The 1,153,433-nt window shown below is 45.7% G+C and overlaps 3 protein-coding genes across 11 annotated transcripts in view; 2 read left to right on the top strand and 1 right to left on the bottom strand.

Moving 5' to 3' along the window:
- Positions 1–105,339, top strand: part of CIITA (class II major histocompatibility complex transactivator) — a 561,355-nt gene extending 456,016 nt beyond the window's left edge. For all 5 annotated transcript variants that reach the window (XM_078663163.1, XM_078663160.1, XM_078663162.1 and 2 more), the window contains 5 exons: positions 1,575–1,658; positions 8,732–8,815; positions 32,868–32,951; positions 91,814–91,898; positions 105,019–105,339. In XM_078663163.1, coding sequence (XP_078519289.1) covers positions 1,575–1,658; positions 8,732–8,815; positions 32,868–32,951; positions 91,814–91,883 — 322 coding nt within the window. In that variant the 3' untranslated portion in view covers positions 91,884–91,898; positions 105,019–105,339. The remainder of the gene's footprint in view (positions 1–1,574; positions 1,659–8,731; positions 8,816–32,867; positions 32,952–91,813; positions 91,899–105,018) is intronic.
- Positions 105,340–255,282: 149,943 nt separating this feature from the next.
- On the bottom strand, positions 255,283–351,127 carry DEXI (Dexi homolog). 3 transcript variants are annotated; one of them, XR_013601638.1, is made up of 3 exons: positions 350,572–350,708; positions 315,395–315,994; positions 255,283–255,483 (listed from the first exon to the last, which is right to left on the bottom strand). XR_013601638.1 is itself a non-coding variant. In XM_078663157.1 (2 exons), exon 2 carries the CDS (start codon positions 315,944–315,946, stop codon positions 315,677–315,679), a length of 270 nt encoding a protein of 89 aa, XP_078519283.1. In that variant the 5' UTR covers positions 315,947–315,994; positions 350,572–350,708; the 3' UTR covers positions 313,373–315,676. The 3 variants fall into 3 exon arrangements, 2 of the variants coding, with proteins under 2 accessions (XP_078519283.1, XP_078519284.1); XM_078663157.1 differs by lacking the exon at positions 255,283–255,483 and having other exon boundaries at positions 313,373–315,994; XM_078663158.1 differs by lacking the exons at positions 255,283–255,483; positions 350,572–350,708 and adding an exon at positions 351,019–351,127 and having other exon boundaries at positions 315,536–315,994.
- Positions 351,128–351,251: 124 nt separating this feature from the next.
- On the top strand, positions 351,252–1,005,371 carry CLEC16A (C-type lectin domain containing 16A). 3 transcript variants are annotated; one of them, XM_078663156.1, is made up of 24 exons: positions 351,252–351,525; positions 398,683–398,811; positions 407,171–407,304; positions 422,503–422,651; positions 429,202–429,307; positions 451,180–451,303; positions 478,532–478,706; positions 493,930–493,980; positions 529,136–529,246; positions 586,731–586,959; positions 603,221–603,347; positions 611,786–611,886; positions 614,786–614,908; positions 631,240–631,349; positions 643,064–643,108; positions 675,576–675,626; positions 686,659–686,787; positions 726,284–726,404; positions 802,451–802,602; positions 858,587–858,791; positions 909,031–909,198; positions 942,987–943,142; positions 983,411–983,534; positions 1,004,130–1,005,371. In XM_078663156.1, the coding sequence occupies exons 1-23, from the start codon at positions 351,443–351,445 to the stop codon at positions 983,485–983,487; spliced, it is 2,856 nt and encodes a 951-aa protein (XP_078519282.1). In that variant the 5' UTR covers positions 351,252–351,442; the 3' UTR covers positions 983,488–983,534; positions 1,004,130–1,005,371. The 3 variants fall into 3 exon arrangements, with proteins under 3 accessions (XP_078519282.1, XP_078519281.1, XP_078519280.1); XM_078663155.1 differs by lacking the exon at positions 983,411–983,534 and having other exon boundaries at positions 586,731–586,911; XM_078663154.1 differs by lacking the exon at positions 983,411–983,534.
- Positions 1,005,372–1,153,433: the final 148,062 nt, after the last annotated feature.

The following is a 1,153,433-nucleotide window of genomic DNA, read 5'->3' as shown; positions in this document are numbered from 1 at the left end:
GCATTAGATAAGTCTTGAGAAATGAAGATGTTGTGACCAGACCATGTGAGGTGACGCTTTGCTTTGGCCGCAGAGAGGACTCGCATTAAGTCAGTGAATTCCAAGAACAACATGATGATGCTTCTAGGTTTGGAAGCATGGGGCTGCACTCGGCCAAGTCTATGAGCACGTTGGATATTTAATGCAGGCTCTGGCTGAAGGTTCAAAAGTTCTGGCAGGAATTTCTTTAGAAAAAGAAGCATATCCGGACCTTCAACATTTTCCAGAAGACCATAAAGACGTAGATTATTGCGTCTATTTTGAATTTCCAGGGCCTCTGTATGAAGCTGTAAACAATGAATTTCGTGTTCCAAAGATGGTATTTTGGTGGATAGATTATGTAAATCACTAATTTGTTGCTCCATATCCAACACCTTAGCTTACATACTAATCAATCTATCCTCAATTTGTTGAATTTACTCGTTAGTCATGGTCATAAAGGACTTAAGCCCTCTCACTTAATCCAAAATAATATCAAGAACAGGATTCTGAGAGGATAAAATGAGTGCAGGAGGATCATTCTTGGCTCCCTTGGGCTTGGTACCTGTTGATTAGGCTTTTACTGAAGTTTGAGCTTCATTGACCATCTTGAAATGATGAGACGTGTGAGAATTGATTTTTAATAACGTTTCCAATCTGCCCATACGCCTAATAAAAATACATCAAAAATGAGGAAGGCTCCAAAGATATATAATTCAACTAAATTCGTCACCCTCCTGTCACCACTCAAGTATTCACAATGAAGGAATATTATAGAATTTACATGGCAAGTATTACATCACAAGCCAATGCTTCATGAGGCTAAGAGGTGTGACCAAATATGTAAAAAATGTGAAGAATTGACCAAAAGTTGGTAAAAATAGACATATGCCTCATAAATGCAGCAGATACTGAGGAAAATTGAGACTGCTGACCCCACCCGACTCTGTGATGAGCATCACTGAGAGACACTCTACCCTGGCACTTCAGGGCTTAAAACTGAAGCAACGAGGTCCGAAGCTATTAGTGACACTCCCCTTGTCATGAGGTGGAGGACTACCAAGCACACTGCCTGGATGAGGAGGTTACACCCACGGGCTGTGACAACTTCAGCCCAGCAAAGTTCATTCATGCAGCTATGCACCTGCCCATTTAGCACAAGTACCACACCTGGCTGCCTGACCTGAACATAAAGAGTGTCTGTCAGGCTGACCTTTTCTTTCTTTTCTGACCTTTCTTGTTAAAAAAGTTGTGTGGGATGCCCCTCCGCCCTTAGGAAAAGGCCCCACTGTTTAGCCAGTGGTCATCCCTTTACACCTCAAATAAATAAATGCACACAAACCTTGCTTATATTATGTACACATAAATATTACTCACCTGCATACATTACAAATCTATCCTCTTTTTGAAACATGCTTAATGTACAAATGCATGTCACAACGTTTTCTAGTTTGAGTTTGACTTCTAACTGGACAAAGCACAAGGCTTCCTTACATTATTTACATACTTTCACATTTAGAACTTGTAATAATCTTTCAACTTTTGTTTGATTACAGTCTCTCACAGAACACAATAACTGACCTTGGTGTTGAGAAACTGGCTCAAGCTTTTCCATCCTTAACATGCCTACAAAAGCTAAGGTGAGTTTGTTTTGGCGTTCATTTTTAATTAATTAATTTATTTATTTACTTTGAAAGGGGAGCATCTGGGTCATCCTGGTACCCAAGCAATACCTCTTTATTAGGCATGACATGTGAGCTGGGCACATGATTGCCACACTAGTACCACATAAATGTGTCTAAATCTCATTAAACAACCTGCCAGCAAGTAGGAAGGGCAATACAAAATTAAAATAGGTTATGCTTCTTACCAGCATATTTTGTTGCTTTAAATATGTGAAAAGAGGCTTCTCTGCATTACGTTTCCTGAAAGACTTCAGCTTGATGTACACGTATATTTGTGCTTGCAAGTTCAATTAACACATGCAAGTCTTTTTTTTATAAATGTAAAGTTGCCTTTGCTTTTCACAAAACTTGATATTAGATTTGTAACATTATTTACCCATTTGTACTTTTAGCATTAATGGGAGTGCTCCAATATTTTGTTTTGGCAAGGTAGCTGACTCGGCTGACTTATGGAGGCCTTGTAAACTCAAAACAAATCAAAATTTGTTAGTGATATTCTAGTCATTCACAATGAAGCTGCTAGGCTGGTGGCTGGCAGGTCAAGAATGGTTGTATGCCCTTTGGGAGATTTCAAACAACACGAAGATGGGGAGGAGGGTGGTGGAGGCAATGGAAACACCGTATGAACACTTGGATCCACTGTTGTACTGGGTCTGGTGACAGGGAAAACTGATTCCTATTGTGAGGGCGTGGTTTTGCAACAGGATGTTCCATTGTCAAAGTACATGTTTGTGTTGAACTCAACAAAATGTGATATTAAAAAAACGAATGGTTGTATGTGATAAAGGAGACTTTAAAAATGTTGACTACATAAAAGTGCAGTTGAAATTGTCAAGGTAACGCAGAAAATGTAGAATTGTATAGTTGTTCTATTACATGCATTCCTTATTTTAACTAACTGTACCCTAAAAACCCCATAGTACTCCTTAACAGTTCCCACCACTGAACCCTCAAAACCATAAGTTACCTCATAATGCTACCATTCCCTGAAACATAAAAGGCCCTAACTACCACTTAATACTACCAATCCCCAGTTGCGGCTAGCTTAAATCAAAAATGGTCAGGGTGCGAAGGCGCACCACTCACCATATATGTGGGAGCACGACTGGTGCAGCACTTCTCTTTGCTGTCCAAGAGCATGAAAAGGAAGGACTTCCTGCTTGTGGAATGCAACTCCAACCATTCCTGGTGCTGCTGCCATGCTGAGAAAGCATCTGGGGATTGGTAGCAGCAGGCTTACCCAGTACACATTCTGAGGCTGAGGGCCGGTGCCAGCAATCCCAGGCTGTTTCACAGCCTTTGGATTGATGGGTCAACAGTCCACAAGATGGCTGGCCAATCCGACATGGGCATTGTAGACCAGTGCTGTCAATCTGTATTTCAGGATGCAGCCACGCCCCCAACCTTGCGCTGTGTGGTTGCAAATAAATAAAATAACATTAACATGCCATTTTATTTGTGTTTGCCTGCTGCGCTCGCAGGAGGCAGTGTGAAGCTCCTCCGCTCCTGAGGAGGAGTTGCCCCTGCCAATCCCTGAACATTCAAAACCTTTAATCCTACCCTTCATTAAACTCCAAAAAACCCTCACTACCCTTTTATGCACCTTTCACTGAAACCCCTTACTACCCTATAATGCTATCCTTCCATGAACACTAAAAAACACTTATTGCCCTTACCCTATCCTTCCCTGAACATAAAAATGTTTACTTTCCCTTATGTCTACCCTTTCCTGAACGATCTACCACTTAACGCTATCCGTCACTGAGCCTCAAAATGAACTTACAACCTTTCTATGGTTCCAATCTGTGAACCATAAAAACCATTTACTGCCGATTAATGCTAGCCTTCCCTGAATCCCCAAAACCCCCTACTATCCCATAATGCTTCCCTGCCCAGAAACCTAAAACTATTTACTAACTCTTAATGCTACCCTTCCATGAACCCTAAAAATGTCTTATAACTGTTAACGCTACGCTTCCCTAAAATTAAAAAAAAAAACTAGTGTCCCTTAACACTACTCATCCCTGAACCTAAATCCCCTTACTTTCCTTTATCGCTATCCTCCCTGAATTCTATATAATAACCTTGGTTCCCCTTAACGTTAACCTTCACTGAACCCTAAAACACCCTTATTAACCATTTACACTACTCATACCTGAACCCTAAAAACCCTTAACTATCCCTTAATGCTATAATTCTCCTAACCCTAACAAACCTTTAGCATACCTCACCGCTACCCTACCCTGAACCCAAAACCTTATATTTCCCTTTATTGCTTCACGTCATTTAGCCTTAAAAAAGAATTACTACCCCCTTCAACGGATCTTATAAGCCCGAAAAAAAACCTTAGGGTTACCCTTTTTTAAACTCTAAAAAGCAAATTGTTACCCCTTAATGCTGTAGCCTAAAGCCCCTAGCTAACCTTTAACACTACCAATCCATGAATGCTATCAACCCCTTCCAACTCCTATATGCTGCCATTCTCATAATCCCAAAAACCTCTTACCTTACACTTACCATTGCATTATAAGGAGCAACATTTTAATCTTTTTTTGTAGTGACAACTTATTTAATTACATTTTTTAGGAACTACATTTTTGACATAACTTTTTATAGTTACATTTTTTCCACAATATTTTTACTGCAAACCTAAAGCATGATCATTTCACAAATGTACAGTATAAAACAAACTAACTTCCATCGTTCTCAAATATGTGATTTAAAATAGTTACAGTATTTTAGAGCTAAGCCCCTCCATAACTTAACTTGAGAACTGATTTGCTTCTTCTACCTGCCTGCAACAGTCGGCGGATCACAGCCTAGGCAGAATTTCTGGTTATAACAAGAATTAACCTTGGCAAGTTGGCATGGTGGATATTTAAAAAAAAAAAATATTGCGAGCCCATGCCACAGAAAGAAAAAAAAGAAGAAAAAAAGAGAAGACGCTATTATCAAACCGTGGTGGGCATATGATTGCAATAAACAAAAACTAAATGAGTAAACATAACAATTTCTTTTACTTTTATTAGTACAATATAGTTTGGTCTCCCGGTTTTATGGTATTTGTTTTTTCAACCTTTTCCACCTGTATTTATCCATATTTATTTCTTGCAAATTTTTAGGTCTCGCCTAGCGTTGCAGCACATGCGCTGCTCGCTTTACGAGGCATGGTGTATACACTATACCGGGGAAGCATTGCGCAAGCTACGCCCGCTCTTTTGTTCGGCTTGCAGCCTAAATGCTGCCTCCTGATTAGTTTTCGTCTTCTTAGTCCCTCCTCCAGTCGGCCATGGTGTAATTTGTATGCTTCCGAGGCTATTGACCCCTTTACTCAACACTATTTTTTTCCTGTGTCCTCCTCCCCGCCCCTCACGCAGTCCGTGATTTTTTACCAACCCCCCCACTCCTGTTCGTGCCTTCTTACAGGCATGCACTCACATTTTTAATGCAATACGTTTCGTGTAAATGCGAGTCGTATTGCATTGCAAATGCTTGTTTTAAAATAGTGCGCAGGCATCCCGGAAGTGACGTCCCTCGGGTGCACCAGAAAAAAATCCTTGGTTGCTCCGGAAGTCTACTGTACTCAAAGGGGAGCCTCCTACTTTTTTTTACAGTTGTTGTTGTTTGCAGCTTCAGGCAATAATGTTTATTTAGCGCTTAGGCTTTGGAGCACAACTCTCGGAGCTCTGCAGGCTTAGCCACTGATGCGGTCTGGCTCAGGGAGCTTTCTGTGGCTGCCACCTCCATTCTTCTTGTGTGCCTCGCCCTGGCGGCCACAACTCACCCTCCGTCCAGGACTCGGTTCCCCTGTGAGGCCGTTTTATCGGAATCTGCGCGCAATTATGCTCTGTGCCGGCCGCCTCACTTCCTTGTACAAGTGGAAGTGTATGCCCCAAAAGCCGCAGGGACGTAGAAAAAATAAACAAGCAGACATGTTTATCTATATGTTTCCATAGTTCTGCAGCAAGTGTGCTTAGATTTCCACCTCGAGAGAGAAAGGAGGGCGGCACTGAGTGACCGTGAGAGCAGCTTCCGGTGAAACGGGCCTTAGAGGGCACGGCCCTTGATTGTTCAAAACAAGCTGTTCGAAATGATTACATTTATATCTACGTCACATATAATAAAATCTTCACTCTTTTTTCCAGATGACGTTGCACGTAACCTCTGTGCGACAAATATGAAATATCCTCATTCTCGCAGATACTCATTTGGTTTTCTATGGGCAACCCTGCCAAGTATCACGCATTACGCGCGGGGTGGTGGGGGTTGTCGTGGCTGGCCCCGCCCGATACCATTATGTCAATCACTGTGCTAATCTCCTTGGCTTTTCGAATTGAATTTACTTTTAGCAGTGCCTCGCCCTGTAGTTTCAGCTAGCGCTCTAGTACATTCATTGCAGTCTGGAAAAGTTGAGTTCAGCCCCTTAAAGCCGAAGCGGAGGATCGATTTCCGCGACCCATCTCCAGCAGCGTCTGAGTGACAGACTCTCACCGTGCATTTTAACTGAACTAATCTCTCGGCTGCAGTGCTGCATGTGTCACAGGCCGAGGTCTGCCCTGGTGTTTAAGGGTGTCTGTTTGATGGTGTTTGCCGCTGTAGGTTTAGTTCTGCAGTAGGAGTGACACTTAGGTTGCTTTGGGGATTACACCTCTGTGTACACTGAAGCCCAGCCCACCAGGCCTTTAGAGCTAAATTCTTGGTACAGTAAACAAATGGTCAAGGACTAGGCAGAATAACACAAATCTGCATTCAGGTGTGCGCCTTTTTTGGTGACCAGAAAGCCATGAGCAGGAGCGCTGGTACATGCTTGAATGTGTCAGCATGTTTAATCCACAACCCTGAATGAAGAGTAGTGACAGGTTTTGCGGTTCTGTGCCGCGGGTTGTAGTGGAGTCAAGTCAGACTCCAGGCGTGATCATGGTCGGCAAGATTGAAAGGATATCCCTCTGGGAGTAGGATATGGAGCAGGGACAAGGCGTAGCAGGGCAGAGTTTGATCTCTTTCATTGTGATTTTAATGTGAATGAGCCTAGAGTTCACAAATCTCTGTCCTAAGTACGTTGCCCCATGGAGCACTCTGGTTGGTATTAGAACCAGTGATTTGTAGGCTACAGCCCTGCGGTCCAAAGTTGCACAAACATTGCTTCCATAGGGGTATTACCCCACTGAGCAGTCTGGATAGTATTAAAACCCGTGACTTGCAGGCCCTACGGCCTTGCATCCTAGAGTTGCACACAAATTCCTGTCGTAAGTACTCAACTTGAACACTCTGGCAATATTAGAATGTGTGATTCTCAAGAGATGTACAAATCTATAGTCTATATATAACCTCCAGTGAACTATCTGTCCAGCCTTGTACATTTTCATCAAACTTACGTGTGGTATCCCACTCACATTTTAACTTGCAACATTGATTTATAATATTTTTTCACGTGCTATGTTTATTCGTTTCCCTTTCCTCTCTTTTATACGTAGTTACCTTATGGCTGTAAGCTCTCATTTCATGTCTTTTTATTGTACGTGATTTTTATCTCCTTTTGCTCCTTTCATTTTGCCATTGTTTTCTGATCTAAGAACAAAAACCAAATGCACACCAAAATACAGTATAGAGAGAGATGCCTCAATGGACATAAAAAGTACAATTAACAGTGATCGAAGCAGAGGAAAATGATTGTTGGACGAATCCTCTTTTATTGCATGAAGGGCCAGCCGACACGTGTTTCGTCGTCAAGCGGTAACAGTGCTTGCACGACTCATCAGGGCTGTAGCGAGAAGAAGAAGGACCACAGGTCGCTTAGCCGGTGATACTTCCGACCCGGCCCTTGCTCGGGACCAGGCTAAAGGTAGTCAATGGATGTTGCTCCAGATCCAGTAGAAAATTGTGGTAAAAATGATGCTCAACGTTAGGAAAACAGTGCTCCAAAGTCCTGAAGTGCTTTTATGCCACCCAATGGTAACGTGCATCCACATTTAGATACAAGAGTATCTGAGTGGTTTGTTCAGTGGTGGTAGACAAGAGTCTTGTAATCGCTCGATTCTGCGAGATCCGAAATCGGGGCGAAAGTCAGCGGGGAGGGTGCAAATCGGGGCGAAAGTCAGCGGGGAGGGTGCTCCCACACAGCAGTTCCGGGTACGGAACTGCTGTGTGGGAGCACCCTCCCCGCTGACTTTCGCCCCGATTTCGAATCTCGCAGAATCGAGCGATTACAAGACTCTTGTCTACCACCACTGAACAAACCACTCAGATACTCTTGTATCTAAATGTGGATGCACGTTACCATTGGGTGGCATAAAAGCACTTCAGGACTTTGGAGCACTGTTTTCCTAACGTTGAGCATCATTTTTACCACAATTTTCTACTGGATCTGGAGCAACATCCATTGACTACCTTTAGCCTGGTCCCGAGCAAGGGCCGGGTCGGAAGTATCACCGGCTAAGCGACCTGTGGTCCTTCTTCTTCTCGCTACAGCCCTGATGAGTCGTGCAAGCACTGTTACCGCTTGACGACGAAACACGTGTCGGCTGGCCCTTCATGCAATAAAAGAGGATTCGTCCAACAATCATTTTCCTCTGCTTCGATCACTGTTAATTGTACTTTTTATGTCCATTGAGGCATCTCTCTCTATACTGTATTTTGGTGTGCATTTGGTTTTTGTTCTTGCTTTGTATTGCGTGTGCTCCGCACACTCTTGGAGGGGTTTAGGGCCTTTGTCCCCTCACCTACTTGCACCCAGACCTACCTATACTCTACACTAACGTGCGCTGTGCGCCTAGTATTTCCCTGTACTCCAAAAAACCCCAGTTCTCCATAGGCTTTATTGTTTTCTGATCTGTTCCCTTTATTTTTCCTTCGCAATCATCTTTTTCCATCTCTCAACCTTGGTTTATTTATCTTCAAATGTCTTTTAATTCATACTGTTTTGCCCTTTCTCTTTTTATTTGCTGCCCTTTTAAAACTCAGGGGAGTTTTATGAATGTGTCTTATAATGGTTATTATCTACTCAATATCAATTTTCTTTTTTTTAACAGCTTGTATAATAATCAAATAGGTGATTATGGAGCGGAAAAAATTGGAGATATTCTCCCATTGTTGACATCGCTAACTGTACTGGCGTAAGTATAACATGATGCCATATAGCATGATCCTTGCTTTACATAGATATAATAATATGTTAATAGAACCATCTTTGTTTGGGTACTTTAACCTTTGTAAGATCTAGTGACTTTATAGACAATGCTGCTGAAGAGATCAGTTACATGCATTAAAGACCAAACTTCTGATCAGAAACAGAAGACAATTTGTATTACATTTTAGAAGACAAGTTAAAAGGAGAAACTTAAATTGGTTTGAATGAAGATTGGTGACAGTCAATAGAATTTGAATATACTTTACTTATTAAAGAGTGTAAGATGATAATGTAAGTTTTATCACTTAATTTCACAAAGTTAGTCAGCACCATAATAAAAATGGATTGGGCTGCAATCATCTCTCCCCTGCATCTATCTGCATATATTCCTTGACACCACCCCCTTTTGTACCGCTTTTGGCCGCCATAAGTGTGGCAGGGTATGCTCAGACGTGGGTCCCTTGCTCACTTTGCCACTGGATTCAAGCGGGCCGGGCTGAGGACGGCTGGAATGCCAGAAACCGGTCCTCGGAGGCTTGTTTCCGGTCCAGGGAGGACATGGCTTGGCAGTTCGGGCTGGACTGTTCCCATGAGGCACAGGGTCAGACTGATTTGCATATAGCCATGTCTGAACTGGGGTGGCAGAGTGGGCTAAAGAACGGTGATGGATTAAACCCAGATTTTTTGACTGGGTGTGAGTGTTTGATTGATTCAGATGCTCCATCCATCACCACCCCCTTTTGTACCGCTTTTGGCCGCCATAGGTGTGGCAGGGTATGCTCAGACGTGGGTCCCTTGCTCACTTTGCCACTGGATTCAAGCGGGCCGGGCTGAGGACGGCTGGAATGCCAGAAACCGGTCCTCGGAGGCTTGTTTCCGGTCCAGGGAGGACATGGCTTGGCAGTTCGGGCTGGACTGTTCCCATGAGGCACAGGGTCAGACTGATTTGCATATAGCCATGTCTGAACTGGGGTGGCAGAGTGGGCTAAAGAACGGTGATGGATTAAACCCAGATCTTTTGACTGGGTGTGAGTGTTTGATTGATTCAGATGCTCCGTCCATCACCACCCCCTTTTGTACCGCTTTTGGCCGCCATAGGTGTGGCAGGGTATGCTCAGACGTGGGTCCCTTGCTCACTTTGCCACTGGATTCAAGCGGGCCGGGCTGAGGACGGCTGGAATGCCAGAAACTGGTCCTCGGAGGCTTGTTTCCGGTCCAGGGAGGACATGGCTTGGCAGTTCGGGCTGGACTGTTCCCATGAGGCACAGGGTCAGACTGATTTGCATATAGCCATGTCTGAACTGGGTTGGCAGAGTGGGCTAAAGAACGGTGATGGATTAAACCCAGATCTTTTGACTGGGTGTGAGTGTTTGATTGATTCAGATGCTCCGTCCATCACCACCCCCTTTTGTACCGCTTTTGGCCGCCATAGGTGTGGCAGGGTATGCTCAGACGTGGGTCCCTTGCTCACTTTGCCACTGGATTCAAGCGGGCCGGGCTGAGGACGGCTGGAATGCCAGAAACCGGTCCTCGGAGGCTTGTTTCCGGTCCAGGGAGGACATGGCTTGGCAGTTCGGGCTGGACTGTTCCCATGAGGCACAGGGTCAGACTGATTTGCATATAGCCATGTCTGAACTGGGGTGGCAGAGTGGGCTAAAGAACGGTGATGGATTAAACCCAGATCTTTTGACTGGGTGTGAGTGTTTGATTGATTCAGATTCTCCGTCCATCACCACCCCCTTTTGTACCGCTTTTGGCTGCCATAGGTGTGGCAGGGTATGCTCAGACGTGGGTCCCTTGCTCACTTTGCCACTGGATTCAAGCGGGCCAGGCTGAGGACGGCTGGAATGCCAGAAACCGGTCCTCGGAGGCTTGTTTCCGGTCCAGGGAGGACATGGCTTGGCAGTTCGGGCTGGACTGTTCCCATGAGGCACAGGGTCAGACTGATTTGCATATAGCCATGTCTGAACTGGGGTAGCAGAGTGGGCTAAAGAACGGTGATGGATTAAACCCAGATCTTTTGACTGGGTGTGAGTGTTTGATTGATTCAGATGCTCCGTCCATCACCACCCCCTTTTGTACTGTATATTCCTTGACTGAGCAAGTAGATTTTACAACTGTAAGACAAATGTCTCTAGCTATCACTTATGCCATTGTTGAAAAACAATTGAACTGGGATTTGTTGGGGTTGTATTAATAAAAAATTATTCCCATCCAAGTTTCCCAGTACTTTTAGTACTTTGTACACAGGAGTTAGTGCATGTTGTGGCAGGAATCAGGATCGTACGTTGCTAGTAGGGTCCACCTCTCGATACCACCACGGTCTGAATGATAATACACAGACTCCGCGGAGTGGTCAAGCGAGGGAAGGGAAGGAAGGGGCAGCAGGGAGGGAGACCTAGAAAGAGAGCATAACAAGCATAAATATATAAAATAACACTGTTCCTTCCTATTCTACGCTGACCCCTTTTATCTAAGAATATACAGCTGGTCTACGAGAAAACCTTCTCTTCTCTTCTCTTCTTTGAGTTTTAACCAGGGCTGCTGGAGTTCTGAGGCTAAAATCTGGCAAGAGAACACCCTTGTCAATAGTTGTTCAATATGTCATAACAGCAAATATGAGGGACAGACAGGATTCTTACATACCCTATGAACAACTCTGGAGACTGAGGAAGGGGAGCGGAAGAGCCTTCCTCTTGCTCACTCACATAACCCCAGCTTCTGAACATAGAAAGAAACCAGCATGACTCCAAGCAAATAGTGAACCAACGTGCAGTATAAATCAGAAAGATAAATCTGGCCTTGTAGCCCAAGGCTTACTGTAAAGTTAAAGAGTCTCTAGGTAATCGCTCCAGAACAAAGAATAGTCACTGGGGTGTCTCTATCCCTTTGGCAACAATGATAGCTTTCCTCCTAGTAAGTCTATTGGAATTAAATGCCCATACCAATAAGCAAGCTATTGAATCCGCTAATGACCCCCAGGCAAAAGTTAAGGTAGATTCTTTTAATAGAAGAAACAATAAACGCCTTCCCTGCATGAACCAGAGGTGGTTCGCCAACAGGGAAAGCGGGGTAGGGCTAACCTGCCCTCTGAGAAATAACAAGAGTATGTCTTTCCCTGCAAGAGCCGGAGGCGGCTCGCCAACAGCAAATAACCAGGGAGGGGTTTGTCTGCCCCTTGTAGACTCAGGGAGATCGGGAATGTTCTGATAAATCAGGAAGACCCCAAGGTTGGCGCGGGTATCCCCAACAAAAAGGTTTGAGTCTTAAGTAGTTTGCTCCGCAAGAACCCAGTACCAGTTCCTTCAACGGAGCAAACGTCAGAGAAGCGCAGACCCTCAAGGCTGCCACACAGAGATATGCGCGAGTCACGGCAGAAAGAATACTCAGGAAACAACAAATGTTGGTGCTGGAAGCACCCTTACCAGCCTCCTTCCTTGCCGCAACTCCACACGGGACAAAGTCATTGGCAGCGCCCAGCTGCCCCGGAAATGTTTTATCGCTTCACCGCCTCGCGCGCGTCATGGCGCCAACAACGTCATAACGCCGAGGCTTTTAGGTAATGTAGTTTCGCGAGCGGCTAGGTTCTAATAACGCGCCGCGTCAGTGTTCTCCCAAGGCCCTTCTGGTGGGCTGTAACAGTGCAAATCTTATGATTGCATACATTGTGGACGTAGAGTAGTGTGAGGTAAGTAGTTTATTATATGGTATGGTTGTCGGACCTCACCTTGTAATATAGGCACACATCTGTATTGGGTTCAGTCAGGTTTATTTGAAAAACACCTTAGCTCAACCCTTAGTAGCTGTGGTTCTGAGCAGTCAGGACTTTACAAAGGAACAAGTGTGAAGCATTAAGATTTACCAAAATAAGAAGACAAATCTGACAACAATTTATAAAAATAAGTTGTATTTTTATCTTTAAATAGACACCTTAACAACACAAATCCACAGGAGGGTTCCGGAGACCTGAATTCTTAAAGAAACAAAAAATCACAGATTTTCATTTAGTCCAATAAATCATTGTAATCTACTGCGACCCACAGTTTAGATTTAGCCATGACCAGTAACTTGAAAACATTTATAAAGGCACTACTGCAGTGACCAACTCTGGCAGGGAGCCAGTCACTGGGACAAATAAGGTAGAGTAGAATGGTTACTTCACAGTCAAAGCAGTCTCCAGTACAGTTCCAAGCTCTATGGGCGAACTGCCATAGTCTTTAATGGAGTGATCCTGATGCAAGGGATACAGGATACTGAAGATGCTGAGGATCCTGAGCTGGTGACAGAGGTCTTCCTATGGCCACCCCTTGGTCCACAAACATGGCGGGATGACATTGGCTACAAGGGGCGATGTCCCTTGAAATCATGGTGAAGTCAGACAAAACAATAGTTGCCACTGATCTATGGGTCTCCAGTTACAGTGAAACCCGTGGTTGCCTTTAACTGATGATAACCTCCTTGTTGGTAGACTAAACTGCACTTTGATGGTTCTCCCGCATCCAGCAGACTCGGCTGCAACCGTTGAGGATTGAAACTCAGTCTCCTATACATCACTGCCGCAGTCAGCTGTGGTCAGGCATTTTTAGCTACCAACTCACCAAATCAGGCTTCTTCTGATTTTGTGGCCCTATAGCAGTAGTAGGAAGCCAGCCAAATAACTTTCGGAGCCACTACTTCTGTCCAGTGCTTGGGGATGACTTTTCCTAAAGCAAGGCACCAAAGGCAAAGTCCTATGTTTAATAGCCGAAGGAGCAGCAAGTACGGTCCAGTGTGTGGCGCAACCTCTCTTTGCTGGGTGCAGAGAAACAGCAGGGCAGTCCTTCTTCGGTCCTCTCTCAAGTTCAAACATGATCTGAGGCTTAGGTGCCTGGGGGTGCCAGTTTTATGCCTAGGTTGTGCCCTCGGAGGATGTAGCGCCTACTAGCCAATGGGCTACCAGCACCCTTCTGGCCTAGTGATCACTTTATGTAAAGTGTAATAAAAAAACACAATGATTCTGGAAAAAGATTCAACAGAACATTAAATCAATCAAAAAACAAAAAAAGGCCAGGCACCCACAAACAAAATTTGGAGATATTATTATCACATTCTTTTTTTTTAAATAAGCAATGACAATACAATACAAAAATAAAAGGTTAGCTCTCATTGTGTTACACTAGACAACATACAAGAATAAAACACAGTGTAAACATAAATGGTGCCAACTGGCAGTGGGCTTTCAATTTAGATAGATTTTGCCTGCATTACAACAAAAGCAAAGTGCAATCAATTCGTTATCCCAATTTTACCAAAGGTGCATCAACAGCGTTTTGACCATCGGGATTAACCTGGTCATCATCAGGACAGGGAAACACTTTTTAAGCAGCCATAAAACAAACAATCTGAAAACAGAAATATATACATTTGCATCAGTGGATCCCAGAACTTTTAAGAAGCTGTCCCTGTTGGGCATAACTGTTTAAGTGCAACAAGTTTGTTGTGAGGGCTTATAAACTTTACTCGGTCATGTCTTGATAAATATGATCGATCGAGTTACCCGGTATATTCAGAGGAGTATATTGCCAAGCTGAAATGTGGTCCTTCTCTGCCTGCACCTTCAACGTCCTCACCAGTTATAAGTAAGGGACAGGCACTTTTGTATGAACTAAATAAATGTTGGAAAAAACATGTTCATTTGTGAGTACCTTTTGCTTAATTTAAGGTTTTGTTGAATCTTCTTCTGGAGCCATTGTAGTTTTTCATTTCTACAGGCCCCAGGTTCTGGTTTAAAAGGGCCGTCCCTGTTGGGCATAACTGTTTTTGCAATGTGTTGCATCTAGCTAGCCCAGAATGCACCATTCTGCCCAATCCCAAAAAGTATATGGAGCTCTCTAGCCCATCGTAACATTGTGTCTACCTGGGGGCTGCATTTCCATGGAATAACAGGCTTGGCAGTGACTTCTCTCTGTCCCTGATGCCAGGCTGTCTGCAAAAACAAAAGAGCAGCCCCTCTTGTCTGTGTCCACAATTTTCCCTTCAAAGGTGGCTTCCCCTTTGAAGCTTGCCTTTTGGCTCTCTTCCTTTTTGGCATTCCTGCTAGGGAAAGGTCCCACCTTTCCCAATTGCAGGCGCTCTGTGTTTGTTCCTGAGAGCCGTTCACAGGCTGTCTTGAGGCATCAAGCATTAACGGTCACTGGAAAACTTTGGGCAACCAAGTGGCAACTTTCTAAATTGCCATTTGTGCAAATGTTACATTAAATTCGACTTGAGCATGAAGTCGGGTTTAATGCAACAATTCATTTGATACCTCATATTACTATATTTAGTTGTCCCATTCCGAAATGAGTACTGCTCAGTTGTCAGCGTGTTACTCTATATTCACCATTGGTGCTACTAGCCTTTCCACAGTAAAAATTACAATGCGGTGTGCCAGAATACCATTTCAGAGGACCATGAGACCAAGCAGGAGTTAGTCAGCCCAACCATGGTGGCTGAGGCCTTTTATTCCCAATGTCCTAGGGCCTGCCTTACTATTGATCCTGCTCAACTGGGGCAAGCAGCCCTTCTGCACCTGAATTTCAGTTAGGTAGTGTCAGACGAGAAATCAAGGCTTTTCCAGGGTGGGGACACAACTATAGATCAGTGAACACAGCTCATAACTCAATTTCCAGACAAATTCTAGTTTTTATATTAAAAGAAGTATTTTAATTCGAATTCGACAGATGCAAAGGTGAATACCATTTAAAATCAATAACACAGTTCTCCTTGAGATCGGGCCTCTAGTAGTTGTCAGGCCACATCCTGCCCTACTAACTTTAGCGCAGTGGGTTCAATGCTATTTCCCATTCACTGGTGACCACCCCAGTGAATGTAAACTATTAGGCCCTACTCAAGAATTCTCCCCTCTGACTCCTTTCAAGAGCTCAGTCACAAGAGTCTATGGGGTGGCAGTACTAATGGCAGTATGTCCTTTGGTGCCCCAAAGGCCCAGTTCATAGCTTACCCACTCTGGCGGTATGTAACCCTTCAGAGGCGAAGCAAAGTCCTGCTCCGGATCAGCAAAGTCGGGCTGCGAACATCCACACTCAGCAGCAGGCGCAGACTCTCTCCTCTGTGCAGGTTCTCTCCTCTGAGCCTTCTACCGGCTGGTTCTAGTGATTGGGCTGGGCTCGCTCCGGTGATCACACGATAAATCACACTTTCCTTCGCAGGGAGTTGGGTGGTTGATCACCTTGCTCCAACAGGGCTACGGTGACATCCTTTGATATTTGGGCCTTTCAGTGCAGTTCGCAGTATGCGGGCTACACCCGCCCTGGTCACAGAAGTCGTTTCTTGGTCCTGGGTGCCAGCCCGAATCCTTGGTCTCAGAGTCTCCAGCGGCTCCTCCTGGCATACAGGGTAGCTGCCATGGCACTAACAAGTCTGTTCACGCTGACTTGGTGCTAATGTTCAAAGTGGCCCCTTCTCCAGCACACAGGGTCACCCACCACCCATCACAAGGTCGTGCAGGCCTGGTGCTCTCCACACAATCCTCGTTCCTCAGCACAGTCCACGGGGGCCCCTCCTGGAAGACAAGTGTTGCCGAAACAATCCAGCACACAGGCTGAGGCTTGATCGGTGCAAGAGCGAATTCCTAAAACCTCGCTTCTTGGCTCAGTCCACAGCAGCCTCACCCAGCACACGGGGGTCGACCAAACAATCCTGCAAGTGGGCTACCGCCTGATCTGTGCAAGAACGGATTTCTCACACCTCACACAGGGAGAACTCACGATAGAGCTCCCCCATGGACCTTGTTCCTTCAATGCTCTCCTCTTCCTCACAGGGCACATTGGCCTTGCTGAGAAGGCAGGCGCTGGAGCTCCATGATCCAGGGCAGGTGGTCTTGGTTTTCCTGGGTGAATACCCATCACCTATCACGGATGCTTGGCAGATGACAAGGATTTGGGGTCTCAAACTCCCCTACTTATAGTCCTTTCCCAGACACAAAATGTAATTTAGCGTCTGGGTCTTTGAAGTTTTATGTTGGGGTTCTGCTTCTTTGAAGTGTACATCTTTCCTCTCCCTGAAGGATGTCTGTCACAGCAGGCAGGATACCAAAGTTGGGTAACCAACAACGCGATTCATGGGAGAGACCAGAGTTCACACCTGGATGTCAGCCACAGTGATATGTGCATCAAATGGTTAATCCCAGGCTCCCAACCCTACTATTTATGATTCCGGGGAACAACTTCATTTCTCTCTTCCTGAGATGTATCCAGGCCCCATCCTTTTGGTCTGTCATCGAGTCAAAGAGTCCTTTGAAATTCACTGAGAGAGCCTGTCTCTCCCATTATCCAGGGCATGTCCATCCCAACTTACTGGAATGCAGCAGTACACAAATCTGGGAGGATTCCTCTACTCCCTTTTTTCACCAGACAGGACTGGGATTCCCAAAATGGATCCAAATGTCCTCCATGTTGTGTCCTAGAGCAGGCACATTTGCTCTCAGTATACATCCACAGCATACTTACTGCACAGCACTGCTATCCTCATGCATTATGCCACCACAAGGATAACTGCATGCAGCACACACATTCAGTCTGTGCGCAGTGTTCAGGACTGCAGCCTTTATGTATTGAACTAGTGTGTGTTATTTTAAAAACACACACTGATAGCATACACACATTTACCATGTGCACACTGTGCCACAATTCACCCCTTGTATATTGTACTTCTCACGAGCACAGATACACTCAGCACATGTTTCCATCACACATGCCCTTCTTCAGCTACTTAATATAGGCCAAGGGTGAGTTAAGTACACAGCTGGGGAATTTTTAGAAAGGGGAGTGAGTCTGTAGGCCTCACTCCAGTGTTACAGGGTAAAAAAGACGTGTTCACTACTACTAACTAATCACTGCATTGTATGCTGCCAGCACTGGGCTTGTGCTGCTTAACTTTAGCTGAAGGCGCCAACCTTCACTCACTATGACGGCGGCACTTTGGACGCCCCTCCCAGTCCAACAATCTGTAAAAGAGATCCATGTTCGCTTATGACAAAAAATCTGCATTAGTGACCTGACAACTACTTTTGTGCACTGTGGACAGGAGTACACATTTCTTGCCATGCAGAGGACTTTTCCGTCCCAACAAATGTCCCTCACAGATCATAATAACCCCAAACCAACTCCTAACCTGGAGCGGTTGGATGGTCAGATTGGTAAAACCCAGAGGAAAGAGTGTCAGCATTCCCATGGCTTGATTTGACACTGTGCTCCACAACAAAGTCTAATCCTTGCAGAGAATAGACCATTTCAAGAACTTGGGATTCTCTTAATTCACAGCCATCAACCATTTCAGTGGCTTATGATCTGCCTGCACTAAAAACCTAGTGCCAAACAAATAAGGCCAGAACATACACAAGTCTCACACTACGGGTTCATTTATAGAGTTTTATATAGCACAAACATGACCCAAGAGGGTATCAGAGTGCTTTACAAGTGATCAGGAACAAATGTAAGGGACCTAATAGGACAATATAACAACATGTTCATGAGAAATACTGGGAGTCATCAAGCTTGTGGAGGAGGACCTATCCAGAGCAAAGCTAGAAGTCTATACTTAAGAACATAGATTAGATTGTAAATAAAAACTCGGGTGGGGGATACAACAATAAAATCATGAATGGTGTAGGATATCACAACACCAAGCTGGGGAGGAAGTCCCAACCCGAGCAAGGCAGAAGAGATAATACATAGATGTGTAGGAGGGAGGTAAACAAACATGAGAGAAGATGGTGCATCAAAATCGAAACCCAAGGGTGAAGTCTGTGAATTTCTAGTTCTGAAAGGGATTCCTCTGTAGTACTTTCACTTCTTTTTTTAAGGACGCGGCTGAGGGATTCAGACTGGTTTCAGGAGGCAGGGAGTTCTAGATTCTCGGGGCAGTACCCGAGAAGGCAATGTTATAAGTTCTCTTTCTATGAAATTTTTGAGGTTTCAGCAATAACGTGCTGGAACTCCTGGAGGATTCACAACCACTACGAGGCAAAGAGAGGTGTTGTAGTGTAGGGCTTTTTGGGTCATGCAGACAATTATTAATTGAATCCTGGCCTCACAAGGAAGCCAGTTTAGTGATTTCAAATAAGGATAGATCTGGTTATTTCTTTTGGATCCTGGAATGAGCCTTGCAGCCACGTTAAAAGAGGCCCTTAGCAGTGCTAGCTTTAAGGTAGGTAGACCATAAAGAGTTGCCCTACCATAATCCAACCTACAGATGATTAAGGCTTGTACAGCAGACTTTTAGTCATCATAGGCAAGGAAAGGTTTTATTATGCTTAGATGCTCATTTGGAAGTTTGCTTCTTTGGTGGCTGAGCTGATGTGCTCCTGCATGTTCAAGTTCTTATCTAGTATTAGTCCCAAAGATCTTGGGGCATCTACAATGTGTGGTACCCTGTTGAGAGCTGTTAGTTATATCATGTATTCTTGAATAATGGAAGATTGCTTGAGTGGGGAGATTAGGAGGAATTCCATTTTGCGGGAGTTTAGCTTGAGATGGTTGGCCGTCAGTCAGTTTTAAGCGGGAAACATACATTACAATGCAGTCATTACAACGCAATACCTTTACAATGCAACTGTTACAACACAACTACCTTTACATCGCATGCCATTACAACGCATGTCACTACATCGCATGTCATTACAACGCATACAATTACAACGCATGCCATTGCAATGCATTATAAGGTAAGTAGTGGAGATTTTTTTGTTTTAGGGTGAGTGTGGTTTTTGGGGTACATGTGAATAGTAATATTTACCCCTACACTATCCAACACTTTCCCTACTGTTGCACTCACTGGAGTGGGAATAGTAATTTTTACCCCTACACTATCCAACACTTTCCCTACTGTTGCACTCACTGGAGTGGGAATAGTCATTTTTACCACCACACTATCAAACAATTACCCTATCGTTGCACTCACTGGAGTGGGAATAGTAATTTTTACCACTACACTATCCAACTCTTACCCTACTGTTACTTTAAAAGTATTAGGCGTTTTAATGGTATGTGTTGTAATGAAGTGCGTTGTAAAATCATGAGATGTAATGGTAGTTGCGATGTAACAACTGCGTTGTAAAAGCATGTGTTGTAATTGTTTGGGTTGTAACGTCATCAATTCGTTTTAAGCTTAGAGTAGAGTTGTGTATCATCAAGAGTAGAGATTTTCAGGTACAATTGTGTGTCATCAGCAAACATATGATAGTGCATGTTAGATGCTTGGAGAATTTCAGTTAGGGGCCCCATGAACTGGTTGATGAGTGTGGGAGAGAGCAAAGGAACCCTGTGGGATCCCTAGTGTGATCAGACGAGAATTGGAAAGGAACTGATTGACCTTAATTCTTTGATATCTGTTGTGGAGAAATGAGATGAATCAATTTAACAAGCATCCAGATAGTCCCAGACTTTGTTCCAATAGGTCAAGGAGATTATCATGTTTGACCTTAACAAAAGCTGACTAGAGGTCAAGGAGGATTAGAAGGCAGGATTTGTTCAGATCCAGAATTTTTAACACATTATCAACTTGGTGGGTAAGTCCAGTTCAAGCTGTGACCTTGACGGGAACCAGATTGAATTGGTCTAATAGATGTAATAAGTCAAAGTTCTTACATAGCTGAACATGGACACATTTCTCAAGGAGCTTTGCCAGAGTTGGAATGTTAGTGATTGGATGTAAGTTATTTAGGTCCTCGTGATCTGCAGTGTTTTTTTTTTTAGAATGGGAGTAACCGGCCCCTACTTTAAGAAATCCGGCATCACACTTTGTAGTAGGGAGGCATTTACTATTTTGATCCAGAGCGTTAGTAAAGACATCTTCAACTCGTTGAAGAAATTCAAAGGTAGAGGATAACCAAAGTGGTTACGGGTTTCAGTGCTGTAAGAATATTGAGTATGGAGGTTTCATCAGAGGTTTTGAAATAGCTCCAGGACTCCAGGAGGCGCTGTTTTTAGAGGTGTTTCCTAGTGGAAGAAGAGGTTGAGTGGGAAGGGGAGAGGAGGGGGTGAAAAGGAGTGAGGCTATAAGTTGGTTCATTGCTGTCAGGTGATCTGTTTCAATCTTATTCATCTTTTCAAGAAAGAAGGAGACAAATACTTCAAAGTTTGGTTGCAAGCTGGACATCGTTAATGAGAGAGCTGGATGATTATTGGATTGGAGTTTAATTAATTCAAACTGTTTTTTGGGTGATTTCTTGCTTTTTCTTTTGCTCTTCTTATGAGTTTATAATAAATACTTCCCCTTGTTCTCAAGTACTTAAGGTGTTCAAGGGGTGGAGCACATCGGCAAGATCATTCACTTAATCTCAGATTGCATCTATCTGTATTTAAGCTACCATTAAACCATGGTTTGGAGTCTTTGATTCACATTCTTTTTCAGTCAGAATGGGGTGATTGTATCGATCAAGGATTTTCAACATGAAACTGTTGTAATGATTAGTGAAGTCATGGACCTCGGACATGTCAACAGAAGGAGGTAGGGTCTTGTTGCTAAGGCATATCATTTCAATCCACTTTGCATTTTGCATGGATCTTTTTCAGTGTCTGGGTTTCTTAAGTTCACATCTTTTTGTAGTCCAAGATGCTATGATGCAGAAGGTGATGTAGTGGTGATCAGTCCAGTTACACAGGACTATCTATTACAGTTGAATGGAGTTGGGTTTGGAGATGAATAGGTCCTGGATCGAACCCACGATGTCTGTGGGGCTGTCACAGATTTGAATCATATTGAGGTCGACTAGGAAAAGGCTATTTACTACGGGGTCATTCAGGTCATTCCCTTGTGGATCGAAGTTTCCAGGGAAGATCTGGGAAGAATGTTGTCCTACATTAGATGGGATGATTTCCATAATTTATTCGACGAATGAGATCTTGTCTCCCGGCAAATGGTAAATGTTGTGCAGTTTGCATAAAGGTCTTTTGTTACTTGTGATGTCAGCTGTGAAATATTGCCAAATACATTGTATTTACATCTCCTACTTGTGATTAATGATCTCACAATGTCAAAAGTGTCAGTCCCTGATACTAATACATGTCAGTGGCATTTGACACTAGTTGAGCACAGCCTTTTAATCTCCGGACTGAAAATGGCTCAACGTATGTCTCCCTTCCCCTATAATTAATTTTGAAGACCCCCAGGTTCTGACCCACCGGGGGTCAGATTTATTAAATTTAAAATCCGCACAGGTGATTTTATTTTATAAAGTCAGGATCCTGCGGGAGTCCAGTAGGACTTCCTCTGGATCATGATTTTTTTTTATTTGTATTTGGGGCTCGGGGAGGGAGGTGGGTATCTCTACCCTGCCCCCTTATATATATTTTTTTTTATAAAACTACACAGAGACTAAGCTCCAGAGTCCTGAGATGGCTCCCTGCAACATGTTTTCTGATGTTGCAGGCAGCCAATCAGAGTGCTCGCTCCTGCAGGAGCTTTGCTCCTTAGGGAGCAAATTGGCCCAAGGAAAAAAAAAGCCCCCTTCGCCAATTAGAACAACATTTTTTTAAATTGGGTTTGGGGGACTCTTGTGCGAGTCCCTCAAATGAAATTCTCCAGATATACAAATATTTTAAGCCTTCATTTCTGTAAAACCACTGAATGGATTTACATAAAATCACAAAAGCACATTTTCCGAACCACCATCTAGCTTCCAACCGAATTTGGTGTAATTACGTTTAGCAGTTTTGCGGCATCGCTGCCTAAAAAAGTATAAAGAAAATACATAGAGAAAGTCATTTTTGGGACCCCTTTGTTATCTGCCTGTGCTTGATGGATCACCCCAAAACTTTCCAGGAAGGAGCTGATGTGGATCAAAGTTCGTCAAATGGTGCCAAAGTTACAGGCAAACCAAAAAACGCTCTTCCTATTGAAATACAGAGCTACTGTTTGGTGGGGGCGATTTGGGACAGAAAATAGGACCAGGCACCAAAATAGAAATGGCCCCATAAGTGAATTAATAGCTAAAAAGGTGCCCCATGTTTGCAAATTGGTGCAGTTTTGAACTTGTAAAGACAAACTATACAAGTGTTTTGCAAGGTATAGGGGGCTGCATGGATTTGAACTTATTGCAGATAATGTTTGTTTTAATATCAGCAAAATCAGAAGTAAATACTGGCTTTGCAAGCCCACAAACCTAAAATCGGCTCACATACTGGACTTTCATACCAGCCCCTCTGATACTGCTGGATTGCCCTATATGCCAGACCAACCCTAGTTGCTCATAATGCTAAAAAAGTAAGAACCATTTAGACCAGGGATGTCCAATGCAGGTCCATGAGGGCGGGATCAACAACAGATTTTCAAACCTTCTAATTTGCAAATGAGTTTTGTTTAGAATCATTTTTTTAAAGTCAAGTCAAAGGTATTTGTATCGCGCACATATCACATCCAAGGGGTGTCTCATGGCGCTTGCAGACGGCTCTGAAGAGAGAGTAGAGAGGTTTAGTTTGCAAAAAGCCATGTCTTCAGCTTCTTGCGAAAGCAGCTGTGTTCAGAGATAATGCGGCGGTTGAGAGGCATTTTATTCCATGAGGCGGGGACACGAAAAGAAAAAGCGCGACCTCCATTCCTGGAGGTTTGTATTCTAAGAGGTGTAAGCAGAGACTCGGTGCTAGATATGAGTTCTCTTTGAGGCTGGTACCATGTTACCTTTTGAGACCAATATTTTGGACCCTTTCCTTACTTATGTTTGTGGACTAGACATAACGTTTTGAACAGGATTCGTTTTTATACCGGGAGCCAATGAAGGCTCTTCAAACAAGGGGCCGATGGGGATCTTCATGGTAAATTGAGAACCAGCCGAGCTGCAGTGTTCTGAAAAACCTGGAGTCTGTTCAGGTGGTGCTCATTTATGGCTAATAAAAGCGCATTCCCGTAGTCCATTCTATTTATGATTAGACCCTGAACTAGGGGTTTCCGGGCCTCAGCGGGGACCCACTTAAAGACCTTTCTAAGGCTACGCATAAGTCCAAAGCAGGTACCTATAATATGGTTGATTCGGTTCTTCATGGACAGTTTATTGTCCAAGTACAAACCAAAATTCCGCACTGACTCCTTGGGCATTGAACAGTTGCCCAGGTTGGTTGGCCAATAATGTGGATAGCAAGCATATCTGGAATAGACATGGACTTATGCAGAACACAGGAATGGTAAGAGAATATTAGTGCACCAGGTAAAAGCCAATTTTGCCAGCAGGGACACTCGCCATATATTACAAAAAAGTGCGGTACCAGAATATTGTATATCACCTGACATAAATTTTGTGTTGTAAATATTGTTTAGAAGAAAATCAACCCTTTATAGTTAATAAGGAAACTCTAGCTTCATTGGGATATTTTTAGGACAGTATTTTTCTAAACGATATTTAAGACTTGGTACTTTTGGCAGACAATATTTCTGTATAGGAGATCTACCTTGCAAAGAATATTATAATGTTTCAGTATTTTAGCACAACCACTACGTGGCGCTCTAAGGCTGCTGACGTATTTCACCGAATGGCAGCTCTGGACCTGGGTGGAAACAACTGCTGTAAACCCTGTGTTCGAGGCATATGGGCTGCAGATGGTACATTTATGAATAGATCGCCATCTGGTGTTGGGCTCGGATGATTGCACTTGTTTTTCTTCTGGAGAAGTCTTTGTCGTCATAGATGACTCCTCCTCTTGGTTTTAGTGCGCATGGGCATCGGCTCCATCCTTAGATTGTTTTTTTCCGCCATCGGGTTCGGATGAGGATCGAAGCGCTCCGGACCGACTTCAATAAAGAAGGTTATATTCGGCGCGTAACCCTTTCCAATTCGACGGTATTGTTATCGAACGCGACTTCAATTCCATCTCGACGCGTTTCGAAGAACGACGACTACGAGAAGACCAGCTCGACGTAGTCCAGCCCGGAGTCCATGGAAAGGACTCCATTCAAAAAATGTCCAACGTGTGGTGCTAAGTTCCCACACAAGGACCTACACGAAGTGTGCAACCTCTGCTTGTCCCCTGAACACGAATCCAGGGACTGTGAGGCCTGTGCAGCATTTTCTTCAAAATCGACGATTAGAAACCGTCGAGCCCGAAGACACGAGGTATCGAGAATGCAGTCACAAGCAATCCCGGAGCTGTTCGAGGACCAGCACCCAGAACAGGAGGAAGAGGAGGTCGACGAGGCGGGGTCAGAAGCGGACGAGTCCGACGTCGAGAAAATCGACGTCCAGCAAACCGTGAGTGACGACGTCCCTTTACCAAAGAACAGACCCCGCACGGTGTCGACCCCGCCCTCGAGCCCGGTCAGACAACCGAAAAAAAGTTTCCGACGCCCCGCCTTTAGGCCCGGCAACGAAACCGAAACCGAAACACTCGGTCTCCCATCATGGTGGTTCCGATAGACGACCCACATCGACACCGAAGCTCCATGTCAAGGAAAGCTCGAAGTCGAAACAGTCCATGTCGACACCGAAACACGTTTCGACGTCATAAACACCCTCGACACCGGGGACATCGTCGACACCGAAAACATCGGATCCGAATAAAATCTCGGTGCCGAAAATACAAATAGACAGTCAGAAGAAAAAACACCTTTCGGACCCGAAAACTGCGGTACCGACACAGGAATATAAAACAGATCCTAAACAAAAGACTCTGTTTATTGATCCACAAACTGGCAAGGTAGTCACAGAACTACCTAAAAAGAGGAAGAATGAACAGTCGGACGACAGGACTCATCCGAAGAAGAGAACAATGGGGACAAATACAACTCCTCCCCATTCTCCAAAACCTAGAGACACACCCTCTTCTCCTCTTCCTCACAATAGGCCAAATATTCCTCCCACACGACCATCTACACCTACAACAGATGTAGAAAGTGACACAGGGGAGGGAGAACATCCTGGGGATGATGAAGACACAATCCCAGAGGAGGCAGACCCATGGGAAGAGTACAATGTAGGGTCAGATAACGATAACGACCCTGAATTGTATCCTTCAAAACCTTCACCTCCTGATGATAATACTGGTTTTGCGTAACTCATTAATAGAGCAGCAAAATACCACAAGGTAGAACTACATGCAGAACCTCAAATAGAGGATTTCTTATTAGAAACACTACCTACTGCACAAAGAACATCAGGAACACTACCAATGCTTAAGGGCCTTCTCAGTCACACATCAGAAATATTCAAAGACCCGGTGAGGGCTAGGGTACTGAACCCAAGAATTGATAAGAAATATAGAGCAGCTCCAAAAGACCCAATATTCATTAAAGGGCAAATTCCTCTAGACTTACTAGTGGTCACAAACGCTCGTAAGAGAGCAAACTCTTTATCTACAGGAGAAGCTCCACCTCCTGACAAAGAGTCTAAGCTAATAGATGCCTCTGGTAAGAGAGTAGCATCTCAAGCGGCAAACAGCTGGCGCATAGCTAATACACAAGCACTACTTGCAAGGTATGACAGAGCGCATTATGATGAATTAGAAAAACTCATCACACATCTCCCTAAGGAACATCAAAAGAGGGCAGATCAACTCATACAGGAAGGGAAGTTAATTACTAACACTTCAATCAAGTGCGCCCTAGACGCGGCAGACACTGCAGCAAGATCTATAAACACAAGCATCATGTTAAGGAGACATGCATGGCTCAGGGTTTCAGGGTTCAAACAAGAGGTACAAACATCATTACTGAACCAACCTTTTGATGAGAAAACACTTTTCGGCACAGGGACAGATGAGGCCTTAGAAAAGATGAAAAAGGATACGGAAACGGCTAAATCAATGGGAGCATTGCAACAGCCGACACAAAGAGGTTCCTTTCGTAGGTCCGCCTATAGAGGAGGATCCAAAAATACAGGTACAAGCCAGCAACAAACCTCTTTTACACCTACATCACCCAGAGGTAATTCTAGAGGTGGTTACAGAGGTAACAACAACAAGGGTAGAGGTCGCGGAAACAACAACCGCAACTCTCCAACCCCAAAGCAGTGACTTCATACAGCTCCCCCCAGACCATATAACACCGGTCGGGGGACGCCTATCACAGTTCCTACCTGTCTGGGAAAACATCACATCAGACAGGTGGGTGAGACAAATTATCCAACATGGTTATTGCCTGGAACTCACATCTACCCCACCAAACATCCCCCCCAAACAGCGTCCAATGAAACAAGATCACCTGACACTGTTAAAACAAGAAGTACTATCCCTACTAGAAAAGCATGCCATAGAGAAGGTTCCACAGCACCAACAAGGAACAGGAGTATACTCCCTATACTTCCTAATTCCCAAAAAGGACGGGTCTCTAAGGCCAATACTGCACCTAAGACCTCTCAACGCATACATAAATTCGGAACATTTCCACATGGTCACGCTCCAACAAGTACTTCCTTTACTGAAGAAAGGGGACTTTCTTTCTACACTGGATCTAAAAGACGCTTACTTTCATATCCCAATTCACAAAGCCCACAGGAAATACCTCAGGTTTGTGGTAGAAGGACAACATTATCAGTTCAAAGTCCTTCCGTTTGGTGTCACAACGGCACCAAGGGTGTTCACAAAATGCCTGGCAGTGGTGGCAGCTCACCTAAGAAGACAACAAATACATGTCTTCCCATACTTGGACGACTGGCTAATAAAGGCCAAGTCACAAGAGGAATGTCTTCAAAACACACAAAAGACAATTCAGCTACTACACCAGCTAGGGTTCACAGTGAACTACACAAAGTCACACCTACAACCAAGCAAGGTTCAACAATATCTGGGGGCTACTATAGACACAGAAAAAGCCAAAGTATACCCCAATCCAGTCAGGATCCAAACAATGCTTACAATCATTCAAAGATTCCAGCCACAACACTCACTACCAGCAAGAGTGTTCATGCAGCTATTAGGGATGATGTCATCCTGCATACTGCTAATACCATATGTAGGCTGTCCTGTTTTCAGTTTCTATTTTTGGTAAATTCTGGTGGGGTTTTTCCAGTGTTTTCAATATCCTAAAAAACAGTTGTTATCAGTGGTTACACATTTTCACGCCACTAAAAACAACAGAAAACGTGTTTTTCCGGTGTTTATGGAACGTTTTGCTTTTATCATTGCTTGCTTTCTGCACTGAAAGAACATGGTATATTGACAGTTTACGTATAGTGTAGATGAGGTCCAAAGAGATTTTTGCAAATTAATCTTATTGTAGCACACCATACAATACTTCTTCAGTGAGTCTTTGGTCATGTGCGCTCATGCTTTCCTTCCCATGTAAACTTCTGTGAAAAGGGCCTCTCAGCATTCTTAGCCTCTTGGGCTGAGAACCGTCAGCTAATGGGCTCAGTTTGGATGACTCTTTCTTTGATGCCACATAAAGCACCAAATGATAAATATTTGCATTTTAGTTCCTCGGCATAAGAAAAGAGTGCACCAGAATGGACTAAAAAGTCAATAGTATCCCTCATTAACTCCGAAGATTGTAAAGATGCTTTCAGCATACCATCTAACAAGTAGCAAGGATCTCCTACAGGGGATCACTTCAGCTTGGGTATCAATTTTGACAGGTCATCACACAATTTTTTTATATACGTAGCTGAATCACTACAAATACAAACAATATCACTCCAATCTTTGTTGAACTTGGAAAGAACCTTTTTTGCAGAGCATAGCAAGTGGCACTGCGTTCCATGTTTTCCAAAAGTCTGGTGTCACGTTTTCACCACTATCCCAGATGCTTGGTGATATATATACTTGTCACTATACCTTAGATTTAATGTTTAAAGCCTGAGGTGTTGGCAATTCACCTACTATCAATATGTGGCGGATCAGAAGGAGGGACTGAGACAACTGGATTGGGTAAACGCGGTTTTATTTTGATAAAGGTCTTTTTCCTTCTCAGGGACTGTCTTTCTCTCGCTAGGGTAGCGGGGTCCAACGTGTCGGCTAGGGCCCGGAATCTGCGCGGGCTGGTACGTCGCCTTTCTTCCTCTTCGTGCTCTTCTCCGCTTCGGTCTCGTGCCGGGTCCCAACGCCACATGCGGAAGAGAAGACAAGGCTATTAGCGTTCTATTCGCGTAGAGCGTACCCCGGGGAGGGAACCAAGTGCAAGTGAGGACACCAGTGGCTTGCTACAGTCGGTGCACGTCTCGTGAGGGTCAGGTGAGGAGAGGGAATAGGTAAGGGAGAAGGGCGGTGAGGAGTACGGGAGAAAAGTGAACAAACAAGCAGGTCTATGTACACGGCTATGTACACTACTGACGCCGCCCCAGCCACCCCGATACCCGGTCACGCACCTGTGTTAGCCACACTCCTCCGTGGGTGTGGCTGGGCGGTGCATGGGAACGTTGGCCTCCAGGCGTAGACGCTCTTGGTCCTGGCTCCTCGGGGACGTTCTTCTTCGGCTCCTCCGGCTCTGCAGTATATCCGCTCCGACCTCCGTACTCCCTCCAGGTGTCGAGACACACCTTCCTGTTTACTTCCGTGCTTTTGTGTCCGCCTTCCTGTGAGGGCGGGTTTCTCTCTGCCAATCCGTGGCCTTGACCATACATGGCGTCATAAGGGGGAGTGCTTTCCTCGTCAGCCTCGCCTTCCTTAAAGGTACAGTCATCCCTAGACGCGTATACTTGGTTCCACCACGCATTGGACTCGGTTTCCCATGACTCCTGGGGCGATGAAACAGAAGAATTATCGTCGGTATGTTTCCACCAGTCTTTATTTTCCTCTGTCCCCACCACCCCGCTACACAATACTAACCCACTAGAAACTAAGGTCTGATGTATTAATGTTTTTTACCCATTCTCTGTGGGCAAATGTGATGACACATATTTGGAAAGATTTTTATGAAACTAGCCATTTTACCTATCAGTGAAAGAATCCAAAATATCAAATGTGAGTTTGATATGTCCTGATTCTCTACAGTTTTTAAAATAATTAAACTAAACCTAAAACGTGAAACTAAACCCTGCATCTTTAGACCAAAGGCCATAAAACGGAAAAAATAAAAGGAAGAAGAAACAATATTTTAGTGGGATCCCTAAAGAACAAAACTCAAGCAGAATAATGTTAGCAAGTCTTTCTTACTGCTAGCTTGTATAACAAAGTTACATTTTATTGACTCCTTCAGTAAGAACAAAACTCTTTCACGTTCCTTTTCCTTTCTTTGAATGGCATTTAGTTTGTGGTTGTGCAGGTGTTTTTTCAGTGTTTATATGTTTTCACCGGTAAGGGCTATTTTTCTTTCAGTGGGGTTTTATCATTTATTATAGGTTTAAACCTAAAACCCCACAGCCTAACCATATGCCAAACTACAAATGCGTCCGCTACAAGAATGCTTAGCGACACAGTGGAATCAGGCTCAAGGACAGATTACAGATCTGGTGTTGGTAGACGACCGCACACACCGCTCTCTGAAGTGGTGGAACACAACAAACATTGCCAAGGGGCGGTCGTTCCTAGAACCGATTCCACAGGTGACAATAACAGCGGACGCATCGCTCACAGGATGGGGAGCACATATGGAGAAATACACAGTACAAGGAAGGTGGAGTGTGCAGGAAAAAAGACTGCACATCAATCATCTAGAACTACTAGCAGTGTTTCTAGCATTGAAAGCCTTCCAAATACATGTTGCCAACAAAGCAGTCCTGATCAGAACAGACAACATGACAGCAATGTATTATATTCAAAAACAGGGGGGGGACGCACTCTCTCCAACTATCCGGACTAGCACAGGAAATCTGGAGATGGGCCATTCCTCAAAACATCTATCTGTTAGCCGAACACCTACCAGGAGTCCAAAACCAGATAGCAGACATCTTAAGCAGACAGTCGGAACAAATACACGAATGGGAACTGCACCAACAAATACTGCAGCCATTCTTCCAAAGATGGGGACAGCCAGAGATAGACCTCTTTGCCACTCATCAGAACGCAAAATGCCAAAGCTTCGCGTCCAGGTACCCACACCACCTGTCGCAGGGCAATGCGTTATGGATAAATTGGTCCAACAAATTTGCATACGCTTTTCCCCCTCTCCCACTAATCCCATTAGTGGTCAGAAAGCTGCAACAACACTCAATGACCATGATACTAGTAGCACCCACGTGGGCAAGACAACCGTGGTTCACCACGCTCCTGCAACTCTCACAAGTGCCACATCAAAAGCTAAGAATTCTACCCATGCACCTTACACAGAACCATGGAGAAATAATGCACCCAGATCCCACACAACTGAACCTAGCGATCTGGCTCCTGAAATCCTAGAATTTGGGTACTTAGATCTACCCCCAAATTGCATGGAGATAATTAAACAAGCGAGACGTCCCACCACCAGAGCATGCTATGCAGCTAAGTGGAAGAGGTTTGCTATACACTGTACTACTAATAATATCAACCCTCTGGACGTATCAACAAGGGAGATTATTTGCTACTTACTACACTTACAGCAATGTAATCTCGCGTACACATCTATCAGAGTACATCTAGCAGCTATAGCAGCGTACCTACAAAACAGGCAGCATATATCACTGTTCAGAGTGCCAGCGATAAAAGCCTTCATGGAAGGCCTTAAAAGAGTCATTCCACCAAGATTACCACCTTCCCCGGTCTGGAACCTCAACGTAGTACTCACCAGACTAATGGGACCACCTTTCGAACCTATGCATAGGTGCGAGATACAATTCCTTACATGGAAGGTGGCGTTCCTTATAGCCATTACATCACTCAGGAGAGTAAGTGAATTACAGGCATTGACAATACAAGAACCATTCCTACAGTTACACCAGAATAAAGTGGTTCTTAGAACAAACCCAAAGTTCTTGCCTAAGGTAATTTCAGCATTTCACATCAACCAGCCAGTGGAACTACCAGTCTTTTTTCCAAAGCCACAGACGGTAGCAGAAAGGGCTCTACATACACTAGATGTCAAAAGAGCCATTTTGTACTACATAGAAAGGACACAAAACTTCAGGAAAACTAAACAACTATTTGTAGCATTTTCCCCAACACAAGGGCAATCCTATCTCTAAAGCAGGCATCGCTAGATGGATTGTAAGATGTATACAGATATGTTACATTAAAGCAAAGAGAACATTAACCGTTCCTCCTAGAGCTCATTCTACACGAAAGCTAGGAGCATCTATGGCATTCTTAGGGAACATTCCCCTAGATGACATATGTAGAGCAGCAACTTGGTCTACACCACATACATTCACAAAGCACTACTGTGTTGATGTACAGGCTACACAACAAGCCAGAGTGGGCCAAGCTGTATTAAAAACTCTATTTCAAACAGTTGCGACAGACACTGGTGACCACCGCTAGGGAGGTAACTGCTGTACAATCTATTCATAAATGTACCATCTGCAGCCCATATGCCTCGAACGGAATATGCTACTTACCAGTATGCATCTGTTCTTGGCATAGAGGGCTGCAGAGTGGTACATGCCCTCCCTGCCTCCCCGGAAACCTGTGTCTGTCCCAACATTATCTTATTTAGATACACTTACATGGGCATATCTTTATGTATTCTACTACACTACTCCATCTAACCCTACTATGGCAAAACAATCTAAGGATGGAGCCGATGCCCATGCGCACTAACACCAAGAGGAGGAGTCATCTATGACGACAAAGACTTCTCCAGAAGAAAAACAAGTGCAATCATCCGAGCCCAACACCAGATGGCGATCTATTCATAAATGTACCACTCTGCAGCCCTCTATGCCAAGAACAGATGCATACTGGTAAGTAGCATATTCCTTAGCTGTGGGACCAACTTACCTAGTTTAGGATTGATCAAAAGGGGCCTGTGTTGCACCTTTTTAGGCACAAATGCTTGAAAAAGGCACATTCACACGTTGGCTCTCTGTATTACCCCAAAGCCATGCATTTATGGACCATGGAAGACTCCCTAAAATGAGTTTTGCTTGCACATCATCTCGCTTATATTCAAAAACATTTTAAAAGTGGTTTTAGAGCTTTTATTTGAATTGTGGTAATATTCTTAACATAAATGGCGTAGTAGTTTTTCTAGCAAGTGTGCTAACGGGCGTTTTTATTTTTCAGCCTGCAGTACAACCGAATAACTGGCATTGGAGCCCAGAAGCTGACTGAAAGTCTCAGTAAATGCCCCAGGATTAAACGTCTGGGGTAAGTCCTCGAAAATGTATAATGGAATGTTTCCAAAAGTCAAGTTCATGTCCTGATGTTTAAGGACATTTACAGTTCAACTTAAGTTTTGTGAAGTTTCTAAAGGGCACACTCTCCAGTACAATGGTCTCTTGATGCACTAAAATGTAATTTCTGATATATGAAGGTCAAATAAATATCACTACCGCTACATTCCATATTTCTTTTCTTCTATAGCACCTTAATTGTCTCTTCTTAATAATATAAAGTATGAATGCATAGAGGAAAATACAGACAATGTTGATGTGTAATTTACAGGTCCACTGGAATTATGCAGCAGGAGAGAGCCAAATTATGTGGCAGGATTGACTAAATTTATGCAGTCAGAAATCAATAAGGTGGAAGTCCGCTATTCCTCCTTTAAGCCCAAAGGGGCGGTAAGAGGTTGTCAGATAGGCACAGGCCAAAAGCATGGCCCTCCGGAGGGAGGAGAAGAGAGACCCATGCAGGCGACCCCTGCCAATTTACTTGGATACAGTATTACATGATTTTATGGAACATGCTAAAAATGACTTCAGACCACCATGATCTTCCTTGACTTTTCTATTAAGATGATATTATTATAACACGCAGGGGATTAGCTTGTCTCTACGGGGAGAGGAATAGTTGGGATTCAGCAGTGGGTTTCCCCTCCCACTGGGCCAGTGCGCCTTACTACAGGTCCCAATCAACTCATATTCACCTTTTCTTCTTCTCCTGATTCTATTCCCATTTCCAGAACACTATGATTTTTATCCAGGACTGGATGACCACTAACCATCTTAAGTTAAATCCCGACAAGACGGAACTAGTCCTGATCGGAGGCTCATCCAATACCTGGTCTTCTAATTTCTGGCCTTCTTCTCTTGGCCCTGCCCCCTCTCCCGCTAAGTCTGTGAAAAGTCTGGGCATCAAAATCAGTGACGACCTTCCGATGCACACCCAGATTAGTATGATCGTCTCTTCCTGTTTTTTATGTCCCCGCACTATTCTTAAGGTGTCCCGGTTCTTTACCACTGATGCTCTCAAATTTATCCTCCTTGCCCTTGTCATCTCTCGGGTCGATTATGCTAATTCTCTTTATATCGGTATCCCTGCTTATGAACTACGCCAACTACAGCTTATTCAAAATCAGGCAGCTAGGCTGAATTATAGTCGGTCTAGATACTATCATGCTCTTCCGCTTCTGAGGCAACTGCATTGGCTACCGGTTGCCCATAGATGCCTATTTAAACTAGGGTGTCTTATTTTTAAATCATTAGCGGGCTTAGCTCCCTCCTATGTAGCATCTAGGCTTACAACCTACACTCCCTCTAGAAACTTACGTTCCTCCTCCAAGAACCTTCTGGTTGTTCCACGCTTTGTTAGGAAGAAACATGGGGGGTTGAGTTTTTCCTTTCAGGCCCCTCGATTTTGGAACTCACTTCCTGATAATCTTCGATTTTCTCAATCATACTTGGAGTTCCGCAAAGGTCTGAAGACCTGGCTATTCATTAGAGCTTTTGAGGTCTAATTGCTGCCCTGTTCTGCTGCCGGACTGCATTAGCGCCATGAAACCTTTTTGGTATATGTGCGCTCTATAAATTCCCCCAACTTCAACCTCAACTTCCCATTGTCTACATGAGTTTTTCCGTAAATACAGTTGTTTAACATTAGCCCCCGCAGCCCCCAAAGTGTGGGTGGGCTCCCGAGCTCCAGAGCCGCCCCCGCCCCGGCACTGGACATGAGCCTCTGGTGTGAGAGCTCCTGACTGAGTTTGGGGCGGGGGGGGGGGGGGGTGGAGGCCTCTATGTACTTTGCAGGGGTAGCCTTTCAAGTTTCCGCCACTGCATAAATAGGGTGCACAGCTCCAGAAGTGTAGATGGGAGTTTGAGTGGTATATTCGCTTTGCTGCAACATGGTGTGGTTCCCTGGGGAGGGTGGGAAAGGAGTTTTCTCTTATAGGAATGGATCACCTGTTATGAATGAACCACCTAGTTGTGCCTGGGTGGCATGTTCTGTCATATGCTGAAGATCTTGCATGAAACTATGTCGCAGTATCCATAAAGGCCATGATTCCATTGAAGTTGAACCAAAATATGTCTTCTAATTTTTTATAAAATGACAATAAAAGCATTTTTTTTTAAATGGCCTTCCGCTGCCTGGCAATAGATGTCGCTGCGTTTTATGTAACTTTTGATCCATTTGAGCTGGAAACAAAATGTATTTTGTTTTAATCTGTACATTATGCAGCAGGTGATGGACTATGTGCCAAATCCATAAATATGTGGAAAACGCAGCTGCCAAAAAGTGCATTTGTCCAGTGACTCTGTGTATAAGTAAGTGGGGAACCTATGGTTGGAGAGTGGAAGAGAGGTCCAAGCGGGTCACCAATGTTCTATGTATGAGCCAGACTTGTCAATATCGAAGATGGTAATAAGAAATAAAGCAGGGCAGAAACTGTGGTTACTCTGGCCAGTTACACAATAAGCGGCCTCACAGTTAAATCGAACAGAAAACATCAATAAAAAGTTCTATCTTCAACAGCTTTCTGACATTACTTTCTAATCAAAAAGAAACTTTATTTCGACACTGCTTAATTTGAGCCTGTGGTTTCCGGTGCTCAGCACTGGCACTTAATCATCTCTGGCGCTTTTCATAAGCACCAGTTAAGGACACATTCATTTAAGGGGAGATTAGGCGATTTGCCCAGAATCACAGGTTGTTGAGCCCTTGCCCAGGCTTGAACCTGATTCCTCAGCTCCAAAGTCTGCAGCTCTGGCCATCACAGCACATTCTCTCCCCACTTTAATGGTTAGTAGTTTGTTCTGTTGTAGGGTGGCGCTAATAGGAGAAATCGGCTGGTGCATGCTGCCTCCTGACAAGAACCCTGGCACTTATTTATTACAAATCAACCACTGCTTCCACACCACACAGCCATTTCATCCATCTTTATGACCTAGATGAGGCAGATTTTCTGATTTAAGTCCAGAGCTAACCAATTAGGCACTATGAACTCTGAAGATTTTTAGCACTCCACACAAAATATAATTTTGCCAGCAGGACTACTCCCAATACGTTCAAAAAAGTTGATTTGTGTGTCTTTTTCCACAAATTTGGTGCCATCTCTTAGTTGAAAACTCTAGCTGCACCTGTGGTTTTATCTCGAATTATAGTGCCAGCCTAGTTCCTGCCATGTTGTGGTAATTTCTGTTGAGATCATGAAGTTGGGGAAAGTTTCATCTCTGTGTAATAATATTGTTGATGGGTTGCTTGTAAATGTTGTCAGTGTATTGCAGGTACACCTAAGGTTTATAGTGAACTCAGGCTTCAGTTGTCGATGATAGTGTTTCAAAAAGTTGTAAAACTCCGGGGCATATTTACAAGAGGATTGAGCCACTGGAACGTCACTTTTTTCGACGTTCCGGTGGACAGTGCCCTGCACCATATTTACAGAGCAGTTTTAAGCCACTTTTCATGGCTTAACCCTGCTTTGTAAATATGCTACTCTTTCACACAGATTTCTGTGTGAAAGGTGCGTGCAATGGGTGTTGTTGTGGTTGTGTTTACAAGGATATGTAAATCTGAGGCAGTGCCAAAATCTAACACCATGTAAAAGCAGGTGTTAGATTGGCACTATGAGGAGAAATACTTTTATTTCTCCCCATTTTTGCTTTTTCTATGTGTGCTGCAGTCTCCCTTCCTGCACACAAAAAAAACTACATAAGGGTAATTTGCTACTTCTATGTGCATAGAAGTAGCAAATCGCCATTATTGAATCTTTGTGTGCTGGAAGGGACACCTTCCTGCACATAAACAATCATCCCTGAAATGCAAGCACCATTGCACTATGGGTCAAAGGTGTCTCTGTTGGTTCAAGGAAGCTACTTTTTAGAGCCAGCTTAAGGGAATGCCCAGGGGTGTGCCATATTCTTGTAAATACAGCACATCCCTGCATTTTTGTAATGGTGCAGTGCTGCAAAATTGTCCGCAGCACTGCACTGTGCCATTTCATTGCAAATATACCCCTCTCAGTTAATTTTTTGCAGTCTTGTTTGAAACATGCAGTGGCAAAGCCTATAGGTCTTATTTTAGCATGCTAACACACGCAAACAGCATTTGTAAATGCATGTACTTGTATGCTTTAGAACATTCACGTTAGAACTATTGGCCTTGCCAATGCTTGTTTTACACTGTAATGTTATTCAGCTGACTTATTTATGAGTGACTGAAAATGCCAGGAAATTGGCACCTTGAGCATATGTAATTTCAAAGCACATCTAATTCTTTTCAAAATAAGTATTTTTTCATCTGTGACCACTGCTATTTGAAGGAAACTGGCTGAAAAAAATTAAAATGGCAAATGCATATAATGTTCTAATTGCAAGGGTCAAATTCGAGCACCATACCTCCCAGGGAAAATGTCATCACTTCTCAGAAGCACAAAGACTCCATTCTTTCTAGCCACTGTCTCATTTATGGTGATTCTTTTGTAAAGGTGTGCATACTAAATATTGAAGTCAGAATATCTAGAGCTGTAAATATCAGGTACAAAATAACCTTTTCAAAGCTTTATTCGAGCAATATACTCATAAAAGCACAGCATACATTTAGAAAATACAAGACATAAAATTGACCCTCTTATACATTCAATAATAAAAACCGTTGTGCAAGCTTTGACAGAGAAGGAATAAAAACAGTTAAATACACATTTACTCAATAATCAATATACATTAGAAGAGATAGCCCTCCGTCTGATGGACCATGCCCACCCCAGGTATTTTGCTGTTCTCACAACAATTGGCAAATCAGTGGAGGTACAAATAATTCTTAGCGCCTCAACACCACTAACTGTCCCTAAGTTCCTACAAATGGGAACTAGCCATACTCTTCGAGGGGTTGCGTATGCCTTACAAAGGAATAAAAAGTGGCCTATGCTTTCCTTAGCTGCACCACACACCGGGCAGCACAAATTGGTCGCACTCCTCCACCTGCCCGTCAAAGATCTCAGGGGGAGAGAACCAGATCTTAACTGGAACATTAGCTTCCTGTCTCCTGGGACGGTAATACTGTCCCAGTATAATTCTAACAATGGACACGGTTTAATTTCCAAGAAGCGCCCCCCCCCCCCATCGTGTCAGATCTCGTTCTGCTCCAGAGTCTGCCATCAATCCTATCCCAATATAAACTTTTGATGGTGCTTTTACTGGGAAAAACTTCCCCAGAGGGATTATTCCAGAGGTTGGAGAGACCGAGTTCACCTAGAGCAGCCCTGAGGTATTTAAGCCATGTTATTTTATGGAAAACATCTGCTTTGATAATTGCAAGGAATCCATCGGCATAGTACCGTATCTCTGGGGTGGTCCAAAGGCGTCGCCAATAAAGGATTGGGCGCAATCTTACTCGGTCACTGACTGATCTTCTCCCAAGATCAAGACCAAGCGGGATTAGTGGGGTACTCTGGGGGAGTCCCGTTATACCCCTAATAAACCTGTTCTCTGATGTCTGCAAGTGAAGAACCTTGTCAAAGCCCCATAGTTCCGCCCCGTACAGGGCAGACCCAATGGCCTTTGCATCATAAACTGCCAGGACTGCTTTGATAGGTTTAGATTTTGATTTTTTGTGTTCAACCCTTAATGCTCCCGCGATCTGTTGATGTTTCAGGACCGCCTTTTCTATATGGTAGGACCACTTTAGATTGTTGGTGATCTGGACCCCGAGATAAGTAAATACACTGACCACCTCTAACTCGCAATTATTCAAAAGTATTTTTGGGCGTGCTCTACGCTTAGGCGAGAAAGTCATCAGCTTGGTCTTACCCACATTCACTTCCAAGCCGTGTTCCCCGCAAAAGTGGTCAAAGATATGTAGGGCGCGCTGCAGGCCACCCGGTGTTTTGGACAAAATTAATGTGTCGTCGGCGAACATCAGGATCGGGACCCTGAGGCCCGCCAACGAGGGTGCATCGACACAGGCATCCAACATCCGAGCCACAATTCCGTTAATAAATAACGAAAAGAGCAAGGGTGCCATTGCACATCCCTGGCGAACACCACGTTCAACGGAGAAATCGGCGGAAGATTCACCATTCGTGCCCCATTGGACCTTGGCAAAATTAGCCTCGTGCAGCCGCATAATTAGCGTAAGTAACTCGGCTGGGAGGCCAATTTCACTCAGGACTGCCCAAAGCTTTCCCCTTGGGACCAGGTCGAAGGCAGCCCGCAAGTCGACAAAAGCGACATACAGGCTGCCCTCGCCAAGTACCACCGTTCCCCATTGAATTAAGGCAAACCGAAACACCTGGTCAACCGTACTTGTGGCCCGCCTAAAACCGGCCTGGTAAGGGGACAATGCGCTGTTGTCTTCGACCCAATCCATTAGCTTGTTTACCACCATTCTCCCCACCACTTTTTGAATGGTGGCAATCAGGCTTATCGGCCTATAGTTAGCTGGGAGGGACCTATCCCCCTTTTTATAAATGGGTATAATGATCGCCCCCTTCCATACTTCCGGGACTTCAGCTCCTTTGGCAATAGAATTTCCCAAGAGGGCGACATACCTGGCCCACCGACCCATGTCGTTTTTAAAGACGTCAGACGGTATCCCGTCAAGACCCGGGGCCCTTCCCCCTTGGGCTGCACATATTGCAGTTTCAGATTCTTTAAGAGAGAATACATTTCCAGTTGAAAATTCCACTGGAATCGTTTTCACAATCCCAACCTCCTTAGACCCTGCATATTGGGGTTTAAAGTATTCCACCCAAGCACCCTCGGCAACATTGTTGTCAGGTTTATTCGGAGTACCACCTCTACCCCACTTTAATAATCTCCAAAATAACCTGGAGTCCTTGACCCCTGACGCTTCCTTCAACTAAGCCCAATACTCTTCATCCCATGTTTTTTTCGCTAGTGATATACTAGCCTTATAGTGCTTCCTGGCCTTACTAATAGCTTCCCTATCCCTATTCCTAATAGCGCTACCTAAGGCTAGCCTGGCTTCCCTGCACTGGTGGTTGAACCACCTAGCTAATTTAGGTGGTTGTTTCCTATTTATCTTACGTGCTCTCATAAAATGTGGTCTTATGAGGGTAAAGAGCTTGTTGTGTATTTCCGTTATTTCCCTAGACCCTGGGTTAACGGAATTTTCAGATTCCATTGCAGCAATTGCAGCATCCAACTCAGAACTTATGAAGTCCATTGAATCTGCGTTCGCCAAAACACTTGGCCAATTAAGTCTACGCATATCGTTAGTCATTATGGGCATTAGATCATCATTCAATTGCTGGCCACCAGGCATGATTGACCACCAATTGTGTGTCACACAGAGGGGATTGTGATCACTTTCCAATCTACCCTCAACTTTCATGTCCCATACCCACTGCCATAGACTAAGGCTGCAAATGACATAGTCTATCCTACTATGGTTAAGACCATTGTCAAAGGTACAAGCACCTTCCCTATCACCTTTCGTTCTCCCATTGAGAGCTCTCAACCCATATTCCAGGCAGATAGCATTCATTGACAGGATATCTTTAGTCCACCGTTTGACAGGAGCCAGTGTTAGGGTCGGGACACCCCATTGTGTGTCCTCGTCCTGCCCCAAAGGATCATCTATACTGTCTAGTGGCTCAAAAGTCCTATTCAAGTCACCCGCTACTATGATTTTATTCCCCAATGACTGTAATTCTAAGGAAGTGGACAGGGCCTCTAGAGTGGGGGAGTTTCCTGAGTTGATGCCCCTAGCATAGATATTATAAATATCTATCACTCCCCCTTTTCTGGAGCCAATCTTAGCATTTGAATGTCCCTACAGCAAAGATCGACCACTTTTGCTTCAATTTGTAAGCTTTGTTTCACCCAAATTGTAAGGCCACCCATTGGTCGACCCCTGGCACCTTTACTTGCCGGGATTGAAAAGTTTAGATAGCCGGGGAAAAAAATAGGATCACATGCCCATGTCTCCTGGAATAGACAGACTTCAAAACCATTAACAAAATCTATCCAATCCTGGGACATCAGTTTGCCAACCAGCCCAGCGATATTCCACGAGAAAAACTTCCCTATACTTGGGCAGTCCCTGGGCACTGGTCCTACAGGAGACCTCATTGGCGGATTTTTCAGGGTTACCTCTGCTCCCACCCCATGTCTTGTTACGTCTGCATTATTATACTCAACCCCCTGATTACTTAGGGTGCTTGAAGTAGTTGAATCCTCACCCCCAGATATTTGGTTACAATCCCCGCATAATTTCTTCACGGTCTCAATCCCCAAGCCAGTATTCATTCCATTTAGTTCCACATTTTGGTCCTAAACAAGTTTAGAAAAATTCCCACATGGGTTCCGGCTAGTCATGTCCTCTGTTTTGTTCATAGCATTATCAAGCATCTGTCAATACCCCCACCCCGGCTCCCTCAGTACTCCAAGGCGATTGATATTTGTGCCACCAAAATAACTATTCTGTTGAAATGGTACAGTGATGGGGGCCGACCCTAGAAACGGGACACTGGTTAAGGATCTTGGATAAATTGTCATAACAGATTCCACACCCGCTGGTCTCGGATAAAAGAAAGTAAGATCTACAATACCAATTCCCCCACAAGTTGTACCTCCATCATGTTTCGTTATCAAACTTACCACCCTAGGATCTTGAAAATTGACAACTATACAGTCACCCCCCAATTTCTTAGAAGTACAGCCTATCCACACCGTCCTTCTTACTCCAATGATCAAGCCATCAACTTCCCCAGGCAATGGTCTATTTACCCTTAACCAATGTGTGATCTCGAGACCCGAGATCCCCATAACCGAGACTATCTAGCTCCCCTATTACCGCCTCACACCCTAGCCCGTTCAGGTAGACGCGTAGAGCCCCCAACAACAGCGTCCCTGACGACAGGCATCCCGCCCCTCTCTCCTGTACAGGAACCAATCAGAGGCGTCGAAGGACCGGAAGGGATACACCGTGACCCCGGAAGGCCCGCCTCTCCACCGACTGTCGGATACAGAAAAGCCGGAAGAGAAGACACGAGCGTTGTCGAAGGATTGTGGCAGGAGAATTCGGCTGGACCGGTGACGGACGGAGAAGACGGGAACGGAGAACGCGAGGAGTGGTCCGAAGAGTGGTGGAGTCCCACGGAGGAGGCTGGAGAGCGGCCGTAACTCGGAGGAGAGTTACGGCGGAGCGCGTGAGTACCAGTTACTCCCTTGAGCACGCTAGGTGCCCGTGTAAATAGTTATAAAGCCCTCCCAGTGTAAATTGTTCCCGCTATCCTAGGCACGTCACAAGTAAGCACTACACAGGTTGTAAATACGCACTTCACACTGTACAAAGAGCACCCCTCTCCCCACATCCCTGTGCACTTCTATTTCTTTCCTTTCCCTGATCCATACCCATACCGCCCTCACTTCCCCTTCGTATCCTCGCACTCCCGGGTTAACGGTGAAGGTACAGGATCTCGAATCCAAGCACAGCTAACGGCTCCCTCTTGTCTCTTGTTTGTCCTCCGAGGTGTTCTCCGACCCCAACGAGGCAGCTACACCAAAGACCCAGCCTTCCCTTGGACCCTCATCCCGCCCAGACAAGAAAGAAGAAGACGGACACCTCTTCCCGTGATTTGGACCGGACTCTCCTACTGTCTCCGTATAAACCTTGTATAAACAAACCCTAATAAATCGCTATCGCCCACTATATCCGGCCTCCTCGCCTGCTTTACCAGTCCGCTGACCGCCCACGATCACATCTGGTGTCAGAAGTGGGATTCACTGGAGGAATGGAGGCCGTGATGAAAAGGATGGCGGAATCTCAAGAACAACTGGGAAAGTTGATGGAGCAGTTCCTCAAAACTGCCGAGGACGATCGGGGGCAGCTCCATGATGTCTTGAAGGGACAGGGATCCTCCCACGACCAGGCTATGGGGAAACTGACCGATGTCCTGGGTCAACCGCGCCCGATGTCCTCCCTCCCGTCAGTGGTACTGCAGAAATACGTACCGGGGGAGGACCCTGACTTTTTCTTTACCAACTTTGAACGGCTGGCCCAGGCCGCCGCCTGGCCGTTAGACCGGTGGGCCCACTATCTAGGGCCCCTGCTAACGGGAGAACTACAAGCCGCCTACCAGCAAGCGAATATACAAGGCAATACCCCTTATGACGACGTAAAAAAATGCATACTTGAGCGGCTGGGTATAGATGCGGAAACCTACCGCGTACGTCTGCGCCAAGTAAAAGAAGGACCCCAAGAGAATCCCAGGGCCCTCTCCTTCCGAATCAAGGACCTCGCCAACCGCTGGCTGAAACCCGACAGCTCCACGAAAGAGAATATCCTGGAAAAGATTTACCTGGAACAATTCCTATCGTCTTTGCATCCCAGCACGCAAAGATGGGTACGCCAGCATGCTCACCTGACCCTGGACACAGCAATAGAAATCGCAAGCGCTTACAGCAGGGCCCAGGAGGTCCAGAGGGGAAAGGACGATCATCCCCACAAACCACATCCCCCCACAGGACTACGACCTCCACGACCCCCGGTACCAAGAAGACCTGATCCTCCTATCTTCTTCCCCACCCCGGTGATACAACGTCCTGTCAATCCCGGACCACAATGCTATAGCTGTGGCGGCTTCGGTCACATTGCCAGGAACTGTCCACACAAGGAAGAGCCGATGGAAGTGGGTCTGGCACGGAACTATGTGTGTTCCGTACCAGGGGCTCCTCCGCCCCCTTTCAGACGTCCAGTGAACTTTGATGGACAACCCCTCATGGCCCTTACGGACACAGGGTGTCGACAGAGTGTTATCAGGCCTCAAGACCTACCCTACCCTGTGCAGCCTTCGTCCGACAGGGTGGCCATTCAATGTGTGCACGGGGACACGAAGAGTTACCCCACCGCCCAAGTACTGGTGCAACATGAAAAGGATCCCGGCACGGCTCTTACAATGGGACTGATCCCCGCCCTACCAGAACAGGCGATCCTAGGAAGTGATTACCCCGGATTGCCCGGAATGTTGCATGACACCACAGAGTCCCTGACACACTGGTGGGAAGAAGCTCCCTTCCCTAAGGGATTATCCTCCCCCCTACAACACCGTAAACCAGCCAAAACCAAAGCACAGAAGAAAAAGGAAAAAAGGGAATACACAGGCGCTTATCCAGTGCTTCCAGATGAACACCCCTGGCAAACGGACCGTGAATTCCGGGCCGCACAGCAGGAAGACCCCCTGTTACAGGAAGCCTGGGGAAGGGCAGTGGATCAAGAGGACCCCCTTAACGTAGGTCCCTACTTCTTTAAGAAAAACGGCCTTTTATACCGAAAAGGGGGGATCCACCAGAAACCCCAACTCCTGGTCCCCGGCCCCTTTCAGGAGAAGGTACTCTTCCTAGCACATAGCCATCTTCTGGGAGGGCATTTCGGTGAAGAGAAGACCAGCCAAACAATACTGGATAAGTTTTATTGGCCCGGAATACACCAGCATATCAAAAAGTTTTGCAAAGAGTGTCCAGTCTGCCAAAAACACAGTAGATACCGACCCCCTAGGGCCCCGCTGCAACCCCTTCCCATCATAGACGTCCCATTCAGCAGAGTAGGGATGGACATAATCGGACCCCTATTACCGTCCCGGAGTGGGTGTCGTTACGCCCTGGTAATTGTGGACTATGCCACCCGCTTCCCTGAAGCCCTACCCCTGAGACAACCCACCACCCAGAACATTGCGAAGGCCCTCATTACTGTATTCACTCGGGTCGGTTTTCCCAGGGAAATACTCACCGACCAGGGTACTCCTTTTGTCTCCTCTTTGATGAAACAGGTATGCGCCAGCCTGGGGATCAAACAGATCAGAACCTCGGCGTACCACCCGCAAACCGACGGTTTAGTCGAGAGGTATAACGCCACCCTAAAACAGACCCTTAAGAAACTGTTAGGCTTAGAAGCCAAGAGGTGGGAAGACATGCTACCCCTTGCCCTGTTTGCTATCCGTTGTGCCACCCAAAGTAGCACCGGGTATTCCCCCTATGAATTGTTATATGGCCGACCCCCCCGCACCTTTCTTGATATGGCCCAAGAAGCATGGGAGGCAGAACCAGACCGTACCCGGCCCCTTCCTGAATACATGGAAAATCTGAAAACCCACCTATCCCTTATGAGAGACATAGTAAGCCAGAACCTCGAGAGCGCCCAGAACAGACAAAAAGGCCAATACGATAAGGGCACCAAACCCAGAACCTTCCTGGTAGGGGATCTTGTGTTACTTATGATGCCCTCCTCCGATCAAAAACTCCTGGGACAGTGGCAAGGTCCGTATAGCGTCCTACGGCAGGTGACCCCTGTCACATATGAGCTAGACATAGATCCCGGTCGTGGAGTCACTCAGATATACCACGTTAATCTTTTAAAAAAATGGGAAGGCCCCCGCCCCGTCTTAAGTGGGTCAGCACGCACAGGACTCCTCTCCTTCAACCCTTGTATCGATCCCGACATCACCCCACGACAGAGACAGGAACTCGAAACAGCCCTATTTCCTTTGCGACATGTGTTCTCCTCCTCCCCGGGACATTCCTCTATAACTGAGCACACGATTCAAACCATACCCGGGCAGGTAGTGCGTCAAAGGCCGTACAGAGTCCCCGAGGCCCGCAGGGATGTAATCCGACGTGAAACGGAACAGATGCTACAGATGGGCATCATCGAGCCCTCGATAAGCGAGTGGAATTCCCCGATAGTACTCGTACCCAAGCCGGACGGGTCTGTCCGTTTCTGTATTGATTTCCGGGGGGTAAATAAGATATCCTCCTTTGATACATACCCCTTACCCCGCGTCGACGAAATGGTCGAACGCATAGGGAAGGCCCAATACATCTCCACGCTAGACCTCTGTAAGGGGTATTGGCAGATTCCCCTACGGGAAGAAGACAGAAAAAAGACGGCCTTCTCCACACCTGACGGGTTATTCCAATTCCTGGTCCTTCCTTTTGGGCTTCATGGCGCCCCAGCCACGTTCCAACGGGCCATGAATAACATCCTGCAACCTCACTCTCTTTATGCTGGTGCATATCTCGATGATATCGTGATTTATAGTGACAACTGGTCCCAGCATTTGGAACACCTGTACCAGGTCATCTCCTCCATAGGAGCACATGGTTTTACCATTAATCCCTCCAAAACTACCCTAGCAGCACAGACCGTGAAGTACCTAGGTTATCTCCTAGGGGAAGGCTTAATCAGACCCCAGGAGAGCAAAATCGAAGCCATACAGTCCCTCCCCTTCCCCCAGAGCAAGAGAGACCTTCGTGCTTTCCTGGGGCTCCTGGGTTATTACCGACGGTTTGTCCCCAACTTCTCACAAAGAGCAGCCCCCCTCACCGACCTCCTAAAAAAATCTATGAGAACAGACACCCTTCTCAAATCCCCTACGGTTGATCTGATGCAGGCATTCACGGATCTAAAGAATGCCCTGACCTCCCATCCAGTGTTAGTAAGCCCAGATTATACACGGCCGTTTATTTTACAAACGGACGCCTCCGAACAGGGGCTCGGGGCGGTCCTCTCCCAGAAAGACCCCCAAGGGAACGAGAAACCTGTCCTCTTTCTTAGCAGAAAACTGTTTCCCCGAGAGAAAAACTACGCCGTGGTGGAGAAAGAAGCCCTGGCCATTAAGTGGGCAGTAGACAGCCTACGGTATTATCTGGAGGGGAGACAATTCACCATCTACACTGACCATGCTCCCCTGGAGTGGATGGCGCGGAACAAGGGTCACAATGATAGAATCCTCCGCTGGTTCCTATCCCTCCAGCCGTATCACTTCACCACTGTACACAGGAAGGGCTTAGAACAAGGTAACGCAGACTACCTTTCTCGTTACCCTGTGTCCACTGAGGGTACAAGAAAGACAGCTAGGGGAAGGGAATGTGATCTCGAGACCCGAGATCCCCATAACCGAGACTATCTAGCTCCCCTATTACCGCCTCACACCCTAGCCCGTTCAGGTAGACGCGTAGAGCCCCCAACAACAGCGTCCCTGACGACAGGCATCCCGCCCCTCTCTCCTGTACAGGAACCAATCAGAGGCGTCGAAGGACCGGAAGGGATACACCGTGACCCCGGAAGGCCCGCCTCTCCACCGACTGTCGGATACAGAAAAGCCGGAAGAGAAGACACGAGCGTTGTCGAAGGATTGTGGCAGGAGAATTCGGCTGGACCGGTGACGGACGGAGAAGACGGGAACGGAGAACGCGAGGAGTGGTCCGAAGAGTGGTGGAGTCCCACGGAGGAGGCTGGAGAGCGGCCGTAACTCGGAGGAGAGTTACGGCGGAGCGCGTGAGTACCAGTTACTCCCTTGAGCACGCTAGGTGCCCGTGTAAATAGTTATAAAGCCCTCCCAGTGTAAATTGTTCCCGCTATCCTAGGCACGTCACAAGTAAGCACTACACAGGTTGTAAATACGCACTTCACACTGTACAAAGAGCACCCCTCTCCCCACATCCCTGTGCACTTCTATTTCTTTCCTTTCCCTGATCCATACCCATACCGCCCTCACTTCCCCTTCGTATCCTCGCACTCCCGGGTTAACGGTGAAGGTACAGGATCTCGAATCCAAGCACAGCTAACGGCTCCCTCTTGTCTCTTGTTTGTCCTCCGAGGTGTTCTCCGACCCCAACGAGGCAGCTACACCAAAGACCCAGCCTTCCCTTGGACCCTCATCCCGCCCAGACAAGAAAGAAGAAGACGGACACCTCTTCCCGTGATTTGGACCGGACTCTCCTACTGTCTCCGTATAAACCTTGTATAAACAAACCCTAATAAATCGCTATCGCCCACTATATCCGGCCTCCTCGCCTGCTTTACCAGTCCGCTGACCGCCCACGATCACACAATGCATAACCTTATTTTTTAACATTTGGAAGGATTCCTTTTGCTCAGCCAATAGTGGTGGCACATTTATAAGGACAGCCACGTATGGGAAAGAATCTGGGGTGAGATTCATGTGAGGTATCCTGCGCCCTCATTGGGAGTGGTTTAGGCAGGCTATTGGCAGGAACAACAGATCCGAGAGAAGAGATGTCATGTGGTGGTTGGGAGCTATTTGATGGAGTGTTTTTGTTCCCAGCGATGTTTCTGATACTGCTGACTGCAGTACCATTACAGGGTGTTAGGTTATTCGATGGGGCTTGAGGGGCATTAGATGGAGGGGCAACACTACTAGAACGGTCTTTTGTATCCGTAACAACTGTGACAGGGAGCTTAGCTACTTTGGTGGTATTACTACTTGGGTTATTCATTGGCTCCAAGTTGGTCTTTTTAGTTTTCCCTTTACCCTGAAGCCTACTTGGCGTACCATCCACAGGTGGAGGGTATACAACAGCCGACACACCTTTCCCCTGCCCACTAGGTTGGTGAAGATTACTACACTCCCCTATCTTTATGTGGGACTTAATTAATGATTTCGTAGTAAAAAAATTGTCCAAGGTTGTCTGCTCAAAGTGGTCTAGCCTATCTGCTAGTTTTTTTACTTGTTCCTCGAGCGGAGTCAAGAGAGACCTCATTAACTTCTCCAACTCGAGTAACAGGATGGGGGTGACGTGTAGGGACTCTACCACTCCCATTTCTGGGAGGTCGTTGGTCTTGGAGCTGAAACCAACTGGCACATTACCCCCCTCAGGAGACAGGGGGGGACTACAGGTGGAAGCTCTGGCAACCCCATAGCTTGTAAATCAATGCTATTCGAGCCAGAACTAACCGCTTCAGAAGCTGCCCCCTCCTCACATGTCTTTACCCCATTAGGACCAACCTCTGATTCCTGGGAAGAGCGGGAACATGCTACAACTTTCCTTAATTTTTTTGGGGGGTTTAGACAGGTAACACTTCTTTGGGGCAGGACATCTCTTCCTTTTGGAGCATGACTTTGCTCTTACCACTTGATTTAACACACTCCGTTGGGCCGAATTCGGCTGCCCTATTGATGGATCGGTAGGTAAGGGAGGTGTGCTTACAAGGGGAGAGCAAATATCAGAGTCCACATGCAAATCAGTCAACAACTCAATCGTAGGGGGGAAAACATAAGGAGTTTCAACTACCACTGGTAGAATTAGGGATGACCGGGGGGGAATCAATGCCGGGAAAACCTGTGATTGTCTTTTATCCAAGGGTATTTTAAGAAGTTCGATTGACAGCCTACGCTCAGCGCGTCTTTCTGCCAATGTAATCTCTCTGTCGATATCATTGGCTACCCGACTAAAATACTTATCCAAAGGGCCCGAAATTACTGGCCCCACCTCGGACTGAGAAGGGATACTGGTGGTGGAGGTTGTAGGTGAAGTCATGTTTAATAACCCGAGTATTTAATGAGAATACTATGTTATACAAATGACAATACCTGATGCCGTTGTTGGACACAAGCTCACAAAAGGAAACCTGAATGTCACTAATACAGGATGACAGAGGGGGGGCCCAGCCCGGCCTCCCTCGGCCCCTGACGGCCACAGACGGTCCCGCCCTTGTCCCGGGCTTCTCCCGGTACGCTCCGGTGCGCTCCCGCGCAGCGGCAATAACAGCTCCTATTATAGGAGAGAGGTGTTCGGGGGGCGGGTCAAACAGGGAGAGCGTCCAGGTGCAGGTGATGACAACGCAGGGACTCCTGGGAAATGGAGTCCCTGTCTCTCACCTGGCGCTCGCAGCCCTGCTAGTCCCACAGGTCTCTAGTCCAAAGTTGCAAGCCCCACAAAAGCAAAGTGAAGCGCCCAGGCAGACGGGCGATGCGGGACCCGCGCAGCGGGTACCGCGAGGTTCCAAAGCAGTCAGGAGCAAAGCGGCAAACAAAAGGCTCTCCCAAAACTGGTACGGCGTAAGGCGTCTCCCAACGATGCAGGGGCAAGCAGGCACCTTTCACTCGCTGCTCGGGGGGGCGGGTCAAACAGGGAGAGCGTCCAGGTGCAGGTGATGACAACGCAGGGACTCCTGGGAAATGGAGTCCCTGTCTCTCACCTGGCGCTCGCAGCCCTGCTAGTCCCACAGGTCTCTAGTCCAAAGTTGCAAGCCCCACAAAAGCAAAGTGAAGCGCCCAGGCAGAGGGGCGATGCGGGACCCGCGCAGCGGGTACCGCGAGGTTCCAAAGCAGTCAGGAGCTAAGCGGCAAACAAAAGTCTCTCCCTAAACTGCTACGGCGTAAGGCGTCTCCCAACGATGCAGGGGCAAGCAGGCACCTTTCACTCGGTGCTCGGGGCGGGTCAAACAGGGAGAGCGTCCAGGTGCAGGTGATGACAACGCAGGGACTCCTGGGAAATGGAGTCCCTGTCTCTCACCTGGAGCTCACAGCCCTGCTAGTCCCACAGGTCTCTAGTCCAAAGTTGCAAGCCCCACAAAAGCAAAGTGAAGCGCCCAGGCAGACGGGCGATGCGGATCCCACGCAGCGGGTACCGCGAGGTTCCAAAGCAGTCAGGAGCAAAGCGGCAAACAAAAGGCTCTCCCAAAACTGGTACGGCGTAAGGTACAAAATATCCCCCAAAAATATCAATATGTAAGTAAGTCTAGGTTTTCTATACCTGACTCAAATATATATGTACCTACCCGGTACATATATCTTCAAGGTACATTGATGTGGAGTTTGGAATACGCTTCCTGCAGGGCCTCACTTCCAAACGTTAGTTAGGGTGGGAACTACATACTATGTGGAGGGACCCTGCACCAAAGTCCACATTCTTAGATTAAAACGCAAAACAACCAGAAAGGTCATTGTCCCAGCATGCTTCCCTTTCCAAAGATGGCTCCGGTCAGTGGGGCACATTGACCACACGTGCCAGGCAGATAAAGGCCACATTGCCTGCCATACCAGGCTACAAACCGATATTCAAAGCACTGTGTGCTACATAAGAAACCTTCAAAGCTAGAAGGAACAATGGTCCCTAAGTGAACATGAAGGGGATAATACTGTAAGTGCACAACAATAATGCACAGGATAAATTAGATAAATCTGTAGTTTATTTATATACAAATAAAAATGGATTCTTTAGGGGTGTGTATCTCTCCGGGGCGCACCACAACAGGTGCTCCTTATAGCTCTAATACTACCCTTGGTCCCTAGGTATCCTTGGGTTTCCCTTATCTGGTCGTAAAACCAAAAAATCCTTCTGCACTTGCAAGCCATTCACCCCAATTAGAAAATGTCCCCATGCATACCACCACATCAATACATTAGAGCGAAACAGCCATCTTAGTAGAAGGTAATCCTTTTTGCAGTATGCACAAATAATGGGGAAATGAGAAAGTATTTAAAGATCCTAACCCAGTACCCCCTCAATATCTGAATATCTAAACAAAAATAGGACCACTAGGCTCTATATGGATTCAAGGATCACAATTAGTGAATCCATAATACATTTGTTTCTGTAATGATTAGGTGAAATTTGACACATTGGTCTTTAAATAACCTAATCGCAGGACTAGAAATGTTTTAAAATAGGATGCAACCCCTTCCTCCAAGAATGTACCCTGGATTCACTAATTGTGATCTTTGGAACCATACAGAGCTTACAAGGCCTGTTGATTCTTTAAAATCCCTTTTGCAGGCAAATAGAATTTCTCAATCACCCTACCAGGAGGATTTCTCCAAGCATGCTCCTTGGTTTCTGGGTGACCAAAGATTCTGCCTTGTATCTTGTGATCCCAATCCCTTTCCATAGATTTGCCCACTATAAAAGCAATAGTCTCCATTATATCAGGAATAGAGTCCTCATCTAACCTATTTTATTTTCTTGAATGATTAAGGAGTTTCAAGCACTCACTCCTGTACATTCATTTTGGCATTATAACAATAGCTCCCCCTTTATCTGCCGGCTTGATCGTAATGGAATCGGTGTTTGTTAATTCTAAAAAATATATTTTGTCTTCATTTGATAGCTTCTAAAATGGTCTAGTAGTGTTCTTTTTCAAGGAATCTACCTTTTAGGTCACCTTTTGCTCGAAGGACAAGACAATTGTGGGGTATTGATAGTTTAGGGTTTGAAATACGATTTTTTACATAAACCAGCATTAGTGGGTTCTGTGGAGCTCAGTTCGTTCTATGAAAAAAATACTTCCAGGCGTACTTTCTGGAATAATTCAGAGAATTCAGTCTGGAGTTGGAATAAGCCACGTCTGAGATCGGGAAGAACCCCAGGCTCTTATTCAACACTTTTATCTGGATATCCTTAAGTGTCATTATGCTAAGTTTGCTGACTATATTTACGTTTTGTCAGTGGCGTAGCTAGAGCTTCTGGTGCCTGGGGCTATCCCTCAGATTGCCGCCCATGGCCGGGGAAAAAGGACGGCGAGCAGCGGGGGTGCGGGGGTGAACTGTCAGGGGTTAACTTACAATGCCACTCTCTACTTCACTGTAGGTCTCCTCGCAGCCCATCTACTCTTGTGCTTCACACTCAGGGGGTTAATATCTTCGCTATGATATATGTATTTTCTGCATCAAGAGAAAGCAGTGAGGAAACTGAAAGCCAGGTGCAGGGGAACATTTCACACACAAAAGCACTGTTCCCATTCCTGGCTGAGGGTCACCAACAAGAAAACAATGGGGGGAGTGGGGGGGGGTGATAACAGCCTCATCCATTTCAGGTAATGTTAATGGCGGAAACTCTCAGTTAAATCTGGGATCCAAGGGCGTCAATATTATGCAGTTGAAAAAATACAATATTCCTATCTACCTAATGTCTTGGGTCTAGTTCCCGCTATATAAAACTCAAAAAAATAAAAAGATCCAGCAGAGGACTGTCACCTCAGAGTTAGAGTTTAGTTGTAGGAGTGCCCAGTGCGGTTCGAGTAGTGGTAGGATAGAGAGAGAGTGCATTTATGGCAGTGTTCTTTTTTTTTGCCAGGCTAGAGTTTTTAAGTGAAAGCCAGGATTGTCTTTGCATTATACCCAATATCTGAAAGACAATCATTTTAGGAAATTGCTTACATAAAACTGCTTCGAACATATTTTTCCAACAAATTATGAACTTTATATTGGTGTTCAGACTGGTGTGTTTCATTTCGAACTACAGATTTCCTATTTATTCTGCGTATTATCAATCATAATATTTTTGGAAAAGAAACAAGCAACTAATGATTTGTTATTTTAGGAAGAAGGGTAAAGATGTGGCCATGTATTATGAGAAATAAACTACTCTCCGCCACAAGAATGCTGCAGATCACATCAGAGTTCTATGACTTCATAGCGCAATTCAGCTCTCAACCCTCTCCTTCTATACGTACTTGGGAACTCCTTGGTGACTTGCAGTTGCAGACATATGTATGTCACCTTCAAACCACTTTTAAAACTGAAAGAGACAACTTATAGGCCTCACCAACTTGCCAAAGAGATTTGTGCGTAACCTGCAGGCTGCAGGACAGAATTCTAGGAGGAAGATGAAAACCCGAAAGTTCAGGGTTGGACTTTCAGTAAGACAACTCAGAGGGTTAATGCACCTTCAGCAGAGATCTCTTTGTCACCAGGTTAGAACGAAGTCTAGTAAGACAACTTCGTGAATTAATGCACCTGCCGTAAAGAGCTGCATGGCCATGTAACCCGAAAGTGACAGCATCCAATCCAATAATACAAACATGAGCGCCATGCCTTTGGCCTAAGGGAGCACACATTGAGTGGCGAAAGATCATTTGCTTTGCGGCTTGCACAATTTCAGTGGCATCAGACATGATCTGCGCCATAACGACATACTTCCCGCCGGACTGTCACTTTTTTCCCCATTTAAATCGTGCAGCTTCAGTACAAATTACCCATTGAGCCTGCATCCGCAATATAGCAATATCACCAGCTCGTTAGACGCAGCAGCACAAGATCTCTTGCGCTCAGCATTTAATATAACCAGGCTGCCCTCCTAATTTCATCCATTTGCTTTCCATTTAGAACTCTCTTCAAAGTGCTGAGCATTCATTTTCACAGGAGACCAGCAACAGGAACATAGATGTATAATGCTGGGCATCGAAACTCACAGTAATATAGAACGCCCGAGTTTGACAATTAAAGATCACTTCTTTAGAGTGGAGATGCACAAATAGATTCTTACGCATGCTATCGCTGTGAGCAGATTATGCAGTGCCAGACTGGCTGCTGAGAAACAGCCACTGCACATGTGCCCACCGCCCCCAAAATAGTGCCGCCTGGGACAGACCGCCCCAGTGCGTTTTGCTTGTCTTTCGTCAAGCTTTTGTTCACTCTCTGGCTGATGTCTGTCGTGTCCCAAAGGTAAATAACACTCGGACACTATGATGTCTTTGAAGGAACTTTATTCATAGCTTCCATCTGCCAGCTCGTCCCTACTCTAACTGCCCCTTTCCTGTCGCCTACTCCTCCTCTTCCCGTTACATCCCTAACTCCACCCCCCAAACACTAGACTGCATCTCACAGTATTACATCTCCCCCTTTCTTAACAAATGAAATTAAACTTCTGACTTGGTCATAGTTCTTCAATCAGCCGGACTGGTCTGCGGATGGTTCGTTTGGGCCGCAGAAACACTTCTCCAGTTCCAGATTCAGTTCTTGTCTGGTCTTCAGGCATCGGTGTCACAGAGTCAGTCTCGGGCGTTTCTTTATTCGGTCTTTCTGTCGTCTTGGTGAAAGCGTCCTTGACCGCCGGAGTGCACCGTTGAAAATGGGAGATGTTCTGTGTGATTCTCTTGTTGTCGGACTCAGCAGTTATCATCGTTCCCTTTTGCTGTGTGACTACCAAGGGTTCAGCTCTAAACTTACAGTCTGTCTTCTTGTGCTGTTCCTGCTTGACCAGTACCCAGTCCCCTTCTTGAATGGACGAGGATCTGGCTCTTCGCCGGGCATCTGCATAAGATTTCATCTAGTCCTTGCTCTCACGATCAGTGACAGTCAGTTCCTCATGCGCACCATGGACGGACGCTGGGAGCAGCATGTCCTCCCACATAGGTATCCGTGTCCGAATTGGTCGTCCCAACATGAGGGTGGCAGGACATTTCCCTGTCGTAGCGTGGGGAGTTGTACGATACGCTCGCAGGACTTCATTTAGGGCCACCTGAAGGTCTTTCTTGTCGAGTGTGGCCTGCTGGAATGTCTTTTTTAGGGTGGCCATGAACCTCTCTACCATTCCATTGGCCTGTGGCCATAAAGGAGGCATTTTGCGATGTCTAAAGTTGAGGTGTTTTGCAAATTCATGACCATTGAATGGCAGTCCATTATCTGTCTTTATTTCCTTCGGAATGCCCCATGCAGCAAAGACTTCGTCCAGAACAGCAATGGTGCTGGTGGCATTGGTGGATGGCACAAACTGTGCGATGGGGAACCTTGAGTATTCATCCATTAGAACTAAGACATATTTTTCAGACTGAAGAGGTCCATAGAAAACTAGAGCAAGTTCTTGCCATACACCACTAGGTAGTCTTGACATTTGGAGAGTAGCGGGAGGATCTCCTTGATTCACCAGTGGGCACTGAGGACAATCTTTTAAAGTGAGTTCAACCATCTGGTCCAGTAAGGGAAACCATACCCTTTCTCGGAGTGCTCGTTTGGTGGCTACCACTCCACGGTGGCCCTCATGTGCGAGATTGATTACGCCCTGGTGGAGTTGCATGGGGATGACGATCCATTGATCTCTCAATAGGAGTCCATCTTCGGTGGCTGATAGTTCATCACTCACATGTCTAAATGCCTGTATTTCTTGTCCGATGTTTGGACCTTCGCTTTCACCTTCATTGGAATGACGCCAACTGTTTGTCAGTAGTCGTCGCTTCACGGGTTGCAGGATGGCATCCTGGGCTGTGGCCTCACATATGGCTTCCAGGGGGACCGCCGGTGGTCTGGCTTGATCCACAACAAAGTGAATGTATTCTTCTGCCAAGGACGGTTGTGGCACGTGCGACACCTGGGGATGTCTCGACATGTAGTCGGCAGGATTGGTGGATTTCCCAGGCTTGTGCACTATGGTATAAGTGTATTCCTGCAACCGTAAACCCCAGCACTCTATTCGAGGCGGCATCTTGGCTCTAGGGTGTCCAAATATGGTAACCAGTGCTTGATGATCGGTTACGAGCGTAAAGTGCTTTCCGTTTAAAAAAATGTGAAAGTGTTCACAGGCCCACACAACGGCAAGACTCTCCTTCTCTGGTTGAGAGTAGGCCTTCACAGTGTCCGTTAAACTTCGGCTGGCATACGCCACAATGTGTCTCTGATCTGTCTCATGGTCAAACTGTGCGAGGATTGCACCCAACCCGACTGGGCTGGCGTCGACGGTGATCTCTGTTTTTCTCTTAGGGCTAAAGTAGGCTAGATTGTCAGCGGACTCCACAGCTCTTTAAATTTCCTGGAATGCATGCTCGCATTGGGGGGTCCAGGTGAACGGCTGCCCTTGCTTGGTCAGATTGCGCAGCGGGTGACTAATCGTAGCATAGTCCTTTATATATCTGGCACAGTAACTTGCCATTCCTAAGAAGGATCTGATGTCACTCACATCTAGCGGGCTTTTTGTGTCCTTGAGAGCTATCACCTTGTCCGGGTCAGGCTTCATTCCATCTCCAGAAAATATGTGTCCAAAGAACTTTAGGGTGGACTTGTGGAATTCACATTTTTCCTTGTTGAGCGTTAGATTGGCTTCCAGGAGGGCGTGGCACACCCGGTCTAGCGCTTTGTCGTGCTCATGGGTATTTGCACCGTATACCAAGATGTCGTCGCTGTAGTTCAGTGCATTAGGTATGTGATGTATGGTCTGGCGAATGGCTTCTTGGAAAATCTCCGCAGCAGACGAGACTCCAAAGCTGAGTCGCTTATATCTAAAGAGTCCAAGATGGGTGGCAAAGGTTGTTATATATCGTGACTTCTCATGCAGTTCCAACTGATGGTATCCCTTGTTTAGATCTAGCTTAGAGAAGAGTCGCGCACCGTTGAGGGCTGAAATCATGTCACTTAAGTGGGGTCCCGGATGACGCTCCCGCTCAATCGCGGTGTTTGGGACCCTCATGTCCACGCACAGGCGCACCTTTCCTGGTGTGCCCTTTTTCGGCACAATCACCACGGGTGAAACCCACGTGGTTGGGCCTTCAGTCCGCTCGATGATGTCCATTCGCAGCAGTTCTTGAATTTCATCTTCCACTGCCTGCTGAAGGTGGAACGGTACTCGCCTATGGTGTTGCGCGACGGGTCGTACTTGCTCGTTGATGTGTAAGCGAATCTGACGTTTTGTCATCTTCCTGAGTCCGGAGAATAATTTAGGGAATTTGTGGATGATGTCGGGGTCGTCGCTCACTCGGTATAAGATTTCAACTAACAGGAGACGCTCAGCTGTGGGTAGACTGAGGAGGCAATCAGCTTCCGGCCCTTCGATGACATGAATGTGCGCTGGCACAGACGTGTCTTTGTGCGTGAGAGAGGTTGCAAACTTTCCCAGACATGGAAGAGGTTTTTTCGACATCCACGTGTACACTCTGACGTATGCTGGGCTCAGGGTAGGTGTTGGTCGCATTTTCCTGTATTCGGTTACTGGGATGTAATTTAGCGATGCCCCACTGTCCAGTACAAACTTGGTTGCGTGTTTTCCTATACAGATGTCTAATCTGGGATATTTCTTTAATTGATCTGGATCAGCTACCATGCTGATGTATTCAACGCTGTACGGCATCTCCGGAGACGCCGACCTTGACTCCCGGGACAGTGATCTTCTCATCCATTGTGATTTGCGAGATTCCCTACTCGATTGTGAGGAACCAGAGGAGGACCCCTGACGGTCTTGAACTGCTTTAGCGTAATGTCGTTTTGTGCTGGGGCGAGAGGATCTTGTTTGTTCCTTCGGTCTGTATTTGCGATAATCACCGCAGACGTTTTCGAAGTGGTTTTCTCTTCCGCACTTTCGACACTGCTGTCCAAGCGCCGGACAAGCATCCGTGTGTGGGAAATCATACCCACACCTATAGCACCAGAGTGGACGTTCCCATCTCTTGTCTCCTCGGCTTGACTCATGACGCTTGTGCCCTGTATACTTTTGATGGGAGTTGGGTCTGGATGTCCGTCGTCTGTCTCGAGAGTGTCTGTGAGTGTTACTGGCTTGTAGACGGTAGACTTGCTCCCGTCTGTCGGCACGTCCCGCCTCCATTTTTTTGGCATATTCTTCTGCCTGATCATGAACTCTGGTCATTTCTTCGATCTCATCTAAGGTATGACTCTTCCTTAAAAGACGCCTTCTGAGAGTCTCTAACTGACAACCTTCAATGATTCGCAGTCTGATAGCATCCTCCGTTGAAAAGTTGTCAAATTCACAGTATCGGGAGAGTCGTCGAAGCTTCGTTATGAATGTGCTCATTGGTTCTTCCTTTTCCTGACAGGCCAAATTAAAAGTGTATCTTTCATAATCTACATTTTTCTTGTGTAAGAATTTCTTGTTCAGAGCATCTCGTACTTTGACAAATGAACCGGTAGCGTCCGTAGGCAGTTCTTTGATGATTTTGCTGATCTCTTTCCCAACCAGGTTTCACAGAGCAAGTTTTTGGTCATCATCTGTAACTTTGGATCCTTGCATAAAATACTCAAAATCCTCGAGCCATTCCTGCCATCTGAGGCCCATTCCTCCTCCAGATGTGAGTGTAAGTGGCTCTGGGGTGCGTAAGTAGGAGACGCCCATCACTCCTGTTTAGTTGAGTGCAGCTGGGCCCGCAACTTGCCTGGGTGGTGATGTCGTCATTTTGTTCTCTTTCTTTGTATGTTTGTCTTAATACAGGCTTGTCGGCCTCACTCTTTCCACTGTCTCGTGTTAGTCTCTGTTTGCTGTTGCCTTTGCTTGTGCTTGTTGCCCGACACACGTTAGCTCGTGGGGCTTCTTGTTGCTTATGCCCACTGTTGTTTTATACTTGTCTCTTGTATTAGCTTGTGCTTATTGTAATATTATTCCTGCATTTACCAATGCTTGTAGCTGTCTTTGCTGGTGTTTGTTGCCCAGACTGGTCACCTGACCTTAAGATGGCCGCTCTATATCCCAGACAAGGGATTGGAGGAGCTGCCTGACTCCAAGATGGCCGCCAAATTGAAATTCTCGTGTCCCACGAGGTTTGGCTCACTGTAGCTTCACTTTCAGTTGGGCACTCACCCGGCCAGCATGCGATCTTCCCGGGGGGCTTCCCCGTCAAGGCCACTCAGCTCAGATGGCTTCACGTTGCAGGTAGGACCGGGGTGGGCTCCCGACGTCCTTTTTCACTCGCCGTGCGCCATGCGTAAACTCACGCATCGGGGGTGAGCACCCTCGATCTGGCGCTCAACAGCACGTTCAATCTAGCGCTCACTAGCGCATTCAGGCATGCGCTCCATGTGGTTCTCCGGCCACGGAGCTACGGGGCATGCATCGCTGGGTCATCTGCATCGACTCTAGCAGCGGTCTGCACTCGGGCACATTTGTCGCGACGGCGACCTTCTGCCGATGCCTCTTGGGACGACTTATTCAGCTCCTGCGATTCGCGCGGTGGCATAGCGCGACCATACCACCCTCGTCGCCAGTTGTAGTGTCCCGAAGGTTAATAACACTCGGACACTATGATGTCTTTGAAGGCGCTTTATTCATAGCTTCCTCTGCCAGCTCGTCCCTACTCTAACTGCCCCTTTCCTGTTGCCTACTCCTCCTCTTCCGTTACACCCCTAACTCCACCCCCCAAACACTAGACTGCATCTCACAGTATTACAATGTCTTTCTATTACTCTCTTGGTCTCTCCCTCTACAAGTGCCTTTGCCTAAAAAAGACTGTGCTTTACAGTAGATAGGAAACTTTGGTTGTGGTAGTTGTCATTTGAGGAAAGCCATACATGGATGCAGTGTCATTTTAAGGATTTTGGGGGCCCTGGGCAAGAAACATTATTGGGGACCCTGTTTGGATCTACTTTAAATTTGATTGCTCATTTTTTCTAATACAAGCCCTATGTTGCCTTGAAATATTGAATTATGCGATAAAGGCTAAGTTACAAAAATATACTCGAGAATAAGTTCATTTTCCTAGGAGGCCCCTTTTGAAGGTGGTGGCCCTGGGCACTTGCCCACTTTTCCCATGCCTTAAAACATCTCTACATGAATACCCACCGCAAATTCAGGTCATACGGTTTTGGGGTCCATAAGAGGAGCATTGAAAATGCTACCATCTAGGGGGTAGGTTCCTGTCTTTACTCTGCAGTGCTCCACCTGCTGCCCGCTAATGAATCTTGAGATTTCCTTTTGTCTGAATCAATTTGTACCTCTTTGTTTCATCACCAATCACCTCCTGCCCCTTAATTTCACTCTTGTGTGTTCTTTTTCATCTCTGCTTTCTCCACAGGTAACTGTTTTTCAGTTTTTCTCTTCATCCATCTTTTTTCCTTTTATGTTTTTCTCTCCCTTGCCCTGTGTCAAAATATGAGGAAAATTAAATGCTGGCCTTCAAGAATTAGTGCCATTGATCACAGCTACACTAACTCAAAATAAGCACAGAATGGAAGGAACTCTTTTCTCTATATTGCTTTTTAGTACCCTTTTTAGGTCGAGCCTAGCTCCTGCGCTGTCAGGTGATCTGTGGTATGTACTTTGTGGATTTTAACTCCTCCCACCTCTTTGGATTGGCTTTTGTCTGTGTCATTCAAAAATCGTAGCCTGCAAATGGCTAATGGTTGGTGCATGTCCCACCTTTTCTCACAAGTTAACTCCCATGGTGTATTGATGCAGGAACGAGCAGTGGCACGCACACAGTCCGAACATTTGGCAATCCAATTAACTGAAATGTGAGTGCCGTCTGGTGCATTATTACCGCCGATGGTTCCGATCATGCGCTCGCCGCTCCACTGCATGAAATGTGCTCTAACAGCTGCTATTGTGGAGATTCCTTGTTTTCTCCCTCTGTCCTGGCTCGTTTCATGCCTCAGGGAACTCCAGTTAAAAGCAGAGCACTTGTATTTATTAGTACATACGCACTGCACGCCAGGAGTTATTGCGTCCTTCCCTGCACTGAAGCGGTCGTGGCACCAGGTAAATGATAATGTAGACTGGTCCCAGTCAATCGCTTCTCACAGCTCTGGGTGGTTCAAGCGTTGGAGGCAGAGGTGTTACTACAGTACTAGCAAATTTGTGAAGGAAGGGTCAGGATGGGATGCCACCGGGGTAGGTGAGTCATGCTCCGCGACAGAGCCGCTGCTCAGGTAGTTGGAGGCACCACATTGGGACTGGGATTGCTGGATAAACACAGATCTGTCTGGAAGCAGACGGGTGAGGTTAGTGCAGTTCCTGCACATCTTCCTCTGCTAAGTAAGACCTGTTGCACAATAACGTTTCTTTAAGGATTGTTCTGTGGGTAGTGGTCTCGCTGTGGGGTCTACCTGGTGGAGCAGTGGACACAGTGGTGGCCGCCGGTGCTGGAAAGGGTGGCAGTTCAACTAATAGATCATCCATGTGGGCTGATGCTGATCTTCCTTCAACTGGACTCTGCTGTCTAGTGTGTATGTATTTATGTGTGGTAGGAGCTGTTAGATTTAGGGGGTCAGTTGGGGTCACCCTTTCAACGATATTGGAATCCTACAGGGTTATGAGGGTGTTTCTTGAGTGATGGTGCCTTTGGGTGCTCTCCCTTGCAGCGGGTGCTGGAGTGTGTTAAGGGGAGGGATGTTGCACGAGGTAGTGGTCTCTTACAGGCAGTGCGGTAAATGCGAAGGGGGGAGCTGAGGGTGTCCATTGCAGTGGATGGGAATTTCTCATGGGGGCTGGGGACATCCCTGGGTGTTTGTAGTCAGTGTTTCTGGCTGTCTCCTGGATCTCTCTCGCTCTCTTTCTGGTAGATGGGGCTTTTGCTTAGGCTTGTACCTGGTGATTTTATTCGTAATCATGCAATGAGTCCGGGGTCAATCTGAAAATAGTGTGGCGCATGGTGAGGGCACATGGATCATTGAATTGACTTTTGTGAGTGGGTGGAACACTGGTGTTGTCCAGGATTGCTGCTTAATTACGGTGTGCACCTTTTCTCTCTGGTGGTGCTGTGTGTGTCCGACTACAGGCCCTTGGCGCTCCATAGACCCACTCCCCGATCTGTCGTGCCGAGCCCCACTCTAGTTATATCCAGAACTATCACAGCAAAATGAGAGACTTTCCTCTGAAGTCTGGTGTCGGCCGTACCCAGGCAGGTGCGCGTACCATGTACAGGTGTGTCAGAGATTGGCCCTGCTCACTCCCCGTGACTAGAGGTCTCGAGTGGCCACTAATTTGTATTTATTTACTTATTTTGGCTTTGTATAGCTTGTATTGGACTCGAAAGGATTAGAGCGCTTTACATAAACACAACCTACATGACTCATCACATTACATGAGCACCAGTTAAAATATACACAAGGTTGGATTCATTTCTTAGGCATCGGGGAGTTCCCGTGATTTGCCTAGAATCACAGGATCTTGAGCCAACTCTGTCAATCAAACCTGGCTCCCTAGTTTCTAAGTAAGTCAGCAGCCCTGCCCGTAACGCCACATATGTTTATACTTTCCACTAGTGGCCGCTCTCGCCCCTTTACTGAAATAAACAGTAAAAAATGGGCTCATAAACAGTCAAAAAACGTCTCACACACTGACCTGTCAGACCACAGTTTCTGACACTGCATGACTGCTCTGTGGTAACACCGTCTTCTGCGCACCACTTACAGTATAGAATATTAGCCTAGTGTCGTTTTTGTCTGGGTTTGTTGGACATCTGCCAATAATGCAAAAATGTGGAAGGACTGGTTACACCTTTTCCTCACAGGGTGGCCCTGCTTCTCCAGAAGTGCCACTGTCTAAATCATAAAGGGGCATGTCAGAACAAATGTTGTAGCACCATGGATAAAGTGATGCGTGGCTAAATACTTCTAAGGTCCCAAAGGCGAGACTGATTGCATTGCAAATGCTTGTTGTGATTACCTGTCTGAGTTCCGGCAAGCCGTTAAACCCCTCTCAGGACAGACCAAACATGTAACCAATACGTCCGCTCAGGGCAGAGGAATAGATATAATGTGAGGTGCACTGATAAACGTCATCACGTATCAAGTTTCAAATCATATGTATGTTCTGAAACTGACAACATAAGTCCTATAATTAAGAAAGTGAGCTAAATGTACAAGTGTTATTCTTATATTTCTGTACCGTGACTGAACACGTTGTAAGCAATAGGTACTTTTTCTTGTGAGCTTAGGCTGCCATCTTCTGTTGATAAATGGAAATGACAGGAGTAAATGTTATATTCATCTATATACATTTATTATTATTATACATTAAAGTAATGTACTTAGGGGTAGATGTATCAAAATTCCATTTTGCGAATTCTTAATAGCGATTTTTAAGGAATCGCTATTTAGAATTCGCAAAATGGAATGTATGTTAAAAATCGCTATTTTTTTAGCGATTTCTTAGTCTTCCTTATTTGCGAATTCGCCCTTTGCGAATTCGCAAATAAGGAATAATTTCCCATGCATTCCTATGGGCCAGGAGGCCCATAGGAATGATTGCGAAATAGTTCTCAATTTGCGATTCGCATTTTGCGAATTTGCAAATTGAGAATAATTTTAAGGGTGCAGGGGTGTCTCAAAGACACCCTGCTGCACCCCTGAAATTTACATGTGTGTGCATATGGCGCACATACATGACCTATGGGCATGTATCTGCGTCACATGCCACCTTCACAAATGCCAAATAGGGCATTTTTAAATAAATCGCAAATTACCACCAACTACAAGTTGGTGGTAATTTACGATTCCTTAACCAAAATTCGCAATTTCAGAACCCTACTTACATCGCATTTAAGGAATCGCAAAATTTGCGATTCCTTAAATGCTTAAGAAAAATAAGGAATCGCAAATTATTGCGATTCCTTATTTAGCGATTTTTTAATACATTCCCAGAAATGTAAAAAACCCTTTTGCGATTCGCAAAGGCCGAAATTCGCAGAATTTCGGCCTTTGCGAATCGCAAAAGGCTTGATACATCTAGGCCATTCCCCCAGATTCATCATTGTCCCGTTTTGCGAGTCCTTAATAGCGATTATTAAGGAATCGTTATTAAGAACTTGCAAAACGGGATTCATGTAGAAATCGCAATTTTATTTACGATTTCTACAGCTTCTTTATTTATTATAAGGATGCGATTTCAAGGGTGCCAGGGGTGTCCAAAGGACACCCTGTAGCACCCCTGAAATGTAAATGTGGACTGATGTTCCGCACACACATGTCCAAAGGACATGTGTGTGTGTAACATACAACTTAGAAAAATGCACTAAAGTGCATTTTTCTAAGTTTTCGCTATTTACCACGAAGTCAGACTTCGCGGTAAATAGCGGCCAAAAATAGCGATTTCGCAATTCAACAATGGTTCATGCATTGCATATAAGGAATCGCAAATTGTGATTCCTTAAATGCAATCGCAATTTGAGAACTCGCAAATATTTGCGAATTCTTAAATTGCGAGAGCCTGAACCATTGATGAATCCCAAATTTTTGCGGGCGCAAACAGACGATTTTTGCGATTCGCACCGTTTGCGCTCGCAAAAATGCTTGATGAATCTACCTGTTAGTTGCTTAAGATTAGAATACAATGTACGGTGGGGGCCTTGTCGCTTAGAAGAACACATAGAACTATCTATTGAAGTCACAAATGTACTCACCAGAGCAACGAAGAAAGAAAGCATACACAGCCAGATTCATGAAGCAAAATTGCGATCGCAATAGCTGCGAATTAGCTATTGCGATCGCAATTTACAGAAAAGCAATTCATCATGTGAAAAACACTGTATTTGCGAGTTCGCAAAAAAAATTGCGAATTCGCAAAATTAATCGCAGAATTTAGGAGGACCCCCAATAGCGAATCGGAAATAGCGAGAATCCATGGATTCTGCGAATAATTTTGCGATTCCGCTAAATATCCACATACGCTATGCATGAAAACTCGCAAATAGCCAAAAACCCGAAAATCAATATTTGCGAGCCGCAATTTAAGGAGAACCAAAAGCAGGTGGTAACCATTAAGGAAATAAAAAGAATAAAAAAACTAATGAGCCACAGGTGCTGTCCTGAACAAACACACTTAAGGAAACACAGTAGTAGCATGAGGACTCTGACTCTCACAATGCCAGGACTCTACATGGTGGTCAGGCGGCGCAGGCTCCAGGCTGCAGCACGGAACAGACACAGGATCCAGGAGAGAATATTCCGCTTGAGGGTCACCCTGCTGGGCCAAACAAGGGAGCAAATTTATGCTAAGTACCGCCTGAATGGGCCAATGATTCTTAAGCTGATCCGGGACCTTGACCCCCTGATGCAGCACCCAACAAGGAGGACCAATGCCGTGCCTACACATGTCCAGGTCTTGTGCTGCCTGCACCTACTGGCCTCCGGAAGCTTCCAGGGGATAGTTGCTGTTGTAGTGGGGATATCCCAGAGCACCATGTGCCGCTGCCTAAAGAGTTTCCTGGAGGCAATGCTGAGCCGCCTTCACCACTACATCTCATTCCCCACCACCCAACAGGACTTGAATGAGACCAAGGTACAATTCTACAACGCTGCCCAATTTCCACAAGTCATAGGATGCATTGACTGTACCCACATTCACATCTGCCCTCCAGCACAAACGGAGTACATGTACCGAAACCGAAAAAACTACCACTCCCTCAATATCCAGATGGTGTGCAACGCAAAGACTTACATCACGGACATAGTGGCACAATACCCGGGGAGCACACATGACTCCTTCATTTTCAGGCACAGCGGCATTTACACACGACTGGCCAGGGGAGAATTTGGCGAAGGACACCTAAGTACACATGCCCCCATATAATACATTGTGATCATGTAGCTGCGCAGAACATGCACTCACCCTCTGCTCCTTTCATGCAGGTGACAGCGCCTACGGTCTCCGTGAGTACCTACTCACCCCTTACCTCAACCCTGCAACACCACAGCAACGGCGTTATAATGCAGCACACATCCGCACTAGGAATTGCATTGAGAGGACATTTGGGCTTTTGAAGAGCCGCTTCCGCATACTGCATAAGACTGGTGGTGCCCTCAAATACGAGCCTGAGGTCTGCTGCCGCATTGTTGCAGTCTGTGCAGTACTGCACAACATTGCTACCAAGCGCAGGATACCTGTTGAGATATCTGGCAGTGAGTCGGAAGGGGACAACCGCCCACCTCCACATGCGCGTCATGCACCTGGGGAAAATCCTGCAGAAGGACACAGGCGCCGCAACCACATCACTATGAACTGTTTCTAGTGCACCCATTCCCCTCACACAACACTGCACTCATGCATGACAAATGTAATAATGACATGAGTTGGAGTTAAGTGAGACCATACATTTTTATTGTTAATTCACAATAATGTGGCCTTTGTTTTTCTTGGTGTCACATGAGGACAGTATTGCTTCATACCTCCCCATGCAGGGGTAGAGGGCTTAATTAGGTGTCCAGCATGGCCCTACAGACGGTGTTCAAGGTGTCACTGGCGCCTACGTCCAGACGCACCGATTCGTCTCTCAGGGTCCTGAGGGACGGTGCTGGCCCGTTATCCTGCTGTGGGCCTGCTGCTGCGGCGGCGTTCAGGCACCGGCGGCAAGGACATGCTGCTGTTGGTCGACGCGACCTCGCTGACATCGTCACCCCCCCTGGTTCACCATGGACAGTGGGCTGCATGCTGAGCACTGCTGCTGTCAGCTGTTCAAGTGACCTGGCCACATCCTGGCAACACTGTACCATTTGCCCCTGCATGGCAAGTGATCTGCGTGAAAGTTGTGATGTAGCATTGCCTACCATGTGGTTGGACCTGGTGTAGGCCGACAGGCGGGCCAGTAGTTGGCGGTGGCGGCGTCGGCTCATGTCCTGCTGGGCTACCAGCAGCTGACTATTTTCACGGACAGCTGCGGTCATCTGTCCGACATTGTGGGAAGTCTTCTGCAGCTGAAGATGTATCGCTGCCAGGTGACGCGCCTGTGTTTGGTGTACCGCCAGCATGCGGCGTTCAATGGCCAGGATCAGGTAGATGGAGTGCCCTGCCTATGCCTGTTGAGGCTTGACGCTGCTGGCGCCTCAGTCCGCTGGACTGGGATCTTGCTCCGGCGGTGCGCCTCCTCTGCCTCCTAGCCGCTGGTGGTGTGGCCTGTACAACTGCCGTGGGTGTCTGTTGGGGTGGTGGCTGGACACCTGTGGCTGCAGGGGTGGCCCTGTCCACACGGGGTGGTGGTGGTGGAATCACTGCAGGTGGCTGGGATGGACCTGGTTGTAGGTCAGATTGGCCCTCAACCTCGGTGTCCTCCGGGAACTCCTCGATATGTAGGGCCTCGCTGTCAGTGCTGGGTTGGTCGGCAGCACCTGTGATGTTAAAGGGTGCATGATTAATTAAATGTATCTTGCACATGAGATGTTGCCTCATGCATGCAGGCTTGCTTTCCCTGACTGGCCTTTGGAATTACTTTGATTTGACAGGTCTGGCTGTGTTGGGCTATCTGGGGAATTATGATTACACTACAACTACCACAATGCATTGGGGCATTTCAGGTTTGCATGGCCTGCATTACTGGGGATGTCATATTGCTAGCTCAGGAGTCATGGGTATTGTTAGGGGATGGGGTCGCAGTCACATGGCACTTACCTTGTGATTGTTGGCTGGGTCGGGACGAGTCCAGCTGTGTAACACCCACGCAGGCTTCTGGTGTGAGGGTGTCCTCGACAAGGTCCTCCAATGGAGTGTTGGGTGTGGCAATTGGATCCCCTCCACCGGTGGCAACTCGCTCCCCAAGCCTCTCCGCAATGCGCTCCTTTGCACGACCTCTGAGGTCGTACCAACGCTTCTTCAAGTCGTCGATTGACCGCTGGTTCACCCCGACTGCATTTACTTTTGCGCGGATGCGCAGCCAGATCCGGCGCTTCTCTGCCTCTGGCACCCTCCGGGAGTCCTTGCCGAAGAGGCCTACATGGTCCTTACAGACCCCCTCTATGAGGTACTCAAGTTCTTGTTCAGAGAACTTTAATTTTCTCTTCCTTCCTTGGCCACTGCTCCCTGCTGCTTCCTGGGACATGTTGGTGGTATGTGTCCTGCTGGGGTGCTGCAAAATAACTGTTGTGGAGCTCTTCACAATGCTACTTCCACTGTTTGTGGGAGGGAAAAGCCTACTTCCTGGTTGTGATGTCATCAATGGGCTGGAAATGCGACTTCCCGTTTTTGCGATCTCGCAGTTAGCGAGATCGCAAATTGCGATTTCGCTAATTGCGAGATCGCAATTTCAACACGGAAAACGGGCGATTCTGCGAAATTTAAGCGATTGTGGCAAAATCGCAATCGGAAATTGCGGCCGCATTTCTTCATGAATGCCATTCTGCGATTTTCAAATTGCGATTCGCAATTTTCCGCTATTAGAAATTCGCAGAATGGCACTTTGATTAATCTATAGGACAGTCTAGTATAATGATGTGGCGTTAGGGCCAGAGGTGCCGTCTTTTGGTGGAAGCAGGTTCGAGTCCCGGTGTCGGCTCAAAATACTTTTGATTGTGGGCAAATCGATACATCTTCCTGTTCCTAAAGGAGTGAAACCCTAGTATAATGTAGCTGGTGCTTATGTAAAGCACTCCAATACCTTCGGGTCGAGTTCAGGCTGCATAAAAATTGCATAGGTGTTTATGTTGCATTGCTTAAATGGGTGGTCAATCGAGTACTCCTTGGAATCTGTCAAATTCACAGCTGCGCGTAAGTACTAGTAGAATGCTTTGTGGAAGTCATAAATGTACTGGAAATAAATGCATTAACCCACATGAGGTAAATATCACAAGCGAGTTTTGTGAAGAAATTGTCCTTGGCATGTTGGCGGAACTGCAAGATATACTAGACTTAAACTATCAGTCTGAAAAAATTAATATATTTCATCTTTGGAATTTTTTAATAACCTACCGAAATTTTGCTTTAAAGTCTTCACAAACAAATTATAAGAATTGCTTGTAAAAAGAGATGGCTATACTTTGAATAGTAATGTAGATATTTCAAGGGGAAACACCCATACAGGAAATTTAAATAGGATACTGCCCAAAGAAGACGGTGTCCAGCTTGGTAAGATTTTGAGCCGGGTAGTTGTAGGTGAATCAGCCTGTGTGGTGAAACTCTTTTTGCATACATGGGGAGAGTAGAGTGGAGGGAGACATTTCCAAAAGGCTGACCACTGAGTCATGCTCTGGTCCAAAACGACTAGACTGTTGATTTTTTTTAATACGAGTATATATAAGACAAAAACACGTTTTTATCAAGAACATTAAAGTTACATGCCACATATATTTATTCATACAACCATTACAAAAATATCTTTTGTGTGTGAAAATGCACTTTAGTACATACTATCCTTGTACAGCTTTAGTGGGCACAGTATTATTGTAACTAAAAAAGGTACCAGTTCTGGCCGGTTGGAGCACATGGTGCTGTTAGTATTCGACAAGGGAGCTTAGCTTGGGCCAGAAAACATTGCCTTGTCTACCACACACCTGTGACTGTCTCTTCCAAGTAAGCCCCATGTGAAATTATACAGAAGTTTGTTTACCATTCAGTTTCTCATTACAGCTATAGTAAACACTACGAGGCAGAATTAGAAGCCCCCTGTCACTGGTGGCGTATTTCACTTCCCCATATTTACAAGGACAGTAAAAGCAACCCTTTGTGGCTTTTCCTGTCCTTGTAAATATGGCCCATTTACACGCAGCAGTTTGCGTGAAAGGGGTGTTCCATGGGTGTTGTTGAGGGTGTTCTGTAGTGTAGTTCCTATAGTCCCAATAGGCGCTGCGCATTGGAATAATATCTTCAGTAGTGTAGACGTAGGACTGAGGTCGACTAGGTCTTTACTGACTATATTAGGCTTAAGTTTTTTGCCAGCTAGCTCAGAGTTCACTAGAAACTTTCTCGAATAGGCGAGGAAGAGTTTAACCTCCCTGGATAGACAAGAAGGGATTTAGTTTCTGACAACCATAAAACATGACAACTTTGCTCTCCCTGAATAAGAGTGTATCTCTAGAGTCGTGTGAAAACAAAAGACAGATATTTCACTCAGTCAATAAGTGCGTACTTAGTTTCACCAGATTGCAGAGAAAAAGAGAGACGGGCGTTTTCAATAAAAAGTGTTATTTATTGAGCAGTCTCTTTCCTCATACAAGAGAAATGAATTGCTACAATTGCAATACTTATAGTTAAGTAAAGTGCATACAGTAAAAGCAGGATTATGAAATAATACTGTAAAAGCATTGATATGGTTTCTTAGCCATATGATACTTTAAAATGGATAAAATAGATACATACATATATACATTGACTAATCGTACTCAACTGGTGCTTCTAACTACGCCTACCCCGGTGTACCTGACCTAAGCCTAATACGTGGGAAGGAGTAAGTAAGTAGCAGTTTAAGTTAAGTTTGTTTTGCCAAGAATCTGACTCAAGAATTCTCTGTAAGGGTTTAGTCAGTTCAGTACCTGGGTATTAGAAGGCAGAGGGCTGGTATCTCTCTCTCAAGACTCGATATCCCAGTCACCCGCAAGGGTGGGCTGGAAACGCCGGAGGCTGGATTTCTCGGCAGGAGAAAAGACAGCGTCTTTCTCAGCGCGTCAGGGAGGAGGGGCAGCGTCCGTGGGCTCTCGCATCAGCTGGGCTCTTCGGAAGTAGATAGCTGCTCTGCTTCAGGATTACCACCGTGTGTTTGCTTAAGGCAACGTTGGTATATTTATACCTGAAAGGTGCCGGGTTTGACTTAAGGCTGGACATAAGACGTCAATAAAGATGTCACTAAGAACTGGTCGTTCTTACAGTGCTTTACAGGAGTTCTTGGACGAAATCAAAACAAAGCAGCGGGGATTTCCCAGGGTGCTGGAGGCTTGGATTTGTTTAAGAACTCGGTGTGCTTTCTAGGGGGCTGGAGGAGTAGGCTTGCTTAATGTGACAGCATGCGCTATGACTAAATTATGAAAAGGGTTTCTATGCCATTGTAGGGATATTTATTGATTTATAACCGGACAAGGGCAAGGAATAGGAATATCGATTCAGGTACCTAGATAAACACACTACACCCACTCCACGAATTCATGTCCATAATTACTAAAACTAAGCAATAGTAAACATATCTAACGGTGCATGTGTATACCGATCCACCCCAAAATAAATTTTTGCCATTTGAAATGGCATATGCGAAATACATGAAAAATGAGTATAGGTACAGTACGTATTTCAAGCAGAGTAATCATTCAAAAAATAGGATGCGTATATCAGCGGAATGATTTTGCGAAATTACACATGAAATGGCTCTTAATACAGAAAAAAAGTGCGAGACCACTTCATCACATATAAATACAGTTATTTGTAAATATGCTAGATGCTGAGGTAATATATTGTCTCTAGAGTTCCTAAAAATAGAAGCTCTGTTCTCTAAGAATAGTTCTACTTTAAGCAGAGGATGAGTGCCAAAAAAAAAAAAGGTAAATATTTTGGAATCAGGGAAGAAAAAAAATAATTTCGTTTTTCAAGGGAAGAAGTCAAAACAGTTCCAAATATTTCTAGATGATTTTGTTTTTAAAAGCTGAAGGCCAAATTCAGAGTTCAGGGAATGCTGAGTGCTCGTTTGCTTAAAAGTTATTCTTTTTGTTCAGGGGAGAACATCATTTCAGACAGACTTTAAAAAAAACAGTCTACCGCTTGAGGTAAAAATTCGACCTAGTTGGAAAATGTCGCTATCATGCAGTCTTGAGCATGGTTGCTTTCAATGATGACAGGATCAGTACTGCTCACAGAAGGTCGTACCTGGTTGATGCTGCCCTCATCTTGCACTTCACTACCCTTTAATCGCAGTGGTGAAGTTTCCACGAATGCCGTCATCAGGATAGGTAACCGCTGGGGACAACACGATGCATGAGCCTTTACGGGACTTAGCAAAGTATCTGTATCCAATGGTACTTCTGATTGTAGTGAAAGACAGACGTCTAACACGCATTCTTCTCCGCACAGCATACATCGTACCACAGGTAAGATACAATTCTGCCAGATGAGTCTGAATGAAAGAAACCAGGTCATATTCAGATCTCTTAGCCGGGCTAATCCAAGGACTTTAGTTATGCGGTCCCGATAGCGTATAGCTAGGATCGTTTCTTCCATTGTTGCTGGAGTCTTGTCTGTGACATGGCTTGCCATAACGAAGCAGGAGTAGCAAAAATAAAATGCCTGCTACGAGTCCCAACAGGAGTCGAAGGCCGCCAAAGATTGAATGGACAAAATTAGGAAAGATGCCCAGGACTGCTTTGAAAGGTGTCAACAGTCCCGAAAAAATTGTCTTAAATACACTCTGGATACCATTCGTATCTGAAATGTTTAAGATTTGGTTTAGCATTTCTGCGAAGTGTAAGGGGCAATTTGTTGATAATAATGCATGTATCTCTGTCGTTGTCCTTGCAACTTGGAGATCATACGTTTCTTTCGATGACGTCAAGGGCACAGGCGTCTGTAGAAGAACAGACTTCATTCTGCTTAAAGTATCTGTTGTAATAAGGCTCCACACCGTAATAAAGAAGAGTGAGCTTTATTAGCTGTAATTCCTTCAGTGTACCCAGCTGGGCGGAATAAACATATCAACATTCTAAGGCTGCCTCCAGGCTGACAGCTGGGAAGAAACCAAGTAGAGGGGAAGGGAGGGGGAGAGGAACAGAGAGAGGGAAGGTCCATTGTAAAGTTATAACACATCTTTTTCCCTAAGGGAACAGAGGAAAGGGAAAAGGGGGGGGGGGAAACAGGTGCAAAATAAGAACATTAGGCCAGGAGGCTGGACTCTACTGGAAATGAAGTTTCTATGTGAAACGAAATAAAGTGACCCTTGCACCCCGAAAGAGTTACCTCATGCTATACTGTCGGTGCCAGTAAGGGATGGTCTTTTTTCTCAAACTTTCCCTGCAGTGCCCCAACTCCTCAGCACTGACACCTGGAACTGTCCTGACTCCACACTCTGCCATCTTGCATAACCACCACATTGCTCTTCACCTCCTTTATCCTCCCTGGGGGGTAGAACCTGTCTTCACTCTTCCCCGATCTGTCTGGCTTCCTGATGTATACCATCTGTCCACTACTGAGGTTCTTTTCTCTAACTCCCCATTTTTTGTCGTACCACTCTTTATACTTGTCTTGCTTTTCTTCAATTTTTCTCATCACCTCTCCAGAATCTATTTCTAGACGGCCTCCTCTACTCATCCACTGTGGGGACAGTTTTGATCCCGCTTTTCTCCCTCTCATTAGTTCGAAAGGTGAATGTCCAGTTGTTGAGTTAGGGGTGATATGATATGCCCACAAGGTTTCCAGTATAGCTTCTTCCATGTTTTTTCCTGATTTTCCTGCCAACCTGATACACTCCTTAAGTAATCAATTTGCCCTTTCCACTTTGCCATTGGCCTTTGGGCAATACAACGGCGTGCAGATGTGGGAAATAGAACAGTCTTTTAAGAATTCCGTCATTTCCTCTGAAGTCAGCTGAACCCCGTTGTCTGTTATTATCGTCGCGGGGATACCCTCTCTTGAGAACACCTCTTTCAAGAAGCCTATCAAAGACCTGGTGTTAATGTTTACCACAAATTTGTGAGTGATCCAGTTGGTAAAGTAATCTATAAGTACCAATAGATACATGTCCTGTGAGCCTCTTCCATGAATGGGTCCCGTGATATCAAATCCCAGTTTTTTCCATGGAGCATCGGGTACCTTACCTGGAATTAATGGAGAGTGCTTGGTGATTTTTGTCTTATCACTGATGCTGCACGCATAACAGTCACGAACTTTCTCCTCCATTTCCCGGTCCATCTCCGGGAACCAATAGTCTGCTCTTAATCTATTCTTGCACAAGCTTCTGCCAAGATGGTCTTCATGGGCTAAGTTGATGACTTGCTGCCTCACTCCCTCTGGTGGTACTAGTTTTCCCGACTTCATGACGAAGTTATCATTAATTGAGAGATCCTCTCTTACATTCCAGAATGGTTGGATATCTCTCTCCAAATCCTTGCACTTCTTTGGCCACCCCTGGACTATGTACTCCTTAACCTTCGTCAAAATCTTGTCTTTCTCCATGTGCTCTTCCCACTCCTCTTTCATCACAGCAGTTACCCCTATTTCCAAGATAGTCTCCTGCATTTTCTCCTCAACAGTTTCATCCGAAACCGGTGCTCTAGAGAGGAAGTCCGCCACTCTGTGTAGTTGTCCAGGAATGTACACCGCTCGAAAATTATACCCCTGTAGGCCCAAAACCCACTTGGCTATGCGTGGAGTCATTTCCTCCATATTTTTTTTACTGAATAGAGGAACCAAGGGTTTGTGGTCTGTGTGTACTTCAAATGGTACTCCCCACACATAGAACTTGAAATGCTTGATGGCCCAGTATACTGCCAGGGCCTCTTTCTCCACTGTAGAATAATTTGCTTCAGGGGAAGTAAGAGTTCTCGACGCGAAAGCAATCACCTTCAATTGTTTTTCCACTCTCTGTGATAGTGTTGCTCCTATTCCTTTGTTGCTCGCATCGGTGGTTATTACTATTTCTTTTCCTTGATCAAATTTCCCTATAAAGGGAGCCTGAACTATGGCATTTTTTATGTCTCTGAATGACTCTTCCTGCCTTTCACTCCATTCAAACTTGCTGTCTTTCTTCACCAATTCTCTCATTGCATGTGTTCTGATAGCAAAGTCTTTGATGAACTTGGCCATGTATTCTGCCAGTCCAAGAAATGACAACAATTCCTCTTTGTTGGATGGCGTAGGTGCATCTCTGACGGCATTAACCAAATCACATTTAGGTTTAATCCCTTCTTCGGAGATAGTATGGCCCAAGTAATCCACAGAGCTCACACCTAATTTGCATTTGCTCAGCCTGGTGGTGAATCCTACCTCCTTCAGTTTCTTTAAGACCCCTCTCAAGTTTTCGCTGTGTTCCTCCTGACTGGAGCCATACGTGAGGATGTCATCTTGGAAACACATGGTTTTCTTACATTCTCTTAGGATGTGCTGCATAACTCGTTGAAAAGCCGCTGCGGCCGAAGCCAAACCAAATGTCATCCTTAAAAACTTGAAATTTCCGAATGGAGTCGTAAACGCTGTCAGAGACTGTGAATCAGGATGCAGCTCTATCTGATAATAGGCCGAAGACAAATCCAGCACACTAAAGTACCTTGTCCCCTGTATGGTAGTCAACATTTCTCCTATTCTCGGGAGGGGGTACCGATCCACCAAGATGTTTGCATTCAAGTCTCTCAGGTCCACACACAATCTGATGTTCTTTCCTCCATCCTTGGTCGTGATCACGACAGGAGCCAACCATGAAGATGTCTCTATTTCTTTGATCACTCCTTGGCTAATCAATTTGTCCAACTCGATTTTCAATGGTTCTTTCATGCGTAGAGGTATGGAACGTGTTTTGTGTATCACTGGCCTTGCCCCCTCCTTGAGTGTGATCCTGTGCATATAATTCTTTAGCACACCCAGCTTTTCGCTAAATACCTCCTTGAACTCCTGGATTACATCTTCTGCTACACAGGAGGGTTCTACCAAGAGCACCTGTTCTTTGTTGTTCGGATCTAATTTGATGCCTAGTTCCTTTTGATGTTTCCAACCCAACAGATTAGAACCTCTCTTGACCACATAAACTGTCCCTACTGTGTGCCTATCTTTGAATGATATTCGCATTTTCGCCATCCCTTCTAGCGGAATGCGCTCCTTGTAGTATCCCACTGGGCTTATATCTGCTCTCTCTTAAATTACTCCCCGTCCCGCAAACTTCTCCTCAAACTCCCTCTTGTCTATGAGAGTGTAGCGAGAGCAAGAATCAGCATAAGCATCAAAACTTTTACCATCCAAAGTAATTTCACATTTAGGGTATTCATTACCTTCACTTTCCTCCTTATCCCCCACCTGGAAAATATACGTTTTCTCTTTAACATCCTCAATTTCTACATTTTCCACCATAAGAACTTTCTGATTAATATTTTTACACACTTTAGAAAAATGCCCTCTCTGGTTGCATTTCCTACACAGAGTATCCCTGGCAGGACATTTCCAATTATTTGCCAGATGATTTGGGCTACCACATTTGAAACAAAACAAACCATGTGGGTTACTGCGTTGACTGACCTTAGCTTTCTCTCCTACCTTGCAAATGGTCTCCCCCTCTTGTACCCCTTTACTCTCATTCTTCTCTCTCAAAGCTCCATCATGTATTTTCATTTCCCTCATGCACAAGGCTGTATGCTCCAACCCTTTAGCTATGCTCAAAGCCTCTTCCAGGTCTGAATTTCTCGTAAGGAGCTCCTCCTGAATCCTTGTATCATTAGTGCACCTCACAATTTGGTCCCTTATCATCGAATCAGTTAAAGGCCCAAATTCACATGTGGCAGGTAAACCTTTAAGAATTGCAACATAATTGGTGACCTTTTCATCTTTCTTTTGACCCCTTTTATAGAACTTATGCCTCTCTAACACCACATTAATTTTCGTTTTAAAGTGTTCTTCCAATTTTATCAAGGTATAGTCATATACATTCACCCCTTCTACCTCTCCTTGTTCATCATCCACTAGTCTTCCTGTTATATCTTCAAACACTTTTCTACCATGTATGCCCAAATTATGTAACAAAATGTGTTGTTTCCTAACATTGTTGTAATTCGCCCCGCCTATCGCTATGAGATAGGACTTGAAAATTCCCTCCCATCTCTTCCAAGGAATCTCTGGTTCCCCCAGCTCATTCAGGAAAGGTGGGGGCTGGCTCATTCCAGCTCCTGCCATGGCCATAAAGTTGAAGACTCAATACAATAGCTTTAAAATAATTTCACACAGTTGTAGATAATGTAAGCATATACCTTACTAAATGGATTAATAACTGTCTTCTTACAAGGGCAAAAACCTAGAAAATAATGATAGCATAACCTATTTTCGACCATTCAAATATTACCTAACCCAGTTCTTCTTATTAGTTCCCCTTATGCCTGTCTCCATGAAAATCCTACAAGTCCCCTTTCTGTTTCCTCGTTAAGCTCTGTCACTTGAAATGGGCGGGAACTTCCTGTGGTGATCGCCTTCTTCACCCTGCCTGGCCGTGAAGTACTCGCTCTGACGCTGTTCAAAACACAGAGCGCCACTTTTATTCACAATCCGCCCTTGAAAAACAGAGCAGTGTCAAATTCTTTAATTAGATCGTCGCTCAATGCGCCGCTTTCACCCTCAACGATGCTGAAAGAAACTACACGAATGCAGAAACTCCAGCCCCTTCAGGCAACAGAAAACGGAGACTGACCGCCGTGAGCTCCTCTCTCTTCACCTGCCCGCTCACCGCGGCGTTTCCTCACAACGTGCAGAGTCCGTCTACTTTGAAACGCTAGACAGAACTCGGCAGGAGCCAGCAGATATCGAAGACGTCGCGCTAGATGATCACTCAAGGCCGCTATGAATGGATTGCTCAAACACCCCTCGGCATACCGCCTCTCACTTCAAGAAAGTCCTGCGGCGCCAAAACGACCAGTCAACTCTGCGGGTCCGAAAATCTTCAGTCAGCTCATACACCAACACCAGCTCAAAACTTGGAATACAAAACTGGATGATGGATTTGAAGCGCTGTTCTCCGACACCTTGACGCTGACAGCGTGGAGTCACATAACGATTATCAGCGACGGCATGCCAGGCAAAGTCTCACAAACAGGTAGGGGTGTTTCCTTACTGTCTTCCGTCCACAGCGAAATATACTCCAGGGGGGTGCACCACGCTGACCCTGGCTCAGCTCCTCGTCCTCGTCGCCAAAAAGTGTTGTAATAAGGCTCCACACCGTAATAAAGAAGAGTGAGCTTTATTAGCTGTAATTCCTTCAGTGCACCCAGCTGGGCGGAATAAACATATCAACATTCTAAAGCTGCCTCCAGGCTGACAGCTGGGAAGAAACCAAGTAGAGGGGAAGGGAGGGGGAGAGGAACAGAGAGAGGGAAGGTCCATTGTAAAGTTACAACAGTATCAATTCGAATAGAAGAGATTTTTAAACTGGGCCAAATTTTTCCCTCCCTGTCTGGAGTGTTGTTCGGATACAATACTTGCATACAGCAAGTGACCATGGAAGAAACGCTTACTAGATAAGCTTTTCCTGGCACCAAGCCACAACATCTGTGGTCCACTATTAGAATGTAGCTCCCGTTCGAAAACCGTCTAAAGAATGGCTCTATTCGAGTTGCAGGTGTGCCCAGTTGGTGACCTGAAAGGTTATTTGAAGTCCCCTCACAGGCCCCATGTAGATTTATACCTTGACACAGCAGTATACCACTTAGTGATCTTTTACAATTATTACCACTAAGAAATACATTCTGTCCTTTTTCACTATAACATGTGTGTGTGTAAGGTAATTTCCATGATGACTTAATGTATCCTTTACCCAACCTTTCATACTGGCCTGCCTGTATATACTTTTGGCAGTATCGAAATTGGAAAGTTGTTATCGGAATAGTTAATATTCCGTGTATTATCCATTCATTGACAGGTCGTTCTGACATTGTCAATTATTATTTATTTTATTTTAAGGTTTTGTAGAGCGCGTAGTAACCCTCGAGCATCCCAGCGCTAATGCTCGAGCATCCCAGCTAACCCTCGAGCATCCCAGCGTCAATGGTAATCTCTCAAGTTTTTCAATGCTCAGAATTGTATACTCTGCTCCTTTTTGTGCCAAGCTGATTTGTGTATCAGTAAGGTTAAAGATAGAGAATAATGACGTTGTGTTGATTAAACGCCATGGCACGTAGCCTGAACGCAGATTTTGTAACGTCCAGCCAAGCTGTACAATAGAACGCAATTGCGACTGACCATGTTGTAACATTAGTAAGTCCTGCTCTATTATATCGATTGCAGATGATACAACACTGTCCAGTGAATATATTCTGGAAGACAGAGTCATTAACCCATTGTCCACAACAGAAAGTGATTTTTCCAAATTAATACGGCCAATTTCCCGTATTTTCTCTGCTGTTTCAATTTGAGTTGCTTTCCAAGCTTCGTTATAAGCTGCATATATTTTGACGCTGTTTGCGTGGTCCCTGTATGAAATCACGCAAGTCAGCACCTTCTTTAAGTAAAGTCAAGTGTTGCTTAATTTCTGCCAGTGTGGATGTCTGTAGCCATTCGAGGCAGAGTTTTCCTACACTGTATGTTGTAATTATCCCTGGATGTTGTCTCTGGTAGTATCTAGGGTCTGGCCTGGTCAATTTGAACCCCTGTATTTTGTTCAGGAATCTATCTTGACAGTTATTTGTGTCTGTGGGCCAGATCAACCATTTTTTCCAATCAGGATGTGTTCTTTTTTGGTTTAAAATATGGGATACGTCTATCTTAAAATATGGGATACGTCTATCTCAACATCTGTAGTGCTATTACTGTCAGGTGTTGCTTTGGAATAGACGGTTTGTTTAAGTCTTTAATTTTGGCTAGGCCAAGACAGGTTGTTTGTTGAATTGTGTCATTCAAAAATATAATTTGTTCTGGGATCATGCAGGCTCTAAATAATGATTCTATACCTTGGACCTGCCAATCTCTGGTACCCCAGATGGTTTTTGTTTCAATGTTATTTTTCCAATAATCAAAACCAAATGTATTCATTTTTTCAAAAAATGTTTCTGAATAGATTAATTTTGTATTTGTCAGCATGGTTTTCATTCCTGTCTTATTTAACAGTTTGAAATAAAACGTTTCTGCATCACTTGTTTTAAACCCTGAGAAGTATGGGAATTTCTCATAAAATGATTTTGAACTGCCTTTTGGTGGAGTTGCACAGTGTTCCCATTGATTAAAATTAAAAACATTTCTAGTTTGAGCAGATTTATGCAAATAATGGTTAGCATAGTGATTGTAACAGTACATCTGGTCATAATTAGATGAACCCTGTAAATAATCATGTTCTGTAAATTTTGCTGACATAACTAAGTCTGACGTCATATCATTAATACTTTCAAAGTCCCAATCATCAGAGAATGTGCTCGGTTTTACAAAGTCACTTAATGAAACCTTAAATTGATGTGGATACTTCAAGAGCTCGACCGGGCGATATATTTCATAATCAGTTTTGTCCCAAGCTACCCCACCGGGTATCGGATTGGCTGTGAAATTTACTGAAGAAAGTTCTCTTTTCTCGATGTGTGAAGACTTGTGTGACTTTAGGACCAAGTTAATGTTCTGACTTGCTGTGTCCATTGTAATATATTTTCCCTCAATGAAGTGTCCCAAGCATAGTACCATGATGAGCCAAAGCAGGAGGAAAAGTACACCTAGCACCACCCAAACTTCAATCCATGGAGAAATCAGATATGTTTCTTTGAGTTGATGAAAGAGTTCTTTTGCTTTGTCTTTAAAAGTCTTTGTTGTTGTTGGCTGTTCCTCAGGTTCGCTCGGATCCTCAGAAAAGTTATCGAAATTGATGAAGTAGCCTGATGCAGTTCTGTCAATTGTTGGAATTGCTTCTGGATTTTTATTTGCTTTTGGAATTTTCTTTGTTTCATTAGCTTAGTCTGTGGCTACATCGTTGTAGACAGGTGTTTCTTGACGAACTGTTGCAATTTGGGTTTTAAGAGGCATAAGTTCCATGGCTTTGTTGCATAGTCCTTGTTGATTCACTGTAGGTTTATCAAATGTGATTAGTCTCTCAGTTTGAACCTCTTGTATTGTAGCAAACTTTGGTGTTCTGCTATTTCTTGGGAGTCCACTTGGCCTACTACTTATTATTGGCCACATGATTGTGGTTTAACCAGGTCGATGGATACAACTCGGTTCTCCTTTTTACCAGCAAGGGGCGGTAGTACAACTGATCTTGTTCCGTTGACAGCTAAGACAGGTACTGCTTTTCTGTAAGAAGGCCCAAATTCCTTCTTCACCGCGATTTTCTCTCTGACCATATCCCCAATCTTTGATATCCAGACAGGCCTTGCTAGGACAGGTGGTTTCTCTTCAGTGGCTGTTGGCTGTTGTTTTAACTTTATGTTGCTCAGGTCTTTTCTTGTTTCATTTAAGTCCTGTAAAATAGCCAAACGATCTTTAATATCAAAGCATTTTCTTTCTACCACTGAAGTCTGACTATCGAGGTCCTGGATATGCATTCTAGTCCCGAACAATAGTTCGTACGGACTGAAACCTTTTAGAGAATTTCTTGGCAGATTGTTAAGACTACGTTGGACACTTATTAAATGTTTGACCCACCCAACCCCAGAACCTAATACCTTTGCCGTTATAGATTGCTTCATGTCTCGTTTTTTTCTTTCCACAATCCCATTTCCCTCAGGATGGAAGGGACAAGAATACCGCAATGCAATGCCTCCTTATAAGCTCGAGAGCTAAAAGCAGGACCCTGGTCAGAATGTAGCATGCCAATTGCGTATGTGCCGATAACGACTCGCAAATCTTTTATAACCGTTCTGGCGTCAGCCGAGCTCTGGGGCCACATTCAAATGAATCTCGTGCAGGAGTCCACTGCGACCATGATGTATTTATAGTTGCCATCCCTTTGTAAGGGACCACAGTGGTCCAGGTAAACACACGCTAATGGTTTATCTGAGATCAGAAGGGGCGTCTGTGCTGGTCTTTTCACTGTCGAAACTTTCATTTTTTGGCATATTTCACAATCTAGAACATAGTTCCTAGTTTGTCTTCTCATTTGTGGCCACCAGTATCTCTGTTTTAATAATAATACTGTGGCCGAGACACCAGCGTGTGCAGAGGCGAGCCCTTCGTGTGCCGCTATAATTAGTCCTAACCTATGTTCCATGTTTGGAATTGCCCTATCTCCCACTCCAGGGATTTGAGCAAAAGGAACGGAGTTTGCATCGATTATGTATGTATAATTGAGTGGATAGTTGACGGGTAGCGCTGCACAGTCGCTTTTTGATGACGTTTTTACCGCCAGCATCGTTTCCCCGTCTATGTATTTTTCTGAACGCTTTTTTGTAGCTACGGAAGCCGGTTTAGTTGCTTCCGCTGTGGCTGTCTCAGCCAATGAATTCCCTGTAACGTGAACGCCATCACGTTCATGAGTCAGTGTATGTATCACGTGAGTCTTTTGTAGTTCCTTTTGTAAAAGAACTACTTGTTCCCAAAGCGTTTTATGCTTGATTGTGCCACCCTTTGCATCTTTGAAACCATTTAGAACCCAATTCTGCAAGTATTCATTATAAGATTGAACACAATAATATAAATCGCACGCTATGAGTGTGGGGAATTCGCGATCAGTATTTTCAAGTGCCATCTTAAATGCTAGTAGTTCAGCTTGCTGAGCTGTACAATCTCCTAGAGATTGTGTTTTAGTGACCAGTGGTCTAAATTTCCCTTCGTGCCAACGACCTTTAACAATCGGGCACGCAGCACTGTAAGCTTGTTTACCCCCAACTGCGGGCTGTGCTGATCCGTCTGTATATATTATACAGCCGTACTGTTGTATGGGCAGAATGTCGATTGGCAGAGGATATTCTCTTTCATATTCTAGATTTTTTAATCTTTTCATGTTCGGGCCAAAATAGTATTTCACTTTGTCTGTAGCAAGAGAATTTTCCCATTGTATCCATTTTGGATTTAATGCCACGGTAGTTAAATTACATGGGCTTGTTAATGCCTCAAAGGCTGATTCTGCTGTTATAACAGTAATCTGTCTGCCTTGGGCTTGGTCTTTTTCTTTTGCTACAGCTGTTTGAACCGCATGTACAATGTTTTCCTTAATACTGAATGTTTTTTCAGCTTCCGTGTACAAATGTGATTTGTAAGCTATTGGTACCGTTTCTCCCTCATTATAGGTCAGGTACGTGAATCCGCATCTTCCTGGGATGACTCGAATCACAAGGTTACGTGTGTTATCGCGAGTTTGCAATTTTGTTTTAGCTAACATGTCTGTTTGCAATGATCTCAAAATTTCTGTGTGTTTTTGAGTCAAATTGATTGTTTTAAAATCTGGTTTCATTCGTTCATAGAGAGGTTTAACCCTCTCTGTATAATTTAGAATGTAAGTTCTTCCGAAATTCAGGAAACCTAGAATTGATTGTAAGTTTTTCAGCGTTCTTGGTGCTTGGATTACAGCGCATTTCTCTAAGAAATTGTCTGCCAGGCTTTTGCCTTCACTTGATAATTCATATCCTAAAAATAGGACAGTTAGATGGGCAATTCGTGACTTCTTAAAGTTGAATTTGTAACCCTCTGCTGCGAACCCAAGTATTATGGTGTTCACTCTTTTCAAGTGAGTATCCAAGTCATCATCCGTTAGATAGATGTCATCGACATAAGATAATGCCTCATCATCATACATTTGTAGTAACTCTGTTACTCTTGCTGAGAATAATCCTGGGCTGTTCTTGAACCCCTGTGGGAGTCGACAGAATTTTTCTGCGAGCCCATTATTGAGAAAGCGGTCAAATATCTGCTTTCAGGTGCTATGTTTTGACAAAAGAATCCATTAGAGATGTCTAATGTTGTTTTGTATTTTTTGCGCATGATGTTATTCATTAGTGCTGCACTATGTGAGTTTTGTACTGCAAAAGTTTTGCAACATGAGTTTAGATGTCTGTAGTCCAAAACTAGACGATATGAATCGTCTGGCTTGGAGACAGGAAACAAAGGATTGTTCATTTGTGAGGTGCCAGTTTCAATCACCCCCTGGTATTCAAGTTGATCTACGATCTCCCTGACCTGTTTTTTAGCTTCTTGCTTAATTGGGTACTGCCTCTGTGCTGTTGGTTGACAATTTATCTGGATTTTGTGAGGAGGAGAGTCCTCATCCCATCCTACATGATTTTTATATAATGCAGGAGCTTGGGCTACTGCCCACTTTCTTGCAAGTGTATATTTTTTATGAATTGGAATTGGATTTGAGAAGGCAGGCTTAATCATTTCTTCGCCATGAGGGCACTCCCTGACAAACTCTGGTGGCCAGTCTTTTTCAGCTAAAAGGATGTCATAGCCTTTGGAGAGGTTATCCCAAAATAGACCCCTTATTTTCCTAGTCTTAGCTCCCTCTATACGTAATGTTATTTTGTATATTTTATGAGGTTTGCTAACTCTGGTATCTGCAGTTTCCACCTGAATGTATTCATTTGTGTCCACTGTCTCCAGATGATTCATCAGGATCTTGCGAGCTATGCTCACTTCTGCTGCGCTGTCTAGCATTGTCTGAGCCCACTCTCCGTTTTTCAGCTGTGTCCTCAGGATCCTCGGCATGTTTGATTACTTTAATACTGGCTACCTTCTTTTTTGGAAATTGTAATTTATTACTTTGATGTGCAGGTTCCTTGTCTTTGGACTTGACGTGCTCTTCCCTGTGCTCTGACCGTCCTCTTCTTTCCGATTTCTGCGAGGAAGTCTGAAAAGATCGAGAGGGACGTGTATCAATATCTTGATATCTATCAGGTTTCTTCAAATTATCCCTATTTCTAAGGTTGTATCTTTTCTCAGAGGGCTCCCTCTGGGGAGACTTGTGTCCTTGATCCGGAGATCTTTCTCTCCGCCGAGGAGACCTTCCTCTGGACTGGAATCTTTTTTCTTTGGGAGTGGATTGTTTATTTCCATCCCAGTTCTTTTTTGGAGTATTTGGATTATTTTTAATAAATATCTTTTCAGGATTTTCAGTTAGTTGGGGTTTTACTGGTTTCCCACCCAAACTATCTCTTCCTAGTTCCTCATAGGATTTTTCTATGATTCTGGCAAGTTCAAATGGCTGTTCTGCTATATCTGTTTCTTTCAATTTCTGGCGGATCGCCACAGATGCTGCTTCTCCTTTTATGTTAGCTAATAATAAAGCTGAGACCTGCTTGAAGTCTTTCAGTAATTTCATTCCCAGAGTTAAAGCAGGTTCTGGTACGTATTCATTTTGAATCTGTCTTAGCACATCGGGTATTACCGCCATGAACGGAATACCATGTGTTTTTGTGTAAATGGAAGCAAAGACTGTGCCCCAAGTGTCACAGTCCTCCACATGTGGTGCGATCCCCATTGGAAGACAGATAGTCAGAATTCTGTGTTTCTCAGTAGGGGTAGTATCCGGAAATACTGCCTCTATTTGAGTGATTTTTTGTGCTAACCAGAATGGAATTTGTTCCCGTTTTATGGGTACTTTACCTAGACATGACTGTATGTTCTGTGGTGTGATTTTATTTGTGTTCCCCTAATGAGGGGTCAGCTGTGGAATGTTAATAGCTGGTTGGACTGTTGAAGTCCGCATTACATATTGGACTAATTGTCTATGTATGTTGATTAGTACTTTTAGTTGGACTAGAAGTTCTGGTATTGACATTTTTTCAATGTCTGGATGTGGTGTGTAGCTGGCTAGAACCGGCCACGTTGCTCCTGATCTACCTAGTGGACCGAGCCTGGTGATGTGATTATTATGTTTAGGGCGCCTTTAAACCAGAGCAGGTGCTCTTTGTATTTTAATGGGATTTCCACCTCCTCGAACGGGGTGTACTCATCCGGAGGTTCCTCTATTTTATAATAGTGGCAATCGCGTGTGACAGCGTTTGCTGCTGGAAAGTTTATCCATGAATAGAATACCTCTGTCTGCCGATATTCATGTGCCTCAATTACGAATACGACTATACCACCTCTCGATGTTAGTCCATTTTCTATAAGTTTAAGAGTTATAGTTTTTCTTATGTTGACCGGGATGAGTATTGCATCCGGGTCAGTCTGCAGGAGACTTGTGTCATCCGCTAGGAGTTGAGCTGCTATTCTAGCTGCCTCCCTTTCTTCTTCGCCGTCTGACATTTTTACTGACCGGAAGGTTTTTTTGTTGCAGATCAAGTTTCAAGGAAACAAAGATTAGGTGCACAATACTTTGGAACACTGTATCCTTCAACGTTGAATAAACCAAAAACTATACATAGAAATGTCTTCCTTCTAAGTTTCGGCGGATTTTAACCTTTGACCCACTCCAGACGTCTTTGGAGTATTTACGGGAGAAAGGGTCTGTGTGAAAAAGCACGACTGAGTTACTCTAACGTCTTGCGTTAGATTTATCGCCTTACCAAACGTTGGGCGCCATGTAGTGTAGTTCCTATAGTCCCAATAGGCTCTGCGCATTGGAATAATATCTTCAGTAGTGTAGACGTAGGACTGAGGTCGACTAGGTCTTTACTGACTATATTAGACTTAAGTTTTTTGCCAGCTAGCTCAGAGTTCACTAGAAACGTTCTCGAATAGGCGAGGAGGAGTTTAACCTCCCTGGATAGACAAGAAGGGATTTATTTTCTGACAACCATAAAACATGACAACTTTGCTCTCCCTGAATAAGAGTGTATCTCTAGAGTCGTGTGAAAACAAAAGACAGCTATTTCACTCAGTCAATAAGTGCGTACTTAGTTTCACCAGAATGCAGAGAAAAAGAGAGACGGGCGTTTTCAATAAAAGGTGTTATTTATTGAGCAGTCTCTTTCCTCATACAAGAGAAATGAATTGCTACAATTGCAATACTTATAGTTAAGTAAAGTGCATACAGTAAAAGCAGGATTATGAAATAATACTGTAAAAGCCTTGATATGGTTTCTTAGCCATATGATACTTTAAAATGGATAAAATAGATACATACATATATACATTGACTAATCGTACTCAACTGGTGCTTCTAACTACGCCTACCCCGGTGTACCTGACCTAAGCCTAATACGTGGGAAGGAGTAAGTAAGTAGCAGTTTAAGTTAAGTTTGTTTTGCCAAGATTCTGACTCAAGAATTCTCTGTAAGGGTTTAGTCAGTTCAGTACCTGGGTATTAGAAGGCAGAGGGCTGGTATCTCTCTCTCAAGACTCGATATCCCAGTCACTCGCAAGGGTGGGCTGGAAACGCCGGAGGCTGGATTTCTCGGCAGGAGAAAAGACAGCGTCTTTTTCAGCGCGTCAGGGAGGAGGGGCAGCGTCCGTGGGCTCTCGCATCAGCTGGGCTTTTCGGAAGTAGATAGCTGCTCTGCTCCAGGATTACCACCGTGTGTTTGCTTAAGGCAACGTTGGTATATTTATACCTGAAAGGTGCCGGGTTTGACGTAAGGCTGGACATAAGACGTCAATAAAGATGTCACTAAGAACTGGTCGTTCTTACAGTGCTTTACAGGAGTTCTTGGACGAAATCAAAACAAAGCAGCGGGGATTTCCCAGGTTGCTGCAGGCTTGGATTTGTTTAAGAATTCGATGTGCTTTCTAGGGGGCTGGAGGAGTAGGCTTGCTTAATGTGACAGCATGCGCTATGACTGAATTATGAAAAGGGTTTCTATGCCGTTGTAGGGATATTTATTCATTTATAACCGGACAAGGGCAAGGAATAGGAATATCGATTCAGGTACCTAGATAAACACACTACAGTTCCCACGCAACACCCATGGAACAAGACACATTTCCAGATTTACGAGGTATCTTAAATCTGGAAATGCCTGTGAATGCTACGGCTCGCCAGGGGAGGCGTAGGTAGGCGCAACAACATCTCTCCTCGTTTTTTCCTCTTTCAATGTGTGCTGCATTCGACAGCATGCATTAAAAGAGGAAAATGCCTGCAGTGATTGTTTTTGTACAGGAAGGTGACCCTTCCTGCACACAAAAAAACGCCCCATGAAGCAGACATACTTGCAAAAACAACAGGTGATGGACAGAATGCAGAGCAATGTCATACATTCACCCCAGTACAGAGATCTGGGCCTAAATCCATCGTTTTTTTGCTCACCATGCCATTCCAGTTTGAACCCAGCAATATGCAAATCAGTCTTGACCCTGTGCCCCATGGGAACAGTCCAGCCCGAACTGCCAAGCCAGGTCCTCCCTGGACTGGAAACAAGCATCCAAGGACCGGTTTCGGGCTTTCAGCCCTCTTCAGCCTGGATAGCTTGATTCCAGTGGCATGGAGAGCACGGGACTCACGTCTGAGCATACCCGTCCCACTCGGGGTGACAAATGCAAAAACAACAGGTGATGGACAGAATGCAGAACAATGTCATACATTCACCCCAGTACAGAGATCTGGGCCTAAATCCATCGTTTTTTTGCTCACCATGCCATTCCAGTTTGAACCCAGCAATATGCAAATCAGTCTTGACCCTGTGCCCCATGGGAACAGTCCAGCCCGAACTGCCAAGCCAGGTCCTGCCTGGACTGGAAACAAGCATCCAAGGACTGGTTTCGGGCTTTCAGCCCTCTTCAGCCTGGATAGCTTGATTCCAGTGGCATGGAGAGCACGGGACTCACGTCTGAGCATACCCGTCCCACTTGGGGTGACATATGCAAAAACAACAGGTGATGGACAGAATGCAGAACAATGTCATACATTCACCCCAGTACAGAGATCTGGGCCTAAATCCATCGTTTTTTTGCTCACCATGCCATTCCAGTTTGAACCCAGCAATATGCAAATCAGTCTTGACCCTGTGCCCCATGGGAACAGTCCAGCCCGAACTGCCAAGCCAGGTCCTCCCTGGACTGGAAACAAGCATCCAAGGACCGGTTTCGGGCTTTCAGCCCTCTTCAGCCTGGATAGCTTGATTCCAGTGGCGTGGAGAGCAAGGGACTCATGTCTGAGCATACCCGTCCCACTCGGGGTGACAAATGCAAAAACAACAGGTGATGGAAAAAATGCAGAACAATGTCATACATTCACCCCAGTACAGAGATCTGGGCCTAAATCCTTCGTTTTTTTGCTCACCATGCCATTCCAGTTTGAACCCATCAATATGCAAATCAGTCTTGACCCTGTGCCCCATGGGAACAGTCCAGCCCGAACTGCCAAGCCAGGTCCTCCCTGGACTGGAAACAAGCATCAAAGGACCGGTTTCGGGCTTTCAGCCCTCTTCAGCCTGGATAGCTTGATTCCAGTGGCATGGAGAGCACGGGACTCACGTCTGAGCATACCCGTCCCACTCGGGGTGACAAATGCAAAAACAACAGGTGATGGACAGAATGCAGAACAATGTCATACATTCACCCCAGTACAGAGATCTGGGCCTAAATCCATCGTTTTTTTGCTCACCATGCCATTCCAGTTTGAACCCAGCAATATGCAAATCAGTCTTGACCCTGTGCCCCATGGGAACAGTCCAGCCCGAACTGCCAAGCCAGGTCCTCCCTGGACTGGAAACAAGCATCCAAGGACCGGTTTCGGGCCTCTTCAGCCTGGATAGCTTGACCTGGGGTGCTGTGGAGTGCAAAAAAACGATGGATTAAGGCCCAGATCTCTGTACTGGGGTGAATGTATGACTATGTTCTGCATTCTGTCCATCACCTGTTGTTTTTGCCTTTGTCGCCCCGAGTGGGATGGGTATGCTCAGACGTGAGTCCCATGCTCTCCACACCACTGGAGTCAAGCTATCCAGGCTGATGAAGGCTGATAGCCAGAAACCGGTTCTTGGATGCTTGATTCCGGTCCAGGAAAGAAATGGCTTGGCAGTTCGGGCTGAACTGTTCCCATGAGGCACAGGGTCAAGGCTGATTTGCTTATGGCCATGTCTGACCTGGGGTGCTGTGGAGTGCAAAAAATGATGGATTTAGGCCCAGATCTCTGTACTGGGGTGAATGTATGACAATGTTCTGCATTCTGTCCATCACCTGTTGTTTTTGCCTTTGTCGCCCCAAGTGGGATGGGTATGCTCAGACGTGAGTCCCATGCTCTCCACACCACTGGAGTCAAGCTATCCAGGCTGATGAAGGCTGATAGCCAGAAACCGGTTCTTGGATGCTTGATTCCGGTCCAGGAAAGACATGGCTTGGCAGTTCGGGCTGAACTGTTCCCATGAGGCACAGGGTCAAGGCTGATTTGCATATGGCCATGTCTGACCTGGGGTGCTGTGGAGTGCAAAATAACGATGGATTTAGGCCCCGATCTCTGTACTGGGGTGAATGTATGACAATGTTCTGCATTATGTCCATCACCTGTTGTTTTTGCAGACATACTTGCACCATGGTGCAAGGGTGCCTACGCCGGTGCAAGGCAGCTGTTTGTGCGCCAGTGCAGGGGGAGTGCACAGAAATGCAACATCCTATTGTAAATATGTCGCATTCCTCTGCGTTTGGAAGAGCTGCAGCATGGCTCGGCCAAAGGGCTTGTGGTGCCACACTGCGGCACTTCCTCGTAAATCTGCTCCTACTTTTCTCTTTACTTAACATGTGTTTGGTGCTACTTATCCTCTGGCTGGCTTTGGAAAGTGCACTCATAGATAGGGGAAATGTATAAATTGTGCGCACAATAAGAAAATGCAAAGGTCATCTATGACTATGGATCTGTACTCAACTGATTTGAATTATGATTTTATCAATACTTTTATGCTGTGCTTAATTTGTAAAAAGTAATAATTCATGCACGGGGGCAACATGTATATTAGGAGCCTGCTACAGGGCTGCCAAATGCTGGGAGCATTCAGCAGCACACATAGAAGAAAATCGCCTGAAATTATTGATTTTGTGCAGGAAGGTGTCCCTTTGTGCACAAAATCCATCAGCCCCTCAATACAGGCACCCGTGCACCATGGTGCAAGGGTGTCTGCGTTGGCGCACAGGAGCCCATTCTGCGCTGACGCTGGGGAAAAGGACTGGAATCCGCCATATCACATATAAACAGTACATTCTTGCCCATTTGTTTTGACGTAGGGATGCGCAGCAAGATTCCTTGTGGCGCTGCTCCACGCCAAAAACTCATAAATGAGACCCTCTTTCTTTATCTCAGTCTTGTAGGTTATTTTTCAACCCTGCTCTCTACAGTCCCTTTTGTCTACTGTTCACTTCTTTCTGTTTTCTACCTTTGTCTTTCTTAATTTGAGTCAACTTCGAAAAATAAAAAATAATTACAGGTCCCACGAAACAAATGCTGGTGCCTCCACCTGCCTTCACCATAATCAGCTCAAGTTAAGCATTGCACAAATTAATCACTGCTTTTACCCTTTGAAATGCGTAACCAAGAAATTTTTAGGGTATGGGTATCAGAGCTTACACAAATAGACTCATTTGTTTACAGTTATGAGCACAGCACTTGGTTATCATGTCAGTGATTGTGCCAGCAGAGAGGTTTATGCCCTTTTATTAAGACTAAAAGGAATCATTGGTGTAGCAATGAGTTAACTGTTGCCCAGCGTAGGGTCATATTCACAACAGAATGGCGAGTGCAGTGCTATGCCACAATTGGTAACGCCGAGCTCCGACATTCTGAAAATGCAGGGATGCGCCGTATTCACAAGAAAACGGCACAACCCTGCATTTCCCCTAGCGCTGGCGCTAAATTTAGCAGCCTAGCACCAACGCAGGCCCCCTTGCACCATAGGCAAATGGTGCCTGCGTTGCAGGGAATGATTGTTCATGTGCAGGAAGGTGTCCCTTCCTGCACATGAACAATCACTAATGGCGATTTGCTCTTTCTATGTGTGCTGCACACATAGAAACAACAAAAACGAGGAGAAATTAATTATTTCTCTGAGTTACATCAGTTAAAGACCAGGTTTCCCTGGTCCTATTTCTGACACTGCCCCATATTTATGCCAGCCTTATAAATATGGGGGCAGCGTAAAAAAACAATGGGTGTTGTGGCGCAACGCCCACTGCAACACCAATTGCCCGACCCTTTCGCGCAGAGTGCTGCGTGAATAGTAGCATTATTTACAAGGTGGCGTTAAGCCACATTAAGTGGCTTCACGCCACCTTGCAACTAAAGGAAAGGGGTTATTGCCACCAGAATATCGAAAAAGAGACATTCTGGTGGAGATAACTCCTTGTAAATATGCCCTGTAATCTGTTTCTCAATTTCAGACAATACCTTGAGCGAGTAAAATTGGTAATAGTGCTGCAGAGGATTGGACTTTATTCATGTTGAAAATGTAGCTAACTGTATAGTGACAATGATGAATCTGAGAAAATATTGAGATTCATAATTCTTCTTCATACCTTCTTTAGGATGTGGAATTCGACTATTCCTCATGGAGTTCTCCAGCACCTTCAAAAGCAAGATCCAAGAATTAGTTAGCGGCTGATCACACAGGTATGTGCCCTGTTCCTAATGCTCAATTATTTTTACTGCTTATCCAATGTACATATATATCTAAAGTGAGTTCTAAAATGAGTAAGTTGCTGGGCATATGACTGAAAAAGGTGTGAAAACGCCTTTATGTGCTTTAAATTATAAGGCTCATTTGTATCATATCAACAATATTACCAGATACTGTAATTCATGCTTCTTTTGAGTGGTTGATTGTCAAAGGTCAGTATCATAAAAGTTACTTTTGGTGAAAATAAGAAAACATTTTTTAAGTTACTGCCTTTATAGTAAGCTATTTCTATATCCCTTTTGAGTGTTGTTTGGCAGTTCTAGTCCATTATTTACTTTTTTATGCCCCAGAGTACACCGCTGCCTGTAGGTGGCAAGATTATTCTCCCCCGCCCTTCTTGCATCATCATGCACCAGACTTTTGGATGTTTCTGCCTCTTATAGTGGTGTTGCAGTAGACTCAAAGTAGACTCATGTTGTGACCATGCCACTTGCACAACAAATAAGGATCTAGGGTAAGCTACCTTCCAGACTATACCTACACTTCTGGTTCAGCTAATGCGTCTACCATATAGTTATGCGAGGATATTATTAATAATTTCTCTTCCAATCATTTGGTGGACCCTAGCTGTGCTAAAGCTTTCCAGTGTGATCATGTATCTCCCATGTTCACCCTCTTGTAAAACTTTCTTCTGGCTGTTTTCCACCAACAGTCAAATCATCAACCTTCTCAAACTTTCATATTAGTGCGTGTGAAAGCCAGGTAAAATTTGAAAGTAGGGGCTGCAGTCTACTGTTTATTTTTATCTTGATTCAGCTTCAAACCCATATTGCACAAATGAGTCCCTCCTACCTTTTCACGTTCTGCATCAGGACTGGAGTGTAAGTCTTAGAAAAATGGGCAATATTATAATTAGTTATTATGAACATCTGTTTTTAAGCAATCCAAAGTGCCTAATACCCTGGTACTTGTGAGAAATTGGGGTATTAGTTTAGTGGATGGGGGGTAGGTCCCCCCTCACGTAATAACCACATGCTTTGTTAACAGTGCAGGGTGACAGGCTGTAGCTGAACAGCAATTAGACATGAGATAAACACAAACAAGCAATCCCGACACAAGACAAACTGTTTGGTTTTGGAGCTCCTAAACACAGCTTAATACAAAAGAGTGCAGCCACAGAGAATACTAAGTTAACTGTAAATAAGCAAAAGCAGACAGTTCTTTGTTGGCATAGAGAACAGACAGTAACAGAGATTACCCAGCTGAATCCTAGAGGGGCCCTAAACAGTTTACCAGTGGTGTTCCCAGTTGGTACTGGTAAAAGACAGAAAACAGTTGTAAGAAATTGGGTTGTTGATTGATTGGAGTCTGAGCCCTGGTCAAGCAGCAACGACAATCCTTGTCAGGGTGAGGCAAAAGACAACCCTAAGTTAACCTGTGATATACTCTCTGGTAGCTTGGCACAGAGCAATTCGTAACTTCGAGGCAATGTGTAAAGTATTTGTGAATCACTTCAAACAGTAAAAAAGTGAAAACACCCCACAAAAAGAATCCCACACAAAGTAAGAATAATAGGGCAGTTTTTAATAAATAAAACAAGACTAAAATGATAAAAAATATAATTAGCAGAACTGTAGATATGCAAATTTAAACATTTCAGAGAAAATAGCGCCAAAAGCACAAAGTGCTGACTGTGGATATCTAGACACGCCAGACCTGGACGAAGCCACAAGTTCAGGCCATTCGCCATGAAGCATGACCCGGCTTCAGGGACCCAAATAGGACAGCTGAACAAAGTACCTTAAATCCTGGGTTGAGGAGTGTTGCAAGAATCCATATCGAAGATGCGTCACATAGCCAAAGCAATGTCTTGGTTCCGAGTTGTGGCGAGGCTGCGAAGCGAGGTCCTGCGTGGTCATTGAGAATCTCATTGATGAGAGCTTACGATGCGAAGTCCAGCATCAAGGAAGCATCGTGTAGTTGAGGCTATGCGTCAGTTCCGAGGAGTTGCAATGCGGAGTCCAGCATTGTTGTCCAGGCTGCATCGACTAGGGATGGCAAGGGCCTGTGCAGAGGATGTGTCAAGCAGCAGCGGTTCCGAAGGAGTGGTGTTTTGTGGAGGTGAGGTGGGTTTTTGTGACAGGTCTAATCCATGCAGCAGCGTAGATTCATTGGTTCTGCTCAGGGTTGCCCCGCACAGCAAAAGAGATTCAACAGAGGCTGACAAAGCACTTTAAGTCCACTTCCAAGGGTCCAGGACTGGGATGGCACCACTTGTCAGGTAGACCTGCAGATGGCAGAGTCCAGGTGCAGGTACATGGTTGTTGGAAGCCTGTTGTGTCCCTGAGACTAAAGATCAGGAGGCCAACCAACTAGCCCTTGGAGACACTATGGCTTCTGTGTTCAAGAGATACAGGTCCAGTGCTTCTTTCCCAGGCAGTAGAGCAGTCGGTCAGCTACAGGGCATCACTCCTGCAGAGCAGCAGTCCAGCAGAGTGGTAGTTCTTTCAGCAGCACACCAATCGTTCTTCCTGGCAGAGAATCCAGAGTTCCAGAAGTGTACTGAACAATTGGCAGAGGTCCAGTATTTATACCCAGTTGTGCCTTTGAAGTGGGAAGAAGTTTCTAGAGACATGCCTTTGAAGTGCACAGGCACCCGGCCTTCAAGGACCTGGCTCCAGACTAACTACAGGGGTGTGTGCAGCCCTTTGTGTGATGACCGGACACAGCCTCTTCAAGTGTAAGTGGGGCTGTGCTTAGCTCCTCCCACTATCCTTCCTGTGATGGCCCTTTCTGTCCCCTAAGTTGCCCATTGTGTGTGGCTGTCTAGGAGGAATGCCCTAAGCCTAACTGTCAAATGCACCCAGTTATGTGACTTTGAGACAGATTGCAGGTACCAGATGGCTAAGGCAGGAAAATACAAATGTTCTAAAAGCTGCATTTTTCAAAATTGTAATTTAAAATCGGACTTCACTATAAGTTAGGATTTTCCACTACAGTTCCAAATACACCATCCATGAATTGGTTACCTGTTCCCATTTGGAAATTACACTTATTAAATGTAATAAGCTAATGCCAATGTTATCATGTGGGAGAGATAGGCCTTGTAGTAGTGAAAAACGAATTTAAGAGTTTTTCACTACCAGGACATGTAAAAATACATTGCACCCCACCCTCTGGGCTGTCCAGAGCCTTCGCTAGTGGTGACCTAGATGTATTAAAAAGGAAGGGTTGGGCCTGGCATAAGGTTTACTTTAAATAACAAGGGATGCTGTTCCTGGAAGTGAGAAAGGAGAGACAGCAGAGTGGTAGTCCTTCAGCAGCACAGCAGTCCTTCTTCCTGGCAGAGTATCCACAGGTCCAGAGGTGTATTGAAGAATTGTTTTCGGAGGTCCAGTATGTATACACAGTTGTGCCTTTAAGTGGGGAGAAGTTTCTACAGGCATGCCTTTGAAGTGCAAAGGTGTCCTGCCTTCCTGACCCTTTTTCCAGACTAACTACAAGGGGTGAGCAGCCCTTTATTTGGAGACAAGCCACAGCCTATTCAAGTGTAAGTGGGACTGCACCCAGATCCTCCCTCACATCCTGCCAGTGATGGCCCATCCTGTCACACCTAAGTTCCCCATTGTGTGTGGCTGTCTAGGAGGAATGCACAAAGCCCACCTGTCAACTATACCCACTCATGTGACCCAGAGGCAGGCTGCAGACACCAAATGGCTAAGGGAGGAAAATGCCAACTTACTAAAAGTGACATTTTAATAACTGTAACTTAAATCTGACTTCACCATAAGTTAGGATATTTATTACAATTCCAAAGACACCATAGATGAACTGGTTACCTGTTCCCATTTGGAAAATAAATGTATTAAAAGTAATAAGCTAATTCCAATGTTAGCCTATCAGAGAGGTAGGCCTTGCAGGAGTGAAAAACTAATTTAAGAGTTTTTCACTACCAGGACACGCAAAACGTAAAAGTACACGTCCCACTTTTTAAATATTCTACATCCTGCTTTCTGGGCTGTCCAGAGCCTTCCCTAATGGTGACGTATATGTATTAAAAAGGAGGATTTGGGCCTGATAAAAAGTTACTCTGCCAGGTTGAAATGGCAGTTTCAAACTGCACACACACCAATGCATTGGCAGGCCTGAGGCATGTTTAAAGCATTACCTAAGTGGTAGAACAACCAGTGCTGCAGCCCCCCTAGTAGTGTTTAATTTACTGTCCTTTGGCACAGGTAGTGCCACTTTACTAAGGATTTACAAATAACTTAAATATGCCAGTTGGGTGTAAGACAATCTTACTGCGTTTCACTGAGAAAGTACTAGCACTTTACCACTGGTTAACAGTGGTAAAGTGTGCAGATTCCAAAGGCCAGCAAATACGAAGTCATCAGAACAGAAGGTCTGAATGAAAAAAGTTAGGGGAAAACCCACACCAAGGTTTAACAACAGCCCTTAGTTGGCACAGGGAATGGGCATGCAAAGCTAGACAGTAAACAAGCAGAGAGGCAGACCGGGTAAGACTGACTCAGGAGCATAAGCATACCAGGCTGTGATGAAAGTTCAGAATTTGCTATCCTGCTAAGCACAGGAACAGACAAGTAGTTTGGTAGTAAGGCAGAAGTGTGGTTCAGGAGTGAGGCTAAGTGACTATTGCTGGGGCATTAAAGTTTCGATTGATTTCCAAAGGCAACTCCCAAGAGGCACATATACAATTAGTCAGTCAGATCCAAGCAACTAGGGGTCCAACTCTTGTCCACAGACTATACATAAGCTGAAAGAGGAATACTACAAGGACCACAAATCATTATTGTGGTTGTGTTAAAACAAGAAATGGAGTATTAGTTGACAATGATTCTGGAATTTACCTGGTAGACTTGGAGTCAAGTGCTCACAAGATTCAGGAGCAGAGGAGGCCAAAACCAAGACCATGCTGGGCCACCGCAGATCTCCCCTAGTGACAGAACACTATATCCTACAGTATGAGCCCTAGTGTCATATCCTGATAACATGCAATCAACCTTAAAATCTAATACCAAGATAAGGTGTAATATTGGCAGTCAATTTGAAACAGACCACCTGATCAGAACAACTGAACTTTTTAATTCTCTTCAGAGAGTTTCAATTTAAGGCCTGAATGAGAATTCAGCAGAGAGGCTACTTCGTTGCAACTATGATGGAGTACCGTCTCTGCCAAACCCCAGGCCTGCCCACCTGATTTGCAGACGGACGGACCTTCAGTATTTCAAACAAAAGAACCTACTCCAGCTCGGTTGCCATGATTGTGCACTGGGCAGTCGGAGTTTTGCCAATTATACCACCGGCCAAATTTCAAATTGACCGTTGAATGGCTATTTCTTACTGTCTGCCACTGCTGGGTAAAATCCAGTGCTTAATTTGAGCTGTGGTTTCCATTGCTCGGCTATTTCTTTAGTTATGTGGAGCTTGAATAATCTGAACTGTCGCACTTGCAGGCGAGAGGTTTTTTTTTATTGCCGTCATTGGCAGTGAAGACGGGGGCAATGGGTGTTTCAAGTTGCAGTGTCTTCCTGGCTAGGACTCTGGCACTTATTATTTTACAAATTAAGCACTGGCTAAAATCTGGTATTAAAGGACAGTGAACACTTTTACATCACCCCCTCACCATGGGGAGACAACTCCCGCGGTGTAGGGGTCATTCGTTTTTGATTTTTCACAACCAAACTCCCCATTTGGAAGTTTGCGTTTGAAAAGCTAAAAACATGTTAAAGGTTTGACAAATGTCGGTCAATTTGGCGGTACCGTCCGTCAAACCTATAACACATTGACAGGAACTGCAGGTCCTGCCAATAACTAGAGTTGTCTGCAAGCCTGGAAGACATCTCTAAATACAGATAACGGCTTCTCCGTCAAGCAGAAAATAGTATTTTACTCCGTCATCCTGATGGAGTACAAAAGGAGTACAGACCGTACTCTGTACAGTAAATCCGGCACTTAGCTTTTTAACCCAGACCTTGCTGCCCCTAGACCTGTAAGAGCTTGGATCTTTGCTCATGAACTGTAACTAAATATGGGGGCGCTAGGTGGCGCCGGACCAAGATGGCCGCACTGCTGTGAGGCTCCCGCTCGACCGAGCGATCTCGCCTATCCTTCAGGGATCCTGACCGGGCGCACAGCCCTGAATGCTGCCTGCCTGCCTTCGCGCTGCCGAACTCTACACGGCGGTGTCTTCTTTTTGCGCAACACCCCACCCGGCGAGTAGCTAGCGGCCGCGGAAGCCTGAGCGGACCCACTGCCATTTCCGCGACTCCTGCCCGCCGGCTTGCCCTGCCAGGAAAGACCGGTGCTGAGAGGCCTTCTCCGTCGCTGCGGGAGGGGCGCAGCTCGCCGAGACATCCCGCCGCCGGCTGGCCAGCGACTGCTCTACTTCCTCGACGGGGACTCCCCACTGCTGCCATGAGGTGAGCGCTGCCTGCGAGGTGTTGCCAGGTCCCCGTCCAGGCCCTACCAGCGCGGAGCCGCCGCACAGCCAGGCCGCTGAGTTCCTGCCTCCTCCCGCCAACCGCCATTTTGCTTAACTCGCTCAGCGGCTGCACTGGTTCTAATACAACGGGACGGCGGGTGCCTGTGGTGAGGCCGCCGCCGCAGATCCCACACGCATTGCAGGGCGACGGGCCCCTCTCCTCGGCAGTGCTCCCCCCACCTCCTTAAGCGGCAAGACGAAGACTCAGCGGGAGACTGCCTCCTTCCACTTCTTGGCCACTCACGGACAGCTACCTCCTGCCTGGCCGCCACTTCTGCCTATACGGCAAGACTTTGAATCGGCGCCATACACCCGGTCAGTGCAACGAGGGTGGCAGTCACCCCCCCTCTCGCAATGGTGGCCTTCTCAGCACCCCAGGGGCGCAGCCTGTGAATGCCTGGCGCTGTAATCTGAGAGGTGGGCTGCCTTTCCATTATTTGTGGCCTTTGGACTCCATACCTCCGCAAGTGCAGTTTCTGGGGGCGCTCCCTCCTCCTTACCACTGCGCTGTCACTGCAGCGATCTGGCGCTCTTTTCCCCCCCTCCGTCGCTGCCGCCCAGACGCACCATGGGGCGCAACGATGCCCGTCAATCCAAGATCCCATTCGAATCCAAACGGCCCACTGGGGCTGCGCAGGAGGTGGGGAGTAGTCCTGCGGCATCGAGCCCTCCGGAGGACGACTGGAAGACTTTATTGATTAGTATGAAACAAAGCCTCTCCACGATTGACGCCAAAATAGACACCATGAATTTACGCATGGACAGCGTGGTGGCCAAGCTGGACCAGCACGACAGTCGCATCAGGGAAGCTGAGGGCAGGATTTCTACTTTGGAGGACGGAGCCGCTTCATCCCATAAGCAGGTCACGCAGATGGACAGATTGCTCAAGCTCATCGCTGATAAGAATGAGGATTTAGAAGCGCGGTCCCGCCGCAACAATGTCCGCATTTTGGGCCTTGCAGAGACTACCAACACTGGCAAAATGGAGACATTTGTGGAGAATCTTCTCATAGAACTCTTTGGTAAGGAGTCTTTCTCTCCGCACTTCATCGTCGAACGGGCCCACAGGTCCCTGGCGGCGCGTCCCCCCACTGGGGCCCCGCCACGCCCTGTTATTGCGCGCTTTCTGAATTATAGGGACCGTGATGCAGTGCTGAAACGCTCGAGGGAGATGGGTACTGTCAACTACTGCAATACGTCTCTTTCCTTCTTCCCTGACTTTACTGCCTCCGTCCAGGACGCCAGACGCAAATTCTCGGTGGTGAAAAAGAAACTTCAGGCACTGGAGCTCCCATACGCCATGTTATACCCTGCCAGGTTGAAGGTTACGTGCCAAGGCAGACAGCACTTCTTCCAGAACCCGCAACAAGTGGAAGACTTTCTCAAACATGGTCGGGGAGGCCGTGGTGGCGATGACGCTGTTGACCCTCACGCCCGCCGCTCCAGACCCTCCTCAACACTGTCACAGCAGGACTGAATAGGAGCGGCGAGACATTGACCCTTGTCATCTTCACTTTCCTGCTACTGGCTGCGTGTACTCTGACAGTTTTACGATTACCGGTCTTTTGAAGTATTGATTGCTCGGTCACCCACCTCCGTCCCACGCTAGACGCCCGGAACTTCTGGTGTCTGTGGGTGAGAGTAAGGAGGTGGTTGGCAGGTCTGGTGCCCCCTGGCTCTATATCCCCCTAATGGGCGAGCCCCTGTACACCCCCTCCCCCCTATGGGGAGGGGCAGCTGTCACACTGTTTCTAGTTTTCGGGTTACTGTGGGGTTGGGTGGGTGGGAGGATGTTGTATGCCCGGCTAGTTGGGGTTGCCGGTGTGGGTGGGAAGAAACTGAATGTCAATATTACTGCCTTTGCTGTGCTTGTTGTGTGGTCACTGGGGGGGCTGGGTGGGGGGGCTCTGGGTGGGGGGGTCCATCGCCGAAGCGCCAACGGATTTCCGGTGCTTCTTTACAGTATAACGTGTCATGGAATCTGTTATGTCTTTGAATGGGTGACGTAGAAAATCTGCAACCAACACAACAGTTGAGACTGGTGTCCTGGAATATTCGTGGGTTAAATGACCCCAGGAAGAAGAGGCAAATATTGGGTTATCTAGACAGACAGAATGTGTCAATTGCTATGCTTCAAGAAACCCACCTACTGCCAGATAGCTCCCCCCCGTTTGCGACTAGATGGGCCTCCTGCAAAGTTTTCTCTTCCTACTCTAACTATGCCAGGGGGGTGGTGATCCTTGTTAGGCGAGGGCTGCGGTTTACACCCGCTGGGACGGAAGCGGATGCCAGTGGCAGATACTGCATGGTCTGGGGGCAATTATATTCACATACTGTCCTGCTTGCATGTTATTATGGCCCCAATACTGATGACGTCTCCCCTCTACTCACGATGTGGGGCAGGATTCAGACACTGGGAATAGGCCACGTCATCCTGGGGGGTGATTTCAATACAGCCATTGCTCCATCCCTAGATAGGTCTCACCCCCAGGGGGCGCACTTCTCCCATACCCAGCGCACACTGGCCTCCATTACTGCCGAGCATCACTATGTAGACGCTTGGCGACACCTGCACCCTTCCCTCAAGCAAGGTACCCATTTTTCTGCTGTGCACTCCACTTGGGCCCGGCTGGACTACATGTTCCTATCGGCCAGCCTAGCGTCGTGGCTGACCAGTGCCCTGCACCTTGTTAGGACTTTCTCTGATCACTCCCCAGTCCTAATATCGCTGCATATACCCATTGAAACCTCCCCTTACCTGAGCTGGCGATTCAATCCCGCCCACCTTACAGACTCCGCTTTCCGTGCTGAACTAGAACAAGACATCCAGGACTTTTTTGAGCGTAATATCGGTTCAGTCCCGGATCTTACCACGGTCTGGGAGGCCTTTAAGGTTACGGCTCGAGGTTGGTGCATCGCCAAGGGTGGAGGTGTCCTTAAATCACTACGGGGCGAATTGCATAAACTTGAGTCTGAACTTCGAGACCTAGAGCGGATTAGAACTCGCAACCCCCGCGACGCTGCTACTGCCGCCCTTCTTAGGGAAAAATTATCAGCATACACTGAGGCTGCTGACAAGGAGGGAAAGTTCCTTGGCAAACATCACACCGCGCGCGTCTATGGCGAGGGAGATAGGCCTGGCAGGGCGCTCGCGTCGGCTGTCAAACCCCCTAGGTTCAACAACTTTGTTACCTCCCTGCTAGATGAACACCGCATCCCGCAGAGAGACCTTCCAGAACTACGCCGCATCCTCACACTTCACTATTCCACCCTATACACGTCTCACAGATCGACACCAATAGACTTACGCCAATACCTAGATGACACGGCCATTGCGTGGCTGGGCCCCACTCAGCAAAAATTTCTACATCACACTCTTGAACTAGATGAAATAAAGGACGCTATCATGTCCATGAAATCTGGTAAAGCACCCGGCTCTGACGGGCTACCAATTGACTTTTACAAGGCCTACCTTCACTTACTCGCCCCGATCTTGCAAAAGGTGTATTACGCTGCCCTCGAAGACGGTACCCTGCCGCCCTCTATGCGCGAGGCCCTTATTGCATCTCTTTTGAAGCCTGGCAAGCCGCCTGATAACTGTGACTCTTATAGGCCTCTATCGTTGCTCAATACCGATGTTAAAATATTAGCGAAAGTGCTTGCAACGCGCCTTAACCTTCTGATGGAGCGACTAGTCTTACCGGACCAAGCGGGGTTCGTCCCTAACAGGGCGACCTCCCACAACTTACGCACCCTTCAAGCCGTACTTCAGGACATTAACCCCCGTTGCGAGGCGGCTGCCGTGTTCCTGGACGCTACCAAAGCGTTTGATTCCCTCGAATGGGACTATCTCCTGTCTCTTCTTGAGCGGATGGGGATCCCGTATAGCTTCTTGGATTGGATCAAACTACTTTACACTAACCCATGCGCCTCGGTGTTACTGAATGGTGCTAGATCGGCCCCCTTTGTCATTCATAGAGGCACTAGACAGGGATGTCCCCTCTCCCCTGTCCTCTTCGCGCTCGCGATTGAGCCACTAGCAGCTAAACTTCGGCAACACCATAACCACCGCTCTCTTATCTACCCAGAACGCCAACTACTAGTGGCACTGTATGCAGATGATATCACTCTTTACATTCACAAACCGCGCGAAAACCTAAACCCTGCACTGCGCGAAATTACTAAATTCGGTGCCATATCGGGCGTGCAGATCAACTGGTCGAAGTCCGCCCTTTTTCCCTTGACGGACAGGACTGAGAAGTTCCCCCTTGACTACCCCTTGGTGTGGGAATCAGAGGAGCTTAAGTATCTGGGCGTCGTAGTCTCCCGAAATCGAGAAGAACTTATCAGGGCTAATTTTGGCACAGTCCTGGATAAATTGTCTGATACCATCACTAGGTGGATTCATCTCCCTCTCTCCATGGCGGGACGTATATCCCTCATCAAGATGGTTATCCTTCCAAAATTCCTGTATCTTTTCACCAACATCCCGTACAATCCGGGATCGCATTTTTTTCGCTCCCTTAACTCCCAACTGTCACGCCTCATTTGGGGCGGTAAGCAGCCCAGGGTTAGTTTACAAACTCTCATGCTACCGTACCACCAAGGCGGATTCGAGGTACCGAACTTTCAGCGATACTATGATTGTGCCCAGGGCCACTTTGCCGCCTACTGGCTTCACCCTCCTCCCTTCATGGCCCAGTTGGCTGTAGAGGACGGTTATATGAGGCCTGTGCAGCCATCGGGCTACTTACACACCACGCCCCGGGTCACTGACCGAGACCCGACCACAGTGAACTGCACGGTTTTGGCCTGGCAGCGAATAGCGCGACACATGGGATTCACGTTCCTTTACTCCCCGCTTATGCCCCTAGCACATGACCCGCGGTTGCGCATGGCCTGTGAGGAGATCCGCCGAAAATTGCTAGTAAAACTGGCGGTCCACACATGGGGCGAGCTGTACCTCCAGGGACAATTCCGCACGGCGGCTCAGTTTTTTGGTGAGCATACCCCCTCTGTAATGGACACCTTCCTTTATGTCAGGCTTCGCCAAAATGTCAAGGCGGTCACGCCCTCTTTCCCGGACGAACCAGACACCCTGGCCCCCCTCCATACGCTCCTACAGGTTGACTCCCCGAAGCACGTGGTGTCTATGCTATATCGGCATGCACAGCCGGCACCTTCCCCCCCCTCCCTTAGATCCCGCAGGGACTGGGATGCCGATCTTGGCACCCCACTTTCGGACGAACAGTGGGAAGAAAGCTGCTCCCACACTAATGCGGTCACCAGTAATGCCCGTCTCCGGCTGCTGCATTTCAAATTCTTGCACCGCACCTACTTCACTCCCTCTAAGCTGTTCCGCCTCGGACTGAGCGCAAACGATCGCTGCCTCCGTTGCAGGGGCGAAGGGGCTGATTTTTTTCACCTTGCGTGGACCTGTCCCGCTGTGGCGATGTACTGGCGCGAGGTTTTCGAGGCATTGTCTGATATGGTAGGGGTGGATGTTACACCCTGTCCCAAGATAGCCCTGCTGGGTCACTCAGCGCCGGCATTGAAAACACATAGGAAATTTTTCGCAATAGGCCTCCTGCTCGCCAAACGCCTTGTGGCATGCAAATGGGGTAGGGGCCGTGCGCCCAAGTTCAAAATATGGCTTAATACAATGATCACATGGCAAGAACAATTACGCAATTATGCCGATCTCATGCCTCATATGTCCCGCCCCAAGGATCTCTGGGGACCCCTGGTAGCCTACCTTCTTCAGGAGCAAGGGGACAACTCTTCAGAACCATGCGACACGCCCTCCTTGCATGACTCCGCGCCCATTTCATAGCCATGTTACACGCATCACTACTGTTTCCTGTTCCCCCCCCCCCCACCTCCGTATCTCCCTCCTCCCGTGTCAGCCTAATGTATAGCACTGGTTTGCAGCATCACTTACCCTGGAGATGGTTGCACTGCATCCCCCCTCAGACAGTTACGTGCCCCCCCCCCCCCTGTCTTGCGATTCCCCCCCTGTCCACACACAAGTTATGGCGGTATATCACGTGGGAGTTTAGTTTTGTTCAAGGTTTATGTTAGGTACTGTACCAAAAAATTATAAAATAAGCCTCAAAGCACTAGGCTTGACTGTGCAGCACTTCCAGAGTCGTATTTCTACTTTGTATGTTATCCAACGATACCAGTTTATATCGCGGCCGGCCCGTTTCGGGTTGTAGGCGGCATGCTGTGTCTAACATCGGTAATGCTATACTTCTAATGCTGGACATGTTATGAACTGATTCTATCGGTGCTGCCGGCCTGATGTCACAGGTTGTAGGCGCGAAGCTGTGTGTTGCTTTCTCCTTATTGCCGATAAAGGCTTCACAAAAATAAAATAAAAAAAAAAAAATAAAAAAACTGTAACTAAATATGCCAAACAAGGATGCCGGCAGTACATTATTGGTGGAGCACCACCACCATTATCAATATGATAGCACAAAACTAAGACCAAAGAATATTGTGATGTTTTGTGATGCTCTGTATTGTTTACGATAAAGCTACATTTCTGCCAACTGGTACAAAAATTAGCTTCCATTAGCAATTCATGTTCCACTTTTTTCGTTTCAGAGATATTTTGGAGCAACCAAGAATATTCAATGTCTACATTTTATTTGACTGCTGCTTCACACTGCAATGAGAAACTAGTTCTCCAAGGAGAACACATCACAACTTCCTGAACAGAACAACGAATCATCGCTACTGAATTACAATTGGATTGCTTCATTAATAGCACTGTGAACTTTTTCACATCGGCGATAAAAAATGCACTGCTAATTGCACTACTAAAAAGAAATTGCACTATGCGTTATAAATATCTTTCTTTTTGCACTCACTGAAGCCTATGATAACTATTGCCGCTCAAGAATTCAAATGAACGTTTTGGCACTGAATTGAGGTCTACTGTGCACTTCAGGGGAAATCATTTACAAATACAAGTTAAACACGAGGTGAAGGATTTTTCCACTGGCAATTAAGTCTTTCTATCTAATGTCTTCAAGCACTTGTCTACACTCCTCTGCCCAGGAACATTGTTGATTTATCTATCCCATTTCCTGAGAACTTGACCAAAGAGAAACGAGTTTGCAAAACCTAACCAGCTGAGTTAAAGACGTCTGGAAATAAAAAGTTCTGCTAAGTCAACCATTCAACTAAAAACTTAGGAGCTTATTTACAAACTACATTTGATGAACAATTATCAATCTGTTTATATCGTGGTTTCATCAATTGAGAATAAAATTGATGTCGGTACACATTTTCAACATGTTAGGTCTTATGTACATAATGCCCGTATTTTTGAATAATGTCAAAGGTTTCGACTTAATGCTTGTAAAATATTTGAACATTTTAACTGAGTCGCCTTTTTTGATGAAAGTGACTGGTAATCAGGTACATTGATTTACAGTGGTGTAAAGAGCGAGTAGCGCATCACAACTTATAGCATGTAGCTTGTAGCATGGCATGGTTCTTTGCAATGATGTGGATGGTCTTTAAAGGGACCTGCTAGCATTTGGACTCTAGGAAGGCAATGGAGGTTATGAAAGGCTTGTGGAAATGGGTGCCTTAAGGATATTTCAGTCGCTGGCTGAAGACCAATACCCACCCAGTGGTTATGCAGAAGTCAAAGGGGGGTTGTCTGCAGGCATTGAGGTCAGCGGTTCCAAAGGGCCTGCTACTATGAATGTAAAAGCCACTAGTAATTAATATGAAGGCAATACCTTTTACCGCTAAATTGCCTGCAAGGATTTTCACAGATGAAGGCCTTCTGCTCTGTCCTAAAAGGAGATTTTTAGCAACAACATATATCCAGGCATTAACAAAGTAGACAACTGGCAAGAGTAGATCAAAAAAACACAAGTAAAAAATATACTAACACATAATCATGATGTCATGAAATTTAATAATACTGATAAAAACGATGGGCATATTCAAGTAACTTACTTGAATATGCCCATCGTTTTTATCAGTATTATTAAATTTCATGACATCATGATTATGTGTTAGTATATTTTTTACTTGTGTTTTTTTGATCTACTCTTGCCAGTTGTCTACTTTGTTAATGCCTGGATATATGTTGTTGCTAAAAATCGCTTTGCCCTGATCCAGGATTTTGATCTCACTCAGGGGGTCCTTGTTTTATGCCATAATCTGTCCTAAAAGGAGACCTTCTACCGTTGTACTCTCCTCTGTTGTAAGAAACATTTGGGGGCATATTCATGAGCCTGTTGCACTGCCGTAGCATCACTGTTTGTGACTCTTCGGCGGCAAAATTCACGAAATCATATCTATGTGGTCACGCAAAGCCACTATGCATCGCTTTGAATTGCCTCATAGATATGGAGTAAGGCAAGGCAGCGAAAATTGCTGTGGTGCCTCAGTTTGCGGTCAGGAGGTGTTCCATGTACCTTGTGGTGGGGTTTTCCACGCAACACCCATCGATTTTGTCATTTCTCCAGATTTACTAGATAGAGCATGTAAAACTGGGGAAGTGACAAAACCTTACGACTCCCGAGGTGAGGTGTAACAAGGAGAAATAACTTTGTTTCGCCTCATTTTTTCCTATTTGTATGTGCGCTGCATTCTGCAAACGCCTCTTAGGATTGTTTCCGTGCAGGAAGGGGCACGTCCTGAACAAAAACAATCCTGCCGACAATACAAGCACCCTTGCACCATGGTGCAAGAGTGCCTGAGTTGGCGCTCGGCTGCCGAAATGGTGCCAGCGCTGGGGTAAAGGACAGGAATGCACCACACTTCATAAATATGGCGCATTCCTGCACCATACTGTATAAATATGGTGCATTCCCGCCCTTCAACCATTCTTACGAATATAATTCATCCTGGATTCTTTCTTCCCCTGCCTACTCGATATCTCCACTTGTAATGCAGGGTATCCAGGTAATCTACAAGACTAGTCCTGCATTAAAGCTCAGTGCATGCCGCCTTATCTTAACCTGACAACACTCTGTCCTCTATAATTTTTTTGATAACCATGAATATCTGAATTTCATAAATTATTTTTAATACAAGCAAGGTGTCTCTGCAATAAATCTACCTGGTGTATTCTGAGGTGAATAGGAGATGTAGTAGGAAGGAGATAAGGGTTCCTATGTCCTATGGGGCATATTTATGAAACAATCATGCTGCCCAGTGCAGAAAGTTACCTTGCTGCACTGGATGATAGGAAAAGGACAGGAATGTGCTGTGTTTAACATTATATTGAGCATTCCTGTCTTTTCCCTGCACTGGCAGACATGGTGCTGCCTAGCGCCAATGCAGGCACCCTTGTCCCTTGGAGCAAGGGTGCCAGTGTTGTAAGTAGGATCACCTGCCTGCACAAAAACAATCCTCTGAGGCATTTTCCTCTTTCTATGTGTGCTGCAAAATGCACATAGAAAGAGGAAGTAACAAGTTGAAATAAAGATATTTCTCCTCGTTACGCCTCACCTGGGAGGCGTAGCAATTTGACACATTCTCAGGTCTCTCAGTAATGGTAAATATGGGAATTTTCCAAAATCCATGGGTGGATGCATGGGAACGCCCACGCTCCACCCATGGAACGCCTCTCTGGGGCACAGTAACGCAACGCGGAGATTTGTGCTGTGTTGCATTACTCTTGATTTTTCAAACACCGCAAGGTGGCCTTGTGCGGCTTGATACATTTTACTTCAGAGTTGTGTTGTTCTTGTGCCCAATTGCGTGGCACAAGGGCACGCAACTCTTTAATAAATATGCCCCTATGTGTGCTAGGTTTTTGCTCATATATTATAACACAAGAAAAATCTTGGTGGTTCTCTTTTGGGTCCGTACTCCCCTTTTCTGCCGGTCACGGGTCAAGTTTTGAAGACTGACAATTCATCCAAATATTGGTCTGATCTACATTAGACTTCTTTTATTCGTTTAGTCAGTTTAGCAGCTCGCCCTGGACTAGTTTAGTCAAGAAGAAATGTCTTTTCTGCTACAGCCATCAAAAAGATGGATGTTACACACCCAGACCAAACACTCAGTCTAAAGATTGGTACTTGTGCTTCTTCAGGTTTGTTGAAGCCCTATTTTTTTATTCTGGGTGGATTATTTTAAACACGTGTTAAAAATCGAGGAGTATTATGCCATGCACAAGTTAGAATTTCAGTGTTCACACACACTTAATCACCCAGTGACTTAAGGACCAAGGCCAGTCTAGATAATAATCCATTTTGAGAGTATAGATTCACTCCCAATGCATGGCTATGCAGCCCTAACAGACAAATAATGTATTAACTTCTAAGATGTTCAAAGGCTTTCAGTAAACAAGGCACAATGAATTCACGAATGACCGTCTTTAGCGTGAATATTTGTTTTCTAATGATGTTGTTCATGTTTGTTGTATTAGTGGTGTTCATGAATTGTTGCTCTACAAATGCTGCTGTTGAATAAACACATCTGTGTTTTAAGTTGTACACGATTGTGGGGGCTACAAGGTGGTTTCTTGTGTGAATTAAACTTTTGCTTAATAAATAAAAAGTCAGAGGAATTGTTTTTGGTATATTTTCAAAAGGTAGAATCCGCACATTTTGTACCACTAAGTATGCCTGGAGACTCGTTCCAAGGATCCTGCTATCCCCTCGTGCCCGGGACTCCACAGGAGAAGAAGCGAGAGCCAACCCAGAATATGCAGGCGAGAAATCTTTTTATTTAATTTTACAGCAGCCTGCCAGCATAACGTTTCGGCCTACCCAGAGGCCTTGGTCACACAACGCCGTATGAGAAGTAAGCAACATGTAAAGTACCAAGTGCAAAGAGAGCTAACACGTAATTGGTTGACACTAAAACCAACATCATGGGCAGTAAAGAAATACTTGCGGATTCACAAATGTAAAAAAACAGATAGTTATAAGTACAAACTGCACATAAGGGCAAGTCATTGTAAAAAAAGGCATATAAGCATTTCTTTAAAATACAAGACTTAATATATGGAAATACTGATGAATAAATTCATTATTTAAAAAACATTTCCTGTATGTGCAAATGTAATGTGACTGTGCAAAATAGAGTAAAGTGCAAAAAGTACAACCCAAGTGGGTTAATATTTATCTGAGCCCCTAGTGTGGTATGCGCTCTAGTCTATGAGCGTGTGCGCGATGACGCGTCACGCCATAGACTAGAGCAGGAGGCGCACGCATGCGCAGTAGAAGGCGGGTGAAAGGCGCGAACGGGAAAAGCGGCAGTTGGCGACCGGAGCGGTCACTGTTAGACGCTCGGCGCCCTAAGCTCTGTAGAACCTATATAATTAAATAAAGGCGAGTTATACACCTTCCACTGCCTCAGCTTGTGCTTGAAGGGGGAAAGAGAGAACATTACAGTGGCGACGAGGCTGGGATCTGAACACCACCAGGTGCAGAGGACGACAACCAGAACCCCCTGCAAACCCCTCGCACGAGCCAGCAGGGCAGGACACCTACAGGAAGAGCTAAGGGCGTGGCAGCAGCGTAGCAGCAGGATACAGACCCCAACACCGACTCAATAGTCAGGTCAGTGCTGCCCAAGACACCAGGGGCCCTCAGCCAGCACCCTGGCAACCAAGGGAGACACCCCCAAGCTAGAGGACGGGGGGAAGACCGAGCAAGCCGCGCAAAGTGCGAGGGACAATACCCCAGGTAGCCCAAGGGGCCGAGGCGACACGGCAGAGAGCGCAGGGGCATCCGGTGAGCCTACCCAACGAAGGGCCCAGGAGGGAGACCCTAGAGGCGACGTCAGAATGGCGAATCAAGCTTCAGCCCTGATGGCACCCGTCCCTTTCCTACCCAGGCCGGGAGAACCCCAACTAAAATGGGAGGACTGGAAAGAATACTTTCTCAACTACATAGAGGCCCTCGGAGATGAGAGTGAAGGGGAATACACGCCGGAAAGAAAAAAGAGACTGTTGCTCCACAACTTAGGCCCAGAAGGGGTAAGGGTGTTCAAGAATCTAGTACCCAAGGAGAGAGGTGCAGCGGAGACAGATGTCTTTATGAATGCACTGGACGACCTGGACAGCCACTACCGCCCGGCAGTTTGTGTCTCCATAGACCGCTATAATTTTCAACAAAGAAAACAAGAGGCGGGAGAATCCATTGATGACTACGTGGCGGCACTCCGACGCCTAGCTATCACATGTCGGTATGGGGCCCTGCAGGATGAATACATTAAAGACCAAATCGTGATGCACACCACCAGCAGAGCGGTCCAGGACAAGTTATGGGCGATGGACGAGACGTCCCTTAAAGAAGTGGTGGCGATGGTCAAGAAGGCAGAAATGTCCAAGCGAGGTGCCGACGCGGCAAAAAGGGAAAGTGGGCCGAGGCAGATGATCAACAAGATTGACGAGGCGCCACAGTCCAGCAAGCCCAAAAGCAATTACGGAGACCAAAGGAAGGACACAAGAGGAACCGGAAAACAGACGGCCCGCTCCAGTCCTGGTAACAAATTTGCGTGTTACAGATGCGGCAGTGCAGCGCACGCGGCGCAGGACAGACGTTGTCCCGCGTTCCGCGCCCGGTGCTCGTTCTGTGGGCTGACCGGCCATTTTGAAAAGGTGTGTCGGAAGAAAGGGTCGAAGTCCACCGTCAAGTGCATCGACTCTGCCACAGCGAACTTGAGTGAGGAAGAAGACCCAGAAGAAGATGATCTGGTTCTGTGCATAGAGGATCAGGTACTGGATGTAGCAGGGAAGCGAAGAGATAAGCCCCGCACGGACATGCTCATTGGGGGTGTGAAGGTACATGTGGCCGTCGATTCAGGGTCCCCCTGGACCATCGTGCAAAGATCGATATGGGAAGAGGACTTCGCACCGGTAGTGGGGCCCGATCTAATGCCGCCGGACATCAGACCCATCTCGTACACAGAGAATTCCATCCCCCTGGTGGGGTGCCGGGACTTCGTGTTTGAATTCAGAGGACGGTCGGCCACGTGCACCCTATACGTGGCGGAGAAGGGCCCATCGGTGTTGGGATGGAGAGACGCAGGAGATCTTGGCATCATACTCAATCCAGGAGGGAAAGAGCAAATACTGTTAACAGATGAATGGCCCCTCTCGAAGGATGAGGACTGGAAAGCGGCATACCCCAAGGTCTTTGAGGGCACGGTCGGCAAACTGGACAAATTTGTACATAAAATAGTCCTTAAGGAGGGGGCAGTACCAGTTGTCCATAAGGTCCGGAACATACCCATATCCACGAGTGAAGCGGTGCAACAGGAATTGCTGAAGTTGGAAGAACAAGGCATCATCGAGCCAGTGGACAGTGCGGAATGGCTATCGCCTTTGGTGGTGGTCAAGAAACCGAATGGTAAGGTCCGGCTCTGTGTGGACCTCAGAGAGCTCAACAAAAACCTCATTGTGGAGAGATTCCCGCTCCCCAGGATCGAGGAGATGCTGGCGAGAACGAAAGGCATAACCCACTTTTCCACAATAGACCTCACGTCAGCATATTACCAAATAGAACTGCATCCTTCAAGTAGGAAGTACACTTCCTTCATAACACCCTTTGGCTGCTACCAATTCAGGAGAATGCCCTTTGGCTTGGCATCCGCCGCGGCCGTTTTCCAGAAGTTAATGCACAGACTGTTTAAGGACATCTCGGGGGTGCAGTATTTTCAAGATGATATTTTAGTGATGGGCTCCGACAAAGGAGAGCACGACAAGAAACTGCATCGTGTCCTAGGAGTGTTGCAAGGGAAGGGCTTAACAGCGGAATGGAGCAAATGTAGAATTGGGACTCACTCAGTGACCTACTTGGGACATGAAATAGGAACACACGGCATCTCGCCGAAAGAACAGAATGTGAAGGCGATAAGGGATGCCAAAGCCCCAGCAACCAAAGAGGAAGTGCGGTCATTCCTTGGAATGGCCGAGTATTACAGCAAGTTTGTCAGACACTTTGCTACTCGGACCTACAGGATGAGACAACTGATCAGAAACAATGCAAAATTCGAATGGGACGCAGAGGCTCAATCCGAATTTGAGACAGTAAAGGACTGCATCAGCCAAGCCATCCCACTGCAAGGGTACGTCCCCACCGGCAAGACCATAGTGACGACAGATGCAAGCGACAAGGGATTAGGGGCGGTGTTGGCGCAGGAAAGAGAGGCGATTCCTGACATCAGTGTTCCTACGTGAGGGTATACCCAAGTCCATTCTCAGTGACAATGGACCACAATTTGTATCAGACAAGTGGGGTCGATATATGAAAAGGAATGGGATTGAGGTGAAACACACGGCCGTTTATCACCCGGCATGCAACGGCCAGGTCGAAAGGTTCAATCGGGTGCTCATGGGCTCCATTCAGGCAGCCATATCACAAGGAAAGGACTGGGAAGTGGAAGTAATGAGCATGCTATGGGCCTACAGGATCACGCCCTCAGTGGTGGGGTACAGTCCGTTCCAAGTGCTAAGGGGACGGCATCCCTTCACCCGGGACAACGTTGCATGGAGGGAGAAGACCATCACCAGCAAGTGGTCCCCAGCGGTGGTGCAGCACAATTTGGAGAAGGCCCAGAAGATCTACGCAGCACACTATGACAAGCGACGCAACACAAAGGAAACCGTGCTGGAAGAAGGGGAATGGGTCAGGGTTAAACTCCCTACCCTACAAAAGAAAGGCGAAAGCAAGTTCAGCCGGCCCCTACAAGTTCAGGAGGTACGAGGCAGGGCGGCTCTTCTCAGTGACGGCAAGGTCTGGTCGCAAGACCGCATGGCCAGAGTCAATAAAATAATAGTTTGGCCCAAGTCTGAAGAGGACGAGAGACGGATGGACTTACAGGAAGAAAGACCCCAAGGGGGGCACAGCACAGGAGACTGTGGGGAAGGTGTAGGTGAGGACACTGAGATGGATGGCCTGGGAGCAAGGCCTACTGATGGAAATGGCGCACCGGTGAATGCAGAGCAGAGTGCGGATGGGGGAGAAAATGAGAGGTCCCGAGGAGAGACAGAAGAGAGAGAGAACATGCTGGTAAGACACACCCGCAGCGGAAGGGCAGTCACTGCGCCCTCTCGCTATAGAGACTTTGTGATGGATGGACACTAGCTTTTGGTGCCACCTCCCGAGGTGCCCCAACATAGACTCATACGCCTGCTTGGGGACTCATAACTTAAGGGGGGAAATTGTTTGTTGTTTATATTAAAGGGGGGAGATATGTGGTATGCGCTCTAGTCTATGAGCGTGTGCGCGATGACGCGTCACGCCATAGACTAGAGCAGGAGGCGCACGCATGCGCAGTAGAAGGCGGGTGAAAGGCGCGAACGGGAAAAGCGGCAGTTGGCGACCGGAGCGGTCACTGTTAGACGCTCGGCGCCCTAAGCTCTGTAGAACCTATATAATTAAATAAAGGCGAGTTATACACCTTCCACTGCCTCAGCTTGTGCTTGAAGGGGGAAAGAGAGAACATTACACCTAGTCTATGGTATTAAGGGCAACTGCGCCCGTCTGTTATTCTAGTGCAATCAAAGTGAAAATGGTGCAAAAATGTGCAAAATTAATAAAAAAATGTAAAAGGATACTAATTTTTTTGAAAAAGTTCATCATGAAAACAGATAATTTAAAAACATTGTGATCTGCGGTAGAGAGGAAGACGCACCATTGACCATCCCAAAGTCAGCTTGTTGTCAGGACAGTGGGGAATTTCTAATTGTGTTCAGCTCACAATGGTGGTTAAATGCTGGAAATTAAGACTAGAGACAAGTATAAAAAATCTTCACTGGCGTTAAGGTCAAGAGGGGTCTTGCAGGCTAATTCTACAATGTACCTCGTTTCCAGTCCTCGTAAGATGGCCTCCCCATTTCCTCCCCTACTGAGGGGGGAAACAGCATCGATGACAAAGTGCTGTAGCAGCTGAACTTTTGTTTTCATGCTGCTCTTTGAAATGACGTGCGACTGGATAACCGGCGTCGCTGGTGTTGATGGCCCTAATGTGCTGGAATATCCGTTTGTGGACCTGCAATTTGGTACTACCAACATATTGCAGGCCACACGGACACTCCAGCACATACACTGCAAACTCAGTCTTGCACGTTAGCTGTTTATGAATGGCACAAGGGATATCAGAAAAAGGAGTTTTATACTCAGTTCTACTGACCCCATGCTTGCAGGCTTTACAAGTGGAGCATTTTCTAAAGCCCTTACTGGCCTGCAACCATGTTGTGTTTGCTGCAACCTCAGGGCTAGACTTGACCAAAGCATCGCTCATAGAGCATGCTTTCCTGAAGGATATTGCAGGCTTGACTGTCATCAGGTCTCCAATGACAGGGTCATTGTGCACCAGCCTCCAATTTCTATTGATGATCTTACGGAGAGCTTGATGCTGTCTATTATATGTCAAGATAAGCCTAGCGGGCTGAATGGTTGTATTGGGGTCTGCTACCGAAGTTCTTTTATATATCAGGGCCTCCTCCCTAGGGATGAGATTGGCCTTTCTGATAGCATTGTCTACTGCTGTACCAGTATACCCTCTAGCTAAGAATCGTACTTTACTGGCCTCCTGAGCTTGACGGCATTGAGAGTCAGTGCTGCAAATGCGTCTGATACGCAGCATCTCCCCATAGGGGGAAACTGCGTATCAGATGCGCCGCCTGGTGACTCTTGGCATGCAGCACTGTGTTGCCTGCCGTGGGTTTCCTGTACAATACTGTCTCTAGTTTGTTGTTTTTGGCGACAATTTCCACATCTAAAAAACAAACACTTTCCTGGCTAATATTAGAAGTGAAAGCAAGATTAAATGCATAGTTGTTAATCAAGTCAATAAAATCCACAACCTGCTTTTTTGTACCTCGCCATAATAAAAATATGTCGTCGATAAACCGGTACCAGTGCACAACATGTTCAACAAAAATATCATGATAGGTACCATGTAGGACCTTCTCCTCCCAGTAGCCCATATGCAAACAGGCATAACTGGGAGAGAAGCAGGCCCCCATAGCAACACCCCTGATCTGTTGAAAATACTGGTTGCTGAACATAAAAATGTTGTTGTGCAGACAGTAGGAGATCATGGCTAGCAGCATCTTGTTATGCTCAGACATTTGGATAGGTCTATTTCCCAAGTAATATTTATTACTAGAGCGCACTATCACCTGACAGGCATCCTGGCGCTAGTAGCTCAGCATGATATACATCCGCTGGACCCTACTGTAGCTAACCCCTAAATTTTGGGAAACAACCATGTTTGTAACCTCCTTCTAAACGGAAGGAGATCACTAATTTGTCTCAGTTCCAAAGGTAAGGTGTTCCAGTGCTTTGCAGCCACGACCCCAAAGGATCTACCACCTGCTCCAACTTTTTTGAATCTAGGGATTTTTATCAGTTTTGCCCCAGATGAGCGCAAAGTTCGGGTAGGAACATACCACTCGAACTTGCTTTGAAGGGAGGTAGGACCCATTCCATACAGGGCCTTAAATACTAAACAAAGTGATTTGAACTTGATTCTTTGTTTCAGAGGGAGCCAGTGCAGCTCAGACAGGGCCAACGAGGTAGAGGACCTTCTAGACCAAACTAATACTAATTTAGCTGCAGTTGACTGTATCCTCTGCATCCTGTCCAGAAGGAATTTTGGGGACTTGAGAAGCAGGGCATTGCAGTAATCAACTCTGCTAAGTATGGTACTCCGTGCTATCAATGAGCGCGCAAAAGGGCAGCCCTCAGACTGCCAAGGTGGTGAATGCTAGTATATAAGGATGAAACATCCAAAGTTATTAGCCAACAGTCTGAGTCCAATGTTACGCAGTTCAGTTTCCTTAGAAAATCACCGGAATCCTCTACATAGGATGTCAAAGCCTTGACAAACTCTTGGAGAAAAGAATCAATATACATGGTAGTATTTTCCAGCAGTCCCCTGCGGGCAGAAATGATAGGTCTGCCTGGGGGTTTCTCAGCGTTCTTGTGGACTTTTGGAATTAACTAGAAGACGGGGATTACTGGATGTTCATTTTTGAGGAACTTGAATTCATCCTGACTCAGTAACCCCGAACTTCTCCAACCCATCAGTTGTGTGTAGAAATCCGCTTGTGCTTTTCTAAATGAGCTAACATCACAACGTTTGTAAAAAAGCAAATCATTCAACTGAAGGTAGGCCTCTTCCATGTATAAAGAGGGTGGCCAAAGAACAACATTGCCCCCTTTATCTGATTGGCGGATTACGATGTTGTTATCCGCTTGTAGTTTTTTGACGAGATACGCATAGCAGTTGTTTTGTGCTGAATATTTGCGTTTTTCTCTCAATGTTGTTACATAAAGATCTTTAATCCGCTTGATGGCCAGTTCCTGAAAGATGTTGATGTTATCATGTAACATTAGTGGGGTGAAAGTAGACTTGGGTTTACATTTGGTGTTGCCTGGAGTATTTAAAACCAAATGTTCTTCTGAAAAGCCTGAACTAGGGATTTCATTGCGCAGTGCTTCCAAGTCCTGAATCAATTCCAGATCCTTAACATTTAAGCCAGGTAACGCGTTGGTTGTTGATGTCATGTTTGCTGTGGGCTGGAATTTATTGCAAATAAAATGTTTCTGTAGCTTCAATTTGCGAGTGTATTTAAAAAGATCAATCCTGGTCTTTGCATAATTGAAGTCACTCGCAGGACGAAAAGTTAGTCCCAGCGAAAGGGTTCTTAGTTCTGCTGTACTAAGAGCAACTCTGGTGAGATTAATAACAGAAGAGTCACTAGGATCATGGCTTTCTTTCCTGTGAGCTAAACGTACTTCTTTTGGTTCCACCTTTTGTTGGAATAATTCCTTTTCTTTGGTTTTTCGTTTGGAACCTGCTTTGCGGCGCTGTCGGCCCTTTTTGTTGTTCCTCTTGCATCGCTCTAATTGGGACTTCTGGGACGCAGAGTATCTCGCCTGTCCTGGTGCAGGCAGTCCACCTCCTACGCTTGCGAGAACCTGATAAACCCTAATCGAGGGTAATTTCTGCTTAGCTCCATGTCCGACTCACTATCCGGCAGGGAGCTCAGATCTGAGGCAGAAGACAACAATTGCTACACTGTTGCAGAACTAGTACTGGCCATGGCTGATGGAGAGCCTAGAGGAGCTTTGGAGGCTTTGATGGCATCGAATTTCCTTGCGCATGTGAAAATACGGCCCAGTTGGTAGTCCGTTTTATCGCGTTGAAATTTGAAAGCCTTCCTTTTTTTGATTACTTACTCTTCCTTACGTACCCTGATCAGCATCTCATCTCTAAGTTTCGCGCACTCCGCCGCTGCCCCTGATTCCATAGCGTTTATCTCACCGTTAAGTTCCTCCACTTTTTCCTCTAACGCTGCACGGTCACTCTCCCCATATTTAACTAAGATGGTGACCCGCTTACGTGAGGAATCTAGGTTGCATTCCGCCCACTCTCTGAGCATATTGGGGATTGTGGGGGCTACAAGGTGGTTTCTTGTGTGAATAAAACTTATGCTTAATAAAGAAAAAGACAGAGGAATTGTTTTTGGTATATATTCAAATGGTAGAATCCGCACATTTTTACCACTAAGGGGAAGAAAGAAAATTATACATATATATATATGTATATATGTGACCAAGAGCTTGTGTGCTCGAAACGCGTCTGTTTTTTGCCCTAAAATAAATCAACTCTATCGTACCTGGATCTGTGTGGCTCCTACTTTCCTCAACTTACAAAGTTGTCCTTTGTATATATATATATGTATATATATATATGTGATCAAGGGCTTTAGGGCCCGAAACGCGTCATGGCGAACGGAAGGTTGCACTAAATAAAAATCAGCAAATTCACCTGATTGGGTCCGGTTCGTTCTTTGTGTCCGGTGTGAAGGATGTTTAGACGAATTTCCTGGAATATATATATATATATCTCCTACTGGCGGTCGCCAGTAGGTGGATATAGATAGGACCTATTTTCCATAGGAAATCCGCAACATTCTATTTGGAATAACTTTGGCGCCGGTTGACGAATCTTCGCGAAATTTTAAAAACTAATGGCCAGGTCCGCTCCGCTTCTATCCTGAAAGTCACTGGTGATTCATGAAGCAGGGGCCAAGAAAGAAGGGGGGTCCCAAAACGTGTTTTCCCCATGCAATTTTCCATAGAGACCTTTAGCCGCAGCTACAGCCCGAACTGCTGAACGGAATTACACGAAATTTGGCAAAGAGGTAGTCCTCAGTTCAGACTCGTGCCTTTTGCTTTGTAGAACCAGCTTTTGGAGACCCCTCCCCACTAGGAGAGTCAAAGCCAGCGGTGCAGGGGACACCTTAGAATCTACGGGTTCTTCTTGCATAAATACATTACCAAAGAGACCAGGACAACCAGCCGTGGAGGGAAGCTAGTTATTTATTAGCTCGAGCTAAGGACAGGGTCCCAGAATGGTACAAAGACAATTCTACGGAGACTGCTGCTTTACTCCGCAGCCTACACATATTTATAGCGCTAGCCACGCCCATTTGCACAGTACAAGTTCCTTATTCAGATAGGTTCCCCATCTGACAAGTTCTTCGTCAGTCTTGTGTGGTGCAATCGTGGCCAGGGGACATCTGTCTCTGATTGCACAATGTACGCAGCCCTGTGCTTCCTTGCCCAACTGGTGTGGTCATGGGGCACAGCCTCGTGCTTCCTCTATCAGTTGGTGTGGTCACAGTGCACAGCCTCGTGCTTCCTCTATCAGTTGGTGTGGTCACAGGGCACAGCCTCGTGCTTCCTCTATCAGTTGGTGTGGTCACAGGGCAGTTGGTCGTGACAGGCTGAGTTGCCAACAATGAACAGGATGTGGCTGAGTCTCTGGCACAACTGAGGGGGGTGAGGCACACAGGCAGCTTCTTGGAATCGGCTCGACCAGAAGGAGCGGGGAGGGTTGTGCAAGTTTCAACAGGGACGTGGAAAGCAATTCTTCACCAGGTTGCCGAGAGCATGGCAACACAAAATGGAGTCATGTGGGTCATTTTAAAATACAGTTCAACAGTGCCTCCTTTTGCCATGCAGAGGCAACAATCAATCGTCGTCTAGGTCAATGTCCATCATTTCCTGGACCTCTCTCTCGATCATCATAATGGCATTGTGAAGGTGTAATTTCATTTGTTTGGGTGTCAAAGAGGTGGCACAGAGCCCACATAGCGCTGGCATGCATTGAACACAGAGGCGGCAAGAGAACAATGCGGCTGCAATGATGGCAATGAAAATTATTATCTTCCATCCCCACTGAGAAATCATGCTTCAAAACCAGCCGGTTAGGGACCATGAACCCTCATCCTGATGGATGTCGGAAGCAATTTTATGCAGTCTCTATATTGCTTGATAGACTGTTGGTGCATTATCAGGTATGTATATACAGCAGCTTGTCCTGATCAATGTGCAGACTCCCCCACGGTCTGCCAATATTATGTTGAGCGCCATTCTGTTCTGTAAAGTCATGAGGCGGCCGGCTTGAAGTTCCGCCGTGTTGTTACTGAGGGCACCGGTAGTTGCGTTGATGGTGGCCTCTACCACCCTTGTGAGATGTCGAAGACTGTGGCTATTGACCATAGGGCCCCAAAAGGGGAGGAACCCTTTAGCAACGTCCCCAAACTCTTGGCCAGCTGTGTCTTCAGCGTCAATGACACCTCTCTTCTGGATGTGGTGTATTGCATCGGCTGTGCAACCACGCAATGTAACAGGTGCCGGCCCAAGACTTGGGCAGCCAGGTGTAGGCCTTGCTCCCACACACAAAGTGCGTATTCAGTGAGGACACCAGAGCTGGGAGAGTCGAACCATTGAGCTGGAGCGTGTAGGCACAGTCACTTTGTCCCACCCATACCGTTCCATTGCTTTTCATGCTCAATGTCTCAGGGCAGTGCACCAATGTCTCTCCTCTGCGGCAGGCACTACAGATACCATGCTCTTCGGTGGTCGTGGGCGCAGATCATATCGTGCAGACCCAAGTACTGTCAATCAGGAAAGAGCAACAGACTTTCACGTTCAGCAACACTCTCAGGCTCCAACACTTGTTATTCAGTGTCAGAGGATGCTCAGGCTGCTCTTTCATTCTAATTTTCCTTTCAACATAGGTATCACGAATGTAGTGCCTCTTGCCAATCTTGGATCCTCCGGTGCACTGCCCTTCTGTTGGAGCAAAGGAAAGGAGGGGGTATGGCCAAAACTTAGGCCAAGGGGCTCCAAGAACCGCGCGCTGTCAGAGGTTACCGAAAAGGGGGTGGTGATGAACAGAGTGCCTGAATTAAGCAGACCACTCTTACCCAGTCCAAAGATCAGGGCTTGATCCATCACCGTTTTTTAGCTCACTGCACCATCCCAGCTCAGAACTTGGCTATATGCAAATTAGTCTGTTCCTGTCCCAGTGCATGATGGGAACAGGGCAAACCAAACTACCAAGCCAATTCTTGTACTGGGAAGGAAACAAGCTTCCGGGGACCGGTTTCTGCCATTTCAGGCGTCTTCGGCCCGGCTTGCTTGAATCCTGATGGTGCAATGAGCAAGGGACTCACATCTGAGTATACCCTTCCACGCTTGTCTCCTTTCTGGTGAAGAATTGGCTTGGTAGTTTGGTCTGCCCTGTTCCCATGATGCACTGGGCCAGGGACAGACTAATTTGCATATAGCCAGGTTCTGAGCTGGGATGGGGCAGTGAGATAAATAACGGTGATGGATCAAGCCCTGATCTTTGGACTGGGTAAGAGTGGTCTGCTTAATTCAGACACTCTGTTCATCACCACCCCCCCCCCCTTTTCTGAATCGTCAGAGGTTACCAGCACATGACAGGTAGAAAACTGAAGCCTCAAACCAACCCTGCCGTCAACAACAGGGATCCTTCTTTTTCGCTCCTTTGCACTAAAATTCTTGTTCTGTGGCAAACAGGGAACCAGCTCCTCCTTCTTCTCTGATGTCCAACGCCGTCTGAAGAAGCAAACACAATGCTTTGGAAATGCCATTGATGTCGTGCTGGCGATCCCTGTCCAGGCTTGCTATTTTCTGGGTGCTGGGACTGTAGGTCCAAGACGTCTGCCCCTCATCTGTAGCTGTCACTGATGGGAATTAGGACTCATCTTTATCACCGTTCTGCAGGTTATTATGACTTTTCCTTTTACTCTGGAAGATCCTGCAGAACCTAGTGATGTAGGAAATATGACACAGTTGTTAGTTTCCTTCAAATTAGCGCAAAAACAATGTATTGTATTTAACAATGGGACTGCAAGCAGGTGGCCTGCAATCTTCATGGGAGTGGCCAGACGCCATGGGACTACTCTGGTCTAGAATGAACTGTCACTCTCAAAGGATAAAAAGGCAAAGGCAGTACTTCTAGTCTCTTCAATTGGGTACTCTTCATTATCCTCACTAACTTCAATGTGAGAGCATATCCTCTGCCATCTAAGGGTAGATAGCTACATGGGAATTCTATCTGAATGTAGGTCCTCACACATAGTGGCATTGTCTAATGGGGTCAACATCTTTTGAATTACTACATCTGTGTGTTCCTACATTCCTCCTCTAGAACATCTCAAAAGGAAAAACGCATGATAAAGATTATCAGGGACATGTAGATACCTCCCTTAAATAATTGTGCATCAGGTGCACTATGCAATACACAGGCTAATGATCAAAATGTGGAAACAAAAGACAAGGACTAGAGAGTCCTGGTATTTCCATGATTAGAACACATCTGATCCCACTGAAACTCGAAACAGCAGGGACAAAAGGGTAAAACAAACTAAAATAGGCATTAAAATAGGTCACGTTCAAAAAAATAAACGTAAGGTATCCCCTATTGAGGTGGAAAACGTGTCTACTATAGTAAAAGATCTTATTGAGTCAGTTAACCAGTCCATCACTACCCTGATAGTCAGACTGGAAAACAACAAAGTGGGCATGGAGAAAATTCTCGAAAACCAACCTGGTCATACAAAAAGGGAATTATACATAATATGGGGGTCCCTAGTACATCACTGCAGTCTGGGAGTCTGAACTTGAACAATACACCAACAATAATAAAAGGGCTGACAGGTGAAAGGAATACGGGAAAAGTAAATGGGACTAGGACACAGCTAAAATCCCCAATAACTAGGCAAAATGCGACATCGATCAGGGGGGGCGCCAAAAGAAAAATCTATAGGAAGAACAAGAAATTACTTGGGTGATTGTCAGGCATGGGACACAACACCAGGAGTACGAGCAATACACAAAAGTCAAAGTAATACACAGATTTTAACTCTACCACCGGCTGCTACACCATATACTGTAATCTCAGCTAATGTTCCAGTTCCCTCCCCTGGGAAAATGAAACTTAGTTCCCTTTAAGGAACAAAGCCATACACTGCTCAGGAAGCAGAACAGGATTAACTAGTGTAATATTATGAGACAAATTAGGTCCCCTTTAGCAAGAGCCACAGATTTATAGTTCATCCTTAGGGTCCAATCAAGGAAAATCAATCAAGGCTGCTTATTCCTTAAAGGAAGGGGCAGTAATGTGACTAACTGCAGGTGACACGCATTTAATCCTGTATAACTCTTTTATTTTTCTTCAATACCATTATAGCCAAATAGACATGCACTGGTGAAGTGTTGTCTCTCATGTTCACAGCATGAAATATCATATCTGTGGAATTTAGTAACCAGAACAAGTCCAACCAACTGTTGCGTAGCGATGGGCATCGTCATGACCATCCCCTCACAACACAGGGGAGCTTGTAATAGTATCAAAAGTAGAATTGTCAAAACAATGCAAAAACAAAAACACACATAAGATAAAAACACACATGCCAAGCCATCAGGTATACTTGCTGTATACCAAGCACAGAAAGCATAAACAAATTACATTAGCACATGCAAATGAGCAGTGACACACAATACTATGTCATGCACTTTATGCACAGTGAACCTGCAGCCCAAAACCCAATATTCTGGCCTGCTTAATTTGTCAGGTTTAAAATCAATATTCAATTTCTTCACCTTCCTCACCCCCCTTTTTGACAGCAGGTCACCTTAGTGGTGATCGGCTGTCAATACAACTTACTGTGTCGCTGCTGACACGCAAAAATCCATGAATGATCTGTGGGCAGAAGCAAAAATACACAACACACAAAAAAGAGACACTTCACATAACACATAAAAATATCAACTGGAACTTTTAATCAGGAGACAAAACATAATCCACAATAACAAACCACAAAATAGTAAATATATATACTTAACTGTAACCATCTTGTCGACTTTGCAATGACTAAAACGTGTAAGCATGTTAAACCACCTTAATTTTGACTGTCTAATATTAAAAGTCAATTGTGTGGGATCAAGGGCCGGATACATGGCGGGGTATAGGGTGGAGGGGTGTTTAACATGGAGGACATGGGAGGGTCATCCTCGTTGTCCCGGGCCTTTTCGGGAACCTTCTTTGTAATGTAACATCCATCTACCTGCATTCGATGTAATCTATCATGTATTATTATACCTTCTTCTATTCTCTGATTATCATGATTCTGGGCCTTCTGAATCACACTCATGCGCATTACTTTAGCTTCACTCTTTTTGAGTTTGATTCCTTTCTGTTTGGACTCCTTGCGCCAAACCCGGAAGGAATCAAACATCACAGGTCTAGCTTTTCTTTGAAACAACTTCTCTAAATTATCTGATACAGGAAGTTCAAAACAACCATATATTGGCCATTGTAACTCAGCATTACCCTTTGTATACTGTGTGTATAAAGTGAGCAAAACATAATCGGGCCAACACCATGTTTAGCATAAACTTCATGATTAGGGGTCCCCAAAGGAGGAATCGAACAAGATTCCTCCAATGCGGAGTCCTGTGTACAATAACAACAACACCATTTCCAGAACTTACTAAATCCAGGCATCTCTAGATGTGTATCCTGGTTCCAAACATCAAAGGGTGAAATCTAACGTTTACAGCATATAACTGTACTTACCCTTTGGTTTTCGGCTTTTGCAAAAGTCGAACAATACTCAAAACAAAAATACAATTCACCAAAGAAGTGGGCCACTCCCATTCTTACCTGACCATTAATCTTCCATCTCACGGCAAGTGTCACAAAGGTGCCGATCTTCCAAAACTAGGAACCAGAACTGGGGCGTCAGTTGGGGACGCAGTCGGGTAGCCCACTGGCGGGAGGAATCACGCAATCAGAGTCCTCGGGCCCACAAAGACAATTTTCAGCCAATGTAGTGGCGCGCCTCCCTTAGAATTCTATCACAGACTCCTCACGACCACCAGGCTCGATGACGACCACCGAAGACGGCCCATGTTGGGCACCAAATTGTAGAACCGGCTTTCGGAGACCCCTCCCCACTAGGAGAGTTAAAGCCAGCGGTGCAGGGGACACCTTAGAATCTACAGGTTTTTCTTGCATAAATACATTACCAAAGAGACCAGGACAACCAGCCGTGGAGGGAAGCAAGTTAGTTATTAGCTCGAGCTAAGGACAGGGTCCCAGAATGGCACAAAGACAATTCTATGGAGACTGCTGCTTTACTCCGCAGCCTACACATATTTATAGCGCTAACCACGCCCATTTGCACAGTACAAGTTCCTTATTCAGATAAGTTCCTCATCTGACAAGTTCTTCGTCAGTCTTGTGTGGTGCAATCGTGGCCAGGGGACATCTGTCTCTGATTGCACAATGTACGCAGCCCCGTGCTTCCTTGCCCAACTGGTGTGGTTATGGGGCACAGCCTCGTGCTTCCTCTATCAGTTGTTGTGGTCACAGGGCACAGCCTCATGCTTCCTCTATCAGTTGGTGTGGTCACAGGGCAGTTGGTCGTGACAGGCTGAGTTGCCAACAATGGACAGGATGTGGCTGAGCCTCTGGCACAACTGGGGTGGTGAGGCACACAGGCAGCTTCTTGGAATCGGCTCGACCACAAGGAGCGGGGAGGGTTGTGCAAGTTTCAACAGGTACGTGGAAAGCAATTCTTCACCAGGTTGCCGAGAGCATGGCAACACAAAATGGAATCATGTGGGTCATTTTAAAATACAGTTCAACAGCTTAAATGGTGTCAATCTGTTCAGTAGTTTTTTAGATATTAAAGGGAAAAGGACATATATATCTGGGCAGGGCCTAAGGACACATCTCATTGTGAGATCTGATTGGCTGTCAGCACTTCATCCAAGAAGTGTTGGCAGCCATCTTGGGACCAATATACATGATAGCACCTCATTAAAAAGCATTGCAGTTAATAGAAGGTTTCAAGACTTTAGTTACATTATACATCATTTGTTGATGGTGCCATACTCATTTTAGGAACTGTGGTGTGTTCTAAGGTGATTTTACCATGTAAAAAAGCCTTCTGCTGGGATATCATGAATCATGTTTGAGAGAAAACTGTTTTCTCATGCTTGTCCCATAGAGGTTTGGAGAGTGCTCCAGAAGCTAAAATGAGAGCATATTTTCTGTAAATTCACATTATCTTTCTCAGTCATGTGATAATGAAGTCTGACATTCTCGGTAAAACATGTACATCCAACAAGGGCAGAGACTGTCAGTTGATTCCTTTGTGTTCTACTGCAGCTTCCCAGAGTGTTCTGAAGAACAACTTGAGCGCTAACAGCCTATTGACAAAATTATTGCACACCTGAAGCCATCTTGATTGGAATAAACTGGTAACACTTAAAACATTTAATTTAAAAAGGAATAAAATGAGGGGGGTCATGTTGTCCTAGAAATTATGGTTAGTGCTGTAGAAAGAAAAAATAGGACATGTTTTAAGTGAGATCTCAAATATCTTCCTGTTATATTTCAACAGGAACAGCCTGTCAGTTGATTGCTTTGTGTTCTACTGCTGCTTCACAGAGTTTTCTAAAGAACAACTAGAGTGCTAACAGCCTCACTAATGACAAAAGTATTGCACACCTGAAGCCATCTTGATTAGAATAAACTGGTTAAACTTAAAACATTTAATTTAAAAAGGAATAAAATGAGGGGGTTCATTTTGTCCTAGAAATTATGGTTAATGCTGTAGAATGAAAAATTAGGACATGTTTAAGTGAGATCTCAAATATCTTCCCTGTTATATTTCTTTTTTGTGTTGTAATTTTTTATTGACATTTTTAGAAAATTGCATCATAAGTACAATAAAGTTATTAATAACGTACAATTTGAATGATATGAATAAATATACGGAATATATGGAAAAGAAAGAGAAAAAATGCATATATGATGATTACTATGCACCAATAATTTACACTTCCAACTATAAAGATAAATAGTAATGTATACAGTTGAATAAATATGGTGTGAAAGACGTTAAATATTTAAATAATGCAAGCAGCATATAAAAGGAAAATAAAAATCTTAAAGAATGAATCATATGTTAACTCAATAGATATATCAATTGAGTATATAAATTAAACATTAACGGCCACATGCATCAATGTTCCCGTTTGCGAATTCTTAATTGCGAAAATTAAGGAATCGCAATTAAGAATTCGCAAACGGCTATGCATCAAGAAATCACATTTTTTTTTGCGATTTCTTAATTTTCCTTAATTGCGATTCACAATTTGCGAATCGCAATTAAGGAATCCCTTTCCATTGATTCCTATGGGCCTAGAGGCCCATAGGAATGAATGTGAAGGCATTGTCATTTTGCGATTCGCAGTTAAGGAATCGCAAAATGAGAATGCAACTTCAAGGGTGCAGGGGGGTCCAAAGGACCCCCCCTGCACCCCTGAAATGTACCTTTAAGTACATTTTTCACACACACATGCCCCAAGCGCATGTGTGTGTGTAAAATGAAACTTTCAAAAATGCACTTTTGTGCACTTTTGAAAGTTTTCGCAAATTACCATGAAGGTTAACGTCATGGTAATTTACCACTACCTATTTGCGATTTCGCAATTTAAAAAAAATCATACATTGCATTTAAGAAATCGCAAAATAGCGATTTCTTAAATGCAATCGCAATTTAAGAAATCGCAAATAAATTGCGATTTCTCAAATTGCGAAAAAAGCAAAAAGCTTTATGAATCCAAAAAAAGGGATTTGCATTCGCAAACGGCCGAATTTTGCGATTCGCACCGTTTGCGAATGCAAAAACCCTTGATGCATGTGGGCATATATAACTACAAATATAGGAAATAGTAACATGACAAATCTCAGTCCTTGAGGAGTAATTAATCTGTAAAATCTAAAATTGTTAAATATATCAAGAAAAGAGTATTGAATAGAATATAGAAAAATAGTTGATTTAAGAACAAAGCGTGTCAATAGAAGTACCCTGTTATATTTCAACAGGAGCTGCCTGGCAGTTGATTCCTTTGTGTTCTACTGCAGCAACCCAGTGTGTTCTAAAGAACAACTAGAGCGCTAACAGTCTTACTTATGACAAAATGATGGTGCCATCTTGATTGGAATAAACTGGTAACACTTAAAACATTTAATTTAAAATTGAGGGGGTTCATTATGTCATAGAAATTATGGTTAGTGTTGTAGAAAGAAAAATTAGGGCATGTTTTAAGAGAGATATTCAATTCCTATTCTATTTAATTTGACAATTCTGACATGCAGACTGAACAATCACTTTCAATACCAGCAGTAGACTTCCAGTTAACTCCCTGGTGAGCACTACCCCCTACACTACTCAAACACCACTGCACTACCCTAAACCCTAAAACACTGCCCCCAGCACAAGCCCCAACACTACACAAACACCACTGCACTACCCTAAACCCTAAAACACTACCCCCTACAGTAGACAAACGCCACTGCGCTTCCCTGAACCCTAAAACACTACCCTCAGCATGACCCCCTACACTACACAAACACCACTGCACTAACCTAAACCCTAAATCTACCCCCAGCACGACCCCCTACACTATCCAAACACCACTGCATTACCCTAAAAACGAAATCTACCCCCAGCACGACCCCTACACTACCCAAACACCACTGCACTACCCTAAACCCTAAAACACTACCCCATCACGACCCCCTACACTACACAAACACCACTGCACCACCCTAAACTCTACATCTACACCCACCATGACCCCCTACACTACCCAAACACCACTGCGCTACCCTAAACCCTAAATCTACCCCCAGCACAAACCCCTACACTACCCAAACACCACTGCATTACCATAAACCCTAAAACACTACCCATACACTACACAAACACCACTGCACTATCCTAAACCCTAAAACACTACCCCCAGCATGACCCCCTACACTACACAAACACCACTGCACTACCCTAAACCCTAATTCTACCACCAGCACGACCCCCTACACTACACAAACACCATTGCACTAACCTAAACCCTAAATCTACCCCCAGCACGACCCCCTACACTACCCAAACACCACTGCACTACCCTAAAAACTAAATCTACCCCCAGCAAGACCCCTACACTACCCAAACACCACTGTACTACCCTAAACCCTAAAACACCACCCCATCACGACCCCCTACACTACACAAACAATACTGTACTACCCTAAACCCTAACACACTACCCCAGCATGACCCCCTACACTACACAAACACCACTGCACTACCCTAAACTCTAAATCTACCCCCAGCGCGACCCCCTACACTACATAAACACCACTGCACTACCCTAAACCCTAAATCTACCCCCAGCACGACCCCCTACTCTACACAAACACCATTGCACTACCCTAAACCCTAAAACACAACCCCCAGCATGGCCCTTACATTTCACAAACACCACTGTACTTCCCTAAACCCTAAAACACTACCCCCTGCACGACCCTCTACACTACCAAAACACCACTGCACTACCCTAAACCCTAAAACACTACCCCCAGCACGACCCCCTACACTACACAAACGACACTGTACTACCCTAAACCCTAAAACACTTCCCCCAGCATGAACCCGCAAAGACTACACAAACACCACTGCACTACCCTAAACCCTAAATCTACCCCTAGCACGATCCCCTACCTTACCTAAACACCACTGCACTACCCTAAACCGGAAATCAACCTCCAGCACGAACCCCTACACTACCCAAACACCACTGCACTACCATAAACCCTAAAACACTACCCCATGCACTACACAAATGCCACTGCACTACCCTAAACCCTAAAACACTACCCCAGCACAACCCCCTACACTACACAAACACCACTGCACTACCAAAATGAAAATGAGAGGAGGCCACACAGCACTCCCCCTAATGTCCAATTATTGACTGATCTAGGAAAGCCTAGATTAGTGTTCAGAATGTATCAAAACCAAGTGATATATCTTATGTTCATCCACAATCAAAAATATGTAATGTCCAATATTTCCCACAAACTCCAAATTCAGAGATCCAAGCCAATTCGTATTCTTCCAAATCTTTATTGTGTATCCATAAGCATATAAAAACTTCACAGCTCACACCGCCGACACGTGTTTCGTCACATAGAGACTTTTTCAAGGCAAGGAATGTAGATACGTAGTCGGATATTTGGTTCATAGTCCGCCTTTATAAGTCGACATGTGTCCACCAAAGTGTGGCTCCTCAGTGCCGGTCGTGAAGTAGACCACCTAACCAGAATTCCTCTCCTCAGGGTTCGATCTGTGTGGAGAGTCTTCACCTAATAGTAGCACTTGATGGACAGCGGTTACAATATATCAAATGTTGCAGAGTATAATGAAGCCAGGTCAAACTACACAATATCCCGTGATAAGTATCAGCACCGCAAATAGTAAGAACGATCAGTAGTAAGAATTCAAGGCTAAATACGCCATTTCAGACTATTAGGATACCGCTCCACTGCGTTCTGAAAGGGAATAAGCACCCACTTTAGTCTGTTTAACGCTATTGCTGAGTGGAGGTCCCTCTTTAGTATCTATACGCATGCAACCAGAGACCTTGATAAGTCTCTCCAAATATAGATAGCCCGCCGACCTCCAATGCACTACCCTAAACCCTAAATCTACCCCCATTACGGCCCCCTACACTACCCATTCACCACTGCGCTACCCTAAACCATAAAACACTACCCCTGGCACGACCCCCTACACTACCCAAACACTACTGCGTAACCCTAAACCCTAAAACACTACCCCCGGCACGACCTCCTACACTACCCAAACACCACTGCGCTAACATAAACTCTAAAACACTACCCCCGGCACGGCCCCCTACACTACCCAAACACCACTGCCCTGTGGTGCGTTTTAAGTTGAGGAATTAATTCCTCTTCAATCTTGAGGGTCCCTGTGGGCTAACTAGCCCACCAGGTACCTCCAGTATGTGCCAGGGAGCTGCGTTGCAGAGAGGTGTTCTGAGGCCCGCCTGTTAGACCTGGCATCTTTGCGTGGTTTCCCCCTATCTTTTTGCCTCTACGTCCTGTATTTTGGATGCTGTGCTGGATTTCGTTTTTGCTGATCAGTGCCAGAGTGTAAGTGCTCCCTATGTAAATTTTATTATGATTGGATATACATGATTGGCATATTTGGATCACCAACAAGTCCCTAGTAAAGTGCACTGGGTGTGCCAGGGCTGGTGATGACAAATGCTACTAGTGGGCCTGCAGCACTGATTGTGCCACCCACATGAGTAGCCCTAAAATGGTGTCTCAGGCCTGCCACCGCAGTGCCTGTGAGCAGTCTGTGAACTGCCATGTCTTCCTGGTCAGTGTCCCCACTGACCAGGCCTAACCCTTCCCTTTTTTGTGCACATTAGTCACCCCTATGGGTGCAGTGTATGTGAAAGGTAGAGCATGTACTTGTGCAGGTGACATGCTCTGGTAGTGAGTTACAGCCATTTTCGTTTTTCACTGCAGCAAGGCTATCTTGCTCCATAGATTAACATGGGGGATGGGAAACAACATTTACAATGCAACTTTTACAACGCACTACCATTACAATGCACACTTTTACAACGCAGTCATTACAACGCATGACACTACAACGCATACCACTACAACGCATACCATTACAACGCAGTCATTACAACGCATACCATTACAACGCAAAACTTACCATCCAATACTTACCCTACTGTTGCACCCCCTGGAGTTAGAATAGTAAGTTTAACCCCTACACTATCCAATATTTTCCCTACTGTTGCACCCCCTGGAGTTAGAATAGTAATTTTAACCCCTACACTATCCAACACTTACCTTAATTGTAATGTAATGTAATGCGTTGTAGTGGTATGCGTTGTAAATGTAGTATGAGTTGTAGTGGAATGCATTGTAAAGGTATTTTTAAAGAATTCGTTGTAATGGTATGCGTTGTAAAAGTGTGCGTTGTAATGGATGTTGCGGTTTAAAAAATGCGTTGTAAAGGTATGCGTTGTAAAAGTGTGCGTTGTAACGTCATACATCCTGGGGGATGCTGGCTACAGTGGCTACCAGCATTTCTTCCCATAGGAACAAGATAGGACATAAGAGTCTAGTATCCCTGAACTCAGAATTTAATAACACATCTTTTAGGAAAGGTTGTTTTTAAATCCTGTGTTTGAGAATAGCACTTTTAGAAAGTTGCTGTTCTCTTGTCTGACCCTTCTGTGTGCCTGGGCCTGTTTGTGTATTGACTGTCTGGTTTGAGAGTGACATGGGCTGGGGATTCCCCAGGAGGCTGGCTGAGCCAGCCCTAGGCTGAATGACTGCATTTGCAACTTGAGTGGTGGGTGGAGATAGCACCTGGGCCTGAATAGGGCTGTGCCTGCCTTCCACAATGCTGGCTCCACCTCCTGCTGGGCGGCTGACAACCCTGCCCCTCACTCTGAAAGGAAAGGAGAAGCCAGGAAAACAAAGTGCTCAGGAAACACCCAGAACTGGTTCAGACCGGGCCCAGAGCCCTCCTGCACAAAGGGATCAAAGACTTTTTGGGGTATAACTACAGGACCCCTGACAACAGAAAATTAGATCATCCTGGAATCAAGAAGGAACCTCTGCCAAGGAGAAAGCTGAAACTGTAGAAGGAAGATTGTCTAGCTGTTGCGCTGCTGGATTGCCCTGCTGTTGCTTTGCTGCCAAGGAGAGGGGAAGGACTTTGCTTTGTGCTGTGTCCCCTTGCTTGAAGGAATCTCCAAGAGCCTGAGAAGAGCTGTCTCCCTGTTCTGAAGTCCCATGAACACAAGGACTTCACCCCCAGCTTCCCCTGAGCTCTACTGAGAGAGTTCTGTCCTTCCTGGAGTGCTGGGCCCATGTGTGGTGCCTCTGGAAGTTGTACCTGTGTTGGGAAGCTGGAAACTAAGCTTGAGAGACTTTGCTAAAGAAAAGTTATTGCATCGCTCGCTGCGGAGCGCATCCCCGACAGTGCGAGAAGATTCCCGCCGCTACGAAGGTCGAGATCGTCGCAGCGCCTGTTGCCGCTGTCAGAGCCGTCGCATCCTTTGTTTGCGGGACGCACCTGATCGGTGCGGGAAGTCTAACATTGCTGCAAGTGTCGTCGCAGAGCCTGTTGTCGCTGGGTGAGATCGCCGCACCGCCTGCTTGCGGACTGCATCACGTCGCTGCGAGAGTCATCGCCGAAGCCAACGCATCGAGGAGCTGCGAGAGAAAAGATCACCGCTGGTCCGTGCAGCGTCACCCCGGAGATCGCCGCACCTCCAAAGATCGTCGCATCGTGCCTTTGCGAGAACAAACTTCCTACGGAACCTACGCACCGGAATCCATACAAGTGGCCTTACTCCCCATACAGACTGGATTAGTCGCAACACGCCCGCTGCTGCAGCAGGGCTGTCGCAAACGCCTCAACAGGGTCTCAGGAGCAACGCATCGCTTGTTTTCCACCGCACCAGCTTCTGCTTTTGGAACTTTGTCGCAACTAAAGGTACTGTGAGCTAAACGTGACGCAACTGTGAACTTTTCACGTAACTGTGGATTATTTTATCGCAACCTAAAGAATTTTATTGCAACCTGAAGAATTTTTATCGCAACCTAAAGAACTCTTTTGAAACCATATTCTTGAACTGTGTATGTTGGATTTTTGTCGTTTTGGTCTTGTGTAGTTGAGAGTAAAATACCTTTATTTTTCTAAACTGCTGTGGAGTCAGTTTGTGGTGTTTTCACTGTGTTACTGTGAGTGTTGGTACAGATACTTTACACATTGCCTCTGGTTAGCCTAGACTGCTCCTGCCAAGCTACCTAGAGGGTGAGCAGGGGTTATCTCAGAGGGTTTCCTCCTTACCCTGACTAGAAGCAAGGGTCCCTACTTGGACAGTGGTTCCTACCCCTGCCAACTAGAGACCCCCATTTCTAACATTGTTGCTTAGCGGTGGGAAATTTAACTTGTATTTGTACTAGACCCACAGTGATTGGTGTACATCACTAGTGAGTGCAGACCACTATGCCACCCCATACTACTGTTTTTTGGTTGGTTCTATTTTTGAGTAACTCTTCTAACATGTCTATGAATGGAAAGGCACCCAGTATGGAGGCAGAATTAGAGTTTCGCATTGAGGATCTGTATTCTTACAAAGTTACACAGCTTCAGTAATTCTGCAACAAGTTTGAGTGCCCCATAAAGAGCGGCTACAGGAAGGATGAGCTGCAAAGAATCTTGAAGGCCCATTGGGAGGCCCAAGAGGGAAATGATGTTAGTACAGGGAATGGTTTTCAAGTCACAGATCTGCCAGTGGGCAGAGTAGGCTCAGGAGCTGGCAGCAACCATTCCGGTAGGGGCCTCACCCCAGAAGAGTTACAAGAAAATCAGAGAGTAAGAGAATATGACTTGGAAGTCATGAAAATGAAAATGAAGCAATTGGAAATGGAAATAGAGAATCAAAGAGCTGAGAGAGAAAGGGCGGCGGAGGAGAGTAAGAGTGCCCGTGCCCTGGAGGAGAAGAAATTGCTTTTGGCTCATGAGTTGAGCATGAGAGAACTGGATCTTAAAGCCAAGGAGGTGGATGCCAATTCAAATGGTGGCAGCGCGCAGCCAGTGCATGGGGGTAAAGTATATATTCCCAAGGATCTGGTACAGAATTACAATAGGAGTGAGGATATTTATGCCTGGTTTACTTTCTATGAGATTGCATTGAGGATGAATGGTGTGCCTGAACAACATTGGGGGGCGGGCCTGTGGAAACATTTTGAGGCTTCTGGGAGGAGTGCTCTGGAGCCCTTAGAGATGGCAGGTGCCATGACCTACCCCAATATGAAGGAGGCCTTATGTCTCAGGTATGGCCTTACTCCAGAGCAGTATAGACTGTAGTTTAGAAACTCTAAGAAGAGAGAGTCTGAGACTTGGATGGAGTGTGTGAATTTGTACTTGCGTGCACTTGAAGGTTGGATGAAGGGCAGTAAACTGATTTTAAGGGGTTGTTAAATTTAATCAGTTGGGAGCACTTGAGTAGTCTTTGTGTTCCAGAGCTACACCAGCATCTTTTAGACAGCAAGCTGATAGACCCCATTGAGCTTGCTAAGGAGGCGGACCGCTGGACCAGTACCAGGGTCCACAGAGGAATTGTGGGTACCACAGCCAAAGGTGGGTAGGGTCCCCAGCAGAAGAGTGGGGGGACAAGGGCAATCAAAAAGGAGTCCACACCAGGGCCCCAAAATAATTCCCAGGAGAAGGAATCCCAACCCCCCAAAACTAAGCAGGTTTGGCCCCCTAGGGGCAGGCGGGACTACAGGGATCCCAGGGACAACAGGGGCCCACCTACCTGCTTCCACTGCAATGAGGTGGGACATTTTATCAGCCGGTGCCCCCAGAGGCCCCCAGCACCCACTGGTGCTCCAGCCCAAGGGTTAGCCAGTGTAGCTTTGGGAGATGATTTGGTTTTAGTGGGGAGGTGGGGCTAGCAGTTATGTCCCTTATCTCTTTAGGAGACAAAGAAATAATCCAGGAAACCTTACTGCCCATGAACACTAAGAAATATGGGCAGAAGGTGACCGTCAATGAGAGGGAGATAGAGGCTCTGAGAGACACAGGGGCCAGCGTGACATCCGTGAGGTGTCAGTGGGTGTCTGAAGAGCAGTGTCTCCCTAATGTACGCCTCTGCAAAGTGGCACGTGTTCCGTTTGAGTGGGGGGGAGTATCTGGTCTTTTGGAAGTTGTTGTCAGTAATGACTTGCCTGTAGACTGTCTGCTAGGTAATGACCTGAAGAGTTCTCCATGGAAAGACGTAGAACACCAAACTCATTTGGAGATGTTGGGGTTGCCTGCGTGGATCTATGTGACCACGCGTGCTATGGCAGCCAGTAGGGGTGATTCAGCAGAACTGGAGCCTGAAACAGTGGCCCAGAGACCTGCCAGGAGAGGACAGGGCAGAGGGCGCGGGAAACCGGCCCCAGCCGTTCCCACGGTCCAGGAGGAAGCAGACCCTGAGGGGGATGCCCTGGAACCTACGGGGGAGCATGTAGCTGAACTGGGCGACCTACCCGAGCTGACCCATTGGCAGCAAGAAGGTGGGCCCTCCAGGGAGGAATTCTGCCACCTCGTGGGTCTGCAGCAGCAGGCTGCAGACCAGGCAGCAGGTGGAGCAGCCAGAGATCACTTCATCTACTGGGAAGATGACTTATTATATAGCGAGCCTAAGTTTGCTGAGCCCGGTGCAGCCCGTGTGCTGGTGGTACCCGAGCGCTTCAGGAACTTCCTAATGGGTCTGGTTCATGACGTGCCTCTCGGGGGCATCTGGGGCAAGACAAGACCCTAAACAGGCTTCTCACCACTTCCACTGGCCCCAGATGAGGAAGCACGTTGGTTCCTTTTGTAGGTCTTGCCAAACATGTCAGGCCAGTGGCAAGACTGGAGTAAAGTGCAAGGCACCCCTCCAACCCTTCCCTGTGGTGGGCACCCCTTTCGAGAGGGTGGGCATCGACATCGTGGGGCCCCTGGACCCCAAGACAGCCCTAGGCAACAGGTTCATCCTGGTCTTGGTGGACCATGCCACCCGGTACCCGGAAGCAGTCCCTCTCAGGACAATCACAGCCCCCGTGGTGGGCTGTGCATTTATGGGGATCTTTTCCCGTGTGGGGTTCCCCAGAGAGGTAGTCTCCGACCGGGGTACCAACTTCATCTCCAGTAACATGAAGTCTCTGTGGGAGCAGTGTGGGGTAACTCATAAGTTCACCACTCCTTACCAACCTCAAGGAAATGGGTTGGTTGAAAGGTTCAACCGCACCCTGAAGGGTATGATTATGGGCCTTGAAGAGCCCATGAGACGGAAGTGGGACGTCTTGTTACCATGCCTGTTGTTTGCCTACAGGGAGGTGCCTCAGAAGTCCTTAGGGTTCAGTCCCTTTGAACTCCTGTATGGCCACCCTGTTAGAGGACCTCTCGCGCTGGTGAAGGAGGGGTGGGAGAAATCCCGTGGGAAAACCCCCCAGGATGTGTTCAGCTATGTGTTGGCCATCCGCAACCAGACACAACTCTTCAGGAAGCTCGCTCAGGAGAACCTGGAAGCTAACCAGGAAGAAATTAAAAGATGGTACGACCAGAATACCACTCTGGTCGAATTTCAACCTGGGCAGAAAGTGTGGGTGATGGCGCCAGTGGAGCCTTGCGCGCTCCAAGACAAGTGGACTGGGCCATATGAGGTGGTGGAAAGGAAAAGTGAAGTAACCTAACTGGTTAACCTGAGGACTCCCAGGCAGCCCCTGAGAGTCTTGCATGTGAACCGCCTCAAACCACACTTTGAGAGGCCTGAAGTGACAATGCTCCTGGCTACAGATGCAGGAGGGGAGGAGGATAGTGATCCTCTCCCTGACCTCCTGGCAGCTAAGGAGCAAGACGGGTCAATGGATGGTGTGGTCCTCTCACCCACCCTGACCCCAGAACAGCTAAGGGACTGTCGCCAGGTGTTGGGTCAGTTTTCCTCTCTGTTCTCCCTGACCCCAGGTGTCACCAATTGGTGCATCCATGATGTGGACACTGGGGATAGTCTGCCTGTGAAACAGAAATTTTACAGGGTAGCTGACAAGGTCAGGGCCAGCATCAAGGAAGAAGTTTCCAAGATGTTGGCGCTAGGGGTGATTGAGCCCTCCAGCAGCCCCTGGGCTAGCCCAGTGGTCTTGGTACCCAAAGCTGCTGCGCCCGGTGCCACTCCAGAACTCAGGTTTTGTGTGGACTACCGTGGAGTCGATGCGGTCACGAAGACTGACGCACACCCCATCCCCAGAGCTGATGAGCTCGTGGATCGGTTAGGAGCTGCCCAGTACCTCAGTACCTTTGATTTGACTTCTGGGTACTGGCAGATTGCCTTAACTGATGGGGCCAAAGAGAGGTCTGCATTCTCAACGCCAGAGGGGCACTTCCAGTTCCGAGTCATGCCCTTTGGGTTGAAGAATGCCCCCGCCACCTTCCAGAGACTGGTTAACCAGGTTCTGTCCGGGCTGGAGGAATTCAGCGCCGCATACCTGGATGACATTGCTGTGTTCATCTCCACGTGGGAGGAACACTTGCAACACCTCTGTGAAGTGTTGAAGGCTCTGCAAAGGGCAGGCCTCACTATCAAGGCCAGCAAGTGCCAGATAGGGAAGGGATCTGTGGTGTATTTGGGACACCAGGTGGGGAGCGGCCAGGTGGCGCCCCCCCAAGCAAAGATTGATACCATTGTGGCTTGGGAGCCCCCCAAGACCCAGACAGAGGTGAGAGCCTTTTTTGGACTGACCGGGTATTACAGACGGTTTGTCAAGGGATATGACACCATTGTCGCCCCTTGACAGAACTCACTTCTAAGAAGTTGCCCAAAAGAGTGGACTGGACCGAAGCCTGCCAGACTGCTTTTGAAACCCTGAAGACTGCCATGTGCACAGCACCGGTGCTCAAGACACTCGATTTTTCCAGTGAGTTCATAGTGCAGACAGACGCTTCAGAGCATGGTGTGGGAGCAGTACTCTCACAAGTCACTGAGGAGGCTGGAGACCAGCCTGTAGCTTTCATTAGTAGGAGGCTACTCCGCAGGGAACGGAGGTGGAGTGCGATTGAAAGGGAAGCTTTTGCTGTGGTCTGGGCTCTGAAGAAGCTGAGGCCCTACCTGTTTGAGACTCACTTCCGTGTTCAGACCGACCACAGGCCCCTCAGATGGTTAATGCAAATGAGGGGTGAGAACCCAAAACTGTTGAGGTGGTCCATCTCCCTACAGGGAATGGACTTTACGGTGGAACACCGCCCTGGTACAGAACACGCCAATGCTGATGGTCTGTCCAGATTTTTCCGCCTTAATGATGAGGACTCCCAAGTGGGTGGGTAGTTCTCCCCACTCTCAGCTGGAGGGGACACGTGTTAGACCTGGCATCTTTGGCGTGGTTTCCCCCTATCTTTTTGCCTCTACCTCCTGTATTTTTTATGCTGTGCTGGATTTCGTTTTTGCTGCTTTAGATGCTTTGGACACTCTGCCACTGCTGATCAGTGCCAGAGTGTAAGTGCTCCCTATGTAAATTGTTATTATGATTGGATATACATGATTCGCATATTTGTATCACCAAGAAGTCCCTAGTAAAGTGCACTGGGTGTGCCAGGGCTGGTGATGACAAATGCTACTAGTGGGCCTGCAGCACTGATTGTGCCACCCACATGAGTAGCCCTAAAATGGTGTCTCAGGCCTGCCACCGCAGTGCCTGTGTGCAGTCTGTGAACTGCCATGTCCTCCTGGTGACTGTCTCCACTGACCAGGCCTAACCCTTCCCTTTTTTGTGCACATTAGTCACCCCTATGGAAGGCCCAAGGTACCCCCCTGGGCAGGGTGCAGTGTATGTGAAAGGTAGAGCATGTACTTGTGCAGGTGACATGCTCTAGTAGTGAATTACAGCCATTTTCGTTTTTCACTGCTGCAAGGCTATCTTGCTCCATAGATTAACATGGGGGATGCTGGCTACAGTGGCTACCAGCATTTATTCCCATAGGAACAAGATAGGACATAAGAGTCTAGTATCCCTGAACTCAGAATTTAATAACACATCTTTTAGGAAAGGTTGTTTTTAAATCCTGTGTTTGAGAATAGCACTTTTAGAAAGTTGCTGTTCTCTTGTCTGACCCTTCTGTGTGCCTGGGCCTGTTTGTGTATTGACTGTCTGGTTTGAGAGTGACATGGGCTGGGGATTCCCCAGGAGGCTGGCTGAGCCAGCCCTAGGCTGAATGACTGCATTTGCAACTTGAGTGGTGGGAGGAGATAGCACCTGGGCCTGAATAGGGCTGTGCCTGCCTTCCACAATGCTGGCTCCACCTCCTGCTGGGCGGCTGACAACCCTGCCCCTCACTCTGAAAGGAAAGGAGAAGCCAGGAAAACAAAGTGCTCAGGAAACACCCAGAACTGGTTCAGACCGGGCTCAGAGCCCTCCTGCACAAAGGGATCAAAGACTTTTTGGGGTATAACTACAGGACCCCTGACAACAGAAAAGTAGATCATCCTGGAATCAAGAAGGAACCTCTGCCAAGGAAAAAGCTGAAACTGAAGAAGGAAGATTGTCCAGCTGTTGCACTGCTGGATTGCCCTGCTGTTGCTTTGCTGCCAAGGAGAGGGGAAGGACTTTGCTTTGTGCTGTGTACCCTTGCTTGAAGGAATCTCCAAGAGCCTGAGAAGAGCTGGCTCCCTGTTCTGAAGTCCCAGGAACAAAAGGACTTCACCCCCAGCTTCCCCTGAGCTCTACTGAGAGAGTTCTGTCCTTCGTGGAGTGCTGGGCCCATGTGTGGTGCCTCTGGAAGTTGTACCTGTGTTGGGAAGCTGGAAACTAAGCTTGAAAGACTATGCTAAAGAAAAGTTATTGCATCGCTCGCTGCGGAGCGCATCCCCAACAGTGCGAGAAGATTCCCGCCGCTACGGAGGTCGAGATCGTCGCAGCGCCTGTTGCTGCTGTCAGAGCCGTTGCATCCTTCGTTTGTGGGACGCACCCGATCGGTGCGGGAAATCTAACATCGCTGTGAGTGTGGTCGCAGAGCCTGTCGTCGCTGGGTGAGATCGCCGCACCGCCTGCTTGTGGACTGCATCACGTCGCTGCGAGAGTCATCGCCGAAGCCAACGCATCGAGGAGCTGCAAGAGAGAGGATAACCTTTGGTCCGTGCATCGTCGCCCCGGAGATCGCCGCACCTCCAAAGATCGTCGCATCGTGCCTTTGCGAGAACAAACTTCCTACGGAACCTACGAACCGGAATCCATACAAGTGGCCTTCCTCCCCATACAGACCGGATTCATCGCAACACGCCCGCTGCTGCAGCGGGGCTGTCGCAAACGCCTCCCCAGGGTCTTAGGAGCAACGCATCGCTTGTTTTCCACCGCACCAGCTTCTGCTTTTGGAACTTTGTCGCAACTAAAGGTACTGTGAGCTAAACGTGACGCAACTGTGAACTTTTCACGTAACTGTGGAATATTTTATCGCAACCTAAAGAATTTTATCGCAACCTGAAGAATTTTTATCGCAACCTTAAGAACGCTTTTGAAACCATATTCTTGAACTGTGTATGTTGGATTTTTGTCGTTTTGGTCTTGTGTAGTTTAGATTAAAATACCTTTATTTTTCTAAACTGTTGTGGAGTCAGTTTGTGGTGTTATCCCTGTGTTACTGTGAGTGTTGGTACAAATACTTTACACATTGCCTCTGGTTAGCCTAGACTGCTTGTGCCAAGCTACCTAGAGGGTGAGCAGGGGTTATCTCAGAGGGTTTCCTCCTTACCCTGACTAGAAGCAAGGGTCCCTACTTGGACAATGGTGTCTCATTGTCTCATTGTCAGTGAAATTGCTCTCCCACCCTCGCAGCTCCACCATTAAGTGAGGTGCCCCTGCCCCTGCACTCTTGAGTGTTGGTGATCGAGGCCCTCCTCCACCCGCAGGTTTCCCTGCGCCTCATCCCTGGTGGTCCAGTGGACCTCTGTCTCCTTTCTTTCTTTCTGCTCCTTCACTCCTTTTTCTCCCCTTTTTATCTTTCACCTTTCTGCACCTCTGCTCTTTTGCGCCTTATTTCTGCCCATTTCCCTTTCTCTCCCTCTGCTCCTTCACTCGTTTTTTTTCCCTTTCTATCTTTCACCTTTCTGCACCTCTGCTCTTTTGTGCCTTATTTCTGCTTATTCTCCCTTTTTTCTTTATCCCTTCTTTCCTCCCTTTACCTTTCCCCGCCGCTGCTGCCCCCGTGGCCCCTCCCCCCCCAGCACGACCGGCCCAATCCAGCTCCCCTCCCCGCTCCCGCCTCCCAGCTGTCCAGCCCTCCCCGACCCCTACTTAATGGCGGCCACTGCGGGGACAGGCGAGCAAGACCACTGACTCATTGTCAGTGAAATTGCTCTCCCACCCTCGCAGCTCCACCATTAAGTGAGGTGCCCCTGCCCCTGCACTCTTGAGTGTTGGTGATCGAGGCCCTCCTCCACCCGCAGGTTTCCCTGCGCCTCATCCCAGGTGGTCCAGTGGACCTCTGTCTCCTTTCTTTCTTTCTGCTCCTTCACTCCTTTTTCTCCCCTTTCTATCTTTCACCTTTCTGCACCTCTGCTCTTTTGCGCCTTATTTCTGCCCATTTCCCTTTCTCTCCCTCTGCTCCTTCACTCGTTTTTTTTCCCTTTCTATCTTTCACCTTTCTGCACCTCTGCTCTTTTGTGCCTTATTTTTGCCCATTTTCCCTTTCTCTCCCTCTGCTCCTTCACCCGTTTTCACTCGTTTTTTTACCCTTTCTATCTTTCTCCTTTCTGCTCTTTTCTGCATCTCTGCTCTTTTGTGCCTTATTTCTGCTTATTCTCCCTTTTTTCTTTATCCCTTCTTTCCTCCCTTTACCTTTCCCCGCCGCTGCTGCCCCCGCGGCCCCTCCCCCCCCCAGCACGACCGGCCCAATCCAGCTCCCCTCCCCGCTCCCGCCTCCCAGCTGTCCAGCCCTCCCCGACCCCTACTTAATGGCGGCCACTGCGGGGACAGGCGAGCAAGACCACTGACTCATTGTCAGTGAAATTGCTCTCCCACCCTCGCAGCTCCACCATTAAGTGAGGTGCCCCTGCCCCTGCACTCTTGAGTGTTGGTGATCGAGGCCCTCCTCCACCCGCAGGTTTCCCTGCGCCTCATCCCAGGTGGTCCAGTGGACCTCTGTCTCCTTTCTTTCCTTCTGCTCCTTCACTCCTTTTTCTCCCCTTTCTATCTTTCACCTTTCTGCACCTCTGCTCTTTTGCGCCTTATTTCTGCCCATTTCCCTTTCTCTCCCTCTGCTCCTTCACTCGTTTTTTTTCCCTTTCTATCTTTCACCTTTCTGCACCTCTGCTCTTTTGTGCCTTATTTTTGCCCATTTTCCCTTTCTCTCCCTCTGCTCCTTCACCCGTTTTCACTCGTTTTTTTACCCTTTCTATCTTTCACCTTTCTGCACCTCTGCTCTTTTGTGCCTTATTTCTGCTTATTCTCCCTTTTTTCTTTATCCCTTCTTTCCTCCCTTTACCTTTCCCCGCCGCTGCTGCCCCCGCGGCCCCTCCCCCCCAGCACGACCGGCCCAATCCAGCTCCCCTCCCCGCTCCCCCCTCCCAGCTGTCCAGCCCTCCCCGACCCCTACTTAATGGCGGCCACTGCGGGGACAGGCGAGCAAGACCACTGACTCATTGTCAGTGAAATTGCTCTCCCACCCTCGCAGCTCCACCATTAAGTGAGGTGCCCCTGCCCCTGCACTCTTGAGTGTTGGTGATCGAGGCCCTCCTCCACCCGCAGGTTTCCCTGCGCCTCATCCCTGGTGGTCCAGTGGACCTCTGTCTCCTTTCTTTCTTTCTGCTCCTTCACTCCTTTTTCTCCCCTTTCTATCTTTCACCTTTCTGCACCTCTGCTCTTTTGCACCTTATTTCTGCCCATTTCCCTTTCTCTCCCTCTGCTCCTTCACTCGTTTTTTTTCCCTTTCTATCTTTCACCTTTCTGCACCTCTGCTCTTTTGTGCCTTATTTTTGCCCATTTTCCCTTTCTCTCCCTCTGCTCCTTCACCCGTTTTCACTCGTTTTTTTACCCTTTCTATCTTTCTCCTTTCTGCTCTTTTCTGCATCTCTGCTCTTTTGTGCCTTATTTCTGCTTATTCTCCCTTTTTTCTTTATCCCTTCTTTCTTCCCTTTACCTTTCCCCGCCGCTGCTGCCCCCGCGGCCCCTCCCCCCCAGCACGACCGGCCCAATCCAGCTCCCCTCCCCGCTCCCGCCTCCCAGCTGTCCAGCCCTCCCCGACCCCTACTTAATGGCGGCCACTGCGGGGACAGGCGAGCAAGACCACTGACTCATTGTCAGTGAAATTGCTCTCCCACCCTCGCAGCTCCACCATTAAGTGAGGTGCCCCTGCCCCTTCACTCTTGAGTGTTGGTGATCGAGGCCCTCCTCCACCCGCAGGTTTCCCTGCGCCTCATCCCAGGTGGTCCAGTGGACCTCTGTCTCCTTTCTTTCTTTCTGCTCCTTCACTCCGTTTTCTCCCCTTTCTATCTTTCACCTTTCTGCACCTCTGCTCTTTTGCGCCTTATTTCTGCCCATTTCCCTTTCTCTCCCTCTGCTCCTTCACTCGTTTTTTTTCCCTTTCTATCTTTCACCTTTCTGCACCTCTGCTCTTTTGTGCCTTATTTTTGCCCATTTTCCCTTTCTCTCCCTCTGCTCCTTCACCCGTTTTCACTCGTTTTTTTACCCTTTCTATCTTTCTCCTTTCTGCTCTTTTCTGCATCTCTGCTCTTTTGTGCCTTATTTCTGCTTATTCTCCCTTTTTTCTTTATCCCTTCTTTCCTCCCTTTACCTTTCCCCGCCGCTGCTGCCCCCGCGGCCCCTCCCCCCCCAGCACGACCGGCCCAATCCAGCTCCCCTCCCCGCTCCCGCCTCCCAGCTGTCCAGCCCTCCCCGACCCCTACTTAATGGCGGCCACTGCGGGGACAGGCGAGCAAGACCACTGACTCATTGTCAGTGAAATTGCTCTCCCACCCTCGCAGCTCCACCATTAAGTGAGGTGCCCCTGCCCCTGCACTCTTGAGTGTTGGTGATCGAGGCCCTCCTCCACCCGCAGGTTTCCCTGCGCCTCATCCCAGGTGGTCCAGTGGACCTCTGTCTCCTTTCTTTCTTTCTGCTCCTTCACTCCTTTTTCTCCCCTTTCTATCTTTCACCTTTCTGCACCTCTGCTCTTTTGCGCCTTATTTCTGCCCATTTCCCTTTCTCTCCCTCTGCTCCTTCACTCGTTTTTTTCCCTTTCTATATTTCACCTTTCTGCACCTCTGCTCTTTTGTGCCTTATTTTTGCCCATTTTCCCTTTCTCTCCCTCTGCTCCTTCACCCGTTTTCACTCGTTTTTTTACCCTTTCTATCTTTCTCCTTTCTGCTCTTTTCTGCATCTCTGCTCTTTTGTGCCTTATTTCTGCTTATTCTCCCTTTTTTCTTTATCCCTTCTTTCCTCCCTTTACCTTTCCCCGCCGCTGCTGCCCCCGCGGCCCCTCCCCCCCCAGCACGACCGGCCCAATCCAGCTCCCCTCCCCGCTCCCGCCTCCCAGCTGTCCAGCCCTCCCCGACCCCTACTTAATGGCGGCCACTGCGGGGACAGGCGAGCAAGACCACTGACTCATTGTCAGTGAAATTGCTCTCCCACCCTCGCAGCTCCACCATTAAGTGAGGTGCCCCTGCCCCTGCTCCTCTTGAGTGTTGGTGATCGAGGCCCTCCTCCACCCGCAGGTTTCCCTGCGCCTCATCCCAGGTGGTCCAGTGGACCTCTGTCTCCTTTCTTTCTTTCTGCTCCTTCACTCCTTTTTCTCCCCTTTCTATCTTTCACCTTTCTGCACCTCTGCTCTTTTGCGCCTTATTTCTGCCCATTTCCCTTTCTCTCCCTCTGCTCCTTCACTCGTTTTTTTTCCCTTTCTATCTTTCACCTTTCTGCACCTCTGCTCTTTTGTGCCTTATTTTTGCCCATTTTCCCTTTCTCTCCCTCTGCTCCTTCACCCGTTTTCACTCGTTTTTTTACCCTTTCTATCTTTCTCCTTTCTGCTCTTTTCTGCATCTCTGCTCTTTTGTGCCTTATTTCTGCTTATTCTCCCTTTTTTCTTTATCCCTTCTTTCCTCCCTTTACCTTTCCCCGCCGCTGCTGCCCCCGCGGCCCCTCCCCCCCCAGCACGACCGGCCCAATCCAGCTCCCCTCCCCGCTCCCGCCTCCCAGCTGTCCAGCCCTCCCCGACCCCTACTTAATGGCGGCCACTGCGGGGACAGGCGAGCAAGACCACTGACTCATTGTCAGTGAAATTGCTCTCCCACCCTCGCAGCTCCACCATTAAGTGAGGTGCCCCTGCCCCTGCACTCTTGAGTGTTGGTGATCGAGGCCCTCCTCCACCCGCAGGTTTCCCTGTGCCTCATCCCAGGTGGTCCAGTGGACCTCTGTCTCCTTTCTTTCTTTCTGCTCCTTCACTCCTTTTTCTCCCCTTTCTATCTTTCACCTTTCTGCACCTCTGCTCTTTTGCGCCTTATTTCTGCCCATTTCCCTTTCTCTCCCTCTGCTCCTTCACTCGTTTTTTTTCCCTTTCTATCTTTCACCTTTCTGCACCTCTGCTCTTTTGGGCCTTATTTTTGCCCATTTTCCCTTTCTCTCCCTCTGCTCCTTCACCCGTTTTCACTCGTTTTTTTACCCTTTCTATCTTTCTCCTTTCTGCTCTTTTCTGCATCTCTGCTCTTTTGTGCCTTATTTCTGCTTATTCTCCCTTTTTTCTTTATCCCTTCTTTCCTCCCTTTACCTTTCCCCGCCGCTGCTGCCCCCGCGGCCCCTCCCCCCCCCAGCACGACCGGCCCAATCCAGCTCCCCTTCCCGCTCCCGCCTCCCAGCTGTCCAGCCCTCCCCGACCCCTACTTAATGGCGGCCACTGCGGGGACAGGCGAGCAAGACCACTGACTCATTGTCAGTGAAATTGCTCTCCCACCCTCGCAGCTCCACCATTAAGTGAGGTGCCCCTGCCCCTGCACTCTTGAGTGTTGGTGATCGAGGCCCTCCTCCACCCGCAGGTTTCCCTGCGCCTCATCCCAGGTGGTCCAGTGGACCTCTGTCTCCTTTCTTTCTTTCTGCTCCTTCACTCCTTTTTCTCCCCTTTCTATCTTTCACCTTTCTGCACCTCTGCTCTTTTGCGCCTTATTTCTGCCCATTTCCCTTTCTCTCCCTCTGCTCCTTCACTCGTTTTTTTTCCCTTTCTATCTTTCACCTTTCTGCACCTCTGCTCTTTTGTGCCTTATTTTTGCCCATTTTCCCTTTCTCTCCCTCTGCTCCTTCACCCGTTTTCACTCGTTTTTTTACCCTTTCTATCTTTCTCCTTTCTGCTCTTTTCTGCATCTCTGCTCTTTTGTGCCTTATTTCTGCTTATTCTCCCTTTTTTCTTTATCCCTTCTTTCCTCCCTTTACCTTTCCCCGCCGCTGCTGCCCCCGCGGCCCCTCCCCCCCAGCACGACCGGCCCAATCCAGCTCCCCTCCCCGCTCCCGCCTCCCAGCTGTCCAGCCCTCCCCGACCCCTACTTAATGGCGGCCACTGCGGGGACAGGCGAGCAAGACCACTGACTCATTGTCAGTGAAATTGCTCTCCCACCCTCGCAGCTCCACCATTAAGTGAGGTGCCCCTGCCCCTGCACTCTTGAGTGTTGGTGATTGAGGCCCTCCTCCACCCGCAGGTTTCCCTGCGCCTCATCCCAGGTGGTCCAGTGGACCACTGTCTCCTTTCTTTCTTTCTGCTCCTTCACTCCTTTTTCTCCCCTTTCTATCTTTCACCTTTCTGCACCTCTGCTCTTTTGCGCCTTATTTCTGCCCATTTCCCTTTCTCTCCCTCTGCTCCTTCACTCGTTTTTTTCCCTTTCTATCTTTCACCTTTCTGCACCTCTGCTCTTTTGTGCCTTATTTTTGCCCATTTTCCCTTTCTCTCCCTCTGCTCCTTCACCCGTTTTCACTCGTTTTTTTACCCTTTCTATCTTTCTCCTTTCTGCTCTTTTCTGCATCTCTGCTCTTTTGTGCCTTATTTCTGCTTATTCTCCCTTTTTTCTTTATCCCTTCTTTCCTCCCTTTACCTTTCCCCGCCGCTGCTGCCCCCGCGGCCCCTCCCCCCCCCAGCACGACCGGCCCAATCCAGCTCCCCTCCCCGCTCCCGCCTCCCAGCTGTCCAGCCCTCCCCGACCCCTACTTAATGGCGGCCACTGCGGGGACAGGCGAGCAAGACCACTGACTCATTGTCAGTGAAATTGCTCTCCCACCCTCGCAGCTCCACCATTAAGTGAGGTGCCCCTGCCCCTGCACTCTTGAGTGTTGGTGATCGAGGCCCTCCTCCACCCGCAGGTTTTCCTGCGCCTCATCCCAGGTGGTCCAGTGGACCTCTGTCTCCTTTCTTTCTTTCTGCTCCTTCACTCCTTTTTCTCCCCTTTCTATCTTTCACCTTTCTGCACCTCTGCTCTTTTGCGCCTTATTTCTGCCCATTTCCCTTTCTCTCCCTCTGCTCCTTCACTCGTTTTTTTTCCCTTTCTATCTTTCACCTTTCTGCACCTCTGCTCTTTTGTGCCTTATTTTTGCCCATTTTCCCTTTCTCTCCCTCTGCTCCTTCACCCGTTTTCACTCGTTTTTTTACCCTTTCTATCTTTCTCCTTTCTGCTCTTTTCTGCATCTCTGCTCTTTTGTGCCTTATTTCTGCTTATTCTCCCTTTTTTCTTTATCCCTTCTTTCCTCCCTTTACCTTTCCCCGCCGCTGCTGCCCCCGCGGCCCCTCCCCCCCCCAGCACGACCGGCCCAATCCAGCTCCCCTCCCCGCTCCCGCCTCCCAGCTGTCCAGCCCTCCCCGACCCCTACTTAATGGCGGCCACTGCGGGGACAGGCGAGCAAGACCACTGACTCATTGTCAGTGAAATTGCTCTCCCACCCTCGCAGCTCCACCATTAAGTGAGGTGCCCCTGCCCCTGCACTCTTGAGTGTTGGTGATCGAGGCCCTCCTCCACCCGCAGGTTTCCCTGCGCCTCATCCCAGGTGGTCCAGTGGACCTCTGTCTCCTTTCTTTCTTTCTGCTCCTTCACTCCTTTTTCTCCCCTTTCTATCTTTCACCTTTCTGCACCTCTGCTCTTTTGCGCCTTATTTCTGCCCATTTCCCTTTCTCTCCCTCTGCTCCTTCACTCGTTTTTTTTCCCTTTCTATCTTTCACCTTTCTGCACCTCTGCTCTTTTGTGCCTTATTTTTGCCCATTTTCCCTTTCTCTCCCTCTGCTCCTTCACCCGTTTTCACTCGTTTTTTTACCCTTTCTATCTTTCTCCTTTCTGCTCTTTTCTGCATCTCTGCTCTTTTGTGCCTTATTTCTGCTTATTCTCCCTTTTTTCTTTATCCCTTCTTTCCTCCCTTTACCTTTCCCCGCCGCTGCTGCCCCCGCGGCCCCTCCCCCCCCCCAGCACGACCGGCCCAATCCAGCTCCCCTCCCCGCTCCCGCCTCCCAGCTGTCCAGCCCTCCCCGACCCCTACTTAATGGCGGCCACTGCGGGGACAGGCGAGCAAGACCACTGACTCATTGTCAGTGAAATTGCTCTCCCACCCTCGCAGCTCCACCATTAAGTGAGGTGCCCCTGCCCCTGCACTCTTGAGTGTTGGTGATCGAGGCCCTCCTCCACCCGCAGGTTTCCCTGCGCCTCATCCCAGGTGGTCCAGTGGACCTCTGTCTCCTTTCTTTCTTTCTGCTCCTTCACTCCTTTTTCTCCCCTTTCTATCTTTCACCTTTCTGCACCTCTGCTCTTTTGCGCCTTATTTCTGCCCATTTCCCTTTCTCTCCCTCTGCTCCTTCACTCGTTTTTTTCCCTTTCTATCTTTCACCTTTCTGCACCTCTGCTCTTTTGTGCCTTATTTTTGCCCATTTTCCCTTTCTCTCCCTCTGCTCCTTCACCCGTTTTCACTCGTTTTTTTACCCTTTCTATCTTTCTCCTTTCTGCTCTTTTCTGCATCTCTGCTCTTTTGTGCCTTATTTCTGCTTATTCTCCCTTTTTTCTTTATCCCTTCTTTCCTCCCTTTACCTTTCCCCGCCGCTGCTGCCCCCGCGGCCCCTCCCCCCCCCAGCACGACCGGCCCAATCCAGCTCCCCTCCCCGCTCCCGCCTCCCAGCTGTCCAGCCCTCCCCGACCCCTACTTAATGGCGGCCACTGCGGGGACAGGCGAGCAAGACCACTGACTCATTGTCAGTGAAATTGCTCTCCCACCCTCGCAGCTCCACCATTAAGTGAGGTGCCCCTGCCCCTGCACTCTTGAGTGTTGGTGATCGAGGCCCTCCTCCACCCGCAGGTTTTCCTGCGCCTCATCCCAGGTGGTCCAGTGGACCTCTGTCTCCTTTCTTTCTTTCTGCTCCTTCACTCCTTTTTCTCCCCTTTCTATCTTTCACCTTTCTGCACCTCTGCTCTTTTGCGCCTTATTTCTGCCCATTTCCCTTTCTCTCCCTCTGCTCCTTCACTCGTTTTTTTTCCCTTTCTATCTTTCACCTTTCTGCACCTCTGCTCTTTTGTGCCTTATTTTTGCCCATTTTCCCTTTCTCTCCCTCTGCTCCTTCACCCGTTTTCACTCGTTTTTTTACCCTTTCTATCTTTCACCTTTCTGCACCTCTGCTCTTTTGTGCCTTATTTCTGCTTATTCTCCCTTTTTTCTTTATCCCTTCTTTCCTCCCTTTACCTTTCCCCGCCGCTGCTGCCCCCGCGGCCCCTCCCCCCCAGCACGACCGGCCCAATCCAGCTCCCCTCCCCGCTCCCGCCTCCCAGCTGTCCAGCCCTCCCCGACCCCTACTTAATGGCGGCCACTGCGGGGACAGGCGAGCAAGACCACTGACTCATTGTCAGTGAAATTGCTCTCCCACCCTCGCAGCTCCACCATTAAGTGAGGTGCCCCTGCCCCTGCACTCTTGAGTGTTGGTGATCGAGGCCCTCCTCCACCCGCAGGTTTCCCTGCGCCTCATCCCTGGTGGTCCAGTGGACCTCTGTCTCCTTTCTTTCTTTCTGCTCCTTCACTCCTTTTTCTCCCCTTTCTATCTTTCACCTTTCTGCACCTCTGCTCTTTTGCACCTTATTTCTGCCCATTTCCCTTTCTCTCCCTCTGCTCCTTCACTCGTTTTTTTTCCCTTTCTATCTTTCACCTTTCTGCACCTCTGCTCTTTTGTGCCTTATTTTTGCCCATTTTCCCTTTCTCTCCCTCTGCTCCTTCACTCGTTTTTTTTCCCTTTCTATCTTTCACCTTTCTGCACCTCTGCTCTTTTGTGCCTTATTTTTGCCCATTTTCCCTTTCTCTCCCTCTGCTCCTTCACCCGTTTTCACTCGTTTTTTTACCCTTTCTATCTTTCTCCTTTCTGCTCTTTTCTGCATCTCTGCTCTTTTGTGCCTTATTTCTGCTTATTCTCCCTTTTTTCTTTATCCCTTCTTTCTTCCCTTTACCTTTCCCCGTTGCTGCTGCCCCCGCGGCCCCTCCCCCCCAGCACGACCGGCCCAATCCAGCTCCCCTCCCCGCTCCCGCCTCCCAGCTGTCCAGCCCTCCCCGACCCCTACTTAATGGCGGCCACTGCGGGGACAGGCGAGCAAGACCACTGACTCATTGTCAGTGAAATTGCTCTCCCACCCTCGCAGCTCCACCATTAAGTGAGGTGCCCCTGCCCCTTCACTCTTGAGTGTTGGTGATCGAGGCCCTCCTCCACCCGCAGGTTTCCCTGCGCCTCATCCCAGGTGGTCCAGTGGACCTCTGTCTCCTTTCTTTCTTTCTGCTCCTTCACTCCGTTTTCTCCCCTTTCTATCTTTCACCTTTCTGCACCTCTGCTCTTTTGCGCCTTATTTCTGCCCATTTCCCTTTCTCTCCCTCTGCTCCTTCACTCGTTTTTTTTCCCTTTCTATCTTTCACCTTTCTGCACCTCTGCTCTTTTGTGCCTTATTTTTGCCCATTTTCCCTTTCTCTCCCTCTGCTCCTTCACCCGTTTTCACTCGTTTTTTTACCCTTTCTATCTTTCTCCTTTCTGCTCTTTTCTGCATCTCTGCTCTTTTGTGCCTTATTTCTGCTTATTCTCCCTTTTTTCTTTATCCCTTCTTTCCTCCCTTTACCTTTCCCCGCCGCTGCTGCCCCCGCGGCCCCTCCCCCCCCAGCACGACCGGCCCAATCCAGCTCCCCTCCCCGCTCCCGCCTCCCAGCTGTCCAGCCCTCCCCGACCCCTACTTAATGGCGGCCACTGCGGGGACAGGCGAGCAAGACCACTGACTCATTGTCAGTGAAATTGCTCTCCCACCCTCGCAGCTCCACCATTAAGTGAGGTGCCCCTGCCCCTGCTCCTCTTGAGTGTTGGTGATCGAGGCCCTCCTCCACCCGCAGGTTTCCCTGCGCCTCATCCCAGGTGGTCCAGTGGACCTCTGTCTCCTTTCTTTCTTTCTGCTCCTTCACTCCTTTTTCTCCCCTTTCTATCTTTCACCTTTCTGCACCTCTGCTCTTTTGCGCCTTATTTCTGCCCATTTCCCTTTCTCTCCCTCTGCTCCTTCACTCGTTTTTTTTCCCTTTCTATCTTTCACCTTTCTGCACCTCTGCTCTTTTGTGCCTTATTTTTGCCCATTTTCCCTTTCTCTCCCTCTGCTCCTTCACCCGTTTTCACTCGTTTTTTTACCCTTTCTATCTTTCTCCTTTCTGCTCTTTTCTGCATCTCTGCTCTTTTGTGCCTTATTTCTGCTTATTCTCCCTTTTTTCTTTATCCCTTCTTTCCTCCCTTTACCTTTCCCCGCCGCTGCTGCCCCCGCGGCCCCTCCCCCCCCCAGCACGACCGGCCCAATCCAGCTCCCCTTCCCGCTCCCGCCTCCCAGCTGTCCAGCCCTCCCCGACCCCTACTTAATGGCGGCCACTGCGGGGACAGGCGAGCAAGACCACTGACTCATTGTCAGTGAAATTGCTCTCCCACCCTCGCAGCTCCACCATTAAGTGAGGTGCCCCTGCCCCTGCACTCTTGAGTGTTGGTGATCGAGGCCCTCCTCCACCCGCAGGTTTCCCTGTGCCTCATCCCAGGTGGTCCAGTGGACCTCTGTCTCCTTTCTTTCTTTCTGCTCCTTCACTCCTTTTTCTCCCCTTTCTATCTTTCACCTTTCTGCACCTCTGCTCTTTTGCGCCTTATTTCTGCCCATTTCCCTTTCTCTCCCTCTGCTCCTTCACTCGTTTTGTTTCCCTTTCTATCTTTCACCTTTCTGCACCTCTGCTCTTTTGTGCCTTATTTTTGCCCATTTTCCCTTTCTCTCCCTCTGCTCCTTCACCCGTTTTCACTCGTTTTTTTACCCTTTCTATCTTTCTCCTTTCTGCTCTTTTCTGCATCTCTGCTCTTTTGTGCCTTATTTCTGCTTATTCTCCCTTTTTTCTTTATCCCTTCTTTCCTCCCTTTACCTTTCCCCGCCGCTGCTGCCCCCGCGGCCCCTCCCCCCCCCAGCACGACCGGACCAATCCAGCTCCCCTTCCCGCTCCCGCCTCCCAGCTGTCCAGCCCTCCCCGACCCCTACTTAATGGCGGCCACTGCGGGGACAGGCGAGCAAGACCACTGACTCATTGTCAGTGAAATTGCTCTCCCACCCTCGCAGCTCCACCATTAAGTGAGGTGCCCCTGCCCCTGCACTCTTGAGTGTTGGTGATCGAGGCCCTCCTCCACCCGCAGGTTTCCCTGCGCCTCATCCCAGGTGGTCCAGTGGACCTCTGTCTCCTTTCTTTCTTTCTGCTCCTTCACTCCTTTTTCTCCCCTTTCTATCTTTCACCTTTCTGCACCTCTGCTCTTTTGCGCCTTATTTCTGCCCATTTCCCTTTCTCTCCCTCTGCTCCTTCACTCGTTTTTTTTCCCTTTCTATCTTTCACCTTTCTGCACCTCTGCTCTTTTGTGCCTTATTTTTGCCCATTTTCCCTTTCTCTCCCTCTGCTCCTTCACCCGTTTTCACTCGTTTTTTTACCCTTTCTATCTTTCTCCTTTCTGCTCTTTTCTGCATCTCTGCTCTTTTGTGCCTTATTTCTGCTTATTCTCCCTTTTTTCTTTATCCCTTCTTTCCTCCCTTTACCTTTCCCCGCCGCTGCTGCCCCCGCGGCCCCTCCCCCCCCAGCACGACCGGCCCAATCCAGCTCCCCTCCCCGCTCCCGCCTCCCAGCTGTCCAGCCCTCCCCGACCCCTACTTAATGGCGGCCACTGCGGGGACAGGCGAGCAAGACCACTGACTCATTGTCAGTGAAATTGCTCTCCCACCCTTGCAGCTCCACCATTAAGTGAGGTGCCCCTGCCCCTGCACTCTTGAGTGTTGGTGATCGAGGCCCTCCTCCACCCGCAGGTTTCCCTGCGCCTCATCCCAGGTGGTCCAGTGGACCTCTGTCTCCTTTCTTTCTTTCTGCTCCTTCACTCCTTTTTCTCCCCTTTCTATCTTTCACCTTTCTGCACCTCTGCTCTTTTGCGCCTTATTTCTGCCCATTTCCCTTTCTCTCCCTCTGCTCCTTCACTCGTTTTTTTTCCCTTTCTATCTTTCACCTTTCTGCACCTCTGCTCTTTTGTGCCTTATTTTTGCCCATTTTCCCTTTCTCTCCCTCTGCTCCTTCACCCGTTTTCACTCGTTTTTTTACCCTTTCTATCTTTCTCCTTTCTGCTCTTTTCTGCATCTCTGCTCTTTTGTGCCTTATTTCTGCTTATTCTCCCTTTTTTCTTTATCCCTTCTTTCCTCCCTTTACCTTTCCCCGCCGCTGCTGCCCCCGCGGCCCCTCCCCCCCCCAGCACGACCGGCCCAATCCAGCTCCCCTTCCCGCTCCCGCCTCCCAGCTGTCCAGCCCTCCCCGACCCCTACTTAATGGCGGCCACTGCGGGGACAGGCGAGCAAGACCACTGACTCATTGTCAGTGAAATTGCTCTCCCACCCTCGCAGCTCCACCATTAAGTGAGGTGCCCCTGCCCCTGCACTCTTGAGTGTTGGTGATCGAGGCCCTCCTCCACCCGCAGGTTTCCCTGTGCCTCATCCCAGGTGGTCCAGTGGACCTCTGTCTCCTTTCTTTCTTTCTGCTCCTTCACTCCTTTTTCTCCCCTTTCTATCTTTCACCTTTCTGCACCTCTGCTCTTTTGCGCCTTATTTCTGCCCATTTCCCTTTCTCTCCCTCTGCTCCTTCACTCGTTTTTTTTCCCTTTCTATCTTTCACCTTTCTGCACCTCTGCTCTTTTGTGCCTTATTTTTGCCCATTTTCCCTTTCTCTCCCTCTGCTCCTTCACCCGTTTTCACTCGTTTTTTTACCCTTTCTATCTTTCTCCTTTCTGCTCTTTTCTGCATCTCTGCTCTTTTGTGCCTTATTTCTGCTTATTCTCCCTTTTTTCTTTATCCCTTCTTTCCTCCCTTTACCTTTCCCCGCCGCTGCTGCCCCCGCGGCCCCTCCCCCCCCCAGCACGACCGGACCAATCCAGCTCCCCTTCCCGCTCCCGCCTCCCAGCTGTCCAGCCCTCCCCGACCCCTACTTAATGGCGGCCACTGCGGGGACAGGCGAGCAAGACCACTGACTCATTGTCAGTGAAATTGCTCTCCCACCCTCGCAGCTCCACCATTAAGTGAGGTGCCCCTGCCCCTGCACTCTTGAGTGTTGGTGATCGAGGCCCTCCTCCACCCGCAGGTTTCCCTGCGCCTCATCCCAGGTGGTCCAGTGGACCTCTGTCTCCTTTCTTTCTTTCTGCTCCTTCACTCCTTTTTCTCCCCTTTCTATCTTTCACCTTTCTGCACCTCTGCTCTTTTGCGCCTTATTTCTGCCCATTTCCCTTTCTCTCCCTCTGCTCCTTCACTCGTTTTTTTTCCCTTTCTATCTTTCACCTTTCTGCACCTCTGCTCTTTTGTGCCTTATTTTTGCCCATTTTCCCTTTCTCTCCCTCTGCTCCTTCACCCGTTTTCACTCGTTTTTTTACCCTTTCTATCTTTCTCCTTTCTGCTCTTTTCTGCATCTCTGCTCTTTTGTGCCTTATTTCTGCTTATTCTCCCTTTTTTCTTTATCCCTTCTTTCCTCCCTTTACCTTTCCCCGCCGCTGCTGCCCCCGCGGCCCCTCCCCCCCCAGCACGACCGGCCCAATCCAGCTCCCCTCCCCGCTCCCGCCTCCCAGCTGTCCAGCCCTCCCCGACCCCTACTTAATGGCGGCCACTGCGGGGACAGGCGAGCAAGACCACTGACTCATTGTCAGTGAAATTGCTCTCCCACCCTCGCAGCTCCACCATTAAGTGAGGTGCCCCTGCCCCTGCACTCTTGAGTGTTGGTGATCGAGGCCCTCCTCCACCCGCAGGTTTCCCTGCGCCTCATCCCAGGTGGTCCAGTGGACCTCTGTCTCCTTTCTTTCTTTCTGCTCCTTCACTCCTTTTTCTCCCCTTTCTATCTTTCACCTTTCTGCACCTCTGCTCTTTTGCGCCTTATTTCTGCCCATTTCCCTTTCTCTCCCTCTGCTCCTTCACTCGTTTTTTTCCCTTTCTATCTTTCACCTTTCTGCACCTCTGCTCTTTTGTGCCTTATTTTTGCCCATTTTCCCTTTCTCTCCCTCTGCTCCTTCACCCGTTTTCACTCGTTTTTTTACCCTTTCTATCTTTCTCCTTTCTGCTCTTTTCTGCATCTCTGCTCTTTTGTGCCTTATTTCTGCTTATTCTCCCTTTTTTCTTTATCCCTTCTTTCCTCCCTTTACCTTTCCCCGCCGCTGCTGCCCCCGCGGCCCCTCCCCCCCCCAGCACGACCGGCCCAATCCAGCTCCCCTCCCCGCTCCCGCCTCCCAGCTGTCCAGCCCTCCCCGACCCCTACTTAATGGCGGCCACTGCGGGGACAGGCGAGCAAGACCACTGACTCATTGTCAGTGAAATTGCTCTCCCACCCTCGCAGCTCCACCATTAAGTGAGGTGCCCCTGCCCCTGCACTCTTGAGTGTTGGTGATCGAGGCCCTCCTCCACCCGCAGGTTTTCCTGCGCCTCATCCCAGGTGGTCCAGTGGACCTCTGTCTCCTTTCTTTCTTTCTGCTCCTTCACTCCTTTTTCTCCCCTTTCTATCTTTCACCTTTCTGCACCTCTGCTCTTTTGCGCCTTATTTCTGCCCATTTCCCTTTCTCTCCCTCTGCTCCTTCACTCGTTTTTTTTCCCTTTCTATCTTTCACCTTTCTGCACCTCTGCTCTTTTGTGCCTTATTTTTGCCCATTTTCCCTTTCTCTCCCTCTGCTCCTTCACCCGTTTTCACTCGTTTTTTTACCCTTTCTATCTTTCTCCTTTCTGCTCTTTTCTGCATCTCTGCTCTTTTGTGCCTTATTTCTGCTTATTCTCCCTTTTTTCTTTATCCCTTCTTTCCTCCCTTTACCTTTCCCCGCCGCTGCTGCCCCCGCGGCCCCTCCCCCCCCCAGCACGACCGGCCCAATCCAGCTCCCCTCCCCGCTCCCGCCTCCCAGCTGTCCAGCCCTCCCCGACCCCTACTTAATGGCGGCCACTGCGGGGACAGGCGAGCAAGACCACTGACTCATTGTCAGTGAAATTGCTCTCCCACCCTCGCAGCTCCACCATTAAGTGAGGTGCCCCTGCCCCTGCACTCTTGAGTGTTGGTGATCGAGGCCCTCCTCCACCCGCAGGTTTCCCTGCGCCTCATCCCAGGTGGTCCAGTGGACCTCTGTCTCCTTTCTTTCTTTCTGCTCCTTCACTCCTTTTTCTCCCCTTTCTATCTTTCACCTTTCTGCACCTCTGCTCTTTTGCGCCTTATTTCTGCCCATTTCCCTTTCTCTCCCTCTGCTCCTTCACTCGTTTTTTTTCCCTTTCTATCTTTCACCTTTCTGCACCTCTGCTCTTTTGTGCCTTATTTTTGCCCATTTTCCCTTTCTCTCCCTCTGCTCCTTCACCCGTTTTCACTCGTTTTTTTACCCTTTCTATCTTTCTCCTTTCTGCTCTTTTCTGCATCTCTGCTCTTTTGTGCCTTATTTCTGCTTATTCTCCCTTTTTTCTTTATCCCTTCTTTCCTCCCTTTACCTTTCCCCGCCGCTGCTGCCCCCGCGGCCCCTCCCCCCCCCAGCACGACCGGCCCAATCCAGCTCCCCTCCCCGCTCCCGCCTCCCAGCTGTCCAGCCCTCCCCGACCCCTACTTAATGGCGGCCACTGCGGGGACAGGCGAGCAAGACCACTGACTCATTGTCAGTGAAATTGCTCTCCCACCCTCGCAGCTCCACCATTAAGTGAGGTGCCCCTGCCCCTGCACTCTTGAGTGTTGGTGATCGAGGCCCTCCTCCACCCGCAGGTTTCCCTGCGCCTCATCCCAGGTGGTCCAGTGGACCTCTGTCTCCTTTCTTTCTTTCTGCTCCTTCACTCCTTTTTCTCCCCTTTCTATCTTTCACCTTTCTGCACCTCTGCTCTTTTGCGCCTTATTTCTGCCCATTTCCCTTTCTCTCCCTCTGCTCCTTCACTCGTTTTTTTTCCCTTTCTATCTTTCACCTTTCTGCACCTCTGCTCTTTTGTGCCTTATTTTTGCCCATTTTCCCTTTCTCTCCCTCTGCTCCTTCACCCGTTTTCACTCGTTTTTTTACCCTTTCTATCTTTCTCCTTTCTGCATCTCTGCTCTTTTGTGCCTTATTTCTGCTTATTCTCCCTTTTTTCTTTATCCCTTCTTTCCTCCCTTTACCTTTCCCCGCCGCTGCTGCCCCCGCGGCCCCTCCCCCCCCCCAGCACGACCGGCCCAATCCAGCTCCCCTCCCCGCTCCCGCCTCCCAGCTGTCCAGCCCTCCCCGACCCCTACTTAATGGCGGCCACTGCGGGGACAGGCGAGCAAGACCACTGACTCATTGTCAGTGAAATTGCTCTCCCACCCTCGCAGCTCCACCATTAAGTGAGGTGCCCCTGCCCCTGCACTCTTGAGTGTTGGTGATCGAGGCCCTCCTCCACCCGCAGGTTTCCCTGCGCCTCATCCCAGGTGGTCCAGTGGACCTCTGTCTCCTTTCTTTCTTTCTGCTCCTTCACTCCTTTTTCTCCCCTTTCTATCTTTCACCTTTCTGCACCTCTGCTCTTTTGCGCCTTATTTCTGCCCATTTCCCTTTCTCTCCCTCTGCTCCTTCACTCGTTTTTTTCCCTTTCTATCTTTCACCTTTCTGCACCTCTGCTCTTTTGTGCCTTATTTTTGCCCATTTTCCCTTTCTCTCCCTCTGCTCCTTCACCCGTTTTCACTCGTTTTTTTACCCTTTCTATCTTTCTCCTTTCTGCTCTTTTCTGCATCTCTGCTCTTTTGTGCCTTATTTCTGCTTATTCTCCCTTTTTTCTTTATCCCTTCTTTCCTCCCTTTACCTTTCCCCGCCACTGCTGCCCCCGCGGCCCCTCCCCCCCCCAGCACGACCGGCCCAATCCAGCTCCCCTCCCCGCTCCCGCCTCCCAGCTGTCCAGCCCTCCCCGACCCCTACTTAATGGCGGCCACTGCGGGGACAGGCGAGCAAGACCACTGACTCATTGTCAGTGAAATTGCTCTCCCACCCTCGCAGCTCCACCATTAGGTGAGGTGCCCCTGCCCCTGCACTCTTGAGTGTTGGTGATCGAGGCCCTCCTCCACCCGCAGGTTTTCCTGCGCCTCATCCCAGGTGGTCCAGTGGACCTCTGTCTCCTTTCTTTCTTTCTGCTCCTTCACTCCTTTTTCTCCCCTTTCTATCTTTCACCTTTCTGCACCTCTGCTCTTTTGCGCCTTATTTCTGCCCATTTCCCTTTCTCTCCCTCTGCTCCTTCACTCGTTTTTTTTCCCTTTCTATCTTTCACCTTTCTGCACCTCTGCTCTTTTGTGCCTTATTTTTGCCCATTTTCCCTTTCTCTCCCTCTGCTCCTTCACCCGTTTTCACTCGTTTTTTTACCCTTTCTATCTTTCACCTTTCTGCACCTCTGCTCTTTTGTGCCTTATTTCTGCTTATTCTCCCTTTTTTCTTTATCCCTTCTTTCCTCCCTTTACCTTTCCCCGCCGCTGCTGCCCCCGCGGCCCCTCCCCCCCAGCACGACCGGCCCAATCCAGCTCCCCTCCCCGCTCCCGCCTCCCAGCTGTCCAGCCCTCCCCGACCCCTACTTAATGGCGGCCACTGCGGGGACAGGCGAGCAAGACCACTGACTCATTGTCAGTGAAATTGCTCTCCCACCCTCGCAGCTCCACCATTAAGTGAGGTGCCCCTGCCCCTGCACTCTTGAGTGTTGGTGATCGAGGCCCTCCTCCACCCGCAGGTTTCCCTGCGCCTCATCCCTGGTGGTCCAGTGGACCTCTGTCTCCTTTCTTTCTTTCTGCTCCTTCACTCCTTTTTCTCCCCTTTCTATCTTTCACCTTTCTGCACCTCTGCTCTTTTGCACCTTATTTCTGCCCATTTCCCTTTCTCTCCCTCTGCTCCTTCACTCGTTTTTTTTCCCTTTCTATCTTTCACCTTTCTGCACCTCTGCTCTTTTGTGCCTTATTTTTGCCCATTTTCCCTTTCTCTCCCTCTGCTCCTTCACCCGTTTTCACTCGTTTTTTTACCCTTTCTATCTTTCTCCTTTCTGCTCTTTTCTGCATCTCTGCTCTTTTGTGCCTTATTTCTGCTTATTCTCCCTTTTTTCTTTATCCCTTCTTTCCTCCCTTTACCTTTCCCCGCCGCTGCTGCCCCCGCGGCCCCTCCCCCCCAGCACGACCGGCCCAATCCAGCTCCCCTCCCCGCTCCCGCCTCCCAGCTGTCCAGCCCTCCCCGACCCCTACTTAATGGCGGCCACTGCGGGGACAGGCGAGCAAGACCACTGACTCATTGTCAGTGAAATTGCTCTCCCACCCTCGCAGCTCCACCATTAAGTGAGGTGCCCCTGCACTCTTGAGTGTTGGTGATCGAGGCCCTCCTCCACCCGCAGGTTTCCCTGCGCCTCATCCCAGGTGGTCCAGTGGACCTCTGTCTCCTTTCTTTCTTTCTGCTCCTTCACTCCTTTTTCTCCCCTTTCTATCTTTCACCTTTCTGCACCTCTGCTCTTTTGCGCCTTATTTCTGCCCATTTCCCTTTCTCTCCCTCTGCTCCTTCACTCGTTTTTTTTCCCTTTCTATCTTTCACCTTTCTGCACCTCTGCTCTTTTGTGCCTTATTTTTGCCCATTTTCCCTTTCTCTCCCTCTGCTCCTTCACCCGTTTTCACTCGTTTTTTTACCCTTTCTATCTTTCTCCTTTCTGCTCTTTTCTGCATCTCTGCTCTTTTGTGCCTTATTTCTGCTTATTCTCCCTTTTTTCTTTATCCCTTCTTTCCTCCCTTTACCTTTCCCCGCCGCTGCTGCCCCCGCGGCCCCTCCCCCCCCAGCACGACCGGCCCAATCCAGCTCCCCTCCCCGCTCCCGCCTCCCAGCTGTCCAGCCCTTCTCGACCCCTACTTAATGGCGGCCACTGCGGGGACAGGCGAGCAAGACCACTGACTCATTGTCAGTGAAATTGCTCTCCCACCCTCGCAGCTCCACCATTAAGTGAGGTGCCCCTGCCCCTGCACTCTTGAGTGTTGGTGATCGAGGCCCTCCTCCACCCGCAGGTTTCCCTGCGCCTCATCCCAGGTGGTCCAGTGGACCTCTGTCTCCTTTCTTTCTTTCTGCTCCTTCACTCCTTTTTCTCCCCTTTCTATCTTTCACCTTTCTGCACCTCTGCTCTTTTGCGCCTTATTTCTGCCCATTTCCCTTTCTCTCCCTCTGCTCCTTCACTCGTTTTTTTCCCTTTCTATCTTTCACCTTTCTGCACCTCTGCTCTTTTGTGCCTTATTTTTGCCCATTTTCCCTTTCTCTCCCTCTGCTCCTTCACCCGTTTTCACTCGTTTTTTTACCCTTTCTATCTTTCTCCTTTCTGCTCTTTTCTGCATCTCTGCTCTTTTGTGCCTTATTTCTGCTTATTCTCCCTTTTTTCTTTATCCCTTCTTTCCTCCCTTTACCTTTCCCCGCCGCTGCTGCCCCCGCGGCCCCTCCCCCCCCCAGCACGACCGGCCCAATCCAGCTCCCCTCCCCGCTCCCGCCTCCCAGCTGTCCAGCCCTCCCCGACCCCTACTTAATGGCGGCCACTGCGGGGACAGGCGAGCAAGACCACTGACTCATTGTCAGTGAAATTGCTCTCCCACCCTCGCAGCTCCACCATTAAGTGAGGTGCCCCTGCCCCTGCACTCTTGAGTGTTGGTGATCGAGGCCCTCCTCCACCCGCAGGTTTCCCTGCGCCTCATCCCAGGTGGTCCAGTGGACCTCTGTCTCCTTTCTTTCTTTCTGCTCCTTCACTCCTTTTTCTCCCCTTTCTATCTTTCACCTTTCTGCACCTCTGCTCTTTTGCGCCTTATTTCTGCCCATTTCCCTTTCTCTCCCTCTGCTCCTTCACTCGTTTTTTTTCCCTTTCTATCTTTCACCTTTCAGCACCTCTGCTCTTTTGTGCCTTATTTTTGCACATTTTCCCTTTCTCTCCCTCTGCTCCTTCACCCGTTTTCACTCGTTTTTTTACCCTTTCTATCTTTCTCCTTTCTGCTCTTTTCTGCATCTCCGCTCTTTTGTGCCTTATTTCTGCTTATTCTCCCTTTTTTCTTTATCCCTTCTTTCCTCCCTTTACCTTTCCCCGCCGCTGCTGCCCCCGCGGCCCCTCCCCCCCCAGCACGACCGGCCCAATCCAGCTCCCCTCCCCGCTCCCGCCTCCCAGCTGTCCAGCCCTCCCCGACCCCTACTTAATGGCGGCCACTGCGGGGACAGGCGAGCAAGACCACTGACTCATTGTCAGTGAAATTGCTCTCCCACCCTCGCAGCTCCACCATTAAGTGAGGTGCCCCTGCCCCTGCACTCTTGAGTGTTGGTGATCGAGGCCCTCCTCCACCCGCAGGTTTCCCTGCGCCTCATCCCAGGTGGTCCAGTGGACCTCTGTCTCCTTTCTTTCTTTCTGCTCCTTCACTCCTTTTTCTCCCCTTTCTATCTTTCACCTTTCTGCACCTCTGCTCTTTTGCGCCTTATTTCTGCCCATTTCCCTTTCTCTCCCTCTGCTCCTTCACTCGTTTTTTTCCCTTTCTATCTTTCACCTTTCTGCACCTCTGCTCTTTTGTGCCTTATTTTTGCCCATTTTCCCTTTCTCTCCCTCTGCTCCTTCACCCGTTTTCACTCGTTTTTTTACCCTTTCTATCTTTCTCCTTTCTGCTCTTTTCTGCATCTCTGCTCTTTTGTGCCTTATTTCTGCTTATTCTCCCTTTTTTCTTTATCCCTTCTTTCCTCCCTTTACCTTTCCCCGCCGCTGCTGCCCCCGCGGCCCCTCCCCCCCCCAGCACGACCGGCCCAATCCAGCTCCCCTCCCCGCTCCCGCCTCCCAGCTGTCCAGCCCTCCCCGACCCCTACTTAATGGCGGCCACTGCGGGGACAGGCGAGCAAGACCACTGACTCATTGTCAGTGAAATTGCTCTCCCACCCTCGCAGCTCCACCATTAAGTGAGGTGCCCCTGCCCCTGCACTCTTGAGTGTTGGTGATCGAGGCCCTCCTCCACCCGCAGGTTTCCCTGCGCCTCATCCCAGGTGGTCCAGTGGACCTCTGTCTCCTTTCTTTCTTTCTGCTCCTTCACTCCTTTTTCTCCCCTTTCTATCTTTCACCTTTCTGCACCTCTGCTCTTTTGCGCCTTATTTCTGCCCATTTCCCTTTCTCTCCCTCTGCTCCTTCACTCGTTTTTTTTCCCTTTCTATCTTTCACCTTTCTGCACCTCTGCTCTTTTGTGCCTTATTTTTGCCCATTTTCCCTTTCTCTCCCTCTGCTCCTTCACCCGTTTTCACTCGTTTTTTTACCCTTTCTATCTTTCTCCTTTCTGCTCTTTTCTGCATCTCTGCTCTTTTGTGCCTTATTTCTGCTTATTCTCCCTTTTTTCTTTATCCCTTCTTTCCTCCCTTTACCTTTCCCCGCCGCTGCTGCCCCCACGGCCCCTCCCCCCCCCAGCACGACCGGCCCAATCCAGCTCCCCTCCCCGCTCCCGCCTCCCAGCTGTCCAGCCCTCCCCGACCCCTACTTAATGGCGGCCACTGCGGGGACAGGCGAGCAAGACCACTGACTCATTGTCAGTGAAATTGCTCTCCCACCCTCGCAGCTCCACCATTAAGTGAGGTGCCCCTGCCCCTGCACTCTTGAGTGTTGGTGATCGAGGCCCTCCTCCACCCGCAGGTTTCCCTGCGCCTCATCCCAGGTGGTCCAGTGGACCTCTGTCTCCTTTCTTTCTTTCTGCTCCTTCACTCCTTTTTCTCCCCTTTCTATCTTTCACCTTTCTGCACCTCTGCTCTTTTGCGCCTTATTTCTGCCCATTTCCCTTTCTCTCCCTCTGCTCCTTCACTCGTTTTTTTTCCCTTTCTATCTTTCACCTTTCTGCACCTCTGCTCTTTTGTGCCTTATTTTTGCCCATTTTCCCTTTCTCTCCCTCTGCTCCTTCACCCGTTTTCACTCGTTTTTTTACCCTTTCTATCTTTCTCCTTTCTGCTCTTTTCTGCATCTCTGCTCTTTTGTGCCTTATTTCTGCTTATTCTCCCTTTTTTCTTTATCCCTTCTTTCATCCCTTTACCTTTCCCCGCCGCTGCTGCCCCCGCGGCCCCTCCCCCCCCCCAGCACGACCGGCCCAATCCAGCTCCCCTCCCCGCTCCCGCCTCCCAGCTGTCCAGCCCTCCCCGACCCCTACTTAATGGCGGCCACTGCGGGGACAGGCGAGCAAGACCACTGACTCATTGTCAGTGAAATTGCTCTCCCACCCTCGCAGCTCCACCATTAAGTGAGGTGCCCCTGCCCCTGCACTCTTGAGTGTTGGTGATCGAGGCCCTCCTCCACCCGCAGGTTTCCCTGCGCCTCATCCCAGGTGGTCCAGTGGACCTCTGTCTCCTTTCTTTCTTTCTGCTCCTTCACTCCTTTTTCTCCCCTTTCTATCTTTCACCTTTCTGCACCTCTGCTCTTTTGCGCCTTATTTCTGCCCATTTCCCTTTCTCTCCCTCTGCTCCTTCACTCGTTTTTTTTCCCTTTCTATCTTTCACCTTTCTGCACCTCTGCTCTTTTGTGCCTTATTTTTGCCCATTTTCCCTTTCTCTCCCTCTGCTCCTTCACCCGTTTTCACTCGTTTTTTTACCCTTTCTATCTTTCTCCTTTCTGCTCTTTTCTGCATCTCTGCTCTTTTGTGCCTTATTTCTGCTTATTCTCCCTTTTTTCTTTATCCCTTCTTTCCTCCCTTTACCTTTCCCCGCCGCTGCTGCCCCCGCGGCCCCTCCCCCCCCCAGCACGACCGGCCCAATCCAGCTCCCCTCCCCGCTCCCGCCTCCCAGCTGTCCAGCCCTCCCCGACCCCTACTTAATGGCGGCCACTGCGGGGACAGGCGAGCAAGACCACTGACTCATTGTCAGTGAAATTGCTCTCCCACCCTCGCAGCTCCACCATTAAGTGAGGTGCCCCTGCCCCTGCACTCTTGAGTGTTGGTGATCGAGGCCCTCCTCCACCCGCAGGTTTCCCTGCGCCTCATCCCAGGTGGTCCAGTGGACCTCTGTCTCCTTTCTTTCTTTCTGCTCCTTCACTCCTTTTTCTCCCCTTTCTATCTTTCACCTTTCTGCACCTCTGCTCTTTTGCGCCTTATTTCTGCCCATTTCCCTTTCTCTCCCTCTGCTCCTTCACTCGTTTTTTTTCCCTTTCTATCTTTCACCTTTCTGCACCTCTGCTCTTTTGTGCCTTATTTTTGCCCATTTTCCCTTTCTCTCCCTCTGCTCCTTCACCCGTTTTCACTCGTTTTTTTACCCTTTCTATCTTTCTCCTTTCTGCTCTTTTCTGCATCTCTGCTCTTTTGTGCCTTATTTCTGCTTATTCTCCCTTTTTTCTTTATCCCTTCTTTCCTCCCTTTACCTTTCCCCGCCGCTGCTGCCCCCGCGACCCCTCCCCCCCCCAGCACGACCGGCCCAATCCAGCTCCCCTCCCCGCTCCCGCCTCCCAGCTGTCCAGCCCTCCCCGACCCCTACTTAATGGCGGCCACTGCGGGGACAGGCGAGCAAGACCACTGACTCATTGTCAGTGAAATTGCTCTCCCACCCTCGCAGCTCCACCATTAAGTGAGGTGCCCCTGCCCCTGCACTCTTGAGTGTTGGTGATCGAGGCCCTCCTCCACCCGCAGGTTTCCCTGCGCCTCATCCCAGGTGGTCCAGTGGACCTCTGTCTCCTTTCTTTCTTTCTGCTCCTTCACTCCTTTTTCTCCCCTTTCTATCTTTCACCTTTCTGCACCTCTGCTCTTTTGCGCCTTATTTCTGCCCATTTCCCTTTCTCTCCCTCTGCTCCTTCACTCGTTTTTTTTCCCTTTCTATCTTTCACCTTTCTGCACCTCTGCTCTTTTGTGCCTTATTTTTGCCCATTTTCCCTTTCTCTCCCTCTGCTCCTTCACCCGTTTTCACTCGTTTTTTTACCCTTTCTATCTTTCTCCTTTCTGCTCTTTTCTGCATCTCTGCTCTTTTGTGCCTTATTTCTGCTTATTCTCCCTTTTTTCTTTATCCCTTCTTTCCTCCCTTTACCTTTCCCCGCCGCTGCTGCCCCCGCGGCCCCTCCCCCCCCCAGCACGACCGGCCCAATCCAGCTCCCCTCCCCGCTCCCGCCTCCCAGCTGTCCAGCCCTCCCCGACCCCTACTTAATGGCGGCCACTGCGGGGACAGGCGAGCAAGACCACTGACTCATTGTCAGTGAAATTGCTCTCCCACCCTCGCAGCTCCACCATTAAGTGAGGTGCCCCTGCCCCTGCACTCTTGAGTGTTGGTGATCGAGGCCCTCCTCCACCCGCAGGTTTCCCTGCGCCTCATCCCAGGTGGTCCAGTGGACCTCTGTCTCCTTTCTTTCTTTCTGCTCCTTCACTCCTTTTTCTCCCCTTTCTATCTTTCACCTTTCTGCACCTCTGCTCTTTTGCGCCTTATTTCTGCCCATTTCCCTTTCTCTCCCTCTGCTCCTTCACTCGTTTTTTTTCCCTTTCTATCTTTCACCTTTCTGCACCTCTGCTCTTTTGTGCCTTATTTTTGCCCATTTTCCCTTTCTCTCCCTCTGCTCCTTCACCCGTTTTCACTCGTTTTTTTACCCTTTCTATCTTTCTCCTTTCTGCTCTTTTCTGCATCTCTGCTCTTTTGTGCCTTATTTCTGCTTATTCTCCCTTTTTTCTTTATCCCTTCTTTCCTCCCTTTACCTTTCCCCGCCGCTGCTGCCCCCGCGGCCCCTCCCCCCCCAGCACGACCGGCCCAATCCAGCTCCCCTCCCCGCTCCCGCCTCCCAGCTGTCCAGCCCTCCCCGACCCCTACTTAATGGCGGCCACTGCGGGGACAGGCGAGCAAGACCACTGACTCATTGTCAGTGAAATTGCTCTCCCACCCTCGCAGCTCCACCATTAAGTGAGGTGCCCCTGCCCCTGCACTCTTGAGTGTTGGTGATCGAGGCCCTCCTCCACCCGCAGGTTTCCCTGCGCCTCATCCCAGGTGGTCCAGTGGACCTCTGTCTCCTTTCTTTCTTTCTGCTCCTTCACTCCTTTTTCTCCCCTTTCTATCTTTCACCTTTCTGCACCTCTGCTCTTTTGCGCCTTATTTCTGCCCATTTCCCTTTCTCTCCCTCTGCTCCTTCACTCGTTTTTTTTCCCTTTCTATCTTTCACCTTTCTGCACCTCTGCTCTTTTGTGCCTTATTTTTGCCCATTTTCCCTTTCTCTCCCTCTGCTCCTTCACCCGTTTTCACTCGTTTTTTTACCCTTTCTATCTTTCTCCTTTCTGCTCTTTTCTGCATCTCTGCTCTTTTGTGCCTTATTTCTGCTTATTCTCCCTTTTTTCTTTATCCCTTCTTTCCTCCCTTTACCTTTCCCCGCCGCTGCTGCCCCCGCGGCCCCTCCCCCCCCCAGCACGACCGGCCCAATCCAGCTCCCCTCCCCGCTCCCGCCTCCCAGCTGTCCAGCCCTCCCCGACCCCTACTTAATGGCGGCCACTGCGGGGACAGGCGAGCAAGACCACTGACTCATTGTCAGTGAAATTGCTCTCCCACCCTCGCAGCTCCACCATTAAGTGAGGTGCCCCTGCCCCTGCACTCTTGAGTGTTGGTGATCGAGGCCCTCCTCCACCCGCAGGTTTCCCTGCGCCTCATCCCAGGTGGTCCAGTGGACCTCTGTCTCCTTTCTTTCTTTCTGCTCCTTCACTCCTTTTTCTCCCCTTTCTATCTTTCACCTTTCTGCACCTCTGCTCTTTTGCGCCTTATTTCTGCCCATTTCCCTTTCTCTCCCTCTGCTCCTTCACTCGTTTTTTTTCCCTTTCTATCTTTCACCTTTCTGCACCTCTGCTCTTTTGTGCCTTATTTTTGCCCATTTTCCCTTTCTCTCCCTCTGCTCCTTCACCCGTTTTCACTCGTTTTTTTACCCTTTCTATCTTTCTCCTTTCTGCTCTTTTCTGCATCTCTGCTCTTTTGTGCCTTATTTCTGCTTATTCTCCCATTTTTCTTTATCCCTTCTTTCCTCCCTTTACCTTTCCCCGCCGCTGCTGCCCCCGCGGCCCCTCCCCCCCCCCCAGCACGACCGGCCCAATCCAGCTCCCCTCCCCGCTCCCGCCTCCCAGCTGTCCAGCCCTCCCCGACCCCTACTTAATGGCGGCCACTGCGGGGACAGGCGAGCAAGACCACTGACTCATTGTCAGTGAAATTGCTCTCCCACCCTCGCAGCTCCACCATTAAGTGAGGTGCCCCTGCCCCTGCACTCTTGAGTGTTGGTGATCGAGGCCCTCCTCCACCCACAGGTTTCCCTGCGCCTCATCCCAGGTGGTCCAGTGGACCTCTGTCTCCTTTCTTTCTTTCTGCTCCTTCACTCCTTTTTCTCCCCTTTCTATCTTTCACCTTTCTGCACCTCTGCTCTTTTGCGCCTTATTTCTGCCCATTTCCCTTTCTCTCCCTCTGCTCCTTCACTCGTTTTTTTTCCCTTTCTATCTTTCACCTTTCTGCACCTCTGCTCTTTTGTGCCTTATTTTTGCCCATTTTCCCTTTCTCTCCCTCTGCTCCTTCACCCGTTTTCACTCGTTTTTTTACCCTTTCTATCTTTCTCCTTTCTGCTCTTTTCTGCATCTCTGCTCTTTTGTGCCTTATTTCTGCTTATTCTCCCTTTTTTCTTTATCCCTTCTTTCCTCCCTTTACCTTTCCCCGCCGCTGCTGCCCCCGCGGCCCCCCCCCCCCCCCAGCACGACTGGCCCAATCCAGCTCCCCTCCCCGCTCCCGCCTCCCAGCTGTCCAGCCCTCCCCGACCCCTACTTAATGGCGGCCACTGCGGGGACAGGCGAGCAAGACCACTGACTCATTGTCAGTGAAATTGCTCTCCCACCCTCGCAGCTCCACCATTAAGTGAGGTGCCCCTGCCCCTGCACTCTTGAGTGTTGGTGATCGAGGCCCTCCTCCACCCGCAGGTTTCCCTGCGCCTCATCCCAGGTGGTCCAGTGGACCTCTGTCTCCTTTCTTTCTTTCTGCTCCTTCACTCCTTTTTCTCCCCTTTCTATCTTTCACCTTTCTGCACCTCTGCTCTTTTGCGCCTTATTTCTGCCCATTTCCCTTTCTCTCCCTCTGCTCCTTCACTCGTTTTTTTTCCCTTTCTATCTTTCACCTTTCTGCACCTCTGCTCTTTTGTGCCTTATTTTTGCCCATTTTCCCTTTCTCTCCCTCTGCTCCTTCACCCGTTTTCACTCGTTTTTTTACCCTTTCTATCTTTCTCCTTTCTGCTCTTTTCTGCATCTCTGCTCTTTTGTGCCTTATTTCTGCTTATTCTCCCTTTTTTCTTTATCCCTTCTTTCCTCCCTTTACCTTTCCCCACCGCTGCTGCCCCCGCGGCCCCTCCCCCCCCCCAGCACGACCGGCCCAATCCAGCTCCCCTCCCCGCTCCCGCCTCCCAGCTGTCCAGCCCTCCCCGACCCCTACTTAATGGCGGCCACTGCGGGGACAGGCGAGCAAGACCACTGACTCATTGTCAGTGAAATTGCTCTCCCACCCTCGCAGCTCCACCATTAAGTGAGGTGCCCCTGCCCCTGCACTCTTGAGTGTTGGTGATCGAGGCCCTCCTCCACCCGCAGGTTTCCCTGCGCCTCATCCCAGGTGGTCCAGTGGACCTCTGTCTCCTTTCTTTCTTTCTGCTCCTTCACTCCTTTTTCTCCCCTTTCTATCTTTCACCTTTCTGCACCTCTGCTCTTTTGCGCCTTATTTCTGCCCATTTCCCTTTCTCTCCCTCTGCTCCTTCACTCGTTTTTTTTCCCTTTCTATCTTTCACCTTTCTGCACCTCTGCTCTTTTGTGCCTTATTTTTGCCCATTTTCCCTTTCTCTCCCTCTGCTCCTTCACCCGTTTTCACTCGTTTTTTTACCCTTTCTATCTTTCTCCTTTCTGCTCTTTTCTGCATCTCTGCTCTTTTGTGCCTTATTTCTGCTTATTCTCCCTTTTTTCTTTATCCCTTCTTTCCTCCCTTTACCTTTCCCCGCCGCTGCTGCCCCCGCGGCCCCTCCCCCCCCAGCACGACCGGCCCAATCCAGCTCCCCTCCCGCCTCCCAGCTGTCCAGCCCTCCCCGACCCCTACTTAATGGCGGCCACTGCGGGGACAGGCGAGCAAGACCACTGACTCATTGTCAGTGAAATTGCTCTCCCACCCTCGCAGCTCCACCATTAAGTGAGGTGCCCCTGCCCCTGCACTCTTGAGTGTTGGTGATCGAGGCCCTCCTCCACCCGCAGGTTTCCCTGCGCCTCATCCCAGGTGGTCCAGTGGACCTCTGTCTCCTTTCTTTCTTTCTGCTCCTTCACTCCTTTTTCTCCCCTTTCTATCTTTCACCTTTCTGCACCTCTGCTCTTTTGCGCCTTATTTCTGCCCATTTCCCTTTCTCTCCCTCTGCTCCTTCACTCGTTTTTTTTCCCTTTCTATCTTTCACCTTTCTGCACCTCTGCTCTTTTGTGCCTTATTTTTGCCCATTTTCCCTTTCTCTCCCTCTGCTCCTTCACCCGTTTTCACTCGTTTTTTTACCCTTTCTATCTTTCTCCTTTCTGCTCTTTTCTGCATCTCTGCTCTTTTGTGCCTTATTTCTGCTTATTCTCCCTTTTTTCTTTATCCCTTCTTTCCTCCCTTTACCTTTCCCCGCCGCTGCTGCCCCCGCGGCCCCTCCCCCCCAGCACGACCGGCCCAATCCAGCTCCCCTCCCCGCTCCCGCCTCCCAGCTGTCCAGCCCTCCCCGACCCCTACTTAATGGCGGCCACTGCGGGGACAGGCGAGCAAGACCACTGACTCATTGTCAGTGAAATTGCTCTCCCACCCTCGCAGCTCCACCATTAAGTGAGGTGCCCCTGCCCCTGCACTCTTGAGTGTTGGTGATCGAGGCCCTCCTCCACCCGCAGGTTTCCCTGCGCCTCATCCCAGGTGGTCCAGTGGACCTCTGTCTCCTTTCTTTCTTTCTGCTCCTTCACTCCTTTTTCTCCCCTTTCTATCTTTCACCTTTCTGCACCTCTGCTCTTTTGCGCCTTATTTCTGCCCATTTCCCTTTCTCTCCCTCTGCTCCTTCACTCGTTTTTTTTCCCTTTCTATCTTTCACCTTTCTGCACCTCTGCTCTTTTGTGCCTTATTTTTGCCCATTTTCCCTTTCTCTCCCTCTGCTCCTTCACCCGTTTTCACTCGTTTTTTTACCCTTTCTATCTTTCTCCTTTCTGCTCTTTTCTGCATCTCTGCTCTTTTGTGCCTTATTTCTGCTTATTCTCCCTTTTTTCTTTATCCCTTCTTTCCTCCCTTTACCTTTCCCCGCCGCTGCTGCCCCCGCGGCCCCTCCCCCCCCCAGCACGACCGGCCCAATCCAGCTCCCCTCCCCGCTCCCGCCTCCCAGCTGTCCAGCCCTCCCCGACCCCTACTTAATGGCGGCCACTGCGGGGACAGGCGAGCAAGACCACTGACTCATTGTCAGTGAAATTGCTCTCCCACCCTCGCAGCTCCACCATTAAGTGAGGTGCCCCTGCCCCTGCACTCTTGAGTGTTGGTGATCGAGGCCCTCCTCCACCCGCAGGTTTCCCTGCGCCTCATCCCAGGTGGTCCAGTGGACCTCTGTCTCCTTTCTTTCTTTCTGCTCCTTCACTCCTTTTTCTCCCCTTTCTATCTTTCACCTTTCTGCACCTCTGCTCTTTTGCGCCTTATTTCTGCCCATTTCCCTTTCTCTCCCTCTGCTCCTTCACTCGTTTTTTTTCCCTTTCTATCTTTCACCTTTCTGCACCTCTGCTCTTTTGTGCCTTATTTTTGCCCATTTTCCCTTTCTCTCCCTCTGCTCCTTCACCCGTTTTCACTCGTTTTTTTACCCTTTCTATCTTTCTCCTTTCTGCTCTTTTCTGCATCTCTGCTCTTTTGTGCCTTATTTCTGCTTATTCTCCCTTTTTTCTTTATCCCTTCTTTCCTCCCTTTACCTTTCCCCGCCGCTGCTGCCCCCGCGGCCCCTCCCCCCCCCCAGCACGACCGGCCCAATCCAGCTCCCCTCCCCGCTCCCGCCTCCCAGCTGTCCAGCCCTCCCCGACCCCTACTTAATGGCGGCCACTGCGGGGACAGGCGAGCAAGACCACTGACTCATTGTCAGTGAAATTGCTCTCCCACCCTCGCAGCTCCACCATTAAGTGAGGTGCCCCTGCCCCTGCACTCTTGAGTGTTGGTGATCGAGGCCCTCCTCCACCCGCAGGTTTCCCTGCGCCTCATCCCAGGTGGTCCAGTGGACCTCTGTCTCCTTTCTTTCTTTCTGCTCCTTCACTCCTTTTTCTCCCCTTTCTATCTTTCACCTTTCTGCACCTCTGCTCTTTTGCGCCTTATTTCTGCCCATTTCCCTTTCTCTCCCTCTGCTCCTTCACTCGTTTTTTTTCCCTTTCTATCTTTCACCTTTCTGCACCTCTGCTCTTTTGTGCCTTATTTTTGCCCATTTTCCCTTTCTCTCCCTCTGCTCCTTCACCCGTTTTCACTCGTTTTTTTACCCTTTCTATCTTTCTCCTTTCTGCTCTTTTCTGCATCTCTGCTCTTTTGTGCCTTATTTCTGCTTATTCTCCCTTTTTTCTTTATCCCTTCTTTCCTCCCTTTACCTTTCCCCGCCGCTGCTGCCCCCGCGGCCCCTCCCCCCCCCCAGCACGACCGGCCCAATCCAGCTCCCCTCCCCGCTCCCGCCTCCCAGCTGTCCAGCCCTCCCCGACCCCTACTTAATGGCGGCCACTGCGGGGACAGGCGAGCAAGACCACTGACTCATTGTCAGTGAAATTGCTCTCCCACCCTCGCAGCTCCACCATTAAGTGAGGTGCCCCTGCCCCTGCACTCTTGAGTGTTGGTGATCGAGGCCCTCCTCCACCCGCAGGTTTCCCTGCGCCTCATCCCAGGTGGTCCAGTGGACCTCTGTCTCCTTTCTTTCTTTCTGCTCCTTCACTCCTTTTTCTCCCCTTTCTATCTTTCACCTTTCTGCACCTCTGCTCTTTTGCGCCTTATTTCTGCCCATTTCCCTTTCTCTCCCTCTGCTCCTTCACTCGTTTTTTTTCCCTTTCTATCTTTCACCTTTCTGCACCTCTGCTCTTTTGTGCCTTATTTTTGCCCATTTTCCCTTTCTCTCCCTCTGCTCCTTCACCCGTTTTCACTCGTTTTTTTACCCTTTCTATCTTTCTCCTTTCTGCTCTTTTCTGCATCTCTGCTCTTTTGTGCCTTATTTCTGCTTATTCTCCCTTTTTTCTTTATCCCTTCTTTCCTCCCTTTACCTTTCCCCGCCGCTGCTCCCGCGGCCCCTCCCCCCCCAGCACGACCGGCCCAATCCAGCTCCCCTCCCGCCTCCCAGCTGTCCAGCCCTCCCCGACCCCTACTTAATGGCGGCCACTGCGGGGACAGGCGAGCAAGACCACTGACTCATTGTCAGTGAAATTGCTCTCCCACCCTCGCAGCTCTACCATTAAGTGAGGTGCCCCTGCCCCTGCACTCTTGAGTGTTGGTGATCGAGGCCCTCCTCCACCCGCAGGTTTCCCTGCGCCTCATCCCAGGTGGTCCAGTGGACCTCTGTCTCCTTTCTTTCTTTCTGCTCCTTCACTCCTTTTTCTCCCCTTTCTATCTTTCACCTTTCTGCACCTCTGCTCTTTTGCGCCTTATTTCTGCCCATTTCCCTTTCTCTCCCTCTGCTCCTTCACTCGTTTTTTTTCCCTTTCTATCTTTCACCTTTCTGCACCTCTGCTCTTTTGTGCCTTATTTTTGCCCATTTTCCCTTTCTCTCCCTCTGCTCCTTCACCCGTTTTCACTCGTTTTTTTACCCTTTCTATCTTTCTCCTTTCTGCTCTTTTCTGCATCTCTGCTCTTTTGTGCCTTATTTCTGCTTATTCTCCCTTTTTTCTTTATCCCTTCTTTCCTCCCTTTACCTTTCCCCGCCGCTGCTGCCCCCGCGGCCCCTCCCCCCCCCCAGCACGACCGGCCCAATCCAGCTCCCCTCCCCGCTCCCGCCTCCCAGCTGTCCAGCCCTCCCCGACCCCTACTTAATGGCGGCCACTGCGGGGACAGGCGAGCAAGACCACTGACTCATTGTCAGTGAAATTGCTCTCCCACCCTCGCAGCTCCACCATTAAGTGGGGTGCCCCTGCCCCTGCACTCTTGAGTGTTGGTGATCGAGGCCCTCCTCCACCCGCAGGTTTCCCTGCGCCTCATCCCAGGTGGTCCAGTGGACCTCTGTCTCCTTTCTTTCTGCTCCTTCACTCCTTTTTCTCCCCTTTCTATCTTTCACCTTTCTGCACCTCTGCTCTTTTGCGCCTTATTTCTGCCCATTTCCCTTTCTCTCCCTCTGCTCCTTCACTCGTTTTTTTTCCTTTCTATCTTTCACCTTTCTGCACCTCTGCTCTTTTGTGCCTTATTTTTGCCCATTTTCCCTTTCTCTCCCTCTGCTCCTTCACCCGTTTTCACTCGTTTTTTTACCCTTTCTATCTTTCTCCTTTCTGCTCTTTTCTGCATCTCTGCTCTTTTGTGCCTTATTTCTGCTTATTCTCCCTTTTTTCTTTATCCCTTCTTTCCTCCCTTTACCTTTCCCCGCCGCTGCTGCCCCCGCGGCCCCTCCCCCCCCCAGCACGACCGGCCCAATCCAGCTCCCCTCCCCGCTCCCGCCTCCCAGCTGTCCAGCCCTCCCCGACCCCTACTTAATGGCGGCCACTGCGGGGACAGGCGAGCAAGACCACTGACTCATTGTCAGTGAAATTGCTCTCCCACCCTCGCAGCTCCACCATTAAGTGAGGTGCCCCTGCCCCTGCACTCTTGAGTGTTGGTGATCGAGGCCCTCCTCCACCCGCAGGTTTCCCTGCGCCTCATCCCAGGTGGTCCAGTGGACCTCTGTCTCCTTTCTTTCTTTCTGCTCCTTCACTCCTTTTTCTCCCCTTTCTATCTTTCACCTTTCTGCACCTCTGCTCTTTTGCGCCTTATTTCTGCCCATTTCCCTTTCTCTCCCTCTGCTCCTTCACTCGTTTTTTTTCCCTTTCTATCTTTCACCTTTCTGCACCTCTGCTCTTTTGTGCCTTATTTTTGCCCATTTTCCCTTTCTCTCCCTCTGCTCCTTCACCCGTTTTCACTCGTTTTTTTACCCTTTCTATCTTTCTCCTTTCTGCTCTTTTCTGCATCTCTGCTCTTTTGTGCCTTATTTCTGCTTATTCTCCCTTTTTTCTTTATCCCTTCTTTCCTCCCTTTACCTTTCCCCGCCGCTGCTGCCCCCGCGGCCCCTCCCCCCCCCAGCACGACCGGCCCAATCCAGCTCCCCTCCCCGCTCCCGCCTCCCAGCTGTCCAGCCCTCCCCGACCCCTACTTAATGGCGGCCACTGCGGGGACAGGCGAGCAAGACCACTGACTCATTGTCAGTGAAATTGCTCTCCCACCCTCGCAGCTCCACCATTAAGTGAGGTGCCCCTGCCCCTGCACTCTTGAGTGTTGGTGATCGAGGCCCTCCTCCACCCGCAGGTTTCCCTGCGCCTCATCCCAGGTGGTCCAGTGGACCTCTGTCTCCTTTCTTTCTTTCTGCTCCTTCACTCCTTTTTCTCCCCTTTCTATCTTTCACCTTTCTGCACCTCTGCTCTTTTGCGCCTTATTTCTGCCCATTTCCCTTTCTCTCCCTCTGCTCCTTCACTCGTTTTTTTTCCCTTTCTATCTTTCACCTTTCTGCACCTCTGCTCTTTTGTGCCTTATTTTTGCCCATTTTCCCTTTCTCTCCCTCTGCTCCTTCACCCGTTTTCACTCGTTTTTTTACCCTTTCTATCTTTCTCCTTTCTGCTCTTTTCTGCATCTCTGCTCTTTTGTGCCTTATTTCTGCTTATTCTCCCTTTTTTCTTTATCCCTTCTTTCCTCCCTTTACCTTTCCCCGCCGCTGCTGCCCCCGCGGCCCCTCCCCCCCCCAGCACGACCGGCCCAATCCAGCTCCCCTCCCGCCTCCCAGCTGTCCAGCCCTCCCCGACCCCTACTTAATGGCGGCCACTGCGGGGACAGGCGAGCAAGACCACTGACTCATTGTCAGTGAAATTGCTCTCCCACCCTCGCAGCTCCACCATTAAGTGAGGTGCCCCTGCCCCTGCACTCTTGAGTGTTGGTGATCGAGGCCCTCCTCCACCCGCAGGTTTCCCTGCGCCTCATCCCAGGTGGTCCAGTGGACCTCTGTCTCCTTTCTTTCTTTCTGCTCCTTCACTCCTTTTTCTCCCCTTTCTATCTTTCACCTTTCTGCACCTCTGCTCTTTTGCGCCTTATTTCTGCCCATTTCCCTTTCTCTCCCTCTGCTCCTTCACTCGTTTTTTTTCCCTTTCTATCTTTCACCTTTCTGCACCTCTGCTCTTTTGTGCCTTATTTTTGCCCATTTTCCCTTTCTCTCCCTCTGCTCCTTCACCCGTTTTCACTCGTTTTTTTACCCTTTCTATCTTTCTCCTTTCTGCTCTTTTCTGCATCTCTGCTCTTTTGTGCCTTATTTCTGCTTATTCTCCCTTTTTTCTTTATCCCTTCTTTCCTCCCTTTACCTTTCCCCGCCGCTGCTGCCCCCGCGGCCCCTCCCCCCCCAGCACGACCGGCCCAATCCAGCTCCCCTCCCCGCTCCCGCCTCCCAGCTGTCCAGCCCTCCCCGACCCCTACTTAATGGCGGCCACTGCGGGGACAGGCGAGCAAGACCACTGACTCATTGTCAGTGAAATTGCTCTCCCACCCTCGCAGCTCCACCATTAAGTGAGGTGCCCCTGCCCCTGCACTCTTGAGTGTTGGTGATCGAGGCCCTCCTCCACCCGCAGGTTTCCCTGCGCCTCATCCCAGGTGGTCCAGTGGACCTCTGTCTCCTTTCTTTCTTTCTGCTCCTTCACTACTTTTTCTCCCCTTTCTATCTTTCACCTTTCTGCACCTCTGCTCTTTTGCGCCTTATTTCTGCCCATTTCCCTTTCTCTCCCTCTGCTCCTTCACTCGTTTTTTTTCCCTTTCTATCTTTCACCTTTCTGCACCTCTGCTCTTTTGTGCCTTATTTTTGCCCATTTTCCCTTTCTCTCCCTCTGCTCCTTCACCCGTTTTCACTCGTTTTTTTACCCTTTCTATCTTTCTCCTTTCTGCTCTTTTCTGCATCTCTGCTCTTTTGTGCCTTATTTCTGCTTATTCTCCCTTTTTTCTTTATCCCTTCTTTCCTCCCTTTACCTTTCCCCGCCGCTGCTGCCCCCGCGGCCCCTCCCCCCCCCAGCACGACCGGCCCAATCCAGCTCCCCTCCCCGCTCCCGCCTCCCAGCTGTCCAGCCCTCCCCGACCCCTACTTAATGGCGGCCACTGCGGGGACAGGCGAGCAAGACCACTGACTCATTGTCAGTGAAATTGCTCTCCCACCCTCGCAGCTCCACCATTAAGTGAGGTGCCCCTGCCCCTGCACTCTTGAGTGTTGGTGATCGAGGCCCTCCTCCACCCGCAGGTTTCCCTGCGCCTCATCCCAGGTGGTCCAGTGGACCTCTGTCTCCTTTCTTTCTTTCTGCTCCTTCACTCCTTTTTCTCCCCTTTCTATCTTTCACCTTTCTGCACCTCTGCTCTTTTGCGCCTTATTTCTGCCCATTTCCCTTTCTCTCCCTCTGCTCCTTCACTTGTTTTTTTTCCCTTTCTATCTTTCACCTTTCTGCACCTCTGCTCTTTTGTGCCTTATTTTTGCCCATTTTCCCTTTCTCTCCCTCTGCTCCTTCACCCGTTTTCACTCGTTTTTTTACCCTTTCTATCTTTCTCCTTTCTGCTCTTTTCTGCATCTCTGCTCTTTTGTGCCTTATTTCTGCTTATTCTCCCTTTTTTCTTTATCCCTTCTTTCCTCCCTTTACCTTTCCCCGCCGCTGCTGCCCCCGCGGCCCCTCCCCCCCCCCAGCACGACCGGCCCAATCCAGCTCCCCTCCCCGCTCCCGCCTCCCAGCTGTCCAGCCCTCCCCGACCCCTACTTAATGGCGGCCACTGCGGGGACAGGCGAGCAAGACCACTGACTCATTGTCAGTGAAATTGCTCTCCCACCCTCGCAGCTCCACCATTAAGTAAGGTGCCCCTGCCCCTGCACTCTTGAGTGTTGGTGATCGAGGCCCTCCTCCACCCGCAGGTTTCCCTGCGCCTCATCCCAGGTGGTCCAGTGGACCTCTGTCTCCTTTCTTTCTTTCTGCTCCTTCACTCCTTTTTCTCCCCTTTCTATCTTTCACCTTTCTGCACCTCTGCTCTTTTGCGCCTTATTTCTGCCCATTTCCCTTTCTCTCCCTCTGCTCCTTCACTCGTTTTTTTTCCCTTTCTATCTTTCACCTTTCTGCACCTCTGCTCTTTTGTGCCTTATTTTTGCCCATTTTCCCTTTCTCTCCCTCTGCTCCTTCACCCGTTTTCACTCGTTTTTTTACCCTTTCTATCTTTCTCCTTTCTGCTCTTTTCTGCATCTCTGCTCTTTTGTGCCTTATTTCTGCTTATTCTCCCTTTTTTCTTTATCCCTTCTTTCCTCCCTTTACCTTTCCCCGCCGCTGCTGCCCCCGCGGCCCCTCCCCCCCCCAGCACGACCGGCCCAATCCAGCTCCCCTCCCCGCTCCCGCCTCCCAGCTGTCCAGCCCTCCCCGACCCCTACTTAATGGCGGCCACTGCGGGGACAGGCGAGCAAGACCACTGACTCATTGTCAGTGAAATTGCTCTCCCACCCTCGCAGCTCCACCATTAAGTGAGGTGCCCCTGCCCCTGCACTCTTGAGTGTTGGTGATCGAGGCCCTCCTCCACCCGCAGGTTTCCCTGCGCCTCATCCCAGGTGGTCCAGTGGACCTCTGTCTCCTTTCTTTCTTTCTGCTCCTTCACTCCTTTTTCTCCCCTTTCTATCTTTCACCTTTCTGCACCTCTGCTCTTTTGCGCCTTATTTCTGCCCATTTCCCTTTCTCTCCCTCTGCTCCTTCACTCGTTTTTTTTCCCTTTCTATCTTTCACCTTTCTGCACCTCTGCTCTTTTGTGCCTTATTTTTGCCCATTTTCCCTTTCTCTCCCTCTGCTCCTTCACCCGTTTTCACTCGTTTTTTTACCCTTTCTATCTTTCTCCTTTCTGCTCTTTTCTGCATCTCTGCTCTTTTGTGCCTTATTTCTGCTTATTCTCCCTTTTTTCTTTATCCCTTCTTTCCTCCCTTTACCTTTCCCCGCCGCTGCTGCCCCCGCGGCCCCTCCCCCCCAGCACGACCGGCCCAATCCAGCTCCCCTCCCGCCTCCCAGCTGTCCAGCCCTCCCCGACCCCTACTTAATGGCGGCCACTGCGGGGACAGGGGAGCAAGACCACTGACTCATTGTCAGTGAAATTGCTCTCCCACCCTCGCAGCTCCACCATTAAGTGAGGTGCCCCTGCCCCTGCACTCTTGAGTGTTGGTGATCGAGGCCCTCCTCCACCCGCAGGTTTCCCTGCGCCTCATCCCAGGTGGTCCAGTGGACCTCTGTCTCCTTTCTTTCTTTCTGCTCCTTCACTCCTTTTTCTCCCCTTTCTATCTTTCACCTTTCTGCACCTCTGCTCTTTTGCGCCTTATTTCTGCCCATTTCCCTTTCTCTCCCTCTGCTCCTTCACTCGTTTTTTTTCCCTTTCTATCTTTCACCTTTCTGCACCTCTGCTCTTTTGTGCCTTATTTTTGCCCATTTTCCCTTTCTCTCCCTCTGCTCCTTCACCCGTTTTCACTCGTTTTTTTACCCTTTCTATCTTTCTCCTTTCTGCTCTTTTCTGCATCTCTGCTCTTTTGTGCCTTATTTCTGCTTATTCTCCCTTTTTTCTTTATCCCTTCTTTCCTCCCTTTACCTTTCCCCGCCGCTGCTGCCCCCGCGGCCCCTCCCCCCCAGCACGACCGGCCCAATCCAGCTCCCCTCCCCGCTCCCGCCTCCCAGCTGTCCAGCCCTCCCCGACCCCTACTTAATGGCGGCCACTGCGGGGACAGGCGAGCAAGACCACTGACTCATTGTCAGTGAAATTGCTCTCCCACCCTCGCAGCTCCACCATTAAGTGAGGTGCCCCTGCCCCTGCACTCTTGAGTGTTGGTGATCGAGGCCCTCCTCCACCCGCAGGTTTCCCTGCGCCTCATCCCAGGTGGTCCAGTGGACCTCTGTCTCCTTTCTTTCTTTCTGCTCCTTCACTCCTTTTTCTCCCCTTTCTATCTTTCACCTTTCTGCACCTCTGCTCTTTTGCGCCTTATTTCTGCCCATTTCCCTTTCTCTCCCTCTGCTCCTTCACTCGTTTTTTTTCCCTTTCTATCTTTCACCTTTCTGCACCTCTGCTCTTTTGTGCCTTATTTCTGCCCATTTCCCTTTCTCTCCCTCTGCTCCTTCACTCGTTTTTTTTCCCTTTCTATCTTTCACCTTTCTGCACCTCTGCTCTTTTGTGCCTTATTTTTGCCCATTTTCCCTTTCTCTCCCTCTGCTCCTTCACCCGTTTTCACTCGTTTTTTTACCCTTTCTATCTTTCTCCTTTCTGCTCTTTTCTGCATCTCTGCTCTTTTGTGCCTTATTTCTGCTTATTCTCCCTTTTTTCTTTATCCCTTCTTTCCTCCCTTTACCTTTCCCCGCCGCTGCTGCCCCCGCGGCCCCTCCCCCCCCCAGCACGACCGGCCCAATCCAGCTCCCCTCCCCGCTCCCGCCTCCCAGCTGTCCAGCCCTCCCCGACCCCTACTTAATGGCGGCCACTGCGGGGACAGGCGAGCAAGACCACTGACTCATTGTCAGTGAAATTGCTCTCCCACCCTCGCAGCTCCACCATTAAGTGAGGTGCCCCTGCCCCTGCACTCTTGAGTGTTGGTGATCGAGGCCCTCCTCCACCCGCAGGTTTCCCTGCGCCTCATCCCAGGTGGTCCAGTGGACCTCTGTCTCCTTTCTTTCTTTCTGCTCCTTCACTCCTTTTTCTCCCCTTTCTATCTTTCACCTTTCTGCACCTCTGCTCTTTTGCGCCTTATTTCTGCCCATTTCCCTTTCTCTCCCTCTGCTCCTTCACTCGTTTTTTTTCCCTTTCTATCTTTTACCTTTCTGCACCTCTGCTCTTTTGTGCCTTATTTTTGCCCATTTTCCCTTTCTCTCCCTCTGCTCCTTCACCCGTTTTCACTCGTTTTTTTACCCTTTCTATCTTTCTCCTTTCTGCTCTTTTCTGCATCTCTGCTCTTTTGTGCCTTATTTCTGCTTATTCTCCCTTTTTTCTTTATCCCTTCTTTCCTCCCTTTACCTTTCCCCGCCGCTGCTGCCCCCGCGGCCCCTCCCCCCCCCCCAGCACGACCTGCCCAATCCAGCTCCCCTCCCCGCTCCCGCCTCCCAGCTGTCCAGCCCTCCCCGACCCCTACTTAATGGCGGCCACTGCGGGGACAGGCGAGCAAGACCACTGACTCATTGTCAGTGAAATTGCTCTCCCACCCTCGCAGCTCCACCATTAAGTGAGGTGCCCCTGCCCCTGCACTCTTGAGTGTTGGTGATCGAGGCCCTCCTCCACCCGCAGGTTTCCCTGCGCCTCATCCCAGGTGGTCCAGTGGACCTCTGTCTCCTTTCTTTCTTTCTGCTCCTTCACTCCTTTTTCTCCCCTTTCTATCTTTCACCTTTCTGCACCTCTGCTCTTTTGCGCCTTATTTCTGTCCATTTCCCTTTCTCTCCCTCTGCTCCTTCACTCGTTTTTTTTCCCTTTCTATCTTTCACCTTTCTGCACCTCTGCTCTTTTGTGCCTTATTTTTGCCCATTTTCCCTTTCTCTCCCTCTGCTCCTTCACCCGTTTTCACTCGTTTTTTTACCCTTTCTATCTTTCTCCTTTCTGCTCTTTTCTGCATCTCTGCTCTTTTGTGCCTTATTTCTGCTTATTCTCCCTTTTTTCTTTATCCCTTCTTTCCTCCCTTTACCTTTCCCCGCCGCTGCTGCCCCCGCGGCCCCTCCCCCCCCCCCAGCACGACCGGCCCAATCCAGCTCCCCTCCCCGCTCCCGCCTCCCAGCTGTCCAGCCCTCCCCGACCCCTACTTAATGGCGGCCACTGCGGGGACAGGCGAGCAAGACCACTGACTCATTGTCAGTGAAATTGCTCTCCCACCCTCGCAGCTCCACCATTAAGTGAGGTGCCCCTGCCCCTGCACTCTTGAGTGTTGGTGATCGAGGCCCTCCTCCACCCGCAGGTTTCCCTGCGCCTCATCCCAGGTGGTCCAGTGGACCTCTGTCTCCTTTCTTTCTTTCTGCTCCTTCACTCCTTTTTCTCCCCTTTCTATCTTTCACCTTTCTGCACCTCTGCTCTTTTGCGCCTTATTTCTGCCCATTTCCCTTTCTCTCCCTCTGCTCCTTCACTCGTTTTTTTTCCCTTTCTATCTTTCACCTTTCTGCACCTCTGCTCTTTTGTGCCTTATTTTTGCCCATTTTCCCTTTCTCTCCCTCTGCTCCTTCACCCGTTTTCACTCGTTTTTTTACCCTTTCTATCTTTCTCCTTTCTGCTCTTTTCTGCATCTCTGCTCTTTTGTGCCTTATTTCTGCTTATTCTCCCTTTTTTCTTTATCCCTTCTTTCCTCCCCTTACCTTTCCCCGCCGCTGCTGCCCCCGCGGCCCCTCCCCCCCCAGCACGACCGGCCCAATCCAGCTCCCCTCCCGCCTCCCAGCTGTCCAGCCCTCCCCGACCCCTACTTAATGGCGGCCACTGCGGGGACAGGCGAGCAAGACCACTGACTCATTGTCAGTGAAATTGCTCTCCCACCCTCGCAGCTCCACCATTAAGTGAGGTGCCCCTGCCCCTGCACTCTTGAGTGTTGGTGATCGAGGCCCTCCTCCACCCGCAGGTTTCCCTGCGCCTCATCCCAGGTGGTCCAGTGGACCTCTGTCTCCTTTCTTTCTTTCTGCTCCTTCACTCCTTTTTCTCCCCTTTCTATCTTTCACCTTTCTGCACCTCTGCTCTTTTGCGCCTTATTTCTGCCCATTTCCCTTTCTCTCCCTCTGCTCCTTCACTCGTTTTTTTTCCCTTTCTATCTTTCACCTTTCTGCACCTCTGCTCTTTTGTGCCTTATTTTTGCCCATTTTCTCTTTCTCTCCCTCTGCTCCTTCACCCGTTTTCACTCGTTTTTTTACCCTTTCTATCTTTCTCCTTTCTGCTCTTTTCTGCATCTCTGCTCTTTTGTGCCTTATTTCTGCTTATTCTCCCTTTTTTCTTTATCCCTTCTTTCCTCCCTTTACCTTTCCCCGCCGCTGCTGCCCCCGCGGCCCCTCCCCCCCCAGCACGACCGGCCCAATCCAGCTCCCCTCCCCGCTCCCGCCTCCCAGCTGTCCAGCCCTCCCCGACCCCTACTTAATAGCGGCCACTGCGGGGACAGGCGAGCAAGACCACTGACTCATTGTCAGTGAAATTGCTCTCCCACCCTCGCAGCTCCACCATTAAGTGAGGTGCCCCTGCCCCTGCACTCTTGAGTGTTGGTGATCGAGGCCCTCCTCCACCCGCAGGTTTCCCTGCGCCTCATCCCAGGTGGTCCAGTGGACCTCTGTCTCCTTTCTTTCTTTCTGCTCCTTCACTCCTTTTTCTCCCCTTTCTATCTTTCACCTTTCTGCACCTCTGCTCTTTTGCGCCTTATTTCTGCCCATTTCCCTTTCTCTCCCTCTGCTCCTTCACTCGTTTTTTTTCCCTTTCTATCTTTCACCTTTCTGCACCTCTGCTCTTTTGTGCCTTATTTTTGCCCATTTTCCCTTTCTCTCCCTCTGCTCCTTCACCCGTTTTCACTCGTTTTTTTACCCTTTCTATCTTTCTCCTTTCTGCTCTTTTCTGCATCTCTGCTCTTTTGTGCCTTATTTCTGCTTATTCTCCCTTTTTTCTTTATCCCTTCTTTCCTCCCTTTACCTTTCCCCGCCGCTGCTGCCCCCGCGGCCCCTCCCCCCCCCAGCACGACCGGCCCAATCCAGCTCCCCTCCCCGCTCCCGCCTCCCAGCTGTCCAGCCCTCCCCGACCCCTACTTAATAGCGGCCACTGCGGGGACAGGCGAGCAAGACCACTGACTCATTGTCAGTGAAATTGCTCTCCCACCCTCGCAGCTCCACCATTAAGTGAGGTGCCCCTGCCCCTGCACTCTTGAGTGTTGGTGATCGAGGCCCTCCTCCACCCGCAGGTTTCCCTGCGCCTCATCCCAGGTGGTCCAGTGGACCTCTGTCTCCTTTCTTTCTTTCTGCTCCTTCACTCCTTTTTCTCCCCTTTCTATCTTTCACCTTTCTGCACCTCTGCTCTTTTGCGCCTTATTTCTGCCCATTTCCCTTTCTCTCCCTCTGCTCCTTCACTCGTTTTTTTTCCCTTTCTATCTTTCACCTTTCTGCACCTCTGCTCTTTTGTGCCTTATTTTTGCCCATTTTCCCTTTCTCTCCCTCTGCTCCTTCACCCGTTTTCACTCGTTTTTTTACCCTTTCTATCTTTCTCCTTTCTGCTCTTTTCTGCATCTCTGCTCTTTTGTGCCTTATTTCTGCTTATTCTCCCTTTTTTCTTTATCCCTTCTTTCCTCCCTTTACCTTTCCCCGCCGCTGCTGCCCCCGCGGCCCCTCCCCCCCCAGCACGACCGGCCCAATCCAGCTCCCCTCCCCGCTCCCGCCTCCCAGCTGTCCAGCCCTCCCCGACCCCTACTTAATAGCGGCCACTGCGGGGACAGGCGAGCAAGACCACTGACTCATTGTCAGTGAAATTGCTCTCCCACCCTCGCAGCTCCACCATTAAGTGAGGTGCCCCTGCCCCTGCACTCTTGAGTGTTGGTGATCGAGGCCCTCCTCCACCCGCAGGTTTCCCTGCGCCTCATCCCAGGTGGTCCAGTGGACCTCTGTCTCCTTTCTTTCTTTCTGCTCCTTCACTCCTTTTTCTCCCCTTTCTATCTTTCACCTTTCTGCACCTCTGCTCTTTTGCGCCTTATTTCTGCCCATTTCCCTTTCTCTCCCTCTGCTCCTTCACTCGTTTTTTTTCCCTTTCTATCTTTCACCTTTCTGCACCTCTGCTCTTTTGTGCCTTATTTTTGCCCATTTTCCCTTTCTCTCCCTCTGCTCCTTCACCCGTTTTCACTCGTTTTTTTACCCTTTCTATCTTTCTCCTTTCTGCTCTTTTCTGCATCTCTGCTCTTTTGTGCCTTATTTCTGCTTATTCTCCCTTTTTTCTTTATCCCTTCTTTCCTCCCTTTACCTTTCCCCGCCGCTGCTGCCCCCGCGGCCCCTCCCCCCCCCAGCACGACCGGCCCAATCCAGCTCCCCTCCCCGCTCCCGCCTCCCAGCTGTCCAGCCCTCCCCGACCCCTACTTAATAGCGGCCACTGCGGGGACAGGCGAGCAAGACCACTGACTCATTGTCAGTGAAATTGCTCTCCCACCCTCGCAGCTCCACCATTAAGTGAGGTGCCCCTGCCCCTGCACTCTTGAGTGTTGGTGATCGAGGCCCTCCTCCACCCGCAGGTTTCCCTGCGCCTCATCCCAGGTGGTCCAGTGGACCTCTGTCTCCTTTCTTTCTTTCTGCTCCTTCACTCCTTTTTCTCCCCTTTCTATCTTTCACCTTTCTGCACCTCTGCTCTTTTGCGCCTTATTTCTGCCCATTTCCCTTTCTCTCCCTCTGCTCCTTCACTCGTTTTTTTTCCCTTTCTATCTTTCACCTTTCTGCACCTCTGCTCTTTTGTGCCTTATTTTTGCCCATTTTCCCTTTCTCTCCCTCTGCTCCTTCACCCGTTTTCACTCGTTTTTTTACCCTTTCTATCTTTCTCCTTTCTGCTCTTTTCTGCATCTCTGCTCTTTTGTGCCTTATTTCTGCTTATTCTCCCTTTTTTCTTTATCCCTTCTTTCCTCCCTTTACCTTTCCCCGCCGCTGCTGCCCCCGCGGCCCCTCCCCCCCCCAGCACGACCGGCCCAATCCAGCTCCCCTCCCCGCTCCCGCCTCCCAGCTGTCCAGCCCTCCCCGACCCCTACTTAATGGCGGCCACTGCGCGGCCGCGCAGCGGCCGCGGGCTGCGGGCGCGCCGCTGGTGCACCGAAGGTGCGTCAAAGGCAAGCACGTCTGCGCTCGTCTCCGCCCCGCCAACGCTACGACCCAGCAGCACTCCACGCACTCAACCCAGGCTGCAACAACAACTGCAAGCTAGCATCACCAGCCGACACCCATGGACCCTTCAGCTGTCACCGCTGCCGGCACACCTGCAGCACCGCCAAGAACACGGATCCAGCACAACCCGCCCACAAGAACACAACCGAACCGAAGACCCTGCAATGCATCCTCCTCAACGTCCGATCCCTCCACAAACACGCCACAGAAATCTGGGACCTCCTCGACAGCACAACCCCAGACGTAGCATTCTTCACCGAAACCTGGACCAACACCACCTCGGGACCGGACATCGCCATCGCCATCCCCCAAGGATACAAGATCTCCAGGAAGGACCGCCCCATCCACCCAGGAGGAGGAATCGCCATCATCCACAAATCCAGCCTCCGCCTGAGCACACTCTCTGACGAGTCCAGAGAACTGATGGAACACCTTCACTTCAAGATACTGGCCAGCCCCACCGCCGCCCTCCGAGGAACCCTCATCTACCGACCTCCTGGACCCCGCAGACCCTTCGCCAACTCCATTACGGACATTATCTCCCTTCAGGCCATCGCATCCACCAACTACACCCTGCTGGGAGACCTCAACTTCCACCTCGACAATCAACTGGACCCCAACACCACATCCCTCCTGGACAACCTCCACAACATTGGACTCCGCCAGATCGTGACCGAGCCCACGCACTCAGCAGGACACACCCTCGACCCCCTCTTCACTACAGGAAACTCCATCACCTTCAGCCACACCACCGAACTCCCATGGACCGACCATCGTTGCGTCCACTTCACCTTCAGAACACCCACCATCCACAGACACCAGCACCTGCTTCCACAAAGAAACTGGACCAAAATCACCGATGACCAGCTCACCTCCTCACTCAACAACTCCACCCCAACCATCGCGGAAAACGACGACCCCAACACCGCAGCCCGAACCCTGCATAGATGGATCTCGGACAGCACCAACACCATAGCCCCCCTCAAGAAAAACAACAATACCCGTGCCAAGAAAGCCAGATGGTTTACCACCGAACTTCGAGAGTCCAGGCGCACATGCCGCCGCCTCGAAAAGGCCTGGAGAAACACCAAATCCACAGAAGCCCACAACAACTTCAGAGCCGCCACCAACGCTCACCATCAACTCATCAGAGAAACGAGGAAAAAAGCGATTGAAGACAGAATCTCCACCCACGCACACAACAGCAAAGAACTCTTCAGCATCATCAAGGAGTTCGCCCAACCCACCAGCGAGTCTACCGACATCCCTCCCTCACAAGACCTCTGCGACAAACTTAGCATCTTTTTCCACCACAAAATCAAGAGCATCTACGACAACTTCGACGAAGACAACCAACACACTGAACCCTCACCAACCACCCCCGACACCCGGAAACCAGCGATTGATGACTGGACAGCACTCACCACCGAAGACACACTGAAGACAATGAAGTCAATCCACTCAGGGGCCCCCACGGACCCCTGCCCCCACCACATCTTCAACAGAGCCGCCAACACCATCGCACCCATGCTCCGCCAAACCATCAACCGCTCCCTGGCGACCGCCTCATTCCCTGACGACTGGAAACACGCCGAGGTCAACCCCCTCCTAAAGAAACCCTCAGCGGACCCCACCGACCTCAAAAACTACAGACCCATCTCCCTGCTCCCGTTCCCAGCGAAAGTCATCGAGAAAGCCATCAACAGCCAACTCGCCACATTCATTGAAGAACATAACATCCTCGACTCCTCCCAATCCGGCTTCAGAAAAAACCACAGTACGGAAACCGCCCTCCTCGCCGCAACAGACGACATCCGCACCTTACTGGACAAAGGAGAAACAGTAGCCCTCATCCTCCTCGACCTATCAGCGGCGTTCGACACAGTCTCCCACCGCACCCTAATACGCAGACTCTACGATGCAGGAATCCAGGACAAGGCCCTCGACTGGATCTGCTCCTTCCTCTCCAGCAGGACGCAGCGGGTCAGACTCCCCCCTTTCCTCTCGGACCCCACACCTATCACCTGCGGAGTCCCCCAGGGCTCCTCCCTCAGCCCGACGCTCTTCAACGTCTACATGGCTCCACTTGCCCCCATCGTCAGAACCTACGGACTCAACATCGTGTCATATGCAGACAACACCCAGCTCATCCTCTCCCTATCCAACGAGCCCAACACCGCCAGACGCAACTTTCGAGAAGGCATGGAAGCCGTCGCCAAATGGATGAAAAACAGCTGCCTACAACTAAACACCAACAAAACAGAAGTACTCATCATGGGCCCAAACCCCGACACCTGGAGTGACACCTGGTGGCCCACCGCCCTCGGAAACCCGCCAACCCCCACAGACCACGCACGCAACCTGGGAATCATCCTGGACTCCGAGCTCAAAATGGACCGCCAGATCAACTCTGTCTCATCTTCCTGCTTCCACACCCTCCGCCTCCTTCGTAAGACCTTCAAATGGATCCCCCTCGAACACCGAAAGACAGTCACTCACGCCCTGGTCACCAGCAGACTCGACTACGGCAACGCACTCTACGCCGGAATAAACAAAAACCTCATCCGCAAGCTACAGAACATCCAGAACGCCGCCGCAAGACTGGTCCTCAACCTGCCAAAACACTGCCACATCTCCCAGCACCTGCGCACACTCCACTGGCTCCCCGTCGAGGCGAGAATCACCTTTAAGATGCTCACCCACGCACACAAGGCCCTCCACGGCACCGGACCAGCATACCTGAACAGCCGACTCAAATTCCACGCACCCCAAAGGACCCTACGATCAGCCCAGCTTTCCTATGCTGTGGTCCCCCGCACCAGAAAGACCAGATCGGGAGGCCGCTCCTTCTCCTTCCTCGCGGCCAAAGCATGGAACGCCCTTCCGCTCCACCTCAGACAGACAACATCGCTCCCCATCTTCGCAAGAAACCTCAAAACCTGGCTCTTCGACAGACCCCCTCCTTGATGGAATGGAACCTGCACCCCCCCAACCCCCCCACCCCTAGCGCCTTGAGACCCTTACGGGTGAGTAGTCGCGCTTTAACAAACTCCTGATTGATTGATTGATTGATTGATACCCCTGCCAACTAGAGACCCCCATTTCAAACACCTCCCCTTTTTACACCGCTCTGCAACTCAGCCCTGTGGTGCTTACTGAAGGTAGCTGGTGGTCTAGTTGCACCCCAGGGACCCTCAGTATTCATTTTTTGCTGTTGCCTCATGTGTTTTTGCTGGTGTTAGATGCTTTGGGCACTGTGCCACTGCTGTCCAGTGCCACAGTGCGAGTGCTCCCTACTGTAAATTGATGTATTGATTAGTGGTTCCCTGATTGGAAATTTGGTTTACTTGTCAGACCCTAGTACAGTGCACTGAGTGTGCCCAGGGTGTGTAAATCCAAATGCTGCTAGTGGGCTTGCAGCACTGATTGTGCCACCCACAGAAGCAGCCTTGTAAAATGTGTCTAAGGTCTGCAATTTCAGAGCCTGCGTGCAGTCTGGTACTGTCATGCTGACTGGGCAAGTGCACCCACTTGCCCGTCCCTAAACTTTCCCTTTTCTTCATATTATTCACCCCTGTGGTAGCCCCATGGGCAGGGTGCATTGTAAGTATAAGCTAGGACAAGCCCTGATGTGAGTGGCATGTCCTAATAGTGAATTACAGCCATTTTCGTTTTTCACTATTGCAAGGCTACCTGTTCTCAATAGGCCAAAATGGGCGGTTAGAATTATTACACTTTATAATCCTAGCAGACTCATAGAACTTGGTAGAAATTCGAGTTTAGTATGCCTGGACTCAGAATAATAAAATACATATTTTAGTGAAGTTTATTTTAATATTCTGTGTTTGCAAATACCACTTTTAGAAAGTAGGTATTTGCTTGCCTAACCATTTGAGCCTGCCTCTGGGAGGTTGTGTATTCCTTGTCTGGGTTTGTGTGTGACAGGGCTGGGGAATTCCAGGAGACAGGCTGAGGCAGCCCGGTGGGTAATAGAGAGATCTGTATCTAGATGGGAGGGGGAGTTGCACCTTGGACCTGAATAGAGCTGGGCCTTCCCTCTACAATGCTGGCTCCACCCCCTGTGGTGTGTCTGATGTCTCTGCCCTGCACACTGAAAGAAGAGAAGGACAACTGTCAACAAAGTGCTCCAGGACTGTATTTGCCTTCCACAATGCTGGCTCCACCTCCTGTGGGGCATCTGATGTGCCTGCCCTGTGCTGTGAAAGGGAAGGAGAAGTCTGGTAAACAGAGTGCTTCAGAACTGGCTTGAACTGGGCACAGGCCCCTCTCCCTTCAGAGAACAAAGGATTTTGGGGTATAAGTATTGGGACCCTGATCCCATGAAATTAGATCACTTCTGGACATACAAGATGAAACCTCTGCTGAGGAGAAGGAACCTGAAGAAACTGAGGAGAGACTATTCCCAAGCTGAAGTGCTGCTTGGGGGATTGGCCTGCAGTGGTTGCCTGACTGCCAAAGAGAGGAGAAAGAACTTTGTGGACTTTTCTTTCAACTTGTGCAAAGATCTCCAAGGGCTTGGAAGAGAGCTTGCCCCCTGACCGAAGTCCCAGGACCAGTGGACATCACCAGCCTTTGTGAATTGCTGCTGGAAACAAGTGGCTACAGAGGCAGGGAGCTGTGACCGACTCTCACGACCGGCCCGTTGTCCAGTAGGCACCGCACCAAGCAACGCCCGCCTCGAACAACGCAAGCTCTGCGCTCACTGTGACCCCCCTTGCCAGACTTATTAGATCTTTTGGGATGGAGGTAGTTTCCTACGCGGATGACACCCAGATCCTCGTGTCTCTCTCTCAGTCTACCGAGCTGACAGCCTCCAATTTTAGATCTTGTATGGAGGCTGTCAGTAAGTGGATGATTTACAATTCACTGAAATTGAATGGGGAGAAGACCGAGGTTATGGTGTTTGGTGGAAAGGAGGAGATCTGGTCCATGGAGTGGTGGCCCGACTCGCTGGGTGCCTGCCCTAATCCTACATCTTCGGCCAAAAATCTAGGGGTCATTATAGATCCCAACCTTGATATGTGCCAACAGGTCAACAGGACTGTCTCCACCTGTTGGGGTATAATCCACATAATAAGGAAAATTAGGCACTACCTTTCCCCGCAGGCAAGAAGGCAACTTGCCGTTGCCCTTTTGGGTTCCCGCCTGGACTACTGCAATGCGCTGTATGCTGGACTTAATAAGAGCCAGCTGCAGCGCTTGCAGGTAGTCCAGAATGCGGCAGCCAGATTTGTCCTAGATCTTCCCAACCGGTCTTCGGCCACGCTAGCTAGGAAGCAGCTTCACTGGCTTCCGATCAAGGAGAGGATAGTTTTTAAGTCCATGTGCATGGTCTATAAGGCTTTGGCGAGAAATTGCCTCACAGGGATTGGATCTGCCCTGTCTTACTATCATCCGGGCAGACACCTCCGCTCCTCCCATCATCTTTTTCTTCGTGTTCCGCGTATCCGGAAAACCAGATGGGGTGGTAGGGCTTTTTCCCATCTGGCCCCCAAATGGTGGAATGATCTCCCGATAGAACTAAGGTCCCTTCCCTCCTTACAGAGTTTCAGATCTGCCCTTAAAACTCGTCTCTTTGTTCAAGCTTATGAGTAGCTGTGCCCTGCATTTTTGATCTTTTCTGTTAGGCGCCTTGACACCTTCGGGTTTAGTTTTGCGCAATACAAGATGCATAATAAATAAATAAATAAATAAACTGACTCCGTCCTGACGCCGTCAACGAGCCGTAGCCTGCACCGCGACTGGAAAGACACCGCGATGTGCAACGCCTCGCTACACCGAATCGAACTGGTCTGACCGACATGGTCACTGCTGCTGACTTCAAGTCCTGTGATCGAACCGGAGTTGGGCACCACCTCGCACGCTTCACGACGCACCGCCTGACTCACACCGCTATCCGGACTGACCGACACCAGCCCCCGAACTCCGGCTCTGTCGCTGCACCGTAAAGCTGAGAGCACCGCAGCGAGCAACATCCGCCTCGAACAACGCAAGCTCTGAGCTCACCGACTCCATCTCGGCGTCCCCCAAAAGGAAAGTATAAAAGCGATTGAAGTGTTGCTAGACACAAGACCCAGACCTGTGGCTGTCCCGACCTCATTCATAATATCACTACTACGTGTGGCCCTTCAGACCAACTATTTTGTTTCCAATGGGCAGTTCTATCAGCAATGATCCGGGACCAGTATGGGCGCAGTTTTTACCCCAAATTTGGCAAATATTTATATGAATCACATTGAAAAGACATATGCACTAAGCGACACAAACCCTCAGCGACTGTACATTAAATGTTGGCACAGGTACATTGACGACATCTTCCTAGTCTGGAGCAGCAGTCAAGATGATTTCCATAATTTTGTCACCTACCTCAATTAGAATCAAACTCATTTGACGTTTACGGCTACAATACACAAATCATCTCTAGCCTTTCTAGATCTCAATATCCAACACACAGAGGGCATACTATACACATCCCTGCATAGGAAGCCAACAGAGAGAAATACTCTGCTATCATATCAAAGCCATCATCCCAGAGCCCTCAGAGACGGACTGCCCTTTGGACAGTTTCTGCGTATACTGGACTCCAAGACAGCCATGGGCAACATGTACATCCTGGTCTTGGTGGACCATGCCACCCGGTACCCGGAAGCCATACCTCTGAGGACAGTGACGGCCCCCGTGGTGGGAAGAATACTGATGGGAATTTTCTCACGAATAGGATTCCCTCGAGAGGTTGTGTCTGATCGGGGCACCAACTTAATTTCTAAGTACATGAAGTCCCTGTGGCAGGAGTGTGGGGTAACTTACAAGTTCACCACTCCTTACCACCCCCAAGGAAATGGGTTGGTTGAAAGGTTAAACCGAACCCTGAAGGGCATGATTATGGGTCTTGAGGAACCCATGAGGCGTAAGTGGGACGTCCTCTTACCATGCCAGTTGTTTGCATACCGGGAGGTGCCACAGAAATCTCTAGGGTTCAGTCCCTTTGAGCTTCTGTATGGGCACCCGGTCCGAGGACCTCTGAGTCTGGTCCCTGAAGGCCGGGAGAAATCTCCCAGGAAACCTCCCCAGGATATATATAGCTACATGCTGGCCTTCAGGGACCAGACTAGGCGCTTCAGGCAACTCGCTGAGGTGAATCTGGAAGCCAGCCAGGAGGAGATGAAGCGGTGGTACGACCAGAATGCCACTCTGGTAGAGCTTCAACCTGGTCAGAAAGTGTGGGTCATGGCCCCAGTGGAGCCCTGTGGGCTCCAAGATAAGTGGATGGACCATTTGAGGTTGTGGAGCGCAAGAGTCCAGTTACCTACTTGGTGAACTTGCGGTCTCCCAAGAACCCATTGAAGGTCCTGCATGTCAACCGCCTTAAGCCCCACTTAGAGAGGTCTGAAGTGGGCATGCTCTTGGCGACAGATGCTGGAATGGAAGAGGAGACTGAGCCTCTTCCTGACCTCCTGGCGGCCACAGAGCAAGATGGGTCAGTGGATGGTGTTAACCTCTCTTCCACCCTGACCCCTGAGGAACAGAATGACTGCAGCCAGTTGCTGGGACAGTTTTCTGATCTGTTCTCCCTGGTTCCTATTATCCCAGATTGGTGCGTCCATGATGTGGATACAGGAGACAGCTTACCTGTGAAGCACAAGTCTTACAGAGTAACTGACAGGGTAAGGGCTTGCATCAAAGAGGAGGTCTCAAAGATGCTTGCACTAGGGGTGATTGAGTCCTCCAGCAGTTCTTGGGCCAGCCCAGTGGTCTTGGTCCCAAATGCTGCGGCGCCAGGCGCCAGACGCCACACCCGAACTCCGGTTCTGTGTGGACTACCGAGGGCTCAATTCGGTCATGAAGATCGACGCACACCCCATCCCCAGAGCTGATGAGCTCATTGATCGGTTAGGGGCTGCACGGTACCTCAGCACGTTTGACTTGACGTCTGGGTATTGGAAGATCGCCTTGACTGATGGGGCAAAAGAGAGGTCAGCATTCTCCGCACCAGATGGGCATTTACAGTTACGGGTTATGCCCTTTGGGATGAAGAATGCCCCTGCCACCTTTCAGAGGTTGGTCAACCAGGTGTTGGTTGGACTGGATGAGTTCAGTGCCGCCTACCTGGATGACATCGCAGTGTTCAGTGTCACTTGGGAGGAACATCTGCGCCACCTCTGGGAAGTATTGTTGGCACTGCGGAAGGCAGGCCTCACGATCAAGGCCAGTAAGTGCCAGATCGGGCAGGGTTCTGTGGTGTACTTGGGACACCAAGTTGGGAGCGGCCAGATGGCGACCCTACAACCCAAGATTGAAACCATCCTGGCTTGGGAACCCCCCAAAACCCAGACAGAGGTGAGGGCTTTCTTAGGACTCACCGGGTACTACAGGAGGTTTGTCAAGGGGTATGGCAACATGTTTGCACCCTTGACAGAGCTGACTTCCCAGAAGCAGCCCAAGAAAGTGATTTGGACTGACACCTGTCAGAAAGCTATTGAGGCTCTGAAAGCTGCCATGTGCACGGCGCCCGTGCTCCTGGCACCCAACTTCTCCAAAGAGTTCATCATTCAAACAGACCCTTCAGAGCATGGTGTGGGGGCTGTTTTGTCACAGATGAATGAAGAGGGCCTAGATCAACCTGTAGCCTTCATCAGTAGGAGGTTACTTCCACGGGAACAGAGGTGGAGTGCTATTGAGCGTGAGGCAATTGCTGTGGTCTGGGCACTGAAGAAGCTGAGACCATACCTGTTTGGGACTCACTTCCAGGTTCAGACAGACCACAGGGCCCTCAGATGGTTGATGCAGATGAGGGGTGTGAATCCAAAGCTGTTGAGGTGGTCCATTTCCCTAAAGGGTATGGACTTTACGGTGGAACACCACCCTGGTACAGAACACGCCAACGCTGATGGTCTGTCCAGATTTTTCTGCCTTAGTGATGAGAACTCCCAGGAGGTGGGGTAGTTCTCCCCACATTTCAGCTGGAGGGGACACGTGTTAGACCTGGCACCATTGGCGTGGGTCTCCCTTCCATTTTTTGCTGTTGCCTCATGTGTTCTTGCTGGTGTTAGATGCTTTGGGCACTGTGCCACTGCTGTCCAGTGCCACAGTGCGAGTGCTCCCTGCTGTAAATTGATGTATTGATTAGTGGTTCCCTGATTGGATATTTGGTTTATTGTCCGACCCTAGTACAGTGCACTGAGTGTGCCCAGGGCGTGTAAATCCAAATGCTGCTAGTGGGCTTGCAGCACTGATTGTGCCACCCACAGAAGCGGCCTTGTAAAATGTGTCTAAGGTCTGCCATTGCAGAGCCTGCATGCAGTCTGCTACTGTCATGCTGACAGGGCAAGTGCACCTACTTGCCCGTCCCTAAACCTTCCCTTTTCTTCATATTAGTCACCCCTATGGTAGGCCCAAGGGCAGGGCGCATTGTAAGTATAAGGTAGGACAAGCCCTGATGTGTGTGTCATGTCCTAATAGTGAATTACAGCCATTTTCGTTTTTCACTATTGCAAGGCTACCTGTTCTCCATAGGCCAGAATGGGCTGTTACAATTATTACACTTTATAATCCTAGCAGACTCAGAGAACATGGTAGAAATTCGAGTTTAGTATGCCTGGACTCAGAATAATAAAATAAGTCTTTTAGTGAAGTTTATTTTATTATTCTGTGTTTGCAAATACCACTTTTAGAAAGTAAGTATTTGCTTGCCTAACCATTTGAGCCTGCCTCTGCGAGGTTGTGTTTGCCTTGTCTGGGTTTGTGTGTGACAGGGCTGGGGAATTCCAGGAGACAGGCTGGGGCAGCCCGTTGGTAAATAGAGAGATCTGCATCTAGATGGGAGGAAGGAGTTGCACCTGGGACCTGAATAGGGCTGGGCCTTCCCTCTACAATGCTGGCTCCACCCCCTGTGGTGCGTCTGATGTCCTGCACCCTCAAAGAAGAGAAGGAAGACTGTCAACAAAGTGCTCCAGGACTATACTTGCCTTCCACAATGCTGGCTCCTCCTCCTGTGGGGCGTCTGATGTGCCTGCCCTGTGCTGTGAAAGGGAAGGAGAAGTCTGGTAAACAGAGTGCTTCAGAACTGGCTTGAACTGAGCACAGGCCCCTCTCCCCTCAGAGAACAAAGTATTTTGGGGTATAAGTATTGGGACCCTGATCCCATGAAATTAGATCACTTCTGGACTTACAAGACAAAACCTCTGCTGAGGAGAAGGAACCTGAAGAAACTGAGGAGAGAATATTCCCAAGCTGAAGTGCTGCTTGGGGGATTGGCCTGCAATGGTTGCCTGACTGCCAAAGAGAGGAGAAAGAACTTTGTGGACTTTTCTTTCAACTTGTGCAAAGATCTCCAAGGGCTTCGAAGAGAGCTTGCCCCCTGACCGAAGTCCCAGGACCAGTGGACTTCATCAGCCTTTGTTAATTGCTGCTGGAAACAAGTGGCTACAGAAGCAGGGAGCTGTGACCCACTCTCACGAGCGGCCCGGTGTCCTGTAGGCACCGCACCAAGCAACGTCCGCTTCGAACAACGCAAGCTCTGCGCTCACCGACTCCGTCCTGACGCCGTCAACGAGCCGTAGCCTGCACCACGACTGTAAGGACACCGCGACGTGCAACGCCTCACTACACCGAATTGAACTGGTCTGACCGACGCAGTCACTGCTGCTGACTTCGAGTCCTGTGATTGCACCGGAGTTGGGCACCGCCTCGCACGCTTCGCGACGCACCGCCCGACTTGCACCGCTCTCCAGACTGACCGATGGCAGCTCCCGAACTCCGGCTCTGTCGCCACACCGTAAAGCTGGAAGCACCGCAACGAGCAATATCCGCCTCGAACAACACAAGCTCTGAGCTCTTCGACTCCATCTCGATGCCGTCAACGAGCCGTAGCCTGCACCGCGACTGGAAGGACACCATGACCTGCAACGCTTTCTTCTTCTACACCGCGACGACCCCCGGAACCGGCTCGCACATACGTGCCAGCCACCTCAAGGAAAAGGTACTGTGACTGAGTCTGTCGACATTTGAGTGGGCCCGGACCGCCGCGGTCCACTGGATTTGTTAGACTCTGTGTTCTTTTCAGCAACGCTGAAGCCGGACAAGGCTGCCAACTTGCACAGAACCTTGAATTAAGCCTTTTTAACCTGAACTCTTTAAACTTAATAGTACTGTGGATTCTTTTTGTCGTTTATTGGTCTTGTGATAACTCTATATAAAGTATACTTATTTTTTTATATAAAACCTGTGTGGTGTCCATTTGTAGTGTTGTCACTGGGTTACTGTATGTGGTCACAACTGCTTAACTTACATCGCCTCTGAAATAAGCCTTGACTGCTCGCGCCACGCCGCCTAGAGGGTGAGCAGGGGTTATTTGGAGAGAGTAATTACTTTGCCCTGACTAGAGGAGAAGGTCCCTGCTTGTCACAAGTACCTACCTGTGCCAACCAGAGACCCCCAATTCTAACAAGGCTTGATATAGTTAGGAATAAGCGTTTAAAAAACCTTTGAAATTCACTGAAAAAACCATAGGTTTTAGGGGTGTTATAGTTAGGAATTAGCATTTAAAAAACCTTTGAAATTCACTGAAAAAACCATAGGTTTTAGGGGTGTTCTAGTTAGCTGGACATTTCACTCGTACAAAATCATAGAAATTCCTTTGATATAGTTAGTTGTACTACCTATAACTCGCGCTCCTGCAATCCACTGCTGATGATGTCACATATTACATCATTCATGATATGGTCAGTGACATCACAGATGGCATCTCAAATGACATCACTGATGACATAATCCACGTGACAATCTGATACATCTCATCATACACTAGTATAACCTTTCGACACTCCTTATAAAATATGGAGTACCATATTTGAAACCATTGTCACACCAATACAAGTTTCTAAAAACCCACTCAGTGATTACTACATCTACACACACATCTAAACACTTACCTACAGATTCACTCATACATGCTAACAAAGATCAATAGAACACTATTAAATATACTTATACACCTACATCGACATTACACACCAGCACTCATCATATTACCTTATGCAGTCATCCTACTCACTTATGCAAATATTTGATCATACTTACATTTACTCAGCTAACCACTTATACAAACACCACTCTAATGATTCATATAGTAACTCAGATAGTAACTCATACTTAGTGTGTTATATAATCACTATTGCATGTATGAAGTTTTCGATACAGTCACTCATACAATCACTGAGTCTTATGTATACTTATTTATATACAACTGTCACGTACACTGCCTTTTATATTTCTAGTTTGTTGGACATGTATCATTGAGAAATATATTTACTCATCACCACACCTATAAAGACATTCACTCATCCAAACAAATGTTTCCACATACAGTTTTAACCTCATATTCCTACTAAATCAGCTATTTACACATCTTTGGGCAGTCACACACCTCCCACCTAACTACACACACATTCACTATCCCATACAAATACTCACTTAACCCCTTGCCTGCTGATGATGAGCCCAGCTCGTCATAACGGCCGCGCCACTCCAGCGTGTGACAAATTCCTCACCTGTGCGGACGTTCTACGGGAGCGGGCTGAGTCATGACGAGCCCAGCTCGTCATGAGCACAGCTGCACTGAGCCTCATGACGAGCTGGGCTCGGCATGAGCACCACGGCGCCACGAGCGCCACCCCACTCCCCCCCGCACAGGAGGGGAATTACCCCTGCGGTCAAGGGATTAACTAATTAATAAGTAATATAGACTTTCAAATAGCTGGTAGCCAACTTATGTAGTAGTTTACGTAACAAGAGATAGAGTGATATAGATATTTACACTGTTTAATCACTATCCCATATATTTAGAGAAACACTTAAAATATCACTTAGACAGTCAATCACAGTGCTACTAAATCCTCCATCCAGACACTTATACATCCACTCAGTCTTCAATGCACATTGCTGTATATATATAATACTTATTTAAATATCAAACCAAACCAAATTCACTGGATGATGTCATCAGTGATGTAATCTGTGATGTCATCAGTGATGTCACTGACCATGTCATGAATGATGTAATATGTGACATCATCAGCAGTGGATTACAGGCGCTCGAGTTATAGTTAGTACGACTAACTATATCGGAGGAATTTCAATGGTTTTGTACAAGTGAAATGTCCAGCTAACTAGAACACCCCTAAAACCTATGGTATATATATATATTTCAAAGTCACATCCTCCATTAAACACCGGGACCCGGAACTGCGGTGCAAAGACAGGGACGGAGGTTGCCCTGTAAACTATGAACTCTCACCCAGCACAGCAGCCGCTGTGCGCATGCACTCCAAATTCCAGCCTTCTCACAAGTCTTCAAGACGCCTTTGAACGGTTTCACATATTTATTGCGGTTCCAGCATATGAAACGGAATCATTAACAAACCCAACGTGTTTCGGCGATAAAACACTCGCCTTGGTCACGCATTGGTAACTTGTTCACAAACAATACATTAAATAAAGTTTCCATTTTGTTCAAAAGTGCTCATGTGATCGGATCAGTCTAACATTAGACATAAACAAAGGACATGGAACTACTTCGTTAGCGGCCATCTTACAGAGGAGTAAATATTCAATAAGAAAATGTCCCATTTGATGTGGAAAATCAATGTGTCTGACATCTTATTCATTTTAAGTCACAGTAATGAACTTATTAAGTAACGACCCCAGTGGGAAAGTTTGTAACCAAATCAGGCTAATGGACTATTGTGCCAACTCATAAAACATAAAAATACTCTTCCTTCCGGAATGATAAAATTATTAGCTCCCTCATCTTGTTTCAGATGTCACTTTATATATATATTTTCAATTTCACGAAATACGTATATCAATGATATTTTGAGAATCTTCTCAAAACCATTCTAGTTCATGAACATAACTGCACAGTAGTATTTGTTAACTCAAATTGTAAATCGCCAGTGCGTTTTGTATTGTACATAAACCACCAATGAGATTTAAATCATACAGTAACCCGTAATAATGAAGAAGCATATTATTATGTAGCAAACCAGCACACAACTACACATTATACTGCAATACAATACTGCTGTCATCCATCTTCCCAAATGGGACCCAACATAGTTTCATAGAGAGTATCAGTGGGTAAACACACATTACAACGCATTTTTTACAACGCACTACCATTACAACGGAACTTTTACAACGCAAATACCATTACCACGCATTTATTTACAACGCATGTTTTTACAACGCAGGTACTTTTACAACGCATACCATTACAACGTAAGTATTGGTAAGTATATAATTATATTTAAAATGTTATATGTTAGGTTTTTTTAAAAGGGGTATTTTTAGGGTTTAGGGTCAGTTTTGGGTTTTTGGGTAAAGGGGTATTTTTAGGGTTTAGGGTCAGTTTTGGGTTTTTGGGTAAAGGGGTATTTTTAGGGTTCAGGGTCAGTTTTAGGTTTTTGGGTAAAGGGGTATTTTTAGGGTTCAGGGTCAGTTATGGGTTTTTGGGTAATGGGGTATTTTTAGGGTTCAGGGTCAGTTTTGGGTTTTTGGGTAAAGGGGTATTTTTAGGGTTCAGGGTCAGTTATGGGTTTTTGGGTAATGGGGTATTTTTAGGGTTCAGGGTCAGTTTTGGGTTTTTGGGTAAAGGGGTATTTTTAGGGTTCAGGGTCAGTTTTCAGTTTTTGGGTAAAGGGGTATTTTTAGGGTTCAGGGTCAGTTTTCAGTTTTTGGGTAAAGGGGTATTTTTAGGGTTCAGGGTCAGTTTTCAGTTTTTGGGTAAAGGGGTATTTTTAGGGTTCAGGGTCAGTTTTCAGTATTTTGATAAAGGGGTATTTTTAGGGTTCAGGGTCAGTTTTCAGTTTTTGGGTAAAGGGGTATTTTTAGGGTTCAGGGTCAGTTTTCAGTTTTTGGGTAAAGGGGTATTTTTAGGGTTCAGGGTCAGTTTTCAGTTTTTGGGTAAAGGGGTATTTTTAGGATTTAGGGTCAGTTTTGGGTTTTTGGGTAAAGGGGTATTTTTAGGGTTTAGGGTCAGTTTTGGGTTTTTGGGTAAAGGGGTATTTTTAGGGTTCAGGGTCAGTTTTGGGTTTTTGGGTAAAGGGGTATTTTTAGGGTTCAGGGTCAGATTTGGGTTTTTGGGTAAAGGGGTACAGGGTAAAAAAAAAAAAAAAAAATTTAAATTAAATTAATTAAATGAAATTAAATTAAATTAAATTAAATTAAATACAATTACAATACATTATATTAATTTTAAATAATATACAATTAAAAAAAAAATATATACTTACCAATACTTACGTTGTAATGGTATGCGTTGTAAAAGTACCTGCGTTGTAAAAAAATGCGTTGTAAATACATGCGTGGTAATAGTATTGGCGTTGTAAAAGTCCCGTTGTAACGGTATGCGTTGTAAAAACATGCGTTTTAACGTCATATATCCGTATCAGTGCTGCCAATAAGATAGGGTGTCAACCCAGAATATGTTTCTTCGCACACCTGTACATAAGTGAAGAGAGAAACAAAGAAAAAATATAGTGCCCGTCAGAGACAATTTTCAATACTCCTCATTTCATATACTAGAACTAGTTCCATGACAGTGTTCCAACACAAACAAAGTGATACGGTGAAGAAAGTTAAAAACATTTAAAAACCATACTGATAATCTAACAGGGACTTATGTTTGTTAACCGAAATTCATTATAAAAGCTATAATTCATATGAACATAATGAACAATCCCAGTCAGTCTAATAAATCTGAAACACTACAAAACATCCCAATTCATTCCCCAAGATGCCATATAATTTCTTCCTCAGAATTAAGGCCACCAGGGATCAAGGTGTTAAGATCTACAATAAACCTGTTTTCAAGCTGTCGCAATTTGCGAATTTTGTCGCCCCCTCTTTTCATGGTAGGCAGTTTGTCTATTACAAAGAATTTGAGGAGGTTACGGTTGCTTCCGTGATATTCCTCAAAATGACGGGCAACAGGTGAAGTTTGATCTCTATTCTGGATTGCCCTCATATGTTGTAGGACTCTTGTTTTGGCCGGGAACATAGTGCTCCCTACATATCTCTCGAACATGGGCAGCTTAAAACATACACACAATATTCTGACAGGCATGTTAGATGTTTCCCAATGTTTTTGTCTTTGTCTTCTATTGGGTAATGAACCTTCTTCACGTTAGTACTATGCCTGCACGCTTTGCATTTCATGCATGTAAAAAAACATTGAATGTCACTGGTTTTAGATTTAGTCAAACTAACCTCATTCTGACTGACTTTGTTCCTAAGAGTGTTGGCTCTGCGGTATGTTATACTCGGCCTGTCACCCAAAACTTCCAATATAGTCTGTTCAGTCTTAAGAACCTTCCAGTGTTTGTTAAGGCTTTTCTGGACTTTCCATGACTTAGAATGGAATGTGGAAATAAATCTAATACTTTCCTTTTCGTCACACACTCCCTTCTGTTCTGGGTTCACTAGTGAAGCGTGACTGATCTTCCTTGCCTTTCCTCCTCTATGATAGTCTGGTGATACCCTCTCTCCTTGAAGCGTTCCTTCATACATTCACTCTCATTCAGGAAGTCTTGTTCTTGACTACAGTTCCTCCGAGCCCAGAGGAACTCTCCAAAGGGGATGCTGCGGATCAGAGCCCTGGGGTGACTACTCTCCGCATGCAGAAGTGTATTTCCTGCAGTTGATTTCTGGAATAGCTTCGTAACCAACCTACAATCATGGACTTCCACTGACAGATCAAGAAATATTGCATTAGATTCACTCATCTTCCCATCCAGGGATAGATTGAGTTCATTCCTGTTCAAGTCTTGAATGAATAGTTCAGCGAGGTCGCCAGGACCATCCCAGATGATAAATAGGTCGTCTATGTACCGCAACCATACTCTCACATGGTCGCGGTACAGAGTGTTGGTCCTGGCCACTTGCTGCTCCCAGCTCGCCATAAATAAATTGGCGAAGCTGGGAGCAAAACAAGTTCCCATCGCCGTCCCTTGTATCTGCCGGAAATAGGTCTCATTGAAGATGAAATAATTGTGTTCAAGGCAGAATGTCATCATTTTAATGATCATTTCTGTATGTTCCAAATATGAGATGGATCTCCTTTTAAGGAACATGTGACAAGCCTCAATTCCATCTTTGTGTTTAATTGAAGTGTACAAACTGCACACATCAAGCGTAATGATCAAGTAACTTTCATGCCATCTGAAATTTTCAATTTTGTTGATAAAATCCCTACTGTCTTTCAAGTAAGAGGGGACCTGTTCAACAAAAGGACGCAAAAAATAATCGATGTACCTCAATGTGTTCTCCAATAGGGAGCCAATCGAGGACACAATAGGTCTTCCCGGGGGATTAGTGGAGCTTTTGTGCAGTTTGGGTAGGAAATACAATACTGCGATTTTTGGGTTACGGTTGAGTAGAAAAGAGTATTCATTCCACTCAATAATACCTTTATCTTTCCATAATTTAAGCATTTCAAAATACATTTTGTTGGTATTTTCTATAGCCTCTAACGAGGATCTCTCGTAGCAATCCACACAATTTATTTGTCGCATACCTTCGGTTACGTAATCCTGCACATTCATGATTATGACATTACCCCCCTTGTCTGATTGTCTTATAACAATAGAATGACCATCTTCTAGTGATCTAATGCCCTGTCGTTCACTTTTGGTCAAATTGTCATTTACCCATTGATTCTGTTTGGCCATCTCCTTAAAGTCAGCAATCACTAGTGATTCAAAGGTGTCAATGCTACAAGTGGGTAAGGACGGGTTGAATGAAGATTTAGGTTTGAAAGAGTTTGGGCAGTTAAGATTGGTAATAAAACCCATAGTTTTAGCATCAATAGAATCATTTTCTGGGGTTCCAAACTCCAAGCATTTTAACGCAATCAATGATTCAACTTCATTTATACTTTCATTGGCAGGTTTTATATTCGATGGAGGGGTGGCAGTACTTTTTACCTTTAGCTTATTCCATTTGTGTAAACGTAATTTCCTTGTAAATCTAAAAAGGTCAATGCGTTCTTGTGAATAACAAAAGTTAGCAGTAGGGCAAAAGGAAAGACCAAACTGTAAAACTTCATGCTCACTTTTTGAGAGGGGTCGAGAGGATAGATTGATCACATTCTTCTGATTCATTGTCCTCTTCTTTTCTGACCCCGTGTTTCCACTCCCATAGGCGTTGAATTTCCTTTTGCAGCCTCCACCTCGCCTGATTTGTTGCTGGGTTTGGTTCCGCTTTCTCCTTGATTTCCTCTGCCTCTTCCTTTGAATCCTCTGCTTTTTCCCCGACCCCGGTCTATCTGCCAATTCTGTAATTGTTGTGTTTGATTCATTCGCTTGAATTCCTCCCAAATATATATATATATATACAGAGAGAGAGAGAGTGAGAGAGAGAGAGAGCTTATTTTATAGCCTTCTCTTGGATTTCAGACTTATATTACATTTTGAACAAGATGACATCAATCTGCGTGTGGGCCCAATGAACCTGTTCAAGACTTCACTTCACTGATGCCCACTGGAGACATGATGTCATGAGTAGAATACAATTTGACAATTTGCAGACCTAAGTCCTCACAAAATTTATATAGCATTAAACTCACACTATGCCACTGGGTTCTAGTTTTTCTTTTGGTGTACCATCCCTAGGGTGACATGCTGTGGTAATGATTTGAAGCTGGGTCTTTACTACCAGCTGTGCTATCAGTAGAGAAACCCCTTCCCAAAGCTAGCTTCTTTGAAGTTTCCAATTTGGCAATGAGATCTATTAGCACAGCCTCTATGTGCCACCATCTTCTATTGTCCTCTGTTCCAGCTGTGCCAACTCCAATTTAAACCAACCTTTCTTTAAAGTTTAGATTGTTGGGCCTGCTGTCACCTGGGCCAAGTTGTGCAGTTTGACCTGCCCACTCTACCCCAGTGTGACTAAGTGTCGCTATCAAGGGAACAGCGCATACATGAAGAGTAGCTGGCGCATTCAGCTGCGTACTCTGTTACCTATTTTGGTTATTGCAATATGTTTATATCTTGCCCTTATGGTATTCAGATCTCTGTGTTACACTAAAAGATGTGTGTGTTGTTAGCCTCTTTTTTTTATCAAGAATGAGCTACTTAGTCGAAGAGCCCTTCCAACCCATTCTGTAATGCACTCGTGAAAACCTCTGGCTTTCATACATCTGCTCATTAGCCATCTGTCTGTTACCTTTCCCATCAGGCATTGCCTCAGCTTTATGCTCTGGAATGCATGCATCTCTAGGTTGCTGCCTGCAACCCTCGGACCAGCCTTGCAATGGAATGACACAGTGTTGCATAGGTAAAAGGGCTTTTAAATAGGATGGAAGGTCAGGGAGCCGCACAGTTTGAGGTGACAAACACACTAGACAACAAGACATTGGGGCTATTGATAATTCCTATTTTCTGTTCCAGCTACACCACATACTACAGCAAACCTGCACGTCAACACCAACTCACATGCATGCTTCTTAACACAAGATCAGTCAGCAAACACAAAACCTAAATATGGGACCTGCTGAGTAGCAACGCCTCAGACATCCTCTTCATTGCGGAGACCATGGCTCAACCCCTCATCAGTTCCCAACATTGCTATGGCAATCCCAGCAGGCTACAAGATCGCTCGACATGACATTCACAAACCAGGAAGAGGACTTGCTATTAAGTCTGGGCGGTAAATTCTGCGACGCCAACTGCCGCATGGCAGAGTTTTGTCTTGCAGCCCACCAGTGATAAGTCAGCTAGTGAGGCTTGGTGTCCCCTAATGCAATTTTCAGGCAATAGCATGGCACCTGGCCAGATTTTCTCAACGCGGGGAGTTGCAACCGTTCGCAATGAGAAAGCTGCTGCTCGGGTAGAAAATCCACTCAAGTGGCAGCAAAAAAGAGCCGCATGGTGTTGTTCATGCTGATTTTGCGTTAAAGTACAGGAACCCAGCATGAGAAGGACCTATAGCTACAGGGAACCTTTCAAGAGAATGTTTATGCTATTCAAGCCCATGAAAGGTTATGCTAACCATAACCGTGTGTTGGGGGAAAAGACACCTCTTGTTTTTAATTACCCTCACACACCCTAGTGGTGTCATGCTTCATCACCGGGTCACCCCGACCCCTAAAAGTCGGCGTGGTGCTCGACCACAGTGTTTGGAGCTCTTCAGATAGATGAAGGAAGGGGGGCTTAAAGATTAAAAAACCTCAGTCAGACCCCTAGTTTCCCATTATTCTTGGGTCTGGCTGGGTCAATAAAATTCTAAAAATTGGGTCTTGTTGGAGTTTAATGGTCCTAAGACCCTAGTGCCGACATGTTTCAGTCCAATGCGGCCATAAAGGTCCAGGACTTTCTTCAGGGCAAGGAAAGAATTCCCCTGTATGTGTGGGGAATAATAAGATGGGAAGTCCCTATCCTCTCCGTGAGGCGAGGGAAGAGTAGTTCCTCCTCTCGTCGTGTAAAAATGTCAATGTATCTGTGTGTTGTCAGGCTCCATCTGTAGAGCGAAATCACAAATTGATACGATTGCATGAGTCACCAATGATTAATCAGTGCTTTTTTGTTGGGTGAATTGTGCGTAGCATGCCAAACTCAGTGTGCATGCCGCTATGGTGGAGAAATCACCCACACTGTGCCACTCATCATGGGCGTTCTGTGACATATTGTTTAACTGTGACAGGCCTATGGAGTGGCGATATTACTCGCATTCTAACACTAACTTCGTGTTAGGATGGGTAGCAGAAAGAAGTTTTTACCAATAAAATTAGTCTAAAATTGCAGATAGTGGAACACCCGCTATTAAGGAGGTTAACATCACCATACAAATATGTGTGTACTCATTCATTCACACCACTCGGCTGTTACTAATCACAATGGCACTTACCCAAATTATGAGGGCTTCGTACTTCACACAGGACCGGATTGAAGGTATGGGTGGTCCTAAAGAGGCTGTCAGAAAAGCGGTAGTGGTCGGGGGGCTTTAAGAACAAAATAGGCTGCCTTCCACCGCTACCAGTAATGTATGTGGTAAAGGTAAACCGTCCTGATGCATAGATGCACATTGTGCCAAAAGCCAGCGCCAGCGTACTTACTTAAAATCAAGATCTCACCCAGCCATTCCACCTGTTGCGGCACCGGTCCTGGCTTTTGAGAAAGCATAGCTTGGTGTAAGGGATTATAACCGCTGGTTTGCTGTAAAAACGCTGGGAGGAGGTGCGTCTTTCCCGTGCTGGCAGGAAGTGATGTCACAACGTAATAAAAACGTCATGACGTGTCCGCTAGTGTATCCGGCCCCGGGAATTAGAATCATGGGAGATGTTGTCCCAGATGCTTAACAATAGCGAGAAACTGCGCTAAGTTTTGAACAGATATCAATGTGGTTTACAGATGATATCGCCAGGGTAAACACAGCGTGACAATTGAAAATTAAAAAAGTGTAAGTGAAGCGCCACAGACTCATGACTGGAATTGGGAAACATGAATGAGTGTAAAGGGATATTTCTAAGTTTGTGGCATATGTGCCACAACAGACGTTGATTGTTGGCATACCGATACATAGCCAGAGGGGCTCATAGCTCAGGAATGCAAGTTTGGAAAGTCAAGATAATTGGGATGGTCCCACCTCGTCTGTGTAGCCACATTATAGCATAATCTCAGTTTCATATTGGCAGTAACTATCTCATCTGTACAGCCAAATTATAACGTACTCACAGTTCCAAAAAGGCAGGGGCTACAGATTGTGTCCAGTACCAATAACCGGGTGGCCAGGTATTCCAATCAGTTATAGACATAGGGAGGAAGGTGCTGGACTAGGATGATGTGTAGTTATAGGCTACTGCTGTATATGGCAGTATGTGAGATAGTTCTTGAGAAGTGGGTACCCACAGGGAGGTGTGGAGAATGTACAAGGTGTAGATATGAATGAAATCATTCATTTCGTTGGTTGTACTCATTTATTTAGTTGGCTCCATGGAATACTATTGTTAAGTCCAACTTCGTGAGTTTTTAGACGGTACACCCACCGCTGTTCCTTGTCTAGAAGTTTCTTCTGTAAGTTACAGGTTCCCTTCACTTTTTCAATGATTGTCCACCATATGTCAGTATCGCTATGCTGTTTCTCCACATCAATCAATTAATCAATCATTACATTTATAAAGCGCGCTACATACCCGTGAGGGTCTCAAGGCACTGGGGGGGGGGGGGCGCTACTGGTCGAAGAGCCAGGTCTTGAGGAGTCTTCTGAAGGCCAGTAGGTCCTGAGTCTGTCGTAGGTTGGTTGGGAGAGTGTTCCAGTTCTTGGCGGCGAGGTAGGAGAAGGATCTTCCACCGGCTGTGGTTTTCCAGATTCGAGGGACTGTGGCGAGGGCGTGTCGGGGTTGTCAGTAGCTCCAAGTATGAGGTTACCACTGACCTGTCAAGATCAGCCAGCGGGAACGATGTCGGGAAGAATAACCTCCCTCCTACCCTGAACACTACCACCTCCACAAAGTATAGAGACAATGCCAGAAGTGGAAGTACCCAAGGGAAAAGGGAAGGGGATAAAATAACAAAAGAGATCCTGTTGCTTCACAGGTCTGGTCTGGGGCGTCTGTTTCTGTCTGGCACAAAGGGCTGTATGTAGGAAACAAGATAGACAGTAAGGACACAGAGCGCATACATTCAGAGACACATATGCAGAGAAAACCACACTTACTCACAATGCTTGGCACCAGGCCTGGTATGTTTTCACCCCAAGGTAAAAGAATAAACGTAGCACGAGTTTAGGAATGAATCCACAATAGATGCACTGTTCAGGTTCTGGCAAGGCAACAACCTATTTCTTTTAAAAAAAAGAGAGTTACCCATAAACCAGAAAGGACTGGGTAATACAAACGGTACAAAAGAAGAGATTCCTTTCTGTGTTCAACAATGTGATTCTATTCAAGACCTTGTAATACAAATTTAATAACCCCTAGACATATAATCTTCACACACAAGATTGCATATATTACCTTGATTTTATTTAAAAATAGGCATTAACTGCCAACAATTCATAATACTTTACGCAACAATACAATATACAAAATATATCCAATGCTGTGAATTATTGACAAATACACAGTGTACTATCATTAAAAACAAAATACAATTAAAAAATACAATTCAAAAGAAGTCCTTATGTCGACGCGTTTCGGTGTCAATTTCTGACTTTGTAAACACCTTCCTCAGGACAGATCAAGATTAAAAACATCAAATCTGAAAACAAATACATAAAATTAATATTTGGAAGATTCATGCGGGGTTTTTTGTACTATGTCAAAATTATATTAATGGCATACCAAGGTCAAGAGGATCTTACTTTTTTATCGTTGTTATCACCTCACACTGTTATCCTAATGCAGGGCGATGTTCAGTGATAATATTACACCTTGACTGTAGGTGCTCTCCAGAATATATACATTGAGGAGAGAATGGTGGTACCTTAAAAATAAGTGGATAAGAATCCAAAAAAACGCCAAGTAAAAATCGTTTCCACCTACAGGAGTAATATTATTACTGAACATCGCCCTGCATTAGGATAACAGTGTGAGGTGATAACAACGATAAAATTGTAAGTAAACCAACTAGCTACTAGTAGGACATTTACTAAAGAGAATGTTGAACCCCTCATTAGAAGGCCGACATCTAAGAGCCTATCATTGTCTTTTTTAAATACAGAAGGACGTCTAGCCGAACCCCTGGTAGAAGGACCAAAAGTTGATTACTGGTCATCTTCGAATATAAAATTTGATATATATATTTAAAAGTAAGATCCTCTTGACCTTGGTATGCCATTAATATAATTTTGACATAGTACAAAAAACCCCGCATGAATCTTCCAAATATTAATTTTATGTATTTGTTTTCAGATTTGATGTTTTTAATCTTGATCTGTCCTGAGGAAGGTGTTTACAAAGTCAGAAATTGACACCGAAACGCGTCGACATAAGGACTTCTTTTGAATTGTATTTTTTAATTGTATTTTGTTTTTAATGATAGTGCACTGTGTATTTGTCAATAATTCACAGCATTGGATATATTTTGTATATTGTATTGTTGCGTAAAGTATTATGAATTGTTGGCAGTTAATGCCTATTTTTAAATAAAATCAAGGTAATATATGCAATCTTGTGTATGAAGATTATATGTCTAGGGGTTATTTAATTTGTATTACAAGGTCTTGAATAGAATCACATTGTTGAACACAGAAAGGAATCTCTTCTTTTAACAACCTATTTCTTTCATAGGTATCTAGTACTCAAGAAACCTGCTTCGTTTTCCACTTCGAGTAATGTACACACACCTCCTTCTCCAAAAATACAACCTAGAAAGGCCGTGACATCTTACTGAAAAGGATATCGCAATACGTGCACAAATAGTCGCCATGGCAAGCTTGCAGTCAAGATGCTCCGATAACTGTAAAGTACAAAGTACAAAGGAGCCCTCATGGCTCAGGAAACGTCAAGGCTCAGTATTGCCGATTTTTATAGCGCGAGGCTACAAACGGCAACGTAGTACTCAAGCGGAGTACTCTGCTTGGCAATTCTGCCACAACCGCGTTTCAAGAGGAGAGCTCCTCCGGGAGCAGTCTCCCACTCTTGAACGCGCAACGAGGAAATACCTGACGGGTTGCAGATGGAGCGTCCTTGGAAGTTCGTGGCACTCACAGGACCTTCTGCTGCAGAAACGGCTCGAAGAAAGGCTTCCTCCAGCGGGGAAGCACCATCCGCTACGGCCTTCAAAATCAGTTTGTCAAGCGCCGAGGCTCTCGGAAGGCGGGGCTATATCGGGATTGCTCCGACCGGTTCCGGGTCTATGGCCCAACGCCTTCTGGGAGTTGTGGTCCCGAGTGCTCTGAGGAGTGGAAGTGAGTGCACATTCGAAAACAGAGAAAGGTGTGGCTTTGATTCTCCCTGTTCTACCCCTATACCCGTAATGTGAGCTAGTGACCGCGACAGGGCGAGGTTGGCTGAGTGGAGGCTTCGGGTGGGGGTGTGGAAGCTGAGTCGGTTGTTGAGGTAGGTGGGTCAGGTGTTGTGTAGTGCTTTGTGTGCGTGGATGAGGAGTTTGAAGGTGATCCTCTTGTTGATGGGGACCCAGTGCAGGCCTCTCAGGTGGGGTGTGATGTGGCTGCGGCGGGGGACGTCGAAGATAATTCGAGCCAAGGCGTTCTGGATTCGTTGTAGTCGTCTCAGGAGCTTGTTTGTAGTTCCTGAGTAGAGGGCGTTCCCGTAGTCTAGTCTGCTGGTGATGAGGGCCTGGGTGACGGTTTTTCTAGTGTCGGTGGGGATCCATTTGAAGATTCTGCGGAGCATTCGGAGGGTGTTGAAGCAGGACGCGGAGACGGCGTTGACTTGCCTGGTCATGGAGAGGGTGGAGTCGAGGATGACCCCCAGGTTGCGTGCGTGGTCTGTGGGTTCCGGGGCTGTGCCTAGCGATGTGGGCCACCAGGAGTCGTCCCAGGCTGATGGGGTGGGTCCGAGGATGAGGACCTCCGTTTTGTCTGAGTTCAGCTTTAGTCTGCAGTCCTTCATCCAGTCGGCTATGGCCTTCATTCCTCTGTGGAGGTTAGCTTTGGCGGTGTGGGGGTCTTCGGTGAGGGATATGATCAGCTGGGTGTCGTCGGCGTAGGAGATGATGTTGAGGTTGTGTTGTCGTGCGACGTGGGCGAGAGGTGCCAAGTAGATATTGAACAGCGTCGGGCTGAGGGAGGATCCCTGTGGGACACCGCAGATGATCTCGGTGGATTGTGAGCGGAAGGGTGGGAGGCGGACGCTCTGGGTTCTGCCGGAGAGGAAGGATGTGGTCCAGGCCAGGGTCTTCTCTTGAATTCCGGTGTCCTGGAGGCGTGCTGATGGGGTGCGGTGGCAGACTGTGTCAAAGGCCGCTGATAGGTCCAGGAGGATGAGGGCGGCTGTTTCTTCTTTGTTCATCAGGATCCTGATGTCGTCAGTGGTGGCAATGAGGGCGGTCTCAGTGCTGTTATTGCTGCGAAAACCGGATTGGGAGGGGTCCAGGAGGTTGTTGTGTTCGAGGTAGCGGGTTAGCTGTTTGTTAGCGATCTTCTCTGTCACTTTTGCCAGGAACAGGAGCAGGGAGATGGGCCGAAAGTTCTTGAGGTCCTTGGGGTCCACCTTGGGCTTCTTCAGAAGGGCGTTGATCTCGGCGTGCTTCCAGCTTTCCGGGAAGGTTGCTGTCTCGAAGGAACTGTTGATTGTTTTTCGGAGGTGGGGCGCGATGTTTGTGCTGGCTTTGTTGAAGACGTGGTGTGGGCAGGGGTCAGATGGGAATCCGGAGTGGATGGAGTTCATAGTTTTGATGGTGTCTTTGTCACTGACGTTGGACCAGGTGGTCAGGCGGCTGGTACGGGTAGTGGTCGCAGGGGTGGTGGACTCGGTGGTGGGTGCGGGGGTGTCTGAGTTGAAGCTGTCGTGGATGTCCGTGATCTTGCGGTGAAAGAAGAGTCGCATAGGTCTTGTGATGGTGGGACGTCGTTGGTGTAGGAGCTGGGGTTGGAGAGTTCTTTCACGATGCTGAAGAGCTCTTTGGTGTTGTGCGCGTTGTTGTCTATGCGGTCCTTGAAGGCGGTCCTCTTGGCGGTCCTGATGAGTTGGTGGTGCCTGCGGGTGGCGCTTTTGAGGGCTGTGTGGCTGTCTGGTGTTCGGTCGTGGAGCCATTTCTTCTCCAGCTTCCGACAGGTGTGCTTGGAGATCCGGAGGTCTTCGGTGAACCAGGTGGCTTTCTTGTTGGTGTGGTTTGTTGTGGTGGTCTTGTGAGGGGCGAGGGTGTTGGCGCAGTCGTTGATCCACTGTGTGAGGTTGGTTGCGGCGGTGTCTGGGTCGGTGGGGTCGGTGGGTGGTCTCCGGGCGAGGGTGGTCGTTAGTTGGTCCTCAGTGACCTTGCCCCAGCAGCGGCGCGGCAGCTGTTGGGTGCAGTGGTGTGTGGTGTGTGGTGGGTTTCCCGAAGGTGAAGTGGACGCATATGTGGTCGGTCCATTGGGGTTCGGAGGTGTAGTTGAAGGAGACGTGAGGGCTTGCGGAGAAGATGGGGTCAAGTGTGTGTCCAGCGGCATGGGTGGGTGTTGTCACGAGCTGTTTGAGTCCGAGGTTGGCAAGGTTGTCGATCAGGGTGGTGGAGTTGGCCTCGTTGTTGTTCTCGAGGTGGAAGTTCAGGCCCCCGAGGAGGATGTAGTCCATGGAGGCTAGGGCGTGGGTGCTGATGAGGTCGGTGATGGTGTCGCTGAACTGTGGTCGGGGTCCGGGAGGTCTGTAGATGAGTGTTCCTCTGAGGGTCGTGTTGGGGTCGGTGTGAATCTGGAAGTGCATGTGCTCGGCGGTGGTGATGGTGTCGTCGGTGTTAGTTGAGATTCTGATGGAGTCTTTGTGGACGATGGCGATTCCGCCTCCCACTCCGTTGGTGCGGTCTCTGCGGGAGATCTTGTAGCCCTGTGGGATGGCTATGGCGATGTCTGGTGCTGAGGTGGTGTTCAGCCAGGTCTCCGTCAGGAAGGCGACGTCGGGGTCGGTGGAGTCTAGGAGGTCCCAGAGTTCGATGGCGTGTTTGCGAGTGGAGCGAGTGTTGAGGAGGATGCAGCGGAGGTGGTTGGGTTCTTTGGCTGGTGTGTTGGTGGGCTGGATGCTGGTGTGCCTACAGTTCCAGCAGGCGAAGGGCCCTTGGGTGCGCTTCGGGGTGGCTCGGTAGCAGAGGTGGTCTCGTCCGGGGTTGAGTGCGTGGAGGGTGCTGGAGTCATAGCGCAGTCTGGTGTTGCGGGGGGCGTGGGGTCCAGGGGTTCTGGCGCTGGGCGTGGTCCAGGTGCGGACGGGCGCAGACGGGCTTGCCATTGGTGCACCTTCGAGCGGCGCCCTCCATAAGAGGTGAAGTTGGAGGGAGGAGCAGCTGGGAGGCGGGAACGGGGCGGCCAATGGGCGAGGGCAGTGGGCACAGAAGGCAAAAAGGTGGCAGGCCGCAGGGGAGAAGCGGCAAACAGAGGGGAAAAAACACAGATTATACAGCCAGGAATGGGGGAGAAACAGAGCAACAAACCAAAAACAACAGAACAGGTGCCAGGGGCTCACCAGCGGCGAACCCTTGGCAGCAGCAGTCACGGGCAACCAGGAGGAGCCGTGCGGCGTGGGGAGCGACCAGAGGTCAGGTCGCACTCACTGCCGCATGGCGCCCTCCATAAGAGGCCAAGTGGGAGGGAGGAGCAGCTGGGAGGCGGGAGGGGGGCGGCCAATGGGCGAGGGCAGTGGGCACAGAAGGCAAAAAGGGGCCGGGCCACAGGGGAGCAGCGGCGGGAAGCGGGGAGCGAGGGGGGGCACAGAGGGCAAGGGCAAAAAACGAGCGGCAAACAGAAGGGAAAAAACACAGATTATACAGCCAGGAATGGGGAGAAACAGAGCAACAAACCAAAAATAACAGAACAGGTGCCAGGGGCTCACCAGCGGCGAACCCTTGCCAGCAGCAGTCACGGGCAACCAGGAGGAGCCATGCGGCGTGGGGAGCGACCAGAGGTCAGGTCGCACTCACTGCCGCGCGGCGCCCTCCATAAGAGGCCAAGTGGGAGGGAGGAGCAGCTGGGAGGCGGGAGGCGGGAGCGGGGCAGCCAATGGGCGAGGGCAGTGGGCATAGAATGCAAAAAGGGGCCAGGCCGCAGGGGAGCAGCGGCGGGGAGCGGGGGTGGCACAGAGGGCAAGGGCGAAAAAACGAGCGGCAAACAGAGAGGAATAAACACCGATTATACAGCCAGGAATGGGAGAGAAACAGAGCAACAAACCAAAAACAACAGAACGGGTGCCAGGGGCTCACCAGCGGCGAACCCTTGGCAGCAGCAGTCACGGGCAACCAGGAGGAGCCGTGCGGTGTGGGGAGCGACCATAGTGGGCTGTCAGTCTTGTAGCGGTTATTGCTCTCCTTATAGTGCTCCTATGTTCGCAAATGCGAGTCTTGATTTTATGGGAGGTCATGCCAACATAGAACAGATGGCATGGACATTTAATGAGATAGATAACCGATTCAGTGTTACAATTAGTATGAGATCTTTGTTCCCATGGGGTGTGCAGGCCCAAATCAAGGAATTTTGTGTGTTCAGTGAATTCGCACACCACGCACGATTCGCACGGGAAATGACTAGTGACCGGAGGGGCATTCCACAGTGTAAGCTGGCTGTCATTCTTTGGCTGATAACTGTCCGTGTGAACAAGGGAGTCTTTAAGACTTCTGTTTTTCTTGAATAAGAACATTGGCTTCTCATACGTCAGTTTGTTTGATGTTAGTATTGTCCATTTTTATTGATAATCTTCTTCATCTGGTTAGATGATGAATTGAAGGTCGTGACACAGATCATTTGGTCCTCTCATGTGTGTCCAGGAGGGATTCCCTGGGGGTATTGCGCACTTGCTTCTGAGCGATTTCAATGATTCGGTGGGGTATTTCTTTTCTTAGAGTTTGTTCGTTAACATATGCGCTTCCTCTTGTAGTCCTGAATTTGAGAGCAATTCCTCTGGATGCGCAAAAACTGTCCCACCGGTAAATTTTCTCTGAGTGATCGTGGATGAGCACTGTCAAATCTCAACAAGCTGTTCTTGTCGGTAGGTTTAGTATATAGGGAGCTGCTCAATGTGCCATTGTCCACGATAATGTTGATATTCAGGAAGGAAACCTTTTCCCTGTCTAACCCACATCTACGCTTCACAGTAAATAAAGACAGGGAAAAGGTTTCCTTCCTGGAGCATCTCCCTATATATTCAAATTCAGGACTACAAGAGCGTGTGACACCCAAATTAACCTCTGCTTAAACCTCCAGTAGCTTGGCAAAATGTGGGCAGGCAGGGTCCAGTAGTTATACCTGGTGCCCACTTTGAAGAAGGAGAAGGTTCTGGGCGTACTACTCCAGAGGTGTTTTGAATTTCTTGTGTTTGGAAACTGCCTACGCTTTTGTTAGGAAAGCGCGGGGCAGACTCTGGCCTTTTGTTTAAGTATTGCTGTTAATCGGAGCCCGTGAAGGGGCTCTGATTAACATCAATACTTAAACAAAAGGCTGGAGTGGCTGGGGAAACGAGCGGAACAGGAGGCAAAAGGGGCACAAAAACAGGGAAAAACGCAGTGGGAGAGACGGCAGAAGGGCACCAAAATGAGTGGGACAGAGGGCAGAAGGGCACCAAAAACAAGGGGAAAAAAACTAGTGGAACACAGGACAGGAAGGGACAAAACGAGTGGGACAGAGGGCAGAAGGGCACCAAAAACGAGTGGGACAGAGGGCAGAAGGGCACAAAAAACGAGTGGGACAGAGAGCCGAAAGGCAAAAAAACAAGTGGGACAGAGGGCACAAGGGCACCAAAAACGAGTGGGACAGAGGGCAGAATGGCACCAAAAACGAGTGGGACAGAGTGCAGAAAGGCACAAAAAACGAGTGGGACAGAGGGCAGAAGGGCACAAGAAACGAGTGGGACAGAGGGCAGAAGGGCACCAAAAATGAGTGGGACAGAGGGCAGAAGGGCACCAAAAACAAGTGTGACAGAGGGCAGAAGGGCACCAAAAACAAGAGAAAAACAAGTGGAACACAGGACAGAAAGGGACAAAACGAGTGGGACAAAGGGCAGAAGGGCACCAAAAACGAGTGGGACAGAGGGCAGAAGGGCACCAAAAACGAGTGGGACAGAGGACAGCAAGGCAAAATAGCGAGTGGGACAGAGGGCACAAGGGCACCAAAAACGAGTGGGACAGAGGTTAGAATGGCACCAAAAACGAGTGGGACAGAGTGCAGAAAGGCACAAAAAACGAGTGGGACAGAGGGCAGAAGGGCACAAAAACGAGTGGGACAGATGGCAGAAGGGCACCAAAAATAAGTGGGACAGAGGGCAGAAGGGCACCAAAAACAAGTGGGATAGAGGGCAGCAGGGCACCAAAAACGAGTGGGACAGAGGGCAGAAGGGCACCAAAAACAAGGGAAAAACGAATGGAACACAGGACAGAAAGGGACAAAACGAGTGGGACAGAGGGCAGAAGGGCACCAAAAACGAGTGGGACAGAGGGCAGAATGGCACCAAAAACGAGTGGGACAGAGGGCAGAAGGGCACAAAAAACGAGTGGGACAGAGGGCAGAAGGGCACCAAAATGAGTTGGACAGAGGGCAGAAGGGCACCAAAAACAAGTGGGACAGAGGGCATAAAGGCACAAAAAACGAGTGGGACAGAGGGCAGAAAGGCAAAAAAACGAGTGGGACAGAGGGCACAAGGGCACCAAAAACGAGTGGGACAGAGGTCAGAATGGCACCAAAAACGAGTGGGACAGACAGCAGAAGGGCACAAAAAACGAGTGGGACAGAGTGCAGAAGGGCACCAAAAACGAGTGGCATTTGGCGCCGCAGACACGCGCAGTTTGGTTCCTGGCGCACATAGCCATGGTTGCAGCGCACAGAGACCCTCCACTGCCGCACACAGAGGAAAAAATTAGAGAGAACATTGATTGGGACTGGACTTATGACTCATTTTGCTTCTTCTTTTTCCTTTACATTGTAGTGTCAGAGTTTGAATATTATGGCTGACTTAAGAGTCATATAACGGAAGAGATCGGTTGATCTCTAAAAGAGGTAAGTTTTGAATGTTTTAGCAGTATGGAAGGTGTGGCTTGAGTAAAGATGTTCTGACATGAGTGGTAATACGAGTACCTTTTCTTTTTCTTTTTTTTCACAGCTCTCTAGGAGGTCTAGGTCCTGAGGAGAGCCCTACTAAATTATATTTGGGTTTGAAACGTGTTGGCCTCTACGTGACCAAACAAGTGTGTAAAAATATACTATCCGGCTTACGCCCCTTTGAAACTTTGTTAAGGACTGTTAAACATCCACAAAGATTTACGTTGGGTGCCTGAATAGTACACTGTCTGGTCGCTGCCCCTGAATAAGGTTGTAACAAACCTAAGCAGAAAAAAGTCAACCTTTTGGGCTGCATTCTTTCGTTTCATTTATTTTTTCAGTTTTTTTATTGTTTCCATTTTTTTCTGAAATACTGACTTGAGCTCATTGTCAGTCAAAATACGCTTTATTCGATTTTTGTAAAAATCATAAAAGGCAATACATACAGCACAGTATAAAAATCACAATGCAATCTACATACAAAATTGAATTCATAGTCAATTTATGTTAAAATTTAATTTACTTAAGACCCTCAAGGCCAACATTTAAAATAAGACGTTCCCTGGGGCTTGTTTCTTTCTTAATCTAAATGCAGCCGTTAGGTAAGATGCCACGCGAAAGATGATATGCGTGTTGCCCAACATTTGAAGAAAAATTAATGCTGGCCTGACCTGAAGAAAGCCTGCTTCCTTCAGAATAGGTATTAGGTATTTTTCCCTAGCGGCGGAATAAAGCCCACAAAAAAACATAAAATGAAGCGTATCTTGGGTAGAAAAATTTTCGCATTTGCAAGGTAAAGCGTCCTCGGGTTTTGCCCAAGTAGGAAAACAACCAAGTGTATAGGGGATCAAATTCATCCTAAATTTAATAAGCAAGGCTCTGTGAAGGGGATTAGTGACAATTTTTAAATAGGGTTCCATAGAGGGAGTGGTACTTAGAATCAGGTAAGCTCTTACTGACAGTTTCATTACTTCCCTCTCTTCTCTCTCTAACCGTACCCTTTCAAGGAAATGTTGTTTGATCCACCCAATGTCCTGTTTTCTGATGCTTGATGGGTCTGAATAGATCTCCGGTCTCCCAAGCGCTGCAAATGAGGTTTTAAGATATCTCAACCATGGCATTCTCAAGGCGCGGTCCCTTGATACCACGTCCAGCAGAATGACATGGTTCAGTGTCAACTCAGAGTTCAGCCATGTTTTAATCCAAAAGAGTAGGGGTGCCAACTTCAATCTGTCAGTAATATATGGTAGACCCAGTTCCTCATGAATGGATAATGTGGGAGTAGAATTTGGGACAGATAGAAATTGACGAATAAGCCCGTTTTCGACTCTCTGAATGCGATCCTGGTTGACGTAACCCCATAGAGCAGACCCATAAGTAGCAATAGGAACACACTTGCTATTATAAACTTTAACCAGGGCTTCCATTGGTTTGGCCCCCAGTCTTTTCGAAAAGCCCATCAGAGCAGCTGTTGAGCGAGCCAGAGAGACACTCTTTGCCTTTATCTGGGGGGCCCAAGAGCCCCTCTCATCAAAAAGGACCCCCAAGTAAGGGAAGACAGGGACCCTCGAAACCACATCCCCCCCACAGGTGAAAGTTAACCGTATGGTCTTGCTTCTCTGGCGACCTATGATCATAGTGTGCGATTTTGTTGCATTTACTTTCAGGTCAAGGCTCTCCATGAATGAACCAAAACGGTCCAAAAGGATTTGTAATCTATTGCCAGTACGCGCAATTAGTATTGCGTCGTCCGCGTATAAGAGGGCCGGTACCTGGGCTCCTCCTACACGCGGAACATCTGCCCCCCCTAGTTCAAGGTGTTTCCCTAAACCATTGATATAGATGGTAAAGAGAAGGGGGGCCAAGATGCACCCCTGTCGCACCCCTTTCTCTGACCTGAAGCTATCAGTGCATCTCCCCTCCCTAGTGACCCTTACTTTAGTAAACAGATCCTGGTGTAAGCTGGCCATAAAACCTACCAACGGAGCCTCTATCCCCATCTCTTCTAGCAGGGACCATAACTTGGACCTGTTAACCAGGTCGAAGGCCGAAGAGAGGTCCATAAAGGCCAGATAAACTGACCCCTCTCCGACCACCGTGTATTTAGAGACGAGAAGGTGGAGGTTGGAACATTGATCCAAGGTACCTCACTTTTCCCTGAAGCCGTACTGTATGTTATCGAGCCCCCCACACGCCTCCAAATTAGTCCTTAATTTGCCCAATAACACTCTGCCCAGGATTTTAATCGCAGAGTCAAGGAGGGAGATAGGTCTATAGCACCCAGGATCCTCCCGGTTGCCTTTCTTAAAAATAGGGACTATGATAGCGGTGGCCCATGAATTTGGGAAGATATTATCATTTGCGGCTCTAAATACTCTGGTTAGGACTTGAGACCAAGTTTTCGGGGAATATCTAAAAAAGTCAACTGGTACGCCATCCGGCCCTGGCGCCTTATTTGTGGAGGAGTCCATTATGGCCTTAAAGACCTCGTCTTCCCCAAACACTACTTCAGGGTGGACCTGAACAGTTCTTGTACCAGTCATGGATGTACCACCTTTATTACCATATACCTCTTGAAAGTGGTCAATCCATTTCTCATCCGGGATAACACAGTCAAGGGGAGTATTGTCAGTACCCGCAAAAAACGGGTTATTTATGATGTCCCAGAAGTTTTTGCTATCTCGAAGAACATCTATATTAAGGAGATTATTCCAGGCCTCATTTTTAATGACATTTCTCCTTCTTTTTAGGGTAAGTTTGTATTCCCGCCTCAGGCAAGTAATTAAAGCTTTATCTCTCGGCTTGTCCCTTAAGGCATCTTTTAAGGATCTATGTATGCGAGAGCACTGGGAATCAAACCATTTGTAGGGCCTTGGAGGGAACCGTGGTTTAGGTACCGTTAGGTCCCTAGTGACTTGGGCACAGATAGACTCAAAGGCTTGTATGATTAGTTGGTTTGAAGAGCCTTGGGCCAAACAGGTTACAATTGAATCCTCTATTTTGGGCAGGATGGTGGCCATGAATTCTTCCTCGACTACTCTACCCCACTTAAGCCTTCTATCCTGGTCACTGGGCACCGCAGTGGCGCAAACCTTAGTTTGTTCAACTAAGTTGCGCCGTAGGTCACTCCAGTGAATCACTAATAGCAAGGGGTTATGATCGCTGTGGGGTAGGACAGTTGTCTTATATCCTTTTACCTTTGGGATGATCGAGACCGAGATAAAAATATAATCTATGATCGTCCCCTGCACTGTCCCCTTGTATGTGGGTGCCCGCTCCTGTATACATTGGCTCATATAGATTTATACTGGCAAGCATCATTTCAAGGGCCTCTCCTGATTTGGAATGTTCAAAGTGGGGGATATCTACGGCGCCCATACCCACTTCAGAATCTGTAAGACATGGTAAATTGCATTTGTGAATATTAAAATCGCCCAATAAAATGAGCTCAAAATTATTTTGCGTGGATTGACTGTAATTAACTAAAAAATTCTCTAAAAAAACTAGATGGTCCACTTCATTCGCCCTCACCCATGAGTTGTAGAAATTTATTATTAGGAGGGTGGAGCTTGAAGAGACAGTCCATTCAACGATTAAAAGGTTTTGTGAACCATGCTCTAGTTGCTTAAATGTCCCAGCTAGTTCTAGGGAAAATAGGAGCAACAGTCCCCCTTTTGCTCTCCCAGCACTACTAGCGACCGCAGGGGTTAAAAAACTTGAATATCCATCTAACCAAAACCCAGGCGAGATATCCCAAGTGTCTTGTAAGGCTATTACATCGTGTGCTATAATAAAATTGACCCATGATGGGTCCACACATTTGCCCTTTAAGCCTGCAATGTTCCAACTTGTGAATTTACAAAGTGGGGTACCCTCCTCCCTTGTACCAAGACCTGTTACTGACTGCGTTGGAACTGATTGTCAATCGTTAAGGTTCAGATCAGTGAGTGGGGTAAACCTATTTGCCAGTATAATGTTTGGGCGTGCATTTAATACAGTTGATCTATTTTGTCGTTGACTATAGTGTACGACTTGCCAATCCTTACCCACACGGCCTGCCGTCCAAGGTGTGTTATAAGGAGTATGGGTGGGCAAGGTTCTTAACTGTGGGGGATAAAAAAAACCCCAAGGGGACTGCTTTGAGGTAGCCATTTTCTTGTATATCAGAGCCGTCCCAAAAGAGTCTGTCAGGCAAATGGGCCCTATCAAAATTCACAACTACACAGTCGCCTTTCATCCATTTGGGTCTAGACCCCACCCATCCCACCCTTCTGGCTGTGATGATACTCGATGAGATATTTAACCCCCCACTACAGGACTCATCACACCATTTTTTAGCCTTCGCAATTAATGCTGCGTTAGTTTCAACTTCCCCCTCAATCAACCAGGGAACTCCAATAAAAACCACCACAAAAGGGGCGGCTTCAGGGGGTAGATTTAGGTGAGCTCCACATTCCACATGTTTTGGGGCCACTGGAGCAGTATGCACCTCCGGGGCCTCAATTCTAGGCTGATTAGTAACCAGGGTATTTGGAGTCTTGTCCTTCTGACCCTCCCCCAAAGACAATACAGGTCTCCCCTGGCTAGTTGGTATGGGTAGGGGTAACGGTAACAGTGGCTGCGTTAGGGCGGAATTAAAAATGGGGTCCTCTATGGCTGGGCTAGCGGCTGGGTTCGGGTGGGGAATGCCCTCAAGTTTTTTAACCAGATTATCAATAACGACACATTTTTTTAAAAGACCTTCGAGGCATGTACTCATTGTGTCAACTATGTCCTTTGCAATCCCTACGAGCAGTGGTTCAATCCGCTCTGCAAATAAGTCTTCCAGATGGTCCTTCAAAATGTCCATGACCATATGCTTAACAGCGGTGTCTCCCTCGCCTTTTTTCCCCTTTTTGGTTTTGATTTTTGTGGGGGCAAAATGTTCATCTGGCTCACTTGTTGGCACAACAGTGGGGGGTCAATTTGGTTCTGGGTAGTGACTGTAGATGGCTTAAGCACTATAATATCTGGTTCAAGTGGGACCCCCTGACCCTGCACAGTATGGGTCATGTTAGGTGGAGCGACTGCCAGACCCAATTCCTGTTGTGCTGATTCAATTTCTTTTGATAAAGCCCCGACCGCTGTAGTTAGGTATGATATAATAGAATCTGATTGTCTGGCCACCTTGGGTTTTGTTCCCCCTACATCAACGCTGGGTACATGTTTGCGCTTACCCATGTTAGTTGTAGGCATTAGAGGGGGAGCTCAGCCCTGCCTTCTCCTGCCGACGACTGCCGTAGACTGTCCCGCCCTTGTCCCGGGCTTAGCCCAGCGCCTGCCCGCACGCGTCCCGCGTGGCGGGAGGGGTACCGCGTTCTTATGGCGCCTCCGGGCGCAGCAGTAGCGTCAGAGGTGCAGTGGTGCAGCTGGGAGGTGTAGTCCGGTGATGTCTGCAGCATGGCCGTTCCCCTCACGGCAGGAAGAGCGCCGCTGGTGTCTGCAGCGCGGCCGTTTCCCTCACGGCTTCCGGTATGTGCTGGCTCTGCCCTGTGTCCCCCAAAGTGCACTCGGGGCACCGCGTTCTTATGGCGCCTCCGGGCGCAGCAGTAGCGTCAGAGGTGCAGTGGTGCAGCTGGGAGGTGTAGTCCGGTGATGTCTGCAGCGTGGCCGTTCCCCTCACGGCAGGAAGAGCGCCGCTGGTGTCTGCAGCGCGGCCGTTTCCCTCACGGCCTCCGGTATGTGCTGGCTCTGCCCTGTGTCCCCCAAAGTGCACTCGGGGCACCGCGTTCTTATGGCGCCTCCGGGCGCAGCAGTAGCGTCAGAGGTGCAGTGGTGCAGCTGGGAGGTGTAGTCCGGTGATGTCTGCAGCGTGGCCGTTCCCCTCACGGCAGGAAGAGCGCCGCTGGTGTCTGCAGCGCGGCCGTTTCCCTCACGGCCTCCGGTATGTGCTGGCTCTGCCCTGTGTCCCCCAAAGTGCACTCAGGGCACCGCGTTCTTATGGCGCCTCCGGGCGCAGCAGTAGCGTCAGAGGTGCAGTGGTGCAGCTGGGAGGTGTAGTCCGGTGATGTCTGCAGCGTGGCCGTTCCCCTCACGGCAGGAAGAGCGCCGCTGGTGTCTGCAGCGCGGCCGTTTCCCTCACGGCCTCCGGTATGTGCTGGCTCTGCCCTGTGTCCCCCAAAGTGCACTCGGGGCACCGCGTTCTTATGGCGCCTCCGGGCGCAGCAGTAGCGTCAGAGGTGCAGTGGTGCAGCTGGGAGGTGTAGTCCGGTGATGTCTGCAGCGTGGCCGTTCCCCTCACGGCAGGAAGAGCGCCGCTGGTGTCTGCAGCGCGGCCGTTTCCCTCACGGCCTCCGGTATGTGCTGCCTCTGCCCTGTGTCCCCCAAAGTGCACTCGGGGCACCGCGTTCTTATGGCGCCTCCGGGCGCAGCAGTAGCGTCAGAGGTGCAGTGGTGCAGCTGGGAGGTGTAGTCCGGTGATGTCTGCAGCGTGTCCGTTCCCCTCACGGCAGGAAGAGTGCCGCTGGTGTCTGCAGCGTGGCCGTTTCCCTCACGGCCTCCGGTATGTGCTGGCTCTGCCCTGTGTCCCCCAAAGTGCACTCGGGGCACCGCGTTCTTATGGCGCCTCCGGGCGCAGCAGTAGCGTCAGAGGTGCAGTGGTGCAGCTGGGAGGTGTAGTCCGGTGATGTCTGCAGCGTGGCCGTTCCCCTCACGGCAAGAAGAGCGCCGCTGGTGTCTGCAGCGCGGCCGTTTCCCTCACGGCCTCCGGTATGTGCTGGCTCTGCCCTGTGTCCCTGAGCTCATTGTATTTATTATGTGAAATGTGTTGTCTATGTCATGTCTGTGTTATGTCTAATGATATAACTTGTGTTGTTAAAAACATTTATTATGTGTAAAATCAAGTTTGTGGTCTGTTAAAAATTAGTTTCTATATGTTGTCCTTGTGAAAACCAATGATAAACATCTAATAAATTAAATTTTTTATGAGAAATGAATTATCAAATTGAAAAGAAATAAAAACAATTTCTGGTCACATCAAGTGTCATGTGTGATCAAATAAAATGATGAGTAACTGATATCAGTAATGGCATGTGTGTTGTTATGTGCTTATAATATTGGCCTAGCCTTACTGATTATGGGCCAAAACCCTCTTTAGTTGATTAACTTTCTAAAAGTGGCATTTTCAGAATTGTGATTTAAAATCCAATTTTACTATTAAAGAGGGCTTTAAATTACAATTCTTTGGACACCAAACTTGGAATTCCTACCTGCTCTCAATTGAAAGTCATCACTTATTAAATGTAATAAGTTTACCCAATGTTATCCTTTGGGAAAGGCAGGCCTCATAGCAGTGAAAAAACTAATGTAAAGGTTTTTCACTACCAAAGCATGTAAAACTTAAAAGTGCATGTCCAATGTTTTACATACACTTTACACTGCCCGTTGGGCTATTTAGGACTTAGCCTAGGGGTGACTTACATGTAATAACACAAGAGATTTCAGCCTAGCAAGAGGTTTAGCTTGCTGGTTCGAAATGGGAGTTTAAAACTGTACACACATGCCGAGGGGCAAGTTTGAGACATGTTTAAAAGGCTAATTAAGTAGGTGGCACAATTAGTGCTGCAGGCCCACTAGTAGTATTTAATTTACAGGTCCTGGCTACATGTAGTACCAGTTTATTAGGGACTTATAAGTAAATTAAATGTGCCAATTGGGTTAAGTCAATGTTACTGTGTTTAAAGGAGAGCGCACAAGCACTTTAGCACTGTCTGTCAGTGTTAAAGTGTGCATAGCCCTAAACCCAGCAAAAACAGGAGGCTGGAAGGCAAAACATTGGGGGGGAAATCATGCCATGGTTGTCAAGTTCAACTGATGCAAGAAGTAGGTGTCACCTTAACTAACTAAAATGATTGCTATGTTGTACTATCTAAATAATAGAGATCTGTGTAGAGTAATCAGTGACAGTTCCGGTTGTGGTAAATGTATTGCAAGAGTTCCAAAGAGATGAGTTTTCAGTGTCTTTGGTCAACAAGAAAAGGAAGTAATTTGAATCTAAATTTCTGAGTGACTTGTTGCCCAGTATGAGTTTTGAACATAAGCAAGCTTTTCTCTACCATCCTTGTGGCAATGAGATGGTGTAACGTTTTAACAGAGTAATCGATCATCATGACTGATTTTGCAGTTCAGCATAACTCTGAGCTGAAAGAAAAACCTCTTATCATTACTATGGGGGTATAGGATAACTTCCAATCAAATTATACAATTTCACCTACCCACTTTATGTAAGGCAGACTAACAAACTCTAGAGTCATGCAAGGCTGAATGAGACAACCAAGAAAATGAGATGGTTCAATTATGCCGTTAAGGGCAGACTAGTCCTTGCAATGGAGCCTTATAATGTTGATTGTGACTGGAAAATTGGTTCACAGAGCTGCTGAATCAATAGTTGGTATATTGATGCAAATTCAGAAAAGAGAATAAAAGTCTCTAATGGTAAAGCTATTGCAAGGGTAAAATAAATATAACATAGATTATTTTAACTATGTGGAGATGAAACAAGCTGAGGTATAGCACTTACATAGAGTGGTCCCTTGCAGTCTGTTGCGAAGTCAGAAAGACAAAGTGGTTGAAGAAATGGAGAGTAGTAGCCAACCCACAGTAATTCTGTTGTACATCAGAATACCAAGCTCACAAATATCGTGCTACAAATATCCAGAATATCGACTAACAAAATATCTTCATGGTAAGTATATATAGGTAAGTATAGATTTACTATACTTAACTCCACATCAATGTGCCTTAAATATATATATAAATATTGTCAAGGTACACAAATGTGAAGCTAAGCACAGTGAATAAAGATTTCTGCAGCCTAGCAAAGTTTAACAAGGAAAGTAGATAAAGAAGCAGAATAATTTTATTTTGGTGAGTTGTCATAAGATAGTATTTGTGCAGTATTTGTGAAGGGGTTGTGATAACACAAGAAAGATGAGAGACAAAAAGGAGTCTTCAGTGAAAGTGTGCTAACTTTTACTTCGGTAGGCAGCTGGTGCGATGTATACCCTGTGCAGAATTATGCTTTGGAGTAGTTTATTTTCTCATACATTGTTTAAGATTTAGTAATTTTGCTAATGCTCTGTATTACTTTGGTGAGTTTTTTTTTTCTTGTTGGAGAGTGTGTGAACTATATTGGTGGAATGAGCAAAATCATGCTGTTCCTCTAGATGGAATGGTGGGCACCTAATTCCTAAGCTGACAGCTCATGAAGTGCTCTATTGATGAAAGGAAGCTTGAGGCTCTAACACCGAATCACAACATTCCACAGTTCGTTAAATACCACCTTTGTGCCTCATTTAGGGCCAAATGTAGGTAATTCATATTTACCACTTCTTAAATACCGAATTTTACCGATTCGGTATTTAAGAAGTGGTAAATATGAAGGGGGGAGATGCAGGTATTTCCAGATGTGGAAATACCGAATCGTTAAGATTCGGTATTTACCGAATCTGGAAATACCGAATCGGTATTTCCTATTGATTAATATGGGCTGTGAAGCCCATAGGAATCAATGGGAAATACCGATTATGTAATTACAGAATCGGTAAATACCTATTTTAGCAAGGGTGCAGGGGGTGTCACTTTGACACCCTCTGGCACCCCAAAAATAGGCATGTGCGCCATGTGGCACACAGACATGCCCTAAGGGCATGTCTGTCTGTCACATGGCTAGGTGTGCATGCACACATGTGCATGCACACCTGATTTCGGTATTTTAACACCCAATTGGATTGGGTGTTAAAATACCGAATTTGTAGGGCCTTTGGGACTCAGAAGAGTCCCACCTACATCTGAGATTTACCGAATTGGTAAAAATATCGATTCGGTATTTTACAGAATCGGTAAATTTACCGATTCTGTAAAATTGTGCCCCTACATGCCAAATCTGAAATACCGGTCGGTAACGGCCGAAAATACAGATTTTCGGCCGTTACCGACCGACCTACATCTGGCCCTTAGAGACTTAGTCAAAGAGGATTACTCCCTGGTCTAACCTCCAAAGAGACCTCAAATACTACTAGATCTCTTTGAATGTGTTGTTACGGCGGGATTTCTGATATATTGCTATAGATCTAGATCCCAACTCAGGTCGACTGAACCGTTGATACCTGTCATAGAGTAAAAGGCAATCCACTACTAGGTCAATCGGTTAAGGACTTACACCACTCTAAAGAACCACTTACTACGAATAAGTTTTAAAAGTTTATTATAAAGCCAAAGTTAACTGGAGATACAAACATCTCAAAATAAGATTCAAAAGATATACTGGTATCAATACAAACATACATTTTCTAAATGCTCTTAATCGGCAGAAGAATATCACCAAAACCAATTCAAAAATCATCAGAGTTGCAAGAATAGACACAAGCTGTAACTTGTGATTCATTTACAGAAAGTAAGAAAATCCAGATTAGACTGTCCCTACACTAGACTAAGTGACATCCCTACTTAGTAAAATCTTAACCTAAAAAGGTGTCAGCCGTGGTGACTTCCAAAGAAGATCACTCACTTCCCTTAGTCTTCGTTGTGAATCGGTGTCTCGCAGTTATCCTATCTGCCTACCCATCCGCTCTCTTAGGTTCCTCAGACCATCTGCCCTAACTCCACCCAGGAGTGCTGTCCCTAATACAAAAATCACATTTACAATAGAAACGCCCTTTAGAGACGCCCCTCACGTGGTGTCGGGTCTGGCATTTTCCATGCTGATACTCCTCTGGGCCCATCGTTAGCGTTGACCTTGCTTCTCAGGCTCTTCTCCGGCAGGACGGTACCCCCCAGGAAATTCCTGAAGCCTCCTCCAGGCCTGTGCCTGGCTCACTGAACAAAACTCTATTCATCACTCTCTTGATTGGAACCTCCTCGCACCTGTAAACAGACACTTGTACAGTGGGCCCCAAATTCCGGCCTCCACCGTATCTTCTAAGTCGTAAACCTTTGAGCAGGCTCCGCAATTTATGCTTGGCATGACATTCCTCTAACTAACACATGCAGATCAAAAGAAATGACCTTATCTATTCAGGCCTATTAGAATTACATGAAACGGGCCTGTGCACTCTGTAAACCTTTAATTTCTTAGTCTAAACAGTATTCTAACTTATTACACACAATGGTTATATGAAACACTTCTATAAAACATATATTTCAGTTCTATGATCAATAATACTTTGAATTACAACAACATTAAAATCCATATCATGTGAGAGTGTAACAGCACCTTTCATTCTCTGTGAACTGCCATGTGGCCTACACATTTCTACGTTTAGCAGAATTACATTCTCCTCTACAACAGCCACATAACATGGGATTTCAACATCATTCTAACATCTCTACATTAGCTTTTCACACTGATATATGCATTCTATTTTAATTATATATAGGGAAGCTTGTAAAGCGCTTGGTTACGCAGAAGCGTGTCCCCGCGCTGCAACTAAGGAGGAACTCAGAAGTAGAAGCAGGAAGAAAGCATGATTATTTTGAGAATAGGTATGTTTTTAAGTTCTTCCGAAAGCTGGATTCGGAAGAATCCAGGCGGAGATTGGGAGGCAGGGCATTCCAGCTCTTTGCTGCCAAGTGGCGAAAAGAGCGTCCTCCCATTCGAGCCCTTTTAACCCTAGGGACTTTTAGTAGGCCTCTGTGAGAAGAGCGCAGAGCGCGTGATGGTACATACTTAGAGATTAGGTTCTGAAGTGGTATTGGTGCTTTCTTGGCGAGGATGCGGTGACAAGTACAGAGGGCTTTAAATTCCACTCTGCTTCTCACTGGCAACCAATGGAGGGTCTGGAGGGCAGCTTTGGAATCCGATCTTTTGGGGATTTTTAAGACAAGGCGGGCTGCCGCGTTCTGTAATACTTGGAGGCGGTTTATTGCCTTAGCGGTCGCTCCAAGGTACAGTAGGTTGCCGTAGTCTAGGCGCGATGTAACGAGGGCATGAACCAGCGTTCTCCGGGCGGACATGGGAAGGAGGGCAAGAACCTTCCGTAAGGTTTTTAGAACGCTGAAACAGACACCCGCCACCCGATCTATTTGGGGTCCAAAAGACAGGTCAGCATCGAGCCAGACACCTAGGTTTTTGACTTCCTGACGTGGCACGGGAGCCTCCCCTAGGCATGGGGGCCACCACGCCGACGACCAGACAGATGGGCTCCTCCCCACCACGAGCACCTCGGTCTTATTGCCATTTAACTTAAGGCAATTGATGGACATCCAGGTTGCAAGGTCTTGCATGCACGCCCTGAAGCTGTCCATGGCAAGTCCGGGTGCACGTGAGAGGGAGATAACCAGCTGCGTGTCATCGGCGTATGACACTATGTTCAGTCCATGGCCCATAGCAATAGGGGCCACTGGAGAGACATAAAGATTGAATAGAGTTGGGCTCAGGGACGATCCCTGGGGAACGCCCTGGCCCAATTCTATGTCTTTGGAGTAGTAGTCACCCTGGCGGACTTGAAAACTTCTTTCAGTCAGGAAGGATTGGATCCATTGGAGTGCAGCTTCAGATATTCCTCCATTGTTCAGACACTGTAGTAGAGTGGCATGGGCTACAGTGTCGAATGCTTCACTCAGGTCCAATAGGATGAGGGCCATGGTATGACCCTCATCCACCCCCTGGCGAAGAGTCTCCACCGCCGTTAGGAGCGCTGACTCCGTTGAGTGGTGGGGACGGAAGCCAAATTGGGTGTCATGTAATAGAGCAGCCTTTTCCACGAAGTCCATCAGCTGCATATTAACCGTTTTTTCAGCGACTTTAGCCAGGTAAGGTAAAAGTGAGAATGGACGGAGGTTCTCTAGTTTCTTGAAGCTGATAGTGGGTTTCTTCCTTAAGGGTAGGACCACCGCCTTTTTCCAATCTTTAGGTACGGTCTTGGTGCTGAAAGACATGTCTAATAGATGTCTGATGTATGGTTCCAATACCACCAGACTCTCTGTCAGACGTTTTGGTGTGGTAGGGTCCCGTGGAGAGCCCGACCTCACAGATCTACAGATTTTTATGAGATCTTCTGGGGGCGGGGTGACAAAGATGGTCAGTCTGTGTCTATCCCCCCAATCCCTAGTGCTTTCCACGAATTCTGTCCCATTTATGGGTTTAGTGGGAAATGCCAAGTAAATTTTAGATATTTTTTCTGCGAAGAAATCAGCGATCTTGTCGCACGATTCAGAAGAACAGTCGTCCGGGATGATTGCAGATTTTCCGCTCGAAAGAGTTTTGTAAAGGGAAAACAGCTCTTTCGCTGAATTACCAGCTTCATTGATTCTGAGCGTATAATATGCTGTTTTAGACTTTCTGATGTGGTTGTGGTAAAGCCGCCTCTCAGACAAGTAGGCGTTTCTGGTTTCTTTAGAGAAGGTCCTGCGCCATTCTCTTTTGGTTTTCTTTAATGCAGTTTTCAAGACTCTTAATTTGTCATTAAACCACGGGGCGGATTTTTGTATACGACCACAAGATTTAACTTTTAGAAGAGGAGCTGTGCAGTCTAGTGCCTCATGGATGCGATTGCAGAGGTTGGTATTGGCCGTGTCAACATCATCCCCCCCAGGGCTCCCCCCTTTAGTCAGTGCCTCGTGGAATTTAAGCTGGGAGAAGGTATTCCATTTTCGCCTAAGATGGTACCGTGGTGTTGGCTGCGGGGGTCTATTTCCAGGGATTCGTATAGAAAAAGGGACTAAGTAATGATCCGACCAGGGGATGGGTATAGGGCTCATGGCTGTTACTTCCCCCCAATTGACAAAGATGGGATCTAATAGGTGACCCAACTGGTGAGTCGGGCCGTTGACAATTTGGTTCAGTTGGAGGGCTCCTAATGCCTGACTGAAATTCTTGCTAACACTATCTAAAGGGTTGTTCAGATGTAAGTTAAGGTCTCCGAGAAGCAAAAATGTATCTGTGCACAGTGCGGTCTCTATAATGCCTTCCACCAGACTCTCCTCAAACACTCTTATGTATTTTCACTCTATAAATTCGACACTCTTATGTAATCTTTACTAAACTGATGCAACGTGCTTGTAAATATGGTGCACTTCTATTTTTTCTCGATTTGCGCTCTCTCAGTCCCCCCCTTTGATGACTTTTAGTAGTCATCACCATCACAACACCATGCCTGAGGTATGAACTGAATCAAACAGAACTCGTTGCAGTACTCTCTCGTTTCATCATCTCTAGAGCCCTCAGACTCCTGTACTGATTATCCTGCATCACAGCTAATCTCCTCTCCTGATCTCTGCAACCTATTTGATCTATACCATTTGTACAGCCGCACCAATCCCCACAAGGTGATTATACAAATCACTATTATGATGATAGGTTTCAGTATGTACCAAATGAAACCCTTTCCTAGGTTGGCAAACCAACCTCCAACTTTACCCATTCCATGACCTACTTTTTCCCACACATTTACCTGTGTCAAATCCTCAATCTCATGATGAATTTCAGTGATGTTCCGTATATACTTTTCTAGAGGTTTTGAATTGTCTGGAATGTAAGTACAACATTCCTGAACCTTCAAAGCCTTACAGACTCCTCCCTCTTTGGCTAACAGAACGTCTAGAGCAAGTCGGTTCTGAAGAACCATTGCCCTTATCGATTGCATCTCTCCCTCCACCAGCATTAATGATCTAGCAGTACTGGCGGACAACCTATCTACAACTGTTGCCAATCTTTTAATCTTGACATCATTCAGTGCTATCCCTAAAAGAGGAAACATAGCACCAAATACGTCTCCAACTACCTCCTCATAGTTTACATCCCTTCTTCCTCTAGCTTGAGTTCCTCCCTCTATAACTTCTAGATCCTTAGCATGGTATATTTTGGGGAAGACAATTACTAAATAACATGATCCATACGAATTATCCGGTAGTTTCACGTATGCATTTCTTCCACAAACAAAATATACATTCGGGATCACCTGCATTCCCTTCAAGAAATCCTTTGTATAATATTCTAATTGGAAAGCATGTTCACAATTTACTTCTCCCACAAACACATTCTCATAATAGGTTTTACCCCTATATATACACAGTTTCCCTTTTTTCTCTCGATCTAAAGCTATTGGACCATTACTACCCTTTCTTTTGTGTGACCTTTCTTCCTCGGTCCAATCTGTTTTCCATTGGCCTGAAGCCTTTAAGATCTTCTGTCTCCTATACCGATCATCCACCTGCCCTATAAACCTTTTCTCAATTTCTGACACTTTACAAGTCAAATTATTTCTTCGGGCATGTGAAGTATCCACCGTTTCCAAGGAATGAAACATTTCTTTAATCTATCTTCACTCTTATAATAATCCCACTTGTTCATGTGCTTGTAGTTTGGAACTTCTGGTAAAACAGCATCAAAATTTGAAAAATAATACTCAAAACCATCACGTTCATAAAATATACTAAGCAACAAACTACATGTTATGTTATGTTACGCTAATTCATAAGGCGCACAGATGCTCCAGCAAAGGAGCGTCCTGGCGCCCGCCAGGTTGCAGCACAACACAACAAGGCACGAAAGGAAGACAAGGGGGCTAAGGAAATAAAAATGTTTTTACTGCCCGCCGGAAGGAAAGCAGATCACCGAGTTCCCGGATCTCAAAAGGAAGGGAATTCCATAACACGGCGGCACAAACTTGAAATGAACGGCCCCCGGCCCGGCAGCGCTTGAACCGGGGAACAACAGCTAGTTGCAGATCGGAGGATCGTAGGGCACGGCCCGGGGTGTAATGGGACAGAAGGTTAGCAAGAATCAAGGCAGGTGCTCCCTTGATAATTTTGAAAGCAAGACAGAGGACCTTAAACTGAATCCTCCGAGCGATCGGGAGCCAATGCAGCGTGCGCAAGGTATTGGCCGTAGAGCAAAATCTGGGCAGTCCCCCGATCGCTCTTGCTGCTGCGTTCTGTACACGCTGCAGGCGGGTAAGTTCCGCCTGATTTAAGCCCGATAGAAGGGCGTTGGCATAGTCAAGGCGTGACATCACGGTGGCCTGGATAACAAGTTGCCTAGTTTTCGCATCAAAGAATTTTAATACGGGTCGAAGACCCCGCAAGATGCCGAAACAACAGGCCGCCGTGCGCTTACTGTGGCAATCAAAAGAAAAAGATGGATCAAGCCACACCCCTAGATTTTTCAGTTGAGCGACCGGAATAGGTGTGGGGCCCAGGTCCGATGGCCACCATCTATCGCCCCAGAGGTCCGTCCGCTTGCCAAAGATCATAACCTCCGTCTTACCAGCGTTCAGCTGGAGACAGTTGGACGTCATCCAGCTGGCGACCGCCCTAAGTCCCTCCTGGAATCTGGGGGCATCCACATCCGCATCCCCGCTGATTGTAACCGCTAGCTGGGTGTCATCGGCATAGGACACCATAGTCATGCCCCAATGCCTGACAACCTCAGCCAGCGGTCTCACATATAGATTGAATAATGTGGGACTCAGCGAGGAGCCTTGAGGAACCCCCAGATCCAGAGGATGGAATTTGGACTGGTAGGGCGGAACGGAAACGCAGAAAGAACGGTTGGCAAGAAAAGAACGGAACCACTGGAGCGCAGGGCCGGTGACGCCCGCTTCCGCCAGGCGCTGCAGAAGGATCGGGTGGGCCAGGGTATCAAAGGCGGCGCTAAGGTCTAATAGCACCAGCGCCGCCGTTTGTCCCGCGTCTAGCACGGAACGCAGATGCTCCACCATGTACAGTAGAGCCGTCTCCGTGCTATGCCCTGCCCGAAAACCATTCTGTGTCCTGTCCAAGATGTTAGCTTGTAGAAGGTGGTCAGAAAGGACAGAGTTGACATGCGCCTCAGCCACTTTGGCAGGCCACGGGAGAAGGGATATAGGACGGTAGTTCTCAGGTTTAGCGGCATCCAAAGTTGGTTTCTTAAGGATGGGCACAACTACCGCCTGTTTCCACTTCACTGGGACCACGCCAGATGTTAAAGAGATGTTAATTAGGGAACAGACCGGTGGCAAGCCACTAGACGGTAAGTCACTAAACAAAGCCGGGCAAAGAGGGTCAACCGGGGATCCTGACTTAACCTGTTGGGCCAACTTACCAAAAGTCACCGACGTTAGTGTCGGGAAAGAATGTAACACATCCAAGGTAAGGGGCTTAAGGGTGCCAACAACAGGGGGGGGCAGCCATCGGAAAGGCTCTATAGATGGCCTGGACCTTTTCCAAGAAGAACGCTGCCAAGGCATCACAATGGGCAATAGAGCCCTGGTGAGTCGCGATTACTTTTTTGGTAATCAGATCCTTAAGGGCTTTAAAGATAGTTTTGGAGGGGTTAGTACTGGTGCGGATTTGTAGGGCATAGTATGCCGCACAGGTTCTGCATACTGCTCGGTGGTAAATTTTTACAGCAGCAGAGTACAAAGCTTTTTTGTCACTGGCATAAGCTTTACGCCAGACCCGCTCGGCACATCTACAGATGTTTTTCAATGCCCGCAATGAATCATCGTACCAAGGACTCGGGTCCCTAGACCCACACTTACACGAAACTATCGGAATAAGGGAGTCAAGGGCCCTCGTGACCCACTCACAAAGACGATCATAGCCCTCATCAACATTGTCCGCTAAGCCAGGCGGGTCGGAGGATAGCAGATTGAAAAAATCCTCAAGTTTTAATTTAGACCAACACCGTCTAAAGATTGAACGGACCGTAGATTTACGGTGCGGCTCGTGCAAAGGGCAATGGATGCATACCAAATAGTGATCGGTCCAAGCCAGGGGGGAAGGAGTCAGGACAGTGGCTTCTGCTAGATTAGTAAAAAAAGGGTCGAGGATGTGACCACCAACATGGGTGGGATGCGAGACCAGCTGGACTAACTGGAGCGCCTCAAGGTCGGCGATCGAGCTAAAAACTGCCGGAGAAGACAGATTGTCATAGTGGAGGTTTAAATCTCCAAGAATGGAAAAATTGGAGCAGCCTACAGCCAAGGTGCTAATGGCGTCTGGGAGGGCCTCCCTGAAAGCCAAATCGCTGCCAGGGGGGCGATAAATCAAAAGACCAGTGAAAGCGAAGTTGGGCGTGACTGAGATTTTAAACAGCGCACTTTCACAGCCAGAGATTTTTTGCCCTTGCCAGATACACGGATAGCACGACTTGACCGCTAGCGCAAGTCCCCCTCCTCTAGAAGCTCGATTGAGGGTGTATACAGAGTATTCAGGAGGAAAAGCCAAGTTAATCACAGCCGTGTCCGACTCCTGGAGCCAGGTCTCCGTCACACAAAAAGCGTCCGGAGACTCCTTACCTAACAGGTCAAAGATATCATGGTGGTGTTTAACCATAGACCTGACATTCAAATTCCATAAGGTGAAAAGAGGACGGGGGCGGGTTACAGCAATGTCAGGAACGTTTCCTAGGCAGGTGGTAGGCACGGGAAGATCAAACCTCCCACAGAGACAGGAGTAAGGTCCGCAAAGCGGCGCGGCCCGGGGGGCATCACAGCTCCTGTTGCTAAGGCCGATGGCAAGAAGGGCATCCCTTGAATAACATAGCATAATGCCAACAGCAATGGGCGGTAGAAGGTCAGAGCCCTAGCACGTCCTGCACGTCCTAGCGCGGACGGGCGCAGACGGGCAGGACTCTGGCACGACTCCGGCCACGCAAGGACACGCCCGCTGCGCGATCCCGCCGCGCTAAGGGAGGAGCTTGAAATAGGCGTCCCTCGCCAGCACCTGCGCACTGAAGCGCGTGTAGGGAGTGTCTCCAGCACAAACACCCACCCCGCTCTAAGATGGCGGCACCAGAGATTCCACCCACAGACCGGCGGTGAAAAACAATTAGGATGCAGGTAAGGGGGCTAAAATCAGGGTAGAACAAACCAAAGCAAAGTAAATACAAAAACGGGCTTTTAAAAACAATTCCAGGGCTATGCGCGAAGCGCTCCTGCAGCAAATGCGCTACCTGACTGAAAGAGGCAGCACCAGGGACTCGCCTGAAATAGGCGTCCCTCGCCGGCACCTGCGCACTGAAGCGTGCGTAGGGAGTGTCTCCAGCACAAACACCCACCCCGCTCTAAGATGGCGGCACCAGAGATTCCACCCACAGACCCCGGACCCGCCCAAGCGGCGGTGAAAAACAATTAGGATGCAGGTAAGGGGGCTAAAATCAGGGTAGAACAAACCAAAGCAAAGTAAATACAAAACCGGGCTTTTAAAAACATAATGTGATTCCATAAGTCAATGGAAGATGATGATATCTAATACCTTCGTCTACAGAGGCTGGCAATTGCATGCACACGTAGCAATTCTTTGCCTCCATAGCATCAATATATTCATAAAGCAATTTAGCATATGCATTTGATTTGAAATTTCCCTGTGATTCATCCACATGCAACCTACGAGTCTCTGCTGCTAGTAAAGCTTTATCTTTCTCTGTATTGTCCCCCCTTTGACCAGCAGTAGTAGGTTTCTGTATCGATACAATTTTTGCTTCCTTTGTTGCCTTCTCTTCATTTTCATGTCCCACTACATATGATATAGTAACTACTAAAACTATAAGAAAAATTACTCCCACTAAAAGTGTGCCTACTATGCATTTTGTCTTGCGGTTTGGGTTGCCGGCCTCCATGATCTCAAGACAGTGTAGTTCTGATTTTCTTTCACAACATAAAGTCTCTTTTCTTTGCTTATTCAGCCTTTCCGAACCACACCTGGAAGCTGATAATCCCTTCTGCAAGATCAGTCTTTGAGTTCTATAGCAACAGACAACCCTAGCCCTTCTCCGTCCACTAAATGGGAAGTCCCTACATTTCTTCTTCTTCCACTTGGCGCTAGGTTATCTTTCAATCTGTTTATTTACAAAGTCTTTAGCAATCTGGAATCATACGTGTTCCAGCGGCTCTAATCACGTATTCTAATATTTCTAAACGAAGAATGATCTCCTCGGGTGTTGGCATCGTTGAACAAAAAGTCGGAAATTCTATTCTGTTTAAAACCATTTCTCTTATCCTGCTCAAATAAGGAGGATTGGGGATAGTGAGTGTCAGCAACCCTTCGACCTCCACTCCTGGTACCAACAACACTACTTCCAATGTTATGATTGGGTCAGTACTGGTCACTGTCACTTCCCTCACCCTCCCGGATCTCCGTGCACTGGACATCTGCTGCTAGGTAGGTCCACTCAGGAGTAGCGTATCTTCTGCAGGGCACTCGCACCCTCCTCGATCTTCTCGGACCTTCCTGTTCCTGTCTTTGTGCACCTTCGTCCAGATCCGAGTCTTCAGATATAGGAGCAAGAGTTCTCTCTGGAGTTGGCTTCAAGCTCGGCCTCTTCTTCCTCTCAGGCCAACTAGCTTCTCCACGCCTTGTTCTCCTATTTCTTGTCCTCACACTCGGTTCTTGATCACTCTTGTCTTGATCCGTGTCTGAGCCGTATTCACAACAACTTTCTCCTTCGGTAGCAACTTCAGTTTCACTGTCGTCCTGTCTTTCTTCTGCTGGATCTGTAGCACTCCCAACTTCTTCCGACACCCCCACAGCTTGACTGATCCCCTCTAGTGGTTCGCCGTCCACAGCTGGATTTTCATCTGTGAGAGGAGCTGTTTCTTCTAAGGGTGCTGGAAATCTTCGAGTATGGGAAGCATGAATCCAGTTTGGCAGCCCTCCACACTTTACTGCAGTATTCGTTGTCAGGATTATTTGATAGGGCCCCTTCCAACGCACATCTAGGCAGTTCTTCCGGACGTGTTTTTTCACAAGCACCCAATCACCAGGGCACAAGTCGTGACATAGGTCTCTTGAAGATGGAACTTCAGCAGCCTGCACCTGAAGAGACACAGAATGAATGACATCAGAAAGTCCCTTGCAATAATCCAGGATCAAGTCATCTGTAATATTCAACAAAGCTGTAGTTGGAACAGATGGAAGCCTCATTGCCCTCCCCATTAAAACCTCATGTGGGGAGAGACCTGTCCTCCTGTCTGGTGTGCTACGCATACTCATGAGTACCAAGGGCAGAGCGTCAGGCCAGCTTAAGGACGTCGATTAACATACTTTGGCCATTCGGGACTTTAGAGTTCCGTTTATCTGCTCCACGATACCTGAAGCCTCTGGTCGATAGCTACAGTGCAACTTCTGATCAATGTTTAATGCAGAGCAAAGCATCTTCACAACTTCACTGTTGAAATGAGTTCCTCTGTCTGATTCCAAGGAGGTCGGCACCCCAAAGCGCGGAATCAACTCTCTAAGCAACAACTTTGCTACTGTGAGTGTATCGCACCTGCGTGTAGGGTATGCTTCGACCCATCTGGAAAATATGCATACAACCACCAGAACATACCTGAGGCGGTTGATTTTTGGCATCTCAATTAAATCTAATTGCATTCGGTTGAAAGGCCCCCCAGACCTCCCAATGTGACTCATTGTAACTGGTGTTCTTTTCCCTACGTTCAATTGCTGACATGTGACACATCTTTGACACACTGCTTCTGCTGCAATCCTAAACCTTGGATTATACCAAGTCTGCCTAAATAACCTCAGCATGGCATCTCTTCCTAAGTGTACTGGACCATGTATCTGTCGTGCCATTGGACTCACTAATTCATCAGGTAATACTGCCCTTCCATCTGCTGAAACCCACAAATCCATTTCGCTTTTCACACAACCTGCTGTTTCCCATGCCTTTTTCTCTGAATCAGATGCGTTCTCTTGCATGTCTTTTAAATCCTCCCAAGTATCAACTGTTTCTAGCATCATGTTTAACTCTGTCTTTTCCTGAGTCCCACCTACTTCCACTTCCGTGAAAGAATATCCTTGCTCCGCGCAATAGCGAGCAACTTCGTCTGCATATCGATTACCTTGCGACACAAAATCTGTATTTTTGGTGTGGGCTACACATTTAACAATCGTAATTGCTGCTGGACCTTGTAATGCTTCTAACAACAGTCGCACAAATTCCCCATTTCGAATAGGCGAACCAGAGGAGGTCATGTAACCTCTCTGAGACCACAATTGCCCAAAATCATGAACTACACCGAAACCATATTGGCTATCGGTATAAATGGTGACTCTAATTTTGCTACCTGCTAAACAGGCACGTGTCAATGCAATGATTTCGGCTACCTGAGCGGAGTGTACTCCTTCCAGGCAAGCGGCTTTCACAACTCCAGTAATGGTGCAAACAGCATAAGCTGCTCTCAACCGACCAGTATCGTCTCTTAAATATGAGCCATCAACAAAGAAAATTTCATCAGGGTCAGTCATCGGCTCATCCACAATATCTGGTCTTGGCTTGGTGCATAGTTCAGTCACATCAAGGCAATCGTGATCTTCAAATTCTTCGCCTTCTATATCATTAGGAAGTAGCATCAATGTAGCAGGATTCAAAACAGAGCACCTCTTAAGGGTCACGTTCTCCGCAGCAAGAATAACCTGCTCGTAGCGCGTGAGCCTATTATTGGTTAAGTGCTGTGTCTTGGTCCTGGTCATTAACAGTTCTACAGAATGAGGTACATACACCACTAATTGGTGTCCCATTACTATATTTTCACACTTTTCAATGCTGACACCTGTTGCCGCAACGGATTTGAGACATCCGGGCAACGCTGCGGCTACCGCATCTAAAGTAGCCGAAAAGTATGCAACTGGTCTACGGGCATTTCCATGAGTTTGTACTAAAACTGACAAAGCACAACCCTCTCTTTCGCAGCAGTAAAGTGAAAATGTTTTTTCGTAATCAGGCATCCCCAAAGCTGGAGCACGGCACAAGTCCTCTCTCAGCTGTAGGAACGACATCAAACAATTCTTGTCCCATGGTACCGGATCACTCACCTCCTTGTGCGTCAGTTTTTGTAAGGGTTTTGCCTTCAGGGAAAAGTTCGCTATCCACTGTCGGCAATAACCAACCATTCCTAGGAACATCCTGACTTCTCTCTGTGTCGTAGGCGAGTTCATCTTCATTGTCGCCTCTATCCTATCTGGTGACACCTTGCGCTTTCCTTTTTCTATCCGGTGACCCAAGTACTGTACTTCTGTCAGACAGTACTGCAATTTGCTCGGAGATACCTTATGCCCATTTTCAGCTAAATGGTTCAGTAAGGCGATGGTATCTATCTTACAAGCTTCTTCCGTTCCTGACGCAACAAGTAAGTCGTCTATGTACTGGACCAGAACCGAGTTCTGTGGCAGTACTAGACTTTCAAGATTTTTCTTCAATAGCTGGTTGAAAATTGATGGGCTTTCTGTATACCCCTGTGGGATACGACACCATGTTAGGACACGATTTTCCAGCTTAAAAGCGAAAAGATACTGGCTCTCCTCATCTAATGGAATTGAAAAGAAAGCCTGACAAAGATCTATCACTGTGAACCACTCAGCTTGGAATGGTATCTGAAACAATATCACTGATGGATTCGGTACCACTGGACAACATGAACAACTATGTTATTAATCCTTCGAAGATCTTGTGCTATTCTAAATTTCCCACTAGGTTTCTGCAAACCCATAATCGGGGAGTTGCATGGACTACCCACGATTTCCTTCAGTATTCCCTGTTGAATCATAGAGTCGATTACGGGTTTTATTCCTGCAATCGTCTCCGGGGTCAATTTGTATTGAGGCGTTCTTGGATATTCAACATTTGGTTTTACCATGATCTTCACTGGTTCTACTCCTTTGATCAATCTTATCTCTTCTCCAGTAAAATCCCATACCTCTGATGACACTATCTCGTAAGTCCCAAGGAAGCTCCTCCACAGTCAGGGTAGGATACAGTTCTACGCATACTCTCGAATTTGCAACCTTAAAGGTGGCATCATCGTCTGTAGTCTGTATCTCCACTCCCTGAGGTGTGCAGTATATTGTGCAGTTCAGTTTGCACAATAAGTCTCTTCCTAACAGACACACAGGACTAGAATCACATACTACAAACTGATGTTCATCGGTGTAGTTTCCTATTCTCACTAGCACTGGTTCCGTCAAAGGGTTAGTCATTCTCCTATTTGCGACTCCTACCACTTCAATTGTTTCCCCCGACATTGGTAGATCTGGAACCACTGTCGATCTCAAAGTTGATCGAGTAGCTCCGGTATCTACTAAGAATGTTGTAGGACACCGTGCCACTTCAGCCTCGACAAACGGTCCTCTTTGATCCACCTCTAGAACTGCCCCGAGGGTACAGTCCTCCTCTCTACTTACACGTCGTCCCGTCAATGGATCAACGTAGTAACATTCTTCTTCGTCTATAAAAAGAGGCATTTGTCTATAGATCTTTCCCCCTGTCGTAATCTTTGGTGGCTGCGGGAACTGAGCTTGTGGAGCCGAAGTCCCCCCTTTGGCCACCTTACTCTTTGGCACTGTCACCCCTTGAACTGGAACTTCTTGAACTTCCTCTAGAAGGTAACCATCCTACTCTGCTACCAACTGTTACGGCGGGATTTCTGATATATTGCTATAGATCTAGATCCCAACTCAGGTTGACTGAACCGTTGATACCTGTCATAGAGTAAAAGGCAATCCACTACTAGGTCAATCGGTTAAGGACTTACACCACTCTAAAGAACCACTTACTACGAATAAGTTTTAAAAGTTTATTATAAAGCCAAAGTTAACTGGAGATACAAACATCTCAAAATAAGATTCAAAAGATATACTGGTATCAATACAAACATACATTTTCTAAATGCTCTTAATCGGCAGAAGAATATCACCAAAACCAATTCAAAAATCATCAGAGTTGCAAGAATAGACACAAGCTGTAACTTGTGATTCATTTACAGAAAGGAAGAAAATTAGATTAGACTGTCCCTACACTAGACTAAGTGACATCCCTACTTAGTAAAATCTTAACCTAAAAAGGTGTCAGCCGTGGTGACTTCCAAAGAAGATCACTCACTTCCCTTAGTCTTCATTGTGAATCGGTGTCTCGCAGTTATCCTATCTGCCTACCCATCCGCTCTCTTAGGTTCCTCAGACCATCTGCCCTAACTCCACCAGGAGTGCTGTCCCTAATACAAAAATCACATTTACAATAGAAACGCCCTTTAGAGACGCCCCTCACGGGTCTGGCATTTTCCATGCTGATACTCCTCTGGGCCCATCGTTAGCGTTGACCTTGCTTCTCAGGCTCTTCTCCGGCAGGACGGTACCCCCCAGGAAATTCCTGAAGCCTCCTCCAGGCCTGTGCCTGGCTCACTGAACAAAACTCTATTCATCACTCTCTTGATTGGAACCTCCTCGCACCTGCAAACAGACACTTGTACAGTGGGCCCCAAATTCCGGCCTCCACCGTATCTTCTAAGTCGTAAACCTTTGAGCAGGCTCCGCAATTTATGCTTGACATGACATTCCTCTAACTAACACATGCAGATCAAAAGAAATGACCTTATCTATTCAGGCCTATTAGAATTACATGAAACAGGCCTGTGCACTCTGTAAACCTTTAATTTCTTAGTCTAAACAGTATTCTAACTTATTACACACAATGGTTATATGAAACACTTCTATAAAACATATATTTCAGTTCTATGATCAATAATACTTTGAATTACAACAACATTAAAATCCATATCATGTGAGAGTGTAACAGCACCTTTCATTCTCTGTGAACTGCCATGTGGCCTACACATTTCTACGTTTAGCAGCATTACATTCTCCTCTACAACAGCCACATAACATGGGATTTCAACATCATTCTAACATCTCTACATTAGCTTTTCACACTGATATAGGCATTCTATTTTAATTAAACACTTATGTATTTTCACTCTATAAATTCGACACTCTTATGTAATCTTTACTAAACTGATGCAACGTGCTTGTAAATATGGTGCACTTCTATTTTTTCTCGATTTGCGCTCTCTCAGTCGAATGATGAGTGCAGGGTTGCATCCAGGCACAGAAATTACCACTCTGAGCCTTAAACAGGGACATTTTCACATGTACTGGCTTTTAGAGAATCTGAATGTACTACTAAATAGTAGTGTTTTTACAAAAAGTTAAACTGGAGTGTGTCTTAGGCCCTTGATTTGGCTGCACAAGCCATTAACATACCCCTTTTCATTTCTTGTGGATAATTATCCCCTAGAGGAACATGCATGTCACTAGACCAGGAATCAGGTTAAGGGAATTTGCAAATAAAATCAGTCAAGGTGTGGGTAGTGCATCCTGGTCTGCGCTGTCTGTGCGTGATCAGCAATCACCCATATTTTATTCAATTTAGTTCAATTTGTTTATTGGTATACCATGTATTGAATCCAACTGACAACACTATACCATTACATACTATTATAAAGCTAGACATGATTTAAAACCCAAATAAAGTTAAAAACAAAAAACAGAATCAACATTATACAATAACTACAACAATGGTCTTATGGATCACAGATAAAAGTACCTCCCACATTTAAGCTTACTTGGGACAAAGAGGGTGAGGGGTGTGGGGGGGGGGGGGGAGGGAGTCCCTCCGACCAAGTACTCCCCAAAGAAAACTGAAAGCACAATTATACATCCAAGTTTTGTATTATCAAAAATAGGAAGGGAATAGGAACTGACCCGCTCTGATATCGAATCAAAGCCCAGCCTCCCATCCACATGCCCCATTTTTGTTTTCCTGGTATACGTTTCAGGGGCTTACCCGTCTAATACGCCCCCCACCTGAGGTGCAGGTATTGGACTGGACATCAGTGTAATGCTACAGGCATTTATCGTGTATTGACAATTGACTCCATGTCGCCTAAACTACATCTGTGAGAACGGTTTCATCTTATGTCTCTCTGACCCTGCATTGCAGCTGCGAACGCCCTCAGGCCTAGGTTACTTGCGCACACACAGAATTGTTGATGTTTTCTCACTTCACTGAGCGAGACAGATAAGCTGTTAGAACAGACAGTTTGGGAGATGTACAGTGTTAAAAAATGAGAAAGTGAAGACTTTTTCCTCAGCTCCCATCGGAGCTTGGCCAGCTCTGTTGAGTGACCTTGAAGCAGAGAGTGTAGCCAGCACCTACAGTACCGATCAAGGGAGGGTGAGCTACTAGAAGTCTCTCTCCTTGTTAGTAAAGAGTATAAAGACAGAGATATCTTAGTGCTTTGACAGGAACTCTTTTAGGAGTGGGCACACTTCCTAAAACCCTTTTCTGGCTGAGAGCTACTGCTGAGATGGTGAACGGTTTCCCCAGTCTTGCTGGCAGGATGATGCAAGACAGACAGCCAGCCAGTGGTGTATGTCAAGTTTGAATTACCTTATTCTTGTGTACATGCAGTTATCTTTTTTTTCATTTATTTATTTTTGTGTGCATGCAGTTATCTTTCTATGCATTTATTCTTGTGTGCATGTAGTTATCTTTCTATGCATTTATTCTTGTGTATATACATTCACTATATGCATTTTTTTTACATGTGCATTATTGCCATTTGATATATAAATATTCCCCTTTACTTGGCAAATGAGTGTTGGGCTTTTGTTTATGTTGTATTTTAGTATCCTAAAGAGTGTAGAGTCTTATTTTGAAGAGTATTCACGTAGTGTCCGGGTGTTTTGAAGGCCTGCTCAGGTGTTCTGTAGAGAAAGCAAGACAATTTGGCCTTACGAACAGGATTTGAAAGTGAATGGGGCAGAATGTTTGGCACAAAACCAAAAATGGATAAAGCAGGTTCCCAGATACCAGGATGGGAATGAATTCCATATAGTCAGCCTGCTCATGAGTGGTCCCATTGTGCTGGGTTGAGTGAGAATTTGAGTGCGTCTGTCTAATGCGTTGTCAGAAGATGCTTTAATTTGCTTACAAAAAGTTCCAATTGAAAAAGGAAAATAATTTCGTACATTGAGTCAAAGAGGCTGGATCCTCTTAAATGCCTATAGAAAAATGCATGAAAAATGTATTCAGTTAGAAAAGGAATTTGAAGTGATGGAAAAACAGCTAGTAGAAGCCAAGAATACTTCTGTAATGCTGTCATGTCAGAATGAATTGCTGCAAGATAAGTTGTAAACTTATCAGCTTGTGGTTGAGAAGGCAGCGGTGCATGTAGCACAATATAAGTGGAAGAAGCGAAGAGCAAGGGTTAACAAGAGAAAGGTGCATTTGGCAATGGCACAGGGAGTGCATTTAGATCATATACTAAGCAGTGATCCTGTTGTGCAAGATGAGTTTAGGAATTTTTAGGGAAATGTGCAGATTACTTTACCGCAGTTGGCAGCAGATGTATGTTCACGCAAATACCCAACTGAATCAGATTGGCCGCCAACCGATAAGCCCTGGTTTACACTAAGGGATGCAATGCAGAGAATGAATGAGGATGTAATGAAGATTGCAATTTTCATAGGGGTTCCTCATGATTTGATAGATGGATTGCTAAATACATCAGTGCAAAATAAGATAAAGATTTTGGCCCCTTTGTAGAACGTTACGCGAAAGAGACATGAGTTCGAGTGGGGAGAGCAGCAACAGAATGCATTTGAATCAGCAAAGAAGGCTATACAACGTGCCTTGGATTTGTGGCAGTATGAGAGGGGATGTTGAGCTGAATGTGGCAGTCCAGGAGTGGTATGCCAATTGGAGTTTAGGCAGAAACATGGAAAGAATAGAGTGCCTATAGGATTTTGGGCAAAACAGTTACCAGATGCTGGAGAGTGGTACACTCCATTTGAAATCATATCTAGCTGAGCCATCACTACACAATACATGTCTCTTGTCTGCTGAAGACAATGCTGCAAACGGCTCACCCCACTTCACCGGGGACTTTTGTACCTCAGGCACATCCTGTAACACCTCTGTATCTTCCACTGGGGCATGCACCCACTGCTCATGCAACACTGCAGTACCTTTGGGGCCTACTTGGGCCCTATCTTGTATGTACCACTTCCACTTGATTATGCTGGCTTCCTGCGCAAGCCCTGGGAGAACGTATCACCCATTGCATTATAGGAATCTCAGGTCTCAAAATCACATTGTGTCCCAGGGTCAACTGCTCAGTATCCACCAGGGCCCAATAACTTGCAAGCAACTGCTTTTCAAATGGAGTGTACCGCTCTCCAGCATCTGGTAACTGTTTTGCCAAAATCCTATAGGCACGCCTATAGGTTATGCTAATTAAACAATGATCAAGGAGTGGAGTGTAATGCTATGCTATAGGCATTTATATATTTTGAGATTGTGTATTGACCACTGACTCCATTTTAAACTAACTACATTTGTGAGCACGGTTTCATCTTATGTCTCTCCGACCCTGACTTTCAGCTGCAAATGTAGGCAGGCCTAGGTTACTTTCTAACTCAGAGATTTGTTTATGTTTTCTCACTTCACCAAGTGAGAGAGATAAGCTGTTAGAATAGACAGTGTGGGAGGTGTACAGGGTTCAAGGATGAGAAAGTGAAGACTTCTGCCTCAGCTTCCATCAGAGCCTGGCCAGCTCCATTGAGTGACCTTGACTGAGAGGGTGTAGCAGCACCCACAGTGCAGATGAAGGGAAGGGGAGCTTCTAGAAGTCTCTCTGTGTTAGTAAATAGTATAAAGACAGAGACCTATTGGTGGTTTGACAGGAACTCTCTTAGGAGTGGATGCACTGCCTAAACCCTTTCCCGGCTGAGAGCTCCTGCTGAGCCTTTCAACAGATTTCCCAGTCGTGCTGGCAGGATGATGCAAGACAGACAGACGAAATTATATTTCATGTTGTAATTTCCTTATTCTTGTGCACATGCAGTTATATTTCTATGCATTTATTCTTGTGTACTGTTATATTCCATATAGGTACCATAATATAGGCCTCAGTAATCTCATTACCCTTCACCTATATTCTTCCCTACATTACACTTGTCACGGTTTATTAGGACTGACCTTTTACCTAGATACTCCGCTGCATTCAGAAAGCGGGTTTCCCTGAGTTTGAAATTTCATACAATATGCATGAGGATTTTTGGAAGCACAGCAGGACTACCATCTCCTGTATAAAATCTATGTATAAAGTTCATGCCCAACGTCATCCTTAGGCCAACACAGTAACACAGCAAGGTAGGACCCCTGGGGAGACCTATGGGTATATATACATCACATCTTGCTAAGATAAGACAGAGGAGACCAAGACTTCCCGGCTGACACACTGACCAGAGACGCTGAGGTTCCTGGAAGAAACTCCAGCTGCCAGTGGTCTAACATCCCTCACGGGGTGTCCAACCCGAGACCAGGACAGGGTCCCCTAGTCTTTCACTTCAGGTAATGGGGTTGACTAAATCCTTGAGGGATTCTTGGCTTGATACCTACACCCATGCTAGGTACACGTAGGTACAACTAGTTAAGGAGGTATCGTAGGAGTACGCACCTTTTATTATGTTTTATATACTTGAATGTTTTCATGATTATAGTACGATGGTAGAACTATACTGTCCTTTTACCTTTATAGTACTGTTTATCATTAATATCTTATACTGTCTAACGGTTCTTGCAGCGCATCTATTCTACACCAGAATAACAACTGTTCAATAAATGATTATTGAAAACGCCCAGCCTGTTTTATTCGGTGTATCTCTCCGACACAGACTAAGTAAGCATGGGTGACTGAGCAAAAGGTAGTATAGTCATATTTTGAAGAGTATTCACGTTGTGTCCTGGTGTTTTGAAGTCTCGCTCAGGTGTTCTTAAGAGGAAGCTAGACATCCAGATATCTGCCTGATCACATTGGCCAAAATTGGCATTTATGTGGTTCACGGTGCACCTTGAAATACGATCTGCTACTCCTCTATCTCAATAGAAACTACTCCGTTTCAGCTCTACTTCATCTCAACGAAGGATGACCCCTGCACCATCCAGACACCATTGATATCATTCTAAAATAGAACATGGGAAATGGTTTGGATGTTGTGTACACAACATCAGAAGCCTTTGCCATCAAATATACCAGTTAATCTTTACAAAGGAGGATTGGGGAAGTGTGGCTCATGAGCCCACTGACCAAAGCCACGTGTCCCTTTTTCCAAGTCTCCCCACATGTTCACTTAGTCCACTTGACTAAAGCTGCTTCAATGCATCCCCACACTCTTCTCCTGACAATTTTAGAACCCAGTTTCTTTTCGTTGTCTCCATATGGCCTGCCTTCCGTTTCTTTCTGACTGTTTCTCATCTCAGCTACATCCCAACCCTCCCCGCGTGATAGCCTATCTGTTCCTCTGAAGTACAGATCCAAGTTTAACCCAGATAGTAATGAAGCAGGTCTTGTAGACACAAAACAGGTTAGAGGTATTTGCCTAATTCATCCTCCACAAAAGGAGAAGGCAGAATATTAAATGTTAGAAAATCTCACTCTTGATAATCACACTAGGATGTTGCCAAAGTCAATATCTTCCAAGAAGATCTTTCAGCTCACCAACCCCACTTGCTTCCCCATAAAATCTGATTGCCTATATATTGTCATATATATGTATTTCCCCTTCTACTGCCATGTCAAATAGATTTTCTAAATTAATTCCTTGTGTGACATGTTTCCAAATCGGTCTTAGTCCAATCTGTTTTTTTCTTCACTCCCCACTCAAGTGAGTCTTTCTCTGTATTCCCTTTTTCAATTCCGTTCTTCACCTGTTTCCCCAAACAAGAGGGTACGCGAGGCAGTGAAGGTACAAAGCCCATTCCTTGCCTACCTAAATCAAAGGGTTTTCAGGCAATATCGAATACCAGTTGAATGTGGGGGCAGTGGTAAGAAGGGCCATCTCTGATGCTCCTGTTGGTTCTTGTGAATTCACTTGTGGTGGTACTTAGCCTGATGATAATGTGGTGACAAAGCAACTGTTATACTTATTCCTGCTGCTCAGCATAGAATGTATGATGTAAGAGCCTGTTAGAATGTTCTGTGTGGATGTCTGGCAGTTGGATGAGGGCTGAGTGGCAGGAGGCTGCTCCTGGTGGGGTTTCTCCTTCTTATACTTGACTTACCATCTTACATGAATAAAGGAGCTTCAAGAAACTACATGGACTACGTAACATTTATTTACAACATTTTTGGCGACGTTTGGAGAACTTAGAGCGTGCAAGAAATTACCTACAAGCAAACTAAGGTACCTACAAGGAGTAAAGAATCTCAACCTTACGAGAAATTATTCAAAGAACCTACAGCGTGCAAGATTATTCAAAGAACCTACAGCGTGCAAGATAACTCTATATAAGCCAAATAGAGAACTTACAAGGAGGAAAGAAAATTTAAGGAAACAGAACTGAATCAAGGTAAAAGACTTTTGCATTTTAAAACATATGTTTAAGCTAACTGGCACTACAAAACCCCACCAGTGACCCCGAAATCGGTCGCCCTAAACCTTAAGTGCCAGATTAAGCATACATGTCCAAGGTGAAGTCATCTTTACTGGCGGTATGAGCAAAGAAGTGTGCCATGTTATGCTGCCTGTTCGTATTTAAATTGGTGCTGTGATGAGGAGTGGAGCTGCAAGCTGTTACTGAGAGCAACCCTCTGGTATCACGTGCGACTAGCCCCAGAGCCCCATGGTGTCCCCGTGTGATGTGACATTAACCAGATTGATGATGACAGCTGTGCTCGGTCTCTAACAAAAAAAATTTAAAAAAAGAGAAAACTATGGATGTATGGAACAAGGATTAGTTGCTTGCTTTCACGGAGTTGGATGTGTCATTGTGAACAGACAGTTTATTACCCTCATTCAAGGAGAGCTGCACGCAGGAAAAGTCATTTATTTTCTTACTTAGCCATTCACAATTTAAGAGGAGCAGCGCACAGTTGATATTATCGGATTCTCTGTGTGAAAGTCAAGATATGCAGAGAGCCTGTTCCTATTTGTATCATTTAATTTTTACTGCGCAAGAGTTGACAGTTTAACTGTCATTAATACCCTTTAATCTTACCTGCTGTCTCCTGCGTGAAGGGTTTTCTGACGTCGGTGATCTGCTGCTGCAATTCTCTAATGTTTCTTCAAGCACAGGCGTGCCGAGAGCCACCCGGTGCTGCGTCAGATGCGTGCCTCCATTTTTAGTTTCACATGAAATGTATAGAAGATATGTCAGGGGCTTTGTTTAGCAAATCCCCATGGAGACAAACATGCCGAGTCACTACCAGTCTTGTGGTGTTAATCGGAACGTCGTGGCAGATAGTAATGTACTTTTAGCAGCTGTCTGGCAGTGAATCTTTTGATACCCTGCAAGTCGATGTGCAGAAGATGATGCTACCAATGGAGGGTGATTTTCTCAGCAGGCATGTCGATGGATTCTATGGACTTCTATGGATTGATACAGATACCGGCAGCTTAAGGACAGAGATTTCTACTTCTTTGGAGACCTCGGGTGAGAGACCGCTCACCGGAGCACGAGACTGTTAATAACATTATATTGATGGTCATTGTAATGTCGTTTTGTGTGTGGGTTTAAGGTTTTAGTTTGAGTATAAGGTCTGGATTTGTGTATTTTACACTGAGTACTCATCTTTGGGGAGGTCATATTGGTGGTGTATTCTGTCCTGAGGTGATTTGTTAATTCATGGTGTGGTTAGGGTTCCAATTCAGTTTATTTTAGGGTAGTATGTGCCCTGGGGTGGTGTGTTTGTGGGGTGGTGAGTATAAGCCCTACGTTGGTGAGTTTCTGGGGTGGTCAGTTCCCAGTGCTGTTTACTTTAGGGTGGTGAGTGCCCTATGGTGGTGTGTTTGTGGGGTGGTGAGTAAATGCCCTACGTTGGTGAGTTTCTGGGGTGGTCAGTTGGTGAGTATATGCCCTACATTAGTGAGTTTCTGGGGTGGTCAGTTCCCAGTGCGGTTTACTTTAGGGTGGTGAGTGCCCTATGGTGGTGTGTTTGTGGGGTGGTGAGTATATGCCCTACGTTGGTGAGTTTCTGGGGTGGTCAGTTCCCAGTGATGTTTACTTTAGGGTGGTGAGTGCCCTATGGTGGTGTGTTTGTGGGGTGGTGAGTTTATGCCCTACGTTGGTGAGTTTCTGGGGTGGTCAGTTCCCAGTGCTGTTCACTTTAGGGTGGTGAGTGCCCTATGGTGGTGAGTTTGTGTGGTGGTGATGTTTTTTGCAAGGAACATGTGTATCCTACTACATGGAATTTGCCCCATATTTGTGATTTAAGAGGTTTTGGGATCTAAATGTCCCAGTGTTGATCATAGGAACTTATGTATCCTATTACATGGAGTTTGAGGGAGCTTAGTGCTCCATTTCTGGATGTTTACCAGACTTTCTATTTGACCTAAGGGATGCGAAGGATGTCACATATGTAAGTTTTGTTTTGTCACGCCGTGAGTTGGGACCCTTTTGCCTCCTACTGACCTGGCCAGTCGGTTTGTTTGATTTCTAGGGTTGAGTAGGTGATGTGTTGGCGTGATGGTGTGTTGGTTATTTCGTTCTGGGAGTAATGTTTCGTTTAAGGAAGAGAGAAGGTGGTGTGAATGTTATTTGCTGGTTTGCGTGATTTGTTTGAGTGAATGTTAAATTGCTGATCTTATCTGATTTTACATTTATTTTGAAATTGCGTGATCTGACTTGTGATCTGACAATTTCTATTCCTACATATTGTTCTTCAAATTAAAGAAGGGAGATGTGTTATACTTATTCCTGCTGCTCAACATAGAATGTATGATGTAAGAGCCTGTTAGAATGTTCTGTGTGGATGTCTGGCAGTTGGATGAGGGCTGAGTGGCAGGAGGCTGCTTCTGGTGTGGTTTCTCCTTCTTATACTTGACTTACCATCTTAGATGAATAAAGGAGCTTCAAGAAACTACATGGACTGCGTAACATTTATTTACAACAGCAACATTTTCTCAAATGCGGACAATTAAACTTTCATCACTACATACATACTTGTTTGGCTACATGGAAGATATTAGGACTCCTTTTAGGAACACTGCTGAGACTAGAATGTGATTGCTTGCGTGCCTGGAAAAATGTGAATAACTGACAGCAATTTTCTAGAGATAATGTTAATCTGGAATGCAAAAGTGGAAAATGAAACTGAAATGAAAATATTCTTGTAGAAGTAGGACAGTTTTCTGAAGCAAATAGGAAATAAACACAGCAATCTGTGATTAAATGGTGAAATGTGAGAATAGGAGTTGCAATGTAGAAACGGTGACGGCTGGTACATTGAGCATGTGTCTGCATATTATGTGACATCGGTGGAAGGTTGGTATATTGAGCATCACTTAGAGTAACACACTGACATTAACTGCATCCTTTAATATTGTCAGCAATGCACACCTTCAAAATGTGCAAGTTAGGTGGCAAAATTAATCTAAAAGCACTTCTATTAGTATTCAATGTTTGGGGGCATGCATTTTATTTGGCTATTGAGTGAACACAAGCAACGATGCATATTTTGCATTTCGGTATTCAATGCATTGTTGGCCTGTCTCTGGGTGTGTAGGCGGACACTGACACTGCATCAGGCACTGCACCTCTTGGTGTAGCTGGTGGCGCATCAAGTTCATTAGGTCATTTTGCTGGTGGTTGTGTCATTGTATGCAGATCATGGTCTTTATATTTGCGGTGTTGGGGTCTAGGTGGTTACTCATCATCCACAAATCATTTGTGAGCAGGCAAGTCTTGATGTATAGAAGTGTTCCTGGCCATCCATTTTTAAAATTATTTGTTTATTATCAGCATAGTTGTAACAGGTAAGGTTGAAAGATTAGACCAAGTCTGTTAAGGTGTAGGATAGATGTTAAATAAGAGAGATGGACACAACAATGTTGGCATCTGAGGGGCGCATATGAAAGGTGGTAAAATACTTAGTTCTGCTTGTCTTTGCAGTAGAAAGAAATTTATTTCTGATATTATGTAGTCTATATAGTACCAGTTAAAGGTGGACAGTGTCAAATACCACAAATAGATCCAGAAGCATTAGGGACGCCACTGCATTTTTCCCTTTATGAGCTTTAGGTCATATGGCTAGAGGGTTAAGTCTGTGCATATACCTGACCTGAATCCATATTGTTGATCCAAAATCAAGTTATGTTCTTCAGCTAAATTGGAGAGTTGAATAAAAACTGGTCTTTCTGCTAATCTACCAAGGAGCAGGCCATCAGCCTGTAGTGTGGTGTCTCGGCTGGATATTGGTTCTTCTTTTGGAGAAGTCTTGAGAAAGTGTTTTTAACTAAGTAGGAAGGATCCATGGACTTGTTTCGTTTGCTTCTAGCTACTTTAGTCAAAAAGCACTAACTTTGCAAGTCAGATCAAACAGGAGCAAAGTGAGACGCCACACTTTCCAACACCCACTACAAACCTTGCACTAATAACGTAGGTTAGAAGTAAACCAGGGGAATGGGACAGAGGCACTGGCTATCGTCACACTGCGTGGTTACACAGATCGGCTTGATCTGCACGGCAGATGTATTGATATATGAAGACAAAAGAAGGCTTTTAGAATGGCTATGGTATTTATTGGCTTAGGCATCTGACTTCTAATATTGAATATTTTAGTCTACTACAAAATTCTATATTATTCCTTACTTGAAATCTAATTAGAGTCGATATAATAACAGTGAAAAACTCTGAATTATTATATGTTATTTGCTAAAGAGAACAAGAGGTGTGCTAAAGAGATTGGGTGACACCCCATGCCCCTGGTTACGGGCACTGTAACTGGTTCATAAGTGTAATATGAAAAGCGTTCATTAATATCTTATAGTTTGCCTACACATCTAGAAATTGTATGTTTAATAAATGCATACCTTAATACCATATTATTATAATAACAATATATAATCTGTTACAAATGTTGGCGTGCTATAACCCCCCCCCCCCCTTATTTGGGACTAAACACCTAAATGGCAAGACTAGCCCTCAAAATGATTAAATATCCTTTCACAATTAGCATTATTCTGGCTTATAGCCCTTTTGCCTCAAAATATAATTTGCAAACTATTATACACCAATACTAATTTTTTTAAAACGTACATCATAAACTGAAACCTATAATCGCCTAATATAACATCTTCACCAACCTATGATGTAAAGTAAGAATGTAGGAAAAGCTACAGGATAAATGTACAATGTAAACTTTATCCACATTTTGTTGGACGGCAGACTTCCAATCAGCACTGAAATTGAAGGAACCATGCCAGCAGTTTCGTGTCAAGAAAAGTGGAATATAGCTTGCGTTGGCAGCCAAGGGAATGATTACTACGGTAGCCTTGTGCTAGCAATACAAACACCATAGGTATATTTTGATAGTCAACAAACTTTTAATTATTTATCAGCAAAAACATACAGACAAGCTAACTGCAACAACAAGTCACAAAAATCCTGCTGCATGCCAAGAGTAAAAAAGTACAAAGGGATCTCGATTTTTCTTTTTTCACAACAAACGTTGCTGTAGTGATGGCCCTTCTGTCTTGCTAGACACATCCACACACAAATGCAAACAATCACCACAAAAAATTAATGGAACTTCTCAAACAGACCACAGTTGAAATGAAAAAAATGAAAACTATATGGCTCAATATTTGTATACATCTTATAATTTATTTAAGGAGGTAAGATTTGATGTATTGCTCTTAATTGTGCTAGAGAACTTCTGGCATTTAAGCAAACAAGTCAATACTTTGTGAAAAATAACACACTAAAAGTACATTGTTTACTTAATACCGTAATCCACATGTTCTATGGTTGACCTAAGAGTTCAATAAATAATTTAAAACTAGATGAATTGTGGAAAACTGAATGTTAAATAAAAATTGTGACATAGTGTAAGATGGTTGAGGCATTCTCTGAATGAAATAGCATGGTTTACCATCACAATCATACACGATCCACTTGATATGTTAGCATGACTATTTTTGGTAAGTAAATTATACTAAAACATGTCAATAAGCAACCAGGCCTTTGTTATGAATAATGCATGAAGACATTTTAACTATAGAAAGATCTCACGTGGTCGTTCAAGAAAGTCTGGAGGAGGAAGAAGCATACTGTCAAAAGAATCCAGCAAACCCCCAAAACATATTGAAAGAATTTGTTCAGAAAATGTCCTTGAATCCTTTTTTATTCATTATCATTTTAACTGGCACTTTTCATTATCATTTTAACTGGCACTTCCTTTTCTTTTCTTCTTCACATTTTCATTTGGAAACCAAGCCATGGCAATATATGAAATTCAGAAACTTTTAAATATTTGCTTCTTTTCTTTTCTTCATTTTCTCTTTTAATCTTTACTTCCTTTTCACATTTTAATTTAAGAGCCAAGTCAGAGCAATGCATGAAGCGCAGAAACCTGTAGGAAAGAAAATATAATTGTTCAATCATTGTTATGCCTCAGGGAGATTTATTTTTACTTTTCTTTCAATAATAAATAAGATGTTCATAAATGCGATAAAATAACCAAGCTATATCCATTCTAGAACATTTAATAGTTAACACTCAAAGGGGCTTTTCTTCTGAGAGGTTACCTCCTCTCTTGCAAATGTTGGTTAAAGTAACCCCATTAGTCGGCAAATCTGTTCCTGGCCTATAAACAAGCACGTAGGAGGCACATCATTTATCTTAAGTTTAGTTCTATTTCTGTAAGAGGAGATAATTCATTGATGCCATCTGAGCGATTTATTTAGCAGTATTAATTAATCTTTTACTTGATTATAGTTCTCACATAACTGTTAAAATTATTATGCATCCTGAAAGGCAGTCACGTCCTTAAAGATAGGCTTAGTTCATCAAAACAGTAAACATGTTGTATTCCTGGTATTATCTGAGTCTCTTTTTTCTCGATCCAGTTCTGCTCCTGGATTCTGGACACTTATTTATTTATTTATTTATTTATGTATTAAGCTTGTAGAGCACGACAGCTACCCAAAAAGGGTTTCCCGGCGCTATTAGAAACATGAGCAGTATGACGCAGAAAGCCAGAAGGTTACTGATTGAAAAGCCAGGTTTTAATGGATTTACGGAAACGACCATAAGAGTTTTCTGAACGAATGTCAAGGGGAAGAGAATTCCAGAGTCTGGGACCTAGGAAAGAGAAGGACCTGCCGCCTATTCTTGAGTATTTATATTTAGGCAGGCAGAAGAGAACTTGAGAGGAAGAACGATGCGTGCGTGCAGGAGAATACGTTTTAACAAGAGTTTGCAGATATCTGGGAGCATTCCCAGTCTTGATTTTGTGCATATAACTCAAGGCTTTGAATTTTACTCAACTCTCCATTCTAAGCCAGTGGAGGTCTCGGAGGCGCCCTGAGATGTGTTCATTTTTCTTACAGCCGCAGAGTAGACGTGCAGCAGCATTTTGGACCAATTGGAGGCGCCTTGTAACTGCCTTGGTAGCCCCCAGGTAGAGTATGTTTCCATAATCCAACCGAGAGGTCACCAAGGCATTAATTACAGACCTCTGGGTGTCCTTAGGCAACATCCAGAAGATTTTGTTTAACCAGCGCAGAATAGTGAAGCAGGTAGCAGCTACTTTATTTACCTGTACTTGCATAGTCAGCCTATTATCAATAGTCACTCCCAGGTTACGTACGTGCTCAGATGGAGATGGAAGGGGGCCCATTTCAGATGGCCAATGTTTGGCACTCCACAGATCATGTTTATGGCCAACGATCAGGACCTCCGTCTTCCCTCCATTCAGTTTGAGTAGGTTAAGATTCATCCAGGTGGCTATTTCCCTAAGACCCGACTGAAGGAGGGAGGAAGAGGCCTGGTCAGATTGAGATAGGGAAAAAACAATTTGTGAGTCATCAGCATAGGTGAACAGCGTGAGCCCCGCACGATCCGCTATATACGCCAAGGGAGTGACATATAAGTTAAAAAGAAGAGGACTAAGTATCGAGCCCTGGGGGACACCATAAGGTGGGGAGTAGACTTTGGAAGTGGCTGAGTGGGAGAAAATCTGAAAGGTCCGATCGGTCAGAAAAGAAGTCAGCCATTTTAAAGCTTTGCCATCAATACCCATAGCTACCAGGGATTTGAGGAGAATATTATGAGAAATAGTGTCGAAAGCCGCACTAAGATCGAGTAAGATCAGTGCAGCTGTGTCTCCTCTATCCAACATAAGGCGAAGGTTCTCGGTGACGCCTAAAAGCGTGGTCTCAGTTGAAAAACCTGGCCGAAAGCCAGACTGTGAAGTGTGCAGAAGATTGTTAAAGGCAGTGAACTGAGCTAAGTGATGATGAATATGCCTTTCCATAATTTTAGAGAATGCTGGCAATAGGGCGAACATTGGACAAAACTTTCGGATCGGCAGTGGGTTTCTTCAATAACAGTCACCATAGCATGTTTCCAGCAAGCTGGGACAATGGCATGTTTCAGTGACAGATTGAGTGTGGAACATATCACGGAAAGCTGGGAAGTATCTAAAAGTTTGAGAATGGAAATGGGAAGAGGATCGATGGGTGAGCCTGATTTTATTTGAAGCAAAATCTCCTTGAGAATAGTAGGATGTAGTTCTGGCCATAAAATCCAGTGAGTAGTATCCTTCCATCAACAATCTTTGTAACATAATGCTTACATTGTACAAAAGTCAATTTATCTCTTTTCAGCCTTTCTTGAATGTAATACAATACAAATGAAAAGTGTGTATTTGTTTCCTTTCTTACAGAATTTGGAGGAACGGTTTTCTTAAAAAAAAAAAAAAATAGAAAACGACCACAAAAGGTACTACACAAATTGTGTGAGTAAAATTTTCTGTTTGTTAGTCCTGACGAAAGCTCCACAGACCCCTCGGGCCGAAGGAGCTGAAACATGTCGACAATTTTTTCATTATACTCCCAGATCCAATAACTTGATCTATATGAAGTATGAGCATATTTTAGAACAGAGGAAATTCACCCTCCAATAAAAAAACTTCGGGTGTGTTCCCCCTTTTTTAAATTTTTTTCCTTTTTTCCAACAATTTGATTTCACACTTTTTCTATTTCATCTCTGGACACTGCACTTTAGACCAGAGGTGCCTCTGGATGAGGCTGGCAAACTACAAATAATTAGAATACCCAATGATAACTGCCATAACTACAATGTGGGGCGGAGGAAACACATATACCGCTTTCCAAACAACATTGAGTTTTTGAGGGTATTTTAATATACTTCTTAACCAATGGTCTAGAAGTGTCACAAGTGTCCGTTTTCATCTTGATTAACCCATAAAAGAAGGGGAGCATGAGTAAAAGTAGGCAAATGGCAGATATGACTAGAATCAGTGGCCAACGAAGGGGAGGTGGTGTCATCGTTTTGATCAAGTATATCCTGATATATTTTTTCGATTTTTGTTAAAAAGAACTGTGCGAGTTCATCACACTGTGTAGTATTGAGAGGCGGGAGTTTAGCCACAGTGCAAGAACCAGCAAGGTCTTTAACCAGACGGAAGAGCACTCTAGATTTATTTGAAGCTTCAGTGATGGTTGTCGCGACGTATTTTGCCCTGGTCAGGACGCATGCTCTATGATAGTGCTTCAGTTCTTTTTTATAGGCAAGACCTGCTACCCGAGAGTAATCCTTTCTCCAGGTCCGTTCAAGCTTTTTGCAGGAGGACTTTTTAGTAGTTCATTGAACCACGGGGCAGGTGTTTTATGAGAGGCCAGTTTCTTATGCGAAGAAGGAAGGCAGATGTTAATGGCTTCTGACAGCCACGAGTCGGTTATAGAAGCGCTGCCTCCACATCATCAACTTTGTGCAGATCTATGGGAAGATGAGAGTTTAGGATGTTTTTAAGAGAAGCGATATCAAGCTTTTTCCAGTCCCTTGTGGTGATGGTCGGAGGGACTCTGGACTGGGCCAGGGTATCTATGGAAGTGAGAGTGAATCTAACAAGTGAATGATCGGACCAATGGATAGGTAGTGCAGGACGACACTGTATATGGGAAAGGTTGGAAAAAATGGGGTCCAACAAATGACCACCTCTGTGTGTGGAACCGCAGTTATGTATTGCAATGTTCATGGCCGCGAGGTCAGCAATTAGGTTTTTGCCGACATTATTAGTTGGATCTTCCAGATGAATATTGAGGTCGTCTAGAATCAGAAAATTACTAGAATTCATAAATATAGTGGCTATGTAATCAGAGAAATGTGAAGCCCAAGTATTTGCGGGCCCAGGTGGGCGGTAGACCAGCAGTCCCGTAAGGGTAAACTTAGGATGGAGAGCAAGTTTGAAGTGGGCTGCTTCGCAAGCATTTAAGGTAATGCCATCAAGCAGACACTGAAAATTGTTATTGAATATAATCGCGATTCCTCCTCCCGTTCTATTAGGCCTATCACACCTAACAATAGCATAATTGGCGGGCAGTGCTTCAGCAATGTCCGGCCCAGAGCTGTCGTGAAGCCATGTTTCGGTAAGAAACAATGCATCAGGTCGCTTATCATCAAGAAGATCAAAGATCTCACGTTCATGTTTGGCTAGGGAACGGCAGTTAGGACTGATGAACTTTAAAATATTGTTAAACTTGTCCCGCGTATTCAAATCTCCCCACACACTAACATACCTTTTCTCTGTTTTGGCATTCTGGCTAGTAACCTCAGACCTGAGCGATGTGGGAGCTGGGTGGAGGAGAGATGAGAGGTAAAGCTAGGGGAGCAGTGGTAGCACTCTCCTAATGCGCAATGACTGCTAGGCCGGCCCTCTCGGGCCGCCTAAAACAGTCGTGCGCACTTCGCATGTTCTCAATGCAGGCTGCATTACAGCCTGCGTGAAGAACATGCCCAGGGCTCCCAGCCAGCATCAGAGCGCCGAAACGCGGTGCTCAGACCAATCACAACAAACACTGCTAAGGCAACGTTGTGATTGGCTGACTGGGAGCCTGGGTGTGCTTCCTGTTGAGGCGGAGCAGGGGAGGACTGCGGAGCAGAGACACGGTGAGACAGCAGCAAGAAGGTACATTTTTATTTTGTATTTTATTTTTTTATATACCTGCTTCCCCATGTAATACCCCCCTCCCACCCCCTACCTCCGATCTGTGCCGGCCTCCGCTGGAAATCAATTTAATTAATAAAGGGTGAGAGAATGGAGTGAGGATAATGTTAGGGAATGAAAGAGCTAGAGTGAGCAGGAGAGAAGCATTGATAACTATCATTTTATAAAAGGAGAGAGGAGAAAAAGCAAGTGGGACTAGAAACACAAGTTTTTACAGTTGAAATCACAATCAACAAACTGACTTCAATTTCAGCATGGAGGTCATGGACTATTGGATTGTGTAAGTAGCACGCACTATTAGGCGATGTGATGACCCAACACTCGCTGGTAGACTAAAACGCTGGCACTGGCGGAGAGCGTGCAAAGCGTGAGCAAGAAAGAGTATGAGTAACTGACATTGCAGTACAACCAAACGTGGGATGGGATGCATGAAGGTAATGCTAGGTACAACAGATGCTCTTCAAATTAATCCAGAGCACATAGCAGCACAACCAGAAAGTTACTCTGAATAAAAACGTATGCTACTGTGCCTAAGTTGAAAAGCTCACACCGAGCATCCTAAAAAGATAATGTCCACCAATCATTCTTTGACCAGTGGGCCTCAAGGTAACAGCAAGGCCTGCAAGACTGCCATCCATGCCATAAGGGTAATAGTTCCTACCAACCTTTTATATTTCAGAATAGTCGTGTCAACAGCTTTCAGAAAAGCAAAGAAATGGGAGAAATCTGGAATCCAAAAATAATGAACCAAAATTTAGGAACATCCACCCACGAGAAAGTCCCAACTGGGCAATGCAATGAAGGCAGTTGGAGACAAAACTACACATAAAACATGAATTAGGTACCTGCATCAATTGTATCCATCCTTGCTAGCATTTAGTAGAGTCTGGGAATGTAATTACAAAGTATGATATGCATCATAGACCTCTTTGACAGCTTCCTGGGTAGACCTAGAAGAGTGCCATAGAACTCCATAATTATTCCTAAAACCAAGTCCTCAGCCCTGTGGAGGGATGTACTATTATCCGTAATGGGTTCCCCCTCCTGTGTGAGGAATTGGCTTAACAGCCCTATTACGAAAGCTGCACACACTCAGGACATGTCAAGTAACATTGCAATAGGTATCAATACAACGTTAAGGGGGGATACTGGAGTGTTTGCGCGGACAAGAGATTGAGGTTTACCAAACGCATTAGAATCTAGACCACTAACCTCCACATGGTACAATAAACTTCCGGGTTGATAATACACTTCCACGGTACTTTAAGTAGCAGTGGCAAAAATTACCATCTCACCATGTTTCCCTTGCCTGGCACCTTTCTGTGGTAGCATTGAAGTTCTGCTGTTGATGTACTTTGCACTCTTCCTCCATATCCTGCACTTTTCTTTTCTTCTCCTTCGTCGTTCGCTAGGACCCCTCCTCCTAGTTCCCCTAACCTTTGTATTGTAGTTTGGAACCCTAGCTCCTTTTTGCTGTATTTACAATCTCTTGCAGTTGCTGCCAGTATCCGAGTCTCCTAAGTTGCCACAGATGATAACAAGCATTTGCAATGCAATCGGTCTCGCCTTCGGGACCTTATATGTATTTAGCTATGCAGCACATTAGCCTGGGTGCTGAAACATCTACTGTTTACTATCTACATCTACTGTTCTTGAACATGGAGCACTGGGAACCGCCCCAACAAACACCGACCACACCCACAACCTAGGGGTCATCCTCGACTCCACCCTCTCCATGACTAAACAGGTCAACGCCGTCTCCTCCTCCTGCTGCAACACCCTCTCTTCCTCCTGCTTCAACACCCTCCGCATGCTCCGCAGGATCTATAAGTGGATCCCCACTGAACCGAGAAGAACGGTCACCCAGGCCCTCGTCAGCGGCAGGTTGGACTAAAGAAACGCCCTCTACGCAGGAGCCTCGGCCAAACTCCTGAGACGGCTCCAACGCACCCAGACACCTCTGCACACCTGATCCTCGACATCCCTTGCCACATCACACCCCATCTGAAAGACCTGCATTGGCCCCCGGTCAACAAGAGGACAATCTTCAAGCTCCTCACCCACGCACAAAAGGCACTCCACAACATCGGACCAAGGTACCTCAACAGACGACTCAGCTTCTAGACCCCCACCCGCCAGCTCCGCTCCGCCGACCTCGCCCTTGCCACAGTCCCCCGCTTCTGAAGAGCGACCTCCGGCGGCAGATCGTTCTCCCACCTCGAGCCAAGACCTGGAACACCCTCCCCATCCACCTACGGCAGACCCATGACCTGCTGACCTTCAGAAAACTCCTTAATACCGGGCTTTTCGAGCAGTAGAAGCATTCCCCACCCCAGCGCCTTGAGACCCTCACGGGTGAGTCGTGCGCTTTACAAATTATATGATTGATTGATTGATTGGAGGGAAAGTAAGCGCTAACCTGTGTGACACGCCATGTATGGGAACACATGGAGAGAAATATTGCCTTACAGCGGGAAATGGTATAGTACAAAGCTCTGTTTTTAATATAAAATAAGGGCCTTTGGTGGTCATATCACTGAAAATACAAGATTTGAAAAAATACTATTTTCTATGGGTGCTCATGGAAGACAATTTCTATCTACTGGAATCTAGAGGATGCTAAAGTGATTCTGGTATTTTACTGACCTCTACTGGTCGTTTCCTATCAAGAAAGTTACACAGAGGCAGTTGGCAGGAAAATTAAAAAAAAGAAAGTCCCTCAGCAGAAAGCAATTCTGGTATTTTACTGACCTCTGCTGGTCATTTTCTATCAAGACAGTTAAATAGAGGCAGTGGAACAGAAAAAAAAAGTCCCTACGCGGAAGCAGACAAGTCCTAGGGGATGATCTCCAGAGCCCACAAAGTACATACACATATAAGTATATACTAAAGTATATACAAGAGGTCTCAAATGCTCGACCTAAAAAGGGTCCTGGTATTTTCAGCAGACATCAGCAGACTGCTTCCTTTGGTGATCGGTAAGTTGTATTACAATCACTTAATGTTCCACCTAAAATGCAGGTACTTTAATAATCTACTGTACCTCATTTAGTGTGAAGACCTGCACTCCACTGAACAGAAGTCCAGCTCTGCACAACAGAGATGATTGTTACTATACAGTACAGTAATAGAGAAAATGTTTTTCACTGTCTACTCCCTAATTAAGATCTTCCCCGGGGTGCTTCTTCCGGAAGCACTTTGGTCACCTACCAAGTTAGAGAGTACGGGAAGTGAGGAGACTCATTTGCTTCACTGCTTAGCATCTCAGAAACTGACATCTGGATCTTAGAATGTAGTTCTTGTAACGGATCAGGCAGACTGGGAAGATTCAACCTCATCTTCTTCACAGTGGTGCCCGATAATGTACTATTGACATATTATATGGGACTTTAGCCACTTAAAAATAGAATTTCAATCCATCAGGACATCTCGTCAGAAGAAAGCAGCACAGCACCTTCAGCTTCACTAGATGTGTCAGTTTAAAGGGACAGCAAGTCTTACATGCAACTAACCCTTAATTCAGGTAACAAATGACCTTGCTTGTCCTTCTCTAGGTGTACTCTTGAGCTTGGTCCACTGAGTGATTTTCACCAGATCCATCCTGTTTGGTGAGCGGTGCTGGATTCCTGCCAGGGTGGGATAGTTAAGTTACCACTTGGAGACACGTGATTAATGAGTATGTTGAGGGTAATCAACCTTGTGAACCAATACATAGTAGTGTGCAAAAGATGCCAACTAATACAAACTTATATGCACCATGCCTGTAGCACAGCAAAGGTAAGCATCATGCTGAATGATCTGTGCCTAACAAGGTAATCCTATCAGACAGGATTCAATCCCGACAAAACTCTGTCTGAAAGGATGCAGGCAGTGCACTTTTCTGTTTAAAGAAGAGGTGCAATATTATTTTAAAGACCCTCAGTTGTATACTGGAAAATCCAATCAACGAGGCAAGCGCGGCAATTCAGCAGCTTAGCATACACCTAAGGGCTTCAATACCCATAAATATTTCCCCAAACAGAGCTGTATCCAGGTCCTGACTTGGAGTCCAAATAAGTATCCCATTAGGGCACCATCTACAGCATGGGCCCAAGTTTGCCCATTTGGTACATGGTGCAAGAGAGCATAGTTCAGGGAGAAGGTCTATTTTTCTTGCTTGCATAAAGGACCATTAAGCCCCACTGTTTACCACATTTCTGTCCAGATTTCACTGGCTCCCTGTATGTTAACGAATACTATTTACATCATTGTGTGTGGTCAATAAAACCTCACAAGCTGATCATCTCTCCTTACCAGCCTGAGTCTGCACTATTGAAGCACTTTTCAGAATTCTGAGAGCACCCAAGCAAAAGCTGGTAGCCATTCCCCACCAACATGCTTGAATCAAGGCTAGCTTGGATTAATCACCCTCCTCAATGTGGCTAGCAAATGTTTAAAAAAAAGAATTGTGGCACGACTACCTTCTAAAAATGACTGCACCCTGATTTAAGGTATGCAGCACGGCAGAAAGAAGGAAAATGAGAAGTTACACACGTAAGTGACAGAGGGGGCAGGACAGTGGGTGCATGGGATGGGCACGCTGCTGCTTACATGGCCTGCCTGAAACATTTAAAATACTGAGGTGCAGTTTTCAATCACACCACCAGGTGGCAGAACTAAAGATTTCATAAAAGAAGGCTGAAACCAATACTGCAAAGTTCATATTTTGGGTGCTCCTGCTGTAGCTTTATGATGTAAGGGCACCACTTGACCAATCGCCCTGGGTGACGATTACACAGGAGGACCAGACTTCAGCAATTACACACTAGGTAACTATCTGTGAATATGACTGCACGGCAAGTAGGAGGTTTAATGGGAAAGTACTCTGCACCATTGAAAGCATTGGGCTCCTATTTAAAGTGGGCTAGAGTTAGAAGAACACAGAGTTTCTAAACAGCAGTCTATCTTGACTATCAGAGTCCCACACATAGGGAGCAGGGAAAGAGGTTAAATAGCTTCCCTCCATGTGAAAGTAAGTCAATCACTCTAACTTAAGACAACTCATTCCAGCCTGAAAGACGGTAATTAACTCGGAGGACTTATTGGTAGCACAAGTATCTAAAGAAGGTTTTGTCAGCCACGTAGACAGTCAAAGTCTTTGATAAACTTCAGCATCATTAGTTACCTCCACCAGATTCATCAGCTAACTGTGAAGATGCCATTTTCCTTTCCCTGTCTTCAACATATGGAGAACCGTATTTCCCATCTATCCTCAGGAGTTGCGTCATAGTTATGCAAGCCATCTTTACTCAACTTTCACTCATGCCAATACCTTACACATCAGTTTTGTGAGTGCATTGATCATCAAAACCTTCATGATGCAGGAGTAAAGTTACTTACAATTTCAAACTTGGGAACTAAGTCACACTAGAAAGAAACTCCCAAGGAGGCTGGTGAATGCCAGAGAGAACAGTTCAGGGACAAGGCCTATTTTCCTTGCTTGGATAAAGGACCATTAAGCCCCACTGTATTACCACATTTCTGTGCAGACTTCACTGGCTCCCTGTACATTAACGGATACCATTTACATCATTGCGTGTGGCCAATAAAACCTCATAAGCTGTTCAACTCTCCTTTCCAGCCTAATTCTGCACTATTGAAGCGCTTTCCAAGATTTTGAGACCACCCAAGCAAAAGCTGGTAGCTATTCCCCACCAACAAGAGAAGAGCCGGTCGATGTTCTGGTTGGTAGAGACCATACAAATTGTGGAACACTTCTCTGTCCAAGCTTCCAAACAGAGAGGAAGGTCTGTCACCCATAAAAAACCTTTAAAACTGCCTCCCTAAATTCACGTCAAGTCAAGTCAAGTCAATAAAGCTTTATTTCGGCAGTTTTCAACCATAAAAGCAGAATAGAAAACACAATATAAAATTAAAAAATTTAAGACAATTAATCCACTGAATAATATAAAGCTTTACATAAAACCGAGTTAAAAGTGTAAATGGGGTCACAATACAAATATGACATATTGTGTATGTTAAAATACCAATAAAAGTAAGAAAAAAGACATAGAACAAATACAGTTTACCAAGGAGCAAGAGAAGCTTATCATTCATGGCAGTTGTTTTGCTGGAACCTAACTACACAGGCTTTCTGTAAACTTAATCCTAGCTCTGCGAGTGCACCACATTGAGAACAGACACCTTGAGGTGGCAAAGGCAATCAATGGAGAAGAATCGTATTTCAGGATCCTGTATACTACAAAGTAGTTCCTGAGGCCCAAGTTGTTGCATAATTGCCGAATCCACCTTACTCTAGCTGTTTTATAAAGGGGGCAAAATACCAGTACATGGAGGTCAGATTTCTCTTTTTCTATGCAGCCCGGACAACCCAACGGAGTGGTTGTAATACCTCTCCATGTATTAGTTAAAGCCCTTAGTACACACATCGTATTTTGGTTATAACTGAAATATCCAATAGAAAAACTTTTGAATAAAAAAAAAAAATAAAAGCCCTTAGTGGAAGTGTTCCATGTCTGACTTGGAGATAAAGTGTCTTTGCCATAAAGGGCTGGATGTTGTCTAGAGCCTGCTCGAATTTATAGATGTGTTTAACCTCCAAAAAGCTGTCAGTTAGAACACCCAATTGGCTGTTCTGTGTTAGGCACGCCAAATTGTGTTCCTTTAGTACCAGGGAGAGTGATTTCTTTGAAATGAGGGGACATGTGTCCTCCGGGGAATTCCAGAGGTTAGGTCTCCCAATTTTAATGCAGAGGTGTCTGATATGTTGGAGCCATGGTAGCTTCCCCGCTTCCAGAATGGACAGGACGTTCTTTAATTTCTCCCTGCAGGTGACGAGTTCAGGGGTGCTCCAGAGTCGTCGCCAAAAGAGAAGCGGGCGGTTGGCAATTATATCCTTTATGGGTTCGGCTCCCAGATCGAGCCTCAAAGGAATAAGTGGTGTACTCTTCGGGAGCCCCAGAAGGCGTCTAAAAAAGTCGTTCTCTGTCAGAGCCAGTGAGTTGACGAAACAGTGGCCCCACAGTTCAACCCCATAAAGGGCTCCCTTCCTGGCTTGTGTCTTATATATTTCTACCGGGGGGCCCACCGTTTTCAGACTGCATTTGTTGTGGACCTTAAGAATACCACCAGAAGATTATGACAGTTTGAGGTTTGCTTTTGTTACTTGGGGCCCCCAGTCCATCTGGTCATTAATACTGACCCCCAGGTATTCAAAAGTGGACGTTCTCTCCAAGGCTATCCCATTCATTTGGGGATGGGGACAATTAAAAGTATTTGCATGAAAGACCATATATTTAGTCGTAAAGAGGTTAATCTCAAGGTCTCTATTTTTGAAAAAATTGCAAAACTCTGTCAAGGTCCTCTGCAATCCCATAGGCGACTTGGATAATAAAAGCGTGTCATCCGCAAACTTAAGTGCAGGGATCTTACGATTCGCAAACCGGGGGGAATATAAATATTTAGTGGCCAATAGATCGGCAATCAAGCCATTGAAGAAGAGAGAAAAGAGAGTGGGGGCCAGAACACAGCCCTGCCTGACCCCCTTTTCCACCGAAAAGGGGGCTGTTAGTTCTCCTTTTTTCCCAAAACGTACCCTTGCAAATGTTTCCTTGTGCAGGCGTTTGATCTGGTCACATAGGTATGGTGGCACACCCATGGCTCTCATGGCTCAGAGCTTATCGCGCCGGACCATATCGAACGCAGATCTTAGATCAACAAAAGTAAAGGTATAAGCTACCCCCTTCCAAAATAACAGTCTTCCAGTGTACCATTTGCAGTCTAAATACCTGGTCGATGGTAGAAACCTTCGACCGGAATCCAGCTTGTAGCGGTGTAAGGATCTGATGTTCCTCCATCCAAGACTGCAATCTTGCCAGTAGAAAGCGTGCATATAGTTTCTGAGAGACATCTATTAAGCTGATTGGGTGATAATTCGCCGGATCTAAGGGAGAGCCCTTTTTAAATATGGGCACAATTTCCGCTCCCAACCAAGTTGGAGGTAACTTCATGCCCTGAAGAAGGGCGTTGAAGAATACCCATAGATAGGGGTCCCAGAACTTACGTTCGCTACGATACAGATCACTAGGGATTTTATCCAGGCCCGGGGCCTTCGCTGGCAATAAAGAATCCAGAGCCACCTCCACTTCTTGCCTCCCTAAATGAAACACTTTTGTATAGGAACACATCTATTTATGTAGAGAGGGCTGGTGTCCTCTGGTTCACTCATAAAATGGGGTATACTCCTCATCATCGCAAAGAGCTGGAAATTGTGTTTCCAGAGATTGTGTAAGTCAACAATGTGGCATAATTGCCCACCCACAGCCTTGCTGTTGCCTAAATATGCTGTAAAATGTCATTATCTGTAGCCACTGGATTAGCTACTAACAAACAAGTTACTTACCTTCGGTAACACCTTATCTAGTAGAGACTCTATCTAGCCACAGATTCCTTCCCTTAGAATATTCCCAAGATGTCAGACTGGATCCAAAAGATTACCCTTGTGCGAAGGTAGGTGGTGTCGTTTGGCTCTGCGTTGGTGTCATCCGTGCTGGAAGACGTGCACAGTACCTATATAGGAGCCCCCCAGGCGCACTGACATCAACTACTTTCATGACTTTCCACACAAGGACTACGGTGCCATGATGAGAACTGACAGCTGGTGTGACGAGCTAAGGCCCTGAGAAGGGTGTCCCTTACACCATAATCGGTTCTCAGGCTGTGGGGGGATGGGAGGGCCAGTAAGGAATCTGCGGCTAGACAGAGTCTCTACCAGATAAAGCGTTACCAAAGGGAAGTAACTTGTTCATCTGACAGAGCTTTCTAGCCGCAGATTTCTTACCTTAGAATAGATACCCAAGCAATGTCTCCCTGAAACAAAAGAGCTTTGAAAGCAGCGGCTGCCGGGTGGTTGCTGGACTGACCCAACACGCAGCCAGCTGTCCAATGTTACCTATGCGCGCAGCCTCTGCCACAAAAAGGCTGTAAAGCCTGTTGGCCTTAGTGACTGAGAGAGAATGGGTATGATTGGAGGCCACATCCATGGCCATGAAAGGGGCAGAGGGGGGTTGGCGGGGAGCAAGACAAGCAAAAGGGCCTGGCAGTAGGTCTGCTCTCATGAAAGCGCTCCAGTGCTGAGTCTGCCTTCTCTCCAAAAAAGCGAGAGCCATTAAAGGACATGTGCATTAGGGAAGCCTGGACATCCTCGGTAAAGCCAGTCATTCTCAGCCGGGCCTGGTGCCACAAGGCCTCAATGATGAAATTGCTCTGCCCAGCGAGTGGGTCCTGTCAAGCCAACACCTTATGGTGGATTCAGCTGCATCTCACCCATCAGCAATAGCCTAGGTGAGTATGGCTACGAGACCATAGCAGCACTTGTGCAACCGATTCCCATTTCAAATGGGAGTAACAGCCCAATAGGCACATGGTGTTCACTGACCGCAGTGCTAGGCTGGTGGACGAGAACATTCTCTTTCAAAAGGTATCCAGGCTTGTGAATTCCCTATCCAGTGGAGTGATAGGGAAGAGCTGGAGTGAATTCTGGATATGGCGGCTTGGGCCACCAATCTTTCCGGGTGGGGTGTTGGGTAAGGAGACGGATCCACAGGAGCGGGCCAAAGGTGGTAGGCAATTTTGTTCTATGCATAGGAGCCCCTTTGCAGGGTTTGGACAAGACCCCAGGTCGGACACCTAGAAGGGCTTTATTGAAGGGCAGTAGGGGTTCAGAAGTGGTGACTCCCAGCTGAAGCACCACCGTCAAGACGTTTGTCTTGATTGCCATTGTAGGCAATTGAAGGTCCAAGACCTCAGTCCGCCCTATGCACCACCATGTTTAACCAACTCGGGGGACCTTGAGTGCCTACTCTCCTGCATCTCATTGGCATACTTCGACAGACGAGGAGAATTCGAAGATCTTTTCAACTTCTTGGATTTTTTTGGGACTTCCCCAATGACTTGGAGTGTGACAAAAACCGTCGGGAAGGGCTCCTCGAATGGTCCCGGGACCTTTTGCACAATCGGGACCTCGAGTATTGCGGAGTCGACTGACGTTAGCAGGCGGTGAGGAACTTGAGGGAGCACTTCCTCAGCGCCTTTGGATGCATTGCATGACAGTCTTCGCAGGTTTTTTAGTCGTGGTCCCACTTTCAGCACCAAAAACACACCAACTGGGGTTTTTTTTAATCGACATTTGCCTCAGGCAGGCCCCACATGGTTTGATACCAGCCAGTTTCTTGTGTGACATACCTCACACCAGGACAACATTTCTTAAAAATATTTGACAAAACGGTGAAAAAAGCCAGTCAGAAAGTGACTGAGAGGTAACTCGACTGATCAGCACTATCTGGTGCGGAAAGGAAAGGACTGACATCAGCATGCCGGGGCCGTGCCTACATAGATACCGCACACGTCAGTTCCGGCACAGATGACGTCCACACGGAGTCTAATGACGCAACCTACCAGCGCGCAAAGGTATTTCTCAAAGATCTGGATCAAGTTTGACACCTGATGAATCTTCTATGGTAAGGAATCTGCGGCTAGAAGTCTCTATCAGAGTTACGGAGAAGTGTGCTACCAGTCAAAAAGTGCTTCAACACCTCAATAGGAGTAGTAAGAGTTATATAAATACAATTAGAATACATATAGTACAAATGCAACTCTTAACCGCAAAGGCTATTTGCCAACAGGTAACTTACTAGTGTTTTAATAAAAGAAAACACATTTGCTTCTTAAAGATCTTGGTGGCACTAAATTACTGAGCATTTGAAACAAAGCGGTGAACATTCATACTTCAGCCAGAATCAGAAACTTAATTATATAGTAAAACCCTTGTTACTTTGGATATTGAGATGCATTAAAGCAACTGAAGGTGAAATACTGCACTGGTACTACAAGAAAAGTGAGACTGGGCACGAAAATGACAAACACTATTACATATCCTTGCCTTATATCAGTGCTTAATTTGTAAGAAAATAGGTGCCAAGGCCCCCGCCAGGAGGCCATTGCAGATTGCACCAACCATTTCCCCTGCCAGCGCTACCATTGACAGTGTCAACACACTCTTACAAGTGTGACAATTCAAGACCGCCAAAGCCATAAGAATGGCTTGGATGGCAGGCATTAGTCCTTTTTAGCTCTCGCATAGACATTGCAGGCACTGAATGTTCCAGAAGTGTTGTGTTCAATTTGAGGGCTTCAGCCTGCAAATTACTTTTCATTTGTTAGTCTGAGAGCCCTTTGAAAAGGTTGCTTGCATGTGGTCACTCTTTCGTAAATGTCCCTCCTTTTGGTGTGTTATTCCCTCCCACGGTGCATGGCCCATTTACATGTAGAATTATACTTTTTTGCTTGTATGTTTGTTTTTGGGCACTATTTCTTTCTTTGCCACCTTCAAGACAGCACTCAACCAGTACCACTGCATCCAGAAGGAAACCAAGAAGTTCGCCCCGGCAGACTGCACTGAAGCCAGCACAAACCTCAGCAAGGAACTCTAAGCTATTGTGAAGGAATTCCTCAATCCCGCAGCCACAGAGAACGACATTACCACCTCATGAGAACAGTGTGACACCTTGAGAGACTTCTTCCACAACAGGATCTCAGCCTTCTAAGAAAAGTTTAAACCTCAACCACACGCCGTCAACAGTATCAACCTGATCTCACCCATGAACACAAACCTCGAACACAAGCTCACACACTGGAACCTTCTCACAACTCAAGCCACAATCTCTATCATCAACTCAGTACACTCAGGAGCGCCCACTGACCCATGTATTTGTATTTGTATTTTTGTGTATTTATAAAGCGCAAACAATCGCTCCGGAGGGAGCATCCTGGCGCTAACTACTAAGTGTGCAGACAAAAATTTCCGAAAACAGAAGAAGAAAAGGAACTAGATGAGGGACATTACATAATCGTCAGAAAGGGAGTAGATCCATGTTTTAAGTTGTTTTCTGAATTGTTTTTCCTTGGTCAAAAATCTGAGGTGGGTAGGAATAGAATTCCACGCCTTCCCAGATAAAAACGACAGGGACTTGCCTCCTTTGGTCTTAAGTTTAAATTTTAGTGGCTTAATCAGATTCTGGCCTGAAGATCTTAAAGACCTTACCGGATTATAGTGCGGGAACCGTTTGATGAGATAAGCCGGGCCGATGCCATTGAATGCACGGAATGCTGTTATTAAGATTTTAAACAATATTCTTTTTGGGAGTGGTAGCCAGTGTAAGATTTTTAGAGCTGCCGAGGCAGATGATCTCTTGGGAAGCTTGAGCACAAGTCTGGCCGCTGCGTGTTGCGCGCTTTGGAGTTTTCTAAGGGTCCTTACCACATCTTGAACCTCGTAAGCAAGACAATTGGTGACAAACTCAGGAAAGTCAGAAAAGTCCTAAACACCTCCATCACCTTGGCCTCCTTCCCGGAGGACTGGAAAGATTTTGAATTGAGACCCCTCCTGAACAAACCATCTGCAGATCCAAAGAACTACCGGCTCATCTCACTACTGCCCTTTCCAGCAAGGGTCTTCGGGAAAGCACTCAACCAGCAACTTACCGAAAACCTGGAACACAAAAACCTCCTAGATCCCTTCCAATCCAGTTTTCGAGCCAACCACAGCACCAAGCCAATCCTGATCTCAGACACCAACAACATCAGGGCCTTCCTGGACCATGGCAAAATGGCACCCCTCATACTCCTGGACCTATCTGCCACATTTGACACTGTCTCACATCACATTCGGATCAGCAGACTCCACCACATCGGAATCCAGGGAGAAGCCCTCAAATGGATTGCTTCATACCTCACCAGAACAAATCAGGCAATCCAGCTCCCACCGTTCACCTCAGAGCCCAAGAAAACCATGTGCGTCATCCCCCAAGGATCATCCCTCAGTCCCACCCTCTTCGACACCTACATAAACCCCCTGGCCAGCACCATCAGATCACACGGACTTAACATCATATCCTATGCCAACGACACTCAGCTCCATCCTCTCGCTGTCAGAAGCCACCGCGGCCATCAGAGCCAACTTACAAAAATGTCTGACGAAATCACTAACTGGATGAAGGACAACTGTCTCAAACTCAACACGGACAAGATGGATATCCTCATCCTCATCTTTGAGAACAACACCTCGCCATGGAACGACGCATGGTGGCCCGCTGAACTTGGCCGACCCCAAAGCAGCAAGTTTTTTATGAAGAAACAGCTCAACACAGTCTCATCCACCTGCTTGCACACCCTATGCATGCTACACAAGATCTTCAGGTGCCTCCCAGTCACCAACAGAAGGACTGTCTCCCAGGCTCTCATCACCAGCAGACTGAACTACAGAACACACACTACATAGGAATCACTGCATGCCTCATGAAGAGACTACAGACAATACAAAACTCAGCTGCAAGACTTATCCTCGATCTCCCCAGAAGGACCTACATCACACCCCACTTCATAAAGCTACATTGGCTCCCGATCCAGAAGAGATACCGGTTTAAGATGCTGACCTATGCATACAAACAAAGCCCTACACAACAAAGGACCTGCATACATCAACAAACGCCTGAACTTCCACCAACCTACCATACAACTATGATCCGCCTCCCACTTCCTTGCAGACACAGCCCAGATCCGCTGAACCAAAAGTGGAGGGTGTTCCTTGCACCTGGTGGCCAAGGCATGCAAGGGCTTCCCACTGGACCACCCCACTGGTCCAGCAAATGAGAGAACTTAAGACCTAGATGCTCAAATGAACAAACCACTGCACAGCAGCCAGCTTCTCCAGCACCTTGCGAAATTCATGTGGTATTTTGATGCACTATATAAATATTTGACTGATTTGCTTTCTGCACGTGTTTCTGTTAACTACATTTGTAGTGGGCAAAGCTTTCTGTGTCGTTGTCTTTGGTGAAGCTTCAAACCATCGTGTTTTACATTGTGTTGCTTTTATGGAAGGAGAATGCTTTTTTCCTATTTCGTTGCCGAAGCTTTAAAAGAGCGTGTTATTTATCTGTTTTCTGTGGCACCTGCAAGGCAGCATCTGTTGCCTTATTATTTATTTGCTTTCTCTCAGCAAGGTAGCATCTGTAGCCATTAAGGCTTTATTCTTAAAGCTACGCTTTATAGCATATGTAGCCTTTCCAAAGCAATTTCTTTGCTTATTGTCTTCAGTGTTGAATAATGAAATCTATAGTTTATTTCCCCAAAATATCATTCAAATCAACTCTGAAACTAAAGAGGGGGTTCAGTTTTTAGGCCGAGCCTAGAACAGCGCATGCGCTGTAGCTCGACTTTAGTAAGGGGATTTTCAAAGTGCTGCCAGCCACTGGCCTCAAGCTTGCGTGCATGTGCGCGTGAACGCGCGCAGCCGCCATCTGTCTTTTCTCTTCGTTCTCTCCTTGAGGGTACACATTTGCCTTAGAAAAAGAAACGGATTCCTGGTTATAGCGCATGCACGCAACTCCTCTCTCCCAATGTCCTCAGCTCTAGTCTAGTAAGGAAATATGTACGTCACCAGGCGAGGCAAGCAACCTTTAAAAAAGCACATTTCTATGCCTGTTTTTTGCACATTGACTATAAAGATTGTACAATTTCAGAATGTGTACAACCTGTATGTGTACATTGCCCCTTCTACCCACTCTTTAACCTTTCTTTAACTACATCTTTCAAGATTTTAACCACGTCCACCACCACCACCATGTCCACCACCACCCCCACCACATCCACATCCATCATGTCCACCACCACCACGTAGACCACCACCACTTCCACCACCACCACGTCCACCACCACCATGTCTCCTACTACCACCACGTCCACCACCACCCACCATGTCCACCACCACGTCCACCACCACAACATCTACCACCATGTCCACCACCACGTCCACCACCACATACACGTCCACCACCTCCACTAACACATCCACCTTGTCCACCACCACAACCGCTACCACATCTACCACCACATCCACCACCAAGTCCACCATGTCCACCACATACTCCACATCCACCACCATGTCCACCACCAACAAGTCCACCACCACCACCATGTCCACCACACATCCACCACCACCACGTCCACCACTACTACCACATCTACTACCTCCAAATCCACCACCATGTCCACCACCACCACCACCACCACACATCCACCACCAACACCATGTCCACCACCACCACCACTACCACGTCCACCACCACCAAGTCCACCACCATGTCCACCACCACATCCACCACCACCACGTCCACCACCATATCCACCACCACGTCCACCACCACCACGTCCACCACCACCATGTCTCCTACCACCACCATGTCCACCACCACCCACCATGTCCACCACCACGTCCACCACCACATCTACCACCATGTCCACCACCACGTCCACCACCACGTCCACCACCATGTCCACCACCATGTCCACGACCACCCCACCACATCCACCACCACCACGTCCACCACCACCACGTCTCCTACCACCACCACGTCCACCACCACCCACCATGTCCACCACCACCACAACATCTACCACCATGTCCAATACCACGTCCACCACCACATACACGTCCACCACCACCACTAACACATCCACCACGTCCACCACCACGACCACTACCACATTCACCACCATCACCACGTCCACCACCACCACACCACATCCATCACCACGGCGACCACCACCACCACGTCCGCCACGTCTACCACCATGTCCACCACCACGTCCACCACCACCATGTCTACCACAATGTCCACCACCATGTCCACCACGTCTACCACCACCACCACATCCACCACCACGTCCACCACCACATTCACCACCACATCCACCACCACGTCCACCACCACATCCACCACGTCCACCACCACCACTACATCCACCACCACCACTTCCACCACCACATCCACCACCTCCACATACACGTCCACCACCACCACATCCACCACTACCAACACATCCACCTCGTCCACCACCACAACCGCTACCACATCTACCACCACATCCACCACCAAGTCCACCACCACCACATACGCCACTACCACATCCACCACCACCAAGTCCACCACCACCACCATGTCCACCACACATCCACCACCAACACCACGTCCACCACCACTACCACATCTACTACCTCCAAATCCACCACCATGTCCACCACCACCACCACCACCACACATCCACCACCAACACCATGTCCACCACCACCACCACTACGTCACCACTACCCGTCCACCACCACCAAGTCCACCACCATGTCCACCACCACATCCACCACCACCACGTCCACCACCATGTCCACCACCATGTCCACCACCACGTCCACCACCACGTCCACCACCACCACATCCACCACCACATCCACCACTACCACATCCACCACCACCACGTCCACCACAATCACCACCACCATGTCCACTATCACCATCACGTCCACCACCACCACGTCCACCAACACCACGTCTACCACCATGTCTACCACCATGTCCGTCACCATGTCCACCACTACCACCACGTCCACAACCATGTTCACCACCACGTCCACCACCACATCCACGACCACGTCCACAACCACCACCTCCACCACGTCCACACCACCACATCCACCGTGTCTACCACTATGTCCACCACCATGTCCTGCACCACGTCCAGCACCACGTCCAGCACCACGTCCAGCACCACCATGTCCACCACCACCATGTCCACCACCACCATGTCCACCACCACCACGTCCACAACCATGTCCACCACCACATCCATATCCACCACCACGTCCACAACCACCACCACCACCTCCACCACCCCCACCACATCCACACCACCACCACGTCCACCACCATCATGTCCACCACCACCACGTCCACCACCACCAGGTCCACCACCACCACCAGGTAAACTACCACCATGTCCACTACCACCACCACTATGTCCACCACCACGTCCAACACCACCTCTACCACCATGGCCACCACCATGGCCACCACCATGGCCACCACCATGGCCACCACCATGTCCACCACCACATCCACCATCACCACCACGCCCACCACATCCATATCCACCACCACCACGTCCACCACCACATCCACCACCACCACCACATCCACCACCACGTCCACCACCACGTCCACCATCACATTCACGTCCACCACCACGTCCACCACCACGTCCACCACCACCACCCACCACAACCACTACCACATCCACCACCATGTCCACCACCGCCATCATCATGTCCAACTATGACCACCAAGTCCTCCACCACCACTACATCCACCACCACCACATCCACCACTGCCACATCCACCACCATGTCCATCACCACATCCACCAACACCACATCCATCACCACATCCACCACCACCACGTCCACCACCATCACCACATCCACCACCACCACCAAATCCACCACCACCACATCCACCACCACCACGTCCACCACCATGTCCACCACCACCATGTCCACCACCACCATGTCCACCACCTCCACCACTATGTCCACCCCCACCACATCCACCATGTCCACCACCACCACCACATCCACCACCACCACCTTGTCCACCACCACCACCTTGTCCACCACCACCACCACATCCACCACCACTACATCCACCATGTCCACCACCATGTCCACCACCACCACCACGTACACCACCACTACCATGTCCTCCACCACTACCATGTCCTCCACCACCACCATGTCCACCACCACCTGTGACGGGTAAAGTGTCACTGGAAGGCAAGGGTAATAGGAGTGTCAACCCCGCCTGTGCATGGGACATATAAGGATGCATTGGGTGCAAGAAGACGGGAATAGGGACTAGAAGTATTACACCACACCCAAGATACATATTGAAGAGGCACAATGTCACAGGGGTTCCTGTAAAAGCACTCGCAGCTTCTCTACCTCACAGTGGCATACCTGCATGAGCCACTCACTCAAAACAAGCATTGGCATAGGTCTTGCCTTTGGGACCTTATAAGTGTTTAGCCATGCAACACTTGATGTTGTTGCACCAAGGATATTGTGCTGGATAACTAAACACTTATAAGGTCCCAAAGGCGAGACCTATTGGTTCGTCACTACAAGACGAGTGCACCATCAAACCCCAGGCTAACAGCCAAAAGTATGCTCCAGCGGCACAAGCCCATAACTTTCCTTTCTTTCCTTTTCCACACAATGTCCAGTAGCGGTTCGCCGCACCTCACAACACACAGACTTAATTATTTTCCATTTTAAAAATTGCAGCAGCTTACGTGTCAGCACAACACACGCAACTCACGATAAGCCCAATGTTGAGACGTCTTTAAGTTTAAAAAAAAAACAGAACCGCTCTTTCCCGACCTCTTCTATTATTGGGGAAGTACGGCTCTTAATCCTTTGTTTCTGACGTGGAAGGCACAAGCAGCGACCCAGAAGTGAAGCCGCACCAGACTTCTGAGGCCCGCCCCTTTCATCGTTTTTTTATTTTTGTTGAGTACCGGGCATTTACAGACGCCCCTTCGGTTTTGGGGAGGGTTGTTGGGGGTGCAGGAACTTGCAGAGAGAAGTAGCAAGGGGAGAGAGGACTGCTTCTCTGGATCCCCCTTGCTCATTCCCTTCGATATTTATCTGCGTGTAAGCACATGCTGTGTATATGCGGGCGTGGAGTGCAGGGATTGAAATATCCGGTGCTGCTTGGCATGCGTCAGTAGAGGTAGGGAAGGCGCTAAATTAACAGGGAAGCTGAGCCAATGGTTTGGGTGGACAGTAAGTACAATAACACGAGTTGATGGAGCATGTAAATCACGCAACATAAGTCCTGCGTTACCTTCAAGACCCATATTTTTTGCAGCGTCAAAACTATCTAAAGACATCTTGGGGAGTTTCAGAAAGTTGATCTAGGTATACATTCCCCTTGTTGATTACCACTAGCGTTGTGGTTGGTAACTTTCGATTTGCTGTTGCTGTCTTATCCTTCAGAGTGCTCACTGTAAACCTGCCTATAATTCTTATATGTCACTTTGCTGTATATTCAAAGACAAAGGTCAAATGTCAGACACTGTCTTCCCAGGGGCTTTTTAGGTCGAGCCTAGAACAGCGCATGTGCTGTTGCTCGACTTTTAGTAAGGGGATTTTCAAAGTGCTGCCAGCCGCTGGCCTCAAGCTTGCGTGCATGCGCGTGTGAACGCGTGCAGCCACCATCTGTCTTTTCTCCGTCACAGGTAATGCTTTTTGCGCGTTCTTGTTATCTCTATCTCAAGCTCTTTTTTCCTAACTTGCATGTTGGTGTTGCAGTGTTTATACTTGTTCATGGTTGCCACTTGTTTCGTATTATATATCACCTGAGCCATGTCTCGCGTTTTTTTTTAATCTCTGTCTGACCTCTGGCTCACTACAACGAGGACATTGTCCCTCTTCCGACTTGAGGTAACAACACCAGTCCCTCCGTCACCAAGGGCGAGCCCCTGTCCCCTCTGGCACCTTGGGCTGAATACACTTGCCCCACTCCTCTTTGATTTTACACTGACGTGCCCCACTGGCATCCAGTGACCACAACAGCTGCACTTCTGCTATCCTGAGGTGGCATCCCTTCGTCGGTGACCTCAGCCATCAATAGGGAGATCTCAGCCCCTTTTCACTGTGATGAGCAGCTCAGACTCCCCATCTCTGCCACCACGAAATGGAACACTCTGCCGTGCTACAGCCGCATCACCCGGCCCTCTGCTCTTTGAGCTGAGGAGTTTCACTTTTTGCTACCCTGAGTTCCAACCGTATGACCCTCTGCCACTCTGTAGTGTTTGCACGTACCCTTTGGCAAAGCTGAAGCAATAATAGACACATTTCTGAGAAATAGGCACCTGCTCCCCTCCCTTCCTTGGTGGGTGAGCTGACTCTTTGGCATCTTAAGATAGTGATATTTGCCCATTGGTCCTCGGGAATGGGTGGCACTCACCCACTGTCCTGCTGCTTTGGTGGTACTTGCCCCACTGGAATCGGGAGCGGGCCATCTTCCATTCCAGTCCAGTAAAGCGCTGTTTACCCAGATTCGATGCTAAGGTATATATTATTTTAAAGTGAAGTTATTATCCAGAACCCGCTAAAAGGTTGAGAGACTTATCTACGCGACCCATTGTTCACAATGCAAAATTTGTTACTTGTTCTTGGTAAAATGATAAATAAAGCTTAAAAAAGAAGTCGAGAGACGAAGATCGTTTTCTTAAATGACAGATTTTTTAGGGAGATTAACGTTTATGTAGTAAACGGGAAAACATGCCCAATGGTGTCAACGTGGATGTTTCCCCGAGAAACATGTACATGATGCTTGTGAGATGGAAGGCTGTACCTCATTGAAACAGTTGCCTGCAGTATCTGCCCTTGTGTCCTTATAGGGAGCAAAACTACTTTAGACACACCTGGGTTGGAAAACGCGTAAAGCCTCATGTGTGAAGGTGCCTTTAGTCCAGGCTTGTCAGCAGTTTTTGTGGGGCTTGAGTGAAGAAAAAAAAACGAACGTGTAAGTCCAAGGTCTCCAGTTTATGGCAGGTGCCAAGATCACCTAATAGCCAATAGGTCTCGCTTTTGGGACCTTATAAGTATTTAGTTATGCAGCACAATATCCTTGGTGTACCAACATTAACTATTGCATTGTTAAACTCTTATAAGGTCCCAAAGGCGAGACCTATCGGCTATGCCAATGCTTGTTCTTATTTGCTTCACGGATGTGGCGTAACAATTACAGCGGTCGACTTTAAAGCTGCGGTACCGGGTTGATTCTCGGCCGGAGGCGCAGTATCCTGTGATTCAGGACAAATCTCCGTGCGTAAAAGTAAATGTGTCCACCTGTAATAGTGCGCATACCGGTTGCGAGTCACCCCCCTCCCCACAAAGACATGAGGCAGGTTGTTGTCGTTCACCGCGTAGTCTTTTATTAAAACTTCAAGCAATGTCATTAATCTTTATTCATCTTTATTAAGGTAAATCTTTAAAATACTTGCTTATCAACACCATAGCATCCAAATAATCTCAAAGTTATACATTGCCATTATATAGACACCTCGCTCTCCAAGGGGCCTTTGCTTGACCTTCGGGCTGTGCCAGCAGGCCCCAACCAAGATAGCCTGCTCTCCTTAAGTTGACCGCCCTCCGGTCAACAGAGCCGCAGGTAAATAATCTGCCACTACTTGTGACAAGCATACCGGGGTATACCCCCTCGAATGTTCATAAACATACACCCAGACATCTTGGGTAGAGCAGGAGGGGTCAGGACCACCAGCAGGTCAGTCCCCCCTCTCCCGCCAACACGGAGCCCCACAATGACTGCTTGCCCTTTCCATGGGCAGCCAGTCCATACCAAAAAGGAAGTCCACACCTTTTTCTTGCCTGGGACCCCGCCATTCACTTCCTTGTTGCAGGGATGGGTGGGTGGGTAATTCTTTTGCTGGTCTGCTGCCGCCGGAGCTGTTGGTAGAGGACAAAGAGGGTTAGTCCCGCCTCCCCCGAGGCTTTTGTACCCTCGGGGGAGGGAAGGTCGGCCCTGCCTCCCTGATGACGTTAGGGTCATGCCTCCCTTCTACTTAGTTCCTCATCCTGTTTCCGCCCGAGGACTGCTGCTGGCTCCCGCCCCGGATGGCACTAAGGGCGCCACGCCCCTAGGAGTGGGTTGCGCCGTCATACCTCTGATGCTAATGTAAAGTGCTCTGATCCGGTCGAGTTAGCAGTATATAATATATCACAGCATTTCATAATACTTTATAGAATATTTAGTCTTTTCAAAGATATTTCTTTTCTTTTTGTCTTAGGTATTTTTAATCGCGAAATCTTGCGGCACCACCCTTTGTGAAACCTAGTGGAAAATCAGCCTATTTACCAGACACCACTCCACTTTTCCATCCCGCTCACAGCAAGGCTGACCCCATCTTTTAGCACACAATGCATAAACAAAGAGGTGTGAAAGCTTTCAAGTTAACTAAAATGATGGCTGTCTTTACAGCTAAACTAACATACTATTTGATATAGGAAAGCAGTCTCCTTGCTAAACACAGAGTTTACGCATTCATCCTCATCCCAGCACGCCTTACTCTATCCTGTAGCGCCCATACAGCTTCAACAAAGAGGTGTGAGCGTTTTAAAGTCAGCTAAGGTGCTGAAGGTAGCCTACAGGCGTCAAGCCACAAGCTAGAATAAAGGATTATTAAAAGGCTGCAAAATAAAATGTATGTCATCCCTGTGTTTTATTCATAAACATTACTGATGAATAGGCTCCAGGCCACAACACAAAAGCTGTAAGGATTGTTGCTGGAGTCTCATTTTTAATAATTACTTACCTATGACATGTTGCATTATAACTCCTTTAATTAGCTTTTTTTTTTAATAAAAGAAGCACGTGCCTATGTAATCTTTCAAACAACGTACATTATTTGTATTCTCATTTAAAAGCTACATTTCTGTAAGGCCGCCTGTGTTGGTTTATTAAACTTACTCTCCGTACATAACATTAACTTTGTGACATCACATCAGCTAAAAATAAAAGCTTCTACTAGGCTGTAAAAAACAAGTAACATTTATTTTTAACTCAATCACAGAGTATCAAATTCGGACAAATGCTTATCTGTTATACACAGCCTGTATACCGTTAAAAACTCTAAACTTACTGTACACCCACACTGCTGTACAGCACAGATAAAAAAGTACGAGCCACTAGAACTCACAGAGGCGCGACCTATTGGCATTGCCAATGCTTGTTAAGATATATGGAATCAATATAAAAGTGTTGTGCTCATCTGTAAGTTACAAGAACAACAAAGACCTGACAGAACAGGGGCTCACAGGCTCTACTTTCATTTTGTGAAACTGGAAGGGAGAAGTACATTAACTCTATATCCTTCAGGGGTTCAATTCAATTAAAGGGATTGACCTTGTCATGATGGGACTGCACTTTCTCCCTTCACACTGGACACGTTGCATTCTATTTTCTTTCGTAGGTGAGAGAGATCTTGATGATGAAAAACTGGGGCAAGCCAGTGAGAACCACCCAGTAGCCCCTCTGGTGAAGCGCACGAGGGACTCTCTCACCATCACACAATTTTTGTTTCCACACACACTTCTCAATTTAGGGGTATGTTTATTGAGTGAGGACTGATAAACAATTCTATTAACTTGTTGGGGTGGTTGATACTGGATGAATTATGCCTGTATACTTAACAGAGGATTGAAGGACATAGAGTTAATGTACTTCTCCTTTCCAGTATCACAAAATGAAAATAGAGACTGTGAGCCCCTGTTCTTTGTTGTTTTTGTGACTTAGTGAGTGGAGGGCGACCTGACGAATTACCCTCTGTAGCTCCTTATTATTACTAACTCATCTGTAAGTTAGACAAACTGTGCCACCGTGTGGCAGACTGTCACAAAAGACATGGGTTAATAATTAAATGCCGGAGCAGACAGGGGCGACTCCTCCACGTGGGCGGAGGTGCTTGCCTCACTGCTTTCTCGCAGTGCGAGAAGCACAAACATAAAATGGTATAATACCATTTGATGTTTCTGCTTCTTGAACTGTGAGAAAGCAAAAGGCAGGGTTTGGTTTGGTTGGGTGTGTGGGCGTGTTTGCTGGAGGGGAGGAGTGGCTTGCCCACTGTTGTGGGCACTGACCGTTTGGTCGACCCCAGCACCAACCAAACCAATCATACGCACTCTGCATTTTCTCAATGCAGGCTGTAGGCAACCTACATTTAGAAAATGGCCGCCCCATAGACGCCTGTGAGGTCGGCATCCCAGACAATCACAAAGCTGTCCTTGCCGCATTGTGATTGGTTTAGGGGAGGAGAGAGAGGCTGCCTGCTTCCTGTGAGGTGCAGAGAGAGAAGACGTGACGCGGGACCGGTGGTGAAGGTAAGGTTGATTTATATGTATTTTATTTGATTAACCCCCCTCCCCACACGACCCTTGCCCCCCTAACTGCGAGTCATGCCGGTCGCGACAGGGAGCAGAGCATCAGAATCCACCAGCTCAAATTAAGCACTGCCTTATATCCTTCACTTCCAATGCATTGTAAAAGAGTTCTTGCATTACAATGCCTCATGTCATAGTACACATTAATATAGGTATGGTGAAGTGATCCTACAAATTCAAATTGATGGGTCATTAAGTTGGAACAGGGCATACTGTTTTCAGGGAGAGGTGAAGGAATGTTCCCAACATTGGTTCCTCGTAAGATTAGCTGAAGAAATTATTCAGTTCGGACTTCTTTTCTGTTTCACTAATGCCACTGCAGAGCAGAGTAGGACGTCAACATTGCAATCATGGCTGAGCCATCAAGCTATCTTAGAATTAGGCTATTTTCAATTCATTATTAGAAAAGCACCGGATGCAACTGTTTGCAAAAAAAGTCCAGTGGGCATGTTGGCGTAGTACTAAAGTGAGACGATTCAGAGCAAAGAATAAAGCACCACATGTAGCTTCACAGACAAATTCCAGCCAGCACTCGAAGTGCATTAAAAAAAGTATAGAAACTGTGGTCCTGAGTGCAATGGGGGTGGGGTCTGTGAGCATGGGGGAGGGATCAAAGTCATCCCTTAAAATAACAAAACATTCGGTTACTATTTTACCAGCAGGCAACTACATTTAAAATAAGTTAAACGTATCCCTATCCAAACCTCCAAGCCCAAAGTCTGGAAAAGAGACTTGAAGAAACTCGATCCAAAATCTCTACCACCTGACAGCTGCAATCTCCTACTTCCCCCTACCGGCGTTACTGACGTTCAATGCTTAACTGACCACTATCTCAACTCTATGACCTCAATAATCAACGAGGCTGCACCGATGCAACTGAAAAGAGTCTCCACCAAGATCTCCAACCCTTGGTACGACGGGAGTCTCAATGAAGACAGAAGGTCCATGCGAATGGCAGAGCGCACCTGGAGATCTGTTCCCTCAGCCCTGCACCTAAAAACTCTGAAGAAAAAGAGAAACGCGTACTTCAGGAAAATAAAACGCTCAAAGTCAGATTTCTTCAGACTCCAGCTCGACCAAGCAAAAAACCGGCCAAAAAAACTGTTTGAGCTAATCCGATCAAAATCCAAGGAACAACCCCAAGCAGTCGACACCATGGGCAATGCACCTTCCTGTGAAGAGTTCTCTGCCTTCTTTAACCAAAAAACTGACAAAATAAGGAGCGATCTCCTCATTGATGCAAGCCTTTACCCCAAACCCCACTGCTTCACACCCAATGAACCAAAAAACAATGCGACATGGTCATCCTTTGACACTTACTCTGAAGAAGAAATTGACAGACTACTCAGCACCCTGAAACCATCCAACCACCTCAATGACCCTCTTCCGGCTAACGCTGTAAAAGACTTCACCCCTCTGCTCCTCCCACTCTGGACTAAAATTATTAATTGCTCACTTCAACAAGGAACAATCCCTGACTCCCTCAAAGTTGGACAAGTTACACCTTTACTAAAGAAACCAACTGCCGACCCCACTCATCTAAACAACTACCGTCCTATTACCAACATTCCCACTCTTGCCAAACTGTTGGAAAAATGCGTTCAACTACAATTGACAAAGCACATAGAGCAGTTTGATCTCCTCAACCCTCACCAATCAGGCTTCCGAGCAGGGCACAGTACCGAAACTGCTATGACTCACATAATTGACGACGCCCTACAAATCTTGGATCAAAATGACACCTGCCTCCTCATCCTTCTTGATCTCTCTTCAGCATTCGATACTGTGAAACATGAGAACTTACTCGAGCTCTTAAGCACAAGAATGGGTCTTTCTGGGACTGTTCTTCATTGGTTCACCTCTTTTCTACACAACCGGTCTCAGAAATTCAAGAGCAACAACTTAATGTCCTCTCCAGTACCTGTATCGTTAGGGGTCCCTCAAGGATCCTGCCTATCCCCTACTTTGTTCAATTTAGTTATGGAACCTCTCACCACCCTGCTACAAGCATCCAATGTACACTTTCACATGTACGCTGATGACACTCAAATATATCTCAAACTGCAATCCCCTAAAGACATTATCCGTCTGAACTCAATGATCAGAAACACCCAATCCTGGCTGGCCGATAACCACCTCAAGCTCAATGCCTTGAAAACTGAGTTCCTTCTGATCTCACCTCCCGCGAAAATCGCTACCACTCAAACCTGGCTTAAATACCTAACTGCACTCAATGTCCAACCGACCATCGTGGATTCAGCAAAATCTTTAGGCATAACACTTGACGCCAATCTCAACATGCAGCAGCATATCAGCAAGTCAACTAAAGGAGCGAACTTCCAAATAAATACCTTGAGGAAACTCAAACCCTTCCTCCCAGCCAAAGACTTCCAAAATGCAGTACAAGCACTAATCATCCCTCGCATAGACTACGGCAGCACCGCCCTCTGCGGCCTCCCCCTAACTACAACTGCACCGCTAAGAGCCTCACTAAACGCGGCAGCAAGGCTCATCACTGGATCTAAAAAGCACTCACATATTTCCCCTGACTTCAAATCCCTGAACTGGCTGCCTTTTGAAGCCAGAATACATCTGAAAATTGCCTGCATGACGCACAAGGCTATACACCTGAACTCACCCGGCTACCTCACTCAGAAGCTGACAATCTCCGGCGGCTCCAGAACCACCAGAAGTGCAAACAATCTTCTGCTGAAGCCTCGACGATTCCGGAAGGAAAGAACTTACAAACGCTCCTTCTCAGGAATGGCGCCTAGGATCTGGAACTCACTCCCTCCTGAAACCAGGCTCATCCCATCCACTTTTCTTTTTAAGAAAGAAGTTAAAGCTATCCTCATGGCTAAATACACTTGAACTACTACTTTTGATCTTTAAGACTCTGCGTCGATCTGTACTACTGTTTGATTCCTTTGCTCATGTGTTTTACTTGTATTATCGACCCTACTTGATTGTTCATGCTCCTTTGCACATGGGTTTTACTTGTATTATCGACCCTACCTTATTGTTCATGCTCCCTCTTATCTGTACTACTCCCATTGTTTGACCCACCCCCCTAACTATGCTCCCCCTGGTACCCACCCTACCTCCTACCTCCTGCCTTTGTAAAGCGCTCTGTTATCTGCAAAGATCTTGTTCGCGCTATATAAAACTTTCAAAATAAAAATAAAATAAAAAAATTAAATGAAAAATAAATTCAAGTCACACTAATAAGCAAGAGATGCACTATTTTACGTTATGAAACTCGACTGGTTAATGTAATCATGCCACGTTTGTGTGAGTAATAGGGGAGCCACATAATTGAATTCTAGCTGGTGCAATGGAGCATAGCAACTTGTGTGCTATGAGGTCCCAGCCTGTGACAGAAAGCACTGTGAATATTTAAGTAATCATTTTAAACTTGCATTACACACAGTATAAGATAAAACTTCCACAAAATGTGCAAAAAGATATAGGTTTAAGATTTTTTTTTAAAAGTGCTTCCAAAATATAGGCAGTAATATGTGGACTGTATCTAAAGCAAACATTTTGTAGAACTGTCCATTAAAAGCACAAACTCCACAGCTCAGCGGGTCCCCTTAGAATACCTTTCAAAAAGAATAAATCTTTGCTATCATGAAGATTCAAGTAACCATCAATTAAAGCAGTGCCGACTTGCAAGCACCCTCTACGTTTGCAGATTACCTAATTGTGTACATTTACGTTGGTTTCAGGCAGAAGGCACCATGGAAAGAAGGCTTGTTGGTTGTTTAGCTATCTGTCCCTCCCTTAGCTTCACAGCCCTGGAGACTCTCTCCCTTTCACTTCAGCTGAGGCATCTAAATGTTGGAGTTTACGTCCCAGGAAGGTTATCTTATAACATAAAATAAGGGAACTATTTTAGTCAAATTAAAAAAGTATGGGCACATCAAGCCCCTCAGATCCCGCCCACTTCGTCCTCTGTTTCCAGCTTCCCAAAAACTGATAAACAGGGCAGTGCTTAAATAGCACCACCGGCATAAGTAGGGACAATGTCACATACCTTTACAGTCAGTAGAAGGACAAACGTATCCACACCCTACAGGCAATGCGCACACAGATGGGTGGCCACCTCATTTCCTGTAATCGGGGACACCATTTCTCGTCCTAGTCTTTTCTTTGCACTCTGGGTTTTGTAGTCTTGGTTTGCTTTCATAGACTAAATTGAATTAAACACGCCTCATAAAAATAAACTGCAACTGAAAAATCTAGGGTTGTAAATAGTGTTCTTGAGAGGAGTGATGTGGTTATCAGCTAAAGCTTGAGAAGACTTGCCCCTCTCCCTTTCATGATATATATATAAATATATATATCCACTCGATCCTCCCGCTGAACGAAGGGACGACAAGCCACACCAGCCAGGTACGATTCAGAGTTTCTTTATTGGGCACAAAAACAGACGCGTTTCGAGCACACGGGCTCTTGGTCACATGCCCACCACGGACATTTTTCAAGCATTATAGGAAATGAAATAATAACAATGGAAGAGAGAGACTGTGTTTAAGGCCACACAGAGTTCCTAAATGCGCCATTACAGAAAATAAATTCAAAAAGGAACATTGTGTTTAAAAGTGTAAGGCACATATCCAAAGTGTGTGATTTAATGCAACAAATAACGTTATTTTTACAAAGGAAGAAAAATAAATAAATAAATAAATAAATATATATATATATATATATATATATATATATATATATATATATATATATATATATATATATATATATATATATATATAACAAACCCTTTAACTCTACCAAAGCAAACAATATTGGCTTGGTCAAAGCATGCATTTCAACCCATAATAACACCCCAGATCTACAATGCCCTCTCTTTAAAGACTCTCCAGTTAAGGTACGTATCAAACAGAACAGAAAGTTTACTAACCTGACATAAGACAAGCCACTTCAGGTACTAAGGTTTCACATGCTTTTCGATGGCACTCCTTGAGCTTTTATTTATTGGCCCTGGGTGGCTACGGCAGGAATTGAAATTAAAAATATGATTCCTGCACTGACTGGCGCCTTTTAGTCACCATTGTAGGAAAGTAGGATCTGCTTCTTATGGTTACCCCCACTTTCTGCTTGATGTTGCACTGTTTTTGACTAGTCTGACTGGGATCCTGCTAATCAGGACCCCAGTCTATCTGCTTTAACCTCTAAATTGTCATGTAGGTACTTTGGTACATTACAGATTGGATACTGGGGTACTCTTATATGTCCCTAGTATATGGTACCCATGTACCCAGAGCATAGGTACCCCAGAGGTCTCCCATGGGCTGAATCATGTATTATGCCACCCAAGAGGGTAGCAATGCAAAATGGAACTACAGGTCTGCCATTGCAGCCTGTGTAAGCTGGTGCTTGCACCACTTACAATAGATATAGGTTTACTATATCTATAGGTCACTAAACTTAAAACTGATAATTCACCCCTATAGCAGGCCTTGACAATCCTGAAGGGAGTGTGCTGGGATTTACGTGAGAGAGTGCCCCTTCATGAGCAGAGCCTCTCTGCAGCCTTCGGAGACCATTCCCCCAGGCTTTCTGGGACTCAGCCAACATACAGGTAGAGGTGTGGCGCCGCGGCCAGGGCGACTGACGCTGGAATCTGGGGACCACGGTTCGATCCCCGGCTCCGGTGGCAGGTCAGCCCAGCACCATGTGACTCTGGGCAATAGCTCGCTTAATCTTCCCGACGGCCCCCAGCGCCTAGAGACCCTTACGGGTGATTGTGCGCTTTACAAATGTGGACTTTTACAGGTAGAGGTGCATTATAACCTTGCAGTAAATGCTATCTTGAAAACGGCTGCATAGAAACGGCTGCATAGAAACATATCGTGTTTGGTGTCAAACACCTTGGAATCATACCTCCAAATTGGTAATCGGTGTGGGAGGTATGATTCCATCCTTCTGAAGCAAGCTTTGTGGGGTCATTGGTCTATCCGGTGCCAGCCTTCTCGACCCGGACAGCACAAAATGGATGCTGCCGACCAGAGACACATTTCTGCCCTCCTGCTGCTGAGTCAAGCTCGAGCAGAGGAAGGCAGTACAATAGTCATCCTGTCACAGGGAGGTGTGACCAGACAGCATTTGGTGTATTGGGGCTGGGTGGGTGCACTCAGAGTGCCTGAGAGCCTGCACCTGGGGCACATTTGGTGTCACTGTGCATAGTCCAGTTCAAACCAGTTCTGGGAGCCATCGTCTCCTGCTCGGGCGCGAAATTGGACAAAGGACATGGGAGTAACCTGCCCTCTGTTCTGCCCCTCCCCTAGGAGGGTACCCTGAATCTGTCCAACCCTCTCCAGTGAGTACAAAAGGGCTTACCTGGCTGAAAGACTTTAGATTTTACGTGGACAAGATTCTACAAGAAGAAACCACTCACCTTCAACCGTCTGGACGCTCTGGACTTCGCTGGACCTCAACTGGGCGGGACTTCGTCCCCCTTTCTGTCCGAAGCTTTGTCTGGGCCCTTGCTCCATACAGGCTCCATTGAGGACCTGTGGTGCATTAAGGACAACTGAAGAATCTCCCTTGGAGTGAAGGAATCACTCCCCTGTATTTGCAGGCACCTCAACGCAACTGATTGGTTTGCTGCTCCTAAGCTCCAGTGGACTCCGAAGAATTCAGCAACACAGGAGGTGGGTTACGAAGGTCCCTGAGGTTGATCTGCCCTCTCAGCAAGTTTAAGGCTAGTATCCCTCGTGGGGACTGTATAACCCAAACCCCTGTGCACACCGTCAATTTGCAGTTGCATATGCTTGTTGGCAATTCCTGAGCTTGTGCATTGGACTCCATATAGTCCTGACCCAGAGCAGTATTTGCACCAAAGAACTCTGGCCTCCTCGCACTAAGTGCTCCGTGGGCTGGTACTTTGCAATCTTGCTCGAGGTCCCCTCGCAACTCCTGGTCATTCGGCCTGTGGGTCCTCCTGAGGGTCATCTTGATTTCTGTTGGGCTTCCTGGTTGCGTCAGTCGTGTCCTGACTCCCCATTGCTTGGTGAGTACCCTGGACCTTGCTGGTCCACACCGTAACCAGCTTGACCTTCCTGCGTGGGTTGCTTTTTCCAAGGCTTGTTTGGGCTCCAGCCGGACACCGACCCCTCACCACTCAACATCCTTCGAGATACAGCTCACATCTGTCTCCTGGTCGTCATCTCCTGGTCCTCGTGGCTGCAGAGTCAAGCATCCCTTCTTCAGACCTGAAGCACCTGACATCAGTGAGAATTCATCTACCGAGCCCCTGGTCACTCTGGAGTGACCCAGACTCTGTCTCCTCTTCTTTCAGGTTCCTTCCTTCCAGAATCCAGGCTTGGATTCCACTGGACCCTTTTCACCTTCACAGCAGCAGTACTTCTTCACAGCCCTCCATCGAGAACGACAGCGGTTTCCGACACCATTTCATACCTATGCACCCGGCTCCTCTGCGATAGGTAACTTGGGTACTACGGTATCCACAAGTGGGGTGGCTATCCAACCTCTTAAGTTCCAAAGGGTTTGCTCGAAGTCCTCCTGGAAGGGTCCTTAAACTTTTAAATCACAACCCCGATATCCCCATAGAATTCTGCAGGGTCCCTATCTACTCACCTTGGGTGGTTCCTTGGGGTCCCAGCGATTCTACGTGCTCCAGACCTTGTCTTGACTCAAGTTGTGATTGTTATACCACTATTTTAGTATATGGTTTGGTCCCCCCCTGGAGCACACTGAGTATTGTGCTACTTAAAACTGTTCTATTGAACTTGGATTGTGTGCTTTGTGTTGTATCCTCGTGTAGAGGATAGTAGAGAGTGTTATATTAATAAATACATATTTTTATATAACTACTGTGTGGTTCTTCTTTCATTTGATTAATTCAGGAGGTGATATTCTGATAAAACAAGCTGCTTTCGTTTCTTTCAAGATTAAGGCTGCTCTGCACAGCTACCACTAGGATAGCTTTCTAAAGGTTATCTTTGACCTCATACATCATAAGGGTTGTTTGGACCTGTGCAAGGTGCCCACTTTAATTAGTGGGCTTCATATACCAGGCCAACTTCTCACAACCATCACGCTACAAATGAGGCGGCTGTGAACTTAGTTTGTCGACGTCAGCAGCACTAACACTATGCACTTGCTGCCTGGCAGCAGTAAACCTCGTTTTGCTGGGCAGGAGGCCTTACAGCTGCATACACATAGGTATACTAATGTTGACCAATTAGAGCCAGGGGAAACTAGGCAGGGCAGGTAACGCATCCTGAACAGTCCAATCAGGGTGACCCACTCTGCCTGCCTTGTGTGCATCACTTTAGCCTCGCAAAAAACAGCTGACTCTTTAATGAAAAGAGGCGATACACTCAGCTTTTTTAATAAGCTTATTTGTGTGACAATCTTTTTACTTGCGGAAATGTGGTACAGTGACTTAAAATGCGTATATGTAATGCAAGATGTGTGACACTTGGCAGGGCTATTCTTAAACATCTTATTACAAATTATTTCATTGTATATAGCCTACCACCACAGAGCACTTCTTTTTTCAACTTGTTTTTATTTGCAGTTTTAGAACTTCTAAACTAAACAGTGTTACACAGATGGTCAGCTGATCCTGAATGAAATGAAATATTTCTCATTGAATGTCCTGTGAGATTACCTCTCCCCACAGCCGGACTGGCAACCGAAACAGGCCCTGGAAAACAGCTCGGCTAATTGGAGGCACCACTCCTGTCTCACCGCTGCCACTTTTGTTACCGGGGCCAATATTGCAACTATGCTGCAAAAACGGACCCCCAGGGATCCAGCCCCCACCCTAGCGGACCACCGGGTAAATGCCCGGTGCCCGCTATGGCCAGTCTGGCCCTGCCTCCCCATCCTCAACTCCCCTCGATAGCTGTTGTTCGCCCCATGCAGCTCATATTTTATTCCATTTCCTTGTGCAGCCCCTAGTTTCCCCGTTAGCATGCAAAAGTCCATGTCTCGGCTCCCTTTCTCCAGTGTTAAAGCTCCACAAACACAAAATTGGTTCTTGGTGTATGAGGATTTTAATAAATAAGACATGAAAGAAAATGATTTCTTTTCAAGTCCCAAATGGAAGTCTGTCTGTCTCTTTTTTAGTACACTATGCCAGGAAGGATCCAATTATCTCCGACTACAATAATTCAATGTCCTAATTTTTCTCTTTGTAAGGGAAAACTCAATGTGCTGTAACAGCATATGCCGCAACAAAACGCACACAGCCTTATGCATCATTAATGACACGGGCCTGCTGCACTGTCACGTGTGTATATTCAAAAGCACCCTCTGCAGAAGAAGGCAAGCCTTTATAACTCGGAATTTTAATGTTCAGTCAGCAAGGCCTATGGCAGTGGAAAAGCAGGCAGGGTTTTTTTCCAAGGCAGCCACTGTCAGCCTTGGCTTGCCCGCTTGTACCCCTGGTACTGCACAATCTAGCCCCGGTCTCAGGAGGACAGAGACAGGAAAGGGATGTGGTTCACAAAGCCTAAAAGAGACGCAAGATCAAGGGTCCCGATATTCCAATTTTTTGCCAGAGTTTTATATAGCGCAAACTTGACCCGAAGGTATCAGAGCACTTTACATGAGCACCAGTATCGTTACACAAGGACACATTCATTTTTGTTAGGCACGGGGAGATTATGTGATTTGCCTAGAATCACAGGATTTTGAGCGTCATTGCCGAGACTCGGACCCAATGCCACAGATTTGAGATCAACCGCCTTAGCTGTTAGGCCAGATCCTCTGCACGAAGTATCCACAGTACAGGTTAGGGGTTTGAGGATCTTTTCTTGGGGTCCAGGGACAGACGGCTGTTACCGGACTTTGATGTTGGCAAACAAAGTTGTGTACTGGGGCCACAATACTGTTTAACCCACACTGAATAACCAAGTACTCTCTCCAGGTAGCAGGTGAGCAGTTTAAGGCTAGCTCAAGGCAGTTACGTAGGTTTAGACATTCGGAATACCAATCAATATGGCTACCACTCTAGTCTGTGCTTTACAAAAAGAAATGCATTTTATAACATATAAAACAATATAGTACACCAAAAATAAACATATGCAGAAGATACCAAAAGTCTCTACAATTTTACCACAACAATATAGGATCGCCAAACCCTGTTACAGTGTTAAGCACTTTAAAACAGTTAAAATGGGTCCTGCAGCAAAGGAGATTCAATTGAACGTGTTCCGGAAATGGAATTTACAACGTCACAGCGCAATAGTGTCCAGAACTAACTAATCTTGCTAGAGACTGGTCAACCAATGTTACGCGGTAAAACATATTGTGTTCTGTTAACTTAGCCTCTGCTCTTCTTCATTTTGCTTACTAGTCCCATTTTGTGTTTTTACGGGGACTTTCATAGTTAGAAATTGCGTGTTTACTGAAAGCTGGTCATACTTATAACATTCACGTGTTAGAGTAAGCTGCCCTGCCCTGCCGAAAGGCCTACGAGCACAGATGCTTAAACTGTTAGCCCACCAACGCCCGTAACCTCCCTTGCTTATCTGTGAAAGTGACATGGGTAGGGGTTTATCAGGATTGTACAGTACAGCATGTAGGCCTTGTGTAACGGGGTGTGTAAGCGTTATGTAAAAATGTCATAAGAGGGTTATGCAAAGTGTGATGTAACCACAACTAAGGGTTTTTCTAATGAACTCCTGTGGTACCTAGAATGTATAAAAGGAGTGCCACAAGCTGTTCTAGTTTGTTCCCTCTCAGGCACTTGTAAGAGTCTGTATGACGGAGCCATCTCATGAGACAGAATAAACTTGTGCTTTGTTTCACTCCAGTGTTGATCCTCATTTATTGAACCCGTAGACAAGAAGGGTGTCCCTGCACCGTTGAGACTGATAAGAATCTCATTCCTACACCAATACTAGCGACAAATTACAATCTGACCTAGCTATACATCAAACGTCAAAGTAATTCAGTTTCAGTTAATGGTAAAGGAATATTAATGGGGCTTTAGTTCACTTGCTACTAAATCTGCCTGTACTCAACCAACTGCCTCCAGACTCAAGGCGAAACAAAGTAGCACCAACCTAGTGTGGGGGAAAAACAATCTCTCCTGGGGTACAGGGAGTATGACTTGTGTCAGGGCAGCATACTAGTCGTCACTGAACTAATATCGCAGAGGGCTACAGCTGGTCTCGATGCCAGAGCACATAAATGTTCACTGACATCAAATAACAAGTATTTGCAATGCATTTGGTTTCACCTTTGGAACCTTATAAGTATTTAGCCATGCAACACATTATCATGGGTGCTGCAACATTTACTCCTCTTTAACATGGAAGCTTTGACACTAATAGGCACATTATCACACTGCTTTAAGGCTCATACAACTCTTTCAGCCATCTAGCCCTACATATTAGCACAGACATCTGATCACCGGCCTACAGCGCCCTCTATGCCTGGCACCAGTACCTTGCAAAAGGTACAACACATTTGCAGAAGCCGTTCGAGGGGGCAGAGGGTCTGTCACAATTTAAGTTGTGTTGAATTTAGGGACATAGGTATCATCAGTGCAGTATGTGCAGTGGCACTGCGGCCCAGGGGTAAGATGCACCGACAGCACACTAAATATGACAAACATTTACTAGTCAACCAGGGTACCTGAGGTATGTCTTCATGTTTGCACTGGTGCCCAAGAACCTGCTGCAGCACTACACATGTCCAGGGGTGCAGTAATACAGAACCAAGTCACAGGAGGAATACAGCGCAGACTAGGGCACGTCTCCGCCACCAGGCACTGCTATGGGCGTACCGAGGGCGGTGGTTAACTAGCAGAGATTTCACAATTTTAGCGTAAATAAGGAGTACTTACAGAAGCTATGACTGGTGCAAGAAGCAGTGATTTCATTCTACAGCACATGCATATGTGCATCTGTGCAAGGTAATGATCCAGTAAGCAGTGCTGTAGACCGAGTATGCTGCCGTTCTAGAGCGAATAGCACTAGTAACTAAGGCTGAGATGCACAGTAGTGCTACAGGGCGATGCACCGAAATAGTAGGGGGTACACAACATGGGGGGTATGGTTGCTTATCAGTGCAAACTCGGTAGAGCATGGCTGTGCTGAAAAACGGTGTGCAGAGCAGGACTGGTGAGAGTGATGCTGCAATAATGTAGTGCAAGACAGTATTACATGGTAGTGCACTACAGTGCTACATCAGCGGTGGACACAGAGCTGCACTCTAGGGGCGCAGGGGTGCTAGAGCAGGATTTTATGTAGTAGTACGGAGGGGGGGGCACTCCAGTACTACTGTATACCTCAGTGCTACAGTGGGGAGAAAGGGCAGTGCTACAATGAGAATGCAGGGTTGCTTGACCATGCTGGGATACACAGTAGTGGTATGACAGCCTTGAAGAACTGCTAAGATAGAAATTTCAAGCATGAAAATCAGGGCGCTTACCTCAGATTTGGGCAACGTCACTTCAGTAAATCTTCCAAAAGTAGTAACAAGTGCCTGCGTGGGAGGAGGGGCGAAGGGAAGATGCATGGCGAGCACTGCAACAATCTTGCTCGGAAAAACACAGCCACCATATTGGAATAGGCTGTAGAGAGGTATTGTGCGTTCACCAATGTATATGTTGGTAGAGTCGGAGCTGCCCTGTTAAAATCATGTAGTGCACCATAAGTAGTGGCAGCAGTACTAGATGGAAAAAGCTCCTTATAGCGAGGAGGCATTGTTTCAACAACAGGGGAATGAGAAGGCGGGAGGGAGGATACAATAAAATATGGGCAGGAAACAAATAGATGATGCTTGCACTGTCTAAAACAAGGAGGAGCTGGGAACAAATAAAGCGCGTACAACATACATAAGAATAAAACATGTTAGCGATGTGGCATAACAAACAGAGCTGCTGACTTTGGGCCTGGGGTACCGGGTGTCAGTCAAGGTGTCAAACAGAATCCAATTTAGAAATGAAATAAATAAAAAAGAAACACAAAGGGTACGGATGCAAGGGGGAGAACAATGGCACTTGGGAGTAAGTTGCAGCATTCATGAAGGGGCTGCCTTGAGCCAGGAACACCCGTACACTCTGCCACAAAACTAAAAGAGTGCGCAAACATAAATGGAAAAACCTTTTGTGAAAGAATACCCATAATAGGCCAATACTCCAGGGGGGGACCAAGACACGAGAAGATGGGACACAGAAGGCAAAAACACAATTGAGAAGCAAGCTTTTGCCAGTGACGCTCTCCTTAAACAATCAGCAGCAAGGGGTTGCATGAAAGCCCACATACTGAATACAGCATGTCTTCCAGACAGTGCATGCGCTGTCTAGACTCAACCTTAAATGTTAGGAGCCTCTATCTCAAAAACTACTGGTCAAAGCAAAGACATTCTGGTGGTGGGGTGCTCGCGAGGATTGTGGAACCTACTATAGGGCAAGGAACTCACAAGGACTACACCAGAAAATATGCAATTCCTGGGAAGGTGACAGGGGGTTGAAATGGTGGTAACACCAGAACCTTTGGGAATCATGGCAACATCCTCTAGCTATCTGAGAGATTCCCCAAACCAAAGGGTGAAGGTAAAGTTTTCTTTGATGAGTCAAAATATTATCTTCCTTATGCATGTATACCCTTTCTATGTTGTAATGTATCTATATATTGATTACTTTTCTCCTACTGTAGAAGAAGAAACAAATATATATTATACATGTATACTCTTTCTATGCAGTTATGTATCTATAAATGTATTACTTCACTCTTACATTAGAAGAATAAGAGAAAAAAAACCTCCACTCTCTCCAATGCGCTACTGTTTCACCCTATACCTCTCTCAGTATATCCTCTACTTCGGCTCTCCAACTCATTCCAAAGCTCAATCTACTACTATGATCTCCAAATAAATCTTTCTAGACTCTTCCACCTCTATCCCTCCTTGGCTCACCTAAAACCTTATTTTACTACTATGATCTCCCAAGCAACACTTTCTAAATTCATCCCTCATGTATCCCAAACCTCATGCTACTACTATGATTTCCTTAATCCCTTTCCAAGGACTCGTCCCTCCTCTATCCCTCCTTTTACTCATTCCAAGCCTCATCTTACTACTATGATCTCTCAAATAACACTTTCTAGACTCTTCTCTTTATTACACCTCCATTCCCCTACTAACAGCCCCACATGTCCACCGCTCAAATTAACACATATTTCCCTTATACTAATTCACCACTAATCCTTTTTGAGTTCCGGAGTAGCATACTACTCACCGAAAAGCACTTCAACGCCTCATCAGGGGGTGGTAAGCACGGTATAAATACAATTGCAATTACTACTAGAAGGTGCACCATGCTCCCCGTTGCGGGTAGTGAGATGGGTCAGGGACAAAGCAAGCTCACCTTCAGCAGTGACTGGCAATGTGCAGTAACTGAAGACTTCTGAATAGCTGGTAGGGAACAAACTCACATTCCTGGAGCAGGAGCACTTCAGTGGCTTTCTCCTACTCTCTGAATGTCAAGAGAAACATGAAACACTGTATAGGACCTAGTCTTTATGACCAGACCTGGCCAATCAAATATCGTACATACATAGAATCTTGGGGCCTCCTCCAATCCTGGAGAGACATGACCACCACATAAGTGTACCGAGGGGACAGGCCATCCTGAATCTATAGTGGGACGGGTTGAGCTGGTCCAGTGTGAATGTGCATCAGCTCCTGAAGTCAGGGAGAATATCTGTTAGCCTCCAACTGGAAGCCAGATCCAACATTCAGATCATGGGGTCAAGACCAGAGGGGCTTGTATTGCTCTGGCAGAGAAACTTCAGCTACTTGAAAAGGGTTAGTGGCTACCTCACCCAGTCACAGGGCCAACTCTACTCAAGGTAGCTGTAAAAGTAATGTAATCATGTGAAGTGAAGATCCAGCATGTAGCCTTGGAAGCCTTGCACAGAGCCAGCAAACCATGCTAGTAGTCGCCACCCACGAGGAGTCTGATGGACTCCACCATTCACTCAGACGCCACTACCTACGACTTTACACTTGAACACATGTGAAACATTTGTGCACATACCATTTACATACATGAAATGGGCAAAGGACTCTGGCTATGCTGGAATAGACGGAAGTTTACATGGTGGAAGCCTGAATGTAGTTCCCATAAAGGGACACATGTAAAAAGGCCTGTCTCCTTATAACTACGCTGCAACCAGTGTCAGTCTTGCACACATCAAGTAGAGAGGGCAAGAGATAATCTCTGATAGAGTAGTTCACTTTGTGTACCTCCTGGCCCTCAATGGACCCTTATCTGGGGTCTAAAAACCATTTCAAAGGTGATCGCTCACTGAGCTTGCCTAATTTATCAACTGAAGGAAAAAAAAGGGTCAGAGCGAAAACAGACACATGTATGGGCAGCACAGACTTGTAGAGCTATTTTGAGGGCTTTCCGTCTCAACAGTTCACAACCATTAAGGTTCACAAACATCCAGAATGGCACAAAACAAGGCATAACACAATCACAATGATATTGTATTGTGGCTCTGAAAGGGAAGGGGACAATGTTTCGAGAATTCATGTGACAATTGTCTGGACACCAAGAAGGCAAAATGACCATGGGATGTTATTGGCACATAGGGCAACAGCTTTGCAGGTCAAGAGGTTCACAAATGCCCACAAGGGCCAGTAGGTCCGACAGGCTAGCAAGTCTAAAGGTGGTGCTGAGCATAGTAGTCCAGGGGGAAAAAGCTAGGAAATGGAAGAAAATAATATGAGCTGATGAAGAGAGGAGTGTGCTTGCCAGACTGAGTTGATACCATCTGACCTACACTTTCAGTAGTGTATCTCTCTAACAGCATGTCACTGTGACTGGTGCTGGGGATAAGGGGCTCACTGGATGTTCACGAACATGGTATCGCTGGTCAGTTCTCCAACAGCCTGCCTGCCTTGTCATGAGGGGTGGAGTGGAAACAGGCTTGCACCTTGGGATAGCTATGGGTCTCAACCCATGGCAGGTTCAGCAGCATGGAAGGAAAGCAGAACTTTAGTAGGACCACGGGCTGAGTCCTAACCAGGAATTTGGCAACATACCGACTCCACATTCAGGATTCATCACACCATGCAGTTTAATGGCTGGCCAATAAACCCACTGGCAATCACAGACAGTGTATCCTTAGAATTTCACTGGTCCAGCCAATAAGGCTCACTGAACTTGTTCCTCCTCAGAGTGAGAGTCTGAGGAGGAGCTGCTGCTTACGTGCAAGGAATGAGCATAGGCGTTGGAAGTAAGATTGCAAGGTCAAATGTCAGGCTGCGTCTTCTGACAAATGGATGCTCATTCTTGGAACATGGAGATTTGTGTTTACTTTTTTCTCTTACAGGAAAGTTGGAGACGTTTGTAAAGTGAATTGATAATATTGCTGGGGTACAGGGAGTGTGAAATAAAAGGCTGTATTATGTCTGCTTTATTCTAATACACAACAGAATTTCAATCACTGTAAAATAACCGTACAGATATTTCAAAATATGCCCGCAGAAGTAACACAAAAATTATGCAATTTCTTTGTAAATCAAAAGTGTGATGGAAACGGATTCTAATAGAATCAAAACAAATCAAGACAGTTTACCTGGAATCAGTAAAACTCCATGTCAGTGCAAATTTTTGGGCCACTTTGATAGAAAATGTGCTGCCTGTACATGGCAATGTGCTACCACACCATGCTTTAGTAATATATTTGCAAATGTGTGCTCTAAAATGCACCGCTGGTTGCATACTGCACCCTTAACACTCACCTGCTGAAGGTGTGGGACTTATTTTCTATACTTGTTTTGTGTGGCGCTTGGATTTGTCACAATCAATATGACTTCAGTGATGTAACATCAATGCTAGCACAACAGGGGTGTATTTTAGCACCCATTCAGTTTTCATTATTCGTTAATGGAGTAGTAGGGTACCTCAACAGAGATGGGTGCAATGCCCCAAAAGTCGGAGGGAGAAGGGCTTCTGCCCTTCTCTTAGCTGATGATATGTTATTGATATCAAAGTCTCCTCAAGGGCTCGGACAGCTATTGAATGATTTAAAATACTTTTGTGATCAGCGTTGCCTAGAGCTAAATGATTTAGAAACAAAGTATATGGTTTTTAACCAATGGTATTTCAAAGCCCCCTAAGAGATGTATGTATGTTGGGGACCGACCAATTAGATTAGTCTCTAGCCTGGATTATTTTAGGATTTGTTTAACCCCAAATTTGTGCCGGACTCCTCATATAGAGAAAGCACACTTTTCTCTAATTCAGCAAACTGCCCATATAACCAATATCCATAGAAGAACTGTGTCAAGAAAAGTAGCCCCAGCACTAGAAATTTATAACACAAAAGCCTTAGGTTCCGCTGTTTATGGAGCAGACCTGTGGGAACACAGACTGTCTTCTTTGTGACTGAACATAATTTCATAAAATCTCTTTTCAACCTCCTGGCTAGCTCTCCTCTGACTCCTATCTTACTTGATCTGGCCCATAGAAAAATTGCTCAAAAGATGGAGTACAAGCAGGTAATGTTTTGGTACTGTTTATGGTAGACCGAGGAGTATGCCCCCTATCGAGTGGGACTCAGGGATCTTATGGTATTGCCCAGGGCTGGTAAAATACCCTGGTTCTGTTCCCTTAGGGAACAATTGAGAAAATTGGGGATGGAGGATTATTGGACTGACCCAGAGGAGATGTCCTCAATCACGAAAAGTAGAGTTAAGGATATCTACTGGGAATTTATTATGGTAGAGAATTTGTTTAATCCTAGGGGTTCACTTACTCAACAGTTTCTAGACTTTAAACCCTGTCCACTTTTTGAAGCTAACATTGATAAGATTGTTCCGCCATTGGCACGGAAATTGTTTCTTCAGTTTCGGTATAAGACACTTACTACCAAAGTGTTCTGTAGCAAATGGCACGGTCATGTCCTCCCTGATGTCATACGTCCTGCATGTAAAGGAAGTCTTGAATCACTAATCCATTTGTTATTCTTCTGCTTCCACTACGATAATCTGAGATCTAAGTGGATTATTCCCTTGTGTAGCTCATTGGCCCCAGCCATTACCTTGAAAGCTCAGAACACTTAGTACGGATACTAGAAGAGTTGTTGTCTTTGGCTTAGCTATATTATGGATAGCCCTGTGGATTAGACGCTCAAAGTATCTATTAATTTATGTATTTACTATAAACTATATGTATTGCTTTTATATGGTTTGATGTTGATACAGGACTTTATGCTTTTAAATAGAATAATGTATTTGTTTTGTCCCCTTGGTTTCTATGGTTTTAGGAACATAAATGTTGTATTCCAAATCATTTTTAGTGTTTGTAATGTATGTATGTATGGCCTGAGATGTACTTTATAAGAACTACATGATCGACAATAAAGTTATGATGATGATGGCTGCGTTAGTCTTAATTTGGAAGGGAGGGCATTCCACAACTTGGCAGCCAGATAGGCAAAGGAGGAGCCGCCACATCTGGCTTTCTTGACCTTGGAGATGGTCAGCAGAGATGAGCTCTTGGAGCAAAGAGATCTTCCTGGCACGTTTGGGGAGACTAGTCTTCGTATCAGAAGCAGACCTTTTCCCTGCATTGCTCGGTGGAACATGCATAGGAGCTTAAAATGGATCCTTTTTAGGATTTGGAGGCAGAGCAGCCATTTCTGAAGCTGCTGAATAGTGTTTGGGGATCTTGAAGAGTGATCGTGCTGCAGCATTTTGAATGGTCTGCAGATGTCTTAGGACATATTGAGGGCTTCCTAGGAACAGGGATTTGCTTTAATCAAGACGGGAATTGATCAGTCCCTGTATGACAACCCTTTTAGATGAAGGAGGCAACCATTGCATGATTTTTCTTAGCGTGCTCAGTAGGCCGAAGTAAGTTGCGGACAGTTTTTTGGCTTGCATTGCCATACAGAGATTGCTGTCCAGCCAAACTCCAAGGCTTTTTCCTGCTGTGGTGGGTACCGGCCTCTCTCCGAGGCATTGGGGCCAGAGCAGTTCTTTCCAACTAGATACATTGTTACCTACAACTAGCACCTCCGTCTTGGCACCACTGAGCTTGAGGTTGCTCTCTGACATCCATTCAGTTAATTCCTTAATGCAGGTATTTAAGTCACTGTATGCCTGCTTAGATTCATGGGCAAGTGCAAGGTACTCTCAAATAAAAAAGTTTTTGAAAGTTGGTGTGTCTGGAGATATTCACTGGAATATTTCTTCAACAGTCAGAGAGACTCCCAACCCTCATCCCAAAGACGGGAATCCATTCTGTCCTTCATTCTTGCCCATTAGCACTGTTCGCATCAGTGGCTTGAATACTCATTAAAATAACACTGTACCTGTTTTAGTTGGAAAAATACCTTATATAAATATTTGACATTCACCAGTGTTTAATAATGTTTCTATTCACTCATGTGCAATATCCTATAGTGTGAATTTTCTGAATCATCTTCCAAGGCAATCCAATGACATTGTGTTAGTGTGTGTGCTACAGCAAACACAATGGGTTTTATTCCGAATGTCTTGTTACCACATCCAATTAACACAATATTGCTGAGTGCTGTGTTTAATAAACATGGCATTATCTCCACCTTCGGAGTTCTGCACACTAGAATAGAGAATAACTTGGTAACACCACAAGGTAGACTCACTCTAGGCTGGATAGGATACTTTCTTAAACATGTTTACTGAACCAGAAAGGCAACTGTCAAACAGCATATTTTTTTAATGGAATCAAATAAGATTTTGAGAAGCTTACCAGAAGCCAACAAACGAATACTGTTCAGAAATGCAAGACTAAATCAGGTAAAGTCAGCCCCTCCATTGCAGCCCTATGCAGGCAGCTTTACTCGCATACGCTGTAAAAGCACTTCTGTCGCCATAGATAAACCACTGAAGTTCTATGCTGTTTGTGAATAGTCCTTGTAGGAAAGTGCCTCTTTATATAATATACCAGAATGAGGTATATCGTGCAAAGAGTCCAGGGGTTCCCTTTTGAGTAGACAGGAGCGTTCACTAGTAATCCGAAGGTGCTCTTCAAGGGGGTAGTTTGGTCGAGCAGCCTTAGGCTTATCAGAGGAGTGTTAGACATCTGCAAATACACAGTCAATAAATGATGCACATGACTCAATAAGGAGATCTATAGCAATTTATAAAAATAACACTGTTTAGGCACCAGAATCAACACAATCAGGTAATTACATTTTGCAAGAGAAATACTTTGTGTTTTAAAAAGTCGACAGTGCAATTTTTTGAAGCTGCAATGTTATCTTATGGGAGGAAATAACGTACGACATTCAGGTACAGTACAGCGACTTATGAGACCAATCTCCGTTACTTAAAGTGAGTATCGGGGCAGGTCCAAGGCAGTACCAGGAAGTCACATCCAGCTGCACTAGGGCTGCCGAGTGCAGTGGTCAATACAGCATCAGGTGCCCATTAGGAGGCTAAGGGGATCGGATCTCGTGAAAAGAGGCTGCAGGTTTTGACTGGGAGGCCAGTTGGGTTGAACCAACAGGAGGATTTCAAGTCTTGCGATGCTAGGGGCATGGGGACACCGGTGGTACTCATCTCCGCAGGCCGGAGGAGCCGTGTGCAGAGGGTCTTTGAGATGTTGGGTTTCTTTGTCCGGGAGCATTTACGGTTGAGGGGACCTGCAAACAGAGGTTGCAGGTGACTTTGGGGACTTCGAGGGATGAGCACAAAGTGGATTCAGTCCCTTGAGGGCTTGGGGACCACGCTGACACCATTGACCCACTTCAAAACGGGCTGGGGGACCCAGGTGCAGTGGTGCTTGGCAGCATCGGGTTTTGGCAGTTCCGGAGTCCTCACAGTTCTTCTTGGGGAGCCTGCAGGATGCAGGAGAGCAGCTCTGTTACTCTACGAGAGTTCTTGAGGCGTTACTGAAGGCAGGCAGTACTCCCGGGCTTTGGAGGCACAGCAGCTGCAGGACAAGACGTATTTGGTGCAGTTTCAACGGGAAACAGCAGACAGTCTAGCAGGGCTGGGGCCAAGTCAGTTGCTCTTCTTTAGTCTTCTGCTTTTGGAGCTCTTCAGTATCCCTCTTCGTAGATCATCACGATCTGATCTTCTGGTTCCAGGGGCTCCCCTAAATACTGAGTTTAGGGTAGAAGACAATGGGCTATTTACCCCTGGGATCACTACGCCCCCTATATGGCCACTTCCTGTGGGAGGTGGACATTCCCCTGTTCCAGATTTCCTATGTTTGCCATCACCAAAATGGCTAACTCTAAGAAGGTGCCTCCACTTCAGGTAGACCACTTTAGGGGTGGTACTGGCCTGAGGGTGGACACGCCAATCTGACTAGCTAAATATTTCACCTGACTAGGTGACAAAGGGCCCTGGACAAAGGGGGTCAACTTCATCGCCTGTGAGAGAAGACAGATTCCATACCAAAGGCGGTGGGCTCTTTGAAACTCCCCCGCCTTGGAATGCTAATCTGTGGGTCATCCTATGGTGTGGGGGTGAGCCCCCCAAGGCCCGAGCAGGCTTGGTTCCTGGCCTTCTGAGAGCAAGGGCCCTCAGCCTTGGGGGTCAGAAACTTGTCTTTGGTGGCAGGCTGGTGAAAACCAGTCAGTCAGCACACCAGTATCTGGTAGGTTTTCAGGAGGCACCTCTAAGGTGATCTCTGGGTGTATGTATTAATAAATCAAACACATGCATTAGTGTGGGTTTGTTAATATGAGACCTATTAATATGAGATGCTTGATAACAAACATCTCTATTTTCAGGGAAGCCATCATGTGGCTGGGGAACTCGTTTTCACCAGTGTCCAGCACATGCACTTAAAATGGCTTCCCTGTTCATTTGACATGCAGTATACTGTACCCTGCCTTAGGGCTTATCTATACTGCATGCAGTGTCTGCAGGCGTTGCACACATTGATGTGGGCTATGTCGTGTCTTCACCTTTGTTTGCACCAAGATACGTAGGCTGCAGTGGCAGTCTGTACATGTTAGATGAGGGGTCTTTTCCGGTGGCACAATTTGTTCTGCAGCCTTCAAGAACCCTCTTTAGCCTCCCATGCCCTAGGTACCAGGGGTACCTTGTACTAAGGACTTATGGGGATATTGGAAAAATTGAAAGCGCATGGGCTCAAAAAATAGGGGACCCAGACGTGGATGTGGACTATGCGCTGGCATTAAACAAGAAAGTATTAAGAGCGACTAATTTGAAAGCACAACATTATAAGATGGTCTTTAATCTTTATTATACCCCCGCTAAGCTGTATCAATGGGGAAAAAGGGATACAGATAGATGTCCAAGATGCAGCCAAGGTCCTGCAGATCTAATGCATATGTTTTACGCCTGCCAGAATCTTAAACCCGTTTTAATAGAAATTGAGAAGTTTTTATCGGGGCTGCTAGAGTGTCAAATTCCTCTATCCCCAACCACTGTTTTGATTGGCAGGGATGGAAATCATAGAGTTGGACCGGAAGCCGAAGCTTTTATTTTTCTGTCCGTCGCTGTTTTTAGAATTTTAATCGCGGCGGCCTGGAAAGATCCGGTAGCTCCTACATTTCGGATGTGGCTTTCGAGATTGCTTGGGACACATAACATCGAAGATTGTCTATATAATTTTAAGGGTAAAAAGAAGAAAGACTATGGTAAAAAGATTTGGGCTCCCCTTAGTAACTGGAGGAAAATAACTGGCTGATAGATCTTAAAGGGTCCCTGCATTGTCTGGTATTTAATCTGGCAAGGTAAGCTATTTGAACTTTGATAACCATTGGAAGCTGTATAAAACTACCTATATTTGTATACTTGTTTTAATCCTTATGTCTAAACTGTAATCTTCTCTTTGGCTGATATTTGTAAATTTGTATGTCTGTTTTATTGAAAGTCTGATCCATCTCAATAAAAAAAAAAAAAAAAAAAAAAAAAAAAAAAGGACTTATGGGGAGTCTCAAAGGTATTGCCAATTAGGGAAACAATTGTACAGTTTGGAGAAAGAGATCTGGCACTGGGGACCTGGTTAGCAGGAATCCGGTGCACTTCCAGTCAGTATCACATCAAATACGTGGCTAAAAGGGGGGGGGGGTTGGTGAACATGTCAAAAAGGGGCACTTTCCTACACTCATGTGGTGAGAAAAAACAGCAGTGACTTATTGTGCCACTCTTTTAATTTTGTGATCAAGCTGTACAGGCACAAGGTGCCAACGCCTGGGGTAGACTAAGCATCTTGAACTTATGAATGGGGAGGATCTTGTTTAAATCATGTAGATTTCGTACTGAGTGGAGATAAACCTCTGTGTTTTAGCAAGTAGTAGTAGAAATGGTAGTGCTGTCTATGTTGGGGAAGATGGGATGGGATGCGATCGATGGCATCTAAAGGGAGCAGTCTCTTGATTTTTGCCAAAGATTCTTTGAGCCCTACTGGATGAAATGATGGGCTCAATTGGTCATGCCTGCTGACAACATCAACATTCTGAAGGGGTTTCTGCTTGTACTGTGAACTCACAGAATTGGTGGTGTTGGCTGGAGGGTTTGGGAAGAAGAATGGCCCTTAAACTAAAAGACACAAACCATTGAACAGCTGGAAGGATAAATAAATGGTCCGAATTGCTTTAATGCAACTCTCAGATATGGCCAGGAGTGTGCTATTTTTCTGTTGCTCAGCACTTTGAAATAACTTCTTTCTGTCAATGGACAAACAAGCGGGAAGTGCACAACTTTGTTTTGGGTCTACTGATTTAGGTACAAACACCTCAACTACTCCTGCCAAAATGTGAAAAGATTAGTGTTCATGGGCCTTGCAGCAGCGTCTATGAGGCCTTATGACAACAGCAACTTTGCTCAGCAAACATTCGGCAAGGTTAATCATAAATATAAAACTCTCTCGAACATTCTTGGGCTTCGGAGTACAAAGCAGCCAAGTTCATGCCAAATGTGAAGATAGTAGCCACCATGAGATTAGTATTCACCTATTTAGGCAAGAGACCAGAAGACTTCTTATGTAGTCTTAGAGAGAATTGGCCTCTATATCTATGTGGGATGGTAATGCTTTTTCGTTCATGAAGCCTTTCGGCCACACCACAGACTGCGCTGGAAAAGTTACAGAGACATCGTCAGACTTGAAAGAGTTATCCTGGTTGTTTAGGGACTTTAAAATTATATGTTTTGCATACAGGTTCTTTTTAAAACTTCTGTGTTTGTGGACTTAGGGTTGTGTGGGGAGTAAAACAAGCCAAAATAGCACAGTTGAAATCATTCTCATGTTGAATCTTTGAATTCATCCTTCATGTTAGGGACTCTAACAATAGATTGCCAGCTCCATCACTGCCATGTACCCAGTTTTCATTTTTTTGTAGTAACTTGCCATCTCACACATTTTTTTCAATATGTGTGTAGGATTGGTAAGTGACCTTGTTCACTCTGCTATTCAAAGTATTCTTCTATTCAGATGACACTTTCCTTTTGCTCAGAGTGTAGCAGCTGTCTTCTAGTTCCATCTGTAAACTGGGAGAATGCCATCGATGGTTGGATGGCTGCTACATATTTGAAGATGGCATAGGAGGAGATGGAAATCTTGATTATTGGTGGACACCAGGCCTCAAGCCCAGACAAAAGATCAGGATCGAACATGCACAGGGGGCCTCCAAAGGCCTTGAAAAATCATAAAAATGTTATTAGACCTGCAGGTCTAGTGACTTAAATAATCTACTAATTACAATGCTCCTGACCTGATAACTAGTTTCAAATGATTTGATCCAGCGCAAATATTTTAATTCACTGAGCCGCCATTTTCGTCTTTATCACATATGAGAGAACCTTCACATGAATGAGTTCAGCATGTCTGATGTACAAAAAACTGTTTTGTTTTATTTAATAGACTAAACGTTTGCTCCATATATAATGCAAATCTAGCCACATAGGATACACATGACCGCTGACCAGTGTTCCCTCTAACGTGCGCGCATGTGCACGCGCGCACTCTAACTTCCCCGAGCGCGCAATCTGAATTGTAAAGCGCGCACACTTCACAATTCACGCAAGAGAGCGTTTTGCAGCTGCTTTAAATAACATGAGGTGCATTGTAAAACGGTCACTTGCGTGTTGGTATAGCACAGGAAGAAGCAGAGGCAATATAGTGTGGAGAAGGAGTTTAATGTGGAAGAAGCATTGGGGGCGGGGCCCGGGGGGGAAGGCTGTAGAGGGTCACAACTCACAAGCAGGGCGGGCCGTAATGGATTGACTGCGACTGCGCCCTGGGCTGGACGAAACGTTGATGTTTGTTGTGGGGCAAGGATCATTTCAGTGTGCCGGTTTGAGGAAGATGGGAGGAGGGCAGGGGGTTGATGGGGTGTTAAGAATGACTCTGAACTACATTAAGGGCTGGTCTCAAGCTGCGCACATGCCACTTGTTTCATAAGTTTTGCTGAACTTGACGGTGGCTACAGGGATATAGAGGCAGCAGTGGCCTCTCTGATTAATGTATTTTTCACTGCCAAGCATCAATTGGCATTTTTGGAAGGCCTGGTAATAATGTGCTCTGTGCATTGTTTCTGTTTATGACGGGACAGCTGATGTTTGTGGATAAAGATCAGCCTGATAGTTCTTAGTATATCAGTGCACAGGCCTCTTTTACAAGCTGAGACCTGAAATGCTTGCCATTAATCATGCAGCAAACATCACCGAAAATAAGATAAAGCCTCTTCAAAATAAAAATAAGCGCATTTGTTTAACACGCTGAAGCTTTGGCATTAATATGTCACATTAGTAGATCAGTGCACAACACTGATTAAAAGTACGTTTTTTAAAAATAGAACCAGTCTTTCCCTTCCCCTGTCGCAATGCCATTTGTGAACAGAGGAAAGACGTTGTCATGTGCACCCTATATGTGGCCCATATTCTTGTATAGAGAGCAACTACATTATAGTCTAGTGGATATGGCCAAACAGCTAAGGTGGCCAACCTCGAATCTGGGGAACCGGGTTCGAGTCTCTGCAGTGACGCTGAACATCCTGTGATTCTGGGTGAATCACCTAATCTCCCTCTGCCTAACAAAAATGAATGAGTCAGTCTGTAACAAAATAGGTGCTCATGTAAAGCGCTCTGATACCTTTGGGTCGAGTTTGCACTATATAAAATTCTGCCCCCAAAAATCTAACAATATATTAGTATGCCTCTTATGCTGAGCTCATCTATTTAAACCATGGCATTTTCCTGAAATAAACTATTTGCCTAAGGCCACACAATTTGGTTATGTGAGAAAGCTGGGATCAATCCCAGGTTTTCTAGTTTCATTTTGTACAAATCAGCCACTAATGGATGTTTGAACTGTGAAATACGGCAGTAATCAGCATTTAGTGGGCCCCTCTGGCCCTGTGCCCCGGTGTCATTGCACCTGCTGTACCAATGGACGCTACACATCTGCACAACACTAATTGCAGCATTTTCTTTTAGAGGCACCAGCTCATTGTTTCCGTGTAGTGGACATGCACTGATGTCCGTACCAGGGAAGTAGCTACCATTGGTGCGGCAGGTGCAGTGGCACCAGGGACCATTAAACCATGTAAAGTTCTGTATTTTCCTATCCCAACAAGAGTCAGAAGGGCCATTTCTCTTCCTTGCTCCAGAGCCCATGGCGTCATTTCTATTCTTCTGGCTACCTGGTCCTTTCAAAATATGCATAAACTTTAGCTACATGCCACTGCTAGCAAAGATGGAGTACTGTATTTTTAGACAGGATATAAAATAAATAAAACCAAAACAGAAATTATATTATGCAATTGTAGTGTAAATACTCTGCTATCTGAATTTAGACAGACATATAATACCCGCCCAAAGAGATATCTAGGAATTTTTATATCAGAAAAAGTAGAAGATCTCTATTCACTAAATCATATTCCATTACTGAAAAAGGTAAGCTCTCAGTTAACACAATGGAATCAGCTCCCATTATCAATAATGGGGCGGGTTGCGTTAATTCGAATGTCTATTCTTCCACTTTTTAATTTTCTTTTTAGTGCAGCTCCTTGTGAAATACAGACTTCCTTTTTTAAGCAGATAGATAGTATGTTCTCTTCTTTTCTATGGGCAAATAAGGCACCAAGATTGGCACTTAGCACTTTAAATTGTTCGGACGCAGAAGGAGGATTATCTCTTCCGAATATTAGACTATTATTATGCGACATTTGCACAGAAGCGCTTAGAGACCTGCAGGTGATAATGCGCTTATAAATAAAAATTAACATAACATAACATCACAGTTTTAGGTTTTTCTTCTTAGACACTCAAGAAGCAGATAATTTTTTATGAAAAAGATTTTAAGGGAACATAATATCATTGATCCCTCAAGAGTGACCAAGTACCCTAAGAAAGGACGCTATAAGACCTTACAATGGCTACTTAAACAAAAAGCCCAGCTTCTGGCATATTATGATATTTTAAGAATTAATAATTCAACCAGACTTGCGAACATATATACAGGAGAAGTGGGTATTTTCGATAGAAATATATTGAGATTGTGGAAATAAACCGGGTATGATAAGATTCAAGATTTTATTAGGGGGAATTATTGGAAAACATGGAAAGAGATCGAGATAGGGCTTCATCATTCTAATATAATTTTAAAATGGTCTTTCATTAGATTAAATTCTATACTGGAAAAGTTAGATATAGAAAAACTGCTCTATAAATCCAGCATTAGCGAAGCCCTTAACGGCCCTATACAATGGAAGGTCAGTATCTGGATTAAAATTTTTGATCAGAACAAATCTCCTCTGTTATATGAAAAGATTAGGGATAGATGGAGGAAAAGGGAAGGCATACAGATTAGTAAACCAACCTGGAATAAAATAAATAAATGTAATTCGATTATATTCCGAGGAGCGAATTTTAAACATATGCAATGTTATTCGAAATGGCTGATTTATAGAACACGCTCTTTCCGCCATAATATATACCCGCAAATAGAAGATAAATGTTTTCGTTGTGCAGAGAAAGGCACCTGGACACATATCATGTGAAAATGCCCAAACATCCAGAATCTGTGGGAGGAGATTGAGAAATACCTCAGATGTACAATAGACCCACAAATCTTACTTAATGAATCTATCGCAATTTTTGGCTGCTCTTCGGCCATCTCCTCGCATGACGAAAGTTTATTCATTGCAGCTTTAATAGCAAGACCTTTAATTCTGCAACTCTGGAAAACAGATAAAGTACCTACTTTCAATGCATGGAGAGCAACATTGTCTAAAATACAAGGGATGGAGAAGAAATATGCATGAAGATCAGGAGCAGTAAGAAAATATGAGAAGTATTGGAGTGTGTTTGAATCCTAGGTCCTTTGGTAGCTCTCTGCACTTTACTTGAATATGATCTTGATCATAATTTTCAGAATGTCTAGGATTTGTTATTGATGTACGTATTTGTTTCAGCACTTTGCACATTGCACTTTAATGAAAATGATCTTCCTTTTGACCATAGGAACTGTGACTGCACTATAGAGTACCTTTAAATTAGTATTTAAATAGTGTTTTGATAACTTTTGCACTTTAGAGCTATGCCAATTGTTTGGTCCTCAATTTCCTATATGTGTTATATCTATGTCTATGTACTCTCAATAAAAAGATTTTTTTTAAAACAACACATGCTGGGTTTCAAATCAAAAGTATGGAGAGATATCAACAGATATGCACAAAGTGATATGAGTGAAACAACATAAAATAGCTAAATCGTATATTTTCATAGCTAAATTAGGAGCCTGACACATTTTTGTTCATATTTTAATTTAAGTATAATGTGAGTACATGAATGAAGTAAAGGTAGTCGAAAAGGGAAAAATACAGCTGTATCAACTTACGGCAGCCTCATGCCCTCTATCTGACTTCTGCTGTTAAGGTAAACAGTAGATAGACCAAAGGGCCCGGTGGCTGAGACCTGGGCACAGTCAAGTAGGCAGTAAATGAAAGATTCCCTTTAACCCTATTGTGAATGCATGCACTAGCAGAACATGCCTGTAGTGCTGAAATGCCTGTGATCCAACCTTTGCTGTCTCTCGGAAGTTCATCTCCTGGGTACTACTATACTTGAGGGCTCAGATTTAAAGTCCTCCTGTATAAATGTGTATTGGCATGTCAGACAGGTGCAACATAGGATCATCGCCATGCTGTGAAAAATTATAAAGGTAAAGCACCACTGGGCCAAATTTAAAGTAGAACCTAAGATTTACCAACAAACAGAACAGAAGGAAAGAGCTAGAATAACAAAAATGTTAGTTAAATTAAATAATACATAAGGCTGCCGCCTAAGAATATTTACATTCACTGGGACATTGAGCAGTTGCAAATAGGAGGATCCTTAAAAACTGAATTTTGGACTCAGGTAATTAAATTTTTTAGAATTAAATATTTTATTTTTAATGTATAATATGTCTTTATTACATGAAATGCTTTTGACTGTAACATGTTATTATCCTTTTTTTCATTCTGCAAACTTACCTCGTTTTCAAACATATAACAATTCAACACTTTGAAAACACAACTTTACACACTTTGTGGCGTGAGACATAGGTGGCTTAAAAACATAGCCATTTACCTTTCTGTCCAATTGTTAATGGTTTCTTTCTCATTTGCAGTAGTAAACTTGCATTACTAGAACTACACGTTTTGGGCTATGTCACAAAGACTCCAAAAGACTCCTACTGTACCTTACCAGTGGCATAATTGTGTTACATGTTGAGAGATACAGTGCGTCAGGATTCGTATATTTGCTACTCACATGCTTGGAAGAGATGAATGTTAGGAGTAACTTAATTGGGTGATGTTGACAAATCAGTAAGTTGAAAGCATCAATTCAAGATGAAACAAATGCGTTTTACAGAAACAATGTATTTCAGTCTTATACCCTTAAAGGTAAAATACCTCAACTTTCTCACCAGTTGATTTTTCTTTTCAGCGTTGTCTTGTGTGTTGATTATAGATATAACACACACGCTACTATTTATCTCCTACATACTTGATATTGTAATGGTTCTCTCTGCAGATAAAGGTCTACCATACTTATTTCCTCTACATACAAAATCCTTTTATTATGACCCATCTTGGTCTCCTGCCGCTAGGCATTTACTACCACAAACATCACAACACTAACTTTGCAGGACCACACAAACTCTCTATCAACCTCCTCAATCACGCCACTCTATCATGTATGATGAATTTCCAAACAAATGTAAAGAAAGCCAGCAGAGGCATCCCTCTGTCCGTTCTCTTATTAACACCTACATCCTTTGCCCTACAAACTACTCGTCCCATCTCACTCTTTGCGCTCTCCTTTCACTCCCTCCTCCCTGGCTGGAACTGTACCCAATTTCCAGTTGCACTCCTGCCCCATATGATGATGAGCTGTGCCGGCTCCGCGCAGAGTCAAGAGTCTGTTTTTTCTTACTTTTTTGCGACTGAGCCATCCAAAGTTCATACATGTAATTCGGAACTTCTCTTAGTTAATGCATAATCTTTAGACAGAACAAGTCTAAAACAGTGAGAGCTAATCTGTGCTCACCGTTTTCAAATTGTTCTGTTTAAGTACATGCATAATACTGTATGAACTTTAGAGGTCTTAGACACACAAAAAACTAGGCACTCATCTGTTCGCTGTCCCAACGCACCTGATCATAATATGGCCCCTGGTTACAACCTCACCTACTTTAAACCAGTTGTTGCACTCTCCATTCTAAATGTGGAGACAATTATTTTTTAACTGATAGGTTTATTTCTAATACACATCTGTGCCTGTATCCCAGCTTTACCTGTTCCTGATTGGTACGGTTTCCGAAAATGGTAGATCTGGGGCTTTTAATAGCAGTGTTGATAAAGGATATTTACAACATCAATGTGCGCTTCAAACTCCTACGCATTAAAGGTGGATGTTCTGAAAACATTATCCGGTACATGAGAACCAAATGTGTTTACCCTTGCACCTGTATACTTACACAAACTTGTTATTCGGAAAGTAATGTTCAAAACAGACTAAAGGCGGAGGTATAATATGCCACATGTACTGGTGGGAGCACCCCATATAATTAACCACATACATACTCCTCCTTTCACTGCTCATTCCGCCATATACTACTGGGTACCTCCGAATGTCGCTCGACAAGAGTGTCCATACTTAGGCTTCTAAAGAAGGTAGGGTGGATCTGTTGGTATTTCTGTAACAGCCCCATAAAGAGAAAGAGAAAAAATGGTACTTGGTAATGCTCGCTGAGCTGCAAAGATGAAGGATAATATTCCAGGATAGCATGCCAGGACAACTGAACTAATGACGAGAGGCAGATACTGTACTCCTAGGTAGATGAAAAGTTCTCAGTGTTATTTCCACAAGTTTAAGGCCGCTTGATGAAACTGAGAGACTTACTGTGCACTTAGTTTATTGCAAATGATCCGTCCGTTCAAGAATTGGGAAACCTCCACAACCACATCAGTTTCATGGAGAAACGTCCATTCATTAACAATGATTTGTCAATGTCCAGCTCCGGAGCATCCCTCCACAGTTCCACCCGACATGAGCCTGTGTTCTTGTTGATTTTAAGCAATTTTCTGCAAAAGCTTCTAGGCTGTGCAAAAGCAGCATGGTGGCATTGTCCTTCTAAAGACATCATGGAAAACAAAGGGAAAGCCTTCTTTCTGATTTGCGAGTTCATTCCAAATAGCCATCAAACACATCCAGTTCGTTGTCCATCTCATAAAGAACAGAACCAGGGTCTGAGAGTACCCCCAGATCTACCAAGGCCTGATCCATGTCTTCAGGAAGAAATACTATCCCTACATTGAGGACAATGTACTCCATCAGGAAGGCATAATACAGAATCAGAACATTAACAAAGAACAATCCCACGTAAAACATATAGGGCGGCTCATTTAATGCCAAGCCAGTGGAATCCAGGTGTGCATAAACTGCGACGGGCATACAGAGGTGCAGGGTCAGAGCTGAGCAGAACCAGATCCTCTTCAACTTCTAGCAAAGAGAGAGAAGGTTGAAAGGCAATCAGCGTTCATGATATGGTAAGCAACATGCCACATAACAGAACATCACAAAGACATACAAAAGGAATGTTACTTGAATTTACTACACCATTATATTTCTTTTTGGACACGCAGCATGCATAGATAGCAGTCCAACCTGTGAAGCGGGCTTGCCAATGTATACAATGCTGGTGAGTAGGTGTACAGTTTTATTCTTCTGCTAGTTGACTGACGGATGGATCCTAAACATACTATTTTAAACAGTGAATCTTCAATGTTACATTTGAAAGCCTTTTTGAACCATTTCGTAACTAGTTACATAATAGAGCGATTGTAATTGTATTTATATTGCACTTACTACCCCTGAAGAGGAACTGAAGTGCTTTTAAGCAAGCAGCACTCTACTCTGGAACCCAAGATTAGAGGTTACTAGTTAGCAGATTAGTATTTATTTTTCTTTTCTTTCTGTATTAGTTGTGTTAGGTTTGTGCTCTTAATTTTTTGTGTATTTAGTAGAGTGTAGAGTAGGGATAGATTCATGTAAATGGATTTTAGAGGGGAAGTAGTAAGTTTCTTTTGTAAGAAGTGACCGTGTGTGCCAGTAGGATGACATGGCTAACAAAGGAGGGGAACGTTTGAGAAGGATGTTTGGAAAATTATAGTAGTCAGAAAGGTTTGGGATGAGTCAGAGCGAGGAGAGATGGGACAAAGTATGAAAGGATATTTTTTTTGTATAAAAAAAATGTACCTACACATATGCACAAGTCACTTCGTACGGTTGTATTGGCTGGAGAAAAAGCCTCTATATAAATACGGAAGTGTGCACAGAAGCAGTAATATCTAAATTATCCGATGTGCACAGTTATGTTGTGGATAGGTAGGCAACGTTTTCATAAAATTTCTTCGAGTTTTAGCAGCAAGAATGAACTCTTATGTATGCACCAATATGTAAATATAAGCAACAACAGTGATATTGTCTGATACACAGGTCTCTTGTGGTGTAATATGCTTTTTCGCCTTATATGAACGTGTCTGCTTATAACAGGGAGCATAGTTCAATGTACGACTATATTTTTATCTATAAATATAAAAAAAATATCCTTTCAGGCTCAGAGTGTCAAATAAATTATGCAAAATAGGAAGCAGAGAACTGTGAGTAGTTCCCACATTTACGTGGAGAGCAGCTATTATTTAGAGCACCCTGCAACACCAGCAACACTTTGAACCTGCCCACCTCAAATGTCTGTTTTTCTAGCAAAGTTTTTAAGCATAGGATTGGCAAAGTGCCATCCATGCCGAGCTGTAAAATGACAAAATCCTTTTACTACTCCAGGCACAGTAGTACAGCTTTGTATTGGTAAAATACCATCCAAGCCAACCTGAAATGCATAAAAGCACCCCTAGCATGCATTTTGCTCTCATTAGAGCTCTCCAGAGAGGTACAGCTTTGTCCCGACACAAGGGAGCCCCCAATATAAGTCAAAACAATACCCTTTCAGGCTTAAGAGTGTTGAATACATCATGCAAAATAAGAAGCAGATAACTCTGGTTAGTTCCCAAAATTAGGTGGAGAGCAGCTCCTACGTAGTGCACCCTGCAACGTCAGCGAAACTCTGAATCTGCTCACCTTAAATGTCTGTTTTTCTAGCAAAGTTTGTAAAGCATATATATATATATATAAATGATTTCCTAGCAGCAATCACCATAAGGTAGTTACAGTTAGGCCTGCTTTTCCAAAAAAGAGCTTTTTTGTTTGCTAATACCTTTGGTCCCCTTTGATGAATCTTCACAAAACTGTCCCAAAACAAAAGTTCAACCACATCAGCACACAACTTCCTGGAAAGTTTCGGGGCGATCCGTCAAGCAGTGGCGGAAAAAAAAGGGAATCCCAAAACGCAAAATGCCCATACATTTTTCACTGACTTCTTTAGGCAGGGCTACAGCAAAAAGGGTTGAACGGAATTATACCACATTTGGCAGGAAGCTAGATCCTGGTCTGTAGATTGTAATTTGGTGTAAATCTGTTCAGTAGTTTTTGAGAAATTCTGGGACAAAATTATTGTACATCTGGATGGTTGAGTCCGAAAGAGTCTCGAAAGACTCTTGCTGAAGCGCAAATTTAAAAATAGAGTGTTCTGATTGGCCCAGGGAGCCTTATTTTCCTTGGGAGCAAGCACTCTGGTTGCCAGCACATTAGAAAAATGTTGCTGCCAGCAGTTACAGGACTCCGGGACTTAGTCATCTGTCCTAAAATTAAAATAGGATGATAGTATAAGGAGGCAGGGTAGGGATGCACGGACCACCAAGGCCCCATGGAAGGGACAGAGGGGCATCTCCAATTACATCATTGATGACATTCTGGTGACATCATCCAATGAGTGTGTTAGTTTGTTTCACAGTTTACTTAGTTGTGGGTAACTACCATATTACTTTTCTGCCTACTTTTGTACAGCATGTTTCCAGATAAACAGCACAAGTGGGCACAAAACGAATGTGCTCCTAATGCAACTATAAGTCGTACCCTCGGCATGCACTGCCAAGTACCCCACATATTACATCACACAAGACATCTTCGGTGACACCACTGAAAATATCACTGCAACATTTGCAGGGAAATTATTAATGAGAAAACGGTGTATGGTGGTGGTGCGAGTCATAGTTACTTGAGATAACTATAACTGCAGAATTTCAATGGGTTTGTGAGTGTAAAATCTGAAGATATAGATATATATATATATATATATATATATATATATATATATATATATATATATATATCCAAACCCACAAGTTGCCTGTTAAAGAGAGGCCAGAACAGGTAAGTTCTTTTGCCACCATGTATTGCTGAGGGGTACAACGAGGACTAGCTGCCGTGCCTCACAAACTCTAGTGCAGCTGACGCGTTTCGTGTCTCCCACACATCAAAGGGCAACAGACTTCGCAGGGTTAACATCACAGCATTTTCCTGGCATCATGTTTGTACTCTAGACCCCGCCTCAGTGGGCGTGACCACGACTGTTGCCCGATGGTTCTTGTAGTGCCAGCATCTTGCTACAGTGAACAGGCCGTGATTGTTGACCCCAAATGTTCGATTTTAATCCCAAGTGGCTGGTGAAACACAGCTTATGTCCCCGTTGCACATTATCTTCCCTCAGAAACCAGCTCCTGTTCCAAATGCGGCGGCGTTGTCGCAGGGGTGCTACACAACACGGGGGCTTGCTCCGCGGCTCAGGCAAGCCATCGAACATCCAACTCGACAAGTTGCGTGTTAAAGAGAGCCCACAACAGCTAAATTCTTTTGCCACCATTTATTGCGGAGGGGTACAACGAGGACCAGCCGCCGTGCCTCACAAACTCTAGTCCAGCCGACGCGTTTCGTGTCTCCCACACTTCATCAAAGGGCAACGGACTTCGCAGGGCTAACATCACTGCATTTTCCTGGCATAATGTTTGTACTCTAGACCCTGCCTCATTGGGTGTGGCCACGACTGTGGCCCGATGGTTCTCATAGTGCCAGCATCTTGCTACAGTGAGCGGCCGTGATAGTTGACCCCAAATGAACGATTTTAATCCCAAGTGGGTGGTGAAACACAGCTTATGTCCCTGCTGCACATCGTCGTCGTCGCAGGGGTGTTACACAACACTGGGGCTTGCTCCGCACCTCAGGCAAGAGGTCAAACATCCAAACCCACAAGTTGCCTGTTAAAGAGAGCCCACAACAGGTAAGTTCTTTTGCCAAAGACTAGAGTGTGTGAGGCACGGCGGCTGGTCCTCGTTGCACCCCTCAGCACTAAATGGTGGCAAAAGAACTTACCTGTTGTGGGCTCTCTTTAACAGGCAACTTTTGGACAGACAGACAGACACACACACCTAATTTTATTACTGTTTTGTAGCACCGGTTTGCAGTGTCCACACAGTACTTAACAATACACGCAGAGCGTTTGCCTTAAAATGTAAAGCAGTGCAGGGCTGCCATTTAACAACTTGACCAGATACAACACTTTTTAATAAGGACACTTTCTCTGAACTTTGTAGTCTACATGAACTTTTGGTAGGGCACTTGGGGAATATCAGGATAGCGGGTGGTCGAAATGCCACATGCTATCTCGGCGGTCAGGAGACTGCCTGACAAGCAGGCAGCAGTCAAACCTCCCAATTACGATGTAACCGTTGGGCTGGCAGTCGCAAAGTGCTCATTTTCATGGCTGCTTGTGCTGCGTCCCAGGAAAAGGGTTGTAGCACTAGCCGCTATGAACAGGAGCACATCCTGCACATCCATGGACCGTGTGCCCTGCACCATGTGGTGCATGACACACATTGCATGGATTTGAGTGAGGCACTACATGTACACCCATGGCCACTTTTCAGAGGCCCACGACGGACAGGAGCCCTGTTTGGGGCCCCCAAAGTTGATTCAAATGGGGGTGTTACCGCCATGAACAGGCTGTCTGAAAGGAAAATCGTAATCACAACGGCGGTGCATGGTTCAGCACCGCCTCCATTCAGGACAATTCCAACTGCCGCTAAGTTGGGATCTGAGATCCTTTTGGAGGCGGTGGTCTATCCCCTAACAGAATAGGGTTATACCGCCAGCAAGGTAATGCAGCAGTCGGACTGAAGGGCTGTCAGCGGTGGGACCACGACCGACAGCCAACGTCATCGTAATGAGGCTCTTAGCGTTTATGTGTTTTTCTCAAAGAACAATGAGGAAATCAGTGCGTGGTGAAAATCATTTTCTTTTCTTGATGCATGGGCTATACATCATATCATAAAACAGCAAGCTAAGATGTTATAAGTCCCACCAGAATGTGCCCTAAATTATCTTCAGCAAGTAGTTTGGACTTTGTGTAAAGAGAGTGCAGGACGGTTCTTTCGAAGGGTTTCTTACTTGAGATACAGAGAACTACGCCATATCATATTTTCGTATATGTTTTTGTCTGTTTCCAAAATATATTTACATGTTTTGCTAAAGGGTGAATTATTCCACACATACGACATTATCATGATTTTGGCTGTTTTGCTTTTTAATGCAAGAAACGAAAAACATTTCAAGTTAGACGGCTTAATATGTCCTAAGAAATCACCCAGAAATCAATAAAATAGATGTGAATCGAGATTTGATTATTGAAAACGCACTCTAAACGCGTTCATCCGTTTTATATTTTTGTGCTATTTTTAGTAGCACTATGTGGTTTTGGTGACTTTAAAGATTCCCTGAACTCTCGGGAAATTTACGTTTAAAACTATGGTGTCAATTTCACTACAATTCACTGGTAAAAAGCACAAAACGATAAGTGAAGAAATCGCCTTTTTTATTTTATTTATATTTTAAAATCCTTAGTGACCATAAGGATTTATGTTGCGGTAACACCAGCAATGTCATTCAATTTTCTTTCTCTTAATACTCTAATTGTTTTCTCTGCTGCAGACTCTAAAACTGATACAAGCTTTCAGAGTGCAAAACAAATACGTGGCAAAGCATAAGATGTGCTTAAACAGCATGGTGTGAATATTAACTATTTAGTAGCACACTACAAGATCTGCAAATGCAACTGCAAAAGCAGCAGCGCCCAAAAAAAGTGGATAAACTACAAAATCAACCGCAAGGGGAAAGTGAAAGCGTCCAGCTCCGCTCCTCCAAAATCGACAAAACTCTGGGAACCACTCCAAAGGAGTGCTTTAGGGAGTTTGGCGCTCTTAAATAAAGGAAGGAAAGACAGACAAAAAGGTAAAGATTAAGAACAAGATAAATGTGATAGAAAAACGAAAATGTGAGAAAGAAAACAGTAAACTCGTGAGAAGTAAAAAAAAGAAGTGAATACATTTAAACATAAACATAAAAGAAGGAATGTAGGGAGGAAGGAAGGGAAGAAGTAAATATGAAAGAGGAAAGAAAAATTGAAAGGAAGAAAATAGGCAGAGAAGGAAATGAAAGAAGGAAGGAGAAACGGAAAGAAGGGGCGAAGGAATCGAGGAGATAAAGAACAGATATTGGACAATAGATGAAAAGGAAGAAGAATCAAATGGGGGAAGAAAATAGAACTAAGTAAGGAAAGAGTGAAAGAGATGGAAAGGAAAGGAGAACTGAAGCAGAGAAGCAGTAAAGAAAAGAATTACTGAAAAAGCAAAGGAAGAAATGTGAGGAGACAATGAAAGAGGAGAGAACAAGAGAAAGAAAGCAAAGAATGAACATAGGAGAGAAGAAACAAGTTAAACAAGCATTGGCATTGCCAATAGGTCTCGCTTGTGGGACCTTATAAGTATTTAGTTTTGCAGCACAATATCCTTGTTGCACCAAGGATATTGTGCTGCAAAACTAAATACTTATAAGGTCCCACAAGCGAGACCTATTGGCAATGCCAATGCTTGTTTGGCGTTCCCGCTGTCTGAGGTGTAATTGAATCAACCCCAGTGATACCACGCCGCGTAATTTTACAGAATTCTGTGTAAAAAGCGTAATGCAAAACGCCAGCTAGCAAGTGAATTACGTCGGCCTTTTTACATATTTCGCCAGCGCCTTCTTTCGAAGTGTTGTTTTCATATGCACTGTGCAGACTGCAGAGCACTTCATTTCTCCAAAGTGCCCTGAAGCCAGAGGTCACCCGCACCAGGCGCCGTCTGTCTGGGGCTCTGCTGGGCGGGCTCACCGAGACTCGTCAATTAGAGAAAAGCTCGCGCTGAGTTGAGTAACGTAAACATTTCTAGGCTTTCACGACAGCGTGTTGACAATCTTGTCATTTTAACTTAAACTGTGAAGATTTAGATCACAGGATTAAAGTAACAAAGTGAGGAAAATATGTGCCGATGTTTAATTTGTGTAGCACGAGTTAGTGCTCCGAAGTTTTGTAAAGTTGGAGACATCCGGCGGTATCTCGTGAGATCTCAAACTGGCGCGGAGGTCGTGAGTCTGATAACACAAGCAAAAGCAAATGGTGGGGGCCTGAAGGAGGAGGGGGTGCGAGGGATGAGTGAGGATGGGGTAGCAGGGGAGGGAACACGCCCTGGGGGAAGCTGGCTGTGGAGGGGGAGGAGAAATCCAAGGAAGGCTGTGTGCGGGGAGAGAGGGGAGGTGCTGGAGCTGAAAGTATGGCCGATAGGAGGGAGGGAGGCTGATGCGCGTTCGTGTTTGATCACATGATTCACGTGAACGTAAACAAAACGCCAGCGGAAAGCCCTTAGTTTGACGAGGATTTTGGCTACTTGAAGTAACAAAGTGAGGAAAATATGTGCCGAAGTTTAATTTGTGTAGCACGAGTTAGTGCTCCGAAGTTTTGTAAAGTTGGAGACATCCGGCGGTATCTCGTGAGATCTCAAACTGGCGCGGAGGTCGTGAGTCTGATAACACAAGCAAAAGCAAATGGTGGGGGCCTGAAGGAGGAGGGGGTGCAAGGGATGAGTGAGGATGGGGTAGCAGGGGAGGGAACACGGCCTGGGGGAAGCTGGCTGGGGAGGGGGAGGAGAAATCCAAGGAAGGCTGTGTGCGGGGAGAGAGGGGAGGAGAGAGGGGGGGTGCTGGAGCTGAAAGTATGGCCGATAGGAGGGAGGGAGGCTGATGCGCGTTCGTGTTTGATCACGTGATTCACGTGAACGTAAACAAAACGCCAGCGGAAAGCCCTTAGTTTGACGAGGATTTTGGCTACTTGAATTCTCGCTCCGCTCGATGCGCTTGCGCACATCGATAGGTCGCGAGACCTAAAAAAGAAAGGAAAAAAGAACAGGTGGTATGAACGAGCAAAAGAAACAAATATGGAAATAAGAGGTAACAAAAAGGCAGAAAATAGAGTGAGAAAAAGAGAAGAGAGATGAAAGGGAAGTATGAAAGAGGTTGGTAGGAAGGAAAGAGCATGAAGAAGATGGAGAAAGCAGGAGTAGAACAAGCATTTGCAATGCAATAGGTCTTGCATTTGCGAGATTTTGTGCTATTGGCATTGTAAATGACAATGCCTTTTATTTATATGTTTAAAAACCATACAGTAATAAAAGGCATTGTCAATTACAATGCAAATAGCACAAAATCTCGCAAATGCGAGACCTAATGCATTACAAATGTTTGTTTATTTTTTTATGTTTTTTTACCAGCACTTGCTCTCGCAGCCACCTACTGCCCTACTCAGTTTTTGGGCACGCTGAATGGTGTTTATTTCTCGAAAAAATGCCTATCGCATATCATTTAAAATCATAAAGTAGAAGATTTGGGTGCATGACAAGTGAAATGTTCTGATTCATGATTAAACTGAACTGCTGTAAAGGCTTTTCTGATAGAATAGATTGAATTTTTTCTAATGAAAGGAAATTCGATCCCTAAAAAGAGGGTAGTTTCACATATATACATTATCTCCTTTTGTATCATCCTCTTATATTTATTTGCAGTTTTATGTAATGCAAACTCGACTACAAGTATATCAGAGCACTTTATATGATCCCCAGTTGCATTTCAGACCGGCACCTTCTTTTTCAGTCACGGGGAGTCTAAGCGATTTGCCCGGAATCACCGGATGTTTGAGAAGACGCCGAGAGCCAAATCTGCTTCCCTGGCTGCAAAGTCGGACGCGCTGGCAGTTATGCCACATCCTCTCTGCTTTGCTCCGTCAGTCAATGAATAAACAAACAAGGTCCTCATGTAGTGCGACTGGACCACCGGTACATCTGAGCACTTTACATGATCACCAGTTGCATTTTAGATCGGCACCATCTTTTTTAGTCCTGGGGAGTCTAAGTCTAAGCTCATAGCGCGCAGTCAAGGGCAGCGTCTCTGTTGTGCAGAAAATTAACACAAGGAGCACCTTGTATGCCCAGACATCCAGCTGACACGCCGACTGCAGTGCAGACGTCTATGGTAATTTTATTAGCCTCCTGTTAGTGATGTGTGTGGCGGCCACCACTGCCATTCTGACAAAAAAATTAAAGGGAAATAAAATAAACAGGAGAAGAGCCTTGTGACAAAAAAATAGAAGGGAACGCACGCATGGTGCGCAGTCAAGGGCAGCATCCTGCGAGTGGTCTGTGTGGCGCCCTCTGCCACTAATGTAAACAATTGCAAATGTACAAGTTGTAAAGTCCTCTGGGATAGCTACACCACTTGGCTTGCAACACCATCGCCCCTGCTCACCTGGACGGCCGGTCGTCACGGGCCCCACTCTCGTAGTATTCCTGCTCGGCTGTCGTCTCGTCGTCCTCCACTGTCACATCAGCACCTGAGCCGGGGAGGGAGCGGAGGCTCCGGCTCTCGCCGGCACCTTCCCCCGGGAATGCATTGACAAGAGCCGCCGCCCAGCGCAGCAGCCAAAAGGTGAGCAGAGTCACCCGCAGCGCGGACCGGCAGCCCATGGGCACAAAAGCATGGGAGCACCTACGAGCCCCCGGGTCCAGCTGTCACACACAGAGGCGCACGCCCGCCCGCCGCCATCAGCGGCGCCCGCACAGATGCCACACCATAGCCATGGACGACGGACTAGCCTGAGTCGAGCCTGGTGACGTGGCGTCACCCCCTACACCGGCGGGGAGGGAGCTAGCTTGAAATGCGAGAACTGTCTAGACTAGGTGTTCAACGGCAGCATTGCTAACGCAGCTATAGGTATGCTAAACAGACGTGGTATGGTAATGTTACAGCTGATATTAAGATTGTAGGAGAGCGCATATGAAAACAAGCGGGAGGCGGCTCGGGCGCAGCACGTCTTCCGGAGACGTGCGCGTCCACAGAGCTGAGTCGGCTCGTTCACAGGCCAGTAGCGGCTCGTGCACAGCCCTAGACTCCCTTGCCAGTGAACACGGTGACTATAGAACTCGCTGGCGGGAGCGCTTCGCGCTCCAACGCCAGGCGAGCCCTAAAAAAGGAGCAAGAAGGGGAGGAAGAAAGGGGAGTTAGAAAGAGGAGGAAGAAAAATAAGGGCCCAGCATGAAAGAATAAAAGAAGAAGAGAGAAAGCTAGAAAGCCAGAAAGGAAGAATGAAAGGAAGAAAAGAAGAAAAAAAACATCAGTGTAGTGCAACTTTGAAAAAGGCATATTTAAAACAATACAAATTTATATTTTTCACAGCCCGATGGGCAAAAAATCTGGATTTCCTTAAAGACACGGAGGCTAAGATTACGCAAATCTCCTTCATTGCCAAGCTCACAGCTGCAACAATTGAACAAATCTAGAATTTCAATAACATTCTAGTAACTTATAAAATCTATCAACGCGCATCATTCTCGCGTCTTTGTTGGTGTTGAGAAAAAAATTAACCGGATAACTTCTATTGCTTTAACTTTTCAAGCGCGGCATTTCTATTCTGAAAAATAACATTGAAATACAGTCAGTAGTCTTTACTCCACCAGGGAGGGTTTTTAGTGGTGAGATTATTTTAGCCTCTGTATCTTTAATATAATCCAGATTTTCTGCCCATCAGGCTGCGAAAAATCTACATTTTATGGCATAACATGGAGGCCAAACATTATGCAAGTTTAAAGGTGCCCCTAAGGGAGTGTGCACCAAATATAGTAATGTCTATACCCGCTTCTTTCATTACCTCTTTTACTCATATGGCTAAAGTAGGGCATGAGACTGCCTTATGAGGCGATCTATAGGATAACAGCAATTGATCTGTTTTCCCTAAGGGTCGCAGTTTTTCTCTCATATTCCTGTAAGCATTTTACCATGCAAAGTCTTTCAGTCTGAGATCAGGAAAGCCTTCCCCAAAGAGATCAATGACAAACTGCCTGATATCAGATCCTTCTTTCCCCTCCGGCACCCCCAAAATACTCAAGTTATTGCGTCTTGCGCGAATTTCTAAATCAGTTAATTTCATGAAAGTGTCATCTCTAACTGCCTGAATTGCCTGTGTCCTTTTCTTCTGCGTGCTGAATTCACCCTCGAGCTGGGAAATCCTGGCCTCCGCTTCTCCAATCCCGGTTGCGAAGTCAGCACAAGTCTTAGCAACTCTCCTAACCGCATTTTGTAATTTTCTGCAAGCCCCTTGTGTACGAGAGCTCTCTGCCCTTGTTTCAGCTCGGTGTGCCATATTAACTTGGTAGATTGTAGACAGGGTAATTTCTTCAATACCATTGGTGCCAGTGAGAGGCTCGTCCAATATTCCCCCTTTCTTCACATTGTTTCCCACCTCCTCCAGACTTGGCAAGTGAGAGTAATCCCAAGTCATGCTACCAGTGGTCCCCTCATGTTTATTGGTGAAAATAGGAAGAGAGGGAATTTTTTTTACAGTGCCAGATTGAAGCATAGACTGATCATCCTCCTCCTCCCAATGAAGGCTGCTCGTGTCGCTTCTGTTTCCGCCCCAATCTTTTTCTTGAGATTCGTCCTCAGATGAGTTAGAGTGGTCTGAGAGGGAAAAAAATGTGTCAGCGCTTTCTCCTTCTCTGAAATTACATTCCTCGCCTTTATCCGGGCTAACAAGGTCATGCCCGCTTTCCATGGTTATAGCAGCAGAGTTGTCATGGAGTGGGCCTCAATTTCCCACAATGCACTGGGGTTACTCTGGTAAAGCTGTGTAAACCTGAGGGATATTTAAGGAAAATAAATGTTGCTTGCACATTTGTGAGTTTTCTATGCGTTAGTTAGTGTCAGAATATATACAATTTACAAAATATGTATATTCCCAGTCTTTGGATGAGGTCGAGGCGATTTTCCATGATCTAATGGCCCACACCTTAATGTGTTAACGCACATGATAAAATCCTATTAATCCTGCTTACCTAATACCAGCAAAAGTGAGGGCTTGCTATGTTGTCCTTGTAGGCTATGTGTAATTTGGCCACTCTATACATGTTATTCACAAAATATACTCTATGGTTAGTTATCAAATCAGATAGCTAAATCTGGTAGATTGCATTATTGAACCTCAGAATACTGAAAATTGGTCAAGGTTATATACATTTTCTTGAAGATTAGAAGTAGGATTGTAATTGTATTTAAGCCACTTCATTAATTCTCTTTATTTACAATCATCACTGCTTAAGGACGGTAACTTGTTTTCTTCATGTTTTGTATTACTGCATACATTTGTAGGATGTTACCATTGCTTGTCCTGATAATCAATTCTGATCTTGCCCTTATATAATCAATTAACTTGAAATGCCAATGTCCTCCCTCTATTTAACTAGGCACTGAATGTGTTAGTTGCAGGGCCTGTATTAACATTGTTCTCTGGCTCGTCTACTCATTGCTGTATACTGCCAATAGGGGGTCATTTTTTTCAAATTATTTTGCTGTGCACATTCACTTTTATTCACTCGTCACCTGCACTGCTTCGTCACAAGGATCGCCTACTGTACCAGTATTGCAATATTGTTTGTCTACATTTTACATGAGCGATAAGAATACATGTACATCCTGTTATAAAACGGTTTTCGTATATTTGTTGTATTGCGACGTTCTGTCACGTTTGGCCCCTCACACAGTATTGTTTCTCTTCTTCTACATCAGAAGGAACCACTGTCAAATGTTCACTACTTTATTACTCAGGTTTTCAGGAATACTGGATGGGACCCATGTTTACTGTTTATTGCTCCAATTAATTGGTATTTGTGTATGTCCGGCGACGGCTGTGCAAGCTTTGGGATGACAGAGGGCTCAAATCTGTGCCATTCTAACAACTGGATTTATAAGAAAAAAAAAATAGATGATGGGACGTCAAAATATGTTTCTTTTACCGACAGTTAGTATTTTTTTTCCATTGTTACAGTTTTGTAGCAGATGACAAGTAAGGGGTTGTTAACAGAAGAATAGTTTAAACGTTTTTCCAAGTAAGGATATTTCACTATAGTTGATGCTTCCTTCTGTATGAGGACTTTGGTGATGTGCTTTTATAAATTTACCGTGGTACAAAAGGGGGTGGTGATGGACGGAGCATCTGAACCAATCAAACACTCACACCCAGTCCACAGATCTGGGTTTAATCCATCACCGTTCTTTAGCCCACTCTGCCACCCCAGTTCATACATGGCCATATGCAAATCAGTCTGACCCTGTGCCTCATGGGAACAGTCCAGCCCGAACTGCCAAGCCATGCCTTCCCTGGACCAGAAACAAGCTTCCGAGGACCGGTGTCTGGCATTTCAGCCGTCTTCAGCCCGGCTTGCTTGAATCCAGTGGCAAAGTGAGCAAGGGACTCACGTCTGAGCATACCCTGCCAACTTATGGCGAACAAAGTGGTACACAAGGGGGTGGTGATGGACGGAGCATCTGAACCAATCAAACACTCACACCCAGTCAACAGATCTGGGTTTAATCCATCACCGTTCTTTAGCCCACTCTGCCACCCCAGTTCAGACATGGCCATATGCAAATCAGTCTGACCCTGTGCCTCATGGGAAGAGTCCAGCCCGAACTGCCAAGCCATGCCTTCCCTGGACCAGAAACAAGCTTCCGAGGACCGGTGTCTGGCATTTCAGCCGTCTTCAGCCCGGCTTGCTTGAATCCAGTGGCAAAGTGAGCAAGGGACTCACGTCTGAGCATACCCTGCCAACTTATGGCGAACAAAGTGGTACACAAGGGGGTGGTGATGGACGGAGCATCTGAACCAATCAAACACTCACACCCAGTCAACAGATCTGGGTTTAATCCATCACCGTTCTTTAGCCCACTCTGCCACCCCAGTTCAGACATGGCCACATGCAAATCAGTCTGACCCTGTGCCTCATGGGAACAGTCCAGCCCGAACTGCCAAGCCATGCCTTCCCTAGACCGGAAACAAGCTTCAGAGGACCGGTTTCTGGCATTTCAGCCGTCTTGGCAGTTTTGGGCTGGACTGTTCCCATGAGGCACAGGGTCAGACTGATTTGCATATGGCCATGTCTGAACTGGGGTGGCAGAGTGGGCTAAAGAACGGTGATGGATTAAACCCAGATCTGTTGACTGGGTGTGAGTGTTTTATTGGTTCAGATGCTCCGTCCATCACCACCCCCCTTTTGTACCACTTTATAAATTTAACAGCCACGTATTTAACATTTTACTTATGACTTGGGTATTCTGGACAAAAGCGGCCGCAGTTTAAAATAAATCGCTTTCTTGCAAGGTATAGGGAGAAGTGAAGGTTGGGTATCCTTGTTGGATTTTGGAAGCACCCACTTTCCATCTTATGTTCACGATGCAATATTAATGCTGAAAAGTGGTGTGACTTAATCTAAAAGTACAACTAATAGCATGCGCCAAAGGTGGTTCGGTATCCTCCAGGTTAAAGAAAAATGGAAGGGATGAACCAGCTGAATAACAGTTGTGGACTTTTGTACTTATGCATGTTACTCAGTAACCTTTCTAAAATGGAACAGACTAATGATGTAATAGAGAATGCTTAATTAATTAATTAATTAATATCAACAATGTCTTCCACAAATTGACAAGAGTCTTTCTGGTTTCCAGGTGGAAAAACGTTGGATTGTTGTTCACCTTTGCTTTCAGGATTTCCACTAAGGGGCATGCTTGGTGACGTTTATGTGATGGACAACACTTCTAACACCGGATTATTCATCCACTGATTTCTTGGCTCTTGAAACACTTAGAACCTGCCTTTCATTCCCAATCCATGAAAGCCTTCGAATAGTTTTTTCCACCCACAGACTAAATTTCCATGGAGTACTTACTCAATACTTTGTTTCCACATTTTCAGAACAAGGATCGAGTGAAGCACATGTATGGTTGGCAGGTGTCAGACCGCACATTAGTGTGCTCTTCTAAAGCTCCTATTGGTTCAGTCCACTCTTTTCAATGGACTGACCCTACACTTTGAGCGATTGATGGCTCCAGCGGTTCCTTGTTCCCTCATCAGCCTGCACTATTTATTTAGGAGAGCAGTCGGATTTCCGGGTCAGAGCTCATTATCAGTGCGTTTGTTTGTCTGTCATAAAAAAAGCACAATTAAGCTGTGCTTGTATCCTGAGCAAGCGCTGCTTATCAGTACACTTTTGTATTGTGAGGGAAGAAGGCCAGCAGTGTACTCTCCTGCCCAGAGCTTGCACTATTTAACAATGCTTTTGTGCTCAGTTTCTCAGAGCTCCCCGATTTTATGAGCTTATAGTCATCTCAGCACCGTTGGCCTCATAGTTTTGTCAAAGATCGCCTTATTCAAGATCCCACTGAGGGGCTACGGTTGACTTTCCCAGTTTATCTCCCATGAAAAAAGCTGGTGGGGTGTTATTCTTTAACAAACAAATACAGTTTTAATAATATTTCGACGGCATGAATTAGTTGTCCATTGTCTATTAGTTGTAGATTTTTTGTTCTTATATTAGTGTTAAAAGCTCTGTGAGGGTTTTGTTGGAACTTTATCAACACACATTACTCCCACCTGCATATAGGATCAAGTACGCATACTTATCTTTTGTCAAAACGGTCTTTATTGCTTTTCTCAAAAAAAGCATACAGTGCAATAAAGTACTTAGCTCAAACTCTACTATATGAAAGCTATTAGGAAAACAGTTTCTGCCTAAAGTGGAGTTGAGCGAGTACATTTGGGATGCCATATATCTGCACAGTCAGCAAACTTGTCAAAACATCTCCCCCCCTGTACCTGCCCCCCCACCCCCAACAGTAACCCACTAAGTGATAGTACATGAGGACAACAGTGACAGCACTGGAGAGCACGTCTTCGCCCATAAGAGGGACAGGCAGAGATCAGAAGTACGGCTTGGCCTAGAGTCCAGTCTCTCTGATCTGTGGGCCCCTTGACCCGTTAATATTGGACGAGATGCAACAGCCGTGGTCGGGGTTGGACAAGCACAGAAAAGATATTTAGATGAGCGAGGTATGTCAACATGGGGCGCCATAAATATTCAATATTTTTGTAATTATCAGAGAGAATATCTGGCATGCGTTCCATCTTAAATGCTTGCATGCCATTGTGACAGAGAGCCTCTTTACGTTTCCAGGCAGCAGCCACAGTGAGCTTCGCGGCCCCAAAGCAGAGTCTGATTATCGTCTGATCCCCCACCGTTTGGCGTTTCAGAGATTCGTCCCTCAATCACAATAGCGCAAAAAACAGGTTATCTGGAATTGGATAAGATTTCGGGTAGTCCCACCAGATGTGTCTGAAGTTGCTCAGCATACCACACACTTCAACAGAATTCAGACATATTAGGGAAGATTTTTTTTAAAGTTTGGTGGGGTACAGATACTAATAAAAAAAATAATTATCCTCCCTAATTCCATATCGAATGATTGAACCAGGATATATCTCCCCCATAGTTTGGACCAATGAGCTTCTGATATATTTTCACCTAACGTCTGTTCCCAAAAGCCCATAAGACGTGGCTGAGGGGTAATCAGAGTAACAAGTAAGAGCTAATAAAGAAACAAAATACATCCCTTAAATACACTTCCACTTCTATCAAATTTTTCAATAGGGGTAAGTTCTCTAGTAGCTGCCACCCTTACATATGGCTAAAGCACCCATTGTTTTAATTGAACGTAACAATAGTGTTCCAAGGCCGGGATGTGGACGTTTCACTGGCAATTCTCAAAAGTGAAGATATCTCACTTATGGAATAAGTCTGAGATAGTGAGGCATCCCCCTGACCTCCAAGGATCAAAGGGGCCAGGCTGTAAAGCTGGGGCAAACACTGGATTTTAATAAATCGGGGTAAATGGTGAGGGGAAGTGGTCTAGGCAGCCATTCTGTTTACCCCAAACTCTACAGGTAGTTTGTGTAGGTGTGCTCAGGTAGGCATTGAACGGACGGTCCACTTTGGACTTCCATAATAAGTCCCAAATGTATCTCCCAGCCACTGCTCTATCCATATGGAGCCACTGTTTGTCTGATCCATTCAGGGACCACTCTTAATTTAGCTTCTTTATAGTAAAGATCAAAGTCTGGTAAAGCCAGGCCCCCTGCAGACTTATATAATCACAACAGTTTGTACGGAAGGCAGGCCCTAAGGTCCTGCCAAATAAAGCTTATCACCAAAGAGCTCAGTGCCGGCAGGAATACGCGATCTAGCCTGATAGGGAGCCCCTGGAATAGGTTGAGTAGAGCAGGTAAAATGGTCATTTTAAATGGCATGAATTCTACCTAGCCCAGAGATAAACATGGGTGCCCATCGTGTAAGATCAGATTTCAATTGTGGTGAGTAATTAGCACGGTGGAGACTTGATATTTTGGGGGTAATCTTAATGCCCATACATGCAATATCCTTCCATGCCCTTTGAAAGGCTACTTACCATCTTTTTCCTTCACAACCGTGAACAGAGGCTACTGGTCCACATATTAAATGTACTTAAATAATGTAATGTCTATGGTTTTACTCTCTATGTCTCGTGTTCACCCTTTCCACACAAGGAGTAGACACTTCAAATTCACATTTTCCCCAACAGACTACTTACATTCAGACAATTTGCAGACATATCCACTGTTGTTAAAACAGGTTATTATTTTACCCCACATACATTTTTTATGCAGCGCGATTAAAGCAATGTAGGTGTTGCAGCCAACATGTCACACCGACTTCTGCAAAATTAACAGTTGCCTCTTTTTCTAAAATAAGGACTCATTTTTGCAGTAGTATGCAGAAGTTAATCAGACTTCTTGAATCTGGCTCTTTAATGTTACTTTTCTGTGTTCCACTAGCCATGCTCATTTTACACAACCTGGGGCAAGCGCCCTACTGCAAATCAAGTCGTATAAGTCACATGTCATAAATATTGTCTAAATTGATTGTTTTGTCATGATTTCTACATTTTACAAACTTTATTGTTCGGTCAACTGCTATTTTATTTTTATTTATAAAGTTTTAGTTCTCAACATATCAAAACAAATTAAAAATAAACACATTGGCTAAAAACATAGACAAAAATGTTTTATGGTCTCAAAAAAGTACACATTATCACAGAATTCCCTAGAACTGAAGGGAACTACTTTGTGAGCGAATGTAATCCTTGTAAAAGGACACCATACCATAACTCATAGTAAACCCAGTTTATGGCTGAAGTGGGTCGACACATTGCCCCTTGATGCATGCTGGAGTAGGTGAAGGAAAAATGTGAATGACACTATCCCAAAATAATGAATGAAGTCTGGCTGAAAACCCTGTAGGCAACTATGGTATACATACATCAAAAGGTCTTGGAAAACACAGACCTAAAAAAGCCAATTTGTCTGTCCGCATCTTGTGCCTTTGAGAAATAAGGAAAAAAAGAAAGAAAAATGCACGAAAGAAGGGAATGAAGAATGGAAAGAAGGCAAAAAAGGAAGGCGGGCAGCAAAAAAAGGAAGGCAGGAAGAGAACCTACAGAAACCCTTGCAGAGGCTCAAATCGGATGTAACGCACTGGCGTTCCCTCCCGCTGTCTCTGTTAGGAAGAGCAGCTCTCTTTAAAATGCTTTCGCTCCCACTGTTCCTTTATGCATTCAAAATACCCCATTCCTGGTCCCTATCACTTACTTTAAGGCAATAGAAGCAGAAATCTCTTCCTTATTGTGGAACGGAAAATCGGCTCGTATAGCTCACTTCAAATTAATCCGTAGCTGGTATGATGGGGAAATTGCGCTGCCAAGTGTTAAATTATACTACTGGGCTGCACAGCTAACGGTAGTCAACCAATGGTTACATGCCCCTCACCATGACCCAGCCTACAGCTTGGACAGGACGCTACTCCCCACAGACCAACTGATGAAGGCCCTATACACTAACAAACGACGTCACACGCTCACAGGCCCTACGGCTCACACAGTTAAAATCTGGCACACAGCGCAGAGAGCTTTGGGCTGGGAGGGAGTGCTTACACTGGCCACCCCACTCTGGGACACGCGTCGCCTTGGTACCCTGGCTAACACTAAGGGGTTCCGGCAGTGGGACCTCATAGGTATCTCGAAGATAGGGTACCTGTGGAGTAGGGGCGAGATCATCACATTTGAAGCCCTGCAAGAAAAATACGGAATGGCTAGTACCGAGCGGTACCGCTACACACAAATTAGACATGCCCTGAAAGGTGCCATCCCACCGGAAACAACCCTGGTTGAATCCTCCCCACTAGAGGATAGACTCCTCACTGACCATCTTGAGAAGAAAGCAATTTCACTAACGTACCATAAGTTGATAAATAATCTGCCTGACCCCACAGTGGTTCTCCGTAGTAAGTGGGAGGTGGAACTAGGGGACAGACGACGAAGACTGGCTATACGCACTTGCTTCGGCAAGAGACGCCTCCATACCATCTCGGCTAAAGCTCATACAACTGAAGATACTACACCGAATCTATTATTCCCGCACTCTACTACATAAATTAGGTCACGTCCCGGAACCTGGGTGCCTGAGGGGTTGTGGACTCCCGGGAACATACTTTCATATACTATGGGACTGCTCCAGGATAAAAACATACTGGTCAGAGGTGCTGTCTGAACTTTCAAGTGCAGGCGGGGTAGAAATACAACTTGACCCACGGTGTTGTATATTAAATATTTGGCCGCCCACGGATCTAAACCGGGGTCTGCAGACCTGGGCAACACTAGGCATGACACTAGCAAAGCGAAACATAGCTAGAAAATGGGGATCCGGCACCATACCCTCAAGAACACACTGGGGGGAAGACATGGATACGGCGATGGTGGCAGAAAAGGCGGTATTTATACATAGGGGGTGTCCCAAAAAATGGTCCACTATTTGGGGCAAATGGAATGAATACCGGGGAAACCCATGTGAACCACCGCAGGAGGTGTCTGAACTGACCACAAGTCCGTAGGGCGGAAGCCAGGGCGGAATACCATTGTAACGGCCATAGGTGCCCAAGTGGCGAAAACAAAGACATTAGACTGGCAAAACATCTTCTTTGACATATCGGCTGGTTGTCGAACTGTCTTACGAACACATGCCAGACAAAGCTACACCCATGTAGAGATATATCCGGAGGCCCACGTATCTAATATTAACGTGTATATGGTGTTATGATAGTCGACGTTCATAGATCACCAAACGTAATATTACTTGTATACAATGAAGATGCCAATATTTGTTGTTTGCATGTGAGAAAACGGATTCTACGTGTACTGTTACACTGAAAAAGCCAATAAAAATGGTTTATAAAAAAATAAAAATAAAAAAAAGAAGGCAGGCAGCAATAAAAGGAAGGCAGGCAACAAATCAAAGGAGGCAAGGATGGAAGGCAAAAATAAAAGGGCCAAAGAAAATAAAAAAGAAAAGAAAAAAAGAAAAGAATGAAAGAAGCAAAGAAGCAAAGAAGCAAAAAAGAAATAAAAATGAAAGTAGTAAAGAAAGGAAATAAAAAAGAAAAGAAGACAAAAAAGAAAATTACAGAAGGCAAAATGGAACAAAAGCAGGAAAGAAAAAAGGGAAGAAGGCAGCATGGAAAGAGATTAGAAAAGAAAAAATGAATAAAAATGAAAAAGAAATAAGGAAAGAAATCATTAAAGAAATAAGAAAAGAAGCAAATAAGAAATGAAAAAAGAAAAAGGCAAAAAGAGAAATAGAAAGAAGGGAAGTAAAGAGGTCAATACGAAAAAAGGAAACAAAAATGAAAGAATGCAATAGAGAAAGAAGGAAAGAAATTAAGACTGCAAAAACAGAATGAAGGGAAAAAGGAAAGAACAGGAAGAAAAGAAAGTAAAGAAAGATAGAAGATGGAAATATTGGATAATAATATTCCAAATTACACCCCAACTATGTTTAAATAAAAGTGTTACTAGTGTGCTGCAAATTATACACAATAAAATGTGTTTTTCTTCATGGGAAAAGTTTATTAAAGAACCATTGGGAAAACTGAGTTCAGTAACACAATATGGTATGCTTTGAAATAGCAGTAGTAAGATAAACAAAGTCCATTGGAAAGGAATTTACAACAGCATTGGTAGGAGAGAAGAACTGATAAAGATGGAATGTGCTGTGTGCTCTTTTCCAATGTGTCATGCTATCACATCAGGCAACACTAAAGAAATGACAAGGTAAAAACAAAAACACTGGCACTGAATGGAACTACCTTTTGTGTGGATGTGCTCCTTGTGAAAGAGCAAAATGCATACACTCAAATTAAAGTTAATCAGTGAATTAAGTAAGATGACCCATTGCCAAATGGTATATGCAATAGTGGGTGGAAGCAAAATGCGAATGACAACAGACCAATGGATGAAGAAAGGTGGCTTAAAGCCCCTTAAAGTAAGAATATTAAACATTATTTTAGTAAAATCAAAAGGTCTTGTCTAATCCCAACTCGGAACTACTTTGGCTACAAAGACAAACTCACTGACTGATCAGTCGATCAGTCAGTGAGTGAGAGTCAGTCAGTGAGAAAGTCAGTCAGTCAGTGAGAGAGTCAGTGAGAGAGAGAGTGAGAGAGTCAGTCAAGTCAGAGAGTCACTGAGAGTCGGTCAGTCAGTCAGTGAGAGAGAGAGAGAGTGAGAGCCAGTCAGTCAGTGAGAGCGTGAGAGTCAGTCAGTCAGAAGGAGAGATTGAGAGTCAGTCAGTCAGTGAGAATCAGTCAGTAAGTCAGTGAGAGAGAGAATCGGTCAGTCAGAGTCAGTGAGAGCCAGTCAGTCAGTGAGAGAGAGATTGAGAGTCAGTCAGTGAGAGAGAGTCAGTCAGTCAGTGAGAGATTTACAGAGTCAGTCAGTGAGAGAGGGAGTGAGTGAGTCAGTGAGATAGATTGAGTCAGTCAGTCAGTGAGAGAGAATAAGAGATTCAGTCAGTGAGAGAGTGAGTCAGTCAGTGAGAGTCAGTCAGTCAGAGAGTCAGTGAGTCAGTCAATCAGTGAGAGAATAAGAGTCAGTCAATCAGTGAGAGAATGAGAGTCAGTCAATCAGTGAGAGAATGAGAGTCAGTCAGTCAGTGAGACGGCGTGAGAGTCAGTCAGTCAGTGAGAGAGTCAGTCAATCAGTCAGAGAAAGAGTGAGAGTCAGTCAGTGAGAGAGACAGTAAGAGAGTCAGTCGGTCAGGGAGAGAATCAGTCAGTGAGTCTGTGAGAGTCGGTCAGCCAGTCAGCGAGAGAGTCAGCCAGTGAGAGATTGACACAGTCAGTGAGAGTCAGTCAGTCAGAGAGAGAGAGTCAGTCAGTCAGAGAGAGAGAGTCAGTCAGTCAGAGAGAGAGAGTCAGTCAGTCAGAGAGAGAGAGTCAGTCAGTCAGAGAGAGAGAGTCAGTCAGTCAGAGAGAGAGAGTCAGTCAGTCAGAGAGAGAGAGTCAGTCAGTCAGAGAGAGAGAGTCAGTCAGTCAGAGAGAGAGAGTCAGTCAGTCAGAGAGAGAGTCAGTCAGTCAGAGAGAGAGTCAGTCAGTCAGAGAGAGAGTCAGTCAGTCAGTGGGAGAGTCAGTCAGTGGGAGAGTCAGTCAGTGGGAGAGTCAGTCAGTGGGAGAGTCAGTCAGTGGGAGAGTCAGTCAGTGGGAGAGTCAGTCAGTGGGAGAGTCAGTCAGTGGGAGAGTCAGTCAGTGGGAGAGTCAGTCAGTGGGAGAGTCAGTCAGTGGGAGAGTCAGTCAGTGGGAGAGTCAGTCAGTGGGAGAGTCAGTCAGTGGGAGAGTCAGTCAGTGGGAGAGTCAGTCAGTGGGAGAGTCAGTCAGTGGGAGAGTCAGTCAGTGGGAGAGTCAGTCAGTGGGAGAGTCAGTCAGTGGGAGAGTCAGTCAGTGGGAGAGTCAGTCAGTGGGAGAGTCAGTCAGTGGGAGAGTCAGTCAGTGGGAGAGTCAGTCAGTGGGAGAGTCAGTCAGTGGGAGAGTCAGTCAGTGGGAGGGTCAGTCAGAGGGAGAGTCAGTCAGAGGGAGAGTCAGTCAGAGGGAGAGTCAGTCAGAGGGAGAGTCAGTCAGAGGGAGAGTCAGTCAGAGGGAGAGTCAGTCAGAGGGAGAGTCAGTCAGAGGGAGAGTCAGTCAGAGGGAGAGTCAGTCAGAGGGAGAGTCAGTCAGAGGGAGAGTCAGTCAGAGGGAGAGTCCGTCAGTGGGAGAGTCCATCAGTGGGAGAGTCCGTCAGTGGGAGAGTCCGTCAGTGGGAGAGTCCGTCAGTGGGAGAGTCCGTCAGTGGGAGAGTCCGTCAGTGGGAGAGTCCGTCAGTGGGAGAGTCCGTCAGAGAGTCGGTCAGCCAGTCAGCGGGAGAGTCAGCCAGTGAGAGATTGACACAGTCAGTGAGAGTCAGTCAGTCAGAGAGTCAGTCAGAGAGAGAGTCAGTCAGTGAGAGAGTCAGTCAGTCAATCAGAGGGAGATTGAGAGTCAGTCAGTCAGTGAGGGAGATTGAGAGTCAGTCAGTCAGTGAGAGAGTCAGTCAGTCCATCCGTCCGTCCGTCCATCGGTCAGTAAGTCAGTGACAGAGAGATTGACAGAGTCAGTTAGTCAGTCAGTGAGAGAGAGATTGACAGCATCAGTTAGTCAGCCAGTGAGAGAGTCAGTCAGTGAGAGCATTTTAACCCATTAACCCACTAAACTGACTATATCTTCAAGATCTTTCCCCATGCCTTGGCCTCCATTGGACTTGAGCGCACTTTCCCACAGGGTGTATTAGACTGTAGCGGTTTTTCTGCCGTGCACGCATTAACCCACTAAGACGTTTCTATACCTTAGAAGGATGAGAGGCAGATTGGCCGACCTAAGAAATAATCCTGTAGCCAGCATGCTATACAAACGTTTTGGTGGTGCACGCATGAACCCACTAAGCTGTCTATAACTTGAAGATCTTTCCCCATGCCTTGGCCTCCATGGAACCTGTATTAAAGGCGTGAAAAAGCTGCTGATCTACCTTGTATTAATAAACACTACAATACTGTGGCTAGCATGCTATACAAATGTTTCTGCCCTGCACGCATTAACCCACTAAGCTGTCTGTATACCTCAGAAGGATGAGAGGCAGATTGGTTACACTGTCAGAATAAAAAAGACCTTTAGGATCAACTTGCCTACTTTTTAACATTTGTGGTGTTTTTTTCTACAATTACATTTTCACTTTCAGCAAGCACGGTCAAACCAGTCAGCCTCTAATAAGAACAAACAAAAGAAGAGGGGGTGCAAATGGTGCTTATTAAAAACAGCAGCAAAAGAGGAATGGTGGGGGAGGGGCAGGCACAGGATTGCATTGGCCGCCGTATGTGCCTCTGCTCGCTCCCGACAGCCAAACGCTGTGGGAGTGACACATTGTAAAGGAGGTGGGACATGTACCCACCTTTGACCATTTGCGTGCTTTTATTATTGAAATACACACGCAAAGGCCAATCCAATGTGATCCAATGTGTGGGAGTTGCCAAACAGACACGGAAAATTTCGGAGTGCTCACAAGAAGCCTCCCATAGAGAAGCACATGCGCGCAGCGCTAGGCCCGACTTAAAAAGGACAGATGATATAAGTTTAGACCAGTGCCACTTATAAAATAATTTACTGAATCTTTGGTACGAAAGGAGCGATTTGTGGTTCTTCCAGCGTCATACCTACTGCCCTCCAAAGAGTTATCTTGCACACAAATTCCTTTCAACAGGATCACTCCTCCTTTACACGCTACACACCATTCTGTCTATGGCAAATATGTTAAATCAATATTAAAATCAAATGCAAACATTTGAACTGAATCACAGGTTTGCTCTCTCTGACGAATAGGCCAATTTGAGACCAATCATATATGCACATAGTAAAATGGATGAATTTCAATGGTGAGAGGCACTCTCTCTCTTCAAAAATATATTGATGTAGGGAGGACACCAAGCGCCATATAATTTTTTTGTATCTCTTTGTTTATTAATCCAAATTTATGGGTGTTAGAGCAGTGTCCTCAAAGTAGATGACTGAAATGTTGGTGAAATGTGCTTGGAGTGACAAGGAAGTGATTCTGTAACAAAGAAATTGGAAGAAGTGATAGCCAACTCAACTGAAGAACAGAAAATTAGAGAACTCAGGAATTTTATGGACATGAGAACGTCTACGCTTGAGGGAGATATTAAAGCAAGGAAGCAGTGCAGTTTTGCAAGAGAGGTAAATCTACCTCACTGGAAGTCCTCTAACCTTTGCAAAAAAACGTTTCAGGGACCAAGTACTGAGAAATATAGTTTTGCTGGTATGCATGACTAAGGGTCATATTTAGAGTTAGGTGGCTATAGAACATCCACCAGAAAAAAGCAGCCGATGTGCGGTCTATCATATTTAAAGTATATGGAAGGTGTATATACTCTAAATAGTGCATACATCTCATCCACCGCTTTAAACATATCCCTAAATCAATAATGTTGTAATAATCCCATGGACTAGTCTGTTACCAGCTCTGCAAAGAGTTTCTTGGCCTCTTCAGGGATATAAGTGACACTATAAATTACATAACAATACACCACAAAAACACATATTAAACAATGGAAAAGAAATTAAGAACATAAAGACTGCACAGAGCAAGAAACCGTGCACAGGGCATGGTAGGATTAAAAATCAGTCATTTGGTTACTTTTATTTTAAAATATTATTTTAGAATACCCACGACCGGCACAATCTTTGTCATGTAAGTGAAACACATAATAAACAAGCATTTGCAATGCAATAGGTCTCGCATTTACCCGAGTTTGAGCTATTAACATTACAAATAACAATGCCTTTTATTTTTGTTTTTAAGACTTAAATAAAAGGCATTGTCTGCGAGACCTATTGCATTGCAAATGCTTGTTCTTAATGGTACTCCTACTGCATAACTCAACATAATTTGTGGTCATATTAGCCATATACATATAGATGTTTTAATAGAAGAGTTTTTAAAAATATTTTTCAGTCACATATATACAGAACCAAAACACATAATATCGTACATTAATATACACACTTTTTACATTGTTTATCTCCTTTTGATCGACACCAATAGATTTTTGTACACTCCACATATCTCAATTCACTCACTCCTTCAATCACCAAACAAGCACAGTCTCACTTCAGCCACATTGAGGACCCATAAAGATTTGGGGGCCCCCTTGCACAACAGGGACCTTCGTTAGGCCCATACGCCAAAGGTCGACATTAAAATAGTTTATTGAACACGCTTTTCTGAGCCCAACCACTAGAAGGCGGTATAACACTCAGAATAGGTTTAGCACGGAGCGCTATTTTTATATCCATTTACCGATATTGGCACCCTCCCTTCCCATACACCTACGTCACAGGTACCTATCTGAGCAGACCAAACAACTAACAGCCTGGACCGAATGTCTTTTTCCGGCGGTCTGATTTAAGTGCTAGAAACTAGTAGAACACCGCAAGGCACACAAGCTGTTGAGCAAGAGAAGAGTCCCTCAGAAAATAATGGAAATGGACCACGAGTTGACCACAGGAGTTGGGAGATATGCAAATAATTAGTAAGTGATCACCAACGGACTTCTAAGAGCAGGGGCAACACCAGGCCCTTTTAGAGACTTCAGTTTGTTCGTTTTAAAAAGTGCACATTAAAGCTGATGATAGCAACGCTCAGTGCTGTATTAAAATAAGCATTAACCTCAGTGCTTTGAAAAAACAACGTTCAAAACATGCAAGCTCCCAATGAAATGATGCTAAGTAATCCCAAGCCCGCCAACATGTAGCATCCAAAGGGCATGTGTCATATGAAAAGTAACCACCCAGTAGAAAAAATGCACATACAAATTCTGCGATCTTAGGCGTGGCTCAAACACTGCTTTATGTAAATGAAAGAGGATGGTTTAGAAAATGGCTAAATAAATTAATACATAAATGATATATAAAACAAACATTTGGGCGAGGAAGCAGCCTAAAGACTAGAGAGGTCGAGCTCGGAAAACGGTTTGAGTCTCGGCAGGGACGCTCAACTCAACAGCTTGTGATTCTGTGCAAATCTCCCCGGGCCTAATAAAAAATGATTGTGTGTCTGTAAAGCGCTCTGTGTGCTCCGATACCCTCGGGTCGAGTATGCGCTATATAAAACAAAAACAACTTTTAAAAAACGGTGGTACGCCTCACCGCTTTGGAGCAGCAGGCGGCCAAGACACGCAAACGGACTTCAAAGAGGAAGGCAAAATAGAATATGTGTCCTTGTGTAGCGCAACTGGTGTTCATGTAAAGCGCTCCGATACCAGATACCTTCGGGTAAAGTTTGCGCTATAAAAACAAGGCAGCATGACGAAGCTTCTGATAAGAAGCTTGGTTGCCATGACAATAGAAAGCTATTGGCACAAGATGGCGTCGGACTGTCCACTGTCCATACGTAAGCGCGCATGTTGTTAGGTTTGCATGAATGTCGAGAGCAGCCATCTTTGTCCATCCCTACGCGTGCATGTAAAGCTTTGAACAAATCAATCGCAAAAAGCACTCGCATGGCGAGAACAAAGCATGCGCTGCTATCGCCAGACGAGACCTAATAAAAACCATGACTAGTTGAAGAGCAACAAAGACACAAGCCTCTTCATTACTTGAAGGCACTGCTGGAAAGTTGGGGGATCCAGCTGGATCCTGTTCTGGCAGCTATTTCTGAAAAAAACCATGCTGAATTTGTCCTGGTGTCTATTTGAGACATAGGGACATAATTCACCAGTGCCCTAACAATGTCTGCATTCTGTTCGGAGCAGCAACCTGCAGGTAACAAGGGTTTTTTAGGTCTCGGCCTGCGTAAGCAGTGGGCGGAGCCCGAGATTTTATGTTTTGGCTACAATGGGGCTTGAACCCGCCCTTCTTCTCCATTGGTTGGCTTCCTAAACGGAGGCCAGCCATTGGAGGAGAGGGGCTTCACTCTGTTCAAGCCCCGTCTTTTTGCGATTCGGGGGCATGTTTTTGGCAGTTTTTAAGCCGTGACGTCATCCGTCACTCAACTGCTAAAAACACGCCCCCGAATCTCAAAAATAACCGCGTGTTTCTCCGAGGCATTTCTGCCTGGCCTCGGAGAAACATGGTGGTGTTCGGCTGCCCTCCTGACGGCTTGTTGACGGCTTGTTGATTATATCATGCATGTTTCAGCCACAACAATTAATTTACCATACTTTTTACGAACACAGGCCTCTGACACATTGACCGTTTGGTATATTTCCAATCCCACACCTGCGACATTGCTGCCGCCGTGAGCACCCGCAAACAGAAATGACGAGCACAGGCCCTCGGGTACTCATTCCCCCAGCCCGCCGAAACCCCTCAGCACTGCACGCCCCCCAGCCCCGCACGCCTATAGCCCACAGGGCCCGCGTCACCGCGCCTGCCGGGAGCAGCTAGCGAGGCAGCTTCCGCAAGGCTGAGGCCTCTGGTGGGGGGGGTTTATCCGATCCCCGAGCACTGCAACTCCAGCAGCCGGCGTGGGCGGGCCTTGTTTGCCTGGAGGCGAGTCTTGGACCTGGGCTAGCAGCGACTTTTCCGCCGCAATCACCTCCCCCCCGTGGTATATTGCTGGCGTATGTCTCGGTGGGGGCATAGATCGGGGAGAGGGGTAACTGCTACCTAGTAAGATGGAATGGGCGGGGCACCTGTAAGTGGAGGCAGAGTTAAGAAGAACAAGTAACTGTCGCTGCATGTCCTCCTGCCCGTGACGCGCTGTCATGATAATAAACACTACGGGTGCCGGGCAGGAATTCTAATCCTCCCTGCGTGAGTCGGCTGCACGGTTCATATGATTACCGTGCTAAATAAATAAACTTCACCATCATTCAGGAACCGCTTGCGGAACACGAGTCTCCGCTTCTAAAATGACACAAATGCCTTTCTCTTCAAGGCTTAGAGCGGGTCTAGTAGCTTTGAATAGTTGCTCAGTTCTGCAGCATTACCCTTAAGTCCAGGCATGGAAGCCCACTGCACGGCACAGCAGAGCTTCCGACTTCGGGCTCAAGAAGGCACGTGAGTAAATGTAATATCGATTTATCATACAGAACACAGCAGACTAAATGGTGTCCTACTCTTAAATAATAGGTGTTATTACTGCACAAATCAATTGTACCCATGATATCGACCTCTGAAGCATAGAAGGCTGTCAATCCTGCTGGCATTCTTTTTTAAAACATTAAATAATGTCGCCCGCGTGTCTTGTTTTACCCGCCTTTCCCCCTCTCCTCGCTCACTCCATAAATTATAACAGAACAAAGCCAACATGCTTGACCAGCTGTGCCTGGGCTGGGACTTTGTTTTGCTATTGTCACAATTAACTTGTTGAAATAGGGACTAAAAAGCAATTTACCCCTAGTGCGGTCGCCAGCACAGATGTCCTGCTCTTACAATGAAATGTAAGCTGAGCTCATGCCTCCTCGGCCACGTGAATCCAGAGACTAGTGTTGCCTTTAATAAAGAAACTGCAAGCATGTTAATACCAGCTTCCTATGTATTTTGGAGCCTTCTGACGTGTTTCCGGTTCTGGGGACGCATGAAAGCCTGGCTGGGCAGCTGTACCTTATCTAGGGTCATCAGGCTTACACTGCAAGCACCCCCACCAATTCCCCAAACCCGCATGTCCGAGCAGTGCGGACAAAGATCACTGCATTCCGTGTAAGGTGAGCAAATGTTTGCATTTGGAGAATATGTGAGGCTGATTTGTAGGTTATCCTGCACAATGACATCATGAAAAGAGAAGCGAGTTTGTAATTAAAAGTCCACTTGTTACTGATGAAGTGCCATGAGTTCCTAGTTAAAGAGTGTTTATGATAGAAAGTTAACCGGCATTTCATTAAAAAAAATTCCCCTTTTAGTAATGGCACAAACGCCGGATGTACTTGCAGCAAGTATTGTACTTATTGGTTTGTTTTTATCGGTTAGATTCTTGTAGATGTTCCCTTTCATTTTAGAGAGACGCATTTAAATTTGGGTTCAACGGTGCCAGTGTACGTGAGCCCCAGGATTTGAAAAACGGCAGGGTATTCACATTACTAAGACACATTACAGATTTAAATATTGCACTTTCATTTATTATCCTGAGCAAAACCAGTGCATTTATTTTAATTATTCTACAAACCATGAATGTCCCTTTTTAAGAAAATTTGCTATTCTAACCAAAGCATTTCAGCAGCAAACTAAAACCAGTCTGAAAATGCATCACGTTCTATTGAGTTTAAAATTCCTTGCGTCTACGTACACTTCCGTACTACACTGAACAAGGATCTCTTCTTTGCTTATGTGCGTCCGTCGGGTGTGCACAGGAACCCGAAGGGGGTACAGAAAACCCCTTTTTAAAGCTTCTCAGGCATCACTCTTTTATTTTGGTGGCTGTAGCAGCACACAAGAGCATTCCTGAAGTAATTTGAAAGGGTCAAGACTGAGCAGCTTTACAGGTTATACCTGAATGTTTTACTCCCAGTCTTTCATTATCCTAATTTTGCTAAAAGGGGTTAGTTTGGCTAGAAATGCAATCTTATTAGTAAAGCCAACTCCAACGACTGTGGTGCTTTTTAAATCCCGAGTTTGTCATTCTCCAGACCAGACACTCCTAAAATATACTGCCTACTGGTATGTATGACATGTGATGCACATTCCCACACCTTGTAATCCTCATTGTTTTATATAACATTTGCTAGAATCAATTGCACACAAACAATTCATTATCTCTGTATAATGTGGGTGTGTTGTACAGTGCTCGGACTCTCTGCATTGGTTTGAGTAGTACTATAAAACAAATTTAAATGCATGTGAGAAAGGTCCTCATGGAGGCTGGTAGTAAGGGAATCCGTGAAAAAGGAGGTCCTGGCGGAGCCAAAAAAGAATGTTGCACCGGGAACCACCTGTGCTAATGCTAGCTCTGAAAGAGTGAGTCTGATGTCTGTCACTGTGCTATTTGACGTTCATAGTTGTGCCCAGTTGGGAAGGTGTGGAACTCAGTCTTGCCTGTATGGACCTATGGCCTTTAAAAGAACATTGCTTATTTTATAATGTAAGTGCCAATGTAGTTAGATGACAAAATGTTGTTGTTTCTCACATATTTCTGTAAACATGAACTTCACAAGAACGTCGTTAAAGTGTTGTTTATGTTGCAAAACACATCATGATGCAGCAAAACATTATTCATTTAATATACCATTTATTAATACGTCTTAATATGTATCCCACCCATTCTCCCTTCCAGTACTCTTCCGCATTTCCCCATCGCCAAATAGTTATGCGATTTATTTAAGGGTCTGCTTTACATTAGCAAAATGTTCTAAGTTGAGGGGTACTCCGATGTAGTAATTCACCAGGGAGGAAAGGGCCCTCTGACTGACTACACCTCAGTCAATAACGACCTGCAAATGCCCCCTTGATAATATTGCAGAAATGATGTAGTGGGCACTTTCAAATTTGATGTTGTGAATACGGAGCCAGCCAATTAAATGTGCCCTTTTCCACCTTGAACAGATAAAAATTAACCCGAATTCACACATATTGGTGCATGAGAAGGCCTGGCTTACTCTTGTAGTACTCCTGGCCTACACAGGTATTTCAGGCACAAGTCAAGAGTAGGCCCAGTTTACTCGTTAAACTAAGACTATTACTGTTTTACTCCTGGAATTCTGGGGAGGGGGGGTTAGAAGAGTAAGTCACAATCTTTGTGTTCTGGTCGATTGACGTTGTGTGATTTCATTCATTGCAGTAATTTGAGAATACCATTTGAACATCTCTGGTCTAGACATAAAGCAATTGACCAACAGGCCCAACTTTACCTTCCCCCTCAGCTACTAGAATTATTGCACCATGCTGCACTACATCAATGGATAAATCCTAAATTCAGGAAAAGTTGCTTGTAAGGTGGAGCATTTTGGTGCACATCGACCACTTTACTCCTCTTACAGCGAAGATTGTTTGGGGGTTTCTATTCGAGAAATTGAACCTTTGTAAGATTAAAAACCTGTGGATGCAGATTCTAACTTTTTGCAGTGAATTGTGCATTTTCTCTGATTTGGGCTTGATTCACAGAAGAGTCAGAAATGTATGAACAGGCCTGTGCCCTTCCACCAGAAAATTAGAGTGCAACAGTCACCGTGAAAGGGAGGTGGTGGCTTGGTGTTGTGTGCGTGTGTGTGTGGCTCTGTGTGTGTGTGTGGCTCTGTGTGTGTGTGTGTGTGGCTCTGTGTGTGTGTGTGTGTGGCTCTGTGTGTGTGGCTCTGTGTGTGTGGCTCTGTGTGTGTGGCTCTGTGTGTGTGGCTCTGTGTGTGTGGCTCTGTGTGTGTGGCTCTGTGTGTGTGGCTCTGTGTGTGTGGCTCTGTGTGTGTGGCTCTGTGTGTGTGTGGCTCTGTGTGTGTGTGGCTCGGTGTGTGTGTGGCTCGGTGTGTGTGTGGCTCGGTGTGTGTGTGGCTCGGTGTGTGTGTGGCTCGGTGTGTGTGTGGCTCGGTGTGTGTGTGGCTCGGTGTGTGTGTGGCTCGGTGTGTGTGTGGCTCGGTGTGTGTGTGGCTCGGTGTGTGTGTGGCTCGGTGTGTGTGGCTCGGTGTGTGTGGCTCGGTGTGTGTGGCTCGGTGTGTGTGGCTCGGTGTGTGTGTGTGTGTGGCTCGGTGTGTGTGTGTGTGGCTCGGTGTGTGTGTGTGTGGCTCGGTGTGTGTGTGTGTGGCTCGGTGTGTGTGTGTGTGGCTCGGTTTGTGTGTGTGTGGCTCGGTGTGTGTGGGGCTCGGTGTGTGTGTGGCTCGGTGTGTGTGTGGCTCGGTGTGTGTGTGGCTCGGTGTGTGTGTGGCTCGGTGTGTGTGGCTCGGTGTGTGTGGCTCGGTGTGTGTGGCTCGGTGTGTGTGGCTCGGTGTGTGTGGCTCGGTGTGTGTGGCTCGGTGTGTGTGGCTCGGTGTGTGTGGCTCGGTGTGTGTGTGTGGCTCGGTGTGTGTGTGTGTGGCTCGGTGTGTGTGTGTGTGGCTCGGTGTGTGTGTGTGTGGCTCGGTGTGTGTGTGTGTGTGGCTCTGTGTGTGTGGCTCTGTGTGTGTGGCTCTGTGTGTGGGTTTGTGGGGCTCTGTGTGTGGGTTTGTGGGACTCTGTGTGTGGGGGGCTGTGTGGGGCTGTGTGGGTGGGGCTCTGTGGGTGTGGCTCTGTGGGTGTGGGTGGGGCTCTGTGGGTGGCTCTGTGTGTGTGTGGGTGGCTCTGTGTGTGTGTGGGTGGCTCTGTGTGTGTGTGTGTGTGGGTGGCTCTGTGTGCGGGTGCAAATGCAATAGGTCTCGCATTTGCGAGAGATTAAGCTATTGGCATTGTAAATGACAATGCCATTTATTTATGTTTTAAAAACAAAAACATAAATAAAAATAATGTCATGAGCAATGCCAATAGCTCTAACTTTAACAGTGCCGAGACCATTGCATTGTAAATGTTTGTTCTTAATTTACTTCCAACCAGGCATAAAACAATGGTCAGTTTTAAATGGTCATCAGCCCTTCTTTTGATCAACTATCATTTTGGCTGGGAGCCATCTGGAGCATAACACCTAGATGCCAAGAAACAAAGGCAGACAGTTTATCACTTCACAAGTACTTTAGAGAAAGTAAGACTTGTAGGCAGATTTTTGACTTTGTTCAACACACTGTGTGAGAGATGTGCATGCACTGTAAGCATGCAAGATGTATCTGTGTGAATGAATAACTACACAGTAATGATTTAAAAGACACCTTTTTTATATGTAATAATTTTATAGCGCTACTAATCCCAGTGTAAGGTGTTAAAGCGCTGCTCATCAAACACAGAGGTGCAATAAATCATATGTTTGTAAATCAATGCCCAGGAAATGTAACATAAGACATTGAGGGTTTAAAGATGAAGGAATCACAGATCTTTTTTACTTGTAGACATTATATGTTAAAGGTGAATGGTTGGGAGAAGCACAAAGTCAGGATATGCAATGTAACACAGTGATTGTCTTGGTCTGTATGAAAAGACCTTATTACTTCGCTTCTTTGCTAATTTAGAATAACAACAGATTGAAAACAATAAGGATCCTAACCCATGACTTACAGTTTGCATGCAGCTCAGTGATGTCAGTAAATAGATCACTGTGCTATATTAGAACAATTTCAACTTATAAACCAGAAATAACAAAATGATCGCAGTGTAGCAGGAGCCCACTTACCTATCTAAATAAAATACAAATCTATGATCTTCATGTTACAGGATGTGTTTTACAGCACTCGCTATAATCCTTTATGCTACTTTGGAAGTCAAAATAGTGACTGGACAAAACACAACTCTCCAAGTACTATCTTAAGTTCTCTTACTACTTATTAGAATGCCATCAAAATTGTTAGGCGCACTGTCTTAACTATGTAGGATATTGAATGCAGCCTTTTTGTGACTAATTAAGTAAGATATAATCGAGTTTAAGCCAAGTGTCCTTATAACCAATTTTTTTGCAGCAGACTTTTAAAAAATAAATGTATAAATTGACAGTCTACGTTTGCTTTTCAAACCTCAATCCCTTTTCTCTGCTGCACTTTGACTCCCAATGTATGGGTTCCCGGGGTGATTTTTTTGCTAGCTTTAGCACTGCTTGAGAGTATAATTCTTCCTTAAAATAACATAATCCAGCTCTGTCCGATGCAGGTCAGAAGCTGGTAAAGTGATCGCCTCACACTTAACCTGCAAATCTAGTTACCGCATCATTTAGCTGCCTAGGAGCACATTTAGGCTTGGCCCCTCACCCAAAAGGGCGTCTTATCATTAAACTGTATATGATTACTGTTCGCACATCATGTTGCCTATTAGGGTTTACAAATCGTGGGTTCTCCAACACCACATTCCAACCAGAGGTGGCACTCCGACAATTTCTGCAGTGCTGTGTGGCAGTTGGGTCACTGTACATACCGTGGTCACAGCGGAGACCGCTACCTCCTCGCATTTCTTCTGAGCTCCCTGCTTTAATAGCTTCCCCAGGTCCGCAGTTTCTGAGTCTGCGGAGACCAGTCTGAGCTGTCTGCAGGACTAAATAGGGGGCGGGCCTTACTTGCACCGAATTGGACGCAAATGCAAAGGATGGCTACCTATATCGAACTGCCATATTACAAAGGTATACGATCTAACGCTCTATAAAGAAGATAATGGCCCCGTATAAAACAAAAAAGAATCCAGGGTAAAAACAAGAGAAGCATTGTAAATAGGTACATTTTTCATACAGGAAAACGTTCTAGCAAAATTATTTGCTAATTATTTTTGTCACGTTATTATATAACTTAGTATTAAAAATTAAGTCAAGGTAATCCTATAATATGGATACAAATTGAACTAGCGTATTGTAATATTAGATTATATTACCCTGATTTACTGCTTTTGTGAATTATGGTTCCATTATCAAAATGTCCGCCACACATGATTTCAGGTCAGAGCTCTTCTCCATATCGTATCACTCTTCTCTCTCAACGTCAAAATTGATAGAGAAGACGGACATAGTCGAGTTAAAGTCAGTTCCAAGATGGCCGCAAATATTGTGTGACTGCCGGTGCAGACACTGGTGTGCAGCCTGTTTGTGTCACTTAGCGACAAGGTTTCTGTTGCGCAGGTCTATGTACAATGCATGCCGGGATTTGTAGTTCAGGCAGTGTTTGGCTAAGGCTTTCCTATGGACGCTCCTGCTCCGTGTCGCTGTTGCAGGAAAAGACAAGTCACCTCACAGAGCAGCGCTGGCCTGCTCTTTTTCCTGTCCCGGGGCATGCAGTAACCGGATCCGGAGGTGTCCGAAATGTTCGGAAGGTCACGGAGTTGGGGCGCAGGCGGCGGCCCCGGGCGCTCGTCCCGCAGTATCCACTCTCTGGACCACCTCAAGTGAGTGACCGTGGATTGGGGACGCGGTGCAGGTGCGGAGTGGACAATGTCCACCCCACAGGAAAATACCTAACATAAGTGTCCAGTAGGCCTACCTACCTTTGACCCATTTGCCATTCTGGCCCTTTGTTGCTTTTTGCCACAGTCTGTTTCAAATATCTTACATTGAAGCCATAATTTTAACAGAATATAAAGAGAAACTTGAAATATGCTATTCCCTCTGGCTCTGACGTAGTATTTAGATCCACTATTTATCTACAGCAGCATAACATGCGTCTGCCCCTGAGAAAAAATGTAAGAGCACTAGAAACCCTCTGTGATGCGTTGAGCTTTGCAACAGAATATAAAGAGCAGACACAAAAGGCGCCGGTTATTGCACAGATGTAGTATGAGAGGTTATTTTGAAGGCACATAAACTCGTTCTACGGTGGGACCGAATAGAGTAGGTGTTTACAGACAACTCAATATGAAGTGGGCACTTGGGGACTTTATTATAAGCTGTTGTCTCGGGACAGTGGACACCAGCTTTTGAATGTTGCTTCCTATAGCACAGGTGCATGAGTGTGGGTGTCCTACTGGCGTATGAGTGTAGCTGCTGTGGTCTTTGGGGTATCCGTGATGGGTAAGATTTACAAAGAGGTGGTGCCTATGGCAGATGTGCTTTTGATTTTCGAGGTCACAGAGTATCAAGATATGCTACAAAAGATGTTTCATAAAAATGGATCAGATGGGATAAGAAGTGGTTCTTGGTGCACCAATTTGTTAGAGGTGTGTAAGGATCTTTCCCCTACGAGGTGTATGTGTCTGACTGACTGTCTTGCAGGTATCGGGGAAATTGAGTGGCACTTAGTTCCTCCTTAGCCTAAGGGAGTGCCACGATTAGTGTACTATGTGAAGTCGAGGGACATGGTTGTGTTTAAGTTGGTGACACTTCTGTAATATTATTCTCTGCACCACGTGAGCAAGTGTAATACCAGGCAGTGTGGTGAGGGAATGAAAAAAATGGCAGCTAATGCTACTGAAGGATTGGGGGTTCAAGGGGTATAACTGAGGTCGAGTTGCCATATCGATTTACTTCAGGTTGATTCTGTGTCCGGTTGCAGGAATGCGTTTACTAATCTTTTTTTTTTTTTGGTATCGTATGTGTTGGGATAGTTGATTTAACTGAAGATAAAACACGTTTCAAAAGGCACCACATTGTTAATTAAGCGCACACATGGGCTGGCGGCCTTCAACATTGTTAACAGGTGTAGCAGCGAGCCCAGGATGGCACTGTGCTTACTGCGCATTCACACAAAGGATTTTTTGTAGAGGTTGGCACTTGTCTGCCTGCCTAGAGAGAGCATAGTTATTTACGCTGTGGCGAGGCTGCACCAAATAACGCTGACCTACTAGGTGTCGGCCAGTTCTTAATGCTTTGAACACCTAAGAATCAACACAAACACTCCAAATAACTGACTAATATCCACCACTGAGATTACTTTCATATTTCACCATATTAATTCACCACTAATCCTTTATGGGCTTCCGGAGTAGCGTGCTTCAACACCCCATCAGCGCTATATAAATACAAACCTTTTTCCTCCTCTATCCTTCTGCTATCATTCCAAATCCAAATAACTGACTAACCTATCCACGACTTAAAATGTACTTGCATTTTTCACTATACTAATTCAACACTAATCCTCTATGGGTCCCGGAGTAGTGTGCTACTCGCCGAAAAAGGGCTTTGCGCCTCGTCAGGGGTAGTAAGCGCTATATAAATGCAATTACAATACAATACAATATACATTCTCCTCAGTGCAGCAGTCAAAGTGCGTTAAAAAAAGTGTGGTAACTGTGAAACTGTGTGCAATGGGGGCAGAACTAATGAGCATGGGGCGGGTTCAAAGACATGGCAAACTCCCCAATATTATTCTGTTATTTTCTGTCTTTCTCCTTTAAGTAACTACATATAAAATAACACAGCTTAAATAAAACTAAATGCAAGTTAAGTTGATCAGTGAGAAATTATTCCTAGTTGGTCCAGTGGAGAATAGTAAGACAAAACAATAATCTCCCTCACGACCTAAATTCTTCTACCATGGAATCAATCCATTGATTCCTTTGTTCCATTGTAGAAGAATTTAGGTCGTGAGGGAGATTATTGTTTTGTCTTGACATTTTTCCTCTCTTCTCCCTGACGGCAATCTGTTCGTTTAGAGGGGGTCCCCTACTTTCTGCACTACCAGAGGAGAATAGTGACTTGTGTTTGTTTAGTGATACAAGTGCCCAGTCTGTGACAGAAAGCACTGTGAATTTGTAAGTCATTATTTGAAACTTGCATTACACACAATATGAGAGAGGCTGCTACAAAATGTGCGTAAAGATTTTTAGATAAAGTGCTTTTGAAATATTGGGGTATATTTACGAGAAAAGGGCGCAGTGCCTGCTAGCAATTTTGCTGCACTGAGCTGCGTCAATCTCTAAGTGACGGAATGCACCGTATTTACAACAATAGGGTGCAGTCCTGTACTCACCCCTGCACCGGTGCAAAAAAAGTAGCCAAGTGCCTGCGCAGGCACACTTGCACCATGGTGCAAAGGTGCCTATGTTGCAGGTATGATTGTTGTGCACACAAACAATCATCAGTGGCATTTTACTGCTTCTATGTGTGCTGCAGAATGATGCACACATAGAAAGAGCTAAAAACTAGGAGAAATAAAAGTATTTCTCCTCGTTGACCACCCCTGGGGAACCGTACTTTTTTGGTGCTGCCTCAGATGTACAGATCCTTGTAAATCAGGAGCAGTGTCAAAAAGCAATGGGTGCTAAGTTGAATGCCCACAGCAACACCTATTGCACACTCCTTTGTCTCAGAAAATTGTGTTGAGCAGGACCATATTTACAAGGCGGTGTTAAGCCATGCAAAGTGGCTTAATGCCGCCTAATAAATATGGAGCTGGGCACAGTCGCACCGGGGCACCGCAAAAAGTGGCGCTCCGGTGGTACAATACCCTTGTGAATACGCCTCATAGTTTTTAGTAATACCCAGACTGTTAGTAGTGCAATTCTTTTTTTATAACTGGCGTTTAAAAGCAAACACTTCACAGCTCAGCTGGTAACTCCCTTGCAATATCACTCAAAAAGAATAAATCTATGTTATTAGGAAGCTTTTTAAGTGATTCCATCAATTAAAGCCAGTACAGGCTTCCAAGGGTTTGGCCTATTGGCTAGAGTGGTCGACCTTAGAGCTGGGGAACTGGGTTCGAGCCACGGCAGGGATGCTCAGCAACCTGTGATTGACTAACTGACTGTGGCCAAACCACTTAATCTCCCTGTGCCTAACACAAATGAATGTGTCTGTAACGCAACTGCTGCTCATGTAAAGCACTCTGATACCTTTGGGTCTAGTTTGCGCTGTATAACACCCCCCCTCCCAAAAGCACCCGTAACATTTGCATATTGACCTTTTGCTCACATTTGCATTTCTTTCTGGCAAGAAGATACCCTGACCTTAGCTGTTTGTTCCTCCCTCACGTTCACAGCACTGGATACTACCTGCCTCTCACTTATGCTGAAGCGTTTCAACTCTTGAAATTAATTGTTCCGGGACGGTTGTCCTTTCTCAAAAAGTAGGGGAACTGTTTTGCTTAAAATAAAAAAAGTATGGGCACAATGTGCCCTACAGATCCCTCCCACTTCGACAACTGCCTTAGTGATTTAAGCACTCATTCCAGAGATCTGTCTGTAACCTGCATGTCACTCCTACCTTATCTGTGCATGTTCTGTGAGCAGTGAAAGCTAGTGCTAGTCTGCCTTGCTAGATCTGTTCTGCTGGATATAGAAGACTGTATGATTACCTTCTGTGAGAAAGGGAAGCTTGGTATTAGACTTATTACCGCACATAAGAATACATTTAAAACAGATATACAAAAGAGGTTAAGGCAATATCCTACCACACTCAACCTTACTGTAGGAAAAATATTTAGACGCTTGTAAAGGTGCACAGAACCGAAAGTTCAACCCGTTTCAACTTTCAATAGAAGACATTTCCAACACAGAAAAATTGTAATGTTTCAGCACAATTTTCAATAGATAGTGTTACTTCTTATTCATAGTGATTCAACATAACCTCATGATATTTCAGGCACAATTTCAATAATTCATATTCTCTTGACGGACCGGAGGAATGAGGCTAATAGTGGCGACGAGTTCATGAGAAACACACCAGTCAGTTATGACAGCATCTTTTGTGCCAAATACAAGGTGGTCACCTGTAAAAACGTATGTATACCAGCGCATCTAATGGATAAGCTCTTTCATGGAAATTGACTCAACATACATGAGTGTATAGTTTCCAATAAGAAAAGTTTTGAAATAGAGCCCTGTAGAAGTGCTTCAGGACGAAACATGTTGGCTACTGTGGGTATTAATTTTAAAAAGAAGATGAATATGAAAAAGAATAAATAATTCTCTTCAAAATACACTTATTGTAGAATATGAATTATTGAAATTATGCATGACATATGAGTTTATGTTGAATCACTATGAACAAAAAATAATACTTTCTATTGAAAAAGTGTGCTGAACTATTACAATTGACATAAGAAAACATTATTCACATTCCAATGCTTGTTTTAATGTATGAATGACTGAACACACAAAATATGTGCAGCAAGTTTACTTTTGGATTTATGTGTGAAACAAGCGTTTTTTAAATGAAGTAGTTGATTTTCTAAAATTGTAAAACCTAGCTGACAAGTCAATTTTGTAAACTCGTAAAACATAGCTGACAAGTGGACGATTCTGGCCTTATTTATTTATTTTTATTTATTTTATCTGCTTCTATAGCGCTGGACTCGACCCCCGAAGGGGTATCTCCGCGCTTAGCTCGCTGTAGGTGTCAAACAATGCCTTTGGGACATGCAGACAGGAGGCTAAACCTCCCGAAAAAAGTGTGTTTTAAGTGCTTTCCTGAAGGAGAGAAGATTGGTGTTTTGGCGCATGTCAATAGGGAGTTTGTTCCAGAGGGAAGGCCCTACGTAAGAGAGTGCTCGGCCACCCTGCCTAGCCTTCGTAATGAGGGGGATTTTTAATAGAAATTGACTACTGGAGCGCAGAAGGCGTTCCGGTGTGTGAATTTGAAATTTCTGAGTCAAGTAGTGAGGGCCTGATCCGAAAAGGCTCTTATGTATAATACAGCAAATCTTGAACTTGATTCGCTGGCGTACAGGCAGCCAGTGAAGCTCTTCTAAGAGGGGCCTAGATGGTGTTCTCGAGGGGACATTAAGAACCAGTCTGGCCGCGGTGTTTTGGGCCACTTGAAGTCGGTTGAGTGCATGTTCATTCGCAGAGATAAGGAGGCCATTACAGTAATCCAACCAACTTATTACAAGTGCCTGGACTAGGGTCTTTCTATAGACGTCTGATAGGAAGGGAAAAACCCTTCTTAGGAGACCAATTGTCCGGAAGCAGGATCCAGTCACCAGGTTCACGTGTTCTTTTAAAACCAGGTTCTGATCCAGTCGCACTCCAAAATTCTTGACTGATTGCTTTGGGCAAGGAATGGGTCCTAACTCCAAAGGCCACCAGTCTGGTGACCATAGGAGATTGGCTTTTCCAAAGAACATGACTTCTGTCTTGCCCACATTGCACTGGAGGCAATTGGAAGCCATCCAGTTGGATAACGCTCTCATGCCCTCAGCAAAGGAGTTCTTAATTTCTGGGGTAAGAGTCTGGAAAGGAAATAAGAGCTGGGTGTCGTCGGCATACAACACAGGGGGTAAACCCATATGCTCTCACAATGTCAGCAAGGGGGGCCACATACGCATTGAATAATGTGGGGCTTAGGCATGAGCCCTGTGGAACCCCCTTGGTGAGCTCCCTAGAGAGAGAGCGATAGGAGCCCAAGCTGATGCTTTGTGAGCGGCCAGTGAGGAAACTCTCCAGCCAGGACAGAGCTACACCTCCAATCCCCACTCTCTGCAAACGGCCGGGAAGAATCTCATGTGACACAGTGTCGAAGGCTGCAGACAAGTCTAACAGCACCAGAATCATAGAGCCTCCTCTATCCTGTGTCATCTTGATGTTATCTGCCACGGAGAGGAGCGCAGATTCTGTGCTTTAGTTGGGTCTGAACCCAGATTGAGAATGGTCCAGACCCCTGTAGCCTCGATGAATTTTGACACATGAGTGTTCACATGCTTCTCTGCCAGTTTGCTTAGGAATGGTAGTAGGGAAATGGGGCGTAGGTTGGACAATTCTGTCCATGGCAGGGCCGTGTTTTTACGGATGGGGTTTACTACCGCCTTTTTCCAGTCTTGAGGAATTTGTCCCTCTTTAAGAGATAGATTGATGATCGTTTGTATCATAGGGCACAGTAGGTTGCTTATTAAGGCCGTTGTTTTTGCTGGAATGAGGTCTAGCGGGGAACCAGTTTTGATGTTACTTATCAGGGTCAGGATTTCTGTTTGACTGGTTTCAGGAAAATCAGTCAACCTAGATTGATTGTTATCGAAGGGTGTCAGAGTGCATTTAGTTCTAACCCCAGAGCTCTTGGCCATTGTAATCTTTCGGTAGATGGCGTCTATTTTATTTTCGAAGAAGAGGGAGATTTCATTGCATAGGGATTGGGAGAACTCATCAGGACTCTCGCAGGCCAAGGGCTTTACAAAGGTCTGTAAGATCCTGTACAGTTCTCTAGAGGAGTTCCCTGCTTCTGCTAGCTTTGATGTTAGACAGTTCTTTTTAGCTAGCCTGATGTTTTTATAATAGGAGGTTAAAGCTTCTGAGTGATTTTTCCGGCTTTCTTCAGTGTGGGTCTTTCTCCATACCTTTTCCAGTTTGCTGCAGCTCCGCTTTTCTAATCTCAGCTGTTCCGTGTACCATACCTCCTGCTTTGATGTAGGGTATTGTTTCATTAGTTTCAGCGGAGCTAGGAGATCAACAGCTTCTTTAAGGGTTGTATTATATTTGGAAAGAGCTGATTCCGCATTGTCTGTTGCTGTGATAAGCGGCTTTTTCCATACTTTCTGGATCTCTTCTAGAGTAACCCTGTGCCATTGTCTGCGCCATATGGGGGGGGGGGGGCGGATAGTTGTTGAACAGGTTTTGCTAATCCAGGGAGGGTAAATTCAACCAGGCAGTGGTCTGACCAGTTAACTCGAGTCGGGGGCGGCTACATATCGTGGGGCTATTAGAGAAAATTAGGTCTAAGGTATGGCCTCCTATATGAGTAGGTCCATTGTTTTGTAGCTGAAATCCTAACCGGGAAAGGTCAGAGAGCAGAGACAGAGTTTCAGGGTGGTCGGGGATGTCTACATGAAAATTAAAATCACCTAATAAGAGAAAGTTTTCTTTAGCTTTAAGATGTTGTGCTAATAATTCTGTTAGGGATAGGGTAAATCCATTACTTGGCCCAGGCGGGCGATAAATCAGAGCTCCTTTCCAATTTTCTTTGGAGCCTGACTTTATCTTGAAAATCATCACTTCCATCGATGGGCAACAAGTCTGTTCGATTATGGAGACTTTCAGGTTTTCTTTCTATATTATGGCTATCCCGCCTCCGGTTTTAATTGGGCGGTCGAGCCTTAGGATTTTATACCCTACCGGAATTCCTAATGTTATTGCCGGAGTGGCATGCGGTTTTAACCAAGTTTCTGTTAAGAAACAAATTTCAGGACTAACAGTGTTTATAAGATCCCATATCTCAAGGTAGTGTTTGGGCTGTGAACGTACATTAAGAAGAAAGCCTTTCCAGCCCTTAAACACTGGCGTTTTCCTAACCGCGCATCCAATGGAAATAGCGGTATGAGATGCTTGAAATCTACATTGTATGCATGAAAAGGGACCTTCCGGGCATGGCCATTGATCACGGGCACAACCCACCACCCCCTGTGGTCGTAGGTTATGCAACGCTTGGGAAGTGTACCTGAATCTGGAGCCCTCCGTAAGTTCCATTACAGATCAGACAGAGTATATAGCCCTTTGCCCCTAGCCCCGTCCAGTCGGCGACGGGCGCAGACGGGCAACTCTTTGGCTACTCTTCGGCGTAGATTCGGCTCCCCTGCGCGCGACCGCTGCGCGCTCAGGAGGGGGCGAGGGCTAAATAGCCCAGAGAAAAGCAGGCACTAGAGCGCTAACTGCTCCAGCAATCACCCCACAGGAAGTGCTTGGCTCTCCCTGACCCGCCCTCCGCGCAACGGTACTAGCTACCGCGTCGGACCGGGGTGGGCAGGAGTGGAAATCGAGCCCAGGCTTCCTTGCTGACCAGAGGTGTCGTCCTCCCCCCTATTGATTCAGGGCTGAGGAGAAGTAGCACAGGTAGCGCTAAGTACTTGGCTAACACAGGAAATTGCTTATTGCTTACAGCACATTGAATGCTGGGTTTATGAAACGGTGAGAACCAATTAAACTACAAGCCCTACAATTCATCATGCTATTGGCGGAAAAAGGATAGATGATGGTACCATATGTCCTAGAGCTAAAGGGCAGAGTAGTGAAATGCAAAATAAAATGTAGTTTCTGGCTTTTTGACTTGTAGACAATCGCAGGATAAACAGCTCAGTTGCTGTGAAGGGAGAGAGAGCCTTTCTGATGCAAATACCAGCATCTGACTGCTATTGCGTTTAAAATTTACACTCCTTAGAATACCTGCAAAAGATTGGGTTTTCCACGGAATGTGAGGAGAAGCAGCAGTCAGTCTCAGAACAGAAGAATTATGTCCTGCCACCTCTATTCCCAAATACATTCCTGAGCTAGAACTTGTTGCTTTGTTCTGAAGTGCAGCACATGATGTCACATGAGGGCTTCCATTGTACACATTGATCCATGGTGTTCTCCTGCTTTGAGTTTATATGCCAACTCCGAGATATGGTACTAGGAGCTGTAATGAAAATGCAGCAAAGGTCACCTAGTTTTGAGGTGCTGTGAAGAATATCAGATTTGAGTTGTATTTTTGAAGTCAACAGATATTGAGCACTGCTTCTGGCATTGGGGTATAAGAGGTGATGCTAATGGAAATGGTATGTAAGGTGTTGCTTCCGAGTATAGAGTAGTTGCTTCGGGCACTGGGGCGCAAGAGGTGCTACTATGAACATGGGTGCAAGAGTTGCACTTGTGGGTAACGGAAGAAAAGCACAGCTAGCCCAATTATAATATGAAGCAATCAATTACCATAATCCAAACTTGTATTTTGAAGTATTTGCTAGTTGAAGTATTGGTTATGTTTTTTTTTCTGCTATAAATATTTACATTGTGTCTAAAATTACGACAGTTTATATGTCGTCAGAGTTGGGCATTTGCTAATTTTGTATTTAATGCAATAGTTTTAAGAATCTGGTTCGGTTGGTGACCATAAGTGATTATGATTTTTAGGTCTCGCCTGAGACAGCACATGTGCAAGAAATTGTGTGTATTTACAGGGACTTAGAGCCCACCCCGTTTCTTACCATTGGTGGAATTCATCTTGCTCTCATTTTCTTGCTCTTCTTTGGTCCGCATTTGTTGGCTTCACTTCCTCTTCACGAATTTGTCCATTCCCTGGAGCATTGCCAAAGTACCGCTTCCTTGCATAATGTGTGCCCTTCCTCTGGTTGCACTTTCTAGGTTATGTTTTATTTTACTTGAACCTGCCCCTCCAGTGTTGCTGCTTGCCCCATAGTTCCTTCCCTCACATCCCTTCCTGTTTTGCTTGGAAAATGTGTACAATAACCACATGATTGGAAGATTGCATTAGTAGTTGCACATTGTTTACATAATTTGTAGTGTGTTTAAATTAGCGCACCCTAGCTCCAGTGAACAGATGAGCAAATTCAAATGAGATCTTAAGAGAGTCACTTATTATAGGGCCATCTCAACCCCATGTTGGCTAGAAATGTTGGGCACAGAATTTTGATTTTTTTTATTAGCCGTACGTGGTGTTCTTGGGTTTCGGCTCCATTGTTAATTTTTTCAAAAGTGTGTCTTTGATTATTGACATGTCACCAGTCAAGTATGTTGTAGTTTGCTTGAGATTGCTGAATTTACTTCATAGACACACAAGTAGTCCTCATCAACAAGTTACAATTTCTACTTCTTTAGTTCTTTGTTTATCCTATGGGTGGTTAGAAAGCAGCAAGATAGACCTTTATAAGTCACAACAGAAACATAAGTGAATGTGACCTATTTGGGGACTGAAGGGGGTTAAAAAAGCAGGAAGGAAGTACTGAAAAATCAAAATCTACCGGACTAGGACAGTTAAGAGTGAACACTTGACTTTAAACCTTATCAAAAACATGGTAGCATGTGGGTTAAGCGCCAACAAAAGAGATCTGCAGGTAAGCCATCCTTTTATCCTTCTTAGTCCACTTGATGGAATATATTGTTACATATAATTACAAAAGAACACTAGACTTGTGGAAAAGACTGTAGTGTTATAAAAGGTTGTGTTGAGTATGGACCACAGTCTTGCCACTGCGTAGCGTTAAAACCTCTAATCGGTGTTATTAAACTAATACTAGTTTTATAGACGAAGGATAAAAGGCTGAAATGCCTCGCTTAGAATTGAATGTGTATCTGTGGGTATAAGCATTTTATCATTTGGTTTCAGGCCCCCATTTAGTTTAGAAGTGCATCCCTGTCGCCCTCTATCAAACACAGTTTTTAGAGGGCGAGGACGGCCAATGATGAAGCATGACACCAGTTGGTGTGTGAGGCCAGTCCTTCACTTTTTGTGAGATGTCCACACTGATCACTCGTCTCTAAGCACCTGTAGGTCACCTCACTAGGAGCAGCCTGACTTGTGTTAAACAGTTGGAGGGGACATACAGCTAGGGGTGGGCTGGCACTGAAAGCTTTAGGCAGGCTCGAGACGCAGGCCAGGCTCTGGCTCAGCTCAAGGTTCTCTTGGAACCTCGAGCCCAAAGCGAGCTGACCCCTATGTGGCTTCTGACTGCTATCCACATGCTACACATGTGGCAAACAAACAAAAATTTAAGCATTAATATTTTAGATAAAAATGAGAGATACTCATGCAGTCAATGATTCGTATAAAGTGAAACCAGAAAACCTGCGATTAATCCTATCAACCCACTTTACCAAATTGTATGATCATAGACAAATGTTTTATTTTAACAATCCTCCTTTTAGTTCATTATCGCATTTGGAAGCACCTTCATATACATGAGTTATGAGCTGTAGAAAAACATATGTGTGATTTAATAGACTGTATTGTTTCTCAAGCTATAAAAATGTTGCCCATATACAGAGTGCACATGACAACCGATTTCCCCTTAGGTCATCCCCTTAGGTCACTAATTGCATTGTCTCCAGGGCGCAGGCCGAAGCAAGATTGGTTCAAAGTTCATCTTTAAAAACTACCACTTTAAATAAGTATCTCCCACTGGAGTGATAGAATGTGACATATTAAGGGCAAAGCTCCGCATATTAAAGTAATACATTTGTTTGAATTCAGAGGAGACTATCATATTTTAGGGCTCGCCTCGTGCATGGGCTTTTAGAGCCAAGCCAGACCCTTGGCTCTGCTCTACCCTTGTGGATAATTTGTTGGCTCGCCCACCTCTATCTACATGTAAACAAAATACGGGGCAAACGGGTGTCCCTGGGAACCTTAATAAATGTGTGTTAGACCTGTTAGCCCTTTGGGTGGTCCCTCCTATCTTTTGGTTTTTTCTTTTCCTCCCCTTTCTGCCTCCTACATTTTATTTCCCCCTTTTCGTCCACCATACTTTTTATTGGTGATGTCCTTAGAGCTCTGGGTGCCTCATTATTTTTACACCATGACGGGGCACAGGTGTTCTTTTAAAATGGAGGTGGTAGTGAGGTGATCCTTTACAAAATGGTGGCTTCCAACTGCCAAAGAATTTTACCTCCGGAACTGGCCCATAGACTAGTGAGAGGGATCTAGAACCTTCTGGCCCATTCTAGTGACCTGGGTCCAGGGGTATATAAGGTCAGCACCTGGGCGGCCATTTTGTGTCATCAGAGAGCTAGCTGGAGTGCATGCTGAAGCGTCAGGGGAGTGGAACACTTAGGGGGTTGACTTCCTTCAAGGGTTGCGTCCTTTCTGCTGTCATAACCCCCGACCTTAGACCTGACCCGGTGTAGACACACCTTTATCGAATTCTGCCCTGGGAACTCCACAAGATAGGAGAAACTGACGCTTTCCCTGAATCAAATTAAGTGACTGCTGGGACTCGTGCTGAGTCAAGAGTACTGCCCCCTTGAGGTCCCTCAGTCAGAAGAGCCGTTCTTTTTCCGGCCCTGAGAAACCCCCTTTAGAGAAGGAACGGTGAACCTCTGTCACCCCACCCGTTTCCCGAACGATCTGAAATCTGAAAAGAGCTGTCCCCTTACCTGCGCTGAGAAGCGATGTTCGAGAGCCACTTCCCACCTCCTTCCAGGGACGGGACTGCCGGGGACCTGTTGAGCGGCATCAGAGTTGGAGATGCCCGGGTGGGAGTTGCGCCCCCTTTTCAGATAGGGAGGAGACTGTGTGAGATGTGCAGCGGGAGCCGCTGCTGACTAGCTCCAAGGCGGCCGCATAGCTCCGAGGCGTCACCCACGCGCGCAGGCCCAGCAGGGATCTTGTCAGTGTGTCAGAGGGGCGGCGCCGCAGAACCGCCACTTCCCTCCCGCGCAGGCCCAGTGAAGCGAGGCTTTTACCCGAGAGGCGGAGGAAGTGTCTTGGGGGAGTGATCGTGCTGAGGAGGAGTCAGCTGGAAGGTGAAGCGGTAGCGTCTTCCCTCCCGCGCAGGCCCAGAGAGTAAGTCGGCCTGGCTGGGGAGAGAGCGGACGCTAAGAGAAGAGTCTGCCTGTGGTGAGATGACGACTCCCGCTGCACGGGTTGGCTGAATCAGGACAAACCTCAATTCTGCCATAAGTAAGCCGGGTTCTGGGAGCTGGGGAAGGACATCAAAACGGAGGCATCGCCACAGGGTATAATAAAGGAACTATTTCCTGGAAACCTGAAGGGAACTGACAAATAGGCCAGGGGAGCCTATACTGGAAAGACTAACATTCTGAAACTAGCGAGCTACCATGAATAGCACTATTGCTGGCTCATTACTCGAGTAAACTGGTAGCCAGAACACCACGGGTGACCTACTTAAACGCCTGATCTTGCTGGAATTTAATGCCTGTTCTTATATGCTTGGGGGTAAACCGACCTGATATTTGTCAATGCATTCTCTGAACTTATTATAAGGGAAGTGTCAAATGCTTTACAAGGTTTAAGATTGTGCACTCTTGCTTCTCTGAATTGAGGGGGGGTGTGTTCTTACTGCTAACTTGAAATTCAAGCCGCAAAAGTACTGACTGAAATATAGCGCATTGGAGGGGATTACTGAATTCTTGCCAATAGACAATAAGGTTCTAAAACCAAATGTAATGATGAATTTATAAGGATACTGGAAATCAAATGTGGAAATGCTTGCTATATGTAAACAACCCATGGTTGACTGGGTAAGACCATTCAAAGAATTTTTATAAAGTATTCCGTATTTTTCTAATCTGGTGTAGTGTCATTTTTAGTGGATGGGCGCTGGATTGCTGTGTGGAGTGTGACGCAAGCATAACACAATTGCCTTTGAGAATAGACATTCCTACTCTGTGCCAGGCTACCCTATGTGGACTGGTAACCCCAGGTCCAACATAATTGGTGTTCAGCGGTGGGATGAGAGCTTGTGCTTGCGTCCACTTAGCAGTAGCTTAGTGTCCACCACGTACCTACACCTGGAGTTTTCTCCTGGCGGACTCCCTAATTAGAAGTTTTGTTTTTCCAAATTCTTTTCTGGTGGTGGGTGGAGGTAGCCCTTAATTAACGTCTCTTCCTTGAATTTTTCAAAGTGACTGTCTGGGACCCTGTTGGCAAAATGGAATTTGAATTGGAGGAGTTGGAGACCTACACTGCGGCCCAACTCAGGGAATTTTGTCAGAGAAAGGGGGTGTTCTTCAAGCGTGGTGCGAAAAAGGGGGAACTCCAAACCAGCTTGAGAGCATGGGTGGCAGCTCACCCAGATGGGAAGGAGGAGGAGGAAGAGGGGGATAGGGACACTGTCATTGGAATGGATGAACTGTACCAAACCGAAAGGGGGAACCTACTACAACGTCCTAGGACACTTTCGAGGGAGGCCAGTAGTGTCTCTGTAAGGAGCTTGACCGAAGCCGAATTAGCTGACCGGAGAGAGGAAAGGCAGTTGAAGTGGGAGTTAGCTAGGTTGGAGAAGGAGAGGGAGAAACAGAGGCTGGCTCATGAATTGAGTTTAAAAGAGTTGGACCTCAAGGCCCTGCAAATAGGGACTCCTAGTACTCCTGTTGGTGGCAGCATACCTAAAGAAATAGTCAGGGAACCCAGACCCTACTTGCCAAAAGACGTAGTCGCCAGTTACAGTGTAGGGGACGACATTGCTAAATGGTTGGCTGCCTATGAGGTCTCGCTAAGAGCCCATGGGATATCAGAAAGTCACTGGGGGGGTGGCCTGTACAAATATATGCCTCCAGTGGGGAGGGATGCACTTCTAGCCCTAGAGCAGGAGGAACAGACTAACTACCCCACCATGAAAGTGGCGCTGATCAGGAAGTTTGGGCTGACTCCTGAAAAGTACAGACAGAAATTAAGGAACAGCCACAAACTGGCTACACAGAACTGGGTGGATTTCCTAGACTATGCCAAGAAGGCCCTAGAGGGTTGGGTGCAAGGCAGCGAGGTGGGGGACTACGAGGGGTTGTATGATCTAATCCTAAAGGAGCACCTACTCGAGAAATGTTTTCCAGAGCTGCGACAACACCTGGTGGACAGCAAGCTGACCAGTCCCAGGAAGCTTGCAGAGGAGGCGGACATCTTGGCTAGTACCCGGGTGTCCTCAAAGGAAACTGGAGGGGATTCCCAAAGGACTGGCCAGGGCACTCCCCAGAAGAAAGAGGGGGGAGATAAGAAGAGGGAGTTCTCAAAAGGCCCCCAAAACAGTTTCCAAGGAAAGGGATCAGGATTCATTCCTAGGGCCAACCCGCCGAAAAACCCTCATCCTGACCATAGTCAGCAGCCATGGGTTGTCCGCTGTTATGAATGTGGTGGGGTTGGGCACTATAAAGGAGATGTCAAGTGCCCAAAGAGACCACCCCCTCCCACTGGAGGAGTAGCTAGTGTAGTGCTCGGGGAGGAGTTGCCCTTAGATAAGGGAGGGGAATGGGCGGGAGTCACCTGAGTTTCCCTGGGAGATCGGGAGATGGTTCCTAAGATCCAGGTGCCCTCAAATACTACCAAGTATGGGCAGTGGGTCACCATCAATGACCAAAGAGGGGAAGCTCTGAGGGATACAGGTGCCAGTATGACTATGGTAAGGAGTCATCTGGTGTCCCCAGAGCAGGTGATTCCACACGTGATCCACCCCGCCGCGATGGCTGACGGCAGAATAGGCCACTACCCTGTGGCCGAGGTTCTCTTTGAGTGGGGAGGGGTTGCAGGTCCTCTTCGAGTTGCCGTAAGCCCTGCCGTGCCAGTCGATTGTCTGTTGGGGAATGATATGGAGCACAATGCTTGGAAGGAGGTGGAATACCGGACTCACTCAGAGATGCTGGGTACACCTGACTGGACCTGTGCCAGCACAAGGTCCGCGACTACCCGGAGGAGGAGTTCGCCAGGGCTGGAGCCTGGAACAAAGGCACAGCCAGCTGCCAAAGAGGGAGAGATCCGGGGACAGGAGATCCCTGCCTCGGCATCCACACCCCGTGAGATGGATGGACCACCTGTGGTGGTGGACCCGGAGTCCACGGAGGGGGATGTTGTCTCCCTGGAAAACCTACCTATCCCTGCCTAATGGCATGTGGAGGGGGGCCTACCAGGGAAGAGTTCTGTCAGGGCCAGAAGGAGTGCCCTACCCTTGAGGGTCTGAGGCGTCAGGCCGAAGCCCAGGCAGCAGGTAACATTGCAGGGAACTTCCACATTTACTGGGAGGATGGTCTTCTCTACAGTGAACCCAAGGCACTAGTGCACGGATCGTCACGGGCCTTGGTAGTCCCCCAACATTACGGAGCCTTTCTTTTAGAATTGGCTCACGAAATACCCTTGGCAGGACACTTGGGTCAGGACAAGACATTCGCCCGGCTTGTCCCCCATTTTTACTGGCCTCAAATGAGGGTGGCGTCCGACACTTACTGTAGGACGTGTGTGTCTTGCCAAGCCAGTGGGAAAACAGGGGTTAAGCTAAAAGCTCCCCTGGAACCACTACCTGTCGTTAGCACCCCCTTTGAAAGGGTGGGCATCGACATTGTTGGGCCATTGGATCCCCCCACTTCAGCTGGTCACAGGTTTATCCTGGTTCTGGTGGATCACGCTACTCGGTACCCAGAGGCAATTCCTTTGAGGACCGTTACTGCACCTGCAGTGGCTAAGGCCCTGATGGGGATTTTTACCCGAGTGGGTTTCCCCAAGGAAGTTGTGTCCGACAGGGGGACCAACTTCATGTCAGCCTACATGTGGGCTATGTGGAAGGAGTGTGGGGTTACCTACCGGTTCTCCACCCCCTTATCACCCCCAGACCAATGGTCTGGTGGAAAGGTACAATAAAACCTTGAAGGGCATGATCAGAAGTCTGCCTGAGAGCCTGCGGAGGAAATGGGACGTCCTCCTACCCTGTCTGTTGTTCTCATACAGGGAAGTGCCACAGAAAGGAATGGGCTTTAGCCCCTTCGAACTTCTGTATGGGCACCCTGTGCGTGGACCTCTCAGCCTGGTGAAAGACGGATGGGAAAAGACTCCCAGGAAGCTTCCCCAGGATGTGGTGAGCTACATGCTGGCCTTCCGAAGCCAAATGGCTAAGTTGTGGAAGCAGGCTTCTGACAACTTGGAAGCAAGCCAGGCAGTGATGAAAGAATGGTATGACCACAATGCTCACCCTGTGGAGTTGGAGCCTGGCCAGAAAGTGTGGGTGATGGAGCCTGGAGAGATTAGTGCCCTCCAGGATCGCTGGACAGGCCCCTTTGAGGTGATTGAGAAGAAGGGCAAGGCCACTTACTTAGTGGACCTTAAGACCCCCCGGCAACCCCATCGGGTGCTTCATGCCAACCGCCTCAAACCCCACCATGAGAGTCCCGAGGTCATCTTGATGATAGTGACTGATGGAGCAGAGGAAGAGGAAAGTGAGCCTCTCCCTGATCTATTTTCGTCTCAAGAAAAGGATGAGTCGGTGGAGGGAGTGATTCTCTCACCATCCCTAACTCCTGAACAGCGGAGGGACTGCCGCCAAGTCCTGGATCAGTATTCCTCGCTGTTCTCCCTTATCCCGGGAAGGACCCATCTGTGTACCCATGATGTGGACACAGGAGACAGTCCACCTGTGAAGTCTAAGACCTACCGGCTGTCAGATAAGGTGAAGGCCAGCATCCACAGTGAAGTCACTAAGATGTTGGAGCTAGGAGTGATTGAACCGTCAAGCAGCCCCATGTCCAGTCCGGTGGTTCTGGTACCAAAAGCTGCCCCACCGGGCACCACTCCGGAACTCAGGTTCTGTGTGGATTACCGGGGACTGAATTCAGTGACAAAAACTGATGCTCATCCAATCCCTAGGGCAGACAAGCTCATTGACCGGCTGGGAGCTGCCCAATATCGAAGTACTTTTGACCTCACATCAGGGTACTGGCAGATCTCCCTTACAGATGGAGCAAAGAAAAGGTCCGCCTTCTCCACGCCTGAGGGCCACAACCAGTTCTGTGTGATGCCCTTTGGGCTCAAGAACGCTCCTGCCACTTTTCAGCGGCTGGTGAACAAGGTCCTCTCCGGAATGGAGGCCTTTTCTGCTGCTTATCTAGACGACATTGCCGTCTTCAGCAGCAGCTGGGAGGACCACTTGTGTCACTTACAGGCTGTTCTCCAAGCCCTGAAGCAGGCTGGCTTGACAATCAAAGCCAGCAAATGCCAGATTGGGCAGGGGTCGGTAGTGTACCTAGGTCACTTGGTGGGCAGGGGAACGGTGCAGCCCCTCCAGGCCAAGATTGAGGCTATCATGGCCTGGGAGCCCCCCAAGACTCAAACCGAGGTCCGAGCATTCTTGGGCCTCACTGGATATTACCGTCGCTTTGTGAAGGGGTATGGCACAATTGTGACACCCCTAACTGAACTCACTTCCAAGAAGCAACCTCGACGGGTAGTCTGTACGGAGGCCTGTCAACGAGCCTTTGATACCTTAAAGCAAGCAATGTGTGCAGCTCCGGTCCTAAGGGCTCCTGATTTTTCCAAGGAATTCATTGTCCAAACGGATGCATCAGAGCATGGCATTGGGGCAGTGTTATCTCAACTCAATGAAGATGGTCTGGACCAACCTGTTGTCTTCTTGTCCAGGAGACTGCTTCCCCGGGAACAGAGGTGGAGTGCGATTGAGCGGGAAGCCTTCGCGGTGGTATGGGCTCTGAAGAAGTTGCGGCCATACTTGTTTGGCTCGCACTTCCTTGTACAGACTGACCACCGGCCCCTTCGTTGGCTAATGCAAATGAAGGGAGAGAATCCCAAGTTGTTGAGATGGCCCATCGCTCTACAGGGAATGGACTTCCGGGTGGAACATCGCCCTTGAGTGGACCTTGCCAATGCAGACGGTCTCTCAAGGTATTTCCGCCTTAGTGATGAGAACTCCCAAGGGGTTGGGTAGCTCTCCCCACTTTCAGCTGGGGGGGGACGCATGTTAGACCTGTTAGCCCTTTGGGTGGTCCCTCCTATCTTTTGGTTTTTTCTTTTCCTCCCCTTTCTGCCTCCTACATTTTATTTCCCCCTTTTCGTCCACCATACTTTTTATTGGTGATGTCCTTAGAGCTCTGGGTGCCTCATTATTTTTACACCATGACGGGGCACAGGTGTTCTTTTAAAATGGAGGTGGTAGTGAGGTGATCCTTTACAAAATGGTGGCTTTCAACTGCCAAAGAATTTTACCTCAGGAACTGGCCCATAGACTAGTGAGAGGGATCTAGAACCTTCTGGCCCATTCTAGTGACCTGGGTCCAGGGGTATATAAGGTCAGCACCTGGGCGGCCATTTTGTGTCATCAGAGAGCTAGCTGGAGTGCAGGCTGAAGCGTCAGGGGAGTGGAACACTTAGGGGGTTGACTTCCTTCAAGGGTTGCGTCCTTTCTGCTGTCATCCCCCCCTGCCTTAGACCTGACCCGGTGTAGACACACCTTTAACGAATTCTGCCCTGGGAACTCCACAGAATAGGAGAAACTGACGCTTTCCCTGAATCAAATTAAGTGACTGCTGGGGCTCGTGCTGAGTCAAGAGTACTGCCCCCTTGAGGTCCCTCGGTCAGAAGAGCCGTTCTTTTTCCGGCCCTGAGAAACCCCCCTTAGAGAAGGAACGGTGAACCTCTGTCACACACCCCCGTTTCCTGAACGATCTGAAATCTGAAAAGAGCTGTCCCCTTACCTGCGCTGAGGAGCGCTGTTTGAGAGCCACTTCCCCCCTCCTTCCAGGGACGGGACTGCCGGGGACCTGTTGAGCGGCATCGGAGTTGGAGGTGCCCGGGTGGGAGTTGCGCCCCCTTTTCAGATAGGGAGGAGACTGTGTGAGAGGTGCCGCTGGAGCTGCTGCTGACTAGCTCCAAGGCGGCCGCATAGCTCCGAGGCGTCCCCCACCCGCGCAGGCCCAGCAGGGATCTTGTCAGCGTGTCGGAGGGGCGGCGCCGCAGAACCGCCACTTCCGTCCCGCGCAGGCCCAGTGAAGCGAGGCTTGTACCTGAGAGGCGGAGGAAGTGTCTTGGGGGAGTGATCGTGCTGAGGAGGAGTCAGCTGGAAGGTGAAGTGGTAGCGTCTTCCCTCCCGCGCAGGCCCAGAGAGTAAGTCGGCCTGGCTGGGGAGAGAGCGGACACTAAGAGAAGAGTCTGCCTGTGGTGAGATGACGACTCCCGCTGCACGGGTTGGCTGAATCAGGACAAACATCAATTCTGCCATAAGTAAGCCGGGTTCTGGGAGCTGGGGAAGGACATCAAAACGGAGGCATCGTCACAGGGTATAATAAAGGAACTATTTCCTGGAAACCTGAAGGGAACTGACAAATAGGCCAGGGGAGCCTGTACTGGAAAGACTAACATTCTGGAACTAGCGAGCTACCATTAATAGCACTATTGCTGGCTCATTACTCGAGTAAACTGGTAGCCAGAACACCACGGGTGATCTACTTAAAGGCCTGATCTTGCTGGAATTTAATGCCCGTTCTTATCTGCTTGGGGGTAAACCGACCTGATATTTGTCAATGCATTCTCTGAACTTATTATAAGGGAAGTGTCAAATGCTTTACAAGGTTTAAGATTGTGCACTCTTGCTTCTCTGAATTGAGGGGGGGGGGTGTTCTTACTGCTAACTTGAAATTCAAGCCGCAAAAGTACTGACTGAAATATAGCGCATTGGAGGGGATTACTGAATTCTTGCCAATAGACAATAAGGTCCTAAAACCAAATGTAATGATGAATTTATAAGGATACTGGAAATCAAATGTGGAAATGCTTGCTATATGTAAACAACCTCTGGTTGACGGGGTAAGACCATTCAAATAATTTTTTATAAAGTATTCTGTAGTTTTTCTAATCTGGTGTAGTGTCATTTTTAGTGGATGGGCGCTGGATTGCTGTGTGGAGTGTGACGCAAGCATAACACAATTGCCTTTGAGAATGGACCTTCCTACTCTGTGCCAGGCTACCCTATGTGGACTGGTAACCCCAGGTCCAACAATGTGCATAAAACTAAATAGTGGTTCCCTCGGTGGAAGCTAATACCCTACGCTTTCAAGGCAATAATAACAAAGTAGTTGAGTATAAAATCAAATATTGAAAACGACCCAACTATTTAATTATGATGCATATACTTACATACACATACATGTGCAAACATTAAGCATATATATACTTTGATGGTATTTTAACTGGAATATGTATGTCTGTAGAAAAAACACCTACAGTAGGTGCTTTATGTGAACGGCATAGTGATAGGTGAAAGTTTGTGAACAATGGTGCACAGTGTTGCATTAATCAACAAAGTGTTGTATTAAAAAGCATAAGTTTGTCGGAACCTGGACTCAAAATGACCATATCAGTTCAATCAATAGCAAAACATCCATTTAAAGTCAATATATATACACATCTACTTTTCGACCTCTATATAAACACTTGTATCAGGGTCTTCATCAGGACCATACTGGTAAACACCTCACAAAGAAGGTCAAGTTGAATGTAGCATGTTAGCGATCAGGGGATTGGTACATAAATGAATCGCTATACACAAAAACTTCTAATATCGACGCTCACTGCTATGTTATTTTATTTTTAACTTATTCCTAATTCCAAGCACATGCCCGCCACATATATGGTATAACATTTTTCTTTTTTCTTCTGTTATTCTTTTCATTTATCTTTCATATGCTGTTGAATTTGTGATTTAAAAAAAAAAGTATTTATCCTGCATGAATGTCAGAATGAGTCAGTGGGTGGATCAATAAATTCATTGCTCTAAGGATGAGTGACAGAGTGCATGTATGATGAGGTATAAACTACCTAAACTCGCCAGTAACTGATCAGACACTTCCTGGTATAAGTCCAACCTATTGGTACTGCTAATATTTGTTTGATCAATGCCTGAGATTTGTCAGCAGAAAACGATAACCAGTCTGTTGATTCCTTTAGTTTCCTTTTACAACCTGAAAAAGATTGTATGCATTTTCTAGAAAAGGACAAGATAACTCCTATTTAATAAACAAGTTCTTTAAATAAATTCTAATTTCAATAATCCACCTCTCTTCTGGCTTAAATTCCTCCAATTGACTGAAGCAATTAATTGAAGCTCACTGTTTATTAATCCATTATTATAATGTATTCCCAACATTTCTACATATATATTCAGGGGTTGAAGCCATAGCTCTAATCTTAGAGTCCCTGTGTAGTATGTGGTTTACATTCATTCAGCGTCTTTCAATAGTTTGATTTTAATGCCTCTACAAATAATTTTAGGTTCCGACATTAAGGCACTGCCCCATGAAATATTATGGTAACTTGTTCTGTGAATAAACTGTTAATGTTGGTTGAAGTGTTTATCCTTCGTATAATTGATTAAACTGAAAAGGGAAATAGCAGTCGCTCAATATTTTTAGATACAGCAATATGATGAGCATTTCCTTCATATGGAGCATCAAAGGTTACATCAAACTGTCTATAACATTAAGTTTCGCTCAGTCTTTCCTCGCCCTTATGTCCATGTAAAGTCAACTTACTTTCTCCCAAACTGTATTACCTGGGTTTTATTAATAGCAACAGTTAATTGATTAATGTTTGCAATAAAGTCCTAAAAAGCAATCAGCATATAATAAAACACTGACTGCGATGCTTTGAACCTTGGGTGGATTTCCATTTTTTTTGTCAAATCAAATATTACTGGAAGGTCTGTAAATAATAAAGGAGATAAACAGAACTTTGTTTCGTTATCTTCTTTTTTTCTGATTTTATGGTAAAGTCACCCCTCGGGCCTAAGTGCCCTGTGACCAATGCCCAGAATCTACCATTTTCTGGTACCTTTCTCAGGTACAGAAAAAACGTGTAGTTTAGAATCTACTTGAAATATCAAGTGGAAGGGGAAATCCCCCAGATATTGTATGTATTACTGAGTTTATTTGACACTTCCTGCAGTGCTCTGTCTTTATTTAGAATGCTTTGTGTTAAGTCTTGAAAGAGCTGTATTTTGTTATCTCTAAAGTCAATAGACTCTAATCATCTTGTTTGAGTCAGAATCTTACTTTTAATGTTAATGAGATGAGCCAGAATGTTTCTCAGGCGTGATCCCGTCAAAGGTCTTCATGGTTTTCTAGCTTTTTGTATTCTTCACGGACCTCTCTCTTCTTCAGAGACCACTTCATTTGTGGATTGCATTTCTTGTACCGTGGTACCCACTGAGCTAATTGGCTCCTCTTGAGGCTTACACTGTCTCATATTGTTTGTGTATCTTTGGCAATGATGCTGATTGTGGAGGTTGTTTCTGTTTTAGCTGCTCAGAGCTGATTGGTAAAAGTCACTGCTTTTTCAATTGGTATATATATTCTATAGTTCATCATACCATCTTTAGTTCGCGAAACTAGTTCTTGTTTCTTTGATCACAGCTTACTGTCAGTTGTTGACATGTCAGTCGTCTTGGTAATTTTCTTACTGTTATGGCCTCCTTTTCCGAACAGGAATGATAGTCACATTGCGGTTTGCTCAAATCAGATGTCTTCATGGAGCCAGAAACTGAAAGAGAAGGGAATTGCTCCTAGAGGTGTGCGCTTTATATCAGCTGTCTGTAAGATAACCATGTCATACATTGCTGTAAAGGAATCTTGCAAAAACAGCGTGGCTTATTCTTTATCTTGCTTTACCCACTTGCGTACTCAGCAGAAGGTCACTCAGCGATTGTCTACTCAGTCACCCCCTTCTCTGAGTGATCTGCCATTCACCATCTTCTCTGAGTGAGCCGCCATTCACCCTCTTCTCTGAGTGAGCCGCCATTGAGGTCACAGGTGGACGAACAGGAATTTTCTTGGGGGCTTCTCAAGGAGAAAAGAAAGAGAGTGTCTGATGCAGAGGCGGAAGTTGTTTCAGAGTACTGGGGGCTGCACAGTGTACTGCCTGTCTCACTTGTCCATGCGGTTGGATTGGGGGGGGCTGCACATAGAAGGAGGTTGGTGGTGGAGTGTATGCACCAGGTAACTCTGCTTCAGAAGTCAGATGGATCTTTGCCCCCTGTACGCTTCTGGGTCAGCCGAACTGTTTTGAATTCTATTGGGGCCTTCTGTTTACCCGAAGCCTCTTTGCTTCTTCGCTGATTCTAGTGATGTGTCGGAAGCCGTTCAGGATGCCACGGGGCAGGCAGGCTAGTAGGCCACACCCGTGTGGCTTTAGGCCCTTTACCACTGCTGTCGCTGGGCCTGTTCTACTGTGGCTCTGCAAGCTGTTCACTCCGGCACTCCAGTGAGTACGTGACTCTTCTTCTTGAGCACAACAACAACACTCCGCAGGGGATGGTTCTTCAGCACAGTGCCTCAAGTTGATGATCTTGATTCTTCATGAGGCACCCCAGGGGTGCCGCTTAGATAACTTGGTCTTCGGGGTTGGTCCTAACCCAATGGCACACTTGGGCAGTGCTGCGATGACACAGTCCACTTGTGGGGCCACTAGAAGGCACTTATAGCTGCTAGGGTTGGGTCTTCCACTCCGGCACACAGCTCCGTGTGCCAAAGTAGCAATGACTGGGATACATGAGGATCGCAGCGCCCGGTCCAGACGCACCACGATTCCTTTAGCATAGCTGCTTTGCAAGTCTCTTTCAGATGCATCCGACACCAGGATCAAGTACGGCAGGCCCTTTCATGATCAGCTCCCCCTGCAGAGCGGGCGCTTCCTTCCCTTGCTTGCATGCAGGATGCCTTGGCACCAAGGACAGTACAGTAATTCCTACTTTAGATCAAACTCCAAGTGACGTTCCTTCACCTCTTGGGTATTGGCTGTCAGTGCAACACCAAACCTTGGCTCCTTTGTGATACCTTAGCACTCGCCCTAGTATCCCCTCCACAGCAGGCAAGGGCGCAAAAACAAACCCCAATGCGTCTTGGGCTCCCATCTTTACTTTTAGCCAAAGGATGTGCATTCCAAGTCTGCTGCCTTGGCACAGAATTTAGTTGGTTCCTTTTTCATGTGTCTGTCTTGGTCAGGCCAACTTCCATACATGGCCTTTATCTTCAACGATGCTCAAACCAGCAGGACAGTCTCCAGAGGCTGTGCCCACCACCGAAGTACAAAGGGGAGTGAAGAGGCTGCACCAGCTATTTACGACCTGTCTGCTGCACCAGCTATTTACGACCCGTCTCTCAGAGATCAGGAAGAGAGACACGAGTCTGTGCCCTTCAAAGGACTGCTTTCCTTAACAACAGACAATGCAGGCCCCAACCTGCACCCCCTGCTATATACCTAATGACACATCAACAACAGTGGTTTCAAGATGGGAAAATCAGATTACGCAAAAACAGAACAATACATCAAGCAGTAAAATTAATCGTCAATAATGAAGACCAAGAATAAATCATCAATAGTCATAATATAAAAACATCTGTATCCTTATTGAGAGTATGTATAGTAAAACATTTATTAACATTCTCATATAAAAATACGAAAAGGGCTTCGTGCTCAAGTGATCACACCATAAAAATATCAAAGTAGCAGTGAACAATGTGTAAAACATATGAATTTCAAGTCAGAGGTCAGAGCAGTTCTCTAGTTTCAAAGTGCAAATAGTCTTTCAGTTTTTTTTGTTCACCTAGTCATCTACCACATGGCAGCTGTAGTCAGTCATTTACAGCCCAATGTGCCAGAAAGGGTCCTAGCATTTCTATGGAAAGCCTGTCTCCTCTTTTCTCACTATATCATCTGGTTTTCCCCCTTATCTAGCAGATGCCAGCAATACACAAATGATGTCTGAGGAAAGCAACCTCTCCTCCATCTTGTACTCCACTCTACAGCGTGGGCTTTCAAACGGAAACCACAGGCCTGTATCACTCAGGCATGCACAATATTAATCCTAGCACGCACACACGTGTACAATGCGTGGGATGTCAGCATTTAGGATTCTTGGTTCTTCTTGAATGGCCTGTGTAGGAGGCCATACATGTCTCATAGGTAACAAGCATTTGTAATGCAATAGGTCTCGCATTTACGCGAGTTTAAGCTATTGCCATGGTAAATGACAATTCCTTTTATGTATATTTTAAAAACCAAAACTTAAAGGAATTGTCATTTACAATGCCAATAGCTCAAACTCGCGTAAATGTGAGGCCTATTACATTGCAAATGCTTTGTTGTAAGTTTTGGACCAGGGGTGGTCTATAATGGCTTGGGAAGGGGGGCCTCCCGGCCCTCTTCCCTTTTTAAAAAACTAAACAGCCCTGGGTGATGGGGATAAGGCACGGGGAGGGGGCCACTTCGTCCCCTCCCTTTTAAAATCCATAAGTCCCTTTGGAAGGTTTGCCAAACCTTTTCGTATGGTAATATTATTTTATGTTAAAAACTAGAAATTCACTGAAAAAAATAAAGGTTAAAGTAACATCATAGTTAGAACGTGATTCAAAAGATCTGTTTGCCAAACCTTTTCATATGGGAATACTATTTTATGTTAAAAACTAGAAATTCACTGAAAAAAATAAAGGTTAAAGTAACATTATAGTTAAAACGTGATTAAAAAGATCTGTTTTAGTTAAAAAAAAAAAAAAAAAAAAAAAGAGAAATTCATTAAAATAACTAAAGGTTAACGTAATGCTATAGTTAGGTCTGATAAAAAGACCTTTTTTTATAAATACAAAAAAAGCACAGGAGTTCATTGAAAAAAATCTAAGGTTAATGTACTGTTATAGTTAGTGGAATACGTCGGTGACAACATTAACGTTTTAAACAACAAAAAAAACACAACTGTAATTTGCACCCCCCCATGCAGTGCTTATGAACTCACATATTACATCACAGGTTCTAGGACATCATTGATGACATCATTGATGACATCTCAAATTAAATCATTGATGACATCATCCAGTCTTCCTTTTTGCACATATTACTCTGAAAATTAGTATGGCATTAGAGGCCTGAAAATAAGTACAAAATAGCTCAGAAGAATAGGAGGCATCATTAATACCATCACATATACTACTTCCTTATGTGTAGAAAGCATGGGTTATGTGCACCATTGGCCTTAAACCCCACTCTTCACGGGTATTGCATACATTTTTCAGTCTGCATACAACTGTTCAGAGAAAGCCAAATTCTTGAAAACTCTGAATCTATGTTCCAAAATTAAAGCCCTACTATGCACAGCTTTTATCTGTTTTCAAATCCCTCACAGTCACCAAACCTAAGTTGAGAAATGAAGTTGAGTAGAAAAGCGGGTACTGTAAACACTATTTACTCAATGGAAAGAGTTTATATTTTGTAGCACACTGTTTGCAGACAGTGAAACCCTCATTAGAAATACACCACAGAACATTACAAAATATCTACCTAGAACAGGGTGTGCACTGCAACACTTGTCAAAAATACACTATTCGCTTCAAATAACCACAATCTTAAGGTGCTAATATTTATCCTACCTGCAGTCTTTTTTTTTTTTTTTTTTTTAATTAAAATAATGGTATTTATTCCTTAACTACAAACCGAACTTAAACTACTCAAAAATAAAACATTGTTAATTTATACCTTTAATTTATAATTTACTCAACACCTTCAAATTATTATAACTTGCGCACCACCATACACAGTGTATTCAACTTGGTAGCCACACTACACATTAACTATAACTCACGCCTTCTTCATGCACTACCATTTTTTTTTTTTCTTCAAATACATTTTTATTGTTGCTCTGGGCGTATCATCTGAAAATATATAAGGACACGGGCTGGCTTCAACATTCAGCCAGTGTCCGTCAGTTCCGCAACTTTTCTTTTGCTCCTTAGGCTTAATCACATATCAAGAATAACAATACAGTTTAACCAAGGCTGGTTACAAATGCAAAAAAAACAACAAAAAAACGAGAAAAACAACCCCTAAAAACAGCTCCTACCATGCCCGCCCACCTCCCCCACCCCGAAGTCCGTCCACCCTTTGCCGATAAAGTTACATCCACCGGACTATAACCGGGTTCTACAGTAAGACATTTAACCGGACCATTCTCCGTCTCCACCTTTAGGTGTGTACCAAATCTCAAGTATGACAGAATTCCCCTTCAGAGCCCCTGTGAATTCACTCTAGTCCGTGATATTGCCTCCACTTAGTCCATACTCTCCGGAACTTTTTTGGGCAACCCCTGGCTTTATATGTCACTCTCTCAGCCGCCATATAGAGGTCAAGCCCTCTCCTCCATTCCTCCAAGTCTGGCGGTTCGGCCGCTCCCCATCGCCTGGCAATGTCTCTCTTGGCCACCACCAATGCCAGCACCAGGAATATGATCAAGGGGCGGGCCAAGTCGACTTCAGTCGTCAACCCCAACAGAGCTAGTTTTGGGTCACGTGGTAGAGGAGTTCCCAGGACCTCATCCAATTCCCCAAATATGTTCTCCCAGTATTCCTGTATGATTTCACAGCCCCAAAGTATGTGGTAGAAATTCCCCTCTGGTTGATGGCACCTAAGGCATGCAGTATCCATGACCTTCCCCATTTTGTACAGTCGCACCCTGTCGTAGTAGGCTCTGTGCAACACCTTCAGCTGTATGAGACGGAGTCTGGACTTAATCGCTACCTCACGAGGGTGCAAAAGAACCATCTCCCAGTCCAGGTCTTCCATCTCCCCCGTGTCTGCTTCCCATTTGTTTCTCAGATCCTGTAGGGTACCCAATGTATTGTTGGTCAGTGTTCTGTATATCCTACCTGCAGTCTTCATACTGCGATGAAAACTTTACAGCTAGACCATCTTCTGAAGTAAAAGTAGCATATGTACATAGGTTAGTACCTGGTGCACAAAGTCTTTATTTATTTATTTATTTATTTTTTACAATTTATAGAGCGCGCAAATACCCTTGGGTGTCTCGGCGCTGTGGTCAACAGGGTCATGCTAGTTTATTGGTTAAAGAGCCAGGTTTTAACATTTTTTCTGAAGCTAAGCAAAGAGGGGCTGCTTTTAATATGAAGAGGAAGGGAGTTCCAAAGTTTAGCAGTTGCGACCAGGAATCTTCGGTCACCCCATGAGGCCTTGTTAGTACGGGGGACAGGCAAAAGGAAAGCTGAAGCAGAACGGAGGGATCGAATAGGGGAATAGAAAGAAAAAGCTTTTTTTAGATATCCTGGTCCTAGATCTCGGGTGGCCTTAAAGGCAATGCATAAGGCCTTAAATTTGGTTCTTGATCTTATGGGCAACCAATGTAACTGAGTAAGGACTTTTGTTACTGAACTGAATTTAGGTGTGCCTGATATTCGATATTAGGTGAGCCTGATATCTTGCGGCAGCATTCTGCACCAGTTGGCGCTTTCTTATTACTTTTTCCTGTGTGTTTAAAAGGAGGGCATTAAAATAATCCGTTTTTGACATTACTAATGTGCTTATTAGTGTCTTGCTTACATTGTCTGGGAGCCATGGTATGATTTTAGTTATCATCTTTAAAGTGTGGAATGATGAAGAAACAATGGAGTTAACATGAGGGAGAAAGGAGAGTTTATCGTCAAAGATGACTCCTAAATTTCTAACCTTGGTGACTGGGCAGGGAGGAGATCCTAATTCCTCAGGCCACCAAATAGATGACCAAATAGGAGAGAGATTTCCAAAGGTCATGACTTCTGTTTTTCAGAATTCAGTTTTAGGCAGTTATGTGCCATCCAAGAGCTGATGGCTAGCATTCCCTCTTGGAAGCTTGCTGCCACTACTCCGCCGTCCCTATGCACCTACAGCACAAGTTGGGTGTCGTCGGCGTAGGAGGTTAACCCCATTACAAATGCTCCGATAATCCGTGCTAGGTCCGACACGTATATATTTAATAGTGTCGGACTTAAAGATGAGCCTTGAGGGACCCCACATGGGGGCATGAAGGCGCGGGAAGAGAAATCGCCGAGGGCAACTGATTGAGTTCGGTTAGTGAGAAATGAGGCTAGCAGAGTTTTTTAAGTGTTTTTAATGCCTAGGGACGAGACACGGTCGATCAAGGTGGCGTGATCGACCGTGTCAAAAGTGGCAGAGAGGTCCAACAACACCAGGACTGCTGCACTGCCTTGATCCAGAGTGATTCTGATCTCATCAGTTGTTTTTATGAGAGTGGTTTCGGTCCCATGACCATTTGGAAATCCAAATTGTGATTCGTCTAAAAGTTTATTGTCATCGATATTTTGAGTCAATTGTACATTAATACGTGTTTCTATTATTTTTGCTGGAAAAGGAAGGGCATCTATGGGTCTGTAGTTTTTCACCTCTAAGTCCAGAGTATTTTTATTTTTTTTAGTAATGGTTTAATCGTTACCTTTTTCCAGACAGAAGGGTATATACCTGAAACAAACATTGTATTACAAATGTGTGTTAATGTAGGGGCTATGATCTCTGGAATGAGTTTGAGAACTGATGCAGGGCAAGGGTCTTCCGGGGAGCCCGATTTGGTGGTGAGAATTAGTTTTGCAACTTGATCTTGGGAGACTTGAGTGAATTCAGACAAGGATGAGTGGCCAATCATGTTGGCAACAGTGATAACTGACGTACTGTGAAGAGAGGCAAAGTTGTGATAGATCGGAGTTACTTTTTCCTCAAAGTGAGTTGCTAGTTGATTACAGAGGGTTTGGGAAGGAGGTATAGTTGGTTTGGTTGCTATTCCCGATAGGTTGGCTACTGTCTGGAAGAGTTGTTTTACAGAACTTTTGGCTGAGTTTATTTGATTGTTAAAGTAGGTTTTCTTCTCAGCCCAAATGAGAAGTTTGTATTTAACCAAGGCTTCTTTGTAACGTTCTTTGATGAGATTGTCATAATCTCATCGCCAACGTCTTTCTAGGTTCCTACATTTTTGTTTTTCTATCCGAAGTGTTTCGGAAAACCAAGGGGCCGATGGAGTGGTCCTATTTTTGGATACAGATTTTATGGGAACTAAAGTAGAAAACGTATTAGTTAGCCAGTCATTATAGTTAATGGCTGCTTGTTCCAGATCTCGAACAGTAGGTGGTTGATTAATATGTAGTTGTGTTCTGAGCTGCTTGGTGTTAATGCTCTTCGACGCTTTAAAGGACTTAGGCGGTGACTCAGAAGGGTGTGGAGGGACAGTGACGATCTGAATGTTAAACATGATTAGACAGTGATCTGACCAAGTTAAGGGGAGGATGGATTTTATGGAGATAGACTCATTGTTGGTAAAGATTTCATCAAGCGTATGACCTGCCGAGTGGGTAGCATTTTCGACTTTTTGTGAGAGACCCACTGCCTCTAATTCTGATATGAGGGAGATGGTGTCCCTATTTTCTTTGGCTTCCAAATGAAAGTTAAAATCTCCTAGAATAGTAAAATATGGTGCGGCGGCGACTGGTTCGAGTAGTGGGTTCAGCGATGCAAGGAAGCTAGTTCTAGACTCCGGGGGGCGGTAGAGAAGAATCCCCTTAAAGCAAGTGGAATGAGTGAGTTTTACGGAAAAGAAGAAAGCTTTGCAGGTATTGGAGATATGCTTTTCTATCTTAACCGTGATGTTGTTAAGGAAAATGAGTGCCAGCCCACCGCCTCTTTTTATTGGTCTATCCTGTCTAAGGAAGGAAAAGCCCTTGGGCGTGGCTGAGCAAAAGTCTGGTGTTGAGGATGGGTTGCCTCACGACTCAGTGATAAATAATAGATCTATATAGTGATGTAGAAATTGTTATGCTAAGAAAATCCTGTCTAACAACTCAAGGCTGCTTAAAATACTTAGTATCTACTATGTAGAATAGTTGCGCTGTTGGGAACTTTTTCTGCAGAACCAAAAAACATGTGTGGAACACACTGAAAGCTAGTCGTTAACTGCCATCTGTGCACAGGATTACTTTGCAATCCATGCTTAATTTGTAAAATAAGTGCCAGGGCCCTGACCAGGAGGCCACTACAGCTTGCACTACCCATCACCCCTGTCATCACTGCCAAAACAACTCCTAACAATCTCTCTCACCTGCAAGTGCAACAGTTCAGATTATTCCATGTCCCCAAATGTAAAGGCATGGCTGGGAAAGGCAGGTATTAGTATTTTTTTATGTATATTGTATTTATAGACAACTGTTCTGCTCATCTCTAAACTAGATGAGCAGCTCCACCATTTGGCAGACTGTCATAAGTGCGGTGTTGACAATTAAGTGCTGGTGCTCAGCACTGGAAACCACTGGCTCAAATTAAGCACTGTGCTCAATACAAAGAGTTATAACATGTTCATTACCTCTACACACCTATGATGCATTGGCAGCACATGCTTTTGTAATCACTTACACCAGTTAACTGGCCACATGCAATAAAGAATCCGGGAGAAGAGTAATATGGAAGCTACCTACCACTATGCAAACTATAAAACAAACTAGCACACTCATTAGATGTCATCAATTATGTAATTTGAGATGTCGTCAGTGATATAAAATATGTCCTAAAAGATGTAATTAGTGTAATATATGAGGTCATAAGCAGTACATGATGGGGGGCGTAAGTTACAGTTGGCTGTGATAACTAACTGGTGAATGTCTTTTTAAAAAATGTTTTTATAAATGTTAATGTAGTCACTGACATTCACCTAACTATAGCGCTACTTTTACGTGTGTGTGTGTGATCGATTAATATTTCACTTCCCAAAACATACTATATGTGTTAGTCAGTGTTGTAAAGGCTGTTTCACATCTACATGTCCCTGTTTGAAATACTATGCACCTTTTCTTGTTTGCTACAAGGCATACATAGGGGTAACTTAATAGTATTTAAAAGGTAGGTTTTACCTGTCAAAAATGAGTTATTTTGGCAGGTCACTGTGCATATTTTACACTGCTACAGTCAGGCTGTAGGGATAGTCCTGAAGCCGTGTTTGCACTGCCACTATAGTGGTGTGCCCAATAGGTGCTGAAGTACACTTTTGTAATTTAGTTTCCATACACTTGGGTATATTTTACAGCATATAATAGGACCTTATAGGCAAGTTAAATATACAAATTAGAATTATGCAAATCAGACTACTTTTAAAGGGGGAACACAGTCACTTTACTACTGGTTAGCAGGGTGCTCAGTGTTCTGAAACCAGCAAAAATAGAGGGAAGAAATCTGTTGGGCATCCTGTAAAATATGGGCATTTCTCACAAGTATGTTGTATATCTTTCTTCCTAACTTCATTAATGCACTGGAAACGGTTTTAAAATGTGTGCCACAATAATTATTATGAATACAGTATATTGTTTGTATTGCTGGTGATGAAATGTGAATTAGACTTTTGTTTCTGAAGTATTGTCATTCTGACAAGATGGTTTGTTTACTTGTATGCATCTTACCCTTTACATTATGGTTTATTGCATGAGGACTTATTAACAGGTGCGCATTATGTGCTTCTGGGAATAATTGATATCCTTCCAAGATGTTTAATCCCAACACTCTCCGTGACCTCTGCCCTTAATCTGTGAAATTGTGCAGTCACACGCAGGACCTTTAAGATGCCATTATATCATTGTTTTGTCATTACCAGTTGTGTGCGACTGATTTTAAACAGGCACAGTGTACCAATGATAATGTTAAAGCAGAATACTCTCTGCACGTAAACTGTAAACATTTTTTGCAATTCCGATATGTTTCTTTTCTCTGCTGTATGCCGGAAGTAGTTTTTTTTGGGGGAAAAATGTATTACCCAGTGGAGGTTGCCATTGTGTATTTATGGTTCGGTCAAACTTTCCTTTGAAAAATATTTTTTTTGACTTGCCTATTACTTGTGACTACAAAGAAGATTTGCCCAAAATTTGGCAGTCCATTGACTAACCAGCTAAGGTTCAGCATGGCAAGTTTCTTGAGAATCTATACAGGAAAATAGTTAAAAGGGATTTAAAACACAAAACGTTTTCCCATTTTGGCTCCCGTATGAACTTTTTTTCTCATCTACAAACTGAACTGCTCAAAGGATTCACACCAAACGCGGAATGAAAGTTGAACTTTACTAACCCTGGGCGTAGTTTGGGAAGTAGCGCTACTCGTAGCTACCCGAAGTGCACTTCGCGAGCTACGCGTAGTGCTACGCAAACTGCATAGTGCGCTGTTCGCGATGATTGCACAGTGCCGGATGCTTGTCCGCACTGTGCAATCATTAAAAATGGCATCTTGCACAGTGCGAGCTGTCTTTCACTGCCGCTCGAGTAGATTTTTACTTGAGTGGCAGCTTTCTCAACGCGGACTGGTAGTTTCTCATCGCGAGCTGTCGCAAGCATACACGACCACTCGCAATGAGAAACCTGACCTCACCGCGTTGAGAATCTCGCCAGGAGGTTTATTTTCCACGCTCACCAACTTGATGTTGCTGATCCCGAACGAGGAAAAAGTCTCGCTGAGGTGTCATTTTGCATGCTCGCGGTCACCAACTTGACTTTGAGGACCGTGAGCGAGCAAAAAATGACCGTTGCACTACGCTACGCGTGTTTGTACTGTGCTATGTGCAAATCGCGTAGTGCGAAGTAGCGCAAACTACGCGAGCGTATCATAGTTGTCCGCTCAGGGTTAAACTTTACCCAGAAAAAATCCTTTTTTTGGTTGATCTAAATCCGTTTTGTCGTTTTTTTGTTTTAAGCATTTAAAAGGGTTGTGGAGAGTGCTTTAAAGTTTTAGCACTTTTGTAAACTGCTTGCATTTGGGATTCACAATGTATTCCCAAGTTAGGGATTTCGAAAAAGTGGACGAAAGAAGTCTTTTCCTCCTTTGTCTCTTTCTGTATTTTTCTTGTAGCATGCAACAAAACTCCCACTTCTGTCCACCCAATGAGGAAAGCAAAAGAAGACGGGATCACAATAAATAGGAATCAGGACGAGGTGGGTTCATGGTCATGGCTGGCCGGCGCCCTGAATACAACCCGCCTTTTACGTTGACATCCCAGCAGGGTGGACTGCCACGAAAAGATTCCTTTAAAAATCTGTTCATGGAATATAAATGGCTTTACGAGCAAACTCGAGGACAACGCTACCATTTCCTACTTTCGGGGTTTCGACATACTCTTACTACAAGAGACATGGCTTACGGCACCGCAGCACCTAGAAGGCTTTAAAACCCACCATATTCCAGCGCACAAACTGAATCGTCCAGGAAGAGGGAGTGGCGGTCTTGCAGTCTATATATCGACAAAAAATGCAGTCACCTCCTGGGACCTGCCGGGCGCATCAAATCGCCTCCAATGTGTGGGAATCTCTCTTACTTTGAACAATGGCCAAAATTGGAGGTTAATCTTCATGAATGCCTACGTCCGCCCAAACACAGCATCCAGGAAATCCTTTGTAGACGAAGTAACAGCGTCAGTAGTAAGAGTGCAAACAGGTTTTCTAAACTCAGAAATCCTACTCACTGGTGACTTTACACATGTGGTTAATGTCAGTCCTCCAAAAAAATGAGGTCACTAAATCACATGATACCATCTGGGTGATTCCACCACAAGCCAAGCCTGGTTGGCACAAGGACGATCCACATGGAAGTTCTCTACAAGGTAACCTTGAAAATCTGGGTTTAAGAGCGTTAAATGGGCGTTATCCTGCCGACAAGCCACCTCGATTCTCATATCTATCGAAAAAAGGCACTTCATTAATTGACTATACCTTCGTCAGCATCTCATTGCTCCACCAAGTAGCAGGATTCTGTCTTGGAAACAGAACAGAAAGTGATCACTGCCCGCAAGAAATTATTCTGAGGACTTGCCTCACACAACACAAAAAGGTAAGGGACTTGCCATCTGAGAGCCTTACAATCAACCTCAAACGCATCAAATGCTCCTTTAAGGATCTTCAACTCATATCAGCAGAGGCCAAACAAATAATTGAGCGCCAAACGTGCCCGGACAATATATGTGCCAACTGGTCAACATTTGCTACCGAACTTACTGACAGATTCGCCAAACCAACAAAATACACAAGTCAAACTGATCAAAAGTATACGCCGCGCTCGAATTCTGAAATACTATCTGCAACAAGATCGATGAATCGCTTATGGCGGGCTTTAAAAGCTGATCCAATGGACCCCATTAAAATAATAAAATTGAGAGAGCCCCGTAACCACCTCAAGAAAGCGAAACGTGAACTACGCACAAGCCAATGGAACCTGTTTTGGGTCAAACTGCAGCATGACATTAAAACAAACAACTCTGCCAGGTTTTGGCGCACAATCAATAGCGCATCTGGGCGCACATCTAAAGTTGCTTCCTCGAGCATTCTTGAAATAGAGTGGGTTGAATTTCTCTTTTCCCACTTTAATGACCAGGAACTGCTCATTAACCATCCAAATCTCCCTCCCATGGACACATTATCACAAACAGAGATTGTCCTGGAACCTCTCCTGAACACTTCAAACTCCCTAAAGAAGCTAGGTCATAAAATGACACCAACAAAAGAACGTCACTCGACCCAAAGCCACGTCAATTTTGCGACAGTCCAGAAGGACGAAATTGAAAAAATAATAAAAAAGGGACGCAAGGATGGCGCGCCTGGTCCAGGTGGAATTCCTCAAGCTCTGTTCAAGGAAGATGCAACTTTCTGGGCTGCGAAACTAAGGCACCTTTTTAACACATGTCTGCAAAACAACACCATACCGCCCTCCTGGCGTGGATCCATCCTTGCACCAATCTTCAAAGGCGGGGACAAAAAATCCCCAGGGAATTACCGTCTCATCGCACTCATTGACAACGAAGCAAAGTATTTTGCGGGAGTGCTGCTCAACTCACTTAGGGCATGGGCTGATAAACTCTATAATTCCTCCGAATCAAACAGGTTTCACAATAAACACCGGTACTTCAGTCAACCTCATGACCCTATCATGCTTAATTGACCAAGCGAAATTCTGCTCTTGTTCACTTTATATGGGGTTTATTGACTACCAAGCGGCTTTTGACAATGTCAACAGAAGTAAACTCTGGCAGAAGCTGTCCAGACTCAACATTCCTGAGGCCCTTCTAAGAGCCATACAACTCCTACACCAGGACACATGGGTTAGAATTAAGATCGGGACGGCTCAAGACTGTCTCGCCCGATTCCGACGGAAAAAGGCCTCAAACAGGGTTGTGTCTTGGCCCCGACACTTTTTAATCTATTCTTAGCTGACCTCCCTGAAGCCCTTAATAACGTCAACTCCCACGCTCCCAAACTATCTGGCTTGCCGCTGACAAATCTACTATACGCAGATGATGTGGTACTGTTAAGTAAAACAAAGATCGGAATGCAAAGACTTCTGGATGCTACTTCCGACTACTCAAACGACAATGAGCTTCGAATCAACAACAGGAAGACGAAAATTTTAGTGGTGCACTCAAGGAAAGTTAAGAAACTGTCATGGGCTTTGAACAATGAAAGCATTGTCGAATCAAACTGCCAAAGGTACCTTGGAGTCACTTTCAACAACGGAAAATACAAATCCCACCTAGAAGAGCAAAAAAGGAAGGGTACGGCACTTGCTTATGCAATCGGACTAATTCAAAAGAAACTACAAGGCCCTACTCTTGCACCCACTCTACAAGTGGCTCAGGCAAAAATCATTCCTACCTTAACTTACGGCAGCGAAGCTTTAAAAGGATTGGACAGTGACCACCTGGATAAAATAATTACTAAGATCTACAGGTCTGTGTTCAACTTACCAAACCATACATCACCGGCACAAATTAGGTTGGAACTTGGCATCTGCAAACAACGATTGGCCAGAGCCATGTCTTTCCTCGTGTGCTGTCACAAATTGAGGTCATCAAAGGAGGGAAGTTTAGGATACCATTTGTGGGCCAGCATTGATAACAACTCATGGCGAGCAGGACATGAATACTGGTCAAAAGGCTTAAAAACCCTGTGCCTAAATGACCTCTGGAACTTGCACGCAAGTCAGATGGAATTTAAAAGGCTAGCGAAAATCAGCACTAAACAATTATCAATAGTGGAAGACAAAGCCAGCCTTGCAAAAAGAAGCCATGGGTGGATGACCCTTCAATCTTATGCCTCGCTAATTCCACAGCCGTACCTTACTATATTGTTTAGTGCTCGGATGAAACTAAGTTTTTTAAAACTGAGACTGGGAGCTATTAACCTGTTGACTCATTGGCCAAAATGGAAAAGAGAACATGGAAAAGTTCAATGCCGACTTTGTGGGATGCAAAATGAAGACATCATACACATCATATGCCTATGCCCTCTACTATTGACAGAGAGACGGGCCCTACTCAAGCATCACTGGAATAGAAACATGATTAGAAGCTGTAGAGCAGCAGTTTTGGCCTGTTTCGACCCTAGGAACACTAAATTAAATTGTGCCCTAGTAAGATTCATGGAGCACGCTGCAAAAAAACTTACTGAGCTGCCCAGAGTTTGCGACACCCCATTGGAATAATGCTGCCAAATTTTACTTGCTGTTGCTGGCTTTTAAGAATATGACTTTTTAAATGGAAGTTTCACTTGTTATCATCTATACATACTACTGACTTTTAATGAACTCAACATTCTAAATGCAATCTTGAACCTCCTAAATGTTTTGTACTTGCAATGGTTTATTTTTAAATCACGCAATAAAGTTTATTATTATTGTAGCATTCATTTCAGGATGTGGGACACAGTGTCTGTGTCCTGAACATATCAAAGACTTGCATATCTATTCATTGAATGGGAGTGAAGTTTGCATCCGATTAGATTACTCCCCCCCCCCCCATTTAAAAAAAAAAAAAATGAAGAGGCCTGGCTAATGGCTCTAGGTGCAGCGCTACACACAGAATTATGACCTCGCAATATTTAAACCAATAAATAACACCGAATGTAATTAAACAGCCCATATTCAAATCAATTAGTGGTACAGCATTCATAGTCGTCTCTGTGGTTAAAGAAATTTGATATGTAAGCTCATTTGTAAGATGATTTGAAACCTATGTAATTGCATCTGTTTCATTAGGAGTGAGGTCATGCACTTTGAATTTGGTGTGCGAGTTATGGTTTGCATGGCTGTTGTGAGTGGTGTTGATTGTGCTCCTATCCATAACCTGCAAATTGGTTTTAATTTGTAATTAGAACTTCACTCTTAACTATGTTTTTAAGATCCAAATACATAAAGCACTATAACGTCTCAAATATCAGAAAGTCATGCACTCCGTGGATCATTCAAAATAGATTTTATTTCTTTAAGACTAATAAACACTTACTGAGAAAATAGGTCCCGGTAGAAGCAAATGATCAATGGATGGTATATACCAAGTAGGAAACAATATTAGGACAAGTCTTAGTCCCCACACACCCAAGATTTCAAACCCTTTAGACCAGTGGTCTTCAAGCTTTTTAATGCCGTGCCCCCATGTAAAAAAATGAAAAATTCATCTGGGCCCTCAGAATTAACATATTTTTAACATCATTTTATTCTATACATTTGCCAATGTTTAAACCCATTTGAACATTGCAGTTATGTTCAGACATCCTTTTTAAAAATGCAATAAAATACTTGGTTGCCAATATAGGATTCTGGTCTGCCACGACTTTCTAAAGTATAAAGGTATCCATAGTGCGATTCTTTTTGAGGGCCTCCCCCTTGACACCTACTCCCAGCCAGGATATGAATGACAAAATATGTTAGTGATTGCCTATCACAGAGCTGCTGACCGTTGTTTTCTTTTTTACACTAAAAACAAAGAACTGTTATCAGCATGATGCGTCTCTTGGCCAGTGCCTGGCGTCCGCCTTAGGATCAATTAAGACCCTCTCCAGGAGAGCCAGCCCCCCAGTTTGAATACCTGTGCTTTAGACTGTGAAAGAAACCGAAAACATACATTGGAGCTTGAAGAGGATTGGGGTTGACATAATAACAATTTACACTGTCCCCTTGCAAAGATGGTAACTGATCACCTAGTAATACACATTATAAGCATGAAACCCTTTCTCTATAGTACAAATGGAGTTCTGTTCTACTCTATGGAGTTTTGTCTTCTGATTCCCTATAAAATGCACATAGCTGAAGTATGAGAAACTATTTTTGGAGGAGCTTATGTGGCAAACTGAGGTCCGAATGGTATACTCCACATTGACCCTTATACTCGCATGTCTTAACCCAGCATTAAAAAAGCAGTTGGGACAAGAGAAATCCTCTGCTTCATGGAAAATATATGACTGGCCAACAATAAGGCAGATGTAAAATAAACCTAGACAACCAACTTGATCTACTTTGATGTGGAAGCAAGGTCAAACTGCAATTACCAGGGCTACAAATACTTGACCTACCACTGAGTTATAGAAGTTTGTCTGTGAATCATGTCAAGAAAGGTTCCAATATTGGTTTCAATCTGGCCTTGTACAGAAGGTCGGCCTCAGGCATATATCTTGCCCTGACTAGTACTTTTTTTGAAGTTCTGCTAGCATCAGTTGGGTGCGGTGCACATAGCCAAAGTGAATAATTTTAAAGGAAACATTGTGAGCGACTGCTACAGATCGTACTCATATGCGCCATCCATTAAGCTCTTTGCAGACCTTCAGCTGCCATCTCCCCAGTTCTAACAGGATATATTGCAGGTAAAGGTTCTTGTGGAACAGAACCCCTCATCATGTAGGCAGCATGCATTGTCTCATTGTAAAATAAGTATTTAGCCGCAAGAATCCTGAAGCCGTTACCTCCCCATGCAGCATGCTAGAATTATAGTAATTTTCTAATGTGTTTAATATGTTTTCAACACCTCTGGGTTTTCTTAGCAATGATGTCAAACTCCTCCTAGAAGACATAAGTGAAAATGCTGACAATGCACTAGTACTGAATTGTCTCCTCTTCCGTTAATAACCGGCCTATGCCCCCCATTTGTGAGGAAGGAAGCCTGTTGTAGGGTGGCAGAATAGCACAATTGCCAGAGACATTGGCCATATGCTGTTTATCAGCACCATTCTTTTCCTGCATGCATCTTCAGCAAGCCACTTTTCTGGAAACTTTAGGTGGTCAGCTAAATAATCAAGCTTCTGTCTGTAACATCCAGACTACCTTAATCCTGTGGGGTGATTTAGTTTATCACTGCCACATAATCACTGCCACTAGTTTAAAATCACAACAAAGCTATCCAGTTCTTTTAAAGAGTCTGCCTAAGGATTGCTGAAAGGTTTAGTATAAAATATAGGCGGTTGTATGCTACGATCTTAGTAAGGGCCTCCTTTCCCATAAAGGACCCTGGCAACCTATTCTAGAATAAACACAGTTCCAGATTGCTTCGTGCACCTGACTAAGAACTCCAGAATGAGCTGTTCTTTGGTGTGATAGACCTGACTTCTAGGTAGTTGAAGGAATGTGGTATCCAGAGTGTAGAAGTCCACACCCTCAAAATCTGTTGCTAGGCAGAGTTGAAAATGCCAGGGTTTGTGCCAGTTGAATGAGGTCCTTCCAGCCCTAATGTTAATGTTATTGAGATTCCTTAAGCACGCGAATACCCTGGGGTGTCTTGGCGCTGAACTGGAACCCAAACCCTGAGGAGAGTTGGTAGGAGGTGGGGATTTATTTATAAATAACCAAGTTTTCAAGGAGAAAGTTAGCCTCTTTCATATGTACAGGGAGTGTATTCCATAAGTTGGCAGCGCAGTAGGTAGTACTACGGCCTCCCCAATTCGCAGTTCGGATCCTTGGTACCAACATTAATCTGGCATTAGTAGATCTTAACTGTCTGCCTGGGTGGTACCATGAGAAGAGGTTTTTCAAAGGTATCTGTCCTATCCTATTCACTGCTTTATAGGCAAGGCAGAGTACCTTAAACTTAATACGTTGCCCCACAGGCAACCAATGGAGCTTTTGGATCGCTGCTTTAATGGATTGGTACTTAGGTATGTTCAATAAAAGCCTGGCTGCAGCATTCTGCACCATCTGAAGTTTTTTCAGATGTTGTGTCTGTAGCCCAAGGTATAGGCCATTACAAAAATCCATTTTTGACAGCACCAAGGTTGTTACAACTGTTTTCCTCAGATCATTGGGAATGTAAAGTAGTACCTTCTTAAGATTCCTTAAGAGATAAAAAGAGGCTGAGAATATAGCGTTAGTTTGTTGGGAGTAGGTGAGTTTGTTGTCTATGAGCACTCCGAGATTTTTGGCCTTCTTTACTGGATTTGGAGGCTGACCAGTTTCGGCCTGCCGCCATAGTCCATCCCATTTCGGTTGAAGATTACCAAAGATCACCACTTCGGTTTTGTCCGATTTCAGCTTTAGACAATGTCATCCCATCCAGTAGCTGATTTCCCTCATGTATTTCTGAAACTGCATTGCCAGGGATAATGTGTTTTTGTATGCCGCGACCACAATCTAGGTGTCGTCGGCATGAAATTTGAACTATTGTATTAAGGGTGCTAATTCCTAAACATTAAACAAAGATGGACTTAGAGAAGAGCCCTGCGGGGCCCTGCAGGGCCCTGCATGGCAATACGTATGGAGTTTCCTGAAACTGATCGAGGGACACTGTCTGTTTTCTGTTCTTCAAGTAGGATGATAACAAGGAACGAGCATGGTCCTTGACCCCTATGTGTTCAAGACGTTGAAGCAGTGTGTCATGGTACACCGTATCAAAGGCCGCTGACAAATCGAGGAGAATCAGCACAGCAGCACCTCCCTTGTCTATCACTGCTCTGATCTCTTCAGTGGCCTTGATAAGAGCTGTCTCTGTGCTATACCATGGACGGAAACCAAACCGAGAGGGGTCAAGTAATTCATTTTCTTGAATGAACTGTGTGAGTTGGGTGTTCATTAATCAGTGTCTACAACCTAATTGGCAAATCAGTTGAGTAGTTGCAGTCCTTAAAGCAGGAAATCATGTGCTTCTGGTGATATTTTGTTTTACACTTGCCAAAACTGCTCCATCCAGCCTCCTAAAGCAACAGCTGCATAACTAGAACAAACTGGATCAGGAAAAATAAGCAGCCCTGCTTGGCACCCCTTTCAATACAGCACTGTTTCAGAAATCACTTTGCATGTGCTAACACAATCCACATGCTGAGGCTGTAAACGCAGAGCTAATCTAGAATAACTGCTACAAAGTTGCTCACCTGGAGAACCTGGTGCTTTCAGCTTAACTTGTCGGATGCCGGTGATACAACTCTGGTGGGCTAAGACCCGACAGATGGGCTGGCAGGGGACACTTACTCAAATGACTTCCTTATGGCAGGGCGCATACCTCCAATCCGTGCCGACATTAAAAGGGTTTAGAGAGTGGGACTGTGTTAGGATTTCAACCCTCAGTGATGTAACGGGGGGCACCACAATGAAATCTTTTCAACAAGAACAGAATGATTTCGATTTACACAAATCTCATTTCTATAAGTTCCTTCAACTCTGACACCCTCTTCTACCCCAGATCCACACATTAGTATCCTTCCCTGAGTTTCAACCCTTAGAGGGCACGTTGCTTACAGGAGACCTAGGACCCCACAAGATCAAACAGGTCTATCAGACACTGACAATCCATTCACCCACCACCCTGGACAAGACACGGCTTGCATGGCAAGCAGATATACCTGAAATCACCGACGATGATTGGGCTAAAGCCATCGCCAGCCCTAGGGGTGCGGCGGTGTCCATACGTTTTCAGCTTATCCTATTTAAGTACACACATCCCGCATATTACACTAGGGTACGTCTATGGCGGATGGGCGTTATTCAGTCTCCCATGTGTCTGAGGTGTGATAGGGAGGAGGGGTCATTTTTACAGACTGTTTGGAGCTGCTCGGCGTTACAGCCGTTTTGGCGCCAAATTTGTTTTTTATGTGCTGGTATATCCCGACTGTAAGTTCAAAAATATGTTTATGTATATGTTTAATGTGGCACATTATGACAAATACATCGTTTGTATGAATATGGAGGCCGGAACCTGTCTGTAAGTTTTTCGTTTGTCACCTACATGTTCGGTGGGTGTTGTTGTATATCAGAAATATGGTTACCACTTCTCTGGCCATGGTGGGGCTGCGACCCCTAGATATTGCACAATAACCAAATAAAATGTGTTATTAAAAACAATGCTTCTGCTGAATAAATTCCTTCAGGAGTAGACCGGATGCCACTCAGCTTCACTACTTTCTGGGGCACACCCATTGCTTAATTATGCTGATTGAGTGTTATATTGTATATGTTTAGATGATTCCTTTTGCATTTCATTCTTGTGTGTATAATGTACCTGTTGTTTGTACAGTGCTGTGATACCCTAACTGGTCATGTACGCACTATATAAAATTCCAAATAAATATAAGTCAACGCAGTGTGCATCTCCTGCTTCTGTATCCTACACATGCACAAGATCTTCAATTGGTTCCCTCGGAACACCAGACGGACCATCATAAAAGGAATCGTCACTAGCAGGCTATCCTGTGGCAATACTCTCTACGCCATAATCTACAAACAAATCCTACACGGGCTCTAGACCATCCAAAAAGTAGTCACAAGACTCATACTCCACTGCCCGTGCCGAGCCCATATCACTTTGCATCTCAGGAAGTTACTCTGGCTCCCTATACATAACTCATCTTTTTTCACATTGGCGGTGTTGGAGGAGGGAATCGGACTGCTCGCCAGACCCTGCGTCCGTCTGACACACAGTTATCCGATACTGACGAGGGACCTTGAAGGCTTCCTATCACGGCAGAACATCGAGCAGGGAAGACCCCACCGATCCCTTTTTCTTGGGAAAAGAACAGGTACAACTTGCATTAACCTATATCAAGCAAACTAAGGGTACTGGCCTGTGGGATATTTAAAAGACTCTGAGAAGAGTCAGAAAACGGCATCGTTTTTTACATGATTTGAACTACCTCCCTCTAAAGTGGCGAAAAAGAGGAGACTGACATTAATCAGATGGATCAATACTAATAAAAGTCCCATGTGAGCAATAACGACACCACAAATCATAAGGATGTAACTAGGATTAAGGAAAAGAAACAAATGAAGATGCTATAAGGATCTCTTTGAAAACGGCAACCACCCAGTGCCTGAAATAGGAGAAGCCTATACATCTTGTCTTGAAAAAGATGGTTAAATCCAATTAAACCATCGAAACGCGTCGACGCTTAGTTTGACATAATCAAGGGCCGGAGTTTACCCCAGAGATAACAGATCTTGAGTGTGGCCTGGAGTAGCTCTCAAATTGTAGATTCCCTGATATGTACCTGCATGACAAATAATAGTGTCTGTTTCTGTTTTCTCCTTAAGATTTATCTCTCCCTGTGTGATTATTTGTTTTTATGAGTACACCCTTTTTCGAGGAAAGGATTGATTTTAATATGAAATGATGTCAATGTATATGTATTTGAATGTCTTCGTAATGTAGTGTTTTTAATTTTGTACTAATAAGAAAATTTCCTTCTTACTTAAAATAAAAAGGAAATACAAAGGAAATTGTTTTTGTGCCAAACTTCTATTTTTTATACATGGGCTACAATGATGTAATATATGCAACATTGCTCACTAACCGGTGGTTTCACCAAGGGATTCTCTTTCTTTACTCCCTATACACAAGTGCAGCCAATTCAAACTTCTCACACACACATATACAAAGCCCTACTCAACACAGGACCAGAATATCTGAACAAGCTGCATACACTTTCACCAACCCATTAGACACCCACAGTCTGCCTTGTCATATAGATATGCTTTGCCTACACACTGTGTTAAGTTAGCATGAGCCTATTAGGAGTTTAAACGCCATTTTACCTTTCTGCTGCTACTGCACACGACACCTAATTGTTACTTTAGCTTTGAGCCTAGTAGAATGTTTTGCTTCACACAAGAATAATATGTTGTTGCTCTGATATCAGCCTTGCTTGATGAGCTGTGTCTGTACAGTGAGTGCTGAAGCCTTCAAGGATATCTCGACACAGTGGTTGTTGTGAAGTCTGATCTTCGCACGTTCCTAGACATCACATACATGCAGCTGCGGCCAAATTCTGGCTTTAGGCGCGTTTTATATTGCTTTGTACAGAGAATACACACACACTTGATGGTGCTTCACATGCAGAGAGCTGGTGGAAGATGATGTGATCCCTTACCACTGGGATCTGAGTTATGGGGCCGCCCTGCTAAAACCCAGAGACCTTCTTAAATATAATATAACATACTAGCAAGGGAGGGTGACAATTAGGTGTCTTTTACCCTTCTTCCCTCTAGCATTTTAACATGCGTTCACCCTTTGTATTCTAAGGACTAGTAACTATGCTGATTACTTTGTTTCTTATAATATGTTTGCTTGTATTAGCTAAGATACTGCGCTTGAGAACACCGCATTAGAAAATAAACATTTCAAATGTGCACGCGTCCTCATTTACTCCTTGTTCTGAATTAAAATGATTGTATAACGAAAGAGTGTTCATGTGTTCCACGTTACCTGAGGTGTACTAAGTCCATGTTCTGGTTTGTCTAAACATTGGGAGTTTTTAATAACCAATGAGACACTGTAGCTAGTCTGGTAGGGGATTTTGGGTACTAAGGTGAGTTTTGGCACACCCTAATTCACTGAGGTTCCAAGTCTCTATGCACAGTTCTGTATGAGAACGGAATCCCGGCGACAGCCTCACTCGCGCACACACCCTACATCCACAAAAGCAAAACTGCAGATCAATCATTCTCCTACATCGCACCCAAGACATGAAGTTGCCTCCAACACATCAGAGCCGCCTCCTCACTTGAGTTCTGCAAGAAGCTGAAGACCTGGCTCTTCATATAGGCCCCTCGGAGCCACACACCTACAGACCTTGCCCAAGCACCTGGATACCCTCTTGGGTGATTAGTGCGCCATATGAATCAACATAACACAACTTTTTTCACTTTGGTAGGAGTTGAACAATGTGTTTGGAGTAGGAGCTGGCTAAGAGTTGACCTTGAAAGTAACTGTGGGCATTTGGGTTTGATCTTCAGCATGTGCAACAGTTGGATCCCCCATGTCTGTAAAGTCAAAGAGAAGACTGCACAGAGCATAGGACAGCTACTCTGCTCCTGCCATGACTTTTGTGTCAAAGTTGAGGAGCTTTGAAGCCTTGCCTAAGGTGTCATGATCAGAATTATTTTAGTCACTCTGATATGGTAGGGGAATCGAGGGATTCTAGTATGCTCGAAGTATTTACATAACCAAACCCTAAAGGCCATAATAAAAGTCCATTATGTACCCATGCTTGTGTAATACTTCATGAGGCAGATACGACCACTAATGATTATTGTAAATCCCTCCTGCTGGAAGATTGCTCCTGGCACCGTGGAAGGTAATAAGCAGAGAACCAATGTCCTTGCAGGGGGAGCCAGGGGATAGGTGAGTTATGATCCACCTTTTTTTTGCTATTCTGTGGCAATGTATTTTGCTACAAACCAAAACAAAATCCTGTGGAACATTTTCTGTCAGCAAATACATATTTAGTGCATATATCAGGTGGAAAACTAGATGCATGTATGCCTTTATTGTTTGTTTTATGTTCTTATTCTATATGTGTAGAGTGATTTTTAGCTAGCAAACCAAGAAACTGTAATTGAGGTTAGTTGTCTTGCACTTTGTAATAGCATTTTTTCTGCATTTCTTTCCGAAGGTACATGTACCACGTTTTGACCAAGAACACCACTGTGACCGAAAACAACCGAAATTTGCTAGTGGAGACGATTCGTTCGATAACTGAGATTCTTATCTGGGGAGATCAAAATGACAGCTCAGTGTTTGAGTAAGTGAACTAGGTTTTTTGTATTATTTGTCAGGGTATCTCTTTAAAGGAAAGTGCTTAAGCATTACTTTAAACATGCCAGAAAACGTTTCCTTGAACACATCGTCAGAAAGAATGGACTATTGAGATGGTGTACCTTTCACATGAGAAATTATGGACCCTAATGGACATTTACATGGTCCATACAATACATAAGTAAAATAAACCCATATGAATATTTTTTATTTCTAGCGGTGTTCCAGACAGCTTTAGCTGTCTCTCTAGCCTCATACAATGAAAAAAGAAAAATCAACTCTTTTCATCCATTGATCTTTTCAGCTGTCCTTCACATTTTGCATAGGCATTAGTTCAGACCACTTCAGCCATTGACTCTTTTGTACTCTGAAAAATGAAGTCCACTTCAGTGCAAATGAGTGCGGTCAATGTTGCACTTTCCGAGGCCTTCTTCGCTTTCCAATCTTTATCCTTTTTAGGTCGGCGCCTAGTATACTAAGACATCTTAGGGACTTTCATAAAGTTGGCCTGGGAATACATTCTGCCCGTGGCTTGCTATTGTCTTTGTGTTTTTCAACTCACATTTGATGGATTTCGATTTGCTGGCTTTATTTGATTTAGGCAGTGCAGCTGAGTTTGTACCTACCCATGCTAAAGCCATTTTTACAGTCGTTTTTACACAAACTTGTTTTCTATAACAAACAGGCCTTCAAATATTGGTTTTCTCTAGTCACATTTCTGGACATTCAAAGACCCAGGTCAAATGTCAAGCTGTGTTTTCATGGGAGCCTGGTGTTTATTTTGCTTTCTGCTGACATCAAAGTGAGAGTGTTTATATGAAAGAGAAATACAGCGTACTTTCTCCATGGAGCCTGCTTGTGACTTTTTTTAAAATATATTTTATTTTAGACATAGCATTCAGATTGCAATTTTTTTCTGTGTATAATTCCTCTTCATTGGTGAGTCCATTTCTAGTGTGAAACTTCCTTTCTAGGAACAAAGTACAAAACTGCATATCAGTCTCAGTGACCAGGTTATACCAGGCATCTTTTGGTGTGTTGCCCCTGCCTTTTTGCCATCTAGCCTGTTTTTGATGGTATGCTGGGCTTCATTTTTGCTGGGATAGTGTCTCTCTGCACTTTTTCAAAGCTATTTAGTGCTAAAGAGCAAGTGCTCCTACTGTAAATTGTGTTATGATTGGTTTTCCATGAATAGGATATTTGATTTACTAGTAAGTCCCTAGTACAGTGCACTGTGTATGCCCTGTGCCTGTAAATCAAATGCTGCTAGAGGGCTTACAGCACTGGTTGTGCCACTCACACAAGTAGCCTTTCAAAGGTGTCCCAGACCAGCCACTGCAGTGTCTGCGTACCGTTTTTCTGCCATGTCAACCATGCAAGTTCATCCACTCTCGTGGCCCTATCCTTCCCTTTTCTTACATGAAAGGCACCCCTCCGGTAGGCTCAAGGTACCCTTGTGGGCACAGTGCAGCGTATGTGAAAGGTGTTTTAAATGACTTGATGGGGAAATACTGTTTTTTTCGTTTTTCACTATTTAAAGGCTGTCTGTTCCATAGGCTGTCATGGGAGCTGCACTGTAACATTTTACAAGCGTAACTTTCTATTGGACAAAATAGAAAAATTGAGTTTAGGCATCCTGAACTCAGATTTGGAAACTACATCTTTTAGTGAATGATTTTTATATTGTGTGTTTGAAAATGCCACTTAAGTGGGCATTTTCTTGCTTAAGCATCCAGTGTGCCTCTGCCTGTTTGTTTATTCACCGCCTGGGTTGTCAGTGACAGGTGCTGAGGATGTGCAGTCACACTAGACAGACACAATGGGGGAGGTTGGGGTGTGTCCTGCCTTTCCTGGTTGACTCAAAGCCAGGCTGAATAGACAAGGCTGCATTTACAATAGTGGGAGAACTGAGGAGAGATTGAAAATTGGTAAAGTGTTTTTATATTAGTGTCACAGCAGGAATTCCTGCTACCTAATGCCAATATTGTTGGTTTTGGGTCTTCAAATACGGTTGTTGAGGTTGAGGGCCCATCTGTTGTTGTTCTCCCCTGTCTTGTGGCCATCGTTTGTTCCTCCCTCTGTATTGGCCTCTCGGTAAAAAAGGCGACTGACCAGGAAAAGAATGCTGAATCGGTCTACCCCTATTTGGTCTGGAGTTGTGTTGAGCTCCACCAATTTCTTGGGGGTTGTCGTTATCTGAGTCAGATGAATAAGTATCAGAGGGAAACCGTCCTTTAAAGGGACGCCTTCTTCTTCGTCAGCCTCTTTTCTCGCTATTGACAGACCTGAGGGCCCTTGTGTGTTTTGGGATTGTAATTGGGTAGTTTGCCTTCGCTGGTCGTTATAATCGCCTCAGGCCCCCCTTTTCTGTGTGCATACAAATCACTTAATCTCCCCATATTTAAAAAAAACAAAAAACTTAATGAGTCTCTGTGTAATGCAACTGGTGCTCATGCACAGTGCGCCATTACCCTTGGGCCAAGTTAGTGCTATATAAAACTGAAAAATACTAGCAACATTTGGGGGCACAATGCAGGAGTGAAAGTATTGTAGACACCATATATTTATTTATTGCAGTAGAACTGGCCTGCATTTCATCCACAGAAGGGTAGCTGCCCCTTTTATGTGATACTGTTTCTCAGTTCATGTTTAAAACCACTCACTTTTAATAAATACTTTCCAAAAAAACACACTTCCACATATTAAAGAAGTACACCTTCTTGAATATTGAATGCAACCGTATCATACTTTAACATGTTTGCTGAATGTTCTACATTTCAAATATTTTCAAGGTAAAGCTCTTAAAAGTGCAGTTCTTTACATATGGTGCTGTTAGAGCTTGGGAAGTTAGGGTACTGAATGGCTTTGTTGTTCTTTTATCCAATGGGTGCTGATCTTAGAATCACATGCACTTTTTTGCCAATTCACCATGAACCCAATACAGAGACCTAATTGATGTGCCCACTCATAAATTGGTGGTCAAGGCATGACAACAGAAAGGGGGTGTAGTCACGAGGAACGGAGTCATGCAAACCAGTGTCTGACTGTCAACTTATACATTTACTTTTTTTAAACTGTAGCAAAGAAATTGGCAACAAGGACAAACGTGGCAGTAAATCTGTTCTGGTTTAATTGATTGCAAAGGCATTTTTAAATATCTTTTGGGGCTAAGACACCCTCTGCCGAGATCTTTGTGTGCCCAGGAAATCTTAGAGGATAATAGCAATGGTCCTATAACTCTGGTGGTTAATGCTGTTGCTGAAGAGATCTGTGTGTTGTCTAGTTCCAGTTTTGACTGCTAATACTGCATAGAGGTTTTTTTTGTCAACTTTATTGGTGTTTCTAAATCACATGCAGCATGAGGCATTGTTAAATTTGCATTTTACAATTCGGACAGCAAGGCCCGATAGACTTTTTTTCGTATACGGTTTAGTCTTAAAAGCATTGGCTGCCATGTTCACAATACAATTTTCAACACTCATGATGCTTGATACTTAATTGCAGAACAATTGTAAGTTTCATTTGGAACAAAGGAACTATACAACTCCCTAAACCCCTGGCTGGTGGCCACCTACGTTTCTTAGGAGTGTGAGTGTTATCAGTAACATTGCTCACGTCACTTTTATGGAGTCGGATTTTACAGAGTCACTTACTTTGTGTGTTCTGCATGGATGTCCTGGGCAGGCCCCTCTGCCGCCAGGGGAGGATGTATCGGATATGGTGCATGTATGTTTATCTTGTTGATTATGTATACATCTTTATGCCTACCTTCTAGTCTTAGCTAGTGGCTAACTAAACTGCTAAGTGAAACCAAGGGTAAGAGTGGGTATGTTCAGGTGTTCAGTAGGTCCAAAGTTTAGAAACCTTCATGGTGAGTGTCCCATGACATCGCTATTGGTTTCTTCCGCAGGCCTCTATATTGCTCCCTGTGGAGCGCTCCACTTTCCGCCCTTCCCCATTGTATAACATCTTCTCGCCAAGTCGAGATATTTTGGGGGAGATGTGGAACCTGACCTACGAATCTAGATTGTGCTGTGCAGTTTTTGGGACTGGGTACAAACCCCAGCAAACATCTCTCCCCAGTATACCGGTTAGGAGGCCCTACTGTTTGCCCTATAGCAGCTGCTACTTGTTACCAGTAGGTTGAGAGCGCAGGGCCTGACCACAGCAAATGTAATAGATTTGCATAGTGTTCGTGCTATCTGGGATATGCTGACACACCTCCTGGGTACATGACATGACATGTAATCTATGTGGTATAAGATAAGCTCTATGTAAGATCATAAATTGTATACGTTTGAAAATGGAGTTGCGTGAGACTGTCTTTGGAAAGGCTATAATAGTCTTTGATTCCGTATCTTGTAGGTCTCTCCCAATACCCTGTCCCCATTTGTCTTGTAGCTGAGTCAGGGGTACCGCAAGGTGGGATCTCATTCCGCGGCATAGCCAACGCATCAGGTGTCTGCTGTTACCCATTAGGGGTACTGCATATATGAATTTGTGTGTGGCAGGGGCCAAGTGTAGTTCTACATACAGGGTGATGTTTGCATGCGTAAGAAATAGGGAGTTCGGAAGGTTGTGTATGAAATCCATATGGGTTAACAGTATACCATACCCAAACAGTGTCCCCATTGTTGACACTCCTGCCTACTCCCATATGCGTAAACGTTTTCACGTCACTGCATCCATTGGGGTGGGGAGAACGAGACGTGGTATATTTGGAGCATATAGAATAGTCTTGGTCGTGTACTTATGGGCAAGTTTTCAATGTTCGAGGGCAAATTTAACAGTACTGGGGCCTGAGCTGGAGTGCACTCTCGGGAATATAACAGCGTATGTAATGCACCTTGCTCGATATACGGGGTGTGTAGGCTATTTCTTGTAGATTATGGTGTGCTAACCAGTATGACCGCCACTGTAGTTGACTTGCTAAGCAGTAGGAATTGATGTCTGGCGCTCCGAGCCCCCCCAATCTGTCGGCAGCTATAGTTTGGTTAATCCCACCGAGCGCCGTGCTTTCCCCAGATCAATTCCTTTAGTTTCATGTTCAGGGTTTCGAAATATGGCACCGGTACAACTACTGGTAGGTTGGTAAAATAGTATAAAAGTCTTGGGAGCATTACCATTTTAGATGCATTGCATCCTGTCATGGATGCAATTTGTGAGCGCAGAGAGGAAATGGCTTTCCCGAGGTTCCCCTCCAGCAAGTCCCGTGTCTCCCTGTATATCTGGACCCCTAAATATTTCAAGGTGCTATGGCCAACCTGGATTATTTTTTCTCGTAAGGCGATTGTTGCGGTCGAAGGGCCATTCTTGAAGAAAAACACATGTGTTTTGTTAGCATTTATGGCTAGTCCTGAAATTTGCTCAAATATTGTGAAGATATGAGCAATATGTTTCAAATTGTCATGCAGACCTTTCACATATAGCACTATATAGTCTACGTAAAGCGACAGCATGTGTGTTGTGGGCCCAATGGGCATTGCACAATTCAGTGACTCCTGCCGCATCCGTTGCGCTAATGGTTCTAATGCAAGGACAAAAGGTATTGGGGACAGGGGGCATCCTTGTCTCGTTCTCATATGCACGGAGTACTGGCCGGAGATGTGGGCTCCTGTGCGCCCTCTTCCGGTGGGGGAGGCATATAGTAGTTTGACCAACTTTATATATCTTGGGGGGGGGGGGGGGGGGGGGGAGGGGGAGAGGGTACCAAACTTATTAAAGGCGGCCAACACATACTCCCAGCTTAGGGTATCAAACGCCTGACGCAGGTCTAATGATATACGTCCATTCGCCTGGAGGTCGTTAGGGGTGGCATCCATTACATGATAAAGTCTCTGTATGTATGAAGTCACATAGGTCTGGGTGTATAAGTTTTGGTTGCATCTGTAGTAGGCGTCAAGCCAGAAGTTTGCTCAATATTTTATACTCTGTATTTAATAGTGATAAAGATCCATATGCTGGAATATCAGTGGGGTTCCTGCCCGGTTTGGGTAGAGATGTCAAAAGTGCCTGTGCCAATTCTGATGCATCTCCTGTAAAGTATTTACAACAAGGGGTGGTGATGGACAGAGTCTCTGAATTAAGCAGAATACTCTCACCTGTAAAGCACATCATGTAACCTGCAAATCACCATTTTATTTTTGTAGATAGGTAAGTGGGTTACTGCTTTTGACACATATCCTTTATTACTTGCAGTACATAAATTGTAATCCTAATGTAGCACAGTGAGCTATGAACCAGCGTAAACAAGCCTCTTGCAAACTGCAAGTCATGGGTTCAGAACCTTATTGTTTTCTTTCTCAATTTGGTGTATAGTGCTGCTGAAAAGGATTCCTTTGCGTTGTAGTACATTTTTATAAATACAGACTGCACCATTACATATTAAATCAATACTTTTTGTTTCTCCCAGTAATGCACTCTTAACATTTTCATACCTTCTTAGAATACATGCATGTAGCTTATATAGGAAGGGTAAACAAAGTCAAAAACTTGCCTCAAAAGTTTCCTTTAAGTACTTGACTTGTAAAGTGATACCTGTGTGCCTTTTTTTTACCCTTCATTGTTTTGGAATCTAGGTATTACGCTCTAGGTGGCTCCCAGCCAGGATCATTCTTGAATAGAAATAGGGCTGTTGTCCCTTTAAATTAGGCCTTTGTTCTGGGCAATCTTAAATTGTAAATAAAAAAGCCCCTTCACTGCCTGCAGATTCCTGCTCAGAACTGAAAGCAGACAACCTGTGGGCCCTGCTCAGTGTTCCTGTATTGGCTAATTACACTGGGAAAAATGTTCGCATATTTCACTTGGTCCAGCCCAGATCCCGGTTCGAGTTCAATAATAACTGTCTCATTCTTCAGACTGCTTGCATCAAACCGACTGTTCAGTAAATACTATGATGGCAGCACCTTCAGTGCACTGTCCTTTTCTATCCTTTGTGTAGGTGGGCGCTACAGAAGTAAACAATTGCAAAACTGTCCCAATACCTTATTAAATAGAGCTGTAAGTGTGTGTAATGCACCTGGTGCGCACTCGTTGCAAACAAAGGTTTTGAGTGGTGATTGCCACAGATTTATATTGCTGAGCGAAGCACTCAAATGCATGATCAGTTGCTTGGTGCACATAGCCTTGGTTGCAGCGCACAGAGCTCTTGAACTGCCGCACTCAGAGGAAACAAATTAGAGGGAACAGTGGTCATAACCACTGGCAGTCACTCTGGGTAGCATTCCAACCCATCATTTCTTTTGCCCATTGTGACTTATTAGACAGCAGATGGCTTTAAGCAATTCGGTACTGACCCGGCCTGTCATGGGAACAGTCCATCCTGAACTGCAAGACAACTCCTTCGCTAAAGGGACCACAAGCAACCCAAGACTTGTTTTGGCCTTTATAGGCCTAGTCAGTGAGATGTAGCTTGGATCCTGTGGCACAGCGGGCACGGGACTCAAGTGTGTTCATTCCCTTGGCCATTTAAGGTGTTCTGCACCAAACACACAAGAGATGATGGGGGGAATGCTTGCAAATAGTCTAAAACACTGAAAGTCACTATGGGTAGCTTTCAAACACATTGTTTTTTGCCCATTGTAAAGAATATTCCCAGATGTGGTTCTATTGCTCATGGTGCCACAGAATCAATGCTGTACCTCACTGACGTGGCCTAACTAGGGTGAAACAGCCTGGAGTTGATTGTGTTGCCTTCTGGGGTGGACCTTGCTTGCAATTTCGGGGTGGAATATTCCCATCTGGATCAGGATCCGGACCAGTATTGATTTGCATAAGGTGGGCCTCTGTCTAGAGTGGCACAGATGGGTTGGATTGCTCCCCAGAGTGATTGCCAGTACTTAAGACTATTTGCAAGCATTCGTTCTGTCACCTTTCACAAGCTTTACTCACAGAATGATGCTTCTACTGCATGAATCCGATGCTGAATTTAAGGTTGAGTTTCTCGTCGATTTTTAATAATTCCAACTTGTGAAATCATACCAGGTTTGAAATTACATTTGTTTTAACCCTGAAAAGTTTGAAATTGGGCACCATCTCAGATATTTCTGTTACTCACAAGTTGACGCTGCACGGGTACTGGCTCACCCATACATGCCACACTCCTTCAGACATTATGAAAGGTGAGTGCATCTTAAATGACAAAGCACTTTTGAAGAGCTTTGTAATGCTCAAAGTGTGAAATAAATTAAACTGTGCTGGAGAGATTTGGTGATCCTATACAGGTATTGTTGTTTCTTTAGACTTTGAATCATTTGATGTTCAGTGTCCTGAAATGATTTTCAAACGTCACCGCGAAACTGTATCATAGTATTGTATTAATTAAATGCTTTTTGTTTTTTTTTTAGCTTTTTCCTGGAGAAGAACATGTTTGTTTTCTTTTTGAACATCCTGCGCCAGAAATCTGGTCGTTATGTCTGTGTTCAGTTACTCCAGACCTTGAACATCCTCTTTGAAAATATCAGTCACGAGACCTCTCTTTGTAAGCGCACATTAGTTTCCTTTATTTGTCAATGCACGTCTTCCTGTTTGTTGCATGCATTGCTGCTCTGATATCGGTGTTGTTTTTTTAATCCACTAAGTTTGACATGTACGTTATTTGCAATGAACACAGGTATCCAGTTTAATGTAACCGTGACTATCGAATTATCTGCCCTACATCCCTTGTATTATAAACCAGGCCATGACTACAAGAAGTATATACATGTACATGTTGCATGATATATCAAGCACAGTACGATTAATTGTGCAAAGTGAATGGCCCCTTTTGTTTTTGGAAGCGTCCCTTCTTTTATACTATCTACATCACCTGGATTTCTAGAGACTTGGCCTTATCTAGTCTTCTAATCTTTAATGTACATTGTAAGATCTACTTACTGTAATAGAGCATTCCTGGCTATTTTAAAATATTGAGTTGGTGGAATACTTATCTCGTATTAAATTTAACTGGAAGACCTATAAAAGCCATTATGAACTCCCATAAAGAAATGTGAGACTAGCATTGATTTATGTAGTATTTTTCTTTCCCCCTGGCATTCGTCCCTCAAGCAAGTGCTATGGCTAATGGGTTCACTTTCCAAATTAACAAACTCGGGAGAGTGGAGTCATTGGCCTAAGCCCCATAGTGCAAAGAACTTACTAGATGCATGTTTTTTAAAGGGGGACTACTGGACTCAACAGATAAACACTACAGAAAGTCAATACATGAGGCAGGCGTGTTTGGGTATGATGATGCTTGACGTCAAGAAGGATTGTAGTGCTGTTCCTCTGAGAGTGGTCGTGAAAGTCGCTTAAGAACCGGGACCTACTGTGTCTCACTGGGATCTACAGGGGGAATCCATTTGTTGGATTTTAATGCCTCACACACCCTTTCAGGTGTCATGTTTCATCATCTGGGCTGCTCCTCGTCAGGTCGGCGGTGCAATACCCAACGGGCTCACCTCAAAGAGGGGCACTTTCTCAGAGATCTTTTATCCAACAGCCGTTTGGTGAAGTGCGAGTGTGGGGCCAGAAAGGTGTAGATGTGGTAGTGAGTTATCTTTTGGATTCCTGCATCTACTCCTGTGTTTGGACGCTTTGGGAGCAAGCTGTCTTGGGGGAAATTACACGGCTTGGACGAACTGCCGTCACTTGCACAGGGGCCGGGACTGCGAGACCCAGGGTTCCGCGCATACTAATCCAGCGCACCTGGTGTCTCTTCCCGCCCCCTGCTCCTCCCTCCTTCACCGGCTACAACAGCTCGCGGCCCCCGCTTCGCGGGAGCCGCTCGGAGCTATCTTTTGGATTCCTGCATCTACTCCTGTGTTTGGACGCTTTGGGAGCAAGCTGTCTTGGGGGAAATTACACGGCTTGGACGAACTGCCGTCACTTGCACAGGGGCCGGGACTGCAAGACCCAGGGTTCCGCGCATACTAATCCAGCGCACCTGGTGTCTCTTCCCGCCCCCTACTCCTCCTATATAACAACGCCCCCAACGGTTAGCGGGACGCAAGCGGGACGCACGGACGAAGACCGGACAAAGAGCAGGCCCTCTGAGGCCCTCAGAGACCGAGAGAGGCCGGGCAGGGCCCACTATTCTGACAATTTTGCCGTGTTGTATTCGTCTGGTGATGTCTTGGAGCCCAGGGAAATCGTTGGCAGAGAAGGGTGGGTGTACAGTTAACGGTCCCCTAGACACTTACTGTACAAAAACATCAGTTGAACAAGATAAAGAGAAATCTATAGCAGCTCGTAGATTAGAGCGTCGCCGCTCCATTGAAAACATAAAGAACAAAATCCCTACTGCCTCTCCGCTTAAAGATCTTATGACTACTTCTGAGGGTACTTTATCTACTGAAGATCCTTTATGCTTGGAAAGCTTTCCAATGTTGCTACGTGACTCCACTCCAACACCTCTGGGCCAACCAGGTCAAAATGCAATACATTGTTCACCCTCTAGTTCGGCAGTGCCTGATGTTAATCTGCCTATTTGCCATTCGATACGACCAAAGCAGATTCTAAGCAAACAGAGGAAAGTTGCGCAAGCTAAGTGCCATGGACCACCGCCTGCAAAAAGAAGACGGAAGGGGGGGGCCGTGCAAAAGCCAAAGGTTAGTCATTCGGACTTTGGAAAATCTTCAAAAGATATTAATAACATTGTTAAAAACCCTGGAGCTCAACTGCCTAATAAGGTAACTTTGGTTACCAGGACACCTCCACCTATAGTTGTCCAAATTGAGAACACTACTGTTCCATCTGAACTATCGGTTGATACTCTTCAAAGGGGTATTTTTACAGTCGATCCGCTTGATAATATGGAACATTTAATTAGGTCCTTTATTCTACCAATTATTGAGAGATTAAGGAGGGTGGAGGAAAAACTTGAAGCTATTGAGGTGGCAGTTAATAACCACCAGGGTTTACCTAAGGTTGTGGGGAGCGGGGTTTTGGAACCCTTAGTTATGATACCTACATGTTCTCCTAGTTTTCCTAAATGTGGTGATCAATCGACTAGTCACTCTATTTCCAAAAACCCTATAGCTCCACCCCTGAAACAGACCACCAGCACAGTAGGATTAGCAGCGACTGGACCTATAAAACCTTTAAGGGGGGCTCCACAACAATCGAAAGGGGGTTCAATAACTTACACTAAACCTCCATCTCGTAGAATCCCCCAAGTGGAGCTGCCCCCAGAAGCCGCACCGTATGTGGTTGTTTTGATGGGGGTCCCTAGTTTACCAACTAATAAGAGGGAGGGGCATTTTCAACTTAAAAACAAGATCATGCACTGGCTAGCCCAATATAGACCATTATCTCATGATATTGATGGTGAAATTGTGCATGTTAGACGAATCCCCTGGTTGGGCAGCAGGGTTAAGGATATAGATGGTGACCTAGTTGTTGTCAACTTTCGAGATCCCCGAGCCGTCACTTATATTCTGAATTGGCCCCAGGGTGGAGGTGGTAACTCTATAATACCACGCCCCCTGACTTATTTTTATCCTAGGTCCCTGGTCTTCCCTCCAAACCACATTGGCGGTCAGATACCCAACCAGATTGTTCCTCCTTTAATGTCTTTGAATCCTGGGTTTCCACTAGAACCTCTACAGTATCATCCAACTGCTGACCCCTTTGGGTGGAGCAAGGTACCGTTCAGGTCTTTTAGAAATCCGAATAGGAGGATGGAACATTTGCGACCATTTACACCTTTGGAAACAACAAATAGGTATGACATCTTCTCTGGTTTGGATAATTGCGATTGAAGATCACAGAATGACCACCAATCAGATGGGCATACCAACCTAATAGAGGCTAATGTGGGGGGCTCCAAAACAGGACACAAAATATTTTACCCACTGCCGGAGAGTACAGATGTTATTCACCTGAACCCTTCATCGAAACCCACCTTTGTTGCAGAGCAAATGTTCCAAGATGTGATACCACCTAGGTTAACCCAAAGGGGTGATGTTATTGAAGCTGGAGGTGTTCTGAAATCAGGACATGTGATTGGTGATCAAGCCTCTATTGAGGTAGGGGCTACACAAGGTGTTTGTAATAGTGTGGTTTCTAATTCATGGGCCTCACCAATAGAGGAAAATCCAGTATCAGGTGGGACAAGATTAAACACTAAACAAAAAATCACTCTAATATCATGGAATATAGCTGGTTTAACTAAAAATCTCCCCGACCCAGAATGGTCCAACTACATAGATTTTTGTGACATTTGTTTGTTCCAAGAAACTTGGTCCCTTGAAACGCCACATAGGATGGGATATAGGTCATATAATATTGCGGCAATTCCATCAGTCAGGGGTAGACCATCAGGGGGGCTTACGATTTGGATTAGTGTATCCTTGGAAGTAAAAATCACACAACTAACTACAGACTCTGCTGATATACTGTGCCTCTTATTGAAATTGAAGGACGGAAAGCGTATTGTATTGTGTAATGTTTACAATCGCCCTTGTGGGTTATCAAAGGAATCTGTAACTCTTGAAAAATTGGACAGACTCCTTACTGACCTTGAAGAGGCGTCTATTAGTATAATAGTATGCGGTGATTTTAATTGTAATTTCGAACCAATTACAGGGTTTGGAGATGTTTTCTCAGATGAGGATGGAGCCAATAATATCCCCCCCCTTATCATATGTAGAGGGAGTGAGCTGTACGACCTTAGCTACTCAGATAATGAGATTGGTATCAGTACATGGTCTGAGGGCGTGTAATGGTCGTCTTCCATCTGACTCTCCGAAAGCACCGACCTTTGTTAAAAACAACCATCAAAGTCGGATTGATTATATCTTGGCCTCTTTTGATATCTGGAAATTTTTGTTAGATCTTGAAATTGACCATAGATATGAAAGTGATCATCGCCCACTGCGTCTGTCAATGGACTCTAGCCTGGTCCCTAGCTCTAGGATTTTGATGACGCAAAATATTTTGGATAATCAAACTCATACTGGTCCACTAATAAGTAATAATAGGAGATCTCTTAAATGGGCTAGTTTATTAAGCAACAAGGAGGCACTATCCAATATTTACTCATTATTTGCGGACATTTTTGGAAAATATCTACTTAAACCAGTAGAGGGTGAGGTTTTTATTGACTTGCATAATGACTTTTTTAGAGCCTTGGTACCATTTGTGACGAAAATGCCGCATAAAAAAAGGTTGAACAAAACCAGTTCCATTGGCACCAAACAATGGTATAATAAAGAATGTCGTAATTGCAAGAGCAAACTCCTAGAGGCAATAAAGAGTAATACAACATACGTTATTAGGAATCTAAGGCAAGAATATAGGAGGGTGCAGCGTATGGCCAGAATTGAATGGGATGAGGAATGTTGGGAGAAGATGCTTATAGCTGTCAAACTCAAGGATAATGTGGGCTTCTGGCAATTAGTTGCTAATGAGAATACTGGAGGAAGGTCACCGGAGGACGTGTTTATTAATGAACAAACTTGGGTTGATCATTTCACCCATTTATATAAAGCCCCAGATAGTGACAAATTTGATGTGGTAAATAGCCCTTGGATGGGGTCAAATACAAACATTGTAGAGTTTAGCATAGAGGAAACTGAGACAGCATTATCCGCCGTGAAAAATGGTAAAGCCCCAGGTTTGGATAAAATACCAGGGGACCTATATAAACATGAGACCAGTATCTGGGCGGTATATATAAATAAGCTTTTTAATACAATAGTTGCCGGGGGGAAGCTACCACACAGTTGGCGGGGAGCAGAAATTATTTTAGATTTTAAAAAGGGGGATCGACAAGATCCATCTAATTATCGTCCCATTTGTCTTTTGGACATTTTACAAAAAATCTTTTCACGGCATCTTTTAAATCGTATGGAAACATGGATTGATGAGAATGAAATTCTTACCAAATTCCAAGCAGGCTTTAGACAGAACATAAGTACGATTGACCAGGTTTTTAGGTTTTGCTGCATATGTTGGAAATATGTTTTTCTGTTAAAAGGACATATTTATGTAGCCTTCGTTGATCTTAGGGCAGCTTTTGATTTAGTTTTGCGGGATCGTTTATGGGATTGTTTGTTTGCATTGGGATTACCAACCTGTATACTCCAACAGATAGCAAGATTACATGATAATAATTTTGCAAGAGTGCGTTGGGGCCCGAAAGGGGAACTAACTGAACCCATCCCGATTAGACGTGGGGTCTGCCAAGGATGTGTGTTGGCCCCTACACTTTTTTCTTTATTTGTCAACGACATCCCAGAATTTTTAGATAGGTGTAGTAATGACTCCCCAAAATTGAATGGGGTGAGAGTTCCATCCCTTTTATTTGCGGACGATACAATCTTGATCTCGCAAACGCCCATGGGTCTTCAAACCCTTTTGAACACTTTTAAATCATATTGTGACTCAAAGGGTCTTGAAATCAATGCAAAAAAAACTAAATGTATGTCTATAAACCCTCATAAATCCTTTAATGGGCAATTCTTTTTGAATAACCAAAGACTTGATCTGGTTACAAACTTTTCGTATTTGGGTGTTTCCCTTGATTCTAAAACCTCATGGAGCACACAAATCGAAAAGAGTAAAACTATATTTAACCAGAGCTCTTTACCGATTATAAAGCGCCATGGGTCAAGTCTTAGTAAGTCCATTTCACAAGCACTAGAAGTTTACAAATTTAAGGTTCAATCTGGTGCTTTATATGGAGCAGAAATCTGGGGCATAAAAGCATGTAACATCTTCACGATTTGTGAAAATAACTTCTTTAGAAGATTATTGAAATTGCCCAAACTTACTCCACTTGTACCAATGTTTCTGGATTTAAACATGAAAAGAACGGATCATATTGCACAACTTAGGCCACTATTGTTTTGGGTCAGACTCTGGAGTACTCCTGAACTCATAGACTATAGAGAAGGTATTATTGAAGTCAAGAGTCTGGATGCCTATAATACAAATCCATGGCTTAGACATGTTAATAGTTGGTTCCACCGAATAGGCCTTGCTCATTTTTGGGATGATCCATCTTGTTTGACTCAAAGATGTAAGATCCAGGTTAAGAATCAATTTTGGTTTTATATATATCACAACTACCAAAATAACCATCCTTGTGGATCCATCACACGCAGTTTTCTTGATTTTAAGGACATTCCACTGTTTGAGGAATTTTTAAATGAAATACAACCAGCCTTGGCAAAAAGCCTGTACTTAAAATTCAGATATGGTATACTAAAAACGAAAGTTGTACTAGCTAAATGGAATAAGATGTCAGGGCAACCAAAAAGTACTAACTGTACATGTTGTGAACTAAATATGAGTGAAGATGATACTCACATATTATTTTTTTGCACTGCCTATGATAAAGCTAGGAAAAGATGGATCAAACCCTTCTGTAAAGCCCTAGGTATTCGATCTTACCAGGAAGCATTTAGGATTGTTAAAACTGACACTAGACGCCTTATAGTGTTTTGTGTAAGCAGATTCCTATTAAATGTTGGGTATACACGGAAAAATATGGCTCTTGATCTGTAGGTAGTATACATGTGTACTTAGTGCAGGCCACGCTACTATGAGACATGCTGGTGATGAAAACTGTAAATATATTTGATTTTTATTTTTTATGCCTTTTTTAACAGGGATGACCCTTAGGTTCTAATTGTTGGAATGTAAAATTTCTGCTTCCCCTAGGTTCCAATTGTTGGATTGTAAAAATTTTTTTGCTTCCTATTGGCATTTGTATTTACTGTGTAATTGTGTTGTGTAATATTGTATCTTTTATGGCCAAAAAGAGCCGAAATAAAGATTGAATGAATGAATGAAATTAACAAACTCGGGAGAGTGGAGTCATTGGCCTAAGCCCCATAGTGCAAAGAACTTACTAGATGCATGTTTTTTAAAGGGGGACTACTGGACTCAACAGATAAACACTACAGAAAGTCAATACATGAGGCAGGCGTGTTTGGGTATGATGATGCTTGACGTCAAGAAGGATTGTAGTGCTGTTCCTCTGAGAGTGGTCGTGAAAGTCGCATAAGAACCGGGACCCACTGTGTCTCACTGGGATCTACAGGGGGAATCCATTTGTTGGATTTTAATGCCTCACACACCCTTTCAGGTGTCATGTTTCATCATCTGGGCTGCTCCTCGTCAGGTCGGCGGTGCAATACCCAACGGGCTCACCTCAAAGAGGGGCACTTTCTCAGAGATCTTTTATCCAACAGCCGTTTGGGGAAGTGCGAGTGTGGGGCCAGAAAGGTGTAGATGTGGTAGTGAGTTAAAAATGGGTCTGGGAGTACCTGAAAAAAACTTTATTCTGGGGGTCTCCTGCCTCAATTAAAAACAGTGTAACCGGCACCTATTGGGGTATGCTGTCCCCTTTTAAAGTGTCAGTTGTTAAGACTTGTTGAAAACAGGCTTAATGGTAACGGTCGACATGTTTCTCGCGTGTGCTTCAATAGACTCGCGATTCTTCAGGAACAGAACAGAAAAATTACTATCTACACTCTGGTTTTTGTAAATACATATGTGTTACCTTATGGGTTCATCAAAGACCTAAAGAGAACATTTAAAATGTCAATGTACCTGAGATGGGCTGAATCTGCCTAATGGTTTTAAGAATCCAGGCATCAACAGTACCCGGCAACCTGCACATCAGGCTTGCACTCCCATGAAAGTGGAGGTTTAGAAGTCCTGTGTGATGCTAGGTGACCTACCCACACTGCCGGGTCCGGGATGATGATGCTTGACCATATGTGCTGTGAAAAAAATACTCTTGTATTTGGTGGAATACAAGGTATAATCAGGACCAGGTCTACGGACCCTCTGGTCTCTGCAGTGCTTTGCTCTTCTCCTAGAAGCTTCAGGTCCTCCCTTTGTTGAAGATTATGTAGCTTACATATGCGGGTTAATGCATCAAAGTTCAAGGTCTCAGTCCGCGATATGACCATGGTATCAGCAGTACAGCCGAGTTAATATTGCTGCTACAGGAATGGCCTGAAAACCACATATATTCAAAAATGTCTATGGGTTTTGGTGCACATATAACCTGGACACTAGTTTATGGAAGACACAGACCTCCTACCAGAGGGACCATCAGAATTATTTCCACCTGGCTATGAAGTCAAATAAAACATAGAAAAACATTTGATGTGTACCAAATAGGTAATCACTACGTGTACCTTGTAAATGCAACTCTCATTTTGAGAAACATTATTATACAAGTATTCCTATAATAATTAGCATGAAAAACATTCACACGTGTACACAGTGCAGTTACATAACAAAGATTGTGCAGTTTAGTGGAGGGCAGTAATAAAGACTGTCTTTAAGGATTACTACCTCTACACCTCATAAGAAATACCAACACTATTTATTATACCTTAAGTGGTGGGAATACTGCTGATGGATTTTCGTATGGAGTTCACGTTGGAGGCACCAGTTCCTACCAAGTATGAAGTTACCTCCACCAGATTTCAAGGCTGATTGTCCACTCCTCTTAGTTTCTTCCTCGTGTCTGGAAGAGTTAACTTCATGACAGTTGGCAAAATAAATGAATGTGATCTTACCCAATTATGTAAGTGTTACATACCCAATATAGTGTGGACAACGTTTTAATCAATTATGGAGACTAAATATATGTATGAGCAGTGACGATGAACAGCTCTATTGAGCACACACTGCCATTGCTCATATTTGTGACATAAAGCCTGTTTGTGGTTGATATTCCAGCATAGTGTGTTGTCCACTAGAGTCACTCGCCATGATACAAGGATACTTTGGTAGAGAAACATTTGTCTTCTTCATTGACCCCACTAAATATGGCAGATATTACCATGGCAGAGTCCTTCTTCTCTTTCCCAGCTCTATATCAGACCCATAATTGTAAAACAGTAAAATGTACCTGCCAAATGCACAATGCCAGCCTAATATTCAGATTTATATGCACTCACACTATATTGGGTGTGTTTGATATTATTGTATTTGTCTCCCAAAGGGTATGTCTATTATTCCTATGTGCATAAACTACATGTACTATGATCATCTGCTTTATTGGCAGTTGTTTATCAGGTAAATGTTTGTAAAATATTCCCAGTGTATAAAGCATAGTCACAAGTGTTATCAGTAGGCACAGTGTGCATGTAATATTCACATTTATGAACTTCGTACACCTGTTCAATCTGTAATAATCAGCAATTTTGGAAGGATCATGTAAAATGTTGTAAATTGGGTACCTGAGCCCAGTATGTAATGTGTCTGATGCATCAGTGGACTAATAATGCATCCACTGCAAGGATCTGTGTTGGATCCCGTGTCCACAGCCTGAAGGCTCCACAGTTGATAAAATCAGTACCATTGAGTTGGGTACCAATAAATCCTTATTGTTTTGTACCAAGAGACCCTTTGCAGCGAAAGTGTGCTGTAGAAATTCAATTAGTATGTTCAATGCTGTATATGCACAAGCATGTAGGAAAGAGACACTCCTCACGCAGATGCAGCGAAGAGTATTTGACACATAGAATGTCTATTTACTGTTAGTGCTGGCACTCACCAGTAATCATCTACATCATAAAAAGAGTGTTTGCGTTTACATCCTGTATGTTTAATGAAGCCATCTATCGTCGTAGGTCTGAACTGTATACACTAGCAAAGTCATTAGAATCGCCCAGAGCTCGTGACATGCAAGGATGTCCTCTATTGGTCAACACCATAATTTCCTTCCTCATACAGCATATGTGGTAACAGTACATTCATAAACAACTTTACACTACACTTACTGAAAGGTATTCCCATTGGATAGTTAGGAAAAGAATAGTGGAAATTAAAATTAGTGGAGAAGTGTGGCTCAATGGTTAGAGCGGCAGACCCTGATGCAGAGGTCTAGCCCGGGACCAGGGTTCAATTCCCCGCCTCGGCGGGTCTTGAGCTCAAAAATTCCACGGACCTGATAATTCTCGCCTCGGTGCCTATTCCAATCATGGAGTCCCACTCTGCAACTCTGGGCAATAGCTTGCTTAATCTCCACAACGGCCCCCACAACGCGAAGGATGCCTGGCCTCCACCTTGGGGGTGTCCAGGAGTGGACACCTCACAGGGAAAGCCAGGATGGGTTCCACAGCGGTAATCGTACAAGCGCCTTGAGACCCTTGTGGGTGAGTAGTGCGCTGTACAAGTATCAATTTACATATCAATTTACAAAACCTGTTTAACGTCACTCTGGTATTCCGAGGTGATGATCGACCAAATGGGCAATCCATTCACAGGGTAACGCAGAGTAAATTTGCACCAGAGAAAAGGGCAGCTGAGCTTCCAAGTCAGCGAACATTCTGGGTGTGCAATGAAAAGCAACTGGAAATACCACTAGGTATGTTCCAAGAAGGTCTCTTAGATCTAGCGGGACTGGCCAATTGGTAATCTCAAAGGTAATGACGGCGAAAATGGGAGGTCATTCTTTCCGGGACCAGGCTGCTCAGAACTGGAATAAACTCCCTCTAAAACTTAGGCTACAAAGCTCGTAAGCTAAATTTAGAAAGCTGCTCAAAACATACCTGTTCACTGCTTAGCACGGTGTGGCCCGCTGCTGCAGTATCTGCTGCCTCCCTCTCACTTAGCGCGGGGACACGCCGAGATGGCGTAACCATGCGCTTTATACATTTCTTTATTATTATTATTTATTAAATGTAATACTGATATACTGGTGTGGGGTAAAGCACTCCCAAAATCTCATGGTTCGCCTGAATAGGAGTAACTTTCTTAGCCCCACTTACTGTTACCAACACTGTCTGTCAGCTATCCAACCGCAGGACATAAATGCAAAGGCAAACTGTGTTGAGCTGATAACATACATTGGTAGTGTCATAAAGGTAACTATTAACCATGCTTATTTAGGGTCAGCAACACTGCCGTATTTGGGAGCTGTGCAGACCAATTTAGACTACCACCCAGGAACTCGGTAGGCTGTATCAAGAGTAGAGAACTTAATACATAGCCATACATGCAAGGTACAAGGAAAAGTGGTGCATCATAGGAAAAGATAGAAGCAAAGTAGGGATAGATCGCTGGGACTTAAGAAAGAGGTGAAAGGATGAGAAGGACTGCAGAAAGCTGAATGCTCAAAAAACATGTGCATTGCTAAACGGTGCTGGCTTAAGGAATTTGTGCACTGCTAATTAGTGATGGTTCTGGCAACAGGAACACACAGGGCTGACTTAGCAACAAAGTATTGCAGCAGGGAAAACCCAGTTCGGCATAAACATAGCATGATCTGGCATTAAGGAGCCTGTGAACATAAAGGGCGACTTAAAATAGTAACACTGCTGCAATATCCACCACTGCACTAAAGCAAACTGAGATTTTAAAAGAGCTCCTTAGCAATCACACACCTCTGATGTAATCAGTTAGTGTTGCCACTTGCCAGACATTGCCGTACCAGTTCCTCCATCCATCAGTTGTTGATTCCAGAAAACATACTTTTTGGCGAAATTGATTTTCCAATTGTCATAAACATTCATATGAATACAGAATAAAAGATTGGGGCATAGTCCAACATTCGAACTCTCCCACCCATGTTAGGACAGGTCGAACCAATTAAATGATTTTTTTTCTTAATCCCCATTATGTTGATAACTTAAACAAGCATTTACAATGCAATGGTCTCGGCATTATTAAAGGTAGATCTATTGGCATTGCTCATGACATTTCTTTTCATTTTGTTTTTTTAAAACATAAATAAATGGTATTGTCATTTACAATGGCAATAGGTGAGCATTAGAGAGTAGTAGAGAGTATTCGCGGACACAGAGCCACACACACAGAGCCCCCCCACACACAGCGAGCCCCCCCACACACACACAGCGAGCCCCACACACACACACAGCGAGCCCCCCCCACACACACACACACACAGCGAGCCACACACACACACACACACACACACACACACACACACACACAGAGAGCCACACACACACAGAGAGCCACACACACACACAGAGCCACACACAGAGAGCCACACACACACAGAGAGCCACACACACACAGAGAGCCACACACACAGAGAGTGCCACACACACAGAGAGTGCCACACACACAGAGAGTGCCACACACACAGAGAGTGCCACACACACAGAGAGTGCCACACACACAGAGAGTGCCACACACACAGAGAGTGCCACACACACAGAGTGCCACACACACAGAGTGTGCCACACACACAGAGTGTGCCACACACACAGAGTGTGCCACACACACAGAGAGAGCCACACACACAGAGAGAGCCACACACACAGAGAGAGCCACACACACACAGAGTGCCACACACACAGAGAGTGCCACACACACAGAGAGTGCCACACACACAGAGAGTGCCACACACACAGAGTGTGCCACACACACAGAGTGTGCCACACACACAGAGAGAGCCACACACACAGAGAGAGCCACACACACAGAGAGAGCCACACACACAGAGAGAGCCACACACACAGAGAGAGCCCCACACACAGAGAGAGCCCCACACACAGAGAGAGCCCCACACACAGAGAGAGCCCCACCCACCCACAGAGCCCCACCCACCCACAGAGACCCACCCACCCACAGAGACCCACCCACCCACAGAGACCCACCCACCCACAGAGACCCACCCACCCACAGAGACCCACCCACCCACAGAGACCCACCCACCCACAGAGACCCACACACACACTGAGACCCACACACACACTGAGAGCCACACACACTGCACCGCAAAGAGAGCACCACACACACACACACACACAAAAACACAGAGCCCCACACACGTTTCTTCAGCCATCACTGCATTCTAGGAGCTGCTTGTCAAGAAAAAAATATATATTTTGGTGAGATCAAAAGCCCGTATTGCCACCATCCTGTTACATGACTTTCTGTAATGTTTTAGTCAGAGGTGTATCATTAGAATTCACGCCATTCTCACATTAATCAATGATAAACATTGATCAGACAGTGGTCATGCCGGAGTGCTCTTGCGTGAGAGGGAAGCAAATGTAGCGAAATCATGTCATCAGAGTGTATTTGCGAATGTATAGGGAGTAAAACGGGCCAACATGCCGTTTACCAGTTGAGCTTCTCCTATCATTCCAACAAGAAACACTACGTAGTAGTTGCCAAAAGTGAACACGTGTAGATGTATACATTAATAGAAGAGGTAGGATGGGGATGCCGAGGGGGAGCAACATAAGTTTGTCCTGGGTAACATTGTAGTGGGGTGAAGACGTGCATCATTAGAATAGTTATGGGCATGCCTCGTTAATAATGATGACAGTCTGCTATAACAACCTACTATAGACTCCTGCAGAGACTGTACACTTCACTCTCTCTACGTAATGCTACATAAATCACTTGTGCCATTTATATCTATTTACACGGTAACCTCATACACTCCCAACCACCTCACTTTAGTGGTAAGGCATTCTCATTGAAAACCATTTACCCCCACACCCCTTCTATTTTACATACCTCCTTCCAGGATACACCCTTCGTCTTACCCTAAGTAATGGTACACAAACAACACAGTCACCTCCGTCTCCGCCCCATAGTGATGGCATACTTCACACCAGTAATGGTACAGTTGGCCCCACCCCCACATCCCCAGCCATAATAAACTCCTCACCACTCCTCTCTCAATCGAATCCCACCAGCATGAAGTAGTCCGCCAGGCGGGTCATGCTTATGTCGAGGTACCCCGGGTGCTGCTGTTGCTCATGTCCCGCGGTGGTTCAGGAGAGAGGCAGTGGTGACACACACTGAACCCCAGCGGCACCCCATAGCCGCCATCTTCCTGCAAATCTGAGCTGAGGCTGCTGCGCACGCGCCGACCGGCGAGCCAGGGCGGGGATGCCACAGAGTTCAGGCAGCTCAGCTGATTGTAAACCACGCATGTGCGAGATGAATGACAAGTGGCAGAGGTTCGCTCATGCGCAGAACAGAGGGGCTGTTTTCTGCGCTAGCGTGCTTGGTAATGGCTGATTGAAAATACTAGCCGTCTCTTTTCTAAGAAGGCAACTGTTTCGCACTCAGGTTGCTGTGGAATCCCGTCTCCAGTAGTACAGCGCTATCGGCTGCCGGGTTTTGCTTCCGCTCCAGTAAACTCGGGCACGGGGTCGTCAGCCATCCGGGCAGAGCAGAGATTCAGTGCAGATTACAAGCTTCTGATGACGGGGTCGGCTGAAACGGGGGCGGGCACGGGAAGGGGCTGAAGCACCACCATCTTTCTCCGAGGCAAAGCAGAAATGCCTCGGAGAAAGCACTGTCATTTTTGGATTGAGGGGCGTGTTTTCGTTCTCTCCTCTTCCCATTGGCTGGAAGGTAAAATTCCAGCCAATGGGAAGAGGAGAGAAAGAAAACAAGAAAGAAGCTTAAAAAAACGCCACCGAATCCGAAAAAGACTGGGCTTGAACCGAGTGACGCCCCTCTCCTCCACTGGCTGGCCAGCATTTACTAGGCCAGCCAATAGAGAAGAGGGGCGGGTTCCAAGCCCCCTCTAAGAAACATAACATTTTCGGGCTCCGCCCACACTGCTTACATGAAGTGCGACTGAGTCCTCGACCTAAAAAGGAAGGATCAAAAATGTGTGCTGAAAAGCAATAAAGGCAGTTTTAACATAGTATGCTGTTAGTAACTTATTGGGACCTTTTCCAAATACAATGTAACTCTTTAAATATGTAATTATCTTTTTGTGTTACAGACTATTTGCTGTCCAACAACCATGTCAATTCAATTATTGTACACAAGTTTGACTTTTCTGATGAAGAAATTATGGCTTACTACATCTCATTCCTAAAGACACTTTCGTTGAAACTGAACAATCACACTGTGCATTTCTTTTATAATGAGGTAAGTTATGCAGCTTACCATTTACCAGTCTATGCGCAAGCTATTTCTTTTGATTGCGGATCATGGCCTTCTAATTTTCAAAATGTACCATGCATAAATGTAACTAAAGATATTTATTTCACCAATAAATGGTGTGGTGGTAAGAGCTGTTATGTGTGCACAGAATTAGATTATACTTGAGGGTTTGGAAATATTAATGCTAAATACCCCTACATCAGAAAAATATTGCCTGATATTGAAGCAGCAGACCATATCAATTATCACACTTCTATATCTTTCAAATTACTTTTTGTTATGAGCGGAATACTTTTGTATCGACCCTGCATGTACCTGATCTGCAGTCCTACAATGATGAAAAGAGGTTAACATATAGTGTTTCTATAGTTTAGTTATTCTGCGCTTCTGTCTTTAAAAGCTCTCATAGAGCATGTGTCTGTGCTGTTTATTCCGTCTAAATAACCAACAGGTTGCCTAAGTTAATATGCGGTATATGCCTTCCTTTGGTGTCTTATTATTTGTCTTTTTGCATCAAATGAGTAATCGAGCATAGATCCAGTTTAATAATACAGCCAGGCTGGTGGTTGCCATGGACGGTTTTTTAATGAGGGCGTGGGGGCTCTGCCCAGGCCATATTTCCTACCTTCTGTTTTGTTTTTATATTACGTACGTGGTACAGTACAGCACTTGTCCATTTATTTTTGTGAATGGGTTAATCAGGCAACTATCAGTGGCCCTTGTACATGTTCTACTTGTCGCAGGATTTACAGGGCATGCATTCTTCTTACCCTGGTCCTCTGTGGGCTTCGAAACTATAGAGCCACACCACCCCTCTGTGATGAAAGACATGCCTCGCTGATTGAACACAGATTGGTCGCCTTCGGTTTAAGCTCTGTACAGGCCAAGGCTGTATCAGTCAGTGAGGGTGTGCTCCATTTTCTGCTCGTTTATGTCCGAATACAACTACCTGGGAGAGGAGAAAGTCAAAGTGGCAAACCAGTGTGCACTTGAGTGGCCTCATAACTGATGCCAGTTACACGCTGTAAACACATGGTTCATAGATCACTAAAGCATGCAGAGTGTATGTTACCTGATCAGCTTCTATATGGTTAAGAGTTCTGGCTGAGACCCATCTTGAACCCTCGCCACGATGCTGTGGGCTCAGTTCAGCTCCTCATTGCTGGGAATGGTGCATGGCCCATCATGTTATCTAGTATCGTTGAGAACAGCTGAAGTTTGGGTATGACTTGCCTCTCCCAGTGAGCAGTGTGAAAGTGTGCACCCCTTGAAATGTAGCTCAGCGCTCTTTCCTGCTGCCTTTCTAAGGAGCAGAAGGGTTACTTCCCTAAATCAGATCAAAGCTGACCGTGACTGAAACAGAGTGCAGTGCTTGCTACCCGATATGTGTTTCTTGGAATGCCTTGAACACTTTAATTAGAGGATGCTTAAAATGTATTGGGCAGTGGAATACTGCAAAGTTACTTAAAGTCTAGAATATGGAACAATTCACCATATCCAACTTTGTTCACAATTAAGTCTGTCTTGCTTTATAGAGATTGTAAAGTAGAATAATCTGCGACGGTCCAGAGTTTTTTTTTAATACATGTCGCACACTCATAGATTCTTCTGGACTAAAGCCTTTCTTGGACTCTCACCCATGCACATATGCTAAGTGTGCAGTACCTATTTGTGCCTGTGCATTTCAGAAGGGAGTTAACTGGACTCCATACGTGAAAATCCAGGACTCGCAGGTATCCATCCAGTCTCATTTCTTATCACCTTCCACCCTGAATCTATGGCATGTTGAACCTCCTCCCCTCCATCTGCCAAATCACTCACTGTGTTAAAATTCTTTCCTGGACAGAAAAGCATTTCACAAAGAATCTGAAATATCCCCACAGTGGCTCATATTTTTCTAGTTCTGATAGGTGTGCTATCCAAAATGTATTAGGTGGTGTCATGTAACACTCCATGATTGCCTTCTAAGGGAATGCTTATGTAATGCTACAGACACAGTGGTCCATCTCGAAACGGGTGTCATCAGAATGCCAGGTGTTCCTTGCTCTTCTTGTAGGATAACTGAATAGTTTGAAGTTTCATTAAAACACAGCATGCCGCCTTCAGGCCACAGTCTAAATCTCTTCTGGACTGACTCAGATCTTCAGCTTCCCAAGAGTGAGAAAATAAGTGCCACTGAGTCAGTAAAAGTACCAAATGTTGCAGCATACCGGCAGCATGTGCCATTAAGAGCAATAAACACAAAAAAGGAGGCTGCCTAGACCATACAATTGTGGAAGGAAATCGTAGTAAGATCTGAAAATTTGAATGCTGTAGTCCAGGTGTGGTCTAAGAGGAGGCCCTCCTTAATGGAAGAGGATGCCTCACACACTATTTTGTGTCTTGCTTCATCATAGGCATCCTCTCCTCACCCTGGTAAGATGATATTACCAGGGCGGACTCAACCTCCGCTAAGACTTGGCAAAAGGAGGGAGTTCTTACATAAAGCTTACAGGACAAAAATCGGGATCCAGTTCTATTAAAAATAACTTGAGGTTCCTCAGTTATCACCTTTATTAGTGAGGACCTCAGGTGCGTTAGAAACCACTACGTTGATGGAATCTACAAAGTATAATGTCACCTAGTACATCCTTTAATAAGCCAACAAGTTTCTGCGCACACAGAGAGCCTAAGATGTCTGGGTCATTCATCAGGGCTGTTGAATCCCTATGATAGCGCTACCCGGTGTTCCCTAGATCTATTACGTGCTAAAGTGGGGGAGTACACCTAAGGTAAACCCAAGTGAATCCTACCCGAGATATTCTTCTACACAAGCCATCATGCACCTGCAGAGGAGAAAGAGTACTAAAGGTCCATAACAATGTATCAATGTGCACCTCACTGTTAATTAAACACACACCATGGTAGACTACACAACTAAAAACACAGGTCTCCTTGCATGCAGGAAATCACCACCCACCCCATGCCTTAGATAAGACATACCATGTGAGAGTGAGTAGGTAATAAAACACGAGGCCCCTTCTCAGGGACCACAGTGGCGGGGTGAATATAAGTATTATCAACTGTTTGTTAGGAAAAATACCATAAGTCCATATAGGGACTGATTAACTAAAGGACTAATTTATCAGGATATTAAGATTCTATACCTTGCATAATAAATAACATTTACTAAAGTTACTAGTGATCCAAGGGCATAATATACCTACTCCTTACTCTATATTTTAGGGGATACCAGAGACTCGGTCAAAGTTGGGGTGGTGGCCTTTGTAGTAACACACTGAAATGAAGAAAAAACATAAAAAGGAAGAACAACATAAAATGAATGATAGTACATATGGGAAGCCCAAGACAACCTGGAGTAGGTGGGTATAGATGTCAGTGGACTGATGTTTCTGTAATCAAAATCAAGGTTCGCTTGACACTGATGAGCTAAGGTCCAAAATCAGCATTAGTTCTAGATCTACATCACATACATTTATCTGGACAGTGAAAGAATCTGCCCCCAAAAAACTTGTGTGGTGTGTTCACAAGCTATAAGCTAGAAAGGAACACACAAGATGGTGTAATATCAAATCCGTATATAGGTGTCGCGGCGTCCGAAATACAGAGAACAGTAAATGCCACCGAACGCACTTTCCTTAATCATGTATCGAGAAATAAGCAAAATGTCCAATCTAATCAGAGTAACCGCATTGTTCCAGGTCCGTTCCAAAACATCAGGTGTACATATTCTCAATCACCGCTCATTACAATGTGGAGAGCCGCACTTTGGTCGTACAATGCCAGCATAACTGCATGGGTTCTGCGGAAAGGTTATTATTTAATTTATATGGTAAGTGTTCTCATATGCCAGTAGTTGCTAAATGGCCCACTATACAGAGTTGTCAGCCAAATATAACATTGTGGCTCGGGTCTATGTAACCGCATCGATCATCTCCTAGGGCAAATGGCCGCTCTGTGAATTACCAAGATGCTCTGCCCTCATAGTATGAGTAGCAATGGGAGACTCCTGATAGTAATATAGGACAACATAAAACTAAATTCAAAAACCCCACACATCTCCATAATTACGTGGTGAAAAAACATGACTGTTCCATAGCCTCTCACATCAGTGTTGGGTCCCTAGAAACCTTCCTACCACTCCTTGCTTCATCAGAAAGCACGCCACGCCAGAGCACCTACATCTGTCTGCTCCCTGCCGGGTGGTACACTGGTGCTCTGGCTAAGGGTGGTTCAAATACTCTTCGACGTGCATGCCGAGAGGCGTGGTCCAATAAAGAGTACATTAAGTGAACAACGCACAAACATCAGCTTATAAATAACAATTCAAAAGTATGGTATACAAGTTAAACAAAAATATAAACAAATAGACCAAAGCATTCAGAACTAGAATTCAGAGGGTTTAAATACAACTTGAGCAATAGGTAAAGGTGCAAAATATCGCCTAATCGAGTAATTTATAAACAGTGTAATTGGTGTCCAAAGTTCTTGTTGTTTTAAAGCAAGAGATACTGGTTGCATGTCAGCAGTATCTAATCTATACTTGTAACAGACTGCCTACCACCATGGTTTAGACAACAGTTCAGAAGAAGAATCTTTCCAATGTTTAGTAATTTGTTAAAAAGCAATTGCTAATAGAAGATCTACTATTTGTACATTAAATGAAAGACTAGCCCACACTGTAGAGATGCTTCCTTAAAAAAATGATCAATAGAAAAAGGAATGTTTGAAGAAAATATACCATTTATTTGAGTCCAAACTTGTTGCCAGAAAATGGAAACATAACAATTGGTAAATATCAAATGTTTCATCAGCCTGATGTGCAGAGCATTACCAATAAGTGTCTGGAGTGTCCGAGTTGATCCTGTGAAGGAGAACAGGTGTTGTAAATAATCTATTGTATATAAAAAATAATGTTTGTGTTGTGTTTGCTGCTCTGGAGGATTGCCTAATTTTGATCCATATCTGCTTCCATGTTGAAATAAGTAAAGTGATCTAAAGATCATTTTCCATTGCCAATTCTGTATTTGATTTAGGTTGGTCAGTGAAAATGCATTAAATGAATAGAAGAAGCTTTGGGCTTTGTGTGTAAGCGGGTAGTAAGATTGAAAGTTGATGCTGGGTTAGTAAGAGAGAGGAACTGAAAGTGAGTGCAGGATAGAGAAATGTTTCGTAAGGTCATGAATTTTTTGTGAGAATTGGATGATAGGCCAAATAATGATTGAGTTTGTGTAAAAGGTATAAATATATCATTATTATACAGTTGTTTGGCATAGAGTAGTCCCTTAGATCTCCAAATTGGTTAGTAAATAGGTTTGTTCTTAATTTGTATAAAATGATTGTGTCAAATGTTGGAGTTTAAGAAAGTGTTCATGTCAGTAGGGGAGCATGGAGTGGCAAAATCCACTAATTTGCAGGTGTAAGAATTGGAGTTAGTAGCTTTTGAGGTTTTCGCATAAAAGAAATGTTCATGAAACGAGAAAGGAGATAGTCACTTGCGCTCTAAATCAACCCAAAGTTGGGTAAAAGAAGATTAAGCCAATATCCAATGTACAGATTGTTTTAATATGAAGGCTTTATGGTAGTTAGCAAAATCTGGGAAATTCACCCCTCCCTCTACTTTAGGTCGCTTTAATTTAAGTAATGACATGCAAGGGTTTTCTTGTTCCAAATGAAAGAGGACAAAATGGAGTAGACTTTTTAAAATGATTTAAGAAGATTATTTAATGGGATATTGGATATAGTGAAATGAATAATAGGAACTAACATTTTAGTGGTATCCAAGCGACCCCACCAAGACAAATGTAAGGGATGCCCTTTACTGACTCTTAAGGCCAGAAAGAGTCTTTGTTGTTCATTGACTAGAGTGGGCTACACCTGAAAATCTGTTCCAATATCAAATGGAAAATAACTCCATTTGAAGGGAATGGAGCACTATGTGCCACTACCCAGGAAAGAGTTAGCCCTCTGACCTTAAGAGACTATGTATATTATTCAGTGTGCTCTGTGTATGCTTTGTGTGCTTATATTAAGTACTACCTGTATCAAAAAAGTGAGTATTTGACTGGACAATTCTCCATACGAGAAGCTTTAAAATTCTTGACTTGCACTACCACAGAGTCGATTGTTGAAGGGGCAGTACTTGGCCCGCTGTTTAGGACCCATAGTAGATTGAGCCATAGGACAGCAAGATTAAAAGGCCACAATACCAAAGGTTGGGCTTAGTAACCCCTGGCTGCCCCGTAACCCATTGGCTTCTGACATCTAGTGACAGTATATCGTTATAGTAGCCTATGTTTAAGAATGTAATGAAGTTACCTATGATTCAAAACAAAACTATGCTTGTGAGGTTGTTCTCTGGTAACTTGTTCAGACATCATGTATTCAGAGTCCTACATTTCGGCAGCTCCTGGTTTGGATAACACCCATGCCCTTATTTTTGACTACTTCCAAAATTTCACAGTGCGAGTAATCTGTTAATTCCGTATTATATAAGCAAAATACTACATTGCATTTGTCTTCCTTACTTTTCCAGCATACCAATGATTTTGCTCTTTACACTGAGGCCATCAAATTTTTCAACCACCCAGAAAGTATGGTCAGGATTGCAGTCCGGACAATAACCTTAAATGTTTACAAAGGTAAGTTTCATTCATCGGTCATGTTCATTACACCATTGTGTATTATGAACTTGTGGTTAATATCATAGAGAATTTGTTTAATCTTTAGTAAAATCTGGCCTATGAAAAGGATGAATGTACTGTTACTTTTTAACATCATAAACAAACATAAAAGTAAATATTCATTGTTTTACTGTGTACCTTGTATGTTAGAGTAACACACTGTCTTTCAGTTCCTTTTTAAAATTATTTATTGATGTTCAAAATGCTTTTACTTCCAAAAGTGAGTACTTTAATATAGCATATATTTGTTTATAGAAATAGTTTGTAATGCCCTCATTTCTATGTTACGAGTGTGAAGGTTGTATGTTTTAATACGTTGAGATATGCAGCTATTGGTGCACAGTAATGGTAAAGCTATGGTAAACTCTTCCTGTCTGAAAGTCATTGTTGTAAAGTCTCTCTTTAGATCTCTTCAAATATCTGCATATTTCTTAAACCCTCAGAAATGATAAGTTATTGTATATAAATAACAAAATGGGTAAATCTATTTTATCAACCTAGAAATCTTGTGCCTGGCACAGCCTCATTCCTTCTTTTTAGAGGTCTAACTGTTTTTAGGTATAACAAGAGACCGCATTATCTCTCCTAGGGTGCTTATGCTATTTATAAATGAGTGGGGCAAAAGGTCTACTTTCCTCACCATTGGCTGTTGTTAGCATCATCAACATGTAGGGTAGTTCACATTCATCAGCCATTGGTTGATTGTAACTAGCATTCATGAGGTATTATGTTTTGACTGTGTATCAGATAACGGCATTTCTTTATTTGCAGGTGTCTCCTACGGTAAGTACTTGTTCAGAACATCAGAGGGCACATGAGCAGCAGTGCCCCAGTGTGAATAATCTAAACAAGCATTTGCAATGCAATAGGTCTCGCATCAGGAAAGTTTGAGCTATTGGTCTTGTAAATGACAATTTTTTGATTTATGTGTTGGTTTTGAAAATAGCTAAATTAATAGCTTTGTCATTTACAATGCCCATAGTTATAACTTTCGCAAATGTGACACCTATAGCATTTGTAATGCAACATGTTTTGTATTTATGTGACTTAGATGTATTGATTTTACAAATAACAATGGCTTTTAATTTTTTTAAATAATACTTAAATAAAAGTGATTGTAATTTATAATGGCAATAGCTTAAACTTTTGTAAATAACTTTTGTGAAGATTATGTTCAGTGTATTTTATTGTGACGAAAATCCAAGAAGAGAAGTGAAATATTAACATATTTTTGTGACATTTGTAATAAAGCTTGAAACATTGAGAGAACATATTTAAACCAGTTGTTGAATGGTTGCACAGATTGATGCTGTGATGGCGCGGAGTGATGTTGTGGTGGCGACGAGTGATGCTGTGGCATTCAGTGATGCTGTGGTAGCGCTGAGTGATGCTGGAGTGGCGCTGAGTGATGCTGGGGTGGCGCTGAGTGATGCTGGGGTGGCGCTGAGTGATGCTGGGGTGGCGCTGAGTGATGCTGGGTGGCGCTGAGTGATGCTGGGGTGGCGCTGAGTGAGGCTGGGGTGGCGCTGAGTGAGGCTGGGGTGGCGCTGAGTGAGGCTGGGGTGGCGCTGAGTGAGGCTGGGGTGGCGCTGAGTGAGGCTGCGGAGGCCCTGAGTGAGGCTGGGGTGGCGCTGAGTGAGGCTGCGGAGGCCCTGAGTGAGGCTGCGGAGGCCCTGAGTGAGGCTGCGGAGGCCCTGAGTGATGCTGCGGAGGCCCTGAGTGATGCTGCGGGTGGTGCTGAGTGATGCTGCGGGTGGTGCTGAGTGATGCTGCGGGTGGTGCTGAGTGATGCTGTTGGTGGCGCTGAGTGAGGCTGGGGTGGCGCTGAGTGAGGCTGGGGTGGCGCTGAGTGAGGCTGGGGTGGCGCTGAGTGAGGCTGGGGTGGCGCTGGGTGAATCTGGGGTGGCGCTGAGTGATGCTATCACCCTAATTTAGATCCTGGCCACAGTCCACTAGAACACCCTCTGCTAAAATAACAAATGCTGTTAACTGAGACCCCTTGCTCTCCCTTTGCTGCCTGGGTGAAACACGATTTCCGGAACGGACAGAGCAAAGGACACAGGACAGACTGGTCTTTGTCATGCCGGCTAAGGGTTGCAAGCAAAAGCGAGACCGAAACACATTGTATGATTTGTCAGCACTACTCTAACACTACATTGATGAAAGACTAACCGTGTGTTGCCACCGTCGCCTACGTGGAATGCCTGCTGCTAAGCATGCTTAATAAACTTAGTGTTACCACTCAACATTTACGGGGCCATCTTGTGTAGAAGGAAAAAACTGTTCGCTTTGAACATGTCTGCATCGCTAACATTCACCAGCAATAGGCATTCTACAGTGTTTGTCTGTTTCTTTGTTTGATATCGGATGCAGGTTTTAAATGTATTGTGATGACATTCATCAGCTGGCCCCTTTGACCATAAGGTATAGTCACAGGGATCCTTGGAGGCACTGAAAAGCAAGCTCAATCACATATTGGTCCTTCGGATGACAAGATCAGTGAATGGTGAAATTTGAGAATAGAGTAAAAAATTAAAAGCGGCCGCGAAATGAAATTAAAAGCGGCCGGGAAATGCTCTCGGCATTGCGGGGGCGGGGGGCGCATTCCTTTGAAGTGTGAAGCGGGGGGCGGGGGAGCGGATCCCTTTGAAGTCTGGAGCTGGGGAGGCTCGAGCATATGGGTTGTAAAAAAAAAGATGCGATGATGTGAGAAGCGCTGGTGAAGCGTCGCGCTTCAAGAGCCTGGTGGGGGGCGGGGGAGCCAGCGAGTGGGAGGGAGGAAAGGGAGCAGCAGCCTGTGGGCAGAGGGGGGCGGGGGGAGAGCATTCCTTTGAAGTGTGAAGCTCTCGGCATTGCGGGGGCGGATCTGATGCTATAATGGAGGCAAGCGCGTGCACAGACACATGCACTCTGAGTAATCGTCTGGTTCAGCTTTCCTGTTTCACCTCTATATGTCTCGACATCTACAATGCGCAAGCGCATTGGCAGAGGTCGAGACCTAAAAATGGTAATAAAAGGTACCCAATACATTGGGATAATCACACACAAAGGGTATTTTCTCACAGGGCTCCTAAAGCCTTTTTATGCAGGAAATTAGTGAACTGTGAAATCTCAATGAGATGTGCGTTCTGTTTCTAATCATTAAGCATGTATTTAGAAACATTGCGCCTATTGACGGTATTAGCAAAGTACATTGACATTAGCAAACAGTTTGAGACTCAAATCCACTGTCTCTTTTTTAATCTAAGGACATCTTCTTTATTGTAATTATTTTCAGCCATGTCTGCTCACAGCATTTTACACAGGGGAAATCCTGTCCAGTAGTGGCAGGAATGCATGATCAATTTGAGTTTTTTTCCACTAGATTAGATGGGAGTTCTTGTTTTCGATTTACTGTTGTTCCTCAGTCAATGTAAGAAGCATGACTGTAACCTTGCATTTTATTCTTGTTTATGGTAGTCCACACTCCAAGGTGTGTAAACAAATGTGTTTCATCTATGGACTCATCACTTCATGCTGCCATTTACTAATACATTCACTTATCCAACCATCATCCCTTTCCATCATTAACTCACTCATCCTTTTGCACACAAACTTAGCTAACAGTGAAGATGTACCTTCAAGTAATAGAAAAAACGATTTGTTGGCTTTCTCACTGCCTATTTAGTCTGAAAATAGCACGCAGTCTTGAAATCCTTATGTAGCTTTGTGACAGAGTAAATAAGCTTCAGCTATCTGAAACGCCAATGCCCTTCTTCATCTGTTGGCTAATGGTAATGTATTTTGGACATATTCAATTGGTGCAATGTTTCTAAATGCATGCTTAATGATCAGAAACCAACTTCACACCTTATTGCAATTTCACAGTTTGATAAATTCCAGCAGAAAAGGCTGAGGAGCCATGTGAGAAAATACTCTTTTGCATGGTCATCCCTGTATTTTTACTGAAGTTTACTGCTGGTTTTAATAAGATTGCGCATGCTGGGGTACTGCTGTTCAGTGCCCAGTGTATGTTATCTGACCCCCTGAAACATGTACAGATTGGCTAATCCCTGAAAAGCATATTTAACTTCCCTAAAAGGCGATAGTATATGGTGTCGGAACTGCACCCATGGCATTGAAAGTTAATGGTTATTTGTGGACCGCAGCACTTATTGTGACACCCACTAGTGTGAAACGGATTCAGGCTTACTATTATAGCCTGACAGGTGCAATTTACACCTGCAGTGCAACCTGCTAAAATAACCCTTTTGCCAGTATAATCCTTCCTTTTAAATAGTAAGTCACCCCTAAGTTGGTCATGTAGCCCACAAGGTAGGGGGCATGGTATTCAAAAGTGAACCTGAGAAAATTAATAACATGTCCCTGCAGTGACGGGACCCTAAAAATCATTTTCACTGTGAGATGCCTTACTGTCCTGTGTAGAAGACCAGATTACGGATTAAAATACCAATACTGCTAACTGGGGAAAGGGACCTGCTAGAAATATCATTAAACCACTATTTTTAATAATTAAAATCGAAAGGTGAAGTCGGATTTTTAATAAATATTAAGTAAAAATTACTTTTAGAAAGTTACCCTTTACATGCCTGAACTTTCAGAAGACACATTAGAATTAGCCATTGCTAATTCCCAGCCTGTCCTCAGCCTTGAATGAGGTGTGAATGAAGTGTGAAATTTCTCCCAGTACCTAATGGGCGAGGATGACTCTAGTAAACTCTATAGACTCTTCAGGATGGGAGGCTATGGGCATCCTTTTGACTCCACAGTGTCAAATCTGTTTGAGCCACATGTAATGCTTTGGTGCATTTGAAAGGGAGAGAACTGGATGCAAGGACATATCTTTTGTATCCCCTGTCTTGGTGCTGTAGGACTTTGCCTTTGTCCTAACAAGCTTCTGTCTCCTAATTTGTTGTGGGTACTAGTATACTTTTTGTGGATGCTAGTATTAGCTCTAGGAGGACACTGACGATTACCATAGTGCACTCCCCTACACACCCACAGCCTTCCATGCCCAGGTTTAATGTGGCCTCTGACTTTCGCCATCTTGAAAATGTCACTGCATGTGGCATTTTTGGACCTATTTGCAGTATGGCAAACAGAAAGAACTAAAAAAAGTGGGTAGCATTTCCCCTGGGAAATGTTATCCCACTTGTTAGAGAGTGCCCAGAAGTCATCCCCACCCACTAGGTAGTGCAAAGCATAGATATGGCACCCTATCAGAACACTTTCTGGACCTGTCAATAGATGAATTGTGTGGAGATTTCATTCTTTCATTGTAGAACTCAGGGATGCCATAGAATGACATCACTGAGAGAGTCTGTGAAGACAGTCAGTTGAAGAAGCTGGAGGTCGCTGTACACTTGTGAAGATGTAGTCTCATGAATAAAGGCTTTTATTCATTAACCACTGCCTTTGAGGTTACTACATTTTATGGCGACGAGGATGGGATACGAACCCACATGTGCAAAGCACAATGGATTAGCGGAATAGAAGTGGACTAGGCTTGCTGTCTCTTGGCCTGAGAGGAGACCTGTAGGACTGGTCCTGCTCCTTCTTGTACCCCGGTCAAGGACATGGACTCAAAGTGTCAGTTAGCTGACCTCCTGAGTGGCCCAGGGACACAACAAGCTTCAAGAGCCCCTTTTCTTAAATTGCCCAGCTGACCAGTGACAACTGGACTTTGCTGTTGGCCTCTGGCAGATACCAGGAGAGTCTCTAAGTACCCACCAACTAAGTCTTAGGGTCTTGGAAGTATGCTGCTGTGATTGTTTGAGCGCTAGAAAAAATGTTTAGAAACGTTTGAAAATGTTTCCTCCAACCCTGTGTGACTTAAAAACTTTTCCCCAACTTTTTGACTTCCAGACTTTTACTGGTACCAATCTACTTAGTGTATCGGTCTGGGGACCCATCCCTCAAATCGTTCCTGGGTCTCTGTCGCGCACGACTATTGTCTACCATTGGTGCTTTGCTCTTTTTGGCACAATTTTCACTTCACTTTTTAAAAATTCGTTTCTTTGGTTCCCCTTATTAGATGTTTGTGGATTTGGTGTCATTTTGCTAATTAAATTTGTTATAAATTCAAGTGGGATTTTTATTGTAGGGTGTCTTTGACTGTGTAACTGTTTTGGTACTTCTAAATGCTTTACACAGATTCTCTAAGTTAAACCTGTTTGCTCTGTGCTATGGCTATTTGGTTAGGTTCAGATTCAAATTACTAAACTATTTAATTAAACCTAAAAAAAATAGTAACTTTATTACTTTTGCTGCACTCCCACCCACCACAACTAATGAACCACTTTCTCAGAAACCCTGATGCCCATGTCTTTTCTCTGAAAAGCCATGAAAGAAAGCATTCCTACAAAGTGCAGTCTTTGCTTGCTTCGAGCTGTTTAGATGCCTGAATTCCAAGGGCTGATGCCAAACACCCCAATGTAGGGTCCTGTCAGAGCCCACCAATTTCCTTATCAGCAAGCACACAGTAGAATCCCTGCCAGCTGTCTGCCTGCTCTCAGACTGCTTATTGTGTAATAACAATGGGGTAAACCTGTGCCCCTCAGAACCTGGGTATCTATATGGAAGAGCTACAATGGTTCTGTTGGGAGGGAACAATTTCTTCAAAAATGGCAGATAAATCATAAAGTATCACATCTGTTCACTATGGTTGGAACACAGAAACACAGGCAAGTATGCATTCTCAAAAAACGATTTTACTTATTGTTAAATAGAGCAATCTTAATATGCATTTATAAGGCTGTCAATATTCAATGCAACGTCTTAGCGACAAATAATACAGTGAAAAGTAATGCTCCATGACTGCGGTGCTGTGAGTGTCATATATACAACGGTGAAAGTAGAATATGTACAAATTATCAAAAGAAATAAACTAAAAGGGTGGTCAGAACAACGGAAAAAACAATGTCTCTGGTAATTAGCACAATTGCTTCTAGTTTTGAGACCGAGAGACTTGATAAAGCTGAGCCATGTACTTTCGTCCATTTTTCGACCCCGACAACAGCGTTAATAAACAAATGTCAAAGCGGGTCTTCTTCAGGACTAATGAGAAGGATGACAGCCCATCATGGGGGTAAATTCCCTTGGAGTAGCCTCGTTGATTGCATGCTTCCAGTAGTCTGGTGGATTCAGGAAGACTCTAGGATAATGAATCAGTGTGATTTCAGGAAGACTCAAAGGGATGAATCCATGCAGTTCTAGAGGTCGTGTGAATCTCGACTGTTGGATACTCGAGCTGTCGTGGTTGTGACATCAGCCGGTGGGTTAACCAAAGCAAATTAGGTCCCCTGAATACATGCTAGTCAAAAGTTCTGGCAGCGCGTGTTCATGCTGCAGCAGTCTTCATCAGCGCCAGGATCCTGCCAGCTAGCTTGCTGCTAATGGATATAGACACAGCCAAATATGAGCATTGGACTTCCTTTGCTTCTCCTTCCTGCCAATGGAATTGCTTAGAGTAATGAGAAATGAAACCTCTGAGCAAGTTGACGTTTTTCTGAGCATCTTGGTGACTAACTTGGATAAGCTGTGCTTATGAAACACATTCACACACCGAGGACCTGATGCCATCTTGCACAGAACATAAAACATTCCCTGGATGGGTGTGTATAGTTTTGGTCTATGCATCTTATACAGGACAGTCTCTTAGAAGAGGCATACATTTAAAACATGAGGCAAAATACCTAAAATCCTTTTAACTCCCTCCTGATCATCTTCCTCAGTTAATCAGGTGTTTGCGGCTAGAAGTGTATGTAAACAGCCCTCTTGCAGAGTTGCCTACATGACATGTAGAATAATTCAGAAAAATAGCTTTATTATGGTCCTGCTCCAACAAATCTAATGAGATGTGATTCACAACACCTGTGTTGCTTTGTGGCTGCTCTGTGCTGAAATTGGAGACCAACTCAAACATGTCTCTCGCCTGAAAGCTTGCACTTGCATAAATGCAGCACCACTTATTTCACAGGTTTCCTCACCCTGTTGTCAGTAGCCCTTACTGATGGTGAGGGAAATTTCAGGAAAGCATGTAGCCTCTTACCTACTCTACGGCATCGCCGTGAAGCAGGAAGTCCTGTAGGTGCAGCAAGTTCCAAACTCAAACTGAAGCAGCTGTTTAAATCTTCCTTCGCAAGATGAAGACCACAAGTTTACTACTCTAGACTTACAGAATTGCCCAAAAGGCTCACAGAAGTGTTCTGGACATTTCTGCAAATGACAGGATGCAGGAGTCGGCTTGTATTCACAAATGGACCCTCATGCCATGCAATGCATGAACTGAGCGTTCATGTAATGCATGGAAGCGTAGTGATATTGAACTCTAACACTCCCTGCACAACACAATCCAGTGGAGCATGGGGTTGTAGCATTGTTACTATTAAGGTTGTTGTTGTTTTTTTGCTTCAGGACATTCACCTATACTAACCCTAACTTAAACTCTAACCTGAATTCTTGCGCTACAAACCTTAAGTAAAAACCTTCAATCCTTTTAACTGCCTACCATTGCTGTAAACTTTAAGATTTTCAACAAATATGCCTTTCTAATGATAATGCAAGCAATACTTTTTCATTATGATTTTTATTATTGCTATTGTAACTTATAATAATATTTTTGCAACTACTTTTCTTTATGGTGGCTTCTTCATAATGGTATTTCTTCATAGTGGCATGCGCGCCTTTGAGTGCATGTTTTGTGACAATAACATTGTTTACTTGACTCAGTCAATGACAAATTCTAAAATGTTTTCATAAAGCTTGATAATAGCCCGCATATCGAAAACATTAATGCCATTCCAATGAAGGGTAAGGGTTCTGTAGTCTGCTAAGATGTAAACAGATGCTTTTAAAAAGTGATGAGTTTGTGTTTTAAAGTGATATCACATATTCAATACAGGTTTGAGCCGGACAGGTCTGAGACCATAAAGGTTTGGCAGCTTCCCAAACGGGCAAATGCAGGCTATTCACATAAATCCTTACTTTGCAAATCCTGTTGGCAATCTGCTACAGGAATTCTTGGTCCCGGGGGTCAGCTACCTTTGGCCATTGTCTCTTTTTCAGAGGTGGTCTCAATTTTGTAAACCAGTTTCAGCTAGATGCAGATGAAGGAAAAACACCTCTTTATCCTCCGACTTTTCTTGACAGTGGTCCTCCATATTCAAAAGCACATTAGTTCCATCAAATAAACCCTGGAAGCCCAAGTAAGTGATGAGGAAGGATTCGCATTAGGTCGAGTTAAAACAAAGACGAAAAATGTAATAACGACCACCTTGCCTCCACAGTAAATAGGTGCTGGCTATAGTGACTTCCTGTTGGTCTCCATCTTCTTATTCCCATTTTATATTTGCGTGGGAAGATATATGGGATCCTGGCACTGCTAGCATCTTTTTTTAAATATCATTGTTATTAGCATTTTGTCATTAATTGCATCACAGCAAATGGAAAGTTGTTTCACACGGCTGTATCAGTCTCAAGTTTCCAACCTTTCAGTATGTTAAAAGACCTTTCCCTACTATTCTACAATTGTTCTCATATTTATCTTGCGAGTGCTTATATCGGTTTTCTTTCTTGTAAATTAATCTCATCCATAATTTACGTATGCTGGAAGTGTATTACAAAAGCCATACCAGGCATAAAACTGGGCTCCAGAATTGAAAGGACACCATTTTTAAAAAGAAGGTTGAAGAACAGGCTTGGAGAAAGGGGGGTAAAGTGGTGAACTAAAGAGTGCATGTTGTAATTGGGGAGATTAGGAGAGAAAGGTTGAAGGTCATGTATACAATCCTCAAAACCCACCCAGGTAGTTCAGTAGTCATACTCATGATTTGTGCGACCTGGCAGCATTAGTGGCTATTCTCACACATTTCTACTTTCTGTAAGATGAAGACCAGTGGAGCACCAGGTGCAGCACATTCTAGTTCTTGTGTCCTAGACTTATTTAAAGTTGCCATGCCTCACCAAGGGTTGCATCTCTTGCCCTATGGCTAAGTAGTTTTAAAAATGCATCTCTCCTCACAAATGTGATCCTCCTCGACTCGTCTCTTGCATCTTTCATTGGTTGCTTGAGAGCTGGGAAAAGAGGTATAGTATTTGATAGCTCTTGTGTTCTCAATATCAGCATTATTGTGAGTCTCACCTTTAATAGATGAAGGATACCTTGACTTAAGTCTGATAATTATGGGAATGCCTTCGAATTTAGTTCCGTTAGGGAATCTTTAGGTTTACAGTTACCATGCTGTTAGGAAGTTGCCTTAATCTCTCTCTCTTCTTCATGGACTCCAAGCACCCTGTTATTCTTGACCCTCAGGAAACATTCAAGCACCTCCAGTCTCCTGCCCAGATTGCCTTTGTGGCTGTTTCCACTCCCCCTCATTTCAGCATTATCTTCTTGCAAACATCTGCTTTTCGTAAGGTAGTGCCAGGGCTTTATTTCCAGAAGTGTGACTCACTTGTCAAGTGCTACCACTTTTCCTCTCCACTTGACTGCGTGCTTGTTGGGTGTCTTAGAAGCAAAAGTCAGTTTTCCAGACACACTGTTCAAGATCCTTTACTGAAACTATGCATTATAAAGTTATTGTTGGATTATTCAACACTGCTTTGGGCATTTGAATGTGAGCCCATCAAAGGATTTGTACTGCTAGGGAGCACCCTGGTGTGTGTGTGTGCACAGCTCTATTAAATATTGGGAGAAATTTTAGGCAGGCAAAATAACATTTTCTTTAAAACCTATATTGGTCCAGCAGTGAAATTTACTTAAGCCTTTATGACATTCAGTGTTCGGTTCAGAGATTTATGCATATCCAGTAAAGCAGGTACACAGAAGCCTTAGTGATGAAGAGCAAATCAGCAGTTCAGGTGAAGATGATCAAAGATGAATGCTTAGTTGTTAAACGAGACAACACATGAAAGTCCTAATGCAGGACTGACTGACCATGATGTATATTCCATTGTAATGCTCTGTACGCCACAAAAGTACACAAGTCCAAGATTGCAGAGCAAGAAGATGAATCTCAAAGGTCATCAATAATATTGATATTTTGGCAATCGTGATAAAATACTTAAGGATAAAAGATAGGATAATTAGGACTATGAATTCACAAATATGCACATAATGAAGGCACTCTCTAAAATACCATGATTATGTAGAGCATCTAGAGAGAAAGATATCCCAAACATTACTTATAGAAGAACATGCTACAATATTGCCCGAACCAAATAAACAACATATTAAATATGTGCCGCACAGACCATTGTTTTTTTTTTTTATATTTCTTTTTATTGAAAAATATAGAAACAGCAAGGTAAAAAATATATTACACAAAGTGTCAATTCAAATGGGGAAGGAAAAGTCAATACAATGAAATCAGCAATCCATGTATGGAAGGGAAAGGGGGGGAGGACAGCGGGAAAATCAATACACATACAATAGAGCAGTCGGATGGCGTGGTCAGGGGGAAAGTGGGACATCAGTATTATCTGCGATAGGCTGTGCACAAATATCTCCACGGTAGGTATTCCAGGGTCCCCATATTCTACACCACTTCCGAGGCCGACCCCGAGCCAAATACACCGTTTTTTTCTCTGAACATGCACCAATCCATGTTTTCCTTCCATAATTCAACTGTAGGTGGCTTTTGGGATCCCCACAATTGAGCAATATCGGGCTTGGCGATCATGGCCCCCAGGGTCGCCCACTGTGTCTGGGCTATGTTATAATCCGTGGGTTCCCAAACATTCAATAAACAGCGCCTAGCTTCCGGTAAGAGGGCAACCCCCGTTACTTCCTTCATTACATCATGTACCCCACTCCAGAAGGCAGCAACCTCACGACATTCCCAGATAATATGGAGAAATGTCCCTATCTGGCCGCATCCTCGCTTGCACAAACCCTCCTCAGAAAAGCCCATGTGTACCAATCAGGGGCCCGTGACGTATATCCTATGAAGAATCTTAAGTTGAACCAGTCTGAGTCAAGCTGGAATTGCGACCTCTTTGGGAGAGGAGATCGCAGATTGCCAGTCCTCGTCATCCAGTTCAAGGCCGTCACGGGTCCACAAGTCTCGAAGACGCAAAAGGAGATCCGTCCTATCATTTATTAATTTTTTATAGACTAGGGAGATAGTACTATCGGGCACATAACCGTCTAACAATCCATCTTCGAGCGGGGACGACTCCGGAATTACCTCCCCCACTGGGAAAACCGACATCAAAGCATGGCGAACTTGAACGTAACGGAAGTATTCTGAATCAGCTAGTTCATACTCCTTCTTTAGCAGTTCAAACGATTTAATCTAGCCCTTCACCCAGAGGTCTCCCACCTTACTGATACCAATGAGATCCCATTTATCAAACCCCTTGGTCTTCCACAGTTTACCAAGTTTATCAGAGCCAAAGAGCGGGTCGCTAGAGTTAAGCGGTCTTTCCATCCCATCGAACTAGTTGCATCCTGCCACAGACGCACTGCCGTCTTGGTAGGCCCCGATCTTGAGTATAGTGCCCTGTAATAGTTACCCCCAGGTAACAGCCATCTATCCATTGCAAAGGCGAGGTTCAATTCGGGACCATACGTACCATGGTTAATGGCTCCCATTTGAGACACCCAATAGTAACGTTTTATATCAGGGAGAGCGATCCCCCCCCGTCGTACCACGGGAGCGTCAGTTTAGCAAGTGCAATACGAGGTCTACCATCCCAAATCAACTTCCTTTGAAGACCCTCGACTGCACGGAAATAGCTAGCCGGAACTACATCAAGAGTGTTTTGGAGTGCATATAGAAAACGAGGCAGAGACATCATTTTAAAGAGGGCCGCACGACCAAGCCGTGAAAGCGGAAGCTTACGCCAACCCGTGACATCTTGTTTCAATCTAGACAAGGGAGGGTGGAGATTATGTTCATACCGAGTCACGGGGTCCAATGAAATATAGATACTGAGGTATTTAAACCCCGTGTGCGCAATGTGGATGGGGCAGTTATTTGGAAGAAGAGGAACATCACCTGAAAGGACATATAGATAGGATTTGGTCCAGTTAATGATTAGACCTGAGTTTCTACCAAACTAATTCAAAACATCGCACAATACTATCAGTGATTTCCGGGGCGAAGTCAAATACAATAAGATATCATCTGCATAAAGTGAGATGCGATCTTCAAACTCAGAGGACCACCGAATACCCTTCATCGAGGGCTCCCACCGGATCCACGCGGCGAGGGGCTCAAGAGCTAGGGCGAACAAGAGCGGCGACAAAGGACAACCCTGACGAGTTCCCCTCCCAAGACCAAACGGAGCAGAGACTCAGCCATTCACAACAATTTGCGCAAGGGGGTCCTCATAGAGCAGCCGCACCCAGCCAATAAAACCGGGTCCGAACCCAAACTTAGCCAACGCGGCCCATAAATATGGCCATTCCACGGTATCGAAAACCATCGTGGCATCCAACGACGCCAAGATGGCCGGCTGACGCAACGTCGCAGCTCTCGCGAGAACACCATGCAGTCGCCCAAGATTCAGGGCGGTATTTCTATGCGGGATAAAACCGGATTGATCCGGATGTATCAACTCGCTAATAACAGTGATCAATCGGTTAGCCAATACTTTCGCAAGGATCTTAGGTTCAGCATTCAAAATGGATATAGGTCGATACGACGCATACTTATCTCTCGGCTTCCCCTCCTTATGGATCACCACAATAGTCGCCAATCGCTGAACACGTGGGAGAGACCCACGCTCCCGAGACTCCAGAAACATATCCCGGAGATAGGGAGCCATCTTGTCAGGGCGTAACTTGTAAAGTTCAATAGGCAGGCCATTGGGACCCATTGCTTTCCCCGAATGCAAGGAACGAATCGCAAGAGCCACGTCATCAGGTGTTATAGCGGCGTCCATTTGGTCTCTATCGATGTCAGAAAGACGTGGTAAAGCGATATCACGCAAGAATAGATGTGAGTCCTCCTCCGGCCTGTCCGACACAGAGGAGTACACTGTCTTGAAGTGATCTGCAAAACACTGAACTGTCTCCTTAGGGTCAGAAATCCGAGCACCAGCAGCCGTCTCAATCACAGGCACCACCCGATTATCTCGATCTTTTTTATCCAGCCACGCAATCAATTTACCAGCTTTGTCTCCCACGTCATACAGACGACCCTGCTGCTCCCTACTCATGGCCTTAGCCGCATCAGTAACCAATGTCCTATACTCAAGTTGTTTTAGTCGCAAAACATGGGTCTTGGCACGGGTGACCCCCCACACTCCAGGTCAAGCTCCAAGTCCGCAATCTCTGTCTCAAGCTTAACCACCTCCTCATCTCTCCGTTTCTTAACACCCGCTATCAATGACAGGGCCTGGCCCCTAAGGACGGTCTTGAAAGCATCCCAAAGCGATACCGCTGACGAAACAGAACCCTCGTTTCCCAAAAAATACAGTTCAAGAGATTTTACCAGAGCAGCGCGAGTTGTAGGGTTTCGGAGATACCAAGGGTTAATCGGGGCAACCCGTCCCTCGGACCCGGAATCTAACTCTATCCGTAGCCATGGAGGAGAATGATCCGAAATTCCCCGAGCTAAATGCTTGACCTCAGTGACAGAAAGAGCCTGCGTAGCCGGTACCAAAACATAATCAATCCTAGAGAGGCTACCGTGAGCGCCTGAATGAAACGTATATTGCCGTTGAGCAGGATGTAGCAATCTCCAACAATCTACCAGACTTAAAGTGTCAAGGAATCCATGGAGCCAGTTCTGTGATCCCTTTAGATCACTGGGCGGGTGTCGATCAACCACACCGGAAACAACTGCGTTAAAATCACCACCTAGAATCAGTGACCCCTCAGGGAGAGCGAGAATAATCCGCCCCGAGTCCGCAAAAGTAGTTGATTGCAGGCCAGGGGGGACATATACCGAAACCAGAGAGAGGGTGCGGCCCTCCCATTTACCCGTAAGAGCGACGTAGCGCCCTCTATCATCGAGAACCGTGGAGTCAATCTCAAGTGGGAGAGAATTCTTAATGAGGATTCCAACCCCTCTAGAGCCGGAGGAAAACCCAGCATGTGCAACCAAACGATACCCCTTCCTATTCATAGCATGACAAGTATTACCAGTCAAGTGCGTCTCCTGAAGAAGGACCACATCAGGGGAGAAACGTTTCATCAGTTGCAACACCACCCCACGTTTTATCCTATCCCCCAGCCCATTTACATTCCAACTCATTAGTTTCAGCCCTCTACCCCCCATCCCGAAGAAGAAAGAAGATCCATCCCCAGAAAGAACTCAACACTTCGATGAAACGATCTAAGGATACGGTACCTTGCAAGAAAACACACACACACCCCAACAGAACCTCCCATCCCCCCACCAACTTCCCGTTACAAAGCCCCCCACCCTGCACCCCTGCGTAAGACTAAAAAGCCACCCAAACTTGCAGTGTGCCTGTTGCCCCCACATTTAACTAAACTACAAAAAGACACTCCGAGGAGGAAAAAAGACCCACCAATAGCCCCGCAACCCCCCAAATGTACATCAAATCACATGTCAGGATTATCGAACCACAGTCCAAGGTCCACGAAAGACCCCAGGAACCAAGCAGCCGGCGACTATTCAATCAATCAATCAATCATAGACATTTATAGAGCGCTCTACTTACCCGGAGGGTCTCAAGGCGCTAGGGGGGGGGGGGGGTGCTGCTACTGCCCGAACAGCCAGGTCTTGAGCTTCTTCCTGAAGGCGAGGTGGTCTTGGGTCAGGCGCAGGTCGGTCGGGAGGGAGTTCCAGGTCTTGGCGGCCAGGTAGGAGAAGGGCCTTCCTCCTGTTGTCGCTCTTCGGATGCGGGGAACGGCGGCGAGGGCGTGACTGGCTGATCGGAGGTGTCGTTTGGGAGCGTAGAAGTTGATGCGGGTGTTGAGGTAGCTCGGGCCTTGATCGTGGAGGGCTTTGTGTGCGTGGGTGAGGAGACGGAAGGTGATTCTCTTGTTGACCGGGAGCCAGTGCAGGTCTCTTAGTTGTCCGGAGATGTGGCTGTGTCGTGGGACGTCGAGGATGAGTCTGGCTGAGGCGTTCTGGATCCGTTGGAGTCTCTTCTGGAGCTTGGCAGTGGTTCCGGCGTAGAGGGCGTTGCCGTAGTCCAGTCGGCTGGTGACGAGTGCCTGGGTGACCGTCTTCCTGGTCTCGGTGGGGATCCACCGGAAGATCTTCCGTAGCATGCGCAGGATGTTGAAGCACGACGAGGAGACGGCGTTGACTTGCCTGGTCATGGAGAGGGAGGAGTCCAGGAAGAAGCCCAGGTTGCGTGCGTGGTCTGTCGGTTTGGGTGCGGTTCCCAGGGCGGGGGGCCACCAGGAGTCGTCCCAGGCGGAGGGCGAGGATCCCAGGATGAGGACTTCCGTCTTGTCCGAGTTCAGCTTCAGGCGGCTGGTCGACATCCACTCGGCTACCTCTTTCATTCCTTCGTGAAGGTTGGCTCTGGCGGCGGCGGGGTCGTTGGTCAGGGAGAGGATCAGCTGGGTATCGTCGGCGTAGGAGATGATGTTCAGGTTGTGTTGGCGTGCGATGGCCGCGAGGGGGCTCATGTAGACGTTGAAGAGGGTTGGGCTCAGCGAGGATCCTTGGGGTACGCCGCAGATGACTTCGGTGGCCTTTGATTTGTACGGTGGTAGGCGGACTCTCTGGGTCCTCCCGTCGAGGAAGGAGATGATCCATTCCAGTGCCTTCTCCTGGATTCCGACGTTGTAGAGGCGCTGCACTAGGGTGCGGTGGCAGACGGTGTCGAAGGCCGCGGAGAGGTCTAGGAGGATGAGGGCCGCTGTTTCTCCGTTGTCCATCAGGGTTCGGATGTCATCGGTGGCAGCGATGAGGGCGATCTCGGTGCTGTGGTTGGCTCGGAAGCCAGACTGTGAGGGGTCGAGGGATCCGTTCGTCTCGAGGAAGGCGGCCAGTTGCTTGTTGACGGTCTTCTCGATGACTTTGGCCGGAAACGGGAGCAGCGAGATGGGGCGGTAATTCTTGAGTTCGGTGGGGTCCGCTGTAGGTTTCTTGAGTAGAGCGCTGAGTTCGGCGTGCTTACAGCTCTCAGGGAAGGTGGCGGTGGTGAAGGAGGTGTTGATGATGTCCCGCAGGTGGGGTGCGATGACAGCGTCGGCTTTGTTGAAGACGTGGTGAGGGCAGGGGTCGGTCGGTGATCCGGAGTGGATGGAGTTCCTGTTCCGCCTGTCTGCCCTCCGCTCCGCCAGACCGCTCCTCCGATGGATGTTGGTTCGGTAGAGTGTCCAGCCAGTTGGTCGCCACCTCTGGTCGATCAAAAACATAAGTCCGCTCAGCATGTTCAATCCTCAACTTGGCCAGGAAAAGCATGGCATATTTGAGTCCCATATCACGCAGTCTTCTCTTCACCCCCAGGTAACCGAGTCTTTGCTTCTGGACCGATTGGGTGTAGTCCGGGTAGAAGCTGATATTTGTGTTTTCGAACTTTGTAGGTCCACCCATCCGTGAGGCCTGCAGGATAGCGTCTCTGTCGCAAAAATTCTTGCAATGATAGGCCGCGGTGGGGCACCCAACTTCGGTTTACCGCCCGGAACTCTGTGAGCCCGTTCAACCGTAAAGAACCTACTCAGTCCTTTAGGTGCGAGGTGGCCAACAATAAGTTTCTCAACAAAGAGGTCAGCTGCAGGATCCTCCGCCTTTTCCGGGACCCCAATTATACGGACATTGTCCCGCCTAGCCCTTCCTTCATAATCCTCCAGACGACGTGTAAGGAGATCACTGGTGGTCTTCAGGTGACGGACCTCCGTCTGTAGGTCAACGACATCACCCGTCAGACTAGAAGTCTTGATATCCAGCGATTTGACCTTCTTATTAGTTTTTGCCAGGTCTGCGCGGATCAAGTTGACATGAATCGCCACAGTATCGAGCTTATGGGCGAGAGTCTCCATTTGTTGCCCTAATGAGGATTTAATCCCGTCAATAGCGGCCACGACATCTTGCAGGGTCAGCTCATTAGCCGAAGTCGGTGGATCTCTCGTGTCTTCCTGCGACCTACCAGATCCGCCGAGAGATCCCTTAGCTTGGGCATATCGATCCATGATATTAGTCTGGGTATAGCCACCCCGCCGAGTGGTCTTAAGTTTCTGCTTTTCACCCTCTGGTTTCCCCGTCATTGCGGGAGATAGGTTAATTTGAATAGGAGAGACGAGACAGGAAGATGGCGGCCCCTGGTCCCCTCGGGCGGAGGCAACCCCAGGCAGGGGGCACAGGCCGAATGTCCTCCAAACTCAGCAAGACGATGAAAAATCACACTTGTGGGTGTCACTGGGCGGCCGTCCTCGGGCTCAGGGGTGGGCACGGTTCCAGTCACAGTTCCCTCTGGAAGCAAAACCGAAAGTGAAAGCAACCGGACCGGTCGTCCCAGCCCCCTCAAGCTGATGTTGTTCAACTACGGCCCGGACACCATGCCAACTCCACAGCCGGGCATCACGGAGGTGTAGGCCACAATCTTCCAAGCACCGTAACTCCGGCTCCCGGGGTCCGATTTAAAATCTGAAAGCAAGTTTCACCTCACTCGTGGTTCGCCTTCACGAAAACATCAATGAGGGACAGGATAAACGACAGGATAGATGTGGGAGGTTACGAGGGTCTCGGGTGCCCTAAGCTCACGCGGCCATCTTGGTTGCACGCGAAGCTCCTCCCTTGCACAGACCATTGTTAATAACATATTTGATACATTAATGACCAGTCGGACAAAGATCTGATGCCACCAATTATTCATCCTGACCAGCTGGGAGCTGATCAAGAGTAGAAAAACTTCACCGCATCTGAGAATGTTGCAGATGGCCGTGGATATGTCTTGTGCCCCATGAAGCACAGTGAAATAGATGTAAAGGCTTCTTTGTGGGCACCTTGTTGGGGACATTCTTTATAAATATATCGATCCATATTCTAATTTTAACCAATTCCAAAAGCATTTGTAGAAAGAGTGTAACATTCAATATGGTGGCTATGAATATCTTGGACGTTAGAGTTCGCATATCTGCTATTGCTTATTTGCACCATAACATGTGATGTGTGTCCTGGATGGCTACTAATAATAAGAAAACCTATTTATCCTTGAAGAGGTGCTAGACATGTTTGGTTTCCCTTTATAAATAATTAGAAGCACAAACTTCGCAGACATTAATTAGACACATGGGGCTTAACAGGAAATTTGTGCTAACACGCCTTGATATGTTGCTTATAGCATATTCTGCCTACCCTCCTGATGAACCAAAGTGTTGTGTGCATTGTCCTCTTTTTTGTCTATTGTTGATGTGGCCCAAAAGCAATGTAATTGATTTCATTTAAGCACTTAAAATAATTAATGACGATACATGCTGTGTAATCTCATGTCCGGTGTCACCTGAATTAAAAAGAAATTGCATATAATGCAAGAACACAATGTTTTACATTTATTGATGATCTGAAATAAGAATGTTTGGAAACTTTTAATGCCCGATTTTGGATCTTGTTTGAAAGATAATTTTGAGCGAAATAAGCTGGCTATGATTTTCAGACTAAACCTTAAGTGTAGAGCACATATGTTTTTAGTAGTCAGCACACATCACATTTCAAAATATTTTCATTGAAAGAAAATGTATGTATGTATTAAAATTTCTACAAATGTGGTGAGAATACTTAGATTGGTTTCTTGGTAACCAAATCAATTTATAAATGAGGAGTTGTATGCAAACCCCTCGATTTAAAACCTAGCATTAGGTGCATATATTTGTTTCGGACACCGACAAACACAATAGCTTTGTGTGTTATTTTGATGTCTGCATCTGTTGACTTTTCTGATCTTGATATTTTCTTTCTTACATCTTTGACTGTCATTGTTTTTAATCTAGGAGTTTATCCCTTTTAACTGTTTCTTTTTTACCCTTCCTACAATGATGATTCCTGTGTGACTTATTGCAGTGTCATGTAAGTTTCTGAACCTCTTAAGCTTTGCTTAATCTTGAATCATGTTTTAAAAAAAATGAGCAATTATATGTTGCCTGCTGCAATGTAGCTTTCTTTGAAATTCCTGAATCAAAATAATATCATTGTAATTTATGATTTTCAGACACTCGGCCCCAGTTACAGATTTGTGTTGAATCAATCATCATTCTTTAGCTCACTTCACCACCACAGTTCAGACCCAGTCCAGGTCTTCACTGGACCAGAAACAAATATCCTGGGACTAGTTTGAACTAGGGTGGCGACGGAAGCTAAAGAACGTTGATGCATTTAACCCCAGATCTGTGACGGGGGGTGAAAAGTTTCAGCGCTCCGTCCATCATCTACTTGTGTTTGCTTTGTTCGCCCTAAGTTGGCAGGGTAAGCCGAGACATGGGCCCCTTGCTCACTTTGCCACTGGATTCAAGCTGGCCTGATTGATGAGGGGTGTTACCCCGAAACCGGTCTCAGGATGCTTGTTTCCAGTCGGAGTAGACCTGGCTTGGCGGTTCGGGCTGGACTGTTCCCATGAGGCACAGGGTCATGACTGATTTGCATAAAGCTGGGTCTGAACTGAGGTGGTGAAGTGAGCCAAAGAACAATGATGGATTCAACCCAGATCTGTGACTGGGGCGAGTGTCTGAAAAGTTTCAGCGTTCCGTCCATCATCTCCTTGTGTTTGCTTTTTTGTTTTAGACACACTTTCGTAAACCAAAATACTATTCAAGATAAATTAGAGATACATATGTTCTTTACAAATTGTGTAAAGATGTATGTATGGCCCTTTTTTTACGATGTAAAGATGAAAGAATGCATGTGTTCTTCATAATGTTTATAAGTTTCAAATGAAGGTGCTAAAAAGTTTGAGTAATTTGTTCACACCACTAACAACATTTCAAAAACATTTTTATGGAATAGCCTGCACTGTCCCTGTTTTTTTTTTTTAACAGTCCAGTGCATCATTCAGTGCTTGATCAAAACGACCCACATAGATAACGGAAAGGAGTTCTAAAAAATCTAGTCCATGTGTAAGGTTGAAAAGCCAAATTGAATAATTAATTTTTGTACGTAACCTTTTATGTTTTCAACTCATTTTTGCTACTATTAGCATTGTATACCAATGGTCTGATGTCGACTCTGGAAGTTAAACTGTCCAGTAGAGAGATTGCTTTACAAAATTCTGATCTAATGCAACTGAGAAAATTAACCAACTTAAAAATTCCATTTACTAACTTTCTATGTCTCTCTTGTGTGTTGAAACAATAATTGGAAGGACTGGCTGTTTTCACAAAGTTCTAAGAAGCGGTTCCACCATATTCTCATTTGAGATTAGTATACTAAAATGTGAATACCTTTTAAAATGGCTGCTGCTTCATTTGTTGAATGATCTCAGAAGGACTGGTTGTGCATGAAAAATATAACCAGGTTCCCAGAAAGGGTACGTTACAAATTGGCTACTTTGGGTACTTTTTATGAAAACAACACCTATTGGTCACATTGTTTTGACATGGGGAGGGTTTCGTGCATCAGATCGTTACCCTTTGGTTTGTAGAGAGGTTTGTGAAGCTTTACAGTATTTCACAACACGTTAGTTTAATGTATTAATTACCATTCATTTTCTTGTGGGCCACGAGCAGTACTTCTGTGATGTCTAGCCAAGACTTATTTGATCTGAAATCAATATTGCATGATTTAAACCTGTGATTTAAAAATCATACTTTCTATTCTCTTTACCTCTTGCAGCTCATTTACCATCAGTAATTAATCGGTGATTTTACAAATATTAACCATCTCTGTTCATTTATTTTTGTTGTTGGGAAATCGTATTAAATAAAACTGAGTTTAACCTAGTTTTGTTTTGTGTTCTCTCAGTGGACAACCAGCCCATGTTGCACTATATAAGAGACAAAACAGCTGTTCCATACTTCTCAAACCTAGTTTGGTTCATTGGGAGCCATGTCATTGAACTGGATACCTGCGTACAGACAGATGAAGAGTAAGTTTCCAGTATTGCTTTACGTTCTTTTCATCTGCGCTTGAGTATGTTAATGCATTATGGAAATAAAGTTGCATTTTTATTTTCTTACACTGGTAGGGATGGAATTTATTTTGAAATTCATGAGTGAGGGCGATTGTATGCTTCTGGGTTCCTACAAATATACCTGTTTTCTCGGAGGGTTTCCAGGTAGGGTGGCATGACTATGGGTGATGTACCAGGAGAAAAAAGCACAGCCAGGTCATAGAAAACAGATAGCTGAACATCTCCACAGGGCCCCCGTTCGCTTTGTGTGTCTTTACAGTACAAGACACCACTCCGGGAGAAAGCTGGTCAACATATTGGAATTTAATAAGGTCTGTCAAATGTGAAGCAAATGGGATATGATCCGTGGAACACCTCTAAGCAGTTGCCATCTCTGTACATCTCGGAGGCTCATCTGTAGGTGCCGTGCCCGCATGGGAGAATTTGTACTTTGTCTCTTAAGTGTTGGCTTGTTCTCTTTTGGAGGCATCAGGAATCACCAGAGAGTATTTCGCTATTAATGATGCACTGGGACTACCTTTTCTCATCAGTATATGACCTGCTGAACTTTACTGTCACTTCAGGAGTAGTCATGAAGTGTTGGCCTCCCCATGCTGTTCTCTCTTCCAAATCCCATGACCGATTGGCTTAATTTTATTGAATCAATTTTGATCCTTTCTCTGAGCGATGGGCTCTACGTATGTTCAAAAAAGCCTCTGCCGTCCCTTTGCATCTCCATTTCATTGCTCGTATTCCACTGGGGTGCAGAGCACATTATTCTCACAAACTGTGACAAACCATCAGTTCAACGGCATCTTTCCATGTATTTCTTCTTTTCCTCCTCCTTTTACATTTTCTCCCAAATTACTATGCAGGGGAACTCTGCTGCAGTGCTCTACAGCTTTACGATTACTACCATTAGCACCCTCACCTCCCTGAAGGGGATGTGGACACTGTCATTGTTCTGCGTGTAGTCAGCACTATTATAAGAGGGCTGTCTCTTCCAGGAAAAGCTAGGAAGGTAATCCAATCAAGATGGTGGAAGAGAACACATCCAGACTCATGTGGCATTGAGACATGTTGCTGACTCCATTAGAGTATACAAGTCAATAGAAGGACAGGTTGCCTTTGACACTTCTTGTAGTTCATAAGACCATGGGTGCACTAGTTCTCCTTGTTTTGATGTTTCATGTGATGTCCCAGCCTTCTCTTGTATTTTTATTATGACTTGAGTTTGCGCTTTGCTTAAATGTACCTTATTAGAAGAGAAGTGTTGCTCATCACCTTGTTAGTACCCTTTCCTTTAGTTTATTGGCTGTTATCTTAGTTGGAGCCTACACCTGTGCTGGATTATTCTCGAAAGACTGTCTGATTTTAGGACTCTATCCATTGCAAGAATGGGTCTTAATGTCACTCTCAATATCTAAATCACTCGAACCTTGAGAGATTGAGTTCTGTTAGCTGAAAGGACAGGCACCCCTGCCTCCCAGCTGGTGAATTACTCGCTGGCACATCTCATTCCAGCTTCTCAATGAACAATAAATAACACGTCTTTGCATTTAAATCCCCCTTTTCAGAATATCCAAGAGCTTGCCTTTTACATAGCTTTCCATTCTCCCTTTGAGGTTAATATTACGTTTCTGAGATAGCCCGGACCACACACTGTTCTATCTACAAATATTCTAGCACCAATAACCTTAAAGATGTGTACGTTTAAGTTAAAAAATTAAGTTGAAAACAAGATTTAGAATGCCTGTAATATAGACATTAGGCACATGGTGGTGCCATTATTTCATGCATGCTAAATTCTGATGCCGGAAGTTACATCCGTGTAAGAGTAACAGGAGGGGACCCATAAACCAGGTTGGGATGGGTGTATAATGTAAATAGTAGCTCCGGCATTTACTGCCAGCTTGACGTAATCCAACAGAGCCCTGATCTGCCTCGATTTATACAGGCGCCCCACAACTCCTTCGCTGATCTGACTCGACCACTTGCACGATCAGCCATCTACTCCTGAGCCATCGCCAGGACGCCCAGCCCATGGGAACCCCGCCTGGCTGACGTTCACTGTCTACATCGACAACCCCGTCCTGATGATGATCCCAACTCACAGGGATCGAAACGCCGTCGACCTTACAGCATAATCATAAGACGCATATCAAGCTTGGTTCTCCTGTTAAATTGTTTTGAATCATGTTCTAAGTGACTACAACTTGATCTTATTTTGGAGCCATCATTGTTTTGTTTGATTATTTGTCACTATGCGCCGATCACGCTGCTCACTTTAGCACTTGCACCTTCACAGTCACCTACTGTATATATCACCACTTACCAAGTGCCACTGGGTTGTCACATGATTCCTTCTGTACAGTGCTGTTTAACTGTATTACCTTGTGAGAAAAAAAAAACCCCTTTTTACTATTGGTGAATAATACCTTTTTCAAAGAACTCTAGTGACTCTTTGTTGGTTATTTCTTGTAATGCTAATTGCATACATTGTGTAAATTGTCTTTTAAATAATACCGGAAGTTACATCCATCACATGATGTTCTCAAACCAATTAAAAAATCTAGCCTATGCCCTGGCTCTTCATCTGCTGTATATGTCTCATTACCAGTGCCCACTGTAGTCAGACGCTGAACATAGAGCTATTATTGTGTAATTACAATATTTAAAAAAAAAAAAAAAATATATATATATATATATATATATATATATATATATATATATATATATATATATATATATATATATATATATATATATATATATATATATATATATATATAGTGTAATTACAAAGTACTCTCTGCATTGAGGAAGAAGTGCTGAGCACAATTTCATTTTTTCCTGAGCACACTTGTTTTGCTAATATGCTTTATGTGACAATGTGCACTTTTATTTATCAGACTTGTTTCTGAAGGTTTTCATGGTAGGGATGAATTATTTTGCATGGATTTTAATACACCACCAATTCAAGGAATTATACATTTTTAAGATTAACTACATGACTTAATCAAGAATGATTACACATACATATGTTTTTAGTGAAGTATAATTAAAGTGGGGAGTGTTAAAAGAAAATTTCTAACTACTTTGTTATAGGATATTCCTTTAAAATGTAAATTTATGTACAAACATTGTTTACAGTTATGATCTATAAAAACTTAACATCTGGAAGGAGCTCTGGGCTAGAACCCATGTTTATTTCTTCAGTTTCGATTTTTGATTTGATAAAACGTGTGATTACACAAAACGGTGTCCTGCCGCTAATAATGCTCAAAGCAAGAATAATTACGTTTTAACTGCTTGTGAAAAGTCAGATTAGGTTTTGCACAAATTTCAGGTGGAAGTTAATTCCGGTACTGAGCAGTCAGCACAGAAATGGCTCAGCACATCTGTAAAATGTAGGTGCAATCAGTGCACATCTTGTAAAATGTAGGAATGTTTACCAGATGTGACATGCTGAAACGTAGAGGTCTAATAGGCCGATTGGGGCAGGGGAGAGGGGGATGTCAAATAGCTTATAAGCATTGTTCCCTCTAAGGTGCACACTTGGGCGGCCCCGCACACAGCAATTTATCTCCACGCAGGGGGAACACTGTAGCGCTCATTTCAAAGGAGAGACCTTTAACACCTTCGCTGCGGCGGCTATTTCGCCGCAGCGCTATGGGAGCGGGCGGCTGCGCGGCGCTCACACGCTGGTGACGGAACCGCTCCGTCACCAGCCTCGGGTGAGCTGTGCTGATGACGGAGCGGTTCCGTCATGGCCCCGCCCGCTCAATAGAACGCGTCACGCAGGCGCGTCGGGCGGGCCATGGCGGAACCGCTCCGTCATCAGCACAGCGCCACCGCGGCTGATGACGGAGCGGTTCCGTCATCAGCGTCGAAGGAGTTAAGTTCAAAGTGGAAAAATCAGGCAGAGGAGAAACAAAAACAAACGGGGCTATTTCAATCATTTGAATCTGTGTATGGGGTAATCTCCCTCGTGTTTAGCAGCATTAAATGTGTATTACCAACAGATCATAACACAGATGAACGCTGCCAAACACGATGGACATCACCCATTTACAGATGCAAATGGATGCTTTTAAATATGTCCAGGTCTCAGCTCAGGCACAGACTCTCCCCCTTAATTTGTAATTGCCTACCTGTACAAAACTTTTACATTAATGCTATTTTTGGAAAAGGCAGCCACAAGATTCCTTGTTGTATGCACAGAGAGGTCTGCCAGAAATTGCTGATTTCTTTCCATTTCACTGCATACTACAGTGAGATTTCAATTTAACACATTAAATTTTTTTTTTAAATGAGATGCGTCATTAAATCCCAAGGTTTTGTACAGGTTGGCAAACTAACAAATTAAATCGGAGAGCCGTGCAAGAGCCAAGCTCTGAAAATATCTAACAGGTAAACTCTGGACCACACATCCTGTACATATGATAACATCTCTAAAAAACTCAAAAAGTTTATTTCTTTAACATGTGGAAACTTTGTTATTAGTACATCTCATCATAGCACTGCATTGAGACATACTTTAAACATGAACCATGAGTAAACTAAGAGGCAAGAAAGTTTCCATGTAAACTGTGTATGTGCCCCCAGGTTATTATAAAGCAATATTGTTGTCTATTAAATCAAACATATGTTTTTTAACAACTGTTTTTCTGAACTCACATATTTGAAAGTGCTTTCTTATGTGATAATTAAGAGAAAAAGAGTTCACTCAAATAAAATATTTGCCTAAGATCACACAATTTAAGTGGGGAAGCTACGATTAATTCTGGTTTTCTGATGTCACTTTGTGCAAATCAAGAAGTGAATGGGTACCTATTTGACTTTCCGTATGTTACAGCTTTCCCCTTACTCTCTTGTGCACTTTACTGCAGTTTTTATTTAGCAGGAACAAACCAGAAGGTATTGGAGCGATTTACTAGTTACATTACACAAGGTCAACATTCATTGTTAATAGGCATGGGGAGATTAAGGGGCTGATTAGGACCGCGGTCGGGTAAACGGGAGCGCCTGACAGTCGTCATTTACTACAACGGAGGGATTGAGGTTACTAAACAGACACCCATGGATGCATGTCGTGGAGATGGGAGAACGGCAGAGCGAGGAACTGTCTTCATTTGAGAAACCGCAATGGGTGAGAGCAGCATGATAAATAAATGATGGCTTGCGTATTCACTACTTGAGTGACATGGACATTATAAACATAGAGCCTTACTCACTGTGAGAAAATCAGTCGTGCAAATATGGCGGACATCAAAAGAGGTGCAAGTATAACAATACACTAGTCCGTCTTAACTTACTAGGACACTGTTTTAAATGCGACTGAAACCAATCATGTAAAAGTAATGGGCGTTGAAAAAGACAGGAATCTTGAAACGTGTCAACCTGCTTACCCCTTCCATGCTGATGACGGCCCCCGTCCGTCATGCAACACGGTGGGCGTGTGCTGATGACGGCTGGGGGCCGTCATGATCTCGCCCACTCTTTAGAAGTGCCGCACAGGCGCAGAATCGCGGCCCGCCCAAGGGGTTAAAGAATAAATGAAAGACATGACACTGTGAAGTGCTTCGTGTCGTATTTGTGGGGACATTTGGGGAATGAACACACACACACACTCTTTTCTTTTCTTTTTCTTTTTTAATTAAGCATGGCATCTAGGGTTGAGTTGGGAGCATGGAAATACTGCCCACAGTACTCGGTTGGTAGATGGTGTAGAGGGTTATTCAAAGAAAAGCATGAGAGGCTGAACCTGCACTTTGGGGGAGTCCGCAGAAAGAAGCCTGGGTAGGGGATAAGCTGCAGAGAATTAGAAAAGGAGCATGCTAAAATTTAGCAAAGCTACTCCTTGAATCTTCTGTTGGACTGCCAAGATTGGATAATTGCATGAGCTGCACCACACCCTCTCCGAAATGTCACCACTGCCTATTTGCCTTCAGACAATACCGTTTGAATAATAACATTTAAGGACATAATTTACCATTTAGTTCATTTGTGTGAAAACATTTTTTAACTGTTCTTTTACCTGATCACACCAGAGGTAGCCGGCTCGCTGGCATAATGGCTCATGGTAAGTTCCATTTGCGCACACATCTCAGAATAGTGTGCACAAAGACATTACCTTGCCTCTCACCAAACAAAAGAATTAGAGGGAACATTGCTTATAGGTACAGATCCACTCTTGGCTTTCCGCCACTAACAGAGAGCTTTGAAGTACGGTACTGGTATGTCTTCTAATACATAGAATAACATGGTTCATCGCATTCTGTATCAGTTGCTGTCTGGAAGGAGATCGCTAGAAAGTCCAACAAGCATTGGAAATGCAATAGGGCTCGCATTAGGAAAGTTTGAGCTATTGGTCTTCTAAATGAATTATTTTTTATTTATGTGTTATTTTTTAAAATAGCAAATTATTAGCTTTGTCATTTACATTGCCAATAGTTATAACTTTCGCAAACACCTATAGCATTTGTAATGCAACATGTTTTTACGTGACTTAGATGTATTGATATTACAAATAACAATGGCTTTTAATTTTTTAAAATAATTAATACTTAAATAATTTATTTAATTTGTAATGGCAATAGCTTAAACTTTTGTAAATACATTTTGTGAAGATTATGTTCAGTGTTTTTTATTGTGACGAAAATCCAAGAACAGAAGTGAAATATTAACATCTTTTTGTGATTTGTAATAAAGCTTGAAAACTTGAAAACAGCTTGAAACATTGAAAGAACATATTTGAACCAGTGGTGCTGTGGTTGCGCTGAGTGATGCTGTGGTTGCGCTGAGTGATGCTGTTGCGCTGAGTGATGCTGTGGTTGCGCTGAGTGGTGTGTGCATCGGTGGAGCTTACTGGGTGCATTGGTGGAGCTGTGTGGTGGGTGCATCGGTGGAGCTGTGTGGTGGGTGCATCGGTCGAGCTGTGTGGTGGGTGCATTGGTGGAGCTTAGTTGGAGCATTGGTGGAGCTGTGTGGTGGGTGCATCGGTGGAGCTGTGTGTTGGGTGCCTCGGCGCAGCTGTGTGGTGGGTGCATTGGTGGAGCTGTGTGGTGGGTGCTTCGGTGGAGCTGGGTGGTCGGTGCTTCGGTGGAGCTGTGTGGTGGGTGCTTTGGTGGACCTGTGTGGTGGGTGCATCTGTGGAGCTGTGTGGTGGGTGCATCGGTGGAGCTGTGTGGTGGGTGCTTCGGTGGAGCTGTGTGGTGGGTGCTTTGGTGGACCTGTGTGGTAGGTGCCTCGGTGGAGATGTGTGGTGGGTGCATCGGTGGAGCTGTGTGGTGGGTGCATCGGTGGAGCTGTGTGGTGGGGCCAACTGTGGAGCTGTATGGTGGGTGCCTCGGTGGAGCTGTGTGGTGGGTGCATCGGTGGAGCTGTGTGGTGGGTGCATCGGTGGAGCTGTGTCGGTGGAGCTGTGTGGTGGGTGCATCGGTGGAGCTGGGTGGTGGGTGCATCAGTGGAGCTGTGTCGGTGGAGCTGTGTGGTAGGTGCATCGGTGCAGCTGGGTGGTGGCTGCATCGGTGGAGCTCTGTGGTGGGTGCATCGGTGGAGCTGTGTGGTGGGTGCATCGATGGAGCTGTGTGGTGGGTGCCTCGGTGGAGCTGTGTGGTGGGTGCCTCGGTGGAGCTGTGTGGTGGGTGCATCGGTGGAGTTGTGTAGGTGGAGCTCTGTGGTGGGTGCATCGGTGAAGCTGTGTGGTGGGTGCATCGGTGGAGCTTAGTGGGTGCATTGGTGGAGCTGTGTGGTGGGTGCATTTGTGGAGCTTAGTTGGAGCATCGGTGGAGCTGTGTGGTGGGTGCATCGGTGGAGCTGTGTGATGGTGCATCAGAGGAGCTGTGTGGTGGGTGCATCGGTGGAGTTGTGTCGGTGGAGCTGTGTGCTGGGTGCATCGTTGGAACTGGGTGGTGGGTGCATCGGTGGAGCTATCTGGTGGGTGCATCGGTGGAGCTGTGTAGGTGGAGCTGTGTGGTGGGTGCATCTGTTGAGCTGTGTGGTGGGTGCCTCGTGGAGCTGTGTGGTGGGTGCCTCGGTGGAGCTGTCTGGTGGGTGCATTGGTGAAGCTGTGGAGAAGTGTGGCTCACTGGTTAGAGCAGGCAGACCCTGAAGCAGAGGTCAGACCCGGGACCAGGGTTCAATTCCCGACGCGGCAGGGTCTTGAGCTCAAATGTCCATGGACTCGATAATTCTCGCTTCGGTGCCTGACCTAATCATGGGTTCACACTCTGCAACTCTGGGCATTAAGCTTGCTTAATCTCCACAACGGCCCCCCTGCGGCGGGATGCCTGGCTTTCACCTTGGGGATGCCCTGTAGGGGCTATCTCACAGGGAAAAGCCAGGACGGGTTCCCAAGGCAAGCGCGGAGATACCCCTTCGGGGGTCGATTCAGGCGCTATATAAGAAACATAATAATAATAATAATAGGTGGAGCTGTGTGATGGGTGCATAGGTGGGAGCTGTGTGGTGGGTGCATCGGTGGAGCTGTGTGGTGGGTGCATCGGTGGAGCTGTGTGGTAGGTGCCTCGGTGGAGCTGTGTGGTAGGTGCCTCGGTGGAGCTGTGTGGTGGGTGCCTCGGTGGAGCTGTGTCGTGGGTGCCTCGGTGGAGCTGTGTCGTGGGTGCCTCGGTGGAGCTGTGTCGTGGGTGCCTCGGTGGAGCTGTGTGGTGGGTGCATCGGTGGAGCTGTGTCGGTGGAGCTGTGTGGTGGTTGCATCAGTGGAGCTGGGTGCATCGGTGGAGCTGTGTCGGTGGAGCTGTGTGGTGGGTGCATCGGTGGAGCTGGGTGGTGGGTGCATCAGTGGAGCTGGGTGGTGGGTGCATCAGTGGAGCTGGGTGGTGGGTGCATCAGTGGAGCTGGGTGGTGGGTGCATCGATGGAGCTGTGTGGTGCATGCATCTGTGGAGCTCTATGGTGGTAGCATTGGTGGAGCTGTGTCGGTGGAGCTGTGTGGTGGTTGCATCAGTGGAGCTGGGTGCATCGGTGGAGCTGTGTCGGTGGAGCTGTGTGGTGGGTGCATCGGTGGAGCTGGGTGGTGGGTGCATCAGTGGAGCTGGGTGGTGGGTGCATCAGTGGAGCTGGGTGGTGGGTGCATCAGTGGAGCTGGGTGGTGGGTGCATCGGTGGAGCTGGGTGGTGGGTGCATCGATGGAGCTGTGTGGTGCATGCATCTGTGGAGCTGTGTGGTGGGTGCATCGGGGGAGCTGGGTGGTGTGTGCATCGGCGGAGCTGTGTGGTGGGTGCATCGGTGGAGCTGTGTGGTAGGTGCCTCGGTGGAGTTGTGTGGTGGGTGCATCGGTGGAGCTGTGTGGTGGTTGCCTCGGTGGAGCTGTGTGGTGGGTGCCTCGGTGGAGCTGTGTGGTGGGTGCATCGGTGGAGCTGTGTGGTGGGTGCATCGGTGGAGCTGTGTGGTGGGTGCCTCGGTGGAGCTGTGTGGTGGGTGCATCGGTGGAGCTGTGTGGTGGGTGCATCGGTGGAGCTGTGTGGTGGGTGCATCGGTGGAGCTGTGTGGTGGGTGCATCTGTGGAGCTGTGTGGTGGGGGCATCAGTGGAGCTGTGTGGTGGGTGCATCGGTGGAGCTGTGTGGTGGGGGCATCAGTGGAGCTGTGTGGTGGGTGCATCGGTGGAGCTGTGTGATGGTGCATCAGAGGACCTGTGTGGTGGGTGCATCGGTGGAGCTGTGTCGGTGGAGCTGTGTGCTGGGTGCATCGTTGGAGCTGGGTGGTGGGTGCATCGGTGGAGCTATCTGGTGGGTGCATCGGTGGAGCTGTGTAGGTGGAGCTGTGTGGTGGGTGCATCTGTTGAGCTGTGTGGTGGGTGCCTCGTGGAGCTGTGTGGTGGGTGCCTCGGTGGAGCTGTCTGGTGGGTGCATTGGTGGAGCTGTGTAGGTGGAGCTGTGTGGTGGGTGCATAGGTGGGAGCTGTGTGGTGGGTGCATCGGTGGAGCTGTGTGGTGGGTGCATTGGTGGAGTTGTGTGGTAGGTGCCTCGGTGGAGCTGTGTGGTAGGTGCCTCGGTGGAGCTGTGTGGTGGGTGCCTCGGTGGAGCTGTGTCGTGGGTGCCTCGGTGGAGCTGTGTCGTGGGTGCCTTGGTGGAGCTGTGTGGTGGGTGCATCGGTGGAGCTGTGTGGTGGGGCATCTGTGGAGCTCTATGGTGGTTGCATTGGTGGAGCTGTGTCGGTGGAGCTGTGTGGTGGTTGCATCAGTGGAGCTGGGTGCATCGGTGGAGCTGTGTCGGTGGAGCTTTGTGGTGGGTGCATCGGTGGTGGTGGGTGCATCAGTGGAGCTGGGTGGTGGGTGCATCAGTGGAGCTGGGTGGTGGGTGCATCGGTGGAGCTGGGTGGTGGGTGCATCGGTGGAGCTGTGTGGTGCATGCATCTGTGGAGCTGTGTGGTGGGTGCATCGGGGGAGCTGGGTGGTGTGTGCATCGGAGGAGCTGTGTGGTGGGTGCATCGGTGGAGCTGTGTGGTAGGTGCCTCGGTGGAGCTGTGTGGTGGGTGCATCGGTGGAGCTGTGTGGTGGGTGCATCGATGGAGCTGTGTGGTGGGTGCATCTGTGGAGCTGTGTGGTGGGGGCATCGGTGGAGCTGTGTGGTGGGTGCATCGGTGGAGCTGTGTGGTGGGTGCATCGGTGGAGCTGCGTGGTGGGTGCATCTGTGGAGCTGTGTGGTGGGTGCATCGGTGGAGCTGGGTGGTGGGTGCATCAGTGGAGCTGGGTGGTGGGTGCATCAGTGGAGCTGGGTGGTGGGTGCATCGGTGGAGATGGGTGGTGGGTGCATCGGTGGAGCTGTGTGGTGCATGCATCTGTGGAGCTGTGTGGTGCATGCATCTGTGGAGCTGTGTGGTGGGTGCATCGGGGGAGCTGGGTGGTGTGTGCATCGGTGGAGCTGTGTGGTGGGTGCATCGGTGGAGCTGTGTGGTAGGTGCCTCGGTGGAGCTGTGTGGTGGGTGCATCGGTGGAGCTGTGTGGTGGGTGCATCGGTGGAGCTGTGTGGTGGGTGCATCTGTGGAGCTGTGTGGTGGGGGCATCAGTGGAGCTGTGTGGTGGGTGCATCGGTGGAGCTGTGTGGTGGGTGCATCGGTGGAGCTGTGTGGTGGGTGCATCTGTGGAGCTGTGTGGTGGGGGCATCAGTGGAGGTGTGTGGTGGGTGCATCTGTGGAGCTGTGTGGTGGGGGCATCAGTGGAGCTGTGTGGTGGGTGCATCTGTGGAGCTGTGTGATGGGGGCATCAGTGGAGCTGTGTGGTGGGTGCATCTGTGGAGCTGTGTGGTGGGGGCATCTGTGGAGCTGTGTGGTGGGGGCATCAGTGGAGCTGTGTGGTGGGTGCATCGGTGGAGCTGGGTGGTGGGTGCATCGGTGGAGCTGTGTGGTGCATGCATCTGTGGAGCTGTGTGGTGGGTGCATCGGGGAGCTGGGTGGTGTGTGCATCGGTGGAGCTGTGTGGAGGGTGCATCGGTGGAGCTGTGTGGTAGGTGCATCGGTGGAGCTGTGTGGTGGGTGCATCGGTGGAGCTGTGTGGTGGGTGCATCTGTGGAGCTGTGTGGTGGGGGTATCAGTGGAGCTGTGTGGTGGGGGTATCAGTGGAGCTGTGTGGTGGGTGCATCGGTGGAGCTGTGTGGTGGGTGCATCGGTGGAGCTGTGTGGTGGGTGCATCTGTGGAGCTGTGTGGTGGGGCATCAGTGGAGCTGTGTGGTGGGTGCATCTGTGGAGCTGTGTGGTGGGGGCATCAGTGGAGCTGTGTGGTGGGTGCATCTGTGGAGCTGTGTGGTGGGGGCATCAGTGGAGCTGTGTGGTGGGTGCATCTGTGGAGCTGTGTGGTGGGTGCATCGGTGGAGCTGGGTGGTGGGTGCATCAGTGGAGCTGGGTGGTGGGTGCATCAGTGGAGCTGGGTGGTGGGTGCATCAGTGGAGCTGGGTGGTGGGTGCATCGGTGGAGCTGGGTGGTGGGTGCATCGGTGGAGCTGTGTGGTGCATGCATCTGTGGAGCTGTGTGGTGGGTGCATCGGGGGAGCTGGGTGGTGTGTGCATCGGTGGAGCTGTGTGGTGGGTGCATCGGTGGAGCTGTGTGGTAGTTGCCTCGGTGGAGCTGTGTGGTGGGTGCATCGGTGGAGCTGTGTGGTGGGTGCATCGGTGGAGCTGTGTGGTGGGTGCATCTGTGGAGCTGTGTGGTGGGGGCATCAGTGGAGCTGTGTGGTGGGTGCATCGGTGGAGCTGTGTGGTGGGTGCATCGGTGGAGCTGTGTGCGGGGTGCATCTGTGGAGCTGTGTGGTGGGGGCATCAGTGGAGCTGTGTGGTGGGTGCATCTGTGGAGCTGTGTGGTGGGGGCATCAGTGGAGCTGTGTGGTGGGTGCATCGGTGGAGCTGGGTGGTGGGTGCATCGGTGGAGCTGTGTGGTGCATGCATCTGTGGAGCTGTGTGGTGTGTGCATCGGGGGAGCTGGTTGGTGTGTGCATCGGAGGAGCTGTGTGGTGGGTGCATCGGTGGAGCTGTGTGGTAGGTGCCTCGGTGGAGCTGTGTGGTGGGTGCATCGGTGGAGCTGTGTGGTGGGTGCATCGATGGAGCTGTGTGGTGGGTGCATCTGTGGAGCTGTGTGGTGGGGGCATCGGTGGAGCTGTGTGGTGGGTGCATCGGTGGAGCTGTGTGGTGGGTGCATCGGTGGAGCTGTGTGGTGGGTGCATCGGTGGAGCTGCGTGGTGGGTGCATCTGTGGAGCTGCGTGGTGGATGCATCGGTGGAGCTGGGTGGTGGGTGCATCAGTGGAGCTGGGTGGTGGGTGCATCAGTGGAGCTGGGTGGTGGGTGCATCAGTGGAGCTGGGTGGTGGGTGCATCGGTGGAGATGGGTGGTGGGTGCATCGGTGGAGCTGTGTGGTGCATGCATCTGTGGAGTTGTGTGGTGGGTGCATCGGGGGAGCTGGGTGGTGTGTGCATCGGTGGAGCTGTGTGGTGGGTGCATCGGTGGAGCTGTGTGGTAGGTGCCTCGGTGGAGCTGTGTGGTGGGTGCATCGGTGGAGCTGTGTGGTGGGTGCATCTGTGGAGCTGTGTGGTGGGTGCATCTGTGGAGCTGTGTGGTGGGGGCATCAGTGGAGCTGTGTGGTGGGTGCATCGGTGGAGCTGTGTGGTGGGTGCATCGGTGGAGCTGTGTGGTGGGTGCATCTGTGGAGCTGTGTGGTGGGGGCATCAGTGGAGGTGTGTGGTGGGTGCATCTGTGGAGCTGTGTGGTGGGGGCATCAGTGGAGCTGTGTGGTGGGTGCATCTGTGGAGCTGTGTGGTGGGTGCATCTGTGGAGCTGTGTGGTGGGTGCATCTGTGGAGCTGTGTGGTGGGTGCATCTGTGGAGCTGTGTGGTGGGGGCATCTGTGGAGCTGTGTGGTGGGGGCATCAGTGGAGCTGTGTGGTGGGTGCATCGGTGGAGCTGGGTGGTGGGTGCATCGGTGGAGCTGTGTGGTGCATGCATCTGTGGAGCTGTGTGGTGGGTGCATCGGGGAGCTGGGTGGTGTGTGCATCGGTGGAGCTGTGTGGTGGGTGCATCGGTGGAGCTGTGTGGTAGGTGCATCGGTGGAGCTGTGTGGTGGGTGCATCGGTGGAGCTGTGTGGTGGGGGCATCAGTGGAGCTGTGTGGTGGGTGCATCTGTGGAGCTGTGTGGTGGGTGCATCTGTGGAGCTGTGTGGTGGGGGCATCTGTGGAGCTGTGTGGTGGGGGCATCTGTGGAGCTGTGTGGTGGGGGCATCAGTGGAGCTGTGTGGTGGGTGCATCGGTGGAGCTGGGTGGTGGGTGCATCGGTGGAGCTGTGTGGTGCATGCATCTGTGGAGCTGTGTGGTGGGTGCATCGGGGGAGCTGGGTGGTGTGTGCATCGGTGGAGCTGTGTGGTGGGTGCATCGGTGGAGCTGTGTGGTAGGTGCCTCGGTGGAGCTGTGTGGTGGGTGCATCGGTGGAGCTGTGTGGTGGGTGCATCGGTGGAGCTGTGTGGTGGGTGCATCTGTGGAGCTGTGTGGTGGGGGCATCAGTGGAGCTGTGTGGTGGGTGCATCGGTGGAGCTGTGTGGTGGGTGCATCGGTGGAGCTGTGTGGTGGGTGCATCTGTGGAGCTGTGTGGTGGGGGCATCTGTGGAGCTGTGTGGTGGGTGCATCTGTGGAGCTGTGTGGTGGGGGCATCAGTGGAGCTGTGTGGTGGGTGCATCTGTGGAGCTGTGTGGTGGGGGCATCAGTGGAGCTGTGTGGTGGGTGCATCTGTGGAGCTGTGTGGTGGGTGCATCTGTGGAGCTGTGTGGTGGGTGCATCGGTGGAGCTGGGTGGTGGGTGCATCAGTGGAGCTGGGTGGTGGGTGCATCAGTGGAGCTGGGTGGTGGGTGCATCAGTGGAGCTGGGTGGTGGGTGCATCAGTGGAGCTGGGTGGTGGGTGCATCGGTGGAGCTGGGTGGTGCGTGCATCGGTGGAGCTGTGTGGTGCATGCATCTGTGGAGCTGGGTGGTGGGTGCATCGGGGGAGCTGGGTGGTGTGTGCATCTGTGGAGCTGTGTGGTAGGTGCCTCGGTGGAGCTGTGTGGTGGGTGCATCGGTGGAGCTGTGTGGTGGGTGCATCGGTGGAGCTGTGTGGTGGGTGCATCGGTGGAGCTGTGTGGTGGGTGCATCTGTGGAGCTGTGTGGTGGGGGCATCGGTGGAGCTGTGTGGTGGGTGCATCGGTGGAGCTGTGTGGTGGGTGCATCGGTGGAGCTGTGTGGTGGGTGCATCTGTGGAGCTGTGTGGTGGGTGCATCGGTGGAGCTGTGTGGTGGGTGCATCGGTGGAGCTGTGTGGTGGGGGCATCGGTGGAGCTGTGTGGTGGGTGCATCGGAGGAGCTGTGTGGTGGGTGCATCTGTGGAGCTGTGTGGTGGGTGCATCTGTGGAGCTGTGTGGTGGGTGCATCAGTGGAGCTGTGTGGTGGGTGCATCGGTGGAGCTGTGTGGTGGGTGCATCGGTGGAGCTGTGTGGTGGGTGCTTCTGTGGAGCTGTCTGGTGGGGGCATCAGTGGAGCTGTGTGGTGGGGGCATCAGTGGAGCTGTGTGGTGGGGGCATCAGTGGAGCTGTGTGGTGGGGGCATCAGTGGAGCTGTGTGGTGGGGGCATCATTGGAGCTGTATGGTGGGTGCATCGGTGGAGCTGTGTGGTGGGTGCATCGGTGGAGCTGTGTGGTGGGTGCATCTGTGGAGCTGTGTGGTGGGGCATCAGTGGAGCTGTCTGGTGGGGGCATCAGTGGAGCTGCGTGGTGGGTGCATCGGTGGAGCTGCGTGGTGGGTGCATCTGTGGAGCTGTCTGGTGGGTGCATCTGTGGAGCTGCGTGGTGGGTGCATCTGTGGAGCTGCGTGGTGGGTGCATCTGTGGAGCTGCGTGGTGGGTGCATCGGTGGAGCTGCGTGGTGGGTGCATCTGTGGAGCTGTGTGGTGGGTGCATCTGTGGAGCTGTGTGGTGGGTGCATCTGTGGAGCTGTGTGGTGGGTGCATCTGTGGAGCTGTGTGGTGGATGCATCTGTGGAGCTGGGCGGTGGGTGCATCGGCGGAGCTGGGCGGTGGGTGCATCGGTGGAGCTGGGTGGTGGGTGCATCGGTGGAGCTGGGTGGTGGGTGCATCGGTGGAGCTGGGTGGTGGGTGCATCAGTAGAGCTGGGTGGTGGGTGCATCGGTGGAGCTGGGTGGGGGGTGCATCGGTGGAGCTGTGTGGTGCGTGCATCAGTGGAGCTGGGTGGTGGGTGCATCGGTGGAGCTGGGTGGGGGGTGCATCGGTGGAGCTGGGTGGGGGGTGCATCGGTGGAGGTGGGTGCATCGGTGGAGCTGTGTGGTGGGTGCATCGGTGGAGCTGGGTGGGGGGTGCATCGGTGGAGCTGGGTGGTGGGTGCATCGGTGGAGCTGTGTGGTGGGTGCATCGGTGGAGCTGTGTGGTGGGTGCATCGGTGGAGCTGTGTGGTGGGGGCATCGGTGGAGCTGTGTGGTGGGTGCATCGGTGGAGCTGGGTGGTGGGTGCATCGGTGGAGCTGTGTGGTGATTGCATCAGTGGAGCTGTGTGGTGGGTGCCTCGGTGGAGCTGGGTGGTGGGTGCATCGGTGGAGCTGGGTGGTGGGTGCATCTGTGGAGCTGGGTGGTGGGTGCATCGGTGGAGCTGTGTGATAGGTGCCTCGGTGGAGCTGTGTGATGGGTGCCTCGGTGGAGCTGGGTGGTGGGTGCATCTGTGGAGCTGGGTGGTGGGTGCATCGGTGGAGCTGGGTGGTGGGTGCATCGATGGAGCTGGGTGGTGGGTGCATCGGTGGAGCTGGGTGGTGGGTGCCTCGGTGGAGCTGTGTGATGGGTGCCTCGGTGGAGCTGGGTGGTGGGTGCCTCGGTGGAGCTGGGTGGTGGGTGCATCGGTGGAGCTGTGTGGTGGGTGCATCGGTGGAGCTGTGTGGTGGGTGCATCGGTGGAGCTGTGTGGTGGGTGCATCGGTGGAGCTGTGTGGTGGGTGCATCGGTGGAGCTGTGTGGTGGGTGCATCGGTGGAGCTGTGTGGTGGGTGCATCGGTGGAGCTGTGTGGTGGGTGCATCTGTGGAGCTGTCTGGTGGGGGCATCAGTGGAGCTGTGTGGTGGGTGCATCTGTGGAGCTGTGTGGTGGGGGCATCAGTGGAGCTGTGTGGTGGGTGCATCGGCGGTGGTGGGTGCATCGGTGGAGCTGTGTGGTGGGTGCATCGGTGGAGCTGTGTGGTGGGTGCATCGGTGGAGCTGTGTGGTGGGTGCATCGGCGGAGCTGTGTGGTGGGTGCATCGGTGGAGCTGTGTGGTGGGTGCATCGGTGGAGCTGGGTGATTGGGGAACGGTGAATGATGGGACAGTGTCAATGAGTAAGCCTTGTCAAGCTGTCGAGAGACAGAGAAGCGACGGCGACGATAGAGAGCAGAAGACAGGCAGGCAGACGCCCGCTGAGAGAAGAGAACGAGGACAGACAATGAGACAGCCAGGCGCGAAAAGCAGAGAGCAAACAGAGACAGTCCTGGAGGAGAGGAGAGGGCATTCAGACAGACGGTCACTGAGGAAGAGGACAGGCAGAGAGACAGCCAGATATGAGGAGCAGAGGACAGACAGAGATATTGGAGAGCAGAGGGCACCGGGACAGGTGGTCACTGAGTGGAGAGAAAGGAGACAGACAAAGAGACAGCCATACATGAAGACCAGAGTGCAGACAAAGACTTCTCTGGAGAGCCGAGGGGGGCAGGCAGCCTTGGAGTGCAGACCAAAGGGGTGCAGATGGCCTTGAGGCCGGCAGAAGAAAGACAGGCAGCCACTGAAGGCAGCGGACACGGGGGATCTCTGAGGGGAAGACACAGCAGACAATCCCTCAAATGCGATGACTGGCTGGCAGCCGGTCAGGGTGAGCGCAGGACAGCTACACAGTCCTAGACAGCAGCGGACAGACTGACAATCACAGACAGACAGTCCTTAGAATAAATACTCTTATCCAATGAAGCAATAATAAACATACAAGGAAAGACAAAAGGCCAGCTTAACAGCAGACACAGTGAGAGAGCTTAAAACATACGGACCGAACTGGCAGACCAAAAGACAGACTGAATCACACACACACACACACATATAAACAGATACTTACAACTACTAATCAGAACACACCATGAAGTACAGCCAGAGGAAGAGATAATTAGACACGTAAAGAAACAGTGACGGAGAGATTGCTTTAGATAGGCACAACAGATGTTGAAAAAATAATTGATAGCAAAGCCTGAGATAAATACTGACACCAAAACGCCCTGAGAGAACTGAGGGACACCGGTATTAAAACGAGAAAGGCATTCAGGCTGTTACGCATTTAAGGCATACACTAACAGTAGGAAAAGTACCATTGGGAACTACTCTCACAACAAAAAAATTACCTAGAGTTGTGATGTGAAACATTTAAAGAAATGTATTATGCTCGAAGGCAAAATATTGTGTTGAGTACAAAAACATGGCGAAATCAAACAAACCTCTAAAGCAGCAAATATATACTTCTTGAGCTTTTCATTAACAGTTTCACAAAAGGGTATCGGCACAAAAGAGAAGATTGGGCTATGCAAGCAATCCTGAACCAATACATAAGTGCACGCTTTTCATTTACCGGTCCTTTTCCAAAAAGCCAGCAACTGAAATGATGCCGTCCTATCACGACAAAAACAACACGAATCCCTAAAAAGCCCATTAATTACCTCTGCTGCAGTACCATTCATGAGAACTGTTGCTGTGGTGGGGAGGGGGGGCGGGGAGAGGCAAGAAGGGAAGAATAGAGGAGAGTAAGGGTGAGGAGACGCACGGGGAGCAGCAGCCTTTGATGTGTCAGCCGGCCGTGGCCAGTGAATAATTAGGGGAGGAGAAATGCCAGAGCACACGCTGGGGAAAGCTTGAGAGAGGCTGGGGGCTTTGATGCTGTGCACGCGCTTTTTCACGGGCACAGCAGCAAATCGCCCCTTTGGATAAGCTCTGGATAGGCCCCAATATGTCTCGACTTCTGCAATGCTTGCGCATTGCCAGAGGTCGAGCCCTAATAAAAAGGGAGTTACAATAATTCAGTCTGCTAGTGATGAGCGGCTGGGCTACAATTTTCCAGAAAAAACAGGGTAAGAGAGGAATAATTTTTCTCAGGACCTTCATCTTAGAAAACAAAGGTGGCAGTTAATTTATTGATGTGGATTTCGGAATATAATTTTAAATCAAAAACAGTTTCGAAATTACAAGCAGTGTGGGAAGGTATGGGGCAATGGGATTAAAATCTAGAAGCTCAGACTACCAGTTTAAATTCACGACAGACGGGTTCCCAAAAACCAGGACCTCCGTCTTATCAGTATTAAGCCTGACGGAAGTTGGATTTATCCTGTTTGCCACAGAACGCAGACCACTCTTGAACTGGTCCTGGTTAAGTCCACACTCTTATTTGAGTCGTAAAAAATGTTTGTGTGTTGTCTGCGTATGAATGAAAGTGGAAGGCCATGACATGGAACAAGATCAGCCATAAAGTTCAAAGAACAAGGAACTTAATAACGCAATTTACTGATTGAAAAATACATCAATAATGAGCCATAGAACCTGCCTGTGTGTGTCTCTTCAAGAATGACATGAACTAACTTAATACAGTGCCCTGTAACCCAGCTTCAGCAACCCTGTCCAAAGGAATAGTGTGAGAACCATGTCCAAAGGAATAGTGTGAGAAGCATGTCCAAAGCTGCCGGGAGATCGAGGCCCCAGCATTCAGAGTCACATGAATGTAATTACTGGCAGCTGGTAAAATAATTACATTACTAAAACTAGGACGTAAACCTGATATATAGGTATTAAGAAGAGGGATTTTCTGTGTGTTTTGTCAGTTTTATAGTTACTCACCTTTTCGTGATTTTAGCAAGCAAAAGTAGGAGAGATACAGGAGGATAGTTGGACAGAGTTGCAGGGTCTAGTGTGGGTTTTTCAGCTAAGGTTGATGAGAACTGTTTTCCATAGAACAGACGACCTTTTGAAAGACAGGAGGGTGATTTTAGCTTGGCAAAGATCAAGAGGGAATGTGATCGAACTTCAGAAGGTTAACATCTTGACTCGCAAATAGGAAATACCACAAATGTACTGGAGAAAAGAAAAAGTGGGTAGAACTCAAGTGTTGCATAGGTGAAAGTTAATGATTATCTATGCCAAGACAGCTCAAAAGCTGCATGATTTTTTTCCTGGAAGCAATCTGTTAAATCAGAATAAAGCTTTTGTGGTAATAAGCTTGAGAATTGTAAATGAGGTAAACTTCTTTAGCAGGTTTTATTGCAGTTGTAAAATGTTCATAATGGTACTTGGCCCGGGCATTGTGTATTATGTTTTTGCACACATGTAATTCCCATCCATAAATTAATTTATCATCAGAATTGGAATTGCAGTGCCAGAGTTGTTTGAGCTTTTTACATCTCCTTTTCTTGCCAGGGAGAGTCTTTCAGTATACCGAGGAACAGATGGAGAGGTGCTGTGAGGAACCAGTGTTTTCAAAGGGAGAGTAGCATCCAAGGCTGTTGCAACCCAGTTATTGAACAAGTCCATGGACACACACACACATTCTCCTGTGGATTAGGGGATGTACTATCTAACAGAGCAACTAAGCTAAGGGGCTCCATGTTGGACCGCGGGCGGTGCAGTACATTAGAAGATGAATTGCTACTAGTTTTAGTATGAATTGCCTTATTAATAGTGAAGAGAATCTCTTTGGCTATGACAAACTATCTCTGGGCAATGAGTGGCCAGCCGAATGAGGGGACCCTTGAACTAATTGAAGGTCAAAGATTTAACGAACATTGAGTAGTTCCGAGGCTGCCTTATCCTGTCTCTTGTGAACTTGGAGATTATAATCATGAAGAAAAATTACAATGTTGGTATTTAAATGAGCAGTAGAGATGAAATCTTGTAAAGAGAATACGATTTTTAAGAGGACTGTAGATCTATAGACTAACAGTATTTTGAGTAGACAATCAGAAGTCATGGAGAGGGTGAGAGACAGAAATTCTGTGTCAGTAAGCTGACTTGGAAATGGAGAGGGCAGCATTAAAAATGACTGCCACACTGCCACCAGCTCGTCAGCTTGATATGATAGCAATTCCTTATCGCAGAATCCGAGACTCGTTCCACTTTTAAGACGGATTTCAAGAATGAAGGTAATGTCAAAATTGAATTAAAGCTGAAGATTTCTTATTTCCAAAGCATGTTTCACCATTGAGCTTGTGTGTACTAAACCACAGGCCAGTGGGAAAGGTGTGTGGTGACACAGTTGTATTTTGTGCACCCTATCCGAGATGGACATTATCTGAAGTTGTGGGAGCAGGATTAAAATGATCAAAAGTAGTGGAGAGGTAAATTATATTGGGAGTTAAAAATTCAAAGGAGTCGGGGAAAAGTTTTTTAAACAGTCTGACTTGATATTGCTCAGTGATGAATTCCAGTGGTTTAAAATCAGTTCCCTGCTTACTTGTTTGCTGAAGTGAAGAGAATAGATGGGAAAACCAGCTTCATCCCTGGTCCAGTACTTTGCCAATGTGCCGACAGGCGAAGACTTGCATTCCTACAGCACATTAGTGCAGCCGCACATTTGTAGCCTAAGCGCGGTCTGCAAATTATGACAAAAACTAAGGAGAAATCTGTAGCACTCGAGCTCTCCAAAATGGAGGCACTAGTGTGTAAAAATTCAGTTTCTAACTGAACAAGCATTTGCAATGCAAAGGTCTTGCATTACTGAAAGTTTGAGCTAATGGCGTTGCAAATAATGTTTATTCATTTTTTGTTTTTTATTGTTAACAAATATCCGAGCAGTACCTCTGTGGATTTTTTTTTATTACTTATGCTACTGCTGCTATATAAACCTAACAAACATTAACATTTGGGGAGTAAAGCAGTAATAAAAGCCTTGCCTTATACAAACGCAGATGTATACTACCTTTTATGAGGTTTGTGAGATCCATCAAAGTAAGAAATAAGCCTAAGCGTGGCTGACATTGACTTGCAGGGAGTGGCACACCAAGGGCCAAGAATCTCCTCCTACGAGCTTAATTAAGCAAAACCAAAGGGAATGATGGACGAAGTGTTGAACATTGCAAGCACTCACCCCCAGTCAACTGATCTGGGTTTAATCCATCATCATTCTTAAGCTCACTCCGCCACCCCAGTTCAGACATGGCCATATGCAAATCAGTCTGACCCTGGGCCTCATGGGAACAGTCCAGCCCGAACTGCCAAGCCATGTCTTCCCTGGACGTGAAACAAGCATCCTAGGACCGGTTTCTGGCTAATCAGCCGTCATCAGCCAGGCTAGCTTGAATCCAGTGGCAAAGTGAGCAAGTCACGTCTGGGCATACCCTGCCAACTTAGGGCGAACAAAGCAAAACCTAAGGGGATGATAGACGGAGTGTTGAACATTGCGAGCACTCACCCCCAGGCAACTGATCTGGGTTTAATCCATCATCATTCTTTAGCTCACTCCACCATCCCATTTCAGACATCGCCACGTGTTGTAAATTTGTTTGCATCCCTGTGCCTCGAAACTAACGCAACGTGGTGCAGCAAATTAACTTGCGGCACCGCGATGCGTTTGTTTCTCATAAATAAGGCCCTATATTTTTAGGTCGAGCTGGTGTGGACTGCGCACATGTGCAGTCTCGCTCGTGAGATTTAATGATTTAGAGTGGCTTACACTAGCAGGCTTTAAGCCCCGCCCCTCTTTCCCATTGACCTGCGTCACCGTTTATGCTAAACGGTGGCCGGCCATTGGGAAAGAGGTGTTGATGACGTACACTTTTCTCTTTTTCTGCTGTCCCACTTGGACGGACTGCCCTGACTTCCTGCTGGCATAAAAGGTTTGTTATCTTTATGGGGCCAAAACACAAGGCCCCATAAAGATAATAAAAACCTTTTGCGGCAGAAAGAAAGCAGGCCGAGCCCGTCCAAGTGGGACGGCAGACCGAGAGAAAACGATACGTCATGGCGAGCGCTGGTTGTCGGGTGCCTCTGAGAAGTGTCCTGGGATCGGGGTTCTGGCCACGCTCAGCATGTTCACAAGGTGCGTCGTCTCGGGTTTTCGAGCCCCGGAGTCTCCTGTGAGCTGAGGTGTCCGTCACATGGCACGTCTGTGAGGAGCTATAGGTGGGCTCATGTGAGCCCTATGCCGCCTCTTGCTCACGTGGAGGTGTTCCATTCTAGCTTCCTGCAGGCCTTCCTTCGGCACATATCGTGATGTCCACAGGATGTCTGTAAGCTGTCTTTTCCAAGTGGGCGCTTGGCACCAGCTTGGCATGTTCTTAAGCTGCGCCCCGGCCACGCCTCTATGGCTGCACCCTGGCGTTACTTCTTGCGCGCTGCCCACGGTGGGCCTGGACTTGGCACAGGTGTTTTATGGGTGCCCGGTGGGTGCACGCGATGCGGGGCCTCCCCGGCTCTCTGTTATTGAATCCTCGTTCCCTGGAGGCAGGGTTTTCTGCCCTGGCTGGCAGGGTGTTAGGCCGTAAACCAGGCCTGGCGTGCCGTGCCGGGCGTGGGCCGGGCTTGGCTCGGGAACGGAAGTGCTAATTCCTCCCTGGTCTGAGGCCTGTAATTGTGGTCAGGGCGGGCACCGGGACCCAAGCACTGGGAGCCCCACGCAGACGTGTCCCGGCTGGCCAGGCGGAGGCAAAGGGGAGCCGGGGACTCAGGGGAGGACCCCAGGAGGGCCGACGTGTAATAACCGGTCTCTGAAGAGCGCAGAAGGTGCAGGCCGTGCGAAAAAGAAATCTATCTATACATATATATATATATGCATATGCATTTATATATATGTGTGTGTGTATGTATGTATGTATATATATATATATATATATATATATGTGTGTGTATATATGTGTATATATATATATATATATATATATATATGTGTGCGTGTATATATGTATATATATATATATATATATACATCTGCATATCTATATAAATACATGCATACATATACATGTTATGTACATGAAAGTTTGAAAAACACTAATAAAAGCAAAGCTAAAAAAACACCTAATTACAAACTGAATTGCTTTAACTTAAACGAGGGCGAGACCTATTGCATTTTCAATGCTTGTTAACAAGCTGCAAGCGGGATAGGGAGAACTTAGAAAGTGCTAAAGAAACGTCTTTGCTAGCAAGGAAGAGACTGCTAAGCTTCACTTTGCAAAGTATGAGCAGATGGAGTGAACAGTCTGAGATTTGTGCATCATCGAACGTAAGCGCAAGGTCCTTACCACACCCAAAGGGCAAATGAAAGCTCCCATGTCTTCATGACTAGACCAGTTACCCAAGCAGTCACTGCTTTCATTGCAACATTCAGACACCGCTCCCACTGCCAGTGCTTCGAAGATGCACCCCGATCACGTAACAGTTTTTGACAATAGTGAGGTCCTGCTGTGTGTGAATTGTTGATGATTTCTAGACCTACTTTAGGTGACCCAAACGAAGAAATGAAAATGCACCATTCAGATGACAGATGTAATTGACTTGTCTTCAATGTGATCACTATGTGTGAACATTTTCATGGTTTTAAAGTAGGTGGTGTTTGTCAGATTAGATCTAAGCTTTGAAAGTGCCAGGGATATATCAAAAAGGATAAGCCGCATGTGGTGCAAGTCAATCAAGAGACACACTACACAAATACAGTGTTTACGGCTTCAAATATATTCGCGCGTGAAAAGCTTCCATAGAACACGAGAATTACTCCTGTATATTCACAGGTCAGTGCAACATACATCTTAAATAGTCAAATAAAAGTGGCACAGTAAACCAGTCTGTTAGAGCTGATATGCCTCTCTTTTGGAATTAGTTTTTTGTTTCCCTGAGAAAGGCATTCTAAAAGACATAAGGTGTTTATCAACTGTGCCTCGGAGAGCTGCAATCTGAGCCTGGAAAATCGCGCCCATTCAATTTCCAAGATTCCTTCATTTTAGATGCATTATAACACACACAAAGGCCATCAGATCCATCCACTTCACTCCGAAACACAAACAAAAAACATTTCCATTACAATGCCAATAGCTTTAGCTCTAAAACATGCGAGACCTATTGCATTGCAAATGCTTGTTAGTCTTGTTAAGACTGTCTGGGCATTGGTTGCACCTCATTAGTACCGGGGTAATACCCAAATATAGCAACAGATAGGTGACCAGTAAAGCTTTACGAAGGGCCTACCACTGCGCAGCAACATGTGTTGAAGTGTCTTAGTAACTTTTGAACCGTTTGAGTTATAAACATTTTTTTTGTTAAAGTCTGCAGATTATGTCGCAGATGAATGATCATGTGGCAAATACTGCAAATCTATAAATATGTGAAAAACGCCACGGCCTTGGACTAAGATAATTCCGCGGGCCTTGTAATAAGGTCTGGGAGTCAAATATTGTGCATTCTGGTAGGCATTATATGTTAAGGGTGTATGGGTGAGAGAAACAGAAATGTAACCCAGTGATTGGGGTTGTCTGTACAAATCTTAAGGTACCGCAGAATAACCACTCCGCGCTAGAAAGGTACAGCAACAGAACGGTACAGTGCAGACAGAGGGAGGTTCTTGTGCGCTGTTCAAGGGTCAACAGTGAATACTAAACATGAGGAATGAATGATAAATATATTGAACTCTTTCTAGATGTACAGACTATCTACATTCCCTTTTCTGTGAGGACATAGTCAGCGATTTCTCCAGAAACCATAGTAGGTCTTCTTCATTCCCAGAAAAGAGGTCATCTATTGACTGGGCATAGTACCTTGATCACAACCTTCTGGTGGGTAGAGTGAGAAGCTGGCATCGGTGGCCAATGTGAAATGTTGGCACAGGTGGGCAGGGAAAAGCTGAAACTCTCTCTGCTCTGAGTTCCAGACCCCAATGCTCTCAATACCGTATGCTTCAGCAAGACCAGATGCCCCCTGTAAAGCCACCTAGCGGACGTAAGTTCATAGGGCACAGGACGAGTATACAGTAAATTACACTACAGCCCTCTCTTTCTGGCACAGATTTCCAATACTTGCATGCTGTTTCCAGCCTCCCTTTTAACTCTTCCCTGATTAGAGAGTGCAGTTTACATAGACACTGCTTCATTGAAATCTACCTTATAGGGTATTCCCAGACTATCTTGTATGGCATTCCTGGACTAGTGCCTCTCCCGGGTGCCGCTGCTTTCGACTGCTCCCGGTGCCTGCCTCAGCTACCCCCGCACAGACTGTCAGTGACCACTCACACGTGCTACCACAGTGGTGGCTTCCATCACCCCTGCTCCTCACCTCTACGTAGGCACACTGCTCTCGTACTGAAGCGAGAAGAAGGCACTCTAGGGGGCAGCTGCTGAGAGGCTGGTGAAGTGCTGGCTTCCCCTCACTTTAGGTGCCCTTTTTCCCTGGGCAGTTTTTAAGTTCTGAGAGCCGAGCACTCCACCCAGTACCTTGCTCAGGGAAACAAAACACTACATATGTTACTTGCATGACCAGGCGGCTGTCAGTAGCAACGCAGCTTTCAAATACAAACCTGTCCTCTAGAAGCGTAGCATATAATACAACTAAAATACGTTTATATCACTTACCAAAAGGAAGCTGGCCAGTGTGTCTGGCTACATCCCGCTTGTGCCCCTGTGTTTTGAGTTCTTTCTGCTCCCTTCTTGGATCCCAGGGTCTGGCGCACCAGCAGCTGAGGCCGTCCTCCACCCAGAAGCTGGCAGAGCAGACAGCAGTACAAACTGCTAACTCAAGGGTACTTACAAGGCCGGCAGGAGAGTTGTGCTTAATAATAAAAAAAAAACTTGGGGCATGGCCGCCATGTTTATTAAAGAAAACAAGTGTAAGAAAACCCACCGCGCGCCTCCAGCTGTTGGCTGGGAGACGGTATGCAATAGGGAAAGGAGGCCCGGCAGGAGAGCGGTGCTTATCATAAAAAATATATATTTGCAATGCAACAGGTCTCGCATTTAAATGTGAGACCTATGACATTGCAAACAAGTGTCTGCCATTGTCCCGTGCTGCTTAGAAAGTGATGTAGGAGAAACTTAATAATGAAAATAGTGCTTCAAGTACCGTGTAACAACCGAAATAAAGGGGCCAGTCGCCATGGGAAGTTACAAATGAAGTCAAGGCGGTACTAAGGAGGGACTAAACAGCCTTAATATTGAATCAGAAGCCAGCATTTAGGAAGGACAATGACACAAGCCAATGACCAATATGGGCGGAGAGTGGGCGGGGCTTCTATTACATACTCCACTACGTCTCCCAGAGCAGCGCATGTGTGCTGACTCTAGGCCCGAACTAAAAATTAAATGTAAGGTTCTTGTTGGTGGTTAAGTCTATTATACATGGACAGTATCTTTATCTTGAGTGGCATTTTAACTCAAATTGAGGTATAGTGTCAGAAGAATTTTTTAAAAATCCAGAATTATATTTGAGCAGAAGAGATTTATCTATTTAGCCTAAAAGCATTTCAGACGGCATTCAGCAAACCTGGTAAAAATATTAATTGTGCAATTTGCTAAATGTGAAATTGTTTGCAGATTCAAAGCCGGGGGATGGGTGGGGTTAGCCCTTAGTCTGTTTTCCCTAATTGCTAATTTGTATGCACACTTATAAAACTATTAATGAGAGACCATTGAAAGAATACATATGACCCTTGCCATGCTTTCTAAAACTAAGGAATCTCTTCATGAGCTTTACTTTTCTTTCTTTTACAGACATCGAAATAGAGGCAAACTAAGTGACTTGGTAGCAGAACATCTTGATCATCTGCATTACCTTAATGATATCCTCATCATTAACTGTGAATTTCTAAATGATGTGTTAACCGACCACTTATTGAACAGGCTATTCTTGCCTCTTTATGTGTATTCACTAGTAAATGAGGATCAAGTAAGTAACAAAGTGCATTGCTTGTTTTCATTATTCTTTTATCATTAGTACCAATGTTTATCTTTGTCTGTTTTTAGTTGCTGAAGCTAGGAGGTTTATTTATGATCTGCTTAGTTCATAAGATTGCATTTACGGAGTTCTAAATTTAACATACATTGACAGCATTAATCTGTTAAGAAAGATTTGCATGCTGTGCACCTAGTATTTGGGCCAATTATTGTACGCAGTTTTTTCAAAATATGAACCTTTGAAATGTGTCTCCCTTATTACAACATCAATAACCTAAACCCCTCCCCCCACATTAATGCACATTTGTCTCCAATACCCACTTTGAATCAGTGTCGCCTACTACAACGACCAGGGTCCTGAATTCCATAATGAGATTTCAATAATTAGAATCTTTAGTTCCAAAAGTGAATTAAAGAAGACATCCTTTTTGATGCAAAGTTATATTTCAACATAAAGTAGCCTAAAAAACAGTACTGCCAGCAGTCAACAGCTAATGTATACATAGACCAAAAGAGTGTTCAAAATTTTTTGCTACTTTGTGTAACAGCTATAAAAAGAGGTTGGGCAGGTTTTTTAAATGTGAATTATGCACGTTTAACACGGGAAATACAGTCCTCGTTCAATGCTAAAAGATGGCTTTCTTCTAGCCAATGCTGGAGAGTTTCATCCCCCAAATAAAGTTTGCCTACTTTTTCTAAAAGAAAATTCTAATTTCCTGTGGATTCCCCAGGTATCCTCACTTTTAGAGTCCCTCTCTTCAATCAGACCCCACAGGATATAGCGGCATGGATTACCAAAATTAGCGGCACAAATATGGAAATTTAGCGGCACAAATATGGAAATTTAGCTGCGTTTTTGCAGCACTTTATTTTACTTATAATCATTCATTTTCAGCCTGAAATCAGGAAATCCTTGAGGGTCTGTATAGGGAAGCGTATTTGTAGGGCGCTCATTCACTCCAGAGGAGGTCTCCTAGTTCTACTGAGAGTTTAGGAAAATTAGTTACCCAGCTCACTGGTACTCATTTTATCAAACTTGGAAGGATGAATTGCTGAGATCAAGGGCTGGGATTTCTTCTTGACGAGGTCCTCAAACAAAGATCCTGTAGAGGATTTATTTGTCTAATGAGTGGCCAGTCTTGGTCCATAGTTCAGAGGTGACTGGTAGTGTTCATCAAAAATAAATACATTTAATTTTAAAGGAATAACAGTTATGCTAACCTCGCCTGAAAATAGCATTTCTAGCTTTTGCCTTGAGTAAACCTTTAACTGAATGTTTTCATGCATTTTTTCTGCCAAGGCTAAACAGCAAATGTGGTGCTAGACAACATGGCTAAAAGACATTCACAATGACATGGCTAATGGCTCAGGTATTGCCGCGACCTATTGGCATTGCCAATGCTTGTTGGGTCTGTTGTCACCCAAGACCTTTTGTATTTCCATGAAAAGATTTCTTAAGGAATACATAGATAAGCATACGTACATACAGGGACTTTCAGTCAGCCGTCCTCATCCATTGGTCTATTTTAATATCAATCACATTTTGCTTCTGCCCACCACAACTTCCACAGACCAATGGGTCAGCACACTTTAACCATTGGCTCCCCTCACTTTGAGTGCCAGCATATTTTCTTGTGTACAATGTGCACATTTGCAACAAAAAGTAGCCTACTTCAGTGCCATGTAGTGGAGAACCAAGGTGTCAAAGAAATTATTTTACCCTTTTAGGTTTTAATTCCTTTTTTAATCTTTACTTCACAGGGAACCGGTAGCCTCCAAGACATCTTAAAATGATTTTGGTTATACCAAACAACCATACTTTCCTAATTGCGTCCGCAAGTGTAAATTAAATGTCCTAAACATTCGTATTCAGTCACTTGCTTTTCAGCACCATTTCGTTTCTGGGAGGAGTGAAGAAAACTCTAGCTTGAAATCTTTACAAATTGGTCTTTTGTATATAAAAGGAAATGCTGCATGTTTCTAACTCCATAGTATAGGAGACTTTTTCCATTCTTAGTCCGATTATGTAAATCTTGGACGTCCCAAATGTAGCTTAAAGCAAGCTCTTGTAAAATAGAAAATGTAAGGATTAATGAAGTAGAATGCTGTTTGCTATACAAACTGACGATGTTCATTTTTACTGGTGCCCCAACCGTGGTCCTCTTTAATCTTTGTACCTTTTGCACAGAGGATTGTAGTGAGAGAAGTTGAATAAAAGTGATGAACGGCCAACTCATTCAGAAATTCCTGGAGTAGCCCCATGTGTAATTTCTGGTCCTTTTTATGGCTTTGTATTTAAGCACTTTACAAATAAATTAAATTTCCATTCTTTTATGTCAGGGTGTGAGGTTAGGATATATATTTGTCTTTGACCAGATTCTACATTTGATTGTGACAAGTAAGCACTTAAACACTAATACTGTGATCCATGGTCCTAATTCCTTTTAAGATCTGCCTGCGGTGGTGACGGCAGTTCTTATTTGTTTTACCACGCATTATTGGCAACCGGGGTGTATCTCTCAGTGTGTTATACATTGTTAACTGTGTTGAGTAGCGTGGAGAATTACTGGACTGTTCAGTCAACGTTAAATCTTTTTTAAAATGAATATCATTATTATTTACATTAAGATCAAACAGTAATGTGTTAACACAAGCTTTTTTTTTCATTACAAAAGTGCCGATTTTGTGGGCTTTTTTGCAAAAATCGGTGGCATTTCTACAAAAATGCAGATTTCGGGGGCACTTTTGTAAAAATCGCGTCATTTTTACAAAAGTGACGATTTTGCGGCAAACCCCGAAATCCTGGAGGGTCTGTTCAATGATTACTTGATCCATTCCCCAAACATTGGCTGACTACAATCTAGGTTTCCGCATGTATCCTGAAGACACCCCATTCTACCTAAAGCCAAGAGGGACATCATAGCGACTGGCTTTGTATCGATGACTGCCTGCTGCAGGTACTGGAATGGATATTGTAGAAGGCACTTAGCATAATTGCATATTAAATGGGCAGAGTGCTAATTGGTCAAGTGTCTCTGGACACCGTAATTTTGAATTGGCTAACTTCGCTGTTCTCCTACATTTAAAACATGAGGGCCACAACATTAGTTTTGAACAGTTGTGATCTAATCTTCACATCTCAAATCCAATTTCTCATCAAAAGCACTGTCCATTGCTGTTAGAAATGGGGTTTCTAGTTGGCAGAGGTATGCCTCCTGTCCTAGCAGGGACCATCACTCTCATCAGGCTAAGTCAGATACACTCCCTAATTTAACCTGTGCTCGCCCTCTGGTAGCTAGGCATAGAGCAGGCAGGCTTAACTTAAAAGGTAATGTGTAAAGTATTTGTGCAACACATATTACAGTAAAACAGTGTAAACACCACAAAAAAAGATACTGCACCTGGTTAGAAAAATAGAACTTTGTTTAATAAATAAAACAAGACCAAAACAACAAAAATCCAATAAGTAGATCCTGAGATATATAATTTTAAAGGTTTAGACAGAACACCTTAGGGCCACTTCTAAGGGTCCAGGACTGGGGTGGAAACAGCAAAGCTCTCGCACACAACAAGCAAGGGAGAGGGGTTGGCCTAACGGCAAAGGCGCTCGACCTCGGACCTGGGGATCTGGGTTCGAGTCTCGGTAACAACGCCAAAAACCTCCTGTGATTCTGGGCAAATCACTTAATCTCCCCATGCCTAAAAATTAAAGTGTGTCCTAATGTAACGTAACTGGTGCTATGTAAAGCGCTCTGATACCCGATTCGGTTCGGGTCTAGTTCGCGCTATATAAGACTCCGCAAAAAAAAAAAAAATTACAATGGTAGTTATGTAAAAGTCAATATTGTAAACATATAGCCAATGAATTGACAGATGCAGTTTCTTATGTATATTCTTAAAGATGGGTAGTTTAATGAATCCACAACCAGCCGACACGTGTTTCATCGTGTGGGAACAACTCACAATGACTCTTCAGGGCTTGTGGCACGACCTGCCCTCATGGAGGTCTGGACGAAAATGTTCACAAGAAATCAAAATTCATAGATCATAGTAACACCGGTTTGGTGATCTGTCTTTGCAATCAAATATTCGAGAAAATCCTGGTATTCATAAGCACATAGGGTCAACGAGTGCTATATGGGTCACGCTTAATATGTGTACATATTAAGTTAATAACCGGGAGGGGATCCACAATCTGGTTCCAACGGACGTTGTTGGAAAACGGCGACCGGGAAACAAAGACTCCAGCTATACCCGCAGGATCTGGAACCAGATTGTGACTACCATTGTAATACCTTGCTTGTTGTGTGCGAGAGCTTTGCTGTTTTCATTGTTGTGAAGGTCTGTTTCCAGATTTTCTGTTGAACGGTTAAGGGGTCTTTTCCGCTCGCTCTTACGCACCACGCCAATACTTAGCCATTAAAACACACCTAAACGTTTACACTAGGCAGAGCGCCTTTCCTCTCTGAGTATTCCAAAAACTCCATCAGCTGTATATCAGGACTGGGGTGGCACCACTTGGCAGGGTAGGACTCACAGCTGCAGAGTCCAGATGCTGGATTGAAAGTTGCGGGCAGTCTTTGATTTCCCTGAGACTACAGAACATGAGGCAAGGAGTCAAGGCCTTAGAGTCACTCTGGGTTCAATTGCCTCGCCCAGGCAGAAAGCAACAGGCAGGGCTGTGCAACAGAAAAGCAGTTCTCCCAGAGCAGCAGTCCCACAGAGTAGTAGTCTTTCAGCAGCACATAAATCCTTCTTCCTGGCAGAGTATCCACAGGTCCAGCAGTCTACTGATTTGGTGGCATCTGAGGTCCAGTGGTGCCCTGCTACTAGAAGGTGAGAGAAGTTTCTGGAAAGTTCATTTGAAGTTCGAGGAGTTTTCTGCCTCCCCTGGCACTGACAATACAAGGTTGCGAAGCCTATTGTGAGAGGACTGGACACAGCCTATTTAGGTGCAAGTGGGGCTGTGCTTAGCCCTGCTTCCCCATCAATCCAGTTAATGGGCTGTTCAGACTCTGCTAATCCAACTATGTGTCACTGGAGGAAAATCACAAAGTCTGTCAGCTACACCCAGTCATGTGACCCAGGACAAGGGCAGGAATATGGCAAATTTCTAAAAGTGGCTTTTTCAACCTTGTAATGAAAAATTCGACTTTAAAGTGGGGTTATCATTAGTTCGTAGGCACTAAACATGAATATCTTATCTCTTCTCAATCAGGAATTCTACTTAATGGATGTATTAAGTAATCCCCAATGTTAAACTATGAGAGGTGTAGGCCTCACAGTAGTGAAAAACGAATTTGGGAGTTTTTCACTATCAGGATATGTCAAACTAAGAGGTATATGTCATGCCTTTTACTTACACAGCACCCTGCCGTATAGGATACCTAGGGCCTGCCTTAGGGGTGACTTACATGTAATAACAGGGGAGTTTAAGGCTCAGGAAGGGGTTTAAAATGCCAAGTCAACGTGGCAGTGAAACTGCACATACAGGCTCTGCAGTGGCAGGCCTGAGACGTGGCTCTGTTATTTGGGCCTGGCTCGACTAGCACCAAGGAAAACCTACATCCTTATATAGTTCAGAAAACTAGACATCCTTGGGAGTGTGATTTGCTTGGACCTCTCTACATTTTCTTACGCAGAATTCCCTGAATCAAACATAGGCTACAATTACAGATTTTCCTCACGTTTCTTTTAAATTTAATTTTTTTTAATTTTTATTGAGAGTTCATAAATATAAAGTATACATTACAAGACACATTTAGAGATAGAGTTAATACAGTACAGGACACATAGATACAAAAACGTGTTCAGATTTCATCAATTCAGAAACTTACTTATAAAGTGCAATGTGAATAAATATAAACAATCTGGTAGACTGATATTAAAAAGATGTGATTACAGTTAGGTATCGACAGAAAACAAACTAGGATTCAAATATACTCCAGAACTTTTCATATTTCTTAAGAGCCCCTGATCTCAATACGTATTTTCTTTCCCTGCCCTGGATTCGTAATAATGTTGCCTTCCATGCCTGAAAGGTTGGAACATGATCTGTTTTCCAGGACTGCAAAATGAGGGATTTAGCTATTAAAGAAGCACTAAAAAGGGACTCATCGTATGGAGTATGACTCGAGGAGCAGCCTAGGACAGGAATTAAATCATCGAATATTATAGTGGCTTTGAGTTCAATGGAGAGGTATTTTTCTATTTCCTTCCAGAATAACTGAATTTTGGGGCACTCCCAGACAATATGTTTCCAGGTGCCTTTTTCTTCACATAGAAAACATTTGTCGGCGACATGGGGAAAGATACTGTGAAGTAAAGAAGGGTTTCTGTAAATTAACCATTTATTATAAAATTGCATACGTTTGAAATTAGCGCAGCGGAAAATGGTTTTATTACATTTTATTTATCTTATCCCATATCTGCCTGCTAATTTCAATGTCTTCCCTCTTTTTCCACCTCTCAATGATCTTACTGGAGGATTCCTGCCCTTTGTTTTCTTTTAGTATTTTAATCCAAGTACTCATCTTCTTTTGTATTTGATTATTCAGAGCTGTAGAAATATTTTCTTTATAGAATACATTTCCTATATCGAGCTCTCTGAGTTTTGGATTGAGCATAAGAAATGACCAGTTCATAATTGTGTGGGAGTGCTGTATCTGTCTAGAAATTTCATCCCAGGACTTCCACCTATTACCCATAAGGAAATCTTCAATTTTCTCAAAGCCATTTTCCTTCCAGAGATTTATTATATTATTATCCATGCAGCCCTCTTCTCCTAAACTAAGGTTAAATCCGCTGTATTGCCTATTTTGGGGATACAATAAAAGTTCAAAAACTGAGTTTTCTGTTTAAAAATCCACTGTAGGGACTTATAGCGAACTTTCTTTGGATCTTTCGTAATTCTAACCAGGTCACTGATTTTTGATTCTGACAGTATCTTCTTCATAAAGAAATTGTCTACCTCGTGGGTTTCTGAGGGAAAAAAAACCTAAAACTATGGTGTGCAAAAGACGCAAAATAGTATTCTCTAATATTTGGAAGGGACAATCCTCCTTGTGCAGATGAGAGATATAAAGTGCTGAGTGCAAGTCTAGGAGATTTTTTTGCCCAGAGAAAAGAAGAGATCAAAGCATCTACTTTTTTAAAATAGGAGGCCTGGATTTTGCAGGGTACGGCGCTAAAAAGAAAATTGAAAAGAGGTAAAATTGACATGCGTACTAACGCTGCCCGTCCCATTAAAGACAAGGGTAATAAATTCCATCGATCTCAGAGACCCAGCCTTTTTTAATAGAGGTAAAAAATTCAGCGGGTACAGGTCTTCCAGATTATCCGATATAAATATTCCCAGATATCTCTTTGGGCATGTGTTATATATCTGTCTGAATTCCGGTATCAAGGTGTCTACAGTGCAGTTGGTTAAAATAATTTCCGTTTTGTTAACATTAATGTTATAGCCCCCTAGTTTTTGGAAATCAATGAAAATTTTTAAAATTTTCAATTGACTCGAGGGTTTAGAATGTATAAAAAGAGCAATATCATCCGCGTATAATTTTATATTTGTCATTCCAACTACTGGGGCAGTTTCGGTCCTTATATCCCTAATTGCGATCGCCAACGGTTCAATAAATAAAGCGAATAAAATTGGCGACGGGGCATCCTTGTCGCGTGCCCCTAGTGACCTGACATGTCCCAATATTGGTATTATTAATAATAATCTGTGCTCTAGAATTCATATAAAGTTGTTTTAAAAGAGAAATAAAAACAATCGGGAAATTAAAACTGTGCAGAATAGCAAAAAGGCAATCCCATGACACTAGATTGAAGGCTTTCTCCGCGTCTAAAAGCCAAATTTGAGCCTTAACCTTATTAATCTTAAAATAATCTAGTGCCTCCAGTAAAAATGTTGTATTTGAATGAAGATGCCTACCTGCAATAAAACCACACTGATCGTGGGCTACCAGAGACCCCACTATTTTATTTAATTGGTTTGCTAAAAGGTTTGTAAAAAATGTATAATCTGTATTTAAAAGACTTATGGGTCTGTACGGATTAAAATTTTCCTGGTCCTTTCCTTTTTTTAAAATGCTAATCACCACCGCTGAAAGAAAAGAGTCCGGTGGAGGACCCCCTTGAAGTAAGTAGTTGACTAAAATCAGAAGTTCTTTACGCAGGGTACCTCCAATTTTTTTTTAAAATTCAATAGGAAGACCATCATCTCCATTGGCCTTACCATTGGGGAAGGAGCCGATCACCTCATCTAGTTCTTGCATTGAAAAGTCCTCTATAAGATATTTCTTGCCCTCATCTTCTAATTTAGGTATTGTGAGTGACTCTAAAAATTCCCCAATGGGATATGATGTACCCCCTTCAGTTGCTTGATAAACTCCCTCGTAGTGTTTCAAAAACATCTCACCAATAGAGGCAGTACTCTTAGCATGTAATTTAGTGATGGGGTCAGTTAGTTGGTCTATCCTATTTCGGGCCTGCTTTTCTTTGGCTTGCCAGGCCAATAGCTTCCCTGTATATTCACTCTCCTCATATATCTTTTGGGCATAAAGATTGCTATTAGTCTCGCCTAAGTCATAATAAAAATCCTTCATCCTGCACTTTGCCTCAGACAGCTTTTGCCCAGAGAGCGATGACCTAACCCTGTAGTGTTCTTGGGTTGCCTGCGTGAGTTCAATTTGTAGATTGATTTTCTTCTCCCTTCTTGCCATCTGCTTTGGTATTTCTTTAGACGTAATTAACCCCCGTAGGGTGCCCTTAAATGCATCCCAGGTCGTATTTAATGGGGATGTGCCTCTTTTCTGTCCAAAAAACTGCTCAATCTTGTCTTCCATATCTATACACCATTGTGGGTCTAGAAGGTTCAGTTTGTTAAAAAAACCATCTTCTTGAGGGCCTTGCGTCATGTATCCCCAATTTCACCTCCATATAGAGTGCCGCATGGTCTGAAAAGGCATTTGGTAGATGGGCGTAATTATATAACTCTAAATCGTGAGGTGTTAAAAAAAAATCTAGCCTAGATGCAGCGTTATACTTTGCTGAATGGCATGAGTATTCTCGTATGATGGGATTAGAGAATCGCCAATTATCAATGACGTCAAGATCTAGTTTGCAGCTTTGGATGGCCATAGCAACTTGAGGTTTGTTTTGGCGGCGATCTATTTTGGAGGAGTCCAATAGAGGATTTTGTAAAAAATTAAAATCTCCCCCCATAATATTGGTCCGGGAAGGCCTGTTATAGCATGCTTTAACTGGAAGATTGGCAAAGCGTCATCTAAAATTGGTGCATAGATTGTGGCAAAGATTATGTTTGTGTTATTTAATTTACCATGCGCAACTGCCCATCTACCTCTGGGGTCTATAAGTGCCCCGTCTAGATTAAAGCCTACGTGTCTTCCTATTAGTATACATACTCCTCTCTGCGCCAGCCCAGCTGTTGAGGATATCTTGTGGCCAACCCAGCCCTTAAGAATTTTATCTGACTCCGCCTGGTCTCTATAGTGGGTTTCTTGTAGGTAAATAACATCTGGGAGAAGATTTTTTAACCAGCACTCAATGGCGTTTTTTTACGGACATTGTTCAGACCATTCGCATTAAAAGAGATAAGCTTCAACACACTGTTTGTTCTTCAAAATGTTAAAACGTCTATAACAACAACAAGTTATAAATAAATAAATATATTCCGGGGGATTTTACACCTCAGCCTGTGCAAAAAAGCGAAAAGCAGCATACATATGTTATAGTATCAAAAAAGCAATATTTGTGCAGAATATACAGATAAGCAGCATATATGTGCAAAAGAGCAGAAGATCTAAATCTCTCTTTGTGCAAATGTGCAAATAAGCAGCACAATTATACAATAGCAGCAAAAACGTATTGGTTTAAACCTCCCCTTGTGCAAATACGCAAATGTGCGAATAAACACAGATATATAATAGAGACATAAAATCAAAAAGAGCAGCATCATGTTCTTCTAAACCTCTCCCTGTGCAAATGAGCAAATAAGCAGATGAGCAGATAATCAACACACTTATGGAACAGCAGGACAACATGTTGTTCTAGACCTCTCCATGTGCAAATACGCAGATAAGCGGGTATTTTATTATAACAACAAAACAGGAAGGAGAAGAGCAAAAACATGTTGATTGATCTTTAAAGTGACAGGTGCAAGATGGCAGAAATTGAATTGCACTTTTGTGCAAAAAAAAGCCTTTTAAATGTGACATTGTCCGTACCATAGGTGTGTCAGTATTAAAACAGATAATACTTCAATATATGAACTCTCTTTTTTTCCCCTGCAACACCCCCCTTCACCCCCCTTCCCCCCCCTAGACCCCCCTCCCCCCCCCCTCCCCCTAGAAGATTTTCTTCACATTTCTGTAAGCAACGTTTATGAATCTGTGGACAACCACAAAATTCCTACCACCCGTTGTTCCAACTATTTTCTGATAAAAACAGTAGAAAAAACTCAACTATCCAAACTTGGACTTTGGCAATGTCAGTGTGTTCTCTCCAAGCTTGTAGTTTTGGTCTGTTCCTATGACGTGTGTTAGGCCACCCACACATGGAGAGGCAGTTTTATATGGGTGAAGGGTGGGAATAATGGGTGGTGAGACTTTGGTTATTGGCTGGAAGTGCCAGAATTTTCTGTCTCATAAATATGGAAAACATTTTTTTTTCTCCCAGATTTTTTTAACAGGGTATCCTTTCCTGATGTCCGGTTGGCTTTCTGCTCCCATAGAGAATGCAGATTGGAGTTATACCCCCTTTCGCCCAAAAAACAGGGCGAGGGGGGAGTAACAGACTGTTGGATTGGAGTAAAGGGGTGGAATAAGGCCCTATGCCTGCTAGGCCCTCTCCCACTCAATTTAAAAAAAAACCCTACTAGTGGTATTCTATAAGTCCGGTTGCCCTCCCAAATGATGCAGAAAGACCGATACTGCCTGTTTTCTTGGAGGGCAAAACCCTTTGCCATGCGCCAAGGCCGCTCTTCTTTCAAGCCTCCCTGGTGGCTAGTGGGTGGATCCCTACTTGGGGACCACCCTCCTGCAGCAGTCTCTAGGTAGGGATTCACCAGAGAGAAGTACTGTTGGTAAGGGAACTTTCTCCCATTTTCATTTTCTATGATAAATACTCCAGTGGGGACTGGTGCTTAGGGGCAGAGATATGTCCACGGATCATAGTGAATGCAGCCGTAGCCTAAATGCTCTGGATGCTTTCATTTTCAGTACTGTGGCATTAACAGGCATGGTTCACATTACATCACAGATGCGCCCCCACCCCCCAAGTAGAAATAAATAATAATAGTCCTGGACGCTCTTCCCTTGCAGCTTGAGATTTTCTGGCTTCATTGGCAGGGTGAGATGTTACCTCCCTCTGCTCTGGTAGGGTAGTCCAGAGGATGTGTAAGTTTCATCCCCTGCACTGAAGCCCTAATGATCCTTCATAAGGGGTAACATACATATTTTAGATTGGTGTTTTCCAGATAGCGATGACCAATATAATTAAATATATATTTGCGAGTAGGAGGAGACAAGACTCCAAAAATGTATTTTTTACTTAGTAAGCCTTAGTGAAAAATCACAGACTATGTTTATTAAAGTTGTCCTTCAATAACAAGAGTTTATAAAGGCTTCTATGTTTATCAAGCAGTAGGCCATCCCACCCTGCCGCCATATGTGGTTGTCAGCCAGGAGGAGCACAGAAAACATCTGGGGCTGGATTACTGAAGTGGCCCAGGGAGTTTATTGAAGGTATCCAGGCGCTGGCAGAGTCCAGTTGATTAGCTGAATACCCAGGTCTTGATGGACTTTTGGAACTGAAAGAGATTGGGAGGTCCGTAGTTGCAAGGGTAGCTCATTCCATGTCTTTGCTGCTAGGTAGGAGAAGGAGTGACCTCCACATCTGCTACAACAGTTACGGGTGAGGGTTAGAGAAAGGGACGCAGTGCGGAGATATCTGTTGGGCTGATGGAAGTTCAGGTGGTGGTTCAAGTAGGCCAACCTGTAGTTTGGTAGGGCCTTGTATGCATGCGTCAGGAACTTGTACTGGCATCTTTTCTGTACAAGGAGCCTGTGGAATTCTCTGAGGTGGGGGTGATGTGGGCTGTCTAGGGTGATCCAGGACGAGTCTGGCTTTTGCAATCTGTATGGTCTGTAGTTGTCAAAGGTGAGTTGTGATCCCTGCGTGGAGTGTTGCAATAGTCCATTCGGCTGGCGATGAGGGCCTGGGTGATGCTGCTTCTTGAATTTTGAGATAGCTGTTTGAATATCTTACAAAGCATACAGAGGATGAAGAAACAGGAGGAGAAGACTGAGTTGACCTGAGTCATCATGCTTAGCTTGTAATCTAGAATGATACCTAGGTTCCTAATCATAGCCTGGTCAAAGGGGTAGTAGTAGGTCTGAGTTCTGAGGAACACCTGGATGCTTCCCATGGGGAGATTTTGTATCCAAAAATCAGTACCTCTATCTTATCGGTGTTGATCTTCAAGCAGTTGACCTTCACCCAGTTGATGACGTCTGTCATGCTGGTGTGACAGTTGGTCATGGTGTTGGTGGTGTCTTCGGAGAGGGAGAGAATGTTGTGTGTCGGTGTAGAATATGATGTTGAGTCTGAGTTTTGGCATTGCTGACCAAAGGTGTCATATAAGTGTTGAATAGGGTGGGGCACGGCGAGGATCCTTGGGATACTCCCCATATCATTTCCTTTGGCTCAGGGGTGAAGTTGGAAGTCAAATGTTTTGCATTCTGGAGAGGAAAGAGGTAATCCATCTGAAAGCGGCTCCTTGGATGTTTATGTTGTGCAGTCTTGTGATGATTGTGTGGTGGGAGACTGTATTGAAGGCTGCCAAGAGGTCTAGCAGGATTAGAGCCACAGTCTCTCCTCGCTGGAGTAGAACTCGGATGTCATTGATAGCCCGGGTGAGGGCTGTCTCAATGTTTGGTTTCTGCAGAATCCAGATTGGGAGGAGTAGAGTAGAGGGGTTTGTTCCAGATGTGGGGACAATTGTTGGTTGATGGCTTTTTCTAATACTCTGTTTGGGAACGGGAGCAGCTCTAGCTACGATGGGGTGCATTGGGCAGATTGAGGGCGGAGGTCCGTGAGCTGGTGATGTTGAAGTGGACGAAGGAGAGGGCTGCCCAGGTGAGTTCTGTGATGTGGCTGTTTGTACTTGTTGCGGTTGCTGGAGGTGATGATGGGGTAAAGAATGTGGCCAGCGTTGTGCGTGGGGTCATGAACGAGTTGGGTGAGTCCAATGTTCTTCATGCTGTTGAGGATGTTGGTAGTATTGATGTCATTGTAGTAGTCGAGATGGAATTTGAGGTCGCCAAGGAAAATGCAGTTGTTGGAGACTATGGCGAGCGGGGTGATGAAGTTCTAGATGACTGGACATGGTACTGGAGAACGGTAGGCGAGGGTGCCCCTAATGGTGGTTTTGCTGACTGTTTGGAGTCGGAAGTTGAGGTGTTCCATGGCTGGGGTGATTCTGTCATTTGTACTGGCGCATTGGATAGATTCCTTGTGTATGATGACAATCCCTCTGCAAGACTTGTCGATGCGGTCACAGTTTGTGGTCTTGTATGCTTTGGGTATTGCGGCAGTTGGCGTGGAAGTGGGGTTGAGCCAGTTCTCGGTGAGGAAGAGGATGTTGGGTGTGAGAATGGAGAGGAAGTTCCAAATCTCGGATGTGTGTTTGCAAAGTGAGCATGTGTTTGGAAGGGCACACCAGAGCTAATGTTTTTGTTCAGGTAATGCCTGTAGTGTGTTCGGGGTGGGGTTGATCAGTGAGATGGTGTGTGTGCTGTGGTAGCGGGTGCAGGTGAAAGGTTCTACTGTGGAGCGTGGGTCGGATTGTGGCAGTGTTTGCTACGGCACCCAAAGTCAAGGGTGTGGACCTCGGTGAAGGTGTATCTGCAGGGGCAGGGGGAGCGCGGGGCAGCAAGGGGTGAGGGCGCAGTCCGGGTGCTGACAGGCTTGCCTTTGGCGTGCCTTCGAATCGCTAGTGGCACTCCGCTGCACAGTCACACTGCGGCCTGTATTAAGTTGGTCCTGGGGTGGGCTGAGCTTCTGTTGACTGGAATGGTGAGCAGAAAATCAGGGCGGGAAAACCTGGGCAGACACTTCCGGGCAGTGATGGTGTCTCTGGATCAGGCTGCAACAAGCAGGAACAGGAGTCCACAGGCAAGTGGAAAGCTGGATGCCCAGGTGCCTACTCCTTTGTATTCCAGTTGGCGGGTGTAGACGATTGTCGTGCCCTTTATGTAATATCCCTTGCACACCTACATAGTTTGCCAGCACAATGCAAAGGGGGCATTTGCTTATTTTTGTGGAAGCTTTTCCCATGCATATGAGGAAACGGCTTTGCCCGCACCCTGTTACTAACTTGCATTAATCCTGCCCATTGATGTTACTTAGGCAGCATCTCCATGCCTTTACAGCAAGGGACCAACCTTATGCACATACACTTTTGAGGTGTAGGCATGACTTAAGTTCGACCTGTATTGCGAGTCTGTCGGCCCTGTGAATTTGAACACCAGCAACTCCAAATCAGTTTAAACCTTATGTGACTTTTACTAGTGAGGTGCTACTTCACCAGAACACGGCAGTGGTTTTAATTATTTCCAGGGATCTATTAAATATTTGGTTTTGCTCCAAGTCACACTGGTGTACCCAGGCTTGGTTTTTTTTTTAGAATTGATTGTACCATAGGGCTCAACGGGCACCTCAGAAACGTGGCTCAATAAAATAAAATCTGATTTAAGATTTCCTTTTTCCTGGTGAAAGTAATTTCATCTGGGTAGCTCCATTAAGAGATGGGATCACAACTGATTCACGTATGATTTAGTTCTATTGTATACATTTACTGTGGGCAACAAAAAAAAACTGTATTGCTAGCCAGCCTAATTCCACTAGTTATGATTAATCAAAGTATTCCATTTAGCACATTTTGTTTATGTATCACACTGAGATGTATTTTCATGATTCACATTTCAGTTACTTCTCTTCTCATTAGCTCATTAATAATAACGTATTTTGAGACATGTTTGACTTGATGTTTCTATTTTGGTTTTTAGAAAATTGAGGAAGTTAACAACTATTGAGCGAGACAAATGTGCTGTGATGATATGTTTGAGAATTGTAACCTAAAATGTGTTCAAATATTTGTTGATACAAGTTCTGCCTTTTTTTTATTCTAGACTGAGAGACCACGTATAAGTCCCCAAGTATCTCTTTACCTCCTTTCCCAGGTATGCTTTGATCTTTAATGAGATTTGAAATGGCTTAATATTTATAAATAATGCATTATGTATATTTAAAATTCTTTCAACATTTGTTATTGGGTTTCTAATCCTAGTTTTCCTCCTGGTTGCCTCTCTTGGATCCATGTGCCAGTCTGCTGCTCTAGGCACAACATTCTACGCACATTAGATGTTAAGAGCTAACGAGATGTGGTAGCGCTTGTTACGTTGGCCAACCTTATCATGCAGGAGGTAGAAAAACGGTTTCAGATCTTATAACATTTTGGATAATAAAATCTCAATAACTCTCAAATCTCAGTAAAAGATAAAAATAAAAACCTAAGACTGTTCGGCAAGACACTAAAGATATCTTCCGTTAGTGCCGTGTCCACTTACACTTGGAAGCTCCTAACAGCTGGATATGGATATGAAATGATTGCCATAGAAGGAGATTGTCAGACTATCAATTTATTTTGCCTTCTCACCAAACATCTAACAGACAGTTTGTCAGTTCTCGCAGCTTGTGAATCTGTTGTGATGAAGGGGCGGTGAAATGCATGGCTGATATGCACATACCAGTAAAACTGTCAGCTATTTAGGGCAAAGTCCAATGTTTAAATATTCAAATGCCTTGGCACTCCTCCCAGATGTAACCAGTTTTGGAGATGTCTATTAAATCCCAAAACCGAATCCCTCAAGATGAACTGCTACCTTTAGTCACAGTGGAGTTTCTTTAGTGTATTGTCCTAGCCAATCGATTTCAACGCTTTGTGCCAACTAACTATAGTCATTTGGGTTGATGAGGGAAGAGAGGAAGGAGCGGCAGAGCCATAGAGCATCCTCATAATTTCTGCTCCATCTACCATGTCAAGTTGAAGCCTCTGTGCAGGATCATGCCTGCCATCACAGGGAGGTTCATTTATAGGGAGCATCTGCGATGTCACATAGTGCAAATAGATGTCTGCTACCCTTAGGACTCTGTTGAATGTTGACTGGGCACATTTATTAAATGAAACCCTTGGGATCTTGCACGGCCACAAGAAATCCAAAATCTGTCGTCTAAGCTTTGTAAATAAAACTTGCAGGAGATGATCATTTTAGTTTTGGAGAGAACATATTAGCTTAAAAAGGAGGATCTTCATGAACTGGGCTGCCCTGCCAGCAATTAAGAGGGGGATTTTTTCCCAGGTCGGTACGTCTTCCTACACTTGATCGAGAAATGGAGCTAAATTGAGACTCCTTCACCTGTCACTTGAAGCAGAAATGTGAAGGTATTTCAAGCAGTCTGCTGGTGAGCGTACCGCTCCTCTCCATCCCTACATCTCTCATAAGCAGGGCATGCACCGATTTGACCCAAAAGACCAGTAGCCTGGGTACTTTGGGTATGTGCATTAAGTGGGGTCCCGAGACATCCAGCCTCTAGAGTTGAAGCATATTGTCCATTTAAAGAGGCAGTCTGTCTTCTGCATTATTGTTCCAACTAGGGCATCGTATCTTATTCAATGGGCCGGGAGCTTGAGGACTAGAGCAAACAAGCGGACACAGGAGGCATCTCTATCTAGTGCCCCCTCACTGTTATGGGTGAGGAAAAATCACCTTTATCTGAACTTGGGCTCGTGTGTATGCCTCAACATATCTACAGAAACGGGGGCTAAACTTTATTTTCCATAGTATCTGATGCAGGAAGGGCCAGCGCATTGAATCAAAGGCTTTCCCAAAGTCTGTCACGATGAGGGTACCAATGTCCTCCAGCTCATCTATTCTAGAATTGATTAGAAGTAGGTATCACAGTTAGTGCAGAGTGCTGTGGGATCAAACCCATTTTGATCTCTATGAACTAGGTTGGGCACTGTTCTGCCCAACCTAATGGCCAAGACTTTAGCTAGCACCATGACCTCAATGTTTATTGAAGATATAGGGTGGTAGGATGCACATCCCTCCCGTGCTCTTCCCGGATTGAAAAGTCTGCTTGAAAAGACCCCTGTGAGGAGCCTTCCAGAAAGGTAGCGAAGATGTGAGGGCCCAGAAAAGAAGCACATTTTTCTTGTAATATTCAGAAAGGCATCTGTTTGATCCCACATTCTTCCCTCTTGGTAATCCCCTAATTGTTTCATAGATTTTGTCATCATTAAGGGGAAAGTCTATGGCCTCCCTCTTTAAATCATCTGAAGTGCTCACATTTAAATCACAAATAAGGGTTTTAATTCCACCTGCGTAACAGGCGTGGCTGCATTTAATCGTCTCTGGTAAGCAACAACCGTATCCGCTTTGGCAGGTGAACCCACTACCTGGCCTCATACAGGAAAAGTTATGGACAGGATTATTTCAAGCATCAGTTGTTTCGTTGCCAACCAATAAACGAGTTTGTCGCCTTATCCCTGGTTTTGTAGACCCTATACTGAGAGGCCTTCACACCATCCTTGCTGCATTCGTAGGCAGTTGCTGGAATTTAAGCCTTCTTGCTACAAGTTCTGCTACGTATTGTTGCTGTTAGATTTTGGGGTCTCTAGTTGGCATAGGTAGGTACCTGTGACAAATAGGGACCCTTGCGTCTAGTTAGGGTAAGGGGGTACACTCCTAAAATAACCCCTGCTCACCCCCTTGGTAGTTTGGCACGAGCAGACAGGCTTATCTCGGAGGCAGTGCGTAAAGCATTTGTGAACACATACAGTAACCCAGTGACAACACTACAGATGGACACCACACAAGTTGTATATTAAAAATAAGTATTCTTTTATATAGATTTAACACAAGACCACAAACGACAAAAATCCACAATACTGTACTTAAAATGGTAGAATTAGCTTCGTTCTCTTTAGATGTTAAAATGCGACACTGAGTCAATGTACCTTAAGATGCGTAACGCTTCTGCAACGAAAGTGTTGCAGGGATGGCGATTCGGTAGTTCTTACACGCAAAGATGGTGATGCGTTGAAGATCCGGTGCAAAGAAACAAAGATGGCATCTTCTTGCTGCGACTCGATCCTCCGATCTGATGTCTCGACTCAATGCGACCGCTGCAGCGGTGACACCCTTGTTCAGTGATGCAACGACAGCGGCACGCTTCTCCGTGGATGCGAGGCGATTCTGCGGTGCAATGCAACAGCTACAGTGGTGACACCGTTGCTCAGTGATGTGAGAGCAGTGGCTGCGACGGCGACACACTTCTTTGATGTTGCAAGACGTTTCCTGTGATACATTGCAATGCGACAACTGCAGAGGCGACACCCTTGTTCAGTGATGCGACGACAGCGGCTACGACTGCGACACGCTTCTTCTTCGTGAGTCGCGCTTCCAGCTCCTTGCGACACGCAGTCCCTCAGAAGGCCCCAAACAGCAGCAGGCACTTCCAAAGAACTCTTGGGGAGCTGGTGGTTGACGTCTGTTGTCCCTGAGACTTAAGCAGGAGGTAAGCTCTTCTCTCAAGCCCTTGGAGATCCTTTACAAGTTGAATAAATCACGCAAAGTTCCTTTCTCCTTTCTTTGACAGTCAGGCAACCACTGCAGGCCAATCCCTCAAGCAGCACTTCAGCTTAGGGATAGTCTCTCCTCAGTCTCTCTGGTTCCACTCCTCAGCAAAGGTTTCTTCTTGTTGTCCAAAAGTGATCTAAAGTTCTGGGGTTTGGGTCCCCTCTTTTAAACACAGGTTCTCTGAAGGCAGAGAGGCCTTTGCCTAGTCCAAACCAGTTCTGGGCAGTCCTGGTGCACTCGGTTTACATGACTCCTTCTTTCCTTTCACAGTGAAGGGCAGAGACATTAGGCGCACCGCAGAAGGTGGAGCCAGCATTGTGGAGGGAAGGCACAGCCCTATTCAGGTCCCAGGTGCAACTCCTCCATCCCATATAGAAGCAGATCACTCTATTCACCACTGGGCTGACTCGCCCTGTCTCCTGGAATTCCCTAGCCCCTGTCACTCAAACTCCAGACAAGGAATACACAACCTAGCAGAGGCAGGCTTGGATAGGTAGACAAGAAAATACCTACTTTCTAAAAGTGGTATTTTCAAACACAGAATGTTAAAACCAACTTCACTAAAAGATATATTTTCTCATTCTGAGTTCGGGCATACTAAACTTGAATTTCTACGTAGTTCCCTGAGTCAGTTAGGATTATAAGATGTAATAATCTAACGGCCCATTCTGGCCTATGGGGAATAGGTAGCCTTGCAATAGTGAAAAACGAAAATGGCTGTAATTCACTATTAGGACATGCCACACACACTAGGGCCTCTCCTACCTTAAACTTACAATGCACCCTGCCCTTGGGCCTACCATAGGGCTGTCTGATATGAAGAAAAGGGAAGGTTTAGGGACTGCCAAGTGGGTGCACTTGTCTAGTCAGCATGGCAGTACCAGACTGCACACAGGATCTGCAATGGCAAGCCTTAGACACACTTTTACAGGCTGCTTCTGTGGGTGGTACAACCAGTGCTGCAAGCCCACCAGCAGCATTTGGTTTACAAGCCCTGGGCATACTCAGTGCACTGTACTAGGGTCTGACAAGTAAACCAAATCAGCCAATCATGGAATCACTAATCCATACATCAATTTTCAATAGGGAGAGCATATGCACGTTAGCACTGATCAGCAGAAGTAAAGTGCCCAGGGTCATAAAACCAACAATCACCGGTCAGACAAAATACAGGAGGAAGGCAAAACGTTTGGGGATGACCCCGCAAAAAGGCCCAAGTCCAACAGATGCCTTAAGCTATTTTTGTCCTCCCACTGTTGGGCGCAAAATGTGTCCAGGCAGGAATCCCAATACCCCAGAAGCGAAGCTATGCCTCTACGTTTCCCAAAAGGTGTTTCCCCTCGCTGTGTTATGGAGAACACAACAGTGAGGAAAGAACCCCTTCAGAAAATGAAGAGACCAAGTCAGGGAGTCATCCGCCAAGACCCCTAGTCTGGAGAAAGTGGAAAGGCTCTGACTGGAGAGTGTTGTAATCACTGCATAGGAGTAAAGACAAAACAGGAATTATTTGCAACAGTAGTTATTAAGTGCAGTTGATGTTATCCCCCTGTGTGCTATTCCATACTCACCAGCGCACATCCAGTATAGGAATAGAAACCTAAGGACTTGGGCTCTTGTGAAACAAAAGAGTTTGAAAAAACAAAAATGCTGCGAGAATCCTTAAACACTCGGATTCAATGTTCCAAAGGATTAGCAAGTAACTGGTTCTGTAAAAAAACAGAGGAAGTTCTAATTCTGTTTTGGAAGCGAACACGCTAATAAACAAACGTGTAGTTCTGTTCTTTCCAGTAACCGGTACGTAGTCCCAAATCCCTGTTTGAATAAAGTTTTTCACTAAACAAACAAAATATAAAAAGAAGGAAGCGTTTACCCATTTGCTCCGCGGGGAACGGCAAGTTCACGAAAATGTCCAAACACTTTCCTAGCGTTGAAAAGGAAAATGTGGGAATTCAGGTGAGCCGCTCTTGGAGGAGATCGCGACTCAGATTGTTTCCATAGAAGATTGCCAGGGTTCTCGGGTAACAGCAGTTACGTCACTGCTGTTAGGGAGGTTCAGGAAGATGTGCCAGGAAAGCACAACTCGGCGAATCCAAGGTAGCAGCCTTAACAGCACGGCCGCTTGGAACTTTGCCTGGGAAGTGTGTCGGAAAGGCACGGCGGGGCTGAAACTGGATAATGAGCAGATCCCGACCTCGCCACCAGATTACATAAACCAGAGCAGGAGGGATTTCCAAGATCAAAAGGTTAAAGTAGTCGGTCGTAGCGAAGACGCTGTAATCACTAGGAAGACGAAGTAGGAACACTCCAGGACTGAGCAAGAAAGCCAAGCGCCGCCATTACTTCTCTAGGCGGTATAAGAACCTCCCATGACATCAGGTGATAGCGCAAAGCAGTATGGGATAGCACACAGTTCAGAACCCCTTGCAAGGCATTATGGTACTGGTAGTGTAGCCCTGCAATGAAACTGTTGTCTTAGACCAACCAGGCACTCAAGTGCCACTTCCCTCAGTTACATCCCCATATTTTCCTCATAGTGTTGCTCATCCTCATTTCAACCAGGGAGTGGTCAAACATGCCCTGTGAGAGACACTCAGAAGATTTCATGTTTGTTCTTTCATGGAGTCTGTGATCATTACATTTGCACCCAGTTTATCAGTTTGCATCTTTGTAAGTTGTAGTAGTTGGGATTTGTGCACTAGAATTGCTACTCTCTGGAACATTATGTGCATCATGACTGGAAAACCAGTGTACATCTGTCTCCCAATAAACCTGCAATTTGTACCCAACCGGTTCCTTTCCTGTAATGTCCCGCATTTGCCCCGCCCACGGCCTATTGGTGTCTGTTACCTGCACGGCCGACAATGCAAAACAGATGTCTCGCTGTGGCGTGCGCGCACCATTTGCGTGCTTGTTTCCTTTGATTTTGATTCTTTAGGGTGAAAATATGCTTGTTATAGCCAGCTGTGTTTTCCCTGTTTCATGAAGTGGTTTTGTACTGTGATTAATTGGCTTCCCACGGGGCTCATTGTTCTCCAGTGTGATTTGTGCTTGTTTCTCACTTTTGGTAACTCATAAATCACTTCTCTTATGAACCGATTTGGGGTCCGACCCTCCTGCCGCAGTGTAACAGCCGCTGTTCATCGCAGCTTTCTTCTCCCCCCGAGCTGCCATTGTAGCCTGCACTTCTTTTGGGAACCCGTAGCTGAGGACCCGAATCCCCAGGGCTGTTATTTTAAAAAAAGGAGGACACACACAGCCTACTCTTCGAAAGGCAACTGTCACTACATCTCTAGGGGCGGAACTAGATTGTTGCGTCCTGGGGAGCCGACCCTTGGAACACAGTTAAGCTGCCTACAGTCTTGCGGGTAAGGAAACAGAGATTGCTTCCACCCGGTGGGAGCAGAGAAAAAAAAAACACTCGTCAAGCAAAGCTGGTTCCTACTGCTCTCAGGATTGATGCATACAAGAAAGCGATCAGGACCCTGTGGCCCCCTGCAGCCCCCAACTAAAGCACACTTGGTGGTGCCCTGGGTGGGCACTGTGACACCTTCCTTAGGCCATGGGGGATGAGTCCCTGGGCCTTTTTAGGCTCGGGAAGGGGGGTGTCTGTGACCCACTCTCCTACGTGGAAATAGACCTGGAGAAGGGGTCCCCAGGACCTCTTAGAGGGTTGTGGAGGGAGGGTCATGTTCTCTCTTCCACTAAATGATAAATGTTCCCCCCACAAGGGCCCTAGCCTACCCCTACGGGTGTTTTTGGGTATTGGGCGGTAACCTGCGTTTTACTTCTTTTAATTTAAATTTTAGTGCAGATGTGGGGATCCTCCACGAATTTGCAGCAAAATGTTTTTGTTTTTTTAATGGTTTTGGCCCCAGGCAGAGTTCCTCAGGAACACAGTGCAGCCTAGAGGGCCAGGGTATCCCTACCCTGCACCCTATGGGTTTTCTTCTGGATTTACACCAATTCACAAAAAGCTCTCTTTCTGGACAAGATCTGGCTTTCTGCCAAATTTGGTGCAAATCTTTTTAGAAGTTTGGGCTCAGCTGTGTCTAAAAATTTTATGGGAAAATTAGTTGGGAAAACACATTTTAGGACCCCCACCTCCCTTATCTTTTTTTACTGACCTCTGCTTGACGGATTACCCCTGAAACTTTCCAGGAAGGATCTGTGGTGAAAATGTTTTTTCTTGGGAAAGTTTTGTGAATATTTGTTAATCGGCGAGAAAGGTATTGGGAAACCTAAACATGCATTACCTATGGAAACGCTAACCTAACTATGAAAATATATATATCGATCTCTTACTGGTGGTTGCCAGTAGGTAGATATAGTTAGGACCAGGTTTCCATTGAAAAAACATTTTTTGACCTGTCTGTCTGTGGCGCCGTTTGACGAATCATCACAAAATTTCCCAAAAACGTGTCATAGTGAGACCAGCAGGCTGGAAGAGTGCGAAGATAATTCCTTTATTTAAAAAACCCACGGCAGATCCCATGGTCTTAACTAATTATAGACCTATTTCTCTTCTGCCGTTTATTGCTAAAAAACTAGAAATATGTTCATACTGTGATCAGCAATTTCGCGGAGGCGAACAATCTGTTTCACTCTAGCCAGTCAGGCTTTAGGCAGAATCTCAGCACAGAGACCGCATTGCTGGAGGTATCCGATTCCATCAAGGAGACTCTGGATGCAGGTGGCAAAGCGGTCCTGGTCTTGCTAGACCTCTCGGCGGCCTTCGACACTGTGCCCCACGGCCTCCTTTTACAGCGGCTAAGGGAATGCAGCTTTGTGGGCACGGTGCTGAAGTGGCTCACCTCTATCCTAGAGGGCAGAAATCAGGAAGTCTGATCTCCTCCTTTCTCTGCCAATATGCCATCCTTAAGTGAAGGGGTGCCACAGGGCTCTATTTTGAGCCCTGTACTCTTCAAACTGTACATGGCCCCCCTTGCTACCCTGGCCGAAGAGAATGAGGTCGCAATAATATCATATGCCGATGATACTCAACTTCTGTTCACCTGTAGGAAAGGAGAGGAATTTAATGGGGAGAAGATTGATGAATGCCTGAAAGAAACGTTTGCTTGGTTTAAATATAACCATCTGAAATGTAACACAGATAAGTTTCAAGTCCGAAATTATTTTTTTTGGCTCCCCGCCGCTGGATGTCTGGAAACAATGGTAGCCTCAAGATATGTCGCCACCCCAGGCTGATGTCAGGACTGTAAAGAACCTGGGAGTAAAAATAGATGACACTCTTTCGATGGCACCCCAGGTTCAGGCGGTAGTAGGGATCTGTTTTGGCCTCCTATAAATTTTGCGGAGGTTTCTACTTCAGACCTCACACAGAAAAACTGTTATTCAGGCCCTCATTATGTCCAGATTGGACTACGCTAATGTCCTGTACTTGGGCCTTCCGGAGTTCCTATTAAACAGAATGCAGGTGGTGCAGAATGCGGTAGCCAGGGCTATTCTGAGTCTTTGGCCCAGAGACCGGACTTCCCACCATCTCAGGAACTTGCATTGGCTGCCTGTTCGCAACAGAATTCGCTTTAAGGCGCTGGTCCTGGCTTTTAAGGCTCTGCATGGCCTCCGAGTAAAGTACATCTGCAGAAGAGTCTCTGGTTATGTCCCGGCCAGATCTCTTAGATCCGCCCAACAACATCTTATGGTCATCCCAAAGTATTGCAGGATCCGTAAAGGCAGCTGCTCTTTTCAAGTGCAAGTGGCCGGACTCTGGAATAAGCTGCCTCTCTCACTTAAGCAAACCACTAATCTGTCGACCTTCAGGAAACCACTGAAGACCTGGTTGTTTCAACAAACAACCTAACTGTTTCTTACCTGGTTCTTTTCTTCTTTGTTTCTTTTTTCTCCCCCGTGTATAGCTTCTGGTTTTCTGTCTCAGTGCTTGGATACTCTCTGAGTAGGTGTGCGTTCTATACATTTATTTTAACATAACAGAACGTGTTGTGCATGGAAAGTTTCAGGGTGATCCGTCAAGCGGGGGCAGAGAAAAAGGGGTGACAAAAAGTGTGTTTTCCCATATCAATTCCCATAGGACCTTTGAACTCGTCTACAGTCCGATCTGCTGAAAGAAATTACACCAAATTTGGCAGAAAGGTAGATTTGGTCCAGCAGATTGTGCTTTTTGTTATTTGGTGTAAATCTGTTAAGTAGTTTTTGAGAAATGTTAAGAAAATACAGTTAGGGATCTCTCTGGCCACGACAGCTTTGCAAAACATAATAAGCTTGTGCTGGGAAATGCAGATTTTTGATGGGCGGTCAACACTTCAACCAGGAAGTGTTAGCAGCCATCTTGGAACTCCGCTTGAGCCCAGTCACAAAACAAAATGTAAAAAAAAAGAAAAGGGGGCAGGGTAAGAATACGCTGACCCCATAAAGTTGGTCGGGTCCCAGAGAGTCCACAACAGGCCAAAAAAGCATATTTTGTTTAATTGCAGCGAAATCACAATATTCACAATTTTGCAGCAAAACATTATTTTTAAAAACGCGAGCGCAGTCTCCCAGGCTTGCTTTTAAATAACCCCTTGGTAAGCCAGATCCCCATGGCTGACGTTTATGCTGGAGGGGGGCCACGCTACCCCTCTCGTACTGCCCTTCTAGTGGAGCCATGGATGGACCTGGGGACTGCCACCGCTCAGGTCCAGCTTTTGCTGTGTCCCTGATTGCCCACCCTCGGGACATAGCTGTTTGCTTGTGATTGGCAGGAGCTGCCAGCTCCCACTTGAGCAAAAGCAAACAGAACTCCCCTTTCTGCAAGCCGGATCCGTCAAACAGCTCCGGCTTGCAGAAAGTGGAGTTTTCATCTGTTTCTCTGCACACCGAATTTTGCCTGGGAAGGAGGGCCATACAGCCTCTCTCCCTCTTCTCTAAATGGCTGGGCCCTGAAGGATGGGGTCCTTGGGGCCAAAATAGGCCCAAAGAGGGTGGCCACATGGCCCCCCTCCACTACATAATATATAGTTTTTTTGTTAAAAGGTCGAGCTCTGGGGGATGGGGTACCAAATCGGCCCTGGGAGGGGGCGTGTGGCCTCCCCTCTCTTATTACAGGAAGGACGGACCCCAGATGATGCGGCCCCTGGGGCTGAAATCAGCCTGGGGAGTGAGGTCTTGCGGCAACCTCTCCCCATTCTAAAAAGGCCTAGCCCGGCGGGACAGGGTCCACAGGTCCGAAAGCGCCATCCTCTAATAAAACTGTATATCTATATATCTAGATCTATCTATCTATCTATCTATCTATCTATCTATCCATCTATCTATATATATATTCACTGAAAAAAACCATAGGTTTCACACCAGTTATAGTTAGGTGGAAATTTTACTCGCATAAAACCATTGAAATTCCCACGTTATAGTTAGTTGGACTCACTATAACTTGCGCGTGCAATGCACTGCTGATGACGTCACATATTCCATCACTCATGACATGGTCAGTGACATCACTCATGACATCACTGATGACATCTCAAATGACATCACTCATGACAACATCCTTGTGACAAAGTGGCAGACCTCCTATCAGCATAAAATAACCTTTGACACACACATTCAAAAATAGAAACTAACATTTTCTTAAAAAAGGAGAAACCAATACCAATTACAACAACTTATTAGGTAATTCCAACATCTACATACACATCCACTCATTCACCAACAGTTCTATATAGTCACTCATGCATGTACTTACTCATCATATGTACTCATACACCTATACATCCTGTTACACACTAATACTCATCCATATAGTTACTCACACACAAATTCACACATGCAAATAAACTATCAAAAAACCATTTACTTGATTATACTGCTATATACACACCACTACACATACTTCTACAGAAACGGAAACATATTTACTCTCTTAAACAATCAATTATAAAAACACATACTCACTAACCCACCCATACACACAATCATCCACCCATACAGTCTTGCACACATGCTGTCTTCAAAATGCATACAAATAGTGAGTCACTCATTCATGCATCTGTGCTTGAAGTAATATCCCCCACCGAACCATACAGACACTGATACTGATACTCAAAAAAACAACTGATAACCCATATACACACTCATGTAGCTACTCACCAACCCATGCAGCCACTTATACACAAAGTGAGACACAGATACAGATATATATTTTTTTTGAAACTTTTTTATTTGAACACAAAAAACAATACAGCAAACAAGCAAGCAAGGCAGTACAGTAAAAATACAGTCATTAGTTCTGTGCTCAAGGAAGACTGGAGAGCATAATAACAGGAGATAAAAGTCTTTGAATACAGATTGGGGGGAGGCAGAGGCAGAATAGCAGATGAGCAGTACGATATACAACAGCTGGAAGGGATATAGGTCAGGGCGACGGGAAAGGGCTCTGGATGGCGGTGAACGGGGGTGTACAAATATCTCCACTGTATGAGTTCCACGAATTCCAAATCTTCCCCCATTTTTTGGGCCTGCCTCTTGCAATGTATACTGTTTTCTCACGAAATATGCACCAGTCCAGACTCTCTTTCCAAGCAGTCACTGTAGGCGGTCTCGGGGATCCCCACAACTGGGCAATATCTCTCTTCGCAACCATATTGGCCAAAGTCACCCACCGAAGCTGCGACACGTCATAGTCATTCGGACCCCATACATTCAACAGGCATTGTCGGGCCTCCGGCATCATAACCACACCCGACATCATCCATAATCTCATGTATACGTTTCCAGAAGCGCACCACCTCAGGGCATTCCCATATGATGTGGAGATAGGTGCCAAGGAGACCACACCCACGCCGACACATACCATCACTAGAGAAGCCCATATGAATTAGACGGGGACCAGTGACATAGATTCTGTGGAGGATCTTGAGTTGGACCAGACGGAGGCGGGCCGGAATCGCCGCCTCCTTGGGAGAGGAGATCGCGGACTGCCAGTCCTCATCATCCAGTTCAATACCATCAGCAATCCATGCCTCACGGAGGCGATCAAGCAGACCCGATCGGTCATTAATCATTTTCTTATAGAACAGTGAGATAGTACTATCCGGCACATAGCCATCCAGTATACGATCTTCGAGGGGGGAGGAATCCGGAACAGCACTGCCCACTGGCAACACAGAATTCAGAGCATGACGTACCTGGATGTAACGAAATATTTCCCTGTCACTCAACTTATACTCCATTTGCAGTTCGGAGAAGGTCTTAACCTGTCCTTTAACCCAGAGATCCCGCACTTTACCAATACCGATCATGTCCCACTTATCAAATCCCTTCGTCCTCTATAGGCCACCCAGCTTCGCAGAGGCATAGAGCGGTGTTGCACCCATTAATTTATCACTCCAGCCCATAGCCGCCGTCGCGCTATGCCACACCCGCACAGCTACAGCAGTAGGTCCCGTAAGTTGTGAACGGGAAGGTCCCGAGTAAAGTGCCCTATAATAATCACCGCCCGGGAGCAGCCACTTGTCCATTTCGAATGCTGGATTCAACGCCGGGCCATACATCCCGTGGTTGATAGCAGCAAGGTGGGAAGCCCAGTAATACCGACGAATATCCGGGAGCGTTATACCGCCATCATACCAGGGGAGTGTCAATTTCCGAAGAGCTATGCGTGAACGTCCGTCCCATATTAGCTGCCTCTGCAACGACTCTACTTCCCGAAAATATGTCGACGGGATAACATCAAAACTATTCTGTAGGGCATATAGGAACCGAGGGAAGGACATCATCTTAAAAAGGGCCGCGCGTCCCAGGGGAGACAACGGTAATTTACGCCAACGGGCCACGTCGGAGCGCAACCGTTGGAGTGGAGGGAGTAAATTACGTTCGTAGCGAACCGCCGGGTCCATGGAGATAAACACACCCAGGTACTTAAATCCAGATTGCGACAACTGGATGGGACAGTCCCGCGGCAAACGAGGGACATCACCCGCCAGTACATAAATGTAGGATTTCGACCAATTAATGATGAGGCCCGAGTTCTTCCCAAAGGAGGTAAGTACGTCAAACAACACATTGAGCGATTTTTGGGGAGAGGTAAGGTACAATAAAATATCATCCGCATATAAGGAAATGCGATCCTCAAATTCCGGCGTCCAGCGTATACCCTTCATCGAGGGTTCCCATCGTAACCAGGCGGCAAGAGGCTCCAACGCCAAAGCAAAAAGGAGTGGGGACAACGGACAACCCTGTTGTGTGCCCCTACCGAGAGTAAAAGGCACGGAGACGCGGCCATTAACCACCACCTGGGCTAGCGGTGTTTCATACAGGAGTTTGACCCAACCGATAAAACCCGCGCCGAATCCAAACTTGGCGAGTACCGCCCAGAGATAAGACCACTCGATTGTATCAAAGGCCATCGTGGCGTCCAAGGACGCCAAGATGGCAGGTTCACGCAGCGTCGGGGCCCTCGCGAGAACACCATGCAGACGTCGCAAATTTAACGCCGTGTTACGGTGCGGGATAAAGCCGGATTGATCCGGATGAATCAGGTCGCCAATAACCGTAATCAGACGATTAGCAAGCAATTTGGCAAGGATCTTGGGTTCCGCATTTAAAAGCGAAATGGGTCTGTAAGACGAGCAGCAATCTCGTGTTTACCCTCCTTATGGATCACCACAATGGTTGCAAGACGCTGATCTGGGGGGAGGGAACCAGTATCTCGCGCAGCCAGAAACATAGCACGCAAATGGGAAGCCAAAGTATCAGGGCGTAACTTATACAGTTCCACAGGAAGGCCATTGGGACCCAGAGCCTTGCCGGAGCGAAGGGAGCGCAGTGCGAGAGCCACCTCATCCACCGAGGGCGCGACATCCAAGCAATCACGCTCCGAAGCCGACAAACAGGGTAGCGCTATGTCCCGAAGCAACAAGTGCGAATCCTCTTCAGGCCTGTCGGACACCGAGGTATAGACCTCTCGAAAATACTCAGCAAAGCATTCAACAATGCCAACAGGATCAGTTACACTCACACCATCACATGTCACAATCAGCGGAACCACTCGATTCGCTCTCTCTCTTCTATCCAGCCAGGCAATCAACTTTCCTGCTTTATCACCCACATCATAGAGCCGCCCCTGCTGTTCCCTACTCATCGTCTTTGCCGCATCAGTAACCAAAGATTTATATTCCAATTGTTTAAGGTGGAGGACATGTAATGCTTCTCGAGAAACCCCCCGCTCCAATGCAATCTCCAGGTCTGTGATTTCGGTTTCGAGCTGAACAATTGCCTCGTTCTTACATTTCTTAGCACATCCCACCAGAGACCATGCCTGTCCCCTGATCACAGTCTTAAAAGCTTCCCACAACGAAACAGGTGAGGATACAGAACCAACATTTTCAGCAAAGTACAGATCAAATGATGTAATCAGTTCAGCGCGTGTCTTGGGGTTGAGGAGATACCATGGGTTAATCGGAGCCACCCTGCCTTCAGCCCCGATGCCAAGATTAAAATGAAACCAAATAGGGGAATGATCCGATATGCCCCGGGCCAGATGTCTAATCTCTCCAATCGAGGGGGACAGCGCCGCCGGTATCAGGATATAATCTAATCTAGAAAGACTGCCATGGGCTCCCGAGTGAAAAGTAAACTGTGTCTGCTCTGGGTGCATTAATCTCCAGCAATCTATGAGGCCCAGTGTTTCCAGAAAGTCACCCAACCAGGCTGCGCAGCAGGAAGATCTCGAGGTGGATAGCGGTCGCTCCTGCCAGAAATGACGGAGTTAAAATCACCACCCAGTATCAAAACACCCTCAGGGAGACCCAACACCATACGCCCTAGGTCCATGAATGTCGTGGATTGCAAGCCCGGGGGGACATAAACTGACACCAACGAGATTGGCTTTCCCTCCCACCGCCCGACAAGTGCAACATATCGACCCCTGGCATCGAGGATCACATTGTCTACTTCGAGGGGAAGGGAAACCCTAAGCAGAATACCCACTCCTCTGGAACTAGATGTAAAGCCAGAGTGGGCAACAAGACGATAACCCCGTCTATTAAGAGCGTGACAAGTGTTTCCTATCAAGTGTGTCTCCTGTAACAGAACGACATCAGGCGAGAGGCGCCGCAACAGCTGCATGACCACCCCTCTCTTTATGCGATCACCCAACCCATTCACATTCCAGCATAATACCCTCAACCCCCTACCCCCCATCCAAGTCCAAAATGAACTCTTATCGCAAAACGAGCATCACACCAGTTTCAAAGATCATGAACATACCTTGCCTTGAAAAAGAAAGAACAAACAATCCCAAAACTCTTCCCCCCCCCCCCAGGTTCCCAACACAACTCCCCCCCCCCACCCTGCACCCCTGCACCGACTCAAAAGCCACCCTAATTTGCAGTGTGCCTGTCACCCTAGCAATTACAAACATGAACTAATCTACACAAAGAAAACCCCAGAGGAGGAAAGGGTCCCGCCTTCCCCGCTACCTCCGAGGACACAAACGGAATGATCAATAAAGGCAGTGAACTCCGGCCGATCATGCTGATAATTGTTCCGGACACAGGCATCAAAGTCATTCTTAGTCCGTCAGTCCCCCCTCCGCGCCACCAGCATGTTCCTGGCCAGCGCGGCGAGTCGGCAAAGTGTCCAACCATTCACTCACTTCCTCAGGCCTGGTAAAGAAAAATGTTCGATTGTCATATTCAACCCGCAGTCGGGCCGGGAATAACATAGCGTATTTTAGTTCCATGTCTCTTAGTCGCCGTTTTACACCTTGAAATCCGATGCGTTGTTTCTGGACCGATTGAGAAAAATCTGGATAAAAATTCACAGCGGCGTTCTCGAACTGCGTAGGGCCACTTGTCCGTGCCGCCTGCAAAATGGCGTCGCGATCTCTAAAATTGAAGATCCGTGCAATGATCAGACGGGGGGGAAAACCGGGCTTCGCCTGACCCCCCGGCACTCTATGCGCACGTTCGATGGCGAAGAATTTGCTCAGGCCCTATGGTGCCAGATGATTAAGAATGAGGTCCTCCACTCGAAGATCAGTGGCGAGTGGACTAGAGTCTTCCGGGACCCCAATAATACGCACGTTATTGCGCCGTGCACGGCCTTCAAAATCCTCCAAGCGAAGAGCAAAAAAGTCATTAGCAGATCGAAGATTGCGCACTTCTGTTTGCAAGTCGGACACGTCCGTGGTAAGGCTGGATGTTTTCAGGTCTAATGACTTCACTTTCTCATTCGTCTTGGCCAAGTCAGTGCGAATGAGGTTGACATCGATAGCCACCGTGTCCAACTTCAAGGCCAAGGCTTCATACTGTTGGCCGATGGAAGACTGAATGCCAGCAATGGCACCCATCACGTCTTGTAGCGTTAAGTCCGCCGACACTGCAGGATCGTCGACAACCTCCTCCCGGGTCTTAGGTGTGCCACCAGGGGATCCTTTAGAAAGTGTATAGCGATCCATGACGTTCGTCTGGGTAGAACCTCCACGGATGGTGGTCTTGACCTTCCGTTTCTCACCCTCAGGCTTGCCCGTCATGGCGGGTCGGGTGCCCCGAAGGGATGCTTGGGATCTGGTCCAAATGGCTCCTGAAAATCACACACGGGAACACAGGAGGCAGAGTTGAGCCAAGTGGAGGCCACAGCCAAACAGTCGCTCGCCCGAAACTCAATGAGCTGGCATCGGGGCTCGTCCGATCAACAGACACACCGCATATATGAGGCAGTGCGCCGGAGAAACGAAACCGAAAGTGAAGTGAGGCTGTGGTCCGATTCCCGCAAGCCGTTGTTGTTGAATTACGACCCGGGCACTGCCACCACTGAAGGTCCAGGCTTCTCCATGGAGAAGGCCGCAAAGTTCGCAAAGCTCGGGAACCCTGTGTCCGATTTCGACCCAAAAACCTGCTAGTACATCAGCCGGGTTGTGTCTTCAATGATCTTCCATTAAATCAGGATATTGTTTAGGATAAATGCGGGAGGCAGCGAGGGTCTTCGGGAGCCCTGTGCTCACGCGGCCATCTCGGATGCGCGCGAAGCTCCTCCCCCACAGATACAGATATTTAAATATTTAAACATTACTCGCTAATATATGTATTCACTAAGATACATTTAATAAGTCAGTTAACCAATCAATTTTACACAAAAAAAATCCATTTTGACATTTATTTACCCATTTATTCTTCCAGCAACCTTTAGATATACATATATAAAAAATATTTATTTTTCAGAAAGATGCACATTCACTGGATGATGTCATCAGTGATGTCATTTGAGATGTCATCAGTGATGTCCTGAGTGATGTCACTGACCATGTCATGAGTGATGTAATATGTGACGTCATCAGCAGTGCATTGCACGCGCAAGTTATAGTGAGTCCAACTAACTATAACGTGGGAATTTCAATGGTTTTATGCGAGTAAAATTTCCACCTAACTATAACTGGTGTGAAACCTATGGTTTTTTCAGTGAATGTATATATGTATATATGTGTATATATATATATATATATATATATATATATTTATATATATATATATATATATAATTTCTATGGCAAAATGAAACCCCTCATTTTGTTCCTTTTCAAATTAAATGTATTAAGTGTTACCACTTTATTCCAATCAAGATGACTTCAGGTGTGCCATACTTTTGTCATAAGTAAGACTGTTAGCGTTCTAGTTGTTCTTTAGAACACTCTGGGACATTCTGTAATTGGGCTATAGTTGGGCTACATCTGGCTGATATTTGGGCTACATTTTGGCTCTTTTGTCTCTGGTGGCCATCTTGGGAGACTGCATATCAGAATTTTTTTAATGAAATATAAGAGGATTTGAGAAGTCACTCAAAATGTGCCCTAATTTTTCTTCCTTCAGCACTAATCATAATTTCTATGGCAAAATGAACCCCCTCATTTTGTTCCTTTGCAAATTAAATGTTTTAAGTGTTAACGCTTTATTCCAATCAAGATGACTTCAGGTGTGCCATACTTTTGTCATAAGTAAGACTGTTAGCGCTCTAGTTGTTCTTTAGAACACTCTGGGACATTGCGTCATTGGGCTATAGTTGGGCTACATCTGGCTGATATTTGGGCTACATTTGTTTTTTTTTGTCTCTGGTGGCCATCTTTGGGCTACATTGGGCTACATTTGGGCTCTAACATATATATAGCCCAATGTAGCCCAATATATATTTTTTCAAAGTTAATTTTCGTAAAAACCACTGGAGCATATATCTTGAGACATAGTAAAGGCACATCGGGGTACCAGTCCCTACAATTTTGCCAAGTTTGGTGGAAATCCATTCAGCCGTTTGGGCTAAAAGTGAGTCCAACCGCCCTATGGAAATTAACATGGGGAAAACACGTTTTGGGACCCCCCTTTTATCTCGGCCCCCGCTTGACGGATCCCCCCGAAACTTTCAGGGAAGGAGAGGAGCGCAGCGAGGCAAAGTTAAGGAGCATTACAGGCAGATCCCTCATTCGGCGCCAAAGTTATTCCCAATAGAATGTTGCGGATTTCCTAAGGAAAACGATCCTAACTATAACTACCTACTGGCGACCGCCAGTAGGTAATATATATATATATATATATATATATATATATATATATATATATATATATATATGCCGCAAGTCCTGGAAGTCCCGCCCCTTTCACCCTCACTCTGCAAACGCTCCTCATGGTGCATCTCTAGTTGGGAGATGAATTCCCCTTGACTCGTGAGGGTCCATTTAGGCCGACTACCCCTCTTGTTACCTTCAGTAAGTCCCACACAGTGGGATTGTTGCTAGGTCATCAGAGGCCTGAACCCTTTCTCCACTATTCTACAAATGTGCCTCCTGGCGCACTACTGGTTAGGGGATGAAGTCCCCTTGGATGCTGAGAGTCCTTAGGGGCCTCCAGTAAGTCCTACACAGTAGGACTGCAGAGAGGTCTTCGGAGGCCATGCCCCCATTTTCCACCACTCTGCAAACACCTCTCCTGGTCCTGGTGGCACTGCTGGTTGGGGATGAAGTCCCCTTGGATGGCCAAGAACCCCTCTTGTTACCTCCAGGAAGTCTCACACGACGCGATTTCTGACAACTGGACAGAGGCCCCGCCCACTTTCTCCACCACACTGCAAATAGAATTTATAAAACCTTAGACATTTACTGAAAAAAAAGATTACATGGACATTGAAGGTGGGCTCAGATTTCACTTGTACAAAACCATGAAAGTTCAGCAGTTATTGTTATCTGAGCCAACTATAACTTACGCCCCACAATGCACTGCTTATGATCTCGCATATTTCAGCAGTCATGTCATGGTCAGTGACATCACTGATGACATCTCAAATGCAATCACTGATGACATCATCCACACAACCACTCACATACCCATTCACAGACCCTTACCAATTCTCACTCACACCCACTCAATCATCCATAGTCACTCACACAACCATTCACTCACCCATACAGTCACTCATCCAACCAGTCACTCATCCAACCAGTCACTCATCCATACATACACTCAACGCAGCCAGTCACTCACCCAAACAAGCACTCACACACTCTCTCACATATCCATTCTCACATCCATATAAGCACTCGCACAACCGCTCACTCACCCATACATCAATTTGTACAGATACTCTCAGTACAGCCACTCACACCAACTCACTTAACCAAACATCCACTCACTTACCCACACAGCCACTTACACACCCAGTCACTCACTCATACAGTCATTCAGACACCTACCCACTCACCCATACAGTCATTACACACCCACTTGTAATATGTAAGGGCATAAGCAGTGCATTGAAGGGGGCATAAGTTATAGTTGGCTCAGGTAACTATAACTGCTGAATGTCTGTGGTTTTGTATGAGTGAAATCTGAGCCTAACTAGAACGTCCCTGTAACCTTTGTTTTTTTCAGTGATGCATATCTTGAAATTGGTGTGCAATGTACGCCTTAACTCATCCTTGCTATGTTTTGATTTATTTTGCGTTCTCTTGGCTAAGGGATGCTCTGATCTCGTTGGAGGCATGCGTTATGATGATACTGAAGATTAGCATTAGATCTTGTGTGCTTTAACCCTTTGAGACGCATGCCGACGTTTGCTGCCCTCTGATGATGTATTTTGCTATGCGGTTTGCATGTACTGATGTGGAAAAATAAAGGCTAGTTTGTGTGTAATGTGTTTTGAACAACCGGTAAACAGTGGCGTTCTCCTTGCCTTTTTCCGTGGGACACGAAATGGAGAACTCCTCTCCTTTACTGTAGTATGGCCCAAATACAATATTGCTTTTTTGGTAAGAATTATTGATTTTGTAAACAGGTTAGCACGGGTAAAATCTATTTTTAGCTGGGTTTTACTTTCCTGTTAACTTAAGGGTACTGCAGTAATTGTTAAATCGTGAGGTTAAATGTACTGCAGTAATTGTTAAATCGTGTGGTTTATCATTGCAGGCTTTTAGCGCTTGATATTGAACAATTGATAGTGGACGAACCACAAATTTGTATTTAAAGAAACGCGCGACATCTACATGTGTATTCAGTATTTAAATGAACGTGCAATTTTGTCTGTTTGTAACCTTCAATTTTGAATAACTGTAGCACTTCTATAGATGATCGCTAGAGGTCGATCTAGGTAAAGAAACCAGATTTCTTGCTGGTAACAGAAAAGGAGATCGCTCGACATTTAAAACTGCATTTCGCAGCGTCAATAATCTTGAAGCCAGTTAGTAACATACTTAACTGGGCCATGTCTTATTGTCCCGCTATTTATGTTAGTTACATTTTTTGTGTTAGTTTTGTTTGAAGTGTACGAAGTCTTGCTTACAATTCAAATTTTACAAAAATACTGTTACTGTAGTTTTGTGACCAAATACTTGCAATGTTATTATTTTGCATTCATCTCTCCTAAAACTCTTGCATAGTACGTTTTTTTTGTTTTTGTTGGGTGACACTGTTCAGTTCCAAGTTTGATTGTTTATTTGTTGGGTTTGTTACATGGAGCGCGAACCAGACCCCAGATGGCGCCAGAGCTCTCTGTACAGCATTGTTTGTTCAACTCGTTTTTAGGTCTCGCCTACAGCATTGCTTTAGCAATGCTTGTTTGGCGAGATTATAGTAAAGCTTTCAAAAGTCTACCCAAACTGCGGATCGGGTACAGTGCATGTGAGCACACCCACGCGCATTTTGTGCGTGCGCGCTGCTCTCTGCTGCCACTTCAGCTCACCAGGCTGCACACCCCCTCACCCCTCGCTCGCCAATGTCCCTTCCACCTTTCCTTTGATCTCTCTGCGAGTTCTCTCAGTCTAATGGCCCTCGCCCTCCCCCAGCACAGAGCGCGCATCGCTTGTTTGCTTCCTGTCACGCTAAACCCCCTTACTCTCCCTCCCAGACCTCTAAAACCCCGCCCCACCACGCAATGCTGAGAGCTTGTTCCTTCCGCTATCACCCCAGCTTCTTCTCTTCTCCACTTTACTTCGCTCGTTTTCTGTTGGCGCTCTCCGACCCCTCACTGCTGATCACCCTCTCCTCTGGGACCCTTTTCGGATGTTTTTTAGGTCTCGTTTTAACTTTAGATGGTTTTCATTTATATCGGGGCCAGTACCGTCTTCGTCTTGCTTATTTTGATGACCATGTTTCCTTTTTTGTCAGACACTGCATGCGCAGTAAACCGTTGCCATCTTGCAGCGGGAGGGGGGACATCTGTTAAAAGCACTAGAAAAAAAAAAAAGTGAACTAGCGTGTAAAGCGGCGCGAGGCAGTGTTACGTCCCTGCTGGTAGGTGAGGGCGCCCCCATTGTTTGGAGCAGCACTGCAGTCTCGGGTCCATGCACCAACACCGGAAGTAGGAGCCACGCGCCCAGCACAGCATTGCCACCAGCACAATGCCCTCAGTGCCGCTACTACCGAAGGAGAGTAACCTCTTCAAACGCATCCTGGTGAGTGACCGGGGAGGAGTCACTGGTGCCCCACCCACTGTCAGACTCATTACACACGCTACCACCAACTCAGTCTGGCACCATTGCTGTCACCCAGACTTTTGCTAGCTACTGCTTACCACTCCTTCACACTTGCCCTTTTCTACACTCATCCATGCTTTGCTGTTCACACCCACACTGTTACATGCCCTCCAACCTTTACAACTAAGTGCAACTTCCAATTGCTCCAGCCCCTTCATGGATGCACCTGATACCCACTGCTTGACCCAGATTATGTTCCATTCTAGGTCTAAGAAATCAATAATTTTTCCCTGCCTTTCCCCATCTCTCACCCATCTTCTTAGCCACAAAACCCGCTGTCAGCCATCCATAAAGTAGTATGTTGTAAAAAGCTTAAAGCGACACATCTAACCTACCTGGAAATGCTAGATTGTATAATCATGGTAAACTAGCATGCGTTCAAAAGTGCAACAACATTGAAACAAGTGTTTTTACTGTTGTTGCTTAAAACTAGCACTTTTAGGCTGAGGCCAAGTACTTGAAGCGAAGTTCCAGAACATGAGTGAAGACTTGAGCTGGGTTAAAAATAATCATCATCAGATCTACGATTGGCTACAGCGGTTAACATCTGTGGCGGATCCTGCTACTAGGAATGTATTTCCCCCCCCCCCCCCCCCTTCACCACCTTCAAGCACACACGCACTCTCCCACTCACCACACACACACACACACTGTTCCTTGCTACACATGTACACACACTCCCCCACACATGCATGACCACACCCCTCACCCCACACCCAGATACACACATCTGTGGTTGTACGCACAATGGCACTAACGCCACACCCCCCCCCCCCCCCCCACACTCACCCACACATATATTAACACACACCCCCGGCACTCTAAACACCAACACACACACACACACACACAAACGTCCTTTGCCTCGCCCCTCCCCCAACATACCACATAAGTTCCAATATTTTCTTTAATACGGAAAGGAATTCAGTGGTTCCGAGATTCTGACTCTAATTTAATGGGCCGTTGTCTAATTAGGCCGCGATTAATAGTTTTTGTAAGATGCCAGTCTTCTTTCTCTTCTTTCTGAGTGCTCGAAACCCTCTATTGTCATTTGTTTGTAAATGAGAAAATTACCGGTTTGGGAATTGTAGCCGGCCAGCCTCCCTCGTCTGCACTCTAAGTGGTTCCAGAACATGAGTGAAGACTCGAGCTGGGTAAAAAATAATCGTCAGCAGATCTACGATTGACCCCCGGCACTCTAAACACCAACACACACACGTCCTTTGCCTCGCCCCTCCCTCAACATCCCACATAAAGATTTGGTCTAATGTTTATCTGTAGCACCACCCTCTAATAAGTGTTAGAAAGTATACACTTCTCATGAAACCATAATTTATGTATTAACTATCTGATGGAGGTGGTGAGCTGCATTTGCCATATTATGGAACTCAAGTGTCAGACTAATTGTTTGACCACATACAGTTACTTTGAGTGAGAATATTGAATATGTGCTCCTTGCAAAAATGTCCTGTGGACCGTATTCTTTGGATTTATGTGTGTAGTCTTGTTTTACAGAAGGGACTTAATAGCCTCTGCAATGCAGAAGGCAGGTCAGATCTTGCATCACAGCATTGCCTCACTTGCATTCACAACATCCATCTCGTCTATCAGCCCACAGCAGGAGGCGCATGCAGCATGTTTTCTTAGATAAACACTGCGCTTGCCGCACTAAAAAAAAAAAAAAGCTGCAGCTCTAAACAGCTCTTCTGCCGGGCCTTCCACTTCCTGTCCATTACCGTCTGAGCCCACAGCAAAAGGCGTGCAGTGTGTTTTATTTATTTTACTGTCCATTTCAAACTGACTTTGTTGGTCAAAAAAGGATAAACGTCTGACTTGCCCCGACTGGAATCAGACCCCGGATGCTTCTTGTAGCACGCAGAAATATGTGGTGTAGTTAACTTGCTGAGGTGCCTTCCCTTCATGGCTGGATAGAAAAAAAACAGTAAGAAGGCAGTCAAAACAATGAGCACAGTGGTGGTCCGGCTTCCCAGCACTCACTGTGCCCGCCCGCTCAGGAAGCACAAAACTGCCAGATATGACGCTTTGCCTATGTACAGGAACTAAGATCTGAACTCAGGTTTTGTGCTTTTGAAGCCAGAGGCCACATGTCCGCCTCCTTTTGTTTGGTTACAGTGATTAACATCTGCAAATTCATTTATATTAGTAGCATAACACAGGTTCAAATATGTCCTCTCAATGTTTCAAGCTTTATTACAAATGTCACGAAAAGATGTTAATATTTCACTTCTGTTCTTGGATTTTCGTCACAATAAAATACACTGAACATAATCTTCACAAAAGTTATTTACAAAAGTTTAAGCTATTGCCATTATAAATTACAATAACTTTTAAGTATTATTTAAAAAAACTAAGCTATTGTTATTTGTAATATCAATACATCTAAGTCACGTAAATACAACACATATTGCATTACAATTGCCTTTGGTGTCACAATTGCGAAAGTTAAAACTATTGGCATTGTAAATGACAAAGCTATTAATTTCGCTATTTTCAAAACCAACACAAAAATAAAACATGTCATTTACAATACCAATAGCTCAAACTTTCCTAATGCGAGACCTATTGCATTGCAAATGCTTGTTATGATATTATAGAAGGGATAAATTACCCCCTGCTGTGCATTAAAATGATAATGCAAGTCACATAAGAGTTCCTTAACCATATAGAATTTCCTTTCTAAGGTTGTGCAACTTCGAGGTGATTTGCAATATCCTTATCCTGTACCCCAGGGGGTACTTTATCCCAGATAATACATGGTCACACTATCACCTTTTCCACAAACCACTTAAAACCTTGGTGCGTAGCGCTTTCCTATTAAAGAGCGAGCATGTATGCCGCCAGAAGAATAAAAATACAACCTCTAGTGCAAAATTAACACATTAAAATCCAGTTTGATATTTGAAACATATATTAGAAATAGCTCAATGCAAATCAGTGGTAAAAAAATAACTGCAGTTACTCGGAATATGTATAAGCATGCAGCCAGATTCTAGCTTTTCTCTAAGGAGTGCAAAAAATAAACGTATTCTCTCTGCTTGTGACTGTGAGTTATTAAAATAGATTAGAAAAAAGGAAAGTATTTTTTTTGTTGCTTTAAACAGCTGCTTGAGATATTCTCCCTGACCTGACCTGCCTTTATCCTCAGCTTCTGGCACTGGAAGCAGGCATTGTGACATCAGAACTCAAGTGTAATGACTTATAATAGTCGGGTTCTGATGTCTTTTCTTCATAACCAGCGACTGGATGTGTCAGAAGTTGCCGAATCTATATAAAAAAAAAATTCATTAGAGACTGCCATTTGTACAGAGAGTACAGAATCCCATGTATTTAGAAGTGAATAATTCAAGTATTACAGAAGCAGTATACATATTTAGCAAACTGCAATAACACCAACTTTTTCTGGACCATTCAGAGGACTAAATGAGTTAAACTATTGCTTTTGAACGCATTAGTCTACCTCCCATCAGTGTAGGCAAAAAACATGCATTGGCAAAGCCAAGAGGCCTGGTATTGACTGCTAGCCTTTTAACTTTGGCAATTCTTGTTTTTTTGTCATGGTTTATGCAAAATGTTATTTTGGGGGGAAGTTGCCGCCCCTCATCCATCTAAAACAAGCATTGGCATAGCCAATAGGTCTCGCATTTGGGACCTTATAAATGTTTAGCAATGCAACAGTTGGTGTTGTTGCACCAAGGATATTCTGCTGCATAACTAAATACTTATAAGGTCCCAAAAGCGAGACCTATTGGCTATGTCAATGCTTGTTTAAAACTCTAAGTAAGTGCAGTTACAGAATGTTTTCCTAGACCTGCTATGTATTATATATTCCAAGGACATAAGCTTATTTTGACTTGTGCCCGAGTAAGCCACCTACTTATTTTTTTTATTATCTTCCGCAGATACGGCTGTAAAACTGCTTGTAAGTAATTGATGAAGTATTACATACCCTAAGCATAAGTCTCCAAGGTAGACGTTTAAAAGTTTACGGTCGGTTATACCATTAAAATTAATAGACGTGACCAATTGTTTTTTTAGAAGGCAGTAACCCAATGAATCTTGAAAGTAATAAGAACATAGTATACTATGAGGGGGAAATTGATTCCAAGTAGAGTGAGTGGTGCAGCACCTTATTAAACCCGATACTTGAAATCGTAAAAAAAAAACACACACTGAAAAAGCTAAGCATGAGCATGCATACATTTCGAGCATGACACGGCTACGTGCGGTTTTCAACAGAAGAGACCTGGTCCACCCCCGTGCGCCGTGCCCTATGTGACACTATCTCCTGGAGTGGCATCCGCAGCAGCGCTCTCAGCACAGCGTTGTAGCGGTTGTTGTCTAACCCAGCCCGTGACGTCATCTTTGTGAGCCGTTCCCGGAAGAGACGTGGCAGGAGCTGGTGAACGATGGAATGCTGCTGTTTACGAAGTGCTGGTGGGAGTCAACCCACCTCTGATCCCGGAATCAAACAGAGCAGCACCCCAGTAAAAGGAGGAGTGTCAAGTTGCGGCTGCCCTAGGGTCTGAGGTTAGTATTATGTACCTGTCTGACAGGGGAACAGTTGAGACTGAAGAGTCAGATTGACACTTGCTCACCACGAGTCTTTAGCTATTGTGCCTGCTGGGTAAATAGTGGCAGTGGCATCCGGCGCCAATATTGATAAACCCTCAGGAAAATATTGATAGGAAATGTAATTTCTTGATAGGATATATTTCCCTACGTAAGCACCTAGAACCAAGAATTTATTGCAAAAAAAGCAATCTCAATGGTATCGTTGGAGTACAGAGGAAGATGTCATAATACAGTAGCAATGAAAAGTATGCCCGGTAAATGTTACTTTTAAGGGGACATTGCTGCGCTCGTATCCCTCGCGTACTTAGTACGTCATCGCGGTCGCAGTGAAAACGAAAGTGATCGCGATGACGTGCTAAGCACGCGAGGGATGCGCGCGCAGCAATGATTGGAGAGGCGGAACAAGGCGCGCATGCTTGTGCACGTAACCGGAAGCTGGTGGCCGGCGGGTGGCACTTTGAAAAGGCCCTTACTAAAGTCGAGCGAGCAGCGCATACGCTGCTCTAGGCTCGACCTAAAAACATTGAGTAAAGAAAAAATATTTTTTTAGTCCAATACGTTACACATTACCACAGTAGTCCCTGATACTAAAGAGATCTACTTAGTGAAAGGAAAGCATATTGTAACTCCGTTATATCAGACTATTGCTGAAGTTGGCTGGGAATGGAAGAAGAATGTGAATGCAACAACAACAGACTTATGGATGAAGTGTGACTGAAAACCCCGATATGTAACTGTTATAAACCTAATTTTAGTCAAATTAAAAGGATAAACTAACACCCGACCTAAAAACGCCAGCCGATCTAGTGTTGGCTGCCAGCTTCTCTCCATTACTAGTGCCATTTTGTAATGTGTTTTTAAATCTTTATTACAAATAGATAAATAAGTTTGAAGAGATAGATAAATAGAAAGGCTTGCAAATCAGAGAGAGAGGCTCACAAAGACGGAGTGTTGTATAGATAGATAAAGAACCTTGCAAATAGATAGATATATTGAGAGACAGACTTGGAAAGATAAATAGATAGAATGACATACTTGCAAAGGTAGAACGATACATCGATTAATAGACAGATGTACAGACTTACAAAAATAGATAAAATGATAGGTTTGCAAGGATAAATAGAAATTGTAAAGACAAAAGTTGCAAAAACAGACGCAGAGATAAGATAGAGGGACAGGCAGGTAGATGGAGAGAAACTAGGTAGACTGGTTGATAAACAGGCTGGTAGCTAGATACACTCACCGACAGGTAGATAGATCACTGAGAAGTAGATAGACAAATAGATATGGCTGCATAGACTTATAGACGGCACAGCACAGATTCAATTAGTAATATAATTGGTAACTATTTATGTACTTCCTCAATTAAATCACGTATAGAAGTGCAGATATGAATGCATTCCATTCCTTGCATTCTAAAAAGTGAATGATTGTATAAAGAATATATTCAAAAGGACACAATCTGGTATATTCTGAAGCAGCAATCGGGTAAAAAGTCCGCTCCATAAGCAATTTACAACCTCATTAGCAGGAGGCAGGACAGATGAAGCTGGAATGTGTTCTGTGCTGTGAAGGGCTGGTAGAAATCACCTCCTATCACAGCAGGCTCTAAACACAAAGGCAACACTAAAGTAATAATTAAGTAGAAACAAACACACTGTCACTGAACGGAACTACCTTTTATGTGGATGTGTTCCTTGAGAAAGAGCAAAATGCTGTCACTTAAAGTGAAGTTAGCCAGTGGCTGGAGTAGGCTAACACTGCCCCTTGCTGTTTGCTGTTGTGGGCTTAATGCAAAATGAGTGACACAACAAAAGACCAATGGATGAAGAGAGCTGGCTGAAAACCCCTTTAGGTAAAATATATGTATAATATATGTAAAATCAAAAGGTCTTCGCTAATGTCAGACCTAAATAAGCATTGGCAAAGCCAAGTGGTCTGGCGTTGGCCCTCAGCCTTTTAAAATTGGCAATTCTTGTTTTGTTCTTTCTTGGTTTTTTTGGTCCTAAAAGGCATGCACTACCTCAGTCCTTGTTACTAAAGTGAACTACTTTGTGTGGATGTGTCCCTTGTGACAGGGAAGCATGTTGTAACATACAGTGAAGTGAAACCATAACTGCAGTGGGCTTTGTGTGGAAGAAAAATGTTAATTACACAGCTACAGTCTTATGGATGAAGTCTAGTGGAAAACTGCTATAAGTAACTATGTTATTCCTTTTTATTTTAGTAAAACCAAAAGGTCAACCCATATTCCCGACCTAAAATAGCCGTCAGTCTGGTGTTGGCAAGCAGCCTTTTGCCTTTGTTAATGCCTTTTTGTAATGTTTTTGTAAATATTTCTTTCAAAATAGGTAGGCTCACAAATGGATGGATAGATTGCAACGATTGACGGCTACATAGACTTTCAAAGATAGATACATAGAGGCAGAGAGAGAGAGCGGCAGAGTGAACTAGAGGGACTCGCAGGTTGATAGAAAGGCTGTAAACACATAGGTAGATAAACACACAGACAAATAAGTAGACTAATAAATACACACACATAGAGATAGTAAGATAGTTGTGCAATGACAGATGGATAAACGTCACAGCACAGATTCAATTAGCAAAAGAATAGTTAAATATATAAGCAGAACATAGAGTGCACTGAAGGAGACCTAGCAGAACATACAGACTAAATCGGTTTACAAGAATAGCTGTAGTTCCCAATTAAAATACATACAAGAGTGCAGTTATAAATGCATTCTGTTGCCTGCACTCTTGAAATAGGATTACTTTATAACCCTTTAGGTGCTGCCGTCGGCCAACGGTCGTCACGGGCACTACCTCCCCAGTGCTGCGTGCGACCGCTGGACGTCCAGTTCAGCACTGGATAATGGACAGCGCAGCACTGGGGAGGTTTGTTTACGGAGCTCCTAAGGTGTTAAAGAATAGATTCAAATGGACACAATCCGATTAAAAAAAAAAAAAAAGCACAGGAATTGATAAAGCAGGAATGTGTCCCATGCTGTGAAGGGCTGGCAGAAAGCATCTGTTATCACATCAGGCTCTAAACACAAAGGTAACACTAAAGTAATAATTAGGTAAAAACAAAAGCACTAGCACTGAAAGGAACTACCTTGCATGAGGATGTGCTTCCTGTGAAAGAGCAAATTGCAGTTACTCAATGTGATGTTAGCCATGGCTTATGTAGGATGACCTATTGCCCCATGCTGTATGCTGCAGTGGGCGGAAGCCAAAAGTGAATGACTCAACAACAGACTAATGGATGAAGAGAGCTGGCTTAAAGCCCCTTACATATTACACATATATATTTTGTAAAATCAAAAGGTCTTTGCTAATTCCAGACCTAAAAAACACAAAGCTTGTAAATGCATTTTTTTTGTTTTGCACCAAAGCTTGCGCAGTGTCAACAAAGAATGTATCTTTTTAAACCCAAGTACATTTGAAACTGTGCCCAAAAAGAAGTTAAGAGATGCCCTCTTATTCTTTATATAACACAGAAGGAATTGGTCTGGAATCTAAGAAATCTTCTGTTCTTAGCTACATGTCCATTGAACAGTATCACCATCCCCTACCTACATATCTCACCCTATCCACGAGTCATTGGAAAAGGAGCCTACTATTCCGCCTAAGAGCAGGAACTGTCAGATTTGCACAAGGTTTCCCTCTTGGTTACCACCCCAACCTTGATCACGTACCATGCCCTTGTGATGGGGTGAGTGGCCAATTTTACACTTTTTATTTTTTTGTAAGTATTATATAAAATATATAAAGTGGCTTTTACATCCATTTGGCTCCTCTGCTAAGACTGAAGAGCATCACTCCGTCACTTCTGAGCAGTGCAACAGCCCAAAAATAAAATTATAATAACAAGATGTTATTATCATTTTATCTTTCTCTATGGTGCCAGGTTGGGCGAGGTGGGCTGAGCTCTTGTCACAGTGCAGGAGGAGCAGTGGTATATGCACCTTAGGTGCGCATGATGGTTATGGTTTGGCCGTCCGTCTTGGGCTGACCAAACAGTCATGCTCACTTAGAATGTTCTCCATCGGTCTGTAATGCGCAGACTGATAGACTAGTCAATTTGTTGCGGAACCTAGAACTAATTGCAATACAATTTCTGTGAGTGGATTCTTATTGAAAATTTTCCGTAGAAAACGATGCTGAAAAGTCTACCACTCTATCATGACGCGTTAATCCAATATGGCGGATTTTTCAAAATGGCTACCCATTATTTGAGATATAGGGTATAACTGTTTATATGCCCATGTGTGGTATCATTTTATATGTTTTTAGGGACGGGAAAGTCAAAAATACCATCAAAAATTGTTTCTGATGACCATAATATCAAATAATCGCGGAATATGTCAGATAGACAAAGTTTGTATAATTTTTTCTTTGACCTATATGACAAAGTGTGAAGGAACGTAAATAAAAAGTTTGCTATTGTTTGTGTTTTGTAACTTTGTTGTTATTTTTTTGTGTTTTTGTTAATCAAAAATGTTTAATTTATGTGTTACAGGTTCTTGCGAGTTGCTGTGAGATAAAGTAAAAATGGACGTAGAAAAGTGTTTCATTTGTAATGTGGTGTTTCAAGAAGATGATGTATCTGTACTCACTGAAAGAGGAGTGACTGGAATTCAAAACACATGCAAGGAGAGAAAAATATCTAAGTTTCACGTTTGTGTTGGGCAGAAAGTTCACAAGAAATGTAGAGCGCGTTTTGTTAACTTGAAAACTCCGTTCCAGGAGAAAGAATCAGATTCCACAACTTCTTGTGTTCTACGGTCGTGTGAAACCCCGTCTTAATGACAGTTGAAAATGTTCCAGTTGTAGTCACAGTGGCGATAATGCCCATCCCATGAAACGTACCATGGCCATCTATTGTAATAATATTGTGTTCAATATTATCAGTTGCATATTGAATGAATTTCGGAGGACTTTCAGAAGGTTCCACAAGGACAGGTATAGTATTTCCTCTTTCTGCTTCAGCTGAGCGTTCAAAACGAAGAACTTCTGACTAGGAGCTGCAGAATCCCATATGATTTACAGCTTCAACTACAAATCTCGAGCTTGTATTGTCATGTAATTGAACTGCCAGCCCTAACTGCAACGGTGCAACTAAGACTCGTGGGCGCACAGCTTGCATAATTGCCTGTCCTATAGAAGCTACTTTTCTCTCTCTGTTGGATTTATCAGTAACAAAAACTGATAATAAGAGCCTTAACAAAACAGGAATATAGCTCACATTATAGTCAACCGTAGAACACAAGAAGTTGTGGGATCAGATTCTTTCTCCTGGAACGGAGTTTTCAAGTTAACAAAAAGCGCTCTTCATTTCTTGTGAACTTTCTGCCCAACACAAACGTGAAACTTAGATATTTTTCTCTCCATGCATGTTTTTTGAATTCCTGTCACTTCTCTTTTAGTGAGTACAGATACATCGTTATCTTCTTGAAACACCATATCACAAATGAAACGCTTTTCTACGTCCATTTTCTCTGTATCTCACAGCAACTCGCAAGAACTGGTAACACATAAATGAAACATTTTTGATTATCAAAAAAACAAACAATAACAACAAAGTTACAAAACACAAACAAAAGCAAACTTTTTATTTCAAAAGTTAATTGTAATATTTATGTTCCTTCACACTTTGTCATATAAGTCAACGAAAAAATTATACAAACTTTGTCTATCTGACATATTCCGCGATTATTTGATATTATGGTCATCAGAAACAATTTTTGATGTTATTTTTGACTTTCCCGTCCCTAAAAACATATAAAATGATACCACACACGGGCATATAAACAGTTATACCCTATACCTCAAATAATGGGCAGCCATTTTGAAAAACCTGCCATATTGGATTAACGCGTCATGATGGAGTGGTAGACTTTTCACCATCGTTTTCTACGGAAAATTTTCCAATAAGAATCCACTCACCGAAATATGTATTGCAATTAGTTCTAGGTTAGCCCATTTTTTTTAACTAAATTGACTAGACTATGAGTGGAGATCATGCACAGGCTTGCAGTCCCTGTCTGAGTGCCGCACGCTTCTCATTGTACTCTTCTCTTCCTTGCTCCCGGAAGCAGGATACACCCAGGCTCCCCACAGCTATCACGACGTTGCTGTCACCATCACAGCAGCGTTGTGATTGGCTTAAGGGAGCCTGGGTGCTTCCTGCTTCCGGGGCCAAGGAAGGGAAGAGGACAATGAGAAGCGTGCGGCATGAATAGGTAACGGATCTTTATTTTTACTTTTAATCCCCTGCTCCCCCGGCCACCCCTGTTCCGGAACAGCCACCACTGCATAGAGGGCTGGGTTAAGTCTAAATATGCTTCGCGTCCAGCACGCCTGAAGCAGCACTATGGGCATTCCTGCAGTGTGAAGAGCAGGCAAAAACCTGGTCCCTGTGATCTCTTTGCTGCAGAAGTCAAACTGTGCCTCCCTGACGAGTGAGACGCCCAGTCCTGGCACTTCGGGCTGGACAGTTCATATTTGAGCAGGACCAAGATGAATTAGCATTTGGCGAGTCTCGGTTTACAGTAGCATAGTGGGCGAAAAACTATGGACTGAAAGGCGGCTCGAGCAGTCACTAATGGCTGAGATAAATTCAAGCAATTTGTTGGTTGCTGTAGGCATTTCCGAAGGCTATGCACAACTGGTCCTGGAGACTTTTATTTCTATTCCTCCTTGCATGTCCCGGCTGTACGCAAAAAGGTCAGCACCCTTCAGAACATTCATGTGCTGCCTGGGAGCAGCAAAGAGCAGCACCGCTTACTCTACAAGTGTATGATGCTTGGTAGCACAACTGTGATTAGTTGATGCCCAACTGTGAATAGTTGTTGCCACGGCAGTGAACACTTGATAAATGGTTTGGGACGCCAATCAAATCTGCACGTTCCCAGAATGCATCATTTGTTGTCTCGCTCGTCTGACCTGCTTCCCTGTGCCAACAGAAATGGATTGGTTCCGTGTGGGTGACTGACTGCGACTGCAGGTGGTAGATCTACATTTTCGATCCCCAGGCACTATACAAGGTTTGGAAGCAAGTGCAGAACCAATTCGGAAAGAGGGATCACGGATATGTTGTATCATTTTGGCCCTTGCATCTTTTCTGTTGTAGGACATGATCAGTTTGGAGGTATTCTTTGAACTTGTCTCTAGTGACGCCCAGATCTGCCCCTTTCATCGCAACGACTTGGGTGGCATCTGGCAAGGTAAAAGTGAACGAAAGTGATTGATTAGTTAAGCCCAAGCTGTATAGATGGAAGAGACAAGGCACTTGGGTAGTTTCCTTGTACGGGTAACTACCACGAAGGTTGTGAAAGCACGTCTTTCACCCTCTTTGTTTGTGCTTCTTTAGCCGTCCTTAATTGCTGATCACTGTCAAAGCCACCCTCATTTTGTGATCTGCATCCTCCTTCACTTTCTTTTTTGGACGTGATTTTGCGGTGGTGGAGTGGTTATTATTTTAGCTAAATATGTTTGACCGTTTATTTCAGTGCTGTTGTTTTGAAAAGTTAAAAAGATTACAGCCCTCAGTAGAAGCGAGGCAGTGGGCCAGTGCCAAACCGACTCCCGGGGACCCATATACCCCCCCCCCCCCAAAAAAAAAGTGGCGGGGCAAATACCTGTTCCCACGGGGGCAGGTGAGGTTTTGAACCCCCCTCAATGGGGGGGGGGGGCGCTGCCGCCGCCAATCAAAAGGGACAGCGGGGGTTATAAGGGCACAGCTCACTTATTGGTGCTGGGGCGGTGCGCATTACTTTAGATTTGAATGGATCTTAATTTTGAATTAAAATGTATTGCATATCTGTTTGTTTTTTTAAGTGTAAAGCTGAACATCTCTAGTCTGTGTGAGATGCTGATTCTTCCGATAAACACAGAATCAAAGGCTGGCACTATTATTGATATTGATGACCTTCTTCCTCTGCCTAACCTATTCCTTTCTTCTTTTATCTTGGACTTGGAAAAGAGTAATTATTTGGAAACCAAATGCACCGCCATCGGTCATATATTTGCATTGTCGTTTTACAATGTATGTTTTGTTTATGTTAAGGTTGGGATGTTTCTTAGTCATTAATACAGAAAATGATGAATTCAATATGTTATTTCTACTAGGTTTTCTTAATCATCCACTATGCGCCTCTTGTGAACTCTCTCGCTGCTGTTATTCTAAACGGGGATCTTTCAGTTATTGCTTCCAAAACGGAACAAGACGCTAAAAATGCTGTAAGTAACATCCTTACTCCATAAATTGTCACCGAAATAGTCTGTAGCAGTTGTTGTTTGGCGAGATACAGGTACTTCACTCCATTCCTTGCTAAACGTGCACACACATCTCTCACATACTTCATTCACTTTCCCCCCTGCATTTTCACTGTCTCCATCTACTAGAAAGGTTAAGGTTTTCTAGATCCCTCACTTGCACTTTGCATCCTTCTTAACAACCACAGCTGCCGCTGCTATATGTCTAATGCTGAACATTGCTAAATTTGTCCTAACATCCCTTTCCGTTCTGCTAAAACATTGATTTCTGCACTAGTCTTCCGCAAACTGGACTACCCAAACCCCACTTTGTGACCTCAATGTTCCTTGCTTGGACCCCATCACCGTAATTTACTCTACATCTGTATTTATTCTTCCCCCATCTCTCCCTATTTCAAATTGCTATAAAAATTATTTTCAAACAAGAAGAGACCTCGGACAAATCACTAGTCACAATTCATGTTTGTCCCTGTAGTCCTGCCTCTGTAAACATCATGTCCCTCCATGTAAGATACATGCTGCTAGATGCAGTAATATGTTTACTTCTGTAGTAGGGGATCTCTGTGTATAGTCATAATCTAGTGAATAGTCCCGCCCATGTGCGTGGACCCCGGAGCAATCAAAAATAATCTCTTACAGTGTCAAAAAATGCAGAAATGCATAGACACTTAAGAGAGAATTTAAAGACAGACAATGCAGCCAAAAAGGCTACACTGTCCAGTACTTCAACTAGAAATTCCACCATAAAATCCACAAAACAGCAAAGCCTGTACAGATTTCCCTTGCTTAACAGCAAAATCCCTCAGGAATGATAGAGAGAAGAACCTGGACAGACAAGCCCCATAGGCTGCCATTATGTGGCTTAAATAGGATACTGTGCCTTTAAGGAACCTTCCAGAACCTTCTCCCAGTATCCCAGAATGCATAGCAGGTCCAACTTAGTTTCAGTTCTTTTTTCCGGCTCCTGCAAGCAGGACCCTGGAGCATTGAGCTCTCCCTTTTCAAGGGTTTTTGTTGGTGTTTTACACTAAATTTGATTTTTGGTGCTTTTAAAGTACTTTGGTGACTTTCTTCTTGAGTTTCTGCACTCTTTTATTGTCCATAATGCCAGCATTATTTGACAAATGCCCGGAGTGCTCCAGGAAGAAGGCCAGGTCAGACCCCCATGAGGTCTGTATTCTCTGCCTTCCCTCTTCCCACATCCCTGAGGACTGTGTGATCTGTAGAAGCTTCTCTGGAAGGACCCTGAAGGAAAGAGGTAAAATCAGACTTCAGGGACTTGAAAAAAGAAGATTGAAGGCACGAGGTGGGTCAGGAGGGGCTCCTTCTGCCCATGCTGAGGCCTCTGGGGGGCTCCCCAGGGGCAGGAAGCCCAGCCCGCGACCAAAATCTCCGTCTGGGTCAGTTGCGATGACCACGACGTCGAGAGGAAGGTCCACGGCCAGTTCCCGGTCTCCCCAGGGCTCTGGGTTGAGAAAACGTCGCCCGTCGAGGGACGTGTTCCGACCGCCGTCGAAGCCGGTGTCGATCTCCTCGTCGTCGCTGTCGGCGTCGAGTGGTCGACATCGGAGGGCCCGGCGTCGGCGCTCGCCGTCGAGGCGACACCGCCGTTCGCCGTCGAGGACATCGTCGTCGAGGGGATCCTCGTCGTCGAGGCCGCCGTCGAGACGGGAGAAGTCTCGGGCACAGAAGACGTCGACGTCGAAACATTCAAAGCGATCGACGTCGAGACGTTCGAAGAGATCGACGTCGAGACGATCCAAGAGGTCGACGTCGAGACGAGCGAAGAGGTCGAGGTCGCCGTCGAGGCACCATCGCCCGTCGTCGAGGTTTCGTGGTTCGTCCATCTGGTCGGGGTCGACGTCGAGACGTAGACACCGTTCGACGTCGAAGGGTGAGAAACGGTCGACGCCGAAGGGCCGCTCGACGTCGAAGGATCCACGGTCGTCGTCTGGGCACCGATCTTCGGCGTCTGGAGGTCGTAAGGACAGGCCCAGGACTGTGGGGGGCTCCCCACAGTCCGGACAGGATGATGGCTCGCCGGGAACGGCGTATTCCGAGGTATATACCCCGAAGAAGCCCTCTGCGCCTCCTTCGCGGCCTCCTTTACCAAAGGGTCCGCCTCCGAAGGCTCCGACCCCTCCTCCGTTGCCGGCTCCGCAGGCCCCGCGTCCGGTTACTCCTCCACCCCCGGTTCCGCCGAGGGCGGTGTCGATGCCCAAGTATCCGACGCCACCGAAGAAGACTCCTAGGAAGCCTAGGGCTCCTGAACCGGGGAGGCCAACGGAACGTCCGAGACCCAAGAGATCGAGGTCTCGCTCGGGGAGAAGGGACAGATCTAGGAGTGGACGTGGATCTTTATCGAGATCCAGGCATCACCATAGGAGGCGTCGGTCCAGGTCACGTTCTGCTTCTGGGACCCGTTCTTACTCGCCCACGCTGTCTGATTCGCCGGAGACTAGGGTGTCTCCTATAGACGATATTGGCACATTCCAGGAGGTTCTCCTGCGTGGAGCGGCGAAGTTGGGGATCAAGGTTGAAGCGCCTACGCCTTCGACTTCTGTGATTTTTGAGACATTACACAAAAAACACGTCTCGCCCCCTGTTACCTCTGGTGCCGGGGCTCCTTGAGCCGGCTGAACAGCTTTTCCTGACGCCGGCAGTGGTGAAGTCTGCGCCTTCCAGGATCCTCAAAAAGTACAGGGCTCCGGACTCGGACCCAGCCTTCTTGAGGAAGGACCCGGTACCGGATTCGGTGATCGTGACGGCGGCCCGGAAGCTTCATGCCACCTCCCCTGCGTCCGCGGTGCCTCCGGACAAAGAGAGCCGCTGGATCGACTCTGCTGGTCGTAAAGCGTGTGGTACGTCCTCCTCTTCAATGAAGGCCGCCAGTGACTCGGCGTTGCTGGGGCGTTACGACCGGGCACTGTGGGACTCGATGGAGCAGTTTGCGGACCTTGTTCCTCGAGACCGCAGAGAGGACTTTATGGAGATCGTCCAGGAGGGGATGCCATCAGCGCCGCGGCGGATATCTCTTTGCTGTCAGCGCACGGATACTGCCACGGGATTAACAAAAGACGCCATGCTTGGCTCAGGTTGACGTCGCTGAAACCGGAAGCGCAACAACGGGTGGCGAATCGCCCGTTTTCCGGAGATACCCTCTTCGGAAAACACGCTGATGACGAGATGGCCAGGATGAAGGCCGAGGCGGAGACCCTGACGGCGGTGGGCTTGGAGAAGCCCAAGGAGAAGAAACCCTACCGACAGTTCCAACGGCGGTTTGGGTCGCAGGGTCGTGGAAGGGGACAGTCTGCTGGACAACATCAGCAGCAGCAACAGCAGCAGCAGTACAGAAGGCCCTTCCAGAAACGCCAGGGGGGTAGAGGTAGACAACAGTCCTCTACCGCGACCAAGGGCCCGGCCGGGTCTCATCCCTGAGCGGTTACTTCCCCCTCGTCCGTTACCCGCTCCGGTGGGGGGAAGCGTTCAATTTTTTCTGGCAGAGTGGAGAAAAATTACTCAGGACAAGTGGGTGCTGAATATTGTTTGCAATGGATACAGTCTTCGGTTCATCAGCCCTCCTCCATCGATTCCTCCGGTCGGCTCGCAGTATCAGCTGCGCGAGCTCCAGGCGGAGGCCGACATCCTGTTCAGGAAAAGGGCGATAGAAGACGTGCCTCTGTCTCAAAGAGGAAGAGGTCTGTACTCCCGGTTCTTTCTGGTCCGCAAGAAGGACAAGAACGAGTTCAGGCCCATTCTGGACTTGCGACAGGCAAACAAGTGGATTTGCAGAGAAAAGTTTTGCATGCTGTCGTTGCATCAGATCTATCCTCAGCTGCAACGAGGAGACTGGATGTGTGCCATAGATCTACAGGACGCATACTTCCATGTGCCAATTGCGTGCAAACACAGGAAGTTTCTGCGCTTTCAAGTCGGCACCAACCACTATCAGTACACGGTACTTCCCTTCAGGCTGAAGTCTGCACCCAGGACATTCTCGAAATGCATGGCAGTGGTAGCGGCACACCTACGGAAGAACAAGGTGTTTGTCTACCCGTTCCTTGACGATTGGTTGATCAAGGCCTCCTCCTTCTCGGAAGCTCAAGCGCACTTCCAGAAGACGTGCGTTCTATTGAACAAGCTGGGGTTGCACATCAACATGTCCAAGTCTGTCCCGACTCCGGTCCAGTGCATCCAGTACTTGGGAGCCTCCATCAATACGCTGTCAGCAAGCGTGTCTCCTTCGGAAGAGCGACGTTTATCACTCCGTCGGAAGGCTTAGGCTCTCATGACCACTCCATCTACGACAGTGAGGACGGTGTCTTCTCTACTGGGATCGATGGCCTCTTGCATCTTCCTGACGCCACATGCGCGGCTGCACATGAGACCTTTGCAGGAGTGCTTAGAGGATCAGTGGGACCAGAGGAGAGGATCTTGGGACGACAAGATACGACTGTCTCTACATGCTCTTCAGTCTCTGAAGTGGTGGTGCTCGAAGGAGAATCTCCTCAGAGGGGTTCCCTTCCACAAGGACATTCCCACACAGACCATCGTGACGGATGCGTCTCTCCAAGGCTGGGGAGCGCACTCCGGAGACCTACAAATTCAAGGGACGTGGTCCCCGACGGAGTCCACGTACCACATCAATTTCCTGGAACTCAGAGCTGTTCACTTGGCACTGAAGGCCTTTCATCCGTCCTTTCAGACCAACTCTCTGCTTGTTCAGACGGACAACACGACAACGATGTATTACCTCAACAAGCAGGGGGCTCGAGATCGCGCACTCTGTCGCAGGAGGCGCAGGTGATCTGGCACTGGCTTCTGGCTCGAGGACTGTCGATAACGGCCACCCATCTGCCGGGTGTGCAGAATGTTCAGGCAGACGAACTGAGCAGACTCATTCAGGAAAACCACGAATGGGTCATAAACGACGAAGTACTAGGAGAAGTCTTCGCAAGGTGGGGAACTCCAGACGTAGATCTGTTCGCCACCGCCGAAAACAGCAAATGCCGAGGCTTCGCCTCCAGGTACTACCAGCCGGGGACGCTGGGGAACGCGTTATTGATCAACTGGTCGAACAGCTTTCTGTACGCTTTTCCACCAATTCCCCTGATTCCGGCGGTTCTCATCAAGCTGTCCCAATCCAGGGCGATAATGATTCTGATTGCCCCGGAATGGCCCAGACAGTGGTGGTTCACGGACCTGCTTCACCGGTCTCTCCTTCCTCACATGAAGCTGCCGTGCAGGCCGGACCTTCTCACAAAGTTCGGGGGGCGGATGGTGCACCCCAACCTCTCGTCTTTGAGTTTGGCGGCATGGCTCCTGAAATAGTGCAATATGGCCATCTGAATCTCCCAGAGGATTGTATGGACATACTGAAGGAGGCTAAGCGACCTTCCACTAGGACTTCTTATGCTTACAAGTGGAAGAGGTTTTGCATCTGGTGCAAGTCTAAGAACTATGACCCTACGACATGCAAGGAAGATGTCATCCTTCCATATCTGCTACATCTGGCGCAGTCGGGCCTTAATGTCCATTCCATTAAGATTCATCTGGCTGCTTTGACTGCCTACAGGAAAGGCCCATAATTTTAAACAAAAGAGGGAGAGGGAGAGGAAGGTGTGGATTCTGTCTCCCCTAGTAAATATCATAAACAAAAGGAATCCACAAGGTGGAAGGTGGTTGCTACCACAATGGTGGGGAGCAACCTGGGTTGTTAAAATACCCCTCACACACCAACAGGCCCCTTGGTGTCATGCTTCATCATCGGGGTCTTCGCAAACCTCTACGGAATGCGGCGTGCTACGACTTCACGACTACGCAGGAGCACTTTAAGGTGAACTATGTGTTTGGTGTGTGTGGGTAATCAATGTGAGTGGTGAGGTGAAGGTGAAAAAATAAAAAATACCTGGCACGTGAGTACAGAAAAATTTATTAGGTCTCCGGCTGGTATTATTAAAAGAGTGCTGTGATGGTTGTGGTCTACTGATTAGGGTAACCCAACCATGTCAGTGCGTCGACATGTTTCGGAGTTTGAAGAACTCCTTCTTCAGGACGAGGATGTGCACTACTTATCCCCACCTTACTCACATGTGTGTAGATATAAAAGTGTGCTCTACAAAAAATTTTATGGTGAAAATGTACCTATCTATGTTTAAAGTAAGGTCCGTTGCGCCCAATTGGCGATTCAAGACACTTATGGGAAGAGGTTTACATTGCCTCATGAGCCACAGCGTGTTGGGGGGGGTCCGTTCTGCCAGATGAGGCAACGGTTACTCTCAGGGCTTCCTGACTTCCTCCCTCTGCACGCGGCTCCGACGCCGCGTGCAGAGGGAGGAAGTCAGGAAGCCCTGAGAGTAACCGTTGCCTCATCTGGCAGAACGGACCCCCCCCAACACGCTGTGGCTCATGAGGCAATGTAAACCTCTTCCCATAAGTGTCTTGAATCGCCAATTGGGCGCAACGGACCTTACTTTAAACATAGATAGGTACATTTTCACCATAAAATTTTTTGTAGAGCACACTTTTATATCTACACACATGTGAGTAAGGTGGGGATAAGTAGTGCACATCCTCGTCCTGAAGAAGGAGTTCTTCAAACTCCGAAACATGTCGACGCACTGACATGGTTGGGTTACCCTAATCAGTAGACCACAACCATCACAGCACTCTTTTAATAATACCAGCCGGAGACCTAATAAATTTTTCTGTACTCACGTGCCAGGTATTTTTTATTTTTTCACCTTCACCTCACCACTCACATTGATTACCCACACACACCAAACACATAGTTCACCTTAAAGTGCTCCTGCGTAGTCGTGAAGTCGTAGCACGCCGCATTCCGTAGAGGTTTGCGAAGACCCCGATGATGAAGCATGACACCAAGGGGCCTGTTGGTGTGTGAGGGGTATTTTAACAACCCAGGTTGCTCCCCACCATTGTGGTAGCAACCACCTTCCACCTTGTGGATTCCTTTTGTTTATGATACAGGAAAGGCCCTTCACAGACTTCCTTTTTCCAGATCCCTGTGATCAAAGATTTTTTGGAAGGCTTGAAGAAAGTATTCCCTCCTGTCAGGCTTCCTTCGCCTTCATGGGACCTGAATGTGGTGCTGTCCAGATTGATGAAGGAGCCTTTTGAACCCATTCATAAGGCTTTGTTGCAGCACCTGTCCTGGAAGGCGGCGTTCCTCGTGGCCATTACGTCGGCCCGCAGGGTGAGTGAGATTCAGGCATTGTGTTGCCAAGAACCTTATACTGTATTTCATAATGCTAAGGTTGTTATGCGTACTCACCCTAAGTTTCTTCCCAAGGTTGTTTCTGATTTTCATATCAACCAGACTATCACTTTGCCTATGTTCTTTCAGAATCCTTCATCTCCAGCGGAAAGGTCTTTACATTCCCTGGATGTGAGGAGGGTGCTGAAGTTTTATCTTGATAAGACTCGGGATATTCATAGGTCAGACCAATTGTTCATCAATTATGGCTCAGTCAGGACTGGTCTTGCTGCCTCTAAACAGTCCATCTCGAGGTGGATTGTGTCCTGCATACAGTTGTGTTACTGCAAAGCTAATAAGACCTTAGGGGGCAAACCTAAGGCTCATTCCACCAGGGGCAAAGCTGCTACGACAGCTATGCTCCGTAATGTTCCCATTGCAGAGATCTGCAAGGCGGCCACTTGGAAGTCGGTCCATACCTTTGCTAAGCATTACTGCCTGGACACTGATGCCAGGGCAGACGCTCAGGTTGGGCAGGCTTCGCTGCGGAATCTGTTCGCACAATAGTGGCGTAATTTTTTATTCTCCACCGCCGCTTGGTGTGGGGATGGGCTTGCCATTCTATTCACTAGATTATGACTATACACAGAGATCCCCTACTACAGAAGGAGTAGTTTCTGTCCTGTAACTCTAGTTCTGTAGTAGGGGTATCTCTGTTATAGTCATAAGCGCCCTCCCGCCTCCCCGGTGGAGAGTTATTCATGTTCATAATGCTACAGGTCTGGCGTTTTTTACGCCTTCAAAAAGAACTGAAACTAAGTTGGACCTGCTATGCATTCTGGGATACTGGGAGAAGGTTCTGGAAGGTTCCTTAAAGGCACAGTATCCTATTTAAGCCACATAATGGCAGCCTATGGGGCTTGTCTGTCCAGGTTCTTCTCTCTATCATTCCTGAGGGATTTTGCTGTTAAGCAAGGGAAATCTGTACAGGCTTTGCTGTTTTGTGGATTTTATGGTGGAATTTCTAGTTGAAGTACTGGACAGTGTAGCCTTTTTGGCTGCATTATCTGTCTTTAAATTCTCTCTTAAGTGTCTATGCATTTCTGCATTTTTTGACACTGTAAGAGATTATTTTTGATTGCTCCGGGGTCCACGCACATGGGCGGGACTATTCACTAGATTATGACTATAACAGAGATACCCCTACTACAGAACTGGAGTTACAGGACAGAAACTACTCCTTTCTTGGTATTTATGCATTGTCTTGCATTGCCACTCACTTTACCTACCCAGTAACTCCTTCCTTTTGTATCCACCAAATACTTTGTTTAGCTATGTATCACAAAACTATTTGCTATGTACCGCGTATCTTGCTGAAATGTTGTTTCCACTGTCCTGTGAATAAAGAAAAAAGCAGAAAAAAATGCATCTTGGGAAGAGTAAATCTGTTTGTTAGCTTCTTAAAAACGTGTTGGAGTTTGTTTGCTAGTGCAAAGATTTTGGATGTAAATTGCCTGGGTTTTCATATGCAATATATACTAAAATGTGTTTTTCTGATGAATACTTCCAACTGCAAATTCTTCACCTTAAGGATATCCCTAGGGTGCCAGACTGAATGAGTATTATCTCAGCAACTCTCCTATGCCAGATAAGTGGAGCCAGGTGGCTCTGCTGGGGCACTGTTCTGTTATGAAAATGTTGGAGCAGAGCTGCATATGAGAGCCACCCTTGCATGCTGACATCAGTTCCTTCCTTTCCACTCTCTAAGATGCTGATCCCTAGCGAGAGTCTACTCTTTGTTGGTTTTCTGATGACTTTAAAAAAAAAAGTAGGTTGAGAAAGTGACTGTCTACCCAAAAAATGACAGGATTCCAGTTTTACTGTGACTTCAGGAAGCAAATGTTGACCACAGACTTACACAATGTCTCCCTTTGTTGCTTAGGCTCCAGTCACAACTCTACGTTCAGAGGACAGAGTTCCCATGCATGCTCATGAAACAGTATTTCTTTCCAGGAGGACAATGATATCATATGCACTACTCGCTTAATTGTACGAAAACCATATATAGAAAAAGGAAATATACAAAACAGCCACGTTGTATTTCTATTGCCCAAATGCACATCACGAGTCAACATCACGAGTCACCATGGCTGTCTTATTGGTGGAAGAGGGTGGGGGCAGAACATGAGCAGGTACCAAATGTGACTACATTTTACACAGACTCGGCATGTGCATTTGGGCAATAGCATACAATGGGACTGGCTAGTATATGTGCTTTTTGTACAATTGAGCGAGTTGTATACAATATCATGGTCCTTTTGCACAGAAAATACCGTTTCATGAACGTGCATGGACACTATGCCCTCTGAATATATATATATATATATATATATATATATATATATATATATATATATATATATATATATATATATATATATATATATTCACTGAAAAAACCATAGGTTATAGACCATATATAGTTAGGAATTAGCGTTTACAAAACCTTGAAAATTCACTGAAAAAACCATAGGTTATAGACCATATATAGTTAGGAATTAGCATTTACAAAACCTTGAAAATTCACTGCAAAAACCATAGGTTAGAGACCATATATAGTTAGCTGGACATTTTATTGACATAAAACCAATGAAATTCCATATATAGTTAGTTGCACTAACTATATATCGCGCACCCGCAATCCACTGCTGATGATGTCACATATTACATTATTCATGACATGGTCAGTGACATCACTGATGACATCACTGATGACATCACTGATGACATCTCAAATGACATCACTGATGACATCATCCAGTGACTGTGTGTTTCTGAAAAGTTTGAATATGTTTTACATATTGAAGAATGAGTAGATGTAGAAGTGTCTGGATGAAGGATTTAGTAGGTGCGTGACTGACTGTATGAGTGAGTGATTAAATGTGTCTCACTGAGTGCATGGGTTAGTGACTAAACTGTCTTAATTTGTGCATCATTATGTCTGTTGTTCTGTAAACTGCTGCATGTGTTGATCAGTAGCTATATGAGTAACTATATGGATTATTGATTGATTGCCCAAGTATTTGTTTGGGAGACTGAGTGTGTGTGTGGCTAGCTGGGAGGTGTGTGACTCTGTGCAGATCAATCTGTACTTGTATCAATGATTGTATAAGAAGGTAAGTATGTGTTAGTATATGTTTGAAAATGTAAGGTGCTCTATGTTTAACTGTATAGACAAGAAAATGGAAGTGTCATTGATTCTTTACAGGACTGACTAGGTGTGTGAGTAACTCCATGGATGAGTGGCAGACTGTGAGTGTCTGTATAGGTGTATGAGTGCATATGATAGTGTTGTAAAGATGAGTGATTGTATGTATGAATGATTGTATGGGTGAATGAGTGAAGGTGTGTGTAGACGTAGCAATCAGTGAGTGCGTATGTAGTAACTAGTATTGGTGTGTCAATGGTTTCAAAAATTATACTCTCTTTTTAACACTGGGTGAAACAGAGGTTATATTAAAATGTGAGGAGATGCATTGTATTGTCACATGAATGATATCATCAGTGATGTGGTCATTGATGTCAAATGAGATGTCATCAGTGATGTCATCAGTGATGTCACTGACCATGTCATGAATGATGTAATATGTGACATCATCAGCAGTGGATTGCGGGTGCGCGATATATAGTTAGTGCAACTAACTATATATGGAATTTCATTGGTTTTATGTCAATAAAATGTCCAGCTAACTATATATGGTCTCTAACCTATGGTTTTTGCAGTGAATTTTCAAGGTTTTGTAAATGCTAATTCCTAACTATATATGGTCTATAACCTATGGTTTTTTCAGTGAATTTTCAAGGTTTTGTAAATGCTAATTCCTAACTATATATGGTCTATAACCTATGGTTTTTTCAGTGAATTTCAATGGTTTTTTAATAGCAAATATCATAAGCTGTCGAATGTCAAGTACGTGGTAAGTAAAAACATTTTCGTGTTTATGCACACTGATCTGCTTTGAATGCTGCCCCCCACCCCTCATTTCTATTAGGAGTACTCTCTCTTTGCAGATAGTGAAGGGTAGTTAACGCAGCCCTTTGCCCCCTTTGTAATCCGTCGTGCCTGCTTCTCTCTCCATTTGATTGATTGTTCTCTTTGGTTCATTCTCTATTTACAAACAAGCACAGAGTCGCAATACTCTGTTTAGTCTTTGCAGATAGCGAAAAATCGTGTAAAAAAACAAAAGGAATCGAGCTAAATCAGTATGCCACTAATGGGATCTCTTTTTGACCTCGCTAAAATAGAAACATTAGGAACAACCTGTTGAAAATAGCAATGCGTATGTACATAAGCGGCGTTCATTTGTGTTCACAGTACCCCTTGTTGATTGTTTGAATCGAGCATTGAATTGTTCGAAGTTGGTTCTCTTAAGGATCTTCTCTGCCTGCAAACGAGGAAGAATAGGAATATTCTCTCTCCCTTTGCAGATAGTGAAGGGTAGGTAACGCAAGCCTTTAACACGTCGTACCTATTTCATTCCTCATTGATTGATTGATTGTCCGAACATTGACTGTTTGGGAATTAGTTCTTTTTGGAGGTATTCCCTGTTTGCAAATAAACGTAGGAAAATCTTTGCAAGTAGTGAAAGGGTACGTAATGTGGACCTTTCTCCCCCGTTGTAATCTGTCATGCCTATCTACTCCCCACTGATTGATGCACCTGTTTCACCCGGACCATTTACTAGAGATACGTCATCTGGCCCGACCAGAGAGCACCCCTAGTGAAAAGGACATATGCAATAATAACGAAGTGATCACTGTATCCTGTTAACAGAAACTTTAGCATGAAACAACCTGGAAAGAAAAGAATAGGAAAACGAAAATCAGTAGGCCACTGATGAACATGAACTTTTATTAAACAACGAACAAAGAAACGATAACATAACGTAATGATAAAACCTATTAATGTCCTAGAAACAAGAAAACGTTAAAATATGCCAGTGGTGAGAGACCAGAAAAACAGTAAGAGAAACCAAATCACCCCTCGCTGTCCCACCGCCTGCCACGCCAAAAAAATCGATAGACTAGGGAAAATGCAAGTCAGTAGAACATCCGCCCCCACTCTGGAAACTTCCAAGGTGGGGCAGGGTTGCGGCTACGTCCAGCCGGGAGCAGCCCATATAAGGCAGGTCCTGCTGCCACGCCTCGGCCAGGAGATCCTAACGTAGGGTGTAGCCGGAGGAGAGGCCGAGGCCAGCGGGACCCGGCCAGGGGATTGCCTTTACAACGCTGAACAGTTGCAGGGGGGGGGAATGTCTCCTCGACCCTCCCCTCTCTCTCCCAGTCCGGCCGCGGTGGCCCTTGAGAGTTGCAGGTACTCCCGCCACATGCTCTTCCGGTCCGGCCACCAACGGTCGGGGGGCCGAGGCCGACGGGATCCGGCTGCAGCCGATAAACCAAGAAACCCGTTCATGGGGCCAGAGCCAGGGGCGTCCGGCCGACATCTACCGGAAGCACGGCCCGAAGACGGACGGGACACTTCTTCTTTCATGAATAATGGCTGCGACAACACTGGGGGGGGGATGTCTTGCACATGCCTCCGACCCCCCCCCCCCCCCCCCCTCGTCCTCATCGCCTGGTCCGGCCATAACAAATCTCAAGCGAGACGCCGTGGGGTGCACTGGGAGGGAGAGACGGTGCAAACAGGCCTCTCCCGCCTCCCCAGGTGGAGGCTTCCCAGCTGCACCCTCAGCGCTCCAGGCGCCCGGAAAAGGGTTCTTCCACTGTGGCCATGCTGCAACGTCTCGCCCGGCAGGGTGGAGCCCGTCCGCTCATTTGACCCCGCGATCGCCAGTAGCTATCGAACTCTCAAAATGGCGGTCGACCTGGCAAGAGCGGGCCCAGCATAAAGAAATGGCCCGGTCACTGGTTGACTCCACCACCGTACTCCTCCACGACCTTGAAGATTCTAGAGGAGCCGCGGGAGTCTCCGACCCCCGATGGGGAATGACTGCCATGATCGCCCGTGGAGTGACGAAACTGTATCCGCGGGACGTCGGCGCTCCCATGCTGGCGCCAGCCTCACTTTGAATTACTAGAATCCTGCAGACCTCAGTTCCGGTGAAAGCACAGTGTGACCCGGTAGGAAAAATTGTTGCACCCCCTCCCCTTTTTGACTGATAGTTCAAACCACCGATCCTTTCCTTTGCCCTTTTAACGGAACTTTGGACTGCCTCCCCCTCTTTTACATTTTCTAGAGAAAACAAAACATTAACCACTACATTAGCATAGCAGTTGACACCAGAACTGTTTTCAAATTTAAAACCAACAACATCTTCAACAGAATCCTTTTTGTTTCTGCTGTGACCCTGCTACAGCACAGGCATTGTCCCCAGCAGTAATTCTGCAATGCCGGTAAGAATAGCTGTGGTGCCTACTGGACTCACTCACCCCCGCGGCGCCCCACGCCGTTATTTGCTGGGCGGCAACTTACTAGACATCACTTTCGTGCCATCTAGATTTCAGCGCGTTCTGCTGCCTTGGAACTATTCGCACAACAGACCGCTACTGACAAGAATATTTCATTATTGGTGCTGTCAATTTCAATAAATCTATTGGATAATTCAAAAGAAATTGCCACGGTCTCTTCGTTGTTTAAATGTTTTTACTGTTTTTGTTTTGTTGTATATATTTATATGTTATTAAAGTTTTATATTCCTACTACTTTGTTGGAGTGCTATATATTTTTAATGTGACACATAATTGTAAAAACTTTGATGTACAAAGAGTCATTCCTGGAATCTTCCGCTTCAGGCTCGGTTCCCTCCCCAATCACAATACAGGATGGTTTTCAGATAGTAGGAACACGTGTGGTGTGACGGATCCCATCGGGTGTGGGCCTTGATCTACTATAACTCCTTTGAAGAGGGGTGATTCTTTACAGCTGGGGCCATAAACTACATCTGCAGGGCTAGGTGATAGCCTGGACAATCGGACACAGAGGAAGAGGAGTGTCAGAGGGTGCGGTAGTGAATAGGGCGAAAGGGAGGTGTCGGGCGGGCACAGAGTGTGATTTTCAGGGAAGAGCAGCGCAGATGGGGGGAGGTTTATTGCCCATGCATAAGACAGAGAGCGGGGGTGACCAGTGCCTGGGGAAGATGCTTGCGAGGGTGGGGAGCCATGCTACGAATCGACAGCGTGCAGAGAGTGGGTCTGGTCAAGGCATCTAAAATGGCTGCCGTGCACGACAAAAGTGTGGCATTTCAAAAAAGGCAAGATGGCGCAGACAATGTTTTTCAACACTTCCTCATTTCCTTCGAATCGAACGTTAACAGACGTTGGGGCATATTACCAAAGTTAAGCGATATTTATCGCTAACGATGCTTACCAACGAATTTTTTACCGCTAAGCATCGTCAGAAATTATCGAAGATAAACCTTGCTATTATCAAGGTTTATCGCAAATGCGATAATAAACGGCCGCAATGCATGAATATCGCTAAAAACTCAGCGATATTCATGCATTACCGAGCTAATGCTCTTAGCCATGTTATCCACCTCCCATTGGATAACATGGCTAAGAACTGCTCAGGGCAGGTGTTACTTTTTGGAGATATTCGCGCTTAGCGCGAATATCTCCAAAAGTTGGTAATAGGAGATAGATATCTTGCATGTTGTAATGCAAGTTATTGTGGTATATGGAACTCATACCATAATCTCTCAGGAAAGCAGAAACTGATCCTTTTGGGACCGCCTAAAAAGGCCTAGGGGGTGAGGAGTACTCTACTTTGCCCCCTTTTCACGTTCCGAACTATTTTATTTTACTCTCTTCTGTAATTACACAAAATAGCAGCGATAAGATGCATCGGAGACACACAGTGAGAGAAAGGAGGCCGGAGATGAAGAAGAGATGTCAAATACACATTGGAGATAATATAGTGGCAGAAGGGAAGTAAATATGAGTAAACTTACCATGTAACATAAAAATGTTGCACTCTATACTATAAGTCTCATTTTATACTACAATCACTTCGCTACAACCTCATAAATTAAAAATAAAAATGAATAATGTCTCAAACAATTTTTGATTTCTAAATATAAATTTATTCTTCAGAATTTTCTAAATTTGAAAGAACTAGTAACATGTCCTCATCAGCAATTTCCTCATGAAAAGTCTGCAATGATGATTCTTCTAACTCTATGGTCTCCAAACATTCGATAAATTCGCCATCAACAGATTGATCGAAAAAATCATTCAAGTCATCTCCTCCTTGTGACAATATTTCATTATTGGTGCTGTCAATTTCAATCAATGTAGTGGAATCATTCAAGTCATCTCCTCGTGACAATATTTCATTATTGGTGCTCTCAATTTTAATCAATGTAGTGGAATCATTCAAGTCATCTCCTCCTTGTGACAATATTTCATTATTGGTGCTGTCCATTTCAATCAATCTAATGGAATCATACAAGTCATCTCCTCCTTGTGACAATATTTCATTATTGGTGCTCTCAATTTCAATCAATGTAGTGGAATCATTCAAGTCATCTCCTTGTGACAATATTTCATTATTGGTGCTGTCCATTTCAATCAATCTAATGGAATCATACAAGTCATCTCCTCCTTGTGACAATATTTCATTATTGGTGCTCTCAATTTCAATCAATGTAGTGGACAATTCAAAAGAAATTGCCACGGTCTCTTCATTGTGAGCCATTTTATTTTGAAATTGCTTCCTGTAAATTGCAGAAAAAAATAATCACTTTCATTTATCGTTTTTAGTAATACATAATATAAAACTAACTTTATCAAGTATTTAGTATAACAGAAGGACTGCAAATAAATAACAGAAAACATTTTTCAAATTATCTTCAAGTGTACAACATAGTTCCCCTTACAAATTAACAACTCACCTTTTTAAAAGTAGGAGAAGTGTTAGTACTGTGTAAATCAAACACCAGAAATTCACCACCAAAAATTCCTCACAAATGTACCTCAGACAGTAGTATCACAAAATGGCTGTGGTTTCCTCTCATTTGACATATATACATAACCAATTAACTTTCATCACACACAAATACAAAACCAAACTAACATTTTAATTGGTTCTAAATTTCAACACTTTCAAATGTGTTTTCCCCATGCAATTTTCCATAGGACATTTACATACGTCTACAGCCTGAATGGCTGAACGGAATTACACCAAACTTGGCAAAATGGTACATCAAACCTAAGAGGTCAGGAAGGATCTACTATGCCCCCTTATGGTCATTTCCCCCTTCGCTTTGGCCTCCTCTTGTCTCTCAATCCTACCGAGAGACAAGATGGCGGCCGCTACGGACTGTTTGGAATGTTGACAGACGCCGGAGAACCAATCAGCTTCGCAAAGCTCCGTAACGCGAAAAGTACGCGAAGCGGAGCGCTGTTACAGATATATATCTTTTTTTGAACGTTAATTTCTCAAAATCCACTGGAGCACATATATTGAGACCTAGCAAAGGCACATCGGGCTACCAGTCCCTAATATTTTGCCAAGTTTCGTGCAAATCCATTCAGCCGTTCGATTATTATTATTTATTTTTTTTGCCCCGCGGGGCCCTTTTAAAACCTCCACATCAAACGTAGGGGGTCAGCGAGGATCTACTATTCCCCCTTATGGTCATTTGCCCCTTCGCTTTGGCCTCCTCTTGTCTCTCGATCCTACCGAGAGACAAGATGGCGGCCGCTACGGACTGTTTGGAATGTTTACAGACGCCGGAGAACCAATCAGCTTCGCTTCACAAAGCTCCGTTGCGCGAAAAGTACGCGTACTGGAGCGCTGCCCGGTCCGCTGTTAGATATATATCTTTTTTTAAACGTTAATTTCTCAAAATCCACTGGAGCACATATATTGAGACCTACAAAAGGCACATCGGGCTACCAGTCCCTACAATTTTGCCAAGTTTCGTGCAAATCCATTGTGCCGTTCGGGCTAAAAGTGAGGCCAACCGCCCTATGGAAAACTCAATGTTAAAAACACGTTTTGGGACCCCCCTTTTTTCTCGGCCCCCCCTTGACGAACCCCACCCAAATTTTCAAGGGCTGCTCAGAAACAAAATGTGCCATTTTCCTGAAAATTTCAGCCAATTCCGTCCACAAACGCCAAAGTTATTAGACATAGAATTTTCAAAAATCCCATAGAGAAAAAATCCTAACTATATATACCTACTGGCGACTGCCAGTAGGTAATATATATATATATATATATTCACTGAAAAAACCATAGGTTATAGACCATATATAGTTAGGAATTAGCATTTACAAAACCTTGAAAATTCACTGAAAAAACCATAGGTTATAGACCATATATCGTTAGGAATTAGCATTTAAAAAACCTTATTTTACCCACACAAAACCATTGAAATTCCATATATAGTTAGTTGCACTAACTATATATCGCGCACCCGCAATCCACTGCTGATGATGTCACATATTACATCATTCATGACCTGGTCAGTGACATCACTGATGACATCACTGATGACATCACTGATGACATCTCAAATGACATCACTGATGACATGACTGATAACAACATCCAGTGATTTTTTGTTTCTGTAAAGTTTAAATATGTCTTACATATTGAAGAATGAGTGGATGTGTAAGTGTCTGGACGAAGGATTTAGTAGGTGCATGACTGACTGTATGACTGAGTGATTAAATGTGTCTCACTGAGTGCATGGGTTAGTGACTAAACTGTCTTAATTTGTGCATCATTATGTCTGTTGTTCTGTAAACTGCTGCATGTGTTGATCAGTAGCTATACGAGTAACTATATGGGTTATTGATTGATTGCCCAAGTATTTGTATGGGAGACTGAGTGTGTGTGTGTGGCTGGCTGGGAGGTGTGTGACTCTGTGCAGATCAATGTGTACTTGTATCAATGATTGTATAAGAAGGTAAGTATGTGTTAGTATATGTTTGAAAATGTAAGGTGCTCTATGTTTAACTGTATAGACAAGAAAATGGAAGTGTCATTGATTCTTTACAGGACTGACTAGGTGTGTGAGTAACTCCATGGATGAGTGGCAGACTGTGAGTGTCTGTATAGGTGTATGAGTGCATATGATAGTGTTGTAAAGATGAGTGATTGTATGGGTGAATGAGTGAAGGTGTGTGTAGACGTAGGAATCAGTGAGTGCGTATGTAGTAACTAGTATTGGTGTGTCAATGGTTTCAAAAATTATACTCTGTATTTAACACTGGGTGAAACAGAGGTTATATTAAAATGTGAGGAGATGCATTGTATTGTCACATGAATGATATCATCAGTGATGTGGTCATTGATGTCAAATGAGATGTCATCAGTGATGTCATCAGTGATGTCATTTGAGATGTCATCAGTGATGTCATCAGTGATGTCACTGACCATGTCATGAATGATGTAATATGTGACATCATCAGCAGTGGATTGCGGGTGCGCGATATATAGTTAGTGCAACTAACTATATATGGAATTTCAATGGTTTTGTGTGGGTAAAATAAGGTTTTTTAAATGCTAATTCCTAACTATATATGGTCTATAACCTATGGTTTTTTCAGTGAATTTTCAAGGTTTTGTAAATGCTAATTCCTAACTATATATGGTCTATAACCTATGGTTTTTTCAGTGAATTTTCAAGGTTTTGTAAATGCTAATTCCTAACTATATATGGTCTATAACCTATGGTTTTTTCAGTTAATTTCAATGGTTTTTTAATAGCAAATATCATAAGCTGTCGAATGTCAAGTACGTGGTAAGTAAAAACATTTTCGTGTTTATGCACACTGATCTGCTTTGAATGCTGCCCCCCCCCCTCATTTCTATTAGGAGTACTCTCTCTTTGCAGATAGTGAAAGGTAGTTAACGCAGGCCTTTGCCCCCGTTGTAATACGTCGTGCCTGCTTCTCTCTCCATTTGATTGATTGTTATCCAAGCATTTACTGTTTTAGAATTGGTTCTCTTTGGTTCATTCTCTATTTACAAACAAACACAGAGTCGCAATACTCTGTTTAGTCTTTGCAGATAACGAAAAATCGTGTAAAAAAACAAAAGGAATCGAGCAAAATCAGTAGGCCACTAATGGGATCTCTTTTTGACCTCGCTAAAATAGAAACATTAGGAACAACCCCTCATGACAAATACGAAACTAGTGAGATGAACTGAACTCCACACAATGATGGCTGCAATACAGCTCGGCTCCGCCACCCACCCCGCCCAAAATAACGATAAAGAGCGGCTGCCATGATTGCTCGCGGAATGGCCACGACGGAGCTACGAAATGGTGGTGCTCTCATGCTAACCCCAGCTTCAGTCTGAAACATCCAGAAACACTGTAGACTACCAATTCGATCAGTTCCTGTAGCGCCCCAATGTAACCCGGTAGAGAAGAACTAGCCCTCCCCTCTTTGACTGATGGTTCTTGTTGCCTGTCCCTTCTGTTGTCATTTAACCGAACTATTTAGCCTGCTGAAAGGGGTTGTGTTCCGACCGCTGGTTGGTGGAGACATTTTGACTATATTCTGGACCTGCGTTGTCGCGTAATGCATCATATGACGCGCCGCGTTAGCGCATCCGGAAGTCATCCGGGGCGCGACGCGCAGCGCGTAACGTAAGCATAACAGGTCATGTGACTTGTTAATAAAACTTTTCATTGGTTCATTTTACTTTTCTTATTCTAATGATGAAAGGCTTGGTCATATGACCTAAAAATTACGCTTTTTATTACTTCCGAACATTATTTTTTCTTAAATATATGTTATAATGTTCCAGGCTAATGTACTTTCCCGGAAAATTTACAACTGTCCTGCAAGTAAAATATATTCTTTTTTCGAGAAAAAGGGCGTTTCTTCGTCCTATGACGGAGCCGTTGAGCAAAAGAGGGTCGACCTGCTGTCTTAGTCGCCGATACGCCTGAATATGAGATTCTTATCGATCACTTTATGTTGCAGGAGTAGAAAACACAACAGCCCTTGACCATTTATCTTTACTGCGTTCCTGCGTATTATACCTTTTACCCTTCATGTAATTGGTCTGCTTTATTTCACTTGCCTTTTAATGATTCTAAAACAGTGACTATTATTAAAAACTTTACCAATGTATATACTACTACCATGTTTTCTTTTAAAAACCTTTATTGTGAAAATTTCATTATACAAATACGAGCCTATAACCACGTGGGCCGGCCACGGAGCAAACTGTAATCGTATATGATGAGTAGACATTTACACTGTAGAGGAACGTAACGGGCGGGCCATTAGGTTGCAAGAACTAAGGTGTCTAACAGTTGCGGAATCGGTGGACGTACATTTTATAATTAAAATACGACAGGGCCAGTTACAATAAAATTATCTAGATATACATTTGCGGGCAAGTACCATGGGTGACGTTAATTCGAACTTTCAATAGTACAGTAATCAATAACCATCAGAACTTAATATCAATAGGGATGTCGAAATATTCAATCAATTCTCGTCCCCGCCCGCCATGTGCTTCAAAACTGCATACGTATCTCGTGATTTCAAGGTTCTGCAACCAGTACACAACAAGGAGTTACGAGTCCCATTTATTCCGGCGGCATTTTGGGCGAGGACGGGCAGGTCCAGGATATAGTCAAAATGTCTCTACCAACCATCGACTATGATGATGTTCATATCCTGTATTTATTAGAGTAACACTCATCTGTCCACATGAAATTAATTTGCCACAATCTAAACATGTCATTTTAATCTTTCCAAAGTTCTTCTAAATATTTGGGACCGTTTCCCTTGCCTCTGATGCTGTCAGTGCCACTTCTATGATGAATGTACTGGCAGGTCGGGGGTTCTCCTCCAAATCTCTCTTTTATGCAGCACTATAATTAATTGGTGCCACCTCTCCATATGACGATGCATGGTATAGTTACCATAACTATATTTTTTTTCGGTTCCTCTGGAGAGTACATCGTGGCAGATGCAGCGTGTAACGTACCGGGCATTTACCTTTTTTTGCATGTAGAGGAAAGGAAAAAAAAATCGAGCGTCCGAGTTCTAAGGTGTCCCAGGGCCATTTTAGTGGACCAGGCCCAAATCCAAAGAACAGGCCGCCATTTTGAGAGTCCTGTTGCAGCCGCCTGTCGCTGTAGCATCAAGAGCGGCCGAAACTCAGCTGAATGGCAACTGAAACGGTAAAGGGGCGCCCCAGTACAGCAGACGAGCCTCCACCTAGGAAGGCCCGTTCACGCCGCCCCCCCCCCCCTTCGGGCACCCCACGCCGTTATTCGGAGCAGTATTGTAGGATGGCCACACCGGTGCGGCAACTTGCTAGACATCACCTCGGTGGTAACCGAATCTCAGCGCCTTGTGGTGTCTTCTATTCAGAAAATATTGTTGCGCTGCCTTTGGCCCCATTCGCACATCGGTCCGCTACTGACGCCATCTCACAGGCTAATGGGGCGCCCCACGCCGAGTTTCAGCATTGTAGGATGGCCAAACCAGTGCCACAACTTGCTAGACACCACCTCGGTGCCATCTGGATCTTGGCATCTCAGCGCCTTGTGGTGTCTTCTATTCAGAAAATATTGTTGCGCTGCCTTTGGCCCCATTCGCACATCGGTCCGCTACTGACGCCATCTCACAGGCCAACGGGGCGCCCCACGCCGACTTTCAACATTGTAGGATGGCCACACCAGTGCGGCAACTTACTAGACACCACCTCGGTGCCATCCGGATCTTGGCGCGTTGTGCTGCCTTCGGCCTATTCGCACATCGGTCCGCTACTGACGCGAACTCACAGGCCAACGGGGCGCCCCACGCCGACTTTCAGCATTGTAGGATGGCCACACCAGTGCTGCAACTTGCTGGACACCACCTCGGTGCCATCCAGATCTTGGCGCGTTGTGTTGCCTTCGGCCTATTCGCACATCGGTCCGCTACTGACGCCGCCTCACGTGCCAACGTATTTTCTCCGCATTTTATACCCTATGCCGCATAACAGGTCATGTGACTTTTAATTGGTTCATTTTACTTTTGGTTTCCTAATGATGGAAGGCTTGATCATATGACCTAAAAATAACACTTTTCATTGGATGAAAACTTTTTTTTTTTTTTCCAAACGATGAAAGCCCCACCTTGTTTCTGGATGTTTCAGACTGAAGCTGGCGTCACCATGAAAGCACCACCATCTCGTGGCTCCGTCGTGGTCATTCCGCGAGCAATCATGGTAGCCGCTCCCCACCAGAAGCCTGCAGGAGTCGGGGGCCCCCAAAACTTTTGTTGAATCCTCAAGGCGGAGGGGACGCTTTCGAGAATGGGGTCCAAGACCTAGCAGACAAGCGTCCGATTTCCAAGGTGTCCCAGGGCCATTTCAGTGGACCAGGCCCAAAAAGGAAAGAGCCTGCCGCCATTTTGAGAGTCCTGTGACAGCCGCCTATCGCTGCACCGCAAGAGTGGGCGCAACTCAGCTGAATTGCGGCTTTTGACACAGTGGACCAAAAGCGGACGGAATGGCAACTGAAACGGTAAAGGGGCACCCCACTACAACAGACGAGACTCCACCTGGAGAGGCCCGTTCACGCCGCCTCCCCCCCCCCCGGGGCGCCCCACGCCGTTATTCGGAGCAGCATTGTAGGATACCAAAACCAGTGCGGCAACTTACTGGACATCACCTTGGTGCCATCGTTCTGCTGCCTTGGAACTATTCGCACAACAGTTTGCTACTGATGACCCACCCCCCGCGACGCCCCACGCCGTATGCCGAAATCAGTGCGGCACCCAGGCAACATCACCTGGGTGCCGTCCAGAAATCTGGACGTTGTGCTGCGTTGGGACTATTCGCACAGCCGACCGCTACTTCGTTGTTTTTCCCTAAAAATGTTTAAATGTTTTTACTGTTTTTGTTTTGTTGTATATATTTATAAGTTATTAAAGTTTTATAATCTTACTACTTTGTTGGAGTGCTATATATTTTTAATGTGACACATAATTGTAAAAACTTTGATGTACAAAGAGTCATCCCTGGAATCTTCCGCTTCAGGCTCGGTCCCCTCCCCAATCACAATACAGGATGGTTTTCAGATAGTAGGAACGCGTGTGCTGTGACGGATCTCATCGAGTGTGGGCCTTGATCTACTATAACTCCTTTGAAGAGGGGTGATTCTTTACAGCTGGGGCCATAAACTACATCTGCAGGGCTAGCTGATAGCCTAGGACCGGCCTGGACAATCGGACACAGAGGAAAAGGAGTGTCAGAGGGTGCGGTAGTGAATAGGGCAAAAGGGAGGTGTCGGGCGGGCACAGGGTGTGATTCTCAGGGAAGAGCAGCGCAGATGGGGGGAGGTTTATTACCCATGCATAAGACAGAGAGCGGGGGTGACCAGTGCCTGGGGGAGATGCTTGCGAGGGTGGGGAGCCATGCTAAGGATCGACAGCGTGCAGAGTGTGGGTCTGGTCAAGGCATCTAAAATGACTGCCGTGCACGACAAAAGTGTGGCATTTGAAAAAAGGCAAGATGGCGCAGACAATGTTTTTCAACACTTCCTGATTTCCTTCGAATCGAACGTTAACAGACGTTGGGGCATATTACCAAAGTTAAGCGATATTTATCCCTAACGATGCTTAGCAACGAATTTTTTACCGCTAAGCATCGTCAGAAATTATCGCAGATAAACCTTGCTATTATCAAGGTTTATCGCAAATGCGATAAAAAACGACCGCAATGCATTAATATCGCTGAAAACTCAGCGATATTCATGCATTACCGAGCTAATGCTCTTAGCCATGTTATCCACCTCCCATTGGATAACATGGCTAAGAACTGCTCAGGGCAGGTGGTAGCTTTTGGAGATATTCGCGCTTAGCGCGAATATCTCCAAAAGTTGGTAATAGGAGATAGCGATGTTAGCGACTGTTTCCAGTCGCTAACATCTTGGCATGCCCACTTTGCATGTCATTAGTGATAAATATCACTGACATGCAAAGTGGGGCCCAAGATGGTCGCTATCTCCTACTAGCGGTCGCTAACTGGTGTTAGCAACAGCTAGGTAATACAGAGACAATTTTATCTCCGCGAAGCGGAGCGCTGTTACAGATATAAATCTTTTTTTGAACGTTAATTTCTCAAAATCCACTGAAGCACATATATTGAGACCTAGCAAAGGCACATCGAGCTACCAGTCCCTACAATTTTGCCAAGTTTCGTGCAAATCCATTCAGCCGTTTTATTATTATTATTTTTTTTTTTGCCCCGCGGGGCCCTTTTAAAACCTCCACATCAAACCTAGGGGTTCAGGGAGGATCTACTATGCCTCCTTATGGTCATTTGCCCCTTCGCTTTGGCCTCCTCTTGTCTCTCGATCCTACCGAGAGACAAGATGGCGGCCGCTACGGACTGTTTGGAATGTTTACAGACGCCGGAGAACCAATCAGCTTCGCAAAGCTCCGTAACGCGAAAAGTACGCGAAGCGGAGCGCTGTTACAGATATATATCTTTTTTTGAACGTTAATTTCTCAAAATCCACTGGAGCACATATATTGAGACCTAGCAAAGGCACATCGGGCTACCAGTCCCTACAATTTTGCCAAGTTTCGTGCAAATCCATTCAGCCGTTTTATTATTATTATTATTTATTTTTTTTGCCCCGCGGGGCCCTTTTAAAACCTCCACATCAAACCTAGAGGGTCAGGGAGGATCTACTATGCCCCCTTATGGTCATTTGCCCCTTCGCTTTGGCCTCCTCTTGTCTCTCGATCCTACCGAGAGACAAGATGGCGGCCGCTACGGACTGTTTGGAATGTTTACAGACGCCGGAGAACCAATCAGCTTCGCTTCACAAAGCTCCGTAACGCGTAAAGTCCGCGAACCGGAGCGCTGCCTGGTCCGCTGTTACAGATATATATCTTTTTTTGAACGTTAATTTCTCAAAATCCACTGGAGCACATATATTGAGACCTAGCAAAGGCACATCGGGCTACCAGTCCCTACAATTTTGCCAAGTTTCGTGCAAATCCATTCAGCCGTTCGGGCTAAAAGTGAGGCCAACCGCCCTATGGAAAACTCAATGTTAAAAACACGTTTTGGGACCCCCCTTTTTTCTCGGCCCCCCCTTGACGAACCCCCCCCAAATTTTTAGGGGCTGCTCGGAAACAAAATGTTCCATTTTCCTGAAAATTTCAGCCAATTCCGTCCACAAACGCCAAAGTTATTAGACATAGAATTTTCAAAAATCCCATAGAGAAAAAATCCTAACTATATATACCTACTGGCGACCGCCAGTAGGTAATATATATATATATATATATATATATATATATATATATATATATATATAGTTGTTGCAGCGTCACAGGGAATAAGGCAGGAGACATCTTTGGCCTTACGCGTTTCGGGACTTGCTCCCTTGCTCACAGGCCTCCAGAGTCAACAGCCACATAGCAGTCACATGACCCAATTTATATTTTTTAAGTCCGCCTTCGCAGGATTTACTCGTAGTTCTGCCATCTGCCCCAGTGGGCTCCGCTGTTAACCCCACAGTTCCTCCCAAGTGGGTTATGCCTCACACACCATCTTTTCTCCGACACTGCCGTGTACTGCCCCCTCACAAACGACCCAGCTGTCCAATGCCGATAACACGCTGTGTCATCTTGGATCCGCTTCTCGCGGCAGCGCGGCTCCGCGGCTGGATGCGCCGCAAAATATTGAAAGAAAAGGTTGCCCTCGAGTGGAGCCGCACACCACCATAAATATATATATATTATATCTCCAAACAAAGAGTTGTTTTTTTGATATCCTGTAAACAACACGCTGCAGCCCATTCAATTTCTTTGTGAAGTTTATTCAGGCACAATCACCCTATATATATATATATTGTGTTAATTATGATTTGATGGACATTATTCTATTTTTGCTGCATGCATCTAATTTAAGGTGTATAGTAACGTTATTCATTTACTCCTTTTACGTTTGCACTGTAAGTTGGCCGACACATTTTCTTGTGTATTGAGAGCATTATGCACAAGAGTCTTTTCTAAATGATTCGTTACCAAACGTCACCATTGGTTATTGACATATAATAAGGAGATCGGCCGAAACAAAAGGACTGGCACTTTCGTGATACTTGAAGGGTCATTCATTCAAGCACCGTAAAACCGATGCCTTTCGGCTGTGCACCTTTGTCAATGTTGGCTCGTTCAGCCTGAGGCACTTCATTATGCAAGCTGTATGCATCAATTAAATGACTAATGCAATCAACAATAATCATGAAAGACAAACTTCTATTTACATAGTCTTATCTTAATTATGAAGGGCCCTCTTAACACTATTCAAACTTCGTAGTGTTTTGGTACCTTTACTGCAATTAATTTATCATTTATACTAGTTACACAACCAAAATGTTTTGTAATGGCATACATTTTTACATGTATTATTAAATAACTGAATATGACCACTACTTTCCAATTGAAATCTGCCATTGAGTCTGCAATTCATATGCTCTTATTCAAAGCAAATGTTGCACCCTCAATAGGCTTGCAATCAAGTCCTCTGAATATGTCGCAGACACAAAGGAAATTTAATTTCTGTTATTCATGCACTATAATTCAGAACCGTTCTTACGCCCTGGATGTCAATGATTTTGGCAACCAGTTTTTCAGTCACAATGTTCTTCCTTGATGTGACTACTGTGTATCTTTCTCTTAATAGTATTCGACATTTGGGGCAGTGAGACAATTCCTACACACAGCTACTACCATCGATGATGGATACCCTCTATGGGCGGCTTGTTAACATAATGCTTGTGCACAAGAAGTGCCAACTCTTGCTAAATCTAGATGTCCTCCAAATGCACATGCTTTTATACATGTGATACGTGTTGTATATACTCTGATGAGTAGCTGTTACAGGGTCACATTCAATTGATTTATCACATGCAATTTAATACAATACTATCAATTGAAAATCAAATCTAAAAATTGACAATGATGTCTTATAAATTGAGGTCCTATGCTTAGGCAAGAGCACTGAGCCATCACGTTATCCCAGATTTCAATTTATGAATGGATGTGGATTCCTTAGTCTCCTAGATGTGAGGCCAATCCTCATCTCTGCTAAGCCCCAGGGGTACCTTGGTCTGGAGGTCTAAGATAAAAGGAGATTCAAGTGTTCTCAATTTGAGGACTCTGTCTCCTCCTCTTTCTGCTGGTGGTATGCGATCAAGACAGAAAAGCTTTAAACACGTTCCTGTCAGTCTTATGACCGTCTTTGAAATGTCTCGCTACAGGATAGGAGGGGACCCTTAGTATGATGGCATGCATGTTCTCTAACATATGTTTTTTGGGGGGGCTGTACCGTGCTTCCAATATACTTCTTTTTACATGGACACAAAAGACAATAGATGGTATAGTCAGTGTTACAGTTCTTTCACAATCTGATTTTTGGGGGGAATTTCTGCCCTGGTACCTGGTATGTAAGAGTCTTTGAGCTATTCTTGGAGACCTTGCACTTTGCACAGTCAGTCGTAAGAATATAGCTTGAGTTTGAATAATAATTGTGTGAATTTGAGATCCATGAGTGAGATCAGTGCGGAATCGGTGACTTTCCTTGATTCCTTGAATAAAGAGAGTACCCTAAGCGTGACGGTCCTTTCTTTTGAATAGTGGAGATTATTCATGTGAGTCCACCCTCACAAGACCATGCGGCCACATTTTAATATGCAATTTACAAATATTGTTTTGAATGTTTGTTTCGGTCAGTCACCTGTATATATAATTCCAATTTAGTTGTATGAATACAGAAGTGTTGGCATTGTGTAATATATTCAGTGATTGCAATTAAAATAAATATATACTCCGTGATAATTTATTGTCTCATTGAGTTGTATATAAACAAAATGGGGCCATCTTTCCCCTTGGATGTCCCAGGTACCTGGGTGTTATATGTGTAAACCCTTCAGGTTTGAGACCAACATATGAAGGTGCCTCTTTTGCAGCAGTTTAGCGAATGGTAGCAGATTTACAGTTTACAGCTGTTGAAACCAAGACAAACGTAATAACTGAGATCCTTCAACCAAGTCCGGCTTCTTCTGAGAGGTTCTTGCCATTTAGCAAGACTCCTGCAGACACCCTTAGGGCCACTTGGTTGAAGCCATGCTCAAGCCCTCCAGACAGATGACTTGTTACCAGGTGACATAGGCTAAACCAAACCTTGATGGCCCCAATTTTCTTACACGGCATCATACACAGGAAAACCTTGTGGTACAGGTGTCAATGAGATAGTCAGTCCTAATATTTTCTGACCAGTCTTACAGACAGGCAGTCAAAACGTGATGCCTTAGGAAAGAGATTTTTCTCTTTGACCAGTTTGGTCTTAAAATTCTTGAAGGTCGGGGGTCTTCGGGGCAGGTACACCCATGGTGTATGGGACACAATCAGCTAGATCTTTTCGGCCTTCTCAGAGGACCTCTGGGCCTTGCTGGGTAAAATGATTTAGAATGGCCAGGACATGGTGAAGTATGTCTTGTGTGCTGGTTTGGACACCACAGACTGGGAGGGGCTGTTGGCATCAGCATTGTTCTTAGGAGGCATGCCTGGATACAATTGACCAGATTTCTATGTTGTTGAAATATCCCTTATGGGCATACCATTTGACAGCTATAGATTGTTTAGGGGGAAAGCCGATTTTGCGCTCCAACAATTTAAGGGCAGTCTCAAACCATGGCACGATCCTTGGGACTCTTGTTTCCTGCCAAGTAGTTTCATCAAAATTACAGAAAGCTTAAAGGTTATTCCAGAGAACCAGCTTTTCAGCCTGTGCAGTAGCAGCTGTTCCAGTTTTTTGGGGGCACAGGTTGTGGAGGCAGCCAAAGCCATTCACACCAAAACAGACCGCTTTCTTCTACCTCTTCCCGAAGTGTAGCAGTGGTTGTCAAGCCATTTTTAATTGTCCTCAAAGGGCAATCCTCTGCAAGTAGAAGGGAGGATGTGACATTTCCTCCCTATTTGGAGAAGTATCGTATCAGACAGAAGGGTCTTACAAATCTTTAAATTGTGCTGTGGACAGCCTTTAATTTGCCTCCTGCCCTTTTTCTTCCTACGTCAGTGACATCTAGTTGGTGCCAGTTTCAAAGATAGGAAATGGGTGCTGTTCACTCCACTTCCTCATACCAAAGAATAATAGAGGTCTCAGGCCTATACCCTGCTTCTACCCATTGAATACAGTTAGGTGAAAATACAAATTCAGGATGCTCACCCTGTCCCAGATTCTTTCTGCTCTGGACACAGGAGACTGAATGGTGTCTTTGTACTTGCAGGATGCATAATTTCATATATTTGTCTTGTAGTCTGCCAGGCGTTTTCTGTGATTCATGGCAGAGTCGAAACACTTCCAATTTCCCAAGCCACCCTTGGGATTTACCCCAGCTTCTTGGGTGTTAATGAAAGCGTTGGAGGTGGTCACTGCTCACGTTCGGATACATGTGTTTCCATACCTTGACGATTGGCTGATTAAGGTTAGCTTTCTGCAATCTGTCATAGACCAACTCCAAACTTTGGATGTTCTCCGGACATCTATGGGGTTTACCAAAGTCCGCCTGCCCTATGTAGAGGATTGCCTTCATTGGACTGTCCTGGACACAGTGGAGTTCAAGTTCTTTCCACCGCCACAATAACTGTGTGACATTCAGCAAATGATCTTGATGTTTCAGTCCTAGGCCTTTGTCGTAATGGCTGTTAGGATTATTGAACTCCTGAACTTTGTGCATTCTCCTCATCCTAAACACTCAATGACTTATGTAGGCTCTGTGGTGGAGCCTCCAGTTTCAATAGGCCCAGTATTAGGGCTACGTCTTCGACTCCATCCATATCTCGTAGGAGATTGTTCAGGATCTTCTGTGATGGTAGACATTTGACAACCTTACCTATGGCAGGCCACTCTCCCTTCGCCCACCTACAAGTTATACTTGCGACAAACGTGTCCCTGCTGGGGACGGGGGGGGTAGCTCACCTGGAAGAGGTGAAAATAAGAGGTCTCTGGCAGACATCCAGCTGCACTTCCTTCTTTTGGAGCTTTGGGTAATCTTTCTGGCCCTGAAATTCTTCCTACCATGCATCAAGGGGGGAGGTGAGTGCAAACCCTTACAGACAACTCTATCTTCATATGGTACATCAGTGGGCAGGGCGAATTTGGATCCTGGGTCTGTAAAGGTCCTACTGCAATGGAAGTAGCTGGACCAGAGGAACTAATTTCTAGTAGGCAACCATCTGGCAGGGACTCTGAATGTCACAGCAGTTGAGCTGGGCAGACATTGGCTGAAGGATCAGATGTGGCATTTTCATCCCCAAATGGGAAGGGGCAATATTTGACCTGTGTGATGTCTCCTGGTTAGATCTGTTTGCCACCAGCGAGAATGTGCAGCATTATCTCTACTGCATACTGGAGTTTCAGCCAAGAAGGTCACTATAAAACTCATTCTGACTGCAATAGGACACTGGTCACCTGTCTCAAGTTCTTAGGAAAGTCCTGACTGACCAGGCCCAAGACATCTTAATAGTTCCATACTGGACCTGAAGAGCATAGTACAACAAGCTGCTTAGTATTGGCATTATTAACAACCACAGGGGCTGTCCAACACCCCGAACCCGGGACAGTTAATCAATACATCGAACAGTAGATCAGGGAAGGGATCACCCAAAACTATATGTGATCCAACACATTAACTATAGGTTTATAGACAGTAAAGAAAAGCAATTAATCAATGAAAGATAAGAAAAGATAGTTGAAGAAGCCCCTCAAACAGTGTTACTAGTATCAAAAAGACATTGTTTATTACACATAATACAAAAGATTCTAAAAACAGTTACGCTCAAGACAACATGCTGGTATACAAAAAAAAACGTATATCACAGACCAGACATTTGACAAACAAAACCATTACATATTGCTGTAAAGGAACTACACAAACAGAGATAATGTGTCCTTAATTCAATTTTGCCCACCAAATAGAGTCAAATTCTGCCCGCTATATGGTATTGGCATTGGCCCTGAGATCCAGGTACCACTTCGGGAAGACCTTTTGGGTCTCGTCAACCTACACCTCCATGCATGGAGACTGAGCAGCAACAGTTAAATGTGTGTGATCTGCTGGCTACATTCGATGATATCCTTGCAGTGTGACTCACTTCAACAAAGCCCATCTACACTGGGAGAAATTATTTGTCTTATGAGGTGCTCGTCCTACTGACCATCTGCAGGCCAAACTTTCAGATGTGGTGGTCTTGTTTGCTTTATTATTAGCCCAGCAAGACTTTGAAGTGGGTACAGTGAAGGGTTTTATCTTGGGCCTTTCTGGGTTTACCTGGTCAATCAGCTATATTTATATCATTTGAACTGATGCATTGTTATCATAAGCCTGATTTTTAAGTGCCCCTGAAGCCTTTCGTCATGCCACAATGGAATTTTGATTTTACCGCCAGCTTTTCTTATGTGTACACCTTTAAACCAATGCATAGCTGCTCACTGTGACTACTGATCCTCTGAACAGGCTTGCTAATTCCCATCATCTCCCCATGCTGCATGAGTAAACTGCAGGCACTCTCAATTCAACCGCCCTACACCACCTGCTTTCCAGACTAATTAGTGCTTAGGACCCAGGCTGCCATCTTGCCAAAATGTGGGACTCCTTTCCATATTGTCCAGTCATTCTACTATAATTTTTCTCTCTATCTCATCCTTGGAAGGATCGATCCTAAAAGGGTGTTGAGCTTTTACATTAGCCACATAATTGGCTATTGTGCAGAGGCCCTGCTCATTGTAGGATTTTCTGGAGCAAAGAATGGGAAGGTGGTGCAGAAAAACGGACTTTGTGAAGACGAATCTGCATTAAAATCTGCATGCACTGACCAGTAAGGCACCCCCCAATAAGATCTAGGATGGCATTGACCAGGGAGTGCAGGTTCTAGACATCTGCCAGGATGTGTTTGTGCATCTGTGCACAAGTTCATGAAACACTACTGCCTTGACAGGGGCATTTTGCTTGCTTGGTCTTGCAAGACTTTTTGGTCTGAGTCCACTGCCAAAATCCCTTTTGGGAGGCACTGCTGTGGTATCTAGTCTTAACTACATCAATGCGGTGCATTTTCCCGCGGTACGCGGCAATTTGAAAATTACCGCGTTACATGACGAGCTCAGCTCGTCATGAGCGTACGGCAGGTTACGGTCATGACGAGCTGAGCTCGTCATCAGCCCGGAAGGGGTTAAGATGAAGAATATACTATTAAAAGTATCCATCAGAAGTTTACGTTCCTTACCGTCAGTAACTCTATTTCCAGTGGGATCTATAACCACAGATTCCTCCCCTTCTGCTCCGTGGAGTGGAATCTTGGGCATCATGATAAGGTTTCAAGTTAGGTTTTGGCACACTGTGACTTGCAATTTTAAATAGTGCTCTGCATCTGGGTGCACAGAAGGGGAAAGATCAAGAAACTGACGCCAGCGTGGAAGGCTGGTGCTTTTTTGCTGCTCCACTCCCTCACAGGGGCCACACGGTGACCGTGACACTTATAAGTGCACACGAGCGTCACTGAGAAAATTCTCAAATCCAGTCTAAATATTACTAAGTTGATGAATTTTACATTTTTTGGATGTTCTACAACCAAAGCATTACCAAACATTTTGTTTTGTAGGTATGTGTTCGTGAGCGTATGCTGTGTATTCAATATGTCTTCCTACAAACTGGTCATCTTACCAATTTGAATGTCTTGCGTTTCTTTTACAGAAGACACTTCTTGTTGCTATACCTCAGTATAAAATTCTCATAATTGCAAAAAATGCTTCTCCGCTATCTGTTTCGCTTTATCCTGTAACTTATCATTGAATACCATAGCCAAGACCGTTTAGTCCTGATTAAGCAGCGTCCATGTTTAAGAATTCCCCTGAAGTTTTCCTAATGTGTACTTCGTGCTGATGAAAACATTAAAACCATATGGTAATTTAATGCATTTGACTGTTTTCCTTTTTTTATATATATATTTTTTCTTGTAAACTGCATCGTTGGTGTTTTTTTTGCCTCTAGGCATCGCCTTTGCGCTTTTAAAAGTTTAATGTTTCTACGGAAATATGAAAGGAGTACTCTGTACCTTGGCAAAGTTCCCAGTACCTGGTTTTCAACAGCCGTGGGTTCACTTACAGGACAGTTAGCAATTATCTCAACCGCTGATCTTATGTGGTGACATTTCAAACAATTTAAAGACACTTCCAAAGAAAGTGACTTAAGATGTGATTTAAATGTTATGTACAGGTGTCTTTTTGCACGGTGCTCAGCTGCCTTGCCTTATTCCTGTTATTGAACAGCCCTGAGGTCTCCCACTATGTAATGTTCAAAATGATCTTTATTCCAGTAAATTAATTATTTCCTCATTATCCTAATCTTTCGACCATTTTTAGCCTTTTGAAGTGTAGGTCACCCGACCTCTGCAGTCAGAGGCTTGATGCTTCTCTAGCACAGGCTCCAAATTAACCTGGAATTGTTTAACTAACGGGAAACCCGAACCTCCAGTCTAAGGATGTATCGAGAGGTAGTGATTCCCCTGGTAGCACAAACCGAGGGCAACAGAAGGAGCTGACATTAAAAGACCGAGAGCTAATTTGGGAACAAAATAATGAGTTTCTCCTGCAAGGGAGCAGCTAGGCCGTGGCGTTGCAAGTGTTTTATGGAAAGGAAGATTGGTTCCTCTGCTCCTTTTGGGTAATATAGGTACATTGGCAGAATTATGGTGCACCCTTCCATGGGTCCTGGTGCTACTGAACCTAATGCATAAGTGGTTGGTACCGTACGTGATTAGCCATTGGTCTAGAGAAGAGACTGATTTCGATGAGAGGTGTTGCGCAGCGGCTAGAACGGGGCTCACAGGTTCAAGCCCCGACGTCGGCGGCAGCTCTTCACCACTCTGGGCAACAGTTTACTTAATCTCCCCGACAGCCCCCAGCGCCTTGAGACCTTTAGGGGTGATTAGTTCGCGCTTAACAAATACCGGATGTAGCCAGACACCACTGATGAATTCCGTAGCCGAATGTAAACTGGGAGAAACTCGGCTGTGGCAAGGTACCCTAACTCAAGAGTCTGCCGCTGGGTGTGAGTTGACGTTCGGTTCACCAGGAATATAAGAAGTAACTATAGAAGAAAAGGAAAAACTAAACTCAGGACGCTATGCCATAACAGAAGAGAAAGGTGTATTTCTAAATTTTTGTCTTGAACTTTTCTTATTGGAACTTTCTTTCAATGTTTAAGCCAAAAACTAGTGCAAATACTGTCGAATACTTCCCGCACAGTTTTGCATTCACAGGGGATTACCATTACACATACACAAGCACAGACTTTGAGTATATTTTCATCCTGCACGTCAGGTGTACCTTAGGCAGAATTATCCAAAGCCTTGAGGATTTAATTAGAGTGGCATCTTTTTGGCACTTGAAGGCAACGACCCTCACTGGCAGTCAACTCCTATTATTTTCTGTCTTTGCCACATATAGACAAATATAGCGTCCATTGCTGTGACTCCTTTAAGATGGTTATCGGGTTAAAATGACATTCAAATTCATTTACAGAGTAACTGTCCTATTATCAACATGAAAAAAATATTATCTGAAATCCTAAATCAAATAATTGCATGATAGTGTGAGCTCCCAATCCCATGGGACTATCGACAATTATGGCAATGTATTGCTGTTATCTCATTGTCTTCCAAGCAAAATCTTACCCAGAGTTACCATTCAATACTGATGATTGCATTCAGTTTCGCTCTTGTACTCTTGCCATGACCCTTGCTAATATATATGATGAGTGCATACTTCATCGTTGCTTCACTGAACAGCAGAGAGTGTAAGGTTTGACTCCCTTCCTGTTTAGTGACAGCTGCCAGAGTCACTTCCTGTGAGTTGAGATGTGGTTTGATTACACCTGTTTGGGGGTTATTGGTCTTCTAACCTACTTTCCCTTTCCCGTAAAGAGAGAGAGCGAGTTACTGGCAATGCTTTGTTTTACCAGCCTAATTTGCACACGCTCAACCTCATCTTTCTAATATGATTTAAAGGTGCTGTCACATAATAGGAGGTTAACACACAGTCTGCACATTTTGTTTCTAAGGTGTGAACTACAAAACCACTTTGAGGTTCTATTTCTAATTAACGCATCACGTGAACCTAGTTTCAATCACCCTTCAATGTATTGAGCCTTCAGAACAGCAAGGTTTGCTGATTTGGGGTTTCGCAGTGTAGCTGAAATAGGTCTGGGGCTATTAAGTGTAACTTACCAGCCTCAATGTAGGGTGATAACATTTAAAGCATAACTTGTTCTCTTATGTTTCGAAGATGATAACCATTCTTGACTGTCGAAGGCAGTGATGGGAGAATCGCTCCAATTAAACTAAGGTCATTTTTTATTTTATTTTTACATATTTACCATTTTTGTGAACTTGTTGCTTAATCCAGTCATCTCTTGTAGGAAGCTGGACTTCTTTGCAAATGTCCCCGACTTTTTGGCCCCATTTGAACTACTAGACACAGATTTTTCAACTCTGACAGTGCACTGAAGCTTGCTAACTATGCTCCAGTGCCAGTTTTCTTTCCCCTAAACTAACATGTAATTCAATTGGCAAGTACGTTAGCGCCCTTGTAAGTCCCTGGTAAATGGAACCTACCCAGGGCATGGGTACTAATGAGGGTCCTTATGGGCTGCTGCATGTATTATGCCAACCAAAGGGACCCACACAAAAACTGCACGCAGCCTGCCTTTGCAGGATGCATGAAATAATGAAAACAATTTTGAAAACACAGCATGGCACACTCCCTGTGTGTCATGCCCATACACAATACATATACCATATGTAATCACCCCTACAGTAGGCCTTAGAGCCATAAGGCAGGGTGCGTTTTATGTGTGTATGCCCCTGTGATGTCTGGTTCCATTGCCATGACATTGCATGTGATCAAGAAGTCGTCTTAAGCATATGTACTAGGCACTGGGTATTACACATTGTCTAGCTACATAATCGCTTCACTGAAAATAATGGTGTTTGGTATCAAACACCTAATCTTAGTAAATCCACATTGATGCCAGTGTTGGATTTATTATGACATGCACCCAGAGAGAACCTTTGATGTTCCCCCTGAAACCTACTAGGCTTCTAGTGTGCTGGCAGACTGGACTCTTCCAGCCTGCCACCACACGCAAGTTTCTCACCCCCTGCAGGTGAGAGCCTGTGCTCTGTGAGGTCAGAAACAATGCCTGCTCTGGAGGAAGGAGTTCACACCTCATCCAGCAGGATGGCTAGTGATTTAACATATCCAGGCCAGAGGCTTGAGAGCCTCTACCGCCTTTGAAATGTGACCCTGGCTTCTTCCAGACCTGGGAGATGCCACCCTCTGCCCTGGTGCCAATTTGTCACCATGATATGCGTGAAAACATTTGGCACCAGGACAAGTGCGAAAATTAGCTAGTCAGAAGGAGTGTTCACTCTCAAGCCAGTCATACCCCTAAGTCTACCTGAAGTGAACAACAGGAGATGGGTTCCACTATCTTGCTTTTTGTGGAACTAGAACTCTGGGCCAGATTGATGCCCACTCTCCTCAGGAATTGGTCATATAGAGAGGGATAACACCCCAGGGTAGGTAGCCTATTGGTTACAATGTTACACTCCCTTTAACGCCCCTAAATTCAGTATTTAGAAGGCCCCCTGACACCAGGAACTCTGATTCGTCTACTGGGAACAGAAGGACGAAAAAGAGCCAAAAATGCAATAACTGGGGGCCAGCCACAGAATTGACACAAAATCCTACCCGCCTGCTGCTATCAGACATTTACAAAGACCCTACTCGTCCTGCAGCTGTGTCTCTTCCTAAAGCCTTGGAGTGCTGCCAGCATTTGCCAACCAGTTTGCATCTCACTTGAAGTGGAGAGGCCATTTCCACGCAGTCTGCAAGCACCACCCACTTCTGCCTCGTAACAGTTCTGAGAACTACCGGGTCCACCAAGAAAGCAGCACCCCAGGAAAAGGACTTTGTGGCTCCTAGAGGTCAGCTCTGTCTCCCCAGCGAGTGTCGAGCCACTAGACCCTCCAGGAGCCTTCGAGCACCAATACCCTGTGTTGTGGAGCCCTAGCTGCAGTCAGGGTTTGTTAAGTGTCCATTCCGGAGTCAAACCTTGTCAGGACAAACCTAACGACGAGGGACGTCTGCATCATCGAGGCCAGCACGGAGAGTGGCCCTGGTGTCATGTTTGCCCAATCACCAGGTCGACCCAAGAAGTGAGAGCCTCCAACGCAAGCTACCTGTCGTAAAAAACACCCTGCACCTGAGCCCCACAGCCTGATTCCGAGCCAACCGATGATGCCCCCTTGCTTCCGAGCTCCTCGAGCGCCAAGCCCCTCTTTGGGTTCAGCCGGACTTGTCCCCACTGGCAACAGTTTTTCTGTTACAGGTTTCTCCATTGACTTTAACGGGTAGCGTTTGAAGTTACTGTTGTACCAAGACACACCAGTGCTACGCAAACAAATGATGGACGGGATGCTAAATAAATCATACATTCACCCCCAGTCAAGAGATCTGGGTTAAATCAATCGTTCTTTTGCTCACCATGTCACCCCAGTTTAGACCCAGACATATGCAAATCAGTCTTGACCCTGTGCCTCATGGGAACAGTTCAGACGGAACTGCCAAGCCAGGTCCTCCCTGGACCGGAAACAAGCATCCTGGGACCGGTTTCTGAGTATTACCCTTCATCAGCCAGGCTAGCTTGAATCCAGTGGCATAGTGAGCAAGGGAACCACTTGTGGGCATACCCATCCCACTTAGGGTGAAAAGTGCTACGTAAAGAAATGATGGACGGAATGCTGAATAAATCATACATTCACCCCCAGTCAAGAGATCTGGGTTAAATGCATAGTTCTTTTGCTCACCATGCCACCCAGTTTAGATCCAGCCATATGCAAATCAGTCTTGACGCTGTGCCTTATGGGAACAGACACACCAGGGCTGGTAAATCTAAATTGCTGGTGGTTCTTTGGACCTTGGCCCCTAAGCACCTTAAGTCTAGAAGAGTAACTGAAGGACTGGGCTATTTAAGGCCCAGCGGTGCCAGGGAACAACACCTAAAACCTTCGTGGGATACCTGTTCTGGCGCACTAAAGACAGAGACACGGGAGACTTCCTTGGGCGTCAAAGATCAGCGTTTATTACTGCAGGGGGGCAAAAGTCACAAGAAGTACAACAGCATGTAGGTTCTGCGAGTCTGCTTCCAATTGTATTTGTGGGTCGCTCTCTTTTATACAAGATTTTGTCATTGCACAATATGTAAGCAAAAGGCTACAGCTCAGTTCCCACAGTAAAGTTCAAAAGGATCGCTTTCATGTATTCAGAACCCCGGAACATAATTACATTAACATCACCAGTTCCAACTGTGAAAGCACATCTTCCCACCATTAGGGGCATTCCACTTGAGTTGTAAATAAACAAGAGAAAGAGACAAGAACAGCTGCAAGGAAGTCAGACAACAGTAGAAGAAAAGGGTGTGAGGGCAATATCGGAAGCATGATCACAGAATCAAAAGGATTCGATCCTTGTGTATGCATGGCTGAAACAATAGACCGCCATGGCAGGACCATCTCCGAGCGGAGGCAACTGCTTTAGCAGTGTCCTCCCCCTACTCATAAAAGACGCATGAGAAAGCATATGCTTCTTCCGTGAAGCTTGGGAACAAAAGGGTCACGATGCGGGCAGTTGCCTGTTCGCTGACTACGTGAGGGCAAGGAACAAAATGGATGCCGTATCTAAAATGGAACCCGAGGGTTCATTGGAGAAACCTGTAAATGAGACGAACTCTTCTGAGTAGCATGACGAAACCGCGTACACTTACTAAACTCCTCATTTACGGTTCATAGATACCACACTCGTCCATATTCGGCGATGCCCAAAACGTCGCAACGATTTTCACGGAACCTCAGACGCTCCTTTTGCCCTCATGTAGGCAAGAACTAGTCAAAGTCGGAGTCAATCTCGATTCTCATCAGATCATTCAGATGTTGTTGGAACATAATTCTATCCATCAATGTTTCCTTGGAAACGGGTGGCCTTCTTATACACGTTGTAGCACAAAGGCCACATAAGGCAGGACCACACTGTACACAAAAACAACACGTGAACAGAAATGTCACGACAACCCCTATAATCATCAGAATCTTCCAACCCCAAGTTGACATTAGACCCCAAAACCATCCTAGAAGCGTCCAATCTCCCTCGTCCACGTGTATGGACTCCGAGATTTTGTGCAACTTGGAGATGGCTTGATAAACCATTGGAGCGTTATCAGGTATGAATATGCAGCAGCTCGAATGGATGACCTTACACACACCACCTCTGTCCGCTAGAATAACGTCTAGAAACATACGGTTCTGTAACGTCATGAGCCTATCCGCTTGAAGCTCTGCTGTCAGATTACCAAGGGCGCTTGCAGTTATGTTAGCAGTTGACTCTACTACACGAGTTAACTGCCTCAGATTTCTGCTATTGACCATAGGGCCCCAAAACGGTAGAAAACCCTTGAAGTCTCCTGCTTCTTGACCGGAAGTATCCTCTTTACTAATGACACCTCTCACAACTCTGGTTTTGTGATAGTCGGCGGCAACAGTGAAAGTCGGGGGCAAGAGATTTGCAATATAGCAGGTACCTGAGAAGTCGTGTGGTAACCACGTATATGCTCGGTCATAACATACAAAATAGGTACCCTTGGCAGTCAGAAAGACAGGGGAAGAGAGCATCGGTAGAACGTAAGTATCCACACAAGCACTCTTCCCAAGCTGGGCTCTTGGATTTCGGCCACGACCTTGCAGACAAAAGTGGCCTAGGTGAGGTACAATCCAGATTGGAGACGAGCTTTTAAGCTGCCTCTCGCCCACTGATATACTATACTCAGCCTCACTAAGGTACTGATAGGTTTGCACCTCCTCTTCTGGGATAAGTGACATATCGAAGATATCTCTATCTAGATCGGCAATAGCTATCATGAGAGACTTGTGATACGGGCCAGGACCAAAGTTTGCTGAGCGTGGCTCTCGATGGGGGTAAGAATCTAGTGCACTACGGAACATGGTTTGGAATGCCCGAGCTGACCCTTGGGGGCTGTACGGAAGAACCAAATATGGGATACCCCTGTCCATGGTATGCGGCATTAGCCCACACACCCAACAGTTTGTAGTATTTACCACCAACTGATGCTGATGCAAAAGTTGCACAAAGGAATTGTTTCTAAATTCTGCACGTCTGACTTGTTCATGTTGGGGCAGTAGATGAAAGGAATGTGGAGAAACAGTGGAAGCGAAATTCAGATTATAGGAAGGAGGAGTAGGTGAAATGGAAGGTAATAATAATTGAATCCCAAAATATACTCCACCCACCAGTAGCATTGAAACGGTTAGGAACAACATAAAGATCTGAAATAGAAAACACTTTGTACAAAACACTTTTGATCTTTGCGCCAACATTTTCTCTCTTTCCGACAGCTTCGAGAAGTCCATCCTCTAAAAAAGCCGTTCGTGACGTTCTTGACGCACTTCGTTCTGAGTAGCGATTGCCAATTCCCAGGAGTTCCCGGAAATCGGCAAAAGAAACCGACCTAGTGTTGATAGCTGCTAAACAGAAGGAAGTACCCGCACGGCCCTACGGCCAACCCAGATGATAGGTTAAATGAATTAGAATCAATTCAATAATAGTCTCTTTGCTGCATGAAAAGAAAAGGTAAACACAATATATAATGTCCACAATGTTCATGACAACAGTAAGGGGTACTGTAAATTCAAAAAGGGAATAAAAAAAAAAAAGAACTCTTTTATTTGTCCTTAACGCGCGGTCGAAGAAAGTATCGACTTCTCCCGGGTTGAGTCTGATCTTCAAACAGTGGATTGGATGGCGAAAGAGTGTTCGATTGTCCAGGCAATTGTTCAGTACTTGTATTCCCCAATGTTGAAGGAAAGGAAATTGTTTGAGGGGAATCAACAGGGGTGTCAGATAACACTGAAGTGTTCCCTATGGTCTGTGCTTCGCTAAATGCGACAAAGCGCTGGGGAACGTCCGTTTCAGACGAGGAAAAGCCTTTACGTATCCATGTGTCTGCCGGCAGAGGAAGCGGAACCTTCTTGGTGTGGGTGGCATGCACCCAGTGTTTCCGTCCCTCCAGTCGAACCGCCGTCCTCGTTGCTAGTAGCACCTGGAAGGGTCCCACAAATCTCGGCTCAAGATGGCGTTTTCGTCCGAAATTTCTAGTGAGGACCCAGTCCCCTGGTTGGAGCCGATGACCAGGACCCTCTGTTTGTGACGGCAGAGCCTCAAAAGACCTGTTGATGAATCAAACTCAATTTAGCAGTCAGATCATATAGATAATCGATTAACATTGGATATTCAAGTCTGTTCAATTCTTTAGGCCTTGGAACCCCCCAAATGTTCGCAGGACGGCCGAACACAATCTCATATGGGCTAAGCCCTACTCGAGAGTGTACAGTAGCCCTGGTCGATAAGAGCTAGAGGCAAAGCGTCGGGCCATGATAAACCAGTTGTTGCCTGAATTTTAGCAAGTTTTAGTTTCAGGGTGCCATTGTATCCTTCCACCAAACCCGCTGACTGAGGATGATTAGCACTATGACATTTCTGGGATATTCCTAAACCACGACACACACACTTCATCACGCTTCCCACAAACTCACTTCCGTTGTCCAACCATACAATCCGAGGCATGCCGTACCTGGGGAAATACTCTTTGAGCAGGATTTTAGCTGTGGATAGGGCAGTATTATCCTTAAGAGGGTAAGCTTCAATCCATCTGGAGAATGCACAAACCACGACTAAAACATACTTCAAATTGTTGCATCTCTCCATGTGGATGAAATCTAACTGAATAACCTCAAAAGGATATGTCGGGGGGGCGAAATGGCCAGGTGGAGTGGGAGTGCCCTTTCCAGGATTATGCATCAAACATACCATGCAATTCTTAACCACTCTCTCTGCACATTTAGTAATCCCATCATTCTTCCATACAGGAGACAACAACTTGCATATGCCCTTTGAGCTAATATGTGCTGTGCCATGGGCCATTGTAACAACAGCAAGCACATATGCATCCGGTAACATCCATCTCTGTTTCTCTGACAAATCAACCCAACATCCATCCTCATCTAATTTTCCCGTGCTTTCTTTCCACTTAGTCTTTTCCATTTCAGTGGCCTCATTCTGTATTTCCTTCACACTCTCCACTGTGTCCTCACACATACTAGTTTCCGCAGGCCATCTCACTGAACTTGTGACATACATTCGATTTGTCAGATCTTTCGCTGTCCCCTTAGCAGTTTCATCTGCAAACGCATTACCACGACCAACATCGTCTGTCACTTTTCGATGCGCACTACATTTAATTATGGCCACCTGTTTAGGCAACGTGAGTGCATCTAAAAGGTCATTCACAAGCTGTCCATGCTGAATCTTCGTGCCATGCGATGTTAAGAATCCTCTTTCTTTCCACAATCGCCCAAAACTGTGTGCCACACCAAAAGCATACTGACTGTCTGTAAACACATTCACCCGCTTTCCTCTGGACAACACACAAGCTCTCGTCAAGGCGACCAACTCAGCTGCCTGGGCCGAGTTCTGACTCAATCTCGCAGTTTCCACAATCGTACTCAACGTCACTACAGCATACGCAGTCGTCACATCACCATTCGGTAACTTAAAACAGGAACCGTCAACATACAAAGTACCATCGGGATCTACCAATGGAGTATCTTTTAGGTCAATACGACCCTTCGTTTCTTCTTCAGTTCTCAGATAAGTCATGTGGTGCTACATCACTTGACTCCGTGTTGATCGGCAATAATGTTGCTGGATTCAACACATTACACCTTTTTATCCGTATGTGACTAGCCAGTAACGTCAGCTCATACCCAGACAACCTTGCGCTCGTCAAATGTTGAGTTTTCGTTCGGTTCAAGAGAGTGTCAACTGCATGCGGAACCATCACCGTGAGCATATTATCCATGACCAGACCTGCGGACTGTCGAATGGACGCTGCAGCTGCCGCTGTTGCTCTTAAACAACTCGGCAAAGCTCTAGCTACTGGGTCTAAGGTCGAAGAAAAATATGCGCAGGGACGCTGTTTGTCACCAAATTGTTGCGCCAGAACACTCAACGCACAACCATCCCTCTCGTGAACGTACAGTGTAAACGGCTTACTGTAATCAGGAGTACCTAACACAGGAGCCGAACACAACGCATCACGTAATTCAGAAAAACCTTTTTGACACTCTTCAGTCCATGGCAAAGGAGTCGGAACATTCTTGCACGTGAGAGCTAACAATGGTTTCGCCAATAGTGAAAAATTTGGGATCCATTGTCTGCAGTATGACGTAATACCTAGAAAGGCACGTACATCTCTCTGAGTTTTTGGCACAGTCATTCGGGTAATTGCTGCAATTCTCTCTGGGGTCAACCTTCTCCCTTCTTTTGACAATAAGTGACCTAAGTAGGTTACTTCTTGGCAACAATATTGCAGCTTGGAAGGTGACACCTTGTGATGTAAGTCACATAAATGCCGCAACAACGATACTGTAGCAGTTCTACAAATATCTTCGGTATCAGCAGCTACCAACAGGTCGTCAACGTACTGAATCAAGGCTGCGCCTGCCGGTAATACAAATGAATCAAGTTGACTTTTAAGGGTTTGACTGTAGATCGACGGGCTCTCACAATAGCCCTGTGGTGCGCGTTTCAGTCTAAAACTGCGACCACCTAATGAGAATCCGAATAGGTCTCTGCTTTCCTCAGCAATCGGGATACTAAAGGAAGCATTCTTTAGGTCAATCACTGTGAACCAGGAGGCAGACACTGGAATCAAGGTCAAAGTCGTGATATCAGGGACCACGGGGTATTGTGGAATCACAATTTTATTTACTTCTCTCAAATCAATTATGAAACGATACACAGGAGGTTTAGATGGATCAGTGCGTTTTAAAATGGGTAACACAGGACTATTACACACATTTCCCCTAGTTTCTTCAACGACATCCTTTTCGATCAGATCGTGTACAATCGTTAATAGCGCCCGTTCTCCCTCAATGGAGATACGGTACTGTGGTATACGTGGCAATCGCACATATGGTTTCAGCTTGATCGTATAAGGTGGGATGTCCAAAAGACCCACATCATTGGGACCTGTGGCCCATAGAGACGCGGGAAGGGAGCTCAATTCCGGCGGGAGTTTATCGATCGATAAGTACATAGGAGAGATTACTCTCCGACCTAATGTAAGCTCCACTCCTTCAGGAGAGCAATACAATGTCGCATATAACCGTTTTAACATATCCAAGTCCAAAAGATTCTCACCACAACCAGTAGATAGAATCAATGGAGCCTCCAACTCACGAGGACCAATAGTGAGGGGCAAAGGGCTGGAGACAGGATTGCTAACCGGGGCGCCAGAGAATCCAACGGAAACATTTGTTAAGCCGGACAAAGGTGAGCCAGGGAGTTTCGAATGCATGATGGAACTTTTCGTCGCACCAGTGTCTAACAGAAAAGGCTCAACTACGCCAGATGTAGCAACTGCGACGTAAGGCCCACTCTGATCAACCGGAACTGATACTACTCCCTCTCTCTGTCGGTGGCTGTCCTAGTAACGATCGTTTACAACAGTCTCATGTTCAACGTAATAGTCGTCCGCGTAATACTGCGCCGATTTATCGGACCTTACATTTCGCTGGTCAAAACAATTATTTGCGTCCGAGGACGTATTAGGGCGCTCAGTCTGATTTTGAAAGGCACCGCGACCTCTACCTCGAGATGCTTGTTGAGGACCACCACGACCCCCTCATGCCGACACACCATTAAGGCGGTCACGCAAAGCTGGACAATCATATTTTATATGTCCCTCTCTTCTACAATATGCACATTGGTTATACCCAAGCATAGATCTAAAGTCAGAGGAGTCAGGACGTGACTGTATTCTGGAGGATTGTGATTGTGGTCTATATTGCTGTTGCAAATCAGTGTGATTTGAACGCGGAGGTTATGCCTGCTGCAACAAAACCTTCGTTTTCAGCTCCTTCGTTTTCTTATCTACACGATCACTTTCTTCTTTTTCCCTATTCTCATAATATTGAGCCGTCGCTAATATCTGTGCAGTGGTTGAAACAGCCCATGCACTTTCTGAATTTTTCAATTTGTTGCATAGTTCTGGCAACAAATTCATCACGAATTTGTCAACAAACAACCGTTGGCCTCCCTCAGTGCTCATATCCTGACCACTATGATCGACAAATGCCTCTTCGAATCTAGTAAAGAAATCAGAGACACTCTCGTCCTTCTTCTGCTTACAAGCTGCTAATTTATCCCAGTTTACCCTCATCGCCGGCATAAGCGTTTTCATGAACGTAATTATTCTCTGGGGCAGATCCGAAATTACCTGCTCAGGCTTAGCCCCACCAACTTGTCGGCCATCAGCCGCTATTATTGCAGCCCAATCACCGCCTAACTCATTCGCATGATTTTCCTGACGAATTTTCGCCCAAACGGGCTGTGGTACAACATTACCGAACAGCATGTCGATGTCGGCAAGGTTCATAATAGTAGCATCTACTAATTGAGACAACTCCTTGTAGTAACCCGCCGGATTCTTGCGTGGATCAGGCAAGGACTGTTTGACTTGTAAGACTTCTGATCGCTTCCATGGGAGGTGTATCCAAACTCTTTGGAAATGTGGAAGGACCGGAGGAGCAGCACCAGGATCACCTGGCATCCATACTGGCGGAACCTCCCTCATAGGATACTGACCAGGAGCCGTTTTCCAAGTTTCTAAGTCGTCATCATTAAATGACACGCTAGAAGGCACTGTGGATCTAAACGATAACAATCGCTCTAAGGCACGTCGTACATCGCCACCTACAATCATACCGCTCGAAAATTGACTCTGAAGTTCAATCATATCGGGCGGTACGTTATCTAAATTGTCATTATACCATTGTTCCCTCAAAAAGTTACACATTTCTTCGAACACGAATCTCTGTGTCGGCTCATTAAACTGAGAAAACGTCTCGAAAACCATGCGTGGGGGGTAGTTGGCAGGATGTCTTATCCACCTACGTGCCATTGTCACTAACGTCTCTTTCTCCCTTCCACTAGGGATCTGACTCCGTCTTTGGGGAGTTTCAGAAGTATCGGATGGAAATAACTGACCAGAAAGCGGTGAATAAAGGGTAGCAACAGTGTTAGGGATACGATTACGAACAGAAGGAGAAAGAAGAGCAGGAGCCACAACGTTTGAAGTGAAGGCAGACACAGCAGAAGCAGGCAAGGTAGTCGGGGTGGCAGGGACAAGAGGCTGAGAGGGTACAGGCAAAGGAGCAGTAGGAATAGAGACAGGTGGTGCGACAAACGTAGGACCAACAACGGGCTGACCCGCAGCCGCCGGAACAACAGGAGGGACAACAGGAGGAACAACAGGCGGAACTACAGGAGGAACTACAGGGGCCGTAGCACCCTGTGCATAAGGGGGTGGCGATTTCATCAAATACGCTAACAGGGGATCCTCCTTTGAATCCTCTTCTTTCTTATCCTGACTAGTTGGTAAAACCGGATAACATTTGTCTATCCTCATATGATGTAATCTAGTAGAAACTTCTATTTCTTTTTCTTCTTTATCTCGCTGACATTGTTGTACAACTTGCATTATCGGAACGATACCTTCTCTTTGATTCTTTTTAAGCTGTTTGATTTCTTTCTGTTTGGCCTCTTTACGCCATAACCGAAAGGAATCAAACATAGCTGGCCTAGCTTTCCTTTTAAACAGCTTAGCTTCTAGATTATCTAAGATCGTGAGGTCAAAACTTCCGTGCGGTGGCCAACTAAGGTCACCATCTTTTTTCGTGTAACGGACCCAATATTTATTATATATAATAGGGCCCACACCATGTCGACTATAGAGCTCATATATCGGAGTTCCAACTGGAGGTATCGGACACGAGTCCTCCAACCGGGAATCCTTGTTGCAACATTTAAAGAAACCAAGAAAACCACTATGGCTAGGCATCGTGCACACTAACCTAGTATCAAACTTCAAGGGTTACCGAAGCACTAATTCTTCGTGAAAAACAAAACCCTCGGTTTTTGGCAATTGCAATTGTCAAATAACAACTAAGGACCAACAACTAAGAACCACAAATGCAATGGGACCATGCAATACAACAAAGCTTCAATAAGCTGCAACAACCACTAAGGACTGGGAGCGACCCACAAATACTTAACTGAAAATACAATGGCGTCACCCGGAAGGCCCGTCTATCGTCTCGCTTGTACGAAAGGTCTACGCCAGGCGTCGAAAACAGGTCGACAGTCAGGGCATCAGTCCGTCGCAGCCGTCAGGAGGCGGGAATCTTCGCGGGAAAAATCTTCGGACCACTTATTTCGACAACCGGATCGATGAAGCAGGGTGCACCTTTTCCTCTGAGATTTCACACGAAGTTCCTCACAATCGTCAGGCTTTGGACCGGTACCGCCGATGTCGCCCCGCGTTGGGCGCCAACTGAAGGACTGGGCTATTTAAGGCCCAGCGGTGCCAGGGAACAACACCTAAAACCTTCGTGGGATACCTGCTCTGGCGCACTAAAGACAGAGACACGGGAGACTTCCTTGGGCGTCAAAGATCAGCGTTTATTACTGCAGGGGGGCAAAAGTCACAAGAAGTACAACAGCATGTAGGTTCTGCGAGTCTGCTTCCAATTGTATTTGTGGGTCGCTCTCTTTTATACAAGATTTTGTCATTGCACAATATGTAAGCAAAAGGCTACAGCTCAGTTCCCACAGTAAAGTTCAAAAGGATCGCTTTCATGTATTCAGAACCCCGGAGCATAATTACATTAACATCACCAGTTCCATCTGTGAAAGCACATCTTCCCACCATTAGGGGCATTCCACTTGAGTTGTAAATAAACAAGAGAAAGAGACAAGAACAGCTGCAAGGAAGTCAGACAACAGTAGAAGAAAAGGGTGTGAGGGCAATATCGGAAGCATGATCACAGAATCAAAAGGATTCGATCCTTGTGTATGCATGGCTGAAACAATAGACCGCCATGGCAGGACCATCTCCGAGCGGAGGCAACTGCTTTAGCAGTGTCCTCCCCCTACTCATAAAAGACGCATGAGAAAGCATATGCTTCTTCCGTGAAGCTTGGGAACAAAAGGGTCACGATGCGGGCAGTTGCCTGTTCGCTGACTACGTGAGGGCAAGGAACAAAATGGATGCCGTATCTAAAATGGAACCCGAGGGTTCATTGGAGAAACCTGTAAATGAGACGAACTCTTCTGAGTAGCATGACGAAACCGCGTACACTTACTAAACTCCTCATTTACGGTTCATAGATACCACACTCGTCCATATTCGGCGATGCCCAAAACGTCGTAACGATTTTCACGGAACCTCATAACCCTGAGAATCCCTTTCAAGTACACCTATGCAGTGAATGTTTCTCCCTTAGGATAACGTCACAGCGTTCGAGGTCATGCCTCCGGTCCGACAGCTGTGGTTTTCTATTGTTTTGCCTTTAAAAATCTATAACGTCTTAAGGGCTTACCTGATTCCTATGATCCTGGTGTCTAAAATTCTATAAAAATCTGTGTTATTTTTAGGGCTCGCCTGCTGATGCGCTTCAGCGCATAGCTGGCGAAGCTCTATTGTGGCTTAAACAGAGGTTAACCACCACTGGCGATTCCACTGGCGATTCCTTCAAGTGCATGTGCTTTTTAGGTCATTGCGCTTGCGCAAGCCCTAAAAAGCGCGTGCACAATGCCACCAGCCGCCTGCCTGCCTGCCTCGCATTACCACATCAAAGGCAGCCCTCCGAGCGCATTTCTCACCCCCTAATTATTCACGGCCGGCCGGCAGGCACATCAAAGGCTGCTGCTGCCGTGACTCGCATTTCTCCTCCCTCCTCCCCTATCACTGCCCAGGCCGGCCGTACTTTCTCTTTACACGGGCGCCCATTCCTGAATCACTTGAAATCTCTCCACATTATTTGCATTTTGTTAATTAAAAAAATTAACTACAACACAGCGTTGCACATTTTTCTCGACTTCGGAAGGATGAGTCCCAATCTCATCTGTGCAAAGTGTTGTAATGGGATTATTGGAGAGTTAGAGAAACGTGCTCACAATACTTTTACGCGATGCTTGCTTCATTCGGCATTATGCTCAGTAGTGGATCGGATACTTTAATTTATCATGTAGGTCTCCGCTGCCAAAGAAATTCCACATGCCCGACGGCGTCTCTATCAGCCACACATGAGGCAAGGTTAATGTTGATATTTTACCGGACATAAGACTGTATCAACATGTACATGTTGCTGCGCTATGTTTACTGCGCTTTTCAAATAATTTGCTGCGTTTTAACAGAGTGCATCCAAAATATAAGCTGTATGTCTCACTGCTTGTTAAAGTTTTCAATTCTTCTCTACCTTTCCAGAAATTTTCGTTAAGTTGTCTTAAGTGCCATTAATTGGTCACCATCACCGCCCAGGCCGGCCGTACTTTCTCTTTACACGGGCGCCCATTCCTGAATCACTTGAAATCTCTCCACATTATTTGCATTTTGTTAATTAAAAAAATTAACTACAACACAGCGTTGCACATTTTTCTCGACTTCGGAAGGATGAGTCCCAATCTCATTTGTGCAAAGTGTTGTAATGGGATTATTGGAGAGTTAGAGAAACGTGCTCACAAGTTACATTTTTATGCAAATCATCTGAGTAAATAAACAATAGCATGGTGCCGTTTGCGTCCTTGACTTGATCTGGTTTTTATTTTTATTTTGCTATTATTCTCACAAAGGCTAAGGTCTGCCTACTTTAGTATTAAGTGCTATACGTCGCATAAGCAACAGCTAACCATTCACTCACCCACGCAACGCCACTCACCCACGCAACGCCACTCACCCACGCAACGCCACTCACCCACGCAACGCCACTCACCCACGCAACGCCACTCACCCACGCAACGCCACTCACCCACGCAACGCCACTCACCCACGCAACGCCACTCACCCACGCAACGCCACTCACCCACGCAACGCCACTCACACACGCAACGCCACTCACACACGCAACGCCACTCACACACGCAACGCCACACACACACGCAACGCCACACACACACGCAACGCCACACACACATGCAACGCCACACACACATGCAACGCCACACACACATGCAACGCCACACACACATGCAACGCCACTCACACATGCAACGCCACTCACACATGCAACGCCACTCACACATGCAACGCCACTCACACACGCAACGCCACTCACACACGCAACGCCACTCACACACGCAACGCCACTCACACACGCAACGCCACTCAACAACGCAACGCCACTCAACAACGCAACGCCACTCACCCACGCAACGCCACTCACCCACGCAACGCCACTCACCCACGCAACGCCACTCACCCACGCAACGCCACTCACACACGCAACGCCACTCAGCCACGCAACGCCACTCAGCCACGCAACGCCACTCAGCCACGCAACGCCACTCAGCCACGCAACGCCACTCAGCCACGCAACGCCACTCAGCCACGCAACGCCACTCAGCCACGCAACGCCACTCAGCCACGCAACGCCACTCAGCCACGCAACGCCACTCACACACGCAACGCCACTCACACACGCAACGCCACTCACACACGCAACGCCACTCACACACGCAACGCCACTCACACACGCAACGCCACTCACACACGCAACGCCACTCACACACGCAACGCCACACACGCATGCAACGCCACACACGCATGCAACGCCACACACGCATGCAACGCCACTCACGCATGCAACGCCACTCACGCATGCAACGCCACTCACGCACGCAACGCCACTCACCCACGCAACGCCACTCACCCACGCAACGCCACTCACCCACGCAACGCCACTCACCCACGCAACGCCACTCAGCCACGCAACGCCACTCAGCCACGCAACGCCACTCAGCCACGCAACGCCACTCAGCCACGCAACGCCACTCAGCCACGCAACGCCACTCAGCCACGCAACGCCACTCAGCCACGCAACGCCACTCAGCCACGCAACGCCACTCATCCACGCAACGCCACTCATCCACGCAACGCCACTCATTCATTTGCAAAACGAAAAATGTCAAACTCTTCTATTGCGAGACCTATTGCATTTTCAATGCTTGTTCTAAATTGGTCACCGGTTTCTTCTTGAGTGTGTCTCATGTATTGACTCTGATGTGTGCAACAAATGCCCTCTAATAAGCCTAAATTGCTCGCCCACACTACCACAAAGAGAGCAGTTGGGATAATTAATTTAAGCCCTGTAAGCCAATAAGAGTTCTTTGGACTTTCTACATAGTATACCTCATTTTGGTGCACTACATAAAAAGCCAGCTTCCTACATTGGTGGATCAGCGGTGGGGTTCAAGACTTTGCATTTGCAGATACCGCTAGGTCAATAGGTGCTTACACAAACAACCCCACAATTATCTTTAGTCAAAAATATTTTTTGCAAATGTATTCGATTTTATTTTTCAAAATTGTCTAATTTGAACTGTTAGGGCCTTGTGTTAAGTCTTCCAGTCCACTGTATCAGAGATTTTTAAAAAGGTGTACTGGTCAGTTAGGCCTTAATAAGTTTTTTAGAATTTTTTTGTAGATTTTGTAAAACGATCCCAACTGTACTAAACATGTCGGACCCAGAGGAGATTTTTTAGGACCTCAACCTGACCCCTTACTGCAGCTAACTGTGCAGTATTAAGGAACCCAGGTGCGGCTGGTCCATTTGGGCTTAAGGGCCACGCCCCTCCACCATTTCCCCCCGTAGGAACAGTGTTTGTCAGGCTGAACAAAAGTCAGCCTGACACACTGTTCACTTTCAGTTTAAGCAGCCAGGAGCCAGACATGGGCATTTAGCCCTGGCTCCTGGCTGCCTGAACTGAACTTTGCTGGGCTGAGAAAGTCAGAGCTCCGGTGGGAGTCACGTTCTCAGCTCAGCAAAGATTGCTGAGGCCCTCCCCTCAGTGACAAGGGGTGGCTTCACCTGGGCGCTTCAGTTTTAAGCCCTGAAGCGCCCAGGGTCGAGTGTCAATCAGTGACACTTCATCACAGAGTGGGGTGGGGTCAGTAGTCTCACTGACCGTATCCCACTCTGTGATGACGTTGGGTATGCTGCCTTCCCTCATTGGCTGACCTTAGGTCAGCCAATGAGGGAAAGAAAGTGAGAAAGTGATGAGGTACTCCCACACCTCTAAACTCAACCTCAAAACTGTAACTAGAGGGTCTGCCCCTTCTACGGGGGTGGGGGGGAGGGGGGTAGGTCAGGCCACTCGGAACAGGAAGAAGAGCTGGATGAAGAAGACCTAGTCCTTAAGAGACTAGCCAGAAGAGCAGCCCTTCAGGCTAAAACCCTGGCCATAGAAAGAGAAAGTCCTATGGTCTCATGGAGTATACCCTGATTAAAGGCTGTGGACTCACCACTGAGGAGTACAGAATTAAGTTCAGGGAGACTCACAAAACCTCTAGTCAAACCTAGGTAGACTTTGTTCACTTCTCAATCAAGACACTAGGTGACTGGTTGAAAAGTAATCGGGTGCAGGATTATGATGGGGTTTATAATTTGAATATGAAAAAACACTTTTTGACAAACTACCTCAGACAAGTTACACCAGGATCTGATAGATTCACCTCTTTCTAGTCCCAGAGGTCTGCTGAGAAAGCTGATGAGTGGGTAAGGACCAGGGTACCGAGAAAGTCCAGGAGGGTCGCCTCAAAAAGCGGGGAGGTGGTAAGCCCACCAAAGAGACTCTCACAGTACCCCAGATCCATAAAAAGAAGGAAAACCAACCCCAACCCCACTCTAGCAAGCAGAGGCAGTGTGGCCCAGGGCTTACAAAGCTGTGGATAATAGTGCTGACAGTCAGAACACAGCCTAAGGTCACTATAGAGTGACCCAGCCTGTTCAAAGAGTGTGATTAGCACTGGACTGTGCAGTGTAACTATAGGGAAGGACTCCTCAGATGAAGAGGCCCTCATTGCAGTTAACTGGGAGGCAGAACCAGATAGTAAGCTGGTGATCCCTGAGGGTAGGAGTAGGCACTTCCACTCCATTCAGGTGAATGGGATCCCTACCACAGACCTGAGAGAGACGCATCATTCACACCATAGTGGTGACCAGGTTGGTGTCCCCAGATCAGTATGTGCTAGGAGAGACCAGGAAAGTGAGGGTAGTCCCTAGGGAGGTGACATTTAGGACTGTATCCAAAGTACCCCTGGAGAGGTAGAGTACCCTTAGCTGACATAGGTGGTGGTCAGTCCTGACCTCCCCTTAGATTGTATTCTAGGCAATGACCTCCCAGAGGTTGGTCTAAACCCAGGTGGGCTGGTTTCCCAGGGCTCCTCAAACCCAAAGATCTTGAGCATCCAGTCCCTACAGTTAGGAGACTGGAGTCCAAATAGTAAGGGAAAAAGAGGAGGAAAGAGAAGCCACACTAAAAGAGAGATCCAGTGAGCCAATATCCTTCTGACCCAGTTGGGATGAAGTCCAGAGTTGGCACTGGTAAGGTTTCTCCTGTTCCTAAAGAAGTCCTTAGCAGTCAGGCAGCTGTGAAGAACCAGGGAGCTGTCCCTGCTCTGACAGATGGGAGAGTGTAAGAATGGTGTCTGCCACATGGTGTGGTAGCTCCCAACACTAAACGGCAAGGGAGGTTCCAAGAACCCCCAGTTGCCCCTAAAGCAGATCTGCCACCTGTCAGTGGAGAGCTTAGGGTGTGGCTTTGGATAATGACATCTGTCAGTAGCCTCTGAAGGGGTGCTGGCTTTCATGGCAGCACTGTACTTGCCATAGAAAGCAGACCACATGAAAAAAAGCAAGTTAGACCCATGACCCTGTTGGTCATGGTGGGGTAACTCAAGTATGGGTAACCTCTTTTGGTAAGCTAGGTGTTGCCTTAGCAAAGATAGGCATAGGAGAGTTGGGCACCTCACTACCCAGGGCAAAAGGGGAGGAAGAAAAGGGTCAGTCCTAGTGAAAGTTCACCTTAAAATGGGTCCAATCACTGTGGATATTGGCCAGCTCCCCAGAGACAGGGCCCTGAACTGTAGGGTGTAAGACAGATTAGGTCCTGCTATAGTGCAGCCAGCTTCTGTACTTTTCCCCTGCCTGAGATGCCACGGAGACTCTCCTAGGGTTGGACTGAGTCACCTTGTGTGTTGGCTAGGGAGGGAGGGGGGGTCGAACGCTAGACTTCTTTGCAGCTGTTCCCCCAATTTGTGACCCTATTTAAACTACTAGATGCTGGTTTTTCAGCTCTGATAGTGCACTGAAGCCTGCTAACTAAGCTCCAGTGTGAGTAACCTTTCCCCCTAAACTGACAAGTTCAATTGTAACACAATTGGCAAAGACTTAAGCACCTTTCTAAATCCCTAGTAAGTGGTACCTATGGGTACTAAAGCCTGTCCCTATGTGCTGCAACATTTATTATGCTACCCAAAGGTACCCACACAAATACTGCACGCTGCCTGCCATTGCAGGATGAATGAAATGGTGCAAACTATTTTGAATACACATCATGGCACACTCCCCATGTGCCAAGCCCATGCAGACTACATATACTGTAAGTAAGTCACCCCTACAGCAGGACGTAGAGCCCTAAGGATGAGTGGGTTATATGTGTGGACATATCTGCATGGGCAGATGTGCCCCATTGATATCTGGTTCTATTACCACGACATTGCAAGTGATCAGGAAGCCATGTTAATCATATGTACTGGGCATTTGGCATTACGAGTTACCCAGCTACATTATGGCTTTACTGAAAATAATGGTGTTTGGTATCAAACCCATTGTCTTAATAAATCTACACTGGTGCCAGTGTTGGGTTTATTATGACATGCACTCAGAGGGCACCTTAGAGGGGGCTTCTGAAACCTACCAAGCTTCTAGTGTGCTGGCTGACTGAACTCTTCCAGCCTGCCACTACAGATGAGTTTCTGACCGCCTGCAGGTGAGCGCTGTTCCTGCTCCAGAGGAAGGTGTTCACACCTCCCGCGCAGGATGGCTAATGATTTAGCGTATCAAGGCCAGAGTCTTCAAATTCTCTACCACCTTTGATGTGCGTCCCTGGCTTCCCCCAGACCTGGGAGATGCCACCCCCTGCCCTGAGGCCCATTTAGCACCAGGAAGGGTGGGAAAATTAACTAGTCAGAAGTAGTGGAGGGCGACCTGAAGTGAAAAACGAAAGAAGGGTTTCACCATCTTGCTTTTAGTGGAACTAAAGGTAGTCTGGACATTTTCTCCATAGTGTACCTAATTTTGTTGCACTACCTAAAAAGCCAGCGTCCTACATACCTGTCAAAGCACTGATGTGACTATCAGATTTTGGCACTTCCAAGATAACTGTAAGTTGAAATAGTTGTAAATGACGTCTCAATACTGATACACAATATCCACAAAAGCTTTGTATTTTTGTGTGCATTGGTGGTATCTTGTTTTGCCTTCTGAGCTGAGTGGTCTTAAATGGGAGGACACGTGTTAGATGGAGGTCAGCTGTTAGAGGTCTGGTTCATAAGCCTCCCCTAACCAGTCTCCTGTAATAGAATGATGCTTAAAGGACTGGTGTGTGCCATCTTCACTTCCATCAGTGTCCTGGTAAGTCTCAAGCCGCAAGGCATGACACTGGGACCAGCCACAGGGTATAACACTGGAACACAACTTGCACCTAAAGAGTTGCAGTTTTGAGATGCATGGGCTTTTGCATCATAGACCCATCCTCCAACATGCCCACTAGCTCCCTTCCACTATTTACTTACGTTCTTCCATTTGAGGATATGCTGATATAAATGCTCTGGAGGTCAGAGCCCTGAGATTCCGACCCCTCTCGGATACCCCAACAGAGAGGTGCTTGGTCCTCCAACATCTTCGAGGGGAGACTCCGATTTCAACATATGGGGAGAGGAGTTGGCCTAACGGCTAGGCGGTCGACCTCGAATCTGGGGAACTGGGTTCGAGGCTCTGCAATGATGCTGAACATCCTTGATTCTGGGCCAAACACGTAATCTCCCTGTGCCTAACAAAAATGAATGTTTCCTCATGTAATGCAACTGGTGCTATGTAAAGCGCTCTGATTCCCGATTCGTGTCAAGTTTGCGCTATTTAAAACTCTGTAAAAAAAAAATTATAATATATTCTTTGTTTCATTTAGGTCTACAGGCTTATAGGCGGTGCCACTGGAACTATGTAATAGTGGCTGACCAAATAATGGAGCAGGGTTGACTAAATTATACAACTAGAACTGGCAAATTATCTGACATAAAGTGACACATTTTGTAACAGTATTACTTTATTATTGGTACACCTGTTAACCCTGTCTGGGCAAAGGTTTCACCTCATTAGTGCCAATTTAAGACTCAAATATAGCAAAAAGCAAATAATCAGTGACCATACAACCTTTGCGAAGGGCCTTCTAATATGTGGCCACATATATTGCTGTATTTTTAGCAACATTTGATCCGTTTGAGCTAGATCCAATCTTTTTTTTTATCTGCAAATTATGCAGCAAATTACAGATTATGGGCAAAAAGTATGGCAAATCCATAAACTTGCCGACAACGGAGTGGCCGCAGAATTGCATAATATCAGTGGTCCTGCTTATTGGTGAATTCTTTACTTCCTTGGTATTCACTATTTGACTGCTAGGTTCTTACCATATTGGTGTTGATAACAGGACCCCTCCCCGACAGAGTTTCTTTTCCACGATTGGTATGAATGAAACAATGTGGAATCTTTGGTGCAGAAACCCTCAGACAGGTGAAGAACATCGATGTTGAACAGCTGTTAGAGTGCACTCACTTCTTCCTACCTTCTGTGCTTGTTTTGTCTTTAAGTCGGCCTCTAAACTCTTAACAGTTATATCAGTTGAGACCAAGAGAGCAAGCATATCACATTGCATTGTAGAACTGTATGCAACCAGTATACAAGCCTATCGCTCAAATGTGTGCTATTGTTAGTTTTGTTTTAAATGACATGAATGTGAAACAATATGTAACATTCCTACATTGGTTCGTTTAGCAAAGTTTTCTGAGCACAGTCTTTACGTTTCTGTAGGCTTATAACAAATAAACTTTCATACAAACTTATATAAATTTGTAGGCAAAAACAACAGTGAGGTGCTTCACAAAGCCCCCAGAAACACTGGAGAGATCACTTGAGATTAACAAGCATAAAGGCAAGAAACGGTTGCAAAAAAGACCAAATTACAAAAATGTTGGGGAAGAGGAGGAAGATGATAAAGGAGCAGAGGATACCCAAGACGATCCCGATAAGGCTAAAGGTACTGAGGGTGGTTCAAAAGGCATCAAGACAAGTGGGGAGACTGAAGGTGAGTGCACCAAATAGTGAACCAATTTTCTTTCATAAAGGTCCCAGATCTTTTAGAAAAATTATCTTCATCTAAATTTCAGTTTTTTTCATCCCATACATCTTCTCCATATTGTAATTTTTACTTGGTTCATTTTAAAACCTCAGCAGATCATTAAACAGTTGTAAATGTTTCATGATTCTGCTTACATTCATATAAGTTACCCTGAAGTTTTGGCCTTCTTGTTTTTCTTTATGGAGTATTTTTGATTGCAAAAGTGTCTCTCCATGTGCTCAAGCCTTCAGTCTTATAGTACATTTATGGATACCTTGGATTGATGATTATTAATGCCTGTTTTCTAAAGGTACTAATTTGTTTTCCCCATGCATTTCATTCATTAGGCATTGTTATTGAATATATATTCCTGTACTCCTGACATCTTTAACAACCTTTTAGACACCGAGTGAGAGTTGACCTCTATTTCTACTCAAGAAAAAAATACCTCTATCCATGTTTTTGGAGTTGTGTTTTTATGCTCAAAGCCTCTTCCTGGTGGAGAAAAAAACCTTATGTCGGACTCTTAGTAATACCTTATGATCGTTCCTTCTGTACTATGATAAGAGAGACTATTGTCTCTTCAACGTTTAGTCGAGATCTGTCAGTGTAGCATTCTAGCCTTCCCTATGCAACAAATCCATATCTGTCTGGAAACCCTTAAATTCTCAAACGCTTTAGTGGTTTTGGGTTATCTGTTTCCCTTATGGGGCTATACATTCAGAAAATAGACTGTTACAAATATATGCAGGACATTAAGGGCAGCAATCACGAGAAATTGCAATCTCTGTAATTTAATCCATGTTGTGAACTTTTTTCATATTTATTAGGGAGAAATATGCCTTCAGGTTTTACTAATGTTGGTAGAAGAACATCGGTTATTGTCCTTTATTGTGAATACATTTGTTATCCCTTTAAGGCATTCTAGAAATGTAGTGGAAAGCACTGGAAAATCTTCTGTGTTGAATGCATGAATGATTATTTGTTAAGACGATGTCCACAAATGCCATCTTGGCGCTTAATTGATAAGGTCTGTGTGCCGTCCAAAGAGTAAGTGAAGCTAGTAGATTAATAAAGTCCTTAATGGTTTATGAAAGATAGCAAGTTTTGGAGTGTTCCACAAAGACAAAGGGAGTTGATTTCATAGTTTTGGAGCTAATCTAAATTAGAGACAAGTCCTTTAACCCTAGGATTTCTTTGGCAGTTGTAGAGAGGCAGATCTGAGTCTACACCTTGGTTGAAAATGGGTGATCTGGGAACTCAAGTTGCTGTGAGCCTTGCCATGAAGGATTCGATACACCAGACAGATAGCATACAATTCAGTTCTACAAGCAACTAGCATCCAGTGTAATCTATGCTTGTTTGGGACACAAGGGTATGTTTCTGAAGGTCAACCATAAGTCTGACAGCCCTGTTTTTAAATAAGCTGAATCCTCCCTATGTTCCTATTTGAAATCCCACATAACCGTCACTGGCCTAATTTGGCTTGACAGGATAGCAGTGCATACAACTAGATTTCTTATCTGCAGAAGAAATGGAGGAACTTTTTTCAGTCGTATCAGATTAGTTAAGCTTGCTGAATAATCTGACCTTCCAAGAGGGAATCCTTGTAAAGCTGGATGCCCAGATCTGTTGCAATGCAAACAGGACGAGAGGGAGCACACGTTTGACTAGGCCAAAAAAAAACGAGCATCCCAAAGATCACCTGTACCATAAATTAATAATGCAGACTTGTCTGCATTTACTTTTAGCATGTTACAACCCATCCAGGCCTGTACTCCTAACATAACTATAAAACGTCTAGAAGATCTTTTTGTGGGTAGTCTAACAATCCGCAGTGTCATGTTCTGTTCTGAGCTGGAGGTTCTGTAGATGGCAGCTTGTGAGTTAGCTGGTGCTGTAGGACCACACTTTGCTTGTGACAAAAATAATCCTACTTTCTTCATTGCTGTGGCAAGCATTGTTATTCAGAACATTTTAGTGAGATCTTTTGAGGGTTTTCATACTATGGAATGTGCAGTTTGGAATGACAGTTCAACAGGGCTGCCCACATGACGCAAGGTAAGTGCACTAACGCCGTGTGACCATCCACCAGTAGTACAGCTCACCTTCAAAGCAGTGATAGCACTCTTGCAGAGATCAGTGATCATGAGGCTACAGTTGATTGGTTAGAGACTTACCAATATCCAGAGAGGAGGCACATAAACATCATGAGTACGTTTCCCGAGTGGAGGATGGAGGGGCAAGCTCTGGTAATGGTGTGGATGAATCCTCCAGTAAGAGGAAAGAGTATTGCCAAGCAACAGTCTTCAGAACATCACAGAAAAAGTACAAAGAAATTAAAGTTTTGTTCACAAAGAATGATCATAAACTGGTAACTGTTAAAAGAAAAAATGAACTCATCGCAGTGTTCTTAATGTGAGAGTGTTAGGCTGCACTCTGGTTACTTTGAAGATTAAATAGGACAACAGAGATCGAAAGTGGAAGTACAGTCATAATACCATCACTTTTTCTTCCAAAGCTGTACCGCCTCCCATCCAGTGGGAAGATTGGCTAGAGAGTTTTGAAAATGTCTTATAACCATTGGATGGGAAAGATTTTTGATCAGGCTGTAAGAAAGTGCTTCTGTAAAGAGCCTTGGGAAATCAAGGGCAACACATCTTCAAATATTAGCCGGTTGCTGTGAAACAGAATAGTCATCCAATAACCGATGTGTTCAAGAAGGCCAAGGCTAGAATGAAGACGAGTTTTGTCAAGAACATCCACATAGATGTGACTGTTCACAAATGTTATAATCAAACACAGAAATCGAATGAAACAGTGCATAAGTCTGTATTCCATGTATAGTAGTTATGTATTAAAATGTCAATTTGGCAAGGTGATAGATGAACTAATTAGAGATTAGTTGATAGTCCAGTGTTGTAGCAAAAAGATTCAAGAGATGTTATGGGCAGCTAGAAATCCCTCAGCCAAAAAGTACCTTTGCAATAGCTAACAAAGTTGAGGAGTCTGATATTGTATGAGAGAGATGAGAAAGATTGCTAGTATGAAATATGGGGGGTGGGCTATTTGTAGTTGTGAAAAACAAAGGTTCTGGTAAATTTGATAGGGAAGAGGACATGCGTGCCATCAAGCACAGCTGCTGAACATAGGTGCTATGATTCAAGAAATTCTAATACAGGGAATGCTTGGGGAGAAGCAAGCCTTTAGAGGGTGCCACTGGTATGGCAGCAGTTTTCATAGCCTAGACCTGTAGAGTTGTTTTGCAATCCACAAGTAGTGAAAGAGATGTGGGAAGAAGGTATATTTTGCATGGGTGTGCACTGAAGGAGGTCTAGGTAAATTGCAACATAAGGTTGGCGCACCTGCGCTGATGAAGGAAGTATCAATATAGTGGATTCCAATCAAATGAAAATAAAGTATAATGATTAGGGCCTTTCTTCCTTGGGAAGTTGTAGCTGCTTACAGTTCATACTGTTTTACAGACTTTGCACCCTTCATAGATGTAAAATCCTTGTATATCATTTGTACTGTTCTTTGACTGCACAAGGCTATTACTTAAACTATCCTTTTATGAAGTATACCTTTGAAAGGTTACCTGAGGATTATCTCATATAGATTTATACAAGATTTCATCAGTCTTAAGGACTTGCCAAAATGTTATAAGACATCTCTTTGTCTCCCATGCCTGGGTGCCGAATGAGGTTCTAAATTTCACAGGTTGATCTTTGGTCTCGTCTTTTACCTTTGGGATCAATAGGCCTTCCCTTTTTTGGTCTCGCGACCTATCGATGCGCGCAAGCGCATCGAGCGGAGCGAGAATTCAAGTAGGCAAACTGCTCGTGAAACCACCAGCTTTTTGCTGGCGTTTTCATGAAGTTCACGTGAAAAACGTGAACGCGCATCAGCCTCCCTCCCTCCTAATTGCATTTGCCGCACAGCACATCAAAGGGCTTCGCCCAGCGTGCGCTCTGCGGCTTCTCGGCTTCTCCTCCCCTAATTCTTGGATGGCCGGCCGGCACACAACCTTCCTTGGATTTCTCCTCCCCCTCCCCAGCCAGCTTCCCCCAGGCCGTGTTCCCTCCCCTGCTACCCCATCCTCACTCATCCCTCGCACCCCCTCCTCCTTCTACTTTTAAACTAATCCGGTTCTATATTTTTGACGCTTTTCTTCATAACGAAATTCTTTTCGATTCCTAGTTATTTTTATTACGCTTTCCCCATTTTCACCTCTTGCCTACTTGAACTGCATTACTAACAACAGAAACCATACAAAACGGCAACAATAGGTAATAATAATTGGAAACCGGTTGACGTTTTCACTGACGAGGTAAACCACACCAAGGTTCGTTCCTTTTTAAGGTGCTGATTATTTTTATTTATTTATAAACTACAGAGACTTGTCAAAGCTTTCCCTTCCTTTGAATCATCGCATGTAATGCATCTCTGAACGATCTGTGTGAGTCATCCCGGCTTTGCAACGCTCGAGCGCCTCTGACCGAGTTTGTGGCAGCGATGAGTCAGAACTGCTTCGGCAACTCCGCATCAATATGTCACTATGCAGCCTGCATTAAAAACAAGCATTGGCATAGCCAATAGGTCTCGCTTGTGGGACCTTATAAGTATTTAGTTTTGCAGCACAATATCCTTGTTGCAACAAGGATATTGTGCTGCAAAACTAAATACTTATAAAGTCCCACAAGCGAGACCTATTGGCAATGCCAATGCTTGTTACTTTTCTCACTTTGGTACATGCCTGTTCAATCACTTTAGAGTGATACCCGATTTCTTTAAATCTCTGTTTCATGATTATCATTTCTTTTAAAAATGACTCATCTGAGTGTGAGAGAGAGCCCACCACTGAGACCTTAGAAGCCACCTACTCACCGTGCATAGACCCACTCTCCTGCGAGGGAGTGCCAAAACCATCGCAGAACTGGAAAGGAAAAGAAAAAGAAAGGGTTAACCTGTTCCTCCCAGACTTTCCCGTACAGGAAAAAGGAGGATCCAACCCACAGAAAAAACAATCAGGGACCCGTTGCATGAAGAAGATAACGATGTCGTCACATCTAGGCTGGAAAAGAGGAGGCTGGAGTCGAGGGACAGGGTAGGGAGGCGCAAAAGGATGCCACAACGGGAAGCCCAGGAGGAATGCTGAACAAAGAAAGAGGAGAACCAGACAAAGGCATGCAGGACAGAGACGAGATGCCAGAAAACTGGAGCGAGGACTGGTGGACTCCCCCATGAGATGCGCAATTTCCGCCGCATTTCAGGGGTGCTGCGGCACTGGCGGTCAGTGATCCAAATCGGGATAAAACCGAGCAGTAGTTTTAAAACAGGGAAGTGTCAACACCCTGTGGGGAGCGGGGTGGGTAAGACGCTGAAGAGCTGTAATTTTTTGTGTGTGTGTTTTGCCACATTGCTCTTCATAATTGTTGTTGTGGTCCTGACTGGTATCCGTTTAATGCTGGATTGTTCTCCATAATTGTTGTGGGGTCCAGACTGAAAGGATTTTATAATTGACAATAAGCACAGGTGTTTATATATTTGGGGTGTTGTGTATGTTTTCTTTTTTATTCCTCACACTTTATGGAGACACTGTTAAATGAACACTGGAACAGGAGTCTAGAAATCAGGCTAACGGTTAAAGACCAGGCAATAGAAAGCCTTATGAACAAAACCGATGTGGGCTAATCTTTTGGATACCCTGATATATGGGTACCGCTATTCCTAGGTGCCTACATATATGTATATCTTTTAAGGAGATTTCCGCCACTGATTGTTTCACTTGAAAGAGTATGAATGAGAGAAAAGGGGAAAGACCAGATTTACCCCTCCCCTAACACTATCGCCTCTCATCTATCACTGACCCCAGAGAGTGTGTGAATTCTTATTTTACTTCCCTCTATATTCACACTGGGTGTGGTGAAGGATACTATCCCAGCTCCACCTAAAATATACAAGAACCACAAGAAACTTACCATCATTTTCCCCTCTTTTCAAGCCTCCTGGGGACCACTGCCTGAAGAAGAGTGACATGAAAAGAAAGAAGAAAAGCAAAAGGAATGATCAAGCATCTAAGACCCGATGTTCAGGGCAAAAAGTTAATTATTTCATATATGAAATCAATTGAGATAAAAAATACCCAAAAATTAAGAGGCATACCGAGCCTCCAAGCTTCTATTCCCACCCATCACTCCCACACTGAGCTACAATTTCTTCTGGCTTGGAGTAACTCTTTGTAGGGTATGCTCTCAATCAGATTCTTAGGATGACAACTACCTGCATTTAGTAGACTATTTCCTGCACGTTTTTTTTACGGAAAAGGCCACTTTCCAACTTATTGTTGCATACCTTTTCCAGATTATCCAAAAATTATATTTCTTCTGAATGTACCTAACTAGTGAACTTGAGATTTAGGTTATTATCATTCAGAGTTTTAACAAGTACTTGGGCTTCTTCTTTACTGCCGTTCCAAATTCAAAAGAGGCCATCAATATAAAAACGGAATGGACGCCTTGGTGTTCAAAGAGTCTGATGTTACTGACGACCTGCTCCTCCCACCAGCCTATGTAGCGGCCAGCGGAGCTGGGGGCGAAGCAAGTCCCTATCGCCGTTCCTTGGGTTTGTCTGTATATCACTTGATCAAAACAGAAATAATAGTTCATTATTTTTAAATAAAAGAAAAGGGTGCAGGGTAGGAATACCCTCACCCCCTTGCTCTGGTTCCGGGGACCCTGCAGGGCAAATATGCATTTTTTGTTTTCGGCCGGATTCACGCTGGATCCGCAGCTCCTGGCAATAAATAAAACAAAGAAGCGCGGTCTCCTGAGCTTTCTCTACTGTTAAGCTCTGGGTAGGCCAGGTCCTGGTGGCATGCAGGAATAAAGAAAAGAGGGGGGTTCTTGGGACTCTTTTAAGCCCCAGGGGCCTCCACCTCCCCGGGACTTTTAAAGTGTAATCGGGGGAGCGCGGACCCCCCTCCATGGTCTCTTTTGAACCACGGGGGCCACCACCTCCCCGGAGCTTTATTTTAAATTTGAAGGGGTGGGTATATGGGAACCCCTCCTGGGGTGGGTTCAAGCCCCAGAGAACATCACATCCCCAGAGCTAAATTAAAAGTAATGGCAGGGCCACGCGACACCCCAGGTACCACCACCTCCTATAATACAATTAAAACTAGGTGGGGGGCCTCCAGGATCATTTACGGCTCCAAGGACTATCCCCTCCCTTGGGCCAGCCGGTGCTGGCTCCTGCTGTGTCCCAAGGTGCCCACCTCAAGACATAGATGTTATTATGACTTGGCAGGAGCTTTGGCAACTCCCTCCAAGTCACAGCTCATACAAACTCTGCTTTTAGCAAGAGAGAGCTGTTAAACCGATCCCCCTTGCTGAGAGGGGAGTAATCCTCTTGAGGCTCCCCTGCTGTCCCGGGGGTAGAAGAGGAGAAAAAGGCAGAATAAGGTCAGCAGCAAGCAGAAAGAGGCTAGGTAAAGGTCAGAAACGAGTAGAAAGAGGCAGAAAAAAGGTCAGAAACCTTCAGAAAGAGCTGGTCTGGCTCCTACTATGGTGCCCACCCCCAAGACATAGCTGTTTTTTCTTACTTGGCAGGAGCTTTGACAGCTCCCTCCAAGTCACAGCAATTATGAACTCTGCTCTCAGCAAGAGAGAGCTATGAAACTGATCCCCCTTGCTGGGAGGGGAGTTTGTATCTTGAGGCTCCCCCGCGGTCCCGGGGGAAGATGAGAAGAAAAAGGCCAAATAAAGGTCAGAAACTAGCAGAAAGAGGCAGACTAAAGGTCAAGAACAAGCAGAAAGATGAAAAGTAAAAGTAAGAAACAAGCAAAAAGGGGCAAAATGGAGATCAGAATTTAGCAGAAGGAGGTCAAATAATGGTCAGAAATTGGCAGAAAGAGCCAAAATAAAGGTCAGAATTAAGGAGAAAAAGGCAAAATAGATATCCGAAACAAGCAGAGAAAGGCAAAATAAAGGTCAGAATAAATAAAGGTCAGAATCGAGGTGAAACAGGCAAACTATAGACCAGAAACTAGTAGTAAAAGGCCAAATAGATATCAGAAAGAGGCTAAATAGAGATCAGAAACTAGCAGAAAGAGGCAAAATAAAGGTCAGCTACAAGCAGAAAGAGGCAAAATGCAGGTTAGAAGTGAGCAGAAAAAGGCAGAAACTGAGCAGAACCCACTCAGGCCCTCAATCACCCACTCACAGAACAACTCAGACATTCTCACAGCCACTCATACACCCATTCACATATGCACCCACTTACGGACAAACTCAGACATGTGTACCCACTCACAAACACAGTCAGCCACTTGGGCTCCCACTTACAGAATATGTCATACTTTCTCTCGTACCCCCTCACAGATCAACTCACAGACTCATTGATACACTTACATACTCACTTACAGCCCCACTCATACTCTTTCACACCCACTTACACGCCTACACAGACACTCATGCACCCACTGAGAGACTCTTACATCCACTGAGACACTTGTGCACTCACTGACACACTCTGTGTTAAAGATTACTGGTTACAGTTAGGAAATAAGATTTAAAAAACCTTACAAATTCACTTAAAAAACAAAGGTTACAGGGATGTTATTTTATTATTTGAGGGTTTATATAGCGCTGGCTCCACCCGAGGGTATCAGAGCGCTTTACATCATCAATGGAAGTACACAATAAAACAATCATGGTAATTGAACAACAGCAGGTTATACTGGTGTTAAATAGTGATTAAAGGCACATATATGAAGAGATAGAGCAACAAGTTGTAGGAACCAGAATGTTGTTGTAAATAGGAAAGTTAATTTAATAGAATGTCAGGGTGGGTTAGAAGGTCATAGTAGGCAGTGGGTGGGAAAGAGAGGGGGAGGGTAGTCTATGGAGGGAGGAGGAGAGGTAGTCAGAAAGGGGATCTGGGATCTTGTTTCCCCAGCATGTAGTGAGCAAATGGATTTTTTGAACCTGGGGTAGGAGGGGTTGCATCGAAGGTCTTTAGGTAGGGCATTCCAAATCGTTGGGGCTTTACCAGAGAAGGAGCGGGATTTTGAAGCAGCTTTTTTGAGTAGGGGGGATGAGAAGGAGGGTGTTGGAGCTTCTCAGCGTTCGGGTACAGCCAGCTTTTTAAAGTTTAGTTGAGAGGTAGGAAGGGGTCTTCTGGTACAGGGCTTTGTGAGTAATACAGGCAATTTTATAGGAGGATCTGCTTTCAATGGGGAGCCATTTGAGGTACTTGAGGACAGGGGAGATGTGGTCCGAGCGTTTACAGTTCGTTGTTAGCCTGGCAGCGAGGTTGAGAACGAATTTGAAGGGGGCCAGGACCAAGCGGTTGAGTTACCAGTTTTCTTTCTTCAACCTGATTCTGTAGGAGAACGCACTGTTCACACGCTTGATGTGAAAAGAGCTTTTACTGTACTACATTTATTTATTTTTTTTATTTTGAAAGTTTTATATAGCGCGAACAAGATCTTTGCAGATATCAGAGCGCTTTACAAGGGCATGGGGATAAAAATACAAAGTAATAAAGCGTATATACAAAGTAATATATGAGGTAGTTAGGTACAAGGTGCTAGTTACATAGGTGGGTCAAAGGACATGAGGTAGGTCACAGGTGAGGTAGTGTCGGTACACAGTGTATAGACAAACAATTGCGTCAATAGTATAAAGTGCAATAATAAGGAGCATATACTTGCTTAAGCGTGTTTAGAATATTTAGAGTTTAAAGGTGGGCACAGTTGAGGAGGGTGTGAGCAGGGTGTATAGTCCCACAGGTGCGACAGTAGTAGGGAAGTAAGGATATTAGATAGTACATAGGACTTCCATTAGACATAGATAGTACAAAGGACTTCCACCAAATAACTGTTTGCTCCACCTCACAAAGGCAATCCTATCTCTAAGTCTGGTATTGCAAATGGATTGTTAAATGCATTCAAACATGCTATGCTAAAGCTGATAGGACTTTGACCATACCCCCTAGAGCACATTCCACTCGCAAAATAGGGGCTTCTGTAGCCTTTTTAGGTAACATTCCTCTAGCTGACATATGTAAAGCAGCTACATGTTCTACACCACACACATTTACCAAACACTATTGTCTAGATGTGTCAGCACGACAACAGGCTAATGTAGGCCAAGCAGTACTTAAAACACTGTTCCAAATAACTTCAACATCTACAGGTTAGCCACTGCTATGGGAGTATAGTGCTTTGTAGTCTCTGCAAAGCATGTCTATTTACAGCACACATGCCTCGAACAGAGAATGTTACTTACAGAGTAAGCATCTGTTCTTGGCATGTAAAGCTGTAGATTCACATGCGCCCACCTGCGTCCCCGCGTACCTGTAGTTGTTGCAGTTCTTCATTATACGCATGGACATCTCTATTCTACACTTACTCCATTTTCACCCTCTTGCGGAAAAAAAATCTAGCAATGGAGTTGATGACCATGCACTTATACCCAAAAGGAGGAATCGCCTCACCTCGTGACTATGAAAGACTTCTTAGAAGAAAAACAACTTGCAAACATCTGGACCCAACAGCAAATGGCAGGAGTAAGCAGTGCATGTGAATCTACAGCTCTACATGCCAAGAACAGATGCTTACTGAGTAAGTAACATTATCTATATACATTCACTGAAAATAACAAATGTTAAAGTAACGTTATAAACTGTTTAAGAAAGAAAAACTCAGAAATTTGCTGAAAAAAAATCCAATGGTTAAAGTAACATAGTTAGGTACATTTCTCAGTGACATTAACATTTTGAACAGACATAGAAATTCTGTAGTTGTTGTTAGCAGCACTAACTAGAACTTGCGCCCAGCCATGCACTCCTTATGAACTATGACATCACTCATGGTATAATATATGACATCACAACTTACATCATTGATGACATCATTCGATGAGTGTGTTAGTTTGTTTTATAGTTTACATAGTATTGGGTAACCATAATACTTTTCTACCTAATTTTGTACAGTTTTGGTACAGCCAAAAGCTGTGTAAGTTTACACAATGATTATGCTCCTAAAGCACCATAACTGTGTGGAGGTGTTAAAATGTTATACATCTTTGTGTTCAAGAGTAACTCTATGTACAGTTGAGGATTGACTTGTGTTCAATATGTTCCACACAAGACTTTTGGTTCTGCAGAAAAGTTTTCAACAGGAGAAAGATTTTATGTACTACATACTAAGTTTTGTAAGCAGTTTTGAGACTAGACAGAATCGCCTCAGCCTGACAATTTCTGCTCAACATAGTGTGCACCAGTTACTAACCTATCTGCATGTGCTTAGTTTGCTTCAGAAGATAGGGTATCTGTATTAAGACTGCGAGTAATATGATTTTAGAATCTTCAGACCATGGTTATTTTTAGTGAATAGCAGCTCTTCGCATAAGGTTTTCATAAATTATACACTGTGCTTAGTGTATACTTTTTAATACTTTGTGGTGTATTTCTCATGTGACCTACACTGTCTGCAAGCAGTGTTGTACAGAGTACACATTTTCCATAGAGTAAACAGTTCCCACTTTTCTACTCATATGCACTTCATTTCTCAGTGTAGGGTCAGTGACTGTCAGGGCTTTGATACAGGTAAAGACTGTCCGTAGCAGGGCATTAGTTATGTAGCAGCGCTTGAGTATCTGGAGGAATTTGGTTTCCCTGAACAGTTGAATACAGATTAAACACTAAGAATGAAAGGGTACCCTATCCTGCACACAGTCATCTTGACCTCTGCTACTCATGAAGTGTATTGTAAAAGGTCAATTTTGCAAATAGTACAAGCTTGCTTTACCTAAGTGGGTTGTATGTATGATAGCAGTAATGGTGCCTCATATTATGCTAGTTATTTTGCACTTTCATAGCTCTAATAGTATACCCGTTTAAAGAACAATTTGTTCAAAAGAAACGTGGAGGATGTCATCACTAATGTCATTTGAAATGTAATCAGTGGTGTCATAAATGATGTCATAGAACATGTCACGAGTGTCATGTGAGAGGTTATAAGCAGTACATGGGGACGCAAGTTCTAGTTAGGGCCACTAACTATGACTGCTAAATGTCTGTGTTTTTTTTTAGTTTAAAACATTAATGTTATCACTGCCCTGTTATACATCCAGTCTGGCCGTCACATTGCAATTCACATACCTATCTGAAAAGGATACAACCACTAATACACCCAGCCACTCCTTTACAATAGCTCCTAAACATACATTCAGATATACAGATACATCATATGTATCAAGGCCTACTGGGGGCAGTTCCGAACACACTCTTGCACACCCATATACTCACTAACACAACCTGAAAACAGTCCATCAGACTTCGGCCCCGGCAACAACGCTTACGCCGTCAACAATGTCCCCCTATCTGCGTCAACCCTTTCCTTATCCCTGAAGTGGACACGGAGCTGGACAGAAGTTTCTGTCCCTGAGTACATCCCTGGTGTTGATTTTGTGCCAGGAGGTGGGTAAGAGGATTTGGAGGGGCAGCTGGACCCTTTAACTGACCAGATTGAAGAATCTATGGACTGGCAGACGGACCTGGGTGAGGCCAGTGGTGTGGGCAATTCCCCTGTCACTGGCTTGCTTTCTCCCCCTATCGTGGCTAAGGAGGAGGGAGCTTCCTACGCCGTGGTGGTGGTAAGGGTGGCCGAGGTCCTTGACCTCGAGCTCTCTTAGGTAACAGTCAGGACTTAACCTCCTAACAGGTGCTTCAGCTTGCGACTACCTCTTCAGAACCCCTTTTGCCCTTCAATGAAGCCCTCACCAATGTCCATCTGGGCACTTGGTACAAGCCCAGGACAGCACAGTCGCCTGCCACCACCGTGCTGCTCCGGGTGACTCAGAGTTCCTCTTGCAACATCCCTCCCCAAGATCTTGGTTGTCCAAGCCTTATCTTCAAAAGGGTGTATTCCCTTTTGCATCCCCAGGTAGGGAATTACAGAACCTCCTGCTTCACATTGAGATTGGTGAATACCGCATGCTTCTTGGACTGATAGTCCCATACCATCTGGGATATGGTTGCGCAGGTGCTACCTCAGTGCCTGAAGGATGCCAGGACGTTCTCTTTCAGGCAGTTGCAGATGGGAGAGATGCAGCTAAATTCACCTTCCGTTGTGGCCTGGACACTCCAACTCACTGGGCAGAACAGTTGTCTCGTCGGTAGCATTCAGACACTATGCCTGGTTGAGGAATTCTGGCTTCTCTGGGGATGTCCAATCTACTTTGATAGACATGCCTTTTGAAGGCTGTCACCTTTTTGGCAACAAGCCAGACTCAGCGCTTGAGCGCTTCAAGGATTCTCAAGCTACAGCCAGATCCTTGGGCCTCACGGTTACCTCCCTTCCACCTCAGTCTGCCTTTCATCCCATTCGTGGCTGCGGAAGGGGCGCCAAGCCACCTCCTGTCCAGCCTAGCCACTGCAAGCTGTCCAGCCTCTGCCTGGCCACGGACATGGGACCCAGCGTTCTCGTGGGTCAGGGAGCCAGCGGGCAGGCGAGTCCACACTTGTCTCGCTGACAATGCCTCCACACCTTCATAGTCTGACGTTTCAGGCCCATCAGTGGCCAGTCGGAGTCAGGATTCTCCATCACCTCCTCTGCTGGCAATCCAACACATGGGATAGGTGAGTTGTGCTGATCATCCGAAGGGGCCAATCCCTCCCCTTAGAGACTACCCCTCCCACCATGCCACTCTCCTATGACCAATTGTCGGAGGATCATTTGGCACTTCTACACAAGGAAGATGCGGCTCTTTTTGCCAAGGAGGCCGTTTTATTCCCTCCATGTTCTGGTGCCAAAGACACCGCCATGTGGTACTGCAACAAACAGGGCGGGGTGGGGTTGTGGACACTTTGTCTGGAGCCTCTCCCCCTCTGGACATGGCTGGAACATAAGGGCATATCCCTGGTGGTTCAATACCTGGTGGGTTCTCTGAACGCCAGAGCGCACAAACTCCGCCATCGGTGCCTGGTTGATCGCGAATGGTGTCTCCATCCGGAGATAGCCCAAAGTCTCTTTCAGCGGTGGGGAAATACTTGGTTAGATCTGTTCACCTTCGAAGAGAATGCGCAATGTCAGCAGTATTGCGCGTTGGAGTTTCCATGACAGTGCTCGCTCTGTGATGCTTTTATGTCGCAAGAGGAGCTTTGGCCTCCTCTACCCGTTTCCGCCTATACCACTTCTGCCTGGAGGGCTCAAGAAGATCAAGCACAACCTGCTCAAGTCATTCTTGTGGCTCCGGATTGGGCATGAAGAGTCTGGTATTCCAACCTTGGCCATCGATCCTCCGCTCAGACTGCCCCTGGAAGATCTTCTGTCACAGCAGCAGGGGCAGTTCTTCACCCAAACCTGTCCAGCCTCCAGCTCCTTGCATGGAGTTTGAACGGCAGCAGTTGACAACTTTCAACCTTCCACCCGAAGACTGTTATGTCCTCTTGGTAGCCAGGTGTCCCTCCACTAAATCGGCATAAGCCTGTAGTTGGAACAAGTTTGTGTCATGATGCACGGCAAATGCTGTTTATCCCCTTTCCATACCTCTTTTATTTGTCCTCTGGTATATACTTTCTTTGGCTGCAGGGGTGGGGCGGCCATGTGCCCCTGCATTATTTCTAATGAAAGCCCCAGGGATGTGCCAGCCCCTGGGGCTGCAGTGGTGTGGTGGGGGGGGGCTTCCATGTGCCCCCATAGTCTATCTGAAGTCTCGGGAAGGTGGCGACCCCATGGGCTGCGGGGGGTACATTATTTTAAGTAAAGCCCCAGGGAGGAGGCTGTCCTGGGGCTTGGAGGAGTCCCCATGAGGCCCCATCGTTTATAGAATTATAAGCGTCGGGGAGGCAGTGGTCTCCGGGGCAGTGGGAGAGGCCGTATGGTTCTCCCTGCATTTGTTTTAGAAAAAAGCCCTTGGGAGGTGGTGTTCCCCAGGGTATTAATAAGCCTGTGCTCCCCTCTTCCTATATTTCCATAATGCCCCGGGACCTGGCCCACCCAGGGGGCTATAATGTTCCTACCAAAAATTTAGAAAATGCAGCCCCCCCCTTCCCAACACCTCTCCCCAAGGGGCTTTAGGGGGGGAGAGGGGGTCGTGGTGTTTCTAGCGTCGCCTTTGCTTTTCTTTTTTCTTTTTGTTTTGTACATTTTTTTTTGAGGGACTCTGTTCGACCTAGTCCCAAGTTGGCTGCCAACGCCTCCAGGTTGAAGTGTTAGCAGCCAATCAATTTCAGTAGGATTTTGGGCTCCCAGATATATATATATTTTTTTACTTAAATATCTCTGAAACTACTGAACGGATTTACAACAAATTACAAACCACTCGCTTTCTCGACAAACATCTAGCTTTCTGCCAAGTTTGGTGTAATTCCGTTTAGCAGTTCAGGCTGTATTGTGTTCAAAAAATGAAAAATCCCTATAGACATAACATGGGGAAAACGTGTTTTGGGATCCCCCCTTTTTTCTTCTCGGCCCATGCTTTGACGGGTGACCCCGAAACTTTCAATAAAGCAGCTGAACTAAGAAGTTTTTTTCAAATTTCGTGAAGAGTCCTCGAACGGCACCAAAGCTATTGGCAAAAAAAGCTTTTCCTATGGAAACTTTGGTCCTAACTATAACTACCCACAGGCCCTGTGGGAAGGGAAGCAACGTTTTTGAACTCTCCCAGTCACTTCTGCCCAAGTGCAAGGCTTTAAAAAAATATCAAAAGGCTCAAGGTTTTCTGATTTGGAAAGAATAGTTCTAAATGTTATAATTCTATAACATCATAATGTTTTTTTGTAAAGACTCCCTTCAAACGTGTCATATATTTATTCTTTATTTAGGTAGCTAGAATAGTTTTAAACAAGTAACCTGCCAATACGCATGATTGAGCTACAACAATAAATAAATGTTTCTCAAAGGCTTCTATTTCAGTTTTATAACTCATAATGTGACATAATTGTCTGCAAAAAAGTATATTTTTTTAAATCATACATTATTTCTCATTAAGAAACGGTTGGCCACACAGCATTTTGTCTGTTTCAGTAAAAAGATAAAAGGTTACATTTTTTAAATGGAAATCTTGGTACAACATTGTTTTTACAGTTGGGCTTTTGTTACAGAATTGCCCACATTGCAGCAAGGTGATAGCAAGCTGACAGCACGTATAGTGTGCATGCTTCAAAAAATCTAATTAATTATGTTGATAGGTTATTATTGTGCCCTTTCCTTTCCCAGAAATAGAGATGGTTATCATGGAACGAGGCAAGGTGGCAGAAATGTCAGCCACTGTGGTAGCAGAGCAGAACACAACTGATGAAGAAAAAACTGCTGCTGCCTCAGTGAATGAGCCAAATCTGAGCCGGTAAGAACAGCTGATGAAACCCTTTTTGTAAGTGATACAATAATCCATTAAGTAAGATCTTTCTTTGAATATTTTTAATTTGGCACCCTAATTTTATAGAAGGAGAGTTAACCTGCTTTGGAAAGGCCACATTGTCCAATGATGGGAAGAAAAGAGTTCCACCATTCATACTTTTTGACTCTCACATGCAGACAAGATTTAGCTGTCTGTTGAAAGAATTCTTGTAGACCATACCAGAAAACTGCAGTGGGATTAGGGCCAGCCCATTGTGTGCCATACCATAGCTTGGATTGTTTGTCCCTCCCCTGGACCGTAGCCTCAAGTTTGATTGAATGACTTGTATTCTTTCACTGTTCACGTGTAGTTGACTCGTTTTTTCTTTTTCTATAAGCACCCTCAAGAGAGTGCTTAATTTTTTTTGCTCTCAGTCGCTCTCTTCGATATGCTGCTTGCCCTGTCCCACGAATAACCACCACCCAATACCATAAGCTCTCTGTAACTCCCTCCTCTCTTCCTCCCCCAGTTTGTCCATTGCTTCATCCACCAGGGCTTTTTTGCTACTATTTTGTTGTAATTCTTTTTTTAAATATTTCATCCACCTACCTCAAGCTCCCCTGTTACTCTCACACCTACTTCCCATTGTTGCCACTCCCCTTAACTTTTCCACGACTTTCTTATCTGTTGTGCTCTCATTCAGATGCATTTTATTTCAGATTCTTTTTTTGGGGGGGGGAAGAGGATGGTAGCTGCCACTTGCTTGCCGTCCACTCTTTTTTCAAAAGGTTGTTCGCACAATTAGTTTTTTAGCATTCTAAATGACACTGTCATCTTTTGAACGGAGGGCACCCACGTCATTCCGTGTACTTGTACAAACACCATCACGCATGCGCATAAGGAATGATGTGGCCACCATCAGACATTTTTGGCCGATTCTAAAGGGCAATGGCAAAAAGCAATTTTTCCTGACACATCACAACATCTGCAAAATGCATTGCCAAAGTCAATAGATCCGAAAGGGGCAACATATTGGCTTTGCATTCTTGTTCTATGAAGATGCACACTAGCTGCAGCAGAGATGCATTTTCTTAAAGTGAGAACACTGAAAGAGTGTCTCTGTTCCAGAGGGTAACAATAAAAGGATGTAGCAATGCACTTGTTCTCTTCTTGATGCCATTGACCGTAGCCCTTGGTTTAGTATGTGAAGGGGCTATTATGTGGAAAGAACAAAACACTAGATAATCTTTGGGAAGCTATTCTTTCGAAGGTTTCATGAGGAGTCCTTCCACAAGAGGCAAGGCTGTGATGCCTGTGCACAAAGGAAATGCTCCATTGGTAGCAATTTTCACAAATGTTTCACTACTGCTGCCAGTAGTTCGTTTCTAAGCTGAGGATGCCTGTAAGTTATGAGAACCTTTGCTAGAGGTAAACACACTTTCAATTCCATAGCATATCTCCATGGCTTGTAGTTGGGTGCCAGATGGGCAGAACATTTTAGGATGCCTCAGAAAAGTTTGCTTTTGGAGATGCTTTGGAATGAAAGCAAAGGGTTTGAGGCATCACATTCTACTTTTATAACTTACACCAGTTGGCTCACATGTACACCTCCAGGTCACAGAAGATCTCTATCACCTGCAGAGTTCCACACAGTTCCTTTTTGTCCCCTGTCATTTCAACCAGTATGTGGAGAACTTGGACTCTACTGACGGATAATAGCACCAAATTTAAGAAAATGGCATTGATACACGTCTCTGCTTCAGACGTCCAGTGCCACAAAAAACTACCTGCCCCTCAGGTAGTTTTTAAGTGACCTGGAGCCTTGTGCCTTAGTGCAACTGTTGTTCTCAGGATCTTGGCATTGAGGACGGGTTGCTGTATTGCAATGTGTGTCATCAAGACAAGCCATGTTCTGCCTCTTAAGTGTGTACAGATATTGATTGTCAATCGTAACCCATGTCATTTGTTTGAACTGTCTGCTGATATAATTTATTTTCTAGAACTTGCTGTCTCATTTTAGGGCCAGTTCACACATCATTTTCTCTGAGTAACACGTTTCAGTCATCTTTAATCGCATGATGTGGAGTGTTTTTTGAAAATGTATTCTACAGAACATTTCAGACTCTGCATGAAACTTGCTCATCCACTGTAAAAAAAATGTCACTGTGTGAAAATACAATTCCTTCAGTGCAGTAATGTACTTCACTGTATCAATTTTCCACCAGTGTTGGTATCATCTATGCTCACAAGTGTTTAGACCTTCATGCCTTTACTCACTTAGAATGGGTTCCAGTAAGCCACAATGAGGAAGTGAATGCTGGTGAGAAGGACGTTAAAGTTCATCTGTATACTGAGGTCATGTATGGTCTACTAAAATAGTTTAAATGTCTCTGGCGGGTCGCTTGTTAGCGAAGGACTATCCTACAAAGCAAGCCACTTTGTGAATCAGCATATTATTTACTGTATTGCTCAAGTGTACACTAGATCACCAAGTGTTGAAGGAGAGCATGAACGCATTATCTGAAAGAGACGTCTAGCCGCAGATTCCTTAACTTACAATATCCCCAGGATCATTTTCCGCAACAGCACCTCTGCGCGCCTGGGGGCGACGCCGCCCAACTCTGCCATGAACTTGTCCACGGACATAACGTCAGCGGAGCCATATGTGCCCCTCCCAGGGCGCTGATGTCACTTTTCTTCTTATCCGCGTCTGAGCGCAGATCCTGGAAAACCAGCAATTCCTTGGCCTGGTTTTTGGGCCTTCTACGACACCCTTGGTGTCTTGGGAACTGTGTGTAATGCCTTCCGGATATAAGGCTTGTGATGCCCGTGCGCGTCAGATGTCTGGCACTGACCCGCACCTCATTTGCATGTGGTGCCTCGGCGTGCATCATGACTCCAAGGACTGTGCCGCCTATCAGAGGATGAAACCATAGGCCTTGAGGGAGTGTTGCATGAAGTTACTGGCCGCAGGGGTGGCTGGTCCGGCTCCCTCCTGTCGCCGCTCTTCTTCTCTGGATTGGGCTTGTTCCCGAGTTCGCTTCCGCGACTACCGTACGACAGCAGGTAAGCGTAAGCACAGGTATCGCTTACGGAGATCTTCATCCATTGTCCCTGCCGCTGCCACCCATTCCTCTTGCACTGCGCCAGGTGGCGCACAGCAACCTCATTCTCCGTACCCACCCTTTCCGGGTGTTGGGGCAACATGTGCCCAAATGGAGGCTTATTCAAAGGCACTCCAGGCTTGTTTTGAGTCGCCCCCTCTCCCTGGTGCGCCTTTGGGTCCCACAGAGGTAGCCGGCACTCATGCCGGGTCTTCGTCTGCGAACGTTTCGCTGGCTGTGTGCGTTAACTCTGATTCCAGAGCCGACGCGATGCCACCGAGTCAGAGCACAGCCCACCCCGGCAGTCAGCCCATAGCCCTGTGTGGCTTCCAGTGCCGATGTCCGAGGCGGCACCGGCGGCGCACGGATGGACGTCTGGTATTACACCATGCTCGACGCCGGTTCCGTCACCTCGTGCTCCCACCACGCAGGTTGCAGTGGGCTGGTCGGCGTCCAAGTCCAGTCCTCTGTGGAGGTCGTTGACGTTGAGTCGACTCCGATGCAGAGCTGATCGACGCCAGTGTCCGGCGTCTAGTCCGCTTCCCTTGGTGGTAATGGGTCTCCACCACGGCGTCTGCCGACGCTACCATTTACACCTCCTCGCTTGGAACCTGATGTTTCCCTGGACTCCCCTGATCAAGGAGCTCGGGTGCAAGTACCCTGTGTCGCCTGTCCTTCGGGTCATTCTCCGGCTCCTCCACTGCTCATGTCCAGTGGTAGAATTAGCCTTCAACAGTCTCCTACTGACCGTTTGTTATCTCCTACACGGATGGCAACTGAGTCTAGTGCTGCCTTCGCGCACACTATTCATGGGGCTGCTGCTGTGCTTGGCTTTCAGACTCCTATGGTGCCTCTTCTCTCTGATCCTTGGTTGGATCTGCTCCATTTGGAGCCTATCGAAGTAGAACCTTTGGTGTCCTTCAGAGACTCTTTACTTGATATCCTGCGTGGCACATGGTCCAGACCCTCTTCAGGTGACCCTGTTGATCGGGCTATTGCCCTTAGACACCGCCCTGCTCCGGGTGATCCTCTTTGTCTGTCTCTTCACCCAACAGCTCAGGGACCAGTTGTTCATGCAGCTTTTAATTTAGTCTTCACCCTCTTTGCCCCTGTTACCTCCCACCAGGGAGTCTAGGTGGCTGCATGATTGTGGTCGCCGGCTTTTCGCCTCTGCCAGCCCAAGTGTTCGGGCTTTAAATATGGCCTGAGTGTTTGCGACTCAGTTGCTCACCTTCTCCCTTCTATTCCAGAAGGTCCGCAGACAGAATTGCTTTGTCTACTGCTGCATGGTAGAGGCATGGCACAATTCTCCCTTAGGTCATCCCAGGATGCAACTGACTCTATGGGACGGGTCCTTGCTCGTGCTGTGGCTTTACGCCACCTTGCTTAGCTGTGCGACAGTTGCTTCCAAGATCATATCTGGGATGCACTCCGAGATCATTCGTTCAATGGAGTGGATCTTTTTGACCGCCATGCAGATTCGGTGGTCTCCCGTATTCTGTCAGGGCTGCCATAAATCTGGTTGCCATATTCTCTGCCTTATTTTTGGGCACCCAACCTAATGCTCAGGTTGGTTTTTAGTGTCCGGTTACTGTTCATGGCCAGGTTGCCAACTCTATGTACGTTCGACGCAGCCGTTTGGTTGATTGTCTTCTTTTCAGTCCTCTGAATGTGTGCTTAGCCCAAGAGGACGTCCCTTCTGGGGATTAGCCTTATCCTTTGTGGGGTATTTTATGGCATTGGGTTCTGCCTTTGTCTTGGTACGCTCCTATGGAGTCTACAAGCAGACGTCCTGCTGGAGTCTCTTGTCTCTTGCTACAGAGTTCCTCGTATAACTTGCTCTATTGCACATTGGGTTGGTCTGTCTGTACTGCATTGGAACCTGGATTGCGTTCCGTGCTGTGTGGTGTCTATCTCACACACCTAGTGAGACACCTTGTTGTGGCAATTCTTTAATGAATGCCACCCTATTTGCCGCTGTGCACCCTGATTCTTCTTGTTTTTATTGGTGCATCTTGAACGTACAGCCCCTTTGGGTTTGTCCTTCAAAATGGCGGATTAGCAGATGTTCTCTGTTTCCGGACGAGTGTTTCCACCCTTTTGCTTGGATTCATTCTGTGCATTCTCAAGGAGGAGTGTTTTCCCTGGATACTCGCTCCTTGAGGTCCGGGTCCTTTACATTTGTCCTCACTTTTGCCACTGTAGTGACTAGTTCTTTTTCCTACTCTGTCTTGCAGGGGACTGTGGTTCCTCTCAGGCAAGGGGCATGGATTACTTACTGCTCTTGACATTGCCCTACCTAATTTCCGCATGTCTGTAAGTATGTTCAGCGTCCTCTGGACTCTTGTTGGGTCTCATTAATTGTTTCAAAGTTTTCATCCTTCTCAGTATCTGTTCTGTGTTCTTACACAAATGATTCGTGCAGGCGCTTTTTCATACAGTGTCCGTGGTTCCTGGCCCGGTCCACTTGTACCACCAGCTCTTGTGGTGTCTGGCGTGCTGGTGCCCTTCTTGGGCCGTTGCCCTCTTGCCTTCTTGCTGTTGTATGCCTCTGAGACGCTATGCTACCCTACAGGTAGTCTTTGCTTACTGCGTACGGTTCCAGTGTCCTCTCAGCAAGCTTCAGTCTTCGCTCTTGTTGGTTGTCGCTCGACAGCTTGTCATCGGCCCTTCGGGTATTGTGATGACACTGCCTAGTCCGAGCGTGTCTGGTGCTTTTGTACTACCGGCATCTTCTGCCCATGGATTGGCATTCTGCCACTGCTGTCACTTGTGTCTACTGGTACTGGTTTCAACAGGGTTCTTTTTTGCTGTTGTACATGTCGGGCCGATGTTCCATGTCTCTGTCATTCCAGTTGCCCTCTCTCGACACTTGCTGAAATTGGCACGCTGCATCCGGCGGTTCTTCACACCCCCGGGCCAGCTCCACTTTTTACAAAGGCATAACCTTCCTCTTTACCTCCAGCTTATCTGGTATATGTTTTTTTTCTCCTTGCTGGCACTTGCTGGGTATGGGTCAGCCTATTGCCACTGCTGCCCTATGTGCTTTTACAGGTACAGGTTCCACATTGCTTTGTACCACTGTTTTGCTTGGTCGACCGGTAATGGCTTTTTGCTTTGTCGCCACCTCTGGTTCTGTGGATCCTTTCAAACCCTTTGAAGTTATGCATGCTCACTTCGCCCCGAGTTTTCTGGCTTGTGTCTTTCCTTCTCTCAATCCGGTATACGCATAGTTTTTTTTTTGTGCTGTTCAATACTGCTTCTAGTGCCCTTGCCTCCCTCTGCTTTCCGCTCTCTTTAGAGCTTCATGGTCTGGTGGTTTACAGCGCTACATTACTGTCCTCATTGTGGTTCGTCCCCAAGGTTAACGGTGCTGTTAAGTTACCTAACGGACGACTACGTTCTTTTAGGAACTTGGTGGGGTTCAGTCGTAGACCCGCCGCCTATGGGTGTTGCTTTGGTATCTATTCTAAGTTAAGGAATCTGCGGCTAGACATCTCTATCAGATATACGAGTTACTTACCATCGGTAACAATGTATCTGGTAGAGACATAGTCTAGCCGCAGATTCCTTAATGCCCGCCCGTCCTCCCCGTTCTGGGAGGAGCTTTTCAGTTTGCGTCTTTATATACTCGCTTGCCCTTTGGCAGGTTGATATACTCTCTCTCACTCCAAAACAGACTGCTTTGTTCTGTTTCTCTCTTACTGACCACCCATTCTCTAAACATTAGGCGGTATGTTAATAGATCATGTGTTCCTTCCAACCCTCGGCCTGGATTGTAGGGTGTGGAAGTGATTCACGTCCGCCCCCCCCCCCCCCCCACCCCGCTTTGCCCTTCTACATTTCTACATTGCCTTATGGTCTTTGCCACTGCTGCGGCCTTTTTCTTCAGGTCTATTTGCTATGTACATTTATGGATCTTTAACTGGGATTGGGACGTCTCTTTTGTTGACGTCTTATTCTGAACTCTTATTATTCTAGTGTTCCGGACCAGTTCTCATTCACGGGTTTACTTTCATGAGGTGGAATTTCTATCCTCTGCCAGGCTGTTTTTCCACATCCTTGTCTCCCTTTAACATTGCTTGAGCCTTCGCTCTTGCGGGGTGGCTTTTCAGAGCACTGCTCTCTCACCTGTCGATTTCTTCTTTTTCCATCATTTTTTTGCACACTGTTCCCATATTCTCACAGTTTTTTCTTTTGATGATGGCTCTACGTTCTGACGCGGAAAAGTTTCTCTGACGAAAACTAACGTCAGCGCGCCGGGAGGGGCCTATATGGCTCCGCTGACGTCATGTCCTTGGACAACGTCAAGGCGGAGCCGGGCGGCACCGCCGCCGGCGCACACAGGTGCTGCTGCGGAAACTTTTCTGGATCCAGTCTGACGCCTGGGGATATTCTAAGTTAAGGAATCTGCGGCTAGACTATGTCTCTACCGGATACATCGTTAGCGAAGGTAAGTAACTCGTACATTAAGGCAAATTTCATTAAAACATATATTTGGAATTTTGAGATTCAAATACCTAATATAAATTGAAAGAGGCTGATTTAGTGTAATCTCTCCTCTAGGGAAGGACATGGTCTCTCCATATCAACAATGAAGAACATTTGGAATTCAGCATTTAATTGCTTAAAGACAATTTGTTGTTTGAAGCTTGAAACTGGCATATGCTGTAAACGAAGAATGTGTTAACTTCCTGCATTGTTAACTTCATTAAATGCATAAGAAATACGTTTTTTAAGTTGGCACCACCGACTGTCAAGTCTCCTCCTAAGGATTGAAAACCTTGAGTTGTGTGTCAGGGACGATTGTTTTTGTAGGGCCACATAGCTGCTGGACTGTGGCAGCAAAAAATATGTAACTATTTATTGGTGTTATTATTGTTATTAACCCCTTCGCTGCGGCACGTATTTCCCTGCGGGTTGGGGGGTGAGAGCGGTGCTTCAATGCGCGTGACTGAACCACGCCGTCATTAGTCACGGGCGGCGTGTGCTCATGACGGCGTCGTTCCGTCACGGCCCCGTCCGCTCACTAATTCGCCCGCACAGGCGGGGGATTAGCGCTGCGTGGACGGAGCGGCAGCCGCATGACGGAACCACGCCGTCATGAGCACACACCGCCCGTGGCTCATGACGGCATGGTTCTGTCATGCGCACGCAAGAGGTTAATATCAGTATTGTTGTCATTATTGTTATTATTATTACTATTACAATTACCTCTGCTATGAACGAAAAACATGTCCGCTTACGTTCGCAACAAGTATAATGTATCTTTATGCTTGAAAATGCCTTTTTTTTGCAAGTAAAAAATACTATCTAAAAAATACTTCTTTGTTTTTGCAGGCCCTTCCTTGATATGGTGTATAATGCTCTGGAATGCACAGAAGAGGATTACTATGCACTCTTTGTTCTATGTCTTCTTTTTGCAATGTCCAATAACAAAGGTATGCTTTTTACGAAGCATAACAATGATATGTATCCCTTTTGAGCAAAGAAGACTGTAGTGAATACGAAGCCTAATACTTTGTGGCCTTATCGGGTCAAGCACAATTGTGTTTATTTGTCTGACGTGGTGGAGCGATAACTTAGTAACCTATTGAGCACTGTACTAGCCTCCCTCTCCATTATACAACTGATGGCTATTTACATTTTTCATTTGCTCTCTTTATTGCAGTAGTGCTTCTCTGTATGACTAGTTGTCATTGATGGTGCAGTGATTGAGAGCAGGTGTGCTGCTCGCATGCTGACTTAGATGACAACAGCTGTTATTTAAATGGACCCCAAACCTTCTCTTTCACTACATGTAGGCCTACCCTAAAGTAAGTCCAAGGCAGCCATGGGGAGGGTGCAATGTATTTAAGAGGTATGACATGTACTGGTGTGTTTTTGTTTTTCACTATTGCAAGGACTATCTCTCCAATAGGGTAACATGGGGACTGCCTTGAAATATATTTTAAGTGTAATTTCCCATTAGAAGCAGATGGAGATTTGGAGGGGGAGGGGGGCTGAACGTGCAATTTAAAAAAAAAAAACATCTTTTAGTGAAGTTGGCTTTTAAATTGCTTGTTTGAAACCACTTTTAGAAAGGTGGCATTGTCTTGTTTAACTATTCTGTACCTCTGCCTGTCTGTAGAATACACATCTGGTTTGGCTGACAGTTGGGGTCTTGTGCATTCACTCTAGACAGTCACACAAAGAGAACTGAAGTGTATCTTGCATATCCTTATGGGCCATCACCAGTCTGGTGGTTCTTCCTGAGCTAGAGTGTTGGGAGGAGTTGCCACTGACACCTGATTAGGGCTGTGTTTGTCCTCACACAAAGCTGTCTCCACCCCCTGCAGTGTGTTTGGAGCCAGGTCAGGGAAAGGCAGGGTCTTGTGCACTACAAAGACTTTCCTATGACGTTTGCCTACAAGACAGAAAGGGTTATAAGTATTGGACCTATGACACCCTAAAATAGAACACTTCTAGACTGAGGACATTCTGCCTGGAAAAAGAGTTGAATGCTGTAGGAGGAACTGCCACTCTGCCAATTACTTTGTTGTACTGGCCTATTGCTTACTACTTCTGTCCTGAAAGTGAATAGACTGAACTTGCTTAATCTTGTCAAAGTGAAATTTTGACATGTTTATGTTGGATGTTTGTCGTTTTGGTCTGATTTTATTCAGAGAAATATTGGCTATTTTTCTAAACTGGTGAGGGCTTTTTTGTAGTGTTTTCACAGTATTACTGATTTGGGGGTACAAATGCTTTACACATTGCCTCAGAGATAAGCCTTTCTGCTCGTGCCAAGCTGCCAAGGGGGCGTGCATGGGTTATTTTAGTTGTGTGACTCCTTTCCCCTAACTAGAGGGAGGGTCCCTACTGGGACAGGGTGCAAACCATTGCCAACTAGAGACTCCATTTCTATCAACACCCATTCACCACCAAGTTATATTCTGACGTTTCCAGCATGTGACCTTCTCATCAACATTTCTTCGAGTGCATTAACCATTTAAATTGCATTTTAGATTTTTGCTTGGATACACGTCTCAGTAGCATGTGCTTTCGGCCCAGGAGCTGTCTAACTTCCTTCTGTTCTAACCAATTAAGTAAGCAAGAATAATGTTAGTAAATTTTTGCTTGTCATTTTCATGTTTAAAACAAAATGTCAATTCCATTTGTCTGGCGTTGTCTGCCAGCCTTTTGGGTTTGTCAACAATTATTTTGTCATATTTTACTACACTTTATTATTCAAGGAGATGCTGGGCCCTCAATATGAAAAAAATTGCTAAAAGCAAAAATGTTTTTTGGTCTCTAAAAGCACACATTCCCATAAGAAGCGTGGCTCAGTGGTTAGAGGCGGCAGACCCAGAAGCTGAGATCGGCCGTGGACCAGGGTTCGATTCCCCGCCTCGGCGGGTCTCGGGCTCAAAAATTCCACGGACTCGACAATTCTCACTCCGGTGCCTACTCGACTCACGGGGTCACACTCTGCGACTCTGGGCAATAGCTTGCTTAATCTCCACTACGGCCCCTCGCGGCGGGATGCCTGGCTTTCACCTTGTGATACCCTGCCGGGGTATCTCACAGGGGAATACCAGGATGGGTTCCCTAAGCAAGCGCCTTGATGCCTTCGGGTGATACGTGCGCTATATAAGTCGCAATACATTTACATTTACATTTACATAATTGTCCTAACACTGAAGGGAACTACTTTGTTTGTGAATATGTTTCTTCTGAATGAGCACCATGCCATCGCCCAAGTTAGCCAATAATTGCTGAAGTGGCTGACTCACTCCACCATGCTGTATGCTAAATGCTGTAGTGGGCAGAAGAAAAATGTGAATGGCGCAATAGCAGAACAATGGTTACGGAGGGCTGTTCAAACCCCCCTATATGACTTGGCAATACATGTGTACTAGCAGACACTGATTCCATTAAGCGCAGTGGAGTGTGGGTTATGGGAGAGGGAATCAGAACACTCCTTAGCAAAGCTGGACGGGTTTGGGTAAAATGCTCTAAATAACACGCCAGCTACAGAACCATTGCCACAGGTAGATAGTCTTTCTCCTGCTATTCTATGAAAGAGAAAGACAATCTGGTAATTGAAATATAAGCCATGTACTGCGTTTACTTTACTAACCTGTTATATTGAATCACTGACAACCTTGAGTAAACTGCTTGTTTTATGTCCCCTCTCCTTCAAGTTGGCCTTGCTTGTGGACTTCATGTACAGTAAATTGACAAAAATTAGAACCCAAACTTTTTTAAGCTCAGTAGTACAAGTTGAATTTTGTTTTATTGCTGGCAAGGCTGCGTTTTTGTGGCCAGTTTTTGATGTGAGCCATATTTTATTCCCAGGAATAAACCCTATCAAATTGGAGAGAATCCATCTTCCGGTTCAGGTTATGAAAGAGAAGAACTCCTACAACCAAGCACTGGCAGAACGACTCATTAGGATCCTGAGTCAAGCTGCTCAAGCAGGTATCTGTATGATATTTCATTTAAAAATCAGTTGAGAGCTTAATAAATAGTTTTAAAAGCTCTGTTAAGCTATATATTGGTGGTCTTCATAGTTCAATGACGTTTACTCTTTTCCTTGTTTCAGATTTTGTATAAGACTGTTTTGTTTCCTCAAAAAGGAACACTAGTTCTAGCTTCTTTCTTTTTTTTAATGTTATTTGCTTCCATCAGATGTCCCATCGCTAATGCGGCTTGAGCCACATAACGTGAGTTTCAAGCTTTTTCTTGAAAATTCAGAAGAAAAATAAAGAGCACAGCAGAAAGCTAACCTCTTGCCAACCCTATTCTCCTTCCATTACAGTGATGTTTTTTCATGAAGGCAGGCATACGCTGGGATATTACTAGCAGCTCAGGCTATAACTCGTTTTACCCACGTTAAAAATAGTAGCATATTAAAGGCAACATGCTCTACAGTGAAGCGATTGTTCCTGATAGTCTAGCACAACAAGCATTTGCAATGCAATAGGTCTCACATTTACGCGAGTTTAAGCTATTGGCATTGTAAATGACAATGCCTTTTATTTATGTTTTGGTTTTTAAAACATAAATAAAAGGCATTGTCATTTACAATGCCAATAGCTTAAACTCGCGTAAATGTGAGACATATTGCAAATGCTAGTTTTCTGTTTTTGTTTCATGCTTATCATTGGCAGGGGGAATGGGGAGTGGGGAGGGGCTGTGCTGTAAATCCACACTTGCTGGCCTGTGCGGTGCAGAAACAAAAGTGTATGTTTAAGCGCAGCACTCACCTCTGCTTCTTAAATGTAAATTGGTAGCGGCGCCGTTTATAAATCAATAAAGGGCTGTGCTTGAAGTCAAAGCAGCGCCGTTCATAAATACATAAAACTTCATTGACATGCTGCATTTGACCGAGGAATGAATATCCAAAACGTACAGTGCAGTGTCCATGAAGCGGCCGCTGTGCTGGTACACAAGCCGAGGCAAAGCAAAAAAAAAGTGCTTACAATCCTAAATAACACGTACCGTGTAACAACCGAAGTAAAAGGGCCTGTCGCCATGGGAGGTTTCAAATGAAGACAAGCTGATACTAAGGAGGGACTAACAAGACTATTTGCTAATCAGAAGTCAGCTTTTACGAAGGACAATGACACAATGGGGGCGTGGAGCTCCTATTCCATACTCTACTACAACAAGTCTCGCAGAGCAGCGCATTCGTACTGACTCTAGGCTCAACCTAACAACTAGGCTGTTAGGCTTGCTTGCCTCTCTAAAAATTCACCCCTTAAAAAGTAAATAATTCTTATGTGTAGTCATAGTTATGCTTTTAATGGATACTGCTTTTTAATTGTTCTCTTTATGGCACTTGTGAAGTCCTTTTTGCTGGCAGCCCTCGACACAGGTATATATACCTTGCCAGTCTCGCACATGCGCTTCTGTGTCCAAACATCCCTGAACTAAAAGTAAGTTCTACTGTGAGCATGCGCCTTGTATAATTGTCAGCTGAGTTAGTGACCATATATTTACTTGGGTGCCTGTGGGATGTGGGGGCCAAATTACATTACTGATCATTTTTCTATAGCACCTTTCTGTAGCACCACTACACCTATCAGGCACTGCAACTGAATGGCAGATAAAGGTAGAGGGGAAAGAGGAACTTTGGCACTGCTTTAGCACTTCTAAAAGGGAGACAACCCTTTCATTTTAATGAGATAGGTGTGGTAAATAAAGATGCGGGGTAGCCAATAGTATAGGTGAAACAAGATAATTTATTCTTAAAATGGGAGTCTCAGATTACAGGTAAAGATCAGTATAAGGAAGCTCCACCCAGAAGCAGCTTCCTTGCTGCTCAGCCCATGCACTTTCAACTGACATTCACTCATCCAGCCACACATCAGCATTCTAATTGCATCACACTCACACTGGCTGAGCAGCACAGGACATAAACTGAGTAGAGAAAGCATGGCATAGGTATGAAGGTACCACACACCTCCATTCTTTACTGAAAAAATAAAAGATGGCAATCCAGGTCAGACATTAATACTCAAAATCCTTAAAATGAGACCAAAGCTAGGAAGTACAAATTTAATAATGCAATACATAAAAATTTAAGGGCGGGAGAATAAAATAGGGATACAAGGTTAAGAGTAACACATAAATGCATCACTCGGGAGAAACACCCACACTCTTCCCCCTCAGCCGACATTAAAATATAGAGGAGGTCATACAAAAGTGACACCTCGCATTAGAGTCGCTGACTCTGCAGCATAACATGAGGGTGCAATACGTGTGCCCCAACAGATGCCATATACCTGTCACAAGCAGAAAATATGCCCTCCCACACATAGTCCCCAAAGAAAACTTTTGAGTGCAAAACAAATGCCCCATCACCACAACATAGCACAAGGGTGCAATATGTGTGCCCCAATGGATGCCATATTCCTGACGCAAGCAAAACATATGCCCTTGCGAGTGCAACCTGTATGCCCCAAAGAAAAGGTTTGAGAGCAAAACAAATGCCCCATCACCAACAACTGTAAATAGTTATAAATTAAGTTTTGCTTGGGTAGTAACTAACAAGCCCCACACAAAGCAACATTTAGGTACAAGACACATACCCCATAATATGTAAATGCAAAAATGGTTTGGGCTGCAACACAAAAGCCCAACACCAGCAACTGTAAGTAAGTACGGTTTGGGTTGTTGAAGCCTTGCCCCATCAACAGGTAATGTAAGAATTGATTGGGATGCAATAAACCTTCCCCAGCTAAAGTAAAAGTAAATAACATATGGATAAGTAGCATAATTCCCACAAAAAGCAACAACAAGTAAGATTTGCATAAGGTGCAACACACACTGTATACTGCATAGCACACAAACACCACCCAGGTTTACTTCTTAGGAACCTAGGGATAAAATGCACCATTTAAATTATCAATCACACACTGAGTAAATGCAGTGCACAGCTGACCAGCTTAGATCATAAGCATAGTATAAAGAAGTAGGCAGAAAATCCCTTTAAATGTTATTGTGAAAGCTGTGCGCATCACCATGAAAGCTCTGCTTGCTAGCCTAGGTTGCACTCCTCCCGCGCATGGAAGACTGAGGCACTGCTGCTCAAGCGGTCACTGTAGCTGTGACGACAAATAAAGTCCACTGTAAGACACCATAGGTTCAGAAACGAAACGTTGCCTGGGAAACTCTTGCGTCACACACAGTTCTACCTGGTCCAACGACTGCATCATAGGGATCACCAAGGAAAGTACATAGCATGGGTGTTCATTCTACTTGGAGCATGACTTTTGACCGATTTTTAATGGCAGTGTACCAGCTCAGAAAAAAAGACTTAAGATTGCTGTATAGATACTGTGGAGAAAGTTGCAAAGTAACTAGGGTGCATCACGACAGTGCTGTGATTAGCAAAAAGGAATGTAGGAATCTTGGGCCTGTTGCTAGGTCATGCCTGTTGCCAAATGCAGATAGTGCTCTAGAATCTTCAGCGCACGTTGTATCCACTCCCACGACTACATGTCCACGTGACAGGAAAACGTCACAAAATCAGCTGAAACAATGAAGAGCAGTGCTTCACATGTGCCTGCGCATCTACAGCCAGACACAATAGATGACTGCTCTCACTGCCCGTGATCTTCTCTGCTCGTGGCTGCACTTAACACTCGCGTGTCAGGGGAGAATCTCACTCCAACCCACCAGGGCTTTACAAGTGGCACATTGGATCCTTAATTGTAAGAGCGCAGACGCTTCTACAAGTATAGAGGCATCCGCTCCCAAAGTCTAAAATGGATGCTAAAGTTTAAGTGAGAAGACCGCACAGGCCCCATTAAAACAAATAATGCAGCAGCTTACAAGCCCAATGGTAGATTTCGTAGTAATCAGTTACCAGGCTGCAAGATAATATCAAATCAGACCTATGTCCTCAGTGTGCCCCTACACGTGCTTACATTTGTCTCAGCAGGGTAGACAGGCAGGGCAGACAACATGCAGAGTTTCAGTACACTCACATAGGCACCAGACAAAGGGGTCAAATGCCCACAAGCCACTGGTTCAGTGCTCTTTGGTCTTTTATCCAGTATGGTGTAACTTCCTTGTTTCGGAGTACTCGCAGCCAACTCACTGTAAGTGTTGACCCAGTGAGCTGCAGGTTCACTTAACATCAGCACTGAAAGTACACTTGCTGAACAAAATTGATGAAAAGAAGATTGAACGCCCTATACTGTAGGCTGTCGGATGTAAAGTGACTGCGGTGGGGCTTTTAGGGCCGCACCGCAGCGTTATTTTCTTTCAGACTGCAATTTCTAAAAGTATTATGTTTAGGATTCTTAAGTTTCGATCTCTTCTCTCCTGTTCCAGCAGTAACCTTTTCATCACACTAGGTAATTTTTCTGCTTGTTGTGGTAAATGAAGAAGCAGGGTATCCAGTAGTATAGGTGAAGCAAGATCAGGTTTATTCTTTAGATAGGAGTCTCAGTTTACAGGTAAGGATGATAAGGAAGCCTCACCGGTAGCAGCATCCTTGCTGCTCCGACCATGCACTCCAACTGAAATGTACTCATCCAGGCCCACATCAGCATTCTAATTACATCACACTCACACTGGCTGAGCAGCAGGGAACATAAACTGAGGAGAGAATGCATGGTATAGGGATGAAGATACCACACTAGGTTATCTCTTTTACTCTGTGTCAGAACTGGGGGTCTCTTGTTGGCTTAGGTAGGTATCTTAGTCCCAATCGGGACCCTTGCTTCTAGTCAGCCCTTCAGATTAATTCGCTGCGCTTACCGTCACCCATTTTTCAAGTGCATCACAACATCCATCCATAAACTCCCCCCAAGACTGGTGAGACCGTTTCCTACTGCCCCGGAATCTTAATCTAGAACAAACTCCCCCCCCCCCCCCCCCCCCCCCCCCCAGGTGTGAAACCTTCCTCCCGGGAACTAGGTACCGTCTTCTGGGCTCGGGGAGGGGACTCCCTGTACTGGACTCCTGCTCGCTGCCACCACTGGATCCAGAACACTCTAACTACACTCGGGGGATAACCGACTCTCCCGAGTTAGTTTCTCTCTGACGAAGGACCTCTCCGCCTCGGCCATTCTCTCCTGCGCTAAGACCCTCTCAGTCACCAGCTTCTTCTCTTCAAGGACTAACTCCTTGAGACTCAAATCCTGAGCACACACTGCTTTTTTCTCCTCCAAGGCTCTCTGGACCTGCCTGTGCCCCACATCCAGCTGTGCTAGCCCCAAGGCATGCTCCAATTTGAACTTCGCTATAGCCAGCTGATGCCCCCTCTCCTCCCTCCTATCCATTCACTCCTCTGGGGACAGGGAAAGGGATGAGGCACTGCCCCCGGCACTTGACGCAGCAAGGGACTCCCAATCTATGGGATCCTCACTACCTATTGGCATCCCTGCCCTGTCATGTTTTTCCTCTTCGTCAGACTCTTCAGGGCCACCCTCTGACCCACCACCCTCTTGTTGGGTGGCCTGGGCCCTGTCAGTCTGGCTCCAGCTATCCTGTTGCCAATGTAGCAGGGTTTTCTGAAGGAATAGCTGAGTGTCTTCCCCACTCACCGCTATGTCTCTCTCTCCCCGCAGAACCCCCGCAGCTCCGATACACTGTAGTTCAACAGATCATGTACTTTAAAGGTAGGTCCCATTCTGGCAAAGCACACAACCCCCCACCAGTGCAACACCAGACTCCTAGGCGTCTGAGCTGAAGCAAGAGTACACAATTCAGAAATGACACTTCTCAGGAGAAAAATAAAACTCAGGAAAAATAATCCCCAAACCTGTGAGTATCTAAATGCAGAGTTTGTAGTGCAACCAGTTGTCGCTGTGGTACTGCGCAAACGCAAGTCATATCCTCACCACTGACAACCAGTGTTAGAATTGGGGGTCTCCAGTTGGCTGAGGTAGGTACCTTAATCCAAATAGGGACCCTTGCTTCTAGTTAGGTCAAGGGAGTTTCACGCTGAAGATAACCCCTGCTCACCTCCTTGGTAGCTTGGCACGAGCAGTCCGGCTTATCCCCGAGGCAATGTGTAAAGCGTTTGCACAACACACACGCACACAGCAGCAACACACTAGGCACACCACAAAAGAAACTCCACACAAGGTTATATATAAAAATAGCCTTTGTATTATCCAAAACACATTAGAATAGTAATCACACAATATACACTGTGCCAGCTGGCTCTTGGCAATATTCACATGGGATTACATACAGGACCAGACCAATCGGTCCACGATCAGAACCAGCAGAATGCAGGTAGTAAATATAAATCACAACCAGTAAATACTGGTACCATAATGACATTAGCAGTAGACCCCATCCTAAGATATCTCATAGCATGACATTAGGCATAAACACATTAGCCCAAACCTCATAGCATAAACACATTACGCATCAGTCATGGTGCATGAACATCTTAGCATAACTCACATTAGGGCCTTGCGCCCTATCACCATCATATACCATGTTGTAAATAATTTTGTCCACCCTAAGCGTGGAAGGGTATACTCAGACATGAGTCCCTTGCTCATTGCACCATCAGGATTCAAGCAAGCCGGGCCGAAGACGGCTGTAATGCCAGAAACCGGTCCCCGGAAGCTTGTTTCCTTCCCAGTGTAAGAATTGGCTTTTGTAGTTTGGTTTGCCCTGTTCCCATCATGCACTGGGACAGGAACAGACTAATTTGCATACAGCCAGGTTCTGAAACTGGGATGGTGCAATGAGCTAAAAAACAGTGTTGGATCTAGCCCTGATCTCTTGACTGGGTGAGAGTATTCTGCTTAATTCAGAGACTCTGTCCCTCACCACCCCTTGTTGTAAATAATTTTGTCCACCCTAAGCGTGGAAGGGTATACTCAGACATGAGTCCCTTGCTCATTGCACCATCAGGATTCAAGCAAGCCGGGCCGAAGACGGCTGTAATGCCAGAAACCGGTCCCCGGAAGCTTGTTTCCTTCCCAGTGTAAGAATTGGCTTTTGTAGTTTGGTTTGCCCTGTTCCCATCATGCACTGGGACAGGAGTAGACTAATTTGCATACAGCCAGGTTCTGAAACTGGGATGGTGTAATGAGCTAAAAAACGGTGTTGGATCTAGCCCTGATCTCTTGACTGGGTGAGAGTATTCTGCTTAATTCAGAGACTCTGTCCCTCACCACCCCTTGTTGTAAATAACTATCACCATCATAACGCTGGACCCAGGCCAACTGGCCTTCCACTGTACCCAAAGGTGCCCTCTGTCCAGAAATGTCAGGGCTTGTATTTAGGGCTTCCCAATAAGCCCTGGGGCTACCAAAACAGCAACTACAAAGGGGAGCAATGCGCTGGGGCAGGGCAGGAGTGTAACTCACCCCTTTCTTTCTTTTCAATATAAACGAAATGCCCCGAAAGAAAAGAAGGGGGTTGGCACAACTGAGCCTCCTGGGTCCCCACTGGGACTTTCTAACAAGTGTGCCCAACATTGCAGCTGCCAGCGCTGCTGCAGTGCAGCTGTGGAAAATAAATGCAGGCACTGGCCACAACAGCCTCTCCGTCCCCCTCCGGGACTTTTGCAACAATGCTCTCAACGTTGAAGCGCCTGCTCTCCTGCGGGCCGCTCAGGAAAACCTGGCACCAACAATGTGCCTCAAAAGGGGCTCCCCTCACTGGGCTCTCCCAGCGCTGCTTCCCATGTGGCCCCACTCACCGGGGCTCAGCTGTGCTCTCTCTCGGCTTCCTCTGATGACCGGTGATCTCCACAGGCCTTTGTATCCACCACACACAGGGCTCACACTGCGGCGGTGGGAGCCCTGCCTCCAAGACTCCGGAGCTTCCCTCTGAGAACATCCTGCACGGACGTGGGGTCCCGCCCACAACCAGGCAGCTTTGCCTGACTTTGGGTCGCGCTCGCAGCGGCCCGGCAGCACCTTAATTCGGCGACTCCTCAGTGCCGGGGCTGGGGGGGGGGGGGGGGGCATCCGCCCGTAAATAAATCCAAAAGCGGAGTGGGCTCTCGCTATCAAGAGCACGAACACGCGGGGTGGGCACCCGCCATCGGCACCACAACGCGGGGTGGGCACCCGCTTCTAAAACATGTATAAAGCAGGGTAGGCTCCCCTTCCGCCTGGCAAAATGCGGGGGGGGGGGGGGGTCCCCACGTCGAGACTCCCTCGAAAAAAAGATTGCAGCTTTGCGCTGTGAAGCCCCAGCACTCTTCAGAATAGAAGTAAAGCGCTCACCAGGCGCTATAGTCCAAAGCCCAGGGCACAGCTGGGTCCAGGCCAGCACACAGGGCCCTCCAGCAGGGAGGCAGTACCTTGTGGCTGTCTCCTCCTGGGGCCCAGCAGCAGCAATTCTCTCCAGCCAGACTAACTGCATCCCAAACACATGGAGATGTAATACTTATACCCCTCAAAGCCTTTGAAGTCTTTGTGCTCAGGGGGCACGGACCCCTGTCTAAATCAGTTCTGGGAGTCTCCCTGTCAGTGACACCTCCTTCCTTTGATTGTGGGGGTGTGGATTTTCAATCACTCAGCAGGAGATGGAGCCATTGATTTATGGCAGCAGCCCAGGCCTCTTCACCTCCAGGAGCTACTCCTCCCCCCACACTTCAGATGCAGGTCAGCCGTGGCTGTCTCACCTACTCCTCCCCTGGGTCAAGATATTCCCCAGAGCCTAACTCATTCAAATCCAGACAGACCATCCACAACCAGGTAGACACACACAGAATTGTTAGAACAAGAAAACTAACCACTTCTAAAAGCGTGGTTTCTAAACACGCAATTCAAAAACCACCTTCACAAAAAGATGTGTTATTAAAGTGTGAATTCAGGCACACTAAACTTCATGTCTTTGGGAAGATAGGCTGGAAACATATTGCACAGCCTTCCCCATTCTGTCCTATGGGCAAGATGCCCTTTCAACAGTAAAAAAAAACGAATTGGAGAGTTGTTCCAGTGTTAGGACATGGTACACACCTTAGTACATGTGCTACCTTTCACATACACTGCACCCTGCCCAGGGGGGTACCTTGGGCCTACCAAAGAGGTGTCTGATGTGCATAAAAAGGGAAGGGTAAGGCCTGGCAAGTGGGTGCACTTGTCAGGACAACATGGCAGTTTAACAAACTGCGTGCAGGCACTACAGTGGCAGGCCTGAGTTCTCTCTTTAGGCTATTTGTGTTGGTGGCACAATTAGTGCTGCTGGCTCACTAGTAGCATTTGCATTACCAGCCCTGGCAGACATAGTGCACTTTACTAGGGACCTGACTAGTAAGGCAAACATACCAATCATGGAAAACCAATTACCATTACACTTTACACAGGGAGTACTTGCGCTTTGGCTCTGATCAGCAGTGGCAAAGTGCCCAAAGCATCGAAGTTGGCAACACCATGTCAGAAAAAAGTCTAGGAGGAAGGCAAAAGGTTTTATGGAACTTTAGAAAGGGCCAAGTCCAACACTCTGCTTCCACAGGACCTTTCTGTTATCACAGTGAGATTTCTCTGCACAGTAAGATTACCGCAGGTGGTAAACATCCCACCCTGGGGGAAATCTCTATGCTAAAGTTTCAGCACAATTCAGAATTCCGAACCCTGCTATAACTACTGTTTGTGATCAGGTCTCTCCCCAAAACTCATAAATAGGGCGTAAACATGTGAATTATGCTTTGCCTGTGTTTTACCTAAAGCTGTATCAGTGTTGGCATCATATGCAATTTGAGCTTTGAGTGAATCTCAGAATTATACTTATGAGTCTGTCATTACAGCTGATATATGGGGCCAGAAGTCAACTGGCTTCTAGGACACAGATATGCACAACATATACATGATATACAAACAGTCTTTAAGACAAATATACAATTCTTCTTGAATCTCTTGTTTTAATACACTATTTCAAATCAATATATAAAATACAATTTATCTCAATTGTTTTCCAAATATGCACTTATTAGATATGTGCAATATGTTCAATACATAATCAGAACAACAGAATTATTTGTGTCATTAGATGTGGTCCACATAGGCCCAATGCATTTTGGGACCCACATCCCTTTCGAGGATCGGCATCTCATTACGTTGCACGATTCATCACCAACCATAGCTATGTTCAAATATTTTGAGGTTATCGAGAAGGCACCCATGTCGTGTCTTGTCAATTGTCGTTCAGAACTTCCTCCACCACTCCCGTGCCATGCAAATTATAGAGAATCAGAAACAACCCGATTGCTATAGCACCCCAATTGTTGTGATATCAGAACTAATTAAGGACCAGGTTCACCATAACGATTCAAGTCTCAACAGCACTACTCATTCCTGAAGAGAAAGTTCAAAATTATCTTTTACACCATGAGTGTTGCCTTTGTAACTATCGCTGTAGGTGAGAAGACGAACAATGAAACCACTGCATAAAATACACAGTGCGTATCTCAACAATTACAAAATAGTATTAATCACATACCTGAAGCCAATTTTTAACCAGTGTGCCTTCCCTACAAATACAATATAAACCGAATACAGCTCATTACAATGATACAAGGAAAAAAGGGAAGAGTTTGTATTTAAAACACAATCTGACGGTCGTTCGTTACAAAACTGTTAGTTCTTACCGAAACAAACCTCCTCAAGTCGATATACCTTCCCTTAAAAATGGCATAAACCAAAAACAACTTATTACGATGATGCTAAGAAACAATTGTATTTTTACACAAAATGACGGTTGCTGATTGTAAAGCCATTAATTCTTACCGAACACAGCAAGTCGAAGTACCCTCAACAAAGACTCTTCCAGTGATCACCCAAAGGTAGCCATGTTTTTTCATCCTCATCCATGCTACTCATGTTAGGTGATCAATCACGTGATCATGTTAGATATTCTCAAAGTTGGAAAAATAGTGTCACCATCTTACAACAGTTCCAAAATATACTGGCCTTGCCCCAATGTTAAATTCTGGCAAAAAATGGGATGTTTAACTGAATTAAAAAATTCTATATGAAACCTGCAAAAAAAGGCTCACCCCCGATTACAAGAACATACAACAACGAAACGTGTGTTGCTGTGAGACCTGATCCAGTTGTCGCCATCTTAAGCAGTCTACTATGCCAACAATGTACCATTGCCAGTTAAATATCAAGAAAGTGAAAAGATGTATATATACGGGAGTCACATAATAGACTACGTTACACATTTATCACCCTATGTCACTGTAAGTTCCATGACCATATCATCTCACAACCCGAGACGAATGACCATTTTGCTCGTAATCTGTGATCGTCCAATGTGGGAGGAGTCAAGTTAGTCCGTCATATAGTAACCCAATGCATCATACTAATTTAATCTCGTAAGTCATTAGCACCAGTGTAAAATAGTCATTCTGGTGGCGCACATGCAGTGTGACTTTTATAATAACCCATAGCCTAGACATGGTGTTGCGTTTTAATGAAAATTCCTCTGATCATCATCAGGATGCATTCAGTATCTATACGTATATTATGAACCATAAGCATGATGAATGTGAGCTGCGGGGAGGTGTTCTAATGTACTCACATGAAAGACGGTTCCAAACTGACCATACTCTATGATACATCATAAAAAGCAACTCCTCTCCAATTTGTCATAAAGCCCTTTATGCTTCAGGGTGTCAAGTCTTTTGATCCAGAATGTTTCACTTTGAAGCAGTCGTTTACAATTGTCTGGGATGTTTTGCACTTTCTCAATAATTTTACATTTCATTTGTGCTATTGCTTGCCTGGATTCAACCCAATGTGTTGCCAAACTTGAAGTAGTGACCTTATTGCGGATTCTGCTCTTATGCTTCGTGATTCTTACTTTAACTCTCCTTTCAGTTTTGCCAAAATAAAGCATGCCACAAGTGCATTTGATAGCATAAATGACGTGACTGGAATTACAGTCTGTATTATGGAGCAAATACATTTTTTCAACGGAGCCAGGATGAGTTAATGTGTTTCCGGTGATCACGTTGTTGCAATGAATTGCAAATATCTTCAGGGTCAGTCTTTTTTATAGTAATTCTATGATGTTGTTTGATCTTGTGTATGCAAACACAGGTTTGTGGAAAAACAAATTGTAGAAATCCGACTCATGCTGTCAGGGTTCCCATCATTTCATTATAATGTTTCTGATCTCCTTGGATTTCTTGGAAAATTTAGATACAAATACCATCCTGTTCAACGGTTCTCTTCTTTGTGCCCTCTGTTCAAGATTATCTAGCAATTCATTCGGGTATCCCCATATCTTGTAATTCTCCTTGAGGCTCATTATGGTTCTTTTACACTTGAAAATGTCTGATGAAAGTCTTCTTGCTCTTAGAAACTGAGATTAGGGTAAATTTCGAATCTGATTCAATGGGTGGAAGCTGTGAATAAAAAAGAGTTAATATTGTCTGTGTGATTTTTATACATGCTGGTTTGAAGGCCATTCTCAGTGATTTCAAACCAAACGTCCAGGAATGCTACCCCAGTTTTACTGGTTGTATGAGTGAATTGAATTCTTGGATTTCTAGAATTTAGCTGTCTGATATTGTTAAGTAGAGCTACCTCTGGGCGCTGTCCTAACCATGAAGATATCAATGTATCGACAAAAGATTAGCAAATTATCAGTCCATTGTGTATTACGAAGAACATGATGTTCTTCAAATTTTGCCATAAAGGTATTTGCGTATGTTGGTGCTCCCACAAACCCCATAGAAGTTCCACTTAATTGAAGGTAAAATTATTTGTTCCACTCAAAATGGCTATGGTGTAAGCAAAAATGTAATAACTCAACAAGAAAGATTTCTTGGATTTCTAGAATTTAGCTGTCTGATATTGTTAAGTAGAGCTACCTCTGGGCGCTGTCCTAACCATGAAGATATCAATGTATCGACAAAAGATTAGCAAATTATCAGTCCATTGTGTATTACGAAGAACATGATGTTCTTCAAATTTTGCCATAAAGGTATTTGCGTATGTTGGTGCTCCCACAAACCCCATAGAAGTTCCACTTAATTGAAGGTAAAATTATTTGTTCCACTCAAAATGGCTATGGTGTAAGCAAAAATGTAATAACTCAACAAGAAAGATTTTGTTTGTTCAAAGAGACCTATCATGCAAGTGAAATTTTGTGGTGAACATCTTAAGATGCCCATGTAGGAAAATGTATGTTGGCAGTTACCACACTTCCAGTTAACAAAAGGATACTGCAGCACAGGAGAGTTATTGTTAGTAAGGACAGAAGCTATCCTATAGCTAGGCATTTTTGTTTGAGTAAAGTCCATTCGATGGCCTCCAATCCTTCTGAGTGAGCAATGTACTTGTATAATGATTCAACGTCAGTCGTGCACAACAACCTGTCTTCCCTCCTCTTCTGGGAAATCACTTCCAATTTCTGTAGAAAGTCCGTAGAGTCTTGAATATATGTTTGCCCCGATTGTACAAATGGTTGCGAAAATGTAAATATGAATTTACCTAAGTGTTAAAACATTCAGCCGCCGCACCCTGACACTATTGGTAGGAATGGAGGATCGTGTTTGCTCCTATGAATTGTAGGGCGCATATACAATTTGGGTCTTCGTGGAAATTGTGTTAAGTATTATTTTTTGTTTTCATTGATCCACTCCAAGTCTAATGCATTGTGTAGTATCTTTTGTAATAAGTTGATGATTTCAAATGCGGGGTCTGTGGCTAGTTGCATGTATACGGAAGCGTCTTTAACATGTTGTGCAACTTATTTCTCATAAAGCTTGGTATCCACCATGACTAGAGCTCCACCTTTATCAGCTTTTTGAAACGTGATTTTGGGATTTCTGGCCAACATTAAGAGGATTCTCTTTTCAGCCCTGCTAAAATTCTGCTTGTGATTTTTCACCTATTTGTAATCAAGCTTGCTGAGATCTTTCTTCACAAGGGATTCAAAAATGTCCAATGTTCTGTGAGATACAGGAGCTTCAAATGTGCTTTTTGGTTTAAATTCAGGAAGTGTGGTTTCTTTAGGTTCTTGTGGTGGAATTACATTCTCGAAGAAATTCCTCAGTCTCAAAACTCTCATGAACAAAGAAACTTCATTTTCTAACGGTGAACCTCTGTAGGTGGGGACAAAACAACTTCCTTTATTGAGTACTTCTCTCTGCCGAGACGTAAGTGGCATTGATGAAATATTAATCACTAGGTCTTGTTCTGACTCCTTAGTATCTTCTTTAGTTTTTCTTTGTCCTCGCTGAGTTTTTTGTGGGTCCGCCTACTTCTTTGAAATTGGGTCCGGTGATTGTTCCACGTCTGGTGCTTGAGATAAAAAAAGAAACCGAAGATGCATGTCCAGATCCTTCTTTATCTCCTGAAATGTTTTGTGTTGTGACCAAACTCAATTGCGTAGTCTTTAGAAGAACCCTTGTAGTTTCTATGTCTCTATCAGTCATGACACTCTCCTCTGATGATGTATTGGTCCTACGTGTAAATCTACACTGGGCATGCACTTCGGCCCAAGTGTATGCCTCATTGAGCTTGTAGTCGATAGTGTTGCGCTTAAACTTCCCAAGTTTATTTTCTTGCATTTCTTTTCCATAGACATCCAATTTCTTATTCAATTCTTAAAGTAGCAGTTGCCACTCATTCTGAGGCATTCCACTGGATAGATATCGACGCACAGTGTCTATTCCCTCCTCTAGTTCATGAATTGTTTTAGAAAGCTCCTCAATTAGTAATAGAATCAAATCCAATAAACATTTTTTTAAGTATCGCATACCATTTTTCCATGAATTGACAGTTATGCTGTAATCAGTATAACATGGGTTTAATCGCCAGCCTCAAGGGATTCTCTTCACTTTATGATATTGGATTAAGGTAGATGCATGTAATCTTTGGCGTGCACGATCTACCTACACAATCTGTCATTACAGCTGGGCACACCCGTTCCCCAATTTTTTGTTTTATTTCTGCCCTGTAAAGAAATGAAATACTTTGTTACTAAATTCAAAGGTGACAGTACTGTTTAATGACACTGTTTGATGTGCCGCTCTGTAATTTTTTTTAATCTAACCAATGTAAAGGGTTCCCCAAACTTAGTTTCCTTCATTGCGATGAGCTATCCTACATCTTAGTGTGCATCAAAGTTATGCTAAAATAAGTTAATGTGCAGCAGTCTACTGAAGATATGCAGATGACTACTCAAATTTTGATAAAATGTGTCAACGTGTACCCTGTACATTCGGCCATGCGGCTGGGTCATGATATCCTGATGTCCACAATAAGGAGCTCTTAGTTCAGATCTGATAGGTGCCATCCCCACCCCCACCTCCTCAAAGAGCTTCAGACCCACCTGTTAAAGCAGCACTTCATCACAATATAACCACCCCTAGCTAAAGCCACTGAAGAGCCATCCTACTTCCCCATCCCAGACAAACACTTTTTATCATGTATGTGTCTTCCCTACTTGGCTTTTCAAGAACTAAATAACAATAACAATTGACATACCCACTACCTCCCTTCCTGCTCAACCAGCAACCCCTCTACGTCCCTTTTTGAAATACCTCATTTCTTCACTCCTTCAGTCGTGAAAACCGCGCTTGCTTCAAGTGAGCGCAGTGACTATCCACCCTCTCTATTTCCAAGGCTGTATACTCTTCTCCTGTACAGCCCTCCATAGTTTTGTAGCTTGGTTTCTGCTATATAAAGCGTACTGCTAATCAACTACTACTGTTTGTTCTTGGTACATAACAGCAATACACTTCAATTTAGTGTTTCAAACGCAGAGCTTTGTTTGTTCCGTCTTGCAGTTTGGTAGCAGCAGTTATGTCATATTCATACTGCATTATCTATGTAAATATGGGTTTTTCACACATAATTCACATACAGTCATTTTGTTTTTAACATTGATTATTGCGCTTGTCGCTTGCTGCTGTTCTGTTCTACAAAAATGTTGATTTACAACTAACGGCTTACTCAATGAAATTCAATCGCATTGTGCGAGTATATCTCATATTTCTTTGGATCTTTGAGGTTAAAAATGCAAACCATATTCATGTAAGCTGTAAAATTTGCTATCCCTCCCTCCCTTTTTGGAAAAGATTAATTTTTATTCTGACGCCATCCCCTTTTCTACTGTGGTGTGGGTTGGTAGATAATCCAAATCCATTAGAAAGAAAACGCTTCATAAAGCATTAAAATGGTTCACTTGTGAAAATAAAATGTCTATTTAGTAGGTTCTCCACATGTGTGTAGTGGATGAAACCAGCTGACTGGTAACACAGTTTAGGAAAAATATGAGTAACCTAAGAAAACAGTTACAGTTTAATGACACTGGATTTTTGTCAACTGCATACTAAGTATTGTATTTTTTTGTAGATGGAAAAGTCAGACTTGCAACTTTGGAGCTCGGCTGTTTACTGCTAAAGCAGTTGGTATGTTCTAGTGATGGTTGCATTATAAAAGACGTTCACCTTGCCTGTCTGGAGGTAAGATTGCACTTCATGCAATTCGTGTTTGGTTATTATTATATTTTAGTAATGGCTTTGAATTTTCAAGTTTGTTCTTAACCGCGGTGGCAATTCTGCCGCGGAGCAGCTGTTTAATTGAGTGGGCGGGGCCGCGCCGGCCAACGGACGTGCGTAGCACTACGGAGATAGTGCTCGCGATGGCCGTTGGCCGACTGGCGCCTCGAAGGGGTTATAACCAAGACATTGCCTGGAAAAAAGCAAATCAAACAAAAAAAGAATAAAGTATTCCTATTTTAGACCATAATTATTCACCTCTCATTTTAAACAATGAGGAAATGGTCGCAGATTCCTTTGAAACTCCTTTGTCTTCAGGGAAAACTTTTTCATTAATTATGTCCGCAAAGGTAACATTTGTACTCTCATAGCTTATTTCTGTCTCCTGTTCTCTTAGTGAACTCGAGGATATGACTGTTCCTGTACACCACTCGGTCTAGTCCCAAAATTACTTTCCACTGTCACTTTCAGATCTTAGGCAAAATACTATTAGCGACAATATAGGCGATATTTAGGAAATGGCACAATTACCCTCCCTTCTGCCTTTATGCATACGAGGGCTATTTTTCCAGTATTATTTAAAGCCCACCCTGCTAGCGCTGAGGTTTGAATTGTACATCAGCTCGATCTTGTGTGCCATGAATTGTTCGTGGTCGCTCAGCGAGTTCGAGGCCATAAACTTTTGCCACGTGAATCTTTTCTGGATTCACATGCTATGCATTATTCCGCCATCTAGTGGCTGGGTCGAGAATTATTGTATTTGTCATCGTTTTTGTTGTTGTTTTTTTATGGTGGGCGTCAACATACCACCATTTGGTGCCCCTCTGTGACGTCTGTGTGCTTCCTCCGGAAGCTCCCATCTCTGGTCACCATCTTTGGACTTTGTTTTTCCTGCCGTTGGGTCTTGATCGTTGCGGAAGGAGCTCCAAAAAGTTGGGAGTCAAGAATCGAAAATAACAGGAAAAAAACGTCAAGAAGACGATGAATCAAGATACCTCACATTGAATCGAGGTGCCGCAGGGTGCAGAGATGGGAAAAGACAGCTTTGTCTATGCCGTACAGGAAATGCATGTATAGGGGTCCCCCTGTACATGGTAAAGGACAAGACACCAAGTTTTGCCTTAATTGCCACCATACGTTTACCCAGAAGGACTGCAATCTCTGCATACCAGTGGATCGTCAAAGATCAACGCAGTGCGTGCTCCAGAAGACGTTGAGAATAAGAGAGAGGCAGAGAAGAGCCAATTACAACATGCAAGGCCAGAGTGCAGCACCATCACTGAGAGACATGGGCCTCTCCAGTGATGAGGAGGAAAATGTTGCAGAAGGACCAGAGGGCGACAAAGATGTTGACATCCAAGTTGTGGAGGTCGAAAAGAAAACTTTGTGGGAGGTAAGAGAACCATCTGTCTCGAAGACAGTATATGAGTCCCAAAATCAGACTCAAGGGCCTCGAAGGGAGCATGGGCGTCAAAGCACTCGACGACTGTAGTTGCATCCCAGAAAAACAACCTGTTGGATCCTTGGGTAAGGACTCCGTAGGAGCAAAGACCCTTGAAAACACCAAGACGTCTAAAAACGATCAAGGAAAAGATGCATCAAAATCAAGACAAGACTCGAAGTCAAAATGGCCAGCATCTTACAATGTAAGAAGGAATTCGACAACCGCAATTTGGATTGGAGTACGAAACCTCAGATGTTAAAGAGCTACGGACTCACAACCTCAACACGGACTCGCCTGAGGAGGCTGTTGACACCTATCCTTCAAGGCCTTCCCCTCCGTACGACATTTGGATGTACAATCAGGTCATCAAGAAAGCAGCAGAGACCTGTGGCGTGCAACTCGAAAAGGAAAATCTGCAATTGTTTCTTACTTGAGACAAAATGCCTTCACAGTGAAGAAGCCATTCCTTCCCATGCTACCAAGTGTTCTGGACCAGGGGAATGAGGCTTTTAAGGAGCGTGTAAGGCAGTCACGCTTAGGGGGGAGAAAAAGTATAAACACTCCTCTAAGGATCCAATTTACATCAAGGGATCAGTTACAGCTGACTCCATCATACCAGCCATGGCCAGGAAAAGGGCTAATGTACCTACCACTACTGGTCCACCACCAGACAAGGAAAGCAAAAGAATAGACCTTATGGGCAGAAAGGTCAAATGGAGCGCGGCAAACCAGTGGCCATCGCTAATTCCAACGTCTTACTAAACGGGCATGCATTCCAGCACTGGGAGGAAGTAGGAGATCTGTTGAACCACCTACCTGAGCAATATCAGCGAAGGGCAAGCCACCTGGTAGAAGAGTGGAAAAACATTGTAAATTTGTGCTTAAAATCTGCCCTAGATGCCGCAGAAACACCAAGCAGACAAATGATGATCGGCATCACAGAAAGAAGGCTGTGGATTTCAGGGTTCAAACCAGAGGTACAAAATAACATATTGAACGCACCATTCAACGGGGAACAGCTCTTTGGAAGCGCCGTGGATGGCACGCTTAACCAACTTAAAAATGGCAATGAAACTGTGAGATCTATGAGGGCAATGCAATTCAGAGGTGGAATTCGTTCTTCCAGAATCCAAAGACCCAGGCAGAATGAGCATTGCACACTGACACTAGAAGGGCAGTCATGTACGATATTGAAAGAACAAAAGAATACAGGAAAGCAAAGCAAGTCTTTGTATCCTTCGCAAACAGTTTCTTGGGAAGACCAGTAACCAAGAAAACAATTGCACGGTGGATTGGGCAAGAAATACAACTGTGCCACTAGCAAGCAGAACAGCAATTGCAAACAGCTCCACAAGCTCACTCAGTAAGAAAGAAAGGAGCAGCTATTGCCTTTCTAGCAAATACTCCAATTCAAGACATCTGCATGGCTGCAACATGGTCCTTAGTGCACACGTTCACAAAGCACTACTGCATGGACATCCAAATGGATAAGGAAGTGCAAGTGGGACAAAAAATCTTGCAGCATCTATTAAAAAACCAACGCTCATCTTCCACCCAGCTGCCACAAAATCTATGCACAGTATGTGAATCCAGATAAGATTCATGCTGAAAAACGTAAAGTTTCTTACCTGTCGGTGTCATTTTGCAGCTTGAATAACTTTCTGGATTCACCAGCAAACTGACCCTCCACCACCAAGGAAGATGAGACAAAGAAATTTTTTTTTTTTATGATACAGGATAAAGAAAGGTAAACAATCAGCAACAAACTGGAAGTTATCTTTAAAAAAAAAAAAAAAGAATCAGAAGATGGCGACCAGAGGGACACCAAAAGGTGGTATGTCGACACCCTCCATCAAAAAAACAAAAAGCACAAAAACAAAAATTCTGGACCCAACCACTAGATGGCGGAATAATGCACAGCATGTGCATCCAGAAAATTCTTCAAGCTGCAAAACTACACCGACAGGTAAGAAACTTTATCTTCTATTCAGTAGGAGGTGGGATTGCAGTCTTTTGTTGCTGGCGTTTCAAGCTCCGATTGATGTACTCCAACAAATGCAAATTTTAACACTGATGCTTGGTTGGAAGGCTGTTGGTTTATAGCCTGGCCTAAGTAAAGAAGTATTTTGGGGTTTGGACTTGATGATTAGACTTGTTCTCTTATCTTGTGTTGCTATGCTTGCATGTGTAGAAGAACTACATGAAGTGAGCTTTAAAACACTATATTTTGCTTTCTGGTTTGACCTTTGTTTTTGGCCTATATGGGAAGTGTTTTGCTGTTGGCAGGTATGTACCTGATAGTTGGTTGGTATGGTCCTGAGACATCTGTTCAATTCCTTCTTGTGTGGTGTATTTGTTCTGGTTCTTGGCTGTCTGATTCTACTTCCTCTGGTAGGGTGAAGGCAGGTCTTTATTGCCTTCATGAGTTCCAAGGTGCATTGTATGTTTCCTGTTTTTAATAAGGGAATTGCATAATTATGTTTCCTTCATGGAGAAGGATGTTCTACTGGTGCACTCCTTCTTGTAGGCTGTGGCCGCTAGCAGGTGCCAGTCTAGACTGAAGGGGCCTTTACTGGGAATAATCTTAGTTTTACTTGGATGAAGGATGGTCCCAATGGAGTGCATGGGCCTTTAGACAGTGCATACTAGAAAAGGCTGAAGTCAGTACACTTTCGACATTATTTCTTTAGTTTGTGTTGCCATTGAGGGGCCTAAGTCCGTGGGCAGAAGTCCTTTTTCCATTCGTATATCAGTCATTAGGTGACCAGCTCAGAGGCGTAGCTAGAGCTTGTGGCGCCCGGGGCTATCCCTCAGATTGCCGCCCCTGGGGGGAGGGGTGCTGGGGAAAAGGACGGCGAGCACTTGAAAGAGGTCCGAGAGACGCATAGTATCGCTGCTAATAGTTACCTCGATCATGCAAGTTACATGCACATACATGACACGGTCCAAGGCTACACAGTTGAATACACCGGTGACCGGCAGTACAAAAGAAGAACACACACACTGCATGATAGATCTGGGGACTCAGAAAAACTGCATGTGACATCCAACAGAGCTGCGTGAACAATTACAACACGAAAGGAGTGCATACCACATATTAGCCCTACATGAAGTTAGAATTTTTGAAATCCTGTTTTCTGCTGCTAACGTTTTGAGAAATTTCAATTTTATACTGTTGAAAATTTCCCAAGGTAATCTAGTCTATGCATTCTTTAAGAGTTTGCATTAAATTCTGCTATGTGCGGTAGCTCCTGGAACCACACTTATTGGACTTATGAGTTTTGGAATGAAAACCATGTTCCCTTGATAAATGCTTTCAGGCCAAACCTACTGATATCTATCAGGGGAAAATCGGAAGATGGCATTTAGGTGCAGTAAGCAGCAAGATCTGGACGTTGGTCCTCATTACTGGGGGAATAACCACTCGTAATGATGAAGGGTATAGCAAAAACAAAATAAAAAATCAAATCGATCTGTCTGGTCGGGCTGGTCGTTGAGAATGTTGAGGTGTGGTGTTGTCTCAGCTTTTTGCTCGGGAACGCCTACTCTGCATATCATTAGCGTTAGTTGCCTGGGTCATCTGTGGCGATGTTTTTGGCAGCTGCAATCGCAGGTAAACTGGTGCTATGGGCTGTTAGCACCAGCTTGTGAATGGTGCAATGTATTTAACACCACTTTGGCTGTGATGAAGTGCCAATAACTGCGATAAATCCTTGAGAATATGCCCCTAGAAGTTTTAGACTAAAGAATAGTGAGCTTGTTATACATGCATGAACATGACACTGTACATGAAAATGTAAAGATAACTTTTTGCGAATATCTCCTTTGCAGTGTGTTAGTGATACTAGGCATGTACATTTGGTTGAAGGGCGTGCTATTTGACTTGTGAACTGTTTTGTAGTGTTTAGCTGTGATTGTGCAACATCAGTTGTCACCTCTATTCAGGTGACTTTTCTCTTCATAAGTCGAGGCAGTGAACACAAGATCTGCATTGTCATTTTCACATGTGTACTGACTCCTTCTGAGTGTGACTGACAATGATTTTCGATATTTAAGTGCTTTCTGTTCTGTCGTGAAGTGTGGTGTTTCCTGGTTTCTACATTCGTCAGATGCTGGAGTCAATATACTCTTGTAAATATGTCCCTTTATTTAAAAAACAAAAATACAAACACGCTCTCCATCTTCAAGGAAGTAATAAGGAGTGCTACTCACTATTCCTGTTACACCGTCTTCACTTCCCATTTGCAGCTGGTCGCAAAGGCTTTATGGATAGTAGAATAAATGATTTGTGCAAAAAGCCCCTAAATCACCTTACTCAAAGTTCATTCAGGCCCCGATAAGGTCGAAAATACAAAGCACCCCAGCTGTGTCTGGCAGGACAGGTGCGCGCTGCTGTTAACTGCCTGGGCCGCGTGCGTGGCACTGGCCGCGCAGCCGCCCCCAAAAGAGTGCCGCCTGGGGCGGACCGCCCCCACCGCACCCCCCTAGCTACGCGGGTGGACCAGCTTCTAGTCATTAGGTGACTTGTAACTATGGCTTCTCAAGTTTCATAATGATCTCTGTTTAACCGGTATAGTTGTATCAGATTCAGTTGAAGAATTTGAAGTCCAGTAGTAAGCTGATTTAGGCGTTGAAGGAGAGGTAGCAAATAATTGGGCTTGAGGAACACCAATAGTTTCCGATAGGAACTGAGGTAAAAAGGGGCAGTAAAATTATGCGTGATCTATCCTAGAAGTAGGAACACATCAGCCCAGTGATTTATATGGATGTCATCATCCACTCCCCTCAGAAGTGGATTAGAGGTGATTAGGCTCTGTGTCAAAGGATGCAGGTGAGTCTAACAATTGTAATGCAGTCACTCGTTTTCTCCCCACAGTTGTTTTCAGGTCATCCTGATGAAGCTCTGGGCAGGTTCTATGCATCTTACTGGGTGAAGACGTTAGTATTCCTAAACATGGGCCATTTAATATTGTTTTGTAGCACACTGAGCGAAGACTAGTTATCAAGATAGATCTTGATGATGGTTTAATTAAGTGTTTTGTGATGACATCATTGAATGCTTTAGTGTTTGTCTTGGAATTGGTGCACTCTTGGTTACCTAACTCTCTGAGGATCTTAGGTAGCTCGTTGGAAGGTCATTTTCCTTTAGAGATCTGTACGGTGTTGTGAAGCATTTTTTATTTCTTGATGGATGATTTGTAGGCATGTTTGTTCAATTTTTTTCAGCAGGTTGTGTTCTACTGATTTCTCTGTAAATGTCTTTTGTTTAGTCAAAGGGGCCCATATGTTTTGATCAGATGACTTAAAGAGATATAATTTTGTAAAACACTGGGAAAGCCAGTTTCAAACATGTCTACCTATTTTATATTGATAGTGGTGAGTAATGAGCCCAGGTGCAGGGGTGTGTTTGTCCAGTTGTTATCTAACATGACCTTCTTATTGCTCTGTTATATTCAGTAGCTTAATATGTTTGGCATATATTCAACGTATTAGACTTGAGTCATGAAACCACTCTGATCTGGGTGGATCATCTTTATCATCACAGCCGTTCGAGTTAGCAAACAGCTTTCTGTGAGCCTTTGCATTTTGTTAGTTATATCGATCTAAATGTACAATAATCTGGAATTTGTCATTATTTTTGTAAATATTATCAAAGTCTCTCTCTCATACAAAAATCTCTAGCCCGCCTGATGATATTAGTCTGCCAGCAGCCATGCGATTGATAAAGCTACTACTCTGGACATGACCTCAACTCCTGAAAAACATTGAAATCCTGATCAGAAATATTACCGTGGAGGGTTTTGGGAAACCTAGATGGTGTTTTTGATTAATTAGGAGGCAACAAGGGTTTTCTGGATTTTGCATTAATTGATTGAAATCAGTAAGAAGACTGCTGGTAGCTGACTTATAGCAGGAAGTGGGGTGGGGTGGTGTGCTTTGTGTCTCTTGGTTGTTGCTTGCATTATTTCTTTCAGCCCCTTTCCCTTCCTAGGATGCCCTTGCCCAAAATAGCTAGGCTGGGCTACTGCTGATTACCTTTCACTAGGGGATGCTATGTGGTACGGGTGATGCATGTGGAGCCTCAATATTCCTCGAAACGTGTCATAGACCCGGAGTGCACCGGTACTAGAAGTGTAATAGGCAAAGGAAAAATACTGAGACCAGGGCATTGCTACTGCTACACTCTGTGACAGCCACTGTACACAAATTCCGCAAAGGCTGCCTCGTTGAGTTAAGTGACTTTAAATGGTCTTGGGTCCATAAGGTAATGTGAAGTATCCTAATTACATATGTTGCACCATTTTATTTTTTGTAATATACTGTTTCTCAAAATTAAATAGGAATATTCCAATTAAAAGAAGCAAACCCTTAAATATGCTCCGATTCTGAACAATATTGAATATAGCAAGTCATAAAACAACATTTGTTACATTAAGAAAAAAAGAATATTGTCAAGTGTGTTTTTCCACGTAATGGGTCGGTGTGTGTAGAACAACGGCTAGATGTTATTTTAAACCAAGATATATAAGCATGACACAAAAGAATGTTAATTCTAATCGGTACTTGTTTCCACCAATTTCGCATCTGTTTCTAATGTGCCGAGCTCTCCACTGGATTTGTTTGATTTTCATGATTCTCAGATGAGAGCCATAGAAGATGTACTTGAAGAGCCACATATATGCCCCATCTATATGTTACCTATCTGTTAGACAGGCAATGCATCGCTCCCAACATGCCAGTTCCTTTTTTCATCACAATGTGAACAGTACAACCTATATAGCATGTACCCTATTTTGGCTATTTGGGGCCGAAAGAGAAAAGAAGTTGCGTGTCATCTGTCTGACACGATCTCCACACCACATGATTTTACAATCTGAGGCAGGGGTGCTACATAGATGTTTAAAAGTTGTCCGGCTCAGACATGATCCCTGGGGGACCCCTATGTTGATGTTCATTGTTCTTTATTCGAAAGGACCCAGACGCACATTCTGTTTGCGGTTTTCTAGGAAGTTCCTCAGCCAAAGTAACGCTCTTCCATGAATGCCAGCAGCTTGCAGTCTGCAGATGAGTGTAATGGGAGACTGTGTCAAATGCTGCTGCTACGTCCAGCAACACTGACATTACTGGAGTTCCCACATCCAGAGAGGCGCCGATATTATCTTGTACTGCCAGCAGCGCTGTCTCCGTGCTATGATATGTGTGGAAACCCGACTGAGAGGAGTCCAGAATCTTGTGGGTCTCCAGAAAACCTATGAGTTGGCTGTTAATTCAGCTTTTTGGGTTTTTCGCAGCAAGGGTAACAACGAGATTGGTCTATAGTTTGCAAGAACTTTGGGATGTAAGGATGTTTTTATAAGAGTGAGGACCCTAGTGCGTTTCTACTCCCACTGTAGGTTTCAAAGGGGATGGAACGATTGAATTGCATCGAGACGAAAGGGGCCAGATGATGTATTAAATAGACACGATCTTGGCGGGACAGGGATTGCAAGGGGAGCCTGATTTGATACAAGTAAATCATCTCAGGACCTCTTCGGTAGGTCGGAGATTAAAGTCCCCAGGCTGCAAATGGCCTCCGGATGTGAAGAATCAAATTCCAACTCTGTGCTGTCTAGGCTGACCAGGAAACTCATATAGATAGAATTGACTTTTTCTTCAAAGACGTCTCCAAGAGAGTTACAGAAACTTTGTGTGGCCGGAAGTTGCGCAGGCCTGGAGTGTCAAAGTTATTTAATGCTTTTTTAGAATTCTCTGGTGGAATTGCCTGCTTAAGCAATGGTCAAGGATATGTGCGCTTTAATTGCTGCTTTGACCTTATTGTGGTAGATCCTTACTTCCGGGATAACATTTCTGCAATTAAAGCCAGTATCCCAGCTACTGCCCCCAAACCGAACGCCATCCCACCGATTCCCAGTGATCATTCCTTCGACCACTTTCCACTCCTCAATGCAGACTCCTTACAAACCCTCATAACAAGGGTAAAATCTGATTCCCCTAGGGACTGCTGTCCTCCGTATATTTTAAAGGAAATTCTCTCGGTCCATTCTGCCCCTATTTTGACCTTTCTCAATGCTTCCCTATCACAGGGTGTGGTCCCCAAAGCCTTCAAAGAGGCAGTAGTTGTACCCCTCCTAAAAAAATCGGGTGCGGATTCCTCAGTCCTCTCCAATTATAGGCCAATCTCTCTCCTCCCTTATCTGGCTAAAATCCTTGAAGCCCACGTTATCACCCACCTTTCCAATTTTATTGAACACTCTAACCACCTGGATCCTCACCAAGCGGGGTTTCGGCCCGCTCATTCAACCGAGACTGTTATCACCGCTGTCGTGGACTCCCTTCGCGACAATGCAGACAAGGGAATACCTCAGGCTCTAGTTCTATTAGATCTCTCGGCCGCGTTCGACACGGTCGACCATGCCATCTTACTGGACCGTGTCAAACAAGCCGGCATCCGGAGTTCAGCTTATAGCTGGATTAGGTCTTTCCTAAGTGACCGCACTCAAGCGGTCCGCCTGGCTCCCTTTTCTGCTCCTAAACTCCCGACTACCTGTGGGGTTCCTCAGGGTTCTTCGTTGTCCCCTCTTTTGTTTAACCTGTATCTTGTCCCTCTGATCTAGTCCCTGGGAAAGTTCAAGGCCGTCACATTTAACTATGCAGACGACCGTCAACTCATTTTCACAATAGACAGCTCTCCCGATTCTATCAGGGAATTCCAGGACACCATGCTACATATCGTTACTGGATGGACTCTAATCATTTAAAATTGAACCCTGGCAAGACAGAAATAATTCTCAATGGCAGAAGCCAACTATTTTGGGGTCCACACTATTGGCCCCCTAAATTAGGTCTCCCGCCCACTCCCTCCACATCGGTGAAGAGTCTGGGAGTAGTCATCGACAGGGATCTTTCACTGAAAACCCAGGTGGGCACGGTGGTATCCTCCTGCTTCTACCAGCTCCGCAAGTTAAAGAAAATTAGTAGGATGCTAACCCAGTCGGCTTTGATCCAGGTGGTGATAGCTTTAGTACTATCACACCTGGATTATGCCAATTCAATTTATCTGGGCCTCCCGCTTTATCTTGGCAAACGTCTTCAACTGGTCCAGAACCAAACTGCCAGATTGATCCACCAGCAGCCCCGTTGGCAGTCAGCCAGGCCCCTGCTAAAACAACTCCACTGGCTCCCTTTCCCTCAACGAGTAGAATTTAAACCTGCATGTATCGTTTTCAAATCTCTTCATGTTCGCAGTCCCCAATTTATCAATACCTTTCTGCCTAGGTACACACCTTCCCGTAATCTTCGATCTGCCAATCTTCATCTTCTGAATACGCCGACATTCAAACTGCAACATCAGGGCGGTGCCAGTTTTGCGACCCTTGCTTCCAGACTTTGGAATCCCCTCCCTCTGGGGATCCGCTCCTGCACCGACCTCTTAATGTTTAGGAAACAGCTTAAGACCTGGCTCTTCTCTCTTGCCTGGGCATAACCCTTCTGTCCATCTGGGTTCCTGCTAGTCAGCGCCATGAAACCCCTGGGTGTACGCGCGCTATATAAAAGACTATTAACATAACATAACATAACAGCCATATGGATTTATCCATAGGGAATTTAGATGAGCACCATCTTCGCTCTAGCCATTTACACTTGGATTTTTGTTGCCGTAACGTGTCTGATGCCTGGAAGGGGACTGGTGGGTATTCTTAAGGGGTGCTATAATTCAAGAGTGTTAATTAGCAACTCGTAGGCGGCGAGAGCAAAGTCGAAATCCTTGCTGGGAGACAGTGTAGGGGCCTTGAATGCCCCTGAAAAGGTGGCAGCCGAGACCGACATCCAGGGACACCAAGGTTTGAAGTCCACCGTCTTCGTTTATTTTTTAATTTTTAGCAAATGCTTCAGGGTGCCTCATACTGAGAACATCTTAGTGTATACGCCTGGCGTGACAAGCTCACTGTAGGAACTATCCCTACTAAGGGCCTGATTTTCATCTTAGCAGACAGTTAATCCTTAACAACGATTTAATCTGGTCCTAAGTTGGAACCTTCATTAACTACGCTGGCTGGGTTTTAAAAACTTAACAAGCAATTTGAGTCCAGTAACTCTGTCATGGATAACAGGATTGAAACAGTTGAGACCTGGCTTTTGTGTGCAAGTAGGACTTTGCAATATGTATTTTTGTCTGTAAGGAGTTCATTTTGATGATGTGTGTCATAATAAAAAGATTTCTGTTTTATTCCAGGGAGCAAGAGAAGAAAGTGTTCACCTCTTGCGTCGTTTTTACAAGGTAGGTTTTTGCAGCAAAGTTATTGGAATAGTTGTTTAATTGTTGTCTAATCTTTATTGATATAATGTAAAAGGAGTGTTTGATCAAATGTGTATGCTGATAGAGTCCTTGATTAAGATTATTTATACATCATGGCTTAACTGGATGAATTAGTCATAGCGAGCGGTGGGGTGAAGGCCACACAGAGAAGGGCTCATAAGCTTCTTAGAGTGCCTTTGATTTTTCTGATTGGCCCTGTAGTAAGTTCCATAAAGGTGGATAATGAACAGCAAATTCACAATGTTTGTATCCTGCAGTTAGAGATAAATAATTGATAGCTACAGTTTTAAGCTTGGTCTATCCTGAACAGTAGCTGTTTTCATTCTACATTACATATAGTCTGGTACTCAGCCTGAAACGGATTTGTGCAAGTCATTACACCCTAAAACCACACAAGTGTCAGAGGGATATGAGTAGGCAATGGAGCTTCTCCTTATCTTATCAAATCTGCTTTACTCTACATTTGCGAAAACTTGGAGTTGTGAAACCTGTTCCTATTGCAGTGTTAGGTGCTCCTAATCGCATTAGCCACACTTAAATTAATGACTGCACTTACAAAAGCGGGATATTTTACAAGACTTTATTGCAAAAAAAGTCAGCGAGAAAGCTGCAGGTGATAGTTATCCAAATTGATAATTTTAATAACCTAAGGGTTGAAGATTACTTCTATTGACCTTGAAACGGTTTATTTGCTTCTTAGTTACTAAAGTAGGGCCACATTCAATTTGATGTGACATTTTAGCTAGACAAAAGATTTCTGACATGTGCCAACCCCGCTTGATGCAACTGGTTTCATGATTAAGTTTTGCTAATGTGGCTCTTGAGTGCAATTCACTAATTTGTTTTACATCGATATGTATATCTAGCAGCGCTTTCTCAGAGTGCAAGTGGTGGAATATATTTTGCCCAGCACCCTTGTCTACATAACTTTACTATACATGTCCTTCAACAGGGAGGAGCGATATCTGGGTGTTAGGCCTAGCCATGGGGCAGGACCTGTTGCAGCCGCAACCCACTGAGCCACCTGAGGGTGGTCTTCAAAACAATGGGCTTTGGACTAAGGGCACAGCATCAGCTCCATGTCTGTAGTGCTCAATATGCACAGTTGTTGACCATGCATAAGTCCTTGAATATGCTGTTTTGTGTTAAATCTTTTCTGACTTTCTGTGAGACCAACGGAATGCACGTAACCAACCAGTCTCAGAGACTCCTATCCTCACACCCTGAAACTTCCGAAAGGAGCCTGAATGAGGCACGGGGATGGTCCTCCCATAACTGCTTCATCAGTCTCTTACTGGCAGATTGAACATTCATATGCACGGTCTACAATGTGCACTTTCACTTCTATCTGACTTGGCCTCCATTACCACTCATGCCCTCAATAATTCTCTGTTTGCCTGAGTGTCCCTGGTCAGATCTGGGCCAAGGCATTAGCATCGTGGACCGGTGCTTTAGTCCTGCTGTGTGACAACCCATGATGGGCGGGTACAGACTGTAAAGAAGCATGGTAGCCTATACTGGCTCATGGGCGTGCACACCATCACTGACACTCAAACATACACACACTCTTTCTCTGTTTGTTCCCGGTCACCCCAACACACAAGACTGTCTCTGAGCTCATCAAGTGAGTTCCCCTTATTAAATTCCAATTTCTTTCAACCCTCTCCCACCCCATTTCCTCAATGTCTCCGTAGAATGTTCCCCTGCTTATTAGACCTGTGATTTTTAAACTAAAATTAATTAATAGATAACACTCCCACGCCGGTCTAATAATAACATGCAGGGGGCGTGGCCTAGCGATCCAACATGGTGGACGCGTGTTAGGCGAGCTCTGCTCAGCCCATCTTCAAAATCCTTAAAATCCTGTTTTGCCAGTTGAAATTTTCCCTACCACCCCCTGTAGTAGTCAGGAACCGAACAGTGAGGAGTCGGACCCGAGGACAGACCACGACTGTAGTGAACGCTGCAGCGCAGGAGGCGTACGACCTTTGAGGGCGGGTGCGTGGCTGAGAGGCAGTGCCCAGGTGGCGCCTGCGGAGGTTGAGGACAACTGGCGCGGGCTGCTCTGATATCCCCCGCAGCCGCCGGTCTACCCAGGGCAGTGACTTGGCCCTCCGGCACAGATGAGGAACCTGAGTGGTGGCAGCGGAGGCATCCACTTTGTGGAGCAGTCCCCGGTGAGTCTCCGGTGAGTACCCTGGTGCTTCTCTCCCTCCCCCTCCCTCTTGTCTCATACTCGGTGGCTGGATCGAGCCGCAGGGGGGGGGGGGGGGGGGAGTGTGGCGGGCTTGCTGGGGGCTGGCTCCTGGTGCGAGACCTACAGCGTTCCAGACAAGCTCCAGCGGGGCCCCTGGGGCTACTCAGCGGCTAGCTCCAAGGCCTGGGGGTTGGGCAACGCGGCCCTGTCTCTTGGCTGTGGGACTGAGGTCTGTGACCCAGGGTTTGCTACGGGAGACACGGCGATGTTCTATGCCCCGAAGGGCTCCTGAGTATAGAGACTCTGTGGCTGCACCTACGTGGGAGGACGCAGCTGCCTGGATCTGCGGCTGGATTGCCTTTGTTGGATGGCAGTGGAGTATACTGGGACCGCTAGGAGCAGAGCTATAGGAGGAGCCGTAGCGGCAGCGGGTGAGACGTACTGCATGATGCGTGGCTGTGGGCGACTCGGGGGACACTACAGTAGACACTACTGCACTTGGAAATCTGGCTTGGAATAATTGGGCCCTAGTTGAATCCTCGCTCATCCTCTGGCGTGGGGTTGGGTCTTGGAGCCACGAGGGATGAAGGATGCGGTGCGGTGGTAACTCGCGCTGCCCTGACGATCGTGAACACGTGATTGTGAGGACTGGGGGGCACCCACTAGGGGGGGTGGTGGTGCTATAGTCAGTGGAAGCGGCCAGGCTGGCTTTTGGTGCAGTTTGTGCGCAAGAGGGCCCCATCCAAGCCTCTCATTTCCAGAGCTCCTGGACACAAGACAGGATCATCAGCAGCATCTGTGACAGCAAAGGGCAATGTACCATGGGCCTGGTGGGTGCTGCTCGTGTTGGGGGCCGGTCTGCGGGGCCATTGATTCTCTATTTTGAGAGCCCAGTGGTCCAAGTTACACAATGGCGAGGGACAAGGTGTACGGAGGCTCTGCCAAACAGAGCACCCTAGATCTTTATGCTGGAGCAGGAGCCCCAACAGCGGAACAGGGAGGTGCGCAGGGTGGGGTCCAACATCATGCTCCTACGGCAGGTCCTTTGTTCATGATAGCATCACCGAGGCTGAGACTAGGGTCTCGGGAGTAGAAGACTCGGTCGTTACCTTGCAAAAAAAGTTGCATTCTTTGAAACGATCACCAAGGGCCTGGCCTCGAGGGTGGAAGACGCAGAAGGCAGGGCCAGGAGGAACAACCTCCGCTTTAAGGGCACTGTTGAACCTGCCACCAAGCACTCCCTATGTTCCGCAGTTTATAGGTGTTGGCATTCTTCCAACTGATTTAGTTTGCAAACTCCGACTTCTGCCATATAGATTATGGTCCAAAGAAGAACTGTCTCCATGAAGGCTCCTTCTTGCAGAAATAATGTGCCCAAATATTTATCTGAAAATTCCTTGGACAAGGTTTGTCACGGAAATCACCTTGAAGCTTAACATAGCCGTTCTGTGGCATTCCCCTGATGATGCAGCCTCTTTTCCAAGATCCATGCTTGAAGATGGACTAAAATCTATTTTATGGGTGTTATGTGGTCACATTAGGCCCAGGCAAGAACATCTCCATTTTACATACTCATGTTTAAAGTTGACATCTTTCTTGAACATTGACAATTGACACACATTTGCTTGCATGCCTGTATGGGATAATATTCTCTGAAATTACTTTTTGTACATTTCAATTTCTTCGTTGGCATATTATGAGAGCCTTGAATATTCTGTATGAGAGCTAAATTCACTGCTCAAAACGTTTTTTGTTATTGTCCGCTCATCCTCAACACTGTAAGGAAAGAGTCAATAATGGGGACCTGAGGGGGGGCTTCGACAGGGCAACATGGGTGAAGTGTGTTATATAAACATCATCACTCCGTTATCTAGTTAGGTGCATTTCGCTGACATTATTATGGTCACCCCATGCCAGAATTTCAGCCCTGCGGAAACCTGTTTACCTCCTAAGGATGGCACCAGGCTCTACACCAAGACGGGCTCCCAGATGAAACATACCCCCAGGTAACTGGGGAGTTAGTTCACTCTCAGGGACTCTGACAGCTCCACCCACCCTAGGCACAGCAGGTTAGGGAGTGCTAGGTAGGAGCATAACTATACCTTTACTCATATTCAAACATATATTCTTTGTAACCACACATTGGTTGAACTATTCATTTTCTTTACCATTCTTGTGATGCTGATTACTCTGTTTTGTTTCCTTCTATTGATAATTGCAGCACACATATTTTAATCAAGAATCCTATTGCTTCAATTAATATTTGAAGTGCCAATTCGAGTATTTCTTGTGTTTCCCTTTGAGTCGTCAACAAAAGGACTTTAGATCTGTTTCCATGACTTCCTTAGGGAGGCAGTGTTGTCGTATTCTGAGGTTGCTCATACCACCTGTTACCTTGCTAGGTTAGGGGTACAGATGGTGCACTGTGAGTCAGTCAAGACTAAGGCCAACCTATCCTGATGGTGAGTGTGGACTTGAACAGTTTTGACATTTATGCTGTCCAAAAACATAGTTGTACTGAGAAAGTATGAACCGTATGACATGGGATGTGGAATTAAGAAAATGCAGTCAGGGCGGCTGAACAGATAGTTTTTTTTCATTTTTTATATTAATGTAGTCCAATTTTGTTTTAGCCTTTTCTAGACAAGATTACTTGGCACCCCGGCCAAGCAGTTCTTTATACATTTCTGATCTGTAATGTTGCCTATTAAAATTTTCTTCATCCTCTCGGGATCCAATTATTGCATCAGCACGTTGTCTCACCTGTAATCTGGAGGAGGAAACTCTACTTCATTTCTTCTTCTTTTACAAAGCCTATGTCTCCCCCCCGTAAGAAGTGGATCAAACCCATGTGTATCTTGTTAGACATAAGGAGAATAGAACATGCATTGAGAATGAGAACGGACACTGACGAGAAGATCTACATTAGTGTCAGCAACTTCCTATTCTCTGCATAGATTATTCACAAGAAAGCCCTTGCTTTGAGGTTGAATTTTGACATAGTATGATTATAATGGCGGTCTACAAACTTCTGTAACAAAATGTTGCTTTGCACTTCTTTATTTATTTATTTATTTATTTAATGCAATTTTTAAAGCGCGCAAATACCCATACGGGTGTCTCGGCGCTATCGTTACAGAACTCACTTCTTAAGTTGATGGGGGATTAGGCAGAGAACAGCCATGTTTTAAGGCTCTTTCTGAACTTGAACAGTCATAGTCCTGACTTAGTAAGATGATACAGGCATGCTTTAATTTTTGGTGCTACTAACGGGCTGCTGCTAAGCACTTTGAGATTTTTTGCTATTGTATCATGACCACTTGTTCATTTTATCAGATGGTAATTACTTTTTAGTTGCTTGATGAAATATCCTCCATATCTGATATGCATTGTGCATTGTTTAAATGTTATTTTAATACTGTTTATTGGATTTTGATGCTAATGATTTTATAGGTGGATGTGCTTTTAGTATGATTTATGCGGTTTTAAGGATTTTCGAATCTGGGATAGACTTTTTTTGATGATGATAGGATATCTGAGTGAGCTCAATGCTTGCCGATGACAAAAGTAGGGATGTGAAAGTTTTTGAGTCTTGCACAGTCAGTATATGGAGTACTATAAATTGGTTAATAGTAACATATTTTATTTACAATAGTTTTAAACTGCAGAGGTGCTGTACGAAGGGCAATATAAAAAAACAAATCATAAAAACTATGTTTTAAATATTTAATGGATGGGCAAAAGTTCTATTGTTGAGAATTTACTTATCACCTATGGCAAAGCACTTTCATTGATTGCAGTTTTTACCTCTTCATATCTACTTCATGTGTGCTATTTCCTACCACTCAAAGCAATACCGTTGTGCAAATTAAGTGTAAAATATAAACACTACATAATCTGGATAAAACAGAAGCCACAGCAGTTGGGGAACTGCCAAAAAAGTGTGAAGTATTGAACAGCAAAGTTGGCTATTCTGATGGATGCGATAACGAGTTTGCCCTAAGTTGGCAGGGTATGCCCAGACGTGGGTCCCTTGCTCACTTAGCCACTGGATTCAAGCTAGCCTGGCTGATGACGGCTGATTAGCCAGAAACCGGTCCCAGGATGCTTGTTTCCGGTCCATGGAAGACATGGCTTGGCAGTTCGGGCTGGACTGTTCCCATGAGGCACAGGGTCAGACTGATTTGCATATGACCATGTCTGAACTGGGGTGGCTGAGTGAGCTAAAGAATGATGATGGATTAAACCCAGATCAGTTGACTGGGGGCGAGTGCTTGCAATGTTCAGCACTCCGTCCATCATCCCCTTTGGTTTTGCTTTATTCTGATGGATCCTTCTACCTGCAGATTCATCACCTGCAGAACAATCCCAGGTGTCAAACTAGATCTGGAACACATCAAAGCAACAATGTTGTGGGTAGAGGGCTCTGAACTTAATAGTTGCCAGAAGTGACATCAGGCGGCTTCACCAAGTTTGTCAAGTAATTCCGATAATGACCTAGATATAACACCTGAAGTAACACCCAGTCTTGAACAAGTGCTCCCATATCAATATGTCATGGCCATCTAGGCACGTTCCTAGGTAAATCATCAAAAAAGTGTAGTCCGATTAGGCGTTTACTCGTCTCTCATTTTCCTAGATATGTCAAGGACCCGTAATTTTTGTACCACATTCCTGAAATTATGTCAGAGGTTTTCATCCCTGTCAATATTTAGTATTTAAGGGCCACCACTCGATCCCTTGACTAGAGAGGTGCTTCGCCCCAGATGATTCTGTAAGATACTGTGTAAGACGATATTGACTATTGCCTGCTCTTAGAGATGATGATGCATCTTGCCTGACACTGAGAAGAGCCGGGTACCGGAGGGAGGCTGCTACTGCAGCGCATGTTTGCCTTTTGCAGGTAATGCTTCCTCAGCGGCTCTTCCGAAAATGACAGCCCGAGCTGTCAGCAAGGTATGTGTTGCGCCACTTCTCTCTACAAAACTGTAGACATCAAGTAAGTCTACGACATGCTCTCCAAGGATAGCGCATAAACATAGGTTTTAGGGTGTTAGGCTTTTAGATGACATTATAATCATGTTAGAAATGTTTATTCTATTTTTGCTGTTTGCAATGTGTCTTCTTGCTGTTTTTATGCTATTCTGTATGATTATTTTAGATGTGTTAAGGAACAGTTTCGCCCTGTTGTATACATTTCTGTTCTTCTTAGTGATGTTTCATTGGTAGTGTAAAGAAAGAAAATGGTTTATTGCCACCACAGTGCCCCAATCCCGTTCTAGGGATTGTTATTAACCCAAAATCATGGCTTCACTGTAACTATGGATTGGGTGGGGTTCAGTGGGACAACAAATAACCTGTATTTCACATTCAGCATTGGTACATTGAACCAAGTTCCCTTGTGTCTCCTGTGGGTGGAAAGCAAAGTTTGTAGCTTAGGCAACAGAAAGTACACATATTTAGTGCAAAATTAAAACAATATACACACCAAAATGTATCAACCAAACCAGATTTCCAATGAAAACAAATACAAAAATAAGGACCGGAAAATATTAGAAAACATGGTGAAAAAATACATCATAAATAGATAACACTGACAAAAGGCATCACCCTGTGGTGAAAATCCATATATGTATAATATAAATGCATATACAACCCTTGTAAGAATTAATCACATTTTTAAAACGTTATTGAATACATTTTTTATACCTTCAAAGAATCTAAAGTACTGATGTTTCAAAATGTTGCTCACTCATCATCAAGGTAAGAGACTTTCCTTTCTCATAGGTAAACATTCTAAAAGAAATGCACGGGTTATATTAAACTACACCATCCCTCGGAGACAGTGCCCAAATAACCTTATTAGCCAAGGAGGTCATCATTCTAATTACCTGGTTATTTTAACATAATCATGGTTCCTAATGCAAAGTTTTGACGTGGATTTGCTAAATCATTCAATAATCTAGAGAAAAAAAGCAAAAACCAACATATCCCTTGTCTTTCTTAAATACAGTATACTAGAAAATAAAAGTTCCAACTCAATAGCAAAGGCATCTTGAGTAATCACAAAATGAGATCCAGAATAGGAAATAAACAGAATGAAGCAATAATCAGCCCTATTTTATCAGAATACTCCTTAGCTCTCAAAACACTTTTCAGATTAAAGATACCAAAATAGTTGTCATTGTTTCTGCTGAAACTGTTTAAAATATCATCCCATCCCCTTCTAGAACGTACATTACACAACTGAAAGCCTATAGACTCCCTACAAGTACTGGCTTTTCCTAATCAAATGAATTCAGATATTATGGGACGAAATGCAAGTTTCTCCGACAAAATGCTTCCATGCCTCTGCCCAAAACTAATTCAAAACAGAAGTCAGTTCAGTAAGCTTTATTCGATTATAAAAACAATCATAAAAGCACAAAAACATTTAAGACATATACAGTACATTATATGAGGTAGCAGCAATCAGGACAACAAGTGTTAAAATAGGATACTCGTTGTAGCAGCAATTGATTTTAGGATATAAGTTGCAGTAAAAAAACAGATATCCGGCTCATGTAATAAAAACAGAAGATTCATAGCAGTATTTACAGATAGAATGCCGCATTTTTTAAAAAGAGGTTTAAGAAAAGCAATGCGGAAGTGCAAATATAAATTACAAATGAGAAGAAAGTGCATAGTGCTCTGTTTTGTGACTCCGTCACATGGACATGGGACAGTGGGATACAATGCCTAGTCTCATTCTAGTCAGTACAAACCGGTGTGATGTTCTGGTAACCGTGGTTAGATATTGTTGAAAACCAACGGTATCCACATGAAAAGTATAAAACTTATATATTATACGTTGATAACTGCCCACTTGTACGTTTACGGTCAGAAGCTTTCTTCCTGAAGTAAGTGTGTTTAATTTCACTCTTTGATATATCAGTAGCACTACTAGGATCTTCCATAATATTTATATTAAGTATATCCTTGAAAGTTGATACTACATATTTGAGCCATGGGATCTGTAAGCATTTGTCCAGACGGAGGCAGTCATTAATAATACTTCTATTAAAAGTCATTTCATCCTTCAACCATATAGATCTCCAGACCATCAGGGGTCTTAGCCCAATTAAATCTGTCAGATGTTCCAACCCCACCTCATTATGTATGAGTTCGGTGGAGGCCGACATAGGTAAATTGAGTAACCTTTTTAAAAACCTATTTTCCTCTATTTGAAGATCTACATGGTGACAGTAGCCCCAGACCCCAGCTCCGTAAAGCGATATCGACACGCATCTCAATTGATAGATATGTAGCATATCATGGATACGGCGATTCCCCAAGTTTGGCCGCACATTTAAAAACCCCAAATGCACTTTGGCCATTTTAGCCCTAACATTGGTTACCTCCTGTGTCCACATTCCGTTACTGGAGAAAGTTATACCCAGGTAACAGAATTTCTCTACTGATGAGATTTTTTGGTGGTCTAAATAAAAGGATTGTGTTTTTCCTGCTCTGTTGCCACAGATCATAGCATAGGTTTTAGTTTTATTTATCTGCAGCTTTCTGCCCTTAATAAAATCTGAGAACTTATCCATAAGTCTCTGAAGGCCTACTGGTGTCCTAGAAAGAAGTACTGCGTCATCCGCGTATAGCAGTACCGGTACATCAAGGCCCTCCGCCTGTGGTGCGTCACATTTAACCATTTTAAGTTCAGCATCAATGGCATTAATAAAGAGGGTAAAAAGAAGAGGCGCGAGAACGCAGCCTTGTCTAATGCCTAGATTAACCTTGAGTTTAGCTGTGCATTCTCCGGCTTGTCCACAACGCACACGGGCAGATAATTTAGTATATAGTCTAGCCAAAAAGAAAATAATAGGTTCTGGGGCTCCTAGACCCAATAAAATCTGCCATAGTAGGGCGTGGTCTACTAGGTCGAATGCACTACTTAGGTCTGTAAAGCAAAGGTATAAAGATCCTTGCTTTGCAGGCGTATATTTCCCTATTAAAAGGTCTAAGTTAATGCATTGTTCCATGGTCCCTTGCCCTTTCCTGAACCCATATTGTGACTGAGCCAGAATCTTATTATCCACAGCCCATTCTTCTAGTCTAACTAGCAAGACCCTGCTCATGATCTTGAATGATGAGTCTAGAAGAGAGATAGGTCGATATTTTTTGGCTACAGATCTGCTTCCCTTTTTAAATATGGGAATGTTTGTGGACTCGCCCCAGGTTAATGGCGGATTTTCCATTACAGCAGCATTAAAAACTCTGGTCAGTACTGGTCCCCCGAGTGCCGGTTCGGCTTTATATAAGTCGACTGGCACACCATCTGGCCCTGGTGCTTTCCACCATTACTACTACTAATACCGTATTCTACCTCTGAGAGTGTGATGTTAAGTGGGAGAGTCGGCCAAATGTCTGCGTCCCCATTAGTTTCCCCTGGGTCAAAAATGCTGGTAAAATGCGCAACCCATGCTTCCTCACCAACATGGGATGTTAAATCAGGGGCGTCCTCATTTTTAATAAAAGGGGAGTTAACTGTATCCCAAAACAACTTGGTATTAGATATCTCTACTGCCATAGTCAGTTTATCCCATGCTTCTTCCTGTAACTCCTTCTTCCTTCGCTTTAACTGTTCTTTATATACAGATCTCCGGTTGGTAACGATTGTCCTGTCCCTCGGTCTACTTGACAAGGCTTGCTTTAGCTGCAACAGGGATTGCGTACAGGCATGATCAAACCACCCTTTATTCTGCACTGACCTATTCACCTTAGTTACAGTCAGGATGTTATAAATTTTAACTTTAATCCTACTAATGCATTCTATAGTATGCAAGGAGTCAACATTGGAGTCCAGACAGTCATATAACTCAGCTTGACATGCCGTGACAATTCTTTTTAAAAAATGGTCCGAATTTCCCCCTTTCCACTTACTCCTTGGACCATTCGGTCTACATGGGATAATATCATCTACCGTTACTTGGGGAATCTGACTTCTAGAGCCCCAAATACAAAGTGTTAGAACAATACAGTTATGATCACTAATGGCCAAATCTATTATCTCTGGAGTGGTACAGTATGCACTAATATTTGTCGAGGTCAACAGGTGATCAATAATAGTACAAGCTTTCCTGCCTGTGAAGGTCGGTACAGAATTACCATCCCCATCTTTGGCACACTGCAATGCCTCCATATCAAATTTGGCCATTCAAGACCTCTCCGTAGGTGGTATGCAAAAAGTGAACACATTCGTCACCTAAATCATTATTAAACCCACAGACCTTCGTTAAAGAAAGGGGACACATTGATATATTAAAATCACCCCCCCCCCCCCCAATAAAATCAAAATTAATATGATTATCGGAACACAATTTATCTAGTACATTCTCTAATTCAGTAACCACTTTATGTCGCGTGGAATAAAACAGATTGTTGTAGAAGTTAATTAGCAGGACATTGCGACCATTTTTGTCTTGTTTCCGGTCCAGGGAAGGCATGGCTTGGCAGTTCGGGCTGGACTGTTCCCATGAGGCACAGGGTCAGACTGATTTGCATATGGCCATGTCTGAACTGGGGTGGCAGAGTGGGCTAAAGAACGGTGATGGATTAAACCCAGATCTGTTGACTGGGTGTGAGTGTTTGATTGGTTCAGATGGCTCCGTCCATCACTACCCACTTTTGTACCGCTTTGTCGCCATAAGTTGGCAGGGTATGCTCAGACGTGAGTCCTTTGCTCAGTTTGCCACTGGATTCAAGCAAGCCTGGCTGAAGACGGCTGGAATGCCAGAAACCGGTCCTAGGAAGCTTGTTTCCGGTCCAGGGAAGGCATGGCTTGGAAGTTCGGGCTGGACTGTTCCCATGAGGCACAGGGTCAGACTGATTTGCATATGGCCATGTCTGAACTGGGGTGGCAGAGTGGGCTAAAGAACGGTGATGGATTAAACCCAGATCTGTTGACTGGGTGTGAGTGTTTGATTGGTTCAGATGCTCCGTCCATCACCACCCACTTTTGTACCGCATTTTTGTGTTGTAGCCACAGAACTTGGGAATGGCAACCAACCATTTTATACAGTTTTACTTCCAATGGCAATTTAACGGACAGGAGTATTAAGAGTCCTCCTTTAGCCCTGCCTGCGACAGATTCCATGGCAGGTAGGTTAAATGAGACATACCCATCAAAGTTGATATTCTCCGTACACCATGTCTCCTGGAAGCATAACATTTCGTGGCTATTAACAAATTCCTTCCAGCCTAAGGAATCTACCTTCCTACACCACCCGGCAATATTCCAGATAATAAGGCTAAATCCGCTACCGTTACCATATACTCCTGCCCTAAGGTCAACTACTTCACGCAGCCGGGATTTCACAACACCGGTTTCCTTTGGTGTGCCAACCACTTCATTAGGTGGACAATTTGCATGGCTATCAAGATCTATATCTAGTGTATTGCCTTGTTTAGACTCTTCTATTACCCCGTTGTCCCCTGTGCTGGGATCAACCTGGATAGGGTTGTCCGACTGTCTTGCGTCCCCTAGAGAAATCATACTTTCTTGCTCCACCATACATATGCTATGGCGGTCAGGGTGATGTCAATCTTTCTCCAGTATTAGGGGTGTCTTTCATAGATTCACATGCTTGAATATTCCCCGTCGTCGAAGTGGGAGTCCCACGGTACATAAAAATAGCAATATTGCTAATATAACATAAATGATAATATCATAGAGTAATAAAAATAGAGATAATACACTGTAAAACCTCTAAATGGTAACTTCCATAGGAAGACATTACAAGAGAAAAAACTCATTTGTAACATATCAGTGTCATTATGTTGGTCCAAACTGCAGCCAATCAGGCTCAAGCACCCTCTAGAACCTTCTCCTCAGAAGCTCAAGCCCTCAGATTTTCTACCGCACGTCGTGTGAAGGGAGTCTCCCTGAGCTCTGCTCAGTTTTCTTCAGAGTTTGTCTCTTCAACTTATTTTTTCCAGAATGTCAAGTAAGAAGTCTTTGTTTCGAGCTTGCTCTTCATGTGGGAAACTACGGTTGTTTGAGAAGGACCCCCACCAAAAGTGTATTTACTGCCTGTACCCTGACCACAAGGTGGATGAATGTAAATTCTGTAGAGCTCTTCCTTCTAAGACTCTCAGAGACAGGGAAGTTCGTCTTCTTATATGGTTGAAGCGCCTCCAAGATAAAGAAGATGTTCTGTCAGACGCAGTAAGTCTTCAGTCAGGCTGTTCCACTGTCCCTTCCAAGCGTGGGAGTGTTCAAGACTTGCCTTCTCCTTTTCTTCAGAAAAAGAAAAAGCTGGCTTTGCCTGTGGCACAATCTTCAAGTTCTATGCCTTCTGTGTCAACGCCCACGAGACCTGGCTCTCAGGCATCTTGTCCAGGCTCTATCAGTATTCTGACAGTCTTGACTCCCAGGTCGTCGACGGGCTCGTCGACGACCGTTCCGTCCACAAGATTGGCTTTGATGTCTTCGTCGACGACCTCTGTGACGACGACGTCTGCTTCCTCGTCGTCGACGACGGTGATGTCGACGTCCTCAGCGTCGGCGAGAGCTACTACAATCCCGTCGACGATCCCTATTGTCTCGTCGGCGACGAAGTTGCCGTCGACGAAGAAAACCTCTTCGACGTCGAAGGATTCATCGTCGACGAAGGTCCCGTCGACGTCAGCCTCTCCGTCGACCACCTCGTCGACGTCGACATCGTCGACGAAGAAGGCAACGATGGTTTCGACGACGAGAGCCCCGTCGACGTCGAGTGCTCCGTCGACCAGCTCCACGACGACGGCGTCGTCGTCGAAGAAAGCGACGAAGGTACCGTCGACGAAGGTACCGTCGACGACGGTGCCGTCGACGACATTATCGTCGACGAAGATACCGTCGACGAAGACACCGTCGACGAGGCTGCCGTCTCCTCAGATCCCAGCAAAGAAGACTCCGTCGACGCACGTTCCGTCGACGACGATACCGTCGACGACGAATCCCTCAGTGGGCCCTACCTCGTCGACGATGGCGATTTCCTCAGCGGCATGTTCAGGATCCTCGTCAGGATTGGGTTCTTTTGCCACCATGCCTCTGGTACCACTGCCTTCCTTGACCTCTGGCAGGGATTCTTCTCTGCAGTTGCCACCTCCTGATCTCCAATTACCCTCACCTTTGATGGCAACTGATCACGAGACTGGATCTATGGGGGACGATGATGACGATGAAGCTCACAGTCCATCGGAGTTAATCATAAAATGTCAAGACTCCAGTTCTGACCAGGAGGAGGTGGAGGAAGTGGTCCAACCGGATGACCAATTGGTCCAGTTTCCTATGGCATCTTTCCCAGTTTCTTTGTTTTCAAACCTCCAGCATATGCTGGATGACTACAACCGAAGGTTTCCGCCTACCCCTCAGGGTACTCCAAGCCACGCTCCTGCGGAGGACTCCGGCCCTGCCACCCATCCGCAGTCTTTGGAGCAGCCTGCTTTGCCAGAGCTTCCCCGCCCTCACCCCCCTCTTATTCCGCAACCTGGTGCGCACGGGGTGGATGAGTCGGACAGTGAAGAAGGAGAATTACACCAGGATACTGACGATGAGCAAGATCCAGATATGGTGGATTACGACGACTATCGGATACAGACACCTTCTCCGCAACAGCCAGAGGCAGGTGATTCGCCTTCCATTGATACAGCAAGCTTCCATGTGCTGATGAATAAAGCGGCGGACCGCTTTAAATTGCCAAGAGAACAGCGGCAAGAAGATTGCTTTCTCTACGATTTCAAAAACAAACCATACAAACAAATTCACACCATACCAATCATAGAATTTGTATGGAAAGAAGGGATGAGGATTATGAATTCTCCAAACTCCTTGCCGGCACAAGTCCCTCGCCTGGAAAGGAAGTACAAGGCTCCTGCAGGTTCTCCTGCTTGTTTGCTGTCGCATCCCAAACCAGACTCGGTTGTCACACAGGCGGCACAGCGACGATCCCGCAATCCGGCGACTCCTCTCACTACTCCACCGGATAGAGAGGGTCGACGTTTGGACGCCATTGGGAAGAAATTTTCCACCATGTCCTCTACGTCTGTACGCGCTGGAAATGCATTGGCCATTCTAGGTCGTTTCGACAGGCAGATGTGGTCTGACATTTCCGCATTCGTTTCACTAATTCCAGAAGCGTCCAGAGCGGAAGCCCAGCAAGTTCTCCAGGATGGCATGAGGGCGTCAGAGGAAATGATTGACTGTGCGATTGATGTGGCGAGTACGGGATTTCGCATCCTCGCCAGTGCTGCGGCTCTCCGCCGCCAGGGCTGGCTTAAATCCACTTCTTTCCGACAAGATGTCCAGTCGAAGATACTCGACATGCCCTATGACGGTGAATCTCTTTTTGGCGCTCACATTGACGAGGCACTTGAGTCAATTAAAAAGGACACCGATACAGCAAAATCGCTAGTCTCTTTACAATTTAAGAAGCAGCCCTTTCGTGGCGCCCGTGGAAGAGGTTCGTCTTCCACAACTTTTCGAGGAGGACACACTCAGTACCGCCAATTCAACCAAGGCAATCAACGTTACTCCTCCCAGCAGTCTACTCGCCAAAATCAGTCAAGACCCTATAAAGGAAAACCTACTTATAGGGGTGCCAACAACAAACGCCAGTGACTCTCATGTCACACAAGGAGTTGGAGGGAGAATCTCGCAGTTTTATTCCCAATGGTCTCTGATAACATCGGACCAATGGGTATTGGACATTGTTCGCAAGGGTCATGCCTTGGAGTTCACAGAGATTCCTCCTCATTCTCCGCCATCAGGCCCGCCACCTCCCCATTTGCTAGAATTGCAACATCAAGTTCGTCTTCTCATACTAAAAGGTGCAGTCGAAGTGGTTCCTATATCACAACAAGGGACAGGTTTCTACTCACGTTTTTTCCTCATTGCCAAGAAGACGGGAGAGTGGCGGCCTATACTGGATTTGAGGGCGCTCAATTTCTTTCTAAAACAGCAGTCTTTCCGCATGCTCACATTGTCAGAAGTCTTGCGGCTTCTCTGCAGCGGAGATTTTCTGTCCACGATAGATCTGCAAGACGCCTATTTTCATGTGCCGATTCTGCAACAACATCGCCAATTCCTGAGGTTCAAGGTGGGCACTGTCCATTACCAATTCAAGGTGCTGCCTTTCGGCCTGCGTTCAGCGCCTCGTGTTTTCACGAAGGTCCTGGCCCCAGTCATGGCTTATCTACGTCTTCAAGGAGTGCAGATTTTTCCTTATCTGGACGATTGCCTCCTGAAATCTCCGTCTCCTCTTCAGCTGGCTCACGACACAAGTCTCTGCCTGCGGACTTTCGAGTCACTGGGGTTGACCATCAACGTGGACAAGTCACACTTAACACCATCACAAAGGAGGAACTTCCTGGGTGCCATTCTCGACACGGAATTATCAAAAGCCTTCGTTTCCCAAGAACGACAGGTGAAAATAGTACGTCTGGTCACCCTCATCCGTTCAAAACAGTCAGTTTCTGTGCGCATGTTGAAGTCCTTTCTGGGGATGGCGTCGTCCTGCATCGCTCTACTCCCGAATTGCAGGCTCCGCACTCGCCCTATTCAGGAGGAACTAGACCTGCAATGGCGCCAAGTGTCAGGATCCTTCAACGATCTAGTGAGAGTCTCGTCTCGCATGAAAGACAGTCTCCTTTGGTGGAGAGAACCATCCAACCTAAACGAAGGAGTTTCCTTTCTGGCCCTTCCTCCGGATCTAACACTGACCACAGATGCATCCATGGAGGGTTGGGGAGCTCATCTCCTAGACCTTTCAATCAAAGGAAAGTGGACTCCGTCACAACGAACATGGCATATCAACAGATTGGAGCTGCTGGCGATCTTCCTTGCTCTCAGATCTTTTCTGCCAGTAGTGCAAGGAGAGTCCGTGCTGGTTCAAACGGACAACACAACCAGCATGCACTACATGAACAAACAGGGCGGCACAAGATCTCAGCCCTTGTCTCGGCTAGCTCAGAAGATCTGGAACTGGGCTCTTCGCCATCGAATCTCCCTGACGGCGGTCCATCTGCCGGGGGTTTCAAACATACTAGCGGATTCGTTGAGCAGGTCCACATCATCGACCCACGAGTGGGAGCTTCATCAAGAGACTCTGGACATGGTGTTCCGCCGATGGGGTCGTCCCCTGATGGACCTTTTTGCCACTCCACTGAATCGGAAGTGCCCCGCCTTTGCGAGCTGGCATCCTCATCCGGGGTCCAGCGGCAACGCCCTTCTCATGGACTGGAGCGGCCTGTTCGCCTATGCATTTCCTCCCATACCATTGGTGCCGAGGACGTTGTGGAAGATGCGCAGGCAACCCTGCCACTTGATACTGATCGCACCTCGTTGGCCCAGACAGGCTTGGTTCTCAGAACTTCTTCTGTTGTCCCAATGCACGCCCATTCGTCTACATCCACGTCCGGACCTTCTGTCCATGGACGAGGGCCAAGTCTGCCATCCAGACCCGACCACTCTTCAGTTATGGGCATGGAACCTGAATACCTCGAATTCGCGAACTTAGAGATGCCCCAAGAATGCAGAGAGATTCTAGCTTCTGCTAGAGCTTCCTCAACTGTTCAAACGTACAAACTAAAGTGGAAACGGTTTTGCCATTGGTGCGCAGAAGCAAATGTCCATCCACTCACTTCTGCCCCGGAACAGCTGTTGCCTTTCTTTCTAAGCCTTGCTCAGTCTGGCCTCTCTCATGCCACCTTGAGGGTCTTTCTGGCAGCTATTTCACGTTTCAGGCATGATGGCTCAACCTCTCTCTGCTCATCCAGAATTATCAGACAATTCTTTAAAGGTCTCTTCAGGAAGTTTCCTCCTATCAGACGCCCGCCTCCGGCATGGCAACTCAATGTGGTATTGTCACAGCTCATGAAGCCTCCTTTTGAGCCAATCCACAGAGCAGACAACAAATTTCTTACCTGGAAGGTCGTTTTGCTTTTGGCCCTAACATCTTCTCGCCGTGTGAGCGATCTTCATGCTTTCACAATCAAGCCTCCTTATTTGCAATTCAAAACCGATGGAGTATCTCTTCGTACCAATCCCTTTTTTTTGCCAAAAGTGCCTACAGATTTCCATCTGAACGAACCTGTCTTCTTGAAGACTTTCTTCCCGAATCCACAGTCACCGGCAGAACAACGCCTTCATTCCTTAGACATCAGTCGTTGTCTAAAGTTTTACATTTCAAGAACTGCCCCTTTCCGCAAATCAGATCAACTTTTTGTAGCATATGGAAGAATGCGAAGGGGACATTCAGTGACAAAACAAACACTTGCAAGATGGCTCTCAGCAGCCATATCCTACTGTCACCAACAAGCTGGCAAGCCTTTACAGTGTCCTGTGAAGGCACATTCGACGAGAGCGATGGCGTCTTCCACCGCCTTGTTTGCCGGAGTGCCTCTACACCAGATTTGCCGGGCGGCAACGTGGTCGAATAGGCACACCTTTACCAGACATTACTGTTTGGATTCCATCAATGAGGCGGATACCGCAGTGGGGCAAGCAGTGCTTCGCCATCTCTTTAAATAAGGTGAGCCTCTGTTCCCTCCTCCTTTTTCTTCTGTGATTGCTATATGCTTTTAAGCTATGTGTTTACTTCTTGTGAAGATGCTTGCAATCCCAGTGCTAAGGAGTTACTGCTATCTATTCTATTCAAGCATGTGAATCTATGAAAGACACCCCTAATACTGGAGAAGAACTATCGTTACTTACCTGTAAACAGGTGGTTCTCCAGTATTGGTGTCTTTCATAGATTCACATGCGACCCACCCTTCCTCCCCTCAGAGGCTCTCTTCTCCTCATACGCTATTATTACTAGTGCTACGAAAATCTGAGGGCTTGAGCTTCTGAGGAGAAGGTTCTAGAGGGTGCTTGAGCCTGATTGGCTGCAGTTTGGACCAACATAATGACACTGATATGTTACAAATGAGTTTTTTCTCTTGTAATGTCTTCCTATGGAAGTTACCATTTAGAGGTTTTACAGTGTATTATCTCTATTTTTATTACTCTATGATATTATCATTTATGTTATATTAGCAATATTGCTATTTTTATGTACCGTGGGACTCCCACTTCGACGACGGGGAATATTCAAGCATGTGAATCTATGAAAGACACCAATACTGGAGAACCACCTGTTTACAGGTAAGTAACGATAGTTCATCTCCTCTAGTGATGTCAGTGGGAGATATCTATTAGATGTTGGGACAGCGGGGTAATGTGGTTCCGGGATATGGTGGTTTGGCGTCTTCCGGTTCCATTCTTGTACCATAGAACTATTGGCTTTTAGATGTCTGTAAAAGTATCCCAGCGGTAGCAAAGAGACACTTCCACCATTAGGGGGCCGGGTAGGACTTTTCTCTAGGGCTATTCGTGCGTAGTGGGGATTTTTAAAATTAATAATTATGCAGCCCCCCCTTAAAGGATTTATTTGATGGGCCAATCCAATTTACTCTCCTAGTTGTAAGGATCTGGTCCGCACAAGCTATGGGGAAACCACTGTTGCGGTGGACCCAATCTACAACCTTGTTTTTGAGTGAGTCATGCGATTCTATAGTATCAGGAGTAAGTGGGGGGACATTCGCCAATGCAGTTACACACGGGCAGCATGCTGGAGGGAGGTCAATTGTCCTGGATCTTATGACCTTCTGCGGGTCTTTACCTGAATTATTTATATCTACTTGTTTTGTCTCTTTATTTCTCACCAGAAGACTGCTTCCTGTTGCTACCTTACGCTGTTCCTTAGTAATTTGGGCATTACTAATAATTTGTAAATCTTGAGTCGGGTTGTTAGATTGTCCCACCCCTTCTGTTAATGTACCGGAACCTTCCTTGCCTTGGGCAGATATATGTCCATGTGGGCAAACTGAATTATCAGCACTAATTACTAGCTTACTTTTCCCCAGCGTTCTAATTACATCCTGTAATCTACACACTTCTGTTTTAAGTTCCTCTATTCTATCCTCAAGGGGCTTTATGTGTGTTACCAGGGAGCTTGTTACTTTATCAACGATCATATTAACCTGCTCACTGGTAAGGGTACCTGGTATCATTTGTACTTCCACTGGGAATGTATGTGTGGATACATTAGAACCTTTTTTTGCAGGTCCCTGCTTTGGTAGTTTTGGCTGAACCCTCCTACCATTTCGCTTTCTTTTAGGGGATGGGGAGCCATTATTTGAAGGAGTACAGGGTGATCCATCTAGCTCAGGATTACTAGTAACAACTGGGGGTAGTAGGTTAGTATTTTGTAGGGTAGCAATGGGCATGTTAATCATAGGGTCAGACTCAGCTTGGGTGGCAATAATGAGTAATGGGTCAGGTAAAGTACCCAGGCCCAGCGAGAGTCTACGTTCTGCTTTATCAACCTCCTGGTTAATAGCGCTAACCGCTTTCTCCAGGTAACAGTCTATTGTGTTTCCAGGTGTCTCAGAGACATCAATGGCCCCTTTATTTAGCTTACGTTTAGTCATGGTTAGGAGTTATAGCAAGTAGGCTTAAAGTAGCTATGAGCTCCAATTAATGTAAAAGAGAAATGTACTCTAGGTTGGAAACCTAATACAATGTTTGGCGTATAAAGTGCTATTAAAAGCTTACCGAACAGAAGCAGTACAATTAAGATGTGTGTTTAAAACATTTACCGGTGTGTAATTATATTACAATACCCGGGTCTAGTGTCCACAATAGGCAAGTGTTCCAGATCTGGGCTTCTCGGGTCAACAACAAGGGTGGTGGCCCAGCCCAGCCTCCATCGGCCTCGCGACACGGGGGCTCTCTTCAACTTTAAGCGCCTCCGGGCGCGTTGTGGGCGTTGGCGGCTTCCGCCGCAAAGGCTCCCGGTAGTTGTAGTCCCCCCTTGGCCACGCTGCGCTGGTGGGAAAGTGAAGCAGCGGCAGAAAGACCAGGGAAATCCGCAGCGGGACCAGGTAATGCCCCCAACAAGTTACCGCAGAGCCCCGCTCCACCGGGGCTCTCTTCAACTTTAAGCGCCTCCGGGCGATGTGTGTGGGCGTTGGCGGCTTCTGCCGCAAAGGCTCCCGGTAGTTGTAGTCCCCCATTGTCCGCGCTGCGCTGGTGGGAAGGTGCAGCAGCGGCAGGGAGACCAGGGAAATCAGCAGCGGCACCAGGTAATGCCCCCAATAAGTTACTGCAGAGCCCTGCTCCACCGGGGCTCTCTTCAACTTTAGGCGCCTCTGGGCGCGGTGTGGACGTTGGCGGCTTCCGCCCCAAAGGCTCCCGGTAGTTGTAGTCCCCCCCTTGGCCTGCGCTGCGCTGGTGGGAAGGTGCAGCAGCGGCAGGGAGACCAGGGAAATCCGCAGCGGGGCCAGGTAATGCCCCCAACAAGTTACCGCAGAGCCCCGCTCCACCGGGGCTCTCTTCAACTTTAAGCGCCTCCGGGCGCGGTGTGGGCGTTGGCAGAAGCCATATTACCGTTAAAGTATAGCCGGTCCAGGGGCAAGGGCAATCTTAAACACTCGCATTGATCAGTTGATCATATGCTGCTCTCAAAAACACAATCCAAGCAAAAACAGTTTTTCAATATAAACTCCCATACTCTGAAACTGATTCAGACCACTCCTTCAGAATGTTAAAGAATTTGCAGTTAGAAAACGTAAGATATTAACTTGACCTTTCATTCCCTTTGCTATATTTACATTCTAAAAACAAAGAAAAATTGATGTTTTCCAATAAACAGGAAGAAAAGTCCATGTTTCCCTCCTGCTTATTCCAGCAGATGCAGAAACTCAGTCACGTGGTGTGTGGACAATTGTGTAGATCCATGCAGGCTAAGCTTTATCATGTTCTGCAATTTGCACTTTCACTTGCTCGGGGGGGGGGTTGTTGGCACTGTCAAGGGTTATTTAGCCAATGTGTCTGCTTCCCTCAGCCGGGTCAGCCTTCCGTGTTCATATCCCTGGTTGTCCTGCATTTTCTTAAGGGCCAGACCTACCTTTTTTCTGCAACTCCATTTGTGATATCTCAATGGGACTTTAATCTGATCCTTACTTTTTTTGATGAGGGTTCTGTTTTAGCCCCTCCACAATTGCACCCTGCGTATGTTGTCTCTCAAAACTGTGTTTTTGGTTGCTTTCACTTCTGTTAGAAGGATCAGTGTGTTGCAAGCCATTAGCTGTCACCTTCCTTTCACTATTTTCTTTCCAAATAAGTTGGTGTTGAGAACCAAGGCTGCTTTCCTCCCTAAGGTGGTCACTCCTTTCTAAATTGCCCAATCTATTACACTTCTGTCCTTCTGATCTCATCCTCACCATACGACTGAGGAGAAGCATTTGCATTGGTTGGATCCTGGCCGAGCGCGTAATTACTACCTGGACCGCACCTGGGAAGTCCGGCCACATGACCAGCTGTTTAACAGCTACTGAGTGGCAATACAAGGTAAGGGGGTACCGAAGAGGTCTTTGTCTCAGGGGCTCATCTGGTGTATCACAATCTGCTATGCCTTAGCCAAGAAGGAGTCTTCTGCAGGCGTTTGAGCCTATTACATCAGGGCTAGATCGCCTTTTCTGCTCTTGCTCGGGGAGTCCCAATTGCATCAATCTGTAAGGCGGCAACGCTGGGTAATTTTATTCATTGGGTGTCCAAAAAATAAACAATCAATAGGTTCATCAGCATTGATACACAGTTGTAAAGCACCATTGGATGCAACAACATATTAACAATCATCTATTTGCAGTTATCCTATTACACTCAGTGTTTTGGCAATAAGATCATATCTCTAACTAGTACATAGATATACATTAATCATTGGGCATACTTAGCAAAAAGGAAGCTAGCGGGCAAACGGCGATCTCCCGCATAACCTGTCGATATTCACGGTAAGCGGCATCCAGAATGACCTGGATGCCGCTTACCGTGAATACCGACAGTTTATGCGGGAGATAGATGTTTTGAAATCTGAAGAACTATAAAGATTAAGCCAAATACATCGTGACGATTGAATAAGCACGAACAGCTCTTAAGTAGCCTGGCAATTTATAAACAGAAACATCAAGGACCACCATAGAAATTCACCTCTACATAGGTGGAGACCTACAAAGTCACATTTGGACTTTTTTGTGAAGGGTCACAACTGTTTATTTACTTTACTGTCCTGAAGAAGGTCTAAAGGATTAATTCTACTGAAGACCGAAACGTCGACCATACAGTCCTTCTCCTGATTTATGATTAATTTGCATTGATGATTATCTTATTGTGAAAGAATAGATGTCATCCTTTGGATTGATTTAGGATTGGACTTTTCTGCAAATGAATTATAGTTTGATTTCACAATTCTTTATTTCATTTGTTTAGCGCTGTGTTTCTACCAGAAATTGTTGATCTTTACCATTTTGACTTGAAAAAGCAATATATAAACTAAAGCATTTTTTATCAAAAGATTTATTACTCTGTGTCTTTCTCATCTCTAATTGTGAGTGTTTACACATTTAAGTTGGATTAATGCTCTGTCCTTTGTATCGAATTTGAAGACAAATTGTTGCAGTTTCTGATTAGTCAGATAAGATTTAATGATCGTTTCAATATGGAATCTTAAGCTGGAAAGCAATTATTTGAAACAAAGTCCCTTGCTGGCATTATTGACTGTATACTGTTTACATTAGCCCAAGCCCGCAAGGGTATATTGGGTCTTCCCACCTCACTTTTTTTCTTGTGTCTCTTGGGAGGCTGGCCCCGGCTGCGCGGTTCAATGGAGGTTTTGTGTTGGTGTGGCGTGCCGGGAACCTCCCCGTGACCCCGAGGTGGTGAAGAGTGTTGGTTGTTCAGTGCGTGTGCAACCTGTCCCTGTGTGCACAGGCTGCCCCTGGCCTGTGCGTCAGCCTGTGTCAGTATACAGTGTGTATGCTTTGCTTCAGCACTGTCGGTTCGGGCTGACCTCCCCTCGCCGCCCGGCCGTCTGCAGTGCTCATCCCCTCTCCCTCGGTGGATGTGCCGCCCTGGGCCCTATTGTTGAAACGCCCCCCCCTTTCCTGGCAGCCCCTGGTTGGCTTGTGGCCTGGGTTGGCTTGGCTCCCTGTGCCGGCTTTGCTGCATTCCGCCGTGTGTGCTGCCTCCTCGCCGGCGGAGAGGGCATTTGCGCGCAGACAGCGGCTGCTGGGGAGTGGGAAGGCAGCAGCCTGGGACCCGGGGTGACAGGGCCCGTCATGCATGTTCCAGGTGAGACGAAACCCGGACTAATACCCGTCCCATGTGGCTGGACCGGTACGCACCTGAGGGGTCAGCGGCTTAAGGGTGCACCCATGGGGCGTTTCTGCGTAGTTTATGCATCCCGAGCGCACCCCAGGGTCCCCTCTGCGCCGCGAGGGTTCCTCTTGCATTGTGGGATCTCATTGGAACCCCTACAGCGTGCTGGATCTCCTCGGATCCTGCGAGGCACACTGCCCGCTCTTTTAATGGTCCTTTCTTGTCACAGAGGCACCAGGGTATCTACTCTGCCGAGGCATCCCGCAGTCGCGGTGCGTCTTGAAAAAGCGCACCTTGGCGCTTCTTCTGGGCCCGAGGGCTTCTTGCTGCCCCTTCTGAGTCCCACAAGCACATTGGAATTTCATCTGTGATCTGAGAGTCCCTTCCGTATTCCACAGGCGCATTTGTTATCCCCTCCCCTTCCAGTGGTTACCTTGATGTCCCTTCTGTATCTTCGGGTTGGCATTCGTTAGAACCCCTTATACCAAACGGAGATGACTTGGTGAAACCGGCACAATGTAGACACCAGGAGATTCAAGTAATAGGGATTCTCTGCACTTCAAGCAGTGAGAGGGTGGTGTAAAAGAGGCTCACTGACACTGGTCCACGAGGAAATGTCCCTACTGGCCTTACTTAAAAGGCCTATGAATCGCCAATGGGGCTGGGGCTGAGTTAGTCACTCATCAAGGCGCCTCAGCATTTCTTATGTTTAAGACGCCAAGAAAATGAGTACCTTTGCCTAATAGCACTTGTAAATCGCTCACATCCCAACTGTGCCGCTTGGGGCAGGTGTTACCAACCAAACACCACAGGCAGGTTTTGAAATGCGAGTGGCAAGAGGCCCACTGGGGTGCTGCGCGCTTTACGCCATTCAGTCCACGCAATGGTACGTGTTTTCTTGGCGTCACTTTAGCACGTGGAGAATAATTCATGGTAGGTCCGAGTGGCCCGCCTATTTTAAGTGCTCATAGACCAGCAGCTCTGTCCTACGGCCCAGGAGCTCACCGAGCAACTACCACAACCGGCATACCACGAGCGAGTTCAGCGTGATCTTTTCTGTGGTGCATGCACTCCCTGTGCGTGTATGTTCGTGCGTCCAAATAGGTCTCGCATTTGCAAGAGATTAGGCTATTGGCATTGTAAATGACAATGCCTTTTTATTTATGTTTTAAAAACCAACATGTAAATAAAAGGCATTGCCATTTACAATGCCAATAGCTCAAACTCTCCCAACTGCGAGATCTATTGCATTGCAAATGCTTGTTTATTATTATCATCACACCCCTTGCATAGGAGGAATAGGAAGACGCCAATCGCACTCCAGCCCATCTAGTTGCCACTTCCTTCGCCGTATATTTGGTGAGGTGAGTTTCTTGCAACAGAGCCCCAATCAGAAAACAAAACTACTGCCTAGATCTGGTAAATATACGGGCCCATATAGAGTCCCAGACTTATAAAGTCAGTCAGAAGCTCACTAGAACACAATACGATAACATTAACAGGCCATAGCGATATTAGTAAAAAGATTTCATTTTTATTTTATTTTTCAAATTTTCAGTTTAGACATCAGGTTGAAAGAATCCTTATATATTCATAATAAATAACCACCACATTCAAACAACATCCCACATATCCCTTCAATCAATCATACTGAAACACACATACATCAACAAGATTCATTCATCCTTCTCACAACACAATTAGTTTGCCAACTGATGTAGATGAATCAGGTCCCATGGGTCTCATACACAGTTGAGACCGGATGGAGCAATTTTGGGACTATCTTCGAGCGTCAACGCGCGTTTCGGGTCTGGCCTGGACTTGGGCCATACCTTCATCAGGGCACAGTAGAGAAGGGAGGGGGACTGCAGCACAACTCATGGTATCCAAACAAGAAATCTGTTTAGAAAGGGCTAGGGTTATCTATCACAAAGTCCCTCAGTGATGAGCATACGTGGCGCAGAGGTTGTTCAAACACTTTTCGGGAAAGGAGTTTCTCCCAATTAGGTAAACCGGGAATTGCAGATCGGCCCCAACGTATTTCATAAAGCAGACCTGGGCATCATAGTTGTTGAGTTGATAAGCTGAGATCAATGTCCTCAAAATAGATCCGACCAGGCAGTGTCATCGGGTCTTAGTTTTTACCAGTTTTTCTGCCTTGTTCAGTGCATCTGCTCAGTCCTCATTGTCTGCGTCTTCTCCTGCCATTCTCAACATCTCTTTTCGTTCCAGTTGTCGCACGAGCTGCATGGCTTCCTTTGGTGACACAAAAATCTTGTCTCTGCCCATATGTTGTATCCGGAGTCCTGCTGGATATAGCATTGCATATTGTATTTTCAGTGTTTGCATCTTCTTTTTCACTGGTTGAAATTCATTCCTCGCTTGTTGCACAGCTGTCGTAAAGTCTGAAAACAGAGCTACCTATATGCCCTGGTATGTTGTATTGCCTTTTTCCCTGGATGTATCGCGATCATTTAGTAATCTGGTGATAATGGGGTGCAGTGGAGCACCTGGCACAGGTTTGGCCGCCAGGGATTGATGAGCACGCTCGCCGACCAACGTGGACGAGAAATGTCCCGCACCTAGTATGTCTTTCAACATGTCTGGACATGTAGCTCCATTTTGCCTGTGCTAGTAGATTAAGGCACTCCTGTAATACGTAAATTATTACGCCGTGACCTAGCTTCAAGGTCCTCATTCTTTGCCTGTATACCGCCAAATGTTTCTCCATTTGTGTGTAAGACCCGCTAACAACCTCCACCTGGTCTTCTGTGGTAGAGATGTGTTGTTCCGCCTCAGTTATTTGTGAGCTATGTTTGTTAAGTTTTGCTGCCATATTGTCCATTCGAAGATTGAGGGTGTCTATTTTACTATCAATTGATTGCAAACTGTGTTGTATGGCAAGCATAATGCTTTCTAATTTACTACTGTTCCCCATCTCCAGCTCTGGCTCGGTATCCAACGTAATTTTTATTGTTTTTGCTTTATTGTTATGTGGTCAGGCTTGCAGTTTTAAGCTCCAAGGCTGCATGTCTAGTTATGTATGGCACCCGCTCCAGTATACACCACAGCTGTTATAGTCTCATATAATATATGCGCTGCTGCACTCAGCGCAAGGTGTAAGGTAGGGATTCCCTGTATTTCTATACAACTATCCATCCAAAAATGTCCCTTTTATATTGCCGATGTTTTGTAGCCACTCCCTTTCACAATACATTTAGGGGCTGTATACACCCTCCTCTTGGGTGGTTCTGTATGCCCTGTTAACGAATTGCTTCTTTATAGCGATATGTGACTGTGTATATGTGCTGGTAACCTACAGCAGTCTTAATGGAACCCTTTTATACTGCACAGTCTTTTACACCTGCAGGTATTGCCCCAGTCACTTTAAATCAGCTTTCCTGCATTTCCACAGTGCTGGCTTCATGAGCAGCCCTGGTTATTCCGCATCACTTATCCTCCTGCTTGACCCCACAATGCGCTGCTATATCTACACAACAATTTAAGTTGCGTCACCCTGCGTCTCAAACTCCAGTGCCATTCAAGGAGCTCTCCCGCTGCGCATCCCGTTCATATGCTGAGCGCAGTGATCAATACAGATGCATCATAGACTACAGTACGCAATTATGAGTTTGTGTACCTTATTTAATTTATAGAGTGCCACTCTGTAACCCCTTCAGTATTGTAGCTGCTTCTGCAATAGTTCAATATAATGCTCGCTACCGATGTGGCATGTTAAACTTCCCTCCACGTCCCAGAGCTCACAGTACCACCACAAGAGCGAACGCCGTTACTTCGGGCAGTAGGCCGCAACTATTTCATACGTGTGTCTGTAAACTTGGGCCATAAACGTAGTACAACCCTTTCCAGAGGGCAGTGATCGTCTCTTCGCCTCCAAGTATCTCCCCGGGCACTGCAGGCTAAGAGAGCAAACAACACAATTTCTTCAATAGCTTTATGCTTGCAGCCCAACACAATTAGTTTCCATCGATTCTCGCAGTTAGCCATGCCGCAGCATCCACCAGGCCAGTGTCACGCTTTCTTACATGCGCCAGCGCGCAACTGCTTCCTCTAATCTTCAGAGGCACAAATCCGCTATATCTGCCCACAGATCAGTTATACTATACTCCCCGCTGATACCAGAGGGGCGGTACAAAAGGGGGTGGTGATGGACGGAGCATCTGAACCAATCAAACACTCCCACCCAGTCAAAAGATCTGGGTTTAATCCATCACCGTTCTTTAGCCCACTCTGCCACCCCAGTTCAGACATGGCTATATGCAAATCAGTCTGACCCTGTGCCTCTTGGGAACAGTCCAGCCGGAACTGCCAAGCCATGCCTTCCCTGGACCGGAAACAAGCTTCCAAGGACTGGTTTCTGGCATTACAGCCGTCTTAAGCCCGGCTTGCTTGAATCCAGTGGGAAAGTGAGCAAGGGACTCCCGTCTGAGCATACCCTGCCACACTTATGGCGGCCAAAAGCGGTACAAAAGGGGGTGGTGATGGACGGAGCATCTGAACCAATCAAACACTCACACCCAGTCAAAAGATCTGGGTTTAATCCATCACCGTTCTTTAGCCCACTCTGCCACCCCAGTTCAGACATGGCCATATGCAAATCAGTCTGACCCTGTGCCTCATGGGAACAGTCCAGCCGGAACTGCCAAGCCATGCATGCCTTCCCTGGACCGGAAACAAGCTTCCAAGGACCGGCTTCTGGCATTACAGCCGTCTTCAGCCCGGCTTGCTTGAATCCCCCTTTTGTACCGCTTTTGGCCGCCATAAGTGTGGCAGGGTATGCTCAGACGTGAGTCCCTTGCTCACTTTGCCACTGGATTCAAGCAAGCCGGGCTGAAGGCGGCTGGAATGCCAGAAACCGGTCCTCGGAAGCTTGTTTCCGGTCCAGGGAAGGCATGGCTTGGCAGTTCGGGCTGGCCTGTTCCCATGAGGCACAGGGTCAGACTGATTTGCATATAGCCATGTCTGAACTGGGGTGGCAGAGTGGGCTAAAGAACGGTGATGGATCAAACCCACATCTTTTGACTGGGTGTGAGTGTTTGATTGGTTCAGATGCTCCGTCCATCACCACCCCCTTTTGTACCGATACTAGAGGGGCAGCACATCCAGCATCTCCTCAGCCTCACTATACCTCCCATGTGTTGATCCAGCGGTGGGCCGTGCTCACCTTGAATGCCTCCACCATCAGCCTCATATATTCCCGCTGTCTGGCGCATAGTAACCCGGTTTGTTCTTTTCACCGTAGTCGGCTGGGGAGTCGATGAGCTCCTTTTCTTACAGCTATGCGCCACTCACAGAGTACGCGACATCCGCTGTGTCAGTCGTCCGCCAGTACCATGAGGTCTACGGCAGCTCCGATGTTGTAACGGTTTGCGGGAGCCGACATGTTGTTAAGCCCCTACACCGATCGAAATCAGGCCTCAGAGCTCTCGGATGGCATTGTTCTGCTTGTCAACTCTCACTCTGCAATTGTAGCAACCTTTACTAGTTTGTTTTCTTGCTGGATGGCGGCGGCAATGAAGGTTATTTGTCGGATTGTAACCCCGACCAGCAGAGCAGCACTTACGTTCTGCCATCTTGCTTCGGGCTCTTTAGCGCCCCCACTCCCACCTTCGAAAAAATTACTGTCTGAATTCAGAGGTGCCCAGGGACGGACACTTTGCTAGGCTCGTCTCGCATGATTTCTTTCTCTCTATCCATCAACCCTCCTCCTGGGTATGGTATTGCATGGTATTGCTGTGAAATCTGCACTACAGGTGGAGCATCTGACTGCACTAATGGAAATATTTATCCTTCCAAATGTGTATACTTAACAGAGTTATCCATTTGCTCTCCCAAGAAACCTTTTGAATAACTTGACCTCACTATTAAGAACTATTGAAATAATGGTCATTCTTGGGTCACCATTGAGTTAAGATGGGGGATTGGGCATGATAGATCATGTGTCGTACTGTAGGGCCGAACACTTATTGGTTGTGAAGCAGAGGATTTATTCCACAAACATCAGGTCTCTTCCAGACCTGGCATATGGTGCGGAGTTGCTGACCTTGGGTAAGAATTCCCCACTCCATTTCCTATAACGAGGCAGATGCCATTTGGGAGGAGCCCCTACAACAAGTTGTTTTGGTTATATGGAAGACATGGGTTAAACATATTGGCTGGACTGGGAAAAAGGCCAGATATGCTTCACTGGGTATGGGCAAAATCCTCCTGGAGGTCGCCTCCCTAGAGGTTTCCTTTTTCAGAGCTGGGATACGCAGGGCATCTCCTAACCGGGAGATGTTCTGGCTCCAGGGATGCTGAATTCCTTTTCAGGTAGGAGACAGAAATGTTGACCCATCGACACCCAGTTTTACAGTTTCCTCCAACTCAGACATGCTATCATGTCATACTTGGCTGACCTGACTAATCTTCCTGCCTTCAACCCACTGAAGACCAAGTTAAATATGTCTCAACTCTCTTTGTAGGGGAAAATAAACTTTTCATATAGAACCCAAATTATTCATTCCCCTCATACCTTCAACCATATTAGATAGGCCTGGGAGAAGGCCATTGGCCTCGTAGAGGATATGGAGTGGACCTTTGCACTTAAGGACCTTCTTGAGACTGCAATGTCACGTAGATTTAGCTTAAGATTGTTTAAATATTTACAAAGAGTATATTTAACTCCAGAGAGTCTATGGTGATTTCAGTGGGGTCCCAGTCCAAATTACCTTGGGTGTCAGGCGGAGGTGAGAGATTTTCTTCATGGGGTGTGCTCCTATGAATATATTAGGATCCTTTTGTGTGGATCCAGGTGGTTCTGAGACGCTCAAATCAATCGCAACCAAAAATTGCTTTACTAAATATTCTGGATGGTGAGTCCTAGTCCTAACTGGGTCTACTACTGGAAAACAGTGATAGCCTAGAACTGTAGTTAGTGAATCCCCCCACCCCCTCCTCCCCCAGTATAGTTAAGTGGAAAAGGAATATAGACAAGGGTTATGCACTTGAATTCCAGATATACGAGGCAAGAGGATGCCCCAAAAAATATTGCAAGAATTGGGATAACTCCGAGTGATACCTAGCAGAAAAGCGGGACAGCCAGCACCTATTTGTTTTTTTTATGAAGATGTGGGGCCGGATTTAGCTGTTTACTACGAAGGAATCATTTTGGTTAAGTTCAGAGAGATGTAAATAAACGATGTAAGGCTGAAGAGAAATGATGTTCTGAGTACCTATGCACGGGCTAGTTGGTGCGAAGTGTTTATCGTGGATTTAAGATGTTGAAACCAAATACAGAATCTGATGAACATTTTTTTTTTTTTAAGTTTCCTTTCTTCTCAATTGAAGAATAGTTTGTAATGTTTCTGATTTATTTTACTTGTATTACAACTTTTTCTAGAATTATTTGCGATTTACATACTATAATGCTGTGGTAGGCTGTCATGCCTCTTTTACGAAGGGACCAAGCAACACTCCTCAATAAAATAAATATCTGCGTATACGGAGTAATAATTTCCAAATGTAAAAATTTAATTTAGGATAAAACCCGCTGCTTTACAATTTATGGTGTTGTAGGCGTCCTAGTTTCTGTCCATGGAAAGGCAGCTGAGTGGATACTTGAATTCTTAATTGAATTTTTATCGTCTTTGGCACTGCTGTTCTAGACTAGACAGAACTTTGCAATAGTGCACTTTCTAGTCTCTCTCATAAGGTACACACAGAATGCAAGACTGAAATCCTTCCGCAAAAAAGTCAGCTTGTTTTGTCTAGCTTCAAGTTACACAAATACACTTTAAGCTTTGCTCCATTTCTGGATGAAGAAGATTTTAAAGAAATTTTGATATAGAAAAGGAAGCTGCTGTGTTAAGTTTTTCGTTTATGTTTTCCTACAACATGGCCAATGGAAATCAGATAGCCTTTGAGAATCCGTGTGTTAGAATTCGTTTTTCGAGAAAAAGATTGGAATTACCTAATTGTTTGTTTTTTGCCTTGTTTCATTTTAGGGTGATGAAATATTCCTTGATATGTTTGAAGACGAGTATCGAAGTATGATGGTAAGTATATTGTCAAAAGAGCAAATGAGTAAAATTATTGAAAAAAGCCACTGTACACATTAAAATGTTGCACTACTACCTACAGAACGAACAGTAAGAACAGTAACTTTTTTAGCAACAATATATTTCCTTACATGTAGGTTGAATATATATTAACACAACGAAGCTGACGGAATTTGTATCTAGAATGTCAGAGATGTCACCAAATTTTGTACTGTTATAGTTATGCTTATTGTGAGAAGGACCACAGAGCATGAGGCTTGTTTATAAGAGCAAAATATGTGCAAATAGAACTTTTCATACCACTTTATTACCGGTCCAGAGCTCTTCAAAAATTTCAATCAATTAATCCTTTAATTACACAGCCAAGATCATCTCTAGGTAATTAACCATCTCTAGACCTTAAAATGCCAATATGCTATCAATCTCTACCTTGTATTCCCTTGATTATGTACTTCAGGGAAAAAAGATAGTTCATTGCTACAGCATCGACTGCAAGATTTACTTTATTTTTCAGCTTACTTGTTTTTTTGCACAGTTCCTGCGAAATGTTGTCTTTTTTATTATTGATTTATTTATTTTGCTGTTTTCCTGCAGAATATTTCCTTTCAGGGTGTATTTGGTATAACATCGTTGCACAGTGTGTGGATATTTCTTCTAGATGCCATTCCACCTAGCATTTACATGATTGTACATCTTTCTACATTCCTTTTTGTTCATGTAGTCCCCAGGAAACCCCATGAATAGAAATTTAAAGAATTGGAGGTGAACTGTACGAAGACAGTGAATGACAGCCATGCTTTCTTGATTCTGGCAATATTTTCAGTAGGTGTGAGGTCCATGGAACCTTCAAAGTGAATAACGTAATAGTCTGATAGACAAAGATGTGCAATATAGAAATAAACTAGGTCAGAAATGGGACTCACTTGCTTTCTCTCAGGATAAGGAGTGCATTGGCTAAACCCAAATATTGTGACCACTATACAACTGTTTATTCAGACGGTGGTGAACTTCCTTCAAACAAGACACATTTCGGAACTTTTGTAGAGAACCCAGAAAGTCAACTAAAAATGTGTAGAAAACTCAAGTGCCAAAGCCAAATGCGGTGGCTATCATTTGTAAAACATTGATGCATCTGACAACTTGGGTATGCATCTGTGTAACTGAAGCTTCATATGACTATCCACAGATTATACATTGCGGAAGAGAAACTGATTTCACCTCAAACCTAGGAAAAGTGATAAAAGACATCCACTTGCTACTCTGTGTACCTAAAACATGGGATGTCACTAACCGCTCCCTTTGGAGAGCAAAGGTTTACTTTATGGGTTTTTCTTCCATTATCTTGTATTGAAAACCAGTTGTTGGCAGCGGAATCTTCTTGATTAGGCAGAATGGAGGCCAATGCTTTTATTTTCCTTCTGTATTTTCTTATTTTTAGGTCATAGTGCTGAAATATGTGTCACTGTGTTCCTTATTTGTTCAAGGACCCAACTCGGGCTTTACTTGTTTACTGTTAAACTAGGGCCATCATTTACTAAATCCTTTTAGTGTGTTTCAATAAAAGGATTTAAAAAAAAAGATATATATATATATATATATATATATATTCACTGAAAAAACCATAGGTTATACACTATATATAGTTAGGAATTAGCATTTACAAAACCTAGAAAATTCACTGAAAAAACCATAGGTTATAGACCATATATAGTTAGGAATTAGCATTATCAAAACCTTATTTTACTCACACAAAACCATTGAAATTCGCATGTATAGTTAGTTGCACTAACTATATATCTCGCACCCGCAATCCACTGCTGATGATGTCACATATTACATCATTCATGACATGTTCAGTGACATCACTGATGACATCACTGATGACATCTCAGATGACATCACTGATGACATCATCCAGTGACTGTGTGTTTCTGTAAAGTTTAAATATGTTTTACATATTGAAGAATGAGTGGATGTATAAGTGTCTGAATGAAGGTTTTAGTAGGTGCGTGGTTGACTGTATGAGTGAGTAATTAAATGCGTCTTACTGAATGCATGGGTTAGTGACTAAACTGTCTGAAAGTGTGCATCAGTATGTCTGTTGTTGTGCAAGCTGCTGTATGTGTTGATCAGTAGCTATATGAGTGGCTATATGGGTTATTGATTGGTTGCCCAAGTATTTGTATGGGAGACTGAGTGTGTGTGTGGCTGGCTGGGAGGTGTTTGACTCTGTGCAGATCAATGTGTACTTGTATCAGTGATTGTATAAGAGAGTAAGTATGTGTTAGTATATGTTTGAAAATGTAAGGTGTTCTATGTTTAACTGTATAGATGAGAAAATGGAAGTGTGATTGATTCTTTACAGGACTGACTAGGTGTGTGAGTAACTCCATGGATGAGTGGCAGAGTGTTAGTGTCTGTATAGGTGTATGAGTGCATATGATAGTGTTGTAAAGATGAGTGATTGTATGTATGAATGATTGTATGGGTGAATGAGTGAATGTGTGTGTAGACGTAGGAATCAGTGAGTGCGTATGTAGTAACTAGTATTGGTGTGTCAATGGTTTCAAAAAATATACTCTGTATTTAACGCTGGGTGTAACAGAGGTTATGTTAGAGTGTGAGGAGATGCATTGTATTATCACATGAATGATATCATCAGTGATGTGATCATTGATGTCAAATAAGATGTCATCAGTGATGTCATCAGTGATGTCATCAGTGATGTCACTGACCATGTCATGAATGATGTAATATGTGACATCATCAGCAGTGGATTGCGGGTGCGAGATATATAGTTAGTGCAACTAACTATATATGCGAATTTCAATGGTTTTGTGTGAGTAAAAAAAGGTTTTGATAATGCTAATTCCTAACTATATATGGTCTATAACCTATGGTTTTTTCAGTGAATTTTCTAGGTTTTGTAAATGCTAATTCCTAACTATATATAGTGTATAACCTATGGTTTTTTCAGTGAATTTCAATGGTTTTTTAATAGCAAATATCAAATGGTGTAAAATATTTTCTTCTTTTATATGTATCTAATTTAATTTTTTTATGTCTTTAATTTTTTGTTATTCTTTTTTTTTGTTTCGCTACCGGTCCGTTCCCTTCCCGTTAGCTCAATTTGGTGCCGCGACCCGATCCGCGCACCGGGAAACGTTCCGTTAGCGCAACTCCCGCGATCGAACACAACATCTCAGAGCTATCCTAACTATGATCACTCAAAACAAATTTTAAATGTAACTTTTTTTTTACTAATTTTCACGATTTACGCTTTCCGGAGCGCTACCCGGTTTGCGCACCGGACGCTAACCGCGCGAAAATTTGAAAAAAAATGTGTGTTTTTTTTCCGCACATATGGGCCTCCTCAGCCACCCTCAGAAAACCTAGGGGGTCAGGATACGTCTCCCGTGCCCCCTTATACCCATTTCCCACATTGTTTTTCCTCCATCTTGTGATTAAATTCGACCGAAACACAAGATGGCGGACTACCGTTACGCTACCGGTTAGCTACCCGGTTCGCGTACCGGGTAGCGCTTCTTCCGCGAAAAAACGGAATGTTTTTTTTTTTTATTTTTTGCCCCGCGGGACCCTTTAATAGCCCCCTCATCAATCCTAGGAGGTCAGGAGGGGTCTACCTTGCCCCCTTTCATTAATTTCCCCCTTCGTTTTTCTTCACCTCTTGTCTCTCGATCCTACCGAGAGACAAGATGGCGGCCGCTCCGGACTGTTTCGAATGTTGACAGACACCGGAGAGCCAATCAGCTTCGCTTCGCGAAGTTCCGTTACGCGTCAGGTACGCGAACCGGGGCGCTAACCGGAGCGCTGTTACAGATATATATATTTTTTGGAACGTTAATTTATCAAAATCCACTGGAGCACATATATTGAGACCTAGCAAAGGCATATCGGGCAAACAATATCTACAATTTTGCCAAGTTTCGTGGAAATCCATTCAGCCGTTCGAGCTAAAAGTGAGTCCATTCGCCCTATGGAAAACTCCATGGGAAAAACGTGTTTTGGGACCCCCCTTTTTTCTCGGCCCCCCCTTGACCAACCCCCCCCCAAATTTTCAGGGGCTGCTCAGAAACAAAATGTTCCATTTTCCTGAAAATTTCTGCCAATTCCGTCCTCAAACGCCAAAGTTATTCAACATAGAATTTTCAAAAATCCCATAGGAAAAAAATCCTAACTATATATACCTACTGGCGACCGCCAGTAGGTAATATATTCACTGAAAATCAAAATGTGCCCTAATTTTTCTTTCTTCAGCACTAATCATAATTTCTATGGCAAAATGAACCCCCTCATTTTGTTCCTTTGCAAATGAAATGTTTTAAGTGTTAACACTTTATTCCAATCAAGATGACTTCAGGTGTGCCATACTTTTGTCATAAGTAAGACTGTTAGCGCTCTAGTTGTTCTTTAGAACACTCTGGGACATTCTGCCATTGGGCCATAGTTGGGCTACATCTGGCTGATATTTGGGCTACATTTGTTTTTTTTTGTCTCTGGTAGCCATCTTTGGGCTACATTGGGCTGCATTGGGCTGCATTGGGCTACATTTGGGCTCTAACATATATATAGCCCAATGTAGCCAAATATATATTTTTCAAAGTAAATTTTCGTAAAAACCACTGGAGCATATATCTTGAGACATAGCAAAGGCACATCGGGGTACCAGTCCCTACAATTTTGCCAAGTTCGGTTGAAATCCATTCAGCCGTTCGGGCTAAAAGTGAGTCATTCGCCCTATGGAAAACTGCATGGGAAAAACGTGTTTTGGGACCCCCCTTTTTTCTCGGCCCCCCCTTGACGAAACCCCCCCAAAATTTCAGCCAATTCCGTCCTCAAACGCCAAAGTTATTCGACATAGAATTTTCAAAAATCCCATAGGAAAAAAATCCTAACTATATATACCTACTGGCGACCGCCAGTAGGAGAGAGAGATATATATATATATATATATATATATATATATATATATATATATATATATATATATATATATATATATATATATATATATATATATATATATATATATATATATATATATATATATATATATATATATATATATATATATATATATATATATATATATATATATATATATATATATATATATATATATATATATATATTTATTTATTTATTTATTTATTTATTCTTTCAAAAGTGCCCTGAAGCATTTAGGAGGTCACGCAGCAGAGCCTCGCCATTCGGCTCCTTGATGCAGTCTGCCTTCCTGCTCTTAATTATTTCAAATGCCAACGCGTTTCGAGGAAACATCCCCTTCTTCTCGGGCTGCCAATAATGAAAACACATGAGCCTCGCACTCCCTTTCCTTCGCAGCTTTTAATGATTCACATCGCCGCCCCCCAGTGGGCGTGTGCTCAGTGTAAGTTTTGGTATATGCTGGGACATGAAGTCCTGAATGCAAGCATAATTCAATCTTATAGTAAGTTGAATTGAATTATGCTCGCATTCAGGACTTCATGTCCCAGCATATACCAAAACTTACACTGAGCACACATACATAGTATGTAAGGCTTGCAAAATTGGAAAGAACTTGAAGTAACTGTTGGATCCATCAGAAAAGAATTTTGAAATAAAACAACAAATAACGTGTGAAACTTCATTTGTTGTATATCTGCTCCAGTGCCAATGTGGCAAAAGATATATTGGAAGTACAACGTGCCCCCTCAAAAAACGCATCCTAGAGCACACACGGGCAATACAGAAAAAAGACTTCTCTTATGCCATGGCAAAACACATGTCAAGCCATCCAGGATATTCATGGACAAATATGTCATATTCAGGTTTGGCTGCAATACCTTAACATGAGCGTGGAGGGGACAGAAGATTGAAATTGAGGCGACTGGAATCAAAACTAATTATGAGATTCAAGACTATACAACCTATGGGACTCAATGCAGATGCTGAATTACATGTGCATCTCTAATTGAATTGACTAGTATGTTTGCGAAAATCGATACAACCACTGAATTAATAATAAGAATTGCAATATACACAGCACTACACTTCCATTATTTGTGGTTACAAGTAGCGGTGGCAAGGGCACTCAGCCCAGGAAACATGGAGATATACCCATCCAGCTACACTGCAATAGTTGGGTTATAATTAGTGAACTCATTCACAGTACAACATTGCATATATAAACAAGCATACAGGGTGTACTCAAGACCGCCATACCACCAAAACATCTGGAAGTAATAACTCACACTGAAACATACCATTGTAACACAGACACTACATGCATGGCAGTATAGGGCACTCAGTCCGAACAATGTTGTTCATTTTGACTTTAATTCATAAATGAGCTATTATACTCAGTATATAAAGTCGATTTATACAGCAATTTGTTGTAAAAAACACTGTGGTTGAATGATGTTAATTCAACTACAATGCCCATAATGCATTGCGTGTCACATGTATGTATATAATGTAAAAGTGAAAAGGGACTCACTGTTTGAATAGATACCGTGATCAAGAACGACACGTTCGAAACGCGTAGGGTGATCGCAGCTGCAAAATAAAATGCTGTTGAAAAGTTTCCCGAGTGGAGTGCCGTCATTATCGATTTTTCGAATTTGTGAGAATACAGATACGGGACACTGCCTTGGTCCTGCTGATGGCACCAGCTCCAGAGTGCTCCCCCTGCGACGAGGCAAGTTGCGAGGCTATATATATATATATATATATATATATATATATATATATATATATATATATATATATATATATATATATATATATATATATATATATTGAACATCATCCATCTAGAAAGAAATTATCTTATTGTCTGCTAGTAAGTGCTGCCAAATATTTTGAGATGTAACAGTAAATTGTAAAGTCTCTTGCATTTATCAAAATAAAGCGCATGCCTCGAGTGATCTTGTTCTAAGCAAATACATCTAGAAAGACTACCTCAAAGGTATTACCTACTCCTCTGTTAGTTCAATAATTTCATTCAGGAAAATAAATTAGACCATTTTATTTGCCTACCCTTGAGACAGACCAACTTACTCATAACGTGTGCACATCTTTTCAACGCTAGGGAAGACTCTTCCCTGGCCTTTCACTGCCTATCCCCACTCCTTGGAAAAATATCAATGCACAGTGAGACAGACCATACAATTTAAACCTAAAATGATCTCCATGCCACGCAATATACTGCTTTGTAAACACTGAAATGCCATGAGGCACAAGCCCGTTTACTGGACAATTACATACCCATTCAACCAAAATGTTTAAGTTTTTTTATGTAGACAGTTGTGTATGATACTTTCTTCCACTACACTCCCTCACGTTTATATAGACTTTCGTATCGTACCCACCACTCGCATGTGGTAATTTAATGGGGAATTGGCTTTCATTTCTGCATCCTAGATACACATTGATTGCAATTGTTAAAACTACTAAGCTTTCTCCTGGAGCCACATTTCTCAACCTGTTATACAGGCTTATGTCTTTAACTATTGAATTTTAAGCTGAGGTTGTCCACTTGAAGGAGACTGGCATGTCCAGATCTTAATTTTTAAAACCCAGTACCCCACAACTTGTATTTCTTTAGTGACTAGAGATGAAGTGATGGCCCAAGGTCTGGCAACACTGTACAGGAAGTAGAATCTGCTATCCAAAAGCTTACAGACGCTAACCAACTGATAAAAAGAAAGTCCTTCATAATTGGGAAGGTCACTAGACCCCTGTAGGATAATAACCGACTTAAACTTAGGTGTGCATACCCATCCTATGCAGAGCAAGACCCAATTTTTCTTCCTAGGATGGAGATCCATTACATCCATCATTTAGGTCATTCAACTTGTTCAGCTTGGCTATGCCTCACCATTTTTGTCTACTCCTCCCTGCTCAATTCAGTCACTTTTCAGAGGTGCACCCCTTCAGTCTGCTGCAGAAGTTGAGAGTGTGCTCTCCAAGGGAGCCATCTGGCGAGCCCTGCACCTGGAAAGAGGACACGATTGAAACTCTTGATATTTTTTTAGTGCCATAAAAGGATGGATACCTTTGGTGTCAATTGGACCTTCGGCCTCTGAATTCCTTTCTCAGGAAGGATAAAGTCAAGAGGTTCACACTGGCCCAAATTGTAACCACAAAGGGCCATGGAGACTGGATGACATCCTCGAACCTGCAAGACATCTATTCAATCTGTTGGTCCCATGGCCATTACCTGAGGATCAAGGTGGATCAGGAGCGCCCTATGGCTTCATCTGTGCCCCTCTGGTACAAGAAACTGATGAAGGTGGTTGTGGAATTCCTTTGGTGTTTGGGAGGGTCAGTCTACCTGCACCTCTATGTCTGACTGTTAAGGGCAGGCTCTCCACAGTCTGTCTCCAGATGGTGGCCTCTTGACATCATTAGGAGGCCATGATCCATGAACCAACCCACACCTGATTTAATCAGAAAGTTGCCATTTGTTGTGGCTATCCCAGTGCAATACAAGGCCTTCCCTCTGCTGCAGCAAGTCCAGGACAATCGAACTTTGATCCCAACGTTTCAGTCTCTGTCCAGGATTTTAGTGAGAGCAGCTCTACGGCTTCATGCTCTTTATGCCCCATGCATTTTCTGTGCTACGGACCCCAGGTGGCATATGCAGGCTCTGCAATGGAATTTGAAGTCCAGGAGGAAGCAGCACTACAGAGATCCAGCAGACAGAAGGCACAGCCCTTGGTCTGCTGCAGTGGCTTCTTGAACACAGTTGGTGAGCTGGCAGGCCGCTCACCTTTCTCCAACCACAGTTAACAGTGAAGGCTGAGGCGTCATTTCTGGGTTGGGGAGGGCATCTGTGGAAGGTGGAGAGCCTATGACTCTGGTCTCCAGAGGAAGCCTGGCTTCATATCAGTCTGTTGGACCTGCAAGCCATTCACATGGTGTTGTAGGCGTTCCTGCTGTCCTCAGAGTGGAGGAAGGTGCAGGTTTTTGCAGTCAATACTACCACAATGTGGTACTGCCACAATCGTGGTGAAGTTGGGTCTCGAGTCCTGTCCAAGGAGGCGCTGCATCTTTTGTGTTGGCTGGAGCAGCAGTGCATTATTCTACTTGCAAACCACCTGGTGGATCCTTGAATACCAGAGCAGAAGAGCTCAGTCAGCAAACTCTGGCATCTACATCCTGGGAGGCCGTAGGGCCTATATGACAAGTTGGGAGAACTATTTTTGCCTCCAGTGAGAACATGCATTATCAACAGTTTTGCTCATTGGAGGTTCAGCTAAAAGAATTGCTAGGAGACGTATTCTGGCTAGAATGGAACATGGGACTCCTGTCAGCCTACCCTCGCCTTTGTCTCGTGCCCTGAGTTCTGTAGATCTAAACGAGCAGGCCCATGTCACTGTAGTAATTCCGGATTGGGCCAGGTGAGTTTCTTACACAGACCTTCTGGGCATGAGCATCTGCCCTCCGATCAGGCTCCCACTTAGAGGATCTCGTGTCACTGCAGCAGAATATCATTCTTCCCTACAACTTGAACAATCAACACCTCCGCGCATGTAGATTGAATAGCAGCAGTTAGCTGCATTTTTTGGGCAGCCTGAAGTGGTGAATGTTATTCTTCCCGCCAAGAGCCCTTCTGCACAGTCCATCGAGGCTTGTTGCTGAGACAAATTGATGGTCTGGTGTAGAGTTTGCAAGTTAGACCCCTTGTAAGCCAAACTATTGGATTTATTTGTATTTATTTTGTCTTTGCCGCATCAAAGGTTATTGTCCGGCCTTTCAGCCTTTTTATGTTTACTGGTCTAAGCATTCTTGTCCAATCATCAATAGCTGTTTATTAACAGTTTGACAAACATGTTCAGTCTGGAACCATTTATAGTACCGCAGTGGGTTCTTTAGGCCTTAACGTTTCTCATGGGTATACCATTCAAGTAGATGAATAGCTGCTTGTTTCATCTTAGCACCTTAAAGACCGTCTTCCTTATTGCGATTGCGTCTGCTTGTCGCATGAGGGAGCTTTAAGCACTATTGGTGTATTTGCCATTGCACCGTCTTCTTTCCAGACAATCTGGTGCTGATGATGCAGGCAGCGTTTTTAAAAAAAAGTAGTGACTCCTCTCTACTTTGAGCAATGCATCACTCTACCAAATTTCTTGTTCACTCCTGACCACTTAATAGAGATAGAGAGGATCAGTTCGATCTCAAAAGGACTTTTTTCTGTAGATTTCTCCTGGGGTGAAGAAGTAAAAGATTGTCTAGAAGAATCTGTCTAGGTTGAGAGTCTTGTGAATTAAGATATGCTATGCATCTGGAAGAATTAAGAGCACATTCCACTAGTGCTAAGGCTGCTACGTGCATTGGCACACAGAGTACCTGTCTTTGAGCACTACCAGGCTGTGATGTGGGCAAAACACTACTACCTTGACAACCAAGTCCAACAATAAAAGGGGTTTTCCTGTTCAGTCCTTCAGGGCTTTTTGGTCTAAGTCCATTCCACAGATCCCCCACCTTTGGGAGTTACTGCTGAGGTATCTCTCTGTTTTAAAGGTATGCAAATTGCATTTAGAAGTATCCATCATAAGAACAATTTACTTACCATACACTATCTAACCGAATATTACTGTTACAAGGTTATTTCTAATAGATACTCCTTTTCCGCTTCAGTTTCCTCGTCTTCCAACCACTTCATTTCAGTCTTATTTTTATGTTTCTCGTCTTTCTATATGGAAGATATTCTTGACATAATGCACCATGAATAACGGTAGCATTTTGTCACTTTGTGTCTGTGCTGTATAGTACCCACATGAAGCTCCACAGCCTATTGAGTTTTTCCTGCCCTGGTACAGTGTTACATCAGTTTCTGGTTGCTCCGGCCTGGCGTCTAGGATATTGTAAAGACCAACAATGTAGGATTGCCAAAGATAGTTTTCATTTTAAATAATTATAGAGACTGAGTTAAGAACTTTGGGCTTGTAATGAAGTTGTATGTGATCTGTCTTTGGCATCAGTTTTGTTTTCTAAACATATGAATGTCTTGTTGTTGCAGAGTAAGCCTTTGAACGTGGAATACCTAATGATGGATGCATCCATTTTGCTCCCTCCAACTGGAACACCCTTAACTGGTATTGATTTTGTGAAGCGGTTGCCTTGCGGGGATGTTGAAAGAACACGCAGAGTAAGTAAATGTTTATCAGTTAGTAAAGTTTTGTTGCTTAGCCATTACCTTAAACTAGTGAGCACCTTCAATAATTTTCTATTGTGACTCTGTCTAGTTTTACCTTTCTTTTCTTTGTCTTTATATAAATAGTATGAAACCAGTTGTGCAGTAAATAATCATATTTTTTTTAATATCTGGCGGTTAAATGTCTATTAGTTATCATTTCAGAGTATGAGGAATTCATGAATGTAAAACCTGTAAAGATTTGGTGTGTGATGTTGGAACAGTCTGAGAATGCACTGCATCAAGCATGAAATCTTGAAGATGGTAGCACCTTCCACCATTTGTCTTTCTTCTATGTGGGTGAACTTCCATATGTTAGGATTAAATGTTTAAGGTCCACATCAAATCCTGTCTGATGTTCAGTACAGAATTATTTGACAATATTATTACAAGCCAGTCAAGCGGAAGTGAGAAGGAACTTAGTTCACCTTTTGAACATTGACAAAAGTTTGGTACACTTTCATTCAGCTGCATTGCGTTATGTACTTGTTGCAAACCTTTTAACAGAGATGATTCATTCTCAGCATTTTTTACCTCAACAGAGTCTACCATAACAATTTACCTCAGAGTTAAAAACACCTACTATTATTTAGGAACTACCCTTGCGAATGCTCTTAGTTAAAGATTCATTTTGAAAAGTTCCTTTACATGTTTTTTCTGAAAATAAGCTTGTTTGATTGTCAGGGCGTTGTAACCTTGAACGTCATGTGATTTTTCACCATGTTGGAACCATTAAAGTCATTTTTGATAAATTAATTTTAATGTGACTGATGAAAGATTGGGAGGGGCAAGTTTTTGTGAATAACCTGGACCTTTGCCTCATGTGGCATTCTGAGTTATTCATAATAATTTAAAATTATTGATTCCACTAAGAGACAGCTGAACGATTTTGGCACGGATTTCACATGATCTTGTTTTCTGATATCCATTATAGCCAGTAAGCTGTGTAGAGTGCATGATGTGCCAATGAGTAAGTTATTGTATATAATGGTGAGGTAATATTGCACAAGCTGGCAGTGTTTAGCGCTAACACAATAGTACCTTTTTCACTCTTTCATGGTTAACAAGATTTCATTGGATGTAGACATATTTGCTTCTTGTTTTCAAACCTTGACAAAGCCCTATGCTTGTTCAACCCTACAGAAAGCTTAACAGAAGTGTACGTTTTCCTATGTGTTGCGTCACCCCATATTTTCTCCTGCTGTTTTGTTCAGTTGTTGACCCCTTTTTAGGTTTTGCCTGGCGAAAAGATGCGCTCTGCGCATCTTTTTCGCGCAGGCGAAAACCTAATGAGAACTGTAGTGTGGGTTTGGGTCGGCCCTCGTCATTCATTGGCTGGCTCCATAAATGGAGCCTAGCCATTGGACGAGGGGCCTGTCCGTCAATGCCGGACCAGATTCGGGGGCGTTCCCGAGATTCTTTGGCTTTTGCCGACGTCACGCGACGTCAGCCGAAAGCCGGGAACGCCCCCGAATCTGGTCCGGCATTGCCGGCACTTCTGCGTCTCTCCACCCCCCTTTCCCGCCCCCTCCCGCTTGTTGTCAATGGCATGGAAAGGTGTTATTTCCGTGGCGGTCGGCTGTGACTTACCACCACCAAGCCACCTCGAACGCGCACCACATGTTCAGTAAATTATTGTTATAAAGGCAGAGATATTCGCGCCCGTTTAATTTGACCTCCTCTTTAAGCACTTTTTCCGACAGCGGAGTTCTTTATGTCATTTTCAGTGCTTTCTTTTCCTTCCAACAACTGGACCATTTCTCCGTCAGTCAGAGAATGCGGTATGTCCATGAGACCGTAGGAGCAGATGCCCAACTGCATCCCTTTCGCTGATGGGAAATACACTCACGTGCAGTCGGTAACACTGGCTGTAGACCCTTGTTTAGGCTGGCATTTCAGATTGTTTTTCGTTTATTTGATATATTGGAGATCAACGAGTCAGATATAATATGTGCTAGTCGGAACGCATCTCTGTATTTATTTTGAATTCATGCATAATATTTTAGCACGTCTTTCAGTATTTCTTTCTTCTTGTAAACGTGTATGTACACTATTCTTTTGCTTTCCTGTACTTTCGACATTCTATACAAAAAGTAATGTATTTTGTCGCTTGTGACCTTGGTTTTCTAACACCAGGAGGTGGGAGCGCATTGCTAGGATATCGTAAATGCGCACCTCTGAATGTGACCCCTCCCCTAACGCCAGATAGAGTGGTTATTGCTGCAGGACACAATGGAAACCCCGCTCCCTCCCCATACCTCTGACGCAATCCTGGACTGCCCTACTCAAGTTGACACGCTTGTAGGAGGCACATCGTGAGTAGTCACTACGCTGAAAGGGAGAAAGCTGGGATCGAGCCAGGGACTGGGTGAGTACCAGAATACACAGTAGGACTTTGTCCAATGCAGAGATCCCAGATAGTTTTTAAGTACAATTTGAGTGTTTTAAGCCAAAAGTTGGCTAAGACTGAAACTGCCTCAAGGTATTAGATACGCTAACTCTGAGCAGGACTTAAAGTACTTGAGATCGTGACTGTGCTCAAAGGTTTGAGGATCTCACCCTAGCAATGCGACCTAGTGGGTTTGACATCAAGTCTGCTGCATCCTTAGGTGAGACTTTAGGTTGAGACTACGTGCTGAGTATAGTAGTAAGATCTAGGGTGTGTGAAACTGAGCCAGACTGCTTAAACATGTCAGCGAGGAATCTATGTAAAAGTTGTAATTAATTAGATCGAGCGTGTTTGAAGAATAGATAAGGCCGTCGTTATAGATATTCTAATTGTGGTCGAAAGGGTCTTCTTTTCATTCGCCCTCCCCCCGTTTCTCATAATTTCCACGTTATTTGACAGGTACGCCAGACCCCCCATTGCATTTCCTAATATTGACAATATTTTCCTCGTTATCTATTTATTTCACCGTTTTCTCATGAAACTAGGTGTCCTAAAATGCGACACGCAGCTGAGCTGAGTCCACAGCAGGATCGCGCTGTGACCCAGTGGCGCCGCCTCCTGTCGCTCCAGCCTGTGGGCTTTATAAATACAGGCTGCGGAACAGACCACAATGAGAGTGCTGAACAGAGCTCTGGGATAGAGCAGCGGGCTAGGGAGGGTCAGAGGAGTAAACTTGGGCGCACACTCATAGCGTCTTCACGAGCAGGACTCTATGACGACATAGAGTGATTGCGTGGTATTCAGGCTACACCTTCAGTACACAGTACCTTTAACCTAACTATAACTACACCCGGACTATTTATTGGACGCCGCCCTCCTCACCGGACTGCCCTCATCTAGCCCTTGCACTCAGCTGTGCTCCTTCCACAGCAATATCCAACAGTTCATAAAGTACCGGGCATCTGCACTGGATTAAAGCCCGGACAGGCACCTCGAGAACTAGCACCGGAAGAACAGAGGCGCGTCACTTCACTGTCCCCTCCATCCGATGGCAGCCCAGAAGCTGGGGAAGCGGGTGCTGGGCAAGCTGCACTCCTCCCCGTGCATGGGTAACCGGTCCCCGGGGGGCCATGGGGGCATCCAGACACACTGTTATTATTCACACAGCTCTGATGATGCACCACAGGCATGGGCTGACACAGTTATTATTCACACAGCTCTGATGATGCACCTCAAGCACAGGGCTGCCTGCTGTTATTATTCACACAGCTCTGATGATGCACCTCAGGCACGGGCTGACGCAGTTAATGACCAGCGTCAGTGGCACCCGAGGCTCAGCCAGTCTGGCATGCCACTGCTGCGCTGTCTGTCCCAGCTCTACTGGCCTGTCCTCCGACAGTAACACCAGACACCAGTACCTTCCTCTAACATACGGGGCCTGCATTACTACTTCTTCCATCAGGTTAAACAGGTTTAATATTATCCTAAATGTGTCCTTTGTTTAAAACTCTTTAGACTGCAAGTTCCTGGGATAAAACTCTACGTAGCCTTTCTTTGGTCATGGTAAAAGTTTAATAAAGTAGGTTCATGGTCTGTGAGACAGAGCTCAACTGACCATGGACATGACAAGGATGTCTCATGACCTCTCCATCCTTGGATGTCACTGTCAGCAACGCCCCCCCCCCCTCTCATTCAAGGGCAGTCCACTTTTACGGCAGCCTCTTACACAGAAACGAGACGTATCTTCTGTGAGGCGAAACCTCCCCGACCAAGGGGCGCATGTTCATGCACGGTTACTGACCCTGCCCCATACCTTCTATCCTTTCTGGGACAAAGGCGTTCGAGGGCGACTCCTCCTACATGTAAACATTCCTACGCAGCAGGGGCGCTTGCTCTCTTTCCACGAGAGCCAGGCAGGCAAAAAAGAAAGAAAGTTTCCGGAAATTGCAGGCTCGGTCCGGAAGAAGCTAAAAGGGGAAAGCCGAGGGTCAGTTAGACCGAGTAGACACGCATCCTTCAAATGCGCGTGAACGGCGGATGCCACGTTCCAGAGGCGGAAATGAATTTATGTCCTGTTAATTTACGCCGCTCGGACAAAACCCTGACACCTTTCCCGGCATCAGCCTCCTAGGGACTTCTGCACTCGACCTTCCTCTCACTTTTTGGAGATTCTGATGTTTAAAATAAGATTCCCGATTTTCACATGTTCCCCAAGAGTCGTTTCTATGGTCTAGCATTATTGCTACAATTTATTTTTAATCGATTGTTATAGCTAATGTTTAAATTAAAAAAAAAGAATCGTTGCAATTTATATACTTTTTTTCTTGTCGGTTTGAGTCATGGTAAGGCAAACTCCACCTTTTATCCTTCCCAGGTTGGCTGAGCACTAATAAATTGGTTCATAGTACCGACGGTTACTTACAGCGCATAGAATCGGCAGATGTGATCCGTGGAGCGCCTCCTAGAGCCTGTTATTATTGCCAATCATTTGCCTGTGATGTCACAACTCAGCTAAAAGCTGGGACAAGTGCCCCATGCTACCCCTTGGCCCAACTGCCCTCCCGAAGCCTTACCTTTAAGTGCCTCAGAATAAAATGTAAATGGTGGCATATTATTCTATAAATTACAGCTAAGGCTATAGTGCTTGCACCTGCGCTGTGATTTTAGGAACTTCATGTATTCCCATTGTTAGCACGTGCTCTTTTGACATTTATTTTCAGAGTATAAAATAGTGTCTATTAACCGGCTGTGAATGCACAAAGTTGCATATGAAAAGATATGGCGCCGTTTTTGAACCCTCCCTGCTTCCCAGTGCCTGGTGTGTTAATTACAGCTCCTGTTTTCCATATACTTGCCGTTCAGTGGTTAAGCCCGGGAGCATTCATTACTTCCGCCCTGTCCCTCCCCTGCCTCTCCGCGGGCCTGGTGCCGGCACATATGACAATCGCGGAATGCGGGGCCTGCACGCTTAGTGGTTCCCATGAACTGCCTGCTCGCTGCAGCTGAGAGGGCCCACCCGCTCTAGTGGACGAGCCGAGGGCTCTCAGCCTTTCACTGGTGGCCGCCATTTCCTGCTTTGGAACGCATGTTTAAAACATTGCTTTCCGTCGCTTCAGAGCAGGTCTTGGTGCTGTTAGACAAGGACTGCTGGACCAAGGCCCACAAACTCTCCGAGGAAATATTTCCACACCGAACCTACATTCTTCAAGCACTTGCGGCGCGCAGCTCCACGTACTCTAGGTTTGTATCCCAACATCCACCCTTCCTCTTTGGTATATTGTTTGAAAATGATGCCAAACTATTCAGTTGGAGACGATGTGGCTTACCGACAAGAGCTGCCGATGTTGGAACTGGGCAACCAGCTTCGAGTTTCAGAGTCGGAGAGCGATGTGGACCACTCCAGTGTCGCACTATATTTGAGAATGTGAAAACGTCTGTCTTTGGCTACTACATCCTGCCTTGGCTTTCTAGCAGGGTATGTGTATAAATGCCCAGTTTTGACATTTGAAAGTATACTTCAGGGGTGCGTGTATGCATGTGCAGCAGGGTATGTGTGTGCTTTGAAATCTGGGTATCTTTGTCTTCAAGGTGAGTGTGTGTGTGTGTCAGCCTACTGGGAGTATGTACTTCTGTCTAAAGGGGATCTGTGTGTCTGTACATGCGAACGTCTGTGCATGATAGAGTTTCTGCATTAGTGTGTCTGCACTGTGGTGTGCCTCTGTAGGGAGGGCTGTGTGGTACTGTGCAGGGGTGGGTGCATCTGTGTAGTGTGGTTGTCTCTGTGTAATTGGGTTGTCTGTATTTCCAGTGGTTAAGCAATAGGCGAAGACAAAATGTAAATACCCATTGGTAAAGAATTAGGAAGACAGCATGGAGAATTTCCAGGTTTGAGCTAATAAGACAGAATCAACAATATTTTGGCGTATAGACTGAGTAACAACTGGTGAAAGAGGTAATGAATGTCAGTGCTGGAAGCGAAATTAGTGCACACCCATAAGGCCTAGTACCACATTCAAAATAAAAGCCGTTTTTTTTATGGACTCTGCTTGTGCCTCCGTGTGCCCCTGTTGCGCCTCTGTGTGCCCCTGTTGCCTGCTTGTGCCTCTGTGTGCCCCTGTTGCCTGCTTGTGCCTCTGTGTGCCCCTGTTGCCTGCTTGTGCCTCCGTGTGCCCCTGTTGCCTGCTTGTGCCTCCGTGTGCCCCTGTTGCCTGCTTGTGCCTCCGTGTGCCCCTGTTGCCTGCTTGTGCTGTGTGGGTGTGTGTGGAGGGCTCCGTGTGGCTGTGTGTGTGGGAAGCTTTGTGTGGCTGTGTGTGTGGGAAGCTTTGTGTGGCTCTGTGTGTGAGGGGCTTTGTGTGGCTGTGTGTGTGGGGGGCTCTGTGTGGCTGTGTGTGTGGGGGGCTCTGTGTGGGTGTGTGTGTGGGGGGGGGGCTCTGTGTGTGTCATTTGCGGGAGATAAAGCTAGTGGCATTGTAAATGACAATGCCATTTATTTATGTTAAAAAAAACATTAATAAAAATAATGTCAAGAGCAATGCCAATAGCTCTAACTTTAACAAAGGCAAAACCATTGCATTGTAAATGCTTGTTCCTCTTGACACCTTCAATTGTTTTCATTTGTCTTTTCATTGTTATGTATAGTTTGTAAAGAAGAGAAATGTTGCCCCCTCAAATTATAGCCAGTCTTACCTCCTGGTGTCTATTGAATATCAGTTCAGTTATGAGAGTTAAAGAACTTTATTTGGTGCGGCTGGTGAAAGTATCGGCACTGGTATGTGATAACCCTTTTCTTTGGAGAAGTAGGTTGGAAAGACCTTTACAGATCATTTTTATTGTCTGCTCTTAACGAAGAGTATTTCTGTATTGGTGCCCCATTCTTTTCAGGCAGATGTGCCACTCTCATTTTGTTGCTGCACTTCACTGTTTTGTATGTGGCTGGTCTTACATGTTTATCTTATTGCATGTTTTTAGTTTGTTTACTGCCTTCTCCTGGGAGCGCACGTCTTCAGTTTCATTTACTATTTCAGTCACTTTCAGCAGATCACATCTAGTTAGACTTACTGTTTTTCAAGTATCCTCTATAGGGTTTTAGAGTTTTGGCTGACTTTCAGTATACTTAAAATGTGTTTTGGCAGCGTCAGATGAATTTCCAGGTAGACTGGCAGGGTCTCCTGTTTCTCCTCTGCATGACGTTTGGGAATTTGCAACACCTGTCCTTTTTAATAATTATTTTTTCTGCCTTGTCCTTTGCCTTTCTCTGTCTTGCTGCACTGCTTGTGTGCAACCTAGAATAGTCCTGGCTAGCTTATGATGTAAAAGATTGCCAAGCACTGATTAACAGTACTGCTCCTAGGTCCAGTTCTGGGCTGCAAACTTACTTGGTAGCCCCTGTAAAGAAGTGGGGTTTAAAGTTTGGTGTAAGCCCAGGCCTACTCTTTACTTTTTGCACACAGGATCCCAAGTCTTCTGTTGAGTTTTTTTTATCACTGTGTGAGCCAAACTGATGATGCACCACTTCGTCCCTATACCCCTGGCCCAGTGAGGACCATGCTGAACTGTGCAGATAGTGTTTGATTGTAGGGGGCAACATTTTGCAGTTTCGTTGCAGCAAGCCTAATTTATTCAATCTGAAAGAGACATCTAGCCGCAGATCCCTTAACTTCGAATATCCCCAGGCATCAGACTGGATCCGGAAAACTTTCTGCAGCAGCACCGCTGCGCGCCGGGGCGGCACCGCACAGCTCCGCCCTGACGTTGTCCAAGGACATGACCTCAGTGGAGCCATATATGCCCCTCCCGGACGCTGAATTCGGTTTTCTTCTTTTCCGCATCCCAATGCGGGTCCTGGACATTCAGCTGTACCTTGGCCTGTTTTTCGGGCTTTCTCGAAGCCTCCGGCGTCACGAAGCAGTGTATAATGCCTTCGGGCTTTAAGGCGTGTGGGACCTGTGCACGTCAGATGGCTGTCACGAACCCGCACAGCATCTGTATGTGGTGCCTAGGAGTGCGCCACGACTCCAAAGGGTGCGACGCCTGTCAACGAATGAAACCTAAGTACTTGAGGGAGCGTCGTATGAAATTGGCGGCCGCACGGCTGTCTGGTCCTGCACCTTCACGTCGCCGCTCTCAATCTCGGGATCGGCCCCGTTCCCAAGGTCGTTCCTGCGGATGTCGTTCAGAGGTGGGTAAGCACAAGGTTAAGTCGCAGAGGTCTAACTCCCATACGCTTGACGCTGGCGCCCGTTCCTCTTGCACCCTGCCAGGCACGGACGCCCGGCAGTCGTCTCCTCCGTTCTCTCCCTTTCCGGGAGTCGGAGCGACGCGGGCCCAAATGGAGGCTTATTCCAAAGCACTCCACTCTTACTTTGAGTCTTCCCCTCTCCCTGGTTCGCCTTCGGGTCCCACAGAGGTGGAAGGCACTCATGTCTGGTCTTCGCCGGTGGATTCGTCCTCCGCTCCAGCTGTGTGCATGGAGCCGATATGACGCCGATGGGACACGGCCCAGAGGGCCCTTTCAGTCGCCTGTCCAGCCCACCCCTTCAGTCACCGCATAGCCCTGCGCGGTTTCCTGTGCTGATGTCGGAGGCGGCGCCGGGCTCGACGCCCTGTCAACGTCTTTCCACCCCGAATATTGCAGCGGGGTCGATGTCCGTTGGCGCCCAGGCCGAGTCCCCCTTGGAGGTTGTGCATGAGGTTTTTGTTCCTCCAGACTCCTCGGACGTCGGTCTACGCCGGTGCTGGCGCCTGTGCCTCCTCTTTTGCAAGAGGTTGACGTTCCTCTGGACTCCCCAGATTTGAAGTAATTTCAGTCCATGGTGCAGCTACCTAGTGTTGCATGGCCTTCAGATCAGTCTCCGGCTCTTCCACTTTTGTTGTCTAGTGGACGGGTTAGTCTCCAACCGTCTCCTACCGATGGTTTATTGACTCCTCCCTGGATGGCACCTGAGGCTTGTGCTGCCTACGCACGGGCTATTCACTGGGCGGCAGCTATTCTTTGATTTCAGCCCCCTGTGGTTTCCCTGCCTTCTGATCCTTTACTGGATCTTCTCCACATGAAGCCTTTGCTGCCCTTTGGGACATCTTTGTTTGACATCATGCTTGGCACACGGATGAGGCCTTCCTCCGGTGACCCTGTTGATCGGGCCATTGCTCGTCGACACCGTCCTGCCCCGGATGATCCACTCTGCCTGTCCCTTCACCCTAGAGCTCAGGGCCTAGTTGTTCAGGTGGCTTTTGACTTGCAGTCTTCCTCCACCTTGCCATTGTTACCTCCCACCAGGGAGTCTAGGTGGTTGGACACATGTGGTCGCCAGCTTTTTGCCTCTGCCAGTGTTCGCACGCGCATCCTCTGCTCTTTGGGACTTGGTCGAGAACCTTCATCCTTCTATTCCAGATGGGTCGCAGGCAGAATTACTTCGCCTTCTGCTTGATGGCAGGGGAATGGCGCAATTTTCCCTCCGATCTTCCCTTGAAGCAACTGACTCAGTGGGACAGGCTCTTGCTCGGTCTGTGGCGTTGCGCCACCATGCATGGTTGCGCGACAGTCGTTTCCCAGACAATGTTCAGGATGCTCTTAGAGATCTGCCATTCAATGGCGTGGACCTTTTTGACTGCTGCGCGGATTCGGCGGTCTCCGCCTCTTGTCTGGGCTACCGTAAATCTTGAGGCACGAGTTCCTGCCTTGTGATGTTTTTTTATTCTGCATAAGATGTTGCCTTGTTGATTTGATAAACAAAAATATATATATATATACAAACCTTGGTTCTTGCATAGTGCCCGGATAGTGTAAGCAGTTGTTCCTCCATTTCAGTATTCATTCAGTACAGCCGGATGGCTGGTTCTGTCATCCTTCCACTCCTCTGAATGTGTGTTTTGCCCAAGAGGACCCCCCTCGCAGGGGTTGAGACTTACCCTATGTGGGGTATTTGCTGGCTATTGGGTTACTGCCTTAACACGCTCCTATGGAGTCTTCCTCACGGACATTCTTCTGGGGGTCAGGCTGTCTTATTTTTCTGCTGCGATCCTCCCGTTGGTATCGCTCTATTGCACTTCGGTTGCAATTGGCTCCAGTTGTCTGTAGTGCTTCTAGGCCTCGGCATGGGTTCCTTGCCTTGCGGCCTCTACCTTGCCTGCCTTGAGAAGGTCTTTGTTTTTTCAGCGTTACAGTGATCCTCTTGTCTATGATGGCTGCTCTTCTTTTGATGGCCACTGTCTCTCTGGCCCTTGTTCCCTTCAGTTTAGGCGCAGTTCTTTCACGACTGACGCCCTGTTCTCGTTTTGCGCCAGGGACAAAAGCCGCTGTGCTGCACGCTTATTACTATTGGCGCAAACTTGGGTGCACGCTTGTATGTCTGCTATCGCATGGTGTTTGTGTTGTTGCTTCAATGGCAGCCCTTGCTGGGCTTGTCTTTCAAGGTAGCGGATTTACCTTGTCCGTCTCTGCTGTACATTGTCTTACGGCCTCGTTTTCTGGCCACTTTCCCAAAAGCAGTTTTTCCGCATTCCCTGCTGCTTCCGCACAGTTCTTTTCCACACTTCTGCTTTGGGTTCATACTGTAACACTCTCAAGGGGAGTGTTCTCTTCCAGATACTCGCTTCTTGGGTCCCGGGACCTTTAAGTTGGTCCTGACTGTTTCACCTATTGTGCCTAGCTCCATCTCCTCCTCTTGTCTTGCGGGGGACCGTTGCTCCTCCTGGGCGAGGGTGGATGCCGCTTATGGGCCTGGACATTGTCCTGTCCAGTTCTGTTTCTACATGTCTGTTGGTACTTTTCGCGTGCCATGGTCTATTTTTGTGTTATGCTTCATTATTGAGCGTCTCTTCTTTTTCTATATCTTCTGTTCTCGTACACAGTGGACTCTTGCAAGCAGCGTTCCTTCATGCGGTGTCCGTGGTCCTTGACCCTGTCTGCTTGTACTACAAATTCTTATGTGGGTGTCTGGCTTGCCTGGTTTCCTTTTTCCCTGTTGCCTTCTTGCTATTGTGTCTCTCGCATCTGGGCTGCTCTTGCTACCCTACAGGAGGGTATTTGCTATACTTCATGTGGTTCTAGCATCCACACGGTATGCTTATATATCTTCTGGTCTTCCTCTTGACTATCGTTCTTACTGTAGTCCTGTTTTGGGCACTTCCACTGGTTGCTGTCGGCCCTTTCACATGTCTGTGACAGACCGACTATGTACTGGCGTGTCTTCTGTTTCTAGTACTAACGGCACTTTCTAGCCATGGGTTGGCATCCTGCCAATGCTGTCACATGCATTGTAGCTTGTGCAGGTTTCAACAGTGCTTCTTTCCACTGTTGTGCATACTAGACCGGTATGCGCTGACTTACCATACCAGTTGCCTTCTCTCTGGGTCTTACTTAAGGTTGGCACGCTGGATCCTAGGTTCAGTTCGACTTCTTTGCGAAGTCCTGAACTTTCCTTTTCACACCTACATATCTAGTATGTGTTTTCTTTCTCTCACCCGGTAAACATACGGGGTTTTCGTTTTGTTCTTGGACGGCTCGTGGTGCTTTTGCCGCCTAATGTTTTCCGCTCTTTTATGAGCTTTATGGTCTGGTGTGGCTGCGCTGGCTTGCGGTACCCACCGTGTTTCATCACCTTGTTGACGGCTACGTTCCCTCGTGCACTTGATGGGGTTCAGTCACAGACCCCCCTCCTCTATGGGTATGGCTTTGGTATCTATTCTAATAAAGGAATCTGCGGCCACATGTCTATCAGATGAACGAGTTACTTACCTTCGGAAACGACGTATATGGTAGAGACACAGTCTAGCCACAGATTCCTTAACGTCCGCCCGTCCTCCCCGTTCTGCGAGGACCTTTTCAGGTTGGGATTTCTATAATCTCCTCCCTCCGGGTGGCTTGCCCCTTCTGCAGGGTGACATTTTCTCTTTACTCCGTAACAGACTGTCTCATTCTGTTTTCATTGCTCTACTCCACCCGTTCTCTGGATTGAGTGGTATGCTCATATGTCATGTGTCCTTTCCAACCTATGCCTGGATTGTACGGTGCGAAATCTATTCACTTTTTTTCCTACCCCCGCTCTCCCGTTCTTCATCACCTTGACGTCTCTAACCACCCCTGCACCCATTGGTCCAAGTCTATTGGTTATGCCACATTCTAAAGGTCTCTTATTGGGGTTACAACATCTCTTTCTGGTGACTTCTTGTGGTAAATTGTCCTTGATTCGGTGTTCCGGACTTGTTGTCCTTCACGCTTTTACATTATGGTTGCGGACTTTGTCGCCTGCCATGCTGTTTTTCACTTCTTCATCTACCTTAGAAGGTGGGTTGGCCTTCACTTTTGTGGGGTTGCTTCTCAGAGGGGTGTTCTGCTCTTCCGTTTTTTCACTTTTCAAAATACAGTGCCTAGCACTTTCCTTTATGGTGCTGTTTTTCCCCTTTCAATTTCTTACCCTTTTTACATCATTTTTGCACATAGTTCCCATATTCTCACTGTTTTTGGTGGTGGCTCTGCGTTGTGGCGCTGAAAAGTTTCTCCGACTAAAACTGATTTCAGAGCGCCGGAAAGTTCAAATATGGCTCCGCTGACGTCAAGTCCTTGGACGACGTCAGGGCGGAGCCGTGCGGCGCTGCCCCCGGGCGCAGAGGTGTTGCTGCGGAAAGTTTTCCGGATCCAGTCTGACGCCTGGGGATAAGTTAAGGAATCTGCGGCTAGACTGAGTCTCTACCAGAAACATCGTTACCGAAGGTAAATAACTCGTTCTTCACATATATCAAAGTGGGATATCTATTGAGATACTCAAAGATATTGTCTTCAGGGACACACTTCTCTGCACATTCAGGAGAACCTTATCTGTGCCTCCTACTTGTGTATCCCTTGTGCATGGATGGGTCAAGTGCATATCTGAGCATTACCAGGGCTACTAAGCCAGACTGTTACCTCTGCTGTAGGCGATGGATGCCCTGCCCTATCACTATGTGTCTCTGCTGTTCGGGCTAGTGTGCCCTGCCATCCTTCATCCAGGATACCTTTAGTCTCTACTTTCACCCCTGGGGTCACCAACCTTGGCTCTGCCACCCACATTTGCTCTTCTTCTCCTGTGGATCTTTCTCACTCCCTTTTGTCGAAGCTTTATTAAAGCTTCAGGGTGGTGGCTGTGCATTTTCAGTTTGTACAGTTTTCAACTGTGCAGGGATCCCCTGTTCCTTGGCAGCCCAATCTCTCTTCAATTTGTTCCACATTTACCCCAAGCCTTCGCCTGTTGATTCCTGTGGGAAGCCTCTGTCATTCACAGTTTATGTGGCACTAACCTGTTGGGTATTGCATGTAGAATCAATGAATGCTCTTGTCTCATCCAAGGTTACCAATCTCTCAATATATATTCAGAATTTTAAATCTCTTGGGGAGGTCTCGTCCGACATATCTGCTAATCTCTGCATCCAGTGATGCCAACATCGGACCCTTTCATACCTAGCAATATAATAATTTATATCTATATGAAGCCTGGAGAAGATAGGCTTTTGAGGTTTCAGTTGGTCTGCAATGATTACCAAAGTGCCAGTCCTAACACAGACACTCTACTGCTGGTGTACGGCTGCTATATCTTGTTGCTGACAAGTGTTCCATATGAACAGGGGCATGCACAAAAGAAAGTTCCAATGACACTTCTCTGCAGTGCGAATTAGACCTTGCAGTGTCATTGGTGTCTGTGGATGATGACATTCTAATGGAGAAACTGATTGAAAGCCATAACTATCCACATTTAGTTTTCCTTGTAAGCACACATGATCTCAGTATTGGGTTTGGCACCCAGTAGTAGTAGTTAGGTCTAGTAAAGATCTTCCACAGATTCAAAATACAGCCATCTAATTTTACTTAAAGTTGCCTATGCATTCGCAGTTAAATATACAGGTATTGGAATAGGGTAAATCAGTATACCGGAATTTCTAAATTGATCTTACATCTGCTTTCTCACAAACATTTCCCTGGCTAGCAGGGTTTTCTTATGGCTGCTTAGCATGGCTCGAGTTTAAAGAAGTTGCTCGCCTGTGTGCATGAGGTATGATAAGTAGATTTCTTCAGTTGTCATTCCTGACCCTATTTGACATTCTTCCTGGGTCTTTTCATGATCCCGCTGTCTCAGCCATCATTCTTAAATTTCATCATGCACCATATCTAAACTTCTTAGCAAATTGATGGTCTTTAATCCATGTCACCAAGGAGCAGTTGGATCGTGGAGCACATATTGAGGACGTTTTATCACACCATTGTCTCCATATTTGTGGGCTCAACTGCAGGACATATTTATTAGAAACTTCTAGCTGCAGATTCTTTACCTTAGAATTATCCCCAGGCATCAGGCTGCATGCAGAAATTTTTCGTGATCAGTATCCCTGCGTGCCGGTAGGTGGCATCGTTCAGCTCCGCTTGGTGCCATTGGCTTTGTCTCTGCCGGAAGTGACGTTCACGCAGCCTATATAGGTGCCACGTAGGCTCGCTGATGTAATTTCTTTTCTTTCCACGCCAGTTAGCATAGATCCAGGAAACGCTACCCCTCAGTTATTTTGTGGCAAAGCTTTTTTCAACGTTTTGTCAGTCTTTTGTGAGGTCTTATCTCCGGGTGTGGTAGAAATGTCATCAAAGAAGTGAAGAACCGGGGTTTAACCCAGCAGCGTCGGGGGCACGCCTAAGATCTTCGAGTTCACCTGTCTTGGTATTCAAAGACACGGAATACTTCTGGATGCCGTCAGAGACCAAGTTTATTAGCTGCAGCTAGTAACAGTGATCCTAGAAATACATCACAGTGTAAATTCTCAGGAGACTGCTCATTTTACTAAAGCGAGACGTCTCCTTTTATACTCAATATTCACATTATAAATGTACACCCACTGCACAAAATTCTAACCAATAAGATACATTTTCAAACAAAGTATCACATAGCAAAAACTCAATTTACAGTATCCCAACCCAAAAGTTAATTATTAGGAATGTCCCAAATTCAATCTCCACAAGCCGGACAAACCTATATTTGAAAGCATAACCCATGTAATGAAGAAACATAAAAAAAGAAACAGTAACAGATGCTGAACAAGATAAAGCATGTGCAAGGAAACTAAAAAGTTAACGATGTCCTGAACATTGATTGGCAATCTCAGATAAAGATCGATCAGGGAAATTGGCTTTGCGAGGTCAGTTTCGGGTGAAGAGGTCAGTTTCTTACAGTTCATTTCAGAGTCAAAAAGAAACCTAGTTAATGTATACATGAACTAAGAAGGCCAGGCCACTTTGTTCGCCAGGTTACCTTTACAGGCCTACGTGAGGGCAACACAACATGGTAGCACAGAACACAATGGAGTCAGACTCGAGAATTACAGAACCTCAGACCATCCTTTTGCCATTACGTAGGCAATAACCTAAGACTCATGTTAATCTGAATCTAGGTCTATATCGATATTCATTAGGTCACCAAGGTGTTGCTGTAGCATCATTGTATTATTTTCTACTTCTCTCGGGACAGGTCTCCGAACACACATAGTAGCACAAAGACTTCAAATGGCGGGACCACACTGGATGCAAAGACAACAAGAGAAAAGGATGGCTAAAACCATACCAAGGAATGTCAGAATCTTCCATCCCCATTTGGACAGCAGTCCCCAAAACCATCCCGTCAATGACCAGTCTCCTTCGTCTACATGGATAGACTCAGAGATCTTATGCAACCTAGAGATGGCTTGGTACACTGTAGGGGCATTATCTGGTATGTAAACACAGCAACTAGAGCCAATAAATTTACATACTCCTCCTCGATCTGCAGGTATGATGTCTAATACCATACGGTTCTGCAAAGTCATAAGGCGGTCCGCTTGAAGCTCAGCTGTAACATTACTAAGAGCACCTGCTGTCTCATTAATAGTAGCTTCAACAACGCGAACAAGCTGTCGAATATGCCTACTATTGATCATAGGACCCCCAAAAGGGCAGGAAGCCCTTGAAGAAATCTCCTACTTTGTGTGCTGCAGTATCTTCCTGATTGAAGACACCTCTACCATATCTCGTTCTATGATAGTCTGAAGCAGTAGTGTATGTAGGGGGAAGCAAAAACGCCACATAACATGTTCCTGAAAAATCAGGTGGCAACCATGTGTAGGCTCTGTCATGACAAACAAAATATGTGCCTTTAGCTAGCACAAACGGTGGAGAAGTCCGGGATGAATAGACATAGGTTTGAGCACACACACTCTTACCTAGCTGAGCTTTCGGATTCCGACCAGTACCTTGCAGACAAAAATGGCCTCTTTGGGGTACAATCCAAATAGGGGGAGACCTTTTTCGTCTCTCCTTCTGTCAAGCTGGTACTATATCCAGTCACGTTCCAACCAACATAAGCCTGCACCTCATCCTTAGGGATAGTATTATATGCATCAATATCTCGGATCATAGCTACTATTCCCCTTATCAAGGCACTATTGCTGGAGTTATCTTTAAGGGAACGTAAGGGGCGTACCTCATTTGCATAGATAAACATGGTCTGAAAAGCCCACACAGACCCATTAAAAGAAAAAGGCAAAACCAAATATGGCATACCTTTATCTGTCGTATGAGGCATAAGACCACAAACCCAACAATTAGTGGTATTTACTACTAACTGATGCTGATGCAACATCTGTATGAACGAGTTGTTGACAAATTCTTATCTCCTTGTTTGTTCATGTTCAGGCAACGTATAAAACTGGTGCAAAGAAACAGTAGTGAAAGAAAGCATAGGTTGGGAGGTGGGTGCAGATGTCTGTTGTGTAACACAGACAATCGAACCCACACAAGCTAATGTGATACTTAAAAACATCCAAAAGCACAATATTATAAAACATTTGCTATATATCAATGTACAAAATCTTGTCTTAAGATCTATTCTCTCAACATCTCTTTCAGTTACAACAGACTCCATCCTCTAACGTGCTGCTCGTGGCAATTTTCCTTCTTCACTCAAGTGTGCGTCCAGGCGTCCTAGACGTCCCTAGAACCGCAGACCTTTCGTCAATACGCGGGCTGCCCCTTAAGTCTTATACCGCGACCCTGCAGCTGAACCCGGATGGTGGCTCGAAAAAGAAAAATAGTCTCTTGTCTGAAAGAGTATAATGCACAAAAAAATTCAGATTTTATTTGTCCTTTTTAGACCTTAAGTTGTAGCGTTCTTTACCAGGCACAGTTTGATCCTGAAAGAGTGTCTCTGGATACGTAGTATCAAGTCTCAAACACGGTGGCACAGTTTCTTGCAAGACTTCATTATCCGCACGTTCTGACTGAGTCCATTCCAGATGTGCATCGCTAAAAGGTACTAATCTTGGAACCCTTTCACTCTCTGAATCGGCAACACCTTCCCGGACCCACTTATCGTACGGTAAGGGCAAAGGTATCTTCTTGCAATGGGTACCATGTACCCAGTTTTTCTTGCCGAACACCTTAATAGCAGTCCGAGTTGATAACAGGACTTGGTATGGACCGGTCCATCTTGGTTCCAAGTTCTTTGACCTCTGGAAATTCCTGGTTAGAATCCAGTCGCCAGGTTGAATCGTGTGGCCTGCGTCTACAGAAACTGAAGGCAAAGTGTCATGGACCTGTTGGTGAAGAACACGCAATTTAGCGGTCAAATCATGTAAGTAGTTAACCAACATAGGGTACTCGATATCACTGTACTTCTTAGGCCTCGGCACACCCCAGACATTCACCGGGCGTCCAAAAACAATCTCGTATGGGCTAAGTCCCACGCGAGAATGTACTGTCATTCTCGTGGACAAAAGTGCCAATGGTAAGGCATCGGGCCATGTAAGACCAGAGCTCGCTTGCACCTTGGCCAACTTAAGCTTCAGAGTGCCATTATAGCACTCGACCAGGCCTGCTGACTGGGGGTGATTCGCAGCGTGAAACTTCTGTTTGATACCCTGACCCACAAATTCACTTCCATTATCACTCCATACCATCCTCGGCAAACCATATCTGGGAAAGAATTCTTTGAGCAAAACCTTGGCTGTAGACAAGGCAGTATTATCCTTTAGGGGGTAGGCCTCTATCCATCTGGAAAAGGCACAAACAACCACAAGAATATACTTCAAGTTATTGCATCTTTCCATATGAATGTAGTCTATCTGCAACACCTCGAACGGATACGTTGGAGGAGCAAAATGACCCGCTGGAGTTGGGGTTCCCTTTCCAGGATTATGCATCAAGCAAATCATGCAATGTTTAACCAAGTTCTCAGCACTCTTAGGAATTCCACCATTCTGCCATACCAGAGCCAAGAACGTACATATCCCTTTTGAACTAATGTGAGCCAGCCCATGAGCCATAGTAACCACCGGAAGCACATATGCATCCGGCAACAACCATCGCCGGTGCTCTGACAACTCAACCCAACAGCCTGTCAAATCCAACATTCCCGTACTCTCTCTCCACATACTCAATTCTTTCTCAGTAGCTTCTGCCTGAATCATCTTCACACTTTCTGTTGTATCTTCACACATTCCTCCTTCCACAACCCATCTGGCAGGACCTGCAACATACATCCGACTCGTCACATCTTTCGCTGTTTCTCTCGCTACTTCATCTGCAAACGCATTCCCTCGACCCACATCATCCGTAACCTTCTTATGCTCACTACACTTTACTATCGCAATTTGGGTCGGCAAAGTAAGTGATTCAAGAAGTTCACTCACTAATTGTCCATGCTGAATTTTCGTACCATGGGAAGTAAGAAATCCCCTCTCTTTCCACAAACGACCAAAGCTGTGAGCCACGCCAAATGCGTATTGGCTATCAGTAAAAACATTCACTCTCTTTCCTTTTGACAACACACACGCTCTAGTCAATGCTATCAACTCCGCTGCCTGCGCTGAATTCTGTGCAATACGTGCTGTTTCAACAATCGTGTGCAAAGTTGTGACAGCATATGCTGCAGTCGTCTCTCCATTCGGAATCTTAAAGCACGAACCATCTACCCATAGGGTACCATCAGGATTCGAAAGAGGAGTATCTTTCAGATCAACTCTACCCTTCGTTTCCTCCTCTGTCCGGAGAAAACAGTCATGCTGTTCCTGAGCATCTGTCTCTACAAAAATTGGCAACAATGTAGCTAGATTCAATGTGTTGCACCGCTTGATGTGCACATGGCTAGCCAAAAGCGTCAACTCATAACCTGCCAAACGTGCACTGGTAAGATGTTGAGTCTTTGTTCTGTTCATTAGGGTATTCACTGCATGTGGGACCATCATAATCAATGTATTATCCAATACCAAACCAGCAGACTGTCGGATAGAAACAGCCGCTGCCGCTGTAGCTCTTAGACAACTAGGCAATTCCCTAGCTACCGAATCTAAAGTGGCTGAAAAATACGCACATGGGCGCTGCTTGTCTCCAAATTGTTGCGTCAATACTGACAACGCACAACCTTCTCTCTCGTGTACATAAAGTGTAAAAGGTTTACTATAGTCGGGGGTACCCAACACCGGAGCAGAACACAATGCATCACGCAATTCAGAAAAACTCTTCTGACATTCATCAGACCAAGGAAGAGGGTGTGGTGTGTCCTTAAGAGTAAGTGCCAACAAAGGTTTCGCTAGCAAAGAAAAATTCGGAATCCACTCTCTACAATACGAGGTGATACCTAAGAAGGCACGCACCTCTCTCTGTGTGCATGGCACAGTCATTTGGGTAATCGCTTGAATACGCTCTGGGGTCAATCGTCTTCCCTCCTTCGACAAGAGATGACCTAAGTAGGTCACTTCTTGTCGGCAATATTGCAACTTCGAAGGTGACACTTTATGATGAAGGTCAGACAGGTGTCGCAACAAAGAAAGAGTAACTTCTTTACAAATCTCTTCATCATCAGCAGCAACCAATAGATCATCAACATACTGGATAAGAATAGCACCAGAAGGCAATGCAAAAGTATCAAGCTGAGTTTTCAAAGCCTGACTATAAATGGAGGGACTCTCACAATAACCTTGAGGAGCGCGTTTAACCGGAAACTGCGGCCTCCTAAAGAGAAGCCAAAAATATCCCTACTTTCCTCAGCAATCGGAATACTGAAAAAAGCATTCTTCAGATCAATCACAGAAAACCAAGCAGCTGAGGCAGGGATCATAGTCAACAAAGCAGTAATGTCTGGGACAACAGGAAACTGTGGCACAACAATCTTATTGACCTCTCGAAGGTCGATCACAAACCGATACACAGGTGGCTGAGAAGAGTCAGTACGCTTAAGGACAGGCAGAACAGGACTATTACACACATTACCTCTTGTTTCTTCAACCACACCTTTCTCAACCAAATCATAGCTAATCGCTAAAAGAGCTCTTGCGCCATCACTGGAAATTTTGTACGGAGGAATGCGAGGTAATTTAGCATTCGACTTAAGGGTAACAACGTAGGGTGGAATCTGCAAAAGACCAACATCATTAGGACCTGTAGCCCAAAGTGTATCAGGGAGAGAACGCAGTTCCAGTGGAAGGCGATCCTTAGACAGATACATCGGGGAAATCACTTGCTTACCCACCGTAAGATGTACTCCCAAAGGAGAACAATGTAATGTCGCATGCAATCTTTTCAACCAGTCCAAACCCAACAAATTCTCGCCACAGCCAGTCGTTAGAATAAGGAGAGCCTCCAATTCACAAGGACCAATAGAAAGGGGCAAAGGACAAGAAACCGGGTTACGAACTGGGGCGCCAGAAAATCCTACCGAAACATTAGTCAAGCCAGACAAGGGTGCGCCAGGGAGTTTAGAGTGCATGATAGAACTCTTTGCTGCACCAGTATCCAAAAGAAAAGGTTCTGCCACACCTGATGTAATCACTTCAACATAAGGTCCACTCTGGTCTACTGGAACTGACACTACTCCCTCCCTTTGTCCATGGCTGTCCTAACTATCAATAAAACCAGCACTCTCACTTCCAACATAATAATCATCAGTGTAGTACTGAGTGGACTGGACGGTCGGAACATTCTGTTGGTCAAAATAATTTCTAGAATTCTGAGGGGAAAAGGAACGTTCATTCTGGGGAAACGTACCACGTCCCCTACCCCTAGTTACTTGTTGGAAACCACCACGACCTCTCAGACCAGACATACCATTCGCACGCTGTAGCAAGATCGGGCAACTATTCTTGAAGTGACCTTCCTCTTTACAATAAGCACACTGATTAGGGCCTAGCGGGAGTCGCGAAGCAAAAGACTCAGGCTGCTGCATCAGTTTCTGAAACTGTGGGGGTTGCTGAAACTGACGCTGATTAGGGCGAGGCGGATAAGCCTGCTGCAGAAGAACTTTCGTTTTTAATTCTCTAGTCTTCTTCTCTACTTTGTCCTTCTCATCTTTATCTCTATTCTCATAGTATTGTGCAGTAGCCAATATCTGGGCCGAAGAAGAAACAGCCCATGAACTCTGAGTCCTTTAACTTATTAGAAAGTTCAGGAAGTAAATTAAAAACAAACTTATCTACAAACAACCTCTGACCACCTTCTGTACTCATGTCCTGACCACTATGATCAATGAATGTTTCCTCAAACCTAGTGAAGAAATCAGACACACTCTCATCTTTCTTTTGTTTGCATGCTGCTAACTTGTCCCAATTCACCCGCAAAGGAGGCATCATAGTTTTCATTAAATTAATAATCCTACCAGGTAGTTCTGCAACTTAGAGTTCAGGTTTGGCACCTCCTACCTGCCGACCCTCTGCAGCAGTAATATTAACCCACGTATCTCCTAACTCTGGCGCGTGATCCTCGTGACGGATCTTCGCCCACAAGGGTTGAGGAACTACATTACCCATCAACATATCTATGTCAGCTAAATTCATAACACACGCACAACTGTCTGAGACAATTCCTTGTAATAACCAGCAGGATTTTTATGGGGGTCAGGCAAGGCCTGCTTAAGAGCCAGGACCTCAGCTCTCTTCCAAGGGACATGCACCCACACTCGCTGAAAATGAGCCGGTGCAGCCGCAATACCATGAGCGGCATCAGCCACAACTGCCTCTCTCCATACAGGGGGAACCTCTCTCATAGGATACTGCTTCACTTTTCTCCTAACAGAATGGTCAGGTTTGAACAATGACTGAGGTGGAAGTCTAGACCTAAAAGTGAGTAGTGTCTCTACCGCTTCCTCAACATCGGAACCCACTATCGTTCCTTTAGCAAATTCAGACTGAACATTAATCAATTCCAGTGGAATTGAACCCAACTCATTATCTTCCCACTCCTAACGAAGGAAGGTACACATGACATCAAAAACATACCTTTGTTTTGGTGCCTCCCACTGTAGGAAGATAGCCATAACCACTTGTGGACCGTACTTGGAGGCATTCGAAACCCATCTACGAGCAAGGAGATCTAACACTGCCCGCTCTTCGGGACCAGGAAGCAGACTACGTCTCTGCTTACGTTCAGAAACAGGGGTCATATTCAGTGACCCAAAGAAAGGAGCAAAAGACTAGTGACAGTCTCAGTCATTCGTTGCCGAGCAGAAGGAGAAGTTGACATGAGGACAGGAGACAAAGTGTTTTGAGGCAAGAGAGACGTAGGGACATAAATAAGAGAAGTCGAAGATAAAGGAGTGTAAGGCAAAGGAGTTTGAGGCAAGGCTGGTGGCAAAGCTGGCGGCCCTGGAAGGGGCTGTGCCGCGGAAGGAAGAGCCACCTGTGAAGCAACAGGTGGCGGAACAACAACAGGGGGTTGAACGGCAACAAGGGTTGCAACAACTGGAGGTAACGGAGGTGCAGTAGCACCCTGCACATAAGGGGGTGGTAATCTCAGTAAATGTGACATGAAAGGATCCTTTTCAGGGTCTTCAGTCACATTTGAAAGGGGAGGTGGCAAAGCCGGGTGACATTTGTCAATAGCCATACAATGTTGTCTATCTAACACTTCAATCGCATTACCGACCTATTCCTTTCCTTCCTATCTCTCTTAGCTTGCTTAATTTCTCGCTGTTTGGCTTCCTTACGCCAAAGGCGGAAGGAGTCAAACATCGCCGGCCGGGCTTTCTTCTTAAATAGCGCAACTTGTAGGTTATCTAAAACATCTGATTCAAAACTACCATGTTGGGGCCATCGTAAAACACCATCTTTCCTTGTATAACGGACCCATACTTCATTAAAGGTAATGGGACCCACACCATGCTTTGAATAGAGCTCATAGTTTGGAGTTCCAACCGGAGGTATCGGACACGAGTCCTCCAATCGGGAATCCTTATTACAACTAAAACAAAACCATTTCCTAATTTTGCCAAAACCAGGCATCTTTAGCTCACTAGTCTTGCTTCAAACTTCAAGGGGTTATCAAAAATGATACACTCGTAAATATACGAACCCCTCGGCTTCGACTATTACAATGGCCGAATCAAAACCAAGAAACAAAACAAAGTTGTGGGAGCGACCCACTTTTCCACTTATACTTAACCAAAATGGCTGTCACGCCACCAGAAGACCGTCTAACATATCGCCTTACAAATCATCACAAGAGGGTCCAAGACAGGGCGACAGTCAGGGCAGCAGTCCTTCGCAGCCGTCGGAAAGGGGAAGCCTCGCAGAAAAAACCTTCGGTCCACGTCGACATGCAGGGGTCAATGAAGTGGCGGCCGTCCTCCAGATTTTCCTCACGGGGCACCTCACAATCTTCGGGCTTGGACCAGTACCGCTGAAGTCGCCCTACTTTGGGCGCCAGTTAAAGAACCGGGGTTTAACCCAGCGGCGTCAGGGGCACGCCTAAGATCTTCGAGTTCACCTGTCTTTTTTTTTTTTTTTTTTTTTTTTTTTTTTGAAAACCTTTATTGAGCCTTCACAGGTGTTACACAGCTTGTCGCCTACAACCCAACCGGGCCGGCCGCTAAGAAAGTGTTAAGCAAACAAATATGCATTATCATAGTATAAGTACACCTGCGGTCGTGAGGACATGAGGACAAAGCTCCAAAAAGAAATTGTGAAGAAGGGATTGCGAATGGTCCATGCCGAAATTAGGAGGTTTTCGTTTTCTGTTTTATACCTAAAGAAAGAACATTCAAACTTCGGGAAATCACTTTGTCATCGATATAGGAAACCTAATGTCATTTAGGTGGGAACGTACTTCAGAGTCCATGTCAACAGCACTTTGTACACCTCGGTATGCACAATATTAGTCGTCCCATTATGGTACCCCGCCCCCACCCTGTGTCGCCCTCCCCCACCAACAAGCCTTCCCCCCACACTCACTCCTCCTCGTCCGACTCCGGTGTGTCATCTTCAGGAAGTGGCTCGCAAATCTCACCTCGGTAAGCATTCCATGGGGACCAAACTTTGTTCCACTTGGCCGGGCACCCCCTGGTCAAATACACTGCCCGTTCCGTGACCATGGCCCTGTCCATATTAACACACCATTGCGAGGCCTTCGGTAGATCTGCCACCCCCCAGCGCTGCGCAATATCCCTCTTAGCCATCATCATTCCAATCGTGACCCAGAGGCGGCCATGCCGGGACAAGTCAGTTGGTTCCCACACATTAAGAAGGCAGCGACGAGGCTCTGGAAGCACGGAAACCTCCAGCACTTGTGAGACGGTGCGCAGGATCTGACGCCAATAGGTTTGTATAAGGGAGCAGTCCCAGAGTGTGTGGAATAGTGTGCCCTCCTCCCCGCAGCCTCGCAAGCAGAAGGGGTCAGGGGCTCGCTGTATGCGGTGAAGCAATGTTCTGGTGTAATATGTTCTGTGCAGAACTTTGAGTTGGATGAGTCTCATTCTAGAGGATATGCCCGCGTCTTTGGGGGATGCCAGTGCCTCAGTCCATTCGTGTTCATCCAACTCCCCCACTTCCTGTTCCCATTTACCCTTAAGAGGCACTAGCGGGTCTGGGGAATTATTTAGGAGTTTCCGGTAGGTAAGGGAGGTGGCCTTTTCCACCATATAGTCAGTCAAGAGGCGATCCTCCAGCGGGGACGACTCCGGGAGAGTCGACCCCACCGGAATAACCGCCAGCAGAGCATGACGAACCTGGACATACCGATAGGTTTCATGCGGTCCCATCTCGTAAAGTTCCTTCAGGCGGTCAAACGTGATGACCGCCCCATGGTCCCACATGTCTCCCACCGTTGAGATGCCTATATCGTCCCAGCGGGAAAACCCCTTGCTGGTCCGAAGGTTGCCCAGAGCACGTGAGTCCCAGAGTGGGGTGAGCTTGGTGATAGTGTCTTTCCATCCCAGCACAGCGGTGGCTGCATGCCAGGTGGACACCGTGATCTTAGTGGGCCCCTTCAACGACCTGAGTTTACGTTTATCGTAAAGCGGGGCCAGCAGGGTACCAGCCCCAAGCTGGGCCCGATCCGCCTGGAATGCCGGGTCCGATTGCGATGCGTGCAGCCATTGATTGATCGGCCTAAGCTGGGCCGCCCAATAGTAAAGCTGGAGGTTAGGAAGTGCGATGCCACCCTCGTACCAGCCCTTACAGAGCTTGGCGTGAGCTATCCGTGCCGGGCGATTATTCCATAGCAGACCAGAGACCACCGCCGCCACCCTCCTGAAGTACCTGGGGGGCACCGCAAAAGGGGCATTGTCCAGAATATATAGAAAGCGGGGCAGGGATTTCATTTTGAAGAGGGCTGCTTTCCCCAGCATTGTTAGCGGTAATCCTGCCCAGAAGCTCGCATCACGCCTGAGGCGGTCCAGCGGAGGCGCCAGGTTCAATCTTTCGTATTCCGCCGGGTCACTCGTGACGTGAACACCAAGATACTTAAATGACGAGCCGGCCAGCCGTAGGGGGCAGGCAGAGCCAACCGCGGGTAGGCTGCCCGTCAGGGCGTATAATTCGGATTTAGACCAATTAATGGTATAGCCAGACACCTCCCCGTGGGCATTGCAGATGCGTAAGAGAGCCGGGATGCCGTGTTCAGGATCTGTCAGGTAGACCAGCATATCATCCGCGTAGAGCGGAATACGGTCTTCCCAGCCCTCCTTCCACTGAATCCCCTTAAGCAAGGGGGTGGACCTAATGCGGATTGCCAAAGGCTCCAGCGACAGCGCAAATAGCAGGGGGGAAAGAGGGCAACCCTGTCGGGTGCTGCGCATGAGCGGGAAGGAGCGTGAAACGTGGCCATTCGCCACCACATGCGCCACCGGCATGGTGTACAGTAATTTAACCCACGAGATGAAGACAGGGCCAAAACCCACGCACCGGAGAACCTCAAAGAGATAAGCCCATTCGACCATGTCAAAGGCCATCTTTGCATCTAGGGCCAAAATGGCCGCGGGTTCGCCGATTTCATCCGTCCTGGCCAATACCCCATGCACCCGTCGTAAATTGAGTGAGGTGTTCCTGTGGGGCATAAACCCGGACTGGTCCGGGTGAATTAAGTCAGAGAGGTGGGGCATGAGACGGTTTGCCAGAAGTTTCGCCAGAATTTTACTTTCTGCGTTAAGTAAGGATATAGGGCGGTATGAGGAGCATTCCTCCGGGGGCCTACCAGGTTTAGGAATAGCCACAATCGTGGCCGTCCGTTGGTCTAACGGGAGCACCCCCGTAGTACGGCACTCCTCATACATTCGAAGCAGGTATGGGCTAAGAACAGCAGTGCGGTCCTGGAACCACTCAATTGGGATGCCGTTCGGCCCGAGCGCTTTGCCCGTACGTAGGGCCCCAATGGCAATCCGTAGTTCGTCCGCAGTAAAAGGTGTCTCAAGCTCAGCCGCCGCTTCGGGCAACAGTGCCGGGATGGGCAGATCATACAATGCGCTTTGGGCCGCAATCTCAGTGACGTCCCGTTCCGGGGTGTAGACCCTCTCAAAGTGGGCCGCCAATGCTTCCACTATCTGAGCTGGGTCCGTATGAATGGTCCCCTGTTCGTCCTTAACCTGTTGAATCCCCCTGGCAATTCCACCTCTTTTGTCTAGCCAAGCCAGCATTTTCCCTGCCTTGTCCCCCATATCATACACGCGGTTTTGTGTGTCAGCGATGTGACCTTGTGTAACGTGTCGAGCGTGGTCGGTATAGAGACGCTGGGCTAGCATGAGCGCGTGCAGTGTGTCGTCAGTGGGGTCTGTTTCATGGGCAGCGGTTGTTTCGCGCAGTCGGAGCTCGAGCGCCGAGTGTTCCGCCGCCTGTTCTCGTCTATACGAAGTTATGGAGCTAATGGCTTGCCCCCTCAGGACGGCCTTATAGGCCTCCCATAGCACCACAGCCGAGGCTGCGGTAGGCTCGTTCTCCATGAAGTAATGTGTCGTGGAAGTCTGCAGTGCCTTCCGGACCTTAGGTACCTTAAGATATGAGGCACGCATCGGGAAGACGCGGCGGCGTGAGTGTGTTTGTGAAGTAATGGTGAGAGTTAGTGGGGAGTGATCAGAGATGCCCCTAGGGTGAATGAGCACCTCTTCGACGCGCTGCAACCCATCCCCCAACGCCAGAAAGTGGTCAATGCGGGACAGACTATTATGGACGGTGGAATGAAAGGTGTACTGTCGCTGTGTTGGGTGGACGTGTCGCCATATGTCTACCAGCCCCAATGCCCCCAGGAACCTCTGGAATCTGGAGGGACCCCCGGGGAGAGCGGTTGCTGGGAACCTGTCGAGTTGTGGGTCGGCAGGGGCATTAAAGTCCCCGCCTAACAAGGTGTCTCCCTCGGGGAGGGACAGCAAGAAACCACCCAGGGCAGGTAGCATCACTGAGTGCAAGGACGGCGGGATGTACACCGATACTACAGTCAGTGGGCGCCCATCCCACTGACCAATCACCGCCGCAAAACAGCCCTGCGGGTCAGTTTTCGTGCTGAGGGTGATAAAAGTAGAGGATTTTCTGAGCAGGATACCCGTGCCCCGGGACCCAGTGGAGAAGTCTGAGTGGGCCAACATTGCATACCCTCGCCTGTCCAGGGCCTTGGTGGCAGTACCCATTAGATGGGTCTCTTGAAGGAGTATGAGGTCAGGTTTATGACGCTTGACCTCGGACAGAACAAGGCCACGCTTCACTTTATCACCCAAACCGCGCACATTCCAGGCCAGAATCTTGAGGGAGGAGCCGCCCAATCGCGTCTCACCCGCCTGCCTCACAGTAGGCCGTGCACCCACCACCATCGAAACTTAGGGACAAAAACCAACAGCACATGGCCCACCCTCCCAGCATCGTTCCAGTAAATAGCACAGTACATTCTACATTTTTGATCGATAGCATGAATTTCCCGTAAAAATAAACAAACCCACCCCCCACCCTGCCTCCCTGCCAAACGGACTCAGAACTGCCCGCCACCCCAACTTAGCAGAGCGCTTATCCCATATCAGAAACAGAGTACTTGCACGTCGGGGGAGAGTGTCCCCCAAAGCAGGCGGTCCCTTTGTAGCCCACGGGTCGTCCGGGCCAGTGTCCATTAACGACTCAATGAAGAATCAGAATGGGAGCATAGTTCAGGAGTAACTTGGTGGTCCCTCGTGGTCTCATCATTCGCCTCCAGCATCCCCCAAGTGTTCCTGTGACGGTGATCCATTCCCGCTGTTTCTGGGTGGAGAGCGTGAGCCCCGCCGGCTCCCTTCTCCCGACCTGTTGCGTCGAAGGTTAGAGGCGCGGGCCACAGTGCGCCAGCCATCCAGCCACTCCCTGGCATTCTCTGCCGAGTCGAAAAACCAGACCTTCTTGTCCGCCACCACTCTTAGCCGGGCCGGGAACAGCATGGAGTACGGCAGTTCTTGGTCGCGAAGCGACTTTTTAACTTCGAGGAATGTTCTCCTCCTACGGGCGACCTCCGCCGTATAGTCCGGAAAGAACGAAATCCGAGAATTCTGGATTTGGATGGGCGGTGCCACCCTGGCGGCCTGGAGGACTGCATCGCGGTCCCGAAAGTTGAAGAGTCTCGCCAAGATGGGGCGCGGGGCGGCCCCTGGGGCGGGCGTCCCTCCCGGGACCCGGTGGGCCCGCTCCACTGTAAAGAAGTTGGACAGTCCCTTCGGGGCCAGTTTGGTCTTTATAAGATCTTCAACGTATAGGTCCATGGCCCCCTTTGTTTCAGACTCCGGAACCCCCAAGATACGGACGTTGTTGCGTCTGGAGCGCCCCTCCTGGTCATCCAACTTACTTTTCAAAAGTTTATTGTCCGCCTGTAGCCTCTCCATTGCTACTTGTAGTTCAGAAACGTCCTCTATTAAGGATTTATTCACCACCTCCACCTGCTTCACCCTTTCACTCATTTTCTGGAGGTCGGCTCTGATAAGGGTAACCTCCGCCGCGGTCGAGCCCACCGTGGCCTGCACCTGCTCCAGCGCCCGCAGCACGTCGTCCAGCGTGGCCTTTTTAGCGCCGTCGTTGTCAGCGCCCTTCCCCAATGATTTGCGCTGCTCAGGCTGGGTGGATGACTGGTTATCGTAGGCATACTTCCCAAGCTTCGCCTGAGCAGCAATCTGCCGTTGTCCCTTCCCCGCCATTACTGTTCAGCAAGACAAAGTCTATGATGGGGCAGACCGGAGGTCCGTAACTGTCCACGGGGGGGAAGGGAATGCAGAAAGGGGGGGGGGGCCAAAACGGGTGGTTGCTGGCGCTATTCGAGTGCCGCCGGCCGCCGCGGAGCTGTGGCGGCTTCGGCTGAATCAAGCAAAATGGCGACTGGTGCTGCACAGGTCCGCCGGTTTGTGTCGAGCGCAGCCAAGGGGCACAGCTGCCCAGCGTCACCGTGTACTCAGCGTGAGGGGTAGATCGGGCGGTGGGGAGGATCGCCAGCCAAGAGTGTAGGACGATGGCGTCGTCGGCTACTTCCGGATGGGTGCGCCGGGGAGGATGAACTTCCGCCCGGCCACAGGAATCAATCGACACCGGGGCTCGCCTCGCGTCACCAGGCCCGTCTTCCACAAGGGACGGAGATGAGGTTCCGCCCCGATGCCGGGGTCCAAGCGCTCCCAAATTTTCTGTACCGGTGCCGTTCGGTCACCGCACCCAGGACACCCTCTTCGGACTGAGCAGTGAGCGGATAGACATGCGGATTGTTGCGGGAAGCCGCCTCGCTACGGGAGCCTCTCTAGGTTGCTGCCGCCATCATCAGCTGCTAGCCACGCCCCCCCGAGTTCACCTGTCTTGATATTCCAAGACACGGAATACTTCTGGATGGCGTCAGAGACCAAGTTTATTAGCTGCAGCTAGTAACAGTGATCCTAGAAATACATCACAGTGTAAATTCTCAGGAGACTGCTCATTTTACTAAAGCGAGACGTCTCCTTTTATACTCAATATTCACATTATAAATGTACACCCACTGCACAAAATTCTAACCAATAAGATACATTTTCAAACAAAGTATCACATAGCAAAAACTCAATTTACAGTATCCCAACCCAAAAGTTAATTATTAGGAATGTCCCAAATTCAATCTCCACAAGCCGGACAAACCTATAATTGAAAGCATAACCCATGTAATGAAGAAATGTAAAAAAAGAAACAGTAACAGATGCTGAACAAGATAAAGCATGTGCAAGGAAACTAAAAAGTTAACGATGTCCTGAACATTGATTGGCAATCTCAGATAAAGATCGATCAGGGAAATTGGCTTTGCGAGGTCAGTTTCAGGTGAAGAGGTCAGTTTCTTACAGTTCATTTCAGAGTCAAAAAGAAACCTAGTTAATGTATACATGAACTAAGAAGGCCAGGCAACTTTGTTCGCCAGGTTACCTTTACAGGCCTACGTGAGGGCAACACAAAATGGTGGCACAGAACAAAATGGAGTCAGACTCGAGAATTACAGAACCTCAGAAGGATGGCTTCAAGCCCTGCGGCTCCTGTTCCTGACAGATGTTGGTAACAAACCTGCACCTTTTTAACTGTGATGCCTTTAACAAGACCACGAGCTGAAGCCCTGTTCCAAGTGGGGTGCAATTAATCTGAAGGCGTTGAGGGAGAATTACCTCAAGCTTCTGGCAGCTTGACGCATAATGCTCGAGGTCCCAATTGAGAGGAAGGTCCCAGGAGTAGATACGGAGTCTAAGGTCATCGTTCGACTCTGGCAGAGCCATTCAGGTAAGTCTCAGTCCCACAAAAAAAAAGTCATAGCTAAAGCTTGCTTTGTCTTCACCTCATTCTGTCGGCCAATGAGACAAGGGAGTGTCCCTCAAGGTTGTGCTACGCGTTTAAGCCAGATCCTTGGCTGACTGTGCACCCCCACTTTTCGAGGAGCCGGATTGCGAAGTTTTATGAGGCCATGTGCCTCATGTATGAGGGGCCCATTCCCTCTGGCACATCTTTGAGCCCTGCAGGTTTGTGAGGGACCTCTACTGGATTGATGACTTCCGCTCCAGCGCCAGTTGGGCCCCAACGATTCACAGAGGGATCTGGATCGGCGCCAGTTGTGCCATCTCGACCTTCTGCGGCGTCGGTCCCGAAACAGATGCTACTGGCACTGGGGACCTCCACCGGTGGCGCCAGCCCCAACTCAGACAAGGAGCAGGAGGGGCTTTGTCCAACGCCGGCTCTGGCGCCGACTGGAGCCATGCTTTCTAGGTTAGAGCCTGGACCCTATTCCTATGGGCTAGCACCCAGGGATGAATTGGAGAGGTCACTGAACCCTGAATAATACCAGCATAATGACTCCTTGGACTAGTGTGAGGATCTGGGTCAAGCCAGCAGACTGGACACTTCTGCAGAACTGGCATTCTTTCTCCCCCTACTGTGGCTACAGAGGAGGGGCGTAATTCGCAGTGGTGGTGTGGAGAGCGGCAATGGTCCTGGACTCTAGATTGCCCTGTATGGCATTCAAGACTAATGTCTTGACAGAATGCTTCCGAACTTCTGCTCCCATTTACTGAAGCACTTACTGATGTCCTATTTGGGACCTGGTCCAAGCCTAGCACAGGGGCTCCTATGAACAGGACATTTGCCCATCGCCACTGCACCGCTCCAGGGGACCCAAATTTCCTCATGTAATATCCTACCCCAGAGAGCTTGGTGGTCCAAGACTCCACTTCACCTGTAAATCCTGGCTCATTCCGAACCGCCCCACCGGATCGGGAGTTCCTGATGCTGGGCAATTTAGGCAAGAAAATGTTTTCTTCCACCAGTATGGTATTAGTCGGTGAACACTGCATGCCTTTTAGGCTGCTATTTATACGCTTTGTGGGATATGGTTGCCCAGGTGCTGCCTACAGTACCAGAGGAGGCCCGGGCCATGTTCTCCCAAGCTGTTGCCAATGGAAGGAATGTGACTACGTTCACCATTCCAGATGCTAAACACCACCGACTCGCTAGGCAGAGCAGTTTTATCAACAGTGGCCCTGCAACGCTACGCCTGGTTGAGTATTACTGGCGTTTCTGGGAATGCCCAGTCATCACTCATGGACCGGTCCTTTGATGGCCTCTGTCTCTTCGGCACTGGAACGCTTTAAAGAAAGCAGGGCTACGAACAGGTCTTTAGGCCTTTCTATGGCCCTTATCACCCTCAATCCACCTTTCACAGCCTTAGAAGGAGCATGCAATCGAGTCTTTACCCTCCCAACTGCCATGGTGTGCAAACTTACCAGCCTCTGCGTGGCTGTGGACACGGCTTCTACCGGCCCGTGGCCAGATAGGCAGCGGTCTGGGCAGTCCGCCACACGAAGCTGAGCCTCCAAACCTTCCAAGTATGCTTGTTTACCTTCATAGACACCAAGTGGGCAGCAGAATTCAACATCACCTGCCCTACTAGCAGTTCATAACATCAGACAGGTGGGTTTTGCAGATTGTCTGGAGGGGCTACTCCCTCCCCATCGAGACTCCCCCTCTCTCTAAGCTACCTACTTATGACAGGCTGACAGCGAAACCCCTGTCTCTTGTGAGCCAGGACGTGGTGATTCTTTTGGCTAAAGGAGCCATAGAGAGAGTGCCAACATCAGAAGTAGGTCGTGGCTGCTATTCCTGCTACTTTCTGGTGCCCAAGAAGGACAGAGGACTTTCTTATCATCGACCTGCACTCATTCAATTTCTTCCTCAAGAAGGATAAGTTCAAGATGTTCACTCTTGCTCAGGTCCTGTCTTCCCTGGATTCGGAGACTGAATGGTAACGTTAAAATTTGCATTCCCCTCCTGCCTGCCTACAGGTGTTACCTGCCGTTCACGACGGGCCATGAGCTTTTTCTGTTCACTGTGCTACCTTTTGGCCTCACCAAGCCCCTCTGTGTTCACCAAGTTGATGGCGGTGGTTGCAGCTTATCTGTGGAGATCAAGGGTGTCAGTCTTTCCCCTATCTCAACGACTGGTTGTTGAAGGCAGGTTCCCCGCCCCAGACTGTCGGATCCCTCCTACAGACTAATGCAGGCCTCCTGCATTCGCTGGGGTTCACTATCAAGGTGCCAAAGTCAGATCAGTGCTGACCAGACTCCCTCTAAGACGCTCCCTTTTATCTGTCCTGTTCTGGACACGGTGTAGTTTCGGTCCTATTGTAAATAGAGCTCTGAAAGGCTTGCAGATCATATAGTAAAAACTAACCTCAGATGTTCCCCAAACAAAGCAACTAAAAAAACCTGTCTAAATTCATTCAACAACCACAACAATTCAGATCACACTTGTATCTCAAAAGTAAAAACCTTCAGAACCCCTAACATAATTTCAGCAATGTATGACCATATAGATGGTCTTCACAAATATATTGTTGTTTTTATGTATATGTATAATACTTGTTTGGCTGCTTTGCTCTTCTCTTTTTCCCAAAGCTTCCACAACCCTCACTTTCTCTGTACTCTTTCATGCTTTTCCCCCTGTCTCTTTTATCCTTCCACTGTAAATCCAGGATAGTATTAGAATACAAGACATAGAAATACCACACCTTCCTTAGCCAGCTGGCTTCTGCCTTAAGCTCTGGGCAGAATGGTATAGGGTTAGCCTGAGCAGATTTGAGGGAGTGCATTTGACTACTATCCTTCAATTACTGCTGTGGAGAATTAATGCTCTAGCTAGGATATTGTGGTGGGGCCTAAATTATTGCACTATATAATAATGTCATCTTCAGAGCTTCCTGTAAAGTCTGTGGCAAGGCTATCTTTATGAATACTGTATTAATGAAATTTGTTTTACATTTCTCTGGTTGCTTGAGATGGCTTCGAAGCAAAGATTGATCCTTTCTTATTTGTGAGATCTCATTTTTTTTAACGCGAGAGCCTTATTTATATGGTAGTGCTTCAAACCCAAGAATTTTATTGGATGATATTTTTCCCATTGGTCTGGTGATGCAATTGCTTTTATGTAGAGAAGCTGTTTCAAACCATGAAATCAAGTAGCTGGGATTATTTTTCACAACAATTTTTTGGTTTTCTCATTTTTTTGATTTTATGATGAGTTGTAGAGGCATTGGACCTGCCGCCCAAATTATCTCCAAGTCAGGATAGTTGTTGAATGCTTTGACTCTTTAACAAGATTGCACCAAACATCAAGCTAGGAGCTATTAAATACCATGCATGTATGTATTGATGTATGGTGAGGAATTGCACATCTCCTCAGTCCACAGAGAACCTATGCCAGCATCTTACAGTTGTTTTATTAGAGCTTTGTGTGCACATCAGTATATGCATTTATCCAATATTACCGTCCACCTACATTTACTGAAATGTAGTATCGATTGAAGTGGGGCCCACAAATTGCTAAAGCAAAGCTTAGGCTAGCCCAGACCTCTGGAGGGATTGCCAAATTACTGAGAAATCCCACCTCCAAACCTGCTGGGCCCATAGTAGACATTTACAAGGCCAAAGCAGGGGTGCGGCAATGTATGGGGCTGAACTCTGGGGGCATTGCTGCTGTGGATCTGTGAGCAAGGTGGAAAATAATTTTATGAGACAGATCTTGGGTCTCCCCGCTAGTACCCCCCTTGTTCCCCTGCGGTTGGATCTAGGAATTAGACCGATTGAGGAGGAGATGATCCTCAGACCGCTAACTTTTTGGCATAGAATGTGGGTGTCTACAAAATTGGTAGGCTACAGAACAGAACTAAATGAGACATTGAGCCTTCCGGGAGTAGCAAAAATCCAGTGTTTTGCACATATAAAGGATGAATGCAATCAGATGGGAAAACCAACATTATGGAGCAACTCTGAGGAAGCATGTGCTGCAGCCCCACGCTCTGTAGTGGTAAAAGCTTACCGCTCGAGTAAGCTTGCTGCTGTACAGGAATGTTCCTCTGTAGGTCAACTGACGGCCCAATTTTTAGTGTTAAAAGATGATTACACAATGGAATCCTTTTTAGATGACACCCAGCCATCTCTGGTGAAAAAACTGTATGTCCAGTTTAGAATGGGCATTTTGCCGCTCCGTGTTTTTACCTGCAAATGGACACACTCTTCTCCCAGAGAATGCCCAGCGTGTAATTGGGAGGAAGAAACGGAGCTTTATGTCCTTTTCTTTTGCCCGGGTGATACACTAATAAGGAAGCGCTGGCTTTTGCAATTGTGCAGGAATTTAGGGTTTTTTCACTGTGCGCAGGCATTTAGAGTTTTGAAGTCTGACATCCGTAAGCCCATTGTTTTTGCTGTGTCAAGATTCCTGACTTCAATGTGGCGTAGGGGTGTATGACTTTTGTAAAATCGGTACCTTAGTCGCAGAAGCACATCAACGTAATTCTGTAGAGTTTTAACCTATATTTTATTTTAACTGTTTCAACTTTAAAATGTATTTAGTTTTACTTTTTATATGTGTGTATGCAGTTTGCATTTTAAAGGTATGATTCTGATTGCTGCTTAAATGAATTCCTCTGTATGACCCATATTGAAACTATTCTCGCAGTTTTGTTTTTCATACTCCTTGTCCTTTGCACAGTATTAATCTCGCACATGCACTTTATTGCGCCACCGGATTTGAAACCATGCCAGTGCCTAACTACAGATCTGGATGTCATTTTATTAGATTACCTTTTTTGTCTATTTTTTTGTATTTTATCTATTGTTTGTATTGCATACTTTTTTGGTCTTAATGACAAAAATAAAGTTTTCTGAAAGGACAGTATCAATTAGCAGCTGAAGACCACTACTGTTTTTGACTCCTCTTGGTGCTGACCGTGGAAGTACAGAACCTGAATATTTAGATCAGTCATTACAGAGTATCTTACGGAACCATTCACAAACCCTGTTAGTTCTTTAAGAGAGTCCAAGTCCTCTCTAAGCTATGAATCCTAAGCAATATCAAGCACAAAGTTCAATATGTGATCAGTAGGTAGGAACTTTATAGCATATGCAAATATTTAATCGGTGCCCCCGAAAAAAAGGAAATTTATCACATGCTCAAATGTTAAATCGATGCTCCGAGAAAAGAAAATTGTGACTGCGCAGTGTATTTAAGTTGGGAATAAAGTGACATAAGGTGAAGGACTACGACTCAGAATAGGTAACTGTCTTTTGACAATATATGTAGCATCTCATACATACATTTCAAATCTGTTTTATTTGTAAGTATATAAAATTGTGCACAAGTATTGGAGGACTATTTAAGATTGGATGGGATGGTACCTTATTTTCAAAGGATTCACAGTTTAATAGGTTAATAGTACATCAAGATTTGCTTCATTTAATTTTACTTCCCAGCAGTGTTATTTTAGGTCATGTACGTTTCCTAGAATTCGTTTTTAGAGCACTCTGAGATTGCTTAAACCTAAACCAGACATTCATTTGAATTTGTTGTGAAGGTAACCCAGGCAACCACTCTAATTGAAAGCATATGCTGTCACTGATGGCATAAGTGTTTGGCTCTATTGTAGGACTTTTTTAATGCATAATCAGTAAACCTTTGAAGCAACCATAGGCCCCACACCGAGCCTGCTCTGTTAATGCCTAGCATGTCTAGTACAAATAATTATGCAACAATAAGGAATTCTACTTGTTTCATTAACAATATGTATTTAAAAAAAACACTCAAAAACTACCTCTTGTCTGACCTATATAATTTCAATCTGGCAGCCGCTCTACTATTTCTCAAGTGCACAGAGCATAAACATTTAAAAATAACAAAACCTTAATTTCCATGCAAGTATCATTTTTCTTTTTTTTATATGACTTTATTTATCATCTTCTTTTATATAGAAAACATATTTGTAATATATTTCTGTTTTTACAGTTAGTATAAAAAAATATTTTCTTGTTTTTTAAACATATGAGACAAACTGTCAGTTATTGTCATCTATGTGTACATTTTTCTTTCAACATTGAAATATTAAAAAAAAAATTAGAACACCCCATAGGTAAGACACCCCCGTATTCAAAACATAAATGGGATCAAAATGACATTTTCATAACAACTCTATCAACAGGCATACTTATCAATCATACTCACTCACATACTATACAGTGCAATTGAAACAGACAAAAAAATGAACATCATTAAAGTGGAAAATCACAGGAGAGAAAGCACACATCTGACAATTGAGGAGTATTAGTTAGTATGGAATTTAGTTGTAGAAGGAAGCATTAATCCATCCTTTTGTTCAAATCACAGCTTTTGCTTCTTTAGGTCATTAGGTCTTTAGGACTGTCGGGTTGCCAACGGTCTTGGTATACGTCCTCTCCTCTCCCATGGAGAGGAGAGGACGTATACCAAGACCGTTGGCAACCCGACAGAGCTCAAGCCAAGTTTATAACTAATCGTATGAGTATAGATGGCAAAATAAAATCGCACAAGAAAACGATTGTCCATATATTTGAAGATAGAGCATTGGTGCCGGTTTTCTGTAAAATGATTGCATCAGATGATTACACAATCTCTCATTCCATCGCGCCTAGACTACTGCAACATCCTCTTCCTAGGTTGCAAGAAATCAAACCTAAAGAGTTCAATAAGCGGCAACCAGATTGCTGTTTTCCCTCTCTAAGTTTTGCTCTACTTCGGAGTTTCTGTGCAATCTCCATTGGCTGCCGATGGAGAGGCAAATTCAATTTAAAGCACTTAGTACGCCGAATAGGATTATGAATGCACTAGGTGCTCCTATCCTGTCCGATCTAATGCACCTTCTCTTCCAATCAAAGCATTCAGCTCGGCCAAGCTAAATTTGGCTGTGACTCCGCTATTCCATAGGAAAAGAGTCAGTGGCCGCTTGTTTTAAGTTTTAGTTCCTCTAGAACAGTCTACCTCTCGAGCTAAGAAATATCCAGAACTAAATTGATTTCAGGAAAAGCTTAAAACCTGATTTTTCATCTGTTATGAGGTCATATTTCCCCTTCTTCTGCTCTTGGTGAAGTATACTTGTTTGGTGGATAGCGCTGGGAAGCCCCGTTGCTGGGGCAGCTACGCTCTCTACAAATGTATTTATTTTTAAATCACTGATGGAGGTCATTGACAGTGTTATCGTTGTATGTTTGGCAATGTATATGATGCCTGTCATTGTTTTTTGTCCGATATATGTGCAGTTTTTCCTAGTTTATTGTATTTTGCATTTGCCAGTGCCAGCACTTCTATAAACAAATCATCAGTTCTTGAACCTCTTTCCAAGAGTGTAATAGCTCTCCAGTATCCAGATTAATTTATGCCCGTGGGCTCGCACACCATTGCAGGTGGTTCAAGTTGCCCGTCACCCCTTCATCGTCAAGGTGGGAGGAAAACAGTGTTTTTTTGTACAAAAAGATCACAAATCTCTCTGGATATTCAATTTTTTTTGCGACTATGGTCTTATACAGTGACTTAGCCAAACATCCACACTACGTTTTGTTAGCAAGACCTTGGATCTCATCCTTGTCTACATTAGAAGTCAACAAGATTAAGAAGGTCCATTCTCTATTTCAGACCAAGTGTCCAGTGTCCTGGTTAGCAGGGAGCATTGGTACTCATCGCTGATAGAGCTTGGTTGTCCATGCAGTTACACAGGCTGGGCAAAATCCCGACATCCCCAAAGCATGAGCAAACACTTGATGCTTTGTATTTTTTTCTTTCATATCAACACCTTTGTTGCCCTTGTTATGCTCATGATAAATATGTTTTTCTGTTCTGATTTAAACCGATGCTTAATAGAAATAAGTGTAGCAGCTTCTACTCAGTCACCTTGTCATAAGATTTGAGGACCCAACACATGGACTCACGATAGAGGCAGCTGTTGTGCTAATGCTAGTCTCGAGACTGAATTTTCAAATAAATACTTTCCCTTGAACGTAACACGAGAGTGTTTTTTTTGTTTTTCTTTAGGCTATTCGAGTATTTTTCATGTTGCGCTTGCTGTCAATGCAGTTGCGGGATGAGCCAGAGACTCAGCTACCACTTACAAGGGAGGAGGACCTCATAAAAACGGATGACGTCTTAGATTTGAGTAAGTACTTTTTATGCACGCTTAGCTGTTGCTGTTATCGTTTTCAAAATGTAGCTATACAACCCGTTATTCATGTGACAAATCTGAATTTTTCTTTTTTACACAACTAGAAACTTTGCAAGGCAACCCCAAAGTAAGCTGTCAATTTGCCAAGAAACACAACTTGCATCCAAGCTTCTTATTTTTAGGTTGAGCATTCAAGACCTCTTGTTTATACGTTTTACATATACTTATATGTGTATGTACTTTGTGGGCTCTGGAGATCACCCCTAGGACTTGTCTGCTTCCACTTTGGGACTTTTTTCTGTTCAACTGCCTCTATTTAACTGTCTTGATAGAAAGCGACCAGCAGAGGTCAGTAAAATACCAAAATCACTTTAGCAATCTCTAGATCCCAGGACATAGAAATTGCCTTCCACAAGCACCCGTAGACAATAATATTTGTTTCAAATCTTGTCTTTTCAGTGATATGACCACTGTAGGCCCTGATTTTATATTAAAAACAGAGCTTTGGACTATTCCATTTCCTGCTGAAAGGCAATATATCTCTTCATGTGTTCCCATAACTGGTGTGTCACGCGGTTTGGTGCTTACTTTCCCTCCATGTTAAAGAAAAGTAGATGTTTCAGCACCCAGGCTAATGTGCTGCAAAGCTAAATACATATAAGGTCCAAAAGATGAGACCGATTGCATTGCAAATGCTGGTTAACTCTTTTGAAACTGCCTGTCTCTGCTTGTTGCCTGAGACTGGAAAACTAACTTCTAATGAATATTAATCCTACCAGATGGCTCATCTACAAATATCCACAGACACTAAAGTGTATCCGGCAAGTTTATTAGTTTTGTTTACTGCTGAGTGGCGGGTGCCATTAGATCGACTCATGAGCACAGAAACAATGGCACCATGAACGGAAACAAACCGGTAGTTAATGTAACTGTACCCCAAATGTGTTATTTGTTTCTTTTTTTGTAATGCCACATACACTCAGCTCTATAGGTGACTGAGATGCCCCTTTTTTCATTTTATTTTTGAACGTGGACATTGAAAAGACATAGAGTTCAGTCACTGAAATTTACCCAGAAAACAAGTATTTGTTTTAGGCCTCCGCCTGCTCTGTGTTTGCGTAGTTCCCAATTACGACTCCTTTGAATGTAAGAACTGTCCCCACATGCATCCCAAAGTGATTCGTGAGAGAGACTGGCGATTGGCTTTGTCTTCACTCAGTCCAGGCACATGTTCTGTGATTAATTCACGGTTGAGCGTAACAAAGAGCAAACATTCTTCTTTGGCAAAGGGGCAGTAGTTATTCATCAAAAGAACTGGTCCTCAAGCACCATTCCTTTCTGCCCTGGCAAACTGTCCATTTAGTAAACATCAAGCATGGAATGTTACCGATATTGAAGCTTATGGCACCCCTTTTATAAACTGTCCACTGAACAGAAGTGATGTGATGCTGAAATTATGTGTTTTTATTTTTTAGAATGAATGTACTCGGGGGTTAACTTTTAGTCAGTTGCTCCAGTGGGCTTTTGCTCTGTCTCGGTTCGGGTTTCTGCCCATGGCACTGGGTTTCAGGGGCTGTCATTAATTAAGAATTCCCTGATTGAGCCATTTTTTGAGTGCATGGGAACAGCCTTTCTCAGCATCTTCCTTACTTTGCAAAGGGGGTTAGGAAATACATGTCACTATACAAAAATGTGTGCCTTTTCATTTGCCCTTGCCACAGAAAATCTGGCCATTCAGTCCTGCTCGGTAAAAGCGAGACCAAACACTTTGTTCTCTCTACTGCCCTTCCAGACAATTGCATTCCAGGAATGCAAAAAATCTGATAATCCCAGCCGCTGTCCGTGCAGGTAACAGCGGTGAGGCGGTGAATCCGGGTGGGGGGGCGTGGGGGGGTTCTAACGGGCGATGCAGAGGGAAAATTATTTATTTATATAATTTTGCCTCTGCATCGTCCCTCGAAATCCCCCCCACCTGGCCCCAGGGCCCCACCACTGTTACCTGCACAGACCGCTGTTGGATAATCCCTAGCTACAGACCAGCCTCCTGGAGAGGGCGAGGCTTTGTATGCAATGCCGCAAAACTTCGGAACTCCCTTCCAGTTCATATCAAATCTATTCCTGAACACTGGCCTTTCAGGAAAGCATTAAAAACGTGGCTTTTCAACAAGTAGCATCTTCAATAACGAATCATCTTTCTTTAAGTCTGAATAAGCGTCAAGACACCTTCGAGTAAACGTGCTTTATAAATATTCCATTACATAAGAATACTTTTACCTGTTCCTGGCATATTTTGCACACCAATCTCTGTGGTGCTCATTTGTTTTACAGTAGGAGCTCTTGCACCCACCGACTTTGGAAAGTGCCCAAAGAGAGGCATTGACCTGTAGCCCACACTTGACGTAAGGGTCTTGTGTACGTTTCTGTAGAAACATTTTAAATACTCATCCTGCACAGATTCTTAATATTTGTAATCTCCGCGTCTGGATGGATCCTCGGAATTATGAGAATGGTTACTCCAACACCTCCCATAAGAGGCCTTTCTGATTCGTGGCAGTGAAGCATTACAATTCAGTGTCCCCATCTTCAGGAAGGGTTTGAAATTGGGTTGTTGGTTGCCTGGGGTATGAGCCCTAGTCAAGCAGCAACCACAGTCTTAGCCAGGGTAACAATCTGGTATACCCTAAATTAACCTGTTCTTACCATCTGATAGCTTGGCACACAGCAGTCAGACTTGACTTAAGAGGCAATGTGCAAAGTATTTGTGCAACGCTTCAAACAGTAAAACAGTGAAAACACCATACAAAAAGATTCCACACCAGGCTAGAAAAACAGAGCTTAATTTAATAAACAAATGCATCCAAAAGGACAAAACCCAATCAGTAGAACTGGAGGTAATAAATCTCAAAGTTTTAAAGTAAAATAGCGCCAAGAAGCAAAAAGCACTATGGGGGAAACCTGGTCGCGCGGGCCAGGGGAAAAGTGACGGGTTCGGGGACCACAGTGGAGCGCAGGCTGGCTTCAGGAGCCCAGTTAGGCCAGCTGAACAAAGTACCTTAAATCCTTGTTGCAGAGCACTGTGTGGATCTGTGTCGAACGTGCTTCACAAAGCAGAGGCTATGTGCCCGTTCCGAGATGCAACAAGGCTGCAGTGCAAGGTTCTGATGCGTCGATCTCTAAAATCCTGTCGACTGGACTTGCATTGTGAAGTCCGGTGTTGAGGATGTAAGGTGATGTGTCGGATCCGATGAGCTGTATATTTATTATATGGCATTTCCGCATCTTCCTCGAGGCTGTCGTTGAGGGATGCCAGGATCTTGCGCTGCGAAAGAAGTTGCACAGTGGCGGTTCCGAAGGTGATGCATTGGTCCCAGATGCAGGAGGCTGCCGCAATGTAAGTCTTTTGAGAGTGGTCCAATCCACGCAAAAACAGTGATGCGTTGGTTCTGCTTGGGGATGCGCTGCTCAGCTGAGGAGATGCATCAGCTCTGCTTGGGGATGCATCACTTAGTGGAGAAGATGCGCCAGTTCCGCTGACCAGCACCCTAGACCCACTTCCCAGGGTCCAGGACTGGGGTGGCACCACTTGGCAGGGTAGACTCTCAAATGGCAGGGTCCAGGTGCAGGGGTTGGAAGTCTGTTATGTCCCTGAAACTTCAAATCAAGAGGCCAGCCAGCTAGCCCTTGGAATCGCTCTGGGTTCTTGTGTCAAGTGATACAGGTCCAGCTCTTCCCACCCAGGCAGGAGGGCAGCAGAGCCAGCAAAGTGGGAGTCCAGCAAAGCAGCCGTCCAGCAGAGTGGCAGTCCTTCACCAGTGCAGCAGTCCTTCTTCCTTGCAGAGTATCCACAAGTCAAGAAGTGTACTGAAGTGATGGTGACTTATACCTATTGGTGCCAATTCACAAAAGCATGTGGCATTTTCGAATAATCATAAAAAGTTAAAGATTCTGACCTAAATTATAAGGTATCATATTATCATTGTCTTTACATTTTAGGATCACCATTAACTGACCTAATTTCAGTTACACTGCTAGAGTGTTCTGTGATGTATTGTGATAAATGTCCTGAACTCTTATTGCTCTCAGGGGCTCCTTTTTATGTTGCATCATTCCAATATCTGGTGCTGGCTTTGGATGACACCTAAGTTTGCTATTAAAGTACCCCTCAGGTTTCATAAAGTTCATGTTTTGTTCATATCCACAGTCCTTGTTCTGCGACTTCATTACAGAGACATAAGGATTTTTGTTGTTGTTTGTATGCGAGTTAAACAAACCTGAAATCAAACTGGAGATGTAGCCCAAGTTGTTTATGTCAGTAGCTTTGTGACCCAAGTGAGCATCTGCCTGATCGCATTCAGATCCCGTCTTGAGCCTTGTTTGTGTTTTGAACAAGGGGTACTAGCAGTTGATTTTTTGTAGTGTTCACGATCCCTCTCAAAATGGCAGTGCCCTTTAAGACACAACAGCTATCATCGAGGGATGGTCCGAGTTTAGCGCGCTACACATTTGAATGTATCCACGCTTTTCCAGTTAGGCGCTGTGAGCTACTCGTTTGCCGCTGAGATCTTATATTCATGAGTTCAAACCCTGACAAGGCCAACTCCACCTTCTATGTTTTGAGGGTAAATTGAGTACCATTTGGTAAAATAGATCTTATTTTTAAAATGTTGGTTAAAAAACAAGTTATTCTTCATTTGACTGTCATCAGGAAAGTGAAGAGGTAACCACCCATATACATGCCGGGTTAATAATTTATGTTAAAAAAACAATTGCATGCAGGTGAGTTGATCGAGAATCGTTGGCACCATAAAGTGTTAAGCTGAAATAAAATTGCTGCCGCTAAGAAATGCAATAAACGTTCTCAAGTTGTCCTATTTAGACTGTGTCTATTACAAATAAGAGATGTTGGGTTATTCCAGATGAGTATTCCTCTGCCACCCGTCTAATTTTAAGACTAGATTGCCCTCTATTAACTTTTCCATTTACACATAGTTATTGAACAAAACAGATTATTCTGAGTGAGATGGCCCCAATTTGCAGATGAAAGGGTAGCCGTACAATCCACCGCAGTAGCCTAATAATCACTTTACCTTTCAAAGGGGAAATAAGACAATGCCGCAGTAATGTGTACTTGGGCACAATTTTATTTATGTGGATTTTCGGGAAACTGCTTTCAGATCAAAAGCAGCCGACTTCTCATAGCTATTAACCACAACGCAGTAAAGTATTTACAGGAAAACAGAGACAGTGGGTCTAATTATACCAGCTTACCGCCCGCTAGTGCCCTGTCCCATTAACTTAAAACATGGGAAACGAATATTTTCAGTAATCACTCGAATCTCGCTGCTGCGCTTCAGAGAGTTAGCTGATACTGCCTTTATCGACATGAAAATCACATCAGCAGGCAGTTGCTGTGAATACACTTTGCCAGAGGGATCTCAGTACAGATCTGGCCGCCTGCCAGCTGTCAACCTCTGTCTTTCTTTCGTTTTTATATGCGCTCCGTCAGGTCTAGGGATAATATTGATACTTTACGGCCTTTTTAGGTTTTGCTACAGAAATCTTTAGCGTTTGCGTCCTCATGTTACTGATACTTTTAAAAATAAGTGCATGCGAGTATAGTGCAGAGAGAGGAATTCACATTTGTCCGCTCTTGCCATTGGGTTTCATGATTTTCTCATGGTTTACCACTACATGGAGGCAGTGGCCATTACATTTAATGGAAGTTTTTTTGTCCCAGATTTCTCCATAACTTACACCACAGACCTCACTTAGCGGGTGACTCATTTTTAAAACATTCTTCTTATGAGGGTACAGCTTAACCCTGCTAATGCAGAATGTTCAACTAATGGCCCTACCCCGAAGTTTCAGAGGATTGCAGCCAAAGTGGTTGCTTAATTATGGTAATGTTTTATTAGAATAGCTGGGACCAACTCACACAAAGTCTCTGAACCTTTACCAAACGCTACCCCCCCCCAAGAACAATACACACCTATAAACTTTGCCGTTTACAAGTTTTTAAAAAAGCAAAACCTACTGGTTTATCAAAGTTTGTATTTAAATGTCTTCATGTTCGTTTGTATCATTCTCATGAAGTTGTAATAACAGGTTTTTTTGTAACTCTTATAACGGGCGTGGTTTTCTGTATGCCAAAAGAAAGGCAAGCCATGCTCTGTCTTCGAAGAAAGACTGAAGTTTGTGATTTACGGGGTTGCTACCCACGATCTATTTCTGTGTGATATTATTTGGTCACTGTGACTTAACAATCGTAGTGGCATGGCTCCATGCCTGGGGCTGCCTCAACTGCATGAAATGCAATCTCATGAGTTACCAGCTCAAGAGACTGTGTTAAGCCTTACTCTATTTTGCCAATGATTCTCATTCCGTGTGAGCAGGGGCCCTAATTGTAGGACACCGTGCCTGCATTGGAATGTACCTGGGGCTCTTGAAAACGTTGCCCTGTTGTTTATAGAACATTCAGAATTCTAAATCCAAGTTGATTTCAGTCTTGGATGCAAAATTGGATTACCTCCTTTGGTTTCTAGTGGAGCAATGCATCAAGTTTAAAATCTACAAACCCACACCAGGAATATCTCTCTCCCAGAGTTTGACCATATGTGCCCTCTTGGCTGCTACACTCTCAAAAGTGTTGTTGTCTTCAGGTCCAGACCTATGAGAAAATAAAAACAGGATGTGTGGCATTTGAGGTCGATGAAGCGGATAAGTTAGTGATTAATCATAGGGCTTGGACTTTAATTATTATTATTATATTTTTTTAACTTTTCATAAGGGTTTGCAGGCCTTACTGAAGAGCTTGTGAACCTGTGCTGAGTTACCTATTTTTAACCTTTTACAAGGTTTGCCAGCCTTTGGGAATACTTACTGGTTCGTGCACCCCACGAGATGTCCAGTATGAGTCTTAGACTCTTTGCTGTGGGTTTGACTACCATTGAGCTGGGTTCATAGACCTCAGGGTCCTGTATGAGGCTGCAAATCTGTCACCAGGGTCCAACAACCCCTGTTGCAAAATCTGCATCTTAAAAAAAAGAATGTCTTAGAGCGGTACCCTTTTGCCCCCTGGACACTTAATGCATCCACATGAGCCAGGAGGTCGAGGATGCGTATGGCTCTTTTATGATTTTTTCCAGGACTTGAAGACTTAGTCCTGTAATGGCTGCTTTAACACTTTTTCCAAGTTGTGCTCAACTAACTGTAGATATTTTGATCTCTTAACCCCGACTTTGGATTCACAGAACTTAAATGGACAATGGAGAAAAACTCCATTGTCGAATTAGATTTACATTTTTTATTTGGGTCTGTGAAATGTCTGCAAACTTGGGTACACAGACCTCCAAGGGCTAATGTTTCAAATGTTGATATATATATATATATATATCTATATACCCTTTTAAGCCCACTTCAAAAATCTTCTTATACATAATTTTCTTGAAAACGACTGGATGGATTTACACCAAACCAAGCAAATGCATGTCCTAGAGTCCCAAACCTTGGATGCACCGGGAAACATCACTTACAACGAAACTTTTACAACGCACTACCATTACAACGCGGTCATTACAACGCAAACCATTACAACGCATTGCGCTGGGGGCCCTCTAGGATAGGGAATAGGTTAATTTACTATCTAATAACCTTCCCTAGTGTCCACGGGGACTGGAGTTGGAATAGTAAATTAAACTATTCACTATCCAGCACCCAAAAGCGCTATGCGTTGTAATGGTATGCGATGTAAAAACCGCGTTTGTAACAGCATGCGTGGTAAAAGCATGCGTTGTAACGTCATACATCCGGATGCACCTGACTAATTTACCTGTGAAGAGATATCAAGTGTTTATTACTATATGAGCGCCTATAAATCCCATACACCCAAAAGTTTTGTATGTCCTAGAGTAAACCTACTTTCATGCAAAGTTTGATGTAATTTTATTTTGATTTTTTCCTGCTTCAGAGAGCAGACTCCTTTTGGAGATAACATGGAAAATATAACTTTCTGGGCCTTCATGTGACAGATCTGAACAAAAGTGAGAAGGGTGTAAAATAGATGGAAAAACAAGTACCTCCTCGCTGCGTCTCTCCTCTCTTGAGTGCTACTGCCCTTGAATCCATGTGACTATGGCCTGGGTCACTAGCATACATAAAAATAGGGATACATAAATTCAATATTGAGGAGCTGATGCACAGTCCAGTGAAAATAGTAAAAAATAATAGATGTGTAGATTTGCAAAATGTAATATATTTATTGTTGTGGTTAAGTGGTGGGCGGGACCATGACTCCCGAGATGAAGCCTTGTGCGAGTCATGCTACCCCTTCTCTACTTCAACAATCGTGATAAAACGCATATTCGTACAGAGAGCAACCACAAGAAGTTCCGTAAATCTCTTAAAACCTGGCTATTCGGAGACCACTTCCGTTCAGTTTGTCCCCCCCAACCCCCTTTTCATCCTTTCCTGTTTCCCGAGTACAGGCTAGCCCTTTGAGACCTTAGGGTGACATACGCGCTTAACAAGAACCAATACATAACATAACATATTATTGTTCATGCAATTGTATGTATATCATATGTTATATATATCTTTATAATGTATTAGTTATAGACTTAGGTAATCAAGAGGACTGAGACCTCAGTATCCTTGCGCTAGCCCATCTTTTGAGCAGTGAAGAGCCAGAGGATGGTCAAAGTCAAGAACTTGATCTTCTACTGTGTTCATGACATGATCTGTCATTTGCACTAAATGTGTGAATGGTTCAGTCTGATTGCATTACTACAGTTGTTGCAAATACCAGATTCTTAGGCCACTTTTTTTTATCTGTTTTATGGCATAAACTCTATTATCATTTGCATATATTGAGTTAGCAATAAAATAGCTTTATTAGATGCAGCTTTACAGCGTAAGTGACACTGTAAATCCCCAGTGCTACTTGAATCAACCAAGTCAAAATGTGATAAAGCCTGCAATACCAGTTTTCCCATTCATTATGCCTTCTTCCTTACCGCACTACTCAAAATCTAAAGGAAAAGCCGTGGACTATCTGTAATCTTGGTACCAAGTTTTCTCTCTTGAGATGTCACACTGAGTTATAAAGTAGCCCCTTAATCCTTGGTGGTGTTGGGGGTACAGATTATGACTACGGGTACTAGGTATTGTATGGCTGACAGGCAAAGATTGGCACTGCAAACATTGGCACTAATGGGGATTGAAGACACTGGCACCCTTCAGTATTATACCTGATGTCGACAATGACACTTGACCTTCTTTATACTAGCCCTATGCTGCCACCTACGATGCATAGGGATACAGTATTGGGTTGTTTATAAAGTAGCCAATGCTTCTTGAGTAGGTTCATGTCCTCCTGGTTATTCATTTAGTGGGATGTATTTAAGGTTTGCAGCAGAAATAGTGGCCAATGCCATTGATGATATGTCCAACATTGTTTTGATGGCCAAGCTAATCCTTGGGTGCTGTGAACCTGATCTCGGCTCTCTAGTAAGGAACACTTACACCAGTTTTCCTTGAACTTTTGTCTTTTAAAGGTTTGCAAGAGGGACATGAATTTACCAGCATGACTCATGGAGAAGAGCGTGTGACATTGTTGAATTATACAAACGTAGTTTAAAACATCCTATTTTTTTGACTGATGCACTATGATCTCAAGGATTCTTTTTTGCGACGTCTTCCCACCTGATTGCTATTTTTTACACACACTAGAGCAGTGTGGTTCATTGTGCTATTGTTTCATATGTTATTGATATGACCATGAAACATGATTCACTTTCTATTCAGTGCTCCTGTCAGTAGGTTATCCTCAATGTGTTTTTTTCGACAATATAACTTACTAGGAGTTGGCCTAACGGCTAAGGGCGCTCGACCTCGGACCTGGGGATCTGGGTTCGAGTCTCGGTAACGACGCCAAAAAACCTCCTGTGATTCTGGGCAAATCACTTAATCTCCCCGTGCCTAAAATGAAAGTGTGTCCTCATGTAACGTAACTGGAAAATATGTAAAGCGCTCTGATACCTGATTCGGTTCGGGTCTAGTTCGCACTATATAAAACTCTGCAAAAAAAAAAAATAGGTCTTCAGGCGTATACTCATGTACGCATTGTACTCCAAGAAATTACAATCGACTATAATCATAAGGAATATTTAGAAATTAAACTACCGGTAAAGTAGATACATCGAATATACTCTTTGCTTGCATGCATACCAGTCTATGGAGACCCTAGGTAACTGATTGTAAATAATTTTTTTTTATGGGAGGGGTCTCATTATATTGCTTATGTAGAAGAAAACAAAATGATATAGACTTTTTTTTGAGTTTCAAAAAAGGTATACTTCTTTTGTGCAGTGTGCTCAACCAGTATCTGAGACCGCTTACCTAAGAAGACTTTAGGTAAGTTTGGTATTCTACAAATGAGCAAAAGCTGTAGGATTGGCATGAGATCGCTTCCATGAGTAGCAGAAGGGCCAACACTCCTCCTTCAACCTCCAACCACACCACTTGTCCGACCCCTGACCTACCCTTAGCCACTGAACAACCACCTGTTTGTGGTGAGGGTCTAAGAGAAGGGCAAAGAGTGAAAGGTAGGCCTTGTTTTCCCATGTGACCAAAGTTGCAGGAGGAGAATAAGGGTATTAAAGAGGGATAGCAGCCCCCCCATTACACAGGATACCCCAAGTGCCTGTCAACTGATGCCATATTCTGACCACTGTATTTAGTCGAGCAGTCGACTCCTTCTCAGCAGACCCATACCCACCCGCAAGAAGTTTTACTTATTTATTTTGTATTTTATAGAGCGCGAACGTGACCTGTTAGGGTATCGGAGTGATTTACAGGGATAACAAGTTCTATACATATATGGCGTAGACAAAAAGAACATAAGTAGGGATGAAAGGAAGTGAAACACTTTACTGGCCCAAGAGGCCGAAATAAAGTATTAATGAAACACTTGGGATCAAACAGGGTGTATACAATTTTCAGATCGAAATGTAGAGAAATCCAACAATTACATATGTGGGAGTACAGGGTAAGTACAAAGTGGATAGCAGCCGGTCAGTCCAAGGTGTAGTAGCAGAAATGACACTCTTTAGAAATTCATACTTTTTCTGCAGGATTCGACTTGCATTCCCCCCCGCACTGCATAAGCTCATGATAGAAGGGGAAGCCTTTATTTACACAAGTAGCTCTTGCTAGCTTTGGAGATCACAATTCATTTTATGATGAAAGCAGCTTGTTGCGCAGAAAGGAAACTAGGTCAGGTTTAAGTAAAAAAAAAAAAACGGATTCTCAGAAGACTTAAAATGAAAAAATCATTTCATGGCCTTTTCTTATGAATGACATGTGTTCTTCCCTTTTGAATGTGGTTTCATGAGTCCACAGAAGATAAAACGATTACGCAAAAGCTTCCCAGCTGCAAAGCTGATAAGGTAAAAAATTCTTAGCAAGTAACTGGAAATGAGATTATCACTTCGGTTTTCTTCATGTGGGGTTTTTTAAAGTAAATTAAATTACGATATTATTTTGTGCTTTTAAAGAGGGATGATGTAGCCGTTTCCTGAATATTGATTATTTGATTGGTACCTGTCTGCTCCAACATTTTTCTTCTGTCAGTAATGTTCATTGATGTATTTGTAATGCACATTCCTGTAATCTTTTCCCACTGCAGCTCTTACAGTGTAAAACAAACTAATTCATAGAGGGGGGGTCAGGGCAGGAATCACTTCTGCTGAATTGAAAACTGTGATTGTATTCATTTTTCTCCTTTCTTATTCACTTTGGTGCATCAAATTATGATTTTAAAAACGGACAAAATGTCTGGATCATTTTTTTTTTTTTACTCTTGCATAGAGCACATTAGGTGTATGACAAAAGATGTAAAGTAGTTCTCATATTTTATTAATATTCTGCTGTTAGAAGCTCTAGTTTTTCCTGCCTTTTGTTTAATTTAAGCATCTGAGATTTCTGGCAGAATTTCCTACATCCTGACTGTACAGGATTCCAGACTGATCTGAATATGGTTCCATTCGAATTCAGCATTTAAGGGAAAACCTACACACTGTTCAATAATAATATTTTCTTTACTTTATCCTTCCTTATCAGCAAGTAGATTTAGCCTTTTTCCTATTTTCTGAATTCAGAAGCTAGGACTGTCCTCCCAAGAGCCCCGGTAATCCCAGTATGGGAGCAAACAGGATTTTGCACCCATTTGGGATAACAAAATGTGTGCAGATTTCACAGCTGGCGAATTTTCCCCCACGCTATTCAATGTGTGCAGGGGAAAATGCAAATGTTGTAGTTTTTGTAGCTCTGAATAGTGAGAAAATTCCCTTATTAGCACTTTAGTCTTATTCCAACCTGCAAAACTCATAGTTGGAGATAATCTGAAGCCTGAAACAACTGTTGTCTGCAGTGCCAGTATTTACTAGCTCTGCTTTCACTTTCCAAAATACCTGGCCACCCGGAATCAGTCCCAAGTTCTCCAACTTCAGCTGTACCCTTGGTTTCTCTGGGTACCACTCCGCTGGTTCGGGTTTTCTTTAAGAGATACGCTTGGTTTAATTAGTTGAAAGCCCTGTGTAGTGTTGGATTTATTTTTGATCTGCTTGTTGCCCAAAGATTTTTAAAAGCTGTTTAAATTTTAGTATGAAGTTGCAATTCCTTAGCCAGACACCGGGTGGTTCAAGAGGAGAAGCCCTCAAGGGAGACAAGTGAAAAACACCTACTCTCTAATGGAGTTCATACACGAAAAGAAAAAAATAGTACTCTAAAAGTGAGAAACGAAAGGATGAAAGCCAGCCAATCAGAACGATGATAAAGAGGCTGTGCTTCAGGCGAGAGACAAACACAACAAGAAGAAGGCAAGCCAATGAATAAAAAACAAGCAATTAGAGTGACAATAAAGCCAACCAATAGTAAGCCACGGGCGGGTTTAAGCCACTGTAAGTTTTTATAAGCCCACAGTAGATCTTTCACAACCAGACAGCGCGCACTGCAGGCAAGAACAAATCACCATTTTATTTTCTGTTCTGGCTCATTGCAGCTTTAGTTTGTAGGTGACCTCATGCAAGCAGTTCTTTAAAAAGGGACAATAAAACGTACAGAACAGGAAGGGGTTTGTTATCAGCCCTTTTCAGCCATTGACTTTTCAATGCTTTTCTTTTTTTGCATTTGCTTGAGTGAACTATTTCTCCGGCCCATGGTAGTTTAAGATGAATACATTGCCCTATTATAGCCCGTTTTAGAATTTGGTTATGGGTATCGGGAAGCACTTTTCTTAGACAGCAGATTTGGCCTGACAGGTAGCTTTACATTGAGAACCAGCCTGCGTCTCTGATCTATTCGTTTTGCAGACATGATGCCATTTTAGTTGTCAATTTATGGCAGTTTTATTCGGAATCGTTCGCTATTTGGATGCCTTTACCGGTCTAACAGCCAGATTCATGGAGCAAAAATCGGCTCGCAAAGGGTTAGATTCTGAGAATCTGGCCCTTTGCGAGCGCTTTTTTGCATTTGGGATTCATCATCCTAAATGCAAAATTCGCAAATTTTGAAATCGCTAAATTGCGAAGAATTGCATTTAAGGAATCTCTATTTGAGATTCCTTAAATGCAATTCATGAACCATATTAGAATTGCGAATTTGCAATTTTTGACCGCTATTTACCGCGAAGTCTGACTTCGTGGTAAATAGCGAAAACTTAGAAAAATGCACTTTAGTGCATTTTTGTAAGTTGGATGTTATATTTACCGCGAAGTCTGACTACGTGGTAAATAGCGAAAACTTAGAAAAATGCACTTTAGTGCATTTTTGTAAGTTGGATGTTACACACACACACGCATGTCCTTTGGACATGTGTGTGCGCAACACCAGTGTAAATCACCATTTCAAGGGTGCTACAGGGTGTCCTGGCACCCTTGAAATCGCTTCCTTATTTGCGATTCGCTAATTGCTAATCGCAAATAAGTAATGACTCCCCATTCATTCCTATGGGCCTTGGCCCATAGGAATGAATGGGGAGTCATTCCTTATTTGCGATTAGCAATTAGCGAATCGCAAATAAGGAGGCAGTAGAAATCGCTATAAATTTTGCGATTTCTACACGCATCCCGTTTTGCGAGTCTTTAATAGCGATTCCTTAATAATCTCTACTATTAAGGACTCGCAAAAGAGGAGCATGATGAATCTGGGGGCTAATGTCAATGTGCTGCTCTTCACCTCTTGTGAATTCATTTGTTTTACTTAACTGTCACCATAATATGTTGGATTTACAGGTATTTCTCGGTCACAAGACAAAGGCATGCATCCACATATGCAAGAAATGTGTTTTTCCTTCTCAACAGTATCTACTGTACAATAGTTTGCTGTGTACGCCTTTTTTTAAATTTACCACTTAAAATGAAAACTTCCTCTTCAGTCTCCTTTTTTCAACACTCTTTTTGAGGCCACAGTTTAACTCTGCTAATGCAGCCAGTTCCGCAGAGTGGGCCGACTTCCATGCTTTCATATTGGTGTAGTTCAACATTTTACTTCAGTATTGTTTTATCTTTCGTAAAAATTAAGAGGCAGCACACAAAGTTGCCTAACTTGTTTACCCCGACAAAAAGCCAGACCACTTGGATTGGCCAATGCTTGCTTTCCGTACGTTAAAAGCATTAAGAAAATGGAGCACTGACGTGAATTGTCTCCATAGTACAGCCTCGACTCTAAACAGTGCAGCCTAGACATCCGCTGCTTTTTGGCGCACCTTCATCTGCCAGCCTCAGAATCAGGCCCAAAGTATCGTAATTGTCATTCCGAAACTAAGTCCTTGAAGTAGATTGTGTGGACGGCTGGAGTTCATGACCCTCCGAGTAGTTTAATTTTCTCTGTTCGGTGTCTGAGACAACTTTACACATCATAAATTTCAGTAGACTATTTTCATATTTGTTAGTCAATATGAACCTTGACCTTTTGTTTATTGATCATCTGCTCCTAAAAATGTTTTGTCGCATACTTTTTTTTTCCTAAGAGATTTCTGTATCCTTTACTACACCTTCTCCTTGTAAAGGCATATAACTTCTCATTTTTGATCTTAAGTTTCCGAAATGTTATCGCGGACACACACACTCCATGTATCGCTTTCCCCTGCTCGCTCTATTACCATCACGGAAGTGGCCTTACTCCGTGAGAATCCAAGCCAAAGGAAGGTGCACTTCGTAGAAGTCAGGACCAATGAAAAGTAAATACTTTATGGAATCTTCTTTTTATTGAATTTTCGAATAAAACAACACCGGCACACACACAGCCAACGCGTTTCGTTCCCCAGTGCCAGGGGAACTTCGTCAGGGCTTATATAGACTCTATAGGTTCAGTAACCTGCGTAGAAGTGTTGTTTTACTGAACCTATAGACTATATAAGCCCTGACGACGTGGCAATGGGGAACGAAACGCGTTGGCTGTGTGCCGGTGTTTTATCCAAGAATTCAATAAAAAGAAGATTCCATAAAGTATTCACTTGTCATTGGTCCAGACTTCTACGAAGTGCACTTTCCTTTGGTTTGGATTCTTATTGTTAATAGGCATCTCTCAGCAGCGGATGCCGGAAGTTGTAGCACTTAATTTGTTGATTTTTTGAAACTGAAGGAGTTGAGGTGCTTGATCTTGGTCTGCTGTTGTGTGCGTACGTGTTTCTAGCATTACTCCGTGAAATGCCCTAAAAATGCTAAGTTTTCGTCGTATTTCGAAAGCTACCACAATTTATCCAGGGAACTTGACAAATATTCACGGACTCATCTACGAGTAGATGCCCCGGGGCTAATGCTGTGCAGTGTACTAGGACAGGACCTCACTTCCTACTGCTACCCCTCCTGTGAGAACCTTTATGAAATATAATGCAGTGAGTTGGTATCCTGGAACTGTACTGTGCAGTGATAGAGCTATGCAGTAATTCTTATAACGCTGGAATTGAATTGTGAATATGAATTTTGCATATGCTATTTAAAGGGGATACATATTTGGTGACATGGATTAAGGCAGTCAAATAGATAAAACTCACCCATTGTTTTCCCTCAAAGGGGTGTGATCATGAACTGTAGAAAGCAAATCTTTGTATGTTTTTTTTCCCTATATAACACATTTTAGTGGGTTTTGACAAAATGCTATATGTCCTCATAGGCCGACAAATACAATCAGGAGGATAAGATCAACAAGCCCATGAACATTAACAAAAACCTGCACGTCCGACCTCACCCAAGCACAATACAGGAAGACATATCTTCCACAGCAATGTGGTCTTCACTCATTCGTCCCGCCCCACTTTCCTCGCTCTCTGTACGATCTTGCAGAGCGACTTGGTTCAGGACTCCGTTTTTTGACACTGCTTTAAAATTCATTTGTTCTGGGCTAAGGGGGGGCGGGGGGAGAAAAAAATAGGTGACCCAAAAACCACCAGCGCTTTTCCCTTGGTATGCATCGAAACATTCAGGTGTATAGGTAAGATCTCGGAGCTATAGTGCTATAGTGCACAGAAATTGTTATTGATATAGATTCATACTTACAGGAGAATTCCCCTATTTTGCATTTGGCAAAAGATTATTAACTGTGGGGACTCTCTTTTTTCGCGGATCATCCTATGGCTGTACATGCTGTCATGTCTGAAACCCGTTTCATGAAGTTGGGAATGTGTACTATTTCCTTATCCTGAGGTACTAGTAGGAAGAACCTGACATCTGTTAACAGGATGTTTAATCCTCACTACTCACCACCGTGCATTCACCTCTACGTGTACCCAGAACAATCGACCACACGTGGCGTGTGAAGCTTCGGTCTCTGCTTAACCACTGTGCACATTCTGTCTCTGCAATGCTCTGTCGTTGTCAGCAGGTGGCGCAGAAGGCAAAGATCTAGGTTTTCCAGAGTCAATCAAGAGCTGATGATGGAGCACTGAGCGAAAATCGCAGTATTCTTGGTGGATTATTTTTAGGTTACATTTTAGAAAAGAAATGGTTATTCTTTGTAAAACCGTAGTTTTAGAAAAATGCCTTTTACTGAATCTCATGTTGGTCTTGCAGGGTTGTACAGCTGAATTTGCCCCTGTCCTCTCTTAGTTGGGGCTTAAGTGGTCCAACACCACCACTGCAGCACAGCTTCAAGCGCTTCGAGTCACGGGACGGGGTAATAAGCTGCAAAGCAAAGGTCATGAGCGGTTTGTGTTGGATGGACCGCTGGTGCAGTAGCGCTCTAGTCCTGAGGCGTGGCCTGGAATCGGGGCACACCGCTCACCAGTAGCCCGTCTTCTAAAACCAATAGCAGGTCTCATTACCTAGTGTAACTGGCTGCACAGCTCAGGTCGTATTGTGATTGGCCGTATTAAAAGGCCGAGAGCTCCCATTCTCTCGAGGTCTAACGCACACGCAGTGCTTTAAATGGGGGGAAAATTAGCGCAGGTGCTCATTAACACGAGGTAGAGGTGTCACGAGGGGGCGGGGCTAAGGACAAGACATAATGATACCCAATGCTTGCTATACCAATTGTAGCACATGCCAAAACACACGAGTAATGAGTTAATGTAAATAGAACAGGTTTACTCGTTACACAAAATAAAAACCAAACTATATTATATTGTAATATTTCCTAGTTTTATAATATTTGCATCTTCTTAATGCCATCCTGTTATTTGCTGATGTTTGGCACACACTGATAAACTCTCGAGCCTGCACAAATAGAAGTAAAAAAAAAAAACAAGATGCAGACACACAAAGCATTCCACACATTTCCTTTAAAATACCACCTCAGTGTCCCGATTTTCTCCCGCTTCCTCTCGTTTTTCTGTATCACAAAACACACTCAAGCAGTCCAGTACAGACACAAGCAGACACTCACGCAAAAGTCTCAGCTGGGACTAAAGCCATTGTAATCTCCTTACCTCCCATGGCGGCTGTCAGCCGGCTGCCTAGATTCCTGTGTTTGCACAAATGCACATAATAGTGTGAATGTGACTGACAGCGCAGGGCCTGAATGGACCCTGTTCTGTCAAACATGGCGTAATGGTGAACACCCCGACATTATGCAAATGAGCCCATGCGGAATAGTTCAGTGGCAGCTCAGAGCGACAGAACTAGGGTGACCAGGCGTCCCGGATTTGCCAGAACGGTCCCCGTTTTTCACAAGCTGTCCGGGCAGATTTCGAGAAATTTAGCTCATGTCCCGGTTTTTGGAGAGGGTCGACTAAAAAAGGGGGCAGGTGTTTTTTATATTTTACAAAGCGGGGATAGTTAGCAGTTGTTCCAAGAAAAGTTTAAAAATAGCATCTTATGTATGTTCTTGCTCCCTGTTTTGTAATTCTCTGCTGGTGAGCGTTGTCATTCTGTGCGCTCGCTTGAAGTACAATTATAGTCCTTCTATTTTTGTGAAATGTCCAGTTTTTTTTTGCTTTAACATTCTGGTCACCCTATACAGAACTGCCTATTACTCACCATTGCTTACAGTCAATGACCACACCTTTAATGTTTACCACTACTCTTCTCAGCAGTAGCGATGTGCCAGTACTCGGAGTGATAAAAATAAGGGGGTGCTGGTACTCAGTACCTGTGAGTATAGGCCCATTTAAAGCACTGTGCACACCATGTCATGTAGTCCGAAAAAGAGCCAAGTGGGAACTGTGAGACGAGTGCTAAAGCGACCATAGTGAGAACCATTGCAAGCTAAATATATTTGAAAAATAAATAAAATATTGTGTGTGCTTGTGTTGTGCACCACGGGTATAGTGGTGGTAATTCTTGGTATTTTGGGAACGTCCATGGCAGGAAAATAAGATTTATACGTGATATATATGCATGCAGGGAAACATCTATCCATGTGTGGCAGTAGTGCATGCGAGGACTTGCTGGAAATGACAACCTTATATCTGGACACCAATCAATCTATCAATTTACTAAAAAAAGAAACACTAATATTTCTGGACAATCAGAGTGTTTTTCATGAAAAGAAAAATACATTTGTTCCAAAATTCAAAGCTTGTATATTTTTTGTTTTCTTATAAACTGAAAAGTTGATTCCCTGAGACCAAAAGATCGATTACCAAATGTATATTTAAGGCTGATATTCAAGCAGCAATCACTACTGCAATCGGACAACCAAGCCAGTTTGACTCATAAAACCGGTCACTGGCCCAACCTCTAAGCACTGTTGGACGGCATGGTTTGCGGGTGGGTGTGGGCGTGCTGGGGGGGAGACGTGATGGGGGAGCGAGACGGTGTGCAATATTAAAAAAAAGACCAATATTAAATAAACACTTACCTTGCCGCACTGGGTCCCGCCTCTCTGCTCCTGCTCTCTTTGTCGGACTGTGGCACAGGAAGCACAGCCAGGCTCCCCTGACCAATCATAATGCTGCAATGCAGCGTTGTGATTGGTTTTAAGGATCCGGTTCAACGCTCAACTAGGGAACGGGGGCCTGGGCTTGTTCTCCACGCAGACAGCAATGCAGCCTGCATGGAGAATGGGGATAGTACGCACAACTGGTTTGGCCGGCCTCAGAGGGCCGACCGAACAGTCATTGCGCACTTAGGAATGGGCAAACCATTCCTCTTTTGCCCTGCTCCGAGAGCAGAGCAGCCCCACCTGCCCGCAAAGCAGCAGGAAGATAAAATGATAATAACTCATCATCTTTATCATTTTATGTTTCCTTTACTTTGCAGTGCACTGCTTAAAAGCAGTGGGGCACCGCTCCTCCACCATAGCGGTGGAGCCACCCCTGTCTCTAAGGTCTCCATAACCAGAGTGATGCCTCGTCTGCATGAGCCAATAACACCTCCCCTTCTTCTGAGGTGGGCTTGATACTGGAAGGATTGTAATTTATTTTTTATTATTCCTGACACCTTCCAAAGAGATTCTCAGTCACAAGGTAAAACTGAAGAGCTCCTGGAGAAGAATAGGAGAAGGCCTTTGGAAGGAGATACATGTTTCACCAGCAGAAAGCTGACTACACTACCTTTTGAAATCCTTGCTTCGCTGTGCCAACTTCAGAGTGAGGCTATGCTTACTAGCACGGCTAGCTAAAGTATGTAATTTACAGCACAGGATTGCGAAAAGGAAACCCTTTTAAAATGAGTGTATTCACTAATGTTATTGCTTTAGTGGGCTTCCTGCACGTATAAAAAAAATTGCAAATGATTAATAAAATATATCAGCAAAAGTTAAGATACACGTGGATTTGCAATGTCGTAGTATTTACATAATCTTCACGACTTCTATAGGGATTTCACATTCTCAACCCCCACTTTTTCACTGAGGATTGAAATCCCTATGAAAAGTCAATAGCACACAGTAGAATAATTTCAGCTATGAATATTTTAATGTTATATCCCTCATCATTCTCTAGTGTATCATGAGGATATGCTAAACAATGCTGTTATTTCGGCAAGCACTATAGATGATGCACATAGTCAATGTAATACCAACGTATAGTAGCTGTGTCCGTTTTTCTTGTCATTGTCATTTCACTAAGAGTTTTTAACTTGTTATTTTTTGGATCAGGATCTTAAATATATATAGTAATCGGTTTACCAATAAAATAGTAAATCTGCTCCCACAGAAGTACTTGTTGGATGGGTGCAAATGTACTACTTTTTGATATTCACAAACATTGCCAGTAGTAGTAGTCTTGGAAAGCTGCGCCAGTCTCAAGTTTTCAAGCATGCCGATTGTCACGGAGTATGCTATGCCTCCGAGGGTCATTTTATGGAGTATAGTCTGTACAACAATGTCACATTCACTTAAGCCCACAATGTCAAGCCAGTTAGTTGTTTCTCAAAGCTTGCAAGTCTGCCCCATTTCAGAGACGGCCAAAAGAGTAACCATGAGGTTATAGCAACCTGTGGGAATGGTATATTCTTTAAGACCCAGCAAAGACTGGGGTGGGGTGCCGGCACATTCCAGCAGTGGGTGCCCTTGAAAGAACAGATCAAGGTAAGTCTCGGTTTTGCTGAGGGGGACTCCGATCAACGCGACACCCCTAAGACGTCAGTGAGCAAGTGCATGCAAATCCAGCAGGTAGAACGATGAATTGTTTGTAATATTTTCCAAGCAACAGTAGAGATCGGAATAATTTTCATACACAGAGTGGTGCCTACGCTCAAGGCCGAGCGGTATAGTTAGTTTTCTTGATAACTCCTCGTTCCACAGCATGTGCACACAAGCTTGTGCACTTGTTTTTGCTGAACTTGTGGGACTACAATCCAACTCAATTCGTTACCTGCACACAGGAAGCATGTTGTAGAATTGGTGATGACCCGGTATTTTTTTTAATATCAATCCGTATTAATAGTGGGAGTATGTACGTCAGTAGTGATTACTGAAAATATTGTGTGCTTTACTATAATATATGCAATGTGTGTAATCTCCACCAAACTGCAGTGCCACCATAGTTAGACCTATAGACAGAGTTGATTCCCTATTATTATGGTACAGCATGATCACAGATGCAGATCTGATTTTAATCCTCACATATCTGCACTCCCTGTGGCCCTTCAAGATTTATAATCTTTCTTTGACTTGAGTCCTAATGAGATTCTGGCCTTTATTTTACCCTGCTGAGCCAAGTAATAACTCTGCTGGTTAGCTAGAGGTTCAGACAGACGCCTCCCCACACAGTAGGACAATTAGCCAGTAATTAGGCCTGCTCCTAGAAGAGAAGATGGTGAGGACAGATTTTACACAACCAAATTATTTTTCACACTGCACCTGGCCAGGAATAGCTCAACCCCACAGATACAAAGGAGGGTAGCCAGCCCTCTGGAGGCAGTCACAAGTTTGCCCTTTGAAGTTTTGAAGTGAAGGCTTCAGTAAGGTGTGGCAGATAGGGGCATGGCTTAGTCTCTCAGAGATGATCTTTCAATGGGCCACTTGATGGCGCCATCTTGGAAATATCCTAGTGCTGTGCATGAGAGTTGGATCAGGGATGGAGTGATGAAGTGTCACTCTAGGATTGGGCAGAGGCATTTCGCTTCTGGAACTTTCCACCCACCCTTAAAAACCCTTGCACAAGAGAATGACTATGGAGAATAGGCTGGATATGGGGAAAGAGATGGAGGAATTCTGTGCTGAAAGAGAGAAGACAACTGACCCCCCACCAAAAGAATGAATTTGGTTGAAAGGTCAGAGCGAGAGTCTGCACGCGCCTTCCGGTATTCCGAGGCGACTCTGGATCAGATGAGGGAATACTACCTCTCCCTTCATGCTCTTTTTGGTTTCCCACTTCTCTCAGATGCATGTCTCGGCCCTAAAAAGGTCAGAGAAGCCTTGACTGACTCCAAGACGGCGGGACCTCCCTCACTGTCCGTGTGGCCCTCTGGATCTGTGATCAAATACATATCAGTTCAGATGCACAGCTCTTCAGGGGTTCCCACCTGTGGTACCAGTGTTGGATCTGCTGGCGCAGACATCGGTGTCAACGGTGCAGATCACAGCTACTGTGTGTTTCCTCCCCGACATCGAAATATCGCCTCTTCAACATCAGGGGCGGCGGCGGCAGCAGCACAGCTCTTTTCACGCTACCTTCCTATGCCTTCAGAGGAGCCCCTGCTATTTTCCCCGTGGGAGACAAGTATTTTGGTGATGTCTGTTTCATTGGGTGTCTGACCTTGATGAGGGTAGTGACCTTATACTTCCCCATCATCTGGCCTATTTTCTCCTCCCAGCCTCGCTTTGGAGGCTAGTGTGCTTTTGCTGAGCTTCTGCAATGGATTGCTGTGGTTCTGGAGCTGCAGCTCCCTTCTGTAGAGGTGGCCATTGATCCCCCTAATTGGGATGCTTCAGGGGGGCCAGATTGGAGCTGAGCCTGTGCTCCCCTTTAGTGTAGCCCTCTTTGATATTCTGTTGGGCTCTCGGGCTTAAACCTGTTCCAAGGGCCTCTGTCGACCAGTCCACGGAGGCCCTTGAAACAGGTTCATCCTGCCACTGGAGACCCAGTATGCCTCTTCCGACAGCCTACTTGGCGCAGCTTTGTGGTTCATGCTGCTACAGCCTCCTCCGACATCAGCACTCTGCTTGACGTCCCTCCAGACAGAGAGTCTAAAAGTCTAGATGTTCTTGATCGATATATCTTTTCCGTCTACCAGTTACGCTTTGTGGTCCCTTAATACCGCTTGTGTTCTGGGCTGATTTTCTGTTGTGTTGTGGGACTCTGTCTCGGGCCTTCTCCCCTCCATCCCTAATGACACTCTGGACACGCTTACTCCGCTGTTCCAGGATTCCCATCAGGCAGCTAAATTGCTGATTCACTGTGGCATTGATATCACAGATTATTTTGGGTGAGCCATGGCTCTTTCAATAGCTCCTCACTGGCGTTCCTGGCTATATACCTCTGTTTTTTCAGAGGCCGTTAATCCACCTTGGTGGACATGCCCTTTGATTGTCAACATCTGTTTGGCGTTCAAGCTAACTCCGCTTTACACCGTTTTTGGGATAGTCGGGATGGAGCGAAATTTTAAGCCCTGCTTGCTATACCGTCCATTCCTCTCTTTCCCCTGTACTGAACTTGTATGGGGTATGGCCACCTGGATTTTCTTTTGCATGTGAGCCATTTTGGAACTGTGCCATTGACCTTTTCTTTCACACTTCACCTATGCGTGGCACCTGGTGAGGTGGTCCTGCATCCTGTAGCTCTTTTTTTATTGCTTCCTGACCTGTCAATAGCTAGTTATGGTCCCCGTTATTGGGGCGCATTTCGTATTATGGCCCTATTGGCTCCCACTATTGTTGATGCAAGGTGTTCTTTTGTTATTTCTACACATGTTCCGTTGCGGTATTCTACTTGCCTTGTGAAGATGCACTGTTTCCTTGTTCCCCTGTCCTCCAGGGTACTTCATCAGTATGCCCCATGGGCATTCCTCCATATTTTTCTGATACTTTGGTAACCCTTATTGGTGACTTCACAGTGTAAGCTTGGTAGGATGGTGCATGGTGTTTCTCCTTGCTCTTTCCCCAACACTTTATCTGGTGCCCTTCTTTCCTAGCAGGCACAAGGAAAGAGGGCATACTTCTTGAACTAGGGTACATTGTCAGCTCCTGCCCTAGGCAATGTTCTTTCTTTCCTTTCTGGTTTAGCGCCTCTGTGCTAGATTATGTTATACACGCGTACAAAGGACTCTTGTTGTATCTCTTTCTCTCAAGGTCCCTTGTGGAAGTACCTTGTCAGTTTCTTGGCATGGAGGGGGTGGGGGGGTCTACTCTTCCAACTCTTTGCCACTGAGTGGTCTGTTTCTAATCTGCTTCTGCCCTACGCAAAGCTGTTATTGCTTTTCACTTTTGGGCAATGTTTTTGTGCTTTGTTGGAAACGTTTCCATGGCTCTTCCTATACTGACCCCAATATTTAAAACTGAACTGGTTGTTCTTCTTGAACGTGTGTTCCTTGACCACCCTCTCTTTGGTTGGTTCATACAGAGGTTTGGTACTCCTTTCAATTTCTTCTGAAGACTTTTCTTTCCTTCCCGGCGAGGAAGGATAAAGTTCCACCTCCGGGAAAATGCTGCTCTTGCATGACAATGAGATCCTCACTTTTGATGTCACAGGAATTCGCGGCTGGACACAGGTTGTCCCGTGGACAATGGAGATTTCCTTTTGCACGTGGAATTTTCTCTCTTTTTCTCCCTTCTCTTCCTCCGGCAGAGGGGAGTTTGTTTCTTCTCCATAATTGTGGTATACTATGGATTTCTTGCTGTGTTTTAATTATACATTCTGATACTTTTATGGGTCCTGTCTCGTATGATGACATTTCTTTTGTAGCTTCACACTTGTAATGCTGTGTGCGCCACCACTCCTTCTGTTACTCCAGTGCTTCTACTGATCAGTTGGTTGTGGACCTTTGCTTGTGTTGTTGGTCTTCCGACACTTTTTTTTCTGTCTCTCTCCTCGGCTTTCACCAGCCCCCAACCCCCCTTTTTCTGTCTGATATATATTTTAATTTTAAGATGGAGACTGGTTGTATGAATAGGCGTCCCCTGTGTTGGCATTTGTTCAACATGCTCTTTTACAGTTCCAGATGATGGTCTTCGTTGCTCTATTCTAGCGGGTTGTTTTTCACCTGCTGTTTTCCTTTTCAGTCATCTCTCAGCCGCCTCGTTGTCGCCATTCAATCAGTATTGTTGTTTTATGTCCGATTACTTTTCTTTTTCTGGGGTGTGTGATATCTTCCACTTCCTCTATTCTTTTATGCAGTATCGTATGGCTGTTGCCAGCCCACCGCTATCACACCTTGGCCAATGTCCTCTGTTGTACACGTTTCTATGTACTCTTCTTGGGCATATTTTATTATACTGTGTATATGGTGCATTTCTACGTATTTTATATATTATACATGTATGTCAATATATATTACGCTGTTTTGTCTGTAGTCATACATCTTTTTTTTACGTTATCTCTATAGACAGTCACATTATGCTACCTTTCTAGGAGGGAGAACTTTTTTGCTTACGTTGCAGCGGTTTTTCCACGTGTCCCACACGGCCTTCACTTGTTCGTAGCTTTGCAATTGCAAACCTTCCTCCTCTATGACTCTCCATTGCATGGTCCCTAAGCACTCACTTTTCTCTCAGAGTCTTTCCTATCGCTGCAGATGGGCTATGGCCATCGTTGTTGTTGTTAGCCATGCTTACTTACGGCTTTGGGTGGTGCTTTTTGCATCGCTTGCGTCTAAGGTAAGGAGCTTGGGCTCGGTGGTATTAGCCATTATCCTTGGCCTTCAGCTCCATCCGCTAATGGTACCAGTTACCATTAGGGATGCTCTGTGATGTTGTAATTATCTGAAGTGTTCTAACCCATCCTTATTCTTCTGCCATGATATCTTTTCCATGTTTTCTATGATAATACTGGTAGGGAGTCTCTGACCTACCATACCTTTCTGACAGCTGGCCTCTCTCTCATATACAAAGGCTGGCTAGTCTTATTCTGGGATGATTCATGGTCCAGGTCATAGACCCTCCTCTGGGGATAGTATTGCTCGGGTATCTACTTCAAAGGCAAGGATTCTGTGGCTCAATGTCTCTATCAGATGAATAAGTTACTTATCTTCGGTAAGCCTTATCTGGTAAAGACGGGACTGAGCGGCACATTCCTTACCAACCCGCCCTCCTCCCAGCTCTGCGAACAGGGTTATCCTTTCCCTGATCTCTTCTGGCATTCTCTGCCTCACTCACTCACTCACTACGGAGTCGCTAGACGCCTGCTACCGACGCACAGAGGTACTGCTATAGAAACTTTTGCCTGATCCAGTCTAGCACCTGGGGATAATTCAAATGTAATGAATCTGTGGCTAGATCCTGTCTGTACCAAATAAGGCGTTACTGAAGTTGTCACTTATTCATTAGGTTCTCAGTCACACCTGGAGCTTTAGCTATATGTCTCTGGAGTGTGGGGGTCTCCTGTTGGTGGGCCTAAGGCTGTGCTTCAGCACCTGGTAACGGAGCAGCTCCTACTCACCTTTGTCAATGGCTCCCTCTCTCAAGGCATTTTCCCAGAAGCTGCCATGACAGACCAGATCCTCCCACTCCCAAAGAAACCTACACTAGACTCTGATGACTCTCCATTTGCCGGCCACTCATTCTCCTAGCAATTATCAGCTAGATCATTGAAAAACTAGGCTGTTTTCAACTCCAAGAATACATCAATGTTAACCATCTGCATGGTTACATGTATGACTTCAAATTCTGCTGCTGCTCAGAAAATGCTACCTTACACATTGTAAACATTGCCTTGTTAACCACAGAAAGATGACCCCTGCCTCCTGAAATTGCTGGAACTTTTAGCTCAGCTGCCTTCAGCACAGCTGACCATCCAATCTTCATATGCACCCTGGAGTCTCAAATGGGATTCTATGGGAATGACTTGCACTAGTTCTCCACCTACCTTTCGGGCAACATCAATTTGTTCACATGGGCACTTCCAGGACCCAAAAGATCCCATCACCAGCGGAGCCTCCCAGTTTTCCATACTGTCTCCTTCATCTTTAACCACATTGTAGAGCTGGTACAACTCCATTGGCTCCCCATACCCATGAGCACCATCTTTGAAACCAGCTGCATCATTTACAAAGATAGCACTGCCACTTAGCTTGCAGACAAGCTCACTATCTCTGGTGGCTTTTGGCACACTCACAGCCAGGACACCATCAGACTAATAAAAGTCAGAAAGAAAAAACAAGGTAGCAGGCATTTTCCATCTGTTCACCCGAGATACAGACCAATGTCCTGGTGTCTAAAGACTTGAAGACTCACTTATTTAATGAACACTACATCGCAATTCTTTAACCGTCCACAACCCAGCTACCTCTCCTATCACTTGTTTACTATATGCCGGTCTTTGACTCTCTACAGCGCTCTGATGACTTTTGGCTAGGTTTGTGCTATAGAAATACCATAAACCTACATACATTACCTGCTCCAACTTATAGAAGACCAGGCTCTGGCCCATTGATTAGGCAGTTGCTTTGTTTTTTTGATTGTTTGTCTATTATTGCATGTTAGACTTTCATGCCCTATCCTGAGTGTCTGTCTTCTTTTAATCCTGGGTCACTTGGAGTGAGGCTTACTGGCCCCACTCGTGGACATTTCTATTTTTATGTATCCACCCAGGGCGTGCATCTTCATTTTGTGTATATTAAGTTTGTTTAGTGCATGTAGCAAGGGTATAGTAGTAGGGGTGGTTTGGCTGAGAGTGAGCATGAGTACTGAAGCCAATGGGATCCATTGTGAATGCCCCTGGCCTGGCATAGCACAAGGAGTGTAAGACCTACTGTCCCAGACAGTGGAAGTGTACTTCCTCTACATCTGCAGGTGGAAGGAAGAGATCAGACACTGAAGTGAAGAAGATGGAGAAGAAAGATTACCTTTAGAAATTCCATGAGGTCTTTTGTTAGCAAGGGTCTGAGGATACATTCTTCCTGAGTACTGCAAGATGGATGGTTGGATGGAAGAGGGGAGGGACTGCAGCCTTTGTTGTGCAAGGTGAAGAAGTTTGTAGGTCAGCCCTGCCATTTGTTCCCCCAATGTTTACTGATTCACTTGAGATGATGGCAGCCGGATGCAGAATCCTCCCTCTCCCATCTGCTTGTATCCTGGGTGCTCCAGTCTGAATACAGCCCCAGTGATAGCTGCTTTGAGAAGCATCACTCTACACAAAGACTATGACTGGAGAACAACTTAAGGAGGACGCTTTAAGGGAAAATCACCCCAAAATTGATCTGTAGTTTGAAAATGTCCTTCCACATCCCTGGTCTAGAAATGTGTATGAAAGGGTGGATGCAAAATACGCCTCTTTGTTCTCATTCCAAATCCTTCGAGACAGGGAGCTCCTAAGAGCACTTGAACAACTGCATGTTTAGCCAGAGCTGGTGTCTGACTGACAGCCATTTTTCCTTAGGCGAGATCACCTGAAGTCTGCACTTTTCTGACGGAGGAGCTGTGAATGTGCTTGAATTGCCTAAAAGCCTGCCTGCCCACTGAGGACAGGAGTGCACTGCATCTGCAGAAATAGGGACTGCACAGGAGGAGAGAGGAACAGAGTATTCCAAGGACTGTAGTACATCCAGAGAGAGCGAACTATGAGAGTGAGTTGTGAGCTGGTAGCAACCTGTGATGCAGAGGGTCACCCTGGTCTCTCACAACTAGTTCTTGGCAGAAACCTCTTCAAGTATTTGTGTAGTTGGCCTGGTCAGGGTTGCATCTGCAGTTGTTATCTCACTGGCCGGATTGGGGCTGCAATTGCCCTCGTCACGGATAGGCCCACGTCTGTTGTAACTAGTGCATCAGCTATCGTGGGAGTAGGAGGACCTAGGTGATTCAATCTTCCTGCAGCCCGAGGAAGGGGACTACACTTGCATCGGGGCCACTGGACTGCTTTTACCTGACCAGCCTAAGAGGGGTCATCCAGGTGGTACTAGCAAGGGAACCTTGTGGTTGTAGCGCCTCAAAGGCGGATCCTACCCTGAGTCACTGTAACTTTTAATTCTTTTTTGTATTTTTTAAATTAAAAAAAATTGAAGTCAATGTATCTGTTTGTTGATGGTTGAATGATCAGCTTGAACACCCCACACTACCTCCCTGAGAAGCATTTTGCTGCGCGTCCTCGAAACCCTGACACTCAAAGTGTGGAAGTGGAAAAGTCAACAGCTCAGCAATCTCCCTTGACAGGCAAAACATATTGGATTTCTAGTAATTGTCAACAAGCCTTATTTGGGTTTCCACAGTGCATGTAAAAGGTTTGAGCCGCCAACTCGAGACTGAGGTATAAGGGTGACACACGGACTCTTCATTTGGTGGGGGCGAGGGTTTTCAGGGTTTTATACCCAAACCACTGACCAGCAAAGCCCTTCTCTGCTCTGTCGAGGAACCTCGGTAGGAGGACCATACTACAGCTGGGAATGATGAGGTCATTGCACTGCTGCCATATTGCAAAACGAGGGCACAGACAGCCTGTGTGCATTCACCTCTGTCCCACACAAGTGTTACCCTGCTCACTGCCTCCGTAGTGGGGGTAGACATTATTTTTTTTGATTTTTTTGTGGTTCTCGTGCATGGAATTTCTTAGTTGAGGTTGCTTTGCTTCTGTTCTACCAACCCAATATGTTGCGGCTAACTAAGCCTTCGCTTGCTTGATACTGATTGTTCGTTGAGGCTGCTGGCTATATCTTCATAGGATAGGGACATTTTATGTGAGCTGAGTGAATGATTTGACCTTCATCCTGAAATTCAGTTAAAACCTATTCAGGTCGTGAAGAGGGAATCTTTCTTTATACCCGTTTCCGGTACTTGGCAGGCTTCGGCTGCATAACTTTCTCTTCCGCTTTAGGAGAAACTGTTTTGCATAAATGTGTCGAAGGTAATGTCGCTTCCTTGGAACTGTTTACTGTTAAAACACAAAGGCATGGGATATTTTGAATTGTTGCCAGTTCTAAAGTGAGCGTTTTACAGCTTGGCGTGTAGCCGCAGTGTAAATGATACATTTCGCTTTGAAAGTTACTTTTTGGCCTACATAGAAATATCGAAATAAACAATGTAACTGGAAAATCCCAATTCTGTTTTTTCTTGACATTTGGCCTTTGAAATGTGTTTCTCTCCAACTCAAATATTGTCCTCTTTGGGTTAAAAGGAAATTCACCACAACAGTTCTATTTCCACATATTTACTGTGTCTGGAGCCAACGCTAATAGAGATACTGTCACATTTCTCGTCAAGATTCAGGTTAATAATTCAAATGTATCACCTTCATCAAATTGCTTAACGATGTGGTTTGATGCCTCAACTTCCTTCACGGACTGCGATACATTAACACCATCAATGGAAACATCAAATTGCTGAATTGGTTGCTTTATAAAATGTTATTACCATCCGTCCTAATTGTGAACAAACGTTGGCTAAGCCAATAGGTTTGACTTGTATTTGAGCCGTCACTAAAACATATAAGTGAAAAAGCGAAACAAAACAAATGTGTTCTCTATGCGTTCTCTATACACAGTGTATGTTTCAGATAAAGAATTTAATGTGATGATGATTCAGAGTACTTTGGATAAGTATAATGGTCCCTGGGGTACTGCAGTGTGACTCTTCTATAAGAGGTATCAGGTTTAGAGGGTAATACGCCTCCAGGAGGAGACACCCGTACACTATGCATACTTTAAAAAAAAGTCTAACAATAGGTATTGGGACTGATTTACTGTCAGGCCAGACCTCATAACATTAATTTTCAAATTGGACTGATCCACAGACTGTAGTACGGGTCGATAAAACTGCCTTAGAAATTACAAATTTCATAGAGGGGAGTAGGTTGGTTGTTGGAAGGTTTCCCTCACCTTAAAGTAAATTAGCTGAGTGTATTTTAGCAGTATATTATTTTGTTTACGTTTGGAAGCTTGTGCGAAACTATTATTGCATTTAGTTAATTCTTTTTGCGTTGTACTCTGTCACATAGGGCAGATTTACTTGGACGTAACAGTTGTTGATTCACACCCACAGGTATATCACAGAGATTAATACTTTTTACTAAATAAGCTCTCGCCCAAGTTGGAAGTCAGGGCAAGTTCTTTCTAAATAGACCACCAGGATATCACTTCAGGGTAGTTCCCACCCTTGGTTGGTGTTTTGCTTTTACATTAGAAGGGTTTATTGTAAAAAGGGTGCCTTTTACAACAGCATAGAATTTAGAAATCTGTCTAATGCAGGGGGTTTACTAGTTTTGTGAGAAAATAAAAAGCACACCGGATTGCTCCAATTGTTTACCAAGACATGCACAGTTCATGGCCAGGGTGACCTTTAGCTTCTCAATGGATATGGCACAGGAAGCTAAGGAAGTGGTTGAAGAGTGTAACATACATCTTTTCCTAGCACAAAGGTCCTCTGTCAGACCCTCTCCCATGGGCACAGGGTAGACAGGGGCTACTGGGCTCTAACAATAGTGATTTGCTTCTGGTATTCTGTGGCATTTTCTACTGTAGCTCTACAAACTGGACTAGTGGAAGTCCAAGAGTTCTCAGGGAGGTAATGTGAAGGGCAAGAGCTCAGATCTCAGCAGTTAAGCAATGGGTATTGGTCAGCCCAGTGCTTATCTTTAGGCAAAAATGAGTACTTTAATCTCACAGCAAAACGAAATACTACACAGACCAGCTGAAATGTAATTACATAGTTGTAACTTAAGTTATGATTCTAAGTAAGGAGCCGGACTCTACCCCAATGGTATTCACTTACGGAGATATCTCCTGACAACAGATTCCAATATACTGTGGGCATAGCCATCGATAAGGCACAGGGGCAGCATAGTCCACATTTCCCCAATGATCATTTGTGCCACTCAGTTCAAAATCTTTTACTCACTACATTCATTTGAGCAACACAGACTCAAGTTGATGCAGGAGACTCTGGTGCACATTCAAGTTTCTCGTTCCGGTTGCAGGATTGGCTTCACTGTTACCTGCTTGTTGGTGTTGCAGTTCTAGTGACAAGGGCACTCAACATTCGACATGACTTGTCTGTTTGCGGACAAGGCAGACTCCACTCTTGAGCCGTTCAAGGAGAGCAGGACCACAACACGCTCCTTGGGCTTATCTGCCCCACCACTCCAGCCACATTGCCCTAATGTTCTTTTCGTGGTATTGCAGGATTACCCCATACCAGGAGGAGAATTGGGGATTTAGGTAGAGACATGGACCCACCCATAGAAGTGTAATCCCATAGTCGTAAATGCACTCCTTCTCTTACTTAGAGTAAGTGTAGCACCATACATGACCACCACTGCTATTGGAACACTCACCCATAGAAAATATTAGAGTTAGGGATTTAAATAAAACCCCATATGTATTAATGTTAAATACATTCATTTATTTTGACTTCTTAAAAATATATATACATTTAATTTAATGTTAAAATGTTATATATAAATAAAAATTATTTATTTTATTTTCAAATATTTTTAAATCTCTTTAACTATAAAACTGTAACTTGATTTTTTTTAAAGTAAAAATATTCATTTTATACATAACTTTTATTAACTTAATACGTAACTTTCATTAACTTAATATGTGATCAATAAATATAAGCGTTTTACTTTAGGGGATGGTTTTCTTTTAACAAAGCTTTCAAAAATTTTAATTTAATGTTTCTTAATTGATTGCATTCTTAATTTAAAAAATGACTAATAGTGCTGTAGCATTTTTTTTATTTTGCTCTACATTTAAAATATATAAAATGAATTTTCTTTAGTATGTATCATAATGTTTTTAGCATTGTTTTTTATGTTTAATAAACATTTTACAATTTCCTAATTATCTTACCATAGTCAGAGCTCTGCTTACATGTGTAAAGTTACACTCCTAAATAAGGCTGCTACCCCTGAATTCAGGTGGTGAAAACTTGCAAGTCTACAATTTGTAGAACTTTACACTTGGAAATGACGAATAGCCGAAACTAGCAAAGTTGCTGCAAAGTGTAATAGTGAATTGAAATGTGTAGATTTAGTCGTGTGTGATTTTGCCTTTGTGAATAGGCCCTCTTTTTTCTAGTTTCATATCCATGAGAGTCTTTTGGAGAGCAACCTTCTTACTATGAGCTCTGAAATGATGTAACTGTAAAGGTATGTGTAAGAGACATTACGTTGAGAAAATTGTTCATTTGCACTGAGTGAATTGTCTACAATACTAAGACCCATAGTTTTCTTGATATTTAAGACCACACACTGATGCACGGTCTGCTTTATGAATAGGTGAAAGGTGAGATTTGAATACAATGATTACATCATGTTTTTATATGCATGGGCATTACTATGCCATGGCCGATCAATTCATTATGAGGCTTTGTTGTAGAGAATACCTGCAGTATCTCTTTGTGCATGTAGCTTCCATACATTTATGCTGCATTACCGTGAAGGACAATTGAGCTAGACGGGCTATTGTAGAGTAATCAATGAAGAACGAATTGATTGTTTGATGCTACAATCCAGAAATGCGGCACCATTTCAATTCTGTATTAATATTAGAAAGCACTTACATATGCTCAGTTAAGAAGCTTGCACGTCACAATTGGCTTGCCCTTTTAACCCACCATTGTTCTTATTGATCTTTTTGAAATGCGCAGCCAATTAGTGATATTTTCATTGCAGAACAGACATTTTTTCCTTCTGCCGTCTACAGTGGTAGAAAGAGGAGTAATCTTTAAAGGCACAGTCATAATTTGAAAAAAAGGCGAAGGTAGACAGGATAGCTTCTCTCTTACTGGAGAACTAAGGGCCCAGATGCAGGAGGATTCACAAAAAATGGTTGTAATTTGTGCACCAAGTTTTTGCGACTCCTATGGTATTTTGCAAACTGACCTTTGTTCTAATAGGTTGGTTCACAAAATATTGAATCACAGTGATTTGCATAAATAATAATGAGGTAGGTTGCTAATTGCGACTCACTACAATTCACTTACATCATGTCCTGCTGGGGGTCAGCAGACCACCATGTCTGTTATTGCTTTTAAATGAACTATTTTTGTTTTTAATGCGGCCATTTTTGGGATGCGTATTTAAAAAAAAGGTTGTATACTATTTTTTAGAGTAGGCCGTGGTCCTTTTAGAGTCGTCCATGGACGACTGCATACTTCCCCAAAACTTTTTTTGATCATTCACAAAGGGTCAGGGTTCTATTGTTTGACTCTACCAATTTATGTTGTGAGGCCAATGATAACATGTAACTCGAAAGGCTTTGGGGCTCTTAGTTCTTATACATGGAATCATGAGTTGTGGATGATGATGGACATTGAGGTTTTTTGATCTAAGAAAAAAGAACATGGGGGAGCTAATAAGTGGAGAAAGGTGGGTGTTTTTTTGAATTACGGTGTTAAGACGGTGCTGACATTTATTCTGCCCCCACCCCCTCTTGCCCCCCTTCCCTCTTGAAAGAGTCCGGGCATACAGGTAGAGAAAGTCACTCATGTGCAGCACATGACTGAATGCTTTGCATCATTTGTCCAAAGTTTAGAATCTGCGACAGCCTGAATCTCCTGTCGAGCCTCTGATGAGGGCATTAGCCCAGAAACGCGCCAAGCTTCATTATGCGACACGAGGACTGTAATTACAGAAGGACGGAGTGTAGCTTTTACCCTTACAATTGCTGCGAGGAATATGCTCATGACAAGCTGCTGGAGTGTGCTGCCTTGCCTGAGGGTAACTTTGGAGCTTTGAAAATGTACACGCCGGCCCGGCCGTGAAGGCATGCACCGACCCATATCATAGGGGGCCACGAGTCTCGGAGACTCCCGAGACCCATGTGGACCAGCAGCAGGGGATTGATGGCTCACCCGCCCCTCGGGGCCCATCCAGGGCACCTAATACAGTTAAATTATTGTGGCAGACACGCACTGCAGGGCTCATAAGCCTTTGCGGTTATTCACCTAAAAGCAGCCCATTTGAGGGCGGTTAAAACAAGGTGGGCATGTCCACTCCACGAATCTCCTGTTGAGCCTCTGATGAGGGCATGAGCCCAGAAGCGCGTCAGTCTTCATTATGCGACACGAGGACTGTATTTACTGAAGGACGGAGTGTAGCTTTTACACTTACAATTGCTGCAAGGAATATGCTCGTGACAAGCTGCTGGAGTGTGCTGCCTTGCCAGCGGGTAACTTTGGAGCTTTGAAAATATATATTTTTTTTTTTTACTGAGGAATCAAAGGTTAAAGTAACGTTATAATTAGGTGAATATGTAACATTAATGTTTTGAATCTAAAAAAAAAAAAACACAGATATACATCAGTTATAGTTAGCAAAGCTAACTATAACTTGCACCCCACCATGCACTGTTCATGACATTACATATTACGTCCCTCATGACATGTTCTATGACATCATTAATGACATCACTGATGCCATCTCCTATGATATCATTGATGACATCACTGATAACCTCATCCAATGAGTGTGCTAGTTTCTTTTATAGTTTACATTGTGGTGGGTAAATATATTCCATTTCTATCTAATTTTGTACAGCCTGTGTCCAGCTACTGTGTGTAACTGTTTACAAAACGCATGTGCTTCTAATGAATCATAGGTGTGTAGAAGTATTGAACACGCTATAAATCTTTGTATTGAAAAGTAATTCTAACTGTAGGTGACAGTTGACAACTTGTGTTCATTATGTTCAACACAAATGTTGTTAGTACTGCAGATAAAGTTTCCAGCAGGGCAAAACATCTATGTACTACATACTAATTATTGTAAGCAGCCTTGAGTTATTAGACAGAATCTTCTCAGCATGACAATTTCTACTTAACAATGAAGGCTGTGTCCACCAGGTATTATGCTATGGACATGTGTTTGTTTTGCTAAAGAAGATAGGCTCTCTGTTTAAAGACAGTATGAAGGCAGCAAATAGTATAATCTTTAGCACCTTCAGGCATTTCTTATTTTAAGCGAATAGTGTTCTTTTGCCAAGTGTTGCATAGGGTGTACACTGTTCTTAGTAGATGCTTTTTAATAATCTGTAGTGTATTTCTCATGAGAGTTTCACTGTCTGCAAACAGTCTGGTAGAGGGAACACTCTCTCCTTAGAGTAAATACTATTATCTGATAGAGGCTTCTAATTGCCGATTCCTTGCTAGAATTATCCCCAAGCATCAGACTGGATCCAGAAATGTTTTTGTGACCGGTAGGTGGAATCGTTTGGTTCCACGTAGCTTCATCCACGGTGGGAGTGACATTCGCAGTGCCTATATAGGCGCCATCCAGGCGTGCTGACATCAGTTATTTTCTTTCCGCACCAGCCAGCGCATATCCGGGAGGAGCTACCCCTTAGTCAGTTTTTGTGAAATTTTTGTCAAAGTCTTTGCAGCACTTGTCACTGACAGATGTCGGTGACGGACCAGCACCGTGTATGCCTCCGGTGCCCTGAGCCGGGACCATGACCCGCAGGCCTGCCCGACTGCCACACCATGCACCTGAATGCTTTGACTGAGCGATCCCTCTAACTTATGGCGGCTGAATGATCGATGCTGCGACAATCGAGGTCTAGGTTGAGGGGAAGGTCTGAGAGTTGTCACGGAGCCGGAGGTAGTCATTGCACTACAAGTCGTCCAGCCACTGAAGCAAGTCCAAGTTCCACAAGAACACAAAGAAGTTGAAGCGTGCTTCGACTTCATCTTATCCGTCACCCGACAAGACGAGGGAGCTTCACCACTCAATGCCTGGCTTTGCAGTTGAGCCAGCTTCTGGGTCGGCTCCGCATCTCCCTGTGTTTCCGAAGCCAGAGCGACCCCCACTGATGTGAGAGAGTTTTATGAGGCCATGCACTTCATCTTTGGGTGACTCGTTCCCATCCGACGCTCCTTCAAGCCCTGTGTGTTCGGGAAGGGCAACTACTGTATCCGTGCTGGCAGCTCCGGCACCCTTTGGTCCCCATTTTATAGGAAAGTAGGATCTTTCTCCCATAGATCCCCCCTCTTTTTTCCTGGTGACAGTGAGTTTTGACTAGTTCACTGGGATCCTGCTTTCCAGGACCCCAGTGACTGAGCGGTCTCCACTAAATTTGCTTGGTAAGTACTTTGTACACAACACAGCTAGCATACTGGGGTACCATTATATGTCCCTACTATGTGGTACTGAGGCACCCAGGCCATTGGTACATCAGGGGTCTCCTGTGGGCTGCAGCATGTATTGTGCCACCCATAGAGGCCCATGAAAACTGTATCTGCAGAGCTGCCATTGCAGTCTGCGTGAAAGGGTGCCTACACCCTTCACTTATAAGGTTTCCCTTATATCCCAGTCAATGCACTTAAAACCTACAAGTCACCCCTAAGGTAGGCTCTTCAGTCAAAGGGCAGGGACAGTTCTAAGTGTGTGGGTACCCCTGCATGTGCAGTGATACTCGTACAAACCCTGGACTCCATTCTCTGGGCTTGTAAGTGCGGGAGACCCATTATATGGTATGTAGGGGACACTGGCAAGTCGACATGTCTAACTACATAATGGCTGCCCGTATCAAACATGTTGGAATCATGCAACTACACTGATTCCTGTGTTCGTTATATGATCCCATGTACTGGGGGCTTTTTAAAGGACCCCTAATAACGACCTGTGTAGCCTTACAGGGTCTGACTGCCAGCCCACGCTGCTGCCGACCCTAGACAGCAGCGTACCTTAGCCATGCCCTCGCCTGCTACCAATGCTCTAGAAACCAACTTTCCCGCGCGTAATTGGAACAGGGCCGACCTGAGCAAATTTACTTCCCTTCTTAGTACATCTGTCCCCTTTAGCACTGGATCTATCGACTCTCAAGCCCAGGATCTGACCTGTTGGCTTACTTCTGCCTCCGACTCCGTGGCACCATTAAAACTGATCAGAGCTAGGCGCCGCCATGATGCCCAAAAGTGGTTCTCTGAAGATCTTAAAGTCTTGAAACTTGGGCTTCGACAGGCCGAACGGCGCTGGCGCCGGGGCTATTTCCCTGAAACCAAATTGATATTCTCCTCCCTGCAAAAAAAGTATAAGTCAGCTATATTTTTAGCCAAGTCTCTTTATTTTTCTAATAAAATTTCGAACTCGGCAAACAAATCCAGGGACATCTTTTCAATAGTCGAGGAACTATCCAATCCTGAAAGAGTAACTATTGCACCCTCCCCTTCCCAGTCACTTTGTGACTCGCTTAATCAATTTTTTGTTGACAAAATAATCAAGATTAAAAACAGTATTCCCGCTCAAGCCTCATCTGTCCTCCCTCAGCTTGTGGCTTTTTGTTCCCCATCAGACTCCAACCTCTTAACCCAGATCCCTTCCATCACGAAGGAAGGCTTCCCTACCCTCTTACATAAAGTCTCCTCTGGCTCTCCTAGTGACTGCTGCCCTCCCACTGTCCTTCGTGAGGCCTTCGCTGCCTGCCCCGAACCTCCCCTGGCCCTGTTGAACAACTCTCTCGCCATGGGTGAGGTCCCCTGCTCCTTTAAGCAGGCAGAGGTGGTGGCAATCTTAAAAAAACCCTCGGCAGATCCTTCTATTATGAGCAATTTTCGGCCCATATCTCTCCTCCCTTTCCTCAGTAAGGTTCTGGAGTCGCACGTCACCCAGACCCTCAGCTCCTTTATTGAGGAATCCTGTTTCTTGGACTCCCAACAAGCTGGGTTCAGACCTGCGCACTCCACAGAGGCTGTGATACTCTCTGTGATGGAGGAGTTGCGCAGAGGGGCCGACGCTAACATCTGTCAGGCCCTGGTGCTCTTGGATTTGTCGGCCGCCTTCGACACGGTCGACCATGGCATTCTTGTCGACCGTGTCGGAGAGGCCGGCATCCAGAGCACCGCTCTTGACTGGATCCGCTCTTTTCTGTCTGGGCGCCAACAGGCAGTCAGACTGTCCCAATTTTCAGCAGGCCAGGTTGGGCTGACCTGCGGAGTCCCGCAGGGCTCCTCCTTGTCCCCACTCCTTTTTAATTTGTATTTGGCTCCCTTGATCCGCTCTCTCCGCAGGTTGAATGTCACCGCGTTTAATTACGCGGATGACATTCAACTGGTCTTTACCATCGACCACTCGGATGAATCAATTTCCACTTTTCAAACCACTCTTTGTTTTATCAGCAACTGGATGAGCTCAAACCATCTTAAGCTCAACCCAGACAAGACCGAGCTGGTTCTTGTCGGGGGGCCTTCTAACCCCTGGCAACCTTCTTTCTGGCCGTCCAGTCTGGGTAATCCCCCCTGCCCAGTGAACTCAGCCAAAAGTCTGGGGGTTATCATAAGCAGCGATCTCTCTATGAAACCCCAAGTCAGCGCTGTAGTGTCCTCCAGTCACTTTCAGCTTAGGAAGATTCGCAAAATTTCCCGCCTCCTCACTACCGAAGCCCTTACCTTGGCCTTGTTGGCGTTAGTCATTTCTAGACTTGACTACGCCAACGCGCTCTACGTAGGCATTCCTGACTGCCAAGAGACTCCAGCTGATCCAAAATCAGGCCGCGCGTCTCATTTTCCGACAACCCAGACACCAACATGTTCGTCCTCTCTTAAAAAGTCTTCACTGGCTTCCGGTCACTGCACGCTGCAAGTTTAAATTAGGCTGCATAATTTTTAAATCCCTTGCAGGCGGTGGCCCCTCTTTCATCTCCTCTCTCCTTCACCCATATGTCCCCCCGCGCAATCTTCGCTCTTCCCAACTGGCTTTGCTATCAGTCCCGAGATTCAAGAGGAAGAAACATGGCGGACTTAGGTTTTCTTTCTTAGCTCCTTTTTTCTGGAATGCCCTTCCCCTCCCTCTAAGGCTGTCTTCCTCCTATCCTAGGTTCAGATCCCTCCTTAAAACTTTTTTGTTTACTGAGGCTTACAATTAGCTCTGTCCCTCACTTTCTCTCTGTCTCTTCAGCACAAGCGCAAAGAAACCTTCAGGTGTTAGTAGCGCTATAAAAATTGTTTTAACATAACATAACACAGTGTTCTGCCCCCCTGCTGATGAGCTTCAGTCGGCCTGGGGAAGCTGAACAAAGGATTTCCTGTGAAAGAGAGGTGTAACCCCCTCTCTTTTAGAATTAGGTAGGGTGAGGGCGCATCCGAGCGCCACCAGACTGCATTAAAAGGCACATTTGGTGCCCTCAATGCATAAACCAGTTTTACCCAGTTCAGGCCCCTTGGCTTACGCTCTTATTTTATTTATTTATTTTCTTATTTTATGCGTTTTTATATAGCGCAGACTTTACCCAAAGGTGTCAAGAGCGCTTCACAATAGGAACTTTAATGATACATGAGGAGAAAATGACAAGTGAGCATGTTAAAAAAGCAAACATTACTTTACATGAGGCAATAGTGACAATTGTGCATGTATCAAGAGCAAACAAAATGCAAGAAATAGCAAACGATACGTTACAAGAGGAAAAAGTGACGTGTGCATGTTACAAAAGCGTACAAAGTACAAGTAGAGGTATAATTCTACAATAAATGTCAGCCACTCAAAACACAAGAACAAACGTTACATTGCATGAGGCCATGGTGGCAATTGTGCATGCATCAAAAGCAAACAAAATACAAGAGGTAGCAAACAATACATTGCAAGAGGAAAAGTGACGTGTGCATGTTACAATAGAGTACAAAATACTACACAAAGGACAGGGGAGTGACCACCCCCCTGTCCAGCTACTCCCCAGGTGGACGCCCCTGAGCTCCTCCCGGTGGACACTTGATTCTGCCATGTTGAATCTTGACCCTGGGAGCATCTGACTGACTAGGACATCCGAGTAGCGTCCCTGACCCACTTTGATATGTGGGTCACCAGAGAAGAGGTTCTTCCCCTTTCTAGGGTTACTTATGGGCTCCCCTGATGGTGGGCCCTTCGATTCGTCCCAAGAACAACTTCTGGAACCAACTGTCTGTCGTCTGAAGACTGTTCAAAGACTCTTCTGCTGGTGAGCGCTGGAACTCTGCTGTTCTTTAAGCCAGGACCAATGACAAGACTGTTCCTGGTAGGACGAATCGAGCTGCATCGTCGTCCCTGTGCTTTTCCAAATCGCTGCAACTCCGTGGCCGTGCATCCTCTGAGTGACCAAGGACTCAGCCTGCACCCCAGCCTGAAAGAATCTCCCTTGGAGTGAGGGAGGCACTTCCCTGCTTCCGCAGACACCTCAAAGAACGGTTTGCTGATCCTACAGACATTGCCCAGCTCTGCAACACAGATGGTGATTTCTTTGGTTCTCCATAGGCCTGACCAATCTCCCCTCCAAGTTGGGAGACTGTAATCCCTTTCCAGCCAACTTAGACAACATCCCTGTGCACCACGTCTACTTGTCATCACCAAGGATTGTTGGCTGTCTTCTCCAAAGATCGTCAAGCTCCAGGTAGCCCCAGCCTCCAGCACTGCACAGCTCTAAGTACGTCGTCCTGCCTGTATGCTCTGAATCGTGGGTCTTCATCTCCTGTTTGCTGCTGTGGCTTCCTTGCTTCCTCCTGTGCCTGCTGCCAGAGTGTCCTCAAGGGGGCTCCACCATTTCCTGCTGGCTCTCCTGTGTACTGAGGGCCAGCTCTGACTTACCCTTGCTGGATTAGTCCCCCAGACCTCGCTGGTCTGCAACCAAGCATCTTCTCCTGCAAACCGTTGTTTGTATTTGCCAAGGCATGTTGGTGGACCTGCCGGCCACTGACCTTCTTGCAGTCGTCGACCGGCATAGGACAGCTCGTGAAAGGCTCCGGGGCTTCTAAAATGTCGCCTGGTCTCCACAGCTGCTGTCTCCTCTTCAGCGTGCTACAACAAGAACCTTCAACCAGAGCTGTTATTGTGCTCCTGTGCCTCCTGGTTACCTCTGGGTGTTTGAACTCTGTCCCCTCTGCTTTCAGGTTCTTCTCTTCTGGATTCTTCGTCCTGGGTTGACCGGCCAGGTCCACGAGACGCTGTAGCTGCTGAACTTCCACGTCCCTCCATTGGTCTCTACGGAGATTTCCGTCACCAATTCTCCCCATGTGCCCGGGCTCCCTGGTGCAGGTATCCGCATCTTCTGGGTATCCATGGGTGGGGTGACTCTCCAGCCTTCCTTGATTCAAGTGGTTTCTTTGGGAAGGGTCCTAGAACTCTAATTCCCTAACAGCTACTTACCCTGTGTTGGCCAATGGACGTATGACCTGGTGTAACCACTCTGCACCTGGGCACCTTGGGGGTCCCTGGCTACTCACCTTGGGTGGTTACTTGCTTCCCCTGGGGTCCTCCAACCTTGGGTACTAGTCCCGTTTTGGTAACTGTTTCATATTCCACTATTTTAGTATACGGTTTTGTCCAGTGTTGGGGCCCTCTGTGTTTTTCTATGCTACTTGCTTCTTTTCTAAGTATCCTTCTCCAGTATTGTATCTTTCATAGATTCACATGCTTGTATCTTCCCCGTCGTCATGGTGGGAGTCTCCCGGTAAAAAGAATAACCATAGCAGTAGAAGAAAAAACTGCCTGGAAACCATAGAGAAGTATAACAATAGGTAACCTCTCCTCCTCATTATGTGGTCCAAACCACAGCCAATCAGCTTCCGGCACCAACATACACCATCCCCAGCAGAGCCACCATACCTCAGATTTCCAACAGCCCAAGAGTGAGCTATGTAAGAAACCAGAGATAAAGACGGTCTACCTAGAAGAAAACGGGGAGGTGGATGGGCGCATGTGAATCTATGAAAGATAATACTGGAGAACCATAGTGAACAGGTAAGTAACTAGTTTTTTCTCCAGTATTGTATCTTTCATTGATTCACATGCTTGTATCAGAATAGATAGCAGTCCTTTTCCAAGAGCGTTTCTAGGCTAGACCCCCTTTGTCTCAGGGCTCTGCGCTGTACCTTTTTTTTTTTCTTTTTTTTTTTAAAGAAAGGACTCGTTAAGAAATCATGCTACAACTTTTTGCCATTGAAACAACATTTGGGTATACACACCATTACAGAAAAAAGTAATTGTAAAGAGAAAAAAAAATGTACCTTAGTTAAATAGGTGTCGCAGAACTGCTTGTCCCACTGCTGAATCTGCTTTCCATTCTGTGTCCAGACAAGAATGTTTGGTAAATGTATGGACCATTGACCAAGTTGCTGCTTTGCAGATGTCTGGAAGCGATACGCCTGCTAGCAAGGCAGTTGAAGTTGCCATCTTCCGTGTATCATGAGCACCTACTCTTGTGCACAGAGGTTTTCCCGCTTTTTCATGACAGAAGACAATGGCGGATGCAATCCATCTGAAAATGGAGGTTCTTGAAAGAGCCAAACCTTTTCTTGGTCCTGAATAAGCTATAAATAATTGATTTGATTTACAAAATGATTTTGTGTTTTCTATGTAAAACTTCAGACATCTCCCAATGTCCAAAGTGTGTAGAGCCTTTTCTACCGTAGTGGAAGGATTCTTGAAATATGTAGGTAGGATCACAGGTTCATTTAGATGAAAAGAAGAAGGTATTTTAGGGACAAGTTTCGGATTCGTTCTGAGAAGCACCTTATCCGATCTGAACTGCATGAAGGGATCCAGAATTGAGAAAGCTTGAGTGGGACAAGCAGTTCTACATGTTTTTTTTCTCTTTACAATTACTTTTTTCTGTAATGGTGTGTATACCCAAATGTTGTTTCAATGGCAAAAAGTTGTAGCATGATTTCTTAATGAGTCCTTTCTTTAAAAAAAAAAAGAAAAAAAAAGAAAAGAGGTATGGCGAAGAGCCCTGAGACAAAGGGGGTCTAGCCTAGAAACGCTCTTGGAAAAGGACTGCTATCTATTCTGATACAAGCATGTGAATCTATGAAAGATACAATACTGGAGAAGAAACTAGTTACTTACCTGTACACTATGGTTCTCCAGTATTATCTTTCATAGATTCACATGCGCCCATCCACCTCCCCGTTTTCTTCTAGGTAGACCGCCTTTATCTCTGGTTTCTTACATAGCTCACTCTTGGGCTGTTGGAAATCTGAGGTAAGGTGGCTCTGCTGGGGATGGTGTATGTTGGTGCTGGCAGCTGATTGTCTGTGGTTTGGACCACATAATGAGGAGCAGAGGTTACCTATTGTTATACTTCTCTATGGTTTCCAGGCAGTTTTGTCTTCTACTGCTATGGTTATTCTTTTTACCGGGAGACTCCCACCATGACGACGAGGAAGATACAAGCATGTGAATCTATGAAAGATAATACTGGAGAACCATAGTGTACAGGTAAGTAACTAGTTTTTTGTGTTTAATTGATACCTACGGGTAGGAGGTATACCAAGTTAGTGTTCAGTTTGTAGTAACAAAAATAAAAACATTTTTAATCACCTGGTGTGGTTCTTTCTTATGTGAAAAGCTTACTGGACGACTATAGTGGTACATGCAACTGCTTTTTACCCCTCCTGGATAAGCCTTAGCTGCTCTCCACAGCTATCTCTTGAGAACTTTGGTTTTCTCTAAGGGTTGCCTGAACTCAATGCACAGTGCCTCACCAATGGTGGACACTATATACTGAGCCAGCCTCCTACACATGGATCCACAGATTGATCCGCATCGGTGTCGGTTGTACCACCTCAACCTTTCTTAACACTGAGGCAGACACTTCCGGCGCGATCCCCATTCTCATCCCTTACTCTAACATAGAGGCAGAGGGGTGTTGTCCAGTGCCAGCTCTGGCACCCACTGGAGCCACTCTTTCCAGATAAGACCCTGAGCCCTATTCTTAGGGGCAAAGACTCAGGGAGGACTGGGAGGAGTCTCTAGACCCTGAGGAATACCAGCGTTATGAGGAACAAATGGACTGGTGTGAGGATCTGGGTGAAGCTGATTGACTGGATACTTCTTCAGATACTGGCATACTTTCTCGCTCTACCGTGGCTACACAGGAGGGAGCGTCCTTCACAATGGTGGTGCGCAGGGCAGCTGAGGTCCTGGACCTTAGCTTGCCCTCGGTGGCAGTCAAGACTAATAACTTGACAATAGTGCCTCTATCAGAACATCTTCTCCTTTTCAATGAGGCACTTACTGACGTCCTATATTTACAACAAGGGGTGGTGAGGGACAGAGTCTCTGAATTAAGCAGAATACTCTCACCCAGTCAAAAGATCAGGGCTAGATCCAACACCGTTTTTTAGCTCATTGCACCATCCCAGTTTCAGAACCTGGCTGTATGCAAATTAGTCTGTTCCTGTCCCAGTGCATGATGGGAACAGGGCAAACCAAACTACAAAAGCCAATTCTTACACTGGGAAGGAAACAAGCTTCCGGGGACCGGTTTCTGGCATTACAGCCGTCTTCGGCCCGGCTTGCTTGAATCCTGATGGTGCAATGAGCAAGGGACTCATGTCTGAGTATACCCTTCCACGCTTAGGGTGGACAAAAATATTTACAACTGACGTCCTTCATGGGACTTTGTCCAAGCCCCGCACAAGGGCTCCTGTGAACCGGACAATTGCCCGCTCCAAGGGACCCACATTTCTTCACTCAACACCCTACTGCGGCGAGCTTGGTAGTCTAAGCTTCCACGTCCCATGCAAATCCTGGTGCATCTTCTACTGCACCCCCGGACAGGTAATACAAAAGACTAGACAATTTTGGGGAGAAGATGTTTTCTTCCGCCAGCCTGGCACAGTGGTCTCTGAACTCCGCATGCCTTTTGGACCTCTGTTCCCCCGTTTTGTGGGATATGGTTGGGTAGGTGCTGCCAACAGTACTGGAGGAGGCTCGGGTCGTGCTCTCCCATGCTGTTACCGATGAGAGGGATGCTGCGATGTTCACCGTCTGCTGTGGACTAGACACTGCTGACTCACAAAGCAGAGCAGTATCGTCGACAGTGGCCCTGCGACCTCATGCATGGTGGAGGAATACTGGCTTTTCTGGGGATGTCCAGTCCTCACTCATAGACATGCCTTTTAATGGCTCCTGTCTCTTCGGAGACAAGGTGGGTTTAGCACTGGAGCGCTTTAAGGACAGCCTTGTAACCCTCAATCTGCCTTTCGTTCCTTTTGTTGCCTCAGAAGGGGCGCGTGTATCTGTGTTTTTACCAGTCTAGCCACCACGGCAATAAATCAAAATGGCCGCAGACACTGTTCCTACCGGCCCATGGGTCAGGTGGCCAGCGGTCAAGTCAGTCCGCCAACACCCCAGCTGCTGCATCCTCCAAACCTTCCTAGTCTGCCCACTTACCATCATGGGCACCCAGTGGGCAGCAGGATTCACCATCGCCTGCCCTGCTGGCAGTCCATAACATTGGACAGGTGGGTTTTGCAGATTGTCCGAAGGAGCTACTTCCTCCCTTTTGAGACTACCCTTCCCTCCATGCCATCTACTTACGACAGGTTGAAGGAGGACCACCTATCTCTTCTCTTCCAGTAAGTGAAGGCTCTTTTGGCCAAAGGGGCAATAGAGAGAGTGCCAATGCCCGAAACAGATCATGGTTGCTATTAACGCTACTTTTTTGGTGCCCAAGAAGGATGAAGGTCTCCGACCTATTCTCTAGACCTGCACACTCTCAATTTCGTACTCAAGAAGAAGTTCAAGATACTCAATCTTTCTCATGTCCTGTCTGCCCTGGAGAATGGAGACTGGATGGTAGCATTGGACTTGCAGGATGCATATTTCCATATTCCATTTCTGCCTGCCTACAGGTGTTACCTGCTGTTCACGGTGGGCCACAAGCACTTTCAGTTCACTGTGCTCCTTTTTGGCTTCACCAGTGCCCCCTGGGTGTTCACCAAGGTGATGCTAGTGGTGGCAGTTCATCTGTGGAGATCAGAGGTGCCAGTCTTCCCCTATCTCAGTGACTGGCTGTTGAAGGTGGCATCGCCCCAGGCTATTGTCTCCCACTTCCAGACTACAGAGGACCTCCTGCATTCGCTTGGATTCACTATCAACGAGCTGAAGTCACACCGGACTCCTTCTCAGATGCTCCCTTTCACCAGAGCTATTCTGGACAAGGTGCAGATTTGGACCTATCCTCCAGAATGCCGAGTCCAGGATATTCAGGCTATGATACTGATGTTTCTGCCTCTATCCTGGATTCCAGTGAGACTGACTCTGAGGCTTCCGTGCGTCATGGTCTGCAGCATCCCGCTTGTGACGCATGCTTGTTGACATATGCAGGCTTTGCAGTGATATATGAAATTCCAATGGGCACAGCATCAAGGGAATCTCTCCAATTTGGTCCTGATCTTGAAGCAAACTGCAAAGGACCTGCAGTGGTGGCTTAGGAACCACAATTGGGTCAACGGCAGACCCCTCTCTCCCTTCCCTAACCAGATCTGACAGTAGTTACGGATGTGTCACTCCTGGGATGGGTTGGCCATCGTAGAGAGGTGGAGTAATCCGGTCTCTGGTGAAATACGTGCTCCACATCAATCTGTTAGAGCTCTGAGCGATCAAGATTGCATTGAAAGCCTTTCTACCCTCCAAACAGGAAAGGCTAGTGCAAGTGTTCATGGACAACAGCACCGCCATGTGGCTCTGCAACAATAAGAGCGGGGTGGGTTCATGGACCCTTTGTCAAGAGGTCCTGCATCTCCGGACATGACTGGGTCAGCAGTGCATATCCCTAGTGGTTCAACATCTGCTGGGTTTTTTGAAAGCCAGAGCAGAAAAACTCAGCTGAAGGTACCTAGCGGATCACAGATGGTGTCTCCATCCAGAGGTGGTGCAAAGTCTCTTTTAGCAGTGGGGAGGGACTTGGCTAGATCTGTTCGCCATCAACAAGAATATGCAATGTCAATAGTTCTGCACGCTGGAGTTTCCCTGGCGGCTCTTGCTCTGAGACGCTTTTCATCTCGAGTGGAGCTCTGAACTCATGTATGCCTTTCCACTCATACTACTCCTGCCCAGAGTTTTGAAGAAGATCAGGAACGACCGGGCTCAAGTCAGCCTTGTGGTCCTGGATTGGACATGAGTCTGGTATCCTGAGATGTTGAGCTTGGCCACCGGTCCTCCGATCAGGCTGCCCCTTCAGGAAGAACTTCTGTCACAGCAGCAGGGGAGGGTTCTCCACCCAAACATGTCAATGCTCTGCTTTCCTGCATGGAGATTGAGCAGCGACAATTGACAGCTTTGACTTTTCGCCCCAAATCTTTAACTTGGTAGAAAGACGTCCCTCTACCATGATGGTTTGCATCTGCCGTTGGGCAAAATTTGTGGCACGGTGTACAGAAAGACACATTGATCCCCTTTTTGCCCCTTTTCTCCTGTTGGTTCTTTCCATTGCCCAGCTGGGCTGTGCTCTGGGCACTGTTATGGGATAACTTTCAGAAAATCTCTACTTTGCTTCAATTTCTTGACCAACAACCACTTTTCCAATCAACTATTGTATGTAGGTTTTTGAAAGGTTTTGCAACATGTTTCCTCCGACTCATTTTGTTATTCCCCAGTGGGACCTCAATCCCGTCCTCACTTTCCTGATGTGCAGGACCTTTGAGCCTCTGCACTATTATCCAATAAGGCTTCTTTCCATCAAGACAGCCTTTCTTGTGGCAAAAAACATCTGTCCGGAAGGTGAGTGAGCTTCAGACATAGTCATCCAAGGCTCCGTATCTAAACATCTACCCACTCAAATTGGTGTTTTTTACGAGAGCTTCTTAACTTCTGAAGGTGGTCACTCCATTTCACATAGGCCAAATCATCACTCTGCCTACATTTTACTGTCCGCCTCGTCCCTCCAAGGAAGAGGAACAACTCCACCATCTTGACCCAAAAAGAGTGTTGTCACTCTACCCTGACTGCACACGAGAGTTACGGGTGGATGACCATCTCTTTATGGGGTACGTTGGAGCGAAGAAGAACAAGGCTGCGCAGAAGTGGACCATCTCCAGATTGATCGTACTTTGTATCTTGTATCATAATCTACTACGCATTGGCTGCGCAGAAGTGGACCATCTTCAGATTGATCGTACTCTGGATGATAATCTACTACGCATTGGCTAAGAAGCAACCCCTGTGAGGGTTTGCATGCTCATTCCACCAGAGCTAAAGCTGCAACCACTGCGTTGGCTCATGGAGTTCTCATCTTGAGCATCTGCCAGGCAGTAACTTGGACTTTCCTGCACACGTTTACCAAACATTAATGACTGGACATTCTGATAGTGAAGTTGTACCTTTAAATCTGATAGAGACTAATAGCCACGGATTCCTTCACATAGAATTTTCCCCAGGCGTGAGACTGGACCCGGAAAACTTTCTGCCACAGCATCCCTGCGCACCGGGGGGACGGGATCACGCGGCTCGGCCCAGGCTTCCCTCGCGTACCATGTGGAGAAACTACTATGGAAACAGTGTGCCCCAAAAGAATCCTTTTATCAATGAAAGACACAAGAGTGCATAGAAGGAATCTGAAGGTATTCCTCTGGAGATGGGAGGATTCCTTTGCATATTTGGGTGTCACTTTGGCTAACAATATGTCCTGGAAGTCTCAAATTACTACGGCGGTGATTTCAGCATAAACAGATAGTGGGGCCTTTTTCTAAAGAACATCAAGCATCCTTTAGTAAACCGATAGCACTAGCCCTTAAGATTTATGAGACAAAGGAGCGAGGCTCAGCTCTTTATGGGGCAAAGCTTTGGGGATTTGTTAAGATTGATGGGTTAATGAGAACCGAGAACAAGTTACTGAGAATCATTGCTCACTTACCATCTAGTTCTCTGCTATACCCTTTGACACATGATATAGGTTTAAAAAGAGTGGAGGGTAAATTTGAATTGAATTTGAATTTGAAATTTGAATTTGAAATTATTTATAAAGCGCTCGTTCACCGGCGGTTTCATGGCGCTACAACTAACATGTATCTGGGCAAGGGGAGCAGGAGCAAACTGATAAGGAAGAATGCTAGTGAGTTAATTAAAAAAAAATTGTAAACAGGTGAGCTTTGAGCTGTTTCCGAAATTGCAGATAGAGAGTTAAGGCTCTGAGCTCAAGGGGTAGGGAATTCCAGAGGAGGGGGGCGGGGGTAGCGAATTTCGATCCCCCCCATTTCTTCCTCTGGAATCGCGGGACTGTGAAGGGATTGAGTGGATGAACGTAGTTCCCTGGAGGGAACATAGGGGGTAATCTCGGATGAGATAAAGGCAGGTGCCGTGCCCAGTCGAGCTTGGAAGGTGATGGAAGCGAGCTTAAACTGGACACGCGCGCAGACTGGGAGCCAATGTAGGGACTTGAGGAGGGGAGTGATGTGGTGAAACTTGGGTAGTTTGAACACCAGGCGTGCCGCCTGGTTTTGGATCTGCTGCAAACGCCTTAGACTATATGCAGGTATACCTGCATATAGGGCGTTGCTGTAATCCAGGCGGGAGATGACCATTGCCAGTGTGATCACTTTTAGAGCATCAAAAGAAAAAAAACGGGACACCTTGCGTATAGTGCGCAGTGAAAGGAAAGAAGAAGAAACCACAGAACTAACCTGGGAGTGAAGAGTGAGTTGAGAGTTGAGCTTAATGGCAAGAGTTTTAACTGAGGTAGAGGGGACGGGTGGAGGGCCTAAGGAAGGGGGCCACAACAGGGGGGGAACAGGGGCTGGATGAACCACCCGTCAACACCAGCTCAGTCTTGTCTGGGTTGAGTTTCAGATGGTTGTGGTTCATCCAGTCCCGGATGTGAATCATGATAGATTGGAAGTTAAGAACAGAAGCAGGGGAAGAAGACAGATTGAAAACAAGTTGGAGGTCGTCCGCATAATTAAATACGGTGACCTCCATTTGCTGCAGTGAAAAAATGAGAGGGGCGATGTAAAGATTGAACAAAAGAGGGGAAAGGGAGGAACCTTGTGGGACCCCGCACTGAACTTTTTGAAAGTCCGCAGTGAAGTCACCCAGGCGCGAACTGCCTGTGTGCGGTCCCTCAGGAAGGAGGATAGCCATACCAGCGCGGTGCCCTCGATCCCCGCCGCCCTGACACGGGAGAGCAGGATGGTGTGGTCCACCGTGTCAAAGGCGGCTGAGAGATCGAGGAGAACCAAGGCCTGAGTCTGGTTGGTGTCCATTCCCTCCCTGAGGTTATCGAGGACCGAAAGGACTACGGACTCCGTGGAGTGTGCGGGGCGGAACCCGGCCTGGCGGGGGGCAAGAGCCCCGTGCTTCTCCACAAAAGAGCTCAGAGCGCAGGTGACATGGCGCTCGAGCACTTTTGCCAGGAAAGGCAGGAGGGAGATGGGGCGAAAATTTGCGGGGGCAGAGGGATCTGCGCCCGGCTTTTTTAGGATGGGAACAATAAGTGCAGTTTTGAGTGAGTTAGGTACCACCCCCTGGAAAAGAGAACTATTTAGGAAGTGAAGGGGGGGATCTGGAGAGGCAATAAAAATGTGACGGAGTATGTGGGCAGGGCAAGGGTCTAACGGGGAGCCGGATTTGATGAGAGGTATTATGGCGATCAGGGATTCCTTGGTCAGAGAAGGAAAGATGGTGAGTAGTCCCTTGGGAGAGGGACACTGGGGATCCACAAAAGTGGGAGAGGGGGGAGGGATGTTGGCTTTAATAGTGGCTATTTTCTGAATAAAGAAATTGTTCAGGGAGTGACAAAGTTCCTGGGAAGGGGTGGGTTTCAAAGTGATTCTGTCAGAAAAAGCCAGGTTGTTCACGATCGAGAAGATTTCCCTCGATTGGTTGTCAGCTGCGAGGATTTTAGAAGAAAAATAGGCTGTCTTAGCCGCCAATATGTCCTTTTTATATTGGGTCAAGGTGTTAATGAACTCCAATCGCAGTGAGGGACAGTAGCTTCTCCTCCAGGCTCGTTCCGCTCGACGTACCATTAATTTGGTGGTCTTAAGATCTTCATTAAACCAAAGGTTAGCGTCCTTCTCCCGCTTTGAGGTGACCCGTATCATAGGGGCAACGGAGTCGCAGCCTGAGGAGAGCCACTGTTCAATGGCCGTAGCCTGGGAAGTGGTGGATAGGTCTAGTAAGGAGGGGTGGGAGGTAGTAAGCAGAGTGGAGAGGTTTTCAGGGTCTACTCGCCCCCAAGCACGGACCCAGATGTTCTTGGGAAGAGGGAGCTTAGCTAGGGGGTGTATGGGGAGGGCAAATGAGATTAAATGATGATCGGACCATGCACAGGGTAAGATGGATAGGGAATCTACGGGGCAGTTCAAGGACCAGATCTGGTCTAAGATATGACCCTTTTCATGGGTGGGAGAGTGGATGTGAGATGTGAAGTTGAGAGAATGAAGGGTATCAGAGAATTCTTTTGAGGATGGACATTCCGCGGGGTCGGAGGGCCAAAAGTTAAAATCGCCCAGGAGCAAAATGGAAGAGTTGTTGACTGTGATAGTGGCCAAAATCTCCAGAAAATCAGGGAGAAACAATAAAGGGGATTGAGGGGGACGATAGGTAAGTAAACAAGTGAGGGGGGCCTAATAGAAGTAGTGCGGATAGCTAGGTACTCCGTAGTAGCAATATTTGGTAAAGAAAGCGTTTGGAAGGGAAGGTCCGTTCGGGCTATGACCGCAACGCCACCCCCAGCTTTGCCATTTTGGCGATCCGAGCGTAAAGCATAATATGGGGCTGGGAGAGTGGCCAGCAAGACGGGGAGGGAATCTTCGCAGAACCACGTTTCGGTTAAAAAAAGAAGATCAGGTGCATGAAGGTCCAGCAGCACCGATAGTTCATGCGAGTGGGCAACAGCAGACCGGGTATTTAAGTAGTATGCAGAGAGGGTCTTAGGAGTTCCAGGATTGAAATTACCTCCAAAGGGATGAGGAAAAATAAGTTGAGGAGGAAGAATAGTGGGTAGAGGAGCAGGGAGCAGGCCGAGAGATGAAATGTGAGAGCAGGTAGTAGCTGGTAAGAGCCAAGGGCCCTGGAGGCCGCGGAGTTGGGCGGGGGAATAGGTGATAAGTTGGGCAGAGTGACGTGCCCCTAGCCCCGGACAGCCGCGGACGGGCGCAGACGGGCTTGCCTTAGGCGCGCCTTCGGCGCGCCGTCGCTGCGCCCGTCCGCTGCGCTTCCGGCCCATACACATCTTTTTATGGGGGCGTTGGGGAGGGAGGGGAGAAGGAAGGGGGCGTGACCGCCGAAGTGGGCGGAGCTAGCTCGCTCGCTGTTGATGGCGGCAGCGAGGGAGGCTTCCCCAGGACAGCGTCAAGATCGGCTGTCTGGGGGTCAAGAGTGAGGCTGGGATCCTAGCAGTAGTGCAGGTAAAAACACAGAAATACACAAGTTTAAAAAATCAATTTTGCAGCGCTCCCGGCTTTCCGCCTCAGGAGAATGTTAGATTGTAGATTGCACCCTCTTGTTTTGGAGGCACATCTGGTCCACCCCCGAGTTAGCTCATTATTCTGCAGCTCTACAGGATGTTATTAAAACAGACCGTTTGCTGGTTTATGGGAGAGCCCTCTTTGGAGGCCCCACTTTTTCTAAAGAAATTGTGAAAAAGCTTTACTGGGCAAAAACAATGTCTGATTTAGCCCATTAGTCTGCTAGGGCAACCCTTACAAGCGAGTTCCTCAATTTTAAATCACTCTGTGCTTATGAACACTTCTGGGATACTATTAAATTGCCGTTCGATCGAAAATTGTATTTTTAGCTCAAAGTGAGCACTTTACCATTAAAATCATTTATTGCAAAATGGGTAGCATTAGATTGTACGACTTGCCCTGTGTGCAATCTATTGAAGGAAACTGTACCCCATGTTACTTTTGCTGGCCCTGCATATGCTTGTACACGATCATACTATTCTGGCTGGTGCCTGTATGCAGACAATTAGGTACCAGAAGCCATAGCACCACTCTCCGTATTTTTCCATCCAATTGCCGGCCTTTATATGCTTGTGCTATTTCCAAGGATTTGGGTGCCATGTGGCTGAATTGAAGGAAGACCCATTACTTGCAATGTTGACAATTTGCTATTTAAACTTGTTTAATTTCTCATGTACTGTACTACGCAGTTAAAATGTCTGCGTTTGTCTGATCTTGTAATGTTTTTCTATACACTGTTAAATGTATTTTAATGTCACGTTTGCACTTTATTTCTGTATTTTACAGTATTTACACCTACTTGTATGGCTTTTGACAGCCGAAATAAAGTGATTTGACTTAAGTCATAAAAAACTTTATTTGAGCTTTGATTTTAATGTTAGGATGGATCCGAACTCAATTTTGGGATCAATAAATCCAAAATTGTCTATTGATTGTTCACATGCTCAAATTAACTGTGTCCAAACCCTCTAATGCACACGCTTATGTTTTTTAGCGGTCTCCTACTATCTGTTGTTCAAGACCTATTGTGGATAAGACACTACTTACAGAGGGCTGTTTTGGTTTAGCCCATTTCTTACCATTGGTTGACTTTCTTTCCAATTTGCTTTCTTCTTACTCAACGGATTTCCCTTTGCTCCTTGCGTTTGCCGATCCCTTGGAAAATAGCTTCTTTACCATCCTTTTGATTGGATCACTTTTATCTCTTCCTACGTTCATTCAGGGTACCTAAATTGTTTTCTTTTTCCCGCAGTTCTATATGGGAGTTCATGTGTTTATTGTTGTTGTGTGTGCAGCTTTACCTCTCAGATCACTGCTTCTTGTGCTCTCAACGTTGCTACTGTCACCCGCCAGTTCATCCCTCTGCTCCCCGTGCCTCCAAATCCAGCTTGTGTTTTTAGGTCTCGCCTGTCGATGCGCATGCGCATCGAGCAAGCGAGACTATAGGGGCTCATCGACTCTTTATCTAACTTGCAAGGAATCGTGGCGATTCCTTGCAGTGCCCGTGACTTTTAAGCTCAATGCGCATGTGCATTGAGCTTAAAAGCGCGTGCACAGCCGCCCGCATTCCTCCGACACCTTTGAAGTGAAGCTTAGCTTCACTTCAAAGGCCCGGCTTCTTCACACCCACATGCCGCTCTGCCCCGCTCCGCCCCCTCCCCTGAGTCATCCTGCCTGCCCTCGACGTTCCCCCCGCCCCCTCCCGCCACGCAATGCCGAGAGCTTGTTGAAGCTGCTGCTTTTATCCGTCTTCTGCCAGACTAGCACCTTTAGTTGTGATGTGGACAAGACGTGAACGTTTTATAATTTGCCATCCCCGGGCTTGAACACTAAATACTAGCGTCATATGCTCACGCAAAATATAAAAATAAAAAAGCTGCTGTTTAGGCTTTGTTTTCTTTACCTATGCTGCATAGTTTAACCACATCCTCGCGGCACATTTTCCCTTCCTGCGCTGGGATTTTAAAAAACCCATTATTCATGACGAGCTGGGCTCGTCATGAGCGTGCTGGGAGGCTACCTCATGACGAGCCCAGCTCGTCATGAGCGTCGAAGGGGTTAACAGATAATCATGGGTGATTCAGACTCAAAAAACCTACATTTTCACTTGTGGCAATCCATGTTACAGTGATCCGTCTGAGTATCCGTAGCACAGGATCTGTGTAATAAAAGAGGCTTTTCTCCTTTAGTCCAGCACCCAGCTTAAAACCTGCCCGCTTTTTAGGAATGCGCTCGATGAGTAATTCAGGATATGACTAAATATGAGTCTTCCCAACCCTCCTTTTCTCTCAGCCCTACTACTGCTCCTTCAGAAAAGTGTTTTTTTTTCAGCAACGTTTTGATGTTGCCGAACATCGCCATATTTTCCTAAGAACTCACATGGCAACTAAAGAGGGGGAGGGGACCCACCCACCATGCCTGGCAGTGGGGGTTGGGGTATTGCTCTTCAGACTGATGATAAACACACTCCCAATTGAAACAAAAAAAATGTCTCCGCTCACCCTCTGCCCTGTTGTATAATCTAAATTCTATGGCTTTATACTCACCGAGCAAAAACCCATGTGCCGTCTCTCTTGTGCCCATAATAAACAAGCGCATTTCCCCGTCGCAGGAAAAAGGGGTCGATTGCAGCGAAGGACAGACTGCTAATTAATTTTAGGCTTGCACTCCGATTGTGTTCCATATTTCTCTCATAGATATGATCACAAAAAGGCGTCTCTTTAAACATTTATTCCTGTATTTGAGGGATATAAGGTTTTGCCTTTCAGTCCGTCATAAAACGTGTATAAAGGACGTTACTCAAAGCTTAATATTAAGGCTTGTGTTACGTCAGCCATTTTCTTAAAAGAAAAAAAATACACGTGGCTATGAGCTACTTTTGTTTTTTTTCATTTCCAACCGTTTTTAGATTAGACCTCTAGAACCGTTTCAGTGTTTTTTTTTAATTAGTTTAGGTGTTCTATTTGATTGTTTTACCAAGCCGCCTAGTTCTAAACACGATTTAATTAAAACAAATCTGACATGGAAAACAGGGTTATGTCACACTGGTAAAACGGAATCACAAATACAAAATTGAACCTCAGTATTGCACAATAAATGCTTGGAAAGAATTAGATGTTTCGAAATTTATAACATGGGATACTAGGCTAAGTATAACCGCAATTCAAGTACACCAGAAGTTAAATTGTGTTTTTAGAGTGTAGTGCCTAAGCTAGCACTATTGTTTGTTTCTTAAGAATAGAATAAAAGACACACAAAGACGCTCTGATAATGAATAGCCCTTTCTCCATATTTTTAGTAAGCATCCACGCTACAGAATGCCCAAATGATCAGTATAGGGGCCTCGCATTTCAGTGAAAGCTGAAATTATACCTTGTTGCATGCCTTATGATAAAGAATAAAACACGTTCCAATTTTCCTCCTACAATTGGTGAATTGCCACAGCTCCCTTCGTATGTAAATATTTTCGTTCATTATTTTGGAGAAATCCTTTTCTAGTTTAAGACTAATATTTTTTTTCTTTTAGTGGTATTTTTTCCTTTTATTCGCCGTTTTACTTGTTTTTTCTTTTTTAAGGCTTTCATCCATTTTGGTGTACCGTTTTTGCCTCTACTTTTGAGAGTGTGTGTTGCAGGTGCCCAGGACAACCTCATTGCTGCATTGTAGCAGATACCTAGCATTGGTGTATGACTAATTAACTCTACCCCTCTTTCCTGAATAGCAACCCCTTGAAGACGAAGTTTTACCACTGCTAGACTTGTATTAAGGGGACAGCAGCGCCTCCTAGCTGTGGGCGATAGTCGCCTTCTATAAAACAGAGGACAGACTCGACACTGCCTGCAGGAGCCCATGGATGTCTGGTCGGCCATTGCAACGTCTTCCTTTTATTAATGGTTCACCCTCAACCCCTCACCCTCACTCACCCTCACTCACCCTCACCCTCACTTACCCTCAACCCTTCACCCTCAAACCCTCACTCACCCTCACCCTCACTCACCCTCAACCCCTCAGCATCACACTCACTCACCCTCACCCTCACTCACCCTCAACCCCTCACCTACCCTCACCCCCTCACCTACCCTCACCCTCAACCACTCACCCTCACCCTCACTCACCCTCAACACCTCACTCGCCCTCACCCTCACTCACCCTCAACACCTCAACCTCAACCCCTCACCCTCACTCACCCTCACCCACCCTCACTCACCCTCACTCTCACTCACCCTCAACCCCTCACCCTCACTCACCCTCACTCACCCTCAACCCCTCACCCTCACCCACCCTCAACCCCTCACCCTAACTCACACTCACCCTCACTCACCCTCACCCTCACTCACCCTCACTCTCACTCACCCTCACTCACCCTCACTCTCACTCACCCTCAACCCCTCACTCACCCTCACTCACTCACCCTCACTCACCCTCACCCACCCTCACCCACCCTCACTCTCACTCTCACTCACCCTCACCCTCACTCACCCTCAACCCCTCACCCTCACACAGTGCAATAGGTCTCGGAGCATTTGAGTTAGAGCTTTTACATTTGTTTATGGCTTTTTTTCTTTGTAATTCTTTAGCATTGCCTACAGGAAACAAAAATGCTAAAGATTTACAAAAAAAAACCATAAACAATTCTAAAAGCACTAACTCTAATGCTGCGAGACCTATTGCATTTCCAATGCTTGTTAGATGTAATTCCCCTTCTCCCTCACCCACTGAGGTATTTAATTGTGTCCCCTGCTGCTCAAGCTGCTTATGAGGTTAGTTAATCCGCACTGATCATCAGACCCACTCCATTATTTCTCCCCCATGATGTTTTTTTGCATTTTTGTAATGCATTAATTTATTAATATATTTTGTTTTTTTAGGGTCCCAGCAGTTGCATTTTGCTGCTATATTGTTTTATTATTTAAAAAAATATATTTTATTATGGTTGCAACCTATGTGCCGGCCATCTTGGAACAGCAAATTAACGACAAAATGACTTCTGTGTCATGAAGGATATACGCATGCGTGGTGCAGCTCCACATGCATGTATATAGATCGTCATTCTAGAGCCGTGGTAGCGTGATGACCCATCTGTGCGCAGGCATAAATACATTGTGGGATTTTTTTTTTTCTCTTTGCAATACCTCTTTTTATTATTGTCCTGATGCTGAACAGCATCAACAAAAAAGCACTGCCAAAGCGAATAGTCTGTATTAGCAAGCCAAAAGGCAGAACTATTGTTTCACCCATGCTTGTTTCCACAACCTATTATTTATATTTTGCACTATGCCACAATATTATTTGTTCTATGTTATTGTCTCTTTTACTGTCACCTTCATATTTGCTTAGTTCTGACATAATTCTTGGGAGACTATTGACCATTAAATCCTTTATTTACTAAGGGAATGATGTAATGTTGCATTTTGACGAAAATCTTCCAGCTTTCTGGCTCTGTATATACTATATCAAAGTAAGGTGTAGTTTGCACAGAGTCCAGTAAATCCCCAGAGGTATAACAGAGGCTAAAGTAGATATCGTACTCTCTTTTGTGGTAGTGTGGTTGAGCAGTCAGGCTTATCAGGATGGTAGTGTTAAGCATTTATTGTACACAGTCAGACAAGAAATGATGCCACACACTTACAATGGTTTGTATAAAACGTTATTTTGCTGTTTTACTTCTAGAACCAAGATATACTTAGTAGCAGGTAAGTTGAACTTTTCATACAATGTTACTTTTCAAAATGCAGTGAACACTTGTTTGGTAGGAACATTCAGGTTACGTTTGCAGTTGAGAAAACAATGTGTAAACTGTTAAAAAATGCTTGTAATTACTTTTAGATTACCTTATGATTACTTTTCTAGTTTGGCATGAAACACACTTCTAACACAGTTTAAGCAACACAGGACATTGATACACAGGTTAACTCTTGTGAAGGCAGTAAGTTACTCTTTGTTGCAGTATAAGACAGTTCAGCAGAAGAATTTTCAGAAAAAAAACACAATTCAGTCCTATGGAGAAAACAAAATGTTAAGTAAAACAGTTTTAGGATGGAGTTTTTGGGGGGTGGAACCAAGGTTCCCCAAGGTTCACGCTGGTATTCTAGGGGTACCACCAGCTAAACTAAGGCAGCTGGGTGCTTAGTGCAGGGTGCCAATGTTAGCCAGTGGAGCTAGAGGGCTCCTCTGTCGGGGCCTGCTCAAGGGCAGGCCACTCTGTCTATGGAGACAAGCTTCTAAGGTTAATATCAGGGGAAAGGGAGTCCCAGGTTGGCACCTACTCCACACCACCAGTGGCGCAGGGGCGGCCGGGTGCAGAGTGCTCAGGATGTGTCAGGAGTCCAATGCTTTCCTATGGAGGATGTTGCTCTATGGTCTTCTGGCTCCAGCCTGTAGTCATTTCCACAAGAATTGCAGGCTGGAGCCAGAATGCTGGACAAAGGTAACCACTGATTGGATGACGAAATTGAAGAGTTGATGATAGCAAGGACACCGTCAGTCGGGCATCTTCGGACTCGGGAGCTGCGGGTGCAGGGGTGTCCTTTGGTGTCAGGTTCTTCTCACCGTTTCCGGCCGTGGTTGTGGGGACCCTTCAGGATGAAGCTGCAGGTGTCGAGGGGAAGGTCGGTGGAGGTCGTCCATCGCTGGATCATAGGTCAGGATCACCGGGAGACCTCGCTGGGGTGTTTGACCACTTCAACTCAGGCCGTGAGCGTCGGTTGCAGAGTGGTGAGGACTCACGGATCCTGCTGGATCTAGAGTCCTGGCTTGGGTTGGAGCTGGACAAATCTGGTGTCCACGGGAGATCAGAGTTCTTTAGGAAGGCAGGGCAGGTCCCTGCGGGTTCTTGGAGGCTGCTGGCTGCCAGACTTGCTAGGTTCAGCTTGCAGGGTTTTCAGAGCAGTAGACACCTCCTTTCATGGTTAGGATTTCCTGCCAGTTCTCATGCCCAAAATGGGGGAGCCAGTTGCTGATAGCAGCAAAAGGCTGGAGGCAGCTAACAAAGGCGGCAGGCCTTTGAAGCTCCATTTCCGAGGACCCTGCCCATCCTGGGGAGGAGGCATGACACCTCTGCCCAGGAAGTGCATTATTTCCATACCCAAAAAGCGAAGTTCTCTCTGCCCAGGGGTCCTGAAACCTGCCTGGTGGTTACAGATGGCTGGTAGCCAGTCAGAAGCAACACCAGAGTTGGTCGATTTTCAGGGGGCATCGCTAAGATGCCCTCAGTGTGCATTTTTCATTAAATCCAACATTGTAATCAGTGTGGGTTTAATGTGCCCAAACTTCCCAGGCTTCAGTAAAGCCATCATGAAGCTTTGGAGTTTGTGTTGACAAACTCCCAGCCCATGTACTCAAAATGGCTCCACTGCACTTACAATGTCAGTGAATGGCACAGGCTCGGTAGGGGCATATTGCTCATGCAGCTATGTCCCCACCCTTGGTATGGTGCACCCTGCCTTTAGGGCTGTAAGGCATGCTAGAGGCGTGACTTACCCATGCCACATGCAGTGGTGTTGGGCATGGAACACTGTGTGCCATGTTGACTCTTCAGTTTGGTCTGCACCAAAACACACAGTCTGCTGTAGCAGTGTGTAGGTGTTAAGGCGAGCGGCCTTTGAGGGTGGCATAATACCTGCTACAGCCCTCAGATTCTCTGGTAATAAAGCCCTTGGTACCAAGGGTACGTTTTACATGGGACTTAAAGGTGTCCCAGAGGTGTGCCAGGTGTGGGTAACAAAGATACAGTTTGGGGTAAGAACACAGGTGCTGCGGCCTGGTTATCAAGATCCCAGCACACTCTCAGCCAAGTTTGCATCAAGTATCTGGCAAAAAGTTAGGCGATAACCATGCAAAAAGGAGCACTTTTCTACAGTTCCTAACTACAAAGCTGCCTGCCATCTCTTCAATACCTGAGCTTAATAGAAAAACATATTTTATTTAATTTGTTCACTTTCATTTATGGAAATACGCCTCAATCGTTAGTGCTTTGAGAGGTATACTATTACAAAAGAGCATTTGCAAAGACAGCATGTCTGACCTTGGATAGCTGGTGCACTGTTTATCTTTTAAATTTCAAGCTTATGACATAAAAATATATATTAAAAAAACAAATATGGTGACTATATGTTTGTGATAAATGTTTGAATTTATAAAAGGTATCTGGTGTATATAGCTTTAATAGAAAGATACCAGTGCTTCATGGCAGGCAGGTGGACTTTAAACTAAAAACTGTTTCTACACATGTTCTAATGCAATGGAAAATGTAATTCTTACGTGTGCAAAGAAAAGTACTATTTGCTTTAAATTACTGAAACGTGATTTAAACGCACAAGATAGGATAACAAAAACATGAAAAATGGATAAAGAATGGAAAGAAAATGGGTTTGGCATAGTAAAGTATTTATCCACTAGCCTTGATACTGAGATAGACTACTTTTTAGTTAGCTGTGCACATGAGATCAGGCAAGATGACGTCACTTAGTAAAATAGAGCCATTTGCTTAAGTGGACGGACTCATTGCCACAGTCTGTGTTGTGGTGGGCGGAGCATAATAAATGACATCTGAGCAAACCATAAAATGATGAGGACTGACCCTTTGTGGCTGTAAATATGTTTGATTTATTTGCTAGTAAAACTAAATCTGTCTCTAGGCCGGACATAAAGACTACATTCCACCAAGCATCTGAGTTATTATGAATTCAAATCTGTCCCTATACCCTGCTGCTGTCTTGATTTCGTCACCTCTAGTTTTACTGTAGAAATACTCTTGTGAGACCTAGATTTCTTTTCAAAATGATGCCTACAGTAGGCTATAAAGTTGTCTTCGTGTTCACAGCCCAGAGGTTGCTTAGTTGGTGTGGTACTTGGTTGAGAAGAAAAAGATTTCATTTCTTCCTCAGTTATGGGGTGCATTATATTTCTTGACCTAACAAAGGTTAGTGATCAGTCTTCTATCAGTCTGCTTGTCCACACCTCGCACCTGCCAATGATGAGAAGTCTATGAAGTTGGTATTTAACAAAACAATGAGTTCTTGAGGTCTTTTTGTATTGTAATATGTTGATCGTTCTGCACTAGCTTTGCTAAACTTTGAATGGTGAACTTCTACTACTAACCCTAAGGTTTGTTTACTTTAACCATCTCAAACAATTTTAGAATGTCGTTCTTAATTTTGCATTGTAATGGCAATTGCAGAGACAAAAATCTTTCTCCTCCAGATTTAAATCGAGAAAAGTACTTTTATTTGATTTGTTAAAGTCGTAAAAGGGTAGAACATACCACCATGTGGTAAACAACAACATAAAGAATAAAACATGTCCCGTGTGCTGGGCAGCATTGCACAAATGAACATCATGAGTAAAAACAGGGTGAGCGCTTTTAAATATGCAAGATTCATATAAACAGGAGTAGCACTTTATAAGGCAATGGCCCTCTCATTAGAAGATTGGGGTCATCAAATGACTGTTATAACAAGGATGCAGCACGCGTTAGGACTTGTGTTTGATTAAAAGTGTCTGTCCCCCTGTCTCAAATAAGGTGCTTGCATTGTCCATTTGTCCCAGTTTCTGTTTTTCTGCTGCCTTTTTTTTTTAGCTCTTGAGCTGCAAATGTCAGGAATGTTATCGTTTTGCAGGAAAGTTGTATCGAAGACCCACTGAAGCATTTTATCACTTCCTCCCTGCAGGTCCTGACTTGTGTTTCTCTTAGGGTTGGCCTCAGGAGGATCTTCCTTAGATTATGTAAGGCCGGGCAAATACATAATAGGTGTAATAGTGACTCTTCTCCCTTGTCACAGAGGCGACAATCCGGAGATGGCCAAGTCCGTAACCATTTTGGGGTAAGGTCTTTGATCAGAAACCACCCCAATCTCAGTAAGCTTAGTTTCCTCTTATAGTAATTCCTGAAGCATTCTTTTAAATAGGATTTTTGTTTCCGTTGTTTATACGTTGGCATCGCAATCCAGGCATGACTTTTGCCAGCCATTAATACTTTTTCTATTTGCAACGATGCTTGTTTGATTGCTTTCTTAGTAATTTGTTTAAAGCAAGGTATGACATTGGTGAATGCCAAGCTTCTTCCAGGTTTAGCGATAGAAGCGCTTGCCTAAGAGTCTTACATGTGGAATTGGTCTGCCTGGCCTGTTTTTCGACCTCTTCCTAACAGTGTTGGGCTAGCGTGTTGTCTTCAGCGGCCCTCCTTCGGCTAGGACCCTTTGTCTGGCCTGTATCTCGTTTGTTAATCCATATTCCAGGTGTATTTGCGCTTGGGAACTATGGCGCGGAATTAAGAACAGTTTTTTTTAACAATCTTGATTGGGCGAGATTTAGCGTTTTAGAGTCCTTGGTGTCCATCATTTCCGAGCCATATGTGATAGAGGGCAGACATTTTGCTGCTATAACCTTTAGTAAGTGACTGGTTGAGCTTCCACTTAGTTTTTTTTGTATAGTTTTGAAAGCGAATTGTAGTTGTTTTGATTTTGTTTTCCCGAGGTCTAAATGATGTTTATAGTTTAATTGGCGATCTAGTAGGACGCCCAAGTATTTATATTCATCCACCTGGTTTAGAGTACAAGAATTTATCCTCCAAACAAATTTTGTTTTCTACGAGTGCTGGAGAAGCATAGGACATTGATTTTTTGAGGTTTATTGTTAAATGTGTGTTTGAGATATACAGCACAAGTTGTGAAATCAACCCTTGTAAGCCAATGGAGTTTGAGAGAGAAGCATGATATCCGCATATTGCAAGCTCGCTATAGTTGTTTTTTCCCATTTCTGTGGGTCACCCTGGATTGTGCGTAGGTTGCTCTCTAGGTTGGCAGTAAAGATGTTGAATAGGCTAGGAGCCAGCACACATCCTTTCTTTAGCCCATTTATTTTTTGGAAATTTCTTTAAGCGCCGACCGTCCCCTTTTTTTATTTGGACCCAGGTATGCAAATATAAGTTGATGATTGCTCCCAATACTTTAGGGGAGGGCACCCCAAGCTTTCATTTTGGCCCATAGTTTGGCTCTTGGCACTTGATCAAAAGCTGTTTTGAGGTCTAAAAAGCATTTATATAGGATGTTAGAGTTGTCAGTTGCTTTCTTAGATAGAAGAGTAGGTGCTAATAAGCTTGTTAGGGTGCCCATGCCGGCCCGGAATCCTGTTTGTGTCTTTGGGATCAGGTTTTTGCTTCTGACCCAAGTCTCCTGGTCTGCCAGTAGTTTGGATGCATAGATCTTGGCCTCAACGTCTATTAGGGCTATTAACCCATAGTTGTTTGGGTCTGAGCGTGTCCCTGATTTATGAATCGGTTGAAGGATGCTGCCCATCCCATCCCAGTCCAGTCTTTAAGCTGTTGCAGAACAAGGGGGATAAGAAGCTGGACCAAAACGTGTGATCTTGCCTAAATAAAAAGTTCGGTAGGCCATTTGTACCGGGAGCCCGGTCCGCTCTGAAGTGGTTTATTGTCCTCAGAACCTGCTTTGGAGTTATCTATTCTGTTTCTTCTCTTTGCTCCAGAATAGCTAGCTTACTTCTTCCTTTAAAAGGTTTCTCTATTTGTAATTTGTGGTTTGATTTGGAATGGCTTTATTGGGTCCGCGGCTGAGGCTTCCACAGATATCAAATTGAGGGTGTGAGATGAACCTTTTTGCTTGCTGGGATTTCCCGCTTCAGGTGTTGTTCTCAAACTGAGAGTCGTTTTGAGCTCTGTTGAAATGTCATTAATGCGATCTGTGCTCATGTCCAGTGTGGTATTGTATGTTGTGTCAATGTGGACGCTCCAAGTTTGATCTATCATGTCCGAGTTGAACTGCTGATGTTTGCCGCTAAGCATGAGATTTATTTTTGCCCAAAACTGTTTAGGATTTCGCAGCTTACAGGCGTGGAGTATGATGGTTTTGAGGTTTTCCTTATATTTTTGCTTGGCCGCCTTGGTTTTGTGTTTTAGCTCCTTTTTATCATTTTCTGTTGTTATAAGAGTTTGTTGTGACAGTTGGGGGTCCTTTGTTTGAAATGACCTTAGGTGTGTGTTCAGCCGTGTTTTATTGTACGCATTTTTGGCGTATACCACTTCCCTCCTCCGTTTCTTGTTGTTTTATGTCCTCTATACTTGTTTTGGTATCTTTTGTTGATGTTGACTACGAAGGACTCCCAAGCTGTTACTGTGTCTTGAGCTTCAACTGGTGGTGATAGCAATGAGCGGCATGTCTCCATTAGATTGGTGATGTTATTTTCGTTCCAGTTTAACCGTTGTAAGCTGAAGAGTTGCGTGTTCAATGTTAGAGGATTCGCCTGCTCCAACCCTTTTGGGGTAATAGATAATGTGAAGAACTGGGGGTAATGGTCGCTTTCAACCCGTTCCAGGATATGGAAATCTTTTATGTGAGGAAATAGATCAGGGTCTGCTAATGTAAAGTCTGTTGTTGAGCCTGTAGTCCTGGTGACCCTCATTAAGGCTGCTGGTCTGTCCAAGGGGCCCCTGCCATTTAGCGTGTGCAGAAAGAGGTCTTCCAATTTTGCTGCGCATTTCTTTCCCATGGCATCTTGTCTGCTTTGATTGCCATGTCTTGGCAGTATAAAGCTCGCTAGATTTCCCTCCTGTCCTTGGATTAGATTCATATTGAAGTCACCTGTTATTATCATGTTGTCACTTGGGTAGGTGCTTTTCAGCATTGTAATTGCTGCTATTAGTTGCTTGAATCTTTACCCCTTATGTTTTCTTGCTGGGTGCATATATAGATTCAGAATTAATAGGCCCATGGAAGGTGAGATATGGACTTTAATGCATTACATGCATTAGGAGTCTAAGTCAATGCAAACATCTCTTCAAAGGAAGTCAGTGGCTATAAAGGTCGATAGCCCTCTTTTTGCTGGGACGAAATTTTCTTTTGTCTGCCAGGTTTCCTGAAAGAGATGTATGTTGTGTTGTGTAAAGAACTCTATAACATTGTCTTCTTCTAACTTTTAGCTTAGCCCATTGACATTCCAAAAACAGATCTTACAACCCTGCTCTTTTCCTGACGTTTGTCTAGGATTCCTTTATTCTACACCCCTCTGTTTTAAAGCCAAGGGCGCTTGTGGGTGCCCCTCAAGTGTGACGTTTTTATGTTGGGCAATTGTGATTGTCATTTGCCTAGATAGGAGGCCTTCTTCTGCCATGGTGCTCCTTTGGTTGGATCTTTTGCGCCTTTTAGGAGGCTCCGTTTCGGACTTTGTTTCTGGAGCGGACTGGGGTATCGCATGGGCTCCACCTTTATTAACTCTATGCCCCAGTTGGAGAATTCCTCCCTATGCTGCAGAATTCGTCTGTAAAGCTGTGTTCAGACCATGTTATAATCGTGGAGTCTGGGCCGGTATGGTGAGGGTTCGGTTTGAATTCAATTGATTCCAAATTGCCTGTTTTTATATGACGCAGAGATGGTAATTCTTCTAAGAGTTTTATGATAGACCCTCTATTTGAAATGTCATGTGGCCATCTGGAGCTGTATTGCGGGATTAATTCGACTTTTTTGCTTGGGATGAGTCGTGTAAGTTCTGTGTATCTTTTTTTTCCCCATTGCTTGATGTGGCTGTAACAGCCTGGATAACATTCAAAATACAAGTTATCCTGTATCTGCAGGCACATACCTATTGGGTCTTCAAACTCCAGACCCAATAATTAAAGGCCCGAATACACTGAAGCCATCTGTGGATGCAGATGTAGAGATATACTGGAGCTGCAGCAATGCCCACACTCCTTCCACCCTCAGCCTTCACATAGGAGGAGCAAAAGAAAAGAAGCTTTTCTCAGCTAAAAAAGAAAACTACCTTCCTTCCTCCTTCTCTTCCCCCCCATTTTACTCTCCCGAATGAAAAAACATGCCCCATAACATTTACCACCTGCTTCAAGCAGGTGGTAAATGTGTCCAGATATGATCTTGTTATTTACTCCAGAGTGGTGAAAACATTTGGAATTGTACCCTTCTGTTATTCTCCATTCGGGGCACACAACTTAATTACGGCCCTGGTATCTCCCCGCGAAGTTAATAGGGAACTTGGATTGAGAACTAACTATTTTATTCTTGGAAGGATGGCTAATAATGTATGACTTATGGGATTGGTGTCAATACATGCGAGGGTACAACAGAACACATTCCAGCCATCTGTTCCAGTGGTGGCCGGTAATTTTGGCAGGCATGGAGGGTTGGCCGCACATGAATTTGAATTTTGAATTTAAAATATTTATATAGCGCAGCGTACACCAAACGGTTTCTTGGCGCTTTAGGAGACATGAGAGGCAAAAAGTAAAAGAAGAGAAATTACTGCGGGAAAGCTTGAACAAACAAGAAAGTTTTCAGGCCCTTACGAAAGAGGGAGTAGTGTTTGATCGCTCGTAGATGATCGGGGAGGGAATTCCAAAAGATAGGGGCCAAAACTGAGAAATTGGACCCTCCCCATTTTTTTCTCTTATAGCGAGGTACCTGTAGAAGGGATTGGGAGGATGATCGAAGCTGTCTGGTAGGGACATATTCCTTTAGCAGAGAGGAGATAAAAGCAGGGGCCATACCCTGGCGTGCCTGGAAAACCATGCAACCGGTTTTAAAGAGTAAACGTTGCCGAACAGGCAACCAGTGTAGCGCCTTCAGTAGTGGTGTAGAATGATGGAAGCGGGGGAGGCCGTACACCAGCCGAGCTGCCTGATTTTGCACAAGCTGGAGTTTACGTAGGCTATAGGCCGGAATGCCATTGTACAGGGCATTGGCATAGTCTAGCCGGGAGATCACAAGGGCAGACATAATAAGTTTAAGTGCCAGAGGGGAAAAAAAGTGGTAGACAGTGCGAATAGTGCGGAGAATAAGAAAGCAGGAAGAGACAACAGAACTGATTTGTGAATGAGGGGTAAGATGATTATTCATTTTAATACCTAGGGTCTTGACTGTGGAAGAGGGAACAGGAGAGGAACCAAGAGAAGAAGGCCAAAAGGAAGAGTTCCAGGGACTGGAAGAGCCACCAGTGAGCACCAGCTCGGTTTTGTCCGGATTCAGCTTCAAATGGTTGTGGCTCATCCAGTCCCTGATGAAGATCATAGTAGTTTGAAAATTAGAGATAGCGTGAGAGGAAGAGGAAAGATTGAAAACAAGCTGGAGGTCATCTGCATAGTTATATACAGTGACCTCCAGCTGCTGAAGTGCAAAGATAAGAGGGTAGATATAGAGGTTGAACAAAAGAGGAGAGAGAGAGGAACCCTGGGGGACACCACAAGTGATCTTAAGTGAAGTTGCCGTGAACTCCCCCAGCCGGACCGCCTGGGTGCGATCCCGCAGGAAGGACGAGAGCCAGACTAGTGCTGAGCCCCCGATTCCCGCCGCTCTGATACGTGAAAGCAAGATGGAATGATCCACCGTATCAAAAGCGGCGGAAAGATCGAGGAGCACCAGGGCCTGATGTTTGTTTTGGTCCAAGCCCTCCCTGAGGTTGTTCAGGACCGACACCACAACGGACTCGGTAGAGTGCTTGGGCCGAAAACCCGCTTGACAGGATGCCAAACCCCCGGTAGCCTCCACATGGGCACTAAGTGCCGAGGCAACATGGCGCTCAAGCACCTTGCCCAGGTAGGGCAGCAAGGAGATGGGCCGGTAATTGATTGGGGTGGATGGATCGGCGCCTGGTTTCTTCAAAATAGGCACAATAATGGCCGATTTGAGAGCTGGAGTCACAACCCCTTGTGCAAGGGAACTGTTGAGGAAGGTGATCGGGGGCTGAGTACAAACAGAATAGATTCGTTGGAGAATGCGGGCCGGACAGATATCGGCTGGAGAGCCTGACTTTACTTTGAGAAGTGTTTCCAGAAACACTTCTTCCGTAAAAGGGGGGATTGAAAGTAAACAAGGTTGAAGGGTAGGAGGAAGGGGGTCAACATAAGTGGCAGAAGGAGAAGGGATATTGATCTTGATATTGGAGATTTTGTCCAGGAAATAGTGATTCAGAGAGTCACACAGGGATTGAGTAGGAAGAGGTTTAGACATGATCCTCTCTGAAAAAGCTAAATCATGGACGATGGTAAAGATTTCTCTCGATTGATTTTCTGCTGCTAGAATTTTAGATGAAAAATGGGCAGTTTTAGCTCCTAAAATGCACACATATACACACATTCACTCACACCCATGCATTCATACAAGCGCCCACACCCATTTACAACAAATTCATACATTTATACATACATACACACACACGCACTAAGCATTCAAAAGCATAACACGTGCCTGTCCTGCAGCTCCCAGAATAAAAAGCCTTGGAGGTCACAGGAGGGTTTGGGCTGCTGCCTTTCCTCATTGGTTGCCAATTTGTCAGCTAATGAGGGAAGGCAGCACTCTCACTCATCACAGAGTGGGATGGGTTCAATGACGACCCCACTCTGTGACGAGGTGTCACTGATTGACACTCAGCCCTGGGCACTTCAGGGCTTAAAACTCAAGCACCCTCTTCACAAGGGGGGAGGGCCTCGATTCAGTTTTGCCAGGCTGAGAAGGTCACACCCACAGGGCTAGTAAATCCTCAGCCTGGCAAAGTTCAGCTCAGGCACCCAGGAGCCTGCCCATTTAGTGCATGTCTAGCTCCTGGCTGCCTGACCTGAACAAAAAGAGTGTCTGTCAGGCACCTTAATTAGCTACGGGGCTGTTGGACCCGGCCTCGTGGCATGGTCCCGCTCCTCCCCGCATGGCGGGCCCTGGACAGCAACGACCCCTGGCCTCCTCGACGACCCTCCCTCTCCAACCCTCAACGAGAGCCGCCACTCCGGGCGACCCCCGGCTCTCCCCGTCAGGAACACGGCGACCCCTACTCTGCTGGTCTGGCCCCTAACCGGGCCCGCCATCTCAGGCCCGACTCCATCTTGGGCCTTCCACGTCACAACCACGTGGCCTCGGCCGCGGCCCCAGCGAAGCCCCGACATCGAGGCACCAAGATCCGACCAGGGGGTAAAACGGCCACTTGACGAATCAAGGAGGAGGAGAGTTTCGATGACCCTCCAGCCGTCCCCGGACGCCTGGTTTCGATCGCCCTCCGGACTCCCTGGGCGCTGGCTCCACCCCCCTGCTGGGTGTCTGGACACCCTCATCCCGGCCCCTCTGACCCCCAAGCGCGAGGGTCCGGACATCAAAGGACTCCAGACCTATATCTGGTGCAGCTCTGGAATGAGTCGGCAGTTGTATCCTGGAGTCGAGAGCCCTGCTGACGCTGTCGCGGCTGACCCAGAGAAAAACTAACTGCTCTGATCCCTGTAACTATCTTTGGAATCCTGCTGGTGCTGCCGCGGCCCAACCTCGCTGAAACTATCTTTGTAGTCCTGCTGGCGCTGCCGCGGCCCAACCTCGCTGAAACCATCTTTGGAGTCCTGCTGGCGCTGCCACGGCTCGTCCTTGCGGAACCCCCCGGCTCGAGGATTGAGAGCTGTGCGTAGGGTATCCCCGTACCAGGCTGGTACTAAGACTGTCCCGCTACCCCTTTCCCCCCCGTATCGAGACTTTAAGGACCCCTCGATCCGCTTGTACATATTGCCGAGAGAACCAATCTTTATTGTTGATAAAGACCCTAAGAAGTTATCCTTTGGTGTGGTGTACCTTTGTAGTGGTGTGAGTGCTCTGCTGTTACGATTCTAGGAGAGGAACCTCTCCCAGGAGGCCTCTCGACAAACGCTCGGCCATCTCCCGAAGGAGGGTCTAGGGGTGGTCAGTCAGACATCTTCTGCCGCCCTGGGGACCGCCTTTCTAACAGGGGCCTTTGGCCATTGTTCAGGCTCTTCAGTTCAAAAACTCCACCTTAAAATAAGGATGTTGTTTTTCTGTCAAACCAGGAAGCATGCTTGCCCATACCAGGAGTAAATGTGCATGCCTCCACAGAGTGGGAACCAACCAAGTGGTTGTGAATAGATGTAATTGTATGTGTTAATTTACTTTTACAGGTACCACCATAGAGGAACACCATCAAACCTAACCCTGCCATCCAACTGGTACACCGACTGGCATTGGCATTTTCAAAAGCATACTTATTACCAGTATGGTGATATTTTAAAATCCCACCATATTGGCAAAAATTCTACATTCAAAAATGCCAATGCCAGTCTTTGCCCTGTCTCTGCCCTGGTAAAGATCCAGTGACTGTTTGGATTTCTTTATAGGCACAATTAGTGGATGGAGTGCTAGGAGGAAAGTGGGTACAGGAGAGCGGACATAAAAAGAGCAAGGACAGGAAGGTGTTGCACCAAAGTACTGAGAAGAGTAAGGAGAAAGATAAAGGGGAAGACAATTATTCTGTTATGCACTACAGTACACTTTGTCAGAAACAGACGGACACAAATAGTCAGTAAAAGAGGTGAGAGAGGGGTTGTCCTAAGAAGTGATTGATGGGGTTCTTAAAGCAATGAATGGAAGAGGAAAAATACAAAAGCCAGTGGTTTGAAATGGCTCACCCAAAACTCACCCTTTATGTGTATGTTAAAATATTTGTTGATGAAAACAGTTAAAACTGTCTGTCGACAAGTTCTAAAATAAAGGAAATGTTCTTATTGGAAACAGCTAAGGGGGTAATCTTATTACTCAGCATATTCTACTTTATCAGATCACTGCATATAACAGGAGCGGCCCTTGCCGGTATGAATGGTGAGTCAGGGTGGGGGGGGGGGGGGACTCGACAGACAATGAGGCAAAATTAAATATTTAATCTGAAACAGTTAGTTATAGATTCTTTACCTTAGAATATACCCCAGGCGTCAGACTGGATCCGGAAAGGTTTCAGTCAGCAGTACCCTTGTGCGTTGGTAGATGGCATCAATCGACTCCTCGTCTGTCATTAGGGTCGCCGGGATGACGTCGTGGAAGTTACTTAGACGCCGCCCTTGCGCGCTGACGTCAGTTCTTTCTTTTTCCGCACCAATAAGCGCAGATCCGGAGAGCGGTACCCCCAGTCATTTTTTGACTGACTTTTGAAGTCTCCATCGACTTCTGGTGCACCGGGGATGTCCGGTTTCAAGGCCTGTTCCTGTACCTAACTGATGTTGGTAATGGTTCCGCACCGCGTGTGCCTCTTCTACCTGGAGCGCGACCACGACCCCAAGTCGTGCCCTACTGCCGAACCGTGGCCCGAAGTCTTTGCAGGAGTGGTCCTGAAAGCTCCTTGAGGTGCGGCAGTCGGCTCCATGTCGCTCAAGGTCCCGGTCGCGGGGGGGGGCCCCGGGACTGGTCACGGAGCCATCACCACCACTGGTCATCCAAATCTTCGCACTCTGGGTCAGGTAAGTCGAAGCACCGAAAGAAGTTGAAGCATCATCGCTCTTTGACTTACATTCGTCCGTCGGCATAGGCAACGCAGGGTGCTGGTGGTGCCCCTCCTGTGGAGCCTTCAGGGTTGACTCCAGCCTTCCCTCCCTTCCCCGGAGTGACCCCTGTCCAACTTTGGCAATTTTACAAAGCAGTGCATGTCATCTTTGTGCAGCCCAACTCCGCCGGCGTGCCTTTAGGCCCCAAAACCGCAGGGCCCCCTTGGAACCACACATGGATCCGTATCGGCGCCAGTCCACCTTGTGATACCTCCACCGGCGCAGCTTCCACCAGCACCACGTCCGCAGCAGATGCCGGCTGGACCCCCAGCGGGTGTCGACCCCTGCTTCCATCCCGACGTGCACACGGAGCAGGCCCGGCGTCGATGGGTACTTTTGTCCCTGTGTTCCACCCTCGCCATTTTCAGCCAGATTGGCAGCCAGTGGAGGGTGAGGAAGAATGGGAGGGGTCTGTTGACCCTTTACCTGCCCAGCTAGAGTGTGAGCCGGACTGCAGAGAGGAACTGGGGGATGCTAGTGGTCGGGATACCTCACCACACCTAGACATGTTGTCTCCTCCTACCGTGGCTATGGAGGATGGATGTTATATGCAGTGGTGTTGCGTTGGTCGGCCGAGGCTCTCCACCTCGAGCTTCCTACGGTGGCAGTCAGGACTAACCTCCTGATAGAGGTGCTTCAGCCGGCAGCAAGCTCTTCGGAGCCCCTGCTGCCGTTCAATGAAGCCCTATTGGGAACCTGGTCCAGGCCCAATTCAGGGGCTCCTGTGGATAGGATGGTTGCCAGACAACACCACCCGGCCCCAGGCGACCCGACTTTCCTGTCCCAACACCCTGCCCCTGAGAGCTTGGTGGTCCAAGCCTCTATGTCCAAGGGCGCCTTCCCTACAGCTCCACATGATACTGAATCTAAGAAGCTGGACCAGCTTGGGACTGCAGTCGGTAAACACTGCATGTCTGTTGGGCCGTTATTCCCACTCTATGTGAACACGGTGGCGCAAGTGCTGCTTCAGTGCCCGGAGGAGGCACGGGCCATGCTCTCCCATGCTGTCTCAGAAGGGAGAGACGCAGCGAAGTTTAACATCTGCCGAAATACTGAGCAGAACGTTTGCCACGCCAGTAGCCCTTCGACGCTACACCTGGTTGCGTTCGACTGGGTTTTCCGGAGACGTCCAATCCACACTTATGGACATGCCCTTTGATGGGCCTCGCCTTTTCAGTAACAAGGCAGACCGCGCTAGAGCGCTTTAAGGCCTCTTGAGCTACGGGCAGGTCCTTGGGTCTCTCCACCACTCGCCCTGCCCAGTCTGCCTTTCTCCCCTTTCGTGGCTACAGAAGGGGTGCCCCACTACGTCCCGCCAAGAGGCATAGGTCGGTGGAGGCTGTTAAGTCCCAGCACGGCTGGGGAAGTGGAAACCACCCGTGTGGTTCTGGGGGCCCGCGAGTGGGCCAGTCCACCACAGCCCCCTCTGTACCCCCCTACAAACTCTCCTAGTCCGACCTTCCAGGGCCACCAAACGCCAGTGGGTGGCAGGATCCACCATCACCTCCCCCACTAGTGCACCATCACGTCGGACAGGTGGGTTCTGCAGATAGTCCGAATGGGCTATTACCTCCCCTTCGAGACTACCCCTTCTTCCATGCCACCTCAGTACCATTGCATGTCAGAGGATCACCTGGTCCTTCTCCAACAGGAATTTTCGGCCCTCTAGGCCAAGGGGGCCGTCGAGCACGTTCCTGTCTCAGAAGTAGGTTGTGGTTGTTATTCCCACTACTTTCTGGTGCCCAAGTAGGACAAAGGCCTACCTCCTATCTTGGATCTCAGGAACGTCAACCGCTTCCTCCTGAAGGAGAAGGTCAAAAAGTTGACGCTTTCTCAGCTGCCCTGGACCCTGGAGACTGGTTGGTAGCGTTGAACTTGCAGGACGCATATTTTCACTTCCCCGTCCTGCTGGCCCACCAGCGTTACCTGCGGTTTACGGTGGCCACAAGCACCTTCAGTTTACCGTGCTCCCCTTTGGCCTTACCAGCACCCCTCAGGTGTTCACGAAAGTGATGGCGGTGGTTGCAGCTCATCTATGCAGATCTGGGGTTCCAGTCTTCCCCTATCTCGATGACTGGTTGTTGATGACGGGCTCGCCCCAGGAAGTCGTCTTCCACCTCCAGACTACGGCCAACCACCTGCATTTGCTGGGGTTCTCCATCAACGTGCCGAAGTCGCACCTGATTCCCTCTCAGAAGCTCTTTTTCATCTCAGAGGTTCTGTACACAATGCAGTTTTGGGTCTATCCTCCTGAACAGCAAGTACGAAATATGCGGGCTATGATTCCGATCTTTCAGCTTCAACTGTCCTCTTTGACTATTAACTCTTAAGACTGCATTCCTGGTAGCCATCACATCTGCTAGAAGAGTGAGTGAGCTCCAGGCTCTTTCATCCAAGCCTCCTTTTCTGGCTGTACATCCAGACAATGTTGTCCTAAGAACTCGTCCATCCTTCCTTACCAAAGTGGTCACCTCCTTTCATATCGGACAGACCATCACTTTGCCCAACTTCTTTCTGCCTCTGCATCCTTCGAAAGAGAAAGAGAGGCTCCACCATGAACCTAAAACGTGCGCTTTCCTTCTATCTGAACCACACCAAACAGTTCCGGGTGGATGACCAGCTCTTTGTTGGCCACATGGGCACCAAGAAAGGCCGGGCCGTACACAGGCGGACCATCTCTAGATGAGTCGTTTTGTGTATTAAAGCCTGTTATTCTCTTGCTAAAAAGGAGCCTCCAGTGGGGCTGCATGCCCATTCCACCAGGGCGACAGCACTACTGCTTTGGGAAGAGGAGTCCCTCTGAACAACATCTGTCAGGCAGCTACGTGGGCATCGCTGCACACATTTACAAAACACTACTGCCTGGACAGCCAAGTCCGGAGAGGAGGCTTTTTTGGCTGTTCTGTTCTCCAGGACTTTCTGGTGTGATCTTGGTTCCCAGACACACCTCCGGGGTTGGTATTGCTGGGGTATCTATTCTAAGGTAAGGAATCTATAACTAACTGTTTCTTTCAGGTGAACAAGTTACTTACCTTCGATAACGATATATCTGTAAGAAACATATGTTAGTTATGGATTCCTTATCACCCCACCCATCCTCCCTGTTATGCAAACTGATTTCTAGGGTTAAGGACATCCTTTCAGGGCCCTAGTTTTGTGCACCAGTGGTCAGTGTCTTGCATGGGTCTGCATTCCTGGCAGGGAAAGTCGTGTACAGAACTGACGTCAGCGCTCGAGGGCGGCATCTAAGTAACTTCCGCGATGTCATCCCAGCGACTACGACGCCGCCGACGGAGGTGGAGTCGACCAACACAACCTACCGATGCATAGGGGTACGGCTAACGAAAAACCTTCTGGATACAGTCGGACGCCAAGGGGATATTCTAAGGTAAGGAATCAATAACTAACCTATGTTTCTTACAGATATATCGTTACCGAAGGTAAGTAACTTGTTCTTGAATTTTCTCTCATTGTAAGTCAAGCCACACCCCCCACCACCCCCACCCCACTGCTCTTACCCGCAGATTATGCCTAAGCCAGAGAGTGTACACCTTAAAGCTTTTCAGCAACACTTTACCTATATTTTCTTTACATTTTATTTCAGATAACAGTGATCTAATTGCATGCACTGTGATTACGAAAGATGGAGGTCAAGTTCAGCGCTTTCTGGCAGTGGATATATACCAAATGAGTTTGGTGGAACCAGATAACAAGCGGCTTGGTTGGGGAGTGGTGAAGTTTGCAGGTCTTCTGCAGGTAAGAAACTATACTTACAGCCCACCTCAGGGGGACTAATGAAAACATTAACTAGCCATAGGTTTTAACACTTTAGATTGCTTTATGTGAACACCATTAAGCGATTACGCAGTTGTTGGTTGCTTCAGTTGAATCTATTTGTAGATTGTGTGGTCATGATGTTACAAATATTTGCTCAGATTGATTGTGAACATGTTGAGAAATATTTTTAAGTGACATAATGCTTATTATTTAAAATATATTTTTTCTCTGTCTGGCAGATATTAGCAATCTAGATTTTGGGAGCATCACTACATTTTAAAAATGTCCTTTGTTTATTTAGGCCCTCTTATTCTTAAACTGTTTTCTAATGGAATTCCCGGTCTGTTTTATTTTTTTAATAATTGCAATTGACTTTTTTGAATGACTGCTATTAAAAAAGTATACTCACAGATAAGATGCTTAATATGATTATATTTCCTGCCCATTAGTTATTTCTGTGTCCTACTAATATTCATTGTTCATTGTGCACAGTTGATTTTACTTTTTTGTATATGAAAATTTGCAGATTTTCCACTAATCACTTCTCCACTGTCTCTGAAGGAATTGTATTTTTGCAGCGTGAATCTTTTCTGGATTCACATGGTGTGTATTATTCAGCCATGTAGTGGTTGGGTACGGAATTTTCAAATACAGTAGTAATCCCTTTTCTATTCATTTTTTTGTTGTTGGAGCGGCGGTTCCACCATGTGGTGTCTTAATCTGTATCCTCTTATATCCTACGCCCTCCACGGAAGCTTCCACTCGTGGTGGTACTCTTAAGATTCTTTTTTTCTGCAGTTGGGCTCGGATTGCTTTGCAGATGGCTCCCCAAGTCGGAAAAAGAGGGAAGTTCGGACAAAGAAATCAATGACATTCGGAAGAGGATCATCGAATAATGGTATCGGGAAAGATTCCTATTTTCAGGGGAGTTTTTCTGAGTCGTTAGAGGATGCCCAGACAGGGAGCTCCCCGTACCACATGATTGTGTAGACTCCATATCGATTCTGCTTGAAATGCCATCATATTAAATTCATGCAGAAAGACCAACATTAGATGTGTAACCTCTGTCTTCCACCGACCATTGAAAAGACAAAGCCTGCGCAGGGTTCAAGTCGATGACATTGAAGGCAAGAGAGAAACTGAGACAAGTGCTCTGTGTCATGCAGAGACAGAGGCAAACCCCATCCTTAAGACACTTGGGTCTGTCGAGCGATGATGACAAAAACATCACAGAAGGTGCCAAGGAAGAAGCTTCAGACGCTGACCTAAGAATCATCAAGGTCGAAGGAGAATCACTGAAAACCAAAGAAAAGAGACCACAATTAACACATAAACATAAACTGTTGGTCAGAGTCTCAAAAATCAGTTTCAAAAGTACAAAAGGGAGCCTTGACGCCCAAAAAATGGGTGAGAGAAGGCAGACTTAGAGACACAATTATGGACTGTCTACTGCAGTGAAAGATGTTAGAAGTCGAGATGTTCGATGAAAAAGAAAGAGGTTAGGAAGAGCAGAAGAGATCAATGATCGACACATCGTCAAAAGACTCCTTGACGTCGAAAATAAAACTGGCTTTAACGTTCAACCCTGAGGAACTCTCGACAGAAATCGAGAGGAAGAAGAGGCGACTCGAGGCAGAGATGTCCGCTTCGACCCAAAAAAAGAAAAATGTTGACGCTTCTCTTAGGGAATTCCGAATTCCACAAAAAGCTTTGACGTCGAAAGAGCAAGGCAAAATGGAGGTCAAGGAACTGGACCCTTCCATTACACCAGAGCCTCACGAAGAAGAGGAGGAATCCTTCTATGAAAAGGAGGGCCAAGAAGACTTGGGAATGTTCCAGGGATCAGAGGATTCTGAATATGCGGAGATACAATGTCATGAACTTGAAACAGATTCCCTTGAAGAAGGTATTGATTGTTACCTGTCGAGGCCTTTGCCTCAGGATGATATCGCTATGTACAGCCAGATGATAAAGAAGGGCTGGTGGTAAATATGGAGTTCAACTTGAAGAAGAGAAGACACAGCCATGTTTCCTCCTAGAGACTCTAATCCCATCACAGACTAGGAACCAATTCCTGCCAGTGCCACCCATTGTTCTGGACCTGGAACGAGAAGCTTTCTAAGAGCCAGCTACATGCAGGGCATTGACACTGAGGGCTAAGAAAAAGTATTCACACTCCTCAAACGACTCTCCATACATAAAGGGAACAGTGCTGGCAGACTCCGTCGTTACTTCCACGACAAGGAAGAGAGCCAATATTCCAAACAATGTCCGGGCCACCCCCAGACAAAGAAAGTAAGAAGATGGAACTGATGGGCAGGAATATTTGAAAGGAGTGCAGCCAATCAATGGCAAATAGCGAAATTCAATGCCCTCCTTATCAGGCATGCCTACCAGCATTGGGAGTAAATGGCAGAACTCATGAGGCACCTATCAGACCAATACAAAACAAGCATTTACAATGCAATTGTTTCGCCTTTGGAAAAGTTAGAGCTATTGTCAAAATTTGTATTTATGTGTTGGTTTTGTCATTTACATTGCCATTAGCTTAATCTCTCGCAATGTGAGACCTATTGTACCCTACGGACGAGCTCAGCAGACAGCAATTACTATCACACACACACACACACACCCCCAGAGCCACACACACACCCAGAGCCACACACACACACCCAGAGTCCCACACACACCCAGAGCCCCCACCCCACACACACACCCAGAGCCCCCCCACACACACACACCCAGAGCCCCCCCCACACACACACACAGAGCCCCCCCACACACACACACCCAGAGCCCCACACACACCCACCCAGAGTCCCACACACACACACACACCCAGAGCCCCCCCACACACACACACACCCAGAGCCCCCCCACACACACACACAGCCCCCACACACACACCCAGAGCCCCCCCCACACACACACACACCCAGAGCCCCCCCCACACACACACACACCCAGAGCCCCCCACATACACACACACACCCAGAGCCCCCCACACACACACACACACACCCAGAGCCCCCCACACACACACACACACCCAGAGCCCCACACACACACACCCACCCAGAGCCCCACACACACACACCCACCCAGAGCCCCACACACACACACACCCACCCAGAGCCACACACACCCACCCAGAGCCACACACACCCACCCAGAGCCACACACACCCACCCAGAGCCCCACACACACACACACACACACACACGCCAGGCGAAACCTAAAAAGTATAACAAATGAAAATGCAGAAGGAATAGGCAATATACAAAATGTACAACCTCTTTTTACAAACTACTGTAGCAGAGCCACAACAGTGCTAACCTGAACATTGTAAAAAAAAGTGCAGTCTATTCTACGGACTGAAAATCACTTTAAATGCTTTCGACTGTCTCATGGAAAGAATCATAGCACCTTTACACGTGAATTGGAGGTTATACAGGACGCACCTAACTAGGAAGCACCAGAGGGTTTATGGTTATGAGTAGAGCAAGGCTCAAGAATGAGTGCAAAAAAGTTGGTGGCAAGGTGGAGGGAGTTCGGTGAGAGGTTGCAGAAATCAGCAACGTGACGAGAAATACATGAGCCTACTCCATGTTTGAGGAAATAAGATTCTTAGTCCGTGTTGGATCAAACCTTTAAGTGGGTACTTGCACACTCAACGGCATGGGATACGTCTGCCGCGACAGGGGACGCGAGTTTCCAACCACGGGTGTAAGTGTCAGACACCGAGTTCTGCATTTAGCCCACACTAACACTGCTGCTACCAAACTGGCGTCACGGGCATCTTTAAACATTTTCCATCCAAAGTTATGCAAAGAAGTGAGCAGTCTCCCTACATCGAGAGAGACACAACATTGACTAAACCAAGCAAAGGTGCCATGCACAACTACACAAAGGTGCACACCCTGACGTTCCCTACACAAAGCCCACATACTCACAAAGCAAAAGTGACACACATAAACCGGCCTACCCCGCATCGAGACAAAATACAGACTACAAAAAGCAAATGTGGCATGCACGTACATACCAACATTACCCACATACGAACTACACACACCGCACAGAAAGCAAATGTGGCATGCACGTATATACCAACATTACCCACATACGAACTACACACACAGCATAGAAGCAAATGCGACATCACATACCTCACATAGAAAACGCTCCACACTCTGTGCAGGCTCTCAGCCGGCGCACATCCTCCGCCTGCAGCGCTAGCAGAGCTCGCACTGGCCTCGCGGCGCTGGGGACACCTGGCAGCGCTAGTAATGCTGCGCGGCACTTCTGCGGTGCTGGCCTCCCGTGCTGCACTTAACCGAAAGGGGGAAAAGTAGAAAAGGACCCGACCTCGCAGGCACGTAAAAACTGCACGAATGTGGAAATACAGTTTTATTAGCCTCAGACCCGTGTTTTTTAACAGCATAGGAGCTGAACCAGCAGAGGAAAGAAAGCGGACAGGGTGAAATATATAAATGGAATGCCCTCCTACTGCATGAGGTTTAGAATGTTTATTGATTGCGAATATTCAGTGGCCACGCTTACAAGAAGAGAGCTGTCACTTCATTTCTGAAAGAAAAAAAACAGGCGACTGGTATGCTGCATGCACTATAATTACGTCCTGGGTATAAGAATCCCATACAATGTAACATGAGCCAGCAATACCAGCTGTCAATTTCAGTGATAGTGATTTCGCTGCCCCCTGGAAAGTGATGCGCCTTTTAGGAGATAACATTATCATACTTTTAGCATGAACCTCGCCACATGCACTGGTTCCGCTGCTGGAACTGGCACAGGTAAACATTCTGCAGAGAAACAGAAAACCTAATTAATTAGGTTAATTCATAATTGAGTCTGTGCACATTTTCCAAATGTTTCAGGAAAATTCAGAAGGTTAATAGATGCAGGATTGGGGCACACTGTGAAACCTTCGCCTATGTCAGCTGAAACAAGCATTGGTTAATGTATTAGCGTTCGACTATGAGATTAATAAGAAAAACACATCATGCAGCTGCTCACACAGTATTCAACAGGTAGCAATCAGCAGTTAGACATACCGTCGGAAACATGTCTCCGTGGTTCGCAGGGACGGTGGGCAGTGGCGTGGGAGGTTTCAGCATAGCGCGGGCGGCACACGGACAGCGGGAGGGGGGCGGGAACAGGCAAACGGACGGGGGCGGGGAGGCAAACGGACAGCGGGAGGGGGGGGCGGGAACAGGCAAACGGACAGCGGGAGGGGGGGCGGGAACGGGCACAAGAAGGCAAGAAAAATAAAACAGCACTCACCTGGACATCTTCCGGCGGCAAATGATCAAAACATGGCGTCCCAAAAAAAAAAGTAACATCCGCCCACCGCCGCATGACGTGCTAAAAGGGGCAGGATGAGAAAAGCATCGCCGGAACGCCCACGAATCGCCTCGGACCATGACTGACAGATCTCACTTCCAATGGCTAGCCTCCATTTATGGAGCTAGCCAATGGAAGTGAGAGGCGTGACAAAGGCACCATACTCTTCTCAAAAGTTTTCGCCTGCGCGAAACGCTGCTGTGCAGCTTTCGACAGGCGAAACCTAAAAAGACCTGCAAGCCTAGCTGAAGAAGGCAAGAACATTGCTAACACATGCTAATATCAGCATTAGATGCAGCAGGCACCGTAAGTCGCCAAATGATGGCCGGAATAACATAAAGACTTCACTCTTGGCTACGAACCTCCGGTTTCAAACCAGAGGTGCATAAATATACCTTTCAATGGCAAACAGCTGTTTGGAGGCACAGTGGATGAAACTCTGTAAACTGCTCAGAAAAGATAATGAGACGGCAAACTCCATGGGGGCATTGCACTTTGGGGGTAACATGAAGAGAGCTATTACATCATCATACAGACCTACAGGAAGAGGTAGTTTCCCTAGTAGCATATCTCATCAGGGTTTCCATAGTAGTAGCCAATCACCAGCACCTTCACCGCACTAGCAATATCAACTTCAAGGGGGCCAGTCCTTTAGGGGATGATGTCATGGAAGGAGCCAGCCTCACAGGGGAGGTATAACCCCCACAAATAAGTTACTTGGAAAACAGAGGGAAAACTCTCTCGCACACAACCCCAGTGGGAGGCAGAATAAAAGACTTCCTTCAGGAGTGGAGGAAGACAACTTCAGACAATTGGGTACTACAAATCAGAACATTGGGATATTGGATAGAACTGGCCAAGACAACCCCAGTTAGGGGACCAATGAAAAGGGTGCATTCAGACGAGGAAACGTCACGTCTTCTCAAGGAAGTAGAGGAATTGCTGTCAAAAAGGACATTTAAAAAGGTGCCCAGAGATGAGAGCACTAAAGGAAATTACTCAGCATATTTTCTAATCCCAAAGGTAGACGGATCTCTACGACCTGTTCTAGACCTCAGATTCATAAACAAGTTTATAAAGACACAAAGATTAAAAATGACAACTTTTCAGAAAGTCATATCACTGTTGCAAAAGGGGATTACATAGCAACTATAGATCTAAAAGATGCCTATTTACACATCCCAATGAATCCAAGAAGTATTTGCGATTCGTGGTGAACAAGATTCGTTATCAGTTTTGGTGTCGGCCTTTGGGATACAATCATCTCCATGAGTGTTTAGAAAGTGTCTAGCAGCAGTAGCGGCACACTTGATGAGACAGAGGATTTATGTTTATCTCTACCTGGCTGCTTGGTTAGTAAGGGTAAACTCCTTTAGCAAATGCAAGGCACATATACAGGAGGTGAAGAGAACTCTTCACCCTGGATTCTGTATATTTATAGAAAAATCATCACCAAATCCACAACAGAAAAACTGTTCTTAGGAGCAAGAATCAATTCAATAATAGGGAAGGTATATCCCAGTAAAAAGAGAGCAGTGTCGCTACTTCAAGAAACTCACCGCTACCAGAAGGGGCAAGCTCTGACCGTGAGGAATGTGGGGAAAATGTTAGAGATGACCTCAAGCATCCCTCTGATTCCAGATGCAAGATTACGTATGAGACTAATTCAGGAATTGCTTCAGAACCAATAGTCACAAGCGGCAGGGAGTTGGGAAGATCTAGAGGTTGGCTCGCAAACATTTAGGAGGAAATGGCCTGGTGCAAAAGATCACATATAATAGAAGGAAGGAAATGTGCACAACCAACTTCAACAGTAATCCTAACTGTAGATGCCCAACATATTGGTTGGGGAGCTCAGATGGGCTCGCTCTTTTAGGTCAGAGGTGTTTAGAAGGAACAAGATGCGCTCCAACAAATCTATGTCTTAGAACTGAAGACAGTGTTCCAAGCCTTAAAAGCCTTTCAGAAAGAAGCCGTTGGGAAGTATACCACTACAATGTTTTACATCAACAAACAGGGGGAGGGGGACTCAATCCTTTGCCCTGTCAACGATTGCCCAGAAAGTAGGCAGGGCAGAGACTAGTAGATCTAACAGCAGTTCATCTACCAGGGAAAGTCCATGTAGAAGCAGACAGATTGCGCACACAGGCATCAAGCTCCCACGAAGCGGTACTCAAACAGGTATTTAGGAGATTGGGAACTTTAGAGGTAGGCTTATTCGCAACTCCAACAAATACAAAATGCCAAAACTTTGTGTCCAGACAGCCACGCCACCCATCCCTGGGGAATGCTCGGAGGATAAACTGCAAAACACACAAGGTGATGGACGGAATGTTGCACATTGGCAAAACATTCACCCCCAGTCACAGATCTGGGTTTAATCCATCTTTATTTTGCTGACCACACCACCCCAGTTCAGACATGGCCATATACAAATCAGTCTTGGCCCTGTGCCTCATGGGAACAGTCCAGCCCGAACTGCCAAGCCATGTCTTCCCTGGACCGGAATCAAGCATACTAGGACCGGTTTCTGGCTATCGGCCATCATCAGCCAGGATAGCTTGACTCCAGTGGCGTAGTGAGCATGGGACCCATGTCTGGGCATACCCTTCCCACATAAGGCCAACAGCAAAACACACAAGGTGATGGACGGAATGTTGCACCTTGGCAAAACATTCACCCCAGTCACAGATCTGGGTTTAATCCATCTTTATTTTGCTCACCACGCCACCCCAGTTCAGACATGGCCATATGCAAATCAGTCTTGACACTGTGCCTCATGGGAACAGTCCAGCCCGAACTGCCAAGTTACGTCTTCCCTGGACCGAAATCAAGCATCCTAGGACCGTTTTCTGGCGGAGGATAAACTCGTCAGGGATATTTGCATATGTTTTTCCCCCCGATACCACTGTTACAGAGTCATCAACAAATGCAAAATTATACTAATACTAATCTCCCCACAGTGAGCGAGATAAACATGGTTTTCAGAACTAATAGAAATGGCACAGGGCTACATTCTGATATTATCAAAACAACAAGACCTACTGTCAATGGAAGGCGAGATAGTTCTTCACTGAGAACCAGAGTCTTTCAGTCTATTGGTGTGGCTCGTGAAGACTTTGAATGTGGACATCTAGACCTCCCGGAGAACATAACGGCCATTCTAACAGAAGCAAGAAGTATAGCTGGTAGGCCGCGGGGCTCCCCGGCTCCAGAGGAACCGCAGGGGCAGAGCCCCTGTCCCCCTCGTGCGCCCCTGGGGAGCGACGGGGGGACGTCGGAGAGCGCACACGCTTCTTAGACTACTTTTTATGGCGTCTCTTACCGGAATCTGAAGGTGGAAACTTAGAGCCTGAGGAGCGACGGCTCCGGTCCCACGAGCGGTCCTGTGAACGGCCCCTAGACCCGGAGCGGCGGTGCGAGAAGTGCCAGACCTACAGCAACTTCCGGCGCCGCTCCCGCAAGGGCTTCGGGGCCATGGCTCAACAGTCTCGACAGTCCCGGGAGTCATGATCGGTGTCCAGGCAGTGGAGGCACACATCGTGGGGGTCTGCCACCGACATGTTACGGTGGCACGACCCACAAGGCTTAAATCCGGGCATCCCTACGTGCACCAGGAGACAAGAAGGGAAGGCAAAAAGTAGTATAAAATGACTGAGGTACGTGCTCAATCCGGATCTGTGCTTTCGGCGCGGGAAAAGAAAGAACTGACGTCAGCGCGCATGGGTGGCGCCTAAGTAGTCTCTATGACGTCATCTCGGCGCTCACCACACCAGTGGCGGACGCAGAGCCGCACGACGCCACTTATCGACGTGCAGGGGTACTGCTAAGCAAAACTTTCCGGATACAGTCTGACGCCTAGGGAATATTCTAAGGTAAGGAATCTATCACTAACGTGTCTCTTTCAGATGTACTGTATTGAGAAGACAACAACAAGCAGGATAACAAAGCAACTGTTTGTTTCCTTTGCAGATAACAATATGGGAGAGCCAGTAACTAAGGGCACTATTGCTAGATGGATTTCAGAAATGATCCAACTTTTTCACACAAGTGCAGGCCTGCAACTAAACTGTACACCAAAGGCACACTCAATAAGGAAAAAATGAGTAACCATTGCCTTTCACTGCCCTTACAGGACATCTATATGGCAGCTACTTAGTCATCAGTACACACGTTTACAAAACACTACGAAGCAAACACAAGGAGATGATGGACGGAGCGCTGAAACTTTTTACACACTCACCCCAGTCACAGATCTGGGTTGAATCCATCATCGTTCTTTAGCTCACTTCGTCACCCCAGTTAGACAAAGCTGTGTGCAAATCAGTCTTGATGCTGTGCCTCATGGGAACAGTCCAGCACGAACTGCCAAGCCATGTTTTCCCTGGACCGGAAACAAGCATTCTGGGACTGGTTTTGGGGTAACACCTCTCATCAGCCAGACTAGCTTGAAATCCACGGTCAAAGTGAGCAAGGGACCCACGTCTGGGCATACCCTGCCAACTTAGGGCGAACAAAGCAAACACAAGGTGATGATGGTCGGAGTGCTGAACCTTTTCAGACAATCACCCCCAGTCACAGATCTGGGTTTTATCCATCATCGTTCTTTAGGTCACTTTGCCACCCCAGTTCAGACAAAGCTATATGCAAATCAGTCTTGACCCTGTGCCTCATGGGAACAGTCCATCCCTAACTGCCAAGCCATGTCTTCCCTGGACCGGAAACAAGCATTCTGGGACTGATTTCGGGGTAACACCCCTCATCAGCCAGACTAGCTTGAATCCAGTGGCAAAGTGAGCAAGGGGCCCACATCTGGGCATACCCTGCCAACTTAGAGCGAACAAAGTAAACACAACAATTACAAAAGAAGATAGTGATTTTTTGGGAATTATTTCCACCCCTGATGGTTCACTAGTTTAGAATCACAGGATGTTAGTGTTACACAGGATGTTATGTGATGGGTACTATAGTGGACATCATGTAGAGTTATGCATCAATTATAAATGAAAACTAATGGGAGTCTATTCTTGGGGCACCTGTTGTAGCTACAAAAATTACTCCATGCGGGTTAATCACATCAAAAGAATGAAAGCACAACATACTACAAAGCAAGTGGACGAAATCAAGACTTAAAAGGAAAAAAACACACTATGCCACTATAACAGAGCCTACAAGAGAGCCATCAAAACCACAAAAAGGCAACACTATTCCACACACATAACAAAAGTCAGCTGCCAACCCAAAGAACTAAAACATACTAGTAGAAAATCTGCAATTCAACATACCGAAACACAGAAATATAGTTGCAAAAAGATAGAAAATTACCTTGAGATCACTGACAGCACCATGCCAAAACATACAAGGAGACACAATAATCTTCCACCACTACATACATTATTGCCCTTTAAAAAAAGATTTCAACTGTATCATCCCAAGCAGACCATCAGGATCACCTCCAGACCTGGCACCTCCAAACATCTTTAAAGATATCCTTCGCACAACTTGTGCAGGGGAGGTACCCAGATGCTCACTTAACAAGTCTCTACCACTAGGTTCATTCCCACCTTAGCTGAAAACATCCCACGTTAGACCCATTCTCAAGAAGAAAAACCTCCACTTGGAAAAATATATGAAATAGCAGTGTTTACCCAGCTTTTCTTTTTTTACAGACAATGACTTAATGCCAGACCAACAGTCCGGCTTCAGACCAGGCAGAGGCACAGAGTCAGCGACCATATGCATTTGGGGTGGACAAGAACCGATTGGCCACCCTATTGCTTCTAAATTTACCAGCTGCATTTGACACTGTGCACCATCGCATGTTACAACAAAGTCTCTAATATCTTGGACTGTTTGAAAATAATCTAAAATGCATTGCTTTTTAACTCTGAGACTTACAGTGTAGTTTACCTACCGCTTTTCACATTAGCGTCTCTAACCCAACATTGTGACAGTCGTCAAGGGTGCGCATATCCCCTCTATTATTTAGCATCTTACTTCTTACCAAACCTAATTAAATCATTCAACCCCACCTGTTACAGCTATGCAGATGACATCCGAATCATTCTAAAAATGGATGACCTGGAAGACTTCTAAAACTCAAAAATTGATGACTATCTTTGCACCATAAACACATGAATAATGAATGTCCGTCTAAAGCTCAACACCACAAACACAGAGCTCATGACCTGCAACATTGGCAAAAATACTAGTATACTGCCAAATAGCCAAGCGAATGGAAGGTGTTTCCAACATCAAAATAAGTCAGAAACTTAATGGTAACCAGGAAAGAAAATTATTTTTCATAGTGATGAAGCCACTTCTCGGGACGTTCCCTGCAAATTGTTCTCTTAGAAGTGCACTTACACTTCTATTTGACAGAAGTATACTTGCATGTCTTCAGAGTGGAAACATGCACTGTTAGTGGTATGCGAAAACCAGCAAACATGTGGGTGTTTACCGCTTTTACACGGTTCCCCACCCAAAAACACACCTAGTCCCAATCATAATGCTAAACATGCACTTCTATCACATTATACACTGGTTATGTATGGTTCCCCAGTTGAAAATGCATTTTCCAAACGTAACATTCCAATCATCATCCTCTGAATTAATTTATGCTTGCAAAAGTTTTTTATGCACCACTGTTAAACTTATTTGAGAAAATGATTTGTGAATCAGGTCTTTGGCACACCAGTTAAAGTTCACCTAAAACCATATCTAGATGTTGATATTATTAATTACTGCTAAGAACAAATGTTATAACAAAGAAAAGGCTAACTAATGAACCAGTCATAAAGGAGACTTTTATCCAAGGTACTTCTTCGACTCATAAAGGAGACATTTATTCAAAGTACTTATGAATCATGGTTTTAGAAAGAAAGGTAGACGTGGCTTCTTAAGGAAGTTGGTGGATGCAGTAGGTTCCAAACCATGAGGTCAACAGAAAGAGATCAAATGTGGTAATGTTGCGGAAATAGGAAGTAAAATTTGGACAGAAGGCTGAGAATCACCAAAGCACCAATATGTTTTTACATTTAAACACAACTTCGATTTTTGGACCTTTGTTTATTGACTTTTTGCTGTTACTCTTTAATGTTTTTTTCTTTCTGACATGGATTTTGGTTAATGTGGCTGCTAGTGAATAAAGATCTGTTGGTGCCCAATAAAACAGTCAGTCATTGTGATGCTAGTAGTTTGCATTATCACTTTGTAAAAGGAGTCTACATTACATCCTCACACGTCTTGAGACAGCCTACCTAGCAGGACCTGAGCAGTTTGAGTATTAAGTAATTGAGATGTTAATATTGGATGAAGCGAGTAATGGATCCAGAAGAAATGGATATCACAGTTGTAGTAGTCAGAGTGTCTTGGCAACTAATTGAGTGTTTGGTCTTGCCAATTGTACCTTTGCAGTGATAATTATTCTGAACAAAGGGAAAGATTGTTGTGTTCAAAGCTGATTCTTAGGTCCGTTGTCACTTGCTTTGGCTTAGAATATAGTCTTTGGTTAAAAAACAAGATTATTGAACATTTTAAAAATTTGCTAACAAATCTCCAAAATATTGTGCCCAGTTGCTCTGAAATTGAAGATGACTCTTATTATAGCATACACAGCAGTAGCTGCCAAGTTCAGTCGGTCTGTATCATGGAATTATTTCCAGTCTGTTCTCTAGTCTTTGAAAAAAGGCACAAATAAACTTGTTTCAGTAAAAGTGAAAAAAAGGTTTTTTCATTTCAGTTACATAAAACTATACATAATTTGTAGCAGTGGAGGATAGGTATAACCAGGCACCTACGTTTCTCCCACCTTTGTGGGGTTTGTCAAAGTGTAATGTTCATTCACTTAAGACAAATACATGCTCCCTTAGTCCTGTTCAAACCAGGTTTCCATTTACTGCTAGGTTCTCCAGCGGCCTGATATAATCCTGAGAAGCACTTACTCATTAATTAAACGTCCACAATTGTTTGATGATAATTGCACAAGTAACTGATGGCAATACCCTTCTGACCTGCTCTTCATACATCATAAATCTTGCTATTTTATGCACGATTATTTAGCATTGTGAAATCGATGTGGTATTGTCCTTAGTTCTTATGAAGACGTTGTTGTATTTACTTCCAGAATAAAATATATTACAATTACATTCTGCAATCAAATTGAGCACACTTGTCAGACATTCTTCCCCTCACAGATTTTTTTCCTTCTCGATATTCATAACAAAAAGATTTAGTAAGGTCCGCTAAAAATGATGTATATATTTGTCCTAACAAATGGTCCTCTGTTAAAAGTATATAGCATGTACCTGTTTGTTGTATGACAAGTTAGGGCACATCCTCCATTCATCGACTCCAAATAATGAATATGATTGTTTGTTCTTTCTGAAATCATCTGCTGCCTTTTGACATTTGTTGGGAGCATGCTTCCTGAACTAAAAATCTTACATGAAATACAATACTGTAGTGAGAATTGGAAACTTCAGATGACAGCTACAGTATGTTTTGAGCCACCTCAACAGCTTCCCTTGCATCATCTTCCAGTGGAATGAGAACCTTTACATAGAGGTAGTTCTTGTAACTTCTGGAGGGCCACTTAGTTAAGGTCTGTAAATATGTCATGTACAGTTGATGTTGATAAGAGGTCTGCCATCCCTGCTAGTTTCTTCGCAGATATAATCTGCAGATATTATTAAAGTGTTGTGAGAACAACACTTAATTACAACCTAAATATTCCTTTGTTTGTGGTGGTACAAAAAGCTTCTTGAATTTATCACAAACTCTTTACTATGTGGCCATTCCAAGCAAACCTTCAAAGATGCTTCTTGCGAGATCTCTCCAAATCTGAAATCATCCCAACTTTCCAGTGTGAGGAAGGGCTACACTTGCTTTAAAAGTTTAGTGAAGTACGAGAATGCAACTAAAGGGCCAAAAGCATAAATAAAATGTGAAAATTCCGTCCTTTTCATCACCTTAAAGATAAAGAAATGATCTGGTAGAGACTACCGTTCACCGATTCCTAAACTTAGAATATTCCCCAGACTGGACCCGGAAGTTATCCTGCAGTGCCCTTGTGCGCTAGTAGGTGGCGGTGTTTGGCTCCATTTTGTCCATGCTTGAAGTGATGTGTGCTATGCCTATATAGGCACAATCCCAGCGTACTGAAGTCAGTCCTTTTCGCACCTGTTCGGGCTGGACTGTTCCCATGAGGAACAGGGTTAAGTCTTATTTGCCAATGGCTGGGTCCAAACTGGGGTGGCGTGGTGAGCAAAAGAACGATGGATTAAACCCAGATCTTTGTGACTGTGGTGATTGTTTGCATTGTTCAGCATTCCGTCCATTATTTGTTCCTTTTGCTTTTGTCGCCCTAAGTGCGAAGGGTATGCCCCAGTGGGTCCCGTGCTCACTGCAGCACTGGATTTAAGCTAGCCTGGCTGATGAGGGGTGATGCCCCGAAACTGGTACCAGGAGGCTTGTTTCTGGTCCAGGGATGACCTGGCTTGGCAGTTTGGGCTGGACAGTTCCCATGAGGAATAGGTTCAAGACCGATTTGCATGTGACCGGGTCCAAACTGGGGTGGCAAGGGGAACAAAAGAACGATGAATTAAACCCAGATCTTTGTGACTGGGGGTAAATGTTTGCTTTGTTCAGCAATCCGCCCGTCATTTGTCCCTTTTACGTTTTCATGTAGGTCAGAACATCACTTTGTCTACCTTCTTTGCTCTGCCTCACTCTTTAATAGAGGAGGAGAGACTCCATCATCGGGACTCAAAAAGAAAGTTGTCATTCCATCTAGAACGCACAAAAGAGTTCCGGGTGGATCGTCAACTCTTTGTGGGGTATGGTGGTGCTAAGAAAGGTACAGCCGTGCATAAGAGGACCATTGTACGACGGATAGTACTCAGCATATAGATGTGCTATTCAGGGGTCGAAAAGCAACCCTCTGAGGGCTTGCATGCTTATTCAGCCAGAGACCATGCTGCAACCACTGTGCTAGCTCATGTAGTCCCTGTCCTAGACATCTGTCAGGCAGCAAAGTGGACATCTTTGCACTGGTTCACTGAACACTACTGCTTAGATGGTAAGGTCTATTGTGACAGGCACTTGCCCATTTGGTCATGCAGAACCTTTTGATGTAATCTGTCGCAGACCCACCTCCGGATAGGTATTGCTTGGATATCTATTCCAAGGTAAGGAATCTACAGCTTGAAGTCTCTATCAGATGAACGTGTTACCTTCGTTTATGCTTTTTCTGGTAGAGACTCTATCCGCAGGTTCCTTATCGACCCTCCCATCTTCCCTGCTCTGCAAACTGATTACGTAGGGTCTCCCTTCTAAGGGCCTTAGCAATACACACCAGTGTGTCAGCATTCTTTGTGGCGCTGCCTTTCTGGTGTGGAAAGTCGCAAAAAGAAATAGACATCAGCGTGCTAGCACCTATATAGGCACTGCAGCCTATACTTCTGCCGCAGCCGACACAGACGAACACCACCACCTACTGGCATGCAGGGGTACTGCCCAAAAAAATTCCGGATCCAGCTGGCACTTGGGAAATATTCTAAGGCAAGAAATCTGGGTCTATATAGACACTCCACCAGATAAGGCGTTACCGAAGGTAAGCAGCTTCTTCATTGATGACTTTCCACGGTGTAGCCCAGAGATGTTCCGATCTATTGTCACTAATCCATTCAAAAGAAAAGGTTTTATTTAGCAAAGAATACCTTCAATTTTGAAATGGGTTCCCGACCACCATCAATTTAGATCTTTTACATTTATGATTTGTGAAACCGTTTATATCTGATCTAATTAAGAAACTTGTTACTAATAAAATCTGTATTATTAAGGAATTTGTTTAATCATGAAATTGAGTAAGTTCAAACATCCTTTTCCTTCATTAGTTTTAGGTGTGGGGGTAAAACATTTGTGAATATAAACGCTAACATAAATATAATGGTACTCTATTTTGTAAGTATTCACAGTCTGTACCTGCACAAGTACAGATTTGTACATAAACCACTTTTGGCAAAATTTGGCAGTTTTGCCAGAATTTAAATGTAGGTAAAAAGACGGTAGAATATACTAAAAATGTAAAAGCTAATGTGAAACTGCACATGATCTGTTTCACCTTACTTTACATTTTTTGTGCGTTAAATGCAGAACAATCTATTGAACTTTGTGCTAAGAAAGCAGAAAGAAGCATTTTCTCTAAATGATTGCTGGAATCAAAGACTTTGCAATCTTTCCGTTTAAGGATTATTTTATTGACCATAGGACCATTCGAGAATTTGTTGGTGGTTGTTTTATATTTAGATTAAAATCGGCTTGAAGAAAGGATTGAGAGAGAGTTCCTCTCTGAAGTATGTAAGATCATTTGTAGGAGGCTGGCTTAGTACATGGTGCACACATATGTACCTGTAGCCCTCTGCACTAATCCAGACAACCCTTACGATGATTTTAGTGGTCTTAGACAACCTTTGAAAGCTCTCTATGTGGTAGCTGTGGAGAGCAGCCTTCAGGCTTAGCCCAGAAGGAGCGTAAAGCAGCTTGTTTTACCAGAACATAATCTTATTGGTATAGATTAAGTGAAAAAGAACCACACATGTATTTATAAAATAGCTATTTATTATAAAACAGTCACTAACACATACAGACATCTTCTACCCGGAGATATATACAATGCACACAATGCTTTGCAAAGAAAATAGTTAAGTAGCACAATACACACAGTGCTCACCAAGGGGGCACCAAATCATATACAAAAATAGTGGGATGCGACCCAAGTCAAGACTATACCCAGAAGATGTAGAAGTGCTGGGGACCCAAGGAACCACCCAAGGTAAGTAACCAGGAACCCCACGGAGGCCGTGTGCAGAGTGGGAACACGGCCACGTGCTCAATTCAAGTCAATGGGTAAGTCGCAGTTGCAATTTTAAAGATTAAGGTGTGGTATATAAATAAATAATACCGGATCTAGGTTTTACTGGACATAGCAATAACAGATAGCTCAATAAATAAGAGTCAAGATTCGAGGTAGTAGGAGTTTGCAGGTTTAATACAGCATAAGGACAGGAACAGGACAACCTGCACAGGAATAGGATGACAGGGCCCTGCAGGGGCGACAGGGAATGAGCGCGCTAACATTTAATAACAGTACACAAGCATATATACTAAAACAGTTGCATTACAATGAATACAGTAGGCGGAGCAGTGGGTGTGGTCAATAGCAGTCGCGAAAGATAAGGGTGAAAGTAGGTGTAACAGGAGGCGTATACATAGACATGTGATGTAAACGTAACAGAATATGTCATAAATGGGGCGGAAACATGGAGGGGGCTACCTGAGGAGCCGGGACCTCTAACCTAATGGTGCGCGCAAACTGACAATGACGTGTTACTAGGAGAAGCTGGGGGCTATGAACTCTGTGCTAGGAGCAGAGACTGAAGTCTGGAGAGTCAGGGCGACATGTACCTAAACCCTATCTAGTATCTGATGTTTAGAGAACATGTTGATAGAATCCAAAAGTTATCGGGGTAAAGGCTAACAGACTCTAAGACTGGTGCATGCATTATTCTACATGTAGTGCGTGATGAAGAATATTAAATGACCATAAATACAGTATTTCTCTTATGTGGAGACGTAAAGGCTAGACAATGACGGAAACTATTGATGCGATTCAGTAGCTTAGGAATGTTATGTTATGTTATGTTATAACGTTTTATTGAGCGCGAACAGCTGCCCCAGCAACGAGGCGTCCCGGCGCTAAACTATAACAAAACCAAGAGGGGGAAATGGAACGGAGAGGCAATAAGAAGTTAGGATGGAGAAAAAAGAAGTGTTTTGATCGATTTGCGGAAGGCGAGCAGATTAGTTATGGAACGAATGTGAGATGGGAGGGAGTTCCAGAGCCTTGCCCCCAGGACTCTGAAAGAGCGACCGCCCATTCTGCTTAGCCTTATACGTGGGGTAACAACCAAGTTTTGACCCAAGGAACGTAGGGCCCGCTGAGGAATGTAGGGCTCTAGGAGAGGACGCAGGAGACCAGGACAGTCAGTCTTGAGAATTTTAAAGACCGTAGTGAGGGCTTTAAACTGGACGCGGGCTTCTATGCGTAGCCAGTGTAGTTTCTGGATGGTGTTTCTGGCAGAACACCTTCGGGGGAGGCCTACAACTGCCCTGGCGGCAGAGTTTTGAATGCGTTGAAGCCGCATCATCTCAGCTTTATTAAGGCCGAGGAAAAGGACATTGGCGTAGTCCAGCCGAGCCATGATGGTGGATTGGACTATAAGTTGACGCGTATGGCGATCAAAAAAGCCAAGAATAGGATGAAGGTTCCTCAACAGGCCCACACAAGTGGCAGCCAGGTTCTTAGTGTGGGTCTGGAAGGTAAGGGATGCATCCACCCAGACGCCAAGGTTTTTTACCACATTTTTAGGGGAGGGGGTCGGGCCCAAAGCGGATGGCCACCAGTGATCAGTCCAATAGTCAGGGTTTTTGCCCAAAAGCAACACCTCTGTTTTGCCAGCGTTCAGCTGGAGGCAATTGTGTGACATCCAGCGAGCAACTGCCTCCAGCCCGTTCTTAAATTTCGCCGCTGAGATCGAGGGGCCCTCAGTCAGGGAAATGACCAACTGGGTGTCGTCGGCGTACGACACTAGTGTCAGATCCCATTCTTTTGCTATTTCGGCGAGAGGCTGTACATAAAGATTGAATAGGGACGGGCTGAGCGCCGAACCCTGGGGAACGCCTTGCTCTATAGGGTGAGGCTCTGATATGAACGGGGGGGCAGAGACCCGAAAGGACCTGTCAGTTAAGAATGAACGGAACCATTCTAGTGCAAGGTCTTCAATACCAATGGCTTCGAGACGTTTTAATAAGATGGAGTGGGAGACCGTATCAAAGGCTGCGCTGAGATCGAGTAAAATCAGCGCAGCACTTTGACCGGCATCCAAAATGTTCCGTAAGTTTTCAATGGTGGTCAGCAGGGCGGATTCGGTGCTGAATCCTGGCCTAAAGCCATTTTGTGAGGGGTCTAGAATTTGGTGTTGCGTCATGTAGTTGGTTAAGACCTTGTTCACATGGGCTTCAGCCAATTTGGAAACCCATGGAAGCAATGAAATTGGTCTAAAGTTTCCTGGTTGTGATGGGTCTAGGTTAGGTTTTTTTATAATTGGAGAGACCCAGGCCTGCTTCCAACACGTGGGAACCACTGCTGAGGAGAAAGATAGATTAAGTAAGGTAGTCAACGAAGGAAGGAAGAAATCGAGAGATTCTAGATATTTGGCGGGTCTCATAGCATCTGTGGGCGAGCCAGATTTGACTTTGGCGCACAGTTGGGCGAGTTCGTCAGAAGTTAAGCTGGGGATAAGAGACAAGCTGGGACTATCTGACGAGGGCTCGCGTGGTTTGAATGTATCCGGAAGGATCTGAGGGAAGGAGGTGTAGATTTTCTTTACCTTTTCCGTAAAGTAGGTGGCAAGTTCCTCGCATTGTTGTGCAGAGGTTATGCCTGAGGTAGGAGTAGGATTGTCTTTAAGTTTTTGAACAAGATCAAAGATAGTTTTTGAAGGGTTCTTGCTGGAGCCAATTGTTTCCGCATAGAAGGAAGCACGGGTGGCGCGCACCGCCTTGTGATATAGCCTCAATTTTAGCAGGTAGGCAGTTTTATCGATGTCCTTATAGTCTCTCCTCCACTGGCGTTCAGCCCTTTTGCAGTCTTTCCGCATGGTTAAAAGATTTTCGTTATACCATGGGTTAGATGGCGTATTGCGGGTTCTAGTCCATTTTGCTGGTATTAGGGAGTCTAGTCCTAAATTAATCCAATGTTGAAAGGCCGCGTATGCGGAGTTAATATCTCCGTCTGAGAGGTTAAGATGGAGGTCATCTAGTTTGCTAGTAAGGTCGCTGGGAGCCAGTTTATGCCACGGCCTCTTATATCGGGAACTGGAAGTGTTTTTCGCAGCCGAGTCTCTGGTCTTCAGGGTGAATTTGATAAGGGAATGGTCAGTCCACCCCATGGGTTTAGGAAGGGCCGCCGAGGCATCTGGAAGATTGGAAAACACAGGGTCCAGTAAATGCCCGGCCAAATGAGTGGGAGTTAAAATGAGTGGGTTAAGCTGAAGGGCCATGAGGTCCGCCTGAAGGTTCTTAATGGTGTGGTCAGTCATGGAGTCGAAGTGTAAATTAAGGTCTCCCAGGATGGTAAAATTGGGAGAAGATATCACTAAAGTATGAGCGGCATCTAGGAGTTCCTCAATGAACCTGGCGGTGGGGCCAGGGGGCCGGTAGATATATAATCCGGAGAGGGTGAACTGGGGGTTGGTGGAGATTTTAAATCTTGCACTTTCACAGCCCCAAATGGCTTCCTTTTCAAAAGTGCAGTTGTAGGATGATTTGTAGACAACAGCTATCCCCCCCCCCCTGGAATCTCTGTTAATGGTTTTTATGGAGAAACCCTCTGGCAGCGAGAGATTAAGGATGCTGTTTTGGTCATCGTGGAGCCAAGTTTCACAGATAAACATAATGTCAGGAAGTTCCTCTGTTATAAGAGTGAACACCTCGGCGTGGTGTTTCACAAGGGATCTGACATTAAGTTGGAGAATGGAAAGAGAGTGTTGCTTATAAGCAGTGGTATTATGGCTTACTAGCCCAGGTAAGGGTGTCTGAAAACAACATGACTTACAGTACAGACCTGTTTGTCCTAAGCAGCCTTCAAGTTTCTTGCATTTAGAGTCTGATTTAAGTGCAAGGAGGGATTTTCTGTCGTACTGGAGTTTGAGTGGTGCAAGTTGAGCAGGGGAACTGGCGAGAGGCGATGGTCTGGCGATGACGGGCGCAGACGGGCTTGCCTTAGGCGCGCCTTCGGCGCGCAAACGGCGCTCCCGCTGCGCTCGTCCGCTGCGCTTGCGTGGGAAGCACATTATAGGGGGAGGAGAGGTGGGCGTGGCCTATCAGGTGGGCGTGGCCTCGCGGCTGGCGATGGCGGCCGGAGTCAACAAACACCCCAAAACAGCGCTAAAATCCGCTGAAAATTGAATGTTTTTAGTGGCAGGCAGCCCAGCACAGAGCTCAGGGCAGGAAAACAAAGTTTTAAAATATGTAACCAAGAATAAACAGATTAAAAACAATAGCGTGTATTTCCTCCGGCTTTCCGCCTCAGAGGTAAAGTTATATAGAGCGCACTCGTGGATCAGTGCTTCCTTATAGGCGGGAGAGGTGGGCGTGGCCTATCAGGTGGGCGTGGCCTCGCGGCTGGCGATGGCGGCCGGAGTCAACAAACACCCCAAAACAGCGCTAAAATCCGCTGAAAATTGAATGTTTTTAGTGGCAGGATGCAGAGAAGGAGGGCTGGACTGATAACTAGAATCATAACATACTCTTGGCAGACTCGTAGGCAGAGCCAGGCTGAACCGGGCACTGTGAGGCAGGAAGTAAGTGAAGGGTCGAGGAACACAGGTGGGGGCTGTATCGCTCCTCATCGAGGGCTCAGGAGACAGGAGCTGAATCTGGTGTCCAGGCCCTTTTTGAGGCCTAGAAACAGGGACTTTACAATGAAATAACGTGCACACTGGGAAACGTGGCAACGTAACTTTACATAGGCCTAATACTCGTAGCTTTCATGAGAACTGGAAACTGGCATACTAGAGATGGACACAACTGTAATTGCGTCTTTAATCGAACATGGGGAATACATATGCATATTAATCATGCACACATAACATAAGATGGGGAACACGTAGGGACACAGAACATGGCAAAATTTACTTTTCCACATTCCCTCCTTGTCACTACGTTTCCATCAGGAAACATCAATATTCATGATACCATCTATCATTTCATACAGTATCATTTGCTCGTCTCGAATTTTCTTGGAACGGGATTTAGAACGGGACTTGGGACTAGGAATACAAGAGGTAGCACAAATGCCACAAATCGCAGGGCCACATTGTATACATAGGCAGCAACTGAATATGATCGCTACGACAATTCTCATAAAGGATTGCTCCTCGGTTAAGTTACTTAGAGCAGAAGTAGTCTCAATCACTACTGCTTCAAGGGTTCTCGTTAATCTACGTATCAGTTTACTATTCACGACAGTACCTAAATAGGGAAATACACCTTTATTGATATCTATATATTGTTCTAGAGCAGTTTCAGTATAATCGACAATCGGGAGGTCTCTCTTGTGTCTGATATGTACTAGGTGGGAATTCCTATGATAGTCAGGTGGGGCTAGAAAAACTGGTGGCAGTAGGAATGCAATGTAACAGGTTCCCTCCCAATCGAGGGGCAGACGAACATATGCGGTCTGACCACAAACAAAATAAGAATGACGTGAAGCTTTGAAAATAGATTTCCCACTGTCACTATACTTGACAATAGTAGTACAATCACTATGTCCTACATGTATGGAACCATTCTTTCGGACACATAATTCGCCTTTAACTGGTAATACTGATATAGCAGGTAAGTCTGGAGTAGTATCAGACTGAACATTCAGGACCATAAAATTCGAAGAATAATTACCTAAATTATAAACTTCATTTTCTAGATCTAACCCTGTTCTGTGGGGAAGACCTTGCTTGTCTGGAAAACATGTACTGTTAAGAAAAGACATATCTGTTGAGGATGACGTTAACGTGGACCATGCTCCACACGAACCATTATGTGAAAATGGATAAGGAAAGAGTGGCAGAACTCCCTTCGGTGTCTGGAAAGGGGGGAGTCGACCACACACCCAACAATTAGTGGCGTTGCTGGTCTGGTGTGAATAATGTAACATGCGGATAAAGGAATTATTACGCATAGCGAGACGATATGAGAGTTCATGAGGAGGCAGATCACTAAACGTGTGCTCTACTGTAGCAATAGAAGACTTATTTACATGAGAAACTGGAAAACACAAATAAAAAGCATAACTGGTGCAGGTAGTCATAAGGCTGAAAAACAATATGAAACTTAGAAAAACGATACATCGGATTGAGTTTTGACTAACTCTCTCACTATGGGGGTCTATTTTATACATGTCAGAAACCGGTCTAACCGTTTCACCTAGGGGAGGACTTAGACAATCAAACTGGCTGACTTATTTTTCTAGACCGTAGTTTTTTCTTATACTCCTGTTGCGGAGTTTTCTCTAACAGGGAGGGTTCAGTATCATTGTCTTTTGCGGGACAGTCCTTAAGAATAGTACTTTGGCAGTCCTTAAAATCCTCGGAAATGTTCTTTGAAACAGGCTTTAGTCCGTAAAGTTTCTTCACATGAGACAAATGGACCCAGCCCTTCCTGCCTTCCAGCTTGACGGCAGTACGGGTGGCCAGGAGGACCTGTCGGGGTTCCTTCCAGCGAGGCTCCAGCGGACTTGAACGATAAAAGTTCCTCACGAGAACCATGCATCCGGGAACGATTTCATGCGGTGCCACCTCTGTATTGTCTGGAAATGCGGCGGCAACCTGTGAACGACAAGAGTGTAGGGCAGACATCAAGGAAGCTAGGTAATCTGTCAGCATATTACTTGAAACATCGGTAATACTTCGGGGTCTAGGTGTACCCCACATATTAGGGGGGCGGCCGAATACGACCTCATACGGGGACAGACCTGATCTGGAATGTGCGACCATGCGCATGTAAAACAGAGCGACTGGCAGAGCTACTAGCCAGTCTACACCTTTCTCTTTACAAATCTTGGTAATACGGATTTTCAGGGTCTGATTATGTCTCTCTACGAGACCAGCTGCTTCTGGATGGCGTACACAATGGAACTTCCACTGGTACCCTAACAACAGGGAAACATGTTTCATAAGCTCAGATGAGAATGGCTGGCCGTTATCAGAATATACGACTCTAGGGAGTCCATAACGGGGGAAGAACTCACGAACCAACTGCTTGGCAGTGGTCGCGGCTGTGTAATCTGGGACTGGATATGCCTCTGTCCACCTGGACAAAGCGCATACAACTACAAGGACATACTTGAAACCTCGACATCGCTCCATCTGAATATAATCCATTTGGAGGACTTCAAAAGGGTGGTCAGGGGTCTGGAATCCACCTTGTTCCACCGGGACACTTTTACCTGGATTAAACTGGCAACATATCATACAAGTACGGACTTTCTGCTTGGCTGCAGCTCGTAAATGCTTGTTGAACCAAATGTTCTGGATACTGTCTAACATAGCTTTTTCTCCTAAATGTGCTGGACTATGTGCGGTATTGATAATGACTTGAACCATAGAGTCGGGGAGAAACCATGTGGCTTTACCCTTCGTTACCCATCCCTGATCTGTCTGGACCCCTCCTTGTTCGGACCATTTCTTGATTTCATCGGGAGTAGCATGTAACTGGATATCTATGACATCTTGAGTAGGGTCCTTAACTGTCATACAGGTAGTCGGATCTGGAGTATGTGTCTGTGTCGGATTAACTGAAATGTCTGGAGTCTGTGCTGTAAGCTTGGCTGTGCGATCTGCTAGATCGTTACCTTGAGAAATAATGTCAGTAACTTTCGTATGTGCTTTGCATTTCATGATAGCAATAGATGTCGGTAAATGTATGGCATCTAACAGAGCTTGAATAAGGAGACCATGCTGAATCTTGGTTCCATGAGAAGTCATGAAACCTCTCTCCTGCCAGAGCACTCCAAAGTCGTGTACGACTCCGAATGCCTAGCGTGAATCTGTATAAACATTAACTTTCAGGTTCTTGGCGTGTATGCAGGCTTGGGTCAGAGCAACTAGCTCTGCTGCTTGGGCAGACAGGGTGTCAATACGGTGTGTTTCAATAACTTCAGTGTCAGTAGTCACTGCATACGCGGCTACTAGTTCTCCTGTACTCGTTCTCATACATGAACCATCCACATAAAGTGTCAGGTCGGGATCTGGTAATGGAATATCTGTCAGATCTTGTCTTGGCTTGGTCATAATCCTAACTACTTCCACACAGTCGTGTGTGGCAGGATTTGAATTAACTGACGGTAACAGTGTAGCAAGATTTAGAACGTTGCAGCGTCTGATTTCTATGTGTGGCTGGAACAGTGTCAGTTCATAACCTGTTAAACGTGCAATTGTCAAGTGCTGAGTTTGTGTTCGGTTTAAAAGAACTTCCACGGAGTGTGGAACTTGTACTGTCAAGGAATGTCCTAATACTATGGAATCACTTTGTCTGATAGCTAGTGCTGTGGCTGCAACTGACTTGAGGCACGCAGGCAGAGCCTGGGCTACAGGATCTAATGTGCTCGAAAAATAAGCACAGGGCTTGTATTGTCCTGCTTGATCTTGTGTGAGAACAGATAATGCTGTACCTTCGCGTTCTGTGACAAAAAGTGTAAAAGGCTTACTGTAGTTCGGTGTAGCTAGAACTGGAGCTTGGCATAAAGCTTTCTTTAACTCATTAAAACTAAGTGTATGTTCAGATGTCCAAGGGAGGACAGTCGATACGGCTGCCTCCTGTGTCGTTAACTGTATCAGTGGTTTAGCTAGAAATGCATACTGAGGAATCCATTGTCTGCAGTAAGAAGTGAGGCCGATAAAAGCACGTACCTCCTTCTGTGTCTTGGGCTGAGGAAGACTCGCTATTAACTGGATACGGTCTGGTGTCAACTGCCTACCCCACTTGGACAGCAAGTGGCCTAAGTAGATCACTTGCTGGACACAGAATTGAAGCTTCGAAGGGGACACCTTGTGCCCCATCTCGGCAAGGAAATACAGCACTGTAAGTGACGCACGCTCGCAAGCATGCTCAGAACGGGCTGTGATCAGTAGATCATCGACATACTGGAGCAGGGCAGTGTCAGTTGGCATGTGAATGTTATCTAGTTGTCTCTTAAGTGCTTGACTGTAAATACTAGGACTTTCTGTGAAACCTTGAGGAGCTCGTGTGAACATATAGCTCCTTCCATTTAAACAAAATCCGAAAAGAAACTGGCTGTCTGGATGAATGGGGACACTGAAAAATGCGTTCTTGAGGTCTATGACTGTGAAAAATGACGCTTCGGACTCAATGGCTGTCAATAGGGAAGAGATATCTGGGACAACTGGATACTGGGGAATAATACATTTATTGAGTTCTCGAAGATCAATCACTAATCGATATACTGGGGGTGCATTTGGATCAGTACGTTTCATGACTGGAATGATCGGAGAATTACATACATTGGAGTCAGTTTCTACAACTACTCCTTGAGCCATGAGCTCGTCAATAATTTTGGATAAGGCTGTTACAGCCTCAGGTGGCAATCTGTACTGTCTGATTCGTGGTAACACTACACCTGGCTTGAGAGTCACACGATGGGGTGTGATTTGCATATAACCTACATCAGTTGGACCTTGCGCCCATAGATGCTGCGGAACATTAGACAATCTCGGATCAAAATCTCGTAATACATAGTGACCCTTGAAGTCACGTAGAAACAGTCGTATTCCCTCTGGGGAACAACATATGACTGCACCTAATTCTTTCAGTGTTTTAATACCCAACAAATTTTCTGGACACGACTTTGTAAGTAACAGATCAGTAGTGCGGGACAATGGACCTACTTCTAGAGTAACTGGCTTAGATATCTCGTTTACAATAGGCTTTCCTGAAAATCCAAGGGAAACATTTCTAGAGCCTGAGAGCGGAGCCCCTGGAACTTCGGCGTGACTGATGGTGGTCCTACTTGCCCCTGTATCAATCAAAAACTTTCTGTCTTTCCCTAGTACTTGACTATGAACATAGGGACCCTCTTGATCTACAGGTATCTCGATGAGAGGCAAGCCTACCTCCCTCTCTAGGCTGTTTCATGAATATGGCTGATACTCTGGATACTCGGACTGTGCATACTGATACATCTGCTGTGTAACATGCTGTGTTGCAGCAATAGGCTGCGGTGCTGTAACTGTCTGTTGTGCATTCTGTGGCTGAGAGGTCTGTGAAACTTGTTCTTGTCTAGGCGGACGTGGTCTTTCTTTAGTCTTACCAGTGGCTATATTATGTTTCAGAACTGCACACTCGTTTATAAAATGACCTGGCTGTTTACAATAATTGCATGTCCCTTTAACGGGAGCTGCAGGATGACTGGCTTGAATCGGACCCCTCTTCTGACTGTCTTGTGGAACAGATTGTGCAACTAGTACTTTCATTTTCGTGTCTTTCATACGTTTTCTTTCATGATCTTGTTCTTCTCTGATTCTATTCTGGTGGTACTGGAGCATCTGTAACATCTGGGACGGGGTACTAGCTTGCCAGGTACTTTCGACTTTCAGAACTCGATTCTTAACTTGTGGACTTGAATTCTCGACTAGTTTAGTAACAAAAAGATGAGGGTATGACTCGCTACTTGTCTTGAGGCCACTGTTTATAATAAAACATTTTTCAAATCTAGAATAAAAATCACTAGTGTCTTCGTCTTGTTTCTGTTTACAGGCTGAGATTGCATCCCAGTCTTCCTTTTTAGTGGCTAATAATCTGGGCAAAACTTGTATTAACAGTTCTGGTAATTCTTTACATTTTCTCTCCAAGACCGGTACCTGGTACTCGTATCTTATCTTCAGCTTCTAGAACTGCCCAATCGATCTTTTTCTCTCCCACCTCCCATTCTTTTTCCTTGAGTTTTTCATATACCCCTGCGGGCAACAGGACCTTTAGCATTTTAATTATATCTGGATACGTGTATTCTCCCATACGGAGCATGTCTTTTAATTCTCGGTGGAACCCTGCTGGATCTTTGTCATGACAGGGAATTAATTTCTTCATCTCTAAGAGTTCCATCTTGGTAATCGGAGTGTAAACAAATACTCGTTGCATTTCACCATCTGTTGTCCTGACTGGGTGTACTTCTCGTAACGGATTCTGTCTATCTATGTAAAACGGTTTACTTTCTGGAGGTGAGACATGAACAAAATGCGGGTTCAGAAACGTTCTATATTTGTGGCGCTGTTCTAGAACAACACTAATTAAATCGGTACCTAAACCTTTCCATCTATACTTGAGTAACTCGTTCAGGACATCGTGTAACGGACCTGGATCAGAATGTTGACCCTCATACAGAGTAATGAGGTGCTGGATCATATACATACCCACCAGTCGCTGCTCGGCTGGGGGCAATTTCAGAAACATTTGTGCCACTATTTCATCTGGAAAAGTGGTAGAATCAGTAATCCATCGGACTGCTGATCGGACTAGTTCTTGTTCATGCATAGTACTTAACTCACTGTAACCGATTCGTGATTTCAGAATGTGATCGGTAGCTTGAAATACTTGTTCTAGAGAACCTTGTTCTGGTGCTGGGTGAGGAACAGTTTTCTTGTAGTCTAGACGTGAATGTCGGTCGGAAAGTCTAGTTCTACCTACATACGCTATTCTGGCGGGATTCTCGTCCTCTACCTCTTCAGTAGAAGAGTCATTTTCTTTCTCGCTTACTTGTGCTGCTTTACGTTGTTCGTGTAACTTTATTATTTCCTTACGAATTCTCTTGTACATACTCTCTATACTACTGATAGTTCTGTGTTTACCCTCGGCTATATTAGCACTCCACCTTGTCAGGATTCTCATTTCGGCCGGATCTTTGGTCGGATAATCTTGTTCCCTTATTAAACAATTAATCAGAAACTTTAATAACATGAGCTGGATCTCAGCTTTCCTTTGAGACATGGCTTCACCAATACTTTCTGGATCATCCCCTGTACGGATGAAACGATATATTCTGTCTAGATCTTCTTTCATATTCGGTAGGGTATCCAAATACCCGGTCACCCGTCTTACACGGATGGAATATATAACTGTACTATCATCACCTGCAACTGGATCATAGCGGCATTCAGTAAGAGCTCGTCGGATATCTGCAACGGACTTATATTTGGGCGTACGCTGTAACGCACATTCATGTAACTCGACTAACGTTAAACGTTGGTGTGGTGGCGGGGTACCAGGAGGACCTCCTCCTGCGGCCCCTAAACTGGAATCGTCGACTGACACTCTTCGTGCTGGCAGAGTGGGAAATTGTAATGCAGGCTGGACCGGGGGTACCGTAACGGGTACTCCGGTGTCTGGAGGAACAGGAATTGCCTGATTTACAGGGACTGGCGGAACAGGATTTGCATATTCCGGGACTGTGTCGTCCAAATAGGACGAGATGAAAATATCAGCTGCGGTCGGTTTGTGACGTAGCTTGGTCGGAACTAATGGTGGCGGAAAATTACTGGGTGCCTCCGGGGTTGCTTTTGGCAAGCCCTCGGCAAGAAGAGGGTACATACCCTTAATGAGGGCATTTCTCTGTCTGTCTGACTGTTCGGTTTTAACTCGTTCACCTATCTCGATTAGTTCCCTTTCTTGGGCTCGTTGTAAGGATTCTCTACTTAATTCTGACTTTCTGATTTCTTTTTCAGTTCTTTTATGAGATTCTTTGCGCCATAACTCGATGGCATCTTTCTGTGACTGTCTGGCTTTCTTTTTCCATAATGCTTCTTCTACTCGCATGATGCACTCGGCATCCCATGTGCCTGATACAGGCCATCTATACTTTTCTTCTAACTGTTTGGTATACTCTACCCATAAATCTAGATATAATATGGCACTTATGCCATGCTTCTGATACATAAAATGACCTGGACTGTCCCTAGGCGGGACAGGAACTGCTGCTTCTAGCAGACCTTTTCTGGTTTTTAACTGACGTAGTTTAGAAAATAAGGGCATGACTGAACTGTAACCTAGACACAATACGTAATTACAATACACAATGAACACGATAATTACTCCACATTCATACCACGACATTAAAATACATGAAGAACATTTAAAAATAACAGTTCGGACAGAATACATGAATTTTCTCGAGAACAGAACTGACTAGAACAGAAACTAGATGCACTGCTAAAACAGTACGAAACTCACCGGTCTCATAAAGAGACACGTCAGGACCCGCATCCACCGAAGTGGACACTTCGTTTTGGGATCTGTGTACCACCAAACCCCACGGACCAGAGACAATTAGATTGACCCTGTCTAGATACTACCCCAGCAACGGTACTCACCGGGCAGCAAGAACGGAAGGCCTCGGACTAGACTGGACTGCTTCGACGCCGGACGGACGAACTTCGGACTTCAGTTACGGGTGGGCCTCCGGATACCTCGGACCTTGGACTCTCGGCTTGGGCTCTGGTCGGGACTCGCCGCGTTCCTCCACCGCCTCGTCTGGATGCTGGACCGCCACCTCCGTCTCCTCCGTGGGCCTGAGGGATACTTGGAGCAGAAATATCTGCACGTGGCCGGTATGGTTCCGTCACGGCTGCAGAGGGTCAGGGGGCCGGCGTGGCTTCACCGGCGCGTGGGGAAAGGGCAAGTCCCTATTCGGGCGCCATTATGTGGTATATAAATAAATAATACCGGATCTAGGTTTTACTGGACATAGCAATAACAGATAGCTCAATAAATAAGAGTCAAGATTCGAGGTAGTAGGAGTTTGCAGGTTTAATACAGCATAAGGACAGGAACAGGACAACCTGCACAGGAATAGGATGACAGGGCCCTGCAGGGGGGACAGGGAATGAGCGCGCTAACATTTAATAACAGTACACAAGCATATATACTAAAACAGTTGCATTACAATGAATACAGTAGGCGGAGCAGTGGGTGTGGTCAATAGCAGTCGCGAAAGATAAGGGTGAAAGTAGGTGTAACAGGAGGCGTATACATAGACATGTGATGTAAACGTAACAGAATATGTCATAAATGGGGCGGAAACATGGAGGGGGCTACCTGAGGAGCCGGGACCTCTAACCTAATGGTGCGCGCAAACTGACAATGACGTGTTACTAGGAGAAGCTGGGGGCTATGAACTCTGTGCTAGGAGCAGAGACTGAAGTCTGGAGAGTCAGGGCGACATGTACCTAAACCCTATCTAGTATCTGATGTTTAGAGAACATGTTGATAGAATCCAAAAGTTATCGGGGTAAAGGCTAACAGACTCTAAGACTGGTGCATGCATTATTCTACATGTAGTGCGTGATGAAGAATATTAAATGACCATAAATACAGTATTTCTCTTATGTGGAGACGTAAAGGCTAGACAATGACGGAAACTATTGATGCGATTCAGTAGCTTAGGAATGCAGAGAAGGAGGGCTGGACTGATAACTAGAATCATAACATACTCTTGGCAGACTCGTAGGCAGAGCCAGGCTGAACCGGGCACTGTGAGGCAGGAAGTAAGTGAAGGGTCGAGGAACACAGGTGGGGGCTGTATCGCTCCTCAGCGAGGGCTCAGGAGACAGGAGCTGAATCTGGTGTCCAGGCCCTTTTTGAGGCCTAGAAACGGGGACTTTACAATGAAATAACGTGCACACTGGGAAACGTGGCAACGTAACTTTACATAGGCCTAATACTCGTAGCTTTCACGAGAACTGGAAACTGGCATACTAGAGATGGACACAACTGTAATTGCGTCTTTAATCGAACATGGGGAATACATATGCATATTAATCATGCACACATAACATAAGATGGGGAACACGTAGGGACACAGAACATGGCAAAATTTACTTTTCCACAAAGGACACTTCCCAGTGGACCCTGAAGAAACCCAGTGAAAGACAGAAGGTTGGAGAGCCACCCCACCCTAGGATACCCTATGAATCAGGAGACCTACACCAGGGAAGCCGGGTGCATAGGTGCGAAGTGGCGTCAAAAACGGACGTCAAACTCAATGGTGGACTTCAGTAAGATGTCGCTGGCAGAGAAGGTTAAAGTGTCCGGTGGAACCCAAAGGTGGATTCAAGTTGAAAAGTACCTGCAAGCAGAGGGGACAGAATCTATGCCACTCAGGAGTGACCAGGAGGCACGGAAGACGAGTGCTCACCAATGTCGGGTGCTGCAGTAGAGTTGACGGTGGAGCTGCAGCTGTGTGGACCAGGTGACGCTGTGGAAAACCAGGAGCCATACAGGAACATGGCAAGCGAAAAAGGTGCGATGTCGAGACCAGCAAGGTCCAAGGGACTCACCACAAGCAGGGAAGTCAGAGTAGGCCCCGAGCAATCAGGGGAGCCCAGTGGAATAAAAGAAAACACTTCAAAAAATCCACAGGCCTGAGACAATGGAGTCGCAAGAGGTCCTTGAGGAGCTCACCAAAGATGCAGGCCCACGGTGCAAGCGATGCGGTGAGAATAAAGATCTTGGTCACAGAAGATGCTTGAGGTTGGGGCTACTTGGAGCCCGAAGATCTTGGAAGAAGAAAGCCAACAAGCCTTTGCAACTACAAGTCGTTGAGGTGCACAAGGGTTTGGTTCCTGCTGTTGCAACGAGGGATACTGGCCTTGTTGCAAGGTGAGAAGTGAGAAGACAGTGCAGGCCTCGAGATAGAGAGAGAGAGAGAGAGATAGAACCACCACCTGTGTTGCTGAGCCTTTCAGAGTCCGTGGGAGCCCAGGAGCAACAGACCGGTCAACTTGGTTGCAGTGCCTGCAGAGAGAACTGTACAGAATTCTCCAGTTTTGTAGCACTTAAAAAATTCTCCTCTAAATCTAAACATAACACTCCAGCTGTGGCTTCCAGTCAGACAAGGCCTTGCCGCTGATGTTTATAATGTAAAGTTGCAGCACAACCACCTTAATTTTATTCTGTTTTATCTTTTCGCCATCTGGAGCTCACTATTCCTTTTGTCTTGTCTGTGGCTTTGTGAATTCTTTAGCCACTTTGAGGACATCCAGGATTATAACTCAAAGATACATGAGAAGCTTGCACTGTTGCTGTCTGTTTTGTAACTGATTCGATATGCTAGTGAAGCCACATTGCTGCTGCCTATTCTGTACCAAAGCAATGTGGTCATTACATTTGTTAAGATTGTTTCAAGCTACAAAAACAAAATGATCGTCTTTGACAGCCTATATTTAGTACTTGCAAGCCAGTTATTAAAATCAGTCTCCCTGGTGTTCATGGAAGAACCCCATGTGAGAAGTTGGCCTGGCATTTGCTGTCCACTATTCTAGTGGGCACCTTGCACCAGTCCAAAAGACCCTTATTGATGGTAGGTTTAAAGACAACCTATATAGAAAGCTATCCTAGTGGTAGCTGTGGAGAGCAGCCTTCAGGCTAAGTCTTGAAGGAATGTAAAGCAGCTTGTTTTACCAGTCTATAATCTCATGAATGACCAAATGAAAGGAGAACCACACCAGGTATGTATATAAAATATATCTATTTATTCTAAACACATCCCTCTAGTCTCTTCATGAGGCTATAGGCAAAAGTACATACAGTAAACTTATTTAGCACACAGTAAATTAGCACAATATACGTTGAGCCCTAGGGGCGTACCAAACCATATATAAAGAAAGTGGTATAACAACCACGACTGACATAGATACAAGGCCTAGGGCCTTTAGAACCCCTGGGGCCACCAGGAACCACCCAAGGTAGTGACACAGGGGACCCACGGGGGACGTCTGCAGCGTCTAAACACAGCCGCGAATCACCATTAACTAGGCAGTTCTAGAGTCAATACCCACGGAAGCACCAGAGTACTCGAGTTACCTCACCCAGGGAAGCCGGGTGCATACGTGTCTTTTGATGTCGGGTTTCGTCGTCGTTTTCAATGGGGATATGTGCAAAGTGCTGCTGGTGACCAAGTCGAAAGTGTCCGGATGGATCCAAGGATGGATCGGAGATCTGAAGAACCTGAAAGCAGAGGGGACAGAGTCTGGGTCACTAGCCAGTGACCAGGAAGGCGATGAGCGAATGCCCACCGATGTCTGGTGCTTTCAGATGAAGAAGGTGGAGCTTGACTCTTCAGCCACGAGGACCAGGAGGCGTCGACGATGACCAGGAGCTGGTTTCGAACTGTCCCACGAAGGATGTCGAATGCTGCCGTGTCGGTATCTGGATTGGACCCAACAAGCCTTGGCAACAGCAACCCTTGCAGAAAGCAAAGATTGACTTTGGTGCAGACCAGCAAGGTCTGAGGGACTCATCAATCGGTGGGGAGTCAGGACACGTCCGGAGCAACGAGGAAAGCCCAAGAAACAGAAGAGTTACCTTCGTAGGGACCCACCAGTGGACGGATCAGGGATCGTGAAGGAGCCTCGAGCGGAAATGCTAGAAGCGGGCCCATGGAGCACTCTTGGAGTGTTGGCCCACAATCTTCTGTGCAAATGGTGCTTGGGGCCTAGACTGCAAGTAGCACAATGCACAACTTCGGGAAAGCTCGGGAAGTTGATGCACTTACAAATCTGCACGGTGTCAAGGAGTTCCGGTTCCACGTCACTCATGAGGGCTGCGGGTCTCAACTTTGCTGGGATCTCGTGTCGGCCTCTGAGAAGTCTGGAAGTCTGTGTCCTGAGTCACAAATCTAGCGGCAGCCTTGGAAATGCAGACAGGCAAGATGCTTCGTTGTTGCCTGGTTAAACATGAGAGTCACTACTTGACCCCAAGGGAGATTCTTCCGTCTTCTAGTCAAAATTGAATGTCGAAGTTCCAGGATATATGTTGCAGAGTTTCGTCCAGGTGTAATCTGAAGTCCTAAGGACTGGGTTCCTATACTTATACTAAGTTAGGGGGTTAGACTTACACCGGGGACCCACCTATGGGAGGGTCAGGTAAGAGTGGTGGTTACACCCATTCCCTTTGTCCAGTATCGCTCCAGAGCAGGGGTATGCACAGGGACACCAAGTGTGCCCCCAGCATTGTCTGAAAAGCATTCTCTGAATGCACCCACCCAGCCTCAATACACTAAATCCTGTCTGGGAGGTGGTTACACCTCCCTGTGACAGGAAACCTATTGTCCAGGCCTCCTTTGCCGGAGTTTTGTCCAGCAGCAGGAGGTCAAACTTGTGTCTGGCTGCAGAATCCATTTTGTGATGCTGGGGCTCTTTTAAACTATTACCATTTAGGTTGGTGTGTACATGTCTTCTCCCTCTAGAAGGGTGGAATTCCACCCTGCCGCCAGGACTGGGGAGGGGGAGGGGGTAGGATTCCAAAGTGTTTGTCTATAAATTCGACATGTTTCCATGCAGCCATTCAAACGTTAGCATTTACCGCGAGGTCATAATGCACTTAAGAGTATATGGTCTGGCTGCATCACAGATCAGCATCAGAGAATAGATTTCAAAAGCTGCAGAGGGGTCTTGGCATGCATGGGCACCCTCTCACACAAAACCAAGCACTCTGCCTTCAGGATTGATAAGGCCTGCCACAGGAGTGACTTATAGGTTTATATGTGTCAGTGATTAAAGATAGATATAGGTAACCTATATCTTAGTAAGGGGTGCATGCACCACCTTACCTAGGCTGCAGTAGCCTATGCCCTTTGTACCTAAGGTACCATATACTAGTGACTCACAAGGGTAACCCAGTAACCAATCTGGAGTGTACCTAAAGTACACACAATCAATTTAGAGAGGAAAGCAGATAGGCTGGGGCCCTGAATAGCAGGATCCCAGCCAAACTAAGTCAAAAACCATCAAAACACCAAGAAAAAAGGAGGGGGCAACCATGCAGTCAGATTCCACCTTCCTACACCCCAGAGATCCAGTAAACTTGTCGAAACTTTACCTGTTTCTCATTAACCCCAGTATTGTATAGCATTCAATCTGAGATGTTATGATACCAGAATATCGTGGAATAAATATCACCCGGTAAACATATTGTGAACTAAATATCCCTCACAAAACTACTGCACATTGGAGTTGATAATCAAGAATCTGCACCCAATGAGACAATAGTTTTGAAATCTACATTGATGTAAACAATTTACGTCAGGCGATATGTTTGTCACTGATATTCCGTGATACCGCCTCTTAAGCCAGCAACCACAAAGTCCTCTGGTCATCTCAGTGACGTCTTGCCCTTCAAGAATCAACTAAAATTTCAAAAGATCCTTCTTGAACAGTTAGACTGCATCTTTTGTTTTTTTTCACTTGTAGAGTGCAACAATCATCCCATGAGATATCACGGTGCTAAGAAAGCTAAAACCTGTTTTAAAGATGTTTGGTTACAAGAGACAAGAGCAGATGGGTCCTGAACGGCAGTCTGCAAGGCGCCGGCAATTAAGTCCTGAAAAATAGCCACGTTTTCAGCTTCTTCCTCAACCTCATATGTTTGTCAGTGAGGCGAAGGTCTAAAGGAAGTTTGTTCCAATGAGCAGCCGCCAGATATGAGAAGGAGTGACCCCCCTGCACTGACCTCCTTTATGCATCAGGTTTTAGCCAGGGTGCAATTGCAAGACCTCAAGTTTTGTGAGGGAACATACAATTCGACTTTCTCCTGTAGGATTTTGGGGCCTAGTTTATGTAAAGCTCTATGCGCATAGCACAGTAGTTTAAACTTGTCCCTTTGGCGCATAGGCAGCCAGTGAAGCTCTTTCAAGCACTCTGATACCTAACTGTACTTATTTTTCTTGCAAACCTGCTTGGCTGCAGCATTCTGAGTTATTTGCAGTCGGGAGAATAAGTAATCGGCCGTACCAACATAGAGTGCATTAGCATAGTCCAGTTTGCTGGCCGGTAGAGCCTGGGTAATGGTTTTTCTTCAATTCAAATGGATCCATATAAAAAGTCTCCCTAGTAATTTTAGCATGGCAAAACATTTCCCACAGGGTACTCGGGACTTGATCTTGCATAGTTAGAGAATTGGGTACCAGGATTCCCACATTTTTTACAACCCGTTTGGGCTCAGGAGCAGTACCTAGTGATTTGGGCCACCAGATTGCGTCCCAGACTAGGTGTGCTCCTCTGCAAAGCAGTATCTCCGACTTCTCTACGTTTAGCTTCAGACCTTGGTCTATCATCCAATTTGCAGTTTTTGAGAGGCAATTAATCAAGTTGCTCCTAGTGTCCTCATATCTTTCTTCAATTGCTATCAGCAGTTGCGAGTCATCCGCATAGGAGCAGATATTAAAATCCCATTTCTTACCAATCATGGCCAAAGGAGAGACATACGCATTGAAAAGAGTTGGACTCAGAGGCTCCTTGCGGGACACCACACGTGATAGATTTTGGTTTGAAAGAAAAGGAGCCCATTTCTACTCTTTGAGTTCTATTATTAAAAAAAAGGAACTTAACCATTGAAGAGTTTTGGAGTGTAGTCCTTTTTCATGTAGAAAGTTCAACAGGAAGCCATGTGATACGGTATTGAAAGATGCCGACCAGTCCAGAAGAATCAGGGCTTTATCCATGTCCAGCAGAAGTCTGATGTTATTTAGTACTGCTAATAAAGTAGCCTCTGTGCTATTCATAGCCCTAAAGCCTTTCTGTGAAGGATCCAAGAGCTCGTTTTAGTCTCAAGAAAGTCAACCAATTGTTTAATGACCAACCTCTCTGAAACTTTTGACAGATAAGGAAGTTGAGAAATTGGTCGGTAGTTCGCAAGATTAGAGACTTGCGTGCCTGCTTTTTTTTTTTTTTTACCATTGGGAATACAATAGCTTATTTCCATGAAACTGGAAATACAGGAGAGTCTTGCGATAGATTAAAGATTTGCGTCACATAGGGTCACAAGACTGGTGCGAGGCGAGAAAATGTTAAGTGTGGACAAGGGTCAAGTGAAGAACCCAATTTGACCGCTGTCATTGCTTTCGCTACTTGCTCTTCTGTAAAAGGGACAAAGTTTCCTAAGTGAGGACATGCTTCGGAGTGGGGATCTAAAGCTTCCCAATCAGTATCCTCTAATGGAGGTTGGTTTTTGAAAACAGAGTAGATTTTGAAAAAAAATTCGAAGAAAGATTGCTAACTTTCTCACAATTATCAACCAAAAGGGTCAGTGCTTCCTTGGGACATGTCAGCTGGTTTACCAAGTTCAGTCACTATTTTAAATAACTCTTTGGTTGATTTACTGTTTGCTTCCATTTTTTTCACAAAGTGTGATTTCTTTGCGCATTTCAGGGCATTATGATATTTTGTTTAGCTCCACTTTGTATATTAGCCTATCATTATTTCTTTGGTCACTCTCCACTTATGTTCCACTGATTTACATTTTCTTTATAGTTGTCTAAGTTATCCAGTATTGGGGTATCTTTCATAGATTCATGTGCTTGAATCATCCCCGCCGTTGAGGTGGGAGTCTCACGGTACAAATAAAATATATATATATATAACAGTAATGAAACAGAATACAGTAGGCTATAATGGACTGTACAGTCACTACATTAGCCCATCCTTGTCCTTTTGTAAAAAAAGAACCACATCTGAAACACAGCCAATCAGGCGCTGGCACCCTCTAGAACACTCCACAGAGAGGCAAGTCCCTCAGATTTCCTACCGCAAGTCGTGTGACAAGGAGTCTCCCTGAGCTCTGCTCAGTTTTTTCAACATTTACTGGATTTAGTGAGTACACAATGTCTGATACTTCTAAAACAGGTTTATTTTTGCCTTGTGGCTCCTGTGGGAAAGAGGCTACATTTTGATAATTCCCACAAGGAGTGTATTTATTGCCTTTATCCGACTCCTAAGGTCAAGGACTGTAGAATCTGCAGAACCTTTTCTTCAAAAACCTTAAAGGACAGAGAAGGCAGATTACTGATTTGGTTGGAGAAGTTGAAATCAAGATCCAATGTGAAGATGAATGCAGTGGCAGTTTTTAGGCGTGAGCCCAACTGACTAAAAAGAGGGATAGATCTGGAAAATCCCCAGAGAGCCTTGGTAAGACATCTAAAAAGTCCCATCATGAGACTATTCACTCTACCTCTCAAAAAGGTAAGCTGACATTCTCTTCTGAGGAAAACTCTGATGAAAAAACTGAAATGCCACTGAAAACTGCCTTTAAACAGCCTAAGAGTCAGTCTGAGTCTGTCAGATCATCCTCGTCGTCGAAAAAGACATCATCGACGATGCAACCGCCGCAGACTTCATCAACGCTATCCTTGTCAACGGAACCATTGGTGAAAGCTGTACCTTCGTTTACGAAAATCACCTCGCTGATGACGACGGCACCGTTGACGATACCACCGATGATGACCGTCTCTCCCGTCGACAACACCATCGGCATCAAAGGTATCTCCCTCTTCGTCGCCTCCACCGGCAACGACGACCACTGCTATGACGACGACATCATTGTCGACAGTGGTTCTTCCGTCGACGGAATCGACGACAACAGTCGCATCAGCTATGTCACGGTCTACGGTTCTCTCGTCGACGCTTACATGGAGAAGGCCTACTTTATTGCAAGTATCACCTATACTATCTTCCAGGCTATCGTCCACGTTCCGTCGACGAGAAGCTTTTACCAGGACCCTTCCTACATATCGCCCTTACCTCCTAGCCATTTTTTGGAGGAATCCGAGGATGGTGGGCTGTTCAGTCCAGCACGCAGCCCCTCTCCACTTCATGTGGAATACCTAGAGGAGGATGAGGAGGAGGAAAATTATGAACATTATCAAACTATGCAAAGGCCTCAAGTATTGTTACCTCGCCAGGAATCAATGGTTCAAATGCCCGTGGCATTAGTGCAGAACTTGACAGCTATGCTGCAGGACTACCATACTCTTTTCCCATCTGCAGCAGGTCCCATTCACGGTCACCCTCTCCTCCACCTGCTCTGCTTACTTCAGGTCCCTCTATTCCTACCACTGAGGCCCATGATACTTTACCTGTGCCACAAGATCAGGGAGCGCAAGATGATGACGACGATACAGTCGCTGAGGAAGGTGAACTCCCTAAAACACCAACTACCATTGATGAATGGGACGATTATTTAATCCCAACACCGTCCTCACGGTTCCTCAGGCAATTGATTCTCCTCCGGAAGACATTGGAGGTTTTCATTCCATCATGGAAAGAGCGGCGAACAGTTTTCACCTCCCTATGCATGCCAGTTAAGCAGTCCGACTGCTTTTTATATGATTTCAAAGATCAGAGCAGGAAATCAGTCCACGCCATTCCCATTATCAATCGTATTTGGGAAGAGGGGCGTCAAGATTCTGAAAAAGTCTTTCTCTGTGCCTGCAATTCTTCCCAGAATTGATAGGTATAAGGCCCCAGATGATGCCACTGCATGCCTGTCTGGACATCCTACACCTGATTCTCTGATCTCTCAGGCTGCTCAGCGCAGATCTAGAAATAGATTGATGCCAATTACTGCACCATCTGATAAGGATGGAAGGAGACTTGATAACATCAGGAAGAGATTTACCACCATGGCAGGTGCTTCGGTTCGTGTCTCGAACTCATTGGCAATTCTGGGATGGTATGGCCGTCAAATGTGGTCTGATGCTGCTCCGTACCTCGAACTTTTGCCTAATGACAAGAAGCAGGAGGTGAGAAAAATTCTCCTTGCAGGGGAGAGGGCAGCATCGGAGATAATTGACATCTCTATGGATATGGCCTCTCTAGGTTTCCGGCAACTAGCTGGAGCAGTGGTCCTCCTTCATCAAGGATGGCTTAAATTTACCACCTTTCGTCCGGAGGTACAGAGCAAAATTCTTGATATGCCATTCGATGGGGATGCGCTGTTTGGCAAGCATATTGATGATGCCTTGCAAGAGATTAAGAAGGGCACTGACATGGCCAAAGCCCTGGGTACGCTTCAGTACAGGAAAACTCCATTTCGAGGCGCCCATGGCAGAGGAGCTCATTCCTTTCGTGGTGGCTACCAAAAGTACCAACCCCAGAATCCTCATCAGCAGCAACAATCTAACAGAGCCCCCCCCCCCCCTTCCCCCCCTGCTGCTGCTTACACCAGACAGCAAAACAGGAGGAAACCGCCCCAACAGGGCAGAAATATTGCTAGGAAACAGTGACATCTCCTCAGCACCTGCAACAGTTCGGCCTCTCTTCAACCCCAAGACGCTGAATATTTCTCATCATTTTACCCAATGGGAAAAACTAACTTCAGACAAATGGGTACTGGACATAGTCAAATTTGTAAACATCCTACCACCCCATCCACCTCTAAAGAAATGTCCACCACATCTAGCTCTCCTCAAGGAAGAGGCCAGGAGTATGCTGCAGAAAGGAGCTATAGAGAGAGTTCCCCGCTCAAGTGTGAAGAGGTTTTTACTCCTGTTTCTTTCTGGTCAAGAAAAAGTCTGGAGAATGGAGGCCAATCCTAGACCTAAGGAAGTTAAACAAATATCTGCAGAAAAAATCCTTCTGTGGGGTTACTCTTCAAGAGATTCTACAGCTCCTGGATCATGCAGACTTCATGACGACACTAGATCTGCAGGATGCACACTTCCAAATCCCTATCCATCCCAAACATCGAAAGTTCCTCTGTAACAGGTGCTCATTTTCAATTCAGAGTTCTCCCTTTTGGTCTGCGGTTATCCCCAAGGGTTTTTACAAAATGTCTTGCCCCAGTTGCAGCTCTTCTCAGACTGGAGGGCCTGCAGCTATTCCCCTACCTGGACGATTGGCTAATAAAGGCTCCATCTTTTCGGCAATCCTCAAAGGCAACGTTAACTTGTTTTCACATGTTTCAATCCCTGGGGCTGTCTCTCAACTCCCAAAAGTCAGTTCTACATCCTTCTCAAAGGCAGCAATTTCTAGAAGCAGTTTTGGACACCATCCAGTACAAAGCATTCTTGTCCGCAGAAAGACAATCAAACCTGATTTCCCTAGCAACAGACCTACGAAGAAGAAGGTTCGCTTTTGTGAGGAGGGTAAAATATCTTCTCGGGATGTTGTCCTCTGCAATCTTTTGGTACCTCACTCTCGTCTCAGAACGAGACCTATTCAAGAAGAGCTAGACAATCAATGGCTTCAAGTGACTGGGTCGTTCGACGACTGGGTGAGGATAACCCAGTCATGCCGGCAGCTCTGCTTTGGTGGCAGCGCTCCAGCAATATCTCGACCGGGCTTACCTTCCTTCCTCCAACACCAGAGTTCATCCCTACTACAGATGCTTCTCTTGAAGGGTGCACACCTTCAAGATCTCTGCATAAGGGGGAAATGGACCAAAGCATTAGTAAAAATGTGCATCAACTTCCTGGAACTTCAGGCTATATGTCTAGCTTTACAGGCTTTCCTTCCAAGACTTCAAGTATCCTCGGTCCTTATAAGGACAGACAACACCACTTGCATGCATTACCTAAACAAGCGAGGAGGAACACGTTCTCACATCCTATCTTGGGAAGCTCAAGATATATGGAAATGGCTGCTTTCTCACCACATTTCTATAAAGGTGGAACACCTGCTGAGAATAAACAAGTCTAGCAGACACCTTGAGCTGAACGCCAAATTCTTGCCATGAATGGGAGCTAGACCAGTCAGTCCTGGAACACATTTTCCAGATGTGGGACAGGCCCAACTGGGACCTCTTCGCCTCCGAGACAAAGCAGAAATGCCCATTCTATGCCAGCTGGGAACCAGAGAAAGGAAATTGGGGAAATGCTTTTATGATGAGATGGACGGGAATTTTCACTTACCCTTTACTTCCGAGACTTCTCAGAAAACTGAAAATGAAACCGTGGCCGCGTCACCACTGGTTCACACAGCTTCTCCTGCTCTTAGAATGCAAACCATATTTCCTCCCAGTGTCTCCAACACTATTTATATTGAGCAAGGGCCAGATTCTCCTTCCGCACCCAGCCTCGCTGCAGCTACATGCCTGACTTCTGAGTTCTCTGAATTCAAGGAGTTAGATTTGCCTCAGGACTGTAGAGATATACTTGCTAAGGCAAGAGCACCATCTATGCTTAAGACCTATTCTCTGAAGTGAAAACGTTTCTGTTCATGGCGCCTTGATAATAATATACATCCCCTGGAGTGTTCTCCAGACAAGGTTCTTCCTTATCTTCTTTCACTAGTCAAGTCTGGCCTCTTGTTCACATCGGTTAAGTTACATCTGGCCGCCGTCTCTACTTACAGATGTTCTTCAAGTGGCATATCGCTTTGCTCTAACCATCTGGTCAAACAATTTATGAAAGGTCTCTTCAGAGCTTAACCTGGTTCTAGCGCAGCTCATGAAGCATCCCTTCGAGCCTATTCACAGAGTTGAACTTGAGTATCTCTCCTGGAAAATCGCTCTTTTGTTGATTCTTACTTCCGCTAGGAGAGTCAGCGAAATTCAAGTATTTACTATCAAACAGCCCTATCAATCAATCAATCAATCAATCAGGAATTTGTATAGCGCGCTACTCACCCAGAGGGTCTCAAGGCGCTTGGGGGAGGGGGGTCCGCTACTGCTCGAACAGCCAGGTCTTGAGTTGCTTCCTGAAGGAAAGGTGGTCTTGGGTCAGGCGGAGGTGGATGGGTAGGAAGTTCCAAGTCTTGGCTGCCAGGTAGGAGAAGGATCTTCCTCCCATGGTGGATCTTCGGATGCGTGGCACGGTGGCGAGGGCGTGGCTGGTCGATCGAAGCTGGCGGGTGGGGGTGTAGAAGGTCAGGCGGTCGTTGAGGTACCTGGGGCCCAGGTCGTGGAGGGCCTTGTGTGCGTGGGTGAGGAGTCGGAATGTGATTCTCTTGCTGACGGGGAGCCAGTGAAGGTCTCTCAGGTGTCCGGAGATGTGGTTGTGTCGGGGGATGGCCAAGATGAGTCGTGCGGAGGCGTTCTGGATACGTTGGAATCTTTTCTGGAGTTTGGCTGTGGTTCCGGTGTAGAGGGTGTTTCTGTAGTCCAGTCGGCTGGTGACGAGTGCCTGTGTGACCGTCTTCCTGGTTTCGGTGGGGAGCCATCGGAAGATCTTTCGGAGCATGCGTAGGATGTTGAAGCATGATGATGAGACGGCGTTGACTTGTCTGGTCATCGAGAGGGAGGAGTCCAGGATGAAGCCCAGGTTGCGTGCGTGGTCCGTTGGTTTGGGGGCGCTGCCCAGGGCAGGGGGCCACCCGGAGTCGTCCCAGGCAGAGGGTGCTGATCCCAGGATGAGGACTTGCGTCTTGTCTGAGTTCAGTTTCAGGCGGCTGTTCCTCATCCACTCGGCTACGTCTTTCATCCCTTCGTGTAGGTTGGTTCTGGCGGTGGCTGGGTCGTTGGTGAGGGAGAGGATCAGCTGGGTGTCGTCAGCGTAGGAGATGATGTTGAGGTTGTGTTGGCGTGCGATGGCTGCGAGGGGGCTCATGTAGACGTTGAAGAGGGTGGGGCTGAGTGATGATCCTTATGGTACGCCGCAGATGACTTCGGTGGCCTTGGATCTGTACGGGGGGAGGCGGACTCTCTGGGTTTTTCCGGTGAGGAACGAGATGATCCACTCCAGTGCCTTCTTTTGGATTACGATGTTGCTGAGTCGCTGCAGTAGGATGCGGTGGCAGACAGTATCGAATGCTGCGGAGAGGTCCAGGAGGATGAGGGCCGTTGTTTCCCCGTTGTCGAGCAGGGCTCGGATGTCGTCCATGGCTGCGATGAGGGCGGTCTCGGTGCTGTGGTTGGCGCGGAAGCCGGGACTGCGAGTGGTCGAGGGATCCGTTCATCTCGAGGAAGGCGGAAAGCTGTCTGTTGGCGGTCTTCTCAATGACTTTGGCAGGAAAGGGGAGGAGCGAGATGGGGCGGTAGTTCTTGAGGTCGGCGGGGTCCGCTGACGGTTTCTTCAGGAGGGCGCTGAGTTCGGCATGCTTCCAGCTCTCCGGGAAGGTGGCGGTGCTGAAGGAGCAGTTGATGATGTCCCGGAGTTGGGGTGCGATGACGGAGTCGGCCTTGTTGAAGACGTGGTGGCGGCATGGGTCGGTTGGTGATCCGGAGTGGATGGTGTTCATCGTGTGGATGGTGTCTTCGGTGCTGATCGGGTTCCAGTCGTGGAGGGTGCTCGTGGGGGGTGTCGGTTCGGTGGTTGGGTGTGTGTCTGTGCGCCGAAGCGGTTGTGTATGTCGGCGATCTTGCTGTGGAAGAACGAGGCGAGTGAGTCGCAGAGGTCTTGCAAGGCAGTGATGTCGTTGTTTCCGGCGCTGGGGTTGGAGAGCTCTTTGACGATGGTGAAGAGTTCCTTGCTGTTGTGTGCGTTGTTGTCGAGACGTTCCTTGAATGCTGACTTCTTGGTGGTGTGGATCAGCTATCTACATTTAACCAATGACTACGTCCGCCTCAGTACAAACCTTACCTTTATTCCTAAGATATCATCGTCTTTCATCTTAATGAGCCTATTATCCTATGTACTTTCTTTCCCATTCCTTCAATTCCGGTTGAGAAGGCTATTCACACTTTGGATAAATAGAATTTCAGACACCTCTTTATATCACCTACTAAACCCATCCGAAATTCGGATCAATTGTTTGCTTCATATGGTGGACAAAAACCAGGTACAGCAGTGACTACACCAACAATTGCAAGGTTGATGGCATCAGCGATTCAATTCCGTCACTCTAAAGCAGGACATCCTCTGTCTGTCAAACCTAAAGCTCATTCCACAAGAGCAATGTCATCGGCGGCGCTTTTTGCTGGAGTACCGTTGGATAAAATTTGCTGTGCTTCAACTTGGAAAAATTTGCACACATTTACACAGCATTACTGTTTAGATCTAGCTACAGAAGCTGAATCAGCTGTTGGTCAAGCAGTGTTACGCAGCCTTTTCCAATAAGGTAAGCCTCTGTTGAGAGGTTAATATTTTATTCCATGCTAATGAAAGATATTAGTGTTACATGTTAATGATTTTTTTCTTTTTATGCATAATACCTCTCTCATGTTGTGTTGCATATGTTGTGGATATATTGATGTATATCTTTTGCGAGGTATCTAATGTGATTCGTATGATAACCACCATCCGATTAAAAAACTATGGGCTTTTACTGCTAGCTATTCCCTACACCATAAGAAATTCCTTACAACTGAATCTGCTAAAAACTAAAACAATTTCTTTCGGGAAGCAAAAGAGGTCACGCTGAGGGTGGTTCTTTAATAATGCAAAACTCGAATCAACATCTTCCTACAAATATTTGGGAATTTTTCTCAACCGTAGGTGTTCATTCGTCAAGCAAAAATAAACATTAAGGACCAAAGTCTTGTCACTAGAGGCCGCTGCCGCGAAACTGTCAAAACAGCTACTTGGCTCAAGCCTAACCCCCATGCTGAAAGTCATGAAGGCGAAGATAATCAACTCTGTCGTACGGGCACAAGATTAAGATGTGCACAACAAGTACTTTACTAAACAAACTAACAATCAAAATTTTTAAAAGTGCTTTTTGGCTGCCAAAATCAGCTTCGCCAGCCCAAGTTGGACTCGAACTGGGCCTACTGGACCGGCATGGCGTAGAGGCTGCGCGTTCATAAAGTTCTGTAACAGACTGCGCCATGCCAGGGAGGTCACCCTGGAGGCCAGACTTAAGCAAGAAATATCGAAATATCAAACCAGCCAGAAGTATCGGCAACATCTGGATCACAGCCTACAATTACTAGGAGTCAAAGAACTCTAGGGAACAAACCCCTCCCAGCCGGTGCTAAAGGTTGCCATCAAGAAGAGCGTCAGATTGTGGTCTTTATATTCAGATAGGGCAACACTGTCAAAAATAAAACATGCCTGGGCAGTAATTTCCAACTTTAAACCAGGCATTGAGTTGCCCTACTTATCAAGCACATTTACACTTTACTGGAAACAAATGTTTTTAGCTCTGAGGATGGGTGACTGGCCATTTTTAAAGAACCTGCTTGAATGGCGCCACTCAGGCAATAGCATTGAATGCAGGGTGTGCAGCTATCACTCCAAAGCAATGGAATACATAGTTTTTGCATGCCTGCTAAGCTCGCAGATAGACGGTTACTATTGCCGGATGAATGGATCAGGCTAGGAGTTCGATCATGCCGCTAGGCCATAATCGCTGCCTTAAACCCAGATAACATCAAGCTGAACATTTGGCTCACCAAACTGGTCAACAAGGTGTCAAAACTGTTGGGAGACATTAGTGGGGTCAAATCTCCCTTACTTCAGCAGGGCGGCATTCAGTCTGCCGGTTCAACAACAGAACCCTAGACTGCTAATATTAGCCGACCCGTCCCTGCCTCCCAGCTGAACATTATATGCCCACAATGTTTTTGAAGGTTTTAAGTAATTTACAAGCACCGTATTTTTTGTATTAAGCTTTTTTTTCTTTCAATGAATCGATTGTGTTTCCTACGTTGACCATTATCTGCCTACAATGCTATGGAGGGTTTTCACGCAGCAGTCCTTTGTTTTTTTTTTTTTTATTATATTTTATTTTAGATTTCAAAAGAAAGCACACATTACAAAACAATGCAAATACCAAATATTGCCTCCTACATATGTTTGCCCAAATATTGCCGGAAGCTTTAAATCAACTACACTTAAGCATCATATTATAACATTTCTAAGAAACACAATCATGAAAAATAAGGAAAAACCCCAGCAAAAAAGAAAAGACAAATTAGCAAATTGGCAAAATGGATCATCCTATTCCTGTTCTCCATTTCTCCAAAGGTCCCCATATCTTAATACCTCGAGCTCTCCCTACCCTACCCTTCCTTGCATATATATATTTCTCTAAGTTATGTATAGCAATAAGATTTGATAACCACACTTGCAAGGTTGGGGGATTCTTATCTAACCATACCCTTGCTAACATTAATCTGAAGACAGCTGCTGCCATAAACATAAACATTACATCACCTGAATCCATTTGGACATTTCCTGCGTCTACTCCCAACATAATTAAGCTTACTGTAAAGGTTGTCCTTATCTTTAATGAGTTGACTAAAAATTGTTCGATGTCCTTAATTAACGTATAAAGTTGGGGACATGTAGCAAACATGTGAACGATATCTGCCTCTGTAGAATTGCATCTGGGACATATAATACCCTCTGTACCCCCCCATTTCGCAATCCTGGCTGGAGTATGGTACAGCGAGAATAATGTTTTGTAGTGCTGGGATTGCAAGGGGGCAGAACATAGCATGGACCGCCCTAATTCCATTGATTCGTTGAATGATTCAGGAGCAGCCTCTATCCTATCCTCCCATTTGGCCCTATGCTTATCCAAATCATCTGCACTAGTTTTTGTCAGTGCAGCATATATTAGCCTAATGGAGTATTCCTCCCCAGTACTTAGCCCTTCCATCAAGTCATTTGTGTGAAAGCCCAACGGCCCCCCTTGTTTATTCCTAAGAAAACTCCTAATCTGAAGGTATTTGAAGAAGTCCCTTCTATTTATTTTATATTTTCTAACCAGTTCCTCAAATTGTACAATCCCCTCTGAGTTTAATAAATCCCCAATTTGATGTATCCCTTTATTTTCCCAGCTCGCCATCACTGAATCCGCAAAAATCTCTTCCGGGAAGGATTTATTTTTATAAACTTTCGTGTACCTGTTGAATCTACCCATACCTATCTTTTTCTGAAAAGTACTCCAGATTTTAAGTGCGGCCCTAAGAGTCTTATATGCCTGCCTTCTAAGATAGCCCAAATCCGTAAAGTACAGGAAGCAGTTTGCGGAATTTGGTCCTAGTACCACTGAGTAGGCTTCGATTGACATAGTGACAGCCTTTGATGACCCCACACCTCCTCCTATTATTCCCTGCATATACTGGAGAGCGGCAGCCAAATAATATAATCTGAAATCTGGAGCACCCCAGCCCCCTCTATCCCTTGGCAGAGAGATAAATTTGTAAGCCCTACGGGTTTTCCTCGTGCCCAGATAAATCTATTAGCTACGCTCTCCAGCCTATTGAACCATTTGTTCTCAAAACTTAAAGGTATTGATCTGAATAAGTACAAAAATTTAGGCAAAACCATCATCTTCAACACATTTGTGCAACCGACCAAAGACAGATGTAGATTGTTTATCCTTTCCAGATCGCTATTAACCTTTGCTACCAGTGGTTCCATATTGCGCTCAACTAACTCCTCCAGTTTTACAGATATATCAATCCCTAGGTATGTTGCATTCTTAACCACCCTACTATCTGAGCTTGTAGCAAACCTATTAATGATAATCTGGGTTTTAGTTTTATTCAAACAATATCCTGAAATCAGCCCGAATGCCTGTGCTTCTGCTTCTACTCCCACCATGGCTATATCCGGATTTGGGGTCAATATAGCGACATCGTCCGCATAGGCGAGAGTTTTCACAGTACAATTGTTTAGTACCATAGGTTGGATATCCCGGTTTCCCTCTAACTTGCGTAATAGTGGCTCTATATACAGGGCAAATAGCAGTGGGGAGGACGGGCAGCCCTGGCGAGTCCCCCTTTGTATATGTATTAACTCAGTATGCCCTCCATTTACTCTAATTTTAACAACCGGGTCTCTATACAGGGCTTGTATTGCTCCTATATACCCTGGACCAATACCACACCACTTCATAACTTCCCATAGATATTCCCAGGCGACCCTATCAAAGGCTTTCTCAGCGTCTAGAAACAGTGCTGAAATAGGGTCGCCTGTGACTTCTGCCGCATCAATCATGGTGATCAGAGTTCTGACGTGCTGTGCCGTGCCCTTCCCCGGTATGAAACCATGCTGAGATGGACTCACCAAGTGTTCTATACAGCCTGTTAATCTCTTTGCCAACATCCTAGAATAAACCTTGCTGTCTGAATTCATTAGTGTAATGGGTCTGTAGGAACCAGGAAGGGTTGCGGGCTTCCCTTTTTTAGCTATAACAATTATATCAGCCCCACGCCATGAATCTGGTGACTGCCCCCCTTGTTGTACAAATAACATAACCTCAAACATATAAATTAACAGATAATCACGAAACACTTTATAAAATTCAACCGGAATTTGATCGGGTCCGGTCGCCTTCCCTGATGGTAAACTATTTAGTGCATCGATATATTCCTCCAGCCTTAAGGTAGATTCTAACATTTCTCCTTCTTCCCTTGTGACAGAGGGTGAGCACATACCTCTAAGGTAATTCCTTATTTCAACTATTCCCTCTGTATCTTCCTGTGTATACAATTTCTCATAAAAACTTCTAAAGACATCTCTGATCTTATCTGAGTCTGTGACAATGACACCCATTGGATCCATTATCTCTTTTATCTCCGCAGCTGCCCTCTGTTGTCTAACTTTAACCGCAAGTATGTGGCCCACTTTCTCACTACACTCAAAGGCCTCTTCCTTCTTAGCCAGGTATTTTTCTGCGAGTTTTTTCGAGAAACTTTCTACTGCGTCTGCCCTCAATGCACTTAGTGCTAATAGTATGTTTTCCAAGCTAGATTTGGATTGTACTGCAGTAACTAGTTTTGCTTCCTCAGTAATTATCCTTTGTCGGATAGCTTCATTCTTTACCCTCTCTTTCTTGTGTCTGGTCAGCACATAACTCAATGTCTCCCCTCTGACACCTGCTTTAAAGCAATCCCAGGTTTGCCCTACAGAGGCAGTTCCGTGATTGATCTCCCAATAGGACCTGATCCACCCTTCCATGTATTTCCTATACTCGAGGTCTTGAAGAAGACTCCTCTCAAATGTCCAAGTGGGCCTCTTACTCTGTACTTGTGGGACCTTAACTGTCAGAATTAGTGGACTGTGGTCAGAGATAATCCTTGGCTGTTTTTCAATCTGTGTCCCCAGAATCAAAGACCTTGAAACTAAAAAATAATCTAATCTCACCAACACCCGATGAGGTGCCGAAAAGAAAGTGCTTCCATCTAACAGTGGGTGCTGCATTATCCAAGGGTCTTCCAGGAGATTGTTTTTAACCATGTTTGCAATAGCCCTATTTACTTTTCTTTTTCTACCATTATATGCCACTCCTATACCCGTAAATGAGCTTGTAGGGTCATGCATGTTAAAATCACCACAACATATTGGAGGCAAGATGGCCGCGGGTGAGTTGTGGTGAGCAGTCGCACCAGAACCTCTCTCCTATCTGACATGCTAGCTTGAGAAAGCTGGCGCTGGAACGACAGTATTAGCCCCCTCGGATGGCTCTGATTCTTAGACTTTGCTCCTAACTCTGCACGGACAGGAATGCAAGACTGGGTCCCATTAATCAAGGCGATGAGATGCTAGAGACGGCATGGACAGATATCAGGCACTCGGATGACCTCGGAGACCTGGTGGTTGCTGAGCTTGGGAGGTTGGCCAGGAGATTAACGTGGAGATTGAGAGTTTTCGCAGCCAGCCTGCTCAAGCGAGCAGTGAACAGTGCAGTGAATAGTGCGGTGAACAGAGCAGCACTGACAGTTAAAGAGCGGAACGTTTGGTACACAATGCCGCCAAAACCTGTAAAGTCTGATAAGAAGAAAGCGAAAGATCCCAGCGAGGCGAGCAATCTAACTCCCGCCGCTGCAGCGACTTCTAACATGCAGAAATCACAGTTACCGGCAAAGAACCCTGGTGCCATAAGGAAGGTGATCGAGCCCGCTGTCAGAAAAAAGACGGATCTAAAAGGAGATCAGCTCGGCAGAGTGGAGAGCGCTACGGCGAGAGAGCGCACCAAAAGGAACGAAAAGCCTGGGATGAATAAAAACAAAGGGACCCCTTCCAGACAGCCCACCTTACCAGAGTCTTTCACCCGCCCGGGTAATCCAGGCAACCCAGAAGGATCCGCCAGCAGAAGTCTATGCGTCTCCGGTGCCCGCGGTGTTACAGGAGCAGAGGGGGAGCCCGAGGGTGTAGGATGGCAGCAGAACGTCCTCGTGGACGCAACAGCAGCGCCAGCAGCGGAGACAGGAGCTGAGAGCGCGAGAGACGCTGAGGCATCGGTTGCCAAGCGACCGGCTGGGCTGACTTCTCCGCTTCCCACGAGCCCCATGCAGGACGCCAGCAGGAGCAACCAGGAGGCAGCAGACGGAGCGGAGATGGGCGCTGGAAAGAGGGGATTAAAGGAAATGTCCATGAGGGGTCTCCCCACAGAAAAGACTACCGCGGACAGTGAAAACGGTAAGAATGTGCAAAAAGCAAGTGGTGTGAAAGGGCAGGAAAACGCCGACATGCTACAGGCTATAATGCAGGTGGAGGCAGAACTAAGTGCTAAAAACCCTAATCCCACATGGGGGAGCTCGGTTAGCTTGGTGGCTGACAACCTAACATTTGGACACCACACGGAGAAAGAGAGGGAGGATCTATGCTCGGTGGAGGGGGAATACTTCTTTTCAGTGGGCGAGGACTCTGACTCCACTCAGCAGGAGAGGGAGATGTCAGATTCAGAGGAGGAAGGAGAGGTGGAGAAGGAGGAGGTTGAAGAAGAGGAGGAGGATGAATCCTGGGTGGCCTCTACCTCTTCTGAGACCGACATAGACAAAGACAAAGAATCTACATTAAAAAAGAAGCAGTCTCTGCGACGAAGGCACGAAAGAGGTGCTGAGAGGAAGCTGGACTGGGATTATTCGGCGACATCACAGACATATCAAGAGGAGTCAGAACCAGGTCTAGATCAGGATGATGCTTTGGGGAAAGTATTTAGTATGCTGAAACAAATACAATCCGAAGCAAGATCCACAAGTCGTAAAACGAGACAAGACTTCAAGAAAATTCAAACGACGCTTAGGAAGACAAATAAACTGTATGAAGGGCTGGCTGGGAGAGTTTCTGAGGTGGAGGAGAGAACAGGCAAGATCGAGGATGACCTTCGCAGTTTTAGCGAATTCAAAATACAACAGGAAAAAAAGGCGGATGATATCCTCTGGAAGATGGAGGATTTTGAAAACCGCCAGCGGCGCAATAACGTTCGAATTTTGGGTGTGGCAGAAGGGCTGGAGGGGCAAGATCCAAGGGGTTTTGTGGTCAAGCTACTAAGGGGTGCTTTCCCGGAGTCCCAGTGGCAGTGGGAGGCAGAGGTACAGAGGGCACATAGGTTCCCCTTTGTCCAGCGAAAACCATATGGAGCTGAAGGAGGGTCAAAAGCGCCACTCCCCCGCGCAATATTAGTGAACGTTGGCAACTTTCTACTCCGAGAGGAACTTATCCAGAAAGCCAGACCAGACAGCAGAAGAACGGCGGAGGGTGTTACTTTCTTTACAAGGCCTGACTTTTGCCACGTTACAGTAGAAAGGAGGTGGAGGCTGAGGAAAATGATTTCAGAGTTTCAGGCTTTAGGATCTGAGGCGTATTTGCTATTCCCAGCCAGGCTGAAGGTTGTTACAAAGGGCAGGGTCAGGATGTTTATGTCAGAAGTGAAAGCACAGGAGTTTATTCAGGAATTAAGAAGGGCGAAGAAAGAGGGGCACTGAGGGGAAAGGCATCGCTATGGGACTTTGGGACTTGATAGTTATTAGACTGTAGAGAGGGGGGGCACACTGGAGATGATGGGAGAGGGGTGCGGCTAACACAACCAGGAAGCGTCCACACATAGGTCATTGCTGACCTATTTGCCTGCAGGGGGAAGGGGGGGGGAGGGGAGACAGGGGAGGGGGGAGAGGGGGAAGGGGGGAACCAAAAAGCAGCTGAAATGCATGGTTTGGATATGGCAGATAGCACACATTGATTATCTATTTTTTTCATTGACTACATTTTTGAGTAAAGGAAGAGGGAGAGGGAGAAAGTTTGGAGCGGGGGAGAGAAGGAGCGAAGGAACAGCTGGGTTAGGAAGGGATGGTTTTGTTTTCTTTAATACACAATGTCATGTAGGTTAGTCTCTATAAATGTATGTGGGCTGAATGATTCAAGGAAAAGGGCGAATGTAGCAGCTTATATAAAAACCCTACAAGTGGACCTAGTATGCCTACAAGAAACCCATATAGAGGAAAAGCAGATTTATCTGATGAATCAGTTAGGGTTTGATGCACTTGCTGCCAGTAGGCAAGGATCTAGGACAAGAGGTGTTGCGATACTGGGGAGGAGAAGGGATGTGAGGGTTAGAAGAAAGAAAGAAGACCGGTGGGGGAGGTGGGCTATTGTGGAGTTAAGCATTAAAGGCCTCAATGTAACATTAGTAAATGTATATGGTTCCACCGAGGATGATCCAGAGATATGGCAGTTTTTAGATACTGAACTACCACAATGGCCCGAATCAGTAATACGCAGCAGTCCTTTGTATGAATGAATCGAATATGTTTTTAAATTGTAATGGTTTTTAACCAAACAATAAAGTCTATATACCATTATTGCTAGCTATTCTGATTCAAGCTTGTGAATCTATGAAAGATACCCCAATACTGAATAAGAAAAGGAGTTACTTACCTATAGCTTCTGTTATCCAGTATTGGTATCTTTCATAGATTCACATGCGACCCACCCTCCTCCCTGGAGATGCTTCCCTTATTGCTAATCTATACTTACTCTCACTTTTGTTAAAAAATCTGAGGGACTTGCCTCTCTGTGGAGTGTCCTAGAGGGTGCTAGAGCCTGATTAGCTGTGTTTCAGATTTGGTTCTTTTTTACAAAAGGACAAGAATGGGCTAATGTAGTGACTGTACAATCCATTATAGTCTATTGTATTATGTTTTATTACTGTTATGTATATATTTTATTTGTACCATGAGACTCCCACCTCGACGGCGGGGATGATTCAAGCATGTGAATCTATGAAAGATGCCAATACTGAATAATTGAAGTTATAGGTAAGTAACTTGTTTTCTCCTGGGGAATACCACTTTTCGGATGGTGTTTTTCTATTAGGTTTGTTTTCTAGTCTGGGGGCACATTGATCCAATTTGTTGGTGATTTTTAAGTTTAGCATTTCCACCTCTATCTTTTCAGGGGGTGCTCTTGAGGCAGTTTGATCTCTTAATCGCATGCGTGCGGCCGCTATTTTGGCGCTGCGCGGCTTTTTTCAAAAAGCAGCGTTACATGACGAGCTGAGCTCGTCATGAGCGTGCGAGCGGCACAACTCATGACTAGCTCGTCATGAGCGCAGAAGGGGTTAAAGAGTAGTAGGAAGCAAACAGATCTGAAGTTATGAGATTCTACTGCCCTTCTACCACTTTTGAGTGTGTGAGCGGGCTGGTTTTCTTAACCAGCAAAATAAAGGAAAAAACGATTAAATAGTGGGCAGTCCAGGTAAGGGATTCAATTCCTGAGACATTTATGGACTCTTTATTAGAAAATAGGAGATCAAGTGTATGCCCGGCAATATGGATCTGTCCTTTGATTAATTATTTGAGCTGAAGAATCTGCATATCACTTTACAGTTGTTTAACTACAGAATCTTCAGTATTTTCAAAATGGACGTTAATATTGCCTAAATGGACGTTAATATTGCCTAATACCAGGAAATGATTATGTTTCAGACAAGCAGGGAACAGCTGAGATAGCAGTTTGGCACTGAATTATGACTTGTATCCTGGAACTTGTAAATTACTGCTCCACCAAACATTTTATAATCCCCACTGGACACCTGGAAAACTAAGATCTCATGGTTTCCTAGTGGAGCCACAGGTTCATAGAGACAAGTAAAGCAATCTTCAAAAAGAATGGCTAACGATCCTCCCTTCCGCCCCAATCTGTTGCATTTTAGCAATTTGTAGCCAGCAGGAAGGGCGGAGGCAATATCAAGGGAGTTGCAATCTAACCAAGTTTCCGTAATGAAGGCTAAGTGTGGCTTTTTATCTGCTAAAATATCCCAAATCTCCAGACAGTGTTTGAGCAATGTTAGTGTTCGGTTAGTGTTGTGAATGTAAACCAAGACCTCAGTTTGGGAAACATACCTATTGTAAATACTACTGCATCTCCTGACTGCGTGGTATTGGGGTGCTTTCAGGTTCTTGTAGGTGTTTTGTGTCTAATGTAATTCTGGTAGATTCTCAAAGTTCTCTTTAAACATTTGTAGTACAGTGATATTGTACCTGTGGGTTAATAGGTATGCTATTTAAAAACTGTCCTGTAAGAAGTTTCAGTCTTACACTCACCAAATAAAGAATTATGTGCAGAACATGTTCTGATGTTTTTCTGCAGGATATGCAAGTGACTGGTGTTGAAGATGACAGTCGGGCTCTTAACATCATAATTCATAAGCCTGCATCTAGCCCACATTCCAAGCCTTTCCCTATCCTCCAAGCCAGATTCATTTTTTCTGATCATATCCGATGTATCATAGCAAAGCAGCGCCTAGCAAAGGGACGCATCCAGGCTCGACGTATGAAAATGCAAAGGATATCGGGTAAGCTGATTGTACCTTTCTCAAAGTTATTCTTCATTTTTTTTCATATAAATCAACAATTACATGTTTTTCTATTCTATAGAATAACGGTGACAAAATATTTTATTGGCATTTTGTAATAGCAGAATTTAAGCAGTGACACTATACTTCGCACCAATTCCTGGCATATGTGGTTAGATATTGTAAACCTTTATAGAATAGGTGACACACAGTATAAAATGTATTGATGGATGAGTGCTGTGAAAGGGAGAGTATAATGAGGTGTAGTGTTATACATAGATATCAAATTTAACACGCAGGCCATTTCTGCGTTCCAGTATTGTTGATAAGTGTATATTCGGTCATTATCCTCCCACGCGCTGAAGGATTTTAGTGCACCATTAAACATTTTCTATACACAAGTACACGTTCCATACGAGTTTATATGTTATGTACGTGAAGATATCGAATTTGTGGTCTGCTTTTTTGCACTTGCTGAAAATACTCACTAAAGGTGTACTTTTTCCAGCTAATGTAAATGTTGTGCAGACATGTTTCTGAGCGTAGCTTCGCTGCTTTACCAAAGGGATCCAATAAAGAAGAGATATTTAATACTCTTTCATTTTTTTCTAACAAGTGATTAAGTTGTTCCAGCGTACTTGCATTTAATCAATGGATAAAACAAGAAAAAAAAATGCAAATTCATGTATGAATTAGTGTAGCGTAGCTTGCCCAAATTTCTTTATTCAGAAGTCTCATAAATGCGAAAAATACTAAAACGAATCTGAAAATAGAATGTGGAAAACGTCTCTACCAGTAATTTTCATGTCAGTGGATATATTTGCAAATAATTTACCACTCCTGATTGTACTAGCTGGAAGAAATGAATGAATGATCTTCATTTGCATGATTAGTTAAAACCTTTGCAAAACATAATACACAATAAACAAAACCTTTTCTAAGACTTATACGGACATAAAATCACAGTTCACCATAAAGTGCATATAATAAAGTGGTATTAAAATATATACCTTTGAGATTGTTTTATAAATAAATGTTGCCCATTAAGATGATTTAAGGAAATCGTATGTTATATATGACTCAAAGTTTTCACTGAGCTGGGATAGATACTTTACCGGTCTAATGTTCAAGTTGGCGTTGGCAGGGTTCAGCACCGCCATAATGGACTGTCTGCATGTCCACATGTTAATAATATTAAAAGTTCTGCACATAAATATTCTGCACTCTCTTTAAAGTGCTGGCCACAAACATACTACATGCATAAGGTTTTCTATTCCAGTATTGCAAACCCTGGAGGTAGTGTTTGTAGGCCGAATGTGCCGCTTAGGCAGAAGGTACAAAGTTGGAAATGCTCCAAATCGATAGTGCTTGAACTTAAATTTGATATACTTCGAATGATTTGTGCTCAGAAATGCATAGTTGTCCTTTTGTACTGTACATGTTTATCACCATCCAGGCATGCCTTTGCCATGCTAACACGCTCTTATCCTCACGTTTGCTGATCTTGTGAGCACTGATGGAAACACGTTTTTAATAGGTCTTGCATAGGCAGCGCATGCGCTCCCTCCACGAGGCATCAAGTAATTAGTATGTTGGGGTGAAGCTCCGCCTATTGCCTGGCATTTCTATTGCTGCTTGCCATTAGGTTAACTTAACCATTGCTCTTGTTAGCTGGTTTTTAATTGGATATTGATGCAATGCGATACTTCCGTTTAGACCGGAAGCAGCAGTGCCTAACTACTGTGTTCGTCCGTGCTCTTCCGCGCTCTAAGCGCAATAATACAATGTCTGCTTTTCGGTGCACACAATATTCTTTTAGGCGGCCGGCCACGCGTGCTTTCACTTTCGATGCTGGCAGGATACTTGCGACTTCTGGCAGAGCACTGTGCCAGACTCTCTCGCAGCTGCCGTTTCCCACTCGTTAATCTCAGCAACGCCATGAAAACGCTGCCGCTCTAGCCACTTTCCGCTTCTAAGGCATGGCTGACAGCAGTGGGCGGGTCTGAGGTGCTAGCGTCACTTGGAAGATGGAAACGTCCTTTGTTGTGGTGCGGACAGGCGCAGTGCGATGATTGCTAAAGGCTGCTTGGGGCGCCGAGCGTCAGGTAATTGGCAGTAAAATGTTTGCATGACCAGTAGCGACTGAAAGTTGGCGCAGGAGCAGCTCAAAGGGATTGGCCTCGTCTGTCTACTGCAGGGCACCCGGCATGTGCGCATTCCAGCCCCTGCCACCCTCCTTAATGCTGCTGCTCTACACTGGAGAGTGACTGCTCAGGCGCCTCTATGCTGCTGCTACGTCACCATTGAGGCGATTTCAGGCGTGAGACAGCCAAAATAATAAAGCCATTATGTCGTAAAAAAAATCCGGAGCATCTCGCCTGCACTGGGTCTATTAACGTGTATGCGTTTGCCAACATCTTAAGACCCCCCGCGCAGGAATGCCTGGGCTCGGGCCAGGTTCCGAGGTCTCGCTGCCAGTACCCACACAGCCACCAATTTAACACTGCTAAGCATGGGTTGTCAACATCCGATAGCTACCTATTCCCAGACTGCCCGGGCGGTTTCAAAAGCCGTGCCCGTATCCTGTGACCAGCGGCTCGGGATGCATCACATCTCAGCTTCCCCGGGCCGGCCAGCTCCTGTCTGGCTTCCCTCCCTCCACTCCCACTCCTGTCTCCCCGTTCCTCTCACTTTCTTCTCTCCGTTGTGCCAAGTGTACATAACCCAGCACTAGTATTTACAAGTCACACTACTGTCGCTGTCCCTTCACACTGCTCATGTTCTTACTTTGCCCCTCTTTCGCTGCTCAAAATCGATCAGGCAGCGATCTGCACCGTCTGTCGGCTCAATTGATACATATAACGCCGTCCTGTCGGCGTTATATGTATCAATTGAGCCGACAGACGATTCTAAACGTTGGAAAGATTTGATTCGAGTGTTGGAGAGCATTCGATGACGAACACTGCCTGATCGATTTTGACTGGACTTTTTCACAATTTTGAGCACAGCCGATTCAAGGATAATACCCAGCTATTGAAGATTAGGAATTGCCTTGATTGGAGTGAGTGGTCACTATACCATCTATTGTGATAAGGAGTGAATGATACACTCGGAAAATAGAGGATATATACCCTGCGTTCTCTGCCCTAGGGGTCATCTATTACCCTTGGTTGCCCTGTTTCTTTAGACCTGATGAAGACTCCCATGGCCCAGGCTTAATTTACCGCTAGGCCCTAAGTCGAGTCGAAACGTCGACGCCTTTGTTTGTTTTTTACCTGGACCCAAATTTACTGTATCATGTGCATATAAATGAGATGTGTCCTCTTTAAACAATTTTTGTAATTAGTGGGTACAATTGAATAAAAATACTTTTGTGTGGCCAGGTATAATTGGACGGAAAATTCAAAAATGTAAAAATTCATTGAATCCGTTTTTGTATAGCTTTATTGTGAATATTTCATTTTATTACCTTTCTGGAATTTCCCTTTTCTCCTACTCACTGAACACTCTTTCTATCACTTCTTTTTGCAGGCCTTCTTGGGGCAACCCATAGATTCCTAAGCAATGTATAGCTGTGGATTGTTTTATATGTAATCTAGAGACAATGAATTAAAATTGTTATCTGTTCTTATATTGGTACTGTTGCAGTTTATTCCCTTTAAAACTTAGTACATTTATTAGTTTGAGCAGATCTAAGGGACATGCTCCAAAATGGTATATGAATGAATGACTGTATACTGATTGAATCAGGTTTCCAGAAAAGAAATATTCTTGGACCACTGTTTATTTATATCGTAAAATACCCAGGTCCTTGACTTTTTGGGCCACCACTTTATATTAATGGTTAAAGTCACAGAGAGGCAGCATAATTGCAGATTAATCATAACCGTCAGCTTCCCACAATCCTAACTGGCGTCTGTACCTCTCACACTTCCTCCTCCATCAAACTTCTAGGCGCTGCGATTCAGGGCAAGAGCACCTCTGGTCACTTGGGCACAAACTCAAAACGCTTTTTACAAAGGTCCACAAAGATCGACACAATCACAGCACATTTCGAACTACACGCTCCTGCACCTGCCCAGTTACAATTTTCTGCCCCACAACGGTGAACAAGATGAGCTAGAAATCGCTACATACCATGCATTGGTAACATCTGGTATTTCTATTGCTACAACGCTGCACACCTGTGACACAGAAAGCCCTATGCAACAATATGATTGATTTTCACAGATTAAATCTCTTGATTCTTGTAAACAGTGTAAGACACATTGGTTGCTCATTACTGCATTTTAGATATGCTCCAGAGGTACTAGATATATCATATATAATATTGTTTCATTATTTAATGGCATTTGTAAAATCGTGTTATGGTGTGCGCCTTATTTTGAGCAATAGAGAGCTGAGAAATTAGCGTAATTTCAATGTTGCAATCCAATAATTATACAAGTGGATCGTTTTGCTGTGTCTGACTACATTTTATTTTTTTAAATGTCTGGGAAATTTAGAAAACACACGTGTTTTGATTGTGCACAGATGCTCATGTATACACAAGTACAATAAATATTTGTTTGCCAGTATTCTATTTTCCTAACTGCTTTTAAAACTGTCAAATGCAATAGGTCTCTCATTTGCGAAATTTTAAGCTATTGGCATTGTGAATGACAATGCCTTTTATTTATCTGTTTTCAAAACCAACACATAAATAAAAAGATTGTCAATTACAATACCAGTGGCTCAAACTCTTGCAAATGCGAGACCTATTGCATTGCAAATGCTTGTTTTAAACACTGCCTGAGCCACCTGCTGATTCCACAGATCCATTGCCTGGAAAGTTTCAAAGGACTTTTCCAGGAACCGAATGTCAAATGAGTTGATCGGACTACTTCTGATTTCTTGCCAGATAAAATTACCCAGGGTGTTCGGCCAGAAGCTCGTTGTTTTATGCAGAAAAGGGAAGGTTTAGGGACTGGCAATTGGGGGCACTTGCCCAGTCAGCATGGCAGTACCAGACTGCACATAGGCTCTGCAATGGCAGACCTGAGACACACTTTACAAGCTGCTTCTGTGGGTGGCACAACCAGTGCTGCACGCCCATCAGCAACATTTGGTTTACAAGCCCTGGGCACACTCAGTGCACTGAACTAGGGTCTGACAAGTAAACCAAATGAGCCACTCATGGAGTCACTAGTCCATACATCAATTTACCATAGGGAGCACTTGCACTGTGGCAATGGACAGTAGTGGCACAGTGCCCAAAGCATCTATAACCAGCAAAAACACATGAGGCAAAAGCAAAAAATGGAAGGGAGACCCACGCCAAGGTGCCAGGTCTAACAGTTGTTATTCAAAATACCCTCACACCGACCTCCTCTCAGTCTGTATTTATGCCTGTCACCCGAACATTGAAGAAACACCTGTGAGGCCTGCATATTGGTCCGATCCAAGAAAACTCTTTGGTATCGAAATGCATGCCGATTAGAAACGCAGCACAGATAAACAGATGATGCACCTGATATATTTGGTTGACATGATGAGAAAGAATAGAAGCCTCGGTAGCCCAGGAAGAATCAGTCTCCATCCATGAGACCGATTGAGAATCTGAGGATGACCAACACCCAGTTATCCAGCAATCTTTGGGGAGGTTTTGGTCCATGAGTACACCTGCCCCATATCCAAAGCCTAAAAAATCGGCATCTACCAACAGAACTGCTTACAAGCCGCCACTGCAAAAATGCAATGGTGCACACCAAAATACGGACTCTGATGCCCCACGCTCAGGCTCAACTCTAAAACATCGGCCTTCAGCAGGGGCCTCCACCTCTTCCAAATCTGATTTGGCACCGACACATAGGCTTGGTTCCGAAAAACAAAACCCATGATACTTCAGCCTTGAGTTTACCGGTGCCGATATCTAAACGCCTACTGGCACTTGTTAGACTTGACAACTTTTGGCGTATTTCCCCAGTCTTTTTGTTTTCTGACCTCCTGGTTTTGACTCTGTTTTTTCTGGTTTAGTGTCTCTGCACACTTCCTCACTGCTGTACAGTGTTAAAGTGCAAGTGTTCCTGTTATAAATTGTGTTATGGATTGTTGTTTCCATGATTGGCATATTGGATTTACTGTTAAGTCCCTAGTAAAGTGCACTGAGAGTGCCAGTGCCTGTAAATCCAATGCTAATAGTGGGCTTGCAGCACGGGTTGTGCCACCCACAGAAGTATCCGGTAAAAAGGTAACTCAGACCTGCCACCGCAGAGTCTGTGCGCAGTTTGTAACTGCCATGTCGACCTGGCAAGTGCACCCACTTGCCAGGCCCTAACCATCCCTTTTCTTACATATCAGTCACCCCTAAAGGTATGCCCACGGTACCCCTGTGGGCAGGGTGCAGTGTATGTGAAAGGTAGGACATGCCACCGGTTGTGTGTGGCTTGTCCTGATAGTGAATTACTGCCAATTTCGTTTTTCACTATTGCAAGGCTACCTGCTCCCATAGGACTGAATGGGGAGTTTGTTTATAACATCTTATAAACATAACTGGCCCTGGGAACTAGGTAGAGAAATAACATTTAGTGTGCCTGATCTCAGAATCTTAAGATGCTTCTTTTTGTAAAGGTGATTTCTACATTCTGTGCTTGAAAATACCACTTTTAGAAAATAGGTATTTTCTTGCTCTGCCACCCAGTAGGCCTCTGCTGGGTTTGTGGATTGACTGTCGGGGTTCTGGATGACAGGGGCTGGAGAGGGGCAGTGACTCCAGATAGTCTAGGTGGATAAGGAAAGGGAGCTGCATTTAGAGTAGGGAGTGGTGGTTTTCCTTTCACCTGAATGGGCATGGTCTGCCTCTGACCATGCCGTCTTCACCTCCCGCCAGGAAGCAACACCAGAGGAGGCAGAACTGGTTCTGGCTGGGCACAGACACTCTCTGCCTGAGAGGACAAAGGATTTTGGGCTAAAAAAAAGTGGGGCCCAAACCCTTGAACTTTAGAAATCATTTGGACCAATAAGACTGCCAAGAGGAAGAGCTGGAGAAGCTGTGAGGAGGAACTACCACTTTGCTGTGTTGGCCTGCAGTGGCTGCTTCTGTCTTGGGCAGTGAAAGGACTGGACTTGAACTATCTGCAAATTCTTTTCTTTAAGTATCTCGAAGGGCTTGAGGTAGAGCTTGCCCCCAAACACTTCAAGTTCTTATGCCCTCAGCACTGGGGACTGTGTGTTTTGTGCTGCAACAGAAGAAAAGCAAGCTGACGCCCTCTACGACGCCGTAGCCGACTCCGTGTCCTGAAGGCACGGCACGATGCCGCCACCGAGCAGCTGCTCGCACCGTCACCTTTGGGCACAACGCCGCCTTGGTATCCCCAACGACGCCGCTTCACGCTGACATCAACGCCGCTGCTTGCACTGTGGTTCGAGGGCACCGCTCGTAAGTTACACGATGCACCGTCCTCATCCCACACCACAGTCTTGGCCTACCTACGCCTGTGCCTTTGACTCTAGTTCGTCAGCCGACAACAGCGCATCAGCAACGACTACGCCGCTGCTTGCACCATGACCTGCCAGCATCACGACGACCCCTGCATCACTTTGCACCGCGACCCAGGTCTCACCGACTACGCCATCTGACGCTGCCACTGAGCCGTTGCTCACACCGCGACCTGAGGGCATCGCGTGCCGCACCGCTGCACTTTGCACCGCAGCACCCGACGCCAGCGCTCCTGACTTCAACCGCAAGGAGTTCGATCTGCAGCGTGTGGGATTTCAAGGGCCCGATGACTCCTGCACCGACCTCCGGAACCGACGCCTGCGGACACTGTACTTTCGGAGCTCAACAAGAGGTCGCTGGGTCCCGGCATTTCTAAAGGTACTGTTTGGAGGGTCTCCCCGACACCGTAGCTGGCCCGTGACGCCGTGGTCAGCCAGAACTGTTTGGATTTGTTTGTTCACGACGCTGTGCTAGCTCCAGACTGAGCTATCGACTTCAAGGAACTGTATTTCAAGGTTATTTTGATAACTAATGATTTCTAAGTACTGTATTGTGGATTTTTATCATTTTTGGTCTTGTCTTGAGTATATACAAATATTGGATATATTTCTAAACTGGTGTGGTGTACTTTTGTAGTGCTTACACTGTATTTCTGTTGGTTATGTGGAAATGCTTTACACTGCCTCTAAGATAATCCTGACTGCTCATGCCAAGCTGCCAAGGGGATGAGCAAGGGTTATTTTAGGAGTGTAATTCCCTTATCCTGACTAGAAGCAAGGGTCCCTACTTGGACAAAGGTGCAAACCCTTGCCAACTAGAGACCACCATTTCTAACAGCACTGAAATGCTACACTTCCGGACCGATAACACCAATTCCGCCCATGCTCGAAACTATGCTGGAAAGGCTCGATCCGGGACAGAAAACTTTACAAATTCAGCCCGGCACTAAAAAGATTGTCCTCCATCTTCAAAGAGACCGTTATCTTTTGACGATGCTATTGAGGCTCCAATTCCAGTTCCTAAAAAGAAGGAAAAAAACATGTGACACTAATCCTTTACACATTTCTCTACCTTCCTCTCCAGTTCCATCACCACCACCCCATGCACATACTCTGCAGCATATCACCAGGTTCTACTACATAAAGACCCTATAGAGGATGACTTTTTCTTCGAGACACTTCTCTGCACAGCAATGGTCTTAATATTTACCTATGCTTAATGGAGTACTACGTCATGCTGACTACTTTTTCAAAGACCCTGTCTAGGCACGCAAAATTATACCAAAGATTGACAAAAAATATAAGGCAGCATCCTAATACCCTATATGTATTGAAGGACAATTAACACCGGACTCCTTAGTAATTGCCAATGCTAGAAAATGGACTATCTCAAATAACTGAGGAGACACCTTCCCTCAGATAAAGAGTCCAAACTTCTTGATGCCTCTGGGAAACGGGTGGCAGCCCAGTCCGCTAATCACTGCTGAATTGCAAATAGTCAAATGCTTCTAGCAGGCGAGGACAGGTCACACTGTGATGAAATGGAGGAACTCCTCCAACACCTCTCAGTGGAATACAAAAAAGGGGGTATGAGATTGTTAATGAATAAAAGCTAATTACTAAACAATTCCATTAAATGTGCACTAGATTCTGCTGACACTGCAGCAAGGGGAATAAATACTAGCATACTCCTTCCATTTTATAAAGAGCACCTCTTTGGTCCACAGGTAGATACAGCCCTTGAGAAAATGAAAAAAGACACTGAAGTAGCAACATGTATGGGGGCTCTACAATCTCCTATTGTGGGTCTTTTCGTCACCCAACTTACAGACACAGTGCTAAATCTGCTGCTACGCACTATGTATGATCTTCCTACAAAAATCAAGGACAGTCATCCACCTCTAAAACCTACTACAGAGGATCATATAGATTTAACAATTACAAAGGCTTAGGTAGAGGAAATCAACCTGTACCACAAATACTATTACCAAATAGCGACTTGCTTACCATTCCCCCTGAACATTTAACACCTGTAGGGGGACGTCTTTAAATGTTTTATTCCTCATGGAAATCCATCACAACAGAGCGATTGGTGCTGGACATTATCCAAAATGGTTATTGTCTGGAGCTCATTACCACTGCTCAAAATATACCACCCCGAAAACACAAACTAGCCATGCAACATCAAGCTCTTCTCAAGCAAGAGATGTCAGCTCTCTTACTCAAAGGAGCTGTCTGTAGAGCCAGTACAACTTCAACATCAGGGAACAGGAGTATAAGCCATGAACTGCCTCATTCCCACAAAAGGCGGCTCTCTTCGATCCGTTCTAGACTGCAGACCTTTAAATCACTTCATTCTATCGGTACATTTCCATATGATAACTATTCAAGTAGTGACACCACTGTTGCAAAAAGAAGATTTCATGGTGACGTTAGATCTAAAAGCCGCATATTTTCATATATCCATCCATGCTTTACACTGCATATACCTTCAGTTTGTCTTCCACGGATAACACTATCAACCGCCCCATGGGATTCACAAAATTCTTAGCATTGGTAGCAGCACATCTATGCAGACAAAACATTCTTGTATTCTCGTATCTAGACGATTGGCTCATAAAAGCAAACAGCTTCAGTTTTGCTACCAACATGCACAAAAGACACTAATCCTACTACATCTACTAGGGTTTACTATCAACCTGCAAAAATCCCTTATAAATCCGTCATAAATACATCTGTATGTAGGCAGGGCCGGACTGAGAACGAAAACCGGCCCTGGCAAAGTGCTCGGCCGGCCCGCTGCAAAAACGGCCCTGTAACAATAACGGCCCCTATGGCCCAAAACCAGCCCCCTCCCTTGCGGCGCACCGGGGGATTGCCCGGTGCCCGCAACAGCCAGTCCGGGCCTGTATGTAGGGTATGCTCCTAGGGATAGCTAACCCAAGTACAGGCAGAATACTAAACATTCTAACCCAATCCAACTGCTTCAAACTGGATGTCAGGTCACAGTATAATCCGCAATGAGCCTTTTAGGTATGATGGTATTCACCATCACAATAGTCTCTCATGCCCGCTTACACCAGACCACAACTAGAATGTCTCGCTTGTCAATAGACCCATCACTGGGTCAACTGTACGAACAAGTGTTGGCAGACCGCCGCACACATCACTCTCTGTAGTGATGGAACTCACAAAACATGTCCAAGGGTCGGACGTTTTTACAACCAGTACCCCAAGCCATTCTCACAGCGGATGGTTCACTGAAAGGATGGGGAGCTCACCTTCAGAGTCTAACAATTTAGCGTGTATGGGACTGCAAAACCAAGGATCTCCATATAAATCACCTACAGCTGCAAGCAGTTCCCCTATCATTGAAAGCATTCCTACTTCATCTAAAAAAACAAGGTAGTCCTAATCCAGATGGACATGACAAACATGTACTATATACAAAAACGGGGAATGGGGGCACTCTCTACCAGTATCGGCCTATTTCAAACCATATGGCGCATAGCATTTTGTCACAATATTCATCTCCTGTTGGAACGTACCACTATCCAAGAGCAATGCTCTATAGATGTGCTGGTCAGGGATATTTGCATACACTTTTCCGCCTCTCCCATGACTTCCATTTGTGGTGAGGAAATCAGGCAGACCTCCCTCACCTTTGTTCTCTTAACTCCTACTTGGGCACCTCAGCCATGGTTCACAACACTACTGAAACTCGCACAAGTTCCCCACGAGAAACGTCCTCACACCCAGAACCTTCTCACACAGAAACATGGCGTAATCAGACATTATAATCTCAAGGAAATTAACCTTGCAATATGGCTCCTAAAGTCATAGAGTTTGGATGTTTAAACTTACCACAACAATGTATGGAAATTCTTAAACAAGTTTGTAAGCCTACAAGTAGAAAATCCTACTCAGTCAAATGGAAAAGATTTATTTTATACTTTCAGTGTCCAAACCTAAACTATCTGTTACATCTTCAAACCTCAGGTTTAGCCTACACTTCTACATGCCTACACCATGCTGCCATAGCAGTGTATCTACAAAACAGACAGACCTACGTCTTTATTCAAAATTCCAGTAATTAAAGCATTCATGGAAGGGCTCAAGAGTTATTCCCCCTACACTTGCACCAGTATGGAATGTTAACATTGTGCTGACAAGGCTTATGGGGCCTCCATTTGAGCCATTACAGCTGTGTAAAGTGGAAAGGCTGTATTGTGAAAACAAAGATGGGGATTCTGTTTACTATAAAACGTACAGGCATTAAAAGCAGTTCATAAGCAGAAACGGTCATAATGAGACACAGAAATCGTGTGCATCTAGAGAGATAGGAGCTCTGTTTTTAGTCACAGTGCTGTGCCTCCGTTTTCGTTTGACTTACGCTCAGGTTATACGCACATTCAGTGGGAGCCCCTGCCCAGTGGTACAGTGACGTAACACAAACTTACACCCTCACCATCGCAGAATGTAATGAGGGGCCCTTGAGCTTTCCATATCTTAGAGATATTTAATGGCCTACGGATGAACAGGGGGACCCCTGAAAACTTTAGGGGGCACCCCTGGAAGTTTTGGGACCGCCCTCCACTCCCTGTCGTGCAGGGGCCTGCGTTACCCTCCTGCAGTTGTGCCTTTTGCATAATCCGGTATGTATGATTCAGTTTTTGTTTACGATCCTAGTCTTTTTTAACGCTGTGATACCGCATACACATGTCATGATATGGACTGCATACACCGTATGGACAATACTGCAGGATTATCATAATTGGATGTTGTACCAGAATCCTTTGTTTGACTCGTAGTACAAGACAAGCATTCTCATAAATCCATTTGCTAAGTGACTCCCCAAGCCCCCACACCACCTTCATTTTGTGGTTCGCAATCAATAGAAATGTGGGAAACTGTGAAGCAATATAAAAGAGAGGGAAAAGTTGCTTACCAGAATTATTTCTTCTCCTGTGTATTTCATCTCCAGCGGATTAGCACATACGTTCCCATCCTCCCCTGACCTTTGGGAGTCTCCTGCTTCTGTCAAGGGTCTGACGCTGCTCCAAGTGGGAACTGAGGCGAGCGGGCAGGGATGCACTTACGTAAAACGCGAAATGTCAAGAGGCTCGTGCGCCCTGACGGGCAGTCAGATTGGCGCCAAAAGTCTTCTAACCTAATGTGTTCACGCGTCCCCACCTGACACGTGGGAAGATTTTAAATGAAGTGATCGGTTGCACGTAAATGTGTTATAATGCAGACAAGAACCGCTGTGAAAAGAAAATCTATTTGAGAAATGACAATCCAGTGGTGTTTCTTCTGTCCTATTAGCTAACTTTGCTAACAAGAGAAGTGCAGTACAGCTATCATGAGCTAGATAGTTCTAGACCACATTGACTGTTCATGTGTGATAATTCCAGGAAGGCATTTGATACTCTTATTTTTAACTGCTTTATTGCATCTTTGTCCATTTAATAGAATGTGAAAAGAACACCAGAACGCCAGCTACATAACCAAAGAAAATGTGTTTTTTTATTTTGTTTCTGAACACGAGTTTTAAATATTGCTATCAGTGTTTGACAGATTACTACCAACTGCTTTTTGCTGCTCCCATAAGTCATACAATCAGCTTGAAGAGACCCCAATCTATTGCTTGCTCACCGAGGCTGCTGTGTAAATTGCCTTAAAAAAAGCACCATGACACGGTTAGCATTGGCCACGTCATAGTGCTTATTTTCTTAACTTTAAGCCATGTTGCACAGTAGCTCGCAGTGCTGTGCAACATGTCTCAGAAAACATTGACTAAATCAATAGATTGTGTATAGGTGAGACCGTTGGCTTTGCAATGATTGTTTCTTCAAGTGTTTAGTGCATCTTTGTCCATTTAAGATAATGTGAAAAGAACATCAGAACTCCAACTACATTACCAAAGAAAATATATACTAAGATGTTCTTTTAACACTACTTGTTCCATTAATAGTTAATTTGATGTGCAGAGCAGAGTACACTATCTGAATTTTGGTAGGCATCATTGACTGTTTTGAATTTTTTTTAAACCCCACGACACACACTCCATTACACCACTGTTTGTTATGCAACTCTTGGAAAGCCATGTTCATTTCAGTGCATACAACTGTTGGATTTGTTTCTGCACAAGAGTTTTAATTATTGTTGTCATCAGTGTTTGACAGATTACTACCAACTGCTTTTTACTGCGCCTATCGGTCATACAATCTGCTTGATTAGACGCCAGTCAATTGCTTGCTCACCGAGGCTGCTGTTCAAATTGGCTTTAAAAAAAGCACTATGAAACGGTCAGCGCTGGCCACGTCATAGTGCTTATTTTCTTAACTTTAAGCTATGTTGCACATTAGATTGCAGTGCTCTGCAACATGTCTCAAAAACATTGACTAAATCAATAGATCGTGTATAGGTGAGACCTTTGGTTTTGCCAATGATTGTTTCTTCAAGCCTTTTTCTAATCTCTAAAATAGTTTTCAGGCTTACCAACTGCTTGTGGGTACATGACGGGAAGTGAGAGCGTCACTTCTCCAGTCCACTGCATTTCAAAACACCTTTGCCTGTCCCATCACACTCTGAATACTGCTCCTGCCTATGTAACTCCCTTACCCTATCCTCCCATACCCCATCCTCCCATACCCCATCCTCCCATACCCCATCCTTCCATGCCCCTTCCTTCCCCTTTTTTCTCCCAACCTTGTCCCCACAAGACTTTTTACTCTTCTCTGTCCCTCTCATTGTCTACCCTCTGTACTGGTATACTAGTACAGCCAATTAACCGAGGACACTTAGTGCATTATAAAGACTTTCTCAAATGTGCTAAAAGAGAACTCTGTTACTGTGTGAGCACTGGAAGAACTGTGTGTGTGTGAGTGTGTGTGTGTGTGGGTGTGTGTGTGTGTGTGTGTTAGGAAAGCATGCATGGCTACAACGATTGCTTAACAGACTGTGGCATACTTGTTGCTTGAACATGAAATACCTTGAAAAAACAAGAGGCATTTGTCAAAACAGGAAAAGTCATTTAATTAAACAGTGCGCCCGGGTGAACAGTTTTAGGCATGGGGTCTGAGGACTGTCTCAATTTACTATTGGTCTAACATGGACTTTTATACTGTTCACCAGTCCTTTTTTGGAAAGGAATGTGGCCTACTTTTTTTGGGGCCATAAATTAATGTTTGAATGAAGAATCCAGGTGGGCCTTGACCTTGAGTGAACACGATGCGGCCAGTAGATACCGTGTCCAGATGTCTGGCATCGGGAGTGTGTGATCACTGCATGTACTGTGTGTGCTGTGTCCTGATTGGCTTAGTGTTCCTAACATTATGTAGCATCTGACTTTATAGTGTTTTGGGAATGTGCGCACCCCTCCGGCCATGTGTGTTTTGTTGGGGCCAATCTCCCTGGACCATTGTGGTGTCACTTCTGCGCCTATCTGTGGGTTTGATCTCGGATTTCCTGTTCGCACATTTGTCTACTGGCTAAGTGCTACCCCACCCGTGATCTGTCAATCAGTGACCCAGGGCCTGCCTAACTAAGTATTTTCGAGTCAGGTTGTACGTAAATGTATTGTTGTTCACATTGACATCGACTTTTTCAATATTAATGTTCATTGCACCAGTTAAATTTTCAACTACACTATCAAACCCAAACTTCAGAACAGTTGCAATATTGGGGGACTGTTGTTTTTCAGTTTTGATAATTACTACTTTCCTAGCTACTTGCATTCTACCCAATTTGAGGACTGTGTTTTTACAGCAGAAAGTCACCAGTTGTAGGGAACCAAACTCAAACAAGATCACTATGAAAACTGGTAGCAATGACGTGCATAGTCCGGAAAGCCACTGGGGGAGACAGGAGAACCAATTTGAAAACCACTCCTGCTCAGGGGGAACCTCCATCCTCATGTGTGTCTCTTTTCAAACAGTGCAGTGCTTGGTTGTCAAGAGTCAAAGTCCCATTATCCAGGTCATTCCCTGGGATAAACGTGCAGGAGGACTCACCAGTCTTGGCACACACCCCTTCCTCCATTGCGGTCATTAAGTCTAACATATACCGATGCAGCATCACCATGAGGTGGATTACTCTCAGTTCATCCTTGATCGAATTAAGGCTGAGCTCAGTGCTGTTAATCATTTTAAGCAACTCCCACCTGATGATTTGTAACCAGCGGGCATTAGCTTTTTTCTGCAAGATGAAGAAGGGTATGGACCCTACTACTAATACTTGTGTGTCCTAGAACAGTCTGAATTCTTCTGGAATTCTTGTACAGCAAAAATACCTCACAGTTTTTTTATGAGCCGGCGGCAGCAAGGCTGTCTTCTTTCTTAATGGGGCTGATACAAATCTAATAGTTTTTCTTCGGAGATGACCAGGGTCGGTGTGTTTATGGTGACAAAGGAACAAAGTCCACACCATCCAGGGACAAGCGGAGATTAGGCAAACTCTCTGCACGGCCAGTAGGTATCTATCATCTTGGAGGTGCCACTGCTGTGCATATTGTCTAGCTCAGTTTGAATATCGCTTGCAAAAGTATATAAACTGTAATTAAACATTGCAGGTCTTTGAAATGGCTTCAGGGGAGATGTCTGCGGTTCTCTTGTCATAGGGTGTTTTTCGATCAAAAAATACAATCAAAAAAGTTCATAGTGCATTTCGTAAGTTTGATTCACACTCTTTGGATCCACATTGGGGTGATGACGTGGCAGCTGAAAGGTAGTGCACTTTGGATGTTCGCTTGCAGACCTGTTGGAATAGACCTTGGTTCATTGTTAAGTCAGAGAAATATTACATGTGAACCGCTGTTAATGATCTTTTCTTCTGGGTTCCTGTATTTCCCTTGAGGGATGTGTTCACCACACCCCTTTTCGCAGTATTTTAGTGAGACACTGGTATCTTTTTGGTGGCTTAAGGCTTGTAGGTGGCTTATGGTTAATTGGGCGAATCAGGCATTTTATGAGCCTACGTACATATCTGGGTTCCTGGATTAGTGATCTATGTGTAAGGAGTGGTCTTGGTCATAGGGATGGATTGTATCAGTTTTTCTCTCAGGTTTTATTGGCATTGCTAGTTTTTCGAGTCTATGTCTCTCCTAATATGTGCATAGAGGCTCCAGTGGCACAGATTGTTTTCAACCAACACATGCACGGGACTAAACAAGGAAGGGAGCATGTCGCTACTGGGTGTTGTTTGGTGGTTGCAACGTGCCCCAGGATCACGTGTGTCTCGGCATGCGGAGTGCAACATTGCCCTCCGTTGTGGAGCCAGTTCTCTTGACCCCACCCTTTCTGGAGACTTCTTTTTGGGCTAACTTTGGGCTATTTTTGTGGGTTTCACTAGATCGGCTATCTCCCTTATCATGAGGATGAGGGGGTCAGAACGTTGCTCTGCATCTCCCATGTACCCATGATCGTGCCATCTTTTGTGTTAGGTTGGGGCTTACTGCTTTCTCCGTATAGTGTGTGTGAGGCCTGGTGTGCTTCTTAATTTGCTCGGCCTGATACAGGGGTGAGCGCCTTCTACGTTCTGCTCTCGCCTGGAGCTGCGATGGACTCTGCAGCCCCCCTCTCCCAGGCACTGTATCTTTTCAATTGAGTTTTGGATCTGCAGTTTCTAGCTTGTGGCTAGGGACTTCCTACTAGCAAGCATGCTCTTTTAATTTTTTTTGGGAGGGGTATGGCACAATGACCAGACTTTAAAGATTTAAAAAACCCCAGGGAATGAAAGAGAAAACACTGCCGAGATCCTAAGAAAGTGAGGTTGTCGGGCCAAGGCATAGAACCCTCACCAAACTTTGCCTAGAGATAATGACTGGACCTAACTGTCTTGCACTACTGAGACTTCTGAATAACCTGGTGAACCTCCCGATGGACTTGACGCTGTGAGGGCGGTTCGCACCTTTTGGCTCTGGTGCGTGTGCTGCCGAGGTTTTGAGATATTCGCTATCCCAAACATACAGAAAACCTGGTTCCCACCACTTGATGACAGCTTTGTTTTGGAACTGAAATGGGGTCCTCCATTTGCTGGAGGCTTGTACTTTATAGGGGCACTGTTTGAGCTACACAGCATGAAGGATTTGGTCCCAGGCCAGATACCCGAGAATGGGAACCTTTTGACTTGGTTATTGGAACCCGTCCCATTGACCTTGGACACAGGGACCTGGGTGCCTGCTTTTTAAGGGCATGTCTGGGAGCCACCTCGCCATACTCGTCAGACTACCATCCGCCTAGGGTGTCGCCAGCCAAACCCGCCCTCTGGTATTAGCAGCAGAGGGGAGCCTTGGCTCCCTCAGGCACCCTAATTGGCGAACTCTAGTGAGGATACCCTATCAACAGAACACATGTAGCAGCCCTGAATGCAAGTAAAAGTTTGTATTCCCAACTCTGTCCCATTGGTCCTTTTTTGATTTAAGCACCATTAATTCTTGGGATGTGAGTGAAGGGGTGGTATTTACTCTTGAGGGTCATCTTACTGCATATTTGGATTCTGTATTTGTGTGAAGGCATTACCTCCCCAGACAGTTACCCCACCCTGCCAAGGCAGTGGCCCCGGTCCCTCTTGGGCTGAGTTCCCAGCCTGTTATTACTGTTGCCACGTGTTTTGCCAATTATCTGATCTCTGTTGCAAGGGTGCGGTGGCTGACTCTCCTCCCTACGCTGAATGTAAGGGGCATTCAGGTTTCCCTGGACTTGGTTCTTTGTATTAGGATTTGGTGGTGGCTGACCCTGACCCATCGATCGCTGTGCGTGGTATGCTATTTGAAAGAAACACATAGTAATAGATTCCTTACCTTAGAATTACCCCCAGGCTTCAGACTGGATCCGGAAAGTTTTTGTCAGCAGTACCCCTTCTGTGTGTCAGAAGGTGGCGTTGTGCGTCTCCGCATCCGGCGTTGGCGTTGTGGTCGCTGAGATGATGTCGCATCAGCTACTCAGGCGACATCAGATCTTTCTTTTTCCGCGCCAGCAAGTGCAGATCCGGGAAGAGCAAGTACCCCAGTCACTTTTTGACTAAGTTTTTTCGAGGCCTTTTGTCTCAGTTCTTTTGAGTCGATCGACTCTTGGTGTCTTAGGGATGCCCGGCTTCAAGAACTGTGGGGACTGTCACCGCATGATGTCGGTGACGGACCCACACTGCGTGTGTTCCTACTGCCTGGGGCACGACTATGACTCCAAGTCGTGCCCCGACTGCTGGGCCATGGCGCCGAAGACTTTGCGGGAGTGCTCCCAAAAGTTGCTGGAAGTCCGGCAGTCGGCTCTGCGCTGCTCAAGGTACCGGTCCTGTAGGAGGTTGAGGGACTGGGCGCAGAGCCGTCACCATCCTTCCTCTGGATCTAAGTCTATGCACTCGGGGACAGGTAAGTCGAAGCATTCCAAGAAGAAGCGTTGTCGCTCTTTGAATTCCCCTTGCTGGTGGTGGTTGAGGGAGCGGGTGGTGCCACCCCCGCGGCTCCGGCAGAGCCTGTGATGTCGACGCTGGCCTACCTGCCTTTTCCGGGTCCGTCGACGACTCCTGCTCAGGTCGTTTGGTGCTACTGCCGACGTCGGCCCCACTTTCAGCCCCGGACCGATCGATTCCAATGGGGCCTTTCTACCCGTATGTCCGTCCACCTTATTTGCAGCCTGTTTCGCAGACTTCAGAGAAAGGGTAGGACTTGGAGGGGTCAGAGGACCCTCTCACACAACACTGTGACTATGATCAGGACTGGTCAGAGGACTTAAGGGATGCCAGGTGTCTTGACACCTCACCTGACCTTGGCATGCTGTCTCCTCCTACCATGGGCACGGAGGAGAGAGCCAGTTACGCAGTGGTGTTGCGTAGGGTGGCCAAGGCCCTCCACCTCGAGCTCCCTACAGTGGCAGTCAGGGCTAACCTCCTGACAGAAGTGCTTCAGCCACCAGCAACGTCTTCAGAGCCCTTGCTGCATTTTAATGATGCACTTTCGGACCTTCTTTTGGGCACTTTGTCCAGGCCCAACACAGGCGCTGCTGTGTACAGGAACGTGGCCCGACGCCATCGCCCGGCTCCGGGCGACCCCCTCTTTCTCGCCCAACACCCCACTCCTGAGAGCTTGGTTGTCAAAGCCTCTGCTTCACAGAGTGCGTTCCCTTCTGCACCTCCAGATAAGGAATCCAAGAAGCTGGAGCAGCTTGGCAAGAAGCTGTTTTCATCTGCCAGTTTAGGTCTGCGGTCAGTGAACACCGCATGCCTCTTGGGCCGTTATTCCCACTCTGTGTGGGACACGGCTGCGTAAGTGCTGCCTGTTGGACTTGGCCCTTAGGGCAGGTTCACCCCTAGACTTTTTGCCTTTAAATGGTGACCTGGTGATGGTGATTTTTGGGTTCTGCGCACTTTCACTGTGTCCCCGTGGAAAGTGCGTGCGCACTTTGAGTGCATGTGCTGAGCTAGGCCTGCCCGCCCATAGGAATGCATGGGGAATGTATGTGTCCCTGGTAGTTCCTGATGCGTGGGGTGTACAGGCTCGAGTTTGGTATGTGTGAACTCGTGGGAGTGAATGCTGCGTGATGGTATGTGCAGCTTGTATGTGTCTAGTGGGGAAGTCAAACTTCTAGACATGGCTGTACGTGTGCTGTGAGGGTGCTGGCGTGTGATTGGCTGGAGCTGGCTGGCATGCCAGGCTCCAGGAAGTCTGGATGGGTCTGCCCGGTGGTGAGTGGGAGATTAGCATGCTGATGGCTGGGGAGGAGTGTACCTGTGTCCTGAATGAGGCTGGGTTTTCCCCTGACAATGCTGGCTCCACCCCCCTGTGGTGCGTCTAATGACCCAAGCCCTGCCAGTGAATAGAGAGGGTGGTTGAGGTAAACCGAGTACTCAAGAACCAGCTGCGACTGGTTCTGCCCCCACCCTGCACCTTCAGACAAAGGAATGTACTGTATAAAAATGGGGCTGTGTCCCCACAGAAGTTGTTCTCTTCCAGGATCCTGAGGGGGCTGCTGCTGCTGTCGCTGGGCCAGAGGACCGCCACTTGGAGTGTCTCCCTGCTTGGAGACCCAGTGAGCTGGCTCTGGGCCCAGCCTTGCACCCCCCTGCCTGCCTACAAGGACTTTTGCTGGACTTTGTTGTCCTATAGCGCCTGGGGGCGCTGCATTTGATTGATAGCGCTGGGAGCGCTTTTCTTTCCCCTTCTAGCGCTTAAGAGCGCTTTATTTTGCATTTAGCGCAGGGAGCGCTTTAAATTGCCTTTTAGCGCTGAGGAGCGCTTCTTTTGGAAGCCGGACCCCACCCGGCGTTTGCCCCGCTGCGTGACGATCTTCGAGTCCTCTGGCAGGTGCCCGCCCTGCCAGGGACATTGCCGCCTTTGAGCGAGTGCCACCTCGCCTTGTTTATTGAAGAAGCCGGTGCCCACCCGGCATTTGCCAGAATCGTGAAGTCTCCCCCCCGGGCCGCCGCTCTGCCTATGGCGACCCGGAAGCCCCGTCTCCATTCCCTCCCAGCGCCACGCTGCTATTGGCTGCAGCGCGACCCGGAAGCCAGGCAAAGCCCGGGAAGACGGGGGCGGGCCTGGTCGTGCTCCGGGCTCCACGGAGAAGGGAAGCCCAGAGCAGAAAGGAAGCGTGCTGGTTCTCCCCCCGCGGGGCTCTCCCGAGGAAGAGAGCCCTGCCCGCCTCCACTACCAGCACCCGGCCCCCAGAAGCAGGGCCGGGTGGAGAAGAGACCGCCACAGAGAGGAGCTGCCTCGTGAGTCCCGGTGAGTGGGGCTTCGCCTTGGTAGCTCTTGGGGGCATTGGTGTCTTTAGAGTCCCCCGAGTGGGACTCCAACAAAGAGGGGGCAGTCTTTCTTTGAGCCACGAGGCTCCAGGGGCATCTTCAGTGACCCCGAGTTCCCCGGAGGGGGGGACTCCTACCAGAGAGGCTAACGCCGCCACCTTTGTTCACAGAGCCACGGAGGCTCGAATGGGCAAATCTTAATTCTAGAGCCCAGCGAGGCTCCAAAGGGCCCAGCCATTACTTGAGCCTGCGAGGCTCCTACAAGGCTGCAATTGTTGGCAAAGAGCCCAGAGAGGCTCAAGGCGCCCCAGTGTTGAGGAGCCCAGAGAGGCTTAGGGGCAATCCATTTGTTTAGAGCCCAGCGAGGCTCTGGAGGGCCACATTCATTTCTTAGAGCCTGGAAAAGGCTTGTGAGGGTCATTCTGTTTATCTAGGGCCCCAGCCTTGTCTCACACAGCTGCCCAGCACTTCGTGGGCAGCTGCCACGTTTAGGCCCCCTGACATTGGGACAGTTCTGGTGTTCCTGCCTATGGACACTCACAGGTGGTGACTTCTGTGAGTTTGGCGCAATTGTTCATTTTCTGCACCTCTGAATGTATTGTTGATGCATCATGTGTTTTCCTTCCTTACACCTCTGAATGAATGTTATGCATTGCATCATGTGTTATGTTCTTACACCCCTACAGGTATTGTGATACTTAGGTGGTTGTTTTCTCCCTAGTACAGGTGGTGCTAGTGAGGTCCTGGTTACCAGTGATTACTGGTTGTGTGCTCTATTTTTATATTTTGTGCTACAGTGATTTACATTCTAAGTGCTATTTCTGAAAGTATTACTTCTGATTCCTGACAGTGGTCCAGGTGGCCCTGTCTTGTACATATCCCCTGTAAATTCTGCCCGTGCCTCTGGCACATTGTAAAGTGTGTGTTTTATCTAATGTGTTTTGGTGTAATACATAGGCTATTTTTATATAACCTTGTGTGGAGTTTCCTTTGTGGTGGGTCCTGGGTGTTGTTGCTGGGGTGCGTGCGCAAATACTTAACTTACATCGCCTCCAAGTTTAGCCTTGCTGCTCGCGCCACGTTACCTAGAGGGTGAGCAGGGGTTATCTTGGCGTGTAACTCCCTTGCCCTGACTTGGGAGTGGTGGTCTCTGACTGACTTTGGCGAAAGCCCTGGCCAGCCAGGGATCCCATTTCCAACATTGGCGGCAAGCGGTGAGGATAAGGATTTGTGTTTGCGTTGTACCACAGTAGCAGCTGGCTGCACCACAAAACTCTGCATTTTAGATGACCACATTTTAGGAGATTGTTTTTGAAGTTTCATATTTTCTTCTCCTGAAGGTATCATTGTGCAATTGTGTCCCGTACATTTGTCCCCCGCCCTGCGCCCAGAGTTTGGTACCTGTGTCACGTGTGGTCAGGTTGAGGAATCAGGGGTGGTAGAAACTGCCTTACCAGTCCGAGGGGAGGGTTGTGTGGAGATGGATGGTGTGTGGCACTAGGCAAGTGAGTGTGAGTTCCCTGGGATAGAGAACTTGCTGAATACCTTTGTAAATTTGGACTCTTGCGTCAGCTCTGACAGTTAAGTCCCCTGTGTTGCACGTGTCTGTGAGCATCCTGCCAGGATGGAGTCTGCTTTTAATGTCTGGGGTCTGTTTATGCATGAACTGAGAGAGTTTTGCGAAGAGAGAGACATTGCAGTGAATGAGTCAGACACCCAGTCCCAACTTAGGGGTAACCTAATCCAATGGCAGAAGGAGGACTGGGAGCGTGAGCACAGTGAGGAGAGGGCCCGGGTCTCACACCATGAGGGTGGTGGGTCTTAGGGGAGCCCTGAAGAGTCTGAGGAGGAGGAAGAAAATGATAGCACAGGGACGCCAGCAGATAGTGAGGACCCCATAGATAGGGAGTCCCTTGCTGGGTCCAGCGTAGGAGGCAGCGCCTCATCCCTTTACCTGTCCCCAGAGGAGCTGGAAGATAGGAGGAGAGAAAGGGAGCACCAGGTGGCTTTAGAAAAGCTCAGGTTAGAGCATGCCCAGGCTAAGGCACAGCTGGGCATTAGAAAGCAACAGCTAGAGACCGAGAGGGTCTTAGCGCAGGAAAGGATAGAGGAGGCTGAGAGGGCCGCCACCAGAGGCAAAGTAGCTCTGGAGGGTAGACTATACCCTGCGCACAGTGTTGAGTGTCTGGATCCCCCAGGGAGGGTTGAGTCCAGTGGTGGCAGCTATTTAGAGCCCAGTGCGAGCAGTCCCAGTTCCCCCAGTCTGGTACCTGTTTCCCAGGAAGAGGAGTATAGGTTGAAATTCAGGGGTAGTAGGAAGCTGCCTCACCAGTCGTGGGAGGAGTTTGAGGATGAATGTTGTGGGACACTGTTTGATTGGGTGCAGGTTCACACGAGAGATGATTTTGAAGTCTTGCTTGATATGATTGTCAAAGAGCAGGTGCTCAGTGGTTGTTGTCCAGAGTTGCGCCAACACCTGTTGGAATATGGGTCTCCTAGTTCAGAGGAGCTTGCAGAGGAAGCAGACCGCTGGGAGAGTGCAAGAGGTTCTCTAGAGTCATTAGGGAGTGATTCCAAAAGTAGTGGTTCAGGGATCTTCCAGCCCAGCGTGGTGGAACAGGCTCAGTGTAGCCCAGCTAGGTCCCAGGATAGCGAGGAGGGTGTAGGGGCTTACTGCCTGGCTCAGTGGTGCAGGAGTAAGTGGGTGACCGAGGGTCCCCAGGTGCCCGAAGCCCTGCCTCAGGACTTGGATGGTTTCTGTAGGGAACACCAGGTTGGGGACCTAGGCTGTCCTGTTAGTCCATTTGAGGAGGATCTCCTAGTGAGTAGAGGACCTGGAGCATCTGTAACCAGAGCTCCTGTGGTTCTAGAGTCTGGCAGTACCGCTCCGGTAGGGAGGGTACAGGAGTCCAGAGTGAGGAGTGATTGGGGGAGTTCCCCAGTGGAAGGACCAGTGGGTCAGGGACTACCCAGTTGGGCTAGGTTCCCGTGTAGTGACCATGGTGACACCACTTCTGGTCTGGGGGATCTCCGCGCACTGTCAGGTGGACAGGAGACGGGAGATCTGCGCCAGACAGACAGTCACACAACAGATGTGTCATTTGTTAGCCTCAGGGGGATTGTGTGTGAATCCCCAGAAGTCATGGAGTGCCAGGCAATTGTTCCACTGAAGGTTTTAGACCAGAGGTTGGAAGGCCAGGTTCAGGATCAGCCTGACCTGAAGGGTAGGACGACTGTAACCAGTGTCCTGACCGGTTCTTCTTCCAGAGGAACTTCTCCAGGTGGGAGAGGGCAGACCTCGGGAAGGGGGTGCAGAGGGAGGGAGAGCCCACCTCTGACCCCGGTGCAACCTGAGTGGATAAGCCCTGGGTTGGAATGGCGTTCTAGGTGTACCCCTCGCCGGAGGAGGAGGAACCCTAGAAGAAGAGGTAGGGGGAGGAGAGCCTTCCCCGAGACTCCTGGTCCACCTGAGGTTGTAGGCCCTAGGCTGGAGAACCAGTGGCAGTCGAGTCCTGTCTTGCAGACAGGAAGAGTGGAGAATGGCTCCTATGTGCCAGGGGTTACTACCCCCCGCTCTGCGAATAGGCATGGACCAGTGGCACCTGGGTGGCCCAGGGCCTGGTCCTGGCCGCGGACAGCTTGGGAGTACCAGTGGGGTAGCCCAGTTGGTCCAGATAGTGTGTTGAGAAGGAATCCCATGGGTTCACCGTGGCGTAGAACAGGAGGGTGTCCCTGCAGTTGCGGGCCCGCGTCCGTGTTCTATCGCCCCAAGCAGGGAAGTCCATCACGGTGGTGATTGGTCTACCCTGCGTTTTGGCTGGAAGGGGGTTGTGTTGGACTTGGCCCTTAGGGCAGGTTCACCCCTAGACTTTTTGCCTTTAAATGGTGACCTGGTGATGGTGATTTTTGAGTTCTGCACACTTTCACTGTGTCCCCGTGAAAGTGCGTGCGCACTTTGAGTGCATGTGCTGAGCTAGGCCTGCCCGCCCATAGGAATGCATGGGGAATGTATGTGTCCCTGGTAGTTCCTGATGCGTGGGGTGTACAGGCTCGAGTTTGGTATGTGTGAACTCGTGGGAGTGAATGCTGCGCGATGGTATGTGCAGCTTGTATGTGTCTAGTGGGGAAGTCCCACTTCTAGACATGGCTGTACGTGTGCTGTGAGGGTGCTGGCGTGTGATTGGCTGGAGCTGGCTGGCATGCCAGGCTCCAGGAAGTCTGGATGGGTCTGCCCGGTGGTGAGTGGGAGATTAGCATGCTGATGGCTGGGGAGGAGTGTACCTGTGTCCTGAATGAGGCTGGGTTTTCCCCTGACAATGCTGGCTCCGCCCCCCTGTGGTGCGTCTAATGACCCAAGCCCTGCCAGTGAATAGAGAGGGTGGTTGAGGTAAACAGAGTACTCAAGAACCAGCTGCGACTGGTTCTGCCCCCACCCTGCACCTTCAGACAAAGGAATGTACTGTATAAAAATGGGGCTGTGTCCCCACAGAAGTTGTTCTCTTCCAGGATCCTGAGGGGGCTGCTGCTGCTGTCGCTGGGCCAGAGGACCGCCACTTGGAGTGTCTCCCTGCTTGGAGACCCAGTGAGCTGGCTCTGGGCCCAGCCTTGCACCCCCCTGCCTGCCTACAAGGACTTTTGCTGGACTTTGTTGTCCTATAGCGCCTGGGGGCGCTGCATTTGATTGATAGCGCTGGGAGCGCTTTTCTTCCCCTTCTAGCGCTTAAGAGCGCTTTATTTTGCATTTAGCGCAGGGAGCGCTTTAAATTGCCTTTTAGCGCCGAGGAGCGCTTCTTTTGGAAGCCGGAGCCCACCCGGCGTTTGCCCCGCTGCGTGACGATCTTCGAGTCCTCTGGCAGGTGCCCGCCCTGCCAGGGACATTGCCGCCTTTGAGCTAGTGCCACCTCGCCTTGTTTATTGAAGAAGCCGGTGCCCACCCGGCATTTGCCAGAATCGTGAAGTCTCCCCCCCCCGGGCCGCCGCTCTGCCTACGGCGACCCGGAAGTCCCGCCTCCATTCCCCCCCAGCGCCACGCTGCTATTGGCTGCAGCGCGACCCGGAAGCCAGGCAAAGCCCGGGAAGACGGGGGCGGGCCTGGTCGTGCTCCGGGCTCCACGGAGAAGGGAAGCCCAGAGCAGAAAGGAAGCGTGCTGGTTCTCCCCCCGTGGGGCTCTCCTGAGGAAGAGAGCCCGCCCGCCGCCACTACCAGCACCCGGCCCCCAGAAGCAGGGCCGGGTGGAGAAGAGACCGCCACAGAGAGGAGCTGCCTCGTGAGTCCCGGTGAGTGGGGCTTCGCCTTGGTAGCTCTTGGGGGCATTGGTGTCTTTAGAGTCCCCCGAGTGGGACTCCACCAAAGAGGGGGCAGTCTTTCTTTGAGCCACGAGGCTCCAGGGGCATCTTCAGTGACCCCGAGTTCCCCGGAGGGGGGACTCCTACCAGAGAGGCTAACGCCGCCACCTTTGTTCACAGAGCCACGGAGGCTCTAAGGGGCAAATCTTAATTCTAGAGCCCAGCGAGGCTCCAAAGGGCCCAGCCATTACTTGAGCCTGCGAGGCTCCTACAAGGCGGCAATTGTTGGCAAAGAGCCCAGAGAGGCTCAAGGCGCCCCAGTGTTGAGGAGCCCAGAGAGGCTTAGGGGCAATCCATTTGTTTAGATCCCAGCGAGGCTCTGGAGGGCCACATTCATTTCTTAGAGCCTGGAAAAGGCTTGTGAGGGTCATTCTGTTTATCTAGGGCCCCAGCCTTGTCTCACACAGCTGCCCAGCACTTCGTGGGCAGCTGCCACGTTTAGGCCCCCTGACATTGGGACAGTTCTGGTGTTCCTGCCTATGGACAGTCACAGGTGGTGACTTCTGTGAGTTTGGCGCAATTGTTCATTTTCTGCACCTCTGAATGTATTGTTGATGCATCATGTGTTTTCCTTCCTTACACCTCTGAATGAATGTTATGCATTGCATCATGTGTTATGTTCTTACACCCCTACAGGTATTGTGATACTTAGGTGGTTGTTTTCTCCCTAGTACAGGTGGTGCTAGTGAGGTCCTGGTTACCAGTGATTACTGGTTGTGTGCTCTATTTTTATATTTTGTGCTACAGTGATTTACATTCTAAGTGCTATTTCTGAAAGTGTTACTTCTGATTCCTGACAGTGGTCCAGGTGGCCCTGTCTTGTACATATCCCCTGTAAATTCTGCCCGTGCCTCTGGCACATTGTAAAGTGTGTGTTTTATCTAATGTGTTTTGGTGTAATACAAAGGCCATTTTTATATAACCTTGTGTGGAGTTTCCTTTGTGGTGGGTCCTGGGTGTTGTTGCTGGGGTGCGTGCGCAAATACTTAACTTACATCGCCTCCAAGTTTAGCCTTGCTGCTCGCGCCATGTTACCTAGAGGGTGAGCAGGGGTTATCTTGGCGTGTAACTCCCTTGCCCTGACTTGGGAGTGGTGGTCTCTGACTGACTTTGGCGAAAGCCCTGGCCAGCCAGGGATCCCATTTCCAACACTGCCCAACTGTCCGGAGGAGGCACGGAGAGTATTCTCCCACACTATAGCAGCTGGGAGAGACGCAGCTAAGTTCACCATTCGTTGTGGGCTTGATACCGCCGACTCGCTAGGCAGGGCGATTTCCACAATGGTGGCGCATTGGCGCCAGGCCTGACTGAGGATAACTGACTTCTATGGGGATGTCCAGAACACTCTGATGGACATGCCCTTTTGATGGCATTCGCCTTTTGGGCAATAAGGCAGAAAGTGCGTTGGAGCGCTTTAAGGACTCACGGGCTACGGCCAAGTCCTTGGGCCTGTCGGCCACTTGCCCTCTTCTGCCTTCTGCTTTTCACTCCTTTTGTGGCCATGGAAGGCATGCCCCAACACGTCATTTCAGAGCCACCGGCCTGCGCAACAACAACCTCAGCACGGACGTGGGAACCGCCGAGGCGGTTCTGGCGGCCAGCGGGTGGGTCAGTCCACCTCCACCCCACAGCATCGACTTCCAAGCCTTCCTAGTCCGAACTTTCAGCCCCATCAGGCGCCAGTGGGCGGCAGGATTCACAATCATCTCTCCCACTGGCGCAACATCACCTCGGACAGGTGGGTGTTGCAAATAGTCCGAAGGAGCTACTCCCTCCCCGTCGATACTACCCCTCCAGCCATGCCACTTCAATACCACCGCATGTCGGGGGACCATCTTGCACTCCTTCAGCAGGAAGTCACAGCCCTCTTGGCCAAGGGGGCCATCGAGTGCCTTCCTGGGCCAGAAGTAGGTTGTGGTTGTTATTCCCACTACTTTCTGGTCACCAAGAAGGACAAGGGCCTGCGTCCTATTTTGGACCTCAGGAGCGTCAACCACTTCCTCCGGAAGAAAAAGTTAAAGATGTTGATGCTAGCTCAGGTCTTGTCTGCCCTCGACCCTGGAGACTGGATGGTAGCATTGGACTTGCAGGATGCATATTTCCACATCCCCGTCCTGCCGGCCTACCGGCATTACCTTCGGTTCACGGTAGGACACAAGCACTTTGTTTACCGTGCTCCCCTTCGGCCTTACCAGCACCCCTTGGGTGTTCATAAAAGTGAACGGGTTTAAAAAGAAAAGCTCTAGGGGGTGGCGGTCCCCGGGGCTTCGGGGGGGCCATGTGCCCCGCAAATATTTTAAAAAAGCCCGGGGTGGCGGTCCCCAGGGATTGGGGGGCCTTGAAAAAATAAATAAAAGCCCCGGAGTGGCAGTCCCCGGGGCTGCGGGGGGGTCTGTGTGCCCCCCGCAACTCCATTATCTTGCCCCGGGGAGGTGGTGGTCCCTGGGGCAGTGTGGGCAGGATTGGCAGGATCCGCTGTGCCAATTTTTTTATTTTTTATTTATTTATTTTTTTAATGCTTTTTTGGTCCTGTGGGTCCTTTTGGGACCCCCTGACTAGGCCTAGGGGGTCAGTGTGTTTCTACCCTGCCCCCTTTTCTTTTTTTTTGCATTTGTTTTTCTCTTTTCTTGTGACTCGGTTCTACCGAGTCACAAGATGGCTGCCAATACTTCCTATTTTGAAGTGTTGACAGCCAATTAGAATAAAGCTCGTGATCGGGAGGGTGCGTGGATCCTCTGTGCCTCTAAATATCGAAACTTTTATTTTTGATTTTCTCAGCAACTACTGAATGGATTTACACCATTTAAAAAAAGGATGCTATGCTTTCTGAAGCAAGCACTACATTTTTGCCAAAATTGGTGTAATTCCGTTCAGCAGTTCGAGCTGTAGCCGTGTCTAAAGTTTCCTATGGGAATTAACATGGAGAAAATACGTTTTGGGACCCCCCTTTTTTCTCGGCCCCCGCTTGGCGAATCACCCAAAAACTTTCAAGATAGGAGCTGACCGGAGCGCCCCACTAGTTTTGAAAATTTCGCGATGATTCATCAACCGGTGCCAAAGTTATTGGGGAAAAGAAAAAATGCTTTTTGAATAGAAACAAGGCCCTAACTATAACTACCTACTGGCTGCCAGTAGGTAATATATATATATATCCGCAAGCAATAATAACACACTTGGTAAATGCAACAGTTAAATGCAAGGATAATAATGTGAAATACAAGCAGCAAATAATATGAAATAAAACTCAAGCAAATAACATGGGACGTCCTGGAAGAGATCAGAAATATATATATATTTTGCTGTGATTCTATGGTTTTTCAACTTTAGTGTGGCTGTGGGCCTGCTAATCAGACCCACAGCCCAGCTGTTCTCTCTCTAAATTGATACCATGTACTTTAGGTACATAACAGATTGGTTACTGGGTCACCCTTGTGAGCCCCTGTATAGTGTACCAAAAGTACCCAGGCCTACCAGGTGCTGCAGCATGTATTGTGCCACCCCTGGTTTGCCTTCCAAACTGACACCACAGGTCTGTTCACACAGCCTGGTGTAATCACCCCTTACTTAAATATAGTATACCTATATTTACCTTTACATATAGACACATATACACCTATAGGCCACTCCTATGGTAGGCCTCGACAATCCTGGAGGCAGAGTGCTTGGTTTTATGTGAGAGGGTGCCCTAGCATGAGCTGAGCCCCTCTGCAGCTTTCGGAACCATCTCCTTATAGCTATTCTATGATATAGCCATACCATATACTCTTAAGTGCATTATAATCCTCGCGGTTAATGCTAACTGTGGTTTGGCTTTATCAAAAAATGTTGTGTAAGGTGTCAAACACTTTCGAATACTACCCCCTTGCCAATTATGGCGGCGGCGGTAGCATTCCACCCTTCTAGGGGGAAAAGACATGTAAGTTACTGCTTTACCCGGTTAAAGTTAAACAGAGCCTCAGCATCACAACATGGATGCTGCTGCCACAGACACGAGTCTGACCTCCTTTTGCTGGACGAAACTCCGGCAGGGGAGGTCTGGACAATAGGTTTCCTGTCCAGGGAGGTGCTGGCACCTCCCCAGACAGGGGTTTCGTGTATTAGGGCAGGGAGGGCTGCGTTCAGTGAATGCATCTAGACACTGCCTGGGGCACACAAGGTGCTCGATGCATTGCCCGGTTCAAACCAGTTGCTGGGGCAATCCAGCCCCAGCTCTGGCGCGAAACTGGACGAAGGGAAAGGGGTGTAACCACCCCCTTCTCAGGTCCACCCATAGGAGGGACCTAGTCAGGTAATCCAGCCCCCATCCTTAGTATAAGTATAGGAGCTGTGTCCCTGGGACTTTAGATTATCCTGGACGAATCTTTGAAAGACATATCTTGGACCTTCGACATTCCATTCTGACTGGAAGACGGAAGGCATCTCCCTTGTGGTCAAGGAGTGACCACCCTGTGCAAATAGGCACCAACAGCAACCATCCGGTCTGCAGTTTCAAGGCTCCCGTCGTAACCCGAAAACTCTGCGACTCAAGAACTGGACTTCCAGACTTCTCTGACCCCGATCCGCATCCACTGCAACGAGACCCGTGGCGGACACGAGAGACGTGGGACCGGACATCTTGGACATCCTGCATTTTGCTACCTGCAATCCTTTCCTGAAGCCTCAGTAAGTTGTGCATTGGGGTACAAGAAGCCCCAGCCCAAGCATCATTTGCTCCGAAGCCCAGGCCCCCACACTCCACGAGTGTCCCGTGGGCCCTGCCTTTGCATTTGAGCTCGACGCTTCTTCCCGGTTCCTTGCCCGTTGGCTAGTGAGCCCCCTGAGGACGCCATCTTGAATTTACTTTACTGACCTGGTTGCTCCAAGCTTGCTCCAGCGTCCCTGAAAAAGAGAAGCGCCACAGACCTTGCTGGTCTGCAACAGAGCCAATCTCGACATCCTGCGTGGGTTGCGGTTGCCAAGGCTTGTTGGGTCCAATCCGGATACCGACACCGCAGTCATCTAGATCCATCGTGGGACAGCTCGAATTCAGCGCCTGGTCATCGTCGATGCCTCCTGGACCTCGTGGCTGAAGAGACAAACTCACCTTCTTCACCTTCAAGCACCCGACATCGCCTGGTTCCTCCCTGGTACCTTCCTGGTCACTGGCTAGTAACCCAGACTCTGTCCTCTCTGCTTTCAGGTTCTTCACATCACTGATCCATCCTTGGATCCACCGGACACTTTTCCTCTGGTTGCCTGCAGCACTTCTTTGCAGCTCTCCATAGAAAACGACGACGAAACCCGACACGAAAAGACACCTATGCACCCGGCTTCCCTGGGTGAGGTAACACAAGTACTCCGGTGCTCCCGTGGGTCTTGACTCTCGAAGTGTCCTAGTTTAAAAGGGTTCCATCCTAGAACATCCGGAAGTGTCCTTAAATTGTATATTTGTAACTTCTTACTTTCCCATAGAAAGTCAATGGTAACCCGCATCTGTGTTTAGACACTGCACGCATCTCCCGTCGGCCTCCTACTTCCTAACCTTTAGTTGTTTAGTGTAGCCCCAGAGATTCCACAGGCCTCAGGCCTGCTTTCTAACTCTCACGTGGTACTTCTACCACTTTCTTAGTACATGGTTTGTGAGGCCCCTAGGGCATAAAGTATACTGTGCAGAGGGGTTGTGTTTAGATTAAATACTTCTATATTTGATATATACCTTGTGTGGTGTCCTTTCATTTGGTATTCAAGGGATTATATATGGTAAAAACAACTTGCTTAACTCGCCTACTGAAGTCTTAGCCTGAAGGCTGCTGGTTCATGCTACCACTAGGATAGCTTTCTATAAGGTTGACTTTACAACCACCATCAATAAGAGGGTTGATTAGACTGGTGCAAGGTGCCCACTAGAAATAGTGGACATCATATGCCAGGTATATATATATATATATATATATATATATCCTACATCCTACTGGCGGTCGCCAGTAGGTAGTTATAGTTAGGGTCGTTTTCCATAGGAAATCCGCAACATTCTATTGGGAATAACTTTGGCGCCGAATGAGGTATCTGCCTGTAATTTTCCTTAACTTTGCCTCGCTGCGCTCCGCTCCTTCCCTGAAAGTTTCGGGGGGATCCGTCAAGCGGGGGCCGAGATAAAAGGGGGGTCCTAAAACGTGTTTTCCCCATGTTAATTTCCATAGGGCGGTTGGACTCACTTTTAGCCCAAACGGCTGAATGGATTTCCACCAAACTTGGCAAGATTGTAGGGACTGGTACCCCGATGTGCCTTTGCTATGTCTCAAGATATATGCTCCAGTGGTTTTTACGAAAATTAACTTTGAAAAAATATATATTGGGCTATATATATGTTAGAGCCCAAATGTAGCCCAATGTAGCCCAAAGATGGCCACCAGAGACAAAAAAAAACAAATGTAGCCCAAATATCAGCCAGATGTAGCCCAACTATAGCCCAATGACAGAATGTCCCAGAGTGTTCTAAAGAACAACTAGAACGCTAACAGTCTTACTTATGACAAAAGTATGGCACACCTGAAGTCATCTTGATTGGAATACAGTGGTAACACTTAATACATTTAATTTGAAAAGGAACAAAATGAGGGGTTTCATTTTGCCATAGAAATTTTATATATATATATATTCACTGAAAAAACCATAGGTTACACACCAGTTATAGTTAAGAATTAGCATTTAAAAAACCTTTGAAATTCACTGAAAAAACCATAGGTTTCACACCAGTTATAGTTAGCTGGAAATTTTACTCGCATAAAACCATTGAAATTCCCACGTTATATAGTTAGCTGGAAATTTTACTCGCATAAAACCATTGAAATTCCCACGTTATAGTTAGTTGGACTCACTATAACTTGCACGTCAGTAATGCACTGCTGATGACGTCACATATTACATCACTCATGCATATATTTAAATATTTAAATATTACTCGCTAAATATGTATTCACTAAGATACACTTAATAAGCCAGTTAACCAATCAATTTTTTTAAAAAAAACATTGTCATGAGTGATGTAATATGTGACGTCATCAGCAGTGCATTGCAGACGTGCAAGTTATAGTGAGTCCAACTAACTATAACGTGGGAATATATATATATATATATTTCTTTTTTTTCTTTCTTTTTTTTTGGTACAAAGGACGCCGCACACAGCTACTTCAGTTCACAGATTTACTGAGCAAGGCCGTCAGGCTGAAACGCGTTGGTGTTAGACTGGGCACTGAAATAAATCTGTGAACTGAAGTTGCTGTGTGCGGCGTCCTTTGTACGTTTTTGGGCCATTGGTCTGGCCCAACGCCGGCACCTGCTGGAGAGCGATCCTGTTACAAGACCACATTGCGCTCCCGGGGCGCGTACCGGGGAGCGCCCCGGTCAGCGCAATTTTGCGGCACGCCCCGGGGCGCGTACCCGGGAGCGTCCCGTTACCGCTATTGCCGCGAACGAAAACATCCTCGTGACGTATCGCGTAGCCGCGTCCGTGTGATACGTACGGCGTAAGCGCGCCCGGAAGCGCCCACGCGCATACGAACGCGCTACGTAAGCGCCCCGGGACGCGCCCCGGGGCACGCCCAAACACATCGTGACGTATCGCGTAGCCGCGTCCGCGTGATACGCACGGCGTGAGCGCACCCCGGAAGCACTCGAGCGCATACGATCGCGCAATGTAAGCATCCGACGCGCTTACGCGCCGCGCCCCGGGGGCGCGTAGCGTAAGCGCTTCGGGTCATGTGACTTGAAAATAACACTTTTTATTGGTGCAGAACAGTTTTGGTTTCCAGAATGAGAAAGCCCGGGTCATGTGACCTGAAAATAACACTTTTCATTGGTCCAGGACATTTTTTCCATCACAGTGGCAGTAATCAAAACTCAACACTTCACCTGATGCAAACACTGCATCTTAGCCCACTCCGGACCGGGGGATTTAACAGCCGAGGATAAGAGCCTCAGCAACCAGGATTCCGCTGTACCGAAGTAGACTCGTCCGTCCTCATTCGGATTTCAAAATCACGGTTTCTAAGTCAACAACCCTCAGCTTTATAATCCCAAAACACACACTAGAAGGTTCAAGAGCCTTCCCCTCTGCGAAAGGAAACTTGCTGGAACTGGGCCAGCTTCGAGGCAAGCATTCCACAGCAGGAAGGAGTTCCCACGTTCCCTCTACATTCTCACATGCTCCAGCCTTTATCTGACGAAACGTATGAAAGCCTTCCAGTGTACATTAAACAATCTCTCACAAAACAATCCTTGAACGTGATTAACCCAACAACTTGCAAGCCTGTCTGTGAGCTCAGAAATCTCAAGCAAGGCAGAGTTAGAATTCAGGATGACATGAGGCCATGTCAAAGCCAATAGTAAGAAATTAATACTACTTGCCAATGTACAACACAATGCACATTTGTGCACAACTACTTATAGTATCAAATACTTTCTCTCTCAATGTACAACATAGTGCTCATTTGTGCACCACTTCTTATAACACTGCACTTTGAGACCAAAAAGTACATGCCACACCTCTCTCTCTCTCTCTTTCTCTCTCTCTCTCTCTCTCTCTCTCTCTCTCTCTCTCTCTCTCTCTCTCTCTCTCTCTCTCTCTCTCTCTCTCTCTCTCTCTCTCTCTCTCTCTCTCTCTCTCTCTCTCTCTCTCTCTCTCTCTCTCATATGCGCGTCCCACACGTTCTGTTCTTGGCAAGCTGCTCTACTGTGACAGCTCCCACTTCAAAACTACGAGGAGAGATCTTCAAGAGAAACAAGGCATATACAGGACATCATACATTCAGGCTAGGATCAAATAACACACCAAAGTCAATTAAAATGATGGTAGTCAAAGGTCATCGCGTGGTGTCAGACCACAAGAGTGCCTCTAGCACTACAGTAGGGGAAGTTGTACATGGTATCTCCCCCTCCATGTCGGATGCCGTCTTCTGCTATGGCCATGTCCTCTGGTTTGAAGGCTCCCTTCTTCATCCAAGTTCTGTTGTACTGGTCTTTCCTCTCCGTCCAGCAGGCTAGCAAGTGGCAGAATGGATTTGCAAAGGCCTCGCCTTCCTCTCTGGCCACTATCTCCCTTGGTATCAGTCTATCTCGTGCGTTGTGGTGTAGCAGCTTACGTCTTCGTCGCTGCTCCCCTCATGTGTGCGCAAAGGTGCCTTCCTGCTTTTTCTGTGTCTTGGTTGGGTCAGCACCAGGCTGCCTTGGTCTCTAATTTCATGGTTAGCCCCTCTCCTACATTGGAAATTTGGTGAGGCTTGGATCCTGGGCAGAAGTCTCCTCAAATTCTACCTCTGACTCTTCCCCGATTTGATGCCCTGTGCCTACCCGCGCTCTCCTCATGTGGGGGATGTGCTGCTTTGTTTCCTCTCTGTCCTTCCCGTGTGTGGGCTCTTTCTCCATAGCTCATGTCTTTCTTCCACCTCCCATCTAGGTTGCCTCCTTTGCTCTCAGATATTCTTTTTAGTTGGGTTTTTTCTTCAAATTCACTTTCTGTTCTTTCCTTGGCTACCTGGGCAAGTCCTGTAGCTGCACCCTCGTCTTCGGATCCTCCTTCCTCACTCCTGCTAGCGGTATTGCTGTCTAGACCGCCACGAATCTCCCTGACACACGTGTGTTCACCTAAATCAGTGAATGTGCGTGTTCTCCATACTGCTGGGGTTCTATGTCCCGGGCGCCACCGATGGGGGGGGGTCGAACTTCTGGGAGCCCTTGCACTGGACTGGGGTTGCTCAGTGACTGCCTGGGCCTGCTGGCCAGTTAGTCTTTCATGCCTGGGCCTAACTGCTTGTTGTCCAGTGGGAGTCCCTCCGGCTTCTGCTATCGCTGAAGTGGAATACTCTAATGCTGGAAGAGCGGGAGAGAGCACCTCCATATCTGCATATGATGGGGAGTTTGCTGTTTGTACTGCAGGACTGTTGATCTGGGATTCTTCAAAGATGGCCTTGAAGTTGGCTCCTGAACGAGGGCCCGCCTCAAACAGTTGTAAGCCTTCTCAAGATGATGGCCGACCTGCTAACATCTTCAACTAGTCCACTACATTAAAGCTATTTTCTTGATGTTTCAACCCTTGATCTATGTCTCGGTGAAAGTGGCTGGGAGGCTTCTGGGCCTGTTGGTCTCCTGCATCCTGCTTGAGGACCACGCCAGGTGGCACATGCAGGATATGCAGTGGGACCTGAAGTCTCAGTGGGTTTGGCTCCAGGGGGACTTGTCAGAGACTATCCAGGTATAGAAGGAGACTTTAAAATAACTGCAGTGTTGGCTGCTTTCCTGGAATTTGAGCGGCTGCAGACACATATCACTACCTCACCCAGAGCTGATGGTCATGATGGATGCATTGATGTTTTGATGGGGAAATCCTGGAGAGGTAGATACCACAGGAATCGGAGGACTGTGGTCTCTGGCGGAGACTCGCCTCCACGTTGGTTCAATAGAGTTGCGAGTTATTAGCTTGACACTAAAGTTGTTCCTCCCGACCATCAAAGATAAACGGGCACAGGTTCTTATGAACAACACACCTGCTATGTGGTGCTGCAATTGCGATCATGGGTCCTGTGCCAAGAGGTGCCACATCTCTGAAAATGAATAAATGATCAGGGTATCTCCCTGGTTGCGCAACACCAAGCAGGATCTTTGACCGCTTGGGTGAACTAACTCAGCTGACGCTGCTAGACAAATCCTGAATGGCAGTTACACTTGGCGATAGCACAGGCCATCTTTCAGCAATGGGGAGAACGCTGGCTTAATCTATTTGCCACCGCAAAGAAAGCAGAGTGTCCAAGATTTTGCACATTGGTGTTCCCAAGGCAGCTCTCCCTCGCAGACGCCTTCCGCCTGCATTTGTGATTACTCATGAGCACCATTTTGGCCCAGCCTCTTCTGCCCAGAGTACTGAAAAAGATCAAGAAAGACCAGGCCCAAGTCAGCCTAGTGGCTATGGACTAGGCAAGGCGAGTGTGGTAGCCGGAACATCTAGCCATGAACACATGTCCTCTGAACCACCTGCCCCTTCGGGCGGTCCTCCTGTCGCAGCAGCAATGTGGGGTCCGGCCCCCGAGCATGCACAACATACACCTCCAAGTGTGGAGATTTGTTGCCAACAGTTGCTTTGATGGCTTTTGACCTTCCTCCTAAAGTGGTTGGTATCATCTTAGCAGCCAGGCATCCATCCACTAAGAATGTGTATGAGGAATGCTGGGGAAAGTTTGTTGTCTGTTGTTCCTCCTATAACCAAAACTCCTGAGGCGGAAAGCCAGGAGAAGGTATAACTGTGATCTGTATTTTTACTTGTGTTTGTACTATTTTAAAAAAACTCACCTGATTGATTGCACTCGGGCACCGTGCAGCGGAGCTAGCGCTGTCACGTGACCCGCTTCCACCTAGATCTTTCCGCCGCCATCACGGGCGAGGCCGCTGGCCACGCCCACTTTGAGGCCCCGCCCCCCCCAACCACCCTCCAGGCACATACTTTAATGTGTAACTTCAGGAAGCGCAGCGGACGAGCGCAGCGGGCGCGCCGTTTGCCCGCCAAAGGCGCACCTAAGGCAAGCCCGTCTGCGCCCGTCCGCGACGGGCCGGGACTAGGGGCTACGACCCCTGGCCCTCCACCCTCTGGTCCGTTGTACACCTACTCTAGGGGAGCTCTCCTCAGACTCAGGTCACCACGATGTGCACATTGCACTATAATGAATCCTTACCACGTCCCTTTCATTTGCCCAGCTTGCTACAGACTTGTCTCCAACTCGGACGCTGATTAGCTTAAATTGTAGATCTTTAGTCAAACATAAGAGGGAAATCTTTGATCTTCTCGTCTCTGAGGAACCAGCAGCTCTATTCCTCACTGAGACATGGCTAAAAGATCATTCTGACCCGGATATTGCTGCTGCTCTCCCTGACAACTACACCTATGTTGGAAAAAACAGAGCCTTGAAAGATGGTGGAGCGATAGCTAAAGTTTATAACAGACGGTACTCTTGCAAATGGGAAGACTTTGTATTGCCTAACTGCGAGGCAGGTCTTTTTAAGCTTTCGCTGTCTCCCAATTTCACTTTTTCCGGGTTGCTCATTTATCGCCCCCCCCCCGGCCCAGCGAGTGCATGGGCCGCCACTCTTCCTGAGTACATAGCACCACTCATCCAGAATTCCACTAACTTCTCAATTCTTGGTTATCTCAACCTACACCTAAATGATCCCTGTTGCTCCATCAGCAACAACCTCTTACAGGACCTGGCTTCTTTAAACATTACCCTACATAACTCTGGTCCTACGCATAAAGCAGGGTATCTTCTCGACCCTATTCTTTCCAATCTTGAAATCATCGACTGTGAGACCTCCTTACCGATCATATGGTCTGACCACTTTATGGTGACTTTCACTATTACCAGTGGTCGTCAACCCAACATCCTTTCGAAACCTACCGAATCCAGACTATCTAGAAATTGGAATAAACTAGACATGAAGAAACTCAACTCCCATCTTGAGAACACTAGACCATTTACGGCAGTTACTAGTACCGAAGCTACTGAGGCTATAAATGCCTGGCTAGCACAGGCTGCAGATACATGCCTACCCCAACGCATGCAAAAGCACAATCTTCACCATCCGCCTGCACCCTGGTTTACAGCTGCCTTAAAAATAGAAAAAAACATCTGTAAAAACCTTGAGCGCAAATGGCGCATAAAATATGATCTTTGCTCCAAGCAAATTTACAAAGCTGCTTTAACTAAATACCATTCCTTATGTAAAATTGCTAAAGCTGAACATGTCAACACAACTATCCTTGAAGCACAAAACCGCCCTAGAGCACTTTTTAAGGTAGTACAGAGGTTGTCGGGCGCACTGTGTCAGCCCAAACCACCATGCTTAGATACTGCACAATGCAATTCATTGGCTGAATTCTTTATCGCCAAAATCGATACCTTCTATTCCAATTTTGAGAAATTTGTCCCCCCCCCCCTTGCTGCCATACCTGCCCGTCCCGACCCCATCTTCTGACCATCCCTTACTCCTGGTCAGTCGACCCCCCCCACACCTTCGAAACTTACGATCTCCTGTGACTCCAGGATTCCACAGGAAACCTGTTCTCCTGCTTCACAGTTGATCGATACTTGGGATCCATTTAACATCACGACTCTCTCTGATATTATCAGCAAAATTAGATCCGGTGCCCCACTGGACCCCTTTCCTCCCCAAATACTAAAAGGGTTGGACAATTCTTCCCTTGCACTTATTATGGATCTTCTCAATGCCTCCCTTAAAGAAGCTACAGTACCCTCTGCATGGAAACATGCAATGATAGTGCCTCTGTTAAAAAAGGCTAATGCGGACCCTAGCATCCCATCTAATTTCCGCCCAATCTCACTTCTTCCGGTTTTCTCAAAAATCATGGAAAAGCACATCAATTCCCAACTGTCAACCCATGTTGAAGTAAGTGGAATTTTACATCCATCTCAATCTGGTTTTAGATGTGGTTTTTCGACAGAATCCACTCTGCTAGGGGTCTCCGAAAACATCCGGTGCCGAGTTGATAGGGGGGAAACCGTGGCACTCATTTTGCTTCATTTGAGTGCCGCATTTGATACGGTTTCCCACCCCATTCTTATCAATGCCCTTAGATCATCTGGCATCACCGGCACAGCTCTCAACTGGTTTGTTAGCTTTATTTCAGATCGCACCATTCAAGTTTTCTCCTCCTCCTCCGCTTCTCAAACCTTCACATCGGCGTACGGTGTTCCGCAGGGTTCCATCTTGAGCCCCTTGCTCTTCAATTTGTATGTCAGACCTTTGGCTACTATTGCGGAGCAAGCTGGGCTCACCATTTACTCGTACGCCGATGATACCCAGGTCATCTACTCCCTTTCCTCTGATTCTCACTCCTCTTCCTCTTCCCTCCGTACAGGACTGAGCAACATCGCAGCTTGGATGTTGGACAACAAACTGCAACTGAACGGGGGAAAAACAGAACTTCTTCTGTTTGGTCACAACACCACCCTATTGGGACCCCAGCACTGGCCTTCTCAAATGGGCCCTTTACCCACCCCGTCAAAAACAGCACGTAACCTCGGTGTCATTTTTGATGACCAACTATCCATGAAGAACCACGTGGTCAAAACTTCCTCCACTTGCATCACTATCATTAAGTGGTTGCGTAAGATCATATTCAAATTAGGCTGCATGGCGTTTCAGGCCAGGACTGGCCTGGCCCCTCTCTTTATATCTTCAGCCATCAAATCTTACGTCCCTGGCAGAGACCTTCGTTCCTCGGCCCAACATCTTTTAGCAGTCCCTCGCTACAGAAAAAAAAACAGGGCGGCTCCAAATTTTCTACCCTCGCCCCCATGTTCTGGAATTCCCTTCCCTTCCACCTTAGGTCTCTCACCCAGTATTCCATTTTCCGCAAATCACTGAAAACATTTTTATTCACTCAGGCCTTTCTGTCTTAAACCTTTGTCCCCCTCTTCAGCTTATGTCTTAGCGATTGACTCTGCCTCGTAGGCTGTTGCTATCTCAGCGCCAAGAAACCGCTCAGGTGTATGTTGCGCTTAACAAATATTTTAAACTTAAACTTATATGGATGCTTCCCCTGGACACTCAGAAAACCGTGGTCCAGGCTCTCATTACCTCTAGACTGGACTACGGGAACATCCTTCTCCTGGGAGCCTGTAAAGAGGTGACGCGTAAATTGCAGACAGTCTAGAACATGGCTGCGCGACTACTCTGCAAATTACCTAGTACTTCCCCTACCTCCAACTCCCTTCGCTCCCTGCACTGGCTTCGAATTGAAAACCGGACAAAATTTAAGGCCCTCTGTATCATGCACAGAATAAATACTGGCCTAGCTCCACCTTACCTTAACTCCTTGATACAACAATACTATCCCCCTCGCAATCTACGTTCTTCTAGCCAACACTTATTTTCAGTTCCCAGAATTAAAAAAGCCAGAGTGGGTGGCTGCTCTTTCGCCTGGCTTGCCCCCTCACTCTGGAATTCTCTTCCTCTCCAGTTACGAACCGAACCCAACTACCTTAGGTTTCGTAGATAGGTAAAAACCTGGTTATTTAACATCTAACAGTTCTCTTCCGACCCTCCCCTCTCATCTTTTTGGTTTAACGCCGGGAAACCTACGGGTAGCTGAGCGCTTTATAAACTTAATTATAATATTAATAATAACATCCAACCACAGTTGTCTGACATTTTAATGTCCTGTCTTTCTTTAGCCCAGCAAAGCTTTGCTGTGGCAGCAGTTATAGGTACACTTTTCGCCCCTTTCAAACTTTTTACTTCTATCGGATCAGCCATCACTTTCCAAATCGCCAGTTGTGATGCATTTTTTGAAAGATCTGATCTGCTTTTTCCCCTTAACGCCATTTGTTATGCCGCAGGTGGACTTTAATATGGTACTTCATTTGGGACTCACTTACCCGATATGCACTCCCTTCAAACCAATGCACACCTGTCCTTTGTCTCCTCAAGATCCAAACGGCATTTCTCATTGACATAACATCTGCAAGGCAAGTCTGTGAACGTCAAGTGTGGTCTATGGTGCAACCATTCACCTCATTCTTTCCAGACAAGCTGGTCCTCTGGATACAGGCAGTATTCTTCCTAAAGGTTGTAATGCCCTTCCACAAAGGGCAATCCATCACCTTGCCTTCTTTCTCTACACCCTCTCACCCCACCAAGGAGGAAGAAAGGCTTAATTGTCTGAGCCCAAGAGGGCCCTGAATTTCTAGAACGACCAGACCAGGTACTACCGACGGGATGGCCAACTTTTCGTTGACTTCTCTGGAGCAAAAAAGGGCAGATCGGTGCAAAAGATTACCATCTTCCAATGGATTTAATGTATGTATTAAAATCTGTTATGGCCTAGCCAAAAATCAACGCTCAGAATGCCAGGGGCTCATAACTACCTGCACCAACTCCCTGGCTCACCTGAAGCATAGCAATATAACAAGATCAAGAACAGAGGCCAGTTTGTACACAAAGGAACTCAGACTGATGAAATGTCTTTATAAATAACTAGGGGGCAAAAAGAGAATGAGTACGACAATGCAGACAGGAGCACGTTCAAATCTGACCTTCAATTTAACCGCCAAATGTGCTCCCCTGGTGGACTGCATCGATACCAGCACCAACAGAAAAAAAAACAAATTCTTCGCCATTGTGAAGGATTTCACCTCACCAGTAGGCACCTCCAAATTGATCATACCCTGTGCAACAATCTCACTCACTCACTTCAGCAAGGAAACCACCACCATTTACAGAAGCTTCAGCCCACAACCAGACCTCAACAAATGCCTTCTGATCTTATCCAAAGAGCCATTGCTAACCCCATGGCCTATCATCACACCAGAAGAAACTGCCGCCACCATGAAGTCCATCCACTCAGGGGCCCTATTGGATCCCTGCCTCCACCATGCCTACTCCAGAGGACTCCAACTCTTCAGTGCTATGCCCACACCCATTCTAAATGCATCAACTCTACTGCAGCCTTCCCAGAAGCTTGAAAACTCGCAACTTTCCTTGCATTGCTCACCAACTACAGACCGATCTCCCTGCTACTATTCCCAGCCAAGGTCTTTAAGAAAATCATCAACAGACATATCACTGAATACCTCAACAGTCACTAACTCCTGTACACCACTCAAACTGGTTTCAGATCCAACCACAGCACAGAAACATCCCTTATCACTTCCATGGATGACATTTGCATGGCTGAACACAGGAGATCAGGGGCCCTCATCCTCTTGGACCTCTCCACAGCATTTGATACAGTTTCCCATCCCAACCTCATCCACTGCCTACACGACATCAGAATGCAAGGCCATGCACTCTATCTGCTCCTTCCTGGCTGAAGGGACACAGTCAGTCAGCTTGGCTCCATACACCTTGGATGCCCATGACCTCATCTGCAGAGTTCCAGAAGGATCCTCCCTGAGCCTGACCTCTTAAACACATATTTGACTCCTCTAGCCAGCATCATCCGTTCTTACAACATCCTCTCCCACGCAACTCATTCTCTTCCCTCACATACAAAACACCCTGTATCCTGATCAAGTTCTGTGCCTGCATGACTAAAATCGCCTAGTGGGTAAATAGCATCTGCCTGAAGCTGAACACCGACAAGACTGAAATGACGTTCTGTGGGAGAAGTACTTCACCATGGCACTCCATCTGCTGGCCAGCAGAGCTAGAGCCGATGCCCACCCACTGCAAGAACCTGGGGATCATCATCAACAGCATACTCGACATGACCGCCCAAGGTCAGTCGTCACTGCCTCATGCTTCCAAACCCTGAAGATGCTGAGTAACATTTTCAAGTGGCTCTCAACCAGCACCTGGATCACAATAATGCATGTCCTTGTCAGAAGCAAGCTAGACTACAGGCACACCCTGTATGCTGGGATCAATGATAAAGTTTACATGAAGGCTGGAGACCATTCAGAACTCGGCGTCCAGAATCACTCTCCACCTCCCATGCCGCACTCACATTTCACCACACCTGAAGGAGCTCCACGTCTCTTGCTCCCCATACACAAGTGAGCAAAATGTAATTGCCTCACCCACACTTTCAGGGCAGTGCATAATACTGGGTAAGCAAACCTCAACAATCGCTTCTATTATCTCTAACCTTCTAGACTTCTCTGCTCGTCCGGACTGCTACTTTTACACATCCACACATGGAAAAACAGATCCGGAGATCAAGGCTTCTCCTAAATTACTTCTAAAGTGTCGAAAACCTGCTGCTTCACATAACAGCCTCCTCCTCACTTCTTGAAGTCTGCAAATTGCTGAATACTTGGCTGTTCAAGTAGTCCCATTAGGGCCTAGGCTTGGTTAGACTAATACCTGCTCAGCACCAAGATACCCTCCCAGGTGACAGTGCACTCTATTAATCGGCATAAAATAACTTTCATCCACACCAAAGGCTGCTACCACTATCTGGTGTACCAGTTCAACCAGCTTATGTGGATGGATTTTCCCCTCAATATGATGATCATTTTTATTTTGACCTAGAAGAGGCGAGTGGATTGGATGTTTCTCATGATATGGGCTCTCCCCCTGGGCTTTCTATGTAAGAGTCCGCTTCATTCGTCCGTCATTAGACAATCCGGCTGCAGTACTGGACTTTCAATTAGCTTCTGTTGTGGTGAAAACCAACATCCTCACCAAAGTTTTAGAATCCATACAGACTTCATCTGAACCGTAACTGCTGTTCAGCGAAGCCCTGACACCCCCATGGGAACTTGGGCTACATCCTGCTCTTACCCACCTGATAAAAGACAAGTGGAACGATGTAGTGAGAGGCATAATCAATAATGTTCTTTACAAAGGGGTGGTGAATGGAAAATTCTGAAAGAGTGATCTTGGAGCCTCTCATCCCTTGCATCATCCAGCTTGAAATATGTGTCCCAGTCCTTCATTTCTTTAGGTGGTTGCATGTGGGGCCCATAAGCACGTTTGTTTGGACCAGAACTTGTCATCTTCAGACCTTGCCCCAAAACAAGTGAGAGCAAGGCAGAAAAATGAGGAGGAGGAGGAAGCGAAAAAAGACTTGAACACAATGACAGGAGGAAGCAGGAATTAACAAGCATTGTTAAAGAGAATAGGTCTTGGCGTTGCAAGTGTGTTTTTACCATGGTGTAGACCAGCGTGGATAAAATTTAGTGGCATAGTGGACAGTGGCATAGAGTGGAGTGTTGTGAAGTGTCATGGAGTGGAGTGTTGTGGTGTGAGTGCCGTGGTGGGGAGTAGAGTGGAGCATAGTGTTGGGGAATGGCATAGAGTAGAGTATCTTGAAGTATAGTACAGTGTGTGGAGTAGCATAGAATGAATTGCAGAGTGGAGTAGTGTTGTGGCGTAAAATAGGTGGTCATCAAAGTGGAGAGGCATAGAGTGGAGTAGGGTGTCAGAGTAAAGTGGCATAGACTATTGTGGAGTGCCGTGGAGGGAGTAGTGTGTCATAGAGTGCCAGGTAGTAGAGTGACGTAGAGTTGAATAAGATAGAGTGGAGTAAAGTGGTATGTAGTGGCATAGAGGGAGTTGCTTGCAGTAGAATGACATAGAGTGGAGCGGAGTGTCATTGAGTTCAGTACAGTGTTGTGGAGTGGCATAGAGTGACACAGAGTGGAGTGGAGTGTTGTAGAGTGGAATGGAGTGGCGTGGTGTAGAATTGCACAATAGAGTGGAGTAAAGTGGGGCGGAGTGTCATAGAGTTTTGTACAGTGGAAAATAATGGAGTGGCGTAGAATGAAGTAAAGTATCGTGAAGTGGCAAAGCGTAGATTGGAGTAAAGTGTTGTGGTGTGGCGTGGTATGTAGTAGAGTGGAGCTTCATAGAGAGCCATGTAGTAGAGTGACAGGGAGTGGAATGAAGTGGAGTAATGTAGCATGTAGTGGCGTAGAGGGAGTTGCTTGCAGGAGAGTAGAGTGGAGTGGAGTGTCATTGAATAGTGTCCTAGAGTGGAGTTGCATAGAGTGTCACAGAGTGGAGTGGAGTGGAGTGGAGTTTCACAGTAGAATTAAATAAAATGGGGTGGAGTGGCATAGAATGGAGTGTGGTGATGTGGAGTGGAGTTTCACAGTAGAATTAAATAAAATGGGGTGGAGTGGCATAGAATGGAGTGTGGTGATGTGGAGTAGAGTGGAGTGGTGTTCTCAGAATGGAGGGACGGAGTGGAGTGGTGTGGCATTTCTTTGAGTGGCATGTCATAGAGTGGACAAGAGTGGTGTTAATTGAAGGCGGCATAGAGTGGAGTAGAGTGCTGTAGAGTGGAGCAGTGTGGAGTACCAATCAGTAGATTTGTAGAGCACTGCTTGTCACCTGTGAGGACATCCAGGAGGGCAGGGTTCAATTGATTAGCCAGGTCTTCAGGGACTTTTGTAACTCTGGAAGAGATGGGGGATGTCCGTAGACGAAAGGGTAGCTCGTTCCATGTCTTCACTGCTATGTAGGACAAGGAGTGACCTCTTCAGCTGCTATGTCGGATGCAGGGGTGAGGGTTAGAGAAAGGGATGCAGAGCGAAGTGTCTAGTGGGCTGATGGAAGTGCAACTAGTGGTTCAAGTAGGCGGGTACGCAGGTATGTAGGGCCTTGTACGCATGAGTCAGGAGCTTGAATTGGCATATTTTCTGTACAGGGAGCCCGTGGAGTACCCTGAGGTAGGGAGTGATGTGGGTTTATGTAGGGAGAACCAGGGCGAGTCTGGCTGAGGCAAACTGTATGGTCTATAGTTGTCGGAGGTGAACTGAGATGCCTGCGTAGAGAGTGTTGCCATAGTCCAGTCGACTGCAAATGAAGGCCTGGGTGCATGTCTTGAGCTTTGGGGTAGCCCTTTGAATATCTTACGAAGCATGCAGCGGATGAAGAAGCAGGAGGAGAAGACTGGGTTCACCTGTGTCATCGTGGTTCGTTTTTTTCCAGAATGATGCCTAGTTTCCTAGCGTGGTCAGTGGGGGTAGGTCAGAGTTCTGAGAGCCACTAGGATGCATCCCATGGGGAGCTTTTGTTTCAGAAAATCGGTACCTCTGTCTTATCCGTGTTGAGCTTAGGGCAGTTGTCCTTCATCAAGTTGCCGACGTCTGTCATGAGGTTATTGATGTTTGTTTTGCTGTTGATGGTGTCTTCGTAGAGGGAGAGGATGAGTTGTGTGTCGTTAGCGTAGTTTATGATGTTAAGTCCATGGGTTTTGGCAATGCTGGCCAGAGGTGTCATATAAGTGTTGAAAAGGGTGGGGCTGAGGCTGAGCAAGGGTTCTTGGGGTCCTCCACAGATTATTTCCTAGGGTTCAGAGGTGAAAGGGGAAGGCAGATTTTGTGCATTCCTCTGGTGAGGAAAGAGGCAATTCATCTGAGAGCAGCTCCTTAGAAGCATATGTTGTGCAGCCTTGTGATGAGTGTGGTTGGAGACCATATTGATGGCTGTTTAGAGGTCTAGGAGGATCAAAACTGCATTCTCTCCCTGGTCGAGTAGGACTCGGATGTCATGGGTAGTCGTGATGAGGTCTGTCTTGGTGCTTTGGTTGCTGTGGAATATGGATTTGGGGGAGTCGAGTAGGAGGTTCTGTTCTAGATGTGAGGAGAGTTGTTGGTTGATGGTTTTTCGAATACTTTGGCCGGGAACGGCAGCAGGGAGATCGGTCAGAAGTTGTTGAGTTGGCTGGAGTCTGCTGATGGTTTCTTTAGTAGACTTCTGCATGTTTCCAGTCCTCAGGGAAGGTAGCAATGGCATTTAAGGTGTTAAATAAGGTGGTGAGTATGTGGCTGATTCTGGTTTCGCCAAGGTTGAAAGTGTGGTGAGGGCATGTGTCGGTTGGGGCCCCTGCGTGGACTGAGTTCATGATGGAGGCAGTGTCCTATGGGGTGAGCTTACTCCATTTGGTTAGTTGAATGTCTGTAGTGGTAGTGGGGTCGTTTTGTTGATTGAAGAAGTCGGTGGCATTGGACTGGGGTTTGAAGTTTCTGTAGATGTTGGCGATCTTTTCGTTGAAGAAGTTTGCAAGGTTGTTGTAGAGTTCCTATGAGGGGTTAATGTTAATTGAGTTCTTTGCTGTTATTGGAGCTTCATTTGATGCATGAGGCTAAGGCCCTTTTCTTCAATTCTATAAACTGTCTGTGGTAGAGGTTGAGGGCTTTCTTGAAGGCAGCCTTGTCGGTCGTGTCCTTGGTGGTGCACCATCTCCTTTCCAGTTGTTTACAGTGTCATTTAGCGGTACTGAGGTCTTCAGTGTTCCAGCTAGCCTGCTTGGTGGACCTTCTGTTGATGTTGCCGTTGTGAGTTACGTTGTTGGCGATTGAATTGTTGAGGTTTCTGACATTCTGGTCTGGATTGTTGGAAGGAGATGGAGTGGGTGTTGTTGAGGGTGTTTATTCATGTGTCCTTTGCTACAGGTGCGGTTGGGCAGACTGGGGGCTTAGGTTTGTCAGCTGGTGATGTTGAAGTGGACAATGGAGTGGTTAGTCCTGGTGAATTCCATGGTGTGGCTGTACCTGATGCGGTCCCTGAAGATTGGGTATAGCGTCTGGCCTATGGATCGTTTTTCTTTTTTTCATGGATTGTTTTTTTTTACTGTAATGATTTTAATTAATTATACAGTTAATAAAGTACAAGCGTCTGGCCTATAATCTGTGTGGGGTTGTGGACTAGTGGGATGAGTCAGATGATATTCATGCTGTCAAGAAGGTTGGTAGTGTTGATGTCATTGAGATAAAAGTTGAGGTCGCAGAAGAAAATGTTGTTGTAGGAGTCTGGTGACGGAGGCGATGAAGTCGGCGATGAAGTTGCAGAAGGCTGGACATGGTCCTGGAGGACAGTAGGCGAGGGTGCCCCTGATGGTGGTTTTGCTGTTTGGAGTCGGAATTTGAGGTGTTCCATGGCTGGGATGGTGTGCACCATTTATGGTGGTGCATTGGATGGATTCCTTGTGTATGATGGTGATGCCTCTATCAGGTTTGTTGATGTGGTCACCGTGGGTGATCTTGTATCCTTCCGGTATTGTGGTGGCACTCTGGGATGCAGAAGTGGGGTTGAGACAGGTTTCAGTGAGGAAGAGAATGTTGAGTGTGAGGGTAGATGAGCTCACAAATTTTGGTGGTATGTTTGCATAGTGAGATTGTGTTGAGGAGGGCACATGCAAGTTGGTGTTTTTGTTCAGTTGGTGTCTGTGTTGTGTCCGGGGTGGGGCTGGTCGTTGGCCTGGTGTGTGTGCTGTGGCAGTCGGTGCAGGGTAAAGGTCCTTCCGTGGAGCCTGGCCATTACAGACAACACATCGTCCACTGAAATGAGCATTACATTTGCACAACAGTTACAATGCACAAATGATAATGTGTGGAAATGTCATCACCTAGTGTGTTGGTTTGTTTTGATTGTATTAAAATGTTTGTTAGCACCTCACCCCAGAATTACAAAACAAATGTGCTTCGATTGTGCTTTCCTATTTCTAATATATTCTGAAATATCTGCACATTAGACATTTAAATTGTGTTGTGCGCTAGAAGAAAGCCATTCCTTTGGTAGCAGTGTGGTCACATAAATCCTCTCACTTTGAATACTGAGAAAGAAAAGTGAAAACCAAGCTCCCTCAGAAGACAGAGCCTGACAACTTTGTCTTTGAACGTACATCAAATGTGACGAGATAAGAACAAGATTTGAAAACATGTTTACAAAAAGCGAGCACTTGTGAATAATACAGTAAATAGACTGTGCTCCACAGGAGGGATTAACTAAAGCCTGACTGCCTAAAACAAACGAAGCCAGCAAACAAAAAGCAAACAACTTTGGGTTGCAAAACACAAAGCCAATGGTAAGCAATGGGGGAAATGCATTCCTAGGCAAGATTTCGGAATGTCCCCAAGTATTCTGGTAGGCTTTGCCCTTAAAAGAACTTTAGAGAGCGAGATAAAGGGACAGGGAGAGTAGGGTGGTGGAAGAAAAAGGCATATGATGGAATCAAAACTAGCCAGCCCCGATATCAGTCTACCTGGATATTCAGCAGCGCGCTTATGGCAAAAAGTTTGAGCCTCGACACCAACTCTTATGCAAATTAAGCACGGACGTGTCCTAATATGGGAGAAGTTTTAAATGTTCATTCTGATAATTTGAGGTTTGAAAAGTCTAAAAAGATTGGATGTTCAATAGAGCATTGCATATAAATTAGTTGTTTCTGTTTTGTCTGCAGCTCTTTTGGATCTTCCAGTCCAGCCTTCCACAGAAGTAATGGGTTTTGGACATGGCTCTTCATCCTCAACCCAGCATCTTCCTTTCCGATTTTATGACCAGTCAAGACGTGGCATGAGTGATCAAACAGTACAACGGTCTGTGTTTGCATCAGTTGATAAGGTTCCAGGTAGGATATTTCTAGGCCTTCATGTTATTTTCAAGATTTTGAAACAAAAGTTGCTATTGAGCTTCTTGAACAAAACTTCAGCACTATCCTTAGATAAAATTTGAATTTTGATTTAAACTAGGTAACTAATTATTGTCATTTGTGCTTCTTCTTACATCAGTCTTTTTGTTAGTGTAAACACTACAAATTAAAGCATAAAAGATCTAGATAATATATGATATGTAATTCTGTTAAAATGTGCATGTTACTTAATTTCGAATTACTCACTCTTGTTTTTTTAATGATTAGTTTTAAAGTTACATTAACGGGGGCGTGGTCAAGATGGCGGCGAGGTAGGACGCTTGTTTCCAAGCTACTGCCTGTCGCCCGCCCGAGACAGCATAGCACGGCTCCCTGGGGGCCTACTTGGCGTGGGATTGGCACTGTGAACCCTCGAGGTGCCCGCCGATCCATCTGGGCTTGCAACTGGACTCCTGGCGGTGACGGGGCCGGGAGGATCGGAGGGGCGAATCCAGCTGGTCGCGTGTGAGCGGCCTCGAGAACGCGGTGTCCGGGAAACGTGACACCGAGGCCAGCTTCTTCCCTCTTTGATCGCCCAACTGGCCCCCTCCATAACTTTGGCCTAACGGAGAATTCCCGAGGGCCCGTGCAGCGATCTGAAGACGCAGCAGCTGCTGTCGCTGCTGGCGGCGCTGTACAGCGGAGGCACTGGGCCATATTGGTCACCGGCCTCGAACGCACCAGCCGTAGAGAATACGAGGGAGGCGGCGACGGCCTGCGTGAGCCCCGAGACCTCGGCGCTGGCTGGCGCCTGCGGCTGACTGTGCCCGGCATGGACTACGAAGTGTTAGGGGGTGCCTGCCTGCCTCAAGGGCGCCCCTGCCTCGTGGACACTTAGGTGTTGACTTCACCGCCTTTGGCTTATCACTGGAGGCTGCAGGGAGGGCCGTGTGCTGCTGAGACCAGCGCCGCTGGTGGAAGATCGACTGGCATCCGGCGGAATTGGCCCGCGGCTCGGGGCCAAGCGGTGGAGAGATTTGCCTGGGGCGTTGGAGCCCGACACACACGTCCGGACGAAGGAAACCTCACCCCAAACCCCTCCCCCCAGCACAGGTTGAGTGCTGTCCACAACCCGGCCCTGCAGGGGTGGGACGCGCAGATCCCCGGCTCGGAGTGGGAGGGGAGGAAGCCCGCACCTTTGCACACTACGCGTTGGGACGACAGGTGAGGGCTGGGCAGTTGGGGGCTGGCTAGAAGACGCACTGACCTGTCGGGCCAGCGAGTGCGGCGACGCTCCATACAAGGACCACCCGGACACCCTACAGGCTTGCGAGGGTTCTTTCTTGGGCCTCTCCTGCGCATCGGTCGAGTGCTGCTTGCGGCCGTGCCTTTGCTCCAGCGGGCTGGGCCGCGCAGATCCCCGGCTCGGGGTAGTGAGAGCCTCGGCGGGCTGCTACGGGGCAGTGTCGCGACGCAGGAGAGCTCAAGTGTCTGGGGTCTGACCTGGAGACAACACGACCCCCCCCACGCAGGACCTACAACGGGCTTTGCCCGCCCACTGATCCTTCATCACAGCAGCCTGGTTTTGGGGCCTCTCTCCTGGGGGCGGCTTGGTCTGGCGGGCCTTCATCACTGGCTAGCATCGGCACACTTCCTTGACCCCCGCTGCCCTTGGATCTCCCGCGGGCCTGCTAGGCCTTGCCTCCGTGATACCCAGAACGGTGAGGCTGGTGGCGGGCATTTGTGGCGACCCAGATGGTCGATCTTGCCTAGGGAGTGAGACTTTGCGCCCTTTTTGAACGCATTGAGGGATCCCGGGGCCCCGCACAGACGGCATGTGGTGTTCCCTTCAAGCCTGCAGTGCCTGCATACCAGCTGACTCTACGGCCCTGCGCCCGTCCCTTGGGCGACAGTGTTACACTAACCCTGAGGCCTGCCTATAACACGCTACAACATACTCTAGGGGCACTGTACGAGCTCTGCAATTTTGTGCTGCGCCCTCCACTGATAGGGGCCTCCTACAGTCAGTCCTGTGTCCACCGAAGTGCTAACCTCCCCCCCCCCGTTGGGTAATTGCGGAATGCAAAAGAGTATGTCCAAAGCCAGAAGCGTTAAGGGGAAGCCTCTGAAAGACATCTTTGGCCGCGCACAATCCAATCCGGACATGGCAACTACAGCGCCAGAAGCCGAGTCGTCTAAACAGCCTGGAGCCTCCAGGGATGAGCCCATCACGAAGGCTTTTCTGGAGTTGCTCTTCTACACGCTGCGAGAGGATATTCAGTTGGTGAAGGCCAAGTTTGCCACGAACTTAGAGGTGCGCCGGGATGTTGATAATATCGGAGAACGAGTAGCCACGCTAGAGGAGAAAAGTGATGCCACGGTAACAGAATTGACAACGCTACAGCAAGAAGTCATTAGTCTGCAAACAAGCCAAAACATGGACATGCAGCTGCATCTGGAGGACATCGAGAACCGATCCCGCAGGCATAATATTCACATCCGTGGGGTGAGAAGCTCTGACAACACCAAAGACCTGTTTGCCTTCACCACCAGCCTCTTCCGGCACATCTTGGGTGACTCCCACACAGTGGAGGTTGTTCTAGACAGGGCACTCAGGGTGGGTCCCCCCGTGGACCTTATGCACCACCTGCGGACATCTTAGTATGTGTACAGTACTTCAAGACTAAGGAAGCTATCCTATCCAAAGCGATATCTTTGCACCCGATCTCATTCCAGGGCCACTCACCAGTGCTGTATCAAGACATAGCCTTGGTCATGCTGCAGAGACGCAGGCAGTTCCGCCCTGTGACCCACCATCTGAGACAACAGGGGATCTCATATTCCTGGGGGCACCCATTCTGCCTCATTTTCCAATTTAACAATAAACTGCACCAGCTACGCTCACTGTCGGCCGCCTGCTGGGTCTGACGCCTCGAGTGCAGATGCCACACCGATGACACGAACGAGAGATCTGATATTTCCCCGTCAGGCTGGCAGCGACAAACCAGGAGAAGGCGTCCCCGGAGACCAACTGCTTCGGAAATTGCGCGGAGCCAACAAGATACCCTGGCTACTGCTACTGAGGCCCTCGCGGGAGAGAACTCAGATGACAAATGAGGGCACCAAAAATATTCCCAAATGAGAGCCCTTCTAACGTGTCCTTGCTGGGTTTGGGCGGGTGGTGGGGCGTTTCTCCTCATTGAATGACTATGGTCCTTACATAGTTGACTATCCAGATGTCCTGGGACGGCGGACTTTGTATGGAAACTGTTATTGCTCATTGGGTGTTTGGGTTAGAGAGGGTTGGGTACGCTTTGTTGTGGGTTTTGGGGTTTCCCCCCTTTTTCTCCCCGGGGTTTTTCCTTTTCCCTTTCATTTCTGTCCTTAGCTGGGTGGGTCCCCCTGTCCACAATCCTCCATGCTTGCTAGCGCACATCGTGCTCGAGTCCGCCACTGCGGCTTTCCCACCGCACTATCCTTGCGCCACGTCGGCTGGGTGGCCGAGCCAGATTCCCTTCTTCCTTCTATACTAGATGGCACACAGTTCTCTTTAGGTATTGACCCTCAATGTCCGAGGACTGAACAACCCCATTAAGCGACGAGCAGTCTTGAATCTACTGGAGTACTCGGGAGCTGATGTCTGCCTCCTTCAGGAGACTCACCTACTCCCAAAAGACCACCCTAGGATGAAATCCTGAGCTTTCCCCATACAACTATTCTCCTCACTCTCCACCAAGTCAGCTGGGGTAGCAATTTTGGTTTCCCGCTCCTTCCAAGGTAAAGTGATTCAGAGAGAGGCGGAAATCAAAGGCCGTCTACTCACCTACCAATTCTTAGTTGCTGGCGTGTCCCTTATAATAGGGTCGGTATATGGGCCCAATGAAGGCCAGGATAAATTCTTACACAATGCACTCATTGACGCCACAGCCAATTTGGAGAGGCGCCTACTTCTGGGGGGGGGATTTAAATCTGGTCTTCGATAACCTTACTCACTGTTCGTGTCAGCATACTAGTCAAGTGGGGGCCCTCTCGCGGGCTGGCCTTGCACACATCCAAGATTTGGGCCTCGTTGATTTATGTCGATACTTCCATCCCCGTAGCCGGTCCTACACCTACTACTCGGGGGCCTACAAGATGTACGCTAGGCTGGACTATTTCTTGTGCTCTACTCCGTTAGTAGCCTTAGCGACGGACGCTGAAGTCCTTACAGCGTCGCTTTCAGACCATTCCCCGGTAACGGATTCTTTCTCCTTCCCACACACTCAGCCACCGCAGCGACATTGGCGCCTCCTTGACTCACTTTTGCATCAGTTCTTCGTCACTGATCAAATTTGGACCGCTATATCGAACTATCTGACCCTCAACGCCACTGCAGACACTTCCCCGGTGACACAGTGGACTGCCCTTAAGGTTGTCCTCAGGGGAGAGTTCATAGCCATCTCTGCGGCCATCAATAAAAAACGATCCCAGAAGCGTGCCGAGCTTACACAACGAGTGGCAGAGCTGGAGCAGATGCATCAACGCACTGGTGCAGCCAGGGCCTGGCAGCATCTCTGTGCTAAGCGGAAACAACTTGTGGCGCTGGACCCAGATAAAGCTGAATACGCAGCCCTCCTCCTACGCCACTCCTATTACACCGGGGGAGATATATGCGGCCGTCTTTTAGCGCACAAACTTCGGGAAATGAAGCAGAAGCAAGGGGTTCAAACTATACGTACACCTGGAGGCATCCTCGTCTCTGACGATGTTACTATAGCAGAAACCTTCCGGGACTTCTACGCTAGGTTATACTCGGGGGACTCTCTTGATGCAGTCCATAGCCGGGATTACCTCGATGACGCACAGCTTCCCCCTCTAGACCCGGCTCAGGCTGCACACTTGGATTGGGCGATTGGGCTGGAAGAGGTCATCGCGGCCATTCCGCGCCTCCGTCTGGGGAAATCGCCCGGCCCAGATGGCTACTCTGCAGCCTTCTATAACTCCTTTGCTCAACCCGGGGCCATCCCGGTGAAGATGCTAGAGGCCTCGATCATAGTCTTCCCGAAGCCCAGGAAGGACGTCACTACCTGCAGTGCGTACAGGCCGATCTCTCTGCTTAACATCGACATCAAATTATATACGAGTATCTCGCGTCGCGATTAGCACCTAATATGCCTCAACTAGTGGCGCCAGATCAGGCAGGTTTTATCATACAGCGCCACACCAGCGACAACACAAAACGGGTGCTCCACCTCATAGAAGCAGCGTTGCGCGTTTAAACGGACTACATGCTATTGGCCATCGACGCGGAAAAAGCCTTCAACAGGGTCCACTGGCCCTACTTAGAACAAGTGCTGCAGCAGTTCGGTTTTGGGGAGATTCAATGTACCCGTATTCTCAACTGTTATCGCTTGCCTCGAGCCACGGTGCGGGTCAATGGCCTGATGTCCTCCCACTTCCCTATAGGCAGAGGCACCCGACAGGGATGCCCTCTCTCCCCCATTCTTTTTGCGCTTTACATGGAGCCCCCCGCACGCAGAGTTCGACACCACCCCCTCATTAAAGGGATCAAATTCGGGGTGGATGTCCACAAAATCAGCTTATACACGGACGACAACTTGCTCTCCATCACCGACCCTGCTCAGACCCTGTGGGCCCTTTTCATTGAGCTGCATAACTTCGCGCAGGCCTCAGGGTTTTAGATTAATGCAGACAAATCTGTCACCCTCAAAATCTCTTTACCGGAGACCACATTGACCAACCTGCAGGAGGAGCACCCTGTGGTCAGACGCCACGGTCCCCTACCTGGGAGTGCAACTAGGCCCTACCATCCCAGCTACCGTAACGGCTAACTATGACAAACTTTGCGCGGAAATTCGCCGGGAATTACACAGATGGAAGCACCATCCCTTACGGTGGTTCGGCAGAATAGCTGTTGTCAAGATGACAATCCTCCCCCAGATACTATATCTGTTTCAAACTCTCCCTCTGTGCCCCCCAGCAGGCTGGATCCAACAAACCCAGTCGGAGCTGGCCCACTTCTTCTGGCGAGGCCGACGGCCGCGGTTCAAGCACGCTATTGCGGTCCTCTCCCTGGAACAGGGAGGAGTCGGTGTACCAGACCTGCAGCTCTACTTTTATGCTGCGCAGCCCCGCTATCTGGTAGAGTGGCACCGCCTGGAATCCAAGAAACACTGGTTGTTTCAGGACCAGGCGGTTGCTGGTATGCCATTACAGGGTATCCCCTTTCCCTGGAGGAAACACCGCCCTCTCAACCTCTACGCTTCCCATGTCACGAGTACACTCTTGGAAGCTTGGTACCGCACGGCTATTTCCCATAGGTTATCATCGTTTCCCTCTCCCTTGACTCCATTGTTCAATAACCTCGACTTTACTCCGGGATTAGATCCCAAAGCATTCGCGAACTGGCGGCTCTCCCCCTGTCGGTCCCTGGAACATCTATTTGATTTACAGGGCATCATCCCATTTCCACAAATTAAAACAGGCTATGGCATCCCAGAGATGGACAGAATCCATTACCTGCAACTTAAGCACTGGGCTCTCCAACCCCAAATTAAACCGGGAGCCCAGAGATTTTTGACCCCTTATGAGAAGTGGCTGGTCACGCAAACATCAGACAAGAAACTAATCTCAGATATATACAAACATCTTCTCGCGGCCAACATCCACACCTACAATGCAGGTCGGGCAAGATGGGAACGAGACCTAGGTAGAACTCTCTCACACAAAGAATGGAGTGGCATATATTATAGGGCGCTGCACTCAGCCTATCACGCAGGACTCACGGAGACACTGACCAAAATTGCCACTTACTGGTATCACACACTAGAGCGCCTACACCGTTTTGACCCCCATATTAGTGATCGCTGTTGAAGGGGGTGTGGTGAACTAGGCACCTTAGAGCACCTGTTGTGGAGCTCTGATAGACTCCAACCTTATTGAACCACAATATTAGACGACATTGACTTTCATCTTGATACACAACTCCCACGTTTCCCAGCTCACGTCCTCTTAGGATTGCCCAACCCACTGACATACCCCCTAAAATCCATAAGAGGCCGTCTTATTGCCATTGCTCTAGGGGCAACTGCCCAGAACATACTCGCCCATTGGCGCTCTCCCCAAGCTCCCCCACACGCGGGCTGGTTACAAAGGCTATGGTTGGTGCTGGGGATGGAGAAACGATCCCTTACTTTGGCGGGTAGGGGGGACGAATTCCCAGAGCTGTGGCGACCCTTCCTGACACTGCTCACAGCTGAGTTTAGGGAACTGACCTGCCCCCGATATCTGCGGCTCCTCAGGCTAGCGGACACGCAAATCCCTGAATCACACGCCTCCCAGAAAATGTGATAACTCCTATAATGCTAGCACTTTTTTTCCTCTCTTTTTGTGTGAACCCTAGGATTCGTGCACAGGGGGGGGGGGGATTGGGGAGGGTTAGATGTTTTAATTCCTTCCTTTGTTTTTCCCTAAGTTGTCTACTGTTGACCCGCTCACAGCAATTACTTGGTAAAACTGACAGCGCCGACAGCTGATGTGTGTATTGCTTTGTCTTGATAGAGCAGGGGGTCCTTTCCCCCTTGTTATGTTTGAAATGCAATAAAAAGATTTAAACCATAAAGATAAATTAACAAGTTAATAACCGAAGTCATGTTTGATGTTGTCCTTGAAAGCATTTAGCAACTGCGCCACATGGGTAAGTCCAACTACGGGGAATGTTACCAAGCTGTGTTCTGCTGTGGTCGCCTTGCCCATAAATACAAAGAGAATGTGACCCTCAATTTGGCTGCCATTATTAATTGGGACTGGGATGGTAGAAATAGTAAAACAATCTGTGTAGCAGCTTTTTTCTTGGAATGGGGACCATTTTGAGATTGTATCCTTCTGTCACAGTCACAGCCTCCAGTCCTGCAGTGACCACTTAAGAAATACCTAACTCTAGTGCTATGCAGAAAGTGGACAGCATGTTGCTACCTCAGTTTAGGATTCCTGGAAGACGCAGTGGGGATAAGTACACCATTATAGGAACTAATGCCCACATCATCACACCCCCAACCCTGGATCATGCCTCATATTTGCTCTTTGAAGACATTGGTGAACATACTCTTTCAGACATGGCACAAAAATAGGACCACAAATAATCTGCATGCATATTAAATAGTACTGTGGCACTATGATGAACAACTATACATGTTAAGCACAAAGCTGAGTGCTTATACTTTTTGTGTTTGCAGTGTCTAAAGGGCATACACATACCTTGGAGTCTGTCCAAGTTAATTAATGAATTGCAGAAGCCTGAAACAGTGAGCAATGCATCTGTTTCCGATAATTTCATAGAAATCAATAGTTATATGTATGGGCTTTAGACACTGCAAACCCCAAAACAGGTGTTAATCTTTACTCTCAGGCAGCACACCTGTCAATGATGAAACCTCTGCAACTCTTGTCAGTGGCCCTGGAAGATGACAAATCTTTCTTCTTTCATAGACTCAATACTTAACTTCATCCTCACCCGCAATGGCTTGGATGCACATCTAACAACCTACTCTCCCTACTACAGGACAGATGTCTGACAACCGCATTATTAATATAATAGGATAAGCTGATTTCCATGCCTCTCTAAGTGAACTTATGCTTTTGGATTTCAGATAAAGAAAATTGACCAAATTTCACAAATGGCAATTTACCTGTATAGATGTACTCTGGTACATAGGTGTAATTTGTCCCTATTCTGTTATTCACCCTTCCAGGGTGAAGATTTACACCTAGGTCTAGACTTACATGTCTGGTCCCACCTATTTAGGAGTGTGAAATTACCACAAGTAACTTTCCACCTGTTGGCGGAGATTTCTCTATGAGAAATCATAAGGAAATGTAATAATGTTGATTTATTTATTTAAACATATATATTTTAAGGTAAAATATAAATGTAAAATTATTTAAAATTATTAAAAATGAATGTGGAATGAATAAGGTAAACTGTTTCAGCAAATTAACTCCTAAAAACGTGTATTGAATAATAATTTAAATAAATTAGTTTAATTTAAAACATACATTTTTATCTAATTAAAATAAATACGCAACCTCACATTTTTATTTAATTTGTTGTAAACCTGATTATAAGTGTTGTGTTTAATTAAGGGAAATACCTTTTATATTTTTTTTAAAACAAGTTAAACTGTTTAATTTATATATTTTTAAGAGTATTAACTTGTAAAATAGATCAGAGTATATGTAATAAAGTTTCTGATGGATACATCTGCCAGTGCATTCCTCACCTTGTGAATATCCCCTGCGCCAGCAGCATACGGAATTTTTTTGTAGCTCTCCACGCCGACGAGGACGACGTCACAAAATCCCGGCCTCGCTCACGACTCTGCTGACGTCACTGGAGCCATAAGAGAGCCTCGTCGGCGTGATGGACTTCAGTTCCCTTTTTTTCCGCGCTGTCAACGCTAACGGTTTTTCTAGGACTCTCCGTGTTACGCTTGTTACTTTGTGTTTCTGGCTGTGTTCCTGTGCTTCTTCTTGTTTCCTTTTAAGGATGTCGTCGAGGAACTCCAGGTTCAAGCCTTGCAGGGAGTACGGAGGACACATGTCCATTACTGATCCACATGAGGACTGTGTATGGTGTTTATCGTCGGACCACGACGTCGAGGGATGTGCTTGCTGCAGGAAGATAAATCCGAAGGCACTGAAAGAGAGGGAAGCGAAGCTCTTCATGGCGAAGATAAGAAAAGAAACGAGGTAGGAGAAGGTCGAGGTCGCGCTCCAGGTGGAGCTCGAAGTCGACGTCGGGGCATGCTTCGAGAGCTAAGAAGCACAAGAAGAAGAAGAGGCATTCTTCAAGACGGCGTTCTGGCAAAGAAGCGGCGCCGAAGTCGACCTCTCCATCTTGTCTACGCCGTAAGGACTTTGTGTCTCCTTCTCCCTCGGATCCAGCTTCACCTGAAAAGTCAGCTTCGCCTGCAGCTTCTCCACCTCAATCTCCGACGCCGGTTCCCTCACCGACTTCGGTACATTGTCCGGTTCCAGAAGAAGAGATTCCTATGCCGGAGGAGCAGGCTACTCCATTGGTTCCGCTGTCGGCGCCGGCTTGCCCGAACACGGTAACGCCTGCCTCAGATTCAGTCCCGGGGACCTACCCTCCCTTTCCAGGTCCGGGTCAAGATCCGTCGGATTATCTTTATGCTATGTACGGAGTCTTCAACAGAGCTATATACCCCTCTGGTGCACCTTCAGGTCCCATGGGTCCATTAGCTTTTAATTTGGGGGTTCCTCAGGCCTATGCCCAGGCCCCTTTCATGCCTTTTCTTCCTGCGGTGCCGGCTTGGCATTTCCCGGCGCCGGGAGCATCCACGCCGCTGCCATCTTCACCGGCGCCGTCTATTCGACCGCGTTCGGTGCAGGCGGCGCCGTCGGTTCCGTGCACGACTTTGGCTCTGAATCCGACGGAGTCGGTCTTGGCTCCTTCGACGCCTGTTCCTAGAATAAGATCTAGGAGAGAAGCCCAGAGGGTTATAGAAGAGCAGAGGTATCAGATGGAGGACATGGAAGAAGGTGGAGTTTACGACTCAGATGAATATTTTGCTGAGTTACGGGAAGTAAGTGGCCTTGATATCTCTGCAGAGTGGGAGCTTTCACCTGCATCTGACACGCCATGCAAGGATGTGGTTCCATATCACACAGTGATAAAGAAGGAAGCAGAACTTTTGGATCTTCAGCTTCCCACTACTGAGTTTAATTCGAACATTTTAACAGAAGTTCTCCATTCACCTTCTTCTGCAATTGAACCTCTTCTACCATTCAATGAGTCAATCACTGACCCTGTGATGGAAGTTTGGCGCAAGCCGTTTTCAGCTCCTGCAGTATCCAAAACCATTGCTCGGAGATACAGGGTGGCTCCAGGGGATCCTGACTTTTTATCTTCCAATCCTTCTCCTGAGAGCCTTGTTGTTCAGGCTGCATGTTCAAAAAGATCCTCAAGTGCATTTCCTCAAGTCCCGGCAGACAGAGAGTCTAAGAAACTTGACCAATCTGCCAAGAAAGTATTCTCTTCGGCAAGCATGGCACTAAAGTCAACTAATGCCACCTGTCTTAAGGGAAGATATATTCATGCTTTAATGGATTTGGCTCAACAGTTCGCACCTAAGCTGTCCGAGGAGGATCAAAAGAATTTTGAGGAAGTGTTGCATGATACTCAGCCGGCTGCACGCCAGGTGATACAGAGTGCGTTAGACACTGCTGATTCTGTAGCTAGAATAATGGGATCTTCTGTAGCTACAAGAAGTGCATGGCTGAAGTCCTCCGAGTTCTCGGCTGATGTTCAAGCTATGCTTTTAGACCTACCGTTTGATGGTTCAGGACTTTTTGGGAAAAAGGCTGATGCTGATCTAGAGAGATTTAAAGACATCAAGGCAACAGCCAAGTCTCTTAGTCTTCAAGCTCAAACTAGAGGCTCGTCCTTCAGGAGATACAGAGGATTTGGGAGGTCGTCCTTTCGGACATATAGACAACCTCAACAGCAGCAACAGCAGCAGCAAAACACCTTGTACAAATCATACAGGGGCAAAAACAGAGGTCGCCCACGAGGCCCTCAGCCCTCCTTTCCTCTACCTCCCCCCCCTTACCACAGCAAAGCACCCTAGATCCACCATTCTGCATTAAGTTGGTCCTGTGGGGGGTCAGCTTACTCACTTTCTGCAAGATTGGGAATCGATCAATACAGACCTTTGGGTTCTCAATCTTGTGGAGAATGGGTATGCCCTTCCCTTTCGGGAATTCCCTCCAGATTACCCTCCCTGCCAAGGGGCTTCCTCAGAGGACCACCTTCTTCTCCTGCAGGAGGAAGTCTTGACCTTATTAAAAAAAGGTGCGATAGAGGTGGTTCCAGAGCGGGAGAGGGTCAGGGATGCTACTCCCGGTATTTCTTGATACCCAAGAAGGATGGCAGGTTACGTCCAATCCTGGATCTCAGGATCTTGAACCTTTTTCTGAAGCAGGAAAAGTTCAAGATGCTCACCTTTGCGCAGGTTCTTCAGGCGCTGCAGCAAGAGGGCTGGATGGTGTCAATCGACTTGCAGGACACGTATTTTCATATCCCGATCCTGAAGTCGCACAGGAAGTATCACCGTTTCATGGTGGGCTCGCAACATTATCAGTTTGCGGTTCTCCCGTTTGGTCTTAGTACTGCACCTCGAGTCTTCACCAAGGTGATGGCAGTGGTGGCAGCCCATCTAAGAAGGTCGGGGATTCCAGTTTTCCCCTATCTGGACGACTGGCTGATCAAAGCAGAGTCGCTAGAGAAGGTGCTTCATCATCTGCAGGTGACAACTCAGTTGTTGTACAAATTGGGTTTTTCGATAAATGTGCCCAAGTTTTACCTAGTGCCCTCTCAGCGCAACCTGTTAATAGGGGCAGTACTGGACACTACTGTCTTTCAAGCATTTCCTCCTCCACAAAGGATTCTCGACATTCAGGAATTGATTCCCTTGTTTTACAATGGAGCGGTTGTTCCAGTCCTGAAGGTCCTTCGCCTGCTCGGTCTGTTTGCTTCCTGCATTCTGTTGGTCAACCATGCACGCTGGCACATGAGGGCGCTTCAGTGGTGCCTTTGCAGGCAGTGGTATTAGCACAACGGAGATCTCAGGGAGTCTGTGAGGATCTCCAGAGAAGCTGCAGCGGCTCTATCTTGGTGGAGTGTGGAAGGCAATCTATCTCAGGGAAAGTCCTTCCATCTACCTCTGCCGGTGGCCACAGTGATAACGGATGCATCCACTCTAGGGTGGGGTGCTCATCTGGGGGACCTGGAGATCAAGGGTCTTTAGTCTCCAGAGGAAAGGTTGTTTCACATCAACCTTCTGGAGTTACGGGCGATGCATTTGGCGCTCAAGGCCTTCCTCCCTTCCCTTCGCGGTCAGTCGTTTCAAGTCCTAACGGACAACACTACCGCAATGTGGCATGTCAAGAAACAGGAAGGAGTAGGGTCGCATTGTCTTTGCAGAGAAGCTCTGCGTCTCTGGTCCTGGGTTCAGGACCATTGGATTTGCCTGATGGCATTTCATCTGGCCGGAGTTCTGAACGTGCATGCAGACAGTCTCAGTCGGCAGTTCTCAGCCGACCACGAGTGGAGGCTTCATCCGGAGTAAATTTGCCACGTCTTCCGGACGTGGGAAACTCCTCGTGTGGACCTGTTTGCCACTCACGAGAACGCTCACTGCCTGTCATTCTGCAGTCTCCAGTATCCGATGCGCGGATCTTTGGGGGAAGCGTTTCAGTTGAGTTGGGGCTCACAACTCCTTTACGCGTTTCCTCCCATACCCTTGATTCCTCGGGTTCTGAGGAAGATCCGCCAAGACCGGGCTCAAGTCATATTGATCTCCCCGGATTGGCCAAGAAGGGTGTGGTACACCGATCTTCTCTACCTCCCCTCGTGCCCTCCGCTCAGTCTCCCTCTCAGGGCACACCTACTCTCGCAGTCGCTGGGGCAGGTTCTACACCCCTACCTCCAGAGCTTGTCTCATGGTGTGGAGAGAAGTCTATTGACCCCCTTAAGGGCTCGTTTATTCAATATCCTTCAGTTTGCTCTTTCTCTAGCCCAGGAGGGCTTTGCTGTGGCTACTGTGAAGGGCTATTTATCGGCTTTGTCGGCGTTCCTTTGCTTGCCGGACCAGCCGTCTTTGTTTAAATCGCCCATTGTGTTGTGATTCATTAAGGGTCTTACCAGCAAATATCTGCCCACTCCATTTATTGTGCCTTAATGGGACTTAAATCTTGTCTTAACCTACTTGATGGGTTCTCCTTTTGAGCCTTTACACAAGTGTCCCTTGAGACTATTGTCTTTAAAGGTTGTATTTCTTGTTGCCATTACCTCTGCAAGGAGGGTAAGTGAGCTTCAAGCTCTGAGTTCAGAACCCCCATTCTTGACTATTCATGCTGATAGAATGGTTCTCATGACCAGGGCTGCTTTTCTGCCTAAGGTGGTAACTCCCTTCCATCTGGGGCAGTCCATTACCCTTCCTTCCTTCTATCCTCCCCCTCCCAAGGAGGAGGAGTGGCTTCAGCGCCTGGACCCTAAGAGGACAGTGAGTTTTTACCTCAATAGGACTAAAGACTATCATGTGGATGACGAGCTCTTCGTGGGTTTTGCTGGCTGCAGGAAAGGCAGAGCGGTACATAAGCGCACCCTTTCATGATGGATTATCTTGTGCATCAAGATCTGTTACTCTTTGGCCGGTAAGGAACCTCCAGAGGGTGTTAGAGCTCACTCTACTAGAGCAAAGTCTTCAACATCTGCTTTGTCTAGAGGTGTTCCTCTAGAGGACATTTGTAGAGCGGCAACTTGGGCCTCCCACCACACCTTCACGAAGCATTACTGCTTAGATTCCGAGGTGAGGAGGGATGGTCACTTTGCACATTCTGTCCTACAGGATTTTTTGGTATAGAAGAGTGGACACCCTCCTCCGGGAGTGGGGACTGCTGTGGAACTCTATTCACAAGGTGAGGAATCCACTGGCAGATGTATCCATCAGAAGAACAAGTTATTTACATTCGGTAACGCTTTTTCTGGTGGATACAGTATCTGCCTGTGGATTCCTCACTGACCCACCGCCTCCCGTTGTCCACCCTTGTATACCTACAATGTTGATATTCTTTAATTTTACTTTCATTGGAAGTGTTTTTCTGAATTGTTTTTACACTGTGTGTATTGTTTCAAATACTGTGTACTATGTATACTGTACATATTGATGTCGGTCCGTCCATGTGCCTCGAAGGCACGGAAAAAAAGGGCGGAACTGACGTCATCACGCCGACGAGGCTCTCTTATGGCTCCAGTGATGTCAGCGGAGTAGCGAGCGAAGCCAGGCTTCTGTGATGTCATCCTAGTCGGCGTGGAGAGCTACAAAAAATTTCCGAATGCTGCTGGAGCTGGGGATATTCACAAGGTGAGGAATCCACAGACCAGATACTGTATCCACCAGAAAAAGCGTTACCGAAGGTAAGTAACTTGTTCTTAAAGAACGAACTGAGTCAATGCATTTTAGCTAAAAAGCCTTTGTGTAGCTTAAACGCTTTGACTTAGGAGATATCCGCATATAAAAATACAGGAGAAACGGAAGTTGATTCTCCAGAGGATTGTGAACTGCATCTGTAGTAAGTAACTACTACTACTACTAGAGTACTAATTTATGTACAACAAAATGCATTTTGTGAATCTGACCCAGTATTCAGAACATTTCTGTCTAACTTTTCAAAGTGGTCAATGCAAGTCCTCCCATGGAAAGCTGAAAATCTGGAATCACTTAATATAGCCCAGCTGCGTAAGTGCCGATATCATAGTCAGCCTTCATCACACTCTAGTTATCATCCTCCCAAGTAGTGACATTAACACCACAATAGCCGGCAAGATTTATCTTGACGCACGTCAAGGCCTACATTGAAGAATGGAACACATCCCCTCCAAACTGAGCAAATGCAACAATAGGTCGTACCACTGTCCATGCTGCTCAGCCACAGTGGCTGATACTGTTCATCTGTTTGCTACCTGCCCTAAACTATCATCATTTTGGTCTTGGGTTGAGCAGCAATTAAAATACGTGCACATTTCTTGAGTGATGAACACTCCGAAGATTAGGGTGTTGGGTGTAGATACTACCGACTGAGTCTTTTATGTTCTCGCACTGGCCAGATGAATAATTGCAAGCAGCTGGAACTCCACCTTCCAGACAAAATATGAGAAGTTGTGGAAAGAGGTATGGCAGAATATGAACTGAAATGTCAGATACCTGAGGCTAGATGATCTATGGTGAAATGCCATCGTATTTGGGGGCTCTAAGAGATTATTTAGGGTCAGAGTAGAGATTGCTTACTCTACTCATGTTGATTTCTTTCTGCTCAATGATTTATTTGAATATATTGCTATGTTTTTCTGATGTCTGTAACCAATTTGTGTTATCTGGGTTTATTTAATATTGAACACCATATTCAATCTACCATACTGACTGCATTTTCTTTAATGAGATGTTTAATGATTTATCTGAATAGTCTTGAAGTTTTGATGTCTATAATGAATTTATATCCTCTGGGTTTTTCAATATTTAATACCTTATTCAACTTTTCTGTATTTCTAAGATTGATATTGTATATGTTCTAATATTTTCTACTGCTTGCAATCTCAATAACGTTTAAAGAAAAAAGAAATGAAAGCAATCTATTCTTCAGCTCCTAACTCATTTCATGGTTTCCAAATAGATGGAAACCATGAAATGATGCTACGCTAATGATTAAAAAGCCAGGTCTGAAGGACAGGAGTTCTGAGCGGTTCTTTTGATCCATGGGAAGAGAGTTCCATAGCTTTGCCGTCATCAACAGGAAACCTCTGCCCCCCATGATCCTCGTTTGGACCTTGTGAGCACTAAACCTTTGGCTTCCGAGGATATAAGTTTTCTAGCTGGAACATACCAAATGAATCTGCTTAGATCCAGCAGTTTCTCGGTGTGCTCCTATGCTGATGTCACACACTTGGTTGTGTCAGTTTCATCCGACCCTGGGCCGGTAGCTCTACAGTTTAGATCTTTCCTGAGTAACACTGCACGTTGAATGCAAGCCAACTATTTAAAGCTCAACTGAAATAAACCTGAGGTGCTGTTGTTTGGTCACACTACCTCTTTTTGGAATCAGTCTTGGTGGCCATTGAATTTTGGCCCACTTTCAATCCCTAGTACAGAAAGCAAAAAACGTAGGGGTTATAATGGATTACAAAATGACCTTTATTGAACATTCTAAAGAAATCACATTGTTGTGCTTTCTAATGTTGCAAATTTTAAAAACAATCCTTCCTTTTCTCCCTGTGGAGCAAAAAAATCGGTGATATTAGCACTGGTCACAAAAATTGACTATTCTAACTCTGTTTGTAGGCGCTCAAGAACGTCTGCTTACTAAGCTCCAGATGGTTAGAAATGCAGCAGCTAGGGTGCTGTTGAACCTTCCAAAATTCTGCTCAGTCTCTTCCACCATTAGAGAGCTCCATTGGCTTCCAATCAGATCTTGGATATAGTTTAAGGCACTGTGCTGGGCGCACAAAGACCTTCATCAAGAAGTTCCAAGCTTATTTCAAGAGACCGTCAAAAGGTATTCCCCCATTGGCACCTTACGATCTAGCTCAGCAAAAAAAGTACTTGTTCCCAAAATTACAAAAATCAAATTGGGGAGGAAGAAGTTACCTTCTTTCAACCTACAAGTAGTGGAATGAGTTACCCTTTCATCTGAAAAATCAACAAAATCTGTTAAAGTTTAGAAAAGACCTTAAAACCTAGCTTTTTTCAAATCTCCACTACTTTACTGGGTCACCTGTAGAATCCTACCCCTCTGAGACATATATCAGTAACAGCCATATCATGTTTCATAACACTAGAGCCAAGACACCATTTTGAGGTATTAGTGCACTTTACAAAGCTTTACAAGCTCTATTGTAATAGCATAACATAGCCAGGGCTAATGTTATGCAGTGCCATGAAAGCTATGTAGAGAGCCTTAAATTATATCCTCTTTGCTACTGGAGGCCAACATAGCTTAATCAGGTCCTGAGATACAGACTGATATTTTGTGATTCCTGACAAGAGTTGATCCGATGCATTCTGTAGCATATGAAGTTTATGAAGGAATCTGTTCTGGATGCCCGTAAATAGGGTATTTCCTTAATTGGTTGCATTGGGTGCCTCAAGTAATTCTTTAGTCTGTCTCTTAGAATGGGCAATGAGCACGAACTTCCATGGATTTTCTTTCTTGGACATTCTAAGGTAGCCCGAGGACAATCACTTTCACCACGTAGAATCCATGATATTTATTAACTGCTATTGTGAGAACACCTTTAATTCTAGTAATCTGAAAGAGACACGTTAGTGACAGATTCCCTACCTTATAATATACCCAGGCCTCAGACTGGATCCGGAATGTTTTCGCTAGCAGTACCTCTGCTCATCAGTAGGTGGCTTTGTGCGGCTCCACGTCCGTCGCTGGCATCGTAAGCGCCGAGATGACATCACAGAGACTACTTAGGCACCACCCATGCGCGCTGACGTCAGTTCTTTCTTTTTCCGCGCCATAGAGCGCAGATCCGGTTAGAGCAGGTACCTTAGTCACTTTTTGACTATTCTTTTGAGACTTTTTGTCTCCTGTCAGTCTACTCTGGTGCAGGTAGGGATGCCTGGTTTTAAGTCTTGTGGGGCCTGCCGTCGTAATATGTCGGTGGCGGACCCCCATGACGTCTACCTCTTCTGCCTGGAGTGCAACCACGACTCTCGGTCCTGTACGGACTGTTTGGCCATGGCCCGAAGGCCTTGAGGGAGTGGCGCCGGAAGCTGCTTGGAGCGCTCGCGGGGCCACCATCATCGCTCCTCTGGCTCCTGGTCTTCAACCTCGGATTCGGGTAAGAAACGACACAAAAAGAAGGCGAAGAAGCGTTGTTGCTCTCTGATGTCCCCCCTTCGGTCCCCGGATGCGGACGAGAGGGACAGGGGTTCTGCCCTTGCTGCTCCTTCAGAGCCCGGGAGTCCCGCGGCCTACCCACCTTATCTGGGTCCGTCGGTGACTCCCGCACAGGTGCAAGAATTTCTTGCTACCATGGACTGCCTGTTTAGGCCTCTGGCTCCTGCTGGTGCACCCTTGGGCCCCATGGTCCCGTGTCCGGATCCTGTGGAGCCGTCGGCGCTGCCCCCGGCGCCACAGGATCCTGCACCACTGGCTCCAGCCACGGCGCAACATGGTCCCACGCTGCCGGCGCCACTCTCAGCTCTGCCCCCGGCGCCGCAGTGGGTGCCATTTGTTCCGCCGCTGCCCAGGTTCCACAACACTTTTGTCCCTACCTGGGATCCGCATTGGGACACGGCGCCAGTTCAGCCCCGTCCGGCGCCATTCGCGGTGCCGTTTGTTCCTTCCACGGTCCCTGCCCTGCCGCCGCAGTCTGTACCACGTGTGGCAGAGGTGGAGGACGACTGGGAGGGGTCCGAGGACCCTCTTGCTCGTCGGTGTGACTCTGAGCAGGACTGGGCGGATGAGTTAGAGGAGGCCGGCGGCCTTGATGTCTCCTCTGACCCAGGGTTTGCCTCTCCCCCGCCTACCATGGAGGAGGGCACCTCTTCCACAGTGGTGCTCCGTCGGGCAGCTGAGGTCCTCAACCTTGATCTACCTACGGTGGCCCTAAAAACTAATCTTCTCGCTGAGGTGCTCCAGACAGTGCGCTTTGTTGGAGCCCCTGCTGCCATTTAATGACGCCCTCACTGACGTCTTACTGGGCACTTGGTCACGGCCACCCACAGGGGCCCCTGTGGATAAGAACGTCGATGACGCCTGGCGCCGGGTGACCCTGCCTTTCTGACCGCTCATCTACGCCCGAGAGCCTAGTCATCCAAGCTTCGACGTCCCAGAGTGCCATTCCCATGGCTCTGCCGGATAAGGACTCTAAGGATCTGGAGCAATTCGGCAAGCGGTTGTTCTCCTTGGCTAGTTTAGGGCTGCGGTCGGTGAACACTGCATGTCTGTTGGGCCGCTATTCCCACACAGTGTCGGATATGGTTGCACAGGTGTTGCCTCAGTGTCCTGAGGAGGTCCAAGCTATGCTGTCCAAAGCTGTTGCCGAAGGTAAAAATGCAGCAAAGTTCGCCATTCGGTGTGGTTTGGACACCGCAGACTCTCTCGGTAGGGTGATCTCTACGACTGTGGCGCTTCGTCAACACGCCTGGTTGAGATCTACTGGGTTCTCGCCAGATGTCCAGAACTCGCTCATGGACATGCCCTTTGATGGCATTTGACTGTTTGGCGATAAAGCTGACAGTGCACTGGACCTTTTTAAGGACTCTCGAGCTACGGCCAAGTTCTTGGGTCTCTCCACCACGCACCCGGCCACGTCTACATTTCATTCCTTTCGTGGCCACTCGTTCAGTCAGAAGCCTGAACAGAACCAAACTCAGCGTGGGTGTGGAGGCCGCCGTGGTGGCACAGTGGGCCAGTGTGCGGGTAAGTCCACTTCCGTTCCGGTAGCTTCCGCCTTAAAGCCTTCCTAGTCCGAGCTTTGGTGTGCACCCGACGCCTGTGGGCGGCAGGATTCAACATCACCTTCCCCAATGGCGTTCTGGCACTTCCGACAAGTGAGTGCTGCAACTCTTTCGGAGGGGTTACTCCCTCCCCTTTGTGTCTACCATCCCAGCCATGCCACCTCAGGTCCACCGCATGTTGGGGGATCACTTTGCACTTCTCCAACAGGGAGTTATGGCCCTTCTGGCCAAGGGGGCCATCGAGCGTGTTCCTGGACCAGGAGTAGGACTTGGTTGTTATTCCCACTACTTTCTGGTCCCCAAGAAGGACAAAGGGGGATTGCCCCATCTTGGACCTCAGGAGCGTTAATCGCTTCTTCTGGAAGGAGAGTTTCAAGATTTTGACTCTGGCTCAGGTCTTGACTGACAAAAAATCAAAAGAGGGAAGCGTAGAGGTTGAGATAGAATCACCCTCCTGGACAGTTCATCAAAACATATGGATTCTATCAATGTGTGGAGGTGCAATATATTTATAAGGATTTTTACGGAAATTTTTAATTAAAGTGAAGTGATAGGCTCTCTCTTAAAGATGAAAAGATGAGAGCACATGTGCTTGTTTAAAATACCCCTCACACACTAAAAAAATCCGTTAGTGTCATGCTTCATCATAGGGGTCTTCCCGTCCCTATAACGGGGCGGGGCGTGCTACGACCAGACGGACTACGCGGGAGCACTATAAATGTGACAGAGCTATGTGTAGGTGTAGTGATGAAAAGTGGAGTGTAGGGATCTAACTAGTGAGTGCAAAAAATACAAAAATTAAAAATTCCCTGGCTAGTAGAACAAATACACTTTATTGGAGTCTCTAGCTGGGAATGTTAAAACAGGGGATGTAGGTAGAGCAACTACTGACTACCAAGTCGACATGTTTCATAGGCAGTCCCCTACTGCCTATTCATCAGGACCAAATCGTGATCCCTACTGTAAATAGCTCAGTTCTAAAATAATAGGCCTACTGTCCTACAAATATACCGGCAAAAATAAGCTGGATATTTGTGCCTCAGGGCATGAGCTGGCCCAGGTGAGGCAAGGCATCAAAAAATAAATGCCAAAAAACGATGACCATTGGTCTCTGTAAAGGAAAAGGAGGAAAACGAGGAAGAAAGCACAGACATATTCATGTCATTACTGCTGGTCATGAAATGTGCATCGTTGATACGCTTTGATATTCACAACCATAACCTGTTTGATAAAATTCATAATGCTAGGTACAATCACCTTCACCGCAGGTTTGAATATATTAGTAAAAATGCACCTCTTGTTATTGGACAGAGTGTACGTCATAGAACCATCCAAATGGACGTGGTTCATTCATAACCCATCATACATACATTAGTGGCTCAACACATTCATACATACGATCCCAAAAGCATCAAGAAGGACATCAATATTTCGTATTTCTTCAAGATCGATATTCTAGACACAGTATATCGTTTTTCAGCATAGCTATTATGGAAATCATGCCAGTGTAGGAGGTCATAAATTACACTCGTTATATACATACTTTTCGGTAGTTTTCTCAGTGCCCCATGAGCTGGTAGGAGGAGGGTGGTTAGCGCGGTCTACTGAAAAATAAATGTGACCGCCCCCACTGTTAGATGTGGTTCGTTCGTTTCCTGACAGTGAAATGGCCCAGTAACCCGTTTATTAAAGACTCGGGGTCTGAGTCTATCACTTACGTTACCGGCTTGAGCGAATAGCCTGTCATTCCTCCCGTCCGAGCTCCGTGGATGGTTCGGCCCTCGTCTGCCGGTAGACTTATATTGTGCCTTCCATCAAGCACATTGTTACACGGGGAAACGCCCAAAGCAAACACTAGAATGGGCAAATCCAAGATGGCCGCCGCAGAACGGCTCAATGTGAGGATTTTGACCGGTAGTCTTTTCTCGTTTTCTATCGCCAGCGTGAGGGTCCCGGATTCGCTCAATGCAGCTAAATATAAATTATATATTCATACTCTGCCTCATTATTCAATTCTAACCCTCCCAATTAAAAGTTTTTGGTGTTCCCAGGTCAGGCAGAGAAAATAATAAGAAATAAATAAAAAACTTAATGTAATGTGACATTCAAAGGACACCCCATTCTTAGTACTTGATACTTGGTGTTCCTAGATCAAAAAAATTTTAATGAAATATAAATTCAAAATGTAGTCAATATTCTCAGTTTCAGGAAACAAAATATTTTCACTCTAATTATCATGGGTCACATTCGTCGTTCAGCTGGTGGGTTTTTTTGCGCCCGGTCCAGTGTTACTGCATTCCTGCTAGATTGGTATAGCCCAAGGGTCATAGGAATCAGCTCGCAGATTACCCAAAAAGACAGATAGGTTCATTATGTATCTATTGCATGGGGATAGACGGATGAGGTTCACACCTAACCCCAAGGAATGGCATTGTTCCAGAGTTCATGTTTGTTGATTACATCAGGTAGGGATACTGGCTTCAGAAGGCCAGCGGATCACAGCTGTCCCCAGGGTATGTCATCGTTCAGTCCCTTTTTATGGGACTGAATGCGAAACACCCATCTCTGTTCTTTTTCCAGGAGGTACCTCTCGTTGTTCACAAGCTCAACAACAGTCCAAGATATTTCGCCAGGTTTATGGTTCATCTCTAGGTAGTGATTCGTGAGTTTCGTGCTGGTCTTTTTGCATTTGATGGTGCTCTTGTGTTCACCTATCCTGACTTTCACTGCCCTGCTCGTCATACCTATATACTCCAATCCGCAGGGGCATACGATTAGATAGACCACATTGGTACTATTGCAGTTGCTGAAACCCCTCTGCTCCCAGGTTGTTCCATCACTGAAGGTCAGATTATTGCTTTTCTTTGTAAGACAACATACTTTACAGTTTCCGCATGGATGATGGCCATGTACAAAGTTGGGATTCTTCTGCACAGGATTGCTGTTTGCTTTCGGTCTGGTGTGGACTAAAGCATCCCTTATGCTCTGTGCTTTTCTGTGAGAGAACAACGGTTTCGGTATTTGCAACCCACCGCTATTCAAAATTTTCCAATTCCTGTTGATAATCTTGGTCACCTGATTCGAACAGGTATTATAGGTGGTGACACAGATTGGTCTCTTCTCCTCCTCTTTTTGTATTTTTTCTTCCAATAGGCTCTCCCGGCAATTGTTTTTTGCCCGTTTGTATGCCTGGTCGATGATCTTATCAGGATACATTCTGGCTTCCAGCTTCCTCTTCAGATCCTTAGACTGCAGTTTGAAGTCTCCAATTTCTGTGCAGTTCCTGCGAAGACGCAGGAACTGACCATATGGGAGATTATCCCGCAGATGTCTCGGGTGAAAGCTGTTGTACAAAAGCAAACAGTTCTTCGAGGTGTCCTTGAAATGAGTTGTCGTCCTCAGTCTGCCTTCTTTGGGGAAGATGTTCAAATCTAAAAATACCAAGTTGGTGTTGGAGGTGGTACTGGTGAACTTTAAGTAGTTGTCCTGCAAGTTCAACCAGCTCAAGAATTGTTTTGAGGTCCTCTCATCTCCATCCCAGATGATCAGGATGTCGTCGATGTATCGTTTCCATACTTTGATATTGTCTCGGAAAGGGTTATTTGGATGAAGTATTTTAGTCACTTCTAAGTGGTGCACATATAAACCAGCTATGCTGGGAGCAAATGTGCTTCCCATACTACAGCCGTGTTTTTGTAGATAGAGGGTCCCTTTGTGCTCAAAGAAGTTCTCTCTAAGGGCAAGGGAACAGCATTCCATCACCACGTTGCGTGGTGTTTGGTATTCCCAGAAGTCCTCGAAAAGGACGTCTTCCACAATCTCTAGGGTAGCATGATGTGGCAAGCTGGTGTAGAGACTCTCTACGTCACAGCTGATCAGTAATTGGTTGTTGGGATCAAAGGTGATGTTTTCTAATAAATTTAGGACATCCTTTGTGTCCCTGAGATAAGTTGACGTTTTTTGGACAATAGGTCTGAGGAAGGCATCTGCAAACCTCGACAGAGGTTCCAACACTGACCCAATGCCAGATACGATAGGTCGTCCTGGGGGGTTCTGTAAATTCTTGTGTATCTTGGGGAGTGTGTACAGGTACGGGGTCCTGGGGTTCTTTTGGCACAAGAATTCTCCCTCCTTCTTGGTGATCCAGCCGTGTGTCACAGCTTCCTCTACCATTGTGCTGATTTTTGTTACTATCCTCTGTGTTGGATCCGTGTGGAGAATTTCATAATTTCTTTTATCTTCCAACAGTCTCAAGCATTCTGCATCGTATTGGCTTGCATTTTGTATGACGGTGGCGCCGCCCTTGTCAGCCGGTTTGATCACTATACGTTTGTTATTGCTCAACTCCCGTAGTGCCTGTCTTTCTGCATTTGTCGTGTTTTGGAAGGTACTCCTTTCCCGTGGGTTGATGTCCTCAAGTTCTCTCATTACCGATTTTTCGAAAGTTAATAGTTCGATTGGTAGAGTGTTATTCATCGGTGTGAATGTAGACTTTGGTCTAAGTTTGGTATCACCAGGTTCACTCTCATCTTTTTTATCTTTGAAAAAGACTTGCAACTTTAAACGTCGCATGAACTCCTGGACTTCTTTGCATAGATGGAATTTGTCCATGTTGGAAGTGGGTACATACCCCAAGCCTTTCTCCAGTACTGCTTTCTGTGCTTCCGTGAGTTCACAGTCAGAGAGGTTTACCACCAGACTTACTTCTGACTCTTTTTGGCGCCTGTCATACTTCTCGTGGCTACCCGTGGGGTTTCTTCCTCTCCTGTGTTCCAGTGTACGGAAGTGCCCCTCCGGTTTCTTCCTCTCGTCTGTCCCTGGCGCCCCCCTAAAAAAGGCGCCGGTTGGTCGAAGTAGCCATAATCCTGTTGTTGATACCCCCATACGGGAAAAGGGCCTTGTGGGTGTTGAAAAGGGGGTTGTGGACCGAATTGTGGTTGTGGCGGATATACCATATGGGGTTGAAAATTATTCCACCCTCTGGGGCCCCGGTAATTGGATCTACGGAAGTTCCTCCTTCCTCCTTGAAATCTTGGGCTCTTATTGCGACTTGAGTTCGATCCGCTGGAACCCGAGTCTGATGATTCATCATCTGTGATTTCATTTGTTGATTTATAGTCATCCTTTATGTAGGGGTAGACCCTCTCTTTGGACCATCGGCTATTGTCTTTTTTTAGTTTCTCATATTTGCTATTCTTCAGGGTGGTTTCGAAATCATTGAGGGATTTATTCATCTCTTCAAGAAATTTTTTCAAATCTGCTGGAGATTCGTAACTTTTTAGGCGAACTTCAATGGCCTGTATTTCTACTTTCAGTTCGATTGCCAACCTACTAGCAGTTTTTATGATTAGCACAATCCAATCACGGGTGCATCTCCATGAGATCTTGGACCAGTCAACTTTAAACGTCTTATCGTGCAAGAAAATAAAGGGTTCGTTGCGAACTATAAGGCCTGCTGGGGCTGTGTTAGCCTGGAGATACTGGGTCATCAGCAGGCCATGAATGGCGGTCTTTATTTGTGTCCTTCTGAGTTCTTCTAGTTCATCCCAGTCATTATTCTTTGTGGATGCGCCATCTGTACTCAGACCTTCAAAAGTTCCCAAAGTAGCCATGAGGTTAGAGATCTCATCCTCAGTGAACGCCAGACCTAGATCAGCCATGGTTGTTTGTCAATAATCAAAGTGAAGAAAAAGTCCCAGAATCAGCCCAGGGATCGGACGCTGGATGCGGAATCACTGTCGTTATGTAGTGAGAGCGACAATGTCAGTTTCTATTCTTAGGGGCTCCCGCAGCTGTGCGCTGCCGAAAATCACAAAAAATCAAAAGAGGGAAGCGTAGAGGTTGAGATAGAATCACCCTCCTGGACAGTTCATCAAAACATATGGATTCTATCAATGTGTGGAGGTGCAATATATTTATAAGGATTTTTACGGAAATTTTTAATTAAAGTGAAGTGATAGGCTCTCTCTTAAAGATGAAAAGATGAGAGCACATGTGCTTGTTTAAAATACCCCTCACACACTAAAAAAATCCGTTAGTGTCATGCTTCATCATAGGGGTCTTCCCGTCCCTATAACGGGGCGGGGCGTGCTACGACCAGACGGACTACGCGGGAGCACTATAAATGTGACAGAGCTATGTGTAGGTGTAGTGATGAAAAGTGGAGTGTAGGGATCTAACTAGTGAGTGCAAAAAATACAAAAATTAAAAATTCCCTGGCTAGTAGAACAAATACACTTTGACTTGACTGCCCTCGACCCTGGAGACTGGATGGTAGCGTTGGACTTGCAGGACGCATATTTCTATGTCCCCGTCCTGCCGGCCCACCGGCGTTACCTGTGTTTCACAATAGGCCTAGAGCATTTTCAGTTTGCCGTGCTCCTCTTCGGCCTCCCCAGCGCCCCTCAGGTGTTCACGAAAGGTATGGCGATGGTCGCAGCTCACCTGCGCAGGTCAGGGGTGTCTCCTGCATTTGCGGGGGTTCACCATCAACGTACCGAAGTCGCACCCAAGTCCCTCCCAGAAGCTCTCCTTCATCTGAGCGATTCTGGATTCAACGCGGTTTTGGGTTTATCCTCCTAAGCAGCGAGTCCGGGATTTTCAGGCTATAATTCCGATTTTTCAGCCTCTATCCCGGGTTTCAGTCAGGATGACCCTCCTACTCCTGGGCCTGATAGCCTCCTGCATCCTGCTAGTACAACATGCCAGATGGCATATGCGGGCTCTGCAGTGGGACCTGAAGTTCCAGTGGGCACAGCATCAGGGCAACCTGTCCGATCATGTCCAGTTCTCGGCGGGCACTGCACACCAATTGCAGTGGTGGTTCACGAATCGCGATTGGGTCAATGGCAGATCCCTCTTCCTTCCCCAACTGGAGCACACAGTGGTGACAGATGCGTCCCTCCTGGGGTGGGGAGGCCACTTGGGACATCAGAGGCCTCTGGTCTCCGGCGGAGTCCCGGTTCCATATCAACTTCTGGAGCTTCGCGCGATCCGGTTTGCACTGAAAGCATACCTTCCCTCTGTCCGGGGAAGTGTGGTGCAGGTGTTCACGGACAACACCTCAGCCATGTGGTGTTGCAAACAGGGCGGGGTGGGGTCCTGGACCCTACGTCAGGAGGCCCTGCGCCTCTGGACATGGCTGGAACATCAAGGCATTACCTTGGTGGTTCAACACCTGGCAGGTTCTCTGAACGCCAGAACGGACAAACTCAGCCGCTGGTGCTTGCTGGATCACGAATGGCGTCTGAACTCGTACCGGACGTGGCACAAGGACTCTTTCTGCAGTGGTGAGAGCCTTGGTTAGATCTATTCGCCACCTAAGAGAACGTGCAATGCCATCAGTTCTGCGCTTTGGTATTTCCAAGGCCGCACTCAGTCGGCGGTGCTTTTCGTCGTGAGTGCAGTTGCGGTCTGTTGTATGCCTTTCTTCCTATACCACTTCTGCCCAAAGTGCTGAAGAAGATTCAGCGCGACCGGGCCCAAGTCAGTCTTGTGGCTCCAGATTGGGCACGAAGATACTGGTATCCTGAGCTACTCAACATGGCGATCGATCCCCCGATCTGACTGCCTCTTCGGGAGGATCTTCTGTTGCAGCAGCCGGGGACGGTCCTCCACCCAAACCTGTCCTGCCTCCACCTCAACCTGTCCTGCCTCCACCTCCATACGTGGAGATTGAGTGGTGACAGTTGACAGCTTTCGATCTTCCTCCCGAAGTCTGTGATGTAATTCTGGCAGCCCAGCGTCCCTCCACTAAAACGGTATATGCCTGCAGGTGGAACAAGTTTGTGGCATGGTGCATAGCAAAGTCTGTGGATCCCCTTTCTGCCCCTCTTTCCGAAGTCCTTTTGTTCTTTCTTTCTTTGGCCCAGCAGGGCTCTGCTCTGGGCACTATCAAAGGTTATCTTTCGTCCGTCTCTTCCTTTCTACGGCTTCCAGATCAGCCTTCTCTTTTTAAGTCCCCTGTTGTTAACAGTTTCCTGAAAGGCATTATGCACACGTTTCCTCCCGTGCCGTTCATTATGCCTCAATGGGACCTTGTCTTTACATATCTGATGTGCGCTCCTTTCGAGCCCCTTCATAACTGTCCTTTGCGTCTTCTCACTCTCAAGATGGCTTTCTGGTAGCTATCGCCTCTGCCAGAAGAGTGAGTGAGCTCCAGGCTCTTTCTTTCAAAACTCCTTTCCTTTCTGTTCATCCGCACAAGGTGGTTTTAAGGACCCGTCCTTCTTTCTTGCCAAAGGTTGTTACACCCTTCCACATCGGGCAGTCCATCACTTTGCCCACCTTCTTTCTGCCTCCGCATCCTTCAAAAGAGGAAGAGAGTCTCCACTGTCTGGACCCAAAACGTGCGCTCTCGTTCTATCTGAAGCGTACACAACAGTTCCGGGTGGTTGACCAGCTCTTTGTTGGCACGTGGGCGCTAAAAAAGGTCGGCCGTGCACAAACAGACCATCTCTCGGTGGGCCGTTCTCTGCATCAAGGCCTGTTATTCGTTGGCTATGAAGGAACCTCCTGCAGGGCTGTGTGCCTATTCCACCAGGGCAACGGCAGTCACTACTGCCTTGGGACACAGCGTTCCCTTACAGGAAATTTGTCAGGCAACTACATGGGACTCGCTGCACACTTTTAACAAGCATTACTGCCTTGACAGTCAAGTCCGGAGAGACGGCTTCGTTGGCTGTTCTGTTCTCCGTGACTTTTCGGTGTAATCTTGTTCACAGACCCACCACCGGGGTTGGTATTGCTGGGGTATCTATTCTAAGGTAAGGAATCTATCACTAACGTGTCTCTTTCAGATGCACAAGTTACTACTTGTGTAACGATATATCTGTAAGAGACATTAGTTAGTGATAGATTCCTTACCGCCCCACCTCTCCGTTCTGCAAACTGATTTCTAGGGTTAAGGACATCCCTTTCAGCGTCCTAGTTTCTTGGCACCAGTGCTCAGTTTCTTGCATGGCTCTGCGTTCCTGGCGCAGAAAGTCGTGGGCAGAACTGACGTCAGAGCACATGGATGGCGTCTAAGTAGTCTCTGTGATGTCATCTCGGCACTTACGACGCCAGTGATGGACGTGGAGCCGCACAAAGCCACCTACTGAGGTACTGCTAGCGAAAACTTCCGGATCCAGTCTGACGCCTGGAGATATTCTAAGGTAAGAAATCTATCACTAACTAATGTCTCTTACAGATATATCGTTACAAGTAGTAACTTGTGCATCCAACTCAAGGGCTCAGATAGACTGGAAAGCAGTTAAATGATTTTGGAATTCTCATTAGAATTACATTTGTTTCAGTTGCACATATATATATTCCTCTCCATTTGACAGGAATGACATCTTAATTTGCGGCATTGCTAGACTGTCTACTGGGAGATTTACTTGCTAGCCTTGATTGATCTTCCCAAGCAAACTACAAATGTTTACATCATAGAAGTGAGTGGGCTGCATAGATTTCGTGTAAAATGTAAAGGTGTGTCTGAGATCGCTATGTGCAGGAACCAAAACAACCTAACTGTTTTGGGGAGAAATATAACTTAGAATGAAGGAAAGCCAAACTCAGGAAAAACTTGATTAAAAAAGAAAAAATGTCTTGAAGTACTGGGCTAAGATGATTGAGATCATAAACAATGTGGACATGAAGACTTTGTTGAGACTGGTGGCTATCAGTTCTACTTTGGTAGAGTGGGACGCCATACCATCATACTACAAGGTTTCAGTTTTGCCTAGCTTTTTAATCCCTTAACCGCGGCATAAATTCTGCGTCGGCCAACGGACGTGCGCAGCACTACCGAGGTAGTGCTCGCGACGGCGGATGGCCGACGCGAGGGGTTAAATGAGAACCATATGGCTATGATTTGAGTAGGGTGGCTCCTGAAGAAGCTAACAAATAAGAAAGCACTGCATCAAATTTGATGATTATGATAAACTTATTCAAGCATTCTAGGGCAAATTTCTCGATAGATGGGATAATATTGTGATCAAGCAGTTTCATGATGGGTTTCCTTTACCTAACTGTACATTAAGCAATACTTTTCCTGTTTGTTTCTGGACGTTTGGCATGATTCATTCTTGTTGACTGTATAAAAAGGGACATAAAGTATGTCCCAGGAACGGCTTTCTTCTAACTATGCTGTTCCCAAATGGTACAGTGCTTGCAAAAATGCTGACCACCTTGTTTGGATTTTAGCCAACAATCTTCTCTCACTTAACCAGACCGTATTTATTCTTGAACAGTCTACTGTCACCTAAATTCAAAGACATTGACAAGGATCTGCTGGAGGCAGGACTAAGATCACCAGTTAGATAGCCCCAGAAATTAAGCAAGGTTGCTTCTTACCACTTCTTCCATTCAACATCTTACTAGCAAACCTATAAAACGATTGATTCGACTTAGGATACCAACTGTTCGAAAACAAACTTGCCAGATTTGGAATTCAGCCTTCTTTTACCTTGTAGTACTCCATCGGTTTGCCGTGCTCATTACCCGTTTGAGAGCAGAATTGTAAAGTTACGTTCTTTAAATATGCTAGTCCAAAATCATGATTTTCGAGAGTAACATAAGAAAAAATTACTGGCACCTGGTGAATAAAATTGCCTTGTAGTACTTCTTTCTCTGCCTTGTTTTAGACAGTCACATGCATTGGAAGACTTTAATGCAATTAAGCAATGTATATGTAGAGCGACTTTAAACTGTCATATAAAATTCATGCAAACCTTTTTATAATCGTCTTTAGACCTATAATTTTTTTCAGGTTTTCTACATCGCTCCTTTATGGTGGACCATAGGCATGCATCTTCTTGACTAGGGGTGGGCGGAATTTGCGTAGTCACAATACGCAAATCTCCGCGAACTGGTAAAATATATTCACAAGGATACAAAAGTTCTGCGAACATGCAGAATTGCTTGTTCCGCCCGCTATGCTTTTTTCCTGTTCGCGATCGCTGTTTGCATGCTTGGGGAGAAATATCTTGCAAACACGCATTTTGAAAGCGAGAACAAGCAAAATATTCTGTGGATCGTGGAATTTTTGGCAATTCCGTGTTCTCCGTGGAATGCAAAATTACCCAAATTTCATGAGAGGCACGGAATTTACCACCTAGGCCTAATCTTGACCCGTTAGAGGCCCCCATATTCGTGAAACCTTACACATGTGTATCCGCTATGAGTGAATGAATGAGAAATATTTATAGAGCATTCAAGTACTCCTAGGGGTGTCCCAGAACAAAAGGACTAACGTCCAAATTTGAGTCACTGAACAGTTATGCTGAGGAAAAAGAAGTAGATTTCGGAACTGTGATTCTTTGTCAGTGCTACATAGAGTTGACCAGGAACTGATTCCATGCTTGAGCTTACTTGAACGAAAAAGAAAAGCCACCCTATGCTACTCGTCTGACTTTTTTAATCACTGCCAACAGCATGTTGGATGATCGGGTGCTCTAGATGGTCAATAATTGATAATGCTGTCAGAAAGGTACTGGGAACCCTTTCCATAAAAAAAACTCGATGTGCTAGCACCAGGGATGTGAACAGAATCCCTTTCTCACCAGCAACTAATGCAGGACTCTAAGATGGTGAGAAATTGAGGCACGGAGGGGAATTTTTAGAAGCAGTGTTCTGTACCACCTGCAGCCACTTAACCAAACTATTCGTGAGACCCAAATACATCTTGTTTTAGTTTGAGCATGCCTTAGTTTCCTCAATGGAATCGGACTACATGGGCTGTTGAGATTGTTTTATTTTTTGACGATAGGTGACTCGCGTTATATATTTTGGCAGTTTTCCAGTGTGTTGACCCATTAGGGCAGATATCTGGCTTGCTAGGTTGTCTTTCTGTGATAAAATCTCAGATGGAAGACTGTTGAATTATCAGTTTAGGCAGTGGGTCAAAAGAGGACCTAGAAATGGTTTTACTAGCGAGATGTAATCCATCTATTAAACAAACCACAGCTTTCTCGGCCTAGCTTCATTTAATTGCGTTGGGTGGTATAGCTGCAAAGAGTTGTCCCCTTTTCATAGACTGAATTATATACTGCTCAACTGGTGACACTCAATATTATTTGACATTTGTGCTGCTTGGTATGGTTTTCTCTTAAAACTGCCATTATGCATGCTTATTAAATCCATGGTACTTGTGTGTTTTTTATTTTTTTGTAAATTAGTAAAGAGAGACCTAAAAATGCAAGACCATATTAGGACAACAACCAGAGGAGCGAATCCTCAACTCAACACCTTAAGGAAAATCAAACCCTTCCTTCCTCCTGTTGACATTAAACTGGCAGTCCAATCACTAGTTATCTCTAACGTAAATAACAGAATTGTGACTCTAGCTGGACTTCCCAAAGCCAAACTCGCCCCTTTAAGCGCTACTCTGAATTCTGCTGCCAGACTCATTACGGTTTCAAGAAAACGTGAATATATCACAGCAGACTTAATTCAACTGAAGTGGCTCCCTTTAGAAGAAAGGATTGGCTTCAAGATTGCCTACTTGACACATAAAGCGCTTCACTAGAACACTCCGGTTTACCTGGCAAACAAATTTGAACTATCTGGCTTGAATCGACCTCTAAGACTCTACTGCTGAAACCACAAAAATTCAATAAGAAGAAAACCTATAACCGAGCCTTCTCTGGTTTGGCGTTAACAATTTGGAATGCTGTTCCTCCTGAAATCAGATCAACCCTTCGATTGCCACATTCAAGAAAGAAGTCAAAGGTTTGCGCCTGAATAGTTACTTGCAAAAATAGACATGAAACCATCTGAACTAACTAATACTTCAGGTCTTCAGTACTCTTAAACGATCAATGATGGGTTTGCATTGCTTTATATCTCCTATTTCCTGGTCATTTCTCTTTCCAGTTAATATTTAACTGTCTGCTTATTTGTTAAATTTGCTACCATTCCTGTTCAAATGGTTCCTTTTGTGTAGAGCGCTCTGATACCCGGATGGGTCATGTTCGCTCTCCATAAAACTTTTCAAATAATACAAGAACTAAAGTATTGTGCCTCTCTATAACCATGTGCATTGTGAGAAGGTTCATGGTGTGATGTTTATCTGTTGAAATCAGAAGCAAGAATAATTTTTATGTTATGCTATTAATAAGTTCTCTCGCTGAGTTTAAAAACATACTCATCACCCTTGCATATGTTTGACTGTTCCTTCTAAACAAAAGTTATGTGAAAAGGAAGATGATTTCCCAAACAGTGGCAGATAGCTCTGGCTAGCGTGTTTTGAGCATTTGAATATAAATCAGGGGTCAACTAATTTCATTTTGGAGATGTCCTAGTCTTTGGTCGGCTGCATAATGATGGTTTTTCACTTTGAAACACTGTACCATTGTTCACTCTGAAGCAATATAAGAAATCATTTTTCGTCTATTTACATAAAAAATTGTAAACCTCCAAACTTCTTTCTTCTTAACTGGTTTGTTTTTGTGCGGTGAAAGGTCAAATGCAAATCATTGAGCTTGCAAAAGTACGTAGGGAATTTCCCAACCCCCCTGGTCTAATTTTTGACATTTTACAATACCTCTGCAATGATCTTTTACATACTTTAAGTAGTTGAGTGTGTTTTTAGGCTGCTTAGCTGCAGGGCATGGAATGCCCTGAGAGACATTCATGCAGTACAGCAATGGGCCTGGCCTGGGCCTGGCTGCTTATAATGCATTATTCTGAAACAGCATTTCTAGATTCGAGCAGACGTATAATATAAGTAACGTTTGTTGTATTTATTCGCAGGCTTTGCAGTGGCCCAGTGCATAAACCAGCATAGTCCATCACCAGCCTCTTCACCATCCCCTCCTTCCAGCGGCAGCTCCAGTGGAAGCACCGGACGTTGTGATTCTGTCACAGCCAGCACAACTTCAACTCCGTCCGTAGTTCAGAGCCCATCAGGTATTAAAATGATACTTACCATGCTCACAAAACACAGCCTGCGCCATCCACCACTGGCATATTAAACTGTGGTACTTCACACGCCTTTTCTCCTTTTTGGATTTTTTTTTGGGTGGGGGGGCGTTTTTGCACTAGAATGACACTTTATTCATTCTTCATGTTTTTATTGTTTATTTCAGGCTAAGAACAAAAATTCGCCGTACCTGCTTTGTTTGCCCGCATTGATATATTATGTTTAGTTCTTTTCATTTTCGGCACAGAAAACCTAGAGACATCCTTGGTGTCTGCAACTCGAGGTCGCTTTCTTGAGCCCATTGAAGATGGTATGTGTAAAACAATGTAAAGGGCGACTTATCCTGAGTAGCCAAGCAAGCAGAAAATGTTCAGCCACAGGAGAAGCTACCGCTTCTGATCTTCTGATATAAAAGAGAATCTGGTTGGTAGTTTTGCGTGAGTGTTTACAAAGCCTCAATTAGCTACAAAGCAACGTAGTGATGTAGAGTGGGACGTATAAAACAATAATAGCGAGAGTCGCAAACGCGATATTGCGAGTCAATGACTAGCAAAACAGTGTTTGTACATGCCATGACCCTTTTTTGCAGTCGCAAACGGGCCGATCTCCTGTTAGCGAGCGCAAAAAAGAGTCGTACATCTGGCTCCAAGTGAGCTAAAAAGCAGAACTAGACATCTGATAAACTGGCTTTAGATATTGATGAACAACCCAGTTTTTAATAAACTCTGCGAGAGTATTAAAAAGTGAATGTATTGTGGACATCTGAGATACAGGAAACAAATTCAATCTATAAAGCACTTAAATCCGACGTGATTGGGGATTTTCCAGGTATTTTCATATTGCAGTTTGTTTCAGGCAGGATAGACATTGATAGTCTCAGCATTTGCATCATAATCAGATGTGTCAATTTAGAAATTGGATATTTTTTAACGTAGCTTTGAAAGTGATAGACATTTGTTTGATGCACAGTACAGTATCCATAACATAAATAACATTTTGATAATACTTCGAGCTTTTTTTAGGTTCCCATGTTTAGCAGAGCATTTATAGAAAGTAATTCTGCATCATCTTAAAGTGTAATCAGTGGAACTTGTTTTTTCGGACACCACACTTAATAGTTTTCAAGGTCCTCCAAGTCAATTTTTGATTGGAGAATAATTATGGTCCCGTTTGTTCTTATGTATTAATATTATTTCTTGTCCTCTTTCTGCTCTCTCCTTTTGGCCCACCTGATGGTCGAAGATATAAAAATCCATTGAAGGTTCAAACTACGTTGTAAATGTATGTCACTCATCCAATACAGGTATTGTATTGGGCGTCCAAAGCAGTGTACATTTTGCGAAGTGTACATTGAGGGTGATTAACAAAAGTTGCCAGTTTTTAAAATATGTTGTGTGTTTGAACAAACCACCCTCCTCCCTCTGAACGTCAACATTGGTGCAGTGGTGCAAACATTGAGCTCTATTCAGCATTCCCCTTAGTAATACCAGTAATCCAAAATGTACTGGATGACTATAACCATTATACGTTATATATTCTGACTCATTTAGTCTAAACAATGTTACAGAGAAAGGACACCGTTGTGCTAATCAGTACTCCAGATACATTGCATTAAGTTGCGCAAATCGCCTTGAAAAAGTCTGTGTAGACGAAACACGTGTTGGCAATTGGAAGGTTCCATGCTGGGAATACCAAAAATAAAGACATAATCAACAAATTGATTCTTTGGACTACCTGGGTCTCTTTGTACTTTATGTGAAGTTACCATTGGCTTTCTCTGTAACATTGTTTGGACTGATTGAATCAGAATATATAACGTATAATGGTTATAGTCGCGCCGTGAGGGAAACGGCTCCTTGACATCATCTTCGCTACACCTACCTTGCCATTCCTGGGGTCAGCTGCACTGCCGTGCCGCACCGCTGTGAGGGGGAATGGCCAGGTGTGGCCTACAACCCCCAGAAGCCCTTGCGTGGTGCAGGCGCAGGGCAAGGACCTCATCACTAGGCGCTTGAGCTATTCTTTTTTTTTTTTTTTTTTTTTTTTTAAACCTTTATTGTGCAAATATAGCTGACAAATACGGGCCTACAACCCATCGGGCCGGCCACCACACTGTATTAGCACATAGGCCAGGAAAGAAATTCCAGCAGGTCTCCGACATAACAGATGCAACCAAGCAAAGCAAATAGCCACAAGGAAACCACAGTGAGAAGGAAAAGTGAAGGTTAATTTTATAATATAATAGGGTGAGGAGCAGGAACATTGCAGTTATTAAAGTCCAAAAGTCCGTGGCGGGTCGTCAACAGGCAGTGGAACAAAACACAGCGAGTTTCAAAAAAAGGAACAGCTACATCATAGCAAGGGCAAAACATGAGGCCCACATCAGCAAACAATACCATCCACTGCCCAACGCCCACCCGTTACCACAAGAATACGCATCAATACATAGAAAGGAAGTCAGGATTGCAATACGAAGCCATCCGCTACATCGACCCAGGGAAAGAGAGAAGGAAGGGGAAAAAGGGGAAAAGAACATCAGAAAAAAGGGTTGAAAAAACAGGGAAAAGAGGACGCGGCCCCACAGTATATGCCCCATGGCAAATAAAGCACACGAAAAAGGGGCAGCCCACGGAGCCAAAGGAAGCAGGAGTAATGGATGCGCGATGAACATCGGTAGGAGGGAGGCCGTGTGCCCACGCTAGCAAAAAACACCCCAGGAGGCCTACATGCAGACGCAGCGTCCAGAAAAAGAATACACAAGAGCCATAGAACCAAGAACAAAAACAAAAAGACAGACCCCCCCCACCCACCCCACCCTGCACCCCTGCGGAAGGCTACGGCCTACCCCCCCAGCAGCGTGCCTGTCGCCCTAACCGGAAACCCGAAATATAGAAGAGTCAAAAAGTAAGGAAGAAACCATATAGGCAAAAAGAGAAGAAGGGGAAAGGAAGGAAAAAACTATCGGGAGAGGAGACACATAATCAAAACTATCAGCCCCCAACTCCCCCGTCCGAGCACATTCAAAGCCCACGAGAAGATAAAGTCATTGCAAAACAATAAACAGGTACCAGGAATATGAAGAGGAAGCAATCATACATGTAGAGCCGCAAGGCGGTCATCCGGTCACGCCACAAAGTAATAGTCCGGCGGTGCAAGGTCATCTCAACCCTGTCCTCGTCTGTCCAGTGCCATAGGCACAGAGTGCACAAAGAACTAGAACATGAGGGGGCAGAGGTGAAAAACAGGGATTCCAAACGTCGAGCTACTACACAAGTTATAACGGCTTCGGACCGGATGAGTAAAGAAGGACAGCAACAGCAGCAGGCAACTCAAGCGCAGCTCCGCAGACCGAGGGGAAAAAATTGCCCCGGTGAAACAGTTACAGGATCTCCGCTCAGCAGGCCGAGGCAAGAAATCACCGGGGACCCGGCAAGACCGATCCGGACGGATCTCGACTGGAGGCTCTCCAAGGCATCCACCACAGGGAAGAACTCTTGACAGTACCAGGCAGCAGGCATCTGAACGTCCAGACAAGCGGTGGCCTTAGTATTTTCAAGTTCCAGGAAAGGCACCGCAGCACCCTGAAGCGGCGAAGCCATACACGCAGGGGACGGCCCAACGAGCCGGGAACAAAGGCTACCATCCAGCCCATCGACAGGCACAGTCAAGGAGGCACGCCAGGAACACAAGGCGGCGAAAACGTCGCCAACTGTAGGCTCACCTTTACGGTATTCAGCAAACGTGCCGTGCGGTGAGCCAATGGCGCCGTCCCCAAATGGGCGTAGATGCAGGGTGTGGGCCGCCATCTTTGCAGCCCGGCGCGGCCGCGGCAATCTCCGACCCCAATCCGGCCACCAACAGAGTTCGATGGGAACCAGCCGGCGACAAGCAATGGAACCCTCAGGGCAAAAAGGCAGGCCACCAGAATATTGAGGCAGCCGGCGCCACCGACCCACGGGCGCCGCCCGCCGAGACCGGGCGGAGGGTTTCAAGATGGCCGGACAGGAGAACAAAGGGGAGACGAGTCGTCCATTCGGTCAACCCCCGTCCGTGGAAGGCAGCACTTCACCACCAGGTCCCCAGACAGCCAGACCAGGCCCGGTCAGTCGCCACGGGTCCAACCGCACAATGGCCGCTCCGGCCGACCCCGCTCCTACACCAAGGGGTCGGCCCCAGCGCTCCGCCCCGCCTGGGCGCCGCAAACAAGTACCAGGCCTGGCAGCCCCGGAGGCCACGAAGTGAACAAGGGCGCAGCTCAGGATCCACGGCACTTAAGAACATCCGGAGCAGACGGTGAGTGCCAGCAAAACTTCATAAGTCCATATTCCAGCAAATAAGACTTCTCGGGGCAGGATAAGGTGCAGGATAGACAGTTCAGGCAGGAAGGTTTGACGGAGCCGAGCTACAACGCGGCCATCACGGTCGCGAGCTTGGCTCCTCCCCGCTTGAGCTATTCTTAAACAGTGCGGCCCTCCCGCAGCATGGGACACGCCTAAACTTTTACTGACTGCCGTGAGGGGAACGGCTCCTTGGCATCATCTTCGCTACACCTACCTTGCCATTCCTGGGGTCAGCTGCAATGCCGCGCCGCACCGCCGTGAGGGGAACGGCCAGGCGGCGGCCTACAACCCTCAGAAGCCCTTGCGTGGTGCAGGAGCAGGGCAAGGACGTCATCACTCGGCGCTTGAGGTATTCTTAAAAGGTACGGCCCTCCCGAATCGCGGGACGCGCCTATACTTTTACTGCCTGCCTCGAGGGGAACGGCTCCTTGACATCATCTTCACTACACCTACCTTGCCATTCCTGGGGTCAGCTGCACTGCCGCGCCGCCGTGAGGGGAAAGGCCATGCGGCGTCCTACAACCCCCAGAAGCCCTTGCGTGGTGCAGGCGCAGGGCCTGGACATCATTACTGGGCCTTGAGGCATTCTTAAACAGCGTGGGATGCGCGCGGGCATGCCTGGGTTTAGCCTGGGCCAAGGGCGGGCTCGTCCTTCGCCCGTCCCACGCCAGAAAGAGCCAGGGCAGGCCACCCCCCCTTACATCTGCAGTTTCCATTTTTATCTTATCATTGGGCTTTGAAGAAGTGTGGTCCCATCCGGGAAAACCTTTGAAGGGACTGTTGTGCATGCCGTGATTATCATCTTGAAGGACACTTTTGATTCTTTTCTGCGGACTAGTGTGGTTGCCTGTTGAGGTCTTACCCTCAGTGGGGAGGGATATATTTGAATGGGCAAACGAAAGACAATGGAGGGAGGAGGGGAGACCGAGGTTAGTAATGCAAGCAAACCCCTTAAAGGGAAAAAAGCGAGGAGGATGGTTAAGCATGCCACTAGTAATTGTGTACTTGATCGAATTGACAATCTTGTGGAGGAATGTGAGGAAATTCTAGTTTCTGAGCCAAGTCTGGTGTGGCGCCGCGGCCAGGGCGACTGACGCTGGAATCTGGGGACCACGGTTCGATCCCCGGCTCCGGCGGCAGGTTAGCCCAGCACCATGTGACTCTGGGCAATAGCTCGCTTAATCTTCCCGACGGCCCCCCAGCGCCTAGAGACCCTTACGGGTGATTGTGCGCTTTACAAATGTGGACTTTTGCAACCGGAGGGAGATCTGGCTCAGCAGAATCTAGTAGGGCTGGGGGTGGAGGGCTCAGGTAAGGGTCCAGCTTCCCTGACCATTCCTGCCATGTTTCTTCCAGAACAAGAAAGGTAAAAAGGATATTGGGCCTGAGAGAGGAGAGGCATTAACAAAAGAGAGCTCCGTAATTAGTAATATTGATATCACCTCACTAGTTGTTGGTATCGATCTCCAAGCACTCTCACCCTTAGTTCCCCGTACTAATAGGTTCTCTATCTTGGCAAATATGCATAATGAGAATACTATGCAACAACTTTCTCAACCATTGGAAATAGCAATGGATGGTGCCTCAAATCAACCACTGGATTTTCAATTAACGGATAGGGATGGAAATAGTACACCAGATTTCCAAAACCTGGTGAAGATGGTACACCTATTACGGCACGAGATTGTGTCTATGAGGATTTTGATTGTAAATCTTATTGCTATGGTAGGGCCTGCGCCTGAAGGCGGGGCACGTCCTTTGATAGATCCTACCCCCAGAGACACCATCTCTCCCCCATTAAAATCTGGCAGTGCTTTGGTAAATCCCTTGGGAAAAGAAAATACGGGTGGGGAGCATAAAATCACTACTTTCTATAGTGAGGTGGTTAAATACAGGAAAACCGTATCCCCCCATCTGTACAAAATAGGGCCTCACTCCCTCCAAAAAACATCTTAATCCACCCTGTAAAAGAAAAGGTGAGGGATTATTCACTACCCAGTGAAAGGTGCCCACTGGCTAATTACCAACATAAATCTTATGATAGGAGGGGGGGCCACGAAACCAGGTGCAACTCAAAACACTAACAAAATTTACATGACCAATGTCCCTAAGTTAGCATCAGGGAGAAATAACGAAAGTGCTGACTCCCTGACTAATAAAGCTATTCACTGGCTACGATATGTTAGAGGGTGCCGGTCTGTGATTAGGGACGATATTTCAAAGGTCTGTAGGCTTACCTCTGCAATGAACAATTTGACTGTATAGAGTTGACACTGCGGACCGAGGAGCTGGCCGAAAATGTATTTGCTCTTGAGTTCAGAACCAGCCCCCCTGCTTATTCGCGTATTCAGCTAAGGAAGGCACCACCTGATTCTCAGGGAAACTACCACTCTGGGCAGCGGGCACGGGGGCGTGTGGGAAGTTCTGGGCTGGAAAATATTGATTGACTGCCTGGTGAATATGCACAAGGACCATGTATTGATTGTGCAGAGGGCGCAGCTGATATTACTAACCACAAGCCGGTAGACCATGACATTGATAGCCATATTCCTGATATGATACATCTACAAGGGGAAGGGACTGGCAGTAATGAGGCTTTGGCTGCCCATACACCTAGGTCTCAGCCCGATAACTTTAACAATATTAAGTGTATCCCTGAAGTTAGATCTGCCAACTTAATTGAAGCCATAGTTGCCTCTGGTCTGGCCCACAGAGACAACACACGGCTATTTCCCCTAGGCAAGGCGATGATCCACTTGTACGTTGGGTGTGTCCCTACTAGGGGTTCACTCATATCGTGGAACATTGCGGGCTTGGGCTCCAAAACAACATTACCTGAATGGCTTATCTTTGTAAATGAGTCTGATTATTTGTTTCTTTCAAGAAACCTGGCTCCTCGAACCGCAAATTTGTGCAGATTGTCTGAATTATCATGTTCCTGCGACGAAAGGTACCAAAGGTCGTCCAACTGGTGGTCTTACTATATGGGTTTGCCAAGCACTGGCCCTAAGTATTAAAGAATTGCCATCTGGCGATATTCAGGTACTAAGGCTGGACCTGGGTCTCCTAGGAGGTCTTGACATCTACAATGTCTATGTGAGGGGAGTTCGGAGGCGAAAGTCACAAGTTTTAGCGGCTTTGGACAGCCTCCTTGACCTCTACTCCACGGACAATAGTGTGATCATTGCGGGTGACCTAAACTCAACCTTTGAGCCACTTGCCACTTCCGAATGGCATCTCACTGATGATGAAGATGCCCAATGGGCGTCCCAAAACTGGAATTCGATCCTGTTACAAAATGGACCGACGTGGTCATTCAGATCAACACCATCTGCTATGAAAGGGGACTTATGGCCCTCAATGGAAGGACACAGCAGGACAGGTCTGGGGCCATCACGTTCAATAATGGGTACAGCACAAGTAGAATTGACTATATTCTCTGCAGTATGAAAATTTGGCACACAATTAATGATATGGTGGTTAAGGATCGCCTGGAAAGCGACCATAACCCCCTGTGTCTCACTCATGGTTGGTGGGTGCCTGGGCCACCACATCTGGTGGAGGTGGTATTCCTTGCCCCTAAAGTTGTTCCTACTAATGACATGCGTCGGCTCAATTGGTCGCATATAACCAAAAATCCTGAGACGCTAGCAAATATTACCAATGATGTAGTCAGTACTGTGCTAGAGATTGAACAATTGTTGGTTTCTGGAGGGGACTTGGGACGTGTAACACAGATACATGGACATTTTTTTATGTGCACGAGAACCCATTTTTTTAAACCCATTAGAATGAAGAAACCATCTGACCCAAAACCCCTACGGTGGTATAACAAAGAATGTAGGCAAGCCAGAATTGCCCTTGGTAATGCCATCAGGGGGTGGGGGGACTGGATACGGTTCGCTCTGCAAGGTCTGAATATAAAAAGGTTATCCACAAACCAAGTGCTCATGGGACGAGCTCAGATGGCAGGAACTTAAAGAAGCAAGCCTGTTGAACAACAGTAAACTGTTTTGGAGTATTCTAAAATGGGGCAGAGGGGGCCAACCAGATCAGCCCCAAAATCATGTTTCGCAAGAAGCATGGGTTAACAACTTCAGACGCCAATATGCGTGTACCCTTTTAGAGAACCAAATAGAAGATTTTACTTATTTTTTCTATTCGGATCAGCCTTTTAATAATAATGATGTTTTAGTAGCACTTAGTGTGGTGGCTGGAGGAAGAGCAACGGGACCCGATGGTGTCCCTGCGGATGGGTTCCTCCACGATAAAGAAAGTTGGGGTAGATACATCTTGCTGGTGGCAAATGCAAGGGCCCAGGGTGCCTCAGTACAGGATTCCTGGAAAGGGGCCGAAATAATTCCAGTATACAAAAAAGGAGATAAAACACAGCCCGGGAACTACAGACCTATCAGTTTAATAGATAAGATCCAAAAGGTATTTGGGAGGATGATCCTGAATAAAATCTTAGACTGGATTGAGGAGAGTAGTATACTGTCCCCCTTTCAAGCGGGTTTCCATAAATTTACTAGTACCATTGATCAAGTCTTCAGTTTTATTCTTCTGTGTTGGAAGACAGTGACGCTGGGCAAAGGCAGCTTCTATGCTGCTTTTGTTGACTTACGAGCAGCATTTGACCTCGTTCCTGTTTGTGGCACATGTTAAGTGAACTAGGTCTTTGGGACGAGATTTTAACTCTGATAATGAGGCTGCATGAGGGAACCTACGCTAAAATTCGATGGGAGGGCAAGGAAGGGCACCCCCCCAGTTTCCCGTTGAACGAGGGGTGCGGCAAGGTTGTGCCATGGCACCAACGTTATTCTCTTTGTATATCAATGGAATAGTGGACCGCCTTTTGCCAGTGAACACAGACGCTCCTACCCTAGCTGGTGTAAAAACCCCAATTTTAATGTTTGCGGATGACACATTAATTATTTCTAAAACTCCTAGTGGCCTTCAGCGAGCTTTAGTAATTTTTTAAGACTTTTGTGCTGCTCGAGGCCTGAAGGTTAATGTGACAAAGACGAAATGTATGGCTTTTAATCCGCACCGAAATTGTAAAGGAACATTTTTAATGAATAATCAACCACTTGAACAGGTCAGGGCTTTCACTTACCTGGGTATCCACCTGGAGAAGGATCTAAAGTGGGCTTACCATATTGACATAGCTGCTCTGAAAAATCGACAACTCACGGGAGCCTCAACTATAGAACATAAAAGGTGAACAACAAAACCGATTAGACCAGTGCTCCAAGTCTATGAATCAAAAGTTGTCAGTTCTTTACTTTATGGGGCAGAACTTTGCGGTTTTGAGAAAGTAGCTAGCCTAAGTGTCTCGGAAAATTAATTTTTCCGCAGTATTACCAACCTCCCCCAAAGTACCCCCCGAAAGCCGCTAAGGTCTGACCTGGGAAGAAATGCTATTATAGACGTTGCCAAACTGCACCCTATTTTATATTGGCGCAGGTTGTGGTCAACACCTGAACTCTCATCATATGCCGCGGGTTTTCTTGATGTAATAAAAACCAACGGCTTCCACAAAATTGGTTGGCTAAGGAGTGTCAGAAATAGCCTAGTAGGTTTGGGTATGAAAATGCTGTGGGAGAATCCAACAGAAGCTTCTTTCACCTCTAAAAATTTTTTAAAAGAGAAGTATTGGGAATGGCTTACCCATAATGTTTGGAGTAATACTGATTCGTCTTCATTGGCGGGAATTTTCCTAGAAACAAAATTTACTCCCAGACTAGAAACGTATTGGGACACTATCACAAAGCCAAATGAAAGCAAACTGTATTTTCAACTCTGGGCAGGTTGGCTACCCCTAAGATAGCTTACCTCTAGGTGGACCCCTGTAAGCGATAACATCTGCCCAGCCTGTGGGAGTTGCAATGAAACAGTCGCTCATATGCTTTTTGCCTGTTCTGCCTACACCGCCCCTAGGAGAGTTTGACTGACCCCCATGTGCAAACTACTTGGTACAAAAAGAAGTGCTGAGGCAGAAAGGCTTATATGTTCTAGTACTTTGCCATTTATCTCAATAGTGGTTGACAAATACTTAGGGTGGGTATGGGTAATAAGGCGGAATTCAATATCCGGGTAACTTTTTATGAACAATATTTTTTTAGTTTACCTAAATGAACATATAATGTGACTAATTCAATAGTGAATTGCTTTTATCTTTATTCGCAATTAATTATTTTTTAACAAAATATGTTTTTCTTCCATTTTGTTCTGATTTTAGTTTTTATTTAATTTTAATATTTATTTGGACTTATTTTTAAAGTATTTGTATTTAAATGTTTGCATTGTGCTTTTATGATTATACATCGAATAAAGCTATTTTGGATTGGATTGGTTATAGTCATCCAGTACATTTTGAATTATTGGTCTTACTAAGGGGAGTGCTGAATAGAGCTCTATGTTTTTTCATTATTGTATACATGTTAGTTTCTAATATGTTAGTAGCACCTTTGGCAGTAGGTGTAATTGAGCCATAATAGCACCGAGCCAAATTGTTTGTAAAAATCAATTGATTCACACTAGAATATTTTTCTGATACTTAGCATCTATTTGATTGTGCAGCATTTCAAGTATAGGGACCACTACTACCCACCTCAGTTTAGTAATTGGTGCAGTGGTATCAGGTAGTTTTTGGGATTGCTATACCAGGTATGACTAGGACAAGAAAACCATACCACCCATAGCACCTGTGCTATGTGAAACGGTCACACACACAATCGGTAACCCTGAGTGCTTGCATTCATGCTTCAATGTGGGTTTAATGTACTTTTCCTAAATATCAAGTTATGAAGATAGAGAACAGATTTTGACTTGTGATGTCAGGGAAGAGCATACAATTGAAGTTGGGGGTCTTTTAGGGGAGAGCAGTGCTTTTCTTAACGCATTTTTTTTTTGCAACTGGAGTGACACTAAATTAATTCTTAATGCTAGCCTCCGATTTTAATATAAAATCATTACTTCAAGTGAAATACATTTGTTACAAAAGCATATCCCCCCCACCCTGCCTTCACATCCCCACTCACATGCATAATCAACAGACACCGTCATGGGATTTGGCAAAAACATATGAATAAGGGGTCTAAACCACCTTGAGATGCTGATAGATAGTACAAGTGAGTAAAGCAAACCTGTTGAGTTGCTCAAGAAACAAATAGAGCTGGTATTGTATTATTGATGAAAGTTTCAGAAATATTTCTCAGTTTGGATTTAAGAAATCCCTGAGAACTCCCTGACTCCACTGAAGAAAATTGTCATCAAATGTCTTGTTGAAGACAACAGGTTCAAACTGAATGCCACTATCTCCCAAATCCCACCTTCATCCATGGCAGACCTCTTCAGCGTAAAGAAAACAATCAACTTTGGCACCCACATTAGATAGCGCGCAGCGTTCATAACTTCAGGAGAGCATGTGTGAAATGCAGCAGCATGATCACTGTGCTGGAACCTGAAAAATACAATAAGGAGGCCATTGAACGCAAGGGGTCCAATTCAAATAGAAAACTCATAAATCTACACCAGTAGAGGTATGCCTATGCATTGGTAGATTTAAGAGTTGTGAGAATTATCATGCATTACAGAGAGAGAGAGAGAGAGAAAGAAAACATCCATCTATCTTAATTATAATTTGGCACTGGCGCCATCCTTGCATAGCGTGTGAGAAGAGACATAGGCCTCTCCCTGGGTATGTGAGGTCCTGGACCTATCCCGTGACCTGGATGGGTACGGGAAACATCATTTACCACGAAGGCATTACCACTACTAACGTTTACCACGTGACACTTACCACGCAGGGTGCCTTCCACGCAGGGTGCCTTCCACGACGTCTTTACCACGGGCTGGGGGGGAGACGTGGTATTCCTTCAAGTCGTTCTGCGTGGGTTTGGGGGGCAGAGGGGGGGGGGGCTCGGAGGGGGGCTGGGGGGGGTCTCCCCCCCCAAAAATAACAAGCAGGTTACTTAAAAAAAATAAACGAACATAAATTTAAAAGAAAAAGGAAAGAGCCTCCCCCAAAGACGTGCCGTGAACGTCAAAAAAGCAGTCCTTTTTTTATTTTGGTATACGTGTTTTGACGCTTGTTTCAATGGAGGATGGAAGTAAGGGCTCGTAGAGAAAGACGTGCAGGTAAGACGTTTCTAGGCGTTGTAAAATCCTACGTTGTAAATACCAGCGTGGTAAAGCCACTTGCGATGTAAAATTCGCGTGGTAAAGCCATGCGTGGTAATTGAAATCGTGGTATAATCATATATTCGATGGGTACACCAAGAATTTCCTCATAGTGGGCAGTGGATTACTGTGCCTTTCCTGGTTATAGTGCATAAAGCAATGATGGAAGCATAACACTAATCTTTTTTTTTTTTCATTTCATTATAGAAGAGACCATTAGTGCTGCCACTGACCTTCCAACATTACGATCCAGGGATCACAAGGGCACTTTCATGGCAGTAGCGGCTCCCTTTATTAACAAGTGATGAGGTGGGGGAGATATGGGGGATAGGGGGAAAATATATATATTTTAAACCTTACCTGCTGCTGTGCTGCCGGTTGCGGTCTAAGGATTCTTCTGCTCGGGGACCCTGCACACTGTGCAGGCTCCTAGATGGCAGTCAAGGCTCTGCTCTCATGGTCCTAGGAGCCCGTGCCTCTACTCCACCCAGCTGTGGAACACAGTTCGGATGGGGAGAGATCAAAGTGCACATGACGTTTTGGCCAGCTTTAGACAGCCGGCCAAACCCTCATGCACTCTTTACAGTGTGCACTCCTCCTCCCTCTGCACTCCTCATGTCCCCGCTCCACCCAGACTTGAAAATAAAATGATAAAAATGATAATAAGATGGTTTAATCATCACTTTATTTTTCCCGGTCTGTCTGCTGCCTGGCACTCGGGGAGGGGAGGAGGCGTTTGACACTCCTCGATAATGGCGGAGACGCCACTGTTCCATGGGTTTCAAAGGGATAGTAGCAGCTACCCCTCTTACACCATAAATGTTGTTCTTGGCTAACATGAAGTTGAAGACATTTTATTTTTATGCCATTTCTGGAAGTGTTTAGTTGAGGAGGTTGGTATCTTGGAGACAGAGTTCAGTCTCTCCATTAGTAATGGATCTTAGATTTTGTGTTTATTTTGTGCTTCCCTACCACTGCTTTTCATTTTTTGTTCAGAAAATAATGTTTAATGATATTTACTTTCAGTCTTTTAGGAGCTTTGTTAATTTTATCACTTTGGCAATTGACTACGATCGATCTTATTGAGGTTGTAGATCACAATGTATTTATGTACTTTTGGTCATTCTAAAGCGTGAAAATTACTGGCTCACAATAGAGTGATGTACAGTGGGACATGCTGCAGTGGTGACATATAAGGGGGAATGGAATAGAGGGGGTACATAAAGCTAGAGAAAGTATGAAAAATGAGCCTAAGAAAGTGTTCCTAGTAAAGGGGAGGTTTTTTTTGTTGCTTCCTGAATTTTACGAGGGTTTGTACTGTTCTGATGTCAGAAGGGATTTTCTCCCAGATCAGGGGAGTGTAGGCTGAGAAGGCTTGTTTGCTTCTTCCTGCAATGTTTGGTCTCTAATCTGATGATTACGGAGATCCTCATCTGGCATTGACCTCAAGATATATTTAGTTTGTTAGCTAGATAAACAGGGGTCTTGCTTTAGAGAGTTTTGTAACTGATGCAGCTGATCTTGATGATGATCTCAGGTGCTCTCCCAGTGCATCCTATTGATAAGGGCTGTACTGGACCCCACACAGAGTCAAGCCTTTACTGCTCCTCAAAGAGTTCTAGATATTCAGGCTAAGATTCAGATGTTTCAGAATAGAGCGATCATTCCATTCCTGACGGTCTTACTCCTGCTAGGTCTGCTGGCCTTTATTGCACTCGAGCACAAGAGAACCCTCCAGTGATACCTGTGCAGGCACTGGTTCCAACACAATGAAGATCTCCAATCTGGTATCAAAATCTCCATTGATGGACACTGCAGCTTGCTTGCAATGATGGAGTGTGAACAGCAACTGTTCTCAGGGGAAGCTGTCTCACCCTCTTCCTTCAGGGTGCAACAATAATCACAGATGCATCCACTCTAGGGAGGGAAGCTCATCTGCCGGAATTTGAGATCAGAGGCCTCTGGTCTCAAGAAGAACCCATTTTACACGTCAGTTAGCTCGAATCATGTGTGATATGTCTCACTTTCAGGGCCTTCTTCCCGTCCCTTCGTGGTCACTCTATCCAGATATTGACAGACAATACGACAATGATCACTTATGTCAACAAGCAGGGAGGATTGGGGTTGTATCCTCTCTGCCGAGAAGCTCTAGGTTTCTAGTCCTGAGCTAAGGACCATCAGAATTGTATAGTGGCAAATCACCTGTCCTTAGTTCTCAACTTACTCTCAAACAATCTCGGCTGGTATCATCTTGCTGATCACAAATGTAGTCTGCATTCAGAGGTAATCTACAACATTTTCCAACAGTGAGGGACTCCTCAGATAGACTTGTTTACCACTCAAGGGCCCGAAATTCTGTGCTCTCCAGTATCTGATGCAGGGGGTATGCTCTTTGCTTGAAGTGGAACTTTCCCTTATTTAGGCATTTTCTCCCATACACTTGAACCCTCGTATCCAGAGGAACATTTGCCTCAACTAGGCATACGTAATCCTAATAACTCTATACTGGCCACAAAGGGTTTGGTATGCACACCTCATTCACTTCTCCCTATGCCCTCCACTCGGTCTCCTTCACAGGGTAGACCTCTTGTCACAGCAGCCGGTTCTACACCCCAGTCTCCAGAGCCTTCACCTACATGCCTGCAGATTCAGCAGATTTGTTCACTGGTATACAGACAAATCCATAGATTCTCTTCAAGGTCAATTTTCTGACATTCTCCATTTTGCCCTCGCTGGTCCAGGAGGGCTGCACAGTAGGTACCGATAAAGGTTATTTGTCAGCTTTCCTATATCTAAGAGATCAACAATCCCTCTGTAAATCTCCCATTGTTATGAGATTCCTAAATTGTCTCACTGATAAACATTCTCCAACTCCTTTTATTATCCCACTAGGGATCTCAATTTAGTTCTTACTTTCTTAACGTGTTCTCCATTTGAACCATTGCACAGTTTTGTCTTGCATTTACGGACATTGAAGACAATTTTGTTAATCGCGATCACATCAGCTAGGCAATCAAGCAAATTACAAGCATTGAGTATACCTTCTTCCCTGACAGACAAGTTACTTACCTTCGGTAACGCCTTATCTGGAAGAAACCGGATCTAGCCACAGATTCCATATCAATTTTTCCCTAGGCACCAGACTGTAACCAGACATTTTCTCAGTAGTACCTCTGTGCGTCAGTAGACTGTGTTGAGCAACTCTGCAGCATTGTCGTTTCCGGAATTTGATGTCAACGGAGTTCATATGAGCCCTCCCTCGATGTGCTGATGTCAGTTTCTTTGTGACCGTTTCCACTCCAATAGCACGGACCCAAGTAGAGAAGTAGTCTCAGGAAACTGTGTGCCAGAAAGGGAAATATCTTGTATCAACAAATAAAGCTAGAAAGAACCGCAGTAGAATTCAAAGAGGGGATCTGGGAGACCACTGGGCCCTTAGTTCGCAGAGCAGGGAGTATGGGTGGGTCGATAAGGAATCTGCAACTAGAACCTATCTCTACTAGATAGGCACTAGTTACGGTAAGTAACTTGTCCATCTGATACAGCTATCTTGCCACAGATTCCTTATCTTAGAATGAGATACCCAAGCGATACCATCCTCGGAGGATTGGCTGAGAACCAACCTCATCAAAGATCCCCAAATAAGAGAAGCCGGGTCAAAAGATAGAAGGGACCAGACTATCCAAAAAATGAAGGTGAAGCAAGATGATCACCGAAGGACTGATCTCCAAAAAGGACCATGGAAAGTCGGTAGGGAGGAAAAAGCAACAATACAGTGAGAAACACGGTATAGAACTAGTAAAAGAGGCAGCCCCAATAAAAGGATGCAAACTATGATCAGGTGATAAAAAGGGACCAAGGACAATAGCCCATAGAGTCCAGGCTCAAAAGCAATGGAAGGAGCATACACCGCGAGCTCAGCTGCAGCAGACACATACAACGAATAATTGTGTCCACCTATGGTCAAAGAAGCTAACCTGAGAGGCCGATTTTGAAAAAAAGAAAGGAAACCGACAAGGGCAACCAAGTAGGTTGAACAAGGACACCAAGAAGGTGTAGGTAAAACGTAGCAATGTACACTGTATAGAAGGCCAGTTCACCATAGGTGCAAATGCACACATAGATATACCTGTAGTAAAAGGCATCTACAAGAGATCCATTCAAGAGATAGGCATATACATACAGAGACATCCAAATATAAATGTATACAAGGATAAATCTGCATATAAAAAAAAATTACCGTAGAGACACAAGTCATACAGGGTACAGCAAAAGTATATCCATTCCTCGGATGGTAACCCACATCATCGGCCTGTGGATGGGAGTACGAGAAGTGGAAAAATGCGAAGCAGTCCAAGAACAAGGGTAACCAAGCAAGTACAGAGAAAATACATCCTACCATTATAAAGCAGAGGTTACGATAGCAATTGAGGTGGAGACAGAAAGACAAGCTAGGAAACTCTAACACAATTCCACATAGAAGTAGGAAATGGAAGTCATTGCCCACTACAGGAAAACTAGGGCAACCATCAAAGAACCGTTGCCCCCAACTGAGGAAGGATGCCAGATGGCAGTAGCAGGAGAAGCAAAGAATAACCAGCATGTGGAGAGTCCACCATGAAGAAGTAGTAGACCACCAGGGTCAAATGAAGGGCTGGCGGAAACTAAGGGCATCAGTTAGCTGATTATGACAATCTCACATTGTCCAACTTACCGAAGCAGGAGAAACCGGTAAGAAACCTGACCCAACGCTTCATGGAAATGTGAAAAAAGAGGGGTTATGTCCCAATGAGAAAAAAGTAATTAAATAACCCCACCAAGAAGCAGGGTGAAATGTAACCTCTCTCACTAAAAAAGTGATGCCATGAAGGCGGGGTGGATGCAGAAAAGAAACCGGAAATAAGGGGAAACCCAGTCTCTTGTGAAATAAGTACACCAGGATCACGGCAGGACACCAGGATCCAAACAATCAAGGGGACTAGCATCACAGGCGATGAGGACTGAAAAGAACAGCAGACACAAAAGCTACCCCACGGGTGCAATGGCAGAAATGTATAAAACAGGCACAAGAAAACCAGACTGCTGGAAACAAATAGTCTCATGAGCATGATAATCCTGGAGCTGTGGAACCCAGGCCTGAACCAATAGGAACACAACATGAGAAATCCATGCGGTCCAGAGAGGAAAACGAAGCTAAGTGAAGGGCCACACCAAAAAGGGTAGAATATGGAAATGAAAGCAACCCAGGCCAAAGAGGTTGCCTACCTGCAGCACCAGCATAGCTCATGGACATAAGAGCAGAGAAAAGAAGGCAAAGTCTCTATAAGGGGTACTAAGTGTATAAGTAGCTCACAAAAATGCCTCCAAGACATACAAAATAAGGACCCCGAAAACTGGGAACAAGGCTATAGTGCAACCACACAACATAAGCACAATACCTGCCACAAAGTAAGTATTTGGGTAGTACAATTCAAGCAGCAAACGAAGCCAAAGAGCAGACTCTCAGGAGACCACAAAGTAAGATAAGTTCCTGATAGCTGAAAACGAAACCTGTCACCAACAGCATAGATGAGACAAAAATGACCTGCAGAAAGCAGTAACACCTCACCAGGTGTATCCCTGGAGTGGAGAGAAGAACTCTGTCCTATGAAGGCAGAAAAGAGACAAAACCAGGGCAAACAACTGTCCTCGATGACCATAGTACAACAACAGAGTTAAGACTCCTTACCACCATGACTATCCCTGAACCGGGATAAAGCCCAGTCAGCATGTGCACCAAAAAGGGAGATGCCATCAAAAGGCATGTCAATCTAAGCAGTTTGCATAGCCTCTGAAAACCTGGAAGTTCGCAACCATGCACGGTGATGCCGAGCAATGGAAGAGGCCATAGCCCAACAAAGAAAATTGGAAGTATCCATACCACACTGGATGCTAAGTGTGGCAGCTTGCCGCCCTTCTTGTACCAGGGAACAAGAGCAGTCCGGCTTCCTCTGGAAGGGAGTGCAAGAGGCGCTCCAAAGAGTCCCACAAGGCATGGGAGAAACAGGCGAGCCCACAAGAAGTGTTCAGAGAGTGCAGAGCAGTGCTAGAAGAAGAGAAAAATATGCCTACCACAAGCTTCAAATTTCCTGGCCTCACTTTCCGGAGGGACAGGGGGAAGAAAAGTAATATTTTGCAAGGCTAAAGCAGCCTGAACCACAATGCTTTTATTAGAAAGTCTAAGGAGGCAGGAGGGATCCTTCGGGCCAGCTGATGTCTGTAAGTAATGGAGCATTGCATGGGGAGCCCTTTTTCAGGTTTAGCTCAAGCACCAAACAGGATAACGAAATGACAGTCACCAAAAGGAAGTGTAGACTCAGCATTTGACTGGGCAGTGTGTAGAACGCCAATTAAGGGGTCGGCTGACCATTCCACCAAAGTAATGTGCAAAACCAGGGCAACTTAAACTCGATTGACCATGTCCTCTATTGTGGGACTCGCTTGTGTTGCCAAACCAGGAGGAGGATGGCAAAGATTCTAAGCCACTGCCATCACCAAAGTCATGTAACCAGCTAGATTGTATGGGGGCTGGCACCATGTCTGGAATTGGATGAGGACACACCACACCTTCTGTAGTACTTCCACAATTATGGTCCTCAGAATGAAAAAACAGAGGAAGGGAGTCTGAGATAGTCGGCTCCATCGGTGACGCATCCAACGCCATAACCGAAGTCAGTTGACGCCAAGAAGGTGACGCTTCTCTGTTGGAAGGAACGTCGGCTGCACCACCGTCGAAGCTGGTAGACTAGAGCCCGACGCCGAAATTGGAGTTGGTAGACCAGAAGCGGGAGCTGAAGGTGGGAACCGGCTGTGCACCAGCTCCACTGAGGTGTCAGACACAAGAGGCCGACCTGGAGCCGAGAGAGAACTCCTCGGTGGAGTCAGTCACGGCCTCATGCACTCCGTGGGGCCCGAGGGCACTCCAGAGCGAGGTTACGACCCAAGAACAGAAAGAAGAAATTGAGAATATTGTCTCATCTGGGTCAAAGACGTCCCAGGGTAGGTGGGGAGACGTGGGGTGGACTCATGCCTCAGCACTTCAACAGAAGAGTTGGAGGATCAGTGGTAGGCGATGAAGAAGGCAGGTGCCGTGACTTAGACCTCCACCGCTGCGATTTACACCTGGATGTCGAAGGTGAATGAGGCCCGCAGGAACGGCTCCTTGATCAGACTTGCGGTCAGTCCCTACAATGCTTAGGAGACAGAGGGCAATGAGTAGAGTTTGAGGACTAGGACATCCTTGCCATCACAAGCTTCCTGCGACGTACCCTATGTGCTTTTGGTCAGAGAGTCGCACTCATCTGACTCATGGTGCTCACCCAGACACCACATGCAGATCGAGTGAGAATCCGTGGCAGACGTTTGTCGACCACAGGACTTACAATGCATGAACCCTAAGGAAATTGAAAAAAGCACACTGTTCGTCAATGAAAAACTTCAAGTAGTCCGAAAAGAGCCAGAGGAACTGCAGTTTAGAACTGCGTTTCAGCGCGGAAAAGAAAGAACGGACGTAAGTACATCGGGAGATGGCTTATATACACTGCGTTGACATCATATTCCGGAGATGATGTCACTGCGGAGTAGCTAGATGCCCTCTACCAACGCGTTGAGGTACTGATGAAAAAAGTTCCAGATCCAGTCTGGTGCTTGGGGAGAATTCTAAGATAAGGAATTTGCAGCTAGGTGTCTCTATCAGATAAGCTGGTGTTAAGAACCAGGGCAGCCTTCCGGCCAAAAAATGTTACCCCCTTCCTCTAAGTCCAGTCCATTGCCCTTCCACATTCTATCATCCTGCATACCCAACATAAGAAAAAGAAGGGGTTTATCATCTTGCTTCTAAGAGGGCAGTTAGTTTCTACTTGGATAAAACACAGAAGTTTAGTCTAGATGATCAACTCTTTGTGGGATATGTTGGGAAGATGAAAGACAAGGTAGTCCACAGGAGAACATTGTCAAGATGGATAGTCCTGTCTATCAAACTCTGCAAAACCATAGCATACAAGGCGCCTTTAGGGAACATGTGTGCAATTTTACCAGGGCAAAGACTTCTACCTGAACTCTGGTGAGAGGAGTGCCTGTGGCAGATATCTGCAAAGCGGTGACCTGGTCGTCCACACTTTTGAAAAACACTTATGGTTGGAGCCACTTTGCAAACTCAGTTCTTCAGGACTTTTTGGTATAAACAGTCATGTGCGCAGCTCTGCATGTGGGACTGCTTGGGGCATCTATTGAAAAGGCGATGAATCTGCTGGGAGAATTACATCTCAGAAGAACAACTTACTTGCCTTCGATTTCACTTTTTCTGGTGCATACTGTACCTGCAGATTCCTCGCTGTTCCCCAACCCCCCCCTTCCAGTCCACCCTCCTGTTCCATGGCTATCTATGCCTGTAGTCCGGTTGATGTGCTTTTTTTTTATATAACTTAGAACTGCACTTATCTTATTGATGTTTGTTTCTGTTCGTCTAGAAGGTTCCCTAAAAAATGGATTGTAACTGACGTCAGAAGGCGATGGGGCACTTTATGGCTCCAGTGATGTCAGCAGGTACCCCTTGAAGTGCCTCCTACCAACTTGGTAGAATTATTGAAGAGTTTCCTGATCCAGACTGGCGCATGAGATATTTAATGGGTGGGGAATCTGCAGGTAGACACTATCCAACAGAAAAAGCATTACCAAAGGTAAGTAACTTGTTTTGTTTGGTCTTCTTAGCAATATGTTCTATGAGTGAGAAGTTTAAGACAAGGGTGAATCCAAGTGATCCATATAAAGGTTAAAAATGATGGGTGGTATGAAGGAGCTCTAGAAGACTCAGCAGGTTATAGCTAGAGTTTAGGATCTGTTATTTCCTGTCTGTAGAAGTTGCTGCTTGTTGATGAGGTAGGATGTGGACCATTGTAGCATTATGCTAGTGAAGCCCATGCACGTTGTCAGGGTGTGGATCAATGCTGTGTGACAAGCAGTGAGGAGGCAAAGGTTGTTTTGGTCATTGAGGAAAAGGGCACCGTTTACTGCTTGGAGCAAGGCTGTTTTAATATTGCATTGTGATTTGAGCCCCGATCGATTGTTTTGAAATAGGTATTCTTTCAACTATACTCCTTCATTTGACATCCTTTCTTTATATGCACAATATATGGTGAATTGGTCTGGTTTTGTGACATTATGAATGTATTGGTAAAGTCTTAAATAATATTTGTTGTACAGTTTTTAAATATTGTGTGATGTAAATATGTTTTGATTGCAATGATTTTTATTAATCAAGCAATAAAGATGTATTATTATTATTGCTGTGCTCCTGTTGCTGGGTGGCAACTCCATTCTCAATGATTTTTCCAACAAATGGGAGGTGGGTTATAGGATCGAAGTTGGCCTGGTCAGTTGGACCTAGTTTAGGCTGTTTCAGCAGGGGCTTGGTCTGTCCAGTCTTTACACTATCCTGGAAGGTGCCATAGACCAGTGAAGTGCGCACTCTTCCCTTGCAGAGACAAGTGTAAGGCGAAGGGAAGCACGTCATCTCTGTAGAAGATGGCTTTAAATGAGTTCAGAATGTTGAAGAGGTCTGTCTGGGAGACAATATTGAAAGCTGACCAGTTAGTGGTGTGGCAGTTGGATATATTTAATGGTCTGGATGACACTGATACATTGCTGATATTAGATCTAATTTGGTTGATTTTCTCAGTGAAGAATGGTTGATAGCAATTTATCTTTCGACTGATGTTGGAATAGTATGTTCTGGGATTGGGGTTAGCACACTGAGGGCCTTAAGACGGTCTTTGTTTCTTATGATTGCTTCATTGCTCATGATCTTGTAGTAGGTGGCAATCTCCACACACGAAATATTAATATTAATGAATCCTGACAACTTGCTCTCATCCATTCATGTCGACGGCATTTAAACTAGTGAAATTCACTGTTTTAACACATGACTTCCAATTTTGCGTGCACACTTGTATCATTATTACATTTTGATGCAATAAAATACTTATCAAGACTGTAATTTCACTATTTTGTATATCACTATTTTGGTGTTGAGATCATGGTGGGGTACTTCTAACCGAGAACCCTATGAAAGCATCTTGGATTCAACCTATCTGCTCCTTGTTAATCTTTGCCCTTGTCTTATACTTTAGTAGTTATCTTAAAGAGACTTGAACAGAGAAGATGTCTCTTAATGTGGACTCAGTGCTCCATTTATTTGGATGGACCTAAGGATCCATTTTAACTGCTCTGTCAAAACTTATCTTGGTTCCTACTTTTCAGATTATTCTTTTGCATCTTTGTATTTTAAAAATGTCATTTAGCTGCTTCTTTTTTTTGTTTGGGGAACGGTGGTCTGCTTATTAGCAGATAAGCATCTAGTGTCAATGTCTCCTAGACCAACCTTTCGAAAGATACAGGTGGTTTGCAGAGAAGAGGAAAATGAAGTCAGAGCTTCTCGCACAGATGAGAGTCCAGCTTTTCAACAGTCACCTCTTGAGAGAAGTTAGTACCCTGTTTGGTTGCCTTGGGAATTATACTACTTAATTGTTGCAAAACTCATATTGAGTAGCTCATGGGAATGACATATTTTTCACAATAATTCAAATACATTGAGTAAAAAACCAATTCAGTCTTGTGTGGCAGAATTTCTATTTGCAGCGACGACTTAAACTGTTAATTACACACACTCATTTGGAAGGTGAACCTTAAAATATATGACTTGTACATATAAAGTGATCTCTAATTCTACTGTCCAACATTAGATGTTAAAATAAAATGTATTTTTGCAACTTCACCAGTTGAGTCCTTATGTATATGCTGTAGTGTACTTCCTATATTCCCAATAGGCTCTGCGCATTGGAATAATATATCCTATAGATGTGACGTAGGACTGAGGTCTACTAGGTCTCTATCAAATATATTAAACTTCATTGTGAGTTCCAGCTAGCTCAGAGGTCACTTGAAACTTTCTAGAATTCACAAGAAGGGATTAGTTTCTGACAACCGCATAAACATGACAACTTTGTTTCCCCAAGATAAAACGTATCTTCAGAGTCGTGGAAACAATAGATAGATATTTTACTCAGTCATTCGTGCATGCTTCGTTTCACAGAGGTGCAGAGAAATAGAGAGACTCGCGTTTTCAATAAAAGTATTTATTGAACAGTCTTCTTTCTCTTGTAGAAGAAATTAACTGCTACAATCGTAATACTGGCTGTAAAGTATAAGGCGTGCAGCAAGAAGAGTATTATAAAATAATACTGTAAAAGCATGGTATGGTTTCTAAGCCATAAAATATATACATAAATAAATAAATACTAAAACGTACTCAACTGGTGCTGTTAAAATACGCCTACCCCGATGTACCTAACCTAAGTCTAGTACGAGGAAAGAAGTAAGTGAGGTGTAGCATAAGTTTAGTATTCTTTTGCCAAGAATCTATCCAAGATTTGTCTTAGGGTCTAATCAGCTCCGTACCTTGGTTTAGAATGAAGGAGGTCTGGTATCTCTCTGTCTCAGGATTCGATTCCCAACACCCCGCAAGGGGAGCTTGGAAACACTGGAGCTGGATTTCTCGGCAAGAGAAAAGACAGTGTCTCTCTCAGTGCGTCAGCTGGAGGGTCACCTTTCTTCGACACTTGCTGTAGCGAGATGCGTTGGGCAAGTAGATAGTCAAACTGCTCCAAACCACTGTGTGTTTGCTATGGCAAATGTGGGCATATTGGAATTCCCTCCCTTTCACAGTACGTAATGAGGTGAATTATATGAGCTTTCGTAAAACCTTAAAAACCCTGCTATTCAACATGTAGCAACACTGCCCTCCTAGCCATGCTTACATTGCTCCTTTTATTGCGCCGGGAAACCCTTTGTGGGTAGCTGCTGCGCGCTATAAATGCAATAAATAAATAAATAAAATAAATATTTATACCTTGAAGGTGCCGAGTTTGACGTACAGTTGGACGTAATAACGTCATCAAAGAGTCGTAGTTCTTTGAAAACTCCATGAGTTCTTGGACAAATCAATATTCAAGCCCCTAACTGCTAAAGCTGAGTTTTCCAAGAAATCGTTGTGGATTTTCGGAACTAGTGGAAGTATCCATGCCATATTTGGACTGCCTGGGCTATGTCTAAATATGGTTATGATTTCTATGCCTATATAAGGTGATTTATACCTACAGAAGGGCATGAATCGGGAAAATTACACTAGGGTCCTAAAATGATATACAGCAATGCAGAATCCTGCTAAATAAAGAGGTTATAAATTGAATGTTTACTTTATTTGGGGAGAGGATATAGCCTTACGGCTAGAGCGGTCAACCTCGAAGCTGGGGAAGCGGGTTCATGTCTCGGCAAAGACGCTCAACATCCTGTGATTCTGGGCAAATTACTTAATCTCCCTGTCCCTAAAAAAATGAATGAGTCCTCATGTAATGAAACTGGTGCTCATGTAAAGCGCTCTGATACCCGATGTCTCGGGTCTAGTTTGCGCTATATAAAACTAAAAAATAAAAAAAAAAAGTAAAGTTGTTTGCTTTTTCGCAAGAGAATCAACTTGTTTGGCTTTTGGAAAATTCACTTTTTTGTGCTGCAACAGGACAGAATAGTAAAGGTGGTATCTGCATTCTGTTTCTTTGCATGGGTACATAGTTTATACCTAGGGGATAGTCTTTGGTACACCAATGTCCTAAACAGCTACCGGCAATAATGAGGAGTGCAATTTCCTGGGAGAAGAGAGGGCGAATTAGAAAGGGGTAAACAACTAAAATAATTCATTTGTGGAAATTCAACATGTGGTACTGCATAGTAGAAATGGAGTGTTAATCATGTTGTGAGTCTTGGAATATTTAATTGGAAATTGTATTCTTGAAACGTGCTGTTTTTCCTAGATGTTTTTAAGAGCATTTTATTCAAAAAGTAAATAAAGGTTAGTATAGCAAAGTTAAGTCCCAGAAATGGTGTCACTGTGTTATCCTATATCACACATACAACTATATTAATATAATTATTTCAGAAGACTCTGTATACAGAAACGGGTCCCAACCTTGGTGATCAGGATTGATTTCTTAGTCCCGGTTGTCTCTGTTCTTTTTCTGGGTTAGAAAGTATTACAGGCTGGCCTATTCCTGTGTGTCATATTTTTTTCTTAAAGTCAAACCGACGCTCGGCCGTATGTGCCTACAGCTGAAATTTAATTCCCATGGTGACTCAGTAAACTACTCTAATTTGTGGGCTAATTTATTGTGATGAGGAAATGTCCTGAACATAGGTTTGACCAGGCAGGTACAAAAATTTGAAACATGACCTAAAGCCGGTATTTTTCCCTTTATCGGTACATTCTTTAAATAGTAAATGCACAAAGAAAACACTTTAATATGTGATCTACAGCTGCCCTAATGTTTCCTAACTGATAACTAAAGTAAACAAAGACAGAATGGCCATGTTAAGAATGTGATACAAACAGTTTCATATAGAGTTCTGCTAAGGAATCATATGCAGCCCGTTGCAGAATGTTAAAACGTGAAAAGGTGGTGATATTTTTGTCAGGGGAAAGGTTGTTGCAGCGATTCTGCTCGGGAACCAAATTATGCTTGGGACCAATGAACATCAGTATGTAAGGACTGAGTCACTATACCACCTCATTGTCTATGAGCCCGTGTCTGACTAGCTATTGTGCCTCACTTGCCCTCCTAAACTTTTCCAGAGAAACAAGTGAATTTGCACCCCAAAACACAAAACTCTCGACCATCTCAGGGATTGTGATAACAGGACACACCCTTTCGCTCTCTCACTTGTACTTGTCCACAATAAGATAAACAAGAGACATTTAAGGAAGTCTATAATATTTATTTAATCTATCCTGCTCTAAGATGCAGTATTTGCTCCAAAATTAGAAAACAAATGCACACCAAAAATATCGTTAGCATGGTTAACAAACCAGATACCATATAGAGCTATGTCATGTTATAAGACAGGTTAGCCTAAACCCCACACCCCTTCTGCTGAAGCTAAATGATTATATATTAAAGATCTCTGGGATTAGTGGTGGACCCCGTACCTTAGGGTACATAGGTGGATGTTCTACATCTCAGCTGTCACAGCACTCTTGCTTTGGGACCTTCACTCAATGTGTGTGTTTTCAGAACCCCTGTCCTCTGTTAGAAGACGACATATGTGTGCTCAGAAACAGCATCTGCATTCTCTTGGTATGTCTACTTGCTAGTGTTCAACCAGAGAGAATAACAATGGGCATTGTTGTTTGACCTTGTCTAGGGTGCTCAGATTAAATCACAGGAAAATAATAAAATATGAAATACTGCAAGTTGTGTGTGAAAATATAATGTGGCTCAAAGGCAAGCGTGTTATGTAGTGGTGTGTGCAAAATAAATGCGCCTTACAACGCACAATTAGGCTAATGTAGGGAAAATGATAAAGGGTCATGAAAGAAACACACAACAAGGTGACAACCATAGATGAACTATAGCTTTTTGAAGGGACTATTTACGCTGGAGGCACTCGAAAAGCCGCTCTTCCTTCTGAATCTGGAATTGTATTATCCAGTATCATATGTATCGTGTGTAAATGGACAGATTGGTCAGTTTCAAACATGAAACTGAGATTCTACACGAAATTCATAAAATACCTATGATGCATTATATCCATGGAATGTATTCATATAAGTCTTTGGAACCATACGTCAGTTCCCACGGAAGTGTTATTTTGGCAGGCCACAAAGTTCCCATTGTCTGCTCTTAGTGATTGTTTTCAAGAAAGTATTTCAAAGAGTAGTTAAGAATAGATGGACAAATGATATTATATTGTTCCGTTCTTTTCTCTGTTTACATAATGTTAGTTGGTTGTGCACTTAGTCTTTCCTGGGAAGAGACTGTGCAAGCATTTGGTTTGCAGTAAATGTTTCACTGAGTGTTTAATTAACCGTCGAGTCAAAACCTGCCAGACACTTTTGGTATTTTCATGGCAGTCAGTATCTTAACAGTATTATGCAAGGGATTGTTAGTGAATCAGACAGTTCAGTTTAATTGCGGTCAATAGGTAGCTTTACGAATATTCTTTAATATACTGCGTGGCTTAGTGGTCATAATGCTAAACAACATGAGTTGCATTTACTTATAATACTTGTAATACTTGTATAATATATGTAATACTTGTATAATAGTCTCTTAAGCATGCTTTGATTTAAATAAAATCAGCCACATTGTTACTTAATGGATATTTCCACAAAGCACAGTGAGGATTCAGACGCTCCAGAAAATTATAGAACAGCACGAGCTGCCTACCGTGGTGCTGCTGGAGGCGGAGCCCTTGCGGGTGTACCGCGCCGGTCTCCCTCCGCCGCTGTCCCTGTTTCTGGAGCAGCCGCCGAGAGGGGGGGACCGAGAGGGTAACAACTACCCTTCCCAGCTGCCCTGTCACCAGGAAGGAAGGCGGGGCCATAGAGCGCGACTACCGGCGCTTAAATTTGCACAGCCCCATCGGTGGAGCGGGGATATTTCCACAAAGCACAGTGAGGATTCAGACGCTCCAGAAAATTATAGAACAGCACGAGCTGCCTACCGTGGTGCTGCTGGAGGCGGAGCCCCTGCGGGTGTACCGCGCCGGTCTCCCTCCGCCGCTGTCCCTGTTTCTGGAGCAGCCGCCGAGAGGGGGGGACCGAGAGGGTAACTACCCTTCCCAGCTGCCCTGTCACCAGGAAGGAAGGCGGGGCCATAGAGCGCGACTACCGGCGCTTAAATTTGCACAGCCCCACCCGCGTCGCGGGAGCGCCGGGCTAAGCCCGGGCAAAGGGCGGGCCCTCTGAGGCCCTCCGAGGCACGGAAAGGCGAGGAGAGGCTATCACCCGGAAACATTCGTGTGGAATAAAGGTACTGTTATTGGCCTGTTACTTGGCACGTATTATATAACTGAAGATACTTATTATTTATCATTTCATAGCCCTCCCAAAATTTATAGTATCTCTTGCAACGATCAGCTATTGACCTGGCTTCTTGCTAACCCTAGTGTTGATCGTGTGTTCATTCTGAGTAAGAGTCTAAGGAATGGGGAAAAAACTGGTACCACCCCCTATTGAACCTGTGAACACTCTTGATTCATACCTGGTCCAAGTGGTGAGTAGTATTAACAGCAAACGAAGGCAATCCTTGGGCCTAAGCCAATCACCTGTGTTGCCTGCAGAAAGCCCACCCACAAGTACTGCAAGTACAGCTATGTCCGATTCCCTGACAGGAAGCATACAGCATAACTTAACTGATTCTGACTCGAATCCTTTACCCAACCACTTGGAGGCCACCATCGTCCCTGATTCCGCCATGAACAGTGAAGATAGAGAAGATCTTATTGATCTATCAGACAATGCCATCTCTGAATCAAGTATTCAGATAGAAGCCACGGAAGAGGATCTCCAGCCCCAGCCTCCATCTATTCGTGCTGTTAGAGCATGTAGGAAACAAACAGCTAAACGAGGGGGGAAACAATTGGGAAGGAAGAAGCCTGCCACACCTCCTTCCAGGCGTCTGGGCAAATATTTAGATTGCGAGGTCGATCATGAGTCCAAGCGCATTATCGATGATGACCTCTTCAACAGGTTTCAAGACATGATAGATATCAAAATTAAGACCATCATTAAACCTCTGATCGGGAAAGTGGACAAATTAACTGCCGAAGTCAGAAAGTTGGGGGGGGTTCATAGTACCTTGACTAAGGAGCTAGAGAATTTATCTTCCCTCGTCGCGGACCTAATATCCACGGATGAGGAGGCCCCTGCTACTGAAAATAATTTACAGCCCGCTCTACAAGGGTTGTTACCCCTACCCCCATCATCAATATTAACTGTTCCGGATCAGAATGGCGTAACTGGGGACCCTCATACCATCTCCACTGCTGCAACAGTGGTAAGTCATCAAGAGGCCAGCCCAGTCCAATTTATTGCGGAGGCCTCACCGGTAGTCTTGGTGCTGGCTAATGTTCCACCTTTGCTAAAAGACAAAACAGAGTCAGATCAGGGTCTCAAAGATAAAGCCATACATTGGCTCTCAAACAACATGCATATGGCGCAAGAAGGGCTTGATAAATTGGCAGGAAACATAGTTTCGACCAGGAGGGTACCCTGGATTGGCAGCAAGCCGAAAAAGTTTCAAGGCGACTGTGTTATCCTAAATTTCACAAACGCCGAGGTCCTTCCTGAAATCTTGAGCAACGTCTTCCCACCTCAGCGGCGCAACGGTTCCATAGTCCCTTTAACTCTTGGTTTTTTCTATAATGAGCCTCAACCCGCTACCATACATAAAATCAACAGGCAGAACAAGTATAGTAACAACTGTAGCTGGGGAGGGGCCAGGGGCCTGCGATATGTAAATGACCGGATCCCGCCTGTAGTACAGCGAGAGTCAGGAAGACCTATTTACCCGCACGAGGAAAATATTCGGCCGGTTCACCAGTATGGGTTGGGAACCAACGGGTGGGGGCTTGGCGCACTGGGGTACGATCATAGTGCACGGGGTATCATGCCAACACGGTGGCAGAGAATGGACCCTTCTTTGATTCATCCAATTACCCCACATCCTCTGTGGAATTTAGCCCATAACGGTCAGGCTCAGTTAGCTACCCCATCTGCTTGGGGCTTTACTACAGGTAATAGGTTTGGCCCCTTATCTGACCTTAACACGTGCGATTGACTCGAACCAGGTATTGACCAAAATAATGTGGATTCGACTAGTCAAAACTCTCGTAGCGATGGCTTAAGCATTGATGATTTCCTTAGTTTTTCTACGCCTAATGTAGCCACTAAGCCCCAACCATCTACCACTCTAGGTCAGCAAGCAACCTCATCTGGGGGTGAGTCTGGCCGTAACCAGGGTCTGGGCGGAGTGGGCACACAGCTTTGCCGTCAAGTAAAAATCACCGAGGCTTCACCATCGCAGGCAGCAGTGGTTGGAGAATCAGAGAGTGGTAGCAAGTTAATGACTAATAGGGAGTCATGTAAGATCATAAGCTGGAACGTGGCAGGTTTGAACACCAAACGTAAGGACCCGGTATGGTGGAGCTTTATCTCAAAGCACCACATTATTGCCCTACAAGAAACTTGGGACACATCTAGTAATATCTGGTGGGATGGATACACTAGCTTTATAAGCCCAGCTGTCCCAAGCAGAACAGGCAGGGCTAGAGGTGGGTTGGCCCTTTTTTTCGCCTTGGACCTAAAAGGAAGTTACAGGCAGATTAGGTCCGAATCTGACAATATACTGATTGTTGAAAGGGTCATCAATAAGACCCGTAGGACCTTATACATTAACTTCTATAACTCTGGGAACAGCGCATATGAAGGGCGTAATATTGCCAGTTTAGATAGTATTTTAAATTCAGTCCTACAGAATATCTCTTTTGCATCTGAGTTAATTTTACTAGGTGATTTTAATATACACTTATGCAATTTAGCATGTAAGGGAAGTGAAGTCAGCGAAGATGATGATGACGCCCCAGTAGCACCTCATTTCGAACATTCAGTAGAGGGTCAGGAGCTTGAGGACTTACTTGCAAACTTCAACCTCTATGAACCTAATTTCGGTCTGAGAACGCCAACTTTCACCGGCAGTCATCATGGGTCTGTGATAGATTATATTTTTGTTTCTCTTGGCATCCTAAATTTGACTGCTGCATATACCACGATAGTAACTCACTTCAGCGATCATAATCCAGTACTACTAGAAGTGATGTGGGGCAGTCAGATGGGCGCATCACCATCGATTATAAAATCAGCCCATTCCTTGAGGACTACAGATCAAGACAGAAGAGTTAAATGGGCGAATGTGATCCCGGAAAATTTCTATAAAAAATGCTTCCCTAAGATTAAATCTCAGGTTGAGCTTTGTCAGAACCCTGACACCCAAGGGAGCCTCATGGTATCAGTCTATGAGGAAATATGTGTCCAGGTTTCTAACGAACTTTTAGCTAAACCCTTTCAGGGAGCGCAGGGTCACAAGCGATGGTTTGATTCTGCTTGTTCAAAGGCCCACAGAGATTTGTTGGTGGCATTAAAAATTGTCCCGAGAGTAAAACAGAAAATTGCGAGGCTTAGGAAAATTTATAAGGCTGCAGTAAAGAACCGCAAAGACTCCATTAAACGTGAAACATGGGATAACCTCCTCTCGGCGGCGGTGCTGAAGGATAGCAGGAGATTCTGGGAACTTATTAAGCAGCCCCTTTTTTCGGAGGACAGCAATTTACCAATGGATTGTGTGATTACTGAGGATAAATGGTTGTCTTTTTTCAAAAATGTATATGGGGGTGACTTAGTTGATGAGCATATTGACAGGCGCTTATTGCCCAACGGGCCTGTACATCCAATTGTTTTTAGCCCCCAAGAAGTAGAAAAGGCACTCGCGGAAACCACTAAACACAAGGCACCTGGCCCCGACGGAGTTCCGGCCGACTTTTTCATGTTTTCACCTAAAATGTGGTCGAGGGTGTTGTCCAACGTGTTTAATGCTGTTAATGATAACTCAGCTCCTGCATCATGGGCTACATCTACCATCGTCCCCATTTACAAAAATAAAGGGCAGCGGGACGACCCAGCATTCTACAGGCCTATATCCCTTTTGGACTCTACCGTAAAGATTTTGGGGAGAGTCCTCTTATCAAGACTGAGGGAGAATGTTGAGGGGTGCGGTGGTTTGTGTGAACTACAATATGGTTTCAGAGAGAGTAAAGGTACAATAGAGCAATGCATTAACTTGTATCTACTCATCTCTAAGTACACGCTGGCTAAGGAGGGTTCAGTGTATCTGGCATTCATGGACCTCTCCTCGGCCTTCGATCTCGTTAACAGGTCCAAACTATGGTCGATCCTCCTGGATTTAGGTATTGATGAAGCCCTGGTTATGTTTATGGCCACACTGCATCAGGAGCTCTTTGCAGCCGTTCGAGTTTCCAACAACGGCAGGCGTACCCCTTTATTTAAATCCTTGAAAGGGGTACGGCAAGGTTGCATCTTGGCACCCACGCTTTTCATCCTCTATATTAACGGCCTGGGGGCTTACCTGCGAGGCCTGAGCACGGATGTCCCACGTGTAGGAGATGCCCATATCCCGGCACTCCTGTACGCGGATGACGCCGTGCTGATCGCCCGCACGGGTAATGGGCTACAGGTCCTTCTTAACTCTTTTGGCTCTTTTATGGAAAATCTGGACCTTAAGGTCAATGCGTCCAAATCGCACACAATGGTCATGGGCAGAGAGCGTACGAAGAGAAGACACAAATCTTTCTTCTGTAGTGGGATCCCTGTTTCGGAAGTAACCACATTCCCTTACCTGGGAGTTTTGTTCGACCAAAAAGGCACCTGGGGTCCACAGATAAGCGCAAAAAGGCTGGCAGTCACTAGATCTGCTTCTGCACTCTTGGGTTTTGCTGGCAAGCTGGGTGCCAGGCCCATGGAAGCGTTGCTGAAGATCTATAAGAGTAAACCCGTTGCCATTGCCTCATATGGATCTCCTCTGTGGGGGTATGTTAATCTTGACCCCATTCAGAGGGCAGAAAATAGATTCATAAGATCTCTCCTTTCTGTGCCCCAGTCAACCCCAACTTATTCTATCCATAAGGAGGTTGGCCTACCATATTTGTCGGACTCATTGAGTGTAGCACCACTGATCATGTGGTTGAAAATGTGGTTAAACGTCGATCTTCCACTGAACCATAAAATTTTGAGGGATGTCCAATCAATGGATAACTATAGTAAAATCCCATGGTTGGCTTATTTAAGTAAATCATTCAAAGATTTGGGTCGCCCAGATTTGTTTCTCTGTCCAGTGAATATTAGGGCCCAAGATATAGCCTTTATAAAAAAGGCATTTAAAGAAGGGAAGGAAGCCTGCCGTGAGGTATCTGAGCTGCAGAAACCAGCAGTTAGGGCTCACTACCTATTGGTTAGCACTCCTAATTTGGCACCTTACCTTCGCTTTGTAACAATCCCTTACCATAGGTTTTTATTAACCAAACTTAGGTTTAATCTTATTCATTTCCACCTAGGCTCTTTTAAGGGATGGCAGAAGCCAGAACTAGCCGCCCCTTGCAGTTGCGACAATTTCTCCGTGCAGGATACAATGCACTTTGTCATGTTTTGTAGTCTATATCACGAGCAGAGGAAAAAATATTTGCTCCCTTTATTTAAAGAAGCAGGGTTCACACAGGTGCGCCCGGCACTGCTCTATTTACAGCTCATGACAAACCCATGCACAACGTTTAGTTTAGCAAACTTTTTAGTCGCAGCTTCTAGGGCGAAAGCTGTTGGACAATCTCCGGTCTAAACGATTTCCTATCTTAACGAGATTATGTGTATTGTTTTAAATATAAATGTATCCTTTTTTTTTTTTTAAACTGTGTAAATAGTATTTATAATGTATACTGGGTATGATGTTTTTTTTAGATGTTAGGAAACCTAATTATGTTTCTTATGTCATGTTTTAATTGTATTTGCTTCTTTGTATGACTTTGAATAAGTCGAATAAAGATATTCTGACTGACTGACTGACTAATTTATTAAACTTTTGCATCTCAGTATATTATTCTCTGCAGCCTTTTAATTCTTCAGACGCCTGAGCAAATGTGATGTGTTTCTGAAAGGAATGGGAAGTGTTTTTCCCTAGGACAGGCCTACGTGCCATGAGAGGTTTTACTTTCCGCCAGGCTTCACCTCAGATATCACAGAGTTCTCCTGGAGCAAAGTCCAGCGTAGTATAGGAGTTCAGATCTACTTTGTCACTTGTGAATCTGCTACCTTTTCTTACTACTGCTGAGATGAGATCGACCCAGGGCTGGCCCTAAATATGGTTGACAGGGACCGTGAACCTGGGCGGAAGGAAAATTTGGTGTTTGTTGTTGGGTGGGGTGTCGTTGCGGTCTGAGGAAGATGGGAGAAGTGCAGGGTTTGATGGGGGTGCTAACTGTTATGCTGAGGTAAATTAAGGGCTGATTATAAAGTCTTTAACAGGACCTGATTGAGACCAGGTGGGATGGGCAAGCTGCTGTTTTCATTAAGCCAGGCAGCTCCCTGTTGCCCCTCTCAGAATATTGGCACCCCCGGGCTGGGCCCAGTTCGCCCATGCCCACAGCTGGCCCTGGATTGATGTATCCAGTCTAACACCGCACTTTTGAATTCGGAGTATCCTTCAGATTGCTCATTTGTCCAGTTGGGACCTCATTTGGAATACTGTGCTGCCGACACAGCTAGGAGTCTAACTCTCTGACTCCAGTAAAAGACCTTCGTGATTACCACCTCTGACATAACCTGCCTGTGACAGTTGTCCAGCTGTTATCTCTCTATCGCCTTGGCACCTTTCATTACTCGAACCCTAGCAAAGGCCTCTCTCCAGGATCACACTGCTGCGTTCAGGACTTGCAGCAGATTTCCCCTTGGTAGTGTGCCTCTCTGGTTAGGTGGACTCAAAGACAGTCCCATCTTTTCTGTCTCCCTTGAATCCACACTCAGTACTTACCAACATACTTATGTTCCTTCCTAAGACTCATTCCTGTGAGCCAAGGTAAAAAGCAACTGTGCTTCAGTTATAGAGTCTAACACCGGAAGTTTAGTCCATCTTAGAATCACACTATCTCTTCCAGTCCAGTTTTCCCCACCAGACTCACTGCAAGGCATTAGAAGTGGCATCAGCCAAACAATCATAAGTGGGCAAAACTCTAGTTGATTTATCTTGTAAAACTTCTGTACACATTGTCTAGCTGTGGATTGGTGGCCAAACCCAGATGTAGACCATGAGACCTGTACTTGATAAGCATTGAGCCCTACTCCATAGGTCTAAATTCTTGGGTGGGCCTCACCGAGAATGAATCCTCATCTGACCTAGCTGCTTCAAAGTCTCTGGACAACAAATATTGGACTCACAAAAACAGCCCTATCTTCATTTCTGAGAATCCTTAGGTCAATCTATTATGAAATTGGCACCTTCCCTAAAGGGCAAGGCAAGGATTTGTCCTTTCATACGAGCAAACCGCAAAATGCCTAGAGATTTATGGCAAAAAGATGCATGAGAAAGGTGGTTCTCTCACTCATGCTGCTGATGTGGCGCAATTGTGGGGCTGCGGGGTATTCTTGGAGTGTTTGTTAGACCATTAGACACCCTCCTTCGCAGACAATGTTTCAGTGGATTATATGTTCAAGCTTAATCCAGGCTAAGAAAAATCTTGATAAAAACTGCTGTTTTCCTTGCACTTTGACACCAGCACCAGGATGTTTTTCAGCTCCAGCAACTTTAATTGGCAGGTCAAATCTGACCTGACCCAAAAGACACTGATAAAGTAATCTCTACAGGACTATACTGTCTGAACTCTGGTGTGTCAATCATGGTTGCTATTTGAAACCAGGTTAGGAGGCAGGGGCATCTCAACAGAAGGAGCCGCAGGAAGTGAATGTGGTGTCTCACATGCGAGATGAACCCATGCAAGATGCCTGTTGCATAAGCCTCTGGAACCACCAGGGCAACACCACATTGTTTAGCTCTTCCAGCTCTCTGAAAGAAGCTGTGATTAGACAATCATCCATCCAGACGTAGTAGTGAATTATCTGCAATTGCAGAAAAACATCTACTATGGTCAGGACTGGTCAAGATCCAAGAAACAATGTTTAGGCTGAAGGTCCTTCAAGAGATCCATATGGAGCCTCCTACCGGCATGTGGGAGCATTGCTAAAATATTTCTCTGGTTAAGTCTTCCACGTGGAAATATTCTAACAATGAGGAATCTACAGTTAGAGTATGCCCTAGGAAGAGCATTACTTGTTCTTTAAGTAGTTTATAAGTTTCCTTCAACATCAATATAATTTCTCCTTATTAAGCTATGCATCTGTTCACATAAAAATATTATTTTGCACAGCTACTTATGAAAGTGTAATAATCCTAATATGCATCATGCAGTGCTGTTTGTGAACCATGTATTCTAGCTAAACGACATCTGCACTAACTTAGTTATTACATTTAATAAAAAAATAACACATAGCTTTTATAACTAAGTGATTATTGAGGTCTAATTCCAGTTTCAAACCACTGATATCATTACCCCTTCCATGAAACACATTATGAAGCATAATATTGTTATACTTAATAATAACTGTGTAAAGTAGTTATGTAAGATATGTTTTACATGAATAGATCTCAGAGGTAATTTAGATATGTATACAGTGTGTTATCTGTTATGAACTTTAAATACATATTTATAATGTATACATATGTGATGCGCTGGACATGTGTTTAGAACCCATTTTGCGAGACTGTGCTGTAATTTCATATTCCACTGTTTGTTCCATGACTAAATGCTCTTCTGACTTTTACTCCGTGTATGGCCTTAAATATGTGGGAAACTCCAATAGAAAGCTATTCTCATACATATTCCAAAGGTAAGTGTTCCCCCTTCCTCCCGACAGTCCTCAGCAAGAGAGTTGTCCCCCTGTTGATACTTTCTCCCAAAGACCATTCTGTATTTTTCTTAGTGTTTTCACTTTCACCAATCCATACTGCTTCCTCAGCCCTCTCTTCAAAGCCTCCTGAAGAAAGCTAAAACTGCTTCTCCTGGAACCTAGGGAATGGAGCACATAGAATCCGAAATAATCAGAAACTCCAGCATGTCTACTCATATTGTCTTCTAATAGAGTCAGCCTATTTGGATTCGTGACGTGGAAGAGTTTAGTGAATCTGCAGTATACATATTCCATCCAGAATGGTTACAAGAAAGTTCTTGTTGTGGAAGAAAACCACTGCTACAATTTGCTTCAGTATCACCTTTAATTTCGTGCCAAGAGTGTTATGCCTGCTCTGGAAGGCATCCAGTAAACCTTCACAAGATAAATCTTTTACACCTACCTGTAGTTGTATTTAGAATTGCACTGTTAAATGATTATTTTTCTTTCAGATAGTTTACAGCTCTCTATTCAGTGTAGCACTGACCGCATATCCACTTCAATTTTGTTTATGAATGATTTTATTGCCATAAATTAAGTACCAAAAAAGAAGTATCAGCAAATTCACTGACATGCAAGTCCAGCATAACTCCATTGCAAAATACAAATACTGTTTGCGATACATGTACCAATACCAAATGTTACTAAAATATAAGAAAAGATGGAAGTCTACACAGTTCATTCTATTTGTATGAGCTTTGCAGCATGATCTTGAGCCATGCAGGATCTCAAGTAGTTACATCAGAACTCTGGTGCATGAGCGGCATGGTTTGATTTCACCAAGATGCAGGTAATCCAGACTAAAGTCTGGGTCACACAATCATTATTGTGCCTCCTGATCCCAGTTTAGCTTCAAAGATATCACATAATTGTGTAGAAGTCTGGAGTGGTTAGAAGATGATGGAATATATTAGAACGTGTGAATTATTATAACGACCTCTGGAACGTCCTACAGATAACTGGTTACAATTTCGATCAATATATACCCTAAGCAAAATCATATGTCTGGCACTATTCCACTCATGCTTGTACTTTGTGCCACATATCAAATTTTTAGTGAGCCATTTTGAACTCCACCATTTATTGTTTTTCGGACAGTACAGGTGAGAAATATCGAGCAATGTTTGCCTCTATCTGGGTTGTGCTGTCCAAAATAATGCACTAGATCAGAGAAATATTGGTCTAAATGATTTCACTTTACACACTGCAGGAACATAAAAACAGGCGCTGGGTCCTCGCTGAGCCAGCACAATTCATTATGACACAGTCAAAGGTTTGTATCAATCGATAAGTGCCTTTGTCACTTTTCTGTACAATTAATATCTTCCCGCTAGAAAATATAGTAGAATGAACAGTGCCTCGTTTACCATTAACGTGGGGACTATACAGTAGTGTATGCACTTGAATTTAAGTGGGATCAAGCTTACAATAGCTACATAAATTAAGTTTAGAACAGATGCCTTTCTGTGCACCAGTATGTACATAAACTGAGACACACCCCATTCTAGGTCACATCTGTTTATTACCCAAAGGTTCTAAACATAATTTTAAGTAAACTTTTTTTTTTTAATCGTTTCTCCTATTTTGTGTTGATTTTTTTTTTATTGTGATAATCATAATGTACCATAATAGCAATATCTATACTAAAAACAGAATAAAGTAATCTATTATGTAGAAACAATCATCCGCTTTCTTGGGAAACTGTCTTCTTAATGGCTTCCTAATTTTACTGAGGGCCATGGGTAAAAACACAACCCATAACTTCAGAACGTTAGACTTGTGTCCTTGGGGCGGCAATGCGATGCTCATGACTACTTATTTTATTTTTGGTCTTTAAGGTCCTATGCAACTTGCACTTCACCTAGGAAATTTACATTCAGTTATGTTCGGCTATACCTCACTCTGTCTGGCAAAGGCCGTCCTTTGTATGCTCCCTGGAATTCTTGTTTGGCAGTACAGCCTGAAGTGTGTTTTCTTCCCAACTCTAGGCCATCTGCACAAGGGCAAATCTTGTCTTCTGCACTACTCACTAATTGGTATTATAGAACTTCCCGTGACCTAGGATCCGTGTATGCTACACTGGACCAAAAGTGGCATTTCAGCCTATTAAGGGCACCTTCAAGGCAACTACTGGGGCCTACTTTCCGTGCCACCTGAAGGCTGTGTTCCTTAAATGGATATTCTTAAAGTAATGTGCAGTTTATCAACAGATGTCTGGAAAAAACATGAAGAACATTTTGTTTTGAAGCATAGATATCCAAAGCCATTTCGTTTCTTTTTTTTCTTGTTCCCAGAAAGTGGAAATAGAAGAGAGCCTGGTTTGGATTTGGGGGGACTCCTGCATCTCAAGTTCTAGTCGGTTCTCTACCACCAGCCACTCTTAATTCTATTTAACCAATAGACAGTCTCCTATCATTGAAGAGCTTGAAAGGGATCTGGTCCAGGAAGAGGTTTTTAACATGCTACAAAGCAGTTTTACGCTTTCTAGAACGAGATGGTCAACATAGTTGATCTCTCTTGCTAACTGCAGAAACTGCATTTGCGTGTGTCTGTAGGCCAGTACCTTTCAGTTTTCATGATATAAACAGTTTTAGGGAAGATGCTGATGTTATTACATTTCAATTATATTACTCATAGAAAGTGCTCAACCTTGTACTTGGGTTTGTATTTAAGTGCATGTTTACCCAAAGCATGTGATGTAGTACTAATACACAGGCAGCGTTTAATATCTTTCTCTTGTTGGACTATGTAGATGCAGTGAAAGTCATCAGTAATAAGTACTGATAAAAACACATTAACATGATTAGTTGTAGCATCTTTTGCATATTATCAGTTTAACCAACCACTAATACGCTGTTTAACATTACAGGTTCTATGACTTATCCGCTTGAAACTGGCTGCCTGCCTTCATTCATTAAAGTGTTGATGCTTTTTGCTATTGGTTTTTCTCTTCATATGTTTGTCTGCCCCCATGAGTTGTGTGCCACTAATTAAAATACATATGACTTTTGACGGCATTTGCTCGTAGGCACATGTAATATGTTTCCGAGTCAATGGCTTGTAGGCGTTTATTGATTCAGAATGCTGAAAATGATATTACTTTAACAGTTGTTAAGGTGTAATATCCTCCCCTTAGTTGCTTATGTTCCTTATAACATGTGTCCTCACTGTTCATTCCTGTTTTCCTTGTCTTTGTTCCATTTTCCAAAGCCTACCTATGATCTGTCACTGTGTTTTCCTCTAGTAAGGTCTGGCAGGAAAGGACGACGAAGAGTGTTTAGTCTGTCGGAGGCTGACAGTCATGGTGGACACTGGGTTTAGGTCTTCAAGCAGCAGCTGCAACCGCAACTTGCACAAAACAAATTCAGGCAGGTTTCTCCATACAATTTCACAAGCCCACCATAATATTTAGAGCATAGTCATGGTATGCTTTATTCTTTTAGCTGTTAATGCTATAGATGCAGTTTGAATCTTTACTAGTACGGTTTAGTATCAACCTACAAAATGAAAATAGCTATATCATGTTCCGGAATAGTTAGTCAATACTTTATGTAAATTTGACAATGGCATCATATATTACTTACAGGCGAAATAAGATAAACCAGTAGGCATACTTCAGTTTATGTAATTTTCCACGGCAAACCATTTTTATGTTAAACCATAAAAAAATATTTCAGTACAGTTAAGTTGCATTTTTTTCTTCCCTTGACTGACTTCTGATAAATACAAAAAGACACCTTGGCTTTGTCATCCAGAATGCTGTGTAGAAGACTGGAGGTCCATGTTTTGAATACATGTAAAACTGAGTTTTCTTTATGAAAGCTGTACTACAATTCCAGAGATATCACAAGCAGATCTTTTGAATTCCAATAAATCCATTAGTGAATTACTGCTCGCCTCCAAAATTTAGTGGTAGCAGGATTTGCATTATCCTCCTCGATGCTCTCGTAAGTGACAATAAAAAGGAAATTTACAGCGCTGACCTCCCTAACTAAGATGCAACTAGCAAAATAGAAAACTGGTCTTACTGGGATCAGTAAAGCGAAGTTATTTCATATCTTTTTGTTTGCCTTAAATGTTTATCTTGTTGCAAGCCAATCCATTAAATCTTTTGACCGAACACGACAGAGACTTCTGTAGGTATTATTTATTTATTTAATTATGGGTTTTATAGAGCGCACGGCTACCCCCAAGGGGGTATCCCGGCGCTAACAACTAACGAGCCCAAAAAGGAAAATAAGAAAACAGAAATTTAAGAGGAAAACAGCCAAGTCTTAAGTTTACGGCGAAAGATGGGTTCAGTGGGGACAAATCTAAGATCCAGGGGGAGATTGTTCCACAGTCTGGCAGCTGATACTCCAAATGCTCTACCACCCACTCTGGAGAGACGGAAACGTGGGACAACCAAGAGGCGTAGACTATTGGATCGTAAGGACCTAACGGATTGTGATACCACCACCCGTTTTTTCAAATAGCCTGGGCCGAGGTTGTTCACGGCTCGAAAAGCAAGTATCAGAATCTTAAAATGGATACGTCGTGCAATAGGAAGCCAGTGCAATTTTTTGCGATAGGATGCTACAGATTGTCGATATGGAATATTGCCAATCAGTCTTGCCGCGGCATTCTGCACGATTTGCAGACGCTCAATCTGATACAAAGGGGCACCAGCGTACAGACTGTTGGCATAGTCTAAGTGAGACATGATTAATGACTGAACCACAGTTCTGCGAGCATTTAGGGGAAGGTAGGGAAGGATCTTTTTGATCATACACAACTTTGCAAAGCATGCAGAGGTTGTTTTGTTAATATGGGGAGCGCAAGAGAGGGTGTTATCAAACTGGAAACCCAAATTACGAACTGTGAGAGCTGGAACAGGGGGGGGGTCAAGAGCCGTTGGCCACCACAGGCTAGAGGGAATAGACGTTTTCTGGTTAAAAAACATTACCTCCGTTTTATCAGTGTTAAGCCTGAGATGGTTGGTAGTCATCCAATTACATATATTATTCAGACACTGACGGAAGTTGGCAAAGGAGGTGTCAGAGTGATCCCTAAAAGAAAACACCAGCTGAGTATCATCAGCATAGGAGATCACTCTGACTCCCCAAGATTCAACCACCTTGGCCAGTGGGGCAAGGTAAACATTAAATAACAGAGGGCTCAAGGCCGAGCCCTGGGGGACACCACAAAGAAGGGGTTTACCTGCAGATTTAAAAGGCCGTAGAAAAACCCTCTGAGAACGATCTTTCAAAAAAGAGCTGATCCAGGTCAACACTGTACCCCCTATGCCCACCTGGTTCAAGCGATCCAATAAAATCATATGGGAGACCGTATCAAAGGCGGCGGATAGGTCGAGGAGGACCAACATGGCCTCCTCGCCCCTATCCACACACTCTCTGATAGTCTCGGAGGCCTCCAGGAGAGCCGTCTCAGTACTGAAACCAGCTCTAAATCCCGACTGAGAATCATGTAGGAGCATATTAGTCTCCAAAAATTCTGCCAATTGCAGTCGAACTGCTTTCTCCAAGATCTTCGCTGAATGAGGGAGAAGGGAGATGGGGCGGTAGTTAGAGAATTGGCCAGGGTCTGAATTCGCCTTTTTCAAAATAGGGACTAGCATAGCCTCCTTCCAGATAGAGGGGAACTGACCTGAACCAAGAGAACAGTTCCAAATGGCAAGGAGAGGTTCAATCAATATAGGGGCTAAATTACCCATCATTTTGGCCGGAATCAGGTCGAGAGGGGAGCCAGATTTACATTGGGTGATTAATCTCTGGGTGGACTCAGTAGTCATCTCTTTAAAGGACTCAAGGGAAGGAATGTCCCCGTCCATCTCACCCGAGACCGGTAACGTTCCCTCCACGGGGAAGGACGATCTAATGGTCACGATCTTTTCCTGAAAGTAATCAGACAGACCATTACATAGTACCTGGCTAGCCGGGATCTGGGGAGATAAAGCGGCTGGATGCGAAAAGTCCTTTACAATTTTAAAAAAGGATTTGGATGAATTCTTAGATTTCTCAATTTGATGAGAAAAAAAATCTCTCATTGTCTAGCGTTTTAAGGACAGAAACTTTCTTAAAGCAACTTTATAGATAGATTTGGCCTCTGAATCATAGTTTTTCCGCCATAGACGTTCAAGTTTTTTACAACGACTCTTCTCCTCCCGAAGAATCGAAGAAAACCAGGGAGCCGAAGGGCGAGATCTAGCAGAAGTAATAGGTTGAAGGGGCGCGATAGAATCAATGGCATGCAACAGAGTTAGGTTAAGCTTAGACACCCTTTCATCAATATTATCGGACAGGGGTTCAGCACCATGGAGAAAAAGGGGACTCAGAGTGGCGCAAGTAACTTTGTGCCATTTTCTCCCGTATTCCTTATTAAGTGCAATGGGTGAGGGTGCCAAGGTAAGGGTAAAATCAAAAGGCAAGAGGTAATGATCCGACCAGGTAAGAGGAAGAGGTGGATGAAGTATGATGTCCTGGTGTCTTGAAAAAATTAAATCCAGGGTATGGCCTGCTGTATGCGTAGGGCCCTGAGCAAGTTGAAATAAATTCAGACCCTTCATAGTATCCAAAAACTGGGTGGCCTGCGTACATAGTGGATCATTTACGTGTAAATTAAAATCACCAAGCACAATAAAATGCGAGTGTTTAAGAGAAAGATCTGCAATCAGGTGTACCAGAGACGTAAGGGAGCAAGATGAGGCAGTGGGTGGATTATATACCAAAATCCCAGCTAAAATGACAGCCACGGAATCAGCCAAGGTAAAATACATGGCTTCAATTTTGCCAATGTTCCCAAGTTTACTAATCGTCAACTTGAGGTGTGCCTTGGCTATAATGGCAATACCCCCACCCATTTGGCCACCCTCACGATGACAACCTTTAAGGAGGTAGCCCGGGGGAGTGGCCAAAAGAATGTAGTGGACCAGAAGATACAGTTGCTCATTGTTGTCTTCCTAACTTTGCCTCAGGGTAGAAGTTAATGGTACACATATGGAAATGCCACAAACAGCCTCAATTCAATACAACAATCCATGAAGATCCAGTGGTTGACGTAGGAAAATTGATCAATAGCATAACCTTTTTTGGTTGCCGTTGAAGTAAATATTATGAAATTGAATACGTTTTGTAGGTTGATACCAATATGTACTAGTACTCGTTTGTAATCTGTTTGGAGAATGTTTTGTGCCCATCTAGCAACAACAAGACTTTGTCATGTTGTGCTTCATTTTCTGTTCCCCTTTTCAGTGTGCTAAGCATGTCTTTATTTGCACCCACCATACCGTTTTCACCGTTTATTTGCCCTGCTGCTTTTGCTCTGTGTATTAACTGATGCTGCATGACACTTTTTCTTGAAGGACTATTGGATGTGGTAGAAATCATTAAAATGCTCTTATTTATTGGTTGCAAAAGATGGATCAAATGTTAAATGCCACTTGTACTTGATTGACATGTTAGAGCGTTTTCATTTTAGAATTCGTCTATCCGGATTGATTTATTGTTATGTATTTCGGCCATCTAATCTTTCAAATCAAACAAGATACATTTGTTTACTATAAACAGCATACATGCAGTGTTTGTAAACAGTTTTACAGGAGCTAGTTCACATGCATTTGCAATTACTGTAATTGTTTTTTATTTGACAAACTTTCATATCATATGGTACGGAGTTGAGCTGTTACACATCTTCTGTTCTTTAGTAGCATAATGTTACTTATTTGTGCGATGAATAGAATAGAAGTGGCATTTATAAAGCGCATGGCTATGCATGGGCATCCCAGCGCTGGAAGTAAGAAGAGGCAGATGAAGCTTATCTGGGGAAGAGCCAGGTTTTCAGCAGCTTCCGAAAAGTCAAATGATTGGTTTCTTTCCGTAACTGGAGAGGAAGAGAATTCCAAAGCTTGGCGGCATTATAAGAGCAAAGCCGACCTCCGCTTCTATATCTTCTGATCCGTGGTACAAGAGCCAAGTGTAGTTCGTCCAATCTTAGGGACCTGGTGGCTTGATAGGGTTTGACTAATGGGGAGATACTCTTTGGTCCGTTCCCTCCAAGCAGTTTGTGAGCAATACAAAGTGCTTTAAAACAGGTTCTCTCCCAAATGGGGAGCCAGTGTGAGGCTTTTAACCGCATCGATGCGGCGGCTTTTCCTGCTGTACGCTGCAATTTTAAAATTACCGCGTTACATGGCGAGTTCAGCTCGTCATGAGCGCACGGCAGGTTACGCTCATGACGAGCTGAGCTCGTCATCAGCCTGGAAGGGGTTAAGGCAGGTTTAGCAGACTGTCGGTAGGGAATTCCCATAAGGGTTCTTGCCGCACAGTTCTGTATCATTTGAAGCCTAGAAAGTACTGCCTCTGGGGCGCCCAAGTAAAGTGCATTGCTAAAGTCCAACCGTTGCAGAATGAGTGCTTGGACAGCCATTTTCCTAGACTGGAAAGTAAGTAGGGGCAGCACTTTACGAAGCTTTCTGTGAAAGTTGAAACAGAAGGCAACCACCTTTTTGACTTGGACTTTGAGGGTAAGGTCTGAGTCCAACCAGAACCACAAACTCTTTATATTTACTTTAGGGGTAGGCGCTGATCCCAATACCATCGGCCACATCTCCATTGGTTTAAATAGGTAAGGCTTACCAAGAAGCATAAGCTCCGTCTTGTCTCCGGTCAACTTCAAATGGGAGTGATACATCGATTTGGCCACTTCTTCAAGACAAGTACGGAGACGACATGTTGATGAATCAGACTGGTTGAGTGAGACCACTAGCTGAGTGTCATCAGCGTTTGTTACAATATTTACTCCAAAAGGCTGTGTGATCTCTGCCAGTGGGGCCATGTATGCATTAAAAAGCGTTGGACTTAGAGAGGAGCCCTGAGGGACTCCACATGAGAGAGGCCAGGACTTGGACTTGGTTTCACCTTCAAATACTTGGAAGGAGCGCCCTTCCAGTAATGACCTCAGCCAGGATAACGCAGTTCCAGTCACCCCCAGACTTCTAAGTCGCCGATCACGATACTGTGATTCACCGTATTGAATGCCACACTTAGGTCTTGTAAGATCACAGCAGATGATCCTCCAAAGTCAAGAATTTTTCTTGATTCTTCCAGGACAGCTAGAAGTGCCGTCTCTGTGCCGTGGCCAGGACAAAATCCTCTTTGGGTTGGGTGAAGGAGATGGTTAGATTCTAAGTAAGCAGAGAGAGTGATGTTTACATATTTCTCCAGGATTTTACTGATTCCAGGGAGAAGGGAGACCGGACGATAGTTGGCCAGACAGTCAGGATCTAGAGTGGGTTTCTTCAGAAGAGCTCTGACAATAGCTTTTTTCCAGAGAGGGGGAACTACTCCGGACACTATAGAAGAGTTAACCACATCTAGAATGACCGGGCCCACTGACTCTGCTACCTGTTTAAGAATACTAAGTGGGGCAGGGTCATTGGGTGATACGCTTTTTACTCGACCAGATGTCACTAACAGACAGCTGTAATCCATTGTAGGAAAGGCCGCTAAGCTTGTTTCCTTGCCTTCTATGTGAAGCTTAAAATATACTTTTGATTATACCCTTACTTTACTGAAGTTATGCACTGGAGACAAATGAAGTAAATGCCCTTTTGCTCTGTTTTTTGCTTTAAGAATAGGGAGTCCAGCAAACAGAATTTAACCAAATTAATATTACACATTGCTTGAGATCTCGGGCAAAATAGAAGTTAATTGTGATACTGTTTTAAAGATGGCCCTTTTGCTTTTACTTGTGCAAAAAAGAAAAAAATTGATTAATGAAAAACCTTTGCTAAAGAAGAAAGCAAATGAATGTTGCTCGATTGATGCAGCTTTTAGTAAACACTGAGCAAACTGATTTTCCCTAAAACTTGATTTTAACTTTCATGTTTTAAAAAAGGCGAAAACTTTTTTTGTACCTTATTTATGTAAACACTGCACAATAGAGCAAAATTGGTTAGGTTCACGTTCACTGTAATGCAAAAATGTTTGTGATAGAGCGAACACCATCGTAACCTGCTCTGTGTATGGAGAATCAGGAAGGCGAGGATGGGTGGTCGGGCATTTTCGTACTTAGCCCCTACCCATTGGAACATCTTGCCGGACGAGATCCGTGCCTGCACCAATTTCCGCCATTTTAAAAAGCTTCTTAAGACCTGGCTATTCAAATGATTTCTCTGCAACAGTGTATGACTCTTCCAGACGCCGAGAGATCCCCCTGGGGATGATTCGCCGCGCCATACAAATGAGTAAATGCATTTACCATTTTCCCCCTTGCACAAGTAAACAAGCATTTACAATGCAATTGGTCTCACATTTGTGAAAGTTAGAGCTATTGGCGTTGTAAATGACAATGTTTTTTACTTGTTTTGTTTGGAGTGGAGTGATAATATTTGCACAGCGCTGTTGCTATTCGTATGACCTTGCGGCACTGGAGAACCAGGAAATGAGAAATATGTTACGAGGGAGGGGAGGTGAAAAAGAAATTACAACAATGGAAAAAGGAATTTAAAAAATAGAGAAGCAGTTGCTGTAAAGGGTCGGGGAGGAGAGAGCGTGATATTGGAGCAGGAAATGTGCGTGAGAGACAGAGAGAGCGAAAGAGGGTTTAGAGTGGTGTGCGTGGATGACAGGGAGAAATGGATGGTTAGAGAAGAATGGTGCAGAGGAGAAAGAATACAAGAGGGAGTAGGAAACAGAGGGCGGTTGCAAGTTTGTGAGGGAGATACTAGAGCAGAATGGTGCAAAAGAGGACACTGATCTCACAACACCAGTCTTTGTCCAGAAACCAGAGACAAAACAAAAGATGTGAGTTGTGTTTACATGTACATCACTGATAAACTGGCCCTGAAGCAACATTACTTGTGCACAAATACTTTAACTTCACGATCTGAAGCACGCTGAGCATCCCCTAAATAACTTGAGAAGTTCATGTTTTGACATTTAATAAAATAACTTTTTTGAAGTACCTAGCTTTTAGGCTTAACTTTTACCGGGTACTGTGCCATTTATAGGGAGAATATTGTGTTCAATACTTAGAAGGGTTTTTGAGTCAGTCTCTGTTAGACATGTAATGCACAAATGGCTATTTGACAACCAGTAACCTGCAAGAGTGTACATATTTTCCATCAGTTACGTGCAAAGAAGGTGCCAGCATAAGTTTGTTTGTACCTGACATGCCTTGCATGAGTGAGTGTATGTTCCCACGTGGTAGAAAAGTCTGGTAATAGATTGTCAGGGTGCTAATAAAAGGACCTGTTTCCATGTACATCAAACATTGCCCATTAATGGGGACAGTAAAAAGTTACACAGTTTGTAAATAACTTCACGTCCAGATAATTACAAAGCAGCATGAAAGCGCATTTCTATTTAAAATAGAGCACAACTGCATCTCTTACCCTGTGATGTAAACCATCCCTGACCATCTAGAACTCTGTCCTCTTCATCAATCCTATCCATGTGCCATGGTGTCCAAGCACTGGAAAGTGGAGAAACTAAAAGTGTGTTTGAAGCAGACAGAAGGAAAACTCTAGGCCTGAAGAGAGAGGTAAAGAAAATCACACGGTTTGCTGTTATCCGACAACCTTAAACCGTTTAGTGTGCCATCTGACTAGGAAACACAGCAGGCACAACTGATTAAACCAACACCAGTCTGACAGGCTCTGTTACAGCTAAAGCGGAAAATACGTCATTTACAAAACATGAACCAAAATACCAGCATTCTGCCTTTCACTGGCAGGAAATCAACAAAGCACGAGAATGCCAAAATATCCATGATTAGTTACCGATAATTCACTGATATGTTATACCACTTCTTAAATGTGCGTGTTTAGAACACTGCTATTTCAGGACTAAGAATAGGAAATCAGCTACATATGAATGAAAATGCAGAACAAAAGAAAAGCTCCACCACCATACTTAAAGATAAAGTGCGGCGTGCCGCACTGGAAGTGCTCGATGTGATAAAGCGTGGGGCTCATAAAACGGGCGCAGCGCTGAGAGTTAAAGTATGCTCCTAATGAATAGGCATGGAGGTGGGAGTGCAGTGCAGAACGAAAGAAAGGCGCGGCCGCCATACTTGAAGATAAAGTGCGGCATGCCACGCTGGAAGAGCTTGGTGTCAATGTAAAAACAAAAAGTTCCAAAGACAGGACATGCAATAGCACAAGTGGAAGAGGACAAGTCTTGGGGGCATCCATGGGAGTCCACAATTGAGAAAAAAGGAGGGGCAAGTAGGAACCATTATCCAATTAGAAGCAACGTTTTTTAAAGGACACTGACAAAAGCCAATCAGAAGCTGAAGGTGGACTTTAAGCCCCATAGCATGAATACAGCATGTCGAGAGACAGCGCATATGCTGCCAAGGCACAACCTAAAACGGCTCTTTGCTCCATTTTGCAAAACTTATGTAATATGACCTCAATGTCTCAAGTCCTAAATTGTATTTCGGTGCATTGGCTAATATGTCCACAGTTGCTGAATCTGTTACAGAAGACTTTTTAAAAATGTCTATACATTTTTAGGAAATTGGGTACTTTTTTTTCAAATTAATAATATATTTACGTTTTTGAAAGGGAATAATGGTAACTACACTGAAGCAAAGTTACCAGCTATGCAACACTTTGAACGTAACTGCCAGACTTTGATTTTCTATATTCTTTCTACAGAAATTTAAATATTAAAATAATCATGCCTCTCTTCTAATTGCCAACAAGCCTAGGAAAATAAAGTAACAAAAGGAAAAAAAATAACAGTTTCGATGTTTGCCTCCTGTATACCTCTGCATTCAGTATGTTTACTTGTTACACTAGCTGCAATAAACTTTGGCACCATTCCTTCCCAGAGGTTAACATCTGCTTAGGTAAGATATATCGAGTGAGCTTCTTTCTATCAAGTTAAGCAATGATAACAGTTGGTAACACAGAGGCAAAGGTTATGATGACATAGCTGCCAAGGTTTCAGATTGCATATGTGTGACATATTCACAGATTCGGTGCAGTTATATTATAAGTGACATTCAACGACCAAAGAGAAACAATTCTCACAAGCAAAATCAAGCAATGATGTCCAGAGTATCAAATAAATATCAGAAATGACACTCCTTTGAGCAATGAGAAACTCTAAGAAGATCGTAAAGCTGCGGAAAAGTGCAAAGCATTAGGAACGGAAGGGTACTAAACTAGTGCCCTTGTTACCTGATCATACTGTAAAACAAATGCGTAACTATGACATTAAACGTAAACTCTGACCTTACCAGGAACATTTATAATATCAGCAATGCACGTCTCTGAGTCACAGCGCTGCAGCTGGGAAAATAAAGCCTTCTGGTCATGGGCCTCTGAGTGTGTTGGAGTCTGTCATTCTCCTTGGCTGCAGACAGCTGCTGGCAATCAAGATACATTCTCACATAGTGATGAAGGTGAGAGGAGCTGCTAAGTGGCGTGGCACTGTCGTCTTGAAAGCCGTGCTTGTGCCTTTTAAAGACACTCGGCACTTACTGTCAGACTCATGCCATGACCAAACACAACCCCTGGGGATCCCCCCATGACAGGGGCTGGGCAGACAGCATGTGTCGAGGTCAGGAGGTGACAGGTTGAACAACGATGTCCTCCTGTTTTTAGGTCTCGCCTATTATATCCCGCAGGGATTATTAGGTCTCGCCTATTATATCCCGCAGGGATTAATAGGCGAGTATATAGTAGGCGAAACAAACTCTTGACCAAGCGAGAATTACGTGCAGTTCATGTGATGCACTCGTGTGAGACGTGCGTGCACGTCAAACCCATCAGCCTCGCATCAGACATGGAATGCTGCCCCCCAAGCTGCCCCCCCACCATCAGCCTTCAAAGCAATGCGCTCCCGCCCCGCCCCCCCCCCCACAGCAATGCCAAGAGCTTGTTTCGTTAGTTGCATTCACACTAGGAAGTCGATTTTAGGTGAAGGTTTATATGGCAAATGCTGACGTTGACAATAATCTGCACGACGGATAACATAATCACCATCTTTTAATTGTATTTTAACTAAATTGCCTTCTATTAAGGGACTTCAAACTAGTCATGTACCCAGTACTAGAACACTTGAAAATGTGCCTCCATCTGAGTCCAGTCGGCTCCTGCTCAGTTCTAATTTACTGGCATTTGCTGGGATGGTTGGGGTAAACATGGGACTGTCCTGATACCGGATCACCCTGCACGTTTCCCTCCCACAGAGTACACAAACAGATTGGACCAGTGCTCTTTGCCCATTCCTGAACAGTCGCTCACACACCTGGGGACTGTGGCTGTTTGATCACGGACACAAACTTAACAGTATGATTTTGTAATATGAATAATTGGCAACCCTGGAGCGCGTGGGCAAGTGAAACCGTGCCTTCGAGCAAGCCCCAGCTGTGTGACCACCTCCAGCGCCATGCCGGACCCCACCCTCCTGCGCCACAGTTCCCAGCTGGCAGGTGAGATCCGGGCCGGTGATAGGCGCAGGCAGTCCCCTTCACTTTAGGGAAGCCTGTGGCTCCAACAGGCCTCAGCGCCGGTCGTCATGAAGGCGCCAAACGATAAGTGGGCAGTGCTCGCAGGAGTAACAGATGCCTGTCGCAGTGAGGCAACCTGTAGACACAAGTGCTCTCTCAGTTCTGTCTTTCTGTTATCTCCTGGTGTGTTTTAATCCCTCCATGCGTTTCCACCCTTCGTTACGACTTTCTCTTATTTTCTTATTATTTCCAAAGGTCCTTACTTGAACCCTTCCTTCTATCCAACCCCCGCGCCTCTCGCCTCCTTGACACCACACCATTGTCTTCTGCCCATCGCCCCTGCCTCCTGCCGCCCCCCCCCTACTCTTATCTACCCGTGCACCTCGGGTACTTTGAATACTCAGTACGCGCGCAGCAAGAAAATACAAATAATATAAAAAAACCAAGAGTTCTAAAACTGAGAATCTAGCCTATTTTCTTTAAGAATGTTGATTAGACTAATAACAATAAGAATAATATAAATATTAATAACTGCTGGGAGCAATAATTCACTGAGCCATCAGACAGGCTACGTTAAAACTACACCTTTGTTTATTTTTCTTTATTCTCTCACTGAACAGTATAGAGCAAATTACCATAAGAGGGCACCCCCCTAGACATGATTGATGTAATAATTTGGGAAGCTTACTGGTCTTGGATGATTGTGCAACCAGGGGTTGTTTTTAGAAGCATTATGAATGTAAATGTGTTTTGAGAGAGAAGAATGTAGGGTAATGTGTGTTCAACTGTTCGATGTCAATGTTCAAAATTATTCAATCTATTCAAAGCAATTGTAGTTTTTGATCATAAGATCATTGTACTAAATACATTTTAAAAAGATTTGATATAAAATTGAATGCCTCCCAAGCTGCTCCCCCGCCCCCCGCCATCCCACAAAGCAAGCCAAGAACATCAAAGCGACCAGCCGCTTTGAGTCCATTTGCCACCATCCACTTCACGCGCTCCGCAGGTCATAAACAGGACCATCTACTCGTGTATCGGGATGCTGGCATGGTTGCCCAGCCCCCCTCCAAGCGCTGCCTTTCCTCTGCCGGCTGCCAAATGCTAATCTGGGTTAAAGGTTCGTGATTTAGACGCTGTGAAATTATGTTTAATCAGCTTTATTTACTTAAGTGCGAAATGAACAGGGGTTCTGCCCATATTACCCTCCCATACCTGGGCAAGGAACATCAATTAGATGAAAAAGTAGAACAAAAAAGGTATAAAGGGATAAATTAAACAACACTACTTCATAACAGGAAACAATTTATTAACCTGTTTTTTTAAATGTTCTTTTCTGCCAATAAATGATTATAATTTTAACACAGGACAAAATATTGGGTCAAAAAACCGGGGGGGAAAAAAGAACCAGACTATATACAGTAATCAAAAAAGAAGTAATTACAATATATACAAATATACAACTATGTACCCTAAACACAAAAGAAAGTAGGAGGGGGTGAAGCAAACACTGTTAATTATCTGTCTGTTAATTATCTGTCGACGCAGTCGCGGTCGCGTTTCCGCCAGTTGTGTCTTCTGGCTTCGTCAGGACAAGGGTACTGAAAGATATATACATAAGCAATATAAATCCTAAAAACACACTATGCCGCAAAAAACAACTCACCCATATACACCGTAGCAATGACCCACCATAGGTGAAAAAAGTGCAGAAATGGGGTCAAAACCACATCTTATTTACAAGAAAAAGCAACCAAGCTCCAAACGTACCAAATGTTCACCCAAGTGCTAATAAGTACACAAGTTGTGGAGACCCAATCACCAAGATCACATTCTTTTATACCACCCTGTGTCTACAAATAAATGTCAGCTGACATACATTATAAAAATGAATGAAACTCCTAATAGTAATGAAACTAAACTAATGATAATAAAGAAAGGCACCACTCAAACTGGACAATGGCAACTGCCACAAAGTTCCAAATACCTGTAAAGAGGTGGTATACGTGACCCCCCCAACAGGGAGTGCCGAGGCACCACCCTGAGGGCTATAAAAAACTTCTTGCACCACGGAGATGGGTTCACGCGTTCCTACAGGGATATATAGAGGAACAAGGGGGGGGAAAACCAACGAGCCGGTTATGTTAATATATCAGTTACTCACAGGCTCTCGAGAGAAATAAAGAATCATCTCTCAAACCACGAAGGTAGCCTACCTTCCAAAATATCCAATATAAGGGGAAGAATGTCGAGTATTACTTAAGTAACACACGTTTTTCTCTGCCCCTTCCCCTCTTTGTGCCTGCTCGCTTTCTCGCCTCTATTTCTCTCCCACTTCCTCGTGCCCTGTTTCCCCACCTTCTTTCTCGATTGGCCCGTCCTCCCTTCTGTTCCTTTCATTTTTTTTCTACCTCCCTTTGTCCCTCTCATCCTCTCTCATCCTCATTTTTTTCTCTCTAAATGTCTCCCCTCCTCCCTGTTTCTCTATCTTGTCACTCTGCTATCTTTCTATCCTTTCTCTCACTTTATTCATGCATTTGTTTCTCCTCTGTCCACACTGTCTTCCCTTATCTGTTATCTCTGCTTCTATTTCATTTCCCCCTCAGGGACACCACCACATCACTCAGGGACACCACCACATCACTCGGGGACACTACCACATCACTCGGGGACACTACCACATCACTCGGGGACACTACCACATCACTCGGGGACACCACCACATCACTCGGGGACACCACCACATCACTCGAGGACACCACCACATCACTCCGGGACACCACCACATCACTCGGGGACACCACCACATCACTCAGGGACACCACCACATCACTCAGGGGCACCACCACATCACTCAGGGACACCACCACATCTCGGGGACACCACCACATCACTCGGGGACACCACCACATCACTCGGGGACACCACCACATCACTCGGGGACACCACCACATCACTCGGGGACACCACCACATCACTCGGGGACACCACCACATCACTCGGGGACACCACCACATCACTCGGGGACACCACCACATCACTCGGGGACACCACCACATCACTCAGGGACACCACCACATCACTCGGGGACACCACCACATCACTCGGGGACACCACCACATCACTCGGGGACACCACCACATCACTCGGGGACACCACCACATCACTCAAGAACACCACCACATCATCACTCGGGGACACCACCACATCACTCGGGGACACCACCACATCACGCGGGACACCACCACATCACTTGGGGACACCACCACATCACTTGGGGACACCACCACATCACTTGGGGACACCACCGCATCACTTGGGGACACCACCACATCACTCGGGAACACCACCACATCACTCGGGAACACCACCACATCGCTCGGGAACACCACCACATCGCTCGGGGACACCACCACATCACTCGGGGACACCACCACATCACTCTCGGGGACACCACCACATTACTCGGGGACACCACCACATTACTCGGGGACACCACCACATTACTCTGGGACACCACCACATCACTCGGGGACACCACCACATCACTCGGGGACACCACCACATCACTCGGGGACACCACCACATCACTCAGGGACACCACCACATCACTCTGGGATACCACCACGTCACTCTAATACACCACCACGTCACTCTAATACACCACCACGTCACTCTAATACACCACCACGTCACTCTAATACACCACCACGTCACTCTAATACACCACCACATTACTCAGCCCAACCACATCATCGCTCAGCACCACAACAGCACTTGCTTGCTACCAACAAGCATTACCATAGCCAATAGGACTCGCATTAGGAAAGTGTAAGCTATTGGCTTTGTGAATAACAATGCTATTAATTTATATATTTTCAAGGCCAACACATATTAAAAAAAATTGTCATTTACAATACCAATAGCTCACACTTTCCTAATGCGAGACCGATTGCATTGCAAATGCTTGTTATTTAACTCGGTGTGGGGACGGAAGCAGGAATCAATCCCCGGGAACCCGCCCGGGCAGGCTTGAGAGTAAAATCATAACTCTGATGTTTTTTTTGTAGGTCCTGCCTAGGCCTTGTCCTTGAACTGTAACATTAGTTAGTACAGTAAGTGAGCTTGCAGCACAGTCATCATTAATAAGTGCAACAGGGTAGGCAGGCTTTAAAGTGCCTGCTTCTTCGGAACGAAGCCCTCCTCCCCTCTGTACACTCGGCTCCTCTGCTTTTGTAATCGCCCCACCCGAGCATTGTGATTGGCAGCTGGTGGTGGCTTCGCAGGGGCGGGACAGCAGTAAGTTTAGGATGGAAATGCCAGGCTCCAAAGAGACCTGATGAGAGAGCAGGCGCAGGCCGCGGCTACGGGGGCCGACTCCAGAGCTCTGCTCCTTTCATCGTAGAACCGCAATGCCACAGGAGCCAGCTGTGCTTCCTGTCACAGCTGCTCCAGCCCTCATTGACCACTCAGATGCCTTGCTCCTGCTGTAAATGCAGCTGTGAGGGTCTCAGCACTTACCTGCTTCACCCCCACCGCACAAGTGGTTAAAATGCGTGATTAATGCTTTTTATTGCGGTGGTGCAGACCACCTCATTAAAATGCGTTAGTCTAACACCTGATGCGTGCTACTTGGCAGGTCTGTGGTTGCATGTGTGATCCCGTCAGAGGTGTTTTCTCCAGTAGTGAATGCTCAATGAATCAACTTTCATTGAACCAACTTTTGCACATAGAAGTTGAATGAATCTAGAAAAATGGCCACTTCAGAGCACAGATACTAATCCAACCCAAAAAAGTACCTCATGTTTGTTTATGTATGGGGACTCTGCAGGTGTGGTTTGTTCTGAGAAAGATAATCATAACCATGTATAGGTGTTCCGAAAAGAAATTCTGTGCTGAACGGCTTACCAGAAGTGGTTCCTCCAGTGTACAGCTTTTGAGTAAGTAAACAAAAATCATCTCGCCATAGCATAGATACTAACTGTCCCTAAAGATTTTTTCTTTCAGAATCTATAGGCTAAATTAAAAAGAGATTATAATCCTAGAGCACCTTTGATAAATGACAGTACCTAGCAAGTCCCACCAGAAAATGTATGCTCAAGGACCAAACCGAGGTTCGTCCAAAGCATCAATGTGTTTGACGGTACACAGTTAGTCCCTCCTGAGCATGGAAGATGAATGATGCTACAGTGATGGTCCTGCCACAGCACCTAGGCTAAAGGATGACAAAAAGAGGGTACCCCTACAGTACCTATAAAAATGTCCTTACATAAGGCCTCCCACCTGAAAATCTATGCTGATAGATCAAACAGAGGCAGTCCCAAAAGTTCACAATGCTTTGAAGGCACCTCCAAAGCCTAGCTGCAGAAGAGACCAACTAAGGTGTGCCCTATGGCCCTTAGACTCCGAACAAAGGAAGTACCTTTGCTGCATATAGGTGGAATCGCTGTACTGAGCTACTCCCTTCAGAGAATGCCTGTTGTAAGGCTCCTTTGACGGAGAACCTCCAATTTGTAGAAATTGAATAGCCTAAGAGTGGGAACATAAATGTAGAATAACTTAACATGGGGACTCCATACATGGATAAGGAACGTCCTTGTGGTAGTGGTTATTTCAGAGCATAAATGTTGAATGATACTGTAGTGGTGTCCCTCCTTCTTATCATTGTTGAATAGCATGTGTACTTGTTGATGAACAGAAAGACTAGAATATAGTCTGTCATTTTTCCATAATAATTCACGACAAATGTGTATTGGCAGTGACAGTTATTTTTTCTCAGCTTTTTCCATCTAAAACTTGATTCAGACTGTTTAGCTTTGCTGCTGTTTATTTTTACCTCCATCTTCTGTGCACATGCGACTAATTATACAGGGCTGCTAATGCTGCTTCTTACTTACCTAGATGATGCATGCATCCTTCTACCATCCTTCTGTTTCCTCAAAGCCAATTATATTTCTTAGTCGGTGAGCGATTTTCAGATTGCTTTGAACATTTTCTGCATCAGTTTGTAACTTTATTTAGACCAGTCACATCTTTATTTCAGTTTGTTTTTACAATCATTCAAATTCATGGGGCCATTAAGTGTATAAAGCATGTTTTGCCAATAATGTATGTTCTTTACAGGTTGTGTTTTTTAGACCTTGCAAAATTTACATGTACTGTGGTTCACAACACGGGGAAAGCAGGGGTTCAAGGAGAATTTTAAAGACCAGCGAGGGTTGGCTCCCCAACTTAAATATACATCACAAGAAAAAGACCCTCAGGTCTAAAAGTTAGAGATATTGTCCAAAGGAGTGATCCAGCGAACAAAGTAATATCCCTTTATCAGGAAGAAATCCCTCACCCACCAAAGGTGTCATGCTTCCTCATTGGGATTCTCCTCGTGCAGTGATGCCTAGTCCTGGCATGGCTAGAACCCCCTCACTGAGAGGGAGGAGCTCAGGGATGTTTTGTTTCTAAACAGAGGTAAGCTAAATACCACAATGATGAGTTGGAAGTTAGATTTGATGGGGGACAAAGTGCAAGAAGAAGATGTGAATGGGTGTGAAGGAATTAAAACGAGCTCCACGGTACTAGTGTTTCAGAAGCATCAAATATGTCATGTTATTTACTTGAGATATGGTAGTCTCTGTCCAAGAAGGAACTTCCTTACAACTGTTGCTGGGGAGTGCTGATGTTGGACAATTGTCTGACAGTGAGATGGTCTTCCCTATATACAAGGATGATGCTTTCCTGTTCTGTTTTTCTGGCAAGACAGGAAGTTCACTTTGCTAAAGCTATTCTGCGGGATTTCTCATGTAAATAGGGCAGTGTTTACACAGACCTTCTTCCTGATGATGACCATTGTTATGGAAGTCATTTAAACATGCCAAAAATGTGGGATGAAAAATCCATCAAAAGAGCAATATATTTACCTTTGCTTACATATATTCTGGTGTATACTATATATTGCACCAGACTCCTCATCTCCCTCGGTCCCTCTACCCTTTTTTGAGGGAATGTGATACCATTGATTTTTAATTCAGCGTGTTTGAAATATTTGGCTTAATTAGCTCTGTGTATTTTTCCCATATTGCCTCCATGGAACGCATAAATGTGGGTGTAACTGACATAACGATTATGGGTGGACCACTTGTCCCTCTTCCATGTCATACCTTGTAAAGTTAAGTGAACTCACGGTTTGAGCTGCAAAGAAAACCAAAAACATCTAGCAACAGAAGGGAGCTATTGCTAAGTTGAAATGTTTCTTTTTCTGATTACTTCTGGGGTGGATTCAGAGGTGATGAATCTGCAGTTAAGTATAGTATCGACCTGAAAATGTTACCTAGACTAGCATTATGAACTATTTTACCCAAACAGAGTGCACTATATACAGTTAAAGCTGTCCAAATGTGTCAAAGTGAAATGTACCCTTTTTCAGTTCTTGCAGTCTATGGAGGAATGCCTGCTTGGCATTATTATCACATTGTATTTTTTCATGTGATATCTTTTTTTAATTAAAGTATTAATAAGCCATTCATAACTCTAGTAATCTGTTTTCCTTCTGGTGTGCAGTACATTTGTTAGATTCCCTGACGTTTATTGACCTTCTAAGGGAAGACTGGGTACTTTTGGTCACAATTTGTCTCTCGGGGGAAGTCTTAAATGTTTAAATTCATGCCAAATAACTGTCTCTTTGGGACTTGCTCTGTATTCACTTTTATAGAGCTCCCAGCACAATTGGTAAATCTCTGGGTCATGTCTTTCTTAGATCAGTTTCCAAATGTTGCATGTTGCACTCCCATAAGATTAGTTCCAATGGTTTTAATGACAATAATAATAATAAGTTGATTTTTAAAGCGCCTAGTTACTCCCAAAGGAGTGTCCTCACGCTAGGGTTGTCCACCGACCTACACCCAACCCGAATAACAGAACCTTGAACTAACCTTAAAAACCAGGCCCTAAGGCAGCAGGAGTAACCAGGTCTTAAGATTTATACAGAAGATGGATGGGTGACCTGTTCCACAATGTGGCAGCGTGAAAACAAAAAGAACAGCCATCATCTCAGCTTTTTTTTTTATCTTGATTATCCTGCAAGCCACTCATCGGTTTGCTTTTAACCTGTTATGCTAATGTTGTTCTACCAATTCATTTTTTAGAAGGCTCTACCTTGAAATTGATCCCAAATATGGCCTTTGTTAGTGGTTCGGCGATAGAATACATTTCTTATCAGAAAATGTATTTCCATTAGATTCGCATGTACCCTGTCATCACTCGTGAGTCATCGTGTTTTTAATGTGTACAAAGTGCCAGTCACTGATTTTGAAGGAAACTGTTGAAACACATTTGTTCCAAAGGTGAAGGAAAACAGTCTAAACATTCTAGTGCAGTGGTGCTCAAGACCTGAAAGAATATGCAAATTATGCCCTGGCCTAGTTAGTATAGTATTTTAATTATTCATGCTCAGTAACTTTTCGTTTCAAGGCATTTTTAGGCTGCCTTCTGATGTCAAGGGGTAATCAATATATGTATTTTTTTTAATTTGTGCATGTAACATATGTAGCTCAAGACAAAGACAGGTGGCTGAGTAATTCCACTTCCAGATGAAAAGTTAGTACTAACTTTTATATTAAAAATACAAAAGACAATTCTTTAACTTTTTTCTAGCCCTGAAAATTGGTGACATTCTGACTTTGTAACATTTTAGTTTCTTCATTAAAATATAATTTTCCAAAAATCATAGATTGGACTTTTTCCATGGAAAGAGGTGACTGTGGTTATTTGTCTGTGTATAATACATACTCAGCAATGTTCTTTACGTCTAGTTTTTACTGTTAATTGTGTAACATCATCAGATTGGGTGAGCAGTAAAAGACTGGCATGTTTATTATATAATGATGGCAATTTCTTTCTTAACCCGGCCTTCTTTTACTTTTACCTTCATGAAGCATGTGCTCTCTTTTCGAAGGTTTCCTTATTCAGTGGGACTCTGAGAAAACTATCTTTGCATATGTCTGGTTATAATTGGTCTTCTCATTCTTGCACTAAATTATATTTGAATAAAAAGTATGTTTTCCATTTCTGTAACTTTAATTTTCTCAGGTAGTTCCGTTCAAGCTTGCTATTTGTCTAACTTGTCATGTTTTTTTATATATTTACTTAAGCAACCATTAACTTTTAAAATATTTTTTTGCTCTCCATAACCTTTTAGCTTCTCATAATCTGCGGCAAGGTGTTACACAGGGCAATAATATTTACCCTGCTGTGGCCCTTAAGACAACACAGAAAGAAGTCCAGGCACGTGTGACACAATGCTGGATGTCAACAGTTTAAAAGCCTTTTTTTTCAGACGCATTGTAATGTTCTAAAAATGTCTCCTTTTCTCCTTTTTGCTTTTAGAGCTACAGGTCATTAATTTATATTTTTGTATTTTCCATAAATGGCGACTCAAATTTCAGTTGTAGCAATGTAAAAGCTGTCAGATATTTCAGTATTTCATTCTTTTTTACTTTCCTACTTAGATGAACCTTCTGGCACTGATCATCCCCCACCAGTCATCTCCAGTCAGGTGGAGTTTGTTGATGAAACCCAGCCGGCCACCTCCAAACCCAAAGAGAGCTCTTTAAAGAAGCTGGAACTAGAAATTGCACATTTATCCCCCAGCCTGATTCCTGCACAGCAGCCAACCATCTCTTTATTTTCTGATGACAATACAGACGCGCTGAGTGTGGAATCTCTCACTCTGGTCCCTCCAGTTGATGCGCATAGCATTCATTCATTTAGCTCCAGTGCTCAGTCTTCCATAGAGCCCGAAGTACCCAAAGCAGCAGCTGATCGACCTAGTGAGCCAGTAGACACTGATAATATTGTCACTTTCCCTTAATTCTTTGGTATAACTTAAGCATTCAACAACCTGAAGACCTTCTGATGGAGACTTGGGGTCCACTCTACGCAACCAGACACTGTTTTAGTTGGCGATCTCTGAGGAGGCACATCTTCACCATTCGCCATTTCTTTGATTAAAGTTATGCTGAAGAGGAGATGTAAAAGTCTATTTTGTTTTACTGACTACAAGAGCAATTACCTGTGGAAGACATTTTGTTGTCATGGTCTCAAAACGTATGTTAACTTGGCACCTCTTTGAAGTGAAACAAGTTATCTGCAAAGAATGAAAACTCCTTTGAGCACCACTACTAAATGGGAAAGAAAGCCTGGCTTTGGCTAAAGTACATTTTCTGGGAAAAAAAGGTGCATTGGTGTTGGAGAGGACTATAAGGGGTGAAACGGGCTAGTGGAAATCTGAATTGTCTTATTGTACAGAGGCACTATTGTTGAAAAGATATGTTTTATATGCTGGTTCACGTTGGCCACTTTAGACCGTACAATAAAAAAGTTTGTCTGTTTGAAAATTTTATTCAAAAAAAGTTAACCTTATTGTGCTGTCTAGATATATAATATTTATTATTTCCATGTATTGTGATTGGCCCTTGATAATGCATATCTGTCCTTGGAAAATAAGTATTAATAACACAGCCAAAGTTTTGTACCTGCTCATCAAAGGTTTTGTTGTGAAATTCATTGCTCGCGGTTTGTGTCGACAATGCAAAGAATGTACAAATATTTGAACATATGTACTAATGGCTGCTGTTTTTACAAGTGACATCTAGAGTTCATTACTTTATTTTTTGGTAATAGTTGCACTCAGCATTTGCTGAATTGTATGATAACTTGAAGTCCCATTAAATAAACATTCAGCTCTTTTATGTATGTTCAAGTCTGGAACATTAACACGTTACATGTTTTTGTTGAAATAGAAAGGGGTTCGCAAACAACAGTTGTCAAAGTTACTTGACTTTGTTTCGAATAAAATTCTCTCATCAAAACATTAGCTTCAAGATAGCCGTTTAGAATATGGAATGAAGTTCTCCCCTATTCTCTAAGTGTATTGCAGTTCACTTGGAATTTTCATTATATGTTCTCAGAATTGTAGTGGCTGCCAGCATCTTTTTTTGCACATGGTGTGGTATTTCTTTCATCACAGTACCTCAAGAAACTCATCTCTATTCTGCCTTCAGTGCATAGTGTCTTGCTTCCTCTGATACAAGTGATCATGCAGGTGCAGTTACATAGGAAACAAGCATTTGCAATGCAATAGGTCTCGCATTTGCGAGAGTTTGAGCTTTTGGCATTGTAAATGACAATGCCTTTCATTTATGTGTTTTGAAAACCTGCAAGTATTGTGTAAACACGCACCTTGTACTCACCTTGTACTTATAGGCGTTTCTTACGACTAGCAAGGCTGACAGTAACTGTGCTTCTTTGGACTTGTAGTCCATGCTTACCAGAAGCAAGGCTTGCGGTAAAAGACGCTGTTGCTGCCAGCCTTGCTTCTCGTAAACATTAAGCTTTGGAACTATTAAAAAGTTCTGTAGACTTTTAGGCACACGTCATATAGAATACGGATTAAGAAGGGAAAGGATGTAGCCTTGCGGTGGGGCTGTCGACCTCGAAGCTGGGGAACTGTGTTCGAGTCTCGGCAACAAAGCTCAACATCCTGTGATTCTGGGCAAATCACTTAATTTTCCCGTGCCTAACAAAAATGAATGTGTCTGTAAGGAAACTGGTGCTCATGTAAAGCGTTCGGATACCCGATGTCCTGTATCTAGTTCGCGCTACATAAATCTCTTAAAAAAATGTATAGTAGGACTAGGTGACCATATGTATATGTAAATAGCACCAGATAGCAGTTTAAGTAAATAATAAAAAAGGCTTTTGTGATCTAGGTCAGGACATCATTTCCCTAGCGAGGCGTGTATCAGTGGATGTTCACATGCACAAACACAGCGTATCCAGTCATTCCATATTTGTCTGTCAGGAAAAACATCCTTACTGAAAGAAGAAAGAAGAAACTTTCCCTGAAGTTTGAGACCTGCTGGAAAATATGATGGGATTGAATTTATTGGATGCAGAAAGCATGGGGTCAAGTTGCCCTTGCCAGGACTCAAACTTAAAATCTGCCTGCAAATCAGTGCAGATGTCAGAAACGAATGTTTAAGGTATGCCTAGAAAAGGGCGTTTCTCTGGGACTGTTTTTTATCAGAAGATGCCTATAGAACGTGCTCCCGATGTGATATTGCAGAGAATCAGGTGCTCAAGAGTAACAGTTAAAATGTTTCTGGAGTGCAAAATTAATTCTTATATTTTTATTGTGACTACATTGTACTCCAAATAAAAAAAACGTAACTTTGATTGTGTATGATAATAGCTAAATATACACTAATGGGTGTTTGATCCAAAAAACTTGGGAACATGTATAGGGTAATTTAATTTCGAGGAATAGTCCTTAATTTTTAAGCAAACTGTATATGTATCTGCTTTAACCTCACAGCACGCATTAGGAGCTGGTGCACTGCAGGTTCCTCAGAGAGATTAATAAACTGAAAAACATGATTTTTCTACATACCAAAGGGGTGCCGGTGCCTCGGAGTGATGGCATGAGAAAGCATGGTGAGCGGGTTCATTCATCCAGTAAACCTTGAGCGAAGGGATGAAGCACAAACACATTCACAAACCGAGCGTGCATGCTGAAGAGAGGAGGCTGCATTACATTTTACAGCTTGAAATTACTATCTTCTGCTCTTTTTTTTCTCCTTAGTCCGACTTTTATTGCAGTTGTGTCTTTCTTCTCTATCTGTGAAGGCTGCAGAGCAGCTTGATGCAAATTAAAGAACCACAGAGGTTTGTAGGCAGGCAGGAGTGGATTCCTTGTGACGCGCACAAAAGTGTGGTGTTACTGTTCATAGCTCTTTGTCCTAATCTATGCGCCTGAATGCGGGCCTCTGGCTGCTGTGTGCAATCAATAAATGAGATTACTCTTTTAGGTTTGCTAATAGTAAGTTTCGCTCTAAAGTGCCGAGACGCACATATGTATGTGTGATATACAAATATTATCATAACCTAACATACATTCAATGGTAAGTTCTGACCTGCTGTAAGGAAGGAGTGCAGGGATTGTGACTAAATTAGGCACTTTAGTCAAATAAACAGAACACTCAGAAAAGCGAGAGTACATATGAGACTTCGGGTCTGGTTTTATCAAAGGGTTTTAGTCATCCTGTGTCTACGGGAAAATGTGATAGTACATGTTAGTTATAGTTCTTTTGGTGACACCTACCCTCGGGTAGATGTTGAGTCCTTTCGCCTAGAAGATGACTGGAGATGGACTGAGCCGGATGTCCCTCTCCAGTGTATGCACAACCAGACACCTCTTGGCCTTGTCCATGGTGACAAACACGGATGATGTGGTAATGCATCATTCCTTGACCTGCCTATGGCCACGGATCAGGGTGCAAGGTGCTCTCCCTGCAGCAGCTGGACACGCTGTCCCTGAGCCTAGGCTTGAACAGGGTGAGCTGTGGCAAGAGGAGCAGCGGGAATGGATGGAGCTCTAGGGACAGTAGATTCACCACTCAGAATGTAAATCGGATATTCGCAAGTGCTGGGCCGTAGTTAAGGAGTGCACCCTTACACCTTCGTTCACATTTAATACCTTTTTGCTTTGGCGTCATTCTGATCTGAAAATATTTGAGTGGAACCAGCACATTGCACATTTTTGTAAATGTTTTGCCTGCAGTCCTTGGGTGTATACTGTATACAACTCGCTTCATTGCCAACCTCTACATTTATTTGGTGCGTGCAAAAGCATTGCTTTGGGTACTATGTGAAGGGACTTCGAGCGCCTGACAAAATACCAGCTTTATTTTTTTACTTCAAATGTGAAGTCATTCGCAGTATTCTTCCATTGCGGAGTCAAAAACGGGTAATATAAAACGATGTCCCTTGTATACATTTGTGTCTGCCCGAGGAGAGGACAGAACCTGCCCCGAGCAGTGCTTACAGTTCTTTGCTCTGCCTCTCCCCTCTGTTGACCCATGGTGGCCGCGAGAACACCTCGAAAGAACTCCGCGGGAAGTCATTGTGCCGTCTCTGAAAGGGCACGCGCCCGCCGTATTAATTGTATCTATATGGGTAATATTCTGAATTAAGCTCTCCCAGCCATGTTCTCTTTTTGTGCACATTACAATTTTGGAATTCTTTGTTCAGCCCAGACTCTGAACTCGGCCTTAAAGACAGTGTTCTCTATGGTATTCACTCCATTTGATGTCGCTGTACAGGGCACATTTCTACAATGTGCTGCGCATGTCGTGCCCAATATCTGTAGTTAACACAGTTCAATATTTTCCCATTCAGCTCCTGCCCAAACTCTCTAGTAAGTGCATTTCTACGCCATCCCATTCAGTTTCTATGGGCACAAATGATTAAAGCCCACCATGCCTTTGTTTTGGAAGTCGGGGCTTCCTTTTACAGAATCACACAGATGGCACAGACTCTGTGACTTTGTTTTAGAATTCACCACTTTCTTTTAGAGAACCAGGTTTACTCTTCAAATGTTTGCATAAAACATAACATTGTTCCTTTTGGTAAAATATGTAAATTAAACAATTCGACCAAAAGAATACAGGCGGTAAAGACTCACCACTTTGACAGTGGGTTTTTATTGGCTCAGTCTGTGCTTTCAGGGAGCTGAGAGTGGAGAGCAGCCGGGATAGTGACATGAGCAAAGGAATTCCCCCATCCACCATCACACACCAAATACTACCAGTAACCGAGCCCCAAACACACACACGCTCCTACATGCACAGCCACCCTGATGCTCCAAGTCCAACACAAACTCTGCCCAAAACGATCACTGTTTCCAGCGACCCGAAAGTTCAACAAAAAGGAAATACAGGTGAACCTCTTTTCTAACGTCAGAAACAACCCTCCTCCCCCTGCGCGGTATGTGCCGGTCTCTATCAGCATGCCCCTTTCCTGGCCGCTTTAATGAAGTCACACAGACGAGCTGGGGGTTCTCATAAATCACTATTAGTGGTTGGGGCTCGCACTAAACAACACCTGAACTGGTTTCGGGAAAATCTGTCGCACAGAGTTTCACTGCGGATGGAATATTGCATTAAATGCGGTGTGTGCACAGTGCCTTTTTAAAGCTTCCGGGCTTCCTAGAAATGTGCTCGGAGCTGCCTTCATTCAAAGTTTTTCAGTACTCCAGGGAAGAAGTCTCTTGTAGGTTTATTTCCTTGGCAGGGTGCTGTCAGAGGAGCCTTTCAGCAGAGAGGCACAGTTCGGTCAAGAAATAGTTTGTGCATAAAAGTGCAGCCCTTTCAAGAGAGCACTTGTAAGGAGATGCAAGCCGTGTCAGAAAAGCTTTTATACAGTCCCAGCATTGTTAGAAGAGCCTTTGTAAAGAAGACACAGCCCTGCAAGAAAGCCAATGAAAAGAGGTAAGCCACAGCACGGAAGTCCCTGCAGCATGTGCCCAGACAGCAGCGCTAAAATATGTTTGGATAAAATGCTTGCAAGCGCTAATAAATCAAGCGCGCGGTGAGAGTGTGTAAAAGCTCCTATTACAAAGGATGCGCCATGCAAGCGCCCATCGCCTGTCCGGGCGCGCACATGGTTTGTCTCCCTTCGCTAAGGAAAGCGATGACAATAGAGGCTCGCTAACGGATGCAGCTTCGCTGCATTCTCTATGCGAGACCTAAAAATGGAACCCATGCAAGGGAGATTAAAATGCACATGCAGACTGTTATTTGTGGCAAGCATACATTTTTAGATGTTTATTTTTCCTCTTGTATTACAGTCTTTATTAACCTGGATTGACTTCCACTCTCATATCTTGTTTTCCATCAGTCACCTTACATAAAGTTTCAGCAATATTTCACTGGGAGACAATGACTATGGGCGGTCAATGAATTTAGTAATTGTCACAACAGAATGCTTTTAATGACCGGCTAGCAGAGCAGAAGACATTGTGGTGCCAAAACATTTAGGGCCTATTTTAGAGTTTGGTGGGCGAGTTACTTTGTTACAAACATGGCGAATGTCCCTTCTGCCTAATTACAAGTGTGATAGGATATAGTGCACTTGCAATGAGTTGGACAGGGTATCCGTCACAGAGTAATCCATCCTCCAAACTCTAAATCAGGCTGTAAGTTTCCGAAGTTTCTCCTACCACTTAAAGAACATCGGCTGTTGGACCCATGATTACTAAAACTCGCAAAAAAAAAAAAAATCATCAAATCAATACCTCAGTTATTTGCTACTTCCTGAACAGAACAAAACTCACAAAAGGATTGTGCTGCAGTTTTTTAAACACCAAAAGCAACAAAAATCCTTCTAGGATTCATTCAATAGAAGAAATCAATAACATTGGGTGATAGTTAGTTAACCCATCACAAATAAATGTAAACATAAATGTTAGGCGACCTGGAATTTGTATGATAGTTTATGAACAACAAAAGCATTGATAAACTCAAATTCAAACAGATGTACAACAAATATCAATAGTGCTTTGTGAAAAGTGATCACAGTGCAAGTGGGTGTGGTAAAAAGCAAGAAACGTTATGTGATCTTCAAAAGGCAATGGATAATGAGATGGTTAGATGCAGGGCTAATGCAACAAATGTCTACATTTATTAAGGAATAATTCCATCATTAATCATTCTTGTTCAGATGCGCTGTCAGAGAGATTTACTCTCTCGAGGTTCCTTGGAGAATGCGCTGATGATGAGATTCAGTCCTGCATGCTACATTTAGAGGGCGGACCACCTCATTTCTACTTATTATATTGGCCAATTGAGGGCAAGGTTATGGTCAGGATGTGATGTTCTGCAAACCCCCACCCCATACTTTGATTCACCTAAGCATGATATCTGGATGTAACAGTTGCTGTTTTTCCAGCAACAGTCTACTTTCAGGACAGTGCCTTCGCATCTACTTGGACCGTCTACCACAAGTGAATTCGGATCTACCCTACCTCTGAAATGTGTCCCCTGCCCTGATGACCTACAAAATCCGCAAAGGGTTGAAACGTCGTCGACAATAGAGTGCATAAAGACATTACCTGGAAATTGGACAATCAGGAGCCACTGAGAATAGTGATGGAATTATTCCTTATAAAATGTAGACATTTGTTTTATTAGCCCTGCAACTGACCATCTCATTGTCTATTGCCTTTTTCGAATCACTTCACTATTGTTGCTTTTTACCACACCCATGTTTGCTCTTTGATCACTTTTTTAAGAGCGCTATTGATATTTGTTATAGATTGTTTGATTTTGAGTTTCTCAATGTATTTGTTGTACATTAAGTATTATTATACAAGTTCCAGGTCTCCTATCACTTACATTTATTTGTTTGTGATTGGATGTTCTAACAGGCAACCAATATGATTGATTTTCTCTGATGAATGAATCCTAGAAGGATTTTTTGTTGCCTTTGTTAATTATGTACCCCATCTTTCTTAGGTCTACGGGCAGCTCCTGTGGATTTTATAGCAGTTTTGAAACAAGCAGTACCTACTGTGCTTCTATAGAAGGCCATGCCCTTCCCTAAAGAACTTACGGACTTCAAACCTATGTCCAATATATTGTTTCAGTGATGAATATTGTTCCCATCCAGGATAAACAGCAGAGACCACCTTTTTGGATATTCAGGAGTTAGTCCTTCTGGTTTTGGACAGGGGCTTTCCACCAGACGTGGTCTCACTTGATCTCTCAATAGTCTGACACAATTAAACTCCATCTGTGTCTTGAACGTCCAGAGTGATTCTGTTGAAAATGCGGTAGACTGATTTGCCTGTTTCCTGTGAGACTTCTCTGAACAAGAGAACATACTCTAACCCTCCTCCCAATCCCCACACAATAGCCTGTCTGCCCTAAGGTGTCCACCTATGCTTTAGCCTTTCTCCTTATCAGCTTATCCTGTTTGGATGTCCAGTGATGGCTCCCAGCTCATTGTGAATGTAACTGGATTTTGGAAATTCCTCTGCTCCTAAACCATTGGTGCCTGGATAAAGCACAGCTCTCTAATCTCAAATAAAAACATGGCAGAAATCCTTGTTGCAGAGACTTGCCTTATTGCTCAGTTTCAACCTACCTGACCTGTCACATTGGAAGCACCTACAACCTGATCTATTTATCTGAAAGAGACATGTTAGTGATAGATTCCTTACCTTTGAATATTCCCCAGGCGTCAGCCTGGATCCAGAGAGTTTTCTGCTTAGCAGTACACCTGCGCGCCAGTAGGTGCCATCGTGCGGCTCCGCGTTCGTCACTGGCGTCGTAAGCGCCGGGATGACGTCACGGAGGCTACTTAGGCACCACCCATGCGCGCTGACTTCAGTTCTTTCTTTTTCCGTGCCGAAAGCGCAGATCCGGATTGAGCACGTACCTTAGTCATTTTTTGACCACTCTTTTTTTTAGACTTTTGTCTCCTTCTCTTGTCTCCTGGTGCACGTAGGGATGCCCGACTTTAATTCTTGTGGGTCATGCTGCTGTAATATGTCGGTGGTGGACCCACATGATGTCTGCCTCTACTGCCTGGAGACCGACCATGACTCCCGGGACTGTCGGGACTGCCATGCCATGGTCCCGAAGGCCTTGCGGGAGCACTGCTGGAAGTTGCTGGAGGTCCGGCACTCCTCTCACTGCTGCTCCGGGTCTAGGGGCTGTTCGCGGGACCGCTCCTGGAACCGGAGCCATCGCTCCTCGGGCTCTAAGTCTTCACCTTCAGATTCCGGTAAGCGATGCCATAAGAAGTAGTCGAAGAAGCGTGTTTGCTCTCCGAGGTCCCCGCGTCGCTCCTCTGAGGTGGACAAGGGGGACAGGAGCTCCACCCCTGCGGCTCCTCCGGAACCTGGGAGTCCTGCGGCCTACCCGCTATACCCGGGTACGTCGGCGAATCCCGAACAGATGCAAGAGTTTCTTGCTGCCATGGACCGCCTGTTTAGGCCTTGGGTTCCCGCTGGCGCGCCTCGCGGTCCCGTGTCCAGATCCTGTTGGCCTGGCGGCACTGCCTCTGGCTCCGGCCCCAGAGCCACTGGATCCAGCGCCCTTGGCTCCAGCGCCACAAGGTGCAGCACCACTGGCTCCTTCGCTCCGGAACCAGCGCCGCCACAGGCACCGCACTGGGTGCCATTTATCCCGCCTCTGCCCCGGTTCTCGGACCATTTTGTTCCGACCTGGGATTCACATTGGGATGCGGCTCCGGTTCGACCCCGGCCAGCGTAGTTTCCCAGCGCTGCTCCTGGCACCCTCTCCGGCCCTGCTGCCGCAACCGTCTCCCTCTACTCCAGAGCAGGATGAGGACTGGGACAACTCCGAGGACCCCCGTGCGCGGCAGTGCGGCTCTGAGCAGGCTTGGGTGGATGACCTTCAAGATGCAAGTGAACTTGATGTGTCTTCTGACCCGGGGTTTGCCTCCCCTCCGCCTACTATGGAGCAGGGCGATTCCTGCACTATGGTGCTGCATTGAACTGCGGAGGCTCTCCATCTCAGCCACCCTACCGTGGCCCTTAAGACCAACCTCCTTGCGGAGGTGCTTCAGACAGCGTCTACGTTGTTGGAACCGCTGCTCCCTTTCAATGAGGCCCTTACCAAAGTCCTCTTGGGCACTTGGTTGCGGCCGGCTCGGAGGCACCAGTGGATAAGAAAATCGCTAGGCGTCATCACTCGGTGCCTGGTGTACCTGCCTTCTTGACCACTCACCCCACGCCTGAGAGCCTGGTCATTCAGGCCTCCACGTCGCAGAGTGTCTTTCCCTCGGCTCCGCCGGATAAGGACTCTAAGAAGCTGGACCAATATGGCAAGAGGTTGTTCTCCTTGGCCAGCTTGGGGCTGCGGTCGGTTAATACCGCCTGCTTATTGGGCCGTTACTCCAACGCCATGTGGGATTCAGTAGCAAAGGTCTTGCCTCAGTGTTCTGAAGAGGTCCAGGCCGTCCTTTCCCAAGCAATTGCGGAGGGCAAGGATGCAGCAAAGTTTGCCTTCAGGTGTGGTCTGGACACAGCTGATTACTTGGGCAGGGCAATTTCTACGACTGGCGTTTCGGAGCCATGCCGGGTTGTGGTCTACCGGGTTCTTGCTTGATGTCCAGCGCTCGCTCATGGACATGCCCTTTGATGGCTTCCGCCTCTTTGGCGACAAGACGGACAGTGCCTTGGAGCGCTTTAAAGACTCACGGGCCACAGCTAAGTCTTTGGGTCTTTCCACGAAGAGCCCTGCCACGCCTGGGTTTCGTTCCTTTCGTGGCCAGGGTAAAGGCGCCCAGGCGCGCTCCTCCACGAAGTCTGAGCAGAACCTGCCTCAGCGTGGCCACGGACGTGGCTTTCGCAGGGGTGGGTCTGGTGACCAGCGGGCGGGTCAGTCCACCTCTACCCCAGCTGCTTCCACCTCCAAGCCTTCCTAATCCGAGCTTCGGGGGCACACCACGCCGGTAGGAGGCAGGGTCCGTCACCACCTTCGCCACTGGCGCGAAATCACTTCGGACAAGTGGGTGCTGCAGATAATCTGCCAAGGTTACTCGCTCCCCTTATGTTGTTCTAGGAGACATTGACCCCAGTTGCTTATCTGCTAAAAAGCAGATCACCGTTCCCCAAACAAAAAAAGCAGTTAAATAAAATGTAAAAAATACAAAGATGCAAAAGAATAATCTGAAAAGTAGGAACCTAGATAAATTTTGACAGAGCAGTTAAAATGGATCCCTAGGTCCATCCAAATAAATGGAGCACTGAGTCCACATTAAGAGAGATCGTCTCTATTCAAGTCTCTTTAAGAAAACTACCAAAGTATTCGACAAGGGCAACCATTAACAAGGAGCAGATAGGTTGAATCCAAGATGCTTTCATGGGATTCTCAGTTACAAGTACCCCACCATAATCTTAACTCCAAAATAGTGATATACACAATAGTTGAAATTATAGTCTTGAGAAGTATTTTATCGCATCAAAATGTAATAATGATACAAGTGTGCAAGCAAAATTGGAAGTCATTTGTTAAAACTGTGAATTTCACTAGTTTAAATGCACTCACACGTTTCCTCCCGTGCCTTTCATAATGCCTCAATGGGACTTAAATCTTGTCTTGACTTTTCTGATGTGCGCTCCCTTTGAGCCTCTTCATAACTGTCCTTTACGTCTTCTTACTCTAAAGACAGCTATCCTGGTTGCTATCACCACTGCAAGAAGAGTGCGTGAGCTCCAGGCCCATTCTTCCAAACCTCCTTTCCTTTCTATTCCTCCGGACAAGATGGTTTTAAGGACCCGTCCATCTTTTCTGCCAAAGGTTGTCACGGCCTTCCACATCGGGCAGACCATCACTTTGCCGACCTTCTTTCCGCCTCCTTCAAGGGAAGAGGAGAGGCTCCACCGTCTGGACCCAAAACGTGCGCTAGCACTCGATCTGCAGTGTACACAGCAGTTCCGGGTGGATGACCAGCTTTTTGATGGCTATGTGGGTGCCAAAAAAGGTCGGGCTATGCACAAACTGATCATCTCCTGGAGGGTCGTTTTGTGCATCAAAGCATGTCACTCCTTGGCCAAGAAGGAGTCTCCTGTGGCGCTGCGTGTCCATTCGACCAGGGCAACGGCAGCGACTACTGCCTTGGGACGTGGCGTTCCCTGGCAGGACATTTGTCAGGCAACTACGTGGGCCTCGCTGCACACATTTACCAAGCACTACTGCCTTGCCAGTCCGGTCCGGAGAGACTGCTTCTTTGGCCGTTCTGTGCTCCGTGACTTTTTGGTGTAATCTTGTTCGCAGACCCACCACCAGGATTGGTATTGCTGGGGTACCTATTCTAAGGTAAGGAAGTAATCTATCACTAACGTGTCTCTTTCAGATGCACAACTTACTACTTTTGTAATGATATATCTGTAAGAGACATTAGTTAGTGATAGATTCCTTACCGCTCTACCCATCCTCCCCGTTCTGCGAACTGATTACTAGGGTTAAGGTCATCCCGTTTTAGGGCCCTAGATTTATGCACCAATGGTCAGTATCTTGCATGGCTCTGCGTTTCGGCGCGGAAAGTCGTGTACAGAACTGACGTCAGCCCGCATGGGTGGCGCCTAAGTAGCCTCCGTGATGTCATCCCGGCACTTACGACGCAAGTGACGGACGCGGAGAAGCGCGACGCCACCTACTTGCACGCAGGGGTACTGCTAAGCAGAAAACTTTCCAGGTCCAGACTGACGCCTGGGGAATATTCTAAGGTAAGGTATCTATCACTTCCTAATGTCTCTTACAGATATATCATTACACAAGTAGTAACTAGTGCTTTAATGATAGTTTCTATTAGTGATCAAGACATCAATGTTGTCACGACCTGCAACTTACACCTCTTCATGACTCAAACCATCACCACCTTCCCCTACTCAATCTTTCAACATAATTTACTAGGACCATCATCTTGTACCTTTAGTGGCTCAGGAATTAAGCACAATCTGCTTGCACTATCCAAAATATATTCTGCTGAAAGAATCTAGTCTACTTCAGCCAGCGCTTTCAATTTTGTATGTTTTGTATCACCCATTCTGTACTCCTTAGTCATTACCACTGCATGGAAATAGAGAATTGTCAGCAGGAGAATTGCTTTGTGTGACCCCAAACTTTGAAAATTCCTACCAGGCTGCATGAGAAGAACTTCAGGAAGAACCGGGAGACGCCTATTCCGTCACTCTTCCTCCAATGAAGCAGTAACTGACATTTGATCCATAACTCAGATACTGATTCTTTCCTCGTTTTCAGGGCACTCCATATCCTCTTGTCCACCACCTTTGAGCCAGCGTGCACTGAATTAGCCTCCCCAATTTATTGCAGCACAGCAAAATGCCACTATCAATACATACATTCTTACCTCATACAAGCATTGTCAGGCATGCTATTCTGCCTAGCTGGCAACCCCATCAAAGAATGATTGCTCTAGAGGCCGGTTGCAGTCCCCGGTGGCAGATTTCAGTCCCCGATGTCACAAAAAAAAGCAATTACAAAAATAATGCAGCATAGCACTGTCTTTGCAGTAAACATGGCTATATTGAAGCTGTATGCCTGTGTTTACAGGGTTATTGCAGGAAATGGCAGAGGAGGAGGGCGGCTAGTGCAGGATTAAACATGCATTGGCAAAGCATGTGGTTATGGTGTTGGCTTTGTCAATGATTGTATTGTTTGTCATAGTCTTTGTGAAAGTTTACTTTTGAGGAGCTGCCTAACCCTTGCCAATAATCAAAACTGTAAACATTGCCTAGAAACATACTTTGACATAGCGGTCTTTGGTAGTAAAGGAAGCTACTTGCTCATTGTGAAAAAGGAGAATGGTGTCACAGTGAAATTAGCCAGTGCCTGGAGTGGGCTGACCCGTTGCCCGTGCTGTATATACTGTATTGAGTGGGGGGAATATTTGTGAATGACACAACAACAGATCAACGGATGAAGAATGCAAGATGAAAATCCCTACAGGTCAAGTATATGGCATATATACTTTTAGTAAAATCAAAAAGTCCTGGCTAATACCAGACCTAAAGAGTCCTGATAATTGTGCCGTTTCAGAGACAGGTAGGGCACTCTTACCAGCAAGAGACTCACTGGACCTTATCCCGACTGTGAAAAGTTTAATTATGACTTTTAGCGTGCGTTTTAACTCTGCCACCCAATATTTTTAAAAAATTAAGCTTCAGTACAAATGCTGAAATTCCGTCCTCTGAGTGCCTCGGTGCCTTTTTGTTGACAGGAATATTCCTGCTATTACACAGAGTCAACAGGGAAGTGGCACACACAAGCGTCAGTGCCCTCAACTTTGTCATGTGGTGCGGTCTAAGCTAAGGAGCCTCTACACAGCCTCACACGATACATCAGCATCGATGTAATCTTTCGTTCATGTCCGCAGCCCCCTTCAGCCAATTCATTCCCTCTTAATCCTCCTTTCACAGTCATCTACTCCTACCCTTTCGTTCCCATCCAAGCTAGATCTGCCAGCAATGTTGCAACATTTATCTCTGCTATTAATTCTTCTTTGTGCGTTCACTTTTCTTTTGCTTCCCTTTTCCTGCTCTCCTCCGCTTCTTTGACCTTAACCTCTTTTTTTCTCCCCTCTAAAGAAATGTACTTGATATGGTTTCAAATTCAGATTCTCTCTCCCAAAAAAATCGTTTTACTTTAGCAATTTGGCGTATGGAATAATGTACTCCCTTCTATATGCTTTACAGGAATTGCAAGTCACTGAGAATTGTCATTATGGGGTCCCTTAACTATGGGAGCCAGCAGCATTCTTTTTATTGTTCATGATAGTCTTTTCCTTCACTATTGTACCCAGGGCCGGACTGGCCGTAGTGGGCACCGGGCAATCCCCCGGTGCGCCGTACGGGGTTGGGTCCGGTTTGGGGCCCTGGGGGCCATTTTTGTTACAGGGCCTTTTTTCGCAGCATAGCTGCAAAATCGGCCCTGTAACAAAATCGGCTGAAAACCGTCCCTGGCCAAGAGCTCGGTGGCACCCCAACCTCCTGGGGGTGGGGGAGGGGGGGCGGCCGAGCACTTTGCCTGGGCCGGTTTTGATTCCCAGTCCGGCCCTGAAATTTGTACCTGAAGAAACTCGTATCTACTCCTCCTTTACTGCTTAATGTTCTGCTGTCTTCGATGCAACTGATCTTGCAGGTGGATATAGGGAAAGCTTTAGCCCAAGTTACGGAGAGTAAATAAAGCACATATTAGTTTGTGGTAAATACATGCTTAAGTATATATTTTTTTCTCATGTTTTGAACATTTTAATAATATGGTTTGATTTCTACTCTACTGTCTTAATTTGCAGCAGTGCACGTATGTAAAGTATCAAAAATGTTTCTTTATGAACTAATAACTGTGGTCAGTCTCTTGACCATTACTCCTATTCTTTTCTGTCCACTCATTCTCCTTCATCTTTCTTCTCTTCGAATTATCTCCTGTATCGGTCTTTTTGGTGTAGAATCCCTCTGCTTGCAGATTCTGTACAGATCCTGCCGAGTTCCATATGCTTAAAGGTTGGTCATTGACCTCTGATTAACAGCAAGATTTCATTTAATGCTATTGAACTACAGATTCACTGTTGAATTAGGCTGCCCTAGGCTTTGTCTCTAGGGTCTTGGAAAACATAGACAAGGAACTGAAAACATAGACAAGGAACTGACTTGAGGCACCAGGGTGATGTCACATCTGTGCTGCAGCTGGAGTGAAGAGGAAGCTGACACCACCTACGGCCACAGGAGAGCTATTGCAATGTTTTTGGTTCCAGTTTGGGTCCTCATGATCTTCCAAAGATGAGAAAAATCTGCAGTTAGAGTATCTACAAGAAATATTATTGCTGAAGATAAGTAACTTTTTCAAAAAGAGCACAAGCGGTCCTCTTCACAAAAACACAAGTAGTGAAAGGTGTGTTAATCATCTGACCAGGTTTTTGCTCCTCCAACCTTTTTTGAGGGTGGGATTTCCATCGGTAATTCTGACACAGGCTTTCCAGAAAGTCACTCTTGCCATCTCTACAGCACCACAGTCAGGCGTGTCAGCTTCAGAACGACGTCTAGCCAGACATTCAGTTCCTTCAGAACTGCCTTTGATGTTAGCAACACTGATTTCAATATCGATGCCTTCTGGTATGACTGTTTCCCGACTCAGAATCATCTACTGAAACTGCTTCTGAAGACAATACTGAACCCATCTTCTGAGCTACTTCTGCTTAGCTGAAGTCAATGCCCCTGTTGGGACACAAATGTGACCTTCATTGTAGTAGTACATGCAACCCTGCTTTAAAGTATCTGATAGAGACTGTTAGTTGTAACTTCCTTACCTTAGAATTTCCCCCAGGCGTCAGTCTGGATCCGGAGATTTTTTCTTTAGCAGTACCCCTACACGTCTTTAGGTGGCGTCGGTTGACTCTGCCAGTTCTTTCTTTTTCCGTGCCAGCCTAAGCGCAGATCCAAAGCCATTTTTTGGCTAGCCATTTTCGACTTTTGTCAACTTCTTTTTTGAGTCTTCGAACTCCTGGTGCGTCGAGGGATGTCCCAATGTCGGACCGGCTTCAAGCCTTGTGGCTCCTGTCATCGGGCGATGTCCATGACAAATCTGCACCTCTTGTGCCTTTGGTGTCTGGAGCATGACCACGACACAAAGTCATGCTCCGAGTGCCGGGCCATGAACCCGAAGGCTTTGAGGGAGCTGCCCCGAAAGCTGCTGGAGTTCTGGCGCTTGGCACCGCATTGCTCCTTTTGTCTTAGGAGGGGAAGGTCTCGAGAACGGTCGCGGAGCCCACATTCTTTGCACTCTAAGTCATCGGGGAGGTCTTCGGGTAAGTCAAGAAAACACAAGAAGAAGAGGAAGATGCACAGGCGTTGATGCAAAGGCGTTCTTTGATTTCTCCCCGTCGGTCAGCCGACACGGGATCCAAAGCGTCATTGTTCAAAGGCTCCGTCTTCGATGCCTACTTCTGAGATGGCTCCGTGCCTCCATGCCTTTCTGGGAGCCGGAGCATCTGCTGGCCAGATTAAAAAATGTTAAAGGTCTTTTACCTTATCTTTGAGCAGCCCGGCTCCACTGGCGGGCCTTTGGACCCCGTGTAGTTTGTCGGGGGCCCTGGGACGTCGACGCCAGTGGCTCCGGAGGGTCCCCGTTGATCTAGGCGTGGATCCAGATGAACGCTGGTCAATCTCACTCGCCATTCCGCAACATTGATCCTAACAACGATAGTCCTGGCATCGACCGTGCCCCTGGTCGGCGCCTACCCCATCTTCATCCCCGAAGTGGACATGGAGCTTGACCGACGTCGATCGACGTTTGTTTCCGATGCTGGAAGGGACTTTCGTCCCTGTGTTCATTACTGGTGTTCCTTTTGGGCCAGAAGGTGAGGAACCTGACTGGGAGGGGCCGCTGGACTCTTTAACTGACCAGCTTGAGGAACTGGACTGGCGAATGGACCTGGGTGATGAGTGTCTGGACACGTCCCCTGACACTGTCTTGCTTTCTCCCCCTACCGTGGCTATGGAGTAGTGAACTTTCTATGCTGTCGTGGTGAGGAGGGTATCCAAGGTCCTCGGCTTCGAGCTTCCTACAGTGGCAGTCAGGACTAAATTCCTGACAGAGGTGATTCAACCTGCGGCTTCCTCTTCTGAACCCCTATTTCCGTTCAGTGTAGCCCTCACGGACGTCCTTCTGGGCACTTGTCCCAAGCCGAGCATAGTGCCTCCTGTGGATAGGACGATTGCTCGCCATCACCACCCCGCTCCGGGTGACCCAGTGTTCCTGAACCCCTTTTGCTGTTCAATGAAGCACTCACGGACGTCCTTCTGGGCTCTTGTTCCAAGTCCAGCACATGGGTTCCTGTGCATAGGACGATTGCCTGCTGTCACTGTCCCACTCTGGGCGACCCGGTGTTCCTGACCCAACATCCCTCCCCTGAGCGCTTGGTAATCCAAGACTCATCATCATGAGGCATATTCCCTTTCCCTCCCCCAGATAGGGAATCTAAGAAGCAGGAAAACCTTGGGAAGATGATGCTCTCTTCCTCCAGCCTGGCATTGCGGTCAGTGACTACCGCATGCCTCTTGGGCCGATACTCCCATACTATCTGGTATAGGTTTGCGCAGTTGCTGCCTCAGTGCCCATAGGAGGCCCGGGCTGTTCTTTCTCACCCAGTTGTAGGCTGGAGAAACACAGCCAAATTCGCCTTATGATGTGGACTGGATGCCACCGACTCACGGGGCAAAATGATTGTCATGTCGGTAGTTGTTAGATGCTAAGCCTGGTTGAGGACTTCTGGTTTCTCGGGGATGTCCAGTCTTCTTTGATGGACTTGCCCTTTGATAGCACTCGTATTTTTGGCAGCAAGGCATACTCGGCGTTTGAATGCTTCAAGGATTCTCGAGCTACGACCAGATACATGATCCTTGGGGCAAACTCTTGTCTACCTTAGTCTGCCGTTCGTCACTACAAAAGGGGCACCCGACAAAGTCCTGTCCAGCCTAACCACCAAGTCACGCAAGCTGTGCAGCCTCTGCGTGGCCACGAATGTGGGACCCAGTGTTCTCGTGGGTCAGGGAGCCAGTCCATCCTTTTCCACCCCAGCCACCACCTCCAAACCTTCCTAATCTGACATTCCAGGCCCCTTGCCAGCCAGTTTTAGGCATGATCCGCCATCACCTCCTCCCCTGGCAATCCATCATGTTGGACAGGTGGGTTCTGCAAATAGTCCCTTTTGACACTACGCCTTCCTCCAAGCCACTTTCTTACGATCACATGTTGGAGGATCATTTGGCACTTCTCCGCCAGGAGGGAGCTATAGAGAGGGTCCCTGTGCCAGAAGTTGGTTGTCGTTGTTATTCCTGCTACTTTCTGCTACCCAAGAAGTACAAAGTCCTCCATCCTATCCTAGATCTCCGGGCCCACAACTTCTTCCTCCAGAAGGTAAAATTCAAAATGCTCATCCTAGCCCAAGTTCTGTCTGCATTCGACTCTAGAGGCTGGATGGTGGCTTTGGACTTGCAGTGTGCTTATTTTCATATCCCAATCCTTCCAGCCCACAGACGTTACCTTCGGTTCACAGTGGGCCACAAGCATTTTCAGTTCACCTTGCTCCCTTTTGGCCTTACCAGTGCCCCTCAGGTGTTTACAAAGGAGATGGCAGTGGTCCCAGCTCATCTGCCCAGATAAAGGGTTCCAGTTTTCCACTATTTCGACAATTAGCTATTGAAGGTGGGCTCGCCCCAGGCTTTCGTCTCCCACTTCCATACGACGGCTGACCTACTGCATTCACTGGGTTTCACTATCAATGTGCCAAAGTCACACCTGACTCCCTCTCAGACTCTCCCTTTCATCTGGGCGGTTCTGGACTCAGTGCCGTTTCGGGCCTGTCCTCCCGAGCAGCAAATCTGGGATATTTGGACTATGATACAGATGTTTCAGCCTCTATCCCGGATTTCGGTGACAATGACTCGGAGGCTGCTGGGCCTCATGGCTTCCTGCATCCTGCTGGTGTATCATGCCAGGTGGCAAATGCGGACGCTGCAGTGGGACCGGAAGTTCCTGTGGGCGCAGCATCAGGGGAATCTTTCCGACTACGTCCAGATCTTGGAGGGAACTGTGCCCCAACTGCAGTGGTGGCTAACAATCCAAGACTGGGTCAGAGGTAGATCCCTCTCTCTTTCCCAACCAGATCTAATGGTGATGATAGATGCGTCCCTTCTGGGATGGGCAGCCACCTGGGAGAGGCGGAGATCACATGCGTCAGCTCTGCGGCGGGGTCCGGTCTCCATATCAACCTTTTGGAGCTCCAGGTGATCAGACTGGCACTGAAAGCATTCCTTCTCTCTTTCAATGGGAAAGTGGTGCAGGTGCTCACAGACACCACCACCACATGGCGGTGCAACAAACAGGGCAGGGTGGGGTCATGGACTCTTTGTCAAGAGGCTCTCCGCCTCCCGACATGGCTGGACGCTCTGGATTGGGCACAAAGAGACTGGCACCGCAACCTTTTGAGCATGGCCTATCAAACTGCCCCTTCGGGAGGTTATTCTGTTGCTGCAGCAAGGAAGAGTTCTTCACCCAGACCTGTCCAGTCTCCACCTCCTTGAATGGAGATTGTGGGGAGGCAGTTGACCGCTTTCGACCTTCCGCCCAAAGTCTGTGATGTTATCTTGGCATGGTGCACTGCAAAGGCTGTTGACCCCCTTTCTGCTCCTCTTTCCGAGGTCCTTTTGTACATTCTTTCTTTGGCCCAGCAGGGATCTGCCTTGGGCACTCCAAAATGATATATTGCGGCTATCTCTGCTTTTCGTCAGCTACCAGATCAGCCTACTTTATTCAAATCTCCTATTGTTATCTGATTCTTTAAGGGCCTTATTCATCTGTTCCCTCCATCTCCTTTCATAATGCCCCACTGGGACTTAAATCTTATTCTCACTTTTTTTATGTTTGCTACCTTCAAGCCTCTTCATAACTGTCCCCTCAGGTTTCTGTCTGTCAAAACTGCCTTCCTAGTTGCTATCGCTGCTGCTTGCAGAGTGAGCGAGCTGCAGGCTTTATCTTCTAAGACCCCTTTTCTGTGTGTCTATCCGGATTAAGTGGTGCTTCGGACCAAACCTTTATTGCTCCCTAAGGTCGTCATGCCATTTCATGTGGGACAACCTATCTCTCTGCCCACCTTTTATCCACCCCCTCATCCCTCCAAGGAGGACCCAAAACGTGCATAGTCTTTTTATCATGATAGCACAAAAGACTTTTGAGTAGATGATGAACTCTTAATTGGCTATATGGGTGCCAAGAAAGGTTGGGCTGTTCAAAAACATGCATCTCCCAATGGGGTGTCAATTGCATCAAAATATACTATGCTTTAGCGAAGAAGGAACCTCCTGTGGGGTTGTGTGCTCATTCCACCAGAGCAATGGCGGCAAACACAGCGTTCGCATGTGGAATTCCAGACCTTGACATCTGACAGGCAGCAAAGTGGGCATCCTTGCACACGTTTACCAGACACTACTGTCTGGACAGCCAAGTCTGGAGGGACGGGTACTTTGCCCATTCAGTCCTCCAGGACTTTCTGGTATGATCTTGTTTTGCAGACCTTCCTCCGATGATAAGATTGTTGGGGTATCTATTTTAAGTTAATGAATTTACAACTAACAGTCTCTATCAGATGAACAAGTTACTTACCTTCGGTAACGATGTTTCTGGTAGAGACATATGTTAGTTGTAGATTACTTACCGCCCCACTCATCTTCCCCACTCTGCAAACTGATTTCCAGGGATAGGGACTCCCTTACAGGGACCTAGTTGTGACACAACAGTGGTCAGTGTCTTTCATGGCTCTGTGCTTCTGGTGTGAAAAGTGGTGTTAAGAACTAAAGTCAGCGTGCATGGGTGGAGTCTATGTAAGTCCTACGGTGTCATCCCGGCACGCACGATGCAGACGACGGATGCAGAGCCAACTAGCACCACCTAATGATGTGTAGGGTTACTGCTGAAGAAAAAATCTCCCGATCCAAACTGGCGCCTGGGGGAAATTGTAAGATAAAGAATCTACAACTTACACACACAAAAGTATGTCTGGCTATGTATCATAAAGAAAAGGAGGAGAAGGAAAATAGAGTCTAAGTACTGCACAGGGAGAAGGAGGGAGAAATTGCCTTCAGGACAAGAACCCTCACTCACCATTAGGTGACATACTTCATCATATGGGTTCCCTCCTCACAACGTAGTGTGGGCTCTCCAAGGGGAGGAGCTGAGGTGTTTTCTCAAAGATGAGCGTAAGAGAATACAGATTAATGAGGGGCAGAGTGCAAAAGAAAATATTCTGGTGATTTTAAAAATGTCTCTCTGGATCCACTGAAACATTGTTGGGTGGTCACAAGAACATGATTAAAACGCAGGACGACTAGGGATTCAGCAGATACACCCTAGTTTATAAGGTTAACATGTTTTTGCCGAAAGTAGGTCCCCTAAAGGGTTCCGAAGGCTTTCATCAGGACCTAAACTGTAAAGTCTCTCTGCATATGTGATAAAAGTAAGAAAAATATACTGGCCACCACTGGAACAAGGTATCCAGTTGTTCAACAACCCTCTTCCCTTCAGAGGGACTCGTTAACTGTAAAAAAAATTATCATGTTAATGAGGTGTAAACATAATCAATTTGTGTAAAGCATAGTAGAACGTGTGCTCTATTTTACCATGTCTTAGTCATGCTTACCTAAGGTGCGAAATTGTGAGGATCACTCTTAATGCTCTTGTACCATTTCGTGGTGCCCAGCTGAAAGAGCATAGAGCATAGAGCATAATAACTAGTAATATTCAACTATAATACATGCATGTAACACTGAGAGAGCGGTGGTAGGGCAGAGGAGGGTAGAACAAACGGACCTCTCTGTTTATTCCCTTTAGGGGGACATGATTCAGTGAGACTTCATAGCTATATTGACGCCTTTAATCTTAAAGAGACAATTAGTTATAGATTCCTTACCTTGTGAATTACCCCTAGGTGTCAGACTGGATCTATAGAATTTTACGTCAGCAGTACCCCTACACGTCGAAAGGTGGCGTCGGTCGGCTCTGCGTTCGTCGTTGGTATCGTGGTTGCCGGGATGACGTTGCGGCAACTACTAAGGCGCCACCCTCGCGAGATGACATCAGTTCTTTCTTTTTCCGCGTCAGCCAGTGCAGATTCGGAGAGCGGTCCCGAAAAGTTCTCGAGGCCCGGCAGTCCGCTCCACGCCTTTCAAGGTCCCAGTCGCGTGGGAGGTCAAGGGACCAGTCGCGAAGCCACCATCCACACTCATCTTCAAAGTCTTCTCACTCCTCAGGTAAGCCGAAGCACAAGAAGAAGTTGAAGAAGCATTGGCGCTCCAGGCCTGGATCCGGATCAGCTCTGGTCGATCTCATACCACCTCCCCCGGTTCCGATTCCTGCCGGCACCATGTCCACAGCCGACGCCGGTTGTGTCCCCAGCCGGTGTCGACCCGGCCTCCACCCCGGCATGGTCATGGAGCCGGACCGACGCTGGATCCGGCGCCGACTGGCACTTTTGTACCCCTGTTCTACCGTGGTTCTTTCAGGCCAGATTGGCAACCTGAGGAGGGTGAGGAGGACTGGGAGGGGTCTGGAGACCCTTTAACTGAACAGTTGGAGTATGATCCGGACTGGAGAGAGGAGTTTGGGGAAGCCAGTGGTCTGGATACCTCCCCAGTCCTTGGCATGTTGTCTCCTCCTACTGTGGCTACGTAGGAGGGAGCTTCTTACACAGTGGTGTTGCGTAGGGCAGCCGAGGCTCTCAACCTTGAGCTACCTATGTTGGTAGTCAGGACAAACCTCCTGACAGAGGTGCTGCAACCGGTAGTGAGCTCTTCTGAGCCCCTGCTACCATTTAATGAAGCCCTAGCTGACAGCCTTTTGGCACCTGTCCAGCCCAACACAGGGGCGCCTGTGGATAGAAGGATTGCCCGATGCTACTGCCCAGCTCTGGGCGACCCCACTTTTCTCTCACAACACCCCAACCCTGAGAGCTTGGTGGTCCAAGCCTCAACGTCCAAAGGTGCATTCCCTACTGCACCCCCTGATAAGGAATCCAAAAAGCTGGACCATCTTGGAAAGAAGATGTTTTCTTCCTCCAGCTTGGGACTCCGGTCGGTAAACACTGCCTGTCTGTTGGCCCATTATAACCACTCTGTGTGGGATACAGTAGCGCAGGTGCTGCCACAGTGCCCAGGAGAAGCCCGTGCCATGCTCTCCTGTGTAGTCGCCGAGGGGAGAGACGCAGCCAAGTTTACCATACAGTGTGGACTGAACACCTCCGACTCGCTAGGCAGGATGATTTCAACATCGGTAGCCCTTCGACGCTATGCCTGGCTGAGGTCAACTGTTTTTTCCAGGGATGTTCAAGCTACCCTAATGGACATCCCCTATGATGGCCGTCGCCTGTTTGGTGACAAAGCAGACAACGTGCTAGAGCACTTCATGGACTCTCGAGCTATGGCCACGTCCAAGGGCCTCTCCACCACCCGTCCTGCGCAGTCTGTTTTTCGCCCCTTTTGTGGCTATAAGAGGCTTTTGTGTTCACCCAGAGCCACAGGCCGGCTCAAGCTGTTCAGCCCCTGCACGGCTGGGGACGTGGGACCCACCGCCATGGGTCTGGGGGCCAGCAAACGGGCCAGTCCACCACCGCCCCATCTGCAGCAGCCTTCAAACCCTCCTAGTCTGGACTTTCAGGGCCACCAATCACCAGTGGGTGGCAGGATTCACCATCACCTCCCCCACTGGTGCACCATCACATCGGACAGGTGGGTTTTGCAGATAGTCCGAAGGGGCTACTGCCTCCCCTTTGAGACTACCCCCAGCCATGCAATGTCGGAGGATCATATGGCCCTTCACCAACAGGAAGTTATGACTCTCTTGTCCAAGGGAGCCATCGAGCGAGTTCCTACCCCAGAAGTATGTTGTGGTTGTTATTCCTACTACTTTCTAGTGCCCAAGAAGGACAAAGGCCTCAGGAACGTCAACCGCTTCCTCTGGAAGGAAAAGTTCAAAATGTTGACGCTAGCTCAAGTTCTGTCTGCCCTCGAGCCTGGATGGTAGCATTGGACTGACTGATCGATTGATTGACTTGCAGGGCGCTTACTTTCACATCCCCGTCCTACCGGTCCATCGTCATTACCTGCGGTTCACGGTGGGCTACGAAAACTTTCAGTTTACCATGCTCCCCTTTGGCCTTACCAGCGCCCCACGGGTGATCACGAAGGTGATGCCGGTGGTCGTAGCTCATCTGCACAGATCAAGTGTTCCAGTCTTCCCCTATCTTGACGACTGACTGTTGAAGGCGGACTCGCCCCAGGCAGTCGTCTCCCACCTCCAGACTACAGCGGACCTCCTGCACTCGCTGAGGTTCACTATGAACGTGCCGAAGTCACACCTGGCTCCCTCTCAGAAACTCCTTTCCATTGGAGCGGTTCTGGACACGACACAGCTTCGGGTTTATCCTCTCGAGCAGCGAGTCCGGGGTATTCGGGCTATGATTCAGATCTTTCAGCCTCTATCCTGGGTTTCGGTCAGAATGACCCTGAGGCTGATGGGCCTCATGGCCTCCTGCATCCTGCTGGTAGATCATGCTAGGTGGCACATGCGGGCTCTACAGTGGGACCTCGAGTTCCAGTGGGCACAGCATCAGGGGAATCTGTCAGATTGCGTTCAAATCTTGGAGGACACTGCATGAGAATTGGAGTGGCGGCTAACGAACCAAGATTGGGTCAATGGCAGATCCCTCTCCCTCCCCCAACCAGAGTATACAGTGGTGACGGATGCATCACTTCTGGGGTGGTGTGGCCACATGGAAGAGGCAGAGATCAGAGGCCTCTGGTCTCTGGCGGAGCCTGGGCTCCACATCAACCTTCTAGAGCTCTGGGTGATCCGTCTTGCACTGAAGGCATTCCTTCCCTCTGTCCGGGGAAGAGTAGTGCAGGTGTTCACAGACAACACCTCCGCCATGTGGTACTGCAACAAACAGGGTGGGGTGGGGATGTGGCCCTTATGTCAAGAGGCTCTCCGTCCCTGGACATGGTGTGGTATATAAATAAATAATACCAGATCTATTTTTGTCTAGGCATAGCAATAACAGATAGCTCAATAAATAAGAGTCAAGATTCGAGGTAGTAGGAGTTTGCAGGTTTATTACAGCATAAAGGACAGGAACAGGACAACCTGCACAGGAATAGGATGGCAGAGCCCGGCAGCTGCCGGGGCTGGACCTGGGATGAGCGCGCTAATCATTTAATAACAATACACGATCATATATACTAAAACAGTTGTATTACAATACATACGATAGGCGGAGCAGTAGGCGTGACGCGTAGCAGTCGCGAAAGATAAGGGTGAAAGTAGGTGTAACAGAGGCGTATACATAGACATGTGATGCAAACGTAACAGAATATGTCATGAATGGGGCGGAGACATGGAGGGGGCTACCTAAGGAGCCGGGACCTCTGACCTAATGGTGCGCGCAAACTGGCAATGACGTGTTACTAGAAGAAGCTGGGGGCTACGAACTCTGTGCTAGGAGCAGAGACTGAAGTCTGGAGAGTCAGGGCGACATGTACCTAAGCAGTATCTAGTATCTGATGTTTAGAGAACATGTTGATAGAATCCAAAAGTTATCGGGGTAAAGGCGAACAGACTCTAAGACTGGAGCATGCATTATTCTACATGTAGTGCGTGATGAAGAATATTAAATGACCATTAATACAGTATTTCTCTAACATGGAGACGTAAAGGCTAGACTATGACGGTAACTATTGATGCAGTTCAGTAGCTTAGGAATGCAGAGAAGGAGGACTGAACTGATAACTAGGATCATAACATACTCTTGGCAGACTCAGAGGCAGAGCCAGGCTGAACCGGGCACTGCAAGGCAGGAAGTAAGTGAAGGGTCAGGAACACAGGTGGGGGCTGTATCGCTCCTCAGCGAGGCTCAGGAGACAGAAGCTGAATCTGGTGTCCAGGCCCTTTTGAGGCCTAGAAACGGGAACTTTACAATGAAATAACGTGCACACTGAGAAACGTGGCAACGTAGCTTTACATAGGCCTGATATTCGTAGTATTCACGAGAACCGGAAACTGGCATACTAGAGGTGGACACAACTATAATTGCGTCTTTAATCGAACATGGGGAATACATATGCATATTAATCATGCACACATAACATATGATGGAGGACGCGTAGGGACACAGAACATGGCAAAATTTACTTTTCCACATTCCCTCCTTGTCACTACGTTTCCATCAGGAAACATCAATATTCATGATACCATCTATCATTTCATACAGTATCATTTGCTCGTCTCGAATTTTCTGGGAACGGGTTTTAGAACGGGACTTGGGACTAGGAATACAAGAGGTAGCACAAATGCCGCAGATCGCAGGGCCACATTGTATACAGAGGCAGCAGCTGAATATGATCGCTACTGCAATACCTAGAAAGGACATTACTTTCCATCCCCAGGCGGAAATTATATTCCAGAACCAACCGGACCATGTCCAGGTGCCTGGATCTTGGTGTAACAGATGGGCAATTTTATGGAGTCTGGTTATAGCTGAATAAACAGACGGCGCGTTATTAGGAATGAAAATGCAGCAACTAGATCCGATGACTCTACAGGCCCCGCCCCTATCGGCCAATATGACGTCAAGGACGAGACGATTCTGTAAAACGACAAATCTCATAGCAGATTGCTCTTCAGTCAAATTACCTAGGGCAGAGGCAGTCTCATTAACTACTGCTTCAAGGGTTCTGGTTAACCTACGAATTAGCTTACTATTCTGGATAGGTCCTATAAAGAAGAAGAAACCTCTATTGAAATCTGTATACTGTTCTAGAGCAGTTTCAGTATAATCGACAATTGGGGACTCGATCTCCCTTCTATGTCTAATGTGTACTAGATGTGTGTTTCTGTGATAATCAGATGGAGCTAGGAAAACAGGTGGCAGTAGGAAGGCAATGTAACAGGTTCCCTCCCAATCGAGGGGCAGACGAACATATGCGGTCTGACCACAAATAAAATAAGAATGACGTGAAGCTTTGAAAATAGATTTCCTACTGTCACTATACTTGACAATAGTAGTACAATCACTGTGTCCTACATGTACGGAACCATAATTTCTAACACATAATTCGCCTTTGACTGGTAGTACTGAAATAGCAGGTAAGTCTGGAGTGGAATCAGACTGAACATTCAGGACCATAAAATTCGAAGAATAATTACCTAAATTGTAAACTTCGTTTTCTAGATCTAACCCTGTTCTGTGGGGAAGACCTTGCTTGTCTGGGAAACATGTACTGTTAAGAAAAGACATATCTGTTGAGGATGACGTTAACGTGGACCATGCTCCACACGAACCATTATGTGAAAATGGATGAGGAAAGAGTGGCAGAACTCCCTTCGGGGTCTGGAAAGGGGGGAGTCGACCACACACCCAACAATTAGTGGCATTGCTGGTCTGGTGTGAATAATGTAACATGCGGATAAAAGAATTGTTACGCATAGCGAGGCGGTAAGAGAGTTCATGAGGAGGCAGATCACTAAACGTGTGCTCTACTGTAACATTAGAAGACTTATTTACATGAGAAACTGGAAAATACAGATAAAACGCATAACTGGTGCAGGAAATCATAATACTGAGAAATAATATGAAACATAGAAAAACGATACATCGGATAGAGTTTTGACTAACTCTCTCACTATGGGGGTCTATTTTATACATGTCAGAAACCGGTCTAACCGTTTCACCTAGGGGAGGACTTAGACAATCAAACTGGCTGACTTATTTTACTAGACCTTAACTTTTTCTTATACTCCTGTTGCGGAGTTGTCTCTAACAGGGAGGGTGCAGTATCAGTGTCTTTTGCGGGACAGTCCTTAAGAATAGTACTTTGGCAGTCCTTTAAATGCTCGGAAATGTTCTTTGAGACTGGCTTCAATCCATAAAATCTTTTGATGTGTGAAAGATGCACCCAGCCTTTTCGTCCCTCCAACTTCACGGCTGTACGGGTGGCGAGGAGGACCTGTCGGGGCTCCTTCCAGCGAGGCTCCAGCGGACTTGAACGATCGAAATTTCGCACTAGGACCATGGATCCGGGAACGATTTCATGCGGTGCCACCTCGGTATTGTCTGGAAATGCGGCGGCAACCTGTGAACGACAAGAGTTGAGGGCAGACATCAAGGAAGCTAGGTAATCTGTCAGCATATTACTTGAAACATCGGTAATACTTCGGGGTCTAGGAGTACCCCACATGTTAGGGGGGCGGCCGAAAACGACCTCATACGGGGACAGACCTGATCTGGAATGTGCGACCATGCGCATATAGAACAGGGCAACTGGCAGAGCTATTAGCCAGTCCACACCTTTCTCTTGACAAACTTTTGCAATTCGAATTTTCAGGGTCTGATTATGTCTCTCTACGAGACCGGCTGCTTCAGGATGGCGTACACAATGGAACTTCCACTGGTACCCTAACAGAAGGGAAACATGCTTCATGAGTTCAGATGAGAATGGCTGGCCGTTGTCAGAATATACGACCCTAGGGAGTCCGTAACGGGGGAAGAACTCACGAACCAACTGCTTGGCAGTGGTCGCGGCTGTGTAATCTGGAACTGGATATGCCTCCGTCCACCTGGACAAAGCGCATACAACTACAAGGACATACTTGAAACCTCGACATCGCTCCATCTGAATGTAATCCATCTGGAGGACTTCAAAAGGGTGGTCAGGGGGCTGGAATCCACCTTGTTCCACCGGGACACTTTTACCTGGATTAAACTGACAACATATCATGCAGGTACGGACTTTCTGCTTGGCTGCAGCTCGTAAATGCTTGTTGAACCAAATATTCTGGATACTGTCTAACATAGCTTTTTCTCCTAAATGTGCTGGACTATGTGCGGTATTGATAATGACTTGAACCATAGAGTCGGGGAGAAACCATGTGGCTTTACCCTTCGTTACCCATCCCTGATCTGTCTGGACCCCTCCTTGTTCGGACCATTTCTTGATTTCTTCGGGAGTAGAATGTAACTGGATATCTATGACATCTTGAGTAGGGTCTTTAACTGTCATACATGTAGTCGGATCTGGAGTATGTGTCTGTGTCGGGTTAACTGAAATGTCTGGAGTCTGTGCTGTAAGCTTGGCTGTGCGATCTGCTAGATCGTTACCCTGGGAAATAGTGTCAGTAACTTTCGTATGTGCTTTGCACTTCATGATAGCAATAGATGTCGGTAAATGTATGGCATCTAACAGAGCCTGAATGAGGAGACCATGCTGAATCTTGGTTCCATGAGAAGTCATGAAACCTCTCTCCTGCCAGAGCACTCCAAAGTCGTGTACGACTCCAAATGCGTAACGTGAATCTGTATAAACATTAACTTTCAGGTTCTTAGCGTGTATGCAGGCTTGTGTCAGAGCAACTAGCTCTGCTGCTTGAGCAGACAGAGTGTCAATACGGTGTGTTTCTATAACTTCAGTGTCAGTAGTCACTGCATACGCGGCGACTAGTTCTCCTGTACTTGTTCTCATGCATGAACCATCCACATAAAGTGTCAGGTCGGGATCTGGTAATGGAATATCTGTCAGATCTTGTCTTGGCTTAGTCATAATGTTGACTACTTCCACACAGTCGTGTGTGGCAGAATTCGAAGTAACTGATGGTAACAATGTAGCAGGATTTAAAACGTTGCAGCGTCTGATTTCTATGTATGGCTGGAACAGTGTCAATTCATAACCTGTTAAACGTGCAATTGTCAAGTGCTGAGTTTGTGTTCGGTTTAAAAGAACTTCCACGGAGTGTGGAACTTGTACTGTCAGGGAGTGTCCTAAGACTATGGAATCACTTTGTCTGATAGCTAGTGCTGTGGCTGCAACTGACTTGAGGCACGCAGGCAGAGCCTGGGCTACAGGATCTAATGTGCTCGAGAAATAAGCACAAGGCTTGTATTGTCCTGCTTGATCTTGTGTGAGGACAGATAATGCTGTACCTTCGCGTTCTGTGACGAAAAGTGTAAAAGGCTTACTGTAGTTCGGTGTTGCTAGAACTGGAGCTTGACATAGGGCTTTCTTTAACTCGTTGAAACTAAGTGTATGTTCAGATGTCCAAGGGAGGACAGTCGATACGGCTGCCTCCTGTGTCGTTAACTGTATCAGTGGTTTAGCTAGAAATGCATACTGAGGAATCCATTGTCTGCAATAAGAAGTAAGGCCAATAAAAGCACGTACCTCCTTCTGGGTCTTGGGCTGAGGAAGACTCGCTATTAACTGGATACGGTCTGGTGTCAACTGCCTACCCCTCTTGGACAGTAAGTGCCCTAAGTAGACCACTTGCTGGACACAGAATTGAAGCTTAGAAGGGGACACCTTGTGTCCCATCTCGGCTAGGAAATACAAGACTGTAAGGGATGCTCGCTCGCAAGCACATTCAGAACGGGCTGTGATCAGGAGATCATCGACATACTGGAGCAGGGCAGTGTCAGTTGGCATGTGAATGTTGTCTAGTTGTCTCTTGAGTGCTTGACTATAAATACTAGGACTTTCTGTGAAACCTTGAGGAGCGCGTGTGAACATATAGCTCCTTCCATTTAAACAAAATCCAAAAAGAAACTGGCTGTCTGGATGAATGGGGACACTGAAAAACGCATTCTTGAGGTCTATGACAGTGAAAAATAAAGCTTCGGAATCAATGGCTGTCAACAGGGAAGAGATATCTGGGACAACTGGGTACTGGGGAATAATACATTTATTAAGTTCTCGAAGGTCAATCACTAAACGATATACTGGAGGTGCATTTGGATCAGTACGTTTCATGACAGGAATGATCGGAGAATTACATACATTGGAGTCAGTTTCTACCACTACTCCTTGAGCCATGAGCTCGTCAATAATTTTGGATAAGGCTGCTACAGCCTCTGGTGGCAATCTGTACTGTCTTATTCGTGGTAACACTACACCAGGCTTGAGAGTCACACGATGGGGTGTGATTTGCATAAAGCCAACATCATTTGGACCTTGCGCCCATAGATGCTGCGGAACATTGGACAATCTGGGATCAAAATCTCGTAATACATAGTGACCCTTGAAGTCACGTAGGAACAATCGTATTCCCTCGGGGGAGCAGCATATAACTGCACCTAACTCTTTCAGTGTTTTAATGCCTAACAAATTCTCTGGACATGACTTCGTAAGTAACAGATCAGTAGTGCGGGACAATGGACCTACTTCTAGAGTAACTGGCTTAGATATTTCATTTACAATAGGCTTTCCTGAAAATCCAAGGGAAACATTTCTAGAGCCTGAGAGCGGAGCCCCTGGAACTTCGGCGTGACTTATAGTGGTCCTACTTGCCCCTGTATCAATCAGAAACTTTCTATCTTTCCCTAATACTTGACTATGAACATAGGGACCTTCTTGATCTACAGGTATCTCGATGAGAGGCAAGCCTACCTCCCTCTCTAGGCTGTTTCATGAATACGGTTGATACTCTGGATACTCGGACTGTGCATACTGGTACATCTGCTGTGTAACATGCTGTGTTGCAGCAATAGGCTGCGGTACTGTAACTGTCTGTTGTGCATTCTGTGGCTGAGGAGTCTGTGCAACTTGTTCTTGTCTAGGCGGACGTGGTCTTTCTTTAGTCTTACCGGTAGCTATGTTGTGTTTCAGAACTGCACACTCGTTTATAAAATGACCTGGCTGTTTACAATAATTGCAGTTTCCTTTAACGGGAGCTGCAGGATGACTGGCTTGATTCGGACCCCTTTTCTGACTGTCTTGAGGAACAGATTGTGCAACGAGTACTTTCATTTTCGTGTCTTTCATACGTTTCCTTTCATGTTCTTGTTCTTCTCTGATTCTATTCTGGTGATACTGGAGCATCTGTAACATCTGGGACGGAGTACTAGCTTGCCAGGTACTTTCGACTTTCAAAACTCGGTTTTTAATTTGTGGACTTGAATTCTCGACTAATTTAGTAACAAAAAGATGAGGGTATGATTCACTACTTGTCTTGAGGCCACTGTTGATGCTAAAACATTTCTCAAATCTAGAATAAAAATCACTAATATCTTCATCTTGTTTCTGTTTACAGGCTGAGATTGCATCCCAGTCTTCTTTTCTAGTTGTCAATAATCTAGGCAAAACTTGTATTAATAATTCTGGTAATTCTTTACATTTATCTCCAAGACCGGTACCTGGTACTCGTGCCTTGTCTTCAGCTTCTAGGACTGTCCAATCGATCTTTTTCTCTCCCACCTCCCATTCTTTTTCTTTGAGTTTCTCATATACCCCTGCGGGCAACAAGACTTTTAACATTTTAATGATATCTGGATACGTGTATTCTCCCATACGGAGCATGTCTTTTAATTCTCGGTGGAACCCTGCTGGATCTTTATCATGACAGGGAATTAACTTCTTCATCTCTAAGAGTTCCATCTTTGTGATCGGGGTGTAAACAAACACTCGTTGCATTTCACCACCGTCTGTCTTAATTGGATGTACTTCTCGTAACGGATTCTGTCTGTCTATGTAAAAGGGTTTACTTTCTGGGGGTGAAACATGAACAAAATGTGGGTTCAGAAACGTACTATATTTGTGGCGCTGTTCTAGAAGGACACTAATCAAATCGGTACCTAAACCTTTCCATTTGTACTGGAGTAACTCGTTCAGGACATCGTGTAACGGACCTGGATCAGAATGTTGATCCTCATACAATGTAATGAGGTGCTGGATCATATACATACCCGCCAGTCGTTGCTCGGCTGGAGGCATTTTCAGAAACATTTGTGCCACTATTTCGTCTGGAAAAGTGGTAGAATCAGTAATCCATCGGACTGCTGATCGGACTAGTTCTTGTTCATGCATGGTACTTAACTCGCTATAACCGATTCGTGATTTCAGAATGTGATCGGTAGCTTGAAATACTTGTTCTAGAGAACCTTGTTCTGATGCTGGATGGTGAAAAACTGGCTTGTATTCTAGACGTAAATGGCGATCTGGAAATCTAGATTTTCCTACATACGCTATTCTGTCGGGATTCTCGTCCTCTACCTCTTCAGTATCAGAGTTACTTTCTTTCTCGCTTACTCGTGTTTCTTTGCGTTGTTCATGTATCCTTATTATTTCTTTACGAATCTTCTTGTACATATTCTCTATACTACTGATGGTCTTATGCTTACCCTCGGCTATATTATCACTCCACCTTGTCAGGACTTTCATTTCGGCTCGATCTTTGGTCGGATAATCTTGTTCTCGTATTAAACAATTAATCAGAAACTTTAATAGCATGAGCTGGACTTCAACTTTTCTTTGGCACATGACGTCACTAATACTTTCTGGATCATTCCCTGTACGGATGAAACGATATATTCTGTCTAGATCTTCTTTCATATCTGGTAGGGTGACTAGATACTCGGTCACCTTTCTCACGCGTAATGAATATAAAACCATATTATCCTCGCCTGGGACTGGATCATAGCCACATTCGGTAAGGGCTTTTCTTATTTCTGCAACAGACTGATATCTGGGCGTACGCTGTGACGCTTGTGCATGTAATTCGGCTAACGTTAAACGCTTGTGTGGCGGCGGGGTTCCTGGAGGACCTCCCCCTGCGGCCCCTAAACTAGAGTCGTCTACTGATGCTCTTCGTACTGGCAGAGTGGGAAATGGAAATGCAGGCTGGACTTGTATGGCGGGCTGGACCGGGGGTACCGTAACAGGTACTCCGGTGTCTGGAGGAACGGGAAGTGCCTGATTTACAGGGACTGGCGGAGCGGGAACAGGATTTGCATATTCTGGGACTGTGTCGTCCAAATAGGACGAAATGAAAATATCAGCTGCGGTCGGTTTGTGACGTAGCTTGGTCGGAACTAGTGGTGGCGAAAAATTGCTGGATGCCTCTGGAGTCGCTTTTGGCAAGCCCTCGGCAAGAAGAGGATACATACCCTTAATGAGGGCATGCCTCTGTCTATCTGACTGTTCAGTTTTAATTCGTTCACCTCTCTCGATTAATTCTTTTTCTTGTGCTCGCTCTAAGGATTCTCTACTTAATTCAGACTTTCTGATTTCTTTTTCGGTTCTTTTATGAGATTCTTTGCGCCATAACTCGATGGCATCTTTCTGTGACTGTCTGGCTTTCTTTTTCCATAATGCCTCTTCTACTCTCATGATGCACTCGGCATCCCACGTACCTGATACGGGCCATCTATACTTTTCTTCCAAACCTTTGGTATACTCTACCCATAAATCTAGATACAATATGGCGCTTATGCCATGCTTCTGATACATAAAATGACCTGGACTGTCCCTAGGCGGAACAGGAACTGCTGCTTCCAGCAGACCTTTTCTGGTTTTTAACTGACGCAGTTTTGAAAAGAGCGGCATGACTGAACTATAATCTGGACACAACACAATACACAATAAACACGATAATTACTTCACACTCATACCACGACATTAAAATACATGAATAACATTCAGAATAACAGTTCGAACAGAAATACTACCTGGAATACGGAAAACAGAATACATGAATTTTCTCGAGAACAGAACTGACTAGAACAGAAACTAGATGCACTGCTAAAACAGTACTAAACTTACCGGTCTCATAAAGAGACACGTCAGGACCCGCATCCACCGAAGTGGACACTTCGTTTGGGATATGTGTACCACCAAAACCCCACGGACCAGAGTCAATTAGATTGACCCTGTCTAGATACTACCCCAGCAACGGTACTCACCGGGCAGCAAGAACGGAAGGCCTCGGACTGGACTGGACTGCTTCGACGCCGGACGGACGAACTTCGGACTTCTGTTACAGGTGGGCCTCCGGATACCTCGGACCTTGGACTCTCGGCTTGGGCTCTGGTCGGGACTCGCCGCGTTCCTCCACCGTCTCGTCTGGATGCTGGACCGCCTCCTCCGTCTCCTCCGTGGGCCTGAGGGATACTTGAAGCAGAAATATCTGCCGGTGCGCAGAAGAGTTCCGTCACGACTGCAGAGGGTCAGGGGGTCGGCGTGGCTTCACCGACGCGTGGGGAAAGGGCAAGTCCCTGTTCGGGCGCCATTATGTGGTATATAAATAAATAATACCGGATCTATTTTTGTCTAGGCATAGCAATAACAGATAGCTCAATAAATAAGAGTCAAGATTCGAGGTAGTAGGAGTTTGCAGGTTTATTACAGCATAAAGGACAGGAACAGGACAACCTGCACAGGAATAGGATGGCAGAGCCCGGCAGCTGCCGGGGCTGGACCTGGGATGAGCGCGCTAATCATTTAATAACAATACACGATCATATATACTAAAACAGTTGTATTACAATACATACGATAGGCGGAGCAGTAGGCGTGACGCGTAGCAGTCGCGAAAGATAAGGGTGAAAGTAGGTGTAACAGAGGCGTATACATAGACATGTGATGCAAACGTAACAGAATATGTCATGAATGGGGCGGAGACATGGAGGGGGCTACCTAAGGAGCCGGGACCTCTGACCTAATGGTGCGCGCAAACTGGCAATGACGTGTTACTAGAAGAAGCTGGGGGCTACGAACTCTGTGCTAGGAGCAGAGACTGAAGTCTGGAGAGTCAGGGCGACATGTACCTAAGCAGTATCTAGTATCTGATGTTTAGAGAACATGTTGATAGAATCCAAAAGTTATCGGGGTAAAGGCGAACAGACTCTAAGACTGGAGCATGCATTATTCTACATGTAGTGCGTGATGAAGAATATTAAATGACCATTAATACAGTATTTCTCTAACATGGAGACGTAAAGGCTAGACTATGACGGTAACTATTGATGCAGTTCAGTAGCTTAGGAATGCAGAGAAGGAGGACTGAACTGATAACTAGGATCATAACATACTCTTGGCAGACTCAGAGGCAGAGCCAGGCTGAACCGGGCACTGCAAGGCAGGAAGTAAGTGAAGGGTCAGGAACACAGGTGGGGGCTGTATCGCTCCTCAGCGAGGCTCAGGAGACAGAAGCTGAATCTGGTGTCCAGGCCCTTTTGAGGCCTAGAAACGGGAACTTTACAATGAAATAACGTGCACACTGAGAAACGTGGCAACGTAGCTTTACATAGGCCTGATATTCGTAGTATTCACGAGAACCGGAAACTGGCATACTAGAGGTGGACACAACTATAATTGCGTCTTTAATCGAACATGGGGAATACATATGCATATTAATCATGCACACATAACATATGATGGAGGACGCGTAGGGACACAGAACATGGCAAAATTTACTTTTCCACAATGGCTGGAACATCAGGGCACATCCCTGGTGGTTCAACACTTGGCAGGTTCTCTGAGCGCCAGGGCGGACGAACACAGCCGCAGGTGCATGATGGATCACAAATGGTGTCTTCTCTCCGAGGTGACGCAAGGCCTCTTTCAGCAGTAGGGAGAGCCTTGGTTAGATCTATTCACCACCGAAGGGAATGCGCAATGTCAGCAATTCTGCGCTTTGAAATTTCCAAGGTGGCACTCGCTAGGTGACACTTTTTGTCGCAAGTGGAGTTGTGGTCTTCTATATGCCTTTCTGCCTATACCACTTCTGCCCAGAATGCTGAAGAAGATCAAGCGCAACCGGGCCCAAGTCTACTTGTGGCTCCGGATTGAGCACGAAGAGTCTGGTATCCTGAGCTGTTACACATGGCCATTGATCCTCTGATCCGACTGCCTCTTCGGGAGGATCCTCTGTCGCAGCAGAGGAGGGCGGTCCTCCACCCAATCCTGTCCAGTCTCCACCTCCTTGCATGGAGATTGAGCGGCGACAGTTGACAGCCTTCGACCTTCATCCCAAGGTTCTTTGATGTTATCCTGGCAGCCAGGCGCCCTCCACTAAGATGGTATATGCCTGCAGATGGAACACATTTTTGGCACAGTGCACAGCAAAGGCTGTGGACCCCCTTTCTGCTCCTCTTTCTGAGGTGCTCTTGGTCCTCCTGTCTTTGGCCCAGCAGGGCTCTGCTATGGGCACTCTAAAGGGCTACCTCTCAGCCATTTCAACCTTTCTTTGGCTTCCTGATCAGCCTTCTCTTTTCAAGTCCCCTATTGTAAATCGCTTCCTTAAGGGCATTACACTTTTTCCTCCTGTGCCCTTAATAATGCCTCAGTGGGACTTCAACTTGGATCTTACTTACCTTATGTGCGCTCCCTTTGAGCCACTTCATCACTGTCCTCTCAGACTTCTTACTTTAAAGACTGCCTTTCTGGTTGCCATCACCTCTGCTCGCAGGGTGAGTGAGCTCCAAACTCTTTCTTAAAAACCTCCTTTAGTGACTGTTCATCCGAACCAGACCTTCCTTTCTTCCCAAGGTGGTTACTTCTTTCCACATTGGTCAAACCATCACTTTGTCCACCTCTTTTCTGCCTCTGCATCCTTCTAAGGAGGAAGAGATGCTCCACCATCTGGACCCAAAACATGCACTTTCATTTTATTTGGATCTTACCAAGCAATTCCAAGTGGATAACCCATTCTTTGTCAGCTACCTGGGCGCCAAAAAAGGTCGGGTCCTGCACAAACGGACCATCTCTAGGTGGGTTGTTTTGTGCATAAAAGCTTGCTATTCTTTGGTAAAGAAGGAGCCTCCAGTGGGACAGTGCTCCCATTCCACCAGGGCGATGGCAGCTACCACTGCTTTGGGACGGGGAGTCCCCCTCAATGACAGCTGTCAGGCAGCTACTTGGGCATCTCTGCACACGTTCACAAAACACTTCTACCTGGACAGCCAAGTCCGGAGAGACAGCTCGTTTGGCCGTTCTGTTCTGCAGGACTTTTTGGTGTGAACTTGGTTAGCAGACCCACCTCCGGGGTTGATATTGCTGGGCTATCTATTCACAAGGTAAGGAATCTATAACTAATTGTCTCTTTCAGATGAACAAGTTACTTACCTTCTGTAACGATATTTCTGTAAGAGACATAGATTAGTTATAGATTCCTTACCGGCCCACTCATTCTCTCCGTTCTGCGAACTGACTTCTAGGGTTGACGACTTCCTTTCAGGGCCCTAGTTTTGTGCACCAGTGGTCAGTGTCTTGCATGGCTCTGCGCTTCTGGCGGTGTGAGATCCAACCACTCAGAGAGGAACCACTGGTCACACAATGCCTTGAACCGCGTCACAGGACGTTGGCGCCGCTGTGACGTATCGAGGATGACACCGGTGCGTACTCCATCAGACGCGCGTGCCACTGGGTACTTAGGATGTTACAGGCAGCAGCTTACACTCTCGCCTGACATCTCGCCGGATAGAGCACCAGAATCACCAGGTAAGCCGCATTCACCCTTGCACATGCACTGACACTTTGTCCCTGTGTCCCTGCCCGGTTTTATGTCTCGGCCTGATGTAAGCAGCGCATGATTAATTACAGTGCATATAAATATGCATAAATATATATGTGCATATATACAGACATATGTATAATATGTGTACATAAGCATAAAACCATTCATATAGAAATAGATACATATATATGTATATATAAGCATATATATGCAGATGTTCATGTGTTTATATATATGTAAGTATATATATATATACATATAGATATTTAAAAGCATATGTATGAACAATATGCATATATATGTATATATATATATATATATAGACATACATACATATATATATATACATACATACATACATACATACATACATATATTGCGGCATCAGGAACTGCCGATTGTGGGTGGGGGGTCCAGATACGGCGCAGTAGCTGTGTCAGGGGTAAAGATAAGAACTTTGAAAGCCATATCATAATAACAACGGATGATAAAGGCTCGAAGAGCCTAATATACCCCTGAAAAAGAAAGGAAACGAGCTTTGACTGCTCAACGAAGATAACAACAATAAATAAAAAACAGAAAAGACGAACAATATATTAAAAAAAGCCTATACATTGCTGCATTTCTGCAAATATGGAGGAGGAAAAAGAAAGACGTGCTGCTGCGCAATTATTATTTGCACGTGCCCCTGGTAAAGGGAAACCAGCAACAGTACTAGTTACCAGCAATAAAGATAATGATCTTAATGTTTTACTCCGCAAATATGAAAAATTAAAAAAACAAGAAAGTTCAAAGTGGTGGGAGGCGATCTCCCTCCAGGACTATGTTGATAAACAAATGATACCAAGAGGCCTAAGAATATATATAACGCCATCGCATGAATCACCTAACACGCAGATGTTGGAGGAGTGGGGGAACAATTCGGCCACAAGCTCCAAGAATATGATGATGATACTCATCAAATATGCCTGGGAAGACAGGGACAGAATCATTAAAGAATTGGCAACAATAGAGGATGTATTGAAGAAGCATGGAGACAAGGTACATATAAAAAAATTTAAGGATGAACTTAAAGGAAGACTAAACATAAACAAGACATCAAACAACGTAAGCAGAGAAAAATGCATAGAGACTGTTTAGACTATGAAACAGGATGCATCCTGATCTATAGTCACAAGTATGATCATTTATATAATCAAACAACTATGAATAGGATACAGTCATAAACAATGAAAGCGAATCTATGCAAAGAGACATTAGTGATTCTGATACTGATGCTTCTGTAAACACTGCAAGTTCCTCATCTGAAGTAGAAGTAGTAGCTAATTGGCCACTGCCCGGTGGAGCTACCTGATTGCTATAGAGGAGATGGGTTTATGGACTTCCCCCTCGACCGTCACCTACCCAGCCGGACTTTGGTCAGTCTTTCCATCGTCTCTCCACCTTACCTCCCTCCTACCCTTTTCTCCGTACCCCCTCTCTCCTCTACACTTTCACTTATCTCGTCTCCCATGCTTTTGTAATGTTTGTCTAGCAACTGATGTAAATTGTAACTGATGTAATTTTGTGATTTTGTGGAACCTCATGTAAAGCGCTCTGATACCTCCGAGTCTAGCCAGCGCTATATAAAACTCTTAAAATAAAATAAACTTGTCAGGCTACTTTTTTAGACGAGTTCAGAGTGATGAAGAGAAGTCGACAATCAGGGAGAATTACACAAACACCAACTCCACCACTGAGGGGACGAGGAAGAGGCAGAGGGAGAGGAAGAGGCAGGGGTGCAGCAAACAAAGACACCTCAAGCGAAAACACAGATCAAAAAATTACAGAGCCCATGGGAACAAGAAGAAGAGGCTCAAAGAAAACGCCGAAATGGATGCCCAAATGGTAAACAAGACTATTGTTAATCTTTCCGCACGAACTCTGTCATACTTTGAAAAATCTACATTATGTTTGGGTTTGACATTCTGTCCAACTGAACTGTTTAATTATGCCAATACCCGAATAGACATTTTTAAATACATAAGAAAAGTAAAACTGAAAAAATGGCATACACTAAACAACGGTGGAGAACAATTTAATATGGCACAATTGTATAATAATTCGGGAAATATTAGATACAGTACTTGACTTAGGAGGACCCTTTACTACTGATACTGAAAGTTTGATGATTGACAAAGCAGCATGTACTTAATTCAAGCCAAGATCAGTATTTTGTTCTAATTTACCACATGATTCGATCGAGGTTGTAACAAAAGAACTTATAAAACAAAAACACGACAATGCATACTTTAAAGAAACTCAGCATCTGTCTCGCAAAAAATGTAATTGTATCATGTCATTATCTAAAGATAAAAGTTTGGTAATACGTCCATCAGATAAAGGTGGTAACGTTGTTTTGTGGTGTAAACAAATGTATATTACTGAGGCCCAGAAACAGCTAAGTAATGAAGGATTTTATAGTATATGTGACACACCAGCGTATAATGCTAGCATAACTACTACCTGGAGAAAACTGACAGAATGGCAAGAGCTAGGTATCATTTCATGGCAAGAATATTGCTTTCTAAAAGGAGATTTTCCTAAACTACCCCTTTTGTACCTCCTTCCCAAGCTCCACAAACACCCCACTATTCCACCAGGATGACCTTTTGTGTCCTCATTGGGCAATGTGAACGAAAATATATCCAAGTATGTTGATCAATTTCTTAAGGAATATGTTATGGAATTACCATCCTATGTAAAGGATACTAAGGATTTTTTAAATAAGACCCAGGGCCTTTTCTGGGACGAGAAGTATTACCTCATCACCCTGGACGTGAATTTGTTATATACTATAATAGATCACGTCCAGGGGGTGGAAGCTTGCATGCATTATCTGGGAACCAGAGACATTATGTATTTGGAACATACATGTATGTTTGCTGACATGATGCTATTGTGCTTAAAAAACAACATATTCATGTTTGATGGGGTACTATACAGACAGGTGTGAGGCACGGCGATGGGAACGTGCTTCACACCTGGCTTAGCTAATCTTTTCCTAGGCAGATGGGAGGAGGAGATCCGGAGGGATGCAGCATTCGTCAAATAATTTGAGTCAGTGGTTTTATGGCTCAGATATATTGACAATTTACTTATTATATGGAAGGGACAGAAGAAGAAGCTGTTACCTTTATTGATAAACTCAACACCAACCCATATAACATTGAACATACATATACCATCAGTAAGGATAGAGTGGAGTTCCTTGACACCTGTATTGAGGTACTGAATAAAAACTTGTTACCAGCCTTTACAGGAAGGAGACAGCGGGCAACAGTTTGCGTCATGCCCTCAGCGGCCACCTAGAACCCCTAAAGTGGAGTATTCCATATGGGGAGCTGCTGAGGGCATGGAGGAACTGTAGCACGGGAGAAAAATTCCTGGAGGAAAAAAATACTATGCTCAACAGGTTTCGCCAGTGGGGGTATCTGGAATGGGTCTTCACTAAGGCACTGGAAAAGATCAACAATGTAAGTAGAGCCAAGTCATTGGAGCAAAACAAGAAAGAGGGTGAGGAGATGAACAGTGGTATCAGACTGATAACCACATACAATAACAGATCTCAGAAAGTGCACAAACTACTCTCAGATAATTGGAAGATTCTCCAGACTGATGCCATCATAGGGAGACATGTAGGAGAAAGGCCCCTTATCACCTATAGAAAAGGCAGAAGTCTACGAGATATACTGATGAGAAGTGACATAACCGGAATTAAAGTAACCGTTTTCATGAATTAAAAGGATTTTTTTTCCCTGTGAGCACTGTAGGGCCTGGAAATTTAGCGACTCAGTGTGAAAAATTTTGCATCTCAGGGAGAACCAAAAAATGGAAAATCAATCAATTTCTGACATGTAGTAGTAATTTTACTGTGTACGTGCGTGAGTGTCCCTGCAAGCTTAGGTATGTGGGAAGCACTACAAGCATGGTGAAGAAAAGAGTTATGGAGCATTTGAGAGCCATAAAGAATGTGAACATACAATATCCCATTGCCAGACATTTCCTTGAATTTCATCAATCAAAAAAAAACAAAAGCATTTATTTGCTTAGTTTCTTTGCCATTGAACAAATAACGTTGGGCGTTGGGCTTAAGGGGTGGCAATCGGGAATTGTCACTGAGACAAAAGGAATCAAAATGGATACTCAAATTGGAAACAATATTTCCTGGAGGACATACCTCGATGAGGAGCTAGCCTCACACCTCCATATTGAATAACAGTTCTATATTGCATACATGGTTGGAATTGAAGAATAGTACTGTTTTGTAAGAATACAGCGTTAGTTAATAGGAATAATGGTTTTCGGAAACTGTATTTTACATCTATCTCTTATCTGTGTTTTCTTATTCACAGAAGGAAAGGAAGGGGCCCACCTGGTGTGCGGTCACTTCATGGGTCCCGTACCCTTTTCTTCCCCGGGCTCGGGTCAACACTGAGTGCAGATAAGAGACTTTTATTTCTTTATATTTCAAATGTATAATACGAATGAATATATAATTTGTGTTATCTAGTTTCTTTCCTTTTTTACCACGTATTATGAATTTTTAGCGCATATTATGAATTATGGAACAACAGTAGGATGTAATATGAGATGGTAACTGGATGGTAACTGGACATTGGCAATAGGATTAAATATATCGATATAGATTGAATGATGTAAATGCTACTAGACCTTATATATAGGCAATGTATGGAGAAATGCTATATTGTGGGCATAATGTCTGTCGAATGATAATACTAGCAGCGAGGGCAACTATTTACGCTCAGAGCCAATTGAATTATTGTACATATGAAAGCAGATTGCTCTTTATGAAATATTTGGCACAGGGAGGAAAATAAAATTGTTCTAAACATGGTTTATATACAAAAAATTTGAAAAATTGCTTACAAATGTTCAAAAATCATGAAAGTGATAGAAATTGTTTAAGAATGATACATTGTCCATTAATCAAGCGCTATACATTGCATATTATAAAATGTCTGCCATGTTACCCAAAGTATAGTCCTCTGTTGATTATCATGAATTTGGGCTGTTTGAAATGAACTTTATTTAAACTCGTGTGAATAATTTGGATGTTCGTGTGAACAAGTCGAAACAGGTAACAAACGAGCAATAAACGGCTACTGTGCATATCTGTGACTCCGAGTGTGCATTTACTCGTAGAAAGTAGATTCATATATACATGTATATATGTATATATCCAACAGTTGCTTTAGCGAAGAACCCGCGCCGCTTGCAATGGCAGGGCGTGGCAGGGTCGCTAACCCTCGTAAATCCACACACAAGAACGCCGTCTCAAACGTGTAAAGACAACAAGCTTTGGCCCATCAATTTCTTCAAGCGTGATATTTATTTATTTATTTATTTATTTATGGGTTTATATAGCGCTATGAATAAACTCCCAGAGGAGTATCTCCGCGCTGTAACAACCGGTACAGAAACTGATAAAGGAGCAAAGAATTAAAAGTACTGTGAGCAGAGGGGCTAATTAAAATGAACCAAACAGAAAAGTTTTCAAATATTTTCTGAATTGAAAGTGGTCATTGCATTGCCTTAATGACAGCGGGAGTGAGTTCCACAAGTTGGGACCTACAACAGACAGAGCCCTACCACCTAACCTGGTTTTAGTTATCTTAGGAACATTTAATAACAACTGGTCGCTGGATCTAAGGGCGCGGGTGGGGACATAAGGAACAAATTTGTTCGCCAAATACTCAGGTCCTAATTGATTGAGGCCTTTGTGGATAATGCAGCAAGTCTTAAACTTCACTCGTTGGCGTATTGGTAACCAGTGAAGTTTATGAAGTAACGGTTTGGAGGGGGATCTGGGGGGTGCATTTAGCACCAACCTGGCTGCTGTATTTTGCACCACCTGCAAACGGTCCAGAACCTCCTCACTTGCACCTGCCAGGAGACCATTACAATAATCAAGCCGACTGATGATCAGAGCCTGAACAAGGGTTTTCCTATGGGAGTCAGGGAGGAAAGGGAAGATTTTACGGAGGAGACCAATCACATGAAAGCAAGATCCTACGGTGGTATTAACGTTTTGCTTCATGGTTAGCTCCGGTTCCAATCTAACTCCCAAGTTCTTGATTATTGTTTTAGGCTCAGGAACTGGGCCCAAATCAGAAGGCCACCATTCAGGGGACCATTGGATCCTGGCTTCACCAAAGAGCATTCACAGAAAGTCACACTATGCGCTTTGGAGCGTCCACTTGTGAACTCCGAAGCGCGTAAGGTGACTTACTATGAATAAATATCACGCTTGAAGAAATTGATGGGCCAACGCTTGTTGTCTTTATACGCTTGAGACGGCGTTCTTGTGTGTGGATATATGTATATATATATATATATATGTTCCAAACTCCTGCTACTCCTCCCGCTCCGATCTGGATTCCGACGCAGAAAAACAGGTACAGACCACACAACAGGGCTGTAGATGAATTCAGAGGTGGTTTATTGACCCCTTGTCGCCAGCATGACGCGTTTCGGCTACGTCACAGTAGCCTTGATCACATGACATTAGGAACCAATAACCGTGTTTAAATACTGTGCACAATCAACATGTGGGCGTTAACAATCAATAGACACTGAAAACATACTTTAAAACTTAGTTTCAATGCAAGGATAAATCCATATTATGCGAAACATGGTAAATATAAAATTTCTCATTAACCGTGATGAAGGAGTAATCCGAAACGCGTCGTTGTTTGCCATTAAAACTGAGCACTTTGGCAGCACTCTGAGAGTCTGGTATACTTCTTTAACTGGGAAGAATTACTTTGCAAAGACATTTTGAGGGTTGTCCGAAAACCCGATCCAGACCGCCCGACTTTGACAGCTCCGACTAATCCGGAACTGGTGTTTGATATATATATATATATGTATATATATATATATATATATATATATATATATATATATTCACGCTCCAAGGTTGTCCACCTTATGAGTAGTACGCGAGCAGCAGCTTTATTTATGTGTAGGTGAGGACGGGGATCCGCTCATTGGAGCCTCCCATTGGCGGGTGAGTTATATGAAATTGGAGAAGTGTAGCGGGTGCGCACACCGCTTCCGTTAAAGCCCCTGAAGAGAAGCAGATGGAGCTTCGAAACGCGTCGGGCAGATCCATTACGGAGCGGCGTCTACGAGCGGATCCCCGTCCTCACCTACACATAAATAAAGCTGCTGCTCGCGTGCTACTCACAAGGTGGACAACCTGGAGCGTGAATCTATATGCGGCAGTCCAGCCGCAGAGTATGCACCACCCCGTTAACGTGGGGGTCACGGCAGTGAAGTAGCAGCCGTACATGGGATCGAGGACGGGCCCACTCGTGGAGTCCATACAGGACTTGATTGTGTGCTTTCCGCACTACACTTCCCAGAAGTCTCATTGGAGCCTCCCATTGGCGGGTGAGTTATATGAAATTGGAGAAGTGTAGCGGGTGCGCAGACCGCTTCCGTTAAAGCCCCTGAAGAGAAGCAGATGGAGCTTCGAAACGCGTCGGGCAGATCCATTACGGAGCGGCGTCTACGAGCGGATCCCCGTCCTCACCTACACATAAATAAAGCTGCTGCTCGCGTGCTACTCACAAGGTGGACAACCTGGAGCGTGAATATATATATATATATATATATATGTATATATATATATATATATATATTATGCATGTTATGTACATGAAAGTTTGCAAAAACACTAATAAAAACAAAGCTAAAAAGCCACCTAATTACAAATGCTTGTTTCACTCATCACCTACCTGCGCTGCAGGGACTTAACAGTCGGTTATGCAGTGTTCCACTCGCACCGTGACCACCCTAGCTAGAAATGCAATAAGAGCACACACCATGGGAGCACAATCACAGAAGAGCTTCTACCTGTGCTCCCCCAGTTGGTTCGCTCAATGCCTCAGTGAGACCGGGACACCTAATTGCGGGAGGTACTTAATGCGGCCACGCGTAGTAAGCTATCCCCGTATTTCTGTTTCATGCCTCTTGCCCCATATACTGGCTTTGGCGTACCGTACATGGAGACCCTCATGGGAGTTATGTTCCCAACATGGCCCACTTGATACTTCCAGTGGTTAGCATACCACGCATGGTGACTCCCTTATGGGACTATTATTGGCATGCATCCTACACTGGTCTGTCTGGGTTGCGGTGCATGTGTCAGTATCATCACCAAAGGTTGAACAAGAACTAGTACAATTGCATAAACCCCCAGGGATGGGGCCACAATGTACACTGACAATGAAATTAAAAAAAACGTATGAAATGAAGACGTCAGTATAGCTATGAAGTCTCAATGAGACTGCATACTGAATCATGTCCCCCTCATGGGAATAAACAGAGAGGTCTGTTTGTTCTACCCTCGTCTGTCCTACCACCTCTCTCTCAGCGTTACATGCATGTACCATTTCTTCCTGAGCACTGCCATTTGGGTAATGGTAGAGGACTGGAGGTGATTCAGCAGATTCACTTGTTATTGGGAGAGGTTTCTAGGCAGGATGTGTGCCTTTTGTTTTACCTTGAGTGGCCTATCCAGCAGGGCTAAAGACAACAATGTGTAGAGCTTCACACTCATTGTGCTCTGATGAGGAGTACTCATGTTTGAAACCAGCATCACCACTACCCCTGTGAGACCTTTCACCTTATACAAAGTATTGTCTGCACTGCCGAAGGAAGATAATGTTCTGAAAAGTAGTAACCAACCCAAACTCTTTCCTGATCTGTAAACAGTGGTACCACATGCCCTATCTGAAAACTCTGTATAGTAGTGGGACCCAAACCTTCCCACTTGGTAATAGTTCCAAGCTACTTCACTGACCAAGGGCAGAATGCAGCATACAGTGCTGAAAGAGCTGATGTAATCCAGCTAGAATATAGCTGATAGCCAGTCTCCAAGAGGTGAGCAGATATTACCTGAAACTGCACAACTTGCTGATGGTTGTGGAACTGGCGGAGACCTGGAAGCCCCTCTACTGAGAGGAAAAAGGAAAGAGCCTTGTCCCATAGAAGCCGCCTGCCCAAAGAGGAGAACCCAAGTTGTTGAGTTGTGAAGAGGAGCAGGCCAGAAGAGCCAGTATGCCCAATGAACGTGCCCGAGCTCACCTGGGGAGCTCCCGACCTCCACGTTCAATCAAAGACTAAGCTTATCATTCAGGCAATTCACCTGAGCGTCCGCTGCTGTGACCGACATAGAGGAAGCAAAAGGACCTTTGCTGACTCTACCTTCACTGTGTCTGAAGTCTGCCTCTCAGTGCCCAGACAGGAAAAAGATAATTTCCCACCATGAGCACTGGAGACAGCATGACTTTCACCAGGTCACTGCGGCTGACATGAAAAGGAGCTGGGCAACCATGGCGTCCCTGTAACAGCTAACACATCTGCTTGCCCGTGCCAAAGCTCAACTGCATACGCATGCTGGGATAACACACGTGAACATTGACGATCAGGACCATCGACTGTGAACTTGCTAAACAGAACTGCTTGATAGGATTGTATATCAACTCCTCAACCCACATAAAAGAACGGTCATTTTCAAGAATACGGACTGGCCTATGTTTCACAGACTGCGGGAAATCTGCTCAATTTTAGCAATAGTAGGCCTGCACCTGCACTTAAAACAAAGCTTTGCTCTTCCAATGCATTATAGAAGCATGATGGTAATCTCATGTATTGGTTCCATGCTTTAGTGTGATGAAAATACTTCCCTTTTCCAAAAGAAAAGCAACGGGCACGACATTAACTTGTTGCCTACTCACTCTGTACCCACCACGCTACTTTCTGGAGACACCTCGGACTGCTTGCTCTCTCTACTTAATCAAGTGTGCTAGGGCTATACTTGGCCCAGTTGATAGTGCCATAGTAATAGGTCCAGAAGACGTCAGAGGTAAACGACTACAGCCCTTACAGTTTGAACTGGGCACTTTTGTGCCCTGTGAGAGTTGTAACCGTCAGCGAAACTCTGCTGTTCCTGTCACTCGGCATATTACTGTCTCTTCCGAGATGAAATCAGAGCTATACTTAGAGGGGAAAAAAGAGTTCCTTAGCTCTCTCTTCTGTGTTTAAGGTTGAGTCTTTCGTCTGTTTCCTCAGTTTTTTTTCAGATATGCTTGATATGCTTCTTGTTCCCTTTCCCTCTTTGACATGGTGATGAAGTTGATGACAGACAGACAATCTGTTACTTCTCCATGACTCTGACACAAATCTGATCTGTTAGCAGATCTCTGAAGTGTGTGTGTTAATTATTCCTGTGGAGTCCAAATATCTATGTTCTGAAGAAGATCTCATAATTGAGCATTCTTTCATTGACCATTAATAAAAGAGCTGGGATGCAAGCCATTCCTCTCCAAACAGAGAACTTTAAGTCATTCATATTTACAAAGACACCTGCAGAATAAATGCCTCTAGATGGAGTTTTACCAAGGTTTCTGAGATGTCATTCCTACAACATCAAAAAATAAGTGTCCGTTTTTGCTCAATGTTGTATTCCTTCATAGGGTCTTTGGGGTGACGCTCTCTCCTTGGACTGAACGTTTGCCATGAATTGTGTTTTCCCGCTGGTTCCTATTGAATGTGATCCAGAATATTACTCCTGAAAGTGGGGGTAGTATTGATTGTCCTGGATTTGAACATGAAGAGCATGGTATCCAAACCTGCTGCAGTTGAGCTGTGTGCTTCTGTGAGATCTCACACTGGTAGACAATCTTCAATTTCAGCACCAAAGCAAAGTTAGGCTGCCTAGCTTGCACCTTTTTGCTGGAAACTATAGAGGCCAGCTCTTACTTCAATGTCCTGCCTCAAAGAGGTTTTGAGGATGTCTTGGCAGCCACAATCGTATCTACCTAGGAGGATCTGCTCCAAAAAAGGGTTCACTTATTTGGCTTTGTGGTAGAACAGTTAATTCAGTCCTCTGCAAGTGCAGATGCACATTCTTCAATTCACTGTCTGTGTGTCTGAAAAAGGTGTGAAAATTTGCCAATGTAATGGCTATTTCACCGTTTTCTCTACTTTCTTTATTCCCCTTATCCAACCTCTCTGTTTATGTTGTTGTCTGTCGATTGAAATGGCTTCATAATAATTTTTCTCCAGTTCCTCTTATGGGGACTTGAATTAATGCTTACATTTCTCAATGGGCCTCCATTTGAGCCCAAGCATTATTTCTTACCTCGAAAGTGATGTTTCAGATAGCTGTAATTTGAGCCGTAATGTCAGCCAGATGCGTGAATTTCAGGCCCTTTCTGTCTCTACTCCTGTTAACTCCTCCTTTAAGGACAAAGTCGCTCTTCGTCTTGCTTAAGAAACATGCCATGCCAGAGGGTGGTTTCTGTGGTTCAACTGTCCAGCCATCCAATTTGCTTGCCAGCCACTCTCCATCACTCTATTAGAATTCTAGTGATCGTAGGTAGTGCACATGGAACTTGAGTGATACATAACATGGAGTGTTTGTCATATGGCTGTAATATAAGTACTTCCAAGCATACCACCATGTCCTCTTTGTCACAAAAGAGCCTATTGTTACACAGAATGTATTGCGATGTCCAGTAGTAGAAATGGATATTGGGGATCTCCAAACCACCATTGTATATAGCATGTGTACACTAGGCAAATAAGAACTATTGGATACCACTGGCCTAAAGGAAGCACATGAGAGAAAGTGATGTTAGGCCTGGAAAAAAGCTTGAGGAAGCAAGTATTGGTAGTTCTCAAACATATTCTGACTTTATCGCAGGGCCACCAATTTAAAAGGGGGCCAACGCCCATGACAGTGAGTGGGAGTTTGTACCATTTGTCAAGGTCCCTTGGGTCCCTGTTTGTTGGGGGCTGATGTTCAGGTTCCAACACAGGTTGGGATCCATCGTTATCATCATATGCAAGTATTTAAAGTCAATGAGGACCACTGTTAGTTTGGATATTCAAGCATTCTGTGGTGGATTATAATAGGGGTGTTAGATTTGGGGGTCTCTAGTTGGCACAGGTAGTTACTTGTGACAAATAGGGACCCATGCCTCTAGTCAGGATAAGGGGATTACACTCCCCAAATAACCCCTGCTCACCCCCTTGGTAGCTTGGCACGAGCAGACAGGCTTATCTCAGAGGCAGTGTGTAAAGCATTTGTGACCACATACAGTAACCCAGTGGCAACACTACAGATGGACACCACACCAGGTTTTATATCAAAAATAAGTATACTTTATATAGAGTTAACCACAAGACCATAAACGACAAAAATAAACAATACTTTTACTTTAGGATGGTAGATTTAGCCTAGTTAAGTTCAGTTCTTGAGACGCGACACTTTGCGTCAATGTACCTTAGGTTGCATTGCGCTTTCACGACAAGCAATGTCACAGGGAGGGAAATGCGGCAAAGTTCAAGTACAAAGAAATAAAGATGTGAAGATCTTCCAGATGCGGCACGGGGATGCGAGAAGTTCTCGGTTCGATGCGTGGACTGCAGCGGCGACACCTTTGTTCCGCGATACGATGGCAGCAGATCCACTTGCGACACTCTTCTCCATCCATTCGTGAAGCTTCCGCACGATGCGACAACTACAGCGGTGTCACGCTTCTCGGGGATGCAAGGAGATTTTCTTTGATGCGGTGCAGTGCGACAGTTCCAGCGGCGACACCCTCCTTCGGAGTTGCGACAGCAGGCACAGCGACAGCGACACGCTCCGACCTCGTTGCGAGACTATTCTCTCGATGCGGTGCAATGCAACAGCTACAGCGGCGACACCCTCCTTCAGAGTTGCGAAAGCAGCCTCAGCGACAGAGACACGCTTCCTCTTCATTGCGGTACGCTTCTCTCCGATGCGGTGCAGTGCAACAGTTCCAGCGGCGTCACCCTCCTTCGGAGTTGCGACGGTAGACACATCGACACGCTTCTTCTCGATGAGTCGCGCTTCCAGCTCCTTGCGACACGCAGTTCCTCAGAAGGCATAAAACTGCAGCAGGCACTTTCAAAAGAACTCTGGGGAGCTGGGGTTTGAAGTCTGTTGTCCCTGAGACTTCAGCAGGAGGCAAGCTCTTTTCCAAGCCCTTGGAGATCCTTCACAAGTTGAAAGCAAAGTACACAAAATCCTTTCTCCTTCCCTTGGCAGTAAGGCAACCACTGCAGGCCAATCCCCCAAGCAGCACTTCAGTTTGGGAATAGTCTCTCCTCAGTTTCTTCAGGCTCCTCTCCTCAGTAAAGGTTTCTTCTTGTAGTCCAAAGTGATCTAATTTCGTGGGATCAGGGTTCCAATATTTATACCCCAAAATCCTTTGTTCTCTGAGGGGAGAGGGATCTTTGCCCAGTCCAAACCAGTTCTGAAGCACTCTGTTTACCAGGCTTCTCCTTTCCTTTCACAGTGCAAGGCAGAAACATCAGACGCCCCACGGGAGGTGGAGCCAGCATTGTGGAAGGCAAGTACAGCCCTGGAGCACTTTGTTTACAGGACTCCTTCTCTTCTTTCATTGTGCAGGGCAGAGACATGAGCCGCTCCCCAGGAGGTGGAGCCAGCATTGTGGAAGGCAGGCACAGTCCTATTCAAGGTTCAGGTGCAACTCCTCCCTCCCATCTAGATGCAGATCTCTCCATTCAGCACTGGGCTGACTCATCCTGTCTCTTGGGATCTCCCAGCCCTGTCACTCACAAAACCAGACAAGAAATACACAACCTAGCAGAGGCAGGCTTGGAAGGTTTAGGTAAGCAATACCTATTTTTTAAAAGTGGTATTTGCAAACACAGAATGTTAAAACCAACTTCCCTAAAAGATGTATTTTATCATCCTGAGTTCAGGCATACTAAACTCTAATTTCTACCATGTTCTCTGAGTCAGTTAGGATTATAAACATGTAATAATCTAACAGCTCTTTCTGGCCTACGGAGAACAGGTAGCCTTGCAATAGTGAAAAACAAAAATGGCTGTAATTCACTATTAGGACATGCCACACACATCAGGGCTTGTCCTACCTTATACTTACAATGCACCCTGCCCTTGGCCCTACCATAGGGGTGACTGATATGAAGAGAAGGGAAGGTTTAGGGACTGGCAAGTGGGTGCACTCACCCAGTCAGCATGACAGTACCAGACTGCACACATGCTCTGCCATGGCAGACCTTAGACACGTTTTACAAGGCTGCTTCTGTGGGTGGCACAACCAGTGCTGCAGGCCCACCAGCAGCATTTGGATTTACATGCCCTGGGCACACTCAGTGCACTAGACTATGGTCTGACAAGTAAACCAAATAGCCAAACATGGAACCACTGATTAACACATCAATTTATAATAGGGAGCACTTGCACTGTGGCACTGAATAGCTGTGGCACAGTGCCCAAAGCATCTAATTCCAGCAAAAACACCTGAGGCAACAGCAACAAATGGAAGGTAGACCCACGCCAATGGTGCCAGGTCTAACAAGGGGTATGCAGATCGATTTCCCACAGTTTATTCAGAGACCGAAGCATCTCCAAAGACCCTCAGCATAGGGAAAACTGTTGGGTCAGTGATTTCAGTGTGTTGAAGAAAAAGGAGTTGATGAACATAAAGTGAAAACCTGTCCTCTGAATCTTCAGACCATCAAAATACCCAGAAGGCTGCATTGTGCCTTACCAACTCTGCCAGAGGGTTCGTAGGAGCCACTATTAATACCAGTATGGAACACCCAAGTGCACCCATGCTGGCTAAAGGAATTGCATTGCATCCCCATAAGGTGGGTTTCCTGCAACATGAGATCATCATGCTCGTGCTTTTTGGCGTATTGGAGGACCATCACCCATTTGCTTTTGTCTAGTGAGCTATTCACATTCTAGGACATAGTAGTGTGATAAAGCATGGATACTGTGTAGTTTGTGGAACAGGAGGTAGGGAGCCCCCGTCTTGAAGTACATCTAGTGTTTAATGTGTCTGTTTGAAGGCACTTAGTACAATTGGTGGAGAAGCTGTTGGCCCAAAAGTGGAGAAGGTCACAGGGCCAACCTGTTCCCTCATGTTAGGTTAAGTGGACTTCGCATAAGTCGCCAATGACCCCATTGTCAAATGTGTGGAATGCATGCTATCCTTCAAAGTTACTGGTAGAACGATGGGGGGTCTCATTCCATTTGTACCTTTTTTGTATGGTGAATTGCTACTCTGAGTGAGTTTGAGAATGAAGGCATGTTGAGTTTTGTATCCAAGGGGATAACTTTTAACCTCTACTACCCTGTTCCCTTTAGTTGTGGTGCCACCTCTCTAGTATAATCCCAAAGAGGACCTTGCACCAATATTGGCTGCCCAGGTTTGCATTGCAGGCAGCCTCTCCAGCTGTTCTTAGGCATTTCGCTCGGTTACACAAATTGTCAAGGGCATCACATCCTACAGTGCAGGCCCGGGTGTCGAGGAACACAGCACAGCAAAATCCAGTAACCCCAGCCCCAGTCAGAGAGAAGAGAGGGGGGAACAGGCTCCAAATGTCAGTGTATCTTTCTCCAAGCGAAGGCTGGAACAGATGAATGGCACTTCCCACAGTGCCAGGAATTTAGGAGGCAGATTCAGGATAGCACAGTGCACATGTAGCTTGTCAGTGCTGCAACTATCCAACGTTCATGCTGTCAAGATGTACGTAGCTGGGGTATAGGAGACGTGTGTAACCATAGATGCCTCTCCCAGTCCAGGTCTCTATAAGGGGTAGGCAAGGACTTCCCTGACCCCCACCCTAGCCCCAATCCACCCATCTACAGCGCCATATATTGTCCACTTCTCATCAACCACCTGGAATCTTGAATTCAGGGGTGGGCCCTTTAGGGGCCATCCACACTTTCGGCCTACCTCATTTGGGTCCTGGCCAGCCGCCTTGATCTGTCCGAGGGCTGTCCCCTGCTTGCACAGGACCACATTCAGGCCCATGAGCACCAGAAATTGACATTGGCCTGTCAGTCCCAACCTAGCTACTCCTCCCACCTTCCATTCGCCGATTCCCCATGGCACTGTGATGGATCAGGTCAGTGGGGGTCGGAGATCCATGGCTGAATCCCTGTGTTATTCGACGAGCCAAGGCCAACATCCCTTACTGCAAACACAATGCTAACTCCACAGCCGATGTCACCGCAGTCACCCTGTTCCAATACAGTCCCAAGAGGCCACCTCACACAATCAGGGAGTCCTGCCATGCCTCAGTGGTCTAAACTTCACCCTCATTACCTCAATCCTATAGGACACTAGTGTGTAACCGAGGGACGCTCTCTCCTTTCCCTTCAGCCAGTCTCCAGGCTCGAGCGGGCCACATCTCCGCAATGTTTCGTTCCAATGTCCTGCCCAAAAGTTTTTATATCTAGGGGCTGTTCCTTAAATTACCACTAGTTAATCCACATGTTGGAAATAAAATTCTGGATGGAGTAAGGTGACTCTGAAGGTCTTCAAGTAGAGGGTATGCAGAGAGATCGACCACATTGATATTGCGATTAGAATATGATTTAAAAGTACTTTTAAATCCTCAAATTAGTCAATCATATGTATTTAAAAATGCATTTAAATACTTTGTTTTAGTGCGGCGCAGTTTCTGCTGCTTTCAGGAGATCCTCTATTATCACTCTGAGACCCCTGCACCCTTTCTGTAGCCTTCAGGCAAACCTCTAGTAAGCTGAGGCCAGTAACTAATATTTATTTTTGCAGAATAATTAAAATCATTGCAATTTACATAAAATATCTGAGGAAGTAAACATTTACAAGTTAAAAGAATTAATTCATTATTAAAATGTCATTAGTTTACAAAAATACGGTAGTCTAAAAGAAGCGATTGTCCATCAAGTGCTCTGTGAATTTTGATTTCAAAATATTTTTTATAGAAATTTTTATATATGCAGGAGATACAGAAAGACAATACAAAAATTAATACTACATGGCAAAAATACCTTAAAACAATATCAAATCTAGTAACTAATACATTATATGATTGCAACAGGTAAAGATTAAACAACTGTTTAAAGGAAAATAAAAGGGAGAAGGGAAGGGAAAATAGATGATTAGGATAAGATTAAATTGAAAGGAGTTACTAAGATAAAGCGAGAGTAAACATCAATGGAAAATGAAAGCCACAAAGATAAAACAAATATTCATACATTACTTTATATCTAAGTATAAATCAACAGGTAACCAGAATGATTGAAAAGAAAGCGAATTATGAACAAGCCCTTTCAAAGATAATTGAGCACCTCTTCTTGTAAAAAGAACCCAAGACTACCATGCATGAACAGATAAAGAAGAACAATCTTTCCAACAATAAGTAATGGATTTCAATGCTGCTGAAATAAGAAAATTAAAAAGTTTACATTCTAAAACATTTAAATCATGTGATAAGGTATGTGATTTGGTGGAGCACTTGCGTGCGGTGTTGGATGCTGGTCAGACGGCGGCGCTTGTACTATTAGACCTTAGCGCCGCCTTTGACACCGTCTCCCACAGCATCCTGCTGCACCGGTTGGAGGAGAATAGCATCGGGGGACAGGCTCTGCAGTGGTTTCGCTCCTTTCTCGACAATCGTTCTTTCTGCGTGGCCATCCCACCCTTTCAGTCCAAATTCCAGCCTCTGGCCATGGGGGTTCCGCAGGGATCCTCGCTGAGTCCCACGTTATTCAACCTATACGTGAGACCGCTGGCTGAGGTCGCAAGGCAGGGGGGCTTGACTATGGTCTCGTATGCCGACGACACTCAGCTGGCGGTTACTCTCAGTGGGGATGCGGAGCTTGATGACCCTAGGTTTCAGAATGGACTGATGGCGGTGGCCAGCTGGATGACGGCGAACTGTCTCCAGCTTAACGCAAAAAAGACAGAAATTATGATTGTCGGTAAGAGAGTGGAGCTTTGGGGGGACAGGTGGTGACCCTCGGAGTTGGGACCATCTCCGACTCCGGTCTCGGAATTAAGAAACTTAGGAGTCTGGTTGGATTCTAGCCTTAGGTTCATTGGCCATACTAAGAAAACCGCGGCTTGCTGTTTTGGTGTTCTTCGGGGCTTAAGACCTGTCCTCAAATTCTTTGATGCCCCGACCAGGCAGCTGGTGATTCAGGCTACGGTAATTTCCCGGCTTGACTACGCAAGCTCCCTCCTGGTGGGGGCTAACCAGGCAGAAATCACTCACCTGCAGCGTGTCCAAAATGCTGCAGCTAGAGCGATAGTTGGCTTGCCCAGATTTTGTCCCGTTTCCAACACCCTTCGCTCTCTGAATTGGTTGCCGGTGAGGATGAGAATTCATTTTAAAGTTCTATGCTTGGCCTTCAAAATCCTGAAAGGCACTGCCCCTCAGATCCTGTCCAATCTTTTATCCTCGTATGTCCCGACACGCTCTCTCCGATCCTTGGGCCAAGCCCTTGCTGTGGTCCCCCGGTTTAAGCTTTGTCGTGCCGGAGGCCGATCCTTTCGTGTGAGAGCTGCGGCTATCTGGAATTCTCTCCCGGTTGAGAATCGTTTGTTGGAGGATCTTTTGCAGTTTCGTAAGGCCGTTAAAACCTTTCTGTTTTAGTTCTGCCCTATAGTCGTTCCTTTTCTGTTCTTGCCTTAGTAGTGTTATGTTTTCCTTGTCGGGCGCCAGGACGCTCCTTTGCTGGAGCAGCTGTGCGCACAATAAATAACTATAACATAACATAACATAACATAACATTTACAAATCAGCAATTTATAAGAAATATCTTCTTGAATGTTGAAAATCTTAGTTATAATAACCCAAACATCAGTCCAAAACTTAAGAATAAGGGGGCAATCAAATAACATATGTTGTAATGTACCAGAATGAACTTTAGAATGCCAACAGTCAGGAGAGGGTAGAAGTTTAGCATGAAATAAACGGTAAGGGGTCCACAATCTATTAAGTAAAATATAAGAGTTAGTTTGAAAGAGAGAAACAGGAAGCCAACCAGATATACCATTACACCATATTTCTCTCCAATCGTCATTAGACAAAGAAATTGATAGCTCATTATTCCAAAATGTTGACAGTGTGTCAATATTATTACCAAGAGTGTCTGAAAACATTTTATATAAAATAGAAACACCATGAGAAGAAGAAGAAATCGTTTGAATGTAGCGAGGCAAATCAACAACTACAATAGAGGGAGTAACATCTGGAAAAGAGTCTAGAATTGAGTTACATAAATATTGGTATTTGATAACATGAGAACGTGGTAAACCAAATCGAGATTGTAAATGTTCAAACAAAATGAAATTATTATTGAAATACACATCTTTAAGATAAAAAATACCTGCTTTAATCCATGAGGACCAAAAAGTAACATTCCTATTTAATTTAATAACAGAGCTATACCAAAGGGAAATATCTCCAGTAATATTCATGGGGGAAAGAAAAATGTGATCCAAATCATTAAACATCATTTTAGTAGATTTAATAATGGATGATTTATGGGAAAATGCTGTGGTATTAGACAGTGTTAATAGAGATGGTAGTGGGTGAGGGTTAATTAACGATTTCGCAATAGATAACCAAACAGGCGGAGTAATTGACAAAGAGTGATTAAACCAAAGAGAACTTTGTTTTAAAATAAAGGCTTTATGATACTGAATTTTCAGTAATTTATAACTAATACGAGGTGACTTGGTATTCCAAAACTGGGACAAAACTTTATCCACGTCTTTATAAAATTTCAAAGGAAATTGAATTGGAAGCATTGCAAGTGTATAAAACATTTTAGGCGCCAAAGTCATTTTTATAGAATCTAACCTGCCCCACCATGTAAGATGTAGTGATGACCATTTGAATTTTTTTTCTTTAAGATAAGTTAAAAGAAAATCACAATTTAACGTAATAGTTGACTTTATAGATGTAGAAAATAAAATCCCAAGGTATTTCAGTTTATTTTTTTGCCAAATTAAACCATTCAATGGAAGCATATCTGGAGTACAATATACATTCAAAGGGAAAAATTCTGTTTTATTGGTATTTAAAGTATAACCAGAAATTGTAGAGTAATGTGTTATAATATGCATTAAAGGTGGGAAAGAGGACACTGGATCACTTAAACATAAAAGCACGTCATCAGCATAAGCAAGGGCTTTAATAAGAACACCTTTAATACTGATACCCTTAATCTCAGCACAGTTTCTAATTGCAGAAAGAAGAGGCTCAATACCAATTAAAAATAAAAGAGGAGAAAGCAGACACCCTTGTCTTGTACCTCGAAAAAGAGAAAACTGATGAGAAATGTGTCCATTTATAAATAAACGAGCAGTCGGTGCAGAATATAAGGCAGAAACCATACGTATAAAGGAATCTCCAAAATTAAAAAAGGATAATGTATGAAATAAGAATTGCCAATGAATCTTATCAAAAGCTTTCTCAGCATCTAGGGCTAGGATACCTGAAGGGGATGATAGAGTAGAACTTTGTTCAATAACGTGAAGTAAAGTTCTGGTTATGTTAGCAGAGACTCTATTTTTCATAAAACCAGACTGGTCGGGAGAAATAACTGAATCCAAAATAGGTGCTAATCTAGATGCAAGTATTTTTGCATATAATTTACAGTCTTGAATAATCAAAGAAATAGGGCGGTAATTGGAAACAAGAGTGGGATCTTTATCTGGTTTTGGAAGTACAATTATTAATGCTTCTGTGAATGAACCAGATGTAGTGCCATTAGAACCAAAAAAAGTAAAAAGTTGATATAAAAAGGGTAGCCAGTCAGTCAGTCAGTCAAAAATCTTTATTCGATAAATCAATATCAAAAAAGGCACAGTACATGTAGAAAATACACACATAATAAAATATTAAAAATCAGCATTTTTGAATTTAAAAAAACGCATATCATAATTTAATAAAAACAGTACAAAAAGAGAAACAAATTTTAAAATCATCATTAGTTTCATGAAAAGATATGTCATAAAATATCTAAAATACATCATCATACCGCTATCAACAGAATTCTTAATATATGATAGTATTTATCCAATAAAGTGCTAGGTGCAAAGACTTCATATCAGTGTTGCCAATCTCTCGTTCTCCATGAGTCTTTTCTTGGTGCGCACCGCACACACCAAAAAATTGGCTACACAAAAAACAATGCTAGGATGATTTAACAGCTGCAAATAGAGAAGTGCTGGTCTTACTTGCAGAAACCCTGCCTTTTTTAAGATTGGCACAAGATACGTCCTCCTTTCCACTATAAAGTGTCCACAAAACATGGTAAAATGTGTAGTATCTTGAATCGAAAAACTATCACAGGAACAGGGTGGAAGTTCATCAGGTTTACACCAAGTTGTATACTGACCTAATATTAGATGGATCATATTGAAGCGGAAACGAGTTAATAAAAACCTGTGAAAAGGGCGGTTAACCAGGGTAAGATAAAATTCAGGACCCAAAAAGGTTGCAACCAAAATGTGTGCTCTAACCAAGGGTTTTATCAACTCCTTTTCCTCTCTTAATAATGACAGCCTCTCAAACATATCACTTTTAGTTCTGACAATGTCATTCCGGGATATAGACTCCGGTGAGGAGAAGAGGTTAGGTCGACCCAGGGCACTGAAGCTATTTTTAACGTAAGTCAACCACTTAATTTTATGGGCATTGTCAAGTGAGAGACAATCTTTCAGAATGGCCTGATTTAAAGATAATTCATTATTGAGCCAAATTTTAAGCCACATGATTAAAGGGGCCACTCGAATTTTGTCTGAAATAAAATCGGCCCCCAATTCAGAATGAACCGAATAAGATGGTGTAGACTGAGGTAAAGACAAAACTGATTTAAAAAATTTGTTTTCAGAAACCTGAAGGCAATCTATTGATCCATATCCCCATAGTGAACAGCCATAGGTTGCAACAGACACGCACTTTGCGTTATAGATGGTCATGAGGACTGGGACTGGCCTAGCCCCCAGTCTTCTGCTGAAACTCAGAATGGCGGAAGATGTTCTTACTAGGGCACTATTTCTATTTCTTATTTGAGGACACCAGCTCCCCTTATCCTCAAACGTGACTCCTAAGTATGGGAATGTCGAAACTCTTTGCATTTCCACGTTGCTACAGTAGAAGGTTTTAACTTTCTTGCAGTGTGAGCCTTTACCGACCACCATAGTTTGTGATTTTTTGGCATTCATTTTGAGATCTAAGGAGGCCATAAAAAGCCCAAATGCATCCAGTAACCGCTGGAGTCCCAGTCCTGTGCGGGCCAGAAGCACCGCGTCATCTGCGTACAGGAGGACAGGGACACAAGTCTCTCCAATATGCGGTATGTCCGATGTTGCCGTTTTTAAATCGGATTCAAGGGCGTTAATATAAACTGTGAAGAGCAGGGGTGCCAAGATGCACCCCTGTCTCACCCCTCTTTTGGACTTGAAATGACTCGTACGTCGCCCCCCTGGGTCAACCCTAATGGAAGCATGGAGATCTGAGTGAAGATCGGCAAGAAGATTTACAAGTGCTCGATCAAGACCCAAATCTGCAAGAATATGCCACAGTTTATTACGGTTCACGAGATCAAAGGCCGAAGATAGGTCCATGAACCCTAAATATAACGACCCATCTTTGGCCCTAGTGTATTTATCCACCAGCATCTGCAGATTAAGGCACTGGTCCATGGTGCCCCGATTAGTTCTAAAACCGTACTGCAGGTTGGATAACACCCCTCGATCATCAAGCCATGACTGGAGTCTAAGTAGGATGACCCTACCCAAGATTTTTACTGACGAATCAATAAGAGATATCGGGCGGTAACATGCCGGGTCCACCCTACTTCCCTTCTTGAATACGGGAATAATTACAGACTCCTTCCAGGAAGCCGGGATACGGGATCTAGTTAGGACATTAAAAATACCACACAACACCCTTGCCCAAAGCTTTGGGTCCATTTTAAAAAAGTCAGCAGGGACTCCATCAGGCCCAGGGGCTTTGTTTTTTAGGGTCTGATCAATGGCCTTCTCCACTTCAGAAACCTCAAAAACAACTTCCTGCATCTCATAAGAAAGAGAAAGACTGTCTGACACATCTTCAGCTAGGTTGCTTGAGTATATAGCCTCGAAATGGCTGATCCAGTCACAATCCGGGATATTTAACTCAAGGGAAACTTGGTCCTTGTCTGAAAAAAAGGGCTGATTGACTACCCTCCAAAAATCAGCACTATTTTTAACAATCTCGGGATCATACAATTGTGACCAGGCAGTGTCCCTAATCTCCTTTTTCCTATTTTCTAAGGCTTTTTTATATAAGGATCTTAATGTAATTATTAATGGGCGGTCTTTAGGGACAACTTTAAGGGCCTTGAGCAGAGCAGAATGGGCTCTTGAACAAGCATGATCAAACCATTTTTTCTCCCTTGGCTTAGACTGTCTTTTCTTGTTTGTCAGATTGATATCAATAGTTTTACAGATGTTCCCAAAGGCAGACATAACTTGAGGGTTTGATGCCCTCGTATCTAAACATGTCAGTACATATTAAGGACAGCATGAAGAACGTCCTCTGGTACAACAGAAGACCACTTCAATCTACGACCCTGGTCCTTTAACACCACATCTTGACTTCTATTCCCCCCTGGCCGACTCTGATTAAAAAAGGCACTTGACAACAACTCCGCTACTACCGGATTATGGTCGCTAAATGCTGAAACCATAGTGCCATAGTGAACCACCCTCCCTAAAATTTGACAAGACACAAATATATAGTCAATTACAGTACCGTTGCCATTACCTTTAAAGGTAGGAGTTCTTCTGTCACTTTCCCCACAACTAGATTCGTACAGATTCCAAACATTCAGATAAGATTCAAGGGTCTACCCCCTAGAAGAATGCTCAAAGTGTGGTAGTACGGAGTACGAAGGCCCCTCTACTAAGGGATCTGTACATAACGGATTGCAGGGATGAATGTTAAAATCACCTAAAAGAATAACTTCGAACTCATTTACCTTTGTTCTATAGACTGACAAAAAAGAATCAATAATATCTAGATTCTGCCTAGTATCCTCATTAGGACTGGAATTATAAAAATTAATAAACAAAATATTCAAAAAAGAGGGAGGATTAAATTCGACAATCAAACAATTTTGGGAGCCAGAATTGTGTTGTGTTAACACCCCATTAAGAGACGATTTAAACAAGGTTAACAAGCCCCCCATAGGTCTGCCTACCCTTTCTCTAGTAGCAGGTAAAGAAAAATGTGTATAACCGTCCAAAGAAAAACTATTCATTAAATCCCAAGTTTCCTGGAATGCAAGAATATCAAAGGACTTTAATATTTTGATCCATTCATCAATCCCTGCCTTAGCCCTAATACCGGCGATGTTCCAGGTCGCTATCCGACAGTGTTCTTTTGATTGACCCTCATTGGTAGACAGTCAATCATTTTCACTTACAGATGAAAGAGGGGCAAACCGATTAAACAAGGGCAAAACTGGGGGAGATTGTGAGTTGGGCCTACACATATTATAGCAGTAAGAGTCCATGTTCACAGATGGTTGATGTTCTTGTTGCATCCCAGGAAAAAAGACCTGCCTATTTGAGGGGTAAGCAGAAGTTTGATGACCAACATAAGAATTTGGAGTAAGCGTCATATTCAAATGATTATAAAAATACCCCAACGGGCGCACACTTATATTATCCTCAGTGACCGGTAAGGAAGCCGCCCTTAACAAAACAGTTGCGACGTGCTGCGGGTGTCTTAGATTTACAATAACACAGTCGCCTCTGCATGATTTTCTTGAGGTGCCAATCCAGTCAACCCTGCGCACTGACAATATGTCATTACAAAAGGCGGTGGGAAACCCACAAAATTTATTTAGCCAAGCAATGACTTCATTGCCTAATGAGCTGGTCAACTCGTCTCGTGCTTCAAAAGAGTTTGGGTCTACTTGCGGAACATTTGTTAAAACCACTGTGTATGGTGCACAATCAGGGGGTAAGTTAACTTACAGGTTTTTTCCTCCCCATTGCCCTAACCAAACTACTTTCGCCTGCCTTACTAGCGGCTGTTTCCTTCTGTAGAGTGGGAGCTATGGTATCAGGCTTTGGCTGAGGTTGAGCAGATCTCACACAAGTAACAGATTGGCCCGTGGATGTACATTTAACCCCCTTGCCGCTATTTGAGCCAGAGGCAACTGCCGTGGCAGTTGTCTCGGGTCCAGTGGTCTGAGGCGGCTTGGTCTGTGACAAGTGTGTGGATAGGAGGCACCCAAGTCTGGAAACCTCTTTAGAGACTTGGTCTAGTTTGTAGTCAACCCCCTTCCTGTTTACTCCAGCGCCCTCAGAAAGATCACTCTGGTTAGCATTTGTAATGTTTTCGGCGATCGCTTGAGCTGGTGGAGATAGTAATCTGCTTAATCTGGCTACCTCTTTTGTTACCATATCAACTTTTGCTATTAGGGGTTTAATCATTAGCTCCATCTTAGTGGTCATTATGTCTGCGAGTAGCTGAAGCTGATCATTATTCACAGCTTCCTGACCCCCCTCAATACTATCATTATTTGTTGCCTCTGCCCAAACAGACTGAGAGGTTACAGTTTTCTTTTTACGCATCCCCCCACGCTTATTAATCAGTCTTCTACAAGCCCTAACTGGGCGGCGGGTCAAGGGTGGAGCAGCAGTGGGAGGAGATGACAATACAACATTGCTATCAAGGATGTCCGCCGAGGAAGAAGCAATGTCAATGTCCAAAACAACAAGGGGAGGAACAGGTAAAACACTCTCATTTCCGTTATCAATGTCAATGTTGTCTACAGCAATAAAATCTGCTGTGGGCGAAGCAGGGGGGCTAATCCGGCTAAGCGACTGACGGCGATCAGAATTTATCTTTGTAACCATCTTGACCATATAATTGTCCATAGTCCCGACTAAAGCAGGGGCTTTGGCAGAGCGCAATTTTGCCATTTGTTCAGTAAACGTAACTGATATAAACAGATGAGTAAACGAGTAGTTAAACACTCACTGCGAGATGATAAAATCCATAGGCCAAACTGCCAGGGGTCGTGGCCCTGCCCTGCCTCCTCCTGCCCCGGACGGCCACAGACGGCCCGCCCTTGTCCCGGGCTTCTCCCGGGCGAGCCCACGCGCGTCCCGCGGGACGAGGAGGCGTCGACTCCTTTATGCGCCTCCCGGCGCTTCCTGAATGCGTGGGCGGCGTCCTTGCCGCGAAGGGGCTGCTGGGGGTTGAAATCTCTGGCGTCCCCCGGCGGAGCCAAGCCCAGCCAGGAACACCACGTCAGGGAACTGGATGGCGGAGCCAAGCCCGGCCAGAAACACCACGTCAGGGAACTGGATGGCGGAGCCAAGCCCGGCCAGAAACACCTCAGCGGGGCCAAGCCCGGCCGAAAAACACACAGCGGAGCCCAGCCCGGCCGTGTGCAGCAAGCGGTCAACAAGCGGTCAGTAAATTTGCGCCAAATTGCATTTGAAATTCTTTATAAAACTCTGCTGGTAACCCATCTGGACCAGGAGATATATTTTTCTTAAGGGATTGAATGGCAAGTAAAATTTCATCTTTAGTAATGGGTGAGTCAAGACCAATTTTATCAGAATGGGAAATTTTGGGTAAGTCACAGGAAGATAAAAAGGAATCAATTAAAGATTCATCATGAAAATCAGGTTTGTTATATAATGTAGAATAAAACTTCAAAAATTCCTTGACTATATCATTTTGAGAAAAAGCAAGTTTACCATGGGAGCTTTGAATAGAATTAATTAGAGTTTTGTCTTTTTTAATGCGTAAATAATTAGCTAGTAATCGGCCAGAGCGATTGATATTAAAATTAAATCTGGCTTTAGCATTTGAAATTTGAATACCTGCTCTCTTACTAAGCACGGAGTTACATTTATATCGTAATTTTTGAAGCGTAAACCTATATTGGGGATCATTCGAGGTTATAAAGAGTCTTTCATTTTTTGCAATTTGTTTTTGTAAATCTACAATGGAAGCATTGAAGGTTTTGTTTTCATGAGCAATAATGGAAATTGTAGTGCCCCTAATATAAGCTTTAAATGCATCCCATCTGTTAATTAAAGAGGTAGAACGTTCGTGATTAAATGAAAAATACTCATTTATGGCTGTTAAAAGGTTTGGTTTATGTTTCTCGTTTAATACAATATCAGCGTTCATTCACCACCTAGAGTGTTTAGTGTGTGTTGACTGCAAATTTAAAAATAATGAAACCAGGGCATGGGCCGAGACATCAATATTAACAATTCGAGGATCTGAAACAGAATTGATTAAGTGTCTAGAAATCAATAAACAATCAATGCAGGAATGGGAATTATGAGGATTGGAGAAAAAGTGAAACTTTTTTCTGTGGGAAAGTGTAATCTCCATATATCAACTAATTTAGTGGTGTGAAGAAAAGCTTTGAATGCGAAATATACTTTAGAAGGGTGGAACTTGGTCCTAGAAATTCTATCCAATAAGGGGTCATAAATTATATTAAAATCTCCACCAACAATTAAAGGAACATTTCCGACCTTTAAGACCTCTGTAGCAAGAGTGGACCAGAATGTGGGATCATCAGCAGTAGGACCATAAACATTCAATAAAAATAATAATGTATCGTGAACTTTAATTTTTGCTAATATATACCTACCATCAGCATCAGAGTGTTTGCTCAGAATCTGACAATGTAATCTTTTTGCAAACACGATTGCCACACCTTTTTTTTTGCCAGAAGCAGGAGAAGACACAATGTTATCCACCCATTTCTTTTTCATATAATCTAAAATGTTGTCATCAACATGAGTCTCCTGAATAAAGCAAATATCAGCATTGTACCTTCCTAAGTAATCTAATATTTTCGTATGCTTAACTGGATGACGTAATCCTTTAACATTTAATGATACAACATTCAAATTATGAACATTAGCCATAACATAAAAAATTAAGAAATGAGAACCAGAAGACAGGTATAAGAGAAAGAAATGCAAAGAAAAAATCGGACAAAAATAAAAAGAAAAAAATAGTAGCTCCAAAACAGACCAAGTGATAAAAGGAGAAAAAGAAACATGGAAAAAATGACAAATGAGAGACCTAAATGTGAAATGTGAAACGCACACACGGTTACAAGAATGGCCAGAACCGCTGGAGCCCTACAGAAGAAAATCTCAAAATCCTGTCAGAAAAAGGTAGAATTGTCATAACTCAAGTATTGGAATCATTACATTCCATTGAATGGTGAGACTGTTGATCAAGGAAATGTCTCAAGTCATCAGGACGGTGAAAAGATTTTGAAAAATTATCCTTCCAAATACGCATCGTCGATGGATCAAAAAGACCATACTTGAAACCAAGACGTCGAAGCTGGGGACGGAAAGCAGAAAATTCCTTGCGAATTGCAACTGTTTCCTTGGCAAAGATCTTATTTCCATCAACCATCAGCGAAGGAATTTCTCGAGCTGCCTTCCTAATTAAGACCAAGTGGTGGTGGTGAAGAACTTTAAAAATCATTTGATGCAGTTTGGTATGATGAGGATTTCGATGTGAAGGAATTCTATGGGCCTTATCTATTTCAAATTTTTCAGGAAATTTGATTTGCAAAAGACCAGGGAGCAAATTTTCCAAATATAATCTGCAATTAGCCCCTTCAACATCTTCAGCAGGCAAATAAAAAATGTGGGGATTATATTGCCTATTGCGATTTTCCAATTCCAGCAACTGAGAACACAAAGGTGAAATTTTTGTCACCAGAGGAGTGCAGGAGTCAATTCTAGCCTTATAATCTTGAATTTAAATTGAATTGTCCGAACTTTTCATGGATAGACTAGCCATCTCTTTTCGAATACTTTTAATTTCTGACGCAATGGAATCAGTGTTGACTCTCAAAGCTTGAATTTCTTTAAATATTAAAGATAAGGAAGGCTCTGAAGATTCCACAGCTTTAGATTTAATAGGAGGAGGAGAAATCTGTTGCCTCCTTTTATTATTAACAACAGTTTTATTCTCCATGTTGACAAGAAATTAAGGTGAAAACAGCAAAAATGCAAGAAAGTACCCCAAAAAGCTGAAAGAATGGTGAAATAGCAATAAAAGTCACTGGTGCAGCAGCTAAAATGAATTGTGGGAATGGCTAGGCCCAAGCCAGGCCCTTTCCCAGAACTGCTCTCCGCCCTCCTGACAGGAAACCCTGCAGGACCTTCAAAGTTTGGCTGTGTCCAGGAACCACACTGTTGATAAAATGACTTACCCTGCTTCAAAATCGCTGGAAATCGCAAGTTGTCTCAGGTAAGCACTTATAACGCTAGCCATCCAATTTTAAACGAAGTTGTGACTGGAATCGGCGTTTAATTTGAAAAAACGGGCACAAAATGCACTACTGTAAGGTCGCGGGAGCCATCTTGATCGCGCGCTCGTGCGTAACCCCGTGCTCTGTGAATTTTGCCAACGAGGATTTAAATGTTTTTTTAATTTAGCAATAATAGGGAGTTGACGTGCGACCTGAGGTTATTACCGTCTTTCTGCTGACTTTAGCGGGACATCTAGTAACAATGTGAGGTATTACACTTCTCTGTTAGTTTCACAGGGACTACTAGTTATGTCCCCTGTCTGCTCATTTCATCACTGAAGTGAACAGAGTTATGACCTGAGATATTGCACTATTTTTGCTGACTTTAGACGGACGTCTACTAATGACGCGAGGTCCGGCCCCCTTTTCGCCTGACTTCCCTGGGACCACTAGTAATAAGCTGCAGTACAGCCCCCATTCTGCTGACTTCACTGGGACCACTAGTAATAAGCTGCAGTACAGCCCCCATTCTGCTGACTTCACTGGGACCACTAGTAATAAGCTGCAGTACAGCCCCCATTCTGCTGACTTCACTGGGACCACTAGTTATGGCCTGCAGTACTGCACCCATTCTGCTGACTTCAATTCGACCTAAGTAATGATATGAAAGGATGTATGACGGTACAACGCGTGCTTTCACAACGCGTACCGTTACCACGCAGGTTTTACAACGCAAGTCGTTACAACGACTTGCGTTGGGGGGCGCTGGATAATGAATAGTTTAATTTACTATTCCAACTCCAGTCCTTGTGGATAGTAGGGAAGGTGCTGGATAGTAAATTAAACTATTCCCTATCCTACAGCGCCCTCCAGCGCAAGTCGTTGTAACGACTTGCGTTGTAAAACCTGCGTGGTAATGGTACCGCGTTGTGAAAGTTTCGTTATAAAGGATGTTTCCCATATGGGATATTGCATCCTGTCTGCTGACTTCTTATAACTGACATAATGCACCCTTCTGCTAACCTAAAAGGTGTCATCTAGAGGTGGCCTTCGGTAATACATTTTTGTGCAGATGGCAGCATAAAGAGAAGGGGGTGGTGAAGGATGGGGAGAAGTTTAGGGTCATAAGCATAAACAATGTCATTTACATATAAACATGGCTTATTTTAATATTAGCAAGTGTCGGTTTTTGTTGATATGTTTGCAAATGCAATTTGTCAGTATTAGTGAGTGATGGTACAGAGGATTTGGTCCGCACACGAGGACTATAAATGCTTGAATCCAGCTCCCAGCCACAGTGGGCGACAATCCGGCGTGACTCACTGGTTCTTCTGACAAATTACACCTGATGAAGACTAAATCTACACAGAAAAACTATGAGGATTCAGTGAATATCGTTGTTTCTAAACACCAACCAAGCTATACTGTGATATGGAGCTTTGTCATCTCTGAGTAACTCTCCATGCAAGATAGCAACAGCCCAGTAACAACTCAGGAACAACCATCAGAAGGTACACAAGTACCCAAAAGGGGATACGAATAACCTCTTGTCACCATCCTGCTTCCCCAAACTCCTACATCTCTGAATATACACGGGTGTACCAGACCCCATCACTAACTGGCATAACAAGGGGTCAAGATGACAACAGTAAGCCAAGATGGTGGCGCACCCCTCACAATTACAAAATACAGAACTGCGTTATGCATTATTGAATGTTTATTGTGAACAGCTATTGGAATCTTAGTGCACTAACTAACTGACTGCTTCGCCCCAGCGGCCTGTACTAAACAAGTTATACTACGATACAAAGCTTGGCCACCTCTGATTTATATTCCATGCAAAATGTCGACTTCCCGGTAATCATTCAGTAACAAATATCAGAAGTCACTCGAGTACACAAAGGGGGCGGGGGGTGTATAACCTCTGCTTGACGTCCTTCTGATTCTCCAATGTCGTTCAATGTATACCAGTTTACCAAAACTCATCACAAACCAGCATAATGGGGTCCTGGGGGGGGGGCGGCCGACCGAAGGGAGGCCTGCCCCGCCCGGGGGAATTTGGGGCCGGGGAAAGGGGGGGGGGTAGAGATGGCGCCGCACGGGGACGGGCTTGGGTGTTTCGGTAGCTTTTGGGCTGGGGGGCGGGGCTTGATTGGGCTTCTTTTGGGCTGGGCTGTGGTAACTGCCCGGCCACGCGGCAGAGACACCATTTTAAGTGAGGTGTCTCGGCCGCCGGGCGGGGGGTGGCGGTTGGACAATTTTTTCTTCCCTGGCTGCTCGCCTCCTCGTTGATGATTTGCATTTCTCGCACCTGGACTTTGTTTGGGATGAAAAGCCTCGCTGCAACGGTGCAAGGACTGTTCGCGGAAAACGCTTGTGTTTTGACAATGCTCAATTACACCGTAGAGACCGCAGCACAAACAGAGGCAAACTGTTGAACTACTGCCAATGGCACCGGATTTTCCCGGCAGGCTGGACACTTCGCTGGTGCAGCGCGGCTCGGGAGAGCAGCATGCGGCTCCACGCGGCCGAGCGGATGGGCCTGTTCTGCCTGGTGCGGGCGGTCAGGCTCCCACGTGGGACTAGGTGAGTCCCGCTGCCCCTACCCGAAGGGTCCATACGGCCGCCGGGAGTTAATTTGGGGCAGGGGAGAAAAGACGGATGTGCTTCTTGGGGGGCGGTAATTTCTGCTCTCTCTGCATAAGGGGTTATTTCAAGTTTAGCTAGCATGGCATTGTGTGTTGATTGTATGGTACTGTGGTGTGTGGTAACATGGTACCGTGGGGAGGACGATTTAGTACACCTGGCCTTGTATTTCAGTAGGCAGCATGTTATGGTGGGTACCCTGTTGGGGGATAGGAGGGAATAGTGGGTTGTGGTACACGTGGTTGTGGTATAAGCGATAGTGGTACTGGTGAGTAGGAAACGTAGCATCACGGTGCAGGTACAATACTGTGGTAATGCATTGTAGAGCCTATCCTGGTGTGGGTAGCAAAACACGGATGTGGATAGCGTAACACTGATGTGGATAGCATAGTGCAGTGGGGTGGTAGTAGTATAGGCTGGCATTGCCCCGTGATAGGTACTGGTGTGTTATGGTATCGGCGCCACGATTCTGTGGTGGTACCAGCATAAGTAAGGGGTTTGCGGACTGCGGAGAGGCCGTTCGCGTGACTTCCGGGCACTGCTTATGGCGGGAGGGCACTGGGTACAGGGCCGGGTGACATCACGGAGCATCTGTCAGCACTGGGATTATCTCAATTACGGGGACAATGGTCTGCCGCAGCTGAACTGAATCCTTTTATACGGTGTTCGTATACAGTGGTACTTCCAAACTGTGGGGAACTGTATAATCAAGGCAGCTAATTGGCGGAGTAAACAGTACAGGAGCGGGATAGTATTGCAGCTGCTGAATTGAAATGAGGGAGAGCGAGGCGTCGTCCTTTCCGCTTCTACATCCTGACGTCACGCGGTGGTCCCAGAATAGACATAGGGCATCGCATTTGTTATCCTCGTTGTTTTACATCGCAACATTTCATATGACACGAGACTCGTATTTGGCTGCTATCTAAATTCTCAGGCTTTTGTGCAATAATTAATTTTAGTCGGTTCTATGCATATTTACAGAATATGAAATGCAGTTGGTGTCTATGGTAGGGTCACATACACGGTTATGGGGCTGGTCGCACACGAAAGGTGAACTGCGGCTGTAATATTTTACTGCCTGTCGTCTGGTACGGCCTCGCGGCACCAATTGAGTGCAGTATACATGTAACGACCTCAGTCAAACTCCCTTATAAACAGCTCGGGTCTTCGTATGTCATTGCAGCAGGAGACCGACCTTGCCACATATAGTCTCTCCCTAGTCCCCTCCGGCCATGGAAACTGAGCCAGCGCGTAGGGAACAGGAGCTCGAACAGAACTACGAGAGTGCAAAATTCCAAATGTACTGTATAGCCCTTCCCCTCCCTCGCGCCTGTCAAACCCGGAGCAGAGCGAACTTAAGGGCCCGTACTGCTCCCATTAATGCGGGTTTTTTATTGCTACACGCCAGCCTCGGGGGCAGGGGAGGTGAGAGGGGGCAGGAAAAGCATTGCCCTCGGTACTATGAAAGGGCACTGAGAGGATCGCACTCGTCAGGGCGTTTTTGTGTAAACGTGAGGCACGTTGGGTAAAGTTACAGTTTTTCACACTTCCCCGCAGGCTTCTACCTTTTCGGTTGTTGGTAATCTCGAAACCGCCGACCAGGCATAATTTATCCCATGAGCGTGATCATTTTCTCTCTGAGGGAACGCGAGTTTCCGAATATGGCTCGTGGAAGCTACGGCTCAGATTGGCTACGGTGTGTGCGGGAGCTTGCGCGGGCGAAGTAGCGACAGCAGCAGAGTTTATCAACTTTCTGGCCGCGTTCAGGCCCAATATCGCTTTGACATGGGTGTGCTTTTATTAGTGCTGGAATTTGTGCTGAATGTTGTACCTCGGCGGCACAATTTCTGATAGACATTCCTGGTTTATCACCCGCTGCCTTAGAGTGCTAAGTATTGTATTGTAATTACTTGTAAATAGCGCTTACTACCCCTGACGGGGTGCCAAAGTGCTTTTCAGTGGGTAGCTTGCAACTCCGGAACCTATAAGGGATTAGTATAGTGAAATATGAAAGTAATTTGAGTGGTGGATAGGTTAGTGATTGGCAATAGCCCAATAACCAGCACAGTGCATCCATTGATTAGCAGAGTTCATTCTTACTGGAATGGAAAGGAGTATGTATTCAATTATGAGCGAGCAGTAGAACTTTGTATGCAGCCTGTAATTTCAGTGCTATGTAGATCCAAGTTCACACAAGAGTACTTCCGTCCATTAGATTAGAATTTGGTTTTGGTTGGTGTACATAAGTTAGTACCCTTTGAAAATGGATGAGTGCTCACTAGAATATAGTCCCAGGTAGTAATTCAGCTGGAAAACAGTTGGCGTGGAAGAGTTTGCATGCGCACAAATATAGGCAAATATTTAAACAAACTGGGTATTTGTCTGGAAAAATGATATGGAGGGGGCACAATGGGAGGGGAACCATCTGCAGATTCACACCACCTCATCGGTGAATCACATAGTAAGCAGGTGGGGAACGGATGAGCTCCACCTATATGAAAATCAAGTATTAAGGAAATACTTTCCACATAAAAAAGGGATTTCAGGATGACTGGTTCAGACACTCAGTACACCTTGATCATCCCTAGCATCAGCTACATGAAGATGTCTGGATTTTGTTAACACGAGGTGTATACTTTTTGGGGTGTCGGCCTAGGTGCAGGTTGGGGAGCTCGAGCGGACGGTACGGGCGTTATCGGCGTGAACGGGGACAGCGGCGCGGTTAGGCCGCGGGCATTTCAAGTCGTGTGTAGGTGAGAGGTACGTTCTTTGCAGTGGGCTTTTTCCTGGCGGACGGCTCTGGGGGGTGACGCACTGTGTGGAGGACTTCTTCCGGGGCGCCAGAGAGGAGGCACGGTCCCATGTCGGTGTGGTCATTCTCCGTATTGAGCTCGACTCCGTGGCCAGGGAGCACGCCCGCCGGAGGACAGGGGGGTCGCAGCGCGCAGGGGGGTCTGACGCGGAACGGTGACGCTGCCAGGTCGGGGGCTGCGGGGTATGGTAGGTGACGGGGGGGAGTTGGGGGCACTGCGGCAGGGGTTTCTTCCTGGCGGACGGGCTCCGGTGTGGGACACGCATCCGGAGGGCTTCTCTCTGGTGGGACGGCCGGCTTCGGCGGACTGCCTGCAGGCGCTGGGCGGCTTCTCAGGCCTTCTGTTGACAGGGGGAGGCTCTGGGCGCCAGAGAGGGGGCACGGCCCCGGTTCAGTGCGGCATACCTCGTAGGGAGCTCGATTCCGCGGTCAGGAAGCACGCCCCGGGGGTGACGTCGACTGAGGGCATGGCCCTAAACAGTTAGTGACGGAGGGCATGGACCTATGCATGGGTGACTGAAGGCATGGCCCTATGCATGGGCGACAGAGGGCATGGCCCTATGCATTGGTGACGGAGGGCATGGCCCTATAGGTCGGTGACGGAGGGCATGGCCCTATATGTTGGTGACGGAGGGCATGGCCCTATACGTTGGTGGCGGGGGCAGGGCCCTATACATTGGTGACGGAGGGCATGGCCCTATACATTGGTGACGGAGGGCATGGCCCTATACATTGGTGACGGAGGGCATGGCCCTATACGTGGTGGCGGAGGGCATGGCTCTATATGTGGTGACGGAGGGCATGGCCCTATACATTGGGACGGAGGGCATGGCCCTGTGGTTAGGGGGGAGGACCTGCTGGCGGTTTGAACGCGTGGACCGGACAGCACGGGGTTTGAGGGGGGTCCGCGGCAGCCATATAGTTAGGGGGTGGTCCTGCCGAATGGGGCAGGTGGCACGTCCCGGGTTAAGGGAGGGGGAGTCCTAGGGGGGGGTCGAGGACTGTTAGCACGTCCCTCGAGTGGTGGTTCTTCCTAATATATGGGGGAAGAGTAGGAGAACTGTTTGGATTATCGGGGGTAGGTCAAGCACAATAAAGTATTTAGCCAGGTGGAGAGGCAAATTGACGTTATGCTAATTGTTACTGTTTGTGGATTGTGGGAATCAGTTAGGGGAGGGGGTGGGGGTGAGGCAGGAAATTACATATTTATGAGGTTTAGATTGTGCTTCGCAGGCCAAGGATGTTATTGTGTAGGATGCACCTGCTTCCAATAAAGCGGCCTTTATCACACTTACATTGAGTCTCGGGTCGGTGCTTTCTTCCCCCCCCCCTTTCTCCAATGGGCCCCAATGGGGTCCTGGGGGGGCGGCCGACCGAAGGGAGGCCTGCCCCGCCCGGGGGAATTTGGGGCCGGGGAAAGGGGGGGGGTAGAGATGGTGCCGCACGGGGACGGGCTTGGGTGTTTCGGTAGCTTTTGGGCTGGGGGGCGGGGCTTGATTGGGCTTCTTTTGGGCTGGGCTGTGGTAACTGCCCGGCCACGCGGCAGAGACACCATTTTAAGTGAGGTGTCTCGGCCGCCGGGCGGGGGGGGGGCGGTTGGACAATTTTTTCCCTCCCACCCTCCCTGGGCCATGATTCGGGGGGGGGGGTGCCCACGGGCAGGCATCGCTGTTTACGGGGGAGCTTCCTTTGCGGGGGAGTTTGGGGGCGATGGGGATTTTGGGCTTGGTTTTGTTGGAGGCTGGTGCAAAAAGGGGTTTTGAAAGGGGTGATGAGTGTGTTGGACGTTACATCTTGGTGTCCTTAGGCTCAATCCTTTTTGTATGAATAGAATCAGAAGAGTCCGTGCTTTGTTGAAAATTGCTCTTTATTTGTATAGATTAAAACGTAGACAGCCGACACGTGTTTCGCCTCGGTGGTGAATTGCGCCAGGGCTTTTTCAAGGCTCTTTACAATGTTTTGTATTCTGTGCAAAAAGGGTTTTTTTTGGATTGGGTGGGGGGTTTTCGCATGTCGCTGGAGCAGGTGTGGGGTGCATTATGTATGTAGGGGCGGTTCTTCCTAATATATGGGGGAAGAGTAGGAGAACTGTTTGGATTATCGGGGGGTAGGTCAAGCACAATAAAGTATTTAGCCAGGTGGAGAGGCAAATTGACATTATGCTAATTGTTACTGTTTGTGGATTGTGGGAATCAGTTAGGGGAGGGGGTGGGGGTGAGGCAGGAAATTACATATTTATGAGGTTTAGATTGTGCGGCGCAGGCCAAGGATGTTATTGTGTAGGATGCACCTGCTTCCAATAAAGCGGCCTTTATCACACTTACATTGAGTCTCGGGTCGGTGCTTTCTCCCCCCCCCCCCCTTTCTCCAATGGGCCCCAATAAGAAGTCAAAACAGTAACAGTAAGATGGGGGGAACCCTGCCCGCTTTTCCAATGACAGGGCTCCAGGCAGTAATATTCTTTTTATGTGTACCATTGCTTACTGTTTATCATTTTTTTCCTTCTTTCTTTCCACAATTGCTGTGTATATTTCCTTTTGTCCTCTCCACCAACTTATTGTAAAGCGCACTGATATCCTTCGGGATCTTGTTTGCGCTATATAAAACGTTATAAATAAATACATAAATAAATGTCTTAAAACTACAAGCTGCTTGCCTATAGTGACAAATCGTTGGATTATTTGGAATTTTAGCGTGTTACCGGACTGCTTCACCCCAGAGACCACAGCGGCCCGAACCAAAGAAACAATAACACACCCCCAGAGATCGGGACGAATGGTATGTCACTGATTTGTCCAGCTTAGGCAGAGAAAGGTTTCCAACTCATTAAAGACTTGGGTGAAACAGTACATCCCAAATCTTTCTCAGAATTACAAAATCTTCATACATTTACAAACCTGAATTTCTATACTTTCTTAAAACGTAAAGCTTCCATGAACAAATTAGGTAAACACCACAACTCAGAACAAAATCAGTTATTAACCAAACTATCCAATCAATCACATGCTGCATCCAGTGACGTTTTATAAATTACTCAATACCAACAAGCATAGCACTGGACTTATCACAACAACACAAAATATATGTAATTAAATTTGCCCCTGTCATAACTTCCAAAAACCAGATACGAAAACTTGGTTGGAAATCAGGGGATCTACAACCATAACAAGATGTATTCTATGCTGACACGAGGTAAGCTGTGGCCCCTACACAGAGCCTGTTGGAATCCTGAAAAGCTCTCGAAACTAGGTCTACTCCCCTCCGATAAATGTAAAACTGTAACAAATCCCCAGGATCTATGACACACATGCTATTTGATTGCCCCATGGCAAAAATAATTTTGGTCTGAGATTTAAAAAACATTAACAAGATTTTCAACATTAACCTTTCCCTAAACTTCATCAACATATCCCTTAGCCACTGATACTTGACACTTTTTCCTAAACTAACTGCATATGACCTAAGACTATTTGATCTTCTCTCTATAGGCATAAAAATATACTATGTGAATGCAAGTCATTTAAAACATTTCATACCACACATGATGGGCATGGCTATGCTTCACCAGAAGTGCGGACAAAACCATTTTAATGCAAAAATCTAAACCTCCACAAACCCCCACCTCCTACACAATTTTTCCCAACCACCCGCCAACATACACCTCATCCTGAAGAGCACTAACTTTTTTGATCCTTCACGCTATGGGCTACTGTTTTAACACTTTAACACGCCCCTCCTCACGATGACAGACACCATATGCTATGGTAGAAATGGAGCATACTTCTGCTCTTTTCTTTCCTGAACCTTTCATTTTTTCCTTACATCACTCACTTTTTCTTTACTTTCCATTGCTTCGTGTAATACACTGTAGTGATTTCCCTTCAGGGCCCATTTTGGTTCTCCCTTAGTTTTGCATATTACATGTTTAAGGCTGTTTTTTCTTAGCAGTCACATATAATATAGATGTTTTATGACACTATATTATTTTTTAACTACACTGTACAAGTTGCTTGTTATTCTGTAACTCTTCTTGAGATTCAGTCTGGACATTTCTAACAAGTTTGAACAACATGGTGCACAATTTTATTGTGCCCGGTCAGCTACATCTCCTAACATTTTAGACATAACACAGTAGCACAGCTGCAGCTTTTCAACACAGTAGTTCTTACCATCCAAATTGTGTGTCACCCCCTTGAGGGGCAGAGGGGAGAATTCCGGCGGAGTCGAAAAAGGGCAGCAGAGTTGTGTCAACTGAGTTTACACTTAGGATGTGAACCACCTAGCTACATATGCCAGGTATGGGGTCTGTTGCTAATCTCAGAGATCACCAACTTATCCCTGTGCTCACTTAGTGAGGGTAGGCCTAGACAGATATATAATTTGCTGTGATGGGGTTGTTTTATTGTATACAGTTTGCTATTAATGCTGATTAAGTTGCTTAGTTGTACTTGCCTACTTATCACACCACATTTGCTTCACAATAGACTACAATAGTGTCACTAGATATATTGTACATTTTCTTTGTTTCTAAGAGCATGCATGCGTGAGAAACAAAAGGTGATGATCGGTTTCCATGGTTTCCTTGGGGACCAGAGGGTCATGCTCTAGGTTGCCAAAATCACCTGTTACTCTGGTAAGGTTAGGAGTTCAGGTGAGGCACTGTGAGCTAGCTAGGAATTGGGTCGACAGGTAGGATGTATGATGGTACAACGCGGTACATAACACTGCAGTACCATCACAATGCATCTTTTACAACGCAAGTCGTTACCATGACCTGCGCTGTAGGGTGCTGGACTTAGGAATAGTATGATTTACTATTCAAACTCCAGCCTACGTACAGTAGGGAAGGTGTTGGAATAGTAAATCACACTATTCCTTAGTCTAGAGCGCCCTCCAGCGCAAGTCGTGGTAACGATTTGCGTTCTAAAATCAGCGTTGTAATGGTACTGCGGTGTTATGACCGCGTCGTAAAGGTTGTTTCCCGACAGGTACTGTCCCTACATTCTCACGCCCTGTTAGCTCAAAGCACAGTTCTGCTTTGCGAGCAGAATCCCTGAGAAATGCACTACCAACCATTGGCCTGGCACTAAGTTAACAGGTCTCCTGAGTGGTATCTGTGTGGGCCCATAGTACTCTTACACCTCCACCGGAGATGTCATGGTGTTGGAGATTAATCCTCCACAGAATTTTAGGAAGCACCGAATTTTTGATGTTGGTTGTTCAAGCTTGAACCTTTAAAGGGATTATCCATATTAGTGTTTGCTATCTGTTCTATTACTGTTTTATTAATGGCGCAGCCACAGCCTATACCAATTGCTGACAATTAAGGCCCACAATGCCTATCGTTCAGAAGTCTTTTACTCTTGGTCATTTTTCCAGCTGTGGATGCTAATACAGGAACGTTTAATGAATACTCTAATGCTGCACCTCAGCAAGCTTACGGAGCATATCAGCTCTTACAAATTCGTCTTCCACATTGGGAACATCAAAATAGTTTTGAGGTGCCCTAATACACATACTTGCACCTGTATGCATCGGTCCCCTTAGTAATGGAAAGGCAACCTGGCCAGCAGCGTTAGCTGATTATACACAATTCCATAATTTATTGAGTCTTAATGCTAATGAGCTACAGCAATTATACCCTGCCTGGTTAGACCATATAGACAATTAACTCAGTATGCTTCAAGCACCTTGATGGCTGTCCCAACAAGGGTAGGCCTAGCAGGGCAATGTAAGTCCCTGTCCATAATGTTTAATGATTTATTGTTGCCTCAGGGCCACAGGCTACCTTAAAGATAGCGTTTGCACCCAAACGTACGTTCCCCCGATGTCCTAGTGTTTTACACATTCCAGCACCTGTTACCGTTTGGGACATGAACTCTTCCTACGTTAACGCCACAGTTCGGTATGATTTAAATATTATGCACTCCTTGGCGACCCAGTGATGAGTAGATTAGGATAACAGTCCTGATGAATCAGTTTTTACAATAAATAGGCAAGAAACATGTCGACCTTCTTTCAAATATCACCTTTCAAGCTTGTTTGCACCACTGCATACATTTTTAGCTATTCATCATTTTTTAACGATAACAAGGGCACCCACAATTAAAAAACGAGGGTATTTCTTAGTTATTTGTAACCTCACACTACACCAGTCTGTTCCCATTATCACAATTGACATCGCACCTCACTCTTCACATCGGCAAAACACAAAAGAACTCTGACAAAGACCTTCTTGTGGGCGCGTTGGGCATTCGAGTACCAGCCCAATGAGGAGCTGCCCGATGATGAAGCATTATACCTATTTGGGTGTGTGAGGGCTCCTGCTCCTGAGTAATCAGATCCCCCACTTCAGGTGCTGTTCGCAACCTCTTCCTTCCCTCTCCATTTAGGAACTGCATACTTCTTTGACTTCCATTGCCTGATTGTAGTGTATATGCTGGGCCTTTATTTATCTCATGTCCTCCCCTTGTGCACTCTAGCAGGGCAACCACAGTTGCCTGCAGTACCAACAATACGTTCTGTGATTAGTCATTCAATTATGGGTACAATTCCTGCAAACCATGAGGAAATTCCTTTTTGGATAGCCCAAAAAATCGATCATATTCGAGCTGTGTTTCCCCTTATGGGACAACAAAAGCACAAAATATTGACTATCTGCTTACCCCATGGGATATTTCCCCAAATACGTGACTGTAACTCTTGGGGCACAGTCTTTGCTGCAGTCTGTACCATTACACATCGTACTTCATCTGTGTCAATCTTGCTGGAGGTGTTAAATTACATACAGAATGAACACAGGGCAGCAGCTGCCCTGGATTTGTGGATGAAATTATTGGGAAACATTCCCATGGTCTCCTCAATGATTCACTCTAATATGAAAGGCGAAGCAGCATTTTTGGATATACGCTAGAGGATCGCACAGGTTGTACCAGTCAGCCAGGAATGTGAGCTACCTATGAATATTGCTGAAGTATATACTTCTTTAGGTCGCAATTATTTGGGAACTAGAACCAATAAACGCAACTTGGCAAACCTAGTCCAGACAAAGACACTGTCAATTGGAACCCTGAGTTTGCTTAAAAAAGATGGGACAAATCCAAAGAAAAAGCCAAGTCTCTGGGAGGTTCTCTGCCATCGGAGCACTCTGACAGATGCTATAACTTTTGTGATCGCACACAATTGAAAGCATCTGATATGTATGAGCTTTCTGATACTCTTCCTTCTAGTTCCTTTCAGGACTCATCGAAAAAACAATACAAGAGAGGTAGATGTTCTGAGTGCAGACAGGAAGAGTAGGTGAATCCGTAAAGGGACTCACAATGCTAGTCTGACGTGAAGACAAAGAAGGAGGAGAAGTCTCTGCAATTTAAGCCCTAATTTCAGAAAACAAAATTGTGGCTATAACAGAAAAATGTGCCACAAATACTGACAAGTCTCCTCCTGAGCAGGAGGTGGCCAGTGACTCTCGTCCACAGAATGGCAGAAGTCACTGTACATTTCAGTTTTAACCCCAAACAGGCATGTAGCCTCCAGATAGATTATCAATCAATGCATTTATTTATTTATCAATCAATGCATTTATATAGCGCACTACTCACCCGGAGGGTCTCAAGGCGCTGGGGGAGGAGGGGGTCCGCTACTGCTCGAACAGCCAGGTTTTGAGCTGTTTCCTGAAGGCAAGGTGGTCCTGGGTCAGGCGGAGGTGGGTCGGGAGGGAGTTCCAAGTCTTGGCCGCCAGGTAGGAGAAGGACCTTCCTCCTGTGGTGGCTCTTCGGATCCGGGGGACGGCGGCGAGGGCGCGGCTGGTCGATCGGAGCTGGCGTGTGGGAGCGTAGAAGTTGAGGCGGCTGTTGAGGTATGCTGGTCCTTGGTTGTGCAGGGCTTTGTGTGCGTGGGTGAGGAGACGGAAGGTGATTCTCTTGTTGACCGGGAGCCAGTGCAGATCTCTCAGGTGTCCGTAGATGTGGCTGCGACGGGGGATGTCCAGGATGAGTCGTGCTGAGGCGTTCTGGATCCGCTGGAGTCTCTTCTGGAGTTTGGTGGTGGTTTCGGCGTAGAGGGAGTTGCCGTAGTCCAGACGGCTGGTGACGAAGGCATGGGTGACCGTCTTCCTGGTCTCAGTGGGGATCTACCGGAAGATCTTACGTAGCATGCGCAGGATGTTGAAGCACGACGAGGAGACGGCGTTGACTTGTCTGGACATGGAGAGGGAGGAGTCCAGGATGAAGCCCAGGTTGCGTGCGTGGTCTGTTGGTTTGGGTGCGCTGCCCAGGGCGGGGGGCCACCAGGAGTCGTCCCAGGCGGAGGGTGAGGATCCCAGGATGAGGACTTCCGTCTTGTCTGAGTTCAGTTTCAGGCGGCTGTTCCTCATCCACTTGGCTACTTCTGTCATCCCTTCGTGCAGGTTGGCTCTGGCGGTTGCGGGGTCGTTGGTGAGGGAGAGGATCAGCTGGGTGTCGTCGGCGTAGGAGATGATGTTGAGGTTGTGTTGGCATGCGATGGCCGCGAGGGGGCTCATGTAGACGTGGTAGAGGGTTGGGCTGAGCGAGGAGCCTTGAGGAACGCCGCAGATGACTTCGGTGGCTTCTGATCTGAACGGGGGGAGGCGGACTCTCTGTGTCCTTCCGAGGAACGAGATGATCCATTCCAGTGCCTTCTCCTGGATTCCGACGTTGCTGAGGCGCTGCACTAGGGTGCGGTGGCAGACAGTGTCGAAGGCCGCGGAGAGGTCTAGGAGGATGAGGGCCGCTGTTTCTCCGTTGTCGAGCAGGGCTCGGATGTCATCGGTGGCTGCGATCAGGGCGGTCTCGGTGCTGTGGTTGGCCCGGAAGCCAGACTGCGAGAGGTCGAGGGATCCGTTCGTCTCGAGGAAGGCGGCCAGCTGCTTGTTGACTTTCTTCTCGATGACTTTTGCAGGAAACGGGAGCAGCGAGATGGGGCGGTAGTTCTTGAGGTCGGTGGGGTCGGCTGATGGCTTCTTTAGTAGAGCGCTGAGTTCGGCGTGCTTCCAGCTCTCCGGGAAGGTCGCGGTGTCAAAGGAGGTGTTGATGATGTCCCGCAGGTAGGGTGCGATGACAGCGTCTGCCTTGTTGAAGACGTGGTGAGGGCAGGGGTCTGTCGGAGATCCGGAGTGGATGGAGTTCATTGTGCGGATGATGTCTTCGGTGCTGATCGGGGTCCAGGAGCGGAGGGTGGTGGTGGGGGGCGCTGGTTCAGTCGTGGCGTGCGTCGGTTGGGTGCTGAAGCTGTTGTGTATGTCCGTGATCTTGTTGTGGAAGTAGGAGGCCAGAGAGTTGCAGAGGTCTTGTGAAGGGGTGATGTCGTTGTTTCTGGCGCTGGGGTTGGAGAGCTCTTTGACGATGTTGAAGAGTTCCTTGCTGTTGTGTGCGTTGTTGTCCAGTCGTTCCTTGAATGCAGACTTCTTGGTGGCGTGGATCCGTTGGTGGTGTTTTCGGGTGGCGAGCTTGAGGGCAGCCATGTTGTGCGGTGTTGGGTCTCTGCGCCAGGCCTTCTCGAGGTCTCGGCAGTTCTTCTTGGAGCTCTTGAGTTCGTCGGTGAACCATGGGGCTTTCTTGCTGCAGGGTCTGCTAGGCGGGGTCTTCAGGGGGGCGAGGTCATCTGCGCAGTTGCTGATCCACTTTTCGAGGTTGGTGGCCGCCTGGCTTGGGTTCGTAGTGCTGGTGGGAGGGTTCGTGCTCAGGGAGGTCGTGAGCTGGTCAGCTGTGATCTTGTTCCAGCTTCTGCGGGAAACCTGTTGCTGGTGGTGGTGGATCGTGGTCCTTCTGAAGCTGAAGTGGACGCAGCTGTGGTCCGTCCAGTGGAGTCCGGTGGCGTGGCTGAAGGTGATGTCCTTGCTGGAGGAGAAGACGGGGTCGAGTGTGTGTCTGGCGTAGTGGGTGGGGGTGGTCACCAGTTGCTTGAGACCGAGGTTGGCGAGGATGTCCAGCAGGGTGGTGGTGTTGCGGTCATTGTTGTTCTCCAGGTGGAAGTTGAGGTCCCCGAGGAGGATGTAGTCAGCTGAGGGGAGGGCGTGCGGGCTGATGAAGTCGGCGATGTCTTCGCTGAATTGGGTGCGTGGTCCCGGGGGTCTGTAGATGAGGGTGCCTCTGAGGGTGGTCCTGGGGTTGATGTGGATCTGGAAGTGCAGGTGTTCGGCGGGTGCGAGGGTGTCGTAGGTGTTGGTCGTGATGCGGATGGAGTTCCTGTGGATGATGGCGATGCCTCCTCCTGTCTGGTTGACGCGGTCCCTCCGGATGATCTTGTAGCCGTCCGGGATGGCGATGGCGATGTCGGGCGCTGAGGAAGCGTTCATCCAGGTTTCCGTGAGGAAGGCGACGTCTGGGGCTGTGGTGTCGAGCAGGTTCCAGAGCTCGACGGCGTGTCTGTGGACGGAGCGGGTGTTGAGCAGGATGCACTTGAGGTGGTTGCTGCTGTGGCTGGGCTTGATCGGTGCAGGTGTAGTGCAGGCCCGGATGCAGGTGAACTTGCAGGATTGGCAGCAGAATGGTCCGTGGGTGCGTCTCGGGGTGGCCCGGTAGCAGCCCGGGCTTCGACCGGCGTTGAGTGCGTAGAGTTCGGTGGTGTCGTAGGTCCGGCGGATGGGTTGGGGTCTGCGGGAGCCAGGGCTCCTGGCGCTGGGCGCGGTCCAGGCGCGGACGGGCGCAGACGGGCTTACCTGTGGCGCGCCTTCGGCGCGCCTTCGGCGCACAATCGGCGCGTACGCGTGGTCGCCATATATGGCCAAGTGGGAGGGAGGGCGGAGCAGCTGGGAGGCGGGAGCGGGGAGGGCACAGAAGGCAAAGGGGGCGTGGCCGTGAGCACGGCGGCGGGAAGCGGGGAGCGGGGCGGGGGTCACAGGGGCAGAGCGAGGAGATCGGCTCAGGGGGAGAGAAAAAATAGATTAGCAGTGACACAGTAAAACAATGAACCAGGGACGGGGCACACAAGTGAAAAATAGATTAGCAGTGACACAGTAAAACAATGAACCAGGGACGGGGCACACAAGTGAAAAATAGATTAGCAGTGACACAGTAAAACAATGAACTAGGGACGGGGCACACAAGTGAAAAATAGATTAGCAGTGACACAGTAACAACAAAGAACCAAGGACGGGGCACACAAGTACAGTGCTCAACAGATCGGAAAACGGCAGCAAGGCAGCAAAGGACGGGAGATGCGGCGGGGGGGGGTCGGCGGGGTCCACGGGGCGGCCTCAACGAGGCTGAGGGCGGCAGCGGGAGGGAGTAGCACACGCTACAGCTGGTGGCCGTGCGGCGCGGGATTTGGATATACAAATTGTGGGTGACCTTCAGTGCACCAGTCAGATAATATTCGGGGAAAATTTTGCATTATAATACGTCATTCTCTTAGCGGAGGTCGATTGGCCGGAGTTTGTACAAAATCCCCACAAGGTGAGGATGTAATACTCCCATCATTTTTTTGCACTTGTTCCTCATGAGGTCAAACAAACCTATGCAGCAGAATGGGTTTTTGCACAAGCCCCAACTTTATATCGCAAGCATGTTGGCTGGGATAAGGACTCTCCTTATCATATAAACCCGATAAGGTCCAGCCCAAAAGTGCACCCACAATATCCAATACAATGAGATGCTAAAGCACCTGGTAGAGAAATACTCTCACAAGTAGAGTAACAGTGAGTAATTGAACCCTGTGTCTCTCAAATGAAGTAATCTTTTCGCTGTCAAAACCCTGGATATATCGAATGTTTTTTTCTGCCAAAATATAGCACCTGAAAGCAGAGATTTTACTTTCTTCTCTGCGCTAGGCTTTCCACGTTGCTTTGCTCCACTACCACTGTTTGCTGCCCGCATAGTGTCAATTCTACACAATATTGACCCCAAAGTGTTGCCCTAAGTAGATGATATCTGTCACGGATCACTACAATCTTATTTGCTTGCAACACATCACTTACATACATGTGTAAACACAACAAACCTGTCATCCGTATTGTTGTGGGTGCCATTGGCTTTGTCTATTTCACATTTATTGAAGGTAAAACAGGGCAAATTGCTTATCAATCGCATTTATATTTCAGTGCTAAAACTAGTTTTCCATCCACTGAAAAAATGCTGACTGCTGCTCAAATAGCTGCACTTAAAAAACTGCCACTTGCACAAGGTAAACGCATTATTGTCGTTGCTCCCATTCTATCAATCAATCAATCAATGAGGGAATTGTAAAGTGTGCTACTCACCTAGGAGGGTCTGAAGGTGCTGGGCGGGGGCGTTAGCAGCTCTGCTCAGTCGAGGAGCCAGGTCTTGAGTGTCTTCCTGAAGATGTTCAGAGAGGGGGCACGTCTGATGTTGACGGGGAGCTCATTCCAGGTCTTGGCAGGATGTAGAAGGCCCTTCCGCCCGTTCTGGCTCTTCGGATGCATGAAGTTTTGGTGAGGGCGAGGTCAGTGGATCGGAGGTTTCTCTTGGGTACATGGAGGGAGATTCTCTCGTTGAGGTATTGGGTTCTGTTGTCGTGGAGTCATTTGAAAGTGTGGGTGAGTATCTTGAAGGTTATTCTCTTCTCGAAGGGGAACCAGTGGAGGTTTCGCAGGTGTTTGGTGATGTGCTCTTGTCGAGGAATGCCGAGGTCGGGTCTGACTGCGGTGTTCTGTATGGTCTGGAGTTTGTGGAGCAGCAGAGGCTTGTGGGCTGCGGCGTAGAGTGCGTTACGGTAGTCCAGTCTGCTGGTTATGAGTGCTTGGATGATGGTTTTCCTTGATTCGTGGGGAATCCATTTGAAGGTCTTGCAAAGGATGCGGAGGGTGTTGAAGCAGGTGGAGGTGACCGTGTTGACCTTCTGGGTCATGGAGAGGGAGGAGTTGAGTATGATTCTGAGGTTTTGGGCGTGGTCATGGAGGTAGGTGAGCTGCAGAGGGCCACCAGGTGATGTCCCAGGCGGTAGGGGTGGGTCCGAGGATGAGGACCTCTGTCTTCTCCGAGTTGAACTTCAGGCAGCTGCTGCTCACTCAGGATGCAACGTCCTTCATTCCTTTCTGAAAGCTGAGTCTGGTGGTGCAGGGGTCCTTGGTGAGGGAGAGGATGAGCTGGAGGGTCATCAGCATAGGAGACTATGTTGAGTCTGTGCTGTCTGACGATGGCAGCGAGGGGGGCCTTGCAGATGTTGAAGAGTGTAGAGCTGAGTGACGACCCTTGAGACAATCTGCAGTTGAGCTCTGAGGTTTCGGAGAGGAAGGGTGGCAGTCAGATTTTTTGGGTCCTACTGGTGAGGAAGGTGCGGAGCCATTCGAGGGCCGTTCCACGTATGACGTTGTCGTGGAGTCTGGTGTTGAATGTGTGGTGGGAGACGGTGTCGACGTCTGCGGAGAGGTCGAGTAGGATCAAGGCCACGGTGTGGCCTTAGTTGAGGAGGTTGCAGATGTCATCTGTGGCAGCGAGTAGGGCAGTCTTGGTGCAGTGGTTGCTGCGGAATCTGGAGTGGGAGGGGTCGAGGATGGAGTTCCCTTCAATGAAGTTCGTTAGTTGGGTGTTGCCGGTCTTCTCTGTGACTGTGGCCGAGAAGGGAAGGAGGGAGATGGGTCGGTAGTTCTTGAGGTCCGAGGAGTCTGCCGGGGGCTTCTTGAGCAGGGGCTTGACTTCTGCACATTTCCAGTCATTGGGGAAGGTGCCGGTTTCGAAGGTGGTGTTGATGGTGCGTCGTAGTTCCAGTGTGATGGTGGCTCTGTGGAAGATGTGCGGGGGCAGAGGTCCGTGGGTGCTCCTGAGTGGATGCCTTTCAGGGTCGATTTGGTGTCTTCGGTGGTGGCAGGGTCCAGGCGGTGATGGTGGGTTGGCTGGCATTGATCGAGGGAAGGGTGGTTTCGGAGTCTGGAGCACATTCATTGAAGTTGTCGTAGAGAGACTTGATTTTTAGATGGAAGTAGGAGCTGAGCTTGTTGCAGAGGTCCTGGGAGGGGGTGATGTCCGTTGTCTCACTGGAGGGTTTGGTGAATTCTTGGAGGATGCAGAAGAGTTCCTTCGAGTTGTCGTTGCTGGCGGAGATCTTGTTCCGGATGAAGGTTCGCTTGGTTTATCTGATGACATGGTGGTATTCCGTCATGGCGTTTTTGTATATGGTGCGGTCTTCTGAGGATATGCTGTTTCCCCAATTCTTCTGTAGACGTCTGTAGGTGCATCTGGGTTCTTAAAGGTCAGTGGTGAACCAGGTGGTCTTCCTGGGATGTTGTCTGTTGGGGTTGCAGAGGGGTGCAAGTTCGGCTGTGCAGTTGGAGATCCATGTGTGTAGTTCTTTGGCTGTGAGGTTAGCATTGAGTGAAGTGGAGGGGATGTTGCGGTTGAGGGTGGAGTTGAGGTGCTCCTTGGTGACCTTGCTCCAGTTCCTTCACGGTTGTTGGGGTGCAGGTTTGTGGGTGTTGGGTTTGTCAACGTGGAAGTGTACGCAGTGGTGGTCGGTCCAGATGGGTTGCGGGGTGTGGCTGAAGTGGATGTTGTTGCCTCCTGCGAAGATGAGGTCGAGAGTGTGTCTTGCCTTGTGGGTGGGGGTGGTGACAAGCTGTTTCAGTCCGAGGTTTTCAAGGTTGTCCAGGCGGGTGGAGGAGTTGGGGTTATTGAGGTTATTGAGGTGGAAGCTGAGGTCTGCGATGAGTATGTAGTCAGTGGAGGCAATGGCGTGGGGGTGCGATGAGGTTGGCGATGGTAGTCGTGAACGCAGTTCCGGGCCGGGGTGCCTGTAGGCGAGCATACCACATAGTGTGGATCTGGGGCTTGTCTGTGTCTAGAAATGGAGGTGCTCGGTGGTAGACAGGGAGTCGCTCGTAACGGAGGTGGTGAGTTGGAGGGAGCTCTTGTATGCGATGGTGAGTCCTCCTCCTGGGCAGTTAGGGCTGAGGGTATAGGCTGTCACCAAAGCCAAAGTTCCTTATGTAAAAAGGCCTGCATCCTAGATGGATACAGTGGACAACATTCTTATGAGCCGTGGATGTAGAATTTGTCTTTGACCCGTCTTTCCAAATGTAAGAATTTCTTCAATAGCTACATGTTTATCCAATGCCCAGCTATGTTTTGCCTCTTGAACAGTACAAATACATTATTTATACTGATGGTTCAGCCAAACCTGTTGGAGGGGCCAAGCACCAATATTAAGCAGCGTGTGCCACTGTTCTTAATGTGCTGGTGGACAGAAAATTCCAACCCCAGAAAACTCGCACACAGTCCTTGGGGGACTCCCTTATGCATTTGGCTGAGCTAAAAACTTGGCTTCTTGCACTAGACCTTACGGATCCTCGATTCCCTAAACTTATAGTGTGTGATTCATATTATTGTGTCTAGTCTTTAAATGACAATTTGAATTACTGGTGCCAGAATGTATAGAAAGATTCTAAAGGTAACACTATAAAGCATAAATCGCTTTGGGTGAAGGTGGAAGACCTCAAGGATAGTTTGCCACAGACTTATGTTATCCATACATTGAGTCAGATGATGTGGCCAAATCTGCAGTTGAAACTGCAACAGTTGCTGCATTCATTCATTCGTTCTCATATGAGGGTGGATGACTACATAGAGGCTACTGTCAATGCTACATGTAGCGGCACCCCTTTACCTAAGGGCTTTCTACCAAAATATAGATATCATTTAAGTGAACAAAACGTTCCCTTTGTAACAATTCCTGGAGTTGGTGATCGTTTGATTCCTAATCAAGACTAGCCTTAGTGATAGCTGTGCATGAAGCTGTTGCTCCAGCACATTCAGGTGTTGGGGCCACAATTTCGTTACTACAGCAATGTTATTAGTGGCATGGCTTATATAAGCATGCCAAGAAATATGTGCTTTATTGTGATATTTGTCAACAAATTAAAAGCTTTACCATGACACGCCCACCGCAGACACACCTGTTAATTTCCAACAAACCTTTTGGCTGCATTTATTTGGACTATTGTGGTCCTGTTAATTTGGATGTAATGTTTAAATGTACCCTACTTGCAATTTATTCTTGATTAAGATTCCTCTGGATGTGGTCACAACATTCAGCTAACGCTTGCACTGTTATAAAGATTTGCACATCTTTATTGGAACGTATGCAAGCACTACATTCCACTCACACCAGGGGCCAACTTCTGCTTCAAAAAGCATTTAGGGAGTCTATGGCTTCCCTGGGTGTGGAGATACATTACTCTTCTCATGTCCAAAATTCTGTTGTGGAGAGGATGAACCACCTCTTAAAACAAACAGGACTGTGTGGAACCTTCCACACTGACTGCTATAAAACAATATCTTTCCCTTCTATCGGAAGACATGAACCTATTTGATTTCTTGTTGGGTCCTAATATTCCGCGTTCAAAAATATTTATTTATGCCAATTTCAATGATATTTGGAAATTGACGCAAATGGAAGCTGCTGCACGTTTAATCAAAGTGACATGTTTTCATTTTTCCATAAGCGAAGTCAGCTTAGATCTATTATGCAGTTAAGGTGAATACTTCAGATCCTCAAAAGTGGGCACGTACCATGGTGTTACCTAAATTCTATGCACCTAGTTGTGCCTTTTAACCTGACACCTAAACAATAGCTGATAGCCAAAAAAGACACCACTTACACAATGTTACATCTCAAAAAGTTACAACAGCTCCCTTTCACAATAGCAAAGACACCCTCTGCAGTGTGGTTAATACATGACATATTATCTTTGCAATTTCAACATTCCAATTCAAGGCTTGAATGACACGTTTCCTGGTAGGTCGATATGAAACCCTAGGAGGGAGCTTTATCCACGAGCTATGGGCACTCACATGTTCTCATCCCTGTGAATGGGCGGACAAAGAAGTATTCCTTACTGGAAAAGAATGTGACTCTTCTGTCGTCATTCACTTGTTTGTAAACACATCACCATTCTTGGAGCATGTAATACTTTGGTAGTAAATCTGGCCTTTTTTTCTGAAAGGGATACTAGCACCATAATTTCTCCCCCTTATTACTGTCCTTTCCAATGCCAGCTATTTAATGCTAAGCGATTAAGACTGTTGTGGAAGGAAGGCTGAAATTCCATATGTCCTGTCCATATCTCAGATAGTGACCTGCTGCATTAATGTGCTTTTTTACTCACACATGTGGTTTCTAATAGTTTGTGGTTGCCTTGAATTCCAACATTGAAGGCAGACTTTAATAAACTAAGCTGACTTGAAGCCTTATTGTTTCGAAAAGATATGGCATTAACATCTGCCTGGGAAACCTTTGAACTGCAGGTTGCAGGGACGTCCATTGAAATACAATCCTTATTGAACACACATCTTCCATTACAGTACAGTGTGCTTGTGCAGTGAATTTGTAATGTTGTTGTTGTACTACTTTATTCAATATTTACATATCATAAAAGTACAAACAATACAAACATAAATACACATATTTAAAACTCTACTTATTCATACATTTCATACCATAAAAAGATAAAAATCAGAGTATTTACATTTAAAACAAGGGGTTTCAGTAGTACATTAGCAGGAGTCGGTATATACATTAGTTTTACAGCTCATCCTTTCTCATGTCTTAAGCCAATAACCTGGCACGGATGAACCACGCGCTGGCTAAATATTTAACAACCCCGCATACAACTAACATAGATGTAACATCTGACAAGAGCATACGCAAGGCGGTTCTGGCCTCTCTCACACCCAGCTCTCTGCATACCGGTTTTAACCATTTTGTTCTGGGTCTTTTGTAAGCCCTACAAGCGAATAGAAAGTGTGGAAGTGATTCGCTTGTACATGGGCATCCGGGGCAGCTTGAAGAGTGGGCGTTTCCCCCCCTTCCTTTCCAACCCTCAGTGAAGTTTTTCAGGGGTAGGATCCCGTATCTCATTTTCAATTTGTAATGCTTCCAATACCACTGGTATAGCACTCTTTTTAAAAAACAATCAGGACTGGCTTTGTCAGTACCTTTCAGAAAATCTTTGGAGTAATTCCGGCCTGTTTCATACATTCCCTATTTTCCAGTGTTTTGGAGGCATACCCTTGGCATTATTACTCATTTGCGTAATTTTGGTCCTATTTTCAATACTCTGCAATGGATATTCTGTTTCAAAAGCCACTGGTAATGGAACTACCACCAGTCCAGCTGCCCATGAGCGCCTGATGCTTTGGAGTTCCTTTGCTCCAGGAACTGAACACTTACTGGTCATTGTCATTCCGACCCATTGGGTTTACCTGTGTACAACTCGTGTTTCACTGCCTGTGGTGCCCCTTCGAATGGGTACTTGATGTGTGCCTTTCTCTTCAATTGCTTATTCGTATGGACAGGAACCTGTTGATGAGTCTGATAACTAATCATTTTTGTAGTTGTCCCATAAACTTGCAGCTGGTTCAAGATGCATTATATGAGCTGCTTCCTAATGGAGAGATGAGTGCTTCAGCACCAGGATTACCGAACTCTAGCTCTAATAACACAGATGCAGTACAGCAGACTACTTCCTCAGCAGCGGCTGACAACGAGTATCATGTCTGATTTGTTACAGCTTTTGCATAGGGCAATCGCAGAATCATTGTCTGCGAAGATGGAATCCGTTCTGGATTCACTAAACATTGATCTTGTGGAAGAAATCTTGGGTACCGCCAGCTAAACCAAATTTGGCCCAGTTTTCAAAATTTTCATATTGCATTTTTCATTACATTTATACATTTCAATATAATGTTTATTAGCATTGCATTGAATTTTTTTAGCTTGTGCTTTTTATTATTTTGTTAGTCACTAAGGTGGTTATTAAGATAGCGGTTGTGGGACTGCTAACGCAGGGGTAACATCCTTTTGTGCGCTGACATTTATTCGCGTACCGTTACTACGCAAGCGTTAGTACGCATGCGATGTAACAACACGTCACCTTTAGTACGTGTGCTGTTACATCGCATGCATACTAACAACGCATGCATAGGGGGCGGGCGCCACTTTTGGAGGTCATTGCGGCGGCCATTTCCTCCCAGGGTCTGCTGCTGCTTCTGAGGACGTAGGAAGCCTAAGGAAGCAGGAAGGGGGAGAAGATTGGAACCACGCGTGGAAAGAGGTAAGTGGGGCTGTGTAGGGTCATGTAGCGGCTGTGTAGGGTCCTGCAGGGTTGTGTACTTGTGTAGGGTTGTACTGTTTTAGGGTGGTGTCGTGCAGGGTAGTGTTTGGGAGTAGGGATGGTTGTGTAGGTGTAGTGTAAAGTAGTGTATTTGGGTGTAGGGTAGTGTAGAGGGTAGTGTTTAGGTAGTGTAAGGTTAGTGTTTAGAGTAGTGTTGTGGGGTTAGTGTAGTGTAGGGTAGTGTATTTGGGTGTATAGTAGTGTAGAGGGTAGTGTTTAGGTAGTGTTTAGGTACTGTAAGGTTAGGGTTTAGGGTAGTGTTGTGGGGTTAGTGTAGTGTAGTGTAGTATATTTGGGTGTAGGGTAGTGTAGAGGGTAGTGTTCAGGTAGTGTAAGGTTAGGGTTTAGGGTAGTGTTGTGGGGTTAGTGTAGTGTTGGGTAGTGTATTTGGGTGTAGGGTAGTGTTTAGGTAGTGTAAGGTTAGGGGTTAGGGTAGTGTTGTGGGGTTAGTGTAGTGTAGGGTAGTGTATTTGGGTGTAGGGTAGTGTAGAGGGTAGTGTTTAGGTAGTGTAAGGTTAGGGTTTAGGGTAGTGTTGTGGGCTTAGTGTAGTGTAGGGTAATTGTTTTAGGGTTTAGGGTAGTGTTGGGATGTCGTGCAAGGTAGTGCTTCAGTGTAGGGACAGGACTGGGGGTAGGGGAAGGGTCATGCTGGGGCTAGTGTTTTAGGGTTTCGGGTAGTGTTGTAGGGTTAGTGTAGTGTAGGGTAGTGTTTTAGGGTTTAGGGTAGTGTTGGGTGTTGTGCAGCGTAGTTTAGTGCAGGGGGGCGTGAAAGGTAGTGTTTGGGAGTAGGGACAGGACTGGGGGTAGAGGTAGGGGCAGGGTCTTGCTGTGGGTAGTGTTTTAGGGTTTAGTGTAGTGTTGTGGGGTTAGTGTAGGGATTAGGGTAGTGTTGTGGGGTTAGTGTAGGGTTTAGGGTGTTGTGTCGGGGGTTGTGCAGGGTAGTGTTTGGTGGTAGGGACAGGACTGGGGGTAGGGGCAGGGTCGTGCTGGGGGTAGTGTTTTAGGATTGAGGGTAGTGTAGTAGTGTTAGTGTAGTGTAGTTTACTGTTTTAGTGGATAGTGTAGTGTCGGGGTTGTGATGGGTAGTGAATGAATGTAGGGAGCAGAGTAGGGGAATGTGTATGTTAGTGCAGAGGGTAGTGATTTAAGGTTTAGGGTAGTGTAGTGGTGTTTCAGTAGTGTAGGGTAGTGTAGTGTTTTAGTGTTTTAGATGTGTAGGGTATTGTATTTTCTATAGTGTTATGTTTTAGACTACAAAAAAATAATTATGACATGTTATTCCGCATACCATTTTTATTACTAGGCAAGTTTTTACTTAGCATACATTAACACTTTCAAAGTAATGGTATGTGAAGTAAAAACGTGCGTACTAACGGTTATTGCTAAGTAATAACCGCGTAGTAATAGCATGCGAAGTAATGGCATGCGAAATAACATCTCATATTCCTAACGCAGCGGTCAGGATCTTCCGACAAGCAGTCGGCAGTCCAACCGCCATATTAGGATGCAACCGCCAGGCTTGCAGTTGCAAAGTGCTCCTTTACACAGCAGTTTCTGCTGCGGCCCAGAAAAAGGGCCGCAGCACAAGCTGCTGTGAAAAGGAGCACTTCCTGCACCTCAATGCACCATGTGCCATGCACCAGGTAGAGCACAGTACACGGCACGTGTAGGTGTGTGGGGACATACATGTGCCCCTGAACCACTTTACAGTTGCCTACAACTTAAGAGAGCCTTCTTTGGAGACCTCTAAATCCATTTTCAACAGCCTTTTCATGGCGGTATTTCCAACATGAAAATGCTGTCGGAAAGGGCTATCGCAATCAATCAGATGGTGCTTGCCTCAGCACAGCTTCCTTTCGGGATTGCGATTCTGATCGCCGCAACGACAGGATAACCGATCCTGTCATAGGTGACAGTCTTCCCCCCCACCAGCATAGGGTCTGACCGCCTGGATTGTAATCCAGCAGTTACACCACTGCGCTTTTGGTTGGTCGTACCACTAACAGCCTGTCTGTGGCGGGCCAACCAACATCGTATTCAGGCCCTAAGTTACTTTCCTGACCCAGGAGGGGGTATAGTGATTTTACTTCTGGACCCATTTTGGCTCTCCGTTAGGTTTGCGTATTACATGCTTTAGGCTGTATTATGATTTGCACAGTCACCAATGATACATTTGTTTTTCTGACACTATATTATTTTAGAACTACGCTGTACAAGTTGTTTGTTATTTAGTGACTCTTCTCGGAATTCAGACTGCACATTTCGTACAATGTCGAGCAACATGGTTCAATGCCCGGTCAGCAACATCTCCTAACATTTTATACATAACAAGGTTACACAGCTGCAGCTTTCCAACACAGTAGTTCTTACCATACAAATTGTGTCTCACCCCTTTGGGGAGCAGAGAGGAGAATTTCGGCAGGGAGACTGGTCCTGGAAAGAGGACAGCAGTTTAGCATAAACTGAGTTTACACTTATGATGCAGACCGCCTAACTACATATGCCAGATATGGAGTCTGTTGCTAATCCCACATCACTAATATATTCCTGTGCTCAATTCACAAGAGTAGGCCTAGCAGTTGGGGCTGGCACTGATCGGGTTGGCGGGGCTGAGGATGGGGGAATGGGGGAGTAAGGAAAATAATATTAATTAAAAAAACTTACCATACCAATTCGTCTCTCCTCCTGCTCTTTCAGCACTCAACCAGTGAATGGGAGCCTGGGCATGTTCTCCACCCAGGCTGTAATGCAGCCTGGGCGGAGAACATAGTAAGTGAGCATGAATATTTGGCCAGCTCCAGACGGCTGGCCAAACATTCATGCACACTTGCAACGTGTGCTCGCCACTCCCCATGCTCCTGTGTCGGAGCAGCTCCACCCCGCCCTTCAGAGCTGCCGCAGCTGGACAAACGAAAATGATAATAACTCAAGTTATTATAATTTTATTTTTCCTTTATTTCGCTGCTGCTGCACATCATTTGGGTGACGCTCCTCCTTCTTAGCGGAGGAGCCACCACTAAGGCCTAGAAAGATTTATAATTTGTCATCGTGGAGTTGTTTAGTGTATACAGCCTGCTAGTAATGCTGATTACGCTGCTTAGATGTATTTTCCTACTTATCACAGCACTTTTGCTTCACAATCGACTATGATAGTTTCAATAAATATATTGTAATCTTTCTTTGTGTCTTTTCTTTTGTTTAATAAGGGTATACGTGAGGGAGAAACAAAAGGTGATGATCTGTTTCACAGTGCTCGTGGGCACTAGAGGGTCATGTTCTAGGTTGCCAAAATCACCTGTTACTCTGGGAAGGTAGCGAATTCGGGTGAGGCAGTGTGAGCTAGCCAGGATTTGGGCTGACAGGTACTGACGTGGTAGAGAGACCCAGTCCCTACATTCTAATGTCCTGTTATTCCAAGGCCCAGTTCTGCTCTACCAGCACAATCGCTGCAACAGCACTTCATTCAACAATACTGTAACCCTCGCTTTACCTTACATACTATGATGACCTTATTAGTCTTATCATCAAAACGTACTACATCTCATCCCACTGTCTATCGTATTTCCTAAAATATTTTTTTCAATAAAAGCTTTTGAAACGGAAACGTTACTAAGTGGTGATTAAAAAATTGGTATGATATGAAACTTGGTGCATGACAGTGAACATCGTAATATGCACAACACAAACTTTTTTGAGTGATGAGGCATATTAGAAGATAAATAATGGCGTTAGTAGAAGTTTTTGACTTTTGGTGAGCATTCACATATACCCACCCACACACAAACTCGACAATTAGTGAAGAATCATTTTCACCAGTTTTTTGGCTTTGGCAATGGAAGCTTTTCGGTGTACTTCCCATAGGGTGAATTATAGAGCCCTCAGTATTTGTTCCCTGCATTTCAAATTCAAATGTTTGCACAAACAGGATACATTCAAGCGAGGCCACTGTTCTATTCCTGAAACTCATTCCCTGCTGCTGTCTAGAAGGTGGCAAAGAGCACGTCATTTACACTCTGAATATGCGGTAGTTGTCAGCAGCATCATTAATTTGTACTTTTCGTACCTCTCTACAGCACATTCTGCGTTTAGACACAGTGACGCAGGACGTTGTTAAAGGTTTCGTTTCAGTTCCCTGAAAGGAGTTATGAAATGGGGCGCTCATGAGCGCCTTAATGATTAATCTACCATTTCCCCTTGGAGTCTGTAAGAACAAAACATTTTGTTTCTCGAAATAGGGTTAGATGCAGAAAAAGGAAGCGGATGTTGCCAGTCGGCACTATAAACGGGTCCAGCTTTTATTGTTGTCATTAATAACGTCAGCAGGGAACACTGAGGTTAAAAATCCGAGCACGTCCCAACCATGTATGTAAGCTTGTAACAGTGAAGGATTTGAAGACCCTTTGAATTAAACTTTTGAGATTGATATAGTTCGTGACTAGAGGTGGACAAGCCAAAAATACATAAATGGGCGAGCCGAGCCAAGAGTCTGGCTTGGTTATAAGAGTTTGGGCACGAGCCAAGCCTTGAAACTATGTGGCATGCTAAAAACCTCATGGGCCTCATTTATGAGAAATGACGCATCGCTGCATGAAAGCAGCGATGCGTCACTTCTCAGTGCACACTCCTTGCGACATACCTGATGCGTCATATTTAATATATGACGCATCATGTCGCAAGGAGTTACAGATACGTCAGTATTTCTGACGTATCTATAAGGGCAAAAGTGACGCATTGCTGGAGTGTGTCACAAAAGTGACGCAACTCCATCAATGCTTCCTTTCACATGGGGCAAGCCCCATGTGAAAGGGCTTGCGTCAGTCTTACGCCTGCTGTGAGGCAGGCGCAAGATTTTGACGCAACGGTGTCCTAGAAGTGACGCAGTGAAATCTCATAGATTTCACTGCGTCACTTCTACGACCCTTTCTTGCGTCAATACGCCCCCTTTGCATACATTATACCTGGCGCAGGTATAATGACAAAAAACACAGTTGATGGACAGAATGTAGAACAATGTCATACATTCACCCCAGTACAAGGATCTGGGCCTAAATCCATCGTTTTTTTGCACTCCACAACACCCTGGGTTATACACTAGCTATATGCAAATCAGCTCTGACCCTTTGCCTCATGGGAAAAGTCCAGTCCGAAGTACCAAGCCATGTCTTTCCCAGAACGGAATCAAGCATCCAAGGACCGGTTTCTGGCTATCAGCCTTCATTCAGCCTGGATAGCTTGACTCCAGTGGTGTGGAGAGCCTGGGACTCACGTCTGAGCATACCCAGCCCACTCGGGGTGAAAATTACAAAAAACACAGTTGATGGACAGAATGTAGAACAATGTCATACATTCACCCCAGTACAAGGATCTGGGCCTAAATCCATCGTTTTTTTGCACTCCACAACACCCTGGGTTAGACACTGGCTATATGCAAATCAGCTCTGACCCTTTGCCTCATGGGAAAAGTCCAGTCCGAACTACCAAGCCATGTCTTTCCCAGAACGGAATCAAGCATCCAAGGACCGGTTTCTGGCTATCAGCCTTCATTCAGCCTGGATAGCTTGACTCCAGTGGTGTGGAGAGCCTGGGACTCACGTCTGAGCATACCCAGCCCACTCGGGGTGAAAATTACAAAAAACACAGTTGATGGACAGAATGTAGAACAATATCATACATTCACCCCAGTACAAGGATCTGGGCCTAAATCCATCGTTTTGTTGCACTCCACAACACCCTGGGTTAGACACTGGCTATATGCAAATCAGCTCTGACCCTTTGCCTCATGGGAAAAGTCCAGTCCGAACTACCAAGCCATGTCTTTCCCAGAACGGAATCAAGCATCCAAGGACCGGTTTCTGGCTATCAGCCTTCATTCAGCCTGGATAGCTTGACTCCAGTGGTGTGGAGAGCCTGGGACTCACGTCTGAGCATACCCAGCCCACTCGGGGTGAAAATTACAAAAAACACAGTTGATGGACAGAATGTAGAACAATGTCATATATTCACCCCAGTACAAGGATCTGGGCCTAAATCCATCGTTTTTTTGCACTCCACAACACCCTGGGTTAGACACTGGCTATATAATGTGGCGCAGGGGTTTACAAAGTGACGCATCTACCTAGATGCGTCACTTTGTAACGTCTACAGACTACAGACTGTTTGTTACTGGGTGAGAGTGAGGAATATCGATCTTACTGAGGCTGGATTAATTCCCCCACAGAACGGGCCTACTTTTCCTGCCGGCCTGAATTGAGGCAGTGACCGGTCTGTTCCTCCTGTGGTCTACAACGCCAGACCAACACGCGCAAAAGTAATGTGAGCTGCCCTGATCCCTGTACGCTTCTGACGCCTGACACCATGCCCGAAGTCCTGCTTTGCGTTAAGTGCAGGTGCGAATACGAATCACGCTATACCTACACTACGGCAATTCTTGTGCCCTCGTGCAGAATCTTTTTCCCAGTCCCCGTCCTGAAGAGAACCTTGAATACTGAGGTTCGAAACGCGTCGACAATACCACCCTGTGGCTACAACAAAGGGTGCCGCTAGGATGTAAATCATATCACCATTCTGTACCCTAGCCCCGCAACCCTACCAAACACTATACCACAGGCTCTCGTTGACTGGCAGGCTTGTTTTTGCTCTCAGTCCCGCCTGTCACTTGGTTTTTCAATCCCTAGGACTGGTGCCTGTTTTTTGTTTATGGACTAATCTTTGCACTGTATATAATTGCCATTCATGTGGATTATTATATATGTTATTGGTTTCTTTTGGTGTGTCTAACCACGTTTGTTTGATTCATTTTTTCAAATTTGTAAATGTGTACATTTGTAGATACTGTATATATGAACCCTTTGATCTGACAGTGGTTCTGTTTGTGCCTGTTTTTCAAAATTTTTTGCTGATAAATGTATAAAAAAGAAAAATAAATTCGTTTGGAAAATCAAATCCAGTGGTCACATGGTACAGATTGACTGTGTGTCTGGGGAATTGTTTTGAGAATAATCCTGGCCAGCCACTTTGTTCTGTTTTTCCTATTATTGAGATCCGGGTTGGTCAGATGTAGGATCCGATACCTTTACTGTTTCACAGACTTTGTAAATAAGGCGCAACAAGGCGCATTGTTTATGCCACTGGTGCGTCACAAAAAGTGACGCACCGGCGGCGTAAAAGTGACGCAAGGCCTCATAAATGAGGCCCCATGAATCTATGATAAGGTCTCTTCAAAATTGACAAAAGTGTATTTATTTAAGACACGGAAGTGTGTCACCTTAGTACATCGGATTATGTTATCTCGTTGAGAGAATTTATTAAAAGGTTTGTGAATTAACAAACAAGCCACCCCGCCCTGATGACAAAACCATAAGGGACAAATCAGCTGTCATGTACAGCACCCTACCTGCGACCTCAATTCTTTGGGGCAGATTTACAAGGTCTGGCGCATCTCTGCAAATCAGCAGGGATGCGCCAGAAAACCTGCGACACGTAAAACAAACCCATGCGCCACCACGGATGCGCCGCATTTACAATGCGGTGCGCAATGGCGCACGGATAGGCAGATGCGTGTCTTATCTGCCGGCGTAAGGTTGGCACAGTGATAGAGTGGTGATGCGGGCGCGACGCAACTCCAGCAGTGTTCCAACCCAGCCTATCTCCAACATGCATCGTTTCGCCTTACGCCTGCTTCAAGCAGGCACAAAGTTTTGACGCAGAGACGTCGGAAAAGACGTCAGGCACTTTTCCGAGGCTTTCCTGCGACGGACCGCCCTCACTGCGACAGTACGCCCACATTATACCTGACGCAGGTTTAATATGGCATAGGGGTTTATGGCGTGACGCATCTCCCTAGCTGCATCATTTTGTAAATCCATTACAGCATGGCGCTTGCTTTACGCTGCTGCTGCATCACAAAAGTGAATCACCTGCGGCTCAAATGCATCGCAAGTGCCTCATAAATCTGCCCCACAGTATGCAGGGAGCAACATTAGAGTCAATATATATATTTTCAAACACAAGAAGTTTTTCTACAATGTATGTCCCGAACTCACACATTTGAAGGTGCTCTCGTATGTAACAATAATGAAAAAGGACACTGGAAGACATAACATATTTGCATAGGATCACACAATTTGCGAGCTCGGCAGACATAATTGATAACAGGTTTTCTTGTTTCACATTGTACAGTTCACATCTCTAAGCGTATCTTTTTCTGCCTACAGTTTTACATCAAATGTAAATGAGTTCTCTACAATTCTTGGTGCATGAGGTTAGAGCGTGTTGGAAGGCAGAAGCCACTTGCAAGTTCAGCTCAAACTTTCTACGGCTCGCCCACAACTATTCATGACATACTGTTTGTTTAGCATGCTGCTGTTCAACTGAAAATCCTATACAATGTTTGATCATGATAACGTTTCCTACTACTTCTCTGACGAGTGACGCCGTTTTTTCCAAAACATTTCTTGTTGAGGTAATTGCTCCATCCTGTACCGTTTCTATTTTCTCAGGTAAATATGGAAGCTTGTTAAAAACCTCCAAAATCCACCCGCAGTAAAATGTATTTGTTTTCATTCGGAATGAAACACTGTACCTATTTTTTTCTAATTGGTATGGCTTGGCCGCATAGTGGTTGCCAATTCTTTAAAGTCTTCATGGAATGAGCGTTGGCTCCTTCTAGGGTGTTAGGGCCCTCTCACCACATGCCGTTGGCTCTTTGGTGTATCATTCCGCCTACCAAGTAGTGTTTGCATTGCACTGTATGCAGGGCTGTTTTAGGTCTCAAAATAGCACTGAATCCGCACACATTAAATTATTTATCTCACAGATGCATATTATTTAAAGTAGTTGTTTTTTGTTTTTTTCTTGTCACTGCAGCAGGCTTTACAAATATTTTAGACACAACTCAAAAGGCAAGTCAGACTTTCTTGGCTTGGTCAATGCTATTTTTGTTGACGGGAAACATTTTTGGTGAAGAGAGTTGTGTCTGTGAAGTTAGAGAGAGTTAATCTTAGAAAGCGATTGATTTATGCTAATGTTTGAGAAGCCAGTTTTGACAGCTTACCACATTGTGTAGGGTTTATCCTGCTCTTGTGTGATGCACCTATGTAGATGAAGGGTGGAGACCACGCTTGAGGCAAGCGTGACAGAGCACACCAGAGACACAGGCTGCTGGCAGTTACCAAAAGCCTCCTGAGCAGTTCTTTTAAGGGAGTGGTTGCCTGCAAAGCTATCTCTCTCTGGACCATAATTGATTCTCTCTCTTTCTCTCTCTCTCTCTCTCTCTCTCTCTCTCTCTCTCGCTCTCTCGTTCTCTCGCTCTTTCCTGGCCCTTTTCCTTGTGGCAGTTCTCTCCCCTTGCCCACAGCTGAATGTTGCCTCTCAGTGCCTTGGCCTGTGAATTACATTGCATCCCTCGTCCCTTTGTGAATTACCTGGGGAGGATTCCTCAGCCACAATAATTTTCTTTATCTGCAGTGTCATACAGTTCCTCGATATTGTGCTCGTCTCTGTGGTTTCACTTCTTCATTTTCTTTCATACCAGTATCTAATGCCGCAATCCTTGCATCGTTAGCTCCTTTTCTGTCCTTATTTCCACCGTAATCTCTGCACTGATGGCCCTCACTTATTTCATGAACCCTGTCATACCACAGGTCCTTTGAATATTTTTTTACCACCCTCTCCACCCAGCATCGGTCTCTCTTTCCGTGTCTGCCTTCCTCAATAGAACCACTCTCTTTTCTCTACAGGTAAGAGCCTTCAAGCTCAAATAGAGTTTGTCACTCAAACCTCCCCCCCTGTACCCATATATAATCAGCCGGTCGGAATTGAAACGGACGATGGGGGTTGGAAAGCCACCCACCGAAGTTTGGAGGCTTTCCGACCTCCATCGTAATAGGCCCTATATGTTATCGGAGGAAGCCAGGACGGAAATCTACTGGTGGCTGGACCATATGGACACTTGGAAAGGCAAGGCAATGTTTATATCTGTTCCGGAGAAGGTCATAGAGTCGAATGCCAGCAGATGGGGCTGAGGGCTTGATGCAGCCCAGTGGAGATTGGGGCAGGTGGTCCCCAGACAAACTGAATCTACATATTGATTGCCTCGAGCTGTTGGGTGGGGTGTTTGAGGTATGGACTTTATCTCCACCCAAGGTGAAACGTTGCATCCTGCTTCAGATGGATAATATTTCAGAGGTTCAGTACATAAACCGGTTAGGGGAAACAAGGCCACACCTCCTAGTGGAGATTGCCAAAGATTTCTAGTCACTATAGATATCGGTGATTGCAGAGTACATTCCGGGTCAAGCAAATGTGGTGGTGGACTGGAATTCTCAGTTTCTCCGAGACTCTAGTGATTGGAGGCCTCACCCTTGCGTATTAAGAGCCTTCAAAATCGTATGGCGCCCCTGGGAGGTGGACTTGTTTGCCTCCGCCTGAATAATAACCTTTTGACATTTTACAGTTGGAGACCTGATCTGCCTCTTGGCAAGTTCCAATGCCTTTCACCAGACTTGGGTGGGGAAATTGCATTATACATTCCCTCCTTTCTCAATGATCCAGAGGTTTTTGTCTCAAACGTGCAGACAACGCGCTGAACTGATTTTGGTGACCCCCGTATGGAAGGCTCAGTAGTGATTTCTGGTGGCGATGACATTGTCTTGTGCTCTGCCAGTTACCATCATGCTGTTCCTGGATCTTCTATTGGATTGGGCAGGTGTCCCACACCCACTAGTGGTGCAGGGCTACTTGTCTCTTATGGCATGGAGGATTTCATGAGGCAATGGCAGATGCCGATAGTTTTGGACCAGGCTATGTTTTTCTTATCCCAACCTTGGGCCCCCGGTAGTCTAAAGTGATATGCTGCCTCATGGCTTGATAGGTTCATTTGTGTGGTGAATGGGAAATGTATCCCTTGAGGGCCACTGCTTCATTGGTTGCTAATTTTCTTTTGGAAATGGCTACCCAAGATTTAGCCTACCACACAGTGAACAATTTTCAGTCTGCTATTTCAGCGGATCATCCTCGTATTGATGGCAGACCTGTTAGTGAGCACTCGTCAATTTGTAAACGCTCCAGGGTATCAGACTTGTTTGACCCCCTCAACCAAAATATTCAGTTTTATGGGATGTGAATCTGGTTCTTCGGTTTTCTAGAGCTTGGCCAGCAAATGAAGATCTTTTATGAAAATAGTAATGAGCTAAGCTGACTCTGCTGTTATGCCTCATTTCTTGTAGGTGAATATCCGATGTCAGGCTTTGGATATAACAGGTGGAATATTTACACCTACAGGGGTTTCCTTTCGGATATTTCAATGCCGTAGGAAAAATTCACGTTGTGTGTCTTATAAGACTTTTTCGGATAATCAGACGTTATGTGGTGTGATATTTCAGGGCGTATGAAGATTGTACCTGTGAGTTTCAAAGAGACCCTGGAGGTTAATTACTTATTTTATTACAAAAGCCCTTTTGCCAGATGACATATGCAAAATTAGGTCCTTGGGTTACATGGATATTGGGTGAAGCATGCATTGATGTGACCACTTTTGGGGCCCACTTGGTCTATGGTGTTATGGCATCTACAGCTTTTTCCTCAGGGTCACCGTTAGAGTATATCATGAAAGAAGTTAATTGGTCATCTGATTCTATTTTTAAGTTTTTTTTATCACAAACAAACTGTGGATGTAGCTTCATTGGTGGTGGCACACTTTTAAACTAGCAAATTCCGAAGCCTCCTGTCCAGGCATGAAATACATTTTTTTCCAGCTAACGCGTCAAGAATTTCCAAATCTATTAAGGACTCGGAGGTGAGGAGTATCCCACCCGATGCTATGGTTGACATTATGTTGTATACACAGAATTGTTAAGATTGTTAACATACTGCTGGATTTGATACTATGTTTTATAACTCATCCTTTTTTTATTTTTTTTATTTCAAAGACCTTTATTGTATCAACACACATTACCACAGCATATTTGCCTACAACCCCATGGGCCGGCTGCTTTCAAGGAAACATGGCATTAGTTCATGCATATTGACACAGCCAGCATGCCGACAACCCGGAGGCAAAAAAATCCATAGCTGATTTTTCCAAGCATTAATGCGCGACACATATTAGTCCAAGGTCCATGAAGCCATTTTTAAAACTTAGTACCAGTGAACGTAAACCTGGGGCACGATCTACCACAATCATCTTGCTCAACATATGCATATGGATGCCGTAAACTTGCCAGTGCAGAGAAATGCAGGTATATACATAGCAAGTCCATAGAAATAGTAGCGCTCTGAAACATCATAGACCTTTGTCTGACCTGTCACAGTGAGTATACATCAATAAGGACTGTAGATCCAGGGGGTACCAGAACACAAGTTCCCTGCAGAATCCGACCCCATGTCATTATTTTCAGTATTCACGATGCTCGCCGGGATCCCTCTATTTGTTCCACCACTCCTATGCCCAATGTCGTATCCGCTCCTCCCTGACTTTCATCATCAGAACAATGTGTAGTTGCTAGCAAATACTCTCTCAATGGACCCCATATGTCCCTAGCCCTGTTGCTCAGTGGTTGTGTATCAGCATATATCGTGTGCTGCTCCTGACAGTACGCTAAATCAGTCAGCCATTCCTTAAATTTCGGGGCGCGGCCCCTTCCCCACCTGCATGCAACCCTCCGTTTCGCTAGCAAGAGTGCAATATTTACAAACTTCCTGTTCGATTTGGGTATCTGCATAGTATATCCCAGTAACATAATAAGTGGATCTTTTTCAATCGTATTACCCACCATAGTCTGTAGTGCTGTGTGTACCTGAGTCCAGAAGTCAAACACACCCGGACATATCCATGCTAAATGTAGGAAACCTGCACCTTCCGAATGGCATCGCTCACATCTATCATTATCCGATAGGTGAAATTTCATCTTTTTTTCGGGTGTGTAATACATTCTTTGCAAAAACTTATAGTGGATAATCCGCAATCTGCAGCTGGCCGAGATCTTGGAAGTGAGATCACAGCAATATGCCCATTGTGCTTCCGTGATATCCCTGCCAATATCAGTACTCCAGTGCCTGAGTGCCCTACACTCACCACTCTCACATTGCGCTCGGATGCTACGGTATAGGTGCGAAACCAAATGTCTTCCATCCAAAGATGTAAGCAGAACTTGCAATGGAAGTACCGTTTCAGGTTCCTCCGGAAATTGTGGTAGAACAGTCCGCAGTCCCTGCCGCAGCTGGACATAATAGAATATTTCTAGTGGTGTAGGTTGGCAGCCATGAAGCAGTTGTTCAAGAGTCTTGAACTGACCGTTCTCGAACAAGTTGCCCCATGTGACAATTTTCAGTTTAGTACACATCACCTGGAATCCCCGCTCCTGTAATAGTGAGAGTCCAGGATGATAAGTCAGTGGCAGGGCCGGTGCATACAGAAAGGTAGTTGGTAGCTGGTGTAGTATGCGCCGTCATGCATCTACCGTGCATGTCACCGTGGTATTCGGTGTCTCTATTGCACTGACTGGACCATGTATAATGCCCCTAAGCGGGAGGGGTCTGGCTATCCAGTCCTCCACAGCCAGTTGCGGCATAAATGGAGTAGGTGTAAACCAATGGTAGGCAAAATGTGCTTGTGCACTCAAGTAGAAGACCATAAAATCAGGGACATCAAATCCCCCGCTTTTGTAAGGTTGGGTGATGACCGACCAAGCCAATCTGGGTTGCTTGCCAGCCCAAAACAATCGCAGCAGTTCGGAATGCAGTGTTTTAAAAAAAAAATGCACCTGGATAATACGGGATATTCTGAAAGAGGTATAAAAACCGAGGCAAGACCACCATTTTAATTAGTGAAGCCCTACCAGCCATGGTGAAAGGCAAAGACGTCCACCGTGTGACATTTTCCGTCAGTTTAATGATGGCAGTGCCATAATTCAGTCGCAGTGTCTCTTCCTTTACGGTCGAAATCTGAATCCCTAAATACCTTAGGTCAGAATCACACCACTCTAATGGATAGTCCAATGCAAATCGGGCCACTGCAGGAGTAAGGGGAAAAAACTGTGACTTCCTCCTTTTAATTTGTATAATCGACAGTCGACCAAACACCAAGAATTCCCTGAGCAATGTGTTAAGGTTAGTCTGTGGATCTACAACATATAGTGTTAGGTCGTCAGCATAGAGGGAAATGTCAATCTGTCGTTGAAAACACTTAAAAGCGCTGTGCTTGTGCAACTGTCGGATACGACATGCCAAGGGCTCAATCGCTATTGCGAATAATAGCGGGGATAGCGGACACCCCTGCCTGGTGCCTCTGGTGAGTGAAATCGGGTCCGACAGGTCGCCATTAATGAGCACTCTTGCCATCGGATCCGTATAGAGTAGTTTTATCCATGCCACAAATATTTTGGGGAACCCTATCCTGTGTAACACGGCAAAAAGGTAGCTCCATTCGACCAAATCAAATGCTTTTGTCGCATCAAGCAATATGGCTGCCACAGGGAGGTCCGGCGCTATTGTTTGGATCAGAGAGAAAAGAGTACGTAAGTTACTGGCCGTGGATCTCCCTGGGACAAACCCTGCTTGATCCGGAAGAACTATCGCGGTCATAAGCAAGGAGAGCCTAGTAGCCAGCACTTTCGCCAGTATTTTTGCGTCACAGTTGATTAATGATAGTGGTCTGTACGAATCGCATTCCACTGGCTCTTTACCTGGCTTCAACAAAGAAGTGATTACCGCCTCCCTCATCGATCTCGGCAGTATGCCCTCTTCCAAAGACTCCTCAAAGACCTCCTTCAGTACCGGTGCCATAATATCAATATAACATTTATAGAATTCCCCCGGCAGGCCATCCGATCCAGTCGCCTTGCCATTATTCAGGGACATAATTGCGTCACGTATTTCATCAAGCTCGAGAGGGGCCCCAAGGAACTGCCTATGAGTGTCACTCAGCCAACAGAGGGCTACATCGTCCAGGAAGCTCCCAAATTGAATCTCCCCAGTCTGTCGCGTGGTATAAAACCCCTCATAATGTGTTGTGAATAGGCCTAGTATTCCCTTCGTCTCACGGCACATTCCACCCTCCGACGTGCGTACTTCCAGTACGTGTGTATTGTACCTTGGCTGTCTAGTGACTTCCGCCAATGCTCTACCAGGCCTCTCTCCCTCGCAGTATCGCCTTGCCTGCCAATGTTTGCCCCTAAACTTAGCCTCCCTATCCGCTTCTTCCTCATACTGCGTGAGCCTGTCTCTAAATTCCTTATGTATGGGACCCATCTGCTCTCGAGTCATCCTCGATTCCAACTCCTTCAATTCTTTTTCTAATCTCTCAAGCGTTCCTCGAATATCCCTCAGTACTCCAAAACTCTTCGATATACAATAGCCTCTGACTGTCACCTTGAACGCCTCCCAGATGGTTTCCAAACTATCCACTGATCCTCGATTACGTGGGAAAAATTCTGCAATTTCCTCCCCAACTCTGTTTTAAACTGCACATCTAGAAGTGCCGTGGGTTGCATACGCCACGCCGGTGCAGCCCTATCAATCCCGGGATCGATATCTGCACCAGAACCGGGCAATGGTACGAGTAGGACCGTGGTAAGTGAGTAACTCTGCCCAAATTAGTCATCAATCCCCGAGACAGGAAACAGTAGTCAAGTCTGGCCCATGTGTTGGCGTGTGTGGTAAAATGTGTTCCCTCCTAAACCCCATTATGTACAAACCTCCAGCTATCTATAAGTCCTCCTTCTTCCAATATTCCCTCCAATGCATCCCTAGCGCGCCTGTTATATTGAGGGCTTCCATCAGACCTGTCTAGACCAGGGGTCATTGCAACATTGAAGTCTCCTCCCCATAGTAGATGCATCGATCCAGTGTCTAGTATTTTTCCCCATAGCTGTGTGAAAAATTCAGGCGAATCTGTGTTAGGGCCATAACAAGTCACTATTGTGATGGTATCAGTACCTAGCCTGCCCCACAATATGACAAATCTCCCTTCTGCATCTTTAAGTTCTCCCATTTTCGTAAAAGGCACATTCTTTTTGATTAAAATTACAGTGCCTCTGGCATATTCGGAATACGAAGAGAAACTTCTGACCGCCGCCCATCTGCCAGCAAATGTATAAGTAGTGCGTGGGCTCAGATGCGTTTCCTGCAGTAATGCAATTTGTATATGATGCTGTTCCAGATAAGCCACCACCCTCCTACATTTCCTGGCGTCATTTAATCCCCTCACATTCCAGGACAATACTGAGAGTTTCGTTATGCGTTCAACACCTGCCATCTATTACCAAGTCCCAGTACCTGTACAGCAACATCGTGCAGAGCATCATACTTTTCAACTGAACCTTGGCCCCAGCAACCAGAATAATGTACATTCGTGAGTATGCAAATCAGCATTCCAATGCGCTTCCCTCTCCAACCCCCTCTGTAAGAAAAAAGCCCCTAACCGCTCCAAACTTCCCTTCCTCCCAAATGAACTCCTGACTGCATGCTCTTCTGCCAGCACTGCAGACCCTCCCTCCTCCCACTGACGCAAACCCCAACTTGCCAGCTATGTACCCTCCCCAACCCTCCCACATTGGCCCCGAGAACAAGGGCTAGTGCATTCCCCACACAACAATGAAACTTGTGGGTATTTCCCGTCAGGTTCCATGTCTAGGCGGCAACACTAATCCCCCTCATTTTAGCCAAAGCACTGTATGCCTCGGAGTCCGGTCCAGTGACCTTGAGGGGTGTCCAGCGTTATAACCACAGGTAACTTAGGTACCGCAACCGCTAGCAATACTATCAACAGTCTATATAACAAGGGTAAAGGAGCAACAGAGATGGTGAGGCCCACACAGTTACCCGTGCACCCCTGTATTCGTACATATGAAGGAGAAGCAAACATTAACGCTCCTGTGCAATCCCTTTTCCGGCTAGTAACTTCATTTTAATACTTCCAGTCCCACACACCCATATGGTGAGCCCCAATTACCAGATGTGGCCAATGTCTGACAACTCACTGTTCATCTTCCTCCATCTCCGCATGCAGTGGATCCGGACCGTCCTCCGCCCCTTCAGCATTCCTGTTTGCCCGCTTGTAATTTTTAATGAAATCTTCTACCTGTTGAGGGTTTGTGAAGAATTTTTGTCGTCCCTGGTATGTAACTCTAAGGCGAGCCGGGTATAGTAATGCGTAGTCCACTTGCATATTCCGCAGCTTTGCCTTCACAGTCAGAAACTTCCTTCGCTCCTCTTGTACCATGGGCGTGAAGTCTGGGTATATGGTAAAGGAATTGCCATCATATGAAAGTGATTTCGCGTTGCGGGCCGCACGCAAGGCCGCATCCCTATCCCTATAATGCAGTAGCCGAGCTATGATAGGTCTAGGAAGCAACCCTGGTTTTGGTTTAGGGGCCAAGGATCGATGCGCTCTCTCCACTATAAAATGCGGAGAAAAAACCTCTGAGCCGATCGCCGTCAATAACATCTTCTCAACGTATTCCTCCATCTTGCCTACATTGGTTGTCTCCGGAAGGCCCACAATGCGTACGTTATTATGTCTACTCCTCGCTTCCAAATCCTCGTTCTTGGACGCAATAACCTGCAGTAGGTTGTCCATTCTAGAGAGCTGTGCGGTGTGTCTCGTAGTAGTGTCCTCCGAATCAGAGATCCTCTGTTCCGCTTCTTTCAGACGAGTCTCGTGGGCATCCAATTTATGCACTACTGCATCCATTCGCGAGGATATTCTATCAACTTTGTCAGCAATCGTCGCAAATCCTTGACGCATCTCGCGCAGGACTTCCTGTACGTTTCCCGTTGCGTCCGATGATTCTCCCGCCGCACCACTCGCGCCATCCGGACTGTGTTGGACCCTTCCAGCTTCAGTCGTCTTCTTGGTAGAGTCGAAAGTGAGTTTTGGTTGTCTCGTGTCAGGACGCCCCATCCTTACTGCGTATCAGTGCAGATACTTTCACTCCAGCGAAGGCTACACTGCAAGTCTCCAGTCAGCCGGCAAAATGTGGTGCGGTGCACAATAACAGCTGCAGGGTATAGGATCTCAGGGGGTGCCAGAAGCACGGTTCGTCCCTCGATCTCCGACCTTCCGCCCCTCAACTCCTAGAACCACACGTGCAGCTCAACGACCCTCACTCGATACTCTGCGATGCTAGGGGCACACTGTACTCTGTGCCTGGCCCAGCTAAGCACCTCCAAATCAAAATGGCGCCGGCTCTCTGACTTAGGCCTCTGGTGCCGCAGACCAGACTTCACTGCACTCTGTCCGCTGCACGGAGGAGGAAAGATCAGTAATATATCACCAAGGAGTCCACACAGTTAGTCTGATCCTCCACTGTGGTCACCCCTACATGTATGTCTGCAGCGCATCCTCTTCACCGGGCGCCTCCCGCTAAGCTGTACAGTCACGTATGCCAGATAGATAAGGAACAAGAGCTTCTAGCGCCAAGCGCCCTGTGTGCAGTATGAAGGACGTGCGATCCCTCGGGGTCCCGTCACCAGGTCGCCATCTTGGGCTCCGACTCCTATCTCCCCTATCTCCCGTTGGGATCCCCGGCAGCTCACTCACCCCTCGTGTGGGCTTCCAGCAGCGGAACTTCGCCTCTCGCCGGGGGGGGGGCGTGGAGGTGCTCACACCCGGTTTGTTAAGCAGGCAAGGATTCTCCCAGACTACGCGCCATCAGCAGTCGGGCCGCAGTGATTCCGAACAGTAGCGGCACCAACGCACTCCAGGCAATAGCTTCGCTGGCAGCAGCAGCCGCCCACAGGGGGCGGGGATCTGTACCGTCTCCTCTCCAGGCAAACCGCAATCCTCTCGGCCGATGTGACAAGGGCACACCACACGACACTCCCAATCTCATGGCCTGGGGCAGTGTTCACAGCCACGGGCTTGCCTGAATTACGCGGCCGGTCGGGCACTTCGTCACCTCCACCCGCTCAGCCCGCCAGAACTTCCGAAGTGGCTCTCCACTTCCACCGCGCTCCGATTCTCATCAATCTCGGCATACGGGTGTCGGATACCGTCATGTATCACCATCAGCAGTTACAGCACGTTTAGTCGCCTGTAAAAGGATTTTTATCGGATAAATGCCGCCGGACTGCGGGTGCCTTACAGGAAGGCTTCCATACGCTAGTGCGCCACCTAGCGCCCTCTTTTATAACCCATCTTTTGATTTCAGATTCTTCTTTTGAAGAAGTTGGGTATTACGGTTCTTATTTCTTCTCAACAGATGCAGATAATAAACCAACATAGATGCTATTGAAGAGTGAATTTTTGGAGGTCCATCTGAAGAGAGCTTGTTTAAAAAGTTTGCCTATGCGGTTTCATGTTTGGGTACGACCATTGGCATGAAGTTGTCATTGCCCCCTGGTAACCACACTGGTGGAGGGTAGTTCATGCGCAGTTGAAGTTATGAGTTTTACAAAAAAGAGGATGGACGCAACTTTCAGGAGCTTATATATGGAGACTGTTATACACTGATTGTGGTAGATACATTGGACTAAGGCTTAATTGATATATAGTTTACAACTTTCATTGTTTTTAATTGGCTGCTGTAAATTTATCAGTAAAGAAACAGAAGAATAATTCTCGCCTCTGTGTTCTTAATTGAATTGAAAATTCTTGACACGTTAGCAAGAAAAAAAATTATTCTCCTTCTCACAAAATGAGCATGGGCCTGAAAACAAGCTCAACTTCTCACAAAAAAAGACTAAAACACGGTTAACCCACTCAATATTGTTGGTACATGTATTTGTGTCATTGTGTGGGTTAGTGCTCTTTTGGACTTTGTTTATAAAGCATTTATGGTTGTGTTGGAGAAAACATCTATAGCAAGAGTTGAGCAGTGTTCTGGTGAAAAGGAGCATATTAATGCTGCAGGTAAGAAGAGGAATGAGGCCTAGAGAGCAGAAAGAGTGAAAAGGGAGACCTGCAGGAGCCTCTAGGGATGGTGTACTGGAAAAAACTTAAGGAAGGGGTTCTCTGCAGGAGCCCATGTAATGGGGTGATACATTCTGGAAGGAGAGTTCATAGAGGGGTTTAGAGGGGCATCAGTCAGGAGCAAAAGAGGGTTCCTACATTTTTGGAAGAAGGGGGTTCTACAGGAACATGAACCGAGGGAGCATTGGGGGAGAGTGGGTCAAAGAAAGCTGCAGGAGAACAGGAGTATGTGCTGCATGATCCTCAGCCTTTTTAGTCTCCAAGTCTGGTGAGATTTTGAAAGGGATCCCATTTAAATCAATGGTGGGAAAAATGTTTTTAAAGTCAAAGAAGGTTTTTAGAGCTTGTGATCCCATTCAGGGTAATGGGAGAGATTTTGCTCATTTTAAGGAAGAAAATGAATTGTTTCAAGGTGACATTGGTTCACTGACATAATATCGAAACCATAAAAATCGTGCAATAGAAATATCATGTGAACATATTAAGCACCAAAATATAGTTTTACCATACACATACAGGTAAGTACAAAATATAGGAAACAAAATATTGTTTTACAGCAATATTTAAATAATATATACAAAAATATGTTTTTTTAACATATATATAGTTAAAAGTAGTAAATCTTAAATATTTTAACATATAACATTAATATAAATAAAATATGTTTAAATAATATTTAAAAATATATATAAATATATGCTCATTTAAACACACACATACAAATATATATGAATGTGTATATGTTTATATGCACATATATCATGTAAAAGGATTAATAAAATATTGTATATTTATATTATAATGTTGTATATTTTTTAATTTACTATTATAACAACAAAAATATATTATATATGCGTATATATATATTTACAAACACATACAAAAAATAGAAAAGGTAACAAATGAACTGCAAAACCATTTAAAATATTGCCAATTTAATTAAACATATAAAGTAAACCATAAACAAAAAATACGTTTTACTAAAACTTTCTTACAAAATACACACATTTATATTTATAAACAATATATACATTTAATACAGGAACACATAATAATCTATATTTAAACAATATTAACAAAATGATTGAACTCTAGGAGTGATAAACTATTCCCACTACATTTGCTATTCCCACTCCAGTCTGTCAAACAGTAGGGAAAGCGTTGGACTCAGGAGGGGTAACATTTACTATTCCCACTCTAGTGTGTGCAAAAGTAGGAAAAGAGTTGGACTTAGGAGGCGTAAGATGTACTATTCCCACTCCAGTCTGTGCAACAGTAGTTAACATGTTGGACTAAGAAGGGAGTAATGTACTATTCACACTCCAGTCTGTGCAACAGTAGTTAAAGCGTTGGACTAAGAAGGGATAAAATGTACTATTCACACTCCAGTCTGTGCAACATTAGAGTGTGAGTAGTTTGCTTCAAATAAATAACATATTTTATCAGCTCTATTAAATACTCAAAAATATAAAATTCTAAATATCAAAATTATATGTAAAAATGTTTTAAAAAATCAAACAAATTACATTGGGCCTGATTACGAGTTTGGCGGTCCGACTGCCGTTACACTGCGCCGGCTGTCCGAAGAAGACAGCTGTTGCAGTGGTCTCCTTCCCCCGCGGTATTACAGTGTTTTCTGATGGGCCAACGGCAGTCTATCTGATGGCAGTGAATATTTTTTCATAATTGGTAATGCATGTGTCTATATTCTGACTATGTCGAATGTACACATATGCATGACACGTGAAAAATTACTTACTACCCATTGCTGGAGTCTGAACCATTTGTGCCCATTCCATTCAATGTGTAAATACTACAAAACAGACTGCCTTATTTTCTTTAGGGTCAAGATGCTGCTCTGAAGGGTGGACCTGGAGGAAGGGATCCATGTTGGAGACTGAAGGGAAGAAAAGGAAATGTGTGGGTGTGTACCCCAAATCCGTATTTCTGATAACTCGAAGCAGACATTCCCACTGTCATAGTCGGCTTGTCTCAAAGCCAACTTGTAATTCGAACGATGGAGAAACTTCTCTGTCCCGCCCTATGGCAACTACTTTCCCTCAACCCATGGCGCAGTATTGGTGATGGCTGGCGCTGGCGGCAGTGCTCCGGCAGTCTTTCATTCTGAAGTCCAACAACATCGTAATATGGTGGGTGGACCACTTAGTCGGCGGTGGCGAATCTGACGCAACGCAACTGCAGACTTGTGACTACCAAACTCGTAATGAGGCTCATAATTATTACAATTTGTAATAATTATTCTTAATTAACAAATAATACGAATTTATTTAAAATGCCACACTATATTATCACAAACATAACAGCCAACAATTAAAATATAAATGAAATTAAAAAAGTATAACACATTTAGCATATTAAGTAATACATAAAGCATTTTTAATAAATGGATAAATAATGTGTAATTTATTTTTACTTAGATAACTTCCCATCATGTTACTCTACAAACTAAACAACCTGCACCTAAAATATAATATAATATAAACAAATATCTTAATTACACAATTTACATATTTATCAATTAAATAGTTAATATCAATTAAAAATTGTTAGTTAAAATTAGTTAGCTTCCCACCATTTACCCCTACAAACCCCACAATCCACACGTAAATTACAACTTTAAAAAGTCAAATAATTACAGTTGACATAATTAATAATTGTATGAATAATATTAATTAAAATGTATTAATTAATTCAAATGACTTAACCTCCCGCCCTTTCCTCCTACAAAACACACATACCACACCTAAATTACAACTTAAAACATAAATTACTTACACAATTTATATAATTATCAATTAAATAATTAATATGAATTATAATTAATTAACTTCCCACCCTTTACCTTTACACACCCTACAACCTGCATCTAAAATATACCTTCAAAATAAAATAATTATTCAATTTACATAATTATCAATTTAATAATTAATATTAATGAAAAATATATAATTAATTATAATTAATTAACTTCTTCCCTGTACCCCTACAAACGTCACCACTCGCTACAGGACTAAAAATTATAATTGACAATGACATTTAAAAACAAAACGTTTACAAACTATATTTAAAAACATTAACAGTTATTAAACAAATAATTTATAATAAAAACATATTCTAAAATACAAAAAGATAATTAATGAACGAAATTCTTTAAAACAGGAGGGTTAGCATGGTGGCAAAAAGGATATTGGAAAAGATGTAGGAGTTAGTGGGGTAGTAAGAAGGAGACTTTGAAGCCCTGGTAGAAACAATGCAGTAGTCAGTAGTGAGAAGGGGCTGGAGGAACCTGGAGTGAGGCGGATAATGAAATGCCCCACTCCTTCAGCCGTCATGCCCCAGTACAATCCCGACTGTACAGTTGAATAACACCACCCCTCTTCATAGACCTTATTTGCTCCCAAAAAGGTATTCACTCCACGTATGTCAACTTGCGTGGGGGGCAGATGTGAAAACAGTTTGCTCAGGGGGGGCTTGGTCTTATAAAGTTTGCAGACCACTGTTCTAGGCACATGCTTTGTTTACAGATATGAATTGGCACCTTTCCACCGACAACACTATAGGGCAGATTTACAAGGCCCCTGTGCCACCAGTACATCACTTTTTGTGACGCACTGGTGGCGTATCTTACTGCTCCATATTTACAAGGACAGGAAAAGCCACCCTGCGTGGTTTTTCATGTCCTTGTAAATATGGCCTCTTTACATGCAGCACTTTGCGTGAAAAGGGGCGTTCCATGGGTGTTGCTGTGTGTGTTCCCACGCAACACCCATAGAACGAGACACATTTCCGGATTTACAAGGAATCGTAAATCTGGAAATGTGTCTGAATGCTACAGGGAGGCGCAACGAGGAGAAATGTTTTCATTTCTCCTCGTTTTTTCCTCTTTCGTGAGTGCTGCATTCTACAGCACTTATTGCAAGAGGAAAATGCCTGTAGTGTTTTTTTTTGTGCAGGAAGGTGCCCCTCGCTGCATAAAAACAATCTCTCCACGACGCAGGCATCCTTTCAACATGGTGTAAAGGTACCTGTGCCAGCGCATTGCTGCAGATTGTGCGCAGGGGGAAGCACAGAGATGCAACGTATTGTTGTAAATATTTCACATCCCTCTGCTTTGAAAGTGACTCAGTGGGGTGCAGCCTAATGGCTTGCGGGATGCACTGAGTTACTTTCATTGTAAATCTGTTGTTTATACACTTGCGCTTATTTGTATTTAGCAACACTGCTGGATAATTCTCATGGCTGTTTCTTTCCAGACTGAGTTGAATATAGATGTTAAACTTCTGGATATTTGCACACATGACAGTGTCCCTTTTTAATGCGCATACCAACTGTAGGAGCAGAAATAGGTGCTACAACTGTCTAATTCTGAAGTGCGCAAGACGGCCCCCTACCTTTAAGCCAAGAATCACTTCAGTAATTAGAAAATACTTCTTTGCAGTCAAACTAATCAGTTTTCCCAGGAACTGTTGAGAAATTAACCTCAGTGGCGAAGTTTAAAAATAAACCCAAGTGCTGGCAAGCAGAGCTTGCTTGCCTACCCCCAAGCATGCACATATATAAACAATTTTCAGTTTTTTATTGTAGTGTTTTAATTGTGGTGGTTTTACTTCTACATGCTCACTAATGTTTGACTCTTAACTAGAAGAGCAAAGGGGCTCGCTTGGGATCACACAATTTTTGTGCCAGCATGCTTAGCAGGAGTTAATGTTATGAATGCATCAAAATTTGCACAGAATTTGCACAAGCAACACGAGAGACAGCCAGAGAAGGGCAGGCTGGGTCAGCAAGTCCAAGGAGAGCAGAGCGATACCAAAGGGGATGATGGACGGAGCGCTTTAGCAAATCAAACACTCACACCCAGTCAACTGATCTGGGTTTAATCCAACATCATTCTTTAGCTCACTCCACCATCCCAGTTCAGACATGGCCATATGCAAATCAGTCTGATCCTGTGCCTCATGGGAACAGTCCAGCCTAAACTGCCAAGTTATGTCTTACCTGGATCGGAAACAAGCATCCTGGGACCGGTTTCTGTCTAATCAGCCATCATCAGCCAGGCTAACTTGAACCCAGTGGCAGAGTGAGCAAGGGACCCACATCTGGGCATACCCTGCCAACTTAGGACGAACAAAGCGATACCAAAGGGGATGATGGACGGAGCGCTTGAGCAAATCAAACACTCACCCTCAGTCAACTGTTCTGGGTTTAATCCATCATCATTCTTTAGCTCACTCCACCACCCCAGTTCAGACATGGCCATATGCAAATCAGTCTGACCCTGTACCTCATGGGAACAGTCAAGCCCGAACTGCCAAGCCTACCCTGCCAACTTAGGGCGAACAAAGCGATACCAAGAAAGGAGAGCAGAGGCAGGGTGGAAGGGGTCAGCAAGACCACTGAAAGCGGTAGGAGTGTTGGGAATGGCCAGCAATGCCACAGAGGGGGGGCAGAGGTCAGCAACTCAATGACGAACAGCAAGAGGGGGACGTGCCAAGCAGCGATGCAAAGTGAGGGAGACGAACAGCAAAAAAATGCACTCTTATAGAGTGCTAAACATACATTTAAAAAAAACCTTCAAAAGTGAGACTGAAAGGGCACTCAACCAGAAATATGCCCATGGTCTGGGGAAAGCTGAAACACAGGAAGAGAAAATGAATAGAAAATGAAATTGCCAGGTACTGACCAAGAGCAAAGACACGAGAGTGACAATGAACTCTGAGCCCTTTTAATTTGTTATTTTATTAACAAAAGATGTTGCAAGTGACAGCGCAAGTGCGGTCTCAGGCAAGACCTAAAAATAAACAAAACAGTAGCAATGAAAACTATTAATACACAGTATATTGAAAAGAATCGGAACAGTGGTTCAAAATTCGGAATTCTCTTGCATGGAAATGGGGAAGTCTTCATCCATCCCCTTTCTCTTCTAGCTGAGCTGTCTTAGCACCAAAAAGGCCTGGGTGAGGTTTTGAAGAGGCCTCTCACCTGCATTCCTTAGTTGAACAATAGAAGTGTTGTTCTGTGCAAAGAAGGTTATCGTCTATCTCTGTTCGATAGCTATAATATACCACCAGCAAACCAATAAGGCCTGGTTGGCTCCGAGATACCAGCCTGTTGCCTACATGAAGGATGTTTACAGCTTCTGCTTGCTCAACCTGGTCTCCTAGGAATCTGTAGATTTCCTTTATGCTGTCTACTTGTTTATACCCAGCTTAAATACTTTTTCTTATTATTTTGAAAAGGGCAGGCGTCTCATCGAGTGATGTCAAATGCAAGAATTAACATTATTCTTGTTTGACCTTCCCTTAAATCTATAAAGTATTATAAATCATGGGAATGTGTGCTTGAATTATTGCTGAACTTTCAACCTGCAATAAAGCAAATGTTATATGGTATTAATACTGCATGCAAGAAATGTTTGTAAATGAGAACGGTACGCTTAAATACATTTACATATGAAATGGAATTTGGGTTTACATAAAAAGCACAGATTACATCAAAGATGCAGGATTGTCATAGTCCCAAATATGATACTCTTAGGTTGTTCCAATAAAGATAACAGCTCAGCATGCACAGGATTAGTTTGCACCATACACTTGTTCCACTTATGATTTCAGCACTCTAATAGATTCTGGGCTACTTAGGGCCAGGCCCGGCTCCAGGAATTTTTATTTGGGTGGGCCAAGGGTGCATTTGGGTGGGCCACTGGGACTCAATTTGTCGCATATATTTCTGGGCAGGCCTGCTTCAGGGCCCTCATTTATCTCTTCTTACTCTTGCAAGGCCCAGTAAAACGCACTCTTTTCCAAATCTCTTTCTAAATGTTATTACTCTCAAAAAGTGCTTTTTCCTTGTAATGTTCCTTTGATGGGAAGAGGAGGTTTCTGAGGTGGGGGTATCAGGCAAATGACACTTCTCGGGCTCCCTCTGTGCCAGCCTTCAGGGAGAATCCCACTTCATTACTACCTCCACCTGACCCCAGACTCTGCAACACACTCCCTTACAGGCTTGATTATCCACTACTCCTCTTCAGTGCACCTTATGTCACAGCTGACCTTGGGCCCCAGCCCATATCAGGCACCATCGGGCTCCACTTTCATTTTGCCCGGTAAAAACATTAGAAAAATCACCTTCAAACTTAAAACATTGAATATAGCAGTAAATGTAATTAGCCCGTACTTTAAAGTATGTCCCACAGCAGCCCTTATGACCCGGCTGCTAATTAAATAAACAAAAACAGAAAGGCCATGACAGGGCCGGCTTTATCGCTGATGCGAAAGTCTTTTTTGGTGCCACACCAATAACCTCTTTCTAAGTAAATACCTTTACTACCACCTTCCAACAGTGCCCCTCATCCCTCCATGACCCCCCCTATTGACCTCCTCCTCAGATTTCCTCACTGCCTCACGCCACAAGTGCCCCTCATATCCCCATAGCCCCTCCTCCTCATGACCTCCTCCTTGGAAACCAGTACTCCTTATCTCTCTGTAGCCCCTCCCACTCAAGACCTTCTCGTCTGACTCCTTCACTACCACCCTCTGACAGTGCACCTCATCTCTCTGTAGCCCCTCCCACTCATGACCTCCTCCTCAGACTCCCTCACTACCACCCTCTGACAGTGCACCTCATCGCTCCTTAGCCCCTCCCACTACCTCCTCCTCGGATTCCCTCACTGCCACCCTTCAACATTGCCCCTCATCTTTACGTACCCCCTCTCTCATATGCATTTCATTTGTTGTATAGCGCTACTCATATCAGTGTAGTGTGTGTCAGTACTTTACATCACACACACATTATACAGAGACAATGAATCATTCAAGTATGTAAATCAGTCTATAGGGAATGTCACATAAGCCAATGAGGATTACAAGGTGTATGAATCACGTCATCCATACTGGTGGGCAGTATATTTTAAAAGGGTTTGGTATAGGGAAACACAACCTTCGGATATAAAGACTATTCCATGGGGGTCAGCTTTACTGATAAAAATGTATATCTGTCCAAACATACTCATTTTAGCAACATTAGAATAATGAAAGCCTGGGGAACTTCTAACTATATCACAAAACAAAAAAAGCGAAGTTCTAACTATACCATTCATGTTTGTAGGCAGCTCTTAGATGACAGTTCATAGGTCACTGTCCTATGATACGATTGTCACTTCTGAACTCCGAGTAACACAAGGATCTCTGTGACAAAGGCAGTAACCCACTGAGCTATCCAGATACAATACAGTTAATCTGCATTTAAAAACTACTAACAAACAAATGATTGCTCTCCAGAAGGATCATTAATCACCAGCGTTATCTGGGCATTTTCTATTGTCCTACTGCTGTCCTGCATCGGCCATGATAAAGATAAAAACTGTTTAAATGAAGCTCACACGAAGTATGTGTCCTGCTGGGCCTCTGCAGATTTTAGAAAGAAAAAAATTTAAAAGTATTTGTCACCTTTTGCCATGCCGAGATGAAGGGGTGAAAAAAGTAAACAAAGCCAATTGTCTTTAAAGACCTGTGAAGTACTCGGGTGTGGGGCTGCGATAATCTCTAAAACTGTCTGTGTGTGTTCGCCCGGGAAAGCTGTCTCGGCCCGGGCTGACACACACGATCTGCGCGTTGCACGCCTGCCTTCCAGCCCTCACTGCTGAGGGCCAAGGCTCCTGTTTGGGTGGGCCAGGCTCATGTTTGGGTGGGCCTGGCCCACCCGGCCCACCCGCTAGAACCGGGCGTGCTTAGGGCCCAGCTTGCCCCGCTCCACTCCTCATTCAAGGTAAGTCCTCCCTATGCGGCCGCCATCGCTTCTCAGCAGTTGGCAACTCCTGCTGAGATTTTCTTCTCCTCAACCCGGCTCAGTGCAGCTCCTCAGATTCTCCACTCTCTCTAGGCCGCCCCAGGGGGAGAGGGCTCCACCACGCACCCAATTGTGCGCAGTAGTCGAGGCCCAGCCCAGCAGCCTCACAGCCTCTGGGTTGTATTCCACAGATGCTCCGCTCCTCACTCAGTCCCCGCACAGTCACTGTCATCGTGGTATCAAGTCGCGGCCTGCCCAGAGCAAGAACAGTCCGCGGTCGTGATCCGGTCGGGCCCGGCACACGTCGCTCACAACCTCCGGTCAACAAAGCCGCTTCGGCTTTGTGGAGCTCCACAGGTTGGGAGGCAGGGGTTGAGGCCTCTCTCGGATGCTGCTGCTAAGTGCTGGTGGAGTAGCGGCACTGGAGCTGGAGTGGTTGCAGCGAGGAGAAGCACCCCGGGAGAGACTGTGGGACATATCAAGACGCGTCCCTAAAGTATTTCTCCGAGGACTGTTCGAGTGGAGGTGAGGGGACCTGGTATAGCCACGAGCAGACTAACGGGTGATATTGCTTGTCTCACATCGGGATAGAGACATAGAGACACGAATCATGTGGAGGGAGCACTCATAAACATATGGGTCCCGGAGCGCTGCAGATGGATGGACAACAGTGCTGAGCATTGGAATGGTAAGAGTGAACACATAGACGCCTGTGAGGTAAATATACAAGTGAGCAGTAGAGGCAACTCCCCAGCCAGAGCCATTGTGGGAACAACCAGATTTTGCTAAAAAATAAATAAAACTGGTGACAACATGTTCCCACACGGTGGGACATGGGGTTGGTGCCCGTAGCTGCCGCCGGGTGTGAGTGGAGGGTGTACTGATTCTGTTGGCTTTCAATGTGAGGGGCGTAAGCTGCAATACAAGGAAGTGTTGTAGGGCATGGCAGCCGCTGTTCTGCATCTAAGAGAAGGAAACGCGGGATCACAGGGCTGAACAGCTAGTTTGTGGTCACAGTGCAACTGTAGGATGGACATGGCTCCAGATTGCTGAATGGCTTGATAGAGGACAACAAACACAGTCTACTTTGTAACGTTGTGATGTCTCTGGGTGACCTGTGAGTTTACAGCCGGTGCCTGGACTTGTCTCTCTGGAGGTTTGAGTCACCTGGGCCATATTGGTGACTTCTGCTGGACTGATGGGTCGCACTAGGGGGGGCCGAATCGAGGCCCTCCTCTAAGCATACTGGTTCGGTTGAAATGGACTCAACTCACTTGCAAACACAGCAAGATCCCCCGCAGGATCGACTGGATGCTGTATTGGCTGCCATAGTGCGCTCTAGAGAGTCAGTTGAATCTAAAATTGACAAAGTGGCGCTGGATCTTACACTGTTGCATGCAGACCATCGGAAACTGACTGAGAGGGTCACTGCTGTGGAGCAGGATATCACAGAATTGAAACCGGCCACAGAGTTCTTGGAAAAACAACAAAATGCACATGAAGCTAGAATACACCAACTGGAGGAACGAGTGTAGGATGCAGAGGGCTGCTCCAGAAGGAACAACATCCGGCTGAGTGGGCTGCCGGAAGGAGCGGAAGGTCAGGACGCGGTGGCCTTTCTTGAAAGCTGGCTCAAAGACACAATCACCTCTGATGCATTCTCTCCCTTCTTTACCGTTGAACGTGCGCACCATATCCTGGGCCGCAGGTCGGCGCCAGGCAGTGGGGCACGTACCCTCATCTTTTAGCTGTTACACTTCAGAGACCGCAATATGATCTTGCGGGAGATCAGGAAGATGACAGAATTTAAATATGAGATTCTGAGGGTCCTTTTCATCCCAGATTATACATTGAAGGTTCAGCATCAGTGAGGCTCCTTTTTCCATGTTAAACAGAAATTCAGACAGCTCGACATCTCATATTTGCTGTTTTATCCTGCAAGGCTTCGAGTGGCCTCGGAGGGGGAGATGAGGTTCTTTGATACACCACAGGATGCTTGGGATTGGCTTGGGGTGACGGCACAGTTCACGGGACCCAGCCCCATTGGTGTCCTGAGTGGTAAGAACATGGAGAAAGATGGAATAAAAGATTGTCGCTGAGGGTCCAGACAGAGACTCGGGTCCTATCGGTGGTGCCCAACTCTGAACAGATTAGGCAGGAACAACAGGCGGCGAATGGCAGAGAGACTTGCGGAGGCCGCTGAGACCACCAGTATGGAATGGACTCTGTTTCACACATCTGAAGATGAAGACAAATCAGCGGCAGGAGTGTCAGATGTTGTGGCCCTGGGGATGACGGATTTGACGCCACAGACTGCAGATGGTATTGTATAATGGTTTGAGTCCCCAATATTGATGCTCCCATACACAAACTGGTTGCAGGACGGTATCCTAAGGACACTTGGTCCTCTCAAATACTGTATTGTTTAGTACAAGTTGGGAAAATGTGGTTCTAGGGATGTGTCATGGTATCAATGTTGTGGGAGGACCGCCCTTGCGGAATGACATGTCTAGATGTTTGAATTGGTGCCAAAGGGGGATTACTGGGTGGCAGGTTTAGAGTGGCTTCACATCCCCTCATACCTTTTTATTTTCTTCTTAAGGTAACCAGTTCACTTGTACTGACGAGTTGTTTCCTAGTCAGGGTTTGGATAGTACCTCTAGTTTTAGGGGGACTGCTCTAATAAGGTTCTATGGTTGTAGGATAGGTTTATTCTATTTCTTTTTCTCTGCACTATTGGGATATTTTAAGGGAGGACTGTGTGGAGAGGCTAAGATTTGTCAACTTAAATATGTTGCTGCATACATGGGTCAGGCTGTACTAACCGTTTGTTTCAGACAGGGTAATAACTGATTAAACCATACTCCCATGGAATGTGCGGGGCCTCCACACACCATCTCGCAGATATGCAGTTTATTCCTACATTAAGTGTCACAACATGCGCATTGCCCTATCACAGGAAACGCACCTCAATAAAGTTGAAGTGACCCGGCTACAGAGGAAATGGGGGGAGAAGGTTTATGCCACTGATTATTCTCTGTTTGCTCGGGGGTCCTGGTGTGGATTCGCCCGGGAACACCATTCATAGCGGAGAAAGTCCTTGTCGATACGGACGGCAGATATGTTTTTTTGAAGGATCAATTAGATGGGCTTTATGTACTGCTGGGTAATGTGTATGTGCCTAATGTAGACCAAGGGCTTTTTTAACTCGCTTTCTTCAGAACTGACAAAATGGTGTGACATCCCATGGTTGATTGGGGGAGATTTTAATAGTGTCTTAGAAACAGGTTTGGATAGATCCTTCCTTCCTCTTCGATGTACATCCGCTTCAACTTACTCAGTGATGCTGGGTGCTTGAGTGCGAGGGTGCAACCTGGTTGATGTCTGGAGACACCACAAACCTGTAGGGGGAATATATTCCTTTTATTCAGCGCCTCATGCTTTACTTGTGCGTTTGGACAGGTTTCTATGCTCACCCCCTCAACTTCCTTAGGTAATGGGCTTGGACTACTGGGGTCACACACACTCTGACCATAATCCACATTCCATCACAATGGAACACATGGATCACAACGCCTGCCATCACTACGTGGAGATTGCAGCCCGCGATGCTGGAAGATTCCATCTGTTGGGAGTCCATTGGGGAGGCCATTGACAATTAATTTACTCTTAATGCGGGGTCGGCATCGTCCACCATAATTGAGTGGGATGCCACGAAGCCTACTATAAGGGGCAAGTGTCTAGGTTCTCAAGAAACCGATTGACTCAAAGCTATTAACAATTGAAAGGAGATTAATGTCACTAGAATCCCAGGTAGTGGCGGGTACGCCGGACCCAACTCGACTCTTGGGAGCACACAGGAAGCATACAGAGCTTCTTGAACACCAATGGTGCTTAAATTTTGCGGCACACTCGGCATCGGTGCATGCTAAGGCCGACAGATTGGGCCTTTACTAACTTGGCTGATTAAACAAGACACGGTCATGGGGCCCATCACTGCACTTCGATCGCCGGAAGACAACATAAAATACACGCAACACTAAAAACATGGCGTACTGACCACGCACTTTTCAAAACTGTACTTGTCAGCTGTAGTCACCTTTGCTGCGGCTATGTGTCCCTTTCTGGATGGTCTCCCATTCCCCACCCGCACTGCTGAGCAACGCACGGAGCTGGAGACTCCGATTTCATTGGAGGAGGTAAAGGGTACAATGCGTGCCCTGCCTACTGGAAAGGCCCAGATGGCTTCCCTCACAAATTTTACAAGGCGTTCGCTGACTTGCTAGTTCTCCATCTCCTAAAAGTATATACTGAGGCCCTAGAGGGTGCCCCTATCCCGGCCTCTCTGACAGAGGCAACAATGATCACACTCCTGAAGCCGGACAAGGATCCCACGCAGAGGGGCTCCTACCGTCCTTTGGCACTACTGAATAGGGACTATAACATTTTGGCAGGGGTTTTGACAGGCCGGTTGGCGCTACTCACCCAGCACCTGGTTCATCCAGATCAAAATGGCTTTTTGCCAGTCGGTAACACCATTTGCAGGCTTTTTCGGATGATGCACAGTGTGGCGACGAAGTGGCCTGTGGTGGGCTGCATGGTCTTAGATCTGGAGAAGGCCTTCGATATGGTGGAGTGGCCTTACATGTTTGAGGTGTTGCAACGCTTCGGATTTGGGCCATATTTTCTTGGTCTTGTCAAATTATTGTACAATACCCCTTCATTGCGCGTTCGACTTGGAACCTTGTTCCTGGGCCCATACCAATAGGACGGGGGATTAGACAAGGGTGTCCCCTCTCCCCATTGATCTTCTCCCTGGTCATAGAGCCCTTGGCTATGGCGTTGCCAATACAGCTACACAATGAGGTATACCATTGGGTGAAAAAAATGCATGCTGTATCTCTTTACGCAGATGACATCCTGCTTTATATTTGGGATTTATGAACGATCCCCTCGGCCATACCGTGCTTACTTAGATAGTTCGCAGCAGTTTTCGAGATTGGGCATGTACTGATGAAAGTCCTGCCTGTTCCCCTTCACTCCCCATGTGGACACCCCCCAGTTGGTTGTTGTTTGGGCACTGGTAGCCTGGCAACTGGTCATGTTCCGATACTTGGGAATTCGGATTTACCACACTGACTGAGACCTCCTAGATGGGAACCTAACTAGGACAATTACTGCTCTTCGCTCCCAGATGGACTTTTGAAGACACTCAATCTCTCGGCCGCAGGTCGAGTGGCACTGATTCGAATCATAATCCTGCCCAGACTATTGTATTATTTTGCTAACCTCATGGTATATCTGCCAGTGTCGTTTTGTCGACCACCAGAGAGCATGATGAGAGACCTCATGTGGTGCAATACATGATGCAGGGTTGCTTTAGTTAAACTGTACTTACCTTCCAGTTGTGCATGGAGGATTGGCCTTTACCAACTTCGAGCACTATTATCTGGCATCCCAGATTCAATGGATTGCGAAATGGGTAGCAGAGTTGCATCTCACGGATACGGCGGAAGGTGCTTTTCCTTATACATTGGAGAAGATTCTTTTTATTTTTCATCCATTCACCAGACCACATACTCTTCTCCCCTTACTGGTGCATATAGCCCAGAAATGGTTCCGCAGAGACTTATGTCTGAAGAAGCATGTCATACCCTATGCACCTACACTTCCGTTGTTGGGGATGCACAGGGAGGGGGGCAGAGTTTGTATGGTGGATCTCGCGGAGTGGTTAGATGCAGATATATATATTCTAGGAGACCTCTACGAATTAGATACATTGCGGCCCTTTCATTCCTTGATTGATGAGGTGAATATACATTCCATGGAGTATTTGAGTCACGCCGCCTGGATGGCAACGCTGGGGCGACAGTGGGGTAGTATGACACAGGAATTCCTGACACATCTCCTAATAAAATACATACATGTGATGGGCATGGGGCGGAATCTCCCCAAATGGTTTGTAGAAGCAATTCATGAACAGACTTTAACTGATCTCACACCACTCACTGCGTGGTAAATAAATGGTAGGCTGACTTGGCAAGACCGTATACACCTAAAGAATGTCTTATTACTTACCGGTAATCCTCATTACCCTGATTGGGGTCCTCCCCGTCCCAGTCCTAACAACGTGAGGCAGTCCTGCCTCCACCCAGCCAATCACAACGCCAGTATTTCTTTAGTACATAAGCCCCGCCCACCTACCGCCATGCCTGTTATCAACAAGACTCTGACACAAACACAGCGGGAGGGTGGGAGGGAAGAGGACTGGGACGGGGAGGACCCCAATTGGGGTAATGAGGATTACCGGTAAGTAATAAGACATTACCCCCTCATGGGTCCTCCCCGTCCCAGTCCTAACAACGTGAGGAACTCACAAGCAGAGAACCAAGAAAGAAAACACGCAGGACACCAGGGATCCATGCAGAGTACAAAACTTTAAACAATAAAGCATCAACGAACAGCAGCGTACAAGACGCCAACAGAAATCGTCAGAAGAGGCAAGAAAAACATCAAGCCGAGAATGTCGCACAAAAGTGGGACGGGACCGCCAAAAGGCCGCCCCACAAAGCACCAGGATAGAGACCCCGCCGCATCAGCACAGGAAGCAGACACAGAACCCGCAGGAGACAAACAGGGCAGGAGAAACTCGAGACCGTAGTGAACATTGGAGGCAAAACAGAAGAGCCCCGTGAACACCCAAAGAAGGGGAACAGGAGAAACCCCCACAGCAGGCAAAACAGGAAGCAACACCTCCAGCCGCAAAAGGAAACACGAAGAAACAGGCAGAAAAGCCCGATCTAAGCGGCAAAACAACTAAAACCAGCAGAAACTGCAAAGAAGGAAACAAAACGAGCAAGGCACCCAACTCACCCAACCGACAAGCGGAAGAGAAGGCCAGCAAAAAAGCCACCGCAGTGGACAACCACAACAAGTCCGCCACAAACAAGGACATGAAAGGGGCAACCGCAGACCATGCAAAACAGCAGGCAAGGCCCAAAGAAGAAACGAGCACAGGAGAGCCCGGACAACGAAGCAAAAGCTCAGAAGAAGCCGACTCACCAAAGGGCAACAACCACCGAGGAAGCCCCAAGGCCCCGATAAGCACAAATCGCCGTCAACGAGCAGACAAAGCGGAAGGGGAAAATACCAACAACAAACCCAAGCCGGAAAAACCAGCACAGAAACAGGAACCCCAGCACGGATTCCGACCAAGAGAAGAGCACCAGGAAACAAAAGAGCCCCAAAGTGCATCACAGTTCCAAAGAGCGGAAGGCCAACGCGACCAACACATGCCACAGGCCACCACAGAAGAACAGCCCAAAGACGCTAAAGACAGCCGCTCAATAGACAGGCAGTCAGAGGCAAGCGCCAAAGATAGGGCAAAGACAGCTGAGGACCCAGAAGCAGAGCCGGAGGCAAGGGAGGCTGGCCAAACCCGACTCCCACCAGCAACAGCAGGAGCGGAAACCAAAAACAGCTAGACCAACCCAACAACACCGACCCCCCCCAAACCTCCCCAGAACGCCCGGGAGGACAAAAACGGGAGGGAAGGTATACAGAAAACCCGAAGGCCAAGGAAACGAGAGAGCAACCCCGAGGACAGACCACCCCGGAACAAAAACCGGGGGAGAAGAGCAACAGGAGGGGATGCAAAAATGACCAAACCAAGAGACCCAAACCAAAGACAAAAGGACCTGGAACAGAGGAACAGACAGAGGGAATGCTACACGAAGCAGCAAGACATCCCAGCGCAGGGCCATACCAAGCACCAGCGCACAGTCCCAAGCACCCACGCAATGTCCCAACAAAAGGACATGTCTCGTCGAAACGAGCACCAGACAGCACCAAACAGAGGACGGCAGGAAGCGGCCCAAGCCACCAAAAGAAGGCACAACTAGAGTACCATTCCAATAAAGAAAACCAACCGCCGTAACAGGGATGCCTCTCAAGACCCTCTGAAAGACAACAGAGAAGTCGCCGCCCAGACACAAGACAGGGAAGCCCGCAGGAACAGAGACACGTACCGGGACCCCCCAAGAAGGCCCAAACAACAACGAGCCCCCGGAGCGCCAGCCCGAACAACAGACAAGCCGGCCAACAAGGACCCCAACGGGGCCCCCAACCCAAGGACTGGCATTCAAGGACAACAAGAGGAGAGAGGGAAGCAGAAATGCACCCCCCCCACACCAGTTCGGGAGAGCAAAGCCACCAGACCAGGGGAGAGAGGAACCAGAGCCCCGTAACCAGTAAGAAAAAGGACCCAACGAGTCAACAGAAGAAACACCAAGGACACGAGGTGCACAAGAGCCCAAGGAACCACAGCCGAGGAGGCAACCACCATCCGCTGGACACAAAACCAACCCCGAGCCGGGGCAGGAGGGAGACCCAGTAGGACCCGCAGAAGATCCAACAGGACAGAGAACAGATCCGGATATATGGAACGCCTCACGAAATGCGTGACATCCTAGCGCAGGGGCCATGTCAACCCCCACCAGCAACGCACAACAGAAAGCAGACGAGCCGCTGAAGCGAGCATTGAGAAACAGCCCCCAGCAAAGCGTCAAACCGGTCCCGAGGAACTGAAGCCCCCGAACAGGAACCAGACGAGGAACGGCCAGACCCAATACAACCCCAGAAACCGGAACCAGGCCAGCAAACCCCCACAGCAGGAGCCAGCAGAGTGGAAAAAAACAGAGGAGCATGAGAGAGACCGAAAGGAAACACCTGAAAACAGGAAACGGAACTCAACCACCGCAAACCTCCGAGCAGCCGAAGGGAGGGGAACGAGAAAAACAGGCGACTCCCACACCCAGGGAAGCCAAAATCACCCACCAAGAAGAGGGGAAAACCGGGCTGCAAGGGGCACAACCGAAAGGGACACAGCCGCACCAACCCGACCAAAGCCCCGTGAGGCAGAACCGAACAGAAAGACCAACGGGAGCCAGGACCTGAAACAGAGAGAAAGAGGACTCCTGGCCCCACTCCGTCACCGAAACCAGCACCACAGAGCGTAGTGACAAAAAAATAGGCTGACGCCAAAGAAGACGACAGAACGCATTACAGAGCCAACGGACAACGAAGCGACCGTGAAAACAGCCCAAAAGGGGGACGGCCTGGAATGGAAACCGGCAACAAAGAATGATGACCAACAGGACTCACCATCCTCAAAGCAGACCGGACCAACGAGCCAGGAACAACGGAGCCGAGCCCCCAAATCGCAACAACGTCACCAAAGGAGATAGGTGACCCACAAGCAGGTCAACACCAGGAGCGGAACACATAACCTGAAGAGGAAGAGATGCAACCACTAGGCCACGGAGACTCCTCCTGGGCACAACATATCCGACTGACACTCAGGGGCAGCAGCAGGCGCCGCAGAGGCAGGGAACCAAACGGAGTGCAAAAAATATGAAAATCGGAGGATACCAGGCGACAAAGATCGCCAGGCGAAATCGTGTCCCCAGAAAGAGAGTAACACCCCGCATGGCAATGCCAAGCCACACTCCAGCCAGTACAGCCAACAGGACAGCACGAAATGGCCGGGAAAAAAATGGGAATAAACCCCGCCGGAGCAAATGAATCAGGGAGAAAGATCCAGCATCAAAACGCCAGAAATCTCATGGACCATCCCCAAATGTATACCCCAACAGGGAAAAACGTCCACGATCCCACCAACAAGAGATGATGGCATAGCCGCATGCACCAGCAGCGCAAAACAGTCCAAGAAAAACTGCAAAAGATGCTACGTGGACAAAAGAGGAAGAGGAGGAAGCCATAGGAGACAAAAGAGAAATAACCCTCGGAATTGCAGGAAACTGGGAATCAAAGACCGCCAGGCGATATCGCTTCCCCAGAAATCGCGGAATATCCTGCTTATCCACCTCCAGCCACTCTTTCGTGAGGATATCCTTCAGGACATTATGGAAGGGGAGGCCATCCACCACAGAGGAACTATACTGTGCGTAAAACCCATCTTCAGACAGGGATTTAGGGTCAAACCCAAGTACCTCACGAACAAGCACCAGCATGTCCGAAAAAACCTCGCCCTGGATGTACTTCCCCTTAGGGGAATTGTCCAGTACTACCTCATCATCCTTAGCCCGCTTAGCCGCAGGCTCCAGCAGCGCAGACCGGACCGTAGAATCAATCAAGACCCGTAAATCAGCCCTAGATATCTGCAAGACGTCGTCCTCCTGTAGATCCTGAACATTATGCTGGTTGGAAACAGCCTTAGCCGGCACAGGAGAAGAAGCCCCCTCACTCATGGTGAAAAAACCCAGTAGCAACCAAACAGGAAATCACCACAACAAAAGGAAGTGCCCAGCAACCTCCAATAAATACTGCCCCCAATCAACCTATCACGCAAAGGTGTGTTTGAAGTGAAACAAAAAGAGGGCAGCCCTGACGTCTCCACCCACAGCCACAGGTCAAAAGAGAAAGGCCGCGGGGGCCGGACGCTGCGATAGTGCAGCAGCGCCGGAACGACCCGAGGCCAGGACACCACCAAAACTCCCCGCCCCAGCCCAGCACATGAGCGGGGAGCGTACATGACCCCAGAACAGGAGCACTGCCGACCGGAAAACCGGAGCGGCCGAGCAGAGCATTTACAAGAAACACAACAGAGAAAACACAAGAAAAAACTCACGGAACCGCCACCAAAGGAAACAGGATCCAGGGACCGGAACCGGGAGCACCAGCGTTCCGACAGCCGTCAGAGCAGAAAAAAAACAGGCATGGCGGTAGGTGGGCGGGGTTTATGTACTAAAGAAATACTGGCGTGGTGATTGGCTGGGTGGAGGCAGGACTGCCTCACGTTGTTAGGACTGGGACGGGGAGGACCCATGAGGGGGTAATGAGACATGCTATTGGAGAGCCCTAAAAATATACCTAGAAGCCCGAGGTTCAAATTAATCCAATTCTATATAATTCACAGGACGTATTTAACCCCAGACAACCTTAACAAATACTTTAGTAGAACGGCCGCTTGCTGCCCGCGATGCACATTGGGGAATGCAGATCTGCTACATATGCTTTGGTCGTGTCCCTGACTGCGTGAATATTGGCAAGACATGAACCAGCTTCTACATATAAACACTGACAGGGTGCTACCATTCACGTGGGAGGCTTGTACTGTGGGGATATTTCCCAGAGATAAGAAGAACAGGGTAACCTTGCGCTTTCTAGGTTCGGGGCTTGCGGTGGCCACGCAGCTCGTTAGACGGCGCTAGAAGGCTGCAGACCCCCCACCAATTAAAGCTTGGACACAATCACTGCTAAACTGGGCTAAAGCTGAAGAGGTTTCCTTATTAAAAGAGGATACGCCGGGGTTGCGTAAATACCCTATTTCGCCTGCCTGGAGTGCACTTTGGATGGCGCTCAGGAGGCTGTAGCTCCGGAGGGCCCCTCAGACACCCCTGAGGATACGCGAATACGAGGCACACGCATATTGCAATATTTACTCCTTGGAACGCTTAGAAATCTTTGTCAACAACTCTTGAATACTTGCTCATGGTGCTGCAACCCACGACTCATTTAGGCACATCAGGATCTGCTCATGGGCACTCTTGTGGTGGTTTACGAGTGTCTATGGTATTACTATGTGTCTCCTGCCCTCCCTTCTTTTCTTTTCTCTTTTTCTTTTTCTTTCTCTTTATTGGTTTATTGTGTGTTTATTATTGGTTCTCTATAGAGTGGTTTGATCAACAGCCCTGAAAAAGAGGCCAAGCCGCCTGTAGTCATTGGGAGTAATGTACGTGTAATGTAACTATGTACCTACATGTGATTTGTGGTTCCGGTATCTCATTAATATGCGTATGGTGCTGATGGGGTCAATTTAGTCTCCTGGTACGGGGTTTTGCTACTGCTTGTTATCTTTAAGGCAGCTTGGCTTAGTTATGTCTATATTGCAATTGGCAGCCTTAAATGAATTGATTGTTTTAAATGTATACTGGTTGCGATTATTTTACATGTGACCGATATATGTATACAACAAATATGAAAACTTAACAGATCAAACAAAAAAATGTATCATGGGTTTTGGTAGCATAATCCAAACATTATTGCATCCAGTCATCTAGGAGTATTTCCTTCACCAATTGTATCTGAAACTCAGGCAACTGTACAGAATTTCAGGATGTCAACTGGATAAATAGATTTACCATTTGAACACCAGAAGCTACTGGGATTTCGATCTGCACCTTTTTTACAACAGTCAGGCTATTGAGGTTGAGACACAACTCAATCTGGTCACTGTTGTGTGATCCCCAAACATAAAAACAGTAAGACCTGTCTGGGTCTGAATAGGCCACAAAGGTGAGATCTACAATGCAGTCAGAGATCATATTTTATTGGGCTATGGCTCAGATTGACACATTGGCAATCTTGAAGAAAATGTGTGAGATGATTGGTCATTTTGTTTAACTTTTAATGCAATTTTAGGACAACCTCTAGTTATCTTTTACAACTCAGATTAATTGTATTATTGCAACAGCATGTTGTAGATGAATTTTGTATTTACTTACTTTATGTTCAAGGATCTATTATTTCCCAATGGAAAATTTAAACAAACATTTTCAGAATTGGAATACCTTGCTTTGAATATGATTATATTAACCATACTAAATCATAGTGCAGGGCTTTTATTGTGGTTTCTCTTTTTTCATGGTGTTGGGTAACTTTTCGGGGAAGAAGCAATAGCGAACAATGCCTAAAGTCATGGAAGTAAATAGCGTTCATGATTAAAAAAGTATTCATTTTTATTCAAGAAAGCAGCAACCTGAACAGACAACCACAATCAATCTAGGCCTCCATACCTTAACACCAGTCGGACCCAGTTTGGGGCCACAGGAAAATATGAGTTATTGCGGGTCAGCCATGGGGTTTGGTTGTTGCTTGAGCCTGAAGTCCATACTACTATGGCTGTGCAAAATAGGCACAATACAGTCTCTATTTTAATTTAAGACTCATATAAAATTTTCAATTCGGAACCAGATGATCATAACAACTGAGCATCTTAGAGAGGGCCAGCTTATAATTCAAATCGCATTATGCCATACAGCCTTCCTGAACCAAGCCGCTAATACCTCCAGACCAGGATCATGAAAAATCAATGGATCTGCCCCATTGTCTTCTAAGCTTTAGGTCACTTGCTTCCCTACTGTATTGTCCAATCTATTTAGAATTATTTTTTGCACTAACTCTGCCGTCTCCATGTCCACCAGTGCTTAATTTGTGAACATTAAGAAAAAAAAATTGCTGGGGAAGATGGAGCACACTGGTGAACGCCGAAACCAAGGCTTCCTAGTCTGGATTCCAGCTCCTGCATCTTTCTTCCACAACTTTTGATTCCTGCCTCTTTATCTCATACTACAGGGTTCTTTTTCATCCCTGTTTATTCCCTTTGTGACTATTGTCCTTTCTCTCTTTTTCATTTTCTTTTTTCCCCTTCTGCACTTTTCTCACTTTTGCCCTGGGTAAAAGTATGATGGTGAAAAATAAGTCATGGACCCCAAAGATGAGTGGCAGTGTCCACCACCTGCAATCACCGGCACAATTTGAGCGCTGCTGCCTGACCTCCCAAGGGCTACCTATTTTTGCAGATTCTAACTGCACAGGTGTGCTACAAATGACCAATAAGTGAATAATATTATCCTGGCATGCCCTTGCCAAGGAAAGAGAATCTTGAACTGTACAAAGCGGGACAATGTGCTGAAAAAAAAATAGAAAACTACTGAATTTAAAAAGTATGCCAATTTAAAGCTGTAGGGACCGAACATCAACACAAAGTACACTTTGTTACAGTTCATTACTTTCATTAAAATCCTCATTACAGAATAGGCTAACGTAACTGTAGTAAAATGTACTATGTTCGTGGGTCTTGTCCTGTCAATACAATCGTGGAACAAGCAGAGAAAGAGGATATAGTTCAGAAGGGACGTTATGGCAGACTTTCCGTGTATTCCATTAGTCCAATATCTGCCATCCTTTAATTAGAGAGAACATTACTTTGTCGTTTCACACGTATTTATATTGTACGTTGTTATTTTATACATATTTATATAGTGCGCCACTCAGCGCCAACAGGGACTAGTTACATCCAGGCATTTGACCACAATGTGTTCTAAAATGTGGATAATCACATCCATAATGCACTGGGCGGCCCATGTCTCCCCACCATTGCCACCCTCAGCGGTCAGCAGTAAAGAGAAATGACACTTGATAAGGTAAAGGAAGCAGGGGACAGATCCAGTATAATGAAGCACAAGTCAATGCCGTCATTAAAGACCCTGAACAGGCACGTGTGATGCAAGAACTGAAACATTGCCTTGAAAATGAAAATAAACCCCGTCTAATGCGCATGAAGGGCTGCCAAGAATCCAAAATACAAATACAACTTGATCATTCATTAAACAGGTACATCAATGTAATTCTACTGAGTTAAATGGAATTCTGAAGCAGTGAGGCAATTTAGTCAGAAACATAAGGCTAACATCAAAGCCTGAGCCTCAGGATTGTACTTTGGAAATACAGAAATAAAAATAAAGTAAACAAGCATTTGCAATGCAATAGGTCTCGCATTTGAGAGAGTTTAAGCTTTTGGCATTGTGCTCATCTTCACCGAACACTTCATGGATATGGTCTCTACGAACAATGGGAGTCAAAACACTCAAACATTCCTTGGCGACTTCAATCTCCATTGGAACGACCACAGTGATGCAGTGGTCAATAGTCTCACACAGTTCCTCGATGACCTAGACCTCACCCAAATTTGCAACAGCCCTACACACAATAAAGGCTCAATCCTGGATATAATAATATCCAAAAGGGACTCCATTCAGGTTGAATCGATCCAACCTTGTGACTGGTCAGACCATCACATCATCACCTTCTTGATCAAGGAAACAGTGAAACTTAACCCCACTCAATCCACAAGACCAAAAGTATGGAAAAGAGACCAAACAATCTCAACCCTAACTTACTCCCATCTCTCATCCGCAACCTACTTTTGCCCCCGGCTAGTTCTTCCGATGTCCAGAATCTCACCAGCCACTACCTCAATGCATGACCTCCTTAATAAACTAGGTAGCCCCCCTTTAAATAAAGAGAGTCACCACAAAAGATTCTAAGCCTTGGTACAATGGTCTACTCAACAAGGACAGAAGGTCTCTCAGAACTCTGAACATAATTGGAGATCAGTCCCATATGCTAATCACCTCAAGATACTAAGGAAAAAGAGAAATGCATATTTCAGAAAGATCAAACGAGCTAAAGCAGACTTCTTCAGCCTCCAACTAGACCAAGCAAAAAACACCCTCAAAGTTGGACAGGTATCTCCCATTCTAAAGAAACCCACGGCGGACCCTCGCACCTAAACAACTATCGCCCTATTTCCAAAATTCCTACCCTGGCCAAATTATTGGAAAAATGTGTACACCACCAACTGACAAGGCATATTGATCAATTTAACCTTCTTGACAACACCATTCAAGCCTCTGAGCTGGTCACAGCACTGAATCAGCCATGACACACATAATTGATGATGCGCTACAAATCCTTGATCAGAATGGAACCTGCCTACTCATCCTACTGGACCTCTCATCAGCCTTTAATACCGTCAAACATGAAAACTTGATAGATCTGCTAGAACACAGAATGGGTGCATCTGGGTCAGTGCTAAACTGGTTCACCTCATTTCTCCAAAACCGGTCACAAAAATTCAAGGTCAACACCTTGTCTAAACCCGTTCCAGTAATGTTGGGAGTCCCTCAAGGATCCTCACTTTCCTCAACACTGTTTAATCTCTTCATGGAACCTCTCGCTGAAATGCTACATGCGTCAAACGTGCAATATCACACGTACGCTGACGACACACAACTATATCTTAAGATCAACACCCTAGAAGACATCAAACTGTTAAACTCAACGCTTGGGAATACTCAGACATGGCTGGCAGAAAACCACTTCAAATTGAAAACTGAATTCCTTCTAATAGCTCCATCGGCCAAAGTCCCCATTATGCAGAATGGATCAAACATATTTCGGCACTCAAAGTTCAACCAACCATTGTGGAGTCTGCAAAATCTTTGGGAATAACTCTTGACAATAATCTCAATATGCAAACACATATTAGCAACGCTACAAAGTGAGCAAACTTCCAGATAAACACTCTGAGGAAGCTGAAACCCTTCCTTCCAGCCAATGATTTCAAGCAGGCAGTGCAAGCTTTAGTTATCTCCAGAGTAGAGTACGGATGTGTCTCGCTGTGTGGCCTTCCGTAAGCTACAACGGCACCCCTAAGAGCTTCCATAAATTTGGCAGCGAGACACATCACGGGGTCTAAAAGAAGGGCCCACATCTCCCCAGACCTCAAATTCTTGAATTGGCTACCACTGAAAGCCAGACGTCATCTGAATATAGCGTGTATGACACATAAAGCCCTGCATCACAACCTACTTCTGAAACCCCAAAGATTCAACAAGAAGAAAACCTATAAATGATCCTTCTCAGGGATGGCACCTAGGATTTGGAATGCCCTACCCCCAGAAACCAGACTTAACTCTTCTATGGCTACTTTAAAAAAGGAAGTAAAAGCGATTCTCAAGGCAAAATGCTCCTGAGCATTATCTAAAGAAAATGCGAGACCAATCTTACCCGTGCTGATAATCCTCACTGTGACAAATGTCCATTTAGACACTTGAGTCTTTATTTCTACCCTTTACTCGCTTCAACTGGATGGTTCTCTGTGCTTATACGTACTGCTTTACTGTTTTATGACAGTATGTACATGTGTTTAACATGTATTGAATTGATGTATAACAAACCTTACTTAATGTAAAGCACTCTGTTGTCCGCAAGGATCTTGTTCGCGCTCTATAAAACTTTCGAAATAAATAAATAAAATAAATAAATAAATGACAATGCGTTTTATGCATCTGTTTTGATAATTAACACATAAATAAAAGGACATTGTCATTTACAATGCCAATAGCTCAAACTCTTGTAAATGCGAGTCCTTGACCACTATTATCCGGGGCTGCTTGGAAAGTAAAAGCACACATGGCGCACTAAATGATGCATGGAAGTTTGCCATGTCTAGAGAAGGAGGAACGTATTAAAGAAAATAGTGCTTACAGACTAAGTAAGCCATACCTTGTAACAACTGAAGTAAAAGGGCCAGTTCTCATGGGAGGTTACAAATGAAGACACAGTCGTACTTTGGAGGGACTAACAAGCCTATAAATTAATCAGAAGATAGAATTTACAAAGGACAATGACACAAGCCAATGAAAAATATGGGCTGAGAGTGGGCGTAGCTTCAAGTCCATTCTCGAACACAGCATGCCTCGCATAGCAGTGCATGCACTGCCCAGGCTCGACTTAAAAATATCCTTTAGCTATAATGCACAGCTTTAGTGACACTGCCAAAATATCTAACATTACTGGAAATACCTGTAGAATTAGAAACATTGAAGAAAATAACCTACGTAGAAGGACCTCAGAAGGGAAAAGGCTGGAATTTTTTTAATACAAATAAAGAAACACTTTAGAACATGACAAATAAGCAGAAAGAATATACAACAAGGATCGGAAAAGTCATTTAATTTCACCTTTGGGGCCAATTGGCTTTGCGAGTAGCGTTTAGCCATGTTGCACAGTTTCCCAGTTATGTGCAGCACTGCTAAGGAAAAAAGAAAATAGGCATTTGAGGCATCTGGCCATTTCATTTTGTAAGCCCTCGCACAAAGCATGTGAATGCCTACAAACTGCGATAGTTGCTTTTTGTTCTTTATAGTTACTGAAAAGCGTGAACGTTTTTTTTTTTTAATTTAAAGCAGGGGAGGAGGCAACGGGGTGTAAGCAACATGAGACCAGGGGTGATAAAGCAACATAGGCACAGATGTGACACAGGGGCATCAGTAGGAGATAGAAGCAACGCGGGGTCATGGTTGGGAGGAAGCAATATGGATGGTGTAGGTGCGGGGAAAAGCAGATGACACAGGCAGAGAGCAAGGTGGAGTGTTGGGGGAGCAAACAGATGAAAGAGAACAGCGTGGAGTGAGCGGGGCGGAGCACAGGTGCAAAAAAAACCCGCGTTGTGGAGGATTAAACAAGGGTAAGCGCAACCTAGAGGGTGTGGTGAGAACAACCCAGGTGTCTTACGGCACCACAGAGTGCAGGAAGAGAGAAGCACACAAGGGAGACAGCTGGAAAACACATGCATTCCCATGGAGTGCTTAATATAAAAGAAAAAAAAGTAGTGCTTGAAAAGCAAGCTATGGAAGCATAGAAACAGGCCAATCAAAAGAAATGCTAAAAAGGCAATGCTCATTGGTAGGGACAAACACAGGATTGACAAGCTGGGACACAAATAAAAGCCAGATAATTGAGAATTACAGGAAAAACCAAATAACGGTTAGCAGTGGATGGACTTCAAGTCCCTGTATGTTCTTTGTAAGCCCACAATATGTCTCGCAACAGAGAGCACATGCACTTTTCTGGTAGGTGAGACCAAAAAAACTACCCATGTTGAATGCCTTAGAAATTAATCACACAGAAGACAATGAAATGTGTCTGTGGAAAGCCTGAAAGCACTTGTAAAAATAAGCCTCCACAGCCAAAATTAAAAACCATGTTCAAGCGATAAGGTTTTGTTTAAAGAAACAAATATTGCTTGGTAAAATTGCAAAACAATACCAATTCACAAACTCTTAATACGGACTCACCAGCATGGTACTATCTGAAAAAACGAATTTCCTTTCTAAAATAGAACTCTCTAATTATTCAAATTCCTGTCTACTTATTTAGTGATGTGTTAGATAGAGAAAGCTAAAGCTATCTGATGTTTACTATACATTCTTACATCTTCCACAGCAGGACCACCCTAAAAAGGCAGTAATTAAGTGATTATACCTGTTGATATTAACACAAAATAATAATAAAGCACTACCATGTGCTGCGTAAAAGAGAGGCTTTGTAACACAAGCATTGGCAAAGCCAATCGGTCTGGTTTTTCACATATCTAGATAGCCGCATGGCATCATTGAAAGTACATCATTGATGAAAACACTGTGCCTGGAAGGGGCAGTTAGCTATTGTAGGAAAGTCCCCTTTTTTGCATGGTTACCCCCCACTTTTTGCCTGACATTTGATGTGCCCTGAGTCCCTGCCAATCAGGTTCCCAGGGCCTTTGTTCTTTCCCAAAACTGTACCTCTGTATTCACAGTTGGCACATCTCTGGCCACAGGTAAACCCCTTGTAAAAGGTACCATGCTTACCAAGGGCACTGTGACCAGGAAGGCCTCTAAGGGCTGCAGCATCTATTGTGCCACCCTTAGAGACCCTGCACCTTAACACCCACACACTGCCATTGCAGGCTGCGTGTTTTGGTGCAGAGAAAAGTGAAGAGTCAACATGGCACACATCCTTGTAGGCCATGCTTGCACCCCACTGCCTACGGCCTAGGTAAGTCACTTTTCTAACAGGGTGCACTAGGCCACAGGTGAGGGTACAGCTGCATGAGCACTGTACCCCTACAATGTCTAAGTCCATTCTTAAACATTGTAAGTACAGTAAGGCCATAAAGTGTATATGGTCTGGGAGTTGGTCATTACGAACTCCACAGCTCCGTAATGGCTTTACTGAAAACTGGGAAGTTTGGTAGCAAACGTCTCAGAACATTAAACCCATACTGATGCCAGTTGAAGGATTTAATGTAAAAAACAATCAGATGGCATCTTAGAGATGCAGCCTGAAAAACCACCAGCTCTGGTATGGTTCCTGAATGGCTATCTGCCACTTGCTACCACCAGACAAGTGTCTGGACACCTGGGTAGAGGGCCTCCGCTCTCTGGGTCCAGAAACAAAGACTATTCTGGGTCGAGGTGTCATACCTCTTCATCCAGGATGGGCTGAGTCCACGAAGGGGAAGCTTCAAAGGCCTGCCACCTTTGTTAGCTGACCCTGCCTTTTGCTGCCTCCAGCAACAGGCTCCCACTGGTTCTCACCCCCACTTTGGGCGGGAGAATTGGCGGAAAAACTGAGTCAGGAAGAGAGGTGTGCTCACCTTTGCCAACTCCACTCCTCAGGTGGGGGAGGTGAGGTGAAGCATACATCTCAGTCCCCTCCATCTTGAAGATGAGGGGACACAACCAATCAGAAAGAGACTCATGTCCCCTCCCACTGGAGGGTGGCATAATAGGTGGTGTACTCACCCCAAGAAAGGGATCCATTGGTCCCTACCTGCTCACCCTTGTAACACCCCCATTTTTTTTTATTGAGGGGCAAACCTGAACCATGCCTTCTTAGATACAAGAAGAAGAAAAAGGAAGGACCAAAGAGCCGTGCTGAATTGGACGAAGAGGACACCAACTGGTTTGGCCCTATCCCTACCGGCCTGTCCCAATTTTGGCCTGCAACCAGAAAAACCCCGGCGTTTCCAGTAGCCATCCAGAACCGGAAGGACCTGCCCTGTCTTCACTAAAACAACTCTGCTTCCCATAAGCACCGGATTTGCTCAAACCAAATACAGACCCCGGATCCAGCCAGATTCGCAGTTCTGAACCTCACTGCACCTGCGCACATGGCCCGAGTTCGAGTGGCCCAACACCACGAGGAAGTCCCCCCAGTGATCCTGACCTGGGATCTTGTGATCCCTGCCTTGATCTCCTACCCGGCACGTGCAGCCTCAACCTGTGGGGTCCTCCCTTGACCGCAACCGGACATGGTAAGAAAACCACACGCCTAAAGACCCCCCTGAACCTGACGCCCCACGGCTTTGGGTGGCCCATCTGACTGTATACAGGCATCACTAAACAACCCAAGTTACCTCTCTTGCCGGTGGTCATCCTTAGGAAACCTCCTTGCCCGAGCCTGCAGCACTTCTTCCAAACCAGAGATCTCCATTGGAAAAAACAGGGCTCCTGACGTCTCCTTGACACCCTGCATCCGGCTGCCTCCGTGTCTCTGGTGATGCAGCTCCTGTGATGATTGTTGGTCGCTTCAGTGCTGATCTTAATCCAGGAGCTTTGCTCGCACAACCCTGTGGCCTGCTCGTGAGCAGCAGCTGACCGAAAGCCCCTAGCCCCATTGGCTACCATTGGGCCTCTTCACTCTGCACTCGACCGGCCCCAGTACCGCTGGTGGTGCGATTTGAGTGTCTCCTTGAACCTTGGGGAACTTTGGTTCTAATCACAAACAGCTATTCTTGCAGGTCGTTTACTTACATTCAAACCAAAAACCAACCCTGGGCGTGGTTGCGGAGTTGCACTACGCGGAGCTATGCGAAGTGCAAAACAAACCTCAGTCACACTACGCGGAGCTCCGCAAGCGGCGGAGTTCCATAGAAAAATGCTGTTTGCGGTGATTGCACAGTGTGGATGCTTGTCCGCACTGTGCAATCATTGCGACTGAAGTCCACTTGGTGGTGCTAGAGAGGTGAACTGCGGACTACGGACTACGGATTGAGCAGCTGTGGAGTGAGGTGCTCCAAAGGAGCTGCTGTAGTGGGACGGCGGGACAGCGGACGGCGGCGTTTTTCTGCAACTGGGCGACCCTGTGGTCGAAACGAGGTAACTTGCCGTCGCCGTCGCCCCCGTTAGAGAGTTGCACAGAGTTGCACAGAGGCACCGAGGCGTTAAGCGCTGAGCGCCGAGCACCGAGCACTAACCACCAGACCCCGGAAAGCAGCGGCTGAGGTAGCTGAGACGGAGCCGGGTTGCGGTGTCCCGTGGCGTCTTGGGACCTTTGCCTGGAGAGCTGCTGGGAGCCACCGGGAGGACTGCTGAGTGCTGAGAGCTGGAGCCGGAGCCGGTAGAGCCAAAGAGCCGAAGAGCTGCCGCTTTGTTCCTGCTCTGCATGGCTCTCATGTCGTCCTCCACGTCACCGGCACCAGCACCAACTCGCTAACAACCTACTAACAACCTAACAACCTACTCGCTAACACCCAGGGGCCACCTTGCCACTTGCCACTCGACTTGCACTCGAGGTAACGGAGGCAGCAGAGGAGGAGTGGTGGTGGCTCCAATTACGGAGTGGCGGTGAGGGAAATGGCTACGACGCGCATCTAACTGCAGAGTCCACAATGCGGGCGAGGTAAGCCTGCTTGCGCAAAACAGGCAAATAGACTGCCCATTATTGTCCAATATACAGTGTACAGTAAACTCACAAACTCACAAACTCACAATCTTGGGGGAATTTTGGGTTGATTTATGTTTTTGGGCAGCTATACCTGAAGCCTACCAAATTGACAAACACTAAAGCCCACCAAACCCCCACAGTCTGACTTAAAAACAGAAATCTGGGCACTGGACACTTGTCTGGGGGTGCTCTGGTGATCAGGAATTTTGTCACGCTGTCCAGCGGATTGTTTTTGTACAAGGAGGAGGTCAATAGCGAGAGAGAGAGAGTGTGGGGAAGGGAAAGGGAATCCCCCACTAACTCTAGTACTATTCACTTAACAAAGCTACAAACTACTTACCCCAACTCTACTCTACAGTAGGTAACCATAACCAGCTGCACTAAAACTAAATTAGTCTGTATATAATACTATCTCTGACTCATAGACTGGAGAAAAAAAAATCTACTGCTGCATTATAAAAGCTTTATTAACGCATATCCACAGTCATTGCCCCTCCCTGACGGCAGTTGCTCTTACTACGTACTGTGTATACCTGAGCTAAGACTGTATCAATCTTGGAAGCGGTAACACGGATACTCATATATAAGGCAGACAGGCTTGGGTGGTTGTGCAGACCCCTGTGGATCATTCGGATACACTAACTAGCCAGTGGCAGTAGTCAGAGGCAGTGGTCAGAGGCAGCGGTGTGGGGATCACTACAACTTTAAAAATATATTGTGACTCAAAGAAAACAGCTTGCGAAACAAAACCAATAATATGAGGTCAGGAAGGGAACGGACATTAGGGACATCAACAAAAAGAGCAAAAAAGATCCAGCAATGCACGGTATCAAAAAAGTTAAAAACCAGCGCAACAGGATTGTCCCAATCTCTTATCTCCCCGATTGCACGGATATTTGAGAAATCCAGTAAAATACCGGACAAATTCCAATTTATGAAGGATCCAACCTGAGCTCTGATACTAATGAAAACTGAATCAAATAACATCAAACTACAGACTCCAATGAAACCAACTAGTAGCAAGACACCTAACACGATACTCAATACCCAGCAAATGGAACAAAGAGACCAAACTGGCGTTAAAACCCAAAGAGAGGACCAAGAAATTCTCTCTATAGATCAAACTCAAAGAATAAATTAACAAAAACCTGCGAAAGCATCGATAAAAGGCAATACAAATACAAATATAGACGAAATGGCGGTTACAAAGGCATTTGATCTTGACTCTCCCTCAAATAAATTGTACTTGCAAAATCAGGGAACCACTCATCAATATCATGAAATGAGAAATGAACAGGAACCATCACGTTTTCCAATTGAAGTCAATGTTGAAATAAATAAACGGTTGCCGATAACCATAGAGGAATCTAAAGTATATCAAAACCAGAACAGTGATGAGCTGGGGAAGGTAAATAACAAAGAGCAACCCCTCGAACCAACATTGATGGGGTCGGACCTTGAAGCTCCTCTAGAAAACACCGCTACACAAATGAATAGTACCGAAAAAAGAAAGGAGGAACTGAAAAACAAGGTGGAAAATCCAACTAATTCCACCAAACCCACTAATGTAGATATAAAGCAACAAGAAGCAGGTATACCATGGAACATCTTCTACCAAACCTCTACACTCACGTTAGAAGCTCTACACTATCAATCAAATAAAATGGATATACAAATTGATCTATTAAAAATGATGGCAAACAACGTGGCGGGAATTGACAACAAACTCGCTCAATTAAACAATTTGATAATCAGAGTTCAGTCGGAAAACGAAAAAACATCTACTGACAACATCTATATTCCTATTATGGATAAATTAGCAGCGCTACCTGCAGTCTTAACTAGCATACTAGAAGACACAAAAAGAAACATCCAAGTCAACAAGGATAAAGTTACAAAAGATAAAGCTATGTCAAAGGAAAGGAATAAAAATGAAATTGGGAATGATGATGTCGACATGAAAGTCCTTGAATTAAAACAGACAACAAAATTACAGGATGAAATAGCTATCTCATCAGTCTACCAAGTTAGAGAACAAATACGAAATGAAATTATGAGTAAATCCAATCATGAGGATCGAAAATACATAAATATCAAAACAACTGGGTTCACAACAATGTCAAAACGACAAAGAAAAAAACTCCGTAAAGCCAGAAAAAATGAAAAACTGAAAAGGACTGTTGAAAGTTTGTCAGAGGATGATCAGACAATAATAACCTCTGAAGATGTAAGAAAAGGTAGAAACATTTTCTATCCTATATTTGATAAAACCCAAAAGACTGTACCAACAAGAATACCGAAACCCAATACAAGTGTAACACCAATCCTAACAAGGAAGAACAACAAACCGCTAGAAGGGACACAGGATTTCATGTCCTATGAAATACCGCCACAGCTAACCGAAATGGATATAAATCAAAAAGAAGAAAAAAAAGAGCTAAATAAAGATTGCCTGGGCATAATGCCGGAAACTAGCCCAATTAAATCCATCACAATAATGACTCCTAACCTAAATCAGAGTTTGAGCATAAGATCAATAAAAGAAGGGGTCGCTATTGGGGGTATGGAGGTGAAAGCTCCACTAAGTACACAAGAATGGGATCAGCTACAGATTAAAAGTAAAGAGGGGAAAAAAACAATTAACATTAAGCCAAAACTAATTGAGTTAAATGAGTTCCCCCCCTCACCAGAACCCCAAATCTAGTGTAAAACTGATATTTAAGCCAGAATTCCAGTCAAGGGGGATGCATGATATACTTAATCGTGGGAACTTACTTAGACTTTTCAATTCTATACCAACACTGAATAAAATCGTAAGTAAGGATATTATTTCAATTGAATTCATAGAGGGGATAAATAGTACCCACACGCCGACGTTGATCACATTAATATCTCCCACAATATGGGAACAGATTCTGAATGAGAGTCCGACATTCAAAACCTGGGGAATAGTATTAACCAAACACAGCACCCAGGTCTATCCTACTCCCTTCATAGGGGACGATCCAGCACTAAAACTGAATAAAGCAGATACACAGATAGTTACGGTCCTAAAAAATGCACTGGGTAGATCACCTATGAAAAACGTACGTACCCTAACCCAACCCATGAAAGATAAAAATTTAGAAATAAATGAAAAATGGATAAATCTGGCACTCCATACCAAGTATAAACAATGAAACAGTACCATCTCGCAAATAAGAGGAATGGGCAAGAATATAGAAGGGATTAAAATATATTCTTGGAATATTAACGGGCTAAAAGGCAAGATCCAGAACGCCCAAATTGATGCCCTAGCAGATACATTTCATATTGTAGCACTACAAGAAACATGGGAAACCAATCCATTCCTTTTACATGGATATGCTGGCTACTACGAACATGCCAAGAAAGACCAAAGGTTCGGGCGAGCTAGCGGGGGTTTGGCGATATTTATCTCAAACACATTACAGTGGAGAAGTGTGGCTCACTGGTTAGAGGAGGCAGACCTGGAAGCAGAGGTCAGCCCGGGACCAGGGTTCAATTCCTGGCTCGGCGGGGTCTTGAGTCCTAAAATGTCCATGGACTCGACAATTCTCGCTCCGGTGCCTACTCGATTCACGGGTTCACACTCTGCGACTCTGGGCAATAGCTTGCTTAATCTCCACAACGGCCCCTCGCGGCGGGATGCCTGGCTTTCACCTTGCGGATACCCTGCCGGGGTTATCTCACAGGGGAATACCAGGACGGGTTCCCTAAGCAAGCGCTTAGAAACCGCTTGGTGATTTGCGCTATATAAATTCCTGGACATTTACATTTACATTCACATTTACATTCAACATGAGCAAGTGGAAGTAAATAGCACTAATATTTTGATAGTTAAATTAAACTACAAAACAAATAATCAAAAAACTAAAACCCTATACCTGATCACTGTTTATATATTGCCAAATAACCGAAGTAGAGAAACAATTTGCGGAACACTAAATAATATTTTATTAACTATGATGTTAGAGGAACCGCTAGCAGACTACTTGATTACCGGGGATTTCAACCTTAACCTAATGTCAACCCACATAAGAGATGATATAACCCAAATGCAAAATCATCAATGGCTAATTCCGGATCAGGACTTAGGGAAGGATAATCTCGTCAATAATAACAGAATGGGAAACAATTTTGTAAGGGATATTGAGGCAATGGGACTACGAATTCTTAATGGCAGAATAAAATCAGATGTGCCTCCTGCGTATAGTTACTTTGGGTATAATGCCCACTCCAGGCTTGATTTTACTATGACCACATTATATATGTTTCACAGCATTACTTTCTTCCAACTAATGAAAGTAAAGGAAAGCGACCATGCCCAGCAAATAATTACAATGAACATCGAAACAAATACAAATAAGCTCTACCGGACTGTTAAAGGGCAAATTGGCACAACTAACTATAAAAAAAATATTTTGGAATGCTGGTAACAAAGAAGTAATGAATGAGCAGATAGAAAGCCTCATCGATTCATGTTTTAAGGACACTGTAATAGAAACAGGAATTGAGCAATGGGAATACTTCACCGGACTACTAATTAGAGCTCAAAATGAATTGAAGCCAAATAATAACCGAAGAAGGAATGATTTACCCAGGGACAAGGATCAACACTTAAATCTGCCATATGCAATTACAAAATTAAAGAAAGATCGCAACAAGATTATTAGGACAATGAAGAAACCAGATGTAATACCAGAAAATAGGGGAACTTTGAAGCAACTAAATCAAAACCTAAAACAATTAATATGGTGTGAGAAAAATAAAGTAAAACAAGAAAGCTGGGCAAAACTATTCCACGCCAGTAAGCAAAAGAACTCAAGAGACTTCTGGAAAATTTTCAATCAATTGGCTTGGCCCAATAAGCAAGTAGTCTCATCACCGCTAACTGAGCAGGAATGGGAGATCTACCTGAGGAACCATCTGAATCAGGATAATACTGAAACAATCGCGCCGGTTATGCCTTTTGAGGATATAAAGGGTAACAACGTGGAATCTTCCATTCAGTATAATGACTTGGATATGCAAATACTAATAAATAAAGAAGAGATAATTAAACTGATAAAAAAACAGAAAAATGGAGCTCCCGGACCAAATGGGATACCGTTTGCACTTTTTAAGGAAAACCCCGAATTATGGGCGCCTATTCTTGAGAAATTATTCTTAGAAGTCATATTAACAGGAACTGTCCCCAAGTCATGGCGAGGCTCCCTAATAACACCAATTTTTCAAAAAAGGTAACTGGGCACTGGCAGAAAACTATAGGTTAATCACCTTACAAGACTCGTACGCCAAGCTGTTTGCCAGAATCCTGTTGACCAAACTAACAGAATGGGTGTCGGACAATAAGAAATTGCCTCTAAATCAAACAGGCTTCATCCAAGGATTGGGTACCACAACAAACATTCTTATTCTTACCCTACTTATTGACAAGTCAACTAGATGGAAGCAACCTTTATATCTATGCTTCATAGACTTCAAATCCGCATTTGATTGTGTAAGCAGGAATTTACTCTGGGATAAACTTGAGAGAATGAAAATACCATCCTCACTACTTAAACTGATTCGTCTCTTGTACACAGACACATGGGTGAGTGTGAGGGTGGGGGACGGCACCACATTATCTAAGGAGATTCCAGCAAAGGAGGGCCTAAAACAAGGCTGTGTTTTAGCTCCCCTCCTTTTTAATCTGTTTCTTGCCGACCTAACGCCAATATTGGACAATGAAAATGCGCACCCCCCGGGGGGCGGAGCCAGGCCAGCGGCCAAGATGGTCTCCCGGGCTCCCGGCTCCATCGACCTTCTTCCCCTACCGCCGGATTCTGCCGTCCATGCCGCGCTGCTGCCGGGATCTCGAATGTCGGAAAGGGTGCTGCCTCTCCGTGTGCGACTCCGGCGGATCTCCGAGCCCTGAGGACGAAGATATGCCCTCCTGAGTACGATGGCCTGCGAGAGCCCCGGAACCGCGACCCTGCGTAATG

Source organism: Lissotriton helveticus, chromosome 10 (assembly GCF_964261635.1).
Source record: "Lissotriton helveticus chromosome 10, aLisHel1.1, whole genome shotgun sequence".
Lineage (NCBI taxonomy): Eukaryota > Metazoa > Chordata > Amphibia > Caudata > Salamandridae > Lissotriton > Lissotriton helveticus.
This window is presented reverse-complemented; position numbering and strand designations above follow the sequence as displayed.

Bases quoted from the DNA above. Each gene is read 5' to 3' on its own strand.
- DEXI (XM_078663158.1), bottom strand. From the start codon at position 315,946: ATGCCCGTCGCAGTTTATGCACACCTGGATTCCACTGGCTTGGCATTA.
- CLEC16A (XM_078663154.1), top strand. From the start codon at position 351,443: ATGTTCGGAAGGTCACGGAGTTGGGGCGCAGGCGGCGGCCCCGGGCGC. The intron at 529,247-586,730 runs GTAAGTAACATC...ATAAATTTGTAG, and splicing joins AACAAGACGCTAAAAATGCT to GCAAAAACAACAGTGAGGTG. The intron at 802,603-858,586 runs GTAAGAAACTAT...GTTTTTCTGCAG, and splicing joins AGTTTGCAGGTCTTCTGCAG to GATATGCAAGTGACTGGTGT.